Source organism: Schistocerca piceifrons, chromosome 4 (assembly GCF_021461385.2).
Source record: "Schistocerca piceifrons isolate TAMUIC-IGC-003096 chromosome 4, iqSchPice1.1, whole genome shotgun sequence".
Taxonomy (NCBI): domain Eukaryota; kingdom Metazoa; phylum Arthropoda; class Insecta; order Orthoptera; family Acrididae; genus Schistocerca; species Schistocerca piceifrons.
In genome coordinates this window covers 237,883,501-239,036,933 of record NC_060141.1, presented here as the reverse complement: position 1 = coordinate 239,036,933, position 1,153,433 = coordinate 237,883,501, and the positions used below count along the sequence as shown (strand labels likewise).

Sequence of the window (1,153,433 nt, the reverse complement as noted above, 5' to 3'; positions counted from 1 at the left end):
GGCCCATACAGGATATCATGATACAGCTGCCCAATCACTGAACACCTGTCATGTTTTATTCTTGCGATATAAACTCGACCTGAATTTGGAGAAAGTGTGTAGCGAGACTCATTCGACCAAATGACATTCATCCATTGTGCCGGAGGCCAAATTTTTATGACTTGGGCACAATCTACTCCTGTTATTGGTTTTTGCTTCACTGATGAATGGTTTTGGAATTCCAGCTTGCCCTTGCAATTCCCTCCTTATGGAGCTCACGTAGTGTTTTGTATAATGTTCACCAGTTTGCAGTCGTCCACAGTTGTTGTCCCCTGCACAGAAAACAGCACGTAGATCTTGAGGCTGTAATAAACTGTTAGCGAGAAATTAGTATTGTATAAATAATTAAATGTTGAACTGGTTTGTTTAAACGGGATGCCACTTGCGTTTTATAAGCAGACTACGAGAAACTACACAATTATAGTCCACTTTTTAAATCAGGAATAAATTCCATTCTTCACACTTTCATAGAGAATAAACAAGAGAATGAACTGCGTCTTTGTGTAATTACTATCAAACTAGTTCTCAGTTACATATTGTCTAAAAACCAGGTATTGCTAATACGTTCTGAACCAGTACCGACCGCTGCAGACAACTTGTCTGTCCTCTGAGACTGCCAACAGAGCTCTTACATTTACAAACCAGAGATTGGTTATTAAGTCTTAAACTATACCAACCGCGGCAGACAACAGGTCTGTCATCTGAAACTGCCGATAGAGTTGTGTTCTTACAGCCGAACCACATCGCCCGCCTTCCAAGTTAGGCATGATCCGAAGGTCTCCGAAGTGCAGCCTTTTCGTTTAGCAGTTGTTTATTGTTCTGCTGGTAATTAATACTTTTGAAATAATGGGATCATAGCCTGCTATTGTGAGATGCTTCTTTATGAAATGCAAGTAAATTCACTGTTTAGTTTTTCTATTATTAATAACAGAAGTTTATCATTTTGGCGCGGCACTTCCGGTCACAGCAGTCAATCGCGAAGAAGGACCACAATTTAGGCGGTCTGGTGCCTCAAACCATATTACGTCATCTTCCCACTGCTTCCTTCTCAACTGCTCTGAGAATAGCTTCTTGTAGCTGAATATGTAGCCAGAAATATTAAATTGTTTTTTAGCTTTTCTTGTGTGCGTTTTAAGTCTTCCGTACGGTGCCTCTTGTAACATCAAACTCTTCGGCTACTTTGCTTACGGAAGCGCCCACCACATGAATAACAACAGTTTGCTCACGTTCGAATTCACTTAGCTACATCTACATCTACATCTACATACATACTCCGCAATACACCATACGGTGCGTGTCGGAGGGTACCTCGTACCACAACTAGCATCTTCTCTCCCTGTTCCACTCCCAAACAGAACGAGGGAAAAATGACTGCCTATATGCCTCTGTACGAGCCCTAATCTCCCTTATCTTTGTGGTCTTTCCGCGAAATGTAAGTTGGCGGCAGTAAAATTGTACTGCAGTCGGCCTCAAATGCTGGTTCTCTAAATTTCCTCAGTATTAGTGTTTTATAAGCGGTCTCCTTTACAGATGAACCACATCTTCCCAAAATTCTACCAATGAACCGAAGACGACTATCCGCCTTCCTCACAACTGCCATTACATGCTTGTCCCACTTCATATCGCTCTGCAATGTTACGCCCAAATATTTAATCGACGTGACTGTGTCAAGCGCTACACTACTAATGGAGTTTTCAAACATTACAGAATTCTTTTTCCTATTCATCTGCATTAATTTACATTTATCTATATTTAGAGTTAGCTGCCATTCTTTACACCGATCACAAATCCTGTCCAAGTCATCTTGTATCCTCCTACAGTCACTCAACGACGACACCTTCCCGTACACCACAGCATCATCAGCAAACAGCCGCACATTGCTATCCACCCTATCCAAAAGATCATTTATGTAGATAGAAAACAACAGCGGACCTACCACACTTCCCTGGGGCACCTCCGATGAACACTCACCATCGACATAATGCACACACGGCTATACTTAACGCTGTTCTAATCACGACTGCCACTTGCAACATATTGAGAACATTGCACAGGTGTCGCTTGTTGTCAGATACAACAGCACGACTGCAGGCTTGGCTAGTATCTGTATTAATGTTCAAGCATGCATTTCTCTCGGTGTTTCCGTATTTTTGTCCATCCCTTTACATACTCTTGATTTCAGCCGTCACACTACTTGTGCTGGGTGCTAGGCCACGCTGGCTAAAGTTACAAGTCCAGATCAGTCAGCTGTCCAGGAGGTAGGTACTGAGAAGGCTGCTGCCCCTCTCCAGGAACCACGGATTAGTCTGGCCTCCCCACAGATACCCCTCTGCTGTGGTTGCACCTACGGTACGGCTATTTGCATCGTTGAGGCACCTAAGCCACCCCTCCTTGGCAAGGCCCGTGGTTCAATGAGGGGCTAAGATAATACGTACAGCAAAAGGAAAGAAGCGGAGAGTATCCGATTACAAGATTGGTGGTGAACATCTTGCTCACATTGTATAAGCACTTAGGAGGAATTCTAAGAAGCGATAGAAGATGAGACGATCACGAAAATTCAATATTAGTGAAGGCGAATGGAAGGATTCTGTAAAAATACAATATGTCTGTAAGGGTAATCACATACACGGCCCAGTGCGGCCAATTTTAGAGTCGTCTTGAAGAACAACAGCTTGGCTGCTTTTGTAAATAATTTATTTAAAGACAGGTTTCGTACCCTAGAAACCACATCAAAAGGTTACAATCAGTAGTGAGAAACAGAGAAAATTGCTAACGTGGTAAATCAAGACATTAAAGTTGCAACATGGACGGGACTGAGCATTCCTTGTCTATGAATAAATGACGCAATTAGCGGATCGTCCGGTAATCGGAAAGTACAGGTCCAAGGTTCCTCAAGCGTGCGCAACGATTTTTTTTTATAAACTATAAGAACCGTCAAGAAATATTTTGGAACCTAATGCGATAAAAGTCCAATAATGGGCTAGAGCACCCAGTCAAAAATTAAAAATGGAAAACACCTACCATGAATCGAGAACGGACAACCGCAGGCCGAACGTAACAAGGTAACCGTTAGATATAGGGGCACAATATATCGAGAGTGCCTAAAAATTAATGAAGATGTGGGATATATCAACAAAAACCCACTTAGTAATAAAAACCTTATAAAGACGATAACTCACGGGGAAATTTGTGTGAAAATGACGTACCACAAATACAGTAGACTGGAATGCAAGGAGATGCAGGCGGGAAAGTGCCCAGCTATAGAGTGACCCAGAAACTATCAAAAATTATAAAAACTACTGTGTTATATTAAGAAAAGTTATTAAAAAATCCAGGAATATGTGTATCATGTCTGAAATCAGCAACTCTGATAATAAAATTAAAACAATTTGGAATATTATTAAAAGAGAAACAGGTCAACCAAGAGCAGAGGAAGACAGTATTACCATCAAATTGAATGAAAACTTTACGAACAAAAAGTCAGAAGTTGAAAATATTTTTAATAATCATTTTCTAAATGTTGTGGATACAGTAGGATCCAGGTGTTCATTAGAAGATGCTAGGCTGTTAATGGAAGAGGCCATACCTATGCAATTTGATACAATTGAAATCTCACCCACTTCTCCCTCTGAAATTAGGAAAATAATAAACTTGCTTAAAAGCAAAAACTCGCATGGAATTGATGGCATTTCCAGCAAAATACTAAAAGCTTGTTCTCAACAGATAAGTAAGATTCTCAGCCACCTGTGTAATAGCTCTCTGGAACAGGGCATTTTCCCTGATAGACTGAAATATGCTATTGTTATACCTTTGCATAAAAAGGGGGATAGATCTGATGTCAACAATTACCGTCCAATCTCCCTTCTAACAGCTTTATCCAAAATTTTTGAGAAAGTAATGTATTCAAGAGTAGCTTCACATATCTGTAAAAATGAAATACTAACAAAATGTCAGTTTGGTTTCCAGAAAGGTTTTTCGACAGAAAATGCCATATATGCTTTCACCAGTCAAATTTTGAATGATCTGAATAACCGAACACCTCCCATTGGGATTTTTTGTGATCTCTCAAAGGCTTTTGATTGTGTAAATCATGAAATTCTGCTAGACAAGCTCAAGTATTGTGGCATGAGTGGGACAGTGCACAAAGTTTAATTCGTACCTAACTGGAAGAGTGCAGAAAGTTGAAATAAGTAGTTCTCGTAACATGCAAAGATCAGCACATTCCTCAAACTGGGGAACAATCAAGAATGGGGTTCCACAAGGGTCAGTCTTGGGTCCTTTGTTGTTCTTATTATATATTAATGACTTGCCATTCTATATTCATGAAGAGGCAAAGTTAGTTCTCTTTGCTGATGATACAAGTATAGTAATCACACCTGAGAAACAAGAATTAACTGATGAAATTGTCAATACTGTCTTTCAGAAAATTACTAAGTGGTTCCTTGTAAACGGACTCTCACTGAATGTTGATAAGACACAGTACATACAGTTCCGTACAGTGAATGGTATGACGCCATTAATAAATATAGACCTTAATCAGAAGCATATAGCTAAGGTAGAATATTCCAAATTTTTAGGTATGTCCATTGATGAGAGACTAAATTGGAAGAAACACATTGATGATCTGCTGAAACGTTTGAGTTCAGCTACTTATGCAATAAGGGTCATTGCAAATTTTGGTGATAAACATCTTAGTAAATTAGCTTACTACGCATATTTTCACTCATTGCTTTCATATGGCATCATATTTTGGGGTAATTCATCACTGAGGAATAAAGTATTTATTGCACAGAAGCGTGTAATCAGAATAATAGCTGGAGTCCACCCAAGATCATCCTGCAGACATTTATTTAAGGATCTAGGGATATTCACAGTAGCTTCTCAGTATATATACTCTCTTATGAAATTAGTTATTAACAACCAAACCCAATTCAAAAGTAATAGCAGTGTGCATAACTACAATACTAGGAGAAAGGACGATCTTCACTATTCAAGATTAAATCTAACTTTGGCACAGAAAGGTGTGAATTATACTGGCACTAAAGTCTTTGGTCACTTACCAAATAGTATCAAAAGTCTGACAGATAACCAACAAGTATTTAAGAAGAAATTAAAAGAATTTCTGAATGACAACTCCTTCTACTCCATAGAGGAATTTTTAGATATAAATTAAGAAAAACAATATTAAAAAAATAAAAAAATAAAAATAAAAAAACACAAAAAAAGTAGTTATATTAACTTAAGTATGTTGTTAAATTAACCTAATTATGTCATGTATTGGAAAATTCGACTCGTTCCACATCATTACGAAATATCGTATTCATGATCCATGGAACTAGTATTAATCAAATCTAATCTAATCTGATCTCTAATCTGAGCCGTGTCGCTGGCGGAAAGCGGGTCTAGGCATACACAGTGAGGTAGTACGACCCATAGAAATTCGCTTGGAGTGGTCACATTCGTAGAAAAAAATGTTATATTTCTACCCCGAACAACATAATAAAACAATTACAGGTCACAAAGAGCCATGAGCAGAAAATCATGCGATTTCTCACATATTAATTAGGAATATATTGAGAATAATACTCGCATAAATCTTCATTACACTATAAACATATAAATTGTTATTTCAGGTATGCTTGCTTACAAGACATAAATGAGAAGTAAACGAAGCATATTACTGAACATTTTAGTGAACAATGGGAACATATTAATCGGAAGACGTGTCCATTGTGTTCGTTCGCAAATTGCTAACAGTTGGATCCTGCATAACGATAACGCACCGTCTCATATTGCGGTGTCTCTTGGGGGAGTCTTCGACACCAAAGTCCACTGCAGTGCTACCACAACCTTGTCATTCACTCGACGTGGCCGTGTGAGTGTGTGTGTGTGTGTGTGTGTGTTTTTTTTTTTAATTCCCAAAACTGAAGTCAGTCGCTAAAGGATACCACTTTGCAACAGTACATTACAGCAAAACACCTGTAACAAGAGCTTTTATTGGTATACGAGAAGATGACCTTCAGAGATGCTACCAAGGAGTAAACATTTTCAGCAGCAAAGAAGTAAGCTTGAAGGTGATACCAATGTATGTGACCTGGCTGAAAATACTTAATGTTATAAAATCTGTGTATAAGAAAAGCAAACACCGTCCAAACAGTCCCTGAAGACCCAACGGTACCTACCGGCCGCCGTGTCATCCTGAGACCTCAGACCTTAGGGTCATGTGGTCAGCACACCGCTCTCCCGACCGTTGTAAGTTTTCGTGACCGGTGCCACTACTTCTCAATCAAGTAGCTCTTCAACTGCCTCATAACTGCACCCAACTTGCAACAGCACTCGGCAGACCCGAATGGCGACCCAAGCCCGACAGCACTTAACTTTGGTGATCTCATGGGAACCTCTGTTACCACTGCAGCAAGGTCGTTGTCAAAATCCGTATATACAAAAATGGCTCTGAGCACTATGCGGCTTAACTTCTGAGGTCATCAGTCGCCTAGAACTTAGAACTAATTAAACCTAACTAACCTAAGGACATCACACATCATCCATGCCCGTGGCAGGATTCGAACCTGCGACCGTAGCGGTCACGCGGTTCCAGACTGTAGCGCCTAGAACCGCACGGCCACGCAGGCCGGCAAAAATCCAAACCTTAAGCGAAAAAGTAAGGTATGATGAAGCAATAAAAATACGGAGTCCTTGGTCCAGTACTAAAGAAACCTCCAAGTATAGATGTAGGTTACCTTAATTGACATATTTGTGTAAAAAATCAAAGTTATCCAGAATGCTACGACTACGTAGTTACAGTTGCCCGTTTAGTCTCTGCCCAGGAAACTGCTTAATAGACCTGATCATAAATTCCACTACCTCAAGTATGTTAAGTGTGTTCCCCTTACTTTCTCGATGTAAAATTGACAAGTAACAGGTAGGATAGCCGTACGCCCTTGTTCCCGAAAATGGACACTTAGTGCCAATCTACACCGAAGAGCCAAAGAAACTGGTACACCTGTCTAATATCGAGGAGGGCCTCCGCGACAACGCGGAAGTGTGTGTGTGTGTGTGTGTGTGTGTGTGTGTGTGTGTGTGTGTGTGTGTGTGTGAGAATTCCTAATGGACAAAATTGCTCAGGTCATCGGTCCCTAGACTTACACAACTTAAACTAACTCATGCCCGAGGGAGGACTCAACCTCCGGCGGGAGAGGAGGCACAATCACGCAGAAGTGCCGCAGCACGACTTGGCATGGACTCAACTAATGTCTGAAGTAGTGATGGAAGGAATTGACACCATGAATCCTGCAGGGCTGTCATTAATCCGTAAGAGTACGAGAGGATGTGTAAGTAGGCTGTTTAGGTTTTTTTATTGGTAACGCCACCTCTGTATGAAAATCACTGGCTGTGCTGCGTGCAGTCTGTGGCTAGTTTGCATTGTTGTCTGCCATTGTAGTGTTGGGTAGCGGCAGCTGGATGTGAACAGCGCGTAGCGTTGCGCAGTTGGAGGTGAGCCGCCAGCAGTGGTGGATGTGGGGAGAGAGATGGCGGAGTTTTGTAATTTGTCATGAAATGCTAGATATATGATGATATTAAGGTAAATACATTGTTTGTTGAAACTTCCTGGCAGATTAAAACTGTGTGCCCGACCGAGACTCGAACTCGGGACCTTTGCCTTTGCGGGCAAGTGCTCTACCGAAGCACGACTCACGCCTGGTACTCACAGCTTTACTTCTGCCAGTACCTCGTCTCCTACCTTCCAAAGCTGTGAGTACCGGGCGTGAGTCGTGCTTCGATAGAGCACATGCCCGCGAAAGGCAAAGGTCCCGAGTTCGAGTCTCGGTCGGACACACAGTTTTAATCTGCTAGGAAGTTTCATATCAGCGCACACTCCGCTGCAGAGTGAAAATCTCATTCTGGAAACATTGTTTGTTCTCTATTAATATCTTTCATTTGCTAACTATCCCTATCAGTAGTTAGTGCCTTTCGTAGTTTGAATCTTTTATTTAGCTGGCAGTAGTGGCGCTCGCGGTATTGCAGTAGTTCGAGTAATGAAGATTTTTGTGAGGTAAGTGATTTCTGAAAGGTATAGGTTAATGTTAGTCAGGGCCATTCTTTCCTAGGGATTTTTTTGAAAGTCAGATTGCGTTGCGCTAAAAATATTGTGTGTCAGTTTAAGGACAGTCGTGTATAATTGTTCCAAGGGGACGTTTCATATGTCGACCCGTAGCCGAGGATACCTCACTGGAATCTTCTGATTTTTTCCTTGTAGTTTGTGTAATTAGCGTAGATTTTGATTATTGCTAGCGCGTAATTGTAGAGAAAATCTCCTTTGTAGTTGCAGTCTTTCATTGTTGTACAGTAAAACAGTTGTGGCATGCATGTAGACTTGCACCAAGTATTTCGCAGCTGCAATTAACTACATATTATTTTCAGTGTTATGTTAATGTGTTCTCTTATTTTTGCTCTTCAAATTGTGCTTTTCTGTGTTATCGTGTGAAATATTGTGACAATAATGGCGTGTGAAAAACGTAACACTAGGCTCCAAAGTAAACTGAGAAATAATAGTGGCGACGAACGTAGCTTATGAGCACCACTGTGTAATGAAGTAACAGACATTCAAAGTAGTAATTTGGTAACTGTGCATAGGGAAATGGAGCGGGCGTCAAATAATGGTGTAGACAGTGAAACAGGTAGTGAACAGGGAAGCGTTATCGATCGATCGGTCGGCAACAGCTCGTCTCAGGAATCGGGAATGACAGAACACAATATTGCAAATACTGCAGACTCAGGTTTTGGGTTCTCACCGTTTTCTCAAATGAGTCAAGACACATTTTCCGCTTGTCAAAATGTGAATGTTGCCGGTGCAAATTCACTGCCGAAAAGCACTGAGGAACATGTTTCAGACACCAGTACCATTATCTCTACAAGGACTACAGTGGGTCTACACCTTTGCTGACTCACCAGTACCATTATTTCTACAAGGACTGCAGTGGGTCTGCACCCCTGGTGGCCCATCAATATCGTAATCTCTACCAGGACTACAGTGGGTCTGCTCTGTGAGACCTACCAATACTCTTCAAAACTTCGATTGACTCTGCTGTGGGTTTGCTCTGTTGTGACCCATTACCTGTCTGCATGTCAGGAGTCAGCACTGTCTTTCCATTGGAAGGACACTACTTCTTCAAGACTGCATGGAAATCCACTACTTCTGTGTGCATTTTCTTTTACTGCTCAGACTTTGAGAAAAACACTGCAATTTTACTGTGACAAATGATGAGGATTGTCTTTATGGACTGTGAGAAAATTTTAGCTTTTGACCAACATTGTATCAATAAGTGTGTGCATTTGATATGTTTGTTATTGTAATTATGAAAAATTTTATCAAATCATTATTGGCCACTGCCCAAAACAATTTGTAAAATTTTTTTGTGGGGAGCATGGGGGCTATGTAAGTAGGCTGTTTAGGTTTTTTTATTGGTAACGCCACCTCTGTATGAAAATCACTGGCTGTGCTGCGTGCAGTCTGTGGCTAGTTTGCATTGTTGTCTGCCATTGTAGTGTTGGGCAGCGGCAGCTGGATGTGAACAGCGCGTAGCGTTGCGCAGTTGGAGGTGAGCCGCCAGCAGTGGTGGATGTGGGGAGAGAGATGGCGGAGTTTTGTAATTTGTCATGAACTGCTAGATATATGATGATATATGATGATATTAAGGTAAATACATTGTTTGTTCTCTATTAATATCTTTCATTTGCTAACTATCCCTATCAGTAGTTAGTGCCTTCCGTAGTTTGAATCTTTTATTTAGCTGGCAGTAGTGGCGCTCGCGGTATTGCAGTAGTTCGAGTAATGAAGATTTTTGTGAGGTAAGTGATTTCTGAAAGGTATAGGTTAATGTTAGTCAGGGCCATTCTTTCGTAGGGATTTTTTTTGAAAGTCAGATTGCGTCGCGCTAAAAATATTGTGTGTCAGTTTAAGGACAGTCGTCTATAACTGTTCCAAGGGGACGTTTTCAGATGGAGATCTCTTCTGAATAGCACGTTGCATGGCATCTCAGATACGCTCAGTAATGTTCATGTCTGGGGTGTTTGGTGGCCAACGGAAGTGTTTTAAACTCAGAAGAGTGTTTCTGGAGTCACTCTGTAGCAGTTCTGGACGTGTAGGGTGTCGCATTGTCCTGCTGGAATTGCCCAAGTTCGTCGGAATGCACAATGTACACTCTTTGACATAAAACTCGACCGGCGGCCGGCCGCTTCAGAGGCTAAGTCCGCGCCGATCGCGACATGGGACAATAAAACTGGCCAACTCGCTAATTCTCTAAGTCCGGTTACCTGCACAATTTGGCAACACTGCAGACTGCGGCACTTCCTGGAGGAAAACTTGTCCCATGATAGAGGAACACTAGGCTGATTACGCCTGTGGTCTAGCGGTATCAGTCGGCTCTCAGCCGTGGCAGCGTGCGGACGGCCCCGCGCGCCGGCCAGTGCTCCGCTGCAGGCGTTGTTTACTTCCGCGTCGTAGCTTTCAGGCTTGCGTCCGTCCACCGTGAACAACATGTCGAGCGCTTACCGCCGTGCGACCCTTAAAGTTTCCTTCCCAGCTGAACATGCGCGACCTCGTGCACATGAAGTTGAAACGTTCATACGTGAAGAAGTTCGTTTAGATCCTAACCACGTTATCGGAATCCATTTTTCGATCACGAGTAGTGTCGTTCATATTAAAATGACAAACACCGAGGTGTGTGAAGATGTTATTCGCCGACATGCCAATGGACTTAAGTTCAAATACTCTGATGGTCACGTCGGAGCTGTAACACTTGAACTCGCAGAGTACGGTCAACGCACGATTAGGGTGTTTGAACTACCTTTTGAAGTGCCGAAGGACGAAGTTGTCTCTGCGTTACAACCATACGGTAACGTCATCGGTTACGTAGAGGAAAAATGGCAAACCTTCACGACCTACCATGTCCTTAATGGTGTGCGTCAGGTCAAAATTGAACTGAAAAAACATATTCCATCATACCTGACCATTGGCGGGGTGCGAGCCATTGTCATGTACGACGGCCAACCCCGAACATGTGCGGGTTGTGGACAAGAAGGCCACGTCAGATCCGCCTGCATGCGACGCCGCCTGATCCAGATGCCGGTCGGCGAGGAAGCGTCCCCAGCGGTGATGACTCAGATCCCTGTCACATACGCCAAGGTTGCCCAGGAAGGTAGCACGTCTACACAGAGTCTTCCTGCTCCGTTGACGTCGTCTGATCAGGTAGATGCAACCGCTCCTGAGATTCCTTCTGAGGTGCCCCAGACGCCAGATCCTAACCTGCCGAATCATCGCAGCACTGTGACTGCAAATGCTACTGAGATGGACGTTGATCCGGGAGTGGTACCTACTTCTGCTTTCCTTCAGACTGGTCCGGAGTCAGACGAAAGCCACCCGCAATCGGACTCTGAACGACTTGTTCGAAAACAAGGGTCGACACGAAAGAGAAAGAAACGTAGCCGTACACCCCCTGATGAATCCATTCTACGGATGGATACCGGGGATGCAGACCCGAAGATGGACGACAAACCGATCTTTGATGACCGAAAGGCTGATGCGAAAGACCCGCCACAGGCGACCACTGGCAACGAACACCCCTCCTTACTGACGCCGTCGCCCCCACAGGTCGACGTTGAAGAGAGCCTATCCGATGAGACGAAAACTACGTCTCCTCTCCACGTGGATGACGTGCACAGCCGATGCCCTACCGCAGCATCAGTCTCCTGGGCGGACGACGTGGAGATCGAAGGGACTGGGGCGGATGCTGCTGATGATGGGGCACCCCCATCGGTTGCGCCCGCGCCCGCAAACTCTCCACAATAGCAGCCTCTTCAGCGGACCGGCAAGATCGACGACCTCTCGCTCCTGAAGAAGAAGCCCCGCCTGTGCCTGTGGGACTCCAACACCAGCATTATCGTGTCGCAACGATTAACCTCGCGACCATTCGTGCGTCCCACAAACTAGCGCTGCTCCGCGATATGATTTATGATGCGGACATAGATATTGCGCTTTTTCAGGAAGTGCATGTCGCCGATTTTTCACCACCACATGGCTTCACGGTGCATCTTTCTCCCGCTTCGGACACCGGTAGTGGTGTTGCCATCATCTTACGCGAAGGTCTTCCTGCCGAAGATGTCCTATACCTCCCCAGCGGCAGAGGTATGGCCCTTACTCTCTTTGGTGTACGCATCATCAATATTTATGCGCCGTCGGGCTCCAGCTACCGTCGTGAACGCAATGCCTTCTTCGCGAATGAAGTCACACCCCTTTTTATGGGACCACACGATGACTGGATCATGGGTGGAGACTTCAACTGCACCCAGCGACCTCAGGATCAATTGCCGAGTCACTCACCATGCGCAGCTCTGGAAACAGTCGTCACGCGGCTACAATTTGTCGATACGTGGAGACATGTTCACGGTGATCTTTTGGGCTTTACGTACCACACTGCGCACTCCTCTAGCCGACTGGATCGCATCTACATCTCGCGATCCCTAATTCAACACACTCGACAGGCTGAAATCTGGCCTGTTGCTTTCTCAGACCATGAGGCTTACTTCTGTGATGTTGTTCTCACAAGACAGGCAGTATGGCACGGACGTGGTTTATGGAAACTGAACACGGCACTCCTTAATTCACCTGACTGTCGACTTCTAATAGAAGACACTTGGATCACATGTAATAGACGCCGACCCACGTATCCGTCTACCATATCCTGGTGGATCCAGTGTGCAAAACCTGCTCTTCGAAAAACTTTAATCCGGTATGGCAAAGATGTTGTCGCCTGGAGGAAGAGCACTATGGACTTTTACTACAGGATCCTACGAGAATGCTTCACGATGCCAGCCTCCCCTGAGCGCCATACAAGGATGAACCAAGCTAAGGCCCAAATCTCCAATCTCATGCGACGGCATTTGGAAGGGGCGATAATACGATCTCGTACTGCTGATCGCATGCCTCATGAACATCCGTCGATGTACCATATCATCCAAGAACGACAAAATCGACGCCGAAAATTGATTCACGTCCTAACGGATCAAGGAGGGCGTCGCTACGTAACCCAATCTGCCATAGGGAATGTGCTTCACGCCCACTACCGGCAGCTCTACGCCGCAGTTCCACACTCCCCAGAGTTGATCGAGGAAGTCTCACAGCTCAACTTCGGTGGTATCCCAGGAGATGCGGCGATTGACTTGATGTCGGAGGTGACTGATGAGGAAGTCCGCGATGCGATCCGGGCAGGAACCATCAATCGCTCCCCGGGCCCCGACGGTCTTCCCCTCGAATTTTATCGCACCTTCCGTGATTTGTTAGAGTCCACCTTCACCTCCATCTGTCGGGAACTGATGTCTCCGGAAGTACCTGTGCCGGACGCTTTCATGGAAGGAATTATTATTCCTGTACATAAACCGCACGGTGGCAACCATATCAGTGATTATCGGCCCCTCACCCTCCTTAACAGTGATATGAAAATCTTCACTCGCCTTTTGGCAGCACGACTTAAAAACGTTGCCCGCTATGTTGTGTCGCCAGACCAAGCATCTTTGGGAGGCGACAACAATATTCGCACAGCTTTATGCCGCTACAGGGATATGATCGCCGTTACCCAGGCACAACGCCTCTCTGGGGCACTTGCGTCTTTGGACTTCAGTCAAGCTTTTGATAGGGTTGACCATTCGTTCCTTACGGCCGTTCTCCACCATATGGGTTTCCCGGTCGCCGTTATCACGGTAGTGATGCGCCTTCTGCGGGGTGCCTCATCCAGGATTATGTACAATGGCAGACTCACTCCACCGATAATAATAGGTCGATCCGTACGTCAAGGTTGCCCTCTATCAGCAATTTTGTACGCCTTTTCCTTGGAATCCTTGCTATGTGGACTAAGACAACGTTTGGTAGGGTTGTCCATAGATCGCTACCGATTCTGTTGCACGGCCTATGCTGACGATGTCGTCATCTGTTTACGTAATGGCGACGAAGTTCGAGCTGTTTTGACGTGGGTAGCGACTTACGGTGAGGCGTCGGGTAGCTCTTTAAACGTACGTAAGTCACAAGTTATGTTCATTGGCACGGGACTTCCCGTGGAGTGCGTTACACCTCTCACCACCGTTGATACCATTCGTTGTTTGGGAATAGATTTTTCATCTGATCTCCGGCGTTCAGCCACCATCAACTGCCGACGCCTCCTTTTAATGATCAGAGCAGGTCTTATGGACCATCGCCTTCGATCCCTAGATATTCTCCAACGAGCTCGATATGTCAATACATATATCGCATCCCGAGTTCCCCATGTAGCGCAAGTTCTACCTTTCCCGCTTACTGTGGCACGTCGCATGTTGGCAGCGGTGGCATCTTTCGTCAGCTCTGGGATGTTGTTCAAAATTAGCTATGCGACCCTTACTCTCCCCCGTGAACGAGGTGGGATAGGTCTGTTTCACGTGCCGGATTGAGCTCGCGCCCTATTTGTCAGCTCCCAGATGGCGGTATGGACACGTTGCCCAACGAGCCTCACTGGTCTCCTCCTGTCGGCATACTCGCCGGTCTCACTGCCAGCCCCAGTGATCATCTCGGATGTTCCGGCCCAGTTCCATTATATACGGTACTTCTTTCTGGAACTCAGTTATCTACGCCTCACCTTACCAAGACAGCTTTTGCTCAAGACAAAGGCAGTATACAATGTCCTCCAATTAGGTCGTCCACCTAACCCGATTGAACAAAAGTTCCCCCAGGTTGACTGGCGTCATGTATGGCGCGCGGTGTTCGCCTGTTACCTTGACACGAATGTTCTATCTGTTTGGTACATAACTGTCAATGGTAAGCAAATCAACCAATTTCGCCTTCATCGTATCCACCTCGCCCAATCACCTCTATGCTCCACGTGTGGAGTGCCAGACAATGATGAACATCGGTTTGTTTGCGGACCGGCGGCGGAGGTTTGGCACTTGATTCGACGTATTGTGGCTTTTCTAACGCGGGACATTCCGGATCGGATTACTCCCCTTTCATTATTATTTCCGGAACGTGACTATTTTCCTCGGACAAAGACCAATGCTGTGAATTGGATTCGCGGACATGCCATTCACTACTTATTTGGACAAACTGTAGACTCTGCACTCGATTTTTGGACATACCTCAATGACCGTCATTACGTCGTTGTCCGTCACCCAAAATACAGACAATTTTTCTCGAACTTCCTTGGGAGTGCTTTCCACGAGCTGCCTCGCAGCTGGAATGTGTTAAGCCAAGAGAGAAGAAGGTTTCCTGTTTGAACCAATGAACATTTCTGAACAATTGAACAGAACACATAAATTTCGAGAAAACGTGACTCAACATATTACCAGCGGGGCGCAGAAGGCCTCTGATCAATTGCACAAAAAAAAAAAAAAAAAAAAAAAAAAAAAAAAATAAAAAGATAAATAAATAAATATAAAACAAAAAAAAATTAACATAAAATTCAGAAAAAGGAAGATTATGTTTTGTTTTTCAGGATAGCCCTAACCTTGATTTCCCATATTTCCCCTGGTATATAGGCAGCTCTCTGGGGTAGGTTTAGTCAGGAGCCAACGCCTGAAGTGGCCCAGATTTTTTTTTGTTATAGGATGAAAAGTGGCGGTGGCACTTGTTTTTTTAGTTCCATTTAAAAAAAAAAAAAAAAAAAAAAAAGCGGTAGCGTGCGTTGTTTCTGTTCGTAATGTCAGTGGATCGAGAGCAGCTGGCATACAATATTTTTATAGCCTCTTCTGTCTGAATGCTGAAGACGTGAATGTAATGGTAGCGCAGATTCAATCTATTTCGCTTTCTGACACACCGATATCAAAATTTTATCCATTAACGATTTTGCGGCAGATTTCCTGCAGACTGTCCTCCTCTGGACGCCGTATGCGGCAAAGCTCCGGGATCCATTTGCTGGCTACCGGCAGCGGCCGTGGCGACAGCACAGCGGCGCTGCACTCCCCCGTTCTTTATCGAAAGCGCCTGCTCCCGCTCATCGCTTTTGATGATTTAAAACGCTTTATTATTAAATGTTGCTCCACAGAAAATTTCTACGATTTCCATTCACGCTCAAAAGCAACGGAGACAGACGCCCTGATTAGTAGGCGGGTATTATATTACATTAATCGGCAAGAGCTGAGTATGGCCTGAAATTAATTTTATAGACTGGGACGAAATTAAACCACCTCGCTACATTCGATGAATTTATAAATGCTTCATACCTCGTTTCTTTTCCTTTCAAACTCCATTATTTGTGCAACTTTTGGTCAATGTTCGGATGTTTTCGTCAAGCCGAGGTGAGCGTCTGTGGTATAAAGTGTATTACAGTTCTTGTTTCATTCCTTATGGTAACTCTATGCGATAAACTGTGTGAATACCTTGCAATGCATGCTCTGTAGCAGTGCAGGAACACTGCACATTTGGAGTTCCATGTATGGGTTCATGAAGTATTTAATGTTGATCGGAAGTGATAGTTAAGGTCATCAGAATTAGACCAGAAAAATTTGTCGTTTTGGAGGTTTCAGAGAACGGAAAGGAATTGCTAACACCGGTGTTAGAAAACGTCTACAGTTAAATGCTATTGCAAAAATTTAGAAGAGGGGAACTATATTAATCAACATGTGCACTTCATAAACAACCTTCTGACATGTTAGACCTATATGACGAACAAAACTCAAATTTATATCGTTGACAGTCGCTTTGAATCTTTTCAGGATCTATTTTACAGTGAAGCACCTTGGCATTTGCAAAGCAGACATCCATGATATTAACTTAATTTACCAAGTCGAATCGGACGAAGATTGATATTTAAAGGCATTCTTCAGATTTCGTATAAACAATTTTTACTAGCCGTTTGCAACTCCATTAATTAAAATGGAAAATAAAAGGTTGTAGTCAGCGGCTTCCACCGAGATTGGAACTGCTATGTCATACAGTACGACCACCGCAACGCACAAGGGAACCTCTTTTTTTATTTTGCTTTGTTTTCTTTTACTTTTTTTTACGATCACCCCTTTTTTCTCTCTTATTTTAAAGCCCCTTAGGAAAATGGCAATAAAAAAAGAAACTAAGTGCCACCGCCACTTTTCATCCTATAACAAAAAAAAAAAAATATCTGGTCCACTTCAGGCGTTGGCTCCTGACTAAACCTACCCCAAGAGCTGCCTATATACCAGGGGAAATATGGGAATTCAAGGTTAGGGCTATCATTACAAACAAAACAAAATCTTCCTTTTTCTGAATTTTATTTTTATTTTGATTTTTGTTTTGTTTATTTTTGTTGTGTAATTGATCAGACTCCTTCTGCGCCCCGCTGGTAATATGTTGAGTCACGTCTTCTCGAAATTGGTGTGTTCCGTTCAGTAGTTCAGAAATGTTCATTGGTTCAAACTGGAAACCTTCTTCACTCTTGGCTTAACACATTCCAGCTGCGAGGCGGGTCGTGGAAAGCACTCCCAAGGAAGTTCGAGAAAAATTGTCTGTATTTTGGGTGGCGGACAACGACATAATGACGGTCGTTGAGGTATGTCCAAAAATCGAGTACAGAGTCTACAGTTTGTCCAACTAGGTAGTGAATGGCATGTCCGCGAATCCAATTCACAGCATTGGTCTTTGTCCGAGGAAAATAGTCACGTCCCGGAACTAATAATGAAAGGGGAGTATTCCGATTCAGAATGTCCCGCGTTAGAAAAGCCACAATATGACGAATAACCTCTGAGCTAACGACACACTGGCGACCACAGACGGGCTATAGTCACTGCGATGTTGCCTGAGCCTCAAAACGCAACCTTAAAACACACAAACAGGTGTTACTTATGTGAAGAACGCCGTTCTTGGAGTCCAGAAATTAATTATACTTTCTAAGTGTCTCATCTTACAGTGGATTCTATCGTACGAGTCTTCGATGTGGAAAACGAATGTCAAGTGAATTTAGCGAGGTAACGCCGGCCTACACCCGGAAGTAAATGCACTATCAGAGTGTTGACAAATACTTGCTACGACGCTGCCATTTCTCGGTTCTCTTACGAGGCAGCTCTTCAGCGAAATGCTTGCCGTGATTCTCCGATACGGTCCTTCAGAGTGGAGACGCGCGCGCACGTTTGGTTTTATGCGGCGTTCTCCCCTGATGGTTTCTGACGTCGCCTTGTGGGCTATGTCTACATTTGCGACATTCAATTATCATTAATCCAGAATGATACAAGTTTCAGCTTCCGGGGTGGAAGAAGGCTGTTGACGCCGACATTATATCATTCCAACGTAGGGAAAGCAAAACGGGTCATTCAATGTTTCTCATTCAACATAAAGCATGTGAGATAATTTTCCGTAACGTTCATAATCATCTAAAAATACAAACGAAGTAAAAATACATCTGAAGCTTATTCGAATTGAATATAATGTAAGATACCAAACGCTTTGCACCTCGATGTCGAATTTGTCCACGTGCAATCTTTTGCAGCATACAAAAAGAATGTCATGATTACCACGAGAATGAAGAAATATGTTGGTACGGATGGAAGGAAGGAGAGACGCAGTCAACAAATATTCGATTCCTCATGGCATTCATTTCATTTGAGACGTAAGAAGAGTTAAAGCGGGATATTACTTTCGTTGACACGAAAGATATGCCGCACATATTGATAACGAGGAAGTCTGCGTCTTCATACGTTTCCTCCTTGAAATCTGCATGCTCTCTTATATACTAAGTAGCCTGATCATTGTTTCAGTAACGTTACCCTCTTGTTTGACCCCGTAACGATGAACAGATTCCAAATGCATGTCTCTGCATGAGAGTAGCTGTTCGAACCCTTCCTGGGTTGCTTTTTGTGTTTTATTGCTTGGAATTCCTGAAGCAGACCACTGTGCCTTCTCCCCTTGTGGGTGAGGTCTGAAAACTAAACCGCTTTTTATCCAATGGCATAATTTATTCAGACAGCATCAGCACAAGACTGTCAAACAAAGCCTCCCATTTAAAGTTGCAACACTCTAACCAGCACTGACCGAAGTGTAATCCACGGTCATGGTCCGAAATTAGCAGCTGTCTGCTACTGTGGCAAAGTCCGTACTACACTTTCGATTCCGCAGCACCATTTTATCTGGTAACACTGTGTAGTTGCAGAGTTGTGCTAGCATGTCTGTCCTCACACTGTCAACTTTATGTATCTCACTTCTCCTGTAGCGTTGATCACAAGGAGCAGAAGTAAATGAGTGTATTCTGCATGACGTAACATTCAGTATTCCCTTCTTTCATAGCCACTCTTCATGTGCATCGATACCAAATAGGAATGTGAAAACTCTTGCGAGTGAGAGAATGACAATAACAATCGTAACAAGAACAATCAAATAATGAATAATGTTTATTCCAACGCAGAACGATAATGGCTTTAAATATAAAAATCTATATCTATATCCATATCTATTGATCTTTGAGTGGGCACAATGCAAATATTTTCTTAGCATTTAGTTACTGAATTTAGTTCGGGATGTTTGCAGAGAAAAGGAAAAGTCGGTACTTCTCGCTAGTGTAATGTAATGTGAACCAGCAACTACCCTTTCCTTAGAACACGACTCAAGCAGGTCCCAAGTAGATACCAAGGCACTGCTGCATTCTGTTCCCTGACATTGCTCTGATGACGGTTAATGCAGATAGTTCCGATTATGAAATACAAAACGTATTGCAGGTTAGTTCCTAGGATAGTAACATTAAATTTGCGTTGTAGACGGCACATGAACGTGACGACTAGCCATATTACTCATCAATACAAAAAGACAATATTATGGGAATTTAGCAGGATTACTCAACATGAATTCTGAAATTGGTTGACTGACCGCACAGGTGCTAAACGTCGTCAAGAGTATACGATGTCCTAATCGCATTAGGAATATGAAGATCGTCTTCGACAGCTCGCAACTTTCACATTGCTATCTCCACCCTACACCAGACAGCCCTCGGTGGAGTTGCACTAAGTTGCCGATGCAATGTAAGGCCTTCAAACCGACAACAGACCACATATTGAAAAATACAAGCGAGTTCTCTTGCAGCGTAAGCTTATTGTAACTAATCTAAAAATTATTGGACAGGAACATTGTCCTATTCAAAAAAAGCTGTCCAGAAGGTCCTCTAATCGCTCCTTGGTACAGTCGTTTGTCTATTGAAAATGGTTCCAACAAGTCACCACTAGAAAACACTGCTCTGTACCGCAATAACTCAAGATGTAAAGTAATACCACGATACTACAAATATCAGGGAACACCTTATCACAGATAAGACTGTCCTTAAGGCTTGTAAGCTCACATTTATTACAATAAATGACATACCTGAAATGTTACCACTCTCATTATTACGTCAGTATCAGTTAGCAAATATCAACTTGAAATTGCATAACGCAAACATGTTTAACAGACGCGAATTCCTACCCATCATCTATTGTCCCTGTTAACGAACTAAGAGAGATGTTAAATATTGCTTCTTCACAAGTAACTTACTTGAAATGCCGTGAGGTAAAGCTTTGTGTTGGACACGGATTCGAACCCATAACCTAATCGGATTGCTATCGAAGCACAGTCAAATGTGACATATCGGATTTTCGCGGCAGTAGCTAGATGATTTAACTGAAATGAATAGACGAAACATTAATTTTTTCCTTCCCAGGACTCCTACCCGGCACCTATCGCTGTTATATGCTAGAGAAAAGGAACGTTAAATATGGGTTTGTTGCGCCAGCAGTAATATGTGAGCATGTTTGAACTAGAAATATGACGAAGAGTTCAGCGCTCACTGGGAATAGAGCCCCACACATATCGTTGTTGACTACACACAAAGAAACGTCAGTAACTCTCATTGTTGTTTTTATATTTCTTTAATAAGTGTACTCAAAACTAAGAAACTCATTCACAGACGTTTTCGTGCCTCGCCGATAGTCGAGCACAACCAACAAATAAAAATAGAAAAGAATGTTTATATGTGTGTGTGTGTGTGTGTGTGTGTGTGTGTGTGGGTGGGTGGGTGGGTGCGTGTGTGTGTGTGAGAGAGAGACAGAGAGAGAGAGAGAGAGAGTGAGAGAGAGATAAAAAAGAGTGAGAGTGTAAAAAATTGTTGTAAAGAAATTGAATCATGGTATTTAAAGAAATCTTTCATTGTAATGACACGTTCCACATCATTACGAAATGTCGTATTCATGATCTATGGATCAAGGAGTAATCTAATGTAATGTAATGTAATCTAATCACATCATATTGATGACTAGCCATAAAGAGTGATGAATTACCGAAATTTTTGCCAATACCAGTAACCAAATCTAAACTTGAAAATAAAAGACGACACGTTTTGTAATAAACCGTGACTCCTATCAAGACCCTTTCGTCCCTGTTATCTAACCACGAAAGATGTCTGATATACCTCCATTCTGAAGTAACAAAGTGTGCATGCATTTAAAGATGAAGTGCATGATGTGAAGTTCTGTGACGGAGATACAAACTCAACACGTAATCGGATTGTTAACTAAGAAAAATCAAATGTTACGTATCGGTTTTTCTTACGAGCCGCTAGGTGTCTGAATCTAAAATAAGGATACAAACTTTTGTGCCTAAGAGACAATCGAACTGCACACCTACCATGCATCCACGACCGTAGCTTAAGTATCAGTTTCTTACTCACGAACAGTAAGATGTGCGCGTGTTTGACCAGAAATAACGACACCTGTTGCGATTGTTGGCAACACATGAACAAACATTAAAAATGCGCGTTAATTTTCACTAGCAGGTGAGTGTGCACTTGATAGAGCTGGAAATGAAATTATGAATATTTTTGTACTGGATCAGGATTCGGACCCACATATTTACCTTTGGAGGAGACCTAGAGAAGACTGCAGTCTTGGGAAAAGGAACGAAATGATTGAACTATACTTTTCCGAGAGATTCAGATCCTCGAAAGAGGAGATACGAATGCGAATCACAGTCCAGCACCAAATTTTTCAACGTCTCTAGTTCAATCAAGTACAAGTAAACCAAGAGCCCTGTCCCTTTAAATGGCTATCGGTTCATCAAATAAAATAAAATTTGCTAATGTAAGTAAGCTTACTGGCGACTGTATTTCTGTTTACAATGACTTCCGCTATGTCATTTCCCAACGTAAACTGGCTCTGCCCAGTTGGTAATGAAGGAACGTGATGCTTAATGCTGATTCTGGATTATAACGTCTTTCTCTTGAGGTTACCAGAGGTAAAATAAATCTGTTTGTGCCTCTTAAAAGCAAATGCCTGAACCCACGCATTGCACCTGTGATAGTTCGTTCCACCAGACCATTGTGGCCACATTTCCCAGCCCCTGGAGTGTGCTGTAACGGATGATGTGCTTAGCTCACAAAATTAATCACGGTGGAAAAAATGCGAGTCTATTAAATGGTTAAGTAGAAGCAAGCTTCTGACGTAGAGATTATGCTATTCTCATGTCAGCAGGATGTAAAGACTCTTCTAGGCATCATAGGCTGGATGTGAAGCCATTTTGATTTTTCACAAATTCAGCAAATTTCTTAGTTCGAGAAAATCCACTGTGAAGTGTGAAGTTGCCGGATAATTCGATTGTAATTGTTATTATTACTATCATTTAATTCATACTGCTGCTGGAACACGACCGTAGTCTTGAGGTAAAACGCGAGACCAGCTAATATGACGTCTGCCGACCGAAAGCACATATCGACAAAATTTTTATCGCCCCTTTCCTCTCGGTGCTGAAGCTATGAGTGTAATTCAAGCGAATCTACTATATAATATTATCTGGTCTCGCGTTTTACCTCAAGACTACGGTCGTAGTGAAGAGTAATGTACTAAGACTGGAGTCAAGACTTCCTCTGGGAAGTGCCGCAGTCTACATGTTGCCAGATCGAGCATGTTGCCAGACATAGAATTCTGAGAGGAGCACGATTGTATTGTCCACCTTACGTGAACGACTCGGTGGTCAATTTTTTGCTATAAGACTGTATCTACAACACAAATTGCACGCTGAAGACCCAGAAGAATTAAAAAAAAACAAAAGTAGTTTATGAGAGCAACGTTAACCATAGCGTTCGAAGTATTCATAGTACTGTATACGTGTATGTAAACGCCTTCATATGACCACTCAAGGAAGACAAGGATACACAGTCTAGCTTCAATATTATAAATACGCCTCAGTTTGTGGATGAACTCAGACTTAGGTTGATAATAATTTTGAATATTTAGCAGCACTGTACCAATTGGTGTTAAACTCGTTTTCAACCAATAATTCCCATAGCTACAGGAACACTACTTGTGATACCTCTTAGACAAAATACTTAAGCAGTGTTATCAGACGAAAAGATCAACCTGACACAAACTGTGGGAAGTTTGTTTCACAACCTTCGTACCTGGATAATGAGCTTTTTCCTATTTGAGAAATCTGTGAACGTTGCTGCTTAAGACGACTTAAGCAGAAACTAAATTCCCTCAGCTTCGATAATGTTTAAGGAAATCGTCTTATCAGCACTAACTCGTGATTTGCGAATTGTTTACCGGCCGCACTCTGCCGTATTTCGCCGGTTGGAAGGCAAAAGCTTACTGACTAATTTCAGACAGAAATTAATGTTACAGTGTACTTATGGAGCCAAATGAGTGGATTGCGTATTTTCAGGTGAGAAAGAGCACTGGCAAACAGTCTTCGCTACATGAGGTTATTTAAACTGGTGTCACTCTGAGCTAGAATTTATGGTCAGGTCAATGTTTCGGATGCGAGTTTTGCAACTGTGAAATACTTTCCTACATTATAGAAGCGAATATTAAATTTGAACTAATATTGCGAAACTTTTGTACTTGGACAGCTTAGAATGAAAATACTTCTGTTTATTTCAAAGGGAAACAATAGATTTTCTAAAACATTGTCTGTTATACGCAACTTGAAACAGGTCATGTCGACCAAATCATGTGGAAGAACTGACAGCGACGTATATCGGAAGGCAATAAGATCTCTTGCCTTTTGGTTTGTCAGTACTCGATAGCCATTTCTAGGTGCAAGTAAATGACGAAAGGCAGCGCGTCTTTGTCATCAAGTAACGTCTTCGTCAATTACTTTAGTTTTAATGTAATATAAGAGTAATTGCTGATGTTTGATATTAACATGAAAAGGATTCCGTAGACAAGGAAAGAACCTGATCTAGGGAAACTACTTCTAAAGTAATCAAAAGGAATTAAATGATCTTCAAGCACTTGTGTTCCAGCAGCGGTATGAATAAAATGATAGTAATAATAACAGTAATAATCGAATTATCCGGCAACTTCACACTTCACAGTGGATTTTCTCGAACTAAGAAATTTGCTGAATTTGTGAAAAATCAAAAAGGGCTTCACATCCAGCCTATGATGCCTAGAAGAGTCTTTACATCCTGCTGACATGAGAATAGCATAATCTCTACGTCAGAAGCTTGCTTCTACTCAACCATTTAATAGACTCGCATTTTTTCCACCGTGATTAATTTTGTGAGCTAAGCACATCATCCGTTACAGCACACTCCAGGGGCTGGGAAATGTGGCCACAATGGTCTGGTGGAACGAACTATCACAGGTGCAATGCGTGGGTTCAGGCATTTGCTTTTAAGAGGCACAAACAGATTTATTTTACCTCTGGTAACCTCAAGAGAAAGACGTTATAATCCAGAATCAGCATTAAGCATCACGTTCCTTCATTACCAACTGGGCAGAGCCAGTTTACGTTGGGAAATGACATAGCGGAAGTCATTGTAAACAGAAATACAGTCGCCAGTAAGCTTACTTACATTAGCAAATTTTATTTTATTTGATGAACCGATAGCCATTTAAAGGGACAGGGCTCATAGTTTACTTGTACTTGATTGAACTAGAGACGTTGAAAAATTTTGTGCTGGACTGTGATTCGCATTCGTATCTCCTCTTTCGAGGATCTGAATCTCTCGGAAAAGTATAGTTCAATCATTTCGTTCCTTTTCCCAAGACTGCAGACTTCTCTAGGTCTCCTCCAAAGGTAAATATGTGGGTCCGAATCCTGATCCAGTACAAAAATATTCATAATTTCATTTCCAGCTCTATCAAGTGCACACTCACCTGCTAGTGAAAATTAACGCGCATTTTTAATGTTTGTTCATGTGTTGCCAACAATCGCAACAGGTGTCGTTATTTCTGGTCAAACACGCGCACATCTTACTGTTTGTGAGTAAGAAACTGATACTTAAGCTACGTTCGTGGATGCACAGTAGGTGTGCAGTTCGATTGTCTCTTAGGCACAAAAGTTTGTATCCTTATTTTAGATTCAGACACCTAGCGGCTCGTAAGAAAAACCGATACGTAACATTTGATTTTTCTTAGTTAACAATCCGATTACGTGTTGGGTTTGTATCTCCGTCACAGAACTTCACATCATGCACTTCATCTTTAAATGCATGCACACTTTGTCACTTCAGAATGGAGGTATATCAGACATCTTTCGTGGTTAGATAACAGGGACGAAAGGGTCTTGATAGGAGTCACGGTTTATTACAAAACTTGTCGTCTTTTATTTTCAAGTTTAGATTTGGTTACTGGTATTGGCAAAAATTTCGGTAATTCATGACTCTTTATGGCTAGTCATCAATATGATGTGATTAGATTAGATTACATTACACTAGATTACTCCTTGATCCATAGATCATGAATACGACATTTCGTAATGATGTGGAACGTGTCATTACAATGAAAGATTTCTTTAAATACCATAATTCAATTTCTTTACAACAATTTTTTACACTCTCACTCTTTTTTATCTCTCTCTCACTCTCTCTCTCTCTCTGTCTCTCTCTCACACACACACGCACCCACACACACACACACACACACACACACACACACACACACACACACACACACACACACATATAAACATTCTTTTCTATTTTTATTTGTTGGTTGTGCTCGACTATCGGCGAGGCACGGAAACGCCTGTGAGTGAGTTTCTTAGTTTTGAGTACACTTATTAAAGAAATATAAAAACAACAATGAGAGTTACTGATTTATGATGCTTGGTTTGCAGTCAGTTCTGAGTATTATTAGTAACTACGCTCCAGTCCCTAAACCTAGTTACAGTAAGCGAGTCAGACGCATTACGTATTCCAGGCCGTAGCAGCCGCGACTTGGAGACACCAGCTATGGTCACTTCCCAGCCCGCTGTAGGATCACATCGGTTCGTCTTCTTCCTGCTGGTACTGTAACTGAGATTTGGCAACAAGGCAACGTATGTTTGGCAACTCTGTGATCAACGAGTTACTTCCTGGTGTGCACGGAATTAAGCCTCAAAGTTCACTTGATTTTACCTGTCATTTCCATTGAATAATCTGAGTTATTATCACTTGAAGGGTAACAAAAGATTGTAAATTTACGGTTTTCAGCCCAGGAAAGTCGTTGCAGGTGGAAATCGCAACTAATCTCGACCTTTAAATAGCGGTTTACGAGTTCTAGGCACTATTGCCGCCGTAAGAGGACGCTCAGGCCCATACCTCTTCGCCAGCTCTGTGGTAACGTGCTGACCTGTGGAGAAGCGTCTGTTATGGTTTGCAGTTCCAGTCTCACTGACTGCAACGTTTTTATCCCTTCTGTGAAAGAGCTACAAGGAGTCGGATCAAACATCAATAAGGAAATCGCAAGAAAATACTTTCGGCTCATAGTGCAATGTTGAAAAACTTACAATGCTGCACAACAGGCAACGCCTCTTTCCGCTGCTGACAAGCGAATTTTGGGTTTCTAGGAATACGTAACTATATTTATGAAATGCCACATTTGCATACCTCTTGAGTACGACACAGCATACCAATGAAACACAGACCCAATCAAAATCTAAGTGAGTAGTATTTTACTAATTCGTGTCGATAGAGGCACATTTGTGTACAGATACTCGGTTTTATTAAAACATACTTTCGTCGTAAGGTTATCGTGGTTAGTTTTATTTCATTTCTTATAATACAGTGCACAATTTTCGTAAGGTTCCCTTTAGTGTTGTTAAAACAATAGTAAACATGAGAGAGAAATTAATCATTAACGATATATGCTAATTCTCTGATGTTATCTATGACAGTATGACAATGCACGTGCAGTTTATTGATTACATGCATGTAGAAAACTTGTTCTGAGTTAAAGCTGTCGAACAAAATTTGAAGAAGAATAAAATCTCACTACCACACGACAGCTAATGTAGAAAATACTTTTCTGACATATTATGGCACGATGCGCTCTCCCTACACATCTTCCAGATGCATCTGCTGCCTGCTGTCTATTAAACCTGAGCAGAACAAAATGTCACAGTAGTTAGTCCTTTTTCCACATGCGACTACTTTGGGTTGAGAAGTGAAGGGAAGTATGTTCAAAGTTCATTATATTGACAACTTCAGCAGACAGCAGAATTGCGTTTTAAAAAATGTAGCACTGAATGTATTCGAACTCGTGACATCTTATCTACGCTACTAGCTGACACGTAGCTACAACAGCTCCAGAGCTCGACAACTATTCCTCCAGAACTTTTTGATTCCACAGCACTGTGAGATTATGCATATGGCCAGGTCTTGACTTCTGAGAGACAAACAGTTACAGCTTTTCCTTTTTTTTTACTGAACGACGTTTTCTACAAACAGATAGCGCAATAGAATAGCTCAAGTGGAAAGGAACACTTCCTATTTGAACTTCTGCATCCTACACTGTTGGCAGCTCTGTGTAGGTGCCAGTTACGTGATTTTATTTCGGTGATTACAAAATATAGAGTGGAATGTATGCACTGGGTAGCCGAGGCAGCTAGTTCATGGTGATTCGGTCAACCAAGTAAATGAATTTACTGAACATGGTGCAAATTACTACAGGACGCCTGTGTGTCAGAATTCTCATCCAGTGCGGCGCAACGGCGTTACGATAGAAAAATGAGAGAAGAGGATTTCGTGGCCTGTTGAACGGATGGTAGGTTGTTATACCTATGGTCTGGGTTGGATTCCCACTTCTGTCAATAATTTTAGATAGGGAGAGACAGAGTCCATTCTCTCCTGGCTACACCAAGTGAAGAAGATGTAATGGCAGTGTGGTCTGAAAATTCACATTAAAGATGATTTTCCTTCTCTACCAAGTAGACGGTAGGTTGAACCACAATAAAGTCTGGAGTGGTGACATGGAGAAACTCTATCACCAGTAACCTTTCTTATACTAGTTATTTATTTCAAGTGACGAAACAAACGCTATGTATGGTCACAGGACACTTATTCCATCTTTTATCTGAGCTTCTGTATGTCGATAAGATTGGTTCTGAACTGGGAATGCAACTCAGACCGCCCTTAACGCGGAATTTGATCCCTTCGTGACAATACAGCTCGGCTACAATTTGTTGTTTGTTCAAAACTGCAGATTCCTCATCATCTCCACATATTGCGCGTGAATGGGATCGAATCCTGGCCCGGCACTAAAGATTTAATTACGTATTATCAAGCTCTAGCATGAGAACACCTATATGCTGGTGGATAAGAATTTTGATTTTTAACGTATTTTCATTCGTTGTCAACACTAACGATATCTGACGTTTTTAACTCCCAGTGAGACACAGAACTATTTGCGAGATGACTGTAAGTTCAAGATGTTATTCTGAGCAGCTGGTGGAGAAAAATTCGGTAGCTGACGTTTCTTTGTGTGTAGTCAACAACGATATGTGTGGGGCTCTATTCCCAGTGAGCGCTGAACTCTTCGTCATATTTCTAGTTCAAACATGCTCACATATTACTGCTGGCGCAACAAACCCATATTTAACGTTCGTTTTCTCTAGAATATAACAGCGATAGGTGCCGGGTAGGAGTCCTGGGAAGGAAAAAATTAATGTTTCGTCTATTCATTTCAGTTAAAACATCTAGCTACTGCCGCGAAAATCCGATATGTCACATTTGACTGTGCTTCGATAGCAATCCGATTAGGTTATGGGTTCGAATCCGTGTCCAACACAAAGCTTTACCTCACGGCATTTCAAGTAAGTTACTTGTGAAGAAGCAGTATTTAACATCTCTCGTAGTTCGTTAACAGGGACAATAGATGATGGGTAGGAATTCGCGTCTGTTAAACATGTTTGCGTTATGCAATTTCAAGTTGATATTTGCTAACTGATACAGTCTAAAATCGAGGTATATCACTCTCTGTATTCTTAATCAGGAATGACTGTTAGTTTCCGTCAGTAACGAAATCTTTGCTTAGTCTGCATGAGCTGGGTTTGAATCCATATGCGGAACAAGACGGTTCGTCGTGTCATTTGAAGTTCATACATAATCTCAACTAGCTGCTCGTGAATAACTTAAATTTTTAATGTCATTTTGTGTTAAATAATAAGCACGGTATGTTACTTTGAAGAGGAAATCATGAATAAGACGAACTTACTACGTGCATTACCAATCTGACGTAATAATGAGAGTGGTAAAATTTCAGGTATGTCATTTATTGTAATAAATGTGAGCTTACAAGCCTTAAGGACAGTCTTATCTGTGATAAGGTGTTCCCTGATATTTGTAGTATCGTGGTATTACTTTACATCTTGAGTTATTGCGGTACAGAGCAGTGTTTTCTAGTGGTGACTTGTTGGAACCATTTTCAATAGACAAACGACTGTACCAAGGAGCGATTAGAGGACCTTCTGGACAGCTTTTTTTGAATAGGACAATGTTCCTGTCCAATAATTTTTAGATTAGTTACAATAAGCTTACGCTGCAAGAGAACTCGCTTGTATTTTTCAATATGTGGTCTGTTGTCGGTTTGAAGGCCTTACATTGCATCGGCAACTTAGTGCAACTCCACCGAGGGCTGTCTGGTGTAGGGTGGAGATAGCAATGTGAAAGTTGCGAGCTGTCGAAGACGATCTTCATATTCCTAATGCGATTAGGACATCGTATACTCTTGACGACGTTTAGCACCTGTGCGGTCAGTCAACCAATTTCAGAATTCATGTTGAGTAATCCTGCTAAATTCCCATAATATTGTCTTTTTATATTGATGAGTAATATGGCTAGTCGTCACGTTCATGTGCCGTCTACAACGCAAATTTAATGTTACTATCCTAGGAACTAACCTGCAATACGTTTTGTATTTCATAATCGGAACTATCTGCATTAACCGTCATCAGAGCAATGTCAGGGAACAGAATGCAGCAGTGCCTTGGTATCTACTTGGGACCTGCTTGAGTCGTGTTCTAAGGAAAGGGTAGTTGCTGGTTCACATTACGTTACACTAGCGAGAAGTACCGACTTTTCCTTTTCTCTGCAAACATCCCGAACTAAATTCAGTAACTAAATGCTAAGAAAATATTTGCATTGTGCCCGCTCAAAGATCAATAGATATGGATATAGATATAGATTTTTATATTTAAAGCCATTCTCGTTCTGCGTTGGAATAAACATTATTCATTATTTGATTGTTCTTGTTACGGTTGTTATTGTCATTCTCTCACTCGCAAGAGTTTTCACATTCCTATTTGGTATCGATGCACATGAAGAGTGGCTATGAAAGAAGGGAATACTGAATGTTACGTCATGCAGAATACACTCATTTACTTCTGCTCCTTGTGATCAACGCTACAGGAGAAGTGAGATACATAAAGTTGACAGTGTGAGGACAGACATGCTAGCACAACTCTGCAACTACACAGTGTTACCAGATAAAATGGTGCTGCGGAATCGAAAGTGTAGTACGGACTTTGCCACAGTAGCAGACAGCTGCTAATTTCGGACCATGACCGTGGATTACACTTCGGTCAGTGCTGGTTAGAGTGTTGCAACTGTAAATGGGAGGCTTTGTTTGACAGTCTTGTGCTGATGCTGTCTGAATAAATTATGCCATTGGATAAAAAGCGGTTTAGTTTTCAGACCTCACCCACAAGGGGAGAAGGCACAGTGGTCTGCTTCAGGAATTCCAAGCAATAAAACACAAAAAGCAACCCAGGAAGGGTTCGAACAGCTACTTTCATGCAGAGACATGCATTTGGAATCTGTTCATCGTTACGGGGTCAAACAAGAGGGTAACGTTACTGAAACAATGATCAGGCTACTTAGTATATAAGAGAGCATGCAGATTTCAAGGAGGAAACGTATGAAGACGCAGACTTCCTCGTTATCAATATGTGCGGCATATCTTTCGTGTCAACGAAAGTAATATCCCGCTTTAACTCTTCTTACGTCTCAAATGAAATGAATGCCATGAGGAATCGAATATTTGTTGACTGCGTCTCTCCTTCCTTCCATCCGTACCAACATATTTCTTCATTCTCGTGGTAATCATGACATTCTTTTTGTATGCTGCAAAAGATTGCACGTGGACAAATTCGACATCGAGGTGCAAAGCGTTTGGTATCTTACATTATATTCAATTCGAATAAGCTTCAGATGTATTTTTACTTCGTTTGTATTTTTAGATGATTATGAACGTTACGGAAAATTATCTCACATGCTTTATGTTGAATGAGAAACATTGAATGACCCGTTTTGCTTTCCCTACGTTGGAATGATATAATGTCGGCGTCAACAGCCTTCTTCCACCCCGGAAGCTGAAACTTGTATCATTCTGGATTAATGATAATTGAATGTCGCAAATGTAGACATAGCCCACAAGGCGACGTCAGAAACCATCAGGGGAGAACGCCGCATAAAACCAAACGTGCGCGCGCGTCTCCACTCTGAAGGACCGTATCGGAGAATCACGGCAAGCATTTCGCTGAAGAGCTGCCTCGTAAGAGAACCGAGAAATGGCAGCGTCGTAGCAAGTATTTGTCAACACTCTGATAGTGCATTTACTTCCGGGTGTAGGCCGGCGTTACCTCGCTAAATTCACTTGACATTCGTTTTCCACATCGAAGACTCGTACGATAGAATCCACTGTAAGATGAGACACTTAGAAAGTATAATTAATTTCTGGACTCCAAGAACGGCGTTCTTCACATAAGTAACACCTGTTTGTGTGTTTTAAGGTTGCGTTTTGAGGCTCAGGCAACATCGCAGTGACTATAGTCCGTCTGTGGTCGCCAGTGTGTCGTTAGCTCAGAGGTTATTCGTCATATTGTGGCTTTTCTAACGCGGGACATTCTGAATCGGAATACTCCCCTTTCATTATTAGTTCCGGGACGTGACTATTTTCCTCGGACAAAGACCAATGCTGTGAATTGGATTCGCGGACATGCCATTCACTACCTAGTTGGACAAACTGTAGACTCTGTACTCGATTTTTGGACATACCTCAACGACCGTCATTATGTCGTTGTCCGCCACCCAAAATACAGACAATTTTTCTCGAACTTCCTTGGGAGTGCTTTCCACGACCCGCCTCGCAGCTGGAATGTGTTAAGCCAAGAGTGAAGAAGGTTTCCAGTTTGAACCAATGAACATTTCTGAACTACTGAACGGAACACACCAATTTCGAGAAGACGTGACTCAACATATTACCAGCGGGGCGCAGAAGGAGTCTGATCAATTACACAACAAAAATAAACAAAACAAAAATCAAAATAAAAATAAAATTCAGAAAAAGGAAGATTTTGTTTTGTTTGTAATGATAGCCCTAACCTTGAATTCCCATATTTCCCCTGGTATATAGGCAGCTCTTGGGGTAGGTTTAGTCAGGAGCCAACGCCTGAAGTGGACCAGATATTTTTTTTTTGTTATAGGATGAAAAGTGGCGGTGGCACTTAGTTTCTTTTTTTATTGCCATTTTCCTAAGGGGCTTTAAAATAAGAGAGAAAAAAAGGGGTAATCGTAAAAAAAAGTAAAAGAAAAAAAAGCAAAATAAAAAAAGAGGTTCCCTTGTGCGTTGCGGTGGTCGTACTGTATGACATAGCAGTTCCAATCTCGGTGGAAGCCGCTGACTACAACCTTTTATTTTCCATTTTAATTAATGGAGTTGCAAACGGCTAGTAAAAATTGTTTATACGAAATCTGAAGAATGCCTTTAAATATCAATCTTCGTCCGATTCGACTTGGTAAATTAAGTTAATATCATGGATGTCTGCTTTGCAAATGCCAAGGTGCTTCACTGTAAAATAGATCCTGAAAAGATTCAAAGCGACTGTCAACGATATAAATTTGAGTTTTGTTCGTCATATAGGTCTAACATGTCAGAAGGTTGTTTATGAAGTGCACATGTTGATTAATATAGTTCCCCTCTTCTAAATTTTTGCAATAGCATTTAACTGTAGACGTTTTCTAACACCGGTGTTAGCAATTCCTTTCCGTTCTCTGAAACCTCCAAAACGACAAATTTTTCTGGTCTAATTCTGATGACCTTAACTATCACTTCCGATCAACATTAAATACTTCATGAACCCATACATGGAACTCCAAATGTGCAGTGTTCCTGCACTGCTACAGAGCATGCATTGCAAGGTATTCACACAGTTTATCGCATAGAGTTAGCATAAGGAATGAAACAAGAACTGTAATACACTTTATACCACAGACGCTCACCTCGGCTTGACGAAAACATCCGAACATTGACCAAAAGTTGCACAAATAATGGAGTTTGAAAGGAAAAGAAACGAGGTATGAAGCATTTATAAATTCATCGAATGTAGCGAGGTGGTTTAATTTCGTCCCAGTCTATAAAATTAATTTCAGGCCATACTCAGCTCTTGCCGATTAATGTAATATAATACCCGCCTACTAATCAGGGCGTCTGTCTCCGTTGCTTTTGAGCGTGAATGGAAATCGTAGAAATTTTCTGTGGAGCAACATTTAATAATAAAGCGTTTTAAATCATCAAAAGCGATGAGCGGGAGCAGGCGCTTTCGATAAAGAACGGGGGAGTGCAGCGCCGCTGTGCTGTCGCCACGGCCGCTGCCGGTAGCCAGCAAATGGATCCCGGAGCTTTGCCGCATACGGCGTCCAGAGGAGGACAGTCTGCAGGAAATCTGCCGCAAAATCGTTAATGGATAAAATTTTGATATCGGTGTGTCAGAAAGCGAAATAGATTGAATCTGCGCTACCATTACATTCACGTCTTCAGCATTCAGACAGAAGAGGCTATAAAAATATTGTATGCCAGCTGCTCTCGATCCACTGACATTACGAACAGAAACAACGCACGCTACCGCTAGACCACAGGCGTAATCAGCCTAGTGTTCCTCTATCATGGGAGAAGTTTTCCTCCAGGAAGTGCCGCAGTCTGCAGTGTTGCCAGATTGTGCAGGTAACCGGACTTAGAGAATTAGCGAGTTGGCCAGTTTTATTGTCCCATGTCGCGATCGGCGCGGACTTAGCCTCTGAAGCGGCCGGCCACCGGTCGAGTTTTATGTCAAAGAGTGTACATGAATGGATGCAGGTGATCAGACAGGTTGCTTACTTACGTGTCACCTGTCAGAGTCGTATCTAGATGTATCAGTGGTCCCATATCCCTCCAACTGCACACGCCCCACTCCGTTACAAAGCCTCTACCAGCTTGAACAGTCCCTTACTGACATGCAGGGTCCATGGATTCATGAGGTTGTCTCCATACCCGCACACGTCCACCCGCTCGACACAATTTGAAACGAAATTCGTCCGACGAGGCAACATGTTTCCAGTCATCAACAGTCCAATGTCGCGCAGTCATCAAGGGTACACGAGTGGGTCTTCGGCTCCGAAAGCCCATATCGATTCTGTTTCGTTGAATCGTTCGCACGCTGACACATGTTGACGGCCCAGCACTGAAATATGCAGCAATTTGCGGAAGGGTGCACTTCCGTCACGTTGAACGATTCTCTTCAGTCGTCGTTGGTCCCGTTCTTGCAAGACCTTTTTCCGGACGCAGCGATGTCGGAGATTCCTGATATTCACGGTACACTCGTGAAATGGTCGTACGGGAATATCCCAACTTCATCGCTACCTCGCTCTCTTTTGACAGAGGCAACGATATTTTATGTCTCAGGCAGTACCTGTGAATTGTCGTTCTAGCATCTGAGCAAAACATCGAGATTACATTTACGCCAGCAGAGTAGTGAACCCCTTACAACGTATGTTTACGTCACGTTATTAACGATTTAATGCTCACATGTAAAAGCAAAGATGACGACTCACAATGCCGCTTCTAAAGATAACCTAGCACTAGTAACCTCATATTGATAAGCTAAAACATTCTAACCACTGCCCACCGCGACGTTGGATGCCGCCTGGTGGGCCTGCGGGCACGTAACGCGGCAACAAAAGTATGTACGCGGAGCAAACATCGCGCGGGATCACTGAAGCGGAGATACGGGCTGCAAACGGGGAAATCGATTGAGAAAACCAACTTTGACAAAGGGCAGATTATTATTACGCAGAGCCAGTGAAGGAGTATTTCGAAAACGGCAAAGCTGGTCGAATGTTCACGTGCCACTGTCGTGAGCATCTACGGAAAGAGGTAGGACAGTGATACTACCACTGGGCGCTAAATGGTTGGACGTAGAAGATTTTTCACGAAACGTGGGGTTCTGAGGCTTGTCCGCTCTGTGAAGTAGGACCCGCAGTGATATGTGGTATGCCTGCCAAAAGAGGATAATGCACGCAGAAATGTTTCGGGACACACCGTTCATCTTAGAGTTTTGAATATGGAGCTCCGCGGCAGACCACCCCTGAGTGTTCACACTTTGACGCAATGACATCGTCAATTACGATTGCAAGGGGCACGGGACCATCGGGATTTCATCGTAGATCAATGGAATCTTCGGGTGTATCACATTTTTGCTGCAGTTGGTCCATAGTCGTCTCCACAAAAGTCGTCATCGAGGTGAACGGTGGCTCTAGACGTGCAGCGCCCCACGGACGCAGGCTGGTGGGAGCAGTATTATGCTATGGGAGACATTCTCCTGCGCTTACATAGGACCTGTGGTAGTAATCGAAGACACGCTGACAGCTGCGAACCACCTACATCCCTTCATGCTTGGTGTCTCCCTTGATGGCAATGTCATCTTTCAGCAGTATAACTGTTCGTGTCCAGGAGCCAGAAACGTACAACAGTGGTTTGAGGAGCATTATAGCGAACTCACGTAGCTATCTCGGCGACCAAATTTGTCTAATGTAAATTCTATGGAACCAATCTCGGTCGCTATCGGGCGTCATCACCGCTTACGCAGATCAGCGGCCCGTCATTTACGCGAATTACATGACCTGCGCGTGAGCATCTCATACCATATACTACCACAAATCCACCAACAAACTGTCGGATCCCCGATACATAGAACCAGTGATGTATTTTGTTCCAAAGACGGACAAACAAGCTATTAAGCAGGTGGTCATAGTGTTTTGGCTCATCAGTGTATATCTGTGATACTTCTAAATATTACTGTCAGGTCTTCTGCATCCTTTGACATCACTTTAATAGATACATATTAAAGACATGTGCTAGTCAAGAGCTTTGTGTTTACCCGCTTTGGGCTGACTTTCCCAGACATGATGTGCTTGTACGTTAATGTGCTGCATTCCTACAAGATACTAATTTTGTACCATTTATGTCAATGTTAAGCAAATTTATTGGACTGTGTATCTGTCATCCTGCACAATACACAGGAAAATTATGTCAATGATCTAAGAACATTGTACTCGATAATGGCGTGTAAGGCGAAATCTAGTACATACACAAAAAATACAGAAAAATAAAAAGTAAAATGGCGTTGTATTCTTTCAAAAAATACCTTATGGCTGTGGCTCAGCACCTTCAAAAAGTTTTTGCATTGAAGAATGCTGTGTCCATAGCTGTTACCAGGTGGCGCAGAACAATGAACACATGTAAGAAAAGAATAAAACAACTAATATTAGGGTTCCGTAGCTGGGTTAGTAATAACGGAACCCTTATAGGATCACTTCGTTACCCGCCCGTCTGTCTATCTGCCCGTACACGTGTTAAAAACCCTTTTTCTCAGGTTGGTTGGTTGGTTGGTTTGGGGAAGGACACCAGACAGCGTAGTCATCGGTCTCATCGGATTAGGGAAGGATGGGGAAGGAAGGCGGCCGTGCCCTTTCAGAGGAACCATCCCGGCATTTGCCTGGAGTGATTTAGGGAAATCACGGAAAACCTAAATCAGGATGGCCGGACGCGGGATTGAACCGTCGTCCTCCCGAATGCGAGTCCAGTGTCTAACTACTGCGCCACCTCGCTCGGTTTTTCTCAGGAATATGTAGAAGTATAGAGTTGAAATTTATGTCACATGCTGTGGTTTATGGTCCCTTGGCACTGTAAGACACTGAAGCTTCTAAGTCAGCGCAATCAAAAGATACCACCATTTATAACAATTACTTTAATATTCGTGAACTCAATCATTAAAACTTATAGGATGCTTCCTGTTGGACTTCAATCATGATATTTTTCAGAAAGGAAGGTTTCACAGTTCAACCAAAGGAAAAAATCCGAAAACTGACAATCTGTTATTATATCGCGCGAAAAAATCTTTTGTCATTTGTTATCCGACGTCAAACTTGTGACTACAACGATCCGTAATTTTGCATTGAGGCTGACAGGGTCGCAATGATAAAAGTGAAACGTCAGGCAAGGACTGACTTTATCACTCAAATGACGCGTTTCTGAATTTATCCGTCATCATATCCAGGCACGATTACTGCCTGACCAGCGGCGTTTACGTAGAGTTTTCAGTGCTAAGAGACAAGCAACAATGCTTGAAATAACCACAGAAATTAGTGTGGGACGTACGACGAACATATCCGTCAGGATAGTGCGGCGAAATTTGGTGTTAATGGGCTATGGCAGCAGACAAGCGATGTGGAGTGCCTCAGCTAGCAGCGCGACACCGCCTGCAGCGCGTCTCCTGAGCTCGTGACCATAAATCGGTTGGACCCTACACGATTGGAAAACTGTGGCCTGGTCAGATGAGTCCCGATTTCAGTTGGTAAGAGTTGATGGTGGGATTTGAGTGTAGCGCAGACCCCACGAAACCATGGACCCACGTTGTCAACCAAGGCAGTATGCAAGTTGTTGGTGGTTCCATAATGCTGTGTGCTGTGTTTACATGGAATGGACTGGGTCCTCTGGTCCAACTGAACCCGTCATTTTCTGGAAGTGATTATTTTCGGCTACTTGGAGACCATTCACAGCCATTCATGGACTGCATGTTCCCAAACAGCGATGAAAATTTTATGGATGACAATGTAACGTTGTTACTTTAATTTACTATGTAAGCGGTGCTGCTAGACAATAAAAGCGGTTTAAAAGCTGTGAGCTGTCTGGGGAAGTTAACCTTGCATTACTGCGCAACTGTTTCACCAGGTATCCAGTCTATCTTACCAAATTACCAACCAGACTAACATTAATTATAATCTTTTAATAGTCGTACGACAACCGGTGATATATATATATATATATATATATATATATATATATATATATATATATAAGAGAATTTAAATAAAAAGAAATAAATCAGTTTATATTTGGAAATATATTTTAACATTGATCATTGAAATTTCAGCATATTAAACGTGAGTCATAACTAAGCTGGTGCCTTATTTAGGACTGTGAAAATGTGAGTTTGTAATCTTACGGAACACATCAAATATGGAGCCAAGATTGGGAGACTGCATACAACACTGCATTCATAAAATAAGACATGAAGAACGTTGAAACATATGCAAGAAGAAATTAACCACAACCAACCGACTCAATTTTCACCCAAAGAAGTTACATTCGTAGCACAATCCTGTCCGTCATGTAATTACCACACACTGGTATACTAAATTCATACTAACTCTCTGTGAAATCTTCCCGAAAAGAATAGCTGAGGGCTACTTTAATGATTACACCACATGCTTCACGTGGTCAACTTGGTTTACACAAAGAGTGTAACTCCACAATAATTTTGATAATTAAAATAAATTAGATCGAAAAGCAATTTACAAAAGAAAAACCTCGAACTGGTTACTAACGTCTTACTATTAACCTGATGGGTCAAACAATTGTATAAGCACGTGGTACTGGTCTCACAAAGTACACCCCACTTGGGTTGAACATGAAGAAAAGTTGCTATATTGCAAAATATTGTCAAGACGAGACGTTATAATCTCACGCACATTCGCATTTAAGATTGATGATCTTAGTTAGAGTTACTGATCAACACGTGGTTCCACTTTACTCACAAAGTAGTGACAAAGCAACTACCGGAAAATAATCTGAACTTCACATGCGAATTGCACTGCGTTGCAATTTAAGATAACATTAGATATTTTAGAGCTAAACCTGAAATAAAGGTGATTAAATTTTCAGTTAGGCTGAACTTAAGAAATCCATTGTCCTACGGACTTAGCAGACACGCGCTTAGCCGGAGATCTTACCACTTCAGACGCTCTCCACGGACAGACTGACTGGCCCCTTCCTGAGGGGTGGCTCACAAATACAAACGGAAGTGGCCAGAGGGGCAGCTTCCTATACCAACATGACAACGGACGGACAAGACCATACTAAGGATCGAAACCTCTTTGCTTTTAGAAAGCGTAGCTACCTGTTCCGACGTTGGTCCTACTGTTCTCTAGCAGACAGGCTTGTCTGCTACCCTCAAGCAGGCAACTAGAAATACATTTGCTCATTCATCCTCTCACACAGAAGGGAAGGGGAATGACAGTATCTTATCATATACAGTATATAAAAGAAAGCAGATGTAGGTTCCGTATGAGACTGTGTGACATGAATTACATACAAACTGTGTTTTAAAGTGTAGTAGTGTGACAGATCGTTCTTGTTTATGTGTAAAAGTAACACGTTCCACTACTCAGTCTCCTACCAGATAGTCAGAAACGCCACAGTAAATTTAGAAGAGGAATTTATGCCGTAAATGACAACAGATTTAAGAAATTAAACATGAAAGGAATCCAACAGAGACCTTTCAACAATGCGCCTTGCCACCGAGTCACAATTGTTACCGATTGGGTTTGAAACACATTCTGGACAATTCGAGCGAATGATTTGGTCACCCAGGTAGCCTGACGTGAATCCCATCGAACATTTTTATGGACGGCTATAGAGGCAGCATGGCTCAGTATGTCTGTAGGGGACTTCTAACGACTTGTTGAGTCTATGCCACGTCGAGTTGCTGCAGGCCAAAAGGAGGTCCGACGCGATATCCCATGACTTTTTTCACCTTAATGTATGTCGTACAATCGTCTATAATTAATACGTCTAGTCAATAGCATCCGGGCTCAGTGTTAGGAAGTCCTTTGCATTGCCTGGATACGATGTTAAGGTGCACTCCCACACGATGCAATGGATGGTGTGGGTGTCTCTCCACAGCTGCAAGATGGGGCAGGGCAGGTTTCTTTTTTTTTTTTTTTTTAAATGAAGTCCCACATTCTCCATGGTACGTGTGGATACTATTATCTGTCTCCAAGTATGTCAGGCAAATTGAAACCTGTTGTTTAGTGCAACTGTATACCTCGTTTTCTACTCATAGTGGCGGTTGCTGGATCAATATTTGCTCCAATTTACGAAGTGCATCTTATTCTTCATCATTGAGGAGTTCCTAGATAACAGGACGCAGCATGTCATTCTCAATGGAGAGAAGTCTTCCGAAGTAAGAGTGATTTCAGGTGTGCCGCAGGGGAGTGTCATAGGACCGTTGCTATCCACAATATACATAAATGACCTTGTGGATGACATCTGAAGTTCACTGAGGCTTTTTGCAGATGATGCTGTGGTGTATCGAGAGGTTGTAACAATGGAAAATTGTACTGAAATGCAGGAGGATCTGCAGCGAATTGACGCATGGTGCAGGGAATGGCAACTGAATCTCAATGTAGACAAGTGTAATGTGCTGCGAATACATAGAAAGAAAGATCCCTTATCATTTAGCTACAAAATAGCAGGTCAGCAACTGGAAGCAGTTAATACCATAAATTATCTGGGAGTACGCATTAGGAGTGATTTAAAATGGAATGATCATATAACGTTGATCGTCGGTAAAGCAGATGCCAGACTGAGATTCATTGGAAGAATCCTAAGGAAATGCAATCCGAAAACAAAGGAAGTAGGTTACAGTACGCTTGTTCGCCCACTGCTTGAATACTGCTCAGCAGTGTGGGATCTGTACCAGATAGGGTTGATAGAAGATATAGAGAAGATCCAACGGAGAGCAGCGCGCTTCGTTACAGGATCATTTAGTAATCGCGAAAGCGTTACGGAGATGATAGATAAACTCCAGTGGAAGACTCTGCAGGAGAGACGCTCAGTAGCTCGGTACGGGCTTTTGTCAAAGTTTCGAGAACATACCTTCACCGAAGAGTCAAGCAGTATATTGCTCCCTCCTACGTATATTTCGCGAAGAGACCATGAGGATAAAATCAGAGAGATTAGAGCCCACACAGAGGCATACCGACAATCCTCCTTTCCACGAACAATACGAGACTGGAATAGAAGGGAGAACCGATAGAGGTACTCAAGGTACCCTCCGCCACACACCGTCAGGTGGCTTGCGGAGTATGGATGTAGATGTAGATGTAGAACAGCTTCTTCATAAATTCTGATTGGTGGCCAGAGAGGTCCATTAACGCCGTGAGCTCGACTACGCGGGAGGCGGATCGACAACGAGGTATGACAGCACGTCGTTTCAGAGGGGAAGCGGTACGAGGTCTTTTGACGGGCCAGGGAGGTCCGTCGGTACGAGAAAGCAGATAACGCGATCAGTGGGACGTAGCTGCTGGGCGAGACGCCGTCAGCGTAATGGAAGAACGACGTGTGCTGCGAGAGATGTGTCTGAAGACCAGGGCGGACTACAGAGACACTCAAACGGGGCGAGAAACGTGCTGGTACAACGTATCGTGAAATGAGCAAATAGAGTGAAGCTGTAGTCAGGCTCCGCAATCGTCACCAATCAGTCAGCATATCGGTTTCAGGTAATTCGCCTGTGAACACCTGGAAAAATACAGCAATTTTCATAAACTTTACGTGGCTCTAACTGCAAAACAAGAACTCTTAGTGGGATGAAAACCGTAGGACAATAGGAGCATTTGTTGCTGAAAATTTTGATATACATTAATAAAATTAGTTCTCATATTGACTAAATTACATTTTTTTGTGAAGGTCAGTAAATTACGTGTCCTGTTTGCCGCTGAAAACTTTGAATCAATGCACTGGCTAAATGTCGTACTTTAAGTACACATTACCAACATGTCTATCTAAAAAGTAGACTACTGACATGACATTTTAGTCACGTATTTTTATTAAATAAATATTTACTCTTGTTAATCAAAATTAAGGTCACTTTTCTGAAACTAATCAGTATGTATTTTTCTTCCTGTTGGCAGTGCGTTAGTGTCTGTGGTCTACTTTACTCCAAATAGTATCCGGAAGCATCCCAAAAAGTTTCAAATCTCTAGCTCAGGTAGATATTTTGTGCGTAAAATAAAAATGAAAGTAAATTTAATCATCAGCCCGCCCGATTAGTCGTGCTGTCTAACGCACAGCTTTCCTGATTGGAAAGGAGAATCCTCCCGGCGGACTTGTGTAGAGGTCCGGTGAGCCGGCCAGTCTGTGGATGTTTCTTAGGCGGTTTTCCATCTGCCTCGGCGAATGCCGGCTGGTTCCCCTTATTCCGCCTCAGCGACACTATGTCGGCGATTGGTGCGCAAACAAGTTCACGACGTACGCGTACACCACCATTACTCTACCACACAAACATAGGGGTTACACTCGTCTGGTGTAAGACGTTCCCTGGGGCGGGGGGTCTACCGGGGGCCGAACCGCACAATAACCCTGAAAGAGTGGTTCAGTGTGGGGCGGCAGAGGCGTGAAGTGGACTGCGGTAGTCGTCGTGGGGCTGTGGACCACTGCGGCTGCGGCGGGGACGGAGCCTCTCCGTTGTTTCTATGCCCCCGGTTAACATACAATACAATACAAAATTTAACTATCGGTAAATTCAGTGCAAAGTTATATTTATTCTATGGATCACGTCTGTTGTTTCTAATACATTACAGCTGCATGATCTTCTTGGTTTACATGTGCCTCATCTTTTCTTTCTCTTCATTGCCTTGTTTCTCCTTGTTGTTCTGGCCTCTTTAGTTGCCTGAAGGACCAAATGTTCAGCTTTGCCGCGCGGGATTAGCCGAGCGGTCTCAGGCGCTGCGGTCATGGGCTGTGCGGCTGGTCCCGGCGGAGGTTCGAGTCCTCACTCGGGCATGTGTGTGTGTGTTTGTCCTTAGGATAATTTAGGTTAAGTAGTGTGTAAGCTTAGGGACTGATGACCTTAGCAGTTAAGTTCCATAAGATTTCACACATTTTTTTGTTCAGCTTTGGCCACTCTCATGGAGTTAACTACCACCCATGATCGTCTCATATTGAACCAGAATACATTTCTAATAACTCTAAAACTTCACACCGGTAAAAAATCCTTTTTTAGTGACAGAATAAACTTAGAGAATGACAAAATAACAGACGCTGAAACAACAGAAATGTTTACAAGAAAAAAGTACACGAATACCGATTACATACCAGGAAAACAAAAGAGTGTCACAAAGTTTAACTTCTAACGGTGCTGCCAACTCGATAAACAGTTGTATAGTATATCTTTCTCGAATAGGAGTCTAATGGCAACAGTTGATGTGTGAAAGCAGTTGATACATGGGTGTGACCCCACACCGAGAGATCTTTATGTTGGGTTTCAAACAGTTTCTCGAGGTCCATTCCAATTTTTTAACTTCCATTTTCTTCAAAATATTCTAAGCATCGATTTAAGATGAAACACAAAAAAAATTAAATTTTTCTGAAGTGCATTCACAAATAGGTGACATTAAGTCATCCATTAAAGCTACTGCCAAAATATTTTGATGGCAGTAGGTCGCAAAGAAATATGTGGACAGTGATAGTGCTTTTGAACTAGTGGCCCCAGAACAGCATGAGTTGATGTCTGATAATCAGAGATCTAACAACCTCTTCGTCTGATGCACCTACTATTTTACCATCAAGTTACGAGATGCGACAGTGAAGTAAAGAGACTGCTTAGAAAAAAGACCTGTACTTACATTTTTAACCAGGTACATTGGTATCACATTCAAACTTACTTCTTTGCTCCTGAAAATGTTTACTCCTTGGTAGCATTATCTCTGAAGGTCATCTTCTCGTATACCAATAAAAGCTCTTGTTACAGATGTTTTGATGTAATGTACTGTTGCAAAATGGTATCCTTTAGCGACTGACTTCAGTTTTGGGAATTAAAAAAAAAAAAATACACTCACACGGCCACGTCGAGTGAATGACAAGGTTGTGGTAGCACTGCAGTGGACTTTGGTGTCGAAAACTCCCCCAAGAGACACCGCAATATGGGACGGTGCGTTATCGTTGTGCAGGATCCAACTGTTAGCAATTTGCGAACGAACACAATGGACACGTCTTCGAAATCTTTCGAGAATTTCGTGATTGTGGTACTGGTTTACTGCCTGCCCTGCAGGAAACCATACTCTGAGCACAGTCTATATCTACATCTACATCTACGTGATTACTCTGCTATTCACAATAAAGTGCCTTGCAGATGGTTCAGTGAACCACCTTCATGCTGTCTCTCTTCCATTCCAGTCTCGAACGGCACGTAGGAAAAACGAGCTCTTAAATTTTTCTGTGCAAGTCCTGATTTCTTTTATTTTATCGTGATGATTACTTCTCCCTATGTAGGTGTGTGCCAACAGAATGTTTTCGCAATCGGAGGGGAAAACTGGTGATTGAAATTTCCTGAGAAGATCCCTTCGCAACGAAAATCGCCTTTGTTTTAATGATTGCCACTTCCATTCACGTATCATGTCTGTGACACTATATCCGCTATTTCACGATAATACAAAACGAGCTGCCCTTCTTTGTACTTTTTCGATGTCATCCGTCAGTACTACCTGATGCGGATCCCACACCGCACAGCAATACTCCAGAATAGGGCGGACAAGAGTGATGTGAGCAGTCTCTTTAGTAGACCTGTTGCACCTTCTAAGTGTTCTGCCAATGAATTGCAGTCTTTGGTTTGCTCTGCCCACAATATTATCTATCTGATCGTTCCAATTTAGATTGTTTGTAATTGTAATCCATAAGTATTTAGTTGAATTTACAGCCCTCAGATTTGTGTGACTTATCGCGTAATCGAAATTTAGCTTATTTCTTTTAGTACCATGTGAATAATTTCACACTTTTCCTTATTCAGGGTCAATTGCCACTTTTCGCACCATACAGATATCTTATCTGAATCATTTTGCAAGTCGTTTTGATCTTAAGATGACTTTACTAGACGGTAAATGACAGCATCATCTGCAAACAATCTAAGACGACTACTGAGGTTGTCTCCTATGTCGTTAATATACACTCCTGGAAATGGAAAAAAGAACACATTGACACCGGTGTGTCAGACCCGGCATACTTGCTCCGGACACTGCGAGAGGGCTGTACAAGCAATGATCACACGCACGGCACAGCGGACACACCAGGAACCGCGGTGTTGGCCGTCGAATGGCGCTAGCTGCGCAGCATTTGTGCACCGCCGCCGTCAGTGTCAGCCAGTTTGCCGTGGCATACGGAGCTCCATCGCACTCTTTAACACTGGTAGCATGCCGCGACAGCGTGGACGTGAACCGTATGTGCAGTTGACGGACTTTGAGCAAGGGCGTATAGTGGGCATGCGGGAGGCCGGGTGGACGTACCGCCGAATTGCTCAACACGTGGGGCGTGAGGTCTCCACAGTACATCGATGTTGTCGCCAGTGGTCGGCGGAAGGTGCACGTGCCCGTCGACCTGGGACCGGACCGCAGCGACGCACGGATGCACGCCAAGACCGTAGGATCCTACGCAGTGCCGTAGGGGACCGCACCGCCACTTCCCAGCAAATTAGGGACACTGTTGCTCCTGGGGTATCGGCGAGGACCATTCGCAACCGTCTCCATGAAGCTGGGCTACGGTCCCGCACACCGTTAGGCCGTCTTCCGCTCACGCCCCAACATCGTGCAGCCCACCTCCAGTGGTGTCGCGACAGGCGTGAATGGAGGGACGAATGGAGACGTGTCGTCTTCAGCGATGAGAGTCGCTTCTGCCTTGGTGCCAATGATGGTCGTATGCGTGTTTGGCGCCGTGCAGGTGAGCGCCACAATCAGGACTGCATACGACCGAGGCACACAGGGCCAACACCCGGCATCATGGTGTGGGGAGCGATCTCCTACACTGGCCGTACACCACTGGTGATCGTCGAGGGGACACTGAATAGTGCACGGTACATCCAAACCGTCATCGAACCCATCGTTCTACCATTCCTAGACCGGCAAGGGAACTTGCTGTTCCAACAGGACAATGCACGTCCGCATGTATCCCGTGCCACCCAACGTGCTCTAGAAGGTGTAAGTCAACTACCCTGGCCAGCAAGATCTCCGGATCTGTCCCCCATTGAGTATGTTTGGGACTGGATGAAGCGTCGTCTCACGCGGTCTGCACGTCCAGCACGAACGCTGGTCCAACTGAGGCGCCAGGTGGAAATGGCACGGCAAGTCGTTCCACAGGACTACATCCAGCATCTCTACGATCGTCTCCATGGGAGAATAGCAGCCTGCATTGCTGCGAAAGGTGGATATACACTGTACTAGTGCCGACATTGTGCATGCTCTGTTGCCTGTGTCTATGTGCCTGTGGTTCTGTCAGTGTGATCATGTGATGTATCTGACCCCAGGAATGTGTCAATAAAGTTTCCCCTTCCTGGGACAATGAATTCACGGTGTTCTTATTTCAATTTCCAGGAGTGTAGATCAGGAACAACCGAGGGCCTGTAACACTTACTTGGGGAACGTCGGATATTACTTCTGTTTTACTCGATGACTTTCCCTCTATTACTACGAACTGTGACCTTTCTGACAGTAAATCACGAATCCAGTCGCACAACTGAGGCGAAACTCCGTAGGCACGCAGTTTGGTTAGAAGACGCTTGTGAGGAACGATGTCGAAAGCCTTCTGGAAATCTAAAAATATGGAATCAATTTGACATCCCCTGTCTATAGCACTTATTACTTCATGAGTATAAAGAGCTAGTTGTGATTCACAAGAACGATATTTTCTGAATCCGTGCTGACTATACGTCAATAAATCGTTTTCTTCGAGGTACTTCATAAAGTTAGGATACAGTATATGTTCTATGACTCTACTGCAAATCGACGTTAGTCATATAGGCCTGTAATTCAGCAGATTACTCCTACTTCCCTTTTTGGGTATTGGTGTGATTTGAGCAATTTTCCAGTCTTTAGGTACGGATCTTTCTGTGAGCGAATGGTTGTATATAATTGCTAAATATGGAGCTATTTTATCAGCACACTCTGACTGGTACACAATCTGGATCGGAGGAGGCCTTGCCTTTATTACCCATGGAGTCAAAGAAACACCCAAGCATGTGTTTCATCTTTGACTCCAACATGCACGCTTTCTGTAATCTTGGCGATTCGCTCACATACCATTGAGAGCTCTGACGTAATGTCTCAGGAACATACTGGAAAAACCATCTTCCACCACCAGTGACAACTCAGTTCAGTAATTGTAGGTTCAGTTCCACTTGTTGCAAAAGATCAGCAGCCACAGTTCTCTGTTGATCTTTTTGGTTCTGTGTGAGAATTTTGGGAACCATTGTCGCACAAAGTTGTCTGATCCCCAGATTTTCAGTCAGTATCAGTTATTAACGTTCAGTTCATTTGACGTCATTTTCACGGTTGATCTTGGATCAGCTCACACAAGTTCACATAGCCCAGATATGTTGTTGTCTGTTTTTGCCATTGAGGGGCGCCCACTCCACTGTTTCTGCCTTCAGAAACATTTTGTGCCAACTATCGATGACAGTACTGCTAAAGCAGAGTTACTAAATACAGCCTTCCGAAATTCCTTCACAAAAGAAAACGAAGTAAATATTCCAGAATTCGAATCAAGAACAGCTGCCAAAATGAGTAACTTGGCAGTAGATATCCTCGGAGTAGTGAAGCAACTTAAATCACTTAATAAAAGCAAGTCTTCCAGTCCAGACTGTATGCCAATCAGGTTCCTTTCAGAGTATGCTGATGCAATAGCTCCATACTTAATCATATACAACTGCTCGCAAAAGATCCGTACCCAAAGACTGGTAAGTTGTACAAGTGAAACTAGTATTCAGGAAAGGCAGTATGAGTAATCCAATGAGTTACAGGCCCGTATCATTAACGTCAATATGCAGCAGGAGTCTGGAACATCCGAGTATATTATGTTCGAAAATTATGAATTACCTCAAAGAGAACAGTCTATTGGCACACAGTCATCAAGGACTTAGAAAACATTATTGTGAAGCACAACTAGCTCTTTACTCACACGAAGTGTTGAGTGCTATTGACAAGAGATTTCAAACTGATTCCATATTTCTTGATTTCCAGAAGGCTTTTGACACTGTACCTCACAAGTAGCTTGTAGTCAAATTGCGTGCTTTGGAATATCGTCTCAGTTATATGACTGTATTTGTGATTTCCTATCTGAGAGGTCACAGTTCGTAGTAATTGGCGGAAAGTCATCGAGTAAAACAGAAGTGATATCTGTCATTCCACAGCGTTGTATCTGTCGTTCCTTATATATGTAAATGGTTTAGGAAAGAATCTGAGCAGTTGTCTTATGTTTTTTGCAGATGATACTGTCTTTTGCTGCCTAGTAAAGTCATTAGAAGATCAAGACAAATTGCAAAACGATTTAGAAAAGATCTCTGTATAGTGCGAAAATTGGTAATTGATCCTAAATAATGAAAAGTGAGAGGTCATCCAAGAGAGTGCTAAAAGGAGTCCATTAAACTTCGGTTACATGATAAATTAGTCAAAATAAAGATCGTAAATTCAATTAAGTACCTAGGAATTACAATTATGAACAACTTAAACTGGAAAGAACACGTAGAGGATGTTGTGGGGAAAGTGAATCAAAGACAGCGTTTTATTGGCAGAACACTTAGAGGATGCAACAGATCTACTAAAGATATTGCCCCTACTATGCATTTCCATCCTCTTTTGGAGTACTGCTGCACAGTGTGGGATCCTTATCAGGTACGATCAGTGGAGTGCTTCTACGAAGTTCAATGAAGAGCAGCACATTTTGTATTATCGAGAAATAGGGAAGAGAGTGTTGAGGAGATAATACAGGATTTGGGGTGGACATAATTAAAACGAATCTCATGAAATTTCAATCACTGGCCTTCTACTGTGAATGCGAAAATATTTTTTTGACACGGTCCTACATAGGGAGAAACAATCATCATAATAAAATAAGGGAAATCAGAGCTCACAAGGAAAGAAATAGGTGTTCGTTTTTTCTGTGCAATGTTCGAGATTGGAATAGAGAATTATTCTGAAGGTGGTTCCATGAACCCTCTGCCAGGCACTGAAGTTTGATTTGCGGAGTATCCATGTAGATGCAGATGTAGATGAACAAAGCAGTTGTGCCCTTTATAAAACATCTTTTCCAAAAGCCTGATGAAGCTTCCTGTTTATCACTACAGCATTCTCTCTGAGTTTAACAGAAAAGAGATGGCATACTGGTGCACAATATTTCGAGATTCCGTTGTTGTGATGAGGAGTAAGCACCGCACTCTGCTGTTCAAGCTGCTACTCCTAACTGAAACATTGTTGTTGCACACCAATTGTGGTTGTGGAGGGGAAGGACCAAGGTCACACACTGTCTGCAGTAGCAGGCTGCAGGTTTGGCTCCCTATGGTGGAAGAAAATCAGTCTCCTTATTTTATCGTTGCACCCTTTATGCTTGCAAACTGACATTAGATTACTATGCCAGTAAAATGTTTGAAAATTGTCAAGAGCATGGCCAGAACATTGCACAGTGGGGACCGCCCATTGGTAAATCATTATATCAATTTAGGGAAAGCAAACTGTAAATTTCGTCTAGACTGTTTACTGTTTTTGGTTCCTGTCGAGGACCGTGGGTAACGATGGCTGTAGAAGATTATGTGTTATGAATAAGATAGTTAATCAGTACCCTGACAGAGATTTTGTCAGACGTCACCTGGCTTGAACAAATTTCAGAGTGATTGAAGAAAATAGGGTTGAACGAATTCCCATTATATGAAGGGCTTATTTCAATAGTGGTACAAGTCCATTTTTGTTCATATTGAGATACAGAGTCCTAAAGTTAAATGAGCGCTGAAAAATCTGCGGTTGAGGTATCAGAAATATTCAAGCATATGGCTTCTTGCTAGAGATGAACCTTTCTTTCTGTTTGTTTGGCTCATTAATTTCAGTGGCATTATAGGCAGAAAAGTGGAGTAATGGACTTGTACCACTATTGAAATAAGCCCTTCATATGTAAGGCAGTGATAATGACAATGTTAAGTATGAGAGGAGCCGTACACCAGTGCGATATTCGAAGATGTCAACCATTGAGGTCACTGTCAAGTATAAATAAGACAAGAAAATGGTATTTAAGGGAAAGGGTATAGGTGCAATGTAATCAGGAGAAGAGTTATTCATAGTGATATTGTGTATCGTCTTTCAACATAGAGTGAAAAATTATTCTTGTAAAGGTTATGTATGGTTACAACAAAAGAGATGCTTTGTGCAAATGTACTTGTTATAAAGGAAATTGTGTAGAATTTAAATTTAAATAGTAATGATGAAAGTCGTATTTGATGGAAACAGTGTGTGATGCACAGTGAGAAAATTCCTATGGTTGTATTAATATGATGATTATTGGAGCGTACTGGCAGAGTCCACACATGATACGATGGCCAATGTGCTGTGACCAATTTTTGTTCAAAGGGCTGAGTGAGTTCATTCATTTCTTCTGAAGGGGAAGCCAACAGTGTCTGCTGTCTTCCTCTGCCTGCTATCTTCCGCAAACGATTGTACAGAAATTATTCGGCAAAATATTTCATTTTGTTTTACCGGTAGCTTTACATGCTAGATTCATGATGATGTGCCCATCATTTCGTTAATTGTCATAGCTATTGTAATATTTATGTGCAAGTAAGACACTATATGAAATTTGTAAAAATTTTCAATGAAAAATAAGAGTGACTATGAATTTTGCGTTTGGTGTATATTACATAAATATGTTGCGGAATATGAAATTTAGCTAACATATTGAATTTTTCTTTAAACTTGGGTGGAGGTCTCTGTCACCAATTTCTAGAAAATGGATCTGGCTGATATAGCACACTCATTTGCGATTGCGCCAAACCAGCGATAAAGCCAGAATGAAATATTCACAACATTTCTCATATTTCATAAACGGTTGGAGATATCAAAATGTGATTTTAATAATAAATGATAGCACACAGAGAGAAGAGTATATTTCCGTATGGTTATTATACGAAACTTCAGTTTATACTGTGTCATTTCATTAACTACAGACGTTTTCGATTAAAGAAAGTGATTTTTAAGGGGCATGGATAACTGGTGAAACGAGAAATGCTATGGCTTTTGGAACAACATAAGTAAAGATATTACACGTTTATTTTGTACCGAGGATGCATTTTTCATAAGATACTGACCTTGCGTTTCCTCAGTTCCTCAGTTTATCAATTGTTTCAGAATTCTCTCACAAATGATTCTGGACAACAAGTTAGCGAGGTGAGACTGTGTAAGCTCCACTGTGTTTTCGAAGAAAAAAAAAAAGTTTTCACATGGCAAGAAGAGAATTGTGTAGTTTTACTCAAAATCCATCACTCATGACTCTTCTCTGAAAGTTACAAATGGTTAAGAAGCCAGGCGAAAATAAACCACTGCATTTTTAGTGGAATTCTTTTTAGATTCTAACCAAAGCAGAGGTAACAGGTTTTTTTGCATGGCCACAATGCAAGTGTGGGGGTGGAGGTGGCCCATTCAAAATTTACAAAAAAATTTGCCTCCCCACGTGTGCTCTGGCGTCTGTGCGTCTACCAGCCATGGTATTCTGCGAGGACTTTAAATAAACTAAGACAAAAAAGAAAAACGATGACCATGAAAGAATTATCCAAGTGGGACGGAAATCGTTAAATGTGATATACATGTATACAATTTCTTTGTGCGTGACAGTCACATTGGTATCCAACCGCTATCTGGGGCGCCTCCAGACATGTCTTCGGCGTGGAATCTCATTGACCGGAGTAGAATTGTCTTCAGTGAAGAGTCCAATTCAAACTGAGTCCCAATGAGCAGCGAAGACATGTCTGGAGACGCCCAGGAAAGAGGTGGGAAACCAAACTGACCATCGCCCACCATTTAGCCTGACTACCAGGAGTGATGGTCTGGGGTGGCACTTTATTTCGCAGCAGGACCTCTTTGATTGTCGTCTATGGCACACTTACAGCACATTGGTACGTCGACGATATTCTATGCCCCGTTTTGTTGCCTTTCATGACAAGCCATCCTGGGTTAACATTTTTGTAAGATAAGTGCCCACCTGCACACAGCGAGAGTTTCTGCTGCTTGTTTCCATGCTTGCCAACCCCTACCTTGGCCAGGAAGGTCGCCGGATTTCTCCCTATTGAGAAAGTTTGGAGCATTATTGAGACGGCCCTCGAACCAGCGCGTGATTTTGACGATCTAACGCGCCAGTGGGTCAGACTTTCGCACGATATCCATCAAGAAGACATCAAAAAAAATCATCTAATCAATGCCAAGCCGAATAACTGCTTGTATAAGGGCAAGAGGAGGATCATCTTTCACTTGAAAAATCATCCACTTTTTCTGAAACTGTAATCATTTTTGTCTAAATATGTACATCACATCTAACGATTTCCGTCCCATTCGGATAATTCCATCGTGCTGCGTCTTTTTTTTTTTGTATGTGTGTGCTGAAGGGTGTAGGACTAACTTAAAAGTACATCACATACGCATAAGTGTGACAGTGTGAATCTTGAAGGAAATATGGATAAATGACGGATACTACAAAATTTTTCCTAGGGGAGTGAGCTGTCACCTACGAGTCGCGCGAGGATAGAGAATAAATTACTTATGTTGTATTGCTAAGCAAAATGCGTAGGAGGGAAGCTAAGACTCCTAAGAGACTGTGTTTTCGTAGCCAGTGTACCGTGGCTACGTGACACAGAAAGAGAAGTCGTGGGCTACGTGATATACAAAGCTGGAGGCAAATAGCTGCATAGAGTGGATGCAGGATAGCACAACGTACGCAGTTAGTGTGCTTGTGCCTCGTGGAGTTCGATAATAGTTTCTTATCCTACTTTCTGTTTCGTCTGAGTTAACTGTCAGAATTAGTTTCTTATCCTACTTTCTGTTTCGTCTGAGTTAACTGTCAGAATCCCTCGATCTTTTTCCACCGAATTTTCTTGCCTGAAAAAAATCGAACTTATATCCTCAGGCACCATAGTTACAGGTTGGATGAACCAACTTCACAACCAGAAAATAGCGCGTCATGCTGCCGCTGAAACATTGGACCGATTAAACAAAATGTTACGTCGCTAGGCATCTTCTTTGTTTTAACTAAGCCGTTTAATTGTATGGTTCACGAAATGTAGCAGAAGTTGGATCATTATGGAATAAGAGGAGTACTTTCTAACACTATTATCGATACTACCTATAATTGTCTTAACTTCTTTGTTTGTTTTTACTTAATTTGACTTCTGTATAACTATGTTCTTTGATATAATGTTGTTGTTGTGGTCTTCAGTCCAGAGACTGGTTTGATGCAGCTCTCCATGCTACTCTATCCTGTGAAAGGTTCATCATCTCCCAGTACGTACTGCAACCCAAATCCTTCTGAATCTGCTTAGCGTATTCATCTCTTGGCCTCCCTCTACGATTTTTACCCTCCACGCTGCCCGCCAATACTAAATTGGTGATCCCTTCATGCCTCAGAACATGTCCTACGAATCGATCCCTTCTTCTAGTTAATTTGTGCCACAAATTTCTCTTCTCCCCAATTCTATTCAATACCCCCTCATTAACTTTAAATGCGAACATTTTTAGGTTAGGCTTTACCGTGACTGTTACTGACATTAAATGAAACAACAAGTTTACTGTTACCAGTCACCGTTTTATTTTTTCCACGACGCGTTTCGAAGGTTTAAACCTCCATCATCGGGTGGATTTACATTAGTTAGTGTTACATATGTGTGTATGTTGTGTTACGACATTTGGAGGAACTTGTGGCACTGCCTAGTGGAGAAACAAGACACTATTTCACAAGCTCCTCCAAATGTCGTAACACAACATACACACATATGTAACACTAACTAATGTAAATCCACCCGATGATGGAGGTTTAAACCTTCGAAACGCGTCGTGGAAAAAATAGAACGGTGACTGGTAACAATAAACTTGTTGTTTCATTTAACCCCCTCATTAGTTATGCGATCTGCCCATCTAATCTTCAGCAGTCTTCTGTAACACTACATTTCAAAAGCTTCTATTCTCTTCTTGTCTATAGTGTTTATCGTCCATGTTTCACTTCCACACATGGCTACACTCCATACAAATGCTTTCAGAAACGACTTCCTGACACAAATCTATACTCGATATTAACAAATTTCTCTTCTTCAGAAATGCTTTCCTTGCCATTGCCAGCCTACATTTTCTATCCTCTCTACTTCGACCATCATCAGTTATTTTGCTCCCCAAATAGCAAACCTTATCTACTACTTTAAATGTCTTATTCCCTATTGTAATTCCCTCAACATCTCCCGATTTAATTCGACTACGTTCCCTTATCCTCGTTTTGCTTTTGCTGATGTTCATCTTATTTCCTCCTTTCAAGACACTGTCCATTCCGTTCAAATGCTCTTCCAGTTCCTTTGCTGTCTGACAATTACAATGTCATGTTTTATTCATTATTTATGATAACTTATATAATTTTTATTAATGTATGGATTGTTGTTGTTGTTGTTGTGGTCTTCAGTCCTGAGACTGGTTTGATGCAGCTCGCCATGCTACACTACCCTGTGCAAGCTGCTTCATCTCCTAGTACGTACTACAGCCTACATCCTTCTGAATCTGCTTAGTGTATTATTACTCCTGATAACGACGTCCTCTTGAGTAGTCCCCGCTCGGAGATCCGAATGGGGGACTATTTTACCTCCGAAATATTTTACCGAAGAGGACGCCATCATTATTTAGCCATATAGCAAAACTGCATGCCCTCGAGAAAAATTACGGCTGTAGTTTCCCCTTGCTTTCAGCCGTTCGCAGTACCAGCACAGCAAGGCCTTTTTGGTTAGTGTTACAAGGCCAGATCAGTCAATCATCCAGACTGTTGCCCCTGCAGCTACTGAAAAGGCTGCTGCCCCTCTTCAGGAACCACACGTTCGTCTGGCCTCTCAACAGATACCCCTCCGTTGTGGTTACACCTACGGTACGACTATCTGTATCGCTGAGGCACGCAAGCCTCCCCACCAACGGCAAGGTCTATGGTTCATGGGGGGATGTATGGATGTAACTTCAAAAGTAGTATACTGTAAGAGAATGAAAATCTTAAAACTTTACTTGTAGTACTGGTTCATGCAGAGGGAAAGTAGATTTTTAATCATGTAAAACTTGGAGGAAAGTCCCTCCGCAACGGAACTGGCTAGGCAGGAAAATTGTTCAAATGGCTCTGAGCACTATGGGACTTAACAGCTGTGGTCATCAGTCCCCTAGAACTTAGAACTACTTAAACCTAACTAACCTAAGAACATCACACACATCCATGCCCGAGGCAGGATTCGAACCCGCGACCGTAGCAGTCGCACGGTTCCGGACTGCGCGCCTAGAACCGCGAGACCACCGCGGCCGGCGCTAGGCAGGAACAGAAAAGGTGGATCTGGCTGTCGAGCTGCAAGGCTCCTGTGTGGCATGAATCGGTCGGTGGTTAGCACCCAGAGTGTGAGCATCTTGTGAACTGAAAGAGGCCAAAAGAACTGCAAAATTATATAATATATCCAAGGATGCAGAATAATTTGGCTTATTATTCACGACATATCTTGGTTACCCTTGTACTACGAAAATTCGACTCTCAGAAGAGAATTTTCAGAGCCAAGAGCCATGGACACTTTTGCCGCCTTTTTTGAAAAGCACAGGAGATCGACACTGCCACCACCTTCATTTCAAATTATCGGTTGAGTGCTATATAACTGCATGGACCAGTTATGTGGTTTCTATTTGAGTAATCAGTTTGTGTTATGTAAACTTTGTGCTACCATATTTTATCCTTAGTCTTTTCCTAGATAGGCTTCTATCCCAAGTGCTATGATAATTCCGAATGTTCTGTTTTACTGAACTGAATAGGGATGAATAGTGATTACCTCCCTTCAGAGAAATTAATAACTGTGTGGAGTTGTAAAGTACATAATTATTTAGTGAGTATTAGTTTTGAAATACTCCACGTAATGTTCATAAAAGGATAGTCAAAGTTTCATCAAAGTACAATTACTAAGAGAAGATTTAAAGTATTCAGTTTATAGATTCTTCTTACTGGAATAACAGTGTTTATTATTTCATGTGTTATAAGGCTAACAGCGTTTCTAATATTGTGGCAAAAAGCTAAATAGTATAAGAAAGTGAATGTTCTTTGAGAAGACAAATAATAATCAATATAAACGAGACAACTGCTTGATAACTATTTTGATGGTAGTAATTTACAATAATTAAACCAACATCAGAACTCCTTGTGCAAGTTAGTAGTGTTCCATCATTAGTAATCAATTACACCTGGTACGTAGTACGATATACAAAACAACGGCCACAACCATTTCTTACTCCACTCCAGGTCTTTATAAGTAAAACTAGTAATTACTGTGAAGTGTCTGAATGCAGTAAGAATTCGTCACGTGTGCCTGGTATAAGGAAAGTATTTGTTCCCCTTATCCTATAACACTTTGCATTTTTGTGACGATTACAGGGAATAAACAAGGAGCTGTTTCATTGTTAGTAAAATATACATTATTCAAGAATTATCATAAGAACTCTGCTACAGGAATGGTTGTAAAATTCCTGATGTCAAATAATTAAACTTCTGATTGGTGGATGTCGTCTGTAATGTAACATCATTCACTGCCTTGATTTTTGCTTCACTACCAGTCAATTGTGTAACAAATACATCTACAACAGTTTAGCTGTCGATATGAACAAGTTATTAAAAATTGAGACAGCTTTTATATGGTTTAAGTGCTTAAAATTCGCGAGTGTGCAGTTCTGACTTCGTGCTAGGCAGCGTTACGTTTTCATGTCGCGGCTGCGTTTGCTTAATCGCCAATCTCACGCCAGGCAGACAGGGCCGTACAAAGCACTGTTATAAGCAGTTGTTAGTGCGGTGAAAATGAGAAGTTTTAACATTGCTTAAAAATACTTGCAGTGCGTCTCCGCAGCCAAAATTTTGACAGCACATTTTTTTCGGTGCGTTCTTCCTGTGTGAAAAATTTCGGGATAGGTAGGTTTCGACACGTCGAATTGGACCATTCCCCTGTTGGTCGGGTCTGAATCTGAAGCTAAAAAAAACACGCTTTTACGTTTCCTAAAGTGCACAACGAAGTCTTCTAGATCCACATCTATACTCCACTATAAATTGGAGTCACGAACGTTGGCGGTCGAATTTAGACTTGTTCTGTGCACTTTCGTCACGCGTTCTCAGACAGCCAATGAGCGCTGAGTAATGTTATGAGCGCTCTGCTGTGAATGCCGCAGGCACGTAACAGTTGCGGGTTGTTAAGGGGACACAGTCGCGAGGGAACTCCCATAAGGAATCAATGCTAAAACGAGCAAACTTCAGGTACACTTTCTGAAGTAACTAATGGAGATAAAGACCTGAAACTTTTACAGTGTACAGCTGAAACATTATTCTCAAATCACATAAAAAATGGTTAATGTATTTTATATATTTCATGAGTAATCATTTTTTTGTTCTATAAGAAAAAAAATTAAAACTTTTCTAAACACCTTGGAGCTTGTAACTCTGTTCTTTTTATCGCTACTGGTCTATTTTTTATCTAATTAATCAACGTTGTATTAACAAGACATACAGTGTCTGATGTCTGTAGCAGTCATAGTTTTTGAGAAAAGTGTTCCAGAAGGTCAAAAAATGTAGTTTTGAGAAAAATGGTATTAAAGTTTTACGTGCAAGAAAGTAATGTACAATGTCATTCAGACCTAAACCTTCCAGGGCTATACTATGGCTCAGCTTCTTGATCTTTATCTTTTCTTCTTTTCTTTGATCTTCTGGCTATCCTGGGCTCCTTGGTAGCATTTCTTGCAGAAATATCAGCATAACGGATACAGTCCATGTCAATCTTTTTCAGTCCCCTTTCAGTATTGATACCATCCTTTGTTCCCAAGAGTCTTAGTACATCAGTCGTCATTGACACACCAGCATTGAAGCACATCACTGCATCATGAACACCAAATTTTAGTGTTTCTTTTCTAACGAAAACAGTTTTTGGTAGCCTTGTCCAAATGACAGAATTCAAACTTTCATTTGGGTTTTGAGTTTTTCCATGGAGACACTTTTTCAAGAGCTCTTGTTGGCTAAGGTCTCTGAAAATGGGTTTCACAGCTAGCAGGGTTTTTTCTGGAATTGAATGTTTGTGCTTATAGCTGGAAGATGTAGCTGGGTTGTTGAATTTGCACCAGCTGTCAGGTCCCCGTGGGCAAAGGTTATGTTGTGGTTCCTCATCTGTTGAAATTTTATGAAAGAATATAGCGCAGATGGCTCTCCTCATTGCTTCTACATTGTTGCAGTTATTTCTAATGGCATACCATAATAAGTCTGGATCCTGTCTATTTCAGCCTTTGTCAGGCCCTCTTTACCCCCTAACATTTTTTCCTTACATATCTTTAGAAGTCGTGATCCCATTCTTTTCTGTACATGTCCTATACATTCCAGTTTATTAATTTTGACTCTAGGCCCATAAGGTTTATCTTCTACCACTTCCTGATAAGCCTTACTGCCCCCGTCCCCAAGATATTCTGCATAGAGGGTACCTCTTGACTGCACAGACCTTTTGAAAATGTTAGCAACACCAACCACTTCCATGCTTTCACTAGAACCATCATAGTCCTTTTTGCACACATGTTGTATATTGGGATTTTTGCTACAGATGTCACAGAACTTAGTAATTTGCCTTGGGTCAGATTTCGTGTCATTCAACTGAACTGCTTCTTTGGCTGCTTTCAACATTGTAGATTCACTTACCTCAGCTACAACTGCACCAATAGTCTTGTTGTAAACATCAAACTTTCTTGGAGGTGGAGGAATGTTCATCACTGCACAAAGAACAGCACCTGCACTTCGCCCTTTTCCAATAGATCTAAGTGCATAGACTAATCTTATATTGTTTTCATACAATCTGCTTCTTGTTACGTGGGATGACACTGTATTGGCAGTACAGCTACATTCCAAACGTGTCAAAACTAAATTACAAACAATTCCATTGGTTTTCACCACATCTTCGTGCAAAGTAACGTTTCCACCACAGTTTTTACAATTTGTGTGTTTTTCGATAAGTTCACGTAATAACCTCATGGAGATCAGAATGTTTGTGTCAGTAACAATAGAAACACTGGTCACACCACATATTGCATTGTCACGCATTTGAGAGGCACTTGGAAAACCGGCAGCACCTAGAAGCTTCTTGCTTGAAGCACTGACACTCGCACTGACTTCACTTTCAATATTATTTTCTGCCCCCTGTTCAAAACTAGCAGTTTCGCGGTTTATTTTTACATATTTATTTCCACGAAACTTAGGCTTATATCCAAACTTCCTTATTCTACCCATTGTGTTATAAGGTTTCACAAAATCATTACGTTTGTATCACCAAAACGTAAACAACAAGGATGAGGAAACTGACAAACGATAGTTGACAATGCAGACAGGTTGGCAAACATCAGAATAACAATTCTCTCTTGCAACCCAAATAAAGAGTATTTATATCCGTGGAACATAAATGATTGTTGTACTATAGCCAATGGTGACTACTGCGCAAGACACAGCAAAAATGGACGTGGCGTTAGTTACCATGCTTCACGAACAAATTAATAACTCCGAATCTAATAATCAGATTTGTATGACACAAACGGCATTTTGTAGCCAAATAATTGGAGCATAGATTAAGACTAAAAAAAAAATCGGTTTTTTTTTTTTTAGCCTGTTCGCGACTGTGTCCCCTTAAGTGGATTTCTGTTCCATTTGTTGGGAGGTGTTATCGCTGATGGTGGTGGTAAGTGATAAATTCTGCATAAGCAAGCGAGAGGAAATACGCTTTCTTCAAAGGGAAAGCACGCGCATGTGCGTATTGCAACTGTCGCTTGAAATCGTCAACAACGCAATCCCCGTCCGTACCTCGAGATGCGCTGGTCGCCATCGTTCGTGGATCGGATTATAGCAACTGAAAACTGTTTCAAATGGTTCAAATGGCTCTGAGCACTATGGGACTTAACATCTATGGTCATCAGTCCCCTAGAACTTAGAACTACTTAAACCTAACTAACCTAAGGACATCACACAACACCCAGCCATCACGAGGCAGAGAAAATCCCCGATACCGCCGAGAATCGAACCCGGGAACCCGGGCGTGGGAAGCGAGAACGCTACCGCACGACCACGAGATGCGGGCAAAACTGTTTCATGGAGGATGCTTTGCAGCAATATTATAGATTTTTTGCGCTGTTCCCCTCGCGCATTGAGTGAGGGAAAAATGACTGTCAGTATGCCTCTTTACTCGTAATAATTTCTTCTATATTTTCCTCATGACACGTACATAAGATACACGATTCTTGCAGCGTAGTAGTCGTACTATCTTCTTATAATAACGTTTCGAGAACTCAGTCGTATTTCTTCCAAGGATTTCCATTTAATTCCCCGACCATCCCTGTTATACTTTCATATGGGCAGCATTGATTGTTACGCATCTAGCGGTTCTTCTCTGAATTCATTCTACTCTCCTACCATTCCAATGTGGTAAGGACTCTAAATTCTGAAGCAGTGCTCTAAAATGGACGCACTAGCGTCTTGTAAGCAATTTCTTCGACTTTGAAAGACTCTTCGTCCTTTTCTTAGGGTTGCGTAACTCAGTCGCTAGAAACGGAACTTGTTAAGACCGCTTTTGCTCAGGAATGAGTAAAGGCATTGCTTTGAAATTTATATCAGGTACTAAGGTCTGCGATCCCTTGCCGGTGTGAAAAACGTAAGCTTTTAAGTCAATGCTATCAAAAGATACGGACATGTGTGTCACATACATTAACACTCCTAAATTCATCCACCAAAATCTGCCGATGAACTATCCATATGCATGTCGGCCCTGGTGATCTATCAGTGCCGGCACGGTAGGTCAGCGAATTCGCCCTGAGGGTCGGCTACCCACTGTGAAAAAAATAAAAAAATACTGAGTGAAGTATTCGACGATGAACTTGAAGGGGTGTCATGTGGCGTCCGCCCGGACCAAATGCCGAGAACAATGACGACCAAAATGGAGGGAAAAAAGGCGATAAAGCGTGTGTCTGGAAATCGAGAGTCACGGGTTTATGTTCCGGCAGCACTCCGGATTTTTCAGTCTGCGCTTTAACCTAGCCTTCATCTATCAACGACGTGAGAGTCGCCAGAAATAACACATGTTCGGTTTCCACGTTAAACTGTAAATACCTACATTTTCACGTGTTGGATAACTGGAGTAGGTTAGGGACACACACGTCGCCGAGTTGGCTTTCAATAGAAAGTATTGCACCATGTCACTGAACTGCACAAAATTGTTATTATCATTTATATACGTAATTAAGTTTGTACGGATGCCTCAGAGCGCCAGTTCTATTCAAACTAGATGACTAATTAGAAAGTATGACTTCAGTGAAAAATCTCTTAAAATACTCCCCCTTCTGAATAAAATTTTGACGATGAAAGAAAAATAACGCTATGTGACTGCTATTTGGCTGACGTACTTAGAAGTAGGAGTGACCTTCCTAGTACAACGAGTAATTTCTGGGGGGCTTGAACACGTATTCAAGTGAGTGAAACATTATAATCAACGCACTCTAATCTCCTGATACGATTTGCTAGCATATTTGTGCCGTTTTTAAGAAGTATACGTTCAATGAGGATGTAAAAACTGACTTTATATGGTATAACACCTATTCAGAATGAACGTGAAGTACACTAATCACTCATAACATATTCAGGATCAGCAGGAATTCTTTAAGTTCTCGGCAACACAAACCTACCTTACACTTGCTGTAAAATGCACGCAGAGAATTTCAAAATACTTCTGCTGTTGGCAGGTTATCTGAAAAACGATTTTGCTGAAGGCAGAAGATATCTAGTGAATTGAACTAGCATCAGCTACAGATTTAAATAAGAATACGTGACCTCACGGGAACATCCCAGGAAAATACGTTAATTTTTTAGATGGCTGTGCGATCAAGTTAATTGGAGAGAAATTTAGAGTAACAGCTTATTATTATTCAATAAACAAACGATAAATTGCCGTACCAAGGTTACATTTGTCCTCTAATGGATCACATAGAAAACAATTCCACTTAGCATTTGAATAAATGCAAAAAGCAACCCTGTATAATTTTTAATTCCGGTAGTAATAATTAGTAAGTGCGGTAGCAATGTGTGTCGTGTGATACATTCGTGGATGAATAAATAAAATACCGATATTGATCCTTGACAATGAAACAATGCCTCTCGCTTTGAATAACGTATGTAACCTTGGTCACAGATTTATAAATCTGAAAACCCTGCGAACGAAATACAGGGTGCCTCAAAAAGAATCATCTCGTTAAAAGAAAAATCATAACTATTATGTTATTTGAGATATGTGCGTTGACAACTTACTGTTGGAAAGAGCAAACTCTCGAGTTTTACAAATGGTGTCGGGACAACAGAAAGCGTTTTGTGTTCTACGTTTTGCGCAGTGAGGGCCAGTAATAATTAATCAGCGTGAGTTTCGTACTAGATATGGTGTGGATCCTCCTACAGCACAGAGCATTACACGATATCATAAACAATTCCGAGTAATAGGTTGTTTGCGTAAAGGCAAATCGTCGGGCCGTCCCCGAGTGTCAGACACAGACGTCAAAACCATCCACTTTAGTTTCACAAGGAGTCCGCAAAATCCGTTCGGCGTGCAGCTCGACAGCACAACAGCCCCCCGATGTCCGTCTGGCGCGTGTTGCGTCGACGTTTACACATGAAACTATTCAAAATTCAGCTACTGCAATCTCTTCATGAAGGTGAGAATACAACGTATGGAATTCTGTAATTTCGTTCTTGGCAAGCTGGAGGATGACAGTTTTCTTCCACGATTAGTGTTTAGTGACGAGGCAACATTCCATTTAAATGGAAAGGTGACCCGTCATAATGTGAGAATATGGGGTACGGAACAACAACATGAAGTTGTACAACATGAGAGGGACTCCCCAAAGTTTAATGTGGTTTGTGCAGTTTCATGGGAAAAGGTGTATGATTAATTTTTCTTTGCATAAAACAGTGTTACAGGAAGCACATATCTCGATACGCTTGAGAACTTTCTTTTCCCATAGGTGGGAACCGATTCGAACGACTCTATTTACCAACAGGATAGGGCACCGCCACACTGGCATCTGGAAATGCGGGAGTATTTAAATGAAAGGATTATTGACCGATGGATCGGTCGCTCTGGGCCGAATGATTCAACCTTACATTACTGGCCCCCAAGGTTACCGGACCTGACTGAATGTGATTATTTATTGTGGGGGTTCATAAAAGACTCTGTTTATGTGCCTCCATTACCAATAACAACGAATGAACTGAGACATCGCGTAACAGCAGCTGTGGAAGCTGTAACACAAGATATGCTCGCTGCAGTGTGAGAACAATTTGAATACCGCATTGACACATGCCGTGCATCTCAAAAAATGGCTCTGAGCACTTTGGGACTTCACATCTGAGGTCATCAGACCCCTAGAACTTAGAACTTGTAACCTCCCCACCGTAATTTAAAAGACAATATTTTAATTGCTAATGCACATTGAGCTAAGTGTAACCTCTCAGAGAAATTTTTGAAAGACAATAGTTGAATGTTAACAAGAATACAACCTAACGTAAGCTCCCAGCAAATAAATTAATGACAATAAAAATGAGAATCGCAATCTGACTCAAGGTGTAAGCTGTCACGAAAATAATGAAAAACAATTCAATGCTAATGAGACTTCAGTGACAATGTAAACTCAATTAAACCGAAATATCGGTCCTTGGCCCTGTGCAAAAAATCATAATTAATTTCTTACCTCATTCGAAACTGCATGTCAAAGTTCTGCTCTTATTGTTGGCCACGGCTTGGAGGAAATGCATTGCAAGTATTATTTTTTTTAATTTTTTTTTTTGAAATTTAATTGAAACTTTTCTTTAAAGGAAATGGAAGGAAATCGTTCGTTCAATTAAATAGTTCTTTTGTTAAAAATATTGCTTTGAAAACCAAAATTATTATTGGGGCGATTATTGCACAAATTAGTTACAGTTAATTTACATTATTAGCTGAGCGCATTTAAAAATAATATACCTCATCCCGAATCTTGACCAGAGTGCCATGTCGACGCCCGCCGACTCCTCACACACAGACTGCACTGGCCTACTGCTACTGACAGACTACATTGCTCACAGACTGCCCACTGACTACTGCTCGCAACTGTACTGCACGACTACTACTGACAGAGTACCGCTCGCAACTCTCGCGCGGTCAAGCGCAGACTAGCCACGATAAAAAGCTCTCTGGTCAGAGACTCTGCAATGCCTCGCCATCGCCGCCACACAACATACGTGTTTCATAACCCTCCACTGGGGGGGCAAAAATTTGGCAGCGATGGTGAGTCATTTGGACTTGCTAAGCGCAGCAAAATTTTTCTTTAATTAATAAACTTCTACAATTTACAGAATATTTAGATACATGAATTAAATGTTGTGCACATGCACCGAGTACAAAACATTTCAGACAAAGACAAGATATGAGTACAAAACATAGTAGCAAATCAGAAAACTGTATATACAAATTATTTGCCAGATAAAGTGCACACGCACTGAAAAAATTCTGTAGCATTTTCAGAACAAATAAACAGAATGGCAGAAAATCATGTTGACAAGTGACATGAGTGCACATGCACTGCAGTTCAGAACATATCAGCAAATGACGAAATGTATATACAATGAGTAACAAATGACATAAGTGCATACGCACTGAAGTATTGAACATACAGAATGAGTACAAATCATATTGAAAAATGAGAAAAGTGCACAGGCACTGAAGTTCAGTAGAAAACATTAACACATAACATAAGTGCACATGCACTGTAGTTCAGAACATATCATCAAAATAAAAATGTATATACAATATAAAAGACAAGAGTGCACATATACTGTACGTCAGAATAAATCGAAAAAATGTCTTTAGCATTTTCACAACAAATAAACATAATGGCAAAAAAAATCATGTCGACAAGTGACATAAGTGTACTCGCACTGGAGTTCAGCAAATCGAAAAAATGTATATCCCATGAACATAAATGATGTTAGCAAAAAATGATTTTCACTATTAGGATAGGAAAGGGAAAAATTGCATCATGGTTGTAGCACTTTAGATTGCACACAGCTGTTCTGAAAGTCCATATCTTTCCACAGAAGTACAACACCAAGTGACACAATTTGAAGTTCTTTTCCCATCAGAATTTATCAGCGTATCCAAGACACTGAAATGTCGTAGTAATATTTCCATTTATCATTTTAGCAGTACATCAGGTACACCAAACAGTGGGACCATAATAACGTCTTCATCCCTCACGGTGGTGGACAGGATGTCGTGTCAACACCACGCTCTTACAAGGCACACCAACGTAGAATTAGTGCAAAAACCAAATATAGTGCTCCATGACCATGATCAGGACAAATGGATATTGCAGTAATTCAGGGTAGTTAGCTCACAAGGTGAAGGACATTAAGTCACATAATAGGCTTCATTGAGAATTAAAGTAGTAGTTTGCGGCATTCATAGCCCAGTTATTGAACATTTCTGTACCAAGTATGTAGTATTACAGAATAATGTTCATAAAATTAAATTATTGGCATCATGGGTAATCGTATTACAATAAACAGTGGTAGTCCTTGGCCAGTTACAAAGCATATTTAGTATGACAGAATAATGTTCATCAGAAGTCTTAATTGAAAAGGAGAGTCAATTATTGGCCTAGCATTAACATAATACATTGAGTGATACAAATTATTGGCACTCATTGGCCATTTACCAAAACATGAAAAGTCAACATTGAAAACAAGAGCTAATTAATGGCATAATTAATAACATAATTCATTTAGTGACAATAATTATTGGCACTCATTGGCCAATTATAGAACATGAAAAGTCATAATTGAAAACAGGAGCTAATTAATGGCATAATCATTAACATAATTCATTTAGTGACAATTATTGGCACTTATTGGCCAGTTACCAAAACATGAAAGGTCATAATTCATTTAATTAGATTAATTATTGGCACTCAGTGGCCAGTAAGTATTGAATAGTATAAAACATTGTTCATCATTCAGTATTATTCAGATCATTAAGAAGTCATTATTAAAAATCAGTTAATTACAGTCACAGCATTAACAATCATGGGCATTATAAGTAGTCTCATTACAATAAACAGTGGCAGTTATTAGCCAGTTACAAAGCATTATTTTTTTTTGTATCATTAAGAAGTCATTACTGAAGTGACATACTATTCAGAGCTGATCAGTATTATTCAGAATTCTCTTAAACTAGTAACATTATTTGGGATTGGTAATACATTTTGTTTTTGTGCTAGCAATGCATTGCTTAGGGTAATTATAGGGGAAAGCAAGAAGAAAAAAATTTGTTTCTGGTTTGTTGGTATAAATGAAAATGTGTAACGTCATCCGTCATAAGTCAGCTGTGGCAAGATTATGAAACAAGTAGAGTATATGTAATCACATTCATAGATTTAATGAACAACTGCTTATAGCACATTAATCTCATAAATAATTTCTCCTGCAAAAAATATATAAAAATGGATTATTAAGCTGAAAAGAGAAATGCATTTTATGCTGAAAAGTAGTGAACTTTGAATTAACAGGTAGTGAAATGTGTATAAAAAATGTGTTCCATAGCTGTCCTTTCCAAAACCTTCAGTCATTATACTGTGCAATATAACACTTGCTGTCAAAACGAACTGCAACAAATACTTAAATAACTACATAGCCTAAATATAACTTCAACATTATCCTCATCTGCAAAGAAAACTTCATTATCCATATCATCAAAAACTCCATTATCATCATCACCTGTAAAGAAAAACTTCATTATTCATAGCAGCATATTCATCAGTATTCATTATCATCTGCAAAAAATCACTTCATTACTCATTACACAACTATTCCTTATCTCTAGCATATTTCATCACTAAAACTAAGATGTGTAGTTCTGTCTGACAGCCTGCATCAATCACCCTGTATTCTGAAAGAAAAAATTAGTTAAGACTGCTATTCTACGATGAGTATAGTATATTCTTGTTAATGCTTGTTAATCCTGATCCATTTACTCTTCCTCATAAAGTTATTGCATCTTCTTTCGTTTATTCCGTAGGTGAAATTCCCATTTCTGTTGAATTTATTTCTTACACGCATCATTCTTTCTGAAATTGATGAACAGAGATTAATGCCTTGCATTTAAATCATATACCCACTAAATAATGACTGGTTTATAGTAACATAATTAAGTATACAGCATAACATGACAGAAAACGTAGTATGTCAAAAGCATAGACAGTGTTCAAAGGCAAAATGTACAGAGAATATCACAATGCAGCAAAAAAAAAAATGTAAAACAGTCACGATCTTGAGATGTCATAGGGCAAAAAGAATGTCAAAATCAACTGGTGTGTTATACCTTAACTATTCCACAGTGCATATAAACAAAACTGGAATACAATCATACACACAAAAAATGGAAAATGTGCACGGTCTGATGTGTAACGACAAGAAGAGCGACCTGCTAACCTTACCTTGCCGGGCACTTGCCAAGAAAAAATACGATAATCGTCAGTAATTAGTCATGTGAATATAATTGCATAAGTGGTCATAAAGATTAGTAAATGGCATCATAGTGTGTTGAATCATAAAGTGTCTTCATTCAATAAAGGGTTTAATATTTGACCAATGGTGGTTGCCTTTCGATTTTCTGGTTCTCAAAGTTTCGAAGTGTACCACATTGGGATGAGAAATGCTGCGAATCCGATATGGTCCTGCGTATAGAAGTTCAAATTTACTGCACTTACCTTTTATTCTGCTGGATAAATACTGTGTACGTACTAATATTTTCTGTCCAATGTGAAAGTCTCGGCGTCTACAAACCTGTTTTTGCTGTCTTCTCCGGCGCTCTGCGGCACGTTTGATGTTGTTCAGCGCAATGTCAATTATTTCGTGGTGTCTTAGTCGACGACAGGTACGGAAGTTTACTAGTCTTTAATTTTGTTTGGTGGTTCAACGTTTTTCAGTATAACAGACGGAGATAGCATAGTGGATTCATTTGGAATGGAATTAATTATATCTTGGAATGAGAATATGTGTGTGTCCCAATCAATATGTCTTTTGTGGCAGTATATTCTACACAGTTTACCAATTTCTTTCATTAATCTTTCACAGGGGTTCGAAGAAGCATGGTACTTGGATATATAAATCGGAGAAATGTTTCTAGCTCGTAACATACGTGTCCATATAGCAGAACGAAATTATGATCCATTGTCAGAAATTACTTTCATCACATGCCCTACATGAAATAGAAAATGTTTTACAAATGCTTTCGAAACAGTTTTAGCAGTAGCTTTGCGTAACGGAGTGAAAGTAACAAATTTTGAAGTGAGTTCAACAGCGACAAAGATGTAGCAAAAACCTCTGTTAGTTCTCGGAATAGGACCAAAAATGTCTACTGCGGCCATATGTCTTAATTTAACAGGTACAATGGGATATAAAGGAGGAATATGTAAAGTGGTGTCTGACTTAGCTTTCTGGCAAATTTTACAAGATGCTAAAACTCGTCGTACACGTTTCTCCATGTTGGTAAAATAACAGTTCAGTCTCAGTGTAAGAAAACATTTTCTGGGTCCGTAATGTGCGTAACTTAAATGAGTGTACCAGATTAATTTGTTAACCAGTTCGTCAGGAATGCATAATAACCAATTGTTGCTGTCAGGATGAGAGCGGCGAAACAGAATGTCATTGCGTACAGTGTAATGGTTTCTAATCGTAACATTATTCCTATCTTGCCAAAGGTGTTTAATTTCTTTCCACACGTTGTCTTTATTTTGTTCTTGTGCTATGTTCTGTAATGACGACGAAATAAAATTTTCAAATGCAACTTGTTGAATGTACATGACACTGAAATTTGCTTTGCAGAAGCTGGATGCTACGTCTTGCTGATTGTTGTTCAGAGAACGCGATAGTGCGTCTGCTATAACATTTTGTGTGCCGGGAATGTGAACTATTGTAAAATTAAATTCCTGTAAATAAAGTTTCCATCTGCTTAATCTGTCGTGAGTGAATTTAGCCGAAAGTAAAAATTGTATCGCTCTGTGGTCTGTGTAAACGGTGGTGTGTCTGCCATAAAGAAAGTGCCTAAATCTCGTGAAAGCCCACACAACACATAATGTTTCCAGTTCTGTAACGGAATAATTTCGTTCAGCAGGTGACAGAATGCGACTTGCAAATGCGATGTTTTTAATTACTGTTGAACCATCTTCTTCAATTTCCTGGAAAATATGTACGCCTAAAGCGGTGTTGGAACTGTCGGTGGCAATGGAAAAATTTCTGGTAAGGTCTGGGTGCGATAAAAGTGGTGCATTCAACAAAGCATGTTTCAGGTTCATGAATTCAGAATGTGCTTGCTTATCCCAAGACCAAATAGTGTTTTTACCTGTTAATTGGCATAATCTGGGTGAGTCTAAAGCAGAGTGATGAATAAATGTACGAAAAAAAATTAATTAAACCTAAAAAACTGCGTAATTGCTTTTTCGTTGTAGGAATAGTAATGTCACGTAGAGCTTGAAGTTTTTCTGGATCAGGCGCAATGCCTTCTGCTGAAATTGCGTGTCCAAGAAATTTTATAGAAGTTTTGCCAAAGTGCGATTTACTGATGTTAACTGTAAGTCCTTGTGCACGAAAAGTTTGTAACAGTTGTTCAAGAATCAGATTGTGTTCAGACCAGTTAGTTTTTGCAATGAGAATGTCGTCTACGTACGTCGTGATTCTGTCTTTAATGCAAACGTGTGTCGGATGGCGTCAAAATTAATAACATTTTCGTGAACAAGATTCTGCGTGTCTAAATTATTGCTTACGTTACTGGAATATACAACCTGTACTGTGTCTGGTCAAACTCTGTCGTACGTGCTATTATTTACGGGAGGATGCTGTGGCATTTCGACTATTTGAACTGCTCTGTTATTTCTTACTGACGTGTTACGCTATAGATGTTACCTATTGTCTGGTTCATTCATGATTATTTGTTGTTACTAATGTTCTTGTTGCTGAAAAGATCGACTGTAATTAAATGTACGCTGAAAAATTGTGCTCATTAATTTTACGTCTGTCGTGATAGTCACTTCTATACAGTGTAGTGCGATAGGAATTGAAATAGTGTGTTTCTATACGTAGTTATTCCTTTGCTGCTGTGCGTTACTATTTGTTGGATCTGAGACTATACGTGCACGCGACGAAACATTAAAGTTTGGTTGACCTTGTAGACTGCATTGTTGGTTAGGTATGCTAAGCGGCTGACTTTCATGCTATTGTAGTGAAAAACATCTATTGTTACAAAAATGTGGTTCCGATTGCTCAAAATTTTATACCTACTGATGATTACGATTTTATCTGTTATTAAAGTTACGGCGGTAGTTGTCATTACGGGAGTGCCTACTGAAAATTGTCACATTCGGTAAAAGATTTGTCATATCGGGTTTTCATTACAACGTTTCTTAATTCTACATAGAGCAATAGTTAAAGAGCTGTTTTGATAGATATAAAGGATAGTAGAAGAGAAGGCAGCAGTGCAGAAAACTAAAGATGAAACAGCACTACTACAGCTCGGGGCCCTATGCACGCTACGGCACATATTCATTAAAGCGTAATGAATCCCCTGAGGTCAATTACACACTGCAAATCAATTTTAGCTTTTGCGTTGCAGGCAATGGCGGTAAAATTCCAAAACCAAATTGTTGTAACCATGTTAATTCAAGTTTCCTCATTACAGGCAATTCTGATGAAAATACAATAGCAAATTGTCGCATCAGGTTCAAAGCTAGCTTCCGCATTACAGGCAATAGCGGTGAAGGTACAAAAATAAATTGTCGTATACAGCTCAAAGCGTGTACCTGTGTTCTGTCATTATTAAATTCTTTACATTTTCTTGCGGATAAAAATTGCTCGTAATCTACGTTCTCGTCATTGAATTTGAAAACACGTTCGGGTTTGTGAGTGAATCTGTTTGTCTGTGTCATTTCGTACTTCAAGTTGCGTAGCTTTTCAGATTTTAAGTCGCGTAGCTTTTCGGATTTTAATTCGCGTAGTCTCTGTAAATTGTTCACATTATACACGCTGCGTGACTCTGACAAATGCTCGCAACGTGGCGGGTTCTGTGACGTGTTGGTGACTGAAATAATTGTTAATTCTGTTACTTTAATACTTTCGTCAATTTGGTTGTTCTGACGTTCACTTTTATTATTGACTTCCGTATTCAGAGTGTGTGAAACTTCCAGTGACTCGAAATTAAACTCGTCGTGTATCTGTACTGCGTTTTTAGGGCATTGTTCAGTGACTGCATTAATTTCGTGTATCAGTGTTGCGTTTGCTGAACATTGTTCAGTGACTGCATTAATGTCATCTTTATGTGATTCTGTTGTGCCTACACGTGTGCTACTTAATTCTTGTGCAACAGTGCCAACTTCTTCATTACTGTTATTAGCACAAGTCTTAGTATCCGCACGTAATTGTCCTCTATTATCATAATATTGCGCGGCAATGGCTTTAATCTGTTCATCAAGCTGTTCATTCCGTTCACTAAGTTGTTTGATTTTTTTTATTAATGTTGTCTTGTTCTTCATTCGATTGTTTATACCTTTCATTAATTATTTTACTTTGTTTGAGATCGTTTTCCAGTTTTTCATTCATTAGTTGTAATACTCCCAAAATTTGATCCAATGTAACATTCTCTACTCTATTATCTGTGCTGTTTGATTGCGTACCTACAATTGTCACGTTTTGTGCGACCATTTGGTCATTCTGTAATTTACAAAAACGTTTGTCACTCGAGTGTACATTGTCAGTCACTATTTCGGAATTAAATGAATCCGTCGTATTTTCAGTACACTGTCCATTTTCGTTAGACAAATTTGTGTGTTCGCCACGTGAATAAAAGTCATCATTAGTGGTTGGAATGCACTGATTGTTAGTGAACGCAGGATTGGTATCATTACACTGCGTGTGACATGTCCTATCGGTCACGTTGTTTAAGTCGGTAATTTCGTTCATAATACCTCGCGATACACTATTCACAGTCTTTCGCGGCATTTTTACAATAGTCAAAATTATTCACAAAATAAATATGCACAATGCAAAAGCAACACACAAATACAACAGAGCAACGAATTGCCGTTGACCTGTAGAAAGAAAGTCACAATGTTAGTAAAAGCGTTGCGCCAAATCCTAATTATATTTAAGCAAATAAGAGCAGATATCTGACTGTTTTTCAAAAGATTCTCAACGAAATACGATCCTGGACTGGGTGTCGCCAAGTGTAACCTCCCCACAAATATTTAAATGATATTATTATTTTAAATGCTAATGCACATTGAGCTAAGTGTAACCTCCCAGAGAAATTTTTGAACGACAATAGTTGAATGTTAACAAGAATACAACCTAACGTAAGCTCCCAGCAAATAAATTTAATGACAATAAAAATGAGAATCGCAATCTGACTCAAGGTGTAAGCTGTCACGAAAATAATGAAAAACAATTCAATGCTAATGAGACTTCAGTGACAATGTAAACTCAATTAAACCGAAATATCGGTCCTTGGCCCTGTGCAAAAAATCATAATTAATTTCTTACCTCATTCGAAACTGCATGTCAAAGTTCTGCTCTTATTGTTGGCCACGTCTTGGAGGAAATGCATTGCAAGTATTATTTTTTTTTAATATTTTTTTTTGAAATTTAATTGAACTTTTCTTTAAAGGAAATGGAAAGAAATCGTTCGTTCAATTAAATAGTTCTTTTGTTAAAAATATTGCTTTGAAAACCAAAATTATTATTGGGGCGATTATTGCACAAATTAGTTACAGTTAATTTACATTATTAGCTGAGCGCATTTAAAAATAATATACCTCATCCCGAATCTTGACCAGAGTGCCATGTCGACGCCCGCCGACTCCTCACACACAGACTGCACTGGCCTACTGCTACTGACAGACTACATTGCTCACAGACTGCCCACTGACTACTGCTCGCAACTGTACTGCACGACTACTACTGACAGAGTACCGCTCGCAACTCTCGCGCGGTCAAGCGCAGACTAGCCACGATAAAAAGCTCTCTGGTCAGAGACTCTGCAATGCCTCGCCATCGCCGCCACACAACATACGTGTTTCAAACTACTTAAACCTAACCAACCTAAGGACATCACACACATCCATGCCCGAGGCAGGATTCGAACCTGCGACCGTAGCGGTCTCGCGGTTCCAGACTGAAGCGCCTAGAACCGCTCGGCCACCCCGGCCGGCCGCGCATCTCAAGGGAGGAATATTGAACACTTATGAAAGAAAAACCATTTTGAGTTTCCCGTCCATCAAAACACAAAATTCATTGTATATGTTTATTAGTTTAAGAAATATAGACGTGCCAAACAGGATTATTCTCTTTGATACAGCCTGTATTATGCCGATAAGTGCGTGCAACCCATGATCCCACTATAAACTCCTATAAGTTGCAGCGTAGAAAGTCGAAATGAAACATCAGCCACAATCGTCAAAATAGTGCAGGCAGCATCCTCGAAATGCATGCAGGCCCAATGCTCCCGGAAATACAAATCCTTGTCTGCCATCAACTTGAGCACGCTGCCCACCGTCTGTCGTGCTAACACCGGATTGATTAAATAACTACTCTCCCAAAGTACAGCGTATGCATAACCTTCGCTTTGCAGTCAAAAACCGTGGCCGTCATCAGAGACGAGGTCCGTGCATAGTATGTCTTTGCACCTCGTTAGCGTAAAGATAAATGATTTGAAAGACGTTTTACAATGAACGACCTTCAAGTTATGCATTGCCCTTCGCCAGAAACATCCCAACAATCGTCTTACGTTTGTCTTTCCTGCAAGAAATTTTTGTGCGTTCATCGTATTTCATATCGCTTCTTAGTATTACCCTAAAACACACAATGGTAAATATTCTGGATGTTCATCACTAATTCTGTAGTCAGATACAATCAGTACCTTTCTCTTTCTTATAGATGTTATTTGCACGAACCACATGTAACGAGAGATGCCATGTATTACGCCAAGTAGAAAGTGGCGGTACCTTTTTGCCGGCAACAACAGTGTCAATGACAAAGCGTTTCGTTAAGAAAACAGTTCTATAGATCTACATTGCGTAGTTTTGACGTAAATTTCGATTATTTAAACTCAAAAGAAACCCTTTTTACTTCCTAAACGTAACGAAAAATAATGTCAGAGTTTGAAAACAAACATCGAAAAACATATAACAAGAAAAACCCACCAAATAAATTCTTGAATTATTAAGGAAACGACTATGATTTAGTTCATAATTGTAAGAGCTAAATAAAATCGCATTTGGTAATGAAAATGCCATTATATGGCGTCTCTTTGAATGTAAACACAGCTTACGTAGTTGACAGCGGTCAGATTCAAAGTTCCCTCCTAGAGCGGCCCTTTTTACCATTAGCGGACGAGCAGCTTTGCTATGATTGGTCGGCGCTCAGAATTTAATGGCGGCGGACGACTCAAATGACTCTGAGCACTATGGGACTTAACTGCTGAGGTCATCAGTCCCCTAGAACTTAGAACTACTGAAACCTAACCAAACTAAGGACATCACACACATCCATACCCGAGGCAGGATTCGAACCTGCGACCGTAGCGGTCGCTCGGTTCCAGACTGTAGCGCCTAGAACCGCACGGCCACTCCGGCCGGCTAATGCGCCAGTAAAAACCCTACACACGTGTATGAAAACACACCTTCCAAAAGAATACGTAAAAATACAAGCAATAACAGATACAATAAAATAAATGAGAATGGGATAGGTAGCAAATAGTAATAACTACTCTTTATGATGTAAATTGATTGAAAATACACGTTCCATAATTACATTTATTTAAGGAATCAAAAAGCTTTTTTTAAAGCAAAAAGCAATTACATCTGAAACGGTTTGAAATGCTTTGAGTTTTTATAGGGAGAGAGAGCTGTGCATTGCAACTTATCTGTTTGTAGACGATGCATCTGATGTCAGCAGCAGTTCGTTAGTACTGGCGGAGTAATTACTATGACTCAATTTCTCACGAAACTGCTATGGATAGACCCCTCTTGATTGATATAGGCTCCACGATGCAGTATTATTATTCTCCTTTGCGTTTCTGTGGTAACAAGCTAGTCAGACGTAATTGTTGTTGTGTGTATTCAGTTTCGCAAGTGCGCGATAACTAAGTTCCGTACACACACCTTTCTGTTTCTAATGTTCCCGTATACAGTTTTAAAACAGTATAGTTCTCAATTCCAACTTATAATCGCCATATTACAGTCTGTTCAGTTTTAGCAATCGCGATCGCGAATCTACAGTTCTGGCGAAAACATTGCCAGACGTCACAGTCAGTTTGCAAGTCTCCACGGCGACAGTTAATGTTTTAGTGCACGCTACACCTCATTAAGTTGCAAACGAGACTGTAAATTCAGAGTATTTAGTTCTAGCAGTTCGGTTTGCCGCAAACAGTTCAGTTCTCACAATGACAAATCACGGCCCATTCGCGCAAGCATTGTCAATGCTGTTTATAGTCTCAGTAAAACTCTCAGCACTCACACAGTCTAGCATTTTGTTTAGTTTAGCTTCAGCCGTAACCGAAAAATAAGAACGCGGCCATAAATTTTCGTGTGACCCCGTGTACCATAGCTGCACAACTTAAACTGTGCGTACGCCACGACACTGCCTATCTTGTGACTGTCTTCACTATCGATATCGCTGTAGCATCAAAGTTCATACAACAGTGTGGCACACAACATTTGGCTTTACACAGCGCATTTCACAAAAGCATTACAAAGAAAATCAAACATACGTTGACACTTTTGATTACTCAGTTGAAAGAGAATCTCATAGCAATATCAATAAAGCAAAACGTAATAACATTGCATATTACAGAAAAAAACAAATAAATATTCTAGACTATCAAAGACAAACGTACGGAGTAAAATGCAACAGAAGAAAAGAAACACGAAAAAGGAAAAAATTGTCCCTCATAATTAGCAATTTCTTCCCATTGTTAACCTATCTGATTAGTTCTTTACATGTGTCGATTTTTCTGTTGAACTTTCGACGTGCAGTGTACTAGATTCTATCAGTCATAAATTCATTGAGCCATTCGGAATTAAATGTGAAAAGTATTTTCCTAAAAGTTTGCTAAGGCCAGCATTGCGAATTCTTTCTCTTTGAATGGACAGCTATTGCCAAGGTAAAAACTGGGAGTGTGTTACAATGCAGGATGCAGAACCAAATGTAGGCCGAAGACGGAAGTCTTTTCTAGGGGGATTTAATTTCTTCGGGTGCTTGTCTGTGTCGTTCCTGCCCGATCCCTAAACCTCAACAGCACTTAAGAGCTAATTTCTCGCCTCTTACGACTTTGCTTTTATTTACTCTTCAAGAAGTAATTTCTTAAACGAAAACAAGGGAAAAAACAGTGTAGTGATCGATGTGCCTCAGCACCAGACCTTTATGTCGCTACCATATAGGAGGAGGTCTTTTTCCAGGTCAGTGCAGGCTAAATGCGTTCCATAGCAGCTTTCCTGCTCTCGTCCTGAGCGCTGCGCGCAGATTGTTTGTCTGATGCAAGCCCAAATGAGAAGCACGGTCACTGGATCTGACTTTGTTAATGAAAGCAAGCTGACGTCAGCTTGACGTCGGTGTAACCACGAAGCAGCACCATCAAAGCGGCCTTGTTTACGTACGCAGACGATATTGTTCGATAAAGTCCCGTGAACTAAGCCGGCTCACGCGAAAGGTACAGCCGTGTTCAAGTGCAAAGTGACACGCTGTCACGGACAAGTACAGTAGCGGTAACGAAGAGGCAATTAACGATGCTAACCAATTATTTGATACTGTCTCCAATTCTTCGGTACTTCCTTCACATAAACTAGCTTTTTGTCCGCAGCTTCGCTCGCATAATAAATAATTAAGAAAAACTGAAAAAAACAGCATCTAGTTTTTAATATTCTTGTAAAGTGAGACACAGTCGTAAAAAAAATCCTGTATATATATATGTATATATGAGTATGCGAAATAGCTGTTTGTCCAGACATCATTCCAAATACAAATATCGCACACTATCAAAGGTACGTTTTAATTAAATGCAAAACCAAATTGATTCTTACGAGAATCTATAGTTAACTACAGACTTAGTCTACTTATATTCAGAATATAAAAAAATAAAAAATTATCGATTATTATTTTCTATTTTCTTTCTTAAGCATATTGGTGATTCTATAAGGATAATATAATACGATTTTACTTTTCAATTGTTATGGATTGAAAACGATTTTTGCTGATGAAAAAGGTGTACACTTTATTTACGTCGTTGCTACCGCTATCCAAAAGTTTTGAAGTCGACAGTATTTTCTTCCTTTATTGGCAGATTCTGTAGTGGAAAAAACTTGCTTACACTTTCACACTTCCTGATTTTTCGACTTTTAGCAATCCCTCTTTTTTTGCTGCGTTTGTGTTGTTTGCATTTTACTTCATTTTCATAAAACGTGATACAAGCTTTCGTTATTTATATTTTACTATGGTTGCTACTGTGAAGAAATAAAAGCACTAAATATGAAAACTGCACACCACAGTCATAAGCAAAAACGCTTTCTGCTCTATAACAATAGAAATGCAGAAACGCATTATATATCAAGCTTACACGAGAAAAAGGGAGAATGTCAGTGTAATATTAACAATGAAGAAACGTATAAAAATTTTCAGGGTTAAAATGTTTTAAGCCCTTATCCCGTGCAGATGGTCTATGACTGAAACCAGTCGATATCTGGGTTTAAAATAACAGCGGCTGAGCCGGCCGTGGTGGCCGAGCGGTTCTAGGCGCTTCAGTCCGGAACCGCGCGACTGCTACGGTCGCAGGTTCGAATTCTGCCTTGGGCATGGATGTGTGTGATGTCCTTAGGTTAGTTAGGTTTAAGTAGTTCTAAGTTCTAGGGGACTGATGACCTCAGATGTTAAGTCCCATAGTGCTCAGAGCCATTTGAACCAAAAGCAGCTGATAGTCAAACAGGCATTTTACTCATTACTTGACGGCCTTTGACAATCACCTTCCAAAAAGTTCAAAACAATGAAGAAACGCTACCAATATACACCTTGTGGTCAGGATAATACCAGGTTTTACAATAAGAAGTAAAAGATTTCAGTCGTTTGTCACAGACAAACTATAAAAGATAGAAACACACTGCGCATATTGTTGGATAAAGGAAGCTTTAAAGCTTTGACACAATTACGTTGTTGTTTGCAGCAACATGGCGGCTACATCACAAGAGAAATCATTTTGTGTTTTGGAAGAGATGGACAAAAAGATCTTGTTGATTGCTTTGGCCTCCCATCTCCCTAGACCTTACAATTTCCGATTTTTTTTCTGAGGGGGTACACAAGAGACAAAGTCTTTGCAGCCCCAGATGTACGATATTTTCGAACCGGGGCAAAAACTTGATAGTGGCGCCACCACCACCGCTCGAACGTTTGAGATAGGACATCAAAAATTTAAGAAAGTCGATTTTTCATATATGTTTTCATTTTGTAGCGCACATCTTTCTGACGAACTTTATATATCAAACATATATGTTCGAGGAATTTTAAGACATATTATTTGCTCTAAGTGTGTTAAAGTGCGGATTAGCCGAGCGGTCTAGGACGCTGCAGTCATGAACTGTGCGGCTGGTCCCGGCGGAAGTTCGAGTCCTCCCTCGGACATGGGTGTGTGTGTATTTGTCCTTAGGATAATTTAGGTTAAGTTGTGTGTAAGCTTAGGGACTGATGACCTTAGCAGTTAAGTCCCATAAGATTTCACAAACATTTGAACTTTTTTTTTTTTTTGTTAAAGTGCAGTGCCATATCTCTTCACATGGCATTCTTCCATCGCTCGTCACTGTACTTCGCTCTGTGGAATTCAAACGTGTATATTTTGTAATGGAGAACATCAAACCTATATTCAGGACAGTGGAAATTAAAATGCCCTAAAAACTCACAATTGATACTGGGTGGGATTATTTGTGACCTGGAGAAAAAAATCTCTTCAGAAAATTTGCACTCTTTATTGCCTAGTAGCTAAGAACTTTCTCTTTTGTGTGACATAAAATTAAATATAGGAAACATAAAATCAGTAAAGACAAGAGACAAGCAAGACAGTACACATTTCTTCAGTCCTTAGTTCCCAGAATTTATTATCTCAGCCCGCATCTCGTGGTCGTGCGGTAGCGTTCTCGCTTCCCGCGCCGGGGTTCCCGGGTTCGATTCCCGGCGGGGTCAGGGATTTTCTCTGCCTCGTGATGGCTGGGTGTTGTGTGCTGTCCTTAGGTTAGTTAGGTTTAAGTAGTTCTAAGTTCTAGGGGACTTATGACCACAGCAGTTGAGTCTCATAGTGCTCAGAGCCATTTGAACCATTTTTTTTATTATCTCTAATCTTGCTACAATTTTACACAGCGTGCTTTCCTCTCTGCGAAAGGATCCATTACCTCATCCAAGTACGTCAGACGTTTCATACATATGCTCCAGTTTCTGAAGCACGAGACCGAAAAGTAGCAGTACGAAATTTTTGTATAAATTTGGACTCGTCATATTCTTCCGTATAATTTGTGATACGTCCCGAATTCGTCTCCTTCCTCGTTCTAACGAACAACCTTGGCATCACTAATTCTGTAACTATTCCTGCCATTGTCACAACTTATTCTCCAGTTAATTTAATTAACCCTGCCAGAATCGCCGGTTTGATTATCCCGCGTTTATTCTCCGGTTCGGCGTTATTAGGCGCCTTTTCCGCACTATTCCGAGAGTAGAACTTAAAGCGGCTGCTAACCAGGGACTATACAATTGGCCTTTTTTTTTTTTTTTTTTTTTTTTTTTTTTTTTTTTTTTTTTTTATAGCGATCCAGCAAATATTTTCCTTAGCAGTGTAGCGATCCAGCAAAAATTTTGTCAAAATTTCATTTTCTTGGATACAACGAGAACTTAATATGTAATCTTTCTTACCTATTATTTCTGTTAGTCGTTTATTTCCACTCTGGTAGTATGAATCTATGGATTTCACTAATAACTGTAATAACGCTGATCATTCGTACACCCAATCAACCACATAAACAAACAGTGATTGGCATTCACCCGCACGGGTTTACTCGGCTTAGAACGTATAGCCTCGTCCGCTTTTGTCTGCGGAAAAGCTTTTAATTTCTAGATGCGACTGAAATTCCACTGCCAGCATTCAAAAATCAGCTTATGATTCGTTCAGAAATCAACATAGAATCTATCAGGAAGAGACCTAGTTTGGGACGAATGGTTGAGGTAACAAAGAAATTTAAGATCCAATCTCATGAACACCAACTGGGATGCGTTTCAAACTCATATGAACAGTCGATAGACCAACATGTGATGAAGGATGCAAGGCGCTTTGTGAAACAAGGGTTTTTCTTTGAAGAATATGAATTTGGCGCCCCCTGAAATTGCCGCCGGCCGAAGTGGCCGAGCGGTTCTAGGCGCTACAGTCTGGAACCGCGCGACCGCTACGGTCGCGGGTTCGAATCCTGCCTCGGGCATGGATGTGTGTGATGTCCGTAGGTTAGTTAGGTTTAAATATTGTTTTAAGTTCTAGGGGACTGATGACCTGAGAAGTCAAGTCCCCATAGTGCTCAGAGCCATTTGAACCATTTTGAAATTGCCGTCCGAGGCAGAAACTCTGGGGTGCGCCGTCCCCCCCCCCCTCTCCCCTTCTTGCACTTGCTACGTCCTTAGAGAACAGAGTTTTGATTCATTACAGAATTCTCATACACTTGCAGAAGTAATTTTCGTGATTCTGCAAAACCTGTCGTTTAGACCACCGCGGCCGGCAACATGTAATAAAGTAAAGAAACAACAAGCTAATGCAAACAACTTTGAAACAACAGGTGACGATTGGTGGTCGACAATGAGCAGTTTCGTACTAGGCGCCGACTTTTCGTGCGCCACCCTGTACCACTGAAATAATACTGTAGAAGTTATCATATTCTCTTTACAAAAAGTGACACCGGACACTCGATTATGGAGCGCAGTCTTCATTTGGTTGTAAGTCGGTCTGCCTTCCATAACAATAAACATGCTGTTTTACCTTGGATCAAAGAAAGACCGAAAATGGCCACTCGTGTGTGCCGTGCCAACTTCCTTTGCATGTGTAATAACAAAAACACTAGCCTTTTTATGTCTTCTGCTGTTAATCGAAATAGTGAAGCAAGCTGATATGCCTTTTTTTTCACCTGAAAAGATGTATGTATTATATACCACGTTATTTTCATGTAAGTTACGTAATTGTAAAATACATTTTAATTACCGGTCGTGGACGCTGAATAGAATGCGAAAAGAACCAGAAGTCCAGAGTTCTAAAAAGGCTTGAAACACATCTAGACTGGGCGTGCGCAGCGAACGAAACGAACAGTTCGATACTGATCTAAATAGGAGCGGCCGGCAGTGGAAGTGCGACGTGTGGCCACGCGAAGAAGGACGAGTCCGGCCGAGCGAGACCGAGACCGAGACAGATGGGAACGGGACCGACCGACGTGCCGTTTCGGGAACGAGACTGACCGTTTTCCGTTCCATGGAACTATAAGTAGAAAGCCGCGACCGAAGTGAACTATGGAAGACCGTTCGTTAGATTTCGTTCCTCGCTCCTTCCGTTCCTCTTGGTGAACCGTTCTTTTGGCCCCTTTAGTTCGCGAACAACTCTACTTTAGTGCTATCTACGGACTGAACGTCGTATGGATGAAGAAAGTCTAAAAAAGTACCGATTTGCTGCGCAACAATTCATGGATTCTGCATCACGGTAATGCACTTGCCAACACTTCGTTGCTTGTTCTGAATTTTTAGCCAAGAACAATACTGTAATAATACCGCATCCTCCATATTGCGAGACAACGCCATATGTGACATTTTTCTGTTCCCAAAAACAAGGAAAACCTTAAAGAGTCGTCGCTATACAAACACAGATGAAATTAAAAACTCGCCGATGAGAGAGCTAAAATCTATTCCCTAGACCGAGTTCCAGAAATGTTTCGGGGATTGCAAGAAAGCGATGGCATAGGTGTCTAATATCTAATAGGCACTCTTCTGAAGGGGATAACATTCACGTAGATGAAAACACAAAACTGTTTCCAGGGGACAAAAATTCCCATAATTTTTAACGCACGTCATAACTGCAATTTTCATGTTGCTTGAGATCAAAATTTTCAATTAGAGGGCTATGTTAATCGTAACTAACTATCTAAAAATAGAAAAGAGGTGCAATGAATAGAGCAACAGAGGGTGCTTATGCCTTCATATGCCGTGTTCCAGATATCTAGGGCCAAAATGATACAGATAGAATAAATAAAACGCTGAGTATTTTGAGGCTAATGGATTTGGGGAGACGTACCTAGTGGGGCAATTCATGAATCGAGGAATTCTCTATATTGTATGTGTGAGGAAACAGCAACTACAACGAAACAGGTGCAAAAAAAAAGAGAAAAAAGCAAACGGTTGTAGACAGAGATGTGCTAAATTAAAGACGTTTGGTTGTCAAAAAGGCAATGCATGAAAGCTTCAACGACTCCTACAGCAGTATCTTATATTAAGATTTATCAAAAAATTGAAAGAAAATCTGGACATATGAAAAAGCTGTCACTGGCATCAAAGGTTGTGTATAGATATTCATAGAAGAGGCGGGAACTGATATTGAGGTTAGCAAAGCAAAATCAAAATTTGTGAACTCCGTTTTCAGTTATTCCTTTACCAAGGGAATTCCAGGAGTACTGCCCCAGTTTAGCTCTCAGATCACTGCAATTATGAGTATTAGACATTAGTGACAGTGATGTTGAGAAACAGCTGAAGTCGCTAAAACTGATAAAAGCTCTATACAGAATTTGGGGCTGAGGTAGCCCCTTTTTTAATGGTAATACGAGGGTTGGAATTTTAATAGTGGTAACTATTTATTTACAGCTCGTACAAAATAGATACGTGTTTCAAAGTTTTACTGACCTTCATAGTAGTCACCAGCATTGTCTATAATCCGTTGCCAGCGATGTGGAACTCGTAGGATACTCTAAGCAGTGCCAGTTGTGTTGACAGTTCGAGCAGCGCGGTCTATTGCCCGATGAATTTGTAGCAGTTCTGAAGCGAATGCTGTGAAGTGTTTCTGTCTCTAAGCTGGTCGTAGGTTGTGTTCCAAAAATGAACAGCGTAGAGACAGAAGTGATGACACTTTCTGCAGGACCTGACCATCATTTTGCAGGTCAATGCTCAAGCACGTACAGTGCAGGCTGTTACTGATTTGTTTGATTGATGAGGCTGATAAATGCTATACCACCTACTGCACTCCCTTGACTTAAGCCCTCGTAAATTCAACTCGATTTCTAACCTGAAGGAAACACTTCAAGGCATTCGCATCAGAACTGCTACAAATTCGTCGGGCAATAGACCGCGCCGCTCGAACTGTCAACACAACTGGCACTGCTAAAAGTATCCTACGACTTCCACCTCGCTGGCAACGGGTTATACACAATACTGGTGAGTACTTTGAAGGTCAGTAAAACTTTGAAACACGTATCTATTTTGTACGAGCTGTAAATAAACAGCTGCCTCTCTTAAAGTTCCAACCCTCGTATATTTGTAGATCTCTCGAACAAGAATGTGGCCCAGTAATTGGAAGAAAACACACATCACACCTGTAACAATAAGTGCAGCAGAAATGCTCAACAAAACTACCGCCCAAGTACTTGACATCCATCTGATGTAGATCTTTATAACTTTCTGGAATGAAACATAATCAGACATCTCGAACACGATGATCACCCGCATACCAACAAGCACGGCGGTAAAATCGATCTTGGGAAACCCAAGTCGATTTTATATCCCATTCACTTCCTGAAAGCCACGGATCAACGTAGTCAGGTGGATATAGTATTTCTTGGCTTCCGAAAACCGTTTAACTCAGTACCACATTAACATTTATTGATGAAAGTACGATCGATTGGGGAATCAAACGAAATTTGTGATGAATTGACGATTTCTTGATAGGGGGGACACAGTGTTATAAAGAGTGACTAGTCATAGACATACGTAGAAGTAACTTCAGGTTTGCATCTGGGGATTATGTTCGGGCCGCTGCTGTTCATGTTGTGTATGTATGACCTGACAGACAATAGCAACAGTAACCTCAGACATCTTGCAGATCGTACAGTAGTACACAGGGTTAATCATTTAAAACCTGCACCACAAATACTGTGTGTTGTGTCTAGGCAAGACAGCCTAGACACAATCAGAGGAAGCCGAAAGGCACGCGCTTAAACTCACGCAGGCTGGCGTGAGGTCTGAAACAGGATCCGTAATGAATGCTATAAAGAAAAGTACGTAGCTTCTGGAATACTTAACTTAAATCCACATTTGTAGAACATCGCTCTTGATGATACATTTAGAATCTCAATATCAATTGAATAAGGCGCCTTGCTAGGTCGTAGCAAATGTAGCTGAAGGCTATGCTAACTATCGTCTCGGCAAATGAGAGCGTATTTGTCAGTGAACCGTTCCTTGCAAAGTCGGCTGTACAACTGGGCCGAGGGCCAGTCCGTCTCTCTAGACCTGCCGTGTGGTGGCGTTCGGTCTGCAATTACTGACAGTGGCGACACGCGGGTCCGACGTATACTACCGGACCGCGGCCGATTTAAATGCTACCACCTAGCAAGTGTGGTGTCTGGCGGTGACACCACACTGTGTAAGTGGAAAGTACAATTGATGCGCGGTTTTCACAGAATGGATTGGTAGTCAGGGGCCCGCATTTTTAACCAACAAACAGAGTGTCATAATATTTAGAAAGTGTATTTTTGTACAAACATATACTTTCTTAAAACAATAATGTCTATTGACATTCAGAAACTACAAGCAGGGTAAATTAGAATGTCAGTAGAGTTTGTTGCAGGAATCTAGTGCAAGTCGTTTACGAGAGATCGTATTTTGAAAAGTTTCCACACCGGCACTAGTTTCTGCCATTCAGCCTGCGTAGTTGCCAGGCACGATGTTGTTGTGTTTGCTTACAGTGTGCTTGTGTGTTCCATGAGTGCACTGCGACTTGCTAGTCAAGCGGCTGCTACGGTCGCAGGTTCGAATCCTGCTTCGGGCATGGATGTGTGTGATGTCCTTAGGTTAGTTAGATTTAAGTTGTTCTAAATTCTAGGGGACTGATGACCTCAGATATTAAGTCCCATAGTGCTCAGAGCCATTTGACAGATAAGTCAGCAAACGAGATTGCTTTGAAAACACGAGTGGAGCCTATCGCAGAAAATGGCTCAAGAGTGTGGGACCCATACCAAACAGGACTGACAAGGAATGTCCATTGTGTAGGAAGAAGGGTATCACCAAGAGTCAGGTTTGTTTGAGCTACAGGAGAACATCACAAAGACGCTGAAAAACTTCAGTTGGCTGATGCTAGGAGATTTAAACGTTTCAAGATCCAGCAGTTAGTTGGTTGGTTGATTTTCGGGAGGGGACCAAACAACGAGGTCATTGGTCTCATCGTAAAAAGGAAGGATAGGGAAGGAAATAGGCTGTGCCCTTTCAAAGGAAACATACCGACATTTGCCTGAAGCGATTTAGGAAAATCACGGGAAACGTAAACCAGGATGGACGGATGCGGGTTTGAACCGTCGTCCTCCCGAATGCGCGACCAGTGTGCTAACTACTGCGCCCCCTAGCTCGGTCAGCATTTAGTGATCTAGGAATATACTACACCTGGCCTAGGTAATCTCCCCATAGGGTCCGAGCAGGAAACGTCACACTAATTATAGCCTGCACAGAGGCGTTTAAGGTATTATTCTGAACGAAGTCTGTATAAAGTAACTGCTTCTTTTCTGAAGTATTAGACAAAAACATCAGCGTAACGGTACAGGAGGGAGCACTGGGGGTTTCCGTTGTAGCTATTATTTCTCGTAATATACGTATACGCTATTTCATCAAAAGTATCCGGATATTTTCATGTAATGCGGAATTGACTAGTAGGTGTCACGAGAGGTAAGTCCGCAGGTGTAAAAGGAGCTTTCAACACAGAAGCAGTAACAGCAGAGTGAGTCGGCGAGCAGTGTAACCTCCCCACAAAAATTTAATGATGAATGACAATATTATTTAGAATTACTTATGGACATTGCGCTAAGCGTAACCTGCCCACAATGAAATGTATTGACAATGGCAACAAAAATGTGAAATTCGCAATCTGACTCAAATATAAATTCTTAAAAAAAAATTAAAGTCCATTCAGTGATAAGAAAATTCAATTAAACCGAAATATCGGTCTTTGGCCCTGTGTAAAACAATCAGAATTAAAGTCTTACCTCAGAATAACTGGATGTCAAATTTCTGCTCTTTTTCGTGCGCACGGCTTGGAGGAACTGCATTGCAAATAATAATATTCCTTTTTTTTGTGATTTTACTGAAATTTTTCTTTTAAAAAAAGTGGAGTGAAATGGGAAGTGCAACGAAATCTTTAGTTCAATAAAAAATAAATTTTTTGAAAAAATGCTTTTGAAATAAAAATTATTATTGGGGCATTTGTTGGAAATTAATTACAATAAATAAATTTTTACATTATCTAATGATTATATTAATTAACAGTATACCTCATTCAGCATCTTGACCAGTGTTGCCGACCGCCTACATCACACAACCGCACTGGGCTGCTACTACTGACCGACCACTCTGCATGACGACTATTAGCGTACTGCACTGCACGACTACTACTGACCGACTGCTCGTAACTAAATCGAGCTACAGACTGCCACGACTACAGACAGAGTACTGCTCTGCATAGCGACAACTAGCGAACTGCTCGCAACACTCGCGCGGTCAAGCGCATACTCTCTGGTCAGAGACGCTGCAATGCCTCGCCATCGCTGCTGCGTTACATACGTGTTTCATAACCCTCCACTGGGGGGGCAAAAATTTGGCAGCGATGGTGAGTCATTTGGACTTGCCAATCGCGGCAAAATTTTTAATTAATTAATAAACTTCTACAATTTACAGAATATTTAGATGTAGTACATGAATTAAATGTTGTGCACACGCACTAAGTACAAAATATATAAGACAAAGACAAGATGTGAGTACAAAACATAGTAGCAAATCAGAAAAAATGTATATACAAATTATTTGACAGAAAACAAAGTGCAGAGGCACTGAAAAATTCTTTAGCATACTCAGAACAAATAAACAGAATGCCAAAAAAAAAAAAAAAATCATCTCGACAAGTGACATAAGTGCACATGCACTGCAGTTGAGAACATATTAGTAAATGATGAAATGTATATACAATTAGTAACAAATGACATAAGTGCATACGCATTGAAGTATTGAATATACAGAATAGTACAAATCATATTGAAAAATGAGAAAAGTGCACAGGCACTGAAGTTCAGTAGAAAACATATTAACGCGTAACATAAGTGCACATGCACTGTAGTTCAGAACATATCATTAAAAATAAAAAATGTATACACAATATAAAAGACAAGAGTGCACATACTGTACTTGAGAACAAATTGAAAAAATAAATGTCTTTAGCATTTTGACGATAAATAAACATAATGGCAAAAAAAAAATCATGTCCAAAGTGCACACGCACTGAAAAAATGTCTTTAGCATTCTCACAACAAATAAACATAATGGCAAAACATCATGTCGACCAGTGACATAAGTGTACTCGCACTGGAGTTCAGCGAATCGAAAAAAAATGTATAACCTACGAACATAAATGATATTACCAAAAAATGATTTTCATTATGTGACAAAAATTAGGATAGGAAAGGGAAGGATTGCATCATGGTTGTAGCACTTTAGATTGCACACAGCTGTTCTGAAAGTCCATATCTTTCCACAGAAGTACAACACCAAGTGACACAACTTGAAGTTCTTTTCCCATCAGAATTTATCAGCGTACCCAAGACACTGAATTGTCGTAGTAATATTCCATGTTTTCATTTTGGCAGTACATTAGGTACACCAAACAGTGGGACCATAATAATGTCTTCATCGCTCACGGTGGTGTACAGCATGTCGTGTCAACACCACGCTCTTACAAGGCACACCAACGTAGAATTAGTGCAAAACCAAAGATAGTGCTCCATGATCACTAGGATAAACAGGACAAATGGACATTGCAGTAATTCAGGGTAGTCAGCTTATGAGGTGAAGGACATCAAGTCACATAATATTGACAATTACAGACTTAATTAGCAGTTTGTGGCATTCATAGCCCAGTTATTGAACATTTCTATACCAAGTATGTAGTATTACAGAAAAATGTTCATTAATTGTTTTACACAGAATCAGTACCCTTCTTTACTAGTTACAAAGTATAGTATGGTTAATTAATCATTTGTCATTCCAATAGTAAGAATCATTAGTCTTCTCCTAATTACAAAGCATTATGAAACAGTCACATTCCTTTCCAATTACAAAGTATAATTAAGAATCATTAACCTTCTCCTAATTACAGTTAATTAATCATTTGTCATTCCAATATAGTAAGAATCATTAGCCTTCTCATAATTACAGTTAATTAATCATTTGTCATTCCTATATAGTAAGAATCATTAGCCTTTTCCTAATTACAAAGCATTATTAAACAGTCACATTCCATTCCAGTTACAAAGTATGGCATCGTTAATTAATTATTTGTCATTCCAATATAGTAAGAATTATTACCCTTCTCCTAATTACAAAGCATTATTAAACAGTAATTAAGATTCATTAGCCTTCTAATTACAAAACATCCTAATTACAGTTAATTAATCATTTGTCATTCCAATCTATTAAGCATCATTAGCCTTCTTCTAATTACAAAGCATTATGAAACAGTCACATTCCTTTCCAGTTGCAAAGTATAATTAAGAATCATTAACCTTCTCCTAATTACAGTTAATTAATCATTTGTCATTCCTATATAGTAAGCATCATCAGCCTTCTTCTAATTACAAAGCATTATTAAACAGTCACATTCATTTCCAATAACAAACTATGGCATCGTTAATTACTCATTTGTCATTTCAATAGTAATAATCATTAGCCTTCTCCTGATTACAAAGCATTATGAAACAATCACATTCTTTTCCAGTTACAGAGTATAATTAAGAATCATTAACCTTCTCCTAATTACAGTTAATTAATCATTTGTCATTCCAATATAGTAAGAATCATTAGCCTTCTTCTAATTACAAAGCATTATTAAACAGTAATTAAGATTCATTAGCCTTCTAATTACAAAGCATAGCATCATTTGTCATTTCAATATAGTAAGAATCATATTCTTTTCCGGTTACAAAGTATAGCATAGTTAATTAATTATGTGTCAGTTAATTAATCATTTGTCATTTCAATAATAATCATTAGCCTTTTCCTAATTACAAAGCATTATGAAACAGTCACATTCATTTCCAATAACAGAGTATGAACATTGAAAACAAGAGCTAATTAATGGCATAATTAATAACATAATTCGTTGATTGACATTAATTATTGGCACTCAGTGGCCAGCAAGTATTGAATAGAACAAAACATAGTTCATCATTCAGTATTATTCAGATCATTACAAAGTCATTATTAAAAATCAGTTAATTACAGTCATAGCATTAATAATCATGCGTATTATAAGTAGTCTCATTACAATAAACAGTGGCAGTTATTAGCCAGTGACAAAGCATTATTTTATATATATATATATATATATATATATATATATATATATATATATATATTTTTGTCTCATTAAGAAGTCATTACTGAAGTGACATACTATTCAGAGCTAATCAGTAGTATTCAGAATTTTCTCAAATTGGTATCACTACTTGGGACTGGTAATACTTTTTTTTTTTTTTTTTTCTTGTTAGCAATGCATTGCGTTGGGATCGATAATTAATTGCTGAGACATAACACTATTTGCTTTTGACCTGTTGCTGCAAATGAGGATAGGTAACGTCATTCGTCATGAGTCAGCTGTAGCAAGATTGTGTAACAAAGCAGTATACGTGATCACATTTATAAATGATAAACACAAATGGGTAAAAAATAAAAATGCAAGTACTAGAACAGGTATAATAAGTAACTGGTTTAGTAAGTATCATGAAAAGCTTCTCCTGGAAAAAATACAAAATGGATTATTGACCTGAAAGAAGAAACGCACACTATGCTGAAAAGTAGTGAACTTCGAATTAACAGGTAGTGAAATGTGTATAAAAATGTGTTCCATAGCTGTCCTTTCCAAAACTTTCCGTCATCCTACTATGCAATGTAACACCTGCTGTCAAAGCAAACTGCAACAAATACTTAAATAACTACATAGCATAAATACATAACTTCAACATTATCCTCATCTGTAAAGAAAACTTCATTATCCATATCATCATAACTTCACTATTATCATCACCTGTAAAGAAAAACTTCATTATTCATAATACCATATCCTTCATCATTATTCATCAGTATTCATTATCATCTGCAAAAAATATCACTTCATTACTCATTACACAACTATTCCTTATCTCTAGCATATTTCATCACTAAAACTAAGATGTGTAGTTCAGTCTGACAGCCTGCATCAATCACCTTGTATTCTGAAAGAAAAAATTAGTTAAGACTGCTATTCTACGATGAGTATAGTATATTCTTGTTAATGTTTGTTAATCCTGATCCATTTACTCTTCCTCATAAAGTTATTGCACCTTCTTTCGTTTATTCCGTAGGTGAAATTCCCATTTCTGTTGAATTTATCTCTTACACGCATCATTTCTTTCTGAAATTCATGAACAAAGATTAATGTCTTGCATTTAAATCATATACCCACTAAATAATGACTGGTTTATGGTGACACAATTAACCATACAGCATAACATGACAGAAAACGTAATATGTCAAAGACATTGACAGTGTTCAAAGCTAAAGATGTACAGAGAATATCACAATGCAGCAGCAAAAAATGTAAAACAGTCACGATGTTGAGATGTCATAAGGCAAAAAAAAATAACGTCAAAGTCGACTGGTGTGTGTTATATCTTAACTATTTCACAGTGCATATAAACAAAACTGGAATACAATCGTACATAAAAAGACAAATGTGACGTTCGTTGTGTTCAGCTTGTATGTAGTGTAGTTAATCGAGGCGAGAATTAAAGACTTTAATGGAGAGAGAATTTGATAAAATTAATACGTCATTACATAGAATTGCATAATTATTCATAAAATACGTAAGTTCATCTGGAAAAATATGCACGGTCTGATGTGTAACGACAAGAAAAGCGACCTGCTAACCTTACCTTGCCGGGCACTTGCCAAAAAAAATACGATAATCATTAGTAATTAGTCAGGTGAAGTAATTGCATTAGTAAATGGCATCATAGTGTGTTGAATCATAAAGTGTCTTCATTCAATAAACGGTTTAATATTTGAGATGTGGTGATTGCCTTTCGATTTTCTAGTTCTCAAAGTTTCGACGTGTACAACATTGGGGTGAGGGATACTGCGAATCCGATATGGACCTGCGTATAGAAGTTCAAATTTACTGCACTTACCTTTTAATTTGCTGGATAAATAGTGTGTACGTATTAATATCTTCTGTCCAACGTGAAAGTCGCGGCGTCTACAAACCTGTTTTTGCTGTCTTCTCCGGCGCTCTGCGGCACGTTTGATGTTGTTTAGCGCAATGTTAATTATTTCGTGGTGTCGTAGGCGACGACTTTTGGGAAATTTTACTAATTCTTTAATTTTGTTTGGTGGTTCAACGTTTTTCAGTATAACAGACGGAGATAGCATAGTGGATTCATTTGGAATGGAATTAATTACATCTTGGAATGAGAGTATGTGTGTATCCCAATCAATATGTCTTTTGTGGCAGTATATTCGGCACAGCTTACCAATTTCTTTCATTAATCTTTCACAGGGGTTCGAAGAAGCGTGGTACTTGGATATATAGATCGGAGAAATGTTTCTGGCTCGTAACATGCGTGTCCATACCCCACATCGAAATTGTGATCCATTGTCAGAAATTACTTTCATCACATGCCCTACATGAGATAGAAAATGTTTTACAAATGCTTTCGAAACAGTTTTAGCAGTAGCTTTGCGTAACGGAGTGAAAGTAACAAATTTTGAAGTGAGTTCAACAGCGACAAAGATGTAGCAAAAACCTCTGTTAGTTCTCGGAATAGGACCAAAAATGTCTACTGCGGCCATATGTCTTAATTTAACAGGTACAATGGGATATAAAGGAGGAATATGTGAAGTGGTGTCTGATTTAGCTTTCTGGCAAATTTTACAAGACGCTAAAACTCGTCGTATACGTTTCTCCATGTTGGTAAAATAACAGTTCTGTCTCAGTATAAGAAAACATTTTCGTGCTCCGTAATGTGCGTAACTTAAATGAGTGTACCAAATTAATTTGTTAACCAGTTCGTCAGGAATGCATAATAACCAATTGTTGCTGTCAGGATGAGAGCGGCGAAACAGAATGTCATTGCGTACAGTGTAGTCGTTCCTAATCGTAACATTATTCCTATCTTGCCAAAGGTGTTTAATTTCTTTCCACACGTTGTCTTTATTTTGCTCCTTTGCTATGTCCTGTAATGACGATGAAATAAAGTTTTCAAATGCAACTTGTTGAATGTACATGACACTGAAATTTGTTTTGCAGAAGTTGGTTGCTACGTCTTGCTGATTGTTGCCGAGAGGACGCGATAGTGCGTCTGCTATAACATTTTGCGTGCCGGGAATGTGAACAATCGTAAAATTAAATTCCTGTAAATACAGTTTCCATCTACTTAATCTATCGTGAGTGAATTTGGCCGAAAGTAAAAATTGTATCGCTCTGTGGTCTGTGTAAACGGTGGTATGTCTGCCATAAAGAAAGTGCCTAAATCTCGTGAAAGCCCATACAACACATAATGTTTCAAGTTCTGTAACGGAATAATTTCGCTCAGCAGGTGACAGAATGCGGCTTGCAAATGCGATGTTTTTAATTACTGTAGAACCATCTTCTTCAATTTCCTGGAAAATATGTACGCCTAAAGCGGTGTTGGAACTGTCGGTGGCAATGGAAAAATTTCTGGTAAGGTCTGGGTGCGATAAAAGTGGTGCATTCAACAAAGCATGTTTCAGGTTCATGAATTCAGAATGTGCTTGCTTATCCCAAGACCAAATAGTGTTTTTACCTGTTAATTGGCATAATCTGGGTGAGTCTAAAGCAGAGTGATGAATAAATGTACGAAAAAAAGTTAATTAAGCCCAAAAAACTGCGTAGTTGTTTCTTCGTTGTAGGAACGGTAATGTCACGTAGAGCTTGAAGTTTTTCCGGATCAGGTGCAATGCCTTCTGCTGAAATTACGTGTCCAAGAAATTTTATAGAAGTTTTGCCAAAGTGCGATTTACTGAGATTAACTGTAAGTCCTTGTGCATGAAAAGTTTGTAACAGTTGTTCAAGAATCATATTGTGTTCGGACCAGTTAGCTTCTGCGATAAGAATGTCGTCTACATACGTCGTAATTCTGTCTTTAAGTTCTGTCGGAAGTGTAGTGTTCAAACCGCGAATAAAAGCTGCAGAAGAAATAGTTAAGCCGAACGGTAATTTGCGAAATTGATAACAGTCGCCAAAACAGAGAAAAGCTGTATATTTTCTACAATTCGGATGAAGCTGAATTTGCCAAAATCCCGATTTCAAATCTAATGTGGAATAAATAGCAGTACCGTGAAATTTCTGTAAAAGTTCCTCTAGTGTCTGTGGTCGATCTGTTTCATTAATAATAATGTCATTAATGTGACGTGAATCAAGTACAAGGCGAAGTGAGCCGTCTTTTTTCTTAACAATATGTAGCGGGTTTATGTACGGACTAACTGCTGGTTCTATAATTCCTTGGTCGAGCATATCCTGCAATTCTTTTTTAACCTGTTCTCTGTGGATATATGGGATAGGATAATGTTTAGCTTTAAATGTATCGTGCTGTTTGACTTGAAATTCATACATAAAGCCGGACATAGTACCAGGAATGTTGTCGAAAACTGGAGCTTGCTGTAAAAGAATTTTGTGTAACTGCGTTCGTTCGTCGTCTGTAATTGCACTGCTCTCTTTAACTTTATCGGAAATCATTTGTATTACGTCGTAGTCAGCTTCGTCTGGAGTATTATAGTTGTGTACGTACGTATCCGTGAACAATGTGGGATTACAGTCTATGTTACGTGTTGCGGAAATGACCTCTGTGCGGTTAATTGTTTGTTCTTCCGCAGATAAAGAGTGCTGAAATTCTAAAGCCAATTGTACATTTTCATCCTTTAACATTAAATAAGAATTCTGAAAATCGATAACTGTGTCGTGTTGTACCAGAAAATTCGTGCCTAAAATAATGTCTGTTGTCAATAAAGCAACAATCCAAAAATTAGAGTGGAAAGTATGACCTCCAATACAAAATCATAAATGCGTCTGTAATTTAACGTCTACACCTTTACTCGATACTGCTCCTTTCACTTTTGTTTTGCCTAAAGGTAATGTCGGATAGGTATTCTCTTTGTTGCACTCATTAAAAGTCTCCTCATTTATTACTGATATTGGTGATCCGGAATCAATTACTGCTGAGAATTTCGATGAACCAATTTTAATTTCGATAACAGGATGTGAAATGGTTTTCTGAATAACTGGTCTTTCCTGTAAAAGAGTGTCTCTGATGTCGTCAAAAGTAATTACATTTTCGTGAACAACATTTTGCGTGTCTAAGGTAGTGCTTGTATTATTGGAAGATGCGTCCTGTACATTATCTAGTCAGATTCTATCTGACGTGTTATTATTATTAGGAGGATTCTGTGGCATTTCGACTATTTGAACTGTCCTATTACTTCTTCCAGACGTGTTACGCTCTGGATGGTACCTACTGTCGGGTTCATTCATGAGAATATGTTCTTGCGTATGATCTTGCTGTTGGTGAGACCGACTGTTATTATATGTACGCTGGTAATTGTGCTCATCGTTTTTACGTCTGTCGTAATAGTCATTCCTATACGGTGTATTGCGATAGGAATTGAAATAGTGTGTTGTCTGTACGTAGTTATTTCTTTGCTGCCATGCGTTACTATTTGTTGGATCTGGGACTATACGTGCACGCGGCGAAACATTAAAGTTTGGTTGACCTTGCAGACTGCATTGTTGGTTACGTATGCTAAGCGGCTGACTTTCATGCTGTTGTGGTGAAAAGGTCTATTGTTACCAAAAAATGCGTTTGCTGTTAATTTTACACATACTGATGATTACGATTTTATCCGTAATTAAAATTACGCTGGTTCTGGAGTGCCTACTGAAAATTGTCACATTCGGTAAAATATTTGTCATATCCGGTTTTCATTACTCGTTTCTTAATACTAGGTAGAGCAATAGTTAAAGAGCAGTTTGGATAGATATAAAGGATAGTAGAAGAAAAGGCAGCAGTGCAGAAAACTAAAGATGAAACAGCACTACTACAGCTCGGGGCCCTATGCTCGCTACGGCACATATTCATTAAAGCGTAATGAATCCCCTGAGGTCTTTTACGCACTGCAAATACATTTTAGCTTTTGCGTTACAGGCAATAGCGGTACAAATTCAGAAATAAATTGCTGTCTGCCTGCTGATTCTAGTTTCTTCATTATAGGCAATGCTGTTGTAAATACAAAAATAAATTGTCACATCTGGTTCAAAGCTAGTTTCTGCATTACAGGTAATAGCGGTGAAAGTACAAAAATAAATTGTCGTATACAGTGCAAATCGTGTATCTGTGCTCTGTCATTATTAAATTCCTTAGATTTTCTTACAAATGCAAATTGCTCGAAATCTACGTTCTCGTCACTCAGTTTGATAATACGTTCAGGTTTGTGTGTGAATCTGTTCGTCTGTGTCATTTCGGATTTCAAGTTGCGTAGCTTTTCAGATTTTAAGTCGCGTGGCTTTTCGGATTTTAAGTCGCGCAGTCTCTGTATATTGTTCACATTATACACGCTGCGTGAGTCAGACAAATGTTCGTAAAGTGGCGGTTTCTGTGACGTATTATTAACTGAAATGCTTTTCATCTCTGTTACTTCTTGTTGTAAATTTGACAACTTCCTACGTAGCGTGTTGTTAGATGAATCGATCTCATTAATTGTCTGCTGTAAATTTTGAAATTCAGGTGTTTGGTTAAATGAAATCGGTGCAGTATCGTCTGATTTATTGTCATTAGCACTTTCGATAGCATCAATACGACTGGCCAATTCATCATATTTTTCAGTCAGTATTTTTGCCTGTTCATCGGTTTTAGAATCAGACGCATTAATCTGTTTTTGCAACTTACGTGTAGTTTCGTTCAGTTTTTTAACGTCAGTTTTGACAACATCTGAATCCTGTGTTAGTTCTAATTGTTCGAGTCTGTCTGTCACTGTTTGAATATTTACTGTGTGTGTATCTGTTTTTGATTTAAGATCAGAAATTTCATCCCGTAATTCCGCGTTCAATTGTTCTATGGTATTAATTTTGTCGGACACTGTAGTAATATTATTGTCTACATACGTCTTCGCCTTCGCGAACATTTTACGTTTGTCCTCTTGTCTTTGTGCAGTGATTGTTTCCATGACTTGTCGTTTTACTTTGTTTTGATCTTGAATAAATTTGCGGAAACGCGTATCACTGTTCTGTATGTGCTGATTAAAGCGCTCGTTAATCTGAGTGTTCTGCTGTTCGAATTTCGCGTCTATCTTTGCGTCCATTGTGCGCGAAAGTTCTACCGTTATTGCTTTAAACTCGTCCCGTAATTGTGTAGCTTTTACAGAGCATTGTTTAGCGACTTCGGTAATTTCGTCTCTGAGTGTTTCTGTTGCGGCTGTTTGCATTTCCCTTAATTCTTGCGCAACAGACTTAATTTCTTCGCTATTTTTTCGTGAACAAGCCTCAATTTCCGTGCGCAACTGTTCCTTAGTGTCATGACACTGCGCGGCAACGGCTCTAATTTGTTCACTAAGCTGTCTGGAATTGTCGTCTAATTTTTCATTTAAGTGTTGTTTAAGATTTTCATTATCTTGTTTGTTCTGTTCCCTAAGTTATTTAAAATTTTCATCAATTTTATTAAATTTTTTGTCCTGTTCACTAAATTGTTGTTTGAGATTTTCGTTATCTTGTTTGTTATCTTCCCTCTGTTGTCTGACCTGTTCGCTAAGTTGTTTGAAATTTTCGTCATTTTTATTAAATTTTTCATTAAACTGTTTGAAATTTTGCCGCAAAAATGCGATAATTGGATCCGATTCAAAATTAGCATTTCTATTCTCTGTGCTGTTCAATAGTGGATCTGGAACTTTCTCGCTTACTGTAACCATTTGGTTATTCTGAGATTTAGAAAAAAGTTTGTCAGTCGGGTGTACACTGTCAGACATTATTTCGGAATTAAATAAATCCGTCCTACTTTCAGTACACTGTTCATTTTCACTAGACAAATTTGTCTGTACGTTACTTGAATTTTCCAAATCGGCTGTGTTAAGCTCGGCAGCGCTCATTACAATAGAGCGTTCTGCGTCATCAATTGTCGTCCAATTAACAGACGAGACAATTGAGTTCGTTTGTTCATTATCAGGGTAAAAGTCATCACTAGTGGTTGGAATGCACTGATTGTTAGTGAACGCAGGATTGTCATCATTACACTGCGTGTCACATGTCCTATCGGTAAAGTTGTTTGAGTCGGTAATTTCATTCATAATACCTCGCGATACACTATTCACAGTCTTTCGCGGCATTTTTACAGTAGTCACAAATATTCACAAAACAATAAGCACAATGCAAAAACAACACACAAATACAACAGAGCAACGAATTGCCGTTGACCTGTAGAAAGAAAGTCACAAGATTAGTAAAAGCGTGGCGCCAAATCCTAATTATACTTAAGCACATAAGAGCAGATATCTGACTGTTTTTCAAAAGATTCTCAACGAAATACGATCCTGGACTGGGTGTCGCCAAGTGTAACCTCCCCACAAAAATTTAATGATGAATGACAATATTATTTAGAATTACTTATGGACATTGCGCTAAGCGTAACCTGCCCACAATGAAATGTATTGACAATGGCAACAAAAATGTGAAATTCGCAATCTGACTCAAATATAAATTCTTAAAAAAAAATTAAAGTCCATTCAGTGATAAGAAAATTCAATTAAACCGAAATATCGGTCTTTGGCCCTGTGTAAAACAATCAGAATTAAAGTCTTACCTCAGAATAACTGGATGTCAAATTTCTGCTCTTTTTCGTGCGCACGGCTTGGAGGAACTGCATTGCAAATAATAATATTCCTTTTTTTTGTGATTTTACTGAAATTTTTCTTTTAAAAAAAGTGGAGTGAAATGGGAAGTGCAACGAAATCTTTAGTTCAATAAAAAATAAAATTTTTGAAATAAAAATTATTATTGGGGCATTTGTTGGAAATTAATTACAATAAATAAATTTTTACATTATCTAATGATTATATTAATTAACAGTATACCTCATTCAGCATCTTGACCAGTGTTGCCGACCGCCTACATCACACAACCGCACTGGGCTGCTACTACTGACCGACCGCTCTGCATGACGACTATTAGCGTACTGCACTGCACGACTACTACTGACCGACTGCTCGTAACTAAATCCAAGGTTACTAAATAAGAAGGTTGGGCAGTAAGTGCTCTGCTCTGCCATTGGCTGGCCTAGTGACGTCAGCGTGGAAGCAAGCGCTCACAAGCAGACGACACGGTATGCGCATTTACGTCAAGTTTTTGGCGGAAGATTTTGTTTATACCAGAAATTTGATGTCTAAACTGCTTTTCTGGTGCTAAAATATTACAGTTAAAACTGATGAGTTATATTCTTTCGCAGCTTATGCCTCACACATCGGTAAAATGTCAGAACACAACCACACTGACACACACTTGAAATTCGAAACCTCGGCTCAAATAAATCAGAAACTATTCATTTAATCGCATTGAAATGAATTTACTTAAGAGCTCGAAGTTGCACACACTTGTTTGTAAGAACAGCATTCCTTCTTTCTAAAGCCGCTATAGTATTCATCAAAGTAACTTTATGTGTCCAAAAAAAAAAAAAACTGTCATCTGTACATGTGCTCTTATTATGATGTTTCTTATTTGGTGACAGCTTTTCCAGAGTTTCCAGAGATTTATTATGTAGTTCTCGTTTCTTATACCGTTTGGTTCTGTCTTCTGTTGCGGGTGACACATTGACAGTCGCACTACTGCACGGCAAATTGCGCGAAGGAACTGCATCTGGCTTGAGCATTCTTTTTCGGGGCAAATTAAGCAATTCAGACTGTAAATCCCTTAAGTAATCTGTTTCTGCGAAATGGCGAGAATGTATTCTTGCATGCGCAACATTTACACTGTCTTTCCCTCAACATTTCGACAACCATAGTTTTTGTAATGTTTCATTACGCGAGAAACTGTGCTACATTACATCAGTTCCCTTTGTGCTCCAGTTGGAGGAAAAACAGCCCGTTACAGCACAGCCTGGCGTTGTAAAAATTAATTCCGCTGTCCACTATCGCTAACTATTTCAGTTCCGAATCAAATATCAATTACAGCAAAAACCGTTAACACTCCCGAATTCCGAATGTGTCCGCTGTTGATTGAGTACCTCAGAAGAAAGAACTCAATCAAAATACTCCTTCAAACACAAAACAACACAAGAAAAACAATCACACACAATTCGAACTGTGTACTGTTTGGCACAGCTGCTTCCACCGTGACGTCACGCGCACAACTGAGAAAACACGTTGCTTTCTGCGCATAGCTTTCTGCGCCCCCCTGACTAAATCGAGCTACAGACTGCCACGACTACAGACAAAGTACTGCTCTGCATAGCGACAACTAGCGAACTGCTCGCAACACTCGCGCGGTCAAGCGCATACTCTCTGGTCAGAGACGCTGCAATGCCTCGCCATCGCTGCTGCGTTACATACGTGTTTCAGCAGGACTCATTGACTTCGAACTTGGAATAGTCACTGAGTGTCACCTGAGTAAACAGGTCCTTCAGGGGCATTTCAACGCCTCTAAAACTGCCCACGTCGACTGTTAGTGATGCGAATGTCAAGTGGAAACGCGAAGGAACAGCCACGGAAAAACGAAAACCTGATAGGGTGTTTGTAAAAAATCACTTCAGCGGATCGAAATCACTCGTGAGTTCCAATGACCTTCCAGCAGCCGAGCTAGTACAGTGTGCGTAGAGAGTTAAAAAGGACAGGGTAGAAGGGTCGAACAGTTCCTTATACGTCACAAATTTGTGTACTCAGTGCTAATGGTGCTTGAGCTAGTGTGAAGAATGACACCACTGGACAGTGGATGACTGGAAATGAATGATTTGGAGTGATGAATCACGCTATACTCTATGACCTTCCAATGGAAGTGTATGGGTTTTGCGAATGCCTGGAGACCGTTGTCTGCCATAACGTGTAGTGTCAACAGTGAGTACGGAGGAGACGGGGGTGTTTTTCGTGGTTACGGTATCGTCACAATATTGCGCTTAACAAGCGCTGAATGTGGAAGGATATGAACACATTTTACAGCATAGTGTGCTGCGTACAGTAAAGGAACAGTTCAGCGACGATGATTTGTTTCAGCATGACGATGTACCCTGTCATACGCAGCATCTGTGGGAAACGGTTAGTTGACAAAAACATTCCTGAAATGGACTCGCCTGCTAGAGTCCTACGTCAAACCAATGGAAGACCTTAGGTGTGAGTTAGAATGCCCTTTTCGTTCCAGACCCCGGCGTCCAGCATTATTACCTTCTTTGGTTTCGGCTCTTGACGAACGGGCAGCCACTCTTGGTTCAAATGGCTCTGAGCACTATGGGACTTAACATCTGAGGTCATCAGTCCCCTAGAGCTTAGAACTACTTGAACCTAAGTAACCCAAGGACATCACACACATCCATGCCCGAGGCAGGATTCGAACTGCGACCGTAGCGGTCGCGCGGTTCCAAACTGAAGCGCCTAGAACCGCTCGGCCACTCCGGCCGGACAGCCACTCTTCCACAGCATTCAGACATCTCAGTGAAAGTGTCCCCAGCAGACTTCAAGGCGTCATAAAGGCGAAGGGTGAACGCACACTATATTACTGTCCACTAATAACTGTCCTGATATTTTTGAGCAAGTAGTGTAGAAATTAATTCTTATGAGTGTCAGTGTGAGTGGAACAGCACTAGTCATAATTTGTTGCTAGTTAGTCGTTGTTATTACAGCAGTAGTCTGCAGTGGCTGCTTCTGCCTGTTAATGTACATTGAGGTGGCAAAAGTCATATCTTGTCGGATCTGCTTTTGGCATAGTGCAGCAACTCGAAATGGCGTGAACTCAACAAGCTGTTGAAAGTCCCCTGTGGAAATATTGAGCCATGCTGCTACATAGACGTCCATAACTTCCGAAAATGTTGCCGGTGCAAAATTTTGTTCACGAACTGATATCTCGATTACGTCCCATATATGTTCGATGGGATTCATGTTGGGCGGTCTGGCTGGCCAAACCATTCGCTCGAACTGTCCAGAATGTTCTTCAAAGCAATAGCGAAAAACTGTGGCCCAGTGTCATGGCGCATTATCATCCATAAAAATTCCATTGTTGTGTGGGAACATGAAGTCAATGAATGGCTGAAAATGTGCTCCAAGTAGCCAAACAATCATTTCCAGTCAACGACCCAGTCCATTCCATGTAAACACAGCCCACACCATTATGAAGCCACCACCAGCCTGCACAGTGTCTTGTTGACAACGGATTCGTGGAATATAAGCCACTCTTGAACCTTACCATTAGCTCTTACCAACTGAAATCTGGACTCGTGAGATCAGGCTATGAAACGTCCCCTTAGAACAATTATACATGACTGTCCTTAAACTGACACACAATATTTTTAGCGCAACGCAATCTGACTTTCAAAACTCCCTACTAAAGAATGGCCCTGACAAACATTAAACTATACCTTTCACAAATCACTTACCTCACAAAAATCTTCGCTGCTCAAGCTACTGCAATACAGCGAGCGCCACTACTGCCAGCTAAATAAAAGATTCAAACTACTGAAGGCACTAACTACTGATAGGGGTAGTTAGCAAATGAAAGATATTAATAGAGAGCAAACAATGTATTTACCTTAATATCATCACAAATCATAATATATATATATATCAGTTCATGACAAACTGCAAACCTCCGCCATCTCTCTCCCCACATCCACCACTGCTGGCGGCTCACCTCCAACTGCGCAACGTTACACGCTGTTCACAGCCAGCTGCCGCTGCCCAACACTACAATGGCAGACAACAATGCAAACTAGCCACAGACTGCACACAGCACAGCCAGTGATTTTCATATTGAGCGCTACGTAACGTTGCCAATAAGAAAACATAAACAGCCTACTTACATAGAGAAAACATAAACAGCCTACTTACATACAGAAAACATAAACAGCCTACTTACATACAGAAAACATAAACAGCCTACTTACATAGCCCCCATGCTCCCCACAAAAAAATTTTTACAAATGGTGTTGGGCACTGGCCAATACAGATTTGACAAAAATTTTTCACAATTACAGTAACAAAGATATAAAATGCACACACTTATTGATACAATGTTGGTCAAAAGCTAAAATTTTCTCACAGTCTATAAAGACAGTCTTGATCATTCATCACAGTGAAACTGCCGTTTCTTTTCTCAAAGTCTGAGCAGTAAAAGACAATGCACACAGAAGTAGTGGATTTCCATGCAGTCTTGAAGAAGTAGTGTTGTCCTTCCAACGGAAAGACAGTGCTGACTCTTGACATGATGACAGGTAATGGGCCACAACAGAGCAAACCCACAGCAGAGTTCATTCGACGTTTTGAAGAATATTGTTAGGTAGGTCATCACAGAGCAGACCCACTGGAGTCCTGGTAGAGATTACGGTATTGGTGGGCCACCAGAGGTGCAGACCCACTGCAGTCCTTGTAGAAGTAATGGTATTGATGGATCATCAAAGATGTAGACCCACTGTAGTCCTTGTAGAGATAATGGTATTGGTGGGCCACCAGAGGTGCAGACCCACTGTAGTCCTGGTAGAGACGGCCAGCAGCCATCCGTTGCGACTGTGCAGGTGCACAATCACCATCGAAGATTCTTGCAGAGAATATAGCAAGTCCATAAACCACCACTTGTGCACTCAGAAAGTTTTTCTTTTAATTGTCCTTAGAACCAGCAATGCTGTTATCCAGTCCCTTGCTGAATTACCAACACACGTGCAAACACTAACAGTCCCTACTTCTCATATATTGTCCATATACTATGACCAACAGAAACGTGTGCAGTGAAATGTAACTTACAAGTTAATAATATCATGAACTGGTGACAATTACAATTTTATAACATAAGAATACAATTACAAAGGTACAAAATACATCATTAAAAACATAATAATACAGATAACATTTGTAGTACAGGCTTTACAAAAGAATAGAAATAAACATATACATGAGTGTTACAAAAATAGTGACATAAGTACATACATAAAATAATGAGAATAGTTTTCGAAACATTAATTTCACACATGAACATTGAAACAGAACAGAATTGTAAACAACTTTACAAAGAAAATAACATATTATTAATGCAACTTATATTTGAGGATAACAGTATTTCTCCTCATAGTGAATATAGCTTAGTATTAGAAGAGAAAAAAATTCTATGAAACAGTACACAGAGACAGGAAGAAAACAAATACTCAAGGGTACACAAACACATAGTGGGATAACACCAATAGGAAAGGACAGGGTTCGTTTTCAGTGTAACATGTGGTACTGCAGTCCAACCCAAAACTTCATATATCTTTCCTCTTATTTCATCCTTTGTTTCCACCCAAAAAAATTCTATCTAAGCATGCTTTCTGTATTTATATGTTCACACATTTCTTACCTCAACATTTATTTCCAAGAAAATCCTACCTATACCTGTTTTCTCAATGCATTTCTTTACCTATTCTCCATAGTCAGTTTCTTATATAGTCTACCCCCTCTTAAGCTAACTTAAATCTACTGAGCTCAGATGCTAAACTAAGGGACGAGGCAATGCAGCATCACATAACAATTAATATAAACAGCAATTACCAAAAAATTGGAAAATTGCAAAGCAAGCTACCGTAAATCTAAATTAACAGATAAAATGCAAAATTACAACTAATATGAGCCAATGTGCAGCAACATGAAAAATCAATGAGTAGTAAAATTGGCTTAGCAGAGTAACACAAATTAAAGTTCAGTAGCACTATGCCTGGCAAACAGCAGCTTATATCTAAACATGACATAGCTCAAGAAGAAAAAATATTACAGTAAAAACAACAATGCAGATAAGGGAAATGTATATTCACATCTTAATGTCTATGTAATTAAAGTGGTGCACCACAACAACTTATTGTAAAAGAAATATTACCATGTACTTGAAAAGAATATTATGTATGCAGTTACTAGTTCCTTCTTATTGTTCTTTCCTTTCCAAGTGCTCCTTTTTTAAAGAATGTGGATCATAAAATAATTATTTAATAGATCTGTTGACAGAAAGTGTTCACATTAGCAAATGCATTTTATTTTATAAAAGCAATGCTGCAACACAGCTGGAAACCAGATATCAAGTGAAATAAGCAATTACGCAAACCAAAGCATAAAAACATCATTCAATAGTCATGTGGCATTTCGTAAGTCAGTAGCTCTCAACTCTCATAGAAAGACACTTGTCATAATCAGGTGTGCAGATGTACGAATATTTCCCATCAATTCATAAGCATTTCAGCAATTAGCACAAAGTGCGAGTAATCATATGTTTTCAAGTGACGAGGGTGTCGCATTAGCGATGAAAGGCACACCCTAATGGCTTGTTCTCCAGGTGTTTTCCTGTGCTCTGAAAGGCACGCGCTAATGGCTTTTTCTCCAGGCGTCTGACACAGCTGGGTGCCCACGACGCATTATGTGTAGGTGGTCCGTTAACTTTCTTACGGAAATATTTACGACAGCAGTTTCCGCTACAGAGACAGTCGCACATAAAAATATTTCACAGGTCAAGAATTAGCGTTGCAAATCTGTAGAAACAAAATCCTATAAATATAAGTGTCCAAAAAAAATATTGGTCAGCATTGTGATACAGTCACACATTTCATAACTCTTAAAGTACGTTTCTTGGTTTCCAACATCCTTTTCATAAATCAGAGTCCCTAAACACTACTCATTATTCCTTACCTCATTATACATATACATATTCGTCGACACTTCTTCAATATTTCATCATGAGAAATACGTAGCATAATAAACATTCCTCAACAACATAATACACATCGTCGTCGTAATAATAACATCATAACACTTCAGTCAAATCTCAAAATGGTCGTAACTTCCTCCAATAGTTTCTAAGCCTAAAATAATTCTCTGCTCATGTCAAATGTGTCAGCTGCCTCAAACGTACTTTAAAAATCATGATCTCATACCAAATACATCATTCAAAGCTCTCATAGTATCACAATGATTCCGAAAAAATATGAACAGTTTACAAAGTACAGACAAAATACAGTTTCATAAGTGTGAAGTTATCCAACGGTGTAATTGCGTAAACATCTGTCACTGATGTAGTAAAAAACATGTTTATCTCTCAGTTAAATGATCAGATAGCTGTGTAATTTGTGTGTTAGAGAAATATGGTACCGATGTGTAAAGTTGTATAAGCAAATACCATATTAGCTAGGGTTCCTTGTGCTTGCCAAACACATGGTACACAAAGTAAGCGTGTACCCCCCTGAGGATAAATGTAATTATACCCTCAGGTGTTACAAATTACAGCAATGGAATGAAATGTATCACGGAAAACTTTCTTTGTAATTAAAAAATCTTTGAAAATAAGTGTTTTAAGTATAAGATTAATCACTCAAATGCGTGTCCTGTAGCGCTAAATGCGCGTCTTGCTGTAAGATAATTCTGTGGAACTGTCGTAGTTATCGTCCTCTGTAAGCAAAGTTCTGCTAAAGTCAATGTACTTACCTCATGATACACAAAAGTGAAATGCTTTGCGTATAGATAACTTAGTTATTACGCTTATTGCCGTGATGTGGAAAGTACTGTACAGTAACGTATTGTTATGCCACGAAAAAGGCTGTCTCATTGTTGCTATACCACAAAAGTTACTACTAAAACATGTTTTTCTTCCTAGAAGAATTCAGAAAACTGTGCAGATATAAAACAGATACACTGCAAAAGCAACATTGTAAATTGTCACTCATTAGTAGCGTCGTGATAAAAATCGTGTAGCTGTCACATAAACTAACCTCTGTGTCATCTGGTATCTCTCAGAAAGTACTTTAAATCCGGAATGTATTTTCAAGTAAACCAAAATGTTGCATTAAAATCTCATTAGCAGTACTGGTAAATGTTCTAATCGTACAACTAACAAGCAAGAATGTACACACACAATTACACTGTGTCGTCTGTTCGCAATAACAATGCATTCGTAATTTCTGTTTAAATAATTTCTCTTGGTTCTTGGCTGGATATTGAACTTCAAACATTGTTGCATGGTAACAGTTTCTAAAGCATACTAGTAACGTGAAGTGAAACGTTTTATGGCGAAGACAAAGTTAAAAAGCAGATTATCTTTCAATAAATGGTTTTACATGTGAAATGTGGTGTAAACCTTTACTCTTCCTAATACGCAGAATTTCAACTTGAATGCAATTATCATGCGGTATTCGCCCGTAAAGAATACTGGAATCTTGCTCAAGGTTAGCGTCAATGTTATTTTTCTCTGAGCCAGCCGGCGCACGCGGCTGCCTGCGGTGTGAGTCATTGTCTGTTTCTTTGTTGGCGCGCGTCGTTATTGGGATTAGGAGACCTAACTTCTACAAATTCGCCTTGCCGAGAGGGCCCTGCTCTGTTTGAATCCCGCCAGTTCTGATGCAGTTCAGGTCTATCGTTACGATCATATCGTCTGTCGTCATGTCGGTAGATGCCATAGTTTCTTTCTTGTCGGTCACGTGGTGGAGAATTTCTCCCTGAATCGAAACTGCGCGCTGGACCGTTGCGTCTAAAGTTATTCTGTCTCCCCTGATAATATTTATTTTGGTTCCCATATTGTCTGTTTCTCTGATTGTCTCTGTGATAGTCATTACCACGGAGAGGTGATCTTTCCCTGTAGTTATTACTACTCTGCCAACGGTTGTCATACGGGTGTTGTCTATTTTGGTCACGATTTGTGTTGTGAGAATAGGCTTGTCGTGTCCAGTTATTGCTCCTGTCGTCACGAAATTGTGACGGATGTGACCTGTAGTGATTGTTTTCCTGTTTTCGCATCCCGCGACGGTCTGTGTCAATTTCCAGTTCTTGTAACAGTCCCTGAAAGGCTTCAATGTCGTCTTTGCAACGTCCTGCTAAAATAATATGCCGTAAATGTTCAGGTAATTTGATTAAGCAAATGCGGATGAGTTCTGAGGGGCTGTATGGGTTTGACAGGTACTGATTCTTGTGCAACATGTCTTCAAAATATTTCACAAGACTGGAAAATTCAGATTGTTCGAAATTTTCATCATTATGATGCCATGTTTTACGCGGTCTTGTGTGGCTTGAGACCAATATGCTGAGAGGAAGGCATGGTAAAATTCTCCTTCACTGTGGCAATCGTGAATGACCGATCGCATTCTTACAACTGGTTCATTCTCCAAGTAGCCACACATAAATTCTAATCTGTGTTCTAACGACCAGTTGGGAGGAAAACAATGAGAGAATTGATGGAGCCATGCTTGTGGATGAATGTCGTTGCCAGAATTCTTAAATGTTTTGAATTTACGTGTAGTAATGAACAGCTTATAGTCAAAATCATCATGACGGCGAGTCGCATATCGGTCATTGTTAGGTCGTGTCGGCCGTTCCATCTCAAAATTCGGTGCACATTCCCAATTTCTTTCATTACTTCCGAAATGCCCTGTGTTATTATTTTGCAGCTTTTCCGTGTTTCTAAGTCCCTCTTCCCATGTTGGAGCGCGAGTGTCCTCTGAAATACGTAATTCTTGTATTACCTGTGTCAGCTGATCTTGTACTTCCCGGATTTCTCTTTGGTGTTGTGTATTAATTTGATTCTGATTTTGTTTGAATTTTCTTATTTGTTCATACTCTTCTGTGTCAGTGAAGGCTACGGGTCTTGTGTCATTCAGATCATCATCTACCTTTGTAGATAAGTTAGTGAATTGATCCGAAAGTTCGGCTACTTTCTCTGATAGTGTACTTATTTCCTCAGCGTGTTTTTCTGAACCAAGTTTCAGAGTATCTACTTTGTCCTTTAAGTTTTCCTGAGCTTTTGCAAGTTGCGTAACCGAATCGGTAGATGCAACTGAGTCAAATTTAGCCCACAAGGTCTCAAGATTTTCATGAACAATGGTTTGCAGCTCTTTTATGGCTGCTTCGTGATTCTGTAATGCATTTTCATGCCGCGAAAAAATAGGTTGAAAATGCTCACAAATTTGTGTTTTTACGTCATTACAGACTTTTTGACATTTCGATTCGATGTTATGTAACTCAGTGGTTAAATCTTCACGTGTTTGTTCAAGTGTAGTGTCTAACTTTTTGAGATTTTGTTCCACTGTGTCTAACTTTTTGAGATTTTGTTCCACTGTGTCTAACTGTTGCTGTGTTTGTCTCTGGTGTTGTTCCATTGTGTCTAACTTTTCAAGCTTTTGTCCCATTTGTTGCATTAATTGCAATAATAATGTATTAGTGTCTGGAATCTGTTTCTCTACGCTTTTCGGCAGTGCATTTGCACCGACAACATTCACATTTTGACAAGCAGAAAATGTGTCTTGACTTATTTGAGAAAACGGTGATGACCCAAAACCTGAATCTACAGTATTTGCGAAATTGTGTCCTGTCATTTCGGATTCCTGAGGCGAGCTGTTGCTGACCGATCGATCGATAATGCTTCCCTCTTCACTAATTGTTTCACTGTCCACGCCATTGTTTGCTGCCCGCTCCATTTCCCTATGCACAATTACCAAATTACTACTTTGAACATCGGTTAATTCATAACTCGGTGGCGCTAACACACTGCTCTCATTTTCACTGTCATTTCTCAGTTTACTTTGGAGCCTAGTATTACGTTTTTCACACGCAATTATTGTCACAGTATTTCACACGACAACACAGAAAAACACAATTTGAAGAGCAAAAATAAGAGAACACATTAACATAACACTGAAAATAATATCTTGTTAATTACAGCTGCGAAATACTTGGTGCAAATCTATATGCATGCCACAACTGTTTTACTGTACAACAATGAAAGGCTACAACTACAAAGGAGATTCTCTCTACAATTACGCGCTAGCAATAAACAAAAGCTACACTAAATACACAAACTACAAGAAAAATCAGAAGATTCCAGTGAGGTATCCTAGGCTAAGGGTCGACATATGAAACGTCCCCTTAGAACAATTATACATGACTGTCCTTAAACTGACACACAATATTTTTAGCGCAACGCAATCTGACTTTCAAAACTCCCTACTAAAGAATGGCCCTGACAAACATTAAACTATACCTTTCACAAATCACTTGCCTCACAAAAATCTTCGCTGCTCAAGCTACTGCAATACAGCGAGCGCCACTACTGCCAGCTAAATAAAAGATTCAAACTACTGAAGGCACTAACTACTGATAGGGGTAGTTAGCAAATGAAAGATATTAATAGAGAGCAAACAATGTATTTACCTTAATATCATCACAAATCATAATATATATATATCAGTTCATGACAAACTGCAAACCTCCGCCATCTCTCTCCCCACATCCACCACTGCTGGCGGCTCACCTCCAACTGCGCAACGTTACACGCTGTTCACAGCCAGCTGCCGCTGCCCAACACTACAATGGCAGACAACAATGCAAACTAGCCACAGACTGCACACAGCACAGCCAGTGATTTTCATATTGAGCGCTACGTAACGTTGCCAATAAGAAAACATAAACAGCCTACTTACATAGAGAAAACATAAACAGCCTACTTACATACAGAAAACATAAACAGCCTACTTACATACAGAAAACATAAACAGCCTACTTACAAGGCCACTGTTCTCTAGTTGTCTAGGGTTGAAACACTATGGTTTAGAGCCCAGGAGAGGTGCTGCAGGCGATGTGATGCTGTTAGCAAAAGCATTCGCGTTCAGTCCTCTGCTGTCATAGCCCATTAACGCCAAATTGCTCTGCGAACTTCTAGTGGATTCGTTCATCGTACTCCCACGTTGACTTCTGCCGTGGCTTCACGCAGTGTTGCTCGTCTGTTAGCACTCACATATCTACGCAAACGCCGCTGGTTTCGTTCGTTAAGTAGAGACCACTGCATTGTCCGTGGTGGGAGGTAACGCCTGAGTATGGTATTCTCGGCACACTCTTAACACTGTGAATCTCGGAACATTGAATGCCCTGCCTATTTCCGGAATGGAATGTCCCATGCGTCTAGCATCAACTACCAATCCTCATTCAAAATCTATTAATTCCCGTCGTGCGGCTACAGTAACGTCGAAAACCTTTTTGCCCTTTTATACCTAGTGTACGCTATACTACCGCCATGTGTATATGTATACAGGCCGGTCCATTGATCGTGACCGAGCCAAATATCTCACGAAATAAGCGTCAAACGGAAAAAACTAAAAAGAACGAAACTCGTCTAGCTTGAAGGGGGAAACCAGATGGCGCTATGGTTGGCCCGCTAGATGGCGCTGCCATAGGTTAAACGGACATCAACTGCGTTTTTTAAAATAGGAACCCCATTTTGTACTACATATTCGTGTAGTACGTAAAGAAATATGTATGTTTTAGTTTGACCACTTTTTTCGCTTTGTGGTAGATGGCGCTGTAATAGTCACAAACATATGGCTCACAATTTTAGACGAACAGTTGGTAACAAGTACCTTTTTAAAATCAAAATACAGAACGTAGGTACGTTTGAACATTTTATTTCGGTTGTTCCAATGTGATACACGTACCTCTGTGAACTTATCATTTCTGAGAACGCATGCTGTTACAGTGTGATTACCTGTAAATACCACATTAATGCAATAAATGCTCAAAATGATGTCCGTGAACCTGAGTGCATTTGGCAATACGTGTAACGACATTCCTCTCAACAGTGAGTAGTTCGCCTTCTGCAATGTTCGCACATGCATTGACAATGCGCTGACGCATGTTGTCAAGCGTTGTCGGTGGATCACAATAGGAAATATCCTTCAACTTTCCCCACAGAAATAAATCCGTGGACGTCAGATCCGGTGAACGTGCGGGCCATGGTATGGTGCTTCAACGACCAATCCATCTGTCATGAAATATGCTATTCAATAGCGCTTCAACCGCACGCGTGCTATGTGCCGGACATCCATCATGTTGGACGTACATCGACATTCTGTCATGCAGTGAAACATCTTGTAGTAACATCGGTAGAACATTACGTAGGAAATCAGCGTACATTGCACCATGTAGATTGCCATCGATAAAATGGGGGCCAATTATCCTTCCTCCCATAGTACCGCACCATACATTAACCCGCCAAGGTCGCTGATGTTCCACTTGTCGCAGCCATCGTGGATTTTCCGTTGCCCAATAGTGCATATTATGCCGGTTTACGTAACCGCTGTTGGTGAATGACGCTTCGTCGCTAAATAGAACGCGTGCAAAAAATCTGTCATCGTCCCGTAATTTCTCTTGTGCCCAGTGGCAGAACTGTTCGAGACGTTCAAAGTCGTCGCCATGCAATTCCTGGTGCATAGAAATATGGTACTGGTGCAGTTGATGTTGATGTAGCATTCTCAACACCGACGTTTTTGAGATTCCCGATTCTCGCGCAATTTGCCTGCTACTGATGTGCGGATTAGCCGCGACAGCAGCTAAAACACCTACTTGGGCATCATCATTTGTTGCAGGTCGTGGTTGACGTTTCACATGTGGCTGAACAGTTCCTGTTTCCTTAAATAACGTAGCTATCCGGCGAACGGTCCGGACACTTGGATGATGTCGTCCAGGATACCGAGCAGCATACATAGCACATGCCCGTTGGGCATTTTGATCACAATAACCGTACATCAACATGATATCGACCTTTTCCGCAATTGGTAAACGGTCCATTTTGACAGGGGTAATGTATCACGGGCCAAATACCGCCCGCACTGTCGGAATGTTGCGTGATACCACGTACTTATACGTTGCGACTATTATAGCGCCATCTATCACAAAGCGAGAAAAGTGGTCCAACTAAAACATTCATATTTCTTTACGTACTACACGAATATGAAAAAAATGGGGGTTGCTATTTAAAGAAACGTAGTTGATATCCGTTTGACCCAGGGCAGCGCCATCTAGCGGGCAAACCATAGCGCCATCTGGTTTCTCCCTTCAAGCTAGACGAGTTTCGTTCTTTGTAGTTTGTTCGTTTGACGCTTATTTCGTGAGATATTTGGTCCGGTCACGATCAATGGACCACCCTGTATATCGCTATCCCATGACTTTTGCCAGCTCAGTGTAAAACTTGACTCTGTCCAAATCTCTAAGGCTCTCCGTCATGATTGGACTTACGCAACACATTATGTTGTGAATGAGTGAATGGAACGCAGCTACAGGTAAAAAGAACATTCTGCCATGAGAGTCTACAATATGATTTAGGAACCATCGATATCCTTGGTGATCTTCTGGACACTGAGCCTAGTTGTTGTTTCCATTCCATGCCTGAAATGAAAACAACATGGAGCGGACGACCGTCGTTATTAGTCACACCGAAAAAACCTGAGCCATCGCGTTACTTTTCAGCTGAGAACCACACGTGTTAGTCCCGCGGGCTGAAGGGTGATGTTGGTCAATGGTTTACACTTTTGCGGTCTGTATGAAGTGGTTAATTATTCGTGTCGCGGAAGTGTGGGCGATGTCGGAACACGGCCCGCGCGATGAAGCGTGGTGAGCTGCCGGTGCAGCCGACAGTCGGGTGTATCGACCAGACCGCAGACGGCGCCGCTCGCTGCCTGCCACCAGCTGCTAATTGGATAGCCGCGGCATCAGGACATGCCGGCAGGCAGGCGGGAGCAGCCGCGGTTAGCAGCAGAGGTTCGCCGCAGGCTGCGTCCTGTCGCCGCCACCGCGGCGGCCGTCGACCGTCCAGTTACGCAGCCCGCGTCAGCAGCACTTGAGCTCTTTTGTTATGAACGTAGTGATCTTCAGTCCGAAGATTTGTTTGATGCAGCTCTCCATGATATTCTCTCCTGAGCAAGCCTCCATGCAAACGATATGGGAGACAACCAGGAAACCTCCGATCCTTTAAAGCAGTGTTTTTCAGCATGTGGGTAGCGACCTGATGTTGGTCGTAAAATCTTGCTCCGGGAGTCGCGGTCGTAGGAGTGACTTCAGTTTAATCCCCGTAAATGGTGCAACCAGAATTTGCAGCATGGCCCATAAGAAACACTGATAAGCCAAAACAGCTTCCCTCCACCTGATAAAATTGTACCATAACAGTATTCTAACTTCAATAGTGGGTTACGGCTCTGGAGTCTGGGCACACACATTCACATGGGTGGTGCCCGCCATGACAGTGGGAAGAGTAGAGAGGAACATCCTGTTAAGATCTGTGGGGGCTTATAGGACGTCTCCAGGGGGTGCCCTATTAGTGATAATGGGGCTCTGTCCTCTGGACATCAAAATTAGAGATCAAGCAGCATAGTACTGGGCTAAGAAAGGCAATGATACGAAAATACAAAATACTCTGGGAGTTCGGGCTAGGGACAAAGGTGAGATAAGGAAAAGGGGCGAGGATTTTTGGCAGGAATTATGGGAATTGGATGAATCTGGAAGAAGAATCTTCAGACTCTTGCCATATGTTAAAGAAAGGTATTTCGAGCCAATCCGGGATCTAATTCATTGTCTCACTGGTCATGGCCCTACCCGCCACATCTATGCCGGTTTGGGAAGAGGGCTACACCTGAGTGTGACTGTGGCGCATCTGAGTGTGCTCCCGACCATGTGGTTTACGAGTGCCCCCTTTTCCATCATGTAGCAGTTACATTACGCCAAAAACTATCAAACAATGATACATACGACCTAATGAGACACGAAGAGACTTTCGAAACTTTGAATAACCTGGCAAACGAGATATCACGTAAAGTTCTGTCTGCATACCTGAGTGACATTCGCGATTAAAACCAACTACTGAACGTTGATAGAACAAGGAGAAATGTTCTTGTTCCAGTTCTTCAGCCTGATAATCGCTTATCCCCCGAGGGGAACGGTATAGTGCATCCGCTATTACATTTGTGGGTCCCGGTACGTAGACTACTGTGAAATTGAATTCCTGGAGAGCAGCAACCCATCTCGCAAGCCTGCCACGCGTTAATTTGGCCTTAAGTAAGAACTCCAGAGCTCTATGGTCGGTATAGACATGTGTCTTACGCCCGAATAAAAAGTACTTGAACTTCTGGAACCGCCACACTATCGCGAGGGCCTCCAGTTCGGTTACTGAGTAGTTCCTTTCGCTTTTACTCAGCACCCGACTCCCGAACGCGATCGTTTTGTGTATCTTTATTCCATCTTCTTCATATTCCTGGAAGACCATTACGCCTAGTCCGATTTGTGGCCATACAGAAGTCATGCGCCAGATCAGGATGTGACAGAATCGGAGCCTTTACCAGAGCTGATTTTAGCATACTGAATTCGCTTTCTGCGTCATTGTCCCATAACCACGCCGCATTCTTTCCGGTTAATTGACACAGTCGTGGTGTCGCCAATGCCTCTATATATATGATTTTTTTGTAAAAATTCACGACACCGAGAAAGCCTCTCAGTTGTTTCCTTGTGGTAGGCGTTGCAAATTCTGCGATTGCCCTCATCTGCTCTGGGTCTGGCATAATTCCTTCCCTTGAGATGACATGACCCAAAAAATGACTTGATGTACTTGTCTTCCTCCAAAACATGACTTTTTTATATTTACCGTCAGCCCACGTTTTCTTAATTTGGAGATCACTTCTCCTAGAAGATTGTTGTGAGATTCCCATGTCTTTTCCGCAATGAGGATATCATCGACGTAACATGCTATTCTATCCCTTAACCCCTCATCCAAAATTGTTCCTAATCCTCTTATAAATGCTGCAGACGAAATATTCAGGCCAAAGGGGAGTCTCTTAAATTGATAGCATCTACCAAATGCAATGAACGCCGTGTATTTTCTACATTCTGCATCCAACTCGATTTGCCAGCAGCTGGATTTCAAATCCAGAGAGGAAAACACCGAAACTCCATGGAGTTTCTGCAGCAACTCATCGAGCCTCTCGGGTCTGTCGGTTTCCGGAACTATGATCTTATTGATCTGCCGGGAATCTAACACAAGTCGAATTTCCCCGTTCCTTTTGTCTACGATCCTGAGGGGGCTGTTATATTGCGACTTTGCTGGCTCTATCACATCCTCCCTCTGCATCCGCTGGAGTTATATAAAAACTCGATCTTGGTACGACCACGCAATCGGGTACGGCGGTACTCTTAACGGTTTGTGCCTCTTTACGTCAAATTTATATTGATAGCCCTTTATGGAGTCCGTCTTGGGGAGAAAAACTTCAATATTCCTTCTTAGCACATTGTCTAACCCTTCTTTGTCTGCGTCTCTTATGACCTTTATGCCCTGCAATTTCTCGCTTATTTCCTTATGTATTTCCACTAACTGTGCTTCTTTCGAAGTACTATCTCGATTGTCCTGTCCGCCGTCGGTTTCACCTGTTGACCCCTCCTGGTTTGGAAACTGTAGTCTGAGACAGCTCTTTTGTACTTGCCCCGGGATTGCCTGTTCATCGAAACGAAGATGGATTTTGTCACCCTCTCCTAATGTGACGTCTCCTCGACCCAAATCGATTATGGCTTTGTTCGTTAATAGGAAATCCATACCAAAGATAATATCGGTGGACAGTTTCGGAATGACAAAAAGATTAGCAGTCAACTGATGTCCCTGACATTCGAATTCTAGACGTGTCTGTTGAGATATTTCTATGCTCTTTCCAAGTAATGCACCCCTGACCTTCGTCTTTTGTGTAGCAAGAGTCGGTGGGTTCAGCACATTCTTACATGTCTTAAATACCTCTTCTGAGATCGCTGAAAGCTGGCTTCCACTATCAATTATAGCGGCCGCCGTTAAGTCACCTATTTTGATTTTGACTACTGGGTATATTTCTTTATTTTGTTGCTCTTCCTTTTCTTCAAGGAGTAACTCGGTGACATCCTCGTATTCGATAATGTTTATGTTACTGACTAGTTCCGAGGTTACGGACGTTTTGCAACTCCTGCCCGCGCTCTGGTCTAGTCATTCGTAATCCTGCCCGTTAAGGTGGGATGGACCTGGCTTAGGGGGGCGGACTTCGACTTCTTCCTAGTTGTTATTTTGGTAACCATTATTCCTGTTCCTTCCCGGTTGCTGATTATCGCCCCAAGTCCTTTGTGATTTACTATGTTGCAACGGAGAGTGTCGCTCTTCTTCCGTGTACCTTCTTTTCGAGTTGCCATTACTCTTATTCTGATAGTGCGGTGCTGGCCTGCTATCCCACTGGGGTCCATTATTGCGACGGTTGTTATTTTGTTCACGCTGTCGGCGTTTCTCCCGCACCTGTTCCTCTTGAAATGCGAATTCCAGTTCGCCCAAAATACCCTTAAATACCTCAGTATCGCTACCACAACGACCGGCAAGTGATTGTTGATACGAGACGGGAAGTTTCATGTAGCATAATGTGATGATTTCCACACCGTTACATGGGTTGTCTAGGTACTGGTTCCTTTTTGTCATATTTTCAAAAAATTTGACCGGACTGCGGTACCCTGCCCCTTCCATATCTCTGGACATCTAATTTCTTGTTTGATCCTTTCTTGGGTTTCCTTCGACCAATACTTGCCCAAGAAGGCATTCCTGAATTCTTCGAACGAGACGCTCGTCTTCGCTACATTTCTCGTGTACCCAGCGGTCGCGCCCTCCATATGGGAGCACACAAAATCCAGCTGGTACATCAATGGCCAGTGTGGGGGCAAAGATAACTCGAATTGTCCCATAAAAGTTTTTGGGTGCAAGCTATTACCTTCGTCCTTGCAGTGATGGAACTTTCGGACTGATACAAAATGCTTGTAGTCAAACCGGTCATCATTCCAGTTATCATTTCGCCCGTTCTTACGATTCATATGAACTTCGGGACGTGGACTAATTCGTTCCGACACGCTATCGTCATCTCTCCCCTCTCTATGTTCGACAGTTGTTCGGTACATCTAATCAGCCGACAACAATTGTGCTCACTGGACTGCTGCGCGCTGTCCATGTTTACCTCGGTTGTTGCCTTAGAGCTGTGAATCAAGGCGTGGCTCCCGTTGCTTGTAGTGTCAACTTTGTCACACCGTGAAGCGGTTATCTGTGTTCCGGCAAGTGACGGTTCAGTCGACGCAATAATTGCACCCTTCTCCTTTCCTGATGTCTCTGTAATGAGACGTTTTACCTCGTCCTCTAAATTTCTTTTTAATATCGCCACCTCCTCTTTCAACATCTCGTTAGGCCCTATGTCCGGTTGCTCTTGTTGCTTTTCTTTGACACATTTTATCCGGCTTTGTAGCCTTGATAACATGACCTTTCCCACTTTTGTCGTGTTTTGCGTGGAGTCCCGAGTTTCTCTCGCTATTTTCCTTGCACCTTTCGCAATTAATTTGGCTTCAATTGCCGTTCGCTTGATGATGGCAATCTCTCTATTTTGACGCCGAGATTCTTTACCTCCTCTTTTACTTGCACTTTCAACTCCGAATTCGTCTTTTTAATTTCGGCATTAAGGTTGGCGCTCTGCTCTAAGTTCACCGTTTGCATCTGTTGCGACAGGTCCGTAACTTTTTTTGAGAGTAGCCGCATTTTGATCCTAGTTCTTTTGTGGTTGAAAATACGACTCTTCTCCTCTGTTCTGAGGAACCCTTCGATATCTAGACAAGTACCGTCTCCGCGCCCCCGTCGGATCACTTGTGAATGAATCGTTTGATAATAGTTCAAATGGCTCTGAGCGCTATGGGACTTAACTGCTGTGGTCATCAGTCCCCTAGAACTTACAACTACTTAAACCTAACTAACCTAAGGACATCACACACATCCATGCCCGAGGCAGGATTCGAAACTGCGACCGTAGCGGTCGCGCGGTTCCAGACTGTAGCGCCTAGAACCGCTCTGATAATCGTCGGACACCGTTTTGTTCCAACACACTCTGGCTTCTTAGGCTGGATCTTCCATATTTATGGATTAATCCTGTACTCCCTGCGTCCCCCGAGCCCTCAGTATCACTGCCTGAATCAACGTCCTTGCTATTCAGCTTACTAAACCGGTCGTGAGACCCAGTTTCAGGAAGTTGCAACTCGCGTTCGTCACACTCATTGATAGAGCTTTCCCTACTATCACCCATGATCTCCCGAGTAACAGTCTGATTATATTCTGCCATTGTATTGGCTTTTCCCCTCGTTATCATTTGCACTATTATGTTACACGAAAACTCAAAACGCAGGTACCCCTTACACTCAATAATTAGGTAACGCAAAACATATATCAGGACACAAAGTGATACACTGGGTGCGAGCAGTGACCCGACAAACATTTCATGAAGAATTCCCCCAAAAGGGCTAGTACCAATGATTGTGTTCTGTGTTCTCAGCATCGGCTGATTACGGCACTGCACATCATTAGTACACCAACAAATCACAAATACAATGCACAGGCACCGATAAACGTCAATTTGAAAGGACAGCACATGAAGAAGACAATGTAACTTATTGTAACCAATGCTACCCGTTTTTCAATTAAAAATGGCTAAGCAATGGATCACGTGGAAAAATTTCCTTTCTGAAGACTACTTCTTAGCAAACCCCGAAGTATCGTATCCTGGCGGGGGTCAGCCATATGTAACACCCCACCAGTCACTTATCTGGTTTTGGCGTGTGTTCACCCCAGTTAATTGACTAACAGATCAATAGAGAGTGCAAAACTGCCGCAATATCGGATAATGCAAAAAAAAGGTAATAAGGCCCCATGACTCCTGATTGAACTGCGGTGGCAGTGTTGACATTAATTGATTCAGAATTGATCACTTTTAATTAAAAAGAGGTGCACATTGATGTTATATTCAGCTATTGAACACCAGATGTAAATGTTGAACATAAAATTAATTAAGAAAGTGACTTGGGATTTCAGCTACTTGATTGAAAACAGATGCAGTCGAATAGCACAAATTTACTTTAACTCCCGACCTTCAATCATCACATTACAAGACTCTCCTATCAGGCAGTGGTAATAAATTGCGTTTACATAGAGTAAAGCGCGATAAATCAAAATTAATTCCAATTGACTGACCCAGGCATAATGCAAAGTGCGAGAAGAATTGCCCAATACATGGCCCATGAAACCCTCGTGAAACTTTGCCGACATGATCCAACAAATTTATCAGCTGGAGCGGGCGCAATATCACCGAATTTAGCATGGCGGGGCGTCGTCGTTGTGAGGACGTCGGCCGGCCTCGTGGAGCTACAAGGCTGCACTCGTCTATTCACTCCTAACTATCTTGCTCAGTACATAGCTGAACCAAAACTTTCTATCTCCAAGCTCAATCCTTCCATTTGCTAAGTCCCAAACTTCAGAGATGCTCACTCTTTCTCAGGCAAGCTGCGTAAAGAACGCCACGTCCGCACTCTAGGCAAGCTGGGAACGGAAAACCACTATAGAGACTTCTCTCAGTCCGCTCTTCACCTCGGTTTCCCCTCCAGAAAAATCACTTACGCCAATTTCAGCGCCAGTCGCGTTAATTATGCGTCGCTTTCCAGCGCCGATCAATGCCTGCTCTGGGAAGTGAACAGATTCCCACAAAATTTCCCTTTCTCTCAACTTCTGCTGTTTAGTTCCTCCCAGGCCATCCATCAAGGTTAGCGTCTGCGCAAAACACCAATTTTTCCGGAATTCTGACTCCCAGGAGAGTACTTCAAATTCCTTGGTCCTACGTTCCCATTGGAGGCCGGCGTATTTCATTCTGTCGCTCTTCACCTGATTTTCTTCACCCTCTGCAGACCATGAATTCAGGGTGAAGTTGCTATAGTCACGAACACGCATATTTTGGCCTCTGTTGACCGCTCCACTGTAGCTTTGCGCGGCTTTCTCGCATGTTTCACTGAAAATGGGACGACGGACATTTATCAATAGGCGTACAAGTTCTCCTTCTGCTTCCCTGTACACCAGCATGGGGTCAACCACCCACTCACTGTCACTCATCTTAAGCTGGAGGCCGCACCCCGTTACTGCTTTCTCAGAGCTTGAGCTGCCCTAAGCTGCCTATTGTCGCTTCCCTTCGCCACTCCCCAACTGGCCATGTTCAACTCTGAATACTTCCCTGGGATAAACTAGCCTCCAGTAAATCGACGCGTTTCCACAAAGTTTTCATGTCGTGTGAATTACTTTACATCACCCAACATAAATATTCCAATACGTCCATACTATACCCTCTACAAGATGCATTGTGCCTTGTCAGTCATTTTTGTTCAGCCCTACTGTTCGCTCAACGTGAGTTAGGTGATCTTTAATGACTTCATGTAAGGGGCATAGTTCTTGCCATCTTACAACTGTATTAAAGGTAAAGCATCACAAAACATCCGTCATCATTGTAATAACACATATGTATGTTGCCAATGAGAAGTGCAGCTGTCATTAAATATTATTATGTCAGTTTTACTAAATATTTCTTGTAAGAATAGCAGATAAACGAATTAAGCACTGAGCACAAGGACAGAAAAAATGGTTCAGATGGCTCTACGCACTATGGGACTTAACATCTGAGGTCATCAGTCCCCTAGACTTAGAACTACTTAAACCTAAATAACCTAAGGACATTACACACATCCATGCTCGAGGCAGGATTCGAACCTGCAACCGTAGTAGTAGCGCGGTTCCGGACTGAAATGCCTAGAACAGCTCAGCCACAGTGGCCAGTGCACGGACAGAGATCACGATATTAGCGTAACTGTCAGAGAAACATTATCACTGGTGAGACAAGCTCTCTGCAGTATGGAGTATTCTGAGATGTTATTGGGATGAGGAGAAGATGTGTAACGGAGATTGTAACTTTTGTCTTCAGCTGATGGTGAGAATAGACGTCGAGGAGTATGCAGAATGTTTCCTATTGTTGGAGAGCCGTCATTGTCATATTTTTTAAAGACAGAAGTTTATTTAAACGCTAAGGCGTATAAAAGCTTAAATGTAATTAAATAGTAGTAAAGGCTACAAAAAGATTAAGTAAGTAAAAGTTTGTGAAAAGGTGAGCTGTTTTCATTCGCAACCTTAGTGGAATGTGGAAGTGTTCATATGTACACGCATGGACAGTTGTTTCGCTTGATGAATTAAGTCAGTTCGAGCCTGCGTATGGTCCCGCTCCATGAGAATAGGTCTCCTTTCTCTCAATCTGACACCAGCATTCAAGAATGACTGGAGAGTATCACTGCATCTACCACATTGTCACATTTGCCTACAGCGAATCTGTTTAAATATAGAACGTTTGAGAGAACGACGGAGTCTGGCAGCATTAGCGGCACGGAGCAGAAGACAACAGCGTCGTTTCAGCACAATTCTCTTTCAGATTACGGCGACTGTGAAAACCAAGATAATCTAGAAATACTTTCAAAACTTGTTATGTGGACTCTGTCCTGATGAAGGAAACTTAGACATTCAAAAGGCTACACAGACTTTGTAGTATTACACATTCCACATAGCAGAAATATTTAAAACTTTATTAATTTATGAGTAGTAAGTAAACATACAGCAATTTTACCTTCTGATTTAAATGATATGCTTAAAGCGGTGGTCAAAGTTGTGAACTCTATTAAAGATAAAGCGTTACAAAGCATACACTGAGGAGCCAAAACATTATCACCATCTACTTAATACAGTAATTTGTCTGTGGAGAGAGTCACATAATTGATTTGACGTATCCGGTATCTGACAGTTTGTTGGTAGGTTTGTGGAGGTATGTGGCGTTAGATGTCTACGAACAGGTGACGCAATTCGTGTAAATAATGGGCTGCTGGTTTCCGTACTTGGTGATGACACCCAACAGCGACTCAGATGGGTTCCATAGGACTTGCATCAGGCGAATTTGGTCGCCGAAATATCAGCTTGAATGCACTATAATGCTCCTCAAACCACTGTAGAACGATTCTGACTCAGAGACACCGATGATTATACAGCTAAAAGATGACATCGCCTTCGGGGAAGACTTAAAGCATGAACGGATGCAGGTGGTTCGCAGCAATCAGCGTGTCTTCGATTACTACCGCAGGTCCCACGCAGGTGCAGGAGAATGTCTCCCATACCATTATATTGCTTTCACAACCTTCGTCCGTGACGTGCTCCGTGTTTCGTGGCGCCGTTCACGTCGATTATGGCATTTGCGGAGACGACCAGCGACCTAAAGTAGCAAAAATATGATTCGACCGAAGAGCCGACACGTTTCTATTGATCGACGGTCGAATCCCGATGGTTCCGTGGCCATATCAGTAGTAATTGACGATGTCATTTGGCCAACATGTGAACACGTATGGATGGTCTGCTCCGGAGCTGCATGTTCAACAATGTACGACGAACGGTGTGCTCCGAAATAGTTTGCGTGAACCAGCATTAGGGATCTTTCGGCAGAGATGCGGCGGATCACCATCCGCCCTAATTTACAGAGCAGACAAACTGCCGAAGAAGAATTTCTGTGGGGAGTCATAGACGTCCAACCATTTAGCGTCTAGTAGTAGTTTCAGTGCCCTTCTTCCGCTTTCTATAGACGCTCACGGCAGTAGCACGTGAACATTGACCAGTTTCACCCTTTTCGAGATACTCTTTTACAGGCCGTGCGTAGTAGTAATCTGCCCTTTGTCGAAGTCGGTTATTTCAATGTATTTCCCCATTTGCAGCCCCTTATCTTCGATAGGGTGATCCCCCGTTCGTGTCTGCTCCACCTACATACTTTTATTACCGCGTCGCGTGCCACCAGGCGGCATCCGGTGTCTCGGTGGACAGTGGTCATAATGTTTTTTTTTATTAAAAAATCTTTATTTGCAATACATAATAATTATAAAATATATAACCCACCACCTTAATGATTAGTGGGCCCTAAGTGATACAGTGTTGTACGTTATTTGCAGCTATTACAGTTAATTTGAAAATTTGTAAACTACAGACAGTGTAAACAGTACAGGTTAATGGACAAACTTACGATTTTTGTTAAACTATACACTACTATCTACTTATTAGTAATCCTAACTGCCTGCGGCGTTACAGGTGTGTCAGCGTAGATATAAACCTACTACTTTAGGCCCTGCTCATCGAGCTAATCCCGATGAGCGTGCCCCTGACACTGGGCAGGCCAAAATTACTAGTCGCTGCAGGTTCCTATTTCGGTATCTACTTCTAATCCCACTAACTACTAACTAATCAACGTCAAGTCCGGTACTGTCATAATCATTAAGTTAATGTACCCCAGTCCCCCTAGCCCTGCACGTGGCGGATTCCAACTAGCGAGTCGACCTGTCCACGCACAGGCGGTACAGGATTAGAGTACCAGCGGATGCACTATACCGTTCCCCTCGGGGGATAAGCGATTATCAGGCTGAAGAACTGGAACAAGAACATTTCTCCTTGTTCTATCAACGAAAAGTGGCATTTGAAAATTATATCACGGTGACAATGCGTGATATTGGGCGAGAACAAGACAAAGATCCTGTGCTGAGAGGAATAAAAGAAAAGTGGAAAGATAGAACGCAAGCCAGGCTTAGGCAGCAATATCTGTTAAGAAAGGGGGTCCTGTTTTACAGAAGAAATCCGGGTGAGACGTTGTGGGTCGTATGTGTGCCAGAGGAAGTAATAAACAAACTCATCTGGTATATACATCTCAGTTACGCTCACTTCGGACCCAGGAAGTGCTTCTTGAAACTAATAAGCGTCTGTCACTTCAAAAACATGGAGAGACGAATACGCAAGGTTCTCGCGGTATGTAAGAAGTGTCAGAAGGCGGAAACCAGTACTGTAGCCATGCAGCCGCCTCTGTACCCCATTATTCCGGAGAAATTAAGACAAACAGCGGCGACGGACTTGATGGGTCCGTTACCAACCACACAAAGGGGTTATAGATACATCATGGTGGACTTAGAATTAACGTCTAAGTACGTCACCCTGACACCATTGAAAAGAGCAACCGGGACAACGGTGAGCAGGGCGCTACGTGGAGATTTCCTGGCACAGGTAGGGCCAATAGAGTATATTTTGTCAGACAATGGGCCACAGTACAGGTCGGAGATATGGAAGAGAACACTTGAAAGTCATGGAATTAAACCAGTTTTCATATCCCGCTTCCACCCCAGTTATAATCCCTCTGAAAGAACAATGAAGGATTTACGAAACCTTTGCAGATTTTACTGCAGTAAGAAGCACGCCACATGGGACATCTTCATCAAAGATTTCCAGGAAGTAATTAATGAGATACCCCACAGCACCACCCTGTTACCTCCAATTACGGTACTAAAGACCCGGGACCCGCCGGACAGGCTCCCTCAATTAGTGGAGTTTCCTCCAAGAACACGGCTGTGACATGGGACCGTCGTGGAGGAAGCCCTACAAAATGTCCGACGTACAGGCGAGAAGCGCAAAGCACGAGCGGATAAAGGGGCGCGAGTACGACAATTTGGGGTTGGAGAAAAGGTACTCATTAAGACACACCGACTGTCAAACAAGCAAAGGAAGATGTCCCACAAATTCTTCGCCGCATATAGTGGGCCTGTGCGTGTGCGGAGAATAGCGCATGCCAACGAATTGGAAGTAGAATCCATAAAAACAGGAAAATCGCTGGGAGTGCATCCGAAAGCACATTAAAGACATTTGTGGAATGATGAACTGCAGACTTTGTACGTGGAATTGTAGTAAATATAGGCTTAGAATAAGGAGTTTTGTTAAAGTGTCTTGTTTGTTTGTGTATATACTGATCTTAGTGGTAGAATGTCTCGTTTATATGTGCCGATATTTTGTGTTTTTATCATTAATAATGATATCTCGCCTCTCGATGTTGTGAAAGTGATGTGCACTAGATTATTTTGTAAAAACACATGATTAAAAAATGGAAAACAAGTATTTCTGGGCGCACCCCTAGAAAAAGATAGATTAGGAACTCTGTAAATTACAGAAAAGTTCCCTGTAATTGTATCTCCGTCATTGGAGAACATATTTAAGGTGGTCAGTCCCGTAGGTCGTTACGAGGACGCACCGACGCATCTCGTATGCCCCTGAATACGTAAGAGGTGGACAGCTATGCACAGTTGCGTGAATTAGCGCACCCAGTGTATGTTAAAATGAACCGGATGTAATCATCTACAGAGCGAACAGCAGCATTGATACGCCAGAAATACTAGTTGATACCAAGATAGTGTAATTACTGTGAGTGTGAGCAGTGAGCTATATTTGTGTTGTGCCATTGTGACATTGCTAATCCGAAACATGTTCACAGGCCTTATAAAACCATTCGTGACAAAAGGAGAAAACGGGAAGAAAATAGAGGAGAGAAGAAGTGTCGCAATAGAACACGATAAAGGACGCTATCCAAACTTCCAACAAAAATCTTGGTAAGACTGACACATGTCTAAGTTTGTTATGTTTTATACATGTTTGCAGGCACAATAAGAGGGACGTCTGCCACATAGGGAATTCAGAAGAAAAAACAAGATTAGAGATAAAAAGTAGTAAATAGTAGATATGTAGTCTGGTTGGGCAACACCGTGTTAGTCGTAGGAATTGGTAGTTAGAAATGGTGATGGGATCCTGTCCAGATAATCTTGATTCCCTATCCCTTGATTGTGTCTGTGTGTGAACGACTGTGAAGCAAGTTGCCTTGTACATTTTTATGGTTATGTATAAAAAAGTTCTGTTACATTTCTATTTTAATTGATCATGAAGTTGATTTACAAACAAGTAAAATTATTCCTTTTGTAATGAAACAAGTTCATTGTCTTAAACAGAATGTTAAAAAAAGTGTATGGTACTGATGGTTAAATATGAGCACTTTCCATGTACTAAAATTAGTTGTCTTAGTGTGTTAAGGTGGCGTAACTGAGCAAGACGGAGTTGAAGCTACGACACCTGGCACACCACACATGAGCTGACAAGGAACGAGGACGACAGCAGTGAGGGGAGCACACAGCTGACGATGCTGATGGCATGCAGACCACGCCCTGAATCGACGGGGCCGGTGGTCAACTCAGCAGCCAAGGAGAGGTGGCATCCAGCACCTCTGTGTACAACAAAGAGGTCGGTCCTGGTCTCTGTACACGGTGCGGATCGGGGTCAGCAATGAAGAAGTCCAAAAAGGATGCTATATTTGTTGCTCGCCACTTCAGGTGGAGCGACAGCCCAGCTGACCTTTTGTGCCTAATGACACCAACTTTGAGGACCTGAGCTAAAAATAGGCTCTCGTCTGATCACGGTCCCTCCCTTGCCCTAAAGCGTCTATAGAAGGAGCAATGACCTGTGGCTGAGCCGCGAGAGGTCACCGATCATAGATGCACCGATGGGGTCTTGTGCCTGTCGGACAAGATGTCAACAGTGAGCTCTTAGGTGAGAGCCATCCTGCCTCAAGAAGATGCGAGTGCCTGTAGCGCCATCTCGGTAATCGACGTTGCTCTCTTCTCAGCCGTTAGCCATCCCTCAACTTGCTAGTCAGAACTAATGTCACTTCTGTTCCTGCAAGAAGCTTGTGCCGTGTGTGTGAGTGTGTCAGTGTGGATTCAAATGAATAACATGCGCCTCAACGAACGTAAAGTACTCATTTGTTCTGTTTGTGAATTATGTTATAAGAAGGTTATGATTTTATAAATGTGCCAATTGTTAAAACGTCATACATTTGTCATGCCACGTCTCTTTGTGTTAGAATAAGATTTCATACTTATACCTTGTTACAAATACACAACAGTGGTTGCTCAATACGCAATGATTCTTGTCATTTGGTTGTGTTATATATATATATATATATATACTTATCGCGAATGGACCCAGAAGGATCACGCAAAGCTTTCTGACGTCGTTTTTTGCATACTTCTTTCATTCGTTCTCCATGTTTTCTTTTTCTTTCTTCTGTCCATTTTGTTCCTGGTCTCTTTAGTGCTTCCTTCTCCGACAATACAATCCACTTTTCCACCTTATTTCTAAAAGTTTTTCTATCTTTGATATCTTTAAGTTCAATATTTGCTTTTTGTAAATCTAATTTTACTTGGCTAATCCATGGTGTTGTTGATTTGACTTTTTCTATGTAAGTGAGAATTCTGTTGGTGAGTCGTGTGGGGGGAAGTCTAGTGACATGTCCATAAAATTTTAATCTTCGCCTTCTTATGTCTGCTGCCAGGTTTGATATAGTTTCTGTGGTTCTTCTTGATTGTATCCGGTATCCTTCTTCTGTTAATTTTGGACCTAAAATCTTTCTCATAATTTTGCGTTCTTCTTTTAGTATTTTTTCTAAATCACATTTTGTGTGGAGTGTGAGCGTTTCACTAGCATATAGTGCTGCTGGCTTAATTACTGCGCAGTAGTGTCTGATTTTTGTGTTCGAGGAGATGCATTTTTTATTGTATATTTCATGTGTCATACCATATGCTCTCTTCATTTTCTGTTGTCTGATCTTCTGTGCAACTTTCTCTCCTCCGGTTGGCTCCAAAATTTCACCTAGGTATTTAAAATGTTTTACTCTATTTATTTTTCCATATTTTGTGTTCAAACTGTGTATATGGAATTTCGTACAGAAAAATTCTGTCTTTTGAAACGAAATTTGTAAACCTACTTTATCCGCACATTCCTTAAGGATCTCTATTTGTTTGGTGGCGATTTCTTCATCATCTGCAAGTATGGCCAAGTCGTCCGCGAATGCTAAACAAGATATCTCCACGTTGTCTTTGGTTCTACCAAGATGGATTGGTTTCCAGTAGGATTGATTTTTTAATTCTTTTTCCCATTCCTTAATGACTTTATCCAGGACTATATTAAACAGAAGTGGAGATAGCCCGTCACCTTGACGTACTCCAGTTTTTATGAGAAAAGGTTCAGAGATTTCTCCCCTGAATTTAACTTTAGATACAGTGTCTGTCAGTGATTCTTTGATAAGCCTTAGTGTTTTGGAGTCAAGTCCAAGTTCCTCTAAAATGTTAAACAAAGATTGCCGGTCAATTGAGTCATAGGCTTTCTTAAAATCTACAAATGTACAAATTATGGGGGCATTTCTAATTGCTTTGTGTTTTAATATTGTCTTTAAATTAAATATTTGTTCTATGCATGAGCGACCGGGGCGGAAGCCTGCTTGATAATCACCAATTTGGCGTTCCAGCTGCTCTTGTGTTCTTTTCAGCAGGCATGTTGAGAGAATTTTGTAGGTGACTTGTAAAAGTGAGATTCCCCTGTAGTTATTGACATTTGTTCTGTCTCCTTTTTTATGTAACAGGTGAATAAGGGCACATTTCCAATCCTCTGGTAATTTTTCTGTTTCCCATATTTTTGTTATTATTTTTGTGAGCTCTTGCAGCGTCTTTGGTCCTAGGTTTTTTAATAGCTCTGCAACAATGCCATCTTCGCCAGATGTTCTATTATTTTTTAAGTTTTTAATGTGACATTTGATTTCTTCCTGTGTTGGTGGTAATGAATCCGGTTGAGCGTTGGCACTGATTTCTTTGGGAAACCTTAAACTAGGTTCTGGGCAATTTAGTAGGTTAGAAAAATATTGAGCCAATACTTGACAGTTTTCCTGGTTTGTTAGGGCTAATTTACCATCAGGTTTTCTGAAACATAAATTTTGAGGGATATATCCTCGTATTTTATCTGCGAAAGTTCTGTAGAAGTCTCTTGTATTATAGTTTTGGAAATTTTCTTCTATGGCATCCAGTTGTGCCTTTGTGTACTTCCTTTTTGCTTGCCTAATGGATTTTGAAACCTGTTTTCTAACCTCGTTAAATAAATGTAGACTTTCTTGTGATTTTTTACTGTTATATTCTTGAAATGCCTTTTTTCTTCTTTCCAATGCATTTTCACAGTCTGAATCCCACCAAGGGTGTTTGAATATCTTTTTCAAGGGAATAGTTTCCTTAGCTATTCGCGTGACTTTAGAATGAAATTCTTCCCATGTGTTTGCCTTTTCCTTCTCCCAATCTTCTTTTACTTTAGATTCTTTAATCTTCTTGGTGTCATATTTCTGTATTTCTGTTTTCTTCTGATGACTTCTTCGTGCTGTAAACTTGATTTTAATTCTAGTTAGGTAATGGTCTGAATCAATGTTTGCTCCTCTGCGTACTTGGACGTCGTAAATTTCTTTTTGTACTGGGTATGAAATCGCCACATGATCTATTTGAAACTCGCCAATTTGTTGTATAGGAGATCTCCATGTCTTTTGTTTTCTTGGACATTTTCTTAGAGATGTTGACATTATCTTCAGGTTATTCTGCTTACATAGTTCGACGAGCCTTGTACCATTTTTATTGGTAAATTTATGTGCAGGATATTTTCCTACGGTTTTTTGGTGGATTTTCTCTCTACCAATTTGGGCATTAAAATCGCCGAGTAGAACTTTTGTATCATCTTTTGGAATCTTGGCCATTATATTCTCCAAATTTTCCCAGAACTTTTCTGTTTCTATGGGGATTTTCTTGTTGTCTCCGTTTGTGGGAGCATGAACATTAACCATTGTGTATGTTTTGTTGGCACATTGTAAGCGCATCGTCATTATCCTATTATTTACGGGAGTAACTTCCTTGATGGAGCTGAGCACGCTCTTGTGTATGATAAACGCCATCCCGAGATGGGGGGCTCCTCTTCCGATTCGTTTATCCGTCTTGCTCTTAAAGATGCGATAGTTGCCATAATCTGATGTTTCTTCATCTGTAAAACGTGTCTCCTGTAAAGCTAGTATTACTATCTTTTGCTTTTCAAGTTCTGTTGTAAGGTTTAGAAGTTTTCCTGGTTGGATTAATGTATTTATGTTAAAGGTTCCAATGTATGTAGGTGTTTTAAGTGGAAGTTTGCCAGAGAGCTCCGACTTTCTCTGGTGTAATCGTGTAAGTCCAGGTTCCCCAGAATCCGAATTCCTGGTTGCCATCTGTTGATGGGTGGATTGGTTACCACCTGGGGTAATGTTGTTATTACTTGCACGAGTCATACTTGCTTGTAATCAAGTTGGTCCAGTGTTTCCACTGGGTGTTTAGAACCAGGGATTGTTAGTTCCTGGCGCATTATGACCAGCCGCACATTGTGTGAACAGACGCTGACCAGGATGCCGATGGTTCCCACTTCAGACGCGTCCTGGATTTGGGTGTTGACAGTGCTTATTGTAATGGCGGCGCTTACTCGCCATGACACAGCAACGTCTTCGGGTTCTGTGGTTTTTGAATGAGTGTGACCCTTGCCAAAAGTCACCCTCCCACACCCTCGTGATGCTGCCGCCTCGGTCCGGGACTGCTTATTTGGGTTTCCCCTTATTCGCAGCTGTCCACCATATCTGATGGATCGTTCACTATCCGCCACCTGCGACCCGCCCTGTACCTGAGGCTCGGCTAGGGTATACATATATATATATATATATATATATATATATATATATATATATATATATATATATATAAAAGGTACATGTGTGTACACAATCCAGACACTGGACTGGGCCAGACCTTGTTGAATTGTGTAAAGATGACACTTACACCATGCACAATAATAACGTCCAGAGACAGTGAGACACAAAAAAAACCTTTATTTATAAAATGTCAAACGCACGTTCACATATAATTGAATGAGAGTAACCACTACCAACTTCACAAAATATTACACGAATATTGTTCATGTATGTTTTTAGTAATTTAAGTCGAGTAGGGATGGATAACTGAGTGTGAATGGACCTTAAGTTATAATTGCGGCTCTTACCATTCAAATGACAAGCACAGAGGTGCTTAAACATACGTATTTGCACTTTGCGACGTGTGTCCTTGTAATATAATTGTAGTTTTCTTTTGAGTACTTTGACCAATAATTGTCTCAGGAATCGGCAGAGATTAAAGTAAAATTAGATTAAATAATGAGCACGTCTTTAACAGTAAATCCAGTCGCTGAAGGCTGGTACCGTAGGAATGAGTGGGAGTTTGCATCAGAGATGAGGCAGTGGTAATCAATCGCCCATAACTAATCACACGAACGGATTAAAATACCAGTTATGGAGATATTAATTTTGTACCACAGATGGTAACACCATAGGCGTCATTACCTGTACTACAAAATTGATTTGAAGAGAGGGGCTATGTAAGATGGCAAGAACTATGCCCCTAACATGAAGTCATTAAAGATCATCTAACTCATGTTGAGCGAACAGTAGGGCTGAACAAAAACGACTGACAAGGCACAATGCATCTTGTAGAGGGTACAGTATGGACATATTGGAATAATTAATGTCGGGTGATGTAAAGTAATTCACACGACATGAAAACTTTGTGGAAACACGTTGATTTACTGGAGGCTAGTTTATCCCACGGAAGTATTCAGAGATGAACATGGCCAGCTGGGGAGCGGTGAAGGGAAGCGACAATAGGCAGCCTAGGGCAGCTCAAGCTCTGAGAAAGCAGTAACGGGGTGCGGCCTCCAGCTTAAGATGAGTGACAGTGAGTGGATGGTTGACCCCATGCTGGTGTACCGGGAAGTAGACGGAGAACTTGTATGCCTGTTGATAAATGTCCATCGTCCCGTTTTCAATGAAACATGCGAGAAAGCTGCGCAAAGCTACGGTGGAGTGGTCAACAGAGGCCAAAATATGAGTGTTCGTGACTATAGCAACTTCACACTGAATTCACGGTCCGCAGAGGGTGAAGAAAATCAGGTGAAGAGCGACAGAATGAAATACGCCGGCCTCCGATGGGAATGTAGGACCAAGGAATTTGAAGTACTCTCCTGGGAGTCAGAATTCTGGAAAAATTGGTGTTTTGTGCAGATGCTAACCTTGATGGATGGCCTGGGAGGAGCTAAATAGCAGAAGTTGAGAGGAAGGGAAATTTTGTGGGAATCTGTTCACTTCCCAGAGCAGGCATTGGTCGGCGGTGGAAAGCGACACATAATTAACGTGACTGGCACTGCAATTGGCGTAAGTGATTTTTCTGGAGGGGATACCGAGGTGAAGAATGGACTGAGAGAAGTCTCTGTAGTGGTTTTCCGTTCCCAGCTTGCCTAGAGTGCGGACGTGGCGTTCTTTACGCAGCTTGCCTGAGAAAGAGTGAGCATCTCTGCAGTTTGGGACTTAGCAAATGGAAGGATTGAGCTCGGAGATAGTTTCGGTACAGCTATGTACTGAGCAAGATAGCTAGGAGTGAATAGACGAGTGCAGCCTTGCAGCTCCACAAGGCCGGCCGACGTCCTCACAACGACGCCGCCACCCCACCTCGCTAAATTCAGTGATATTGCGCCCACTTCGGCTGATAAATTTGTTGGATCATGTCGGCAAAGTTTCCACAAGGGCTTCATGGGCCGTGTATTGGGGAATTCTTCTCACACTTTGCAGTACGCCTGTGTCAGTCAATTGGAATTAATTTTGATTTATCGCGCTTTACTCCACGTAAACGCAATTTATTACCACTGCCTGATAGGAGAGTCTTGTAATGTGATGATTGAAGGTCGGGAGTTAAAATAAATTTGTGCTAATCGACTGCATCTGTTTTCAATCAAGTAGTTGAAATCCCAAGTCACTTTCTTAATTCATTTTATGTTCAACATTTGCATCTGGTGTTCCATAGCTGAACATAGCGTCAATTGCACCCCTTTTTAATTAAAAGTGATCAATTCTGAATCAATTAATGTCAACACTGCCACCGCAGTTCAATCAGGAGTCACAGGGCCTTATTACCTTTTTTTTGCGTTATCCGATATTGCGGCAGTTTTGCACTCTCTGTTGATCTGTTAGTCAATTAGCTGGGATGAACACATGCCAAAACCATATAAGTGACTGGTGTGGTGTTACACAGTTCACAACTATGATCATTGCTTTCCGCACATCATTTAAAGCAAAAGGTGAAAACGTGGGGGTCAGAGCTTGTCGATGACGAGAACAGTATGTCCATGAAACATTTTGCATTACTGATTTTAATCTCGTAACGAGACCACTTTTATTGGTAGTCATAGCTTTAGCACCATCAGTACAAACGGAGATACATTTTGCGCCTGTGAAGACTTTCCCGGCATATTAACACTTCAAAATCTTCAGCCGGATCAAACTGCCATCTGCACACAATATTTCCGCTGTCGACCTAGCCGCCATCGTCACGTGAGAAAAGCTGAGCCGCTATCGCCGATAGCTAATTCAAATAGTGAACGACGGAACATTTAAAAGCACATGCGCTGAGGTACTACGCAAGCGCTCAAACTTTGGTGCTAACCCATGGCGCAAGAAGAGTAGCAGCGCCTCCAATGATGAGTACTGTCTAAAAACGATATATCGTTAAAGATTATTACTCATAGCCGGATGATTGAGATGCCTTTTTTCTTCATATGTGGTAAAACAGGATTCCAAGTTTTACTTAGCGGTTATACGTTATCAAGGGTAATGACATTATCTCTTAATGTGATTTCGATAGATTCTTTTAAAACCAATCCCAGTAACACGAGGCGTTGCGACCACAACATCCTATGTCCCACTGTAAGACAGTGGTCAGCCTCCGCAGTTTGTCAGGTTGTAATAATCGCGTATGGCGATTATGGCCAACATATCTGTCATTAACTGTACGTGTAATTTGGCCAATATACTGTGTTTATCGCACTCACTTGGTATTTTGTAAATGCCAGGCTTCCTCAAACCTAAATCGTCCTTAACAGAGCCAAGAAGTGCTCTATTTTTCGCTGGCAGGCGGAATATACATCTGGTATCATATTTATTCAAAACTCTACATATCTTGGCAGACACGTTCCCAGCATATGGGAGGAAAGCCACAGAACTAAAAGTGTCTTCAGCTGGTTAAGTTAATGGTCCAGACTCAAATGTACGTCGAATCTGCCTGTCCTTATAAATGTTACGATTAAACACGTTCTCAAGACCACAAATATTTTGATCAGACTGACGGTGTGGCAATGGGAAGTCCTTTATACCCCATAGTCGCTAATCTTTTTATGGAGGACTTTGAGGATATGATGAAAACATATTTTTTGAAGCCTACTTTTTTTTAGGTGTGTTGACGATGTGTTTCTCGTTTGGTTGTATGTGTGTGAGGTCCTTAGGTTAATTCTAAGTCTAGGGGACTGATGACATTAGATGTTAAGTCCCATAGTGCTTGGAGCCATTTGAATCTCGTTTGGTCATATGGAATAAATTCCTTGTACCGGTTATTGGACCGCTTTAATTGTCTTTATCCTAACATCAAATTAACGATGGAGACTGAAAAGAAGGGAAAGTTACCCTTTTTGTATGTACTGGTTTACAGAAAAGGTGACAGAACTCTTGTGCAATGAGCTTATAGGAAACCGACACATACTGATAGGTATTTACATGCTAGCAGCTGTCATCCACCGTTTCAAATTACAGGAGTCCTACGGACGTTGGTCAAAACAGCATTTGCTATCTCGGTTGCTGAGAATTTACCACATGAGCTACATCATCTTAAGGACGTGTTTAATGCTGACGGCTATGCGGATAGACAGATTCGACGTGCATTTGAGTTTGGACCATTATCTAAACCAGTTGAGGACATTTTTAGTTCTTTCCTTCCATATGCTGGAAACGTGTCTGCGAAGATAGGTGGGGTTTTGAAGAAACATGAAACCAGATGTGTATTCCGTCCACTAGCTAAGATTAGATCACTTCGTGGCTCTGTTAAGGACGGTCAAGGTTTTGAGGAAGCCTAGCGTTTACAAAATACAATGTGAGTGCGATAAAATATACTTTCGCCGAACTGTTCGTACCGTCAATGAGAGATGTGTTAAACATATGCGATTATTGCGACCTGACAAACTTGCAGTGGCTGAGCACTGTCTTACAGAGGGACTTAGGATCTATACAATGAGACACAAGTGGTTGCAAATGCCTCGTGTTAATGGGATTGTGTTTTGAAACAATCTGTGGAAATCACGTTAACAGATAATATCATTACCCGTGATAATGGATACCCGCTAAGCAAAATCTGGAATTATTTCGATATTCTAACGTATCTCTACTTCTCCTACTGGCATTGATGGCGGAGACTTGCCATGAGTACATACAAGTGATAATTTGCGCAATGGATATTTTAACGTTACTGAAGTCGCCCTGACACTTATACGTCCCCCAGTAGGAGTTCGTTACTATCATTAATTATATAAAATGTCATGTGATAACCTACCCGTTTCCTAATCATATCCTGTGAATACGATAAAATGTCAGGATAAGCTGACAAAATCAAATCCCAGTCCCCGTTTCAACGAATAAGTTATAAAATGTACACAAGAGACAAGATGAATTGGTACAGGAAAATACTATCTACTTCAGGATAAATGCCGTGATTTTAACACATTTATTCATGATAAAAATAATTTAAGACGTTAAACAATAATTACAAACCTCAGGTTCTCCCTGTATTAATGGTTGGCTCTGAGCACTATGGGACTTAACTTCTGAGGTCATCACTCCCCTAGAACTTAGAACTACTTAAACCTAACTAACTTAAGGACATCACACACATCCATGCCCGAGGCAAGATCCGAACCTGCGACCGTAGCGCTCGCGCGGTTCTAGACTGTAGCGCCTAGAACCGCTCGGCCACCCCGGCCGGCCCTGTATTAATACTGGCCCTGAAACTGTCTGGATCTGCCCTATAATGTACTCCCGATCTGTGATTAGGCGCGGAGTAACTGACATCCCCCGTTGTACTAAACAGCAAGAAGGAACTACTATCCCAATGAGCATCGTGAAATCTCAGTGCAGAACGGAGTAGAACACGTGATTCACCAACGTAGATTCACTTTCCTACAGGCCTGTGCATAAGCAAGATCACCGTAATGATCAGGAGCTGTAACCGCAGAACTTCTCGCCTCAGTGAGATAATAGCAAAATTGTACTTCACCAAAATTACAGCCGAAGACGTCCGTCGACTGCCGTGGATCTCGAAGACGACTCTCTTGTTTCACGACCCAGCAGCGACTCCCCTCTCTCCTCTCCTCCTTTCGCTGCTCAAAGTCTTTTTCCCCCCTTAAATTTGGGTGGCGAGTCATCTTTCCGGAAGGCGCTCGTTTCTGAACGCCGACCAATCGCAGTTTAGAATCCAGACGAAGTTTCTGGAAGTTCTTTCTATGTCCGTGGGAAAGTACGCGAATACCTCCTGCCATGTGTTTTGGCCGACCAGGCCGCCTTCTCAAGTCTGCCCACCGGACACGCGTTCCTGTTTTGCAGGTGGTCCAGCTCACGGGCGGGTCCCGGGATTAGCACCGGAAGCGGCTGTGCCGTCCTATTGTCCGAAGGAATGTGTGAGCTTCCTGTGTCCTTCCGTTCTACCACGAGTTTCACAGCTCTGCTTGTTACCCAACATGCAGGCATTATACAATAAATTAAGTGTACTAGACGATGTTAATCACATACATATTTTTACTGAACGAGCACAAACCTGTTTTTATATCATTGAAGGGGCTTACTTACGTTGTACTGGATGTAAGCGCGGTTTGTAAGTTGTAAAATGACGCCACCTTAGAATATATCGTTTTTCGACAGTATTCACCACTGGAAGCGCCGGAACGCTTCTAGCGCCAGGGGGCAGCAACCATGTTTGAGCGCTTTCGCATTGCCTCAGCGCATGTGCTTTTGTATTTTCGCTGCTTATAAAGGTCCGTCGTTCGCGGTTTGACTCAGCTACCGGCGAAAGAGGCTTAGCTTTTCTCACCTGTTGATGGCGGCTAGGTGGACCTCGGAAATATTGTGTGCAGATGGCAGGTTTATCCGGGTGATGACCATACAATAATTTGATCGGAGATATATTGTATTCAGTCAATCTCGTATGATGGTTGGTTTGTGGGGCGCCCAACGACGTGCCTATCGGCACCGGTACAAATTCCTAATCTTTTCACAGTCCAATCTCGCCAATTCCTCGAGTGATGATGAAATGATAAGGACAACGGAAACACCCAGTCCCCGGGAGGAAAAAGTCCTCGACTCAGCCGGGAATCGAACCCTTGACCCCGTGATTCAGAGGCAGCAACGCCAGCCACTAGATGCGGACAATCAATCTCGTAGTGGCGAGGGCTTTCTAAAAACATGTTGTATAAACACTGACTAGCAGTGTTTACAAGAAGTGCTTTGCAAAATAAAATGTCTTCCATGATAATTTTATCTGCATCAAAGCGTGCAAATATCATAAATTGCACACAGTCTGAAACAATACTAGATTCATCAGACCGCAAAGCGAAATGCGGGCTCTTCTTTAATTTTTCAACTAATTGTGCTCGAATGTCACCGGCCATATCGTTTATTTGCAATTAATGATGGTGTCAGAAACTGGTATGCTTTTCAGCTTGTTTGTCCCCTGATTACCTAACATAATTTCAACCGTACCCAGGGCTGCTGGCAAAAAGAAGCTTCTTAGAATCTGTATGCAACTTCCCCGCTTTAGTGACTCAATATGCGACTCGGTAGCTAGCTAATAATGCTTTCTCATTGACACTGGTTACTTAGGTAAAATGTTGTTAAATCAGAAAACAAATATATAGTAACATAATATTATTTTTAATCAAAAAATAACAGTGCTATTTTCTTACCTGAATAATAGCAGTTTGCTGCTGTTTAAGGTTTTCATTTTCCTTTCAAGGAAACGCAACCGTTTATCCGCTTCTTCAAACTGTTTATTTGAGCATAAGCTTTGATGATTTCATACTCTCACGTAACAATGCTTTGCCGTAAATTACACAATGAGGTTTATTATATATGACAGTAAAAATATACTTCAAATAAACGTTGTCATGAAGTCAGGGATTTTCTCTGCCTCGTGATGACTGGGTGTTGTGTGATGTCCTTAGGTTAGTTAGGTTTACGTAGTTCTAAGTTCTAGGGACTGATGACCTTAGACGTTAAGTCCCATAGAGCTCAGAGCCATTTTAAAAAAAAAAGTCCATTTTTTTCGATTTTGGTTCACTTCCGCCACTGCGACTGGTATCAGACGTGGACAGTTGCGCAGACGTATTGAAAACCTCCTTCATTTTACGGTAGCTTGGAGCGAAGCGAAAGACAATAATTACTGTATTCCGTACTTGTTGTCGTGCCCGGACAACTGCAGCCAGCGAAAACACGCTCCTATCTGACCGCTGACCCTTTCTCCGCCCCATGCCTCCACTGCGGCAAAGAACATATCACTGCCCGTATAGCGCTGCGACTACTGCACTTGATTTGTCGAGCGGTGTAGTATCAATAGAAAGAAAATTAAATATGTTGCCTCTGAAATCACTGACTCAGTTTTATTACGGTCCTGTGAGGGTTGCCAGATTTTTTTTTTACTTCGAAAGGGGTCGCGTAAACGAAAAGGGACTGGCATGTATAATGCAGCTTCAGATGTCTCATACGTTACAAATGAGTTAACGCATTAAATATTTTACTATAAGCACGCAACCGTGAAAAACTTTAAGAAGCGTTTGAAAAATATACTTAAAGTTTGTTGAAAGTCGCTAAGTGCTCTCATTCTCAAATACTGGATGAATAAAACCCTGGTATTTGTGCGTCGTCAGTTACACCGCCTGAAGACAAGTACTCATACGGGACGTCTGTCGGCAGGAAGAGGAATTTGTGTTTAAACGTTTGTACACACATCCATCTCCCATTTCTAACGTGCGACTGCGATAGCATGTGATCATGTTGCTCTTGGTTTGAAGACAACATCGCTTGCAGTCTTGCAGGAGGGAGAGGAGGGGGGCTAACACGCCAGTCGGTCAGTTACCTCAGCAAGTACTTGACGTTTTTAGTACATGTGTGTCAGTATTGTCATACATATACAGCAAAAATGAACGAAGCTCGTTAATGTTTGGAACATTTTAAATACGGTGACGCCCAAGTTAACAAGACGTTACCCAACGGAGGAAGGTGTGGGACAGGATGATGACACTTTCGCATGTTTTTTAGTGGATCTGATTATTCAGAAACGTAAATATTCATTTGACTGCTCACCCGAAGTTACAGTAGATAGGATGGTGAAAAAAATGGTTCAAATGGCTCTGAGCACTATGGGACTTAACATCTGAGGTCATCACTCCCCTAGACTTAGAACTACTTAAACCTAATTAACCTAAGGACATCACACACATCCATGCCCGAGGCAGGATTCGAACCTGCTACCGTAGTGGTCGCGCGGTTCCAGACTGTAGCGCCTAGAACCGCTCGGTCACTCCGGCCGGCTAGGATGGTGAAGAAAACGACTTTATTGACGATAAGGTGATTAATAGCGTTCAAAATTGTAGTACCAGTTGCCGTGTCGGAAACAGTATTCCTCTAGGACAAGCTAACAGTTCTGGTGACTATGAACCTGCATCACAAAAGAAATCTAGAAAGACCAAGATATTCGCCAGTATGTTTTTACGTTGGAGCTCGTTTTGTCGAAGAAGCAAACCAGAAAACTGCAAGTTTCCATATATAACTACACCGCATTTGGAACAATGATCGTCAGCAGCTCGTGGTCGTGCGGTAGCGTTCTCGCTTCCCGTGCCCGGGTTCCCGAGTTCGATTCCCGGCGGGGTCAGGGATATTCTCTGCCTCGTGACGATTGGGTGTTGTGTGATGTCCTTAGGTTAGTTAGGTTTAAGTAGTTCTAGGTTCTAGGGGACTGATGACCATAGAGGTTAAGTCCCCTAGTGCTCAGAGCCATTTGAACCATTTTGAACAATGATCAAAGTAGATTTGATTATGAATTAACTTCTGGTTCGGCATTATCAAAAAAGGGGGAAACATCAATTGTTGCCTTGGTCCAATCTTCTCACCACACAAATGATGATGATAAATGTAGGACTTCCAACGAGTGGACACCTAACAAAAAAACTATGTTTGTGTTCAGAAAAAAACTTTCAGGCCGAAAGTTAAAAAGGCTGTGAAGACAATATTTCAACTTACATTTGGAGGCTAACACGAGTGGGAAAATGTTTAAAGACCATTTAGAATCCTGTTTCGTGAACGTTGTCGATGACGGTGTCGCAAATAATCAAAGGCATATACTACTTTGCGATTCTTGGAGTGCTGACAAGGACACAACAATAGTAAATGATTCTTTTGAGAGAAAAGACACGGAATGCGTGATAATTCCACAAAAAATAACAAAATCCGCACAGCCTTTGGATCTATATTTCTTCACGCAATATAAAAGAAAGAAAACGTCTCTATGTGCAGTGAGTTCCACACTAAACTAAGAATTTCATAATGAAAAAGCATTTTGTTATTCATAAGCAGGTGTCTGCTCCAGTGTATTAGCCTATGCTTCAATATTTCTGGCAAGTGGTTCGGTAAATACTCTCGCTCATGCTGCTGAATTCAAAATGGGATTCTAGTGGCACTTGATTTTGCAGCTCAAGAAGGCGATACTAAGATTTGTACATATACTGATTTCGTTAACTGTGCCTCTTGCGGTTCTGCATCTTGTTTATGCATTTTGTTGAGGAACCTCATGGACATTTTTTTTAAAAGTCCAGTCGTGCGCAAACTAAGAGTAACACATTCGAATGCTTTCATCATCCTAATCACAGTGGTACATAAAGCTTCAAATAGAACTGGAACAGCAAATTGCTGTTCTAGAGGAGAGCCGTTGTCAGTTTCTAACTGTAATGCTTACCTTGCTGCATTAAACTTTTAACACAAGAGTGCATCTCTTGAAGATGCATTTGCTCTCAGTGGGGTGAGTGGTAGTGGTGACAGGCTGCAGGGGCCAGTGGAAAAACCGTTGACAATAAAGAATGCTTTATTCAGCTTTGGTGCATGCTTTGTCGCGGCTCAGCGACGCAGAACAGGCCTCGCTCTGTCAACTCTGGCCGGCGCCTTCTACTCCGGTGAGAGGCTGCTGTGTGAGCGGCCCGCGTTTCTGACGGCAGGCCTGTAGACGGCCTTTGTTTGGCCTCTGTAGGCTACGGCTATGATGTCAGCAGCGCACTACTTCTCTGTCGGCGATGGCGGCAGGGGCGGCCCTTCGGCCCACCACTCGTTCACCACTGCGGCAAGTGGAGACTGCTGCGCGCGGGATCGGACCCGCTGCCCTCTGCCAGGAGCAGCTCGCTCTCAGGCACTACTAAGACCCATGAGGAACTCAGTGCAGGTGGCAGCAGTCGCGAATAGCAGTTGGCGGTGCTGTGGCACAAATTCCTGTGTGGTCTTGAACCCATGGCCGATTGTGGTGATGCCCAGTTGTTTCGCTGTCTGACGTGGGTGTGGCATCGTGGTGGTGCTATTGGACTCCAGCAAACGGAATGCATGTAGCTCAAAATCCATACATACACTACTGACCATTAGAATTGCTACACCACGAAGATGACGTGCTACAGACGCGAAATTAAACGACATCAAGAAGATGCTGTGATATGCGAATGATTAGCTTCTCAGAGCATTCACACAAGGTTGGCGCCGGTGGCGACACCTACAAGATATGAGGAAAATTTCCAACCGATTTCTTATACACAAACAGCAGTTGACCGGCGTTGCCTACCGCGCGCCCGCTACGGTCGCAGGTTCGAATCCTGCCTCGGGCATGGAAATGTGTGCTGTCCTTAGGTTAGTTAGGTTTAAGTAGTTCTAAGTTCTAGGGGACTGATGACCTTGGAAGTTAAGTCTCATAGTGCTCAGAGCGATTTGAACCGGCGATGCCTGCTGAGACGTTGTTGTGATGCCTCGTGTAAGGAGGAGAAATGCGTACCATCAAGTTTCCGACTTTGATAAAGGTCAAATTGTAGCCTATTGCGATTGCGATTTATTTTATCGCGACATTGCTGCTCGCGTTGGTCGAGATCCTTTAACTGTTAGCAGAATATCGAATCGGTGGGTTCAGGAGGGTAATACGGAAAGCCGCGCTGCATCCCAACGGCCTCGTATCACTAGCAGTTGAGATGACAGGCATCGTATCCGCATGGCTCTAACGGATCGTGCAGCCACGTCTCGATCCCTGAGTCAACAGATGGGGACGTTTGCAAGACAACAACCATCTGCACGAACAGTTCGTCGACGTTTGCACCAGCGTGGACTATCAGCTCGGAGACTACGGTTGCGGTTACCCTTGACACTGCATCACAGACAGGAGCGCCTGCGATGGTGTACTCAACGACGAACCTGGATGCAATAATGGCAAAAGGTCATTTTTTCGGATGAATCCAGGTTCTTTTTACAGCATCATGATGGTCGCATCCGTGTTTGGCAACATCGCGGTGAACGCACACTGGAAGGGTGTATTCGTCATCGCCATACTGGCGTATCACCCGGCGTGATGGCATGGGGTGCCATTGGTTACACGTCTGTGTCACCTCTTGTTCGCATTGACGGCACTTTGAAGAGTGGACATTACACTTCAGATGTGTTACGACCCGTGGCTGTACCCTTCATTCGATCCCTGCGAAACCTTACATTTCAGCAGGATAATACACGACCGCATGTTGCAGGTCCTGTACGGGCCTTTCTGGATACGGAAAATGTTCGACTGCTGCCCTGGCCAGCACACTCTCCAGATCTCTCACCAACTGAAAACGTCTGGTCAATGGTGGCCGAGCAACTGGCTCATCACAATATGCCAGTCACTATTTTTGATGAACTGTGGTATCGTGTTGAAGCTGCAAGGGCAGCTGTACCTGTCCACGCCATCCAAGCTCTGTTTCACTCAATGCCCAGGCGTATCAAGGACGTTATTACGGCTAGACGTGGTTTTTCTGGGTGCTGATTTCTCGGAATCTATGCAACCAAATTGCGTGAAAATGTAATCACATGTCAGTTCTAGTATAATATATTTGTCCAATGAATACCCGTTTATCATCTGCATTTCTTCTTGGTGTAGCAATTTTAATGTCCAGTATTATATTTACATCGCTCCATGGCGCATCTGCTTCAATAAAACCTAGAAGCTAGTCACATCATCCACAACTAAAGATTGTCCCTGGCGTTCTGACATTGATCCACCTGCTACAGTCATTACCGCTGTGTGGTTCAAATGGTTCAAATGGCTCTGAGCACTATGGGACTTAACTTCTGAGGTCATCAGTCCCCTAGAACTTAGAACTACTTAAACCAAACTAACCTAAGGACATCACACACATCCATGCCCGAGGCAGGATTCGAACCTGCGACCGGAGCGGTCGCGCGGTTCGAGACTGAAGCGCCTAGAACCGCGCTGCCACAATTGATAGAAATTTCAACTTGATCACGCAACGGTAACGCCCGCATGCGCAGTCTGCAGGACTTCTGAAATGATCCCTCTTAGGTGTTCATTTTCTTCAGAGGCTATTCGAGAGTGGAGCGACCGAGAAATTGTCTTACCTGCCTCTGTGAACTCTCTGCCAAGCACTTGGACGTGACTTGTAGAATAATCACATAGATGTAGATACCTACCGCAACAAACAACTATTTGAACCTGCTTGGTTGTAATCAAGACTTGACTTTTGTCTACAGTTTTCACCCGCACACTGTCCGCAGTTTGTGCTCTCGTGCTTAGTGCTGCTACCTCAAGATCTCTGGGTCCTGTGTTCGATTCCTGGCCGGGTCGAAGGTTTTCTTCGCTCGGCGACTTGTCCTAAACATTTCGTGATGACCATCGGTATCAATGCAGTGCTGAAATCATCTTATCATGGATTGAGTGGTGTTCCTTATCACATCGGCATTTATCGAAACACATCCTCTGACAATTCTCTCTCGCATATCTTCAGGTGTAGTTCGAACGTCTTTACAAGCAATATCTTTTACAAATCCCTACAAGAAAAAATCCAGAGGCGTCAAGTATGGTGAACGATCCGGCCTCGACTCATCTCCTCCGCGTCCAATCCAACGATTTGGGAATTTACTCTGCAACTCATTTCTAACCATCAGCAAAAAAATGTGCCGGACACTCATCGTGTTGATACCACATTCTGTTCCTTTTTCCTAAATGTATTTCTTCCAATAACCGACCTAAATTTTCTTGTGGGAATGTGGTGTACTTCCTGCCATTAACATTTCCTTCGATGAAATAGGGGCCTATAATCCTGTCCTCCAGGTTCGCATACCATACATCCACCGACCAGGGTTTTTGGGTGTGCAACTTACCGCACCCAACATGTATTTCCAGTTGCCGAGTAATGCATGTTATGCAAATTAACGTTTCCATGTTTCGTGAATGTAGCCTCGTCACTAAATAAAATAAAATTAATAAATGTGTCATCCCTCTGAATCTGAAGTTGAGGCCATCTGCAGAATTCAGCCTACATCTACATCTACATCTACATCTACATTTATACTCCGCAAGCCACCCAACGGTGTGTGGCGGAGGGCACTTTACGTGCCACTGTCATTACCTCCCTTTCTTGTTCCAGTCGCGTATGGTTCGCGGGAAGAACGACTGCCGGAAAGCCTCCATGCGCACATTCGTGATCTCCTCGGGAGGTATAAGTAGGGGGAAGCAATATATTCGATACCTCATCCAGAAACGCACCCTCTCGAAACCTGGACAGCAAGCTACACCGCGATGCAGAGCGCCTCTCTTGCAGAGTCTGCCACTTGAGTTTGCTAAACATCTCCGTAACAACAAATAACCCTGTGATGAAACGCGCCGCTATTCTTTGGATCTTCTCTATCACCTCTGTCAACCCGACCTGATACGGATCACACACTGATGAACAACACTCAAGTATAGGTCGAACGAGTGTTTTGTATGCCACCTCCTTTGTTGATGGACTGCATTTTCTAAGGACTTTCCCAATGAATGTCAACCTGGTACCCGCCTTACCAACAATTAATTTTATATGATCATTCCACTTCAAATCGCTCCGCAAGCATACTCCCAGATATTTTACAGAAGTAACTGCTACCAGTGTTTGTTCCGCTATAATATAATCATACAATAAAGGATCCTTCTTTCTATGTATTCGTGACGCATTCAATCCGTACCAGTTAATTCTTGGTGGAGACTGATATGGTAAGGATGATATCTATGGCGATGCAGAACACGAACAACACTATTCTGGGTCATGCCGGATTCCCTTGTGATTTGACGCGAATTAACCCAAGGTCGCCGAGCCACAGTGGCAAGAGTACCAATTTCCGTTTCCTCGTTAGTAACTTTCCTTTGCCGGATATGTTTCCGATGAGTTAAAAATCCAGTTGTTCTCAATTTATCATCCACATATTTAAATGTACGACGTGTATGGTGAGTACGCTGAGGATATCTTTCAGCGTATAAGTCTCTAGCTCTCATTGAATTTCGTTGGCTTTCTCCGTAAATGAGAAGCATATCGACTTGTTCTTCGAAGGAATACATTATTCACATTCGCTTGATTCGACGATACTAGTCTTACTGTTCCTATTACTGCTGTATTGCGAAATCGTCGAATGATGTTTACATGTCAATGGCACGTTCGAAGGGAACGTCGTATTCAGCGAATATTTACTATTTGCACGGTATACAAGAGAGAATGATCAGAGCATGTGCTTCTTTAAGTGCCGAAGTGATAAAGAATACCACTCAGTCACGATAAGAAGATTGTAACTCTGCATTGATACGAATGGTCATCACTTCGAACAGCTTTTGTAAATTGACGTTCATGCCACCTTTTTGACCTTCGTTGACCTTCAAAGACCTTACAGTTACACATCATTGGATTCGTCTCGATAGCCGCTACCAGATAATAAGTACCAAACTATAGCATCCCATTAAAAAACAAGGTTGACCTTCATATCTCTGATGCGACCCCACCTAGCAAAAAAATCCAACGTCATATTATGGTCCCGGTTGTCCCATGCAACATTTGTCCCTCAAACTTTTCAGCTACTATCATACTTTCGGCTGTGCGGCTGGTCCCGGCGGAGGTTCGAGTCCTCCCTCGGGCATGGGTGTGTGTGTTTGTCCTTAGGATAATTTAGGTTAAGTTGAGTGTAGGCTTAGGGACTGATGACCTTAGCAGTTAAGTCTCATAAGATTTCACACACATTTGAACATTTTAGAACATACTTTCGGAGTTATTCTAGGTGGCAATAGTTAGTGACCTACCCTGCATAGGCGTGCCGATCGCCGCGCCGTGTTCTGCCTGCTTACATATCTCTGTATCTGAATACACGTACCTGTACCAGTTTCTTTAGCGCTTCAGTGTAGTTACTTGATACCACCTCACATTCGACAAAAACAGAATTGTGGCTCTGAGCACTATGGGACTTAACATCTATGGTTATCAGTCCCCTAGAACTAGTTAAACCTAACTAACCTAAGGACAGCACACAACACCCAGCCATCACGAGGCAGAGAAAATCCCTGACCCCGCCGGGAATCGAACCCGGGAACCCGGGCAAAAAAAAAAAAAAAAAAAAAAAAAAAAAAAAACAGAATTAAAGTTCCGTATTATTGTTATAAAGACTATTATGGAATTTACTGCCAAGATTGCGTATTTGAAATGTAAAGGAGAGGATTTCAGTATAAGTTTTATAGAATTCTTTAATCGATGTTTCTCAAACAGTGCATTTTTTAGTTGTGTCGCTGTTCTTTTCGGGGTGTGATATGACGACAGCTGATAGAGTGAATATACATGCAGGGCAAGGCAGCTAAGGCAGGGCGCCACAAACACGTTCACAACGAGTAGATGTATGACGGTGCGGATTTCTCTGAGTTACAGCGGACAATGTGGTGAGTTCTACGATGTAAGAAAATAATTTTTAACCTTTATAGCTGCCGACTCAAGATAGTGAATTTTTAACGGAACTATGCAGTTTGTTCTGTGTCACTGCGAAGAGCCTATGAAGAGGATTTCAGCGTCATAGGATGTGTGAAACTTGATCTTATAGCAACGAGGTAAGAGTGAGGCAAATCACTCCTCCGCCGCCTGACGTCTCCTCAACTGGGCCATATGTACCGGAAAGCAAACAGATAACTCAGGTACGGTCCCTGTGCTTACCTGCACGCTTGAAGCATTAGAGCAGAGCTGGCAACTCTTCTTCTTGAACCTTAATGTATTGCGTATACACAGGCGATAAACCTATCAGTGCTCTGTTACTGGGTTGGCCATTATTCACTGGAAACATAAGCGCAAAATATTAAGCCGAGGTTGGCACTGTTCCACCGTAATACGTAAGCTGGCAATACTTCCACCGTCCGCGATTTACAAGACAGCTGCCAGAAGCGGTGTTTATCTGTTGGCCAGCAAGGAGGAAGTGGAGGGTGACAGTACGGAGCGCGAGGAGGAAGCAGACAGTTGTGACGGCTTTCCTCGTAAACAGACGTCCGAAGCTGGTCTGACGTGTGCCCTTAAAGTTTATTCTCTGAAAGACTGTGTATCGGACTCTGTCTCCTGCTGGGCCTGTGCGATAGAAGAGTGTGCATTTGTAGTTTGTGTAGCGAGCCTGGACTGCCCTTGCTTCTCGTGCTAAAACGATCGTATTTGCCGAGTTCCGTCTTGAATGGCAGCGAGCTGTATTGAGTACACCGACAGACTGTGTTCCCGTATTAAAGCACACAAGGTGTTTCTTTGGGCGCTGACATTTCTGCTTGCTATTTTCTGAACCCGAGTTGCACTCACGCGATCATCTATCAGTTACTGGGATGTGTACTGACATTTTCACTGCCCAGCAGTTGTAGTGAAAGGAAGAGGTGTTGAATTGCCTTGATGTTAAGGATAATGATTACTGGCTGTTATTTATATTCTGTTGCAGGTTAGATTTCCTTCACATTTATTACGTGAAAGAACCGATGTATTAAATGCCTGCTACTTACGGGAACGAGAGTGACACAGGTGGATCAAGCAGTGAACAAAGAAAGTCAGACCGGCCGGTGTGGCCGTGCGGTTCTAGGCGCTTCAGTCTGGAGCTGCGTGACCGCCACGGTCGCAGGTTCGAATCCTGCCTCGGGCATGGATGTGTGTGATGTCCTTATGTTTGTTAGGTTTAAGTAGTTCTAGGGGACTAATGACCACAGATGTTAAGTCCCATAGTGCTCAGAGCCATTTGAACCATTTTTTGAAAGAAAGTCAACCTTGTTTATGCCTTATCTTATCTTGAATGTACTGTATCTATTATAATAGTATTTTCTAATATTGGTTGGACGTGTTGATAGATAGCTTTCCTCACATTGCTGTAATCGAGGCCCACGAGAAAGACAGGCCGCAGCGCATAGTCACGAAGGTAGTCCTGAACTCGCTCGTTTGCTCAGCTCAGTTGACAAAATGCGTTTCTAAACCTGTTAACTCGCAGCTGGGCGTGTAAGTACTAACGAGAATTGCGTCTTCCACTGGAATCTGCTATTATGAAGTCTTACTGATTAACAGTACTACAGCAAAATTTAATTTAAGACCAATACTCGATATAAATGGTATAACGGCTTGTTTATAGCATTTAGTCTCTTCTGCTCAACAGTACTCATTATGAAAACCACGGAATATGTACACAGCCTACTAGATGTGTTCTATGCAAATTTTCTTTAAAGTAATCGATGGAATCGATGTTAACTGAGCTAGTACCAAGATGTTGCTTCAAAAAGAAGACACTAGACTCGCATTCGGGAGGACGACGGTTCAATCCCGTCTCCAGCCATCCTGATTTAGGTTTTCCGTGATTTCCCTAAATCGTTTCAGGCAAATGCTGGGATGGTTCCTTTGAAAGGGCACGGCCGATTTCCTTCCCAATCCTTCCCCAACCCGAGCTTGCGCTCCGTCTCTAATGACCTCGTCGTCGACGGGACGTTAAACACTAACCACCACCACCACCATCAAAAAGAAGGAATGGAATGAAGGTCACGGTCCATATTTAATTATTTTTCAGGTACTACGGATGTAATTTCGTCATTGAAACTTTGCGTACTTACTGCCCATGAGTCCTACTAATAAAAATTTCATAAACGTCCTCCCTTAACGGCGTCGTTCGGAGATTGTTGCGAGAGCAAAGACCACTACACTCTCACTTCAAAGGAAACAGCAGGAAATTGACAGAAAAAACCTTAATGGCAATTTGTGCATCAGTAAAAGAAGTTATGTGTGAGGTTGTAAGAAGTACTGCTATCTTTGATGTTGTAACGTAGCGACAGTGTTCTTACTTTTATCGCTGGCTTCCGGAACTTTCGAAGCCGAACGCGCCTTTTCTCTGAGGCAGAATTGTCTTGCCGTACAACAGCAATGCCCTGCGCTAGTGGCCAGGAACAGTGCTGGTACGTGAAGAAGAGTCGGTGTTGAGTTACCGCACTCAGCGGATGATAAGTATCAAGAACTGGTTGAAAGATAATCAACAGTTGAAAGTATTATGTCGCATAGTAGATGAAAGTGTTCTAATAGTTCAGTTATTTGTAGAAAGGTGAGTTGGATTGATCATGAGATTGTTGTAACCTCCCCACTATATTTGTTTCCGTATGAAATTTAGCCCAAGTATACCGATCACTCTACAAAATTGTACGTACTATCAAAACTATCTACTCACAAACTGTTATCCAACTTAAAGTCGTATGCTAACCTCTGACTAAAAAGAGCCTAATTTGAATTGAATTGTAACTGGTCTGAGTACAACTTATCTTTATATTAAATGCACAACTAAAGTGAAACAATTATTTGGCCCTAATCAAAATTTCCACTTACCTCGCGTCTTGACAACATTGTTGCAGATTTCTCGAAAGCACAACGGCAAACAGCGAGTAAGCAGCGGCTGAGCTAAATTTCTGTGTCTAGATAAAATTTCCAAACCATTTTCCAACTGTTCCATACCACATGGTGAATTGTGGTATCGCGTAATGATAAACAGTCGAATGGGGAGAGTAACTACTCCTATGAAATGATATTCCAAGACAACGATTTTAGAATGGGTCAAAAATGCAGAGTAAAACTTCGCGTGAGCACACATTGGTGTGAACAGTACTGTGCTTAACAAAGACAGCAATGATTTAAAAATGGTACAATGTTAAAAGAGTATTCCTATAAAAACCAAGCAGCTTAATCAGTTAATATGTTAATGCATGATTCAGGGAAACGGGTTGGTCTTTCTCTCACTATTTATATTCCTTTCGCCTTCCAATATATACATAATGTTCATCGTTACTGTCTTTACAATAAATCTTTCTTCATCTAACAGATACAATCAAAAGTCAACAGAGCACTACAGAACACGTCTATCAGCTACCACACTTTAACTAAGAATGTATCAGACTGTGCACAGGAAAAGACTGTGTCATGACAAGACCAAACATTGTTTAAGAATAACGTAACTTGCTCTTACTCTGACGTGCACATCGGTAACATACAAAACTCAAAATGACAGGACCATCTTACTAGGTTTATGGTTGAAACAGTGTCGTGTTAGTGAAATCTTAACTGTCCTGGGGAAACATATTTCCGGTACCAAATGAAACTTTATTGATACAGAAACATGTTCAATTCTGAAACATCTATGATGTACATGTGCACAGCGAAACGTCGAATGAAAATTTGTATTGAGACCAGGATTCGAACCGGGCTCTCCTGCTCACTAGACAGATGCTCTAACCACTGTGCCACCCTGGCATAGTGGCTTTACACAACTGCACAAACTATCCTAGCACTCTTTCGTCCACAATCCAAATTCCCATTCAAGTCTCAGTACGTGGTATTCTCCCTAACCTAATCTCGAACAGCATTGCAGAAGCTCTTCAACTGCACTGGAATAATATCTCAACATCGAATGAAACGGGGCGATCCTGCCCGAAGCCCAGGCATAGATGCTCTAATCAAATGAAACTATATTGTTCCAGAGACCCGATCAAGTCTCAAACATCTATGACTCACAGTGCCGGAGGAAGTTAGTACACCCTATTAGAGGTTTCCAATTCATTCAAGATTTGTTGTTACAACAGCACATATGAAGTACATGAAATGATTACATTGATCTGTTGATCAATAGCACAAGCGCTTCAGGTATTGACCCATGCTGAAACAGCCATGTTAGTACATGGTGCAGTCTCCATAGGTGGCAATCAATGCAGGGGCTGACTCTGGAATCTAGTCGACGGTGCAGATGGCCCATACTGTCCTGGGATAGGTTATGCCACACCTGCTCTATCTGTCCACGTAGTTCTGTAAGAGTTATTGGTTGACGAGTCGCACGAGTCACTTCTCGTCCCATGATATACCACACGTGCTCGATTGGAGGCAAGTCCAGAGATCGTGCTGGCCAGGAAGTTGCTGCACACCCTGCAGGGCATTATCCTGTTGGAACAACACGTCAGATTCCTCTTGCAAGAACGACAAAGGAACGGTTTTAACAACATTATGCACGTACCGAGCACTGTCCTCTCCTGAAACACTAAAGGTGAACGAGAGGTGTGGCTTATCGCACCCCAGACCATAAGGCCTGGGGTGTGGCCAGAGTGTCTTGTACGAAGGCACTCTACGAGAAAGTGCTCATCATGTACGACTATCACTTGTGTGCAGGTAGAATGTGGTTTCGTCACTGAAGACCGTGACGCGCCATTCCGTGTTTCTAGCGATCCTCTGACAGCACCAGTCGAGCCGTGCACGACGATGCTGTAGCATGAGTCGAAGACGGACTACACAGCCCGCAGCTCGTGGTCGTGCGGTAGCGTTCTCGTTTCCCACGCCCGGGTTCCCGGGTTCGATTCCCGGCGGGGTCAGGGATTTTCTCTGCCTCGTGATGGCTGGGTGTTGTGTGATGTCCTTAGGTTAGTTAGGTTTAAGTAGTTCTAAGTTCTAGGGGACTGATGACCATAGATGTTAAGTCCCATAGTGCTCAGAGCCATTTGAACGGGCTACACATATGCATACTCCTGCTACACGTATGCATACTCCTAATCCCACTGCTAATAACTGGATCTCAACAGTTCGGGTAGACACGCATGGGCTCACGAGCCCTGTTACCTTTGCTGCGGTACCTGTTCGATCTGCCAATGATGCAGTCCTTTCAGTACTATGATCCTGGTGGGAATCTGTGCTACATGGACATCCAGAATACCGTATACAGGTGTATTCACGTGGCCACTGATACCAGCATTACTGCACCTCTGATGCGGCTCGTCCAACTTCTGTTCCAATTCTCCGAAAGGACCATCCCGCCACTCGGAAGGCCACAATTTGATCCCTTCCTAACCCGCTCAGTTGGCTGCAGGAAGCAAGAGTGCGTCTCCGTAGCACAGTTGCCTGCTTGTTGCAGAGATCTGGATCACACTGAGACCTCTGGCTGTGAGCATACCTTATTGAAGGGTATACACAGATGGCGTTCTGGTAGCTATGCCGCTACGCTAGCTGTTGGCAGACAGCTTCGAACAATTATCATGTGCCAAATGCCATCATCTGATCAAAATCAACGTCGTTTTTCCAGGTGTACTGATTTTTTTCGGGCAATGTATACAGGGTGGTCAATTGATCGTGACCGGGACAAATATCTCACGAAATAAGCGTCAAACGAAGAAACTACAAAGAACGAAACTTGCCTAGCTTGAAGGGGAAAACCAGATGGCGCTATAGTTGGCCCGCTAGATGGCGCTGCCATAGGTCAAACGGATATCAACTGCGTTTTTTTAAATAGGAAGCTCCGTTTTTTATTACATATTCGTGTAGTACGTAAAGAAATATGAATGTTTTAGTTGGACCACTTTTTTCACTTTGTGATAGATGGCGCTGTAACAGTCACAAACATATGGCTTACAATTTTAGACGAACAATTGGTAACAGGATGGTTTTTTTAAATTAAAATACAGAACGTAGGTACGTTTGAACATTTTATTTCGGTTGCTCCAATGTGATACATGTACCTTTGTGAATTTATCATTTCTGAGAACGCATGCTGTTACAGCGTGATTACCTGTAAATACCACATTAATGCAATAAATGCTCAAAATGATGTCAGTCAACCTCAATGCATTTGGCAATACGTGTTACGACATTCCTCTCAACAGCGAGTAGTTCGCCTTCCCTAATGTCCGCACATGCATTGACAATGCGCTGATGCATGTTGTCAGGTGTTATTGGTGGATCACGATAGCAAATATCCTTCAACTTTCCCCACAGAAATAAATCCGGGGACGTCAGATCCGGTGAATGTGCGGGCCATGGTATGGTGCTTCGACGACCAATCTACCTGTCCGCACGCGAGCTATGTGCCGGACATCCATCATGATGGAAGTACATCGCCATTCTGCCATGCAGTGAAACATCCTGTAGTAACATCGGTAGAACATTACGCAGGAAATTAGCATACATTGCACCATTTAGATTGCCATCGATAAAATGGATTCCCCCCATGAACCATGGACCTTGCCGTCCGGTGGAGAGGCTTGCGTGCCTCAGCGATACAGATAGCCGTGCCGTAGGTGCAACCAAAACGGAGGGGTATCTGTTTAGAGGCCAGACAAACGCGTGGTTCCTGAAGAGGGGCAGCAGCCTCTTCAGTACGAGGTGCATTCAAGTTCTAAGGCCTCCAATTTTTTTTCTCCGGACTGGAAAGAGATAGAAACATGCGCATTGTTTTAAAATGAGGACACGTTCATTGTCAATACGTCCCAGAGATGGCAGCACCGTACGGCAGATGGAATTTTACCGCCAGCGGCGAGAATGAGAACTGTTTTAAATACTTAAAATGGCGACGTTTTCCTTACTTGAACAGCGTGCAATCATTCGTTTTCTGAATTTGCGTGGTGTGAAACCAATTGAAATTCATCGACAGTTGAAGGAGACATGTGGTGATGGAGTTATGGATGTGTTGAAAGTGCGTTCCTGGGTGCGACAGTTTAATGAAGGCAGAACATCGTGTGACAACAAACCGAAACAAGCCGGTCTGACGACATGATCGAGAAAGTGGGGGATCGCCGAATGACTGTTGAACAGATCGCCTCCAGAGTTGGCATTTCTGTGGGTTCTGTGCACACAATCCTGCATGACGACCTGAAAACGCGAATAGTGTCATCCAGGTGGGTGCCACGAATGCTGACGGACGACCACATGGCTGCCAGTGTGGCATGTTGCCAAGCAATGTTGACGCGCAACGACAGTATGAATGGGACTTTCTTTTCGTCGGTTGTGACAATGGATGAGGCGTGGATGCCATTTTTCAATCCAGAAACAAAGCGCCAGTCGGCTCAATGGAAGCACACAGATTCACCGCCACCAAAAAAATTTCGGGTAACCGCCAGTGCTGAAAAAATGATGGTGTCCATGTTCTGGGACAGCGAGGGCGTAATCCTTACCCATTGCGTTCCAAAGGGCACTACGGTAACAGGTCCATCCTACGAAAATGTTTTGAAGAACAAATTCCTTCCTGCACTGCAACAAAAACGTCCGGGAAGGGCTGCGCCTGTGCTGTTTCACCAAGACAACGCACCCGCACATCGAGCTAATGTTAGGCAACAGTTTCTTCGTGATAACAACTTTGAAGTGATTCCTCATGCTCCCTACTCACCTGACCTGACTCCTAGTGACTTTCGGCTTTTTCCAACAATGAAAGACACTCTCCTTGGCCGCACATTCACCAGCCGTGCTGCTATTGCCTCAGCGATTTTCCAGTGGTCAAAACAGACTCCCAAAGAAGCCTTCGCCGCTGCCATGGAATCATGGCGTCAGCGTTGTGAAAAATGTGTACGTCTGCAGGGCGATTACGTCGAGAAGTAACGCCAGTTTCATCGATTTCGGGTGAGTAGTTAATTAGAAAAAAAATCGGAGGCCTTAGAACTTGAATGCACCTCGTAGTTGCAGGGGAAACAGTCTGGATGATTGACTGATCTGGCCTTGTAACACTAACCAAAACGGCTTTGCTGTACTGGTACTGCGAACGGTTGAAAGCAAGGGGAAACTAAAGCCGTAATTTTTCCCGAGGGCATGCAGCTTTACTGTATGGTTAATGATGATGGCGTCCTCTTGGGTAAAATATTCCGGAGGAAAAATAGTCCCCCATTCGGATCTCCAGGCGGGGACTACTCAAGAGGACGTCGATATCAGGAGAAAGAAAACTGGCGTTCTACGGATTGGAGCGTGGAATGTCAGATCCCTTAATTGGGCAGGTAGGTTAGAAAATTTAAAAAGGGAAATGGATAGGTTAAAGTTAGATATAGTGGGAATTAGTGAAGTTCGGTGGCAGGAGGAACAAGACTTTTGGTCAGGTGAATACAGGGTTATAAATACAAAGTCAAATAGGGGTAATGCAGGAGTAGGTTTAATAATGAATAAAAAAATAGGAATGCGGGTAAGCTACTACAAACAGCATAGTGAACGCATTATTGCGGCCAAGATATACACGAAGCCCACGCCTACTACAGTAGTACAAGTTTATATGCCAACTAGCTCTGCAGATGACGAAGAAATGGAAGAAATGTATGATGAAATAAAAGAAATTATTCAGATAGTGAAGGGAGATGAAAATTTAATAGTCATGGGTGACTGGAATTCGGTAGTAGGAAAAGGGAGAGAAGGAAACGTAGTAGGTGAATATGGATTGGGGCTAAGAAATGAAAGAGGAAGCCGCCTGGTAGAATTCTGCACAGAGCACAACTTAATCATAGCTAACACTTGGTTCAAGAATCATGAAAGAAGGTTGTATACGTGGAAGAACTCTGGAGATACTAGAAGGTTTCAGATAGATTATATAATGGAAAGACAGAGATTTAGGAACCAGGTTTTAAATTGTAAGACATTTCCAGGGGCAGATGTGGACTCTGATCACAATCTATTGGTTATGAACTGTAGATTAAAACTGAAGAAACTGCAAAAAGTTGGGAATTTAAGGAGATAGGACCTGGATAAACTGACTAAACCAGAGGTTGTACAGAGCTTCAGGGAGAGCGTAAGGGAACAAATGGCAGGAATGGGGGAAAGAAATACAGTAGAAGAAGAATGGGTAGCTTTGAGAGATGAAGTAGTGAAGGCAGCAGAGGATCAAGTAGGTAAAAAGACGAGGGCTAGTAGAAATCCTTGGGTAACAGAAGAAATATTGAATTTAATTGATGAAAGGATAAAATATAAAAATGCATTAAATGAAGCAGGCAAAAAGGAATACAAACGTCTCAAAAATGAGATCGACAGGAAGTGCAAAATGGCTAAGCAGTGATGGCTAGAGGATAAATGTAAGGATGTAGAGGCTTATCTCACTAGGGGTAAGATAGATACTGCCTACAGGAAAATTAAAGAGACCTTTGGAGAAAAGAGAACCACTTATATGAATATCAAGAGCTCAGATGTAGACCCAGTCCTAAGCAAAGAAGTGAAAGCAGAAAGGTGGAAGGAGTATATAGAGGGTCTATACAAGGGCGATGTACTTGAGGACAATATTATGGAAATGGAAGAGGATGTAGATGAAGGTGAAATGGGAGATATGATACTGCGTGAAGAGTTTGACAGAGCACTGAAAGACCTGAGTCGAAACAAGGCCCCGGGAGTAGACAACATTCCATTAGAACTACTGACGGCCTTGGGAGAGCCAGTCCTGACTAAACTCTGCCATCTGGTGAGCAAGATGTATGAGACAGGCGAAATACCCTCAGACTTCAAGTTGAATATAATAATTCCAATCCCAAAGAAAGCAGGTGTTGACAAATGTGAAAATTACCGAACTATCAGTTTAATAAGTCACGGCTGCAAAATACGAAAGCGAATTCTTTACAGCCGAATGGAAAAACTAGTAGAAGCCGACCTTGGGGAAGATCAGTTTGGATCCGTAGAAATATTGGAACACGTGAGGCAATAGTGACCCTACGGCATATCTTAGAAGCTAAATTAAGGAAAGGCAAACCTACGTTTTTAGCATTTGTAGACTTAGAGAAAGCTTTTGACAATGTTAACTGGAGTACTCTCTTTCAAATTCTGAAGGTGGCAGGGGTAAAATATAGGGAGCGAAAGGCTATTTACAATTTGTACAGAAAGCAGGTGGCGGTTATAAGAGTCGAGGGGTATGAAAGGGAAGCAGTGGTTGGGAAGGTAGTGAGACAGGGTTGTAGCCTCTCCCCGATGTTATTCAATCTGCATATTGAGCAAGCAGTGAAGGAAATAAAAGAAAAATTCGGAGTAGGTATTAAAATCCATGGAGAAGAAATAAAAAATTTGTGAGGTTCGCTGATGACATTGTAATTCTGTCGGAGACAGCAAAGGACTTGGAAGAGCAGTTGAACGGAATGGATAGTGTCTTGAAGGGAGGATATAAGATGAACATCAACAAAATCAAAACAAGGATAATGGAATGTAGTCGAATTAAGTCGGGTGATGTTGAGAGAATTAGATTAGGAAATGAGATACGTAAAGTAGTAAAGGAGTTTTGCTATTTGGGGAGCAAAATGACTGACGATGGTCGAAGTAGAGAGGATATAAAATGTAGACTGGCAATGGGAAGGAAAGCGTTTCTGAAGAAGAGAAATTTGCTAACAACGAGTATAGATTTAAGTGTCAGGAAGTCGTTTCTGAAAGTATTTATATGGAGTGTAGCCATGTATGGAAGTGAAACATGGATGATAAATAGTTTGGACAAGAAGAGAATAGAAGCTTTCGAAATGTGATGCTACAGAAGAATGCTGAAGATTAGATGGGTGATCACATAACTAATGAGGAGGTGTTGAGTAGGATTGGGGAGAAGAGAAGTTTGTGGCACAACTTGACTAGAAGAAGCGATCGGTTGGTAGGACATGTTCTGAGGGATCAAGGGATCACCAATTTAGTATTGGAGGGCAGCATGGAGGGTAAAAATCGTAGAGGGAGACCAAGAGATGAATACATCAAGCAGATTCAGAAGGATGTAGGTTGCAGTAGGTACTGGGAGATAAAGAAGCTTGCACAGGATAGAGTAGCATGGAGAGCTGCATCAAACCAATCTCAGGACTGAAGACCACAACAACAACAAAATGGAGGCCAACTATCCTTCCTCCCATAATGTCGCACCATACATTAACCCGCCAAGGTCGCTGATGTTCCATTTATCGCAGCCATCGTCGATTTTCCGTTGCCCAATAGTGCATATTATGCCGGTTTACGTTACTGCTGTTGGTGAATGACGCTTCGTCGCATAATAGAACGGGTGCAAAAAAACTGTCATTGTCCCGTAATTTGTATTGTGCCCAGTGGCAGAACTGTACACGACGTTCAAAGTCGTCGCCATGCAATTCCTGGTGCATAGAAATATTGTACGGGTGCAATCGATGTTGATGTAGCATTCTCAACACCGACGTTTTTGAGATTCCCGATTGACGCGCAATTTGTCTGCTACTGATGTGCGGATTAGCCGTGACAGCAGCTAAAACACCTACTTGGGCATCATCATTTGTTGCAGGTCGTGGTTGACGTTTCACATGTGGCTGAACACTTCCTGTTTCCTTAAATAACGTAACTATCCGGCGACTGGTCCGGACACTTGGATGATGTCGTCCAGGATACCGAGCAGCATACATAGCACACGCTCGTTGGGCATTTTGATCACAATAGCCATACATCAACACGATATCGATCTTTTCCGCAATTGGTAAACGGTCCATTTTAACACGGGTAATGTATCACGAAGCAAATACCGCCCGCAGTGGCGGAATGTTACTATCGTTCTTTGTAGTTTTTTCGTTTGATGCTTATTTCGTGAGATATTTGGCCCGGTCACTATCCATGGACCACCCTGTATATGTAGACGGTAGCGACGAATGAAAATTTGTACCAAGACTGGAATTCCAACCAGGGTCTCGGATAGTCTGTGCGTGTGTGCAAAGCCACCGTGCCAGGGTGGCATAGTGGTTAGCGCATTTGCGTAGTGAGCGGTAGACCATGGTTCGAGTACCGGTATTACTGAAAATTTCATTCATTGTTTCGGTCTGCATATATACACTGCTGGCCACCGTAAATGCAACACCCTGAAGGAAGCATCCTATGCAAGTGAATTTTACACCATGGGTTTTCAGCGATGAGATATGCAGCTGATTAGAATTTCAGCGCAGACGCACATCACGCGCGCCTGTGGCGCCACCTTATAGCGCCATTTAAGGCTTGGCGATTTCGACGAGTGTACGTTCGGCACGTGTGTTTACCTTGTGGTTGTTTCACAAGACGATCAGTTATGCCTCGTAGACAACAGCGAACATCGTTTGATCAAATATCCGAGTTCGACCGAGGAAGGATAGTGGCTTACCGAGATTGTGGATTATCATACACAGAAATCGCAAGTCGTGTTGGACGAAACCAAACAACTGTAATGCGGATATGTGACCGTTGGATGCAGGAGGGTACGACGGACCGACGTGGTCGATCGCATTCACCTCGGTGCAGCACTGCACGTGCTGATAGGCAACTTGTGTGCATGGCAGTGACGGATTGCTCAGTGACATCCCGAACCATAGCACAGCACATTGCGTCTGTAACGCATCATCCAGTGTCTGCGCGTACCATTCGACGCCGTTTACAGCAGAGTGGTCTGTCCGCAAGACGTCCATTGCTTCGTCCACAATTGACGCAGAACCACAGACGTCTCTGTCGCCAATGGTGTGATGACAGACGGATGTCGACGGCAGAATGGAATGACATTGTCTTTACTGACGAGGCACGCTTCTGTCTGCAGCACCACGATGGTCGGATTCGAGTGTGGAGACACCGTGGAGAGAGGATGCTGGACAGCTGCATTATGCACCGCCTCACTGGTCTTGCACCGGGTATTATGGTATGGGGCGGTATTGGATATTACTCTCGCACGCCTCTAGTACTCATTGCCGGTACTTTAAACAGCCGGCGCTACATATCCGAGGTGCTGGAGCCAGTTGTCCTTCCTTACCTTCAGGGCTCGGCCACAGCCATAATTCAACAGGATAATGCGCGACCACACGTGGCACGCATTGTCCAAAGGTTCTTCGTCAATAACCAGATTGAAGTGCTTCCCTGGCCGGCTCGCTCTCCGGATCTTTCGCCGATAGAAAACATGTGGTCCATGGTTGCTCAACGAGTGACCCAGATTACATCCCCAGCTGCCACACCAGATGATCTTTGGCAACGTGTGGAAGCTGCTTGGGCTGCTGTACCCCAGGAACACATCCAACGTCTCTTTGACTCAATTCCGAGACGTGTGGCAGCGGTGATCTCCAACAATGGCGGCTACTCTGGCTACTGATTCTGGCAGGAACCACATGTCACAGACGTCTGTAAGCGTAATCATTTGATACTTGGTCAACATGTTATCTACAAAATAAATTTTGTTGTGCTACCTCTTGTCTTTCTTGGTGTTGCATTTACGGTGGCCAGCAGTGTACATCATGTACATAGTAGAAAGTAGATGAAAAGGTTTCCGTGATCAGTGATTACTTGTTTAATTTGCGTGGAAACGCAACGTAGCAAAGGCTACTTCAGTGTCACTGTGAAACAAGCGTAACTGTCAATACTAGTCTGGATAAACTTTGGCATTGTTAGGAAATTGTATTACATGCTAAACGGACAATAAAACAAAGTAACTTGACCTCTACTGTTACTATTTCTGAGTAGCGTTTTTCATTTTTCAACTGAATAAATGTGATGTTTGCAAAGTGTAAGAGACACATATTCGTATCAGGCACGTGGTCAGGTTTACTTCCTAACGAAGAGTAGTCTCTCTGTAAAGCTCCCATACTTGAGCCTGATAGCCGTAAAATTAACGAAAAATTAAACAGAAAAGACAGTAATTAACAACGAGAACGGAGCTTTACATCTGGCAATGCGTAAAAGGACGACTGCTTTTTGGTGAGGATTAGTGAATGAAACGATAATCAGAAATAATTGTGAACAGTAGAGCTACGAGTGTATATACAGAGAAAGTAATAAGAGTGCGCCATCGCCGACAAATACTGTGGGGGACGGAAATCTGTGGCATATTGGATTGCAGTGGTTCGAGACAAGAAGTGGAATTCTTCACCGTGAGTTGTAGTGGTTCGAGACGAACATTTCAGGAGCACAAAAAGTTCAGTTTGCGGCATCACACCACGACACAGCAACCAACAGTTGCAGAGACAAACGTAAGTGTTGCAATAATCCCAAGTGCGCATAGTTTGAAAGTGCTGCTGCAGGCTTAACTTTTCAGTTCTTTTGTGTGTGACGAATTTTGGTTGGAGGACATTAGTTACGCATGTATTTTGTATCTTTTGAGTTTCTAATGTAAAATTGACGTCAGTAAAGAAGCAAATACCAGTCGATAGTGGTGTGTGAAACCAGCTCGATAAAGAGCGGGAATGCGATTGCGTAAGGATAAAAATTCCGGTTTCAAAGACACGTCAAAAAGAGAATCGGTAATCATGGAAATAACGACGGAATTAAGCGCAAGTAAAACCTCAATGCCATTGATAAAAAGACGGGAGGAAGCAAACGAGACCTCCTCAGCAGTAAAACCAAACGGCAATCACATCCAAGTAGCAGTCAGTGGGATATTACGGCACTACTCTGTAAATTAGAAAAAAATAGGCAAGAGATTTGACAGTCAAGCGAATATCGCTATGGAAACCGCGAAGGAAGTTAAAAAAATAGAATAAAGTGAAAGGGAAACCACGAAGGAAAAAAAATTAACTGTCCACAATGTTCTTCAAAACAAATGCAAACAACTGTGGCCCAGTGACATTCTGTTTTGTCATGTATAAAAAATTTCATCGTTGTTTGGGATACAAATGATCCCCAAGTAGCCAAACACAGCCATTTCAAGTCAATGACCAGTTCAGTTGGAACAGAGGACCCAGTCTATTCCATGAAAACACAGCCAACACCATTATGCAACCACCTCCAGCTTGGGCCCATGGCTTCGTGGTTTCTGCGCCACACTCGAACCCTACCATCAGTCCTTATTATCTGAAATCTTGACTCATCTGAGCAGGCCACAGTTTTCCAGTTGTCTAGGGTCCAACAGATATGGTCACGAGCCTTGGAGAGACGCTGCAGACCATATCGTGCTGATAGCAAAAGGCACTCGCGTCTGTCGTTTGCTGCCGTAGCCAATTAGCGCTAAATTTCGCCGCACTGCCAACTGATATGTCTGTCGCACATCTCTCATTGATATCTGCAGTTTCGCACTGGAAGAGCTCGTTAACACATGGAGCACCCTTCCCTGCAGCATGACAATGCTAGCCCGCACATCAGCGCTGTGACATCTGCAACAATTCCACGGGAGTCCCGACTTGGCCCTATACTATTTTCAGGTGTTCCCAAATTTAAAGAACGCCTTCGAGGACTTCACTTTGATAGTGATGAAGTGGTGGAAGCAGATGTGCGGTTGTGGCTATGTCAACAAAGGCAAATATTCTACAGTGATGGTATCAACACATTGGTTTCTTGTTGGGAGAAATGTTTTCATCACCTTGGTGACTATGTTGAGAAATAAATATGTAAATATGAAAATGAAGATGCAGAATGTTAATAACGTTTGCTGTCTTTAGAAAGCTTTAAGAGGCATTACCATTTAGCATACCGTCGTAGATAATAAAACGACTAGTATATGCACAGATGGTGATAGTACATAGTCGCATGCTAACATTTTTACTATAGGAAACAGATGTATCGTCAGTTCATAAAGAATGTACTTCGAAATGGAATATCCAGGCAGAGAATATGAAGATAATTGTATCACGTAAGCTGGAGCACAACCTTCATGAACAAAATTAAGATTTAAAAGAGAAATGTTAGAGGTCGTTAGATCATGAGAAGGTATATACAGGGTGGTCCATTCATAGTGACCGGGACAATTATCTCACGAAATAAGCGTCAAACGAAAAAACTACAAAGAACGAAACTTGTCTAGCTTGAAGGGGGAAACCAGATGGCGCTATGGTTGGCCCGCTAGATGGCGCTGCCATAGGTCAAACGGATATCAACTGCTTTTTTTAAAAAATAGCAACCCCCATTTTTATTACATATTCGTGTAGTACGTAAAGAAATATGAATGTTTTAGTTGGACCACATTTTCGTTTTCTGATAGATGGCGCTGTAATAGTCACAAACATATGGCTCACAATTTTAGACGAACAGTTGGTAACTGCCGGAGTGGCAGAGCGGTTCTAGGCGCTACAGTCTGGAACCGCGCGACCGCTACAGTCGCAGGTTCCAATCCTGCCTCGGGCATGGATGTGTGTGATGTCCTTAGGTTAGTTAGGTTTAAATAGTTCTAAGTTCTAGGGGACTGATGACCTCAGCAGTTAAGTCCCATAGTGCTCAGAGCCATTTAAACCTTTTTTTTTTTTTTTTTTTTTTTTGGAACGCATGCTGTTACAGCGTGATTATCTGTAAATACAACATTAATGCAATAAATGCTCAAAATGATGTCCGTCAACCTCAATACATATGGCAATACGTGTAACGACATTCCTCTCGACACCGAGTAATTCGCCTTCCGTAATGTTCGCACATGCATTGACAATGCGCTGACGGATGTTGTCAGGCGTTGTCGGTGGATCACGATAGCAAATATCCTTCAACTTTCCCCACAGAAAGAAATCCAGGGACGTCAGATCCGGTGAACGTGCGGGCCATGGTACGGTGCTTCGACGACCTATCCAACCGTCATGAAATATGCTATTCAATACCACTTCAACCGCACGCGAGCTATGTGCCGGACATCCATCATGTTGGAAGTACATCGACATTCTGTCATGCAGTGAAACATCTTGTAGTAACATCGGCAGAACATTACGTAGGAAATCAGCATACATTGCACCATTTAGATTGCCATCGATAAAATGGGGGCCAATTATCCTTCCTCCCATAATGCCGCACCATACATTAACGCGCCAAGGTCGCTGATGTTCCACTTGTCGCAGCCATCGTTGATTTTCCGTTGCCCAATAGTGCATATTATGCCGGTTTACGTTACCGCTGTTGGTGAATGGTGCTTCGTCACTAAGCCGGCCGGAGTGGCCGAGCGGTTAAAGGCGCTACAGTCTGGAACCGCACGACCGCTACGGTCGCAGGTTCGAATCCTGCCTCGGGCATGGCTGTGTGTGATGTCCTTAGGTTAGTTAGGTTTAAGTAGTTCTAAGTTCTAGGGGACTTATGACCACAGCAGTTGAGTCCCATAGTGCTCAGAGCCATTTTTGAGCTTCGTCACTAAATAGAATGCGTGCAAAAAATCTGTCATCGTCCCGTAATTTCTCTTGTGCCCAGGAGCAGAACTGTACACGACGTTCAAAGTCGTCGCCATGCAATTCCTGGTGCATAGAAATATGGTACGGATGCAATCGATGTTGAAGTAGCATTCTCAACACCGACGTTTTTGAGATTCCCTATTCTCGCGCAATTTGTCTGCTGCTGATGTGCGGATTAGCCGCGACAGCAGCTAATACACCTACTTGGGCATCATCATTTGTTGCAGGTCGTGGTTGACGTTTCACATGTGGCTGAACACTTCCTGTTTCCTTAAATAACTCAACTATCCGGCGAACGGTCCGGACACTTGGATGATGTCGTCCAGGTTACCGAGCAGCATACATAGCACACGCCCGTTAGCCATTTTGATCACAATAGCCATACATCAACACGATATCGGCCTTTTCCGCAGTTGGTTAACGGTCCATTTTAACACGGGTAATGTATCACGAAGCAAATACCGCCCGCACTGGCGGAATGTTACGTGATACCACGTAATTATACGTTTGTGACTATTACAGCGCCATCTATCACAAAGCGAAAAAAGTGGTCCAACTAAAACATTCATATTTCTTTATGGACTACACGAATATGTAATAAAAAATGGAGGTTCCGATTTAAAAAAACGCAGTTGATATCCGTTTGACATATGGCAGTGCCATCTAGCGGGCCAACCATAGCGCCATCTGGTTTCCCCCTTCAAGTTAGACGAGTTTCGTTCTTTGCAGTTTTTTTGTTTGATGCTTATTTCGTGGTATATTTGGCCCGGTCACTATCAATGGACCACCCTGTATATATATATGGGGAAGCAAGAAGAAGAAAGTTTGTCACATGAGGGGCTGAAGAGATGTTCTTGTTTAAATTCTGATCTGAAAGCACGAAAGAAGAGAGTTTAGACTTTATTTGTAATGATCTATACTGCCAGAGATATGAGGAAGATTACACAGAATTATTGCAAACGGAAACAGGAAGAAATCAGTATTTTGAAGTATGGTGTAAGGAAAGTAACATTCTACGCGTAATGGTTATTGCATGAAGTTTGTGGTCAGTTAACGGGCCCAATGACGAAACCTGTTGACCAGGCGCGATGAAGATCTGCACGAAGCAGGACACATAAGAAGCGGTGGGAGTCAGGATGTAACGCAAGTTAAAATGGTTCAAATGGCTCTGAGCACTATGGTACTTAACCGCTGTGGTCATCAGTCCCCTAGAACTTAGAACTACTTAAACCTAACTAACCTAAGGACATCACACACATCCATGCCCGAGGCAGGATTCGAACCTGCGACCGTAGCAGTCGCGCGGTTCCAGACTGTAGCGCCTAGAACCGTTCGGCCACTCCGGCCGGCTCGCAAGTTAAAGAAACAAGAGAAGCCACCATTACCACTGCGATGACGCGCGAGATTATTACAACTCGCCGTCTCACGAACAGAAACCCAGAAATATGAGGAATGCGAGAGGAGCGATCGATCAAGGCCAAAGAAGTATGCGCGAACTGATGCGAAACATAAGAGGCAGAGCTGAAGCGACATATTGTCGTTTGTTCCCTTACACGACAGTAAATATTAAGCATTGGAATAGAAGAAGAAAGACAAGGGAGAGAAGAGATCGGTAGCTATGCATTATGCATGCTGTACAGGTGCAAGAAGCCAGCAAATGGAAGAACTATCAAGTGCTTATGAATAGTGATTTGTTAGTGATTCCGTATTGTTTGTGTTAAAAAACGGTAAATATGTTAGACTAGCAGCAATGTTGATAGTCGTTAAAATGAACAATGAGGTTTTGTTTCTCTTTGGCATTTCGTGATTGCAACACTAATGACTAGACCAGTGGAGGAGTAGGAGTGTTCGCGTACATTGCTTCGATTTCTTGTCGGGTGTGCAGATGCTTAGCCACGTCATTGTTTCCATGTGCGTTGCATGACTCACACATGGAATTGGGATTCCAGTGACGCAGTCTTCGTACCACAGTGCTTCACGTCGTTCGCAGCCTAGAAGGTGGAGGCTGCGCTAGTCCCTGTGTATGTTCGCTCTGGTACTCCATATAACCTGCAGGTTCAATGGAGCCGATGCCGCACGAAGGGGCTGTACAGTCGCTCTGTTTACATATCAACTGAGCCGCCAGAGTCCATAGACTTTCTTTCACACAACTGCCGCCTATACTCCGTCGACTGCTGCGCAAGAATCGACACTCGCTGCTCCCACCTGGCGTCTTCAGTCATCTGCTATGCCAACCTGTCAATGTGTGTGTGTGTGTGTGTGTGTGTGTGTGTGTGTGTGTGTGTGTGTGCCAAAAAGTTAAAACGCCATTTACGCACGTCTTTGTGAGTGTCTTGGTCAGGAAAATGGCCGCCAATGTGTATTAATGGTGCATGTTGACGTTTTTCAACTAGAAATGCCACATTTCTTGCCTTTATATATTACTTACACGAAACTAAATCTTTATCTATTTCTTTATATATGCTAACTAATATTCTTGAACTGTTATTCTTAGATGTTGATGGCATGTTATTTACTCTTGAGAGAAAAACATTTTTAATTTTTATCTCCGTGCCTAAAGATGTGGCAATATACAGCAAAACTCTTTCCTTGGAAGTATTGAAGTAGGAAGTAACTATTCTTGTGCTTTCTTTGTATTTATCTTCTTTTTCTCCTGCTGAAACAGCCAGAGCAAATTAATTTGATTATCACTTGAATAACGACGAACAGCTTTTTAATCAGTATTAAGATGCTTTACCAAGTCAGGCAACTGATTGGCAACTTATTAATTTGCTATTCCATGAATATTTACATTTTGTAATTGCTTTAAATACTGATCTACAATTATAATAAGATACGTTATAAGATTTATTTTGCTAGGCGTGACCTATATTTACATACACAGGATGTTTGAAGTGTCACAATTGCTGAGCTAATGGGATATGCTTGAAGGAGTAAAAAAAATTACATCATCACGTTATCAGACAATATTTGCAATGATGAAAAAGTAGACAAAAGGAGAGATATGCAGTATTTCTGAGTAGTGTAGGAGGTAATGATTTCATAAGAACAGCTTTTGTCTGTCCAGCCTGTACACTTAACATTTGCTGATTCATGTATGATTTTAAAGTAATAAAACATGATGCTTCTCATACGAAAAGTTAATGTTTAGTTTGTGTTGCTGCAGACATTTGAATGGACTGCATTAAGTACATTTCTGGCATAATTTTCATGGATGTCTGTACATTGGAATTTTTATATTTTTAAGGCTATTTAATTTATAGAAAAATTTCTTTTCTATGTATGTTCATTGCCTGCTTATCACAGATACAAACAAAAATGTAAAGATTGTAGTTTTCAGTGCAGTGACGTGAGAGTGTGAAGTGTACATGATGGTTCTATTGCGTTACAGCATGACAACTCAAGAGGGAACAATTGGTGGGTTTTTCATCGGTTATTTGCTTTTTTGTGAGAATCTTGTTGCGGGTAAAATTTCTGTGGAATTCCCGTTTTCTTTTTTTGGTGCTATGGGGGGTGGAATCAAAACTTTTGCTCGCGTTTTTGGAAAATTATATTGTGGAGCTTGCGGGGTGGGGGGGGTGGTGGTGGGGGGGGGGGGTGGGGGGGGGAATAAGGAGTGCTGCTGTCTTTCATGTTGTAACGTAACGATATTGTACTCCTTATTTATCGCTGGCTTCTGAAACTTGCGAAGCCGAGTGCGGCTTTTATTTGATGGGAAACTGCCTTGCTGTATAATGACAACAATGCACGAAAGCTAGTGGTCACGCTCCGTCTTGGTATGTGAAGAAGAGCCGATGTTGAGCTCTCGCACGGAGCGTTCGCTCACAGCCGCGTCGCAGATAATTGGTATCGGGAATCGATAGAAAAATGATTAAAACTTGAAAGTCTTATGGTGCATAGTAGAAATAAAGTTTTGTAGTAATTCGGTTATTTGCAGAAAAGTGTGCGGGATTAATTATGAGATTTATAGTTGAAACAGCGTCTTGTTAGTGAAACAGTAATTGTCGTAGAGAAACATATGAATAGTAGAAATTATATGAAAAGGCTTCCGTGATCCCGTGATCAGTGGCTACCTGTTTAATTTCTGTGAAAACGCAACGTAGCAATGATTACTTCAGCGTGACTGTGAAACAAGCGTAACTGTTAACACGAGTTAACTTAGGCATTGTGAGGAAAGTGTGATATGTACAAAAGGGACAATAAAATAAATTATTTTGACTTTTACTATTATTACTTCAATAATAATAATAATAATAGTAGTTGTAATAATAATAATAATAATTTGAACGACTGTACTACACTGACGTGACATAAATGATGGGATAGCGATATGCATATATGTATGTACATAGCGGTAGTATCGCGTACACAAGGTATGGAAGGGCAGCACGTTGGCGGAGCTGTCATTTGTATTCAGGTGACTGCACATTTTCAACTACCGTGTTTGTTCTTTGAACTGTAGGAAATTTACTTTCGAAACTTTTGCCGTGTATGTCTGAGAGAATGGGCATTATTAGTATTAGATTTAGATAATATACAGTATTTTAGAAACACCAGAAAAATGCTGAAAGTTGTAAAATTTATGAGACTTGACCATAACAACAATGCAATAACAGTAGCAGCTACTCTGTTCTTAACCACGACACCGTAAATTTCCTCCTGTCTATCTCACAACGCAATTCAAATGGAAACACTTCGCAAGTATTAGGTAGGTGCATAAGTTCGTTGCGTTTTTCCGCAAGTCTTAGTAAATATAACAGAGCCTTTGGCCACCAATAATATATTCTCCTTCACTATTTACAACAGTGCGCCAACACTGAGGTAACTTTTCGCTTACGGAACTACATAAAGAAATCTCGTGGTTTTGAGGCGAAGAAATCGTCAAGCCATGTTTGGAGCGCATTTTCACCCGCAAAGGAAGTTTGTTGAAGGTTGTTCGATAGAGAGCGGGAAAGATCAAAATATGAGGGCGCAAGATCAGATGAGTAGGGTAGGTGTGCAACGAGTTCCCAACTCAACTCTCGTATTGAGTTTTTTGTCAGTCTAGCAGAATGCGGCGGGCATCACTTCAGGCAGTCTTCCTTGTCGTCGTTCTTGGACTGCATCTGGAAGATGTGCCAGTTATTGACGATAAATGTCGAAACTTCTTTATTAAATATTTTACTTAAACTGCTGAGTGAAATTGAATGCAAGTGAATCTACTTTTTCTTTACTTATTCTTATTGTGTCAGCACTGACACACAATGTTCTAGCGCAACGCAATCTGACTGATCTAAAAAAAATACAGGGTGATTCAAAAAGAATACCACAACTTTAGGAATTTAAAACTCTGCAACGACAAAAGGCAGAGCTAAGCACTAACTGTCGGCGAATTAAGGGAGCTATAAAGTTTCATTTAGTTGTACGTTTGTTCGCTTGAGAGGCTGTTGACTAGGCGTCAGCGTCAGTTGATGCTAAGATGGCGACCGCTCAACAGAAAGCTTTTTGTGTTATTGAGTACGGCAGAAGTGAATCGACGACAGTTGTTCAGCGTGCATTTCGAACGAAGTACGGTGTTAAACCTCCTGATAGGTGGCCACATTGGCACTTATCTGTCCGTAACTACCTGAACGTCAACTACCCGAGGCGATGGATCGGCCGCCAGGCAGCCCGTGACAGAGCACTTCATCACTGGCCTCCAAGAAGCTCTGATCTTACCCCCTGCGATTTTTTCTTATGGGGGTATGTTAAGGATATGGTGTTTCGGCCACCTCTCCCAGCCACCATTGATGATTTGAAACGAGAAATAACAGCAGCTATCCAAACTGTTACACCTGATATGCTACAGAGAGTGTGGAACGAGTTGGAGTATCAGGTTGATATTGCTCGAGTGTCTGGAGGGGGCCATATTGAACATCTCTGAACTTGTTTTTGAGTGAAACAAAACCTTTTTAAATACTCTTTGTAATGATGTATAACAGAAGGTTATATTATGTTTCTTTCATTAAATACACATTTTTAAAGTTGTGGTATTCTTTTTGAATCACCCTGTAATAATAAATTAAAAAATGGATAACCTGACTTCAAATAATTAATTCAAAAGAATGGCCCTCACTAAAAAGAATTCTTAACAATATTAACAATAACCTATACATTTCATTAAGCACTTACCTCACAAAAATCTTCATTACGCTAACTACTGCAATACAGCCCGTGCGTCAGTTCTGCCAGCTAAATAAAAGATTCTAACTACTAAAGCCACTAACTATTAGTAGGTACGTGGTTTGAAAAGGAAATATTTTGTTGCAAACCAAATAATCTATTTTTTACCATAATAATATGACATCCAGTTCAGACACAAACATAAATCGTCATTGACATCTAGTACAAAGGTGTATAATCATGAATAATATTCAATCTCCAAGTCGAACATGTACAGATCGTTAGCCTACGCTAACACTTCAGACCTCTACCCTCCATCAATGCTAACTTCTCACATCCAATACCCATCACTGCTGGCCATTCACCTCCAACTGCCCAACAGTACTTCCATCACTGCTGGCGACTAACTTCCAACTGCCCAACACTACTGGCGATTAACTTCCAACGAGTCCAACCAGCCAGAGAGTCTTACAATGTGCAATCAGAGATCCAATGCAAAGCGCTACACAGCGCTGCCAACAGAGAAGAAACCCACTTACAATGTTAGTAGTGATGGTTATAGATCAGGGAAGCAATTGGAAGTACACCACATTGTCGCTGTTCCACCAGATGCATAACATTATCTTTTGTGGATTCGCAAAGAGCTTCATACGGGAAATTGCAGCTTCGTTTGGGGTCAATCATTCTTTTCTTTTCTCTAAGTTAGCATAAAGATATCATTTCCCGTCACCAGTAACAATACAAGATAGTAATAGTCGGTGTTGTTCACGAGCCAATTGATGTCGAGAAAGCAGAGATGCACATATGGCCCACCCGCTGATTTTTGTGATTTTGACCACCACATTTGCCATTTCTCTAGTACACTGACGTGGATCATTTTGCATTAATGCCATTAAAAGATCTTCACCAAATCCCGAAAGTCTTCCTGGACTTGGAGAGTCGTTAATGTCACAACAATCCTCATTAAAAAGAGAAAGTTATTTTCTTGCCGTGCTCTCTCCAATGGCATTATCCTCACACACGGCGCATATGTTTCTCTGCCTCCACTTATAACGTCTCCAACTTTTCCACGAAATTTACCCAGAATAATATAACTACGCCAGACACCTCTCGATAATATATCGATAATCATACAAAGATCATAATCAGTAATTAGTATAAATAGTCGTGAAACAAGGGCACCACTCTCTTATCATTTATGCTTCGCTCTTCTCTTTTTGCCATTGTTCTTGTCTCTCTAGGTTAGCTTGATTCATGTTACGCAATTAATTCCGCGGATTCAGTGAAATGGTCTGTTGCTTAATTATTACAACTGGAACTTTTATTAGAAATCAGAATATCAAGTGCGTTCATTTGAATATCGCGCGTTTCGTGTAGACGATCTTCTGTTTGCTGTATTAGGCAGTGTGGAGTATGTAAGTTAACTTTTATTTTTTTTAAATATACTGTTAAAGTTTAACCATATTTCATTTATAAACCTATCCTTCCATTACAGATTCATAATTTTGTGTGTTTCCTTAAATACGGAAGCATTTCTTTGGTTATTATGGTTTGCGTGCGCCATTTCATGAGCCGCAGTCTTTTATTAGTGAAATACGATAGAACCTGCAATCATTTTAATATTACGAAGTCCGATAATCAGTTTAATATTAATTTCCGCAAGGAAACATATTTAAATTCACACTCAGAAACAACTTTTACCGATAGTTCGCTCTCCAAGCCAAAGCTGTGAGCCTTTGCTATTTTCAGAAGAAATTGCGTTAACTTCCGGAAAACTTCTGAATTAAGCCAGTCATTTAATGAAAGAGGCCCCAGTTTCTTTTAACCTTGCCGCCATAGCTTTTCATTTTAATGTAAAAACAGTTCACAACCCAAAATTACTTTTCATATTAATTGCAAGTAAATAAATAAATGCCAGTTAACGGGTGGTGACGTTAAACACTGCTGTCACTTCTCTTCTGAACTGAAACAGAAGAATCAGTCGAAAATGTTCCGATTTCTGCACTTGGCACTACATTTTCTGTCGTCCACAGCTGCACTCGCTATCTTCAAATGACAAAACGGCAATTTGTAAAGTCAAATTGCAACAGTGAAATACAAATAAAAATGACAATTGGTAAATAAACCCTTAGAAGCCGGAACACCAAAAAAGATCTTATGTATCAACCTAACACTTGCAACACGCTGCTGACATTAATTTGCCGAAACGTCCTGCAGAAGTAAAATTGTGCCAGGTTTTTTTTCTAATGCAAAGATCTTAGCATGCGCTTGCAGAAATTACTTGCGGATGTTACTTACCAGTGGACACTCGCCTTTAGGGAGTCGCGCGTTAGCTTTCGTGTAGACGCAACATGCAGTGTCGGAGTCGTGGCCTCCAAGATAGCACACATGATGAAAATGTTTAAAATCTTCACAGGAAGTTTATACGTCTTACATCAGCTGCAGCAGTTTCAGCAGCAGTAAGTGAAAGGTGAGCGAGAAGTTAAATCAGCAGTGTCGTGTAGGTTATGAGACCCGCAAACGTGAATTTGATCGTTATTCAATGATAATTCTAATTAAGAGAGACGTACAATATATCTGATTAAAATTCGCGAGTGGAGACACTTTCGTTCGCTCATCGCCTCGCTAGATCAACAGTGAGCCGCGTCGAAAATGATGACACGTGGACTCGTGAAACTCACCGGTAGCACCACTAGGGAGAACTAATGTCAATTGCGAGAACTGTGCCACCTGTCGAAACTAACAGTGCTTTTGTCTGACTTTGCCGCCACTATTAGAACTGAGCGACTAAACGGCACAACAATGGATTTCAATGTACTCTAAACACAGCACGTGACTGCAATCAATTAATGTTTATGTCGATTCTGTGATCAGAGCAGTTCCGAACAGTGCAGCCCACATTATCTTACTAGTAGAATGCACGACACAAAATAGGAATAGTCGGTGTTGTTCGCGAGCCAATTAATGTTGAGCAAGCAGAGTTATGCATATGTCCACCCGCTGATTTTTGTGATTTTGGCTTAGAGCATGCCGTACCCATACAGCAGATTTTTGAACCTTGCCCATTACATGCAAACGTCGCGTAATGGTGAAATGATCACAGTTCATAACATCTGCCATTTCTCGAGTACACTGACGTGTATCATTGACATGTAGTTCTACAGGGTACCCTCCGCCACGCACCGTACGGTGGCTTGCGGAGTATCTTTGTAGATGTAGATGTAGCAGGCACTTGGCTCCTTATCAGATATGGGTAGTACTCAATATGTGACTGCTTCCCCAACCTGGAGATAATTAATGAACATTATAAGATTAATTTTATTTGGCGATGGCAGCAGCAACAGCAGGAGAACAAGTGCCAAGATGAACCAGGTACGTGTGAGCTAGGCGCACGGTCGTAAAACATCTGATCTTCGTGCCTGCGTATTACGTAACAGTAATGAGCTTTCGTTCGCTTAAACCCCCCGGGCCGCTTACGGACGTTATTGATCCCAATTCTCGACTATTACTCCACCGTTTGGAATCGTTATGAAGAACACATGACAGCAGACATAGAAAGACGCGTTAGGGAAGAAACTGGCCGGTATAACCCATAATAAAATGTAGCGTTCTTGCGAAACCGTATTGGATACATTTAGATATTTGGTATTAGAGGAAAGTCGTGCGACATTTCTAATGTTACTATCGTGTAGTTCGCGTTGGTTCCGAAAGAATTAGACAAGGTGAGCACAGATATGTACAAATACTGATTTTCCCCATGTACAAGGTAGACCAGAAATCAACATCGCGAATATTTACTGTTTTTGTACTGCGACAAAAAGCAACGAGAGAGGCAAATAGGAACATAAAATGACTCCGTAGCTCTAGCAGAAATTGTATTTAACAGGAGAAAGGTGCATGATAGAATGGAATAACAGAGAAACGAATGTTCTTACATACTCCTTACATATTTCGAAATGTCTCCGTATGCTGGCTGTCGTTCTCGGCGCAGAGTTGGATTCTCTGTCATGTGCATAATCATATCATGATCATTTAATTCATTGACGCTACCGGGTCTTAATAAACGGTAACCTTGTAACATTTCTGGCTTTACGGCCATCATATTCAGCTATGCCAAGGTCTTCTTAGAGCAGTTGAGAAGGCGGCAGTGGGAAGATGACGTAATGTGGTGTGAGGTACGGGTATCGTGACAAAAGCCACCTAAATTGTGGTCCTTCTCTGCTATTGGCTGCTGTGTGCGGAACTAGCGCTCCAAAATGATAAACTTCTATTATTAATATTAGAAAAACTAAACAGTGAATTGAATTGCGTTTCATATAAAAGCATCTCTCAATAGCAGGCTGTCATTCCATTATTTCAAAAGTGTTATTTACCAGCACACTAATAAACCACTGCTAAATGAAAAAGCAGACGAAACACTTCGGAGATCTCCGGATCGCGCATTATGGATGATGGAGGACAAGCATGATGTCTGCCTTGGTCGGTACCGGTTAAGAACTTAATTAGCAGTCTCTGATTAATTGGACATGTAATTGAGAACAGTTTGATAGTAATTACGCTAATACGCAGTACATTAATTTGTTTATTTTCTATGAGAGTATGTAGAATGGGAATTATTTTTGATTCATTAAGTGGAATATAATTGCGCAGTCTCTCGTTTTCTGCTAATAAGATGCGATTGGTATCTCGTAGAAACAAACTTACTGAAAATTTTATTATTTATAGAATACCAGTTCCTCGCTAAGAGTTTATTACGGCTTCAGGATAACGGACTCAGGACCTACGGACTGTTTTCTGCGCAGGCGACAACCACTGTAGAAGACTGCAGGTTGTTAAATGTTATTCAAAACGTACTACTCAGGACTATGGAAGCAACGAGGCACCTCGTGTCTTCTACAGTCTTTGTACGAATGAGTTCAGTGACACGTCATCTGTGGTAAAACAGAGGAGGTATGAAGGAGTGAAATTTTCGAGGGAAGTGATTTATCACACAAACGTAAATACCTCTCACCATCTACATCGCTCTCTCTCTCTCTCTCTCTCTCTCTCTCTCTCTCTCTTCCAGTTGCGGTCACTGAGTAGGCAGATGATAGTTGAAGTGATCGCTATAATCGCTATAGCAAGCAGAAGTCTACAAATACCAGTGTTTCTGCCCCCCGTTTTAAGCAGAACCGAGGTGGAATCTTCCTACACGGTAGTCAGGGGCCTGAAGATGGCGTAGTAAAACGCTGAAACTTGTAGCCAAATGAAATACGTTTAGACGGCTGAAAGGTGTTTAATTTGACGTACTAAATAAAACGTATAGAGACAATAACAATATTTGTTTTTCATATTTCTACGATCAGTTCTGTGAGAGTGCAACGTAGTTAATAAGGCGTTCCAGTCTAGATCTTCTGACCCCACCAAGCTGCTGGAACTTCTCTCATTTTTAATCAGAACGCTTGCACAAATGGTAATCGTGAAAGGGTGTCTAGGCGATCTGCTTTTTTGTAAATATTAAGAATTTTCTTCATTCCAGGCTGTGAGCACATTTGTGTATCGCTTTTGAAAATAAAGTAGGAATTTTACAGGGTGTTTCAAAAATGACCGGTATATTTGAAACGGCAATAAAAACTAAACGAGCAGCGATAGAAATACACCGTTTGTTGCAATATGCTTGGGACAACAGTACATTTTCAAGCAGAAAAACTTTCGAAATTACAGTAGTTACAATTTTCAACAACAGATGGCGCTGCAAGTGATGTGAAAGATATAGAAGACAACGCAGTCTGTGGGTGCGCCATTCTGTACGTCGTCTTTCTGCTGTAAGCGTGTGCTGTTCACAACGTGCAAGTGTGCTGTAGACAACATGGTTTATTCCTTAGAACAGAGGATTTTTCTGGTGTTGGAATTCCACCGCCTAGAACACAGTGTTGTTGCAACAAGACGAAGTTTTCAACGGAGATTTAATGTAACCAAAAGACCGAAAAGCGTTACAATAAAGGATCTGTTTGAAAAATTTCAACGGAGTGGGAACGTGACGGATGAACGTGCTGGAAAGGTAGGGCGACCGCGTACGGCAACCACAGAGGGCAACGCGCAGCTAGTGCAGGAGGTGATCCAACAGCGGCCTCGGGTTTCCGACGCCGTGTTGCAGCTGCGGTCCAAATGACGCCAACGTCCACGGATCGTCTCATGCGCCAGAGTTTACACCTCTATCCATACAAAATTCAAACGCGGCAACCCCTCAGCGCCGCTACCATTGCTGCACGAGAGACATTCGCTAACGATATAGTGCACAGGATTGATGACGGTGATATGCATGTGGGCAGCATTTGGTTTACTGACGAAGCTTATTTTTATCTGGACGGCTTCGTCAATAAACAGAACTGGCGCATATGGGGAACCAAAAAGCCCCATGTTGCAGTCCCATCGTCCCTGCATCCTCAAAAAGTACTGGTCTGGGCCGCCATTTCTTCCAAAGGAATCATTGGCCCATTTTTCAGATCCGAAACGATTACTGTATCACGCTATCTGGACATTCTTCGTGAATTTGTGGCGGTACAAACTGCCTTAGACGACACTGCGAACACCTCGTGGTTTATGCAAGATGGTGCCCGACCACATCGCACAGCCGACGTCTTTAATTTCCTGAATGAATATTTCGATGATCGTGTGATTGCTTTGGGCTATCCGAAACATACAGGAGGCGGCGTGGATTGGCCTCCCTATTCGCCAGACATGAACCCCTGTGACTTCTTTCTGTGGGGACACTTGAAAGACCAGGTGTACCGCCAGAATCCAGAAACAATTGAACAGCTGAAGCAGAACATCTCATCTGCATGTGAAGCCATTCCGCCAGACACGTTGTCAAAGGTTTCGGGTAATTTCATTCAGAGACTACGCCATATTATTGCTACGCATGGTGTATATGTGGAAAATATCGTACTATAGAGTTTCCCAGACCGCAGCGCCATCTGTTGTTGAAAATTGTAACTACTGTAATTTCGAAAGTTTGTCTGCCTGAAAATGTACTGTTGTCCCAAGCATATTGCAACAAACGGTGTATTTCTATCGCTGTTCGTTTAGTTTTTATTGCCGTTTCAAATATACCGGTCATTTTTGAAACACCCTGTATGTACCAGATGTAGAATGACTGTGGGTACTAAAATGGGAAGTCGTAAAATTTTTGTAAACTTTATTGTACACCTTGTCAGTGAGCTCCAATCTCATCTCCCGAATAATGTCGAAGTGCTACACAAAGTATCATTTATAGCACCGGAGAAGTGTTTAGGAAGAGCAAAGGACAATACCACATCTTTAGCTGAGGAAACTGGTATCAGACTGATCATCCTGTCTCCAGAATTCCAGTGGCAGAAAATCAACTTTTTGGAAAGGGAGAATGTAAGAGACGAGGTTAGATTCTGATCTGGAATCTCAAAATATAAGGATGCCGGTAAGCAGAAGCCTTTTAGTGAGCTCTGAAATTTGGCTGAGATACTTCTAGTAGTGCCTTGGTCAAAGTTCGTATACGAATCTGATGGGGAACACCACGCTCAATTATATAATGACAATTCGTGCTGGCCTTCAGCGTCTCGGAACTTGCTGTCTCAACTTTCGATTTCAAGATACAGTTCTGGAAAATAATAGATAAGATTCGAAATGATTAAGCAACTGCATAAATTTATAACTGGTTCGAGTTTTCTACACTAGCATGCTTTAAAAAATAAATATTGTTTGTTTCACAGGAGCATCCAAGCCTACGGCAAGGATAATGGCGTTAGCAGTAACACCCCAGAACCCTCAACATTAACACATTCCGTGGAAGAAGAGTAGATGACACTGAAATATCGGTTTTTATAAGGAGTGAATTGTCCCGTTTAAAGTTCACGTGTTAAACTTCCTGAAACGAATATTTTTTTCTGTCCGTTTTCTAGCAGATTTTGAAAGGTAGTTAGCCCAAATATGTGCGACAGAGTTGGCAACCATGATCACATGCTGTATTTTTATGGAGTGACGCCTGCATCGTTGTAATTTGACGCCTGGCGATTATCGCTTGATTTGTTGTAATCTGAGTGTCCTATACCAAAAGGTAACATACTACGGACAAGGAAATGCGAAACGCGTATTTAAATACAGAGATATGTAAACTGACAGAATATAGCGCTGCGGCCAGCAACCATACCAGTGTCTTGCGCAGTTGTCAGATCGGTTACTGCTGCTACAATGGCGGGTTATCAAGATGTATGTGAGTTTGAACGTTGTGTTATAGTCGGTGTACGAGCGATGGGACACAGCATCTCCGAGGTAACGATGAAGTGGAGATTTTACCGTACGACCATTTCACGAGTATAACGTGGATATCAGGAATCTGCTAAAACATCAAATCTCCGATATCGCTGCGGCCGGAAAAATATCCTGCAAGAACGGGACCAACGACGACTGAAGAGAATCTTTCAACATGACCGAAGTGCAACCCTTCCGCAAATTGCTGCAGTTTTCCATGCTGGGCCATTAACAGCTGTCAGCGTGCGAACCATTCAACGAAACATCATCAATATGGGCTTTCGGAGCCGAAAGCCCACTCGTGTACCCTTTTGATGACTGCACGACATTGGACTGTTGATGAATGGAAACTTGTTGCCTGGTCTGACGAATCTCGTTTCAAATTGTGTCGAGCGGTTGGACGTATACGGGTACGGAAACAACCTCATGAATCCATGGACTCTGCATGGCAGCAGGGAACTGTTCAGCCTGGTAGAGGCTCTGTAACAGTGTGACGCGTGTGCAGTTGGAGGGATATGGGACCCCTGATACATATAGATACGACTCTGACAGGTGACACATAAGTAAGCATCCTGCCTGATCGCCTACATCCATTCATGTTCATTGTGCATTCCGAAGGGCTTGGGCAATTCCAGTAGGACAATGCGACACCCCACACGTCCAGAATTTCTCCAGAGTGGCTGCAGGAAAATTCTTCTGAGTTAAAACACTTCCGCTGGCCACCAAACACCCCAGACATGAACATTACTGACCATATCTGAGATGCCATGCGACGTGCTATTCAGAAGTGATCTGCACCTTCTCGTACTCTCACTGATTTATGTACATCCATGGTGTACATTCATGGTGTCAATTCCCTCCAGCACTACTTTAGACATTAGTCGAGTCCATACGACGTCGTGTTGCGTGCTTTGCGTGCTCGCAGGGGCCCTGCACGATGTTAGGCAGGTGTACCAGTATCTTTGGCAGTTCAGTGTATAAGTTAACACGAATACTTTCCGATCGTGACTCCTTGCCCACCCTGTAGAATACGTGACATGTATATACACTCCTGGAAATGGAAAAAAGAACACATTGACACCGGCGTGTCAGACCCACCATACTTGCTCCGGACACTGCGAGAGGGCTGTACAAGCAATGATCACACGCACGGCACAGCGGACACACCAGGAACCGCGGTGTTGGCCGTCGAATGGCGCTAGCTGCGCAGCATTTGTGCACCGCCGCCGTCAGTGTCAGCCAGTTTGCCGTGGCATACGGAGCTCCATCGCAGTCTTTAACACTGGTAGCATGCCGCGACAGCGTGGACGTGAACCGTATGTGCAGTTGACGGACTTTGAGCGAGGGCGTATAGTGGGCATGCGGGAGGCCGGGTGGACGTACCGCCGAATTGCTCAACACGTGGGGCGTGAGGTCTCCACAGTACATCGATGTTGTCGCCAGTGGTCGGCGGAAGGTGCACGTGCCCGTCGACCTGGGACCGGACCGCAGCGACGCACGGATGCACGCCAAGACCGTAGGATCCTACGCAGTGCCGTAGGGGACCGCACCGCCACTTCCCAGCAAATTAGGGACACTGTTGCTCCTGGGGTATCGGCGAGGACCATTCGCAACCGTCTCCATGAAGCTGGGCTACGGTCCCGCACACCGTTAGGCCGTCTTCCGCTCACGCCCCAACATCGTGCAGCCCGCCTCCAGTGGTGTCGCGACAGGCGTGAATGGAGGGACGAATGGAGACGTGTCGTCTTCAGCGATGAGAGTCGCTTCTGCCTTGGTGCCAATGATGGTCGTATGCGTGTTTGGCGCCGTGCAGGTGAGCGCCACAATCAGGACTGCATACGACCGAGGCACACAGGGCCAAAACGCGGCATCATGGTGTGGGGAGCGATCTCCTACACTGGCCGTACACCACTGGTGATCGTCGAGGGGACACTGAATAGTGCACTGTACATCCAAACCGTCATCGAACCCATCATTCTACCATTCCTAGACCGGCTAGGGAACTTGCTGTTCCAACAGCACAATGCACGTCCGCATGTATCCCGTGCCACCCAGCGTGCTCTAGAAGGTGTAAGTCAACTACCCTGGCCAGCAAGATCTCCGGATCTGTCCCCCATTGAGCATGTTTGGGACTGGATGAAGCGTCGTCTCACGCGGTCTGCACGTCCAGCACGAACGCTGGTCCAACTGAGGCGCCAGGTGGAAATGGCATGGCAAGCCGTTCCACAGGACTACATCTAGCATCTCTACGATCGTCTCCATGGGAGAATAGCAGCCTGCATTGCTGCGAAAGGTGGATATACACTGTACTAGTGCCGACATTGTGCATGCTCTGTTGCCTGTGTCTATGTGCCTGTGGTTCTGTCAGTGTGATCATGTGATGTATCTGACCCCAGGAATGTGTCAATAAAGTTTCCCCTTCCTGGGACAATGAATTCACGGTGTTTTTATTTCAATTTCCAGGAGTGTAGATACAGGTTGAGAATACTGAGGATATTCGCTGTGATTGTGACGTTATACCTATTTTAATTATCTGTATGTGGAGTTTATTCGATTTGTAGCACTGTATTCAGCCACGGAAGCATCCGGTAGTGAATCATTTGGAGAGAATGAATTGTCTTCCTAAATTAAAAACTCGTATTCAGCAAGCGGACAGCGAGAATAAAACTCATTTGCCATCCAAACAGTGCGGGACCACCGGCTGCCGTACAGTGCCCCCACGACCTTCCATTCGCAAAGGAAACGCTGCTGTGACAGCCACTAAAAGGGCGCCCTGTGTTCTTTTATATCTTCGTTCAGACACAGCTGCGTAGTTAAAATACGAAAGACTTGGTACGTGCATGAGCGAGTCGTGAAACAATGAACCTTCTCTAAACAAAATATTTTCTTTTTGTGAGCAATATGTGCTTTTTCTTTTCCTAGTGTTCATCAGGACACGCTCCTGTAAACAAACACAGAAACAGTGTACCGTAATGCCTTTTTAAATGGTTTAAAAAGACACTGCATCAAGTTTTTTTTTCTTTCAGTAATGCACTGTCGTAAGAAATAATAAAAAGACGCCCTCAGAAAAATATTTCGGAGACAGCTAAGGAATTCTACCAGTCCAACTAACTTCTTTTTTAACGTTTAAGAGACGCTCTGAGTAGTAAACCCTAGACCAGCGTTTCTTGATTTTCTTGATAAGTGAACCCTTCATAATGACCACATTCATAGTGGAATGACCCTCCCCCTTTTTTTTCTAGTTTGATGCAGCCCGTCACTGGTACCTACGTTCTCAATTAGTTGATGGATGTATTTCAATCTCTGTCCTCCCTTACTGTTTTTACCTTCTAAATTTCCCTCTAGTACCATGGAAGTCAATCCCTGATGCCTTAAACACATGTCCTACCTTTATGTCCCTCCTTCGTAATGAATACATTCATCGTGGAACGGCCCTCCGCCCCCCCCTTTTTTTTCTGGTTTGTTGCGACCCGCTACGAATTCCTCCGCTGCGGCAACCTCTTCATTTTAGAGAAGCACTGGTACCCTACGTCCTCAATTAGTTGATGGATGTATTTCAATGTCTGTCCTCCCTTACTGTTTTTACCTTCTAAATTCCCCTATAGTACCATGGAGGTTAATCCCTGATGCCTTGACACATGTCCCATCATTCTGTCCCTTCTTCTACGAAGAATCTCCTCGTCCTTTATCTTTTATGTCCACCTAATTTTCAACGTTCTTCGGTAGCACCACATCTCAAATCCTTCGATTCTCTTCTTTTTCGGTTTCCCCACACTACACGTTTCACTACCATACAATGCTGTGCTTCAAACGTAGATTCTTAGAAATTTATTACTAAAATTAAGGACTTTGTTTTACAAAAGTAGACCCCTCTTGCCCAGAAATGCCCTCTTTGTCAGTGCTAGTTTTATTTTATTTATTTATTTATTGTTTCGTGCGACCAAATTAAGGAGAAATATCCATGTTCATGGAACGAGTCAATACACTAAATTATAACACGATAGTAGAAACACATAAAATTAAATATAAAAAACATATTCAGGCGACAAGTCGTAAGTTTAAATAAAGAAAATCAACAATGTAACACTGGAATTTGCTAAATTTTTTAGCTCTTCCAGGAGCTCCTCGACAGAATAGAAGGAGTGAGCCATAAGGAAACTCTTCAGTTTAGACTTAAAAGACTTTGGGCTACTGCTAAGATTTTTGAGTTCTTGTGGTAGCTTATTGAAAATGGATGCAGCAGAATACTGCACTCCTTTCCGCACAAGAGTCAAGGAAGTGCATTCCACATACAGATTTGATTTCTTTCTAGTATTAACTGAGTGAAAGCTGCTAACTGTTGGGAATAGGCTAATATTGCTAACAACAAACGACATTAAAGAAAATATATACTGTGAGGGCAATGTCAGAATTCCCAGAGTATTGAATAGGGGTCGACAAGAGGTACTCGAACTTACACCACATATAGCTCGAACAGCCCGTTTTTGAGCCAAAAATACCCTTTTTGAATCAGAAGAATTACCCCAAAAAATAATACCATACGACATAAGCGTATGAAAATATGCGAAGTAGACTACTTTTCGTGTTGAACTGTCACTTATTTCAGATACTGTTCTAATGGTAAATAAAGCAGCATTTAGTTTCTGAACAAGATCCTGGAAATGGGCTTTCCGAACGCCTAGGAACTTGAACTGTTCCGTCTCGCTTATAATATGCTGTCTGATCAAAATATCGGTTCTTGTTGAATTGTGAGTTAGAAACTGTAAAAACTGAGTCTGACTGTGATTTAGCATCAAATTGTTTTCCACAAGCCACGAACATATTTCATGAACTACATTATTTGATACTGTTTCAATATTACACACAAGATCCTTCACTACCAAGCCGGTGTCATCAGCAAACAGAAATATTTTTGAATCACCTGTAATACGAGAAGGCATATCACTTATATAAATAAGAAACTGCAGTGGCCCCAGCACCGACCCTTGGGGAACGCCCCACTTAACAGTGCCCCATTGCGACTGAACATCACTACCACTCTCAATATTGCGGAGAATTACCTTCTTCTTTCTGTTCTTAAAGTAAGAGGCGAACCAATTGTAAGCTGCTCCCCTTACTCCATATTGGTCCAACTTCTGCAGTAATATTTTGTGGTCAACACAGTCAAAAGCCTTCGTTAGATCAAAGAAAACACCTAGCATTCGCAACCTTTTATTTAATCCGTCCAAAACTTCACAGAGAAAAGATAATATAGCATTTTCAGTTGTTAAACCATTTCTAAAACCAAACTGTACATTTGCCAGCAAATTATGTGAATTTAAATGCTCCAGTAACCTTGTGTATACAACCTTCTCGATAACTTTAGTAAACACCGATGGCATGGAAATAGGTCTAAAGTTGTCAACATTATCCCTGTCTCCCTTTTTATAAAGTGGCTTCACTACAGAGTACTTTAATCGGTCAGGAAACCGACCACTCCTAAAGGAAAAGTTACAGATATGGCTAAGAACTGGGCTAACATACACAGAGCAATATTTCTGTATTCTGCTAGATACCCCGTCATATCCACGAGAGTTCTTGATATTTAGTGATTTAATTATTAAGCCAATCTCCCTCTTGTCAGTATCATGGAGGAGCATTTCAGGTAACAGTCTCGGAACACTTTTTTCTAAGAGCGCTATATGATTCCCTGTTGGGACTAGGTTTCTATTTAGTTCACCTGCTATATTCAGAAAGTGATTATTAAATACTGTACATATATGCGACTTGTCAGTAACACGAACATTCCCACTACGCACTGATTCTATGTCCTCGACCTGTCTCTGCAGACCAGCCACTTCCTTTACGACTGGCCATGTGGTTTTAATTTTATCCTGAGACTTAGCTATTCTATCTGCATACCACTTACTTTTTGCCTTCCTAATAACATTTTCAAGCACATTACAATACTGTTTCTAATGGGCTGCTGCATTTAGATTTTGACTGTTTCTAACGTTTTGATATAATTGCCACTTTGTTCTACAAGATATTCTTATCCCTCTAGTCAGCCACCCAGGCTGCCTGGTTCTGCTAGTACCCTGTTTTGAACGTTCTAACGGAAAGCAACTTTCAAAGAGCACGAGAAAAGTCTTGAGAAAATTATTATATTTATCGTCTACTGTATCAGCGCTGTAAACATCTTGCCACTCTTGTTCCTTGATAAAGTTTACAAATGTCTCTACAGCAACTGGATCAGCTTTCCTACACAGTTGATAACTATATTTAACATGTGTTGCAGCACAAAAATCTTTTAGAGTTAAAATTTGTGCATCATGATCTGAAAGGCCATTCACCTTTTTGCTAACAGAATGCCCTTGTAGTATTGAGAAATGAACAAAAATGTTGTCTATGGTTGTTCTACTGTTCCCTTGCACTCTCGTTGGAAAGAATACGGTTTGCATAAGATTATATGAATTAAGGAGGTCTACCAGCATCCTTTTCCTTGCACAATTACTTACACAATTAATATTGAAGTCACCTCATATAACTTTTTGTATTTCCTATAAAGTGAACCAAGAACCTCCTCTAGCTTTAGCAAAAATGTTGTGAAATCGGCGCCTGGGGATCTATAAATAACAACACTTAGAAGTTTAGCTCCATTAAATTTAACCGCACCTGCACAACATTCAAACACCTTTTCAGTGCAGTACTTTGAAACATCAATTGAGTCAAATGGGAAGCCGTTTTTCACATACATGGCTACTCCCCCACACCGCAAAGAGCTCCTAGAAAAGCTGCCAGCCAACCTGTATCCTGGTAAAGGAAGCCTCTGAATTGTCTCCCTATTTGAGAAGTGTTCAGATATACCAATAATTTAAGAGTCAGCATCTATAAGCAGTTCACTAACTTTAATACCTTGTATATTTTGATGAAATATACTAATTCCCTCATTACTCGGATACCCAAGCTTTGTCAAAAGTGGTTCCTTTGCTAGAGAGACATCCTTTAAGCAGGGATACCTATCAGCTGACTTCAATCTATAAAAAGGTGCAGCTCTAACACTCATTACTGTAGGAATTTTCCCATGAGTGATCCCACCACCACCACCCATGCTATCACCTATAAGCTGTTTTTATGTCCCTATTTCCTCTGTCATGGGTTTACTTTGCTTGAAAGGCAGCAGAATCCCTTAACTTCGTCTACTTCGTGATCACCAATTTAGATGTTAAGTTTCTCGCTATTCTCATTTCTGATATTTCTCAATACTTCTGTCTTCTTCTGGGTTACTCTCAATCTATATTTTGTACTCGTTAGACTGTTCATTCCATTCAACAGATCCTGTAATTCTTCTTTATTATCACTCTAAGTAGCGAATCTTATCATTGATAACCTTTCACCTGGAATTTTAATCCCACTCTTGAAACTTTCTTTTATTTCTGTCATTGCTTTTCGCTGTATAAATTGAATGTTACCGGCTAAAGACTGCATCCCAGTCTCACAGGCTTTTTAATCCGTGCACTTCGTCCTAGGTCTTACAATCTTATTGTTTCCTCTCCGTTCTTGTACGTTACCCATCTTTCCCTGTAGTTGACTCCTATTTTTCTCAGAATTTTGAATATCTTGCACCATCTCACGTTATCGAACGCTTTTTCCAGATAGACAAATTCTTTGAGCGTATCTTGGTTTCTCTTAAGTATTGCTTCTATTGTCAAGCGCAAAGTCTGCACTGCCTCTCCGGTTTCTTAACTTCCCTAAAGCCAAACTGATCGTCGTCTAACAAATCCTCAGTTTTCTCTTCCATTTTTCTGTATATTATTCTTGTCAGCAGCTTGTGTGCATGAGATGTTAAGCTGATTGTGCTATGATTTTCGCACTTATTGGCCATTGTTATATTCGGAATTGTGTGGATGTTTTTTCCGAACATGACTCTAACATTGTATTCCCTTTGTCTTCCTTGTCGATGCCAGTTTCTTCTTCTGTCATATCATCACACGTGTCCTCCCCTCTTAGAGACCTCCAATGTACTGCTTCCATCTATTCGTTCTCTCCTTTGCGTTTAACAGAGGGAATTCCCATTCCATTCTCATTGTTATTCTTTTAATTTCTCCGAAGCTTGTTTTGACTTTTCTGCGTTCTTAGTCAGTCCTCCGGACGATCATTTCTTTTTCTACTTTTTCACATTTTTTCTGCAGTCATTTCGCCTTAGCTGCCCTGCAGTTCCTAAGTGATTTATATAGCTGTATTGCCACTTCTCCCTGAATATTTTTGCACTTCCTCCTTTCATCGATCATATGAAGTATTTCTTCTGTTACCCAAAGTTTTTTCGAAGTTACCTTCCTTGTTCCTTTGTCTGAGTGTCCAACATTTGTGATTGTCCTTTTTCGTATCGATGGTAGGCAATGAAAGCCTCTTAACTCCATTTTGTTAAATTTTGCACGTGAAGCAAAAACGGCGTCTTAAAAAATAATATAAACTGATACAGAAAGCTGTTACATGTGTAACTAAATACTAGAAGCCTAGTTATTGACGAATTAGAGAACTCCATGCACTTCAAAATCTCTGTTCTGCTACGGAGTTATTGATTACTGAAATTACGAGTTTTCCCAGACAGATGCAGTTACGGAGGCTCTTCATTGCCTATCATCGATATGTAGATTCCTCTTCAACTTAACTGTGTGTTGTGATATTAATGATCGCAATATCCACATTCTTAGCGAACTTCAAACGCATCTCATTATTCCTCAGTACTTCAGTATCCCACTTCCTCCCACGCTGTTTCTCCCAGACGATGCTCTTGAATTTCAGTCTAGTCTTCATCATTACTAAATTATGATCTGGGGCCATACATGCTCCTGGGTGCGCCTTTCAGTCTAATATCTGATTTCGGAATCTCGTTCTGACCATGATTTAATCCAACTGATCTTTCCCTAGTATACCTCTTTCTCCAATGATCCTTGAACAGCTGTTCGCTGTTACCAACTGAACTTTATTGTAGAACTCAGTGTTCCTCCTCTCTCATTCATATTGCCTTGCTCGTGATCTCCCGTAACACTTTCTTCTATTCCTTACCCTAAACTGCGTTTCAATCCTCCGTGATTATTAGCTTTTCATCTCCCTTCATGTACTGAATTACTCGTTCAGTACCCTTATATGTGTTCACTATCTCTTCCTCTTTTGCTTGTGACATCGGCATGTATATCTGAGCCGTCAATGTCGGCGTTCATTCGCTTCCGAATCTGATGAGGACAATCCTATCACGGAGCTGTTGACATTAACTCACTTTCTGCCCTACTTTCCTATCCACAACGAATCGATATTGCTAACTTTGAAAAAATTTGTTTCTTTTTCTTCTTTCGATTCTTCTATTTCATTTGCTTTATGTGTATATCTTTGATGGTTTAGAATATTTTGTTTTGTTTTGTCCTGTAATATGAATAATACTATATTATGGTTTATTGATTTCCTTCAAGAGTCTCTTTTAATTTAGTAGGCAAAAGTTGCACTATATGTTTCATTTTGTAATGCTTTTGTGAAATTCGCTGTGTGAAACAAATTGTAATATGCAGCACTGTTGTATGAACTTTGATGCGAGAGCGATATCGATAGTTGCAGTCGGGCAGTGAAGCCTGTAAGAATGTGTACAGTGTCGTGGCGGGCGCCCCATTAATATTATGTAATCGTGTTAGACTCAGAATCACACGAAAATTCATCGCCTAGCTATTATTTTTCGGTCACTGATGAAACTAAACTTCAACGTAGACGTTGAGTAACAAGATATTAAACTGTGTGACTGTTGTGAGTTTCGTGGAGTACTACAAACAGTGGTGAAAATGCTTGCGAGAATGGACTGCTATCGTCGTGATAACTGAGCTGTATGCAGCTAACCGTACTGCACGAACTAACGTACTCTGAATTTACAATCCCGTTTGCAACTTAATAGGCCGCCGTGCGCGTTAAAGCATTTCACTGTGCAATGGATACACGCAAACTGATTGTGACGTGTGGCATTGTTTTCACCGGAACTGTAAATTCGCGAGCGTGGCACTCGTGCAAAAAGTGGACGGACTGTGATTTCGTTATGCGCGAGTCAAAGTGAATTTTATACTCTTTTGAAATTGTGTACGGGACGTTGACAATGGAGCCGTGAGTGTAAGAGACGTCATTGACGAGCACGTACGAATTTGGATACACACAAAACGAGGACGTCTAACCCATTTGTGACCAAAGAAGGATAATATTCAATGACTAAGCAAGAGGATGTACCCACGTCAACATCTTGACTGATGTAGCTACATTAATTACGCCGCCAGCACTAACAAACTGCCGCTGACGTCACGACGCATCGTGTACAAACAGGTAAGTTGTAACACCAAGCGATCTCCCCATATAAAGACTCAAAGTATTTTAATTGTTCCAACTGTAATTTCTTTTCCTTTTGGAATTAATTTTTTTCAGTGTTTTCTTTCCTTAAAAATAAAGGTATAATCTGCAATGCGTGTTCGTAAATCAGTACTGACGTTGTTGAGCCCACCCTTAATGGTACATAATATTGTTATGGGGGGGGGGGGGGTGTATTTTCATGTGTGTGGACACTGTTTTATCAGGCGTGTTTACGAGTTTTTGTTGTGGTATGTGCCAGTCGGTGTAATTTGCGCCGTCCGCCATTAAATTCCGGTACCGATCAATCATAGCAAAGCTGCTCGCTCGTTAGTGGTGCAAGGCACGCTACCGGCGGGAAGTTTGATTTTGACAGCTATCAACTATGACAACTGTGTTTGCATTCAGTAGAACGTCATGCTACGGCATTCTCGTAACCAAAGGCGTATTTATTTAGCACTGTCGGTAATAACTGAACGAAATTATAGCCATTTCCATAATTATTTATTAATTTTGCTCAAGAGTTTTACACGTTCAACATTCTTTTTGTGTTTGTTGCCAAACTCTGACTTTGTTACTTTCTTTAAGTTTGGAAGTAAAACGAGTTGTTTTGGATGTTGATGTTGTGGTCTGCAGTCCAGAGATTGGTTTGATGCAGCTCTCCATGCTACTCTATCCTGTGTAAGGTTCATCCTCTCCCAGTACCTACTGCAACCAACATCCTTCTGAATCTGTTTAGTGTATTCATCTCTATGTCTCATTCTACAATTATTACCCTCCACGCTGCCCTCCATTACTAAATTGGTGATCCCTTGATGCTTCAGAATATGCCCTACCAAGCGTTCCCTTCTTCTAGTCAAGTTGTGCCACAAATTTCTCTTCTCTCCAATTCAATTCAATACCTCCTCATTACTTATGTGATCTACCCATCCAATCTTCAGCATTCTTCTGTAGCACCACATTTCGAAAGCTTCTATTCTCTTCTTGTCTAAACTATTTATCGTCCACGTTTCGCTTCCATACATGGCTACACTCCATACAAATACTTTCAGAAACGACTTCCTGACACTTAAATCTATACTCGATGTTAACAAATTTCTCTTCTTTAGAAACGATTTCCTTGCCATTGCCAGTCTATATTTTATATCCTCTCTACTTCGCCCATCATCAGTTACTTTGCTTCCCAAATAGCAAAACTCATTTACTACTTTAGGTGTCTCATTTACTAATCTGATACCCTCAGCTTGACTCGATTTAATTCGACTACATTCCATTATCCTCGTTTTGCTTTTGTTGATGTTCATCTTATATCCTCCTTTCAAGACATTGTCCATTCCATTCAGCTGCTCCTCCAGGTCCTTTGCTGTGTCTGACAGAATTACAATGTCATCTCCGGACCTCAAAGTTTTTATTTGTTCTCCATGGATTTTAATTCCTACTCCGAATTTTTCTTTTGTTACCTTTGCTGCTTGCTCAATATACAGATTGAATAACATCGGGGATACGCTACAACCCTGTCTCACTACCTTCCCAACCACTGCTTCCCTTTCATGCCCCTCTTATAACTGCCATCTGGTCTCTGTACAAATTGTAAGTAGCCTTTCGCTCCCTGTATCTTTCCCCTGCCACCTTAAGAATATGAAAGAGAGTATTCCATTCAACATTGTCAAAAGCTTTCTCTGAGTCGACAAGTGCTAGAAACGTAGGCCTGCGTTTCCTTAATCTATTTTCTAAGATAAGTCGTAGAGTCAGTGTTGCCTCACGTGTTTCAACATTTCTACAGAATCCAAATTGATCTTCCCCGAGGTCGGCTTTTACCAGTTTTTCCATTCGTCTGTAAAGAATTCGTGTTAGTATTTTGCAGCCATGGCTTATTAAACTGATAGTTCGGTAATTTTGACATCTGTCAACACCTGCTTTCTTTGGGATTGGAATTATTATATTCTTCTTGAAGTCTGAGGGTATTTCGCCCGTCTCATACATCTTGCTCACTAGATAGTAGAGTTTTGTTAGGCCTGGCTCTCCCAATGCTGTCAGTAGTTCTAATTGAATGTTGTCTACTCCCGGGGCCTTGTTTCGACTCAGGTCTTTCAGTGCTCTGTCACTCTTCACGCAGTATCGTATCTCCCATTTCATCTTCATCTACATTATCTTTCATTTCTATAATCTACATCCTTTTGGATGTAAGTAATCGAAATTAACTGTAGAAATTATGCGAAGTATGTCTCTGAGAACTGTTTTCTTTCCAAATTATTCCATATTCTGCAGCTGTTGATATTACCCTTGATTCGTATCCGTATCTTCTTTCCATTTCACTTCACTGACCTGCTGCTGTATCTAGATTGAGCCTTTTCATTTCCCTCTTCACTTTTTCTAGCTTTCCTACTACATTCAAACTTTTGACATTGTGTGCTCCGAGTAGTACAGTTTTGTCCCCTTGTCGATTATTCCAATTTCTTTCTCATGGTCAGCTCCCCCCTGGCATTCTCCTGCCGGAGATTCGAATGAGGAACTAATCCGGAATCTTTTGCCAGTGGAGAGATCATTATGATAGTTCTCCGACGGCCCGAGATGCGCAGTGGTTAGCACACTGGACTCACGTTCGGGAGGACGACGGTTCAAACCTGCATCCGGCCATCCTGACTCAGGTTTTTCGTGATTTCCCGAAATCGCTGCAGGCAAATGCCGGGAGGGTTCCTTTGAAAGGGCACGTCCTATTTCCTTCCTTCCTTCCTACTCCGATGGAACCGATGATATCGGTGTTTGGTCCCTTTCTCCAAAGAAACCAACCAACTAGTTTTTCGATCACAGGTACATCCGAGCGGGGTAGCAGCGCGGTTTCAGGCGACCTGTCACTGTCCGCGCGGCTTTGCTCGTCGGAGGTTCGAGTCCTCCGTCGGGAATGGGTGTGTGTTGTCTGTAGCGTAAGTTAGTTTACATTAGATTAAATAGTGTAAGCTTAGGGACCGATGACCTCAGCAGTTTGGTCCCATAAGACCTTACCGTAAATTTCGAACAGGTACATCTTTATGGAGGAGATTTTCCTTCTTCAAATTCGTCACAATACATGAACGTAAAGCACATTCCTTAATTCTAGAACACACTGGTGTCAACGATATAGGTCTATAATTGTAAGCATCTGACCTACGACCCTTCTTGAAAACGGGAATGACCTGCGCTTTTTTCCAGTCGCTAGATACCCTTCGTTGCTCCAACGACCTACAATAAACCTCTACCAGAAGGAGAGAAAGTTCTTTCGTATGGTCTCTGTGGAGTCTATCTTTCCACTATAAAGCGATTGTAATTGATTTTCTATTCCGCGATCGGCTATCTCAATATCTGCCATTTCAGACTACTTTGATTGAAAGGACGGACCATATTACGATCTTCTGCAGTGAAACAGTTTCTGAAGACCGAATTGAGTGTTTCGGCCTTCTCTCTGTCACTGTTCGTTTCGAAGCCGTTATGGTCACTGAGTGACTGAATAGATGATTTCGAAACGCTTACTGATTTTACGTAAGACTAAAACTTCTTACAGTATCTAGTCAGACCTGTTGACAAAATTTTACTTTCAAAGTCATTGAGTGCTTCTCACATTGCCCCCCTTACGCTGATTTTCGCTTCGTTCAGCTTTTGTTTGTCAGTTAGGTTTCCTTTGAAACTGTGATGCTCTCTTTTTTTATGTAGCAGTTTTCTAATACCGTTGTTACACCACAATGGGTCTTTCTCTTCCCTTAAGACCTTGCTTGGAACGTAGTTGTCTACGGCATTTTGAACGACGATTTTGAATTTTTTCCATTTGTGCTCTATATGTTTTTCCTCAGCCCTGAGTATTTGATGTTGACTACTGAGATACTCTGCAATTTGTATCCTGTCAGTCTCGCTAATCAAAAACACCTAACTATCTTTCTTAACATTTTTGTAACACTCGTAGTCGTATACTGTATGCGATCAAAGCCTTATGATCACTGACACCATCCTCCACCGTAAATGAATCGATTATTTCAGGTCTGTTTGCTGCTAGGAGTTCTAAGACGTTACCCTGGCGAGTTGGTTCTCTAACTATCTGCCTGAAGTACTTTCCGGGCAAAACATCCAGAATAATGTCGAACGACTCCCTGTCTCTGCTACCAGTTTTGATTCCATGACTGTCCCATCCTAGCAAGATGAAATTAGTTCCTATTACAACAGTATAACCGTGATTCACCGCTGAAGACGTTGCGACGCCATTTATCAGCAGTCCATGCTTCCCGGACACGGCATAACCTCAAACGCTGCCACTTTGTTGTGATTAAAACGGTGGCCTATGGGCGCGACAGTAATTCCCGAATTCGGCTGACCAATGGTGTGGGGTGTTACCCTATGTTGCAGGGAGATATTTGTTCTAGGATAGCAAGTGACGACGTGAAGTGTTTACGATGTACTTGTTGGACAATACGGCGATCTTGCCATCTGGTGGTCAGACGTATTCGACCAGATCCTTCACGAGTATGCCTGCCCACACATTCCGATGATGTCTAATATCGGGATATCGCATGATTCGATAAGCCGGCGAAATGGAGACCCACAATGAAACCCCTTTCACATCCTGTTAGGTGCCGATAACGCTGACACACATGAGTATGCCACGTCTCCCAGTTTTTCACAATGAGCACTGGCGCTGTTCTCGTCCATTGTATATCCTACGAGGCCTGGTAACAACACTAAATAGGGACAACACTAACCCACTTATTGTGGTCGTTCTAGCTGTCACAGAAGATGACAACTCTGATCATTGAATATAATGCCAGCCTGTGATGCAAAACACTGTTTCTTTCATATGACCCAGACATGTTTCAGTACCTCTGTGCTATCGTTAGTGGGTTTTCTTTATTAAAATCTCCGAAATACGATTTTGAGTGATAATTAATCTACGAAAATTATGCATGAGGACAGTTTTTGTTTTTATTACCTTAATTTTATCAACGGCCTTGCCGCAGTGGTAACATTGGCTCCCGTCAGATCACCGTAGTTAAGCGCTCTCGGGCTTTGCTAGCACTTCGATGGGTGACCGTCCAGTCTGCTGAGCGCTGTCGGCAAGCGGGGTGCAGTCAGCCGAGGTGAGGCAAATTGAGGAGCTACTTGACTGAGAAGTAGCGGCTCCGTCTCGTAAACTGACAGCGGCCGGAAGAGTTGTGTGCTGACCACATGACCCTCCATATCCGCTGAGGATGACATGGTAGTCGGTCAGTACCGTCGGGCCATCCGAGGCCTGTTCGGACAGAGTTTTTTTTATTACCTGTAAGACCATTTTCGCATTATCATGTATTGGTAACATGGCATGTGCAACCAGACGATATGAATGTGAATCTGGCTGTCGAGTTAAAACATCATTTTATGTTCAAATGTAAGTTTGTTGTGCCAAGATTTTTCAGACACACACACACACACACACACACACACATACACATACACACACACACACACACACACACTGGAGCAACAACTCACACACGAAACAAAGTAGCACATACACTATGTGATCAAAAGCACCTAGCTGAAAATGACTTACATGTTCGTGGCGCCCTACATCGGTAATGCCCACCCTTAGCCTTGATGACAGCTTCCATTCTCGTTGGCACACGTTCAATCAGGGGCTGGAAGTTTTCTTGGGGAATGGCAGCCCATTCTCCTCGGAGTGCTGCACTGAGGAAAGGTATCGATGTCTGTCGGTGGGGCCTAGCACGAAGTCGGCGTTCCAAAACATCCCAAAGGTGTTCAATAGGATTCCGATCAGGACTCTGTACAGGTCATTCCATTACAGGGATATTACTGTAGTGTAACCACTCCGCCACAGGCCCTGCATTATCAACAGGTGCTCGATCGTGTTGAAAGATGCGATCGCCATCTCCGAATAGCTCTTCAGCAGTGGGAAGCAAGAAGTTGCTTAAAACATCAATGCAGCCTTGTGCTGTAATAGTGCCACGCAAAACAACAAGGGGTGCAAGTCCCCTCCATGAAAACCGACCACACCGTGAAACCACCGCCTCCAAATTTTACTGTCGGCACTACAAACGCTGGCAGATGACGTTCACTGGGCGTTCCCCATGCCCACACCCTGCCATCGGATCGCCGCATTGTGCACCATGATTTGTCACTTCACAAAACGTTTTTCCACTGTTCAATCGTCCAATGTTTACACTCCTTACACCAAGCGAGGTGTCGTTTGGCATTTACCAGCGTGATGTGTGGCTTGTGAGCAGTCACTGGAGCATGAAATCAAGTTTTCTCACCTCCCGCCTAACTGTCATAGTAGTTGCTGTGGATCCTGATGCAGTTTGGAATTACTATGTGACGGTCTTGATAGATGTCTGCCTATTACAAATTACGACCCTCTTCAACGGTCGGCGGCCTCTGTCAGTCAACAAACGAGGTCGGTCTGTACGCTTTTGTGCTTTACGTGTTCCTTCACGTTTTCACTTCACTATCACATCGGAAACAGTAGACCTAGGCATGTTTAGTGTGGAATTCTCGCGTACAGACGTATGACCCAAGTGACACCCAGGCATCTGGCCACGTTCGAAGTCCGTGAGTACGGCGGAGCACCCCTTTCTGCTGTCTCACGTTGTCTAATGACTTCTGAGGTCGCTGATATGGAGTACCTGACAGTAGGTGGCAGCACACTGCACCTAATATGAAAAACGTATGTTTTTGGGGATGTCCGGATACACAGTGTATTTACGTACAATAGTAGAGATTGTTCACAGAATATGCAGCATATTAAAGTGCACCGAGCGAGGTGGCGCAGTGGTTAGCACACTGGACTCGCATTCGGGAGGACGACGGTTCAATCCCGTCTCCAGCCATCCTGATTTAGGTTTTCCGTGATTTCCCTAAATCGTTTCAGGCAAATGCCGGGGTGGTTCCTTTGAAAGGGCACGGCCGATTTCCTTCCCAATCCTTCCCTAACCCGAGCTTGCGCTCCGTCTCTAATGACCTCGTTGTCGACGGGACGTTAAACACAAACCACCACCACCACCATATTAAAGTGCTCGGTGATTGGGTTAAAAAGTGATTTGCTGACACTTTAATTTTGAAGAATCTGCATATGGGTTGACCATGCACTCAACCTCCATCCCTTTCTGTTACGATAACTAAAGCGCAAGGATAAATACTCACGGAAAAGATTAGTGAAGTGACTCTCTAAATGACAGTTATAAAGAGAAGCGCAGATACGATAGTTTAATTAAATAATTAAATAATTATTTTCCTTAGAAGTCATTGTTCAATATGGGAAGAAATGTCTACTATTAATTGACTGCTGAATGACAAACATTTTAAGTATAAAAAAAGTGATTTATTAAGCTAAGGATTTGGAAAATACATTATACATCTTCATAGTGAGGGCACAACGATTTGAATATTGAATCAGAAGCTGGCTATGTGCTTGAAGAGACTCCTACTCACAAATAATAAGAAGAGGGATCTGATCAACCACTTGAGTCAGCACATTAAATGCTACACCCGACTACCTAACGGTATGGCGTTCGGTAGCGGGAACTCTGATGAGAAGTAGTAGAAAATTTGGACTGTATTGGCGCCACTGAGAATGCGTTCTGCTGAGGGTTTCAGTACAAAAAAATTTACAGAGTCCCTAAGCAGCCACAACACTTTTAACCGAAACGTCTTCAGCAGTACGAAATCGGCAAATAACAAACAGGTGGTGCAGTCGCTGAGATCTGCGCCGCCAACTCTTCTAATGTGCTCCGCCCGTGAGGAAAAGTCCGACACGAACTACTTCTATCCAGGTGACGAGACAGTGCACTTGCTAGCTTGCGATAAACTGTCTCCGGGAGGAGACACAGAGAAGAACGCGTAACACGATATCTTGCATCCTGACGATACCAGGGCTGGATCCAAAGTGCAATGAGCTCATACTTTCCAAGTTGAGCAATACGCGACCCCCACCACTGTCGAAAGTTTCCAATCGACTGCGGCTGCGGGAACATGAGCCAATTGTAAGGCTCAAGATGCAGCGAAAAATTCCACTGAAGTATCGAGTGTCATAAATCAATCCAATGGGGTCTTATCCCACAAATTTCAGGATGAGTTTAAATGACAACACAGTGTCATCATGAACTGCCCAATAGATTTCCTACGTCGATGGCGGCGCGGGAAAAAAGTCCCGCCCGCCGTTACATACATAAAACGGAAAGTTCATCGAACTGCCGGCGCCAGAGAGTTGCACCCAGCAGATCGTCTAGCGCCCGCTTCTGGGAAGATCGGATACATTACTCACTGGTGGCATCGGCCAAATTAGGCCGAGACGCCAGAGTGTCGTAAAGCGATTACACCAGCGCCGGGCTGTTGCCTTGCCAGACGCTTCACAGTGTGTACAATAGGCTGGAATGCAACTCTGGTCGCTCTTGGAGAGGCACGGGCCGGCCGCTATTGTCCACGGACCGTAAAGAATTCGCAGGAAGGCTGCCAAAGAGTCAGCCGCCTCTACCTTCACTTGCGCCCACAGTTATATTGGCTGTTTGTTTAATTTAAAAATGAGCAGTAGAGATATGCCGTAGACCACCCAAATCAAGACTAAGAGTACCGCAAAGGAAACATGCAAAGTCCCATACCAAAGATGATTAGAGTTCTCGTTACTCATTGCGTTACCCAGAATGAGCTTATTCGGCCTTCTCCCATAGAGCCATAACAAAAATGATGATAAAGATGGCAAAAATGAGAGGGGTCAGGCCAGAAAACGCATGCAAAAGGCATGTTGACTCTCAAAAGATGAAGGAACTTCAAACAGGATACAAGGCATATATGAACTCACACGCAACAATGCTCAGTCAATGTAAATATGACAATCACGGAGGAAGTTTAAAACAAGATCTTCAGAACACCTGACAGTTCCAAAAAGTAAGAACTCCCGTAGAACATTTGCTGACCGCCTAGCAGCCCATAACCATCACAACACTAAAACAGAAATTGATTTAAAAATACTTAAATCCAGCCCCAGCATAAACCGTGAACTAAAACGTAAATGTGCATGTGACTAGGCCATACTATAGACTGATCGCTTGGTACAAGTATTTGTACTTGACACCATTCCAGCGACTTCCGAAGACAACACAATTCACAGTCCCCCAAGCAGAGAGAATCTCCGGCCCATACGTGAATCAAAGCGGATCCCTAGCATGGCATTCTGCCACACTGATCACTCAGTTGTGGAGGCGGACTACCATAAACTAACTATAGAGGAAAGCTTATGTATACAGAAGTCTATAGCAAAAGGAAAACATGTTATGAATGATATACTACAGTGTGCAAAGGCACACTATTTAACACATTAAAGGAACTTTACAGAGTACATTAAATGAACTTAACGGAATGTACCGGCAGATGCCGAGCCGAGCAGACGCACCATCAGCGGCACCAGAGCAGCAGTTATCTGATTCTCAGAAATTTAGTTTATTTTCTGTATTTTTTTCTCGTGCTTCTGCAAAAGAGTGAGCGGTACCTGTGTATTTTATTGTAAGACTAGTAGTTAGCAAATTACTCTAACTTTTTATTTTTGCGTAAATTTTGGTGCATATCTTTGTGTAAGGCAGCTTCCGAGTGTAATATTCCCGCCGTCAGACCGCCACATCACGCCACTAAATTTAAATCTCGTGCTGGTACATAGCATATACACTACAGGCCATTAAAATTGACTACACCAAGAAGAAATGTAGATGATAAACGAGTACTGATTGGACAAATATATTATACTAGAACTGACATGTGATTGCATTTTCACCCAATTTGGATGCATAGATCCTGAGAAATCAGTACCCAGAACAACCACCTCTGGCCGTAATAACGGCCTTGATACGCCTGGGCATTGAGTCAAACAGAGCTTGGACCGCGTGTACAGGTACAGCTGCCCATGCAGCTTCAACACGATACCACGGTTCATCAAGAGTAGTGACTGGCGTATTTTGACGAGCCAGTTGCTCGGCCACCATTGACCAGACGTTTTCAATTGGTGAGAGATCTGGAGAATTTGCTGGCCAGGGCAGCAGTCGAACATTTTCTGTATCCAGAAAGGCCCGTACAGAACCTGCAACATGCGGTCGTGCATTATGCTGCTGAAATGTAGGGTTTCGCAGGGATCGAATGAAGGGTAGAGCCACGGGTCGTAACACATCTGAAATGTAACGTCTACTGTTCAAAGTGCCATCAATGCGAACAAGAGGTGACCGAGACGTGTAACCAATGGCACCCCATACCATCACGCCGGGTGATACGCCTGTATGGCGATGACGAATACACGCTTCCAATGTGCGTTCACCGCGATGTCACCAAACACGGAAGCAACCATCATGATGCTGTAAACCGAACCTGGATTCATCCGAAAACTGACGTTTTGCCATTCGTGCACCCAGGTTCGTCGTTGAGTACACCATCGCAGGCGCTCCTGTCTGTGATGCAGCGTCAAGGGTAACCGTAGCCAGGGTCTCCGAGCTAATAGTCTATGCTGCTGCAAACGTCGTCGAACTGTTCGTGCAGATGGTTGTCGTCTTGCAAACGTCCCCATTTGTTGACTCGGTGGTCGAGACGTGGCTGCACGATCCGTTACAGCCATGCGGATAAGATGCCTGTCATCTCGACTGCTAGTGATACGAGGCCGCTGGGATCCAGCGCTGCGTTCCGTATTACCCTCCTGAACCCACCGATTCCATATTCTGCTAACAGTCATTGGATCTCGACCAACGCGAGCAGCAATGTCGCGATACGATAAACCGCAATCGCGATAGGCGTCAATCCGACCTTTATCAAAGTCGGAAACGTGATGGTACGCATTTCTCCTCCTTACACGAGGCATCACAACAACGTTTCAGCTGGTAACGCCGGTCAACTGCTGTTTGTGTATGAGAAATCGGTTGGACACTTCCCTCATGTCAGCACGTTGTAGGTGTCGCCACCGGCGCCAAGCTTGTGTGAATGGCCTGAAAAGCTATTCATTTGCATATCACAGCAACTTCTTCCTGTCGGTTAAATTTCGCGTCTGTAGCACATCATCTTCGTGGTGTAGCAATTTTAATGGCCAGTAGTGTACTTTAGATCAGTGCATTCTAGTTTGCATACTTACCTCGTGCAGGCCGGCCGCGGTGGCTGTGCGATTCTACGCGCTTCAGTCCGGAACCGCGAGACTGCTACGGTCGCAGGTTCGAATCCTGCCTCGGGCATGGATGTGTGTGATGTCCTTAGGTTAGTTAGTTTTAAGTAGTTCTAAGTTCTAGGGGACTGATGACCTCAGATGTTAAGTCCCATAGTGCTCAGAGCCATTTGAACCATTTTACCTCGTGCAGTAGCTTTCGGGTAAGCATAGTTTCTTGTAACAGGCAACTGTAGATACATCCAATTCACTAGACACATTTATTTGTGTTGAAGAGTTTGCCGGCTCGGGACATAAAGAGACATCTGCAGAGCAGTTTTTAGTGTTTCTTTATTTTCCTCGTTATATTAAGCGTACATTCCAAAATCAGTAGCCCCATTTGAGATCTTATACTTATTTTTGCACACTGTCATATGGCTAGCAACTGTGCTCGTAGTGAGCGGACACAAGGAGAATTGGCTACCGTCCGTAAACAGCTGGAAGCAGCGTTGGCTACTGTCAATATGCTTCTGGGTAATGTTTAAAGTTGCGGCGGCAACGGGGCGCTGGGGACGAGACCTGCGACGCCTTTGGTGCCCTTGCAGACCCCTGATGACCCGGATATCGCTGCATCTTCTGATTCTCAACAACTGACCGGTCCGTCCTCACACGAGAGTGGGTGGTAGACGGCGGTGGGTGCACGTGTCACAAGGCGGAAGGCGAAAGAGGGAGCAGGTGGCGCGGATTGCTCGCTACGCCTTAGCATCAGATACGAGGTGCTGATGATAAAGCTGAGCCAGCATAGCCTCTGCTGTTGAGTCAGTTGCCGATTTTTCTGCCCAGTCCGGTCAAGTGCAGAGGGTGGGTATGCTTGTCGCTGGGAACTCCAGTCTTAGGCGGTTGATGGAGCCCCTCAGGGAAATAGCAGATAAGGCGGGAAAGAATGCCAGTGTGCACTCGGAATGTTTGTCGGGTGGGGGGGGGGGGGTCACGTCCGTGATGTGGAAGAGGCCCTGCCGGCGGCTATAGAGAGCACTGGGTGCAACCGGTTGCATATAGTAGCACGTGTCGGCACGAATTACGCCTGCCGCTTGGTTTATGAGGTGATCCTCGGCTCATTTCGGGGGTGGCTGATTTGGTGAAATCAATTAGCATCACACATGGGGTGCAGGCCTCTCGTTTGGAGCAGAGTGGAAGGTCTAAACCAGAGATTCAGACGACTCTGCTATGGTATCGGATGCGAACTTCTCGACATTTGTTATAGGGCAGAGAATGGTAGGGTTCCCCTTATTAGGTCACGCGAGTATTACACACAGGAAGCGGCTACGAGGGTAGCGGAGAACGTATGGCGTGCTCTTGGGGGTTTTCATTTAGGTTTGAGAAACCCTACCTTAGGATCAAAGATGATTTGCCTGATAAATTAGGCACAATGTTCTCTTAGAACGTTCGTCGTCGCAGATCAGAGACAGAAAATGTTAATATGGTTTTAGTAAACAGCAGGATCATCCAAGGAAAGGTCCCAGAATTAGTATCTGTTACCGAAGGTTATAATGTACAGAGTGTATTAGGAGCAGGAAGTTTGTTGAAACCAGACATTAATAACAACAATCCTAAGTTCAGATTGGAATATTTATCGTTAGGATAGGTTAATCGGCAATAATGGCGGCGTGTTTATTGCTGTAAGGAATGCGATAAAATCAACCGAGGTTATAACAGATTCCGATTGTGAATTAATATGGGTGAAATTAACTATCAAAGATCGGTAAAAAATGGTAATCGGATGTTTTTATAGACCGTCTGGGTCAGGAGCTTCAGACAGAACTTGCAGAATATCGTTAATATTTTTCCTCGTCATGCCGTTGTAACAAGGGGTATAGATTGGGAGTGTTGTGCTATCAAAACTGATGCCAGAGACAGGAATTCGTGAGCCTTTCTGGATGTCTAATGAGGGTAACGTCTTAGACCTTCTGGCAACAAACAGAGCTGAACTTTTCGAATCATTTAAACGAGAGAAAGCTATCAGTGATCACAAGGCTGTGATAGCATCTGTGGCAACGGGTTTCACAAAGAATGTTAAGAAAGGTAAGAAGATATTTTTGCTTAACAAGAATGATCAGTTATAAATTTCAGTGTATCTGAGCAATCAGCATCAAATATTCGGTTATGAGGACGAAGATGTGGAAAAAGTTTGGAAAAAATTCAGATGAAACATGCAATATGCCCTACACAGGTATGTCCTGAGTAAGGTCTTAAGAAGTCTTCTTCAATAAAGCATCTTTCCTTCTCTCTCACTCTCTACTAATCCATAATTTCAAATCAGCCTCGTCCATCCAACCCTTGTCACGTACGTGAAAAACAACACCTGGCGGTATTTCAGAATATTTTGTCATTCTTTTAAGCATCAAAATGATCACTGGGTTAAGCTTAGTACCATTAGCACAACATGAAGGAACATTTTTTCTTGTCCACTTGTTTTTGTAGTAACAGTTTTAGCACATTTCATGGTAACAGTTGTCACTCGACACATCAAATGTCAGAGGACTTTCGTCCACATTCGCTATTTGGCTTAGTTCCACACTGGATTTCTGTCAATATTGAATAATAAAGCGATGGAAAGATAATATTTTCTCTTCGTACTCTCGTGGCATTTTTTGATATATTTAGGTTTTGCTTCGCATGCTAAGTTCAGGACGCTTCATACACATGTAGCACCAACCAACTCCACCCATAAACTCCGTTAAGTTCCACTGTAGCGCTAGCTTACGAGCGTGTATTTGAATCACTTTTGTATTGATTCCAGTGCCATTTTGACGGTGTCCATTTCAATAGTCATCTTTCAGTTTTTGGCATTTTGCATTCAGTCCTCTATTAGCACATTTAGTCTTCATAATTTTTTTTTCAGTTCCTCTTTATTAGCCTGCCAATCGCGAATGTTTTTTTTTCTGTTGGCAGAGGGCCGAAATGCCGCTCAGCTGCTCTGTTTCCACGTTTTTCTGCATATGCTTTTACTTTCAATTTAAAGCCTGCATCATATGAATACCTTTTATTTTCTCCATTACGAAACTGACTGCTAACAAAAATATTGTACTGTTACCGATAGCAGAAGTCACTTTCAGTTTAAGTTAGCTGGCACCGTAGGTTGCAATGACATCTCATAGCCTAGACAGTGTTCTGGGTTTGTGATGGCAGGGTGGGAGGAAGACTGTGTTAGCAAGCTTGTGAATCCCCGCAACTCATGTTCGTCGCATCGGTGCACTGTTGGTGGCAGTCGAATCCCATATTGCCAGGTAGAGATAGGTTTCCGCGGCATCGAATACATAGCCATTTCTAAGACTGGCGGGAATTTCAAATAAAACACCGGTCATTTTTGTATTAATTTGGAATATGAAAGACACCTGAATTTTGGAGCCAATTTTTCGAAGAAAAAAGTGCGTTTTATAGTACGTAATATACGGTATCACTCAAAATATATTCACACTTCAGATTTTAATAAGGAAAACCCACTGATGATGGCACAGAGATGCTGAAACATATCTGGGTCACATGAGAAAACGGTTTTTGGCATAACAGATGGACCTTCTAGCCAATAATTTTAACTGTAAACACGGCAATTACAAGAGTAACAAGTCTACATGATGAATGTAACCTTAATCATTTATATACCTGCCGATGTGCAATGTACGAAATTTCGTTGACATTCGCACATTTCTTCCAAATGCTTCACGTTTTTTATCAGGCGGTGTACTTGCCCATAGCTGCGAGTAATATACTGTAATATAACACAAACAAGAACGAATCAATATACAAAACAACACGACTCGAATGAAACAACTGACTGCAGATTAACTGATGCTCAGACTAATGTGTACCGAGAGTACCGTGATAAAGAACGACATCACAACAGACTTCTGACCCAGCTGTCAGAACTCCAGTGCAACGTGTGGTTACATCCACATCCGAAAGTCTTTCAGTCCCTCGGGTATTCATATCTCAGAAAATATGAATTTTCGGAATCATGTTTCTCGGATTTTTATTCTTCTTTCGATGACTAATGCCACCTTTATTTATTTATTGTTCCGTGGGACCACATTAAGGAGAAGTCTCCATGGTCATGGAACGAGTCAATACATGAAATTATAACACGATTGTAGAAACAGATATATTCAGCTGACACGTCGTTAGTTTAAATAAAGAAAATCAAGAATGTAACACTGGAATTTGCTTAATTTCTTAGCTCTTCCAGGAGCTCCTCGACAGAATAGAAGGAGTGAGCCATGAGGAAACTCTTCAGTTTGGACTTAAAAGCGTTTGGGCAACTGCTAAGATTTTTGAGTTCTTGTGGTAGCTTATTGAAAATGGATGCAGAGGAATACTGCACTCCTTTCTGCAGAAGAGTCAAGGAAGTGCATTCCACATGCAGATTTAATTTCTGCCTAGTATTAACTGAGTGAAAGCTGCTAACTCTTGAGAATAAGCTAATATTGCTAACAACAAACGACATTAAAGAAAATATATACTGTGAGGGCAATGTCAAAATTCCCAGGCTATTGAATAGGGGTCGACAAGAGGTTTTCGAACTTACACCACACATAGCTCGAACAGCCCATTTTTGAGCCAAAAATACCCTTTTTGAATCAGAAGAATTACCCCAAAAAATAATACCATATGACATAAGCGTATGAAAATATGCGAAGTAGCCTGCTTTTCGTGTTGAAATGTCACTTATTTCAGATACTGTTCTAATGGTAAATAAAGCGGCATTTAGTTTCGGAACAAGATCCTGAACATGGGCTTTCCACAACAGCTTACTATCTATCTGTACGCCTAGGAACTTGAACTGTTCCGTCTCGCTTATAACATGCCCATTCTGTCTGATTAAAATATCAGTTCTTGTTGAATTGTGAGTTAGAAACTGTAAATCTGAGTCTTACTGTGATTTAGCATCAAATTATTTTCCACAAGCCACGAACGTATTTCATGAACTACATTATTTGATAATGTTTCAATATTACACACAAGATCCTTCACTACCAAGCTGGTGTCATCAGCAAACAGAAATATTTTTGAATCACCTGTAATACTAGAAGGCATATCATTTATATAAATAAGAAACAGCAGTGGCCCCAACACCGATCCTTGGGGAACGCCCCATTTAACATCATTACCACTGTCAATATTGCGGAGAATTACCTTCTGCTTTCTGTTCTTAAAGTGAGAGGCGAAACAGTTGTAAGCTACTCCCCTTACTCCATAATGTTCCAACTTCTGCAGTAATATTTTCTGGTCAACACAGTCAAAAGCCTTCGTTAAATCAAAGAAAACACCTAACGTTCGCAACCTTTTATTTAATCCGTCCAAAACCTCACAGAGAAAAGAGACTATAGCATTTTCAGTTGTTAAGACATTTCTAAAACCAAACTGTACATTTGACAGCAAATTATATGAATTTAAATGCTGCAGTAACCTTGTATATACAACCCTCTCGATAATTTTAGCAAACACCGATGGCATAGAAATAGGTCTATGATTATCAACATTATCCCTGTCTCCCTTTTTATAAAGTGGCTTCACTACAGAGTACTTTAATCGGTCAGGAAACCGACCACTCCTAAAGGAAAAGTTACAGATATGGCTAAGTACTGGGCTAACATACATGGAACAATACTTCAGTATTCTGCTAGATACCCCGTCATATCCATGAGAGTTCTTGGTCTTTAGTGATTTAATTATTAACTCAATCTCCCTCTTGTCAGTATCATGGAGGAGCATTTCAGGTAACAGTCTCGGAACACTTTTTTCTAAGAGCGCTATGTGATTATGTGATTCCCTGTTGGGACTAGGTTTCTATTTAGTTCACCTGCTATATTCAGAAAGTGATTATTAAATACTGTACGTATATGCGACTTATCAGTAACACGGACATTCCCACTACGCACTGATTCTATATCCTCGACCTGTCTCTGCAGACCAGCCACTTCCTTTACGACTGACGATATGGTTTTAATTTTATCCTGAGACTTAGCTATTCTATCTGCATACCACATACTTTTTGCCTTCCTAATAACTTTTTTAAGCACCTTACAATACTGTATGTAATGGACTACTGCATTTAGATTGTGACTGTTTCTAACGTTTTGATATAATCGCCACTTTGTTCTACAAGATATTCTTATACCTTTAGTCAGCCATCCAGGCTGCCTGTTTGTGCTAGTACCCTGATTTGAACGTTCTAACGGAAAGCAACTTTCAAAGAGCACGAGAAAAGTCTTGAGGAAAGCATTATATTTATCGTCTACTGTATCAGCGCTATAAGCATCTTGCCACTCTTGTTCCTTGATAAGGTTTACAAAAGACTCTACAGCAGCTGGATCAGCTTTCCTAAAAAGTTGGTAACTATATTTAACATGTGTTGCAGCACAAAAATCTTTTAGACTTAAAATTTGTGCATCATGATCTGAAAGGCCATTCACCATTTTGCTAACAGAATGCCCTTCTAGTAATGACGAATGAACAAAAATATTGTCTATGGTTGTTCTACTGTTCCCTTGCATTCTCGTTGGAAAGAATACGGTTTGCATAAGATTATATGAATTAAGGAGGTCTACCAGCATCATTTTCCTTGCACAATCATTTATACAGTTTATATTGAAGTCACCACATATAACTAACTTTTTGTATTTCCTATACATCTACATCTACATCTACATTGATACTCCGCAAGCCACCCAACGGTGTGTGGCGGAGGGCACTTTACGTGCCACTGTCATTACCTCCCTTTCCTGTTCCAGTCGCGTATGGTTCGCGGGAAGAACGACTGTCTGAAAGCCTCCGTGCGCGCTCTAATCTCTCTAATTTTACATTCGTGATCTCCTCGGGAAGTATAAGTAGGGGGAAGCAATATATTCGATACCTCATCCAGAAACGCACCCTCTCGAAACCTGGCGAGCAAGCTACACCGCGATGCAGAGCGCCTCTCTTGCAGAGTCTGCCACTTGAGTTTATTAAACATCTCCGTAACGCTATCACGGTTACCAAATAACCCAGTGACGAAACGCGCCGCTCTTCTTTGGATCTTCTCTATCTCCTCCGTCAACCCGACCTGGTACGGATCCCACACTGATGAGCAATACTCAAGTATAGGTCGAACGAGTGTTTTGTAAGCCACCTCCTTTGTTGATGGACTACATTTTCTAAGCACTCTCCCAATGAATCTCAACCTGGTACCCGCCTTACCAACAATTAATTTTATATGATCATTCCACTTCAAATCGTTCCGTACGCATACTCCCAGATATTTTACAGAAGTAACTGCTACCAGTGTTTGTTCCGCTATCATATAATCATACAATAAAGGATCCTTCTTTCTATGTATTCGCAATACATTACATTTGTCTATGTTAAGGGTCAATTGCCACTCCCTGCACAAAGTGCCTATCCGCTGCAGATCTTCCTGTATTTCGCTACAATTTTCTAATGCAGCAACTTCTCTGTATACTACAGCATCATCCGCGAAAAGCCGCATGGAACTTCCGACACTATCTACTAAGTCATTTATATATATTGTGAAAAGCAATGGTCCCATAACACTCCCCTGTGGCACGCCAGAGGTTACTTTAACGTCTGTAGACGTCTCTCCATTGATAACAACATGCTGTGTTCTGTTTGCTAAAAACTCTTCAATCCAGCCACACAGCTGGTCTGATATTCCGTAGGCTCTTACTTTGTTTATCAGGCGACAGTGCGGAACTGTATCGAACGCCTTCCGGAAGTCAAGAAAAATAGCATCTACCTGGGAGCCTGTATCTAATATTTTCTGGGTCTCATGAACAAATAAGGCGAGTTGGGTCTCACACGATCGCTGTTTCCGGAATCCATGTTGATTCCTACATAGTAGATTCTGGGTTTCCAGAAATGACATGATACGCGAGCAAAAAACATGTTCTATAAAGTGAACTAAGAACCTCCTCTAGCTTTAGCAAAAATGTTGTGAAATCGGAGTCTGGGGATCTATAAATAACAACAGTAAGAAGTTTAGCTCCACTAAATTTAACCACACCTGCACAACATTCAAACACCTTTTCAGTGCAGTACTTTGAAACATCAATTGACTCAAATGGGATACCGTTTTTCACATACATGGCTACTCCCCCACACCGCAAGAGCTCCTAGAAAAGCTGCCAGCCAACCTGTATCCAGGTAAAGGAAGCCTCTGAATTATCTCCTTATTTAAGAAGTGTTCAGATATACCAATAATTTCAGAGTCAACATCTATAAGCAGTTCACTAACTTTATCTCTAATGCCTTGTATGTTTTGATGAAATATACTAATTCCCTCATTAATCGGATACCTAAGCTTTGTCGAAAGTGGTTTCTTTGTTAGAGAGACTTCCCTTAAGCACGAATACCTGTCAGCTGACTTCAATCTACAAAAGGTACAGCTCTAACACCCACAACTACCGGAATTTTCCCATGAGTGATCCCACCACCCCCACCTATGCTGTCACCTATAAGCTTTGCCAACCTCCCCTTTCCATACCTGTTGAGGTGCAGGCCATGTCTAGCGAAACCCGTCCTGCTGATAGACCCCACCGACACCACTGAAATGTGAGTCATGCCTTCTGTCATCAGCGCACCCCCAAGTCTCATGTTATTACGCCTGACGGCTGTATTAAGATGAGGCCCACCGTGACGCTGAAACAGTTCCACGAAATGCTCATTCGTGTTGCTATCTTTTCCAGGTCACCATCTATGTCATACTCCCCATCTCTATCAATACTATTACCAGTCCCACCCACAATCACTACCTGATCCTCTTTTATAAAATCCCTACATAACCCCCCTATGTTAAAAGTCACCTGAGCCAGTCCTGCATTAGGCTTCACAATGCTGGTGACCTGGTACTCACTCCCCAAAACTTCCTGCAACTGCTGGCCTACACCTCTAGCATGAGAACTACCTAATAGCAGAACCTTCTTCTTTCTCTTAGACTTTGCAACTGTCCTAGCCACCGTAACTGCTGAGGTCTGCTGCATACTTCCTACATCTACAGCTACTAGAGATTCATCTCCACTAGACTCTGACAGCTGGTCATATCTATTACAAACACCAATAGTAAAACTATCTGAAAATCTTCTTCTCCTAGCAGATCTCTTGCCAACAGCCAGCCTCCTCCTCTCTCCTCATCCTATCTAGCTCCTCCGGTGCGCTTTTCAACTGCACCTGAAGGGCACAGATCTTACGCTCCTGCTTGATCAACTTACTCTTGCTACATAGCCTACAGTTCCAGGAGAGGATCTCACCAGAATGCCCACTGGCTTCCCCACTGCATTCCCCCCAGTGAAAATACTTCGAACAAGTCTCACACCGCAATCCACTACTCACGAACCTACGGCAAAGCCCACACTTCTCACTCATGGTAAAATTTACAGTTATTGAAACAAGAAAACAACTTTATCTAAGTTCCGCTACTACAATAAGATGATGTTAAAAACTGACTACAATAATCACAAACTTGCTCTACAAGGAAAGTAACTACTATTAGTGACAGTATTAATCAACAACAAATGAGAATATAACAAAATACTAACACAGAAAGAAAATCAAACGTCTAATGACAGTAACGAACTGAAAGCAGTTCGCAAAAACGTCTTCTGAAGTTATTTCACCGGAAAACACCAAGAACACCGGTTGAAGACTACTAAAGTTCCTAAATAAACTACTATACACAAACAATTAATTAGTACTTAGCTTTCGATGCGCCGCTACAGCTGCAACTGGTCAGCGCGGAATGTAAACACGTGTAAGAGGTTACGTTGCTCGATACGAAACACAAATATCAGGTCACAACACAAGAAAGGCAGAGGTGAATGAAGAAACCACTAATAAGTCACTTATATAGTAAATATTATCACAAAAACCGTTAAAATATATATCTGCAACCTAAAAATAGATGAAAACTTAGAGAGCGATCTCACACGCCGTCACGTGCTTATGACGTCACACCAAAGACACCTTGTGTGGGCTACTTGCTGCATAACGTCGGCAGCTTCGTCGGATTGCATCCAGATGGCGTTGTAGCGTACTGGGAAGATCCCACGCCAGAAAACTGCGGCTAAACGTAAGAAGACCTGCAGAGACTCGCCACTTGCTGCAAGGATCGAGAGTTGTCCTTAACTTAGATACATGTTGCACATAAACAGGGGGAAAGATTCATTGTCGTGCAGTTACCCGATTGGCGATAAAACACAGCAAACATTTACATCAATAACCTACGGTCGTTCTATCCACGCACTATTCACAGATGCAACAGGAAAGGGCGGAACTAATAGTGGTACGAGAAGTATCCTGAGTACTTGCTGTGAAGTGGCTAACGAACCACATCTACATCCACGCGATTACTCTGCTATTTACAATAAAGTGCCTGGCAGAGGGTTCAATGAACCACCTTCAAGCTGTATCTCTGCCTTTCCACTCTCGAACGGCACGCGGGAAAAACGAGCACTTAAATTTTTCTGTGCGAGCGCTGATTTCTCTTACGTTATCGTGATGATCACTTCTCCCTATGTAGGTGGGTGCCAACAGAATGTTTTCGCAATCGGAGGAAAAAACTGGCGATTGAAATTTCATGAGAAGATCACGTCGCAACGAAAAACGCCTTTGTTTTTATGATTGCCACTCCAATTCACGTATCATGTCTGTGGCACTACCTCCCCTATTTCGCGATAATACAAAGCGAGCTGCCCTTCTTTGTACTTTCTCGATGTTATCCGTCAGTCCCACCTGATGCGGATCCCATACCGCACAGCAGTACTCCAGAATAGGGCGGACAAGGGTGGTGTAAGCAGTCTCTTTAGTAGAACTGTTGCATCATCTAAGTGTTCTGCCAAAGAATCGCAGTCTTTGGATTGCTCTACCCACAATATTATCTATGTGATCGTTCCAATATAGGTTATTTGTAATTGTAATCCCTAAGTATTTAGCTGAATTTACAGCCTTCAGATTTGTGTGACTTATCGCGTAATCGAAATTTATCTGATTTCTTTTAGTACCAATGTGAATAATTTCACACTTTTCTTTATTCTAGGTCAATTGCCACTTTTCGCACCATACAGATATCTTATCTAAATCATTTTGCAAGTCGGTTTGATCATCTGATGACTTTAGAAGACGGTTCATCATAGCATCACCTGCAAACAATCTAAGACTAGAAATGTACGAGCGAAATGGAAACCACAGTGAAAATCCGATGAAGCTCGGCGCAGATGTGATGGGCAGTGTCTGTAGTGTGCCCGTAGATAGCGTCACGTCGCTCTTCTCACAAGGGAACCTCCCCATTGCACCCTCCTCGGATTTAGTTGTAAGTTGGCACAGTGGATAGGCCTTGAAAAACTGAACACAGATCAATCGAGAAAACAGGAAGAAGTTGTGTGGAACTATGAAAAAAATAAGCAAAATATACAAACTGAGTAGTCCATGCGCAAGATAAGCAACATCAAGGATCGTCTGAGCCACGGAGCGCCGTGGTGTCGTGGTTAGCGTGAGCAGCTGCGAAACGAGAGGTCCTTCGTTCAAGTCTTCCCTCGAGTGAAAAGTTTAATTTTTTATTTTCAGACAATTATCCAAGTTCAGGCACTCTCTCACAATCAACTTCGCTCTCCAAAATACCAGGACATGTTCAGATTTGCTTGGACATATGCAGGATTTGACGGTCTACACAAGGAAAAATTTGAAACCGTTACAAACATATGTTTTGACAGAGCACAGGGAAAACTGTGCGACTGTGAAACTGTTGCATTCATTTGTTGCAGTTTATATGACAAACTCTTATGTTTTCATCACTTTTTTGGGAGTGATTATCACATCCACAAGAAAACGTAAATCGGGCAAGGTAGAAGAATCTTTTTACCCATTCGCCAAGTGTACAAGTTAGGTGGGTCGACAACATATTCCTGTCATGTGACGCACATGCCGTCACCAGTGTCGTATAGAATATACACTCCTGGAAATGGAAAAAAGAGCACATTGACACCGGTGTGTCAGACCCACCATACTTGCTCCGGACACTGCGAGAGGGCTGTACAAGCAATGATCACACGCACGGCACAGCGGACACACCAGGAACCGCGGTGTTGGCCGTCGAATGGCGCTAGCTGCGCAGCATTTGTGCACCGCCGCCGTCAGTGTCAGCCAGTTTGCCGTGGCATACGGAGCTCCATCGCAGTCTTTAACACTGGTAGCATGCCGCGACAGCGTGGACGTGAACCGTATGTGCAGTTGACGGACTTTGAGCGAGGGCGTATAGTGGGCATGCGGGAGGCCGGGTGGACGTACCGCCGAATTGCTCAACACATGGGGCGTGAGGTCTCCACAGTACATCGATGTTGTCGCCAGTGGTCGGCGGAAGGTACACGTGCCCGTCGACCTGGGACCGGAGCGCAGCGACGCACGGATGCACGCCAAGACCGTATGATCCTACGCATTGCCGTAGGGGACCGCACCGCCACTTTCCAGCAAATTAGGGACACTGTTGCTCCTGGGGTATCGGAGAGGACCATTCGCCACTGTCTCCATGAAGCTGGGCTACGGTCCCGCACACCGTTAGGCCGTCTTCCGCTCACGCCCCAACATCGTGCAGCCTGCCTCCAGTGGTGTCGCGACAGGCGTGAATAGAGGGACGAATGGAGACGTGTCGTCTTCATCGATGAGAGTCGCTTCTGCCGTGGTGCCAATGATGGTCGTATGCGTGTTTGGCGCCGTGCAGGTGAGCGCCACAATCAGGACTGCATACGACCGAGGCACACAGGGCCAACACCCGGCATCATGGTGTGGGGAGCGATCTCCTACACTGGCCGTACACCACCGGTGATCGTCGAGGGGACACTGAATAGTGCACGGTACATCCAAACCGTCATCGAACCCATCGTTCTACCATTCCTAGACCGGCAAGGGAACTTGCTGTTCCAACAGGACAATGCACGTCCGCATGTATCCCGTGCCACCCAACGTACTTTAGAAGGTGTAAGTCAACTACCCTGGCCAGCAAGATCTCCGGATCTGTCCCCCATTGAGCATGTTTGTGACTGGATGAAGCGTCGTCTCACGCGGTCTGCACGTCCAGCACGAACGCTGGTCCAACTGAGGCGCCAGGTGGAAATGGCATGGCAAGCCGTTCCACAGGACTACATCCAGCATCTCTACGATCGTCTCCATGGGAGAATAGCAGCCTGCATTGCTGCGAAAGGTGGATATACACTGTACTAGTGCCGACATTGTGCATGCTCTGTTGCCTGTGTCTATGTGCCTGTGGTTCTGTCAGTGTGATCATGTGATGTATCTGACCCCAGGAATGTGTCAATAAAGTTTCCCCTTCCTGGGACAATGAATTCACGGTGTTCTTATTTCAATTTCCAGGAGTGTATCAGACGTGTTTTCCTGTGGAGGAATCGGTTGACCTATGACCTTGCTATCAAATGTTTTCGGTTCCCATTAGAGAGGCACGTCCTTTCGTCTACTAACCGCACGGTTTTGCGGTGCGGTCGCAAAACACAGACACTAAAGTTATTACAGTGAACAGAGACGTCAATGAACGAACGGACAGATCATAACTTTGCGAAAATAAAGAAAGTAAACTCTTCACTCGAGGAAAGACTTGAACCAAGGACCTCTCGTCCCGCAGCTGCTCAGGCTAACCACGAGACCACGGGGCTCCTGAGCTCAGACTATCCTTGATGTTGCCTATCTTGTGCATGGACTACTCAGTTTGTATATTTTGCTTATTTTTTTAATAGTTCCACACAACTTCTTCTTGTTTTCTCGATTGATGTGTGTTCAGTTTTTCAAGTATGGATACCTGATGCATTTCCTTCTTCATGACAGTTCACGGATGCACACTACAGGGGTAATGAGGAAGCTCCTGCAGCGATTTCGATGGGGAGTGTTTGATCACTCACCATACATCCCGGACTTAGCACACTCTAATTTTCATGTGTGCTCAAATGAACCGCTGGCTATAAAGACAACATTTCGTCACAGACAGCGAGCTAGCTGCAGTCCAGCTTAGAAAATTTTCGGAAGCACAGGGGGCTACCTTCCATGGCGAGAGTTGAGGAAAGTTGGTATAACGCTACGACACATGTCTAAGTCGGAACGGCGGCTATGTAGAGACGTAGCTGGAAGATGTAGCTAACTTTCGCAAATAACACAGCTTTGATTTTCACTGGGGTTTCCATTTTGCGACGTATCCTTTCTTACAATATGAATAGCCCTGGCAGATTGTGGTCAGAGAGCTATCATTTCCCAGTGGATCCGTTCGTTCGGCTTCGTTTAGCCGACGTGGTTGGCCTAAAACACTGGGCGGGCAGCAGTGTGGGCAGGAAGTGCAGCTGCTAACAACAGCCGGCCGACAGAGCGAGATAGCGTGTGACCTGATTCCTCCATCAGCCCGCTTGTGTCTGGCCTCACCCGGCGCTACGCCATCTCCTGGTAGCTGGGCGAAATGTCGTGAGGTGTCTGGCCAAATGATGGTCCCAGCTAGTGTTGTAAAACTACCGTAGACTACCAAAACTAAGCGAAGACTATCCTAGTTTTCCTAGTAGTTTGCCCAGTTAAGGTCGTACCCGCGGTACCAGTATCTTAGGTGTCGCATACCTGTTGGGTGCTACCTCATAAGACCGCTTTCTTTACATATACAGTCAGTGTCTCACTAGATTTACCTAAAAACCAGAAGAGGTAAACCGTTTATAAATTGAGTGTAGGGAAGCAGCCTACTCACGCCACAATTATTCCACCCGCCGCCCCACATGAGGGTTTATTAAGGGCCGTGTAACCAAGAGAGTATTTCGTTCTACATAGTTATCCTCCTGTTTGTGGCTTAAAAATAAACAATATTGATAACAAAATTGAAATTGTGGATGTTTCATTCAAGTTCAATCGAAAATTGTTGATTTGTAACGTGAAACAGGGGGATGTAGTAGTAAAGATAAAAAAAACAATACAGATTTATCATATAGCGCTAGAAAACGAAATTTTCACAACCAAAACATGGAAATAAGACATGTTTTTTGTCATTTGCAAACAACTTTCGCATTTATCAACAATAACAGAAACTCTTGTCTTTGATTATGATGAAGAACGTTCTGTTGGGTACAGAATAGTTGTCGTTGGTCCCGTTCTTGCAGGATCTTTTTGCGGCCGCAGCGATGTCGGAGATTTTATGCTTGACTGGGTTCCTGATATTCACGGTACACTTGAAATGGTCGCACGGGAAAATCCCCGCTTCATCGCTATCTCGGAGATGCTGTGTCTCATCGCTCGTGCACCGACTATAACACCACGTACAAGTCACCTGAATCTTGATAATCTGCCACTGTAGCAGCAGTAATCCGTGTTGTCTCATATAGGCGTTGCCGACCGTAGCGCCTTATTCTGCCTGTTTACATCTCTCTGTATTTGAATAGGCATGCCTGGTATAGGCTTCATTGTATACTCAGTTGTTGTTTTTACCTTACGTGTAACATCGATGCTGCCATAAGCTGTCTTTGTTGGAATTTGTATTTAGACGTTAGATGGACGTTCGTTGTAGGCGTACTGTTATATCTGATTTTTAGATATAGGTTAGTCAGTTTTTGTGCGTTATTTTCCCTCTCGACAGTTTGGACGACAGTGGACCAGCGATATTACATATTTATCACTAGAAGTAGGTGATGTGTGGAAATTCGTTTACGTTTCCATTATTTTCTTAGATTTGCTTCAGATTATGTTTTTTACTTGAAATTTCGTCTGTTTTGTGTTGAGATTATTATGTTTTATTTTTTATTTTCTTTTTGTAATAATTTTGTTATGTTTATGATTTGTGATGTTTTCTTGGCTTTATATCTTTGGTACGAAAGTTGTTACCGTTTGACAACTGGAGCGACACTAGCGCTCCAAGCAGTGAGAAAGCAGCCACAGGCGTTGAAATGATAATGTTTATTTTTAATTATTCTCTACTTAATTAATGAAATAGTGGATATATTAGTGTGATGACGGCACGACACAAAGCTCTACACCTCGCCTGGGTCCATCGACACAGACATTGGACCGTTGAAGACTGGAAACATGTTGCCTGATCGGACGAGTCTCGTTTCAAATTTTTCGAGCGGATGGACGCGTACAACCTCATGAATTCATGGACCCAGCATGTCACCAGGGGCTGTTCAAGATGGTGGAGACTCTGTAATGGTGTGGGGCGTGTGCAGTCGGAGTGACATGGGCCCCTGATACGGCTAGATACGACTCTGACAACTGACACGCACGTAAGCATCCTGTCTGATCACCTGCATCCTTTCATGTCCATTGTGCATTCCGATGGACTTAGGCAATTCCAGCAGGACAATACGACACTCCAAACCTTCCTAATTGCTACAGAGGGGCTCGAGAACACTCTTCTGAGTTTAAGCAATTCCGCTGGCCACCAAACTCCCCAGACATGAACATTATTGGGATGCCTTGCAACATGCTGTTCAGAAGAGATCACCACCCCCTCGTACTTTTACGGATTTATGGACAGTCCTGCAGGATTCGTGATGTCAGTTATCTCCAACAGTACTTCAAACGGGGCTCAATATGATACTAGGCAGGTGTACCAGTTTCTCTGGCACTTCAGTGTAGTAACGATAGAAACATGTAAGATAACTGATCCATTGTCATTCAAGCTGTGAAGAGGAAAAATGACGCACAAAGACTGACTAGTCTATATCTATAATTCACATATAACAGTACTTCTACAACATACGTTCAAGTAACGTCTAAATACAAATTCCAACAAAGACAGCATATGGCATCATCGATATTACACATAACGTAAAAACACCAGTGGAATGTATTATACCTTTATGATCATAGTTACAGTTATAATATCGAGACTAGCATCCATTTATGTAGTCACAGGAACACCTGACGATGACGATGACAATATGCCGAAATGACCTCATTATGATTTACGCAATAAAACTAATATAAAGTGCAGTATAACTGGTACAGCATTATCGTACGCACGTCACTGTAAGACGCATTTTGCAATGCGACGTCCAAGGAACCAAAAATATGTGATCAAGTTTATTGACGATGAGCCTAAGTGTTTAAGTTGGGCAAGATAATGGGTTTCCAATTACGGAAGGAGGGATACGAAGCCGAACAGAGCAAAATTCAAGTTTCTGCACCAAAGAAGGCGAAGCAGGTTCCTCACACTAAGTAGTCCAGTGTGGATATGGATAAATGTATTATCAGGCAGCAACTTCTAAGCTATTGCGAATAGTATAAACAAATACCAACTTTGGGAAAACGGAGCTGAACTTTAAGTTTAGCAAGGAAACTCTTGGATATCTACGTGATTTAGTTTTAAAAGGTGGCAAAAAACATGTGTGAATTAGAGGACATAGTTGCAAAAAGGGCATACCACATTAGATTTTTGTGGAACAATGAAGCATCAGAATCAAAACGGCCGCTGGTATACTTAGGTGAAACTTGGATTCATACGCATTACAATGTAAATAAACGTTGCAAAGCGACAGTACGCAAGAAGTATTCTAGAATGAAAGTGCTGGTCAGCATTTACACTACTGGCCATTAAAATTGCTACACCACGAAGATGACGTGCTACAGACGCGAAATTTAACCGACAGGAAGAAGATGCTGTGATATGCAAATCATTAGCTTTTCAGAGCATTCACACAAGGTTGGCACCGATGGGGACATCTACAACGTGCTGACACGAGGAAAGTTTCCAACCGATTTCTCATACACAAACAGCAGTTGACTGGTGAAACGTTGTTGTGATGCCTCGTGTAAGGAGGAGAAATGCGTACCATCACGTTTCCGACTTTGATAAAGGTCGGATTGTAGCCTATCGCGATTGCCGTTTATCGTATTGCGACATTGCTGCTCGCGTTAGTCGAGATCCAATGACTGTTAGCAGAATATGGAATCGGTGGGTTCAGGAGGGGAATGCGGAACGCCGTGCTGGATCCCAACGGACTCGTATCACTAGCAGTCGAGATGACAGGCATCTTACCCGCATGGCTGTAACGGATCGTGCAGCCACGTCTCTATCCCTGAGTGAACAGATGGGCGACGTTTGCAAGACAAACATCTGCACGAACAGTTGGACGACGTTTGCAGCAGCATGGACTATCAGCCCGGAGACCATGGCTGCGGTTACCCCTGACGCTGCATCACAGACAGGAGCGCCTGCGATGGTGTACTCAACGACGAACCTAGGTGCACGAATGGCAAAACGTCATTTTTTCGGATGTCTCCTGGTTCTGTTTACAACATCATGATGGTCGCATCCGTGTTTGGCGACATCGCGGTGAACGCACATTGGAAGCGTGTATTCGTCATCGCCATACTGGCGTATCACCCGGCGTGATGGTATGGGGTGCCACTGGTTGCACGTCTCGGTCACCTCTTGTTCGCACTGACGGCACTTTGAACAGTGGACGTTACATTTCAGATGAGTTACGACCCGCGGCTCTACCCTTCATTCGATCCCTGCGAAACCCTACATTTCAGCAGCATAATGCAAGACCGCATGTTTTAGGTCCTGTACGGGTCTTTCTGGATACAGAAATTGTTCGACTGCTGCCCTGGCCAGCACATTCTCCAGATCTCTCAGCAACTGAAAACGTCTGGTCAATGGTGGCCGAGCAACTGGCTCGTCACAATACGCCAGTCACTACTCTTGATGAACTGTGGTATCGTGTTGAAGCTGCATGGGCAGCTGTACCTGTACACGCCATCCAAGGTCTGTTTGACTCAATGCCCAGGCGCATCAAGGCCGTTACTACGGCCAGAGGTGGTTGTTCTGGGTACCGATTTTTCAGGATCTATGCACCCAAATTGCGTGAAAATCTAATCACATGTCAGTTCTAGTAAAATATATCCATCCAATGTATACCAGTTTATCGTCTGCATTTCTTCTTGGTGTTGCAATTTTAATGGCCAGTAGTGTAATTGTGTATACAGACAGTAACAAAAAAATGGTTCAAATGGCTCTGAGCACTATGGGACTTAACTTCTGAGGTCATCAGTCCCCTAGAACGTAGATCTACTTAAACCTAACTAACCTAAGGACAGCACACACATCCATGCCCGAGGCAGGATTCGAACCTGCGACCGTAGCGGTCGCGCGGTTCCAGACTGTAGCGCCTAGAACCGCTGGCCACTGCGGCCAGCGCAGACGATAACATCAGTTGATCATTGTTTTTTCACTTCTCATCTCGCACGCAGCAAGAAAAGTGACACAATTCGGAAAACGCGTCTTTAGCTTACGTCACTAAAAAATATGTGTGAAGTGCCTTAGCGTGCACGAAAAATGTAATGAAATTTACTGCCAACAGTACTTACTTGTAATTTAAAGAAAGCTTGCACTATTTAGATATAAGTTTTTTAAAGTTAATTCTTTAAGGAGAGTTTTTTCAAGTACTACATTGTATAGCTGTGTCACTGTTCTTGCCAGATACGATACACAAGAGAAAAACCAAAATGTCGGACTATCACTCAGTGTGGGAATTAGATCATAAGATATTTTATTTATTTGAGGAGAATCAGTTTGTATCTGTTTCTTTGACTAAACAAGATATACAAATTGCCCAAATATCTTCTAAATTAATAAAACAAAATTAATTGGCGACAACAGTATTATCCTATGTAGTAGGATAATTTGCAAATTATTTTTTATGCACTTTCTTTTACTGACTAAAGCTCTCGTCTGCAATCATATGCCGGTGACAAAACATTCGGTAACTCACAAGGAGAAGGGTGCACCGACGTTTTGAAATCATCTACAAGATGATAGGGAAATAAAAAAAGTTAATGCGATCATTAAAATTAAAACATTGACTGCACATAGACCAGCGCTGCGTCTGGAAACGGCATCAAGAAGGCGCTGACCCGCCCGGCAGCGGCAGCGTAACACCTCCAGGAAGACCTAGAGTTCAGGGCCCCATGTCAATGCCGATTTAACCAGCCGCCCATCGCTGATCATCCCAGTTCGGACGCATACTTCGAGATCATCAGTAGTAAGTAATAGGGAGACAGTACTTGGCCTACGTTCTGTGGGTAGTTATAGAGAGTAAAGTCCTTGTATGTAAGAGGCACAGGAAGCACAGGAATCCAATTAAGTTATGTTTCTTCCCTTAATATAAATAAAGTTTTCTATTAATTAGAAAGTGTTATGTACAGACCATTTTGGATTCCTGCCAGCGGCCATCGGAACTTTTCTCCTTCTTTGTTTGTATCGGTACCGAAAAAAAAATGACTCTGAGCACTATGGGACTCAACTGCTGAGGTCATTAGTCCCCTAGAACTTAGAACTAGTTAAACCTAACTAACCTAAGGACATCACAAACATCCATGCCCGAGGCAGGATTCGAACCTGCGACCGTAGCGGTCTTGCGGTTCCAGACAGCAGCGCCTTTAACCGCACGGCCACTTCGGCCGGCTGTATCGGTACCGACTTCCACAGTAGCCGACACAACAAAAATCACGTGGCAGAAAAAAATAAAAGTAAATACAATAAATTGATTAAAAATAATGATGCAGTCATTCTGATAAAGATTTAAAAATAAAAATTTCAAAGCATCTGAAGAGATTGCTTGTCAGGTATATGTTCTATATCCCCACGCTAAATCGCTACTGAGGAGAACACTATTGGTTTTAATGCTGTTGGGGTCTAGAGCATCACGAAAATTCATTTTGTTAATTACTCGCAATGCCTTTATCAATTCGGTATATTCCTAGCCATTGTAAGAGACCACAATATTGGATTGCAGTAAAGCTCAACAAGTGATCACTTTGCATTTATTTTACATAATGCACGTGATCGGAGGGGGAGTAATACAGCCGTCTAGCTGAGTCGTGCTGCGGCTCGTACTGGTGCTGTTTGTAGGTTTCCGCCCTCTCTTGGAGGCCAGACGGTATCGTTTAGTTGGCACGGTTGCGGTTGTTTCTCTTCTTCTCGTGTTGACTGGCGCCACTCGGTTTCGCGAGCGTGTCCTGTCCGCTAGTGGCAGCAGCGGCGGTTATCGATATGTAGTAACTGCTGCCCTATCTTTGGGGCGGCGTCGTTGTTTTTCCGGGTCGTGTGAGTGTGCGAGTTTGGTTGGGGACTCAGGAGGAGCCAGGTCCGCGGTGCCAGAGCATGCCGGGACCGCTGGTGGCACGCATGGACTGCCGGATGAAAGGACTGGTCACGAAGGTGCACGACCTCGTCGTAAACCGGATCCAGTAGAAACCTCCACCATTGTGATATCTCGCGATTCTCCAGTGACTTGGGTTCGTGTTGTTGCTCGTAGTGTCACTAAGGCAAAGAGCAGAGAGTGAAGTGCTGGGGGAAGGCGGATCTGATTAGCTTTCCTCGACTTATTACACTATTTACTGCGTTTCACTTGTTACTATTTGTCAAGTTCAACCTGCGATAACTTTTCTCACCTGGTGGCCGCTAACGCCCCAGTTACCTGCCCTGGAGGCCAGTTGGTGATTCTTCTACTCTGGTGATAGTGATTCGCTGGCCGCTGTGGCCGAGCGACAGTCAGCCTTCGGTAGGGCAACAGAGCGGACGCGTACGTGTTGACTGCGTGCGGAGCGCGAGCACGCCTTGTTTACATTCTGACGGCCGTTGCTTAAGTGCCGGCTTACCTTGTACGATCCATGGCGAACCGTTACCGTAAATCAACACTCCGATTTACTTTCTGCAACGATTATGCCCGACCCAAAGCACTCGAGGTGGAGCGTTTTCTGCGAGAGGAAGTGAAGATCCCGGCGACCGATATTATCGGCATACATTTGTCAATCGTGAGCAGCACGGTCTATGTGAAAATCATTAACGACGCGGCGTGCGAACGCATACTACGTGAGACCAAACAGGGGCTCCGCTTCTGTCACGCCGATGGCAATGTGGGGGAGGTAACCGTCGACCACGCAGGCTTAGGTATGCGAACGATACGCATTTTCGAATTGCCATTCGAACTTCCTGCTGAGGAAGTCGTCGCGGCACTACGCCCATACGGCACAGTCCATGGCCACACTGCGGAGAAGTGGACACAGTTTCGGACGTATCCTGTCCTAAACGGGGCCCGACAGATCACCATTGATTTCCGAAGCCACGTTCCGTCCTACTTACAGATCGGCGGATGCCGTGCAATAATTATATACGACGGCCAGCCTCGGACCTGTTCCGGGTGCGGCAAAGAAGACCACCTTAGATCCGAATGCCTACAACGGCGTATTACGCAACTTCCAGCTGCCGAAGAGCCACGCACGTCGCAACCTACAGTGCTACCGGTGACCTGTGCCGCTGCTGTAGCTTCTCCTACCGCTTTGCAACGTCGCCCGGTCACCACAAACGACGCCACCAACGAGCCCGACAAGGCACCGACGGAGAGCGCCTCGAACGGCCCGCCGCCTCGGCCGGTCATCGACGCTGTTGCGACGATGCCGACGCAACCGGTCGCTGACTCTGACCTCGGAAATACGATGGAGATGGACTCGCTCATCGTTTCTACAGCGGCCTTTCTGCCAGAATGACGCGACTCCCTACCGTCGTCGGACACGGAGGGTCGCACAAGGAAACAACGTTCTCCGAAACGTCGCAAGCGAAGACGTCGCACAGTTTCCGGCCAAGAGTAGACGTTACAAGTCGAGGAGGGCGTAACCGTCGATCGGTACGAGGCCTCAGAACCCGCTACTGCTGACGAAGACGTTATGAGCGCGGAGACATCTATCGGTGTGCCTGCGCCCCGTGCTGACGCTGAACTAAATCGTGAACGTATCACAGGCGACACTACACCACGCACCATTACAACATCCTCTGCAGACAAAATGGAAGATACATCAGTGTCCGCTTCCAAGGCGTGGCACGAGGAGGAGGTCGAGGAGCAGGACCCGTTACGGGACCCTGTGCCGTCGCAGCCGCACCACTAATGATTCTCTCCCTAGAATCCCCTACGGGCCACCGGGATAACGTTCCGCTGCGACGCCCACACCCTTGCGCGGACAGTGGAGTGGACCAGCCTCCAGCAGTCCGATACCAGGCCTACCGGATAGTAACCATCAACACCAACAACATCCGTTCCAGGGTGAAAATCCGCCTTGTGCAGGAGATGTTCTGGGCTTCGGATATTGATTTCGCCCTTCTGCAGGAAGTTCACTTGGCTAGTCTCCCGCATATCAATGGCTATACCGCCCATGCCTCCGCGACTGATCCTATGGGTCGCGGAGTGGCCATCTACGTCCGCCACGGGATTTATGTGACCGATGTCGCCTTCCTTCCATCAGCTCGGGGCCACGCATCATTAATGTCTACGCTCCCTCAGGCACCGACCGACGGCATGCAAGAGCCCAGTTTTATTCCGAGGAAATCGCTCCCCTTTTTTTAGGGCGTTATGACCATTGCCTACTAGGAGGTGATTTTAACTGCGTTCTGCATCCTAAAGATCAGATTCCCCACTATACTACTTGCCAGGAACTACGTATAGTGGTGCGAGACCTCCTGCTTCACGATACCTGGTAAGTTCAACACGGTGACCGTTCTGGCCATACCTTTATTACCAGTCATTCCGCAAGCCGACTAGACAGGATATATGTCTCACAAACTCTTAGATCTGCGATACGGGGCGCCGAACGCTGGCCGCTGGCCTTTTCCGACCATTGCGCCTACATCTGTACGGTCCTCCTTCCGCCGCAATCAGTATGGCGCAGCCGTGCGCCATGGAAACTAAATACTTCACACTTGCATGACCTGGCGTGTCGCCAACAAGTCACTGAAACGTGGACGGCCTGCGAACGACGCCTTCCCCGCTACCATTTTACATTGACATGGTGGTTGGACTGCGCCAAGCCGGCGATCCGGAGGACACTGATGAGATACGGGAAGGACATGGCCGACTGGCATCGCACCACTGTTGACTTCTATTATGCGATTCTCCGAGATCTGGACGCTCAACCGCCAACCCCGGACAACCAGTTGGAACGGAAAAGAACTAAGGCGAAGATAATTGCGCTGGCACGCCGGAAACTGCAAGGGGTCGTGATACGGACGCGACGCTACGATCACGTGGATTTAGAAATTCCATCCATGCATCATATAGTGTCCGACAAACGACGGCGTCGTCGGCAGATCATCAGCACTCTGACCACGCCTCATGGCACGCAGGTGACAACTCAGAATGACATCATCCACGCTTTCGTCGAGCACTACCGTCGTACTTATAGTGAAGAAGACGCTGAAACTGCAGCAGACGACTCCATTTAGCATTACGTCACGCGCACCCTCCCCCACACGGAGGCGGATGCTTTGACAGTGGCGGTCACGCTAGACGAAGTAAACAACGCAATCGCCAAGGGTGCTGTCAACAGATCGCCCGGCATTGACGGCTTACCGATTGAGATTTACCGTACCTTTCGGGACCTCATGGCACCACGGTGGACGACTGTGTATCAAGAACTGATGACATCTGACCAAGCAATCCCACCCGCCTTTGCTGAGGGCATCATCATACCAGTCCACAAACCAGCCCGTGGTTCGATGGTCACAAGTTACAGACCGCTGACCCTACTCAATGCCGATTACAAGATTTTCCCGCGCTTACTGACAATGCGGCTCCGAACAATACTCCCTCATATCCTCTCGCCAGAGCAAACGACGCCTGGAGGACAGGTTAACATACAGACTGCCACAGGGGAATGCCGCGACTTAATTGCGATGGCGGTGGCCTGCAGAATCCGTGCAGTGGTCGTCGCTATAGACTTCGACAGCGTCCTCGATAGAGTGCATCATCGTTTCCTATTTTCGGCGGCAGCCCGAATGGGCATCCCCCCTCCGTTTCTCGACGTCATCGACGTCTTTACGACAGTGCCAGTTCACGTGTCCAAGTCAATGGACGTTTAGCAGGGCTGGTACCTATCTGCTGTTCGATGCGGCAGGGGTGCCCGCTCTCTACCCTCCTGCATGCCATTGCCCTTGGCCCTTTATTGGGGGCTTGACGACCAAGCTCTCTGGCCTCACCCGACGCCAACACATCTTTCGCTGTCGGGCATATGCTGATGACCTCCTCTTCCTCATTCGCTCCGGCTCTGAGATTCGGGAAGTCCTCGAATTGATTACCCGTTATGGGGCTGCCGCTGGCAGTGCCATGAATGTCGCCAAATCTTCTGCAATGCACATTGGACGAGGCCTCCAGGAGGTTGAAGTGGCACCCCTGCCGCTTGTGCGGACTTTCTGGTACCTGGGCATTACCTTTACCCCCACGGTCACATGCACAGTGGCAACGAATTTCCGTCACCTGTTACACGTCATCCGCAACGACGTCCGCCAGAACCTCTTGCGCCGCCAGGACACACTTCAACGGGTTGAGTTTCTTAATCTTTATGTGGTATCAAAATTGGTTCACATCACGCCGTCTGGCGTGGGGTCAGTCGCTTGACGGCGCGTTCGGGGCGGGCCCGCCCGTTGCCGGCGCGCCGTAAGGCACGGAAGCTCGCACTGGGGCGTATCGCTTTCAGTCGGGTGTGCTGCGGCAGTCCTCACAGGGGAAGTGATACGTCTCTCATAGCCTCTCCTTCCCAAGTGGCTCTTTCCGCCTTCCCGTGGTGCCAGACGTTAAGCTCGGCATTCTGCCTTGCGACCAAAGAGAGAGCTGCGACCCAACCCGATGCGAAAGCGAAGGGTGCGTGGCACAGGGGGAGCTGTGTCAAGGGACCGAACACCAGTCCCTTTCTGTTTCACAGGGCACAGTCCAGCAGGTGCTCTGCATGCCAGCGACTTCGTTTGTCGGCATGGGATCACGGCGCGAGTCGGCAAGGGTGCTTCGCCGCGCCCCTGGGTAACCGGGGCGTGTTCTGCCAAACCCAGGGGGTGGTGACATCGTCTGGGCCAGGTTAGATGGGCCCAGACCACCGAACGACTGGGGGACCGACCCACCACCTGAGTAGGAGTGGGTCCTTGGCCTTCAGGTGGAAGCTCGGGCTAGTAGGCGGCGAAGGGCGAGGGGTGCATCCGCCTCTCCGGAGTGCGGGGTGCACTTGCCGAGGAGCATCGTGTGAAATCGTCGACGACGAGGCCTTCGACGGGGACCAGGGCGTTGGCAACGGCGCGCTGAACCCAGCAGCTCTGGAGTGCCCTTGACCTGGGGGCGAGGTTGGTGGGCGAGCTGCAGAAGTCCCCCCCCCCCCCCCCCCCATGCCAGAGGAGCCGGTCTGGGGCAAGAGACGGCTCCCACCCTATTTTTCACTCGTCAATCAGTATGGCTGCAACTGAGACGAGTGAATCGAGTGCGCTCAAGCGAGCATCTGCGATGCGCAAGCACCGCCAAAGCCACAAACCACGAAAGAAACGATCGCCAAGGTGACCAAGCGGTCAGACACGGCGGTCTTTCTTAGAACTCTACCAGGCCAAGACACAAGCGTTAAAAAAATACAAGAACTGCTGACCAAAAGTATTGACCTGGCAAAAGACAAAATTAGAATACATAAAGTAAAACCCAGTAGAAACTCGGTGATTGTGGAGGTGGCTACAGAAGAAGACAAAGAGAAATTGTTAAAGAATCCCAAACTGAACTCGGTGGTCAAGTGTGAACCGCCGAGAAAAAGAAACCCACTGGTCATCCTATACGATGTACCAGCAACAATGACGAATGAAGAACTGTACCAAAGCATAAAAGACCAAAATTTTGAACAAATGAATGAAAATTAATTTAAGGATTCTTTCAAGCTAAGATTTAAAACGGGACCTCGCGATCGTGATGTTGTACATCACGTCGCCGAGGTCACAGCACCAATGTGGAAGCAAATTATAACAATGGGCAGACTGTATGTTGGCTTCCATGCCATCAATATTAGGGATTACCTTGTGGTACCTCGTTGCCATAATTGTGGAGACCTGGACCACATTCTAAGGCACTGCACCAGGGCGTCGGCTTGCTCCAGGTGCGGCGAAGATGGTCACACACGTAAAGAATGTAAAGCCGCAAGCGTATGCATTCCCTGCAAAAGACGTGGGAAGAAAAGCTGCGGAGCCTCAGGACGAAATTGCCCTACATACCGCATGTTAGAGCAAAGACTCATATCTAGAACAGACTATGGCTGAGTACGTAAAACAGAACAGGATGCCAAAGCGAAAATCCCCTAGCAAAAGGAGGAGGGATGCCATTAGGGCAAGTAGATTCAAAGAATTCATAAAGTCTCTTTCGAGGGATCTGATACCTGAAACAGTTGACAAAAGCATCCAAACAGATTCACCAAAAATAGATAAATGTATCCAGACAGAAACTATCCCTATGGCTACTCCCTCCTCTCTCAGCAGGGAAGTGAAGCCAACCAAACACCAGCAACGGCAAAGGCATCCTGGGCCTGAGGTCTCAGCAAATGAAAGTAACCAGAAGGTACAAAAACCTGTGCAAGAGAGCACAATAACAAGCTCTCTAGACACCCCAGTGGTAAGACTATCGCCAACAGATACGGTTCGGATATATCCAAACTTAGAGTTCATCATGCAACTGGCGAGATTGGAGCAGCCGGCTACCTTCACCACTGCCTTACGACATGTGGTCCACGTAGGGCACGAATATGGAAGAAGAGTCACCTTCTCGGTAATGGAGGCTGTAGACAGAATACAGCTTAAGTCAGTGAATCTCCCCACTGACTTCGGAGCCCTGCGAGACTTACTAAAGAAAGGTTTCGAGAGACGAGGAGAAAAGTTCGACCTAAACAACATTTACGAAGTCAGTTCTGGCTAATGGACGTATTACGTATGACTGGAACAAGACTTGGCCAGAAGACCACATACATACATACTTTCCGTAGATGACAAAAATTACCATTGTCCAACTTAACACACACAACAGTCGACTTGTAATGCAGGAGCTGCGAAGGGAAGTGGAGGAGAGGAGGCTGGATGTGCTCTGTCTACAAGAGCCGTACTCCCTGGACGGAAAAATTACATTTACAGCCGCTACGTGGCAGGTAATCAGCCAAGGAGATAATCCGAAAGCGGCAATAATTATCACGAACAAAGCCCTGAAAGTGACTACACTATCACAGTTCACTAATAGTCACTGCAATGTCGTGGAGTTGCTATCTCCCCGTGAAACAATCATACTAATTAACATGTACTTTCAGTACGGAGATAACATTGAAACGCATCTTGACCATCTGGCAACAGTAACCACGGCGTTGCAGGGACGAAGGATGATAATCACGGCTGATATCAATGCAAAATCCCCCTGAGGCACAGCGGCACAAGGGACACCAATGGAGAGAAAGTAGAGGATTTTATCATGGCATCACAACTAGAGGTAGCTAACAAACCTGGTAATCCTCCAACCTATGCGGCGGGAGGAAGACCAGGTACGAATATTGATATAACTTTAGCCACCCTCAATGCAATTAACACAATACAAGAATGGAAAGTAGAAGAAAACGCCACTACAAGTGACCACAACCTAATCACATTCATTGTAGGTGGAAGAGGGTCCTGCTGGGCCATGGGGTGGGAGATGCAGTTTAATTACAGAAGGGCCGATTGGGAACGACTAACCAGGGAGTGCGTCATTCCTGCCTTGCCAGAGGGTGGAGCAGAGTTTGACATTGACGTAAACGACCGAGCAGAAGAACTGACCAATGCAATAACTAGCGCGGTGAAAGCTGCCGTACCAACCAGGAGGAAGGCCATTGCAGCCTCTCCATCGCCATGGTCGCCCGAACTAGAGAATATGCGCCGGTCTGTTAGAAGGTTGAGAAGGTATTACCAGCGCAGTGTCGTCTGGCCGGAACGGCAAAGATGGCTGATGCAGTATCGGGAGGCTAAACTTCGTTTTCAGAAAGAACTCCAGGCTGTTTGGATACAAAGCTGGGAAAATTTCGTCCAGAGCCAATTGGCATTGGACCCCTGGGGTACACCGTATAAACTAGTACGAGAGAAGATCCGCTCTCCACTCGAATTATCAACAGTCAGGCACGGGGACAGGATGACGGAATCCTGGCAGGAAACTGCTGAGGTCCTCCTCTGGTCCCTGCTGCCTGACGATAGCGCGGATGGGGAATCTGTTCAACAACAACAACTAAGACGAGACAACCTTAATGAATACACCAACAATACGGCAGTCTACCCGTTCTCGGAGGAAGAGGTGGCTGCCCACATAAAATCACTTAAAAGGGGCAAAGCTCCCAGGCCAGACGGCATTGTAGCTGAGGTGGTGCAATTCCTAGCTCCCCAGCTGACTGCACCACTCACTCACTTATATAATGAGTGTCTGATACAGCAAAAAATTCCAAGGGTGTGGAAGTCCGCAAACGTAGTCATCATTCGGAAAGGATTAGATAAAGATCCTACAAACGTAAAATCCTATAGACCAATCTGTTTAATCAACATACTAGGGAAAATATTAGAAAAGCTACTAGCTGACAGACTGGCTGCACATAGAGTGCTGCATGGTGTGAGCGACAGGCAATTCGGCTTCAGGCCTGGGCGATCGACATCTGATGCAATCGCCCTGGCTGCTGAGGTCTGTGGCTCTACCCCACATAAGTACATGGTGGGCATTATGGTTGACATCAGTGGCACCTTCGACAACCTGTGGTGGCCTTCGCTCTTCTCCTGCTTGTGGGAGAAGGAGTCTCGAGGGCTGCTATATGGTTGTCTGAGGAGCTATTGTGAGGAACGGGAGGTCTGGCTATCATCTTCTAGCAAGAGAATTGGAAAAGTTATAACAAAGGGTTGTCCTCAGGGTTCCGTGCTAGGGCCCCTGTTTTGGGACATCCATATGGAGCCTTTATTAGACACCCTACAACAAAGTGAAGAAGTGCTAGAGGTGATAGCCTATGCAGATGACCTCCTCCTGCTGGTCGGCGGCCGTAGCCGCGAAGACATTGAACCTAAAATAGAGAGTGCCTTAAACAAGCTACAACTATGGTGCCAAAACACCAAAATGACGGTGTCACCAAGTAAGTCCACCTACTTACTATTGAAGGGACAATTAATCCGTAACCCGACTGTACGAATCAACCACTAGCCGGTTCTTCGGAGACGTGACGCACAATACTTGGGCATCATCATTGATGAGAAGTGGAATTTTGGGAAACACATTGAAACTGTAACCCAGAAAGCCCTCCAAACACTGAATAACCTCATATCCATAGGACACAGAAGATTTCATCTTCCACCACATATTATAAAACTTTATCATAACAGTATATTAACATCGATAGATCGATAGTGTGTTATGGCTCGGGAGTCTGGGCACACAGGCTCACGAGGGTGGTGCCCGCCATGACAGTGAGAAGGGTTCAAAGGAACATGATTCTTAGGTCGGTAGGTGCTTACAGAACAACACCAGGGGGAGCACTACTAGTCATAATGGGACTTTGCCCCCTGGACATCAAAACTAGGGAGCAAGCTGCATGGTTCTGGATTAAAAAGGGAAATATAACAAAAATAGAGGAGATCTTAGGTATTGGGGCAAGGGACAAGGGTGAGATTCGGCAAAGAGGAGTACAATTATGGCAAGAACTGTGGGATGTGGATGGAACAGGGCGCAGGACACATGAGTTGATACCAAGTATTAGGGAACGGCTAAAAACGAAGTACTTTGAACCCACCAGAGGGCTAATCCATTTTCTCACTGGACATGGACCTTACCCGGCATACCTATGCCGGTTTGGGAAAAGGGCCAAACCCGCGTGTGAATGTGGTGAACCGGAGGGCACTCCCAATCATGTGATTTACGAGTGCCCCCTCTTCAATGATGTTGCCTCTACACTACGGGACCAACTACCTGACCATGACACTTACAACCTAATAAGACAAGAAGACACCTTCCAAATAATAAATAGACTTGCCAACGAGGTATCACATAAGGTGTTGAGGGAATACATGAGGGAAAAAGACTAAATAGCCCTACTCCCATTCCGCCTGCGCGTGGATAGGCCGACCCTTTAGTCTGGAATCCGCCACGCGCGGGATTAGGGGGAGTGGGGAATATGATTAACCCGGAATTGACAATACACGGGAGATGACGTAGGTTAGAACTAGTTAGTAGGAATTAGACTAGAAATCTAGATTTAGGAACCTGCAGCGATTAACATCCTGGCCAGCCCAGTGTCAGGGGCACGCCCATCGGGATTAGCTCGATGGGCAAGGCAATAAAGTAGGTTTGTACATTGTTGACACACCTGTGACGCTGCAGGAAGTAGAATGTAGGTTCAGTTAAAAACTTAGAAGTTAAAATAAATAATTGTATAGCTGCCCATTGAAACTAAATTATAGCTGTAGCTCACAACTTAATATATATTGTAATTAGCTGCTAATTGTAACTAACAGTAGCAAGTAACACCCACTAATCAAATAAGGAGGTGGGTTGGATGTATAAATATTATTGTTGATGGTAAATAAAGATTTTTTTTAAAAAAAGTATAAATGCTGCTAATACTAACAAATGTAATGTAGATTGAAGACCCACTAATGTATAAGGTGGTGGGTTATGATGTAAGAAATAATTGGATAGAAAAAAGATTTTTTTTAAAAAAAAGAAAAAATTGTCTCTCTCGCACGGGAATGCGGTCTTCGTGGCGCCACCTGGGGAAGGTGTGTTGCCTTCCGAAACTGGGTTAAAACCGCCAGGAGACCCACTGATTCCCGGAAATCTTCAGACTATCTGCAGTGCTTTGTGGCTCAGGGGAACCTGAGTGGGGCGGGGACCGTAATGTCGTATCCCGTGGCCTTGACGTGGCCCCAGCGCTCAGTAACCCCCTTAGATGGGGTGAAGCTAACACAGGAAGGGCCGTCCATGCACGACGTTAAACGGCTAGCCCTTAACTGGACGCAATCCTCACTGAACCGCACTGGCCCACCGTGAATTATCAAAAGCGGTGGGTGAGACATGGTTGGCCATGATCCCCCAGTACATGTGGAGGCCCTCCGGGGAACGTAACTCGGGTTTGAGTGCCGCACTGTCTCGATGACGTCAAACTCCACAACATAAGACCCGGGCCATACCATCATTTTATCACCTCACTCTCATAACACCTCCGGGCTGTGGAACGGTGAGGGTTGTCGTTGTGTGAAGGAAGGACGTTAAACTCCCGTCAAGGTAGGACTTTAAACGCCCCAACCCAAGGCGAAAGTGAAGGATGCGTGGCACAGGGGGAGCTGTGTCTGAGGGACTAACCATCTGTCCCTCAATTCGCAGGGCACAAGACCAGCTGGTGCTCTGCATGCCGGCGACCTCGTTTGTCGGCGTGGGACCTCGGCGCGAGTCGGCAAGTGCACTTCGCCGCGCCCGTGGTTAACCGGGGCGTGTTCTGCCAAACCCAGGGGGTGGTGACATCGCCTGGGCCAGGTTAGCTGGGTCCAGACCGTCGAACGACTGGGTGACCGGCCCGCCACCTGAGTAAGAGCGGGTCCTTGGCCTGCAGGTGGGAGCTCGGGCAAGTAGGCGGCGAAGGGCGAGAAGTGCATCCGCTTCTCCGGAGTGCGGGGTGCACTTGCCGAGGAACACTGGGAGAAATCGTCGGTGACGGGGCCACTGAAGGAGACCAGGAAACTGGCAACGGTGTGCTGAACTCAGTGGCTCAGAGATACCCTTGACCTAGGGACGAGGTTGGTGGGCGAGCTGCATCTTAGTCCCCCCCCCCATGCCAGAGGAGCCGGTCCGGGGTTAGAGACGGGCTCCCAACCCCATTTTTTCTCGCTTGTCAATCATGGCCGAACCAGAGACAAGCGAATCGTGTGCTTCCGCGAGAGCTTTGATGCTTTCTGCTCCCGACCCATCAGGGCAAATGGAGGAGATTGATGAGAGTGTGACTGAGAGACACAACAGAATCACACAGCTGTTGGAGTCCAACGTCAAAAACGGGAAAATCAGCCAAACCGCTATTCTGGCGATAAAGAACGAACTTGCCTCCTGGGCGATTTCTCATGCTAGGCTTGGGGGGGGCGAGTTGTAGAACTGCAACAGGAAAACTTTACCCTTAGGAGACAACCAGCTAGGACATGGGCAGGTGTAGTGGCTCAGGCTGCCCCTAAATCCCAAATAACTAGAGAGACAATAGCAAAAGTGGCACAAAAGCCGGACACGGCGGTCTTCTTAAGACCCCTGCCCGGCCAAGACACCAAAAAGGTTCAGGAAATTTTCACGACCATAGTAAATCCAGTTAATGATAAAATAAAGGTGAACAAAGTTAAGGCAACAAAAAATGTAGTAATTGTGGACGTAGCAACCGAACAAGATAAAAACAAGATTCTAAATAATCAAAATTTGTGTAAGGCGGTCAGGTGCGAACCCCCAAAGAAGAGGAATCCACTCGTAATCATGTACGATGTATCGGTTATGATGGACAATAATGAATTGTGCAATACGATTAGGAATCAAAATTTCGATAATATGACTGATGAACAATTTAAAAATGACTTTAAATTAAAATTTAAAACAGGACCAAGAGACAGGCAGACAGTACATCACGTAGCAGAAGTAACAGGATCTATGTGGAAAAAGCTTACATCTATGGGAAGGATATACGTTGGATTTCGCGCTATCAGCGTTAGGGACTACTTGGTGGTGCCTCGCTGCCACAATTGTGGAGATCTAGATCATATCCACAAGTACTGTGACAGGAAGCCGGCTTGCTCCAGATGCGGAGCGGAAGATCATGTAAGGAAGAACTGCACAAAATCTGGAATCTGCATTCCATGTGCAAAGAGAGGCAAGAAGACCTGCAATGCCTCAAGTAGGAATTGCCCAACCTATAGGATGTTGGAGCAAAGGCTGATATCAAGAATTGATTATGGCTGAAGCTGCAGCTGTGTGCAGGATGCCAAAAAGGAAGTCTCCAGGGAAGAGGCGTAGGGACGCGGCTAGGGCTGCTAAATTCAGGCAATTCTTAACCTTCGCTGAAGGAAGTAAAACAGAAAGAACAGGTATGGTAGATGTGTCCGTCCAGACAGACCTGTGTGAACGGGAAGCAGCCGCTCTCCCCTCTTCCCGGAACTCGAGACCGCCAGAAGATCGGGCACCTGAAGTCAGGCGTCCTGCAATAGCGGGCCAAATTAAAGCCACAAAAAATAGCTCCACATCCGAAGGACCAGTTCATGTTAACACAATTAGTAGTACAACAGTTACACCTACCTATGACCAACCGTTAGTTAAACGTCTAGAGGTGGATCCCATCAGGATCTACCCCAATCTAGAACATGCTTTGCAACTTTCGCGTCTGGAGGAGCCGGCTGTCCTGACCACAGCTTTAAGGCATATAGTGCGGGTGGGACACCAGTATGGTCGTAAAGTCACCTTCTCGGCCATGGAGGCTGTCGATAGGATACAGTTAAAGACCATGAATCTCCCCACTGACTTCGGCGCCCTGCGTGACCTTGTTCAAAAGGTTTTTCAAAGAAGGAACGAGAAATTCGATCTAGACGAAATTTACAAGCAGGCTGTCCTAGCCAATGGAAGGATATCTTTTGACTGGAGGAAGACCTTTCCAGAACAATACGTACACACGTATTTCCCATGACAATTAAAATACAGATAGGACAACTTAACGCACATAACAGTCGATTAGTCATGCAGGAGCTACGAAGGGTGGTGGAGGAGATGAGTCTCGACGTACTCTGTCTACAGGAGCCACACTCTCTTGTGGGGAACATAGCTTTCGCCAGTGTTAACTGGCAAATAGTATCCTTTGGAGACGACCCTAAAGCCACCACTATAGTCATAAATAAAGCCATACGAGTCACAGTGCTTGCTCATTTCTCAAATGAACATTGTATCGTAACCGAACTCCAGATTCCAGTCGGGGTCATTCACTTAGTTAATATGTATTACCAATATGGTGAGGACATTGAGGCATATTTAGATCAATTATCAAGAGTCACAACAGCACTAAGAGGCAGAAAGATAGTGGTGGTGGCAGATGTCAATGCAAAGTCCCCCCTGTGGTACAATGGCACCCAGGACGGCAGAGGGGAGAAGATGGAGGAAACATTAATGTCGCTACAGTACTTGGTCGCCAACAAAGCCGGGAACCCCCCCCCCCCCCACCTACACAGGCGGAGGAGGAGAAGGAACTAATATAGATATAACATTACTTTCACCAAATTTTGCTGGTCATTTGAATAACTGGAGAGTAAGAGACCAAGTAACGACAAGTGACCGTAACTTAATTACATTTGAGCTTACAGACAGGGAATGCCACTGGGACACAGGGTGGGAGTTTCAATTAAATTATAACAAAACTGATTGGGAGCGCCTTGCAAGAGAGTTTGTTCCCCCGACATGGCCGGAGGGTGATGAAGACGTCGACAGGCATGCTGTAGAGCTGGTTAGTGCCATCACAAAAGCGGTAAAGGCAGCAGTGCCAACTAGGAGAAGGGCTGTCGCGGCCTCCCCGTCACCATGGTCAGCTGAGCTGGGGCAGATGCGTCAGTCGGTCAGGAGGGCGAGGAGGTACTACCAGCAAAGTGTCGTCTGGGAAGAAAAACAGAGATGGTTGGAAATCTATAGGAATGCCAAGGAAGAGTTCCAGAGGGAGCTCAAAAGGGTTAGGCTGGTAAGCTGGGAGAAGTATGTCCAAAGCCAATTGGCTACAGATCCCTGGGGTATCCCATATAAAACAGTCAGGGAAAAAATTAGGTCACCTATGGTACTATCAACCATCTGGGATGGGAATCGGATGACAGGGACATGGCAGGAAACTGCTGAAGTCCTTCTCCGGTCCCTGCTTCCGGATGACACGGAAAATGAGGATACGGAAGAACAAGGCCTAATTAGGCAAGCTCAGCTAGGAGAGTACCAAAACAACACCTTGGTGTACCCTTTCTCGGAGAATGAGGTGGCGGAGCACACTAAGGCACTTAAGAGAGGAAAGGCCCCAGGACCAGACGGCATCATAGCGGAGGTGGTGCAATACCTCGCTCCTCAACTAGCAGCACCTCTATCCAGAATCTACAACGTGGCCCTAAGCCTCAAAAAGTTTCCTAGCATCTGGAAACAAGCAAACGTTGTAATAATAAAAAAGGGACTGGATAAGGATCCAAAAGAGGTCAAGTCCTACAGACCCATTTGTCTGTTGGATCTGCTGGGAAAACTGCTGGAGAGGCTGCTGGCTGACAGGCTGATGGCACACCGAGTGCTTTGTGGAATGAGCAGCAGGCAGTTCGGCTTTAGGCTGGGGCATTCTGCATCTGACGCAATCGCCATGGCGGCTGAGGTCTGCGGGTTGTCCACACATAAGTACATAGTTGGCATCATGGTGGACATCAGTGGCGCCTTTGAAAACCTGTGGTGGCCTTCGCTTTTCTCTCGCTTGCGAGAGAAGGAGTGTCCAGGGCCGCTATATGGCTGTCTCAGGAGCTATTGCGTGGACAGGGAGGTTTGGCTATCATCCCCTAGCGGAAGAGTGGGCAGAAGATAACAAAGGGGTGTTTACAGGGCTCTGTCCTGGGGCCACTCTTTTGGGATATCAATATGGAGCCTCTCCTTGAGACCTTGGAGAGCTGTGCAGATGTGCTGGAGGTGATAGCTTACGCTGATGACCTCCTCCTGTTGGTTGGCGGTCAGAGCCGAGAGGAACTGGAACCAAAGATAGAGAGAACCATGACATTACTCTCACAGTGGTGCCATAGAACTAAGCAAAAAGTAGCACCTAACAAATCCACTTATCTACTCCTAAAGGGCCAATTGGTCAGAAACCCTACAGTTACGATGGATGGCACGCCAGTTATACGTCGTCGAGAAGCTAGATACCTAGGGGTAATACTAGATGAAAAATGGAGCTTTGCCAGGCATATTGAGGCGACTACACATAGGGCAATAGAAGTGTTAAACAATCTCATCAACATCGGCCATAGACGATTTCGTCTTCCACCAAATCTCATCAAGCTATATCATAATACCATTCTCGTCTCCATCGTGGGCTACGGGTCTGGTGTCTGGGCCCACAGGCTCACGAGGGTCGTTCCTGCCATGGCCATGAGGAGCGTGCAGCGGAACATGATACTTCGATCAGTGGGGGCATATAGAACGTCACCAGGGGGAGCATTACTGATACTCATGGGTCTATGCCCCCTTGATGTAAAAAATCAGGGAGCAGGCTGCATGGTACTGGGTGAAAAAAGGGAAAATTGAAAAAACTAGGGATATCATGGGGGTCAGACTGGGGGATAAAATTACAATTAAAAGAAGGGGAATGGAACTTTGGCAGGAAATTTGGGATGGGGAAGAGACAGGAAGAAGAACGCACCAACTATTACCAAACGTTCAGGAAAGATTAGAGATGAAACATTTCCATCCAAGTAAGGGACTGCTGCACTTCCTCACTGGGCATGGCCCGTACCCAGCATATCTTTGCCGGTTCGGGAAAGGAGCGACACCATCGTGTGACTGTGGTGCCGAAGTGGGCACACCGGATCATGTGGTCTACGAGTGTCCGCTTTTCGATGATGTTGCAGCTGACTTACGAAACTCATTGCCTAATACAGACACCTTTCATCTCATTAGGGACTCTACCACCTTCACCATCATCGATAAACTGGCTAGCGAGGTATCCGCCAAGATCCTAAGGGAATATAGAAGGGAGATCGAGTAGATAGGATCCAAAATTTTTTGACATCACGCGCCATCCCATTCCGCCAGGGTGCGTACTGGCCGACCGTCAACGACGATCGGGATCCGACGCATCCAGGACCAGGGGGAGGGTGCGACCATACCGGCTAAGACTACAGCACACCAACTATGACTTATAATATTTATTATTATTATTATTATTGTAGAAGTAGATTGTAGAAAATTTTCTTAGACCTGCAGCGATTGTTGAAAGGTCAGCCCAGTGCCAGGGGCACGCCCACTGGGGTTAGCTCGGTGGGCATGGCCATAAAACAGTAGGTTTATATTACACACTGGCACACCCGTAACGCTGTAGGATTTAGTTGTCAGTAGTAAAGTAGATTAGAGTTGATAGTATGATTGACTAACGGTAAACCATATAGATACCTATAGATAATAGAGATACCCGTAGATCGAACTAACTTCCTGTAGCTAATATTAACAACAGAATATAACAGATACAGTATATGCTGCTGAAATGTAATTTGTAGCTAAGTTCGACCCACTAATGATTTCAGGTGGTGGGTTAGTTATGTATGATATTGGGTTTTGAAGAATAAAGTTTTTTTAAAAAAAAAAAAAAAAATTGTCCCTCTGCCAACTGCAATTGGGCGCAACCTTCAGGCGGCTTTTGGCTATTATCTCATGGCTGGTTCAATGTTTAAAGTCCGTTACGAGACACTTACCCTGCCCTCACGGTATGGTGGCGTTGGACTCGTCAATGTCCGTATGCGAGCTGCAGCCTTGTACATGAGTACCATGAGAAAACAGTGGATGGGCCAGGGTACATCTCTAACACGCAGCTTGCTTGAGGTCCTCCTACCTGCTTCCACCTCACCACCGGTGTCTGTCGGCCATATCATGCCTCATTTGTCCCATATTTCGACCTTTTTCTTCGACTACAGTTACATACATCCCCCCAGGGGGTCCACAACTCTTTTGTGGACACGTGCGTAGCGAGCACGGGACCCCGAGCTAATGTGGCCCTCCTTCCTTTCCGGGCTGCATACCTTCCCTTTCCGCATCCTTCCCCGTCCCCCATCTTCGCCCCCCCCCCCTCACCTCTGGCTCTTTCCTTCCCTTTCTCCCCCTCTGGGAGTATGGTTTGTGCCTACGTCCGGAGACGGACGCTCGAAACTGTTCCAAATTCCTTGCTTTCTACACTTGCAAGTCCTCGTCCTTCCTCTGTCCTTCTCTTTTCCTTCCCTCTTCTCTTTGCCATTTTCTCCACTGCGGCGTTTGAGACCCCCCTCTTCTTTCCTTTCCCTTTCTCTTTTTTCCTCCCTGTGCGTGTCTGAAGGCCGACCCACGCACTTCCATGCGTAGCCGGTGACGGGGTAACGCGTAATTCTCCGCCCCGGGTAGACAGGTAGGACACGTACGTACCCCCTGGTAACGGCCAGGCCCAGGGAGGGGTGATTACCCGAGCTGATACCTTCCGAAAGTGCCGATTGGTCCCTCCGTCCGTTTGTCGGGAGGTGTGACCTGAGGTGTGAACAATCACCTAAGGCGGGTGTGCCCTCAGTGAGGGCCCCCACAAGGGAGGAGCGCGCCATCGGAGACGCCGGTAATCATGTGGGATTCTTCCGCAATGGTTTCCTCACCTTCCACTATGTCTGCTCACAAACGTAAGTTCACTGAGTCTCAGCCACAGACGGTTCTTCCATCGTTGCCACAGTTCCTTGTTGTTTCTCGGTCTGACGAAGGTCACGACTTCTCCACGGTCAACCCTTTCATTATTCAGAAAGGTGTCGACGCAATTGCAGGTCCTGTAAAGTCTTGTTCCAGATTACGGAATGGCACCCTGTTGTTAGAAACACACAGTGCCCTCCAGGCACAAAAATTGCTGCGTACTTCTCTGCTCCACACCTTCCCTGTCCGGGTGGAACCGCACCGTACCTTAAATTCCTCGCGTGGAGTCGTTTATACACGCTGTAACGTCTAGTAAGAAACAAAAGCAACATATTATGTAGTAACGAGAAAATTATATGTATCATATTGTGTTATTGTATAAAATTATGTATTTTTTTTATTATTTATTTTTGAGAATATCTGCGTCGGCGAGTAATGAAACCGCCACAGACGATAAATGTCGAACAAAGATTAAAATAAGTAACTAGTATATAATACGTGACGAACATCAATTTCTTTGCCTTCTTCATCTGGGAGTCGAGCGAGTAAGATATCCTGTGTCGTAGTAGCGAACGCTAGTGTAGCATTCTTTTGTCGAGACTAAGAGATGTACGCCATTACGTGAGAATTCATAAAGGTGTGTAACAATTGAAATATTTAAATGTTTTAATAGAGTTATGTAAATGAAAACTTGCATTATTAATTGTTAAAGCTTGCTTGCCTATTATCCCATCCTGTTGAGACATTTTTCAGTTATATAAATATTATCTGTGGTGCTGAGCTGCGTGGCGAACGAAAGAGCCGCTGCCGCGGCGTATTCAAACGACGTCCAATATAGTCTATCATACCGCAAGGAAGCGGTAAAGTAACAGTAAAATAATATTATTTCTTTTAGCTCCCAGACTTGCAGTGCAGATCAGCAGATTTTATGATGTGTTGCAGGTTGACGCGGGCTGCTGATAGTATATAACTCACAGTACAAATAAGTTAATGTACCGTCAAAATCTAATAGGAATCTTGCTGTGCTCCGTTCTGGTCTGGCAAACTTTATAGTGAAAACGTATTTTTTTTTAATAGTCTCATGTTCTTGTGCTAGTCGTGGTATTGAATGGTGTTTTACCGAGAAACAAAATCCACTGCAAAATTTTGTTGTTGAACGATCATACGAACTGTAACATCAGTGTTCATAACCAAGTAATTTCAATTTTCAATAACTATAAAGTAGGGAAGATATGTTGATTTTTAGAATGAGTTACAGTCACGAAAAAACGTTCCTTTAATTGTAGGCCAGATACAGAACAATAAGATCTCAATATATATATTTTGCTTTGTTAAAAGGTAATGATGATAAAGAAATTCAAAGCACGGCATTATTAACAGATATTTCGCGGCTCTTTTCGTATATGCGATATTAAAAAACGCGAAACTGTCGCCGAAAAACGCGGGGCCCGAATTTGCAGTGGCCACAAAATTTTTATATATTTTCCTTTCAGTGTCTATTGTTATATATGTATGTATATATGTATTTAGTGATAGATGTATGTATGTGTATCATGATTAATGCAATGTATTAATGAATGTGCAACCACTCTTTCATGAAAAAACGTACTACTGCAAGCGAGTCAGAGAAGACGATCCTGATAGTACTGAGAAATTGTAACCACTACGTAATCCGGGGGCAGCCGAACCCCGAGATCAGATAAACTAAAGGTAAGACTACAGTGTAGTTGTCCTGTTTGTAGAAGCTGAGCTCCAGTGAAGTGATCTCATATCGCTAGTGGTGTGCATATTGTGCGTAGTTTGATGTTAGTGTTATGACAGGACAAAGTTGATGGTAGATAGTAATTTTTAGTGGGCAGTGTAGTGCAGATAAATTAACGTATTTTGTGTGCAAGTGGCAAAACTGTCAGATTTTGTGTTTGAGTAAGCAATTTAGGAATATGGTTAAGTTGCGTAGTCAACGTCCGAGCAATATGGATACTGAGGAACAGCAATTAGTTAGTGCAGGAAATGTAGAACCGGGTACCTTAAGCAGTACAAGTACTCTTTTTGAGGATATAACATGCGAAAATGTGGGGGCGGGGGCACAGGAAGTGGTGCCACCGCCCACTAGTGCTCAAGGAGATGCAGATAAAGAAATTACACCACGTCCAGAAAAGCAGGAACCAGAGAGTGGTAATCTTCCTGGCGGGTATTCACTTCAGGCGATATTAGAGCGCGTGCTGGATTGCCAGGCAAAATTCGCGCAACAACAAGCTGAAAAAGACGAAAAAATTGAAATCTTTCTTGCACAGCAAGCTGAGCGAGATCGCCAGTTAACAGAAAATTTACTTGCCCAGCAAGCTGAGCGAGATCGCCAGCAGGCTGAGAGAGATCGCCAGCAAGCTGAGCGGGACCAGCAACTTGTGCAATCGTTAGAAAATATGAAAAAAGAGATTGCCTGTATGAAACAGAATTATGAGTCGATACCTAAGGCCGTGCAGGAGTTGACGGTACGGGTCAACAACCTGCAAGTAGCAAACACTAACAGGGTAGATGAGATAGGTGTCTTAGCCAACCGGTTAGAAAAGCTAGAGGTAGATTCCACACAGCTTGTAGAGCAGAAGTGGAACGAACAAGCGACTAAAATTGAAACCGAATTCAACTCATGGCTAGAAGTGAAGGAGAGTGAGATCGAAAAAAATATTAATTCTAAGGTACAAGCAGCAATAGCAGATAGAGATTCCGAATCGTTCAGTACCGCAGTAAATAGTCAGGTACAGAACGATGTGCAAACCATTAAACAAATACTCAGTGAGGATATCCCGCAGTGGTAAGTGAATATTAAAAAACGGATATCCGACTTGGAAAAGGGTTTAACACAATGTAGCAAACATCTTGAACATGAAACTATGTCGCCAACAGCCAATGTTTTTGGCAAACGCACAAACTTATACGCGACGCAACAATGGTGAATCTGTAGTCGATATTGCGAAGAGCTGTAGCTTCGGTTCGGAGCAGACAGCATATGTCCCAGGAGCAAATTCATATAGTTCAAAAATATTAGTTGAAGAAAGTTTAATCAAAAATAGGCAGTTTCAAACGTTTACTACTGAACGGAAGTCAGTACACCCAGTAGTATTCATAAAAAGCTTTAAAAATATCTTGCCTAGTGTGTGGAATGAAGCACAGAAAATTCAATACGTAATGTCATACATTCAGGGTGATGAAGCGTTGTGGGCTACGGAAGTAGCAGACAGCTGCATGACATATGAACAGTTCGAAATGGCGTTTCTGTCGAAATATTGGTCGCCTGGTATACAAGAGCGTCTAAGAAAAGAAGTATATAATCCCGAACCGTACTCACCCCGTCTTGGGAATTTGAGACGGTATTTTGAAAAGTATATAAACAAAACGCGCTACTGGGACGAGCCTATATCACCAAGAGACATAATAAGACTACTAAAATCACATTTACCGATTCATATCAAAGAGGAATTAATACACGTACCAGAAAGCGACATGGAAAACTTCCTGTCTGTTCTAGATTCAATAGACTTGATCCAGGAAGACGCAAAATCAGCGTGCGATCACTCGCGGAATAATGGATCAGGGTGTAACCATGACAGAAATAATAGTGCACAAAACCACAACCATGGAAATGGTGGGGGTGGTAACAAGTGGCAAGAGCATTCGCAACATGGTAGTAATGGTAGAAGCCAGAACGGGTATGGGCAACCAACTTATAACAAAAAGCGTCGATTTGACGACCGGTACGAATCCGGAATGTCAGGGACCAAACGCTGGAAAAATGCGCGAGGTCAGTGGCATAGCAATTATAGTGATAGTAATCGAAATTGGCATCAGAATCAGAGAACACGCCCAGAGCGACAGGGTAATGACCGGTATGACAACAATAGACCACCACCGCAAAACGCGCCTATTGCGCAGCCGTGGCGGCCTACAAATCAGAATGTACACATAGTGGAGGTCACGGACAATAGCCGTCCAAGTACCTCACAAGTAAGCAATCCAACAAACTAGGATCGGCCTCGATATGCTCTCCATCGCTGGCCGAGGGGTGGAGTGAGAGCAACACGAATGATAATAATATACCTGGAATAGGTATGCTGCGGTACAACGACGGTATCAGTATGGATAAAGATCTACTGAACGAACCGCACGAATGTAAGAAAGATAATAACGAAAATGTGCAAGCCATAATAGAAGCGAAAATCAATGATGTTGCAGTGAATATAATCATCGACACAGGTGCCTCAGTAAGTGTAATGAGTATAGAGTTATTTAAAGCACTGGGAAAAGGACGTAGCATACCGACTTTCCAGGTTAATAATTGTAAGGTGTCTGGAGCCATAAGTGCACAGAGCCAATTAGTTAAATACCAGGTGCAGGTAGAGATTTGTAAGGAGGGCGAAGCCATAGTGAGCTCGTTCCTCATTGTTAAAGGACTAAAGGTGGCCTGCATTCTGGGAGTAGATTTTCTCCGTGAGAGGGACGCAGTGATCGACCTCTCCTTGGGGAAACTAAGCATAGTTAATAAAGGTAGGAGGATTGAGTTGTCTATGATGAAATCGAAGGAGGTACTTGTGCCATGTTGTAATCGAATTAATATCAAATGTAGGAACCCCTGGGTACTACACCTCGATGATTTTTCACATGTAGCAGACCTCTATTACCCGAATTTAGAGGATCGAAATTTTGAAACAAATGTTGAGACATTTCAAACCAAAGTGCAGGAATCTGAAGGTTTAAGCGATATCCAAAAGCAACAGTTGACGCAGCTGCTATCGGAATATACTATGGTATTTACCGACCGACCAGGAATAGTCAAAGGGTACCACTATCACATAGAGGTGATGCCCCACAAAACATACTGTCGCGCAACTTACTCCATCCCTTGGTCGAGGAGGGAAGTAGTGGCTAAAGAGATTCGGAAGATGTTGGCACACGAATGTAGCTATTTGTTAGCACATCCCCAGACGGGGAAAATAAAAGGACTGTATCCACGTAAAGATGTAAAGTTATTTATTCAGTGACATGTCTGATGTAAATAGTGGTGGTAAGAAGATTTCAATTGTGTTTTAGAGTATAAGTATGTCAGTTTTAAGAAAGAATTTATGTATAGTTACAATTTTGAGGAAGTAGAATCAGTGAACTGAGCAATAATATGCAAATGGAAGACTTTGTTTACAGACAGTTAGTGTCATTAAAATGAATAATCTTTTGTTGATAAAATAATGATTAATTTCTTGAATCATTTTGTAGTAAGTAAGTACAATTAATGATGAAATCTCATATAAATATGTAGCAGATGTAATTGTGTTAGAATCAAGGAACCCTGAGAGAGAGTCTATACTAGCCAAAAATTGACTTTGTAGTACGAAATAATTATGTGATGTAATGTTTACTGCCAATAGTGATCTGAGAACGACACTGGAGCAGAATCCAATAAAAAACAAAACCGTTCCGTGTAACCTATGCTTTGTATGTATTAATGCTTCAATTGAAGCCTGTGTACTTGGCACACGTACTTGAATATTAATTACGCGGTACGCGAATCAAGTTACGCGGAAACTACACTGTAGTCCTGTAGGACGGACCGTTAAAAATAATACTAGTACTAAATGAAGTATTTATTGAACAATATGCCCAAGTCAAGCTGTCATGCACATGGTAAAATCTGTTTGCTAGATGGGTGATAACCTGGCAAGCTACACTAAAAGAGGAAAAGAAAGCTATGTACAAAAAAAAAAAAAAAAACACACACCTTTAAACAATTACAAAATAACAATATATGCCTAGTAATAGTATTAAAAGTGTGTAATGAGAAGGTAACACAATGGACTCAATGTAGATGAGAGTGATTATGCTAAGAACAGTTGTTATGCATTAAAAATAAACTGTGTGCATAAACAACCTAGGAAAGGACGGAATATTGTGTGTAGTAGGGACAGAAAATGACTGTTGTATCTGCACCAATATATACGTCGGTATAAGTTAAGTGTTGAGTGACTAACTGTCATAGTGCAGTGCTCAACGAACAGTAGTACACTGTGAGTAAAAACGGTAGTTAGTGATCCGTTCGGAGTCGATTCAAACAAACATCGCTCGACGGAGACATTTAGTATGTGTGTACCGAAATATTTTCGCGTGTTGAAAGACGCTCTGGCAGTGTATCAACCGTGAGAACAAGTGAAAGTGTGTAGTACAATGTGCGTGTGACGAACCCTGAATACCAGTGTCACAATGCCACAAGAAACCTGTTATCATGCCAAAACATCCTGTGCATACCAGCGAAGCGACGGCGTAATGAACAATAAACACTTTTAAACAAGTTGCATTTTCTTCCACAGCTAGTAATCTGTGTCCTTAGAGACAGTACACCGTTGTGGAATGTTTGTTTCATGCACTACGACGGGGAGCCATGCGGAGAAGCAGAGACGAGTGCCTTGCCGCCAGCCGGCCGGTCGCGGTAAACCACGGCAACTCGCCGACATCGGCGAATGGTTCGGCGCGGTTCGCAACTGCTTGCGCCACGTCAGCACGACGTCGCTGTTACTGAGAGCCGGTCGTCGAACCCAGCGGCCGTCGGCACACGGTGTTCCAAACGACGCGACTCAACAATTGCTTCGCGCCACCCGCTCCGTACAACATTGTTGTCATTCAAATGAACTATCAACTATGTGGTTAATGCACTAATATGAAAACGGTATATTGGACACGAAATGACGTGACAAACATTGTGTTTTTCTTTAGTTACTCCATGCAGACTCAAAGTATTCATCGGTTCAGTGATGTATAGATATAATATGTTTTCGTCATGTTAATGAAGTAAACTTGCACGAATGCTAGAACATTTTAAAACAATTGTCGTGAGTAAGTGCAGAGACGATTCATTATACCACTGTAAAACTGTTTAATGAGTGACTTTCATTGCAATACAGAACACAAATGTGAAAAAGGGTAGAAGGTATATTGGTAACAAAGAGACTGAAAGTTTAACATGTTGTCATAAATAGCCTTTGTTATCTGTGAACATTGGATAGAGTCTGAACTTTTGTGATCAAACTGGGTATTAAAACAAACCAGGCGAGATGACTATGGCTCCGGCGCAGTTTTCCCAGGTTTTCTGATCGCACATAGCCCAAATGGGGGAGCCAGATAAATTTAATGACCCTGGGACTAGGTTTATGGTCACCTCGCAAAGTGTAAGAACAGTATAAAAAGTGTAATTAAACCTACAGTGTAAAAGAACTAAGAAGTTTAAAGTGAATGTTCCAACCAAGGTAACAGACAATAACCAAACAGACGTTAGTGGCAGCATATTGCCGAACATTCTTAACGTTAGTCAATTGCTGCCAGGGGGCATTGTAACGTCTAGTAAGAAACAAAAGCAACATATTATGTAGTAACGAGAAAATTATATGTATCATATTGTGTTATTGTATAAAATTATGTATTTTTTTTATTATTTATTTTTGAGAATATCTGCGTCGGCGAGTAATGAAACCGCCACAGACGATAAATGTCGAACAAAGATTAAAATAAGTAACTAGTATATAATACGTGACGAACATCAATTTCTTTGCCTTCTTCATCTGGGAGTCGAGCGAGTAAGATATCCTGTGTCGTAGTAGCGAACGCTAGTGTAGCATTCTTTTGTCGAGACTAAGAGATGTACGCCATTACGTGAGAATTCATAAAGGTGTGTAACAATTGAAATATTTAAATGTTTTAATAGAGTTATGTAAATGAAAACTTGCATTATTAATTGTTAAAGCTTGCTTGCCTATTATCCCATCCTGTTGAGACATTTTTCAGTTATATAAATATTATCTGTGGTGCTGAGCTGCGTGGCGAACGAAAGAGCCGCTGCCGCGGCGTATTCAAACGACGTCCAATATAGTCTATCATACCGCAAGGAAGCGGTAAAGTAACAGTAAAATAATATTATTTCTTTTAGCTCCCAGACTTGCAGTGCAGATCAGCAGATTTTATGATGTGTTGCAGGTTGACGCGGGCTGCTGATAGTATATAACTCACAGTACAAATAAGTTAATGTACCGTCAAAATCTAATAGGAATCTTGCTGTGCTCCGTTCTGGTCTGGCAAACTTTATAGTGAAAACGTATTTTTTTTTAATAGTCTCATGTTCTTGTGCTAGTCGTGGTATTGAATGGTGTTTTACCGAGAAACAAAATCCACTGCAAAATTTTGTTGTTGAACGATCATACGAACTGTAACATCAGTGTTCATAACCAAGTAATTTCAATTTTCAATAACTATAAAGTAGGGAAGATATGTTGATTTTTAGAATGAGTTACAGTCACGAAAAAACGTTCCTTTAATTGTAGGCCAGATACAGAACAATAAGATCTCAATATATATATTTTGCTTTGTTAAAAGGTAATGATGATAAAGAAATTCAAAGCACGGCATTATTAACAGATATTTCGCGGCTCTTTTCGTATATGCGATATTAAAAAACGCGAAAACGCTCCCTCGATGGATTGTCTGACGAAGAAATTCAGCACTACCTGTCTGACCAGGGCGTAACGGCTGTTCGTAGGGTTATGAAAAGGGTTGACATGAACATCATTCCAACCCGCACTGTCTTCTTGACATTTGACAAAGTTCAACTCCCATCGAAAATCAAAGCAGGCTATGAGATAATTTCCGTTCGCCCTTACGTCCCAAACCCTACGCGTTGCTATCGCTGTCAGCGGTTCAATCACACCAGCAAGTCCTGTTCCAATCCGGCCAAATATGTTACATGTGGCAAGGATGCCCATGAGGGTGCTTGTCCACCTCCTTCCCCTCGCTGCATCAACTGTATCGGTGACCACGCTGCTTCCTCTCGAGATTGTCCCGTTTTTAAGGACGAAAAGCTCATCCAGGAAATTAGAGTAAAGGAAAAGGTGTCGACCTTTGCTGCTCGAAAATTATTCGCCAGTCGACAGCCCACCGTGCCTCAGAAAGGAACATACAGCACTGTCCTTGCTTCTCCTCGGCCAACAAAGGAGGCGGCCACGCAGACTTGCGACCTCACCTTTAGTACCACGGTCGTCAGATCGGCCAGCGCAAAGATCGCCCGTTCAACCTCACCACTTTCGCCTGCCCACTCTATGGCTCACCCTTCGTCGGGTTCTGCTAAATCTCGAGCCCAAAAGTCAGACGCCAAGTCTTCGAAAAAAGAGCATACTCGTGAAGAGTTTTTACGTACCGCAACTTCACAACCATCGGTTCCTCCTTCATCTAAACAGCATACTTCCAAGAAGGCTACAAAGAAACCCAGTTCCTCTCCTTCTCCGCCAAGGCATGTCCCATCTACAGCACCACCTGGCGGAAATCGCCCTCGGCCTTCTTCTGTGTCGCCGAGGCGCACTGCTGGTGGCCGGTCAACCGGCCGATCGCTGGTGGCGGGAGCTGCTCCTGACCAACCTATGGATCAGGATCTTCTGCCTTCGACTGAATGCCATTCCATGCTGTCGGTCGCAAGCTCTGAGCAGTCGTTGAGTTGACAGCGACCTTGGTCACATTCCTCCATTTTCTGTTCACCCTATGTCCATTATCCACTGGAATATCCGCGGCATTCGAGCCAATCGGGATGAATTGTCGATCCTCTTACGATCCTACTCGCCGGTCATCTTCTGTCTTCAGGAAACAAAGCTGCGTCCCCATGACCTCTTTGTTCTCCCTCATTTTCAGTCCATTCGATATGACCTCCCCTCTGTTGAAGGCACTCCAGCCCATGGAGGACTCATGATTCTTCTCCATGATACTCTCCATTATCACCCAATCCCCTTAAACAGTTCCTTCCAAGCTGTCGCCGTCCGTCTTTCCCTTTCTGGATACACGTTCTCTCTTTGTACGGTATACATTCCATCATCCACACCAATGGCACGAGCTGATCTCCATCTTCTTGGTCTGCTTCCACCCCCCTATTTGCTGGTTGGGGACTTCAATGCCCACCACCCACTTTGGGGATCTCCACATCCTTGTCCACGTGGCTCACTATTGCTAGACGTCTTCCACCAAGCGGATCTAGTTTGCCTCAACACTGGGGTCCCCACATTTTTGTCTGCCTCCACGACAAATTTATCTCATTTGGACCTTGCGGTCGGTACTGTTCCGCTAGCTCGGCGCTTCGAATGGTTCCCCCTTGATGATACACACTCGAGTGACCACTTTCCATGTGTCCTTAGACTGCAGCCTCAACTGCCATATATGCGCTCGCGACGCTGGAAGTTTGCCCAAGCCGATTGGACACTTTTTTCGTCTCTACCGACATTCGATGACCGTCGCTTTCCCAGCGTCGACGATGAGGTCACGCATTTTACCAACGTTATTCTTACAGCTGCGGAACGTTCAATACCACGCACCTCCGAATTGCCCCGGCGCCCCCTAGTTCCTTGGTGGCACGAGGCATGTCGTGACGCAATACGTGAGCGGCGACGTGCTCTTCGCGTTTTCCGTCACCATCCAACTTTGGCCAACTGTATCCGATATAAGCAGCTCCGTACGCGATGCCGTCGTGTCATCCGCGATAGCAAGAAGGCAAGCTGGAAATTCTTTATTAGCTCATTTAACACCTTCACTCCCTCCTCGGAAGTTTGGAGTCGGCTTCGACGGTTCTCAGGCGCGCCTAGTTTCTCCCCGGTCTCTGGGCTCACTGTCGCGCATGATACCTTAGTGGACCCCGTCGCAATTTCTAACTCATTGGGTCAGCACTTTGCTGAGATTTCGAGCTCTTCAAATTACCCGCCAGCGTTTCTCCCGAAGAAACGTGCAGCGGAAGTGCGACATCTTGCTTTCTCCTCTCAAAATCACGAAAGCTACAATACTGTTTTCTCCATGCGGGAACTCCAACATGCCCTCTCTTCTTCTCGATCCTCCGCCCCAGGACCGGATGGTATCCATGTCCAAATGTTGCTGCATTTATCAACCCATAGTCTGCGTTACCTCCTTCGCCTTTATAATCGAATTTGGACCGACAGTACCTTTCCCAGACGATGGTGGGAAGCTATTGTCGTTCCCGTTCCGAAACCTGGAAAGGACAAACATCTCCCCTCTAGCTATCGCCCCATTTCTCTCACGAGTAGTGTCTGTAAGGTTTTGGAGCGTATGGTGAATTACCGTTTAGCTTGGTGGCTGGAATCCCGCAGTCTTTTAACACCAGCCCAATGCGGATTCCGAAAGCATCGTTCTGCAGTTGACCATCTTGTTGCTCTCTCCACTTCTATCATGAACAATTTTCTCCGGAAACGCCAAACGGTAGCAATATTTTTTGATCTGGAGAGAGCATATGATACCTGTTGGAGGACAGGCATCCTCCGCACACTGTCCTCTTGGGGCTTTCGAGGCCGGCTGCCCCTTTTTCTTCGCGAATTTATGGCAGAGCGCACATTTAGGGTGCGGATGAACACTACTCTCTCCCGTACTTTCTCCCAAGAAAACGGGGTACCCCAGGGCTCCGTGCTGAGTGTTGTACTGTTTGCCATCGCCATAAATCCAATTATGGATTGTCTCCTTCCTGATGTCTCGGGCTCCCTCTTTGTGGACGATTTTGCGATCTACTACAGCTCTCAACGGACCAGCCTTCTTGTCTTCAAGGATGTCTCGATCGCCTCCACTCGTGGAGCATCGCAACCGGCTTCCGTTTCTCACCCAGTAAGACCGTTTGTGTTAATTTTTGGCGACGTAAGGAGTTTCTTCCGCCCTCCTTACATCTAGGTCCTGTCAACCTTCCGTTTTCAGACGTCGCTAAATTCTTGGGTCTTATGTTTGACAGAAAACTGTGGTGGTCCTCCCACGTTTCCTATCTTTCGGCTCGCTGTCTGCGATCCCTCAACACCCTCCGTGTCCTGAATGGTACCTCCTGGGGAGCGGACCGAGTGGTCCTTCTCCGCCTCTATCGCGCCTTAGTGCGCTCAAAATTGGATTATGGAAGCATAGTCTACTCCTCTGCTCGGCCGTCTATTCTTCGGCATCTCGACTCTATCCACCACTGTGGATTACGTTTAGTGTCTGGAGCTTTTTACACCAGCCCTGTGGAAAGCCTTTATGCTGAGACTGCTGAACCTCCGCTGTCCAATCGGCGAGCAGTCCTTCTGAGTCGTTATGCTAGCCATCTGTCTTCCATGCCTGCTAATCCAGCCCATGACCTTTTTTTCGACGCCTCCTTTGATGTAGGGTATGCAGGCCGCTCCTCCTCCCTACTACCCCCGGGAGTCCGCTTCCGTCAACTGCTCCATTCTCTTTCCTTCCACTTTCCTAAAACCTTCTTGACAACTTGGGGTACAGCACCGCCTTGGCTCCGTCCCCGGATCTACTTGCTCCGTGACCTTTGTCAATTTCCCAAGGATGGTACCCCTACACTTGTTTATCGTCGGGCATTTGCTGCTCTATGTGCACAAATGATGGACGCCACATTTATTTACACAGACGGCTCGAAAACATCGTTAGGTGTAGGGAGTGCCTATATTGTTGGCGACACCCCAAATCACTTTCGGCTTCCCGACCAGTGTTCGCTTTATACTGCGGAGCTTTACGCTGTTCTCCAGGCTGTCCACTACATCCGCCGCCATCAGCGGATACAGTACGTAATCTGCTCAGATTCTCTCAGCTCTCTCCTCAGTCTCCAAGCTCTTTACCCTGTGCACCTTCTGGTCCACCGGATTCAGGACTGTCTGTGCTTGTTCCACCTGGGGGGCGTCCCGGTGGCGTTCCTCTGGCTCCCGGGGCACTCTGGTATCTGTGGGAATGAGGCGGCCAAGGCTACAGTCTCTCTTCCTCGGCTAGCTATTCAGTTGCTTCCCTTCATCGATCTACGGAGCGGTTTATGTCGCGAAGTTGCTCATTTATGGCATGCGCATTGGTCAACACTTCCCCATAATATATTGCGGGATGTGAAAGCCCTTCCTTGCGCTTGGACCTCTTCCTCCCGAACGCGTCGTCGGGAGAAGGTAATTTTAGCTAGACTCCGGATAGGGCACTGTCTTTTTAGCCATCGACATCTTTTAAGCGGCGATCCTTCCCCACTCTGTCCCCACTGCTCTCAGCTGTGGACGGTAAGACACCTTTTAATTGAATGCCCCTATTTTAATCCGTTACGCTCCCGTCTACAGCTATCGCCTGATCTATCGTCGATTTTAGCAGATGACACGCGCTCAGCCGACCGCGTTCTCCAGTTTATTAGTGACAGTGAAATGACGTCAGTCATTTGACGCTTTTTTTTGGGGACAACCAACCCCTTTCTGTAGTAGATTTTTAAGCATTCCTTCTGCTTTTAGTTTCTCCAATTTTATGTCTTTGTTCCCATTGCTGCTGGTTTTCAATTTCGGTTTTTTACTGTTTCCTAAGTCACGGGCTGGGCGCTAATGACCATAGAAGTTTTGCACCCTCCAACCACAAAAAGAAAACAAAAAAAAAGTTACATACATACCAGTCTCCCAGATACACGCCCACCCAGGACTAAGGATTTTTACAGCCTGTTGCTGCGCTGTGTTCCCCGGAATGTGATGGAGACCAAACATTCCTCCATCCAGTGGCCCATAGTGTGGACTACCGTCCACCAGCCCTTCCTCTCTACGAACGTCCAGGCACTGTGGTATCACATGGTCAACAGGAAATTTGCCACGAAGCAGCAACTGCACAATATTGACTTGTCAGAATCCCCTCTTTGTCTCCTTTGCCAGCAACTGGACACTGATGAACACCGTCTGACATGCACCTCATCGCAAGATGTATGGCGCTTCTTGCAGCAAATCATTGCCTGCTATCTCCGGGTGCCACTAGACACAATCGAACCTCGAATGTTTCTATACCCGGAGGACCCACATTTTCCCGCCGCCAAATGTAATGCTATTACGTGGGTCAAAGGGTGGGCGGTCGCTTATCTCTTTCATGAGGGACCTAAATCCCGCCTCGACTTCTGGACCTATTTACGAACAGCCCATGCAGCTCTCGAAAACACGCCACGTTACTGATCATTATTTGCTAACTATCTTCGAGCGGTCTTTGTTAGACCTCCACTGAGTTGGGGGGTGCTTGGCTCAGAGGGCACTTACCCCTCCTCCCCCGGCGGTGTCTGAGTTTCAACCGCATACAATCTATTCTACTTCTGACCTCCGCGGATGGGAGAGCGCGTCGCAGATTGCACGGATTTTATTTCTTTTTGCTTTTCCTTTTTCCTTTCTTTTTCTTTAACCAGAATTTATATTTCTTTTCTCTTTCGCCGATTTGTTCACATAATTTCATGATATTAGTGAATATTACAAAAACACATGCAGATAAATAAGTAACAACGCCTTCCACTACTGTTGATTCCTGTGTCTCCCATTTTCCTAAGCACCACAGGCTTGGTGGTGGTGAGGAGGACACTGTGGCCAGGCCTCGGGTTTTGACCCCTGCCCACTTTGCCCCCCCGAGCCCCCACCGGTCCACTACAAAAAAAAGGGGATTGGGTGTTGTGTTGACCTAAAAAAATTAAAAAAATGGATAGAGGGGGGAAAAAAGAAAAAAACGCGGTTCTAGGCGCTTCAGTCTGGAACCGCGCTGCTGCTGCGCTCGCAGGTTCGAATCCTGCCTCAGGCATGGCTGTGTGTGATATCCTTAGGTTGGTTAGGTTTAAGTGGTTCTAAGTCTAGGGGACTGATGATCTCAGATGTTAAGTCCCATAGTGCTTAGTGCCATTTGAACCATTTTGGTAGTGATTCCTTTCTCCTTCCGGGACGTAGTGCGGGCTCCGACTTTGGCGTATTTTTCCATCGTTGCATTTGGTTTATCGGACGTCAGGTAGCTTCAGCAAGATTATTATTAGTTATTCGTTAGACTGCCACTAGTCTGAGTTACCATCTTGTCAAGTGAATGCAACTCTTGGCGGCTTATCTCATTGCTCGCCAAAGTGTTTGTTGTTGGACCCTCTCAGAGGTCGATTCCTGGAGCACCGTCTGTGGCCCCTTGGTTCTTGTAAGACATGTGTGTCTAAAAGGTGGTGTGATGGCCAGTAGTTCAGTGCAATACTCCTTCAGGCCACGCCTTCTGTGGGTATAATCTGCCTCAGTACACTTTAAGGAACTTATGTACTGGTCCTTGTCTTTTATTATTGTATTATTTATTGCAATACCTTGTAATGCCTACATTAAAGGTTATATATGTCTAATTAATTGTTCTGGCCGCTTTCTGGAATAAATCTAGCAGTCTAGTGTTCAGTGGATGTTAAGGGTTGGGTTACAAAGTTTACCATCATATTTCACCTGTTTGGTGATCAGTTGCTTATTATTTAATTAACCTTTGCTATTATATTGAAACGTCCCCTTAGAACAATTTATACATGACTGTGTTTAGACTGACACACAATATTTTTTTAGCACAACGCAATCTGACTTTCAAAAATCCCTACAAAAGAATGGCCCTGACTAACATTAACCTATACCTTTCACAAATCACTTACCTCACCAAAAATCTTCGTTACTCGAACTACTGCAATACAGCAAGCGCCACTACTGCCAGCTAAATAAAAGATTCAAACTACTGAAGGCACTAACTACTAATAGGCATAGTTAGCAAATGAAAGATTTTGATAGAGAACAAACAATGTATTTACCTCAATAATGTTCAAAAGTCATAATGTATATAGCAGTTCATGACATGCAGTCTTATAAATTTCAAAACTCCGCCATCTCTCTCCCGACATCCACGACTGCTGGCGGCTCACCTCCAACTGCGCAACGCTACGCGCTGTTAACATCCAGCTGCCCAACACTACAATGGCAGACAACAATGCAAACTAGCCACAGACTGCACACAGCACAGCCAGTGATTTTCATACAGAGCGCTACATGGCGTTACCAATATAAGAACCTAAACAGCCTACTTACATAGCCCCCATGCTCCCCACAAAAAATTTTACAAATTGTTTTGGGCACTGGCCATCACATATTTGTCAAAATCTTTTCACAATTACAATAACAAAGAATTCAAATGCACACACTTATTGATACAATGCTGGTCAAAAGCTAAAATTTTCTCACAGTCCATAAAGACAGTCCTGATCGTTCATCACAGTAAAATTGCTGTGTTTTTCTAAAAGTCTAAGCAGTAACAGAAAATGCACACGGAAGTAGTGGATTTCCATGCAGTCTTGAAGAAGTAGTGTTGTCCTTCCAACGGAAAGACAGTGCTGACTCTCGACATGCAGACAGGTAATGGGCCACAACAGAGCAAACCCACAGTAGAGTCATTCGAAGTTTTGAAGAATATTGGTAGGTAGGTCATCACAGAGTAGACCCACTGTAGTCCTGGTAGAGATTACGGTATTGGTGGGCCACCAGAGGTGCAGACCCACTGCAGTCCTTGTAAAAATAATGGTACTGGTGAGTCATCAAAGGTGTAGACCCACTGAAGTCCTCGTAGAAATAATGGTATTGGTGGGTCATCAAAGATGCAGACCCACTGTAGTCTTTGTAGAGATGGCCAACAGCCATCTGTTGCGACTGTGCAGCTGCACAATCACCATCGAAGAGTCTTGCGGAGAATATACCAAGTCCATAAACCACCACTTGTGCACTCACAAAGTTTTCGAATTGTCCTGAGAACCAGCAATGCTGTTAACCAGTCCCTTGCTGAATTATCAACACACGTCCAGATACTAACAGTCCCTACATCTCACATATTGTCCATATACTATGACCAACAGAAATGTGTGCAGTGAAATGTAACTTACAAGTTACTTAATTTGATGAACTGGTGTCAATTACAATCTTATAACATAGGAATACAATAACAAAGGTACAAAATACATCATTAAAGAACATAACAATACAGATAACATTTGTGGTAATGCAGGCTTTGCAGAGGAATCGAAATAACATATACATTAGTGTTACGGGAATTATGACATAAGTAAATACATAAAAGATCATAATAACTTTTGAAACATCAACTTCACATATGAGCATTGAAACAAAACAGAATAAATAATGTCTTAACATCTTTACAAAGAAAATAACATATCAGAAAAATTCTACAGCATAACTCTTATTAGCTAAACACATTAAGACCGGAAAAACACAAATTCATATAGTGTAATAACAAAAAATACAGGACAGGGTTTGTTTTCAGTGTGACATTTGGTACTGCAGTCCACCCCAAAACTTCATTCCATATATCTTTCCTCTTATTTCAACATTTGTTTCCACCAAAAAAGTTCTATCCAAGCTTGCTTTCTGTATTCTGTTCACATCCTCTTTCAAAAATAGTTTTTCTCCACTGTACACTACTTTTTTGGCCAAACCGTTTTCTTATAGCTTGTCAGTACATTTCTTCCAATTCATCATAACTCATTCTCTTATATAGTTTACCCCCTCTCAAGCTAACTTAAATCTACTGAGCTCAGATGCTAAACTAAGGGACGAGGCAATGCAGCAGCACAAAACAATTAACACAAACAGCAATGACAAAAAAAATGGAAATTTGCAAAGCAAGCTACAGTAAATCTAAATTACCAAACAATGCAACATTACAACTAATATGAGCCAATGTGCAGCAACAAGAAAAATAAATCAGTAGTAAAACTAGCTTAACAGAGTAATACAAAGTGAAATTTAGTAGCACTATGCCTGGCAAACAGCCGCAGCAAATGCAATAACTTATATCTAAACATGAGAAAGCTCAAGCAGAAAAAATATTACAGTAAAAATGGCCATGTTTAATACCTATGTCACATCTTAACACTAGAGTGATGCATCACTGTAACTTGCTCTAGCAGACAAGTTACCAAGCCACTGACAAAAATTATGTATGCAATTCTTGTGAAATGGAAATGTCTTTTTGTGCTCCCTCATTTTTTTGGGGGTACATCCATCATAAAGTTATTTTTTACTGGATCTGTAGGCATAAAATATTTATATTAGTATATCTATAAAATTTTATTTTAACCAATGCTGCAGTGCAGCTAGGAACTATATATTAAACAAAATAGGCAAAGCAAAGCGTGAAACGTCATTCACTAGCCGTATGGCATTTCATAATGCAGTAAACAATCTTTCAACTAGCAAGACAATAGACATGAAATGTTTCCCATCATTTCATTTCAGTAAATATCATAAATTAAGAACTCTACAGTGTAATCATGTTTTCAAGTTTGAGGGTGTCGTATTTACAACGCTTTCTACAAAGGAATGTCAATAGCGAGGATAATGGCCTCTTTCTTTTTTTTTTCTTCTCCACCTGTGCCTCTGAAAGGCACACACTAAAGGCTTTTTTCCAGGCATCTGTCACGCAGCTGGGTGCCCACGACGCATTACGTGAAGGTGGTCACTTAACTTTCTTACCAAAATATTTACGAATGCAGTTTCCGCTACAGTGACAGTCTCATATAAAAATATTTCACAGGTCAAGAATTTGCGTTACAAATCTGTAGGAACAAAATCCTATTGATATAACAGTGTCCAAAAATTTTCGTTGGCATTGTAATACTTTCACGCATTTACATAATTTCATAACTCTTAAAGTACAATTCTTGGTTTCCAACAACCTTTTTGACAAACCAGAGTCCCTAACCACTACTCATTATTCCTTACCTTATTCGTCGACACTTCTTCAATATTTCATCATAACAGATACGTAGCATAATCAAATAACTCATATAGCATCAGCTTATTGATCATAAACATACCTCAACAGCATAATACACATCGTCGTCATAAAAATAACATCATAACGCCTCAGTCAAATCTCAAAATCGTCGTAGCTTCCTCCAATAATTTCAAAACCTAAAAAAAAATTCTCTGCTCATTTCAATAGTGTCATCTACCTCAAACATACTTTAAAAATCATGATCCCATACCAAATACATCATTCAAAGCTCTCATAATATCACAATGGGTCCGAAAAAATATGAACAGTTCACAAAGTACAGACAAAATACAATTTCGTAAGTGTGAAGTTATCCAACGGTGTAATTACGCAAACATCTGTCACTGCCGTAGTAAAAAAGTTTGTCTCAGTTAAATGATCAGATAGCTGTGTAATTATGTGTTAGAGAAATATGGTACCGATGTGTAAAGTTGTGTAAGCAAATACCATATTAGCTAGGGCTCCTTGTGCTTGCCAAACATATGATACACAAAGTAAGCGTGTACCCCTCTAAGGATTAATGTAATTATAGCCTCAGGGGTTACAGATTACAGCAATGGAATGAAATGTATCACGGAAAACCTTTGTATCATTGTACTTCAAATATCTTTAAAAATAAATGTTTTAAGTACAAAATTAATCACTCAAATACGTGTACTGTAGCGCTAAACTGTGCGTTATGTTGTAAGATAATCTCTGTGGAAGTCTCGTAGTTATCGTCCTCCGAAAGCTAAGTTCTGCAGAAGTCAATGTACTTACCTCACGATAAACAAAAGTGAAATGCTTTGCGTATAGATATCTTAGTTATTACGCTTACTGTTGTGATGAAGAAAGTACTGTGCTGTAACGTATTGTTGTGCTATGGAAAAGGCTGTCTCCTTGTAGCTATACAACAAAAGTTACTACCTTAACATGTTTTACTTTCCAGAATAATACAGAAAAACTGTGCAGATATAAAACAGAAACACTGCAAAAGCAACATTGTAAATTGTCACTCATTAGTAACGTCGTGATATAATCGTGTAGCTGTCACATAAACTAACCACTGTGTCATCTGGTATCTCACAGAAAGTACTTTAAATCCAGAATGTCTCTTGGAGTAAACCAAAATGTTGCACTAAAATCTCATTAGCAGTACCAGTATATGTCCGAAGTATGTAAGCCTGATAGTCGTTACGTAATCGTGCAATTAACAAGCAAGAATGTACAAATACAACACTGTGACAACACTATAACAATACATTAGTAATTTCTGTTTAAATAAGTTCTCTTGGTTCTTGACTGGATATTTAACTTCAAACATTGTTGCATGTTAACAGTTTCTAAGTGTGACAAAGAGTACCAGTAACGTGAATTGAAAGATTTTATGGCAAAGACTACGTTAAAAGGCAGATTATCTCTCAGTAATTGGTTTTACACGTGAAATATGGTGTACACCTCTACTGTTCCTAGTATGCAGAGTTTCAGTTTCAACGCAATTATCATGTGGTATATGTCGGTAAGGAATACTGGAATTTATCTCAAGGTTAGCTCATGTTACTTTTCTCCCAGCCAGCCGGCGCACGTGGCTGCCTGCGGTGCGAGTCATTGTCTGTCTCTTTGTTGGCGCGCGTCGTTATTGGGATTAGGAGACCTAACTTCTACAAATTCACCTTGTCGAGAGTGCCCTGCTCTGTTTGAATCTCGCCAGTTCTGATGCAATTCAAGTCTGTCGTTACGATTATATCGTCTGTCGTCATGTCGGTAGTTCCTGTCGTTTCTTTCTTGTCGGTTAAGTGGTGGAGAATTTCTTCCTGAATTATCACTGCGTCTGAAGTTATTCTGTCTCCCCTGATAATATTTATTTTGGTTCCCATATTGTCTGTTTCTCTGATTGTCTCTGTGATAGTATTACCGTGGAGAGGTGATCTTTCCCTGTAATTATTACTACTCTGCCAACGGTTTTCATACGGGTGGTGTCTGTTTTAGTCACGATTTTTGTTGTGAGAATAGCATTGTCGCATACAGTTATTGTTTCTTTCATTGCGGAATTGCGACGGATGTGACCTATAATTGTTGTGTTCCTGTTTTCGCGTTCCGCGATTGTCAGTGTCAATTTCTAATTCTTGTAAGAGTCCCTGAATAGCTTCAATGTTGTCTTTCCAACGTCCTGCCAAAATAATATGTCGTAAATGTTCAGGCAATTTGATTAAGCAAATGCGGATGAGTTCTGAGGGGCTGTATGGGTTTGACAGGTACTGATTCTTGTGCAACATGTCTTCAAAATATTTCACAAGACTGGAAAATTCAGATTGTTCGAAATGTTTCATCATTATGATGCCATGTTTTATTCGGTCTTGTGTGGCTTGAGACTAGTATGCTGAGAGGAAGGCATGGTAAAACTCTCCTTCACTGTGGCAATCGTGAATGACCGATCGCATTCTTACAGCTGGTTCATTCTCGAAGTAGCCACACATAAATTCTAATCTGTGTTCTAATGACCAGTTGGGAGGAAAACAATGAGAGAATTCATGAAGCCAAGCTTATGGATGAATGTTGTTGCCAGAACTCCTAAATGTTTTGAATTTACGTGTAGTAATGAACAGCTTATAGTCAAAATCATCATGTCGGCGAGTCGCATGTCGGTCATTGTTATGTCATTTCGGCGGTTCCATCTCAAAATTCGGTGTACCTTGCCAATTTCTTTCATAATTTCCGAAGTGCCCTGTGTTATTATTTTGTGGCTGTTCCGTATTTCTATGTCCCTCTTCTCGTATTGGAGCGCGAATGTCCTCTGAAATACGTAATTCTTGTATTACCTGTGTCAGCTGATCCTGTACTTCCCGGATTTCCCTTTGGTATTGCGTATTAATTTGATTCTGATTTTGTTTGAATTTCCTAATTTGTTCGCATTCTTCTGTGTCATTAAAGGCTACCGGTTTTGTGTCATTCAGATTATCATCTACCTTCGTAGATAAATTTTTTAGCTGATCCGAAAGTTCAACTACTTTCTCTGATAATGAACTAATTTCCTCCATGTGTCTTTCTGAACAAATTTTCAGAGTATCTACTGTGTCCTTTAAGTTTTCTTGAGTTTTTGCAAGTTGTGTAACCGAATCGGTAGATGCAACTGAGTCAATTTTAGCTTGCAAGGTCTCATGATTTTCATAAACAATAGTTTGCAGTTCTTTTATGGCTGCTTCGTGATTCTGTAATGCATTTTCATGCCGCGAAAAAATAGGTTGAAAATGCTCACAAATCTGTGTTTTTACGTCATTACAGACTTTTTGACGTTTCGATTCAATGTTATGTAACTCAGTAGTTAAATCTTCACGTGTTTGTTCAAGTGTGATGTCTAACTTTTGACGCTTTTGCTGTGTTTGTCTCTGATTTTGTTCCATTATGTCTAACTTTTGAAGCTTTTGTCCCATTTGTTGCATTAATTGTAATAACAATGCATTGGTGTCTGAAACATGTTCCTCAGTGCTATTCGGCAATGCATTTGAACCGGAAATATTCGCAGTTTGAAAAGCAGAAAATGTGTCTTATTTGAAAAAATGGTGAGGACGCAATACCTGAATCTACAGTATTTGCAAGATTGTGTCCTGTCATTTCGGATTCCTGAGGCAAGCTGTTGCCGACCGATTGATCGATAATGCTTCCCTGTTCACTAATTGTTTCACTGTCTACACCATTGTTTGCAGCCCGCTCCATTTCCCTATGCACAATTACCAAATTACTACTTTGAACATTAGTTAATTCATTACTCGGTGGCGCTAACACATTGCTTTCGTCTTCACTGTCATTTCTCAGTTTACTTTGGAGCCTAGCATTACGTTTTTCACACGCCATTATTGTCACAATATTTCACACGATAACACAGAAAAGCACAATTTGAAGAGCAAAAATAAGAGAACACATTAACGTAGCACTGAAAATAATATCTCGTTAATTGCAAGCGCAGCTGCGAAATACTTGCTGCAAATCTACATGCATGCCACAACTGTTTTACTGCACAACAATGAAAAACTACAACTAAAAAGGAAATTCTCTCTATAATTACGCGCTAGCAATAAACAAAAGCTACACTAATTACACAAACTACAAGAAAAAATCAGAAGATTGCAGTGAAGTATCCTCGGCTAATGGTCGACATATGAAACGTCCCCTTAGAACAATTATACATGACTGTGCTTAAACTGACACACAATATTTTTTTTAGCGCAACGCAATCTAACTTTCAAAAATCCCTACAAAAGAATGGCCCTGACTAACATTAACCTATACCTTTCACAAATCACTTACCTCACCAAAAATCTTCGTTACTCGAACTACTGCAATACAGCGAGCGCCACTACTGCCAGCTAAATAAAAGATTCAAACTATGGAAGGCACTAACTACTGATAGGGATAGTTAGCAAATGAAAGATTTTGATAGAGAACAAGCAATGTATTTACCTCAATAATGTTCAAAAGTCATAATGTATATAGCACTTCATGGCATGCAGTCTTACAAATTTCAAAACTCCGCCATCTCTCTCCCCACATCCACCACTGCTGGCGGCTCACCTCCAACTGCGCAACGCTACGCGCTGTTAACATCCAGCTGCCCAACACTACAATGGCAGACAACAATGCAAACTAGCCACAGACTGCACACAGCACAGCCAGTGATTTTTATACAGAGCGCTACGTGGCGTTACCAATATAAGAACCTAAACAGCCTACTTACAATATTTGCTGTTTTACAGCAGGTTTCTAATTTTTTTATATTATTGCCGTTCCTGGCCTTAAAGGTTTTCAACTGCGAAATTGGTCATTTGCCTTAATATTCTAATTTGGTATTTGTATTTTAGCAGTAAGTCTTAAAACCTTATTTACTGCCATTCCTGGCGTGTAAGACCTTCTGTCCAGATCACAGTGGCTTGCTTTTAAAACATTATCTGCTGTATCTGTATTTAATGGTGATTTTCTAAATTGTATCTCACTGAAAACACTGTTATTTACACAGTTGTTTATTCCTTCATTAATACGTGTGGTATTTTTATTTATTGTTGAGCCTGGAATTACTGGTTTAAAATAAATTATGTGTAACTGTAAAAGGCAACCAATAGTAACCGATTACGGCCCCTTCCACAATCGTGGCCGAATCCTACCTTCCCTTGACTACCAGGTCTCACTAGCATGGATAAGATTTTTAAACATCTCTTCTTGAACGAACTCCTCTCTCTTTTAAATAAATATGCTTCGGAGGCACTGTTAATCTTACTTCACAGAATTAACTAGGTCGAAGCAGCACATTTACACACTCCATTCGTGTTAAACAAGTGACACTCGGAAACCGAGTTGGGTTAGTAGAATAGATACAAAGTTAACATATAAACACAACAGTGAACATCGCATTCGGTTTTCGAAATTAGATTTTCCTCTTCTGCAAATAGTGCCGCTTATAAATGTGGTGACATGCGGGCGGAATGTGAAACCGGTCTACTTGTAAGAACACTGGAGTGTTTACCAGCACGCACTCCTCTACTTTCCCTCGCTGTAAACACGACGATACTGCCACCGCGGCGAGATTACCACCGTTTTGTCGTGTGAATGGATGGTAGACGGACGCATGAAGTTCTTTGCTGGACTGCAGGAGATGTTGATATCATAAAGGAGCAACATGTATGCGTATAGCTGAAGATCGTAATGCGCTGAAAGATGTACATGAACCTGCTGTATTCAACAAATGCATCTGGCGACAAAAATAAGTGTGGCAGGAAGAGAATCCCTACCTAGATTCTGTTAAGAGGTGGCTTGTTTGCACAGAGCAGCTATGCGGCTATGTCATAGAGCCAAAAAGAGGCAACAGCTGTGGCACAAACAAATAGCAATAAATATTAGCAATAATTTGAATGATTTATTGAAATAAGTTTATAACAGTTATCTGAACTGTGAAGATCGTGTGCTGGAATATACAGGGTGATTCTTATTAACGTTTAAAAACCCTCGAAGGGACAGAGATCAAGCTGAGAAAAATAATTTATTATAAGAAACGCGGGGCCGTAAATATCGGGAAATACCCGAAAAGTGGATGACAAAAATGTCGAACATGTGACGGCACCAGATGACGTACCTCGCCACACGTGCTGGAGTGGAGGCCGTCGGTCTGTCGCAACTGATCATACCAGTCCGAGTCACTTCGATGTGGCTTGAGGCCTAGCGCTTGGGGCTCATGGCTCGAGTCTTGTGTCTGGCAGACAGTGCCTTTTTGCATTGCGCTAGACAGTTGTGTGTTTGCATTGAGGTAAGATTTATTACTTTAGTTGCCAGTCTCGCGGTCTCCGCTGGTTAGCTGCGAAGTGCTATACAGCGAAAACTACCGTATTGCGTCACAAGTAAATAGGTCTAAGATTCCGAATTGCATCGCTGTTAGTAAATGACTCACGTGTTCTTTACTGCATGAAGTCTTCAGGCAAAACAAGAACGAACAATAGGAAAGAAACACAAAACAAGAACAGCCTTTGCTTGCTTACAGCGAGGACAATAGTTTTGTAACTTCTACGTTTCTAACATATAACATTTACAAAAGACGTTCGATACGGAGCAGCCGAGCGGAGTGATGTATAGGCTCCCTAGTTTAGTTTATGTCATATTCCGTAGATCATTTTCACCACTATTTATCGATATGATGTGGAACAAGTCAGATTAAAAGATATATACTGGGTGATCAAAAAGTCAGTATAAATTTGAAAACTTAATAAACCACGGAATAGTGTAGATAGAGAGGTAAAAATTGCCAGACATGCTTGGAATGACATGGGGTTTTATTAAAATAAAAAAAAATATTACTAGACGCGTGAAAGACCTCTTACGCGCGTCGTTTGGTGATGATCGTGTGCTCAGCCGCCACTTTCGTCATGCTTGGCCTCCCAGGCCCCCAGACCTCAGTCCGTGCGATTATTGGCTTTGGGGTTACCTGAAGTCGCAAATGTATCGTGATCGACCGACATCTCTAGATATGCTTATTGACAACATCCGACGCCAATGCCTCACCATAACTCCGGACATGCTTTACAGTGCTGTTCACAACATTATTCCTCGACTACAGCTATTGTTGAGGAATGATGGTGGACATATTGAGCATTTCCTATAAAGAAATCATCTTTGCTTTGTCTTACTTTGTTATGCTAATTATTGCCATTCTGATCAGACGAAGCGCCATTTGTCGGACTTTTTTGAACGTTTGTATATTTTTGGTTCTAATAAAACCCCATATCATTCCAAGCGTGTGTGTCAATTTGTACCTCTCTATCTACATTATTCCGTGATTTATTCAGTTTTCAAATTTATACTGACTTTTTGATCACCCTGTATATTCACTCATGAATAGTGCTAATATGAATATTACTGAAATTTTTAGCTTTACACATGCAACTACATTTGGAGGTACAATTTTTTTACCAGTTCTGAAACAGAAACTCGTCCATGGAATAGAAGTTGTCCAAAAGAAATGATTTTAAGCTAGATTTAAAACTTGATATTCTACCTGCCAGACACTTTATGTTGTTGGGCAAATGATCAAAGATTTTTGTTGCTGAATAATGTACTCCTTTTTGGGCAAATGACAGCTTCTATAATGGAAAGTTCATTTTTCCCTTTAGTGTTGTACGTATGAACATCACTGTTCTTCGCGAACTGAGATGGATTATTTATAACGAATTTCATTAGCGAATATATGTACTTTGATGGTGCACTTAAAATACTTAACTCCTTGAATAGGTGCCTACACGACGTCCTTTGGTGAACACCACTAATTACTCTCACTGCTCTCTTTTGTGCAATCAGTACTTTACGTCTAAGTGGTGAGTTACCCCAGAAAACTATCCCATAAGACATTATTGAGTGGACATATGCAAAGTATGTTAGGAGGCTGATCTGTTTATTACCAAGACTAGCGATTCTACGAAGAGCGAAAGAACCTGAACTTAATTGTTTGAGAAGCTCAGTAATATGCTTCTTCCAGTTCAAGTTGTCATAAATGTGAACACCCAAAAATTTGGAGAAATCTACCCTGTTAACTGAGCCCTGTTGTCGGTATGACTCTATTCGGTGTACAGAACTGGATGTAGTGAGTTTTTTCAAAATCAAGGGAGAGTCTATTTTCCGAGAACTACTTAATAATTCTGTGAAAGACATCCTTAACAATATCTTCAGCTGTTTTTTTCTGGAGTGGGATTTATTATAGCACTCGTGTCATCTTCAAAAAGTACTAGTTCTGCTTGCTGAACGTTGAGAGGTCATTCACATGAATAAGGAACAGCCTACTGGCCAGGTAGGATATAAAAGCCCAGTTGCTGCACATACGGCGAGGTACGTCACTTGTGTTCATTTGGCTTTCACTTTTGGAGTATTTCTCGACATTTAGGCCCCGCGTGTATTGTATTAAATTACTTGTCTCAGTGTCATATGCGTCGCTTCGGACCGAGCGAGGTGGCGCTTTGGTTAGCACATTGGACTCGCACTCGGGAGTACTACGGCTCAAACCCACTTCTGGCCATCCCGATTTAAGTTTCCCGCCTTTTCCCTAAATCGCTCCAGGCAAATACCGGATGGTTCCTATGAAAGGGGACGGCCGCCTTCCTTCCACATCCTTCCCTAATTCGATCGGACTGCTGACCTCGCTGTTTGGTACCCTCTCCCCCAAATCAACTAACCAACGTCGCTTCAGGCGTCAATATTCACTTGCACTAACCCGTCTTCAAGCATTGGAATAGTCCTGGATCCAGTGAAAGGTAACTACCCGTAACATCACTTTCCTAATATCCGGTTGGTCTCTTCTTGGCGGCTACTGCAGATGATTCCTGAGAAACTATCCAACAAAACTAACTGCTGAGTGGAGCCGTATGTCTGCTTAATTTCACGTTTGGCAGATCGATGTCCACTTGGGAACTATTTGTGTGACGTAAGGTGGAAGCGTAACGTAGTTCTTGTCGAGTGGGCCTGTGGGGGTTACGAAGTTGCACCAGAGTCTTAGCAGAGTCTATGACAGACAGTCGCGAAATTTTATAAGGTAAAAAAATGTAGGCTTTTGACAACTGAAGTGATGCTAGCGCTACAAGCGATAAGCATGTAGTAACAGGAGAACGTCGTGATAAACTGAGAACTTGTTATTTTTAATGACAAAAAGGAATTTTAGCCCGATGTGGTTAAGTAAAAATCGAAATGAATATCCGCGTGACTGGCACGTACTTTCTGATGCTTTGCGCCGTTTGTAGCTCGTTTCACAAGTTTCTCTGAGGATTTCAAACTTATTTTACGCATGCAAAATTAAGCACGATTTTTACATTCATGGAGATTAGCTGCTACTTCTTCTAAATGGCCTTTTGGCCTTGGTCGTGATCCCGTACCTTGCATGTATGTACCATGTTTTATCTCCCCAGATATCAAGTTGTGTATGTGTCTTGAAAAATCCCTTTCCCGGTTTTAACTTTACTTCTCCAGCGTGTCCACCTGCAATGTTTTCTTCTTATTGCCGGCCGGAGTGGCCGAGCGGTTCTAGGCGCTACAGTCTGGAACCGCGCGACCGCTACAGTCGCAGGTCCGAATCCTGCCTCGGGCATGGATGTGTGTGATGTTCTTAGGTTAGTTAGGTTTGAGTAGTTCTAAGCTCTATGGAACTGACGACCTCAGAAGTTAAGTCCCATAGTTCTCAGAGCCATTTGAACCATTTTTCTTCTTATTGATGTGCATGCCTTAAACTACAGCAAGTATAATGTTCCATTACATTTAGCACAAAACGCAATTTCTCATCACTTTCGACTGCCACTGCTGTATCATCAGTTAATTGCACTGTGCTAATTTTCTTTCCACGATAAGTCCTCCACGTATGTCAAATTCAGATGAAGCTGCTACAATTTATAGCGCAACAATAAACTTCGAAATACGAGCGCATCTGCACTCTCAGTGTGCTTCTTCACTGCAATACACAATCGTTTTGCTTTATGTTTATGTATGTCAGCCGCTTGGAGGTGCTAGAGTACCGAAGTTGCCGAAAAACTGTGGAAGTTTCGTGTCTCATTGTCTGCGGCCCCGATCCCAGGCATCTTAGCGTTATTGTATGTAGGCTGTGTCCGGTATCTTGTGGAGGACACATCAGACTCTTTATCCATAAGTATCCATCAATAGATGTCATATGGCTGATTATGCTGATAATTCGCAATATTAATTTCTATGGCGATATCATGATGACTGTCTTCTGAAGGCATCTACACCTTGCTGATTTTGAAACAACTGTTGATAAATCTTTGTTTTGGTACGTAGCGTGTGATGTTACTGCATTTTAAGTTTCATCGTCCAGCAAAGAAAGTTTCGTCCAATATTAATCAACACCTTTCAAATATGATTAGTCGTCTCCTATCTAACGTTACGAGAACAAATGAATGAAACGCTGCTTTTAAGTTTCGAAAGGAAATCCTTAGACTAGTTGTTTCCCATAGTCGAAGTTCATTCCTTAAGGTTTCAGTCACGGTGATAGTGCGGCTGTCAAAGAGGGTTGGACGTGACAAAACGGTTAAAAGTAGTTAAAACGGTGATTACCTCTGTTATTTCGCAATACATTTGCATACTGTAGCTTTGCCAACAGCGTGTTGTCCACAAAGATTTTGGTGCTGACGTTAATTATTTCGTTGAACATTATCATTTGCATATTTTCATTTACCAAGAAAAAAAAAACATAAACTTTACAAATTAACTAGATCCTACAAATCAGCTCAGTTTTAGAAAGCATAGCTCGTGAGAAACTCAGCTTGCCTCTTTCTCACATGAGAGCTTGCGAACCATGGATGAAGGGCAACAGCCGGATTTCATAATCCTTGATCTCTGTAAAGGTTTTGACTCGGTGCTACACTGACGACTGTTAACGGATTAGGTTCCCATATAGTGAGTGGATCGAAGACTTCTTACGTATACTGTCCTCCCACCAGGTTTTCCTCAACGGCGAAAGTTCAGCAGAGACAAGAGTTTCTTCAGGAGTGCCCCAGGGAAGTGGGATAGGACCGCTGTTATTTTCTATATACTTAAATGATATGACGGACAGGGTAAGCAACAGTATGCGGCTGTTCGCTGATGATGCTGTGGGCTATGGAAAGGTGTCGTCGCTGAGAAATTGTAGGAGGATACAAGATTACTTAGTCATGAATAGCACCTAGCTCTAAATGTAGGAAATTGTAAATTATGCAGATGAGCGGGAAAAACAAACCCATAATGTTAGGTTGCAGTGCTAGCAGTGACTTAGTCACGTCGATTAAATATCTAGGCGCAACGTTGCAAAGCACTATGAAATAGAATCAGCAGGTAACGATAGTAAGAGGGAAAGCGAATGGTCGACTTCGTTTTACTGGGTGAATTATAATGAAAGTGTGGTTCATCTGTAAATGAGACCCAAGTTGAGTACTTTTCGACTGTTTGGAATCGCATTAGGTCGGATTAAAGAAAGACATCGAAGCTGCTAGGTTTACTACGGGTAGTTTCGAACAACACGTAAGTATTACGAATATACTTTAGGAATTCAAATGAGAATCACTAAAGGGAAGGCGACATTCTTTTCGAGGAGCACTATTGAGAAACTTTAGAGAGCCCGCGATTGAGGTCGACTTTTGTACTGCCTCCAACGTGCATTTCGTGTAAGGACCATGAAGATAAGATTGTTGTTGTTGTTGAGGTCTTCAGTCCTGAGACTGGTTTGATGCAGCTCTCCATGCTGTTCTATCCTGTGCAAGCTTCTTCATCTCCCAGTACCTACTGCAACCTACATCCTTCTGAATCTGCTTAGTGTATTCAATTCTTGGTCTCCCTCTACGATTTTTACCCTCCACGCTTCCCTCCAATGCTAAATTTGTGATCCCTTGATCCCTCAGAATATGTCCTACCAACCGGCCCCTTCTTCTTGTCAAGTTGTGACACAAACTCCTCTTATCCCCAATTCTATTTAATACTTCCTCATTAGTTATGTGATCTAGCCATATAATCTTCCGCATTCATCTGTAGCACCACTTTTCGAAAGCTTCTATTCTCTTCTTGTCCAAAACTATTAATCGCTTATGTTTCACTTCCATACATGGCTACACTCCATACAAATACGTTCAGAAACGACTTCCTGACAATTAAATCTATACTCGATGTTAACTAATTTTTCTTCTTCAGAAACGCTTTCCTTGCCATTGTCAATCTACATTTTATATCTTCTCTACTTCGACCACCATCAGTTATTTTGCCCCCCAAATAGCAAATCTCCTTTACTACTTTGTCTCATTTCCTAATCTAATTCCCTCAGCATCACCCGACTTAATTAGACAGATTAGAGAGATTACTTTTCGTACGGAGGCATATAGAGTCATTTTTCCCTCGCTCAGGACAGGAAAGCAAGTGACTAGTAATGGTACAGAGTACCGTTCGCCACGCAGCATACAGTGGCTTGAGGAGTGTCTGTGTAGAGGTGGATGCAGATGTAGAATGTACCTGTTTTACATATTTACAATAACAGGCACGAGATGGCACTACAGACTGCTCGAGGCTTGTTTATGCGTACTGTTGTTGTTGTGGTCCACAGTCCGAACACTGGATTGAAGCAGTTCTCCTCGGTTATCTCTTCTGAGCAATCCTCTTCATCTCTGGATAACAACTATACCCTAGATCCACTTGATTCTACAGAATGTAGTCATGCCTTGTTGTCCCCCGACACTTTTCACCTCCCGGACATTCCTCCATTACCAAATAGACGAATCCTTGATGAAAGTTTTTCTTCCACGATTGGATTCAGTGTCTCTTATTAGTTACGTTATCTTCAGTATTCTTCTGTATTGTCTGTAAGCTTCTATTTTGATTTTGTCTGTCTTGTTTATCGTCCATATTTCACTTTTATATCAGTCTATCGTCCGAACAAAAACCTTCATAAAAGACTTCCTTACGCCTAAATTTCCGTAGTATTTTAAAAAATTTCTGTTTTTCAGAAAAAAAGCTATCTTCACTGTTGCACGTCTGCGTTCCGTATCCCCCTTACTCCTTCCGTTGTCAGCTATATGACTTCTGAAATAGTAAAACTCGTCCACCATTATCAGTGTCTCATTTCCTAATCTTATTCCCTCAGCATTATTTTATTCAGTTCGACTGCACTCTTTTACTCTCGTTTTACATTTGTTGATGTACATCTTACAGCATATTTTGAAGACACTGTCCATTCCGTTCAACTGCCTTTCCAATTGTTTTGCTGCCTCTGTCAGAATTATAGCGTTATTTTTATTTATTCTCACTGAACTTCAATTACCTTTCTAAAATTCATGCTTGGTTGTCCTAACTGTTTGCTCAATGTTTAAGTTGAGTGACAGAAGTGACAGAGTACAACGATTATTCATACAGGTATGGAATCGAATACGACTTAAAGCAAAATAATATTGTTTACTAACTGCAGCGCCCTGCGTTGCCCGGGATGCTTAGTGTCTGCCCCAGAGAGTGACTGACCCTGTGCCTATTACTACTTTTAATTCATTTCTTGATGCAAGGTTTCGCAAACTTAATATTTTCCCTGTACGAAAAGATGATTAGTTGCGCCATCTGTTGTTCATTTTGCGATAAGTATCTCATTGTGTTTTTGGAAATTCGTCTTCCATTGTTTCAGTTCACTTTTCATGGTTTCAAGTAGGGCTGTGTTCGAGCACGACCCGAACTGTTTGAAGAGTTTACGTCACAGTTCCGGAAATCTCGGGTTCTGTTAGATCTTTTGATCGGCTCGCGATTTAGTGAATTTTGTTGGTACTACGTCCACGATCAGCCTTAGCGTTTGTATGACACTGTGAAACATACGCTAAAATATCTTTTAGGGTATATATCATATGTAACAACGGCAACTAATCAATAAATAAGAACTTTCACTCATCCCACGATCTAGTGATGTCTGGTGGTACTGTCTCCAAGTTGGGTATTGTCGTTGTAATTTTTTCTTGCTATAGGAATTACAATCAGTTTACCACAATATATTTCGTTTGTTAGACATATAATTTTCTTCACTGTTCCATTTGAATGAAGAAATTTGAAGTAAATCGGCCAAGAACTTTGAAGGAAATCGATCAAGTACTTTTCGAGATGTTTGGTAATAATGTTTCTCCTACATATATAGAGAGTCCATGCCCGCCCAAATGTTCATCAGGGTATCATGCAGAAATCTGAGAAATCTGAAGTAAATCGGCCAAGAACTGAAGAACTTTTAGAGATTATTAATAACAATCTTTTCTATTTATACAGTATATTGCATACATACGTATTTCAAGTCAGCTTACGATATCTTAAGTAGACAGTGATCTTTTTCTTGTCTTGATGGTAAAGTGTGCAAAATTTCTTCAAGATCGGAACAAAACTATAGATTTGTATTAATTACAAACAAACAAGGAAATAAACGGACACATTTCTTATACATATATAGACACGTGCAGCCGTGGTTTTCCAGTCATACTCGATAGCACACCACGCCTGTGGTAAGCCGCTTGTCCGCTGCCAGTGGGATGGTCGATTTTGGTGAAACTTGTCACGGCGCAGGGACACAGACTCAGGTGACAAAACAGTCTCGCACTGACAGGGCATGCCAAGTAGTTGTGTAGCAATGCGGACTGTCTCTTTCCTTTTTTGTCGGTCCTATTGCAAGTGATGCGAGCCAGCTGCTGGCGGCACTTACGTAAGCTACGGGTCGAGTCGCTACTGAGATAACACTCAGACCGCGTCAACGACCCCATCAATCGCCGCTGCCTTCACTGGGCTGCCGTGACGTAACGTGTGTGTGTGTGTGTGTGTGTGTGTGTGTGTGTGTGTGTGTGACACATCTGGCAAGTTCTTATACATATATAGACACGTGCAGCCGTGGTTTTCCAGTCATACTCGATAGCACACCACGCCTGTGGTAAGCCGGCCGCCGGCCGGCGTGGCCGAGCTGTTCTAGGCGCTTCAGTCTGGAACCGCGCGACCGCTACGGTCGCAGGTTCGAATCCTGCCTCGGGCATTGATGTGTGTGATGATGTCCTTAGGTTAGTTAGGTTTAAGTAGTTCTAAGTTCTAGGGGACTGATGACCTCAGCTGCTAAGCCTCATAGTGCTCAGAGCCATTTGAACCATTTTTTAGATCAACCCGCAAGGAGGTGAAATAGGGTATGAAAGTTTTTAAGAAGATCTGGTGATTTACTTCTTCGTTAGATATGAAGAAATATGTTACAGGATGAAAGTTTGTATTGAAATATCATCATAAGAACTCAAAAGGCATGATTACCATAAATCTTGGACTCCATCTACCAAAAAATGGTTCAAATGGCTCTGAGCACTATGGGACTCAACTGCTTAGGTCATTAGTCCCCTAGAACTTAGAACTAGTTAAACCTAACTAACCTAAGGACATCACACACATCCATGCCCGAGGCAGGATTCGAACCTGCGACCGTAGCGGTCTCGCGGTTCCGGACTGCAGCGGCCAGAACCCCACGGCCACTTCGGCCGGCCCTCCATCTACCAGAATCGCTTTTTGGTCAGAAGTACTTTCACAAAAGATTATGCTTCAATGGCTTTAATTAGCGTAAAAGTTCAGAAGGTGTTGAAATTTGTGACCAACATAAAAATTCGATTAAAGAAAAACAAGAAAAAACGTGACGATACAGTCTACGCGAGCGAGGCAGCGGGCGCTAAGCTAGTCTTCTATAAAAGATCATTAATTAAGACCTTATGTTTGCAACGACAACTAGATTTGTCTGTATGATACGTAATTAGAAATAAGGAGACGTATGTTTTCATAAAAACAGCAATTAGATATTTGTTAATTAGCACATATTTGACGAATTTCACATTTAAATGGCGTAGGAATTCGAACTGAATGGAAAAAACAAAAAACAAAAGCGGCCGAAACGAGACTCGAACCTGCGACTACCAGCCTCGGCTGCTACTGTTTCTTTTGTTTCATATTTACGCATTTGCATCAGTCTGGAATCGAACCTTAAATCACGACGTGACAGAGGGCCATTCTACTACACAGCCACTCAGCCTTTCGGAAGTAACAGAGCTTCTTTAGCGTATTAAAGACGGTCGGAAAACTTCATCTACATTTAGATCTACAGAGATACTCAGAAAGCCACAGTACGGTGCTTGGCGGACTGTACCCTGTACCACTATTTGTCATTTGCTCTGCTGTTCCACTCGCAAATAGAGCGAGGGAAAAACGACTGTCTATATGCTTCCGTATGGGCCCTAGTTTCTCGTATCCTATCTTCGTGATCCTTACACGCACTGTATGTTGGCGGCAACAGAATCGTGTGGCAGTCAGCTTCAAATGCCGGTTCTCTAACTTTTCTCAGTAGTGTTTCTCGAAAAGAACGTCGCCTTCCCTCCAGGGATTCTCATTCGAATTCCCGAAGAATCTCCGTAACACTTACGTGTTCTTCAAACCTATCGGTAACAAATCTAGCAGCCCGCTTCTGAACTGCTTTGATGTATTCCTTCAAACCGACGTGGTGCGGATCCCAAATACTCGAGTAGTACTCAAGAACAGGTCGCATCAGCATCCAATATGCAGTCTCCTTTACAGGTGAACCACTTTTTCCTAAAATTCTCCCAATAAACGGAAGTCAACCATTCGCCATCTTTCCACTCATATCACTTTCCAACGTTACGCCCAGATATTTAAAAACCTTGACTACGTCAAGCAGGACACCAGTAATACTGTATGCGAAAATTACAGGTTTGATCCACATTAACTTACATTTTTCCACATTTAGGACTAGCTGTCATTCATCACACGAATCGGAAGTTTTGTCTAAGTCGTCTTGCAACTTCCTACAGTCACTCAACTTCGACACATTACCGTACACAGTGGCATCATCTTCAAACAACCACAGATTACTGGCCACTCTGTCCACCAAATCGTTTATATATATATATAGAGAACAGCAGCGGTCCTATCTCACTTCCCTGGGGCACTGTTGACGATACCCTTGTCTTTGATGAACACTCGCCGTCGAGGGAAACATACTGTGTTCTATTATCTAAGAAGTCTGCAAGCCACTCACATAACTGTGAACTTATTCCATGTGTTTGTACCCTCGTTAACAGCCTGCAATGGGGCACCGTGCCGAATGCTTTCTGGAAATCTAGAAATACGGAATCTGGCTCTTGCCCTTCATGCATAGTTCTCAGTATATCATGTGAGATACGGGCAAGCTGAGTTTCACACGATCGATGTTTTCTAAACATGCTGATTCGCGGACATAAGCTTCTCGGTCTCAAGAAAGTTTATTATATTCGAACTGAGAATATGTTCAAGGATTCTGCAGTAAACCGAAGTGGGGGTATTGGTCTGTAATTTTGCGCGTCCGTTCTCTTACCCATCTTATATACAGAAGTCACTTACGCTTTTCCCAGTCACTTGGGCATTTGTGCTGGGCGAGAGCTTCATGATAAATGCAAGGGCCAATGCCGTAGTGTACCCTTTGTAAAATCGAACTGGTATTCCATCCGGACCCGGTGATTTATTTGCTTTCAAATCTTTCATCTGTTTCTCTATGCTATGCCTGCTTATTACTGTGTCGTCCTTACGGGAGTCTGTCCGATGGTCAAATGGCGGTATGTTTGTACGATTCTCCTATGTGAACGATTTCTTGAACGTGGAATTTAAAACTTCGGCTTTCGTCTTGCTGTCTTCAGCGGCCGCTTAAAAATGGTCAACAAGGAACTCAACGGAAGCCTTACGCCCACCTAGTGATTTTACTTCAGACCAGAATTTTCTAGGGTTCTCTGCCAGATCTTTAGCTAAAGTGTGACGATGGTAGCTGTTGTATGCTTCTCCGCGTAGATCTTCTCACAGACTCACGAATCTCTACTTACCTTCGCTAGTCGTCACTTGTGCTTTCCCTTTTGAACCGAGAGTGGAACAGCCTCTGATCCCTAAAACCTTGAAAGTTGATTTTCTCGACAATTTTTGAGAGTTGCATTTTGGACGATTAATATTTGAGTTCTGAACTTCACGTACCATAAAGATAAAAAATTACAAAAATCCGATCGCAATGTGGTCCCCTTATTAGTACCAGGAGACAATTACCATCGATTATTTGAAGAAATGCTGTTGAGCGACCAGCTAGTTTTTCGTACAGTATAGTTTTATTTATGCAAGGACGTGTTTCGGGCTTTCACCCATCTTCAGACTGTGTAAAGTATTTAGATCTTCATCAGTAAAACCTTTTTCGTGTTTATATTTTGAATGCTGCAACTGCCCTGCAAAAAATAAAAATTCGTTTATCTTTTCATGTTGTTTATTTACGCTTGATTATTAATTAGGCTTACTTACTTCTATTCTGAACGTGGAGCAGGTGAAATATGAGTATAGCTCTTGAAATCCTGTAGTAATTCCAATCAAAATTTGTACGTACATGACTTGCTATTTGGAAAATTGTACCGTTGCGACAAGACACCTGTAACAGAGTGGGGTCGTGTGCGAATGTGAAGGCATGGTCCCACATTGCTTTTCAGAACTATATATTTCTTGATTTCAAACACGGCTCATTGTAGCATCAATACTCTTTGTATGGATCCTTCTGGCGAAGTAAGTCTCTGTGTGTTTTGTGAAGTAGTGTTGACAACTTAATCTCCAGGTTTGGTTTTCCCTTGATCTAAAATCTGTGATAAGTCATATTTGTACTATGTCGTTCAATCATGTTGCTGTCTATTTGTCTAATGTGTAAATGAAGTGAAGGAGTAGTGATGGAGTTGAAGATATAATGGTAAGTAGGGGTGGTGGTGGCACAGGGGAGGGGGTGGGGTGGGAGAGGGGACAAAGAGGGGTGAACAGTGAATGCAAAGTAGGGGAACTGCGTTGATAATGAGAGGGAGAAAAAGGGATGAGGAGGAAAAGGAGAAATGAAAGGAAGGGGAGATAAAGTGAGGCGTGGGAAAGATTTTTTTTTTTATTATGAGATTTTTTTCATTGATTTTACGTACTGTCCAGTTTCCAGTATTTGTCTGGTCATTAAGTAATCGCTTATTGTGAAATAAGTGGAGATGCATCTGTGTAAAGATATGTATGTAAACACAGAATTTCGAATCAGACTTTTGAAACGTGAGGTTCAATGTAAATTTTTACATTTTTCAGTTGTCACAGTGAGGACTGCATATTAATTGTCAAACTTTCATTGTCCAATAGCGAAGGGCAGGTCGAATGAATAAAGGTTCAAGATGACGATTTGAAGGCGAGTTTAGCACCCTAGAACATTTTCTTTCGTGCCAGGCAGAAGAATGCAAGCTGGAAAGAAAGATACTGCGTAGTTTCGCTGCCAGACCCCTGCCCCGCGTCAGTCTACATCTACGTCACTACTCCCCATATCACACTTAAGTATTAGGCACAGGTTTCACTGAAGAACTTTCATTTCTCTATCGTTCCACTCTCCAACAGCGTGCGAGGAAAAATGAACAATTAAATCTTTCCGTGTGAGTTCTGATTTCTCTTATTTTATTACTATGGTCATATCTTTCTGTATAGGCGGGTGTAACACAATATTTTCGCATTCGCAGGAGGAAGTTTGCGATTGAAATGTCTTGAAATGACGTCCTTGCAACGAGAAACGCTTTTGCTTTAATGACTGCTGCTCCAACATGCGTATTATATCCATAACTCGCTCCTCTCTTTTTCGCAATAGTACAAAATGCGCTGTCCGCCTTTGAAATTATGGATATCATCAGTCAATCCTATCTGGAAAAAATACCGTACTGTGTAGCAGTCGCCCAGAAGAAGAAGCAGAAGCGTCTGTTTAGTAGATTTGTTGCATCTGCTAAGTTTTCTACCAACAAAATGCAGTGTTTGTTTCGTCTCCCGGACAATATCATCTGTGTGATCGTTCCAATTAAAACTGTTTGTAACTGTAACTCCAGGGTACTTACTTGAATTGAAAATCTTTAAATTCGTGTGGTCTGTCGTATAACCGACATTTAAAGGATTTCTTTTAGTACTCATGTGATCTCACTTTTTATTGTAGAGTCAGCTGCCACTTTTTACACGATACAGATTTTGCCTAAAGCATTCGAGCAATTGGTTTTGATCTTCTGATATTTTTATTAGACGCTAAATGAGATCATCATCTACAAACAATCTAACCATAAGAGGGGTACTCAAATTGTCTTCTTAATTGTTTATAGAGCTTAGGAACAGCAGATGGCCTGTAACGCTTCATTGGGGGAACACCAGATTCCGCTTTTGTGATGATTACGCTTAAAAAGAACCGTTCCACTAGAAGCACTTTTTGGACACGTTATTAAATGTAGGAAAATACTGTGTGGAAGGAATTTTAAGAAGACTATGCAAGATGTTTCTAAAATGAATATAAAAAATGAGAGGGCTAGTAGAGCGGGTCATATCAAACAACTCAAACATCCCTTAGGATTCGGCACTGGGCGTCATTTAACAGCCTCGCGCGCTGCCGGGAAGATAGGCATACAGCCCGTCATGCAAGTCGACATGGTAGCAGGCCTGCAGGGCGACGTTTTCCATTTCCTTGTGACAGCAAGCAAACAGAGAGGTGGGGTTGACGTTTCGTGACCTTTGTTTACAAACAGTTACAAAAATCGTTCGAAACTACGCTCTCCTGCTTGAAAACACTCCGTTTAACGACACTTAAGTGACTATCACAGCTTTAAAAACAGATCTGGGAAAGTAGGGATTGCTTCAGAGGCTGCCATAGTTTGCGCTATCAGTTCTTCATCCGTACGTGTTTCGTAAATAACATATTTCAGGCGTCCCCAGAGGAAAAAGTCAAGGGCCGTCAGGTCGGGGGGACATGCAGGTCACGCCACCGTCCCACTGCGCCCTGTCCAGGTCTCGACCAGGGTTTCATTCAAATGATTTCGCACCGCATGAGTGAAGTGCACGGATGCACCATCATGTTGGTACCACATGCACTGTCACGCATTGAGTGGGATATGTTCCAGTAACTCTGCCAATGTTTCCCTTATGCTGATTAAGTGTTTGTGTTCTGTCGTCAGTGGAACATCCACGGACTAATTTGTCGCCTATGAAACCAGCTCATACATTGACATCGAAGTGCTCTTGGTGATCACGAACAAAGCCGGCGTGCGGATTTTCCAGTGTGTACATGCGTTGATTGTGGTTGTTGAACACGCCTTCCCTTGTGAAGGATGCCTCAACCGTAAAAAGTACAAAGTGTGGGAATTCAGTTTGAGTGGCATACTTCTGTAAAAGAAGATAATGCGATATGGAAAACCTTCTGGGTTGAGGGATTGAACTTTTCGAAGGTGGTAAGGGTGCAGATCATCTTCATTTCACACACGCCAGACACTGAAACGGCTTACCTCCTCTTCTGAATTTGAAGGCGTGTTTTGCAGCAACGCTAATGCCTCCTCTTCGAACTCTTGTGTACGGACTACGTCGCGCCTACGTCACAAAATGAATCCATCGGTTTTGATGTAGGCATTAAATGCAGATGCACCACTAAGACACGTTGTCAGCTGACAACTCACCTCAAGCTCATCTGTTTCTCGTAGGGACCTGTGGCTGGCCGTGAATGAACGTGGATCTGGCCATCGACCGTTCGGAAACGGCTGAAAGTACAATTGTCCAGCGTTGGGATCATTTCCATCCGCCGCCCAATAAGCACAGTGCATGTCTGCCCTTTCCTCGAACGAAAAGTGCTCCATTCCCTGTCCGCTCCTCACGGTACCAAACACAAGAGAGTTCCCTTCTGTTGACACCATGACACAGATCGAACCAGACTCTGCAGTGCGCGCAGGTGCTGCCCTCTGTGCGACATTGTTTCAAATAGGCACTTGCACTGTCTGACGCAATGCGTTCCCGTCCCAGAAAATAGAAGAAACTCCATCGTGTCGTCCCGTCTGGAATACCTGCTACCACACCAACGCGGACGGCAGGCTGGATGCCTACCATCCCGGCGGTGTGCAGCACTGTTGAATGACGTTACTTGTCATAACCCACTCTACCGGCCCTCCCTGTCATTTTTTACACTCGTTTTAAAAACACCCTGTATAAGCTCCCCAGCCGCGCTCCAGTAGAAGAGAGAGGCAGCTGAGGGTGTAGACTTGGAGCGTTACTGCGCACACGGTGTCCGGACAGCCACCTCCATTCTGCTGTTTCTCCAGACCTCCACTTCTAAGGGAGGACTGTTTGGGGTGGAGGTGGGGGGGGGGGGGGAGAGGGAATACCTGCCTGGTACCCCCTTGCAATCGTCTGTCATTGACATTCCGATAGTAAAGCATGTTAATGCTTCTTGCTCCTACCTTGCGTTGACCTGCAACCCCAATGTGATGTGATATCTTTGAAGATTCTCTGCGATATTTGCAGCCCGAGACACGAGATGGCGCAAAAGACCTTGTCCATGTTTTTAAAATACTTCTTTAAAAAGATAAAAAATTGACCCAAAAATGATTCACTACGTTAAAATCCGCGGAGCAGTATTGGGGACAATAAGAGACAAGAAATGTAATTTTTAGTTCCAGAACAATCGCTTGCGCTGCCTCTATTTATCTTATGGCACGAAGATTATTGCAACTAGAAAATACTGACTTTAAAGTACAGTGCTTCTAAGTTCACAATGAAGAACTGCCTCGGTAAAGCTTCTCATCATTTATGCCAAATAATGTTGGTAGAATATATATGTTCCATCCTGCAAGGTGGGTTGCTTCCCATGCAAACTTCTGTACGTTGCTCATTTGTACTCACTTCCACATTACTTCACAGTACATGGCACAACCTGACAACTTTTTACTCAGCTACAGTTGCTCTTCCGTTATAAGCTATATCAGATGTGAACAATTCCAAAACAAAACTTTTAGCTGTTTCACAGCAGATATTATTATTTAATTGTGACAGTGATGTGTGCGTGTAATTGTTTCAGAACACAAATTTCCATCGTCTTTATTCAAAATTGACATTCAGATGCACGTTTCTGGGCTTCGGAGGAATACTTAAATGTTTAGAGAATTTTACAAGATAGCAGAATTATGAAATCCGTCACTGTTTGGCTGTGTGCTGAGATGTTGCATTAAATAGTAAGAACTACAACAAGTCACTAAAAATAACAACAACTGTAGCACGCAATGAACATCCAATTCCCGTGAAGTACACACTTAGCATGACAACTAAACGAATTGTTAATTTCTTGACAAAAAAATTAGCAAAGATTAAACAGCTATACAATCACTTTATGCATGCATAAGCATGACTCCAGGCATTTTGACTTTTTTTCTAAATGTTGAAACGTATCCATGTGAACCGTTCCATTGATCTTGGAAAGCAGCCTTCGGTTTTGCTACAATCCTTAATGACTCAAATGTTCGGTATCACTATGCCTTTAGAAAAAGATGGAAGTGAGTGAGTGATATTACAGCGACATTTCAGCGTCAGAGGAGAACATCATTTTCAATTTCAAATTCATAAGTATGTTCTGTTCGTATCTGTGTAATCCATTTTCTTGTATTCATGCCATATCTTTCCTGACTCCGCTGTCGTCTGCTAGTACGAATGTGTGGTTTGTCTGAAGATGGCACTTCAGGTCGTCTTAGTTGACTGGAGGTTTCCTTGATTGTTAATAGCAGTTTAGCCAACTTTTGTGTAGAGCTTTGTGTACGCCTGCGTTTGGTCCGAGAGGTATGAATGGTCACTGGTCAGCATCAGCTGTGAGGCTGGTACAGGTTGAAACCGCTTACGCTCTCCGGCTCCTTCCGGGTTGCTGTGTACACCCCGGCGACGGGACAGGTTAGTTTTACTTCTTTCTAGGACGCTGGTGAGCAACGACGCTCTGACTAGTTCCTCTAGTTGCTAAGCTTGAAACATCCCCTTGAAAAATTACGAATGACTGTGATGGTAAACTTCTACGTTATACGATTTTCAAACAGCTGAACAAAACTCAACGTACTCAAACAGTTTTCTCTTTACTTATTCTGATCATCACTAAACTGACACACAATATTTTTAGCGCAACGCAGTCTGACTTTCAATAGTCCTTACACAAGAATGGCCTTGACTAACAATAACCTATACCTTTCATGAATCACTTACCTCATAAAAGCCTTCGTCACTCGAACTACTGCAATACAGCGAGCGCCAATACTGCCAGCTAAATAAAAGATTCTAGCTACTGAAGGCACTAATTACTGATGGGCATAATTAGCAAATGAAAGATTTTGATAGAGAACAAACAATGTGTTTACCTTAATAATGTTGAAAAGTCATCATATATCTATCAATTCATGACAACCATCTATACAAATTTCCTTTTTCTGGCGGACACGTCCAGATCGTCCGCTTATAGTAACCTCTCAAAACTCTGGTATCTCTCTCTCCACATCCACCACTGCTGGCGGCTCACCTCCAACTGCCCAACGCTACGCGCTGTTCACCTCCAACTGCCCAGCACTACAATAGCGAATATTCCAACAATGAGTCCAACCACCACAGACTGCACACAGCACAGTCAGTGCTTTTCATACAGAGCGCTAAGTGACGTTACCAACATAAAAACCTAAACAGCCTACTTACGAGCTGATATGTGTTAGAGTTAGCTTTGTTTGAGTTTCCGGTAGTCACCGTAGTGCGTTGCATTGACAATCATACAGCACCAACTATTTCAGTCAGGGAACATTAGCGTTCAGTTTATTCGATGAGATCGTTTGTGCAGCTGCAACTCGTCGTCGACGAGCGGTACCGCCACGTGATGTACGGTTTGGTTAGTTTCATGTATCACATATGAATGTGTCTTGTGCTTTGTGGAATGACTTAGTAGCCCGTACTCTACTGCACCACGGGCGTTTCTTTGTAAAACACGAAGCTCTAATCCGACGTCAACACCTCTCGTGTTCGAATTTGATCCTTAGTTTCACTGCGAAGTAGATGTGCTCAGTTTGGTAAATTTATGTACAAAATTACTCAGTTGTACGGAACTTCGAAAGTGGGCTTTGTTATCTGAAATTGACCGTTAACGCCAGTCGCGCTCTGACCCAATGAGCTTCATGTGGAACAGGGAAATTTTCTTCTAAATTCTATCTTTTGTTCTGTGAGTGATTAGTGTGAACGTGGTGTGTGTGATCCTAATAAACCGTAACCAGTGATTTAGCTGACCTCCCCCCCCCCCCCCCCCCCACGTGTCGGTTCAGTTGCGTTGTATAATGTACTATATACCGAGATTCACGCGCCAGCATCCCAAGTAACTGTGCTTTAACTTAAAATCTGTGTGTTAATTTTAATGAGGAAGTAAATGTTAATTATTACTAAATTCGTTGCTATTACATCCTTAAAATTAGTCAGTATGCACCTCCACTTAACCAATGTTCCAATGAAATTTATTATGTATCCAATATATGGACTGATATTTTATTAAATCATAAAATGATCTGTGAGGTGGCGCCTTTTTATCAGTTTAATTAATTAATATTTAAATAAATGTGCCCCACTAATAAGAAATTTTGTGTTTGGTAGTTGTTCGAGGCAAACGAACGTAGGCTCTACTTGCATAGTCATTCTTGGGATTTAGGAAATCGGAAAAGAGATATTTCGCGAAGCTGACCCTACCAGTGCCTTGCACTAGTAAAAGACGTCAGGTGTCACTGAATGTACAAAGTAACTTTTTTACAGAGGTTACGGGTAAAATTTCTGGCGTACACAATTATAGAGACATATTTCTTTATTAGATTCTTAATTAGCTCTTATCGTTTCATTTTTAGTAGAGCGGAAGCAAATAATTGTGGCTGATATTACCTGTTTCATTTCTTGCCTTGTCCAACGATACCCAAGGCGATGCAAACAGCTTGCACGATTGCCATGGATTTAGCCTCACCCTCGTTCTTTCATTACAGGCCAGATGAAACTTCATGAAATAGCCTTTCCATTATTTGGTTTCTTCTATTCTCTTTACTCCTGTCCGTTCCCTTCACGGCGTTCTTGGAACTGTATTGTTTTGGAAATCTTACCATTTTGAACTTTATTCCGGTATTTTGTTTTGTCTTCTATTTATTGCCTAATTACGCTGCTTTGTTTTATTCTCCATGCATGTCTTAAGCTAATTGACTTTACCATTGAATTTTTGAAAATGTTTTATGCTTTTTATTGTTAACCTGGTAGGACGCATTCTTTGGATGTGTTTATAGAACATTAGTCTTCTTTCCCTGATTTCGTCTGTAATTTTTTCTGAATGTTTGCATGCTTTTCTGTATTACCTGTAAATTTCGATGTTTTTACTGTCGTTAGATATGCTAGCGTCTTCCTCACAATCTGTCTTTCATTTTTTCCGATTCCTTCATTTTCCGTTATTAATCCTAAAATTTGACTCCGTTAGCCATGTAGCTGTCCTCCAAGCTTTGAGTGAGCAAGGAGTGGGAGCAGCATACATTGAAGTGCTCAGGAAAATCTACGAGAATTCTTCAGCTTATGTTAACATCGGCGAATCAACTCAAGAATTCGGCATCATGAGGGGTGTCAAGCAAGGCGATCCCATCCCCCCAAAACTGTTCTCTGCTGTATTGGAAATGGCTATGTCAAAGCTGAGCTGGGAAGGTAGGGGAATTAGAATTAATGGAAGAAGGCTTACCAACTTGAGATTTGCTGATTATATTGCCTTACTGGCCAAAGACTTCGCAGAGCTCCAAAGCTTAGTTACAGATCTTGCATCGGAATGTCAGCTGGTTGGCTTGAACATGAACCTTTCCAAAACAAAAGTAATACCAACAAATGGGTCCCAGCTGGAGATGTGAAAGTCAAGGGCAGTCTACTAGAAGAGGTCAGTGAATATGTCTACCTTGGCCAGATTATAAATATGAAGGGAGACATAAGGCCAGAAATCTATCGACGCATCAAGCTTGGCTGGCAAGCATTTTGGAAGAATTCAAAAGTATTCAGATCAAAAATGCCAGTAAATCTGAAGAAAGCAGTATTCGATCAACGCATTCTTCCTGTGATGACGTATGGCTGCGAGACATGGACACTGAACTCATTCACAAAAGGGAAACTTACGACAGCACAGAGAGCCATGGAGAGATCAATGCTGGGCTATACAAGAAAGGACAGGAAAAGGGCAGATGACATCCGGTCTGTGACGAAGGTTAATGACATCTTAGAGAGAGTAGGTTCCTTGAAATGGCAGTGGGCTGGCCACGTTGCAAGAAGAAAAGACAACAGATGGACGAAGCTAGTACTGGAGTGGAGTCCGAGAGAGCACCGGAGGCTTAGAGGAAGACCACCAGACAGATGGGACAAAGACATCAAGAAGATCGCTGGTAACACCTGGCAGAGAACTGCCCAAGACCGTCCCACTTGGAGAAGACTTCTGAAAGCCTACCTGAACCCACGACTCGAAGAGGCCACATCATCTAATGATTGAATTGGCAGAGGATGATGAATCCTAAAATTAGTATTTCTGATGTTTCTTGAGGTATTACTGGCTTGTGGTAAAGAATTTTTGTGATAGTAATATATTTGCATGTAATATTCAGTCTCAAGCCACATATTTTGTTATGTTTTGTAACATAGCTTTCAGCCTGCAACGTAATCGCTAACTTCCTGATCTTTGGTCAGCTTTGAATACCTGTATGACAGTTGCTGCGTCAGTAAAAAGCTGAAAGAATTGCAATATTACCTCTTTTCTGTGCCGATGTCGGTGTTAGCTTACTCTTCTTGACGGACAGAAGAACATAAGTCACGCCTGCCAGTATTTAAATCTAACCAAAAGGAGGTGGCAAGAAGAGGGGAGGAAGGTCACACACATTCTATGTAAACACTCATTTATTTGACACAACTAAACACTGCATTCTTAAAGTAAACTTATGAGAGTCTCTTTATTTGATCTTTTTAGTACGGTATCCGATTGGGGAACTTCACAGTGGGATGTGGGCTGTCAACTACCGGTACACAGGTTAGTGAAAAGAGTGCTCAGGGCAACATGGTTCTGAAACACAAATTTCTTACAGATTTTCCAGCATATCCTCTCACTGACTTGCCGCCACGCAGATCTAGAAGGAGGCCCTGGATGGAATATTTTAAGGTATGGCCAGAGTGCACCCTCTTACGCAAACAGTTCAGGAAATTTTGCCCAAACCATTCAGTCACGGTAAGCATGATCTGCAAGGACCAGGAGCGCAATGTCAGTGGTATATATGCAGACTGAAGCGACAAGGGAAAATTTGTACCAAGGCCAGGATTCGAACCCGGGTTTCCTACTCACTAGGCAGATGAGCTAATCACTCCGCCATCCTCACACAGTGGCTTTGCAGTGACAGAGCGTCTGCTCATTTCGAACTGGCTGTTTGTAGGTGTGTGAACAGGTCATTCCCGCATAGATGAACTGCGTGTAGTGGACCGGTTACCTGGCTCCCCCCACTCACCAGATTCACTTAAACTTGATTTCTTTCAGTGTGGACCCATGAAATCCCTCCTGCATGGCGATCCTTTGGAGTCTGGAATGGGCATGTATCTCGTGTGAGCAGCTGCTAGAACCAAAGAAACAGCCGCTGTGTTCAAACGTGTCTGGTGGTCAATGATCTGTCAGTGTCAGGCGTGAGTGGCATCTGAGGGTGCAAACTTCGAGCATCGGTTGTAACATTAGAGCTGTACTCATGTCGTATATCATGTGTACTCATTATGTCCAATAAATATTTCAAATGAATCACTCTCTTGTTTCTCTTCCTATCTTCGACCTCTGCTACCACTTATCCCTGACGCTTGCAGCCATGGGTTGCTGTGCAATTCCCAATCCTTCTGATGTGCCCCACCTCCATTAGAAGTTTGTCGCAATGTTTCTGAAACACTCTGTATAAGTATTCAGAAGCAGTCTTAAAAGATTGTAAGGTTATTGCAGGGGAGACTGCGCTGAGAAATAACTGTTAAGAAAAACATTGGCTGTAGTGCACCGTTTCGAATTGTTTAGCCTTCGAGGTAACCAATCAGATGGTCGCGCACGCGGAAATGCTGTGGTGCATAGTCATCTGTGGGTCCGTGAGTTTAACACTTGTTCGAATGCTCATTACCAGTTAAAATGTGCCTTTTTCGAAGGTGATAAGTTTCGGCTAGGTGAGCGAAAGCTGCGTTTGTTCGGTTTGAGGAAACCAAACGAAGAAGAAATGGTTCAAATGGTTCTAAGCACTATAGGACTTAACATCTGAGGTCATCAGTCCCCTAGACTTAGAACTACTTAAACCTAACTAACCTAAGGACATCACACACATCCATGCCCGAGGCAGGATTCGAACCTGTGACCGTAGCAGCAGCGCGGTTCCGTACTGAAGCGCCTAGAACCGCTCGGCCACAACGGCCGGCAGGAAGAACACGTTTGGCGACACTGCCTCAGGCACGCTGCTTGGATTTGCGCGCGCGCCGCCTGATTGACTAACTTAAATGCTAAATAGCTTAGGAACTGTGCAAAGTACCGAACTTTTGTCTTAACAGTCATTTCTCAGATGAGCTTCCCCGTGCAACCTTCTCAAACAGTTTCTGACTATTCTGTAGATTGGGCGTCTCTCTGCCCTAGTACCAGGCTTTTTTACACAGCTGGACATCAATTACAACACAGGGAAGAATAGCGAATAACGAAATTTTACACTTTGAGCTTATGATGTATAGTGGAGACAATACTTCATTAAATTTGAAGGTGGTTGTGGGGTTCAGCAGGAGAAAAATTTAATTTGCAGAGCTGCCACCTGGAGCAGCAACAACTGCTTTAACTCAGCTGGGCCTCGAGTAGAACGGAGCTTGAATGACAGTTATGGGTACTCATTCCATGCAGTTTCAGCTCTATGCAAGAGTTCATCAGTACTAGTGGCTGGCGATTGGTGGCGTTATAGACTCTCGGTAATCCATGGCCAAATGCTTTCGTCGGCTGAGATATCTAGAGAACGAACAGCCCAGTTGAACCTTCGAGATAGACCACGACAGTACAGACATGCTGTCTTGCGTTATCTTGTTAAAAAATAATTTCACGGAGACGTCGAAGACGGGACACAGCCACCGGCTTTAAGACGTCAGAAATGTAACAACTGCTGTCCAAATCATCGGTTATGCTGGCCATTTGTTGTAGTGTTGTCGATCCAATGCTGACCCATATCTTCCACACCAAACTGTAACATAGTCGGTCTTCCCTCTCGTATTTTATGTAAATTCGTCTTGATATCCTTTTGGTCTCTACCAAATTAAAGTACATCAGTTAAGTGATGAAATACCAATGGTCCTAACTATAACTAGCAATGTGGTACGTGGATCAAGTGCTTAGCAGACCTATCTTTGCATTTCTGCTAAGTTGATATCGCAATGCACCATCCGCAACTGGCCCACAGGACAGCTAACTGCACATTGCACCTAGCGTGTGATTTCTGAGTACGAAAGTACACCGAAAATAATACACTTGGATAGTGGCTACTCTGGTAAATAAAACACAAAGCTGGTAAAATCGTGGTGTACTGTCGATGCCTAATGTCCTCCAGTTTCGGATGTGTATGTTGGTTGCAACACTGGTACAAAGTACCAACTGTTTCGATTAGCTGTTTCACAGTGCATTCGCTAACGTAACTTGGCCTCTCGGCCCGAAACTACCGACACGTAAGACCAGTTACTCGCACCAGAAGGCACGATAATAATCTCCCACCATTTTTCTCTGCTTGAGAATGTACCTGCCAACAAAATGGGGCAAATCGTTCCCTGTTGCAACCAAATGGCCATCAGCGACGCTAATTACACAACAGTGTGACAGAACAAAGCGGAACAGTAAAGACAACCAACTTACTTACCTGCATGATAGCAACGACGACGCGACTGCCAGAAGCTTTGGCCACTGTCTAACATCGTCTAAGCCTCTGAATATGTCACGAAGCAAAAAACACTTGCAATCGGTAAAGAAATGCACGTCCTACGCGGCTTGGCTATTGAGAACATTATTTATGCAAGATGCGTATGGACAAAGCTTATTTGCCCACAACTGCGGAGTCCCCTGGTGAAACGTCCGCCCAGTTACAACTCCAGACGTATTCTCCTCGAACAATGACGCGTTCTACTGTCTGTCGTCGCACACGAAAAAAAAAATGACGTCACACTACCACCTTTCATAACTGTGAATGATTTTGATATTAGAATGCGTTCTGTCGTTACCTCCAAGTGAGACTCTCGCACAATGACAACTGACAGAATTTTACATCTCTCCTAACCATTAGAATCACTAACATTCTCAGACCCTTTTTATATTACCGTGGACTCATGGAATCTTTCGGAAAGAAGGGTTGTCCACTGCTGTAAACTACGCAGTATTTTTGGTTTAGGACAAATTTTGTATCCATCCACTAGCCTTCGAACTTTAAACGCGCGGTGGTTGCGCCCGCGCACCTGTGACTCGTGTTTCTCGGCCAACACCGCACGCGGCGGCGCTAGCGGCGCCAGCTCGCCTCGCACACTCCTGAAGTACCATCGAACAACTTAATTAAACTTAAACTTAATTAAAGCGCTAATTTCTCGTGAGCCATTTACTCGCATCATGTTGCGGTTTTCACTTCCATGAATTTAATAAAATCCTCTATGCAACTGGTCACGCTTTTACTTGCTCATGATTCCTTTAATTATTTTAATTTACCCAATCGTGGACGAGAAGTACCATGAGTGTGGATAGTGGACACCAATATCACCGCCACGACTCATGGCGCTGGGCTCGTAGTATGATAAAGAATGCAGTCCGTCAACGTTTGTACTCCTTGAAGACTTTGCACAAGATAGAGTCCATCGAGATGTTGTGTGCAGAACCAGGACCTTTCTGAGAAGTCGACGAGTTGCTTCTCTTGTGTCTAGTGTTGTCAATGGCAGTCAGAGCGTCTCTCTCTGCTGCTGCGTCAGGGGGAGGTCCAACAGTGGCCATTGTGCTGACAGACCCTGGTGCTCCAGACATCGTCACACTATCTGTGTGGATTCTCGTCTTGCTGCAAATAGGCCCATTTCCTGACACCTACATGACTGCATAACCAACAACTTGTCCTGGCGTTAGTCATGTGGGTTGTTGAGGGCTTGCATGGTGTTGGGTATGACTCTCCTGGACACATAGATTCCCTATTCCCACGATGGTTGTGGGATCCCAACCAAGACGAGTAGGAAGAGGAGGAGGAGAAGGAGAAGATTAGAGTTTAATATCAATTCAACAGCAATGTCATTAGAGATGGAGTAGAAGCTTAGATTATGGAAGGATGGGGAAGGAAATCGGCTCTTTTCAAAGGAAGCATCCTGGCATTTTTCCTGGAGCGATTTATGGAAGTCACAGAAAACCTAAATGTAGATGGACATATGGGGATCTGAACCATTGTCTCCCAAATGTGAATCCAGTGTGCTAACCATTGCACTAACCCAACATGGTCCTGCAGTGTTAATGCCCAGGACTGTATTTTAGTCTGGAATGTATTGTTTCCAAAAGAAATTAAATATGGTTCTCATCACTTCATTCTCATCAACCATTCCGGGAGGCTTCCATTGTTTCTACTCTCACTACTAGCTCGGCTGGTACTTTTGGTCTCTACAACGGGTCTGTTGTGGAATAGACCTCTCTGTCCTTCAGAGTTCTGAATGACAGGTACATTGAAGACAAAGAACAGTAAGGAAGAGAACTGTTATAGAAAATCAATGCAAACTGTACAGATGTAATTCGTTGTTACTTGTACCAAAGGGAGAGAAGCTGACAGGAGAAAAGGATAGGTTGAAGTTAAATGAGTGGGAATTAGTGAAGTGTGGTGGCAGAAAGAATCATTGCAAACACTTGGTTTAAGAATCATCCAAGAAGGTTATATTTGTGGAAGAAAAGCTTAAGAAATCGGAGGTCGGTAGGAAACTAAGAATGTTATTGAAACAACAGGAAGCTGTTGAGATTTTCAAAGGAAGCATTAGGCGACGATTAACTGAATAGGGGAAAGAAATACAACACAAGAGGAATCTGTAGCTTTGAGATTCGAAATAGAGAAGGTAGCGGTGGCCAGTAGCTAATAAAACATAGGACGTTGCAGAAGTCTTTGAATAACACATGAGACGTATTAAATTTAAGTAACGAAAGGAGAAAATATTCTAACGAAAGGAGAAAATATAGATATGAAGCAGACGAAGGAGATACAGACGTCAAAAAAACATTGGCAAGTTTCCAAATGGTTAAAGTAGGAATAGATAGAGGAGAAATGCAAGGCGAAAAAGCACGCATAGTTACAGAAAACTAGTTGCTGCACATAGGAAATTAAAAGAAACTTGGAGAAAGGAGAAACAACTGTATGAACATCAAGAGTTCAGAAGTCAAACCAATACTGATTAAAGAAGGGAATGCTGAGAGGTGAAGGAACATAGGGCGGAGTTATGAAAAAGAAAGAACTAGTACACAGTATTATGCAAAGGGAATAAGGAGTGGATGAAGGTGAGATAAGAGATGTAATATTGCGAGAGGATTTTGACAAAGCACTGAAAAGCCTAAGCTGCAAACGAAACCTGGAGTTGATGACATTCTCTGACAATTAAGGTCTTTGGCAGAACTAAACTGGTCCATCTGCAACGTAAGATAGATGAGACAGCCGAAATAATCTGTGACTGCAAGCATAATCTAATAATCCGAATACCAGAGAAGACAATTGCTGTCACGTATGTGTATTGCCGAATTATCATTTGAGTAAATCATGGTTGTAGAAAGCTTAACAGAATTAGCTACAGAGTAATGGAACAACTCGTGTAAGCCAAACTGAGGGAAGACGAATTCGGGTTTCAGAGTAATGTAGGAACATGTGAGGCATTACTGACCCTATCACTGATCTTAAAAGATAGGTTCAAGAAATGCACACACACATGTATAGCATTTTTAGATTTAGGTAAAGCTTTTGACAACGTTCACTATAATATACTCTGAAATTCTGAAGTTATCAGGGAGGTTATGCAAGTAGCTAGAACGTTACATACTGTTTCTACAGAAATGGGGCAGCAAGTACAGAATCGTCAGACATAAAAGGAAGACAGTAGGCGAAAAGAGAGACCTGATGTTACTGAATCTTCATATAGAGCAAGCTCTGGTAACTGATGCCATCAGTGTTTCTCCTCGAAAACCTATCATAGGCCCATAACCGCGATATCTGATCGAACACGCCCTGTATCTAGGCTGTATTTACGCATGACAATAAATCTTTCTCCATCTCCTTCTCCATTACAACTATATGACTTTGAAACAAATTACGCTGTAACCCGCGTCTTATCCAAAAACACTCAGCATAGTCCGAGGAGGAGGTTTACAAGGAACTGAAATGTGGATTATACACAGAACTGACAAGAAGAAATGTGAGCTACAGGAGAACGCAGATTTGAGTGGTAGATCGAGTAGAAGTTAAAGAGGAACTGAATCCAATTAGACTGATCTTAACTATATTAATAAATACATTTACAGTACACATTGTGAGACACCAAGGAATAGTTAATGAGATAATGTAGGCAATTGTGGGAGAAAAATCATAGAAGCTTGATACAGTAATCAGGTTCAAACGGGAATAGACAACAGCAGTTACGAAGAGGCGAAAAGCCCTGCAGAGAGCAGAGAAGTGGAAAGAGCCGCATAAAGCAAATTTTCGAAATATTAATATAATGTGGGGTTGGTTGTGTCAAGAAAATGCGGAACAAAGGCCTAGGTCGAAATGAGAAGTGCACTGAAATAGCTCTTTGAAAGCTATACTCCGAAATAGACTTGGAACCTACAGCATACATGTTCTGACAGTGTTAGCACTCCCAATAGCAAATGTTTTCAGAGTCATTAAAAAAATAGAGAAGACACTAATAAAAGACTTGGTGGAACTAACTGGTTAGTGATTGCATGTGGCGATTCCAGTACTGATTTCATTTCAGATGGTACTGATGCTCGGCACCTACAGTTACTGAAGGCCGGGTTTGCATTGTTTGACACAGTAACAGACCCAACGGTACGGGAACACGAAGCAACAGATGATGATAATTCATTTCTAAATCCAATTACATTCCATGAAAGAGATGAGAACTCTATAGTGACTGGTTTATCTGACCATGATTGTCAACTGGTAACAGTAAAACATTCTGAACAGTAACGTTTAGCTACGAAGTGAAAAGTAAAAGTTGTCTTGTAAAAAAAATTTTAGGAAAGAGTTAAATTTTGTCATTTGCTCTGTCTTCTTGGTAAAGTTTTTCCCATTCTTCATCCCATAAATTCTCTCTGAATAGTAAAATAAGCATTTATGAATGCAGAATGAATTACGCTATTCAGAGAGAATTTATGGGATGAAGAATGGGAAAAGGTTCACGAAGAAAACACATCATACGAAAAATTTAATTCTCTTCTAAAAGTATAGTTACCACACTGTGAACCGTTTTCCTTCGCACCGAGTCAGGTACAAGAATACCGGAAGCTGAGAAGGAGTAGCAAATATTAATAATCCAAGTATCTTCTCCCAGGAACAGAGCTTTATTTTATACAGACGAGTAGCTCTAATTGAGTCTTAAAGACGCAGTACAACCACTACTCCACAATTCTTCACTGCGTCATGAAAAGGGCATAACCAGTCTCCTCTCCACAAAAAATTCAAAGTTCCAAAAGCAAAGCAATGTTAATTTGGAGCATTATTAGACATAAAATAAATACACTTGTTATATCAGCTGATATCCAACTCCCTTATGACAAAAGAAGCGAGACAGGTCATGTTAAATTCAAACCATTGGGCACTAAATTCAATAAATTCTTCCTAACAGAATGTGAATAACACATGAATAAAAAGGGATCATTCAAAGTAGATCCATCAGATTTCTTTAAATATGCACTTCACACTCTACCAGCACACGTTGTTGTTGTGGTCTTCAGTCCAGAGACTGGTTTGATGCAGCTCTCCATGCTACTCTATCCTGTGCATGTTTTTTTTTATCTCCAAGTAGCTACTACAACCTATTTCCTTCTGAATCTGCTTAGTGTATTCATCTCTTGGTCTCCGTCTACGATTTTTACCCTTCACGCGGCTCTCCATTTCTAAATTGATGCCTCAGAACGTGTCCTACGAACCGATCCCTTTTTATAGTCAAGTTTTACCACAAATACCTCTTCTCCCCAATTCTATTCAGTACCTCCTCATTAGTTACGTGATCTACCCAACTAATCTTCAGCGTTCTTCTGTAGCACCGCATTTCGAAAGCTTCTATTCTCTTCTTGTCCAAACTATTTATCGTCCATGTTTCAGTTCCATACAAGGTTACAGTCCATACAAATACTTTCAGAAAAGACTTCCTGACAAATCTGTACTTGATGTTAACAAAACCAACAGACGCAAGTCAGGCCAAATCCTCTGTAAAAGGGATCACAAAACTTATTAGATCGCAGGAAAGAAGACACTCTTCTGACTACGGTGGTATCTCAGTCAATGTACTAAAATCTTGTGCTTGCTTGGTAGCGCCACCCTTCAATTCCCTTGGAACCAGACGCTAAGTCAAAGTGAATCTCAAGAAATGCTGAATTACGCAGCAGTAACGCTTATTTACGAAGGTGGAGATAAGCAAGTGACCTTTAATTACAGACTCTACTTTCTCCTTCTGCTGATCTCAAAATCTTCGGAACCAGTAACTTAAAACAGACTTCTGAGCAATCTTCCTGTAGTTAATGTTTTATTTATATGTTTATTTTGGTCAGTTCTGGGAGGATGCGCATTTGACAAATTGCCTTTGTCCGATTCAAAATACGTTAACAGAGTTTTTGGTTGCGCTGTAAGGAGCTATTAAAATCCAAAATCAATAGTTTATGTACTTATATTGTGTACAGGAGTAGAGTTATGCTGGGGAAGAAACAGAAAAAGGGGAAGGAGGAGCGACGACGTTTATAACATGTTCATTTTGCTTATAGGACTTCTTTATCTCTTCAGTCGTTGGCTTTTTACATTAAGAATTTAGCTGAAAACAAAACTGTACTTAGAATAATTGTATAAAGCACCATGTTTTATTGTGAAACACTGCAAGTACAATTGCATTTAGAAATATGATCAGAAATTATATTTCTAATCATCTTTCATACATTATTTGTTTACATAAACCTACACTCTCGTCTTTTCCCTTCTTATTTTACATATCTGTAATTAGGGAAGACGTATAAATCGAATAAGTGAATAAAGTATTGTATTTTTCTGAGAAAAATCTATAAAAGAATATTTGTAGACCTCGGCTATGAAAGCACACTATGTGCGCCATCTTCTGGATGAGATTCATGTACATTCTCCAATTATATCGGAATCGCCCACTGAAAAATCGCGATTCGTCCACCACTGAGGAAACGATGAACAAGTTTTCGATGACTCTTTTGTACCTCAAACACAAACCGAGATATTTATGTATCACATATGGGACATCATTTAGAAACGTTCAAGGCCCTTTCTCTGTGTTTCACGTTTAGTTGCTGTCAGATTACAGTTTAGCTGCAGTATTTGGAATGTACTGCAGACAGACTGCGGCTGCCGCGAAATTTGTTGGTAAAGCAATCACATATAAATCTTCGGATGATGGTGGTTTTGTTTCGGCCCCTTTAGTGAACAACAAATCTGTTTTAACGTACATTACTCATAATGCTGATGAAGCGAATAGCCCTACACTTGTAAGTTCGAATTTTCAACAAAAGTATCTTCATTTGATTTAATTGTGAATTAGTTTTGCTAATTTTGATGAAGTGGAGCGTTGAATACGTAGTTGTGTTGCGGAAGTTACCTTCTCATTCCATGCCATGCCATGCTTCATGCGATTTACCAAGTATGTTGCCAAACTTTGGCTCTTGCGATTTTTGATTCTGCACCAGCAGTGAATAACAGATATTGTTTTCGTTTGGTACAGTGTCCAATGCATTTGTGATCTAACGATTCTCTGAATTTGAAGGATCGACTGTCACTCAAAACACTATCGCAGTGTGGACGTAGTTGTCGTGATAGTTGTGATAATTAAGCGGCCATTGGAAGTGAAATCTTGTCGCTGATGAGGCTGCATCATTAATCCATTTTACTCAATGTTTCGACCCCTCTACTGGGATCTTCTTCAGTGGTCTTCTGATTTCTTTAGCAGAGTGAACCAGTTGTTACTGGGTACAAATACTCAGGATACCGCTGGTAAGCCAATTTAAGGGGGGTAGGACGTCAAACGGGCCGACTTGGAGCAGAAGAGGCACCACAGGACATTTCAATTTCCACTGTCTATACTTTTACAAATAAATTCATAAAACTTTGCAAGCATGATCAGGAAGGATTCAGGATTCATACTCATAGCAGTGGAAGCTCAAAAACGTAGCAAAATACATTGTTTTACATGTGAAATTTCATCATTTTTTTCACTTTCTACTGGCTGCATTTGTTGCTATAGGTACACTTTTCTTCCTGAGTAAAAGAGATTCTTCGGTGAATTTTGCACAGCATACAAACTATAGTTACACTTTCTACTGGCTGCATTTGTTGCTATAGGTATACTTTTCTTCCTGAGTAAAAGAGATTCTTCGGTGAATTTTGCACAGCATACAAACTATAGTTACATGTGTATGAAATCTTCCTGAGTAAGAGAGATTCTTCGATAAATTTTGCACAGCATACAAACTATAGTTACATGTGTATGAAACTCTACAGTTTATTTAATTTATGAAAAAATGAATGAACTGTTACATTTTAAACTTCATGTTTAGAAAAAACTCCAATTTTATAGTTAATTATCTCCATTTTTACCACAGTTTTTAATAGATTTGGAAAATTCTAGAGTTTCATACACCTGTACGTACTGCTTGTATGCTGTGCAAAATGCATCGAAGAATCTCTCTTACTTAGGATGAAAAGTGTACCTACACAAACAAATGCAGCCAGTAGTAAGTGAAAAAATGATGAAATTTCACATGTAAAAGAAAGGTATTTTACTGCGTTTTTGAACTTCCACTGCTATGAGTGTGAGTCCTCAATCCTTCCTGGTCATGCTGACAAAGTTTTATGAATTTATTTGTAAAAGTATAGTCAGTAGAAATTAAAATGTCCTGTGGTGCCTCTCCTGCTCGAAGTCGGCCCGTTTGACGTCTTACCCCCCTTAATTGGTTTTTGTGCACTTGATTAATAGCGATGACTATACATGAAAAACTGTCTGTAAGGCGGAGCCGTGGGAATTTTTAATGCCATTTCTTCAGAAAGAACACGGGAGATTGTTCTCACTGGCTTTCGACAGTTGAAGTTTGTAGAAGCAGCACAAGCCGAAAATAACACGCCTGATCGCCCAGAAGATTTTACGTTCGGTTACAATGGCTGTGTAAGTCTGCATAAGAACGTGCATAGTCTCTACTATATTATTGTATTTGACTCTTGCACCTTTGAGTTAGCCTGTTTAGATGCTGTTGCCCCGTGGCCTCATAAAAGGTGACCAGTACGGATCAGGACTTAAGTTTCAGGAAACGGGCGTCAGTCGTATCCAATATGCACCAGAGCTGGTTTGTCGCCTCAGAGGACTTGGGCCCTGACGTCAAAGATTTCCAATGTTCACCAGACCTGCTTCGTGGTCTCAAGGATAAGGGGCCCAACTTCAGACAAGTCGAATGTTTCACAAGGTGAAAGGAAGGCTCACGGGGTTTGGGACCAGTGGGGCCACGTCTTCAGCTCCTCATACAACCTGGTGCCTGGGCTCTCGGTGGCGGACAGTTGCCGGTGCGCCAGCAGCTTGTAGTTCTCGGCGACGTAGCCTTCCCGGACGCCCAACTCTATGAGCTGGCGCAGGGCGACCAACTGCGCTTCCGAGGGTAGCACTTTGATGAAGGTGCCGATCATGTTGAGGCCGATGCTGCGGTTGTTGTAGCCGTAGGTGTGCGCCCCGATTACAGTCCAACCGCGGCCTTCGTACGCGTATCCGTCGCCGCCCACCATGAAGTTGTAGCCGACGTCGGACCAGTGCCGGCTCTCCATGTGGAAGGTCTGGATGAAGCGCACCATCTGCGTGCAGGCGGCCTGCGTGTCGCAGCCCTCTGTGGCTGAGTGGCTGATGATGACGTAGGGCACCGGCGGATGCAAGTAGTCCGGGGGGTCCAGCCGCGGCATAGCCAGCCAGTCGCGACGAGGGACGATGTACAGCTTGCCGCTCAGCGTAACGTTCGTCTCTGCAATAACACAAAAGTAACGTTCATATGACAATGTGCCCATCTGTAACAGAATAACGTGGATCCATCAGTGCAAGCCGTAGCCAGCAACCCCTAATGTGGATCTGGTACCCATCAGCTCAGTTGGCATGACTGGCACGACATGAAGATATAAAGAATACATACGAGAACGGAAATACGATACGGATCATTCAACATTTCAACGCATCTTAAACAGGAATACCATAGACCAAGCACTACTGAAAATGATAAGAACTCCATAAGAATCAGTAAAGGCAGACACCTACTCCCTTTCCAAAAAGATTTCATACACAAAAAGCATTAACACAAAGTACCGGGTGATCAACAAGTCAGTATAAATTTGAAAACTGAATAAATCACGGAATAATGTAGATAGAGAGGTACGCATTGACACACATGCTTGGAATGACATGGGGTTTTATTAGAACCAAAAAAATACAAACGTTCAAAAAATGTCCGACAGATGGCGCTTCATATGATCAGAATAGCAATAATTAGCATAACAAAGTAAGACAAAGCAAAGATGATGTTCTTTACAGGAAATGCTCAATATGTCCACCATTATTCCCCAACAATGGCTGTAGTCGAGGAATATTGTTGTGAACAGCACTGTAAAGCATGTCCGGAGCTATGGTGAGGCATTGGCGTCGGATATTGCCTTTCAGCATCCCTAGAGATGTCGGTCGATCACGATATACTTGCGACTTCAGGTAACCCCAAAGCCAATAATCGCACGGACTGACGTCTGGGGACCTGGAAGGCCAAGCATGACGAAAGTGGCGGCTGAGCACACGATCATCACCAAGAGATCTTTCACGCGTCTAGCAATACTTTTTTTTGTTCTAATAAAACTCCATGTCATTCCAAGCATGTGTGTCAATTTTTACTTCTCTATCTACATTATTCCGTGGTTTATTAAGTTTTCAAATTTTACTGACTTTTTGATCACCTGGTAAACAGTTGCTCAATGGCCAAACAAATAAAACAGCTCAAGAATTCACTTAAAAAAGAAAAAGGGCCTTTTCCATACTTCTCTCTCTCAGCCCCCCCCCCCCCCACCTCCAATTTACCTCTCACCTTTCTCCTCCAACTCACTCTCCATGCACGTACTCTCTTCATCTTTACTTGTCCCCCCCCTCCTCCCCACCGAATACTCACTGCACAAAATTTATACTCCATCACCACATTTCTCTTACACAATATACAAATACACAGTAACATAATTAAATAGACTAACAGACATATAGTGAACTACAACGAAAGAAAAAATATATAGATCAAAGAAACATTAGTGGCGATGTTTGCACCACTACAAAGCACGGTACACACTTAGATGCATACAAATAACCACTGAACGGTGTTGTACGAAATTATGTTGAGTTAAACGTCAAGATTGCATAGTTCTGCAAAGCAGGGTAAAACTAGAACACAATTGTCAGTGCCTAACGAAGAAAGGAACCAAAAACGCCCTAGTAGACGGCATTTCAGATGTAGGCGAAAAACCAAGCAGAAATGATGGAAAGTAAAAACCAAACATTTGTCAACGAATTGTTTTTCGATCCATAAAACAAATGAAACTATAAGTAGCTTCAATTGCAGACCACTGACGCTTTACTTCAATGAAGCGAAACACGACTGATGAGAAAAACACGCATTTTTCTGTAGTTGTAACGACAGAACAAACATACCCTCAAAAAAAAAAAAACAGAAAATAGACGTTTAGAAATTTCTGTCATCATCATCATCATGCAGCTCTGAAGACTCTACACTGTCTTACTATTCTTATCAACAAGTAGCGGTTTCGATCATCTGACCGCCTTGAGGCATCGTAAAATAATTACAGCAAATAGCACGTCCATGTCTTTACTGCGGCATAAAAGGAAATAAAAACATACCTTGTCCAAGCCGTGAATTGTGCGAGGTGTTGCAGCAGGAGTGGTCAGTAATTCAGGGATATGACAGGAACGATCATTTGAGGCAAAATGCTTCATATCGAAATGTGTCCTATTCCGAATGGTTTCAGACAAAGAACACACTTAATTTACACTGTTATTTATTTTCTGTTATTATTAAATACATTGTCAGATTTACACATGGAAAAAATGTTCAACAGTTAGTAAACGTTACAACATGTGCTTTACAAAGTACGGATTGAAAAATAAGTATTTTTAACATATTCACATCTAAGCATTATCGTATACGTTACATTACAGCTCTTTTAAAGTATCCCACTGTCAACTTCAGCGCATTTGTGTACTCTTGGGAGAACATGTGTTGATTGTGTGAGTGCCTCTGATCGCCCCTTCTATAATGTTGCCTGATGATGTTTATGGCCCATTAATTGTAGTATGACAACCAATTCAGCGATTACTGTATGTGTGGCTGAGATGTTCCCTCACACGTCTGGTAAAATGTGGAGTGGCAGCGTCATGATGGAAGTATTTTGTTGTCCTCATGGCCAAAGAAAGATCTTCAGTGTGTTCAACAAATGAATCTTCCCAAAAATGCAAGTAACTCTGTCCCATCATTCGCTCTTTTAAACTGGATGGACCTATCAATGACCAAAAACAAATATATATTAAATTTTTTTCTCTCTCGGAAATGAGCGTTCGTGTCATATCCTTGAATACTGATCACTTCTCCTGGGACACCATATATAGTCAATACTAAATATATTGAAATATGTACACGGACAAAACTTACTGAGGCCCAGCAGACATCATGTTAATACCATGTAACACCGTCTGTAGAGGTATGCTACATGCAGCTGAAGCCGCTCACTGATGACTAGATCTCACAGAGCCAAGAAGTTGTGGGAATGTTGATTGTTCCATTGTTCCAAACCGTTCCAGGCATTTTCTATGAGATTAAGATCAGGTATTTAGCTGGCCAGTGGATGAGGTGTGAGCCATCGGCATATCTCTGTGGATGTTACACAGAGCTGTGCTGGGTGACCTTACCGATAATCAGTACTTTTCCCTTACGATACGTGAATGTCATTACAGATGTCTCAATGGATAACTTAACGACTTCAATTTATTAAACTGGAGGGGGCCGGCCGGTGTGGCCGAGCGGTTTCAGGCGCTGCAGTCCGGAACTACGCGGCTGCTACGGTTGCAGGTTTGAATTCTGCCTCGGGCAAGGATGTGTGTGATGTCCTTAGGTAGTTAGGTTTAAGTAGTTATAAGTCTAGGGGACTGATGATTTCAGATGTTTAAGTCACATAGTGCTCAGAGCCATGTGAACCATTTTGAAACTGGAGGGCCCTAGCAGACATGAAACATTTATGTGGTAACTCAAACGATCATGGGCAGTTCCATCAAGCTGCTGAAGGAAACAATGGTCACTATCAAACCCTATCTATTGTAATTTGCTATGGGTTTCAGGTCAAACATAAGCACACGAGAACAACAAATCACAATGTTTGATGAGTATTAATACAAGTATTGATACAAGGCCCTGGGAGTAGACAACATTCCATTAGAACTACTGACAGATACCCTCAGACTTCAAAAAGAATATAATAATTCCAATCCCAAAGAAAGCAGGTGTTGACAGATGTGAAAATTACCGAACTATCAGTTTAATAAGTCACAGCTGCAAAATACTAACGCGAATTGTTTACAGACGAATGGAAAAACTGGTAGAAGCTGATCTCGGGGAAGATCAGTTTGGATTCCGTAGAAATATTGGTATACGTGATGCAATACTGACCCTACGACTTATCTTAGAAGAAAGATTAAGGAAAGGCAAACCTACGTTTCTAGCATTTGTAGACTTAGAGAAAGCTTTTGACAATGTTGACTGGAATACTGTCTTTCAAATTCTGAAGGTGGCAGAGGTAATACACAGGGAGCGAAAGGCTATTTACAGTTTGTACAGAAACCAGATGGTAGTTATGAGTTGAGGGGCATGAAAGGGAAGCAGTGGTTGGGAAGGGAGTGAGACAGGGTTGTAGCCTCTCCCCGATGTTATTCAATCTGTATATTGAGGAAGCAGTAAAGGAAACAAAAGAAAAATTCGGAGTAGGAATTAAAATCCATGGAGAAGAAATAAAAACTTTGAGGTTCGCCGATGACATTGTAATTCTGGCAGAGACAGCAAAGGACTGGGAAGAGCAGTTGAACGGAATAGACAGTATCTTGAAAGGAGGATATAAGATGGACATCAACAAAAGCAAAACGAGGATAATGGAATGTAGTCGAATTAAGTCGGGTGATGCTGAGGGAATTAGATTAGGAAATGAGACACTTAAAGTAGTAAAGGAGTTTTGCTATTTGGGGAGCAAAATAACTGATGATGGTCGAAGTAGAGAGGATATAAAATGTAGACTGGCAATGGCAAGGAACGCGTTTCTGAAGAAGAGAAATTTGTTAACATCGAGTATAGATTTAAGTGTAAGGAAGTCGTTTCTGAAAGTATTTGTATGGAGTGTAGCCATGTATGGATGTGAAACGTGGACGATAAATAGTTTAGACAAGAAGAGAATAGAAGCTTTCGAAATTGCGAGTACACTCGTACAAAGGTACGTACACAACGTGGTATACAGAATAAGACAGTGAGCAGCTCTGCTCGACTTCACCTGCAATTTTCAGAGCGATGTTTATTTAATGGGTTTAATGTGCGCTGTAAAATTTTTTTGTGTTGTGAGATTTTTGTTCACAAATCAAGCACACGGCATGGAAAGCACTTGCTAAATGGGAACAGAGTGGGGAAGCTGAATAGATAGTGATGTCGCTCAGATACAAATACAGTACCACTAACGGCACACCTCGGCTCACATGCAGTAATCAAAGATGCTGACCTTCTTAAGCATACATCATTTACGGTCTACTTGTTACTTGTATGGCGTACGTAGCTAACTGGATTTGGTGAGCTTAAAACTAATTAAGGTTGGTAGGTATTAAGGCGCGGCTTAAACAGAAGACGTAGATTAACAAGAAACAAATAACAACTTAACTAACCTTAGTTAATCTTAACGTGTATACAGGGTGACTCAACCCTTTTGAGTCATATTCAAACATGTGATAGTGGGTCTACAACCGAATATATCGAGATAAGGACCCAGTGGTCAGAAATGCATATTTATTATGTTATGGACATGCACGTCGTAGCTCACAGTAATTGTTCAAAGCTATGCCCGCCATTCTCAGTGAATGCAACTGTGCTTGCAGTTCTGCTGCACTCCTGAAAAGATCCCGGATGTCAGTTGTATAATGGAGCAGGCAGCGACTTATAAACAGCGTACACCTCTGACCACCAAACAAACATGTTGTGCACAACTTAGTTCACAGCACGTGTGTCATGTGACAGCTGCATGCATTACATTAGTGTATTGACCTGTGCTGCATGCACACCAATATCCCTGGTACCAGTTGTCCATTGCAGATCTTGTGATGTGTCCATGGTGAGGTGTTTTACTGTGTACGGGACATGACTCGTAGTCAAATATGGAACACTACTCGCCACAAGAATTGGTAGGCATGCATTTAATGTATGGTGCAGCACAATGTAATGCCCATAAAGCAGCACGAATATACAGGGAACATTTTCCCCACAGGAATCGTCCTAAATGGAAGAAGTTTATCTCCGTGGATACCAACTGAAAAGGGAGAGGGTCATTCATGCTATAGAGAGCCGGCTAAGGTTCCTTCCGAAGACAGGTACCGGCACCAGAATTTGAGGAGATGGTATTGGATCGTGTGGCTGACACCCCAGCAGTAAGCACCTGTCACATTGTCAGAGAAACGTACACTTCAAAGGATGGAGTTCGGAGAGTACTGGTGAAACAGGTATTACACCCCTTATCAAGCACTGGGACCAACGGATTTTGAGCCCTGCATTCACTTCTGTCAGTCCATTATCCACCACAGAATTGTAGCGCCGAACTCTGTACAGTTTGTATTGCTCATGGATAAGGCCTCATTCGTCTGTGATGGTGCTTTCCACACCTGCAACCGCTATGTCTGGAGTGAAGACAATTCTCATACCACCCACATCGGTAGCCAGCAGCAAAAATTTTCTGTCCATGTATGGACGTGCATTAGCCAAGATCACCTAATGGAACCTTATTTGCTGCCTTCCCATTTGGCTGGTCTATGTTACCTGGCATTCCTGAGAGATGTGCTGCCATAGTTCTTGTTCTGTGCGAAAGGATGTGGTGTCAACACGATGGCGCAACAGCCCACTTTGATGTTAATGTCTACAGACACCTGAATAATAGGTGCCCTCATTGTTGGATTGGAAGGTGGGTCTTGTCCCATGGCCAGTGCGATCAGCCTCTAGACTTTTTCTTCAATAGTTATGTGAAGACAGTGTATGAAAGTTCTGTAGAAATGGATGAAGACCTGCTTCCTAGAGTCCAAACTGCCTGTCTCCTCGTAAAACAGACACCCAGGATCTTTGTGATCCTGTGGAAGAACATCATACACCATTGGCACGCATGCATTGAGACTGGCGGTCGTCACTTTGTGCAATAACTAGGAGCTATGTTGCTGTTAAGCTGTGGAGGCTGTGTATTTCCATAATATAATAAATATGCATTTCTGACCACTGGCTACCTATCTCAGTACAATCGATTATGGACAGACCAACACATTTTTCAATTTGTCCCAAAAGGTTTGAGACTCTCTGCAGAATAAACACTCACCTGGCAAGGAATGATTGCATTTCGTAATGAGACACTGAAAGTCAATTAGAATTAAGTATAATATTACATGTACATATGATAATATTAGTAATAAGAAATCAGACATGGGAATTCGTTGTCATTATTATACTTGGAAAAATTTTATTTTTGTGTCATTAAAATATTCCATACACAAATTTGTCTACATATTGCTATCACTGAAATATATTTATATGCTGTGTTTAACATTATAGTTGAGTAAGTTTTTGTACTGAATCTGGTTTCATGGACTGTGCAGAATCACGAACGAGGACTAGGTATACAACAACACTATGCTCCAACTGTGAGGCAGACCAGGGTAGCGAACGGCCTCCCCAACTGATGGTTGAAAAAGAAAAGGTTGTCCACCTACAGTGGGCTAGGCGCTTTCACTTTTAATGTGTGCAGGAATGAAGGAATGGGGGGTTTCGAATAAATCAGCTGCAAGCTCACAGTGGAAAAGTGGGAAAAGACAACAAAGGTGTAGCTTCCCCATCACAACATGGTTTGTTGATGTCTGCTGGGGTACCTAGCCCACTATGAGTGCTCTGATTACTAGTCAAGTTGGTGCTGTAGCATAGGAAATGGACTTTTTTACTTACAGAAAATGATGAAATTATCACCTAAAGGGCCTACATTATGATCACGAAAACTCACCTTTCCTCTTTGTGGAAGATCTATGAGTAAGCGAGTCTGTAATACAATACAGTCCCATACCACATTCCATTGAGAATACCCTAAATGCTATCTGCTGTCACACTTGATATTGATCAACATAACCTATTCAGTTCAAACCCTTGGATAGCGAGGAGCTACTTGTTCACACCGTTCCACAACCAGTTACACTGTTCAGCACAATGAAGCAGTTAACAAGTGTGATATCAAGTACAGTCGGGTTGACAGTATGAAAGAGCAACACTGCCAACAGCACATTAACCTTTAGAAGGAAATGCAGATCGTTTGCTCCTGGTCAAATGCACGTGTTGTCATAAAGTCGACATGATGGGAATTTGAATTAACAGTTTTTTCAGCATTGCTCAAGTGATGTAACACCTAGCATCACGGACACCCCTGCAAACTATGTTTGAGGAGACTTGGAAATGATCCACCTCCTATGCACTGCCGATTCTGAACTTGCCAGATGTGTCACACACACACACACACACACACACACACACACACACACACACACACACACTGCGAGCTATGACCAGGTGGAGGTGCACCGAAATGATCCATGGCCCTCAGCACTGAAAGCTGTCCGTCGATGAACACCCCACCACTCTCTTGAAATGAGATGAATGTCCCACAATTCTCGTGTGACGGCACAGAGTGATCCTGGTCACAGATCGGGTTCACATTTAGTGTTATATGTTTTCTTTCGATGCAACTTGATGTTGACGTCTTTCTTTCTTTGTGTTTATGATGTATTCCCTTTCTGATTGCATTAATATGTAATTCTTACTTGTCATAATTTTCACACGACGCCATTTGATGATACACTTAACACCTAGGTTCATTGTTGCCGTTATCACATTAGAATTATTACATACACACTACTTTTTTTTCACAGACATTATTTGCATTAGTTGAAGCACTCATTGTTTTTTTATTATTTTTAGGATTTCTTATATAGTAGTATAGACATAACGATTCTCTCACACAAAATAACAAGGATAGCTCTAAGGAAGACTGTGGACTGAATGCACAGGGTGTACATAAAGTCCCGGAACACCTTCAATTATTTATTGCACAAGAACTAAACATTGTACAGATGTCATACATATTGCATTTTGAAGAGAAGCTCTGGAAGTTTTTTTACAAACATTCGATATGCGAACCATGAGTGACCCGGCAGAAGTCAACACGGTAATCGAATTCTTGCCATACCCGTCCCAGTATGGCATCATCGACTGTGGCGGTCGCTTCCCGTATTCCCTCCCGGAGCTCTGCTACATCACATGGTAGAGGAGGTACATATACCAGATCTTTGATGTGTCCCCACAAAAAAAAAGTCACACGCAGTGAGGTCTGGTGATCGGGGAGGCCATTTCATGAAACAGCTGTCCCCTTCTGTAGCACGGAATGGGGTGGGGCTCCATCCTGCTGAAAGATGGAGAGTCCGATTGCATTTGAGGCATCAGCCACTGCTGCAACATGTCCAAATAGGAATATCCAGTGCCAGTGCTCTCGGCGAAGAAGAATGGCCCGTACACTTTTCGACGTGACAAGGCACAAATAACATTTACCTTTGGGGAATCACGATCAAATTCAGTGCATTCGTGTGGATGCCTTGTACCCCAGATTCGACAATTATGCTTGTTCATTTTCCCGTTAGTGTGAAAAGTGGCTTCGTCGCTAAAAGTTAAGCGATCAACAACGCCACCCCCCTCCTCATTCAATTGTTGCAACTGCGAACAAAACTCAAAACGCTTGTCTTCGTCGTCGTCATTGAGCTTCTGCACTAGTTCCAATTTGAATTGCTTCAGAGACAGCTTCTGTCGCAGGAGTTTCCACACTGTCATTGGAGCCATTTCGAGTTCATGGGATGCACGACGCACCGGTTTCTTTAGACTCCTTATGAATGTCTCTCGTACGCGCTTCACATTCACTTCACTCACTCTGGGACGTCCGCTTTTCTTTGCCGGGCAAAAGCAAACCGTCGTAAAGAATGTCTTGTGCCAGTGGTAAATGGCCTTCCTTGTTAGTGGCTTCTTACCGTACTTGGTTCTAAACATCCGTTGAACAGCTGTATCACACTTGTTTTTGTCGAACTCTAACATACAGGAAGTTCGCTCCGCACCTGAACTCGCCATATTTACGACTAGCGATGACTATCCGCAAATTACCTAACTACGGTGTGGCGGTATAGGCTACATAAAAAAAAACTTTCATGATTTCTCTTCAAAATGACATATGTATGATGTATGTGCAATGTTTGGTTCTTGTGCAATAAATGATTGAAAGTGTTTCCGGATTCTATGTACACTCTGTATACTGGGTATCCCACAAATAATGCAACAGACATCAAGGGTTTATAGAGGGTATCTTCAGGAACAAATCCAGGACAAGAACCCATGCCTGGAAACGTCTTCTAACAACGCTAAAGAGTGTCACAGCTACAGGCGCTAGCGCCTGCCACTGGACCACCACTTCGCAGCAGACGTGACTCTGTGCACTGACGAATCGTAGGTGGAACGTCTCGAAATGTTGTCTGTTATTAATTGATCGTGAATGATTGCCACAATCCCCAATGGGGAAGATGGTGCTAACTGATGTATAGACAGAGGTTGTCTTCTATGAATGCGATGCCCTTTTTCCTCGGTGGACGACGGTTTTGGACGCGTATCTCCATCTGCAGTTTGTTTTTCGGTATACAAGAGAAAAATAAACTGCAGATGGAAACCTGTATCCTAAACCGTCATCTACCAAGGCAACAGAGACATAGGAGACAACCTCTGTCTATACGGCAGTTAGCACCATCTTCCACATTGGGGATTGTGGCAATCAGACATGGTCACTGAACAACAAACAACACTGGGAGACGTTCCGCCTCCGGTACACCAGCGTACAGAGTCACGTTTGCTGCCTAAGGAGTGACGTAGTGGCAGGCAACGGCGCTTGTAACTTCACGCTCTGTAGCGCCGTAGGATGACACTTCTGGACGTGGGTTCCAATCCTCGATTTGTTTCTGAAGACACCCTCTACAACCCCTCGATGTTTGCTGCAATATTTCTGTGGTATCCTGTACATGTGTTTTATGTCTTTTTTTATGCTACTTTCCACACTTTTGTGTTTAACGCTCCTTTACACCCGTCACCCGATTGGATATCAGTACACGCCTAATATCTGTGAGATACACATTTAGTTAACTGAAAAAAGCTATGTTTCGGATTTCCCAGGTGGAAAAGTACACGTACAACATCAAATTAAGAATGTTATTTATTAAATAAGCTATGTATAAAATTTTTGTATAAATTAGTTCATAGAAATTCAGTCAAGAGTCAAATCTGACTAGTACCACTAGGACTAGTAAAAAAGAAAGAAAAAGAATGTTCCCAGCAACCCCTACTTTCACAAAATGTGCCTCTGAATGACTTTCATCATTGTCATGATAGATTTTACAACCACCGACACAAAAATAGTCGCAGTGTTCTAGGCATAAATATTGGCGGCATCCTTTGCATGCATATTAGGTGAGTCTTGTCGTTTTATTTTCATCGTCCCATTAAGGTTGGCAACACTTTCGTTTACGGGCTTCAGTATCAGTTATTGCAGAGTTGCTTGAAGTTTGTGGTATTTGATCTAGAAGAAGAAGTTCTTGAAGACGGTAAGGCCATAGTGCGTCGGAAGCGTGGGCGCTGTGATCGCCTAATCCAGTGATCCTTCATGAGCTGTTTTCCCAGCTCACGTAGGAAAACTCGGCGAGGTGGCGCGTTTTGTCCGTTACCAGGCAAATGGCTTGGCTGTTGATACCAGCTACGTTTAGAATTTAAAACACGACAACTGGCAAACATTTTCGTGCCTCTGTGGACAGTGTAAAGCAGGACACATTTTGTCAACTACGTCCACACCAAGTTTGTATTCATTATAATACGTAATCATTTCTGGTTTTCTTTTCTCCCCTTCCTTCGTCAATTGCTCCGTCCAGATACATACTGGAAATCATTAGTACATTCTTTTTGTTGTTTGGCACATATGAAATAATAGTGCTTTCTTTATTGAACGCAAAAACGCTTGAGAATGCTTCTCCATTCCTCAGATCTTTCATTTCTTTTGGGCCGCGGTGGTCTAGCGGTTCTAGGCGCTACAGTCAGGAACCGTGCGACCGCTACAGTCGCGGGTTCGAATCCTGCCTCGGGCATGGATGTGTGTGATGTCCTTAGGTTAGTTAGGTTTAAGTAGTTCTAAGTTCTAGGGGACTGATGACCACAGATGTTAAGTCCCATAGTGCTCAGAGCCTTCATTTCTTTTGGAACTTGTCAATTGTTATTTTTCAATGTCCCCACATACGACAGGTCGTTGACAAAGTGGGAAGGAGAGTAATATCACTGAACCAATTGCCAGCTGTTAGTAAATCTGGTCGTAATATAAGAGGGGCAACCAGGTGTTGAACGACATCAACATATGTATCACTAACCTGGAAAACGCCATCAGGTTTCTTGTAAACGTAAATTTCCATGTTGCGTGCATAATACACGCTTCAGTCGACGGCAGCATATATTTTAACTCCATATTCAGCTGGCTTGGAAGGTATGTGTTAAATAAAGTCGCACCTAGCCCTAAAAGGCTCCAGTTTTTCATCGATGATGCCGTCTTCTCTCACTAACTGTCTTTACAGTTCTTGACGAATTTTTCAAAATCGAGCAAGGCGATCGAGCACTTTTCGCTCTTCTCTGCTTTGCCTGTAATGGAATTTCAGAGTTGGCAGTAAAAAACGAGACCTATTGATGCCAATGGTGAGACGGAATATCTCAATCACGAATCCATCACCGGACTATAAATCTGCAAGGTTCGGTTTCCCTGCTTTATAAGTTACAGCAATATAGAGAAGGTCAAGAAGTGCTGTTATCTCAATTTTATCGGTCTTTTTAGCCTCTCTGTCACGTGAATAACTATCTTGGATGCTATAATATATTGATTAGTGAACATTACATCCATTACTAACATGCTGTCATTCAAATAAACAAAGCTTACCAGAATTATCTGTGACTCTTGCTTTCCCGACAGGGCGTGGGAGTTGCCTTATGATGTTGTGTTTGCCTCTCCTATTACGTGGATGAGGTGTTTTTCTCCATGAAATTGAGTCCAATATATTTCTTCCTTACTTTTTGAGACAAACACAAGAAGTCTCGTCGTCTTCACAATCAGGTGGTGTGTCTTAATCACTCTGTTCAGTGTCAGATTCTCTTCGCGTTCTTGAACCTGTTCTTCTGCATCAGTGTCAACTTCCCCTTCTGGAACTTCTGGAGTGAGGTTTGCTTTTACTTCGGGTGCTGAAGTTAATGAAGGTAGACTTTCTTTGTCATCACTGTGGTCAAAGCCATTAAATAGAAGTTGCTGAATTTTTTCAAATGTTGGTGGGGTAAGCGATATTATACTACACTGTTTTTTGCTACAATTTTGAATCTACTAATGAAAACTACTGGGTTTTGGAAAAACAAATTATGTACGAGTAGCTTGGACAAAATAAATTTACTCAGAACGTTTGGAATAGTCAGACTAAAATAAATAAACGCGTTGTATCAGAGAGCTTCATGAATACATATCAGGTACACAAATCAGTTTTCATATAAATAATTATAATTACAAGGTATCATAACGTATACTAAAAAGGAAATTGAAGGGTAAAAGCAAAAATGGAGCATTTAAAAACACGAAATACATCTGTCAGATGCAAAAAGAAATTAATCGCCTCTCGTGCACAGGAAGCGCGACTAACCCGTTGAGGAACACGTGCTGGAGGAACAGGAGAGAGGAAAACAACGTCGCCGTCGCGTTGTCGAACCTATCATGAAACACGCTCGGTCGTGTACGTGTCAGGTACATAGGGTGTAATGGAGTGAGTGTTAATTGTGTACAACCTTGCTAAAATTTCAGATGTATCTCATGCCGAACGTTTCAATGAATACATCCTTGGGATATCTCTGTTCTTTCATAAGGAAAGTCCCATGGGGATAATAAATGATTTGTTTTGTGCTTTTTCGTACACTCTTTGACTTAAATATGTGGCTAATTGGTAGACAGTTAGTATGAATGAACCTTCAGTCACTGAGCATTGTATGCTATCAAGTAATGAATGGGCAAGGAACCACATTTTTGTGAAGGGCAGAGTAACAAAAATTGTTATTGTCATTTAACTACAACTCTGGCCCTAGCAAAGAGGTGAACGATTTTTTTTGAATAAATGGTAACGTAATTCCTGTTTGTTTTATGTACATCCATTGATTATCAAGGATTTACCTTCATCAGCCAGACCAGCATTAAGGTCGGGTTATGTGATGGTAGTTTTTCACGTGGCCGTTGTCAGATTTTTAATTTCTTTTTAGTGGCTTGAACGATATAAACAAGCTGTGACTGGTAGAGTTACCCTTTGTTGTTCCCTGATGGCAGATGGTGGTCATGTTGTCTTGGCAGGAAGGAAAGACCAGGCTACTCACTTCTGATAGAGAAGGGACTTCAACGTGGGTCTTGGTGCTGAATGCATCTCTGCAAGCTGTGGTCTCCATTGCACCCGTTTGCAGGTCCAAAGTTCGTGTCTGCGGAAGTATGATCCTAGCACTTCTGAGAGCCAGAGACGGAGCCAACACTCTCTCTTCTATTAACAACTTATGGTCTGTAGAATAGCAGCACTGGCGTATTAGGAAAATCCCTGATCGTAATTCAGTCTGATCATTGCAATTATATGTTCTACATCCATCAGTGCATCGATAGATGCATGCATCCTTTCAGTTTAATATTCAGCCAAGCACTTGCTGTAATTTATCAGTAGGAAATCGTAAGGTTTTTCACAACTGCTTTTGATAACACCTGGAGAATTTTAATTTTAGTATTAGGCAGTCTCCCCCTTTAAAATGCCAACCTAGAGCCTGAAAATTTTAGTGTGTTATTAATGCGTTTGCGTACACTGATATAGCTTGGGTCTTCCTATCTGCCTCATAGGTAATTTTGTGATTCAGACTGTTACAACCAAACCGAGCGAGGTGGCGCAGTGGTTAGCACACTGGACTCGCATTCCGGAGGACGACGGTTCAATGCCGTCTCCAACCATCCTGATTTAGGTTTTCCGTGATTTCCCTAAATCGTTTCAGGCAAATGCCGGGATGGTTCCTTTGAAAGGGCACGGCCGATTTCCTTCCCAATCCTTCCCCAACCCGAGCTTGCGCTCCGTCTCTAATGACCTCGTTGTCGACGGGACGTTAAACACTAACTACCTACCTGTTACAACCAATAAACGCAAGAAATTTGCAACCATTTTATAAGTACAATACCAGATCGGACACATCAAACATTTTGGCTGTACCTTCGCATCACACTAATCTTCCTCCACCTCCCTCTTCATTTCAGCTCTATGACCCTCAAACAAATCACTCCTTTACCTGAGACTTATCCAAAAACAGCCTGCGTTCAACAAAAGATTATAGCTTCATCCATTACCATCAACGTAGCTTCCTTCTCGACATAACTTAGTTGTTTTCCTTCTTCCCAACAAGGAACCCAGATCTGTATCCGATTCTAAACTAACTCTGCGTTTCTCATCCTTTTCTGCTTCAGTTTCCATGCTTTCAACTTATCTGTTATCCTTACCCACTTATGAGGGCGTGCTAAAAAGTAATACAACCGAATTTTTAATGTGAAAACTTTTAAAATATTTTTAAATAAAATAAACATTATTGACATTCTACATCTATATTCTTCATGTCTACATATCTGCAGCCCTTTGTCGCTAAAGGACTCCAAATTGTAGCGCGTAATGGTGGTGCGTGAAGTAACTATGTCGTGTGTGAGAAACAGTGCGCTGTTATCGATTTTCCGATTCGAAGAGTTCGCACATGGTGTACTGTCCCCTTCAGCAAGACATTTCCAGATCATAAACGACGCTGCGACGTCTGCAACAATCAGACACCTTGGGTTCACTGTCATCAGTCATCCTCCATACAGTCCCGACTTGGCCCCATCAGATTTTCATCTGTTCCAAACTTAAAGCATGTAAGGTGGCAGAATAAATGGTCAGATCCGCACCTTACATGAGACCTTTACAAATCGCAATGAGAAGGTGAAGATGACACCTAACGTAAATCGACAGTTATGAGAACATTTGGCTATCAACATGTAATGCAAAAAGGGATGACAGTCAGTCGACAGTAATTAACACAGCATTCCTATACGATGCATGTCTTTAAGCGGAAGGTAGAACAGGGAATGTGAGTCAAGTAGCTTTTAGTTATGAAAAGCCAGCTCCACAATGGCGTAGCAAAGCCGCGCTACGGGAGTTATGATGGCACCCACTTAAAGGGGTGGCAGGAAAGAGGACAGCGACACCAGGCCAGGTGAGTGAAGCTGGAGGACCACCTGGAGCGAGGGCATCGGTACAAGGGCAGAGAAGAAGCTTTAGAAAACTGCGTTTCAAAATTCCAACAGGATACGAACAAAAGCAAGTGACGCAATTTCATCCAGCGAGTGTGATACACAGAGAGGTCAATGTACTTTAGGCATCTAGAATGGGCACAAAACGTCCAATTGGCGGAAACTTACTAGGAAGGAGAAAACTACTGAAGTTTCGATGCAGTTTGATAGAAGGGACGTTGCGATTGGTAGGGGGTGTTTCTACAAAATGAGAGGAACGCTCCTATTGATCGAAAAAAGCTGTGATGTGAAAAAGGAACCCAAGTGGAGGGAGGCAGTTCTGCCACGAGTAGGACAAGAGAGAAATTTTGAGAGGGACTCTTCTCTGAACTGGCGTCAAGTGCAGAACAGAGCACTTAACGCTCCGTACGACGCAGAGAAGAAATTGGTGTGGACACTGCGTTCACAGCGGCTGCACTCCAGCTAAAATTAGCTGCAGCAACGTTTAGCTCCAACTGTGGACAAACGAACCAGCCAAATTAGTTAATTGTTCTTGCAAGAACTGAGAGGGCTATAATATGCACACTGCTCCAACCATGCGCGTGTATATAGCCGCATAATACAACTAGGGCTGAGTACATGTTTTCTCACATAACGAGAAACACAGAGATAGTTTCGGCTGGAAAGTTCAGTAAAGGCCAGATTAGTTTCGTAGGAATTTCAGTGGGAGAGAGCGACCTTGTAGACAGCAGCACATTGCAGCTTCAGGTAAATACTGCCTACAGAGGCGTAAACTTCGTTGGTTCACCAGCTTGCGCCCACTGTGAACTCGAGTGGCCTTGGGTAATCTTGCGCTCAAATTTGTCACTTGGCTAACTATCCACCATAGACTTGATTGTCATCCTAAATAGTAGCGAACTTTGAACCAGAATCGGACGATTTTCGTAGTACTGACCAACATCATAACGTATGTGTAGGAGCAATTTTGTAAAGAAACGTCCAATTAGACTTTCATATTATCGTGCTTAGGATTAATGTAAAGAATCTTCCAATTAAACTTTCATAATATTGTGCTTAAGATTAATGTTCTTTCAGAGAGTTAATATTTAACATTGTTGTGTATAAACTTATTTCATTATTAATGTTGGCAAGATGCGTTATCCATTGCGCTGTTTTCATGTTGGCGAGTTGAAAACTGTGTGAAAAGCTGTAATTTGGTGAGAGATATTGCGACATTAAACTTGTCATTTCACCTCACACAGTTGTTTTCAATTCAAGAATAAGGAAGCAAAAACAAACCCGCGCAACCATACAAGCGCACCTTCGGTGACTTCACTTTGATAGTGATGAACCAGTGCAAGTGCAGATGACTGTGGCTCCGTCAGTGAAGTCACATTCTACAGCGACAGTAGCAACAAACTAGTCTCTAGTAGGGAGGAATGTGTTCATCAAAAATGGTTCAAATGGCTCTGAGCACTATGGGACTTAACTTCTGAGGTCATCAGTACCCTAGAACTTATAACTACTTAAACCTAACTAACCTAAGGACAGCACACACATCCATGCCCGAGGCAGGATTCGAACCTGCGACCGTAGCGGTCGTGCGGTTCCAGACTGTAGCGCCTAGAACCGTTCGGCCATTACGGTCGGCATGTGTTCATCGCTGGGATGACTACATTGACAGAGAAATATGTACACATGCAGAATAAAGGTGCAGAATGTTAATAACTTTTGTTTTATTAAAAAAGTCTTGACAAATTTCCATACAAAAATTCAGAGGAATTGCTTTTCAGCACGCACTCGTATTTCACGCTCTTTCTCTGACTAGCCAACTACTTGTCCCCCCTCGGTTCCTACCATCCCGCGCTTCTGTTATATGATATTACTCATATTCAACCTGAACGTAATGAGGAAATCGCTTAACACGATCACAATAAGACTGACGTTTTTTGAATTCCATACATTCATTGTTATATATAGTTTCATTACCATATTACCATTATAAATTGCTCCTGTACTATACAAATTGTAATATTAATTGTGTGAGGAAGTCTACTTATATGTAGGAGCCAGTCTCAAGGCATCAATCTTACTTGGTGAAATACTGCAAATGCATAAAGGAAATGAGGGGAAATTTGGAAACAAAGAATAAAAGATCACAGCCGGCATACATAAACTTAAAGGCTTAGGGGAACTTAACACATAGTGTCAAAGATGATGAGGATCACTGAAGATGAGTTGAACTGAAAGTATAGTGCCTGAGAAGACATTACAGAATGGATGTCAATATAATTAAAACAAGGGTGTGTATATGGGCCACTTTTATTTGCCCCACACTGTTTATATATAACAGGTCCAGGTGGTGATTTGTCTGCATGATCGAATTGAGTTGCTGGTCTCTTGCGACAGATGTCGGTTGATAGGATTCTGAAGTGTTTTCTGATCTATTGCAGACACTTTTTCTGGCGTGCGGGAACGTTTAGGAATGATTTTTGATGTGTTAAAAACGAATTCTATCTAACGGCATTTTCGGACTAAGCGTGCATGGCACTCTTTTCTGGCACTTTGACACCATTAAACTTCTCAGCAAACATCGTTTCCACGACTTTGTTGTCACGTGACTTTCCGCAACGATCACCTGTTGCTCCACCTGTGGGTACCATAGTCCCATTTGCACTGCCCCACTCACACAGACAGCTCACACCACGCTCTCAACCAGTGAGAATCACGTGGCGGCCGTACAATACAAGTACTGTGCGCATCACAGGGTGTGGTTGCTTGCATGCATGCATGCATGCATGCATGCATTCACGTCCAGTTGTATCAACTCGCCCGGGTAACTTTTATTTGCCCTAGTGAGGAGACCCGTATTAAGCCAGTCTTCGAAATATAAAGGTAATGGGATTGGCTGAGTCCACAAAAAGTGGAATAAAGACCCAGGTATAAATGAGTAGTGCACTGAATAGCTCTTTGAGAATAATACTCCGGAATACATACAAGATAGGTGTTCTGACAGTGTTCACACTCCCAACAGCAAATTCTCTCTGATTCATTAAGAAAGTAGGGAAGGTACTGGTAAAAACTAGTATAAGCAATTGGGTCATATTTGAATATAGATATTTCAGTACAGATTTCATTTCAGGTGCTACTGATAGTGAGAACCTAGAGTTACCGAAGACCAGCTTTTTGTTGTTTCCCGCCGCACCTGACCCAACGGTACTGGAACATCGAGAAACAGATGATGATTCATTTCTAAATCCAGTTGTATTTTATGAAATAGATGAGAACTCCACAGTAAATGGCTTATCTCACCGAAGACGGTCAAATGGCAACAATAAAGCAATCCCATCATTCATATTTAGCTGCAAAAGGAACCGTACAACTTCGCAGAATCATAAATTCTAATTCAGTTACACTGTTCAGAGAGAATTCACGGGATGAAGAATGGCGAAAGGTTTACCAAAGACATACAAATGAGCAATTTAATTCTTCCCTAAAAGTATTCATACAACATTACGAATCATTGCAAACAACTTTGTGTTGAGGGCAACCGCAGCTGTGAAAGTAGGCTACATGTTGTGGAATGAAAACGACAAACAGCTATATGATAGAATCTTTATTTACAACCAAACCGGTTTCGTAGCGGAAAGCCACATCTTCAGGTAGGAATCTGAATAAAAGAAGAAGAATATCTATTAAGAAACTGCAATGTTATTCCCAATCGCAAATGACGACTATGACAAATAAATATGTAAATTACGTGATATGTTATCCAAATGTGGGGTTTGGTTAAAGACCCAACATTCACTGTCCAAATAGTAGTAACCAGTGCTTAAGTTTGGCACTTTTATCGTTGTGAACGGTAATGGTATTTGGAGTAAGTGAAGTCGTTGGAATAGGGGTAGTTGTGAGGAAGAAGACAGTCTGTTGCTACCTGTGGCTTTATTGGTATGAGCAGCCCATAGTGGCTCGCCTTCCGTGTATTCTTTTTAAGTTTTTGCGGCTAAAGCCTTTCTCGGTTGATATTTATCTTATACGTGACATGTAAGTACTGTTTCTTTCTTGTACTGTTAGTCAGTACTTATACTTTTATATAAAAAAAATTTCCCATAAATTTGTAATTATAAGCCAATTTCAATATTTAGTTTCTGATCAAGACGCTCATAGAAATGTTGAAACCTGGTCAAAAGACTTAAATTTTATGACCGAGAGCTGTAATTTTTTTTTTGTACTTACGTTATAGGACAATTTGAATATTAAATTTCTTTTAATTTCTGATGAAGGCACTCATAGAGGCGTTGAAACCTAGTCAAAAGACTTAAATTTTGTGACCGAGGGCTTTCTTTACTTTAATTTGTAAACGGTCACCGAACTACGCAGCCATGTAAAAAAATAAAAAAAATAAAAAATAAAAAAACTCGTTAAGTTAAACGATATTCTACTACCTGATGACATCATAGCAGTGACAAGGATCCTGCAAAATTTAAATCACTGGCCACTAATTTCAGTAACACCTTCCTACCAAAGTTCATCCATTAGATTTACTTAGCTATGCACTACATGTGACAGACAATAGATCCCAGAAAAGAATAAACTCTTCTGCGTATGACGATATTTCAACCAAGGTACTAAAATATTGTGCTGACTCGGGAGCGCCCACCTTGTGTTCCTTTGTAACAAAATGACGAGTCAGTAGTAAGATCCATCTATAAAAGTTGAGAAGTGGATGACCTTTAAGTAAAGAGCCAACACTCCCCTTTTGCAGTTCTCAAAATCTTTTGAGTAGGTACTTCAGACTACTGAACATTCTTCCAGTAGTAATGAGCGTATGGCATTGGTGGCCGGGAGACCCCTCGCGGGGCGGTTCAATTTTATTAATGTTACATGTGGATGTGCATTTGATAATTTTCTTTTGCCCGATTTGGAATTCATTGGCAGTATTTTTGGTTGCGCTGTCAGCAGCTAGTGAAGTCGTGAAACTATATATTCTGTATTTATGTCGCTTGCAACAGTAGAGTTATGTTGAGGAAGGAACAGGAAAAGGGACACGAGGAGCTATGAGACTTTTTGAATATTTGTTATGATTACAGGACTGCTTTCTTCATCACGAATTTAGGTGAAAATAAAACAAGCTGTTACGAGCAATTGTATCGAGCATCATGTTTTATTTTGAAAGACAGCAATGTACAACAATACTTAAAATATGATCAGAAATTTTATTTCTAATCACTTTTGGTACATCATTTATTTACATGAACTCAAACTCTGTTCTTTTCCCATCTTATTTTAAATATCTTTAATTAAGGGAAAACATATAAACTGAATAAGTAAATTAGGTACTGTATTACTTCTCAGAAAAAATTATAAAGCACCATCTCTAGACCCCGGCTATTGAAGCACACTGCGTGCACCCGTTTCCTGGAAGAGATTCTTACACAATCTCCAATTATATCGGAATCGCCTACTGCGAAATCGTAACCCACCTCTGAGGTAGTGGTGATTTCTTTGTACCTCGAACACAAACCGAGGTATTTATATATCACATATGCAGTACACCCGTCGCTGAAGACTCTTGGCCTTTGATTCACATTTAGCTGCTGTCGAATGACAGTCATTTGTAGTATCTGCAGTTTACTGCAGTATGGTCTGCGGCTGCCGCGAAATAGGTTTATGAAGGTTACCTTTTCGGCTTTCCGCTACCAACTGTAAATCTTCTAATCAAGTAGGTTTATATTGTTCCTCTCTGTGAACAACAAAGCTTTTTTTAATGTTATCATCCGTGTTGTTGATAACCGAAACAACCCTGCTTTTGCAATTTCGAATTTTCTATAAAAGAGTATCATCATTTGTTTTCGGTTTGAATTAGTCTTTACTAGCTTGGATGAAACGAGAGCGTTGAATATGTAGTTAGTTGATGAAACCTGACTTCTCACTCCATGCCATACTTCCGCTTTTGCGGTTTTCGATTATGCATTAATAGTGAACAATTCATATGGTTTTCGTTGTAGGTATATTTGTAAACTAACATTTCTCTGAGATTGAAGGATGGAACTTCATTTAAAACACTGTGACAATGTGGACGTAGTTGACGAATTCATTGTGACAGATATGATGACTAAGCGGCCATTGACAGTGGAATCCTGTCGCCGATGGGGCTTCATCGTTTCCTCCTTCTATTTTTTTTCTACAGATTCGACGTTTCGATCCCTCTTCTGAGTTCTTTCTGGTTTCTCCAGCTGAGTGAACACAGTTGTTTCTGTGTACAAATACTCAGGATAACTTCGGTAGGCCAATGTAATAGGTTATTGGGTACCTGATTAATAACGACGGCTTCCACAAGAAAGCCTAAGTCGTGGGTAGGGAGCTATTATTAGACACGCAATGACTAATTAATATGGTCTGCCAATCGACGCCTATGGAATTTTGCCCAATAGTTCTACTTCGTCAGCAAGAACACGAGAGAGCATCCTTACTAGGCTTCCGACAGTGCTAAACAACCTGATGAAAACGAAAAGCTCATAAAGAAGTTCGCTCGATATCAGATAAAATTTAAAGCTTTTGGAAGGAGTACAAGGGGAAAGTGGCACACTTGATCGCCCAGAAGATTTTGCGTTCGCTGACAATGGCTGCGTAAGCCTGCATAAGAAAGTACACAGCCTCTATTTTACACACATTTAGTAACTGTCTTTGTGCGTTGCACCTTTGGCTTTGAGTTAGCCTGCTTAAATAATGTTGCCCCATGGGCTCAGATATAATTCAGATATGGTGTCCAGTATGGATCAGAAGCGGATTCCTGCTTTGAGGAATTCGCGTCCTGACGTCAGAGATATCCAGTATGCACTAGAGCTGATTGGTTGTCGCAGGGAACTCTGGTACTGAGGTCAGAGATTTCCCATTTGCCCCATATCTGATTCATGTCTCAGGGAAGAGGGGCCCTAACAGATACGGATGGGGCTGTACCTCAGAGAAGTCGAATATTGCGTAAGGGTTGGAGTAATGAAGGAAGGCTCATGGGGTTCGAGACCAATGGGGCCACGTCATCAGTTCCTCATACAGCCTGGTGCCTGGGCTCTCGGTGTTCGCGAGCTGCCGATGCCCCAGCAGCTTGTAATTCTCGGCGATGAAGCCTTCCTGGACGCCCAGCTCTATGAGCTGACGCAGGGCGAGCATTTGCGCCTCCGAAGGTAGCGCCTTGGTGAAGGTGCCGACCATGTTAAGGCCGATGCTGCGATTGTTATAGCCGAAGGTGTGTGCGCCGACTATAGTCCAGCCACGGCCTTCATACACGTAGCCATCCCCGCCCACCAGGAAGTTGTAGATGATGTCGGACCAGCCCCGGCTCTCGATGTGGAACGTCTGGAGGAAGCGGATCAGATGTGTGCAGGCAGCCTGCGTGTCGCAGCCCTCTGTGGCCGAGTGGCTGATGATCACGTAGGGAACGGGCAGAGACAGGAACTCAGCTGAGTCCAGCCGTGGCTGTGCCAACCACTCGCGACGAGGGATGACGTGCAGCTTGCCGCTCAGTGTCACGTTCGTGTCTGTAACAACACATTAGTAACATTCAGATGTCAATGTGACCATCCGCGACGAAATAAAATGGATCCACCCATGTATTCTGTCGCACCATCATCATCATCATCGTCATGCAGCTATGAAAGGCTCTGAACGACCTACACTTATTAACATCCAACCCGTATTAACTACCGGTTATCATCATCTAATCATCTTCAGGTATCATAAAATTATTTACTACAGCCACTAAGATAATAGTATATCAAATAAAATACTTAACATTCTGAATCAATGTCGTCGATTAAACTGTCCAGTCACATTAATGTGACCAACCTGCCAGAATAACCTCCTTTTGCGGACTGCTGCAAGATGCGCAGGAAGAGGATCAATGAGATTCTGGAAGGTACGTAAAGGGATGTGGAGCCATGCTGAGTACAGTGGCGTGCCCACCTGCACCACTTTTCTTGACGGGATCCATGGCAAAAACAGCCGAATAGAGGTGGTCCCGCAGATTCTCCCACAGTTGCACGACTATTCACCTGTACACATCTCCACAGCTGTCGCTCACCACTGTGAGCTATAACCCAAACTGCACCACAACTACCTCGGTGCCGGTACTGGGTAGCCCCATTTTGCCATGCACGGCATATTGCAACCATGGTAGAATTCAAACAGTTTAAAAACTTAGTTGTTTCGGAAATACTTCCACTCTTGGCCTGAAAGCCAGTTGTTATGCCGTTTTGGACGTCAGATGACTCGTTTCGTTTCCACATTGCGAGAGCTACACATTTTTCCGCGTCCTCTTGACACGCTTTGTATACCCTCCATTGCTAGTGGTGTAACTTGCCGCCTGTTATTAGTTATTGCACGTTGAGTCGAACATAGACAATACTCACGTTAATGTGACTGAACCATGTATGTAGTAAGCAGTGAAATGCTTTGATATATGCACACAAGACAAAACAATACCGAAACCTAGAAGACCCATGCTAATACCTGTAGCCTTGATAATGGCCTCAGTTTGACCTCGAAGAGAGGGTAAAAGGTTCTTTAATATGAAGCCACTCACTGATGATTAAGTCCCACAGATCTATGAACTTTTCGGGATGTTGAGTATTTCATTTCACTTGTTCCTCCAAATAGTCCCAGATATTTCCTGTAGAGCTAAGATCAGGTGATTTAGCTGGTCAGTGGACGTGCAGTAGGGACCCCAAACAGGAAAATATGCAGACAACATTGTGATCACATCTGTCATCTTGGAAGATGGAATTGTCCACAGGGTACTTATCATGAAAATGTAGAAAAAAGGAGAACTCCTGCTCACACAGCGTGTTGAAATAATCATGGTACTGTTGCAGTAACCTGAATGAGTGAATCATCAGAAAATCATCATCAGCCTTAACTACACCCTCTACAACACTATGGAATAAACATTGGCAAGTCGGTACAGTCAACTCCTTGTATCACTGGGAAAAAAATGCAGAATCGCTTGTCGGAAGTCAAGAAATAATGCATTAACCCGCTTAACATGAATGCGTAGATGCATAGTCTTCAGGAAGGCAGGTGAGAAAAACGCAAGAGGGATTCGGATGACTGATGGTTTCTGATTTTATTGTCGATGGTATGGAGGTCATTCCTTCCGTTGTACCTCTTTACGTTTGAGCCCAAAATAATTGCTGATTGTTTCGTGGATTGATCATGCTACCTCTTTTGTAGACAGGTCTTAAGTGTGCTTTCTTTCAATTACTGGCACATTTTTCGTTAGAGAGACCTGCAGTATATTATGGTTATAAGAGGAGCTAACTCCGCTGAAAATTCTGCGTAGAATCGACAGGGATTCCATAAGCCTTTCGGGTTTTGCTAAAGTTCAGTTATTTTAGCCCATTCCCACCTCTCCGCCTCTAATATCTATGTAACTCATCTTTACAGTGATGCAAGAGTTAAGCTGGGGTGCTACTTGATTTATCTTTGTGAAAGAACATTTGAAAACGGAGTTCAACATTAATACTATCCCTTTGCTTCCCTCAGTTTCACTTCCTGTCTCATTCACATGCTTCTGGACTCTAACTTTTTTGATACTGGTAACAGCAGAATTTTTTTCGATTATATGAGTAATTTTTCAATAAGATATACCTACGATAGCCGAAGGTTTAATGTTTTGCCCATATGAGAGCCAAACACGTTTCATTCAGCATCTCTCTATCTGTGACCCTATGCTTTGCTTTACACCTACTGTGCAGTAATCAATGTTTCATTAGAACTTTTGTATCATGGAGAGTCCCTCACATCACGAACTGTTGTGCTAGGTATATATCTATCCAGTGCTTAATAAAGGAGTTCTCAAAAATTCAGCAACAGTCCCTCTAAAATATTCCTGCCCGGAGCTAAATGTTTCCAGGTCATTCTCGAGATGTGATACTACTGCCTCTTAAGTCAATTTAGTGAATGTGCGAATTGCACGATAGGAAGTGGGTGAGTGGCGCGGGAGGGAGGGAGTGTTACAGTGCAGTCTTCGTCGAATAGCAGTTCCTTATTGTATCCAGTATGGTTTCGTGAGATCGACGATGCCTCACTTCCAGAGATCCCCCGATGCACTTCCACTAGAGTCTGTGTCAATCTTTCACATAGCCATGATACCAGTGTACAGTACCTACCTGATATGGGTTCCAAACACTGAACTAGGTCGCATTAGCATCTAGTACGCAATTTTCTATACAGAAGCACCGCACTTCCTCACAAACCTCCCAACAAATCAACATCTTCAAAAATTGATCAAATGGCTCTGAGCACTATGGGACTTAACTGCTGTGGTCATCAGTCCCTTAGAACTTAAACTACTTAAACCTAACTAACCTAAGGACATCACACACATCCATGCCCGAGGCAGGATTCAAATCTGCGACCGTAGCTGTCGCGCGGTTCTAGACTGTAGCGCCCAGAACCGCTCGGACACTCGGCCGGCTCAACATCTTCCATTCAGCTTCCCTGTACAGATTTCAAGTGAGCCATCCGTTTCATATCACTTCTTAGGTCCTCTTCTTCTTCTTCTTATTCTTCTTCTTCTTCTTGAGGCAGTACAAACGGTTGACGGTCTCTCCAATAATTTTCCTCCATTCTTCTCACTTCCAGACCGTCAATCGACCACTTTCGTGGTCTTCCTCTCTGTCTTCTTTCAGATAGTTTTCATTTATAAACCTCTTTTGAAATTCTTCCAGCATCCACACTTCGCACTCGTCCAAGCCACGCTGTTCACCTACTTTTTATTGATCTCCCGATGTCAGCTTTATGTACACGGCGGTAATACTGCATCTATTGACACACTGGTGCACTTTGACCTCGAACTCGGTCATGAAGATGAAGGTCATCACATGCACATCATGTGAATAGTCATAATGACGTCATCATGACCCTGCCCTCCACCTCCTCTTCCTCCCTCCAATCAGAGCCTAGTATTTTCCCCATCGTTTAAATGAACCAGTCAGTCACAGCGTACTGTCTTAGCGGCTATTAAAATTATAAGGTCAGTCACTATGTCGCTCCAGAGAAGCCATCTTGCCATGCTCAAAAGTTTATGAACAATCTGATTTTCTGTGCTCAAAATTATTTATCCACAGAAAATTCTGTAAAGGGTATAACTTGCAGTACTTCCACATCAAAATATGTCAGAAATATATACAATACACACACACACACACACACACACACACACACACACACACACACACACGCGCGCGCGCGCGCGCGCGCGCGCGCGCGCGCGCGCGCGGCTAAAAAGTAACATCCTAGCAGGTAGATGACATTTAATTTTTAGACCTACATTTGGTGTAAAACACAGTAAACCCTACACTGAGATTGAATATTTCGACAACTAAATGTCCTACGATGCTTGTCGAGTGTCACATTGTAAATTCAACAACTAAAATGTCTGCAAAAATCCACCAGTAACACAATGCTTATGTCAAAGTTATTTTTTCAACTTGTCAAACAATACATCAGAAACACACACACACACACACACACACACACACACACACACACACACACACTCACACACACAATGTGCGTTTGAAGTGTTACAGTGGTATCTTCAAGTCTAAAATACATGGAGAGTGTTGGCAATGCGATCTGAAGCTATGTTACTGGTGGTCCACAGAACGAACTGGTATCGCCTCTTGTTTTTCCTAGGTTATTCAGTTATTTTTCACATAAGCAATAACCAGTTTAGGGGCGAAGAAGATAAAGCATCATCTTCTGCACTAACGCTTACGCGGGGTTATATACAGAAACAACTTTTGAGGATGGCTGCAACATTTATCTCTCTGAACTATGAGGCGAAGACCCTCTCTCTCTCACACACACATACACACACAGAAAATAAAATTATTTCTCAAAATATGTAAAACTTTGAGAACAAAACACATGTCACTACTGACGAAACTTAATCGTTCTATAAGATTTAAAGAAACTGCACATGACTTGCATATTGCCACTACTGATAATACTTACAGGTTAAGCAGCACTTTTTGATACTCATAAATGCAGTTTCAGCTAGCTTGCACATCTTAGCATGCTTGGAATGCATTATGCATATCAGTATGATACGTGTTTCCCAAATAGTGTACTGAACAGTAGTAATACACATTTGCTTAGGTAAGAAACGAGTGTTGCTATGCTTTCATACTACCCGCTTGCAAAATCAGTCATAGATTATATTGAGTCTATATAAGAGTATTAACTTTATCTTGCAGGTACAAAAGGTTTGTCATCTACTGCTGATAATGTGAAACATTAGAATAACCCTCATTCTAAGGCATTAACTTTATGCTGTAGTTCAAAAAATTTGTCATATCCTGCTGGTAACGTTAATATATGCTGTCAAACAGTGGAGACAACATGACATTTTGATGAAATAGCATACTGAGCAATTGTAATAAATATATATATGAATAAGAAACGAGGTTTGTTGTACTTTCAACTACCCACTTTCAAAGTCACCCAAACAGTAAAACGACTTCATGCTAGCGTATTAATCTTGCATTAAAAAACATTTGTCATATTCTGCTGATGTTATTAACTTCAGGATGACATTGTAAAATTTCTGGGATTACAGCACCATAATACATTCACTTGGGAAGGGAATACCACAGAATTGCTGAAGCACTTAAACAAGTCTATATTTACAATGTGAATGATGGCAGATGTAGGAGATACAAATATAAAAAACTTGCATATTTTGCTTACTTTCATCCTGTTGTGTCATGTGGGATCACATTCTGAGGTGCCGGTCGGAGTGGTCGAGCGGTTCTAGGCGCTACAGTTTGTAACCGCGCGACCGCTGCGATCGCAGGTTCGAATCCTGCCTCGGGCATGGGTGTGTGTGATGTCCTTAGGTTAGTTAAGTTTAAGTAGTTCTAAGTCTAGGGGACTGGTGACCTTAGATGTTAAGTCCCATAGTGCTTAGAGACATTTGAACCATTTTTGAACATTCTGAGGTAACTCTTCAAATTGAGCAAAGGGTTTAGATTGCGAAAGCGTGTAATAAGACTCATTTGCGGTGTAAATTCAAGAACATCATGTAAAAACCTTTTGAAGAAATTGCTTCGCAGTATATTTATTCCTTGATGAAATTCATTGTAAATAATATGTCTCTATTTCCAACAATACGTAGTATCAGTACTAGGAATAAGAACAATCTATATAAAGATCTAGAATCACGTAGCTTGGTCCAAAGGGGTTCAGTGCTTAGGAACACAGATTTTCAATAAATTGCCAACAACCATTAAAAACTTGGTTTTATATAAAGCACAGTATAAACAGAGTTTGAATGACTTTTTGCTCGGCAACTCGTTCTACTCTATCAATGAATGTCTTAATAGGGACTGTTAGGCCACCTTAAGTGTAAAAATGTCTGTTAGTTATCAGTTTTCACAGCGATTGATAATAACAGTCAAGGTTAGGAATTTTTGTATGGTAAATTTATGAAATATACTTACCTATGCTTTATTCTGATAATGTATTAATTCTGTAAATATTACCAGTTCCAGTTTACTGTAATGTACCCACATATCTTGACAATCTCCTGACAAATGATATGCAAAGTAAGTATTATATTCAAATAATCAACATTTTTATGTTATACTTTCTGACATGTTCCAGACCCACGAGAACGATCTCATTTTTGAGTCTGTGGAACCAAAACTGAATCTAATGTAATCTAAGCTATTGCACAGTAGAAACTGCGCTGTTGAGCAGGCAAGGCAGTAATAGTTGACATAAATAAATATGTATTCATGAATTAAGTAGTATTCGCAAACAAGAAGCTGAGAGTGTGTGTGCCATATTTGACAGTGGGCATCAGCTACTGGATCTTAAAACTGTACTGTAGCACCAGTAGCTGACAGTGAGCATGTGTAGAGGATTGGTGTGAGCCACTGGGGTATCAGCAACTGGGAGTGTCACATACTGCATCCACCCAAGGTTCAGCATGCAGTTTGTTAAACTTGTTTCAACAGCTCCACCTTCCCAGAGGTTATTGTTAGTAGTGTGGACAAACGCCATTTGACATACAAAAAAAAATTCTTTTGCTGGTGTTAGGAATTCTGATCATATTGCTACGAAAAGTGCATTACAAGCATGGGATGATGTATGAATGAAAGGTGAACCCCGATATTGCATTGCCTGTGTTGTTAAGAAGGATGATTTGTTCCTTTGGAAATGCATGCATGCTGTACTTAACAATACTGGCAGTGTAGTATCGTATTTATCCATCGGTATCAGGCAGCTACTTTCAATTACAACGTCCTCCCCTGTGCAGGAATCACAGGTCGTGACGCAGTAGCAACGACATATGGAAGTTTGGGCCTGGTCACGGTTTGTTCACTGATAGCCAAAGCGGTTAAGGCGACTACTCCTGTAGAGGGGTAAGTCCGGATTTGAGTCCTGGTCTGAGACAAATTTTCATCGTCATCATTCCCTTACACAGCTGATGGTTGTTTGTATTCGCAACTGCGAATTCATCTCATGAATGGTGAACTAACTGAAACTGCTTTTCTGAGCATAACGTACACACAATGCCAATGTTGTTTGAATAACATCGTTTAATTCGCTCGACAAGAGTACTTTAAGCTGCAAGTTAGTGAACAGAAGCGCCTGTGTGTGTTTTGCAGTGTCGCAGTACCAACTTGTAGGTATTTTGATGAATTTAATGCTTTCTATAAAGATCAAACTGCACTCATCGTCTAACCTATCACTCATTTCGTAAGCAAGCAGTACTTATTTTGATGAGTAATATAGACAATTTAGTGAGTAAACATTTAATTTGAAGGCCCATTGTGGCTGCAAAGGATGGTACGTATGTACGTTGAACCTTCGTCAAAGTGTTGACTAATCTGTACGTCTTATCAATAGTGACAATATGCAAGCCACGTGCATTTTCTTTAAATCTTATAGAACTATTAAGTTACATCAGTTGTGCCATACGGGTTTTGTGCTTAGTCTTTTGAGCATAATTTTATGTTTGTACAAAGTTCGAATCTTCACTAGCGATCAGGGATCTACAGGGTGTTACAAAAAGGTACGGTCAAACTGTCAGGAAACATTCCTCACACACAAAGAAGGAAAATATGTTATGTGGACATGTGTCCGGAAACGCTTACTTTCCATGTTAGAGCTCATTTTATTACTTCTCTTCAAATCACATTAATCATGGAATGGAAACACACAGCAACAGAACGTACCAGCGTGACTTCAAACACTTTGTTACAGGAAATGTTCGAAATGTCCTCCGTTAGCGAGGATACATGCATCCACCCTCCGTCGCATGGAATCCCTGATGCGCTGATGCAGCCCTGGAGAATGGCGTATTGTTTCACAGCCGTCCACAATACGAGCACGAAGAGTCTCTACATTTGGTACTGGGGTTGCGTAGACAAGAGCTTTCAAATGCCGCCGTAAATGAAAGTCAAGAGGGTTGAGGTCAGGAGAGCGTGGAGGCCATGGAATTGGTCCGCCTCTACCAATCCATGGGTCACCGAATCTGTTGTTGAGAAGCGTACGAACACTTCGACTGAAATGTGCAGGAGCTCCATCGTGCATGGACCACATGTTGTGTCTTACTTGTAAAGGCACATGCTCTAGCAGCACAGGTAGAGTATCCCGTATGAAATCATGATAACGTGCTACATTGAGCGTAGGTGGAAGAAACTAAAATGAGCTCTAACATGGAAATTAAGCGTTTCCGGACACATGTCGACATAACATCTTTTCTTTATTTGTCTGTGAGGAATGTTTCCTGAAAGTTTGGCCGTACCTTTTTGTAACACCCTGTATAATTGCATGTTAGCATTGCGATAAGCAACCCGTGTGTGTGTGTGTGTGTGTGTGTGTGTGTGTGTGTGTGTGTGTGTGTGTGTGTGATGTATCTGAAATCGTTACTTGTTTTGGCAATGAATTTTGTTTCAGTCTAAGGTTTGTGTTTTCGAGTATATAGACATTTCATGTCTGTCTGGTTTTACCATTGTCTTTGTCCATGTTTCATCTTTGTCTTGTTTCACCATTGTATTTTGCCATGTTGTGATGTATGTAAAGATTGTGTATCATGATGTACTCCTTGTGTATTACCAAACTGTAGAGTGTAACTGATACATCACAATAAAAATCTCGTCAAACACTTGCTTCCCATCCTATAATGGTGCTTGGTCAGTTCGCTTGTCTGTGCCTATGTTGTATGTTATTTCATCAAATATTTTGGAACATTATGATGAGATTTTTGGTATTATTTAGTAGTTGATTAGGTGAATAGTGTCTGAAAACGTTTTAGAGAGCATTGGGAAAATAGTTCCGACTGGTAAATATTGCAGCCTTTGTACGGAACCTCGAACAGGCCTAAAACAGTTGTAAACAAAGCAGTAATTGCCAATCAGTATCATCGATTATATTTTCCTAGTGTAGAACAGATGCATTATTGAATGAAATTTTCACTCTACAGCGGAGTCTGAGCTGATATGAAACTTCCTGGCAGATTAAAACTGTGTGCTGGACCGAGACTCGAACTCGGGACCTTTGCCTTTCGCGGGCAAGTGCTCTACTAACCCTTTTTTTACACCAACTGAGCTCCCCAAGCACGACTCACGCCCCGTCCTCACAGCTTTACTTCTGCTAGTACCTCGTTCCTACCTTCCAAACTTTACAGAAGCTCTCCTGCGAACCTGTGGTTAGACACTGGACTCGCATTCGGGAGGACGACGGTTCAATCCCGCGTCCGGCCATCCTGATTTAGGTTTTCCGTGATTTCCCTAAATCGCTCCAGGCAAATGCCGGGATGGTTCCTTTAAAAGGGCACGGCCGACTTCCTTCCCCATCCTTCCCTAATCCGACGCGACCGATGACCTCGCTGTCTGGTCTCCTTCCCCGAAACAACCCAACTCCTGCGAACCTTGCAGAACTAGCACTCCTAAAAGAAAGGATATTGCGGAGACATGGCTTAGCCACAGCCTGGGGGTTTTTCTAGAATGAAATTTTCATTCTACAGCGGAGTGTGCGCTGATATGAAACTTCCTGGCAGATTTCCCATTTTTTCAATGTTTTGGAGAGGCAGAGCGGTGTTACTCCTGGCCTCATGGTGTGGAAAGCTATAAAGTATGACTTGAAGTTACGGCTGGTTGTGATTGAGAGAGCTCTGGTAACATGGTAGCATGTCACAGACATCCTACATTGTTGCGCATTATCTTTCATGTGACAATATCATTCTGCCTTCATTCAACAGGACAATGCTCGTCCACACATGACGCAATGAAACATGTACTTATGTGATACTGAGATACTCTCATGGCTTGCAAGATCCCCAGATCTGTCCCCAACAGATCATCTATGGGACCAGCTCAGACATCAGCTCTGTCGCAGCGCCAGTGTGTAGGATATCAAGAACCAATCAGCACAGATGTAGGCCAGTTTCCCTCAGCAGAGGACAATGACAGTAGGAATTCAGTGGTAGTTCAGTACGAAAAATGTCATCGCGCCCCATCTCTATCCCTTCTACTCCACATCCGGCTCCAGTTACTCTCAGTGTAGTATTTTAGTAGGGAGTAAAATGTAGCAGTCGATCCAGATATTCCTCTCAATTTACGTAAGCTTTACTTCAGTTGCTTAATAACGGCGCCGTGTTCAAGTAAACTGATCTGCCCGAACATTATGACCACCTACCTAACAGCCAGTATGTCCATCTTTGCCACGGATAACAGTGGCGATGCATTGTGTCATGGAAGCAATGAGGCCTTGGTAGGGAGTCGGCACCACATCTGCACACCCAAGTCATTAATTCCCTTGAATGCTGGGGAGGGGGGTGATGAGTTCTGACACCAAGTTCAAACACATCTCTGATGTGTTCGATCGGGTTCAGGTCTGACAAATTGGGGGGGGGGGGCAGAACATCAATTGAAACTCGCCACTGTGCTCATTGAACCACTCCATCACACTTCTGTTCTTGTGCTATGGCGCATTATCCTGTTGAAAACTGCCACAGCCATTGGGAAACATGATTGTCATGAAGGGGTTTACGTAGTCTGCAACCAGTATACTATATTCCTTGGCCACATGGTGCCCTGTAAGAGCTCCACTGGACTCATAGATGCCCACGAGAATGGACTCCAGAGCGTAAGGGAGCCACGCCAGCTTGTCTTTGTCCCACAGTACAGGTGTCAAGGAGCTGTTCTCCTGGAAGATGACATATCGCGCCCTCCCATCGACATGATGAAAAAGGGATCGGGATTCATCAGACCACTGCGCCAACAGCCAGTACCGATGGTCACGTGCCCATTTCAGTAATAGTAGCCCATGTCATGGTGTTAAAATTGGCACATGCAAGGGTTGTCGGCTGTGGAGGCCCATGTTAGGAGCGTTCGGTGCACTGTGTGTTCAGACACACTTGTGCTCTGTCCATCATTAAATTCTGATATTAGTTCCGCCACAGTTCGCCATCTGTCCTGTTTTACCAGTCTGCCTAGCCTCCAATATCCAACATCTGTAATGAAAAGTGGCCGCCCAACCTCACGACATCTGGACGGGGTTTCACCTTGGTTTCGCCACGTGTTGAAGACACTCACCACAGCACTGCTCGAACACCCAACAAGTTGTGGCATTTCCAAAATGCTTGTGCTGAGGCTCTGGGCCATCACAATCTGCCCTCGGTCCAATTCAGATAGATCACACGCCTTCCCGCTTCTACACACGGACAGCACGCTCACTAATACTACATGCACCATGTGTGTGTCTGATTAGCAGTCATTCATCGCCGGTGACGCTGCTATCGCCTGTGCAGATTTATGTCAATAGTAGGTCGGTAGTCATAACGTTCCAGCTGATCAGTGTATATTCGCCAACACTACAGTATTACCCTATTAAAAATAGTAACAGATCCTTGAAATGCGTGAAAAGCATATTTGCCAACACTACAGTATTTCCACGTGGGAAAAAAGTAAGCTTCACTTGAATTTCGTAAATATGATGCCATGTTCAAAGATGTTTGCCAATCCTACAGGATTTTCATTTAGAAGAAATACATAATCTTCACATGAATTGGCGTCGTGTTCAAAGATATTTGGTAATACGATAACAATTGAGTCTTTCACTTTATTATTTTCGATAGACATCGTAAACTTCAAGCAATAATCGATGCTTCTCAAAAGTTCTCTTCAATAGATATTATTTCATTACCTTGTGAACTGGTGCCTGACACGTTCGAAGCTAGCAAGAAAATTAACTGCTCCACCAAGTCTTTCGGATTAATCGGTAAGTGCTGGTGATTCATTGGAGACTGTTTTCCAACGGAGAATGTCCTGTGTATTTTCGTTCTCTTTCATAGCAATATACAGGGAGAATCACCTAAAATTTGCACCGCAAATACTGCGGAAATGGAAAGTGCTATTGATGTGCAGATTTCACAGAATTGACTAGTCATGAGCTCGTATTGTTAGCAGATCAACGGATTGTAATAATACTTAGAAAGTACATTTTTTGTGCTGACGAACACTTTTCAAATAGAACAATGCCTATTGACATTAACAAATTAAAATTAGAGTAAATTAGAATGTCAGCGGTGTTTGTTGTAAGATTCTAAATTTGGAAATTTGTGGTTAGGTCTTATGGGAACATACTTCTGAGGTCATCGGTCTCTAAGCTTATACACTACTTAATCTAACAACTGGCTTACGCTAAGAACGACACACGCCCATGCCCGAGGGACGACTGGATTCTAGTGCGAGTAGTTTGAGATATCATGGCTCTGAGCACTATGCGACTTAACATCTGAGAACATCAGTCCCCTAAACTTAGAACTACTTAAATCTAACTAACTTAAGGACATCACTCACATCCATGCCCGAGGCAGGATTCGAACCTGCGACCATAGCAGCAGCGCGGTTCCGGACTGAAGCGCCTAGAACCGCTCGGTCACAGCGGCCGGCTGAGATATCATACTATGAAAATTCCCCATACTTACACTTGGACAAAGCCTTTGGTAGTTCACACTAAAGAATAACACACGTGCATACACTAGTTGTGTGGGTTCTGACCAGTAACGAGACAACTGACAGTCACATGTTGTGTTCAAAATGACCACCGGCAGCAGCAATACAGTCTAGTATGGAACGACTGTTACACACGTGTTAGCATTTCAGCGGAGATTTTAGAGTAGGCTGCAGTAATATGTCGTTGCATATCATTCGGTCTATCTGGTATGTCCTTGAGAACAGCGCCTTTCAGCTTTTCCCACAGAAAAAAAAAAAAGAATCTGCAGGCGTCAAATTTGTGGGACTGGCCGGCCAAGATACAGGTCCTCTACATCCAGCCCAACAATTTGGAACAATTCGTGAAGACATGCAGTAGTACTTCGTGCACTATGGGCTGGATTGCCATCATGTTGGCGGATTAAAGAAAAAAGTTGATTCTCACAAAAGTAAAGTAAAAAGTAATGTTACCATTTTTCACCGAAATATTCCGGGATTGAAGAATAAAGTAGATGAGGTCTTTGTTTGTTTAGATGATATTGAATCTGATACTGTAATAGATATACTATGCCTGTCTGAGCATCACATTGTGTCTGATATGGAAAAGGTAAATATCAGTGGTTATAAACTAGCTGCCCATATGAGTAGAGAGAATAAGGTCAGAGGAGGAGTTGCCATATGTGTCAAAAGTTACCACTGCGTAAAAAGCTTAGTTACAAAAAAGTTTTGTCTAGAGCAACATACAGAAGCATGTGCCTGTCAACTTAAACTGAAGCAGGGTTCTTTTATAATTGTAACAGTATATAGGTCTCCTTCAGGAAACTTTCATTTATTCCTGGAAAACATGGACGCTTTGTTGTGCTATCTGTCAGATAGGGGACAGCAAATTATTATTTGTGGGGACTTCAATGTTGATTCACTGAAAGAGTGTAATAGGAACAATGACCTGGAAGTCTTGCTCGGTTCTTTCAATTTGACATCTGTCATTGCTTTTCCTACTCAGGTAGTAAAGGACAGCAGCACATTGATAGATAACACTTTTATAGACCAAGATAAGTTTAAAAACATAAATTCTTCGCCTTTCTGATCAAGGTGCTCAGGTAGTTACAGTATATGATCTAGCTCCGTTCAGTAATTCAAAACTACCCTCCAAAGTTATGTGTTCAATTTCAGGAAAATCTTCAGCAGTTAGACTGGGATGAGGTGTACAAGGAACCCGATGCTAATTTAAAATATAACTTACATCATGACGCACTTGTAAGAGAATTTGAAAACTGTTTCCCCAAGAAAGTAGTTAAATTTAATTATAAGAAACCATGCAAAAAACCTTGGCTTACTGAAGGAATAAAAATATCTTGTAACCACAAAAGTGGACTGTATCTAACAACAACCCAGAAACAGACAATTATTATAAAAACTACTTTGATACATTAAGAAAGGTTATTAAAAAGTCCAGAAACATGTGCGTCATGTCTGAGATTAATAACTCTGATAACAAAATCAAAACAATCTGGAATATTATTAAAAGGGAGACAGGGCAACCAAGAGTAAAGGATGATGGCATTACCATAGATGCGAATGGAAAATTGACAAACAACAAGCCGGAAGTCGAAAACATTTTGAATAATCATTTTTTAAATGTCGTAGAGAAAATAGGATCTAAATGTTCATTAGAAGAAGCAAGGCAGTTAATGGAAGTGGCCTTATCCACACAATTTGATAAAATTGAAATTCCAACCACCTCTACTTCTGAAATTAGGAAGATAATAAACTCTCTCAAGAATTAAAGCTCACATTTAATTGATGGCATTTCCAGCAGGATAGTAAAAGTTTGTTCCCAAGAGATAAATGGGGTTCTTAGCCACATATGTAATAGCTCTCTGAAGCAGGGTATTTCCCCAGATAGACTGAAGTATGCCATTGTTAAACCACTGCATGAGAAAGGGGATACGTCTGATGTCAACAACTACCGCCCAATCTCTCTTCTGGCTGCCTTATCCAAAATTCTTGAAAAAGTAATGTAGTGTACAGTAGCTTCACACCTTTGTAAAACAAAGTTTTAACAAAATGGCAGTTTGGTTTCCAGAAAGATTTTTCAACGGAAAATGCTATATATACTTTCACTAATGAAACATTAAATGCTCTGAGTAGCCGGAAGTCACGCGTTGGAATTTTTTGTGATCTCTCAAAGGCTTTTGATTGTGTAAAGCATGGAATACTTCCAGGTAAGCTCAAGTACTGTGGTATGAATGGGACAGCGCTCAAATAGTTTAAATCATACCTAACTGGAATAGTGCAGAAAGTTGAAATAAGCAGTTCACATAATATGCAAAAAACTGGTGATTTCTCAAACTGGGGAACAACCAAGAATGGGGTGCCGCAAGGTTCGGTCTTGGGTCCTCTGCTGTTCTTAATATATATTAATGACTTGCCATTCTATATTCACGAAGATGCAAAGCTGGTACTTTGTGCCGATGATACAAGTGTAGCTATCACACCCAACAGACAAGAATTAACTGAAAATTATTAAGTGGTTTTTTGCAAATGGGCTCTCATTCAACTTTGACAAAAGACAGCATCTACAATTCCACACAGTAAATGGAATGACACCATTAATAAATATAGACTTCGATCAGAAATCGGTAGCTAAGGTAGAATATTCAAAATTTCTAGGTGTATGCATTATTGATGAGGGTTGAACTGGAAAAAACACACTGAAGATCTGCTGAAACGTTTGAGTTCAGCTACTTACGCTATTAGGATCATTGCAAATGTTGGCGATATACATCTCAGTAAATTAGCTTACCACGCCTATTTTCATTCTCAGCTTTCGCTCATCCAAGATCATCCTGCAGACACTTATTTAAAGAGCTAGAGATCTTCACCGTAGCCTCACAATATATATATTCATTTATGAAATTTGTTATTAAAAATCCGAACGAATTCAAAAGTAATAGCAGTGTACATGGCTACAACACTAGGAGAAAGAGCGGTATACCCTGCTCAAGGTTAAATTTAACTTTGGCTCAGAAGGGGGTAAATTGTGCTGCCACAAAAGTCTTTGGTCACTTACCTAATAGCATCAAAAGTCTGACAAATAGTAATATAGCATTTAAAAGGAAATTAAAAGAATTTCTTAATGGCAATTTCTTCTACCCATTAGATGAATTATTGGATATAGTAAGTGGGTAATTCCCCCGACGCCCACAAAAAAAAATATTGTCATGTAATATTTTGTGTAATGTAATATCTTGTATAGACACCTTTTATTAACCTGACACGTTCCATATCATTACGAAGTGTCATATTCAAGATCTATGAAACAAGTACTAATCTAATCTAATCTAGTTGAGCTTACGAGGGCTGAAGTCAGGGGAGTGCAGTAGGTGGTATAGCACTTAGCAGCCCCATCAGTCAAACAAATCAGTAACGGCTTGCACTGCACGTGCTTGAGCATTGTCTTTCAAAATGATGGTCAGGTCCTGCAGAAAATGTCATCACTTGTGTGTCTAAGCTGATCGTAGGTTTTGTTCCAAAAATGAACAGCATAGAGACAGAAGTGATGACACTTTCTGCAGTACCTGACCATTATGTTGGAGGGCAATGCTCAAGCACGTACAGTGCAAGCGGTTACTGATGTGTTTGACTGATGCGGCTGCTATACCACCTACTGCACTCCCCTGACTGAAGCCCTCATAAGTTCAAGTCGATTTCTAAACTGAAGGAAACACGTCAGGGCATTCGCTTAAGTACTACTACAAATTCGTCGGGCAATGGACAACGCCCCTCGAACTGTCAACACAACTGGCACTGCAAAGAGTATCCTACGACTCCCACATCGCTGGCAACGGGTTATACACAATGCTGGTGATTACTTTGAAGGTCAGTAACACGAGCTGTAAATAAATAGTTGCCACTATTAAAGTTCCAACCCTCGTACAAATAAACTACTACGCTGTCCAGTCACATTAATGTGACCACCCGTCGAAAGCCTGAACAACCGCATTCTGCAGCGCGGGTCGCTATGACAAGTGCAAGATGACCGTCATAGAGGTTCTAGAAGGTACGGACAGGGATGTGGAGCCATGCCGATTCCAGTGCCGCACCCAGCTGAGCTAGATTTTTGTCGGCTGAGAAGCCATGGTACCAACAGCTCGATCGAGGCAGTCCCACACATTCGCGATTGGGTTTAAGTATGGGGAGTTTGGTGGCCACAGGAGTACGGTAAACTCATCCTGGTGTTCTTCAGAACACATGCACACAGCGAGCTGTGTGACACGTCGTATTATCGTGCTGGTAGATGCCATAAAGAAATCAAATTGCATGTAGTGATGGACATGGTCCCCAAGGATAGATGCGTACTTATGTTGACCTACATCTACATTTATACTCCGCAAGCCACCCAACGGTGTGTGGCGGAGGGCACTTTACGTGCCACTGTCATTACCTCCCTTTCCTGTTCCAGTCGCATATGGTTCGCCGGAAGAACGACTGCCGGAAAGCCTCTGTGCCTCTCGAATCTCTCTAATTTTACATTCGTGATCTCCTCGGGAGGTATAAGTAGGGGGAAGCAATATATCCGATACCTCATCCAGAAACGCACCCTCTTGAAACCTGGACAGCAAGTTACACCGCGATGCAGAGCGCCTCTCTTGCAGAGTCTGCTACTTGAGTTTGCTAAATATCTCCGTAACCCTATCACGCTTACCAAATAACCCTGTGACGGAACGCGCCGCCCTTCTTTGGATCTTCTCTATCTCCTCCGTCAACCCGACCTGTTACGAATCCCACACTAATTAGCAATACTCAAGTATAGGTCGAACAAGTGTTTTGTAAGCCACCTCCTTTGTTGATGGAGTACATTTTCTAAGGACTCTCCCAATGAATCTCAACCTGGTACCCGCCTTACCAACAATTAATTTTATTTGATCATTCCACTTCAAATCGTTCCGCACGCCTACTCCCAGATATTTTACAGAAGTATCATATAATCATACAATAAAGGATCCTCCTTTCTATGTATTCGCAATACATTACATTTGTCTCTGTTAAAGGTCAGTTGCCACTCCCTGCACCTAGTGCCCATCCGCTGCAGATCTTCCTGCATTTCGCTGCAATTTTCTAATGCTGCAACTTCTCTGTATACTACAGCATCATCCGCGAAAAGCCGCATGGAAGTTCCGACACTATCTACTAGGTCATTTATATATATTGTGAAAAGCAATGGTCCCATAACACTCCCCTGTGGCACGCCAGAGGTTACCTTAACGTCTGTAGACCTCTTTCTATTGAGAACAACATGCTGTGTTCTGTTTGGTAAAAGCTCTTCAATCCAGCCCCACAGCTGGTCTGATATTCCTTAGGCTCTTACTTTGTTTATCAGGCGACAGTGCGGAACTGTATCGAACGCCTTCCGGAAGTCAAGGAAAATAGCATCTACCTGGGAGCCTGTATCTAATATTTTCTGGGTCTCGTGAACAAATAAAGCGAGTTGGGTCTCACACGATCGCTGTTTCCGGAATCCTTGTTGATTCCTACAGAGTAGATTCTGGGTTTCCAGAAACGACATGATACGCGAGCGACATGATCCTTTCTGTCTTCTCAAATGACGAGATTACCCAGGGAATACTCTCCGGCCTGGACACTTCCGACGATTGTTGCAGGGTGTTAATATGCTTTCAATCCATACACGTCATCTGTCCGATGGAGCGTGAAAGGGGATTCATCCGAAACGACCAACTGGAGGGCGTCCAGTTGCGGTACTCAGGGGTGCAGGAACCAGGTGCCTGATGCGGAGGCCAATATGCAGCTACGTTCGCTGAAAGCCCCTTTGATCATCTGGGCGGTCAGTTGCCCAACAGCTGCACATCTATTCGCCTGTACACATCTCCGCAGCCGTCGTTCTCTCATGTTATCTACAGCCCGTGGTGCACCACAGGAGCCTCAGCTTCGGTTCTAGATAGTGTCATTTGCCGTGCGTCGCATACTTTAAACGCAGGGCACGCGAATAGTTCACACACGTCGCCGTTGCGGGATATGCTTTCACCCTTGGTCCCATAGCCAATGATCATGCACTTTTGGACGTCAGATACATAGCTCCGTTTCCGCAATACGACAACGACTGCACTGTTTTCTGCGTCCCTTGGGCACTCTTTACATAACCTCTACTGCTAGTGTTGCATTCTGTCGTCTCAGAGTGGTCATTGCACTTTGACTTCGAACATGACATGGTCACATGAATCTGACTGGATCGTGTTGTAGTACCAATGTACTGTGTTCACCATAAGAATGTAAGCATTACACCATGTATTCTTCTGTGTTTATTTGAATATCATTGGATTTCGTTTCACGTGGAGCGGAAGCCAAGTTGTGTCCAGTACAATCAAGTACGACCAGAAGGATAGGTTTTATGCTGTGTTACATGCACGTAGCTGAACCACAATGCAGGACAACAGCTTTACTGGCACATTAAACTTCGACAGCACTGGCCAGCCAGTTGGTTCAACTAACCTACAATGACGCGCGGAGTGGCCGCGCGGTTTGAGACTTCATGTCCGGGACTGCGCGGCCCCTCCCGCCGGAGGTTCGAGTTCTCCCTCAGGCAAGGGTGTGTCTGCTTTTCTTAGCATAGGTTAGTGTAAGTAGTGTGTAAGTCTATGGACCGAAGACCTAAGTAGTTTGGTCCCCTAGGAATTCACACATATTTGAACGTTTTTAACCTACAATGATGTAAGCAGTTGCAGTTCAGACGTGAGAAGAGACGAGGAGAGAAATAACATAGCATCGAGCGCCTTTTAATTTTTAAAGAGAATGAAGTAATATTCGACAAAACTCCAGCACTACCACAGGCTTCTTAGGTGTCCAGACGTAAAGCATAAAATTCTCTCGTTCTCACCTAACATAGTATTCTAATTACAAAGAAGAATGATGAAAATTCCTAACTTTAACACAGGGTAATTCTTCTGAGCGACTTAAGAGTGATACAGAAGCATACGGCAGGGATTTCACTGTATTCTTGAATAATGACACCACTGAAGATATTAATTACAGTCAGTCGTCTGGTAATGCCTTAGCTCCTTCCTTATCCGCATCCGAGAAACACATTTCAGTTCTGGAACTGCCATCTGTTAATTTGATAGCGAGTCGATCATAAACAGAATCCATACGCGTCATTTTCTCCTCTTACTTTATGACGTGCCGTTTCGTATCCCGCCATCGTTCGGCACCGACGTGAAAAAGCTGCGTGCGTTAGTTCCAGTACGTCTGGCAGCTTAACAGTCTTGTTAATTCTGCTAATTCTCGCAACAAATTCTATAATTAGGCACCAGATCAGTTCTGTTGGGTTCATATTGTGATGGTGCAGTGGAAATTATAAAAATGCAGCATTTATACGACGCGCTCTATGCCATGAAAATGATCGTTTTTCATGTTTGTACGATGCTTATCACTCTTTATCGTGTGACTACATCTGTGGTATAAAACAATAGACATAGTCCAAATAAAGGTATTTGTCTTTTTCATTTTTGTCCTAAGAAATTAAACTGTTATGTTTCCTTAATTTAAGCAACTTTCATTAACATTCTTTCATAAAATACCAATAATTAAGAGTTTATATTTGAAATTAAAACTGGAATTTTGCGTCCAGTATGTAATTAGAAACAAGAACACGTGCGTTATTCATAAATATGTTGGTGAATTTTACAATTACGAGATGTATTTCAAATTGAACGGAGTAGAAGTATTAAAAGGGCGAGTTTTGAACCAGCGATCCATAAATTACACGAGATTATCAATCTACTACGCTACCGATTCCCCCATACATCCAACAATGTGTTTGTATCTCAACTGTATTAAATACATTTCTTCGGAGAACTTCGAAGCCGATTTTTTCTGTAAATCTATGAAAAACATAAAGAACAACCAGTTTCTCGGCATTTTTTAAGCGTGTTCCACATGCATGTTTCACTACGAGGCAAGAAGCAGTCTCAACCATTTTCCATACGCGTGTTACCAGCGAGACAATCAGAGCACAACAGTACAGAGACTGTGACTGTACACGATTTCTGAAATAAAAGCTACATAGCTGAAACGACATTAAGAAAAACTTTGATGGCTGTTAAGACGTTTGAATATCTTAAAGTTTCATTTTACGAAACTTTAGTAATAAGTAATACATAAGTAGGCCCTTCTGCCAAGAGCGTTAACAACACCAGTGTACGTGTGCTACGGCTGATACACAGGAAAAGGGAACGTCAGCATACGAAAGAAAAAACATGTAACTAGATTCATTTCGATGTATACGGGACGTAAACGTCGTTACTTGGCTAGCGACAATTCCCGAGACCTTCCATGCAGTTGTCGCTGACGTTACAACCACGGCGTGCAGCCGTATATAGAGGGCTAAACACGGACCGTGCATTCGGCAGATGCGCGCATACGTCAGGGGCGGTGACGTCAGCGCGGCTGCAACACGGCAGGCAGTTTACCTGAGGACCAGGCTGTGTGGACGCTACGGGGGCTATCCCGGTAGGTCTCCGGCGTATTATAGTGTGCGAGTGCGCCTAGTATGCCAGTACGTCAGACCCGAGCGTGCCGAAAATAGTCGACCCTGACCAGTCCGTAGAGCGGTGCCTTTCCCATGAGTACTGGCTGTCCGTAGCAAGCCAGCTGCACACGAAAAACAAAGCATCACTTTTTTCACGCCACTGAACATTTTTTAAAATAATCTTTTATTAACATCTCGACTTTTATAAGTGAAATTACTGACCACCAAACGAGTTGTTCCAAGCAGCTGAACATAACAGAATGAGATTTTCACTCTGCAGGAGTGTGCGCTGATATGAAACTTCTTGGCAGATTAAAAGTGCGTGCCGGCCCGAGACTCGAACTCGGGACCTTTGCCTTTCGCGGGCAAGTGCCATACCGTCTTTTTATTAATCTCATTTTGTTCGATATTGTTTGTTGTATTTATCGGGGCGGACGTCCCATGACGCTTGTTCAAGTTGATTGTTGATCCATTAACTCAGTTTTTTTGTTACAGAGGGCAGCTACGCCTCTGATAGAACACGCTGAGCTACCGTGCCGGCACCATCTGAGCTTCCCAAGCACGACCGACTCACGACCCCTCCTCACAGCTTGCCCGCGAGAGACAAGATCTCGAGTTCGAGTCTCGGTCCGGCACACAGTTTTAATCAGCCAGGAAGTTTCATAAGTGAGGCTACTCGTAAGCTTTGATATCATTAATTTCATAAAATGGAAATGAGCGTTTGGCGACAGTGGCCGGGAGGCCCCTTACGGCTTCATCATTCAGAAGCTTGCTGGTACCTCCTGGGGTTGTAGTGCTGAAACCCTAAGATCAACTGCTTTGGCACTATCATACTCTGTCGCTGAATACTGCCGTCCAACTTGGATGAACAGTGCTCAGTGTAAAATGGTAGATGTGCAACTCAACCAGACAATGCGACTTATCACAGGGTGCATACGTAGGACTCAAACTGCATTGCTACCAGTTTTAAGTAACATCCAGCCTCCAGCCCTATGAAGATCAGATTCTTTCCCAAAGATCTGGAGAAACATTCAGAAGAACGCTCAGCTACCCGTACACAGCGATATATTAATAGCAGAACATCAGCGTCTGAAGTCGAGAAAATCACCTTGGCGAACTGCACATCATCGTGAAGCCTCCGACTTTAACATCAACGAAGTATGGAGAAGTCAGAGCGAAGAATCGTCAGTGTTCAACAGTCATCTGGTTGAAAAGCCTTCCATGCGAGTTCCAGGTTTCACATTCCCCAGACGCCAGTGGAGAACCATCAACCGGATCCGAACAGGACAAGGGAACTGCGGATATCTAAAGCACAAACGGGGCTGGGCAACATCTCCGGATTGTGACTGTGGAGCTGCCCTGCAAATAGTGAATCACACTGTTAGTGAATGCCCGAAACGAGCCTTCGGCGGATCAATAAATGGCTCCTGAAGAGCTCAACTGAATCAGCAGATTGGACTTTGAAATCTAAGCACTTGTGTAATGTGCACATAATTTAGTATAATACTTTGGACATTTGATTCTGTACATGTATTTTGCTGTCATTTCTTACACTGTGTACTCTTAAAATTACGTATTTGATCCCACCTCTGTATCATCATACGATAAGGAAATAAATAAATTAATTTCATTACTGAAAATATGCTTTCACATATAGCGCCCTGGCAAGAAAAGTGACACAAGTCGATAAATGGCAGTTTTTAGTTTTTGTCACTGAAAAAGATGTGTGAAGCGCCCCAAAGTGCAAGAAACGTATCACATTCCTATCTCGCAATTTGTCCGCTTCATAACAGTTGTGTCTGTTTTGTTGTAAGCTACTTCATGATTCGCAACGGCAAGAACAGTGTGAAGAAATGTGTTCGCAGATACGAATGTGGATAGCCATCAGCTTCATAACGAGTTAGCGACTATGAAAATTTGTGCCGGACCGGGACACTAAACCGGATTTACCGCTTATCGCGAGCGGTCGCCTTACCATCTGACCATCCGTGTACGACTCGCGGCCACACCCAAACTTCCACGTATCGCCAACGACGTGTCTACAACGTGTACTCGTACATTCATTATGTATATTCCCATGCAGCGGAGACATTTTACTTGAAAGCCGCTTGCCCGGTGTTGGCGGTAAATATCATATTGCAGTGCGTGTGCTATTCCAAATTTCGATGCAATGTTTCTTCGGACATTCATGCATATCCGACGAAACATTGCATCGTAATTCGGAATAACACAGGCACTGCAATATAGTAAGAACAATGTCACTTCAGCGCTGCTACTGGCATGTGCGAATGGGTCATTCAAGAAGAGCGGCACTTTGGGAATTGCGAAACTTTTTGTGTATAATGTGAGTTGAACGTAATTTTTAATGTCGTTTATTATTACAATGTTTTTGGTTATAGAAAGTCTGTACGTTACATTGCAATGTCCTTCAGGAGAAATAGACACTGTTCTGACTATTACAGTTGTCGTAAATATTGCGAAATTTCGTGCGTTGCAGCGTACAAGGAAAAAAAAATGGAAATTTCTGTTATAAAGGAAGTTCATATTAAAGCCCTTTTCTCGGCGAAATGTGTTCCTACGTCATGTATGCCCACTTATGATTCTCCGTTTTCGTAAATTGTGTTTCTTAAATTGTACGTCATTCATATCTCTTATTACACTGCATTAATTTTCATAAATTATAGTTTTGCATTTTCTGTTTTTCTGATGTAACGATTTCAACTTGTTTTCATTTTAACTTACAGGGTGTCCAGAAAAGGACTCCCTGATTTCAAAATTAAATATCTCGAAAACAAAGATCGATAGAGGAATGCAGTAAACGGTATGTTTATTGTGAAAGCTGCAAGAAGTTTATACAGCAGTTTGAAGTAATAGTTACAAAAGCTGCTAATCGCCATACGTAATGCCAAGTATAAATAGTGATCCGAAGCCCAGAGCGATCAGTTCCACTATTGAAACGTGAAAGGAGGTTAGCGTACTGAAGGAAGAGATTAAAACCATGTACTCCATTGAACAACGCGTTTTTCTGGTGCTAGAGTACCACAGGTTAGAAGAGAGTCCTACTGCAACAAGGCGAAGTTTTCAAGCAGGATTTAATGTTCCAAAAGGACCCGATGCGAAAACCATTCGTACGCTCCTCGCAAAAATTTCAACGAACAGACAGCGTAACTGATGATCTAGTGGGGCATGTTGGCCGCAAGCAAACCGCATTCAAAATTCAAACGGACCAGGTCATACCCGTACGAGCTGTGCAACAAAGGGTTGCCTTTGCTAATCAGATGCTCACAATGACTGATAGTGAAGGATTTGATGTTGGCTGCATCTGCTTTACAGATGAAGCACACTTCCACCTGAATGGATACGTGAATAAGCAGAACTGGCGATTTTGGGGTTCCGAAAAGCCATATTGATGTGAAGCAAAACTCATGTATTCTCCTAAAGTTACTGTGTGGGCTGCAGTATGCAGCAGAGGCATTATTGGCCCTTTTTTCATTCGAGAAACGGTCACTGGTGCACGTTACGTTGCAATTTTGGAACAATTTGTCGCCACACAGCAAGCGTTAGAGGATCGACCAGGTACTGAATGGTTTATGCAAGATGGAGCCTGACCACATCGGACCGAACATGTGTTTCGCTTTCTTGAGGAATACTTTGGGAATCGAGTCACTGCTTTGGAATATCCCAAATTTACTGGTGCAGGCATGGATTGGCTTCCATATTCGCCGGATTTGACTCCATGTGACTTTTTTTTTTTGTGGGGCAAAGTGAAAGACATGGTCTACCCGAAGCATCCCGCCACGCTGGACGAGCTTGAATGGGCGATCTCTGTGGCATGTGAATCCATTTCGGTTGAGACACTACGAAATGTGATGGCGAATTTCATTCTTCGTTTGCGCCACCTCTGTAGTGCCAATGTGAACATTTTGAAAACATTGTGATGTGATTGTTTGCAAAGATTGTTTGCATACGGTTATTTCACTTATGTATGCTGATATGAGCTGTACAGCGTACAGCGCCATCTGTTAGCAGCTTTTGTAACTATTATTTCATACTGCTGTATAAACTTCTTACAGCTTTCACAATAAACATACCGTTTACTGTATTCCTTTATCGAGCTTTGTTTTCGAGATATTTAATTTTGAAATCAGGGAGCCCTTTTCTGGACACCCTGAGTGTACTACTTGTGCCTAACAATGGCCTTGCCGCAGTGGATACGTCGTTTCCCGTCAGATCACCGAAGTTAAGTGCTGTCGAGCGCGGCCGGTACTTGGATGGCTGACCACCCGGGTGCACTGTTGCCATTTTTCGGGGTGCACTCAGCCTCGTGATGCCAATTCCGGAGGTACTCGACCGAATAGTAGAGGTTCCGGTCAAAGAAAACCATCATAACTACCGGGAGAGCGGTGTGCTGACCACACGCCCCTCCTATCCGCATCTTCAGCTGAGAATGAGACGGCCGTCGGATGGTCTCGATGGGCCACTTGTGCCCTGAAGACGGAGTGCTTACTAGTCGTGCCTGATGGAGGTTGGAATGTACTATGTTACAGTAACGACCGAAACTAGTAAAGGTACAATAAAATCATTAAAAAAAACTTGTGGCTGGTTGCAGTTACTTCTTACAGCCCGCCCGGTTAGCCGTGCGGTTTGACGCACTGCTTTCCGAGCGGGAAGGCATGCCGGTCCCACGTACGTATCCGCCCGGCGGATTAGTGTCGAGGTCAGGTGTGGCGGCCAGTCTGTGAATGGTTTTTAAGGCGGTTTTCCATCTGCCTCGGAGAATGCGGGCTGGTTCCCCTTATTCCGCCTGAGTTACACTATGTCGGCGACTGCTGCGCAAAACTTTCTCCACGTACACGTATACCGTAATTACTCTACCACGCAAATATTGGTGTTACACTCGTCTGGTTTGAGACGTTGCCGGGGAGGGGGAGGGGGGGGGGGAGGAGGGCGGCACTGGGAGCCGAACCGCACAATAACCCTGGGTTCGGTGTGGGGCGGCGGTGGTGTGAGTGGACTGCTGTACCGTGTTGTGAGGTTGTGAACCACTGAGGGCTCCGGCGAGGACGAAGCCTCTCCGTCGTTTCTAGGTTCCCAGTTCAGTAGAATACAATACTTCCTACAGTGTAATTTACGAAAACAGCTGGAGTGTTCTCTAACCAAAATGGATAAAATAAATATTATTTGAAATGGAAAAGTGGTAAAAGTATTACATGATGGGTCATAACAAAAATAAAAATGTTTGTAGAAACTCAAGAAAGGTCCCCAACTCAAAGCATTAATTAATAATTACCTGCTAACATCTCACATCAGACGAATACAGAACTACTTGTCCAGATTACTGCTGTCCTCACTATAACGCACCACGAAGGAGTAGAAGCGCACTAGCCATTAGTTCCGAGCGTGCGCTGCTCACGTGGTTTGCTGGTATGCCAGCATAACTCGCGGTTCTATCGAGTTACGTTGCGGCTGCAGGGGCGTTTTTTCCTATAGGTGGGCGGCCATTCTACTGGGTGGTATAGAGCGTACGAGTACGGCAGCTGGTCTGCTCTGCCCCGCCGTTAAGTCCAGCAGGGGACATCAATAATTCATCCGGCCGGTCTCCGACCTTCCGCTTTATGTCTCTGACCCTCTTACACGCGACATTAGACTTGCCCACAGGAAACGTCCACCGTACAGTTAACCTCACCTGTCAAGGCATCAAAACTGCTATTCGACTTCATACGATGCGAGCGTTTCTACATTGCGTAAAACAACTAATGGACAGAGAAATATCATACATCACTTGAAACTAAACTTCGGACTCAGTCGTATCTTCATATACAGGGTGGTCAAAAATAGTCTGAAAAGCTTGTAAGGCTGTTGCAGGATGGGTTGTGCTGAGAATAAGTGTTAAGGAAAAAATTCGATGCGTTGCGCCGTTTCAGAGTTAATTAGCATAGAAGTTAGCCAATCAGGTCGTTGCGCACACAAGTTCAAGCGGCCCTCCTGACATGGTGTCACCTAAACGTATTTTTATTTTTGTTTCCTAAAAAGGAACAAGAAAGCGATAGAAAAATTGGACGTGGGACGGCAGTAAGGATCGAACCCGAGCCAAAGGCTGAACAGTCCCGTGCGCTGTCAGCTACGCTATGAGAACAACTGACAATAATTGTGTACCTGCCAGGCTGATTGAATTTGCGCGCGCGATGGCCAGATTGGCTAACTTCAATGCTAATTAACTCGGAAACGTATCAAATTATTTTCTTAACGCTTATTCTCAGTGCAGTCTACCCTGCAGCATCCATACAAGCTTTTCAGGCCGTTTCTGACCACCCTATATAACAATTTAGTGCGCGTATTTTTGTGCTCCCAAACCTCGAAAAGTAATGGGTCGATTGACTTGAAATTTTGACACAATGTTGCATTCATGTATAATACAGGTTTATAAAGGGGAAAGATTGTTACCAACAAGTACTTCACGGATTTACTTCAAAATTTTACACGTTACTATAACAAACGTTTGCACGAATATTTACAATAGTGCAATATTGTTAGTAAAAATCTCGAAAAGTTCTTGACCGATTTACTTCATGTTTTAAACGATACTACGATAAATGTCCATACATTCAGACTACAGAAGCGTAATTTGCAATAACAATAAACGAGGCTCAAGGTCGGAGGGGGGAAGAGCAGATGGACTGAAGGTGGGAGGAAACTGACATAGAGAGCGGAAAGGTCGAGATGGACACACGTTCATGAGGAGGTGAAGAGATAGGGGGAGGAGTAGATGGACAGAGAGAGGAGTAGAAGAAGGAGAAGGAGGTGCAGATGAACAGGACCGGCGGGGGGGGGGGGGGGGAGAAGGAGATTGGGGAGTGCTTTCTTTTCCATTTAACTAAACTGAGCCACAGCAAGGCTTCACTAGCTTCAAATAGTACCACTATAAATTTCTGAAGGTATCATGGACAAATTATAGGAAACGAAAGCCTATTCACAAAATTTACATAGACCAGACGAGAGTTTTAAAGGGTTGTAGCGCATGAAAGGTTGCACTGGTTGAGAAGGGAATGAGCCAGGGTTGTAGCCTACCCCCAATATTATTCAATCTGTACATTGAGCAAGCTGTGAAGGAAAGCAAGGAGAAATTTGGGAGGGGAATTAAAGTTCAGAGAGAAAAAAAAGAAAAACTTTGCGGTATTCCAATGGCATTGTAATTCTGTCAGAGGCAGCAAAGTACTTGGAAGTGCAATTGAACGTAATGGACAGTGTCTTGAAAGGAGAACGTAAGATAACAATAACAAAAGCAAAACAACGATAATGGAATGTCGAATTAAATCGGACAATAATGAGGGAATTCCTTTAGGAAATCAGAAATTAAAAGTATTAGATTATTTTTGTTATTTGCGCAGTAAAATAACAGAGAATGGTCGATTTAAAGAGGATATAAGATGTAGAATGACAATGACAAGAAACGTTTGTCTAAAGAAGAAAAATTTGTTAACATCGATTATTAATTTAAGTAAGTAAGTCTTTTCTGAAGGTATTTGTTTGGAGTGTGTCTATGTATGTAAGTGAAACAGTTTAGACAAGAAGAGAATAGAAGCTTTTGAAACGTGGTGCTACAGGAGACTGCTGTAGGTTAGAAGGGGAACATCGTATAACTAATGAGGTGGTGCTGAATAGAATTGGGGAGAAAAGAAATTTGTGGTGCAACTTGACTAAAAGATGGTACCTGTTGATAAGACATATTTAGAGACGTCAAGGAATCATCACGTAGTGGCGGTGGAAGGAGGGGGCCATAAAAACAGCAGAGGGAAACCAAGGGACGATTACAGTAAGCAGGTTTAATGGATGCGGGTTCCAATAGTTATGATAGAGAGCACAGGATACAGTAGCACAGTTGCAGCAAACCAGTCCTCAGACCGAAGATCACAAAAACATCTGTACAACCCGGAAAAGAATAAACTTTGAGCATTGGAAACGTTGTACGAAGTGGATAAGTACTAAGGCGAGAAAAGAAGTGTCAGATTTAGAAAGAGGTTGGTGGGACATCCAGGCATTGGCGCTAGAAGATGCAGTGAAGGAAAAAAATAGCTCGGGTAGAAAGAGATCAGAATATGCAAAACAGATTACAGAGAATGTCATAGACGTGCACATGAAAAGATTAGCAAAAGATGGATGAGGGCGGAAGGCCACAGCAAATCAGTCAAAATTGTGATGACTTAAGAGAAGTCATTATTATATTCGCAGTGGATGAAAGAAACCCGCGCTTGTACTGGAATACGGATTGTATCGGAATAGCAGCAGACAGCAACACGAACAGTATTTTGTTTGAAACCATCAACTATTCCGGGCATTTCCCGTTCTTTTTCTGAAGAGCAGATTCAATATACGTTTCACGCAGATTCAATATACGTTTCACGCAGATGATCGATTTTCATGCTAGTTTCTTCTACTAATGAGAAAATTAGTGAGGTCAGATCATACTATAATTAGGATGGGCTTTACGCTGGATAACAGTACGGAATTTACTTGGTGAACCTACGATGCAAGCTGAAGATGATTTTGGTTTGTGGGGCACTCAACGGCGTGGTGAGCAGCGCCCGAACAAATTCCCAATCGTTTCACTTCCAGTCTCATCATTTTCTGAATGTGATGAAATGATGAGGACAACACAAACACCCAGTCCCCGGGCGGAGAAAATCCTCAACCCGGCCGGGAATCGAGCCCGGGACCCCGTGATCCTGGGGCTATGGTGCAAAAGGCACGTTTAAATGCCAGATCCGTTACAGTGATGTAAAAGTTCATCGACATATTATCTTGCGGGACAAAAAGCTATATTACATATGTACTTCACTTAGTAACAGCAATTCTTCTTTCTTCTTAGTGTCAATATAACATTCCGTGAGGCTCATCTGAATGATGCCATAAAACAAGCATCGATTTCCCAAGCATTTACAGCGTTATGTACAACACATTGCTTCAAAATACAACCAAAACCGATGGGATTGAAACAGCAGGGAAATGGCTTTTTATATGAAATTGAATGTTCGTGCTCAAACATACTATACATGTTGAAACAGAAAGTTTGTCAAGTAAGTTTATTAAAATTTTCGATTGCCATTCACAGTAAGGTCACTCCCATTACTAACACTATTATTACCTCAGAACATTTCGTATTAATGGCTTAATCGAGATTGAACGTCGATGAAAGATTCTAGCTACCAATCTGTGATGCTAATCGTTAACATTTTTTCACTGACCTGAACGTTTCATGTCATTTTCGTCGTTCATTCACCATGTTGAAGTTTTAAAAACAGTTTAAGGAGCAGTGCAATTTTTAATATTAGTGTTCACAAAAACCACGATTAAAATTCACGCATACATCTGCGAAAAGAGGGCGTCACAATCTAATATGCTAACACGCTCTGAGCAAATTCCTTGGGAAAAAGAAATGGAGATACATATGTACAATATATAGGGTCTAAATTGGTTTTTTAAGGGAGTTAGGAGTCCCAAATGTTTCTGACTTCCAATTTTTTGTTTATCCTGAGTTTTCCTTTGTAAAGAAACATTTGAAAATGAAGTTAAGCATTTCAGCTTTTGCTTTGCCATCCTCAATTTCAGTTCCTGACTCATTCGCTAGGGACTGGATATTAACTTTGGTGCCACTAAGAGCCTTTACATCGATCAAAATTTCTTTGGGTTTTGTGAAACATCATTTGTCAATATTCTGCTACGGTAATCATCGAAGGCATCACATATTGCGCTCTTGACAACCAAACGCGTTTCATTTAGCATCGCTCTATCTGTAGTCCTACGCTTTGTTTTACACATATTATGCAGTACTCTCTGTTTCTTTAGTCGTTTCTTTACAGCGACTGTAACCCATGGAGGTTTCCTCCCACTATGAAATGTTCTAGTGGGTACGTATCTATCCAATGCGTGGTCAACTATTCTTGAACAAGAGATATAGTTCCTCTACATGCTCGAGCCGTGTGCTGAAAGTTTCAAGTTCCTCATTGGGATATGACACTACTGATTTTTTATCTATTTTACTGAAGATATACATATATCGTTTTCCTTGTTTTACTTGTCGTTTGTACTTTGGTAACCATTGTTGTCACAATCGCGTCATGGTTACTCATACCAGTTTCGATGTGGAGATGGTCAAAGAAGTCACGTCTATTTGTTGCCATTAGATCACATGTATCTTCATCATGAGTCGGGTTCGTAACTATCTGTTCACGATAGTTTTCAGAGAAGGCTTTTAGTAATATTTCACAGGATGTCTTACAACGCTCACCACCAACGAAAGTGTAATTTTTCCAATTAATTGTTGGATGGTTACAGTTTCTACCGATGATTGCGGTGTGATTGGGGAACTTACGTACAAGTGAACTGAGATCTTGTCCAAAGTTTTCGGTTACATCAGGAGATGAGTCCGTTGGGCGATAGAAGAATACAATCATCATGTTATGCCTCCCCCCCCCCCCCCGGCCCCACACACCTGTTACTGAGATAATTCGTGTGTTACACAACATTCTACATCTACATTCACATCTGCATCTACACGTATGCTCCGCCATCCACTTTATACTGCTTGACGTCAGAAACGTCGTTCCAATATTATCGATTCCGCTTTCATATTCCATTCGCGTACTGAGAGACGTAAAAGTGACTGTCTGTCTGTACCTGTACACCCCCTGGTCGCTCTCATCTTATTTCTCATTATTGGTAGGTAAGCCGTACGATGAGGGCAGTAGAACTGATGTACAGTCTCTCTGAATCTTCTCGGGTTTCTAAATTTACCCAACAGGGTGTCGCGAGGACAACTCTGCGTTTCTTCCAGAGACAGGCAACGCATTTAAGTGTCCTTAGCACCACCATTACGCTTTCGTACGGGCTAGACCCATCTATTATGATCCTAACAGGGCGTCCCTCAATTCGTTCGATGTCTGTTGCCACGCCTACTTGACAACAGTTCCAAACGCTGGAACAGTACTCAAGAATTGGTCGCACTAATGTCCTGTATGCTGGCTGCTTTACATCTGCACTGCGTTCTCCGTGAACCATCATAACAAATCTAAGTTTTCGATTCGCCTTCCCTGATATAGATCTTACGTGGTCGTTAAAGACTTGTTAGTATTAACAGTAAATATGTAAACGATGTGGTGTCCTCCAGATATTCCCCATAATCTATTATGCAGATATTTTTGGGTTGTTTGAGAAATTTCCAGTGTATACAATGAGGCAGAGTCTTCCTGCATTTACTTGAAATTTTCCTGTGACGGTTCAGTGAGAAATATACTCCTGTGCGCAGAAGCGTAACCTTCAGCCACGTCCAAGAGGGCAACTAATGAGACTCTACTTCCTGTTATGGTGTTCTAATATTCATTCGAATCCGAACCGCTATAGGTGATACAGTATATAGGAGGTCGGCAATTCAAATCCAGGTGGAGCCATCCATGTGGTAGTTTCCCTAATTGTGCAAGTCAAATGCCAGGATGCGCATCTTGATATTTTCTCGGCGTAATAAACTTCGGGAGTGCAGCCACTTAAATTTTATTTCTTATAATATTTCGGCCGTTTAGCTTCCCGCCAAGTTGAGAGCGAGCTTCAGTCGGCTCTACGGTTCGGTAGTTTTGCTACAGTACATAAAAGATGTAGTAAGTGGTAGCATTACCGGTAGTGTTGGTACGGAAGGAAACATACATGAATCTCTGAGAGAGGAACTAGGAAACGACGGCTTCACTTTTTTTGTTCGTTTTGTATATTTTTATAACCTCAAATCGTTCGGTGTTAGTCCATTCTGCATTTTATATCCTCATAAAATACAAAGTGCTTTTTATTAGTAAAAAAAGTTAGCTGCTCGCTTAGCTTCTGCGCTTTTACGGAACCATAACAATTTTTGATGATGCAAGTACAGTTCATTTGCGGAAACCCCAAAACCTATACAGTTATCGTTATTTTGTACTCAATAAAACGTTGTTCATCATGATCAAAGGCGAGTTCCCTGTTATCACTGATGATTGCGGAAATTGTTTAGCAATAACGGAAAGATGTTTTCTGTAAGATCGACGAATTACTGAAGCCATGTTTGATATCTTTCTACTCAGAATCTTTCTAAATTTTAATTTTTTTAGGAAACTGTCTTCCCAAGAGCAATATGATAAATCTGCACTTTTTTTTATTTGTACTCCAACATACCTCTGTTCCACGTTACACATCAACAGATTTCGAATACAACCTGAATTAAAAATTGACAGTTTCAGCTTTGCTATAAATACTGTTTATTTTTAAGCAACATGTAGGACAAAAATGTCCCATAGGTTATGCGGATATTTTAAGAGAGAACATTGAAACTATACATCGGATCAGAAAAAGTTAATATTACAGTTTGTCTTGTATCGGAGGGGGATATCCAATGATACCACACTCGCCCGCCCCCTCCTCCTTCCCCCCCCCCCCCCGGCCACACACACACACACACACACACACACACACACACCACTCCGTGCGTGGGTGGCGGGGGCAACTTTGAAACCTTCAATGGGAACCTCCGTTTTTTATTGCAGTTTGCGATTCTACCGCAAAATCTACATACGTTATGTCTGAAGCATTTTTTTTTTTTCGTTTCTCCACAGATGGTGCTGTAATCAGAGAAATAGAAATGGGTAAACAGTCATAATTTAAAACGTGCTACTCAATGACCCTTGAATATCCAATGGCACGTTGGACCCCAGCTCCATGCTGATATGGTAGGAGAGACCAGTATTTCACTCTGCCTCGTGATGGCTGGGTGTTGTGTGCTGTCCTTAGGTTAGTTAGGTTGAATTAGTTCTAAGTTCTAGGCGTCTGATGACCTCAGCAGTTGAGTCGCATAGTGCTCAGAGCCATTTGAACCAGTATTTCATAATTTCTAACAGGAAACCCCCATTCGCAATGTTGTATACCTCCGTCATATCGAACTGGGGACTACTCGACGCGCCACTGTGACCGTGGCTCGAGAGGAACGCTACTTTGCTTTTTCAAACGTAGTAGCGCCAACATCAAAACACTTAGCGATCCGCTTTTCAAATGACCACACACAGTACAGAAGCATATCTGCCGGGATATCAGCACCGACGTGTCTCCTATGGTCGACCATGTCTTCACGGAATGTTGGCACTTGGTGGTACATCTTATCTTTTAAATATCCCCACAGAAAGAAATCCGGCGACATCAAATCCGGCGACCTATCGGGCCAATTAACAGGGCCACCTCTGGCCATCCACCGACCACGGTCTAATACCTTCCGTGCTTCAAATGCGTAATGGCTAGGTAACCATCATGCTGAAACCACACACCTTATCGGGGCAACGTCCTGCAGTAATACCGGTAGTTCCTGTTCTAAAACGTTCGATACTTGCGTCCGTTCAATGTGGCGTCGATAAAATACGCACCAATGGGTTTTGTCCCCATGATGCCACACCACACATTAACCGACAATGGATGTTGATAGCCAACTTGCCGTAACCAGTGCGCATGTCTACTCACCAGTAACGCACGTTAAGCCGGTGAACGGTACCGTAAATTGTGAACGTAGTCTCATTGAAAAATAGTATCTCGGCAAAGAACGTGCGGTTTGTTTGCATTAGTTGATGTGCCCATTCACAAAACACTACTCGCTTATGGAAATCGGCGCCATGATGCAGTGACACGGGGTATGGATGATAATTATAACGATGCAGTACTGTGACAATACTATCTACGGACATACCGAAATCGCATTGTAATTGCCAGGCGCTTACCCGTGGGTTGTGGTACACTGCTGCTAGTGCAGCTGTTTCATTAGCTTCTCCTGTAACACATTTGCTTCGTTTCCTTTTACCGGCCTGTACGCTACTCTCACACATAAAGGCGTTCATAACATTGTAAAAGAGCGAACGAGAGCGAGCTTTCTCTGGAAAACGCTCGGCTTGCAAGGCAACAGCAGCCTCAACATTCCTCCTACATTCTTCGTAAATCAGGATCATTTCAATTTTTTCTTCTGTGGTTGCAACATACATCGCCTACTTGCATGTTTGTTCTCTAAATGATAGGTAGGAGTGCAGACAATAAACACTGCGTAAGTATTGTAATGTTTAGAGCCGCTATCTGATTTTCGTCTGCACGACACGTGAGCTCAGATCGCAGTATCCAGTCTGTTACGATACGTCGTAGTTCGCTACACGGCCACGGTGGCGCGTCGAGTAGTCCCCCGTTCTATTTGCCAGAGGAATACGAAGTTGCGAATAGGGTTTCCTGTTAGAAGTTGTGAAATACTGGCCTGTCCTTCCCTCGCAGCATGGAGCTGGGGTCCCACGAGCCATTGGATATTCAAGGGCCATTAAGTAGCATGTAGTAAATTACGATTGTGTTCCCATTTCTACTCCTCCGATTACAGCGCCATCTGCGACGAAACGAAGAAAATGCTTCAGACAGAACATATGTAGAATTTGTCGTAAAATAGTAATCTGTGGATAACATCGGAAGTTCACTGAGGCTTTTGCGGATGATGTTGTAGAATATGGAGATGTTGTAACAATGGAAAATTGTACCGAAATGCAGGAGGATCTGCAACGAATTGACGCATGGTGCAGGGAATGGCAATTGAATCTCAAAGTAGACAAGTGCAATGTGCTGCGAATACATAGAAAGAAAGATCCTTTATCATTTAGCTACAATATAGCAGGTCAGCAACTGGAAGCAGTTAATTCCATAAATTATCTGGGAGTAGGCATCAGGACTGATTTAAAATGTAATGACCATATAAAATTAATCGTCGGTATGGCAGATGCCAGACAGAGTCATTGGAAGAATCCTAAGGAAATGTAGTCCGAAAACAAAGGAAGTAGGTGACAGTACACTTCTTCGCCCACTGCTTGAATACTGCTCACCGGTGTGGGATCCGTACCAGACAGGGTTGATAGAAGAGATATAGAAGATCCAACGGAGAGCAGCGCGCTTCGTTACAGGATCATTTAGTAATCGCAAAAGCGTTACGGAGATGATAGATGAACTCCAGTGGAAGACTCTGCAAGAGAGACGCTCAGTAGCTCGGTACGGGCTTTTGTTGAAGTTTCGAGAACACACCTTCACCGAGGACTCATGCAGTATATTGCTCCCTGCTACGTATATCTCGCGAAGAGACCATGAGGATAAAATCAGAGAGATTAGAGCCCACACAGAGGCATACCGACAGTCCTTTCCACGAACAATACGAGACTGGAATAGAAGGGAGAACCGACAGAGGTACACAAGGTACCCTCCACCACACACCGTCAGGTGGCTTGCAGAGTATGGATGTAGATGTAGATGCAATAAAAAACGAGCGTTCCCATTGAAAATGTCAAAGCTGTCCCCGCCCCCACGCATAGAGTGGAGTGGTGGGTCGTGTGTGGTGTCGTTGGATGTCTCTCTCTGAGACAAAAAAATTGTAATTACAACCTTTTTTGATCCGATGTGCAGTTTTCGAGATATTTCAGTGTCTTCAGTTACAATAAGCATCCTGTACATCCACACTCAGTTTCTTGGTGGTACACTGCTTCTGGTTTGTGGTGTAATCTATTACGTTTCTGATCGCCTATGCAAACGAAGCATTCGAAGTGAGGATAACGCAAGATAGGTATACAACACACCTAAAGAACAGGTAACGCGGGTGCAATCTTATCTGACGAAAGCTGCAAGGAAAACTACCGTAGCCAACGCTTACTTACGATAGTTTACGGAAGCTTATGGTAGTTCTATGATTCTAGTTGACTCACTCTGGAGATGGCCGGAAGGTATGCGACCTAAATATCGAAAGAAATACTGTTTATACGGCTGAACTCCCGAAATTTAATGGATGAAATGCGGAGATATTTCCCTTTAGAAGGACATATGCAACTTCCTTCCCCGTAGTTTCTGTATCTGAGCTAATGTTCCATCTCTAATGATCTAGTCGGTGACGGGACGTGAAACACTAACCTTCTCTCTCCTTTTTGTAGCACAATGATCTTTTGTGCAGATGTGAATTCCGTTTCACAGAAGTAAATAAATCGCCCAGTAAGTGGTTAAGTAGCTCGTAATTAGTGGGCAGTTAAAACGGCCTTTTGTGGCGGCCAGCTTCGAGCAGTAACATTTTCAGTACGCCGCACGCATCGCTTACGCTGCAGAGGGGAAAATTGAGTTGTTAATTTATGGCCTGACTATTAGGTGCACACTGCAGGAAGCGACCAATAAAGCGGCGTCGGTCGGTGGGCGCTGCAGGCAACCACAGCAGAGGCCCTGCCACCGCAATGTGTCTGCTCTGCACTCGACGGACTGCGGTAGCGATAAACAGAGTGGCTGCGCGGTGCGGTCGGCTAGAGCCGCGAAGCGTGCGACCCTGGGACGCCACCACACGCACCACAGCCTCTCCAGAGCCCCAGGGGATGGCGAAAGGCAAACAGGGCGGGTATAAGGAAACTGCTCACAGTGAAATTTGCGCTCATACAGAAATCTGAGAAATTTGCACTCAGTGCTCCTGCTCACTAGGACACGGACTGGCTGCTCTCCGAAAGTCCTCGTCCATCCGAGTGGATCAAAGGTTGCGCAGTACAACTTTCGCAGTGTGTATTTAGGACGCCTTCCGTATATTTAGGAGTGTCAACCAACATTCGCGGCAAACCATGTGACGGGTAAGAAGGTTACTCGTATGTCATAAAATTGCAGTAAATGGAACAGTGATTTGGTGCCGTTCATAACGCATATGGACGTACTGTCGGGGGATGTTTAAGACCAAGGTACTTAGTTCAAACGGGCATCAGTGTGGACATCCGGAGGACGCTCGCGTTGAAGTACACCGTTGAACCACAATTCTTTAAAGGATCGAACTCCCACTTCTTCTTGCGTCACGGCCGCTGTAGGACTACGGGTAGTCCCTTCGTGGACTGCATTTTCCTCTTCTTCTCCCAGAATCTCTTCATTCTTTCTCTTCTTCTCTCCCGCTCTTCTTCCGAGGTCTTCAATTTCCGTTTCCCCTGTCGGCTCCACTGGTGACACTCTAATCTTTTCCTGTATTCTTCTCTGTCATTGATCTCCGGTCTATTGGTCAGTGTTATCCTTTCCTTCGACCTTGATCCCCAATTCCAACCGGTCCTTCCGAAGTTCAACAACCCACTTGGTTCCTGTCTTTCTCCTTGTCCTCCCTGTTGTTTCCCACACTCTCTTCGTCATTCTGTCCATACTCATCCTAACTACATGCCCAGCAAACCTTGCCCTTTTGAGTCTGATCTCCCCGGATATTGTTCTCATGTTCCGGTACAATTCTTCCCTAGGTCTTCGCATCCACCTCTCTCCACCTCTTTTGGGACCTAGTATTTTTCTCAGAATTTTTCTCTCCTCTTTCTCTAGTTGTTCTGCCCCATTTGTTCCTAGCGTCATCGTCTCAGCAGCATATAATACTGCATTCCTCACCGTTGCCTTGCAGTGGCTTATCTTTGCCTCTGTGGATATATTCTTTTTGTTGTATATCTCTCTCGTCATGCAGAAGGCTGACCTCATCTTCTTTATCCTCTCCGTTATTCCCTCCTTGCTCCTGTTCCTTCCTGTTATAAATTCTCCCAAGTATTTAAATTTGTCCACCATCTGCACAGTTCCTTCCGGTGTTTCCCAGTCTGCAGTTGTATTTAATGTCTTTGTTTTGTTATAGGCGATCCTCAGTTCCACCGTTCTGGCTACCTTACTTAAGTTGTCGAGTTGTGTCTTTGCGAACTCCCACTTAAAATACTATTACACACTTCTGATTACATTACAAAGTAATTACTATGTTAAACATTTGACGTGTAGCTTGTAAGCGAGAAAAAGTTTAGAAAATGTTAGAAATTATGTGTAAAGTTTGTTGCAAGTCTGTAAATGTTTTTATTATCAAATACCGAAGAATGACTATTTGCCTCAAGACATATACTCAGTTTATAACTGTAAAAGTTAGTTTTTCAGTATAACTATCACCACTGAAGCCTCCTCGCAACATCACACAACCTTAGAAATTTGTCAGTTTCCTGGACTACATTTGACAGGTACCACTCATCACAGGTCGTAGCACACGAACAAAGCCATCACCTTGCGTTAGTTTCTCAACGTCGTATCTCTACGAGGATGACATAATTTTGCAAGTACACTTAGTGGTATACGTGGATATTGTCTGCAAAATGCGTCGGTAATACGGTCTTTAGTAAAGAAGTAACAAACTGAAGCATCATGTCTGATGCGGCAGTTTTACTTCATAAACAGCAAAAATGTAGTAAGCGTTTTCCACTCTCCGTCAGTGGGAGGTGTCAGCGAGAAAAAGTTTCTCAAAGCTTTGAAGTTATGTGTAAAGTTTGTGCGAGTTACTAAAGTGCTCTGGTTCTCAAGTACTGGATGAATATAGTCTGACGAGGAGAACACGGGAAGTGCCATAACTCGATTACCCAGAAACTTCGCTCGGTGGAAGAGGAGCCAAAGGAAACGAACACGTGTCTCGACTTATCCGTAGATATCCGACCGTTTCTCAGAAAACAACCATCAAAGTGTTCAACGGAACTTAGATGCCTTTTAGGTGGCGATAAGCTCAGGCCGTCTGGTGGCGAAGTGGCTAGCTTTGCGGCCTTTCAGTTTTGAGTATATTGTTTCTATTTATTTTATTTTATTTCTTCATTTATCTAGACATGTTCGTAGAACGTTACTACACGAATGTTTCTTATCAAGTTGGCGGATGCAGTGGCGTTGTATAAATTGTAAAATTATAGCAGGGTTTCACAATAACTACCATACATTTATTATATAACATACGTGTGCATGGTATCTTTTGGGATTACAATCTTTTTAAATTCTTGTTGTTGTGGTCTTCAGTTCTGAGACAGGTTTGATGCAGCTCTCCATGCTACTCTATCCTGTGCAAGCTTCTCCATCTCCCAGTACCTACTACAACCTACATCCTTCTGAATCTGCTTAGTGCATTCATCTCTTGCTCTCCCTCTACGATTTTTACCCTCCACGCTGCCCTCCAATAGTAAATTGGTGAGCCGTTGATGCCTCAGAACATATCCTACCAACCGATCCCTTCTTCTAGTCAAGTTCTGCCACAAACTCCTACCAAATCCTATTCAATACTTCCTCATTAGTTATGTGATCTACCTATCTAGGACTCGCATTCGGGAGGACGACGGTTCAATCCCGTCTCCAGCCATCCTGATTTAGGTTTTCCGTGATTTCCCTACATCGCTTCAGGCAAATGCCGGGATGGTTCCTTTGAAAAGGCACGGCCGATTTCCTTCCCAATCCTTCCCTAACCCGAGCTTGCGCTCCGTCTCTAATGACCTCGTTGTCGACGGGACGTTAAACACTAACCACCATCACCATTTGAACCTACCTATCTAATCTTCAGCATTCTTCTGTAGCACCACATTTCGAAAGCTTCTATTCTCTTCTTGTCCAAACTATTTGTCGTCCATGTTTCACTTCCATACATGGCTACATTCCATACAAATACTTTAAGAAACGACTTTCTGACTCTTAAATCTATACTCGATGTTAACAAATTTCTCTTCTTCAGAAACGCTTTCCTTGCCATTGCAGTCTACATATTATATCCTCTCTACTTCGACCATCATCAGTTATTTTGCTCCCCAAATAGCAAAACTCGTTTACTACTTTAATTGTCTCATTTCCTAATCTAATACCCTCAGCATCACCCGATTTAATTCGACTACATTCCATATCCTCGTTTTGCTTTTGTTGATGTTCATCTTATATCCTGCTTTCAAGACACTGTCCATTCCGTTCAACTGCTCTTCCAAGTCCTTACCTGTCTCTGAAAGAATTACAATGTCATCGGCGAACCTCAAAGTTTTTATTTCTTCTTTGTTAAATTTCATTCCTATACAAATTCTTATATTTATTCTTGAACGATACCGATCGTGGAAATATTCTAAACACGGAAATTCCAAACAGCACGTGAATCGTGCGAAGGATGTTTGCCACAGAAAAATTCCTCGTATGAATCTCGCTTGACAAAGAAGTTACTAACATTGCCGAAGATTTCACGGGTTGACAATAATTTCGCGGAAAACCATGCTAGTGGACGACTTTTCCGAAAATTGGCGCTTGCAATTGATTATGACTCAAGATACAGCACACGAATTTCACAGAAAACGATTTCAAATATTTTTCCCATTCATTTGTTATTTTTATTTTTTAAAACTTTATTCGCTAAACACACAATCAATAGACGAATAAGGACAGCGTTATTTCAATATACGTTGGAAAACATACATGTAGAAATATTCTGCTGACACAGGTAGATAAATGAAAAATAAAAATAAAAATGATAATTGGGTTTCGAACACGTAGTGAAAAAGTGTGAAATCGTAACGGTAGCCACTGTGCCATAGCTTCCGTCGGTCTGTCTACTCGCTAAAGGCACTTAAATTTCCTAGAAAATTTTGACCATCGTTTTCTCAGAATCGGTCGAACATCTACAGATAAACCGGAACATGAGTTCGTTTATTTTGAAGTGTCTCCCACTGAACTAAGTGTCCTGCAGATCGGGTTATGGCATTTGCCGTGTTCTCCTAGTGAGTATTTACGTGTCGTGAGTTACGCTAATTCAAGACATTTACGCAGGTTATAACTATAATATGCGCCTTACTGTGTTAAACTATTAACGTGAGACTTTGCCTCTTAATGAGTAGATTATCTCAGCATTTCAAATTTTTGAATTCGGTCGCTTTATATGAAAGACTGAAAATCAAATTTGTTACCCCTGGAAACCTTTAGATAGGCAACCTGCAACTTGATCTGAATTCCATGTCCCTGGACGTTCTCTTACTAACATAGATAAAACTATGAATCAGACCTAGAAGAGGACACGAGACGAAGAAACTTCGATTTCTAGAATTTACTGCAAAGAGTTGGGTGAACTGCACAATCGAGGGTATAATTTTGTTCCTGAAATGTCACGACATGAAGCAAAGAAGAGGACGTTATAGCTGTACAACCACGGGTAGGTTTACCATAAGTATGGGATTAGCCCGAATAGTCCTGGTGTCGATGCCGTTGGGCCTTCAAGGCCTCTTCGAGCGGAGTTTTATTTCCTCGGATAATGTCCAGATATGCACAAATGTATTATGACTCGAAACGATTTATTAAAAATTGTATACCTATATGTTCGACATCACGTTTTTAAACATTCTCTTACGACAATGCCTCTTTCAGCTGACATTAGAGCAAGCTCTAAAGACAATTGAAGAACTTGAATTAATTGGTCTGATTCAGAATAGAGTGCACAAGTTGTTAACGATATTATAAAAGATTCCTTAAATATTGATACACCTACACTGGTGGACTAAGCAATTCAAAACCAAAGGCTAGCTTGTAGTTCAAGTTCTAAAAAAATACCAGATTCTTTTAAATAGAAGATAAAAACAATTTTTAAGGGGGCTCAAAAGACTGATATTTCATGTTGCAATATTTCTAAAATGGTTGAGCTTGTAACGTCTTTGCCTGGGAAATTTGCTCCAGACAAGTGTGTCTGCCCGCATCTCGTGGTCGTGCGGTAGCGTTCTCGCTTCCCACGCCCGGGTTCCCGGGTTCGATTCCCGGCGGGGTCAGGGATTTTCTCTGCCTCGTGATGGCTGGGTGTTGTGTGCTGTCCTTAGGTTAGTTATGTTTAAGTCGTTCTAAGTTCTAGGGGACTGATGACCATAGCTGTTAAGTCCCATAGTGCTCAGAGCCAGCCAAGTGTGTCTTTTTTTTTCAATTATGGGGAACATCTGGTCTGCAGAGAGGGGTAGACTGTCAATATCTACTGTTAAACATCTCTTACATGTTAAAATTAATTCAGAACACTCTTGTTGCGAATTTTATCATGTAATTCAAGCAAACAAACCATTTCTGAAAAAAAGTCTTGTCTAGTGATAAACACAAATGAATAAATAGAGTTTAATGTTTCAACAACCCGTTAAGACTTCTAAGTAATTTCAAGAACATGTCCTGAGCTGAACCCAAAAATATATGGTCTATTATGTCTTGGGTTGGGCCCAAAAAATATGGGAACTCTAAAAATAAAGGGCCAGTGTTGACAGCTTTCGTCACTCTTACTGTAAACTGAAACTTTGATACTATGGAATTACATTGTATACGTATGGACTGTTGTCCTGTGGCTGGCAGCTCTACTACGTATTCAGTAAACTGAGCCCAGTGAAATTTGCTAACAGAAAAGGTCTGCCAGAATGAGATTTTCACTCTGCAGCGGAGTGTGCGCTGATATGAAACTTCCTGGAAGATCCAAACTGTGTGCCGGACCGAGACTCTAACTCGGGACCTTTGCCTTTCGCGGGAAAGTGCTCCACCAACTGAGCTATCGAAGCACGACTCACGCCCCGTCCTCACAGCTTTACTTCTGCCAGTATCTCGTCTCCTACCTTCCAAACTTTACAGAAGGTAGGAGACGAGATACTGGCAGAAGTAAAGCTGTGAGGACGGGGCGTGAGTCGTGCTTGGGTAGTTCCATTCTTTGGACATACAACAACATTTGAAGATTTTGTTGTGGTTGGCAGGAGAGCCAACACCGTGTTACCAGAGGAGGCCGAAAGGCACGCGTTTTAGCTCACGCGATTGGCGTGAGGTCTGGAACAGGACAAGGACATTAGAATTTAGAAAAACGGACGTAGCTGGTGGAATACTTAAATTCAATCCATTAATGGTGAACGTCGCTCTTGGCGGTACGTGATTCACAATATCAATAGTAACTGAATATGGCGCCTTGCTAGGTCGTTGGAAATGACGTAGCTGAAGGCTATGCTAAACTATCGTCTTGGCAAATGAGAGCGTATTTTGTCAGTGAACCATCGCTAGCAAAGTCGGTTGTACAACTGGGGCGAGTTCTAGGAAGTCTCTCTAGACCTGCCGTGTGGCGGCGCTCGGTCTGCAATCACTGATAGTGGCGACACGCGGGTCCGACGTATACTAACGGACCGCGGCCGATTTAAAGGGTACCACCTAGCAAGTGTGGTGTCTGGCGGTGACACCACAGATTCCATCCACATAAATATCTTGCTAACTCTTTAGAACCTCTCTTCCTGATTTTCCATTAAAAACTACGTGTAATCCTGTCTTCAGAGTTGTCGGCAATTAAAAAAAACTGCCACTGTCATTCGCAGTTAGTCCTGCTTGAGGATCAACTCCTTGTAATGATTATGCTATTTTCTGATCTGGCCCGACATGTATCGAGCTGGTAGTTGCCGCGTACAATCAGTGTGTTGGGATACCCCGAGGAAGAGTAATGGACGCTGGTTCGCTGCGAGATATATGAAGCTAGAACAGATGACTTAAGCGATAAAAGGCACTTTCTAATAGTGCGTGAACATAAATGCTGCGCAACAGTACAGACGATATTTTTAGTGCACTAATTAAGCCGAATAGTGCTTGATACACGCCGCGTGAACTTAGCCAGCAAGATCGTAGTTAAGCTCACGAATAGGCGATCAGTAGACTTGAATGGTCTGACTGTGAAGTTGACTCAAGTTTATGTGGAAAAACCGTTTCTGATTAGATTTAATTTTACCAGAACCGAGATACCGTGATTGGTACATAATACTCTTTCATTCTCTCCGTGTCGAAATATTTGTTGCGCTGAAATATTTCAATACATTTACAAGGACAGCAGTACGGGGGTAGAAAAGGTTGCGCTCCAGTTTCAGGTAGGTGATACAGGCAACAGCTTTAAAGCATGAACTTTTATGTCACCTAAAAGCTATATTATTACACCCACGCTACTTACAATTTCTAACAGAGTCGTAATAAATAAACACTACTCTGATTGGGTAAGCTTATTATATGACATTTTTTGCATGGCATTACAGTTAATAACATAGCTACCTACGTAAGCAGTGCCTACGTTTCCAAAGCGCTCCTCTGTAGGCAGTGATTTGTACAATTGACAACGTCACAATGTTTCCGTTCAATCTTACGTGTCGAGTACTGATGATAATAAAAGTCAGGACCTTCAGTCCACGTTCATATAATTAAAGACTGTTAAGCTATGCAACCAACAGTCTTGGTTTCGATCCCCAGTTAGTGATAGGATTTCTATCTGTCCTTAGTCGTATCTTTGACCGTTTGTTAATGTAAAAATGCCAAGATAATCCGGAGCTCTGAGGCTTCGTTAAACTATAGGTCCCTCTATGATTTCGCGGAAAATTTAAGTGTATATCAGAAGGATAGCCCAATGATGGTGGTGTGTTTCTCGCAGCAGACAAGAAATTCAAATCCACCGAGATAGAAATTGAAGCAGCATGTGATATTGTATGGGCAAGATTCTGTATGAGGGGTGAGCATACAATGATAATTGGATCCTTCTATCGCCCACCAGACTCATCTCCTGATGTACCCGAAAACTTTAGAGAAAATCTCAGTTCACATGTACGTAAGTTGCCCAGTCATACTGCAATTATCGGTGGTGACGTAAATTATCCAACAATTAATTGGGAAAATTACAGTTCTGTTAGTGGTGTGCGTGATAAGACATCCTGTGAAACTTTAATAAATGCCATCTCTGAAAACTACCTAGGACAAAAAGTTAGGAACCCGACTCATGATGGAAATATATAGGATCTAATGGCAACAAACAGATTTGACCCTCTTTGAGGATGTCCACATAGAAACTAGTATCAGTGACCTTGAAGCAGTTGTGGCAACAATGATTATCAAAGTACAAAGGACGATTAAAACAAGCACAAAGATGTACGTATGTCTTCAGCAAACTAGATAAAAAATCAGTAGTGTTATATCTCAATGAGAAACTTGAAACTTTCAGCACAGGGCAGGAGCATATAGAGAAACTCAGGGTCAAGATTAGAAGAATAGTTGACTAAGCACTTTACCCAGTAAAACAGTTCATAAGGGGAGGGAACCTCCATGGTATAAGGCCACTGTAAGGAAATAACTAAAGAAACATAGATTACTGCATAATAGGTGTAAAAAATGCGTAGGGCTATAGATAGAGAGATGCCGAACGAAATGCGTTTGGCTGTCAACAGAGTAATGCGTGATGACTTGACTGCCTAAGCAGAATATTATCAAGTGACCTTTCACAGAACCCAGACAGATTCTGGTCACATGTAAAGTCTGTGGCATCAGAGTGTCATTCCAGTCCCTAGCGAATGAGTCAGGAACTGAAATTAAGGGTAGCAAAGCCAACGCTGAAATGCTTAACTCCGTTTTCAAATGTTTCTTTGCAAAGGAATACCCAGGAAAATTGTTCCAACTTAACCCTTGCACCTCTGAAAAGATAAGTGAAATAATTGTTAGGGTCAGTGGTGTTGAGAAACAACTAAAATAGCCTAGTTAAAATTGAACAAACCTCCAGGGCCCGACGGAATCCCTGTCAGATTCTACACTGAATTTTCGGCTGACTTAGGCCCTCTTCTTATTAGAATCTTTTTTCAGATCCCTCAAACCAAAAACCTTGGTCAGTTTTTGCAAGAAGACACAGACTTTTACAGTAAGTGTTGTACAAATGATACACAAAATTACCGTCCAGTATCCCTGTGCCCGATTTGTTATTCTGAGCTCAAACACAATGAGGTATCTTCAACAGAATGACCTGCTCAATGCCAACCGGAATGGATTCCGAAAACATTGGTAATGTGAAACTAAAATCGCACATTTCTCACAAGATATACTGAAAGCTTTGGATCAAGGCAGACAGGCTGTTGCAGTATTTTTTGATTTCCGAAAAGCATTTGACTCAGTACCACACTCACGATTATTGTCGAAAGTACGATCGTATGGTATATCAAGTGAAATTTGTGACTGGATTGAGGACTTTTTGGTAGGGAAGACGCATGTTATTTTGGATAGAGAGTCATCGTCAGATGCAGAAGTAACTTCGGGCGTGCCCGAGGGAAGTGTATTGGGACCCTTGCTGTTCATGTTGTATATTAATGACCTTACAGACAAAATTAGTAGTAACATCCGGCTTTTTGCAGATGACGCAGTTATCTATAATAAATACTATCTGAACGAAAATGCATAAATATTCAGTCAGATCTTATAAGATTTCAAAATGGTGCAGAGATTGGTAACTTGCTCTAAATGTTCGGAAATTTATCATTTTGCTCTTCACAAAACTAAATGACTATAACATCAATGAGTCACTGTTGGATTCGGCCAGCTCATACAAATACTTGGGCGTAACACTTTGTAAGGATATGAAACGGAATGATGATAGAGGTTCAGTAGTGTGTAAAGCAAAGTGGTAGACTTCGGTTTATTGGTAGAATACGACTGGTTCTAGAACACTGCTCAACTGCGTGGCTCCCGTACCAAAGAACTGACGGGGGATATTGAATGTATACAAAGAAGGGTAGCACGAGTCGTCACAGATTTGTTTTATCCATGGGACAGTGTCACAGAGACACTGAAGCATCTGAACTGGAAGACTCTTGAAGATAGACCTAAACTATCCAGAGAAAGCGTATTAACACAGTTTGAAGAACCGGATTTAAATGATTACCTTAGGAATATACTACAACCCCCTACATTTTGCTCACATAGGGATCGTTAGGATAAGATTAGGCACAACTGAGGCACAGAGGCATTCAAACGGTCATTCTGCCCGCGCTCCATAAGTGAATAGAACAGGAAGGAACCTTAACAGCTGGTACAATGGGACGTACCGTCCGCCAAGCACCTCACTGTTGTTTGCAGAGTATACATGTAGATTTAGCTACCTGGCTGCGTGGATCAGTTTCAACGTATGAGGAAGTCAACGGCGTACCAATTCTCATAGTTCAAAAATGGTTCAAATGGCTCTGAGCACTATGGGACTTAACATCTGAGGTCATCAGTCCCCTAGAACTTAGAACTACTTAAACCTAACTAACCTAATAACATCACACACATCCATGCCCAAGGCAGGATTCGAACCTGCGACCGTAGAAGTCGCGCGGTTCCGGACTGAAGCGCCTAGAACCGCTCGGCCACCGTGGCCGGCCAATTCTCATAGGATCATGCTTAGCAGTGCACCGTGATATTCAAACAAACCTGCGAGTTGATGACAGCTTTACCTTATTATAAGTACTGAGGAAATGTGACACATTAGTTCGTAGCACGAGTCATAAAGCAAGGCGGTGTGAGGTGATGTGGAACGATGGTGTGGCAGGATCTAGGACCATCTTGTGGAAGGATACTTTTGTAGGGACGAAGGCACCATGAATAATACGTTGGATAACAGCTGTCTTAGGAGAATGGACTCGACCAAGAGAGAAATAATCTCTATTTAAAATGTATTTTGAAGCCTGTTTCCGCTGGAAACGTAGGTAGAGCTACTCTTTCGCTTTTGCCATGAGCAGAGATTGATAAAGTCTTAGGAGGCAGTCAAATAAGAGTGGAAAAGTAAAATTCTCTTGCTAAGAAAGGACATGGCAAGCTAATAAGTTGGAGTGCCACGCTACAAGAGCATTGCAGACGCATGCCCGGTCTGTGTAGCGTTCGCTCAGCTGCGGTGAAGGCAGGAAGGTTACGCAGGGTTTAACGTCGCGTTGACGTCGAGGTCATTAGCGACTGAACGCAAGCTGGGACTGTTTCAAGGATGGAGAGGAAAATCAGCTGTGACGTTTAAAACGAACTGTCCGGGCACTTGCCAGGGACGGTTTAGGAAAACCAGCGAAAACTTAAATCTGGATGGTAGGACCTAATGCGAGTTCAGCGTGATAAACACTGCGCTACCTAGTTGGGTCTCGCCGCCGCCCCCAACGAATGGCTGCAACTAGTTTAGAGTGATCGGGGGAAATTCTTCTGACTGGCTCCAAACCGTTTAGTAGTCCTGCTGCAAAGAACTCAGTGCGCGCGCGAGAGCGCATAACTTTTTGTGTTCAGTCTCGCAGCATTCTTGTTGAAGAAAATAAGTACTACGTTACTGTCAGCCTTCTAAATGACATGCGAACCTTGTGAAAACTTAATATAGCCTAGTGTAATTTTACTCCCTTGAGGGATTTTTCTGTAGAAATGAGTTGGATATATGAAGCGTGAGGCACTAAATCAAAAGGACCTGACTATACTTTTCACTTTCAAAATGAATCAATTTTCTCTCTTCCATACAAGGATCCGAGCACAAGATCAAATAACTGGGGATCACATGCTATATTCATTGCTATAAATTACGTGCACCCATTAACTTGGCTCACTTTATGGCGTAGGTGGCATGGGTAGAAATAAGCATGCTATGCTGTTATATATTAGTGAAATATAACTGTTTACCAGATTCATAACAAGCGAACACAGTACAGCCACTTCCTACCAAATAAACCAGCGACAATTTTTCTTCAATTTAGATAATTTCCTGCGTTTGTAATGTTTGGCCATTAACTACATTTCAGTTTATTAACATTTGTATTAATTATATGTAATGTACTGCCAATCAGATACAAAATGCATGTTACCAAACTCAATGAGACAAGCTTACCAAATTTGTTACATTACGCATATGATCAAAATATGTAAAAGAGAACAGGATGTTTATGAGAAAAGTGGTGTCAGGAATAATTAGGAACTACTTCAGTTAACATTTTGTACACTGCTTCTCCGAGAAGCGCCATTCGCAAGTGGGAAGCAGAAACGTTTGTTTCAATTTGATTCATCATAACCGATGGTTTGAAAAGCCTGCAACCGCCATGCATCCTTTAAATAACGAAACACTGGCCCACTTATGCGTTTTTTCATGTTTGGAAGGACACGTTTCGAGAATGGAGTGTTCCCTCGAAAATTTCAAGCGTTTAGATATGCCACCGGCTAACGTTAGAGCACTCCTTGGATCAATAAAGGATGATTTGGGACTGAGGAGACATGGAGTACGCTGTATAAAATTCCTTGTCATTGTGGGATGACATATAATGGCCGAACTATCTGTACTATTCGGGACCGATGTGTAGAAAATTGTCACACTCGTTTACTCCAGCCATAGTAATTCGCAGTGGTGGAACACTGTCTTAACGAGGGACATGAGATGTTGTATGATGAGACGCAAATGACGCTCCTGCTTCCCGCTACTGGGAATGTGTTCTAAAGGAATGTACTGAGATTCGGTTATCTGATAATATTATTGATAGGGAAAAGGGTTTCCCTTTCAGTAAGACTCGGATTCCGATTTTATCCGATATGGAACGACAACGGTTTTCATTTGACTAGCGGATATTTTTAATCAGTGTTCCGCTAGAGATACGAGGTGCGGCTAGAAAAAAACCGGACTGATGCTGGAAAAAACATTTATTTACAATTATTTACAATTTCATGTTATCTCCTTCAATGTACTCTCCTCCTCGGTCTCTACACCGCTCCATACGAATTTTCCACTGTTCATAGCAATGCTGCAGATCATTTTCGGTAAGTCCATACATTACTTCCGTCGCTTTTTCTTTTACTGCTTCAACAGTCTCAAATCTAGTTCCTTTCAAAGCTGACTTGACTTTAGGGAAAAGAAAAAAGTCACAGGGGGCCAAATCAGGTGAGTAGGGTGGATGATCTAAGATGGGAATGTTGTGTTTTGCCAAAAACGTCTTCACTGACAACGCACTGTGAGCTGGGGCATTGTCTTGGTGAAGGATCCATGACTTTTTTCTCCACAAATCGTTCCGTTTTCTTCGTACTCGCTCACGTAGGGTAGCCAGGACGCTAATGTAGTAATGCTGATTCACTGTTTGTCCCTCTGGTACCCAAACAATGTGCGCAATCCCTTTGATGTAAAAAAAAAAAAAACAAAAAAAAACAATCATCATTGCCTTGAATTTCGATTTTGACATTCGTGCTTTTTTTTGTCGTGGAGAACCAGGAGTTTTCCAATGCATCGATTGGCGTTTAGTTTCGGGATCGTAAGTAAAAAACCACGATTCATCGCAAGTAATAACATTTTGTAAGAAGGTGGGATCACTTTCAATGTTTTCCAGGATGTCAGAACAAATCATTCTTCGGCGTTCCTTCTGCTCAATTGTGAGACACTTTGGAACCATTTTTGAACACACTTTGTTCGTGTTGAAACTTTCATGAAGAATCTGCCTAACACTTTCCTTGTCAACTCCTGTTAACTCAGACACTGCTCTGATTGTTAAATGGCGATCTTGTCGAACAAGTTTACCGATTTTTTCAATGTTTGCATCAGTTTTTGCTGACAATGGTCTGCCAGTGCGAGTGTCATCACTGGTGTCTTCGCGGCCATCTTTAAATCGTTTAAACCACTCAAACACTTGTGTTCGCGATAAACAATCATCGCCGTACACTTGTTGTAACATTACAAACGTTTCACTTGCCGATTTTCCTAGTTTGAAACAAAATTTGATGTTAACACGCTGTTCTTTCTGTACACTCAACATTTTCCGACGCACAGACAAAACGTCAACTACTTAAAACAGACGCCACGGGCGGACTGAGTGCAGGAGGCAGATGAAACTCGAGCAGTAGGCGGAGCGAGAGTCACATGACAGGCCACGCAACTTTCAGCCTTATTGCATTCGTTTTATTGTTTCACCAGTACTAGTCCGGTTTTTTTTCTAGCCACACCTCGTACATCGTATTGTCTGATTCTTCCACCGGTGCGCTACAAGTTCCCAGCGCTGCTGCTTGCACACGGACTGTGTACTAGTCCGGTTTTTTTTCTAGCCACACCTCGTACATCGTATTGTCTGATTCTTCCACCGGTGCGCTACAAGTTCCCAGCGCTGCTGCTTGCACACGGACTGTGGGGCGGCCGCGGTCTATAAACGAGCCGCCAATTCCATTGGAAACCCAGCACACTCGCCTGAAGATGGCGGCCAGTTGGTCGGTTGAAATTTTGTCTCGAGATGAATGCATTATCCGGTTGCTCACCCCAGAAATGTGTCATCAGTCATTATGCCGGGAAAGTCTACGAAATCACTTCGCTGCATCGTTCAGTGGGGAGGGGCACCACGTCGTAACACAATGGCCAGGGCAGAGAGTGCGATTGTGACGTTACGAGCTCTAATTGGAGGAACTATAGCCATATCTCAGTTAGTTGCCACGTGACGTTTAACGTGCGAAGTTGCGATGTTGCCGCGACAAGTCTGTCTGTAGGCCACCACCTCTATGCTCCGCTCCCCGGTGCGCAGAAAATTCCTTTAAGGTCTCAGTCTCGTACAGAAATCACGTACAAACATTGAGGTCCACGTATTGAACAGATCCCTGTAGTGAATCTAAGTGTGTCAATTATCTATTCTTCACGTCTGGAAAAGAATGCAGACATCATACTTTGCACACACGAAAGTGGCACCACAGTAGGAGCAGACAAGGCCAGTTCATCTGCCATTGGTGTTGGGTTGGTGTATAGCTTCGTAGCGATCAATAAACACAACAGTTACACACAACAGAGACTTTAGTCATCAGTAATATATTCTATTTCAATATTTGCAACAGTCTGCCAACGTTGGGATAACTTTTCGATTCCGCGACTATAGAAATCACGTGGTTTTCAGGAAAAGAACTCGTCGAGCCATCTTCGGAGCGCATTTTCATCCGGAAAGGAAGTTCGTTGAAGGTTGTTGGACAGAGAGTGGAAAAGGTGAGGAAGCAAGATCAGGTGAATATGGTTGGTGCGGAATGACTTCCAAACTGTATAATCTATCAGGATGCAGGCGAGCATTAGCGTGGAGTTGCATCACTTCACGCAGTCTTCCTGGTCGTTGTTCTTCGACTGCGTCTGCAAGACGTTTAGCTGTTGACAGTAAACGTCAGCAGTGATGGTCACACCTCAGGGAAGCCATTCGTAGTACACCGCACCGTCGCTGATCCACGAGATGCGTAACATTATCTTTTGTGGATGCTGGATGCACACAGGTGTTTGTACGGGGAGTTGCCGCTTTGTTTGGACTCAACCATTGCTTTCCTTTCTTTATGTTAGCATCAAGGCACTATTTCTTGTTACCAGTAATGATACGATACAGGATAGGAATGGCTGGTGTTGTTCACGGGCCAACTGATGACGAACAAGCAGAGATCAACATATGGCCACCTGTTGATTTTTCTGATTTTGGCTTAGAGCATGCGCTAGACATACACACCATTTTTGAACCTTCCCCATTGGATGTAAATGTCGCACGATGATGGAATGATCACATTTCATCACATTTGCCAGTTCTCGAGTACAGTGACGTGGATGATTACGGATTAAACCCAAAAGATCTTCATGAACGTGAAGAATCACTCAAAACGGTCCTCCTTCAAGCGAGAAAACCATTTTCTTGCCGTTCTGTGTACAATGCCATTATCCCCATACATAGCGCAAATTCTCCTGGCTGCTTCCGCTGCTGTCACCATTCTGCTGAATTCAAACAGAATAATATGTCGCAAATGTTCCGATTTACCCACTTGGCACTCGATTTCCTAGCTTCCACAGCTCCCCTCACTATATCCAAATGACAAACTCACAATATTTAAACTCAAATAGCAACAGTGAGCTACAAATAACAAATGGAAATCGATAAATAAACCCCACAGCAACCGGAGTACCAGCATGAAAACCAAAAACGCTGTGAACTTATGCACCAGTCTAGCATATTGTTGATGGCAGCGAACTACTCTAGAAAGCACTGAAAGGTCCATTGCCCACAGCGCCACCTGGCAAAGTAATTTTAATCAGCCTACAGTGCATCGAAGCCACTGTCAGTGGTGTTATCCGAGAAGAAGCGGCAGTAATTGAAGTGAGGCAAGCAGAGGTAGAGATACACACCGGCTGTCTCCCAGGGCTTGGGCAGCTCGGGCACGCTGGGCTTGTACGAAGCCCTGTTGAAGTCCCTGATGAGCGCGCTGGTCACGCTCATGATGCCCCCCACCAGCAGGAGCGCCGCTGCCGCGCCGCACAGCGCCATGTTGCGCTCCCTGGTCGTCTTCCACAGGCGGCGCCACCAGCTCCGGCGGACGCCCTCTCCTTCACCTGCCGGCACAAACAAATCATACTCACTTTTATTTTCTTCATTGTTATTTTGAAAGCTTTACATAAAGGTAGGCCGGCAGCGGCCTATCTTCGCCGCTCTTCGGCCATAGAGAATACATACAGTAAACAGAAAGACAGAAAAAAAACATGGCGGGTAAAAACGGGAGACAGACAAAGTAAAATAAATGAAGCTGTTCACGGGTGCACTGTTTGGATAAAAAGTTCATCACTGTACATAACGGAGAAGACAGAGTTTCTCCTTTCGTGCTCCTCCGTTCACGTGTCTAGACACTGAATCACCGACGTGAAGACAAACACGAGCACTGGCGACGATCTCCGGCGCACGAAGATGAACTGTTCACACCAAAAAGCCGGTGGCCCGCCAGAGGGAAGAGGTGAGGGTAGGATGGAGAGGGGGAGGGGGTTGATGCCAGTGGGAGAGAAGGAGGGAGGGGGAGGGGGAGGGGAGGGGAGAGGGTAGACAGGGTGTGTGGAAGCATGGGGAGAGGGGGAGGGGAGGGAGGGAGGAAGAGAGGAGGGTGACAAGGGAAAGACAGGGCCCTGGAGGAAGAACACAGGGGGAGGAATGGGAGGATCAAAGTTGGTAGGAGAGGTAGATGGAGGGGATGAGGGTATCATCACGGAGGGGGAGTTGGTGGAGGCCACCTTGGGCAAAGGTATGGAGTGTGGAGAGATGGAGAGCAGGTGAGATGTGGGAGTATAGGCGCGGCAGCAGATGAGGATGGGAAAGGATGGGAGAGACAAGTGGGTGAGGGGGATCAAGTTTGCAGGAGCTGTAAAGGATCCGTATCTGTTCAAGGAAAAGGAGGAGGTGTGGGAAAGGAATTAAATCGTAGAGGATCTGCGTGGGGGAGGGGAGGCGGATGCAGTAAGCGAGGCGGAGCGCTTGGCGTTCCAGGATTTGAAGGGATTTGTAGATGGTAGGATTGGCAGCGATCCTGGCGGGATGGGCATAACAGAGGATAGGGCGGATGAGGGATCACACTCACCGAGGATTGCATTTTATGTAGAAGTGTTGGTATGTTAATCCACTAATCTATTTGTGGACATGTAGGTGGAATGTGGAAATTCCTCCATCAGAAATAGGACTTGATCGACAGGGGAACGCCTGCAATTGTAAATCCAACTGAACTGATACGACCAGTAAAACTCAGATACTTGAGAAGAAAGATCAACGATGCAGTGTGGATGCTTGCACATACTGCAACATACACAGTCCAGTCACTTAAATGGTGACCACCATCAATGTTAGACGTCAGTGTGTGATAACCACTCACAGTCACCAGGTGGCAGCACAAGCAGTGGAGGCTATATAAATCGTCCCAGGGGGAAAATGGGACGATTTTTCAGACGTCCAAAAGGGCATAATCATTGGCTTTTGGATCAAGGGTGGAAGCATTTCTGAAATAGTGAAGTTGAAAATAGTTCACATGCCATCATGATTAGGCCAAAAGTATACTGTGGATGGCAGAATGGCGCTACCCAGAACTGATGCTGAGGCATCAGTGATGCACCACAGCCCATAGATGACAGGGATGATATGTGCGTTGGCGAATAGACCTGCAACCGTTGAGCACCTGACCGCCAAGACGAACCAAGGGGTTACTAATGGTGTCTCCTCAACGACTGTTCAGCAAACATTGATGCTTATGGGCCTCTGGGCAGCAGTCTTGTTCGTGGACACATCCTGACTGCTGTTCGTCCATGACAAAGACCAGAATTTGCACGCCAATAGCGCAACTGCACGTACATTGGGCGGTGACTCACGTTTTATTCTCCATTGCACAGATGGCTGCTGGCGTGTAAGGTGTAAAACATCTGAAAGCAGACACCCTGCAACAAGAGTCCAGGCAGGAGGCTATTCGCTGGGTGATCTCGTGTATTCTGGAAGGCACAATGGATAAAAGCAAGCGTGCATCTATCCTATGCAGTTTGTTTTCCTCAGGACTACAAGATCTACTAGCAGGATAATGCAACATGGCACGCAGCTCTTGGCGCACACGTGTGGTTCGAAGAGCATCAGAATCAGTTTACTGTGCTACTCTGGCCATTAAACTCCCCGGGTTTGAACCCAATCGAGAATCTGTGGGACCACTTCAGTCGGACGGTTCGCGAACCGTGAAGCCTAGCCACAACTGGCCATGGCGCTGCAACTGAAATGGTTCCACATCCCTGAAGGTACCTTCCAGAGCCTCATTTACACTCTTCCTACACGTCTCACAGTTGTTTGCAAAAGGTTATTATTCAGGCTTTTGACTTGGGTCACATTAATGTGACTGGATATTTTATGTAACACATAAATGAGCAGCAATGTAAAATGACTCTGAATCGTAAATTGAAAACGAACGCTGGAAATCAAGACGTATGCCATATATACAGAAAGCTTCAGCAGCGTAAGCTAAAAATATGGCCACGCCATAAATACAATAAGAAGAAAGAAAATAAGTAGATGACGATGCCCTGTAGGTAGTGATGATGCTGTAGTTCTGAAAGGCGTGTCAATGCGCCTATCATATAACTTTGTGGTTTTATAATTTCGCGGCTTGATCAAGCAGGCAGAGCACCTTCTTTCTACCTGCGTTTTCTCACATTTCACAAGCGTTTTATTCCCATTCTTACGACATTTTGCGAGACAGCAGTCAAGCACTTAGCATTCTCTTGAGTTGCTAGCAACATCTGAACCCAGTGACGTATACAGTGAACAGATACTCTCCATAAGATTACGTGAAATATTATGAGGGTACAGGGATGGGCCAATTAAATATGAAGTATGGGTACCTTGTTTAACAGAGATATAACGGTAAAGGGTTTCATCGCACTACTAAATGAAACCAAAGTTCACCAATAAAATCTTTTTCGTTACTAAGATGCATTAACTTGATTATAATCACTGAATAAGTAAAAAATAATTATGCCAGTACAACGCACGAGGTTCAAATGAATTCCCCAAGCAACACGATAATCCACTGGCATAGTTGGATGGAACTGGAAGGGAAACAATACAATTAGCTATGTTCACATAAACTGCCAGTGATTACTGAACTGGTCAACAGACTGTGCAACTTCATGTATGTGAGGTGTTATCCTAACCCAGAAAACTAATTAAGAGCCAAAAAAACCTTTAGGATCCAAACTATAAATTAGTGTACACAACTTTAATAGATAATGCGAATGATTCTGTGCCCTAGATCCCAAAGTGGAGGTCTCCAGAGAGAAATTACTTGATGTTAATGGAAGGTTGAACATAAACCATCTTTCGATTAATACAGTAATTTATTCAACTAAAACATAATTATTCCAAGCACATCAAGGATGAATATGAAATGAATCATTAACTCTTTATGAAAAGTCAAACTAATGTATTTGCTTGTTTACACGATTACTTAAATCAATAAGAAATATACCCTTCTGATACAAATCATGGTCTGATAATTATACTAGAATCTCGTTAATCTCAACAAAAAATTGAGAAATTCATACATGCACTACGGCAATGCTGGACGTGAGACAGGTGATCGTACTGAATTCTGCAAATGCGGACCAAGAAAAGCCCTATCAGACCAGTGCTGCTAATTATGCTAACCATAATTGTTCACTGACTGTTGTGCAGAATGCTGCCATCGTGCAAGTGACTCTGCGGTAGAGGACGAGGATTGAACTGCCGTTCTAACAGCTCTGGACCCCGCTCGTCTGCCAAGATGCATGCCACTGTCCGTCTTTAACGTGCAGTATATACTTGATACGTACGAGATATGCACACCTCTGTGTCTAGCCAGCAATGCCCTAATATTTAGCCGGCCGCTGTGACCGAGCGGTTCCAGGCGCTTCAGTCCAGAACCGCGCTGCTGCTACGGTCGCAGGTTCGAATCATGCCTCCGGCATGGATGTGTGTGATGTTCTTAGGTTAGTTAGATTTAAGTAGTTCTAAGTCTAGCGGACTGATGACCTCAGATGTTAGATCCCATAGTGCTCAGAGCCATTTGAACCATTTGAACTTAATTTTAGCTCAATCTTATGCCGTGCTATTTCTTCCCACCAAACAGGAAATGCCCACCAATAGCGAAAATGCATACCCCGCTGCTCAATAGCGGAAAATGCTTACTCCGCTGTCCAATAGCGACGATCCTTCAAGCGTACCAAATCCCCGCCAAGGCAACGTGTCACTATAAAAATGCGAACCACGTTACTATATGCTCTTCTACTTGTAAAAGAGACTGTCACTTTAGTTATTCCTCCATAACATCACTGGCAAATTTCCCAACGAAGCGTTTTCAAGCCCAAGCAACTAGCCTCACATCAGAGGTCCTCTGAAATTAGAAAGCTGCTCACGAGGCTAGGCCGTTATTTTCGGCAAGCCATGTTTATAATGAAAAGCGTAAGATGGTTACCTTGAAACGGCTCTCTTCAAAACAAGAAAAATCACCGCTCTCCTGCTGATAGGGTCGCCTTCCAGCGTCAGTTTGGCTTCTGTGCAGGGTTCAGTTGTAAAACGTACAATAGCCTGTTACGCTCCGTGACAGACTCTCACATTATGACTTCCATGGAGACAACTCCTGGGGTCCCAGTCTGGGCTGACGACAGGGGTCGCTTTCTTTCTTTTTTTTTGCCCTGCACGCCCCAAATCTAATGTGCTGCACCTTCCCACGCATACAAGAATCATCCAGAAGTATAAGTGAGACCAGTACCATGTTAAATGTAAAGAAATGATGCTAGAGAGAGCTCACTATGTACAGTCACTGAGATCCGATACACTTTAATAAAAACATTGCTATTGGAATCTGCACTGTTATTATCCTCCAATTACTGAATCATATTAAACAAAAATGGCATGTAAAATTCTGTGCTGGGTTTCAAGATTAAAGAAAAGAACCAGCAAAGTACATATAAGCACCAGTTCCCTCGCCTTAGAAAACGTTGCGTTTAACAAGTTGACTGCCTGAATAAATTTACAACAGCAAAACTCTAATATAAAAGAAACAATGAAGAACAAACCGCCTTCAGTCACAAGTTGCGTTTATTTACTGCACTATGCATTTCGAGCCCTGGAGGCTCATCTTCAGGTCCTTTTTAGTGATTTACATCAGGTTTTTAGTTGTTTGCCTGTTGATATTACATTTTTGTGTTACAACATGGTATATTGTAGATATAAGTTTAACAGCGTTAATAATATGAAAGTAACTTACAGTTTAACATTGTATGATGTCTGCTTCTGTTGTGCAGTTGGTATACACAACACACATCTTTAATTTTGCAGTACATACTGGGATATATACATTGTCACACACTTTTTTGCACATTGTAGTAGCAGAACGTAAACATGCCAAAGATTCTCGTTCATACAGATGTTCTACTTCTAAGTATAATCGATTTTCTTGTTTCACAGAAGATAATATGATATAGTATTACTAGTACACAGGTATTATTAAAATAATTATTTGGCACCATGTTGTAGATTGTCAGCTGTTAGTGCTATTATAGATTTGTTTCCTTCGGGAAAAATAAACTTTTAAAGGTGTAGAAAAAATTGCGGCTGTTTAACTCTGTTCATTCATCAAGTTTTCGGAATATTTTTCTTTTTGTAGCATTATTTCTAACTGTTCTAGTAGATTAAGTTTTTTACTGTTGGCTTCTGTGTGAAGTACAGTTACGCTGTTGTGGATGTCGTCAAGTCTGTGTTTATTAATATACATGTGGTTACCTATTGTAGATTTTTCAAAATGGTTTAGTCGGAAGGCGTCGGTGTGTTCTTTATACCGTGTGTGGAACGTTCTTCCAGTTTTTCCTATGTAAAATGCAGGGCAACTGTTACATCATAATTTATATATTCCACTGTGATGTGTTATTGGCTTGTTTGTGTTCACTGTGTGAGGTAAGTGGTATCCAAGTTTGCTGTTTGTGGAGAAAGATATTTTAATATTGGTTTTTTAAATAAGTTAGCTATTTTTTGTGATACTGTGCCTAAGTATGGAAAGCTTGTGAAGATTTGTTTTGTATCGGTAGTTTCTTTTCAGTGTTTTTGTGAGTGATGTTGGTCTGAATTTTTCTAGATAGTTTATCAATTGATTTTACAGAGTAACCATTATTTACTGCAATTATTTTGACAGTATCTGTTTCTTGTGTTAGTGCTTTGGGTTTTAAAGGTAATGTATGTGCCCTGTTCAACATTGATCTAAATGCAGCATACTTATGTGTGTTCGGGTGGCATGAAGATTCATGTATTGTGATGTCAGTGTAGGTTGATTTTCGGTAAATGTACAAGTTATGTTCTTGTTGTTCATTCACAATTGTGAGGGCTAAGAAATTTATGGATTGATTTGCTTCATGTTCTATTGTGAACTTTATTTTATTGTGGAGTGAGTTGAATGATGTGAGGAGTTCTTCAAGTTCATCTTTAGTGCCATCAAATAAGAGTAGTGTGTCATCTACATATCTCTTGTAATACACAATTTTTTGAACAAGTTTATTTCCTCCTTCGAAGAACTTATTCTCTAAGCGGTTGATGAAAATGTCAGCTAGGAAACTTGACATGCAGTTACCCATAGCTAAGCCTTCTTTCTGTTGATAGATTTTATTATTACATGAAAAGTAGTTGTGGGACAGTACTAGTTCAAGTAGATCTATCAACTCTGTAATCTCTGGTATGGTTAGTTTTTTGTGTGTGATGAGGTTTTTCTAATAATTTAAATTGTCTCTTTAACAGGTATATTTGTGACAGGTTGATAATGTCAAATGTGGCAAATCTAGCTTCTCCGGGGATTTTTAAATCTTTGATGACTGTTGTTAACTCATGTGCATTTTTTATTGTGTATGTGGTTTCAAAAGTGTAAAATTCTCTGAGGATATTATTTAATGACTGTGAAAGTTTATTAGTAGTTGTGTTCTTGGAGTTAACAATTGGTGTAATTGGAGAGTTCTGTTTATGGATCTTTGGCTGTGCTCTGAGTTTGGGGGCAGTGGGATTCATTAATGTGCAACTTTTTATTTGTTTATCAGACAGGAGGAAGTTACATTGGTTAAGCATTTTCTTCAATTTTTTCTGAAACTTTGTGGTTGGATCATGGTTCAGTTCAGTAACGTTATTTTCAGAGAAAAAATTAAGAGTTTTGGTAATGTAATCATTTTTATAAAGGATGACCGTGGAATTTCACAACAAGAGCATCATGTTCATTGAGTTTGTGTTTCAGTTGTTTCAACACTTTGTTTTCTTCAAAAGTTGGGTTGGAGTGTTGTTTTGCTTTCTTCTGGAGATATGTCGTCAGAAACAAACTTTTGCTTAAAATGACGCGCAGTGAAAAAAAACACGCATGACGTTTTAATTTATTGCTACTTTACAACCAATTTCATTCGCAAAACAATTTGCAAACAGTATCACGAATTTCAGGGTCAACTGAAGAATGGGATACAAAAATGGTTCAGATGGCTCTGAGCACTATGACACTTAACATCTGAGGTCATCAGTCCCCTAGAATTTAGAACTACTTAAACCTAACTAACCTAAGGACATCAAACACATCCATGCCCGAGGCAGGATTCGAACCTGCGACCGTAGCAGTCGCGCGGCTCCAGACTGAAGCGCCTAGAACCCACGGCCACCACGGCCAGCCTCTAGTAGTCACTTGTTTAACAATTACATCTGCAACAGTTCAGCCATTGATAAGAACTGCAAGTTATTCAAACAGTTAAGGATTTGATGCATTTTTGGTATGGTTTAAGTGCTTAAAATTTGCATGAGAGCACTTTCGACTTGGCGGTAAGCGACGCTACGCTTGTAAAAGTCTGGGTCTGCTTATTCGCCGATTCTCGCAGTCGGGAGGAAGTGCAGTACAAACCGCTGGTATAAGAGGCTCTTCGTGCAGCAGATATGAGTAACTTTACCATTGTTTAAAACATTTTTGCGCCTTGCCAGTGCATTTCTTTCGGTGTACTCTTCTCATGTGAAAAATGTCTGGGCAGGTTTCGATATGACGGACTGGAACATTCCTTGTTACATTTTCGTGCAACATGCGCCAAGTTAACTTTCAAGGATCTTTTCGCTGTGAGTTGTAACTCCGCTTTGACGATGCAGTCATTACTGCAAGAAGTTGAACTTTGTTTTCGTCTTCTCTATTAGTTTCAGTCTTTGTGGGTGAACAATTGTGCGCCCATGGTGCTTTCCTTAGCCAACCCAGTGCTTGTTGAATAATGTTGATCATTTAGTTATTACAGCCTACTCGTAAGGAACTACAGTGTTCGATTTCATCTCTGTTCCAAGTTAAATGCAGTTCAGAAGTACGCTCAATCTTTGTGAATAAATGTTTAGTTCTTTAAACTTCGCTACAATGGGCATTCCCGCAATCCTCCCCTCCTCCTGTGATCTCTTACATCACGTAACTTGCAAGAGAGAATTACTAGGAAATATTTAGTAAAATGTTTTCCTTGACCGATCGATTTAAAGCAGTAATTTCCGTTGCGTTTTTCTTTGTGGAGGAAAACAGGGCTAAAATTTCACTTGATATTCACGTAACGTCAGACGATTTGGCACTCAGGGGCAAGCAGACAATGAAAAATACTAATGACTGCTCGAGAGGAAGTTGGCGGCTTCGAAACTTCCCTGTTACAGGACAAAACTCGACCCACCACAAATTTATAAAACTTGGGGGCGTCTTTTAGCTCTAGCCTATGAAGGGCACAAATGGTAATTACTGTAAAAAAAAGGTGAAACTTATTAATGTGCCGAATAACAAAGAAATTTAGTGTGTGTTGCTTGATGTGAATCCGTCTGTACAATGTTGATAAATTGTACAGCCATAGTCAATAACTTTTTTTTAATACAAAAAGCTCAGCAGCCGTACCCATAAAAGTAGCGATGGGCAAACAGTACTTGGGCTCGAACAATCTCGAGATTTCCCCTTGCTCCACTGTGCTCGATGCAGTACTGATCCAGCTCGAACAATCACGCGACATATGACTCGCGCGCCACGAGGGCAAACGATACGTGAAGCACCACAAACTAGCCACAACAACAAGCTATAGTTCTGCTTAAAGTCTGTGATGCTGAGGAGGAAATAGCGTTTAATCCTACCACCGGAAAAACTCCGGTTGCATTTGAACTAATTTACAGCAAAAGTTCTCTTGTGGTATGTAAGTATATATAAAAATATATGCCAGTTTTTAAGTAAATCTCAAAGTTTATCTTTAAAAAGGATATTACTTGACTCTGAAGCGACCACAATATTTGATTTGGTTATTAGAGACAGTCATGTTTGTCAGGTGCGTCTCAAGCATTTCGATCCCTGATCACTTGCCAAATGGCCGGCCGGTGTGGCCGAGAGGTTCTAGGCGCTTCAGTGTATTCGAATCCTGCCTCGGGCATGGATGTGTGTGATGTCCTTAGGTTAGTTAGGTTGAAGTAGTTCTAAGTTCTAGGGGACTGATGACCTCAGCAGTTAAGTCTCATAGTGCTCAGAGCCATTTGAACCATTTTTTGAACTTGCCAAATAAATCATATTAAATTGTCGGTAGATGTAATCGCAAGAATTAATTACAGCAGCAAGACTTTTTTTCTCTTTATTTTTATTTCATCCTACCTCGCCACATATGTGCGAGGAGCTGGGCTGCCAGCGGTACATTCAACTCGCTGTTCAGTTAATGAACAAGTAAAACTAACAAAGACAAAGAAACACTAACATAAAAATGACTTGTTTACAAGTGGATTACAAAAATGTTCATAGATGAACTGTATGGGAATTTTTATACAGGGTGGGCAAATAAAAGTGGCCCGAACATTGTGAAATCACTTGTGGCGGCATGAAAGGAGGAGGAATAGAACTACAGTTACTTCCAACAGGATGGAGCAACTACCCATAAAGATGTCCGAACCTTTGAGCATATTTACACAGTCTTCACACCTGACTGAGTTGTTAGCATATGTCAGTCTGGTCGCTGTCCTAGCTGGCCACCCAAGCCACCTGATATGTTAGAGAGCGATTACTTTGTGTGGGGAGCCCTCAAGTCTAAGGAGTATCACAACAGCCCTCGTAGTCTTCAAGAACTGCAGCAGAATATTTCGGATGACACTGCAGCAATTCCAGCAGTCCAGCTTCGATCCGCCTTCAGCAGCTTGCTGACCAGAGCCCAAAAGAGCCAAGAGATGAATGGTGGTCACTTTGAACATCTGCTATAGTCAGGTTAGTACTGTATTTCCTTTTCTCTGCTGTTTTTCTTTGTACCCTGGAACTCAGTTCTGTGGGCCACTTTTATTTGCCCCATCCACATACAATAAATGTGTCTTTCTTCTTTTTTAGTTAAAAACAGTAATAACAACACATAAAAGGAGAAACAATAAGAATACATTTCAAAATCTAAAGAGTGATGTAAAATACTGATTTTAAAAAGAGGCACTTCACTGTCACTAAAACTGGAAGCACCTGACCTGGGAAAGATCGGCTGTTATTCAATGCGAGATGGTTGAGCATTGAGGAGGGTATTAGGGAGGAGACATAAGGATGGAGGACTGATCCATAGTATCAGTGGAGTAGAGTGGATGTTAGGAGACAGGAAGGGAGGAGTAGATGGGGGTATTGGTAAGGTCACAACATGAAGAGGAAAGGGGACTTCAAAGGAGGGGGGAGGGGAAAATGGATAGGGAGATACAGAGAAGTGGAATGGGTGGGGTAGTTTGTAGGATGGGTAAATGGGCTGCGAGAGCAAGAAGGTTAAAATTTGGTTGGGAGGGAATGTGGAAAGTGTGCAGGTATAGGGTTGGTGGGATATGCCAGGTGAGCCATGGCAGCATACTAGGATTGAAAACTGGAGGGGAAACAATACGATTATTAGAATCAAGTTTCCAGGTGGCGTAGGTTGTTCATAGGTTTTACTGTGAGGGAGGAGAGTTGGGAATTTGATATGGTGGTAAACGATACATGTGGGGGAAGGTAAACAAATATGGAAAGCAATGTCGAGCACATGGCATTCAAGAATCTGGAAGGACTTCCAGAACTTAGGTGGAACGAATATCCATGCAACATTTTCATTGGAGAGGATACGCTGGATCAAAGTCTTGCAGGTGTGGAGACAATGGAAGGTGCAATCTCCATTACCAGCCTTTTAGTAGTTTTAGTCTGTTGTAGGCTTTCTGTTAGTTGGAAAAGCGCTCATGTTAGTTGCTGCTCGATGGTTAGTCCCAGTTATTTTAGCGTATTAGCTAAGTGGATAGGATGATCGTAAATGGTAAGACAGAAGTCATGGAGGCGGAAGGTGTGGTCAGTTAGTCCTACAATTATTGCCTGGGTTTTGGAAGATTTGATCTCCAGGTAAATTGAGGTGGATTTGGAGGGATCGTTGGGATTTCTGAAGTGTAGGATAGAGGGCAAGGACAGCAGTGCCATCAGCGTGCTGATGGAGGTGGACAGGTGGAAGCAGTTTGGGCATATGAGAGGAAGGATGCAATATGGAGTACATAATTAACTGGAAGTGCATACGTCTGGAGCTTGAAAACGAGACTGGAATACCATACACCACTGTAGGCTTTCTCTCGAAATGGAGAAAAAAATAGTGGATTTAAAGGCTTTGAGCTGGTCGGATAAGAGATGGGTGAAGTGCAGGAGTTGGTCATCAGAGGAGAAGGTGGGATGGAAGGTACTCTGGGTAACAGGAATGTGGTGGTGTTCGTTCAGGTGTTGATGGATGTGTCAAGAGAGGATGGATTCAAAGATCTTGCTAAACACTAAAGTGAGGCAGATGGGGCAGTAGCGGGAGGTATCACTAGGGGGTTTCTGCAGTTTGAGGAAATGTAGGATTTTAGTTTTCTGCTGTTCAGAAAAATAACTTGTGAACAGGATAGTGGTATAAAGGGTTTGAATGGTGACTAACAAGGAGGGGGACATTTTTTGAGGTCTCAATAGGTAATGTGTACATGACCATGGGATGCGTTGCACTTTCTGTGAAGTACTTCTTTTATGTCATGTGCTGCGATTGGTACTAAATGTAGTATGTTGTCCAGGTATTGGAAGCTGGGAGCCAAGGGTGGGAAGGAGGGACCTGACTCACTATAGATATTCTGAAGCACGCAGATTTCTGAGGAATGATGGGAATTCTGTTTGGGGACCACTGGCTCTTCTGTGACCTCAGGGCCAATCTTCATTGTCACAGCAATGAGGGTGGGGTGATGGGTAGGAGGCTGGGGTTGTTTGAATCAGTAAGTGTTGCTGAAGAGAACAAGGGACACGTTAGGGGCAAAGGTAATGCATGGCATGTTGAGGAGGAGGCCTGACTTGAAGTTGGGGGTCGTGGGTTTAATAAGGCCTGAATCTTTGTGGGGTATGGTTTTGGGTGATGGGACTGTGAGGGACGTATTTCCTGATTTTGAGAGTGAGGGATCTTGTACTTAGGAATTTGAGGTCAGGCCAGGATAGGACAAAGGTGTAAACAAACAGGAAGAGGGTGCAGGGGAGGGAGTGGTGTCCACGTATCCAGTGAGATCAGGATTGATTTGTGGTTTTATGGCTACAGCTCTGGTAGTGTGCTCTGTGTTAATGGTCGGTTCTGCGTTAGGGCACTTCTGTGGTTTCTTTACAGATAGTGGGATATAGGGGGGCGGGGCGTTGGGGAACTGGAGAAAGTGGGATATGTTGTGGCGCATGTCTTTCCATTTGGCTCGAGTTGTCCCAGTTGCTTTTTGACTTGATGTCAGGTTCTGTGGCTCCCAGCGCTGTCACTATAGCACGACGAGGTGTTATCTTCCCTAGTGTTGGAGCATTGGGAAGAGATCGGTATGGGATAAGTTGTAAGTGGGCGATAGGCTAAGGAAGTGGTAGAAGGTGGCGAAGACATCGTGGGAAGGTAGGGTAGAAAAAGGAAGTGACTGGAGATGGTGACAAGACTGTGTGAAGTGGAAAGTGGACAAATAGTGGTGGACTGGAGAAAATATTCCGCGAGGGGACAATTGGACCAGCGGGAGAGGTAGTTTAAATGATTCAGGTAATAGGAGTGTCCATAGTGGGACAAGAGGACAGGGAACAGCTAGTAAACGACGATTACCGGTGACGAAGTGTCGCCGAGATGGCAGGGGACACCAGTGACGTGGTGCTGACGACAGCGGTGATGGCGGCGGCGTTGACGAAGACGGAAGCGACGAACTGACTGTGGCGGCAGCGGCGGCGAGACGGCTGCGGCGGCGGCGATGGCGAGACGGTGAGGTAACTGCCGTGGAGGCCACGACAGGGCTGCAACGACAACGACGGCAGTCCACAAGGCGAAATTGGGAGAGTGATGAGATACATGCACACAGGAGACTCGAAGATACGAACTAGATACACACGACGGATACCATTTGCGAATTGCAGGAGAGTGTTCCAACCAGTCTACTCAGGAAAAGGAGCTCGGTAAATGCACTCTACTGTTTTAACACCATGGGGTGCCCTAGCCAGTCAAATAGCTGGAAGGAGTGAGGGATCCAACCCTTGTATGAGGAAGACCCATCTCAGAGACTGTATAACAGATGTCACTAGATTACGTGACGAGGAAAGCTCGAAAATTTGGTTGAATTAAGATTTTGATCGTTTAGTTGTTTAACATACAAGCTGTACTCCAGCACAGAGCATTACTAATGCTAAGAAACATCGTGTAGGTAGTACCAAGAGATGTCAGTAGATCGTAGTGCGATCTAAAGCTCGACCGAACCCAAGTTTATGGAGCTGTGACGTAAGCTGTGCGAGCATATCGAGTCGTGTTCAAGCACAGCATAACCTATAACAGTACATGACCAACCTACAATAGTATATGACCAGCAGACAACGCCGCTGATGCAGCATGGGCAGTGAGCGCGTCTCCTAGTAATCAACGTCCGTTTTTTGGATTAAGATGAAGCCATCCGCACATAAGAAGGGAAAGCTAACGTCAACGCTGACGCGACTGCAGCATAGCTTGTGATCACTCTCAAATCGTGACACGAGGTGTGCTCTCCAAAGTGATTTGCGATCAGAGCGCTCTCCAACAGCAGGTTTTGGTGACACCTAGACCAACAGTCACACATCATCCGAAAATACACACACGTCAAACAGCTGCATTAACTTCATTAGCAAGTCTTGAAGATACACAGAGAACGATTTGGAAGCCTCAGTAGATTCTAAGATGTCTAATATGTCAAAAAAGAGCTTTAAAATACTTCATTTCCTCCCTGACGAAATGCCACTCAGCCTGAAACTTATTTCAACACGTGTACAAAGTTTCCAGCATTTGTCAGGAACGAAAATTGATTTTCGTTATGGTATCAAACATAGCTCCCAAAATTCTGTAAATAATACTCTCTGATTACACCATAAGTATACATGTTAATATCATCAAATTTTCTCTTTCAATCTTGTTTGTATTTAAATTTATCTAAAAACTACGTTTTCACTTTGTAATGGTACTTGAATTACGTAACCATTACGGCATCTCACTTCAACCTCTCGATACCAGCAATATTCTACTGTGTTTCTGTAAAATAGGTAACATATTTCTGTGACAATATTCAGATTTGATTTCATTAATGTAGAGGTACTTCGATACATCGATATGTATATATTGCAATGATATTATTCTTATGTGTATTCTTCCTTTTGTCACTATGATCATTGACGTACTTGTAACACTGGTTTTTGGGCGCGTAAGCGGTTGTTAGGGAGTCAAGCTGTGGTCGTCATGTTAAAAAGACGCACACTGTAGTCAGTTTATGAAATGTGAACTTTAACAGTGAGGAAGATATTTTCAAGTATGTTTTATATTGTGAAGTGATGTTTTGGAACAAGTTACGTGATATTGCAACTAAAGTAATAAAAAAGAAGTGTAACTTAAATTCGGAGTGCTGATTACTCTTTTACATCACCATTGTCCTAACTTGCAAATGTTTAATCTTTAAGAATAGTTTATGAAACACAACTATAAAACTTTTGAATATCGCAGAATAACACCTAGGCCTCTTTGCATCCGAGCTTGGAATCATCACTACCTAGATTTTCGACGATTGAGCCATGAGTTCACAGCGAGACCAGCGTGGGAAACACGAAAAGATGAGTGCCTAGTTTATCCATTATTTCAAGAAATGACTTTATTAACTGTGCTCTAATGACACCTGCCACATAACATAACTTTGTTGTTGCCCGAAAATGCAATATTTAGCAGCGTGAGCAACACTACAATCATAATTAATTTTTGACATTTTTGTGGTAGGGTTGTTAGAACTTCGACACAATTAGTGGTGATACACACAGACATTATCACAGTAAAAGTTTGAAGAGGTTTATATTCCCATCCTAACTTTTACACTTACACGTACAGTTGCACTTTAAACCATCAAAATACCATCCCCCAACATTTTAATTTAAAAAATCACGCCAAAACGACTCTCTTATTATATGTTTTAAATGTGCCAGTGCTCTAGAAAGCTTTATTCCAATATGGTATGTCTTCCAACGCTACCCTACAGGGCACAGGCACTACTGGGCACCACTCACCACTTGCACGCAGGTGTGCTGGTATAGCTTACCAGCCAGCGACCTTTTTACACGTATGTGCGAAACATTTGACCATCCCTATCAGCGTGTACTCAGATGGTGCAGAACTGCCACACAGACTGTGGTCAAGTAGCCTTAGTGCCTGCAGATCAACTGCTTCCCACCCCTGTCCACTTGCACCCACGTACATCTAGCTGCCCGCCTGCAGGCACGCAAGCTGGCTTCTGTTCGGCCTGTGTTGTAGAAAACAACTCACCATCAGAGGTAGGATAACGAGTTTCATTCCACTTCTGGCCGGCCGTTGTGGCCGTGCGGTTCTAGGCGCTTCAGTCTGGAACCGCGTGACCGCTACGGTCGGAGATTCGAATCCTGCCTCGGACATGGATGTGTGTGATGTCCTTATGTTAGTTAGGTTTAATTAGTTCTATGTTCTAGGCGACTGATGACCTCAGAAGTTAAGTCGCATAGCGCTCAGAGCCATTTGAACCATTTTCAACCACTCCACTTCTGTAACTTTGATTAGGGCGTAAAACGTAGTTCGAATAATACTCCTATGCACTGACTGCAAGCCTTACATCATAAGTAAAGATGTGGCATGTGGTCTCACAATGCTAGGTTGATGAATGTAATGAGTGAGATTCAGCCGCACACACCACAGTAATCCAACGGCAAATTTTAGCAATTACGCATCGGTAATTGCCATATGGACTTTGTGATAGCCTAGATGCGTCGTTAGTGTTAAATAACCGGGAAATAAATAACTAACAAAATGAGTCAGCTGCCAGGGACTGCATAGAAGTTCTATCCCACATTCACCTAGTTGGATTTCTTCCCGCTACTTTGCTTCCTCTCTATCTTAAGCATTCTGAAAACCGAAAAGTTCATTCATCAAGCGCTTTTCGCTTTTATTGACAAAGCCTCGTTAATGGTTATTAGTATTCATTCGAGTAAAAATGGTTCAAATGGCTCTAAGCACTATGGGACTTAACATCGAGGTCATCACTCCCGTAGACGTAGAACTACGTAAACCCAACTAACCTAAGGACACCACACACAGCCATGCCCGAGGCAGGATTCGAACCTGCGACCGTAGCAGCCGTGTGGTTTCGGACTGAAGCGCCTAGAGCCGCTCGGCAACAGCGGCCGGCCATCACTACTAGATGATACTTTTGGTTCCTTTGGTTTTTATAGACTGAATACCACTTTTGCCTAAAGGCGACATATTCGAGTCATCTTGTGTTCATTGTTCCATGTGCTGATCACAACTGCTTCTCCTTTCATGTTAGTAGAAGCCGGAATCAAACTTGCACCGTTCTCATTCACTTGTTTCATTGTCTTCAAGGCTTTTTGATATCTACTTTTCAGTCTTTGCGCATGATTTCCTTGCACAGTTGCTTTCTTGATTTTAAATGTGTGCTTGTTTGCAAGTTCAAAATGGTTGAAATGGCTCTGAGCAGTATGGGACTTAACTTCTGAGGTCATCAGTCACTTAGAACTACTTAAGCCTAACTGACCTAAGGACATCACACACATCCATGCGCGAGGCAGGATACGAACCTGCGACCGTAGCGGTCGCGCGGTTCCAGACTGTAGCGCCTAGAACCGCTCGACCACTCCGGCCGGCTTTGTTTGCAAGTTATGAAGTTCTTTTGCGGATGTTGGCATTTTGAATTAGTGTTGTGTAGTGTCTTGATTTGTGTTCTTCTGCATACGAGTTAGTGCTAAACAAAGCATTCTTAAGTAAAACTGTTTTTAAGTCTTCAACATACAAAAAATGTCATTTATTCATAATGTTCGCATCGTCTTGCGACGGTTAACAGCTTTCTGTTTCAGTTAGTGAAACGTATTTTGTAAAATTTTCTGGTGAATGTTTGAGCTACGTAGGGAAGCCAAATGAATTCGTGTAACTAGTTGCAGTCACCTCTCATACTGTTAGTCATACAGTTCGTTATCAGACGTATAATTCAGTATACTTTTAAATCACGTTAACGTTCGACACTTCTCAGTGTATTAAGTGTTGCCTTATGTATTTGAAAATATATTTAGGAGAAAATGCATAAATTCACTGACTTCGTACCGAACTTACTTCTGTCATATTGACGTACAGATAGGAGTCGTTTCATGAACGGAAGATCCCAGTGGATGGAGTGCTCTAGAACAGCCTTCATATCGCTTCGTTGTAGCCTTCGGTTGCTGTAAATGTGTCGCCTGTCACTGCTAACGAATTAGGAATTACTCAGACATAGGGCAGTTGTTGGTACGAGGGAAACGAGATGCATGTCTAAAAGTTGCGGAAAACTAGGAAGAAGGGCGAATCTCCATTTCAGCCCTTGCCAAAGACGCATCTGTCTTTTCCGTGACGGAGGGCAGGCGGCATGGGGTGGGGGGGTGGGGGTGGGGGGTGGGGGTGGGGAATTCAAACCAATAAAGTGGCACTCGGCCCAGGATGGGTAAGAATAGCGTCCCAACACTAATTATTGTCGATCGCCTGTAATGCAAATAGAGGAAATTCATAATACTCACACTGTTCTTTAAGTTTTAACCACAAAGTAACTATTAAAGCGGAAACATGCGGATATCCGCGTCCGCGCATACCTATACCCATGTCGTACTTGAGTGGTTAAAGAGTAGTACTTGATTCGGCAGTGAAAGTGGGGGTCTAATATGATCATGTGTGAGGTGTGAGACGCCGGGGTGTGTTTAGAGGACTGGAGCAGCCTCGGCGGGTATCCAATTGTGATTCTTCAATTTCTCCAGGCGTATTTTATGACGAAATAAATCTCGGGTGAACAGCCTGGTGTGAGTGTGCATAGGACACAATATTTCGGCAATCGACCACGTTGCCATCATCAGGTGCCAAAATATTGTGTCCTATGCACACTCCCACCAGGCTGTTCACCCGAGAGTTATTTCGTCGGGTATCCAATTCCTGGCTGTGGTCACACGGCGTGGTGATGGGGCTACTTCCCTACCCGGCACTGCAGCCGCTGCCGCGCACACGGCAACGGCCCCTGGCGCCTGCCCTGCTTGTCAGCCTGTGGGGGCAGCCACAACAACACGGGAGGATTCGAAGCACGGCTTCCCGCTCCCCGACAGTGGATCTTTTAATAACCACACAGACGACGGCGCGGCAGAGAAAGTTTAACGGGCCGGCGAAGCTGTCGAGGAAGAGGGGATTACAGCAACAGCTTGCCACGAAACGTAGCCTACAATGTTGTAACAACCGGCGCTCTTCGTATATTTGCAGATATAGTTGTATTATGTGTAGTAGATTGCTTTGGTGTACGGCTGAGAGTACGCAGTACACTAGTATTATCTGACTTTCTTTCCTGTTCCATTCGCAGATGGTACACGGGAAGAAACTCTCTTAACTCTTTTAGTGAATTTGAAAGCAATATTTTATCTGCAGATTCTAAAAATTACCCCGAAAAATTTTGGTCATACGTAAAATCTATGAACGCTACAAATACTTCAATACCTTCTCTTGCTGACAGTACGGGTAATGTAACTGATGATGATAAACAGAAGGCCGAAATTCTAAACCTAGCTTTCAAAAACTCGTTTACGGTAGAGGACTGCAGCACCATTCCCCCTTTCAATTATCGAACAAACGCAAGGATGGCTGACATAGTGTTTAGTGTATCTGGGATTGTAAAACAGTTAAGCTCCTTAGACGCCAGAAAGGCATCTGGCCCAGACGGTATCCCCGTAAGATTTTATGTTGACTATGCTACAAATATAGCACCATTCTTATCCATCATCTATCAGAGATCATTGGAACGGCGGGAAGTTCCACAGGACTGGAAGAAGGCCCAGGTCATAGCAATCTATAAAAAGGGTAGAAAATCGGATGTACATAATTACCGGCCAATTTCACTGACATCGATTAGTTGTAGAATCATGGAACATATTTTGTGTTCAGACATAATGACCTTTCTAGACTCTGAGAAGCTCATCTGCAGAACCCAGCACGGTTTTAGGAAACAGCGATCATGCGAGACACAGCTGGCCGTCTTTGTGCATGATATACCCGACTCTAGATACCGGCTCCGAGATTGATGCCATATTTCTCGACTTTCGAAAGGCGTTCGACTCAGTTCCGCACTGTCGCTTGCTGCAAAAAGTGCGCGCTTTCGGTCTATCCAGTGACATATGAGGTTGGATAGAAAGTTTTCTAACCTACAGGGAGCAGTATGGCATCCTGAACGGGGTAACTTCAACAGAAACAAGAGCAACTTCAGGTGTGCCCCAGGGCAGTATAATAGGTCATCTGCTTTTTGCGATTTACATAAACGATCTGGTTGATTGTATTGACAGCGGCCTTAGACTGTTTGCCGATGATGCTGTAGTCTACAGGAAAATAGTATCACACGAAAGTTGTGAACAAATCAATGAGGATTTGCAGAAATTAAATTCGTGGTGTAATGACTAACAGTTATCTCTCAATATTAGTAAGTGTAACCTACTGCGTATAACAAGGCGAAAATCCCCATTAATGTAAGAGTACAAAATAAATGATCAGTCTTTGGAAGCGGTAACATCAGTCAAGTATCTGAGTGAGACTATTCGAAATGATCTCAACTGGAATGATCAGATTACACAAGTAACGGGTAAAGTGAACTCTAGATTGCGGCTTATTGGTAGAATCCTGAAGCGATGCAGTCCTTCAACAAAGAAAATAGCTTACAATGCGTTAGTTCGTCCAGTCTTGGAGTATTGTTCGTCTTTATGGGACCTTTACCAGTTGGGTCTGATTCAAAAGTCTGAGAAGGACCAAAGAAGAGCGGCAAGATTCGTGGCTGGTACATTTAGCCATTGCGAGAGCGTTACAAATCTCATAGAAAGTTTGAAGTGGGACACACTTGCAGATAGACGACGCGCTAAACAGAAGGGGCTGCTCACTAAATTCCGAAATCCAATCTTCCCCGAGGATGTAGAGCGTATATTATTACCACCAACTTTCAAATCGCGTAATGATCATCATTCAAAGACAAGGGAAATAAGAGCTCGCACTGAGGCGGTCTGACAGTCGTTTTTCCTTCGCGCGATCCGCGAGTGGGGAAATATGACTTTGGCGCGAATTGTGTCCTCCGCCACACACCGCTTGGTGGCTAGCGGAGTATATATGTAGATGTAGATGTAGAAAGAGTGTCGCTACGCTCCGTAGGAGCCCGAAAATCTCTAATTTCACAATCGTGGAACCGTAACAATAGAGTCCTGAGACAAGACTGTAGGTTGCCCCCCACAGATTTCGATATCTGCACCGTCTGACAAAATGTTGAAGCACCCATATCGCCAGATGCAAAAGTGTAAAGGGCGATCAAAGAGTTTCCGCTCGAAGGCTGTACAGTCCAGTACCAGTATGCCAATCGGACAAAATTGCCGTGAGCACTCAGGCAATCATCCCACAGACGCACTTGTTTGGTAAAACACCGTGTCCTGCTGCATAAAGAAGTCCGTCACTGCCTGCTGCTCATTCTTGTCCGACAGGAATCGTCGACCGTTAAGGACCTCTTTTGAGGGACCGAAGACGTGTCAGTCGCATGGTGAGAGATGGTTCAAATGGTTCAAATGGCTCTGAGCACTATGGGACTTAACTGCTGTGGTCATCACTGCCCTAGAACTACTTAAAACTAACTAACCTAAGGACATCACACACATCCACGCCCGAGGCAGGATTCGAACCTGCGACCGTAGCGCCTAGAAGCGCTCGGCCACGCCGGCTGGCGGTGAGAGATGAGGACAGGTGTTCGAGTGTCCCCCACTTGTCGTAAATGCTGCGCTATGACGTTTGTGACATGGAGACGTGCTTTATTACGAAGTAGCAGCACCCCTTGTCGCAATCCACAACGGTGGTTCTCAACAGATTTGCTGCCCCACTGACATTCTTCAGTCTCCGACGCATGTCTACCGATGTTTGTTCTTTGCCAGTCACGAAAAGAATAACAGCACGTTGGTCCTGTTTGGACGCATTTGGTGATAACGTTGCCATAGTTCACGTTTCCGCATTTACCGCACGCACGTCGGAAAGGCAAGAGTGGTACGCTTATCCCTTGCCTACATGTCGGTACTTATATACTCGCATCGTAGTAGCGCTACGTTGTATATACGGTGCAAAAAGTCCCCCAGACGGAAGCTTTTTGATAGCCCCTAAAAATTTCACGACTACTGCACGGGAGTCTTATGGGGAAGTAATAGACACAGTAGATAAAGAAAGGTGAAGTACTGGGAAGGAGAGATGAATACGACAAGAAACGATGCGGGCTGAGAGGGTGTGTGATTTTATTTCGGTTATTTCAAAATCTCATTAAATTTAGAAAGAACTTGGTGGAATGAGCCGACTTATCGCTATGATGTTGCACCCCGTTTGACCTGACTGCATGCGTTGACTCAGTTGGGAAGGTTATCATAAAGTCGTGGTATCCTCTCCGCAGGCAACTTGGCCCTCAGTTGCTGTAAGTAGTCCTTGACATGTTGGATACTTGCACTGGGACAGAGAACGTCGAAGCTGGTCCCATATATGATCTACTAGGACAGATCTGGGGATTTTCCTGGCAACGGGAATATCTCAACATCTCGCAGACAGTTCACAGAGACATGATCCGTGTGTGGACGAGGATTGTAATGTTGAAAAATGGCACCACAATACTGTCCCATGAGAGGTAACACATGAGGACGCGCGAAGTCGGTCAGATACCATTATGCTATCACAGTTCCATGGTACCACCACTAACAACTCTGATCTTACGTCATATCCGATGACTCCCCACACCTTGACGCCAGGACTAACACTGCTGTGCCCCTCCAAAACAGTGGATGAATGCGGCCTCTCCCCAGATCACCGCGATACTCCTCAATGATGGTCATCCAGGACAGTTCAGATACGTCTTTTATCGGTAATCCATGTTACCCGGTCACGTCACCACTCAAAATGCAACCGTTTGTGTTGTGGTGTTACCGGCAGCCTAAACATGGGACAATAATGCTCTAGCCCGGCCGCTGCTAGTCTCCACCGGGATAACACGGATTGTATGCTACTGTGAGTCCATTACTTGTACTCGGATTGCAGACACAGATGTGAAGCGGTTAAGATGTGCTTGGTGCGCAGTGTGGCGATCCTCCCTTGTGGTGGTCAAATGTGGTCAGCCGGAACTTGGCCTTATGTTCACACTCAACTCAACTTCGGGCCACTGTCGCATCACAAATCTGGGTACTGCACGATTCCACCAGCAGGCCATCTGGAGATCCAAAATAAGGGCCCTTTCAAACTCTATCAGGCACTGATAACGCTGTCTGACGTGATTGCGTGGCGTCTCAGTCTTCTTTGCACTGATTGCTCAAAATCTGACACTGTTCACACTCTTTAAATACCCTACCAGGCCCGGTGACAACACCCAATATGAACTACACTAATGTACTACGGTGGCCTTTCTACCTGTAGCGGAACATTGTAATTCAAGCCATTTACATATTCACCAATGATGTGTACTTGTACGAAGTTACACAGAGATCTAAAATGCCTCCTTCGTGCATCACTTTCTTTCGGCAGGTAGTGTAAACGTTTTGCAAGACTCGTGCTGCTATTTACGGAACTGTGCAAAGAAAAATTACAACGAAAGAAATGTGTAGCAAAATCCAGGAACACGTGGACATGATCCAAGATACAGAGTGCGTTCCATAAGTAATGCGACCAATTTTTTTCTGACGCAACGGTACACCACACTGTGTTGTAACTGGCTGGGCTAAGTGGAGGGGGCTGTTAGCTTCAAAACGCTCTTTGTCTCATTCTGTTGCGAGCTGTCGGAGAGTCAGGACGTGCGTTTCCGTCAACCCCGTTTTGAGTTTATGTAACACGGCACAAATGATCATTCTGTAGAGCAACGGTACGCTATCATATTTTTCGTTAAACTTGGGAAGTCCGCCACCGAAACGTTTCCATTACTTCAACATGTCTTTGGGAATGACTGCTTGTCCAAATCACAAGTTTTCCGATGACACACGTCGTTCATGAAGGGCCGAGAGGAGATCACCGACGAACCTCGCAGTGGACGGCCATCAACCGCACGAGTCGCCGAAAATGTGACGCGTGTGCGCGATTGTTTGAATTCTGACAGACGGCTGGGCCTTTAATTGATAGCACAAACTCTAAACTTGTCAAAAACAACCGTTTTCCGCATTTTGACCGAAGATTTGAACATGAGAGAGGTGTGTGCCAAATTCGTCCCAAAAGTGTCGACCGACGAACACAAGCACATGCGAGTGCTTCGGTGCCGAGAAATGTTGGAAATGTGTGAAAATGATCCTCATTTTTTAAACTCAGTTATCACTGGTGATGAGTCGTGGATATTAGAGTACGACCATGAGACAAAAAGGCAGAGTTCAGAGTGGTACACCCCATCGTCTCCCCGTCCCAAGAAGGCACGCATGAGCAAGTCCAGGATCGAAACCATGCTCATTGTCTTCTTTGACGTCAGAGGCGTTGTCCACCACGAAGTCGTACCTACCGGGACTACAGTGAACTCAGCTTTCTACTTGGAAGTGCTCAAAAAACTGAAAAGGACAGTGTCGCGCTGCCGAAGCGACTTCAAGGACCTGTGGAAAGTTCACCACGACAACGTGCCGAGTCACAGCGCCATCATCAACGACTTCCTGGCCAGGACCAGACCCCGTTGGTTCCCCAGCCTCCCTACAGTCCTGACCTGGCTCCCACTGACATGTTTTTGTTTCCTCGGTTAGAAGGAGTCATGAAAGGAAATCATTGGGACACGAGTGAAAGCATCCAGGCGCATGTTACATCAGCCCTAAAGAACATTCCAGAAAAGGCATTCCAGGATGCCTTCCAGGCATGGAATCACCACCTCCAGAAGTGTATCGATGCAAGAGGGTGCTATTTTGAAAATTTTTGATTATTTGTACGAATATATTCAATAAATGATTTTTTATGAATTTGGTGGCATTACTTATGGAACGCACCTTGTACGTTCAGGCACCACAACAGGCCACGCAGCAACAACAGATCAGCAACACACAGGAAAACAGTCAACAAGACACCGAGACTGTAACTCACACTACCATCCCCCTCACCACAGAAGTAACACAGGCGCCACAACCTCTGTCACAAAACACAAATGCCGCTCCTAACAACACACTAATACGCGCACAATCGGCCGCTAACTCCACAACAGCACCTCAGGCTGCCACACCCAACACCAACACATCACCTGGGGGAATACTGGAAACACTATTCCCTCGACACACAACCGTTCAAATCCTTACCAAGGTGCTGACGGCCGTCACTGCACTCATCACCCAGCTTATGAGCGCCGAACCCGGGCAATACTGGGCTGTCATACACACTGCCATCACAACACTCTTTCACACTCTTACATGAATAATATACCACACCCGGCCCATAACGCAAACCCGCACACACTATCACAGATCCTGTTCTGGAATGCAGACTCGATCCACAGCAAAAGGGCAGAATTTGCCGTGTTCATGGAGCGCAAGGGAATCCTTGTCGCGCTACTGAGCGAGACTAAGCTTAAACCGCACAAACAATTAAACTTTCCTGGCTACTGCGTCTATCGTACCGACCGACCGGGCGACGCCGTGGCAGGTGGAACTGCAATCGTCATACACAAAGACATTGAGCACACAAACTTAGAGCTCCCTGAACTGGAAAAAACCGAGGCTACGGCCGTCAGAGTCAAGTTCAACGGAGCCTACACCACACTGATATTGGTATACAACAGCCCTGTAGGCATTTCAACACGCGATATCAGCACATTACTCAACATTTCACCGCGAGTAATAGTCTCTGGAGATCTGAACGCAAAACACTCAGAATGGAATTCACGCATACGAAATCCCAACGGCAAAAAACTGTACGAACATTCACTAGGCAGAAACTACATTATACTAGCGCCGACTGAACCGACGCACATTCCCTATCAGAGGGGACACAGGCCAGACGTGATAGACATGGCCCTCATCAAGGGCATTACATCGACACTCAACGTTGCCGTTGAAAACGATCTGCCCTCAAACCACCAACCTGTAATACTATACATTGAGGAAACACTGCAGCGCATGGAACAACGCAAGATGTTGGACTACGGGCGTGCGAATTGGACATTGTTCAAGCAAACGCTCGATAGCCACATCCCACCTATACACGAAATTAATGAAACAGCACAAATTGATGAGGCAGTAGAAACCCTCACTAACGCCGTCCAGGACGCAATGGCAGGCACCATACCTGATCGCACCTCACAACAACACAGTGCGGCCCCGCCCCAGGAAATCCTGGGCCTAATCTCAATGAAGAATCGCCTCAGGAGACAATGGCAGCGCACCAGGCGTCCGTACTTCAAACGGCACATTAACAGGCTATAGGGCATCATACACGATAAAATACAAACACATAGAACACAACAGTGGAACCAAAAACTCGAAGGGCTGGACACCGCACGATCTGGCGTGTGGCAACTAGCCCGACACTTCACAAGGGAGAAAATATACATCCCAACGCTTCAAGGGCCTGACGGACCTGCATACTCAGCGGAAGAGAAAGCAGAACTAATGGCCCGAACACTCGCAGCGTCATTCAAACCGAACCTGGTACCATCAGATCCAGTGTTAAGACTTGCTACTGACCAAGAGGTTACACGCATTCTAGCCCAACCATCGCGCGACGACATTCGACATGCTAGCACATCCGAAGTCTCCTGGGATATAATGCATTTCGCTGCTAGAAAAGCCCCTGGTCATGATGGCATTCAAAACCGTGTCCTCCAGGAGTTCACGGATAAAGCAACTGAGTACCTAACACACGTAACGAATGCCATACTAAAACACCAACACTTCCCCGCCTTTTGGAAGACGGCCAAGGTCCTGATGTTCAGGAAGCCGGGGAAAGACCACAGCCTCCCACAAAATTACCGACCCATCAGCCTTCTGAGCTCGCTCAGTAAGATTGTTGAGAAGGTGATTCTCAAACGCATCACTAGGCACTGCATAACAAATGACATCCTGAGACCGGAGCAATTCGGCTTCAGGAATCACCACTCGACAACACAACAACTCCTACGGGTCGTTGAACATATAACATATGGCTTCAACATAAACAAAGCTACAGGGGCGGTGTTCCTGGGTATCGAAAAGGCTTTCGACCGTCTATGGCACAACGGCCTCATCCGCAAACTCAGCGACGCGCGATTCCCCGACGGGCTGCTGCGTCGAATACACTCATACCTCACAGACAGGAGTTTCAATACTGACGTGCAGGGAAAAAAATCAACACGACACGGTATACACGCGGGAGTACCCCAGGGAAGCATCCTAGGGCCCCTACTGTTTAACCTCTACATAAACGATCTCCCAACCACACACAACACAATTATGGCAATCTATGCGGATGACACAGCCATCCTTGCGCAAGATTGGAAACCATCAAACATTACGTCACGCCTACAGACTGCACTCAGAGTGGCCGAGCCTTGGTTGGAGAAATGGCGTGTTAGAGTAAACGACGACAAGTGCGAATCCGTTCTGTTCACTAGAAAACCGAAGCAACTGCGCAAACACCGATACTGCAGACCAATAACTCTACATGCACGTCAAATACGTTTCCGCGAGAAAGTCAAATACCTCGGTGTCTGGCTGGACCGGAAATTACTCTGGGGGGACCACATACAACACATGACCAACCGAGCTAGCGCGAGGCTCAAACAGCTCTATCCTATGCTCAACAGGTGTAGCACACTGAACAGAAGGGTGTCGAGGTCCATGTACATGACACTTATCCGACCCCTGATGACGTACGCAGCTCCTGTCTGGGGATAAGCTGCGCCTACGCGCCTGCGCCGTCTGCAGCTCATACAAAACAAAGTACTCAAAATCATAAGCAATGCTCCACGATACACACGCATCGCGGACCTTCGCCGGGAATACCGACTTGAGACTCTCACGGAGGTAATCCACAAACTCACAAGACTATACAGAAACTCCAGACATTCGCAGAACCCGTTTATTCTGAATCTGGGGAACTACGACCACAACCATAGATGGAAACATAAAAGACCAAAAGACATACTTGTAAGGACATAACATCTATGGCCAAGCATACGCAAACATAACGGCACAGGCGAGCCCCTGTTAATCAGACGCCATTACTGGATATCCAGCTGAAATACACTGCCGAATAACTGGCACCACACAGGGAAGCCGTACCGTACACTGCATGCAGACAAGCTCCACACATCCCTCACACAGTGAGATGATCTATGGCCGATCTCCCACTACTGTATAACGATCTTGATTGTTCCAGGAATGTAGCAGCTGCAGCAACTGGGACACATCGCCATCGCTTGTCACGGTAATGATGCATGATACCTATACTAACAAATCCAACCTTGCATGAACTATCGCAGCTAGTAAGCCACTACTGCTCTTACTACCCATCCCACTGTCGCAGAGGTTTTTTCTCCCACGGCACGAGCCATGGGACTTTTTTCCCCTCTGCTTTTCAAATCGCTACCCTCACTCCACTATCTATCACCTGATGGACCGTGTTAATGCGTAGCCTTACCCAGACGCACGGACAACATCACAGCCCAGCATCCTGTGATCTACTTACTAGATAACTAACATGTTTACGGAGGTGACAGTAGAACTTTTGGTTTGGTCACCACGTTGGTGCGGGCGTGGAGGGGCCCCATCTCTATTTAAGTTCAGGGAATGGCTAATGACATACAACTTAGAGAAATGAGACGCATTGCTTGTTCACGAAAAGGAATGGGTTGTCATCTGATTATGGTACAGGCGATAAGTGTCTGGAAACTGTAACAGTCGTGAAGTAGCTGGGGCTGATTGCCCAGGGCATCATAAGTGGGGCGGCCAAGTAACGTTAGTAGGAAAAGCAACTGCCAGACAGATTCGTTACGGAATGCTAAGGTAACGTAAATCACTCACGTAGTTTGCTAGACTGTGACACTTGCCAGTTGTGATTAACAGAAGAGATACGGGGGATCCAAAGCATAGCTGACTGATTGGTTTAGCTAACGGGAGAACGTCACGAAAATCCACAAAAAGTTCAAGTGGCAGACGATGCAATAGAGACGTTGGCATGACGGAGAGGTCTACTGTCAAAATTCCGAAAGCCTACGTTAGTCAGGCAAAATACATTTTCGGAAGAAAAATTTTCAACACCAAGAAGGAGTTGTGTCACACAGACTTGGCAGGCATGTTTCTACATCTGAAAGATGATTTCTATTCAAATTTCACGCCAGTCGCATTAGAATGGGGCTAGTAGCGTCACTAAGAGAATGCAAATTATGTTTGCTATAAATATAATCTGAAACGGTCGTGACCGTTTGTTACTATTGAGATTGGACGTAATGAGTTGATGTTAGTCAAGAATGTCTTTTAGGCGACAAGGACACCATTATCAACGCTTCACTGAGTTTGAACAAGGTCATGTAATAGGGCTACGAGAAACTGGAAGTTCCTTCTGCCATACTGCAGAAGGATTTGTCAGGAATATCCACTGTACATGAATGCTGACAGCGGTGGTTACGGGAATATACCGTCATGAGAAGACCAGGCTCTGGTCGGCCACGTGGCGCTACCGAGAGGAAGACTATGTGATCGGCGTATGGTTCCGGAGCATCGTAATTTGATCAGCAGTTGGCACCACAGTGACACAACGAACTGTCACAAATCGGTTACTTCAAGCACGACTCCGAGCCAGACGCCCTGTAGCGTGCAAGGGACTCAATTTTGCATCTACACCTAGACCACCGCCTTTAATCAGTTTTGTGAGCGGTGTTCAAGAAGCCGCAGACGCCTTCCTTCGGATGCTGCAGAAGAAATAAGAAGGGAAACTTGCCGTGCTCTTTTGAAAGCTCCTCCCCAACGTTGTAACTTAACCTCTGCCGAAATGACTGCACTAGGAAATCTATTAGAGGACTGAGGTTGTGGTACTGAAAGCTGATACAGGTAATGAAACCGTTTGGTTACCTCTTACTTGCCTCAAGAGATCATCAAGAGGTTAAGACCACATAATTGTACACCACCAAGACTGTATGGTCTTCCAAAAATTCATTTCGTCCAATGGTGGGCAACATTGGAGCATCTACATATGATTTAGCCACATATCTCGCTTCTCTCCTGAGACCGTTGGTGGGAAAACACGCACATCACATCTGTAACTCAGCTGACTTTATCAGTATACTGAGGGCTGTCCGTCTAATCTGTTCTGACCGTTTGGTGGGCTTTGATGTGGTCCCTCAAGCAAATTATTTGGGACTAATTAGCAAAAGTCCCAGGCGGACATCACTGCTTTGTTTCGCCATGCTCTGTCCTCAACCTATTTTATGTTCAATAAGGAATATTTTGAACAGAATGGCGGTATCGCCGTGGGCAGCCCTCTGTCTCCCTTGGTGGCCAACCTTTTTATGGAGGATTTCGACAGAGAGCGTTAGAATCAGCTGCCCTCGAACCAAAGTATTATGGAGGGATGTCGGTGATACTTCCACAGTGTAGCCTCAGGGAGAAGATAAATGGATGGAGTTTCTTCACCACCTCAACTCCATTCATAAGAATATCCAGTTCACAATGGAAACAGAGAAAGACGGTTGTCTGCCTATCTTTGATGTCTTGGTTAGATGAAAGAATGATGGCTCTCTGTAGCATTCAGTTTATCGTATGCCCACTCATACTGATTTGTACGAGTATTTGCAAGTGTGAAGTTGTCATCATCAGTCATAAACCATGAACGTGCTTAAAACACTCGTACACGGAGCTCACACTGTCTCAGGTCTAGATAGTTTGCCTACAGAGTTCGCTCACCTAAAGACAGGGTTTAGAAAAATGGGTATTCCACCCATCAGGTTAACAAGTCACTCTCAGTTAAAGTCAAGACTCAGGAAGTGAATAAAGAGGAGAACACGCTGGCAAAAACTGTAGCTTTTCTTCCTTTTGCGGTCAACATTTAATTTAAAAAATGGCTCTAAACACTATGGGACTAACATCTGAGGTCATCAGTCCCATGGACTTATAACTACTTAAAGCTAACTAACCTAAGGACATCACACATCCATGCCCGAGGCAGGATTCGAACCTGCAACCGTAGCAACAGTGCGGTTCCGGACTGAAGCGCCTAGAACCGCTTGGCAACAGCGGCCGGCTTTCGTTTAAAAGTTATAAATATGTATAAATTTCAAATGAAAGCGATTTTCCGTCCACCATCTAAGACTGTACACCTTCTGGGATCTGTAAAGGACGACTTATTATTGCGAAAGGGCGGAATTCACAAAATAACTTGTCAATGTGGTATGGCTTACATGGGACAGGCAACACGCACTGTGATAGAAGCTGCTCTGAGCGTCAACGTTGCACTCGCCTTTTGCAACCAAGAAAGTCCACTGTTGTCGATCACTGGGTATTCAACAGATTGTGACAGAACTGTGATTCTGACCAAAGCAACATCTTTTTGTGACTCCATTGTTAAAGAGTACGTGGAAACACAGCTGGCGGAAAATCTGATGAGGCGTTATAGTGGCTACCAGTTGGACAGTGTGTGGAAGCCCATCGTCATCTCCACGGTTTGTTCTAATCGAAGCTGACAGAATGCGCTAGCGGTCGCGTGGTTACACAAGGGACAGTTGATTTCCGCGGTTCCTCCAGCTGCCGTCGGAAAGAGAGGTCCGTCTGTCAACTTGAATTTTGAGGCATGTGCAGAATACTCGCAGCGCGCTATATAGCGCGGAATGGAACACGTCTTCGTCATTACGGCCACTAATGAAGTGTCAGTGTTGATATGACCACTCGAGATGTGTCGACCATTATACGCCACCAATATCAGTACTTAATGTAGTTCTGTTACCTACTGTCTGCACCTTGAACTTCCACCGTCGGAGAGTGGTACGGGACTTCAGGTCCCACCGCCACACCTTCAACGTGCACTCCAGTAATGTGCTTGGAATGACATCACTGTAGGAGAGAACAATTTTACCTTTACACACACCTAGACAGTAAGACCGAGATCCACCGGTGACGCTGTACCCCAACCTACCACCAAAAATATAAAAAAAACTCTTCGTCAGTCTTCGATGAAGATGACTGGCAGGTGCTCAGTCGAAATATCGTGCAATGAATTACACGACGACCGGCTGCAGCCCCGAAATTTGTTTGAACGTCCCTGTATTGATTGACCAAGTGCAAAAGGCATGGAACTCCATCCTGCAAACTGACAACCACCACCTGTACGACACACTGAATGTACGTTTTCATGCCTGCATTCAACATTTTGGCTGTTACACCGGTTATTAATGTACCAGCATTTCACATTTGCAATGGCTGATCTCGTGCTTACATTAGCCTCTGATCTAGCAATTTCAATCACTTAACTACGTTACCCAGACAAACGTATTCTACATTCATTGTTTTTGGTGCTGCGATTTTTTTCCAGCAGTGTATTATACACTGAAGCGCCAAAGAAACTGATATAGACATGCGTATTCAAATATAGAGACATGTAAAAGGCGAATACGGCGCTGCGGTCGGCAGCGCCTACATAAGAAAAGTGTCTGGCGCAGTTAGATCGGTTACTGCTGCTACATTGGTAGGTTATCAAGATTTAAGCGACTTTGAACGTGATGATATAGTCGGTGCACGAGCGGTGGGACACAGCGTCTAATGGTTCAAATGGCTCTGAGCACTATGGGACTTAACAGCTATGGTCATCAGTCCCCTAGAACTTAGAACTACTTAAACCTAACTACCTTAGGACATCACACAACACCCAGTCATCGCGAGGCAGAGAAAATCCCTGACCCGCCGGGAATCGAACCCGGGAACCCGGGAACCCGGGCGCTGGAAGCGAGAACGCTACCGCACGACCACGAGCTGCGGACGACACAGCGTCTCCGAGGTAGCGATAGTGGGGATTTTCGGATACGACAATTTCACGAGCGAACAGTGAATATCAAGAATCCTGAAAGACATCAAATCTCCAACATCGCTGCGGCTAGTAAAAGACCCTGCAAGAACGGGACCAATGACGACTAAAGAGAATCGTTCAACGTGACAGAAGTGCAAACATTCCGAAAATTGCTGCAGATTTCAATGGTGGGCCATCAACAAGTGTCAGCGTGCGAACCATCTAACGAAACATCATCGATATGGGCTTCGGAGCCGAAGGCCCGCTCGTGTGCCCTTGATGATGCACGATACAAAGCTTTACTCCTCGCCTGAGACGGTAAACACCGTCATTAGACTGTTGATGACTGGAAACATGTTGCCTGGTCTGACGAATCTCGTTTCAAACTGTATCAAGCGGATGGATGTGTGCGGGTTTGGAGACAACCTCACGAATCTATGGAGTCTGCAAGTCAGCAGAGGACTGTTCAAGCTGGTGGAGGCTCTGTAATGGTGTGGGTCGTGTGCAGTTCGAGTGATATGGGACCCCTGGTACGTCTAGATACGACACTGACAGGAGACACGTACGTAAGCATCCGGTCTGATCACCTGCATCCATTCATGTCCATTGCGCATTCCGTCAATTCCAGGAGGACAATGCGACACCCCACATGTCTAGAACTGCTACAGAGTGGCTCCAGGAACACTCTTCAGAGTTTAAAACACTTCCGTTGGCCGCCAAACTCCCCTGACATGAACATTATTGAGCATATCTAGGACGTTTTGCAACGTGCTGTTTAGAAGTGATCTCCATCTAATCGTACTCTGACGGATTTATAGACAGCTCTACAGGATTCATGGTGTCAATTCCCTCCAGCACTACTTCAGACATTAGTCGAGTCCATGCCACATCTTGTTGCGGCACTTCTGCGTGCTCGCGGGGGCCTGCACGATATTCGGCAGGTGTTTCTTTGGCTCTTCAGAGTACGTTACCTAGACAATGTATTCCAGAAATTTCATTACTCTTCATTTATTGTTTTTGGTTCTGCGCCAACGTATTATATTTCTACCACCCTTCGTTCATGCCCCCCTCTCTCCTTACAGACATACGCACACACTCATTTCGCAAACTCACCACAATGGGAAAGCTAGAGATAGCAGAGCTCTTACTGTCGGTTTTTGTCCACAAATTTCTCGAATGGGACAGGAAAAGGAAAATAATAAGTTTGCACCACCCCACGGCAATGGGCGGCTTTGTGACATATAGACGTAAATGTAAGTGGGAAGGGTCACGTGTATTTCCACAATGAAAAGATTATATGAATCGGTAAGGGCAATCTCTGGACTGCAATCTGGGCCTCTTGTTGGTGGCTAGAATATCATCAGAGTCGGAGTGCAGGAGAGACAGCGCGTCCAGAAGCGTGGGGGGAGAGTTATAGGGCTGTGGGATGGAGAGGGACTCGGCACAGACAGACGACACGGGGAGCAATCTCCCGCGGCTGCTTTTGTACTCCGGGCAGCGGCAGTGGGGAGGTGGAGTGAAGGGGTGTCGAGTGTCGGCAGACTCTACTCAGCGCTGCCGCCAAACAGCGCGCTGCAGCAGCCGACAGCACAATACGCTGCGTGCCTGCTGCAGGTGAATGGCCGGGGCTACTTGTTACTGCAACAGCATTTTGCAGAAACTTGCTAAACCTGATACTCCATAGAGAATCCACAGCTGAAATAAAATTTAAATAATCGATTACTGAAACAGTCGATCTCGACACCTTGCAAACGGACTCTATGACCCTAACCCACTTTGGTATTGCATAAATTCGATTTTTTATACATAAAACATATCTTTGACAACACCACAATATTGTTGATGGTTTGCTGATAGCATAGATACGACACAATACGTCTGATATTGTATTTTAGGATTCTAGAAATAAATCCACATTTCGAATGTTGAAACGAATTAAATTCATCACCCCATATTTTCCTATCGTTGTTGTTGTTGTTGTTGTTGTGGTCTTCAGTCCTGAGACTGGTTTGATGCAGCTCTCCATGCTACTCTATCCTGTGCAAGCTGCTTCATCTCCCAGTACGTACTGCAGCCTACATCCTTCTGAATCTGTTTAGTGTATTCATCTCTTGGTCTCCCTCTACGATTTTTACCCTCCACGCTGCCCTCCAATACTAAATTAGTGATACCTTGATGCATCAGAACATGTCCTACCAACCGATCCCTTCTTCTAGTCAAGTTGTGCCACAAACTCCTCTTCTCCCCAATTCTATTCAATACCTCCTCATTAGTTATGTGATCTACCCATCTAATCTTCAGTATTCTTCTGTAGCACCACATTTCGAAAGCTTCTATTCTCTTCTTGTCCATACTGTTAAATCTACACTCGATGTTAACAAATTTTCTCTTCTTCAGAAACGCTTTCCTCGCCATTGCCAGTCTACATTTTATATCCTCTCTACTTCGACCATCATCAGTTATTTTGCTCCCCAAATAGCGATACTCCTTTACTACTTTAAGCGTCTCATTTCCTAATCTAATTCCCTCAGCCTCACCCGAGTTAACTCGACTACATTCCATTATCCTCGTTTTACTTTTGTTGAAGTTCATCTTATATCCTCCTTTCAAGACACTGTCTATTCCGTTCAACTGCTCTTCCAAGTCCTTTGCTGACAGAATTACAATGCCATCGGCAAACATTAAACTTTTTACTTCTTCTCCATGGATTTTAATACCTACTCCGAATTTTCCTATTGTTTCCTTCACTGCTTGCTCAATATACAGATTGAATAACATCGGGGAGAGACTACAACCCTGTCTCACTCCCTTCCCAACCACTGCTTCCCTTTCATACCTCTCGACTCTTATAACTGCCATCTGGTTTCTGTACAAATTGTAAATAGCCTTTCGCTCCCTGTATTTTACCCCTGCCACCTTCAGAATTTGAAAGAGGGTATTCCAATCAACATTGTCAAAACCTTTCTCTAAGTCAACAAATGCTAGAAACGTAGGTTTGCCTTTTCTTAAGCTAGCTTGTAAGATAAGCCGTAGGGTCAGTATTGCCTCACGTGTTCCCACATTTCTACGGAATCCAAACTGATCTTCCTCGAGGTAGGCTTCTATCAGTTTTTCCATTCGTCTGTAAAGAATTCGTGTTAGTATTTTGCAACCATGACTAATTAAACTGATAGTTCGGTAATTTTCACATCTGTCGACACCTGCTTTCTTTGGGATTGGAATTATTTTATTCTTCTTGAAGTCTGAGGGTATTTCGCCTATCTCATACATTTTGCTCACCAGATAGTAGAGTTTTCTCAGGACTGACTCTCCCAAGGCGGTCAGTAGTTAATGGAATGTTGTCTACTCCCGGGGCCTTGTTTCGACTTGGGTCTTTCAGTGAGTGCTCTGTCAAACTCTTCACGCAGTATCCTATCTCCCATTTCATCTTCATCTACGTCCTCTTCCATTCTCATAACATTATCCTCAAGTACATCGTCCTTGTATAGACCCTCTATATACTCCTTCCATCGTTCTGCTTTCCCTTCTTTGCTTAGAACTGAATTTCCATCAAAGCTCCTGATATTCATACAAGTGGTTTTCTTCTCTCCAAAGGTCTCTTTAATTTTCCTGTAGGCAGTATCTATCTTACCCGTAGTGAGATAAGCCTCTACATCCTTACATTTGTCCTCTAGCCATCCCTGCTTAGCCATTTTGCACTTCCTGTCGATCTCATTTTTGAGACTTTTGTATTCCTTTTTCCCTGCTTCATTTACTGCATTTTTATATTTTCTCCTTTCATCAATTAAATTCAATATTTCTTCTGTTACCCAAGGATTTCTACTAGCCCTCATCTTTTTACCTACTTCATCCTGAGACGCGGCAAGGTAAGAGTAGGCAAAATGCAACAGGGAATAACAATATTAATGTGCTAATAGTAAGAGAAACTTGTTAACATCGAGTATAGATTTAAGTGTCAGGAAGTCATTTCTGAAAGTATTTGTATGGAGTGTAGCCATGTATGGAAGTGAAAAATGGACGATAACTAGTTTGGACAAGAAGAGAATAGAAGCTTTCGAAATGTGGTGCTACAGAAGAATGCTGAAGATAAGGTGGGTAGATCACGTAACTAATGAGGAGGTATTGAGTAGGATTGGGGAGAAGAGGAGTTTGTGGCACAACTTGACTAGAAGAAGGGATCGGTTGGTAGGACATGTTTTGAGGCATCAAGGGATCACAAATTTAGCATTGGAGGGCACCGTGGAGGGTAAAAATCGTAGAGGGAGACCAAGAGATCAATACACTAAGCAGATTCAGAAGGATGTAGGATGCAGTAGGTACTGGGAGATGAAGAAGCTTGCACAGGATAGAGTAGCATGGAGAGCTGCATCAAACCAGTCTCAGGACTGAAGACAACAACAACAACAACAATAGTAAACTGCAGGAGCGTCCGTAGAAAGGTCCCAGAACTGCTCCATTTATAAACGGTCACAACGCCCATATAGAACTAGGGACAGAAAGTTGGCTGAAACCAGACGTAAACAGTAATGAAATCCTAAACTCAAATTGGAATGTATACCGCAGAGACAGGTTGGACAGTGAAGGAGGAGGCGTGTTTATAGCGATAAGAAGTGCAATAGTATCGAAGGAAATTGACGGAGATCCGAAATGTGAAATGATTTGGTGAAGGTCACGGTTAAAGCAGGCTCAGGCATGGTAATTGGATGTCTCTATAGGCCCCCTGGCTCAGCACCTGAAGGATAATTTGGAAAATATTTCGAGTAGATTTCCCCACCATGTTATAGTTGTGGGTGGAGATTTTAATTTGCCGGATATAGACTGGGAGACTCAAACGTTCATAACGGGTTGCTGGGACAAAGAATCCAGTGAAATTTTTTTAAGTGCTTTATCTGAAAACTACCTTGAGCAGTTAAACAGAGAACCGACTCGTGGCGATAACATATTAGACCTTCTGGTGACAAACATATCCGAACTATTTGAAACAGTTAACGCAGACTAGGGAATCAGCGATCATAAAGCTGTCACGGCATCGATGATTTCAGCCGTAAATAGAAATATTAAAAAAGGTAGGAAGATTTTTCTGTTTAGCAAAAGTGACAAAAAGCAGATTACAGAGTACCTGACGGCTCAACACAAAAGTTTTGTCTCAAGTACAGATAGTGTTGAGGATCAGTGGACAAAGTTCAAAACCATCGTGCAATATGCGTTAGATGAGTATGTGCCAAGCAAGATCGTAAGAGATGGAAAGGAGCCACCGTGGTACAACAACCGAGTTAGAAAACTGCTGCGGAAGCAAAGGGAACTTCACAGCAAACATAAACATAGCTAAAGCCTTGCAGACAAACAAAAATTACGCGAAGCGAGATGTAGTGTGAGGAGGGCTATGCGAGAGGCGTTCAATGAATTCGAAAGTAAAGTTCTATGTACTGACTTGGCAGAAAACCCTAAGAAATTTTGGTCTTATGTCAAAGCAGTAGGTGGATCAAAACAAAATGTCCAGACACTCTGTGACCAAAATGGTACTGAAACAGATGACAAACTAAAGGCCGAAATACTAAATGTCTTTTTCCAAAGCTGTTTCACAGAGGAAGACTGCACTGTAGTTCCTTCTCTAGATTGTCGTACAGATGACAAAATGGTAGATATCGTAATAGATGACAGAGGGATAGAGAAACAATTAAAATCGCTCAAATGAGGAAAGGCTGCTGGACCTGATGGGATACCAGTTCGATTTTACACAGAGTACGCGAAGGAACTTGCCCCCCTTGTTGCAGCGGTGTACCGTAGGTCTCTAGAAGAGCGTAGCGTTCCAAAGGATTGGAAAAGGGCACAGGTCATCCCAGTTTTCAAGAAGGGACGTCGAACAGATGTGCAGAACTATAGACCTATATAACGTCGATCAGTTGTAGAATTTTGGAACACGTATTATGTTCGAGTATAATGTCTTTTCTGGAGACTAGAAATCTACTCTGTAGGAATCAGCATGGGTTTCGAAAAAGACGGTCGTGTGAAACCCAGCTCGCGCTATTCGTCCACGAGACTCAGAGGGCCATAGACACGGGTTCCCAGGTAGATGCCGTGTTTCTTGACTTCCGCAAGGCGTTCGATACAGTTCCCCACAGTCGCTTAATGGACAAAGTAAGAGCATATGGACTATCAGACCAATTGTGTGATTGGATTGAAGAGTTCCTAGATAACAGAAAGCAGCATGTCATTCTCAATGGAGAGAAGTCTTCCGAAGTAAGAGTGATTTCAGGTGTGCCGCAGGGGAGTGTCATAGGACCGTTGCTATTCACAATATACATAAATGACCTTGTGGATGACATCGGAAGTTCACTGAGGCTTTTTGCAGATGATGCTGTGGTGTATCGAGAGGTTGTAACAATGGAAAATTGTACTGAAATGCAGGAGGATCTGCAGCGAATTGACGCATGGTGCAGGGAATGGCAATTGAATCTCAATGTAGACAAGTGTAATGTGCTGCGAATACATAGAAAAATAGATCCCTTATTATTTAGCTACAAAATAGCAGGTCAGCAACTGGAAGCAGTTAATTCCATAAATTATCTGGGAGTACGCATTAGGAGTGATTTAAAATGGAATGATCAATAAAGTTGATCGTCGGTAAAGCAGATGCCAGACTGAGATTCATTTGAAGAATCCTAAGGAAATGCAATCCGAAAACGAAGGAAGTAGGTTACAGTACGCTTGTTCGCCCACTGCTTGAATACTGCTCATCAGTGTGGGATCCGTACCAGATAGGGTTGATAGAAGAGATAGAGAAGATCCAACGGAGAGCAGTGCGCTTCGTTACAGGATCATCTAGTAATCGCGAAAGCGTTACGGAGATGATAGATAAACTCCAGTGGAAGACTCTGCAGGAGAGACGCTCAGTAGCTCGGTACGGGTTTTTGTTAAAGTTTCGAGAACATACCTTCACCGAAGAGTCAAGCAGTATATTGCTCCCTCCTACGTATATCTTGCGAAGAGACCATGAGGATAAAATCAGAGAGATTAGAGCCCACACAGAAGCATACCGACAATCCTTCTTTCCACGAACAATACGAGACTGGAATAGAAGGGAGAACCGATAGAGGTACTCAGGGTACCCTCCGCCACACACCGTCAGGTGGCTTGCGGAGTATGGATGTAGATGTAGATGTTGATCCTCTGCTGCCTTCACTACTTCATCCCTCAAAGCTACCCCCATTCTTGAACCAAGTGTTAGCTATGATTAAGTTATGCTCTGTGCAAAATTCTACCAGGCGGCTTCCTCTTTCATTTCTTGGCCCTAATCCATATTCACCTACTACGTTTCCTTCTCTTCCTTTTCCTACTATCTAATTCCAGTCACCCATGACTAATAAATTTTCGTCTCCCTTCACTACCTGAATAATTTATTTGTTAGTGATTTTTAATTCCCATGCCAACTAGCTCTGCAGATGACGAAGAAATTGAAGAAATGTATCATGAAATAAAATAAATCTATATCTATGCTTGAAATTAATTATAACACTCGAATCACAAGGCACGTTTATTAAAAGTTGACCGGTTTCGATCATCGCGTGATCATCTTCAGACCTACAACCATACTGGTGGACAACGGCAGGGAAGGAGTAGCTGCTCCATGCACAGAACATGTACGCCAATATGAAAGGTCAGATGTTGATCATCCGATGATCGAAACCGATCCTTGTCATCTACACTGATATAATTCATTTCAAATATTCTGTTGTCCGCCCCCGGTAGCTGAGTGGTCAGCGCGATAGAATGTCAGTCCTCAGGGCCCGGGTTCGATTCCCGGCTGGGTCGGAGATTTTCTCCGCTCAGGTACTGGGTGTTGTGTTGTCCTAATCATCATCACTTCACCCCCATCGACGCGCAAGTCGCCGAAGTGGCGTCAGATCGAACGACTTGCACCCGGCGAACGGTCTGCCCGACAGGAAGCCCTGGTCCCACGACGTTTTTAAATGTTCTATTGCGATCGCTTATTTCTCCAATAATGTTTTCAGAATCTGTGCTAACAATAAAGCTGTAAAACCATCGTGTCTGTCTCTTTGAACACACTAACGCTCTAAACTTTCTTAGCATTTTCACAGGTAACGTGAGCATAGCTTGAGGCAACATGCTGGCTTTATTTAATCGAAATCGGAACATGGAAAAAAGTACCATAATTTAAAGTTTTATCTAAAACCGTCTGCTCAGGTTAGTAGTTCGGATGTTTAATCGGCACGGCATAACGTAACTTGGTGACAAATGAATTTTTGGAAGTTGAAGTCAGTCACAGAATTAAGCGATGCAGTTTTATCTTTGCGAATACAAACTAAAAGCGAACTGACTTGGCTATGATACACGAATTTACTGATTTTGTTTTGTGTATTAAAAACTTAATGACAATGCTTTGCTCCTTTCAGTAGCCTTCACTTATACTCTTTGCTAGGAAGAACGGATCTATTAAGTTTGCTTTGTGATTTGGGAGCTTAGTCATTACATTTTGATTTCGTTTTGTTTAAGAATAAAAAATGTCTAGAAAATAACTCAGTTTTCTGAATACACCAGAACAGCGAAAAGACTGAGAACTACGTGGTCTCAGGACTCCAATGATCACTATCGCACAAGTGAAGACGCTTTTTGTCTCTCACTAACACTTTTTGCAGTTCTGATCACTTGCCTCTAGCTACATAGATCCACGCCACAGCCGAGTCTACATCTACACCTGCACTCCACAGCCCACCTCTCGTTCAGTGGTGGAGAGAAATTGTGGTACCGAAATAATTTCCGCCCTTCCCTGTTCCATCTGCGAACGGTGCATTGGAAGAGCAACAGACTCCGTATGAGCTCCAGTGTATCTGACTTTCACGTCGCGGCCGTTTCTCGACACGTATGTTGGGACGATGAATACGTTGCCTCACGCGTACAGTCTCGGAATTTCAGCAGAGGAGGAGGAGGAGATTGATGTTTAACGTCCCGTCGACAACGAGGTCATTAGAGACGGAGTACAAGCTCGGATCAGGGATGGATGGAGAAGAAAATCGGCCGTGCCCTTACAAAGGAACCATGCTGGTATTTGCATTAAGCGATGTAGGGAAATCACGGAGAACCTAAGTCTGGATGGCCGGTCCTCCCGAAAGCGAATCCCGTGTGCCAACCACTGCGCCACCACGCTCGGTAATTTCAACACACAACCCCTCCGTAGCCTCCACTACTATAGTTCATCTACGTGACGCACTCGCTCTTAACAAACGAACCCATAACGAAACGTGCCGCTCTGCTAGTAAGGGTTGCAGACTAACATTCACAAAACGGCCAAAGGAGTTTCTATAAGCTGCTTCTTTCGTGTAAGAGTTACATTTTCTTCAAATTCTTCGAATGAATCTCAACTTGGCATCTGATTTTCCAGTAGTTTCTTTTAAATGGTTGTTCCCTTTATGGTCGCTATGGACGGATACTCCATAGTTATGCTTTGTTGTTACCGTTTCCAGTGATTTATAGCCAATCGCGTAATAGTACAACAACAAGTCTTTCCGCCTGTTTACGCGGAATCCATTAGATTTACTTACCTTGAGGGTGAAGCACTGCTGGGCATTTGCGCACCACAGAGTCACAGCTAAACCGTGTGCTGTGCCACCCCCGTGCAGCTAGATACACAGGCGCGTTCCATCCGGGAGAGCGCAGGGAATGTAGAGGCCCACTTTCTTTGCGACCTGGCGCCGATCCAGTCCTGTTCAAAGCAGCCGCAGCACACAACCGCCCGCGCTGACAACTTTCGTGGTCTGCACGCTGCACTTATACGAGTCGTCTTGACAGCCGTATTCCACCGAAAAAAAGCATTATTTAGTCCCTTGCATTCCTCTGATTATCACTGGCGTTATTTCAGGGAGCCAGAGCATTTACGCTCATGCTCATAAATTAAGGATAATGCTGATATGTGGTGAAACAACGCTCAGGTAGGCGGTTTGCGAGTTTAAATCACCTCGGCGTATGACCATGCGGTGCATTTGACCTGCGGCCGTCGCACGGTGGCGCTGGCAGCAGTCCACATATGCAGAAGTGTGATGATGCATGTCAGAGTACGGTGCAGCGAGTAAGTGTGCAGACGTTTTCAGAAGTGCTAATGATGACTGTGTGTTGAAAATGGCTCAATAAACACATACTAATGACGTTATGAGCGGTAGAATATTAGGGCGATTGGAGGCTGGTCAAACACAGCAGGTCGTAGCACGGGTCCTCCGTGTGCCACAGAGTGTGATCTCAAGATTACGGTAACAGGAAAAGTGTCCAGGCGCTACAGTTTTGGACGTCCACAGTGTACAACACCACAAGAAGACCGATATCTCACCATCAGTGCCCACAGACGGCCACGGAGTACTGCAGGTACCCTTGGTCGGGACCTTACCGCAGCCACTGGAACAGTTGTCTCCAGACACACAGTCTACAGACGACTGAACAGACATGGTTTATTCGGCCGAAGACCTGCAAGGTGCATTCCACTGATCCCTGGTCACAGGAGAGCTCGTAAAGCCTGGTGTCAAGAACACAGTACATGGTCATTGGAACAGTGGTCCCAGGTTATGTTCATGGATGAGTCCAGGTATAGTCTGAACAGTGATTCTCTCCGGGTTTTCATCTTGTGTGAACCAGGAACCAGATACCAACCCCTTAATATCCTTGAAAGGGACCTGTATGGAGGTCGTGGTTTGATGGTGTGGGGTGGGATTATGATTGGTGCACGTACACCCCTGCATGTCTTTGACAGAGGAACTGTAACATGTCAGGGGACGACATTTTGCACCAGTATGTCCGCCTTTTCAGGGGTGCAGTGGGTCCCACCTTCCTCCTGATGGATGATAACGCACGGCCCCACAGAGCTGCCATAGTGGAGGAGTACCTTAACAGAAGATATCAGGCGAATGGAGTGGCCTGCCTGATCTCCAGACCTAAACCCCATCGAGCACATCTGGTATGCTCTCGGTCGACGTATCGCTGCACGTCTTCAAACCCCTAGGACACTTCAGGAGCTCCGACAGGCACTGGTGCAAGAATGGGAGGCTATACCACAGCAGCTGCTCGACCATCTGATCCAGAGTATGCCAACCCGTTGTGCGGCCTGTGTACGTGTGCATGGTGATCATATCCCATATTGATGTCGGGGTACATGAGCAGGAAACAGTGTTGTTTTGTAGCACATGTGTTTCGGGACGGTTTTCTCAACTTATCACCAATACCGCGGACTTACAGATCCGTGTCTTGAGTGCTCCCTATGTGCCTATGCTATTGTGTAGTGCCACGTGGTGTGGTACCACATTCTGCAGTTATCCTTAATTTATGAGCATGAGTGTATTTTACGCCTTTTCCATCAATCGCATTCACCAAACCCAAACTCTTCCATCGGATTGTCACAGGGTGTCCTCAATCCAAATTACTCGTTTCCAGTCTTCCACCGTCCATCGGCGTTGCTCTTTTGACCACCTCCGCTGTCGCTTAGCACTGTCTGCAGAAATGTGTGGCTTACGAGGAGCAGCTTGACCGTTACAGCCTACTCTTTTTAACTCGCTATGCACAGTCGTTGCGCTAGCTGGACTGTTGATAACATTTTGAACCTCACGACTGATGGCTTCCGTTGACTTCTTGCAAATTTCCAAGGTAGTTTGTTGTCCACCGCACGTCTTGTCTGCGTCACTACTGGAGCCTATCATCCTTCTGAAGATGCTTAGTGTAGGCAAGACTTGTTATTTAATCGGTAACCGTCCACCCACTTCCATCCGTTACAAATTGATGCCTTAGGATGTGTCCTATCAACGTAACCTTTTCGTTAGAGAACTTACATCACACATACATATACTACCCATTTTGATGAAGAACCTCTTCATTTATTATTCGGTCTATTCATCTAACGTCAGTACTGTTCTGTAACTTGACATTTTAAAAGCTTCTATTTTCTTTTTGTCGCTATCCAACTTCAGAGAGCCGTCATGAACTACGTTAAATGGAAACAATAGCTATGTAGTTCTACATTTCTTAAGCCCTATAACAGTATGTTTCTCAAGTCTGTAAAATCATGTTCTGGTTGGATTAATGAAACGTGGAACGTTTACAGACAGTACTACGGTAGGTTATTCCCCTGCTTGCTTCTTGTCGTCATAACGTCCGAGCTGTGATGAAGGAAGGGAAACATGCGATTCTTCAGCCGTCCGTAGCTTTCCGATACTATCGTAGTTCGAAAAAGCATAAATTCTCCTGTGGAATAGATGAATGTTCTGTCGGCACCATGATCACTATCTACAGAAGTCTTTGTGTTTGACAACGATAATGTCCTTTGGAGTCGTTTCGAGAGATCGCCTTCTCTACGTTCTACGAGCTTCACGAGAAAGGGCCGTAGCGATAAAATCAGATAAATTGGTGCTCTTAAGTGAAAGTGAAAGCAATCGATTTTGCCTCGAGTAAAATAAAAGAAGTAGTGTGCTGTAGGTGGGTGGTCCCCCGTCGCTCACTGCAGAGGCGGAAACAGGGCGCAAGGGCCAGAAGAGGGCACACTTGAAACAGCGCTGCCTGTGCACCACGCGGAGAGGGGAGAAGCAGCGCCTCTGTTTGCCATCAGCTGATTACTGCCGTTACTCAGTTGTTCAGCGAGACAAGGAACTGTCCTCTGAAAACAGACTGACACTCAGTTTATTTACAAATTTTTGAAATTATAATTACAGTATACTGATTATAAACTAATGAATTGTACAAATTCATTGTAATATTAATTGAAGTCAAAACTTCGAAAAACGTTAAACAGACACTAATTTCAGTGAATTTGATTTATTTTGTCACGTAACCCTCCTTTTTCACCCTATCCGCCCAGCATACGTCATCGGGACATTCACCAGTCAGACAACGACGCCGAATGCTATGACTACGACGCAAATATCAGTAATATTCTTTTATTTTTGCACGTCTTCATCATTCCAGCTCCATCCTGAATACTAGTGGTGCTTGGCATGCCTTACCCTAGCGTTTTTCCAGATGGTAAGCGATGTGTATATCAACTCTGGTTGACTCTGTGCAACGTATTCCACAATCACTTTTTGACAGCCACCACCTCCCCACCCCATCGTCACTACTAGAGGTCTCTTTGTTCCTGTGTATACATGCTATATATTTATATTCGTACCTAAAACGTTTTTCCCAGTCGGGTGAATAGACAGCGTTTATAGTAGCTGAATAGGAGTTACACTCATCGAAACGCGAACGTGCTGTCTGCATGTGAGGTGGCGGATATAAGTTAATCATTTGCTTGTTCGCCGTTTTTCTCACGCGAGCTTGGCAACTAATTTTGTGGTCAGCCACAAAGCGAAGAGAAACATACTGACCTTAATTTCCATTCTGCATGGCCACATTCTGGTCCAACTCACTGAAAGAAAACTTTCTATTCTCTCATTTCTTTGCGGGATGAGGACTATGATTTAAAATAAAACTATAAAGCTCCAATCAAAATTGTATTGCGTAAAGTTTCTGACATACAACACTTAGAGAGACTTGCTTTCAATTGCCAATAGTGAATTTCCAACAGCACATTTAGCAGTTCAGAGGCGACCTCTACGATACGATCGTACCAGATTTTCTGTCGCCCTGACTAAAATTACCCAAATGAATGTCTGCAGCAAATGTTCAAAATCAATGCTCGCCATAAAAGTGGAAATAAAGTCACCACTTGCCACGCGGAATTGTAATTCACACGGACGGCGCACCAGCAGTTACTTTGGCGAATTCTAAGCGATCAAGGACGGTGCACAGTCCTCGCGAGTTCACTATCCGTTTGCTCTGACGTCATCCGTGGCAGAGCAGGATCCGACGTTTAACAGACGTGGATCTTACCGTGGCTGAGTGCGAAGTGAACTTTACTACTGCCTCTTGGGTTGCTTTTATGTAGGTACCGGAGCGGACGGCCGAGGGAACATCTCTTGTTTACAGCTATCTGCATACTGCAGTAGCCTCCAAACGACCGCTTTCTCGGGAACATAAACTTTAATAATATAGTTACAAATTACCTCAGAAACCTCTTAATTTTTATTTGTATTCAGATAAGTTGTTTGAAATCACCGAAAAATTTTCAGCTCGCTAGAATGAAAACTTTGCCTTCTAGAATTTTTATAGTGGACTAACGGTAGATCGTTACCTCTGAACCATATCTTTACTAGAGCTTATATCAGTAGTTATTAATACTACAACTCTCAGATTTAGTATAGCTCTATCACTTGGTCTATTTTATCATCCACTTTAACCAAAATTCTCTTATCATTAAAATTACAAGTACTTAATTTACAACAATCGGGTACATTTTAGTTACAAATTGGTTTTATTTAATTACTCAAAAACTATAAAAGGTAGCTTAACGTGGTCTCTCAGTTATTATTTTAGGGGTGAACTGAAGCATAAAACAAATTTTCATGTTTCTAAGTCCATTATTTAGCGCCTCTGATTTTTCCTAAAAACGTGGATTGGTTCAAATGGCTCTGAGCACTATGGGACTTAACATCTGAGGTCGTCAGTCCCCTAGAACTTAGAGCTAATTAAACCTAACTAACCTAAGGACATCACACACATCCATGTCCGAGGCAGGATTAGAACCTGCGACCGTAGCGGTCGCGCGGTTCCAAACTGAAGCGCCTAGACCCGCTCGGTCATCACGACCGGCAAAACGTGGATTCCGGTGTTAATTTTTGTTATAGGTTTTTGGAAACCTGCACCAATTATTTATGAGCTCTAACTGCACCTTCTAACCAAATTCTGGCTTTCTAGCTTCATTATTTAGCGCCACTTATTTTTCTCTTAAAACGGCATTTTTACGTAAAGTCTGGAACATAAAGACTTGGTATTAGGAACATTATAACACTAAACTTTATTTTAAGAAAGTTTTAAATATAAATTTTTATTTTTAATTTCCTTAATTGTGGTTCAGTACTTGCGCGCTACACGCAGATGCGTTAAGGTGACGTGGCGCTAGTAGCAGTGAACTGGGGTAAGTCCCGGCACACTCGCTCGTCTCTGTATCTCACACATGATTCAGTGCTTGGCTTGCTTCATGAAGTACGGTACATCAATTGCGCCTCGCATCGAGAATGCAGATGGAGGAAGCCCCAAAGAGTGGCTCACGCGTAATTATTTTCTCGGCTCGATGTGGACAGAAATCTCCTCTTTGCTGTTGTTGAATGTGAACCTTTCTCGCTAGTCATCCTGTGGCAGTGGCGTATTTCGGGAATGTAGTCACCACATGGCAGTCTTCACTCCTTGTCACCAGCCGTATATAACGATTTCTTCCGTGTATGTGAAAGCCATTTCATTGTCTGTGAGCCGGCCGGGGTGGCCGTGCGGTTCTAGGCGCTACAGTCTGGAACCGAGCGACCGCTACGGTCGCAGGTTCGAATCCTGCCTCGGGCATGGATGTGTGTGATGTCCTTAGGTTAGTTAGGTTTAATTAGTTCTAAGTTCTAGGGGAGTGATGACCTCAGAAGTTAAGTCGCATAGTGCTCAGAGCCATTTGAACCATTGTCTATGATACAAAAAATGGTTCAAATGGCTCTGAGCACTATGGGACTCAACTGCCGAGGTCATTAGTCCCCTAGAACTTAGAACTAGTTAAACCTAACTAACCTAAGGACATCACAAACATCCATGCCCGAGGCAGGATTCGAACCTGCGACCGTAGCGGTCTTGCGGTTCCAGACTGCAGCGCCTTTAACCGCACGGCCACTTCGGCCGGCTCTATGATACAAGTCTTTTGACCTACTCAGGATTTTCGTCTACACTAACATTTCTTGTTAGCTGCATCGAACACACAATCATATATATTATTTCTCAATGGGGTCTTTTTTATTGGTACTTTTTTATCGGTTCTTAGTCAAAACTAATGACTGAGACATCATTCTCAAGATTTCTTTCACCAATAATGACGAAGAAGACAACTAAAAATAAGTTTCTTTACGAAAGAGAAATCACAAAACAGCCAAATGTTTTCAGATGTTATTTTATTTAGACTACCAGTTGTGGCATCTTCAGGCCCCTGAATATTAAAAACAACGCGTATACGAGCACAAGTAGTGTATATCAAGATATGTAATATAGCCGACATTATAAAAAATGAAGCGTAATATTACAAGGCCTTAAACGCTACAAAATGCAACATGCAGCGTTAAGAAGAGTACATGTGCACACGAAGCATAAAAAAGCAGTATAATATGTACATACACGGGCTGGTATCGAAGCTAAATATTTTGACACCACAAAGCTATAATAGAACTGCCAAACATTACAAAAACCAAAAAAATACGAATCATAAAAGAATAACGCTTGTTTAGTTTTTTCCTTTTTTATTTTTATATAAAAATAAAATAAAAAGTAATAAAAAATAAATGAAATTAAAAAGACATTCATAATTGTTACAGGTGAGAAACATTCTAGTCGTTAGGAAAACCTATCCGCATTCCAATTAAAATGTCACAATATAACCTTTGGAATATAAAAATAGTGTACATACCTATTACAATTAGTGATATTCAAGAATTAGTTGTCACACCATCAGAGAACTCAACCAGAGGCATTATGAATTATGAATAACATTTTGGCCGAGCGGTTCTAGGAGCTACAGTCTGAAACCGCGCGACCGCTACGGTCGCAGGTTCGAATCCTGCCTCGAGCATGGATGTGTGTGATGTCTTAGGTTAGTTGGTTTAAGTAGTTCTAGGGGACTGATGCCCTCAGAAGTTAAGTCCCATAGTGCTCAGAGCCAATATCATTTTATACAACAATTAAATTAAATAAAACAACTAAATAAAAATAATAAAAATGAATAAAATTAAAAATAACAATAAAAATAAAAAATTAATAAAAGTAAATAAAAAGAGAAAAACATTGATAAGTATTATTCATTTGTGGTTCTGATGTTGTTTATTACCTAGTTTTTGGTTTATTGTAATGTTTGGCATCTTCACTTACAACTTTGTGATGTCAAAATAGTTAGTTTCGATACTAATCAGTATGTGTACATATTCTGCTTTGTTGTGCTTTGTGTGCACAGATACTCCTCTTAACGCTGCGTATTGAATTTTGTAGGTTTTAAGGACATTTAATATTACTCATCATTTTCTATAATGTCGGCTGTGATATACCTTGACATACATTACACATATACTCCCTGTTTTTAAAACGGAGGGGCCTGAAGATGGCATTTACGAGATACCGAAACTGGTCGTCCAAATAAAATAACTTCTGAAAATATACGGTTGTTTAGTGCTTTTTTTTTGTGAAAATCTGACTAGCCGCTGTCCCGTATACGCGATGGATCAACAGAGATCAAAAGTAAGGTTGTGTAATGGTTTTATATTGGACGTGGCATTTTCAAATACTGATGAGTATTGTCTATGTAATTTACGTGCCATGAGTTATGTTGTCTGACGACGTAAGTAGTTTCTAACTTTAATTCTTCGCTTACGGTTTGGGGTGCATTCAGCCTCGTAATGCCAATTGAGGAGCTACTCGACCGAATAGTAGCGGCTCCGGCCACAGAAAACCATCATAACGACCGGGAGAGCGGTGTGCTGACCGCACGCCCCTCCTTCCGTGCTCGGATGGACCCGATGGGCCACTTGCGGCCTGAAGACGGAATGCTTTACGTTCTAAACCTTTTAACGTAACATATCTCTAAATATATAGACTATGACAGCATTTAAACATTTAAACTCATTTAATATTTATATGAGTCACTGAAAATGAAATTTTTATTGCCCAGAAAACCGTTAGATGGGCAAGCTTCAACTGCAGCCGGATGCCTACTTACTGGTTTTAGGTGGTTGAGAATACAGGTTGTTCACCGTTTCGTGTCCTCACCAAGTAGGCGTATCAACAAAAACTGAAAGAATTCAGAGGCACGCCGATCTTTAACGGGTCGGTGTAGGCCGTACCAAAGTTTAAAATATATGTTGGGGGTCTTTTAACGAGAATTCTTGGAGGACAGCTGTTGGGTAAATTTGGAGAAGATGTATTAGGAAAAGACTGTGCAACCTTTATGATGCCAAGGAACGACGAAGAAAAGGTACGAAAAATTAGGGAGCGTACGGAGGCATAAAGACAGCCTATTTTTCCCTCGTTCACTACGAGAAGGGAACAGAAAAGAAAACTAATGATATTGGTACGATGTATCCTCCGTCATGCACTGTGCGGTAGCTCTCTTAGTACACACGTAGATGAAAATCTTAGTGGTGTGTGGATGCAGTCTCTTCCGTTGAGAGAACTCGTCGAGTTGTTTACACTCTAATGGGCGCCACTGTTACCGCAGACATCGACACGACCACCTCTACCAGCGTGGCGTCACGATTACAAGACCATCAAGGTTACAGGAGCAAACATTCAGTTTTTCCTGACAACGATGGTTGAGCTTTATCACCGAAGGCTCACTCAAATTTGTCGAGGTAAGAAGACGAGAACATTCTATAGAAATCCAGATGGTTCAACGCGACTGCTGAGAAAAGCATTTTCCAGAAGGGCAAGATGAAGAGTTTTCCGACTGTAATAGAGGTGGCGTCGATATCACTTACCGTTTCTGCCTGACGTTTCGGTTCAGGCAGAGTAGTGATTTAAGTCAATTGCTAACGTGATCCGGAGGAATTTTTCTGCAGAATATAGAACCACATTATCCCTAGTAATAGTGGTGGTGGTTAGTGTTTAACGTCCCGTCGACAACGAGGTCATTAGAGACGGAGTGCAAGCTCGGGTTAGGGAAGGATTGGGAAGAAAATCGGCCGTGCCCTTTCAAAGGAACCATCCCGGCATTTGCCTGAAACGATTTAGGGAAATGACGGAAAACCTAAATCAGGATGGCCGGAGACGGGATTGAACCGTCGTCCTCCCAAATGCGATATCCCTAGTAATCGAATAGCTTATTTCTAGAAGGGGACAACTTACCATTGATAAATTATTCAGGAGAAGGAAAAAACGTTCTGCGCCAACTGTTTATAATTTAATGGCGAATGTATTCCTGCTGTGTGAAACAATTCAGTTTCTGGACTGTGTAACGTTAATATGGCCTTGCTTGAAAAATATTTGTATCTGCTATGGTGATTTTGTCACCTGGCCTTCCCCCCCCCCCCCCCCCCTATCAGTCTAAGGGAAGGTACATATATAGTCTGAAGAACTTATTTAAATTTCATGAAAGTACGAACTCGTATTTAAGTAATTAATGACAGTTTTTTGAGTGCAATAAATGTAATATAAAGTAAATATGTCTGTCATGAGCGTACTATTACACTGAAAAATGTAATATTACCATACATAATCCTGTTATTAATTTCATTTAAATGATAACCAAACAATTTACTGTTTCTCCATGCTTTTGTACCTAAATTACTAAAAAAACTCCGTCCGAACAGGCCTTGGAAGGCCAAACGGTACCGACCAGCTGCCGTGTCATCTTCAGCCCACAGGCGTCACTGGATGCGGATATAGATGGGCATGTGGTCAGTACACCGCTCTCCTGGCCGTATGTCAGATTACGAGACTGGAGCCGCTACTTCTCAGTCAAGTACTCCTCAGTTTGCCTCACAAGGGCGAAGTGCATCTCGCTTGCCAACAGCCAACGGCAGACCAGATGGTCATCCATCCAGCCCGACAGCGCTGAACTTCGGTGATATGATATGACGGGAACCGGTGTTACCACTTCGGCAAGGCCGTTGGCACCTAAACCAGTGAATATGTTTGATATTAACTTTGTAGCCCCTAGGTGTTCAGGAAACTGCCATTAGTTCATGTAGAAGCTCCTGCAGGTGTCCCCTCTAGAAAGAATCAGCTCTCTATAATTGGCGTTTTTTGTTTTTCAGTTCCAATCGATGTCTCAACAAACCGAAACCAATAAAATATCCATTTGCAGTTTTTGAGGAGTTATCCCCTTTTAGTAATTGGCGAGTCAACTGAGGAATCAGGTAGCATCGGTAACGTCTTTAGCATTACTTTCGATGGATCGAAAACGAGAGACAATTTCCTAGAATGTATAAATGGAGAATTCTTTGCGTAGAGGGCATCACGCCAGAGTAGGAAAATTCACAGCAGGGTCTTTGTCTGCCGGGAATGGCTTGTCAGCATGTTGCCTTTTCGAGAGTAAGTCCATTCGGTAATGGAACGGCGTGGGTTGGCTGGATTATGGAGCGGAGGAGAGCACAGAGTCATAATGGTATGCAGCGGGCTACTGTAAGGGTGCGGGCCCCTGAGTTCTCTGAAAGAGGATTAGCAGTGGTCATTATCCCCGACTTCCAGCCAGAAAGCTGTGTGTGTACAGGCATGCGCTCTGAGGCAGTCACAGAGGAACAAGACAGGGACAGAGAGAAAGGGACGAAATTAAAATTCTGCAGGAAACGACCGTCCAGCGCTGTTTACATGGCTTCGCTGTAATTCCCGGAACGGCTTTTCAAGTGCAGCGGCCATTCACGGTACTCGGCACACGGATAATGAATAAAAACGCAGCAGCAATGTGCTCCGTATTTGAGTTAGTTTCATTTGCGTTTTAATCCACGGACTCTTAAAATTCACTCCGCGAGTTATAAAAATATCTGCCGTACTTTGTAGATATTTTTTATCGTTGTTGCGTTTCAGAATGACAGTTTGTAATGGATTCTGTGAAATCTCTGTTAAGGATACCAGAATACCTGCTTGAAATGGTGTTCATTGTATGCACTTGTGATTTACGTGCGATGTATTTTGAGGTAATACCGTAAGTGGACTCTGTCAGTTCAGAGACGATGTTTATAGAATAAAAAATCTGCTTCAGTTTCCATTAATTTTATTAATTTATTCCACAATTCCTCAAAGACTATGGGGAACGTGACAGATGGAGAGAGCAGAGAGGGAGAAAGAAAGTACGACACTACAGACCCCTTTAAAAGAGCAAACTTGTTTCACAAACGCACCCTTGTCTGGCTGCGGATTTGTCAGACAAGCCCGTACACATACATACAAAGTTTTTCAGTTTAACCTCACTTTGAAGCAGACGCTGTTCGTGTTCGTATTTTGACAGTAGCGAGAGTGGCTACAAATGCAGACAAAGCAGTAAAGACATTGACTTTGGTGCTGTGTTTAAGCAACAAGAAGAAACCAAGACGCCACTGCACGGAATGGCTTCAAATGAGAGATAGCCAAAGGGAATATTACTCTTAGAACCCGATGATTGCATCAGCTTTGGCCGGCCGCGGTGGTCTAGCAGTTCTAGGCGCGCAGTCCGGCACCGCGCGACTGCTACGGTCGCAGGTTCGAATCCTGCCTCGGGCATGGATGTGTGTGATGTCCTTAGGTTAGTTAGGTTTAAGTAGTTCTAAGTTCTAGGGGACTGATAACTACTGTGGCCAAGTCCCATAGTGCTCAGAGCCATTTGAACCATTTTGCATCAGCTTTCTTATAATGGAGAACGAAATTTTAAAAACTGGTTAAGTCCCTCATAAAAGTGCAATCTTGTCTGTCAAATTCCCTACTGAAAGGCGAAACAAGCCATACACCTACCAAAAAAGCTCTTCAACTTACCTTAATTTTCCAGCGGACGCTTTTCATGTACGACGTATTTTGGTCCCTAGCTGGAATGGCTGCAAACTTAGATAAAGCATTTCTAACACTGGTTCTTGCCCTGTGTTTAAAGAAAAACAAGAATAAGGTACCAAGACGCTTGGCCAGATAATTGTTTAAAATGAGAGGGAAATATATACACGAAAGCCTGTTACAGTAATGTAAATGTTACGCTCAGAACCTGATGATTACATCAGCTTTCCGCGGATGGACAGTGAAACGTTTAATAACTCGTTTAGAGTTACTTCGCGCTCATACTGAAAACGAAGACTGAAGTATGCGAAAATTTATTCTCTTCTTCTTGTTCCTCTAATGACAGTTCATTCAACTACCGCAACGTGGGAACATATATCTCCAAGAGCTTTCGTAGAAGAATCGGAGAACTTCTATTTCTTTTATTTTATTTCACTCCCGCTTGTATGTCGTGTATAAAATATTTATTTTGTCCATAACCTGTTTCTGTGTAATTTGCTGGAAAAGATGTGATGCCTCTACGATTTTGGTTAATATCGGCGCTATTTTCTTTTTATCCTTGACCGTAGTTTCAATAGTTGTAGAAACTCAACGTGCAGTGAGATAAATTGTAGTAAAACAGTTTTTCACTATACATATGCGGCGAAACTTCGGGAGAAACAGCTTCCGCCATCTTCTCAAACCTTCCGTCAAGCAAAATTTCTCGTAAACACGTCAAACACGACCTGTCCTTGACAAACACATCAAAGAGTACCGTACACGGTTAAATATTTGGCAAGCATAGTTAAGTTCGACGAAGCAATTGATAGTTTACGGGGGCTTACGAGAGAGAGGCGGACAAAGCTGGCGCCTGTTCGTTAGGTTACTAGCCCATTGCGCCAAGCAGGCAGGTTGCATACATAAAGCTTTGCAGGGGTCTCGTTACGCAGTACCTTGGTCGTGGCATAACTTCTATCCGTACCTGATACGAAGGTTCTACGAAAGCTGCCACTGTAAACATGTCTCCTAATGCCTGCAGTTGACAGCTACACTCGTTTCTCCGATAATATGCTTTAAGTAATGTGTATGTAAGAATTATTTTGAGCACATACTGTACTGCTGTGTACTTGGGTCAAACGGTAAGAGGAAAGTGACGTAATGAAAAGTTACGGGGGGGGGGGGGGGGGGGGGACTTCAAAAAGTAAGTTACATAGGTACATGACACTATTCTTTAAAATAGTCCCAAGCCTCCAAACAACGGTCGTTCAGTTCCGCGACGATAGCAATCAAGGACACGTTCGAGAACCGCTGTGTGAACGCCCTCGTCGTCGGAAACTCTGACTGCTGCGAATTCGTTTCTTCATGGTATGAACATTCCGTCTGTGGTCGATGGCCTTCCCCATCGATCAACATCACTCTCACTTTCGATCAGGAAATGTATGACAACACCAGGCGACAATTACTGTGGGTGCAATACACACTTACGAACTCTGTCTGTGGGATAGAAAGGAGAGAATGTTGGGTGACATGTAATCATAGCTGTTCGAAAGCCTGGAGCAATTTCAGCCACACCTGCCATGTATATAAATTACTATTTGCAAACTAATACTGTTGTAGCAAGACATCCATACCAACCTTAAGGAGGTGTGCGGATGTTGAGAGAATTTCATGTAAAAAAACAATCGAAAGCGAGCTACACTAGTTTCGAAGCCGTAGTTTTCGGACGTTGCTTAGCGAAAGTGCTGCTGGCGAATAACATTTAAGTGTTTGATTAGATTTCACATCATCAACAAAGAGCTGTAATTGAGAAACATGGAAGGTCATTTATGTATAACAATACAGGATTTTTCCTAGCATTAAACCCTCAGAACACCAGCAGTAATTTTTTCCCCTAATTAGACTAATAGTAATCACGGAAAATGTATAAGCCATCTAACATGAAGCTTTTATTCCTAACATTCACATATTAACTGACCTGCTTGGTCAAATGGTTTGCAGCATTTCACTGTGGCTGGACGCGACATATACCGCCAGAATTTTACGGTGAATCTGCACGCAGTTTAAACGTTTTAGCCCACAAGAATCATACTATCTCGGGTACTTCACCTTTGGAGTGCCGTTTCCAATTACCGTGCCATTTCACTCGCAAACTGTGATGCACCTGTTATCCGTATTGCAGAACAGCAGTGTCTGCGGGAAGCCAGAACATGTACTCTCGTCTGACACTGCGCCATTCTTCTGGTCTTAGCGTGGGACTACATGTGTGACGTGCTTTATGAAGTCCGCTCGTATCCGCACTTACTGACCGAAAGTTACAGGAAGGAAGGTTGTGGGGTCAACAGTCGAGGGTGTATCTTCGTTGTCGCAGAAACAAATGAATAAAACCTTCTCGAGCGTCCAGCCACGTCACGTGGTTAAAATCCCACGAGCCATTGACCGAGTCCTCCTCGGCCATTGTCAAGAGGTAAATGAGTGCCATGTCGCCGTGGCCTCCTCGTTATTATGCAGCCGTTCTGCTGGCTGTGAGGTCACTGGTGCTCTCTTCCTCGCCAGATATGGTGATGCTTTCGACTGGCGTCGGCCACGGCGAGGGAAAGAGCACCACTGACGCCATTACCAGCAGCGCGGCTATATAAAGCGAGACCATGACGACACGGCAGCCGTTATCCCTTGATAATGGCCGAGCAGCCCTCAGTCGAAAGCTCGTGGGATTTTATCTACCTGACGCAGCTGAAGGCCCAAGAAGATTTTATTAATTGACATCGCCGTGAAGCCATGTATTTATACAAGGATAAAGTTTCCACTTACGTAGTAACATACCACAGCAAAACCACGGCTAGGAGAACCACAACTCCACAGAGTCATATAGGGGCGATCGATGATCTACTGAGAGTTAGACCGCCGACGATTTGAAAGTGGGGCGGCAGGAGCCTACTCGTACCGACTCTTCAGAGACCAGTGCATCGCATGGTATTCTGCATCCAACTGTTGCCTTGTGTCCCTTTGTTGGCATCCTGGTACAGAGCTCAAGGACTGGCACGGATCCGCAAACGTCGTCTCTGCGATGTGGAACAGTGGCCTCTGGCCCCTTGAACCCCAGTTTCAATTGTAACGAGCTGATGGGCGCGTAGGTTCAAACGGCCCTGAGCACTATGGGACTTAACTTCCGAGGTCATCAGTCCCCTAGAACTTAGAACTACTTAAACCTAACTAGCCTAAGGACATCACACACATCCATGCCCGAGGCAGGATTCTAACCTGCGACCGTAGCGGTCGCGCAGTTCCAGACTGTAGCGCCTAGAACCGCTCGGCCACCCTGGCCGGCAGGGCGCGTGAGAGCGGGGCGTATTCTCCATGAAACTATGGTACGTATCAATAAGGTTGTGTCCAGACAGGTTCAGTTATTGTCTAGGCTGTGATCATATTGACACAATTAGACCGCGTGGTCCGGCTGCAGGGACCAGTGACATGTGCACGTTATGTGGACATCATTGCAGACCAATATCCACCCCGTTGAGCGGTCTAAGGCGCTACAGTCATGGACTGTGCGACTGATCCCGGCGGAGGTTCGAGTCCTCCCTCGGGCATGTGTGTGTGTGTGTGCGTGTGTGTGTGTGTGTGTGTGTGTGTGTGTGTGTGTGTTTGTCCTTAGGATAATTTAGGTTAAGTATTGTGTAAGCTTAGGGACGAGATACCGTGTTTCAACAGAACAATGCGACATGTTACCACTTTTTGGTTGCACACAGGTGGCTTGATGAACACTCCAATCAGTTCACGACCATGACAGGGTCACCTAACCTCCTCTCTGCCCCTCGGCGTCCCCTCAGCTTCCCAGATAACAGGACCTTAATCCACTCGAACGTTTATGGGATACTGAACGAACCCAGCAAAACTACACAAAACTTGGATCATCTCTCCAGAAGGATTTTAACACTTCGTAGACACTATGCCTCGACCTGTTACGTCAGTTTTATTGGCTCTAGAAGGAGCGACTGTCTATTAACATCACATCCATTGCCTTCACGTAACCTTTGGGCATTCAGTATATGTTTGCATTCCAACATAGCTCTAGAACATGGAACAATGAAAGAAATCTTGGTGCACGTGCACTATCTGACCCGAACACCCCTATGTGTTGCCGAATTGACCACAAGAGGCCGACCACCGGAATAAAAGCAAGCGAGGGGTACCCTGTTGTCAGCAGAGAAGCAGCAACATCAGAATGGGGCGGTCAGAGGAACGCAGCTACTTCGAATGTGGACATTCCGTGTCACCTGAGTAACAAATACATCAGGGACATTTGAACCCTTCTAAAGCCGCCCAAGCCGACTGTTAGTGATATAACTGTGAAGTGGAAAGGCGAAGGAAGAACCGCCGGCCGCTGTGGCCGAACGGTTCTAGGCGCTTCAGTCCGGAACCACGCGGCTGCTACGGTCGCAGGTTCGAATCCTACCTCGAGCATGGATGTGTGTGATTCCTTAGGTTAGTTAGGTTTACGTAGTTCTAAGTTCTAAGGGACTGATGACCTCAGATGTTAAGTCCCATAGTGCTCAGAGCCATTTAAAGGAAGATCTACAGCTAAATCAAGACCGGGCAGACCTCTTGCACTGACGTACAGGACCCGTCAAGCATTGTGGAGGGTGACAGGAAAAAACCGCAGCTGAAGGAATCATTCCTGAATTCCAGTGACCTACCATCAGTCCAGATAGTACATTGACTATGCGTAAAGATTTAAAAAGTAATTGGGTACAATGGTCGAGCAGCCCCTCATGAGCCACACATTTCGGTAGTTCTACAACGACGCCTACATGATTTCTCTGTAATTCACAATTAAGTGCCTGGCAGGGGTGCTCGTCGAACAACCTTCAAGCTACTTCTCTACCGTTCCACTCTCGAAGAGCGAGGAGGAAAAATGAACCCTTAAATTTTTCCGTGCGAGCTCTGATTTCTCTTGTTTTATTATGATGATCATTTCTCTCTACGCATCTGAGAGCCAACAAAATATTTTCACACTCTAAGAGGAAAGTTGGTGATTGAAATTTCGTGAGAAGGTACTGTCGCAGCGGAAAACGCATTTGTTTTATATATTGATAACACAAAACGAGCTACCATTCTTTTAACTTCTTCGATGTCCTCCATCAATATCATCTCATGCGGATCCCTTCACACCGCACATCAATACTCCAGAAGAGGGCGGAAAAGCGTAGTGTAAGCAGACTCTTTATTAGACCTGTTTCTAAGTGTTCTGCCAATAAGTCGCAGTCTTTGGTTTGCTTTCCCCCCGCTGTCTTTGATTTGCTTTCCCCACAATATTATCTGTAATCGTTCCAATTAAAGCCGTTCGTAATTGTAATCCCTAACTACTTAGTTCAGATTACAGTCTTTAGATTTGTGTGATATATCGCGGGACCGAAATGTAGCAAATACCTTTTGCTACTCATGTCGATGACACTTTTCATTATTTAGAGTCAACTGCCATTTGACACACCATACAGATATCTTATCTAAATCATTTTGCAATTGGTTTTGATCTGATGACTTTACAAGTTGGTAAAGTCTGTAAGCAATGTAAGAGAGGTGCTCAGATTGTCTCCTAAATCGTTTATGTAGATCACGAACAGCATAGGGCTTATAACACTTCGTTGGGAAACGTCAAACGTTGGACAGAACAAGGAAGTCCCAGTAGATTTTGACATTCAGATAAATTAAATCACGGTCGGTTAAATCTTGGCATTTTCACTGGAGACTATCTAGCATCCAAACATTGACTAACTCAGAATCTAGTATTAGCATATTGGCATATACGCTCAGCCGTTCTAGTCCTATAATACATTGCAAAGAAGTCTGGAATTTAATTACAGGGCATTAGCGGGATTTTTATAATCAGGAATTACAGGATGAACAAATTCTTTTGATGAAATTTTCTTTGAGCCTCGGTAGTACGATGCGCATACATTTCGCTACGCTGAGAAGGCTCTTTCCTGCGGAAATGTGTCAATCTGTCTCTGTATCACCTGCATACACTCTTCTTCATTATGAAGTTTGGTTCGATGCGGTTCTCCACTCTACACTATGCTGCGCAAGTATCTCCATCACTGCGCAACTTCCCCCCCCCCCTCCCCCCCCCCATACCCCCACACCCACCCATACACACACTTTTTCTTCCGTAACCAAATTAACTACTGCAAAATACCTCAGGAAATATACGGTACGGTACGTCATAATCAGTTATCCGATTTACCCATCTAATCTTTAGCATTCTTTGCAGCACCACATTTCAAAAGCTTCTGTTCTCTTCATGTCTGCACCTCTCGTCGTCCATGTGTCATTGCCGTACAAGGCTACACTCCGGACGAATACTGCAGATAACACTACCTAAAATTTAAATTTATGAAGCATGTCGTCAAAATTTTCTTTTTCATTTTTTCTTGCTGTTGCCGGTATGCATTTCCCCTCTACTTTGGCCACCGTTTATTTTTTTCCATCAAAATAGCATATTTTTCCTACTATATTTGGAGATTCATTTCCCAAACTAAATCCCTCAGTGTCACCTGACTTGACTATACCCCATTAACCTTGTTTCAGTTTTCTTGATGTTCGTCTCATAATCTGCTTTCAAGACACTATCCAATCCGGTCGACAGCTTTTCCAAGTCGGTTGCCGTCTCCGATAGAATTACAATATCTTTGGCAAACTTGGAAGTTTTTATTTCTTCTTCCTGAATCTTAATTCCCTTTCGCAGTTGTATCTTGGCTTTATTTGCTGTTTGTTTCAGTGAACTGAATAAAATGAAGGTGAGGCTACAAACCTGTCCAGCTCCCTTCTCAAATACCGCCTCGTTTTCATGTCCTTCGACTCTAAATAACCGCGGTCAAGTTTTTGCACTAGTTGTCGATAATCTTTCACTCGTTGAAGTTTGTCTGACATTTTCGGTCTTTCAAACAGTATATTCCAGTCAACAATCCCACAAGTCATTCTCAAATCTGTACCAACACAACTGCGACGAGGTAGTTCTCCAGTTACTTACTGACCTTACAGTGAGAACGGTTCCAATCTTTTGTCAATCCGTCTGGATCGTGCAACGCTAAACACACACGCACACACACACACACACACACACACACACACACACACACACACACACACACACACACACACACACGAGTTGTGCGACATGACATTGTGAATGAATGTTGTAAAGAATGCGTTTAAGGCGACAAAGACGCCATTATCAGCACCTCACTGAGTTTGAACGAAGCCGTATAATAGGGCAAAGAGATGTAATATATTGATTATTGCTTGCTGCTGTAGTGTTATCTTGAAGCTATGAGAAAGGAGGACAGGTGCTCCAAGGCGTGGAAGCAGAGACGATACTGAGGGCAGACGAAACTAGGAGAGATATTGTTACACGAAGTAAACCGTAAGGGGAGAGCCTTGCGAAAATGCAGACTCCCCCAGACGTGGTCCCAGGGCGCTAGTTACTCTTCAAGGAATTAACGTGTAACTTCATATGTCGCCTAGACGCTGTGGTAGGTTGCCACCGTAAAACTTTGTAGCCAACAGGCACGTAGTAGTGTATAAAGCCAGCTTGATGCCAGCCCTGAGAACAGCAACGTCAGTAGGCTCACAAGGGTTAGAAAGAGAGCGAAAACGCCAAAAAAACTGTTGACCCAACAGTCCCTACTCCGGGGAGCCCGAGGGGCGGGGCTAAATGACGTATAACAATAATGTTGCAAGCCTTATTTGGCAGAGCAGTTACTTTTAGCTTTTAGCTGAACAATGTTGATACAAAATACGGACTTAGTGCAACTGCATTAACATACCCGCCCTAGGAGCAGTAGAGGGGACCTAACTAAACCGTGTTTGGCAGGCGCCTGCAAGAGACCTGCGGGATTGGCTGGGTGGCTTTAAGTGGGAAAAACAGTGCCCCCACGCGACTCTTTAAAACCCCTAGATTCCGCATTTTGGCGGAGTTCTCAGTCAGACGATCTGGGCGCCGAATCCGCGTCCGTCGACTCCAGGCTCAGTCCAGCTTCGCGTAAGTCTGCTCTCTCATTTGGAGTACCTCAGTGAATAGTGTCACATTCAGTATGTTTTGTTTTGCAACTAAGTCGTTGCCTTAAGATGCTGTTAGTGTTTGCTACTGTGGTTAGAGTCCACTCCTGGGACTTCTGCACTGGCTTCTGTTGTAACAGTGTTATTCATGCCTTTTCTAACCCTAGAACTAGCCTCCAGTGTATTAGTTAGTCCTGTACGGAATAAACAACTATTTCAAAACCCTGTCCATCCAAGAGTCTCCACAATGAGTTCCCTAACAAGTGTCACCACCTGCATTTCTAGTAAATGCCTGTACCAGTGTTGGCTCAGATAGAAGAAAACAATCAAATGCCTTCACTGTGAATTGTCCTTCTGCCTTCTGCTCTGTATCGCTCGGCAGCGCGGACTGACCATACCCCCTTTTCTCCCTCTCCCACCTATGTCAGGACACAACAGAGAAGCTGGATGTTCCTTTTGCGATACTGCAGAAGGACTTGGCAGGAATGTAGCCACTGTACGTGACTGCAGGCAGCGGTGGTCACGAGACGGACACATAGCACTACCGAGAGGGAAGACCATCGTGTTTGGTACATGGCTTAGGTGCATCGTGCTGCGACTGCAGCAGCAATTTTAGGAGCAGTTGGCACCACAGTGACACAAAGAACTGTTACAAATCGGTAACTTCAAGGACAGCTCCGAACCAGATGCCCTGTAATGTGCATTCCATTGACCCCAACCCTCCGCCCTTTGCGACGTCATTGATGTTAAGCGAGAGCTGACTGGAGGGCAGGGTCTGTTGTTTTCCGATGAAAGGTGTTTCGCCCTCGGTGCCAGTGATGGCGTGTTTGGTTAGGAGGAGACCAGTTGAGGGCTTGCCACCAACCCGTCTGCGTGCTAGGCAAAATGGACCTACCTCTGGAGTTATTGCCTGTGGTGCGATTACATATGACAGCAAGAGCACTCTTGTGGCTGCCTCACGCACCCCGACTACAAATTTGTATACCCGTCTGGTGATTCGACCTGTTGAGATTGCCATTCATGAACAGTATTCCAGAGGGTGACGCTCGCCCACATAGAGCTGTTGTAACCGAATATGCTCTATAGAGAGTCGACAGTTGCTTTGGCCTGCTCGATCACCAGATCTGTCTCCAGTCGGCCACTTACGGGACATAATCGGGCGACAACTCCAGTGTCATCCGTAAACAACATTAATCGGCCCTGTGTCGACTGACCAAGTGCAACAGGCATGGAAGTCCATCCCAAAGACTGACATCTAGCACACGTACAACTCAATGCACGCAGCTTTGCATAATTGCATTCAATATTCTGGTGGTTACACCGGTTGTTAATATACAAGCATCTCACTTTGCATCGCTTATCTCGCGTTTACATTAATCTGCAATCTGGCAATGTTAATCACTTAAATATATTGCCTAGACAAGTATATTCACGAAATTTCATCACTCTACATTAATTATTTTTTGATGCTGCGATTTTTCCGTCAGTGAATTTCCGTCACCATTGCACGTGCGTCGCCAACCGCCGTTGCCACCTCCCGAAACCAAGTCAGGGCCTTACGAGTATAATGAAGCCCTCTGGGCCGGCAGTCCTCATGCAATACGTAACCGGTACTTCTGTGATGTTACGCCTCGGAAGAAAGCATGTATTACAGACACGTAATCTTGGGTATTTTTCGCTGCAAGATGCAATCTGTAGATGCTATATGGAAGGAGATTCTCTACGCTTACGGAAAGCAGTATTTATGAAGACGCGCATGGCTGCTGTGTACAGTAAAGTTTCGTCGCTGAGTAGCTGTGGACTGTAGGCGTTCGGAAGAATATCAACCACGCCATCTCTACTATAGCAGGAGGAGATAAATGAAAGACCATCCACAATCAGTTTGTCAGCTCATGCATCCAGGTTTTTGACCGAAATAATTCCGGAAAAAATATGAAAGAGAATGAAAGATCTGTTAGGTGACGATTAGTTTGGTTTAAACAAAGGTAAAATCAACAAAGACGCAATTATGACAGTACGCATTATAATGGTAGCAATATATAAGAAAAATCAAGACTAGATCGTACGAGGTATGTGAGAAAAGTAATGAGACTGACATTTTTTCTACCAAAGTTTTTTTTTCCAAACTACAATACTATCCTGTTAAAAGTAGTTTATCTTCGGTAGCCACACCGATCGAGTCCCAGTCTTGGTAGCAGTGTTGAAAGGGTTCAGCTAGTAAGGCCTTTAACATGTCGGTCACATTCTTTTGAAATTATTCTAGGCTCCTAAAATGACATTCTTTTAAGACATTTATCAATTTCGGCAAAAGAAAAAAGTGACAAGGGCTCCGATCAGTTGAAGAGGGGAGCTGTGGAACATAAGAATGGCTTTTGTTATCAAAACTTACATGATGGAAGAGACAATGTGACATGGGACTTTGTCAGTATGTGGCATCCACTTGTCTTCTTTCTGGTCTCACTGAATTCATCTTTTTCCTGAATCTTTCAAGGACGTATTTGTAAAACACTTGTTGGCCGGCCGGTGTGGCTGAGCGCATCTAGGCGCTTCAGCCTGGAACCGCGCGACCGCTACGGTCGCAGGTTCGAATCCTGCCTCGGGCATGGATGTATGTGATGTCCTTAGGTTAGTTAGGTTTAAGTAGTTCTAAGATCTAGGGGATTAATTACCTCACAAGTTGAGTCCCATAGTGCTCAGAGCCATTTGAACCATTTGAAAACACTTGTTGACAGCTTGTTCTTGAGGAACAATTTTCTTACACACGATGCCCCTGCTGTCGAAAAGCCAATTCAGCATTGTTCTGATCTTTGATTTGCTCGTCGAGCTTTTTTCGCTCGACGAGATATCTCAGGGTACCACTCCTCACTTTGCCGCTTTGTCTAGAGATCATACTCAAAATTGGAGGATTCATCACCTGTGATCAGATCACCGAATCATTCGTGGTTATTGGCAATCCTCTCAAAAAGATCGTCGCACACGTTTCTTCGATTGTCCTTCTGCTCAATTGTAACGTTTTTCGGCACCGTTGTGGAATAAACCTTTTGCATGTACAAAACTTCCCTCAAAATTTGATCTACGATGAAAATGTTTAAGTTTAACATGTCACCCATCATCTTTATTGTTAAACGTCGGCCTTATCACACAGGAGTACGCACGACGTTGTCATCGGGTTTTGAAGTTGAATATCTCCCTGAGCGACATTCATCTTCAACGTATTCTCGGCCTTCCAAAAATGATTGGTGCCAGCGATACAAAACCTGATGGCACAGCGTTGCTCTAAATTCCACTGTTCCGTTTTCGTAACACACAACAAAATCACAATTTCACTTATGGCCTTCTCAAAAATTATGTGATGGCCATATGGAACTGAAACTCTGACTGATCATTTGGAAGGGGGAACACACCAGTCTGAGCAAATAGAGAAACACAGAGTTGCCAGTCTCATTACTTTTCTCATACAACTCGTAGCTATCCGCTGTGAAAGTGAGCCGGCCAGAGTGGTCGAGCGGTTCTAGGCACTACAGTCTGGAATCGCGCGACCGCTACGGTCGCAGGTTCGAATCCTGTCTCGGGCATAGATGTGTGTGATGTCCTTAGGTTAGTTAGGTTTTAGTAGTTCTAAGTTCTAGGGGACTGTTGACCTCAGAAGTTGAGTCCCATAGTGCTCAGAGCCATTTGTGAAAATGAGGAAGAATTCTGGGACTTATTGAAAGTAATGAATAGCAGTATGACCACAGAAAATAAGCTGTAAGTAGAAGCGAAGAAAGAAGTATTGAAGAGGTTAGAGTCGAAGTTAACAGAAATAAAAAAATAAAAAATAGCCTGGGAGCACTGTAGTACAAAGTGAAGGAACTTTAATACCTTGAAAACTAAAGAATGCATACCAGCGAAACAGATCACCAAAGACAAAGAGTGCATTTCTATCGAAAATCAGTGTATTTGTTTCAGACATCTGCACTAATTAAGGAAATAAACCTCAAAGGCTGTGCATCTAGAGCACAATACTGTATGGAGGTGAATCATGGACTGTGGGACAACCGCAAGAGAAGAACTGCAATTATTTAGAGTCGAAGGACATAAAAACGAGGTGGTATTTGAGAAGAGAATGGAAGCGTTTGGTATGTAGTGTCACGTAAGCATGCTTAATACACTCCTGGAAATGGAAAAAAGAACACATTGACACCGGTGTGTCAGACCCACCGTACTTGCTCCGGACACTGCGAGAGGGCTGTACAAGCAATGATCACACGCACGGCACAGCGGACACACCAGGAACCGCGGTGTTGGCCGTCGAATGGCGCTAGCTGCGCAGCATTTGTGCACCGTCGCCGTCAGTGTCAGCCAGTTTGCCGTGGCATACGGAGCTCCATCGCAGTCTTTAACACTGGTAGCATGCCGCGACAGCGTGGACGTGAACCGTATGTGCAGTTGACGGACTTTGAGCGAGGGCGTATAGTGGGCATGCGGGAGGCCGGGTGGACGTACCGCCGAATTGCTCAACACGTGGGGCGTGAGGTCTCCACAGTACATCGATGTTGTCGCCAGTGGTCGGCGGAAGGTGCACGTGCCCGTCGACCTGGGACCGGACCGCAGCGACGCACGGATGCACGCCAAGACCGTAGGATCCTACGCAGTGCCGTAGGGGACCGCACCGCCACTTCCCAGCAAATTAGGGACACTGTTGCTCCTGGGGTATCGGCGAGGACCATTCGCAACCGTCTCCATGAAGCTGGGCTACGGTCCCGCACACCGTTAGGCCGTCTTCCGCTCACGCCCCAACATCGTGCAGCCCGCCTCCAGTGGTGTCGCAACAGGCGTGAATGGAGGGACGAATGGAGACGTGTCGTCTTCAGCGATGAGAGTCGCTTCTGCCTTGGTGCCAATGATGGTCGTATGCGTGTTTGGCGCCGTGCAAGTGAGCGCCACAATCAGGACTGCATACAACCGAGGCACACAGGGCCAACACCCGGCATCATGGTGTGGGGAGCGATCTCCTACACTGGCCGTACACCACTGGTGATCGTCGAGGGGACACTGAATAGTGCACGGTACATCCAAACCGTCATCGAACCCATCATTCTACCATTCCTAGACCGGCAAGGGAACTTGCTGTTCCAACAGGACAATGCACGTCCGCATGTATCCCGTGCCACCCAACGTGCTCTAGAAGGTGTAAGTCAACTACCCTGGCCAGCAAGATCTCCGGATCTGTCCCCCATTGAGCATGTTTGGGACTGGATGAAGCGTCGTCTCACGCGGTCTGCACGTCCAGCACGAACGCTGGTCCAACTGAGGCGCCAGGTGGAAATGGCATGGCAAGCCGTTCCACAGAACTACATCCAGCATCTCTACGATCGTCTCCATGGGAGAATAGCAGCCTGCATTGCTGCGAAATGTGGATATACACTGTACTAGTGCCGACATTGTGCATGCTCTGTTGCCTGTGTCTATGTGCCTGTGGTTCTGTCAGTGTGATCATGTGATGTATCTGACCCCAGGAATTTGTCAATAAAGTTTCCCCTTCCTGGGACAATGAATTCACGGTGTTCTTATTTCAATTTCCAGGAGTGTATTTAGTCGACTAAAAAGATAAGCTGTGAGATGTTCTCCGCAGAATAGGCGTGGTGGAGATAATAGTAAAAACTCTAACATGAAGAAAGTACAGGATGTTACGACACATGTCCAGAATCAGGAATTAACTTTCGTGATACTAGAGGAAGTTGTAAAGCGTTCAAACTGAACGGGAAGGCAGATCATGGAGCATGTTAATGAAATAAAGGAGAATATTGAGTGTAAGTGCTGCTCTGGGAGAAACAGGATGTCACAGAAGGGAAAATCTACATCTACATCTACATTTATACCCAACGGCGTGTGGCGGAGGGCACTTTACGTGCCACTGTCGTTACCTCTCTTTCCTGTTCCAGTCGCGTATGGTTCGCGAGAACGACTGCCGGAAAGCCTCCGTGTGCCCTCGAATCTCTCAAATTTTACATTCGTGATCTCGAATCTCTCTAATTTTACATTCGTGATCTCCTCAGGAAGTATAAGTTGGGGGAAGCAATATATTCGATACCTCATCCAGAAAAACACCCTCTCGAAACCTGGACAGCAAGTTACACCGCGATGCAGAGCGCCTCTCTTGCAGAGTCTGCCACTTGAGTTTGCTAAACATCTCCGTAACGCTATCACGCTTACCAAATAACCCTGTGACGAAACGCGCCGCTCTTCTTTGGATCTTCTCTATCTCCTCTGTCAACCTGACCTGGTACGGATCCCACACTGATGAGCAATACTCAAGTATAAGTCGAACGAGTGTTTTGTAAGCCACCTCCTTTGTTGATGGTCTACATTTTCTAAGGACTCTCCCTATGAATCTCAACCTGGCACCCGCCTTACCAACTATTAATTTTATATGATCATTCCACTTCAAATCGTTCCGTACGCATACTCCCAGATATTTTAGAGAAGTAACTGCTACCAGTGTTTGTTCTGCTGTCATATAATCATACAATAAAGGATCCTTCTTTCTATGTATTCGCATACAGGCCACATCAAACAAGTCAGACTGATGACCCAAAAAATTAGTTAAATCAAATGTAGATATAAAAACACAGATTACCTTTCATAGACGTTGCCTATATGAAATTCGGTTTCGGTTTGTTTCACATTTCTTGGATCAGATGGTGTCGTTTGGGGTGTTCTCGATATTCATACATCCACACTGTCTAATCAAATGCAACCGGACACCCCCATGTAATGCAGAAACGACCACTAGATTCCAGGCGGACCCGCAGTTATAGAAGGAGGTGTGGAGTACTCTGCTGATAGTGGAGAAGCAGTAACAGCTGAGTGGGACGGTCAGCAGAGATCAGCGATTTCGAAAATGGACCAGCCATTGCATGTTACCTGTGTAACAAATACATCAGAGACATTTCAACCTTTCTAAAGCTGCCCAGACTGTTGGACGTGTGATTGTGAAGTGGGAACGTGAAGGAACAACCGCAGCTAAACCAAGTGCAGACAAACTTCAAGCACTGAAAGTCAAGAACCGTCAAGCATTGGAGAGAGTGACAGAAAAAAATCGCGTGAAATCAGGGGAAGAAATCACTCGCGAGTAGTACACTGACAATGTCTAGGAGTTTAAAAGAATGGGATACAGTGGTGGAGCAGCTCCTTATAAACCACACAGTTTTGTTGTCAGTGCTATGCGACATTTGAGGTGCTGTAAAGAGCCACAGCACTGGACACTGCATGAGTGGAAACGACTGATTTGGAGCGATGAATCACGCTATACCCTGTGGCAATCCGATGGAGAGGTTTGGGTTTGGCTAATGTCTGTAGAGCGCAACCTGTCGTCATGTGTAGTGCCAACAGTGAACTACTGAGTAAATGGTGTTTCGGTGTGGGGGTGTTACCTCCTAGTTAGGTTATGGTCCCCTTATTCATCTTAAGACAATGCGAAATGAGGAAGGATAAAACATTTTACAGCACTATGTAGTACTTATTGTAGCGAAAATGTTCGGAGGCGATGAATGTATAATCATGAAAATGTTCGCTGTAATAAGGCAGCACGTGTTGAGGCGTAGCGCCGTATACCGATACTGCCTTGGAGGCGGTTAAGTGGGAGATGTGTCTCAGAGCTGGAGATTGACAGATGGTGACACGAGACTGGACGCGCACGCAGTTTATGTATCAGCCGATATAGGACAATATTGGATAGGGGCACTGTGATTTTAGTTTCGATTGTGCCCACTAGAGGGCACTAAGGTAATAGAATGTTTTTCATAAACTGTTCTAGTATTTTCATAAAGTGTTATTATGTCTTTTTTGTGTAGGTAAAATGTTATAAATATGTTTTAGCAATATGAATGATGCGTGAGTGTGGTTTAATGTTAATATGAAGATATTTGTTTAACGAGTTATGTAGTAGGATTTAGTGTGGGAATATTTCGAAGAAGTATGGATATGGACAAATGGGATTTTTGTAGAATAGATTTGTAAAGTAAGTTTATGGTAAAGGGAAAGTTAATTCAGGTATAAATATCAATAGTAAATAACTTTATGCATAAGAAAAACTGCAATCGTTAGGTTTACTATTTTGCGATTGGTTATTGATGAAAAGCGCGGATTGAGAATGTTGTTATGCTATTGGCTGTTGAGTAAACTGACCAGTGGTAAAGCAATATTCTACGCGCGCCTTTCTCTGCTGGTAGAGAAGAATTGGAGCATTCTAGAGAAGAGTGAGAGTCTAGCCATGAAACAGTTCGGACGTGTGTAGTAGTAGTTCTGATGGAAACGATAAGTTGCCGGATCTAGACTGTGTTAAGACTAGCACTACTTGACTACTTGTTGACCTAAGTTTCAGAATATATTAATTAAGGACAAAATTTCCAACCTTTCATTTCGTGTGAAAACTTTCTCCCGAAACGTAGATTAGTGACTTTAATTGCAGCCTGGTTCACGTCGAAGTACAGTAGGTTTCGCTCGGCTTCCCTACTGATGACATGCTGAGATAATGTTCACAGGTAGGTGCAGGTTCGTCGTAAAGGGACGGAAAGAACCGCGCCGCCGCAGTGTGAGGCACTGGATTGTAGACAATAACATTTGCCAAATGAAGTTCCCAGAAACCCCGAAGTAATGTCCACTAATACATCCGTATGCTTTTGATCAGATAGCGCCCGAGCGGTGTGCGACGCAGAGAAGAAGGAAAGTCACCAGTGGGTCTCTTGTAGATGAACCCGAGGAGCTCTGGTACGTGGCGAGCACTTACAGGCAGTCTCATCTTGCCACGACTGTCCCAGCTCGTCCTGTAGGCGAGCATAGCTTGCGCAGTACGACAGTAGGCAGTAGGAAAGCTCAGTGACCTCACAATTCCTCATTAAATACTCTGCGCAGCAGAATTAATGGATGACTCTTTCGAAACCCCGAACGTTCCTCCCATTGCGATCGTATGTTTGAAATTTGGCTCAAAGGTGCCTACAGCCTTCTTCTGTAATGGTGCAAAAGTGTAGCGCCCCGCGACGTGACCCTCAGGCTCAACGGCTCTTCAAACAGTATCGACATAAGCGAAAAAAAGGCCACAGCTCGTAAGTTCATATGTGGGTTAGTGATGTCACATTGCTACCAAATTTCACCACAATTCTGCCCAATACCACCGTGAATGTATCACGCGATGAGAAGATCGTCACAGCCTCTCTAACCCACATTTCACCTCTTCTTTTAACGAAAGAGCTTCACAAGCTTGCATAAAGGGCATCAATGAAACCATCCCTTTCCCTCGGGCGTTGATTCTCACACATTTCGCGGTTGAGAACGACAGTTCGCAGTGCGATAAACAACAGAAAGACGTTCTTAACAAACCTTGACACTGTTGACATCCTTCGACGTTTCAACCCTTCTCCAAGGATACTGTAGGGCTGCATCCCCACTGAACGTGATCGCACCCCTCTGGAGTGCAGTGCGACCGCAATTTTTGGTCTCGTGTACAGGTTAGGCAACCCCTTCGACACCTCTGGGTAGTGTTTGCCTGCCTTCAGGCGTTAGAGCAACCGCCAGGTTGAAATGAAATTAGAATTATATCAATTCCTTTAGCTGTTGACGGGCGTTAATATATATCAACGGGGACAGGTGAAAATGAGTGCCCTGACCGGGACTGGAACCCGGGATCTCCTTCTTACATGGCAGACGCTCTATCCATCTGAGCCACCGAGAGCACAGAGCATAGCCCGACTGCAGGGACTATCTCGCGAGACCCACATTCTCACCTTGTTTGTCCACACACTACATTCGTAGTGTCCCACCCCAACTCACTCATTACTCGTGGAAGACATTCTTACCAAGTCTCGTAAGAGTTCCGGGAATGTGTGTGCATCCGCACAGAAGAAGAAGGTCATGGCCGGTATTTCCAGAACGATATACTTATTATCCGAAAGAACAGACACCATATTCATATATCATTCTAATTTCGTTCTAGACAGCTGCAGGTCATCAATGGTTCTGTTCTTTCGGACATGACCGAAAGAATAGACACCATATCCATATAAGTATAAGGTTGAAATGATATCAATGTTTCTGATAGGTAAAGTTGTAAAATGCTCAACAAAGTCGTGTGGGTGGCACAAGGAGTTTTGGTGAACTGCGGGTTCGTAGAGAGACTCTTTGCCGTTTTATTCATCCACATGATAAGGTTGCATTTCAGCGCCATCACACCACACGAGGGCGGAAAAAAGGAGAGCTGGAAAAGCTTAAGTACCGTTTGCTGCTTTGGATCACGTACAAATTTCGTTGAATGATTTTAAACGGTCCCCACTGTTTCCAACGTGTACACGAGAACAAAAATTGCGGCCACGTTGCACGTTCAATGGGGACGTAGCCCCACAATAATAACAAGAGGACACACTCATGGCTGGAGCTTCGGAGAGGGGCGGGGAGAGGGCCTGAAAAATTTATGTTAGATTCAGAGAGAGTGGCGAAATCGTTTTCCGATCTCACGCCAATTACTCACGGTACACTTGCTAATAGTCGACATGCATCACTTGCTCTGGCCTGCTCAAATCGATGCTGAATTGATGTATCTGTCTGTTTGGCCGGGACGTGTGCGAGTTCCCTTCCGGAAGATTTACTTTTCTAGGAGGTGGCCACCCGTTGTTTTCTGTCCGGCGTTTTTTATTCGTTACTTCCGTCATCGGTGAGAGAGACTTACAAAATTGTATTAATGCAAGAAATAGAAAGGCTCAGGGAAGAACTGTACGGCTCCTCGCGAATTTCTTTGTTCACGGTGACTGTGTCACGGAGATAATCGGCAAACTGTATTTGGAAACGCTACAACGAAGACGTTGTGCATGGCGGAGAACCTTACGTACAACACTTCGACGCCAAAGTTCCGAAACGAATCAAGAGACATACACTTTTTCCGTAACTGCAAATCACACTGACCACTGTATTAAAAATCAGAGAAAGTGGGTCTCATTATGAACGGTTCCGACAGTCTGTCTTCTCTCGTACCATCCACGAGCCGGCCGCTGTGGCCGAGCGGTTCTAGGCGCTTCAGTCCGGAACCGCGCTGCTGCTACGGTCGCAGGTTCGAATCCTGCCTCGGGCATGGATGTGTGTGATGTCCTTAGGTTTAAGTAGTTCTAAGTCTAGAGTACTGATGACCTCAGATGTTAAGTCCCATTTGAACCATCCACGAACGGAATAGGAAGGGGAGTAAACGAGACAGGTACGTTATGTATTTCCTTCTACCACGGCTTGTGGAGTACGGGTGTAGATCACCTTCTGGCTGTCTGGGTGTGCTGCACACCTTTATTGCACTGCAGTTACGCGAAATTGCTATTCTTGGAAGCGTCATAGCCTAACGCCCACTCGCCGCCATTGCAGTTCTAGGAAAGGCAGTGACGGCCCGGTTTAAGCCTCGTGGTTGGTACGCCTGGCTAATGAAGGCAGAAGGTGTTTTCCTGTACTGCTGTGCCAATGAGCCAGCTGCAAATGAGATGCTGCGTGGCTGTGACGAAACGGATAGCGAAGAACTGCTCTATCTGGCATCCGAACTGTGATGTCATAGAGATGAGCGCGCGCGCGCGCGCGCACACACACACACACATATATATATATATATATATATATATATATATATATATATATATTATCAGCTAGCTTCTCCTTTCTACGATCTTTTTCTCCACGGCGATACTCAGCGCACTAGTTCTGAGTTCGTGAACTGAAATGGCAATTTGTCACAACCTGATGGTATAGTGTTAATTTGCATTCGTTCCGAAAGCACCGTGTAGCGCACGACGATGGGTGCTTCGCACTGATAACTGTCACTCGCTCTGCGATGAATTTCGAGTATTGAGCCAGGAATAAATTACTCTGAAAACTGGAATGAAATATTCACTCTGCAGCCAAGTATGCGCTGATATGAAACTTCCTGGCAGTTTAAAACTGTGTTCCGGACCGAGACTCGGATTCGGGGCCTTTGCCCTTCGCGGGCAAGTGCTGTATCGACTGAGCTACGCAGTCACGACCCAAAACCCGTCCTCACAGCTTCAATTCTGCCAGTACCTCGTCTCCTACCTTCCTAACTTCACAGAAGCTCTCTTGCGAAACCTTCCAGATCTAGCACTCCTGAAACAACGGATAGCTTACCTTACCTGATAAACCATTTATACTATCAATAAAAGAAACAAGTGTATGTAGAAGAAATGTACGTGTTGTAGAAAATTACCAACTTAATGTTACCAGTGTGTTATTAGGATGTCGGTAAATGGACTGCCACGTAAAGTGGTATTGTATCAACCCAAAAGGAGGAGATTCTTACCAATAACTTATCATCGGTGGACTGAAAAGTGTGTGTGGTCGCAGACCCTAATCAATACTGCTGATGGAAGGTGATGGCAATACTACCGGTCCTGTTAACATTCCTTACATGTTGTTTTCATTTCTATTAAACTTTCGCCGGCCGGTATAATGTGAGAATAATATACGAATGACGTCTGTTTTACAAATAATCACTTCTCAGCTGCTCTGTAATTAATTTCATGTTTACTGTTCCTACTAACCGCTTTATTATGAGTATATAAAGCGCATGTGCGTCATTGTTATTGCTCAAATAAATGCGTCACGGCATGTCTGTAACCTCGCCACATCAGAGCGATGAAATGAAGGAATCCGCATCAGATGCACATAACAAGTTTTATTCCTTCAGGACAGATAAAGCCCAAACACTACTTGCACAATAAAATTATTTAACCGCAACTGTAAGCTGTATCTTCGTTTAGAACTTTGTGTATGCGACAGTGTTGCCTTTCTCGTATTTCCAGAGGAATAAATAAATGTTATATATTTCCGGAAAGTCTCATTATTGTTTGATTACACTAATCACTGGAAACAGTAAAGTATAAGTACGTCTGGACTGTGCGGCTGGTCCCGGCGGAGGTTCGAGTCCTCCCTCGGGCATGGGTGTGTGTGTTTGTCCTTAGGATACTTTAGGTTAAGTAGTGTGTAAGCTTAGGGACTGATGACCTTAGCAGTTAAGTCCCATACGATTTCACACACATTTGAACTTTAGAACAGTACATCTGGAAGCAGCGGCCTGGGGCGACCTGAGTGGAAAGGCCATACAAACAACTTGTACGAAAACCAGATCCCACACTGTGATTCGCTTGTAAAATCCTAAGAATACTGTTTGACCGATCTTTTAGAATTACCCGTCAGGAAAGATTCAAAGACGAGATAGAGAATACGCAAAGACATTTAGCAAGCGTCACGCCCGTTATTTATAAATTGTCATGGGGTCAACGTAAACATTCATAGCTGCAGGCCTTTCGTCATTCAAAGATTCTGAAGGTGAAAAATCCTAGTCATTCTGCATGCAACCCAGCTGTCTTCTCCATAGTGAGCAGACTGACTTCTCTTTCCCTGTACATGCAGTCATCTCTTTTATGGATGCAGTTCTCTGAAAAAAATCTTCTTTTGCTCCTCAGCTCTCACTTGTGTGTTGTTTTCTGGAGTTGTGCCGTGTTCTGTGCACGCGCTGTGAAATCCGCTTGTTTGTTTCAGCGCTGAGTCTCTCTCTCTCTCTCTCTCTCTCTCTCTCTCTCTCTCTCTCTCTCACACACACACACACACACACACACACACACACACTCGCTCTCTCACTCCTCTGTTAGTGTCTCCTTTTGTGCGCTCCAACACGTTTGTATGCTTTTAAGCGGACAGTTTCAACGCCAGAAAAAAAAAACTAGTAACACTGTATGTGCATGGCTTTCAGTCTCGCAGTAAAAACAAACGTATCAGAACCTGTCTGGCGCTAAGTCGTTTTTTCGCATACTTATGTATTCTACATCTACATTTACCTTAGCGAATCACTGAAGAGCGTGGCAGAGGGTACTTTTCACTGCATCATATAAGGGACGATCAAAAAGTTTCAGTTTAAAGGAGCTGCTGCAGCGTGTATGCAACATAGCACCACTCCGATGCGGGTATAAAAGCACCGACGTATAGGCATCGGATCAGTGTGACATTCGTATCTTCCGATGTTCGTGCGGTAAATGCGGAAACACGAACCATGGCCACATTATTACCAAATGCGTCCAAACAGGACGAAAGTGCTGTTATTCTTTTCTTGGCTGCTGAAGGACAAACGCGGTAGACATCCAACGGAGAGCGGTTCTAGGCGCTTCAGTCTGGAACCGCGCGACCGCTACGGTCGCATTTTTCGAATCCTGTCTCGGGCATAGATGTGTGTGATGTCCTTAGGTTAGTTAGGTTTCAGTAGTTCTAAGTTCTAGGGGACTGATGACCTCAGATGTTAAGTCCCATAGTGCTCAGAGCCATTTGAACCATCTATGCGGCATGGACCAAATTGTTGGCACTATTTCACTACCGTTGGGCACGACACTGAATTTGGTCCACACACCGCCGGGATTTCACGGTGAATCTGCGTGCAATTTAGACACTTTGCCCACAATAATCGTACTGTCCTCCGTACTTCAAATCTGGAGTAATTTTCCAGTTGCCGCGCCATTTCAACCACAGACTGTGATGCAACTATTCTCTGTACCGCAGCAGAACCGTGTCTGCAGGAAACCCGTAATGTATACGCTCTTTCGACAAAGTGACAATCTTATTGTGCAACGGCCTAAGAGTAGAACGACATGTGTAACTTATTTTCTGAAGTCCCTGTGCATATATCATATCAGTGAGTGTATCTGTGACGTATTAACAATGCAGTCAGAACACACCACGATTTAACGTTTCGTGAACTGTAAAATTTTCTATTCCTCTATCTGCCGGTCTTTGCATCAAGCTGATATTTTGTCGAGGGCTAAGTGAAAATTACCAAGATTTTGCCTCATGGACAAACGCGTTATCTGTCAATAGACTTGAAATAATACTATTCGCTAAGTTCAAAAATGGTTCAAATGGCTCTGAGCACTATGGGACGTAACATTTGTGGTCATCAGTCCCCTAGAACTTAGAACTACTTAAACCTAACTAACCTACGGACATCACACACATCCATGCCCGAGGCAGGATTCGAACCTGCGACCGTAGCAGTCGCGCGGTTCTGGACTGAGCGCCTAGAACCGCGAGACCACCGCGGCCGGCTATTTGCTAAGTCATTAATGTTTAACGTGAACAGCAACGACCTATTACACCTCCTGGGACACAACAGACATTACCTCAGTACGTGTGGATGGCTTTTTGTCTAGGAAACTGTGCTCCTAGGGCTCAGAAAATCGTAGACCCAGTCTAAAACTTACTTAGATACGTAGGAGTATTTCTGGACTGAATAGCTTCAAGCTTCATTCTCTCTAATTGCATCTTTTACGAACCATTACTGCTCGCTACAGCGTCAAAAAATTTCACGTCAGCCACATAACACTCAATACAAACCACAATTTTAACGAATGATCCGAATGGAATCTGCACATATTGAATTTTAACTTACGTCCTTACACACACAAGGAAAGCTGGGATCCCTCTGTGAGATGAGACTATTTGTAATAGATGAATAGATTCGTAAATTTAACTCTTATTGTTTTCCGGAAGCCTGACGGGATAATCTGGGTGACATCTGAAAGACAATGCTAGGTAAAAACCAAAACTAGGATTCTCGTTTTCCTGCACATTTCTCCAGACGGTTAGGGGGCGCTTTACGGACGGAATCAACGCCCCATTGGGTCTACCATCACCTCTGCACTATTTTCCAAAGCTCTCACAGTTTGGCATATCATGTTCTCGCTATTTAGTGCAGGAAACTACTGAAGACATTGTAATTTGAGCAGAGACGGCAAATAACTTGAAAGATCAGCTGAACGGAATGGTAGTGTCTTTATAGAGGTTATAAGATGAACATCTCCGAAAGGAAAAAAGTAGTTGAGTGCAGTCGAATTAGGCGATATTGAAGAAATAAGCATAGGAAATGAGACACTGGAAATAGTAAATGAGTTTTGCCGTTTGTTCAGCAAAATAACTGTCAGTACCGAGAAGTACAGATAACACAAAGCGCTGGGTGATAAGAGCAGGGAAAGAATTTTTTAAAACCAGAAATTTGTTAACTTCGAATATAAATTTAAGTGCTAAGGTTTTTGTCTGGAGGGTAGCCTTGTATGGAGGTGAAACATCCACGATAAACAGTTTAGACAAAAAGAGAATAGAAGATTCTGAAAAGTGGTGCCGCAAAAGAATGCTGAAGATGAGATGGGTAGCTGGAATAAGTACCGAGGATATATGGATCTAATGAGAGAGAAAAGAAATATGTGGCTCAACTTGAATAAAAGAAGTACTAAGCATTAATTTGGTACTGGAGGGAAGTGTGGGATGTAACACTATAGGAGACCGGGCCTAGATTGCAGTAAGGTGAGTCAGAAGAAGATATATGTTGCTATAGTGACGTAGAGATCGAGAGGCTTGCGCAGGATAGAGTAGCGTGCATAGCTACATCAAAAGCAGTCTTCGGGCAGAAGACCACATCAACAACGGAACGCGGTACAAATTATAATGTAAAAGGATGGAGGATAATTCGATTACAATAAACAACTATTCGTCGTAGTGTGTTGCTGTGCGTACTGTTTGATTCACATAGTACACTGGTGTGCTAGACGGATGAAAATAACTTTCGCATGATCTGTCACTGCCAAGTAGCATAGATCGATAAATATGGACCATACACAGAAATAACTGCTACAGTTTACTACAGCCGCTAACTGAAAGAAATACGTAATTACAGGAAGAGAAATGACAAGTGGCTCAAATGGCTCTGAGCACTGTGAGACTTAACATCTGAGATCATCAGTCCCCGAGAACTTAGAACTACTTAAACCTAACTAACCTAAGAACAGCACACACATCCATGCCCCAGGCAAGATTCGAACCTGCGACCGTAGCGGTCGCGCGGTTCCAGACTGAAGCGCCTAGAACTGCTCGGCCACACCAGCCGGCAGAGAAATGACATTTTTATTTAAAGACAATAAGTACAAAGCCGTTTATGATGGTCACCTGGACATTAGAAATGGCGGTACATGGTTCTTAATATGGTGTGTGTGATCACGGTGGACAGCAATGCATACTCTGCAAAGCGCTCCCTTGCTGGTCGCAAGATTGATAACGGATTCTTGTGGTAGGGCGTTTGGTTCCTGCGCCAGTGTGATTGACAGCTGCTGAATGGTAATTGGTGCATTCGAACGTGTTGCAAAACGTCTCTCCTAAGACAGACCACGTGTTCTTGATGGGATTTAAGTCGGGGGGATCGGTCGGGCCAGTCCATTCGATGGGTATCCTCTCGTCTCAACAGCTGGCCACATACGTTTCGATGCGATCGCCCACCGTCATCCATAAAAATAAAGTCAGGCCCGAATGTACTCCTGAAAAGACACGCATATGAGGAACGAGTACAGTGTCACAATAACGTTGACTCGTGAGTGTGCCAAGATTTGGATGGTTCAAATGGCTCTGAGCACTATGGGGCTTAACATCTGAGGTCATCAGTCCCTTAGAACTACTTAAACCTCATTAACCTAAGGACATCACACACGTACATGCCCGAGGCAGGATTCAAGCCTGCGACCGTAGCGGTCGCGCGGTTCCAGACAAGCGCCTAGAACCGCTCTGCCACCTCGGCCAGCACCAGTTGTGGTCTTCCGGCTATAGTCGCTGCCTTGACAAACATGCATCACCGTACTGACCCTTCAATCTGCGTGACTTTCAAAAGGTTTCACAATGCAGAATCCAAGTATCGAAACACCGGCTGTAATTTTCAGCAACTGTAGTATATTGTTCAAGATAAAATTCAGTCGCCAGTTGCACATATATTTCTATTTCGCTTTACCGGTTTTGCAAAATTAATTCTGCCATCTCAGAAGCTTAGTATTGGTTTAGCAGGCGTCAATATCTTCTTCGCTTTAGCAGATGCCAACATCTTCTTCATAGAAGCAAAATGCCATCATATGTACACAAATGTACATCCTGTTTGCCATTATCGTAAACACAGATTGACACATCTGTACATATTGTACAATATGTACGTTTTTGGACATATGGCATTATGCTTCTACGAAGAAGATACTGACATCTGTCAAACCAATACTATGCTTGTGAAGAAGACAAATTAATTTGTTCAAATCGATAAAGCGTGGTGGAAGTATGTTTTCAACTGATGACTGAATTTCATCATTGAAATATCAGAACTCCATTCGTGGCTGGTGGTAACTAATAATGGCGACCAGCTTTACAGTTACAACGCATTGTTGCCGCCTGTCATACTGGTAAAAACACGCTTGTCAACCCCGAGGATAAAGGTGCCATTTGACGGTTTATTAGTGTATGTTCCAGCATGGCTCTGGTATTTCTAAGAACAGTTACAGTCACAGTTGAAACACAGATGATTTGGTAGCAGGACACAATTATTGTGGGGACATCTAATGTCCCTATTTCTGAGGGTTGAGGGTGGAAAAGAAGTGGCATGTAAGGATAACTCTAGAACAACTGACGTCCTTTTTGATGAAAAATATTCTTGGGATAAGGCAGCCTTAGCACTGTCATGGTGGGAGGGGGGGGATACATGAAGATGATGACATATAAAAAATCATTATAGTTACGAATTTCCAGCATGGTTATTTCATATCCAGACGGTACATTTTCGGACATGGGTTGCTTGTCAAAACTTTATCTACTAAGTGCTATCTACAACTGCTAGAACCCTATAATAAGAATTACGAAACACCCTGTGTTGTAAGCAATAACGAACATATCACGCTTCTTTGGACTACTCCTGAAATTACTTTTACGTCTGAAGAATTTGTTAGGTGTCGAGCGACGTGTTAAGTTCTCTCTGCAAGGAAGTCTTGGATCGATTCACAAACCTGGACTGATACTCGGAGACGTACTACAACAGAGATTACCAATACACCGTGTCTCGATAACTTTCAAAATATAAAGTGCCTCTTATTAAGTGTGATAAAGAATCACTTCTGGCGAAAAGAATCTTTTGCTCCTGTCAAGAATTTGTCTTTACATCCGTAGCTCTACTGCAGCTTCAAATAGACATAGGAATAAAAACGGGGGAAACAATCTTTACACATTGTAATCAATTTTCAGTTTAACATTTCATCAAAATATTGTGGCCACAAAGGAGACAAACTCGAGAAATTTATCCAAATATTTGTCACTTTTCTGAGAGTATTAATAGGACAAATGCTGTAAACTAAATCGTTATACAGAGACCATAATGTTTCGCCACCAGATTAATAACTAGAACAAAGATGTTGATATGGTGGTTTTAATGCTACACGTGTTCTATATAGTTTACCCTGACTTGAGGTCACGTGCAGAACGTTCATACAATCATGTGAAACTTTCACAAAGATTTAAAGTTATATACTTTGGTTCACAAAGTGACCACTATTCAGGAATAGAAGCCAAAAAGCTGATTGGTTTGTTGATTGGTTTAAGAGGCTGGGGTGGTGGGGGGGAGGAGGGAAGGAACCAAACAGCTTGGTCATCGGTCCATTGTTCCTATAAAACAAGCCCATGATGGAAAGAATAAAACAAACAAGACTTACCGCACAAAACCTCGAGAAAAGAGAAACTACAAGAATTACAGAAGGGCAAGAAACACAACAACGAACGAAATAAGACAAGAAAATCACATAGAGACGCATAAAAACAGGTAGAAGGGATTAAAACAAGAAAGCAGACCACCTTAGTTGGCTGATCACGAGAGTAAAAAAGGATAAGCCAGCCATTCTGCGGCACATTTAAACCTCCAGCCTAAAAGCACTAGGGTAAGGAACACAGATGGATAAAGGACATACACTAAAACTTAAATGGAACGATAAACCGACCCTCCACCCTCACGTATAAAATGTAAAACTAGATCAGCTTTCAATCTGGAACCGCGCGACCGCTACGGTCGAAGGTTCGAATCCTGCCTCGGGCATGGATGTGTGTCATATCCCTAGGTTAGTTAGGTTTAAGTAGTTCCAAGTTCTAGGAGACTGATGACCTCAGATGTTAAGTCCCATAGTGCTCAGAGCCATTTGAATCTAGATCAGCCGATGCGGCGTTGTCAGCTAAAACTAATGGTAACAGTCCGGCAACTGAAAATGCCGTCGCAGGGCAGCTGAAGCAGGGCAGTGCAACAAAATCTGCGCCACCGTCAAGCAGCCGCCGCACCGACACTGGTGTGGGTATTCACGGCGGAGGAGACAGCCGTGGGTCAGCCAAGCATGGCCGATGCAGAGCCGGCAGAGGACCACAGAGTCGCTGCGAGAGGACTTCCACACATTCTTAGTCTTCCTTATGGCAAGCAGTTTATTGGGCTTCTCTAGATTATGGCATCCCATATCTCAAATCCCAAAACCTTGCGGCGTAATACCGAGCGCAGGTCAGATGCCGATCTCCAGAAGCGGTTTCCGAATAGCTTGTTAGCAAGGTCTTTTTCTGGGATTCCCAGAGGCCAGACAAACACCACTGAATGATCGGACCATTCCAGGGCATAAAAGGACTCCTGGATAGTCGCGACCAAAGGATGCCGAAGGTAGCACTGGTCAGTAGCTTGTAAGCTGCTCGAGGAGTAACTATAGACAAGGAGGGACTTACTGGAGCTAGAACAGATATGATCAAGAGCACGGGATATGGCGGCCAATTCTTCAGTGGAAATACTGCAGCCATCTGACAAGGAGCGCTGTTCAATATGTCCTGCGTGAGCATAAGCGAAGCCAACGTGACCATCAATAATCCAGCCGTCGGTGTAGATTACTTCAGAATCCTGGGATGCGTCAAGAATCGAGAGAAAGTAACAGCGGAGAGCCTCGGGAGGAATTTAGTCCTTAGGGCCATGCGAAAGGTCCAGCCGAAGCTGCAACCTAGGTATACACCATGGAAGTGTATGTGAATGGAATGGGAGGAGAGGTGGTAAAGCAAACGACTCTAGTTCAGACAGAAGGGATCGGATGCAAACAGCGATCATAATCCCTGACCTAGGCCGCCGATGCGGGAGATCAACTGCTGTGGGTGGGAAAAGGAGACGAGAATTTGGATGCTCACGACGTAATTGGCGAGCAGTTGTCGGCGCCTGACCTGTAACGAAGGAACCCGAGCCTGATCATGTGACTCGTCCTGAAAGCTCCCGTCGCTAATCGAATCCCACAGTGGCGCACTGGGCCTGGTAACCACAATGCTGACGGCGCCGCCGAACCGTAAATCGGACTCCTATAGTCAAGACGGGACTCAACAAGGGCACTGTAGAGCCGCAGCAGTGTAGAGCTATCTGCACCCCAATTGGTGTTGCTCAGGCAGCGGAGGGCGTTAAGGTGCTGCCAGCATTTTCGCTTAAGCTGGCGAAAATGACAAAGCCAAGTCAATCGGGTGTCAACAACCAGTCCTAAGAAGCGATATGTCTCCTCGACAGTGAATGGTTCATGATCAAGGTAGAGTTCTGGTTCCGGATGAACGGTACAATGACGACAGAAGTACATGACGCACGACTTCGCGGCTGAAAACTGGAAGCCGTGGGTTAGAGCCCACGGCAGCGCGTTGTGAATGGCTCCCTATAGGCGCCCGTCGGCAGCTCCAGTGCTAGAGTAGCAGTAGGAAATGCAAAAGTCTGCATACAGAGAAAGTGAGACAGACAGCCCCACAGATGCTGCTAGACCGTTAACGGCCACTAAGAATAGACACTAAGTACTGAGCCCTGCGGGACCCTATTCTCCTGGATATGGGGGGAACTGCGGGAGGCACCAACTTGGACACAGAAAATAGGAGCGACAGGAAGTTCTGAATAAAAATCTGGAGCAGGCCCCAGAGACCCCACTCATGTAATATGGCAAGGATATGGTGTCGCCAGGTCGTGTCGTAGGCTTTTCTTAAATAAAAACTGACGGCAACAAGGTGTTGGCGTCTGGAAAAGGCTGATCGGATGGCAGACTCGAGTGACGCTAGGTTATCAGTGGTACAGTGATCCTGGCGGAAAGCGCCGTGGCACGGAGCCTGTAGGCCCCCGACTCCAGAAGCCAACACAAGTGCCGACTCACCCTACGTTATAGCAGCTTACAAAGAACGTTGGTTAGGTTGATGGGCCGATGGGTATCCACATCAAGCGGGTTTTTACCGGGTCTGAGCACTAGAACGATGGTTCTCTCCAGCCATGGCGACGCGAATACACCACCACTCCAAAAAATGGTTCAAATGGCTCTGAGCACTATGGGACTTAACTACTGTGGTCATCTGTCCCCTAGAACTTAGAACTACTTAAACTTAACCTAAGGACATCACACACATCCATGTCCGAGGCAGGATTCGAACCTGCGACCGTAGCAGTCGCGCGGTTCCGGACTGCGCGCCTAGAACCGCTAGACCACCGCGGCCGGCCCACCACTCCAGATGAGGTTGAAGATGACGAGGATATGTCGCTGGCAGTCCGACGAGAGATGTTTAATCATCTGAGTGTAGATGTGATCTGGCCTAGGAGTTGTGTCGGGGCACTGTGCAAGTTTAACAAATAGTGAAGTTCAGTCTGAGAAGAGTCTAAAGGATTTATTGGTGGCCAACTCCTTCTATTCCACTGACGCATTCCTTACCAGAACCGATTGATGCTATATGTTATTAATAATATCATATAATTTGAATATTGCCTACAATCTGACTTTTCTACAGATTCTGTGTACTAATGCAATCACCGTAAATAAGTGCCGTAAAATGTTTTTATTTGATGATGCGTGGGTACAGTAGCCTAAGAACACCAAAGTACGCTAAACATTTAATATGTGGTGACAAGTTTAGTATCCTTTTAAATGTAAATATGCTTAAGATTTTTTTTACCGATTCCACATTCACAAGGACAACTTCATTTGGTAAGTTTGGAAGGTAGATTAGCATATCTGTTCTTGATAATATTCTTCTCGGGTATGCAGCCGGATCACAACGTCTTCATGACACAATATTTCCGCGGTCCATCTGGCCGCCATCTTCAGGTGAGAGTGCTGGTGCACGAACTCGCCGGAACTGACTTCCTAGCGCAAGCTGCGGCCCCTATATAGGCCAGCAGAAGACCCACAACGCGTGCGCGAGAAGGTGCCGTAACTGCCCTCTAGCGCAGTAAACATATCGCGCCGCCAGTGGTGGAAATAGGCGAAATCGAGATATCGCTGTCAAAAATTAAAAAAAATTTTTATTCCGACGATCGAAACACAGACCGTTGTTTTTTGATGTCAGATAACACCGGGTCCCAAGTCTTACTTAAAAGATAGCCCTTGTCTCTATTAAGAAGATTGTCAGATAAACGAATCTCTATGGATTCTTTTAAAACACAGTCCCAATAGCGAGATGCAGGGGCAACCATTTGTGTCTTGTCATAGAACATTCTGTGTCCTTCGGTGAGACAGTGCTCCGCCACTGCAGACTTCTCGGGTTGAAGCAGCCGTGTGTGCCGCTGATGCTCAACACATCGGTCCTGAATGGTCCGGATTGTCTGCCCAATATAAGCCTTCCCACAGTGGCAAGGGATCTTGTACGCACCGGGCTTCCTTAAACCCAAGTCATCCTTTACAGAGCCAAGGAGCGCTCTAATCTTGGCTGGCGGACGAAAAATACTTTTGATATGGTATCTTTTCAGAATTCTTCCTATCTTCGAGGAAATGCTCCCAGCAAAAGGCAGAAAGGCCACCGATTTGCAGGTATCTTCTGGTGGTTCAGGCGAAGGTCCATACTGGAAAGCACGACGGATCTGTTTATCTGTATAGCCATTCTGCTTGAACACAACCTTAAGATGGTCCAATTCTTGAGTCAAGCTTTCTCCATCTGAAATGGCATAAGCTCTTTTCGCCAACGTCCGCAGGAACGATGGATGACAGCTAGAAGCATGCAGGTAACGGTCCGTGTGCGTAGGCTTTCGATAAACACTGTGTCCCAGTGTCCCATCATCCTTTCTGTACGCCAGAACATCCAGAAACGGAAGCTTCCCATCACTTTCCACCTCCATGGTAAACTTGATGCTAGGATGCAGGGAATTAAAATGATCTAGGAGGCGGTCAAGAGCTTCTCTCCCATGAGGCCACACCATAAACGTATCGTCAATGTACCTCCAAAAACAAGTTGGTTTTAAGGACGCCGTCTTCAGCGCCATGTCCTCAAAATCTTCCATAAAAAGATTGGCGACTATTGGGGACAATGGGCTCCCCATAGCCACTCCGTCGGTCTGTTCAAAATATTTGTCATTAAATAAAAAGTACGTCGACGTCAGCACGTGGCGACAAAGCCTGGTTGTTTCCTCATCCAGTTTCTCACCAATTAATTGCAAGGATTCTTCCAGAGGAACCCGGGTAAAAAGCGACACGACATCAAAGCTTACAAGTAAATCCGAGGGACTAAGAGACAAGGACTTCAATCTCTGAATAAACACCATAGAATTGGAAATGTGATGTTCGCATTTACCGACGTGAGGGCCAAGAACAGATGCTAAATACTTGGCTAGATTGTAGGTAGGAGCACCCAAATTACTCACGATCGGACGAAGCGGGACACCTTTCTTATGAATCTTGGGTAGACCGTATAATCTCGGTGGCACGGCAGCACCAGGACGAAGTTTTTTAAGAACGTCGTCAGGTAAAGAACTCTTCTTCAGCAGTGAAAGCGTCTTCCGTTTTATCCGTTCAGTTGGGTCGTCCTGCAATGTTCTGTATGCTGAGTCTTCAAGTAAGAGATCCATCTTTCCCAGATAGTCATCACGTGACAGAAGTCAGTTCCGGCGAGTTCGTGCACCAGCACTCTCACCTGAAGATGGCGGCCAGATGGACCGCGGAAATATTGTGTCATGAAGACGTTATGATCCGGCTGCATACCCGAGAAGAATATTATCAATTATTACGCCGGGAAAGCCTTCGTAGCCATATCTGTTCTTATTTTGTTTATTGTATATTCTCGTTTTCTGACATGTTCCACATCCCAAAGGATCTCCTCGCCATGGATCAATTGGAACGAAAACTGTATCTAATCTAATTTAACGAGCAAAGCCCTTCTTTGGAATACTGCTCAACTCATTTGTCACTCTGCCTCATCAAAGCGTTGAATCTTCATGTTAATTTCTGCACTCTCTCGTCGTTTGGTAGGTTCGCATCGATACAGCAAGTCTCGTCACAAGTCATGATTTTTTCTAGAAAAGACTTGTCAGCGTTTTACATTTGAATCAAATCGCGGAAGGATTCCAAGCGTCGTTGTTTACTTTTGGGAGTGAAGGTATGCGGGACAAACTTGGTACACAGTTATTATTCTCTTGTACAAAACATTGTGGACAATGTTTTGAACAAAAACTGGTTCAAATGGCTCTGAGTACTATGGGACTTAACTTCTGAGGTCATCAGTCCCATAGAACTTAGAACTACTTAAACCTAACTAACCTAAGGACATCACACATATCCATGCCCGAGGCAGGATTCGAACCTGCGACCGTAGCGGTCGCCCGGTTCGAGACTGTAGTGCTTAGAACCGCTTGGCCACCACGGTCGGCAATGTTTTGAACACTTGATTTACAGGTGTTGCTCCATTGCGATTTGTGGGGCACAACACCTTTGACACACCACAGTTGCACGTCCTCACAACTGATCGGTCGAATGCACGTCAGTTGTTTACAGTGGTTTGTTCAATCTGTACTCGTAGTCACTGTGCTGTCTTCGCTTTCAGACCAGGAACAAATCCAGTCTTGGTACTTTTTGGAAGTACAGGTTACGTAATGTCAAATTAGACAAAAAGTAGCTAGAAAAGCTCCTCCACCTACGTAACGACCACGCTGGCATTTTCACTTCGGACGCAGTGGTCAGCACACTAGAGTCGCATTCGGGAGGACAACGGCTCAAATCGCCGTCCGGCCATCCAGATCAAGATTTCCGTGATTTCCCTAAATCGCTGCAGCCAAATGCCAGTATGGCTTGTTTGAAAAGGGCACGGCCGATTTCCTTCCCCATCCTTTCGTACAACGAGCTCGCGCTCTGTCTATACTGAGCTCGCCGTCGACGGGACATTAAACCATAATCTACCTGAAACTCCCTGGCAGATTAAAACTGTGTGCCCGACCGAGACTCGAACTCGGGCCTTTGCCTTTCGCGGGCAAGTGCTCTACCAACTTAACTACCGAATCACGACTCACGCCCGGTCCTCACAGCTTTACTTCTGCCAGTATCTCGTCTCCTAGCTTGTATCTCGTCTCCTAGATTGTATCTCGTCCTAAAGCTGTGAGGACCGGGCGTGAGTCGTGCTTCGGTAGCTCAGTTGGTAGAGCACTTGCCCGCGAAAGGCAAAGATCCCGAGTTCGAGTCTCGGTCGGGCACACAGTTTTAATCTGCCAGGAAGTTTCATATCAGCGCACACTCCGCTGCAGAGTGAAAATCTCATTCCATAATCTACCTTTCACTTAGGAAAACACCGCCGTATTTTTGTTTCCAGAATTGCTACCAACACTACCAGGAAGGTCTCATTATTTGCAATGTTCGCACAGGTTCTACATGTAGCATGCCGTTTACAGCGCGTAAGTAGGTCGCGAACACTGCAGTACGCCTTCTGGACCTCGGCCGCTGCAAAAGATCGCCCTGCACTGCCGTGCCCGTGGCCCGGAGCCAACCGGACAGCACACACACAGGTTGCATACAGTTCTCGGCTGCTCCGAACCGTGACGCCGACTGCGTCACGGCTACGTCACGGCGCTCAGTTCCCAGAAGGCGGCTTTCTCCAGCCTCGGAAGCGGCTGCAGAGGGGGAAGGTCAGCCGGTCCTGCCCCGTAGGCCGTATCGCTGTGTTTGTATGCGGGCGCCTGCCCGCGGTAACCGAGCCCATCACGCGCGTTCATCTCCACACAAGCTCATTCCGTACCAGGAGTCGCCCTCGTATGCAGCCGTCCCGGTCAAATGTTTGACAGGAGACGCGCACAGTCCTAGTTGTCACTTTGTCCGTGGATCCGTTTAAGTTAGATCGGGGGGGCTTTCAGTAAGGAATGTAACACTTTTTTTCCTGAAAGTACCGGGTGGTCAAAACTTCAGTATAAATTTGAAAACTGAATAAATCACGAAATAATGTAGATAGAGAGGTACAAATTGACACACATGCTTGGAATGTCATGGGGTTTTATTAGAACCAAAAAAATACAAAAGTTCAAAAAATTCCGACACATGGCGCTTCATCTGATCAGAATAGCAATAATTAGCATAACAAAGTAAGACAAAGCAAAGATGATGTTCTTTACAGGAAATGCTCAATATCTCCACCATCATTCCTCAACAATAGCTGTACTCGAGGAATAATGTGTGAACAGCACTGTAAAGCATGTCCGGAGTTATGGTGAGGCATTGGCGTCGGATGTTGTCTTTCAGCATCCCTAGAGATGTCGGTCGATCACGACACACTTGCGACTTCAGGTAACCCCAAAGCCAATAATGCACGGACTGAGGTCTGGGGACCTGGGAGGCCAATCATGACGAAAGTGGCGCCTGAGCACACGATCATAACCAAACGACGCGAGCAAGAGATCTTTCACGCCTCTAGTAATATGGGGTGGAGCGCCATCCTGCATAAACATCGTACGTTCCAGCAGGTGTTTATCAGCTAGGCTGGGGATGACGCGATTCTGTAACACATCGGCGTACTCACACCCGTCACGGTAGCAGTTACAAAACCAGAATCACGCATTTCCTCGAAGAAAAAAGGCCCGATAATGGTAGATGTGGTAAATCCAACCCATACCGTGACTTTCTCGTCGTGCAATGGAGTTTCCACGACAGTTCTAGGATTTTAGGTAGCCCAAATTGTGCAATTTTGGGCGTTGACAGACCCTCGGAGCGTGACATGAGCTTCGTCGGTCCACAACACGTTACTCAACCAATCGTCAACTTACGCCATTTTTGAAACGCCCACACCGCAAATGCCCTCCGCTTCACTAAATCACCAGGTAACAGTTCATGATGCCGATGGATTTTGTACGGATAGCATCGGAGGGTAGGCCTCAGTGCCAACCAAACATTAGTGTATGGAAAGCCGGTGCGACGTGCGACTGCACGAGCGCTGACTTCCCCGTGCACAGACGAACCCGCTATAGTCTCCATGTCTTCCTGAACTGTCTCAGCAGCATTACGCCTTGTGCTCGGTCGGCCACTACGGGGTCTATCGTCTAAACAACCTGTGGCTTCGAACTTCGAAATCATTCTCGCCACAGCTGCGTTTGTCAACGGACCTTTACCCGTTCGAATCCCCTTCGCATGGCGATAAGATTGTAACGCTGAACTGGCACATTCCCCATTCTGATAATACAGCTTCACTAAAAGCGCCTTTTCAGGTAACGTCAACATGCTGCGACTGCTGGCGCATCTGATTCTCTCTCTCATTACAGCTCCTTTTATACACGATTGTCATGCTTAGTCACAGACTTTTTGCTGTCCAGCGCCATCTGTCGGACATTTAGTGAACTTTGTTTGTTAGTTTTTTTTTGTTCTAATAAAACCCCATGTCATTCCAAACATGTGTGTCAATTTTTACCTCTCTATCTACATTATTCCGTGGATTATTAAGTTTTCAAATTTATACTCACTTTTTGATCACCCAGTATGTGAGTTTTATTCAGGATTCCGGTGTACCGTATTATTCCCCACCCGTTTGGCTACAAAACCCATTTTTTCACCAAAAACTCCTTTCAATACGACGACCTTACGCCCCTTACTGGGAGGACCTGTGTGCCCACTGTAACTACATCAATAAACTATCATCCACGTACTGCTTCTAGCGGAGTGTGTCGTTTATAAGGCAACAGATGGAAGCCGAAAGATGCCAGGTCTAGGCTGTAGGGTGCATGAGGAACAGAAGTCCAATGAAGTTTAGTGAGCTTTTCTCGATTGCGCAGGGTTGGTGAGCCTTTGCGTTGTCATGGAGATGGAGTAGTTCGTTCCCATTTTTGTAGCGACGAACCTGCTAGAGTCGTTTGCTCAATTTCATAAGGGTAGCACAGTATATTTCAGAGTTGACCGTTGCACCATGAGGGAGTACATCAAACAGAATAACCCCTTCAGAGTACCAGAAGAACGTCACCATGACTTTACCTGCTGAAGGTGCGGCTTTGAACATTTTCTTCTGAGGAGAGCTGCTATGGCTCAACTTCATGGATCGTCGTTTTGTTCCCAGTTCGAAGTGATGAATCATATTTCATCGCCTGTGACTATGTTCGATACAAAATTGTCACGGTCAGCCTCGTAACGTGCAAGCAATTCCTTACAGATAGTCCTTCATTGCTCTTTATGGTCTTCTGTTAAGCGGCGAAGAATCCAGGGGCACACCTTCGAGTGCCCCCATTTGTGGACGAGTGTGTCAGCACTACCGACAGAGACGTCCAGTTCTGCAGCTAGGTGTTTCGCTGTGATCCGTCGACCACCTCGAATGAGAGTGTCTGCACGTTCCAACGCTGCAGAAGTCACAGCTGTGTGCGGCTCGCCGGCACGCGGGAGATCGGACAGGTTTGTTGCGACCTTATTGCTATGTTTACAGACGCCTCGCCCAACGACTCGTCGTGCTTTTGTTCATTGCCAGGTCTCCGTAGACATTCTGCAAGCGCCTATGAATATGTGTGATGCTCTGGTTTTCTGCCAGAAGATACTAAAAAAATACTCAATGACAGGTCTCTGCTTGGAAAGCACTTCCGTTACAGACGCCATTTTGATGGCTAACTATAGCGCCGCCACCTATCAGATCTTCACTAAACTGCAGAGGCTGAAGCGGGAATATTCCACGATGTCCACACAGAATGCGTTGCATTACTTATTGAACGCCCTTGGTAGCATTTTATCGATTTTTCACGTTTCTCGACAAGATTTCGCATTCTGTACCTAAATGTTCTAGCAAGGTGCATGTGCCGGTTATGTGAGCAAGGGCAGTGCAAAGCCCATGCGAAGACGCAGCATAGCCCAGCCTTATTCAATAACCAATCAGGATGAGTCGGCCAGAGGCCACGGAACTGCCTCTCTTGTCTATCTGCAGTGAGAGATTCTTGTGAATCTCCCTCTCTTGCAATTTGTCTTTCCAAAAGGACAGGTGAGTGTAGGCCATCTGAGTGCAGGCCACCTGACTCTGCATCTTTTGGGTTTTAGGTCCGCTCCAGGCGAAGCGGAGCATGTCATCCGCTTCTGATTTTGCCTCTCTTGTATTTGACTTCTGGTCATCTGTCTCTAATTGCCCATCTAGAATGAGCCTTCTATAAAGAAGAAACGTCGTCTCTGCCTCTTTCTCTCTCTCTCTCTTTCTCCCGATTTCGCCCTGAAAAAGTCATTCTTTACTTTAAATGTCATCAACTTTGCCAGCCACCCCTGTTGCCCAAGAGAATGGCATTCCGTATAAAGCAGTTTCCCTGGATGGTCCCAAAGTAAACAGTCCCTCTATAACAATCGCAGACCTCTTTGATGGTATTTATGGCTCTAAATCCCTCCTGACATAACCACCGATTCCATCCTGCCTACTCGGCGCATTGTATGGAAGTAACGAGATATTTCTACAGTATAAACAAATTTTGTATTTACATGTTTTTAAAAGTATAAGTACTGAGTAAAGAAGGTTAAAATTGCTGTACGTGATGTAGAGCATTGGTCTGCATGTAACCATTTCCTTCACCCCCCCCCTCCCCCTCTCCTCCTCCAAGATGTCTTACCTACACGATAGACGTCTCCAGGTACTGGTTCATATGTGTGCCGAATTCCAGACATATACTAGAACATACATACACAGTTCCACTTAAAAACATGTCATACCTATAATAGGAGACCTGCAGCGTTGTGGCATTGCATGTTGGTGGTGATGGAGGGGATACATTAGAGAGACCGATTGTAGTAAAAAAGAGGAGGCGTCATTCTTCAGTTCCCGCCTAGGGCGGCAAAATGCCTAGCAACGGCCCCACTCATATGACACTTCATAACATTTGTAGAGGTGGAGAAAGCTTTTGATAGTGTTGACTGGAATACTCTCTTTCAGCTTCTGAATATAGTAGGTGTAAAATATATGGAACGAAAGATTATTTACACCTTTACAGAAACCACACTGCAGTTATAAAGAGTTTAAGGACATGAAAGTAAAGCGGTGTTTGAGAAGGGAAAGAGACAGGGTTGTAGCGTATCCCCGATGTTAATAAATATGTACATTGGGCAAGCAGTGAAGGAAACCAAAGAAAAATTTGGAGTAGGATTTTAAGCTAAGGGAGATTAAATAAATAATTTGCTGTTTGCCGCTGGCACTGTAACTCTGCCAGAGACAGCAAAAACTTGATACCGCAATTGAACGGAACAACGGTAAAGGAATGCAGTTGGCTTAAATGAGGTGATACTGAGATAATAAGCTTAGGAAATGAGACAGCAAAAGTAATAGATGAGTTTCGCTGTTTAGGTAGCATAATAACGGATGATAGCCGAAGTAAAAAGGATATAAAATGTAGTCTGGCAATGGCAAGAAAAGAGTTTATGAAGAAGTTAAATTTGTTAAGATCGAATATATATTTAAATGTCAGATAGACTTTTTTGTCTGGGGTGTAGCCTTGCATGAAATTGAAACGTGGACGACCAGTTCAGACAGGAAGATAAGAGCAACTTTTGAAATGTGATGCTACAGAAAAATGTTGAAGATTAGACGTATAGGTCGCGTAACTAATGAGGAGGTTCTGAATAGATTTGGGGTGAAAAGAAATTTGTGACATAACTTGATTAAAATAAGGGATCGGTTGATAGGGCACATTCAGAGACATTTTGAGACATCAAGGGACTGTCACGTTAAAACTGGAGGGAAGTATGGGGGGTTAAACTTGCAATGCGAGACCAAGAGATGTGGACAGTAAGTAGGTTTAAATGGGTTTGGGTTGCAGTAGTTGTCCGAAGATGAAAAAGCTTGCCCGGGATATAGTTGCGTGGGGAGCTGCCTCAAAACAGTCCACGGACTGAAGGCCACAACAAACATGACAATATAAGTCGTCAGTTATCCTAATGGTAAAAAATGGTTCAAATGGATCTGAGCACTATGGGCTTAACTTCTGAGGTCATCAGTTCCCTAGAAGTTAGAACTACTTAAACCTAACTAACCTAAGGACATCACACACATCCATGCCCGAGGCAGGATTCGAACTTGCGACCGTAGCGGTCGCGCGGTTCCAGACTGTAGCGCCTAGAACCGCTCGGCCACTTCGGCCGGCATATCCTAATGGTAAACCACACCAATACATGTGTGTGACATGTTCCTTTCACGTTGTGTAGATAAGGAAGTGATACAACTCAAATGAAGGAAGATGGCATGAAGAACATTCATCTGATAGAGGAAATTGTAGAAAATGTGTGATCTATTTTAATTTAAAAACAAAATCTATTAATTCCATGAACTCGTGCGCCTCGTATTCATGACGGGAAGCGGTCTCTGCTACGTCACCTGGGATTTTATCTGTAGTCAGCGAGGGGACAACCACGTCTCGGTCCACGAGAAAGCAGCGGTGTGAGATGATAAAAACAAGGCCGACCTGCAAGCAGTTTCCGCTTGCAACTCTCTAGTGACCGGTCTACGAGAAGTCTACTGTGACGGCTCAGCACAGGCCAGAGGAGCCGCACCAGGCGTGCGAACACCTCCCATTAACTACTCTGTTCTTCCTTACCAATACATTCACTAGATGTACGGGAGGGGAAAAATTCTCTGTCTGCTCGTGAAAACCTAGACTTTCTACACAAAAATGTGTCTGTTCTTAGAGACGCTTACCTTTTAGGTCTGTGTACTTTGCAGAGTTCGCTTACTTGATATTTATGTTAGCTGGTTACGTATAAGCTACCTCCAAAATACAGTTTTGTCTTACCTCCTTCAGCAAGCTGACGACACCGCTGTACTAGTCCTCTGCCCTACACTCCAGAAATCCCAGCGATCCCTCAAACCCCACATTAACCAGTTTACCTTCTAATGTAACCAATGGCTCCTAAGGATAAACCCTTCTAAAACGCAGGAAATAGAAACAGGGCAGTCCGCCCACAGCTTCTGTCCCTGTGACACCTATCTAATCATTTATGGCTACCCTTTCCCACTAATCAGTTCACTAAAATACCGACAACTGACATGAAAATAGTGAAATACTACCTAATAACCATCCAACATAAAGCCAAAATAGACTGAAACTACTACCTGGCCAAATATGAGGATCGTATCCCTCCACTATCCTCCATGCCTGCAGAAACTTGATCATGCCACTGAAGCCTTGGTATCAGCTCTAGCAAAATTGTATCACTCATGCCAAATCTTTGAACGTCATGCACTTCACCTTGTCTTCTACATTTGTAGATTTCCACTCATGGCAGGACGATATTCCTGCACTCCTCTCGTAAACTATACAACATACACTCACTCCATATCCTCTCCCCACCGGAGATTCAACCGACTTCCTTCCTTCAAACTATGAAATGCCCCCATATATATCAGCCCACACTTCCTATCTTACCCCACAGTGGGCCTCCCCATCTGTCCATTCCCTACTGTTTTCTTTTCAAATAATTGCCCTGCTCACGCCCCAACCCCTACTCCATTTCTGACTCCTACCGTACGATGGGCGTTCTAGATGTATGTTGTTGTTGTTGTGGTCTTCAGTCCTGAGACTGGTTTGATGCAGCTCTCCATGCTACTCTATCTTGTGCAAGCTTCTTCATCTCCCAGTACCTACTGCAACCTACATCCCTCTGAATCTGCTTAATGTCTTCATCTCTCGGCATCCCTCTACGATTTTTACCCACCACGCTGCCCTCCAATACTACATTGGTGATCCTTTGATGCCTCAGAACATGTCCTACCAATCGATCCTTTCTTTTAGTTACGTTGTGACACAAACTTCTCTTCTCCCCAATCCTATTCAATACCTCCTCATTAGTTATGTGATCTACCCATCTAATCTTCAGCATTCTTCTGTAGCACCACATTTCAAAAGCCTCTATTCTCTTCTTGTCCAAACTATTTATCGTCCATGTTTCACTTCCATACATGGCTACACTCCATACAAACACTTTCAGAAACGACTTCCTGACTCTTAAATCTGTACTCGAAGTTAACAAATTTCTCTTCTTCAGAAACGCTTTCCTTGCCATTGCCAGTCTACATTTTATATCCTCTCTACTTCGACCATAATCAATTATCTTGCTCCCCAAATAGCAAAACTCCTTTATTACTTAAGTGTCTCATTTCCTAATCTAATTCCCTCAGCATCACCCGACTTAATTCGACTACATTCCATTATCCTCGTTTTGCTTTTGTTGATGTTCAGCTTATATCCTCCTTTCAAGACACTGTCCATTCCGTTCAACTGCTCTTCCAAGTCCTTTGCTGTCTCTGACAGAATTACAATGTCATCGGCGAACCTCAAAGTTTTTATTTCTTCTCCATGGATTTTAATACCTACTCCGAATTTTTCTTTTGTTTCCTTTACTGCTTGCTCAATATACAGATTGAATAACATCGGGGAGAGGCTACCACCCAGTCTCACTCCCTTCCCAACCACTGCTTCCCTTTCATGCCCCTCGACTCCTATAGCTGCCATCTGGTTTCTGTACAAATTGTAAATAGCCTTTCGCTCCCTGTATTTTACCCCTTCTACCTTCAGAATTAGAGAAAGCTTTTGACAATGTTGACTGGAATACTCTCTTTCAAATTCTACAAATGCTAGAAACTTAGGTTTGCCTTTCCTTGTGCAACACATTTTGTACCTCGGCAGTTTCAGTTGAAAAATTGCGGAATTTGTAGTAGGACATCGTGGAATATTGCCGCTTCAGTTTCCCGAAGTCCCGATAAGTGGTAGCACAGTATGTAGTCTCTGGAATGGCGTCTGTTACGGAGATGCGTTCCAAGTAGTGAGCTGTCACTGAGTTTCTTTTGGCGTATAACCTGAACATCGCATATATTTATAGGTGCTTGCACAATGTCTACGGAGACGTGGTTGCGAACAAAAGACGGTGTCACTGGGCGAGGCGTCTGTCACCATCGCAATAATGTCGCGCAAACCCGTCCGATCTCCCTCGTGCCGGCCGGCCGGCGGCACGCAGCGACGTAGGAACGTATGGACACTGCCATTCGAGGTGATCGACGGATCACAATCAACTCTCTCACTAACGTCAGTCTCTTGTAGAATTATGACTGCAAACATGTCAGATGACTTATGGAGTCTACGCAAGAATCAACAAGGTTTACACAAGCACTGATCGCGTAAAACCCAGCTTGCTCTCTTGATTCATGTTAGCCAGAAACCAGTGGGCTACACAGCGAATTGCAGGTTGAATCTGTGTTCTAGATTTGTGCAAAGGCTTTGATACAGTTTCGCGTTGTCTACGCATAGGCCAAAGGCGTGTATACTCAACATTCGAAAGCATAGGCAATTGGATTCAACACTTCCTAGCAAATATATTTCAGTGCCTTTCGATGTTAAAGCATGAAACAACTGTTGCTATTTATTACAATTTTTTGCAAAAATTAGCTACAAGATTATTAAATGCGAGAAGCAGGTGTCCAAGATCAATTAAATGGTGTTTACGTAGCTATAGAGATGACTCCGTTTGTTATTGAGAGAAATGTAGGAACTCTGGTGGCAATACTGACCTTCCAACTTGTCTTAGAAAATAGGTCGAAGAAAGGCAAACCTACGTTTACAGTACCTGTAGATTTAGGCAAAGGTGTTCACAATACTGTACTGTACTGAATTAGACGTTCGCTATTTTGAATACCTCTTGCATTGTACAACATCGTTGAGTTAACAGCACATTATCTTTGCTGACCTTAAGGCGTTTGTGCACTAACTGTCCTTGTTGTTGTTACCATTCCAAATCTTTCACTGGCTCAGGATTACATCCAAGAGCATAAGTTGCTCTTATAAGGTTGTTCTATTTCGATTCCTGTGTCAGCTCCTTTAGTTAGTGGGCACCCTTTTGAATCAACCTGTGTCATTATATATTCGATAATGAAATTCGTCAACGACTGTCTATCAGAATTTGCGTGTGATAATACTGATCACTGCTACAGCAGCAAAAAAAAGCTAACTTCGTTACTCTCTATCAAAGCTACCACTGGCTCTAAAGTGAGTACAATATGCAGCCCCAAAATTACTTGATCACTTGTTCAACAACTTAAAATGTCCGACGCGTAAAGAAGCAAATTTTAAACCTCGTCTGAAATAATTTTTTTTTATAAACTTCTGCTATTCCACAGACAAATATTTAATTAAACAATGGTATTATGTGTAGTATAGTAGACAAAGATGTTTATATTCCTGTTAAATCTGTGTTTCGATTATAAAATGAGTAGTGATGGAGACAAATATGACCATTTTGTACTTAATTTAAGCAACTGTACTGGGTGGTGTTCTGCAAAGAGCCAACATGCAGCCATTCATGCAAACAAATCACGTAGGCGCAGCCTGTTGAAATCGTGCGAATAATCTACAGGACATGTAACTAATTAACTTTGTCAGATGTAAAAGGAATACAGTCACCTCCTTGCACTGTCGGAATGCTGTTTACATTGGAAAAGTGGACATGTCAAGCGTTCTAAGTGATATTTATTTCACAAGAGGTGTTTCCCATGCTATTGTGTCCCTGGCACTCTGTCAAAAAGCCCCTAGGCTTTATCCAAGACACAAGTCACGGCTCTGAGCAATATGGGATTTAACAGCAGAGGTCATCAGTCCCCTAGAACTTAGAACTACTTAAACCTAACTAACCTAAGGACATCACAAACATCCATCCGAGGCAGGATTCGAACCTGCGACCGTAGCGGTCGCGCGGTTCCAGACTGAAGCGCCTAGAACCGTTTGGCCACTGCGGCCGGCAAGAGACAAGTCATGGAGAAAAAGTTCCAGACATTCATTACTAGACGGCGAATGTTGTTTGTGCCACGTAATGATTCCCTCTTGAGTTTCAAGTGCCACGCGTCAAGATTTTCTTCATTTATTTGAGGCAAAGTTTGTCAAGGAAGGAGATAAAAAGGCTTTCAAATTGGTACAAATGGCTCCAAGCACCATGGGACTTAAAAACTGAGGTCATCAGTCCCCTAGACTTAGAACTACGTAAGCCTAACTAACCTAAGGACATCACACACATCCATGCCCGAGGCAGGATTCGAACCTGCGACCGTAGCAGCAGCGCGGTTCCGAACTGAAGCGCCTCGAACCGCTCGGCTGGCTTTCAAAAATATAAAAAACATGTGCCTTAAAATGTTATGAAAAGATAAAGACAAGAGAGAGGGTTCCTGACAAACAGCCACTGAATAATGAAGTTAATAAGCTAACTATAAGTCTTAATACTGACGCAGTAACATGAAGTTTACGCGTTTACTTCACTCATTGACAGCAAAATTCGTGATCTCACATTTCATGTTTGAATTCATTTATCATTATGAATTCACTAGAAATAAATTTCTATAGTATAGTTTATATAAAAGTTTTTGATTTGCAGCAAGAGGAGCTATAAACGTAATTGTACACCGTATCACCGGAACCTCATACTCTTCAGTGACTATCACGGAATAACGACTTAAAATGTTAAAGGAAATTTTTTTTTCGCAAATCATCGAAATCATACGATGCAGATACGGTACAGATGATAATCTAGTATTTATGTACTTGTATTATCACAAATAAAACTTAGTATAGCATTTGAAACGCCAAGATTTTTTTATACATGATGATAGTAACTGTTCTCGAAAGAGCAAAAGTGTTTCAAATGGCTCTGAGCACTTTGAGTCTTAACTTCTGAGGTCATCAGTCCCCTAGAACTTAGAACTACTTAAACCTAACTAACCTAAGGACATCACACACATGTATACCCGAGGCAGGATTCGAACCTGCGACCGTAGAAGTCGTGCGGTTCCGGACTGAAGCGCCTAGAACCGGTCGGCCACCGCGGCCGGCTTCGAAGGAACAGATACCATTGATGAGCGAGCAGCTTCTCTAGAATAAATGATAATTAATTGAAACCCTCAGCTGCCGACAGGTGACATACCTCGATGGGGACATTTTTATTGGTGCTTAGATAGACCAATGGCACCTAAGGCGTTCTTAATAAAATATTTTTTTGTGATTTGTTCATTACTTTTTGCATTGATGAAGTGAGCAGCATAATTTTGTGGCATCGGAATACATTCTGAACATTTTGGATAAGTTAGGACAAAAAGAGAAACATTGTTTTTTGAGTCTCCTGATAAATGTTAGATTTGGCACTTATAACGTTTCACGTTTCCACTCTTCATTTACTAGTACTCCACCATGTCTGCCTGATTCCCGTGGTAACGTCCTACTAGTCTGTGACGTGATTACAAATGTTAATCAGTTCTCTCAATTTTATCCACTGTGGTTCGAGACAGGGCCCTGAGTTACAATACACAAACCTTCAATCACAAATAGAGGTTTTTATTAAAAAGCGGGACGCATTTCGAGCCCAGAAGGCCTTTTCTACAAACGACAGAGTTGGTCGTCACACAGTAAACACAAACATCCTCTGCTCAGAACATTTTGGAGTACATAAATTTTAATGCAACAACTGACCTGTCTTCTACATAGGAAAACAGGAAGAGCTCCCCTGATATCCAACAAAGAGCACAGTAATGATTTTAAGCTCAATCGCTATGTCAATCCACAGTTGCTAATCACGTGTACCACAAAAGACACGCATTAAACGACATCCGGTGTATTCACAGTGTACTTCACAGAAATACTAGAGCGAAAAATGAGACATTAGAGCAAAAAGGATCTAACAATTATAGCGATATACAGCCAACAACTTACCTCTTTAATCTACAAGAAGCAACGACCGCAATTGTAGTGACATCTTAGAGCAGAAAAAAATTACAATATCTTCGTGTACGGGTATTAATTGAGAACATTATATTTTAGTAACGTACGTAGCTATTCAAAAAGTTAACATGTATCCGCAAACTTGTGAAATGAGTACTGTCTTGTTTTACAGTGCAAATTAATTGAACTCCTGGTCGTGCAACAGGTTACAGAACAAGTGATTAATTTTAGTACGAACGTTTATTTTAGTCACACTTACTTCATCATCTAACTAAACTGTATTTGTGTAATAGAACAAGTGGGAGATGCTATGTAGAAATAATGATTACGATGTTAAATAGTTGAACACTCCAGCGCCTCTCGCTCAGGGCTCGAAGCGTCTCGTGCTCTTTAATAAAAATCACCATTTGTGCCTGAAGGCTGCGATTTTTCCTTTCATATTTTATGTCAGTGACTGCCATTCACGATTTAACAGAGGGAAGGGGAACCAAGAAGGCGCTAAACGGTTCGCGTTAACAAGGCATGGAGCACTCGGTGCGAATATGCTTTCGTAACGTAACAGATGGGTTTTCCCCTCTTGTACCACGATACAAGGCCAGGCAATAAATAAACAGGAAGAAAACCGACAACCTGGTGCCCGGTGTCCGTTCGCAAGAATTCTACCGCCTCACGGTTAGCGAGACACACGTTCTAGAAACCTCCTGGCGGTGACTTGGTGGGGATCGCCATTTAAGTATCAGAGTACAAATTCACCCGTATGGAATTCAGTAGACTTTCCTCTCTGGCATTTAATGTGACGTTCACCTCTGACATTGTTATGTCAAACTGAAAAGAAAAATCACATTATATTTTGGTTCGGATTCCATGTTACACTGTAGAACCAGCTTTAACTGGGTGCGTTATCAGTTCAAAGGTCGCAGGAAGGCAACGGCATCCCGCTTCCAACAGCAACACGGCTACAAATCACTACGCTGTTACAACCAGCCCTCTGCTTGGTGGCTTACTGCGTAACATCCCACTTCGCGTTTTTAGCTAAGTCACCTAAATTGAACATTTACATATTGTTGGCCATCTGACAAACGGCACACGTGCGAGAAAGTCAGTTCAAATAGCTCTGAGCACCATGGGACTTAACTTCTGAGGTCATCAGTCCCATAGAACTCAGAACTACTTAAACCTAACTAATCTAAGGACATCACACACATCCATGCCCGAGGTAGGATTCGAACCTGCGACCGTAGCGGTCACGCGGTTCCAGACTGTAGCGCCTAGAACCGCTCCACCACACCGGCCTGCCGGGAAAGTCAATCTGCAGATCAATGAAAATACTTGTCTTGGGTATGACAGCATTATCCAGAATTCAAAGTGTCCTGGGAAATTACTGAGCACAGATGTCTGGTTTATAAGAGAACTCAGCAACAACGACCACTTCCATCTGAAGCTGTTCTATTTAAATTCAGGAGTCAAAAGGCATTCTGAACAGCATTAGTTTTGGCTGAAAAGCAGATTTGTGCACAAATTAAAAGACGACAACTTTAAAAGGAGTCCCTCCTAACGAGTCAGGCATTTAAGTATGGAATTTATACTTATGTGACTGAACTGGATTTGCAAAAAGAAGATAAAATGGGTGATACTTAAAATAAAAATAACTACTGCTCGCCTAAAACATGAAATAGTGAAAATGATATTAAATTGTTAAGGCTTACGTGGCCACTTGTTGACAAACCGCATATTGGCTTCTGTCTCGGGTTCTTCGGCAGACGTTCATCTAATGATTAATACGGTCGTAACGCGAGCAGGACGAATATGTGAGCCGCAGCACCTCAGACGCGAAATACAACACCTGGAAAGTGTTCTGAGGAGCAATGGATACTCCACAAATTATATTAGAAGTGTAACAAAGTCAAGGCGAAGGATGGAATCAGAAAAAGAAACGTCGGGTACGGCCTTTCTTCCATACATTCCCAGAGTGACGGGCAGAATAGGCCGTATATTGCGCAAACATGGCGTAAAGACGATTTTCAAACCGACAAGGAAGATCAAAGAGTGCCTGAGATCGGCAAAGAAGAAAAGGGATCCACTTGCGATGTCGGGAATATACCGTATACCGTGCAGGTGCGGAAAAGTTTGTCGGAATGACTGGACGATCAATCAACACCAGGACCAAAGAACATAAGCGACATTGCAGGTTGGGGCAGGTGGAGAAATCGGCCGTGGCAGAGCACGCACTGAGTGAGGCCGACCACGTAATAAAATCCGCCGACACGTAAGTTCTGGCTGTAGAGAAGCACTATCACACGCGCTTGTTCAGAGAAGCTGTAGAAATACATAAACACGCGAACAACTTCAAGAAGAAAGAGGAAAGCCTTAAGGTAAACGGATCCTGGCTTCCCGTACTGCAGCGAACGACCGTCGCAGGTAGCAAGAAGAGAACCGCACCGGAAATGACCGCGGAGAAGCCCTCGGACGTAGGCGCGCCAGGTACATATAGTCTGCGGCCGCGAGCCCGCCTCCAGTTCATCACCGGCAATGGAGGGTGAAGCCTTGACAATGCCAGCCTCTCGTGCTGGCGAAACGTCAGTAAAATCATTAGATGAACGTCGGCCGAAGAACCCGAGACAGAAGCCAATAGGCAGTTTGTAAAAATATGTTAACGCAGATAAGTCTGTTTCATTTTGTACACAAAATTTGTTTCAAACGTTAAAGCCCCCTGTCATGAATGTAACTGAAGTACTTAATGTTTTAATGTGGCTATATTTACATCTACATCTACATGACTACTCTGCAATTCACATTTAAGTGCTTGGCAGAGGGTTCATCGAACCACAATCATACTATCTCTCTACCATTCCACCCCCGAATGGCGCGCGGGAAAAACGAACACCTAAACCTTTCTGTTCGAGCTCTGATTTCTCTTATTTTATTTTGATGATCATTCCTACCTGTGTAGGTTGGGCTCAACAAAATATTTTCGCATTCGGAAGAGAAAGTTGGTGACTGAAATTTCGTAAATAGATCTCACCGCGACGAAAAACGTCTTTGCTTTAATGACTTCCATCCTAACTCGCGTATCATATATGCCACACTCTCTCCCCTATTACGTGATAATACAAAACGAGCTGCCCTTTTTTGCACCCTTTCGATGTCCTCCGTCAATCCCACCTGGTAAGGATCCCACACCGCGCAGCAATATTCTAACAGAGGACGAACGAGTGTAGTGTAAGCTGTCTCTTTAGTGGACTTGTTGCATCTTCTAAGTGTCCTGCCAATGAAACGCAACCTTTGGCTCGCCTTCCCCACAATATTATCTATGTGGTCTTTCCAACTGAAGTTGTTCGTAATTTTAACACCCAGGTACTTAATTGAATTGACAGCCTTGAGAATTGTACTATTTATCGAGTAATCGAATTCCAGCGGATTTCTTTTGGAACTCATGTGGATCACCTCACACTTTTCGTTATTTAGCGTCAACTACCACCTGCCACACCATACAGCAATCTTTTCTAAATCGCTTTGCAACTGATACTGGTCTTCGGATGACCTTACTAGACGGTAAATTACAGCATCATGTGCGAACAACCTAAGAGAACTGCTCAGATTGTCACCCAGGTCATTTATATAGATCAGGAACAGCAGAGGTCCCAGGACGCTTCCCTGGGGAACACCTGATATCACTTCAGTTTTACTCGATGATTTGCCGTCTATTACTACGAACTGCGACCTTCCTGACAGGAAATCACGAATCCAGTCGCACAACTGAGACGATACCCCATAGGCCCGCAGCTTGATTAGAAGTCGCTTGTGAGGAACGGTGTCAAAAGCTTTCCGGAAATCTAGAAATACGGAATCAACTTGAGATCCCATGTCGATAGCGGCCATTACTTCGTGCGAATAAAGAGCTAGCTGCGTTGCACAAGAACGATGTTTTCTGAAACCATGCAGATTACGTATCAATAGATCGTTCCCTTCGAGGTGATTTAATAATTCATTATTGATTGAAAGGTAGTCTTTGACTTACATTCGACTGCCTATATGTGGGTACTTTGACGCCTTGCGTTATATGCATTCTGATATGTGATTTAATGAAAATGCTGCAGTACGACCTACGCAAGTTACCGTTTATGATTTGTCATGCGGAAGCGTAATGATGTAGCCTCTTTTTTCTTTTTTTTTTTTTTTTTTTTTTTTTTTAGGCTTGTGACTGGTTTTGTGTGGCCCGCCACGAATTCCTCTCCTGTGCCAACCTTTTCATCTCAGAGTAGCACTTGCAACCCACAGCCTCAATTATCTGCCGGATATATTCCAATCTCGGTCTTCTCTTCCAGTTTCTACCCCCTAAACTTCCCTTGCTACGAGGTAAGGTGTATTTGATGTACAGATGAACGCTAGCAGGCCTCGGTTTCAAGGCGCACCGTGGCAGTTCCGGCTTCCGGCTAGCTGGCTAGGTGACCAGTACGGGCGAGTCCAGGTACAAAGACTAGCAGCGTCGCTGGAAACAGGTAAATCCCTTCGCTGGGAATTTGCACGACAGTTGCCCGCATGGCCTTTTTGTAGGAGACAATCTTCAAGAAATAGAGACAATCTTAACAAGTTCCTTAAGTTACAGCTCTTGGAGATTCGACAACTCACAGTTACATATTAATGCAAATCTGAATACATCTGTGATCTCAGATAAGTGAGGCTTATCCAGGGACATAATAGTACTTCAATATCTTTAATACTACAGAAGCTAATATTTCACACTGACTAAACATTCACGCACTGAACATCTGAATTAATAGGTTTTAAACGCTTCATGTTATTTCAACATACAGTATCTCAGATGATAGCGTTGCACTATATCTATCATCTCTGAATGCTATTTATCTGTATCTATTTTATTTATTGATTTATGATGTCATTTATATCTTCTTCATTATGCAAATGCTTGTCAGAACATCATATCCGCAACAATTACGCAGCAAATGAATACAGCATCAATATCTCATACTGCCATACTTGTGTAGTTATCTGTATTTGGCAGTAGCTTTATTTAAATATTGATTGCAAGCGCCATTAAAAAACTGTGCTAATTTAAAAGTGGTCAGTCGCTTGTGTCAGACAACATAATGATTGAAAAGAGAACCAAAAGACGCCTCTGTCAAGACGGCATAAATAATTGTTTAAACAATATTTAAGGACAATCTGTTGTCATTTGTCATGAGCACACTTGCGCCAGAATGCTGGATTATTTATTTATGAATCAACTATTACTTCATCAACAAAAGCAAAACGACGATAATGGAATGTAGTCGAATTAAATCGGTTGATGCTGCGGGAATTAGATTAGGAAATGAGACGCTTAAAGTAGTAAAGTAGTTTTGCTATTCGGGGAGCAAAATAACTGATTATGGTCGAAGTAGAGAGGATATAAAATGTAGACTGGCAATGGCAAGGAAAGCGTTTCTGAAGAAGAGAAATTTGTTAACATCGAGTATTGATTTAAGTGTCAGGAAGTCGTTTCTGAAAGTGTTTGTATGGAGTGTAGCCATGTATGGAAGTGAAACATGGACGATAAATAGTTTAGACAAGAAGAGAATATAAGCTTTCGAAATGGGGTGCTACGGAAGAATGCTGAAGATCAGATGGGTAGATCACATAACTAATGAGGACGTATTGAATATAATTGGGGAGAAGAGGAGTTTGTGGCACAACTTGACTAAAAGAAGGGATCGGTTGGTAGGGCATATTTTGAGGCATCAAGGGATCAAGAATTTAGTACTGGACGGCAGCGTGGAGGGTAAAAATCGTAGAGGGAGACCAAGAGATGAGTACACTAAGCAGATTCAGAAGGATGTAGGTTGCAGTAGGTACTGGGAGATGAAGAAGCTTGCACAGGATAGAGTAGCATGGAGAGCTGCATCAAACCAGTCTCAGGACTGAAGACCACAACAACAACACTTTTACTTATATTTATTGTAAATGATGTGAGTGTACCAATGTTTATGACATTTCTTTATTTAAATATTGTTGTCTGTGTAGCTTAAGGACGTTGTATTTTTGGTAGGGATGGCCTTCAACCAATGGAAAGTAGCTGAGCACTACGGAAGTCAAGTGGAGACTGGGACTTCTCGAGTGAAGAGCTGAAGGAAGCGATTCTGGACACTTTTTGGCGAGTTCTGGAAGAAGGCAGACCTCTCTAGAGTAACGTGCGCGATCCAGTCGTATAGGTACACTTCGTTGCGAATTCTGGAAGAAGACAGATCTGTCTAGGGTAAAGTGAGCAATGAAGTAATATAGATGTTTGATTGTGGACGGTGAACGGCCGCTACCATACCTTATTCTGAAGGGACTTTATAATTCGGGTTAACTGAAAGTGCCCCAGAGTAGGATTCTTAAGTAACTTATTCCGCATGTGTTAAGGAACTCAGACAGAGCATGAGTTACTATCCTTTGTAGTGCGTGTGTTAATTTGTGAATCAGCATGCTGAACTCTGAACTATTTCGAGCTGGTGAATCTCCTGTGAATTGTAATCACAAACTGGAGCTAGATTTCTCGTATTTTTGATGACTAGTTTGAAGATTTTGTTACCATTCTCGTAACGCTCTCAATGTAACTTTAATGCATTTGGTAAGAGTACTTTCTGTTTGTATTTTAACTGAATATCTTAGGACCACTTCCCGCTTATCTGAGATATCCTTTCTTGAATAAACATTATTCAACATAATTCTCTGGCGTCTACATCAATTACAGACGTTAGAATAAACCCTTGTTATTAAATTATTCATTCAACTAGTATTTTGTATTTCTATGTATTTTATTAATTCACAAATCAAGCCAATGCACAGACTATTTGACTGGTGGATCACAGCTACAGGTTATTATATGCAGCGAATTAACTGTGGGGCATAAACGCAGACGTGCGCGGCTCGATTCTATGACTACATCGAGCTATTCTTTTTAAACAGAGCCATGCATTGGCCAATTATCTAAGTACGAGTAACCAAAGGTAAAACGCAATTGGGTTGCTTCTATGGACTGCTTTTTAGAAGAACAACCACACAGCAATAACCATTAGGTACCGTCGCAATATATTCCTTTCGTCGTCGATTGTGCGGTGAACCTGTACAAAATCTATTATAGTACCATCAAGTATGTGTACTTTGTTCTTACAGCAAATGTTAGTATAAGTTGGCGTGTAGTCAGAACAGAGACCTGCAAATACACAGCGTCGGCCAGCTAAGAAATGTCACCCAAAATATATACAAAACAAGCGAAATGTATTGAGGTGTGATTTTCGCTGAGCAGTAGCGAACAATGCGGTTAATTTTCAAATGCACTCAAGCAATTTTTTAACGTTTACAGCTGCCAAATTACTCGTTACTCTTGAGACTGAATTGTGTGTGTGTGTGGGTTGAGGTTTTCGGGCGCTAAACAGCGTGGTCATCAGCGCCCAAACGCATAGAAACAGGAACACATGCGGAGAAGAGACGAAGACGGACAGCGAACAAGGAGAACGGCTAAAAGACACAGACCTGACGCAGTTACAAATCCTCACATACAGAGGCAAAACAAGAGGAGAAGAAACGCACTAAAAAGGAAAGGAAACACAAGGAAAAGAGAACAGAAATTGAAGGGAAACAAGTAGGTAATCGTGACTGGCGGACCTCTTACCTAAAACCTGGGTGAACCAGTCACCCAGCAGCACATTAAAATCCTCTCCCTAAAATCCGAGGCAACAAATTGGACAGGACACAAAACCGTAAGACCTTAACCACAGTCGTTGCGTCGTCTTGCAAAATAGAGGGCAAATCCGGTGGCAAGGAAACCACCGCCCTCTGGTCAGAGAATAAAGGACAGTCAAGTAATATGTGGCGCACAGTTATCAGGTCGCCACAAACACTACAGATTGGGGGGTCCTCCCGCCGGAGTAAAAAACCGTGCGTTAAGGGACTGTGCCCGATGCGGAGGCGGGTGAGGAGAACCTCATCCCGCCTGCATGACTGGTAGGATGTACGCCATGGCCGCGTGGTGGCCTTGACCAGACGCAGCTTATTTTCACCGACTGCCAGCCACTCCTCTTCCCATTGACGCATAACACGAGAACGCAAAAGGGAGGTAACAGCATGGAGGGGGACGGCACATTCAACAACGTGAGGGAGGGAACATGCATCTTTGGCAGCCACATCCGCCAGTTCGTTTCCCCTAATACCCACGTGCCCCGGCACCCAGCAGAAAGAAACCTCCTTCCCCTGCCGTTGCAGGTGGAGTAGGGCATCATGGATGTTCTGGACGACCGTATCCGCTGGGTACAAGTGTTGCATGGTCTGAAGGGCACTCAGAGAGTCAGAACAGATGAGAAACTTAAGACTGGGAACACATCTCATCTGCTCCAATGCCCGCAAGATCGCAAACAATTCGGCATCAAAGATGGTAAACGCTGCAGGAAGCCGTAATTTGATGACTCGATCAGGGAAAACCACAGCACAACCTACAGAGTCCCCCTGTTTAGAGCCATCCGTAAATACTGGTACATGGTCAGGATGCTGGTTTAAAATATCGTAAAATAAGGAGGTAAAAACAAACGCAGGAGTGCAGCTCCTCCGGTACTCTGACAAGTCTAAAAGGACGCTGGGCCTCTGGAGCAACCAGGGAGGCAGGCGGGTAAAACCCTGGAGTTGGGGTGCCACACGCTCCACACCAAGGGACTCAAGCAAATGCTTGGCACGAATCCCAAATGGTCTCGTTGCCCTTGGACGACTGGAAAAGAGACGTTCCATAGGGGGTCGGGCAACAGTAGGGTACGCAGGGGAGGTAGGACAGACAAGGAATTGACACACCCGTCGCACCATGAGGAGTTTCCGCCGGATGGCGAGCGGCGGTTCCCCTGCCTCAGCACACAGGCTGGGGATGGGACTGGTACGGAAGGCACCAGTGGCCAGCCTGATACCCTCATGGTGTACTGCGTCAAGAATCTTCAGATACGAAGGCCTCGCTGACCCATACACAGTGCATCCATAGTCAAGACGCGACCGGACGAAAGCCCTATAAAACTGCAGCAGACGCGCCCGATCTGCTCCCCAGGACCGATGGCTCAAACACTTCAAAATATTCAGCGCCTTCAGGGCCCGCACCTTGAGGTCTTTAAGGTGCGGCAACCACGACAACTTGGAATCAAAAGTGAGGCCCAGGAACCTCACAGTGTCTCTAAAAGGAAGAATGGTGCCCCTCAGACGCAATTCAGGGGAGGTAAAAGCACGTCGAGAACGATTAAAATGAACACACACACATTTGTCTGCAGAAAAGGTAAAACCCGTCTTCGCAGTCCATGCCTCTAATCGCTTTACCGTAAGCTGCAGCTGCCGACTAGCAGTGACAAGACTGGAGGAAGAACAGAAAACAGCAAAATCGTCCACAAACAAGGAGCACTGGGCAGGACTCCGGATTGTGGACGTGATACTGTTAATGGCGACGGCAAAGAGGGTGACACTTAAAACGCTTCCCTGAGGAACACCATTCTCCTGCAGGTACAAATCAGATAGCACATTACCAACCCGATATCGAAAGAGGCGGCGGGAAAGAAAGGACCGAATGAAGATGGGGAGATGGCCACGAAAGCCCCACTGATGGAGTTGATTGAGGATAAGGCGGCGCCAAGTAGTGTCATACGCCTTATTAATGTCAAAGAATACACCTAGACAATGCTGGTTACGTAAGAAGGCCTGCTGGATGACCGCCTCAAGCAGGGTCAAGTTGTCTATAGTTGAACGACGTCTCCGAAAGCCACACTGAGAGTGGCTAAGGAGCTGCCTGGTCTCGAGCAGCCAAACCAGGCGACGGTTGACCATGCGTTCCAATGTCTTCCCGACACAGCTCGTCAAAGCAATACTCCGATAACTACTGGGATGCATTCGGTCCTTTCCCGGTTTGAGGAGGGGAACCAAAATCGCCTCCCTCCACGAGTCAGGGAACGTGCCGGATGACCATATCATATTAAAACAATTCAGGAGTACTTCCTTGGATGGCAGCAACAAGTGCTGCAGCATGCTGTACAGGATTTGATCAGCACCTGGCGCAGTATCATGAGCCACAGACAGCGCCGAATCCAGTTCCCACATTGTGAAGGGGCAGTTGTAGGGTTCAGAATTTGGAGACCGGAAGTCCAAGTGATCCCTCTCGATAGCAGTGCGGTAGCGGCAGAAATCTGGATCACAGTTCATAGTGGCAGTAGATTCGGCAAAATACGTGGCCAGTGTCTGGGCAATGTCTCTCGGCGCCGTGAGTAGACTACCCTGATGCAGCAATGCCGTGACAGGTAGTTGGCTGCGTTTCCCGGAGATCCTCCTGATGGCTTCCCACACTTTTGTAGAACTAGTAGAGCGGGAGATGGAGTTCAAGAACGATTGCCATGACCGTCGTTTGCTCTCTTTAATCACTCGCCGCGCCTTGGCCCTTGCCACCCGAAAGGCCGCAAGATTGTCAGCTGAGGGACGGCACTTGAAGCGGCGCAGAGCTGCACGGCGGGCTCGGATGGCTGAGCGGCACTCAGTGGTCCACCAAGGGACAAGGCGCCTCTTGGGATGACTTGAGGACCGTGGGATCGACAATTCAGCAGCATGGGAGATCACGGCTGTAACATGGTCGACCCATTCGTGGACGCTGGCACGGTGTTCCAAAACAGCTAAATCGCTGAAAAGTGTCCAGTCAGCTCTGCAGAGGTTCCACCTGGGTGGCACTGGTAATGCTACAGTCTCATCCAGGAGGCGAGTCCAAAGGGGGAAGTGGTCACTAGAATGGAGGTCAGCGGCAACCTCCCACAGAGCAGAATCCGCGAGTGCTGGAGAGCAAAAGGAAAGGTCAATAGCTGACGACGACCCAGAAGCAGTACAGAAATGAGTGGGAGCACCAGAGTTGAGGATGCACAGTTCTTCGGATACCATGAGGCTTTCCAGAATGCGACCCCTGGGGCAAGTAGTCGTAGAGCCCCATAAGACATTATGAGCATTGAAGTCCCCCAGAAGGAGAAATGGGCGGGGGAGTTGGGTAATAAGGTCTGTGAGAGCCTCAGAGTCTATGGCGTCCTGAGGCGGTAAGTAAACGGAACAGATTGTGAGCCTCTGCCCCACAAGAAGGTCAACTGCAACTGCTTGCAAGTCCGTAACGAGAGGGAGCTCAGATGAGTGGTGCATGTCATGGACAAAAACCGCAACACCACCCTTTGCCCTTTCCCCCATCAGATCATCTTTTCGATACACGGTATAGCCCCGTAAAGAAGGAGCATCAGTGGCCCGGAAATGTGTCTCTTGGAGACATAAGCACAAGGGGCGCTCTCGTACAAGGAGTTGTAATTCGGCCACATGCGTCCTGAACCCATTCAGGTTCCACTGTAATATGGGAGCCAGTGATCAGGGTGGCTGAATTTTCACCCTGCCCCTGTGCTTTGGAGGAGAGCCCGTACTGGCCGGAGATTTATTCCTGGGGCGAGAAGATCGCCCCCGGTCGACATCAATGTCCATCAGCTCCGATGGCGACCCAAGGGAGATGTCAGATAGTACGATGGCATCATCATCGGACTGACCGTGACTAGTCTCCTCAGGTGGCAAAACCTTCACCTTTGGCGTCTTCGTCTTGGGGGGCTTAGAATGCAGAACCTTGTCAACAGTTGGAGCTTTACTCGCCTGGGCAGAAGGTGCCATATGGGGAGGTGCAGGAAGTACCCCAATGTCAGCAACCACGGCCTTGTCCGATGTTGTGGGGAGAGCTGCAGGTTGCAAAACAACCGCAGCAGCACAAGTGCACTGGCAAATGCAGGTATTAGTGCTGACACTAGCAACCTCCGTTTGTGTAGCAACAGTGGCCAACTGTACCGGTTTCTGCAGAGCGGAAGCGAAAGATGTTGTAAACACAGGAGGCTGCATGGCCTTAAAGAGCTTCTTGGCCTCACCATAGGGGATGCGCTTAGATGTTTTGATCTCCTGTATCTTCCGTTCCTCGAGATAGATGGGGCAGACCCGGCTCCAGACAGGGTGACTCCCAGAGCAATTCACGCACTTCACAGGCGATGAACAATCGGCTCCTTCATGGGCAGGCTGACCACATTTACCACAAGTGGCTATCCCATTGCACCCCAACGTAGTATGCCCAAAGCGCTGACATTTAAAACAGCGCATTGGGTTGGGGAAATATGGCCGTACTGGCAAACGTAAGAAACCCGCTTTAACATGCTCTGGGAGTCTCGGGCGATTGAACGTGAGAATAAACGAGTCGGATTTGACTAGGTCCCCATCGACTCGTTTCATAATATGCTGCACGTCGACAATACCTTCGTCAGCCCACTCAGATTTCAACTCGTCCTTGGGGATATCCACCAAGTCCCTACATGTCACAACACCCTTACTATAGTTCAAAGTGGAGTGGAGCTCGATCTCGATAGCGTACTCTCCGAGACAGGTTGCTTTCCTAAGAGAAGTGACTTGACGGGAACTAGAAGTTTCAACTAACAGAGTCCCATTGCGCAGACGCTTCACAGATTTCAGTGTTCCTGCAATTCCCTCAAGACCCTTGTGGATGTAAAAGGGAGAAACTCTCTCAAAGCTACCTTCCTTCCGTTTGACAATCAAAAACACATTCTGGATATCAGCATGTGCTCTGTTACGACAGTCTGATAAATCTCTAGTAACACCAGGCGCTGGAGGACTCGCAGCACGAAGTCGCTTTTTCGATTGGGTGTGTTTTCCTACCAGTGGCCCACCCAATCCACTGGTAGGGGGAAACGTAGAGGTCGAAGGGTCCATTGTGGTCCCACGAGCAGCTAGGGAACTAAAGGTCCGCTCAGACAGAGCCCCGCGTGCCTGAGTAAGCCTTATACAACTGGGGTGCGGCAGGTGCCCCAGAGGTTGCCCGCTTGCGACTGTTCCACCCCAACAGCCATGCATCTTATAGGCGCGCAGCACACCATAAGATTGAGGGGTTTTTATAGAGGTTTACCTTCCTCGCAATCCAGGCGGTCAAGCCAAGATTACCATTCCCCGCAGCATACAACATTCCACCGCTGCGCCATGCGGTGGTCGCTGAAGCATGTCCGGGGTTTACGGTGACAGGAGACTGGCGGCGCTGACCAGTCCCCAGCTCAGGACCCCGGGGTCGCCATGCCCGTACTCAGCAAATGAATGCTGAGCCCCTGGGGGGGGGAGACTGAATTATATACCTTCTTTCTGTGGCATTGGAAAGACCCTTGAAAGAGCACATGTGTAGAACTTGATCAAATAGTACCCTCCTGGGCAGCTATACGTGTTAAAACGGGACGCTGTGATGCACCGACCTCGGATCGAATCAGCCCAGTGACGGGATCGTATCAGCGCAGCGGATTAACAACGAGGATTGGCGCGCTGGCCAGCCTGGATGTGGCTTTTAGGCGGTTTCCCACATCCGTCTAGGTGAATATCGGGTGGGTACCCAAATCCCGCCTCAGTTACACTGTTCGCAAACATTTATAAAACTCTGTCACTTTCACGTGAATAACACTGAATGGCGACAGACAGCGTACACACATTTTGGCCTGAGGGATAACGGAAGGGGATCTGGCCAACCCTCAGACTAACCACACTAACCATACCAAAGCCGTTAATGACCATGCCAACCCTGCGTCGACGCGGGACAAAGAAATAAAAAGGAGAACTTGATCAAATAGTATCCGAGGTAGCAGCGCCCAAATCACTGTCCTACCGTCAGGAGAAGTAGTACCACGAACTTCTTCCCTATCGTACGAAATGTGAGCAAACGCGTAACTCAGGTAAGGTCCGTGTGTTTGTCTACAAGTCCGTTTGATCTTTACAACAGCAGAGCACAGTCTGGTGGGCTTCAGACAACTTGCTCTTGAAGCTGTTCACACTTTCAGAATGAATGCCACAGTCGAAATACAGGTTTCGTTTCTGTTCACGACGAATGTTACAGCTGTTACAGCAGCGTTGTGGTTATACAGGGTTGCCCAGGAGAAATGGTAAGTGCTAAGAGATATGGCAGGAGCGATTATTCAGGGCAAAAAAGTTTAGTAAACACGGTCTCTAAAGAGCTACAGCACTTGTTTAGTGGAAGAGATTTTTCACAGTAGCGAAGACAGACGAGGGTTCATAGCTCTTAAAGCAAGCATTTTAGAGCTCACGGTTACTAGACTTTTATGCTTCGTATGATCATTCCTTATCCCTGAATGTAGACCATTCCAGGGACACTCTGTGCTCTGAACTATATCCGGATCGCGTCAAGCCTCAAGAATCTGTTTTTGCAAGCTTTATTTATGAAGATTTTAAGAAAGTGGAAGTGTGAAGAATGTAAAGAAAAATAATTGCAATTGATAATGAAGCTAACGTTTGAGTAATATACAATCCATATTCACATCCTTCCACACTTCGCTCCATGAACAGCTTCATGGCAATGACTTCCATGATCGGCTTCAAGTTCTCTGAATGGTCTCTACTCAAACTTTCAGAGTGATGTGGCGCTTCTATGGAAGTCTCTGTTTACGAATGAAGCATCATTTACAAGCCACTGGCAAATCAATCTTCGCAACGCGCGTTAGATGTCGATTGAAAAAACTACCCTGGGTGAAAGAACTAGGTAAACAACGGCCTTTGTCAACGTGTTCTGCAAGCCATTTCAGAATAACATAATTCGCCTGTTTTATTGATAGGACTCCAAATAGCCAAACGTATGTATTATTGATATGACGTTCTGCCCCCTTTCACCTGGATGCATGCACTGAAACGGTTGGGTAGGATGCCATAATGCCGTTACATTCTCTCCTGCGGCAACTGTTGTAAATGGTCGTTGATATCCTGGACGCTGACACTGGGACGGTGTTGACGTCCGAATGGACCCGCGTGTGTTCTATCGGGGACAGATCTGGGAATCTTGCTAGCAATGGAAGTACAACATCACGGAGACAGTACATATTTCGGTGGTCACCGTCCTGTTGAGAAATGGCACCACGGTACTGTCGCATGACGGGTAGCACATGAGGACGCAGGATTTCGTTGACCGCTGTGCTGTCAGAGTTCCTTCAAGAAGTACCAACCGTGATCTACAGTCATGCCCGATGGCTCTCGGTATCATGACGCTCGGATGACGCCGCTCAACCTCTCCAAAACGAAGGAAAATGGTACTTCCGACCACGTCTCCGCATACCTACCGATGACGATTATCTAGAGTAGTGCATAACCGCTATTCGTAACACCATTCGTCAGCAGTCTGCTTCCCGGTCACATTACCACTCCAAACGCAGCAAATTGTATTGCGGTGTTAACAGCAGCCTACGCATGGCACGGTATGTCCGTATTCCAGCTGCTGCTAATTTGCAACCAATGGTGTGGAATAACACATAATTTTGCAGGAAGTCCACTGCTTGTTGTGAGATGGCAGGCGCAGATGTGAAGGGGTTACAATTTTCTCGGTGTACAATATGGCGACTCTCCCTCGTGGTGGTCAGACGCGGTCGACCAGAACCTTGTTGACGATTAGGCCTACCCCCACGTCCCCATCTACTCCAAAATCAGGCAACTGTCGTATCCAATTGCGCCACAAATCTGGATATGGCTCGATTCGACCAGCCGGACAAACGGAGATCCACAACGAAGCCCCTTTCAAACTCAGTCAGATGCTGATAACACTGCCTCACACGGTTCACAGGTTATCTGTTTCCTTCAAAATGACGCTGTTCACAAGACTTATGTACCTCACTAGGTCCGGTAAGAACACTAAATACGCACAGCGCTAATGCACTCTAATGGCCGATCTACTTGTTACATTGCCACTCTCATCCTTTACTTACGCGCCAATGGTGTGTACGTCTACTATGTGACGTTGATATCCGTAGATATATCATGTCTCCTGGGTGCTTCACCTTTTTCGTCAGGCAGTATACAGGGTGGTTCATTCACCGGGCCAAATATCTCACGAAAAAAGCGTCAAACGAAAAAACTACAAAGAACGAAACTTGCCTAGCTTGAAGGGGGAAACCAGATGGCGCTATGGCTGGCCCGCTAGATGGAACTGCCATACGGCAAACGGATATCAACCGCGTTTTTTTCAAATAGGAGCCCCCATTTTTATTACATATTCCTGTAGAACGTAAAGAAATATTAATGTTTTAGTTGGACCACTTTTTTCGCTTTGTGATAGATACCGCTGTAATAGTCACTAACATATGGCTCACAATTTTAGACGAACAGTTGGTAACAGGTAGATTTTTTAAATTAAAATGCAGAACGTAGGTACGTTTGAACATTTTATTTCGGTTGTTCCAATGTGATACATGTACCTTTGTGAACTTATCATTTCTGAGAACGCATGCTGTTACAGCGTGATTACCTGTAAATACCACATTAATGCAATAAATGCTCAAAATGATGTCCGTCAACGTCAATGCATTTGGCAATACGTATAACGACATTCCTCTCAACAGCGAGTAGTTCGCTTTCCGTAATATTCGCACATGCACTGACAATGCGCTGACGCGTGTTGTCAGGCGCTGTCGATGGATCACGATAGCAAATATCCTTCAACGTTCCCCACAGAAAGAAATCCGGGGACGTCAGATACGGTGAACGTGCGGGCCATGGTATGGTGCTTAGATGACCAGCCTACCTGTCATGAAATATGCTGTTCAATACCGCTTCAACCGCACGCGAACTATGTGCCGGACATCCATCCGTTGGAAGTACATCGCCATTCTGTCATGCAGTTAAACATCTTGTAGTAACATCGGTAGAACATTACGTAGGAAATCAGCATACATTGCACAATTTAGATTGCCATCGATAAAGTGGGGTCCAATTATCCTTCCTCCCATAATGCCGCACCATACATTAACCCGCCAAGATCGCTGATGTTCCACTTGTCGCAGCCATCGTGGATTTTCCGTTGCCCAATAGTGCATATTATGTCGGTTTACGTTATCGCTGTTGGTGAGTGATGCTTCGTCGCTAAATAGAACGCGTGCAAAAAATCTGTCATCGTCCCGTAATTTCTCTTGTGCCCAGTGGCAGAACTGTACACGACGTTCAAAGTCGTCGCCATGCAGTTCCTGGTGCATAGAAATATGGTACGGGTGCAATCGATGTTGATGTAGCATTGTCAACACCGACGTTTTTGAGATTACCGATTCTCGCGCAATTTGTCTGCTACTGATGTGCGGATTAGCCGCGACAGCAGCTAAAACATCTACTTGGGCGTCATCATTTGTTGCAGGTCGTGGTTGACGTTTCACATGTGGCTCAACACTTCCTGTTTCTTTAAATAACGTAACTATCCGGCGAACGGTCCGGACACTTGGATGAAATCGTCCAGAATACCGAACAGCACACGCCCGTTGGGCATTTTAATCACAATAGCCATACGTCAACACGATATCGACGTTTTCCGCAATTGGTAAACGGTCCATTTTAACACGGGCAATGTATCACGAAGCAAATACCATCCGCACTGGTGGAATGTTACGTGATACCACGTACTTATACGTTTGTAACTATTAGAGCGCCATCTACCACAAAGCGAAAAAAGTGGTCCAACTAAAACATGCATATTTCTTTACGTACTACACGAATATGTAATAAAAATGGGGGTTCCTATTTAAGAAAACGCGGTTGATACCAGTTTGACCTATGGCAGCGCCATCTAGCGGGCCAACCATAGCGCCATCTGGTTTCCCCCTTAAAGCTAGACGATTTTCGTTCTTTGTAGTTTTTTCGTTTTATGCTTATTTCGTGAGATATTTGGCGCGGTCACTATCAATGGACCACCCTGTATATACTGACGGAAAAATATCGCAACAACGAAAAGAAATTATGCAGTGTACACGGAAGTTGGTAGGCTTGTTTCTAATCTGAAAGATGATGTCTATTACAACTTCACGCCAGCCACGACTATGAGAATTCAAATCAGGTTTGCTTTAAATACACACTGAACTTTCCGAGTTACTTTTGAGATTGGGCGTGGTGAGTGGATGTTGGTCAAGAATGCCTTTAAGGCGATAAAGACGCCATTTTCAACACTTCACTGAGTTAGAACGAGGTCTTGTAATAGGCCTACGAGAAATTCCTTCTGCGATATTGCAGAAAGGCTTGGCATGGATGTAGCCACTGTACATGATTGCTGTCAGCTGTGCTCACAATAATGCACAGTTGCAAGAAGACCAGCTCCAGACGGCCACATGGCACTACCGAGAGGGAGACCATCCTGTTCGGCGTATGCCTCTGGCGCATCTACTTCACCTGCAACAGCAATTTCAGCAGCAGTTGGCACCAAATCTTAAAAATCGGTTACTTCAAGGGCAGCCAATTGCCCCATTATGTGCACTCCACTGACTCCAAACAAATGCCATTTACGAACTCAGCTCAATGAAGCGAGAATTGGAAGGATATGGTGGAGGTCTGTTGTGTTTTCTAAAGAAAGCTGGTTCTGCCTTGGTATCAGTGATTGCCGTGTGCTGGTTAGAAGGGGGGCAGTTGAGGACGTGCAACCAATGTGTCTGCAATAGACATACATCTGAAGTTGTGGAACACCCTCGCGGCTATCCCACACACCCCAACTACAAAGTTGTACGTCAGTCTGGTGATTGAGCTGTTGTACTGCCATTCAGCAACAGTATTCCAGAGGTGTATTCTAAAAGCATAACGATCACCAACACACCGCTGTTGTAACCTAATATGTTGTACAGTGTGTCGACATTTGCCTTGGCCCATCCACAGGGAGCCGGCCGGGTGGCCGAGTGGTTCTAGGCGCTACACTCTGGAAACGCGCGACCGCTACAGTCGCAGGTTCGAATCCTGCCTCGGGCATGGATGTGTGTGACGTCCTTAGGTTACTTAGGTTTAAGTAGTTCTAAGTTCTAGGGGACTGATGACCTTAGAAATTAAGTCCCATAGTGCTCAAAGCCATTTGAGCCACCCATAGGCAGCACCATCCGTCCCAGTATTGACCAACCACATGTAACAGGCATGGAACTCAAGCCCACAAAGATACATCCGGCACCTGTACAACACAATGCATGCATGTGTGCATCGTTGCATTCAACGTTCTGGCGGTTACACCGATTATTAATGTACCAGCATTTCACATTTGCAATTGCTTCTCTCAGGCTTACATTAACCAGTTTTCTTGCAATCATAACCACTTGAATCTGTTCCCTGGACAAATGCATTCCTGAAATTTCATTCTATCGCTTGAGTCTTGTCCCGCAGTTACGCAGGGTCAGCCATCGTTAATCGGGTTTGGCATGTTAATGTTTAAAGGGTGGCTGCATGCCCTTCCTGCCGCCACCCCGTACCCCAACTCTCTGTGTCGAGTGTAATCCATGGAATAGTGCGAATGTGTTCAGATGTCTGCAAGCTGTGTAACTGTGGTGGAACATGGGTACCAGCCCGGTATTCACCTAGCGGGACGTGGAAAACCGCCTAAAAGCCACTAAAAGCCACTTCCAGGCTGGCCGGCACATCGGCCCTCGTCGTTAATCCGCCGGACGGTTCCCATCTGGGGCCGGCGCGCCTACCCAAGTCCAGGAAGCAGCGCGTTAGCGCTCTCGGCTACCCTGGCGGGTATTCATGAAATTTCATTACTCTACGCTAATTATTTTTTAGTGGTGCGATTTTTTTTTCCGTCAGTGTATTTAGGGCAGCCTGTCTTCGCGGCCGCACTGTATCTTTCTTACAAGCGCAGTGTACTGACACAGAAAGCGTCCATTACTAAGGATTATGAATTATTTAGTGTAACGCCGTGCTAGTCACGGCTACGCAGAACCACCAGAGTTTACGGCTCGCCGGAAAGATGAAGGACGCGATAAGACTCCGGCGCTGGCTGCCGGCTGTTGCCAGCAGACCAGGCGTTCCGGCGCGCCAAGCTGGGTGTAGGCAGGGTGGCCAAGTTTAGTGCCACGTCTGAAACTTTAACTCCCCAATCCGCCGGCAGGTGGCGGCCGCCCCAGCTGCGACCCAAAATAAATATTATAGCTTGTGAAGCCTGCGGGAAGTGGCGGACAACGTTCATTCTGGAACCACAGGTGGCGTCCTGCACTGCGAGGTTAAGAATTGTAAAGTTCCACGAAGCGGTTGAAAACGAAACATTTACGAGTATTTCGTGCACATCATTTCGAGGTAGTTACTCTACAACATGTTCCGTAAGTCACAACTGCGATCTCTCAGGATAAAGAGGAAGCTGTCAGCTTTGTTCAACGACGCAGCAAACATGCGACATCGACGCAAACAACAGGGCGACCATAACGTCATATCGTTGCCAATATTTTGAAATAGAAGCAACACAGAAAGTTTCTATTGCGAGAATTTACTACAATGGGAAAAATTTGTGGAATTACAACTGTTATGATCACTCATGTATAAATAAGAAAACATTTACTGGAAAGAAAACGAATCTGGTATCACAAAAACAAGCTGTAAAGCAGTAATGGGCAACACAATACTCAGTATGAACTAAAAAATTATTTCTCGCAAATAAATCTTAACTAGCGTCGGAGATAAAAACCAGACAAGAACGAGCAGGACTCTTGCTCTGAGCGTTCCATATTTATTTAATTATGTATACACAAGGGCTATTCGGAAAGTAGCACCCAATGAGATGCGAAATGGAAACCACAGTGAGCATCCAAAAGAACTTTGCACAGATTTATTGGGTAGTGTCTCTGGTATGCCTATTGAATGCGTCACATCGCTTCTGGTGTGAGACTTCGCCTGATATCATGCAGCCCATATAACAAAACTGTCATGTGTTTCCTTCTGCATGGCAGTTCTCGTCTGTACTCTGCAGGGGCAACGACGATAACCCTTGCAGCCCATAACTGGTTCCCTTTCAGTGTGATCTCTGCTCACACGAACCCATGGCTATGAAGACAACATTTTGGCACACGCAACGAACTGTAGACCAGCACAGAGAATTGGCAGAAAGCATAGGCCTTTATGACGAGGGGAATGGAAAGTTGGTACTACGTTAGGACAAATATTTAAGTCGGAGCAGCGACTATGTAGACATGTAGCTGGAGGGTGTAGTTCACTGTTGCAAATAAAACATTTTTGATTATCACAGTGATTTTCATTTCGCGACCAATCGGAACTTAATTTCCGAATAGCCCTTGTAGAGAATAATTACTTCGTGTGGCTCAACGGCCTGTGCAAGACTTTTTATTGGAGGCTACTTCGATGACTTGCATGTCCCTAACCTACCCAAGGTATCAAACCGGGGAAAAGGGAACCCACAGTGTAACGTGGAATCCGAACTACGTGCTGTTTCTGGCGACTGCTCATATCGTTAAGAGGTGAAGGCTTGGTAAAAACTAAAACCGAAAAGCCCTTGGTGCAACTGAGGTTCAGTCCCGCAACTGATTATATTACTCTTAATCACAGGTAATCCAGTGTGATTAATCCGCTACAACATAGTTTTCTTAATTTCCTTGACATATAAAAGTTGAAACCTTTATTTACCATAAGGAGTTACATACTAACACTCGAATCCACCTTACTTGCCACGTCCTCAAATCTCAGATTTTTATTCATTCAACATGTAATCAAGTAAGTCCGTATGTTTGAACTATTTTGGAGAATACTTCCTTAATTTGACTTATATTTACTCCGCAGTTTCATATCCCTATACTAGCTTTCAAATAATCCTCTGGAGAGACATTGTGAACATACTTTACTGCATTCATGATGGAAGCGTTCCTTCATTTTCCTTTCCGTACCAAAAACCGTTCAGGTCCATACAAAAACCGCTCAGGTCAGTGCTTCTCTGCATTAACCTAACCAACGACTACTCCGTCCGTTATAAGTATTCGCCTGTCGTTTATCTCCTAACTCTATACAAATCCCGGTAAACTGAAACTTAAAACGTACAATCGTCTGCCCAGTTTCTGAGCTTTCGCCTTCACAACCACAACGTTGAAGTTTTCTCCGTGGCATAGTGAACTTACCAGGCTATATAAAACAACAGTTTCCTGCCTCCTTCTTTTGCACCATTCCCCTTATTTCTCACTATGTCATTACTTACATATAATGAAATTGCGCACTGACCCATCACTCCTACGTACTTGCTTTTGGGTTCAAATGGCTCTGAGCACTATGGGTCATCAGTCCCCTAGAACTTAGAACTACTTAAACCTAACTAACCTAAGGACAGCACACAACACCCAGCCATCACGAGGCAGAGAAAATCCCTGACCCCGCCGGGAATCGAACCCGGGAACCTGGGCGTGGGAAGCGAGAACGCAACCGCACGACCACGAGATGCGGGCTTGCTTTTGGGAACTGTTCATAAATAACCTATTTTCTGCAACTAGATTATAATATTTTGATGTGTTTGTCATTATAGCACAATTATTTTATTTTTGCATACATTTTAGGACGTCACATTATGCTTTAGGGACTGGTACTACTTTCCTTCCTTTATCCCCTGATCATCTGACATTATTAACATGTGTATCTCAACAAAATACTTACGACATTCTCGTACATGCGTCAAAAAAATCATACTTATTTAATACTCAAGTCTAACATAGCGAATATCAGATATAATCCATAGTAAAGCCTCAGCGGATGCGAAAAATTTTGTTCAGCTATAAGCGCTTATCTGGTTGCTTAACCAGCGATTAGATATAACACCAAACTTTCTGCTGCCGCAGATACAAACGCAATAAAAAAAAGTCTTCTCCATTCAGAGGTGGATTACGTGAGTACACTACATCTTCCATGATTCTATGTGTACTCAACAGAAAGTTACAGAGCCGCCATCAGGGTTTGGGCTGTCAATATATCTTAAATATTTAGTTCCAGTCGGTGCATTAAACTTACAATTCTCACTGTAAGATACCGTATGTCTGTGTAATGTAGGATGCCTAGTATTACACAGGCTTGCCTATCAATAGAGGGTGGTCCATTGATAGTGACTGGCCAAATATCTCACGAAATAAGCATAAAACGAAAAAACTACAAAGAGCGAAAGTCGTCAAGCTTGAAGGGGGAAACCAGATGGCGATATAGTTGGCCCGCTAGATGGCGCTGCCATAGATCAAACGGATATCAACTGCGTTTTTTTTTTTTAAATAGGACCCCCCATTTTTATTACATATTCGTGTAGTACGTAAAGAAATATGAATGTTTTAGTTGGACCACTTTTTTCGCTTTGTGGTAGATGGCGCTCTAATAGTTACAAACGTATAAGTACGTGGTATCACGTAACATTCCACCAGTGCGGGCGGTATTTGCTTCGTGATACATTGCCCGTGTTAAAATGGACCGTTTACCAATTGCGGAAAAGGTCGATATCGTGTTGATGCATGGCTATTGTGATCAAAATGCCCAACGGGCGTGTGCTATGTATGCTGCTCGGTATCCTGGACGACATCATCCAAGTGTCCGGACCGTTCGCCGGATAGTTACGTTATTTAAAGAAACAGGAAGTGTTGAGCCACATGTGAAACGTCAACCACGACCTGCAACAAATGATGACGCCCAAGTAGATGTTTTAGCTGCTGTCGCGGCTAATCCGCACATCAGTAGCAGACAAATTGCGCGAGAATCGGTAATCTCAAAAACGTCGGTGTTGACAATGCTACATCAACATCGATTGCACCCATACCATATTTCTATGCACCAGGAACTGCATGGCGACGACTTTGAACGTCGTGTACAGTTCTGCCACTGGGCACAAGAGAAATTACGGGATGATGACAGATTTTTTGCACGCGTTCTATTTAGCGACGAAGCATCATTCACCAACAGCGATAACGTAAACCAGCATAATATGCACTATTGGGCAACAGAAAATCCACGATGGCTGCGACAAGTGGAACATCAGCGATCTTGGCGGGTTAATGTATGGTGCGGCATTATGGGAGGAAGGATAATTGGCCTCCATTTTATCGATGGCAATCTAAATGGTACAATGTATGCTGATTTCCTACGTAATGTTCTACCGATGTTACTACAAGATGTTTCACTGCATGACAGAATGGCGATGTACTTCCAACGTGATGGATGTCCGGCACATAGCTCGCGTGCGGTTGAAGCGGTATTGAACAGCGTATTTCGTGACAGGTGGACTGGTCATCTAAGCACCATACCATGGCCCGCACGTTCACCGTATCTGAAATCCCCGGATTTCTTTCATTGGGGAACGTTGAAGGATATTTGCTATCGTGATCTACCGACAACGCCTGACAACATGCGTCAGCGCATTGTCAATGCATCTGCGAACTTTTAGGAAGGCGAACTACTCGCTGTTGAGAGGAATGTCGTTACACGTATTGCCAAATGCATCGAGGTTGACGGACATCATTTTGAGCATTTATTGCATTAATGTGGTATTTACAGGTAATCACGCTGTAACAGCATGCGTTCTCAGAAATGATAAGTTCACAAAGGTACATGTATCACATTGGAACAACCGAAATAAAATGTTCAAGCGTACCTACGTTCTGTATTTTAATTTAAAAAATCTACCTGTTACCAACTGTTCGTCTAAAATTGTGAGCCATATTACAGCGCCATCTACCACAAAGCGAAAAAAGTGGTCCAACTAAAACATTCATATTTCTTTACGTACTACAGGAATATGTAATAAAAAAAGGGGGTTCTTATTTTAAAAAACGCAGTTGATATCCGTTTGCCGTATGGCAGTTCCATCTAGCGGGCCAACCATAGCGCCATCTGGTTTCTCCCTTCAAGCTAGACAAGTTTCGTCCTTTGTAGTTTTTTCGTTTGACGCTTGTTTCGTGAGATATTTGACTCGGTCACGATCAATGGACCACCCTTTATACCTTATTCTCTAAATAAACAGTAAATGATATGGTAATTTATGCAACATGTATTTATAGCTTAATAGTTGATACATATATTCGTTCAAAGTCATGTACTTGAAACAAATACATATTGAAGTATATCAACTCGTAGATCTACTTCCTTCAGCTACATTACACAGAAAACTGAAATCCTCCCGTGGAAATTTTCTATAGCTTACTCTCTATTACTTAAACCTTCCATTAAATATTTATTTGCATTGTAGCTTAAAGTTAGTATACCTCTGATTAGGTTTACTGGTGAGCCTACTTTGTAAATATGTAGCAAAAACAAAAATTTCGTATTCACCACAACATAAACATTTTTCCAACTTTAGTTAACAAGAGTCTTATACTTTCGTATACTCACTATGATCGTGAAAATCTACTTGATGTGCTACAATGTTTGCCAAAGTACAAGGTGTAGCGATTACTAGTTCAACTTTTTGTGTAGTACATTCGGCTCAATTAAAGTCTGATTCCGTTCCTCCAAATTAGTTATAGTATTAGCCTCACTTTTTACTTCATTAAATTCCTTATTATGTCAGAAAGTCTCTACACAGCCGTGAGTATCTGCGATTTGTATACTTGTGATTTTGGATTTTTGAGTTGAAGATTTCTCTAGCGCAAAATTTATTTTCTTAGGCAAGTTTCCTGCATTAGAAAGTTTATCAACTTTCGTATTTATCTCCACATATTTTGTTTTTATATCTGCCATACTATTAATGTACTAGGTAACACTTCTGTGTTTCAACAATTTTAGACAAGTCTTCCGAGTTGGCTTTATAATGCTAGACATTTCGTCTAGTTTATCTAATTTAGTTTCAAGTCTTGTCATCATCGTTTTATCCGCTTTAATAGCTATATTATCTAATTGTTTCAAATATTCTAATACTTCGATTAAATCATTGCTATGAATGCTCCTGGTAGTGACTGATATGCAGTATAACTGATAATAACTTCTCTCAACAGCACTTATCTACCAGCACAAACGTATTAACACCGTCACATAATCTTAGTGCAAAGCGTTTCGACACACTGTTATAAAATTCTGGAGGCAGTACACGTTAGGACTCACCTAATTCGTTGTACCAGCAGTCTTCAAAGCTATACCGACGCAGTTTTGTGTGCAAGTGCAGCGATGTCTCGACGAGAAGCTGTGTAGCAGTTGCGTAGTCAGCTAGGCGGCCGCAGTTCTGCGAAGGGAAGTTGCTCTGCCGTTGTGGAGGTTGACGGTCGCCGGTAACGTCGGAAGTTGTGGCTGCACTCTTGGCCTCGAAAGCAGCACGGAGAAATACACCGTTTCGTCTAAGCTTTGTACTATTGCGAAATACGAGAGATAGTGCCACAGACATGAAACGTGATTTGGAGTGGCAATCATTAAAAGAAAGACGCTTTTCCTTGTGGCGGGATCTTCTCATGAAATTTCAATCATCAGTTTTCTCCTCCGATTGCGAAAACATTCTGTTGGCACTCACCTATATAAGAAGAAATAATCATCACGATGAAATAAGAAACATCGGGGTTCGCACAGAAAAATTTAACAACTCATTTTTCCCGCTCGCCGTTCGAGAGTGGAACGGTAGAGAGACAGCTTGAAGGTGGTTCATTGAACCCTCTGCCAGCCACTTTTTTGTGAATAGTAGTGTAATCACGTAGACGTAAATGTGTCGTTGACGTGATTGCTATGGTCAAATAATCTTTTTATTTCTTCTGTTGAGATAATTTACTTGAACTAAATCAAAAATTACTTATTTTCTAATATCTGAATTATTTTGGGCGACTCTAAAGTATGTGCTGGCCTATATATTCTTCACTGTTTATTTCAGTTGCTGTCGGCAACGCCGCGTTTTCTTCCATTACTTTTTGAAAGGTCTTCTTATTTTGATAAGTCTCTTCTTTAGGTGCCTCTTATACGCGTCCTGCATTTAGAGCGCCAAAATGAAGTGGTACTGGTCACTCAAGTTTATTTTTGCCTTACTGAGGGTACCTACATCATGAAGCAATCTCTCATCTTGATCCTGTTCGTAATATCATTCAACTTTAATATATTCTTATGATTGTTTTCTCGCCAGTTCTTGACGCAGTGGTCCTGCTATGCAGTGCCACTAAATGCACAGAAGGACTTCATTACCAATTGCAGGGTGTCATGGGCTGTAATAAAGAGCTAGCAACTAGCAACTAGCTATTAAAGAACACTTCTGTATTTAATGTTTCTCATAATCTATAATGACATCATTTACTTCAAATGAATTCGCAATTGCGAAAAGGACAACCATCAGCTGTAGAATGGAATGACGACAATGAAAATTTGTGCCAAACCAGGGCTCGAACCAGGGTTTACCGCTTATCGAGAGCGGTCGCCCTACCATCTGACTATCCGTGCACGACCCACGGCCAGACCCGAACTTTCATACGTCGTCAAACATGCGTCTACGACCAGCACTCGCACATCCATTACGTACACACACAAAAAAAAGTTTTGCATCCCCCCGGATACCAGACCTCCTGAAGATAGGCGTTGACTGTGGGTATTGTATCACAGACACAGTACCTTTGACTGTTCAGAGATGTCACTAAACTCATCCAAAGATGTAAACAACCATGCATGCGGAGGGGGTCCGACACCCGATCAGTTCCAGTCATTCCACCATGAAGGAGGTAAACGACTCGTGTTGTCTGTAGTTCAACCATGCTTAGACGGTCAATACCGCGGTTCGATCTCGTCCGCATTGTTACTTTGTGCCAGGAAGTGCTCTCAACAAGGGAAGTGTCCAGTGTCTCGAAGTGAAGCAAAGGGATGTTGTTCGTACTTGGAAATACAGAGAGACAGGAACTGTCGATGACATGCCCCGCTCAGGCCGCCAAAGCTCTACTACTACAGTGGATGACTGCTACCTACGGTTTATGGTTTGGAGAAACCCTGACAGCAACGCTATCATGTTGAATAATGTTTTTCGTGCAGCCACAGGACGTCGTGTTACGACTAAAACTGGTGAAAGAGGCTGCATGATGCGCAACTTCACTCCAGACGTCCACGGCGAGGTCCATCTTAGCAACAATGACACCATACAGCGCAGTGCAGATGGGCTCAACAACATGCCGAATGGACTGCTCAGGATTGGCATCACGTTTTCTTCACTGATGAGTGTCGCATATGCCATTCGTCGGAGACGTGTTTGGAGGCAACCTGGTCAGCCTGAATGCCTTAGGCACACTGTCCAGCGAGTGCAGCAAGGTGGAGGTTCCCTGCTGTTTTGGGGTGGCATTATGTGGGGTCGACGTACGCCGCTGGTGGTCATGGAAGGAGCCGTAACGGCTGTACGATACGTGAATACTATCCTCCGACCGATAGTGTCACCATATCGGCAGCATATTGGCGAGGCATTCGTCTTCATGGACGACAATTCGCGCCCCCATCGTGCACTTCTTGTGAATGACTTCCTTCAGGATAACGACATCGCTCGACTAGAGTGGCTAGCCATTTTCTCCAGACATGAACTTTTCGAACATTGACCTCGCCATGGACGTCGGGAGTGAACTTGCGCATCATGCAGCCTATCGCGCACAGTTTGAGTCGTAACACGACGTTCTGTGGCTGCACGAAAAGCATTATTCAACATGGTGGCGTTACTGTAACGGTTCCTCCGAGCCATAATCCATAGGTAACGGTCATCCACTGCATTAGTAGTCCATGGGCGGCCTGAGCGAGACATGTCATCCACAGCTCCTGTCTCTCTGTATCTCCTCCAAGTACGAACAACATCGCTTTGCTTCAATTCGAGACGCCTGGACATTTCCCTTGTTGAGAGCCCTTCCTGGCACAAATTAACTGAGAACGCGATCGGACCGCGGTACTGACTGTCTAGCCATGGTTGAACTATAGCCAACACGAGCCGTATACCTCCTTCCTGGTGATATGACCGGAACTGAAAGGTTGGCTGACCCCGTCCGTCTAATAGGCGCTGCTCACGCATGGTTGTTTACTTCTTTGGGTGGGATTAGTGAATCTCTGAACAGTCAGAGGGACTGTGTCTGTGATAGAATATCCACACTCAACGTCTGTCTTCAGGAGTTCTGGGATCTGGGGTGATGCAAAACTTTTTTTGATGCGTGTATTACTGAAAATGAAACCCTTTTAACAGTTTGTACCACAGACACAGTACCTTTGACTGTTCAGAGATATCACTAAACCCATCCAAAGATGTAAACAACCATGCATGCGGAGGGAGTCCGACACCCGATCAGTTCCAGTCATTCCACCAGGAAGGAGGTAAACGGCTCGTACAGTGCTTTAAGGAGCATTATCGGATTTTACACCGTTTTTCCGTCTGGTATTTGCTAAATGAATGTTGTAGTTTCTTCTAAATAAGTCAATAATGTCAAACAATAAATCCGATGATGGAATGCATGTATAGTGAGGGCAGAGTCAGAATTCCGAGATCCCTGAACAACAGCAAACACGAGGTTCGCGAATTGACATCGCAGATCATTCTGGCCGCACTCTTCTGGGCTAATAATGCTCTTGGAGAGTGCGCAGAGTTTCCCTAAAATATGGTGTGGTTATAGTTAAACTGCAGCTGCTCACAGAGGTAAAGTGTGGGCTGTAGTTATCCTGCTGCAGCGGAACTTGTTAGATATGTTAATATGTTACTGCGGAACCGATTTACGCTGGAAAAAGACTAGTTCTAATTTTGACCACTAGTTGTAGATCTGGACCTGTGAATGCAAACACGCGTATAAAAGTGCTTCCATATGTACTGGATTAGAAACGAGGCGTGGACAGAAAAGATCAAACAATTGAGACTTTATTGTTAACCGCCAATTAGACAGTTTGTTCAGTATAAGCACCGGAGTCGTCGACGAGATGCTGCATCGGTAAAGGTACGAGCCCGCATCTCGTGGTCGTGCGGTAGCGTTCTCGCTTCCCACGCCCGGGTTCCCGGGTTCGATTCCCGGCGGGGTCAGGGATTTTCTCTGCCTCGTGATGATTGGGTGTTGTGTGATGTCCTTAGGTTAGTTAGGTTTAAGTAGTTCTAAGTTCTAGGGGACTGATGACCATAGATGTTAAGTCTCATAGTGCTCACAGCCATTTTGGTAAAGGTACGTGATCGACAGTTGCTGCCAGCAGATCCGATGGAACCTGAACAACGTGTTCCTGTATACTGACCTACAGATCGCATAGAGACAGAACAGGTCCGCAGTAAATGCATTCTTTTAGGTATCCAGAGAGCTAAAAGTCACATGGATTCAGATCAGCCGGCTGCAGTGGCCGAAAGGTTCTAGGGGCTTCAGTCTGGAACCGCGCGACCGCTACGGTCGCAGTTTCGAATCCTGCCTCGGGCATGGATGTGTGTGATGTCCTTAGGTTAGTTAGGTTTAAGTAGTTCTAAGTTCTAGGGAACTGATGACCTCAGATATTAAGTCCCATAGTGCTCAGAGCCATTTGAACCATTTTTGTTGGTGAAGAAGGCCCGTAAGGTTAAAAAATCCGCATGGGAAGAGGTGACACTTATTTTCCATTTAATGGTAACTTACCGTAGAGGTCGCCCCTGAACTGCTCATAGTGCTGTTTAGCATAAAGAGTTTTATTATTAGTATTAACATCATGAATATTACGATGTTGCGCGTGTGAAAATTTGTCAAATATATCTATCAATTAGAACTCAAAATCTTCATTTATAATCATAGTTCCTCACTCTGCTGAGGAAATAGAAAATAGAAATATTTCTTTCAGCGAGCTGGACAAGAACGTGGACTGGCAGACTGGAAGCTATGGTCCATATGTTCTCTATTGCTTCCTGGCTGGCCACAGAAATAGTTTCAGGTTCTCGCAGAAACAGACGGTGCCGCTGCTCCACGCCACGTAACATTATAAAGAGGAAACTTTTAGGAGAAGTGGACAAGGTGTGCGAGTTTTTATACCTCGAATGCCGTTTATTCCTAACAATTTTCCATTTCACTTGATACGTGTACAATTCCTGGTGAGCATATGTTATGCCCTGTTTATAAATAATGCACAAGACCAGGCGCTGCGTACTGCGAGCGTGGACCGTAGTGCCAGTTGCTTTTACACTTGGCCAACAGTACATCGCTCTCTCCCACGTTAGTGAGGCAAACAAGCTGTTCGCTTATGTTCCCAGTCATACTATTTCAAACGCTGTACACAAAGAAGCTTTGAAAAATACAATATATACCATTAGTACAAAGTCTCAAGCACTGCTGTAAATAAACACCTGGGCAATATCAGGTTTCTCAGCTAGTAACAACTATACCACATGCCTCTCCCACCCCTCCCCTCCATCCTTCATCTAACTGTGGACGTGTGTATGTCTGCGGATAACTCTGTTTCGATAAACTTTAGGTGGACTTTAGTATTTATTGTTGTTGTTGTTGTTATAGTCTTTATTGTGAACGTTGGTTTGATGCAGCTTTCCACATGTGTCCATCTCATGCAAGTCTCTTTATCTCTGCTTAACTGCTTGAACCTACACTTATTTGCACCTGCACCCTGTAGTCAAGCTGTGGTGAGCCTCTTACGATTTGTATCGATGACACTGCCTTCATTAGCAAATAAACTATTCCTGGATGCCTCAGAGTGTCTTCCATCGATCTGTTCCTTCTTTTAATCAAATTTTGGCATACAGATCTTTTGTCCTCGACTCGATGCATAGTTATACGCAAGTACTTTCAAACATTTATTCTGTAGCACTACTTTTCAAGAGCTTCTGTTCCCCTTTTGCGTCTATCGTTTATCGTCCATGTTTCACTTCTGTATAAGGCTACAAGGTCAGACAACTACACTCAAAGAAAATTTCGTAACACTTAAATTTACATTATACTTTAATAACTTCCTCATTTTCAAATATGTTTTCTTTCTGTTTCTAGTCTGCATTTTATATCCTCGTTACTTCGTCCGTAATTAATTTTTTAGCTGCCGAAATAGCAAATCTCATGTGCTGCTTTTAGTCTCTTATTTTCTAATCGAGTTCCCTTGCCACCGCCTAATTTAATCGGACTGCATATCATTCCTTTGTCTTATTTTTGTTGGTTTTCATCTGGCAACCCTTTTTAAAGACACAGCAGTCCTATTACTCACATTTGATTGAAATTTCCCATGTTGATAAATGAGAAGACTTGAACTGTTTTACTCCGTAAAAATGTTCTATACCGTAAATACCATGAATACTTAATTCTTTCCGACAACCGATTTTGACAGGTATGTAAATATACAGTTACCTTTTCAGTTTCTTGTAATGTCACACAAAATCTTTTTTTCTCATATATATCCAATGTATACGCACTATGTTACAGAGCAGATGATGACAGCAAAGATTGTGAAACCGGTTGTCGAAAATAAATACTTATGCGATCTTGGCTACAGGAAATTTCTTATTAGTATTTCAAGTCCTTTGCCGTTCCTTTGACAATCACAATGTTATCGGCAAACTTAAAGCTTTTATTTCTTCTCTTTGGATTTTAATTTATTTTGCAAATTTCCCACTAGATTCCTTTACTGCTCACTCTATCCACATACTGAATAAAGTGAGGAACCGGCTACAACCCTGTCTCTCAGTGCCAGCAGCCAGATCGCTATTCAAGCTAGCTCGGTCGGCATTCAGAACGCACCCGTAATCCCAGTTTCCCAGAAGATACGGCGCGGCTATCGATTGGCAGCTAAGCCAGCGCGTCAGACCAATTTACTGGATTTTCCGTTGTAACTGACGAGGGGCGAGTAACAGTTCAGCTACTCCCATCAGCCAGTTTGCAGAGAGTCTTCTGCGAGTACACTCAACAGTACCAGAGTAATTTCAGCTACTCCATAGTCTGCAATAAAGTCATCATTCCAATACGTCATGTAAACTGAATGATGCAAACCGCAACATATCTGGTTTAAAGCACTGTTTAACAATCCTCCTACAAAGCATACTTGTCACTTCCGATAAACGTCAGTATAATTCCATGCGCAAGCAAAAAAAATTTCATTTGCACGCAAAACTGGGCAAGAATTTATTGCATTCATTCACACATACCCGCAAGAGGAGGATTTATTAAGTGAAATCTGAAGCAAATGCGTAATGAAGGTGACTGGACTATGCGTCATATGCAATCAAGATTTAACTGAAATGTTGCATAAATTTAGGTTACGAGTCAAAGGCATTCCAGTCAGTAAAAATGAGTTTCAAGTCTCGTACATGCAACCTCTATAATTATATACAAGTTGAAGTAGCCTTCTAGCCGCGCGGGATTAGCCGAGCGGTCTAGGCGTTGCAGTCATGGACTGTGCGGCTGGTCCCGGCGGAGTTTCGAGTCCTCCCACGGGCATGGGTGTGTGTGTTTGTCCTTAGGATAATTTAGGTTAAGTAGTGTGTAAGCTTAGGGACTGATGGCCTTAGAAGTTAAGTCCCATAAGATTTCACACACACACACACACACACACACACACACACACACACACACACGCAAGTAGCCTCCTAGAGTCCGTTTTTATGTGCAGGTTAATCTCAGGAACTTTTGTCGGGATTGTTATCTGGTATTCACAAACAGATGCACTGATTCACAAGAAAGGTTTTTGTCTATAATTTACACTAATTTCGTACAAATTGTCTGAATTACGATGAATTAAAGTTAACTTGTCAACATGATGCTACTGCCACCTACCAAACAGCAGTCGCTTGAGTTATCAGAAAGCTTGAACTAGTTCACATCTGGAGTGTGGTCTAATAGATCCGCTCGGGAACTGGCTGTCGTGCTGTCGTCACGTTCGTACCGCCATAATTGACATTCCACTAATGAGACGGCTGTATCTGTAATCTCCACTGGAGAGAAAGAGATTTAGGCCTTTTAAAGGTCATAGAGACATGAGCACGATCCTTTTGAATGGAATTCAGAAATTTCTTGTGGATGAATACATACGATTTCGAAATACTTCTACAGATGTTTGAGAGACGCATTTCGAAATATGACGACAATTTCAGATGCCAATTTCTGCTTCCCTCAAATCGCCAGTCGCAATTCGCACTCATAATTCACTGTTTGCAATGAGTTGCTCAACTCTGAAGTATCGTAATAAATATGACAACACAACCACCTCAACATAAAGCTGTGATGTGAGACGCATTGCTGTAACACGAGCTAAACGTGTACATCATGCGTGTTTTTCCTTATTTTTTCTTTTATTTGTGCCACTTCAGCCAGCCTTCGATACATAGTGACACACACACACACACACACACACACACACATACCTACGATTCGCAAACAATGCTTACATTGGTTGTAACAATTATTTATCTCGCGTTGTGTTACCATCACTGCCATGAGCTGTGACTCCAAATGCCAATTCAGTATGGAACACATAACATTCATACCTCCAGATAACTCACCAGTCTGCTTACATCGTGTAAGTTACATGAAAGTGATGATATTCAATAACGTAATGTTATTCTCCGATTGTCATTTGTAGCCCACAACCAAAATACGCCACGTCAGTCAAGTCGTCTGGGCGTAGATACTTAATGGTACCCGTGCCAAACCGGGTCGTGTCGCTAGTAATTTATAGACGAAAATCTGGAGATAACTGTAATTATAGCAAATAGAGCATCCGCACCCAGACGGCCCTTAGCATTCACGAAAAGTATTCCTTCTCCAAAACCCCCACTGAAACATGGCTCACTTTGCTGCCGCGTCCGAGCCTTGACAATAATACCGCAACCTCTAACAAAGATATGAAGCTCCGTACGGCCACCCAACAAGATTTATTTCCACACCTCGACCCTTAACATCACCATGTGCAAACTGATTTTTTCCGTGATATTATTGCGATTGTAACTTCTAGCGTTCTCTGTTGTTGTTGTTGTTGTTGTTGTTGTTGTTGTGGTCTTCAGTCCTGAGACTGGTTTGATGCAGCTCTCCATGCTACTCTATCCTGTGCAAGCTTCTTCATCTCCGAGTACCTACTGCAACCTACATCCTTCTGAATCTGCTTGGTGTATTCATCTCTTGGTCTCCCTCTACGATTTTTACCCTCCACGCTGCCCTCCAATACTAAATTTGTGGTCCTATGATCCCTTGATGCCTCAGAACATGACCTACGAACCGATCCCTTCTTCTAGTCAAGTTGTGCCACAAACTTCTCTTCTCCCCAATCCTCTTCAACACCCCCTCATTAGTTATGTGATCTGCCCATCTAATCTTCAGGATTCTTCTGTAGCACCACATTTCGAACGCTTCTACTCTCTTTTTGTCTAAACTATTTATCGTCCATGTTTCACTTCCATACATGGCTACACTCCATACAAATACTTTCAGAAACAACTTCCTGACACTTAAATCTATACTCGATGTTAACAAATTTCTCTTCTTCAGAAACGCTTTCCTTGCCATTGCTAGTCTACATTTTATATCCTCTCCACCTCGACCATCATCAGTTATTTTGCTCCCCAAATAGCAAAACTCCTTTACTACTTTAAGTGTCTAATTTCCTAATCTAATACCCCTAGCATCACCCGACCTTAATTTGACTACATTCCATTATCCTCGTTTTGCTTTTGTTGATGTTCATCTTATATCCTCCTTTCAAGACACTATCCATTCCATTCAACTGCTCTTCCAAGTCCTTTGCTGTCTCTGACAGAATTACAATGTCATCGGCGAACCTCAAAGTTTTTCTTTTGTTTCCTTCACTGCTTGCTCAATATACAGATTGAATAACATCGGGGACAGGCTACAACCCTGTCTCATTCCCTTCCCAACCACTGCTTCCCTTTCATGCCCCTCAACTTTTATAACTGCCATTTGGTTTCTATACAAATTGTAAATAGCCTTTCGGTCCCTGTATTTGACCCCTGCCACCTTCAGAATTTGAAAGAGAGTATTCCAGTCAACATTGTCAAAAGCTTTCTGTAAGTCTACAAATGCTAGAAACGTAGGTTTGCCTTTCCTTAATCTAGCTTCTAAGATAAGTCGTAGGGTCAGTATTGCCTCACGTGTTCCAATATTTCTATGGAATCCAAACTGATCTTCCCCTAGGTCGGCTTCTACTAGTTTTTCCATTCGTCTGTAGCGTTCACTATCCGAACGAATATGCGACGAAAACGAGTTTACAAACAGATTGAGTACTCATGTTTGCTATCAGTCTCTGTAATACCTGGATCAATTTCATTTTAACTTGGTACAAATATACGACTCGCAATAAAATACTCTGAGTTTAGCACACCGTTAGGGATGGGGGTGAGACTTCGGGAGGGAAGTACCGGGTGGTTATATGAAGTAGTTAAAGTGCGGCTACTCTCGGAAGTGCAGTGTGGGCCGTAATTACTGTATGGTAGTTAAACTTTATAGATATGCTAACAGATCGTGTGGAACCGATTTACGCTGGAAAAAAATTAGTTACAATTTTGGACACCAGGTGCAAATCTGGCGCTGTACAGAACCTCGTCGACGTCTGCGGTGCTCATATTGAACAAGCTGCTTGTAAGTGGTAGTTTTGTGAGGCCTGCACAGTATTATTATTGATGGAAGTGGTCAGACAAACAGCACTGGCAGCTTGAACCCTTCCAATTTCTGCCAGTCAAGAAGTAAGGAGTCCAGTAGCCAAGTGATTTACGAACAGCAAGTATAGTGCAGACATTTTAACATGGTCGATTTTAAATGGAGTTGTAGGATGTGGGTGAAGTAAGTGTCGCTAGAGAGGGGAGAGGTGCATAGGAAACATGTTTCGTAACAAGTGTATACCCTCAATGTGGATCATTAGCTTTATTTTTTACGAGAAGAAGTTGTAGGTAGCACTCGTGATGCACTAACAATTGCTTCATCATTCCATAAAGAAGGTTCTTAGGAATAAGCAGTACCAAATGTCTTATTGACTCGTTAGTTCGTGATTTAATAAAACACTTACAACCGAGCGAGGTGGTGCAGTGGTTAGCACACTGAACTCGCATTCGGGAGGACGACGGTTCAATCCCGCGTCCGGCCATCCTGATTTAGGTTTTCCGTGATTTCCCTAAATCGCTTCAGGCAAATGCCGGGATGGTTCCTTTGAAAGGGCACGGCCGACTTCCTTCCCCGTCCTTCCCTAATCCGATGAGACCGATGACCTCGCTGTTTGGTCTCTTCCCCCAAACAACCCCAACCAACCCCCCCCCCCCTTAAAAAAAAACACAAGAACTAAGTATCAACTAACTTTCATCACTTTAAGAATAAAAGCGTTCAAAGGAAATTCTTCTTCATTCTAAAGTTTAGTTAGGCGCTAATTTTAAAGATTGGGGAGTGGGGAGAGGGTAGACGACTAGCTGATATCTGATTTATTTCAGGGGTGATGGTCTCAGAAACGTTGAGAGCCACTGATTTAGTGGCAAATAAACTGCGAATCGTGATTTTACGCTGGAAAGAAATTTCATTCCTACAAAACTGCTCATGATAGCTAACTTTCAAATGGATTGATGTTACTACAGAAAATTGTAAAGCACTACATTCGTTAAAGAAGTAATAGTTGGCTGTTTCTGTGCGTCCCAGAGTTGTACTTGGTTGTTATAGTTAAAATCAACATCATGCCTTTCTCACTTGTTTGACCTTTTCTGGCCGTGTCCCTCTCCTAATCCACTAAAAATGAAAACATTTCTGTACGTCATTCTTGCTATCGTAGCGCCACATAGCCACCTGGTGGCCAAAATAGCAACTGATTTTTTTCCATTATACATCGGTTCTGCATTAAGGCATTATAATATCTACCAAGTTTTTCTGCCATACAATAATTATAGTCCACAATGGATCTCTGTGAATACCTGCACTTTAACAACCCAGTACAACTCTGGAACGCATAGATATAGACAACTGTTACTTCTTTAACGAAAGTAGTGCTTTACAATTTTCTGTAGTAACATCAATCGATTTGAAAGCTAGCTATCACGAGCAGTTTTGTAGGAATGAAATTTCTTTCTAGCGTAAAATCACGATTTGCAGTTTATTTGCCACTAAATCAGTGGCTCTCAACACTTCTGAGACTATTACCCCTGAGATTAATCAGATATCAGCTAGTCTCCACCCTTACCACCTCCCCAATCTTTAAAATTAGCACCTAACTAAACTTTATAATGAAGAAGAATATCCTTTGAACGCTTTTATTCTTAAAATTATGAAAGTTAATTGATACTTAGTTCTTGTAAGTGTTTTTTTAAACCACGAACTAACGAGCCAATAAGACATTCGGTACTGCTTACTCCTAAGAACCCTCTTTATGGAATGATGAAGCAATTGTCAGTGCACCGGGAGTGCTACCTACAACTCCTCACTAAAAATAAAGCTAATGATCCACATTGAGGGTAGACACTTATTACGAAACATGTTTCCTCTGCACGTCTCCCCTCTCTAGCGACACTTACTTCACCCACTTCCTGCACCTCCATTTAAAATCGACCATGTTAAAATCTCTGCACTACACTTACCGTTCGTAAATCACTTGGCTGCTGGACTCCAAACGTCTTAACTGGAGGAAATTGAAAGACTTCAAGTTGCCAATGCATTTTGTCTGACGACTTTCCTCAATAATAAAACTGTGCAGGCTTTACAGTAGTGCAGTAGCCTTTACATGGTGATCGTCATATTATGCTGTCAATTAGTTTGTTTATTATGTAAGTCTGCAGGCTTTCGTAGCCGTTGTCACTAAAGTTAAAAATCTTCTGGGTTGTTAGGTCGCGTCATATTTCCTCTAAAATAATATATACTCCCACTTCTCCAGCACAAACGCGGGAAAACTCCCCTTTATAAGAGAACGTCACACTGGTCTCTGACAGTGTTCTAGCAATAGTGGACACCGGAAGATCCTGAAGAAGATCCCAGCAGAGGGGTCGAAACGTCGATTATTCTAGAAGAAATATGACGCGGCCTAGCAACCCAGAAGATTTTTGATGTGTCGGCAGCTGGGCCAACACCTTGTAGATCGAGATGGCTGAAAATGCACGCTAGACTAACGCAGACGGGCGTGAAGTACTGGAACAGCCTACGTAATTAATGCTATGAAGAAAAGTACGTAGCTGGATTAATACTTATCTTTAATCAATCATTGTGGTACATCGCTCTTGACTATACACAGGAGACTTTAATTACAATCACTGTAAGGCTAATGGCGCCTTGCTAGTGGGTAGCCATTAACTTAGCTGAAGGCTATTCTGTCTCTCGGCTAATGAGAGAGAAAGGCTTCGTACATCTAGTCGCTAGCTAGGTCGTCCGTACAACTGGGGCGAGTGCTGCCTTGTGGTGGCGCTAGGTCTGCGATCACACAGTGGCGACACGCGGGTCCGACATGTACTAAATGGACCGCGGCCGATTTAAACTACCACCTAGCAAGTGTGGTGTCTGGCGGTGACACCACAATTTTAACTTTAGTTTGTTTATTGTTGTAAAGAGAATAATGAAGCAATTTATGGTCTATTGTGGGAACTACCCACAGCTCGGAGAGTGTATTTTCATGAGATATCTAACCATATGTGCCAACAGCCTTGCCGCAGTGGTAACTCCTATTCCGGTCAGATGACCGGAAGTTAAGCGCTGTTGGTAAGCAGAGTGCACTCACCCCTCCTGAGGCCAACTGAGGAGTTACTTGACTGAGAAGTAACGGTTCCGGTGACGAAAACTGACCAGGAGAGTGGTGTGCTGACCACATGCCCCTCCATATTCGCATCCAGTGACGCCTAACGACTGAGGGAAACATGGCGGTCGGTCGGTACCGTTGGGCCTTCCACGGTCTGTTCGGACGGAGTTTGGCTTCAGTTTTTATTTAAGCACATGTGATAGAAGTGTCTCAGTTTTTGAGTCCCAAATGCATGGTAGGAAGTGCATGTGTGCAGTGGGTTGACTATGTGAGGAAGATGTTCCTACATTCATTTACAAGCTGTAACGTCCCTCACATTTTCTCACATGTTATTACTTGTATTTGAAATAAAAAATATAATTGTTGGTAAGTTAGGTAATTAGCATTACAATCTTACGAAATAATGATGCTTTTGTTTTTACCCTTCAGAAAATTTCATGCCGCCCGGGTGGTTCAAAATGACTCTGAGCACTATGCGACTTAGCTTCGGAGGTCATTAGTCGCCTAGAACTTAGAACTAACCTAAGGACATCACACACATCCATGCCCGAGGCAGGATTCGAACCTGCGACCGTAGCGGTCACGCGGTTCCAGACTGAAGCGCCTAGAACCACACGGCCACACGGGCCGGCCCGCCTGGGTGGGTAAGAACCCCAGAATGGAGACCGCAGCTCTGAATCAGTTTGTGCTGCTTAGGCACCGTATCGTGTCGCGAGAGAAGTAGTAGGAACAATAACAACCGAATACTGTCCTGTGCATTATTGGTGCTTATTTTTCCAGAGCGAGATCGTCTTGTTATCTTAAGATATCGCTCTTAACTTTTCCAGTAAATGACAGAGCCATCTATTAACCACTGCGGAGTCGATTTGAGATCGCCATGCTTCTCCCATGGGCAACTTCACTTTGCTTACTCAAGTGTAGGTACACCCAAGGATTTATTAAATTCTTGCAACTTTTGAGTATGTTGTTGTTGTTGTTGTTGTGGTCTTCAGTCCTGAGACTGGTTTGATGCAGCTCTCCATGCTACTCTGTCCTGTGCAAGCTTCTTCATCTCCCAGTACCTACTGCAACCTACATCCTTCTGAATCTGCTTGGTGTATTCATCTCTTGGTCTCCCTCTACGATTTTTACCCTCCACGCTGCCATCCAATGCTAAATTTGTGGTCCTATGATCCCTTGATGCCTCAGAACATGTCCTACCAACCGATCCCTTCTTCTAGTCAAGTTGTGCCACAAACTTCTCTTCTCCCCAATCCTATTCAACACCTCATTAGTTATGTGATCTACCCATCTAATCTTCTGTAGCACCGCATTTCGAAAGCTTCTATTCTCTTCTTGTCTAAACTATTTATCGTCCATCTTTCACTTCCATACATGGCTACACTTCATACAAATATTTTCAGAAACAACTTCCTGACACTTAAATCTATACTCGATGTTAACAAATTTCTCTTCTTCAGAAACGCTTTCCTTCCCATTGCTAGTCTACATTTTATATCCTCTCTACTTCGACCATCATCAGTTACTTTGCTCCCCAAATAGCAAAACTCATTTACTACTTTAAGTGTCTCATTTCCTAATCTAATACCCTCAGCATCACCCGACTTAATTCGACTACATTCCATTATCCTCGTTTTGCTTTTGTTGATGTTCATCTTATATCCTCCTTTCAAGACACTATCCATTCCATTCAACTGTTCTTCCAAGTACTTTGCTGTCTCTGACAGAATTACAATGTCATCGGCGAACCTCAAAGTTTTTGTTTCTTCTCCATGGATTTTAATACATACTCCGAATTTTTCTTTTGTTTCTTTTATTGCTTGCTCAATATACAGATTGAATAACATCGGGGAGAGGCTACAACCCTGTCTCACTCTCTTCCCAACCACTGCTTTCCTTTCATGCCCCTCAACTCTTATAACTGCCATTTGGTTTCTATACAAATTGTAAATAACCTTTCGCTCCCTATATTTTACCCCTGCCACCTTCAGAATTTGAAATGAATACTCCAGTTAACATTGTCAAAAGCTTTCTCTAAGTCTACAAATGCTAGAAATGTAGGTTTGTCTTTCCTTAATCTAGCTTGTAAGATAAGTCGTAGGGTCAGTATTGCCTCACGTGTTCCAATATTTCTACGGAATCCAAACTGATCTTCCCCAAGGTCGGCTTCTACTAGTTTTTTCCATTCGTCTGTAAAGAATTCGCGTTAGTATTTTGCAGCTGTGACTTATTAAACTGATAGTTCGGTAATTGTCACATCTGTCAACACCTGCTTTCTTTGGGATTGAAATTATTATATTCTTCTTGAAGTCTGAGGGAATTTCGCCTGTCTCATACATCTTGCTCACCAGATGGTAGAGTTTTGTCAGGACTGGCTCTCCCAAGGCCGTCAGTAGTTCTAATGGAATGTTGTCTACTCCCGGGTCCTTGTTTCGACTCAGGTCTTTCAGTGCTCTGTCGAACTCTTCACGCAGTATCATATCTCCCATTTCATCTTCATCTACATCCTCTTCTTATTCCATAATATTGTCCTCAAGTACATCACCCTTGTATAGACCATCTATATACTCCTTCCACCTTTCTGCTTTCCCTTCTTTGCTTAGAACTGCATTTCCATCTGAGCTCTTGATAATCATAGAAGTGGTTCTCTTTTCTCCAAAGGTCTCTTTAATTTTCCTGTAAGCAGTATCTATCTTACCCCTAGTGAGATAAGCCTCTACATCCTTACATTTATCCTCTAGTTTGAGTATGTAACAGCATAAAATTATGTTTTATGTACAACTTCTTCGCTGAACTATTTATTTATTTACCCGCAGTGACACATGTTACACGATGAGCTCGTTTAGGCGATTTGTCATCGTCAGGTGTTCCTGTCAAGATGGCATAATGGGTATAATGTTGCTCCTAACGTCTACGCTAGTCTTTGTCTACATGTGGCACCATTTGCTTACGTCCTAGCTTGTAATGATATGGTCCACATGGCCTCATGGAGTGTAAATGTCGGTTGTCTTTTTGTTATGATACGATCATGTTATGTATATGTTTACCTTTTATTTGCTTGATCTTGTAAAGCTATTTTTTAACAGCTTTTCTGACAACTTCGGCTCCAGTGATGCTATGCGTTTGCAACTGAGTCTCTGTTTCACGGAAAAATTGAACGTAACCATTGACTTCCCGCGAAATTTGCTGCATGCTGGTGCTGGGAATATCCCGTTGTTATGAACTTCAGCGAATAGACTTTACCAGAATTCCAGCAACATTAGCATGCACTATGACGATGTTTTTCGCACAACGACTAACACGAGTACGGTTCGAGCGATTAATGTTCACAACCGAGCCAGTTTCCTCAAATGTATCAATTAGTCCCATCGCAGTCGCCTTATTCAGTGCATTACGTTGACCAAATATTCCACGGAGTTTGCGAACATTCATCATATTGTAATAAGTGTTCATAATGACAACACGCTACTGCGTCGTGAAGCAAGCGCTCCATTACCAAACAGAAAGAAAACAGACGAAAACGTGCAACGTTTAGTGCTGCCAACATGCTAGAACAGAAGCGACGAGTATTTCAAAACTTGCATTCCCTATGGGACACCCTTTATGACCAAGTTTTGTGTTAAAAATTAATATCACAACCAATCTGTCAAATATTTTACTTTATAATTTACATAAAGAATTTCTGTTCTTTATAAATACTTAAGTAAACAGCAGTTGTTAGTATACTATTTGTGTCTCATTTCTTTCCTTATCTAATACAACAATAGGAATAACAAATAGCTGGGAAATTCCAAGCAACCAGCTCGTATTATCATAAAAGAACTGCAGATCATAATATATAACTATGATTCAACTGGAACGTTCCTTTTACTATACAACCTTAATAAAGCATGGCTAATATTTTATAGTGTTGCAAGTTTAATAAACACTACACATTTGCGGAAAAATCATTTCACAGTGAAAACCTAACACTAAATTGTCGCACCTGCACCACGGAATTAATTGTTACCTTCTGAATGGGCTGTTTACCGTAGCGCTGCCAATACTGAGTCTAGTTCTGCACTTGCAAATGATTTCATCAATACGAAACCGCTACAATAACACAAATACCATTGGTGCCACCACCACAACCACCACCACAAGTGCGACCCTCACCACCAGCCACGTACAACCGTCAGCAACAAACCTGGTTTGCCGGCTCCGGAGAAGCCAGGTATTTCGCAGCAGTTGGTTCCCGTCACGGACTCATTGCTTGTGGAAGGAACAGCACCTGCGAAAGGAAAAGCGACAAGCGACGGCGTGAGCACGTGTAGCATTGCGTAGGTCACTGGAATATCCACCACCAAAGTCTTACATGTCTATGGCGGACTGCGCTCTGCAGAAACAAACAGTCGTAGGGCAGTGTTGTTGAAGGGGCCCGAAGGGTAGACTTACCACATAATGGAAAAAATTTTCATTCCTCCGTGCCCAATGGCCCATTCACCAGAGGAGTATCACGGTCGCGTTTGAAGATTAGGTGACTGTTTTGGATTTATGAACAGTGTGATATCATGTTTGTTATGTATGATGACAAGAGAAGGGAGAGGGTCGAACCCGGCGCCGGCATTTAGCCTCTTGATTAGCACCAAGGGGTCGCCGGGCTTGAATCTCCATCCGATGGACGGATCATCATCAACAGTGTCACTACCCTCATTCATGAAACTCTGCGGATAGGTTCAGAATTTAACTCAGGACTTTGGAGAAAAGTTTGGTATTCAACATCTGTACGCTGCTCACTCTCCTCCCTTTGCCGACCTATTAGTTGCGGCGAAAATTGTACGACCAAGAGGGTTAGAACCAGGTACCTCCCGGTTGAGCGCCACCACATACGTTACCGCTCTTGATTATTTTCTTAACTTTTTTTACGTTTACCGTAAGAAACGCCTCAATCGGCTTAAACTTGTAGCTCATAACCATATTTTCCTCGCGGAAACTTGTTACCTCCCCACAGATAAAAAATATATTAACCTCCCAACAGTAAAAAATATATTGACCTCCCAACAGTAAAAAATATAAGTACATAAATCACAATCAGCGTAACCTCCCAATAAATGAGTTCCGTAACCCACCAATAATACAATGTGACTGACCTCTAAATAAAATTGTGGCTCACTTATAAACTTTCAATAATTGACTGTGAATTTAAACTGGTAAATTTTGGACGTCAGCAGCGCTGCGTCATGGCCCTGAAAGATCATTCTGAATAAAAAATGAAAGTTCTTACCTCAATAAGATCGCCGGATAACTCGTATATATCTGCTCCTATAAGAATTTTTTCTGACACAGCTCAGTGCAATGCTGGCCAATAGATTTGTCATGTATAAAAAGAAATAACTGATTTTTCTTTACAATAATCGGGATGACCATGGATTGGAGAAATAAGTAAATTCTTTAAATTGAGATGAATGATTGTCAAAAGTTAATTTTTATGAGAAAGATTATTATTAACAGATTTTTTTAAAAAAATTACATGGGACTGGATATAACAATACTACATATGCGCTAGGCTGCTTTTACCTTATACTACAACGCTCAAGCTCCGCCATCGGTCCTCACGACCGGCCCAGCCAACTCCATACACCAGCCTGCTAGCAACAACTTACTGCTACAGCTACACAGTTCCTACTGTAGTCAACACTGCTCTCTGGTCTGAGGTTCTCTTATAGCTTACATATCGCAGGCAGCGCGTGAGCAATCCATCGAAATTACATCTGCTCGAGTGCGCTAGCAACAAATTCCTTAATCATGGACCTCTTACAAGCTGTCTTGAGGTGTCTCCCAGACTTCTTAAGTAACACGACATGGCAGAAGATGAGCTTCTTCATGAAAAACAGAAATAACTTCCTCATATAAATGAACAGAATAACCTCTTCGTTGAAAGAAAAATAAATAAATCTCCTCTCGCAAAATTGAACTTCAGCGTGGGAAGAAAAGACGTTACGATAAGTTACTCTGTAAGACAACAGAAAAGAATCAATAGCTGCTCCTCTTGAACAAACAACTATTAGGTTGGTGCATAAGCTCGTAGCTTTTTCCCATAAGTTTATAAACACAACAGATACACGTTAACAGAGACTTTAGCCAATTCAAATGGTTCTGAGCACTATGGGACTTAACATCTGAGGTCACCAGCCCCCTAGAACTTAGAACTACTTAAATCTAACTAATCTAAGGACATCACATACATCCATGCCCGAGGCAGGATTCGAACCTGCGACCGTAGTTGTCGCGCGGTGCCAAATTGAAGGGCCTAGAATCGCTCGGCCCCACGGCCGGCGGACTTAAATCATCAATAACATATTCTCCTTCACTACTTACAACGCACTGTAGAAATCATGTGGCTTTGAGGCGAAGAAATCGTCGTGCCACGTTTGAAGCGTATTTTCATCCGGAAGGGAAGTTCCTTGAAGCTCGTTCGATAGAGACCGGAAAAGGTGAAAATCTGACGGCGAAAGATCAGATGAATAAAGTGCGGAATGACTTTAAAACCAACCTGCCGTATAGTGCTTTTTGTCAGTCCAGCAGAATACGGGCAGCGTTATCGTGGAGTAGCATAACTGCACGCAGTCTTCATAGTCGTTTTTCTTGGAATGCGTCTGCTAGACGTCTTAGTTGTTGACAAAAATGTCGCTAGTGATGTTTACAGCTCGGGGAAGCAGTTCGTAGTACACCACAGTGTCGATGTTCCTCCAGATGCATAACATCTTTTGAGGATGCGCGTACGTCTTTGTATGCTTGTTGCTGCTTCGTTCAGGCTCAACAATTCCTTTCTTTTCCTTATGTTAGTTTAAAGACACCGTTTCTCGTCATCAGTAACGTTACAGGATAGGAATTGTCAGTATCGTTCTCGAGACAACTGATTATAAGGAGCAGAGATGCAGTTATGACCTCCCGCTGACTTTTGTGATTTTTATTTAGAACATGCGGTACCCATACAGCCGATTTTTGAACCTCCCCCCACTGCAAAAAAGTCGCATGATGGTGGAATGATCACAGTTCATCACATTTTCCTGTTCTTGAGTGCACAGACACAGATAGTTGTGGACCAATGCGTTTAAAGAGCTTCATCAAACACCGAAGTTCTTCGTGAATGTGGAGAGCGATTAATGTGAAAACGATCTTCCTTAAAACGAGGAAACGATTTTTTGCCGTCCTCTGTCCAAGGGTATTATCCTCATTCAAGGCACAAATGTTTCTGGCTGCATCCGCTGCCGCCACCCCTCTACTGAACTCAAGTTGGAAATGTTCCAGTTTCTCCACTTGGCGCTCCATTTTCTAGCGTCCACAGCTCCACTCACTTTCTCCAAATGACAACATCACGTTATGTTAACTCAAACGGTAACAGCGACCTACAAATAAAAAATGGCAATAGATAAATAAACCCATAGCGACGGAATACCAATGGGCAAAACAAAAATACCAACGTGCGAGACGAAAACGCTAAGAACGTATGCACCAAGCTAATAAAACAGCTTGGAAAGAAAAAAAAATTACAGCGCAAAGCCTCTTTGAGAAATGGTGCAACTTTTCCTGAGACAAAACACTAACACTCTGCTCAGAGACAGAGGAAAAAATCTTGTATAAGAACTTTGTCCGACTTTACTAAGAAAGATTTACAAAAAATTGCAGGAAAATTCTTCATATTTTTGCTGGAACTTGTTTCTCAATAACCGATGTTGCTGAAACATATAGTTTCTAACGCCCGTAGTTTGTAGCGTTAAAGTCTAGAGTACGTAAGTGACAAAGTGAGCGTCGTACAAACATAGGTGTTCTGCTTTGCACCCGGACAGAAGTGGTCGGAATATATTTTCTAGTAGTATTCCTGAAGGTGCCTTGCTGATAATATGAATCAATCTTTTACGAAGTCACGACCACGTTTTCTTTTGATCAGCGTACACGAAACGACGTGCTACGGTATCTTGTAGAGCACACTTAGTGCAATACTGGTCCCGTGCCATTCCAATCCGAAACAGTTCCTCTCGCGTCGTTAGCTTGCCACTAACAACGTCATAGCAGACGTAGGCAGAAAAGCCTGATATACACTCCTGGAAATGGAAAAAAGAACACATTGACACCGCTGTGTCAGACCCACCATACTTGCTCCGGACACTGCGAGAGGGCTGTACAAGCAATGATCACACGCACGGCACAGCGGACACACCAGGGACCGCGGTGTTGGCCGTCGAATGGCGCTAGCTGCGCAGCATTTGTGCACCGCCGCCGTCAGTGTCAGCCAGTTTGCCGTGGCATACGGAGCTCCATCGCAGTCTTTAACACTGGTAGCATGCCGCGACAGCGTGGACGTGAACCGTATGTGCAGTTGACGGACTTTGAGCGAGGGCGTATAGTGGGCATGCGGGAGGCCGGGTGGACGTACCGCCGAATTGCTCAACACGTGGGGCGTGAGGTCTCCACAGTACATCGATGTTGTCGCCAGTGGTCGGCGGAAGGTGCACGTGCCCGTCGACCTGGGACCGGACCGCAGCGACGCACGGATGAACGCCAAGACCGTAGGATCCTACGCAGTGCCGTAGGGGACCGCACCGCCACTTCCCAGCAAATTAGGGACACTGTTGCTCCTGGGGTATCGGCGAGGACCATTCGCAACCGTCTCCATGAAGCTGGGCTACGGTCCCGCACACCGTTAGGCCGTCTTCCGCTCACGCCCCAACATCGTGCAGCCCGCCTCCAGTGGTGTCGCGACAGGCGTGAATGGAGGGACGAATGGAGACGTGTCGTCTTCAGCGATGAGAGTCGCTTCTGCCTTGGTGCCAATGATGGTCGTATGCGTGTTTGGCGCCGTGCAGGTGAGCGCCACAATCAGGACTGCATACGACCGAGGCACACAGGGCCAACACCCGGCATCATGGTGTGGGGAGCGATCTCCTACACTGGCCGTACACCACTGGTGATCGTCGAGGGGACACTGAATAGTGCACGGTACATCCAAACCGTCATCGAACCCATCGTTCTACCATTCCTAGACCGGCAAGGGAACTTGCTGTTCCAACAGGACAATGCACGTCCGCATGTATCCCGTGCCACCCAACGTGCTCTAGAAGGTGTAAGTCAACTACCCTGGCCAGCAAGATCTCCGGATCTGTCCCCCATTGAGCATGTTTGGGACTGGATGAAGCGTCGTCTCACGCGGTCTGCACGTCCAGCACGAACGCTGGTCCAACTGAGGCGCCAGGTGGAAATGGCATGGCAAGCCGTTCCACAGGACTACATCCAGCATCTCTACGATCGTCTCCATGGGAGAATAGCAGCCTGCATTGCTGCGAAAGGTGGATATACACTGTACTAGTGCCGACATTGTGCATGCTCTGTTGCCTGTGTCTATGTGCCTGTGGTTCTGTCAGTGTGATCATGTGATGTATCTGACCCCAGGAATGTGTCAATAAAGTTTCCCCTTCCTGGGACAATGAATTCACGGTGTTCTTATTTCAATTTCCAGGAGTGTATATTACTCCACACAAGCATCGAGTTCGTTCTGGGATGGACGATTTGTCATGGATGTGTGGGAGGTGATTCGAAGAATCTTCTATTTAATATTGACCTGGATAGCCATAAGCATATCAGTGTCACATTGTCTGACATATTGCCGGACTGAGGTTTCGGAGGTGGATACTTAGTGAAATGTCGCGAGTTCAGCGCGCTTTCCTGTTGCCAATAGTTCGACCGTACTAGCTGTGCTCTGCCAATTACTTCAGCTTAGCGCTATTGAATTTTCCCCAGCGCATACACTGCCCAGCTAAAAGCACGTAACTCGCTAATATGCCGTCCTGTCAGTGTCACTACCGCATCATTCAGTTGACTCGCTTGCGCGTGGCTAGTCTGACGTTGGAGCGCCTGCGGGTAGTTCTCTGGTAACAGCAGACAGGCGGCCTCAACTGTAGCTGCATGCAAGCGTTGTCTATCTGCACAGAGGTTGGTTTGTTTCAAACAGTTACGGCAGGTGACTGAAACGGATACCGGATGTAGTGCCAATAACCATGACGTGTACAGCCGCCAGATTGCGTGTCGTGCAACATCAATAACAACCGAAATACGGAACGCGGTATAATACGGGCTGACAGAAGCGTCATAAAGATAGCAGCGCCAGTGGAACACCAAATGGCCCACCCACATCTGTCGCTTAACGCTTCTGACTTGTGCCCGGGCTATAGGGAGGTGAGTAGTAAAGGCTATTCCAAGCGCAGATCCCTCCTTATCATATTGCGCCCTCATAACGAAGATGGTTCACAGACTTCTGAATTTTCCCTTGTCCATATAAAAGTTGATAGTACATATCCTCGGCGTGTTTAGATGCAAATACATGTGATAAATATCGTAGCCCTCTTGTGTCACTATCAGAAATTTGCAGTATTACTCATACACAGGCTTTGGCGTCTTTTTTGAAAGATTCGAGAAAAAATATGGTGGCATGTATAAAGTACGTTGATAAAGCTGCCCTGCCGATATACTGTCCAGACAGGCAGCAGCGTACACACATGTTTAGAGAGCGCATAAACGTATTTCATCTTAACTATTTTCGCAAATCAGAAATAGCTAAGTGAATGTACAAACAACTCTGGACATGGAGTAAAATGAAATATTTTTCACGCAAGAAACAATTGCAAGAAATTTGATCTCGTGGAGAACAGTAAATTTATCTGAACTTCTTAAAAGCACCTGACAACATGCCTAGCGATAAAACAGAATTTAATGGCCACAGCGTGTTCACCAATTTTACTGATAATTTTGGAGCTCCAGAAAGAACGATTAATTTTGTTTCAAAATGAAATCTCTTTGTAAGAGGCTAAAGAAAACACACGACTTACTCGTACGGAATCGAGAGTGAATAAAATCTTTGCAACAGTTTTCTTCAGGTGTCAGCCGTTACCGGGAAACTTTGTTTTGACCGCCAGTGTTGTGCACGTGCATAAGCACAAAAATGTCGCCATAAATATTCGCAGAATTCGCTCTAAATATTCGTAGTAGGACGATATTTTTCTTTCATAGATTCGAAGGAAATCGAAGTAGTTTCGTTTTTGTGAGTAGCATATCACGTGGCGAGGATTCATTCGGATTTTCAAGTAGTTTGCCAACTATGGCTTCGTTAATTTCAAGTGCGCGTGCGTGGTGTTGAGTACTTACGTACAATTGTCCTTGAATAGGAAAATATTGGAGTGAGAGAATACGCTGATATCGTATTGTAAGTACGTCTCATCAAGAAGAAATAAAAGAAAATTTATTAGCAATGGATGCGTGAGTAATGAAGAAAGACGACACGAATATCAGAGACACCACGCTGAAATGCTACATATTTAAGTTTCTAGTACATAGCATTTTTTTATTTTTCATTTAGGCTACAAATACCAGTAGTAGAGAACCAGCAACACTGCACAAAATGCTGCATTGCTAAAGCGGACAAACATACAGGGAGCTTGGTATATTATTGCGATGTGTTATATGAATAATCTCCAGATTCTGAGCTGAGGCTAGACTCGCGTAGCGACGTTTTTTAATCAGTAAGTAGACGAAGGAAGAAAAGAAGGAAGATTAGAGCTTAACGTCCCGCCGATGTCGAGACCATTAGAGACGGAAAACAAGCTCTAAACGCTTTAGGGATGGAGAAGTGAATCGACCGTGGCCTTTCAAAGGAATCCTCTTGGCATTTGCCTGGAGCACTGTCGGGAAATCAAACCCTAAAGATAAGTGGAAGGACGCGGATCTGAACCGTCGTCCTACAGAATGCGAGTCCAGTGTGCTAATCACAGGACCACCTCTCTCGATCACTAACTAACCCGTTTCTTCCCAGTGCTGCGTACAGGCAGCCCGAAGTTAAACTTCTCAAAATGCAGTCAAAAAGAACTTACTACGCTTAAGCGCACTTATAGCGAAAAAATGCTTGTTTTCTGAGTAGTATCGGCGCTGAAAAACCTTACAGAACAGATTACTGCACTTTATAACCCACTTACCAATCGCCAGCAACATGCCTGTGTTATACAGAGACGTGTACCTTTTGCAATGCGAAAACGAACTGCTAGAGGTTGTATAGGCACCCTGCGGCAGGCGAAGGCACGTTTTCCGCCTTCCCTTCTGCGAACTACCTCTGCTCTTCTCTTGCGCGCCCACACACACACACACACACACACACACACACACACACACACACACACACGTTTACTGCAGCAGAATGAAAGTACCGGGTGGTCATAATTAAACTGCGGCTACTCACGTAGGTCCAGTGTTGGCTGTAGCGGTTCTAGACGCTTCAGACCGGAACCGCGCTGCTGCTACTGTCGCAGGTTCGAATCCTGCCCCGGGCATGGCTGTGTGGGATGTCCTTGGGTTAGTTAGGTTTAAGTAGTTCTAAGTCTAGGGGACTGATTACCTCAGATGTTAAGTCCCATAGTGCTTAGAGCCATTTGAATTTGTTGGCTGTAATTACCGTAGCCAGCGAATCTTTGCACATACTCTAGTCCGTTAATGTGGAACTGATTTATGCTGAGAAAAAAATTAGTTCCAGTTTTGGTCATCAGGTGTAAATCTGGCAGTGTACAATCTCGTCACGTCTCTGGCGCTCATTTTGAACAAATTGTGTACATGGCGTTCAATAATAAAATCAACAATATGACTTACTCACTTGTTTGGCCTTGGCTGCCTGCGCCCACTCCTAATCCATTATGTTTGGAAACATTTTTATACGTCTTACTTTGATTCACAGTGTCAGATTTGCACGTGGTGGACGAAATTAGAACTAAATATTTTCCAACTTAATATGTTACACATTAAGGAATTAAAATACGAGCATCTGCCACGCTTCGCTGCATACGTAATCACAGTCCACATTGGAACTCTGTGAGTAGCTGCACTTTACTTATAACAAGCAGGTGCATCAACAAGGGCCGATCTGGGAGAACTTGAGAGATAATTTCTTTTAAAATTTGCCATGTAATAGACTATGGTAGGGTTAAAAGGTTGCGGTAACTCAAGAAGTTGATGTGGGAAAGAATGCCGGCGGCAACATCGCTTTCACGAAGGAAAGAGTGTTGTGAAGGGCACGGTAACAAGCGGTCGTCCTTCGATCTGGAAGGCGACTACTCGCGTCGTCTTCGTTGAACAAAGCGTTCGCATAGCTCTCCACTATAATGAAGAGTATGGCAGTAAATGTTTTGGTTGTGATTCAAGACGTAGAAGTGTCAGTATGTACTTACGTAGGCTGGTTCAAAAGGTTGCGCACAAATTGAAGTAGCTGATGGAAGAGTAGAAATACAACAGCTTTGGAACAGGAACTCCCGTATGGTCTTGGAATAATCCTGAACCAGTGAAAGGTTTGAAACGTCAGGAACCACATGGACAATCAACGTACACGTGCTTAAAATTCAGCAAATGGTTCTGAGCAATATGGGACTTAACAGCTGAGATCATCAGTCCCCTAGAACTTAGAACTACTAACCTAAGGACATCATACACATCTCTGCCCGAGGCAGTATTCGAACCTACGACCGTAGCAGTCGCGCGATTCCGGACTGAAGCGCCCAGAACCGCTCGGCCACCGCGGCCGGCTAAAATTCAGCAAAGATTATGCACTGTTTACTCAGTATTGTTGCACATCATAGTGTTCAGAATGGTCATCACCACATTCAAAACATGCACGTCTTCATAGAAAAGTCTGGCACAGTCTACAAACTACACAAGGTATGGTGTCAACATCCGTCGCTGCATCCAAAGCTTTCTCTAACTCAGGATTACTTCCAAGACCACAAGTTTCTGTACCAGTGTTGTTGCATCTCGCCTGCTGTATCAGATCCTTCAGTTTGTGCGGAACCTTTTGAATCACCCTGCAGAGCGCACAAGTCGTGAAGAGTAGGTAGCAACAATATTATCACCCCCGTCGGTAGCCGGGAGTGGGTGTTGTGTTGTCCTTACGTTTGTACCGTCATAACTGATATTGCACTATTGAGCTGGCTGTATGGGCACGTCCAGAAAGACAATAAATTTTTTAAGAAATATTGATTTTCTGTTCTGTTCCATTTCCGTATTGAATGACGGAAGAATGACTGTATACCTGCCTCTGAATGTAGCCTGATCTCCCTTATCTTACTCTCGTAAGCCCTACACGAGACTTACGATGCTGGCAGCAGAACTGTCTCACAACCTTCCTCGAATACTTGTTCTCTCAATTTAAAAACATTGTTTCGCGAAAACCACGTCCCAAGTCTTCCACAGATTCCCAGTTCAGTACAACGAGTACGTGTGATGTATACCATGCTACTCCGAAGCTAGCAGCACGTCTCAGTTCATTCGACGCCTGCTGCCAAGCCTGCATGGTAAGGACTCTGAGTATTGGCGCATTGCTCTAGAACTGGGCACACTAGCATCTTGTGTGTCATTTCCTTTACTTTACAAATCTCTTACGAGCTTTCCCTGGCACCAGGGCTTACCTTATAATATTTTAGGTGCCTGAATGCTCCTCTTGAACCACACAACCCTTCCCCTTCAAGTTTTCAGTTTTTACAGAGTAATAATTTGAAACTCAGATTCGTAAAACATATTTTCTTATAATCTAAACAATAAAACTATAAGATTTAATGTAATTAACAGGCGCTCGCGTCTGTCGCCTTAGCAGTGTCAACTTGCTCCCTAGTTCTGCTCGATATATATCGTCATAAGTCGGCAGCTTTCGTGACTATAACATCATGTTTTCACTTACTGCCAGTAGCAACGTTCAAACAGTTGCATTGTTGCTGCTCGTGAATGAAACAACAGCATCTAGTATCTTGTTCTTGGAAGAACTTTTAAGGCAAGCAGAGTCACTACGTCTAGGCTAGGACATTTTAAAAGACCATTCAATCCCTTTGACTTGCGATGGAGCTTCTGTCTGCATCCACAATATTAAATATCAGGGGGGCTTTAAGCGGACCTTATACATTAGCACCACAAGAAAGGTCCCATCGAGGAGTATGTAAATGGTAAGAGCTACAACTGTGCGTGACAGTTGCAACAACCACCGGAGCGCACTACTGTGGTTCGTGTGCAGTGTTTCACCAGGCTTGGTAGGATATATAAAGAGCGTGGACAGCGACGGATGTTGACTTAACACTGTGAAGGACACGGAGATGCCGGTGCGTTCGTCCGAGAAACCGTTGTCGGCACCTCACGGAGTTTGAAAGCGGCATTATTCTGGTTCTCCCCTTGGTCGGCTAGTCGAATCGTGCTATACCCAGATTTGTGGAGCATTCTGATATACAGGGTGATTCAAAGAGAATACCACAACTTTAGGAATTTAAAACTCTGCAACGACAAAAGGCAGAGCTAAGCACTATCTGTCGGCGAATTAAGGGAGCTATAAAGCTTCATTTGGTTGTACATTTGTTCGCTTGAGGCGCTGTTGACTAGGCGTCAGCGTCAGTTGATGCTAAGATGGCGACCGCTCAACAGAAAGCTTTTTTGTGTTATTGAGTACGGCAGAAGTGAATCGACGACAGTTGTTCAGCGTGCATTTCGAACGTAGTATGGTGTTAAACCTCCTGATAGGTGGTGTATTAAACGTTGGTATAAACAGTTTACAGAAAATGGGTGTTTGTGCAAAGGGAAAAGTTCTGGACGGCCGAGAACGAGTGATGAAAATGTAGCACGCATCCAGCAATGTTAGAGAATTGGCTGTTCCCTTAGCTCGAACAAGAAGCACAACAATTCATATTTCAGCAGGATGGAGCGCCATCGCATTGGCACTTATCTGTCCGTAACTACCTGAACGTCAACTACCCGAGGCGATGGATCAGTCGCCAGGCAGCCCGTGACAGAGCACTTCATCACTGGCCTCCAAGAAGCCCTGATCTTACCCCCTGCGATTTTTTCTTATGGGGGTATGTTAAGGATATGGTGTTTCGGCCACCTCTACCAGCCACCATTGATGATTTGAAACGAGAAATAACAGCAGCTATCCAAACTGTTACGCCTGATATGCTACAGAGAGTGTGGAACGAGTTGGAGTATCGGGTTGATATTGCTCCTGTGTCTGGAGGGGGCCATATTGAACATCTCTGAACTTGTTTTTGAGTGAAAAAAAAAACCTTTTTAAACACTCTTTGTAATGATGTATAACAGAAGGTTATATTATGTTTCTTTCATTAAATACACATTTTTAAAGTTGTGGTATTCTTTTTGAATCACCCTGTACTGTGTCCCGATGTTGGACTGCAGGGGAACGTGAGGGCACGCATCCTCTTCGTCAGGCTTCCTGTCGCTGGCGTCTGACTACCACAAGGGAGGATCGCCCATACTGGGCAACAAGCTATCCGAGAACAAGTAATGGACTCCCTGTAACATCCTGTATCATCCCACATCTTTGGTCGGAAACTAGCAGCAGCCGGACTAGAGAATTACCGTCCCATGCGGAGGCCACCGTTAACACCCTGACACAAATGGCTGTGTATGGAGTGGTGCTGGGGCCGGGAAACGTGGACTGCTGATGCACGCAGTCCCATTGTGTTCAGAGATGAATCTCGGTTCTGCTCTACCCCGAATGACCATCGTCAGCGAGTATAGTGACAACCTGGCGACAGGACCCATTCTTCCAGTGTTTTGGAGAGGCACAGCGGTGTTACTCCTGGCTTCATAGGGTGGGGAGCCATCCGGTATGACTTCAGGTCACAGTCGGTAGTAAAAATTTTTTGTTTATTTATAGAACAATCACATGTATATGACAGTCATAACCGGTTTCGGCCATACAATGACCATCTTCAGAGGCTAAAAGCGGCATACACTGAACACAGGTTCAGCAGGGTAATACGGAACGCCGTGCTGGATCCCAACGGCCTCGTATCACTAGCAGTCGAGATGACAGGCGTCTTATCCGCATGGCTGTAACGGATCGTGCAGCCACGTCTCTATCCCTGAGTCAACAGATGGGGCCCTGAGTCAACAGATGGGGACGTCTGCAAGACAACAACCATCTGCACGTACAGTTCGACGACGTTTGCACAGCATGGACTATCAGCTCGGAGACCGTGGCTGCGGCTACCCTTGACGCTGCATCACAGACAGGAGCGCCTGCGATGGTGTACTCAACAACGAAACTGGGTGCACGAATGGCAAAACGTCATTTTTTCGGATGAATCCAAGGTTCTGTTTACAGCATCATGATGGTCGCATCCGTGTTTGGCGACATCGCGGTGAACGCACATTGGAAGCGTGTATTCGTCATAGCCATACTGGCGAATCACCTGGCGCGATGGTATGCGGTGCCATTGGTTACACGTCTCGGTCACCTCTTGTTCGCATTGACGGCACTCTGAACAGTGGGCGTTACATTTCAGATGTGTTACGACCCGTGGCGCCGGCCGGTGTGGCCGTGCGGTCTAGGCGCTTCAGTCTGGAACCGCGTGACCGCTCCGGCCGCAGGTTCGAATCCTGCCTCGGTCATGGATGTGTGTGATGGCCTTAGGTTAGTTAGGTTTAAGTAGCAGATTTTAAGTCCCATAGTGCTCAGATCCATTTGATTTCCACCCGTGGCTCTAACCTTCATTCGATTCCTGCGAAACCCTACATTTTAGCAGGATAATGCACGACCGCATGTTTCAGGTCCTGTACGGGCCTTTCTGGATACAGAAAATGTTCGACTGCTGCTCTGGCCAGTACATTCTCCAGATATCTCACCAATTGAGGACGTCTGGTCAATGGTGGCCGAGCAACTGGCTCGTCACAATACGCCACTCACTACTCTTGATTAACTGTGGTATCGTGTTGAAGCTGCATGGGCAGCTGTACCTGTACACGCCGTCCAAGCTCTGTTTGACTCAATGCCCAGGCGTACCAAAGCCGTTATTACGATCAGAGGTGGTTGTTCTGGGTACTGATTTCTCAGGATCTATGCACCCAAATTGCGTGAAAATGTAAACTCATGTCAGTTCTAGTATAATATATTTGTCCAACGAATACCCGTTTATCATCTGCATTTCTTCTTGGTGTAGCAATTTTAATGGCCAGTAGTGTAGTTCATGTATATTGAGAATATTATAGGTTCCAGTAGGCTTCTTTGGGTCGCACTCGGTGTTACTTCAGTTCCCATTGAACATTTGCCGTCGAGCATAGCGTACTGAATTCTGTTTTTAACGAGCCGCACGAGAAAGACAGGCAGCGGCACGTACGTCAGAGCACGTGATACAGCCGGTCTTACACGAGTGCCAGCAGCCGCCTCCGGCGGGCAGCGAGTAGCCGGAAAAAATTAGTACACCTGGAAAGACGCCGTCGATTTTGATCCTATGACGGCATATCCCGCCTGGGTTATAGCAGATATACTGATGATGGTTTCAGCGTCGTGCGGCAACTGATAGCGTAGTGGTCATAGCTACTAGAGCGCCATCTGTGTCTACCCGTTAATAGCCAGAATGCTCATTGTGGTGCAGACGTGTGAGGGAAGCAGGTAACCGTGCAACGGAGACGCACTCGTGCCTCCTACAGACAATTGAGCGAGTTTCAAAGGGACTTTCAAAGAGCCTTCCGAGTGCCAAGATGGTCCTTTCGAAGAATTCCCACGCAAGTTGGACGTGTTGCATCAGTCGTGCAACGATGCTGGTATCAGTGGTGACGTGAACATTCTCACACCTCTAGAAAATATTTAAATGTGTGTGAAATCCTATGGGACTTAACTGCTAATGTCAATAGTCCGTAAGCTTACACACTACTTAACCTAAATTATCCTAAGGACAAACACACAGACACACACACACACACACACACACACACACACACACACACACACACACACACACACACACATGCGCGAGGTAGGACTCAAACCTCCGCCGGGACCAGCCGCACAGTCCATGACTGCAGCGCCTTAGACCGCTCGCACACCTCTAGACGCAGCACAGACGCCGTCTACATCTACATCTATACTCCGCAAACCACCTGACGGTGTGTGGCGGAGGGTACCCTGAGTACCTCTATCGGTTCTCCCTTCTATTCCAGTCTCGTATTGTTCGTGGAAAGAAAGATTGTCGGTATGCCTCTGTGTGGGCTCTAATCTCTCTGATTTTATCGTCATGGTCTCTTCGCGAGATATATGTAGGAGAGACCAATATGCTGCTTCATTCCTCGGTGAAGGTATGTTCTCGAAACTTCAACAAAAGCCCGTACCAAGCTACTGAGCGTCCCTCTTGCAGAGTCTTCCAATGGAGTCTATCTATCTTCTCCGTAACGCTTTCGCGATTACTAAATGATACTGTAACGAAGCGCGCTGCTCTCCGTTGGATCTTCTCTATCTCTTCTATCAACCCTATCTGGTACGAATCCCACACCGGTGAGCAGTATTCAAGCAGTGGGCAGTCCAGGGCAGTATTCAAGCAGTCCAGGATAGCCGTATTGTAAGGACAGTAGTGGCAGATCATACACCTACCACAGCACAGGTAAGAGGGCTTTTGAGCCTAGACTTGCCAACACGAACTGTTGTGAACCAGATATTAGCAGTGGGGCACGCAGACCTTCAGTCCGTCTTCCACTCAAGCCACAGGATCGACGTGCACACACGCCCGGGTTCGATTCCCGGCGGGGTCGGGGATTTTCTCTGCCTCGTGATGATTGGGTGTTGTGTGATGTCCTTAGGTTAGTTAGGTTTAAGTAGTTCTAAGCTCTAGGGGACTGATGACCATAGGTGTTAAGTCCCATAGTGCTCAGAGCCATTTTTTTTCGACGTACACAACTCGACTGGTGTAGTCAGAGGATCACTTCCAAGATGGTCTTCAGCGACGAATGCAAGTTGTAGTTATTTGCGCGTACGATGCGCACAACATAGACCTACAGAGCGCTATCTCGTAGAGTCCATTGTCCAAGAGACACTGACCCCACCAAGGGCCTTACAGTGTAGGATGCGCTAAGTTACAACTCTCATTCACCCTCGGTATTTCTGGAGGGCTAACCAGCGCTCGGTACAAGCAGAATGTTGTTAGAGCCGTCTTTCGCCATTCTTGCAACAGGTAGGTGATGTATTGTTCCAACAGGATAATGCTCGCCCATACAATGCTCGTGAAACTAATCATGCTCTGCAAGTCGTGCAGCAACTTTACTGACCAGCATGATTTCAAGACTTGGCCCCAATCGAACACGTGTGGGATGTGATGGGACGAGAAATGATTCGTGCGACGCATCTACCAACAACTCGTACAGAACTACTGAACAGCTCGAGCGGACGTGGCATAACGTATCCCAGGACAGTATTCGCCGTCTGTGCGATCGACTAGATGCCAGAGTCACCGCCTATATTGCGGTCCCTGAGGACACACCAAGTAACAATATAGGTGTTTCAGCATGGGTCGCTACCTGGTACCTCACCGCCGCTTGTGCTACTGATCTGTAAATGTAATAATTTCATGTAATCCATCAGCACTGTTGCAACAATATATCTAGACTGAATTGTGAACCGCTAAAAGAGTGTAGTAATTTTTCCGCCAGAATATTTCAGACGACGTTAATAAATCTTAACAGCCATTTAAATGCATGCAAGCTATCGATAGCACACCAAAAAGTTAAGACATTCAGGGGGTTTATTTTCATTTACATATTGATTTCCCGTGAGGTCTACACGGAGGCGAGTTTTCGTGAAATATGACGGGTAGGGCGATTAGTGTGACGTCACTAGTTGGTTGCGGGGCCTGTATTTCTCGTGGACCCCAGTTTTTAAAAACTGGTGAAGCAATCACTTATCTCTAAAGCTATTCCGTACGCCGGCCGCTGTGGCCGAGTGGTTCTAGGCGCTTCAGGCTGGAACCGCGCTGCTGCTAAGGTCGCAGGTTCGATTTCTGCCTCGAGCATGGGTGTGTGTGTGATGTCCTTAGATTAGTTAGGTTTAAGTAGTTCTAAGTCTAGGGGGCTGATGACCTCAGATGTTAAGTCCCATAGTGCTCAGAGCAATTTTTTGCTATTCCATACGACAGTATGTTTGTCATTAAAGGATGATGTGGTACAGTGTCGAACCCACTTGACACATCTAGAGAACTACATGATCTACCAGTGTGCACGCATATACTGTTTGCAAGATGTGAATTAACAGAGCAAGCGGTATTCAACGCGAGTGGTTTTTCCTTAATATGTATTAATTCTTCGAAAGGAGCTTATTTTCCTTTTTGACCGCCATAACGTTTGAGATTGGAGTATAATCTACGATTCTTCTGCAGACAAGAATAGAGGGTGATATAAGCGAGGTTTTTTTATATCTTTTTGTCATGTGTGATAACACTGCACAAGGTACATTTCCTTTGTTGCCAGGATGTTTCAGCGGCACAATAGGGACAGTGCAGGGACAGAATCAGTACACAACACACGCCATGCGAGACATAGAGCGGTATGTCTACGTTCTGGATGATTTCGAGCTTCATTCGGAAGAGAAAGATGCACATACGTGTTTATCTATCATAGTGCAGGTGTTTCACTGTTTTTGTTCACTCAGAACACCAGGAGGCTTCCTTAGTATCTACCACTGATTCTCGAGACAGCTGTTCGATTCTGTCAGTGATGATCTTCAAACAGAGTGAACGTCAAACGACATTAAAGAAAATGTCTACGAGTACAAAATAATTTTCTTTCGCATCCTTCCCTAATCAGAGCCTGTTCTTCATTCCTAATGACATCACGTCGTGGTGCGTCCAATCCAAATCATTCCCCCTTACTGCCAAGATCGCTGTGTAGTGTGATGCAAAGAGTACGTTTTATTCTTTGTATATTGTTAATGCGAAAGTTTGTGTGTATATTGGTTAGTCCTTTATGCTGAAACGACTGGACGGATTAGAAGAAATCTGGAACGAAATTCATTATACCCTGAATTAACACACAGACCACTTATATAAGTGTGTAGTACAAGATATTTATTGATCTGAAGAACATAACGCGAATTGTGAAACAATAGTTACTCTTAGAAAAAGCTATATACTCTTCGACATTTGAATTGTATTATATCTGAGAAATTGCTTTTATTGTTTGATAAGTCGTACATAATGCGATTCAACGTAGTGATGCAATGCTATACAATGATCCACTCTTCTATACAAAACCGTTGCATTTTAGCTGCTGAGCGTCAGGCTCATATTATAGCTTCTGACAAGGGAACCTCCCGATCGCACCCCCCTCAGATTTATTTGTAAGTTGGCACAATGGATAGGCCTTGAAAAACTGAACACAAATCAATCGAGAAAACAAGAAGTTGTGTGGAATTATGAAAAAATAAGCAAAATATACAAACTGAGTAGCCCATGCAGAAGATAGGCAACATCAAGGAGACTGAGAGCTTACGGGCGCCGTCGTCACGTGGTTAGCGTGAGCATCTGCGGGACGAGAGGTCCGGGTTCAAATCTTCCCTCGAGTGAAAAGTTTAATTTTTTATTTTCAGTTTATGTGACAAACTCTCATGTTTTCATCACTTTTTTGGGAGTGATTATCACATCCACAAGAAAATCTAAATCGGGCAAGGTAGAAGAATCTTTTTACCCATTCGCCAAGTGTACAAGTTAGGTGGGTCGGCAACATATTCCTGTCATGTGACGCACATGCCGTCACCAGTGTCGTATAGAATATATTAGACGTGTTTTCCTTTGGAGGAATCGGTTGACAAATGACATTGCGTCCAAATCTTTTCGGTTCCCAATGGAGAGGCAAGTCCTTTCGTCTACTAATCGCACGGTTTTGTGGTGCGGTCGCAAAACACAGACACTAAAGTTATTACAGTGAACAGAGACGTCAATGAACGAACGGATTGATCATAACTTTGCGAAAATAAAGCAAGTAAAATTTTCACTCGAGGGAAGACTTGAACCAAGGACCTCACGGTCCACACCTGCTCATGCTAACCACGGGACCACTGTGTTCCTGCACTCAAACCCTCCTTGATGTTGCCTATCTTGCGCATGGACTACTCAGTTTGTATATTTTGCTTATTTTTTCATAGTACCACACAACTTCTTCCTGTTTTCTTGATTGATCTGTGTTCAGTTTCTCAGAGGCCTATCCTCTGTGCCAACTTATAACTAAATCTGAGGGGGGTGCGATGGGGAGGTTCCCTTGTGAGACGTCTGAAGTCTCATAGCTACAGTATGTTTTAAATGCTGTACGACAGACAGACGTCCATGCCTTTACGTGCAAAACGTTGTACGCTCTTAGTGAGGCTGGATTTGATTACGATATGTGAGCGTATCTGCTGGTAACAGGAACACACGAGAGGTCAGCTGACGTTGTTGCACTTACAAATAATATAAAATTTGCGCTGTACTGAACTATAAACTGCTCATTTTCTTTCTTCATGCAGGTGTTACGTTTTCTACTCCCTCTCGCTGAGTGGCTGAACAGATTGGGATGAAATTCGGAATGGAGGCAAGTTATACAACGAATTAACACATAGGCTACCTTTTATTCGTAAAAATCACTGTTCTCTCGCGATGGTCAACATGACTGTTCCCTTAGGATAGGTTTGTGACTAAAAAGTCATCCATGAAAGTTAACTATCGAATCAATGCATTAAGTTTAGCGTTGAGATTGTGCTTAATTGTCTTGACAAATGGAATAATTATGTATTTAAATCTAGAATAGCAGAATTATTTCTATAGGAAAAAATCATCACTAAACTTTATAACAATGTAATGTATGCTCATGAAACTATTTCACAGCACATAGAATGTTTTGGAGGCGTTTTGGATTGTGATATTATTGGGATTCTTGAACACTGACTTAGCTTTTCTGTTTGGATTTGAGTGATTTAGAATTTTTTGTAGACTTCGTTTGCGCCTCAATACGTCCAAGAGATAACTTTTGTAATGGTGCAAACACGTGGATACTGAGTTTTGGCATCAATATTTCTTTATAAAAACTGTTTAACGTGGGTAACATCGTGGGGTGCAGCTAGTATCTTCCCGTAGCATTCAAGAAAGGAGTGTAGGAAGAAGTACAGTTTGTAAATCCCTGTTGAAGTCCTTATTCGCCTAATTTTATCTGCACTTTTTCTAAACTTCTGCCCTGAAAAGTATTATTGAAATTTTACAAGCTTAATGTCACTTGTTAGTCCGAAAGAATCCCACACGCTTGAGCAGTATTCAGGTATGAGTCGTGCAACCGTTTGGCATGCAGTGAATCGCATGCTTGGCAGTTGCTTTACTTACAACTGGGCCCAAATGGTATTCCTAGTTCACATCCCCTTGTATTGTCACGCCGAAATATTTGTGTGACATGACTCGCTCTGGTTGTGGCTCCAAAAAGAGACCACACTTTACCGCTTATTGAAGTTCATAGGTTTGCGTTTTCCTACTTTAAGATATCAGTTCTTCGCAGTAGGATGCGGTTTTGTCGAAATTTGTGTGGGTATTACTACATTTTTAGCGATCGGAAACTCATAACAGGCAACTGCATACTCTGTGATGACTCTGAGATTCCAGTAATACTATCCTCTAACTTATTTATGTTTAAAATGAACAACAGCGGTCCTATTACAGTCACTCATGACACGTGACATATTACTTGATTGGTTATAAGTCTCAAAATATAATATCCACATGCGTAATTTACTACGCTTTTCCCAATTTAATCCACTTGTTCTTACCCGTACATACTGCGAGCACGACTGTTTTTCAAAATTTGTTAAACCAGTACGCGTAACCTGAGAGCGGTTTGTCTCACTCATAGGAAGGTGGATACGAGAACGGCTCGCCGTGCGACTGTTTGTCCATTTGTTGAGGAAGACGGTGACGTGCAGCGGAATTAGGACAGCGACAGAGTGCCGTACCATCGCTACCACACTGTGCGAGGCGTGACGTCAGTAGAGTCCGTCCTATCCGCTTTAGCGCCTGGGAACTCCAGAGACAACGTCGTGGTGGGCGCCGACTCGTACTTTAAAGCGCGGACGCACAGTGTAAGATACCAGACGCAAAAACCTAAAATCTCCAGAGGAAGACGTGGTACAACAATTGTGGCTTAAGGTCAAACTAATCCATCCATATTATAGAAATGGATGTACGAGTACGTATGGGCGAGTGTGTGTGTACGTGTGTTCTACATCTGCTCCCCAGCCACTGGATCCATTTCAACTAAACTCTGCACACACACGGCTTACTAACAGGCACCAGTCACTGTGGAAGCAAGAACCACCTATAACATTCCAGGAGATATGAGGTCACAATTAGATGCGTGAAAACTGCCGCATAATGCATGACGTAGAAATTTATTACTTCTCTTCTACTAACTCAGTCTGCAACACATTTTGCAGACAGTAATCACATATGCCGCTGAATATACACTATGGGATCAAAAGTATCCGGACACCTGGCTGAAAGTGACTTACAGTTCGTGGCGTCCTCCACCAGTAATGCTGGAGTTCAATGTGGTGTTGGCCCACCCTTAGCCTTGATGACAGCTTCTACTCTTGCAGGCATACGTTCAATCAGGTGCTGGAAGGTTTCATGGGGAATGGCAGCCCATTCTTCAAGGAGTTCTACACTGAGAAGAGGTACCGATGTCGGTCGGTGAGGCCTAGCACGAAGTCGGCGTTCCAAAACATCCAAAATGTGTTCTATAGGATTCAGGTCAGGACTCAGTGCAGGCCAGTCCATTACAGCGGCCGGCCGCGGTGGTCTCGCGGTTAAGGCGCTCAGTCCGGAACCGCGCGACTGCTACGGTCGCAGGTTCGAATCCTACCTCGGGCATGGATGTGTGTGATGTCCTTAGGTTAGTTAGGTTTAAGTAGTTCTAAGTTCTAGGGGACTGATGACCACAGAAGTTAAGTCCCATAGTGCTCAGAGCCATTTGAACCATTTGAACCTCCATTACAGGGATGTTATCGTCGTGTAACCATTCCACCACAGGCCGTGCATTATGAACAGGTGCTCTATCGTGTTGAAAGATGCAGCCGCCATCCCCGAATTGCTCTTCAACAGTGGGAAGCAAGAAGGTGCTTAAAACATTAGTGTAGTCCTTTGCTGTGCTAGTGCCACTCAAAACAACAAGGGGTGCAAGCCTCCTCCATGAAAAACACGACCACACCATAACATCACCGCCTCCGAATTTTACTGTTGCCACTACACACGCTGGCAGATGACATTCACCAGGCATTCGACGTACGCACACCCTGCAATCGGATCACCACATTGTGTACCGTGATTCGTCACTCTACACAACTTTTTTCCACTGTTCAATAATCCAATGTTTACGTTCCTTACACCAAGAAAGGCGTCGTTTGGCATTTATCGGCGTGATGTGTGGCTTGTGAGCAGCCGTTCGACAATGAAATCCAAGTTTTCTCACCCCCTGCCTAACTGCCATAGAACTTGCAGTGGATCCTGATGCAGTTTGGAATTCCTGTGTGGTGGTCTGTATAGATGTCTGCCTATTACACATTACGACCCTCTTCAACTGTCGGCGGTCTTTGTTAGGTCAAATGGTTCAAATGGCTCTGAGCACTATGGGACTTAACTTTCTTGAGGTCATCGGCTCCCTAGAACTTAGAACTACTTAAACCTAACTAACCTAAAGACATCACACACATCCATGCCCGAGGCAGGATTCGAACCTGCGACCGTAGCGGTCGCGCGGTTCCAGACTGTAGCGCCTAGAAACGCTCGGCCACTCCGGCCGGCTTCTCTCTCAGTCAACAGACGAGATCTGCCTGCACGCTTTTGTACTGTACGTGTTCTTTCACGTTTCCACTTCTCTGTCACATCGAAAACAGTGGACCAGTGGATGTTTAGGCGCGTGGAAATCTCGCTTACAGACGTATGACACAAGTGACACCCAATCACCTGGCCTCGTTCGAAGTCCGTGAGTTCCGTGGAGCAATGTCTACTGAGGCCGCTGATATGGAGTACCTGACAGCAGATGCACCTAATACGAAAAACGTATATTTTTTGGGGATATCGGGTACTTTTGATCACATAGTGTATCTGGATGCTGTCATCGACCTGGTGTAACAGAAACGTGATTCACAGAAACGTAATTCATCCGAGCAAGAACAGGTTTCCATTGACCCACGTTTCAATCTCGATGTTTTTGTGCCCATTGTAATCGTAACTGACATGCGTGAAGAAATGCCCCATCATGCATGAAGATTTAGTACATTTATTTTTTATTACTAAACACTCCTACATCCGTGAACCGTGGCAGAGATACTGACAGTTTCAACAGCGAAGTGCAAACGACTGTACGCGAAAACAAAATCCGTCTACAGAGCTACAAAGAGGCGTTGCCATACAAACGTTTACAACATCGCGTTGTAGACATGCGAAGCAGCTGCGCTAGCGTACAAAAACTGTGTGAGACACTGCACTTATTAAGCTGTACATTATGCATATTTCTTTGTGTAACTGTTTTATAATTTCAAATATGTTTTCACGAAATTATGGAAATTATTTTTTTTTTCAATGTTACACTACAAACATAGTTCATTTTTTGTTTTCGTTTCTAATAGAAAACAGCCAAATCAATAGCAGGACGTCCTGTCGGAGGTTCGAGTCCTCCCTCGGGCCATGGGTGTGTGTTTGTCCTTACGATAATTTAGGTTAAGTAGTGTGTAAGCTTAGGGACTGATGACCTTAGCAGTTAAGTCCCATAAGATTTCACACACATTTTCAGGGCAATCCGGGTTTATCAGCTAGTAGTATAATACTTCTTCCCTGATGAGTTATATTATTGAATGGGATCCGCTGTTTACATGTTGTGCCAAATTCAGTTAACTTTGTGGCGGGATGGTCTTCCTTTGCCACAGTCGTCAGTCAACAAAAGGGAAGAGAGTCGTGTGCACCATCTGTCAGTGCATCGTGCAAACTCTTCTACAGCGTATTATCCGTTTTATCGTATTTTGAGTGTTTCTGTATAGTATTCTCTGAGTCGGAAGTGTGGACTAGCCTCGCATTTGCCTGAAGATGTGTGGATATCGCCTGAAAATCACACTCAGACTGGCCCGTGTACCAGACTAAAAACGGCTGTCACTCCACCACGAGGATACAGAGAATGCCTGGCTCACCTCCCTGTCTCGCAACGTAGTTCAAAATCAAATGGCTCTGAGCACTATGAGATTTAACATCAGAGGTCATCAGTCCCCTAGAACAGGTCTGCTTTCGGCCGGTGAGCGGCGAGGACGTCTTGCTTACGTCCCGTCCGCAGAGTCGCGAGCGCGCGTAGTTTGTTTACTTCCTCGCCGCAGCTAATACTCTCGTCCGTTAACACTGAGTCGCCATGGCTCATTCGTACAGAAAAGCTACCATCGAGATCAGCTTCCAGCCCGACTACGCACGACCACGAGCCTTTGAAGTCGAACGATTCATCCGTGACGAAGTTCAAATACCAACACAACACATCATCGGTATCCACCTATCCATCACAAGTAGCGTCGTTTACACCAAGATGGTCGATGACGAGTTATGTCACGCAGTTGTGAACAGATGCGCGAACACTCTCAAGTTCAAACACTCCGATGGTGACATCGTAGAGGTTACTGTTGACCATGCTGGACTAGGATTACGCACACTAAGAGTCTTCGAACTCCCTTTCGAAGTACCACCGGACGTCGTTACCTCAGATTTCCGCCCTTATGGGACGGTAATTAGCCACGTGGCCGAAAAATGGAACACCTTCGAGACGTACCAGGTCCTCAACGGCGTCCGACAAGTGAAAATTGAATTAAAGAAACATGTGCCGTCCTACTTAGTCATAGGTGGCTGTCGAGCAATAGTAATGTACGACGGACAACCTCGTACTTGTTCTGGTTGCGGCCAGGAGGGTCATGTGCGCTCGGCGTGTATTCAACGTCGGGTTGCACAACTTCCATTGCATGACACGACACCACCTCCTACGCTCACGGCCCTCCCCCTCAATTACGCAGAGGTGACACGATCGACCGTCATGACAGACGACAACCCCCCCCCGGAAGACAGGAAGCGTTAGAATGCGCACTGTCGCCGGTCCTGGACTGACCAACACCATTACGGTGTCTGCAGAGGTTGAAGAACGCCGCCCATCGACTCTACATGAAGATTCGGACGAGAGAATGGAACTCGACGCTAGGGTTTACCGACCTTTGCCTTTCTACCTCAGGGGGATGCTATACGGGAACCACAAACTCTTTCGGACACAGAAACTCACGTCCGTAAACAAAGGTCACCGAGAAAACATAAAAAGCGACGTCGCACACCCTCAGACGATTGCCTCCAGCGGACGTCTTCTCCAGTTGACGACCGGACGGCCGACGAAACGACGAGGAAAATGGATGACACGAGATCGCCCTCACCTGTCACTTTGTCTGATTTTGACAAACCCGATTCCGCTCTCTTGGACAAACGGATGGCCAGCACAGCGCCCGCCGTTAGTACACAACCGGAAACACCGGCGGATTCACCCTTAGTCACTCAGCCCACAAGTGTTCCACCGCAGCCACCGTTAACTTACGGACCTTGGGCGGATGACATTGAATACGGTTCTACTGCCGCTGTGGTGGATGAGGAGAGGGGTCTCTCCTCCCACACCTCGGCCCCTCCCGAGTAGCAACAGATGACGGCGCGGACGCGGCCAGCAGATCACGGGCCCCACCTTATACGGAGACACCGACGGCGGGCCCCACCGCAGGAGACGATCTACAGACCTATCGCTTAACGACCATCAACATTAACAGCATTCGGACACGTACGAAATTGTCGCTGCTCCAAGACATGCTCAATGCAGCAGACGTTGACATTGTCTTTCTCCAAGAAGTCTTCGTCGCCGATTTCCCGGGTATGTATGGTTATACGGCTCATGTGTCCCGTCCCACGCCTCGCCAACTAACAGTGGAGTCGCAATTCTCCTCAGAGAGGGCCTCGAGGCGGACGAGGTCCGTTATCTCCCCGACGCTAGAGGAATGGCCGTAATGGTGCGAGGCGTCCAGTTTATCAATGTGTACGCCCCTTCCGGAACGAATCGCCGTCGTGACCGATCGCTCATCTTCGCAGGAGGAATAGCACTGCTTTTTCAGGGCAGGCACGATGACTTGATATTAGGGGGCGATTTCAATTGCACCCAAGCACCTAAAGATCAGCTGCCACGCCATTCACCGTGCCCCGAACTTGGGACACTCATCGGTGATCTCCAGCTGGTAGATACATGGGAACATGTCCGAGGAAATAGACCGGGATACACCCATTTCACGAGTCACTCGTCTAGTCGCATCGATAGGATTTACGTCTCCCGTTCTCTCGCGGCAACAGTGAGTGACGCGGAGGTGTGGCCAGTAGCCTTTTCTGATCACGAGGCCTATATACACTCCTGGAAATGGAAAAAAGAACACATTGACACCGGTGTGTCAGACCCACCATACTTGCTCCGGACACTGCGAGAGGGCTGTACAAGCAATGATCACACGCACGGCACAGCGGACACACCAGGAACCGCGGTGTTGGCCGTCGAATGGCGCTAGCTGCGCAGCATTTGTGCACCGCCGCCGTCAGTGTCAGCCAGTTTGCCGTGGCATACGGAGCTCCATCGCAGTCTTTAACACTGGTAGCATGCCGCGACAGCGTGGACGTGAACCGTATGTGCAGTTGACGGACTTTGAGCGAGGGCGTATAGTGGGCATGCGGGAGGCCGGGTGGACGTACCGCCGAATTGCTCAACACGTGGGGCGTGAGGTCTCCACAGTACATCGATGTTGTCGCCAGTGGTCGGCGGAAGGTGCACGTGCCCGTCGACCTGGGACCGGACCGCAGCGACGCACGGATGCACGCCAAGACCGTAGGATCCTACGCAGTGCCGTAGGGGACCGCACCGCCACTTCCAGCAAATTAGGGACACTGTTGCTCCTGGGGTATCGGCGAGGACCATTCGCAACCGTCTCCATGAAGCTGGGCTACGGTCCCGCACACCGTTAGGCCGTCTTCCGCTCACGCCCCAACATCGTGCAGCCCGCCTCCAGTGGTGTCGCGATAGGCGTGAATGGAGGGACGAATGGAGACGTGTCGTCTTCAGCGATGAGAGTCGCTTCTGCCTTGGTGCCAATGATGGTCGTATGCGTGTTTGGCGCCGTGCAGGTGAGCGCCACAATCAGGACTGCATACGACCGAGGCACACAGGGCCAACACCCGGCATCATGGTGTGGGGAGCGATCTCCTACACTGGCCGTACACCACTGGTGATCGTCGAGGGGACACTGAATAGTGCACGGTACATCCAAACCGTCATCGAACCCATCGTTCTACCATTCCTAGACCGGCAAGGGAACTTGCTGTTCCAACAGGACAATGCACGTCCGTATGTATCCCGTGCCACCCAACGTGCTCTAGAAGGTGTAAGTCAACTACCCTGGCCAGCAAGATCTCCGGATCTGTCCCCCATTGAGCATGTTTGGGACTGGATGAAGCGTCGTCTCACGCGGTCTGCACGTCCAGCACGAACGCTGGTCCATCTGAGGCGCCAGGTGGAAATGGCATGGCAAGCCATTCCACAGGACTACATCCAGCATCTCTACGATCGTCTCCATGGGAGAATAGCAGCCTGCATTGCTGCGAAAGGTGGATATACACTGTACTAGTGCCGACATTGTGCATGCTCTGTTGCCTGTGTCTATGTGCCTGTGGTTCTGTCAGTGTGATCATGTGATGTATCTGACCCCAGGAATGTGTCAATAAAGTTTCCCCTTCCTGGGACAATGAATTCACGGTGTTTTTATTTCAATTTCCAGGAGTGTATGTACCGTCACCCTTCGTCGCCAACGGGTGTGGCGCAGCCGACATCCCTGGAAATTAAACCTTGCTCATCTCGCTTCTCCGGATTGTCGACGCGCCATCGAAGACAAATGGAGTTTGTGCGTCCGCCGCCTTCCAACGTATCCTACGTCGATTAGTTGGTGGTTAACCTGCGCCAAGCCGGCCCTACGGCGAACCTTTATTACGTATGGTCGTGAGACTGCTGCTTGGAGGCGGCAGACCCTTGATTTTTATTTCACCGTCCTTCGCGAATGCGCCACCTTGCCACCCACACCGGAACGACAGTTGACAGTTCAGCGTGCGAAAGCACAGATCGTAGCCCATATGCGCCGACACCTCGAAGGGACGATCGTCCGAGCGCGAACACAAGACAGACTCGCCACGGGATCGACCCACCATGTACCACGTCATCCGAGAACGTTCACTGCGAAGACGGGCGCTGATACATGCCATCACCACTGAGGGCGGCCGTCATCACACCACGCAACGCGATATTGCTGCAGCCTTCTTCGACCATTACGCACGACTTTATTCTGCTCAATGTTCCGACCCGACGACGGTGACAGCAGTCTCACAACTGGTTTGCGGCATTGTCCCACAGGATTTACAAACTGAATTATTGAACGACATTACGGAAGACGAAGTGCCGGCCGCGGTGGCCGTGCGTTTCTGGCGCTGCAGTCCGGAACCGCGGGACTGCTACGATCGCAGGTTCGAATCCTGCCTCGGGCATGGGTGTGTGTGATGTCCTTAGGTTAGTTAGGTTTAGGTAGTTCTAAGTTCTAGGGGACTTATGACCTAAGATGTTGAGTCCCATAGTGCTCAGAGCCATTTGAACCATTTTTTGAAGACGAAGTTATCGACGCCATCGGTACAGGATCGGCGTATAAGTCTCCTGGCCCCGACGGGCTCCCTGTGGAGTTTTATAGAACTTTCCAGTATTTACTGGCACCCAAGTTAACAGATATCTGTCGGGAGCTTATGTCCCCCGCGGTGCCGCTCCCTGCGACCTTCGTAGAAGGAATAATTATACCGGTTCACAAACCTAAAGGTGGGTCTCGAATACAGGATTACCGCCCGCTAACACTCGTCAACTGCGACATGAAGATATTCACCAGACTGTTAGCAAACCGTCTACGACCGACCCTACCTTACGTCATCTCGCCAGATCAGACTTCCCTAGGAGGTATCAACAACATCCACACAGCACTGTGTCGATACCGTGACTTAATAGCCCTAGCCAGGGCACGCCGCATCCCGGGAGCGCTGGCATCACTAGATTTTAGCCAAGCTTTTGATCGAGCGGATCACGCGTACCTAACGTCCGTTCTCCAGCACATGCAGTACCCACAGCAGTTCACAGACGTCGTGATGCGCCTCCTCCGAGGGGCGACTTCTAAAGTGCTCGTTAACGGGCGTCTCTCGCAGTCCCTCCCGATTTTCCGCCCCGTGCGTCAAGGCTGCCCCTTGTCGACGTTACTATATGCTCTGGCATTGGAACCGCTCCTCTGTGGTCTCCGTCAACGCCTCACCGGTCTTGGCCTACGTGACGTCACATTTCGCTGTACAGCATATGCAGACGACCTGGTTCTCGTGTTCCGCAATCGCGACGATGTCAACAGAGCACTAGAATGGATTACCACGTACGGTGTGGCTTCCGGCAGCTGTCTCAACGTCGCCAAATTGGTCGCCATGGCCATAGGAGACGGGTTGACCCCAGCGTGTGTCGAACCCCTACAGCTTCGTGGCACTATCAAATGTCTCGGAATAGAGTTTCACGACGACATATGGCGCACTGCGGCTCTTAACTACCGCCGCTTATTACAACAAATTCGGGTCCAGATCTTCAACCTTCGTCTGCGGACCCTCGACATTCTTCAAAGGACACACTTCGTCAATGTTTACCTCGCGTCGCGCCTTCCACACATAGCACATGTTCTTCCGATACCGTTACTGATGGCTCGACGTCTATTAGAGGCATTCGGAGCCTACGTCAGTACAGGCATGCTCTTCAAAGTCAGTTATGAGTCACTGACCCTTCCCCCAGGAAGGGGAGGTCTTGGTCTAGTCCATGTCCACGACAGAGCTGTGGCCCTGTATGTCAGATCATACTTCAAGCTGTGGCGCTACCACCCAGGACGTTTGACAAGTTTGCTGTTGGAGTCCTCAGCTCCGCCCTCCCTTATGCCCCCACCGACGACGCAAGACATACCCCCACCCTTCTACTACCTTCGGGAACTTTTATATTGAACACAGCTATGTCCGTATCGCAGTACCACCGACGAAACAGGCGTCGGCGCGGGATATATATCATGTCCTACAGCAGAGGCGTCCACCGAACATCGTGGAGACCAAAAGCCCTCAGGTTAATTGGAAGGTGGTGTGGAAGACGATTCACGCGGTTACACTTGACACAGCCGTCCAATCCACATGGTACATCACAGTCAATGGTAAACAGATCACCCGATCACGCCTCCACAAGATAAACATGGGGGAATCGCCTCTCTGCGTAGACTGCGGGATACCAGACACGGACGAACACCGTCTCACATGTGGCGCGGCAGAAGACGTATGGCGCTTGGTGCGACAAATTTTGTCGTATTTTCTACGAGTGACTCCGGAACACATTACTCCCCGGTTTCTACTATTTCCGGATCAACAGTATTTCCCGCGCGCCAAGACCAACGCTGTTACGTGGATTCGTGCTCATGCGGTACACTACTTATTTCACGATGGACCTAAAGATGTATTCGACTTTTGGAACTACTCACAAGAACGTCATTGCAAGATCGTACGGAAACCAAAATACAGACAGTATTTTTGTAATCACTTAGGGAGTGCCCTACGCGACCCTCCACGCAGCTGGATCATCATCAGGTAGGAGAAGATACCCATTGAGTGAGCTGACAAGACTAAGTTCGATTTTCGGTGGAATAACATGATATACGTGAAGACGTACCTGGATGATGAAGCGTAAGGAGAGTAGCGACACACCCTTCTGCACCCTGTATGAAGCACTTTTTTTCGTTTTCCCATATATTTTACCTCAGTGTAGGAACGTGCCGAGATATTGTTTTCTTTTTCTCAGAGCACGATGCGGTGCTAGATGCATTTATTTTTGTTGTGGTATAAAGTAAAACCACATTAAGAATGTTTTAAAAACAGTAAATAAAAATTAAAAAAAAATAATAATTCCCACAAAAGACTTCCCCTTCCCATCCCTGATTCCTTGATTCCTTGACGGACGAGGGGGACACTGTGACCAGACCTCAGGTTACGACCCCTGATCGCTCTGCCTTCCTCGCCCTCCCCCACCTCCTTAAAAAAAAAAAGAACTTGGAACAACTTAAACCTAACTAACCTAAGGACATCACACACATCCATGCCAGAGGCAGGATTCGAACCTGCGACCGTAGCGGTCACGCGGTTCCAGACTGAAGCGCCTAGAACCGAACGGCCACACCGGCCGGCTCGCAACGTAGTGCGCAGCGTGTTACGCTATCCCAACACGTGAATGAGAAGTATCATAATCTTTAGAAAAATCAATATAAAGGTTACTTCTTATTAACGTTTCAAAACGCTGAAGTGACGTAGGTGAGGCTGAGACAAGTAATTTAATACAAGAAAACGGGCCGCGAATATCGGGAAATGCCATGGGTAGATCACATAACTAATGAGGAGGTATTGAATAGAATTGGGGAGAAGAGGAGTTTGTGGCACAACTTGACCAGAAGAAGGGATCGGTTGATAGGACCTGTTCTGAGGCATCAAGGGATCACCAATTTAGTACTGGAGGGTAGCGTGGAGGGCAAAAATCGTAGAGGGAGACCAAGAGATGGATACACTAAGCAGATTCAGAAGGATGTAGGCTGCAGTAGGTACTGGGAGATGAAGAAGCTTGCACAGGATAGAGTAGCATGGAGAGTTGCATCAAACCAATCTCAGGACTGAAGACCACAACAACAACAACCCCAAAAGTGGATGACAAATGTTGAACGTGTGACGTCACCAGATGACGTAATTCACCCCAAACGCAGCGGTTGGGCTTGTCAATCCTACTCTCGCCGATTGGGTGGGTGGGGGTGGAGGGGGGGGGGGGCAGTGCTACACGTCGCTCCGCTAGGCTGCTCTGCTTTCAAACACCTTTTGTAAATGTGATCTGTTGTAAACGTGGAAGTTACAGAATTACTGCCCTCGCTATATCCAAGCAACACCTGTTCTTATGTTGTGTTTCTTTCCTTTTGTCCCCCCTTTTTTTTGTTTTAGTAAAGAACAGATCGGCCATTAGCTGGTAGTGATACAATTCGGAAGCTGATTGTAATTTATTTGCGACGCAATATGGTACGTTTTTGTTATACTGCACTTTGCAGTTAATCAGCGGAGACCGTGAGATGGGTAAATAAACCAATGAATGTTACCTCACTGTAAACACATAATAGTCTAGCGCAATGCAAAAAAAAAAGTACTGTCTGCTAGACGCAAGATTCGAAGCCTGAGCCCCACGCGCTAAAGTCGCCCATGTAGGCCCGGAGCCACGCCGACGTGAATACTTCACTTGGGTTGGGATGATCAGGAGCGATAGCTTCCACCGCTGCATGTGTGGCGAGGTACGTCATCTGGCTACGCCACATGTTAAACATTTGTCATCCACTTTTGGGGTATTTCTCGATATTCGCGGCTCCTTGTGTCTTGTATTAAATTACTTGTCTCAGCGTCATCTACATCGCTTCCGAAGTATGTACCGCGCAGAAAAATTAATCACGACAGAGATAGCGCTTGCTATGCAGCTAATGTTAGGGAGATTCTTAATCCATAACACTAAAGACGGGGAAATGCTATATTGTTATTAAACCATCGTAAATTTTACTACTCCATATTTTATTCACAGAAAGTCATAATTCAAAGTTTATGCACAAGTTAATAATAATTATAAGGTCTTCAGTGGTATGTACATACTAAATGAGTACAAAATGTCCTGTTTTACAGGCTATGCTGACAATACCAGACTGACGGGAATCCAATCGTACATTTGACGAAAGTTTAGTACTCTAGGGTTAAAAACGGCACTAACTGGACACTAGATACAATACGAAATATAAGATCGCAAATACACACATATTAATTGAAAAACATTCGGCTACCGCAAGGATAATGCTTAAAGTCTTCAATAACGACCGCAACAAATATTATCATAGTACACGTCCCTGGAACCCCAAGAAATTTTAGTCAAATGGTGCGACTGCCAGTGGCACAAAAATCAAGGAATTGTGGACAATATATTCCACTCCATCCCATCATGGTTAATGCAGCAACAGTAGACATATCATTCAAATGAGTGAAGAGGTTCTGTTGCAATTACGTAATTGGGTTATTAATTCATATTACGCGTTTCATGCAGTTAGCCAGTCAGACTGGAACAATAATGTAATAATTACAACTCAAACACGTGAACATAGCGAGCAGCGGATCTAATATCGCCAGAATTAATTAAGTTGCTTGGTTGAAAGCTGAAAGCGTTAGTTATGTGGCCCGATTGTCATGTAAAAGGGCGGTGGAAAACATGCTTGTCGTGAACTACAAGTTAACGTAGAGGAATCCTAAAAAGAGGTCAACAGATACACAGATACGAGATAACAGATCACAGATAAGAGTAACCCTAAAAGCAAGTAAAAAGAGAAGTATGTATTAGGTTCCTCCTACGTTAACTAGTAGTTCATGACAAGCGTGTCTTGCAGCGCCGCTTTACATGACAACCAGGTTCCATCTTAATGCTTGCAGCATGCAACCAAGCAAGTTTTTAACGATTTTCTTAACTTTGCTCATCTTTTAGCGATATTACATCCGCTTCTCGCTAGGTTCACGTGTTTGAGATGTAGTTATGCCCTTACTGTTAGAATCTGATGAAGCGCTAGCCACATGAAACGTGTAATAGCAAATAACGAAACAATTACGAGGGCTATTCGGAAAGTAAGCTCCAATGGGTCGCGAAATGGAAAAGACAGTGAAAATCTGATGAAGCCTCGCACAGACGTGTTGGGCAGTTTCTTTAGTGTGCCTGTCGATCGCGTAACGTCACTCTTTTCAGTTTTTAGAACACAGTGTTGTCCATCCCATGGTCAACAGCACAGAAAGTTTTGTGGGCTGTTTCATGCTGGTACCCATACTAAATCCAGACGGTACAGCATCTAAAACCTCTTTATCCGCAGCAACATTCTGAATTTGCTCTTCGACTTCTGGCACAGATCAAATATGACGACATGTGGCCAGGCAATATTCTATGGAGTGTCGAGGCACTTTTTACACTACAGGGAGTAGTGAATACACAGAACTGCCGAATTTGGGGTACTCTTAAACCGTGTGTTATGCATTGCACTCACTGTATGTGACTGTCTAATATGGTTTCACAAGCACCTTTATTCTCGGTCCGTTTCTCCTTAAAGAGAATACACCCTGAGGGAATGTTTGGTGTACCGTCCGCACATTATCGAGACCTCCTTGTACAACTTGTGATTCCTGCAGCGGGAGAGCACGACTCGTAGGAAACCACTGTTTTCACTCAACATGGGGCAACGCCTCACGTAGCTCGCCCAGTTAAAGATCTGCTTAATGCAACTTCCACAAACATGTTATCTCCAGAGGTTTTCCAGATGCATGGCCAACATGATCACCCAATCTGAATGCATGTGAGTTTTGGCTCTGAGAACATCTAAAACAACGTGTTTACAAGGGACACGTTCACTCTCTACCTGGTCTGAAGGCTACTGTGAAGGAAACGTTGCACAGATTCCAATGGAACTGCTGCAAACAACTGTTGATTAAGCTGTTTTAAGGATGCAGCATCTCTGGTCTTCGGTGCTCTTATTGAACAATTGTGTAAGCAGCGGTTAAAAATAAAATCATTATGCCTTCCTCACTTGTTTGACCTTTTCTGCCCACGTCCCGTCCCTAATCCATTACATATGGACATATTTCTGTATTTCTTTCTTGCATTCACGGCGACAGATTTGCACCTGATGGCCGCAATGGGAACTAATTTTTTTCCAGCTTAAATCGTTTCCACATTAATGCATTGCATTTGAGAGATGACAAGTTACTCTCTCACCTATTTTTCGCATACAGAAAATTATTAAAGATTTCATTACAACCTGGCACACCTTGAGTGAGATTCTAGAAAATTAATGGCCTGAGCAGACGTTGATGGAGCCTGGTAGGGGCTAAGAGCATGAGGCATTTTTATGATTCTTAGCTTGTAGAAACAGCATGTTTGGAGTTGAAAGCAACTGCAGCAAGCCCATCCCTTAGAAAATCTTGCCGGACAGGCCCACAGCCATACAGGGCAGTTCCTCATTGAGGCAGGTCTCCAGCAGAACAACGCTGTGCTACCTGCTGTCGCGCCAGCAGAAGCCTGGGCCGGGGCGTTGGTCGGAAGGAACGTGTCTACACAGTGGAGTCATAAACCGGGCATTGTGTGCAGAGCTACATGTAATAAAAATTCACCTGTTTTCATGTTCGCTGATAGTGAAAATTGGCCAGTGAACCACTTCCCCCGGCCACCTCGGTTGAATAAGAAAAATCCAGCGCCTGAAAAACGTTTGGAGATAGAATCTCTATTACACCTCATAGCTAGGACTAACAAGCTCCAAGGCACAGGCGATTTAGATAAAGATCTTTGAGACAGTATCTGTTCGCTTATTGCCATGGGAAGGGACACGACTTCGGAAAAAATCACCTTCCCCCCTCTGCGAAAACTTAAAAAAAGCCAGTAATTGACAGTTTCTTTTTTCCAGAGACGCAGGTTTCTTAACTCTTGCCCTGTTTCAACATAAGTTTGTGCTGTCATGTGGGAGGGGAGATTTAGCGCCTCTAGAGCCCTGTGATTGGCTCAAAACGGGGTGAAGGCGGTGTCGTTCGTGCACTTTGTGGGAATTTTTTCTTTTTTCTGAAGAAGTGCGAAGCACTCGGGTGGGGACTTTCGTCTGGTAAGCACTTCTGGTCAAAGTTAGGCATGTGTGGTTGGTACTTGGGACCTGTCCTGAGACTGACTTCACTTGTGAGCAGTTTGGACTTGGGAACCTGTGGTGAAGTTTTTACTGTACCGACAGTGTGACTTCAAACGTCTCGGACTACTCTTTTGCTGAGGGCACACTATTCGTTTTTGGTTTACCAGTCTTGACGTTTGGTATCCTTGTGCGTTCTGTCATATAAGTGAGCCAAATTGGTCCTTGGTACAATCAGCGAATGGCTGTGTCACGCACTGAAATCTACCATGATTTCAGGGCTCTGATAGAGAGTAAATTGCGATCCGTCTGCCTGATCGCTAGACCGTGAGATTTTTGCATTTCTTTCGTGGCCGCGATCGATTCACAGGTGCTGCCTCAATGTCTCACCTCCGCCGCACACATGTCGCCAGCTGCAAGTTACATCACCGCACGAAGCAAACAGGGTAACGTACTGCCACTCCAGCATTGTTAGGGGATACAGATCACACCACTTACTCTCAGCAGCATCTATGCAGAGAAACTTCAGTGGATTTGATCAATCAAAGACTGCTCAGCGTCAGATCAATTCAGATTGTGTTATCCACATTTTTAGGGCCATAGTACTTCACCCACTCCACTAGTTAAACTGTCTCTGCCACCTAGGATCCTTGTCCAGTGTGATGTCACTTCTTTATAAGAGCTCAATTCTCATCGAGAAATAGTCGGTTCAGAGAACGGCGTCGTGTGAACTACTTCCCCTCACTCTTCTATTAAAACGGAAAAGCCGAAAGGGTAGGAAATCAAAAAACATGCAATATCTATTGCTCAATTGAACATAGTATTGTATTATACACTGTTTCACAGTCTAAATGCGGATGGCAGTATATTTTTCAGTTGTCTTCGAATGTCGAAATCGCCGTTTCACGGGTTGCTCGGCTATATAAATTAAGATATAATGGAACCGACAGAGAACAAAATAACTATTTTTTCAGCAAAAGAGAAATTGATCCTCTCACTGAGGTACATAATGATATAGTCGTTATTGTATTTCCCATAATATATCTTGAGCATTTTTCTACAATTTTGAAAAATATTCCTGTAACTAACAACAACAGTTAAGTTGTGGTAGATAAGGATTCATCTCTGCTCACACGAAATACTGGCTATGAAAATCACATTCTGGCACAGACAACGAGCGGCAGACCAGCGTAGATAATTGGGGGAAAACACAGGCGGCTGCCTTCTATGACGCGGGTATTGGAAAGTTTGCACAATGCTACGACATATGACTAAGACGGAGCGGCGACTATGTAGCGAAGTAGCTGCAAGGTATAGCTAACAACCGCAAATAAAACATTTTTGATTTTCACAGTGGATTCCACTTCGCGACCGATCAGGCCTTATTTTCCGAATAGCCTTCGTAAATCAAGAAACGGTAAACATATGCTAACAGTCTCACTGAAAATGGCCATAGTTACTTGTTTTATGATACGTTCGTATCCGATGCGTAATGCGCTGGCGGGTGCACTTGGTAGGGGGTTACCTGTGGAGAAGTGAAGGCAAGAAAGTGTTTGGAATGAAGAAATAGGTACGGTGTAGGAGGTCGAAAATGATGCGGCCACTATTGGTTATGTGAGGCATGGACCGCTGCAATAACTGAAATTATGTCGCAAGGTAGTGTCTGTTTTCTTTCAGGAGGCACTTTACGAATTACTAACAAAAGGAAGTGCCTGTCTTCATCATTCGCGTCCTCCTTACAATGTGCTTCTTCAACGATCTTGTTTTAACTACGCAGTGAGTTCACAATCTTCATTTTTACGTGTCTTCCTTATTCTGTTCTTGAGTTTTTCAAATTGGATGCATTTTCACACCTATCTGGATCAACATCGGTTCCATTGTCTTCATGGTAATGGCTACTATTGTCTTGTTGCCTAGTGCTTGTTTCTTTTCTTGTAAAGAGTTTTCATGAAGCTCAGTTGATCAAAATATACGTATTGCTTTTTTGTTAAAAGCCTTAGAACCGCTTTTTATATTTTTCTTCTTTAAAAGCTCCCGAATGTCAGAATATGTTTCCTTCACGGCTTGCAGATTGCAGGTTTTCTTCAAATCTCAGATACTGTGCCTGTACTTATTCTACTTTTGAATAGTTTATTCATTTCCCTTACTTCTCAGTCTACGTTACTGGGGTTTTCATTTTCATTTACATAATAAAAAAATGAAAATGATATAACGCGCTGGTAACATACACGATGTTGACTGTAGCAACAGGTTATTCAAGGACTTTGGGGCTGGGAGCACGTGCTCGATTGACGTATCATATGCCCGCGCAGGTCCATGTCGGTGAAGTGGCGCGTCTGGTCACGGCTAACAGGCTACATATACGACAATGTCCTTTTGACGGTCTCTGGCAACTCCAAGGGGACGGAGCTGTTGCCCGGCCCGGCAGCTAATGGGTCAGAGGCGCCGCTAGTTGCTGTCGGCTAGTGAGTTCACGTGACTGTCCGTAAGACACAATGCAAAGAACCCTCTGGCAGCTAGCAGCGCCACTCGTGACGTCAGAAGGGCGCTACTGGTGCCCCTCTGCGGATAGCTGCCTATCTTCCTTCCTCATTGTTGCTATACGCTGCATGTACGCACAGATCGGGGTGCATCATTGTAACGTAAATTAAAAATCATATTACTTTCATTTAAAGTTTTTTTATATGCGTTTCTGTTTCAACGGTATTCAATAACAAACATTAAACTCAATTTTTTTTTTTTTTTTTTTTTTTCCAAGGGGGTGTTTCACCACTGTAATGGCGGTATGGGCACGTGTAAAATAATGTGTTTCTCTTATTTTGCTCTAAGCTATAACATATTCAAAGCTGATCGAAATCGAAGTGTATCGCTTCGGTAGGTTTACTTGTTAGTAACTCATCTAAGTAAGTCTTCCAGTAAATGCAAAGGCAGCACTAGAACGAATCCGTTGTGTAATGTGTGTGCAGTATGCATAACACATTATTGAGTGGCTGTAGCAATAAAAAAATTCCGTCCATTTTTCTAAATTTTTTTCGTCTTTTCACATATAAATTGGTTTTAGCAACCCCTCTGTGAATGTTGCTCTTTCCTTTTGTACGTTCTATGGGATATTATGCATTGCATTATACAATGTCGAAAGTGCTAGCTAGTAAAATACGCGAGTCGTAAAGATTTCGCCATTATGCCAGTTAGTTTCGACGAATCAGAGCAGATTAGGTAGATTTTCTTTGGTGGAGCGTTTAGACAATGCAAAAGCTTTGAAATGGATAGTTGCTAGCTGAATAAAATTTGTTTACACCTAAAAGCTTGTCATACTGAAGCATTCCAAAGCCATTGTGGGAATTTGTCTCCTTATGCTAATGAGTACTGATGATCATTCTACCACAAGTGAGAGTACCATTCGATTAATTCTGGGAGCGGTGAAATCCAAAATTAGGTACCACTTAGTTTTATTCGCTTTATAAATAAGAAATCGCTTTTCTGCTTCTTTCTTTAATGCTATTCCCCAGATTTCGTTTTTATTTGACAGACCTCTTAAATTTAATTTGGAGGAGGGGGCGGGGGGAGCTGTTTCGCTACACGATGATCAGTACTCAAGAAACGATAAAACAGGTTTCGTAAGCCGCTGTTTACCTTAGGATTCAAAAAAAAAAGAAAATGGTTCAAATGGCTCTGAGCACTATGGCACTTAACATCTGAGGTCATCAGTCCCCTAGAACTTAGAACTACTTAAACCTAACTAACCTAAGGACATCACACACATCCATGCCCGAGGCAGGATTCCAACCTGCGACCGTAGCGATCGCGCAGTTCCAGACTGTAGCGCCTAGAACCGCTCGGTCACTCCGGCCGGCCCTTAGGATTCTTCCAAGCAATCGCAGCTTAGCATCTACTTCTTTGCAACTTGTTTTATGCTGTCATGCGCTGGCCGGAGTGGCCTAGCGGTTCTAGGCGCTAGAGTCTGGAGCCGCGCAGCCCCTACGGTCGCAGGTTCGAATCCTGCCTCGGGCATGGATGTGTGTGATGTCCTTAGGTTAGTTAGGTTTACGTAGTTCTAAATTCTAGGGGACTGATGACCTCAGATGTTAAGTCCCATCGTGCTCAGAGCCATTTGAACCATTTTTATGCTGTAATGCCATGTCAGGTAACTGCGTATCCTATGCATTTTACGGTTGGTATTGTTTCCAGCAATTTTTCGTCACTACTGTAATCGAGCAGTAATAGATACCTTCGTTCATTGATCCGTTATATTTCTTCATGTGAGAGTCAACTTCGAGTCCCTGCACCAGGCGTAGATCCTCTACAAGTGTTCAAAACTTCGTTACCGTTTTATCGTGTAGCAATTTTACCACTGGCAACAGAGCCTCGTGGAGTTTGTAACGTCACCCAATTCATTGTCCATACACACCGCAGATGGTAACAACCCTATAACACTCCTTTCTGAGAGCCCTGAGCTTCCTTTTACTGCTGACAATTTCGTCGCATTATGAACGATGTGGTGATTTCTCTCTGCGGGACCCATGAATCCAACTACAAAGCTGTTCTAATGATCTGTAAGCTCGTACTTTGCCCACCGGGTTGCAATGTGGGACTGTGCCAAACACCTTCCAGCGTAAAGCAACATTACCTGAGCCTAGACGCCGTTGGCTACGGCCCACAGGATCTCACGGACGAAGAGAGCTAGTTTCAGAATATCGCTGTTTACAGAATTCATTTTAAGTCTTACAGAAGAGACTGTTGTTCTCCAAAAATGTTACATAAAAAACGCGAGCAAGAAATGCGTCCTTCAATTCTACAACGCAATTACACTGCTCTACAAAACTTATCGCCGAGATAGATGGAGTACCTAAACATATTAACTACACGGTGGAAATACACTACTGGCCATTGAAATTGCTACACCAAGAAGAAATGCAGACGATGAACGGGTATTCATTGGACAGATATATTATACTAGAACTGATATGTGATTACATTTTCACGCAATTTGGGTGCATAGATACTGAGATATCAGTACTCAGAACAACCACCTCTGGCCGTAATAACGGCCTTGACACCCCTGGGAATTGAGTCAAACCGAGCTTGGATGGCGTGTACAGGTACAGCTGCCCATGCAGCTTCAACACGATACCACAGTTCATCAAGAGTAGTGACTGGCGTATTCTGACGAGCCAGTTGCTCGGCCACCATTGACCAGACGTTTTCAATTGGTGAGAGATCTGGACAATGGGCTGGCCGGGGCAGCAGTCGAACATTTTCTGTATCCAGGAAGGCCTGTACAGGACCTGCAAACATGCGGTCGTGCATTATCCTGCTGAAATGTAGGGTTTCGCAGGGATCGAATGAAGGTAGAGCCACGGGTCGTAACACATCTAAAATGTAACGTCCACTGTTCAAAGTCCCGTCAATGCGAACAAGAGGTGACCGAGACGTGTAACCAATGGCACCCCATACCATCACGCCGGGTGATACGCCAGTATGGCGATGACGAATACACGCTTCCAATGTGCGTTCACCGCGATATCGCCAAACATGGATGCGACCATCATGATGCTGTAAACAGAACCTGGATTCATCCGAACAAATGACGTTTTGCCGTTCGTGCACCCAGGTTCGTCGTTGAGTACAGCATCGCAGGCGCTCCTGTCTGTGACGCAGCGTCGAGGGTAACAGCAGCTATGGTCTCCGAGCTGATAGTCCATGCTGCTGCAAACGTCGTCGAACTGTTCGTGCAGCTGGTTGTTGTCTTGCAAACGTCCCCATCTGTTGACTCAGGGATCGAGACGCGGCTGCACGATCCGTTACAGCCATGCGGAGAAGATGCCTGTCATCTCGACTGCTAGTGATACGAGGTCGTTGGGATCCAGCGCGGCTTTCCGTATTACCCTCCTGAATCCACCGATTCCATATTCTGCTAACAGTCATTGGATCTCGACCAATGCGAGCAGCAATGTCACAATACGATAAACCGCAATCGCGATAGGCTACAATCCGACCTTTCTCAAAGTCGGAAACGTGATAGTACGCATTTCTCCTCCTCGCACGAGGCATCACAACAACGTTCCACCAGGCAACGCCGGTCAACTGCTGTCTGTGTATGAGAAATCGGTTGGAAACGTTCCTCATGTCAGCACGTTGTAGGTGTCGCCACCGGCGCCAACCTTGTGTGAATGCTCTGAAGAGCTATTCATTTGCATATCACAGCATCTTCTTCCTGCCGGTTAAATTTCGCGTCTGTAGCACGTCATCTTCGTGGTGTAGCAATTTTAATGGCCAGTAGTGTAAATGAAAGTGAGGGAGCATTTTGCTAAATGTCTGCCTACGTGCACAGGAAGCTGGACGTCACACGGTGTTAGGTCAGCATGAGTACAGTGCTAAGTGGGGCTGGCCCCACAAGCAGCTGAAGGGGGAAAAGACAGTGAGTGTCTCAATCAGCGAGCTGTTACGGTGCACTGGGGTGGTGTTCTTCATCATATGGTCCAGAAACAACATTTGGTTGACTCCACAGGGAAGAATCATCGGGACACTGGAAGAAGGACGAAGTGTGACTAGTTTGATATTCCTCACACCATCGTTTCACGTGCACGGGGAACATTCAGAACCACAGGTACTGCTGCCGGAAAGAGCTGGTCGACCACGATCACCCACAGCAGCAAGAAAGGACCAAGATCAAACAGCTGTTGCTATTGCTACCACGTTTACCAGGAATGGAACGCACGCAATCTCACGCTCCACAGTGGCACGGCGGCTGCGTGGTGGAGGTCTCTTTAAAAAAATTTCAAATGTGTGTGAAATCTTATGGGACTTAACTGCCAAGGTCATCATTCCCTAAGTTTACACACTACTTAACCTAAATTATCCTAAGGACAAACACACACAGCCGCACACTCCATGACTGCAGCGCCTTAGACCGGAGGTCTCTTTGCTTGACGACCAGTATGTTGTGTTCCGTTGACACCCGCAGCGGTACTGTTTGCGATGATGACAGGCACGTAGAAACTGCACCAACGAGGAGCTGGGTCGCGTGTTCTTCTCCGATGAAAGCAGATTCAGCTGGAGTTGTGAGTAGTCGCATATGGCTAGAAGTGGGAACACGCAACGCACTCACGAACATTCTGCATCCACATCTACGTGATTACTCTGCGATTCACAAAAAAGTGCCTGGCAGAGGGCTCAATGAACCACCTGCAAGCTGTCTCTATACCGTTCCACTCTCGAACGGCACGCGGGAAAAACGAGCATTTAAATTTTTCTGTGCGGGCCCTGATTTCTCTTATTTTATCGTGATGATCGTTTCTCCCTATGTAGGTGGGTGCTAACAGAATGTTTTCGCAATCGGAGGAGAAAACTAGCGCCGGCCGGAGTGGCCGAGCGGTTCTAGGCGCTTCAGTCTGGAACCGCGCAACCGCTACGGTCGCAGGGTCGAATCCTGCCTCGGGCATGGATGTGTGTGATGTTCTTGGGTTAGTTAGGTTTAAGTAGTTCTAAGTTCTAGGGGGCTGATGACCTCAGAAGTTAAGTCCCATAGTGCTCAGAGCCATTGTTTGAGAAAACTAGTGGTTGAAATGTCACGAGAAGATCCCGTCGCAACGAATAACGCCTTTGTTTTAATGATTGCCACTCCAATTCACGTACCATGTCTGTGACACTATCTCCCCTATTCCGCGATAATACAAAACTAGCTGCCCTTCTTTGTACTTTTTCGATGTCATACGTTAGTCCCACCTGATGCGGATCCCACACCGCACAGCAATACTCCCGAATAGGACGGACAAGCGTGGTGTAAGCAGGCTCTTTAGTAGACCTGTTGCACCTTCCAAGTGTTCTGCCAATGAATCGCAGTCTTTGGTTTGCTTTACCCACATTATTATCTATGTGATCGTTCCAATTTAGGTTATTTGTAATTGTTATCACCAAGTATTTAGTTGAATTTACAGCCTTCAGATTTGTGTGACTTATCGTGCAATCGAAATTTAGCTGATTTCTGTTAGTACTCATGTGAATAACTTCACACTTTTCCTTATTCAGGGTCAATTTTCACTTTTCGCACCATACAGATATCTTATCTAAAGCATTTTGCAAGTCGTTTTGATCATCTGATGGCTTTACAAGACGGTAAATGACTGAATCATCTGCAAACAATCTAAGACTGCTACTCAGATTGTCTCCTATGTCGTTAATATAGATCAGGAACAGTAGAGGGCCTAAACACTTCCTTGGGGAACGCCGGTCTATTATTCTGTTTTAATCGATGACTTTCCGTCTATCACGACGAACTGTGACCCTTCTGACAGGAAATCACGAATCCAGTCGCACAACTGAGGCGATACTCCGTAGGCACGCAGTTTGGTTAGTAGACCCTTGTGAGGAACGGTGTCGAAAGCCTTTTGGAAATCTAAAAATATGGAATCAATTTGACATTCCCTGTCGATAGCACCTATTACTTCATGAGTTTAAAGAACTAGTTGTGTTTCACAAAAACGATATTTTCTGAAATTGTGCTGACTATGTGTCAAAATTCGTTTTCTTCGAGGTACTTCATAACGTTCAAATACAGTATATGTTCCAAAACTTTACTGCAAATCGACGTTAGTGATATAGGCCTGTAATTCTGCGGATTCCTCCTACTTACCTTTTTGGGTATCGGTGTGACTTGAGCAATTTTCCAGTCTTTAGGTACGGATCTTTCTGTGAGCGAGTGGTTGTATGTAATTGCTAAATATGGAGCTATTTTATCAGCATACTCTGAGAGTATGATCGTTTTGCTGGTTCAGGTGTTATGACGTAGGAAGACATAATGTTGTATTGGCATACTGATCTCCAGATCTTTGAACACCTTACACTCACCAGTCACCGTTGTTGTAATACTTTACTCCTTCGCCATGTGAGTCTTTTCAGGGGTGCACTCTACATTGACCTCACTTTTATGGTTATCAATACGCGATCGCAGCGAACAGCGCAGGTGGAGGAAGTCTTGGAACGGAAGGATATTCGGCGAATGGACCGGCCCATCCATCCTCCCGACTTAAATTCCATCAAGCAATTGTGGGATGCGTTTGGAGAGACTTATTGCAACACGCTCACATGCACTAACAACATACAGGAGTTGTCAACAGCGCTGGTAAAGGAATGGAGCACCCTGCCACAAGATATCCTTACCAACCTTGTCGCCAGCATGGGAGCACGTCGCAGAGTAAGCACTGCTGTCCCGTGTGCTCGCACACCTTATTAAGAACCATGTCTCGCCTTTTGCAGTGCCTAGGGGACCACTATCAATCGCGGTGATTTCGGTCTAATTACTGTCTTTGAATAGCAGTGTCATTTCTGCTCGTCTCACTGCGTATTTCTTTCAGTTGCCTTCGGTAATACACTATGTGATCAAAAGTATCCGGACACCCCCAAAAATCATACGTTTTTTATATTAGGTGCATTGTGCTGCCACCTACTGCCAGGTACTCCATATCACCAGCCTCAGTAGCCATTAGACATCATGAGAGAACAGAATGGGGCGCTCTGTGGAACTCACGGACTTCGAACGTGGTCAGGTGATTGGATGACACTTGAGTCATGCGTCTGTACGCGCGATTTCCACACTCCTGAACATTCCCAGATCCACTGTTTACGATGTGATAGTGAAGTGGAAACGTGAAGGGACACGCGTAGTACAAAAGTGTACAGGCTGACCTCATCTGTTGACTGACAGAAATTGCCGACAGTTGAAGAGACAGACATCTATCCAGACCATCACACAGGAATTCCAAACTGCATCAGGATCCACTGTAAATACTATCACAGTTAGGCAGCAGGTGAGAAAGCTTGGACTTCATGGTCGAGCGGCTGCTCATAAGCCACACATCACGCCGATAAATGCCAACGACGCTTCGCTTGGTGTAGGAGCGTAAAAATTGGACGATTGAACAGTGGAAAAACGTTGTGTGGAGTGACGAATCACAGTACACAATGTGGCGATCCTATGGTAGGGTGTGGATATGGCGAATGCCCGATGAACGTCATCTACGAGCGCGTGTATTGCCAACAGTAAAATTTGGAGGCGATGATGTTGTGGTGTGGTCGTGTTTTTCATGGAAGGGGCTTGCGACCTTTATTTTTTTGCGTGGCACTATCACACCACAAGCCTACATTGATGTTTTAAGCACCTTCCTGCTTCCCACTCTTGAAAAGCAATTCGGGGATGGCGATTGCATCTTTCAACACGATCGAGCACCTGTTCATAAAGCACGGCCTGTGGGGGAGTGGTTACACCACAATAACATCCCTGTAATGGACTGGCCTGCACAGAGTCCTGACCTGAATCCTATAGAACACATTTGGGAAGTTTTGGAACGCCGACTTCGTGCCAGGCCTCACGGACCGACATCGATACCTCTTCTCAGTGTAGAACTCCTTGAAGAATGGGCTGCCATTCCCCAAGAAACCTTCCAGCACCTGATTGAACGTATGCCTGCGATAGTGGAAGCTGTCATCAAGGCTAAGGGTGGGTCAACGCTATACCGAATTCCAGCATTACCCATGGAGGACGCCACGAACTTGTAAGTCATTTTCAGCCAGGTGTCCTCATACTTTTGAACACAAAGTGTATACTGTAGCAGTTCCACGTATGGCCCGTGTTTTGTCGAGCTATGTTACTTAGTTGTAACACATCATACGAATATTACTTTTGTGCTTAAGTTTTGCACTGCACTTTACCTAGGCCTATAATTATGGGCATCTGTTCCACGACCTTTATCAAAGCCAGAAAGTGCCTTTTTTGTGGTCGGCTGGAACACTTTCTTGCTCCAGCGATCTACAATGAACTGCTGCTATTCTCTACCCCCTCTTCCCACGATCATTCAACAAACAGAAGATAGCGTTATTTGAGTGCTGAACGTGTGACGTGAGAAAACATTTGTTGTTTGTTTTCAAGCCACAGACATCGCCGTAGCGACAGTTTCGGCTGACACAGCCAGTAGCAGGTTTAGCATCCTCTCATACTTTTCCACTGCCCACCGCTTCGGTGCCACCGTTCCTTCTCAGACGCACTAATTACTTGAGAATTGTGAGCAGGGCTCGTTAGTTATACATGCGCCTCTTAATGGCTGGCTGACTGCAGGCTGCGGTGGAATCCTTCATGTGCTTAGGCCTTCCCTTAAAAGGCGTCCAGCCCGTACGAGCACGGCTTCTTCCAAGCATAATTTATCCATCCAATTAAACTGTACTCGTGGCTGCTTAGAAATCCTACCAAGCGATTTGTCGAACTAAAGATGGAGGAACTGCAGTTGCCAATATACGTGCAGGATAAAACCTTCTCATTTTCTGATGCGTGTTATTTCGAAACACGAGAATTATCAAGCCCCACGGACAATATTCTGCTCCTCAAACTGTGTTCTAGTACTTCTCCGTGGTTGGCGATGCGACGATTCGTTCAAATGGTTCTCAGCACTATGGGACTTAGCATCTGAGTTCATCATCCGCTAGATTTAGATCTACCTACATCTGACTAACCTAAGGACATCACACACATCAATGCCCGAGGCAGGATTCGAAACTGCGACACTACCAGCAGCGCGGTTCCGGACTGAAGCGCCTAGAACCGCTCGGCCACAGCGGCCGGCCCACGATTCGTTTTATGCCGTGTTTTTCCTGTCATCGGTATTAAAGGCCCCACGCGTGGGCGGCGGATGGTAACGAACTGCCACAGGGTCGCATAATCTATCCGTAAATCCCACTTGTGTGCGCAGACTGCGGTTCGAAGAATTGTATCGGTCATCGCTCATAGTTCCCAATCAATCCGCTGAATCACCGGTGACGAATCGCCGGCGACGAACCGACATTTTGTGGCAATATTGTCGGCTGGCTACGAGCAGCGAGCAATTTGTCTGTCTATAAGGCGTGATTGTGGAGTTTTGCTTCGTTTCGCCATCGGCCACGTGCAGTAAGGACAGTGCACTACAATTTTTATTGTTGTTCAAGGAGCACGAATAATTCTGAAGCCAAAGGAGGAGTTGACACTCATATTTGAAGGGCCTTCAAATATAGGAGCACTGAACTTGTGGATTTTGTAGTGATTAGGATATTGAACCCTGTGTCGTAGAAGTAGAAATTCATAGGGTGTTAATAGGAATAGTGACGATTACAAGTCTCGAACGTTTGAGTTATTCAAGAAGGCGCATTATTAAGGTAATACTAAAAGGAGATTTTTAATTTTAATTTTTGAAGCACACCTATTCTACGGCTATGCTGAAGTCCCTCGTCATTTCTTGATTTCTTGTAAGTCTCCGCACACAATTTTCAACAAAAGCTATGGGACCCACCATCATTCCTAACGATAAAACATTTCCACACGTATTGTAATTGACAAGCGACAGTGTAAATCTCTGTAGCTCATTTACAATGGTAAATGAGTAAGGAACTGATAACTTCAGTACTATTTCAAAACAGTCTGTTAAGGTGTATACAATGTACAACGAGTTAATCAAAAATTTAATATACTCTATAACATAGTCACAGGCTATTCTACGAAATTAAACAGCGCAAGTAGATTAAATGCGCCTAAACTCTAGGTTACAAATGGAATCAAAATACCATGCAAACTGGGTGAAGATTGTATTTAGCATGAAGGGCCCTGGATGATGAGAGGGTTGAATCATGTTGCAAATTGTACTGTAAAATTCTATGTAAAGTCATCGTGTTGCACATTGTTTCCAAAATGTGTGCGAGGAACAGCAGCTGCTGTCCTCTCTTTAAAAAGACATAGCCAACATATAAAAATTAATAAGGTAGTGCGAACTGGAAGAATGAATGAGCGGCATATAAGAAATCCATTCAAGCGAAATAAATAATTAAAAATGGCTTATCTTTTGCGTATCAGTCTTTAAACGGTCAATCAAACTAATCGTAAACTGCCATAACATCTAATGATCCCGTACACTGTCCGCACGTTCCATTATATCCGACATAGATGGACCCTTTACTCTAAATAGCAGTAATGCTGCAAGTAAGAGCAGGTAAGCTGCTTCGAAAGTCTTTGTGCAGTAGAAAGGGCCGTTACGCGGAGGAATACCAAGATTACTCCCAACGCCAAGGGTACAGCGAGCAATGCTCATCCACCGGTTACGGCACTGTAACCCAGTCACCGACGACCAAAAGAGATGGAATAGGGGAAATAGTCGTGTGGTCGCTGTGGTAGAAGGGAGTGACACGAACAACATACCAAAAATCCCCACCGGTGGGGTGTTAGTTTGGGGATGAGGAGGAAGGGCATTGAAAGGTCACTTTCTTACGTTATTCTTCAATGTTTAGAAAATCGCGGCTTCTATCGAAAATGTTCCCCAGTAGAAAATTAAACTAAGTTAAATTTCTTACTACAAAGAAAGTCCTATCCATTTTTTCTCCAGACTAATAGTTGCCACGTTGCAGGGGATCGAAAACACGTTTAATGCTACTAAGTTAAAGTTTACTATTAAATGAAGTGAGTTAAGAACAGATACTAAATGTGTATACCAAGTACAAGTGCAATACGGCCTTATGAACGGGTAAATTATGTTCTGGGGATGTAACAGGATGAAGGGGCGGGGGTGAGGATGGAATGTAGAAATACGAGGACAGGTAGGTTGCCGGATTGCAGTCATGCACTGTCCTCCTTCATAGGTCTGAAAGCTGAGGAACGAGCAGCTGATTCTCCACTGACTATCGTAATACGTCACAAGAAGCGACTACTGAGCGTTTCACAAATGTCTACGGGCCCTCCGTGGCGTGCCTCATGAATCACTGGCAACGCTGTGTACAGACGAGCTTCGGCAGGGGTTTTGTTTCCCACAGAGTCCATTACCACTTCATGGAATACAGAGATCAGTTGCTAATAATACTAATGCAAGAAAACCATATGGACAGAATCTACGTGAATCTCTGCACACTGTTCTACACTGCTAGAGGGAAAAAGGATTCTTAGTCATCCCTTATGGCAGCTGTAGCATTCTTCCGGGAAAGGCAACCCTCCCCCCGCCCCCACGCCCCCGCCCCCTCCCACCTCCACCGCCACCACAAGCGCTACCCGCTTATCATTTTGTAGGGAAACTATAAGGTATCTCTCGAGCAATTCTGTTTTTAAAGCTGACAAAAGTCATGGGATACCTCCTAATATTGTGTCGAAACTCCTTTAGTCCGGCGTGGTGCAGACAACTTGGCATGGCATGGACTCCAATTAGTCATTGGAAAAGCCGAGCGGTCGAAGGCGCTGCAGTCATGGACTGTGCGGCTGGTCCCGGCAGAGGTTCGAGTCCTCCCTCTGGCATGGGGGTGTGTGTTTGTCCTTAGGATAATTTAGGTTAAGTAGTGTGAAAGCTTAGAGACTGATGACCTTAGCAGTTAAGACCCATAAGATTTCACACACATTTGAACATTTGTCATTGGAAATCCATTGCAGAAATATTGAGCCACTCTGCCTCTATAGTCACTCATAATTGCGAAACTGTTACTGGTGTAGGATTTTGTGCACGAACTGACCTCTCGACTATGGAGCATAAATGTTAGATGGGATTCATGTCGGGCGATTTGAGTGACCAAATCATTCACTCGAAATGTCTAGCAAAGGCACACTCATCAGTCGTCTGCTGCCATAATCCATCAACGCCAAATTTCGCCGCACTGTCCTAACGGATACATTCGTCGTACGCCCCACTTTGATTTTTGTCGCTTTCTCACGGAGTATTGCTTGTCTGTTAGCACTAACAACTCTAACTGCGTCGCCCGAGGTGAGAGATAATGCCTGAAATTTGGTATTCTCAACACACCCTTGACACAGTGCATCTCGTAAGATTGAATTCCTTAACGATTTCTGAAATGGAGTGTCCCATGCGTCTAGCTCCAACTAACATTCCGCGTTCAAAGTCTGTTAATTACCGTTGTGCGGCGATAATCACGTCGGAAACCTTTTCACGTGAATCGGCTGAGTATAAATGACAGCTCCGCCAAGGCAATGACGTTTTATATCTTGGAGGAGGAGGAGATTAGTGTTTAACGTCCCGTCGACAACGAGGTCATTAGAGACGGAGCACAAGCTCGGATTAGGGAAGGATGGGGAAGGAAGGCGGCCGTGCCCTTTCAAAGGAACCATCCGGCATTTGCCTGGAGTGATCTAGGGAAATCACGGAAAACCTAAATCAGGATGGCCGGACACGGGATTGAACCGTCGTCCCCCCGAATGCGAGTCCAGTGTGCTAACCACTGCGCCACCTCGCTCGGTGTTTTATATCTTGTCTACGCAAATCTGCCACCATCTGTATACGTGCATATTGCTATCTCATGACTGTTGTCACCTCGGTGTAATAACTCATATCTGTATCCCATGCCGTGTTAATGCACTTTGAGGAAAATTAACAACCCCAGGCATGTAATTTCTTAGACTCTCCCGGCGATTTTGTGACATCTCGTTGAATCGGGTGTACCGCCAGTGGTCTGCGTTTATCTAACACAATATTTCTGCGTCGTACCTCGGCGTCTTCATCAGATGCTTCCTGTGACTGAACGACAGGCTGACCGTGTCCCATATGTAAGTGTGGACGGTGTCTGGCGTTCCCTACGCCGTCGGCTCCCGCTGCGACCGTGTCGGTTGGTCGCCTGATGTTCCGTCTTCCGTCCGCGCCCGCTTCCGCTGTTTTCCCCGGTGGCTGCCGATTCATGGCGTACCCTACAAGGTCCGCGCCCGCCAGACGCGTTCTTCGCACTGTCGACAGGCTGCGTTTGCTTTTGGTGACCATTCCGACTCTCTCCAGCGCCCCTGTCATTCTACGGGTCTTGTGTTTTCTTCCGTTGTTTTTGTAATAGGTCCAAAGCCGGGTTCCACGCCGTGCTGAATTGGTATCCAGCTTCTAGTTTTATCAAGTTCTCTGTCATCTTGATTTCGATCGATTCAGTGATGACGCTGTCCCAAACTTTGGGGGTCTGAGATAAGAGCCTGGCTTTATGATAATTCGTGGTATCCTCAAGTTCCAAGCAATGTTCTGCTATTACCAATTTAGTGGCTTGTCGTAGCCTGGTATGCCTTTGGTGTTCTTTACATCTTATATCAACGGTCCTGGTGGTCTGGCCAATGTAAGACATAACGCATTCACTTGGTTTATGGTAGATACCGGGTTTTCTCAGTCCCATATCATCCTTAACCGTTCCAAGAAGCGCCCTGATCTTGTTTGGTGGGAGAACACACTCTTGATATTGTGCTTTTTCAGTAGTCTGCTGATCTTGGCAGATATAGGTCCTGCATACAGTAGAAAAGCTATCCTCCCGGTCTCTTCTTCTTGTTCTTCTCCCTCAGTATCAGGTCGTCTGGAGGGATGTAGCGCCTTGCGGATGTCCCTTGTTGAGTGTCCGTTGTCTGCGAACACTTGCTGTAGGTGTTCTAACTCTGCAGCCAAGCTGTCTGACTTGGACAGTGTTTTGGCTCGGTGAACAAGTGTTCTCAGCACCCCATTCCTCTGTGCTGAATGATGGCAGTTGTCAGCCTGTAGGTCCGTCTGCGCACTGTGTCGCTAGTGAGTCATTAGACGCGCTGCGGAAGGCCGATGTAACTTTGTGAAACACTTTTTAGTTCCTTCTTGTGATGTAGTGGGGGTAGATAGAGTAGTGAACTACTTGCTCGCTCTTCTGTTTGGAGACCAATGAAGCAAGGATCACAATCCAGAAAGCTGCCTTCACTGATATTTATACACTCGACCCCCGCCCCTCCACCCGTTGCACCTCCAGAAAACAATTTATTCCTCGATAAGGCTATACTGCACTTAGACGCAGTACACACACTTTATTTTTACCCACTTCATTTAACATTAAACAGTAATTTTGTACTACTAAAACACTATTTTTAGTAATTTGTGACTTTTCTAGCCACTGTAACGTGGAAACTATTAATCCTAGAGAAAAAAGTGAACTGGACCTTTTTTTGTCGAAAATTTAGTTATTTCAATTTTGCAAATGAAAACACTTTAGCTAGAAGCCGTGGTTTTCGAGTTATTCAAGACAAATCTAAAAAAAAAGGTAACTTTTAATGCCCCGCCACAGCCACGCTGATATCGCACCTGAGGGGATTTTTAACGCGGTGTTAACGACTATCCCTTCTACTACTACACAAAAATTTGCAACTACAAAATTTATTTCTCCTAACTTTCCTTCGTTGACTGGACTGCTGTGTAGCTTTGTCTTGCCAGCTGTGCGAGGTGCCTGTTCTGACTTTGGCAAGGTGTGATTACTTCAGTCGGTGTCCGGAGCCTGGTCGTGGGAGACGCTTCAACCGAAAAACTCCAACAATGAAGCTGTGAAGCAGCCAGTGTCTCGCTGTTAAAAGATCGGTTATGCAATCGTTCTCCGTCTGCATCGCCGCCGCCGCCGCCGCCGCAACCTGTGAGCAGTTCTCTCTAAGAGGAGCCCGCCTTGTCGTTACTTGCTGTTTACTCCATCCTTTCCAGTCCGGTTACGCCTTTCATAAAGTACTTCTGGGGGTGACTAGTTGTAGTAGACCAATGGCAACGCTTTCCTAAAAAGTGTGTGTGTGTGTGTGTGCGCGTGCGCGGTTATACGTGTGTGCACGCGCTCCAGTATACTGTTCCATTTAGCTCCAATGCACCCTTTGCCCATAGCTAGGGGCTGACTTCAATGTAATGAATACGTTTCTGGTAGACCAAAATCAGTGTTCTCATCGCAAAAAGTATTAACAAACTCCGTTTACTTGTTTTTCTCTGATAAACATTGTGTTAAGTAACGGCTGCGTAATCGTCCTCACTGCGTGTGAATTAACCTCAAACGCACGGCAACAAGATCTTGCCGAAAAACTACCCCTCCCGCAAACTATGACCATACAACCGCCTCCACACCTCGGCCGTACCGCAATAAGAGCATCAGAATATGTTTATTTCCAAGAAACAAGTAAGTTCCTTCCGGCATAAGAACGATTTGGAAAATAGTAAAAAGTGAAACAGGGAAAATGAACAACCAAAATGAGGAAATTTCTTCAAAGCTAGGTAATGAACTACCGATGTTAGCCCCAGAACTGCAGAACAACTAATGCCTTTCTCGGTAAGCAGCAGATATGTTATATTCCTTAGTGGGTAGCTACAGTTCCCAAGAAAAGCTTCCTACGACCAAGTCTTCCGTTACGAGAATAATTGCCGTCACTGCTAAATATAGAGTTCTTGTTCCATAACAGGTCTCTATGATGCAGTGCACCCGAAACACCCGTTGCCATTTCTCTGTAAACAGCTGACGTTTGTCGTGTAGAAGAGGGCGACCGATAGCAGGAAATACAGCTGCCGACTTTCACTGCCCTATGTCGCTCGTTTCTGGAGGTCCTAACATATTTCTTATTTTTATATGTGCGAGATGTACATACAGGATAATTCAGCTGCTCCTACCGATGTCGTTTTATGCAACGCGTGAGATTTTCATATTCTCTCCCTCGCTAAGTACGAACTATTAGTCCTACAGAAAAAAATGAATAGGGCCTTTTTGTAGGAAATTTAATACAATTACATTTTTACATTGGGATACATTTTCACTGGAGGCCACAGCTGTCGAGTTATTCTATAAAAACGTACAAAAGTGACCTTCAAACGCAACTCCATCCTCACACTCATCCCTCACCAGTCAGGATTTCTAGTGTGTTGTTCGTCGCACTCCCCCATCCCACTGTACAAAAATGTCCGATCGAACGAACTATTCTTGATATTCGATCTTTTTTTGATCCCTATTGATTGAGCTGCTACGCCACCAGAATAATCGGCTATTTCATTAACATTATTAATTAAATCGCCGGCCGAAGTGGCCGAGCGGTTCTAGGCGCTACAGTCTGGAACCGCGCGACCGCTACGGTCGCAGGTTCGAATCCTGCCTCGGGCATGGATGTGTATGATGTCCTTAGGTTAGTTAGGTTTAAGTGGTTCTACGTTCTAGGGGACTGGTGACCTCAGAAGTTGTCCCATAGTGCTCAGAGCCATTTGAACCATTAATTTAATCGTGCCCGTGACGGTAATGAAAGAAAGACGACTATTGTAAACATTACGCTAAAGCTAATTACGTTGACAATTCGATTGAAACTTAACGTTTACAAGCACGGTAGTTTGGTAGTCAGAAGGCCTGAGGAATACAACGATGTAATTGTTTATTCTATGCTGAAAAAATTCACAAAATTATTAGGTAAAACTTACACAAACGTCAATTTTACAATCTGTAAGTGCTCGACTAAGCCGGTGGCGTAATAAGGCCAGTCAGTGAAGGGCTTAAAATGTCGAATATGGGAAATAGTTCGCTCAGTCGCAAATTGTACAGACGTAGCAGCGAGCGCCATGAACAACAACTAGGAATCCTGACCGGTTGGTCTGAGTGTGGGAGTGGGGGTGCGTTTGAACGTCACTTTTATAAGTTTTTCTTGAATAGCCTAAACAAAAGCTACAGGCTCTAACGAAAACGTTTCCCAGAACAAAATTTAACTGCATTAAATTTCCTGTAAAAATGTCTTCACATTTTTTCTGTAAGGCTGGTAGTATGCTCGTAGCGAGCGAGAGAATATGAAAATCTCATTCTGTGTTGCATAAAATTATGTCGGTTGGGGCAGCAGAATCGCCCTGTATACCTAGATTCAATACTTTGTGGGGATCATCGCGTAGCCTCAATTGTACGAAAACTAGGTAGCAGGCTTCGAGTTATTGATTGAAAGATGGGAAAATACTGCCAATATATGAAGAAGATTGCTTTCAAAACTCTCCCACGACCTATGCTAAAATATAGCTCAAGTTTGTGCGATCTGTCGAATTTGGGTTAGCAAGAAATATGTGCAAGGAAATGCCACAAGTTTGGTTGACTGTGTGGAGAGTCACGGGACCTGACTGGCAGATGCTTGAAGACAAACGCCAATGACCCCACAAAAGCCTACTTGCGTTGTTTCGGTACACATTATTGAGCCGCGAGTCTAGAAATGTTCAAAGGCCCTTAACGTAAAGTTCCCGTACGGGGCTGCTACGACAGCATTAGACTAAACACAGCGCGCACAGAGCGAGTTAAGGAGACATTCTTTAGACGCTGCATACGCGAATGGAACGAGAAGGAACTATAGATTGTGGTAGAATGGTGCCTATTACCATACACTTCACAATGGTACGCAGAATATGGATATAGATGAAGAACAGAAGATCCTTCACATTGATAATCTGTACATTCCACGTACCCACTTCATAATAAAAAGAGTGGTTTAGCAAGCTGTTCAACTTAAATATTTCCAGAACCGTTTATTAGCTTTTTATCGAGATAAATTTAAGAACGTTCTCAATAAACGATCCGATCTGTAGCGCCTCGTTATAGCAACGATAATTAGCAGAGACAGCAGCACCAAATTGGTTTAGTTTTTCCATATGGATCTGTAGTAATCACCGCCGACCGCGGTGGTCTCGCGGTTCTAGGCGCTTCAGTCCGGAACCGCGTGACTGCTACGGTCGCAGTTTCGAATCCTGCCTCGGGAGTGGATGTGTGTGATGTCCTTAGGTTAGTTAGGTTTAAGTAGTTCTAAGTTCTAGGGGACTGATGACCACAGATGTTAAATCCCATAGTGCTCAGAGCCAGCCAACCACCGCCGCTAGTTTCATAAATATGCAATAAATGAATTCAGTCTCGTTTCAGTCTTCGAAATCTGATCAGTAGCTTAGGGGAAGTTGTGGATTTTAAAACTTATGATTCATCTGATTTGAACATTATACTGAAATCTGTAATGTATGGGTGATCGTGATTGCATACCCACGTAAAGAAATTCATCTCGTCAGATGAGAAGGAAACCGTATAGCACCGCCACGATACAACAGGTCCGGGCAGAGAGAAGATGGAGTTTATCATCTACTAAGCGGCTCAAGGAAGGCCAGCAACCAAAAAGTTGCACAAGGTAAAGGTGAGGCAGTGACCCGAAAGGACAAGTGAGAGCAATGAAGACAGATCCTCACCCACTGGTTTTGTGTTACTGACGTACATGTTTACATTCGTCACAATCGTTGTTTTTGGAAAGTCTGCAACTGTGTCATTCGTAATTTACATAGTGAAACACTGCACCTATACGCATTTTTTCATGTTTAGCACAACGCGTTCCGAGAATTTATTCTTATTGTCAAGTACAAATATTTTCATGAGTATAACATTGCGTCCTGTTTGCACGTGTGTTTTTCCGCCTCTTCTTGCACTGTTGTCGTCTTCTTGAGATATTATAATATGTATCATATTTTGATTTAAAAAACAAACACCGTGAGCGATGATTTGTATGTTTGTGGTACCTGTGTAATGGGAGAAGCATAGTGCCGGAGTGGCCGAGCGGTTCTAGGCGCTACAGTCTGGAACCGCGCGACCACTACGGTCGCAGGTTCGAATCCTGCCTCAGGCATGGATGTGTGTGATGTCCTTAGGTTAGTTAGGTTTAAGTAATTCTAAGTTCTAGGAGACTGATGACCTCAGAAGTTAAGTCCCATAGTGCTCAGAGCCATTTGAACCATTTGAAGAAGCATAGTACCTTGTAGCCTCAAGAAGACTACTACGGTGCAAGAAGAGGCAGAATACCACAGATGCAAGCATCACACATAGTACTGATGTAAATACTTGCACTTGACAATGAGAATAAATTCTCGAAACGCGTTGCGCTAAGCATGAAATAAATACGCATCTGGTGCAGTGTTACATTATTTAAATTAAGAAGGCTTCGACTGCACAGACCATAGCAGATAAAGGTCGAGCGAACAAACAGATTTGTCTTCTGTGTGTGAAGTGCAATACTGCCAAGCGATGGTTAGTTTTAAAACGAAATAAAGTCTTTGACAAACTTATAAAAATTAGATACGCTCTTTGATCGTGGAGAATGAAGAAGGTTCAAATGGTTCAAATGGCTCTGAGCAGTATGGGACTTAACATCTGAGGTCATCAGTCTCCTAGAACTTAGAACTACTTAAACCTAACTAACCAAAGGACATCACGTACGTCCATGCCCGAGGCAGGATTCGAAGCTGCGATCGTAGCAGTCGCGCGGTTTCGGACTGAAACACCTAGAGCCACTCGGCCACCGCGGCCGATCCAGAATGAAGAAGGAACGCGGATAGTTTCACGCTCATATGTACCCTGACATACGATGTCCAAAAATCACCACGACTTCGTGAACGTGCGAATGCGAACTTCAAGTGTATTTATTTCGAAATTGATGCGAATAATACAGTACAATTAGTATGGTAGTTTCCGCATCAATTTATAAATTAAATGACGTAGTAAGACATTCGTGAAGTAGAAGGAGAATATTACATATAACCTTTCTTCATACGGAATAGAATCTCAGGCGGTCGAATGTTGTTTACTTCTGATGTTACTGTTATCGGATCTATGTGGGAAGCAAAACATGTGATTAGGCAACTCATGCAGTCACCGAGGAGCGAAGAAATAACGAAAAAAAACGATAATAGTAAATATAAAAAAGTAATGATAATATTAACTACGGGAGCACAGGCTTACAAGGAGCAAGATATTTTTTCATTTTTTACTTCCCTGCGCAAGGAGTCAAAGAGCATAATTTGTTTCCTCTTCTCCCTCACGGGCTCTCAGTACGAAGCTCAGAAACTCACTCGAACACACGTTCAACTGTTCAGCTCTCTGACACAGGAGCAGTTTCCTCACTTTCTATTACGGTCTATTTCAGTCATACCACACAGCTATAGAAGAGTACAAAACAGTAAATGCATCCTTGTGAAACACTCAGCTGGCAGATACAAAGATCGAATTATCGCATGGGGTCTACTTCATCCGCGTTTGCGTAGTTCCTACGTGGGCTGATTTCCAACTAGCAATTCCGTTGCAGGACACATCTATGACTGAGAAACAAGCCTCGATTAATATCCGACCGCAACCTAAAATGAACGCTCTGACGAATAAATAAACTTACTAATCCAAACATACAAAAAGCAGACGAATAATGATGGCTGCGGATAACAGGGGTGCTAGAGACATGGCGGCGAACCGCAGAGCTCCACGTGGCTGCGCGTAATGAATGCAGCGACACGTATCGCCACGTGAATAAGCGCAGACTAACTGGGTCACATTCTGCAAAAAGAACCCATAGACGACATTCAGACTGAGTAAAACACTTTTAAAACTACCAGGGAATAAACGATTCGCAAATGCTCTCAGAGAAAAATTAGTATTTCGATGAAAATACAGGTTATTAGTAGTACGACAGGAAAATATTTGGAATCACGACAGGAGAAAGACAGAATTTTAATTTTGTTTTATCATAAATAGTTTGGGGGTGGTTTGGAGGCTCAGTAAAGAAATGCCAGGATACAAATCAAGTGGCCTGGGGTTTGGTCCGTAGTGGTCCTACGATTTATTTTGGCACTTATCGTTTGTTACACCACTGGTAATTGTTTACTATTGTGGGAAATGCTAAGTTGCACCGTGGTTCGTAGTCCAAGTCCATGGGCTCCTCTACAACTGGCTGAGCCAGTAAGTTCAGTTTCAAAGGAAGGCAAGGGCATACCACCATACGTAGTAAAGCACTGCAGTGATTAAACCATTAAACCAAACTTCAGGTTGATACCAGCTTCACCTTTATACCCATGTTTAAATATATTCCATATTTTTGTGACCTGGTTTCTTTTTGCTAAATGGTTGACGTTTATTAATGAGTTTAGCTGAACTGGACACTTCTTCCACGTCTATACCATTTGATTTCCTTGTAACAATTTTATTGTTTTACAAAATAATCACATTTAATATACACACTAAATAAGCAGAAAAGATGAGTCGTAGATAGGCACAACAGAAAGAATGTCAAACAAAGCTTTCGGCCAAACAGGCCTTCATCAGAATAGACAACATACACAGACACGTACTCATCGGTTTTGAGTTACAGACGGCAAGGCTTGGTTACATGCATCATAATCGCTATTTTTGGAAAACCTGCAACTGTGTCATTCATGATTTAAATAATGAATCACTGCACCATCACGCATTTTTTCATACTTAGCACAACGCGTTTTGAGAATTTATTCTAATTGTCAAGTGCAAATACTTTCAAGAGTATAATATTGTGTGCTTTTTGCACGTGTGTTTTTCCGCCTCTTCTTGCACTGTATTCGTCTTGTTGACATACTATAATATTTATCACATTTTAGTTTAAAAAACAAACACCGTGAGCGATGATTTGCATGTGTGTGGTGCTCTGTGTAACAGAAGAGGCACACTACCTTATAGGCTCAAAAAGACGACTACAGTGGAAGAAGAGGCGGAAAACCACGCATGCGAAAATCACACATAATATTCATGTAAATACTTGCACTTGAAATTCAGAATAAATTCTCTAAATGCGTTGCGCTAAGCATGAAAAAATGTTTGACTGGTGCAGTCTTACATTCTTTAAATCAAGAAGGCCTGGACTTTACAGACCGTATAAATGATCATTCCGTATATTCTGCAGGTAGAGAGAACAAATAACTTTGTCTTATGGCTGTGAAGTTTACTACATCAAGTAACTGTTGGATTGAAAACGAAATAATGTCTTTCACAAACTGATACAAAGACGATTTGTTATCTCTTCGTGGAAAATTAAGAAGAAACGCAGACTGTTTCACGCTCCAATATATCTTGACATACTATGTCCAATAATCACGACTTCGTGAACGTGCGAATGTAAATTTCAAATGTATGTTATTTTCATTTATTTCCAAATTGATGCGTAAAATATAGTGCATGGAGTGTTGTAATTTTCACATCAGTTTCGAAATAAAATGACGTAGTAGGACATTCGTGAAGCAGAAAAGAAGTGTTAAATATAACCTTTCTTCATACGGAATAAAATCTCGGGGGTTCGAATGTCATTTATTTCCGAAGCTGCAGTTATTGGACCCATGTGGGAAGCGTGACATGTTATTAGCAACGCACCCACTCGCTACCGAGTGATGCAATAAAGAAACAAACCATTGCAGTAGAGACAAAAAATGATGAAATTATTAATTAGTGAAGCGGAGACCTAAAAAGAACGATAAAAACTATTCTGCTTTTCCGCACAACGAGCGCAAGAACATATTTTCTTTCCTTTTCTCCCTGAAGGATTGTTAGTACAGCGCTCAGAAACTCACTCGAACACAGTTTCAACTATTTAGATCTCTGACACAGCAGCAGATGCACAGCTGTAGAATAGTACAAAACAGTAAATATATCCCTGTGAAACAGTCAGCTGGCAGATATATAGGTCGAATTCTCGTGTGGGGCGTGACTCTTCATCCGCGTTTCCGTTGTTCCTAAGTGAATGCAGGACTTATTGCCAATTGTAATAATTCCTTTGCAGGATACAAACACAACTGAAAAACAGGCCTCGATATTCGCAGTCTCCAGTGATTGCTCCGACGAATAAATAACTGCACTAATCTGCGTGTTGTTCGAACCTACCAGTAACAACTGTAGCAGTCTGCCTCTGGATTACTTCGATGTCTTCCTTTAATCCGACGTGGTGGTGATACCAAACACTATCTAAAAATTTTGTAGTCATCTTTTATATTCCTGCAGTCCTATTGGAGGTGCTAAGCCATTACCCGACTCTGATCTTTAAACTGATTTATCCAGCCAGTTACACTGGAACCTGCCGTTTAATTTGGAGGCAGAACCACGGTGCAACGACATTTACCACATCAGAAAACGTTATCAGAGGGGAAACAAGTGGTAAAGGGCACATAAAAACCCTAGGACTGACCGGGAATCGAACCCGAGGCCTTTGGCTCGAAGTCTGGCACTTTACCACTGACTCACTGAGCCACACAAGTATAAACAAGCACATGTGCAAAGGTATATTTGTAAGCGCTTTCTTAAAACTAAATTCTCTCTAAAAAAAATAAACGAGTGTATTAAAAAGTTTCTTTTCTGAACTGTACTAGACTATCAACATATAAAACCAATTTTCTGGAAGGAAGCAATCTACATGGTTCCTTCCTACAGATATTCGATTATGCCGTTCTCTATAACGATTTTGTTTGTTCGTCCTTAAGCACTTTGTTGGAGTTAGAAGCTTCTGTTGCCGCGTTTCTGAGTTTCACAATTGAATTTAGGTTTTTTAAATTCCGTCTTCTGTAAACGTTATCTTTTTCCAAAACATGTTTCGACACCCATCTTCATTTTCACTCGCTGTCATTTCATTTCTGTAAAATATAATACAGATTTTTAGTTGCTTTTCTGTGTTTGGCCTAAAAACTATAACACGTCCGCTTTTATTTTGCTGTGCCGCCTCATCTGAAACGGGATTAATATTAAAGATGAGGTTGGCCTGCTTTTATGCGTTTCGTGGCTTCACAGCATACTATCTGCAAAGTAGTCGGAAGAGCAGATTTCTTTGTTCGACGCATAACTAATTTTTCATGGAGGTCCGTACTGTTACGTTAAGGAGCACAATAAGAGCGTGCGGAAAATCAAACCAACTTTGTGAATGTTATGATGAAACCCTTGAAAATAGAACTAAGCATGTCATTCTTAACGGAGAGGAATCTCGGGCCGAAACTTCCTGACAGATTAAAACTATGTGCCGGACTGGTATTCGAAACCGGGACGTTGCTATTCGCCGACAAACCGTCTAATGACTGAGCTATCAAAATACGACTCTTAATCCGCCCACATACAATCAGTTCCGCCACTACGTCTCTACTACTTTCCAAACCTTTAGTAGTTCTCTTGCAAACCTTACGGGACTAGAACTCCTGGAAGGATGAAAATCAGAACAACTCCGCTGCAGTATGAAAATTCGTTATGGTAATTCAGATGTAAGCTTCTGGCGCATCCGCAGGGAGTATTACAGAACCATTGCCGTTCACAAGATGTATAATGGCCTAATGGATGGCGTCGGAAGCTGCATGACGTTTCTCGCGGATGACGCTGTTTTATACAGAGAAGTAGCATTGCGAGAAAACTGTAGCGGAATGTAGGAAGGCCTGCAGAGGATGAATGCTTGGTGCAAGGACTGGCGGTTGACCCTCAGCATAAACAAGTGCAAGGTACCGTGCTGAAACAGGTGGAAGGACTCGATATTTGTACAACTGACGGGCAAACATTTGAATAAGTGCTATGGATTAAACATTTGGGATTATACATACGGAGCGATTTAGAGTATAACAGCCACATAAAACTAATCATAGGAAAGGCATATTCGTTGCACGACCCCTGAGTAAGTAATGAAGAAGGAAGCTTACAAACCCGCCGTTCGACCGATTTTTGAGTAGCACTCCTCAGTCTGGGACCCTTACTATTTAATATTGATAGCGGAAATATAGAACATTGTCTCATTTAGTAAGCGCGAAATCGTCACGGAAATGCCCATACACCTCTAGTGGCAGAGGTTACAAGAGAGGCGTTGTGTATCATGAAGAGGTCAACTGTCAAAATTGCGGGGGCATACGTACCTGCCAGACATTACCGATCACTGCAGTGTTTTTTGTATTCTCGGCCACACAATACGGTGGGAGACTACGTGAACTGTTGACGGGCCGCCTGGTTGACATAAGTTGTATAGGCTGTCGATGGCGGGCTTGCGAATCGCTACCGGCAAGAATGATCTTGATTTTCTTGTCGAGATGTCACGGTATATTTTTGGGTGGGCGCCAGGCATATCGACTAATCTCAGTTCCAGCGCTGTCGCCGGATCGTTAAGGCAGTTCTGAAGCTCTTTGATTAGATTTCTGTGCCTCGGCGAGTCTGGCGAAATCCATAGTGCTTGAGCTGTTCGAAATGCCATAGAAACGAGACGAGCTATCGGTCTCCACGTTGTCAGTACCCGAAATGTTCCTGATTTCTTTGCTGAATTGCGCTATGAAAACGAGTTGGGCGTGATGGCCAGGTGAGCAGTTGTTTTTGTTCTATCGGAATGCGTATGTCAGTGGCTTGTGTACTTCCTCGCTTCCAGTTGTGGGCAGAAGTATTTTATTGCCTCAAATACTGTGAAGAGTTCCCCACCGTAGCGCTCCATTTCTGCTGAGATGATGACAGCTTACGGGAGTGGAAGGACAAAGGTTGTCACGTGTCCTCGTGGAACTGTTGTAGAGTGGTCCCAGTCCCTACTTCACTCATGTCAACAGCCAGTGCGACGGGTGCTTCTGATCCTGGATGAGCGAGATGAGCGAGGAGCGCTATGCTACACTTCACCGCTTCAAAGGCTGAATTCCTGACGGCAGTTCACTGGACTGGCGAAGCCCACTTGAGTTTCCGGCTGGCGAATGCTGTAGTAAGAGGTTCTTGTGACCTCACTGTGACAGATCGTTGTAACTCTCGAACAGTGTGTGAGCGCGATCTGAAAAATGGTTTCTACCATTTCAGGCAGAGGAATTGAGCCCTTCGAAGAAATTTGGTGCCCTAAAACATCGACCTGTGTCTGTCCAGAAACACCCTTGGCTGTGTTCAGTATCTCGCCATATTCATTTAGCCATTCCAAGATTTGTATCACGTGTTGAATGTGCTGTTCCGCAATTGACGATAAGGTGTGAATCTCGTCTAAGTAGTATAGTCCTTTTAGTACCGCATGGATAAACCGCTGACATTTTTGTGCGGTGTTTTGCAACCAGAATGTTAGTTACAGACTCTCGAACAATTCAAACGGTGAGATGACTGTGGTTTTCGGAATGTCTTCTTCCACTATGGGTATCTGCACATACACCTTAGCACAGTCTAGTGCACTAAAAATTGTCGTGCCACGTAATGCGTAGTTGTAATCCTGCAGTAGAGCAACAGGATATCTATCCAGCACTGCCCAGGCATTGAGGGCTCTGTCATTCCTCCCCGGAAGTCATGCACTGTCTTTCTTTGACACCAGATGTAAGGAAAAGAACCATCGACTACTAGATGGCCGCATAATCCCCTCTCTCTGAATGGCGTTAACTTCTACCTTTGCGATCGCTAATCTATCTGGGGCCAGATGTCGTGGTCGACAGGCAACTGATGGGCCGTCCATGGTCCTGATATGATGTACTGTATCTTTCGGTGCTGCTGGGGCGGTTGAAGGTCGGGAACTGATGTAGTAGGAACATGTACTCCCCAGCATCCGCCTGCACTACTGTGCAGAGATGGAAGTCCGAAGTCACCAGGCCAGTTACATCATACGCCAATTGCGTGTACGCCATCTCCGATAGCAGTTGGTAATACCTCAACAGATCAGCACCGATGATGAGCTCTGTGATATCCGCGATTGTAAAATCACACATGAATGCTCGGCGCAGCCCAGGTCTAATTCCATATGCTGTATGCTGTAGGTCGGTATTCAAGAGCTGTTCTCAGTAGACATACGGAATAAGGTTACTGCTCTATGACAACGTAGGAGAGTACACGAAAAGATACACAGGTCTGACTCGTTATCAAATAATAGATATTTGCACCCCAACTTCCGATCACTCATAAAATGGCGCTGGGTCGACGCTTGGCAATCGGAGGTAGCAACTGACGGAGTCGTCGCCTTCAATGAATCCATCATACCAGATCCACCATAGTCGCACCTTCTGTTGTTGCCGGATAGATCACGTCGGAGTCTCCACTGTGGTCGTACTGCTAGATTCGTCGTCGACCGATTCGTCGTTTAGCGTGTAGGTGCGTGAAATGACTTATTATTGCATATTCGAACTGTCTATTGTGTTCGGCTAAGGAGCTGAATTCTCTGCAAAGAAATAGTAGTTGTGGTTTGAAGATACACAATCTTCGTACAGATAAAATATATCTGAACCAAAAACTATTTCTTGTCCCTAAGATAAGCACAAGAAAACACGTAAAAATCATAAAACTCTCTGACGGCTCGGAATAGTTCACCATTGATACCAGCGACCCTGGCAGCTGACACGTACAGCTGATTGACAGCTGCGCCGTTACGATACTCATACATTTGCGCGCACTTTATTCAATACGTAAATGTCACTATAGATATTCGTATTTAGGTCATGACATGTTCGATATGCCTGCCATCATTGGCGATGATGTGGCGCAGACGAATAGCGAAATTTTGCATGACCCGTTGAAGTTTCGGAACGTCGATGCCGTCGATGACCTCCTGAATGGCTGTTTCCAGCTCAGCAATGGTTTTGAGGTTATTGCTGTACACCTTGTCTTTAATGTAGCCCCACAAAAAAGGAGTCACATGTATTCAGAGCCGGAGAATACGGCAGCCAATCGAGGTCCTTGCCAGTGGCCTCTGAATACCCCAGAGCCAGAATGCGGTCCCCATAGTGCTCTTCCAGGACATCAAACACTCTCGTGCTTCGATGGGGTCGAGCTTTGTCTTGCGTGAACCACATCTTATCGAAATCAAGTCACCGTGTCTTCAAGGAATATCGCATCGATTATTCCGCGACTGGACACTGCACACCACACACTCATCCGTTGAGGGTGAACAGACTTCTCGATCGCGAAATACGGATTCTCCGTCCCCCAAATGCGCCAATTTTGCTTATTGACGAACCCTTCCAAATGAAAGTGGCCGACAACAACAAGGGCGTGCACATGCGGCTACTAATTCCCATCATGCCCCGCGGGCAACCGTGCAGTTTGAATGTACTAACGCAAACCTTTCAGAAGTTATGACGATTTTATTTCATATAGTTCAATAATTGTCACCCTGTATATCTCATGAAGAAACCGGGATAATTTTAAATATGCATACTCATTATGAGTGAAGGACTGGAAACGGGAAAGAAAGATAGTATACAAAAGCCTCAGTTATTTGCATTTCACCCAGTATAAACGGTTGTGAGCAAAATACGCGCGCGTTTGCACCCAATTCGGAGGAAAAACTGCTTTCTACATGCGGAGCTGCACTGCGTGTTGTTGAAAACGTAGGAACGCGAGTTATCAGCGGTGCAACTTTCTGGGAACGGCCTTTAGCCCCAACGACAGTTCTTTGTTTCGGACGGCGCGGAAGCCGCTGCAGTGCGCTGTTATCTCTAACTCGGGGACGCACGATAACGGCTGGGCGCCGAGGAAGCAGCGAAGGAACGCTCCCGCCGGAAGGCGATCGAGTAGAGTGGTGGGGGGAAAGAGGGTGGCGGGGAGTGGCGAAAGAGGTGGGTGGGGGGGAGGGGGAGGGAATAGTGTGGGGTGGGAAAGAAGGCGCCTGCCTGGGCGTAATGACGGCGCGATGCCTGCGCTCTGAAGCCGTACCCTGATTACTCCCGCTAAAGGAGAGTACGGCACGTCGTATTCTCACCCAGCAGTCACGTCGATTGTCATATCGTGCAAAACAGAACCGTTTATTTGCTGCACGTACAAAGGAATCAATGTCATTTCCAAACAGAGTTGCTAAAATATTTTGTTAAAATAAGGGAGACTTTGAACTGACAGAATGAATAGGTCATAGCGCATTTTTTATAATCTTAAAATATGTCTATTGCATCAACCAACCAAAAAACTTCTTCGTACCAGTTACAAACTGAATATATACAGAATTTTTACTTAAAACTATATTTGCTAACATTTTTGGCAGCCTGTAATTTGCGATCATTCTTTACAAATTTGTCCGCCCCAATAGCTGAGTGGTCACCCCAATAGCTGAGTGGTCAGCGCGGCGTTCTGTCACGCCAAGTGGCCCGGGTTCGATTCCCAGTTGGATCGGAGATTTTCTCCGCTCAGGGACTGGGTGTTGTGTTGTCCTCATTACCATTTCATCATCATCAATGGAAGGCAACGGGAAACCACCACTGGAAGCACTTCCCTAGACGCTCTCTGACGAGGCTTCCCCCATGACAATAGCTGCCGTAAGGCAGAACGCAAAGTTTTTAATTCTTCACATGTGTAACCAAAACTAACACTTATTCGTAATTCATCTTTTATTAAATTTACATTGCACAGGTCACACCAATATTCAAGAAAGGTAGTAGGAGTAATCCACTAAATTACAGGCCCATATCGTTAACGTCGATATGCAGTAGGATTTTGGAACATATATTGTGTTCGAACATTAAGAATTACCTCGAAGAAAACGGTCTATTGACACACAGTCAACATGGGTTTAGAAAACATCGTTCCTGTGAAACACAAGTAGCTCTTTATTCACATGAAGTGTTGAGTGCTATTGGCAAGGGATTTCAGATCGATTCCGTATTTCTGGATTTCCGGAAGGCTTTCGACACTGTACCACATAAGCGGCACGTAGTGAAATTGCGTGCTTACGGAATATCGTCTCAGTTATGTGACTGGATTTGTGATTTCCTGTCAGAGAGGTCACAGTCCGTAGTAATTGACGGAAAGTCATCGAGTAAAACAGGAATGATTTCTGGCGTTCCCGAAGGTAGTGTTATAGGCCCTTTGCTGTTCCTAATCTATATAAACGATTTAGGAGAGCATCTGTGCAGCCGTCTTAGGTTGTTTGCAAATGACACTGTCGTTTATCGAGTAATAAAGCCATCAGAAGATCAAAACAAACTGCAAAACGATTTAGAAAAGATATCTGTATGGTGCGAAAATTGGCAGTTGACCCTAAATAACGAAAAGTGTGAGGTCATCCACGTGAGTGCTAAAAGGAACTCGTTAAGCTTCAGTTACACGATAAATCAGTCTAATCTAAAAGCCGTACATTCAGCTAAATAACTAGATATTACAATTACGAACAATTCAAATTGGAAGGAACACATAGAAAATGTTGTAGGGAGGGTAACCAAAGACTACGTTTTATTGGCAGAACACTTAGAAAATGTAACTTACCTACTAAGGAGACTGCCTACACTATGCTTGTCCGTCCTCTTTTAGAATACTGCTGCGCGGTGTGGGATCCTTATCAGATAGGAATGACGGAGTACATCGAAAAAGTTCAAAGAAAGGCAGCACTCTTGTATTATCGCGAAATGTGAGAGAGTGTCACAGAAATGTTACAGGATTTGGGATGGACGTCATTAAAAGAAAGGCGTTTTTCGTTGCGACGGAATCTTATCACGAAATTCCCATCACCAATTTTCTTCTCCGAATGCGAAAATATTTTGTTGGCCCCGATCTACATAGGCAGGAACGATCACCACGATAAAATAAGGGAAATCAGAGCTGGTACGGGTAGATATAGGTGTTCATTCTTTCTGCGCTCTATACGAGATTGGAATAATAGAGAATTGTGAAGGTGGTTCGATGAACCCTCTGCCAGGCACTTAAATGTAATTTGCAGAGTATCCATGTAGATGTAGATTATAACGGCTCTATCATCAGACCACTTACTGTTCAACAAAGAAAACAATTCTTTCTCTGTGACCATTAGATGTCGGTATACTGAGAACAAAGCCACGAATCTCGATTATCTCCTGGGCTTTAATATTTTTGGCTCCTGCCTGAATCATCCACCGTGCTACTGTCACTAGTATCAATGGAAATTTTTGTACTTACTATATCTTTCAAAGAACAAAATTCATCTTGTACGTTATTCCCGTGTATGTCTAAAATTATTAGAATTAACAGAATTCTTTAAGGACCGTGGAAACAAGGTCTGAACTGTAGCATTGTCAGAAATATTTACATTTTAGAAAGATATTTTAGAAGGTATCGTAGTATTCAACAAGATTATTTTGAATTGTCTTCTGATTGACACGATCTTAAACTTTGTGTATATTAAAACTTTGCGTATATTGCTTCCAAAGAAAGAGTTATTTTTCCTTTGCAAAATTTCTTCTACAAAGCTTCAACAGCATTACAGGACTTCATTATAATAAAAACTGAAATCTCTGGATACCTTGATGTTTCCAACATAAGAAAAAATTGAAGATATGCTTCAAGAATTAACATTTTTCCCCGATTCTTATCACTAAAATACATTTTTAAAGTTTTATGTATTTAATTTGACGTTTGAAAACAACTTACTTCTGGTACCCAGTTCCTTATTAGCATATCAACAGCTGGTGTGAGGGGCACCCAGCTAGTAGGCACATGCCTTAAAATTTCACACCATTTAATACCAACAATTTTTTTAAAAAGGTCTTAAGTTTTCGCTGCGTTTTGCTGACACTGAAAAGTGTCCATAAACCTTAACAATTATCATTTCTATATCTACTTGTAAAACATCAGAAACATATTCAGTGACATTATGGACTATGTGATTTATGCAGTTTGCTTCGAATATTTTTTTAAATTATCCTCACCTAACAGTCTCATCACGGTTGTATTTTGACTGTAATTGACACCAGCATTATTTGCACTATAAGAGAATATCTTATTTACATTTAATGCAGGAGAGTCTAGACTGTTTTTTTTATCAAAACATGAATACCACTAGAAATTTAAGCTGCTTGTTCGACAAAATCTAGCAGTTTATTTATCATGCCTACACAAGGTTCAACGTACCTGATTATTACAGGAAACCTTTTCCTGTTCTTGTAATTCGATGCATCTGAAGTCGAAGGAAAAAAGTTGCTACACTTCTCTGGATCATTAAGCGTATCTAGGAAATCACTTACATTTCTTGGCGCTAAAAAATTATTAATTTCCTTAAATCTGTTTTTGTGTCCTTCGGTTTTGGCATGCTGCTGACAATCTGTATTACCATCACGTGCTTTCCTAAACTCACGCTTGCGAAGGAAACAATACGTTTTATAATTGTTACCTTTTACCGGATTAACCCATAAATGAGTTTCTTACCACTTATTCCGATATGTACATAAGCATTTACCTCTCATTTTAGGTAGCACACTGGATTCGCTTCCTGGAGGACGACGGTTCAAACTCGGGTCCGGCCATACTGATTTAGTTTTTCTTATTTCCCTACGTCGCTTCAGGAAAATGTCGAGATGGTTCCTTCGAAAGGTCACGGCCGATTCCTTCCCCATCCTTCACTAATCCGATGGGTCCGATGACCTCGCTGTTTGGTCCCCTCCCTCGAATCAACCAACCAAACCAACCACCTCTTTTTAGGTGGAGTTTTATGTTTATCCATGTTGCGTGACTCAGATTAGGTGGCACGAAAACATACGGCAGCATTCTAACAAGAAACAACAAGAAAATGGCAGCGTGACTCGAGACGCGACGCCGTACTAAACATTGTTTTGTATTCACTACTTATCGATGTCTTCATTGCATCGATGTTACTCCGCATATCCATTAATCGTTGTAGTAACGATCAGCCAGAAACGAGATTTAAAAGTTAGACTTGTCGCATATTTTTCAATCAGTCTCATTTCTTTTTAATATGGGAGATACAATCTTCCGGATAAAATTACAACAGGAGTTGGGTTTTGGCTTAAGAATTCAAATCCTAACCGTTGACCCATCTACTGCACAGACGACGTATTATACTCCTGCCAACGTATAAGATCCCAAGTAAACCTAAATTCAATTAACGTAGCTGGTAAAGCGTCTGTGCTTTGTTTTGATCCATTAGTCGTCTGACAGGTTTAATGCGATCCGACACGATTTTCTCTCCTGTCTCAACCCTTCATCCTGGTATAGTGCCAACAACCAACGTCCTTAATTTAATTATTTATTGTATATGTTTGGCAAAAACTTAATCGCCCCTAGAGACATCAAGCTAAAACCGTGCAATATCACATGTAGTCTTGATACTGGTTTCAATTCAGTGAGGAACTGAGTCCACAAGTTCCTTCAGGTATGCCACATCCATCTGGAGCCACTCTTTGAAGATTAGATCCCACAGGCTACAAACTGCAAGAATTCTGACTGCTATGTTTCATCCATAGATCCGAAATTCCCATCCTTTTTCATGGGATTACTATGCGGCTAAGCGAACTAGTCGAAGTGTAGGGTTGGCTCTGGTGGCGAAGGGGTTGGGATGCGGGAGTCGAACCGTGCCACCGCCCAGGGCGACATGTTTTTGGGGGCGCCAAAATCTTAAATTGTAAAATATTTCCAAAGGGATGAGCTAAACAAGACAGTGAAAGATTTTCATAAATCAACAAGTGTGAGAATAAGTTGTAAGTAGAAATCATTCGTAAAAATCTAATGAATTACTGGAAACTGGCTACGATAGTATGAAGCAGATGACAAATGAAGCACTGAGTTGGTCGCCTTGGACGCATCTTCTAAAATAGCAAAGCTTGCTACTGGTCTGTTGTCACCTCTTTTTCTGTCAAGCGACTACACAACACTCGAAATGTAGCTATGGTAGCTTGAAAGCTTCTATAGAAGAAAAAAAAAAACTTTATGATAAAGAAATAAACATAAATGTCAGCATTTACTGTAACTGAGAATATTAAATGTCAGCATATGATGGCCTAACAGTTTCATACAGCAATCTTACATACCTATACTAGAATCACCGAAAAAAAAAACATTTTGTAATAAATAAAGAATAAGTAAAATATGTAATGCATATTGCATGCCATAGTCTTTTGAATCCACACACTATGATTAAGCTGCATGCCATACTTCCTCCATCACTCCCTCTCATTTGGATCTGCCATTAATAATATTTGCATTACTCTTCTTGCTGCAAGCCCCTGTAAATTAAATTTTTGTGCTTTGTCTGTATCTTCTTTCAAACGTTTCACTCATTCCCTCTTCTTTCTCCTGTTGAATCGATAATCAAGAGAATGTGGCTCCAAAGGTATTAAAATACGCAGTTTCATTCTTTTCTTTTGTGAGAAAAATGAATGATTTCTTTTCTGCATCCACGCGACGCTGGGCAGTCATGATAGTCCTGACACTGAAACCATTGAATAAAGATGAGAAAATGGGAGTGATGCAGTCGCCTATCTTAAGTATAACGTAGGAGAGGTCTATGGTGCACTGGTAGTAATAAGTGAAGACGAAAATACGAACAGAATGACTGCACATCAGGCTGGTAGTTTGTCAACCTTAGGCGTGAATTTACGTTTCTTTGTTCAGTGGTAATATGGTGTGATATAGTAATCTACATTAATGTTGACAACAAAAACACACAAACCATTACCAAAGATATATCGAACCTATTGACTTACTCTAAAAGACGACAGTATATTTCAGAAACAACCAAGAGGACCTCAAATTGCAAGATTACCCACTACACTACACTCTAAGGAACTGGAAACACGTCTCGACATAGAAAACCTGACCGTAAGTGCACAACACCCACACGAAAAAGGCGGAAGAAGAAACATTTCCAGTATGAGGGAGAAGAAGAGAAAATTGAAGATCAAGGAATTCAGTAAAAAGCAGAATTTTATTTTAAAGTACGAGATGTTATAATTTGTGCTCTTAGTGAAAGATTTCAACAGCTTAAAAGTCAGAGTCGGCTTTTTAATTTTTTGCGCGACTTAAGCAAAATTAAAGACACGTCACCTGGTGTCCTAAGTGACAAGTGTTACAACTATGCAACTGTTTTAGTAATGGACAAGCTAATGCCGTCAGTCGGGCCAATTTTAAAGATGAACTTAAACTGGTCTCAACTTTGGTAAGGCCTTGTAGCACACCAAGTGAAACTATGAAATTCATACAAAACTCATGCAAAACACAACGTAAGGGCATCCCTACGAATTTTGCGAACACAATCGGTGACAGTGGCAAGTGGAGAAATAATTGTTTCGAAGCTTAGATAGATTAAAACATTCCTAAGGTTAACAATTGACCAGGCACAACTGTGTGGACAGACAACGCTGTCGACTGAGCATGAGCTTGCTGAATCTTTGGTTTTCAATGAAGTCATACGAGATTTCACTGATATCAACGGAATAAAAATATCTGTAATATAAGTGTGTAAACATTTGTTTGTTATTAATTTTAGTTTCTTTAATTTCTGTATGTCGCGCATTTTTATTCATTTACTTGATACAGATTCGTCGTAAGGTAGTCCTATATTTGTTTTGCCTAACGGCAAAATAGATTGCCAAATGTTACCAGCCTGTGGAAATCCAGTGCTGAAGATGCTATTTCACATATGAGTACTATATATTGTCTGTTTACTTTTTCGTGTTCCCTCCGACATATAGTTCTTCTCGGAACTCGTTGAGATAGTATTTGCGACATTTCGTGTCCTTTGCAACTCCTGATAACGTAAGCGATCTATCACTGTGAACGGTCGCTCAGTGCGCAGTGAATAGACGTGCATTTGTTTCTTTTTCTTTGTGGTGTGCTACGAATAAGTAGCGCGCTTGAAGATAAACGTGTGTGTAAATGCGTGCTTTTACGAAACATGTCTCGCCCTTGCTAAAGTACTGCGAGAATTCTACACGTTTCTACTCGCCGGTTGTTACTCCCCCCGCGGCGGTCATTGTGCTCCCCTCTCCTCAGGGAATGAGAAAAAGTGAACAGATTTCAGTTACATACCGTGCGTCTGACATAAATTTATTTTGACTGACTTTATAAATTTTGCAGTCATAACTCAAAATGTATTACACTGTAAACTTCTCAAGTGTTTCACTGTCTGATGCCCCATACCTGGTTCTGGTCTTAAAGATGTATTCGCGTCAGAAAGACGTATCAGTAAGTGTGATGTGAAAATAAGACGTCATGGATGAATAACGTTGTTTAATAGGTTGAGTATGTCTGAAACTGTATGAAGGGGGAGGGGTGGAGGGTGGGTGCTTGAAATTTTCGCACGAGTGGCAAAATCCCTGGAGCCGGCCCTGTCGAAATGCGATGGGCACCTGAGATATCGTCAGACCAGGAACGGACGTGTGTAAGCCTGTGAGCATGGTAGTTGTTGTGCTGGAAGATGGAAACGTCCATGATAAACTAAACACGAAAATGTTGTCGGAAGAGCAATAATTGGTCCTTGAGAATGTTGAAGCAAATATCCTGGTTCACGTTCACGGTAAACTGAATGATTAACACTGGATCGCATTCGGGAGAACGACGGTTCAAATCCGTGTCCAGCCAACTAGATTTAGGTTGCCCATGGTTTGCATGAATCGCTCCAGGCTAATGTTGGAACGATTCATTTGAAAGGGCACGGCGTATTTCCTTCCCCATCCTTGCAACATTCCGAGCCTATGCTCCGTCTCTGTTGACCTCGATGTTGATGGGAAGCTAAACTCTAATCTTCCTTTGTTCCTTCCTGAAAGACTACGTCCGAATCATAATACGAAAAACATCATCGTCGAACCACCTCCGACGTGAATTACACCTTCACTCGCTCCAGGCTAAACATCTCATTGAGTCGTTGACGCGCTGTTGGCGCACCATTTGAAAAGAAGCAAAATGGGGCTACTGCGGAACACACTACACTTTTTCTGTCAGCTACTGTCCAGTTTCTGTGTTGTTTGGTCCATTGAAGACGTGCAGCTTAATGTGCCGCTTTGAACGATGGCTTTTTTTGCGACGTACGCGACTCCAAATGTCAACTGCATGTAGTTTTCTTCTCAATGTTGCTTCAAAAACTGGTTGAGCTGGACCTACATGAACTGACAGTTTTAAACATGATTATCATTGTAATTTCTAAGACTTTCCCCGCGATTTGTTGTCATCCCGTAGAATCGGGTGTACTGCCGGTGGTCCGCGTCTTCCCAACACGATTTTTCGACGTCGTAACTCGACGTCTTCATCAGGTGTTCTCAGAGAACACCGGCATTACACCCGATTCTACGAGATGACATGATTATCATTGACAGTTTTATGACACTCGCCTCCGGCTCCTGTTTGATAAGATATTCGTGCGACCGCTGTTCTCACGCAGTGTTACATAAGTGCGAGTGGTACACCATCCCTTGTACCGCTTCACTGCCTCGACCTAAGTCAGCGTGGATGCGAACATGACCGCCGGATGCCAGTTTCCACACCATCTACAGCGTTCCATAGCAACCATGTCCACCATTTAGGGGGTGAGTAATAAATTCTAAGACAAAAAAAATGAACACGACGCGCCACGTAGGAATTATCCGAAAGGAACGGAAATCGGTAGATGTGCTGTAAATGTACAGATGAACAAATGATTACAATTTCAGAAAAAAATAGGTGGATTATTCAAGAAAAAGAACTTTACAAATTGAGAAAGCAACTCTCGCCCTTACGCAAGCAGTTATTCAGCTTGGCATTGATTCATACAGTTGTTGGGTGCCCTCCTGACTGATATCGTGCCACATCCTGTGCAACTGGCACATTAGATCGTGAAAATCCCAAGCTGGTTGAGAACTCTGCTCATAACGCTCCATACTTTCTCATTTGGGGAGAGATCCGGCGACCTTGCTGGCCAAGGTCAGGTTTGGTAAGCATGGGGACGAGCAGTAGAAACTCTCGTCATGCGCGAGCAGGTATTATCTTGCTGAAATGTAAGCCCAGGATGGCTTGCCATGAGGGGAAACAAAATGGGGCGTGGAATTTCGTCGACGAACCGCTGAGCTGTGCTGTCATCAGCGGCACCCTTACAGCACACCGGTACATCGTCGATATTTTACGCCTCGTTTTGTTGCCCTACATGGCAGGCCACCCTCGGCTTACACTTCAGCAAGATAATGCCCGCGCGCACAGGGCGAGAGTTTCTACTGCTTCTCCTCATGCTTGCCAAACCTTACCTTGGCCAACAAGGTCGTCGGATCTCTCTTCAAATGAGTTCGTTTGGAACATCACGGGCACGACTGTCCAACCAGCTCGGGATTTTAACATAACGCGCTGATCGGACAGAATTTGGCACAATATCCCTGAAGAGGACATCCAACAACTATGTCAATCAGTACCAAATGGAATAATTGCTTGCATAAGGGCCAGAGGCTGGACTAAGGCGATGCTGACTTTTCTGGTTTACGCACTACGCACGATTCACTTTCATACAGTGTTGTGCTCCATATCTAGTACCACGCTCAAAAGTATCCGCAGCAGCTGAACTGTGTTCCGCCTGAGTTGCATGGGCCGCACATAACGTAACTTTCTTGCAGGTCCACTAATCAATTTTCGGTACAGTAATTTGGCTATATAAAATCGTTACCACGAGTGATTCCTAGGGAACACTGCTCTCTCTGGTAATCAGTTCAGGTTAAACCAATGCCACAGTATTGCAGAGATCATGAAACGTGTTACTAGAGAAGAGGCAGTCCTTAACGATTGCAAACTCAAATTTGTCACAATAAGTGACATTACAAAATTTCCACACTCATTAGTAATTAGCATCTGAGGCAACTTATACTCGTGACTCTGCCACGTAAGTCATTTAGTAATCCTTAGTCACAATTAAAATTTTTGTGAATACCAAACGTATTTTTGCTCTCTAAAAGGTTGTCCAACCACATAGTACCAGACGTTCGACTGGCGTGTGATTTTGCATAAACTGGTTAATTCTGTTTACCTGCCTGCACTCACTGCCATTTTTCCATACTTACTGGTTCTGTCGTGTTACTTGAATAAGGCACAGGACTCCACGGACCGTTAGAAGGTCAAAAGTGTATAATATCTCACTAATTCTTGACGATTTGAACTCACATATGTTATGGTTACTTTATGTTTAATTACGATGTCGTTCGTCGTAAGGCTGCCGTGATAGGTTGTACTTCATTGATATCTGCATGGCGCATAATTTATTGCGTATTTTTGGAAGTTTACTGAAAAAAGTGTGTCAGTATAAAAGGAAATGTCCTGGCTGGCTCGTCATCGCCCAGCCCAATTTGCTAAAGACAGCAACATTAAATCTGGAGAGAGTATTGATCTTATACTGTACGAATCGTTTAAGAAAGGATTTTTCGAATTTCTACCGCTAGGGGCTGAGATAGCGGATGAACTGTTTTTAGAAAATATGGCGATATTAAGGCAATTTTGAAGTTAGAACTATGAAAACTGCTATTTGGCTTCTCTGTCAGAAATAAACAAATACTTGTTTCAGCATTTTTGGAAATTTAAACCCTATGTGGGAAATAGGAGAAAGTCTTTTTTTAAATGTAAATCACTATTAAAGAAGTACTAAAGCATTTTTAAAGCTACATCTATGGAAACTGGTATTGACTTCTTGGTTAGAAATTAAAAAAAGCTTATTTCAGTCTTTTTGGAAATTCACACCCTAAGGGGGTAAAATAAGGGATGAAAATTTATATGAAAACATTTCATAACGAAACCTTTTTTGAAACTAAGTCTCCGAAATGTTTTTATTTGGTTAGAAAGAAAAAAATTCATGCTTCAGCGTTTTTTGGAAATTCAACCCTTAAGGGGGTGAAGTAGGGGAAGAAAATTTTTGAAAATATTTCGTTACATTAAAAAATATTTAAAACTAAATCCATGAAAAGTGATATTTGACTTCTAAAGATATAAGTGCTAGGGAATGAAAGTTTTTATCGAAATATCACTGCAAGAACTCAGATGGCAGCACTAATAAGTTTTGTCTACTTATTGAAAGAAGTGTATCAGTATAAAAGGGAATGTCCTGACTGGCTCGTCATCGCCCAGCCCAAGCCGCTAAAGATAGCAACATTAAATCTGCAGAGGGTATTGATCTTATACTGCAGGCATCGTTTAAGAAAGGATTTTTCGAATTTATTCCGCTAGGGGCTGTGAAATAGTGGATAAGTTTGGAACCTGTTGCAATTTGTGAACAATATAAATATGTGATTAAAGGAAAAAAAATCTTTGCAGACTGTACAGTCTGCGTGAGCGAAGCAGCCGGTGCTAGACTGGCACTCGCGTCACACGCTGTGTGAGCAGCGGTCACATCGCTGTCGTTAGCGCATTTATATCAGACGAAAAGTGCTTTACAAAATACACAAGGGAGCGCCCTCGATATCTCGGCTTTGCGCTTTCATTTTGCGACGTCTGTCAGAAGGCCACCCGAACATCTTAAAGTGGATAAAACGCTTCCAGTTGTAACTTCCGCAGGCTGCAGTGCTGCCAGTTCGTGCAGATAGTTGTTACGTGATTTTATTTCAGTGATTGTGAAATCAAGTCGCAAGTACGCATTAGGTAGCTGATGCCACTGGTGAATGGGGATGCGGTCGAACAAAGAAATGAATGTACTGAATAGATTGTAACACACCGCATCATGGGAGTCAAAATTCACATCCAGTGTCGCGCAACATCCGTTACGATGAAACCAAGTCCCAGCTAATGTCGCGTTCGGTGGTCTTTTGGTAGCCGGTATCGAGTTTCAGTCAGACACAGAACATTTCATCACATCGTGTAAAGTTCAAACAGTCATTCTTACCTATTCGCGAAAAAGAATTCGAAAGTTAACGTCTCTTTGTTTACGATCAAGAACGACGTTATGTGTGGGGTTTGACTGCCAGTCGGCACTGAAATTTTCGTCACGTTATTTCTAGTTCAAATATGCGCACATCTCGCTGCTTGTGAAGGAAGCTGATCTTTCACCGTTATTTTGCTGCCACAAATAAATGTTAAATGAGTCAAAAATTGTCTCATAATTTTAAGTGCAAACATCTCGCTATCGATGAAAAAAATTCGTTATCTAACATTTGTATGTGCTTAGTTAACAATCTGATAAGGTGAGGGTTCGATTCCCCTTGTAACACAAAACTTTACCTCACGTCATATCACGTTTATATATGTTCACACTTATCTACTTATGAATGAAACCATATTTAACGTCTTTCATGGATTTAACACGGACGGTAGTTGTTGGACAGAACCCCACTCCAGCACAGAAAAATCATCAGGTAATTTCAACTTGAGACCTACTCTGCTATTGACCAGAAATCAGATATTTCATGTCTCTTTATTCCCAGTCATTAATGACGTTCAGTGCTGTGTTCCAATATCGGGCTGACACGAAATTTTTGCTTGGTTAGCATTGGCTGGGTGTGAACCCATAGCCAGAACAAAACAGTTCGCCATGTCTTTTAAAGCTGAAACATTTGCACAACAAGTACTCATGAATTACTTAGACACTTAATGTTGCCTTGTACTAGATTATAAGAGCGATATGTGACTTTTCGAAAATCTCGTAGATCTGCTTAGCATTACGAGCACAGTGACACGCTGTTGATATTGAGTTTTCCATAGAGCGCTTGACGCTGTTAATTGTGCTTTTCTAGCTGGTTCGTTGTTCAACCAGTTTACGCAAAATGACTTGTCAAGAGGAAGGCAGATAATACGTGATTGGAAAACCTTTTGGAGAGCAAGAATACCTCGAAGTATCAAGAACTCTGCATGTCCAGATATTGTTGAAAATAATCACATTCACAAAAAAAACGAGGTTTGAATTAGGATTACTGAATAATTTATATGGCAGAGTTACGGGTGATACTTGTCTAAGATGCTAGTGAGAGTGGTAACTTTTTGAAATGTCAATTATTATAATAAATTTGAGTCCACAAGCTTTAAGGGCTGTCTCATCTCTAAAACGCGTTTCCTAATATTTGTAATTTTGTGGTATTATTTTACATCTGGACTGACTGCCACAAAGAAAAGTGTTCTCCAGGGGTTTCTTGTCGTAACCATTTTCTATAGTCAAACAACTGCAACGAAAAGAGATTTGAAGATTGTTAAGGCTTTCGTGGCCACTTGTTGACAAACTGCCTATTGGCTTCTGTCTTGGGTTCTTCGGCCGACGTTCAGCTAATGATTTTTCTGACGTTTCGCCAGCACGAGTGGCTGGCATTGTCCAAGCTTCACCCTCCATTGCCGGCCGAAGAACCCGAGACAGAAGCCAATAGGCAGTCTGTCAGATTTGAAGACCTCCACGAAAGTTACTTTACTTGGGCTGCATTCAAATACGGCAGAACCCAATTCAGGTCGTTTGGATACTTTTGAAAATAATAATACATTATTGCATATTTCATTTGGAAACTGAGGCGTTTGTTTGATACTAAGATGCTGCATCTAGCGAGGTATCCTTTGTCTGTGCTAGACTGCTGCTTCGTGTGTCACTGCTTCCAAGGCATACTTTCACTTCGCATACTATGAGGTCTCATATTCGGACGTTAAATTTGTCACTAGCCTCGTTTTTTCTTGCTGCACTCAGTAGAGCACAAACAAATATTTTTTGTCATCTTTGAGCCAACTGTCTGATGGTCCATTCGTATGTTAAGACCAATTTTTCTCGTGAACAGGTTGGCGTATCAAATTCAAATACATGTCTCTGACTAAGCTCTATGGTCCCTTGGCACTGTAAAAAATTAGAGCTTCTAAGTTAATGCAACAAAAGATTCGGCCATTTATGTCACATATTTTGATACTCGCAAAGTCATTCATTAAAATTTATTGAGTACTTTCCGTTGACCTAGAATAATGAAATTTTCCAAAAAGCAAGGTTTCATTGCACATACAAAGCAAAAAATCTGAAAAGTATTAAATTCCAGTTACGCCAAGCAAAAATTTCTTTCTGCCATTAGAACATACATTGCATTCATCGACTGTCAAAAACATAATCCTAAAGTGTAAGTTGTAGTCATGTTTTAGTAAGCAAATGAAAAGATATTTTGTGTAAATGTGGCTATGTCCGAAAGAACGGCCTCGATGAGCAATGAATCCACACACAACCTTTATTGCAGATGCACAGTTACGTTCGGCCTCCAGTGGGAATCCAAAATTAGCAAGCATGCTGGACACGGACAGGGACTGCAGTTAGGTGGCGCTAGGCGGAATTACGAGTCGGCTGGGTAGCGTTCCATAAATTCTGTAAGCGGGTGGCGCAATTCTCAGATTTTTCCCTTACCTGTGCTGTGAAACCTTGCTTCTGATCGAATGTCATGACTGCAAGTCAATGGGGAGTGCCCTACACGTTTGTTGAGTGGGTTTGCGAGTTTCAAAATATGACATAAATGGTCGCATCTTTTGAATGAATTGACTTACAAGCTTAAAATTTTTGCATGTCGAGGGACTATAGATTATTATATGTGGGACAAATTTGAACTTCATACGTCTACCCGTTCCTGAGAGTAAGGGTTCTCAAAAGTAGGAGAGACAGATGGACGGACTGACGGACAGCAATGCGATCCTATAAGGGTCCGCTTTTACAGATTGAGACCCGGTACCCTAAAAATTGGCACGATGATGATGACAGAATCGTAATCGAGCGAGGTGGCGCAGTGCTTAGTGCACTGGACTCGCATTCGGGGAGACGTTGGTTCAAACCCGCGTCCGGTCATCCTGATTTAGGTTTTCCGTGATTTCCCTAAATCGCTTCAGGCAAATACCGGGATGGTTCCTTTGAAAGGACTTCCTTCCCCAATCTGATGGTACCGATGACCTCGCTGTTTGGTCCCCTTCCTCCGAAATCAGTGTGACTAAGGTAATTGAAGCTGTCATAAATTCGAAGCTTAGTTTGAGTATCGCTGGCCTTTACCAAGCAAGTTCCTGTTTAAGGTAATGTCCCATTACCTTCCTCCGACCACTGAGCTGCCTTACCCTGTCAGTTCTGAATACACTTCGAACCACGCTGCAAGTTGGCATTTTTGACAATAATATACTACTGGCCATTAAAATTGCTACAACACGAAGATGACGTGCTACAGACGCGAAATTTAACCGACACGAAGAAGATGCTGTGATATGCAAATGATTAGCTTTTCAGAGCATTCACACAAGGTTGGCGCCGGTAGCGACACTTACAACGTGCTGACATGAGGAAAGTTTCAAACCGATTCCTCATACAGAAACAGCAATTGACCGGCGTTGCCTGGTGAAACGTTGTTGTGATGCCTCAGGTAAGGAGGCGAAATGCGTACCATCACGTTTCCGACTTTGATAAAGGTCGGATTGTAGCCTATCGCGTTTGCGGTTTATCGTATCGCGACACTGCTCCTCGCGTTAGTGAAGATCCAATGACTGTTAGCAGAATATGGAATCGGTGGGTTCAGGAGGGTAATACGGAACGCCATGCTGGATCCCAACGGCCTCGTACCAAAATGGTACAAATGGCTCTGAGCACTATGGGACTTAACTTCCGAGGTCATCAGTCCCCTAGAACTTAGAACTATTTAAACCTAACTAACCTAAGGACATCACACACATCCATGCCCGAGGCAGGATTCGAACCTGCGACCGTAGCGGTCGCGCGGCTCCAGACTGTAGGCCTCGTACCAATAGCAGTCGAGATGACATGCATCTTATCCGCATGGCTGTAACGGATCGTGAAGCCACGTCTCGATTGCAAGACAAGAACCATTTGCACGAACAGTTCGACGACGTTTGGAGCAGCATTGACTATCAGCTCGGAGACCATGGCTGCGGTTACCCTTGACGTTGCATCACAGCGCAGACAGGAGCCCCTGCGGTGGTGTACTCAACGACGAACCTGGGTGCACTAATGGCAAAACGTCATTTTTTCGGGTGAATCCAGGTTCTGTTTATAGCATCATGATGGTCGCATCCGTGTTTGGCGACATCGCGGTGAACGCACATTGGAAGCGTGTATTCGTCATCGCCAAACTGGCATATAACCTGGCGTGATGGTACGGGGTGCCATTGGTTACAAGTCTCGGTCACCTCTTGTTCGCACTGACGGCACTTTGAACATTTCAGACGTGTTACGACCCGTGGCTCTACCCTTCATTCGATCCCTGCGAAACCCTACAATTCAGCAGGATATGCACGACCGCATGTTGCACGTCCTGTACGGACCTTTCTGGATACAGAAAATGTTCGACTGTTGCCCTGGCCAGTACATTCTCCAGATATCTCACCAATTGAAAACGTCTGGTCAATGGTGGCCGAGCAATTGGCTCGTCACAATACGCCAGTCACTACTCTTGATGAACTGTGGTATCGTGTTGAAGCTGCATGGGCAGTTGTACCTGTAAGTGCCATTCAGGCCCTGTTTGACTCAATGCCCAGGGCTATCAAGTCCGTTATTACGGCCAGAGGTGGTTGTTCTGGGTGTTGAGTTCTCAGGATCTATGCACCCAAATTGCGTGAAAATGTAATCACATGCCAGTTCTAGTATAATATATTTGTCCAATGAATACCCGTTTATCATCTGCATTTCTTCTTGGTGTAGCAATTGTAATGGCCAGTAGTGTAAATCGCTGGCACTAGTGAAAGAAGCTGTTGAGAGAGTAATGGGACTAGAACCTAAGATGACGGATAAAGGGAATAAAGTGACCGTGTTGAGGGGAAAAAAACGAAATGATTGTGTGGCGCTGATGGCCGGGAGGCTCCATCCGTCCGGCTGCCGGCTTGCGAGTCTTATTTCAGGTGACGCCAGACTGGGTGACTTGAGCATCTTTGATGACGTGATGAAGGTGAGGACAACACAACACCCAGTGCACGAGCGGAGAAAATCTGCACCCCCACCGGGAATCGAACCCGGGCCCGCTCCATGGTATGCAAATACGTTACCACTTTTTTTTTAAGTTGGCGTATTCACACCAACGATATTAAAGAGCTTGACCACGTTAAAAATGTTACAACTCGCACCATTACAGTGAAAGTTGTTCGAGAGTGGCGAACAGCAGACTGAACTGCACTTTTAAAGGCGTACCTGACATTCATCATTCATTCCATTATTTCATTGTAAGATTGTAATCGCTGCAGGAGAGGTAGAGCTTCAGGCGTTTTCTTACGAAGGACAGTCGTCGATCAGGTGGGTGTTGTATCCGCGTGAAGTGTAGCCGCAGCCGTCTACTCTCGCCTTCGCTGCATGAGAAATCCCATCTCAGTGACTACTTGAAACTATTGTTCTCGAAGGGTAGTTTCTTGGTTTTCCGTTTCGTTTCAGGTTTGCATCCACACTCTGGTTTCCGGAGTTTGGGTTTCTCCGTTTGTCTTCTCTGAGCTCTCCGTGTTACGCTCTGAAAGATCCTTTCTCCCAGCTTGGGTGCATCAGAATATGGGGAGGGTATCACATTCATGCAGTAGGTTTCTTCTTTTAATATTCAATGGAATGTTGCGCTTGTCTGCTCAGCTAAGCAGGCAGACCATATTGAGGAGAAAACAAGCGGGGAAGCCGTGCGGTATTGCCACGGTTCGCGCGGCTATCCCCGTCGGACGTTCGAGTCATACCTCGGGCATGGGAGCGTCTGCTGTTCTTAGCGTAAGTTAGTTTAAGTTAGACTGAGCAGTATGTAAGCCTAGGGACCGATGACCTTAGCAGTTTGGTCCCATAGGAACTTATCACAAATTTCCAAATTTGCACTCGGAAGAGTTAAAGCACGTATGTTTCAAAATATTCCACGTGTCACACATAACTGACATCCGATGGGGAATTGTAAAACGCTGCGAGCTATCATTACTGCTGTGTGGGGTCGAATCAGAACGCTTCAGATCTCGTTAGTGCTGAGGCTAAAGAAGATTTGACAACAACAGGAACGAGGGTGTTTTTGCGAAATAAGTTAAATAAACTTAAGCATCATTACCGGTGTGACTTTGGTGAAAAAAAAATGTCTGTCATCTTGGGTGCTGCAATAACACAGTGATAAAAGACAGGGCCAACGACCAAGTTAGCACTGCGGAAGAAAAGATCGAAGAGGCCTGGATACAGTCGTCAGCAGACATGGAATTCATATCCTCTGTCCCCCCTCCCCAAAAAATTATTGCTGTATTAGCTACAGCATACGATATGTTTTCTTCCATATAATATACAGGGTTATTACAAATGATTGAAGCGATTTCACAGCTCTACAATAACTTTATTATTTGAGATATTTTCACAATGCTTTGCACACACATACAAATACTCAAAAAGTTTTTTAGGCATTCACAAATGTTCGATATGTGCCCCTTTAGTGAATCGGCAGACATCAAGCCGATAATCAAGTTCCTCCCACACTCGGCGCAGCATGTCCCCATCAATGAGTTCGAAAGCATCGTTGATTCGAGCTCGCAGTTCTGGCACGTTTCTTGGTAGAGGAGGTTTAAACACTGAATCTTTCACATAACCCCACAGAAAGAAATTGCATGGGGTTAAGTCGGGAGAGCGTGGAGGCCATGACATGAATTGTTGATCATGATCTCCACCACGACCGATCCATCGGTTTTCCAATCTCCTGTTTAAGAAATGCTTCTGCTTTAGCCTTTTCCGTAAGATTTTCCAAACCGTCGGCTGTGGTACGTTTAGCTCCCTGCTTGCTTTATTCGTCGACTTCCGCGGGCTACGCATGAAACTTGCCCGCACGCGTTCAACCGTTTCTTCGCTCACTGCAGGCCGACCCGTTGATTTCCCCTTACAGAGGCATCCAGAAGCTTTAAACTGTGCATACCATCGCCGAATGGAGTTAGCAGTTGGTGGATCTTTGTTGAACTTCGTCCTGAAGTGTCGTTGCACTGTTATGATTGACTGATGTGAGTGCATTTCAAGCACGACATATGCTTTCTCGGCTCCTGTCGCCATTTTGTCTCACTGCGCTCTCGAGCGCTCTGGCGGCAGAAACCTGAAGTGCGGCTTCAGCCGAACACAACTTTATGAGTTTTTCTACGTATCTGCAGTGTGTCGTGACCATATGTCAATGAATGGAGCTACAGTGAATTTATGAAGTCGCTTCAATCATTTGTAATAGCCCTGTACGCTCGAAAGGCGTAGGCCTGCGCAAACGACAGTTTAGTGGAATGGCTAGTGGTCCGAAAGGAGTTTTTAAGAGGAATATCAATAAAAATAATACAGTGGTAATGTATTATAGTGGCATTAAGTGTCGGTGATGCTGAGGGAATTCGATCAGAAAATGAAATATTAGAAACAGTGGTTTCCTTATAAACTGACTATGGCAAAGCAAAGACGATTTAAAATGAAGTCTGGCGATACCAAGAAAAGTTTTCCGTAAAAAAATCAATACGTTGACACGGAATACATATTTAGGAGTGAGACAGTCTTTTCTGAAAGTACTTACCCTGGTTTGACAAAAGTCATGGGATAGCGATGTGTACATTAACAAATGGTGGTAGTATAGCGTACACGAGGTATAATACGGCAGTACATTGGCGGAGTCATTTGTTCTCTCGATACGCTATCTGGATCACTATTGACGGTAAAAAGGAATCTAATTTGTGTTTCAGCCGCTTATGCCAAAGCAAACACATTTACTCTTTCCACAGTGTTTGTAGATAGCATGCAGTGCTATCTGCATAGCGTTTGTACGCACCCCCTCCCCCCCCCCCCCCCTCACACACACACACACACACACACACACACACACACACACACACAGGCGCGCGTGCGGTATGGACGTCCTAGAGGCGGAATGAAGCTGTACTCGAATGGCGTCAGTCAAGTGTAGGCGAATGAAATGAGATGTGCCCAGGGTCATGATGTAAGGACGCGTCTTGTGTTACGCACGCTTGTCACCGCAAACAGTTTCTTGCTCCATAGAAAGGATAAGATGACATCAGCAGCTGCATGGCGCTCATCGAAGATTCGACGCAGCAGCCACATATGCGGGACCGACCGCCGTACCAGGAAAATCGTTGGCCCTGCCCCAGAGGGGAAAACGCTCTCTTCCTCGACGTGACGCAGTGGGTAGGACGCTGGAGGGCGGCACTTCAAATCCCCGACCGTTTATTCAGTTTTAGGTTTTTCCTCAGTTTACCTAAGTCGCATAAGTAACGTACCGGGACTGTTCCTTTCAAGTTTAATGGATACGACCAATTTCCTTCCCACCTCCTTCCACAATACGAGCTTCTATTCCGTCTCTAATGACCTAGTCATCGACGGGACATTAAGCCCTAACCTACCTTCCTTCCTTTTGGATAGTGTGCAGCGAGTGTTGCGTTCCGTGTCGCGCAGTTCCAAGCAATCATCTGTGTCAGTCAACGTTTAACAAACTGAAACATTAAAAACAGGAAAGAGATAGATACTTAGCTGGAAAAAAGGAGATACAAGGATAAACACACTTGTTTCGCTCACAGGCGTCACTAGCGCTAAATTATTGGGTGAGACGACAGTTAGGGTATCGACCACAAGATGGTCTAAATGGGAGGCCCCTTGAAAAAAGTTGAAAAAATTAGGACCTATAACCAATTTTTGATCATTCTGAATTCCTCAGACCATAACCGTTTATCTCAATGTCACTAAAAACTTCTAAAGCGTCGATTTAAGTCTGTACTAAAACGTATTTTGCGATTACCGAGTGTAAAAAGATTCTATTACACACTCATGTTTGAAAAAGCACACACATTGACCGACTGAAGAGAGGATGTTAATAGGCACAGGGAATGAATATTAATATGTTCTGCAGAAATGATTTCAGTCACCTCGGTTCAGGGTGTGTCCTGTTGCCTAGCAGATACAGGGTGCGCCATGGGCCCTGATAATTTGTTCCGTAAGTGATGGCATCGATACGTATAAGGCGAGTATGGCGCCCTATGGTGTAGCCATCCATATTGCATTCACCTGGTTCCAAAGTTCATCTGGGTCACAGCGCTGCACCCATTTTCGATTAGCGACAAGTCTGGTGATGTGGCGGGCTTGGACAAAAGGCTGACAACCTGTGACACCAAGAAGGCACGTGATCATGCAGCAACATATGGTCGTGCATTGTCTTGCTCAAAAATATTATCTGGGATGTTGTGCAGAAAGGCTGCGGCTACAGGTCGTAGGATGTCATTGACGTAGGTCTGACTGGTCGCAGCGCCCTGAACACGCACCAACTACGATTTGTGGTTGTACCCAACAGCACCACGCACCATGAGGCCTTGAACTGGTGCTGTATGTCTTACGCCAATGTGGGCACTGTGATGCCGCTCCCCTTGCCTGCGGCGAAGAAAAATGCGGCCGTCATTTTCAAACAGAACCGGGATTCGTCCGAAACCGTTATCTGATGACATTCCTGTCCCCAGTGACGTCGTTCCATAAGCCTTTGCCGTCTAGCATGTTTCTGCACATTCGTCAAAGGTAGGCGGAGAAGTGGACGCTCGCGCGGGATTAGCCGAGCGGTCTTGGGCGCTGCAGTCATGGACTGTGCGGCTGGTCCCGGCGGCTACGTGGGGTTTCCTACCGTGGGGTTTCCTACAAGGGTGCAGCAGGTAGCGAAGCTGTCCCGAGCAACCGGTTCCCTAACGAGGTGTTTGCGAACTGAGCCTCCCCCAGTGCTTGCCGGCCGAAGTGGCCGAGCAGTTCTAGGCGCTACAGTCTGGAGCCGCGCGTCCGCTACGGTTGCAGGTTCGAATCCTGCCTCGGGCATGGATGTGTGTGATGTCCTTAGGTTAGTTAGGTTTAAGTAGTTCTAAGTTCTAGCGGACTGATGACCTCAGAAGTTAAGTCCCATAGTGCTCAGAGCCATTTTTTCCCCCACTGCTTGTCTACCCCAGTCGGTCACCCTCAGTGCAGGTGTTGTCACCGTTTCTCAGACAGTGTCGTCGTCGATAGCTTTCGTTCCGTGCGTTTTCCTCTACGACTTCTGTTCTATGCAGTGTACACGATGGAAGTGATAACAACGAAAGGGAGGCCGTGTCTTATGAAGGATGGTCATAGCTACCGTATTTATAAGAAAAATGAAGAATATACGAACTGGATGTGCGTCAATTATGAATGGAGTAGATGTAGAGGCCGTTTAAAAATTGCAAATGGTGAATTCGTTGCTCAACAGCAACATTCTTGTCCACCTGACAAAACAAATGTGGAGATAAAGAAAAGACTACATAATTGCAGAAAAAGAGTTCGTGAAGAAAAGACAGTGCCTATAGCCCAAATTTTTAAGCAGGAATTTCAAGATTTGAAAGATAAGGAGTAGAATTCGTGTCATATATTCCGAATTATGACAGCTCCAAGACTCAATTGTATAAAGCGAGAAGAGGAGCTATTGGGACAACCCAGAACCCTGGCTCTAGTTCGGAAATTCACCTTAGCGAAGACCTTTTGAAATTAACGGAAGGTAACAGTTTTTTGAATATTGATGATGGCTCTGTTCCTGGCAAGAGACATCTAGTATTTGCTTGTGAAGAAGCAGAGGAAATCATTTGTGACAATGGAACTGTGCTTATGGATGGGACATTTGACAGCTGTTCGAAACAGTTCAAACAATTGTACACAATCCATGTCGACATCGGAACTACAGAAGAGGCAACTAAGATATTTCCTGTTTTATATAATTTGCTGTCAGACATAAGTCAAAATTCATACGAAAGACTTTTTTCTGGATAGAAATCTAAGATGGAAATGGCTACAATTAACGCAATGAATTCAGTGTTCCTTGAAACACTACTTTCCGGTTGTAATTTTCACTTTAACCAGTGTCTGTGGAGGAAGACACAGGAACTGGGATTAACGGAAGACTACAGGGATAGGGAGGAAGTCCGACTGTTTTGTCACATGTGTGCTGCAGTGGCACGTCTTCCACTTAGCACTGTCGATGAAGCGTGGATTTTAATAATGGAACAAATGCCCAGTGGATAGAAGATCACAGCATTTGCAGACTATATGGTTGATCAGTGGATGGAAAATCCTGATATACCTATTGAAACGTGGAATGTTTTTAACCAACGACACAGAACGACAAATGCTGTCGAAGGTTGGCATAGAAAACTGATATCCTCAATACATCAGAAACATCCAAATGTGTACTTTCTGATTCAAAAGCTGAAGGTGGAGACAGTGAATGCTATTATTGAAATTAAAAAAGATTCCATTGGCGTACCTCTTCAAAAAAGACAGAAAAGGTACATAGATCTCGACAAAAGATTAAAAGACATTATGAAAACATATGAAGACTCTGGAGATTTATAAAGGTGTTTAAAATCTCTAGTCTTTTTACAAAAAGTTGAATAAGAAATTACAATTGATAAGAAAAAAAAGGTTATCAATTTGCTACTGTAATATTGAACAACAACAAAAACAACAAAAAATAAACAACAATAATAACAAAAACAACAACAAAATAAAAATAAACACAATGAAAAAATGAAAAAAAATTTAAACATGCCTATGTACTATGTGCATGGCAAGTCCTAAGCCTGGATAAAATGTGAAGGGATGTTCTTATTTTCATGTCAGTCGGAAAGTTCACGGTTACGATTTTTATTTGTAGTCTGAAACACGAGCGTCACCACGTAGGGGGTCTAGAGATTCGAGAAGCTGGATGATAAAAAATTTACCGTGATGTTCTGTGTGAAAGTTCTGGGATTTGCTGTGGGCCTTAAAAATATTATTGTTTCAAAACGGTATGTGTAAATACAGCACACATTTTGCCAGAAACAATAATTTCGCAAAATTAACTTGCCGATTCTGGAGTTCCGTCATATACGTCACATGAAACTAATTATTTGTATTTGGCGGCTCTCATTCACAAAAGTACGCTTTTAAAGGTATTTCTAAGGTTCTAATACAAAATCTGCTATTTACTGAATTTTTAACTCAACAAAACTGAAATTTTACTTGGTAAATTTCTTACATAACATGGTCACTCGTCCTATGAAGCTTCCAGAATATTTGGCGAGGAAGGCGGAACGAGGACTCAGACAGCTGGTTGCCCACTTTTCTGTTAGAGTCTTTTAAACACGATCATATTTCCTTTATTGTGTTCCAACAGGAGCATTTCTCAACTGATTATTATATAGTTCGTTTTATAAAGATGAAATTCCAACTAGATGAACTTCGGTGGAGTCATCTGTATTCAGCAGTGAATTGTATCATCTGTAGACATCGAGAACAACACTCTAGTTATCGAGACTTTATACGCCGCATCTAACCATAGGAAAATATTCCGTAATTTCTTTTAGATGAACACGCCCATTGTCGCGTAAATCTTTATCTACACTCCTGGAAATTGAAATAAGAACACCGTGAATTCATTGTCCCAGGAAGGGGAAACTTTATTGACACATTCCTGGGGTCAGATACATCACATGATCACACTGACAGAACCACAGGCACATAGACACAGGCAACAGAGCATGCACAATGTCGGCACTAGTACAGTGTATATCCACCTTTCGCAGCAATGCAGGCTGCTATTCTCCCATGGAGACGATCGTAGAGATGCTGGATGTAGTCCTGTGGAACGGCTTGCCATGCCATTTCCACCTGGCGCCTCAGTTGGACCAGCGTTCGTGCTGGACGTGCAGACCGCGTGAGACGACGCTTCATCCAGTCCCGAACATGCTCAATGGGGGACAGATCCGGAGATCTTGCTGGCCAGGGTAGTTGACTTACACCTTCTAGAGCACGTTGGGTGGCACGGGATACATGCGGACGTGCATTGTCCTGTTGGAACAGCAAGTTCCCTTGCCGGTCTAGGAATGGTAGAACGATGGGTTCGATGACGGTTTGGATGTACCGTGCACTATTCAGTGTCCCCTCGACGATCACCAGTGGTGTACGGCCAGTGTAGGAGATCGCTCCCCACACCATGATGCCGGGTGTTGGCCCTGTGTGCCTCGGTCGTATGCAGTCCTGATTGTGGCGCTCACCTGCACGGCGAAAAACACGCATACGACCATCATTGGCACCAAGGCAGAAGCGACTCTCATCGCTGAAGACGATACGTCTCCATTCGTCCCTCCATTCACGCCTGTCGCGACACCACTGGAGGCGGTCTGCACGATGTTGGGGCGTGAGCGGAAGACGGCCTAACGGTGTGCGGGACCGTAGCCGAGCTTCATGGAGACGGTTGCGAATGGTCCTCGCCGATACCCCAGGAGCAACAGTGTCCCTAATTTGCTGGGAAGTGGCGGTGCGGTCCCCTACGGCACTGCGTAGGATCCTACGGTCTTGGCGTGCATCCGTGCGTCGCTGCGGTCCGGTCCCAGGTCGATGGGCACGTGCACCTTCCGCCGACCACTGGCGACAACATCGATGTACTGTGGAGACCTCACGCCCCACGTGTTGAGCAATTCGGCGGTACGTCCACCCGGCCTCCCGCATGCCCACTATACGCCCTCGCTCAAAGTCCGTCAACTGCACATACGGTTCACGTCCACGCTGTCGCGGCATGCTACCAGTGTTAAAGACTGCGATGGAGCTCCGTATGCCACGGCAAACTGGCTGACACTGACGGCGGCGGTGCACAAATGCTGCGCAGCTAGCGCCATTCGACGGCCAACACCGCGGTTCCTGGTGTGTCCGCTGTGCCGTGCGTGTGATCATTGCTTGTACAGCCCTCTCGCAGTGTCCGGAGCAAGTATGGTGGGTCTGACACACCAGTGTCAATGTGTTCTTTTTTCCATTTCCAGGAGTGTAATTACTAATGGTAAACCCGGCGTTGCATTTATTCATCCCAGTTCTATGTCAGTTCATCCCCTCTTCCCTCATCTCTCCTGTCCATTTAGTCCTATCTCGTCTCCCCATCCACCTCCTCCTTCCGCCCATCCGTCTCTCTTTCTATCTCCTCCATCTGCCCCCCTCTCTCGTAACGCTTCCTCCTCCTCTCCACCCTCCTCTTCCTCTCCACTCATCTTCACGTCTCTGTCCACCTCCACCTCCGCTTTTTCTAATAGTACATCAAATTCACAATAACACAACTAATTTATGTATTTATTACAGTGTTCCATTAGTCATTCACCACCTTCCGCCTCTCTCTGTTTACCTGCTGCTCCCTCTTTCTTTTAATCTGCTTCTCTCACTTCTCTGGATCACCTCCTCCCCCCTCCCCGCCCCCATCACGTTTTCCTCTCTCCGTATATTTCCTCCTCCTCTTCCGTTATGCCATCTCATCTTTCCCCCTCTATGAAAAAAATACGTATATCTGCCAACTTTCATGCTCATTGACGAAACGATGTTGAATTTATTTAAAGGTAGGACAACCCTCCGCCATCCAGCATACGTTGGCTTGTATAAATGCCTTCACCACGAAAACATACATACATGAGCCAACTCCCAAGCTGATCAGTCAAACGGTGTGTAATTTTGTTTTGGGGTACCCTCCGCCATACACCGTATGAAATTTCACGTATATGGTGAGGTTCCCCTTGTTTTGAAGATCAAATTTTCAAATTTTCATCAAGATCGGAGCAGCATTGTGGCTTTTGTTGAAATCCGTAAGTGAAGTACCCTCCACCATGCACTGAACGAAGTTTTATGTAGACAGTGACCTTCCTCTTGGTTTGGGAAATAGGGATTCATTTTTATACACCTTGCTCGCTCTACGCCGACTTAGTTGCGAAACATAAATAATGGATTCGAACAACAGTAATCATGTAATGATTTCTTTTGTATAAGGGGCAACATAGCTATTAAATAATAGCAACGAGATTATGAGAGCAGTCACTTTCAGTGTTACGTAAAATAACGTTATACCTTGAAAATTATCACGACACAAAATGAAGATAATAAGCAATGTGGGACTTCCTTCCGTTTGCATTTGAAACCCTCGGAGAACTCCTGTGTGGTGAGAAGTGTGGGAGGGGGCAGCAAGGGGAGCCTCAATTTGTTTTGCTGGCCCGGCCCTCTGACAGGTTTAGTGCGCCACTGTTGGTAGGAAACCCCCCGGTAGGAAACCACACGACACCGTCCCGGCGGAGGTTCGAGTCCTCCCTCGAGCATGGGTGTGTGTGTTTGTCCTTAGGATAATTTAGGTTAAGTAGTGTGTAAGCTTAGGGACTGATGACCTTAGCAGTTAAGTCCCATAAGATTTCACACACATTTGAACATTTTTTTTTTGAAGTGAACGGCGCGCATGTAATCCATACCGTAATAAACAGCGACGGATTGTCACCTCTGATAGTATACGATGTGTTACACTGTTCCACAGTTGCGCCAGAGCCAAGGAGGACCTAGATCTGACCTACAATGCCATTTGGATGAGATGTTGATCTTCTCGGCGGATGGTCAGAGTGATGCGACCTGATTCATGACTCAAAAAACTGAAATCGCTTTTCAAATAATATTGGGGGGAACACTTCCCCCATACGGCCTTGACTCCTTGGTTTCGCTGGTTATGCATTGATTGCAACCAGAGTTTTAGGATTTTTACCCCATTGTATAGAGTTACACCCACACACCCTATTTGGTTAAATGATCGGAAGCCCAACAGTTCGTAAATAAAGCAGTTGTTCCCAGTTATGAACGAAATGAGATGGAGCAATGAACAGCCATTGCTAAAAAATGAGTGCCTGTAGCAGTGCTCACAGTTTGCCAAAAGTGGAGGAAACAAGAATAATTTTTGCGAAACAATGCAGTCGCAGTCTGCTACGGACAATTCCACTGCTTAACTAATCATTTATCCCAACAGTGGTTCTCGTGCGCTTACGATGACCTAAATGCGTCACGTGTATAACGCGAAAATTTCCCTTTTCAACTCAAAATAATTTACTTGAACGTTAAGAAATATATATTTTGTCAGACTCTGGAAAACAGGCAAATATTGTAATTTATATTATAATCATTGATTCAAATAACATCGAAGACATGTAATAACGTGATCTAGGATAACACGAAACATCATCAGTGCAAACTCGCCGCGGCACCTAACTACCTACCTGTACACGTTTGCTCTGCGCCTAACCTGACCAAAACGATTGAAATAATTTTTTTTCCGATAACACATGAAACACTATTTCACATAGAATGCGTATTTACCTCCGCAATTCTACATGCCAAGACACAATGAGATCCAGTTTGTACAAGCACAGATACGCACAAAATTATTGAATAATTATAAAATAATTGTTCGAGCACAATTATTAGCGATGAAAAAAGCTAGTACCTCTCCATTGACGGCACGCGATGGTGTGATTGCCCTAAACCTAGGTCACAAAAATAACAATCAGTGAAACAGTGATACAAAGTGTGTTTTCCCTGCAGTCATATGAAGCCAAGTACCCACAGAGAAGGCAACAGGTAAAAGCAGTGCATCTGGTTTCTGAGACACGGTATTCTTACGGAGGCGAAATTTGTGGTCACTCTGTGATCAGATAGTCACTCATGTTGGACATTTTAAGTTATTAGTACTGAAGAAGGATGGAACCGCTCGAGAAAGTAACACGTGCAGGACCTTGTGCATGAACTAAATGCTACAAGATGCACTATAACAATAATCTTCCCCGCCTCTGACGCTGAAACGCGAAATCTTGTTTACTTTACTTACTCTATTACACCCTAAGATGTCTTATTTTGGGATAGCAGTATGCATTCACAGCCAACCACCTTGCCGCAGTGGTAACATCGATTCCCGTCCGCGGATCACCAGAGTTAAGTGTTTTCGGGCTTGGGTAGCAGATGGATGGGCTACCACCCGGATCTTTCGAGCAGTGTTGGCAAGCGGATGCACTCAGCCCTTGTGAGGCTACATGAGGAGCTTCTTCCCTTGCAAGTAGCGGCTCTGGTCCCGAAATCTGGCAACGTCTGGCGCGCAGAGTGGCTGCGGGGTTAGAGGCGCCAAGTCACTGACTGCGCGGCCTCTTCCGCCGGAGGTTCGGGTCCTTACTCGGGCATGGGTGTGTGTGTTGTTCTTAGCATAAGTTAGTTTATGCTAGTTTAAGTTGGTGTAAGTCTAGGGACCGATGACCTCTGCAGTTTGGTCGCAGATATTTGAACATTTGGCAACGGCTAGAAGAGCGGTGTGCTGATCACATGCCCCTTCATACCTGCGTCCAACCGCTGGGCCTTCCGAGGCCTATTCACAAAAAATATTCTCATCTGAGGAAAGGGTTGTCAGCTGGCTTCGCACATGCTGTTGTTGTAATTCTGCCTCTGTCGCTGCTGTACGTGCACTCACCTCTGGGAAACGTGGCTAATAATGCAGACTCAGAAGGAACTGCCATACTCACTCGTCGGACACAACACAGAAAGATGATTTGGCCTTGGATTAAAGATCTTCAATCATTGTACGGAAAGGTGTGCCCTATTCTGTAGGTTGAACTTCCAGAAGGCTATCACTAAACTGAAAAAAAATGAATGACAGAGGCCTGATTTTCAAAGCCAACTTGAGCGGTTCCCTTGTGGCACACCATCTTCATTCTATAAATAAATTCCTCGTAGCCGTTTAGAGTATTGCACTGTAATCTGTTCTCACGGGACTATAATTTATTGTACACTACTGGCCATTAAAATTGCTACCCACGAAGATGACGTGCTACAGACGCGAAATTTAACAGACAGGAAGAAGACGCTGTGATATGCAAATGATTAGCTTTTCAGAGCATTCACACAAGGTTGGCGCCGGTGGCGACACCGGCAACGTGTTGACATGAGGAAAGTTTCCAACCGATTTCTCATACACAAACAGCAGTTGACCAGCGTTGACCAGTGAAACGTTGTTGTGATGCCTCGTGTAAGGAGGAGAAATGCGTACCATCACGTTTCCGACTTTGATAAAGGTCGGATTGTAGCCTATCGCGATTGCGGCTTATCGTATCGCGACGTTGCTGCTCGCGTTGGTCGAGATTCAATGACTGTTAGCAGAATATGGAATCGATGGGTTCAGGAGGGTAATACGGAACGCCGTGCTGGATCCCAACGGCCTCGTATCACTAGCAGTCGAGATGACAGGTATCTTATCCGCATGCATGTAATGGATCATGCAGCCACGTCTCGGTCCCTGAGTCAACAGATCGGGACGTTTGCAAGACAACAATCATCTGCACGAACAGTTCGACGACGTTTCCAGCAGCATGCATGGACTATCAGCTCGGAGACCATGGCTGCGGTTACCCTTGACGCTGCATCAGGGACAGGAGTGCCTACGATGGTGTACTCTACGACAAACATGGGTGCACGAATGGCAAAACGTCATTTTTTCAGATGAATCCAGGTTCTGTTTACAGCATCATGATGGTCGCATCCGTGTTTGGCGACATCGCGGTGAACGTACATTGGAAGCGTGTATTCGTCATCGCCATACTGGCGTATCACCTGGCGTGATGGTATGGGGTGCCATTGGTTACACGTCTCGGTCACCTCTTGTTCCCATTCACGGCACTTTGAACAGTGGACGTTACATTTCAGATGTGTTACGACCCGTGGTTCTACCCTTCATCCGATCCCTACGAAACCCTACATTTCAGCAGGATAATGCACGACCGCATGTTGCCGGTCCTATACGGGTCTTTTTGGATACAGAAAATGTCCGACTGCTGCCCTGGCCAGCACATTCTCCAGATCTCTCACCAATTGAAAATGTCTGGTCAATGGTGGCCGAGCAATTGGCTCGTCACAATACGCCAGTCACAACTCTTGATGAACTGTGGTATCGTGTTGAAGCTGCATGGGCAGCTGTACCTGTACATGCCATCCAAGCTCTGTTTGACTCAATGCCCAGGCGTACCAAGGCCATTACTACGGCCAGAGGTGGTTGTTCTGGGTACTGATTTCGCAGGATGTATGCACCCAAATTGCATGAAAATGTAATCACATGTCAGTTCTAGTATAATATATTTTCCAACGAATACCCGTTTATCATCTGCATTTCTTCTTGGTGTAGCAATTTTAATTGCCATTAGTGTATATAGGTGATTTTGCAAAAGGGGTAAAATCTGAAGGGAACATTCCCTGAGAATATCGAGAGCAAAGAAGGTCAAATGGACATATGGTGGGAAACGCCTGCCACGGGGAGGTGCCCCCACTTGAAGGTGGAGATAAAACGTAGGTTTCAACGATTGAAAGCACACATGAGAACACACTAGACTTGTGGCAAAATTCCGCCTGTACTAGTGCAGTGACGACATTACGTTTCATACCACCAAAAACACGTCTTTCAGCTGGGGAGGCAGGGTCAATCGAGGGTGTGAGGCGCTGTGGAAGGATGCTCGGTCCCACGAAGTGATCGCCAATACTACCCGCTCACAGAGTAAGACCGAATCGCTGCTCTTGGTTCGCTGCTACTACACCATGTCGATTCTCCATAGCCTAAGGTGGGTGTTGTGAAAGTTGACGATACGTACAGATAACCTTATATGTGAGTAGGATGGGTGTTAGAAATGCCAGCTCCGTTTTGGCCTGTGCAATGAACCAGCGATGAAACCGTCGCCATGGAGGCCAGTCCGTGCATAACAAAGCCTGCACGCTTTGTGGTGTAGAGAGTGGCAGCTGTGGAAAACGTTCCACACCGACGTCTGGCTTACTCCATGCTGGTGGGCCTGGTGCTGACAGCGGGGGTCACTGTCAGACATCTTTTACCTCCACCTTCAAGTGGGTGTAGCTCCACTGTAAGCATTTACGACCGTACGTCCACGTGACCTTGTTTGCTCCTTCTCCGTGTCCCCCATTTTGCAAAATCACTCTGCATACTAGTTTAAGAAACGCAGCAACCTGAAGCTGGAGATTAAGCAGCAGATGATTAATATAGGGTGATAATTATTGAACTATATGTAAAAAACGTAAATTAGTTACGAACTGCTGTGTGCGCACACTTTATTCAACACGTAAACGTTACTACAGATACTAGGATTTAGGTTATGACATGTTCGATGTGCCGCAGACGAATAGCGGAATTCTGCATGACCCGTTGAAGTGTCGGAACATTGATGCTGTCGATGACCTCCTGAATGGCTGTTTTCAGCTCAGCAATGGTTTTGGGGTTATTGCTGTACATCTCGTCTTTAACATAGCCCTACAAAAAGGAGTCGCATGTTTTCAGATCTGGAGAATACGCGGCCAATCGAGTCCCGTACCAATGGCGTCTGGGTATCCCAGAGACAGAATGCGGTCCCCAAAGCGCTCCTCCAGGACATCAAACACTCTCCTACTACGATGGGGTCAAGCTCCGTCATGCATGAACCACATCTTGTCGAAATCAGGGTCACTTTGGATAATGGGGATGAAATTATCTTCCAAAACCTTCATATACCGTTCGGTAGTCACTGTGTCTTCAAGGAATATCGCATCGATTATTCCGCTACTGGACATAGCACACAACACAGTCACCTGTTGAGGGTGAAGAGCATTCTCGTTCGCGAAATGCGGATTCTCAGTCCCGCAAATGTTTCAATTTTGCTTATTGACGAACCCAAATGAAAGTGGACTTCGTCGCTAAACCAAACCATACATCCACATACTAATTCTCATGATGGCAAGATGGCCCGCGGCCAACAGTGCAGTTTGATCATCCTAACGCAAACTGTTCGGAAGTTATGACGATTTTATTTCATATAGTTCAATAATTGTCACGCTTTATATCCAGAACGTATGTCTGCACGATATCACACATGCTTTCCAGCAAAACAAAACTCGAGTGCGGAGTTTAATAACAGTTCCAGGGTCTTTGTGTGGAACGGGGGCCTTGAGCACTTCAGAGGCGGACAATGATTAACTGTTAGTATTGGCACCGAAAAATGTCGAGTAAGGTATTTGTCGCAATGCGAGGCGCGTATGGCTGGAGAAAAGACAATGGGAAACCGCACGAACAGACGCAACAGCAAAAAATGTCAAGAAAATGAAGGCATGACGGCTTGGACGGGCAGGACATATGGTTGGCATGCGCGAACACTTCCTAGCCGAAGCTATGACGGGGGGAGGACACGCTGCAGCATGACCGTCTGACAGACACAGAAAGAGACAGAGGGACGAAATGCTATGACTTACAGCAACAAGAGCTTAACTCGAACTGGACACAAACGGGTTGAGGGCGAGACTGTGTCGTCGGCACACGATCTTCATGGTCGACAAATGTCGAATAAGTAAATAGGTATGGAAGGTGTCCCAGACGTATTTCGAGGGGTTTTAGGGGTGTCTGAGGAGCAAGTCGAGGATAGGAACTCTTGTCCGGAAACATCATCCAATGACGCTACAGTCTGTATGCGGAACGTCTCGTAACGTTGTTTGTTATACAGTGACCACGCGTGATTGCCACGATCGCCGATGGAGGTAGCTGGTGCGCAGACGGGCCTTATCGCCTATGAATGCGATGCTCTGTTGCCTTGATGTTTTTTTCCTGAATACCGAGAAACAATGGAGATAGTAGAGTGTTGCAAGAGAAAAATAAAATGTGGGTGGAAACCCATGTCATCCACCGAGGCAACAGAGCATCGCATTCATAGGAGACATGACTTTTCACGCAGCAGCTAGGCTGTTCATCTCCACTGGCGATCGTGCCAATCAGTCGTGATCACTGCATAACAAACAACATTGTGAGAGTTTCTGCCTATCGTTCACAGTCACGTTTGCTGCCGGAGTTGAGGCCTAGCGGCAGACGCCAGTGCCTACGTCTTCAACGCTCTGTAGTGTCACTGGATGACGTTTGCAGACGTGAGTTCCTGTCCCCCATTTGTTCCCCAAGACGCCCTCTGCAACCATTCAAAGATGGTCGCAACGCCGGCCGGAGTGGCCGAGCGGTTCTAGGCGCTACATTCTGGAACCGCGGGACCGCTACTGTCGCAGGTTCGAATCCTGCCTCGGGCATGGATGTGTGTGATGTCCTTAGGTTAGTTAGGTTTAAGTAGATCTAGGTTCTAGGGGACTGATGACCTTGGAAGTTAAGTCCCATAGCGCTCAGGCCCATTTTTGGGTCGCAACGTTTCTGGGACAACCTGATATTTTTGTAACTGACTTGGTATGTTATAATTTTTATAGTTTTCTTCCCGGTTTTTACACTTTCTTAGCAGCTTTCTGTGAACTATGTAGTGACTCGTGTCCTGAGGCAACAGCTGCGGCTGACAAGATGACACGGAACCCTGACGAATTAAAATAAATTATTGTAACCGGGGCGACCAAATGACACGGAGTGAGGTGGCGCAGTGGTTAGCACACTGGACTTCCATTCGGGAGGACGACAGTTCAAACCCGCTTCCAGTCATCCTGATTTAGGTTTTCCGTAATTTCCCTAAATCGCTTTAGATAAATGCCAGGATGGTTCCTCTGATAGGGCATGGCCGATATTCTTCCCCATCCTTCCCTATTCCGATGGGACAGATGACCTCGCTGTTTGAACCTCTCCCCCAAATTATCCAATCAGTCTAATGACAAGCAATTCAGCAGTAGTCGGCTCAGACAGCCATAAACTGAGGTAACGCCTTCCGAGAAACGGCATAAGCTGTACATGAGCTCATCCACTATACTCGGGATGCCTTTCCCTGTGATCCTGGCTGCCTGCGCCTGCTGCCAAAGCTTATAGACTTGTTTGTCACCGTGGCCTGCGTCTTGCACGCGCGTGATGTAATCCCTTTACGTGTCTCGGCTGAGCGTCTGCAAATACGAGGCGCTGGCATGGCTGCGAACAAGGCGCCAACCAAACTCTAGTGTTCCTCGGTCTGATAATCCATCCATTTGGATGAGCATTGCATCTACTGTTGGTATTACGTTATCTTCTTAAGACAGGTAAGCAAATTTGAGTTTAACAATCAGTCGACGGCGAGGTCGGCATTCATATTTGTGGTATTCGCAATAGGTAAAAACTGATCACACATGACTGATATACAATGAAAAGAGTATAGGACCTAACTCTGAGCCCTGGGGGACGCTTGACACTACCTGCCTCCATTATGACTTTGTTGTGCCGGACAGGACTCATTGTTGGCGAGATGTCAGGTATGAACGAAACCATTGCAATTGCACTTGACCAGAAATTTAGGCTGCTAGGTTTGGCAAGTAAAATGTCGAAGTCGACAGTATCAAAAGCTTTGCTGAAGTCCAAGAAGTACATGGTAGCCGCCTCTTGTCCATCAATGGCAAGCTTCGGGTCAGCTCTTACCTTTACTAACGCAGATATTATGCTGCAATGTTTACTGTAGTCATAGAGAAGACGTGGACATGAAACGAAACCTTGCATTCACAAAACTGAATCCTTACGTGACACAGCTCTATTGCACACTGACTCTTCGGAAGATTTATTCACAGCGTAGTGTGTACGGACCCACGTTTCATCTAAATAAACCACTGGCTGCTTTAATTCCGATGTTTCACTTTTTCCTAAAAGCTCTAAAGTACTATGCTCTTTTTGCAAGTATGTTCTCTCGTCCGCACACAGTGATTCGTTCTTTCTAACACCTTTTACAGTCAAAGCCCATAGATGGAACAATTTTGTCTTCGATTGTCAACTTTTGCTTGCACCTTCCATTACACTCTCTACATCTACATCTACATCTACATCTACAGCTACAGTATATCTACATACATAATCCGCAAGCTACTGTATGGGGCGTGGCGGAGGGTAGCCTGTACCACAGCTAGTAGTTTCCTTTCTTGTTCCACTCGCAGATAGAACGAGGTATAAACGACTGCCTATATGGGTTCATATCAGCCCTAATTTCTCGTATCTTACCTTCGTGGTCCCTACGCGAAATGTATGTTGGCGGCAGTAGAATTGTTCGGCAGTCAGCTTCAAATGCCGGTTCTCTAAACTTTCTCAGTAGTGTTCTTCAAAATGAATATATTCTTGCATCCAGGGATTCCCATTTAAGCTCCCGAAACATCTCCATAATAGTTACTTGCATATTGATCGAACCTATCGGTAACAAATCTAGCAGCTCGCCTTTGAATTGCTTCGATGTCTTCTTTCAATCCGACCTGGTGTGGATACCAAACACTCGAACAGTACTCGAAAATAGGTCGCATTAGCGTCCTATATGCGATCTCTCCTACAAATGCACCACACTCTCGTTAAATTCTCCCAATAAACCACAGTCGGCCATTCGCCTTCCTTCCCACAATCCCCACATGTTCGTTCCATTTCATAGCGCTGTGCAGACTTACGCCCAGATATTTAAACGACGCGATAGTGTCAAGCAGGACACTGCTAACGCTGTATCCGAACCATATGGGTTTGTTTTTCCTATTCATCCGTATTTACATCTTTCTACAGTAAGAGCCAGCTACCATTCATCACACGGACAAGAAATTTTATCTAAATCATCTTGTACCAACCTAGAGTCACTCACCTTCGACAGCAGCGTTAGCGATCAACCGCAGATTGCCGCCCACCCTGTCTGCCAGATCATTTATGTACCATATATAGAAAATATCAACGATCCTATCACACTTCCCTTGGGCACTCCTGATGTTATCTCTGTGTTCGATGAAATCTCGTCGTCGAGGACAACGTACTAGGTCCTTTTACTTAGGAAATGTTCGAGCCAGTCACGTACCTGGGAGCCTGTTCCGCATACAAGCACCTTCGGTAACAGTTTGCAATGGGGTATCGTGTTGAATGCTGCGCTATCAACCCTTCCCGTTTTCATTATCAGTAAAATTAATTGCGATACAAATAAGTTAAGGCTTCCCGAGAGGATATTTTCCTCCATCACTTTTCGCACTCTTACTCCGAGATACTGCGAACAGCTGAAAGCAAGGGGAAACTACAGCCGTCATTTTTCCCGACGGCATGCAGCTTTAGAGAAATTTGTTAACATCGAGTATAGATTTAAGTGTCAGGAAGTCGTTTCTGAAAGTATTTGTATGGAGTGTAGCCATGTATGGAAGTGAAACATGGACGATAAATAGTTGAGACAAGAAGAGAATAGAAGCTTTCGAAATGTGGTGCCACAGAAGAATGCTGAAAATTAGATGGGTAGATCACGTAACTAATGAGGACGTATTGAATAGAATTGGAGAGAAGGGAAATCTGTGGCACAACTTGACAAGAAGAAGGGATCGGTTGGTAGGGCATATTCTGAGGCATCAAGGGATCACCAATTTAGTATTGGGGGGCAGCGTGGAGGGTAAAAATCGTAGACAGAGACCAAGAGATGAATACAATAAACAGATTCAGAAGGATGTAGGTTGCAGTATGTACTGGGAGATGAAGAAGCTTGCACAGGATAGAGTGGCACGGAGAACTGCATCAACCAGTCTCTGGACTGAAGACTGCAACAACTCCAAGATAACAAAGGACGATGCTTGCAAATGGAATGTGAGTTTACTTAGTCACATGACGTAATAACTCTATCTGCAACCGGGTAAACAGTTCGCCTTGACAGGAAAAGACTATGGACTAGTTTTCTTTATGCTACACAAGACATGCGTTATTGTTAAGATTTTTATTCTCTTAATAATAATCACAGTATATGATAAAATATATCTGCAAAAGTGCTAACAGAAAAAGAGGACACGGAAATATATCAGTAGCCGCCATTGACATTGTAACATAGAGTGTGTGGATAAATAGTTGACTGTTGCTAAATTTAACTCACTGGTCTGACAACCGCGAAAGGAAAAAAAAGACTGGTACCTTCTATATAATGCTCTGCAGGGATGGTTGTACTTCGATATTTATGGACGTACTATGTCATTGCCACCACCATCTAGCAGCTGATGTCGTTGAAAGACTGCTCAAGAGGCATAGTTTAGCGACCTTCAAGGTGTCAGAAATTTCTCCCTCTGGAAAATTTCGAATATGCTTCTGTTTTAAAGGATGTACAAATAAATGTGCTTTTACAGTTACTGAACTGAATGTTAGCTACTCTTTGACTGTACTAGTATTATTACATAATCTTAAAATTCCCATTGTAGTCATATTCGTATTTTGTTTCAGAATATATTACTTTAAAAATGGTCTTTATTTTACCACTACAATGATATGTTTCACTGTTTGAATTTTTGTTCTGATGTGGATGAAGGAATCTTACACATTTTGGTGTTATTAGTAGATAAACAGAATTTCTGATTTACCCTTGTTGTTTGTACGTATTTTCTTGCATCTTTTGTAGGCTGTTCTCTTACATGTGAGTGTATCGATAATGTTTGCCAGTGAAACTTATGTTATTTACCAATTACGTGCAAGCTGCAGCATCCTCTAACGGCTCTGGCCAATCGTCTTCATTGGTGGCAGGTGCAGATAGCGTCGGTAATTTGAAGCTCACAGTAGAACAGATATGGATACTTGTGTTTACTTTCAGTAACTTGTAGTAATGCAGCTTGCTAAAGCAGCGAATGTATTTGCTTGGAGAAATCTATAGGCGCATGAAGACACGTGTGTGTGTGTGTGTGTGTGTGTGTGTGTGTGTGTTTGTGTGTGTGTGTGGGGGGGGGGGGGGGTTGGAGGGGGGGGGGAGGGTTTTGTGTGTGTGTGTGTGTGTGTGTGTGTGTGTGTGTGTGTGTGTGTGTGTGTGTGTGTGCAGATATTATTATATGTGGTACCTTAACATGTACACTTATCAATGTGTTAATTGTTTTTTCTCTGCATCACGAACTTTACGACCAAGTGTTTTCTGCATGGCTGTAACTCCACCACCAAGTTGACCACGGCTGTCAGTATAGAGTAACCGTTTTGCGTTCCTGTGTCCACATTTCAACACCTTACCTGCTGGCCAGCGAAAAAATGTTTTTGCAGCATGTTCTTGGAGGTACTACCGAACCTAACAACATACGACTTGTAATGGCTAAAATTCTTGGTCTGTAAATGTAAATACTGATATAATGTTGTTCAACATACAGTCCTCTGTTACCAACAGAAATATTGCACTTCTACTCATTACAGTCCGTAGAAGCAGCACTGCTAGAACTAATGGTGGGTTTGTGAAGAAAGTGAGTTGTAAAAATGATCGGAAACAAAAGATATTAGTAACCGAGCCACAATTTTAGGTGTCAATAGACTAACTGTTGATAATTTCAATGAAAATTTATTCCTAGATGTATGGTAGAGGTGAGGGTGGAAGGGGGCGACGGTAAAATTTTCGAAAACAAGAAATATTAACGGGCAATCCACAGTACTCGGGCTTTCGAAAGTGACTGGTAACGTCTTGATGGCAAAGAATCCACAGGAATGGACGCGTGTCTGGTGGTGACACGTAAAGCATAATAAAAGTCACCTGTCAAGGCTGGGTAAGCAGCTAGTACGAAAATAAAAGCTGAAGCAGGCTGCTTTGTTATAATGGCCCACGGTGGCCAGTAGGTAAAGCAGTAACAGACAAGTACGAAAAAAGAAAGGACTTTTTTCCTTCTTTTATTAATACGAAAGCCGAGACGACGGCTGTAAAGGGGGAAGTACAAAGGGAGGACGAGGCAGTATTATGCGGAACCTGTGATTAATCCGGATGAGAGAGCGCGGAGAAAAATTCCTGCAGAGACAAAACAAAAAGTGCAGAGCTCTTTTCTAGTAGAAACCTTTTAGTCCACAGAATAAGTCTGCAGAAGGGGGATAACATTGCAGATAACTAACACTGTGAGTGTTCGGTATTAATACGAAACTTATCTGATCCCGTGTCGGATTTCTAGCTTCTCTCTGTACCGAGGCTTTTCCAAACCGTTTTTGACATACTACGTAACACATCTCGCGGTGTGTGGTGCAAGGTACATGGTGTAAAGCACTACCATGTCGCGTTTCACGTGGACACATCCGCTGTGAGGGAGGAATAACATTAGCTGAAATCCGCACTATTGTAGAGATCGATCTAACAGGCAAGCAAAGACTCTAGGACAACAGACGTTGCACCAGACGTGTGGGTTGGAAATAACGGTAGTGTTATGAATAGTACAGTTACAGACCAGTCGATGAAGCGCAAGGTTCGATGCAATTCCGAGACAGTACTCTCAAACTGCTATGACAGACCATCACTTCACTTCCACTATTTTCTGTCACCTATCCTTGAACAATTATTTTTAGAATCTAGTTTCGCCCCAAAAATTATTACCCTTATCCTAGAGTAACTGTATTCGGAATTTACAGAAACAAAAAGCATTGTAAACTTACACGTGAAGTTAAGCTTCGTCAGTTTAGAAAGTAATTCATATCAGTAAAGACATAAGATAATTCACTGCACATTATGATATTAACAGAAACAGAAAACCATATAAAAATGGGAAATCATATTTCACCTTAGCTTCGTCATCGAGGGCCAAATCAATGGCTATTAAGGAAACAAAATTTTAAAAAAGACGATGGTAATGCAGAAATATCGCAGAGAAATGCAAAATTGTGTGCTGATGCTTTGTTCTGCAGTAAACCGTCTTCTTGGCCACGAATTCCTCTCCTGTGCCAATATTTTCATGTCAGAGCAGGACTTGAATCTTATGTCCTCAATTATTTACTGGATGTATTCCAATCTCTCTCTTCCTCTACAGTTTTTACCCTTTATAGCTCCCTCTACTGGTAAGGAAATAATTCCCTAATGCCTAAAAGATGACCTATCATCTTGTCCCTTCTTACTGTTTCTATAGATCCCTTTCCTCGCCGATTCTGCGGAGAACCTCCTCTTTTCTTGCTTTATCAATCAACCTAATTTTCAACATTCTTCTGTTGTACCACATCTCAAACACTTCGATTCTCTTCTGTTCCGGTTTTCCCATAGTCCATGTTTCACTACCCTACAAAGCTGTGCTCCAAACGTACATTCTCAGAAATTTCTTTGCCAAATTAAGGCCTAGATTTCTCTTGGCCGTGAATGCCCTCCTTGCTAGCGCTAGTCTGCTATTTACGTCCTCCTTGCTCCGTCCATCACGGGTTATTTTGCTGCCTTGGTAGCTGAATTCCTTAACTTCGTCTGCTTCGTGGCCCCCAATTCTGATGTTAACTTTCTCGCTGTTTTCATTTCTGCTACTTCTCATTACTTCCGTCTTTCTTCGATTTACTCTCAATCCATAATCTGTGCTCTTTAGACTGTTTGTTGGATTCCGTAAACTGTATTATTGTTCATTTTCACCGAGGATAGCAGTGACATCGGCGAATCCTATCACTGATATCCTCTCACCACGAATTTTAATCCCACCCTTGAAACTTGAGGGATTTCTAGCAGATACCGAGCGAGGTGGCGCAGTGGTTAGACAATGGACTCGCATTCGGGAGGACGACGGTTCAATCCCGCGTCCGGCCATCCTGATTTAGGTCTTCCGTGATTTCCCTAAATCACTCCAGGGAAATGCCGGGATGGTTCCTCTGAAAGGGCACGGCCGACTTCCTTCCCCATCCTTCCCTAATCCGATGAGACCGATGTCCACGCTGTCTGGTCTCCTTCCCCAAACCAACCGTCCAACCAAAATGCATCTAGCAGATATGTATATGGCAGAGTGTTCATGCAAAAAACCCATTCATTTATAGCATTTTAAAGTCTTTCGATTACACGCTTTGCAGGCAGCTGATCTAACTTCCACATGGATTTCAATGATTGAGCCACGTACATATTCCTGAATTGCACTCACAACTACATTGTACACTGTGATAAATTTTTCAACAACTCGTATTTGTACTGAAAACCCAAAATGCCGCTCCTTCAAAAAAAAAAAAAAAAAAAAGGGTGTGAAATCTTAGGGGACTTAACTGCTTAAGGTCATCAGTCCCTAAGCTTACACACTACTTAACCTAAATTATCCTAAGGACAAACACACACACCCATGCCCGAGGGAGGACTCGAACCTCCGCCGGGACCAGCCGCACAGTCCATGACTGCAGCGCGTTAGTCCGCTCGGCTAATACCGCGCGGCGCTCCTTCAAGAGTAATGGGCAAGTTACAGGCATCGAACCAAATTGCTATGGTGTGATGGCGTGGCCACTACTGTTGAGGGTATTGACCACGAAACCAACACAGCCTCATTTGCAATCTTCGTCGAATACATTCAACTAAGAAGATATTGCACCAAAACCACACGGTCCAGTCACATTAATGTGACCACAAATTTTGTTCGAGGTCGACGTGCAATAACGATTTACAGATGGCAGGTGGTAGCACTAGCTGTCGAGGTTACATGTTTCAAATGGTTCCGAGCACATCTGAGGTTCCCCTGGACTTAGAACTACTTAAACCTAGGGACATCACACACATCCATGCCCGAGGCAAGATTAGAACCAGCGACCGTAGCAGCAGCGCGGTTCCGGACTGAAGCGCCTAGAACCGCTCGGCCACCTCGGCCGGTGAGAGTACATGAAGCGCGTCGGCGGGACGCAGAAAACAGTGCAGCCGTTCTATTGCGGAATTTGAGCTGTTTATCTGACGTCCAAAGGAGCCTGATCGTTGTCTTCCGGGCCAAAGGTGGAAGCATTCCCAAAACAGCTACGTCTGTAAACTTTTCGCTTTCCGCCTGATTAAAATACGTTGTGCATGGCAAAAAGGCGCTATTCAAAACCGGCCCTAAGGCAACTGTGATGCACCACGAGCCATAGATGACAGGGGTGAACGCCAGCTATGGAGATATGTTGAGCAACTGACCGGCTAGATGAACCAAGGGGCTGCCAGCAATGTCTCGTCAATGACTGTTCAGCGAACGTTGCTGTGTATGTCCCTCCGCCGCAGGGTTGGGGTTGTGTGGGGGAAGAGACAAAACAGCGACGTCATCGGTCTCATCGGATTATGGAAGGACGAGGAAGAAAGTCGGCCGTGCGCTTTCAAAGGAGCCATCCCGGCATTTGCCTGGAGCAATTTAGAGAAATCATGGAAAACCTAAATCAAGATGGCCGGACGCGGGATTGAACCGTTGTCCTCCCGAATGCGAGTCCAGTGTGCTAACCACTGCGCCACTTTGCTCAGTCCTCCGCTACATGCACCTGGTTCATACACCCGTGCCGACAGTGTTCATCGGCAACGACGGCTGGAATTTGTACGTCAGTACTGCACCCGGAGATACACTGAGTGGCGACAGATAGACTTTTCAGATGAAACACGTTTTATGCTCCACCGGACACGCAAAGCGTCTGAAAGACTCTGCAACAATCGTCGGAAGGCTCCAGACCGGAGGAGGGAGCATTATGGTCTTGGGAATGTTTTCAAGGCATTCCCTGGATGATCTCGTCATTCTGGAAAGCACAACGGATCAACGCAATTATGTATCTATCCCTGTGGATCATGTCCACTCCTAGGTGGAGTTCATTTTTCTTCGGTGCGGTCGCATCTAGTAGCATGAAAGTGCAGCGGCTCACACAGCTCGCAGTAAAAACTGTAAATCTGTGGTAAGATTTTATGGGATCAAACTGCTTAGGTCACCGGTCCCTAAGCTTACACACTTCTTAATCTAACTTAAACTAACTTACTCTAAGGACAACACGCACACACCCATGCCCAAGGGAGGACCCGCGCGGCCCAGCTCCCAGTGTACGTGCGTAGTTCGAAGAGCACCACGATGAGTTTACCGTACTCCCCTGGCCACCAAACTTACTAAACATACAGCAGCTGTCCACGGCAGTGGAGTCAGCATGGCTCCACCTCCTTGTCGGTACATTCCAGAACATCGTTGACTCTCTTCCTGGACGTTTCGCAGCGGTCTGCGCTGGAAAAGGTGGTTGTTTAGGTTTTTGGCAGGTGGTCTCAAAAATATCAACTGGACAGTGTAGTTACTGTATGTAAAGAAGTACGGCTGACAGGCAAACAAGTAATTGGCTCGTAGGGTCGCCGTGTGTATCGCAACCCAACACATACGAGCTACTCGCTGTCATTATTCTTGTCAACGCAGCGATGTAGAACGTTCATTTCTTCATACAACACGTATTATATCAGATCCCCAGATTCGGCGCGCGGGGTAGCCGCGCGGTCGCAGGCGTAATGCCACGGTTCGCGCGGTTCCCCCCGACAGAAGTTCGAGTCCCCTCCCCGCCCCCCCCCCCCCTCCCGGGCATGGATGTGTGTGTGTTGTCCTTAGCATAAGTTAGTTTAACTTAGATTAAGCAGTGTGTAAATCTTCGGACCGATGACCTCAGCAGTTTGGTCCCATAAGAACTTACCACAAATTCAAATTTCTCAGATTTGTCACCATAGCTTGGTAATCGCCGGTCTGTATTTGTTCAGCACTGCTATTCGAGAAGCAGATTCGCCGTGCATTTTGAATAGCACTTATTAAACATACAGCAGCTAGAAGATGATTTCCCTGATTTATATTGGCGGTGCGTCACCCCGTGCGTCATCCAGTGTCGGTAGGCTTTTAGAAAAACATCGAATTAAATGTGTCTTCGCTCTCTGATGCGAATGCTGCGTTATGTAAACAGCGACCTCTTAGCTGAGAAGACAACGAGTTTTCAAGATGCAGTCCCAGTGTTAGCAATCATTCATGGGGCAGATATATTGCACTGATGCAGAGAGATGCGATGAACATAGACGTCTCTGTTGCTGATCGTTGTTGTGACACGAGACACAGCATGAACTACGCAGAGAACGAAATTCTCTCACCCGCCTCGAACTAATAGGACACTGTCTTAAGAGAAACGCCCGGAACACATCACTCAAACGCATTAATCAACAGAGTCACAGAATTTATAATCACCAACGTTTGGAAACCACTGTTGGCAGCGCTAAGATACCATTGGCCACAGAGAAACGACTTCGTTGAAAACACATTAATGGAATCTCGAAACCAGGACAGCTACGCCGGGCACTAACACATGGGGTTCGCGGCTTCCCGTGCATTGGGGGTTCTGGGACGCGTTTCTCTGGCGTGGGCTCTGCATCTCAACTTCCACTGCGATGACGTCACAGCTCCCCCACCCCCTTTCCTCAGGGCGCCGGGGCTACTTTAGCGAGCTGGGATAGCCTCTGACTAGTTGCTACAGTTCCTGGCAAACGGAAAAACCACCCGAGCTTTTCCTCCCCCATGTCTCTACTCTACAGTCCATAACTGTGCACTTCACCAAACGCAAACAGTGAAATGCCTTCGGCCAACATAAGATCAATAGCTACCGCAAAAGCCTTCACATAAATAAAGCTGCTACCAGACCTTAATCCGCCAGTCCTCGCCAAAGCACATGTCCTCTAGCACTCGGGCTTTAGCTGATTCGTCTAAGAAATGAGGCTTGAGGTGACTAAACGAGGATTTGAAAGAATCCTTGTGCGCCTTTATGTTGTTCTAATACGAAATGTCTGTCGTAAGTTCCCATGCTATAGGAGCAAACAATTCCCCATAACCTGCCCGTCAACGTAAATTTCAGTCAAAGGAAAAATCACATCCCCCACAGCATTCATCTTTGCTCTGGACCCAAAACATAAGGTACTTAAAGCGGCAGGTTCTCTGCGCTGGTGCAGTTTCTCGTGTCACGCTTGTTCCGTTTGCCCTGATAAGCCCTGCAGCAGCAGTACGACACAGCCCAGCTGCGCCATGATGCCATTGCCTCTTCTGTCGCAGACCAGTTCGTCTGTAGAACATCAGACGCTCGAGTTTCGCTCCGGTAACTCTGTCTACCACTATAGTGCAATTTGGTGCTAGTTTTCCGTTCCTCTCAAGAATAAAAAGTAATTTTGCCGTAAAGCTAGCAGAGACAACTGACTTTCGGATCTACATGTAAGCTCCGCAAACCACTACATGCTACATGGCAGAAGGTACTTCCTACCAATGTCGTCTCTCCAAATGTATTCGTTCAAAATGGTTCAAATGGCTCTAAGCACTATGGGACTTAACATCTGAGGTCATCAGTCACCTAGACTTAGAACTACTTAAACCTAACTAACCTAAGGACATCACACACGTCCATGCCCGAGGCAGCATTCGAACCTGCGACCGTAGCTGCAGCGCGGTTCTGGACTGAAGCGCCTAGAACCGCTCGGCCACAGCGGCCGGCTTATTACATTCGTATACGGGGCGGAGGACACTGGACTGTCTTCATGCCTCAGCACGAACGCAGATCTCTCCTCTTAGTTATGGCCTGCTAATTTGAGAACCGGCGCGATACCACCATAGATAATTCTTTAATATCAGCCCGCACGCAGTATTAGAAATCATGAACTATGTTTTTTTTTTTTCATTCGTCAGTGAACTCTATCAGATTTGGCTTGCTAATAACTACGAGACCACTAATGTGTTAATAATGACTGAGCCCCCAACGTGTCTGTACGTATTCGGTCAGTAGTGTTGTTTTTTGCCTATGACGGCATCGCAACAGTCTAATTAATTGTTACGAATTAGCTTTGTGTGAAGTTATAAACTGGTGTCGCTTCGAAACCTGCTTAGCCAGGACGTTGCTTCGGGTAACATAGCCAGGAGCTTGCGTTGCGCCATTAGGACCCAAAGAGCGACAATAAGAAATTCGCCGGAATATAAGTGAAAATCGGTAATAAATAGAAAACTACAAACAAATGAAAGATGTTTTCTGATATAACTCGTAAATTTGCTCGGAGTTATAGAAGACGGAATTCAGAAGAAAACTAGAGTCAAAAGGAATCCAAAAAGCCTCAAATGTCCAGTGGCAAGCGAACGCGAGCGCTACAGCACTGTTAAAAAGGAAATGAAAAATAGGTGCAAAGCTTGTCCCTCGGTCCCATCACGGTATTATATCGAGCGCACCGAAGCTCACGTCATCTATGCCTGTGATCTGTTTGAGGCGGTTCTCTATTTTGTGAAAAATTCCACTGTCGATCATGCTGATCTCATAGATGATTTTACTAAGCACACCGTTAAATGTCCCTCGATACATTTCTCTGACTTCACGAGTCCGCAGACTCTTTATACTACCCTTTGTAACCATTGTATTAAAGCGGTTGATAACTAAGCTGCATATTCATATGAAACAGTTTCTATCATTTTATCCTGACGTTTTCACGAAACATCTATGGCGCGGACTCGAACAGCGCAAACAGCAGACATCTATTTTCTGAAGTCTGTCCCTTGCACAATGGTTATCATTTACATATGAATTTAAATGCTCTGCTAACTTATTTCCCTTATAAAGTTGCAACAGATTATAGTGCAAATTTCCAGGTGTTGTGTTAAGCAAGCAGATTAATTTACATTGAACAGTGTTGGTTATCTTAAACAGTTATTTTCTACCATATTGAGCAGTACTGTATTTTGTGGATATTACGGATCAGACATTGCACTTCATATTACGTAACTTTCATAACGTACTTCAGTATTTAGTTTCAGTTAAATAGTTTTCACTGAGTACACAATTAGTTCCTTTTGTGATTTAATTAGATTGATTTTCGTTATTTCAAATTCAGCATCACATTAAGATTTAAGTGTTGTTTCACGACACTCTTCACATGCGCAACACAGGGACAGCCAACAGTCAGATATGCTCAGTAGTAAGTTTTTGAAAAAACATTATTCAATATTTCACGCATAGATAAATTACACTGAAGAGCCAAAACTGGTACACCTGCCTAATATCGTGTAGGGCCCCAGCGAGCACGCAGAAATGCCGTAACACGACCTGATATGGACTGTACTAATGTCTGAAGTAGTGATGGAGGGAATCGTCACGATGAGTCCTGCATGGCTGTCCATAAATACGAGGAGGTGGAGATGTCTTCTGAACAGCACGTTGCAAGGCATCCCAGATTTGCTCAATAATGGAGGGGATTTGGTGGCAGCGGAAGTGTTTAAGCTCAGAAGAGTGTTCCTGGAGCACTCTGTAGCAATACTGGACGTATGGAGTGTCGCATTGTCCTGCTGGAATTTCCAAGGTTCGTCGGAATGCACAATGGACATGAATGGATGCAGGTGATCAGACAGGATGCTTACGTACGTGCCACCTGTCAGAGTCGTGTCTAGATGTATCAGGGGTCCCATATCGCTCCTACTGCACACGTCCCTCACCATTACAGAGCCTCCACCAGCTTCGACAGTCCGCTGCTGACATGCAGGATCCATGGATTCACGAGGTTGTCTCCATACCCGTACAGGTCCATCCGCTTGACACAATTTTAACCGAGACTGGTCGACCAGGCAACATGTTTCCAGTCATCAACAGTCCAATGTCGGTGTTGACGACACGCTTTGTGTCGTGCAGTCATCAAGGGTACACGAGTGGGCCTTCTGCTCCGAAAGCCCATGTCGATGATGTTTCGCTGAATGATTCGCACGCTGAGACTTGATGGCCCGGCGGAAGGATTGCATTGGTCCCGTTCTTGCAAGATCTTTTTCCGGCCGCATCGATGTTGGAGATTCGATGTTTTACCGGATTCTTGATATTCACGGTACACTCGTGAAATGATCGAAAGCGAAAATCCTCACTTCGTCGCTCTCTCGGAGATGCTGTGTCCCATCGCTCGTGCGCCGACTATAACACCACGTCCAAACTCACTCCAATCTTGATAACCTCCCATTGTAGCAGCAGTAACCTATCTAACAACTGCGCCAGACATTTGTTGTCTTATAAAGGCGTGGCCGACCTCAACGTCATATTATGCCTGCTTACATCTCTCTGTATTTGAATACGCATGGCTATACCAGTTTCTTTGGCGCTTCAGTGTACATAGAAAGCTTACGGTATGACTAAAATAGTAATGTGTTTGTAAATGTTAACACTAATCATGTATACATATCCTGTAAACTGATTCATTCCATATCATGTCGATAAAAGAATTGCTAGTATGATCTTCGGAACATGTAACTAACAGCTCTGACAGGGGCGTACAAGTAGCCATTCTCCCCACGACTAAACCGTGAATGGAACGGGAAGAAAGCCTAACATGTGGAGCGCCCTGTGTGAGTAGCAGAGTGGAGATGCAGGGGTGTTCGTTTCAGAGCGCCATAGGAGACCCGTGCGCAGCGAGCCGGCAGCGGGCGGCGGTATGCTGGCCGGCGTGGCAGCGGGCGGCGCATACTGTGGCCGCCTGGGGCGTTCATACTGTGCTGCGGATTCCGCTGTTCACCCACGGGATCGATACCAGGGGCGGCCCAGGCTCCGTCTCGCTATAGGGGGATATGCTCACTAGTGAGATCTCATTACTGAGACCACTCCCCTAAATACAAACTGGCTGAATCAAGGGCCCTTTACGCGCTCAGGTTTGTCTGAGCAGACCGTGTTCGCAACCACAGTCTGCGAACCCGGTATGCAGTATTCAATTCGCATTTACACCTTCGAACCATAATGCAGAATTCGCACAGTCCTGAACCAGTAGTTCGAGAGTGCAGAGTACTTCCTGGACATAGCCAAACAAATTATATTTGCTTATCAGATAATTATTGTGTCTAGTGCTATTGTTTCGGAATTTACAAAAAGAAAACGATCTGTACGGAGAAGATACACCAAAGAGTGTATTCTAAAGAGAGTTACGTCTTCGCTCCCTTTGACTGAGAGAATTATTCCAAAAGAGGAATGGCGTAACTTCCTAGGACGAAAAGACATTCTTTGTGTTGTTGCAGTATATTATGCCGTAATACTAGTGGGATGTCATTACAGAGACCACTCCCCTAAATACCTAAATACCTGACCCTATAAGTATAATGTATTCAAACAATGAAATTAAAGCTGTAGACAGTGTCAAATTTTTAGGCTACAAATTAACCACAACCTAAATTGGAAACTCACACTCTAGACTTACTTCAGCTACATTTGCAATGCGCATGCTAGCAAAAATAAGTGATTTAAAAATGAAGAAGTTAGTTTTTTCGGCCTAAAAATGTTCAAATGTGTGTGAAATCTTATAGGACTTAACTGCTAAGGTCATCAGTCCCTAAGCTTACTCACTACTTAACCTAAATTATCCTAAGGACGAACACACACCCCTGCCAGAGGGAGGACTCGAACCCTCGCCGGGATCAGCCACACAGTCCATGGCAGCAGCGCCTTAGACTGCGCGGCTAATCCCACTCGGCTATTCGGCCTACTTCCATTCACTAACGAGTTATGAAATCATCTTTTGGGGAAACTCCTCTCACAAAGAGAACATTTTCAAAATTCAGAAACCAGTCATTAGAATTATATCTGGTGCCAGTCCTAGATCATCATGCAGACTTCTTTAAGAAACTTGGTATTCTAACTACTACTTCTCAGTACAAATACTCATTGATGTCCTTTGTTATTTCCAACATGTCTCTTTTTACACAAAATAGTGAAAAACATGATTATAATACCAGAACCAAAAACAATCTGTATAAGAAGTATAAAAGCTTAACATTAGTACAGAAAGGAGTCACATTCATGGGTACTCATATATTCAATAACATATCACAGCATATCAAAGGTCTCGTAAGTGATAAAGACCGGTTTCAGAGTCTATTAAAGAACTTTATGTTCGCAAACTCCTTCTACTCCATCTATGAATATCTTCACAAGGATTATAGCTCATAACTCTGTCTGCATTAGAATTGTACAATATCCATCTATCTCAGTAAAAGAACAAAAATTAAAAAAAAACACCTTTGAGTCTTTCTACATCCCAGAGACTCCTCTTAAAGGGATCCAAGGAAAACGATAAATGTAATGTAATGTAATACAGACAGTAATGAACAAATCGATAAATGCTTACGGAAGCCTTATAGCAACATTGAGATACTTGGCAACGGGCAGAAGCTATGCTGGTCTGAAATTTTCTTATATCATATCACTTTCATCGTCGTGCCACATCATTCCGGAAACATGTCGTGCAATATTTTAAGTACTAAAGCACTTCATGTAGTCATCATGTCTTGTCTGCTTCAATTCAAGTGCCGTCAGACTTCGCACAGGTCGAAAGGACAGTGAAACAGGCAATTATTTTAGTCTGCGATCCATTCACACGTGACGAATTGTCTATGCACACGCTGTATGTACAAACAAAGCAGTGCAAATACCTGCACTTATATGGCTTATAGGTAAAAATAGAAAAGATGGAGGAGATGAAGGGCCTCAGAAAGGAGAATGAAGACATTTTTTATTTAATCTATTGGTGTTTGGTGTGCATACCATGCATCGCACATTAGCCGTAGATCTGCTGACTGTAATACATTTATATCAGTAAATGCTGAAAACATAATAAACTACATGTGTAGAATTCAATTTTCTACGATTATTTTGCAAATTTTTACAATTTCGGTGAGAGAATTGAGGTCGTATTAGCGAAATTGTCATCTAAATTTGTTTACACTTTTGTCTAAGTCATTCCCGCGGGTGTCCGCAGAAATTTATGCAAGAGGAGGAAAGATTCCGAAAGTGTCATTTTTCATATTAATGATGAGTTGAGTCTGAGAAAATGTTATGCCCGAAGAAATAAATTTGACAGTAAGTATAGAAACGTCTGATGGTTATCCACTCAGTTTTCTTTATTAGAAACTCTTACAGCTTTTTAAGTAAAACAAACATTATTAAAATCTTTCTTCTTCACGTCAACATATTTATTACTCAACATGGTCGCTCTGGCGACGAACACATTTCTCCCAACGACAGACCACTTTGTTGATACCGTCCATGTAGAATGTTTGACTTCGTTGGCGGAGGCGCAACGTCACCGCTGCTTCCGCCGCTTCATCACTATCGGATGGGGCCAAGTCGGGACTGTATGGAGGATGATCGATGATAGTGAACCGGAGGCGCAGGACTGTTGCAGATGTCGCAGCACCCGTGAGTGTTCTGACACTTTCATGATGAAGGAGATGGTGCTCCATGTGTAGAACAACTTTTCAAACTCGAAATTCGGTTACAGCACGCTGTTTGTCACGCAACGACGTAATTATGATACACACCGCCATGTTACACTACAATTCGGAGCCCTCTAGCAGCAGAGGCCTGCAAATATGTAGACATTAACAACAGAGAAGTAGAATGTTAATAAAGCTTTTTTTATTTAAAAGGCTTTAAGAGTTTTCACATAAAAAATTCGGAAGCATTATTTTTCAGCACGTCTTCGTCAATTACTGTTATACCCTGAAGGTATACGTGAAAGTAAGCGTTTTTCATTAGTATTCCAAAGTTTAAGTTTATGTTGTTAACACGAATATGGATATAGTTCGAAAACAACCATCAAATTGGTCGGTAGAAACAACTCTTAACAACCTAGGTCTCAACCAAGTTGTCCTTCGTCTGCCTTTTGGCACGCTGATGTGCAGCTGTGGTAAATGGCCTACAGAACTAATAACTCACGGCTGGAGATCGCACTTTGCGCCTCATGTACTTTACGCACCATGTACATAGTTGAAGAAGGTCCAAACACTTTTCGGTCATCATATTTCATCATTTTTTTCTCTCGTCGACCACAGCTATTTGTATTTTTTCTGTATTTGTGCCCGTAGATGAATTATTCCGCACAATTTTGCTCCGCATATACTTGTTTAATTGCACAACGGTCTTCAACTTCGTTCAATTATACCAATATATTGACAGATGAATGTTTCATGTTGACCGCTCAGGTAATCTCAGAATGTTTTTTGTCGCACTTAATAAGCAGAAACGTCTTGCTACCTTTCTTTACGTTTCTAGTTACATCCTGTCCTCGACCCTGCCACACATGAAGGATCTACCAAGCAATTTCAGCCAGAACCACGAAGACTACTGTGTTGTGAAGTTCTGCTGTGGGACACGAATACGCTATAGCGGCCTTACGATCACTGATTTCTTGTTATCCCTTAACTGAGCTAAATAGTTCGAACCTGTTTGTAAGTAATTGATTAAGATGTCATCTTTGTGAGTTGGTTCTCTAATTAACTGCTCAAAGCAATTTTTCGGATAACGCATTTTGAACAGTTTCACATGATAACCTGTCCCTAACCTGTCCCTTTACCCAGCTTGCAGTCCACAGCTGGTAAGCTGAAATTTCTTCCTAATACTATGCGATTATGAGGAAATTTACGTGCGACCTTCCCCAATTTTTCCATCAAATATTCCACCACTGCTGAGGCAGGGGGTCGATATAAGCATCCTTTGGCCACGTTTGGTCCTCCTTTAACACATTTCTTCACCAATATTATTACGGCTAGAAACATCCCACCAGTACCGATGTTGTAGTAAGCTTTGCGATAGGTAATCCAATCGCAATTTAGGATTTCAAACCTGTTAACATCCAGTGTAATACCAGTTTATGTCACTTGTACTATGTGAGTATTGTTGCAGTTCAACGTTTTGTGTCTCAAGTTTGCAGTTGAATAGTCAGGTTCTAAGATATCTCTTTTTCTCCTAAGGTTTTTTTAGGAATTCCGTAAAGACACATTACTGGTTCAAAAATGGTTCAAATGGCTCTGAGCACTATGGGACTTAACATCTGAGGTCATAAGTCCCCTAGAACTTAGAACTATTTAAACCTAACTAATTTAAGGACATCAGACACATCCATGCCCGAGGCAGGATTCCGGCCGGCACACATCCTGAACTTAATTAATATTCCTCCAAACTGATATCTGTAATCTAATTAATTTGATAACGTATGAACATTGTCAAGGAAAAATTATTAACCTCGTTATTTATTTTCCGTTGGCCACTAAAGTTCATACGACGTACCGTGTCGTCATATTGTGATTGGTCACACAGCAACAGAACGCAGAATTGAACAACTACCTACAGTGGATGTGACAACAGATTTGTTCAGTCACTTCAAGGAGACGAGGGCCTCATGGGTTATTCAGGTACATTCGGCCGCTAAGAGATCGATATTCACTTCCCATTGCGTGTGGCTGTAGAGCTGTAGCAGACCAATCGTGGGAATGAAACGCAGTGGGGGGTGAATGATAATAATCGATATTCGCTAACTATCGATGTTAAATATTAAGGAGCCCACACACGAGCGACGGATCCCAGCGATCCTCGTGTGCGACATCGCTGCAATCAGTCACTCGCCTCGACTCTGCCACTGACGAACGATCTGCCAAGCAATTTCAGCCAGTACCACGAACGTTACTGTGTTGCGAAGTTCTGCTGTGGGAAATGAATTACTATATTTAGCAGTAGCTACTCCTTGTCCCCATGAGTACTTGCAAAAATTAAATGAAAAAACAGAAACCGTAATCTATAACATTTGTTTTGAAACGTTATGTTTGAAATTTAGGATATTTTGCAGAATATGTTACTTTTTTACTGACGGCAATTGGTTTCTGTACATCTTTCCAGCGTGCTGTTACAATTCTTTTATCGTTAATTAGTCCTCAATTACTTTTTCATTCATTAGTCTTATAGTTTAACTGTAAGTACCTACCTGCTTTGTTTTGCCGGCCGCGGTGGTCTAGCGGTTCTAGGCGCTCAGTCCGGAACCGCGGGACTGCTACGGTCGCAGGTTCGAATCCTGCCTCGGGCATGGATGTGTGTGATGTCCTTAGGTTAGTTAGGTTTAAGTAGTTCTAAGTTCTAGGGGACTGATGACCACAGATGTTAAGTCCCATAGTGCTCAGAGCCATTTGAACCATTTTTGAACCTGCTTTGTTTTGGAATCTCGATGTATCTGTATAAATGTTGTCAATAGTAACACGGTTGATTACAATAAGTCTTGTTACAAATTGTATGAGGGAGAGTTAGGTTATACGTAATATGAGGCACTTGAGTGCAGCTGTGAAATAGATTTACCCTAAACATTTGAATAAAATGTCCTCATATCATTACGGTACGTCGCGCTGTTCAGAAGTTAAAAAGTTTAATAATCAGTGTAATTGTTTCCGAAGCAAATGGGGCCCAGTGTATAATGACTATCACTATGAGCGTCCAATCAATTCTACTTCGACACAACATTCAAAATGCTAATCACTACAAAATCGGAGGATATATTTTGTATTACTTTTTAATACACGAAGGCGTGTCGAAAAGTAATGCCTCCGAATTTTTTTATTTTTCAAATAAAACGGTCGTTATTAACACTCTACAACTTCATTCTTCATCTCTACATACTGGGCGAGTCAGGAGGAAAGGTACACGCTTTAAGAGGTGACAGTATTAGTAATTCTGCACGAAAGACTTCACATGGACAAATACGCTATTCCGAATAGTTTCTGAGATACAACACATTTAATATCTCTTTTCTGTGTTTTCTTCGAATAACTAGAAAGGCGCATCCTATAGCGAAAACGGGCCGCACTACAAAATTAAACTACATCAAGTTTCCAACAAAAATGTGCTGTTCATTTTTTCTCTAGGGGTAACAGATTGCGCGAAGAGAGCGTGAGAAGGTTGACAATCTCGCGTGACGCGCGGGCAAGCGAAGTAGCGTAGGTAGTTTATGTAGGCCAAGTTAAGGTTGTTTCACGACTTGATGACACAAGTGCCCTATATTAATTTGTTCATCCCAACCTCCTCTACGCTACTTTGGTAAGCTCTAAAGAATGACGATGTTGTAGTAAGATCGAAAACAACAGCGTACATTAAACGTGTTCTATCTACGAAACCATTCGGAATAGTGCAAAAGTCAATATGAAGCTTTTTGTTCAGAAACCCTAATACTTTCACCCCTGATACCATGTACTTTTCCTCCTGACTCACCCTGTACATGCAGTCCTGTGCCGCTAGAGGGCTCCGAATTGTAGCGTATAACATGGCGGTGAGGGTTGATAAGGGGGGAAGAGACCAAACTGCGAGGTCATCGGTCTCATTAGACTAGGGAAGAATGGGGAAGGAAGTCGGCCGTGCCCTTTCAAAGGAACCAACCCGACATTTGCCTGAAGAGATTTAGGGAAATCACGGAAAACCTAAATCAGGATGGCCGGACGAGGGGTGGAACCATCGTCCTCCCGAACGCGAGTCCAGTGTGCTAACCACTGCACCACCTCGCTCGATATGGCGGTGAGTAATACAACTAAGTCGGTGCATCAGAAATAGCGTGGTGAGTCGAGTTTCGAATTAAAGAATTCGTCCGCACATGGAGCAACTTCTCCTTCAGCATAACAATGACAGACCACACACGAGCGCTACGACGGCTGCAACAATTCACTTGGATTCACTGTCATCGACCATTCTTCATACAGCCCCGATTTTCATCCGTTTCCAAAACTTAATGAACCCCTTCGAGGACTTCACTTCGATAGTAATGAAGCAGTGCAAGCACAGGTGATGTGGCTGCGCCAACAAAATCTAACATGCTACAGTGACCGTGTCAACAAACTGGTCTCTAGCTGGGAGAAATCCGTTCGTCGCCAGGGTAACTACGTTGGGAAATATGTAGACATGAAGAATAAAGATATATAACGATAATTGTGTTTTATTTAAAAAGCTTTAAGAGTTTTCACATAAAACTTCGGAGGCATTATTTTTTCAGCACACCCTCGTAAATGGCAACATCGACCCACAATCACTTCTCAGAGTGATTCGTGGTCCCTGAATAACGATAAATTCTAAAGTACAGATTTTACTCAACGAGGGCATAGCGAATGAAACAAAATCGCACAAGTACGTTTAATAACTACACTACTGGCCATTAAAATTGCTACACCACGAAGATGGCGTGCTACAGGCGCGAAATTTAACCGACAGGAAGAAGATGCTGTGATATGCAAATGATTAGCTTTTCAGAGCATTCACACAAGATTGGCGCCGGTGGCGATACCTACAACGTGCTGGCATGAGGGAAGTTTCCAACCGATTTCTCATACACAAACACCAGTTGACCGGCGTTGCCTGGTGAAACGTTGTTGTGATGCTTCGTGTAAGGAGGAGAAATGCGTACCATCACGTTTCCGACTTTGATAAAGGTCGGATTGTAGCCTATCGCGATTGCGGTTTATCGTATCGCGACATTGCTCCTCGCGTTGGTCGAGATCCAACGACTGTAAGCAGAGTATGGAATAGGTGGGCTCAGGAGTGTAAGTAATACGGAACGCCGTGCTGGATCCCAACGGCATCGTATCACTAGCAGTCGAGATGATAGGCACATTATCCGCATGGCTGTAACGGATCGTGCAGCCACGTCTCGATCCCTGAGTCAACAGATGGGGACGTTTCCAAGACAACAACCATCTGCACGAACAGTTCGACGACGTTTGCAGCAGCATGGACTATCAGCTCGGAGACCATGGCTGGCGTTACCCTTGACGCTGCATCACAGACAAGAGCGCCTGCGATGGTGTACTCGACGACGAACCTGGGTGCACGAACGGCAAAACGTCATTTTTTCGGATGAGTCCCGTTTCTGTTTACAGCAGCTTGATGGTCGCATCCGTGTTTGGCGACATCGCGGTGAACGCACGTTTGGAGCGTATCACCCGGCGTGATGGTATGGGGTACCATTGGTTACACGTCTCGGTCACCTCTTGTTCGCATTGACGGCACTTTGAGCAGTGGACGCTATATTTCAGATGTGTTACGACCCGTGGCTCTGCCCTTCATTCGATCCCTGCAAAACCCTACATTTCAGCAAAATAATGCATGACCGCATGTTGCAGGTCCTGTACGGGCCTTTCTGAATACAGAAAATGTTCGACTGCTGCCCTGGCCAACACATTCTCCAGATCTCTCACCAATTGAAAATGTCTGGTCAATGGTGGTCGAGCAACTGGCTCGTCACAGTACGCGTCACTACTCTTGAAGAACTGTGGAATCATGTTGAAGCTGCATGGGCAGCTAGCTGTACCAGCACACGCCATCCAAGCTCTGTTTGACTCAACGCCCAGGCGTATCAAGGCCGTTATTACGGCCAGAGGTGGTTGTTCTGGGTACTGATTTCTCAGGATCTATGTACCCAAATAGCGTGAAAATGTAAGCACATGTCAGTTCTAGTATAATATATTTGTCCAATGAATACCCATTTATCATCTGCATTTCTTCCTGGTGTAGCAATTTTAATGGCCAGTAGTGTAAGTAAGCGAGTTGCAGCAGTATTGCCATACATCGCTACAAACTAGCCAGGTGCTCATATTGCATGCGCAAATCGCATGTGCAATAAATTAGGTCGCCTGGGATTTTCATGCGATCAGCGTCCGATCTCTGTGATTTGCCAACACACGTTCTGTCTACGGAGTGATCGGTCGCCCAAGCGGCGATTCCCTGCGATCCATCGCTTGTGTGTTGGGCTGTCTGACGTCGCAGTATCGATGCTGAAGTCTTTGAAACACCGCAATGTCGATGTTAAAATCGTAACTGCAATCATCGCTGTTGTTAAAGTATATTTGAATCCCGGAACGAACAATATAAAGTAGTACAAGGAAAAATAATTCACAGTCTGCAACAAAAACTGGCAAGAGAATAGCCAGCAAGGGCCACCTGACGCCCCTCTGCCTTTAGAAAAAAAACTCACGTTCTACCACACCAAGCTGACAGACACATCAGTTCTGTTTCAGTTTGGAGAGAGCCGCAACACATAGTTGATACTGACTAGCAGAAAGTGCACCCGGAAACATTTGTCGCGGTATCTCAATAACATTTCGTCATTCGTCAAGAAACCAATACCGTTTCTAGTCCGTCTCAATAACATTTCGTCATTCGTCAAGAAACCAATACCGTTTCTAGTCCGTCTCAAAGTTTTCTGAAATATCGTCTTTTGAGGGTTGAATAATACTTAGGTGGTTTTTTGTTCTAATCATTTTTGTTTGTATGAACTAGTTTTCGGCTAGTCCGCAGCTCGTGGTCGTGCGGTAGCGTTCTCGCTTCCCGTGCCCGGGTTCCCGGGTTCGATTCCCGGCGGGTGGTGGTGGTTATTGGGATGTTTAAGGGGGACTAAACAGCTAAGGTCATCAGTCCCCCATTCCAAAAACAAGCGAGACAAAGTCGCAGAGCAGATAAAACCCCAAGGGGAAGGAGACTGCCCCGCCCCCCCCCCCCCCCAGGTGCTAAAGAACACAAATTAGACAACGAACACTACAGAAAAGAAGAGTACAGACGAACACCAGACAGAAAGAAATAGAAGAAAAGAAGATGGCCGGAGACTGGTTGACTGACCACGACAACAAAAAAGGGAAAGAGTCAACCATCCGATGAGACACCAAAACAGCAACATATATAGAGAGACGCGAGGACAAAAGACACAGAAACGGAAAAGTGCAGGACCCCCCTAAATGGATCCATAAAAAGGACTAGCACGGATAAAATGTAAAACATTGTCAGCCATGGAGGCATTGTCGCTTAAAATCAAAGGCAAGGTGCCCGGGAAATTAAAAGACTGCCGAAGGGTGCGCAGTCGGGGACACTCCAATAAAATGTGGGCGACCGTCAGCCGGGACCCACACCGACACAGGGGGGGATCCTCCTGACGCAAAAGATGGCCGTGCGTCAGGTATGTATGGCCGATGCGGAGCCGACACAGGATAACAGAGTCCCTGCGAGAAGACCGCAGGGAGGAGCGCCACACATCGGTCGTCTCCTTGACAGCCCGCAGTTTATTAGGCATTGTCAAGCCTCGCCACTCAGCAGACCACATCCCAAGCACCTTACGGCGCAACACCAGCTGCTGATCGGGAGCCGTGAGGCCGATCTCCAAAGCTGGGGCGTCGAGCGCCCCTTTGGCCAGTCTGTCAACACGTTCGTTCCCCGGGATGCCAACATGACCTGGCGTCCAAACCAAGACCACCGAACGTCCAGAACGGGCAATGGCGGAAACAGACTCCTGAATAGAGGACACCAGAGGAGAAGCGGGATAGCAGCGGTCGATGGCCTGAAGGCTGCTCAGGGAGTCACTGCAGATGACGATGGACCTATCTGAGCAGAAACGCATATGCTCAAGAGCGCGCAAGATGGCCACCAGCTCTGCAGTAAAAATACTGCAGCCAGCCGGCAAGGAGCGTTGCTCAACATGGGCAGCATGAGCAAAAGCGTAGGCAGTGCGACCATCAACCAGGGAACCATCAGTGTAGACAGGCTCACAGCCCGGAAATGATTCGAGGAGCGCAAGAAAACGGCGACGGAGGGCCACAGGCGGAACCGAGTCCTTAGGTCCCTGTGCCAAATCCAGACGGACGGACGGCCGGGACAAACACCATGGAGGCGTAGGAGTACGGACCCAGAAGGGAGGCAGAAGAGGGAATGACCCCAGTTCTGACAGCAGGGACTGGACACGGACAGCTACGGAAAGCCCAGACCTAGGTCGCCGTTCGGGCAGATGGAGGACCATGGCAGGGAAAAGCAGGCGACGATTGGGATGGTCTGGCGAGCAATGCACGTGGACAGCATAGTCGGCGAGCAGTCGATGGCGGCGAATCCGCAGCGGGGGAACCCCGGCCTCCACCAGTAGACTATCTACGGGGCTGGTACGAAAAGCGCCAGTTGCAAGCCGAACCCCACAGTGGTGTATGGGGTCTAACAACTTCAACACTGAGGGTGATGCAGACCCATAGGCCAGGCACCCATAATCAAGCCGGGACTGCACAAGGGCTCTGTACAATCGCAGCAGCGTGCAGCGATCTGCACCCCAAGACGTGTGGCTAAGGCAGCGAAGGGCGATGAGGTGCCGCCAGCATTCTTGCTTCAGCTGAGTAACATGAGGAACCCATGTGAGCCGGGCATCAAACACGAGTCCCAAGAAGCGGCAAGTGTCCACCACTTCAAGCAGGTGGCCGCCGAGGTAAAGTTCAGGATGAGGGTGGACCGTCCGACGCCTGCAGAAGTGCATAACTCGAGTCTTGGCTGCAGAGAACTGAAAACCATGAGTCAGAGCCCATGATGCTGCCTTGCGAACGGCGACTTGCAGCCTGCGGTCGGCGACTCCCGTAGTCGTGGAGCTAAATGAGATGCAGAAGTCGTCGGCATACAAAGAAGGAGACACCGACGCCACCACTGCTGCAGCCAGACCATTAATGGCCACTAGAAATAAGGAGACGCTCAACACTGAGCCCTGCGGGACCCCATTTTCCTGTATATAAGATGAACTAGAGGTGGCACCGACTTGCACCCGGAAAGAGCGGCGCAATGAAAAGGTTTGAAGAAAAGCTGGGAGCCGACCACGAAGACCCCACTCATGCAACGTGGCGAGGATGTGATGCCGCCATGTGGTGTCATACGCCTTCCGCAGATCGAAAAATACAGCAACGAGATGCTGACGTCGGGCAAAGGCCGTACGGACTGCAGATTCCAGCCGCACCAAATTGTCCGTGGCAGACCGGCCCCGACGGAAGCCACCCTGGGATGGAGCGAGGAGACCGCGCGACTCAAGGACCCAACACAAACGCCGCCCCACCATACGTTCGAGCAATTTGCACAAAACGTTGGTGAGGGTAATGGGACGATAGCTGTCCACCGCCAGTGGGTCCGCACCGGGCTTCAAGATGGGGACAATAACACCCTCTCGCCATTGCGACGGGAACACGCCTTCGCTCCAAATGCGATTAAATATCGCGAGAATGTGTCTCTGGCAGTCCCTGGAGAGATGCTTCAGCATCTGCGCGTGGATGCAGTCTGGGCCTGGTGCTGTATCAGGGCAATCGGCGAGGGCAGCGAGGAATTCCCTCTCGCTGAAAGGAGCATTGTATGTTTCAGAACGACGCGTGTGGAATGAGAACGGCGTCCGCTCGGCTCGCTCCTTTAGAGAGCGAAAGGCGGGGGGATAGGATGCAGTCACAGAGCTCTGAGCAGAGTGCGCGGCAAGCCGTTCAGCAATGGCGGCAGCGTCCGTGCAGAGAGCGCCGTCCAAGGAGAGCCCAGGGACACCCATAGGGGTCTGGTATCCGTAAATCCGCCGGATCCGGGACCACACGAGCGAGGGGGATACATGGGAGCCCAAGGATGAGACATACCTCTCCCAGCACTCCTGCTTATGCCGTGCAATAAGATGACGGGCGAAGGCACGGAGCCTCTTAAAGGTGATAAGGGTCTCAAGAGACGGGTGCCGCCTATGACGCTGGAGAGCCCGCCGACGGTCGCGAATAGCCTCAGCAACCTCCGGCGACCACCAGGGTACAGCCCTCCTCCGAGGGTGGCCAGAAGAACGGGGGATGGCAGCCTCGGCCGCTGAAATGATGGACGTGGTTAAAACACGCACCACCTCGTCAATGTCACCCTGTGGGGGAGACTCAATGGTTGTAGCGGAAGTAAAAGCTGGCCAGTCAGCCCTGTGGAGAGCCCAGCGGGGCAAGCGCCCAGAAGAATGACACTGGGGCAGTGACAAATAGATGGGAAAATGGTCACTACCACACAGGTCAGGACGCACTCTCCAGTGGAGGGATGGGACAAGTCCAGGGCTGCAAATAGAGAGATCGATGGCCGAGAACGAGCCATGGGCCACACCGAAATGCGTGGGAGCACCGGTGTTCAAGAGGCTAAGGTCGAGCTGAGCCAACACATGCTCCACGGCCCGACCGCGGTCATCGGAGACAGTCCCACCCCATAGAGGGTTGTGGGCATTGAAATCGCCCAGCAGCAAAAAACGTGGCTGCAGTTGGGCTATCAGAGCAGCCAGGACATGCTGCGCGACAGCACCATCAGGTGGAAAGTAAATACTGCAGACGGTAATAGCCTGTGGCGTCCACACCCGAACAGCGACAGCCTCTAAAGCTGTTTGTAGAAGTACAAACTCGCTGTGAAGAGAGTTAAGGACATATATGCAGACGCCACCAGACACCCTTTCATAAGCTGCCCGGTTCTTAAAATAACCCCGATAGCCACGGAGGGCGGGGGTTCGCATTGCTGGAAACCAAGTTTCCTGCAGAGCAATGCAAAGGAAAGGATGACGGCTGATAAGTTGGCGGAGCTCAGCTAGATGGTGGAAGAAACCGCTGCAGTTCCACTGGAGGATGGTATTAGCCATGGATGGGAAAGGCGTGAAGGGATTGGGGAGGCAGATTATGCCTCCGGGGCCCCTGCTGCTACTGAGTCACCACCTGGACAACAGCTATCTATTGCATCCGAGGGACTGGCGAGATCCATGTCCTCAGTGGACGCCAGAATCTCCACCTCATCCTCAGATGCAGAGCTTGTAGGAAGCGGTGGAATGGGTGCCACCGCAATGTCGGTAGCCTTGGGGAGTTTCTTCTTCTTCTGCTTCTCGCACTGCGCCTTGGGTGGTTCAGGCTGGGAGGGCGTCACTGGGTCAGTCTCAGGGACAGACGATGACCGTGTGTCCCGACGACCAGGGACTGGCGGTTGTTTGAGCCACTTGTGGCTGTCGGCTTTGGAACCGGTCGGAACGTGCGAAGGGAGGTCCCCAAGGGACCCCTTCCTTACGAGAGTAGCCGAAGAAGTCTTACGCTTCTCCGGCTGGGAAGGGGGGACTGATGTCCTCGATGGTTGGGGGGGTGTTGCTCCTGAAGTAGATGGAGCAGGAGCAACAGGAGGTTTAGTGCCCCCCACCATCAAGGGGGCAGGTGTGGGACTTCGACTCTGAGAGCTGACTGGAGTGGATGGAATTGTAGAAGGAGTGACAGTTGCGACATAAGAAGCTGTCATGCCCACTGGATGAAGCCGATCATATTTCCGCTTCGCCTCAGTGTACGTGAGGCGGTCGAGAGTCTTGATTTCCATGATCTTCCGCTCCTTCTGCAGAATCGGACAGTCTGGCGAGCAAGGCGGATGGTGCGCACCACAGTTCACACAGATTGGAGGCGGCGCACAGGGATGATCAGGATGGGAAGGTCGACCGCAATCGCGACAGACGAGGTCGGAAGCACAGCGTGAAGACATGTGGCCGAACTTCCAACACTTGAAGCACCGCATCGGGGGAGGGATATACGGCTTGACATCACAATGGTACACCATCACCTTGACCTTCTCAGGTAACGTGTCACCCTCGAAGGCCAAGATGAAGGCGCCGGTGGCAACTTGACGATCCCTCGGACCCCGGTGGACGCGCCGGACGAAATGGACACGTCGGCGCTCCAAGTTGGCACGCAGCTCGTCATCGGACTGTAAAAGGAGATCGCGGTGAAAAATAATTCCCTGGACCATATTTAAGCTGTTATGTGGGGTGATAGTAACAGACACATCCCCCAACTTCGTACAAGCCAGCAAGGCTCGTGACTGGGCAGAGGATGCCGTTTTTATCAACACCGATCCAGACCGCATCTTGGACAAGCCCTCCACCTCCCCGAACTTGTCCTCTAAATGTTCGACAAAGAACTGAGGCTTCACAGACACAAACGAGTCCCCGTCAGCTCTGTTACAGACGAGATACCGGGGCGAGTATCTTTCGCTCTCATTCACAGCCTTTCGTTCCTCCCATGGTGTGGCCAGGGAGGGGAACGATTTGGGGTCATACACACTAGCCTTAAAGTGAGCTTTGGAACGCTTAGAGACTGCTGACGGCTGGCCGCCAGCGAGAGATGATGTACCACGCTTCATTGCGGGTCATCCGCCCTGATGCCACCTACTCTGACCAAGGGCCCTCCCCTCGGGCGCCACCCAGCCATAGCAAAGGCCACCTGGCAGGATGGCCATTGCCGGGAGTCCCGATGCCCCAGGGCGATGGGCATATACTCCTTGGCATACGTGGGGTGTTAACGGCGCAGGCATCAGTAGAGCGATCCCTGTGTTGTCAGGGGGCTACAACCAAGAGGGTACATGGCGGCCCCACCACAACGGACTGGCTACCGTGCTGGATATTTGGTGCAAAAATGGCCAAGGTCGTCGTCGCAGTTAAAAGAAACACTGCAGAGTGCAGCGTGGTAATCGCCCAAGAGATCGAAAACGAGCGGGACACCATTGCAACGACGAGAAAGATGGCTAAAGGTCTAATTGCACGATGGATACAATGCACCATGTAAGGCGCCCTTCCCCAAGTGGCTCGCTCTTCGGAATAATTTAGAAAGATGGAGGTCAAACCCGAGAGGGGACCATCACATAAGGCCGAAACATTTGAGACTCCTTTTAGTCGCCTCTTACGACAGGCAGGAATACCGCGGGCCTATTCTAACCCCCGAACCCGCAGGGGGGGATTCCCGGCGGGGTCAGGGATTTTGTCTGCCTCGTGATGACTGGGTGTTGTGTGCTGTCCTTAGGTTAGTTAGGTTTAAGTAGTTCTAAGTTCCAGGGGACTGATGACCATATCTGTTAAGTCCCATAGTGCTCAGAGCCATTTGAACCAACCAAGTTTTCGGCTTATTAGGCCCTCTTCAGACAACTAGTGCCCATTATTTACAAGGAGCTTGCGTTCTTACGAACCAAACATTCTGTTCTAAGATACAACGCACTTACATACGATCTTTAATTGTGGTATTGTATTTGGAATTGTCAAACGGGTCTTTTGACATTTTGTTCTGTAAAACTGTTCTTTAGGGTAATAAATCACATTTTATGGTTTGTCAGTACCATGTATGACAACAATTAGAATTATTTACAATACACATTGTAACAAAATTACAATTTTTTGGTATTTGTTGTGAACAGTTGCACTGGACACTAATTGTTGATTGTACAACAGCGAAGTTTTCTTTGAGAGTTACATTTTGTTATTAGAAAATTGTGCATTAATAAATACCAAATATTACACTGTTACAGCTAAGTTACAGTTAGGAATGTAAACACATAAGTGGTATTACATTATATTGAGGTGTGAATTTGTTTATTATTGGGGCACTTTGTGATTAGTAGCAGCTTTACTGTATTGTGTAAAGCTTAAGAGTGGTAATGTGCTCATATGTAATATCCCTTACGTGGTCACATTCCTAACTGTGACTCATCTGTAACAATGTAATATTTGGTATTGATTAATGCGCAATTTTCTAATAACAAAATGTAACCCCCAAAGAAAACATCGCTATTGTACAACGAACAATTAGTGTCCAGTGCAACTGTCCACAACAAATACCGAAAAATTGTAATTTTGTAATAATGTGTACTCTAAATAATTCTAATTGTTGTCATACGTCGTTAAAGAACAGTTTTAAAGAACAAAAAGTCAAACGACCCCTTTGACAATTCCAAAGACAATACCACAACTAAAGATCGTATGTAAGTGCATTGTATCTTAGTTCAGAATGTTTGGTTCATAACAACAGAAGCTCATTGTAAACAATGGGCAGTAGTTATCTGAAGATGGCCTAATAAGCCGAAAACTAGTTCATATAAATAAAAATCAGTGGAACAAAAAACCGTGTAAGTGTTTTTCAACCCTCAATATGGAGATGATGTATTAAGAAGCGACGGAAGAATCCATAAATAAGATATCGTCTTTTAATTCCTTAACAAAGGTCGATTATAAAAGCATAATTGGCGTTCGCTATTCCGCGGTACGGAAAATGCCCTTTAAGCAAGATCTATGTAGCCACATAGTTTCTAAAAGAATTTTCTCGAAAAGCACAACATACTGTGCTTCAAAGGATGATTACTTTCAAAAGCATTATTTTTACAGTCAGCAAATGAAGAGTGCTGACTATAACTATTGATTAAAAAATACTATACATATGATATACTTCTGTCTTGCTTTTTACGCCAGTCTACAAATTCATGGGTTAACTTTGATCCTAAGCCATGAAATGTATTCGCAATTGCTGTAGACGCCGCAGCGCCTGTTCCTTCGGACAGGCATTCCCCTGAACGAGAATATGCACAATGGATGTACGAGTGCAGGTTGTGGACACATGGTTTACGACGTAAGGAAGTTTGGGTCGTGCTCGGACAGCCAAATGGTAGGACGACCGTTCGTGATATGCGAGAAATCCGTGTACGGGTCCCAGTTCGGCATAAATTTTCATTGTTGTCATTCAATTGTACAGCTAATGGCTGCCCTTATTCGCAATTGCGAATACGTTTCACGCCTTTCATAACGGCTGTAGTCGTCGCAGTGCTTGTGCTTCACATCGCAATTTGGAATAACACAGGCATTGCAATAACGTATTGATCTTTGGCATCATGATTATTTTGGACTCAATTATTATGAGCCACTGGTGTTCTCACGCCAATATTGAAATCGTAATGCCGGCCGGAGTGGCCGTGCGGTTATAGGCGCTACAGTCTGGAACCGCGTGACCGCTACGGTCGCAGGTTCGAATCCTGCCTCGGGCATGGATGTGTGTGATGTCCTTAGGTTAGTTAGGTTTAAGTAGTTCTAAGTTCTAGGGGACTGATGACCACAGTAGCTAAGTCCCATAGTGCTCAGAGCCATATTTGAAATCGTAATCAGTATCGATGATTTGCCAACATCTCCCATCCCTATTAGTAAATGTGTTGTGTGAAAACGCTAAGTGTTAGAACACTCGTTTTCTTCAGATCCACGCGTACCATCATGCTAACCCTCCGCGAGAAATATTACATAAGGAATGTGAATGCTTAAAATATTGGGAGTGCACTGGGTCATTCCCGATCATTCAAATGTTAACGACTACACTTAAACCATGAAACACACTGTTAGTGCAACACGGTCAGAAACAATCACTACGTGGTCCGTGTTCGCTGTAATCTTCCGATACTGAAAACGTAGTTAAAACAAGAGATAAGAGCAGTGTTACAAAGGCACGCCTGCTAACGACTGTGTCGCTCCCTGTATTACACGTGTCCGCCTGTTTTCATGTCATCGTGAAACGCGAGGCGGAGATCCCAGGCTGTCCCTGAGATGTATGCCACACACCCTCTCCGTCTTTCCGGAGATTAAATTCTTGGGCTTCCCGACCCTCAGCCGACAGCCCGTCCTTCCACTCCGCGAGCCTTCAGACCCATTCTGTCAGAATCACGCTAGCTTTTTACGCGAGTTGCTTTTCTTCCGCTTGAGAAAAAAAAATCACTCAAGGAGACAGTCTTTCGGCTTCAGAGATCGTATGGTGATCTCCTTTGAGAAAATGTCTGCAGAGCGCCCTGTTAGCAAATACCCAAACAGGCGAATCGGCGAGACATGAAACTCTGCACGATATCGTCACGTGGGAATTGTAGCTGATGTACGCTGATGTGACTCAAATGGTTCAAATGGCTCTGAGCACTATGGGAGTTAACATCTGAGGTAATCAGTCCCCTAGACTGAGAACTACTTAAACCTAATTAACCTAAGGACATCACACACATCCATGCCCGAGGCAGGATTCGAACCTGCGACTGTAGCAGCAGCGCGGTTCCGGACTGAAGCGCCTAGCGACCACTCGACCACAGCGGCCGGCTCTGATGTGACTGAAATCGTGGGACACCTCCTAATATCGTGCCGGACCTGCTTTTTCCCGGCGTAGTGCAGCAACTCGACATGACATGGACTCAATAAGGCGTTCGAAGTCCCCTGCAAAAATATTGAGCCACGCTGCCTCCATAGCGGTCCATAGGTGCGACAGTGTTGCCGGTACGGATTTCGTGCATTAACCGACCTCTCGATTATGCCCCATCAATGTTCGATAGGATCCATGTTGGGTGATCTGGCTGGCCAAATCATTCACTCGAACTGTCCAGAATGTTCTTCAAATCAATCGCGAACAATTGCGACCCTGTGACATGGCATAATATCATCCATAAAAATTCCATCCTTGAAAGGCTGCAAATGGTCTCTAAGTAGCCGAACATAATCATTTCCAGCCAATGGTCGGTTCAGTTAGACCAAAGGACCCAGTCCATTTCATGCAAACACAGCCCACACCATTATGGAGTCACGATCTGACAACCTGGGTCCGCTGGCCAGAGTAGCCGAACGGTTCTCGGCGCTTCAGTCTGGAACCGCGCGACCACTACGGTCGCAGGTTCGAATCCTGCCTCGGGCAGGGATGTGTGTGATGTCCTTTGGTTAGTTAAGTTTAAGTAGTTCTAAGTTCTAGGGGACTGATGACCTCGGATGTTTACTCCCATAGGCTCAGAGCCATCTGAACCATTTTTTGAACAATCTGGGTCCAGGGCTTCGTGGGTTCTGTGCCACACTCGAACCCTACCATCATCTCTCACCAACTGAAATCGGGGCTCATCTGACCAGGCCAGGGTTTCCAATCTAGAGTCCAACCGATATAGTTGCGAGTCCAGGACAGACGCTGCAAGCGATGTCGTGCCGTCAGCAAAGGCACTCGCGTCGGTCGTTTGATGCCATTGCCCACTAACGCATCATTTCAGCGCACTGTCCTGACGGGTACGTTCATCGTACGTCCCACATTGATTACTGCAGTCATTTCACACAGTATTGCTTGTCTGTTGACACTGACTGCTCTACGCAAACGCCGGCGCCCTTGGTCGTTAAGTGAAGGCCGCGATCACTGCCTTCGTGGTTGGACAGGGAATGCCTGAAATTTGGTATTCTCTGCACACTCTTGACACTTTGGATCTCGGAATACTGAATTCCCTAAAGATTTCCGAAATGGAATTTCCCTTGCATGTAGCTCCCAATTAATATTCCGCGTTCAATTCTCGTCGTGAGGCTGTAATCACGTCGGAAAACTTTTCACATGAATCACCTGAGTACAAAAGTCACCTCCACCAAGCGCTGTCCTTTTATACCTTGTGTACAAGATACCACTGCCATCTGTACATGGGCGTATCGCTATGCCCTGCTTTTGCCACGTCAGTGTATGTTACTGATAAGCTGCTGAACTTCTAGAATCTGTCTTAGATCTGATAACTCGGACTCTTATTCAGCAACTAGGTTCCTGAATAAGTGAACAAAGATCGCAATCAGCGTTTTAGTAAATGTTCTCTTCACGTTCAAATGGCTCTGAGCACTATGGGACACCACAGCTGAGATCATTAGTCCCCTAGAACTTAGAACTACTTAAACCTAACTAACCTAAGGACATCACACACATCCATGCCCGAGGCAGGATTCGAACCTGCGACCGTAGCGCCGGCCGCGGTGGTCTAGCGGTTCTGGCGCTGCAGTCCGGAACCGCGGGACTGCTACGGTCGCAGGTTCGAATCCTGCCTCGGGAATGGGTGTGTGTGATGTCCTTAGGTTAGTTAGGTTTAAGTAGTTTTAAGTTCTAGGGGACTTATGACCTAAGATGTTGAGTCCCATAGTGCTCAGAGCCATTTTTTTTTTTTTTTTTTGCGACCGTAGCGGTCGCGGGGTTCCAGACTGTAGCGCCTAGAGGAAATGGAAAACACCGTATCAAAGACACATAATGTCTGTCCGCAGGACTCATTATACCATATTCCGTCCGAACAGGCCGTGAAGGTCCAAAGTACCGACCGATCGCCGTGTCATCCGCAGCCCATAGGCGTCACTGGATGCTGATATGGAGGGGCATGTGGTCAGCACACCGCTCTCCCAGCCGTTGTAATTTTTCGTGACTGGAATCACTACTTCTTAGTCAAGTAGCTCCTCAATTTGCCTCACAAGGGCTGAGTGCACTCCGCTTGCCAACAACACTCGACAGACCGGATGGTCACCCGTGCAAGTTCTAGCCAAGCCCGACGGCGCTTAACTTCGGTGATCTGACGAGAACCGGTGTTACTACTGCGGCAAGTAGTTAGTAATTGAAGAACAAAAGCGTCATGATGATCACTTCATTGGAAAGAGATCCGGGCTAGTCCCCGATTCGCATCTCCGGGAGGGGACTCCCAAGAGGGAGGTCAACATGAGAAAAAGATTGAATAACTAACGAAAGGATAACGTTCTACAAGTCGCAGCATGGAAAGTCAGAAGTTTGAAAGTGGTAAGGAAGGTATAAAATGAGAAAAGTTAAATGAAAAGGTTCAATCTAGATATAGTGGGGTTCAGTGAAGTGAAATGGAAAGAAGGTAAGGATTTCTGGTCAGCTGAGTACTGTATAGGGCAATATCAACAGCAGCAGACAGTGGTGTAACGAGAATAGGAATCGTAATAAGAAGGTAGGCCAGAGAGTGAGTTACTGTGAACAGTTCAGTAATAGGGTTGTTCTCTTCAGAATCGACAGCAAACCTACAACGACAACAATAGGTCAGATATACATGTTGACGCCGCAAGCAGAGGACGAAGCGATAAAGTGTTTGAGGATATTGAACGGGCAAATCAGCACGTCAAGGGAGATGAAAATCTAATAGTCATGGGGGAGTTGAATGCGGTTGGTGGGGAGGGAGTACAAAAAAGGGTTCCGGGGAGTATGGGCTTGGTGCTAGGAATGAGAGAGGAGAAAGACTGATTTTCTGTAATAAGAGGACGTGATAGAACGAAGAATGGGAACACCATCGTTAATAGAGGCAGACAATATAGACAAATACATCCGAAACCACCTGTAGAATACCAGGTCACAAACAGCAATGATGCATGAGAATTATACGTTCAAAAACAACTAAGAGACGCACGAAGGAATTATCCGAATGGGACAGAAACTGGAAGATGTGATGTACACGTACAGGTATTTCAGAAAAACTGGATGATTCATTAAAGAGAAAGAGCTTCACAAATTGAGCAAAACAATAATGTGTTGGTCGACCTCTGGCCCTTATACAAGGAGTTATACGACTTGGAATTAATTGACAGAGTCGTTGGATGTCCTGAGGGATATCGTACCACATTCTGTCCAATAGGCTCATTAGATCGTCAAAATTCGAGTTAGTTGGAGGTCCCTGTCCATAGTGCTCCAAACATTCTCATTTGGGGTGAGATCGGGCGACCTTCCCGCCCAAGACAGGGCTTGACAAGCACGAAGACAATCAGTAGGAATTCAGATTCTCACCGCGTGCAGGTGAGCACTATCTTGCTGAAACGGAAACACAGGATAGCTTGCCATTAAGGGCAACAAAACGGGGCGTAGAATACTGTCGACGTATCTCTGTGCTGTAAGTGTGCCGCGCGTGAGAACCAAAGCATTTTTCTATGAAAAGAAATCGCACCCCAGACCATTACTCCTGGTTATCGGGAGATTTGACGGGCGACAGCTGTCCATGCGTCTCCAGAAACGTCTTCCGCCTGGTATCTCATTGACTGGAGTGGAATTGATCTCCACTGATGAGTCCCAATTCGAACTGAGACGCTGTTACCAGCGAAGACGCGTCTGGAGACGCGCCGTCCAGGGGTGGGATACCAACCTGACTATCGCCCCCACACGACCCGACTACGAGGAGATATGGTGTGGGTTGCTATTTCTTTTCACAGCCGGTGCCCTTTGTTGTCATCCGCAGCACCCTTACAGCACAGCGATACGTCGGCAATATTCTATGCCCCGTTTTGTTGCACTTGAAGGCAAGCCATCCTGGGTTTCCATTTGAGCAAGATAATGCCCGGTCACACGCGTTGAGGATTTCTACTGCTTGCCATATCCTGCCTCCACCAGCAAGGTTGCCGGAACTCTCACCATTTGAAAACGTTTGGAGCGTATGGGCAGGGCCCTTCCAGCCTGCCTGAAGCTTCGAAAAATACTTGAACAGAACAGGCAGAGCAGACACCAACAATTATGAATCTAGAGATGTGAAGAACATTAAAGATGTTGTGCCTGGGTGCCCACTGAAGAAAACGAAGACAGACAGTCCCTATGAAGCAGCTGTCCCGTTTGGTTGTCAATAGTCCCTTAACAGTCACGACTCTTGTAGCTATGTTCCACATGTATCACTGACATGGGTGTCTCAGTGCAGTACCAAAGGGTCCAACTTCCTGAACGACGCCCTGTGGACTACAGTTTTATTGAATAGTTTGCAGGAGTCTTGTGATTTCCTGTACATGAGAACTCAAAGAGTCTTCAGCTACAATATGAACAACGTAAAATTTGTAGTGCTTCAACGGCTGTTTGAGATATGCCCGTTTAAATACACTACTGGCCATTAAAATTGCTACACCAAGAAGACATGCAGATGATAAACGGGTACTCATTGGACAAATATATTACACTAGAACTGAATATGATCACATTTTCACGCAATTCGGGTGCATAGATCCTGAGAAATCAGTACCCAGAACAACCACCTCTGGCCGTAATAACGGCCTTGACTCGACTGGGCATTGAATCAAGCAGAGCTTGGATGGCGTGTACAGGTACAGCTGCCCATGCAGCTTCAACACTATACCACAGTTCATAAAGGGTAGTGACTGGCGTATTGTGACGAGCCAGTTGCTCGGCCACCATTGACCAGACGTTTTCAATTGGTGAGAGATCTGGAGAATGTGCTGGCCAGGACAGCAGTCGGACATTTTCTGTATCCAGAAAGGCCCGTACAGGACCCGCAACATGCGGTCGCGCATTATCCTGTTGAAATGTAGGGTTTCGCAGGGATCGAATGAACGGTAGAGCCACGGGTCGTAACACATCTGAAATGTAACGTCCACTGTTCAAAGTGCCGTCAATGCGAGCAGGAGGTGACCGAGACGTGTTACCAATGCCACCCCGTACCATCAAGCCGGGCGATACGCCAGTATGACGATGACGAATACACGCTTCCAATGTGCGTTCACCGCGATGTCGCCAAACACGGATGCGACCATCACGATGCTGTAAACAGAACCTGGATTCATCCGCAAAAAGTGACGTTCTGCCTTTCGTGCACCCAGGTTCGTCGTTGAGTACACCATCGCAGGCGCTCCTTTCTGTGATGCAGCATCAAGGGTAACCGCAGCCATGGTCTCCGAGCTGATAGTCCGTGCTGCTGCAAACGTCATCGAACTGTTCGTACAGATGGTTGTTGTCTTGCAAACGTCCCCATCTGTTGACTCAGGGATCGAGACGTGGCTGCAAGATCCGTTACTGCCATGCGGATAAAATGCCTGTTATCTCGACTGCTAGTGATACGATGCCGTTGGGATCCAGCACGGCGTTCCTTATTACCCTCCTGAACCTACCGATTCCATATTCTGCTAACGGTCATTGGATCTCGACCAACGCGAGCAACAATGTCGCTATACGATAAATCGCAATCGCAATAGGCTACAATCCGACCTTTATTAAAGTCGGAAACGTGACGGTACGCATTTCTCCTCCTTACACGAGGCATCACAACAACGTTTCACCAGGCAACGCCGGTCAACTGCTGTTTGTGTACGAGAAATCGGTTGGAAACTTTCCTCATGTCAGCACGTTGTAGGTGTCGCCATTGTCGGCAACCTTGTGTGAGCGCTCTGAAAAGCTAATCATTTGCATATCACAGCATCTTCTTCCTGTCGGCTAAATTTCGCATCTGTAGCACGTCATCTTCGTGATGTAGCAATTTTAATGGCCAGTAGGGTATTTAATCATGTGCAAAGTGCAGAATATTTTATGTATCTTAAAATGTATTGATCGTTAATTTTAACGTTAACTTAAGAGTGATAATTTGTTGTTGTTATTGTGTGTATCATTTGTAAACACAAAGTCAAACATATTTATTTAAAATATAGAAAGCTTTTCCGGTCGACAGTGTTGTAAACCAATAAATAAAGCAACGTTATCAGTCTCATATGTCGTAGCATTACGACATGTTGAATGTTTAATCCACGATGTCTGTGAAGAAGGCGATGGTTGGATATTGTTTCTCAGTTAACTCAAAGTACTGATGTTTTATAATGCTAGGCCGAAGTCGTCTCAGCACTAAATTTCATATTGGTTTATCATGTTCTTTATTATCTTGCATCATTCCGAGGCTTTTAACGCAAACACGGCAACGGTTCGAAGTTGAACAATCAACCATTTATCACCAGATTTTAGAAAATCTCCTAAAAGAGCAAATTCAAACTCGTATGCGAACTTGTGAACAAACAGGGCTACATCGGGGAATTAACAAAGAAAGACTTTAAAAACTACAAAGAAAATGTAAACTTTCTGCCCCCTTGAGATATTTCCTAGATCATGACTTCTGTTTTCACCAACACACAGTTGGATTAGAGGTACTGAGTGCAAGTATAGCCAAAACAATTTTTATGTTGTAAGTAACAGACATGTAAAAATAATCGAAAAAGACCGGCGTTACAGAGTACCCCATGGTATTCGGTGTTGGTGTGCTGTCACTGTCGGGGCAGAGTTAAATTTTTTTCGTACAGTGCGTATGTTTCGCTGAGGAGAATCGCGAATACGTCTATTTTGCAGTTACAGGAATGAATCAACAATCATAAACGATTTACTCATGACAGTAATCGAACACTGAAGCAAAAAGAAAACATATTTAGACACAAGCAAGTAAATTACCTAATTAATGTATTACAGATGTCCACTAATCAAACAGGCCAGCAGCTATTATCCGCTTTTAATGGCTGCCTCGCTGTTTGCGTAATTACTGCAAACTGTCCCGGGGCACAAAACAAGCATGCACTGGGAGGCTAATTACTGTTATGAGAACAGTATCGGACATCAGTAGTAAATTAATGGATTGATTTAGCCGTATATTCGCTTGTCTTTGACATACTACATGAGCAATTGGCAATTTCTCCTCCCAAATATTGTTACCCGAAAATTTCAGTAGCGCAGTCGACTGTTGCTACACAACTTTCAGAATTCGGAGTAACTATGTCACTGCGCCACTTAGCTGCCCAACCGCATAGTTGTGCTAATGTTCAACAATTCACTGTCTGATACTGTAGAATCAATATGTAGCCAAGAAGCAATTAAGACTGTGAAGAAACTTCACAAAATAGTGGGAAAACAGGACTCCAGATTTCACATGAGATTATATGGAAGCAGGCAGTTCGGAGTTGAACAATCAGTCATTAATCAGGAGCTCTTGGAAAAAGTCCTGAGTAATCAAATTCGAACTCATATGCGAACTTCTGAACAGACAGGGCTACATTGGGGATTTAACAAAGAAAGAATCGAAACACTACAAACAAAATATAAACTCACTTGGAACAAATAAACAAAAATCTCATCCACGGAAAGCAAACTAACAGTGTACTGCATAGTTGTTAAAACAGAGGCACTTTACACATCTGTTACTATCGTAAATGCTTAGAGACATCGAATAAAAAATATCACAAAACAAGAAGGAAAATATCTGAAAACAAGAGGGAAACTACTGAGGTAGCTCCTATGACCAAAAAATTGGATTTGGATGAACAAGAAGTAAAATGAAATCCATCACGTTATGGAAAAACATTCACGAAACGGTTACTTACATAGAATCAATAACAAGCTCACGAGCAAAATTCTACATAAGCTCCGTCTGCAAAGAACCAATTGGCTACCAGAAACTCACGAAGACCCATAGGAAATTGCCATGCACGAAGAAATCTTTCAAGAAATAACAAAACTGACAACCAAAATTAGTAATTGACAAGCTACAAGAAGAAGAAAGACAGCGGACGGATGTGGAGACTTTACAGTGAGGTGGCAGAAGTCATGGTATATCGATATGCACATATACAGATGGCGGTAGTACCGCGTACACGAGATATAAAATAGTAGTGCAATGGCGGAACTGGCGTTTGTACTGAGGTGATTCATATGAAAAGGTTTCCGACGTCATTATGGCCGCACAGACTTTGAACGCCGAATGGTAGTTGGAGCTAGATGCATGGGGTATTCCAATTCGGAAATCGTTAGGAATTTCAACATTCCGATATCACAGTGTCAACAGTGTGCCAAGATTGCCAAATTTAAAGTATTACCTCTCACCACGGAGACCGTAGTGGCCGACGCCCTTCACTTAATGACCGAGAGCAGCGGCGTTTGCGTAGAATTGTTTGTGCTGACAGACAAGCGTCACTGCGTGAAATAATATGGGACGTACGACGAACGCGTCCGCTAGGACAGTGCGGCTAAATTCGGCGTTCATGGGCTATGGCAGCAGACGACCGACGCGAGTGCCTTTGCTGAGGGCACGACATCGCTTGCAGCTCCTCTCCTCGGCTTGTGGCCATATCGGCTGGACCCTATACGACTGGAACACCGTGGTCTGGTCAGATGAGCCCCAATTTCAGTTGGTAAGAGTTGATGGTACGGTTCGAGTATGGCAGAGATCCCACGAAGCCAGGGACCCAAGTTGTCACCAAGGTACTGAGCAAGCTGGTGGTGGTTACATAATGGTGTGGGCTCTGTTTACATGGAATTTAGTGCGTACTCTGATCCAAATGAACCGATTATTGACTGGAAATGATAATGTTCGGCAACTTGGAGGCCATTTGCAGCCATTCATGGACTTCATGTTCCCAAACAACGATGGAATTGTTATGGATGACTATGCACCATGTCACGGAGCCACAATAGTTTCCGATTGGTGTGAAGAACATTCGAGCGAATGATGTGGCCACTCAGATCGCCCGACATGAATCCCATCGAAACATTTATGGGACATAATCGTGCGCGAACTCCTGCACCTACAACACTTTCTCAATTGTGGACGGCTATAGAGGCACTTTCGCTCAATATTTCTACAGGGACTCCTAACGATTTGTTGAGTCAATGCCGTGTCGGGCTGCTGCATTACGCTGGGTGAAAGGAGAAGTAGTGTAAGTAGAAGAGGAAGACCGCGTAAGTTAAAACGCACTTCTCACTTTGGGGCAACAAATGAAAAGAAAAAAGATCTACTTAGACACGGGGAATTAGGAATTTTCGAGTGAAATAGATTAGCTGAAAATAAATTAAAATCTATACCTAATATCGTTAACTATTTATTTTATCTAAAGACAAATGCAAGTCGACCGTTGGAAATTCGTAGAAATCCTTAGGTCACATATAGGTGGACGGCGTATCCGAGCTCTGTGGCCGTTGTTTTATTGCTGTTATAGTCCGAAGACTGGTTTGATGCAATTCTACACGCTAGTCTGTCTAACGCAAGCCTCTTCATCTCTGCGTCCTACTGCAGTTACATCCATTTCAGCCCGCTTACTGAATACAAGCCTTGGTCTCTCTCTACGGTTTTATCCCTCCACATTTCCTTCCACTATGAAATTGACGATTCCACAGGCATTGTCCTATCAGCCAATCTCTTCTTTCGATTAATTTGTACCGCAAATTAATTTTCAACCCAATTTGATTAAATACATCTCTGTTACATATCCGATCGACCCAAATAATTTTGGCACTTTGCTGTTGTGCCGTATTACAGAATGTCTGCTGTCTTCTTATTCAAATTGTTTGGAGGCCACGTTTCATTTACGTATAGAGTTACACTCCAAACAAATAGATTCAGAAAAGACTTTCTTAAATTAGTATAAGATGTTAACATGTTTTTCTTCTTTAGAAAAGATTTTCTTGGTATTGCCAGTCCGCATTTTCTCTTCTCTTCATTTCTAGTCCTACAGATAAACTCCTTTATTATTTCTGGTGTCACTAATTCCTTCAGCATCTCTGATTTAATCTGACTACCCTCCATTAACCTTGTTTTAATTTTGTTGTAATTCATCTTATAACTTTTTTCCAATCCTGCGCTGTCTTTGACACAGTTACAATGTCGTCGACAGACCGTAAAGTTTTTGTTTATTGTTCTTGAACTTTAGTTCTTTTTCCAAGTGTCTGCTTAGTTACTGTCACTGCTTGTTCAATGTAGAGATGGAATAACATGGGGGCCAAACCAGTGTATAACTTCGTCTCTCTCCCTTTACAACTAAAGCGTCCAACCAGGTGTTTCGACTTTTAAAACTGCAGTCCGTTTCTGTATAAGTTGTAGACAACCTTACAACCCCTTGTATTTTATTCTTAACAACTTCAGAATTCCACAGAGTGTATATACAGGTGCTATAAATTTGAGTATTTCCGTCTTACTTCTTTCTACCACAATTTGGAAACTCGGTACTACCTCGCATGCCTTTCTGTTTCTATGAAATCCAACTGATCTTCCTCCAGACGTACCATTCCTCTATAGATGATTCACGTTACTACTCTGCAACCATGACTCATTAAACCGATGGTAAGACAATATACTTGTCGGCACCTGCCTTCTTATCATATTCTCCTTGAAATCTGTCTCATATAACCCGCATACTAGGTGGTTCCTTCATGTATGATTTTCAAAAGATCTTGATAGGTCTGAGGGAATATTTCGTGCTTTTTCCCAACTCACGCCCTTCTCAATATAACGGTTCTTTTTGGGCCATATATCAATGTGGCAATGTGTCGCATCAGTCTATCATCGTAAGTTTAATTCACTGATACTTCGTTGCTTTTTGCTTACTCCTTCGCAAGGAGCAGTCTTTGCGTTTGTTAGGGAAACTTTACGCGTTACTATTGTGAGTTAACGAGCATTGCACTCTCATTTAAATATATGGCCGAAAGACTCCGCTTACAAGAATTGTGAAATGAACCCTGTCGTCCAGAAACGGGTGCCACAAAGGGCGCAGGTTTACCACGAGATGGGGAAACTCACAGACGTCTATTTTCTATTGAGGCCTAAGTGCTGTAGTATGTGAGTGAGACAGACGAGAACCTACTTCATAGGGAACCCCGGGAAGCATAGCAGTGTTAAATATGCCGAACCTAAAATCGGCCATAAAGGGAAACATTTATGAAAACTATTTAATTCCGTATAAATGCAGAGAATGAAGCCACAGTAATTTTAATCTGGCATCCTCTATAAATTTTTATGGTGACCCCAATAAAACTTGAATATTGATCATATCTATAATAGTTTAGGATTTACTGTTAAAGTGAAATTAACAAGTTTTGTAACAAAGACCTGAATACTACTATCTGAACGCTTTCGTCGGTCTTAACGATCTACATTGCATATATAAGCGCATCATTAAAATGACAAACGTTGTAAATATCAACTCTGTAACTTTATTTGTTTAAAAGATATAGTAAATTTAAATTATCAGTATTTTCAGTTAAGCATCAGATCATCATTTCCTACACACAGAACGCACTGAACGATGAAAGCATGACACCTTATTGAATCGATAGGTAACAGAATATTTGTTGTACAGTTTAGTGTATAATAGTTACTTTTGTTCTTTATTTATTTATCAGAAGGCACGCTGGTGCAAGGCTACTGGCCGTGACATTCAAAGCTAAGAAGGAAATTGTATTGATTGTATGTAAAAGAATTTAACGTTTATTACGTAACTGATATTATTGTTACTTTATTTAGAACGTGAAAGTCGTCAAGCTTTGATTATTTAAATACGTTAAAACGTAAAATAAAGTAGAATAAGCTGTAGTCAACCAGGTAGACGGCTTCAAGAAAGGGAACTGCTCTGGTCAGTTGAGCGAGGATATTTGGCGCGCGGGAAACGCGGCCGGGGACGACCAGAGGACAGTTCGGACTGAGACGCGAAAGCGGACAATCGGTCTTTAGGAAGTGAAACGACTTAGAAAATTTCGCGTTTTGTGGTATCGCGCGCCTGGTGTGAACTCTAACTTTCCGCATAGTTAATGAGGTGGAGTATTGAGCTTATAATTCACGATGATATTGTGAATGATCGAACTGTGTCAAATGGATATGCGCTCCAGTGTAACAGTAACTCTAAATACGACCACTTTCCCTATTAGTTTGCTTTCTGAATAAACATTATTCTAATAAAATCGCAACTATGTAGCCTACATCATTTATGGGTCGTTAATTTAGTTCTCGATATTATTATTACTGTTATTATATGTTACATTAACTTTGTATTTCGGGTATTTGCCATCAGTCAGACAATTTAACCAAAGGGTCACAAGTGTCTAATTTAGGGCGCGTAATGCGACACGTGCGGTTCAACCCCTAGACGAGTTTGAGCCTAGATATTTCGAAGAAGAGGAACCGCATGTGAGCCCGAGTATCTTTGGGGTGTTAGCTCGCACTATCGATATTATATTTCGCGTTGTCGTTCATATTATGTAACACTATTAATTCATACCATAGCGACATTACTGTCCGTTCATTCAAATATTTGTCAGATTAAAGTTGATAGCATGCGTTTCTTTGTTTACAGAGGTAGCGTCTGCCCCAGAGGCTACCGTAAGTGTACTTTATGGACCATAGATACATAAGGGCCCCACAAGCTCAGATTTCTGCTGTGAAACCAATACGAAAGTGACGTGACAGGTGGAACAAGACAGAGACTGCGGGCAATAAGCGGAACTGACAGTCATCATTTTTCTCATATGTAAACGATTTGCAATTTTGTCAAGTAAAGACATGGGTAGGGATCGTGGCTGTTACAGGAAATAATTTATTTATGGTGTACAGTAAGCAGTCAAAAATTGGTTTTAGGTTAATTATTCAAAACGTTTTGAATTTACGCAATTCATCATCAGACGGCTTGCATTCTGTCTTCTGACGAAAGCATGAAAGCCGTATAATGATGATTGTATAAATTCGAAACCAGTAACCTTTTTTTTTTTTTTTTTTTTTAATAAAGTAACCTAAAACCCATTTTTGGCTGGTTCCTGTACGACATCAAAATTTATAAACTATTTTAACAACTGGGCGACCTACAACATTAGTACCACTTACTAGTTTGTAGCACTACAACTTACTTAATTTCTGCAAGTGTCCCAATATTAATGTGATGTCAATCGTCTTACCATTTCACCAAGTAAAAGCGTAACAAACTTCGTAACAGTGTGTTTACTGTTCTTATTGACATACTTTGAGTAAGGTCTTCACATACATTTTCTTTAGTGGATTCTCCTTTATTTTTACACTGTGCATTGCCTGGTTCATCGCCCACACAAGGCTACAAGACGACGCATTAGTCTGTCAGAAAGTCATACATTTTCACACTATTCCCCATAAATATGTCTGAAATGTAATAAAAACAACAGAAATATCCCATTTCATCCGTAACGTCCAGTTTTTACACAAAATATGGTTTACGCTTTACCATTTTTGTCGAATCCAGTACAGATAATGAAACACCATTAACATAAGAACCAGAACAGATTAAACATGTTGATTTCTAAGAAAAATGTTGCAGTCAGTCAGATAATACTAATATTTTGTGACATGAAAATCTCTGCCAATTTTCTCCGTAGTCATGGCGATAACAACACCGATAAAATGCATCTTACATTTCACTGTCTTGTGCAGAAAACATTTTTGCATTTTTCTCTTAAATTGCTCGTTTCTGTTTTCTCTTTAGCGTTATAGAAAAATTACGCAGAAATGTTTACTGCATAGGTTTGTTTGGTAATTTTTACCTTTTCAAGGGTAGGATCTAAGAACATTTCTTCGCACTTCATCACTTGAAAAATGTATCAGTATTTACGATTACGTGAAAGGGAATTACGAAATTCGAATCATGGACAGAAGAATTTAAAGACAGTTTAATTAACATGTAGCAAATTTCCTCCCGTAACCTTTATACACAAATAAATACTCTTTTAAACAGAAGACCACGTGCTTCTGATCATTAAAGGGAGTATTCGTAATCCTCAGCGTATGACTATCTCGGAAGCTATTTTAGTATTATTTTGGTATTTTTGAAACAATTTTACCTGTGGAACGAAATATTGCTCCTTTTCACATATATTTCGCCACATTCAAACGATGTACCAGACTTTGTCACCATAATTAAATAAGCTTTACTGAAAACACTAGAATAAAGGAAAATTAACGTTTACTCCAAAAGTTAGCTCATATTGTTATTGGTTTCCAAATAATTTGTTATTTATCTCATCTAATCTTTCCGTTGGAGATGGTGCAGCTTATGTGCTGACAGATGTCTCTAGTAACGCATAAGGTCTGCAGTGTTTTCTGTGGATGTGAAGAAAAAATCTAGTACAAAACTAAAAATGTGAAATGGTTGCCTAATCACGCCAGATGCAGTCCCATGTACTATAAACAGGTAGCATATTTCATATTTGACGTGTTCTTCCCTAATTTTACGTTGTTAATGCCTTTGTAACAGCGTTAAATGCAATGTTCATAAATGTCTACATATCGTGCAGCAACATTGTTTTTCCTATGTAGATCTGATTCCTTCCTTCTAGTATTGTATTGTATTCCTTAAAATGTCACATTCTGAACAAACATCCGCAATATCACATGTTCATGCTCGCATATCTCATGTTGATGTGCGTTTCAGAGGTTTCTGGGAATTCATTTGAGGACGGAGAAATTTTCCTCAAGAAGGCTACACCAAGAGTCTTCCACAGGAGTAATCGAATACAAGAAGCAATCTTTTGGCTCTAATGAGTTCGCAGTAGATGGTGCAAGTCGGGAAATGTTGACTTGCCCAGTTGAGGAGCCAGTAAGGGACAAAAGTTAGAAATGAACTAAAATAAGCCACTTTCGCTACAGAGCTTTAAAATGTGTTACCTTGAGCAACATGTGCCATGAAATTGTCGAGGAAGAGCACAGATTTCGCTCCAATCGGTTTTCCTTCCGGGCATTTCGGTTGGTGGTCTTTCTGGGAACGACTGAAAAACTCTCACTTTCACCGAATACGTCAGAACGCTTGCCTCTTTACACTTCTACTCTCCGCAGGACACTATGACAATATTTGTAACGCAGATTAATTTACAGGTTGTCCCGAAAGTAAATTTTGTGGGCGAATCCTGGCGACACGGTAACGTAGCCGCCAGTTCTCGCAAGTGGCATTACTTCTGGCACACAATATATCACATTCCTTACGAAAGGCGCCAATTGTTTACGTCTTTACGAGGACTAAGACAATCGAAACGCCAGTGAATGCACTTTTTTTTGTCATGTATTGTGCCCAAGTGTACCCACCTTTGGCGGTTTCTACTTGTTTTAATGTTGTGAGGAAGGGTAGGTATTTGACGATCCTTATTAGCACCTTCAGAAGGACTTGGACTCTCCTATGGCCCCTTTTTTATTCTGTCTCTTTGTCCTTTGTTATTGTTAGATTTGCGATTTTTTCCGATACTTTACTACAAACACAGCTCATTTTTTGTTTTCGTTTCGAATACGTAGAAAAATAGCAGAATGAATACCGGGGCAAAGGCAGATTTGTCAGATTGTTAGATTTATAAATATTGCAGAAAGTGAATCTGCACTAACGTTGCGGACTCTACAGTCGTTTCGTCCACCAGAGCACTAGTGGGTGCCTCCCGCATCGCTCGCCGCGTTTCGTCACCTCGCAGCCTCCGACTGTGCACGCTTGCGCAACCTCTTGTTTTTCTCTCACCAAGGCACGTGCGAGCTGTTGGCATACGAAACTGCACGTTTCCTGTCTTACGCACCTCCTCTCTCAAAAGGATTATCCAGACATCAGCACAGTCTGTTTGTTCAGCGTATCTAAAAGACGCAGTTGACGCTATGGGCCTGAGTGGTCACTCATTCAGTCAAACTCACATATCACGTTGCGAAAATCCCATCACCCAAGATAGCCTTCAGGGATACGGATCGAGTCAAGTTACACACTGACAAGCAGAAGCAGCCGCTGCAAGTGTCTGTAAAATGCGGAGCTACTGCAAACGATTCATTCATTTTCAAAGCTCCATATTTTCCAAAGCAGTACGTGTACAAAATATGACTGATGTGTGAATAGAACCATAAACCCTTTGGACACACGAAATACGTCCAAGCGGTAGTCAAGTTCGCTCCATACACTGAAGAATTTGAACCGCTGTGATACAGAAAAAATTATGGTAAGGGAAGCGTGGAAGAAACAAAAAGAGCAAACTTCAATGTATGAAAAGCTAACGCAAAAGATTTTTTTTCAAACATATTGCAACAGTCAGCTAGTTCTCAAGAAAAGGGATATCCACTATCTGCAGTCCGGTGATCTCGTTACGAAATGCTGAGCTTAGCACAGTGATATCCGACAAGATGACAGTCACTTCATTATACAGGTTAATTCACCTGCCCCAATCGCTGTCGTTTGATTTAACCTGCAATGTCGTATCTGGCCTTCGATAATCACGCATGGAGATTTTCATATTATCTCGCTCGCCAACAAATTATTAGTCCTACAGAAAAAAAATGGATGGGATCTCTTTGTAGGGAATTTAATGTACTTAAATTTTGTATGAGATACGTTTTCGCTGGAGGCCATGGTTTTCGAGTCGTTCAGGAAAATATACAAGAGTGATTTCCAAAGGCACCTCAACCCCCACACCCATCCCTCACCACACAAGGTTTCATATATATTGTTCATGGCATTTCCTACTACCACGATACAAAAATTTCTTACTATACAAAGTATTCCCGATGTGTGTGTGAAATCTTGTGGGACTTAACTGCTAAGGTCATCAGTCCATAAGCTTACACACTACTTAACCTAAATTATCCTAAGGACAAACACACACACCCAAGACCGAGGGAGGACTCGAACCTCCGCCGGGACCAGCAGCACAGACCATGACTGCAGCGCCTTAGACCGCTCGGCTAATCCCGCACGGCGTATTCCAGATATTCGACCTTTCTTTGTCTCTATTGATCCGCTGTTACGCCACCAGCATAGTCGTTTTTTCGTTAACATTGTCAGTTTAAACGTGCGCGTGAGGGTAATGAAAGAAAAGCGACTTTTGTAAACGTTAGGGTAAACCTAATTACATTGATTCAAACTTAACCCTCACAAGCACAGTAGTTTCGCAGTCAGAAGGCCTGACGAATACAACAGTGTAATTGTTTATTTTATGCTGTTAAAACTCACAAAATTGTTAGGTAAAATTTACACAAAAGTCAGTCTCGTAATTAGGCCAGTCAACAAAGACCAAATAGGTCGATATTGGAAATAATTCGTGCAGTCGCAAGTATTTGTTCAGTGGTACGAGGGAGTGCCAGAAACAGCATCCTGACTGAGGGGACTGAGTGTGGGAGTGGGGGGGGTTTCTGAAGGTAACTTTTGTACGTTTTTCTTGAATAACTCGAAAACTACAGCCGTTGGCGAAAACGTATCCCTGCAAAATATTTAATTACATTAAATTTCCTACAAAAAATGGCTTCTTCATTTTTTCTGTGGGAGTAATATTTTGCGATTAGCCATCGAGAGAATATGAAAATCTCGCGTGTGGTTTTTGAACGGCAGATACAACATTGCGGGGTACATAAAACTAAAGCGGTAGGGGCAGCGGAATCAAAGTGTACAATCCGGTATGTGAGATAAGCAGTATCATTTACATGTATGACAGGCTGCTACCTGCTGTGAGAAGTTGCACATAGTCTATGGAAGAGAGCTTCCGGAAGTCGTTACGCGGGGCAGCAGCGCGTAGCGTTCGGCTGCGCTGACGGTTACGAAACAACAGTTCGCAACCGTGATGGACAAGCCCGATGACCACCGACCACTAGGGAACAGCGCTCCAGACTTCATATAGGCTGTCCACCACCATTAGGGGCTTATTTCATCCACCATCTCAGATTTGGATGAAACTGGGCTTATTTGGTCTCCCTGTCGAGTTAAGTCACCTTACCAAAATTTTACCATATTCTCCCTGCTTCCCCTTTATGGTCCTTCGAAGTTTGGAAATTCCGTCAATTTTAGAATTATGATAATATAAAACTATTCTTTTTAACATTTTAAAAATAAATTCCAATTGTCGTTTGTTATCTGTCTGTCGGTCTTGTCTGTGTGTTAAGACCACTTTTTCTTAGTAACGGGTAGAAGTATGAGGTCAAATTTATGCCACATGCTGGGATCTGCAGTCGTCGGCGCCGTAAAAAATTTAAGCTGCTAAATCAATGAAATAAAAAGATGTAATTTGTATATTTTTATATTCGCAAACACTATCAACAAAACGTTACGGTACTCCCCATTGACCTAGAAGCATGAAATCTGGCAAGAAGCAAGGTCTCACAGAACAACTAAGGAAAAGAATCTGAAAATTGTTAATGTATAATCATATCACACGAAGCAATTATTTCTTTCGGGCATTTGTTATTCGACTGTCTGTCCGCCGGTCAAGACCCGTTTCCTATGAATTACACTAACAAACGCGTAATTACTCTAAACATTAAAATTAAAATGTTCTCGAAAGTCTCGGAATTCCCGGGCCCGATGTTTTCGATAAAAGGCATTAATATTCTCTATTCGTGGGATGTATGAAGTTTGTACGGAATCCTCAGAGAGCGAGACCTATGCGCATAGTTTTATTTATTTAACATCCAAAGAATGTCAAATTCGGAGGCCGTGTGCTGTACACCACAAGAATTGCAGAACAAAACATCTCATACCTACAAATAAAACCATCAATACAGGGACAACATTTATATGTACATTTTCTATTTAATTCTGCAAAAATCTGGGTCACATCAAAAATCACATAAAAACAAAGGGTTAATACCTTTTTTCATTTTTTTGTAACAAATCGTAATATTTATATTACTTATATTATGTCATCAGTGTGGTATCCAACATTCTCTTGCAGTCATACATAGATGTATAGATTTTAAAATTTCAATATTTTCGATGCAACCTCCGTGCACCTACCTACTGTCGCTTAAATATGCTGACAGGATGGTATGTATGGACCCTTATAGTCTGTAGTAACCACAGAAGAACAGCGCGCAGCCGTATTGAGTTGTTGTATCATCATCTTACCTGAAAATAAAGATGCATGCATTTAATACTATCGTAACTGTCTACTTTTAATACACGGTAACAATAATTTTACATGTTAACATTTAATTACACAGTGAATAGAAAACATGTCGAGTTTAACAGAACTTTTAATACAAGATAATGCGTTTTGTTAGACTTATATGCGCTTATTAGTAACAATTTCAAGCTTATTGGGGCCAGCGCCAGGTAACAATTGGCTAGTGTTATCCAACACACTAAGGTGCAAGAAACCAAACCTCAACAAAACTAAAGGCAACGGACTCTATAGCTATCACACTAAGGCGGTAGACCAAGGGAACGGACTTAATACGATTAAGATTGCGTTATGTACTTTTAAATAAAAAACTTGCACCCAGAGAACACTAAACGACATCGACGTCGGAGTGCGAGGGCGGTTGGTGGGAGCTCTGAACGTCACAATTTTAAGCTCAGAACAAAATTTCAAACACTGCTTTGAAGCTGATACTATCTAACGCATTACGCAGGGATATTAGAAAAATGGCTTTTAATAACATATTGGCATTCTGAAATAAGTTTTACAAAGAACGTGCACCAAAAATAAAAATTAAAATATATCGCATAAATTCTATGTACTACAGTAGAAAAAATGCCTACTCATAAGTTACAAAACGGTATAATGTAACTGCATGTATATTTAATGAGTTATAGATCCCGCCAGGACAGGAAGAGAATAGAAGCTTTCGAAATGTGGTGCTACAGAAGAATGCTGAAGATTAGATGGGTAGATCACATATCTAACGAGGAGATATTGAATAGAATTGGGGAGAAGAGGAGTTTGTGGCACAACTTGACGAGAAGAAGGGACCGGTTGGTAGGACATGTTCTGAGGCATCAAGGGATCACAAATTTAGCACTGGAGGACAGCGTGGAGGGTAAAAATCGTAGAGGGAGACCAAGAGATGAATACACTAAGCAGATTCGGAAGGATGTAGGTTGCAGTAGGTACTGGGAGATCGAGAAACTTGCACAGGATAGGCTAGTGTGGAGAGCTGCATCAAACCAGTCTCGGGACTGAAGACCACAACAACAACAGATCCCGCCAACTTGAAAAATGTTGTTTTGGAAAAAAAAAAAGTTCAAATGGCTCTGAGCGCTATGGGACTTAACATCTGAGGTCATCAGGCCTCTCGAACTTAGAACTTAGAACTACTTAAGCCTAACTAACCTAAGGACATCACATACATCCATGCCCGAGGCAGGATTCGAATCTGCGACCGTAGTGGTCCCGCGGTTCCAGACTGAAGCGCCTAGAACCGCTCGGCCACCAGCGGCCAGCTTTTGAAAAAAAAACAAGCGTTAAAAGTTTCTACTTGTGCTTTTTAACGATAAAATTGAACAAACTTATAATCGGTAGTCCCAGCACCGTACAGTCGACCTTTCTTTCGCCGATGTCGATAAACACCTTCATTTTAATGAAATTGTTTCGATTAATTGGCTTCTCTTTCTAATCGTCGAGGTTTTGGCAAGATTAGGAATATTTTAGAACCTTTTCTATTCGTATAAATACGTTTGTTTGTCATTTCCAAGAAACAAGCGAAATGACAGGTTCAGCAGACGCGAGACAAGCACGTGTTTACCATAAACGAATCGAATCTGTAAACGAATCGTGTTACGGAGAGAAATCTTGTTGAGAATAGTATTTTAGTTGATACTAATGCCCTCTGTGATACTGTCCGAAACTAACAGGACCGCTATTACGTCGGTAACTGTTATGGTGTTGCATCGGTTGCAGTCGAGCGCTCGGATGCGCCAGGACCCATTCAGTAAATAGCGGTTGTAACATATTTTAACATTTATGACGCACTTTATATGAATGAATTTTAAAAACACTCTCCAGTTTACGTTCTCAGCCAATAAAAAAACTATGCTCAAAAAAATTTCTATCCTGATATACTCCCTTAAAAGTAGTGCTTTGTTTGAGCATGACTCGAACGGTTTGAGCTCTTGACGTCACAGCTGTGGAAATGCCAAATTCGGTTTGTTAGTACTATCGCCACGACGTATCTTTAGCGTTGTAGTTATATTAGCATGCTACAGATATTAATAATAATAACAACAATAATAACTGTGAAACATTGACTACAATTGCTTTCAAGTTGCAGATCAAATGTAGAGACTTTAACTTAAAAATAAATAAAAGATTGCAATCACGGTTCAGTGTAGGACTGTTCGCACACGGAGCGATTGAAAAGGGAAGCAAATCGGCGACTGGTTGCCGACTACCTGAAAACGCAGTTCCGCACACGACGCAACTGTGAAATGATAAATTTCAGTTGCCGTGTGCGAACGGGGATGAGAGGGTGGGAACCTTGTTTTCGCATCCGAGCATCTTTTAGTTACACTCAAGATGTCAGCTACAAATTTAAGTTTATGGAAGAAATGGTTCTCTATTTTTATTACATCCGAATGAGAAAACGAAGAAAATTCTGGATACCTCTGAACATCCAAAAAAAGCAGCTACGGATCTGCAACAGACATATTAGAAACTTAATGCCGTTCTGAAGAACAGTGATTTGGCACAGTTGACATCTACCACCATAACACAGCGTTACTTTAATTCTGGAAACCCAAATGTCTTGAGATTTATAAATAGAAATGTGATGATGGTGGTTTGTGCTCTTTCAATCACTTGTATCTAAACATAACTTTCTTTTCATGTATCGGAGATTGTGGCTTTTTCTCATTTCCCGCCGTTTTCACCGTTCGTTTCCACTTGACAATGTAATTTTACGGAACGATCCATGCAGAACAAAAGAAAATACTCCGGGCATGATTTATATTTTTTGCACACTTGTTCCCAATGACGTACAGGAAATTTTATTTTAAATAATAGATCTACCCACATGACATATGAAATTTTATCCACTTCACACACCAATTTCTCCGTCAAATCCCTCCTGCGGTAGCCAGGAAGCTGGCAGTTGAGTAATGTGGAATAATTTTCCACGAAACTAGTATTCACAACCTGCATGTTAATTTTCAAATTAATCCTAACATAACTGTGTTCGATGACACGGCTCAGATTGCTTGACAACGCGTAAGATGAGTAGCTGGCAACTGCTTGGCAACGCGTTGCAGGTGATTTACTGGTGAGTCACTACGCATTCACGCCGATTACGATGCCTTATTCAATCGACCAGTTAATAACTCGCGTCGGCAACACGTTTTGAGTCGCTCCGTGGGCGGAGGGCGTAACTCTCGAGCTGTCGCTCGTCCCGCGATCTAGCGACGTATTTTGGTACTACTTCCGCGACGGGTCTTGCCGCTGTAATTTATTGCCGCGATCCCAGTTACACTCAGTATTATATTCTGATTTATTTCGTTTATTAGGCGGCTAATTTGTACTTTGCATTATCTGAATGTTACCACCTTGTTTCTAACCTGATTAAAAGCTGGCACGTAGATTTTTACAAATTACTCTAATATACGATAGACATCTAAATGCTCATTTGCGACTCATCTCATAATTCATTATAGTTTCTAATAACCAACAGCTTTATTTCTTCTACTTCTGAATTCACAGACAATTACATTAAAAAAAAAAGTTTGTATTTGAGAGTTGGTATGGCTACCTAATCGAACTACCTGCTGCAGTGTATTTAGGCTTGTGACGTCACGTGACCTAGAGTGTAAATGTATTTAATATGCTGAAGTGATTTGGTTTCAACATAACAAACTGGTTCATTAATGCACTAAGGATACATTATTCATATTGTATACATTTTGCTCACAAAATATAATTCAGTGTCATTTCGATTTTATTGAGGAATATACAGGTCTCAAGGCTTGGTTAGCACGTCAAATACACTCCTGGAAATTGAAATAAGAACACCGTGAATTCATTGTCCCAGGAAGGGGAAACTTTATTGACACATTCCTGGGGTCAGATACATCACATGATCACACTGACAGAACCACAGGCACATAGACACAGGCAACAGAGCATGCACAATGTCGGCACTAGTACAGTGTATATCCACCTTTCGCAGCAATGCAGGCTGCTATTCTCCCATGGAGACGATCGTAGAGATGCTGGATGTAGTCCTGTGGAACGGCTTGCCATGCCATTTCCACCTGGCGCCTCAGTTGGACCAGCGTTCGTGCTGGACGTGCAGACCGCGTGAGACGACGCTTCATCCAGTCCCAAACATGCTCAATGGGGGACAGATCCGGAGATCTTGCTGGCCAGGGTAGTTGACTTACACCTTCTAGAGCACGTTGGGTGGCACGGGATACATGCGGACGTGCATTGTCCTGTTGGAACAGCAAGTTCCCTTGCCGGTCTAGGAATGGTAGAACGATGGGTTCGATGACGGTTTGGATGTACCGTGCACTATTTAGTGTCCCCTCGACGATCACCAGTGGTGTACGGCCAGTGTAGGAGATCGCTCCCCACACCATGATGCCGGGTGTTGGCCCTGTGTGCCTCGGTCGTATGCAGTCCTGATTGTGGCGCTCACCTGCACGGCGCCAAACACGCATACGACCATCATTGGCACCAAGGCAGAAGCGACTCTCATCGCTGAAGACGACACGTCTCCATTCGTCCCTCCATTCACGCCTGTCGCGACACCACAGGAGGCGGGCTGCACGATGTTGGGGCGTGAGCGGAAGACGGCCTAACGGTGTGCGGGACCGTAGCCCAGCTTCATGGAGACGGTTGCGAATGGTCCTCGCCGATACCCCAGGAGCAACAGTGTCCCTAATTTGCTGGGAAGTGGCGGTGCGGTCCCCTACGACACTGCGTAGGATCCTACGGTCTTGGCGTGCATCCGTGCGTCGCTGCGGTCCGGTCCCAGGTCGACGGGCACGTGCACCTTCCGCCGACCACTGGCGACAACATCGATGTACTGTGGAGACCTCACGCCCCACGTGTTGAGCAATTCGGCGGTACGTCCACCCGGCCTCCCGCATGCCCACTATACGCCCTCGCTCAAAGTCCGTCAACTGCACATACGGTTCACGTCCACGCTGTCGCGGCATGCTACCAGTGTTAAAGACTGCGATGGAGCTCCGTATGCCACGGCAAACTGGCTGACACTGACGGCGGCGGTGCACAAATGCTGCGCAGCTAGCGCCATTCGACGGCCAACACCGCGGTTCCTGGTGTGTCCGCTGTGCCGTGCGTGTGATCATTGCTTGTACAGCCCTCTCGCAGTGTCCGGAGCAAGTATGGTGGGTCTGACACACCGGTGTCAATGTGTTCTTTTTTCCATTTCCAGGAGTGTATTTCAAATATTTACTCAGATTGTAATAATCTACCGTATACAATAGACGATATTCTAAAACGGGCTAAGTATGTGTATTAAATCCATACGTTTCCACTGTGTATGATAGCGTAAAAAGCGAATCTGTTCCAGTAAAACAAAGGATACTAGCCTCTTTTTGTAGCGTTAAAAAAATGTAAAAGAAACATTAATTGTATGAAAAACGTCGTACTGTTTAAACTCTGAACATTCCTTGTATGTAAATCTGCACAGTCATCCACGGGCGCATCTAACTCTCTTTGGCACGTAATATATTTTATGTGAAGAGGGTTTTCTGTTTGACTTTCTTTCCTTCCCCATTTCCTCTGTGTTAACTGATGATGAGGTAGTACAGTATTTTGGCACAAGCCTTAGTGGAGTATGAAATTTACTGATGAGTCAGATGTGAGATAAATTTCTGGTAAGAGAGTAAAGAATTTGACATAAACGTTATGTACGAAAAGAGAGAGAAAATTAAGCAATGGGATGAAATTTACTGCCGGAATAATACTATATATGTGACAAAAAACATGTTTGTGTGTGTGTGTGTGTGTGTGTGTGTGTGTGTGTGTGTGTGTGTGTGCGTGTGTGTGTGGGCCTGTGTGTATGTGTGTGTGTGTGTGTGTAATTTTTTTTTAATTTACTGCCTCATCACCATCTTAAGCTTTTAAATTTCGCAATAATTTTCAAATTTCTTTCTATTTTAAATTTCCCATCCCCTTAAGGATGTCGTCGACAAAGGGGCGTAGCTTGTGATGCAACCCTTGTAACCGGAATTTGACTCGATCCAGACGACCGGCCGAGGGCGTCGATGGTGAGTCGCCAAAACCACAGAAAAACAACAGCTATGGACAACTACGAAGACGACAACAGCTATGGACGGAGACGACAAAACGGCAAGTCTGAAGGGTGAACCAAATCGAGAGCCTAGACGTAGTAAGATTAGAAACCGAACAACGATGAGCACGACGTATGATGCCATTTTTCTCCTTTATTAAATTTCGACTTAAATTGTAAAATGGCGGAAAATTGTGGAAAGTTAAAAGATAAAACAAAGGGTGGGCGATGCTGATAATATACACAGAAAGCAGACAGGTAAAATAGCAGACAGACAATTAAAAACACGGCGACAGTCTCGTTTCTGTTCGCAAGAGATATAAAAATCACACCCAGCGGCAGTATGATGTCCGTTCGCAACACTTCAGAAAAAAGACACACCACACTTAACAATCACTGGAAACACTGCACTAAAAGTCGGCACGAAAATGACACACCACAGCGTCGGAGCAAGGGCAAGAAATGCGGTGTCATCGGCGTACTGCAGGAGGTGTACTGGAGGGAGGGGGGAGGGGGTTGGGGCATATCTGCCGCGTATAGGAGGTAGAGGGGAGGGGAGAGGACAGAGCCCTGGGGAACACCTGCAGAGGTGTAGAAGGTGTGGGAATTGGCGTTATGGGTGGTAACAAAGGATGCGCGGCAGGAGAGGAAGGAGGCAATCAGACATAGTTGACAGGAAGGGTGTAGGTCTGGAGTTTAAACAGGAGACCAGGATGCCAGAGAAGGTCATACACCTTTTCGAGGTCGAGGGAGACAAAAATGGTGGAGCGATGGGAGTTAAGCTGGAGGGAGAGGAGGTGAGTGAGGCGTAGGAGTTGGTCATCAGCAGAAAAGGAAGGTCAGAGGCCACACTGGGTATTGGGGAGGAGGTGGTTTCGGTTGAGGTGGTGATGGATGTGCCGGGTAATGATGGATTCCAAGAGTTTGCTGAACACCAAGGTGAGACATATAGGGCGATAGGAAGAGGCATCAGATGGAGGCTTGTTGGGTTTGGAGAACATCAGAATATGGGAGCTTTTCAACAGGTTGGGGTAGAAGCTGGTGGCAAGGATGATGTTGTAGAGGGTAGCAAGAATTGCAAGGAAGAAGGGAAGGCAATGTTTGAGGTGGCGGTAGGTAACACAGCTGTGGGCAAGAGAAGTGTTGCGTTTAGGGCGGGCGGAGTGTGAGGCTGATGTCCTTTGTAGTGATGGAAGTGTTAAGTTCAGATGGTGGTGTGTGGCCCAAGTACTGGAAGCTAGGAGCAAGGGAGGAACAGAGGTATTTGTATGGTCGATGACGTCAGGGAAGAGGGAATAATCAAATTGGGGATCATCTGGGATGGAAAAAAATCAGATAGGTGAGAGACAAAGTCGTTGACCTTACTGAGGTTGTCAGGAAATGGACGGTCATCAAGGAGGAGAGGGTACTGGGGGGTGGAGCAGTTCCCAGTAAGGCAGTGGAAAGCAGATCAATACTTGGAAGAGTTTATTGGGAGCGTGGTGTTGGGTTGTGTACAAGTCTGTTGCCATGCATGGCGTTTCTTCGCAGTAATCAGGTTGCGGATGTGTTGTAATTGCAGGTGTTGGGTGAGTGTGTCCTGGTCACGAGTGCAGAGAAAAGAGTGGTAGAGGCGGTGGGATTCATGAAGGAGGACGGCCTGTGGGAGCAGGGCTAGGCAGTGAGGGTGGTTGGCTTTGGTGGGGATATGAGTGGCGATGGCGTCAAAGGTCTGGTGCAGGAAGGTAGCAGTGCAGGAGATGTCATCAGGAGATTGGAGGCTAAGGCCGTGGCCTTCGACCTGGGTGTGAATGGAGCCCCAGTAGGCATCCCAGTTGGAACGGGAGTAATCATGGACAAGTTTAGGAGGGATGTCAGGGCGAGGGGCAGGGCGGGGATGGCAACCATTAGAGATAGTGAGGCGAATGGGAGCATGGTCATTACCAATGAGGTCAAGGACATCTGCGGTGATGCGCCGAAAGAGGTTGGGAGAGGCAAGGATCACATTGGGAGTGGTGCTGAATTCGGGTCGGTTGTGCTGGGGGAGGGAAACCAGGTATCCCTGGAAGGTAGTGATAAACCGATACCACCGCTAGAGGTCGGCAGGAGCATGGCTATGGATATTGAGGTTGATGGCAATCACGTAGGTGGAGAAGGTGCGGTCAATGTGGGCCAGGAAATCGTATGGGACGGGGGTGCGAGGGCAGACATAAATGGTGGCACAGGTGACGGTAAGGGTGAGGAAGAAGTGGCTGAGGGTGAGATGCTCGGCAGGATTGTTAAGAGGAAGTTGGGGCCGAATAGGGAGGTGCTTGAGGTGGCCTATAGCAATTCCGCCACGCGCCAGAGGGTACGGGTTATTGGTGTGGTGAAGGGTGTAAGGAGCTGTGGAGATGGAGATCCGGGACTGAAGGAAGATTTCATTTAGTATGAAGGCATCCACGCGTGGTGTGGAGGAAGAGGAATTTGTGGGTGGGCAGGGAGCATATATTGTTGTACAGGATACTGTAGTGTTGTCGCGCCGTGGGAGTGGAGAGTTAGATGAGGGTGGTGAAGGGGGTGAAGGTGAAGTGGGCCTGGTTGTAGGAGTAGGTGGCATGGGTGGTAAGATGGAAGATGGAACAGGCAGCGAGGGCGATTTGGGAAAGGGTGTGGGACCGCTGGAATGGGTGGATGTTTTGGAGCACAATGGTGATGAAACGGATGATGTCCTCTGCATTAGGGGGAGGGTGGAGCGAGTTCTTGGGGTGGATATGATGCAAGAGCGCAGTCGGAACAGAACTGACTTCTGAGCCCCTGTGCTGCCTCCTCTACAGGACTCCCGCTGTGGCGGCGAGAGCAGCGCTCGCAAGTTACCGGGCGCCGCCTAGCGGCTGCCGTCTACGTCCATGCTTTCTGGCGGGCCCTCAAAATTGTCGGAGCGGGATACCAGAGTAACAATGATGACATCATCCATAAAGAGACGTGGCTTATGGTGCCATCGAAAGGTCTATGATCTCATCTCAGGGTAAATGACACAAGTCACGTGAGGTCACAAATGAAAAAAGAAGTGCACCAGCTAGCAGGCAGCCATAACAGTTTTTCTTAATAATCACCATAGTATAGGAACTCTTATGGCAATTTACTTTTATACAATAACACCTTATGCGGTGGTAATATTTGACGCTGTTTCCTCCCGCATTTCAACAAAATGTCAAATTTAAGTTGCGCTGTAGGTTCTTGTGACGAGTTCGTAGTTCCTCGCGTATCACTTGCACTCACTCCTCGACAGTTAAATGTCACGTTACCGTTCGAGCAGCACTCGATGCCGTATCGGTCTCTGAGCTTATCATAAAATCTTGGGCCCGTTCGAACGCGAGTTTCATTTGCGCAGACAATTAAACGCGCAACATACAAGCGAGAGATCTCTGCAAATCGCCGTCATGTCACCCGGTTTGTTCGTAGATCGCACGTGTGTGCGCAAATCACATAACGCAACGACGGATCGCTGATCGATCATAATTCTCGAGCAATACGAGGAGTCGCCCGCGTGTGGCTATATCACTAGTTGGCTGCGATCCCTGTGTTAATCTACTGAGCGTGATCGCGCAGTTTTATTTCGTTTCGCTATGATCTCGTGGAATAAGGAGCTGGAATTTATACAATTATTCACGGAGCGCGAAACATTGTGGAAAGTAAAGTCTAACCAAGAATTATCACATTAAAAAGCAATACAACTACAAAAACACTGATACTTTCTACTCGTAATTTGCACTGATCAGCATTTTGAAGGGTGTGTCATAGAAATAGAAATTCATAGAATGTTAATAGCAATAATCACAATATACAGAGATACAACAGGTAATATTCAGATATCATGAATCATCTTTGTTCTTCAGTAAACTTTTTAACGTATGAACAAAATACGGTAATGTTAAGAAAAGTTTTTAATTTAAATGTTTAGCGCATACCTGCATACCTATTCTAGAGAGACACTTAGTGCTCTTGCCATTTTATACAATCTAGCTCTCCGTCATAAAATTTACAAAGAGAGTCGTGGGAACCAGCACCGCTACGATTGATAACCATTATATATGGACACGTCGAGATGGCAAACTCATGGTGTGAATACTTGTAGTTAATCACCAAGACTAATAAATGAAAAAGAAATTGAGTACTTTAAAGCTTATTTACGAAACACATATCGGATGTTGAGGGAAAATGTAACTCTTCTGTATTAGACCGTAGCAGTCCTCAATAAAAGCATTACAAACTAAAATTATTAAGTATCGACTTTCTCTTTTTTAGTTTCTTTTAGGAGTATTAGTTAACACACGCTAATCAACTGCCACTGCCCCTTTACATGACTGTGGACTCTCCGCAGAAAAATTTCAAGACAAAGTGTCTTTCGTAATACTGGCTGAAACTGCAAGAAAAGTTATATCGAGTGCTCATAACTCTTGTTATGAGCCAAACATAGCACAACCAATTATTAACACGTTTACTTCCAATGTTTTCATACTGTTGTTTGTTGACGATTACGTGCAATAAAAATAAATTTTAAAAAAGTACTTTCACCATGGAGCACCAGTGCAGCAGATTCCCGCAATATGCCTCAGCAGGTCATGGCGACAAGTCTCAGACGAATCGTGAAACCCTGACGATGGAACTTCCGCTCAAAAATACACTGGTGTCCAAAATTAAAGCAACAAACGTCTATTTCTCCGTCCTGTGTCTAATTCACTACATAATCATACAAACTGTTAAAAGATGTCCGTACGACCGTGTTCTGCACAGAAGATAGCTTTCTGGTCAACGAACAACCACGCCAATGATGGTATCAGGACACCTATCAAACGGGGTAGTGTTTTTCGGCTAATCCAAATCCACTATCGCTGTGTACAGATTCACAGACGGGGCTGTATGGCACAGTCGAGACGCATACCAGATTCTCTGCGGTGGAGGGACATAGGAAGAATGGAAGCAGGACAGTCGCAAACTCGTGTGGGACGATGGCTTAACGTGAATAATTCTGTTGTTTTTCATATGTGACGACAATTCATAGAGTATCCAGAAGATCAGAGCAGGGCCAACCACGTGTCCATCAGAATGAGAATACCGTTATTTGGCTGTAAGGGGACGACGGTACCGCCTTACTACTGCACAGCAACTGGCATCTGACCTCGCAGCATCCACTGGATGCGTTGTATAGAGGCAAACGATGTACAGAAGGCTTCTGTAGAGTGTCTTTTTTTGCTGGAGACCTGGTGTATGTGTACCACTGACGCGTCTTCACAGAAGGGAACGTCTACAGTGGAACCGTCAACATACCACCTGGACGATCGAACCGTGGGCCAATGTTCTTTTCACAGATTTGGTCTGGAGAGCAATTCTCGACAGATTCGCATCTGGAGAGAACGTGGAACACCATTTCCGGACCCAAACATTGTGGAAAGAGGTAGTTGTTGAGGAGAGTCTCTAATGGTGAGAGCAGGGATTATGATGACCACTCTAAGACCTCTTCATGAACTAGTACGGTTGAATCGGAAAGGTTTAACTGTAATCAGGTATTGTGACGCGATATTGGGACCTCACGTGGAGATGTTGCGAGGTGCTGTGGGTCCAGACTTCGATTAGATGGACGATAATGCTCCACCTCATAGAGCACAGGTGGTTGATATTTTCTTGAAAACGGAAGAATTTGCACACATGGCGTGACCTGCTCGTTCTCCCGGTTTGAATCCCATAGAGCAAGTCTGGGATGCACTAGGGACACGCTTTGCATCACGTCAGAATCCACCAACCACTCTCCAAGACTTGTGAGCAGCCCTGCAGGAAGCCGGCCAGTTTGGCCGAGCGGTTCTAGGCGCTTCAGTCTGGAGCCGCGCGACCGCTACGGTCACAGGTTCGAATCCTGTCTCGGGCATGGATGTGTGTGATGTCCTTAGGTTAGTTAGGTTTAAGTAGTTCTACGTTCTAGGGGACTGATGACCTCAGAAGTTAAGTCCCATAGTGCTCAGAGCCAAGCTCTGCAGGAAGAATACACTTTACAACATGAGACTGATTACATCGTTTACAGCATGCACCATTGTTGTCAGGACTGTCCTGCTGTCAGAGGTGGTCACACCCCATATTGAGCACTTTAACTACTTGTCGGAATAAGTGTCTAAATCCGATAAGCTAGGAAAAAAAACAAAGGATATTTTTGTCTACCTTTATGGAAGTTCCAGTTGTTTACGTTCCGTTGTCTTTACATTGTTTATACTGTTTTGTCGCAAAATAAACGCAACTTGCCAAAATTTCTGTTTGTTGCTTTAATTTTGGACGCCAGCGTATGTACAGGAAACAAAAACCTAAAAAAATAGAAAGACAGACAGTCGACAGGGTTTTATTCACAAAATTTATAACTTTCGCTGTTCCTGTGTGCCACGTGTATTCATTATGCTTTCGTTAAAGTGTAATATTTATTTCAAATGTACCAATGTTAAAAAACTGATGCCTTATAATTGGGAAGTTTGGCCATTCTACAGTCACGATTACAACTACTTTTCGGCGCACATTGATTGAAATCGCAGCGGTGCAAGTCCTCCTTCCTATTCAGATGCGTCAAAACGCGAGCTCCACGCCATCATTACTTCCAGCAATGTGGCGTGACATTTTGTCAATATCTGTACAAAGAACAGAATGGTTCAAATGGCTCTGAGCACTATGGGACTTAACATCTGAGGTCATCAGTCCCCTAGAACTTAGAACTACTTAAACCTAACTAACCTAAGGACATCACACACATCCATGCCCAAGGCAGGATTCGAACCTGCGACCGTAGCGGTCGCGCGGTTGCAGACTGAAGCGCCTAGAACCGCTCGGCCACACCGGCCGGCTACAAAGAACAGGGAGCGAATAACCGTAAGGAGTTATTTTAGAACGAGCCCTTTTTTTTTTTTTTTTTTTTTTTTTTTTTTTTTTTTTTTTTCGTAGAATCGAGGGTCCGCGTTGTCGACTTGTGGGAATGCCGTCGCTCAATCGCGCGTACTTCAGAACCAATTGTTGCCATCTGGGAGGTAGCGCCCAAAATTTTCGTAAGATAGTATCAAGAGGAGGGCGTAGATGGCCTTCGTGCTCGCCAACAAGCGGGATGACCTAGAGCAGCTACTAGAGGCCGAGGTCAAGCCGTCCCAGATGTCATCGTCTGTACTACGTTTAAGCCAGCCGCAAAATGGCCAAAAACCTCGATCCGCTAGCGTGTGCGATTACTGATCGTCGGGGCCTTCGTGTTTCTGGTGTGCATCATGACAAGCCTGCTATAATACAAGCCATCATATTTCGTCGTGGAGATTCCCGGCATCAGACATCGAGTATTATAAAGAGCGCTCAAATTGCGCTGGTTGTGCAGATAAGCAGTAACCTCATGCGGGATGTTGGAGACTGCGTCTCACCTACACTGGACGACAGCTGTATGTTCACCGGTGCGCCCGGAGAAGAGTGGAGATCCATCGCCATCCTCGATACAGCATGCGGCCGACACTGTCGTCCGAACAACGCGTCCACTCAGCTTGCAAATTGGCAACTGAAGTGCCGAACGCGAGCCTGGTCAGCCCACGAATGGAGGTCGAGAGGCTATCGCGAGTGGCCGTACGCGCGGACGACATCTGAGAGAAGGACTACGATACTGGGAGACGTTTTCCGCGAAATCAGTATGGAGTGTGCGTCATACTTCTACTTATTTCAGCGTTTGTGTCGGCTAAATACAAAGCGACGTTTGACAGTAAAGACGTGGAGTGTGTGTGTGTGTGTGTGTGTGTGTGTGTGTGGTTGTTTTCCGTGTTCCTGAGAAACAGCCACTTTAGAAACAATAGCCCCTCCTCCAGTATCTTGATGACATCACTTTCCTAACCCTGTACTCTAACCTCCTCCTCTACCACAATCAGCCCATCTTCTGGCACCAGTGGCTGTTCAAGACAAGTCCCTCAAAAAAACAGGCAATAATTACAGCTCCAACTACCCGGAGCTACCGCATCCACAACCTTTCCCTAATAATTCACTTTCGTATTACCCAACTAAGTGAGCCACTATAGTAACTAGGGCTAACGTTCCGACAGAAACTGAGATGGAAACCTCAACTACTAATCATCCCACAATACACTAAAACAACTAGAATTACTAATCTGTTGAACGTGGGAGCTGTACACCTCCACTATTCTCCAGCCTACAAAACCTTTATCCGGTCTATCGTCTTGTATGTCAGTGCTGCCTGGATATCTACTGCATCAGACCCTTTTACTCGCCTAACCTTCAGCATCCATTTACCTTTCCCCACGTCGATACCTTACCGTCTCCTCCACTTCCACATTCAACAGCTACATATATACTACGCAGTACACAAACTCTACTCCAGCAACCCCTGTTTACCCATCAATTTTCAATGCTGCTGTACTGCCGAATGTATGTCAACACATCCAACAACTCCTACGTGTGCATATTTTCCCAACTCCAAGCCACTCCCTATCCTGGACAACGAAATCCTGCTTGATATATATTCATCCCGGCAGCTTGTACAGTTACCTCCCTATCTTACCTACCGCAGGATTCCTTCCTCCCACCTTCCCCCCCCCCCCCCCTTCTCCAGCATGTCTCTTCCTACTATGGCTCAGCTCACACACCAGTCCGCTACACACTTTCTGCCTCCTACCACACACGCCACCACCTAACCTTTCCAAATTTCAACCCAGCTGCCCCTTCGTTTACATTCATACCCTACTTCCCTAAAGACTCTGTAATCTTCTTTCACCTCACTATACTCTCTCCTGATGCAAGTCCAGTTTTAGAGAACGTTGAGTGCTTCATTTCAACAACTCATCCATTTCTGCGTCATTTTTTATTACAAACGAAAAAGTCAACATATTTTAATATCGCCAGTAAGTGTCAACCTTTTAATTTCTTAAAAGACGTGTAAAGATTTCACCGTTTATTCTTACATTCTACCGATTTATGAACTTGAAAACCATTAGACTGAGGCGCGGATTCAGTCGGGAACCGCGTGACTGCTACTGTCGCAGGTTCGAATCCTGCCTCGAGCATGGATGTGTGTGAGGTCCTTAGGTTAAAAATGGTTCAAATGGCTCTGAGCACTATGGGACTTAACATCTGAGGTCATCAGTCCCCTAGAACTTAGAACTACTTAAACCTAACTAACCAAAGGACATCACACACAGCCATGCCCGAGACAGGACTCGAACCTGTGACCGTAGCGGACGCGCGGCTCCAGACTGAAGCGCCCAGAACCGCTCGGCCACACCGGCCGGTTGTCCTTAGATTAGTTTGGTTTAAGAAGTTCTAAGTTCTAGGGGACTGATGACCTCAGATGTTAAGTGCCATAGTGATCAGAGCCATCTGAACCATTTAGGCGAGGAATATTCGTATAGTTGACGATCCACTCGCCGTCCTTATCGGACGAGCAGGATGTAACAACAACATTTTATTTACTTTTTCTGATATGTATTCTGTTTCTTGAAAATAGCTACAAACCCAAAATAAAAATAATCTGTACCTACAAGACAGCTAATGCAGGAAACTAATTTCTTTCAAAGAGTTCCTACCTCTACATTCATACTCCGCAATGCCCCGTATGCTGCATGGCAGAGGGTACTAAGTCATTTACGTTCCTGTTCTACTCGCAAATAGAGCGAAGCAAAAAAAGACTTTTCTAAAATCCTCCATACGAGCCCTAATTTCTCTCATTTTATCTTCGTTGCTCCTTACGTGAAATGTACGTTGGCTGCAGTAGAATCAAATTGTGTTCAAATGTGTGTGAAATCTTATGGGACTTAACTGCCAAGGTCATCAGTCTCTAAGCTTACACACTACTTAACCTAAATTATCCTAAGGACAAACAGACACACCCATGCCCGAGGGAGGACTCGAACCTCCGCTGGGACCAGCCGCACAGCCCATGACCGCTCGGCTAATCCCGCGCGGCGGCAGTAGAATCGTTCTGCAGCGGGCTTCAAGTGCATATTCTCTAAATGGCTCTGAGCACTATGGGACTTAACATCTGTGGTCATCAGTCCCCTAGAACTTAGAACTACTTAAACCTAACTAACCTAAGGAAATCGCACACATCCATGCCCGAGGCAGGATTCGAACCTGCGACCGTAGCAGTCGCGTGGTTCCGGACTGAGCGCCTAGAACCGCTAGACCACCGCGGCAGGCGAAGTTTTAATATTAGTTTTAATTTTTTTTGGGTTCCTTGGGTTTATTTTCGACCAACGCTGTCAAGTTTTTAGAAAGCGAGGTGCTTAAGGTAATGGACACGTGTTCAGGAGTAACGGGGTTCAAATCCCCATCCAGTGATGCTGACCTGCCGAACGCTGATAGTGTCGAATGTGGATGACCTAACATCAGCCTTTAAACTGCCAAACCAGGTGAAAGGGAGAACGTCCTGACCAAGGATGTAGAACTAGGAATTTATATATTAAAAAGCGGAAACTCTTTCCGAAACCCAGATGTCTCTTCTTTTCTTGTTTCTTGATCCCGGCTTCTTGAGATCTCTTGTGAATGGTCACGATAAAAGTTTAGTAGTGGCGTGGGACAATCTATTGTAGATGAATTCGTTTCCTACTAATAATCTGTCCAGTTATTGTGAAATAATAATGTATGTTAGAACTGTTCAGATAAAACTTATTACACTTCGACAAGATTTTAATAATTCCACCTCGTTCAGTTTATCCTAGAATTGGAAGCTGATTGCTCTGTTTTAATGAAATAATGCCCGCTAAGTTATATTGGCAATAATTACTGGTTGTGATGTGAACTATTGGTTCAAATGGCTCTGCACACTATGGAACTTAACATCTTAGGTCATCAGTCCACAAGAACTTAGAACTACTTAAACCTAACTAACCCAAGGACATCACACACATCCATGCCCGAGGCAGGATTCGAACCTGCGGCCGTAGCGGTCGCGCGGTTCCAAACTGAAGCGCCTAGAACCGCTCGGTCTGTGAACTATTGCTTGGGAGTGTTGGTGAGAACTCAAAATCTACTTGCAATTAAACTTCATTTATCAATAAGAATAGTGTTCGTCAGTGAAATGCAATATTGATGAAGTTACACAACAGTTGGTAATTTAACTTTTGAAACCGCTGGTTTATTGGCATTTCTGAAAAAAAAAAAAAAAAAAAAAAACACTCTTATACTCTCATTCGATCAGCAAATTCCGTGTAACACTTTGTATGTGTAATGGGGCTTATTACGTCTCAAATCGTTCTAATGAATGAATTGATTTGGATTACAGTGTTGTTAAGCAACGAGATCAACAAGGTGATATGTGTCCTAGTTAAAACAGAACCTTGACATTTAGAATAAAGTTTCGGTTCGATTTTTCAAAAATCAGTATTTGTCTCGAATAGTAATTTCAAACTTCGTGCATTAAGGCCAAACACGTTTGCAATTATTATACGCGATTTAATCGAAAGCTCAATCACGCGCTAGAGTGTAACATGTCTCAAATCGAGCGCGCAGGTTTCAATTTTCCCTGATGGGCTAAACGACTTTTTGTAATAACGTGATATGTTTGTCTCACGTGAAGTCTAAATGAAACTGGATTTGTCTCCAACCGACTCAAAATCATAAAAATAAAATTCGCCGCACAGGCCAGCGAACTGTACATGCGCACTTTTAGCACTCTAAGTGGTAACTCGTCTAAGAGTAAAAGGCGCACATAAATTCACACTTTTTACATGCATACAGAAGTCAAAACACCTTTACATTAAACAGATAAATTATGGGATGCAATTACTAATTAAACATTTTCTATTCTAAATAAACTTCAAGAACTTGTATTTCATAATCAATAAAATTTTATCCCGTGAAAGAAACTATTAGTCTGCTAAAACGGATTCAGATTACTGTCAACTCGTGTCTGGACGATGACGTCACGAATTGATACTTGCTTGGAATGAACGAAATGCCTGTACTGAAAAATACTGTCCGTTGAGTAATTCACGGACTTTTATGACAAATTTGGTACCCCTTGCATCGCTACACTGCCCCCCCCCCCCCCAACCTGTAATGTCGCGATACGATCGAAGACGTTGCAGGATTCACTGGAGCGTGCTAGGGTTGTGTACTGTGCTGTTGTACCTTAAGGCCTGGCCAGACAGAATGCGGCCTGGCCGTCCGGCCTGTGGCCTTGAACCGCAGTGGGCAGGCCGCACTGTTGAATCGCTCGTTATTGTATGGTGGCGGTCACACAGATTGCGGCTCTGACGCACCGGCAACCGGCCTGCCGCACCGGCCGCCGCCGGGTTGTCACAGATTACAGATTCGCCGCAAGCCGGAGCGGCTGCTTGCCTCTGTTGGCGCACTAAACTGCTCTGTCACACTGGAAGCAGGTGGAATACTTTTGCCTTGGATGTACTCTTGATAGAAAGCTGAATTCTCAGAAATAGTGTTGTCACTGTGACATCCATATTTTGCAATATCAACTATTGTAAGCTCGTATTATGGATCAACGATCGCCAGGAGAAGCAGCGAAAAGAATTGTTTGTAACAGAAGAACTGGGATCCACTATCCTTCGGGCATTTTAACCACCTTTTCCGTCTATGCTTCCAAGGCAGTTCGGAAACCCCCAAAGTTCTAGAAATCCTTCTTCAGATTTCTTCCACATCTCTGTTGTAGGAGTAGGTAAATACTTGGGTTGTGGAACAGTCCATATTGCCTGGCACACTTGTTTCACAATTTCTGAGACTGTTGAACGTCCCAACCGAAAAGAAAAAGCTATGGTCTGGTGACTGTCACCTGTAGTCAAGTATCTGGAAAAGATTAAAATAAATTATACCGATAGAACGAATAGATAAGTTAACGACCAAAGATATGTTTGTTTAAATTCAATGACAATGTTATGAATACAGTGAAACAAAACAATCTCTTTTAGTAGAAAGTTCTCTCTAGTGTTTTCGTAAACACTGCAGATAAATTTATCACATCAATCGTAACTACATTGTGGGAAAGCACTTACTTCTGCCGAACCTTTCGTATGATACAGCAAAACTGAAATGGAATAATTTATATGACTTCGGGAAGCACAAAGAGGCTACAAATGGTAAAATGTACCTCAAAAAAATGGTTCTGAGCACTATGGGACTTAACATCTGTGATCATCAGTCCCCTAGAACTTAGAACTACTTAAACCTAACTAATCTAAGGACATCACACACATCCATGCCCGAGGCAGGATTCGAACCTGCGACCGTAGCAGTCGCGCGGTTCCGGACTGAGCGCCTGAACCGCTAGACCACCGCGGCCGGCAAAATGTACCTCAAACAAATGGCTAGTCTGTGCCTGGTATCAAATGGCTTTCTCCAGTTCGTTGTGCTACCTTTTTATCAGGCGATGCAGTTCATCGAAACATTCTCGCGACATACGAAAATATTTGAAGAACCTATCTTCAAAAAAATCAAATGGCTCTGAGCACTATGGGACTTAACATCTGAGGTCATCAGTCCCCTACAACTTAGAACTACTTAAACCTAACTAACATACGGACATCACACACATCCATGCCCAAGGCAGGATTCGAACCTGCGACCGTAGCAGTCGCGCGGTTCCGGACTGAAGCGCCTAGAACTGCTCGGCCACCCCGGCCGGCGAACCTATCTTCGTCAGACTCTAGTTCAATACACAGACGACGGTATTCTCCTAAGCTTTCTGTCTTGCTATTAATATCGTGCATCCAACATCTCCTGTTCTTGGTGCCGTTTCGTATCGCTAGTGCGAGTTCTTCCTCGTCCGAGCTACTCATTTCTGCACTAAAAAAAAAAAATGAACTCGCACAAAGATAACGCGTCCCGCGTGAAGCTTCCAAATCGTCTAACGCCAAGACAAACGCGCTACGCATGCAAGCTTAATAATGGGGTTCGGCCCCTTCCACCCTGTAACAGCTAACGCATCAAGAGTCACTGCTGCGGCCGGCCGTTGCCTGTGTGGCGTCCCTGGCCGCTGACGCGCCCGGCCTGCCGCTGCGCCGTCTGTCGCAGCGGCAGGCCGTATTCTGGCTGGCCAGGCCTTTAGTCAGCCCAAGACTCATACCACGAGTTGTAACATACACTTTACATCAAATTTTACATGAGTAATTGTAAATGGGGGCCTAACAGAAATTACTCGTTTAAATGAATCTCCAAAACTCAATGAATTTGTCCGAATTTCACTTTTTGACACGATGCACTTCACACTCACTACACAGCACACACACAACACTTCACTATTTGGTGAGAAGCCCTTTCAACTGGCTGTACAAGGCAGGGTTTGCAGCCAGTTCCGATAGAAAATGGATAGAACTGCGACCTCCATCGTGCTGTATACGCAGCTATAATCAGCTCAATCATCTTCTTTCTCTTTCCAGAAATTATCCTTTCTGTGAACTTTTTCATTTTAATCTTCTTAAATTATATTATCGCGGTGTATCGTAATGCCTGTCTTGTTGTGTGAGGCTAGCTTTTTAGTGAGACGGCCATAAATGCCTCCCCACAAATCTTTCGAGCAGGCAGCCATTAAATCATCGTCCTGCGGCGTTCCTTCCTCAGTATCTGCCGAATTCCACGACCTTCTGGAAGCACGGACATTCAATATATAATTTCTCCAGTTCCCCGTCCGTTTAGAGCTGTGCGAGTAGATGTTAGGTCAGCAAACAGTGTAGGATACAACTAAACCACAGACCGCTGTACAGGGAGCAACAAAACGATACCAACAAACTTCAACTGGCTGCAGAGGGTGTCTCGCGGATAGGAACGCTTATCTGGAATTGTGTTCCGACGACGCTACAAAATGTCGAAGCTATGGGAATTAATGACTTCCACTAGACCACTCCTTCAGCAGCAACGTGACCTTGTACACTGATCGAACTCCTGGCAACGGTCGACATAAAAGTTTTCTGGGTATGGTACCGCGTCATATTGTATAAAACTACTGCTGGAGAAAACCAACGTTTCGGCCACTGTTGCAGACTCAGAAGAAAGCAGTTGCAACAGTGGCCGAAACGTTGGTTTTCTCTAGCACTAGTCTGGACCTAGACCAGAAGAAGGCCGCTGCAACCATGGCCGAAATGTTGGTTTTCTCCAGCAGTAGTTTCATACCGTATGACGCGGTACCATTCAAAGAAAATTTTTATGTCAACTGACTCTGGCCTCGGAAACCCACGCAATTATATCCTGGCAACGGGTTTTGTAATGATACAACGTACTTCTGTGTTTCATTCCGTAGTCGTGTCGCCTCAGTGATGCATGGTGAGGCACAACGATATATAGTGGTTAATGAATGTACACTACCCTCACTAATTTTGGAAACACCTAGTAATTATAGACAATGGAAAGAAAATACAGTATAAAAATGCATTTTGTTGTTTTCCAAATGTTTATTAAGCTCAAATAATACACAGGAAGATGCAATAATTAAATTTTCGATTCCGCAAGATAGCCACCCTTAGCTTTCATCACTACCTTGCACACTCTCGGCATGCGCTGCGTCAGTTTTGTCCAGGTTGCAGTCGGAATTAATCTCCATTCTTGCTGCAGGACCACCCACAATTGTGACCACTCATCATTTCCCGTTTTCGGATCCTCCTGTCCAATTCACCCCATAGCAGCTCGATTGGGTTACAATCAGCGGATATGGGCAGTCATTACATGTGTTTCAATATTTTACGAACCTCTAGTGACTTCACATAGTTCTGACACAAGCGAGACGTATGTTTCGGGTCGTTGTCTTGCTGCAAAATAAACCCTTTCCCAATCAGACGCAAACCGGATGTCTTAGCATGTCGCAATAGAATGGCATGATAATCCTTTTGGTTCAGTTTTCCATCTATGTTCACCAAATCTCTGCCTTTATTCCCTCTAGAGGATCCCCATACCATCACAGAATCCGCTCCACACTTTACAGTTGTAATTACGCACTGAGGATTCAAGCGTTCATGGGGTAAACGGCGTACAAATTGACGGCGTTTACTTCCAAATATTTCGAACTTGGATTCATCAGTGAATAAGACTCTTTCCCAATACCCCGCTGTCCAATGTTGGTGTGTCTTAGCCCACTGAAGCCTTTTGTTCTTGTTAACAAGGCGCAACAGTGGTTTCTTTGCTGCTACATAACCCCGGAAGTTGTCTACCAGGCGTCGTCTCATTGTTGACCCACTCACCGGTGTATCCCTTGTTGCCTTCAGTTCGCCAGTCAATTCACGGACAGTTTTTAATCTGTTACGTTTACTGGTAACTACCAAATACTTTTCCTGGCGTTCTGATATTTTCCTGGGTGCTCCTGAGCGAGGACGGTCTCCATAGGAGCCTGATTCTCGGTGCTTTGACAACTCCGCTGATGGAAATCATCAGTTTCTTTGCTATTTGTCGGACACTATCGCCGTCTTGGTGCAAAGTGGTTACCCGTGATTCATAAGGAATGTGGCACTTTGGGGCCATTTTAAATTACTTTCGCGGCGTGTTATACCTTTATGCAATAGCAACTACAAGTGAACGTGCCGGCCGCGGTGGTCTAGCGGTTCTAGGCGCGCAGTCCGGAACCGCGCGACTGCTACGGTCGCAGGTTCGAATCCTGCCTCGGGCATGGATGTGTGTGATGTCCTTAGGTTAGTTAGGTTTAAGTAGTTTAAGTTCTAGGGGACTGATGACCACAGTAGTTAAGTCCCATAGTGCTCAGAGCCATTTGAACCAGCCAAGTGAACGGAAATGTAAACATCGTACCTCTACATAACCATGCGGTCTACTCGCGCCACCTGGAGTGTTTAGTAGAACTCCTTGGACAGGTAATGTCGGTTTACATAACACGGAGCAATTCTAGTATGTTCCAATATGTATGTATATGTTCAACAATTAAGTGCACAATACTGTACGTGTCATTATTAACCGTTATTTGAGCTTGCTATTCCGTATTCTAACCAATAACTCACATAGATCACTTCCATCTAACTCCGTTGTAATAAGCAGCATGGTGTTTCCAAACTTATGGAGGGCAGTGTATATTAGTAGAAATTTAAATCAAAAATATGTTTGTGCATGTTTGTTTCTTTTGTTATATGAGCAACGCAGCAGATAAATGCAAGCCATCTGCAGCTTTCCACGGTGCACAAAGAGTCTGCATTACCAGACGCAGTTTTCCCGGCGTCAACGGTCGTACACTGGAAGAAGACGCTTGAGCCTGTATTTAACTGCCGCGTTAACTGTTGTAACAATGTAAAAGTCAAAGAAAATATTGTAAGTGATGAAATAAGTTTAGTCTGTACGGAGAGTCTGTATTGCTATATTATACAAGCCATGCACAAGTTGGTTTCGTGTTTTGTAATCCGTGGCAGACTATGGAATCTGTGGTCAACAAACGAGTGTGAATTCGTTTGTGAAGAAATGTTTTACCATACGTATGTTTTTTTATGAAAGTAAATAGCACCTGTCAGAGACAGCAAAGGACTTGGAAGAGCAGTTGAACGGAATGGACAGTGTCTTGAAAGGAGGATATAAGATGAACATCAACAAAAGCAAAACGAAGATAATGGAGTGTAGTCGCATTAAGTCGGGTGATGCTGAGGGAATTAGATTAGGAAGTAGTAAAGGAGTTTTGCTATTTGGGGAGCAAAATAACTGATGATGGTCGAAGTAGAGAGGATATAAAATGTAGACTGGCAATGGCAAGGAAAGCGTTTCTGAAGAAGAGAAATTTGTTAACATCGAGTATAGATTTAAGTGTCAGCAAGTCGTTTCTGAAAGTATTTGTATGGAGTGTAGCCATGAATGGAAGTGAAACATGGACCATAAATAGTCTGGAAAAGAAGAGAATAGAAGCTTTCGGTATGTGGTGCTACAGAAGAATGCTGAAGATTAGATGGGTAGATCACATAACTAATGAGGAGGTATTGAATAGGATTGGGGAGAAGAGGAGTTTGTGGCACAACTTGACTAGAAGAAGGGATCGGTTGGTAGGACATGTCCTGAGGCATCAAGGGATCACCAATTTAGTATTGGAGGGCAGCGTGGAGGGTAAAAATCGTAGAGGGAGACCAAGAGATGAATACACTAAGCAGATTCAGAAGCATGTAGGCTGCAGTACGTACTGGGAGATGAAGAAGCTTGCACTGGATAGAGTAGCAAACAAAATGGTACAAATGGCTCTGAGCACTATGGGACTTAACATCTGAGGTCATCAGCCCCCTAGAACTTAGAACTACTTAAACCTAACTAACCTAAGGACATCACACACATCCATGCCCGAGGCAGGATTCGAACCTGCGACCGTAGCAGTCCCGCGGTTCCGGACTGAAGCGCCTAGAACCGCACGGCCACCGCGGCCGGCTAATAGAGTAGCATGGAGAGCTGCATCAAACCAGTCTCAGGACTGAAGACCACAACAACACAACAGTATTTAATTCCTTTGAGCATTTATCAGCAATCGAGTAATAATTACTTAATCAGAAAAGGAAAGTCGTGATAGCGGATATTACCAGAAGTGCAAGATTAATAATATCTTTAGATATCAGAAATTACGATGAAACTGAATTATCGCCGATTAATGGATATTTTTCACATTGAAGGGAAGAGATAATTACTAACAGCGATTAAAGTGATAACAAGATATTTTAATATCAGTATAAACACATTTGAAATCAGATAGCCTGAATACAGAGAGTAGCTCTAAATTCTGGTAAAACTGAGTTGTAGAATCTTTGGTTGCTACGGTAAGAATATCATTTGCTTAATATACATCATTCTAATTGAGATTTTTGAGATTTCTTCTTCTTCTTCTTAGCGTTTATCCCACACTATCAGGGTCTGCTTTTGACACATCTGCCTCCATTTGAGTCTGTCAAGGCCATCTTCATAGGTGCCATTGATGAATTCCATATCCTTGTTGATACGGTCCATCCATAGTGTCTTGGGTCTGCCACGAGGTCGTCGGCCGTTTATTTCCAGGTGCATAGCTGTTCTTGCCGCCCAGTCTGCTTTACTGCGCATGACGTTTCCGTACTATATTAACCTATTTTCCCGTAGTTTGTCTGAGATGGGTGCGATTCCAAGTCGCCGTCGAACGTCGACCTTGTCGCGTGGTCAAGTGGGGTAAGCTCAAAGGACCATTGGAGCATTCGCATTCACATTCCTATAAACCTTTGGCTTAAGGTGTAAAGGCATACGGCGGGCAACTGGCGCCATTTCACCCAGTGTGTGTTAATACGGGCATGGGTATCCAGCAGACTTTCACCATCACTGCATATCAGTGAGCCAAGTATTTGAATTGCTCCACTTTCTTCAGGACTTCACCGACTTTGATGGTCCCATCGGTTTTGAATACCACACACCATGCATTCTGTCTTCTTCGATGTCAGTCAGAGGTCAAATTTGCCAAGCCGCTGATTCCATTACTGCGTCGGTTCCTGGAGATCTTCACGTTGTTGGTTTGGCAGTAAAACATTTTCAGCATACAGAAGTGACCAAGTCGTATGTCACAGTGTCCATACAGAGGATAAACAATTGATATTGATAGCAAACGGGAGTGATGTTCCCACTTCACATCGGACATTGCTGGAGACATTTCTATACAGCAGTTGGACCTATCGGACGTAGGCTTCAAGGACATTGTGAGATCGTAATGCATACCAAATAAGCTGATGTGGGACACGGTCAAAGGCCTTTTCTATATCTAGGAATGACATATAAATATCTTGTTTCTCAATAAGTCACCAAGAGGCACGAATGGCATCTGTGGTTGTACTTCCTTTGGTAAACCTGCATTGATTTGGGGTGATAGAAACAATTGCGCGGAGCCTGGAATCTGTAACACGCTCAGAGATCTTCATGGTATGCCAGAGCCTATATCACTCGCATCAAATGAGCATGTCTGACAATTTTGAAATTTATTGCCTTAAAAAGAAAAAATATCTTGTGCTGATAGTTCAATTGCAAGTGCGATAAAGAATCTGCAGGGATATAAGTAAACTCTCCAGATTATAGTGAAGTGTGATGCTAAGGCGAGCAGCAATTTCAATCGTAAAGCGACGATATTGACATTACATCCAATAGGCCATAGTTATTACGCTAGTGTCCCACACCAGAAGCACCACACCATTGCAACACGATAGCATTTATTGCCTTAGGTGGCACTGAACGCGTTCGCATCTCACAACGCGCTGTAGACCAAGAGTGGCCAAGATCTCAGCTCGCGGGCAGTGCCCTGGCACGAGCGCCATAGCGCTCAGCCTCGCTGCACATTTCCCCCACCGGCACATCGATGTCTGAGGGGAAGAAGGAGGGAGAGAGGAAAATGTGAACGCGCTGCATTTACAAAAGATTTGGTTTTATATTTCACATTTCTGAACGACGAACTGTCAGCATAAAGACAGATGCAGACAATTTCACAGATATTCACACTCAAGTTCCCATGTAACTGTGACTTAGTTTCATATTAGAAAAAAGGTGTTTCACACAAATATGTCGCTCGAAATATTGTAGCACTTTCGCAACTTCATTAAGGAGACGTCGAAACTCTACCTGAAGAAAAAGCAATGAAGTCATCCTGGACTGATTTGGCGTAAAAGGATTTGTTATTAAAACGGTAATTAGCCTTGTAGGTCAGTCAGTTACATCTGCACCGGCACAGGGGCGCTTTCAATTGAAACAACAAACTGTTTCGAAAACAGTTAGAAAATGGATGTAGGACTGACAGTGCCAAAACGTTTAGGAAACTAACCTTATAATTCTTTCAGTACCAGAATAAATGCTTCAAACTTAGCATTTTCTTTAGTGGCAGTGAGGGAAATATACTTTGTTTGTCGAAATATGTCTCTTCTATAACGCGATTTTCTTTTTAAATACGTCTCCATCAAATCAGAAAGAAGTTGTTTCTTACCTTGCTGTGTCTTACTGTGGTCAGTGTGCAGTCAAGTCCACTCAAAATACGAAGTCTGCAATCCATTCCGGATGTTCTAATTGCCATTCCTGCACTCCTTTTTGCCCCGTAAATTCAAGAATAACGAGTTTTAAGTCGAAAAATCGTTGGAGACGTATCCCTTGACTTAACCAGCATCGTTTACAGTATTATGTAAAGTATCCATACTCTTCGTTCTGCTTCAGTCGTTGCAATTGTTCCAATTGTCTCCATATACTCTTCGTTTAGTTCCAATTGTTGCAACAGCATTGGAATAACGCGAATAATGCACGTGACTTAAGAAATTCTACCATCCATACCACCGATACCTCCATGTGCTGCATGTCAGCAATTTTAGCACAAAGTGCTTCCTGAGGTACTGAACAATGAATCCTGTCTGTCGATCGTTGCGTTTTTTTGCTGTTTCTCGTCAAGTAAATCTTTAAATTCTTTTGGCTTGTCATTGTAATATCGTTTCATAACATATTAGCAGTACCTGTTCCTTATGCAACTGCATAATATATACTGATGATTCTCATCCCTCTCTACCGTCATTCTAATTAATTAATGAATACTTGTGACGGTATATCGATAGACTGCATCTTTTAATACGGACATCCTCTGGACCTGTGAACCCTTCACACAAGAACAGATAGCGGAGGGTAAACAGCTCTGACACAATAGTTCTGCCGAAATGAAGAGAGTTGTGCCGACCGATTAAAGGCCACACCGCAATACCAAATGAAATGTCGCATTATACCACGTACTTCCTACCAAAAAGCTTCCGTAAAGCAAAGCCGAGACAAGCGACCGGCGCACCTGGCCATCGTGAAGTCTGGCACGCCGTGGTCGGCTCCGCTGTAGACTGTAGACATAGTGTATACTAAATCACGTTTGCTACACGAGGTGGTGACCTACTTGCAGACGGTTTCACCGACAATTTGCCGCTCTGTAGAACAGATGGACGAAGTTTTCGGGCACGGATTTTACACCCATTATAGCTCGTGCAATACAGTATTCCGCGAAAATTCACAAGACGCAACCAATTTTCACCGTGCACTCATGAGCCGAAATAATTATGACGACTGTCACTGGAGAGAGTTAATGCCTGTTTATGTTGCGGGAAAATGACGCGGAACGGAAAAAACATAAGCAAATGAGAGACGTATGGGGGACCATTCTAGCGATGATAAGAGCCTCAAATGGAGAAATTCATCCAAAGAAGCGACTTTGACATAGTGCAGATTTTTACAGCCCACCGCCCGGAAACGAACTTCATGAGAACGGCGAAGTTGGTCGACTGTTCACGTGCTACTGCCGTGAGCATATATATGGAAAATAGATGGAGGACGGTGAAACTAGGTGATGTCCGCCCCTCATCCAAGAACGAGGATGTCGGGGGCTGCCCACTGCGTAAAGTAGAATAGGCGCTGATGTGTGGCAGATCTGACGACTGAGGCACAAGTGTTTCGGAGCGCATCGCTCAGCTCACATTGCTGAACATGGGGCTTCGCAGCAGACCACGACCCTTTGTGTTCCGACGTTGAAACAACCACATCGTCAGTTACGAATGCAGTGGGCACAAGAACGTCAAGATTGAAACGTGGGTCAATGGAAACCTGTTGCTTGCTCGGATGAATCACGTTTCTATGAATCACGTTTCTGTTACACCAGGTCGATGACCGCGTCCAGATACACTGTGTGATCAAAAGTATCCGGATACCCCCAAAAACGTACGTTTTTCATATCAGGTGCATTGTGCTGCCACCTACTGCCAGGTACACCATATCAGCGACTTCAGTAGTCGTTAGACATCGTGAGAAACCAGAATGGGGCGCTCCGCGGAACTCAAGGACTTCGAACGTGGTCAGGTGACAGGGTGTCAGTTGAGTCATATGTCTGCACGCGACATTTCCTCACTTCTAAACTTCCCTAGGTCCACTGTTTCCGATGTGATAGTCAAGTGGAAACGTGAAGGGACACGTACAGCACAAAAGTGTACAGGCCGACCTCGTCTGTTGATTGACAGAGACCGCAGACAGTTGAAGAGGGTCATAATGTGTAATAGGCAGACATCTATCCAGACCACCACACAGGAATTCCAAACTGCATCAGGATCCACTGCAAGTACTATGACAGTTATGCGGGAGGTGATTAAACTTGCACTTTATGGTCGAGTGGCTGCTCATAAGCCACACATCACGCTGGTAAATGCCAAACGATGCCTCGCTTGGTGTAAGGAGCGTATACATTGGACTATTGAACAGTGGAAAAAACGTTGTGTGGAGTGACGAATCACGGTACACAATGTGGCGAACCGATGGCAGGGTGTGGGTATGTCGAATACCCGGTGAACGTCCTCTGCCAGCGTGTGTAGTGCCAACAGTAAAATTCGGAGGCGGTGGTGTTACGGTGTAGTCGTGTTTTTTCATGGATGGGGCTTGCACCCCTTGTTGTTTTGCGTGGCGCTATCACAGCAGAGGCCTACACTGATGTTTTAAGCAGCTTCTTGCTTCCCACTGTTGAAGAGTAATTCGAGCGAGCACCTGTTCATAATGCATGGCCTGTGGCGGAGTGGTTACACGACAATAACGTCCCTGCAATGGACTGGCCTGCACAGAGTACTGATGTGAATCCTATAGAACACATCTGGGATGTTTTGGAACGCAGTCTTCGTGCCAGGCCTCACCAATCGACATAGATACCTCTCCTCAGTGCAGCACTCCGTGAAGAATGGGCTGCCATTCCTCAAGAAACCTTCAAGCACCTGATTGAACGTATGCCTGCGTACCTTGAATTCCAGCATTACCGATGGAGGGCGGCAGGAACTTGTAAGTCATTTTCAGCCAGGCGTCCGGATACTTTTGATACCAGCGAATTGCTGCTTGTAATATGCACTACGCCACGGACTCGGGCCTTTCCTAATAATATTATGTTGAGGGGGATATTCACCTGGGCTTCCACAGGAGATGTGATTGTAATCAAAAGCACTATGGCAGCGATGGATTATGTGAACATTTTTGCAGACCTCGAGCTTGTCATCCCCAACAGCGAAGGCACCTTCCAATAGGACAGCTGTGTCACAAAACCAGAAACTTGCTACAGTGGTGCGAGGAACGTGACAATGAACTCATACTGATGTGTCGCCTGATCGGAGCGCTGTGAGGCTACCAGGGGCCAGATCCATGCCCCCAATCCACCGGTCAGTAATTTAGGGTAACTGCGTAGACATTCGGTGCTACAAACGTCCGGAAATCCACCAAGGAGTTGTTGAATTCATACAACGAAGAAACACTGCTATCTTGCGTTCCAACGTTGGACCAAAGGCTATTAAGGAGACGGTGGTAATGATTTGGCTCTTCAGAGTATGATGCCAGACAGCCAATGGAAATCATCTGGCATGTTGTATTTTGGACATCCAAGTGAAATCAAACGAGCTGTATTGTGTAAGAAGATGAATTGAGTACAAGGAAGAGGTTTCAACGAGCAGTAACAGTTTCTACCATTTCTGGGTAACATACTACACTGAGGTAAAAGTCTTGAGATATCGATATGTATATATATAGATGGCGGTAGTATCGCATACACAAGGCATAAAATGGCAGTGGATTGGCGAAGCTCTCGTTTGTAGTGAGGTGATGGCTCTGAGCACTATGGGACTCAACAGCTGTGGTCATCAGTCCCCTAGAACTTAGAACTACTTAAACTTAACTAACCTAAGGACATAACACACATCCATGCCCGAGGCAGGATTCGAACCTGCGACCGTAGCAGTCACGCGGTTCCGTACTGAGCGCCTAGAACCGCACGGCCACCAAGGCCGGCGTAGTGAGGTGATCCTTGCGAAAATGTTTCCAATGTGATTATGGCCGCAAGACGGGAATTAAAAAACTTTGGACGTGGAATGGTAGTTCGAGTTAGACGCATGGGACAATGCACCTCGGAAATCGTCAGGGAATTCAATACTCCGAGATCCACAGTGTTAAGGGTGTGCCGGGAATATCAGTCTTCAGACATTAGGTCTCACCGACAACCAACACTACGTGAAATAACCGCAGAAATCAGTGTGGCAAGTACGACGGACGGTTTCGTTAGGACAGTGCGGCGAAATGTGACGTTAATGGGCTATGGCAGCAGACGACCGAAGTAAATGCATTTGCTAACAGCACGACATCGCCGGCAGCGCCTCTCGTAAGCTCGTGACCATATCGTTTGGACCCTAAACTACAGGAAACTGTTGCCTGATCAGATGAGTCCAGATTTCATTTGATAAGAGCTGATGGTACGGTTCGAGTGTGGCGCGGACCCCACGAAGCCATGGACCCAAGCTGTCTACAAGGCACTGTGAAAGCTGGTGCTGGCTCCACAATAATGTGAGCTGTGTGTACTTGCAATGGAGTGGGTCCTCGGGTCCAACTGAACCGATCACTGACTAGAAATGGCTATGTTCGGCTACTTGGAGACCATCTCCATTCATGGACTTCATGTTCCCAAACAACGATGTCGCTGGTTTACAATCGTTTGCGACTGGTTTGAAGGACGATCTGGACAGTTCGAGCGAATGATTTGGCCACACAGATCGCCCGACATGAAGACCATCGAACATCTATGGGACATAGTTGAAAGGTCAGACCGTACACAAAATTCTACGTCGGCAACATTTTGGCAATTATGTAATTATGGAGAGTTATCGAGGGAGCATGGCCCAATATTTCTGCAGGGGGTTTCCAACGACTTGCTGAGTCCAAGCCACGTCGAGTTGCTGCACTAAGCCGGCCAAAAGGCGGTCCGACACAGTGGTAGGAGGTATCACACGACATTTGACACCTTAGTGTATTTCTGACCAGTGGCACAAAACGGACGAAAACTGTTGTCCCAGATGGTAAGAACAGATCAGAGAGTGAACAGCTCAAAAGGGCTGCACACAGATGACGGTGCCCACTGCTGAAGTGCGGATTGTTAGTTGAGAGAGCCAGGAGCGTGCGGTTGGGAGTGAAGTGTGTCAGAGCCAGCCACTGCGGCGTAGTGGGCGGCGTGTCCTCGGCACGGAGGCGGCCATTGTCACAGGCGGGCGAGGCCGCAGCGTCTCCCAACGCCTGCCTGCCGATGCCGCCAGCTGCAGAAACCACGCCAGCCAGCCACGGGTCTCATAACTGACGGATATAGTTGCAGCGTGCAACGTCACAACACTCAGAGTGCGTGTTATTGTAGTTACTGTACCGTCTTGCACTCTACTGATCTGTGTAAACGTTGCGTCGAAAAGTATTTAAAGAATTCTGTTGATAACATTGTAAGTCCACATCCACAGTCGAGGTCGTTAATGCAGGTCTGTGTGGTGACACTTGACTCGGAAATAAGCTGGTTCGAACTCTGGTGATGGATGAAAGTTTGTCTGCCGGTATTTGGCCGGAAAGTGGAGGAGAGGTGGTGGTGTAAGTTGGCGATCAGCGGACTTGCGCCGATGGTCTGGATTAAATTCCAAACCTTTCGCGGTGTGTCATGAATTGAGGCCAAGTTGCGCTGTTTATGGTGATCCGTTCATCGGATGGGGTCGTTAAGCTCCACTTGAAAATAGTTATCAGCAGAGGACATATCGCATAATTCCGCCCCCGGTAGCTGAGTGGTCAGCGCGGCAGAATGTCAGTCCTAAGGGCCTGGGTTCGATTCCCGGCTAGGTCGGAGATTTTTCCGCTCAGGGACTGGGTGTTGTGATATCCTAATCATCGTCATTTCATCCCCATCGACGCGCAAGTCAAATAGAAAGACTTGCACCCGGCGAACGGTCCAGGCACTAGTCACCTGACATTTACATTTACATTTATCGCATAATAGCCATCCTGGGCCTGCCCTCTGGTTCCCACATGTGTTCGTATCTACATTGTCTACTGATTTCATTCTTGAAATTCAACTTTGGAGAATCTTGGTGTGTTCTGGTGTGAGTGTGTATGACTATAGTGTGATGCATTTTTACTTTCCCTCCGAGGAGATTAGGGTCCTTCATTTCCTTTGTTTAATCGGTTTCAGAATTCTTCTTTGTCTTTTGCTACTTAAATATTTTTTGGTTAGATTGTAGCCTACGTAAAATTAACTTATGTAATGAAAAGTTTAATATCATTACTACTGTATTATGCATAGGAATTGTAATGAATAGCTTTCCTTATTTGTCGAAGTGATTCTACTCATACTTTTGCTCAAGATTCCAACGTAAATTTTTCTTTTGTCCCCTTTTTATGATTTCTTACATCAGAATTTGTTGTCTGGTCCTTCCTATTTGTACGTAACACCCTGCAAAATTCGAATCGGTGAAAGGTTGCGGGATAATGTAATGTTTCTTGTTTATTTTTGGTTTTCAAGGAAAGCGAAGTTCTCGATAGTCGATATGTTACGCCACAGAGATTCTGAGTACAGACACTGTGGTCACTGGTTGTCAGTAGCGTTGTCGTTGCAGTAAGCGTTCTAAGAGAAGCGCACGCTGGGTGCTGGATAGGCTACTGAGCGGATGGATATGGTTTGCAGAGCACTGATAGAGAAAGATACAGAGAAGGATGAATTGTGAATTGTGATTTTGTGAAGATCAATTGGACAAGTTAAGGTTTTTTAAGGTAAAGTTTGCTGCATTGCTCGCTTGTGCGTAAGTGTGATGTGTTTGAAAACCGGCAAGTTTTAGTGGAATTTTTTCTTTATTGGTTTCGGTTAGTTTGTTCATTGTTCAGAAGAGAGCAGGGAAAGTTATCAGTTCACATGGCTTGCTTTCAGAGGCTCTATATTTACCACTGCTTTACCATTTTTATAATTTCATGGCAGAGGAAAATTTCTTATAAAAGATAACTTTTGTAATGATGATTGTGATAGTCAGATAATGAGTTTCAATTTTTGCAATACAGTTTTTTTCAGTTATTTAGCAAGTTCAGATTTCACTAACATCTCCTCACGAAAGAATTTCATATTATCTCATTATGTATGTCACCGCATTTTACTCTGCAGAACACAGTGGCCAAAACTGAGACATGGTCTCTTTACAGTAGTTGCACATTCTAGCATCGCACATCCACTAGGATTTTCTTTTATTTAGCTTGCTTGGTACTGCGCTGCATATTTTATGTTTCCGTTATCACAGGTAAGCCACAAAAATTCGTAAGGGCCAATTACATTACCGTCAGTGCGATAAGATCATTTACAGTTAGCTTTGCTTTTCAGAATTTATAGTCAGTTTAGGTAAAGTTTATTTCAGATCCATTTCATATTTAGACTGCACCGTTACATTTAAGAATGTATTATTCAGGGTTTGGAATTTTATTCAATCGGATGGTGTACGTAAATTACCAGATCATTTTTGTACAAACGTTGTGGCTATTTATTCTTTCAAAATTCGATTGGTAATTTTATATAGCATTTTTATTCTGATGGCTTCTCACGTATTGTGACGTGATGGATTGTAGCACTGTTCACCACCGCACAATACAGTTTCGTAGTACAGCTTATTTAGTTTACGGTTTTGGCTTTCTAGATGATTTGGTTGGAGTTAATTAAAATATAGTTATACAATTTTAGTTTTGGCGACTCATTTATTAGGCACCGTTTCCGTAACTATCCTACTTGTGTTGTCCAGGATTACAACACAAATATACGAGTTATAAAGAACAGCAGCCCAGTTCGGTTCAGTTCAGTTTCAGTTCACAAGATTAAACATTAGAAAAGCTACGAAACATAACACTACACACTACAAGCATCCGATATACTCACCTACACTCTAAAGACACACATACTACACAATTCTCATATCCGCAAGGAAGGAGACATACATGGCCGAAGGAAGGGCACCCTAGATGGCTGAACTCACCCCACTGTACAGTGAAGTGCGTATTCAAATACAGAGATATGTAAATAGGCAGAATATGGCGCTGCGCTCGGCAACGCCTATATAAGACAGAAAGTGTTTGGCGTAAATCGGTTGCTGCTGCTAGAATGGCAGGTTATCACGATACAAGTGAGTTTGAACGTGCTGTTATAGTTGGCGCACGAGCGATGGGACACAGCATCTCCGAGGTAGCGATGCAGTGCGGATTTTCCCGTACGACCATTTCACGAGTGTACCGTGAACATCAGGAATCCGGTAAAATTTCAGATCTCGGACATCGCTCTCCACCCGAAAAGGTCACGAAGGCTAACCGGACCGACCGACCACCGTGTCATCCTCAGACTACAGGCGTCACTGGATGCGGATGTGGAGGGGCATGTGGTCAGCACACCGCTCTCCGGCCGCATGTCAGTTTCCGAGACCGGAGCTGCCACTTCTCGATAAATTAGCTCCTCAGTTTGCTTCACAAGGGCTGAGTGCACCCTGCTTGCCAACAGCGCTGGGCACACCGGATGGTCACCCATCCAAGTACTAGCCCAGCCCGACAGCGCTTAACTTCGGTGATCTGACAGGAACCGGTGTTACCACTGCGGCAAGGCCGTTGGCTCCGACATCACTGCAGCCGGAAAAAAGATCCTGCAAGAACGGGACCAACGACGACTGAAGAGAATCGTTCAACGTGACAGAAGTGCAACTCTTCCGCAAATTGCTGCAGATTTCAATGCTGGGCCATCAACAAGAGTCAGCGTGCGAATCATTAAACGAAACATCATCGATATGGGCTTTCGGAATGCCTATTCTTGTACCCTTGATGACTGCACGACGCCTCGCCTGGACCATTCAGCAACGACATTGCATTGTTGATGACTGGAAACATGTTGCCTGGTCAGAGGAGTCTCGTTTCAAATTGTATCGAGCCGATGGACGTGCGCAGGTATGGAGACAACCTCATGAATCCATGGACCCTGCATGTCAGTAGGGGGCTGCTCAAGCTGGTGGAGGCTCTGTAATGGTTTGGGCCGGCCGAAGTGGCCGTGCGGTTAAAGGCGCTGCAGTCTGGAACCGCGAGACCGCTACGGTCGCAGGTTCGAATCCTGCCTTGGGCATGGATGTTTGTGATGTCCTTAGGTTAGTTAGGTTTAACTAGTTCTAAGTTCTAGGGGACTAATGACCTCAGCAGTTGAGTCCCATAGTGCTCAGAGCCATTTGAACCATTTGTAATGGTTTGGGGCGTGTGCAGTTGTAGTGACATGGGACCCCTGATACGTCTAGATACGACTCTGCAAGGTGACACGTACGTAAGCATCCTGTCTGATCACCTGCATCCAATGAGGTCCATTGTGCATTCCGCCGGCCGGGGTGGCCGAGCGGTTCTAGGCGCTAGAGTCTGGAACCGCGCGACTGCTACGGTCGCAGGTTCGAAACCTGCCTCGGGCATGGATGTGTGTGATGTCCTTAGGTTAGTTAGGTTTAAGTAGTTCTAAGTTCTAGGGGACTGATGACCTTAGAAGTTAAGTCCCATAGTGCTCAGAGCCATTGTGCATTCCGACGGACTTGGGCAATTAAAGCAGGACAATGCGACACCCCATACATCCAAAATTGCTACAGAGTGGGTCCAGGAACACTCTTCTAAGTTTAAACACTTCCGCTGGCCACCAAACTCTCCAGGCATGAACATTGTTGAGCATATCCGGGACACGCCTTGCAACGTGCTGTTCAGAAGAAATCTTACGGTTTTATGGACAGATCTGCAAGATTCGTGGTGTCATTTCCCTCCAGCCCTACTTCAAATATTAGTCGAATCCTTCCCACCTCGTGTTGCGGCATTTCTGCGTGCTCGAGGGGGCCATACACGGTATTAGGCAGATGTTCCAGATTTTTTTGACTCTTCGGTATATATCACAGCCAACAACAGTATAAGAAATGTAATTTGTAATTCTGTCACGCACGCCACAGGACTTGGTAGAGCATTTGAACGGAATTGATAGCACCTTCAAAAGAGATTACGCTGAGGCAACAAAAGTCGTGGGATAGCGATATGCACATATGCAGATGGCTGTAGTATAGCGCACACAAGGTATAGAAGCGCGGTGCATTGGCAGATCTGTCATTTTTATCCAGGTGATTCATGTGAAAAGATTCCCGACGTGAATATGGCCGCACGACGGGAACTAACAGGCTTTGAACACAGCATGCCACTTGGAGCTAGACTCATGGGACAAAATGGTTCAAATGGCTCTAAGCACTATGGGAGTTAACATCTGAGGTCATCAGTCCCCTGGACTTAGAACTACTTAAACCTAAGGATATCACACACATCCATACCCGAGGCATGATTCGAACCTGCGACCGTAGCAGCAGCGCCGCTCCGAACTGAAGCGCCTGGAGCCGCTCGGCCATTCCGACGGGCGACTCATGGGACATTTCGGAAATCATTAGGGAATTTCATATTCCGAGATCCACAGCGTCAAGAGTGTGCCGAGGATTCATTTCAGGCATTACTTTTCACCACGGACAGCGCTGTGACCCACAGCATTCACTTAACGTCCGAGTGCAGCGGAATTTGCGCACAGTTGCCTGTGCTAACAGACAAGCAACGTTTTATGAAATAAACACATAAATCAATTTGGGACGTATAACGAATGTATCCGTTTGAATAGTGCGGCGAAATTTGGCGTTAATGGGCTATGGCAGCAGACGACCGACGCGAGTGCCTCTGCCTCTGCTGAGCTCGTGATCACATCGGTTGCGCTCTACATGACTGGGAAACCGTGGTCTGGTCAGATGAATCCCGATTTCAGCTGGTAAGAGCTGATGGTAGGATTCGAGTGTGGCGCAGACTCCACCACACCCAAGTATGTCAATAAGGCGTTGTGTAAGCTGGTGGTGGTTCTATAATGGTGTGGGCTGTGTGTGCATGGAATGGACTGGTCCTCTGGTCCAAGTAAACCGATAGTTGACTAGAAACGGTTAAGGAACATCCACTAAATACTTGAGGCTTCCTTTTTTAAAATTAGGATTTCCTGTGTCCCTCGGTGGCGAAAAGTGACGGGTCACCGCCCCCTCCCCCTCCCCTACACCATTTACCGAAGTAGAATTTCCAGTCATGGGTGCAGACCAGCGGGAAGAGAGAGACAGGGATTCAATAAAATGAAATAAAAAAGTATTTCGTCATTTATTTCAACATAAATTTATAATGTAGCAACAGTTATTAACCATTTAAAACAACCCAAAAACATATTTAATAACAGAAGTTAGAAAATTCTTGTTTAATTAATATATTTTACTCACCTCTCTTTAAAAAAAATACGTTATTTGTCTCTAAAAAGTTGGCAGCCTTAGTCATGGTTCATGAATGACCGAAAAGGCTGGAAAAGTAGGTAAATGAAATTACTCAAACCGGGAGACTGAGTGAAAACATTCATATAATTGCCGTAAATGTCACATCAAGCAAAACCAATCAAACCCGGAGAGTGAGTGAAAACATTCATGGGCCGAGTGGCTAGTCATTCCGTATTTCAGTTGGCTATAGAGACCTGCCGAACTAAGGAACCATCGACCAGCCACTCGCTTGTTAAAATCCGTCGGTTGTCCAATCACTAGCGCCAAGTGCTGAAGGCTCACTGTGTCTCATTTACTCAGTGGCCCAACGACTCCTTTGGCAACCCGTCTTCGTGTGGAAATGTACTAAACTCGTTGGCGACAAACACATCCGATCTCGACTTTTCAGGCTTTCCCTACAGATCTGTCGCAATATTCTTCTCGGATTTGTCGCCGGATAACGGTGTGCAAGACCCACAACATTTCATCGGCACAAACTGTTGCGACGTCTTCAGGTGGTGGTACTTCCTGTAAACACTGCTGGATGACACCACTGGTGACTGTTCAAACAAATTTCGGGCTTGCAGCCGGTCGTCGTTCAATTGTTCGCACGATATTTCAACTGGGCACCTGCCAGTCATCTTCAGGTGAGCCGTCGCAGTCTTCGTCAATTCGCCGGGAAAATTTTAAAATTCACACCACTGGTGATAATCGTGAGGCGGCGATGAAATTTATCAGGCCAGGAGCAGGAATTACGGCGCGCTTATAGTTCACCCTTCCCCCCTTCCCCTCCCCACTCCCCATCCCCCTCCCTCCCTCCCACCCTCCCTCCCTCCCTCCCTCCCTCCCCCTCTGTTACCAGAAGCCTAGAGGGTGGTCTTCCGCACATGCGCTGACTGTGCTGCAGAGCGGTCCAGAGGTTAAAAGCTAAATTAAATGTCTGCAGTGCGCTGCGTCGAGTCAAACATCGAAGGATTCTGCTTCTCCCGTTTAAATTTAATGATAGCCAGTGCTGGATTCCAGGCAGTAGCTAGTTGAAATCCCACATCTCTGTTGATAAGATTGTCCGCTGCACAGATTCGTTTGGCCTCCTTGAATACATAATTCCAGAATGATAATGCTGAAGATAAAACTTCAGTCTTCTCGTAAAACATGGCTGCTGTGGTCATCAGTCCCCTAGAACTTAGAACTACTTAAACCTAACTAATCTAAGGACACCACACACACCCATGCCCGAGGCAGGATTCGAACCTGCGACCGTAGCACGTAAAACATGCGATGTCTTGTATTCAGGCAATGCTTCGCTACCTCTGAGTATTATGTTGACCCCGGCGGGTAAGGCGATTGTGTTCAACACAATGTTCTTGCACGGTGCGACTTGTCTGTCGAATATAAGATTTCTCACACTAGAATGAGGTCTTACAAACGTCACGTTTTGTAAGGCCAAGATCGTCTCTGACTGAACACAACAAATTCCTCAATTTTTCGGCTGTTCGAAAATCGCACTTGATGTTGTGTCTCTCGGGGATTCTTCCTATTCTTAAAATACGGCAAGAAAACCGTAGCAGTTGGTGCCTCACCATCTTCATTTACGTCCCTACACTCAACTCGCTTTGTTCGGAACGCGTTGCGTATGTGTTTATCAGATAAATATAGCGAGTCCCGACCTGAACCCAATAGGACACCATTGGAATAAGCTAGAGTGTTCTAAGCAGATCTCAAGCCATCATAAAGGGGAAGGTTGAACACACCCAGTATTAACACTTTGCCGTCCACACGTCTCATACAAATAGATTCGCTTGGCGCCGGCAGCGCTAATTCGCATTACTTGGCTTGTCGCCGGCCGTTCTTGACATTATCGGGAGATTATAAATTGTTTAGTGTTACTAATCTCATCATTAGTTCTCTTAAGTTTTAACCCTGTTCCCCTACTTTCATGAAATTTCGAAGATATACAGCCGGCCGAAGTGGCCGTGCGGTTAAAGGCGCTGCAGTCTGGAACCGCAAGACCGCTACGGTCGCAGGTTCGAATCCTGCCTCGGGCATGGATGTTTGTGATGTCCTTAGGTTAGTTAGGTTTAACTAGTTCTAAGTTCTAGGGGACTAATGACCTCAGCAGTTGAGTCCCATAGTGCTCAGAGCCATTTGAACCATTTTTGAAGATATACATACGTAAATAAACACAAAATTTGTTTGTTTCAAATATTTGTTTATTTAAACTTTTTGGAAAAATAATCAGTTACAAATTGCACTTTCAAAAGCCAGTCGGAATTATCCGGTTTATTGTTGTTGTCGAAAAAATGTAAAAATAATAATATTTGTCTAAATCGGTTGTGGGACATCGTTTTGCGAAACATCAGTGTGTTTATCAACGGATTCGTTGACCAATAATCGTCGATCCTTACTTTTTTACAATGCCCATAATGATAGCAAGCCCAAACCGTTTTCTAAGTTCGGGACCCGTAACACTGACAAATCTGGCAATATGTATTTACCCAGTTTTCTTCTATTGCAATTTTGACTGTAGTACTTGTTCGTTTCGTCGCTAATATATTCAAATAGAACGTTCCCACTATATAATTCGACGATATCCTCGGCGCTCTGTGTATCTGTGAGAAATACGTTTGGACCTAGAAATCCTTCAGATTTATTATTGGTCCTCGGTAAATCGAAGTCTGCCCACTGTGCACTGTCGTCTTCGCCTGATTCACTGAATCAGTTGACAACAGTAGCGTTCGCCGAATTCTTCTTGGACGTATTTCACTATCTTCCGAAGATTCTGCTTAACTTTCATTTTCTTCGATATCCAATGTCTTCTTCCCAATCGGCCAAGTCGTCCGGAACGTCAAAGTCGTCCGCGCATTCATCGTACATAATCATATCGTCTCTTTCGTCTGCCATGATGGAAGGGCACAAGTACTTCTAAAAACAAAAAAAATGTTGACGCGTGCAACTTATCGTTACCTAAACAAAACACCAACAGAGTGCAAAAGATACTGAAGTGCTTTCGCCGAACACTGCGCGATACTATGCTCACGACACCACTGTGGTGTCGCCGGCCATTGACTGCTACTCGTATTTCGCGCACGACACCACTGTGCTGTCACCGGACGGCGGAGTGTTAATGTCCACCAACAGATGTCGGGATACTTTTGATCAGGTAGTGTACGCACGGTGTCTCGTCTATGGCTGCCATCTATTTGAGTAATATTCAAGTATGGGCTGTAGAAGTCTTTGTGTGCAATCTCTTCTGAGGACAAACTGTGTTACCCATTACCCTACCAATAAATCGTAGTCCGCCATTCGCTTCACCTACAACTGAGCCAGCGTGGTGGTTGCTCTTTATATCTATGCACACTGTTACTTCCAACTGTTTGTATCACACGACTGGCTCTAATCCTATAGCCAAAGGATACCACGGCTTAACGCTCCGTGAGGTGAAGAATTTTGCAAGGCTTTTCATTAGGAGCTAGTTGTGAATCTTCATATCAGGCTGATATTTTATCAACCTCGATATTATTGTAAATTTTACCCTCAAGAAATTACTCGTAGCTGACTATACCATCTGATAAAAGCCTGATACAGCAGGTAATGTTATCCTCTGATTCATTAATGTGCAGCATGAAGATCAACATTTCTATCATTCTCCTGAGGCCAGCACAGGTTTGAGAACATTTTCCCAAGAAAGTCAAATATCATTTGCCCTCCCCCCTTTCTCCCTTCCTCCCTCCTTCGTACATTACTTGTCGTTCTTTAGGCTCTTGGTAAGACCTTTTAAAATAAATCTAAATCTACTGAGTGAGAAATCGGTTGTTTTCGCTACTAATTGTGACACACCATGTGCAAAAATTTGCACTAGCTTATGTCGCTTGGGCCTTAAGCCGGACCTGCTCGGGCACACAGGATTTTAGTTCAGAGCCTGTGGAAGAATCTCCATCCACAACAATGTCCTGCGTCCTCCTCGTCAGGAAATCTTCGGTCCGGTTGGGAACATGTTTAGGTATCCTATAGAAAGACATTTTCTGTAGAAGGCGACAATTTGGTACTCAAACAAATGCACTTGTTTTCCCTGTACCTATGTCACCTGGAAAGTGTGAAGGAGGTACGCCGAGTTTCGCATGATTTCGGTTTTAGAATGCATGCTGTTTTGCAAGGAAATGCTTATTTTGTTCCAAGTACAGGGTGGTTACAATCAAACTTTTGCTATTTGAGAGCGCCCCCATGAAAAACAAGCGATCACAGGCCGGTTAAACATTATGGAAACACTTGTAAGAACATGCAGAAGAACTACACCATTGAAAGAAACATATCTTAATTTCCACATGAGAGAGTAACATTTGTTAATTGTGTATCATATTTACGCAGAAGGTTACAAACGTTGCTCAATGTGACGGCCATATACATCCAAAACAGTCTGGAACCGCACTAGAGATAGCACTTCACAAATTTGCGGAACAATTTTTGAACGATGGACCATGGAACGTTCAGCTGTCGTGACTTAGCTCTTGTAGTGCTTGAAGACCGCTCATTACGTCCAATATTATCAGCCATGGCAACAACTATTTCTTCAACAATTTGTGGTGCAACCGAGCATCGGTCTCTCCCAGGAGAAGTTCCCAAATCGCGAGTTAACTCTAACTTTGGAGCAATGTGTTTTAACCACAGTGCGGAAAGAGGACATCTCCGTATTCCCTTAATGCGTCGACACTCACGTAGAGTAGCAGCAGTATTGCTGTTCTTTTGATAAAACAGCTTTACTAGTAAAGCCCTGCTCAACTTGTTAAGACCCGCGTTGACTCTCTGCAACAGCAGTGCACACTGATGCTTGTGTTTCAACACTACATCACCTACCGGCAAGTCATGACACTAACACTACTAACAACGCAAATCCTGCAGCACACTGGCTAGAAATCTTTCCTATAAAGTTGGGCGCCTATACGGTAAATACACTACTAGCCATTAAAATTGCTACACCACGAAGACGACGGGCTACAGACGCGAAAATTAACTGACAGGAAGAAGATGATGCTGTGATATGCAAATGATTAGCTTTTCAGAACATTCACACAAGGTTGGCGCCAGTGGCGACACCTATAACGTGCTGACATGAGGAAAGTTTCCAACCGATTTCTCATACACAAACAGCAGTTGACCGGCGTTGCCCGCTGAAACGTTGTTGTGATGCCTCGTGTAAGGAGAAGAAATGCATACCATCACGTTTCCGACTTTGATAAAGGACGGATTGTAGCCTATCGCGATTGCGGTTTATCGTATCGCGACATTGCTGCTCGCGTTGGTCGAGATCCAATGACTGTTAGCAGAATATGGAATCGGCGGGTTCAGGAGGGTAATACAGAACGCCGTGCTGAATCCCAACGGACTCGTATCACTAGCAGTCGAGGTGACAGGCATCTTATCCGCTTGGCTGTAACGGATCGTGCAGCCACTTCGCGATCCCGGAGTCAACAGATGGGGACGTTTGCAAGACAACAACTATCTGCACGAACAGTTCGACGACGTTTGCAGCAGCATGGACTATCAGCTCGGAGACCGTGGCTGCGGTTACCCTTGACGCTGCATCACAGACAGGAGCGCCTGCGATGGTGTACTCAACGACGAACCTGGGTGCACGAATGGCAAAACGTTGTTTTTTCTGATGACTCCAGGTTCTGTTTACAGTATCATGATGGTTGCTTCCGTGTTTGGCGACATCGCGGTGAACGCACATTGGAAGCGTGTACTCGTCATCGCCATACTGGCGTACCACCCGGCGTGATGGTATGGGGTGCCATTCGTTACACGTCTCGGTCACCTCAAGTTCGCATTGACGGCACTATGAACAGTGGTCGTTACATTTCAGATGTGTTACGACCCGTGGCTCTACCCTTCATTCGATCCCTGCGAAACCCTACATTTCAGCAGGATAATGCACGATCATATGTTGCAGGTCCTGTATGGGCCTTTCTGGAATAGAAAATGTTCGACTGCTGCCCTGGCCAGCACATTCTCCAGATCTCTCACCAATTGATAACGTCTGGTCAATGGTGGCCGAGCAACTGGTTCGTCACAATACACCAGTCACTACTCTCGGTGAACTGTGGTATCGTGTTGAAGCTGCATGGGCAGCTCTACCTGTACACGCCATCCAAGCTCTGTTTGACTCTGTGCCCGGGCGTATCAAGGCCGTTATTACGGCCAGAGATGGTTCTTCTGGGTACTGATTTCTCAGGATCTATGCACGCAAACTGCGTGAAAATGTAATCACATGTCAGTTCTAGAATAATATATTTGTCCAATGAATACCCGTTTATCACCTGCATTTCTTCTCGGTCTAGCAATTTTAATTTCCAGTAGTGTAGTTCTCCGTCTACACTGGCTCAGGTAGCGGAAGTTTAATTATGACCACCCTGTAGTTCAATGATGTTTGAATGAGAATACTATCAGATGCCTTTAATTCAGCTGCTAGAGAGTGTAAGTTGCTCAAAACAAAGTGTTCACAAAATTCTGTTACGTGTATAGATATCGTGGATGTTTCCTACGAACGAGAAGAGATGAGCGCAGTGGCGCAGAGTTATACAGACGGCTGCTCTCAGCTACGGTTATCAGTTCACTTGGGGCGACGTCAGCGGATGGCCGAGTTCCTGCTTGCTGGTACCCGCGGGAGCGCGCCCAACACCCGTCGCCGCAGCTGAGCCCATGCGCCGTGACCTCGCGGGTGCCTGCAGTTTACCCGTGGCACTCGGCCAAATACGGCTCCGCCCCAGCCTGCTTCGCCTTCACTGCGAGATACCTGCAACTGCGTCTACGTCTCTACTCTGAAGAATTGTACTTCTGGTACCTCTGCCAAAGCCGGCCGCCGTGGCCGAGTGGTTCTAGGCGCTTCAATCTGGAAGCGCGCTACTGCTACGGTCGCAGGTTCGTTTCCTCCCTCGGGTATGGGTGTGTTTGATGTCCATAGGTTAGTTAGGTTTAAGTAGTTCTAATTCTTGGGGACGGATGACCTCAGATATTGAGTCCCGTAGTGCTTAGAGTTATTTGAACCTCTGCCAAATCTCCCCGTTCCTGGATTCTTCGAATGAATCTCAGTCTGACATCTGCTTCTGTGCCAAATACTTTTGTGTGCGCTTTCCACGTCAGTTTCCTTCGGACTGCCACTCGTACAGGCCTTACTCTTTCCAGGTCTTGTCAAGAACTTAATCGAATTGAAGGGGTTATCCTGTTTATTTATGAGCACTCCGTTAGATTTATTTACTTTAAGGACTTTAAGGACAGGTGAAATACCCTCAGACCTCAAGAAGAATATAATAATTCCAATCCCAAAGAAAACAGGTGTTGACAGCTGTGAAAATTACCAAACTGTCAATCAGTTTAATAAGCCACGGCTGCAAAATACTAACGCGTATTCTTTACAGACGAATGGAAAAACTGGTAGAAGCCGACCTCGGGGAAGATCAGTTTGGATTCCTTAGAAATGTTGCAACACGTGAGGCAATACTGACCTTACGTCTTATCTTAGAAAATAGATTAAGGAAAGGCAAACCTACGTTTCTAGCATTTGTAGGCTTAGAGAAAGCTTTTGACAATGTTGACTGGAATACTCTCTTTCAAATTCTAAAGGTGGCAGGTGTAAAATACAGGGAGCGAAAGGCTATTTGCAATTTGTACAGAAACCAGATGGCAGTTATAAAGAGTCAAGGGGTATGAAAGGGAAGCAGTGGTTGGGAAGGGAGTGAGACAGGCTTGTAGCCTATCCCCAATGTTATTCAATCTGTATATTGAGCAAGTAGTGAAGGAAACAAAAGAAAAATTTGGTGTAGGTATTGAAATCCATGAAGAAGAAATAAAAACTTTGAGGTTCGCCGATGACATTGTAATTCTGTCAGAGACAGCAAAGGACTTGGAAGAGCAGTTGAACGGAATGTAAAGTGTTGGCTCTGAGCACTATGGGACTCAACTGCTGTGATCATAAGTCCCCTAGAACTTAGAACCACTTAAACCTAACTAACCTAAGAACATCACACACATCCATGCCCGAGGCAGGATTCGAACCTGCGACCGTAGCGGTCGTGCGGTTCCAGACTGCAGCGCCTTTAACCGCTCGGCCACTCCGGCCGGCATGTAAAGTGTCTTGAAAGGAGGATATAAGATGGAACATCAACAAAAGCAAAACGAGGATAATGGAATGTAGTCAAATTAAGTCTGATGATGCTGAGGGAATTAGATTAGGAAATGAGACACTTAAAGTAGTAAAGAAGTTTTGCTATTTGGGGAGCAAAATAACTGATGATGGTCGAAGTAGAGAGGATATAAAATGTAGACTGGCAATGGCAAGGAAAGCGTTTCTGAAGAAGAGAAATTTGTTAACATCGAGAATAGATTTCAATGTCAGGAAGTCGTTTCTGAAAGTATTTGTATGGAGTGTAGCCATGTATGGAAGTGAAACATGGACGATAAATAGTTTAGACAAGAAGAGAATAGAAGCTTTTTAAATGTGGTGCTACAGAAGGATGCTGAAGATTAGATGGGTAGATCACATAATTAATGAGGAGGTATTGAATAGAATTGGGGAGAAGAGGAGTTTGTGGCACAACTTGACTAGAAGAAGGGACCGGTTGGTAGGACTTGTTCTGAGGCATCATGGGATCACAAATTAAGCATTGGAGGGCAGTGTGGAGTGTAAAAATCGTAGAGGGAGACCAAGAGATGAATACACTAAGCAGATTCAGAAGGATGTAGGTTGCAGTGAGTACTGGGAGATGAAGAAGCTTGCACAGGATAGAGTAGCATGGAGAGCTGCATCAAACCAGTCACAGCACTGAAGACCACAACAACAACAACGATTTAATGCCAGCGCCTTGTGAGTTAACGATCATTGCGCTCTCATTTAAGTATATGGCCGAAAGAGTCATACTTCAGGAATTGTGAAACGAACCCTATCGTCCAGGTCCGTGTGCCACAAAGAGCGCAGATTCGCCACGAGATGGGGAAATTCTCAGGCGTCTATTGTCGCTGAATGAGGCCTAAGCGCTGTAGTGTGCGAGTGGGACAGACGAGTACCTACATCATAGGTAAACTGCACTGTCCGCTTTCGCGTCTGCACCAACAGTCTATCTGCCCGTTCCCGGCTGCGTTTCCCTCGCGCCGACCATCCTCGCTCAACTGACTAGGGCAGTTCCCTTTCCTTAAACCGTCCATCGATCGTTAAGATCGGCCAAAGCATTCAGATGTTAGCATTCAGGTCTTTGTTACAAAACTAGTTGATTTTACTTTGACAGTAAATCCTAAACTATTAAAGATATGATCAATATTCAAGTTTTATTGGGATCAACATGAAAATTTATGGAGGATGGCAGATTAAAATTTCTGTGGCTTGATTCCCTGCATTACTACAGAATTTATGGCCGATCTTAGGTCCGCCATATTTAACACTGCTATGTCTCTCTGGCCACAAATTAAGTACTGTTACGAAAGTCAAGTTGGGAATCATATCAACAGCTAGGAAGTGAATCATTTTATTCTGTTATCGTTTTCGATCGACAAGATCGTTCTCAAGTTACAAACCTCATCTCAGCGTTGTTATGTATTGATCATGTATTGCAATTTGTTCACAAATTCCTGAACAAATCTCAGGGTGGTGCATGGAGCGGAGGAAGCCCAGTTTTCCCTGCAAGTGACGTCGAAATAACGTGTATCTGTCCTCCACCGAGTTTTCCGGAGGTAAGGACCCTCGGGAATGGCGACATACTCCGAAATAAGGAGCCAGATATTTGTAACAAGCAAGAATACAAATGTAATTGCTGTCCATTTGACCTGCAAAAGTTTAAGCTTTATTATTTTTAGGTCCTTGTCTAAACACACTCTCGGATATCACCATACACTCGAAAAAAAACAGCCAATTTTTTGTGAGAAGCAAGAGTACAATTGTCATTATTGCTCGTTTCATTCACAACAATTCAATCTTTCGTTTTTTAATCAGACTGATGTCACAGAATAGACTAAACTCGCTCCCAAGAGAGACCGCTCTTATATGTAAATAACATCGAATACTGCACAAAATATCTCTATTACATTAACAAGAAAGTCCCAAAGTTCTTAAAACACGAGAGGCAAAAAAATTAGAAGCTAACAGGACACCAACCTACTTCTTTCGACTTCGTAACGCCGCATCTCTAACCACCACAGCATGGTGAACACACAATTTTCAAAAATGGTATGGTTCATCTTAGGATCTCCTGAAGGCTTTTACCGCTATGTATCATTAAGTGAAATTTACTCATAACAAATCGTACCGAGACTGACGTGTTTGTGATAAATCTCCGGTACACTGTTGCCTTGAAACGGTACACCGTCATAATATGAAAGTTATAATACAAAAGTAAAGAAATATAACGACAACCAATATGGCGTATCCAGAGTTCTTCATTTGTCGACTGCTATTGAGTTTCGTGGTAGCGTCGAGTTATATGGAAGACACGTCATTTTGACTTCATTTCCACATAAGCCAGGAGTGGCGCCCAATGTAGGCAGCAGCCGGACATAAAACACGAGCGAGCCGAAGTCGACCGACTTCCGCTGATCGAGAACCAGAAGGTCCTTGTTCAGGACGCTGAGAACAATTAGTGCCACGATTTCGATAATGACGGTTCTGCAGCAAGTTCAAAAAATGGAAGGTCTATCATGCTTCTAGCCTTTTTTAGGAATGTTGGGCATGAACAGACGTCCACATTGAACGTATTTAGCTGATGTCATTTAAGAGCTTAATTTGAAAAGCCAGCACCTGTAAATGCAGTTAAGTCTCGAAAACGCAGGAAGTGGACAAATGTGTGACTGCTGTGTACGGACGCAGGAGGAGCTGGCCACTGTTCGCGAACAGCTGAACGTGTTGATGGCCGCGGTCAGCCGTCTTCAGGCTGCTGCCTCGGAGTGTAGCGGTAGTGGGGAGTCTGGTGCGCCGCATGGTACACCCCAGGTGTTACATGCTTCACCCACTGTCCCTGACATCGTCGCGGGTACCGGGCGCGGCTGGGCCACCCTCTCCCCAAGGGGAGTGGCGGGTTCAGCGGCGTTCGCGGCGCACGAGGCGGAGGGTAAATGTGGAGGCTGGCCGTGTGGCACCGCCTGTGAGTGGACATGTGGCTGCTCCTTCAGCAAGGTCCGAGCAGCACACGGGGGGAGGGGTTTATTAGTTACTGGGAGCTCCAACGTTAGGCGAGTGATGGAGCCCCTTAGGGAAATAGCGGAAAGGTCGGGGAAGAAGGCCAGTGTTCACTCTGTCTGCTTGCCGGGGGGTCTCATCCGAGATGTGGAGGAGGCCCTGCCGGCGGCGATAGAGAGCACTGGGTGCACCCGACTGCAAATTGTTGCTCATGTCAGCACCAATGACTCTTGCCGTCTGGGTTCAGAGGTCATCCTCAGTTCGTACAGGCGGTTGGCGGAATTGGTGAAGGCGGAAAGCCTCGCTCGCGGGGTGGAATCAGAGCTAACTATTTGTAGTATCGTTCCCAGAACCGGTCGCGGTCCTCTGGTTTGGAGCCGAGTGGAAGGCTTAAACCAGAGGCTCAGAGATCTGGGGTGCAAATTTATCGACCTCCGCCATCGGGTGGAGAAATGTAGGGTCCCCCTGAATAGGTCAGGCGTGCACTACACGCCGGAAGCGGCTACAAGGGTAGCGGAGTACGTGTGGAGTGCACATGGGCGTTTTTTAGGTTAGAGAATTCCCTGCCTAGGCCCGACAAGACGCCTCCTGAGACGCGGCAAGGTAGGTGTAGGCAAAATGCAACAGGGAATAACAATATTAATGTGCTAATGGTAAGCTGCAGGAGCGTCTATAGAAAGGTCCCAGAACTGCTCTCATTAATAAACGGTCACAACGCCCGTATAGTACTAGGGGCAGAAAGTTGGCTGAAACCAGACGTAAACAGTAATGAAATCCTAAACTCAGATTGGAATGTATACCGCAGAGACAGGCTGGACAGTGAAGGGGGAGGCGTGTTTATAGCGATAAGAAGTGCACTAGTATCGAAGGAAATTGACGGAGATCCGAAATGTGAAATAATTTGGGTGAAGGTCACGGTTAAAGCAGGCTCAGACATGGTAATTTGGTGTCTCATAGGCCCCCTGGCTCAGCAGCTGTTGTGGCTGAGCACCTCAAGGATAATCTGGAACATATTTCGAGTAGATTTCCCCACCATGTTATAGTTCTGGGTGGAGATTTTAATTTCCCGGATATAGACTGGGAGACTCAAACGTTCATAACGGGTGGCAGGGACAAAGAATCCAACGAAATTTTTTAAAATGCTTTTTCTGAAAACTACCTTGAGCAGTTAAACAGAGAACCGATTCGTGGCGATAACATATTAGACCTTCTGGTGACACACAGACCCGAACTATTTGAAACAGTTAACGCAGAACAGGGAATCAGCGATCATAAAGCGGTTACTGCATCGATGATTTCAGCCGTAAATAGAAATATTAAAAAAGGTAGGAAGATTTTTCTGTTTAGCAAAAGTGACAAAAAGCAGATTACAGAGTACCTGACGGCTCAACACAAAAGTTTTGTCTCAAGTGCAGATAGTGTTGAGGATCAGTGGACAAAGTTCAAAACCATCGTACAATATGCGTTAGATGAGTATGTGCCAAACAAGATCGTAAGAGATGGAAAAGAGCCACCGTGGTACAACAACCGAGTTAGAAAACTGCTGCGGAAGGAAACATAAACATAGCCAAAGCCTTGCAGATAAACAAAAATTACGCGAAGCGAAATTTAGTGTGAGGAGGGCAATGCGAGAGGCGTTCAATGAATTCGAAAGTAAAGTTCTATGTGCTGACTTCGCAGAAAATCCTAAGAAATTTTGGTCTTATGTCAAAGCGGTAGGTGGATCAAAACAAAATGACATGACACTCTGTGACCAAAATGGTACTGAAACAGAGGATGACAGACTAAAGGCCGAAATACTAAATGTCTTTTCCCAAAGCTGTTTCACAGAGGAAGAGTGCACTGTAGTTCCTTCTCTAGATTGTCGCACAGATGACAAAATGGTAGATATCGAAAGAGGCGACAGAGGGATAGAGAAACAATTAAAATCGCTCAAAAGAGGAAAGGCCGCTGATGGGATACCAGTTAGATTTTACACAGAGTACGCGAGGGAACTTGCCCCCTTCTTGCAGCGGTGTACCGTAGGTCTCTAGAAGAGCGTAGCGTTCCAAAGGACTGGAAAAGGGCACAGGTCATCCCCGTTTTCAAGAACGGACGTCGAACAGATGTGCAGAACTGTAGACCTATATCTCTAACGTCGATCAGTTGTAGAATTTTGGATCACGTATTATGTTCGAGTATAATGACTTTTCTGGAGACTAGAAATCTACTCTGTAGGAATCAGCATGGGTTTCGAAAAAGACGGTGGTGTGAAACCCAGCCCGCGCTATTCGTCCACGAGATTCAGAGGGCCATAGACACGGGTTCACAGGTAGATGCCGCGTTTCTTCATTTCCGCAAGGCCTTCGATACAGTTCCCCACAGTCGTTTAATGAACAAAGTAAGAGCATATGGACTATCAGACCAATTGTGTGATTGGATTGAAGAGTTCCTAGATAACAGAACGCAGTATGTCAATCTCAGTGGAGAGAAGTCTTCCGAAGTAAGAGTGATTTCAGGTGTGCCGCAGGGGAGTGTCATAGGACCGTTGCTATTCACAATATACATAAATGACCTTGTGGATGACATCGGAAGTTCACTGAGGCTTTTTGCAGATGATGCTGTAGTGTATCGAGACGTTGTAACAATGGAAAATTGTACTGAAATGCAGGAGGATCTACGGCGAATTGACGCGTGGTGCAGGGAATGGCAATTGAATCTCAATGTAGACAGGTGTAATGTGCTGCGAATACATAGAACGATAGATTCCTTATCATTTAGCTACAAAATAGCAGGTCAGCAACTGGAGGCAGTTAATTCCATAAATTATCTGGGAGTACGCATTAGAAGTGATTTAAAATGGAATGATCATATAAAGTTGACCGTCGGTAAAGCAGATGCCAGACTGAGATTTATTGGAAGAATCCTAAGGAAATACAATCCGAAAACAAAGGAAGTAGGTTACAGTACGCTTGTTCGCCCACTGCTTGAATACTGCTCAGCAGTGTGGGATCCGTACCAGATAGGGTTGATAGAAGAGATAGAGAAGATCCAACGGAGAGCACCGCACTTCGTTACAGGATCATTTAGTAATCGCGAAAGTGTTACGGTGATGATAGATAAACTCCAGTGGAAGACTCTGCAGGAGAGACGCTCAGTAGCTCGGTACGGGCTTTTGTTAAAGTTTCGAGAACATATCTCCACCGAAGAGTCCAGCAGTATATTGCTCCCTCCTACGTATATCTCGCGAAGAGATCATGAGGATAAAATCAGAGAGATTTGAGCCCACACAGAAGCATACCGACAATCCTTCTTTCCACGAACAATACGAGACTGGAATAGAAGGGAGAACCGAGAGAGGTACTCAGGGTACCCTCCGCCACACACCGTCAGGTGGCTTGCGGAGTATGGATGTAGATGTAGATGGTTCAAATGGCTCTGAGCACTATGGGACTTGACTTCTGAGGTCATGAGTCCCCTAGAACTTAGAACTACTTAAACCTAACTAACCTAAGGACATCACACACACCCATGCCCGAGGCAGGATTCGAACCTGCGACCGTAGCGGTCACGCGGTTACGGACTGTAGCGCCTAGAACCGCTCGGCCACCACGGCCGCTAGGAAGGGGACACTTTCTAGAAATTGGTGAGACACGTATCTACCTGACTAAACAGTTCTCAACTGTACTTAGATATCAAAAATGTCGAAGAGTGAGATGTACAGATTACCTGTGAAGTACTTACGTAACTACATAACCACACCCGGACAGTGATGTTACTGATAGAGTATCTTCTTATCTTTCGAACAATCAGTACTACGGTTTTGTTATTTTTTATACACATGTCTGGAGTACACGCTCCCGTGCTTAGAAAGTGAGTTGATGTGAGATCGTGTAGTGGTGAACATTGTGACACCCGTAATTAGACTTGAAGGTTAGACATTACTATTAACGACACAAGTTACATGTGCTTCTTACTCTCCTGTAACAACACAGTACACTGAGGTAACGTATACAGAAGACGGTAGTATTGCTTATACAAGGTATAAAAGGGCAGTGTTCGGCGGAGCTGTCAGGAGATTCATGTTAAAAGGTTCCGACGTGATTATGGCCACACGACGGGAATCAAGAGATTTTAAACGCGGCGTGTTAGTTGGAGCTAGACGCATGGGAAAAATGGTTCAAATGGCTCTGAGCACTATGGGACTTAACATCTGAGGTCATCAGTCCCCTAGAACTTAGAACTACTTAAACCTAACTAACCTAAGGACATCACACACATCAATGCCCGAGGCAAGGTTCGAACATGCGACCGTAGCGGTCGTGCGATTCCAGACTGAAGCACCTAGAACCGCTGAGCCACCACGGCCGGCACTTATGGGACATTCCATTTCGGAATTATTAGGGAATTCAATATTCCGAGATCGACAGTGTCAAGAGTGTGCTGAGAATACCAGTCTTCAGGCATTATCTCTGATCAGCGCCAACGCAGTGGCCGACGGCATTCACTTAACGACCGACAACAGCTGCGTTTGCGTGGAGTTGTCAGTGCTAGCAGACAAGTTGCGCCGTGCGAAATAACCACAAAATCAATGTGGAACGTACGATGAACGTATCCGTTAAAACAGCCCGGCGAAATGTGGCGTTAATGGCCTATGGCAGCAGACGACCGACGCGAATGCTTTTGCTGCAGCGCCTGTCCTGGGCTCATAACCGTATCGGGTGGATCCTAGACGACTGGAAAACAGTGGCGCGGTCGGATTAGTCCCTATTTCAGTTAGTAAGAGCAGATGGAAGGGTTCAGTACGGCGTAGACCACACGAAGCCATGGACCCAAGCTGCCAACAAAGCACTCTGCAAGTTGGCAGTGGCTCCATAATGGTGGGGGCTGTGTTTACATGGAATGGACTGACGCCTCTGGTCCAATTAAATTGATCATTGACTGTAAATGGTTATGTTCGTCTACGTGAAGACCATTTACACCCATTCATGGACTTTAGGTTCCCAAACAACGATGCCAAGTCACCGGGCCATAGCTGTTCGCGATTGGTTTTGAAGAACATGGTGGACAACTCGAGGGAATGACTTCGCCAGCCAGATCGCCCGACACGAATCCCATCGAACATTTATGGGACATAATCGAGAGTTCAGTTCGTGCACAAAATCCTGCACCGGCAACACTTTCGCAATAACGGACCGCTATAGAGGCATGGCATGGCTCAGTATTTGTGCAAGGGACTTCCAATGGCTTGTTGAATCCGTGGCGCGCCTGGCAAGAGAAGGCCCGACACCATATTAGGTATCCCATGACTTTTGACACCTTAGAGTATATTTTTTAAACGTTCTATAAATGACGGCAAAACTAATTTTAAAGACGGTCAGCAAATATTAGTCGCCAGTAGTATTAATATACGGCGGCACCACCGTGATCTGTCCAGTTACATCAGCTTGGAGGGAGCGCTGCTGCATCCTGCAGTTATGAAGCAATGTCGCGGGTCTGCAGGCAAACAAGAGCTCCCGCTGCAATATCCGCCGCGATATACGTACGCCGTGCCACCCTACAGTGGCCCGCGATAAAAAGTCCCGGTAATCGCCGGCCGCCGTGTCGTGGCGAAACTGTGATCCGTCACTTCCCAAGGGGAATAACCAGCGTACGGAACAGAGGCAGACCTTCTGTCTCTCTCTCAAACTCCACAACTTTCGTTGAGCCAGAACCCTCAAATCTCGTCCCGGACCAAATACTTACGAGAGATCACACTCATGGTTGTCAGCAACAGCTTTACCCAAAGAGACGAGGGGCAATGCAGAACTGTAAAAACTGCTATGTTTAGTATACAGTGTGATTCAAAAATAATTTTACAATATTCAGGGGACAGATTCCTTATACTAAAAGGAAAAAAAGTTCTATCTACATACACAACTCTACCCTGCAATTCACATCCAAGTGACTGGCAGAGGGTACTCAGAATGGGAACGGCAGTTATCGCTAAAACGACCGCTTTTCGATTATATCGTGTTGCTCCACGCTAACCTATCCACTCAAAATGACCCGTTTCTAAAATAACGAACTTTCGCTATTTATTTATTTTTTCCTGTAATAAAAGTAGAAATCCCCGTAATCGGGGATCATTACACTATTTGCGCAAGACGAAAGCTCAGTGCCAAAGACTAAAAATAGAGTTTGAAGGATTATTTTTTCCGTGTTAAGCAGGGAAACATATTATGTAGACACAGACAGAAGATCAGCTGCTTTCTATTCTTGTTGTATACTGTAAATGAACTGTTACCATAATCTCCTTCCTCTTTTTTTATTTGATATAAATGGCAGAAGGGAAAGCAGAAAGGTGGAAGGAGTATATAGAGGGTCTATACAAGGGCGATGTACTTGAGGACAATAGTATGGAAATGGAAGAGGATGTAGATGAAGATGAAATGGGAGATACGATACTGCGTGAAGAGTTTGACAGAGCACTGAAAGACCTGAGTCGAAACAAGGCCCCGGGAGTAGACAACATTCCATTAGAACTACTGGCAGCCTTGGGAGAGCCAGTCCTAACAAAACTCTACTATCTGGTGAGCAAGATGGATGAGACTGGCGAAATACCATCAGACTTCAAGAAGACTATAATAATTCCAATCCCAAAGAAAGCAGGTGTTGACAGATGTGAAAATTGCCGAAATGTCAGTTTAATAAGTCACAGCTGCAAAATACTAACGCAAATTCTTTACAGACGAATGGAAGAACTGGTAGAAGCCGACCTCGGGGAAGATCAGTTTGGATTCCGTAGAAATATTCGAACACGTGAGGCAACACTGACCCTACGACATATCTTAGAAGAAAGATTAAAGAAAGGCAAACCTACGTTTCTAGCATTTGTAGACTTAGAGAAAGCTTTTGACTATGTTGATTGTAATACTGTGTTTCAAATTCTGAAGGTGGTAGCAGTAAAATACAGGGAGTGAAAGGCTATTTACAATTTGTACAGAAGCCAGATGGCAGTTATAAGAGTCGAGGGACATGAAAGGGAAGCAATGGTTGGGAAGGGAGTGAGACAGGGTTGTAGCCTCTCCCCGATGTTATTCAATCTGTATATTGAGCAAGCAGTAAAGGAAACAAAAGAAAAATTCGTAATAGGTATTAAAATCCATGGAGAAGAAATAAAAACTTTGAGGTTCGCCGATGACATTGTAATTCTGTCAGAGACAGCAAAGGACCTGGAAGAGCAGTTGAACGGAATCGACAGTGTCTTGAAAGGAGGATATAAGATGAACATCAACAAAATCAAAACTAGGATAATGGAATGTAGTCGAATTAAATAGGATGATGCTGAGGGAATTAGATTAGGAAATGAGACACTTAAAGTAGCAAAGGAGTTTTGCTATTTTGGGAGCAAAATAACTGATGATGGTCGAAGTAGAGAGCGTATAAAATGTAGACTGGCAATGGCAAGGAAAGCGTTTCTGTTAAAGAGAAATTTTTAACATTGAGTATAGATTTAACTGTCAGGAAGTCGTTTCGTAAAGTATTTGTATGGGGTGTAGCCATGTATGGAAGTGAAACATGGACGATAAATAGTTTAGACAAGAAGAGAATAGAAGCTTTCGAAATCTGGTGCTACAGAAGAATGCTGAAGATTAGATGGGTAGATCAGATAACTAATGAGGAGGTATTGAATAGAATTGGGGAGAAGAGGAGCTCGTGGCTCAACTTGACTAGAAGAAGGGATCGGTTGGTAGGACACGTTCTGAGACATCGAGGGATCACCAATTTAGTATTGGAGGGCAGCGTGGAGGGTAAAAATCGTAGAGGGAGACCAAGAGATGAATACACTAAGCAGATTCAGAAGGATGTTGGTTGCAGTAGGTACTGGGAGATGTAGAAGCTTGCACAAGATAGAGTAGCATGGAGAGCTGCATCAAACCAATCTCAGGACTGAAGCCCACTAAAACAACAATAAATGGCAAACAGATATTTAATATTTTAAACCATATGAAACATTGCACTTCATTGCTAAGTCACTTGGTAAAAATACTTCCAGACTTAGGCTGGTGCGATTCTGCAGTACAACGTATGTCTGGTGACCACAGCGAGAAACTACCGTGTGAACAGGCGGGCGCATGTCTTGTACATCGCACGTACACGCGGACCTTAAACCATGACGCACGGCAACAGGGACATTATTGTCTCAGTTACGCTGTACCAGTTCTCAAGCAGTGGTTTGTTGTGCGTTTCTGTCGGCATTATTTTTAAAATAGCACTGATCGCTTTTCCCATTTTCTGTAGAACGCGATATTTCAAACCAATGGAAATTTTACGAATAAAAATTACTCCTTTTTAAAAAAGTTTTATTCAAAAACGAAAAGTTTTAACTCTGCTGCTATAGCTAATTGATATTTAGGTTTTTTTACTCAGTTATAAGTGAAAAATAAGGAACACCTGTTACAGCCGAGACTAAACAAATATCAAAATTAACGGTTATTTAGAAATAAAATTCCGGTATCGGCTTTAATCGATCGAATTTTCCCATTCCTGACTCAGGACCAGATTCAGACTATTTCCCGATCGTCCCACTCTCGTATAGTACGTAGGAAAAATGAACATCTACACTTTTGCTAGTGCCCACAAGGTTGTTGTAGCAAGACTGAATACCGTAACATCCAAACCCAGCACAAGTAAACACAAAATACATCTATTTAAAAAAGCAGATAAAAATTCACTTGATGTCTTCCTAAGATACAATCTCCCCTCCTTTCAATCTGACAATGTAAGCGTAGACCAGATATGGTTTAGATTCAAGGAAATAGTATCGAATTTAGCGCTTTCAGTAGTTTCCGCAACGAAACTGTGTCCCAAAATCTGGTAGATAAATCAAAGAGATTCTGGTCGTTCGTAAAGAACACCAGCGGCTAGACGCAATCAATAACTTCACTGCGCGATAACAATCGTGATGATACAGATGACGACGCCACTAAAGCAGAGTTACTAAACACGGATTCCCGAAATGCCTTCACAAAAGAAGACGAAGTAAATATTCCAGAACTCGAATCAAGAACAACTGTCAATATGAGTAACTTAGAAGTAGATCTCCTCGGTGTAGCAAACCAGCTTAAATCATTTAATTAAGACACGGCCACCAGTCCATATTGTACACTAGTAAAGTTCCTTTCAGAGAATGCTGATACAATAGCTTCATACTTAGCAATCATATACAACCGCTCGCTCGTAGAAAGATCCGTTCCCAAAGACTGGAAAGTTGCACAAGTCGCACCAATATCCAAGAGAGGAAATAGGAGTAATCTGCTGAATTACAGATCCGTATCACTAACGTCGATTTGCAGTAGGATTTTGGAACATATATTGCGTTCCAACATTATGAATTATCTCAAAGGAAACGGTTTATTGACAAACAGCCGGCACGTCTTCTGGAAACATCGCTCTCGTGAAACGGAACTGCCTCTTTATTCTCACGAAATAATGAATGCTATCGACATGGAATGTCAAATTGATTCCATATTTTTAGATTTCCAGAAAGCTTCAGACACTGTGTCTCACACACACTTCTAATGAAATTACTTGCCTGTAGTATCGTCAAAAGTGTGTGACTGGATTCATGTTTTGGTCACATTTTGGTCACAGTTCGTGATAACTGACGGAAAGGTATCGAGTAAAGCAGAAGCTACATCTGACGTTTGGTAAGAAAGTGTTACAGGCCATCTGCTGTTCCTTATCTAAATAAGTCATTTAGGAGACAGTCTGTGTCACCCTCTTAAATTATTTGCAGATGATGCTGCCATTTACCATTTTCATCAGTTGATCAAAACAAATTGCAAAAAGATTTAGTCAAGATATCTGTATGGTGCGAAAACTGACAATTGACTCTAAATAATGAAAACTGTGAAGTCATCCATGTCAGTAGTAAAAGGAAACCGCCAAATTTCGGTTACACAATAAGTCATATAGATCTAAAGTATAGAATTTCAAATAAATAGTTGGCGATTACAGCTACAAATAACTTAAACTGGGATGATCACGTAGGTAATTTTGTGAGAAAAACAAATCAAAGACTGCTATTTATTGGCAGAACACTTAGAAAATACAACAAGTCTATTAAACTGACTGCTTACACGCTTGTCCGCCCTCTTCTGGAGTATTGCTGTGCGATATGGGATCCCCATCAGATAGGACAGACGGAGGATATCGAAATCGAAAAAGTTCAGAAATGGGAAGCTCGTTTTGTGTTATCATGAAATAGGGGAGACTGTACCACGGATACGATACAGGAACTGAAGTGTCAATCATTAAAGCAAAGACGTTTTTCGTTGCGGCAGGACCTTCTCAAGAAACTTCAATCACCAGCTTTCTCTTCAGAGTGTGAAAGTATTTTTTTGGCATCCACCTACCTAGGGAGAAATGATCATCACAATAAGGTAAGAGAAATCAGAGCTCGAACGGAAAGATGTAAGTCATCGTTTTTCCCGGGCGCAGTTCGAAAGTGGAACGGTAGAGATATAGCTTGAAGGTGGCTCGATGAACCCGCTGCCGGGCACTTAATTATGAATTGCAGAGTTATTATGTACATGTAGATGTAGGTATTATTTTTTCGTATGTGGGTGGCAGTAAACAAAATGTTTTCCCATTCGGAGGAGAAAGCTGGTGATTGCAATGTTGTGAAAAGGTTTCGCCGCAACGAGGAACGCCTTTCTTTTAATGATTGCCACCCCAACGTGCGTACCAATCTCTAACATTTTCTCCCCTGTTTCGTGATAATACAAAACGTGCTGCCCTTCTTTGAACTTTTGCGATTGTATTTGAGGATCTCTTCCTTCCACGCATGCAAAATATTCGTCGAATCATGGTCTGTCGCACCCTTTCAAATAGTTTCTCGGGCCTTCATGAGACGTCGATGAAAAGTTTCTGCATCCGGCTTTTCTGCTGCATATACCACTTGTTTAAGGTGCTTCCCCACATTAACAGCGGCAGGCCTTGGGCGAGCTCGCTGTCTTCGGTCTGGAAAGGCCGTCTAATACTCCCTGCAGGCTCGCGTCCACTACCATCCGTGCGGCCTTAACATAAACGTCGAGTCTGAAATGAATATCCTGCCATGGTTAACCCGGACACTTCCAGTCAACTTACTCCAGGACCAGCTGCACAATTACACAACTGAAACGTTGAAGACGGACTAACGACAAATGCAAACCAATCTTCTTTGAATGAGTGCACTGAGGATGTTGCGTTGTACCTAGAAAGCCGTTCAACGTAAACTGTAATTAAGAACTCTAAAACGAAGGAGTTTATTTTCGTGTATGGAACCCGTCCCCAAAGTTTACGTACACATGTTTGAATAACAATAACAGAGTTACTAGCTTGGATGTGTGCCAGCCACAAGAACTAAATTTTGTGGGAAATATAAAATAATGAAAAAGGGTAACACAAGGCACTCCTCGATCATGAAGCGCGAGTTTATTTCGTTCGTGACTCGATCTGCTTTTCATGTTGTTGAACTCACTGGTGTTGCGCGCAATAAAGGAAGGCAGGTAAAAAGCAGCTCTTTTGTGCCTTTGCCGACTTCTCTTATTCCCTTCTTCGACATATTTGAGTCACACGTCAACATTCAAAATATTATTTGAAGGTCTCACAATTGTCGGATTTTAATGTATTGTATACCAAAATGTTCGGGAAGGTCCAAAGTACATTATGCAGTAGAAAACAGAAAATGTCGAATTTCAACGAATTTCACGTACAATGTCCCCTTAACGCCCTATGTTGGCCGCTCTACCTTTCTCTCAAATTGCAACCCTAATCGTTTACATACCCGTCGATGGTGTGTGAGTGTACGAAGTAACGTTGTCGTCCACCATGTCTTCTGGATGCATCACTTTTTAAGTCAGGCTGTGTATATTTTCCGCGATCCATCCTGCAGTGCGCGGGAACAATTGCCGGTAAGCCACCCACGAACTCTGATTACTGTGATTTCCACATCAAGGTCATCACACGAGATGTCTGTGGGAGGAAGTAAAACGTCGCGTGACAGTTCTTGCAAAGTACGCTCTCCGATTTTTACAGTAATCCTCTCTATGAGAATCAACACCTTTCGTCTAGCGTCTTTCATTGGAAACAGCTGAGTATTTTCGACACCTTCTCGTATTTACTAACCGGCGAGCCTCTAATAGAACGCGTGCAGCTCTTCTTTCGATCAGTATTTCCACCAATACTGTGCATCTTCAGCTTCCTGCAGCATAATGATCAATCTTTACGTTTGTGGCACCCAGCCATGCAAATTCCACTCACTCCGAAAACAGCCGGAATGTGTCGCACCATACCCGGAACCAAATCGTCTATTAATCTTATCTTGTAAGCGCCTCAGTCTGAGGACAATGACTCCACAGTCGGTCGAACAAATGTTGTACAAGTCACTTCTTTCGTGGACTGATCACACACTCTTAACCCCTTGCCATGCTTTGACGAATCCGACTCGTGGAAACAAATGCGGACCAAATGTAAACATCACGTGTCATACTCACGGGAAAAGAAGCCGGACCAAACTTTTTTTATGTGTCGGATATGGCTCTATTCAGTGTGTGCATTAACCAAAACACAATAAACGGTAAAAAAAAGAAACATCTGAGACGCGTTCAGTAAGTACTGCAGCACTTTTTTTTCTGAAAGCAGGTTGGTTTTAATCTGGATATTAGTACTCTATATTATTCCCGACTCTTTTGGTTTTAAAACCCTATTTTTCAACATAATTCCAGTTCATTGCGACGGGCTTACACCACATTACTGCGAGGGCCTGTATGCCGGCATGGTACATCTCTACTGGCCGACTTCGGGGTCAACGTCTTGCTACATCAATAGCCTCCCCATCATCCACCTACTGCTTCCCATGGAGTGCATCCTTCATTCTTTACGGTCTTCTGTTACCAGGCGGTTCTCGCCCAGTGGGTGCACACATTTGAGTTCGCCAGCTAGTAGCACAATCACTAGAGACGTCCAGTTGGACAGCGAGGGTTTTGACTGTGATCAGTCTATCAACTAGAATGAGAGTGTCCGCACGTTCCAACACAACAGCACTTAGGGCTGTGTGCGCGGGAGATGGGACGGGTTTACTCAACCTTGTGATGATGACTGACTCCTCGCCCAACGACTCACCGAGCTTTTCCTCACTCTCCGTAGATATCGTGTAAGCGCCTATGAACATCTGTGGTGCTCTGATTTTCCACCAGAAGAAACTCAACGAAAGTTTTCAGCTTGGAACGTACCTCCGTTAGAGACGACATTTTGAAGGTTACGAATAGCGCCGCGCCATCACCTGTCGGGACTTCATGAAACTATTGGGCCTGAAGCGGGAATAATCTACGACGTATGCACGCACACCTACCGTCGTCACGACTGCACAGATATCGTTTCGACGTCCCTCCCCCCCCCCCCCCCCCCCCCCCCCCGTCCCTCCGGCAGCGAAGCTGATCTCAAAAGTTTGTGTATACACTACTGGCCAATAAAATTGCTAGACCAAGAAGAAATGCAGATGATAAACGGGTATTCATTGGACAAATATATTATACTAGAACTGATACGTGATTACAATTTCACGCAATTTGGGTGCATAGATCCTGAGAAATCAGTACCCAGAACATCCACCTCTGGCCGTAATAACGGCCTTGATACCCCTGGGCATTGAGTCAAACAGAGCTTGGATGGTGTTTACAGGTACAGCTGCCCACGCAGCTTCAACACGATACCACAGTTCATCAAGAGTAGTGACTGGCGTATTGTGACGAGCCAGTTGCTCGGCCACCATTTACCAGACGTTTTCAATTGGTGAGAGATTTGGAGAATGTGCTGGCCGGGGCAGTAGTCGAACATTTTCTGGATCCAGGAAGGCCTGTAAAGGACCTGCAACATGCGGTCTTGCATTATTCTGCTGAAATGTAGGGTTTCGCAGGGATCGAATGAAAGGTAGAGCCACGGGTCGTAACACATCTGAAATGTAACGTCCACTGTTCAAAGTGCCGTCAATGCGAACTAGAGGTGACCGAGACGTGTAACCAATGGCACCCCATACTATCACGCCGGGAGATACGCCAGTATGGCGATGACGAATTCGCGCTTCCAGTGTGCGTACACCGCGATGTCGCCAAACACGGATGCAACCATCATGATGCTGTAAAAAGAACCTGGATTCATCCGAAAAAATTACGTTTTGCCATTCGTGCACCCAGGTTCGTCGTTGAGAACACCATCGCAGGCGCTCCTGTCTGTGATGCGGCGTCAAGGGTAACCGCAGCCATGGTCTCCGAGCTGATAGTCCATGCATGCTGCTGGAAACGTCGTCGAACTGTTCGTACAGATGGTTGTTGTCTTGCAAACGTCCCCACGTGTTGACTCAGAGATCGAGACGTGGCTGCAAGATCCGTTACAGCCATGCGGATAAGATGCATGTCATCTCTACTACTAGTGATACGAGGCCGTTGCGATCCAGCACGGCGTTCCGTATTACCATTCCTGAACCCATCGATTCTATATTCTGCTAACAGTCATTGGATCTCGACCAACGCTAGCAGCAATGTCACGATACGATAAAACGCAATCGCGATAGGCTACAATCCGACCTTTATCAAAGTTGGAAACGTGATGGTAGGCATTTCTCCTCCTTACACGAGGCATCACAATAACGTTTCAGCAGGCAACGCCGGTCAACTGCTGTTTGTGTATGAGAAATCGGTTGGAAACTTTCCTCATGTCAGCACATTGTAGGTGTCGACACCGGCGCCAACCTTGTGTGAATGTTCTGAAAAGCTAATCATTTGCATATCACAGCATCTTCTTCCTGTCGGTTAAATTTCGCCTCTGTGGCACGTCATCTTTGTGGTGTAGCAATTTTAATGGCCAATAGTGTATACTGTCCCGGCTAGTTAAGAACCATTCCCTGCCGTGTGTGTCGGACATAAAACACCTCTGAATTACATTTTGAATCTAGTCGTGTGAACTAGCAGTTGAAAACTGATCGCGTTTTTCCAGAGATAATTCATACACTTTCAACTACAACGGATCGAAAGACAGTTTTGTTTTTTATTACTCTGGATTAAGATATCAATTGAGTTTCAGGTTATTTTTACTTATTTGTTTCCTTGAGAACGTTGACTTAGATACTTTAGCAGTCTGTGTGCATTCGTTGAATCTTATTAAATATGTTTGTAAAAGGTTTATCAGCTTCCTTCAATAACCCTTGAACATTCACAGATATTATTGTCTATGTACTAGCTGATTATGGAATTTAGTAAACACTCGGAATGTCTCGTATATTTCTGTTTTATTGACACAATTAAGTTCATAAATTAATTAGAGATAGCACTGGGGGATCAATGAAAGGAGAGTTGATCCTAGTGTGTATTGTTTCGGTATGATAACAGTCAGTAAGTACTACAGTTCTCTGTGTACCTGTCACCAAAGATATGCTTCTAATGAAACTATCCTTTGCCATTAATGTCCGATACATTATAAATATGTCTCTGGGCGTCACAATGTCTAAGCTTGTCAATTCTCACGACACGATATTAATTATGGGTTCGAATTCTTTCAATGTTTTTTGGCTCTTAGGTCATTTTGTAGTACAGAATTTAATCCAATATTCGTTTCTGTGTAACCACTCTCTAAAGAGTGGTTACAGACGCTCACAACAAATTCCGCATTTTTGCAAACGAAATTGGCCGAGGAAAAAATGTGTTACATTACTTATTGAACGCCCTTTGTATGTTGGTTACTGAATAAACTAAGCACAGGTAATTTTTAAAAAATGTCTAGCTGCCGGACTACGAAACACGTGGAAAACCATCAATACGTGAAACACCTCTTCGACTCCAAGCGCAATATCGAGCCCATTTGCCAAAACATATCCATCCGACGAAAAAAAAAAGAAGGATGTGCAAAGTTTGCTTAAAACACAAAATTGCAGCGAAACGACTCGGGAATGCACGGTGTGTAAAGTGCTTTTATATCTACCATAATGCAAGACTACTATAGTTTGGAGTTGTAGGTAGTTGCATATTAGAAATTCGTTCAAGTGAAGTATGTCTTCTTGTAATTACATTTTTTGTTGGCAATTCCTCGTTAAACGTCATATTATTTACACTCCTTCTGAAGAACTCACACCTGAAGGCTTCCACAAAGATTATAATTTCTACTAAAGTATTGTTTATATGTCAAAATTAATATTTCTCTTTTGAAGTATTGTTTGAAATATTCTGTTACAGTAACATATATATATTAGAGGAACAAGAATTAGATTAATGTTAACGTCTACATGAGCAGTAGCACGTGAAACAAATAACCGTGTAGCTACGTAAGAAGTATATATGAAGGTAGTATCTGTTCCCGAAAGAACAGATACCATTGATGACCGTGCAGCTTCTCGAGAATGAAATGATAATTAATTTGACACCTTAGCTGCAAACAGGCGTTGATATACACCATTGGGGACATGTTGAAAACGTGTGCCCCGACCGGCACTCGAACCCGGGATCTCCTGCTTTTATGGTAGACGCTCTATCCATTTGAGCCACCAAGGGCACAGAGGATAGTGCGCCTGCAGGGACTTATCCCTTGCTCGCTCCCCGTGAGACCCACATTCCCAACATGTCCACACCAAGGGATAAGTCCCTGCAGGCGCACTATCCTCTGTGCTCGCGGTGGCTCAGATGGATGCCGGCTCGGTCAGAGGGCTGCGTGCTCTCTGTAATAAAAAAAAACTGAGTCAAGGAATCAACGATCAACTTGAACGGCTGTCTTGTGACGTCCGCCCAGACCAAACGCAACGAACTATATCGAACAACAACAAAAAAGATGGATAGAGCGTCTGCCATGTAAGCAAGAGATCCCAGGTTCGAGTCCCGGTCGGGACAAACATTTTCAAATTCTTGGCATAAATCTCAGTATGGCATCAGCCTCCACTGTACTTACTTTTATGTAGCTTTCTCGATCCATCTAAACCGTTCCTATCGCATACTCCTGCTTATTGAATGTTTGTGATTGTTTCCAGTGACTGGTGGCCAATTGTGTAGTAACGGTAAGGAGAGGTGGACTTCAGAGTGGTGCAGCAACTGCCTCGTCGTAGGGAAGCTGGACAGATGCGGAGATGATTAGCAAACACGTAAATGCAGTAAACTGAAGTATTACTTAACTCATAACTGTGTAGCTGCTGCCGGTCATCCTATATCGCTGTGGCAGAGGACGCTCATAGAGTCAGAGTCACTGAATGCGTGGCTCAGTGGGCGCGCATCATTAGCTCCGCCGGGTCCCCGAGCGATCGCTATCGACATCTATTGGAAACGTGCGTTTCTGTTGCCAACTGTGAGACGCCTCTGAGGGTGGTATCGATATATGATACCATACATACTAGCACAAGCTTCTGCTTGTTTATGCACAGTGGTTCACATTTGTACAAGTTGTTCCTCAATGCCACTCCCTGCACAAATCGTCGACTCTCTGAAGGTCTACCTGAATTTTGCTGTAGTTTTCTGGCGTTCAGAATATCCTCAACAGTATCATGCGCGGACAGCCTCAAGAGACTTTTGATATTATCCATTAGATTATTTACATACATATGCCGTACAGAGTGTAACGACTTGCTGACAATCGGCCATAGCGATGTCGTATGCTTATGAGGTATTCTTTGAAGTAGCTGGCAATTCTAAACATCTTCATCATCTACACTATCTGATAAGAAGTATCCAGACACTCCTAAGCAAAGAGGAACTGACCACCAGACGCCACGAGAGGTGGACACCTGAGCAGTATAAAAGGAGACAGGGAAAGCTGTGCTCCCAGCTGAGAAGCAGTCACAGCACAATGGGTCCTTCAGGGGAGCTCGGTAACTTCACGTGGACTAGTCACTGCATATCACATTAATAACAAAGCCATCACGAAAATCTCAATCCTTCTACGGCTACCCAATTCGAATCCTAGTGATGTGACTGTAAAAAGCAAACGTAAGGAACAATCACATCAGACCGTGACTAAACAGACTTCACGTACTCATGGACAGTAAGCAGAGCATTGCGGTGGCCGATTGTAAATATCGCATTAATCTGCAGAATGAATCACTCGTCAGTTCTAAAGTGCTACCAGCAAATCCAGCTAACACAGTGACCATGCATAGGGAGATTAAAAAGCATGGGGAACAATGCTCGAGCCTCCTTTTCTGTAGTTATGCTAAGCAATGCTATGCTTGAGGTGGTGTAAGAGCGACGCCAGCGGACAGTGAATGGCTGAAAACAAGTGATTTGGAATGGTGTAACGTGCTGTGGTAATCCAATGAGAAGGTCTGAGTTTGACGAATGCCTGCAATCGTATGTGGAGCTAACAGTGAGGAGCTGTTTTTACGTTATGGTAGCGTTTTCGAGATTAGGGCGTAGTCTCCTTATTGCGCTCAAGTAAACGCTAAATTCGGATAGATATGAACCCATTTTACAGAATTGTGTACTGGGTAAAGAAGAGGCACATTTCGAAGACTATGAATGTATCAGCGTGACAATGCACTCTGTCACAAAACAGCATCTGTGAGGTCATGGTCTATGGACAATAGTATTCCCGAAACGACTGGTCCGTCCAGAGTATGGACCCGAATCCAATGGAACATCTCTGGAATGAGTTGGAACGTCGACCTCGCTCCAACGTGAAACATCATTTCCTTCATAGGTTTCGACTGTTGAGGAAGAAACGGCTGCCATTCCTCCACAGACATTCAAGCATATGATTGAAAGTGTCCCCAGCAGCGATCAAGCCATTGTAAAGGCGAAGGGTGGACACGCCCCATATTAATGTCTACTAACAGGTATCTAGGTAGTTTGGATCATGTATTGTCTGTGAAGTATTCCGCATTATCGTATCTTGTTTATTATTCAACATGTGGTACAATGTCCACTAATAGATTTCTAGATACTTTTGATCATATATTGTCTGTGAAGATAGTCCACATTATCTTATCTTGCTATTATTCGACACATGGCACAGTGCTGAAGACCTTTCAGACTACTAGGAAGATGGAACTTACGTGTTTATTTGCCTTTACTGTCTCCAAGGTGTCGACTATGAATAAAACAACCTGTGAGTCAATTAATGGAGTGGTTTTTCCTGAACCCGAATTAACTATTTATGAGAAGCTTATGTTACGCCAGAAATGCCATAATGTTCGCTCTTAGAATATACTTTACGATCCTACCGATGGACGTCGGCGAAGCTGTTCTGTAATTAAGACGTGCTTTTACCTTTTACTAAGCACGAGTGATGTTGAGGCGTAGCGCCGTATAAGGATCCTGTCTTGGAGGCAGTTAAGTGGGAGATGTGTCTCAGAGCTGGATAGTGACAGATGGTGACGCGAGACTGGACGCGCACGTAGTTTATGTTTCAGCCGATAGAGGACAATATTGGATAGGGGAACTGTGGTTTTAGTTTCGATTGTGCCCACTAGAGTGCACTAAAGTAATAGAATGTTTTTCATAAACTATTCTAGTATTTTTATAAAGTGTTATTATGTCTTTTTGTGTATGTAAAATGTTTTGGCAGTATGAATGATGCGTGAGTGTGGTTTAAGGTTAATATGAAGATAATTATTTAACGAATTATGTAGTGGGGTTTAGTGTGGGAACATTTCAAAGAAGTATGGATGTGGAAAAAGCGGATTTTTGTAGAATAGATTTGTAAAGTAAGTTTATGGTAAAGGGAAAGTTACTTCAGGTATAAATAACAATAGTAAATAACTTTATGCATAAACAAAACTTCAGCATATTAAATAATTACGTCGGTAAAAAGCGCAGTCGTTAGGTTTACTATTTTGCGATTGGTTATTCATGAAAAGCGCGGACTGACGCGGGAGAATGTTGTTTAGCTATTGGCTGTTGAGTAAACTGATCAATGGTAAAGCAATATACTTCGCGCGCCTTTCTCTGCTGGTAGAGAAGACTTAGAGTATTCTAGAGAAGAGTCGAAGCCTAGCCATGAAACAGTTCGGACGTGTGCAGTAGTAGTTCCGATGGAAATGATAAGTTGCCGGATCTAGCAGTGTTTCATACATCAAAGTGTGGTAAAGTGACGGCATGATTATTCCGATGAGTGTGTAGAAAATCCGGAATTTTTAAATGAATTTTGTGATGAGAAAAGACATAAATTCCGCGTGGCGTATTGAGCAGGTCGGTGGCTAAAAACTGTGACTGCATTTTGTACCGACAGACTTAATACTTGGCGAGCATCTTCAATCAAAAACAATCAGTATTTTTGTAGCTGTTACGTTTCCGGGAAATGCAACACCATAAACTTACTAACGTGAGTGAAAGGGATTGTGAGTGACTGTGTTAAGACTAGCACGGGCTTGGCAGTGATACTTGTTCACCTAAGTTTCAAAATATATTAATTGAGGACAAAATTTCCAACCTTTCATTTGTGTGAAAACTTTCTCCCCAAACGTAGATTAGTGATTTAACTTGCAGCCTGGTTCACGTCGAAGTACAGTAGGTTTCACTCGGCTTTCCTACTGATGATCTGCTGAGACAATGTTCACAGGTAGGTGCAGGTCCGTCGTAAAGGGACGGAAAGAATCGCGCCGCTGTAATGTGCCGTTCGTTTCCCGTGATGCGGGTCTATTCTCGGCAATTTTCTGGCAGTAGTGTATTGTTTTTGCTTTCTCTGATAATTGCTCTGCACTCGCCCACGATCCATCAAACTAGTATTTAAAAGTACGTATCCGTGACAACGGCTGTTATTGGTATGTCAATTAGACTATAAAAAGGAATACAGAAGAAACTGCTTTGACGCAAGACAAACAATCCCAGATGGAGTTTTCCCGCAGGGAGGTTTTATTCTCGGCTGTACGTCGAATGCCGGGATTAAGTAACAAGTCTTCCTCCGACACACTAGCACTACATTTATCCACATCAAATAAGAACCCAAGATTAAAAATGAACAGCGGCACAACAGTGTTAACTAGAAGTTGCTGAAAAGGGCTCCGCCTTATTGCGGCCTCCCATTTCTTTCAGAGCTGCAGTGAAAGATGAGTGATAAAAAGACCTAGCCCTTCCAGTCTCCTCTTACGTTTTCTACTTGTGATTTCAATTGTTCGTTCCATTTCACATTGTTTTGTGATAAGACCCGAAAATATATAATCACCCACAAAGTTCCATCTTACAGCGCTCGCTTTTCACCGTGTGTACCAAAGACCTTTCATCAGCAACATTATCATACTCCCAATTTGTTTTTATTTTTTTATTTTTCAGATAATACAAACATTGCAATACACAGCGAATCAAGTACAGTTTTAGAAAGATGGCTTAACGAAATTTTCTTGGATTTTAATTATGGTTCCCAGACATTTGTCACTGAACTTCGAAGAAACACACTATATGGTGTTCAGAACGTGTAACAGTTTTCTCCCAAAATATTCCTAAAACATGACGACAGGCAGATGAAAGAAGTTGACAATTTTAAATTGTTGGGATTATAGCTTGATAATGAATTCTACTAACGTGAGCATATCACAGAGCTGCTGAAGCGCCTAAACAAATCGCTAATTGCAATGCGGTTGTTGTCAGACAAAGGTGACATAAAAGTAAAAAGATAAGTGTTATTCGCTTACTTTCATTTCTTATTGCCAAACGGGATCAGTTTTATGGGTAACTCATCATCAAGGTAAAGTTTTCCGAGTCTAGAAACGTATATCACAAATTATTTGAGGTGTGAGTGAACACAAGAAGGCCATTTGGAGGCTTGTTCAGGTAATTGTGGATACTATTTACTGTTTCTCAACATATTCCCCACGTATTTATTCCCTAAAGAAATTTGTCATGGATAATATATCTCTTTTTCAAACCAACAGCTAAGTTCATGGAATCGGTATTAGAAATAGGAATAATCTTCACAAAGATTTAAAGTCTCTTACTTTGTCTAGGAAGGTGTCCATAATCCAGGAATACATTCTTCATTACCTTCAGTACTAATAAAGTTCAGTTTAAGAGGAGCCTAAAGGATTTATTGTTGGCCACCTGCTCCTACTACATTGACGAAAACAGTGTATATATTATTAATAATATCAAATAATATGAGCATTACATGAGAACTGACTTCTGTACATCTTTACTGCTCTAAGGTGATAAAAGTAAATAAGTATTGTAAAGTAATTTTTCTCTTCGATGATAAGAGGTTATAACAGTCTAAGAATTATGATATACACTTCAGTGCGTTGTAAATATACTTATTTTCCAACATGTTGGTTATTACCTTTTAAGCGGAAATAAGTTTAAGATTTTTTGCCTTTTTCGACAACCACTTGTGATCTGTGGAAGGTATATGATCATATATTTTTTCTTTGTAAATATGTATTGTGAATTCTTGTTTTATGAAATGTGCTACATCTTTGAACATCTCATCACTGTGGATCTACTGAAACGAATAATGCATCTAATCTAATCTTATATCGGACGGCCGTGCGGTCTGAGGCGCTGCAGTCGTGGACTGTGCGGCTAGTCCGGCGGAGGTTCGAGTCCTCCCTCGGGCATGGGTGTGTGTGTTTGTCCTTAGGATAATTTAGGTTAAGTAGTGTGTAAGCTTAGGGACTGATGACCTTAGCAGTTAAGTCCCATAAGATTTCACACACATTTGAACATATCGGACGGATCACAGCTGTTTTGATCGCTAGGTACCCTTCGTCCGTCAAGTATTCCATAGAAAGTCAGTATGTTTTTTTTTTTTTTTTTCAAGAATATCTATTAATTTCGTCAAAAGTATTTTGCCCGTTGCTGTGACAATTAGTGCGTGATGAACAAGGCATTGTGCGGGACGTAGGTGAAGTGCGGTTGTCGCTACGTACTGTTGGGACACAGAGCTATATTTAGAACCCGTTAACGCGGACGAAATACTACGAAGTGACGTGAAACGGTTCTCCATCGCAGTGGAGGAGGCAGGAAGGCCGTGACTCACTGGGAGAAATCTCAGTGTGTCACTGCGCGCTGCTCCCGGCAACACGTGTCCGCCGCTCGGCGCCGAGTTCTGCTGTCGTTGCGGCGTTTCTGAGTCACGCGTTGGCTCGCTGACGCGTCGTGCTCTGTATTTTCCTAGGTGAAGGAGAATTTTCAGGGACACTGCGGAAAATAACAGCACTCGGAAGCAGGTATCAGCGTCTGCCTGTGGACGCTGACTCTACCCACATCTACACTAACTGATCAGAAGTATTCTGGCACCCGTCACTGGACACTGATGTGCGGTTTGTCTATCCCTCACCTTTAAGACGTCTTGAACTCTGCTCAGGGCACTTTCAAGGGAGCTGCCTGAATGTCTGTGGAGGATTGGAAGCCCATTCTTCCGCAAGAGCCGAAACAGGAGAAGGTAGTGAGTTTGGACGCTGGGATCGGGATCGGAGACGACGTTCATGTACATCTACATCTACAGAGTTACAGTTACTCAACTACAGCGTGGTTATAATTAAAGTTAAACTTTCAAAACGCTGTAGAAATAACACCACTGGTCAGAATGAATCCAAATTTCAACGAAATATTATCGGGGAAGGCGGAAAACGGATGACAGAAGAAAAAAATTGTGTGAAAATTGATCAACAGACGGAGCTGTATGTGTCAAAATATGTAAATGAAAACACCTGTCATGCGCACGACCCATTGAAGTTGGTATAAACACGCCGAGTACACGGCTTTTCCTCCTTTCGCGTCCGCGGCGTTCGCCATGACTGTCTCAATGCAGGATCCCGCTCTGCTTGTAAAGCTGTAATACACGAATGGTGACTGTGCACACTTCGCTCTGCTGAAGTTCCGGACACTGAAGGGTTTGAAAAAAGGCGTTGGTCCGAAGACTGCCGCGGGTCTGGAGAAAATGATTCGGAAATTCGAAAAGACGGGTTCTTTTGGTGTGCAACCTGGTAGAGGGAGGAAACGAATTGATTCAACGTCAGTGGAAGCAGTGTCCACAGCAATGTAGGAGGAGACGAGTGGTGGTGTGCAAAGGTGTAGAGCACGGAGAATTGCCCGAACATTGGACATACCCGTAAGCACGGTGAGTAAAGTCCTACGAAACATCCTTCTTTGCTGTTCATTCAAAATTACTCATGTGCACGAGTTGCTTCCTGTTGACGTGTCAGCAAGAGAAACCTTTGCTTTGGAATTTTCTGCTCGCATGGAAGTGGACAATGATTGGCGATGGGAGATTTTGTGGACAGAAAAAGCCCACTTCCGTCTGCCAGGATATGTCAATACACAAAATTGTCGAATATGGGCAACGGGAAATCCATATTCGAATCAACCAGTACCACTTCATCCTGAAAAGGTCACAGTGTGGTGCGGGTTTACAGCATCATTTATCATAGGGCCATATTTTTTCGAAGTGACTGGTGCTTCCGGTCCCGTTACCTGTACCGTCACTGGCAAGCGTTATGAGTCTCTTTTGCGCAACCACGTCATTCCAGCTGTCCAACAGCGTGGATGTGTAGATGGGATCATTTTTATGCAAGATGGTGCACCTCAACACATTGCAGATCCAGTTAAGCAGCTGCTGAAGCGCGATTTCAGAAATGCCAGAATTATCAGCCGCCATTTCCCCACAGCCTGGCCGTCCCGATCACCTGATCTTAATCCGTGTGACTTCTGACTGTGGGACTATCTGAAAGATGATGTGTTCAGTGTTTCGATTGCAAAATTTATATGCACTGAAGGCACGCATTGCGCAGCACATTCTGAACGTGATCCCGGAAACACTTCGATCAGTTGTGGAATATGCTGTTTCTCGATTTCAACTTGTTGCAGAAAACGGTGGACAGCATATTGAACATGTTTCACGCCAGTCACAGGGAAACTAATAATCCGATTGGATTTTGATTGATGCTTTTGGCCTCAGGACAATTAAAAACCAATGTGATTGATGCGCTATATGCGGTTGTTGGCCTCAGGACAGTTAAAAAGCGATGTGATTGATGCTTTTTATGCGGTTTTTGGCCTCAGGACAATTAAAAACCGATGTGATTGATGCTTTTTATGCGGACAATTAAAAACTGATTTTTCCCATCCGATGTGATAAGACCTTGCCATGGTGGATGGGCTTACGTAACTAACGGTATCCGAGCGAGATGGCGCAGTGGTTAAGACACTGGACTCGCATTCGGGAGGACGACGGTTCAATCCCGCGGCCGGCCATCCTGATTTAGGTTTTCCGTGATTTCCCTAAATCGCTCCAGGCAAATGCCGGGATGGTTCCTTTCAAAGGGCACGGCCGACTTCCTTCCCCATCCTTCCCTAATCCGATGAGACCGATGACCACGCTGTCTGGTCTCCTTCCCCAAAACAACCCCCAACCCAACTAACGGTATCGCACCTGTACACCCATGTACACTGAGTAGTACAGTCTGTTTAACGTCAAACGTACACCTTAGGTATTGTTGTATGATTCATTTGTCATTTGTAGTCGACCACTATTAATTTTTGATGCTTACAGCGCTATCTATTGCTATATTTTGTAACCATTTTTTTTTCTTCTGCCGTACATTTTCCCCCTTCTCCGATAATATTCTGTTGCAATTTTATGTCATTCTGACCAGTACCGTTATTTCTACAACGGTTTCAAAGTTTGACTTTAATTATAATCACCCTGTATATGAAATAAAATCGTCGTAACTTCTGAACGATTTGCGTTAGGACGTTCAAACTGCACGGTTGGCAGCGGGGCATGAGGGGGATTAGTATGCGCATGTATGGTTTGGTTTGGCGACGAAGCGCACTTTAATTTGGATGGGCCATCAAGAAGCAAAACTGCCGCATTTGGGGAACTGAGAATCCCCATTTCGCGATCGAGAAGTATCTTCACCCTCAACGGGTGACTGTGTGGTGTGCACCATCCAATAACGGAATAATCGGTGCAATATTCCTTGATGGCACGGTGACTACTGAACGGCACGGTGACTACTGAACGGTACGTGAAGGTTTTGGAAGATGATTTCATCCCTATTATCCAAAATGACCCTGATTTCGACAACAAGTGATTTATGCAAGACGGATCTCCACCCCACGAAACAGGATTGTTTGATGTCCTTGAGGAGCACTTTGGGGACAGATTCTGCCTATGGGGTACTCAGAGGCCACTGGCACGGGCCTCTATTGGCCGCCATGTTCCCAGGATCTGAAACACATGCGACTCCTTTTTGTGGGGCTGTATTAAGGACATGGTGTTGAGCAATAACCCCAAAATCATTGCTGAGCTGAAAACAAACATTTAGGAGGTCATCGACAGCATCGATGTTACGACACTTCAGCGCGTCAAGCAGAATTTCGCTATTCGTCTGCGCCACATCATCGCCAACGATGGAAGGCATTTGGAATACGTCATAAGCTAAATCCTAATATCTGTAGTGATATTTACAAACTGATTAAAGTGTGTGCACACCGTAGTTTGTAACTAATTTACGGTTTTTTTATTATAGTTCAATGATTATCACCCTGAACATGGTTACTCCGTAAATCACACTTAAGTGCCTGGCAGAAGGATGATCGAACCACCTTCACAATAATTCTCTATTATTCCAATACCGAACAGCGCGCGGAAAAAATGAACACCTATATCTTCCTGTGCGAGCTCTGATTTCCCTTATTATATTGCGATAATCTTTTCTTCCCAAGTAGGTCGACGTCAACAAAATATTTTCCCATTGTGAAGAGAAAGTTGATGATTGTAATTTCGAGAGAAGACCCCGGCGCAACGAGAAATTCCTTTGTTTTAATGATGTCCACCCCAAAACCTGTATCATGTCAGTGACACTCTCTCCCCTACTTCTCGATAATACAAAACGATCTACTCTTCTTTGAACTTTCTCGATGTACTCCGTTAATCCTGCCTGGTAAGGATCCCACACCGAGCAGCTGTACTCCAAAAGAGTACGTACAGGCGCTATGCTCGACTGTCTCTGTCCGTTAGTACACGAGATGAGCATTGGTCTTGGTTCAGCTGTGGTTGTTCCTTCGCGTTTTCACTTCACAGTTACTTCACCAGAAGTCGACTTGGTCAGCTTCAGAAGGAAAGTAATGTCCCTGATGGATTTGTCACTCAGATGACATACAGTGACTAGTTCACGTTCGAAGTCACTGGGCTCTCCTTATCGACCCATTCTGTTGTTATCTGCCTCTTTACTGGCAGCACAATATTCCCCGCCTCCTTTTATACGCGGGTCCGCCTCTGGTGACATCTGGTGGACAATTCCGTGTGACACAGATTGGTTAGTTGGTTGATTTGGGGGAGGGGACCAAATAGCGACGTCATCGGTCCCATTGGGTTGGAGAAGGATGGGGAATGAAGTCGGTCGTGCCCTTTCAAAGAAATCATCCCGGCATTTTCCTGAAGCGATTTAGGGAAATGACGGAAAACCTAAATCAGGATGACCGAACACGGGTTTGAACCATCGTCCTCCCGAATGCGAGTCCATTGTGCTTACCACTCAGCCACCTCGCTCGTTTATGACCTAGGGGTTTCCGGATGCTCGTGATGGTCGATGAAAACTCTGAACTTACACTAACCAGAATGAAAGCTGTAGCACTGATGCGTCTATTCTGCAAGACACTAAAGTATGTTGAATCAACGACTTGTCAAATGCTGTTAGCAGAGGTTTCCTTGAAACCGAGATAAGAGCTTCCTCGAAATCAGTGAATTCCAGACACCATACTCACTGCCCTGTTATGTAATTTCTTTTTCCAGGTATAAAAAGCCCATTGTGCTATATCCACTCCTAAAACCAGCATGTTCCTCCGCCAGATGAAAATGCGGTGTTTTTCGTTGAAAAACCAGAAGTGAAGATCTAACACAGAGTATTGTAACGCCGGAAATGCATATCCTCCTATTTCCATCATTGTACTATAAATTTTTTCCTTATTTTGTTACCTGAAGATATGACATTTCTGTGTCTTTATATATTGTAATTGTTTTACTATTTGTATATATATATATATATATATATATATATATATATATATATATATATATATATATATATATGCATTTATGTCGATGTATGATTGGTTTGTTTTGTAAATACTATTTGAATTTTTAAGCTGAGTCTGGCCTAGGGAAAACTATGCTATCGAACGATTACATCGATAGGTCGTGTGGAGAACCAAACTGTTTAGGATCTTTGGTAGTGTGAACTCTACCGCGTGGAGCGCGGGCAGAGCAGAGTCTGGCTGGAGTAGGGCGGTGGAGCAGGTGTGTTGTGTGACGCTCCCGCGAGTTGCCGCGCTTTCGGGGTTTGGCAGCATGTAATTGCGCTCGACTTGCTATGGTAGTTTCTGGCACGGTGTCGCGGACGGGAAACATTAGCTGGCACAAATCAAGAGCCCGTTTCGCCTGGTGACTGCGTCGAGAAGAAGGCGTGCCAACATCCAGCTTCTGCAACAGCGACGGCCGACAATAAGTGATTGTCGCCACCTCCTCGATCGACGACTTCAAACCTTCAATCAACCAACAAGGAAGACTGAAAGCACGTAAAGTCTTAGAACTGTATGGCAGACCTCAGCTTTTCAAACTGTTCCATTTGTATCACTAAAATACAGCAACTTAGCATGAACTTTTGTTGCTCATTGTCCCAATTGCATTACCAAGCAGGGTCCCTTCCTTTTTCGGAATGAACCCGAGTGTCGTTGAAATTCAAACGCCAGCATTAAAGTAATATCATTCCATTTCACTGCCTTAATTTCAAAGTTCAGTTAAAGTATTCATAGCTGGTTACAATATTTAGATTACACAAGCACAAATTAAGAGTGCGAGTTTTGTTACCATATTTTAGCTTACCTGTGACTGCAGCTCAGCTTGGTACGTACTAAATTTTACTATTGTTAATTGTTCAAAACCATTTAATTCACGTTCAGAGTTAAACCTCTTATTTCTAAATTGCGTAGATTCAAGTTGCTTTTCAGATGATTGTTGAGGTAGCCCAAGACTAACCTTATTTTATTTAATTTCGTAGTGCTTCAGAAACAAAGTTCACTATTAATTTCAGTCACTAAATTAACTTTAAATTTTCCGGTTTTATTAATTCTTTCGCTAAATTAAGTCAGAGTGTAGCGAAATTTATTACTTCTGACGAACATTCAGTTTTCACACAACACGTGTCAACCTTCAGTTGCCACGCTTTTATTGCTAATTATATGTGCATTAACCTTACTTTCTCGGTTATAGTAGTTGTCCATAGGACTGGCAACCGAAATTTTCCCCAAATTTCAAATATCTAACTAACACCAGTTAATTGTTAACGTAACGACCGCACATTTACTTTCTTTATTAACTTTACCCCTTTTCAAAATTAATTTCCACCAATTTCATTTGCATTTCTCCTTTAATTTAGATGTAACCCTTCCTCCCTCTTTACCGACAGATTAACTTCGGTGACGATTGCTTTTCCCAAATTTCCATTAGGTACACGTGGTTTAATTTTTCACTGTCATTAAAGTCGCTAAGTGAGGGGGAGGTTACAGTATGTCTAAAAACTGCTGTTCCTCCAGTTATTCAATATGAACACAAAATAACTTGGATAAGGTCATTACGAGGTGCGGCTAGAAAAAAACCGGACTGATGCTGGAAAAAACATTTATTTACAATTATTTACAATTTCATGTTATCTCCTTCAATGTACTCTCCTCCTCGGTCTCTACACCGCTCCATACGAATTTTCCACTGTTCATAGCAATGCTCCAGGTCATTTACGGTAAGTCCATACATTACTTCCGTCGCTTTTTCTTTTACTGCAACAGTCTCAAATCTAGTTCCTTTCAAAGCTGACTTGACTTTAGGGAAAAGAAAAAAGTCACAGGGGGCCAAATCAGGTGAGTAGGGTGGATGATCTAAGATGGGAATGTTGTGTTTTGCCAAAAACGTCTTCACTGACAACGCACTGTGAGCTGGGGCATTGTCTTGGTGAAGGATCCATGACTTTTTTCTCCACAAATCGTTCCGTTTTCTCCGTACTCGCTCACGTAGGGTAGCCAGGACGCTAATGTAGTAATGCTGATTCACTGTTTGTCCCTCTGGTACACAATCAATGTGCACAACCCCTTTGATGTCAAAACAGCAATCATCATTGCCTTGAATTTCGATTTTGACATTCGTGCTTTTTTTGTCGTGGAGAATCACGAGTTTTCCAATGCATCGATTGGCGTTTAGTTTCGGGATCGTAAGTAAAAAACCACGATTCATCGCAAGTAATAACATTTTGTAAGAAGGTGGGATCACTTTCAATGTTTTCCAGGATATCAGAACAAATCATTCTTCGGCGTTCCTTCTGTTCAACTTTGGAACCATTTTTGGACACACTTTGTTCATGTTGAAACTTTCATGAAGAATCTGCCTAACACTTTCCTTGTCAACTCCTGTTAACTCAGACACTGCTCTGATTGTTAAACGGCGATCTTGTCGAACAAGTTTACCGATTTTTTCAATGTTTGCATCAGTTTTTGCTGACAATGGTCTGCCAGTGCGAGTGTCATCACTGGTGTCTTCGCGGCCATCTTTAAATCGTTTAAACCACTCAAACACTTGTGTTCGCTATAAACAATCATCGCCGTACACTTGTTGTAACATTACAAACGTTTCACTTGCAGATTTTCCTAGTTTGAAACAAAATTTGATGTTAACACTCAACATTTTCCGACGCACAGACAAAACGTCAACTACTTAAAACAGACGCCACGGGCAGACTGAGTGCAGGAGGCAGATGAAACTCGAGCAGTAGGCGGAGCGAGAGTCACGTGACAGGCCACGCGACTTTCCGCCTTATTGCATTCGTTTTATTGTTTCACCAGTACTAGTCCGGTTTTTTTCTAGCCACACCTCGTATAGTATGATATTCGGATGTTTCCATCGTCTAGTTAGAGCATTGTGAAATTGCAAACATATCCCTTGACCTATTTTAGTTTTATGCAAAATTCTGAGTTGCATACGTCGCCGCATTCTGTATAAGGGAAGTATAATTGACAATGCTTCGGTCACAAATCAATCTCATTCACTGTGTTACACAATATATGTCGGCACTTGTCGCTTTATCATCCGTCCTGGCCCAGTGCCCCTTTATAGCCTGTCATACACAGCGAGCCCATGTGTCAAAACTAGACAGATTGAAAAGGATCCCAAACCAAATATTTTGAGGCGAGGAGCTAGTCGTTCGAAATAAATATTTCGAGCGGTACGACATCTTGAAGGTCCGATACAATGCATGAGCGGCACGTGTTTATAAAATTCTCATACTTCACAACATCTAAATATCTGTCGTGTGCACGTTGGTGGCGCTATCTTGTTACATATTCAGATCACCTGTTACGTATCCAATCCGCAGTTTACCACTGTTAAAGTCAGGTTACCTCGAAGAAGACAAAGTGTATCTTCCGTATGCCAATAGCGATAAAAAAATACATAATACATATATGTCATTTTACTGATCCTAAGTGAGGTGATCCATATGGAAACGGTATCATTGGGTCCCGGGTCGATTCCCGGCCGGGTCGGGGATTCTCTCCGCCTGGGGACTGGGTGTTTGTGTTCTCCGCATCATTTCATCATCATTGAGGAACTGGCGAGACTGTAAATTGTAACATTGGGCATTTGTACGGGCTCTGATAACCACGACGTTGAGCGCCACACAAACCAAAATCTTCGTCATCAACATCCATAGGGAAATGGAATCTTTTTTTATTATTTTAAAACTTGCTCATGACTGCTTGGCAAAGTTGGAGCCCTACTTATTACAGAAGCTTGCAGACACACATTAAATGTTGTAACACATCATTCCAGGCAGCCCATGTGTGCTAGCTCCACTACTGTAACAGCCTCGCCCGGTGTCTGGTTTGCAGGGGACGTTTTCGCTAGACCTGAAGATGATCGAATTTTCCAGCATCTGTGGCAAAGAAACTCCCGAAACTCTTGCTAGGAAGAGGCACCCTATAGAAGAGATACACTCCATGTGATCAAAAGTATCCGGACACCCTCAAAAACGTACGTTTTTCTTATTAGGTGAATTGTGCTGCCACCTACTGTCAGGTACTCCATATCAGCGATCTCAGTAGTCATTAGACATCGTGGCAGAACAGAATGGGGCGCTCCTCGGAACTCACGGACTTCGAACATGGTCAGATGATTGGGTGTCACTTGTGTCATACGTCTGTACGCAAGATATCTACACTCCTAAACATCCCTAGGTCCACTGTTTCCGATGTGATAGTCAAGCGGAAACGTGAAAGGACACGTACAGGCCGACCTCGTCTGTTGACTGACAGCGACCGCCGACATTTGAAGAGGGTCGTAATGTTTAATAGGCAGAAGTCTATCCAGACCATCACACAGGCATTCCAAACTGCATCAGGATCCACTGCAAGTACTATGACAGGTGGGAGGTGAGAAAACTTGGATTTCATGGTCGAGCGGCTGGTGGTGGTGGTAAGTTCCTACGGGACCAAACTGCTGAGGTCATGGGTCCCTAGGCTTACACATTAGTTAATGTAACTTAAGCTGACTTACGCCAAGCACACACCCAAGCCCGGGGGAGGACTCGAACTTCCGACGGGGACAGCCGTGCGGACCGTGACAAGGCGCCCTAGACCGCGCGGCTACCTCACGGCTGTTCATAAGCCACACATCACGCCGGTAAATGCCAAACTATGCCTCGCTTGGTGTAAGGAGCTTAAACATTGAACGATTCAACAGTGAAAAAACGTTGTGTGGAGTGATGAATCATGGTAAACAATGTGGCGATCCGATGGCAGGGTGTGGATTTGGCGAATGCCAGGTGAACGTCATCTGCCTGCGTGTGTAGTGTCAACAGTAAAATTCGGAGGCGGTGGCGTAATGGTATGGTCGTGTTTTTCATGGAGGGAGCTTGCACTCGTTGTTTTGCATGGCACTATCACAGCACAGGCCAACATTGATGTTTTAAGCAGCTTCTTGCTTCCCACTGTTGAAAAGCTATTCGAGGATGGCGATCGCATCGTTCAACAAGATCGAGCACCTGTTCATAATGCAGGGTCTCTGGCGGGGTGGTTACACGACAGTAATATCCCTGAAATGGACTGGCCATCACAGAGATCTGACCTGAATCCTATAGGACACCTTTGGGATGTTTTAGAACGCCGACTTCGTGCCAGGCCTCACCGACCGACATCGGTACCACTCCTCAGTGCAGCACTCCGTGAAGAATGGGCTGCCGTTCCCCAAGAAACCTTCCAGCACCTGATTGAACGTATGCCTGCGAGAGTGGAAGCTGTCATCAAGGCTAAGGGTGGGCAAACACCACACTGAATTCCAGTATTACCGATGGAGGGCGCCACGAACTTATAAGTAATTTTCATCCAGGTGTCCGGATGCTTTTAATCACATAGTGTAAGTGGGAGCGGGAAATGACCAATGAGAGTACCTATATGTTGCTCCTGATTCGGACCGGATGGATGGGCTAAAGGTTACACAATTTCGCGGAGCGGTTTGAAGCTCGCGAAATGGTGGAGTCCACCGGAAACCCTCGTAGGATGTAGGAGTGGTGTGTCATATGGGGAGGAACTGGTGTTTTCGGAGTACATTTAAAAAGTCGGGAGATAGTCATCCTGCGTCTTCAACCGAATTATTTCGTCCAGTACGGGAAATTCAGATTCGAGAACTGCGTTCCCGTGTCCGAGCGTGGATTCTGAGAGCAACTCTCTCTGATATTTTGGCCAGTGTTCTTATAAGTGAATGTACAAGTGCTCGGTAGGTAGAGCCCTTACATCAGATAGCGGAGTCAAAAGCTAGATGGACGGTAGTGTTTATTTAGTGAACGAGATAGCCTTTGCGAGCTTTAGTAGCAACCAATAAATTATATATGTTTCCGTATAAATTTAAGGTTCATGTTTTTGTATGATCCTTTCCCTGTTGACTTCGAACTGTATTCGTGTTTTGTTGTGGTGACTATCCGCGTGGGCTGCTACTAGCCATTTGGAGGCGGTGTATTGAACTGTCAGCGGTGAGCATACAGAGGTTGGACACAAAAATATGTAAATACCAAAAACACAACACATTACCGTGGCTAATACGGTGTAGGAAACCCGTTGGCAACCAAAACAACACCCTATCTTCTCTGAAGGGATAAATACACGTCCTGTATGGTTTTGAAGGGAATCTTATGCCATTCTTCCTGCAAAATAGTGGTAAATTTAGGTAACGATGATGGAGGTGGATAGTGACCACACACTCTTTTATCAAAAGTGGACCACAAGGGATCAATAATATTGAGATCTAGTAACTGCGATGGCCACGGGAGATGCGACAGTTCATCGTCGTGCTCGTAGTTCCAGTCTTGAACGATAACAGAGTCACCATTGGGAAATAAACATTGTAACATGGGATGGTCACACAACGTTGTTATTGTGGTCTTCAGTCCAGGGACTGGTTTGATGCAGCTCCCCATGCTACTCTATCCTGAGCAAGATTCTTCATCTCCCAATACCTACTGAAACCTACATCCTTCTGAATCTGTTTAGTGTATTCATCTCTTGGTCTCCCTCTACGATTTTTACCCTTCACGCTGCCCTCCAACACTAAATTGGTGATCCCTTGATGCCTCAGAATATGCCCTACCAACCGATCCCTTCTTCTAGTCAAGTTGAGCCACAAACTCCTCTTCTCCCCAATTCTGTTCAATATCTCCCCATTAGTAAAGTGATCTACCCATCTAATCTTCAGCATTCTTCTGTAACACCACATTTCGAAATCTTCTATTTTCTTCTTGTCTAAACTATTTATCGTCCACGTTTCACTTCCATATAAGGCTACACTCCATACAAATACTTTCAGAAACGACTTCCTCACCCTTAAATCTATACTCGATGTTAACAAATTTCTCTTCTTCAGAAACGCTTTCCTTGCCATTGCCAGTCTACATTTTATATCCTCTCTACTTCGACCATCATCAGTTATTTTGCTCCCCAAATAGCAAAACTCCTATACTACTTTAAGTGTCTCATTACCTAATCTAATTCCCTCAGCATCACCTGACGTATTTCGACTACATTCCATTATCCTCGTTTTGCTTTTGTTGATGTTCATCTTATACCCTCCTTTCAAGACACTGTCCATTCCGTTCAGCTGCTCTTACAGGTCCTTTGCTGTCGCTGACAGGATTACAATGTCATCGGCGAACCTCAAAGTTTTTATTTCTTCTCCATGGATTTTAATACATACTCCGAATTTTTCTTTTGTTTCCTTTACTGCTTGCTCAATATACAGATTGAATAACATCGGGGAGAGGCTATAAATCTATCTCACTCCCTTCCCAACCACTGCTTCCCAGTCATGTCCCTCGACTCTTATAACTGCTATCTGTTTTCTGTACAAATTGTAAATAGCCTTTCGCTCCCTGTATTTTACCCCTGCCACCTTCAGGATTTGAAAGAGAGTATTCCAATCAACATTGTCAAACGCTTTCTCAAAGTCTACAAATGCTAGAAACGTAGGTTTGCCTTTCCTTAATATATTTTCTAAGATAAGTCGTAGGTTCAGTATTGCTTCACGTGTTCCAACATTTCTACAGAATCCAAACAATATTTGGCAGTAATGCGACCTCGCAGAGTAATTGTCTCAAGGAATATTACGATATGGCTGGCCCACTCCTCGCGGCATTTGCGTCACTGATGAGCGGTTTTGGAATTCCAGCTCTCTTTGAAATCCCCTGCTTCTATAGCTTCCTTCGTGTTGTTTTAATGCTGACAGCGTTCACGAGTGCGACATTTAGTGCTCCTGTGACCTTAACAGCTGCCGTCCTCTTGTTTCTCGTCACAACCCTATTCAATGACCGTCTATCATGTTTCTCCGCTTTTCCTGTATGCAGCATAAATCTTTGATACGGAGCCTCTTGAAACACCAAAAACTTCGACAACATAGGTTATGGGATCACCCACCATACTAACACCAACAATCTGCCCGCGTTCGAATTCACTTAGCTCCGACATAATGAACTTACAACTAGACAGAATACTGTTCTAATCACGACTGACACTTGTAACGTATTGAACACATTGCAAAGTTGCCGTTAGTGATGACACACAAGAGCGCAACCTGAATGCTTGGCTAGCACTGGTATTTACTGGGTGATCAAAAAGTCAGTATAAACTTGAAAACTGAATAAATCACGGAATAATGTAGATAGAGAGGTACAAATTGACTTACATACTTGGAATGACATGGGGTTTATACAAACGTTCAAAAAATGTCCGGCTGATGGCGCTTCATCTGATCAGAATAGCAATAATTAGCATAACAAAGTAAGACAAAGCAAAGATGATGTTCTTTAAAGGAAATGCTCAATATGTCCACCATCATTCCTCAACAATAGCTGTAGTCGAGGAATAGTGTTGTGAACAGCACTGTAAAGCATGTCCGGAGTTATGGTGAGGTATTGGCGTCGGATGTTGTCTTTCAGCATCCCTAGAGATGTCAGTCGATCACGATACACTTGCGACTTCAGGTAACCCCAAAGCCAATAATCGCACGGACTGAGGTCTGGGGACCTGGGAGGCCAAGCATGACGAAAGTGACGGCTGAGCACACGATCATCACCAAACGACCCGCGCTAGAGATCTTTCACGCGTCTCGCAATATGGGACTTTTTTTTTGTTCTAATAAAACCCCATGTCATTCCAAGCATGTGTGTCAATTTTTACCTTTCTATCTACATTATTCCGTGATTTATTAAGTTTTCAAATTTATATTGACTTTTTGATCACCCGGTACATTCAGGCATGCGTTTCTCGGGAGTTTCTATATTTTTGTCCAGCCCCTTTAGTTAGGTGTTACCTTAATATGATCTTTACTCTGTTATCCTAACTTCGGGTTACGGAAATTTTAAATAGAAATTTCAGAATTTTATAGTACACTCCTGGAAATTGAAATAAGAACACCGTGAATTCATTGTCCCAGGAAGGGAAAACTTTATAGACACATTCCTGGGGTCAGATACATCACATGATCACACTGACAGAACCACAGGCACATAGACACAGGCAACAGAGCATGCACAATGTCGGCACTAGTACAGTGTATATCCACCTTTCGCAGCAATGCAGGCTGCTATTCTCCCATGGAGACGATCGTAGAGATGCTGGATGTAGTCCTGTGGAACGGCTTGCCATGCCATTTCCACCTGGCGCCTCAGTTGGACCAGCGTTCGTGCTGGACGTGCAGACCGCGTGAGACGACGCTTCATCCAGTCCCAAACATGCTCAATGGGGGACAGATCCGGAGATCTTGCTGGCCAGGGTAGTTGACTTACACCTTCTAGAGCACGTTCGGTGGCACGGGATACATGCGGACGTGCATTGTCCTGTTGGAACAGCAAGTTCCCTTGCCGGTCTAGGAATGGTAGAACGATGGGTTCGATGACGGTTTGGATGTATCGTGCACTATTCAGTGTCCCCTCGACGATCACCAGTGGTGTACGGCCAGTGTAGGAGATCGCTCCCCACACCATGATGCCGGGTGTTGGCCCTGTGTGCCTCGGTCGTATGCAGTCCTGATTGTGGCGCTCACCTGCACGGCGCCAAACACGCATACGACCATCATTGGCACCAAGGCAGAAGCGACTCTCATCGCTGAAGACGACACGTCTCCATTCGTCCCTCCATTCACGCCTGTCGCAACACCACTGGAGGCGGGCTGCACGATGTTGGGGCGTGAGCGGAAGACGGCCTAACGGTGTGCGGGACCGTAGCCCAGCTTCATGGAGACGGTTGCGAATGGTCCTCGCCGATACCCCAGGAGCAACAGTGTCCCTAATTCGCTGGGAAGTGGCGGTGCGGTCCCCTATGGCACTGCGTAGGATCCTACGGTCTTGGCGTGCATCCGTGCGTCGCTGCGGTCCGGTCCCAGGTCGACGGGCACGTGCACTTTCCGCCGACCACTGGCGACAACATCGATGTACTGTGGAGACCTCACGCCCCACGTGTTGAGCAATTCGGCGGTACGTCCACCCGGCCTCCCGCATGCCCACTATACGCCCTCGCTCAAAGTCCGTCAACTGCACATACGGTTCACGTCCACGCTGTCGCGGCATGCTACCAGTGTTAAAGACTGCGATGGAGCTCCGTATGCCACGGCAAACTGGCTGACACTGACGGCGGCGGTGCACAAATGCTGCGCAGCTAGCACCATTCGACGGCCAACACCGCGGTTCCTGGTGTGTCCGCTGTGCCGTGCGTGTGATCATTGCTTGTACAGCCCTCTCGCAGTGTCCGGAGCAAGTATGGTGGGTCTGACACACCAGTGTCAATGTGTTCTTTTTTCCATTTCCAGGAGTGTAGTTTATATACTGTTTGGGAGCCGTTCCGCTATATCTACAGACCTTTCAAAATATTAACAATCTTAATAACAACCGTATTGTTATTTTATTTATTAGCTCTCTAGCAATAAAGGAAACCAAGTACAAAAATTTTAAAGAAATGAAATGAAAGGTCATGGTGAAGAAATAAAAACTTCCAGGTTTGATGATGCTTTGTAATTCTGTCAAAGAAGGCAGAGGACGTGAAAGATCAATTGAATGGGATTTTTAGTGACTTGAAACGAGATTGCACGATGAATACAAACAGAAGTAAAACAAGGGAAAGAGATTTAGCCGAATTAGATTAGGAAATGAGACGCGAAAGATAATATATAAGTTTTGTTATTTGGGCAGTAAAATAACTTGAGGATAGCCGAAGTAGGGAGCATATAAAATGTTGACTGGCAGTAGCAAGCGTTTCTAAAAAAGAGAAATTTGTTTAACATCCAATATAATGTAAATGGTTCAAAAAATGGTTCAAATGGCTCTGAGCACTATGGGACTTAACATCTGAGGTCATCAGTCCCCTAGAACTTAGAACTACTTAAACCTAACTAACCTAAGAACATCACACACATCCATGCCCACGGCAGGATTCGAACCTGCGACCGTAGCGGTCGCGCGGTTCCAGACTGTAGCGCCTAGAACCGCTCGGCCACTCCGGCCGGCCAATGTAAACGGTGGGAAATATTGTCTGAAGGTATTGGATTGGAGTCTAGCCCTGTACGGAATTTAAACCTGAACGTTAAGCTGTGCAGAGAAGAAGATAATGGGTCCTTTTGAAATGTGGTGCTGTAGAGGAATCCTGAACATTATATGGGTGGAATCCTGAACATTAGATGGGTAGATCGAATAGCTAATGACAGTTCGACAAAAAGAAGGGATGGGCTTCGGACTGAAGATCACAATAGCAATAACAACAAAGTGTCTCATTCGGTTGTACCTGTTAACAGTTATCACACAAAAATTATAAAAAAATCAAGTGCAGAAATCAAGTGGAATCTATTCTTTCGAAACGAACAAAAATTATGGCAGCCCCATTTCCAATCGAACGTAGCATAAACTTTAAATCTGCGTGCGAATGTTATATGTGTCTTCAAGTAATAAAGTTTCAGAAAAGTAAGCTAGTATTATGAAAGTGTTTGTCCAGGAAGGTATCCAATATGGAGACACACATATTTTCGAAAGTTTGCGAGCATAGATAAGAAATGAAGCTACTAATAAGTAGACTACTGTTTAAGAAAAGCCTAAAGGATTCTTTGGTGACCAACTCCTTCTGTTGATGAATTTCTTAGTAGAATCAGTTGATTTATTTGTTATTAACCCTATCAAATAACGTGAGTGTTGCGTAAAATCTGACTACGTAACGGTAATGCAATCTATTTAAGTATGTGTTGTAGAATGTTTCTGTTTTATGACGCGTTGCAATAATAGCTAAAGATTATCATACGCACTTCATTCTACATACATTTATATGTTTGAGACAAGTTTTTAAATCAATGTACGTTTCAGATGTTTTAGTTACTCAATACTCTTGAGGCCTATTTCATTTACGATTCTTGGAAATAACAAATCTGTTCACATGCAAATAATTAATACGTGTTTTTGTTTTTCTGACATGTTCTGCATTCTTTGTAATTTCCTCTGTGTCGATCTGTGGAATGAAAAATGCGTGTTTATTTCATGCCGCTCTTCTAATAGAAGTTATTTAAGTGAGCGTCACTTTGAACCCTAATTGTTGAATGGCTTTGGCTCGAAATGTGTTAGATAGGAGAAATAAAAATTACAGAGCATCCACTGTAGCTTCAAGATGGTGTTCCTTGAATGAGAATTGCTGTCTGTATCACCAAAAGATGTACACTCAATAGCGGGTCACCGAACGGCTGTAGAGAACGGAAGAAGATGTGTCAGTGTTTACAAGTTAAATGTGTCACTTTGGATAACATGTTGTAACGTGAAGATAAGTCCAAGTGGATCCTATGGAGCTCGTCGCATCTTACCTTAGCTGTCTGCAGTGAAGACAGACTACCGAGTATGATATTTTCACTCTGCAGCGGAGTGTGGACTGATACGAAATTTCCTGGCAGATTACAACTCTGTGCCGGACCGAGACTCGAACTCGGGACCTTTGCCTTTCGCGGGCAAGTGCTCTACTATCTGAGCTACCCAGGCGCGACTCACGCCCGGTCCTCACAGCTTTACTTCCGCCAGTACCTCACCTCCTACCTTCCAAACTTCAGAGAAGCTCTCCTGCGAACCTTGCAGAACTAGCACTCCTGGAAGAAAGGATATTGCGGAGACACGGCTTAGCCACAGAATGGGGGATGTTTCCAGAATGTTATTTTCACTCTGCAGCGGAGTGTGCGCTGATAAGAAACTTCCTGGAACGTTAAAACTGTGTGCCGGACCGAGACTCGAACTCGGGGAACATTGTCTTTCGTGGGCAACTGCTCTACCACCTTGCCAGCGGAAGACAAAGGTCCCGAGTTCGAGTCTCGGTCCAGCACACAGTTTCAATCTGCCAGGAAGTTTCAGACTACCGAATGTATACAGCTGTTGGGTAGACCCAGTCATGTGTCGGCTCTGAATCCACAGACAAGCAGTCTTTCCTCTTGCTCGCAAAATTACGAATGTTTCTCGTGCCTCTTCCTGTTCTTTATCCTTTCGTAACTGAAAGCATGTCCTCTTTGTGTTCCTTGTCCCTCATTTGAAAAGAATCATTCAGTACAACGTTATCAAAATGATTCAAATGGCTCTGAGCACTATGGGACTCAACATCTGAGGCCATCAGTCCCCTAGACTTACAACTACTTAACCCTAACTAACCTAAGGACATCACACACATCCATGACCGAGGCAGGATTCGAACCTGTGACCGTAGCGGTCGTGCGGTTCCAGACTGCAGCGCTTAGAACCGCTCGGCCACACCGGCCGGCTATGGATTAAGAATCTCCCTAACCGGTCACTGAGCTCTGCTAACCGACCCATTCTGCTGTTAAGTCTTTTCTACGTCACACACTAGACCCCGCCTTAGTTTATACTAGAGGGTCCGCCTGTACCGACATCTAGTGCTCAGTTCAGCTTTACATAGGGGTTTCGGGATACTTTTGATCAGATAGTGTAAGTAGTGGAGGAGGAGGAGGAGGTTAGTATTTAACGTCCCGTTGACAACGAGGTCGCTAGAGACGGAGCCCAAGCTCGGATTAGGGAACGATGGAAAACGAAAGTGGTTGTGTCCTTTCGAAGGAACCATCCCGGCGTTTGCCTGAAGCGATTTACGGAAATCACGGAAAACTTGAATCAGGAAGGGCAGACACGGGTTTGAACCGCCGTCCTCCCGAATGCGAGTCCACTGTGCTAACCATTCCCCCTCCCGCTCGGCTGTAAGAAGTACGTAATTCTCATATTCCACCCGTCGACGGAACGGGTCTTAATACGCAGTACAGAGAGTCATGCTCGCACAGAGATTCGCAGAGCAAACAGGTGGGAGCAGAACGTAGCCGCGCTGCGTGCACCACCACACTAGTGGCAGCGGCTGTTTTGAGCGCGCTGGCCTTGCGATCGGCAAGTGCTCGACTCGCCTAATAGCGGCAGCCACACGGCTTTACGAGCTGCTCGTCCTTTTGTGATTGCGTCACGGACTACGGGCGAGCCTCCGGCAGATCGCTTATCTTCCACACCTCACACACACTTCTCTTTCATCCTCACTCCGCATGCTATCGGCTTCGGCGTACACACAATGAGTAGAAAGTAGTTTCACCCTTGTGGCCTTTAATTATTACACCGGGCTGCACGTTATCATTTGAGTGAAAGCAAAACTTTCTATGCTAATTTAAGATCTTTTCTCTGTTCTATCTCGCACAGGTTTTTTTCATAATGCAATAAGGTTTATTTTTATTTGTAGTTACAGGAATGTAATTAAAAAGCAAGCTGTGTACACGAAGATGCCCTGCTTTTTTTTGTGGGTGGTGTATATGCCCAAGGCAAAAGCGTTACATTGCAACGGTTTGGCTACATCGCAGACAATTTGTGCCTGGGACTACAAACATTTTAGTGAACTGCTTGTAGACCAAAAATAATATTGTGTCCACCACTATATATGAAACCGGAATGGATGAAACAGTTTGTAAGAACTTCTAAACAAGATGGGCCCTGGATTAAATAACTTTCTATGAAATTTTTCATCCATCAAGGAAAACTGAAACTTGCATGTTTTGCTGTCCTTAAAACGTACAAGGTGGGCACAACCACTCCTAAAAGCTTGTAAGCGTGTTTCAGGGGGCGGGGGGGGGGGGGGGGGGGTTGAGATGAGAAATAAATGTTAAGAAGAAAATTCCGTACGTTACGCCGTTTCCGAGTTATTTAGCGTTGAAGTTAGCCTATCAAATCCTTGCACGCGAAAATTCAAGTACTTGCACGTGGCCGGCCGCGGTGGTCTAGCGGTTCTAGGCGCTCAGTCCGGAGCAGCGCGACTGCTACGGTCGCAGGTTCGAATTCTGCCTCGGGCGTGGATGTGTGTGAGGTCCTTAGGTTAGTTAGGTTTAAGTAGTTCTAAGTTCTAGGGGACTGATGACCATAGATGTTAAGTCCCATAGTGCTCAGAGCCATTTGAACTTGCACGTGTTAAAATACGGTAATGCACAGACATCTGTCGATCCGTGAGTTACTATTTGTTCAAATACTCATTAACAGTTGAAATATACCGTTTTCGGAAGTGACAAATTTAAGCTAGGCGAGCGAAGGCTACGTTTGTTCGTTTTGAGGAAACGAGCAAATTTGGCGACAACGTCTCTCGCAGGCTGCTTGAATTTGGCCACGTGACGGCCTGATTGCCTAACTTTGATTCTAAATAACTCTGAAACGATGCAACATATAAATTTTTTTCCTTAAGAATTATTTCCCAGCACAACCTCCATCACAACTCCCTTACAAGCATTTCAAACCGTTTTTGACCACTCTGTTTGCACAAATTGATGAACGATCGCGAATTTGAGAATATAATGAATGTTAGAGAAAAGGGTGGAAGGGCAGCCTGCACGTGTGCTACTGAAATTGATAAAAGGAATACAAACGCATAAGTCACAAGAACGTTGCCGAAACCATGTTGCAAAAGTTCCAAGAAGCTGGGGTATAGGTTGGATAAGGAAGTCTACTTCCTACACTCACGTTCTGACTAGTCCCAATAAAATATGGAGCATTACCGTGAGAAGTAAGAAGAATCATTTTACCAAGACATTGGGGAGATGAGAAAGGTACCAGGGAGAATGGAATGAAAGTATGACGGCCGACTATTGTTGGATTTTGAAAGGACACAGTAAAGTTGAGCATTCTAACAGGAAACCAAGAATGGAAACGTTTGAACATTAAATGTAACAGAGTACTCAAATCTTGTTAAGACAATTGTTTGTAGTGCCTGTATTTCTAACAAGGAGGCAACGACTACTTGTCATGACCGATTTCCTCCAAATTTATGGTATATGCAGGGCTTGACCAGAAATAAAAGTGACAGAAGTGAGAGTTCCAGATGGCCAAGCGTTTCGAAAAAAAAATAGCCAATTTGGCACGGGTCCAGCGAGGCATGGTCCATATACGTTAGCACAGTTACCAGGCAGCGTCCAGGAAGATAATCTCGTGGTATCGACTCCCTAAGTGTGTCTTTTTATATTTTCTGTTTTTACTTTACTTACACTGCAAATGAACCGAAATAATATTCAACATATTGTATTCATTAATAAAACATTCCAGGGATAGTTGCTACTTACCATATAGTCAAAAACAGGAGTTGCGTTTGCGTGAATGTTTGTTTGTGTGTGTGTGTGTGTGTGTGTGTGTGTGTGTGTGTGTGTGTGTGTGAGTGTGTGTGTCTATTTTTGACAAAGTCCTTGCCGACCGAAAGCTTATTGTGTGACAGTCCTTTTGTTCTGCCTATCTGCGATTCAGCATCTCCGCTATATGGTGACTGGCAACTACCCTTTTCATAATATTGTTATATTTATTAAAACTTTTATAAAAGGCATGGAAAGGAAAGGCAAACGAAAATTTAGCGTTTCAAATATATTTCCACGAAAGGATTGCACTTACAGCATCCACGATCACTCTGCAAATAAGTTTTCAGGTAGGGATTACGACAGAAGCATACAGCACATAGTATTCCGAGACTGCATCAAAACATATTCCACTGTACATCACCAGGTATCCGCGCCAATATTTGGCGACACGATGTGTTACGCGTGGTTTCCTGCCAGACAGTGCAATGAGACAGAATTTTTCATGAATGTAAAATAAGTGTGTGTTTCTGCAGAAACTTTATAACAAAGATGTATTTGTAAAGTGCGGCGTTTATAACGTGTGCAAGCTGCCGACACAATAATCAATTATAAAATAATTGAAGTATGTAATCTCAAACACGACGTTCTCATGTACGCCTTACATTTGTTTCCTGGAAATTTATTTGCAATCCAAAATTTCCCTTTGTCTTTCCTTTTCATGCTTTTTATGAAAATATTAATAAACGGAATATATTGGGCATTATTTCGGTATATTTGCAGTGTAAATAACTTATCAAAAAACGTTTATGCACAGGGACTCGACCCCACGACTGTTAGATTACAGTTCTATACACTTTCCACAGCGCCAGCCGCTGCCTGTTAATTGCGCTAACGCAAATGGCACATGCTTAACCCTACCGGCGCGAGATGTGCTATTTGTTTCTAAACGCTTGGCCACGTGGAGCTCCCGCTTCTGTCAGTTTGATTTGTCGGCAAGCCCTGCAATACAAAAGATGTGGACGAAATCCGCGATGGCAGGTAGGCGCGGTCTCCTTGTAAGCGACTATCCCTGAACGCAGTTGCAATTGCAGGTTGCCTATCTGAGGGCTGATTTTCAGGCTCTCGCGTAATTATTGATCGAATTTAATAACGTAAAGCGCTGTCATAATCTCTTTCTTAAGAAGTATGATCTTATATTAATAGTTTAACACAATAAGAAACGCATTACAGTTGGAAACTGTGCGCTTGCCTTGAGGGAACGCAACGGACGGCGCGCAAGTACACGGACTATATTTACCCAGTAATTGACAATAAGAGCACTTAGCGACTTCAAAGTAACTTTACACAAAATTTCAGCCCTCAGGAAACTTTTTTGTCGCTGAAACCCCCTCCCCTTCCCACACAAACTAAATGATGAAAAGAAAAAACTTTCTCGCTTTACTACATTTACGCTGTTCATGCAATAAGACTTCAGCGTCAGACATGACGTTTTAATTTATCACTTCTTTTGCTACCGATTGTGTACTCAATGCCTCAGACGTATTCACATATACCATTTAATGTACTCAATGTCTCAGACGTATTCACATATACCATTTAATGTATCTGCCAAATCATATGACTGTACGACGTATAGTTAAGGAATTCTATCGCCGTAGACATTTAGAAGCCTGAAAAACTGACTTCTGCTTAAAATGCCGTACAGTAAAACTTTAACATCAGGCAAGAAGTTTTAATTTATTAATTCTTTATTAACAACTCTATTCGCAACACACTTACCAGACAGTATCTACATATATATATCAATGGATGTATCATTATACGACAAACAGTTCAGAAGATATGACGTCATAAAAATTGAGCTGTGTGAAAAACTCGCCTTTGCTAAAAATGGAGCGCAAATTACCCAGACTCGCGTCATCCAGTGGTCGATAATGGGAGCATTTACAGACTAGTGACAAACTTTAAACATAATTTCAAACCTTTTCTGAAATTGTCTAGGTTAAATGCTTAACGTCAATTATTTGCACTTTAACTGCGTTGTAAGGTAATGTACTGTTTCTCCTGGGTGGACTTGGGTTTAAAAAATGTAAACTAAATATTACGACAAATTTTATAAATAATCGACAAGTACGCCAAAGAAGAAGAGATAGAACTACAATGGACATGTTATTCCAAGGACTCTTGCGCTTCTATGCATGAAATATCTTTCCTTTGTTATTCGCTTATCTTATCTGCTTGAATTCGGACCTAAGAGGACGTTCTTGTGTAAAGCTCGTCTTGCTGTACCAGCTGATAATGTAAGTTGTATTTACAACCCGAAAAATATAATGGTTGTTTTGTCAAAAGAATTTGTGTATGTGGTCAATCTATTGTAAATCTGATACCTTTATTGTCTTAAGAAGATATGGGCCGTAAACAAAGAATTTTCATTGTTAGGCGCCATCTTAGAAAATCTTTAACATTTTTTTTTAGCTCATCTACGAGACGTGCCGTCGGTTAGGACAATTAACTTTATTTCAGATCCCACGAGACCGGAGGCAGCTACTAATAATTTAACAATTTTACTTACAGATTTTCTTTACATAACGAGATAGCATCCCAGGCAGAAAAGATCTGGTCACAGGATTCCAGTTACATTATAGGATTTCATTTGTAGATGCTACTTTTGTTATCTTATATTGGGGAATCGAGAAGAAACCACGACAGTAAGTTACGTATTACAGTAGTGTACATCGAACAGACTTGGTAAATATTCTCTAGTGTTGAATAAATAAGAGAAGGACAATTAAGTATCGACGATTACGTAACTACCCTGAGAACTGAGCTAGTTTACTGAGTGCTTATACACGTCGGGCTAAATTAAGCAACATATTACACTGTTAATAATATTCCTACATTAGTTATTTCTCTTTTATGCTGAGCCATTTCATTAATGAGTGTTTCATTTTATATAAGTCACGGCTCATATTTTATTTTATTACACTACAGTAACCGGACCTTTGAATCTGTTATATACATTAGAGTTCGATTCTTTAAAGAATTTAGGTTTTATTTGGTTTTACTATATGACTAAAAACAAGGCGACAATTATAAATGTATTGACATTGATTGAAACTTAGTTTTAACATTTGAGCGTCGACTACTTAAACCTTCCTGTACACGCATCGATTACGCTTACATACACTGTACAAATCAACATACGACACAGCCCTCACATACCCCAAGGACAGGGACAAATATGCGCGGAGGAGGAGCACCGTTTCCGACATGCAGCTTAACCCAATCTGTGGGATGTCCCAGCCAGCAAAGCCGGCGAAATTTTACATTTTTATGGTTTTGTTCGTGGCTATAGTTCAGCAGCTGCAGAATATTTCAACAAAGTTAAAAACAGGCGTCATTTAAATATTTCCATTGATGTTGTTGTTGTGGTCATCACTCCTGAGACTGGTTTGATGCAGCCTTCCATGCTACTCTATCCTGTGCAAGCTTCTTCATCTCCCAGTACCTACTGCAACCTACATCCTTCTGAATCTGCTTAGTGTATCCATCTCTTGGTCTCCCTCTAAGATTTTTACCCTCCACGCTGCCCTCCAGTACTAAATTGGTGATCCCTTGATGCCTCAGAACATGTCCTACCAACCGATCCCGTATTCTAGTCAAGTTGTGCCACAAACTCCTCTTCTCCCCAATCCTATTCAATACCTCCTCATTAGTTATGTGATCTACCCATCTAATCTTCAGCATTCTTCTGTAGCACCACAATTTCAAAGCTTCTATTCTCTTCTTGTCCAAACTATTTATCGTTCACGTTTCACCTCCATACATGGCTACGCTCCATACAAATACTTTAAGAAATGTCTTCCTGACACTTAAATCTATACTCGATGTTAACAAATTTCTCTTCTTCAGAAACGCTTTCCTTGCCATTGCCAATCTACGTTTTATATCCTCTCTACTTCGACCACCATTAGTTATTTTGCTCCCCAAATAGCAAAATCCTTTACTACTTTAAGTGTCTCATTTCCTAATCCAATTCCGGCAGCGTCACCAGACTTAATTCGACTACATTCCATTATCCTCGTTTTGCTTTTGTTGATGTTCATCTTATATCCTCCTTTCAAGACACTGTCCATTCCGTTCAGCTGCTCTTCCAGGTCCTTTGCTGTCTCTGACAGAATTACAATGTCATCGGCGAACCTCAAAGTTTTTATGTCTTCTCCAATGAATTTTAATACCTACTCCGAATTTTTCTTTTGTTTCCTTTACTGCTTGCTCAATATACAGATTGAATAACACCGGCGAGACGCTACAACCCTGTCTCATTCCCTCCCCAACCACTGCTTCCCTTTAATGACCCTCGATTCTTATAACTGCCATCTGGTTTCTGTACAAATTGTAAATAGCCTTTCGCTGCCTGTATTTTACCCCTACCATCTTTAGAATTTGAAAGAGAGTATTTCAGTCAACATTGTCTAAAGCTTTCTCAAAGTCTACAAATGCTAGAAACGTAGGTTTGCCTATCCTTAATCTTTCTTCTAAGGTGAGTCGTAAGGTCAGTATTGCCTCACGTGTTCCAATATTTCTACCATTATGAGGTCATAATTTATAGAAATTCTTGACGTGATAGAATGAAATCGCAGTAATATACAGATTGGACATTCCAAAGTGATTCTAGAGCATTTATTCTTGAGAAACCATGTGACAAAATTTCTAAAAATGCAGCCTTCTCATACATACTTTCTGCTGCGTGGATGTAATTACCCGCTGAGAGGTAAAATGAGATTTTCTGAGGGGTAAATACAAAAGGGGACAACTGTGTCCCAGTCGCGAAGCTAAATTTTTTTAAAAGATCATTACTATTATCATTATTTCTTAAGACTGTAATACTGATTACATACATTACTAATAATTACATTTCTTCCACATACTAACATCAATGTGGTGGAAATTACAGCTAGTGAAACGAATGTGTAAGTAGTACCTCACCTCAAATAATCCACCCACTACACAGATACCTTACACTTTGTACCGTGCATCTATGACAGTAAAATTAACACATATACATCATATAAGCCTACATATCTGATTAAAATGCCTTCTCAGAGTAGTAAATAGTTCCCACAACAGACTAGAAATTGCCAGTATTCACCTCGTAACAGTAAATGATCTAATTGAAAGAACAATGCAACAGTAATTATGCAATTACTACTACGCTGTCCTAAAGCCTACACTGTGTTATTATTATTATTATTGGTAGTCGTGAGACACAGAGCATTAACAGACAGAAATCTTCCAATTTCTGCCAATTCAGAAGTACGAAGCCCAACAGTCAGGTGACTTAGAAACGGTAGTCCTAAGTATAATGCGCACATTTTAATACGAGTCTTTTTAAATGGGCGTGCAAGGTCTGGGTGAAGCAAGTGCCACTAGGTAGAGGACTGGTGCAGAGGGAGGATGTTGAGCGTCTGCCCAATGTCCCAATGTCGATAGTTAACCTTCTTTCCTGTGAAGGAATTGTATATAGTGCTCGTGATGCACTGAAAATCACTTCGTCGTTAAAAAAAAAAAGGTTGTTATAAATAAGCAGCACAAATTATTGTCATACTGCATACTGACATAATAGTTCGTGGCTTTATAAAACACCTACAAACGCTAAATGTCATTTATCATTCTTCATTTTAAAAAAGAAAGTATTCAAAGAAGTATTTAGTTAGGGGCGAATGTCGTTGAGCTTTCTTTTTGGAAGGGGAGGGGGGGGGGGGTTATAACTAATATTTGATTGCACTCAAGGGTAATCGTCTCAGAAAGGGTTGGGAACCACTGTTCTACATGAATGAAGACAGAAATTTCGGGCAAAATTTAACTTTCGCTTCAAGACTAAAAGTTTAGGCATGACACCGGTTATAAGCTGCCTGTCCATGTGATTGCCGGTAGAAGTCACCCAGGCGATGCTAGCTCTTTCGCTCGTTCGTTACACAAACGCTAGAACATATGGAGATTTTCAGATTTCAACAGAAAGTGGCTCTACCGCACTGGTACCACTATGTGAGGGAATTTCTTATCAGCGAGCTGACACAACGATGGGTCAGCTGTAGGGGCGCAGAGTTCTCGCAATCCTCCATTTGCCTCCAACGTCGTCTGATCCCACGGTATGTGATTCTTTCCTTTTTGTGGGGGCTTGCGAGAGACTCCGTGTACGCTGTCGGATCAAAGGTATCCGGACACGCCTCCACATAATGCGGAATTGACCCAGTTGTTGTTAGATGTACATTTTTTAAATAGTAAAAAGCCAAGAAAATTAGTTGTAGAACATGAAATACACTACTGGCCATTAAAATTGCTACACCACGAAGATGACGTACTACAGACGCGAAATTTAACCGACAGGAAGAAGATGATGTGATATGCAAATGATTAGCTTTTCAGAGCATTCACACAAGGTTGGCGCCGGTGGCGACACCTACAACCTGCTGACATGTGGAAAGTTTCCAACCGATTTCTCATACACAAACAGCAGTTGACCGGCGTTGCCTCGTGTAAGGAGGAGAAATGCGTACCGTCACGTTTCCGACTTTGATAAAGGTCGGATTGTAGCCTATCGCCATTGGGGTTTATCGTATCGCGACATTGCTGCTGTCTTCGGTCGAGATCCAATGACTGCTAGCAGTATATGGAATCGGTGGGTTCAGGAGGGTAATACGGAACGCCGTGCTGAATCCCAACGGCCTCGTATCACTAGCAGTCGAGATGACAGGCATATTATCCGCACGGCTGTAACGAATCGTGCAGTCACGTCTCGATCCATGAGTCAACAGATGAAGACGTTTGCAAGGCAACAACCGTCCGCACGAAAAGTTCGACGACGCTCGCAGCAGCATGGACTATCAGCTTGGAGACCGTGGCTGCGGTTACCCTTGACGCTGCATCACAGACAGGAGCGCTTGCGATGGTGTACTCAACGACGAACCTGGGTGCACGAATGGCAAAACGTCATTTTTTCAGATGAATCCAGGTTCTGTTTACAGCATCATGATGGTCTCACCCGTGTTTGGCGACATCGCGGTGAACGCACAATGGAAGCGTGTATTCCTCATCGCCATACCGGCGTATCACCCGGTGTGATTGAATGGGGTGCCATTGGTTACACGTCTCGGTCACCGCTTGTTCGCATTGACGGGACTTTGAACGGTGGACGTTACATTTCAGATGTGTTACGACTCGCAGCTGTACCCTTTATTCGATCCCTGCGAAACCTTACATTTCAGCAGGATAATGCAGGACCGCATGTTGCAGGCACTGTACGGCCCTTTCTGGATACAGAAAATGTTCGACTGCTGCCCTGGCCAGCACATTCTCCAGATCTCTCACCAATTGAAAACGTTTGGTCAATGGTGACCGAGCAACTGGCTCGTCACAATACGCCAGTCACTACTCTTGATGAACTGTGGTATCGTGTTGAAGCTGCATGTACACGCCATCCAAGCTCTGTTTGACTCAGTGCCCAGGCGTATCAAGGCCGTTATTACGGCCAGAGATGGTTCTTCTGGGTACTGATTTCTCAGGATCTATGCACCCAAATTGCGTGAAAATGTAATCACATGTCAGTTCTAGTATAATATATTTGTCCAATGAATACCCGTTTATCATCTGCGTTTCTTCTTGGTGTAGCAATTTCAATGGCCAGTAGTGTAGTGTGCGTTGAACAACAAAACTTGTTAAGCCAGAAGCAGATACACCAACTGATCAGAAGCATCCGGACACTCCTACATAAAGGGGATTTGACCACTACGTGTCACGAGAGGTGGCTCCGCCGATATAAGAGAAGACGGGGAGTATTGCGCTGTCAGTGGAGAACTAGTAACAGCAAAATGGGTCGGTGAGAGAGGTCATTGACTTCGAATGTGGAATGTGTCACCTGAGTAACAAATACATCAGGAACATTTTAACCTTTTTAAAGTTGTCCAAGTCGACTACTGTTGAGATGACTGTAAAGTGGAAACGCGAGGGAACAACCAGTGCTAAGCCAGCACCAGACAGACCTCATGTGCTGACAGACAGGGACCGTCGAGTATTCCGGAGAGTGGCAGTAAAAAATGGCACGAAATCGGGGGAAGGAGTCACTTGCGAGCTGCTAAGTGCTATCAGCAGTCCAGCTAACACAATTCCAACGTAGAGGAAGTTAAAAAGAATAGCAGCTCCGCATAACCCACACGTTGCCGTGATCAGTGCTACGCGACGCTTCAAGTGGTGTATAGAGAGACGGCACTGGATAGTGGACGGCTGGAAACGATTGATCTGGTACGATGAACCACGCTATACCCTATGACAATCCGAAGCAAAAGTTTGCGTTTGGCGAATGCGTGGAGAATTTTAGCTGCCATCGCGTGTAGTAAAATGGAGAAACAGTGATAATATGAGAGGCTGGACAATTTTTGTTTGTTTGTTTTTGTGAGTCACCGAATGTGAGGTAACTGCCTTATTGGCACGTTCCGATTACAGCCATTATCATCAGAAAATCAGAGCAGGGAGAACAGCTTCGTACATACAGCATGGGGCGAGTAACGTTTTGGAATGGGTCACATTCACATGAATACATATTGTCTGGAGTTCTTCTCTCTGCACTGATTTTCTGATTATAATTGTATTCGAAGCATTCATTGACTTACAAAAACAAAACAATTCAGCGTCCGTAACAGCACTGTTCCTCCATTTTAATTCATAAACTGGCCGCATGGTTATTGCGTGAGTCTGTGCCATATACTCGTAATTCATAAACTGGTAGCATAGCTGTTGCATGACTCTGTGTCATGCCTTTTATCACGTTTAGTGCCCTCAGTGTTTTATGGAGGAAGTTGTTTTAGCGTAAGGGAGTGTTTTTTGTGTTTAGGGTGTGAGCCCCTAGCTGCACTTAAGAAAACTCTCAATGTGTATGGATATATGCCACTTTACAACATTGCGTACCGCATACAGTAGAGGACAGCTCGGAGACGATGATTGTTTGTATCAGCATGACAAAGCACCCTGTCATAAAGCAGCATCTATGAGGCAATGGTCTGTCGATAATGTTGTTGTTGCTGTGGTCTTCAGTCCTGAGACTGGTTTGATGCAGCTCTCCATGCTACCCCATCATGTGCAAGCTTCTTCATCTCCCAGTACTTACTGCAACCTACATCCTTCTGAATCTGCTTACTGTATTCATCTCTTGGTCTCCCTCTACGATCTTTACCCTCAACGCTGCCCTCCAGTACTAAATTGGTGATCCCTTGATGCCTCAGAACATGTCCTACCAACCAGTCCCTTCTTCTAGTCAAGTTGTGCCACAAACTCCTCTTTTCCCCAATTCTACTCAATACCTCCTAATTAGTTATGTGATCTTCCCATTTAATCTACAGCATTCTTCTGTAGCACCACATTTCAAAAGCTTCTATTCTCTTCTTGTCTAAACTATTCATCGTCCATGTTTCACTTCCATACATGGCTACACTCCATACAAATACTTTCAGAAACGACTTCCTGACACTTAAATCAATACTCGATGTTAACAAATTTCTCTTCTTCAGAAACGCTTTCCTTGCCATTGCCATTCTACATTTTATATCCTCTCTACTTCGACCATCATCAGTTATTTTGCTCCCCAAACAGCAAAACTCATTTACTACTTTAAGTGCCTCATTTCCTAATCTAATTACCTGTCGATAATAACATTCTTGAAATGGACGGGTCTGGGCAGAGTCCCGACATGAACGCAATGGATCACCTGTGGGAAGAGTAAGAACATCGACTTCGCACCAGACCTCAGTGTCAGACATCGCTAACTTCTCTTGTTTCCGCCCTTTAGCAACAAGTGGCTGCCATTCGTCCACAGGCATAAAGACGCCTCATTGAAAGTGTCTCCAGCAGAGTTCAAGCTATCAAAAAGACGTCTGATGGACACACCCCACATTAATGTCCATTAACGGGTGTCCGGGTACATTTGATCATATAATGTAACTCTGCGCTGTACCTTTCCTGTATTTGACCTCTCCTATCTTTTCGTCAGAAATAACGTACCCTATTGGGCTGCTTGGCGTTCATAAAATACTGCTAAGACTATATCTACGAAAATTTTTGCTGATATTATTGCTTATACAGGGTACCGAAAGCCTTCATGAATCGTTAAATGATGATGAGGAAGTGGTGAGTGGTTTGACGTACATAATTCACTGTGTCCAGTAGTCTACTATCTAGAGTGCTATGATAGTGTCGTGTGCTGCGGTAGTAGTTATGGGAGCGTGCTTCAGTTCTCAGTCGGCCACCTTCGGCTATGATCATTTATTTCACTGCCCAAACAGCAAAACTACTCAACCACGTACAGTATCTCATTTCCTAATCCAATTTCCGCAGCACTTCCCGATTTAATTCGATTACATTCAATTACCCTTGTTTTACTTTTGGTGACAATCATCTTGTACCTTCTTTTGAAGACACCGTCTGTTACGTGTAACTCATCCTCAAAATCCTTTGTTATCTCTGTCAGAATTACAATGCCATAGGCGACTTCAAAGTTTTTATTCTTTCTCCCTCTAGTTTAATTCCCTTTTCAAAATTATCCTTGGTTTTGTTCACAGTCTGCTCAATTTACGGGTTGAATAATATCAAGGATAGGCTGCAGAACTGCCCCACCCACTTCTAAGTAATGTCCTCCGACTCCTGTAACTGCAATCTGGTTTCTTTACAAACTGTAGATAACATGTGGCATCATGTATTGTACAAGGGTCGTTCAATAAGTAAAGCAGCACATTTTCTTCTGGAAGCAGATTGGTTTTATTCAGGACTCCAGTATACCATATTATTAACGACGTTTTTGGCTACAACATCTTATTTTTCATCATAATCTCCGTTGAGTGCGACGACCTTACGCCACTTTACTGTATGCCCGCATGGTACCAGGTCGACGTCGGAACAGTCCAATGAAGTTTCGTGAATTCCTCTCGGCTGCGCAGATTTGCGTGACGCCTTGCGTTGTCATGGAGGAGAAGATCGTTCGCATTTCTGTTCAAATGTTTCAAATGGCTCTAAGCAATATGGTAGGTCGTCAGTCCCTTAGACTTAGAACTACTTAAACCTAACTAACCTAAGAACATCACACACATCCATGCCCGAGGCAGGATTCGAACCTGCGACCGTAGCAGCAGCGCGGTTCCGGACTGAAGCGCCTAGAAGCGCTCGGCCACAGCGGCCGGCTGCATTTTTGTGGCGACAAACATGCTAAGGTCGTTACTTCAAATTCCTGAGGGTAGCGCAATACACTACAGAGTTGAAAGTTGCACCATGAGGGTGGTCGTCAAACAGAAAACCCCTTCGAGCCCCAGAAGACCGTCGCCATGGTTTTACTGGCGCCACTGCATGGATTGCCGGTTTGTTTCCGGTTCAAACTGATGAACCCATGTTTCATCACCTGTGACGATCTTCGACAAGAAACTGTCATGATTAGCCTAGTAACGCGCAAGCAGTTCCGCACAGACAGTCCTTCGTTGTTATTTAAGGTCTTCTGCCAGGTGGCGAGGAAACTTTGAGTACCCCAACTGGTGGACAATTGTGCTATTACTACCAACAGAGACGTCCAGCTGAGCAGCGAAATGTGTGATTGTGATCAGTCTATCATCTCAAGTGAGAGTGTCCGCACGTTCCAACACTTCTGGAGTAACAGCTGTGCGTGCGGCCGGCCGGCACGCGGGAGCTCGGACAGGTTTGCGCGACCTTGTTGCGTTGACGACAGACGCCTCGTCCAACGACTCATAGTGCTTTTATTCACTGCCAGGTCTCCTGTCTGCGATTATCTGGTTTTCCGCCAAAAGAAACTCAATGACAGCTCTCTGCTTTGAACGCACCTCCACTACAGACTCCATTTTTAAGGCAACGTATATCGCCGCCGCCAGCTATCGGAACTTCATAAAACTAAAGCGGGATTATTCCACGATGTCCTACAACAAATCCCGGATTTTTCCGACCTTAATAATTGTGTTGCATTACTTATTGAAACAGTGCGTTCCAGATGAGATACTGAAATACTTTTTCTTAATATAAAGATTAGATAAATGTGTATTTGTCTTTCTTCAACATGTCTTCTGAGTCCGGTAGCTACATTTTACGGAAAGTAAATCTGACGTTTCCTCTGGCCGGCATCTGCTAGCCGTTCCCTTCTTCTATGGATAACTCGTGTCACTGTTTTGCTACCAAAACTAACTAAACTGATGGTTGTGTATGAATGCATGGTTTCGCGGCGATATGAATTAATAAAATTTTCTCGGGCTTCCAGCCGCGTCAGGTGGTTAAAAATCCCACGAGCTTTCGACCGAGCTCTCCTCAGTCGTTGTCAAATGGTAAGACTGACTGAGTCTTACTGCTTGACAATGACTGAGGAGAGCTCGGTCGAAAACTCGTGGGATTTTAACCACCTGACGCGGCTGGAAGCCGGAGAAAATTTTATTAAACTGATGGTTGCATAATACTGTCAGCAGCTTCCTTCATCAGACGATATTAAAACGAAAAGCAAGATTTACCATCGCCACATCGCTTCAACGAAGCTAGTAATGCAAGCTATTCGCATTCCGACCGACAATATTTGCATAAGTGATAAAAACTAAACTCGCAAACTCGTTGGGCGATACCGCTGGAAAAAATTCCAGCAGCAATGTCACAACTCGCCTACTGTGTCAGCTGCAGACAATCCCCACAGCTTTATGTTTATGTCGACTGCGAGCTTTGTTCTTAGTCTTCCTTTACTAAAGACGATGCTGTATAGAAAATAGTATCTGCATTAGGAAGAAATAAAATTTAGTTACTAGAAGCCCTGTTACGAGTACAGTGTTAATACAATATACGACATTAAGCATATGTTTGATACTGTGGGTAGTATGAGACGGTACAAGAAAGTGTTTGTATAAGAAATATGAAACAAATGAGTGTGGAAATAATAGCTCCACACTGCAGAGGCCACGTGTCGTGCAACAAGAACCAAACTTTGTGGACGACACAAAACACTTATTATATCTTAAGGAACTGATGCTTATCGACACAATATCTGTTATAGAAAAATTGCTTTGATATTTAAAAGGTACACATAATTTCATGGCTCTCTTCAGAGTAAAATTTTTGTGTTATTAACATTGTCATGAACGTGACACGGTTTTGAAGTTGAGGATGAGAAATTGTATCACTTATACATAAAACACTGTTGAACTGAAGGAAATGGCATAATTTTCCATGTACAGTACATTGTGAAACCTAACAAATGTAATTTATACAGCAGTAGCTAAAGGTATAGTATTGTCCGACTGCGAGCTGTCCCACGTTATGCTACAAGTGGCTAAATGACATGTTTAGGGGAATCATTAGAAGTGTAAGGGAATCCTTTAATGAATAAAATCTCTGCCACACTAGATACCAGTGTGGTGAGTGGAGGGGAGGTCGAAGCTATCTTCTCTTAACGGACAGTGCCTGATATAGTGCGTTTCATTACTTGTTAGATATCACCTAAGTGGTCGTTATGATGGTTATGATGCGCTTCTTTATTTACAACTTGGTCTTCTTGGTAGCCGTCGAATTTTCAAAGACATCTACGTCTACAGGTACGTGATTACTCTGCTATTCACATTAAAGTGCCTGGCAGAGGGTTCAATGAACCACCTACATGCTGTCTCTCTATCGTTCCACTCTCGAACGGCACGCGGGAAAAACGAGCACTTAAATTTTTCTGTGCGAGCCCTGATTTCTCTTGTTTTATCGTGATGATCATTTCTCCCTATGTAAGTGGGAGCCAACAGAATGTTTTCGCAATCGGAGGAGAAAACTGGTGATTGAAATTTCATGAGAAGATCCCGTCGCAAAGAAAAACGCCATTGTTTTAATTATTGCCACTCCAATTCACGTATCATGTCTGTGACACTATCTCCCCTATTTCGCGATAATACAAAACGAGCTGTCCTTCTTTGTACTTTCTCGATGTCATCCGTCAGTCCCACCTGATGCGGATCCCACACCGCGCAGCAATACTCAAGAATAGGGCGGACAAGCGTGGTGTAAGCAGTCTCTTTAGTAGACCTGTTGCACCTTCTAAGTGTTCTGCCTATGAATAGAGAGGATATAAAATGCAAACTGGTTATAGCAAGAGACGTCTTTCTTGAAAGTACACTCCTGGAAATTGAAATAAGAACACCGTGAATTCATTGTCCCAGGAAGGGGAAACTTTATTGACACATTCCTGGGCTCAGATACATAACATGATCACACTGACAGAACCAAGGCACATAGACACAGGCAACAGAGCATGCACAATGTCGGCACTAGTACAGTGTATATCCACCTTTCGCAGCAATGCAGGCTGCTATTCTCCCATGGAGACGATCGTAGAGATGCTGGATGTAGTCCTGTGGAACGGCTTGCCATGCCATTTCCACCTGGCGCCTCAGTTGGACCAGCGTTCGTGCTGGACGTGCAGACCGCGTGAGACGACGCTTCATCCAGTCCCAAACATGCTCAATGGGGGACAGATCCGGAGATCTTGCTGGCCAGGGTAGTTGACTTACACCTTCTAGAGCACGTTGGGTGGCACGGGATACATGCGGACGTGCATTGTCCTGTTGGAACAGCAAGTTCCCTTGCCGGTCTAGGAATGGTAGAACGATGGGTTCGATGACGGTTTGGATGTACCGTGCACTATTCAGTGTCCCCTCGACGATCACCAGTGGTGTACGGCCAGTGTAGGAGATCGCTCCCCATACCATGATGCCGGGTGTTGGCCCTGTGTGCCTCGGTCGTATGCAGTCCTGATTGTGGCGCTCACCTGCACGGCGAAAAACACGCATACGACCATCATTGGCACCAAGGCAGAAGCGACTCTCATCGCTGAAGACGACACGTCTCCATTCGTCCCTCCATTCACGCCTGTTGCGACACCACTGGAGGCGGGCTGCACGATGTTGGGGCGTGAGCGGAAGACGGCCTAACGGTGTGCGGGACCGTAGCCCAGCTTCATGGAGACGGTTGCGAATGGTCCTCGCCGATACCCCAGGAGCAACAGTGTCCCTAATTTGCTGGGAAGTGGCGGTGCGGTCCCCTACGGCACTGCGTAGTATCCTATGGTCTTGGCGTGCATCCGTGCGTCGCTGCGGTCCGGTCCCAGGTCGACGGGCACGTGCACCTTCCGCCGACCACTGGCGACAACATCGATGTACTGTGGAGACCTCACGCCCCACGTGTTGAGCAATTCGGCGGTACGTCCACCCGGCCTCCCGCATGCCCACTATACGCCCTCGCTCAAAGTCCGTCAACTGCACATACGGTTCACGTCCACGCTGTCGCGGCATGCTACCAGTGTTAAAGACTGCGATGGAGCTCCGTATGCCACGGCAAACTGGCTGACACTGACGGCGGCGGTGCACAAATGCTGCGCAGCTAGCGCCATTCGACGGCCAACACCGCGGTTCCCGGTGTGTCCGCTGTGCCGTGCGTGTGATCATTGCTTGTACAGCCCTCTCGCAGTGTCCGGAGGAAGTATGGTGGGTCTGACACACCGGTGTCAATGTGTTCTTTTTTCCATTTCCAGGAGTGTATTTGTCTAGATTGTTGTCTTTTAGGACGTGAAACGTGACAGTAAACAATTAAGACTAAAAGAGAATAGAAGCTTTTGAAATATGATGCTACATAAAAATACTGAAGATTAGATTGCTGATCCACCTTAGACGGCGTGTATTATAAAACAGTTGTACCATGAATGCCGTCTAAGGTAGATCAGCAGTTAATGGAACATGTCAAGCTAACGTAAACAAATGTGCTACTGTGCATTTTATTCCATATTGTGACTTCTGTGGCGTAACAGTAATCTGCTAGATACAATGGCGAATCAGAACACTATGACTACCGACCTACCCTTCGAGGCGATAGCAGCGTAGCCTGGCGAGGAATAACTGTTAGTCAGGCACATGCTCAGTGCATACATTATCAATGAATGTTCTGCCATGAGTAGAATGGGGAAGACGCGCGATCTATCGGAGTTTGTCCGAGGGCAGATTGTGATGGTCCGGAGGATCGGTACGAGTATTTCGGAAACGGCACGATTTGCCAGGTGTTCGAGGAGTGCTGTGGTGAACGTATTCAAATGGTTCAAATGGCTCTAAGCACTATGAGACTTAACATCTGACGTCATCAGTCCTCTAGACTTAAACTACCTAAACCTAACTAACCTAACGACATCACACACATCCATGCCCGAAGCAGGATTCGAACCTGCGACCGGAGGGTGAAAGTATTCAACACAAGGTGAAACTACGTCCAGACGTCGTGTGATTGGTCGGACACCACCCATTATAGATGTCTGACGTCGCAAGCTGGGCAGACTCGTAAAACAGGACAGACGACGAACTGTAGCGGAACTAGCATCAGACTTAAATGTTGTGCAGAGTACAAGCATGTCTGAACACGCAGTGCACCGAACACATAACTATGGGCCACCGCAGCCGACAGCCGACGATCCATGCATGTGCCAATGTTAACACCACAACATCGCCAACTGTGACTGAAATGCCGCGCGGGGTAGCCACGCGGTTTAAGGTGTCTTGCCACGGCCCGCGCGGTTCCCCCCATCGGAGGTTCAAATGGCTCTGAGCACTATGGGACTTAACACCTGAGGTCATCACTCCCCTAGAACTTAGAACTACTTAAACCTAACTAACCTAAGGACATCACACACATCCATGCCCGAGGCAGGATTCGAACCTGCGACCGTAGCGGTCACACGGTTCCAGACTGAAGCACCTAGATCCGCTCGGCCACACCGGCTGGCTGTTGGAGTTTCGAGTCCTCCCTCGGGCATGGGTGTGTGTGTTGTCCTTAGCGTAAGTTAGTTTAAGAAGTGTGTAAGCTTAGGGACCGATGACCTCCGCAGTTTGATCCCATAAGACCTTACCACAAATTTCCAATTTGCGACTGAAATGTGGGCAGGTAACCATCTGCACTGGATGTTGGCGCTGTGCTAGAGCGTTGCATGTTCTAATAAATCCCGATAACTTCTTAATCATGTCGTTGGGAGGGCGCGAATCTGTCGTCATCCAGGGGAATATCTCCTTGTCACCTATACTGCGGGACGGAGACAAGCTGGCGGTGGCTCCATAATGCAGTGGAGAAAATTCACGCGGACATCTGCGGGTCCAGTGAAGCTAGTGCAAGGCACCATGAAGGCCAAGGAGTATCGTGCACTGATTGCAGATCACGTACACCCCTTCATTGCGATCATGTTTTCTGACGGCAGTGGCATTTTTCAGCAAGATAATGAGCAATGTCACAAGGCCAGGAGTGTGATGGAGTGGTTCGAGAAACACAGTGGCGACTTCCAATTGATGTGCTGACCACCCAGCTTGCTAGATCTGAACCCAATCGAAAGCGTTTGGGATGTGATTGAACGACGTGCAGAGTTCATCGTCCCCATTCCGTAATTTACGGGAATTGGGTAACTTGTATGTGTGGATGTGGTGCCAGTTCCCTCCAGCGACTTATCAAAGGCTCACTACTTCCATGCCAGGACGCGTCGCCGCTGTTATTCGTGCCAAAGGTGGACGTACAGGATACTAGGTAGCTGGCCATGATGTTCTGGCTGGTCAGTGTATGCGAACATGGCCATGAACACAATGTGCTAAACGCTTTATTACTGACAAACCTTTGCATAAATTGCTACATTCTATCCACTAACATGATAACTTGGAGTGATGTTACAACTCACAATCAACAAATTTTGTAACAAAAATTTTGATGGCCTAAAGACAATAGTTGATTGTTGAAAATAAAGAAATATGTAAGCGATCTTGAATGTAGAAAGTTGTTCTATCAAGAACATCAGATCGCTTCTTCTCGTTTCTCAAAATGAGAAAAATCGATACACAAGTTTCTTTTGAACACCCTCTAAAGTACTTAGAGATCAAGTATCCATTAATGAGGTGGACGGCGGTGTGGCACAACCTTCATCAGCTGTAACTCCCAGCATCAGTCCGAGCGACAAGTTGTCACGTCTCCAGTGGAAAATTCGCCAGTAACCGGCGTTCACATGCGACTGATTTAATGGAGACTCCTTTATGCTCCATCTGTCACTCGGTGCACGATGGTGCCCATCGCCTGCCCTGCGCCGGTGTTCGTGAAGTGTGGACACTGGCGCGGCAAATGGTCGCCCTCTTCCTCCGCGCCCCTTCATCCATGGTCGAATTGTACACTTTCATTCGCCTGGAGGACGTGTGTTTCCCTGCATTCAAGACTCATGCGATAGTCTGCGTCAAAGGATGGACAGTCGCCTACCTTCATAGAGTCGGGGACAAATCGCGACTCGGTCTTGGGACTCACCTACAGAAAGAACATGCGATAGTTGAACGACGTCCACGTTACCACGCATGTTACGCCAGTTACCTCCGTGGGGTTGGAATGTGCCTGGCATGGTTGGCTCGACTGCTATCGAGGTGCGCTACTAACACTTCTCTCACGTTATTCCAAGCCCCAGCGGGCGCAGCGCTTGATACCACATTGTACTTGTTTTCCATTCCCGCCTCCCCTACCAACCACTGGTGCGAAACAGAATGAAATTTCGTGGTTACACTTAAGTATCTCCTTCCTTGACTGTCCCTTCTTGTCGTCTTCCGGTTGGTTTGTGATGCAAGGGACGCAGTGAGCAGGCATCGTTTGTTCGACCCCTGCCCACTCCCCCTCCCAGCCAGCCATAGAGCCGGAGGCGACGTACTCGTACTCATACCCCATCATCCTTACCTTCCGTCTGCTTAAAAGGAACAGTCAGTTGTCCCCACCGTATTTTCTAACGTTATGCTGATTTGATGTATGGCTTGTTTACAAATAAAGTTTATATTACCTTCTCAAATTAAAAAAAGTGGTCAGAGCATGAAACAATAATAAAAAAGCTCACTAACGCACTTACGTGCTATAACGGATATTTTACGTTGGGATAATTTTATTTTATTTTTTGTTAGATGTTTCCGCTAAATAGCTGAATAAATTGTAATTAGGAATAATTTAATTAAGCAGAGTAGAGAAGATAAAGTCAAAGAGATGTTCATTGGGCGGACATTTTCGTAATGTAACGTCATTGCGTTGTTCGGTTGTTAAAAACAAGTCGTTTGTGTTCCGTTCTCCTGTTCGGTCGTGCGCGTATCTGAAAGGAGTTCGGGAACTAGAAGAAACTTTCACATAATAGTTACGATTCGATGTTCCGACAAAAGGGGTTAACGTCAGTGTTAGTTTGAATTGTGGACGACAGGATTAGTTTTGACAGATACGTGAAAACGGACGTAACGAAAGTTGTTCGCATATCATCCTTGAACGTTACTTTTTATTTAATTAACGATTGCGGGCTCATTAAAAGCTATTATCTCATGATTAGGATCAATCCCTCTTCCCTCCTAGATAGTGATCAGTCATTAACATGTACGTAATAAGAAAAAGGATTATTAATAAAAGTAATGTTAAATGAGAATTACGTGTTATTCCGTTAGAGTGGAACCAACGTAATATCTCTGAAATGACATTGATATACAATTTGTGTTAAATACTGAACTGAGATAGGAAGTAAATTGAAATTAGTGAACATTTGATACTGAGACTATAGAAGCAGAAGCGCTTAAGGTTTCTCTTCTCTAAAATGGCAAAATAGGTACGAACTTTAACTCAATAGTCGACATTATGTGTCGCAAAGTCATTAGCATTTCATACTTATTTTGACGACGCGCTGTTAAACTAAGGAACGTTGAGTCTCTGTACGAGTAATAAAATTAAATCTAAAAACATAATTAATAACGGCGAACTCCGCTTTAACAAACTGTATTGCGTGTCGTCATCGGGCAATAACTGCTCAACCCTGGAGACTTGTGTGGTGAAATTAGAAGTCGGGCATATAAAACAAACTTAAAAATGCATTCAAGCTACAGTGGATTCAGCACAACACGACGTGGGCAGTTGTAGTGTGGTGGCGTTCGACTCTGAGGTAGCCGGTTCGAAACCTGGAAGGCGACGAAAACACAAGGTGTCAGGCGCCAGAAGGCCGTCGGTTCCCAACTCATCTGGTTACATAACATTTCTTTATTTTTAAATCTTTGTCAATATGACTCTGATTATTATTACTTTCAATTAACCGATTAAAAGGTGATTCTTTGTTTTTAATTTTTTGTCACATCATTTTCATCGTTCTACTGACTTTTCTATTTGCTCCTATTTTTTTCCTATCACTCTTTTTTCGTTTGGAATCTGTCTCTGTCGCCTGTAACCTGTAAATGAGTTCCAACCAGGTCTGCTCTTTGGGCGGTATCGCGTCAGCTCTCGTAGCAAAAGCGAAGAAAGTTACAGTTCGCTTTCAGCGCTGAAATTGAATTTTTTTCTGTCTTGTATTTTCTCGTACAGGTCAACTGTAATCGCTGTGAGCAAAGCTAGCGTAAATAATTGAAAGTGTTCTCGGACTTTGTGTACACCCTGTATATTCTCCGGGTTTGCTTGAATCTCTTTGGATTTCGTTTCACGTGGAGCGGAAGCCAAGCTGTGTCCAGTACAGTCTAGTACGATCATTAAGATACGTTTTATGCTGAGTTTCACGCACACAGACTGAGCGATAATGCAGGACAACATCTTTGCCGGCGCATTTAGCTTGGACAGCGCCGGCCAGGCAGCTGGTCCTACTAACCTGCAATGATCTGAGAAGCTGCAGTTCAGACGTAAAAACAGACTAGCAGAGAAACAACATAGCTTCGAATTTCGTTTAATATTTAAAGAGATTAAAATAATATTCGGCAAAACTACAGCACACATGCTTCTTAGGTGACCAGACGGAAAGCATAAAAGGGACTCGTTCTCACCTAATACAGTTTTCTAATTACAAAAAAGAGTAATTAAAATTCCTTATATAAGCACAGGTTAATTTTCCTGAGCTTGCTATGTGTGATGCAAAAGCAAACTGCAGGGATTCCAGCATATTGTTGAATACTGAAGCCACTGAAGGTGTTAATTACAGTCAGTCGTCTGGTAATCTCTTAGCTCCTGCCTTATCCAAATACGAGAAATACATTTCTGTTCTGGAAGTGTCATCTGCTACGTCGATAACGAGTCGATCAGCAACAGAATCCACGAAGCCACCCAGGCGCTGCATTTTCTCCTTTTATGACGAGCCGTTCTATATCCCGCCAGCGTTCGGCAGTGACGTGTGAAAAAGCTGCGTGCGTCAGTTCCAGGACGTCTGGCAGCTTAACAGTCTTGTTAATCCAGGTTTCTTGATTTGCCATCATATCAGTCCTGTTGGGTTCATGCTGTAATGGTGCAGTAGCAAATGTAAAAACGTAGCATTTGTATGATGTGCTCGATGCTTTGAAAATTATTGTTTCTCGTGTTTCTACGACACTTATCGCTCTGGTTCGTGTGAAAGTACATCTGTGGTATAAAAGAATGGACATAGTACAAATAAAGAGAATTTGATTATTCGTTTTCTCCTAAAAATTAAATTGTTACGTTTTCTTAATTTAAGCTACCTTAATTAATAATCTTTCATAAAATGTCGATAGTTAAAAATTTATATTTAAAATGGAAACAGGAGTTTCGCGTGTAATATGTAATAAGAAACAAGAAGATGTGCATTACTGATAAAAATGATGAATTAATTTTACAATTACGAGATGTAGGTATTTCTAATTGAACGAAAGAAAAGGATGACTAAGGCGAGACTTGAACCAGTGATCCAAGAACTGTATCTCAATTGTATCAAATACAGTCCCTCGGAAAACTTCAAAGCCGTTTTTTCTGTAAATTTATGAAAAACCTATTTCTTGGCTCTTTCTAATCGTGTTCCACACACGTGTTTCACTACGGAGCAGGAAGCAGCCTCCGCCATTTTCATACAGCGTGTTAACAGCGCGACCATCAGAGCACACAGTACAGACACTGTGACTGTACCCGATTTTTTAAATACAAACTACTTGGTTGATGCATGATTACGAAAAATGTTGATGGCTGTTAATACATCAGAATATATTAAAGTTTCATTTAACATAACTTATTAATGCTGTTGTTGTTGTTGTGGTCTTCAATCCTGAGACTGGTTTGATCCAGCTCTCCATGCTACTCTATCCTGTGCAAGCTTCTTCATCTCCCAGTACCTACTGCAAACTACATCCTTCTGAATTTGCTTAATGTACTCATCTCTTGGTCTCCCTCTACGATTTTTACCCTCCACGCTGCCCTCCAGCACTAAATTGGTGATCCCTTGATGCCTCAGAACATGTCCTACCAACCGATCCCGTATTCTAGTCAAGTTGTGCCACAAACTCCTCTTCTCCCCAATTCAATTTAATACCTCCTCATTAGTTATGTGATCTACCCATCTAATCTACAGCATTATTCTGTAGCACCACATTTCGAAAGCTTCTATTCTCTTCTTGTCTAAACTATTTATCGTCCACGTTTCACTTCCATACATGGCTACACTCCATACAAATACTTTCAGAAACGACTTCCCAACACTTAAACCAATACTCGATGTTAACAAATTTCTCTTCTTCAGAAACGCTTTCCTTGCCATTGCCATTCTACATTTTATATCCTCTCTACTTCGACCATCATCAGTTATTTTGCTCGCCAAATAGCAAAACTCCTTTACTACTTTAAGTGTCTCATTTCCTAATCTAATTCCCTCAGCATCACCCGACTTATTAATAAGATATCTAATAGCGACTGCTACGGTCGCAGGTTCGAATCCTGCCTCGGGCATGGATGTGTGTGATGTCCTGAGGTGAGTTAGGTTTAACTAGTTCTAAGTTCTAGGGAACTGACGACCTCAGATGTAAAGTCCCATAGTGCTCAGAGCCATTTTTGATATCTAATACAGAAGTAGGACCTACTTCCAACATCGTGACAACACCAGTGTAATGTGCTACTGCTTCTGACCAATCATCGCGTTTGTGTTTGTTTCAATTAAGTTTATTCTTACGATGAACAGAGTATAGTGAAATTACCGGTCGTGTTCGTGCGTCGCCTTTAACCGAGCGGTAGTGAATGTGGCAACACTATAGCGTCAAGTGAGGAACGACAACTATCAGGTAAGTAATTTTAATTGGGCTATAGTAACAGATATGGCATTGCTGCGTATGATCGGAATAGTTCTCGTAAGCAAGGCGACTTGTATTCGCCATGAAATATACGCCGCATTCAGAAGGTACGTTGTATGCACCAGATATTCTCAAAGAAGGTACAAGTGCGCATGAAAATGCGAAGATGGCAAACGAAATCATTAAACATAATTATCTCTCCACACATTTCATTAAATGTAAAAGCAGCATACGCACCTCGGAATAAGCAAAGAATATAGAGAATGACATCAGACACACGTTGTTTCTTATAACTCATGGTGTTCCCCAAAGTTTGATCGAAATCGATGGTTCTAGAGAACCAGCTGCGCAAGAGGGGCAGTGTTATCATGTAGGAAATGTTTGGATTTATAATGTCGTCGCGGAAAAACATGGCAATTGTCCCCACATTTTCTTTTATTTATGGCCTCCTTCATTCAGAGTCGGCGATGCGACGGGACAGGGAGTCTGTTAGCGCCGCGTGGCAGACCTTGGCGGTCAGTGGCGGGGTTCCCCTTGCAGGCTTAGCGGCCAAGAAGCCAGCGTCCCGTGCGAGCTGAATACGTATAGGCGGGCCATTGTTCTCACCAGCCCGACGCGTCGGAAGATTTCGCCACTCCACAGGTGCCAAACGAATCAGCTGACTGCGGTACCCTCTAGCGTTATTTCATTGCCCATACCAGGTACAGGCAGGGGTTGTGCTGGTAGAGTGAAAACCATCCGTCTTTCTCCATGCGCAGTTACTTAGGAACTCTGCAAGTCGCCGTACAGTGTGTGGCGGACGATATATTACCTGCTGTACCTGCACACGTGTTGCTGTGGCTCAATTTTCTTAAATGGAAAAGAAAGAAAAGCGAAAGCAGACGGTTATAACATGTACAGGACTGGGATATACAATAAAAGTTCAAATGAATCTATTCTCTGGGTCAGTCACTGTGAGTGGCACACGTTTCTAATGTGCGCAGGAGTGGGAAATAGAATAAAAGTTCAGATAAGTGAGTGACGCAGATAATTGCTTTATTTGAACTTTTATTGTTATGAACAGTCGCAGTTCCTTACAACAGCCCGACATGGACAACAAACAGTAACACGTCCTTATCTCCTTCTCCCCCCCCCCCCCCCCAACCCCGTCTCTGTACACTTCCTCCTCTGCCTCTCTATGAATCCTCCTTCCCCTCTCTCTGTCCGTCTTACCCTCCCCTCCCTCTGTTGTTCTACAAATATGTACTACAACTACTGTAAATAAAAAGTTATATAAAATGGAAAATACATAGTATCCCTTTCATTATTTTTGTAAATTGTTATATGGCATAGTTTAGTACAATTTTAAAATGATAATGTGAGTTATGCGTAATTACGACTCAGTAACTTTATTTTAACCATAGTTTAAACAGCCAGTTTGCAATCGAAGTGCAGTTGAGATACAGTCGGCAATACGAATAGCAGTAAAATAAAATTTATTCCCATATGTTCCCTTCGGAATACCATCATGAAATTTGGCACACACATGTCCAAATTGTGTAGGACTAACATACATTTTTTCAAACTAAAAAAATCCGATTTTCAAAATTTAAGAATGCTTTGGTTTGGGAAAATTTAGCATTTTAATAAATTTTGTCTAGTGGCACATATTTTTTAAGATTATAATAAATTAAATAAAATGATATACATTTCGGATCTGTATATCAAACACTTTTCAAGATATGATCATTTTAAGGTTTCAAAAAATGGTAAAAAATCACGCAATTTAGGGAAATTTAAAAGTTAATAACTTAAAAACGAAATACTACAAAAATTAATTTTGGATTTTTTTTTTTTTTGAGAGGTAGAATGAAATGACAAAAACTTACAAAACTGTTAATCATCAAGGTGCAAATTTCTTTTTTAAATGTTTGATTTCACAAGGAATGATCGTCCTCTTTTCTTTAGCATCGCTTGTACCATGCGTCGGCTCCCTGCATTTCGAACAAGTTCCTAATGATGTCACCATCCTTTTTGCATGACATACGCTGTGAGACAAAAACAAAGAAAAAAGAAAAAAAGAACACCGAGAACATGAGGAGAAAACGTAAAGTTTGAAAGGGTGTGTGATGTTATTCCAGTGATTACAAAAGCGAGTCAAATGTACAAAGAACTTGGCGGTGTGAGCGCACTTATCAGTACGGTGTTGCAGCCCCTCTGACATGGATGGATGCACTGATTCAGTCCAGAATAGTGTCATAAAATGGTAGGTAGGGACAGGCATTGCCCTGTCGAAGGATGCCACCACGATACTGTCGTAAGCGAGGTGACATGTGAGAATGCGTGATTTCCGTAACTTACCGTTGTGCCGTCCGAGTGCCATCCATTACTACCAGTGTGACCTGGAGTCACACCCGATGACTCTCCTCATCGTGACGCTATGAGTAACACCTCTGTGGCTCCTCAAAACATTGGGACAATGGACCTCTCCTCAGATCGCCACCTACTCGCTGACATTGCTGATCCGATTCATCGCTGGACACAATTCGACGCGTCATCAGCAGTCCGTGCTTCCCGTTCACGGTACCGCTCCAAACGCAACCGTCTGTTGTGATGTTAACGACAGCCTAGGCATGGGACAGTTAATTTGCTAGTTCGGCTACTAGTTGTTTCCGACCAATGGTGCGGAGTAACAAGAGAACGTCGCGGGGAGTCCATTACTTGATCTCGGACGACAGGCGCAGATGTGAAGGGGTTATGACGTGGTTCATGCATAATACACTGATACTCCCTTATAGTGGTCGTACGAGGTCGATTGCAACCATGACGGCGACTATGCCTACCTTCGTGTTCTCATGCCGTCCAACATCAGGCCACTACCACATCGGAATGCCCGACAAATCTGATTGCACGATTCGACCATCCGGTCAAATGGAGACCCACAATGAGGACAGTTTACAACCACCAGGTGCCGATAACGTTGCCTCACGTGAGTACGTGGCATCTCCATATCCATACTAAGATGGTATCTGTTCTTTCGGACAGATGCCATCGGTGACCATGCAGCTTGTTAGAATGAAATTACAATGAAATGAACACCCTTAGCTGCTTACAGGCGTTGAACGGGGACAGATGAAAATGTGTGCCCCGACTGGGACTCGAACCCGGGATCTCCTGGTTACATGGCAGACGCTCTATCCATCTGAGCCACAGAGGATAGCGCGACTGCGGGGATTTATCTCTGGCACGCCTCCCGCGAAACCCACATTCTCAACGTATTGTCCCGCACTACATTCGTAGTGCCCCCGCCCATTATACTCATTACTCGCGGCGCGTTGCCGATTCCCGTAAGAGTAGTGAGTATAATGGGCGGGGGCACTACGAATGTAGTGCGGGACAACACGTTGAGAATGTGGGTTTCGCGGGAGGCGTGCCAGAGATAAATCCCTGCAGTCGCGCTATCCTCTGTGTCCTCGGGGGCACAGATGGATAGAGCGTCTGCCATGAAAGCAGGAGATCCCGGGTTCGAGTCCCGGTCGGGGCACACATTTTCATCTGTCCCCGTTGACGTATGTCAACGCCTGTAAGCAGCTAAGGGTGTTCATTTCATTGTAATCTCCATATCCTTCACGGTGATCATTTTACATCTGACACTGTTCACATGCCTTACATACTCTACCAGTACTGTCAACAAAACTAACACGAACAAAACACTAATGCTCTCTGGTGGCCGTTCCACGTGTCACGCCGGCCGAGGTGGCCGAGCGGTTCTAGGCGCTACAGTCTGGAACCGCGTGACCGCTACGGTCGCAGGTTCGAATCCTGCCTCGGGCATGGATGTGTGTGACGTCCTTAGGTTAGTTAGGTTTAAGTAGTTCTAAGTTCTAGGGGACTGATGACCTCAGAAGTTAAGTCCCATAGTGCTCAGAGCCATTTGAACCAATCCACCTGTCACAGAGAATTGCAACGCTGCTCATTTACATATCCGCCGGTGGTATGAATGTGTACGAAGTTACATGACATCCGAGCATGCCTTCCGGGTGCCTCACTTTTCTTTTCAGGCAGTGTAGTTGAATTACAAAAAAATAATTCGTCAGGTATAAATGTTAAAATTTTCCGTGCGGAATGTCCTATAGTTCTCGTTCTCGCTCATTTGGGCTGGCGTGTGTTGACTGCTCCACCCCATATGCAACAGCATCACCCGCGAACAGCTTGACGCAGCTCCTGTCATTAGGAGGCTATGCCGATTTCCCTGGCGGCTCGAATTAAAACGACGCTGTTGGAGGCCTCACAGAGGAGGAGATAACGTGCGCAGATTGGCTGCCGCTGAGATGCAAGGTCGCATCTTCTACGGTGCTGGCAGCATTGACCTCACCGTCAGAGTAAACCCTTGGCTGCGGCCTCTAGGAAGGCCGGCACGCATTTCCTAGTTGTTTGCCAGCGGGAGTCCTAACACGCACGCTAGCTGGCCTCCCATCTACATCTACATGGATACTCTGCAAATCACATTTAATTGCCTGGCAGAGGATTCATCGAACCACCGTCATAATTCTCTATTATTCCAATCTCGCATAGCGCGCGCAAAGAAAACCTACATCTTTCCGTATGAGCTCTGATGTACCTTATTTTATCTTGGTGATCGTTCCTCCTTATGTAGGTCGGTGTCAACAAAATATTATCCCATTCGGAGGAGAAAGTTGGTGATTGCAATTTCGTGAGAAGATTCCGCCGCAACGAAAAACGCCTTTCTTTTTACGATTTCCAGCCCAAATCCTGTATCATTTCTGCGACACTCTCTCCCATATTCCGCGATAATACAACACGTGCTGCCTTTCTTTGAACTTTTTCGATGTACTCCGTCAGTCCTATCTGGTAAGGATCCAACACCGCGCAGCAGTATTCTAATAGAGGACGGACAAGCGTAGTTTAGGCAGTCTCCTTAGTAGGTCTGTTACATTTTCTACGTGTCCTGCCAATAAAGTGCAGTCTTTGGTTAGCCTTCCCCACTACATTTTCTATGTGTTCTTTCCAGTTTAAGTTGTTCGTAATTGTAATTCCTACATATTTAGTTGAATTTACGGCTTTTAGATTAGACTGATTTATCGTGTAACCGAAGTTTAATGAGTTCCTTTTAGCACTCATGTGGATGACCTCACACTTTTCGTTATTCAGGGTCTACTGCCACTTTTCGCACCATTCAGATATTTTTTCTAAATCGTTTTGCAGTTTGTTTTGATCTTCTGATGACTTTATTAGTCGATAAACGACAGCGTCATCTGCATATCGAGGTCATGAGGGAGTAGGGTGGGGGAGGAATCCGGGCATCACGTTGTTCAAGGATTCGTCTGAAATGATCCACGGAAACATGGAAAATCTGCATCAGGCTGTGAAACCACTATTCAGCCTGATTTAGAAATATTTTCCATTCAAAACCTAGAGCAAACTGATCTTAAATTAATTGAAATGTCTATTTTCAATTAAGTATTTAATTTACATCATCTAGAACTTTTGCTGGTGATATTGTAGTTTAAAGGAAGATGCAGAACAATTAAAAACGATAACAACACAGATGGAAACCACCATTAGTTTTTCCAATAACATGAAAATTAATAAATGCAAAACAAAAATCTTAGTGGTGAGCAGACAAAACATCGCTGCCCTATGCTCACTTATCAGTGAGCGACTGGCGACATTCGATTTCTTTGCTCTTACCTAGGGAGTAAAATCACGTCAGATGGAAGGTCAAGGAAGTACCTGCAAGCCGAATTCACCAGGCAAAAGCTGCCTTAAACAAGAGAAGAAGAAACCTTTTCACGTCCAGCAGCATAGACAAGCATCTCAGGAAAACATCATTAGGATGGTTGTTTGGAGTGTGATGCTGTTCGGAAGTGAAACAATGACATTCGAGGAAGCAGAAAAACATAGTATGACAGCCTTCGATATGTGATGCTACCGCAGAATGCTCAAGGTTTCCTGGGTAGACAAGACGTCAAACGAAGAGGTGCTCCACAGGGCGGAGGAAGAGAAGCCTCGTCTGCTGAAGATATCGAACACAGGAGGACACATGGGTCGACCATCTGCTGAGACACGAGGGTATCATTAAAAGAATCACTGAAGGGTCAGTAGGAGGAAAAATACAGGAGGCAGACCAAGAGTGAAATACATCAGTCAGATCGTTGAGGATACCAGCTGCAACACCTACACCGCTCTCAAGAGGAAATGCGTGGCGAACGACTGCTGATCAGCCTAATGGTCGAAGACCTACGACGACGATCTTTTGTTCTCAATTTATAATATGTCCCCACCTGAGTGATCAGAGTAAACATCATCGTTAATTCATGACTGGACAGTCACATTTCAGTTAAGTTGCATGATATCACAGAAACGTTTCCTTTGGCATTTCCATGTGCGCGTCCCGCTAAGGTACACAGAAACAAACGTATTCTGACGGTTGCAACAGGCCTTTAGGTGGGAATGAAGGGAACGCTACTGGACTATCCACTACGCATTAGTTCCCAACCTGGGAGGGGGGGAGCGGGAATTGGCCATTGAGGGGTTGAGGGGTCAAATTCTCTGAGGGTAAAAACCAAAAACGGTTTGACTGTGTTTCAGTTATGAAACTTAATTATCTTTATATACCATTACTATTATCAACATTTTGTGGAACACTTAATATTGATTATCTACATCTACATACATACTCCGCAATCCAGCATACGGCGCGTGGCGGAGGGTACCTCGTACCACATCTACCATCTTCTCTCCCTGTTCCACTCCCAAACAGAACGAGGGAAAAATGACTGCCTATACGGCTCTATACGATCCCTAGTCTCTCTTATCTTATCTTTGTGGTCTTTCCGCGAAATATAAGTTGGCGGCAGTAATATTGTACTGCAGACAGCCTCAAATGCTGGTTCTCTAAATTTCCTCAGTAGCGATTCACGAAAAGAACGCCTCCTTTCCTCTGGAGACTCCCACCCGAATTCCTGAAGCATTTCCGTAACACTCGCGTGATGATCAAACCTACCAGTAACAAATCTAGCAGCCCGCCTCTGAATTGCTTCTATGTCCTCCCTCAATCAGACCTGATAGGGATCCCAAACGCTCGAGCAGTACTCAAGAATTGGTCGTATTAGTGTTTTATAAGCGGTCTCCTTTACAGATGAACCACATCTTCCCAAAATTCTACCAATGAACTGAAGACGACTATCCGCCTTCCCCACAACTACCATTACATGCTTGTCCCACTTCATATCGCTCTGCAGTGTTGCGCCCAAATATTTAATCGATGTGACTGTGTCAAGCGCCACACTACTAATGGAGTATTCAAACATTACAGGATTCTTTTTCCTATTCATCTGCATTAATTTACATTTATCTGTATTTAGAGTAAGGTGCCATTGTTTACACCAATCACAAATCCTGTCCAAGTCATCTTGTATCCTCCTACAGTCACTCAACGACGACACCTTCCCGTACACCACAGCATCATCAGCAAACAGCCGCACATTGCTATCCACCCTATCCAAAAGATCATTTATATAGATAGAAAACAACAGCGGACCTACCACACTTCCCTGGGGCACTCCTGATGATACCCTCACCTCCGATGAACACTCACCATCGCGGACAACGTACTAGGTTCTATTACTTAAGAAGTCTTCGTGCCACTCACATATTTGGGAACCTATCCCATATGCTCGTACCTTAGTTAGGAGTCTGGAGTGGGGCACCAAGTCAAACGCCTTCCGGAAGTCAAGGAATATGGCATTCATTCATGGTTCGCAAGATATCATGTGAAAAAAGGGCGAGTTGCGTTTCGCCGGAGCGATGCATTCTAAAGCCGTGCTGATGCATGGACAGCAACTTCTCTGTCTCAAGGAAATTTATTATATTCGAACTGAGAATATGTTCGAGAATCCTGAAATAAACCGATGTTAAGGATATTGGTCTGTGATGTTGAGGATCCGTCCTTCTTCCCTTCTTATACACAGGCGTCATCTGTGCTTTTTTCCAGTCGCTCGGGACTTTACGTTGGGCAAGAGATTCCCGATAAAGGCAAGCTAAGTAAGGAGCCAATGCAGAGATTACACGCAGGGGTGGACAAAATTGTGGAAACACCGTGAGAAGCGCATGCTTGAACATACACGCAGATGCTATCCAAGCCTGCAGGTTGCATTTTCTGTAATAACCACGAACTGCACCTGTGCAATGTCCGCAATACGTTGCAACTATCAGTCGTCGTCAGACCAGTGTTCTGTGCAGCTGTGAGTGTATTAATTATGTTCGGAGCCGTTGAATGTGGACAGGTTGTTGGTGCTTATATGACAGGTGCTTCCGTAACCAAAGGAACTGAAGTGTTTGATGTTTCAAGAGGCAACATATCCTAGATTAATACAGGATACAGGGAAAGCAGAAAAACATCATTCTCTAAGTCACAATATGGACGAAAGCGTGTGTTGAATAATAGTGGGGGACGGTCATTGGAGAGGATTGTGACGTCCAAGACCTCCTCCGCCACACACCGTCAGGTGGCTTGCGGAGTATGGATGTAGATGTAGATGTAGACGAATCCTGTCAGCACCAAAACAGCGCAAAGGGAGCTCCAGATGGAGGGCATTCCAGGGCGAGATGGAATTACAAAACCAGTAGTCAGTCATACAAATGCCCGTCACGTATGTGGTACCGAACATCGATTGTGGAGCAATGGAAGAAAGTAATTACGTCAGATGAATCTTGTTTCATATTTGTTCCAACTTCTGGTCGAGTTTACGTCCCAAGAGTGAAACATAGCGGGAGTTAAGTGATGATTTGGATAGCCATATCGTAGTATTCCACGGGTCCCCTAGTTACTCTGCCAAGTCTCATTACTACCACGGATTATGTGATAATTTTCGTTGATGATGTCTATCCCATGGTACAATATTTGTTCTCCAATGATGGTGTTCAGTTCCAAGAAGACATGACCTCTGTTTATAGGGCTCGCAACATCCAGGACGTGTTTTGTGAGCAGCAGGATTAATTGTCGTATCTTCCCCAGCCACCAGTCTCCGGATCTCAATATTTTTGAGCCTCTGTGGTTTGCTTTGGAGAGAATGGTACGTGATCGCTATCCACCTTCATCATCGTTACCTCAATTTTCCACTATAGTGCAGGGAAAGTGATGTTAGATACCCTCCAAGACCATACAGGACTCGTATTGATCCGTTACGAGACGACTGGAAGCTGTTTTGAGTGCTAATGTTATTCCTATGCCATATCAGGCAAGGTAATCTGCTGCCTTCTTTGTGTTTCCATATTTTTGTCCACCCCCTACAAATTATCAATTGTATTGTATGTATGTTAACCGGGGACCTAGAAACTACGGAGAGGCTACGTCCCCGCCGCAGCCGCAGTGGTCCACAACCCCACGACGACTACCGCAGTCCACTTCACCCCTCCGCCGCCCCACACCGAACCCAGGGTTATTGTGCGGTTCGGCCCCCGGTGGATCGCCCAGGGACCGTCTCACACCAGACGAGTGTAACCCCTATGTTTGCGTGGTAGAGTAATGGTGGTGTACGCGTACATGGAGAACTTGTTTGCGCAGCAATCGCCGACATAGTGTAACTGAGGCGGAATAAGAGGAACCAACCCGCATTCGCCGAGGCACATGGAAAACCGCCTAAAAACCGTCCACAGACTGGCCGGTTCACCGGACCTCTACACAAGTCCGCCAGGCGGATTCGTGCCGGAGACCAGGCGCTCATTCCCGCCCGGAAAGCCGTGCGTTAGACCGCACGGCCAACCGGGCGGGCTGCAAATTATCAATAGTTACTTTTTACCAATTAACAGCATTACACTATGCAGTGTAAGTGACAGGGTCCTCATTTACTTTTCAATTAGTTTCATGCCAGTTAGCCAACTATTCCAATGATTATAAAAAGGGAGACATTGATAATGTTGACAATTTTAGACCTATTTCTATGCCATCGGTGTTTGCTAAAGTTATCGAGAAGGTTGTACATACAAGGTTACTGGAGCATTTAAATTCACATAATTTGCTGTCAAATGTTCAGTTTGGTTTTAGAAATGGCTTAACAACTGAAAATGCTATATTCTCTTTTCTCTGTGAGTTTTTGGACGGATTAAATAAAAGGTTGCGAACGCTAGGTGTTTTCTTTGATTTAATGAAGGCTTTTTACTGTGTTGACCACAAAATATTACTGCAGAAGTTGGACCATTATGGAGTAAGGGGAGTAGCTTACAATTGGTTCGCCTCTTACTTTAAGAACAGAAAGGAGATGGTAATTCTCCGCAATATTGAGAGTGGTAGTGATGTCCAGTCGCAATGGGGCACTGTTAAGTGGGGCGTTCCCCAAGGGTCGGTGCTGGGGCCACTGCTGTTTCTTATTTATATAAATGATATGCCTTCTCGTATTACAGGTGATTCAAAAATATTTCTGTTTGCTGATGACACCGGCTTGGTAGTGAAGAATCTTGTGTGTAATATTGAAACAGTATCAAATAATGTAGTTCATGAAATAAGTTCGTGGCTTGTGGAAAACAATTTGATGCTAAATCACAGTCAGACTCAGTTTTTGCAGTTTCTAACTCACAATTCAACAAGAACCGATATTTTGATCAGACAGAATGGGCATATTATAAGCGAGACGGAACAGTTCAAGTTCCTAGGCGTTCGGAAAGCCCATGTCCAGGATCTTGTTCAGAAACTAAATGCTGCTTTATTTACCATTAGAACAGTATCTGAAATAAGTGACAGTTCAACACGAAAAGTAGTCTACTTCGCATATTTTCATACGCTTATGTCGTATGGTATTATTTTTTGGGGTAATTCTTCTGATTTAAAAATGGTATTTTTGGCTCAAAAACGGGCTGCTCGAGCTATATGTGGTGTAAGTTCGAGTACCTCTTGTCGACCCCTATTCAATAGCCTGCGAATTCTGGCATTGCCCTCACAGTATATATTTTCTTTAATGTCGTTTGTTGTTAGCAATATTAGCCTATTCCCAACAGTTAGCAGCTTTCACTCAGTTAATACTAGGCAGAAATCAAATCTGCATTTAGAATGCACTTCCTTGACTCTTGTGCAGAAAGGAGTGCAGTATTCTGCTGCATCCATTTTCAATAATCTACCACAAGAACTCAAAAATCTTAGCAGTAGCCCAAACTCTTTTAAGTCTAAACTGAAGAGTTTCCTCATGGCTCACTCTTTCTATTCTGTCGAGGAGCTCCTGGAAGAGCTAAAAAATTAAGCAAATTCCAGTGTTACATTGTTGATTTTCTTCATTTAAACTTACGACTTGTCACCTGAATATGTTTTGTTATATTTCATTTTATCTGTTTTTAATATCGTGTTATAATTTCATGTATTGACTCGTTCCATGACCATGGAGACTTCTCCTTAATGTGGTCCCACGGAACAATAAATAAATAAATAAATAAATTACTATAAATCTGCACAGCACTCGACCAAATACTCTCCACGTATCTTTCATCCCCTATTCTGTTTAATTCCCACTACACACATACTTTGTGCTTTGTATCATGCAACGATGATGGCAACAGTGAGACATAATAATCGCTAAATATCTCATGAAAATTTGTTCTCCAAGTTGTAAATTGTTACTGCAGCAGACCAGAAATTGCTTCATTACTGACTTCCAAACTGATAAATGAACTAATTGACAGCACGACACACAGTAACTACATAAGGGCTATTATAGAGTTGTACATAGTATAACAATAACAATAATACAAACCACTCTCATCCTGAAGTCTTCCAATCTCTGCCATGACAGAAGCAAAGACACCAGCAATCAAATGATTTGCAAACAGTAAGCACAGTGCACACATTTTAACTTGGTTGATTTTATACAGGGGTGCAGGGTGCGGGTGAAGCAAGTACCGCTATGGAGAGGAGTAGTGCAGGGGAAGAAGATTTTGTATCAAGTGTCTTCCGTGGCTGTGAATAGTTATGTTTCTTATCTGAAAAGATACTCGCGATGCACCGGGAATTGCTTCGTGATGTCACAGTAGATTATTGACCGCGATAGCAATGAAAATAAGCAGAAGGAGCTCTATGGATTTAGAGGATGATTTATTATGTGTACTGACTCAGAATAACTTAAATATAGAAAAAACTTTGTTAGACACTGCAGTATTAATTGTCTCCTCTACTATCAATTCTCAGCTTAATAAAATACCCACAAAACTAAATATTATTCACCTTTCATAAAAAATGTTCAAAGAAAATTGTTTTTCATTCTAATATTTAGTTAGGCGCTAAAGTTGGTGAAGGTGGGGCGGATCAGCGACGAGGGAGGGGCTGGAGAGGGGTGGGACCAGCCAATATCTGATTCTACTCAGGGGTTGTGGCCTAAAAGGACGGAGCTGTGTGTGTGTAGCGTGGACAGGGGAGTTTTTCAGATTAGAATCTCTCCATAACGTCAATTTTGAACTGCCTGCCGCAATCAGAGAAACATCATCCGAGCTGTCCTCGGAGGAGAATTTACGTGCTAGCAGGTCAGAAAGAGAAAATGTTGATATGATATTAATAGACTTCAGGAGCGTCGATGGTTAAGTTGGAAAATTGTGTGTTAATTAGCCACTTTCATTTTTCAATTAAGTTTTCACTTTTATATCGCGAATCAGAGGAGTGGCTTCCAGTTGAAAGACTCTTAGCAGGCTGTGGTGCCACACGACTATATTTTTGCTTATATACATTATTTTCTGCCGTTCTGTCCATGAAATTACGGTGGTGAAGGTGAGTTCGTCGGTGTTTCTGCTCTCAGAGACGTTGTTCCATTCTTTATGTAGTAACATAGCTAGCCATCGCTGCACAACCAGTCAAGTTCAGTGAGATCTTCGCAATGTCTGCTTGCACGTCTTGAAATATCATATGTTCAACTTCGGCAGAGTCTTAGCAACTTAGGCCACCTAATGTAAGTGTGTTCTTCGATAGGAGCATAAGGTTTTACATTAGTCACCTTCCGTTTGTTACACTGAAAAGGGTCATTACAAGCTTGGTTATAAGGCATAGTTTGTAAGTGTGTTTTACTCAGGTAACCTATGTTTATGTTAGTCAGATTGCGTTTCTTACACTGAAAGGGGTCATTAAGGGTTTCGCTATGAGGCATAGTTTCTTCTTATCAGGGAAAGATAGCTTTCCTTTGCACTGGCAAAACAGGTTCTTAAAGAGTAGACAATTTACAAAGTCTCAGAAGTAGTCTCACCTTTTAAAGGTAATAATGTCCACATTAAATATTAGGAACAGATAATTGGCTGAAACCAGAAGTGAAGAGGAGTAAAATCCTAACTCTAGACTGGAATATCTACTGCAAAGATTGCCTGGAAGCCAGTGGCAGCGGCGTATTTAGTGCCACAAAGAAAGCAAAAATATCTACTGAGGTTAGTACGGATTCCGAACGTAAATTAATCTGGGTGAAGTGTCAAAGCTGGGTCAAAAATAGTAATCGGATGCTCTTCTAGACCTTCTGCGTCGGAAGCTGTAATGGCACAGCGATTTAGACAACTTGGAGGACTGACTGTCACGAATAAGTTCCCTGACCATGCTACTATGATAAATGGAGGCTTAATTTTGTCAGCTGTAGAATCGGCAACAGATGTTATAAAAATGGCGACAGAGACAGGGATTCAAGAACGTTCTGAGTGTGCTGCCTGAAAATGACTTCTAAGGAAATGTCCCCAGGTGAGGAAAATGACTTTCTGAAACCATGTGTATGGTTGTGTGGGTAGGGTCCCATATACCCTGCAGCCATTCGCCCTGGTGGGCTCTTGTTTGCGAGTAATAGACGAACAAAAATTTCGTAATTTTTCGTAATGCTGTAGACTTTCAAAAATAGCAGTGGTACACAGGTTGATTAAGTCGTGTTCCCTACGTGATGGATGTTGTGGGTTCGAATCTCATCAGATGCTTTGAAGTTTTTTAGTTTTTAATCTTAATCGAAATGATTCCGGTCCTTATTTTCATTCAGTTGGTTTAAATGTAATTTTTTATTTCTAATCTTCATTTGTGTCATTTTAATCATTGTTTTAACTTTTTTATTTGCTATCATCTTTTCTTCTTTTCATTTTTACTTCATTTGGAATTTTGTTATGTGATTTTAATTATGTATTAACTTCGCTTTAATTTATTCCGTCTCATCATCTTATATTTTCGTTCATGTTATTTTTATTAACTTATTTTTTCGCAATTTTCCTTCGATTTCGTTTTACTTCACTTCTTTCGTTCAAATCTTCATCTGTGTATTTTGTCCACAGTGCAACAACAATTCATGTTTTAAATGTTTGACATCATTCACAAAAACATATACATCTGCAACGAAAAATACCTTTTGACACCATTGCACAGTCAATAAAAATAGATTATTTCGTTTTTATCTGATAGATCAGCATTTTCAAATTTTTAAATATTATGATAGACAAGTAAACATAATTAAATTCATATGCGTATAATTTCCAAATTGGAAAACGATGACAGGAAGAGAAATGAGAGCAAATTTTTAAATTAAAACGATGATTAAAATGACATGACAGAGGATTATAAATAAAAATCACATTTAAAACAATTAATTAAATCAAAATAATGATCAAAATTATTTCGATAAAGATCTATTACAAATTTCAGTGCATCTGAGGAGATTCGAACCGACAACGTTCACAGTGACCATACGCTAGACCACCAGTCTCTGCAAGGCTCCCATATTTAAAATTCTAGAGTGTCACGTGAAATCAAAAAATGTTTTCGTCGATTACTTGTAAATGAGGTCCCACCAGGATGAATGGCTGCAGTGTGTGATACCTGGGACCCTAACCAACATCAACGTATAGATCGTTTAAAAAAATCGATACCGTCCCTAGGGACCTCTATTTGTTTGGTAGAGCGAATGAGTGAGGGAGGGAGAGAGGGAGGAAGGGAGGGATGAGAGGTCGGATTACGAAAGAATGGAGAAGGAAATCGACCGTGGTATTTTCATAGGGAACATCCCGGGCATTTACCTCAAACATATGTGGAAATCACAGAAAACGTAGATCTGAACGGCAAAAAGGGGATTTGAACCGTCGTCTTCCCGAACGCGGGTGCCTTGTACTAATAATTGCGCCACCTCGCACCGTACTCAGAGAACCGACTCTTGAAGGCAACGTCTTAGGCCCCCTAGCAATTTACAGACCCGCTTTTCGAATCAGCTGATACAGATAAGGGCGTAAGTGCTCACAAGAAAGTTAACGCATCAATGACTAAGGGTATTAAATGGGATGTTAAAAGAGGTAAGCAAATATTTTTGCTTAGGAACAGTGACACGAAATAAATTGCAGAGTATCTGAACAGCCAACATAAAATATTCAGCTCTGGCGGCGAAGATGTGGAGCATAAATAGATAACATTCAAAAAAATTGTTCTATATAGGTTAGATAAGTATGTGCTGAGCAAAGATGTGAGGAAGGAAGAGACCTACCGTGATTCCACAGCCATGTTAGGGAGTGACAACGACAGGAAACGGAGCTACATCTCAGATATAAACGACGGTAAAGCATGGTAGACATTTAGAAGTTGAATGAAGATAAAATGAGACTAAGAAGAGCAATGGTAGCAGCGTTAACTAAATTCGAAAGTAAAATTTTGCTATATAATCACAGAATCACTGCTGAGAAGTCTTGATAGTGAGTAAAGTGAGTAAGGTGCTTGAAATCATTTGTTCAGTCGCTTAATGACCATATTGGCACGGAGACAAAATGCGACAGAGAGAGACTACAATACTAAATTCATTCTACTGAAATTGTCTCATCACGGAAGATGATAATACAGTTCCTCCTTTCAGTCTTTGCAGGAAGCAGATATTGATAGATGATCGTGGAATAAGCTGAATTGGTTCAGCAATGGAAAGGATCTGGGCCGGAATAAGATGCCTGCGACATTCCACAGAGATTATGCGAAAGAACTTGTCCCACTTCTGGCATTAATTTATCGTAGGTTGCTGGAGCAACGAAGGATGCAAAGCGATGGGAAAAAAAGCGTGTATCATTCCCGTTTCCGAGAAGGATCGTTGGACAGATGCGCACTATTGCCTACTAAATAGCGACTCGCCCTAGTGTCAAACGGCCGGAAGATTTGGTTATAATACGAATAGATAGGATATCGGTTGCGGTATTATATTCCTGCTTCGCTGACGCAAGCTGCATACCCCTCTGCCACTACAGGGCCCGAACTGTAGCATGTAACGTAATTATGTCGGTGCGTTAGGAACAGCGTGCCGTAATCGAGTTTCTAATAGTCCACACATGAAGCACCATTTCCTTCAGCACAACAATACCAGACCACACATGAGCGTTGTGGCTTCTGCAACTACTCTACGCCTTGGATTCTCTGTCATCGATCATCCTCCGTACAGACCCGACTTGGCTCCAACCGATTTTCATCTATTTTATAAACTTAAAGAACAACTTCGAAGATTTCACTTTGATGGTAATGAAGTGCTACAAGCAGAGGTGATGTTGTGGCCCCGTGAACAAAGTCAAACATTCTACATTGACGGTACTAATAAATTAGTTTCTCATTGGGAGAAATGTATTCGTCACCAACGTGACTATGTTGAGAAACTAATATGAAGACATAAAGAATAAAGATGTAGAATGTTAATAAAGTTTGTTTTATTTAACAAGCCTTAGAGTTTTCAAATAAAAAATTAGGAGGCATTACTTTTCAGCACGCCCTCGTACATACAATAAATCCCTGCAGTAGTTTCTGATTTTAAACAGTACGTTGAGAGAGGGACAATCACAGCTATAAGCAGATATCTTGAATAATAATAGCTTGGCTGTTCTTGTAAATAATTTACTTAACGACTGGTTTCGTACCCTAGAAGTGACATCATCAGGTTAAATGTCTATTACAAAAATCATTCGCTACAATTGTCGTCGACTTGTAGTTACAATGAACAATGAGAAATAGAGCAAGTTACTTACCTGGTGAATCACGACATTAAAGTTACAACACGGACGGGACCGAACGTTCTTGTCTATGAGTACATGACACAGTTAGCAGATCGTCAGTGAAGAGTAAGCGTGCCCTATATCCAAAGGTCAACCCGTTACATTCGGCCTAACATCTTCCGTTTGCATTCATGATAAGTGCTTATAATTTTTAATTTTTTACTGGTTGTTCTACCTCAGTGGTTCCCAATCTTTCTTAGATCATTACCCCTGAGTGAAATCACACATTAGGTAGAACCCTCGCCGTACCCTCTCTCCCCCCCCCCCCTCCCCCGCCCCCCATTATCACCAACTTTAGCACCTAACACTTTTATTTTTAAAACGATGAATGATATTTAGTTCGTGTGTGTGTGTGTGTGTGTGTGTGTGTGTGTGTGTGTGTGTGTGTATGTGTGTGTCTGAATGACGAAGGAATTCGAGGTGCATCGCAAGTGCTACCTGTGCTACCCACAACTGCTCCTCAAATAAGAAAGCTAACTATTCCCAGAGAGGGTAGACACTTGGTATGAAACATACTTCCCTTGCATTACTCCTCTCCATTGCGTCACTTGTCGGACTGCACACTGCAACCCCTTTTGAAAACAAACAAGTTAAAATGTGTGCACTGTTCTTACTGTTCGTAAATCACTTGATTGCGCCGGCCGCGGTGGCCGTGCGGTTCTAGGCGCTGCAGTCCGGAACCCCGGGACTGCTACGGTCGCAGGTTCGAATCCTGCCTCGGTCATGGATGTGTGTGATGTCCTTAGGTTAGTTAGGAACTCGAACCCTTAGGATTGACATTCTGTCGCGCTGACCACTTTTTTTTTAATCTCATTTTGATCGTTTTCGTTCGTTGTATCTGCTCGGGGCGGACGTCGCAAGACACCCGTTTCTGTTCGTCGTTGATCCACTAACTCAGTATTTTTACTACAGACCGCAGCTAACCCTCTGACCGAACACGCTGAGCTACCGTGCCGACCAGCACTCAGCCACCGGGGGCGGACATAATCATAATACTGTGTATAACGCTATAGTGACCCTTCTGTCATTACTGCCGTGTTGTGCCGTCAATTAATTTATTTATCTGTTTCGAAGAGAGTAATGAAGCAATTTATGGACTACTGCTGGTACTGTCTACAATTTGGAGAAGACATTTAACTGAGATATTTACCATTTGTTATGGATATGTCTCACTTTTATCATGAGCGCCGTACTGGACAAAGCACACAATATGTGTGTAGTGGGTGGACTATGTGAGGAACCTGTAACCTCCATTGCATTGATGCTACTAATTGAGAAAAAGTAATTATTGCTAACCTGTCTAATCAATATTAGAGCCTTATAAAACTGTGGTACCAGTAACAATGTTTTGAAAATAATTTATTTGCCTGACTGAAATTGAATCGAATCGTTTACTTTTTACCTCTCAGGAAATTTCATTTTACCCCTCAGGGGTAATTACCCCCAGGTTGGGAATCATGGTTTGTTATCGCATTAAGTCGTTTCTGAAAGTACTTGTATGGAGTGTAGCCATGTATGGAAGTTAAACATGGACGATAAATAGTTTAGACAAGAATCGGATAGAAGCTTTCGAAATGTGGTGCTACAGAAGAATGTTGACGATTAGGTGGGTAGATCACGTAACTAATGAGGAGGTATTCAAAATGGTTCAAATGGCTCTGAGCACTATGGGACTTAACATCTATGGTCATCAGTCCCCTAGAACTTAGAACTACTTAAACCTAACTAACCTAAGGACATCACACAACACCCAGCCATCACGAGGCAGAGAAAATCCCTGACCCCACCGGGAATCGAACCCGGAAACAAGGGCGTGGGAAGCGAGAGCGCTACCGCACGACCACGAGATGCGGGCGAGGAGGTATTGAATAGGATTGGGGAGAAGAGAAGTTTGTGGCACAACGTGACTAGAGGAAGTGATCGGTTGGTAGGACATGTTGTGAGGCATCAAGGGATCACAAATTTAGCATTAAAGGGCAGCGTGGAGGGTAAAAATCTTAGAGGGAGACCAAGAGATGAATACACTAAGCAGATTCAGAAGGATGTAGGTTGCAGTAGGTACTGGGAGATGAAGGAGCTTGCACAGGATAGATTAGCATGGAGAGCTGCATCAAACCAGTCTCAGGACTGAAGATCACAACAACAAAACATGGGTCGGGAGGATGTTTCTTGACGGTTCTTATAGCTTTTTTTTTAAAAAAAAAAAAATAGGCTTGCTTGATGAGCCGTGGACCCATACTTTTCCGCTAATAGCATCATTTATTCATAGACCATGAATGTCTGGTACTTGATGCTACTTCATTGTATTGATTCACCATGTAAGTAATATTCTCTATGTCTCACTGTTGATTATAGATATAATTCGAACAGAATTGTAGCGAACGCTTTTTGTAATTTAACAGATTTAACTAATGATGTGGCACTTTAGGCTACGAAAGCTGTTATCAAACGAATTGTTTACAAGAGCAGCCAAGCGGTTATTATTCGGGATTCCTGAGTTAGCCTTCACAGACAGACAGAAAAACATGGTGGTGGACTCTGATTTACAGTACGTATAGAAGAAGATGTCTATGGATTCTGGTCGAGCTTCAGCGCTCTCTGTAATTGCAGCGTCTGTTTGCCTCACTGCTTTTCCTGCCAGATGCCACCTCCCCTCTAGTTGACCATCTCGTAGTTTCCATCAGTGCCACGAGATGTTACTCCAAAAGACAATTAAATGTGGAACAGGTAACAATACGTATATTTCACACCAACCATTACTATAATTACAAACGTTCGCCGCGGATCGGTCTATTAGTGAAAACTGTAGCAAAATCCCTCCAGTACTTGCTCAGATTAGCCTTCACACAGACAGAAAAACACGGCGGGTACTTTGAGTAAGACGTACAGATGTAGATATGTAGATATCGCAGACGTCAGTCTGTTGTAGAATTGTGAAATACAGTATGTTCTATGGTCATTCACCACGATATTTTTGGAGAACGAAATCTCCTTTACACTAATCAAGCGCCTAGAACTGGTTCCGTTCCATGCTGGGCGGCTGGTACAGCAACCGGTTATGAATTTCTTGAAAGAAGACGGTCTTGGTTGCAAGTTGTTTTTGTCTATTTATTGGCAAGGACACGTTTGAGGTTCAAATGGTTCAAATGGCTCTGAGAACTATGGGACTTGACATATGAGGTCATCAGTCCCCTAGAGTAAGAACTACTTAAACCTAACTAACCTAAGGACAGCACACACATCCATGCCCGAGGCAGGATTCGAACCTGCGACCGTAGCAGTCCCGCGGTTCCGGACTGCAGCGCCTAGAACCGCACGGCCACCGTGGCCGGCCGCGTTTGAGGGACACCTTCAGATTAAACTAGAGGTGTATAATAACAGTGGGAGGCATAGGTACATTAAAAACGGGGTGATGGGGATAGTATGAGGCAAAGTTTCTGGCTGGCTAGACGTCTCTGCAACTGACAATACAGCCTCCCATCGCCGTAAGACAAGTCAAATAAAAGCATAATGGGCCTGAAACAGGGAATAAAAGGCAAAGCATTACTACAATAACTATTGGAAAGAAAATCTATGGCAAAATAAGAAATATATCTGAAAGAGCCTAATATAATACGGAGCCAACCTCGTTCCGACGTACATAGCATGGAGCGTTGCGTATAGCGGACGAAATGTAAATATAACGCGGTCGAGAACACAAGATACGTGAGATCTCGGAGCCGGCCACACAAACATAGAGCTGCAGAGCAAGATTATGCAACCGCAGTAACAGACACTAAAGGTTGTATAATCTTTCCTGTATGGCTCTGTGGGCCGGCTGCGAGATCTGACGTATCTTGTGTTCTCGGCCGCGCTGTATTTACATTTCGTCCGCTATACACAACGCTCCATGCTATGTACGCGGGAACGCACTTGACTCCGTATTATGTAAGCTCTTTTAAGTATTTTTGTTGGGTTGCCATAGTTTTTCTTTCCAGTAGGCATTGTAGTTATATTTTGGCATTTTATTCCCCGTTTCAGGTCCCTTATGATTTTATTTCCCTTATGACGATAGAACGATGTTATCTTATAATTTTTATCGTAATGCCATAGGCTGGCATTGAACGACGGATGTTGGCTCACCACATTACTACTTACGTAAGCTCACAATTATTGTTAGTTGTAGAGAAGGCTACACAGCCTGCAACTTTGCCTCATGTTATTCCCGTCCCCACGTTTTTAATGTACCTATGCCGCAGAATGTTGTTCTACACCTCTAGTTTAACCTGAAGATGCCCCACAAGGGCGAAACCCATCATTGCCAATAAACAGGTAAAAATAATATGCAACCAAGACGGCCTTATTTGAAGGAATCAGTCACCTGTTGTAGTGCACGCAACATTTTTATTTTGCGGACTGCACGGTGAACAAGTGCGGTGTGTGTGTATCCGCACCACAGGTAAGTGGTCCCCTACAACAAAAGCGAAAGTGCTCGAATTACGACTTTTATCGCTCCAGACTAGTGCAACTCTCAGCAGGAGGGCAGGCGTTATCGTCGCCGTAGTGCTCGCTCGCTCACCTTCTGCTTTGTAAACAAAGGTGGAAATGGCGCGCTAGCGTAGCCTTGCGTCACAGAGGAAGTTGTCATCCGCGATCCGGGGCGCCGATAGCAGTCCATCTGTGGTCGAGTGCAGTAGAGGCCTGCACTGCACACCCACTGTGTCGCCGAATCACAGAGCAGTTTTATGCATCCAATGAATTTTTCCTTCATTCTTCTGAGCGAAATCAATCTTGTGAGAAGAGAGGAATGAAAACAGTCGATTCGGTAGGTTGTGGTTTGACGTATCAGCTGGTGTACTGGTCGTTCCTTTCCTTCGAGTTAAGCCAGCCTGGGGAGCAACCGAATAAAAGCAGTCGATTCAATCCATTATATTTTTGTATATTGACTGAATGAAATGAAACCATTATGTAGTCTTTCTGCCGACTATTCTCAGTGTCGTTTTTAGGCGATATCCCCACAGTAATCTAGGCGGATGCTGGGCTGGTTAACCGTAGACAGAATATTAACAAATGATGACAAATATATGATTATTAATTGAAACCCTCAGCTGCCGACAGGTGTTGTTGATATACCTCGATGGGGACAGTAATGAGTGGATGAGCAATGCCGTCGCGGTAACTCAGCGTGTTCGGCCAGAGGGTTAGCTGCCCTCTGCAATTAAAAAAAAACTGAGTTAATGAATCAACGACGAAGTAAAATGGGTGTCTTGCGACGTCCGCACCAATCAGATGCAAAGATGGATAGAGCGTCTGCCATGTAAGCACGAGATCCCGGGTTCGAGTTCCGGTCGGAGCATTCATTTTCCACTGTCCCTATCGAGGTACATCAACAACACCTTTCGGCAGCTGAGGGTTTCAATTAATTATCATTTATTCTAGAGAAGTTGCACGGTCATCAATGGTATCTGTTCTTTCGAGAACAGTTACTATCTTCATAGATGACAAATATATTTCAAGGAAAAATACCGGCGAAAAGTGCCAGTACATGCTTAAAAAGCAAGTGGTATCGTATATACTGTTAACGCCACATCAGTATTTACCGAAAGAATATTGTCGGTCTTTAGCGCTAGTGGGAGATAGAGACTCAATAAATTTAAATTATACAAGTAATTGTACATTTATTTACACATAAATATACAATACAGCACCAGCTGTTAAATTTTTAAAACCAATCAATACTTGATATTTAATGCCAGAAATACGAAAAATTCGCTTGTAAGTAAATACATAAACTTTGAAAATACTTCATTTTCAGAAATAGGTTTTTATTTACCTCTCTTTGAAATAAGACACATTATTTCATTCCTATATTTTTAGAAGGGAATCAGTCCGTAATTTGGCGAATTTGAGTTTGCTGTAACTTCGGAAACTACATATGTAACTGCACTTAATAGCGCCATCCGTTAATGACTCACGTAATTTTAAAAGTAAAGAGGCATCAGTAGCAACTCGTGACCCTTTGAAAATAAAGCTTAGTCGGCAACACTGACGACGCTGCACAGCATTCAATACTTTGTATTCGCACCCTGCTGTCAATATATTTTGGCATGCACAATATCAAGACTGCTACAAACCGGGGTGAAGGCAAGAGGATGAAGGCAAAAAGAGTTCAAATAAAGTGTGCTCATTTATAAATGATTATATAAAATATATACAACAAGAACACACAAAATTTTGCCTGTTCTCATAAAACTGCTCAGCTCAGAATAAGAACCACATTCTCAGCTAACATATTCTTGAAGATTCAACAAAATTCAACATTACTTTCCAGTCAGAGCACGCAGTTTTTTGCACTTCGACAGGAATTCTGGCATTTTAAAAAGGAAAATAAGTAAACTGAACAAATTGTTTACTGAGCATGACGTTTCATAGGTGATTTTACAAGTCCAAAACCAGGTAAATTTCTTGTTAGATTGCTGCTACTGAAATACTGGATTTCAAAGGTTCAAATGCCTCTGAGCACTATGGGACTTAACAGCTGTAGTCATCAGTCCCCTAGAACTTAGAACTACTTAAACCTAACTAACCTAAGGACATCACACACATCCATGCCCGAGGCAGGATTCGAACCTGCGACCGTAGCAGTCGCGCGGTTCCGGACTGCGCGCCTAGAACCACGAGACCACAGCGGACTGGATTTCAAGTCATGGTTGCGGGTGTATTACGGGAAGACAAGAATTTCTGAAGAAACTCAACGTATTGGACGATAAGGGAAGGAGACATTTTGTATTAGCACTTTCTCACATTTTGTTTTTCGTAACAAAAGAAAGGTTTGCTTTGCAGGTTGTACAATGATAAATGGGCTTATTAGTCACACGTTGCTTCTGGGTCCACATCGTCATCCGCTGAATGCTTCAGAAAAACTAGCTCACCCATCTGGAAAGGTCCCAAGTAAGTCCAATACAATCAATAACTTAAGTAGCTTGTAAAGAACGACAGCCTGCAATTTCAGTATCTTTTACTGTATTTTTTTAAAGGCTTCAGTTTCCAGGTATCAATGATTAATTACGTTATGAAAACATAACATTAGAAATTCACTCCCTTCTCTGACAGTTTCATTTGACCCATATAACATAAAAATAGCAATGAAGTTGCCCACATGAAGTTATTATATAAAGTAAACAGTTTTTTCTCAGTTTCCCGCCGATTGACTTAAGCCCCTTTAAAAATATATGATTAATTTGTCTTTACAAAACTGGCAACCCAAGTCGCGGCAGATGATATAATCGAAAAGGCTAAACGGTTATTTCATTCGATTGAACGAAAAAATAATCGACTGGCCAATCGATTGTTAAAACCAGTCGCTTGTCCCGTCACTAGAGGTGAGGCGGAGAACGAAGGATCTGACCTTGTCCATGTCCCCTACGGTCAAACGGCTGCCCACGGCCTATGATATTTGCCCTCCAAAAATACAGCTTTGCTCATATGGACTACACTGTCAGCCTTGTAGTGTTTCATTGTACGCCGTTTGTGCTCTCGCTTTTTCTTTTATCTGTTCTTCGTAGTTAAAGTTTCTACCGAACGTGCACGCAGATATAAAATCCACATAAATAGCAATAAAGGTACGAATATATCCTACCATTGGCGATGTTTTAACGGAACAAAACCAAACGTGTTTCGTGAAGAGATAACACATTTTACTTGTTCCTTGCACACGGCTATTATTAACACCATATACTCAAAAATGGTGAATTTCACCGATATTATTGCTGAAGTATCAGTGCAATAACTTTATGCCTTTTGAATGGTTCAAATGGCTCTGAGCACTATGGGACTTAACATCTGTGGTCATCAGTCCCCTAGAACTTAGAACTACTTAAACCTAACTAACCTAAGAACATCACACACATCCATGCCCGAGGTAGGATTCGAACCTGTGACCGTAGCGGTCACGCGGTTCCAGACTGAAGCGCCCAGAACCGCACGGCCACATGCCTTTTGAATCTCTAGAAGTCTCTGTTGACGTAACTGTATTCGTGAAAATGTTAGAACAACGCGTACCATTCTGACTAGACCACGTCATCAAACTCGCAGCCGCTTTCCTGTCGCACCCATTCTTGTCAGCTTTAGACAGCAAAGGGATGGCAGATCTGGATTACAACCACGGACTGCAAAAATTCTGCGAACTGACATTTGCACATATACAGATGGCGGTGTCCTGTAGTGTCGGGCGTATTAGAGGCCAGTTCATTGGGGGCGCTGTCATTTGTATTCAGGTGAACCATGTGGAAGGATTTCCGACGTGATTTTGGCCGCACACGAGAACCAACGGACTTTGAACGCCGTACGGTATTTGGAACCGTACGGTATTTGGTGTGATATGGTGTGAACCCGTGGGACATTCCATTTCGAAAATCGTTAGGAAATTCAATATTCCGAGATCCACAGTGTCAAGAGTGTGCCGACAATACCAAATTTCCGGCATTATCTCTCACCATGGACAACGTAGTGGCAGATGGCCTTCTCTTAACGACCGAGAACAGCGACGTTTGCATAGAGTTGTCGGTGCTAACAGACAAGCAACACTGCGTGAAATAACCGCAGAAAACAATATGGGTCGTACCCGTTAGGACTGTGATGCGAGATCTGGCGTTAATGAGCTATGGCAGGAGACGACAACGCGGAGTGCCTCTGCTAACAGCACGACGTTGCCTGAAGCGCCTCTCCTGGGCTCGTGACCATATCGGTTGGACGCTAGACGACTGGAAAACCGATCAAATGAGTCCCAATTTCAATGGTTCAAATGGCTCTGAGCACTATGGGACTTAACTGCTGAGGTCATCAGTCCCCTAGAACTTAGAACTACTTAAACCTAACTAACCTAAGGACATCACACACATCCATGCCCGAGGCAGGATTCGAACCTGCGACCGTAGCGGTCGCGTGGTTCCAAACTGTAGCGCCTAGAACCGCTCGACCACCCGGCCGGCCAGTCCCAATTTCAGTTGGAAAGAGGTGACGGTAGGGTTCGAGTGTGCTGCAGACCCCACAGAACTATGCTCCCAAGTTGTCACAAGGTACTGTCCTAGTTGGTCGTGGCTCCATAAATGGTGTGATATGGTGTGAACTGATCATGGACTGGAAATGTTTATATTCGGCTACTTAGAGAGTGTTTGCTGCCATCATGCGCTTCATGTTCCCAAACAACAATGATATTTTTTATAGATGACAATGCGCCCTGTCATAGGGCCACAACTGTCCGCGAATGGTTTGAAGAAAATTATGGACAGTTCGAGTGAATGATCTGGCCATCCATATCGCCCGACTTGCATACCTCGAAAATTTATGGGACATAATCCAGAGGTCAGTTCGCTCACAAAATCCTGCATCGGCAATACTTTCGCAATCACGGATTGCATAGATGCAGCATGGCTCAGTATTTCTGAAGGGGATATACAACGACTTGTTGAGTCCAAAAAAAAAAAAAATGTTCAAATGTGTGTGAAATCTTATGGGACTTAACTGCTAAGGTCATCAGTCCCTAAGCTTACACACTACTTAACCTAAATTGTCCTAAGGACAAACACACACACCCATGCCCGAGGGAGAACTCGAACCTCCGCCGGGACCAGCCGCACAGTCCCCGACTACAGCGCCTGAGACCGCTCGGCTAATCCCTCGTGGCTGGAGTGTTAAGTCCATGCCACATCGAGTTGCTGCACTTCACCTAGCAAAAGGAGGTTCGACACGATATCAGGGGGTATCCTACGGCTTTTGTCACCTCAGTGGGTCCACACATTCGGGGTCATTTCCACTACAGGAATTAGAAGGCGGTGTACCAAGAAATTGTTCTCTGTGTGTTTAATTTCTCCCTACGTTAGTATTACTAAATTAAAAACGTAAAACTTTACGTTTCTTAAGGATAACTCTTATTTTCTGTTGTTAGAATCTTCCCCAAGAAATTAAAATTAGAAAAATTTGGGTCTCAGACATTTTTTATGAATGTGCCCTGAAGACGACAAAACCCTGCTGCAGTTTGTTGGAGAAAAGATTTCGAAAGGTTCCCATTGTATTTAGGGCAACCATTCAAGATGATGGAACTCGACAACCGCTCCAGCGGGCCAGTCGAGAATGTAGTTCGTTGTTGAGCTGTGTTGCCGCTGATTAGGGGTACACGGGGAGTGAAACTTAAAAAGAGTGCTATACAGAGCTGCTACCTCCGGCAATAATAACCTTGCTGGGAAACGAGACACACCGAGCTAGAATGTCAGATGTAAGTCATTCTGTGCTGCATCAACCGTATAACAATATGGCGGGAAAGTGGTAGCGTGTCAGCCTCTTGGCGATCTATGACATGTAATTTTAAGTAGGTGTGAAACCTGGAGAACATGATTATCATGAAAATAATCGAACACCTTCTGTGTCGAGAAAGGTCAGCACATAATGCCCAATATGTTAATGTAATAGTCAGTGTACCCTTCCGTATAAATTGTGAAATAAAATAAAATGCACTTACATCATTGAGGCTGCGTGTTATCTCCATCGTCTTTATCGCAATCTGCATGTCTGTTTCACTTGGATTCCATGGATTTGGTAGCAACCAAACAAGACCGACCGTTTTCGAACAACTACTTTTTTATTAGTTGCACACTTTCCTGTGTTCTCTCATTAACTGTGATTTTAAAATGTGTTGTTTCTAAATCGCGTTGTGACATTACGTATTATTTGAAGAAATGCTCCATAAGCAGCCCTCGTTTTGCTTCTGTTTGTAGTTTAGGAACGTCTCATCTCAAAGAAAAAACATTTTTTGCCACACCAGGCAAGCAGAAACCGACTCAGAAATCCTACTGACTACAATAAGTCGCGTAATATTGTCGCAAGTCCCCTTTTCGATGCGACTTCTGTCGTGGAACAACCCTGAAACTTGCCCCACTACTCCTGTTCCGCGGCTTTGTCGCTCGGTCTGCAAGCAAAGGAAACACGCTTTTGCACTTGAGTGTGAGACAAAGTGCCGATTATTTTTAGTAAAGATAACAATGATATATCCTCAACAAAATCGTGAAGAGATTTTTGTCAGTGTACAGTCCTAAGAATTTAAATTTTCAACTCCGCTGATTATTTGATCGCGTCGTGGCGGTAGAATTTCGTTTGTACATGTGTTCCGAATTATAAACTGTATGTACTGTGGTTTGGTGCCCTTAAGCTACAACATGTTTTCTGTAAGCCACTACCTGGTGTTTGCCACTGTCCTACTTGCTGAATCATTATCGTTACACTCCACATCTGCCAGCCCCCTTAGCTAATGCTGAAGCTACGTTCACTTCTGATAACGGCTGCCCATTGAGAACGACTTAATGAGATCTGTACTGTAGGAATCTCTCTTCTACAACGCATATCTGCTGAGATATTCCTTAATCACCTATTTGTCTTACTAAGTGGCGTGTAACTGTGCCAAAGGTCTTCGAGAAATTAAGCAAAGTGGCGCGGGACCATTTCTTCTGTCTCCAGACGGAGTCTTCAATCAAGATCGCAAAAGTCTCCGATGATTCTGCAACAAACTGATGTTACATCTACGTATCTGGCCAACAAACTATTTCTAGATGTTTGTGTTAGAATTTGCGTAACTCTTTCAAGTAACATTGTCAAATACTGGAGCAAATGTTAAAGGAAGATTGATACAACAGAGCGAAGCTAATTAGGATTTCCCAGAATTAGGCCAAGAATGACGTGGTGTCATTTCCATTAGATTACATCTGACCATAAGTAACCTGCCATACAGCTGTTTCAGTGGGACTATAACAGCGCATTTTCTCGCTCTTCCCGATGAGTTTACGCATGTAGCGTATTATCACTTCGGGGTGTTTGCATATTACATTTACACACGCATCTGGATTTTCTCACTCGTGTCACCAGGGTCAAGTACGGTATACAGAATGTTTGACCACTATAGGTACAAAAGAAAGGACGGAGGAGAAGACAACAAACAAGCAAATAATTCTAACAAACACAGGTCCGGAAAACGATGGTGTCTCCTGTATGACGTATGCACGATTTCAGTCATATCAATATTACAACAATGATAATGTCCAAGGCGAGGTTTATGCTGCACTGTCACTTTAGACGATATTCTTTGTTGTGAAGGGATGCATATGTGGGAAATAGTTGATTGTGCACGGGCACACTATCGTGTGGTTCTTTGGGAATATGTAGCACGAACCTTTGACAACGATTCTATCTATAATGTCCCACTGATACGATGGCTTCTCAGGTCCTCGACTTCAACCAGCTGGGTTGTTTTGTTTGGCGGATATTTAAAAGCTTTGACGTTTTCCAGCCCTACTGACAGTGTCGATGATCTGGGAACCCTTTCTGGATGGCTATCAATGCATTCGAAACACGCTATAATAGTGAAACACCCTGTATAGACGTATCACTCAGTATCTATGGTTCAGTAGGTGTTTCGTTAATTGTTTCGCAACTTTATAATTAAACGATACTGATCATAATCATCATCCATCCAGCATCAACTGCTAGCTGAACACATATTCCATACTTTTCCACGCATTATGGTCGCTACCTATGCGCATCGACTACATGTTTTCTAATGTAATCTACACATCTTCCATAACATCTACATCTGCATCGATACTCACCGGAGAGTACTTCTGCCACCGTTGCTATTCACAATATACATAAATGACCTTGTGGATGACATCGGAAGTTCACTGAGGCTTTTTGCGGATGATGCTGTGGTATATCGAGAGGTTGTAACAATGGAAAATTGTACTGAAATGCAGGAGGATCTGCAGCGAATTGACGCATGGTGCGGGGAATGGCAATTGAATCTCAATGTGGACAAGTGTAATGTGCTGCGAATACATAGAAAGAAAGATCCCTTATCATTTAGCTACAATATAGCAGGTCAGCAACTGGAAGCAGTTAATGCCATAAATTACCTGGGAGTACGCATTAGAAGTGATTTAAAATGGAATGATCATATAAAGTTGAGCGTCGGTAAAGCAGGCGCCAGACTGAGATTCATTGGAAGAATCCTAAGGAAATGCAATCCGGAAACAAAGGAAGTAGGTTACAGTACGCTTGTTCGCCCGCTGCTTGAATACTGCACAGCAGTGTGGGATCCGTACCAGATAGGGTTGATAGAAGAGATAGAGAAGATCCAACGGAGAGTAGCGCGCTTCGTTACAGCATCATCTAGTAATCGCGAAAGCGTTACGGAGATGATAAACTCCAGTGGAAGACTCTGCAGGAGAGACGCTCAGTAGCTCGGTACGGGATTTTGTTGAAGTTTTGAGAACATGCCTTCACCGAAGAGTCAAGCAGTATATTGCTCCCTCCTACGTATATCTCGCGAAGAGACCATGAGGATAAAATCAGAGAGATTAGAGCCCACACAGAGGCATACCGACAATCCTTCTTTCCACGAACAATACGAGACTGGAATAGAAGGGAGAACCGGTAGAGGTACTCAAGGTACCCTCCGCCACACACCGTCAGGTGGCTTGCGGAGTATGGATGTAGATGTAGAACTGATCCTGGCTTCCCCGTTCCATTCGCAAATGGCGCGTGAGACGAGTAATTGCCGGTAAGCTTCTGTATTAGCTATAATTTCTAGAATTTTCTCTTTGCTATCTTTTCTCGGGACGTAAGTGAGAGGATGTAACATGTTGTCTGGTGCTTTCCGGAAAGTATTCTTTCGAAATTTCAATAGTAAACCTCTCCGTGATGCACAATACCTCTCTTGAAGCTTCTGCCACTGTAGTTTGTTGAGCATTCCCATAACGCTATCACGCCATCTAAACGATACCGTGACTAAACGTTGGATCCTCTCTATCTCTTCTATCAGTCCTACCTGGTAAGGGTCCATATTGAAGCAATGTAAGAATATGTCGGACAAGTGCCTTGTAAAGGACTCTTTTACTGGATTAATTACATTTTCATAGACTCTAAATATGAATCTCAGTCTGGCATCTGCATTTCCAGCTATTTGTTTTATGTGGTGATTTCACTTAAGGTCACTTCGAATAGATACTCCTAGATATTTTATGGCAGTTACTGTCTCCAGCGATTTTTGATCAATAGTGCAGTTGTACAATAGTGGATTTATTTTCCTATGCTTGCACAGGATGTTACATTTATTTACGTTCAGGGTCAACTGCCAGTCCCTTCACAATCCGTTACTCCTCTGTAGATCCTTCTACAAATCGTTATTGTCTTCTGGCGTTGCTACCTTCTTATAGACAACCACATCATCTGCGAACAGCTTTAATGAGTTTCCGACGCTTTCTACTTGATACATATAGTAAACAGTAACTGTCCTATTACATTTCTTTGCGGTACCCTCTAAATTACGTTTGCGTCTGTCGATTTTATTTCGTTAATGGAGACCAGTTCTGTCTGCAGAGAAGTCCTGAATCCAGTCACAAATATGAGTCCGATGGTCGGTAAGTTCGAATTTTTTAACTTTAAGTTGTCGGGTCGTTCTCTTGCAATTGAACAATGGACTTCCTTGGTCCATCTACCACCAATTGTCCTGGCTACATGTCCCACCCACATTCATCACATTTTCATTACCGTCATAATTACGCATTTCACTCCAGATAGTTCCCTCGTGCATTTCTTTATTTTCTTGTCTCTTCTGGAACTTGGAAAGCCTTCAGCTATTCAGTGGCTTTCGATCTAAACGTCCATGTCACGCTGTCGTATCTCAAAACTGGCAATATTGGCTGATAGTACACTTTCGTTTCCACACATCAGAAAATTAATTTTGAAAACATTCTGCAGTTTACCAAAAGGACTGCAGGCTTCTTTGACTCTTCTGTTTACTTCTTTTGCCGTCCAACCAACCGTTATCTTCAACTGCTCTAAATATAGTAACTCATCAACTGGTTCTACCGTTTCATTGCCCATTTGCAATTTTTTTTTGTTTTCTGAGTGTTAGTTATAGATGGTTTTACTCATACTGTAATGGATTTTCAAACCCAGTTTCAAACTCTCTATAAAGTCATTCCATTCATTGTCGAAGTATATCTGTAGCACAGGCAAAACTTCAGTATCATCAGCACAACTAAAGTGGTTCAGGCACGTCCCAGTAACAGTATGCCTTCTTCGTTTTCCCAGCCAAACATATGAAAACTTCACTTAGGGCAGTTGGGAGAATATTTTGGTGACTTGGAACCTCCTCGCCTGATCCCTCTTCTAGTTCTTAAGTTCACACTGTCCTGATTAAGAGTAATGGAAACTGCAGCATCGACGTAAACATTATTCATTATACTAACGTACTGTATATTAAATCAATGCTTGGTTTCTCAAAGGCTGTTAGAACAGATTTCGTTGAAACCGGGTCAAAAGCTTTCCCAAAATATATTTAATCCAGAAAAAGTGCTAACTCATATTATTTATTCCGTTCTATAATTTCGTACACGACTCAGTACAGGAGAACACTCCACCGACTGTTTAATAATGCCCGTCGAACTTCTCTACGCACAGAACCTACACAAACTCGTTGGACGAGAAGCGAGTACATTAAACAGAGCTCCTAACCGAGTTGTGAAAGACCGGACTTTGGACTGCCACAGGACTTTGATGCAACAGCAGCGCACTCACTACCGAATATTTGCATTTCGTCCGAAACTCTTAACGGTAATGGGTTACCCCGGCTGAGGTCCCGTTGTCCGCTCGTCAACAGGCCCCACACCTGGCCAGAGAGACTCCTCCCTAATGACGCTTGGAATATATTTCCGCACACAGCAGACCTTACATCAGAGCTGGCCAAACACAACACACCGCGCACCGGGAAAAGGATCACAATAGTATAGCATCCCACGGTCGAACTGTTCTCCATTTGTTACCGAGCCTGTGTTACGAGACTTCTGGCAGTTGTGTTCACGTTCCTGTCACTGCAGGACTGATCCAGGAAACAGAGAAAATCCAAAAAATTAGTAGTGTGTTTCGACACATTATCGTTTCATAAGTGCAAAAGCGTCATGGACGTGCTCATCCGACTGCAGTGGCAAACGCTACTAGGAGGAGTTGTGCAACACTGTGTGGTTTACTATTGAAATCTAGACACCGTACGTTCCACGAAGACTCATACAGCATATTGCTTCCTGCTACTTCTATTTCGCGAAAAGACCACGAAAGTAAAATTAGAGAAGATTCGAGCTCAAAAAAAAATGTTCAAATGTGTGTCAAATCTTATGGGACTTAACTGCTAAAGTCATCAGTCCCTAAGCTTACACACTACTTAACCTAAATTACCCTAAGGACAAACACACACACATCCATGCCCGAGGGAGGACTCGAACCTCCGCCGGCACCAGCCGCACAGTCCATGACTGCAGCGCCCTAGACCGCCCGGCTAATCCCGCGCGGAAGATTCGACCTCACATGGAGGTTTGTTCTTCCGGCACACGATTCGCGACTGGAGCAGAGAAATCGTGTAGTCGCAGTGATACGCATAGCATCCTTTGCAACACACCAACACACCATATGGTGCCTTGTGCAATACGGATGTACAGGGTGTTTCAAAAATGACCGGTATATTTGAAACGGCAATAAAAACTAAACGAGCAGCGATAGAAATACACCGTTTGTTGCAATATGCTTGGGACAACAGTACATTTTCAGGCGGACAAACTTTCGAAATTACAGTAGTTACAATTTTCAACAACAGATGGCGCTGCCGTCTGGGAAACTCTATAGTACGATATTTTCCACATATCCACCATGCGTAGCAATAATATGGCGTAGTCTCTGAATGAAATTACCCGAAACCTTTGACAACGTGTCTGGCGGAATGGCTTCACATGCAGATGAGATGTACTGCTTCAGCTGTTCAATTGTTTCTGGATTCTGGCGGTACACCTGGTCTTTCAAGTGTCCCCACAGAAAGAAGTCACAGGGGTTCATGTCTGGCGAATAGGGAGGCCAATCCACGCCGCCTCCTGTATGTATCGGATAGCCCAAAGCAATCACACGATCATCGAAATATTCATTCAGGAAATTAAAGACGTCGGCCGTGCGATGTGGCCGGGCACCATCTTGCATAAACCACGAGGTGTTCGCAGTCTCGTCTAAGGCAGTTTGTACCGCCACAAATTCACATAGAATGTCCAGATAGCGTGATGCAGTAATCGTTTTGGATCTGAAAAATGGGCCAATGATTCCTTTGGAAGAAATGGCGGCCCAGACCAGTACTTTTTGAGGATGCAGGGACGATGGGACTGCAACATGAGGCTTTTCGGTTCCCCATATGCGCCAGTTCTGTTTATTGACGAAGCCGTCCAGGTAAAAATAAGCTTCGTCAGTAAACCAAATGCTGCCCACATGCATATCGCCGTCGTCAATCCTGTGCACTATATCGTTAGCGAATGTCTCTCGTGCAGCAATGGTAGCGGCGCTGAGGGGTTGCCGCGTTTGAATTTTGTATGGATAGAGGTGTAAACTCTGGCGCATGAGACGATACGTGGACGTTGGCGTCATTTGGACCGCAGTTGCAACACGGCGAACGGAAACCCGAGGCCGCTGTTGGATCACCTGCTGCACTAGCTGCGCGTTGCCCTCTGTGGTTGCCGTACGCGGTCGCCCTACCTTTCCAGCACGTTCATCCGTCACGTTCCCAGTCCGTTGAAATTTTTCAAACAGATCCTTTATTGTATCGCTTTTCGGTCCTTTGGTTACATTAAACCTCCGTTGAAAACTTCGTCTTGTTGCAACAACACTGTGTTCTAGGCGGTGGAATTCCAACACCAGAAAAATCCTCTGTTCTAAGGAATAAACCATGTTGTCCACAGCACACGTGCACGTTGTGAACAGCACACGCTTACAGCAGAAAGATGACGTACAGAATGGCGCACCCACAGACTGCGTTGTCTTCTATATCTTTCACATCACTTGCAGCGCCATCTGTTGTTGAAAATTGTAACTACTGTAATTTCGAACGTTTGTCCGCCTGAAAATGTACTGTTGTCCCAAGCATATTGCAACAAACGGTGTATTTCTATCGCTGCTCGTTTAGTTTTTATTGCCGTTTCAAATATACCGGTCATTTTTGAAACACCCTGTAGATTTATATCTGCACAAAGAGCTTTACTCTGTAATAAATGTCACTCTAGTTTATTAAGCGACTATAAGCAAGTATAAACGCCAGAATAATAGTTTCCATGCTGAGACTAAGAATATATATACATAAAGTATAAAAAGCTCTAAAAACAGATAAAAAATTAGAGCCAAAAATCTAAAAGAAGATCAAGACATAATTCTATTTAATAATCTCAACTCACCTACCAAATTCAACGAAGGAGGAGCAGCCATATTTGATGATCTCAAAAGAAATCACAACAAAGCCATTCTAGGCATCAAATTAATTATGCCCTTATTAATTAATAATCTTAATCTACCTAAACGCTCATAAATAATATTAAATAAATAAAATAAACCAGAAAAGCATAAGCCATGATCAACCATTACAGAAAGTGAACCCATACAACCTCATCAGTTTATGGTTATTAATCCATCAATAATCACACAGATAAATTGGCAGAACACTTAAAAGATGCGACAAATCCACTAATGAGACAGCCTACATTACACTTCTCCGTCCTCTGCTGGAATATCGCTGCGTGGTGTGGGATCCTTACCAGGTAGGATTGACGGAGGACATCGAGAAAGTGCAAAGGAGGGCAGCTTGTTTCGTGTTATCGCGCAATAGGGGTGAGAGTGTCACTGATGTGATACCCGAGTTGGGGTGGCAGTCACTGAAACAAGGGCGGTTTTCTTTGCGGCGAGATCTATTTACGTAATTTCAATCGCCAACTTTCTCCTCCGAATGCGACAATGTTTTGTTGACACCCACCTACGTAGGGAGAAATGATCATCATAATAAAATAAGAGAAATCAGAGCTCGAACGGAAAGATTTAGGTGTTCCTTTTTCCCACGCGCCATTCGAGAGTGGTATGGTAGAGAAGTAGTATGAAAATGGTTCGATGAACCCTCTGTCAGGCACTTAAGTGTGAATTTCAGAGTAACCATGTAGATGTAGATGTAGACTCTTATATGAGCAACAGAAGAATAAGAAATTAAAGACTTTAAATCAACTTGACTAAGACAGATAAATCTAACAATAACTCCACCAGACAGACCTAAAGAGAACCAGAAATTATTAAATTTCAAACCCAAATAAGAAATAAACTTTATTACACGAAAAATACCATAACCACCTAACTTCAACAGAACACCAGCAAGGATTATTCTACCAGAAGTAGGAGCCTATACATGAGCCTTAGGGAGCCATAAATGAACCAAAAATATAGGCATCTTAACTAAAAAAGCCAAAATTATAAAAACATAAAATAATAAGAACCAAAATCAAACAACAAAGGAAAATACAAAGTATTGGCAAAATCATAAACCTTAAATAAAACTAACAATAAAGGTGATCTAGCAACTAACCAAGAGCTTTACTCTGTAATAAATGAGTCTAGTTTATTAAGTGACTATCGCGTAAACCAGAGCACCGTTTCAACTGCAGGTTGCCTATCAAAAGACCTCTACAGGCAACAAAAATTTGATTTTCAGCATTTCGTGTAACTATTGGCCAAATTTAAAAATTTACAGTACTATCATAACCTAATCATTAAGAGGTACATTCTTATGTTAAAAGTTTAACATAATAAGACAAGTATATCGTCGGAAAAAACCGTAACGCTAAAAAAATTGTGTAATGAAATTTCGGGATTAGATTTGTTTAGGTAACATATTTAACGAGATAACCAAGAGAAATCGCTATGCGGAATCGCACCCTACACCATGACTCCAGATGCAGGTCCAGCGTTTCTAGCTCGCAAGCAGGTTGGTTGCAGGCACTCAGCTGGCCTCCTCCTAACCAACACACAGCTATCCCTGGCAGCGAGGCAGAACCATGTTTCATCAGACAACACAACAGACCTCCACCCTGTCCTCCTCTGAACTCTCGCTTGACACCATTGAAGTCGCAAATGGCGATGGTTTGGGGTCAGTTGAATGCACGCCACAACGCGTCTGGATCGGAACTGTCCTTGAAGTAACTTAATTGTAACAGTTCGTTGTGTCATTATGATGCCAACTGCTGCTCAGGTTGCTGCTGCAGATGCAGTGCGATGCGCCTGAGCCGCACGCCGAACACAATGGTATTCCCTCTCGGTAGTACCACGTGGCCTTCTGGAGTTCGGTCTTCTTATCGCTGTACATTCTGATTATAGAATGAAATCTTTCACGACCGGATGACATAGCTGCTGGTACATTCTGATGATACCGCTGCCAGCATTCACGTACCGTGACTACATTCCTGCCAAGTTTCTCTGCAGTATCGCAGATGTTACATCCAGCTTCCCGTAGCCCTATTACACCACCTCGTTCAAACTCAGTGAAGTATCGATAATGGCGTCTTCGTTGCCTTAAAGCCATTCTTGGTTAGCACCAACCCACAATGACCAATCTCAAAGTTAACTAACACTCACGAGCGTTACAGCGTGTATTCAAAGCAAACATAATTTGCATCAACATAGTGGTGCTATTAGCGCCACTCTTATGAAACTGGTGCGATTTCTAATAGACATCATCTTTCAGGTATAGGAATAACCAACGATCGTTTATGTCGCACAACTCCTTCTTGGTGTCGTGATTTTTTTTTTTTTTTTTTTTTTTTTTTGCGACGGCGTATTACAGTTAGAAACTGTGTTTTTGTCATGAGCCAGCGTGACTGACGGCGTTCTAATACCCGGATCCAATTCATCCAATATTTGAGAATGAGAGCACCTAGCGACTTCCAATAAACTTTAAGCATAATTTCAAACCTTAACGAAATTTTTTCTCGCTTACATGCTTAACGTCAAATATTTAACACATTAACTCATTTGTAAAGTAATCAGACGCTTGGAGCGGCTTTATACATGGGAGTGAGATTCTGTAACGAATAGGAGGCTTACTGGTCAGTTCAGGTTGTTTCATGTAGTCAAGACGAAAATATGCTGTTTACTCTATATCGTACCTTTATGTACGACGCAGATTTCAGCTGTCACTTTTTCTATTTTGTCATATTGTTAATGGTGGGAAACAATATGCCTCCGATTTATATTTGCAACTGTTCCAAATACTCTTCCAGCCTTTTATTCCCCTTCGTATTAAATGAGGAGCTTTCAGGCATTGTTTTTTTCTGGATCTTTCGCTATGACACGTGTGGTGTAACTGCTTACTTTTTCGTTGTATTCTGATTAATCTATTCAACATTCGTCTATAACCCAGTTCTATCCTCTTGCCCCTTGGTGTATTTGCATCTTTATCACATCCATAGGTACACGTATTACCGAATCACCAGTTTCATACTCCGTGGTTGCAATATACGAACAGGAATTATTTACAGAGGAATGGGAAGACCGATGGGGGACGACATGGGAAAGGAGTAATTTGCGTTCCGGAGAAATGTAGCAACACACAGTGGAATACAGATCGCACGACTCACCTTAGAAGACAGAGTGAAGACTGACATTGCTGACTGGATAGACTCCATAGAGTTCTGAAGTTCTCAAGGTTGAAAGACAAGGATCGAGACTGTAGTAATAAGAGTCGAAGTATACGAAACGGAAGCAGTGACTGAGAAGAGAATGAGACACTGTTGAAGCGGATTTACGAAATTATTTAAGCCGGCCGCTGTGGCCGAGCGGTTCTAGGCGCTTCAGTCCGAAACCATGCTGCTGCTACGGTCGCAAGTTCGAATCCTGCCACGGGCGTGGATGTGTGTGATGTCCTTAGGTTACTCAGGTTTAAGTAGTCCTAAGTCTAGGGGACTTACGACCTCAGATGTTAAGTCCCATAGTGCCATTTGAATCATTTGAAGTTACTTAGTTTGTGCACTAAGAAGGCAGTAAAGAAAAGCAAGGAGAAATTTGCAAAAATAATTAAAATCAAGGGAAAACAAGTAAAAAGGTTATGGTTTGCTGAAGATATTGTAAGACTACCGGGTGTTTGTAATTGAAGTGTAGCTACTCTCAGCGGTCCAATGTGTGCTGTAGTTAAGATATGGCAGCGAAGCTTGTCAGATATTCTAATGCGTTAATGCGGAACCTATTTACGCTGGAAAAATATTAATTTTCATTTTGGCCACCACGTGCAAATCTGGCTCTTTGAGTGCAAGAAAGACGTATCGAAATGTTTCCATATGTAATGGATTGGAAAAGGACGTGGGCAGAAAAGACCAAAGAGAGAGGTATACTATTGATTTTATTGTTACCGCAGCTTACACAATTTGTTCGATATGAACACCGGAGACGACGACATGTTGCACCCGTAAGACGACGTGATCAACAGCTGCTCGCAGCAGGGCCGGTGAAATCTGAGCAACGTGTTCCTTTATATTGGCCTTCAGATCATGTAGTGACCGATAGTGTCCCTGGTAAACGCGTTCTTTTAGGTACCCCCAGAGACCAAAGTCAGATGGATTCAGATAAGGTGATCTTGCAGGCCATGTATCTAGAAAACCTCTTGAGACAACACATTTGTGGAAGGTTGCATTAAGCAGATCTTTCACAGGGCGAATGACATGAGGTGTTGCGCCATCTTGCATGGAAACAGTGGTTTCCACATAGTTGCGCTCTTCCAAAGCAGGAATAACATGACGTACAAGCAGGTCTCGGTAACGTGCAGACGTTATGATATATCCTTGCTTGTATTCTCTTCTGAGAAGAACAGACCAAGAATAAAGCTGCTCGCCAATCCACACCACACAGTCACATACGGCGACTGCAATGGCTCTTCGTGCACAACAGGGGTTTTAATAGTACGCTTAATTCGGCAGTTCTGTGTATTCACTGCTCCCTGTAGTGTCAAATGTGCGACATCACTCCACAGAATTCTGCCAGGCCACACATCAACGTCGATCTGTGCCAGAAACCGAAGAACAAATTCAGAACGTCGCTGCGGGTCATGAGGTTTCAGTTGCTGGGTCTTGTACAGGTACCAGTGTAATATAGACAGTAAAAGATTCCGTACCGTTGATCATGGGATGGACAATTCTCATGACACTGCAGGAGGACTAGCACTACCCGGGACAGGTGTTGCATGGTAAGTTACAGCAACAGCAACCTCGTCAATAACTTCCGCCGGAATAGGACGACTTCCTTTTCGAAGCACCATACCAAGCTCAGCCGTGTTTCAATTTTCATTATCAGCTTCCTTTAACCATTTAATGGCATCGGGCCTCTCCCCAGACCTTTCCGTCGCCCATACTATCGAATGCAGCACTGTAATTGCTGCCGTTCGTATAAAACAGTTTCACTAACAGCGCACGGTCTTTCTCCTCGACAGCCATAGTGTTCAGTCACGATACGGCTTTTCAAATGACAGTGAAGGTATTGTACCACCATAAAAACAGTGTACAGAGCCAAATTTGCAGCTGGTGGCGAAAATTGGAACTAATTTCTTTCTCGGCGTTAATCGGTTCCACATTAACGTGTAAGCATATCTAACCAGTTTCGCTGCTTTACGATAATTACAGCCGACAATGGGCCTCCGTGACTAGCCGCACTTCAATTATACCCACCCGGAATAAGAGATGGTAAAGGGCTTGTAAGGTCAATTGACTTAAATCGATAATTTTGCAGAACGACATTTTTCCAAAAGACTGTGTATAATTTTTTTTAAATTTTTCACACGATAGTTCTTCAGATTTTTTGAGACTGTGAGGCCTAAGCAGAAGAAAAAGAAAATGGAATAGATAATGTAGTGAAAAGAGATTGTAAGTTGAACGTCAACGAGGGATGGTGGAGTGCAGTTGAATTTAATCACGCGATGTAGATGGAATACATTAAGAAATGAGACGCTAAAAGTAGTAGATAACTTTGGCCTTTTGGGCAGCAAAATAACTAGAGGTTGATAAAATACGGAATATACAGGGCTCACCAAAAAAGGAACAGATTTCAAACATTTATTGCTTCCAAGCTACAAATGATTCCAACGTTCCATGAAAGAGAAAAGTTCAAATTTTTATGCATTCAGTGTCAGCACCACGAGAAATATCAAACGGGTTGCTCATACCCTGCAACACACGAGGCTGCTGGTCTCTCGTTATAGATTTCACAGCTTCAGTAATGCGATGTCACAAAGTTTCAAGAGTGTCAGGCACAGAGGGGATAAAAACGCGGTCTTTCATATACCCCACTGATAAAGACCACAGGGTGTGAGGCCTGGAGACCTGAAAGGCCACTGGCGATGAAGTTCATCTTCTGATTCTCCTCTTCAAATCCAATGTCCTTGAATAGTGTCATACAGAATTTCTCTAAGCACGTCCAACGTTACCTTAATGACCCTTTTCAGGACGTAGGACTGGAAGAGGAGGAGCAGAAGACGGACATCATCGCCGGTGGCCTTTCGGGTCTCCAGAACTCACACCTGATGGCTTTCATCTGTCGGATTACGTAAAATGTCGCGTTTTTATCCCCCCCTATGCCAGGCACTCTTGCTGAAGCTGTGAATTCGATAACGAGAGACCAGCTGCTTCGTGTGTGGAAGAAAATGAGCCACCGTTTTGATGTTTGAACACATGGTGCTCACAATGAATGAATAAAAATGTGAACTTTTCTCTTTGCAGGAACGATGGAATTGTGTTTTCATCTTTTGTCGTTTGGAAGCAATAAATGTTTGAAATCTGTCTCTTCATTTTGAATAGCCCCGACTGGTAAAAGCAAGAAAATATTTTATGACAAAGAAAAATACGATTATATCTAATATAGATTTTAGTGTTAGAAAGTCTTTTCTGGCGGTATTTCTTTGGAGAGGTTAATTTAACTCACCTGGACGCATTCGCAACAGGATGGAACTGTAGGAAAAAAACTCTTCTTTCACATCCGGCGTTCCCCAAGTAAGTCTTATAGGCCCTCTATTGTTCCTGATCTATATTAACGACATCGGAGGCAATCTGAGTAGCCGTCTTAGATTGTTTGCAGATGATGCTGTCATTTACCGTCTTATAAAGTCATCAGATAATCAAAACAAGTGGCAAAATGATTTAGATAAGATACCTGAATGGTGCGAAAAGTGGCAGTTGACACATAATAAAGAAAAGTGCGAAGTTATTCACATGAGTACTAAAAGAAATCAGCTAAATTTTTTGATTACGCGATAAGTCACACAAATCTGAGCGCTGCAAATTCAACTAAATACTTAGGGATTACAATTACAAATAAAACTTTCCTGGCAGATTAAAACTGTGTGCTCGACCGAGACTCGAACTTGGGACCTTTGCCTTTCGCGGGCAAGTGCTCTACCATCTGAGCTACCGAAGCACGACTCACGCCCGGTCCTCACAGCTTTACTTCCGCCAGTACCTCGTCTCCTACCTTCCAAACTTTACAGAAGCTCTCCTTCGCAGGAGATGTAGATGTCATTATGTACGTACTAGATTCCCACGTTACTTACAAGGCTCATGCCCAAAAGAGCAATTCAATCGCCGAATTTCATCTCTGTCTCATCAATGTGATTTTGAAGAAATACGAGGAAGAAACGGAATCATGAAGAGATCATCGACCAGTCGTTGAAAATCCATTTCCCGGCACTGTTGAATATAAGAGGACACATCGTATGCAGCAAGAACAAAAGGCAAGATGAATGCGTTATTTTGTTGCACTGTGTGTTGTCTCTGTTTTTAAATTATGGTCCACTAAAAAAAAAAAATCTCCCTAAATTAAGTTGCTTTCTAAAGTTATCCGTTTTGAGAAACGTCAGCATGAAGAACATCTGGAGTGTTCTTTATTACGGTAAGAACTCGGTGGATCGTCAGACGGTGCACGACATACAGCAGCTAGTCCTCAGATTGGCAGTGTGTGCAGCTCACGGCGCACCCAGCAGCCGAAGTGTTAACAACGAAGGTAAACAGGAGTTACTTCGTGAGCAACATGTGCCCGCCTGTAGCATAGTCGTGATAACGAGCGATGCAGCAGCGAGCTGGGTATTTACTCTGTGCTTACGGATCGTCTCCAGCCATTTAGCCCAACCTTTCCAGAAAAGTCGTCATTGCCGGTTCAGCATTGCTAGTGTTGAACGACAGAAGGTAGCCCATTCCATAAAAGACTTTAAAACTCTTATCGACTGACGTGATTAGCCTTTGGAAGCACGATGCATATCGACAATAAGACTAAGGAAAAGACTAAAAATAACCTCACTCGTCCCCAACTACGACTTCTGCTGCTTTCTTTTAAAAAATATAAAAAAAATGTTAGGGCCGAGTAGGACTCAGCTATGAGGGTTCCGTACACAATTATACATATATTTAAGGTGACAGTTACTGAACTATACGAAAAAAAACTTAAATTACCTGTAAACTACGGTGTGTACGCACTTTATTGAACATGTAAACGTCACTACAGATATTCGGATTTAGGTCATGATATGTTCGATATGCCTGCCATCACAGGCGATGATGTGGCGCAGACGAATAGCGAAATTCTGCATGACACGCTGAAGTGTCGGAACATCGAAGCTGTGGATGACCTCCTGAATGGCTGTTTTCAGCTCAGCAATGGTTTTAGGGTTATTACTGCACACTTCGTCTTCCATATAGCCCCACAAAAAAGGAGTCGCATGTGTTCAGATCAGGAGAACACGGCGGCCAGTCGAGGCCCATGCCAGTGGCCTCTGGGTACCCCAGAGCCAGAATGCGATCCCCAAAGTGCTCCTCCAGGACATCAAATACTCTTGCTTTGATGAGATCGAGCTCCGTCTTGGATGAACCACATCTTGTTGAAATCATGGTCACTTTGGATAATGGGAATTAAATCTTCCGAAACCTTCACTTACCGTTCGGTAGTCGCAGTGCCATGAAGGAATATCGCACCGATCATTCCGTGACTGGGAATCACACACCACCCGCTGAAGGTGAAGAGACTTCTCGAAGGCGAAATGCGGATTCTCAGTTCCCCAAATGCTTCAGTTTTGCTTATTGATTTATTGATGAACCCATCCAAATGGAAGTGGGCTTCGTCGCTAAACCAAACCACATATGCGCATACTAATTCCCATCGTGCCCCGCGGCCAACTGTACAGTTTGAACATCCTAACGCAAACCGTTCAGAAGCTATGACGATTTTATTTCATACAGTTCAATAATTGTTGCCCTGTAGATAATACATGCAGCCCGGGAATCGGAAATATTGACGATCTTTGCCCGTTATTGACACTGATACTGGCGATCCTAGTAATCCCAAGACTTTCGAGTACGGTTTAATTGTAAATCTGAAGCCGGATACCAAATGGCAACAAAAATATTTACTTGTTCTGTTAAAACCGGCTTCATGCCAAATTTTACGATTCTAGGACAACGGCAACTACCCTACAGGTTTTGATGAGTGAGTTTACGAGTATCAAAATATGTGACAAGAAAGTCTCATCTTTTGGCTACATCGACGAAGAAGCTTCAATTTTTTACACCACCAAGGAACCCTAGGCGTATATGACACACATTTCAACTTCTGAGAAAAAGGATAGACAGTCGGATAGCCAGCCAGACGGACAACAAAGTGATCCTATAACGGACTGCGAAAACAAAGAATATTGTGTCAGGTTTGGTGTAGTACTTTATCTCTTGCTAATGTGAGTTGTGAGCTCCTTTTGTCATCCCTACGTACCTGTTTTCCACATTCAGCGTAGACACAAAGAATAGGACGGAGTCAACTGCAGACATAGGAAACCAACGGTTCTACAAGGCTACACGTTGCTCGGTCGAACGGTTATCTCGATGGGCTCGGTTACTCATTTAGCCCTTAAAATTGACGAAACAGTACTTGGAATTATTTTCTTAGAGTGGCACCTAATGAAGGTTCACTCAGACTCTTAACCCGTGCAACTCTTTGTGTATGAACAGCTTTGTGAGGCTGCAGATGTTATCCTTCACGTCATTGACTGGTCCCCCCATTAAGATGAACGTTCTGACTACTATTCCGCACGCACGTATTTTGTTTGCTCGGAGACGCGGAACTGTAGCGAAGACTTTCCGGAAGTCTTGAACCACGGCCTCAGCCGGAATTGCACTATGTAATGCCTTCGGGAGCTCATGAATGAAGGGAGAAAGTGGGCTCCATAATTTTACGGGAAACGGAAGACGTCTGTATGATAAGTCTATAGTTTAGAGCGTCTGGGTTGCGACCCTTCTTGTAGTCTAGGACACCTTAACCCATTATCCCGTCGGGTGCGACGCTGCACTGTTCCAGCGACCTACGGTCAGCAGAAGTCATGTCCTCTGCACAGTCAGTGAAGATTCTGCCGGGCACACCCTCAGGTCTTGTGCCCTTCCCTCTGTAGGAGGATTTCACTTGTTACTCAATTCAACCCTCATTCACAGGGTGTGGACAAAAATATAAAAACATCAAAAACAAAACACAACATATTAACATGCCTAATATGTTGTAGGAAGACGGTTGTTATCCAAAACAGGTACCGTTCATCTTGGAATGGATAAATATAGGTCCTGTATGGTTTTCGAGGGAGTCTTATGGCATTCTTCCTGCCAGACGGTGATGGAGGTGGACAGAAATTACGTACCGTTCACTCCAAGGTGGACCACAAAGGCTCAGTAATACCGAGATCTGGAGACTGTGATGGTCAAGGGAGATGCGACAAATCCTCCTCATCCTCACAAGACCAGACCAGAGTTGTGTCAGAAGGGGCCCGGTCGTCTTGGAACGCAGCATCACCTTTGGGGAACAAATATTGTACCATGGCAGGGACCTGGTTAGACAAGATGGTCACATAATCCTTGGCAATAATGCCACCTGAGTTACCACGGGGCTCGTAGAATATCACAATATAGCTTCCCAAACCAGCACTGAGCCCCCATCATGCTTCTCGGAACGAGAACTCGGCCAGAATTTGGAAACAGTGAGAAACAAGACTCACCGACCAAATTACCATCTTCCATTGCTCTATAATCCATGGATTCGACGCCACGTTTCCCTGTTACGGGTATTTGCATCACTGATGAGTGGTTTTCGAATTCCAGCTCGCTCTACCAAATGGTTCAAATGGCTCTGAGCACTACGGGACTTAACAGCTGAGGTCATCAGTCCCCTAGAACTTAGAAATACTTAAACCTAACTAACCTAAGGACATCACACAGATCCATGCCCGAGACAGGATTCGAACCTGCGACCTAGCGGTCATTCGGTTTCAGACTGAAGCGCCCAAAACCGCTCGGCCACAAGGCCGGCAGCTCGCCCTACAACTCCATCCTTATGCAGCTCCCTTTGCGCTGTTTGGGTACTGACTGGGTTCGCGAGTGGGACATTTAGTTCTGCAGTGACTTTTGCAGCTATCGTTCCCTTATTTTATGTCACAATCCAATGACCTTCTGTCCAAGATCACTCAGCACACACTTTCGTCCGCGTTTTGACATAGCGGATGATTTTTTAGGCTTTCCCTGTATGCGATACCGTGCCACTTGAAAAACCAAACACTTCGCTTGCCTTGGTCACGGAAGCACGCACCGTGCGAGCGGCAAGAATCTGCTCACGTTCGAATTCACAGAACTCCAACATAATGCACTCACAACCACACTAAACGCTATTCTGACCACGACTACCACTTGCAATGTATTGAAGACATTGCAGAGGTGGTGTTCGTGGTCAGATACAACAGCGCAACCTGCAAGCTTAGCTGGCATCTGCATTTATGTTCAAGCATGCATTTCTCGCCGTATTTACATATTTTCGTCCAGTCCTTGTATTTCTGTGTAACTGTGTCATTAAAGCATCCGTGCGATGGTCGGGCGTTGTGTTATAGCTCTATGATATGGACGAAGTGTGAGGCAAACCCAGGACAGGCGCTAGTATGGAATGTTGTTTAGGCGTTTCGTTCATCACGTTCATCGTCATGTGGCAGAGAGCGGGTTGTGCGGCCAGGCCTTGGCGGTGACAGTAAAAACGCACACACACACACACACACACACACACACGACGGCGAGGTGACGTGTCCGGACCGCTAGCCAATCAGGTGGCCGGGCAGCTTTCTCCGCATCTGCAGCGCGCTGCGCTGGCTACCGAGCCGAGCCGGGAGACACGCCTCTCGGTGTATATGATACTTGCTCCCTCACTGTTTGTAAACATTCGGCGATTCGCTTCCTCATCCTCCACCCCGTCTGCGGCTGTTCAGCTTCTGGCGAACTAATCTGTTTCTTTCTTTCGCTAGGTTACAGCTTTCTCGAAGCTAAGGGTAGACTATCTGCAGTAGTAGGCAGCCCCACTATTTTGTTACTTCCCTCTTGTAAATCATTCGAAAACAATGCAAATACCGTTAGTTTTACTCAGTTAACGGTTTCCGTTATGCAACCATCTGTAGACGAATTTAATGTCCAGTTTGCGGCTCTGGTACTTACAAGTCGTCAGCTGTGAAGCCAAGAACACGTTATTACTCTCCACAGCTGACTGATATTTACTGGCAGAGTGCGTTCATGCTGCCGCCTCAGCGAGGATATTTAACTGCCTGCGGTGATGAGTGATTAAGCCGTACTCGATATTACGAATGGTTCAGGCGATTTAAAAATGGCCGGACGGAAGTTAAAGATGAAGCTCGTCAGGTCAGATCAAATGTGAAAACCATGCTGATAGCTTTCATTGAATTTGAAGGATTAGTTCATCATGAATTCGTACCACAGGGACAAACTGTTAATAGATGGTACTATCGGACGCGTTGCGGCGCCTGCGAGAAAATGTGAGAAGGAAACGGCCTGAAATGTGGCGAGGCACTTGATGCCTCTTACATCACGATAACGCACCCGCACATTCATCCCTGTTGGCGCGTGACTATTGCACAAAAAACGAAACCAGTTCCAGAGTTGAAAACCCTGTTGAAAGGACGAAGATTTAAAAAATGGTTCAAATGGCTCTGAGCACTATGGGACTTAACAGCTGTGGTCATCAGTCCCCTAGAACTTAGAACTACTTAAACCTAACTAACCTAAGGACATCACACACATCCATGCCCGAGGCAGGATTCGAACCTGCGACCGTAGCGGTCGCGCGGTTCCAGACTGTAGCGCCTAGAAACGCTCGGCCACTCTGGCCGGCGAACGTACTTGCAAAATTATATCATTGTACGGCACATAATGCAGAAGGTATGATGCCATAAACATTCAGATACGATCAAAATTAGCTCTTCTGAAAATGGAGTGTCTTAAACCATGTTTAACGTCAAATATTTAACACATTAACTCATTTGCAAAGTAATCAGGCGTTGTTTCGTGCATGGGAATTTGATTCTTGAAGGAGTTGAGGGTGAGAGGTTAATGATTACAACCTACGGCGGTACGGCTATGGATTAAGTGTTAAAATTCCTCAAGCGCTCTCCGAGAGTAGAACGGTTCAGATATACAAGTAGATTGATAGTAGTCTGTTACAAATTAGGGGAGGTGGGGGCAGTTATCTTCGCTGTGAATGTGAAATAGTTTGAGATTTCGTGGTAAATTAATGGCTCTTGTGTGCACTTGCTACTAGTCAATATACATTACTTGTTCTGGCTTTTTCAAACTGACACTGAATTCATACGTCTGCCTGTCTGGTGGGGCACAATACAAACTTGGTTTACAAACAAGTTTTTCTGCCGTGGTGGGTGTGGGGGGTGGCGGAGTGGTGCAGAAGCACTCGCTGGGTGCGCCCTTGGTCTTGCATTCGAGTCGCGCCGATCACAGAGTAATCATGTGGGTGTACACTATGTGATCAAAAGTACCCGGACACCCCCAAAAACATACGTTTTTCATATTAGGTGCATTGTGCTACCACCTACTGCCACGTACTCCATATGCGACCTCTGCTCAGTGCAGCACTCCGTGAAGAATGGGCTGCCATTCCCCAAGAAACCTTCCAGCACCTGATTGAACGTATGCCTGCGAGAGTGGCCATCGTGAGAGAGCAGAATGGGGGGCTCCGCGGAACTCACGGACTTAGAACGTGGTCAGGTGATTGGTGTGTCACTTGTGTCATAAGTCTGTGCACGAGATTTCCACACTCATAAACATCCCTAGGTCCACTGTTTCCGACGTGATAGTGAAGTGGAAACGTGAAGGGACGCGTACAGCACAAAAGCGCACAGGCCGACCTCGTCTGTTGACTTTCAGAGACCGCCGACAGTTGAAGACGGTCGTAATGTGTAACAAGCAGACATCTGTCCAGACCATCACACAGGAATTCCAAACTGCATCAGGGTCCACTGCAAGTACTATGACAGTTAGGCGAGAGAACTTGGATTTCATGGTCGCGCGGCTGCTCATAAGCCACACATCACGCCAGTAAATGCCACACGACGCCTCGCTTAGTGTAAGAAGCGTAAGCACTGGACGATTGAACAGTGGAAAAACGTTGTGTGGAGTGGCGAATCACGGTACACAATGTGGCGATCCGATGGTAGGGTGTGGGTATGACGAGTGCCCGGCGAACTCATCTGCCAGCGTGTGTGGTGCCAACAGTAAAATTCGAAGGCGGTGGTGTTATGGTGTGGTGGTGTTTTTCATGGAGGATGCTTGCACCCCTTGTTGTTTTGCGTGACAATATCACAGCACAGGCCTACACTGATGTTTTAAGCACCTTCTTGCTTTCCAATGTTGAAGAGCAATTCGGGGATGGCGATTGCATCTTTCAACACGACCGAGCACCTGTTCATAATGCACGGCCTGTGGCGGAGTAGATACACGGCAATAACATTCCTGTAATGGACTGACCTGTACAGGGTCCTGACCTGAATCCTATAGAACACCTTTGGGATGTTTTGGAACGCCGTCTTCGTGCCAGGCCTCACCGACCGACATCGATACCTCTCCTCAGTGCAGCACTCCGTGAAGAATACGCTGCCATTCCCCAAGAAACCTTCCAGCACCTGATTGAAAGTATGCCTCTGAGACTGGAAATGTCATCAAGGCTAAGGGTGGGCCAACACCATATTGAATTCCAACATTACCAGTGGAGGGCGCCACGAACTTGTAAGTCATTTTCAGCCAGGTGTCCGGATTCTTTTGATCATATAGTGTATTTGTTTTGTGCACAAATGTTGACAGCACTTGTCATCATGGGAACGCAAAGTGACTCCACATCTCGCTTTCAGTAGCCAATGAGAGAATAACAGGCAGACGATCAGCTTCGTAGCGATGGATGGCAAATACTCTTCGTGTCTTGGTCGTAATACAGTCTTCTGACGTACGAACTGTCACCGTTGAGACGACGCTTCAACGTAAGCTCCCGTGATCGATCTCAGCTACAGTCTCGATATGTTACATCTAGTCGAAAACAGTTATGTCCGAAACTGCGACCGCTACTGTACAGCAGTTAAATACACTCGCCTTACTCTCGTTCGACAAAATAACCACACCACACTGGACTATACATTACTCGAAATGAAGGCCAGATTGGTACAGTAACCTCAGACGGAGGCTTACCGACTATTGTTCGTTCTTCCCACGAATTACTGCTAATACTGAAGTACTACTCCCCATATTCTTGTGTTTTTTGTAGTTGATGTACGATTGACTGAGTTATTATGTTATATAGCGCTTCCGATTTCATCTAGTAGTTTCAACTATTTATAAACAAACGTGCGTTAATTATGAAGCCGCTAAACCACTCGCAAAGTAGCTTTTCATAACAACGATGGTTAAACGTGGAGTAAATCTTACCAGTGGCGAAAGCAGGCCTCGTGCTACGCTAGAAATGAATCTGTTACAAAGGCATATTGACGATCGCCAGTACTTCACTGGCTTCGCCAAATCACAATCAGTCACCTTCCAACCTATCCTAGACCTCTGGCTCCGCTAATGATTGGTCTGTCACCACAACCGAGATTTCGAGAGGCAACACCATCGAAATCTAACCCAGCAAGACGCGGACGCAGTGAACACGATTAACGGGAGGAGAAAGCGACTGCCCGATAAGAATCAAACCATGAACACGTGATAAAAGTCATTAGCAAAAGCACTAAGAATCATTATGTTTTAGCGTGCCTAATGGATTAGCGTGCATCGGCATATTATAGGCGGTAGAGTAAAACAAAATATCTTACATGTAAAAATAAGCCATGTTTTTAGTGATGTTTCAGCTTTCGGAGTAACTGTACTGTGACCGAGGGCCAAGTTGAACGAGCGTTACTGCGTCTGCTAACATCGGAACCTATAACCAGTTCCTGCCGCACCCACTCGCGTTATGTTATTGGGCTATGTGTCATCATTTACTATTTTATTGTATCTTTGCATTCGTGGTGCGTATCAAAAAGTTGCATGACGATTGATTATTTGTTCTACGAGTGTTCTCCCACAAGAGACCAAATATGTAAAAGCGAATAGTTACTTACTTTTTACGCTACCTGAGCAAGGAAAATGCCTACAGTGTGCATAAATAAGAAAGCAAACATACGAAAACATTTTAATGAAAATTGTGTCAGTAGGGAAATGGTCATCTCTATCAAAGGAAAAAAATAGTTCTGGAGATTAATTTGCACTTAGAAAGAAAGAAAGACACAAAGGATAAAGTAAAATCGAGATATATACTGTCTTTTTAACCTTGTTTACTTGTCTTTGTATTTGTTTATTTTCTTGGGAAAATAAATGACGATGATTTGAAATGCTTCGACAACACTTTCCCTATTCTTTCAGGTCCCAGAAGTGCAGAGAATTGGCCATACGATCTTTATCAGGAGCATCCACGATGAATTTTGCTTTCACCATTAATGAAGTCTATTATTATTGGTTGTTCCTTAATGCGTCTTTTTGTAAGAAGGACATTCTCCCCAAACGTCACTTTCACCATTCAGGCGCGAACTGCGCAGCAAACTTCACTCTCAAGACACACGGTTTTGGCGCCGACGCGTAAGCAAAGATCACTCGTGATAGCCGGCACTCAGTACAGGAATATTACGTCAGAGGCGCTGCAGTACACACACTTGCTACGAGCAGTCGATTCAGACGAGAAAGTCGATAGTGTAAAACTGGCTTAAGAAGACTCTCGGCTAGGTGGCTGATGGGAGTAACTGAATGGATACTAGTCATAATGTTGACTGATAATAAATAGTTTCCAGTCGCTAACGGGTTTAGCTAGCAGACGATGCAGTGAGGTGTCAATAGATGAGGTGATTTCGAAGTCAATTACGCATAACATTTGAACGGTCGTTAACTCTGCGTGTGACCTTAGTTTTTACCTAGCCTTCCCCCCTCAACGATGTGAGGAGTCGCCAGAAACAGCACGTGGTTCGGCTCCCACTATAAACAGTGGGTTTCCTTTCCCCTGTTGGATAACTGGGGTAGGTTAGGGACACGCAAGTCGCCGAAATGGCATCCAATAGAAGGACTTGCACCTGGCCACTGAGTCACCCGAAATTGTTATTACCTCTAATAGATACTTTATACTGAGTGTCTCAGGAAGAATGGTCAGTTTCACAGGTTATAATACGATCATTCGAAGCAAAAGAAGTCTATTACACATGGGCTCTACGACGCATAACTTCAGAGCTATGAGCACTTCTTCATCTTCGATACTGTGTAATAAATCCCTTCTGCTGCAAGCTCTTTGCCTTCCACCTTCCTGGAGGGGGTAGTATGCACCAAAACAAGGAAAAACAATGTCCGGTAACCTTGAGCCCTAAAGCGTATCCTTAAGAGGTATTCTCTTCTACTGAACATATGCTCGTAGCTTTTGAGGCTTACTGGGCATTTTTTTCTTGTTTGGGTCCATAGTCCCTCCTCCCGCCCCAAAATAAGGAAAACTAGAATAGAAGAGATTTGTTTGACAGTATCGAAGAAGAGGAAGTGGTCGCAGTTCTAAGGATGTACATTTTGAGACAATGTTTACTACACTTATTTGCTTGGAATGATCATTCCTGTCACGACCCCGAATGTTAGCCATTCGTACTAGGACCTAAAGTACAACGTTGTCAGGTTGATTCTTGCAGAGAAGATACCAGCAACCACACACCTTTTATAACACTGTTTATTTACACACTAGTTATTTACATAACTAGCGTCGTTAGCGGTTTCGAACCGACCGGTTCATCATCAGACGGCTTGTTCATGTTAAAATACATTCTTGTTACTTTAGTTTTCACTCTTTATTCCACCATATGATCAAATTTTCTTACGATGGTGGTGCTCTAGAAGCAAAACATGCTCTGAGACAATGTCTGTTTAACTGTGATTGTGCTCACGATTTAATTTGTTTACATCGTTTAAAATCGTTGTGAGGCACAGTTACAGTTAAATAGACATTGTCTCACATCATGTTTTGGTTGTAGAGCACCACCACCTCAAGGAAATTTCATCATATGGGGGGATAAAAAGTGAAACTGATGCAAAGTGACAAGAATTTATCTTAATGTGAACAAGCCGTCTGATGATTAACCGGTAGGTTCGAAACCGGTGACGGCGTTATTTATAAAAATAAACAGCAGTACAGAATGTGGTGGTTGCTATTTCTTCTCCGCAAAAATCAGCCTGTATTTTGTACACAGCCAAAGGCTCAGAATGTCAGTTTTCGAGCATTTAGCTAACGTTGACTGGACCAGGTCGGTGGTATTGGGTTTCTAACGGTTCATCACGACCCATCAGCCACCGCGCCGTAGTGTGCAGTAGAGTGGCTCGGAACTCACCGTTGGCGCGCGCCGCCTTGCCGTTGGCGACGATGGGCTGCAGCACCTTGAGGGGGACGCCTTCGGCGACGACGGCGGTCTTGTCGGGGGCGGCGGGGTCGACGTGCGCGACGCTAGCGCCCGTGCCGGCGGCGGGCACGGCCGTGGCAGCGGCGCCCTCCACATCCTTGGCGTATACCACCTGTTTGATAGTGACGGGCCCGTTGAAGAACGTCTTGTTACCGAACTGGACGTCGGTAGAGTTGGCGACGGCAACGTTACCGAAGGTGGGGCCGGGACTCAGGTGGCGGCGCGGGTCTGCCAGCCCGAACGGGACCACACCCCCCTGGTCCACCCCCGCCTCCGCGAGCGCGTTCGCTGGCACCGCATCGTCCGCCAGGCACTCGCCGGCCACGGAGCTGGTCCAGCTGAAGCTGTCACTGTCGCTGTCGCTGACATCTTCGACGGCTGCCTCTGTCCGAGCGGCAGCCGCCGTCCCTGCGGTCTCCGAGCTGGCGGCCGAAGCCACGTCTTCGCCATCGCCTTCAGTTTCGCGTCTGCCGCCGCCGTCAGCTGCGCGGTGGTCGCCGTCCAGCATTCCCGCGCATAGCCGTCACGTCGCGTCACGTCGGAGCGCGCTGATGAGCCACGCCGCGCGTACACTGCCGATAGCTTACTGCCTACTGTGCCGGCGAGGCGCGCTCGCTGTTGCGGCCTCAGCCGCCAGGGGCGCCGGCGGCGGCTTCGGCAGCTGGGAGTGCCAGCTTCTTCTACACCGTGCGGCACAACTCTACCTTCTCCGAAGTCGTAAAAGCTGCTCCGTGGCTGTGCCGGACATTCTCCTACTTCGTTCTTTCCCTAAAGAGAACGCAAGAAATAAGCACAGTTATTCTACATCTACACCCATACTCCGCAAGCCACCTGACGGTGTGTGGCGTAACTGCTTCCAGTTGCTGACCTGCTATATTGTAGCAAAATGATAAGGGATATTTCTTTCTATGTATTCGATTTGGGAAGAGGGCTACACCAGCGTGTGACTGTGGCGATCCGGAGGGTACACCTGAACATGTAGTTTACGAATGCCCCCTCTTCAATGATGTTGCGAACACGAGACAGACTACCAAACTATGACACATATCATCTACTTAGACAAGAGGAAACTTTTCAGACCTTAAACACATTGGCTAACGAGGTATCGCGAAAAGTTTTAACTGAATACTTAAGAGGGATAAACTAAATAACCAAGACAACAACCACTGATTGCGTCCAAGAGCCCTATTCCCATGCCGCCTGTGCGTGGACTGGCCGACTTTTCATCTTAGTTGGAATCCGCCACGCGCATTCTTAGGAGGCGTAGGGATCAACACCACCGATTGTGACACACACCCGAAATGACGTAGGATAAGTTAGTTTGTAGTGCTTAGTTTTAGGAAACTACGTTAGGAACTGCAGCGAATTAACATCGAGGCCTGCCCAGTGCCAGGGGCACGCTCTTTGGGATTAGCTCGAAGAGCAAGACAATTTAAAAGTAGGTTTATATCTTTCACTGGCACACATGTGACGGTGCAGAATATAGGAATTTGTTATAAGAATTAGATATAAGCTGTAGATATTAGAAATTAAATGCCCATTGTTAAAATCAACTGTAGCTCACTTAAAAACTGAAACTATATGCGAACTAAGTATAAATGTATAAGTATTATGACCCACTAATGAAATAAGGAAGTGGGTTAACTTTGTATAATTATAATGCTTTGTTAATAAAGAGTATAATGTATTCGCAGCACATTACACTTGTCTACATTGAGATTCAATTGCCATTCCCTGCACCATGCGTCAATTCGCTGCAGATCACCCTGCATTTCAGTAGAATTTTCCAATGTTACAACCTGTCGATATACCACAGCATCATCCGCAAAAAGCCACAGTGAACTTCCGATGTTATCCACAAGGTCATTTATGTATATTGTGAATAGCAACGGTCCTACGACACTCCCCTGCGGCACACCTGAAATCACTCACTTCGGAAGACTTCTGTCCATTGAGAATGACATGCTGCGTTCTGTTATCTAGGAACTCTTCAATTGTTGTGATAGTCCATATGCTCTTACTTTGTTCATTAAACGACTGTGGGGAGTCCGCAGCTCGTGGTCGTGCGGTAGCGTTCTCGCTTCCCACGCCCGGGTTCCCGGGTTCGATTCCCGGCGGGGTCAGGGATTTTCTCTGCCTCGTGATGACTGGGTGTTGTGTGATGTCCTTAGGTTAGTTAGGTTTAAGTAGTTCTAAGTTCTAGGGGACTGATAACCATAGCTGTTAAGTCCCATAGTGCTCACAAGGGAACCTCCCCATCGCACCCCCCTCAGATTTACTTATAATTTGGCACAGTGGATAGGCCTTGTAAAACTGAACACAGATCAATCGAGAAAACAGGAAGAAGTTGTGTGGAACTACGGAAAAATAAGCAAAATATACAAACTGAGTAGTCCATGGGCAACATAGGCAATATCAAGGACTAAGTGAGTATAAGTGTGCCGTGGTCTTGTGGTTAGCGTGCGCAGCTGCTGAGCGAACGGTCCTTGGTTCAAGCCCTCCCTCGAGCGAAAAGTTTAATTACTATTTTTGCAAAGTTATGATCTGTCCATTCGTTCATTGACGTCTCTGTTCACTGTAATAAGTTTAGTGTCTTTGTTTTGCGACCGCACCGCGAAACCGTGTGATTAGTAGACGAAAGGACTTGCCTCTCCCATGGGAACCGAAAACATTTGATCGGAAGGTCATAGGTCAGCCGATTCCTCCACAGGAAAACACGTCTGATATATTCTATACGACACTGGTGACGGCATGAGCGTCACATGACAGGAATATGTTGTCGACCCACCTAACTTGCACACTTGGCGAATGGGTAAAAAGATTCTTCTGCCTTCCCCGATTTAGGTTTTCTTCTGGATGTGATAATCACTTCCAAAAAAGTAATGAAAACATAAGAGTGTGCCACATAAACTGCAACAAATGAATGCAACAGTTTCACAGTCGCACAGTTTTCTCTGTGCTTTGTCAAAACATATGTTTTTAACGTTTTCAAATTTTTCCGTGTGTAGACCGTCAAATCCTGCATATGTCCAAGCAAATCTGAACATGTCCTGGAATTTTGGAGAGCGATGTTGATTATGTGTGAGTGCCTGAACTTCGATAATTGTCTGAAAATAAAAAATTAAAATTTTTACTTGAGGGAAGACTTGAACCAAGGACCTCTCATTCTACAGCTGCTCACGCTAACCACTGTACCACGGCGCTACTGAGCTTACAACCTCCTTGATGTTGCCTATGTTGCCCATGGACTACTCAGTTTGTATATTTTGTTTATTTTTTCATAGTTCCACATAACTTCTTCCTGTTTTCTCGATTGATCTATGTTCAGTTTGTCAAGGCCTATCCACTGTGCCAACTTATAACTAAATCTGAGGGGGGTGCGATGGGGAGGTTCCCTTGTCAGAGCCATTTGAACCATTTTTGACTGTGGGGAACTGTATCGAACGCCTTGCGGAAGTCAAGAAACGCGGCATCTACCTGGGAACCCTTGTCTATGGCCCTCTGAGTCTCGTGGACGAATAGCGCGAGCTGGGTTTCACACGATCGTCTTTTTCGAAACCCATGCTGATTCCTACAGAGTAGATTTCTAGTCTCCAGAAAAGTCATTATACTCGAACATAATACGTGTTCCAAACTTCTACAACTGATTGACGTTAGAGACATAGGTCTATAGTTCTGCACATCTGTTCGACGTCCCTCTTTGAAAACGGGGATGACCTGTGCCCTTTTCCAATCCTTTGGAACGCTACTCTCTGCTTGACACCTACGGTACACCGCTGCAAGAAGGGGGGCAAGTTCCTTCGCGTACTCTGTGTAAAATCGAACTGGTATCCCATCAAGTCCAGCGGCCTTTCCTCTTCTGAGCGATTTTAATTGTTTCTCTATCCTACTGTCGTCTATTTTAATATCTGCCATTTTGTCATCTGTGCGACAATCTAGAGAAGGAACTAAAGTGCAGTCTTCCTCTGTGAAACAGCTTTGGAAAAAGACATTTAGTATTTCGGCCTTTAGTCTGTCATCCTCTGTTTCAGTACCATTTGGTCACAGAGTGTCTGGACATTTTGTTTTGATCCACCTACCGCTTTGACGTAAGACCAAAATTTCTTACGATTTTCTGCCAAGTCAGTACATAGAACTTTACTTTCGAATTCATTGGACGCCTCTCGCATAGCCCTCCTGACACTACATTCCGCTTCGCGTAATATTACACAATTATCGTGAGTAGCTAGCAAATTGTTATACGATTCTTGGAGTACGAGGTGCGATCAAAAATTGAGGCGACTTTTTGTTTTTAATAACGAATCTTTATCTACTATCAACATCAAATTTGTCCCTTCAAAATAATTCCCCTCAGATAAAATACACTTGTACCCACTCTTTTTCCAATCTTGGAAACATTTCTGGAATTCGCTTTTCGTTGTGGCGTTCAGCTCCTTCAGCAGTTCTATTTTTATGTCATCAATTGTGGCAAAACGACGTCTTTTCGTGATTCTCTTCAGCCTCTGGATTAGAAAGATGTCGCAGGGGGCCATTTCCGGCTAACACAGTGGCTGAAATGAAATATCATGTGGCTAGGGCCTACCGTCGGGTAGCCTGGTGCTAGTCTTTTAAGTTGACGCCGCTTCGGCGACGTGGCTAAGGCAACATAACGGTTTTGTTTTTTCACAAAAAAATCACGAACAAGCATTGAGGTATGAGCGGCAGTATTATGGTGAAGCTATTTCCGTGGAGTGGTCTTGCCACAATTACTTTCATTTTCTTCGTACTGCTTCACGCAAACGGCGCATAATTCCGAAGTAGTATTCCTTATTGATCGCATGACCATAAGACAGCAACTCGTGATGCACTATCCCATAGTAATCGAAGGAAACTGTGAGTAGAACCTTCACATATAATCGAACTCGTCAATTTTTTTTTCGGTCCCATTGGGACGATTGGGATCGTTGTAGACTTCATTCAGCAATTCCTGAGCGATGTCTACGCATCGTCTTTTTTGGTCGAAATTCGACAGTTTCGGAACAAACTTTGCTGCTACACATTTCATGACCAAAACATCCGAAAAAATTGCATGGCATGAGCCAGTGGATAAGTCAGCAACTTCTCTGACGGTGATTTGGCGATTTTTCAGAACAATTTTCTTTACTTCTTTGACATTGTCGTCAGTGGTTGATGTGCAAGGGTGTCAAGGGCGGCCATCGTCTTCAACGTCTGCTTTACCCTCTTTGAAACGTTTACACCACCCGTAAACTCTTGTCTTACTCATAATAAATTCGTCAAAAGCCGCAGTTAGTATTTCGAATACGGTGCTACACTTTACTCCATTTTTCAAGCAAAATTTAATGCAAATGCTTTGCGAAAGTCAAAATTCACCGATTGTTCGAAAAGACGTATAAACTTTTCGACTATCAACAATAAGCCAAACATTCTAAACAGCTGAAAATGCAAACATTAATTAGGAACACGGTTACCAAGAAGATATACGGTTTTTTTTTTATCTGATGTATGAAGCCCGGCCGGCCGCGGTGGTCTAGCGGTTCTAGGCGCTCAGTCCGGAACCGCTAGACTGCTACGGTCGCAGGTTCGAATCCTGCCTCGGGCATGGATGTGTGTGATGTCCTTAGGTTAGTTAGGTTTAGGTAGTTCTAAGTTCTAGGGGATTGATGACCACATATGTTAAGTCCCATAGTGTGCTCAGAGCCATTTGAACCATTTTTGTATCAGTTTCTTGGAACACGATGACGTCGACTGCATATTTCTCTGAGAGCCTGGAAAGATATTCATATTTCACTCGATTTTAGACAATAAGTTGACAAATGCGCAAAGATGGTACAATTCTACCAACTTGTGCGTCCTGGAAAGGACCTTCCAACTTCTTGTACGTCATTTGACCTAGAGGTCTTTTCAGACAGTTCGGTCCTATCTTATCACTGTTGCTTTCCTAGCATCAGTGTCTGGTGTACCTAGAGTTACAAATTTTCTTATGCTGAAACCTCTTTATCCATTGATGTTGCATTGGAAATTTGTGGTAAGTTCTATGGGACCAAACTGCTGAGGTCATCGGTCCCTAGGCTTACACACTACTTAATCTAACTTAAACTAACTTACGCTAAGGACAACATACACGCCCATGCCCGAGGGAGGACTCGAGCCTCCGACGGGGAGAACCGTGCGAACAGTGACAAGGCGCCCTATACCGCTCGGCTACCCCGCTCGGTATTGATGTGGAAGTCTTGGATGTATACTTCAAGGAATGGTTCCTCCACCTAAATCCACAGAAAACAGTTATATCTGCATTTCACCTACGCAATAGTCAGGCAAATTACAAATCGGAAGTCAAATTCAGAAGCCAAATCTTGTCACACTGCAGTGCATCAAAATGACTAGAAATAGCACTAGACGGAATTCTAACTTACAATCAGCATCTTTCAAATGTAGTTACTAAAGGCAAAACGAGAACAACATTCCTCAAAAAGTTGGTGGTACCTCAGGGGGAGCTAATGCTCATTTTTTAAGATTCACAGCCTTAGCCCTACCATATCTGTTGCTGAAAACTGCTGTTTGACGTGAAACGATATTGCTCACACTAAGATGATGGACGTGCAACTCAGTCAGGCAGTGCGAATAATTATGGGATGTATTCGGAGTACAAAGTCCTTGCGGCTTCCTGTTCTCAGCAATATCCCACCTTCAGCTGTGAGACATCAGAACCTCTTCTGAAGATATGGAACAACATTCAAAAGAATCCTCAGCTACCCATTCATCGAGATATTGCACAAGCAGAACACCAGGCTTGAAATCAAGGAAAGGTCTTGGCGCACAGCAAAAATCCTTGTTGGGTCCTCGTTCAGTGTCACCCTTTCATGGAAAATCCAGCGGGAGCAGTCAGCTGTAGTCAATAAATATCTAGTCAAGAACGCTTCCATGCGGATACAGTAGTAGTGGTAGTAGTAGTAGTAGCTTTATTCATCCGTAGATCTTTTTTTACAAGGACATGTTGTTGTGGTCTTCAGTCCTGAGACTGGTTTGATGCAGCTCTCCATGCTACTCTATCCTGTGCAAGCTTCTTCATCTCCCAGTACCTACTGCAACCTACATCCTTCTGAATCTGTTTAGTGTATTCATCTCTTGGTCTCCCTCTACGATTTTTACCCTCCAAGGTGCCCTCCAATACTAAATTGGTGATCCCTTGATGCCTCAGAACATGTCCTACCAACCGATCCCTTCTTTTAGTCAAGTTGTGCCACAAACTTCTCTTCTCCCCAATCCTATTCAATACCTCCTCATTAGTTATGTGATCTACCCATCTAATCTTCAGCATTCTTCTGTAGCACCACATTTCAAAAGCTTCTATTCTCTTCTTGTCCAAACTAGTTATCGTCCATGTTTCACTTCCATACATGGCTACGCTCCATACAAATACTTTCAGCATACTGCCTGACGCTTAAATCTATACTCGATGTTAACAAATTTCTCTTCTTCAGGAACGCTTTTCTTGCCATTGCCAATCTACATTTTATATCCTCTCTACTTCGACCATCACCAGTTATTTTGCTCCCCAAATAGCAAAACTCCTTTACTACTTTAACTGTCTCATTTCCTAATCTAATTCCCTCAGCATCACCCGACTTAATTCGACTACATTCCATTATCCTAGTTTTGCTTTTGTTGATGTTCATCTTATATCCTTCCTTCAAGACACTGTCCATTCCGTTCAACTGCTCTTCCAAGTCCTTTGCTGTCTCTGACAGAATTACAGTGTCATCGGCGAACCTTAAAGTTATTATTTCTTCTCCATGGATTTTAATACCTACTCCGAATTTTTCTTTTCTTTCATTTACTGCTTGCTCAATATACAGATTGAATGACATCGGGGATAGGCTACAACCCTGTCTCACTCCCTTCCCAACCACTGCTTCCCTTTCATGCCCCTCGACTCTTATAACTGCCATCTGGTTTCTGTACAAATTGTAAACAGCCTTTCGCTCCCTGTATTTTACCCCTGCCAACTTCAGAATTTGAAAGAGAGTATTCCAGTCAACATTGTCAAAAGCTTTCTCTAAGTCTACAAATCCTAGAAACATAGGTTTGCCTTTCCTTAATCTAGCTTCTAAGATAAGTCGTAGGGTCAGTATTGCCTCACGTGTTCCAATATTTCTACGGAATCCAAACTGATCTTCCCCGAGGTCGGCTTCTACCAGTTTTTCCATTCGTCTGTAAAGAATTCGCGTTAGTATTTGGCATTCGTGACTTATTAAACTGATTGTTCGGTATTTTTCACATCTGTCAGCACCTGCCTTCTTTGGGATTGGAATTATTATATTCTTCTTGAAGTCTGAGGGTATTTCGCCTGTCTCATACATCTTACTCACCAGATGGTAGAGTTTTGTCAGGGCTGGCTCTCCCAAGGCCGTCAGTAGTTCTAATGGAATGTTGTCTACTCCGGGGGCCTTGTTTCTTCTCAGGTCTTTCAGTGCTCTGTCAAACTCTTCACGCAGTATCGTATCTCCCATTTCATCTTCATCTACAGCCTCTTCCATTTCCATAATATTATCCTCAAGTACATCGCCCTTGTATAGACCCTCTATATACTCCTTCCACCTTTCTACTTTCCCTTCTTTGCTTAGAACTGGGTTTCCATCTGAGCTCTTGATACTCATACAAGTGGTTCTCTTTTCTCCAAAGGTCTCTTTCATTTTCCTGTAGGCAGTATCTATCTTACCCCTAGTGAGATAAGCCTCTACATTCTTACATTTGTCCTCTAGCCATCCCTGCTTAGCCATTTTGCACTTCCTGTCGATCTCATTTTTGAGACGTTTGTATTCCCTTTTTGCCTGCTTCATATACAGCATTTTTATATTTTCTCCTTTCATCAATTAAATTCAGTATTTCTGATGTTGCCCAAGGATTTCTACTAGCCCTCGTCTTTTTACCTACTAGATCCTCTGCTGCCTTCACTACTTCATCTCTCAAAGCTACCCATTCTTCTTATACTGTATTTCTTTCCCCCATTCCTGTCAATTGTTCCCTTATGCTCTCCCTCAAACTCTGTACAACCTCTGGTTCTTTCAGTTTATCCAGGTCCCATCTCTTTAAATTCCCACCTTTTTGCAGTTACTTCAGTTTTAATCTACAGTTCATAACCAATAGATTGTGTTCAGAGTCCACATCCGCCCCTGGAAATGTCTTACAATTTAAAACCTGGTTCCTAAATCTCTGTCTTACCATTATATAATCTATGTGAAATTTGTCAGTATCTCCGGGCTTCTTCCATGTATACAACCTTCTATACAAGGACATAAGACGTGTCAAAGTATTTACAAATTTAGTTCAATTTAAAATAAACTAATTCGTATACACATATATTTACAGACTTCTAGTTTGCTACAATCAATAGATTTACTCCTTGTATACAATACTTTTTTTACAAATAGCTTACTAAATAATGTAATGCCACATTGTTCACTCATATCTCACTATCATTTCCTGCACACACTATACACACAGTGTTTCATATCACTTCACTCACTACACACACACACACACACACACACACGCACACTGGTGATCTCTGGGCCATTTTCTGTATCCCAATTTCCCATTTGCTATCCTGAAAAACTGAGTCAGCATCCCTCCATAATGAGTGAGATGTTGAGCTCAGAAAGAGGAAGGGGTGTTAGTATTGTGCTATGCATAGCTTGGGGCTAAGTATTTCTTGAAAGGAAAAAAAGAAGGACATAAACATAAATTGAAGGTGTTATGTGGAATGCTGGATATTTTATAATCATTATTATTATTATTTATTTGTATAACATTTTTTATCAAACCCCCTACTCTGTTTTAGCTAAGTAATCCTTCAATGTATAAAATGTATTGCATAACAGGTACTTTTTAGCTGCCTTTTTAAATAAGTGTATTTTGCCAATTTTTTAAATGTCTTTTAGTAATTTATTTTACAGTTTTATTCCTTGGTAGAAAATGCTGTTTTGAGTTGTATGTCTATTTTTTCTTGGTAAATATAAGTTGAGTCTATCTCTTGTTGCATGGTCATGGACAGAGTTGTTTGTGCAGTAATTACCAATCTTATTTTTGATGTGTACTGCTGACTGGTAAATGTATTCACAAGGAGCAGTTAAAATCCCCAGTGTTCTGAACAAATCTTTACAATGAGCTCGACTAGTATTTTTGGTTATTATTCTTATGGCTCTTTTCTGGAGTTAGAAAATTGTGTTAATATATTTTGCATGTGTTCCCCAAAAAAGAATTCCATAGCTAAGAATTGAGTGTACATATGAATAATATGTAACTAAAAGACACTCCATGTTACACACTGATGATAGGATTGTAAGGGCATAACAGGCGGATGACATTCTGTTTGCAAGTACCTTTGTGTGTTCACACCACTTCAACTGAGAATCATATTCATTCCTAGAAATTTTGCATTTGTTACACAGTCTATAGAGGTGCCATCTACATTTAGTTTAACATTGTTATTTTTCCTCTTCAAAGTGAAATTCATGGCTTAGTTTTCTTTATGTACAATGTCACTTTATTACTTATTGACTAATCATAAACTTCCTTGAGAGTTTCATTTTCTTCCTCGCAAGGAGTTCTCTTGTTTTCTCAGTGACTAATATTGCTGTCATCAGTGAAGAGGATCTTTTCACAATGAGTAACACTACTGGGAAAGTCATTGATGTATATCAGGAACAGTATTGGCCCTAATATGCTACCTTGCAGAATGCCGATATTAATATGTTTTGGTTCTGATAAGTGTTTTACTAAATGTTTAGATCTATTTGAAGTATGTGTTATATCTTCTCTTTGTACCCTATCTGTTACGTATGATCGAAACCAGTCGTTAGCTAGCCCTCTTATTCCTAATGCTTCTAATTTATTTAATAGAATCTTGTGGTCGACTGTATAAAACGCCTTAAAAAGATCCAAAAATATGCCCGTGACACACTAATTTTTATCAAGATCATCAAGTACAACTTTTGTGAATTCTACTATGGCTGACTCCGTATTTTTGCCACTTCGGAAAAAAACTGTGATTCGCTTAGAAGATTGTATTTATTCAGGTAATTCATTAATCTGTCTTTCATAATTGCTTCCATTATTTTTGAGAATGCTGACAGCAGGGAAATGGGCCGGTAATTTTCTATGTCTTCTGCATTACCTTCCTTCTGCAAAGGTACAACACTTGCCTGTTTTAACTGATGATTAAATCTTCCCAGATATCAGTGGAGGATCATGAACCAGATTCGAACCGCACAAGGCAGATCTAGTTATCTAATGCACGAGCGTGAATGGGATCTTTCTGCAAACTGCGACTGTGGTGTCTCCTTACAGTCAATCCACCATATCGTTGCTGACCGTCCTCTTCCAGCGTATGAAGGAACGATAATGGACATTCAGATGTTGTATAGCAGCATTTGTCTCCCTCATACGATAAGTAAAAACGGATGGAGAACAATTTTTAAAAAATGACAACAGTATATGTATCAGTATTTGAGTGTGATAGACTTCCAAGGACCCATAAGAGCACGCACTGGGGATACATTTAGATCAAAATTATAACCTTTACTTGACAGGAAAAGCTGTTGAAAGATTTAGATTCTTTTGTAGGCAATGAAAGAAGCAAGAAAATTAGCTGGAGGTACCCGCACGCCCCTACGTAATGGGGAATTGACCTCTAGATGTCACGACAGACTGACCCGCCAATACAAAAGGAGGCTGGAATTATTATCAGTGGAGCAGCAGTAGTAGCAGAATGGGTCGGTCAGGAAAGCTCAGTGACTTCGGTCTTGGACTAGTCACTGCATGTCAACTGAGTAACAAATACATCAGGATATGATTGTGAAGCGGAAACGCAAAGGAACAACCACAGCTAAATCAAGGCCAGGTAGACCTCATGTACAGACGGACGGGGGACCATCAAGTAGTGCCAGGGTGGCTGTAAAAAATCGCGTGAAATTAGCGGAGGAAATCACTCGCGAGTACCAAACTGCTATTTGACACAAGGACTGTGCATCGGAAGTCAATAAGAATGCAGTAAATCGTCGAGCTGCTCCTCGTAACCATCACATACGAGGGTCACTCCAAAAGAAATGCACACTATTTTTATTAAATCCATCTTTTATTCCACATGTTTGAAAGTTTTACAGTGTGTAGATACATTCTTTAGGAACAATATTTTCATTTCTCCGCATAATTTCCATCTCTCTCAACTGCCTTACGCCATCTTGGAACCAGCGCCTGTATATCCGCACGGCAGCATGCACAAGGGAGTCATCATCTTCAAACCTTGTTTCACGAAGAGAATCTTTCAGTTTCCCAAAGAGATGATAGTCACATGGAGCCAGGTCAGGAGTGTAAGGCGGGTGTTTCAGTGTTGTCCATCCGAGTTTTGTGATCGCTTCCATGGTTTTTTGACTGACATGTGGCGGTGCATTGTCGTGCAACAGCAAAACATCCTGTTTTTGACGATGTGGTCGAACACGACTCAGTCGAGCTTGAAGTTTCTTCAGTGTCGTCACATGTGCATCAGAATTTATGGTGGTTCCACTTGGCATGATGTCCACGAGCAAGAGTCCTTCGGAATCGAAAAACACCATAGCCATAATCTTTCCAGCAGAAGGTGTGGTTTTGAATTTTTTTTCTTGGGTGAATTTGCAAGATGCCACTCCATTGATTCCCTTTTCGTCTCTGGTGAAAAATAATGGAGCCATGTTTCATCACCTGTCACAATTCTTCCAAGAAATACATCTCCACCATTCTCGTACTGTACCAAAAGTTCGCTGCATACCGTTTTTCTTGTTTCTTTGTGAGCCACTGTCAGCATCCTGGGAACCCACCTGGCACAAACCTTTGTTAACGCCAACACTTTCAGTATTCTGCAAACACTTCCTTCCCTATCCCAACGTAACGTGAAAATTCGTTCACTGTGATGTGTCTGTCAGCAGTCACCAATTCGTTAACTCTCTGCGCATTGTCCGGAGTGTGTGCAGTACGAGGCCTGCCGCTGCGAGAACAATCCTCAATATTGCCGTGCCCGTTTTCATCACGTAACCTGCTTACCCACCGACTAACTGTACTGCAATCGACAACAGCATCTCCATACACCCTTTTCAACCTCTTGTGGATGTTTCCCATTGTCTCGTTTTCACAACACAGGAATTCTATGACAGCACGTTGCTTCTGACGAACGTCAAGTGTAGCAGCCATCTTGAAGACATGCTGTGACGGTGCCACTCACGGGAACAGGTTGGACTAAGTTTGAAAATAAGCGGGAAGGATGTATCTACACACTGTAAAACTTTCACTCATGCGGGATGAAAACTGTATTTTTACAAAAACAGTGTGCATTTCTTTTGGAGTGACCCTCGTATTTCTGTAGTCAGTGCTAATCGACGCCTCAAGTGGTGTAACGAGCGAAACCATTGGCAACGGATTATTCGAAACGAGGTATGAATCACGCTATACCCTGTGGCAATCCGATGGAAGTGTCTGAGTTGGGTAAATGCCTGGTGTACGTAACCTGTCATCACGTGTGGTGCCAACAGTGAAATACGGAAGAAGTGTTGCGGTATGGGAGCGTTTTTCGTGGTTACGCTTATTGCGTTTAAGAAGATTTTAAATGCTTAATTATATGAACAAATATTACAGCATTGTGTACTGCGTATAGTAAAGGGATAATATGGAGAAGATGATTGTTTGTATCAGCATGAAAATGCATCATGTCATAAAGCGGCATGTTTTTTTGACAATAACATTCCTGAAACGGACTGGCTTCTCTAGAGACACAACTCGAAACCAAAGGATCACCAGTAGGAATAATTAAGTCATCTACATCGCTCCAGATCCCAGTTTCCAACATCATTACCTTCTCTGGTTTCGGCTCTTGAGGAAGAATGGACTGCCATTCCTCCTTAGACATTCAGACACCTCACTAAAAGTGTCTCCAGCAGAGTTCAACACTTGATAAAGGCGAAGGGTGGACACTAATAGCTATCCGGATATTTTTGATCAGCCAGTGTAGAAACATTTGCAAATAAGCGTACAAACCATTATCGTACCTTACTATGCATTTCGCCGCGCGGAATTAGCCGAGCGGTCTGAGGCGCCACAGTCGTGGACTGTGCGGCTGGTCCCGGCGGAGGTTCGAGTCCTCCCTCGGGCATGGGTGTGTGTGTTTGTCCTTAGGATAATTTAGGTTAAGTAGTGTGTAAGCTTAGAGACTGATGACCTTAGCAGTGAAGTCCCACAAGATTTTACACACATTTGAACATTTTTTTTTTACTATGCATTTCGTATTTGGCCAAAACACTTGTTGTTGTTTTGGTCTTCAGTCCTGAGACTGGTTTGATGCAGCTCTCCATGCTAGTCTATCCTGTGCAAGCTTCTTCATCTCCCAGTACGTACTGCAGCCTACATCCTTCTGAATCTGCTTAGTGTATTCATCTCTCGGTCTCCCTCTACGATTTTTACCCTCCACGCTGCACTCCAATACTAAACTGGTGGTCCCTTGATGCCTCAGAACATTACCTACCAAACGATCCGTTCTTCTAGTCAAGTTGTGCCACAAACTCCTCTTCTCACCAATCCTATTCAGTACCTCCTCATTAGTTATGTGATCTACCCATTTAATCTTCAGCATACTTCGCCGGCCGGAGTGGCCGTGCGGTTCTAGGCGCTACAGTCTGGAGCCGAGTGACCGCTACGGTCGCAGGTTCGAATCCTGCCTAGGGCATGGATGTGTGTGATGTCTTTAGGTTAATTAGGTTTAATTAGTTCTAAGTTCTAGGCGACTGATGACCTCAGAAGTTAAGTCGCATAGTGCTCACAGCCATTTTTCAGCATTCTTCTGTAGCACCACATTTCGAGAGCTTCTATTCTCTTCATGTCCAAACTATTTATCGTCCATGTTTCACTTCCATACATGGCTACACTCCATACAAATACTTTCAGAAACGACTTCCTGACACTTAAATCTATACTCGATGTTAACAAATTTCTCTTCTTCAGAAAAGCTTTCCTTGCCTTTGCCAGTCTACATTTTATATCCTCTCTACTTCGACCATCATCAGTTATTTTGCTCCCAAACACTTATTTATTTAAATAACAGTATGTATTAAGCCTTGGGGGGAAATATGATAATATTAAACCTCCTTACATTAATACGGTATGTATTAACCTTGCAGTAATACCAAGTTTACTAAAGTCATTATCTGATGACTACATGCAAAAATGTAAATAAATAAAAGAAACGAAAAGAGAATGTTTTCTTACCCTGAACCCGCATTAATCAGTTTCATCGGGTGTTTCAGAATTTAAGTAGAATAAGGGGAAGTATTTCCGGTCTAGTGCAAAAAACACTGACAATTCTACTGAATCATTTCAAAAGCGGCGTGTGATACGAGGAGTTTTAGTGATCACCTCGAGTTTATTGATCACCTCGAAAAACTAAAGTTACGTAATTAGTGTTCTCGTTTGTTTGCATGTGCATGCCTATGGTATGGTAACCACTGAAATCCTTGCGTCGCGTTATCATAATACGCCACTGGAGAGCCAAAATGAAATGGCACTTCCCGTTGATAAAGTAGATAGGCCACTGGCATAAACAAAGGCATTTCTTATCCGTGTGGCGAAGAAAAATAGGTGTATAAACACAGAATAGGGCACAATAAGACGTAATAAAATCACAAGTCTTAAGGATCCATGCAGTATTATTTCACACCAGCAAACCAATGACAATAGTTTGTGTACAAAGATCATGGAGGTATAAGATACCTTATTGTATTCCTTGACAAAAATGCTGTTCGCTTTATTCAAAAGGAGAAGCTACCTGTTGAACTAAAGCTGCTCTCCATTGCCCGCAGAAAAGTGCAACAAAACCGCAACGCCCGTTTCCTGTGCAGTTGGAATTGAAAGATTACCTTGTCAAGATATTTTCGAAAGGGTCCATCTTTATCCTTCCAAATTTTCTTTTGCGCATGAATTAAAGTTTCCAAGCCAGTCGGTGCGTGTTCAGTTCAGCCTATGGTTTCTGAATGAAGTAGTATCGCGACAATTTGAATCTTCGTTTTTTCATTTCTTTAGATGCCTGATTCAGATTGTTCGGGTACGTGAACCATGCGCCTTTACGCATCTAAACTTTGAACAGTCGTTGCGTAATTTTACGATTGCTGTTTGGTAAACATTTTGTGCGGTAGGTTTGTATTAGCCATCCAGCGGATGGCTTAGATACTGTGGCGTGAGGGCAATTGAAAGTGATTTAGTGTACCAAAGGATACTGTGCGCTGCTGTCGTAAGGGTGTTTGCGTATTTCCCTACTAAAAGACGAGACTATTTTTCCAAATTCGTCTCGTCTGGTAGCTGACGTACGTCGTGCAATAGTTTATATCCAATCCTAAATATACCAGAGTTTTCTTTTGATTTTAACAATTTCAGTATCGAATTAATTTCTATATCGCATTTTATTTTAATAATTGTTGGACTGTTTCTTGAATACTTAGGGAGTTAATGTTTGTTATTTTACCTCGTTATCCGTAAATTTTTATGTTGGTAAATAAGTGTCATTTGTAAAAAAAATAGAACAACCTGCAGTTTGTGTCAGTAATATTAAATTATCAGAAAGTAAGAGCTATGAAATTTGTCAAAGGAGGGATAGACCTATAATGGAAGTACTACATGTGATGTTAATTCTTATGTCGTGTTTTCGTGCGCTGTGTGAGTATTGTGTGCATCGCTTCCTCGTGTTCTTTACTGGATGATGCTGCCCTACCGCTTGTAGACGCACATCGTCAGGAAATCCACTCCGTTTTATCTTTCGCCTTATTCAGAGATCACTAAACTTTGTTCCCAACGGGCCGGATAACTGACAAAGTGACGAGCGCGGGCAGCGTTATCTTTCTGTACAGTACTTGCAAGCCAGAACGAAAGCTCTGGGTAAAGAGACGAAAAACTAAGTTCAGCATCTCGTGTTAGTCATGGGCGGGCGGCATGCAATGATTAGGCAACCAATATATTTATTTACTAAAAAAGCTATCATAAATGAGACGTTAGCGGAAAGGTAGTTACATCAATTCTGGTTTGTACATATCCGAAACTCACAAACAAATCAGCAAAAATCGTTAGGGAGATTTCTGAAGCTGGCGTTTCCTCTTCAAGGTATTATCAATGTTTGATTTGGTATTGCTGCATCCAATCAAACGAATTGCTTTCAAATGTTCAACAGCCAATTTCTTTCGGTGTGCTCAATTCACATACTTCGTTTTTGAAAATGGTTGCTGACAGACAAAAGCTGTTTCAAACACTCGTATCTTAGCAGCGGCAAATTTCTTCAGTACCGGAAACTCAACTTCAGGTAAGCAGCGGTAAAACTGAAGAAGTTTTCTTTCTCTGAGCTTCTCTTTCAACAAGTCATTTGCTTGTTAATCAGTGAGCTCCAACTTGAGCTCCAACTGTAAGTTAACTGGCACATTATCCAGATTACAATCAAACGGATTATGGAACAGAAGAATGTCACTCCACATTCTCTGTGTTCATTCCGTAGTAGCATGAGATAAGGACCCGTGTACGGTATTTGTAACGGTGATTTGACAGAGTCTGTACGCAACATGACATGAGAATACGTCCGTAGATTCTAGTGTACAAAGATAACTGGGTCCGTTAAGTTGGAATGCCGGCGACGGGCGGGATGTAGAGATGAACTCTTGACTTGCTGCAATAGAAACGGAGGCTTTCGTGCCGGATGGCCATGTTGTTGCTCTTAAAATTTCGAAGGGAGTTTGAGTGGTTCACCATGTATGAAGCTTCTGTCTCAGGTTTAACAGATGTACAAAACACCAGCGGTAAGGCAGATACGTCTCGAGTTCCATACATTAAGTGTACTCACACTCGCGAATATGGACAACCATCAGCTGTAGAACGGATTGACGACTATGAAAATTTGTGCCGGACCGGGACTCGAAACCGGATTCCCCGCTTATGGTGAGCGGTCGCCTCCCCACTTTTTTTAGCGGTCACCTTGTTTTTTGCAATTAAATTTTACATGAACTGTTTTCCAGCATTACAAAGTGCATTACCTCAGTTAGGAATGCCGATAACAAAACAAATTTATATGTATGGACGTAATAACCATAGTTCTTACGTGAAACAGTATTTACTCTAAAATTATCGTGTATCTATTGAAGAGAAATTACAGAATAGAGGTAACTAAGGTTCAGTTATGTGTGGGTCCTTTTTAGTTATACAATGTAGTAGAATAACAGAAAACTCCTTTCTTAACATAGTGAGCAGCAAGAAAGTAATTTATAGATGCTCCTTGTGTGGGCGATAGCTCGTTTTTAAGACGCCAGTTGGAGACATGCCTTCGGAACCGAACGCCGAGCCTTTGATGGACATGGGAATATAGCTCCACGTGTCAACCCAGCTCATCGGAGAGGTTCCAACTGCAGGGTGCTGCCTAAATAGTTAGCGAAGGTCGACTGGTATTTAACGTGTCGTCTCGTTATGTAGTGTTGTGTTAGCAAAAACGTCCAAAAATCGATCACGTTCTTGGATCCATTTCTGAAAAGATAAAGGAAGGCCATACCGTTTATCTGGGTACAGCACGCATCTTCAGTGGTGGAAAATACGTCTCGTCCAGACACAAGAGCATATTGGGGATGACCATGTGTGTTGGCACCCGGAGATGAAGGACCAGTATCTGCTGGAGAAAAAAACATAATTTCGACGCCGGGCCGCAGAGGAGACGGTGTTCGTCTGTGTCGTGCACAATACATCTCAGGCAGAGGGGTTTTTGCTATCCCTGTCGACTCACTGCCAGACCCAAACCTCCATATGTCGCCAACCATGCGTCTACAATCTGTACCCGTACATCCATTATGCACATTCCCGTACAGGTGAGACTTTTTACTTGAAAGTCGCTTGCCCGTTGTCGGCGGATAAGTGTCTGTGTTATTCTGAATTACGATTCACGTTCCTTCGATATGCATGCATATCCAAAGGAACTTTGCATCGTAATTCAAAATAAACACGCGCTGCAATATCGTATCGAGTTCCATGCGTTTCATCAAGGAAATACAAGTGCCGCCGGCGGCCCGAGTGAAATGACGTCACGGGCCGGATTCCTGGCCTAACTGAAAGTTGCCTTACAAGAGCAAGGAGAAAATATACTGCTCAACCTTACTATTAGGTCTACAACTTTGCTTCCGCCGTTTTGCAAGAGGCGGCAGTAGTGGAAACTAGTGGTGCAAGTTATAACTGCCGACGTCGTGTTGTGCCGACTCCACCGTAGCTTGAATGGATTTTTAAGTTTGTTTTATATGCCCGACTTCTAATTTCATCACACAAGTCTCCAGGGTTGAGCAGTTATTGCCCGATGACGACACGCAATACAGTTTGTTAAAGCAGAGTTCGCCGTTATTAATTATGTTTTTAGATTTAATTTTTATTACTCGTACAGAGACTCAACGTTCCTTTGTTTAACAGCGCGCCGTCATAATAAGTATGAAATGCTAATGTCTTTGCAATACATAATGTCGACCATTGAGTTAAAGTTCGTACCTATTTTGCCATTTTAGAGAAGAGAAACCTTAAGCGCCTCTGCTTCTGTAGTCTCAGTATCAAATGTTCGCTAATTTCAATTTACTTCCTATCTCAGTTTAGTATTTAACACAAATTGTATATCAATGTCATTTCAGAGATATTACGTCGGTTCCACACTAACGGAATAACACGTAATTGTCATTTAACATCATCACTTTTATTAATAATCCTTTTTCTTATGTCGTAAATGTTAATGACTGATCACTATCTAGGAGGGAAGAGGGATTGATCCTAATCATGAGATAATAGCTTTTAATGAGCCCGCAATCGTTAATTAAATAAAAAGTCACGTTCAAGGATGATATGCGAACAACTTTCGTTACGTCCGTTTTCGCTTATCTGACAAAACTAATCCTGTCGCCCACAATTCAAATTAACACTGACGTTAACCCCTTTTGTCGGAACATCGAATCGTAACTATTATGTGAAAGTTTATTTTAGTCCCCGAATGAATTCCTTTCAGATACGCGCACGACCGAACGGCAGAACGGAACACAAACGACTTGTTTTAACAACCGAACAACGCAATGACGTTACATTACGACAATGTCCGCCCAATGAACATCTCTTTGACTTTATCTTTTCTACTCTGCTTAATTAAATTATTCCTAGTTACAATTTATTCAGCTATTTAACGAAACATCTAACAAAAAATAAAATAAATTTATCCCAACGTAAAAGATCCGTTATAAAGTCAATCGTCGTCAGTGTCATACAGTAAGCTTAGGCATTTGAGAACATAACGCCATCAAAATATCAGTCGATTTTTGATTGCATAATGAAGTTATTCTCCACTGAATACGTCAACTTATGAGCCCAGTTCTCGTCATCTGTGGTAGGTTTTAATTTTCTGCTTTGATATGAAGAAATCTGCGGCTGAGGCTCGTAAAAAGCTGGGTAAGACCTATGACGAGATGCCTGATAGTGACAGAACTTCGCATGAAATGGTTTCCATGCTTCAAGAATGGTGATTTTGATGTTGAAAACCGGCATGGTTGTGAAAGAGAGAAAGCTTTCGATGCTGCTGAAACCGACGGGAACAATCACAGGAGATCGTTATCAAAAGCAATTGATGTGTTTGCGCCGAGCACTGAAAGACAGACAGCCACAGTACAGCGATAGACATGAAAAAATGATTTTGCAGCATGACAGTGCACGACCCCATGTCGAAAATCCCGTCGAAACGTACTTGGAAACATTGAAATGGGAAGTTCTACCCCACCCTCTGACTGCCACCTTTCTCGATCTATGACACACGACCCAGCTGACTACCACTTGCGGTCATATGAACAAGTGCAAATTGGATAGGTTCATGGCGCCTCTCAAAAGATGCTCAGTTTATACACTGCGGGATTCGTATGGTGCTAGGAGAAAGCAAAGACCAACAATGGCCAATACTTTGAATCGTAAATTTGTTGTAGAGCACTTTTACAGGAAAAGTTTCAAGCCTATTTTTGCTATGTCAGTAGATTAGTTCCGTAGCAAGTCGAGCCACCAAGTGGCCCGCCAAGATTTGCAACGAGCCTGTTTGCTGACTGGAGAGACGTCTCGTAAAACTGCTGAGCAGTCACTTACTAAATGCCAATTCTACTTGAGAAACTTGGAAGGAACATGAGCCAGGGCTAGTGCATGACACTGTATGCGCGAAGGAAACGCATTACTCGAGAAGTTATCAGAATGAAAACGCTGGCGACAAACAGTAATTTCTCAACAGCAGAGACTGCGGAATTCAAAGCGAGACTGGATTAGGTGACAGTGATGAACATGACGTCTCGGTGAAGAATTCGACTACTTCTACGACTTAACGGAGTTTCTGGTGAAAACTAACTGTACCGGCATTTCGCAATCCCTGAATCAATCTGATGAAACAGCGCGAAGCTCCTGATAGAGACACTGCATGCCGGCAGTAACATTTAATGTCATATAGAAGTAAGCAGGTGTTGCACTTATGGACTTCCAAGTAAAAATGCATGTAAACTATTTCATTTTTTGTATCTGTCTGTCTCACTACAAAAGCGTGCACCTTGGAATCTGTTGCCAGATGCCGTGATGTTGATATCAGAAAACAGACGAGAAACTGAAGAGAGCTAGGGGCTGTGACGATGAGTATTACAAAGTGCTGGAATGAGTAAAATATAGTCGTTTGGATATGGGTAGAAGAGGAATGAAAAGAAAACATCTTTAAAAATGTACCGAACGACGTGAAATTAATAATCATGAATTTATGCTACAACCATGTGTATGCATTTACATGCATTATTGCTTGTAATTTCTAACATTCGACCGCAATATTTACATGAACCTTTTGTCGAGAAGAAGTTTAATGAGAAATACAAATATAATGCACAAAGAAGTAAATAAATGCAAAATGTATACGTTAGAACGTAATGTTCGCTTCCTGCCTGGTACATCGCTAAAGCCACAATAACCGTTAACCGTATTTTAAGATTTCAATTGCACTTCGTACTTTATGTAAGGACTTTAGGCCGTAGTAGCAGTAGGTGAATCACAAGTCAAGGCGATGATGACAAATATGTTTGTCGTTTCATTAAGTATATCCGTTTAGAAAACTCAACTTGCATGACGGGCAGAGATAATGGACTACCACTGTATTCACGGTTATTATCTATGACAACGCTGTATACAAATTACCCAGTGAGTAAGTACTTTAAAATAGGTAAAACGATATTTTTAATAAGATAATATGAAAAAGCAGTCTCTTATTCGTGATTAATAAGTTAGCTTCGTGAAATGCATGTATGAAGCTGGGCATCCATGATGCTCTTTTGCCTATGATAGTTGAAAGTATCTTTTATGTTAAAATTTTCAGATACAGTAGCTAAGTTCTAATGCAAAATCGGTATGGAATGTCACAAGCCGCCTAAGAAACCTTTCTAACGATACCTTATTCAGCCCTGCAAGATCAGTATGTGTTGAGAAAATGGGATGTTGACTTAAGAAATAATATACACTCCTGGAAATTGAAATAAGAACACCGTGAATTCATTGTCCCAGGAAGGGGAAACTTTATTGACACATTCCTGGGGTCCGATACATCACATTATCACACTGACAGAACCACAGGCACATACACACAGGCAACAGAGCATGCACAATGTCGGCACTAGTACAGTGTATATCCACCTTTCGCAGCAATGCAGGCTGCTATTCTCCCATGGAGACGATCGTAGAGATGCTGGATGTAGTCCTGTGGAACGGCTTGCCATGCCATTTCCACCTGGCGCCTCAATTGGACCAGCGTTCGTGCTGGACGTGCAGACCGCGTGAGACGACGCTTCATCCAGTCCCAAACATGCTCAATGGGGGACAGATCCGGAGATCTTGCTGGCCAGGGTAGTTGACTTACACCTTCTAGAGCACGTTGGGTGGCACGGGATACATGCGGACGTGCATTGTCCTGTTGGAACAGCAAGTTCCCTTGCCGGTCTAGGAATGGTAGAACGATGGGTTCGATGACGGTTTGGATGTACCGTGCACTATTCAGTGTCCCCTCGACGATCACCAGTGGTGTACGGCCAGTGTAGGAGATCGCTCCCCAAACCATGATGCCGGGTGTTGACCCTGTGTGCCTCGGTCGTATGCAGTCCTGATTGTGGCGCTCACCTGCACGGCGCCAAACACGCATACGACCATCATTGGCACCAAGGCAGAAGCGACTCTCATCGCTGAAGACGACACGTCTCCATCCGTCCCTCCATTCACGCCTGTCGCGACACCACTGGAGGCGGGCTGCACGATGTTGGGGCGTGAGCGGAAGACGGCCTAACGGTGTGCGGGACCGTAGCCCAGCTTCATGGAGACGGTTGCGAATGGTCCTCGCCGATACCCCAGGAGCAACAGTGTCCCTAATTTGCTGGGAAGTGGCGGTGCGGTCCCCTACGGCACTGCGTAGGATCCTACGGTCTTGGCGTGCATCCGTGCGTCGCTGCGGTCCGGTCCCAGGTCGACGGGCACGTGCACCTTCCGCCGACCACTGGCGACAACATCGATGTACTGTGGAGACCTCACGCCCCACGTGTTGAGCAATTCGGCGGTACGTCCACCCGGCCTCCCGCATGCCCACTATACGCCCTCGCTCAAAGTTCGTCAACTGCACATACGGTTCACGTCCACGCTGTCGCGGCATGCTACCAGTGTTAAAGACTGCGATGGAGCTCCGTATGCCACGGCAAACTGGCTGACACTGACGGCGGCGGTGCACAAATGCTGCGCAGCTAGCGCCATTCGACAGCCAACACCGCGGTTCCTGGTGTGTCCGCTGTGCCGTGCATGTGATCATTGCTTGTACAGCCCTCTCGCAGTGTCCGGAGCAAGTATGGTGGGTCTGACACACCGGTGTCATTGTGTTCTTTTTTCCATTTCCAGGAGTGTATTATGATACAGAAACATTTCTCGTAAACCAGTCTACGTATCAGTAAAAATCGCATCAAAATCACTACAGTAGTAGGAAAACGTGACTGGGAACTTTAAATTATATACAAGGGACATTTAACAGTTAAAGAGACAGTTTGTTGTAGAAAAAACTGTGTATTTTTACAAAACGAGACTTCTGCTACTTCTCACGTAAACTGGTGTACATCCATGCCATGCGTTGTCTTTTGGACTCTGGTAGAATATAGTCAACCCAAGTTTCATCGTACATTAAAATCTTGTTTAGAAAAGGATCACTTTCCCTTTCATGGCGTTCTTTCAAGTCTGTGCACACTATGAGTCTCCTTTCCTTCTGTTGTATTAGCTCTTTCGGTACGCACCTTGCACTTGTCTTGCTATACTTGAGCTTGTTACTGATAATGTTATGAACTACGACAACACCTACTGTAACTGTTTTTGCTGATAAATCCCACTGTAACACGTCGGTCTTCACGAATAATGTCTTAAATGTGGGTTTTAAACGAAGGAACGGACCCTTCCGCTGGTCGTCCAGGATGTTGTTAGTCAGTCTCCTAAGGTCCGATCGTTTTTGAACTGTTCTACCTGTTGTTATTGTTGTTTTGGTCTTCAGCACAAAGACTGGTTTGATGCAGCTCTACATGCTGCCTATCCTGTGCAAGCCTCTTCACCTCCGAGTATCTACTGCAACCTACATCCCTCTGAATCTGCTTACTGTATTCATCCCTTGATCGTCCGCCCCCGGTAGCTGAATGGTCAGCGCGACAGAATGTCAATTCTAAGGGCCGCCGGCACGGTAGCTCAGCGTGTTCGGTCAGAGGGGTAGCTCTTGCAACGACGAACTGAACGAAATGCATCAACGACGAACTGAAACGGGTGTCTCGCGACATCTGCTCCGAGCAGATGCAACGAACGAAAACGAACAAAATGAGATTACACAAAAAAAGGGCCGGGGTTCGATTCCCGGCTGGGTCGGAGATTTTCTCCGCACAGAGACTGGGTGTTGTGTTGTCATAATCATCATCGTTTCATCCCCATCGACGCGCCAGCCCCTGAAGTGGAATCAAACCGAAAGACTTACACCCGGTGAACGGTCTACCCGATGGGAGGCCCTAGTCACACGACATTTACATTTTACATCCCTTGATCTCCCTCTACGATTTTTAACTCGCCCCCCCTCCCCCACGCTTCCCTCCGGTACTAAAGTGGCGATCCCTTGATTCTGTTTATAAAATTTTCAGTGATTCATACAACTTTGCCGGCCGCGGTAGCCGAACGGTTCTAGGCGCTTCAGTCCGGAACCGCGCGACTGCTACGGTCGCAGGTTCGAATTCTACCTCGGGCATGGATGTGTGTGATGTCCTTAGGTTAATTAGGTTTAAGTAGTTCTAAGTTTTAGGGGACTGATGACCTCAAATGTTAAGTCCCATAGTGCTCAGAGCCATTTGACTCATACAACTTTCATCATATTGTAAAATCACTCGAGAAAAGATTTTAGCCGGCTTTCCAAACAAAACAACGGATCACTGAACGTTGTTCAACTTATGTAAAACTTCAATCGGACATCACATCGCTAAATGCAATATTGGGGTTGTAAACAAAACAAGTTTTATCCGTCAGCTGTTCTGAGCTCATCCAGTGATTCAAGTAAGTCGTGAAAACACAAAATTCCTCCCGCAAACAGTTTCATTTCTACATCAACTTGTCTCTTTAACTATTGAATGTCCCTCGTACATGTCTAGATAACAGTGCCGTAAACCACCGTCCCCTCATCAGGAGTAAAGGTGCCACACACGTCTGCCCAACTGTACCAAATGTAAACGAACACATAACTCATGTACGATCAGTTATGTTTAGTACTTATTACTATCAAGTCAAGTGCTCAAAATGTTGAGTTTAGCATTGGTACACGCTATATAGCTATTCCGGATAGACAGTTCTGTACGTTGCATTTCATCTATACTTACCGCAAACAAAAGCACAGTATCTAGTCTGGAAGGATTTGGGGGGGATTCATACTAGTTTCGCGGTGAACTGTGATATAATTCAGATATTTCACGACAAATGGATCTGTGCTCAAAATTACTACTAGCCATCATCCGTTGTATGTTCTGCCTGTCCTCGAATTGCTACGGAATTCATACAGCTGTCTGACAAGAAAAGATCATCAACTTGACCTCATGTTTTAAGGGAGAAAAGCGCACTAGCACCAGGAATTGGCGAAATTTTCCCCATAATTCTAAAAGTACAGAGTTATGACCTCCTGAATGTACAGCTTTTAAACTTTCTCGCTCAACGGGTTATTTGTCTTTCGCTCCGCCCCACTGCATAATGCCCGAGGGCGTTGTTGTACTGTACAGAGGTGAGACAAACAAAGCCCTCCTACTCGAGTGGTGTTGAAGGCGAGGAAAGAGGAAGTAAGAGAGGGACACATAACCCCAACGTTTATTGAAATCTTATTCGAGAACATTTGTTATCTTACTCGGAAAACACACTACTGGCCATTAAAAATGCTACACCAAGAAGAAATGCAGATGATAAACGGGTATTCATTGGACAAATAATTTATACTAGAACTGACATGTGATTACATTTTCACGCAATTTGGGTGCATAGATGCTGAGAAATCAGTACCCAGAACAACCACCTCTGGCCGTAATAACGGCCTTGATACGCCTGGGCATTGAGTCGAACAGAGCTTGGATGGCGTGTACAGGTACAGCTGCCCATGCAGCTTCAACACGATACCACAGTTCATCAAGAGTAGTGACTGGCGTATTGTGACGAGCCAGTTGCTCGGCCACCATTGACCAGACGTTTTCAATTGGTGAGAGAGCTGGAGAATGTGCTGCCCAGGTCATCAATCGAACATTTTCTGTATCCAGAAAGGCCGTACAGGACCTGCAACATGCGGTCGTGCATTATCCTGCTGAAATGTAGGGTTTCGCAGGGATCGAATGAAGGGTAGAGCCACGGGTCGTAACACATCTGAAATCTAACGTCCACTGATCAAAGTGCCGTCAATGCGAACAAGAGGTGACCGAGACGTGTAACCAATGGCACTCCATACCATCATGCCGGGTGATACGCCAGTATGGCGATGACGAATACACGCTTCCAGTGTGCGTTCACCGCGATGTCGCCAAACACGGATGCGACCATCATGATGCTATAAACAGAACCTTGATTCATCCGAAAAAAAATGACGTTTTGCCATTCGTGCACCCAGGTTCGTCGTTGAGTACACCATCGCAGGCGCTCCTGTCTGTGATGCAGGGTCAAGGGTAACCGCAGCCATGATCTCAAGCTGATAGTAAATGCTGCTGCAAACGTCGTCGAACTGTTAGTGCAGATGGTTGGTATCTTGCAAAAGTCCCCATTTGTTGACTCAGGGATCGAGACGTGGCTGCACGACCCGTTACAGCCATGCGGATAAGATGCCTGTCATCTCGACTGCTAGTGATACGAGGCCGTTGGGATCCAGCACGGCGTTCCGTATTACCCTCCTGAACCCACCGATTCCATTTCTGCTAACACTCATTGGATCTCGACCAACGCGAGCAGCAATGTCGCGATACGATAAACCGCAACCGCGACAGGCTACAATCCGACCTTTATCAAAGTCGAAAACGTGATGGTACACATTTGTCCTCCTTACACGAGGCGTCACAACAACGTTTCTCCAGGCAACGCCGGTCAACTGCTGTTTGTGTATAAGAAATCGGTTGGAAACTTTCCTCATGTCAGCACGTTGTAGATGTCGCTACTGGCGTCGACCTTGTGTGAATGCTCTGAAAAGCTAATCATTTGCATATCACAGCATCTTCTTCCTGTCGGTTAAATTTCGTGTCTGTAGCACGTGATCTTCGTGGTGTAGCAATTTTAATGGCCAGTAGTGTATTAAGTATTATGAGCACGTAATATGTCAGCCTCACAACTATATACATTGAATATTATATGAACATTATTATCGGATTGATATTCTACAGCTGTATATGCACCTCAAAGTCTACATGAATAAACTTCAGCAGCTGAAGAGTTACTGCCAAATGTAGTTAATAATTTTCGATTTACCATTTAATCATACCAATAATATTGAAGAATAGAGCATATCTGGCAAATGTGCTTCACTTTAACAGTTCCAGCTTTCAAATCCAAAAAAGATAACTCACATCAGCGATGTTAATAACTAAACAGCGCTACGCTACCTCTTTACTGAAACATTAATTCGTGTCATTCATTTACGCTGCATTTCATAATAGCAACATAGACATATTCAAACCAAAAAGATATATGGCACCAGCTAAAGGTTAGAAACTTCGCGCTTTGACACGGTGAACAAAGCATGTAACCAATGTCAGAACAGTGTGCCACAAACCTTCTATCACTTCACTGTAGAGTATTTCGCGCTGGCATTAAGTGGCTGCATTGGGGCAGAGCGAGTGACAACCGGTGCACACGCATGCTTAAAAGCTGTACATTCAGAAGGTCGTAACTGTGTACGGTTAGAATTATAACTCAAATTTTCGCGCAGGTTGATTTCTGGGGCTCGTACTTTGCAAGTGTCCTTTTTTCTCCTGAAAATATGAAGTCGAGTTTTTGATGTTGGTATGTGAGCTGTGGTGCAGCATGCGAGTTCGGCGTTTGGAGATTATTATTTTCTACAATTTGAAATAAACCGGGCCAAGAAGGTGCAATCCCAATTTGTCTCAAGTTAATACACTGGTTTTTGTGTAACAGTCGGGTGGAAAATGCTCGTCTTAGCTTTTTGGCGATCTTCGATGCTGCAGTGGCTGTAAAACAATTGAGAGTCGCTGCGCCTTCCCGAGCTCTCCACAGCGTAGCTAGCGATTGTATACGCCAAGAGATATTTTAAGTAATCAGGTGAATACGAAGTTTCGATTTTATAATTATACAGGGTGGTCCATTGATCGTGACCGGGCCAAATATCTGACGAAATAAGAGTCAAACGAAAAAACTACAAAGAACGAAACTTGCCCAGCTTGAAGGGGGAAAGCAGATGGCGCTATGGTTGGCCTGCTAGATGGCGCTGCCATAGGCTCAAACGGATATCAACTGCGTTTTTTTAAATAGTACCCCCTTTTTTTATTACATATTAGTGTAGTACGCAAAGAAATATGAATGTTTTAGTTTTACCACTTTTTTCGCTTTGTGATAGATGGCGCTGTAATAGTCAAAAACATATGGCTCACAATGTTAGATGAACAGCTGGTAGCAGGTAGGTTTTTTAAATTAAAATACAGAACGTAGGTACATTTGAATATTTTATTTCAGTTGTTTCAATGTGATGCATGTACCTTTGTGAACTTATCATTTCTGTGAACGCATGCCGTTACAGCGTGATTACATGTAAATACCACATTAATGCAATAAATGCTCAAAATTATGTCCGTCAACCTCAATGCATTTGGCAATACGTGTAACGACATTCCTCTCAACAGCGAGTAATTCGCCTTCCGTAATGTTCGCACATGCATTGACAATGCGCTGACGCATGTTGTCAGGCGTTGTCGGTGGATCACGATAGCAAATATCCTTCAACTTTCCCCACAGAAAGAAATTCGGGGACGTCAGATCCGGTGAACGTGCGGGCCATGGTATGGTGCTTCGACGAACAATCCACCTGTCATGAAATATAGTATTCAATACCGCTTCGACCGCACGCGAGCTATGGCACGGACATCCATAATGTTGGAAGTACATCGCCATTCTGTCATGGAGTGAAACATCTTGTAGTAACATCGGTAGAACATTAGGTAGGAAATCATCATACATTGCACCATTTAGATTGCCATCGATAAAATGGGGACCAATTATCCTTCCTCCCATAGTGCCGTACCATGCATTAACCCGCCAGGGTCTCTGATGTTCCACTTGTCGCAGCCATCGTGGATTTTCCGTTGCCCAATAGTGCATATTATGCCGGTTTACGTTACCGCTGTTGGTGAATGACGCTTCGTCGCTAAATAGAACGCGTGCAAAAAATTTGTCATCGTCCCGTAATTTCTCTTGTGCCCAGTGGCAGAACTGTACACGACGTTCAAAAGTCGTCGCCATGCAATTCCTGGTGCATAGAAATATGGTACGGGTGTAGTCGATGTCGATGTTGATGTAGCATTCTCAACACTGACGTTTTTCAGATTCCCGATTCTCGCGCAATTTGTCTGCTACTGATGTGCCGATTACCCGCGACACCAGCTAAAACACCTACTTGGGCATCATCATTGTTGCAGGTTGTCGTTGATGTTTCACATGTAGCTGAACACTTCCTGTTCCCTTAAATAACGTAACTATCCAGCGAACGGTCCGGACACTTGGATGATGTCGTCCAGGATACAGAGCAGCATACATAGCACATGTCCGTTGGGCATTTTGATCACAACAGCCATGCATCAACACGATATCGACCTTTTCCGCAATTGGTGAACGGTCCATTTTAACACGGGTAATGTATCACGAAGCAAATACCGTGTTATGTGATACCACGTACTTATACGTTTGTGACTATACGTTTGTGACTATTACAGCGCCATCTATCACAAAGCGAAAAAAGTGGTAGAACTAAAACATTCGTATTTCTTTACGTACTACACGAATATGTAATAAAAATGGGGGTTCCTATCTAAAACAAAACAAAAAAACAAAAAAAAAACCGTTGATATTCGTTTGACCTATGGCAGCGCCATCTAGCGGGCCAACCATACCGCCATCTGGTTTCCCCCTTCAAGCTAGACGAGTTTCGGCTTTGTAGTTTTTTCGTTTGATGATTATTTCGTGAGATATTTGGCCCGGTCACTATCAATGGACCATCCTGTATATTTATTGCTTCGGCTGGTATACAGGTTTCACGCACAAAAACTGTTACAAAACTGGCTCTCCCACGGTCAGTGGTCACTAGTCACTGGTTATGGTGAGGACGAGCACAACCAGAGCTCGTCCTTATGCAGGGTAAGCGTAAGTCGCTGTTCCTGCAGTCCCTCGGGTGTACGAGTTAGAGAATACTCACGGTGTGGACGGGTCTGGCGGATGCAATGCGTCCATTGGCTGATGGTGAGCCCGAATAAATAAGGATATCTCTTCAGGCACAGGGGAGCGCAGCAGGGCTTGAGATGGGTCACGCTGCGGAGTCCGCCGCTGACTCGATAGGGACTTCCCTTCCATACGCACCTGGCTGAGACCACAAAATTGTATTCTCAGTCAGAGAGCGTGAAAACAGGGTGGCTGTTGATAAGGTTAAGGCCATTCCTCGATATAAGAGAGCGCAGAATCCTATGATGCCGGATAGGATCGTAGGGCTCATGAGGAGGGGAGGGGTGGGCCTGTCTGAAGGAGTGAAAGGGTTGGGGTTGTCCACGTGCGGCTATTGTAACACCATAGCTTAGACACTACATACCTTTTGTTGATTCATTTAGCTTTCTGTTTTGTTCAACATCCCATCGTTGGACTTCTGTAATTATTGTATTATTAATTCGATACTGTAATGAAGTGTAATCTCTGTAATATGCACAATATGAGCAAATGATGTTTTGTCTTCCTCATATAATCTCTTTGGTTATCTTTGAGGTTGAATAATTTTGTTTAAATTATTTTTTTGTAGAAATGTCAATATGTGCAAATGTTCTGTTTTATTTAATATGTTTGGTTGCTGTTATGTAAACTGCTGACCTTCACTTAGGGTTCTTAGTTATTCCATAAGTAAAAGGTGTTGTGGTTCCCCCCGGGAACGGAACTGTGTAGCGCGCGCAAATTGTGGTTGGCCTAGGAGGAAAAGGTGGAACCAAGAGTCAGTTGGGGACGAGCTACCAAACTATCAACTGCTCATGTAAAAGATGTGTATTGTGCTGATTCCGAGAGAGGCTATTCCTGACGCTTTCCAATGCCTCGGATGGATGGGTAAAAAGCTGGGACTATTCTGGAAATGGTATCTATCATCACCACCAAGAAATGACAGAGTCCAGCAATTCTACCTGCAAATCCACCTGCCAACATGCAGTCGCCACCACATTGCGCAATCACTGTAATGGAACACTATATAAATGTACAGTGAAGGATCAGATCAGCTCATTGGATGTTATAGTGTACCCAAATATAAGGTAAAATTTGACTGAACTCTTGTACCTATCGTGATTTATCCTCAGTCACATACCCACTTAGGGTCCCTCCCACGCTAAAGTGCTTACCGAGTGTCCTTTATTGAATGCATATTAAAACTAATATGGCAATAGAGTGTGCTAAAATTAATATTGCTTGTTGAAAGGATCTTACAAGTATCTCAATGTTGTGTTTCACTGCAGTAGAAGTTCAGAACTGCAACTGTTGAGGGTTCTATGTTCATGCTTGCTAAGTGTTTCACGGATGTAATCAAAGTGTGTTTAGTTTGCTCTGCTACAGTGGTCAAGATTAAGGGCCCCCCTCCATTGAAAGTAGTTCAAAGCCACAAAGTTACTTAATTATAGAAAGTTTCAATTACTCTTGCTATTCAAGTCAAATTCTGTACAATATTGGGTTCCTCTTGTGTATTAAAAGTGCATATTAATGCAGGATCCATAGTTTGTCTATTGTGCTCATGCTACATAACGATTAATAGGACAACTATCCATGAAAATAGTAACTTCTCTATTCGAAAGACAGTGAGAAGTAATCTGTTAGTGAATTCCATTTAATTTTCATTCTAAATAAGAAGGAGTTTAGTAGCGAGAGACTTAATCTCTGCACAATAACTAATTTTGCTGTACACCATATCTATATTTCATGTCAGATACGAATATGTTTGAAAAGTTATATTGAACCTACGTCCAATTTTTGATTCTAAAGTGCACTGTAATAGTAATATTATTGAAACCACTCAGTTTGACTAAGTCCTGAGGATAGTAGTGGGTATCGTTATCTGTTATATTTATGCACATAGTTTGTTCTGCTCTAGCTGTCTACTCCAGACTTAACGTTAACATATGCACGTGTCAGAGTTCATTGCACTCGGGTGTGGCAAAATATAGGTTGTGTCTGTCCGTTAAAGTTACTCATACCTACTTTCTTAAACAAGAATGTTAATCATTCTCATGCCTAATTAGGCTGGCGACCGTTTTCTTTATTCTGTGAACAGTGTGGATAAGTAAATTATTGTTTGTTACTGTTTGTTCAAATGTTCAAATGTGTGTGAAATCTTACGGGTCTTAACTGCCAAGGTCATCAGTCCCTAAGCTTACACACTACTTAAATTATCCTAACGATAAACACACACACCCATGCCCGAGGGAGGACTCGAACCTCCGCCGGGACCAGCCGCACAGTCCATGACTGCAGCGCCCTTGACCGCTCGGCTACTCCCACGCGGCGTTACTGTTTGAATCTTTACGTAATTCTTTCACTTCCGATAAGCCACCTCCGTTAGGTCAACATAACGGAGTTCCTCTCAGAGGGTAACACTGCTCCGTTATTTTATGCCATAATTGCTTTAACAAGATAATTTTATTCCACGACCTGCCTCCAACTTTAAGGTTATGGTGTAGCAGTAGCGGACAGAAGTGTTACACTATGACCTGTCATGAAGCGACGCGGCAACTTTCTATAGCACAGGCTGTACGCTGCGCACATGTGGGAGCGGCAGGCATGCGTGCGGGAAGGCCCCCGACGCCCCCTCGTCGAGAGAGGGTGTCGCGGTGTGCGTCACTTCAACATGCGTCCGCCGGTCAGAGCAGACGGCTTCACATCCATCGGCAGCAACATGGCCTCCCGCACGTTATCAGTGGGGCAGGAGGGGGCTGATTCCGTCTGGGTGGCGGTGTCTACTCCCATCGGTCGCCTCGCAGGGGAGACGGTGGCAGGGGTAGACATCTTGAGGGCTCGCAGCTCTTCATGCAGCTGTTGCAGCTGGCAGTGGACAACAGTGAGGCTTCTCGGCCGCAAATACAGTCTAACATAGCAGTCGCGACACTCACTGCTGTAAAAGTTGTTGCCGTTTGACAGATGGAGCGACACTAGCGCTCCAAGTGGCGAGTAAGGTGTACGTCAGACGCGTCGTAAGCATAATGTTTGTTTTGCATCCATTTACTGCGTAATTTACGAGATTTTTGAATTATTTTCTTGCCTCCAAGGGTTTATGTAGTATTACAAGGCATATATATTTCTAAAAGTGATTCTAAAATAAGCGCAAGTATGGACAAAAACAAATCGAGTATAGATTTAAGTGTCAGAAAGTCGTTTTTGAAAGTATTTGTATGGAGTGTTGCCATGTATGTAAGTGAAACGTGGACGATAAATAGTTTGGACAAGAAGAGAATAGAAGCTTTCGAAATGTGGTGCTACAGAAGAATGCTGAAGATTAGATGGGTAGATCACGTAACTAATGAGGAGGTATTGAATAGGATTGGGGAGAAGAGAAGTTTGTGGCACAATGTGACTAGAAGAAGGGATCGATTGGTAGGACATGTTCTGAGGCATCAGGGGATCACCAATTTAGTACTGGAGGGCAGCGTGGAGGGTAAAAATCGTAGAGGGTGTTGGTTATTTTGGGGAAGGAGACCAGACAGCGAGGTCATTAGTCTCATCGGATTAGGGAAGGATGGAGAAGGAAGTCGGCCGTGCCCTCTTCTTTTTTTTAATCTCATTTTGTTCGTTTTAGTTCGTTCCATCTGTTCGGGGCGGACGTCGCAATACACCCGTTTCAGTTCGTCGTTTATCCATTAACTCGGTTTTTTTTATTACAGAGGGCTGTTAACCCTCTGACCGAATACGCTGGGCTACCGTGCCGACGTCCTTTGAAAAGGAACCATCCCGGCATTTGCCTGGAGCGATTTAGGGAAATCACGGAAAACCTAAATCAGGATGGCCGGACGCGGGATTGAACCGTCGTCCTCCCGAATGCGAGTCCAGTGTCTAACCACTGCGCCACCTCGTTTTTTTTCCATTTTTGTTCGATATAGTTCGTTGCGTTTGGTCTGGGCGGACGACACAAGACATCCGTTCAAGTTGATCGTTGATGCCTTGACTCAGTTTTTTTATTACAGAGAGCACGCAGCCCCCTGACCGAACACGCTGAGCTACCGTGGCGGCTGTCGCTCGGTCGTAGACGGAGACCAAGAGATGAATACACTAAGCAGATTCAAAAGGATGTAGGTTGCAGTAGGTACTGGGAGATGAAGATGCTTGCACAGTATAGAGTAGCATGGAGAGCTGCATCAAACCAGTCGCTGGACTGAAGGCCACAACAAGAACATCTGTCTGTCTCACTACAAAAGCGTGCACCTTGGAATCTGTTGCCTGCTGATGACGTGAATGTTGACATCAGAACACAGACGAGTAATTCAAGTATTTCAAAGTGCTGGAATGAGTAAAATATAGTCGTTTGGATAGGGGTAGTTGTGGGAATGAAGAGAAAACATCTTTAAAAATGTACCGAACGACGTGAAATAATAATCATGGATTTACGCTACAGCCATGTATATACATTTATATGCATTATTGCTTGTAATTTCTAACATTCGACCGTAATATCTACATTAACCTTTTGTCGAGAAGACGTTTAATGAGAAATACGAATCTAATGTACAAAGAAGTAAATAAATGCAAAATGTGCACGTTAGAACGTAGTGTTCGCTTCTTACCTGGTACATCGCTAAAGCCACAATAACCATTAACCGTATTTTAAGATTTTAATTGCACAAATCGAGTGGCAAGCTACAACACATTCGCGAAGAAAAACTTGTGACGCTGGATAGAATTGCAGCTTATCACGTTGATATCAAAAGAATATAAACCCACAGATTCACAAGTAAGAAGCACAGACATGTACCTCTACATGCAAAAGCGATCGACAGCTCATTTATCGTTCTGTAGGCCTACTGTGTTTGTCATTGTCGCCTGTTGCCACAAGTACGACCTTCATCTTTATATTATTCTAAGTGGGTCAAGCAACTGCCAAATAGTGGGAGAAATATGTTGAAAACATTATAATGAGCTGATTACATTACATTTCGCGCAAAACCAAATATTTCAATAATTTTCAAGTAATCTGTCAGTGAACAAGGTGCCAACAAAATAATGTCATCAGACGAAGGAAGCAAGGAAAATTAAGTGCCTAACAACAAAAGTGAATGAAACACATACCAAACATTAAGCTTTCGTAAGACACGAATAACTGCACTTAATCTAACCACTTCACCGTCAAAGCAAGTCAGTGTTGACGATTCACACGAATCTGGCACTGATACATGGAGAGATGAACTGGTTGCTTCTGTGTCATAGGACTGTTTTAGATAGATGTCGAATCTTTGTGGCAGTTTCCTCTTCATAGTCAGTTGAGGTGGCTTATTTGGGAAGTCAAACAGTGTTGGTACTGCATTCCACACGAGTTTATTATTGTCTGCGTTCATGAACTGGTTCTGTTCGAAATGTAGCGAACAAAACCTGATATAATTATGCAGGTTAACTGGGTATTTTTTCATAAGGTCTTCTCGTCTGCTATTGACTAGCCATTATCTGCTCCTAAAACGAATCATTAATCATTAATACACATGTAGTTTGCAAGTGAATCCTGAGGATACAGTTTAGTAACATGATGGTATATACATCTCAGGCTCCTTAGGAAACCTAAAAAAAAGACATCTGTGGTGTCTTCTTCTTGTTATTACTGCAATTTATTGCACTAGAAACGCTCCCGCTCGTAAAAACCATTGCAGAAATCAAAATAAACAACCACTATTCGCTTTCACGATCGCGCCGAACTCACAGTTTAAGTTACTGGCCGCTTGGGGCGCTGCTGGCGCGGTAGGCAACAAAATCGAGGCGAAGTGTCGCGACTGTTATGTTAGACTGGCCGCAAAAGCAACTTGGAAGTCGGCCAGTGAATCATCGGTGACGGCTTCACAGCCGCGCGGCCCGCTTACCCTCCAGAGCGGGGGGCGGTGCGACTGTCTTGTCGCCAGAGAGCGCCGCAGGGCTTGGGACCGCCTCCTGACTTCTGAAGGTTTTCAATGTCGCTGCAGCTGCGCGAGTTGGCGGCGTGGTCACCGCCGCAACTCACGCAGTGACAGCCCCACCTCGCAGCTTGGGCCAGGCACGTGCCTCGTGCGCCTGCGCGCACTTCAAACGCGCAACCGTGCCCTTGCATGCCTTTGCGACATGTCCCATGCGTTGGCACTTAAAGCATTGCTGCACAGTGCTCTTCTCCGTCTTCCGATTGCGGCCGCGACCGTTCCCGACGACCTTCATCAGAAACTCAACCTTGGCAACAAGCTTGCCTCCCTTTCCGCGTCCGGACATTTCGGCTGGCGAAGTGTGAGTGACGTAGGCGAGCGAACGACGAAGTGACCCGAAACGAGTCGAGCAACGCAGTGCGTGTGTCGGGTCTCCCACGGCTGATTCACTACAGCTTACATATCGTTTCAATACTTACTGGTGATGTCATCCATTATGACAGAAAATTTAAGGATTACAATCAAAATCATGTTGGCATTCACGAACTAATAGCAGAGTATTAAACAGTAATTTTTTTCTTTTAATGTTAGAGTAGTATGTATTGCTTGTTTCTTATTTTTCTAGTACCGAAATTTACGGAACACGTTCGCAAACAATACGTTTTACAAACTCACTCAAATGAAATTCATTGACTGGAAAATATTTCTATCGTGTTCATATGTCCTCTGCACAAATTCAAACGAGAAACTAGTTTCCTTTCTTGTGAAAAGTATTCTAGAGTTACAAAATGAGAATTGTTGATGACTTTGTTTAAGTATCGATTAACAACAATCGAACCAGAATAGAGATGTTTTTGCACTCGATAGAACTGACATGAAGTTAACTACAAAATGTGAATTAGTATAACAAACTGAGTTTTGAAATGACCAGTGAAGTGAAAAAAGAAGCTTACAGAATTTATGTAGGACTGTAAATTTGGCAGCCTGACTCCTAATGTCTACACTTTATTTCATACTTATCCTAACGATCATATATTGGTACGTTTCAAGTTCGTGTTCAGAGAAGCGATACGCAGCTGTTTCTGTTGATATGTTCTTTCTGAAACCAGTCTACACGCTGTTGAGTATTTTATATCTAGTCATTCTTTCAGTTGCTTAGAAAAGCTTGACAGCTGTGATATCATTCAGTTATCGTGGATGTTAAATCTGCAGTCTTTCTTATAACGTCATTTTATTGTTGATTGTTTAACATGATGGCAGCGATGGGGCCTGTGGCGGCCACAGCCGAGCTTCGCACCTCATTCATGGCACCGTGTGCCCCCTAGCATGGCGATGAAATATCCATTACTATTCGCCTTGCAGCCAAGAAGACCCTTTATTGAATGATTACACAATTGCAGAACAGTCGCTGGAAGCGATTACTTCCATAAAATCCTAGGAGTAAGGTAGCGGAGCGATTTGAAGTGTAACAACCACCCAAACTAATCGTCAGTAACGCAGATGCTAAACTGAGATTCATTGGAAGAATCCTCAGGAAATGTTGTCCGTCAACAAAGGAAGTAGCCTACAAAACACTCATTCGACCAGTACTTGAGTTATGTTCGTCAGAATGGTATCCGTACCAGATGGGACTGATAGGACTGATAGAGGAAGTAGACAAGATCCAAAGAAGAGTGATTCGTTTCGCTACAGGTTCATTTACTAAACACGAAAGTGTCACAGAGATTATCAAACAACTCCAGTGGCAGACGCTGCAAGAGGGGAGTTCTACGTCATAGTGTAATTTATTGGTTGGTTGGTTGGTTTTGGGGAAAGAGACCAAACAGCGAGGTCATCGGTCTCATCGGATTAGGGAAGGAAGTCGGCCGTGCCCTTTCAGAGGAACCATCCCGGCATTTGCCTGGAGCGATTTAGGGAAATCACGGAAAACCTAAATCAGGATGGCCGGACGCGGGATTGAACCGTCGTCCTCCCGAATGCGAGTCCAGTGTGCTAACCACTGCGCCACCTTGCTCGGTGTAATTTATTGTTAAAGTTCTGGGAAAGTACATTCCTAGAAGAGTCAACAAATATATTACGTCCTCCATTGTATATCTCACAAAAAGACGACGAGCATAAATTGAGAGGTTTGAGGCTTACCAGCAATCGTTCTTCCCGTAACCCATTCACAAATGCACACCGCAAGGTGGCTTCCGGAATATAGATGTAGATGTAGGCGTTAAATTTACATTGGGACTATAGCATTCGTACGGGTAATATTCTCAGTTAGTTGGGTATTCTTTTTGCCTGACTTATGTTTAATTATCGTATCAGGAATATTATCTGTTTGAGTAATTGATCCAGCAACTAACTGCAGTGTGTGTTACCTCTGACACAGAGTTATCTTCAAATGCTATATGTTTAATTATCTTACCAGGAGTATCATCTGTGGAAATATATATATATATATATATATATATATATATATATATATATAAAATAGATGAAAACATTCCACATGGGAAAAAATATATCTAAAAACAAAGATGATGAGACTTACCAAACAAAAGCGCTGGCAGGTCAATAGACACACAAACATACACACAAAATTCAAGCTTTCGCAACAAACGGTTGCTTCATCAGGAAAGAGGGAAGGAGAGGGAAAGACGAAAGGATGTGGGTTTTAAGGGAGAGGGTAAGGAGTTATTCCAATCCCGGGAGTGGAAAGACTTACCTTAGGGGGGAAAAAGGACAGGTATACACTCGCACACACACACATATCCATCCGCACATACACAGACACAAGCAGACATTTGTAAAGGCAAAGATTTTGGGCAGAGATGTCAGTCGAGGCGGAAGTAAAGAGGCAAAGATGTTGTTGAAAGACATGTGAGGTATGAGTGGCGGCAACTTGAAACTAGCGGAGGTTGAGGCCTGGTGGATAACAAGAAGAGAGGATGTACTGAAGGGCAAGTTCCCATCTCCGGAGTTCTGACAGGTTGGTGTTAGTGGGAAGTATCCAGGTAACACGGACGGTGTAACACTGTGCCAGGATGTGCTGGCCGTGCACCAAGGCATGTTTAGCCACAGGGTGATCCTCATTACCAACAAACACTGTCAGCCTGTGCCCATTCATGTGAATGGACAGTTTGTTGCTGGTCGTTCCCACATAGAAAGCTTCACAGTGAAGGCAGGTCAGTTGGTAAATCACGTGGGTACTTTCACACGTGGCTCTGTCTTTGATCGTGTACACCTTCCGGGTCACAGGACTGGAGTAGGTGGTGGTTGGAAGGTGCATGGGACAGGTTTTACACCGGGGCAGTTACAAGGGTAGGAGCCAGAGGGTAGGGGAGGTGGTTTGGGGATTTCATAGGGATGAACTAAGAGGTTACGAAGGTTAGGTGGACGGCAGAAAGACACTCTTGGTGGAGTGGGGAGGATTTCATGAAGGATGGATCTCATTTCAAGGCAGGATTTGAGGAAGTCGTATCCCTGCTGGAGAGCCACATTCAGAGTCTGATCCAGTCCCGGAAAGTATCCTGTCACAAGTGGGGCACTTTTCGGGTTCTTCTGTGGGAGGTTCTGGGTTTGAAGGGATGAGGAAGTTGCTCTGGTTATTTGCTTCTGTACCAGGTCGGGAGGGTAGTTGCGGGATGCGAAAGCTGTTTTCAGGTTGTTGGTGTAATGGTTCAGGGATTCCGGACTGGAGCAGGTTCATTTGCCACGAAGATCTAGGCTGTAGGGAAGGGACCGTTTGATGTGGAATGGGTGGCAGCTGTCATAATGGAGGTACTGTTGCTTGTTGTTGGGTTTGACGTGAACGGACGTGTGAAGCTGGCCATTGGACAGATGAAGGTCAACGTCAACATCAAGGAAAGTGGCATGGGGTTTAGAGTAGGACCAGGTGAATCTGATGGAACCAAAGGAGTTGAGGTTGGAAAGGAAAGTCTGGAGTTCTTCTTCACTGTGAGTCCAGATCATGAAGATGTCAACAATAAATCTGTACCAAACTTTGGGTTTGCAGGCCTGGGTAACCAAGAAGGCTTCCTGTAAGCGACCCATGAATAGGTTGGCGTACGAGGGGGCCATCCTGAGGAAAGAGGTTTTTGGTAGGGTGGCAGGTGATCAGCGTGAAAGGAAGTGCTCCATCACAGCGAGGCCCTGGACGTGCGGAATATTTGTGTATAAGGAAGTGGCATCAATGGTTACAAGGATGGTTTCCGGGGGTAACAGACTGGGTAAGGATTCCAGGCATTCGAGAAAGTGGTTGATGTCTTTGATGAAGGATGGGAGACTGCATGTAATGGGTTGAAGGTGTTGATCTACGTAGGCAGAGATACATTCTGTGGGGGCTTGGTAACCAGCTACAATGGGGCGGCCGGGATGATTAGGTTTGTGAATTTTAGGAAGAAGGTAGAGGGTAGGGTTGCAGGGTGTCGGTGGGGTCAGGAGGTTGATGGAGTCAGGTGAAAGGTTTTGTAGGGGGCCTAAGGTTCTGAGGATTCCTTGAAGCTCCGCTTGGACATCAGGAATGGGATTACCTTGGCAAACTTTGTATGTGGTGTTGTCTGAAAGCTGACGCAGTCCCTCAGCCACATACTCCCGACGATCAAGTACCACTGTCGTGGAACCCTTGTGCGCCGGAAGAATGACAATGGAACGGTCAGCCTTCAGATCACGGATAGCTTGGGCTTCAGCAGTGGTGATGTTGGGAGTAGGATTAAGGTCTTTTATGAAGGATTGAGAGGCAAGGCTGGAAGTCAGAAATTCCTGGAAGGTTTGGAGGGGGTGATTTTGAGGAAGAGGAGGTGGGTCCCACTGTGACGGAGGACGGAACTGTTCCAGGCAGGGTTCAATTTGGAGAGTGTCTTGGGGAGTTGGATCATTAGGAGTAGGATTAGGATCATTTTCCTTCGTGGCAAAGTGATATTTCCAGCAGAGAGTACGAGTGTAGGACAGTAAATCTTTGACGAGGGCTGTTTGGTTGAACCTGGGAGTGGGGCTGAAGGTGAGGCCTTTGGATAGGACAGAGGTTTCGGATTGGGAGAGAGGTTTGGAGGAAAGGTTAACTACTGTATTAGGGTGTTGTGGTTCCAGATTGTGTTGATTGGAATTTTGAGGTTTTGGAGGGAGTGGAGCTGGAAGTGGGAGATTGAGTAGATGGGAGAGACTGGGTTTGTGTGCAATGAGAGGAGATTGAGGTTTGCTGGAAAGGTTGTGAAGGGTGAGTGAGTTGCCTTTCCGGAGGTGGGAAACCAGGAGATTGGATAGTTTTTTAAGGTGGAGGGTGGCATGCTGTTGTAATTTGCGGTTGACCTGTAGGAGGATGCTCTGAACAGCCGGTGTGGATGTGGGAGAGGAAAGATTGAGGACTTTTATTAAGGATAGGAGTTGACGGGTGTGTTCATTGGCTGAGTTGATGTGTAGGTGAAGGATTAGGTGGGTGAGGGCAATGGATTGTTCAGTTTGGAACTGGTATAGGGACTGATGGAAAGAAGGGTTGCAGCCAGAGATGGGAACTTTAAGTGTGAGGCCTTTGGGGGTAAAGCCAAATGTCAGACAAGCCTGAGAAAATCAAATATGGGAGTGTAATCTGGCTAGGGCGAAGGCATGTTTGCAGAGGGAGTGTATATAAAACGTAATGGGGTTGTTGTGGGGATGTTGTGAGGGTGACATGGTATTAGAAGGTGGAAAGTGTAACATGAGGCTGAGATGAAAATGAAAATAAAAATATATGGGGAGCGATAAAGGTGAACTGGAAAGCAACTGGAGATCTGGTGTGAAAAAAGTGTTGGTTAGAGCTGGGCTATGTTGATCCTGTGGTGAACTTGTGTCGGTAGACAACGATGTGCATAAAGGTTAGGTGGTTGTGTTGCCGCCAAAACACGTTAAAGGGTGGAGAAATTCGGGAAAATTTCGAAAAACTACGTGTAAATGTATTAAAAGGAGTGGTTTTGTGGTGGCAGATTATGAAAATGAGGCTAACAATTGTCTGACGAAGAAATAATGACGTTAAAACCCGTGGGAAGCGGCTAAAAATGATCAGTGGTGTGAGAAAAACGGAAATGGAAATAAAGCAAAAGTTATTAGAACTAGCCGAAATGGTTGTTTAATAGGTGAAAGGAACTGTTTGTGAACTAGAAACGGTGGATTTTATAGTAGCGGTAGTGTTGAAAGCGGAAAAAAACTTATTTTGGTTGTGGTTTGGAAGTGGGTTACGTATTATTACGTATTACGTATTATTGAGTATATATCGTCGGGATAAAATTGTATAGTAGATTACGGTAAAAAGGAGAAGGTGAATACAAATTGAAACTACAGGCAAAAATAGAAAGAGAAAATAAGACGACAGAAATGATTTCGAAATGCAACAGTGACAATAACAAACGTAATTGTTGGGTTAAAATTAATGATATGAATATAATAGAGGGAAACATTCCACGTGGGAAGAAAATATATCTAAAAACAAAGATGATGAGACTTACCAAACAAAAGCACTGGCAGGTCGATAGACACACAAACAAACACAAACAAACACAAACATACACACAAAATTCAAGCTTTCGCAACAAACGGTTGCTTCATCAGGAAAGAGGGAAAGACGAAAGGATGTGGGTTTTAAGGGAGAGGGTAAGGAGTCATTCCAATCCTGGGAGCGAAAGACTTACCTTAGGGGGAAAAAAGGACAGGTATACACTCGCACACACACACACACATATCCATCTGCACATACACAGATACAAGCAGACATTTGTAAAGGCAAAGATTTTGGGCAGAGATGTCAGTCGAGGCGGAAGTAAAGAGGCAAAGATGTTGTTGAACGACATGTGAGGTATGGGTGGCGGCAACTTGAAATTAGCGGAGGTTGAGGCCTGGCGGATAACGAGAAGAGAGGATATACTGAAGGGCAACTTCCCATCTCCGGAGTTCTGACAGGTTGGTGTTAGTGCGAAGTATCCGGATAACCCGGATGGTGTAACACTGTGCCAAGATGTGCTGGCCATGAACCAAGGCATGTTTAGCCACAGGGTGATCCTCATTACCAACAAATACTGTCACTTTGCCACGAAGAAAAATGATCCTAATCCTACTCCGTCACAGTGGGACCCACCTCCTCTTCCTCAAAATCACAAGACAGCACAAGAGAGACACAAGAGAGCATCCTTAGTGACATTGTAGCAGGAGAAATTGCTGTATCTGATTCCAGATCCCATAAAATGCTTGTTCATTTGTCATGTGAATTATAAACACAGTAAGCAATGATACACTAACACAACCTTGTAATGTAATTGCATTAAATTTTCACATTTGCCATCATACACTCTTTGGCCATCAATATTAGTCATTTGCAACTTAATACTGCAGAGAGTTTTGTTCATAATTGCTTAAAAGTAAATCTGAGATAATTTACTTTCGATGTAGCATATCTGGTTGGATCGGTGTTTCTTTCATTATGTTTGCACTACTCCAACTGCTATTCACATCTTTTGACTGAACTGCTTCTACAGTTTGCAAATAGTCACTACTAACCTTACTGTCTGAAGCACAGTCATAGTGATCCAAGGACAACATTAGGGTTAAGTGAACGTAATGGACTGACTTTAAATGGCACATTTTTCTGCCTGCTGTGTTTTGTGCTCACTTTATATTTTTTGTGCATAATTATGTCCTTTTTTCGATACATGGTGAAGAAGTTTGCAGTACTGCTGGTAATAAACTTTCTAGCTATTGGTTGTAACTAATCCTCTTTAAAAATGAAGTTGTTTTGTCCTGGCACAAAATATGTAATCTTCCGCTGAAATTGTCCCTGATCCACTACAAAGAAAAACTGTGAGTGTCTCTTCTCATTCAGACCATAAATTTCGAATTGGAAAATTTATATACTGTTGTTGAGACGAATTCTTTTCGTATGATAGCATTGTACCTTCAACCAGAGAACAGTGCGTCTTCTTATCCAGTTTCACAATGTGAATAAAACTAAACTCAGGATGAGGGAACTGAAATGTGGAAACCCATGCCTTTCTCCTGCTCCTAATCTACATAAATGACATTTCAAGGGCTTTAACAGTTTATCCAAAATCTGTTATGTTTGCTGACAGCACTTGTATTCAAACCATACGACCAAACACAGAGACAGAAGACACAGATGAAACAAGGCATGGAAAGTCCTTCAACTGGTTCTTAGATGCTGTGTGCACACTGAACGCAATGGGGAAAGTGAATATAAGCATCCAGTTGGTTTAAAACAAATGGCTTCCTAGTGAAGGATAACAAAACCCACATCACATGGTTTTTAACCTGAAAGGCAAGCTTTTGTGAGATGATCCTAATTATGTTGAGTTTTTTGGGGTATATTTAGACGATAAATTATCTTGGGGGTCATCATGTACAATACATTAGTGGTCAGCTGTCAAGAATAATCTATTTTTAAGACAACTTATGGATTGTGTATCCCGAAAGCATGTTTCATCTAAAGCGTACTAACATGTGGTATCATTTTGTGGGGGATATCTAGTTATGTGCACAACATCTTAACTTTGCAGAAGAAAGCTATCAGGAGAATTATTGGTTCTTCTTATAAGGCACACTGCGAACCATTGTTTTGTGAACAAAAGATCATGACTGTAATAAACTTATACATATACTATGGTTTAATTTACACAAAAAAAGAAGTTACCAGAAACAAAATGGAGAAAAAATCTGGTACCGAGTGCCATGGGTTTCGAATCCACGCCACACAGCATGGAACTGAATGGCCACTAGAGGTCTCTGCAGCAGTCGTGCCATAAGCCATGGCTGCGAGCGCTCCTGGCACAAGACTTAATGTGAGGGCGCCACTGTGGTGCACGTGGTCCCAGCGGCCAATAGTGACATACCCTGTTGTGTATTTAGGCGACTGCCTCTCACTCAGCGGGTCAGTCTGGTGTTCGTGTTGAGTCGGTTGATATCTCACTTACAGACATCGTGTTTACATAGTGTGTGCTTACTTCCCATTTACAAGTGGACATTGTTTTGATTTTGTAAGGTTATCTCTTGTGACCCCGTTGCTTAATACTTTGTTCTTAATGTTGGTGTCTTGCTCGGTTGTCTGTCGTCATGCCTGTCCTTCCATTCCTGTTCGTCCATCTTGGTTGGTCGTGGGCCACTCCCGTTCGGTCCCACCACATTTTTGTTAGCGGCCACCCATGACCATTCCTGTCGCGGTTACAACATTTCTGGTGACGAGGTAAATGGCAGTAGTTGTTAGCATGGAGGCTAAGTTGGTCTGTCTTCTGGAATCAGCATGGTTTTCAAGCTGGGAGAAGTACCGAAACAGCTATACTAGAATACACAAAAGAAATAATCACTAAATTGGAAGAGGGAAATAGTGTAGTTGGGATAAATCTAGATTTGTCAAAAGCCTTTGACACTGTTGACCACAGCATACTTTTGAAAAAGCTTGAAGCTATAGGTATCAGAGGACCGGTAAAAAAGTGGTTTGAGTCTTATCTGGAAAAGAAGATGCAGGTGGTTGAAATTACAGCACCAAATATTAATCAAAAAATTAAACTAAGATCAGATCCAAGGGAGGTCACAGTAGGAGTACCCCAAGGAAGTGTATTAGGCCCCTTGCTGTTCCTCATTTACATTAATGATATTCAGGTGTCAGAGAGAAAAGCTAGAATCATGTTATTTGCTGATGATACTAGTTTAATAGTTAGTAATACGAAGCAGTCATTGCACAGTACTGTGAACCATGTCCTACAAGATATACAAAAATGGTTTAGTGCTAACAAGCTAACACTGAATGCAAAAAAAACTAATTATGTGCAATATGGAAAAATAAGTGAACAGAACGACCTGAATCCCACCATGGAGGGCAAACAACTTGAAAGAGTACAGTGTGCAAAATTCCTGGGTATGCACATTGATGAGAAGATTAATTGGAAGGACCATGTGGTGAACTTAGCACTAAAACTAAATTCAGCATGTTTTGTGCTTAGAATAATTTCAAGAGTTTGTAGTAATGACTGTACCAGATTAGTATATTTTGGCTATTTTCAGTCCATTGCATCCTATGGGATAGTATTCTGGGGAAAAACAAATTGTCATCTAAATGAGATTTTCAAATTACAAAACGTGCTATTCGGATAATGACCCACAGCCCACCTCAAACACATTGTAGGCCCCTTTTTAAAGCATTGAAAATTTCAACAATTCCATCATTATACACTCCTGGAAATTGAAATAAGAACACCGTGAATTCATTGTCCCAGGAAGGGGAAACTTTATTGACACATTCCTGGGGTCCGATACATCACATGATCACACTGACAGAACCACAGGCACATAGACACAGGCAACAGAGCATGCACAATGTCGGCACTAGTACAGTGTATATCCACCTTTCGCAGCAATGCAGGCTGCTATTCTCCCATGGAGACGATCGTAGAGATGCTGGATGTAGTCCTGTGGAACGGCTTGCCATGCCATTTCCACCTGGCGCCTCAGTTGGACCAGCGTTCGTGCTGGACGTGCAGACCGCGTGAGACGACGCTTCATCCAGTCCCAAACATGCTCAATGGGGGACAGATCCGGAGATCTTGCTGGCCAGGGTAGTTGACTTACACCTTCTAGAGCACGTTGGGTGGCACGGGATACGTGCGGACGTGCATTGTCCTGTTGGAACAGCAAGTTCCCTTGCCGGTCTAGGAATGGTAGAACGATGGGTTCGATGACGGTTTGGATGTACCGTGCACTATTCAGTGTCCCCTCGACGATCACCAGTGGTGTACGGCCAGTGTAGGAGATCGCTCCCCACACCATGATGCCGGGTGTTGGCCCTGTGTGCCTCGGTCGTATGCAGTCCTGATTGTGGCGCTCACCTGCACGGCGCCAAACACGCATACGACCATCATTGGCACCAAGGCAGAAGCGACTCTCATCGCTGAAAACGACACGTCTCCATTCGTCCCTCCATTCACGCCTGTCGCGACACCACTGGAGGCGGGCTGCACGATGTTGGGGCGTGAGCGGAAGACGGCCTAACGGTGTGCGGGACCGTAGCCCAGCTTCATGGAGACGGTTGCGAATGGTCCTCGCCGATACCCCAGGAGCAACAGTGTCCCTAATTTGCTGGGAAGTGGCGGTGCGGTCCCCTACGGCACTGCGTAGGATCCTACGGTCTTGGCGTGCATCCGTGCGTCGCTGCGGTCCGGTCCCTGGTCGACGGGCACGTACACCTTCTGCCGACCACTGGCGACAACATCGATGTACTGTGGAGACCTCACGCCCCACGTGTTGAGCAATTCGGCGGTACGTCCACCCGGCCTCCCGCATGCCCACTATACGCCCTCGCTCAAAGTCCGTCAACTGCACATACGGTTCACGTCCACGCTGTCGCGGCATGCTACCAGTGTTAAAGACTGCGATGGAGCTCCGTATGCCACGGCAAACTGGCTGACACTGACGGCGGCGGTGCACAAATGCTGCGCAGCTAGCGCCATTTGACGGCCAACACCGCGGTTCCTGGTGTGTCCGCTGTGCCGTGCGTGTGATCATTGCTTGTACAGCCCTCTCGCAGTGTCCGGAGCAAGTATGGTTGGTCTGACACACCGGTGTCAATGTGTTCTTTTTTCCATTTCCAGGAGTGTACATTCTGAAATGTCTGTTGGTGATCAAAAGAAATCAGGACAAAATGAAAGCCAATACAGACTTCCATAATTACGATACACGGCAATGTAAAGATCTCCACATACAAGCTGTAAGAAGGACCCGAAGCCAGAAACATGTATGTAATCAAGGCATCAAACTTTTTAATGCACTACCAAAACATATCAAAGAGCTGGAAAATGAGGATAAATTTAAAACTGTTCTAAAGAACCACATGCTTGACAAATGCTATTACAGCATAAGCGAATATCTCTGCGCAACTGTATAAAATATATGTTTAAGTTAATGTGACAAATGAAATTACATCAGTGCATAATACAATATGTTATAAAAACACTTATTAGTTGTATATTGTATTAAACATAAGATAAATTAACATGAATTCAGCACAGATACAAATTTTGTAAAGATATTATATAGTTGTTAAAATGTACCCTGACAAATCCTATATCACAAATGTGATCATTGGGATGATAATAAATAAATAAATAAATATATAAACAACAGCAGTAGCTCATGCAGCAGCAGCAGCTCCAGTTAGACATCTTACCAATGTCGATGTGGTTGCTAACAGACAAAGTCGATGCCCAGGACGCCTTACCACAACAACTTCCGAGTCCTTGGGTGTCTGAGGCTTTCCCACGTCCACCGTCGTTTCCACCATTTAATGACCCTAAAGAAGACTGGGAAACATACTTACATCAGCTGAAACAACATTTCACAGCTTTTCAAGTCACAGACGACCCCTTGCAGCAGTCGTTGTTTTTGTATTGGGCCTCCCCAGATACATTCTTTCTTGTCTACAAGTTGGCACCCTTGTCTGACCCTGTGGCTCTCTCTTTCCAGGGGATATGCCTTTTGCTGGCAAACTATTATTCACAACGCTTTCATGTTGTCGCCTCTCGGCCGGAGTTCCACCAGTGCCGTAAACAGCCTGTCAGTCATATCATTCCTGGGTCATGGACTTGCAGGATCTCAGCCGTGGATGCAAATTTACATACACCAATCAGCAGTGTAAGGCTTCATATGTGGACTCCCTGATCTGGGATATGGTGGTTCAGCTGGCTTCCGATCCTGAGGTCCGCACTACGGCATTGAAACACGATAATCCCTTGTTAGAAGAGATTCTCCACATTGCCCACTCATTTGAAATTGCTCAGGCGGCTAACGAGCATCTCATGGCGTGGCCGTAAGTGGTAGTGATGCGTCTCTGTGGGTTCCGGCCTCGCGACATAGACGTGGCCCAGCCAACAGAGGCCAGAGCCATTGGGACTCCTCTTTATCCAACATCTTGATGGCTTCAGAGCCTCCAGTCGCCCCTCGTCGCTAGTCGTATGGCCCGCTTCCATCTTGCCCACAGTGCTTTACCGCACACTCTCATGCTTATTGCCCCCACCGCTGGAAAACGTGCAAGCTGTGTGAGAAGGAAGGCAACATCCGATCTGTTTGTCATAGTCACTAGACTCGCTCCTGTCCTGCCCCTACAGGGCCTCGGGATACAGTACATGCTCTGCAATCGGTCGTCCTGCTGGAGGACCCATCAGCACGGAAGCTATTCCTCATGCTCTGCCTTTGTACTGAGGATGTCAGTTTTCAGATTGACACTGGGGCGGCCGTCTCCCTGATTAATGTTGCGACTTATACCCGCTTGGGCTCCACTGCATTGTCACCTTCCTCTTGGTGTTTGGTCGCGTACAGCGACGGTTCCATTCCCCTTCATGGGCAGTACGTTGTCTAGGCAACATACAAACATGTTCCCCGGCTCCTTACTCTATTTGTTGTCGACCATCCGTCACCTTCGAATATTTTTGGTCTGGATGTGTTTCAACTGTTTGACTTTTCAATTTCCGATGAAGTTAAGGTCATTTTCACGACTGTTCCTTTTCAGAACTTGGGCGATCTGTGCTCAGCTTTTGCATCATTGTTTGCAACTTCAGCCGGATGCGTAGCCTCACTTTTTCTGGGCCAGACCCATTCCCATGGGCTTACGGCCAGCTGTCAAGCAGGAACTTGATTGGCTCCAGGCTACTGGCGTCCTAGAGCCTGTGACATACAGTGCTTGGGCGACACCATTGGTGGTCATATGGAAACCCAGTGGATCCCTTCGGCTGTGTGGGAACTTCGGCGCTACTGTAAATGCTCAGTCCTTAGTAGACACTTACCCCATTCCCTGACAGGAAGACCTTCTCACCAAGCTTGCGGGGGGCGAGTACTTTTCTAAGATCGACCTGGCTGAGGCATACCACCAGTTACCCTTGAATGCTGATTCCCACATCATGCTTATCAACACGCCCTTTGTATTATATAAGTACAAACGCCTTCCATTTGGTGTCTCTTCGGCGCCGGCGATTTTCCAGTGGTTCCTGGAGCAGTTTACATAGCCTATCCCAGCCTGCGTGAATTATCTGGATGACATCTTGGTCACTGAGCATTCCTCCCAGGAACATTTGCACAACCTCAGCGCCTTATTTCATGCTCTGTAATCTGCAGGTTTACGCTGTCGGCTGGACAAGTGTTGTTTTTTTCAACTGGAAGTGGAATACTTAGGCCACTAGCTTAGCAAATATGGCATTCGCTGTTCGGATCATAATGTCTCGACCATTGAGGCCCTTTCTTGTCCCAGGGACTTATCTGAACTCCAGGTGTTTTTGGGCAAGATTACTTATTACTTAAAGTACTTACGCCAAGCTGCCTCTGTTGCTCAACCCCTCAATCACTTGCATCGCAAAGGGATGACTTTTGACTGGCCTCCTGCCTTGACCAGGCTTTTCTCCGTTTAAAGACGATGCTGAAGTCCGCCCCTTGCCTTATTCCCTTCTCTCCAGACCGCCCCCTGGTTGTGGCGGCTGGTGCGTCAGCATATGGCATTCGGGTAGTCCTCGCACATCAGAATACCGATGTCTCAGAAAAGCCCATTGTTTATGCATCTAAAACGTTAACCCCAGCACAACGGAACTACTCCCAGATTGAAAAGGAGGCCCTGGTGGTAGTGTTCGCCGTCCAAAAATTTCACATCTATCTTTTTGGGGCCAAGTTCACCGTCCTGACGGACCATAAACCCTGGTTATGATTTCGGACCGCACTTTCACCATCTGGAGCTGACGGTTCAACGTCTCCAGCGCTGGGCATTATTTTTACGGAATTACACTTACCACCGCTCACCATGCTAATGTGGATGCTTTGTCACGTCTCCCAGCAGGCCTCGATCCTGCATTTGACCAACTGGACGTCCTCTGCTTTCACATTGCTTCCGCGTGCCGGGATGCGCTGGATGGTCTGCCTCTTATGGCTGCTCACATTGCCACGGCTACATGCCAAGACCCTATCTTGCGGCAGGTTCTCCTGCTACGTGGTCCACGGTTGGCCCTCCTATATTACTCGTCGGATGCAGACCGACTTCAGTCCCTGGCACCTCTGTCCCACAGGCTCTCTGTGGTCAATGGCCTCCTTCTGTTGGCCACGGAGTCGGATGCCCATCGGGTGGTCATCCCTCCAGATTTTCAACATCACATGCTCAGTTTGTTACACTGCGGGCTCTAGGGAATGTCCCCCGTGAAAGTTTTGGCTCGCCGGCAAGTGTATTGGCCCAGCATCAATGGCGATACTGACCGCCTGGTCTGCGGTGTACTGTGTGTGCGTGTCACCCCCATCATTCATTTACACCATGGCCTGTGCCTCGTCTGCCTTGGGGTTGCATCCATCACGATTTTGTGGGCCCATTTTTGGGGTCCATGTGGTTACTAATCGTTGATGCCCACTCCAAATACCCATATGTCATCCGCATGGTATCCATCATCATGGAGGCCACACTCACGGCCCTGGCCCAGGTTATCGCCATTGAGGGCCTGCCTCACACATTGGTCTCTGATAATGGCCCCAAATTCACAGCATCCTCCTGCCACGACTTCTGTCAAACCAATGGTATCAAACATATCCATAGCCTTCCTTTCCACCCTTCCTCCAATGGCGCAGCAGAGAGGCTTGACCACACATTTAAACAACAGTTGACAAAAGTGGTCGAAACATCTCCAACCATGTCAGTCCTCACACTGTTCTTGAGTACATATCGAACCATGCCTATTGATGGACATAGTCCAGTGGAGCTCCTCCATGGGCGACAACAACAGACCCTGCTTCATTTGCTGATGCCGTCACTCTCCCACCCCCACTCCCGGCTCTCTCAGCACTACACCCCCAGCACGTCCCTGTGGGCCAGCGTGTACAGGAGCAAGGCGGGTTTGGACGCAAGCCATAGTCGTCATGGACCATGGGCAGTGTGTGACGTTAGTGCACATGTTGAAAGGGTTGGAGCACCTCCATGATAACCAACTCCACCCGCGTACCGTGGGGGACTCCCGCCGCTGCCTCACCCTGTACTACCTCCTTCGGGTACAGACATAGTCCTTGAGTCACCACAACTGCCCCCAGTTGCTGCCTCCCCGTGAGCCTGCCGCTGGCCCTCCCCGCCCCCAGGAGGATTGGAGGTTCCTTTCGACACCCTGGCCTCTGGGACAGTCGTCGTGGTCATCTTGGATGTCCCTTCCTCCCTGACAACAGCAGTAGTTGCCAAGCCTGGGCTTCTCCCATCTGCCGACCGCTACCACACCGTCCGCGGCATTTTCACCCCTACACGCAAGTTTCAGGTGGGAGGGATCTGGTACCAAGTGCCACAGGTTTCAAATCCGTGCCAAACAGCATGGAACTAGATGACCACTAGATGTCTCTGCAGCAGTCGCGCCGTAAGCCGTGGCTGCGGGCGCGCCTGGCCCCGAGTCTAAGGTGGGGGCACCACTGTGGAGGACATTGTCTTAGTGGTCAATAGCGACATACCCTTCATGTATTTAGGCAGCTGCCTCTCACTCAGCGAGTCAGTCTGGTATTCGCATTAAGTCAATTGATATTGCGTATGCTTACTTCCCATTTATGTGTGGATGTTGTTTTGATTTCATGAAGTTATCTCTTGTGACCCCATTGCTTAATACTTTGTTGTTGATCTTGGTGTCATGCTTGGTTGTCTGTGGTCGTGCTTGTCCTTCCATTCCGGTTTGTCCGTCTTGTTTGTTCGCAGACCGCTCCCGTTCGGTCCCCCCATGTTTTCGTTAATGACCACCCCACAACTATTCCTGTCGTGGTTACAGCAGAAAATGTACATCGTTGTAATACAAGAGGGAACAGTTGCATTTGTGCTCCATATCACAGACTGTTAAAATCAGTGAACAGCTATGAAATCATGGGGCACAAATTATTTAATAAGATTCCACAATTTGCACATGAATTACCTGAACAAGCCTTCAAACAAGTACTGTATGACTGATTTGTTATCCACCCGTTCTACAACATAATATTTTGACACAAATAACAAGCCTGTTGTTTCTTTTAAATTATCAATTGTATTATATTATATGTGCAATGTCTTTTGCTGTAATGGCTGAACGACAATAAAATTATTATTTTTATATACAATTAAAGTTCAGATGGTTCTCTGTCTCATCAACTGCTCCTTAGTCTTTGACTGAGATAGATCTGCAGAAGCATGTGCAGTATGCACAAAAAGAATTATAAAAGCCATGGAAGCCACAGCACCTTGATCTTCACGCAAACCCTCATTTAAAAAGCTTCATATTCTTCCATTACCATGCTTATATATCCTAGAAACAATAATGCTTATAAGGAAAATTGTAGATTAAAATAGCAAGGTTGCTTCAAAAACCAAAATATCCATTTATACAACACAACGAATAATCAAGATTTACTTATGCAGTCTTCACATACAACACTAAAACAAAAAGGACCCTGGCAGGCAGGAAAAAAACTGTTGAATGAAGTACCTAAAAAAATTAAGGCAATAACTGGTGTGCATAAATTCAAAACTGCAGTGAGTGATTACTTGCTACAGAATTGCTACTATAGTGTTGATGAATTTTTATCCACAATGTAAATATGTGAAAAATTTAAATAGTTTTTACAATTAAGGCAAAAAAAATGTGTATATGTAGATTTATTTGTTTATTGTATGTGGTCTATTACATACATGTGTGTGTGTATCTGATAAGGCCAAAAGTAAGAAATGTGTATATGTAAGATTTATTTGTGTATTTGTGAAATGTTATTCACATACACTACTGGCCATTAAAATTGCAACACCAAGAAGAAATGCAGATGATAAACGGGTATTCATTGGACAAATATATTATACTAGAAGTGACATGTGATTACATTCTCACGCAATTTGGGTGCATAGACCCTGAGAAATCAGTACCCAGAACAACCACCTCTGGCCGTAATAACAGCCTTGATACGCCTGGGCATTGAGTCAAACAAGGCATGGATGGCATGTACAGGTACAGCTGCCCATGCAGCTTCAACAAGATACCACACTTCATCAAGAGTAGTGACTGGCATATTGTGACGAGCCAGGTGCTCAGCCACCATTGACCAGACGTTTTCAATTGGTGAGAGATCTGGAGAATGTGCTGACCAGGGCAGCAGTCGAACATTTTCTGTATCCAGAAAGGCCCGTACAGGACATGCAACATGCGGTCGTGCATTATCCTGCTGAAATGTAGGGTTTCACAGGAATCAAATGAAGGGTAGAGCCACAGGTCATAACACATCTGAAATGTAACATCCACTGTTCAAAGTGCCGTCAATGCGAACAAGAGGTGACCGAGACGTGTAACCAGTGGCACCCCATCCTATCATGCTGGATGATATGCCAGCATGGCGATGACGAATAAATGCTTCCAATATGCCTTCACCGCAATGTCACCAAACACAGATGTGACCATCTCGACACTGTAAACAGAACCTGGACTCATCCGAAAAAATGACGTTTTGCCATTCTTGCACCCAGGTTCGTTGTTGAGTACACCATCACAGCCACTCCTGTCTGTGATGCAGCATCAAGGGTAACCGCAGTCACGGTTTTTGAGCTGATAGTCCATGCTGCTGCAAACATCATTGAACTGTTTGTGCAGATCGCTGTTGTCTTGCAAACGTCCCCATCTGTTGACTCGGGGATTGAGACGTGGCTGCACGATCCGTTACAGCCGTGCAGATAAGATGACTATCATCTCGACTGCTAGTGATATGAGGCCATTGAGATCCAGCACAGTGTTCCGTATTACCCTCCTGAACCCACCGATTCCATATTCTGCTAACAGTCATTGGATCTCAACCAGCACGAGCAGCAATGTCACGATATGATAAACCGCAATCGCGATAGGCAACAATTCGACCTTTATCAAAGTCGGAAACGTGATGGTACACATTTCTCCTCCTTACACGAGGCATCACAATGACGTTTCACCAGGCAACGCCGGTCAACTACTGTTTGTGTATGAGAAATCAGTTGGAAACTTTCCTCGTGTCAGTACGCTGTAGGTGTCGCCACCGGCGCCAACCTTGTGTGAATGCTCTGAAAAGCTAATCATTTGCATATCACAGCATCTTCCTCCTGTTGGCTAAATTTCGTGTCTGTAGCACGTCATCTTTGTGGTGTAGCAATTTTAATGGCCAGTAGTGTATGTTGGACTTATATTGCTATATACTAGAAAACATACAATGGTTTTATGTTAAACTTTATCGCAATTATTTAACTTGTCCTATATCATTATGTACCCCTGTACGATGTATGATTCACAGGACCAATAAATATACAATACGATTTATGGATATTAATCGATTTATTTATCAAGTTGATAATATTTTATACTGTGCGCTAATTTTCATGTATCATTTGAGAATGTCCTAAATACAAAATTAGTGACAGAAAAATAAGGTAGGGAATAGTACAGTTCCAGTGCAACCATAGATTTTATTACATTTGTTTATTTTTTGTGTTTTCTGTTTCATTTATTTAGTATCAGGTCTGTCTTTTATAAAAATTCAATATTATTTCATTCTCACCCTCTGTTGTCAAATCATCTCAGGTACATGACTCAGGCTATGAGTCTATATGAAAAGAACTGGAATTTTTAATACCTTCAATGAAGCATGCATTTTTGTTGGAGATCGTATGCTGTAACAATATAATTGTAAATTACAACTTGTAATGTGTATACCATACTGTCAAATAATACAATAGGTAAGAAAAATGAAGGAAGGAAAAATAATTAGTACAGTAGCTCTAACTAATATTAATTTCAGGACAAAGTAGTTTACCCACTGAAGCTGCCATAGCAGAGCCGTACTGAGGGAGCTGCAAGTTAGGTTCCTGCGAAGAGTGCAGAGACAGATAAAATGAACAATTTCTTCTACTTCTTGTGTTCATATCTAGTGTCTGTGAGAACAGAGCTTCCCCTCGGCCTGTACTGTAAATGCGCACTGCTATAAAAAGAGTCATTTCCAAAGTGACAGTTCATCTATGTAGCATCATAAAGAAATGACTACTACCAAACCGACATTAGTCACTCAAATGTTTTACAGGACAACAGTGGGTTGAGTCACACACCTCTCTCTTTGCTATGCTACTGTAGGACCTTGAAGGTCAGTGAGTGAGTGCTGAAACAAATAATATTTTTCACCAGAGACACCTGATTTTTGCAGATAGCTGCCAATTTGAGGGCATGAGCAAGATGCAACAGTGAAGGAAGCACACAAAAATATGCAGGAGACATGAAATTTATTTGCCTCCAAAGCCAGAGCACTTTTGCTGCTCCCAAGTTTTGGTTGCTACAATCTGTTGTGTAAACAAAGAATTGAAGAATAAACTTTCTGTAGATATTTAATTATTTTATGGGAGTTGTTAATCATTGTATTATAGACAGCTATATTACATTCATTTAAGCTAAACTCTTGTGTAAATAAACATGTGATCTCCTATTGGTCATCGACTGCAGCCTTCAAGCATCTCATGCTATAAGACTACTGTATGTGGGCATTTACTTACATATTAGTTATTTTGATGTTGTTGCAGTGTGAATGAAACTCTGAAATGTTCTAAAGCATTGAATTTCTTAAGTGTCTTTTTTAATCATAGTGGTAAATGTTTAGTTCTTGCAAATTGGGAATGAAATTTAACTGTACACTCAATTCTGCTGTGCTTCACTTCTGTTAAACCTACTTATAACATTAGAAAGTCTTCTAAATTTGGATAGGAAAAAATAGGAGAATGGTAGTTTTATGTGAAAAGGGGAGTGGGGGGGGGGGGAAGGGGGGGGGATAGCGTAGGCAGTTCTCCAAGGGGTGCAGGATCATATCATTATGGCGTTGTACCACAGCAGATATGGGAAAAATTTTGAGTAGCCAACAGTTACAGCAATAATGATGAATAACGATTTTATAATTTTCACAGTACACAGCAACTGTGGTCCAAAACTGAACAAATCATGTTAGAACTAAGTCTGTCTAAAAATGTCCAGTATAGTATACATGACAGAAACTCAAAGATTAGTTATTGCAAAAGGAATATTACAGTGTTAAAGATTATGTAATAAATTAACTTTTGAAATATTAGTCTTTGCTATCATTAGCATTAGAAGCTTAACAAACAATGTTGCTCTTTAGGAAATACTGAATGTTTCTATTTTTTGCATGTCATGACTGACACTGGCTGTACAATCATACACAATGTAATCCTACAGCATCAAACTAAAATAAATAAAACAAAAATACTAGGAAGCAGCTGTTTGAAGGAAGAAATAAAATTACGGAGCAGACTGTTGTCTGTGACTTTACAGCAATGGAAAGTCCTTGATGGAATATAAATAATGGAAAGAGTAAAGGTGACAACTCTCTGTTTAATTGTGGTGTTAGGTTGTTGACAGGATCATAAACAAGTCTAAAACATAGCTAAGCCTTAGGACAAGTCCTCCTTCAGAGCTAAAATAATAAACACACATATATACTTATGATTACATTGTCATGGGCAACTTTATCGTGCTGACACTGGAGCCTGACAAGGGTGAGGAGTAGTACTGGGTGGAGTGGGTGAGGGGAGAAAAGCAGGAAGGAGGGTTGGAGGCAGAGGGAGCAAATGCATAGAATAGAAATATTGCACTGGTGAGCTTGGTCTGGCTCAAGCTGGTGAAGTTGTGCGCAGCATACCATGGAGTGGAGGAATAGATAGAGAGAGGGACATAGAATGGAGAAAGAAGGAAATTGTGGAGAGGAGTGAGTGAGTCCAGGATGAGTGAAGTGGTGGGAGTTGGGCATGAGAAAATAATTGGAGATGGGTGTTAGACAGAGTGTAGGAAAGATAGAGGCCAGGAGGATTGCAGAATCAAAGGATGTGTTTTAAGGACAATTCCCATCTACTTCATTCATAGAAGCTGTTACTGAGAGAGGAGGGAGGAGGTAGATGGCAATGGTCACGCGTGAGTAATCCAAGTGGCTAGGGGTTATGTGTACGTGCAGCATACTGGAGATCTACAAAATATGGTACTTGACCTATTCCTCTTCCTTATCTACATAAATGATCTTCTAAGGGCTTCTTTCCTTCATACAGTCATTCATTTACCCTTTATATTTTGCAGATCCTGCCAAGGAGTTCATATAGGGGTGATATCAGATCAAAGTTTGGGAGCAAGAGAGAGTAAATCTCAGAAATTTAAAATATATGCTATTATTTTAAGGGTTAAAGGTAGCAACTGACTGAATAGTTGGGCCACTGAGTCATTGATGGCATATAAACAAGAGTGAGAACTTTGCCAGGTTTTGGTCAATCCTCTTGAGATCTATGTAATACACATACACACACAATACACATCACATTTGCTTAACAGTAACCCTTTTTCTGAATGAGTACATCATGCCAGTACTGCAGTTTAAAAGGAGTGAGGGGCTGTGCAAGTTGGAAAAGGTGAGTGGGGAAAGAAGGTGGAAAGTGGAAGCGAGGACAGGGGACAGTTGTCTGAGGCCCAGGACGGAGACGTAGCAGGGGCACATGGTTGGAATGTGGCTCTGTAGTGTTCATTCTGTCTGCAAGCAGGGGAAGTTGTGCACTTAGTTCAGAGTAGATGGTACTGGAGGGGGATGGGGGAGGGAGGATCCAAATAGCACAGCTTGTGAAGCAGCTTTGCGGTGGAGCTAGCTGCGCTCAGCAGTTTTCTGTCACTGGGTCGTCAACTTTCTGTCTGACACAGTTTGATGATGACAGTTCATTTAGCTGGATGGCTTATTTGTGGCCCAACCCACATAAAAGGCTGTGCTGAAGTTACATCTTATGACATTACTGCTTTTTTCAGGTGGTACTGTCTGATAGGGCAGATAGGCTCTTTATGGGACAAGAGGGTGGGGTATCAGGTATGTCTTGGAACTGGGTCTTTGACAGGGGTATGATCCCTGTTCAATTTCTGTATTTCCCTAAAATAAATCAGTAATATACTCCTATGATATTATAACAAATAAAGCCAACAAATTAGGCCATGCATTGTTCACACCAAAAGTGACCAGTAAAGCTGTCAGGTTACTCATACCACTACTTTTAACTTATTCTTAAAACATTGTATCCTGATCTCATTAATGAACCTTACTGCTTTGTATGAGCCATAAGGTGCTACATTAGTTCACATTAATTGTGTATTGGGATCAGACAGTGCATGTTAATTCTTTCATCCTGAACACTGACTATAAAGATGTTGTCAATCACAGTACTGGTATCTTGCTGCACATGAGTTTGAAAATTCACTACTGAAATCAGATTGAAACTTCATCATGACATAATGCAGCCAATCAGATGCTGTCCTCTGGATATAAATGTGGGAGCCTCACAAGTTTCACAGAAGTCAGATGACAAAGATGGAGGCAATCACTGAAAGCTTGGAATTTTACCAAATTTGATGCCACAAGACAGCAAAGAACTTTTTACCAAGGACTCCATTGTGAAAGACTTTGTAGCAGTTTTCCTGTCAGAATGTCTAGAAATCTACATTTCAGTCTCCACAAACTACTAACCATTTCTTCTTGTCCAACGGGTTGCTCAGTAATGCATGTAAAGTTCACATAAGTAACTGAAAGTTTTATAGAGGTGATATGTAGATTGTTATGAGACACATATTCTGCAGTAGCAATTCACAAGCATATACTTCTAGGTTCTGATCAACACAAAGAGTGCTTGTTTAATTATTTTCGACTTGTGTCCAACATTTACATATGTTGCAACTCTTTCTCCTTCCATGTTAACTCTACCTGAAAATGATGTGAGCAGCTACCAAAGAGGATGTCAGTGAATTAAAATATCCAAAATATGTCAGTTTACTGATTTTTAAGTCCTCATAGTAGGTAATTATTCTTTTGGCAAAATTAAATAAACCTAAGCATTTTAGCGGGTCAACTACATGATTTTTTCAGTTTGTTTCCATCATTATATGCACACTAGGACTTGCACCATTTTATTAATTCATTCATTTATTCATTCAATCATACATGATCTTCCATAGATGCCATCAAGAAGGAGAACCTTCAGGGATGTGGAACAAGTCAAGATAAAGGCTACATTAACATTAACAATGGCACCAAAGAAACTCAGTCAGTATACTATATTAACAACAAAGGATCTCTATAGGACTACTGCTTAATGCCGTTCACACATATATCAGGTAAATTTAACAAAAAGTGAATTAGTAATTCAGCTGCTGCTTCAAAAAAAGCCGCTACCTCCTTAGATGTATTATGTAAGTACAGTTTATCTGCTATTAGTATCTTAATATTTACATAATTACAATGGTATTTTTCAAAGAAAATACTTTTTCTTCTGTTAGTGTTGAATCATATTTATAGCACATTATTATTTGCCATACAGCTTTATAGCAAATGCAGCTACCTGCCTTGTAGGTAATAGACATTGTTCAATCTCTGCATCTAGATGTTCATATTATTTGTAGAAAGAGTGGTTAATGATGCATGTTTTTAAGTTTCTTTTTAATTTTGAAACTTTTTTTTTGTAAATGCACAACATTAACTGCAGGGTGGGTCTTTTTTACAGTGCAAGAAAGGTGTGCTGTGTTTCTTTCAAAGATTAAAAGTGGCCCATATGTCCCAAACCAGCTAATAATGTATCATTTACTATTTTCTAAATTGATGCTTCTTTGCTCAGCATGACAATAATGCTTATATTATTATTATTATTATTATTATTATTATTATTACAGGATTAATCAATACAAAGATTAATTAATAACAACATCTTGTTGTTTTCCTGTTATCCTCCACCAAGCCTTTTTATCCAGTACATCTTCCTTTTCAACACTGTAGTGTTCCATTACTCCATCTATGTAGTCTGTCCAAGAATGTTGTGGTCTTCCATGCTTATGTCTGCTGGGTGGTTTCCATTCATAAACCTTCTTTGGCCACTAATGATCTGGCATTCTCATCATATGTCTGTACCATTTTAATGATTTTCTCTCAATCTATCACTGTATCATTTGTCTTCATTCTAGCTCTTACTTCATCATTAGTTTTCCTTTCAATTTTTGATATTCTGGCACTCCTACACAAATAATCCATTTCCACAGCTATTAGTCTTCTTTTGAGATCTGCACTTAAGATTATCTTACCTACTCATTTCTTATTGCTGTTGGAAATGTTCTTAACCCACCAAAAAGAATTCATACACCCTAACACTTTTCTGCTTTGCTGTATTCTATATTTTACAATCCATTTTTATCAATATGTGCCCCGAGATATTTAAATTTCTCTAACTGGCTCATAAATGCTTTGTCATTGATGTGTATTTCGAATTTAGCTTCACTGTTCACCATCAGATGCTCTGTTTTTGTTAGACTCATTTGTAGTCCCCATCTGTTGTACTGCTGATATAATCATCGTATCATGAACTCAAAGTCATAATCATCTTGTGCTATAATAGCAGAACTTAATGAGAATATCTGTACATCATTGACAGTGATTCCCATTCCTCTACAGCTGTTCTTCGAATTTTGGGGAGCCACTTCTACGTATAAATTAAACAAGATGGGTGATGTACTGCAACCTTGTTACAAACTTTTAGTGACATTAATAGGTTCTGATAACTTTGAACCTCATTTAATCTGTACTGCATTATCTCTGTACATTTCAATAATAATTTGTAAAATCTTTCATAGTTTCCCGTGGCTTAGATCTAGGGACTGAAATGCAAGCTTTTGCTAAATCTACAAAGGCAATGTGTAGCTCCTTCCCTACAGCTATAAATTTCTCCATTAGATGTTGTAAATTAAATAGGTTATCTGTACATGATCTTTTCTGCTTAAATCCAATTCCCCAATATGATGGCCAACATTTTGTCTAATTTTTAAGACATTATCTTGCCAAATAAGTGGCTAATTGTACAGTTGACACTAATGCCTCAATATCAGTTTCTATCTTTTCTATTCCCTTTCTTGAAAATACACTCCTGGAAATTGAAATAAGAACACCGTGAATTCATTGTCCCAGGAAGGGGAAACTTGATTGACACATTCCTGGGGTCAGATACATCACATGATCACACTGACAGAACCACAGGCACATAGACACAGGCAACAGAGCATGCACAATGTCGGCACTAGTACAGTGTATATCCACCTTTCGCAGCAATGCAGGCTGCTATTCTCCCATGGAGACAATCATAGAGATGCTGGATGTAGTCCTGTGGAACGGCTTGCCATGCCATTTCCACCTGGCGCCTCAGTTGGACCAGCGTTCGTGCTGGACGTGCAGACCGCGTGAGACGACGCTTCATCCAGTCCCAAACATGCTCAATGGGGGACAGATCCGGAGATCTTGCTGGCCAGGGTAGTTGACTTACACCTTCTAGAGCACGTTGGGTGGCACGGGATACATGCGGACGTGCATTGTCCTGTTGGAACAGCAAGTTCCCTTGCCGGTCTAGGAATGGCAGAACGATGGGTTCGATGACGGTTAGGATGTACCGTGCACTATTCAGTGTCCCCTCGACGATCACCAGTGGAGTACGGCCAGTGTAGGAGATTGCTCCCTACACCATGATGCCGGGTGTTGGCCCTGTGTGCCTCGGTCGTATGCAGTCCTGATTGTGGCGCTCACCTGCACGGCGCCAAACACGCATACGACCATCATTGGCACCAAGGCAGAAGCGACTCTCATCGCTGAAGACGACACGTCTCCATTCGTCCCTCCATTCACGCCTGTCGCGACACCACTGGAGGCGGGCTGCACGATGTTGGGGCGTGAGCGGAAGACGGCCTAACGGTGTGCGGGACCGTTGCCCAGCTTCATGGAGACGGTTGCGAATGGTCCTCGCCGATACTCCAGGAGCAACAGTGTCCCTAATTTGCTGGGAAGTGGCGGTGCGGTCCCCTACGGCACTGCGTAGGATCCTACGGTCTTGGCGTGCATTCGTGCGTCGCTGCGGTCCGGTCCCAGGTCGACGGGCACGTGCACCTTCCGCCGACCACTGGCGACAACATCGATGTACTGTGGAGACCTCACGCCCCACGTGTTGAGCAATTCGGCGGTACGTCCACCCGGCCTCCCGCATGCCCACTATACGCCCTCGCTCAAAGTCCGTCAACTGCACATACGGTTCACGTCCACGCTGTCGCGGCATGCTACCGGTGTTAAAGACTGCGATGGAGCTCCGTATGCCACGGCAAACTGGCTGACACTGACGGCGGCGGTGCACAAATGATGCGCAGCTAGCGCCATTCGACGGCCAACACCGCGGTTCCTGGTGTGACCGCTGTGCCGTGCGTGTGATCATTGCTTGCACAGCCCTCTCGCAGTGTCCGGAGCAAGTATGGTGGGTCTGACACACCGGTGTCAATGTGTTCTTTTTTCCATTTCCAGGAGTGTAGAAACCATATATGACTTTTTCCAGTATGAGGGAATTTCAATCATTTTACAACAGTTGTTCATCGGGCAGGTTATTCGTTTTTTCAGATATCTTCCTCCAGCCTTCAATAATGCAACAGGAATGTTTTCTGGACCAGGTGATTGGCCATTCTTCATTTTAATTAATGCACAGTTCACTTCCTCTATTTTAATGTTTATCTTTCGATCAGTTACTTCCATCATCTCTTCATTCCCTTGCGTGTAATATGGCTTATCTTCAGTTAAAAGGTCCACATAATGCTTTTTCCATTCCATTAGGGAATTAGGTTGTCTGCTGCTTTGTTTACTTGTGTTTTCTTAATACTGGTAATTGTCCTCCACACTTCTGTTGTTTCTGATCCATCTATTAGAGTCTCAATTTCAATACATTTCTGTTCCCACATCTTGTTCTTTTTTAATTAAATTCTGTTTCTCAATTCGTAATTTGTTGTATGGTAGTTTTGCCTGTCCTGTATTGATTTAGTTGATAACCATTTTTTGTAGAGATTTTTCTTTTCCCTAATGAACCTCTTCGGGTCATTAGACATTCATGGAAGATCCCATTTACCTAGACTCTTACTCTCAGTCCCTAGTACCTCTAGAGATATTTTTGTAAGTGCTTTTTTTAAATGTTTTCATATTCTACTTCAACATTGTCTCTTCTGGACTCTCTTTTAGTTAATTTACTAATCGACATTGAAATAAATCCTGATCACTGTTTAGTTTTAGCAAAGTTGACATACCCATTTAGGAGAAAACCATCAACAACTGGGCTTTGGCTGACCACAACAATCATGAGAAATTAGAGCAGGCAAGGTATAAACTCTTTCTCCTGAAGCAGTTCAGCATCAAGGATTTATTTCAAGGTAGATAATGCTGATATAACCTGCAAAAAAGCACTAGATCTGCGTCCAAATCCAAACAAAAATAGTGTAATATTGGGAGAGAAGGTTCCATTCAACTAGACATAGAGTACATATAATAGGAACACTAAACAAGCATCGTGAGACCCCACATATTTCTGTAGAAAACAAATTTATTTCACAAGAAATTGGTATCTAGTATAGACTATAATCTAGGTGTGAAACTTGATGAAAATTTTCTTTTTATTAAATTCAGTGTCATTGAATACCTTACACGTATTTATCCGATTCTGTAAATGTAAAAGTTTGCTTCTGGCAGGAGGTCATACGAGCTCAACTTGATAACAGTTTTCTGTGATACTGGATGGGATATTGAGACGTGACTTGTTCAAACAAAAAGGTGATCCTACAGGGCTGTTAAAGGACTAATGTTATACATTATGAGGCTGAGACAGCAATTTACATTTAGTAGTAATCTTCTCAGATTGATAGTTACAAGATTTGTGACAAAAGTTGCTACTTTCAAAAATGCTACTCTTAGCTCCTATTTTTATCTGCTAATTCATAAAAAGCATTTATATGACTTTAATTGTTTCAGAGAGATCTGTCAGCTGTCTCTACTGCACAGGAAAAGTTAAATGAATGAATGTATTGGATGTATGATAAGAAAGTCAAATATACAAAAAATATTTACGTATTGTGCATAGTGAAGTCAGAAGAAATAGAAATTATTGGTCTTATACTAAATAAAACTGTGGCAACTGTCAATACATGATAATTGCCTCTTCAGAATGAATCTGTTTTGATGTCAGCATTGGGATGTTTTGCTTTGTTAACATGTATGCGATCATGTAATACTGTGCTGTAAGTGCAAAAATAAAGTGTTGTTTGCTACTACTTGTATAGTGATTACTTTTAAAGCTTCATATGTAATTGCCACAGTAGTAAATGGAAATGAGCATTTGGCATCATTGGCCGGGAGGCCCCTTACGGAGCAGGTCCGGCCACCTCGGTGCAGGTCTTATTATATTTGACACCACATTGGGTGACCAGCACACCAGATGGGGATGAAATGATGATGAAGCCAACACAACACCCAGTCCCTGAGCAGAGAAAATCCGCGTCCAAGCCGGGAATTGAACCCGGGCCCGTAGGACAGCAATCTGTCACGCTGAGAACTCAGCTATCGGGGCAGACACCACAGTGATGACCCCAAATTGTTTCTTACCTGGGCTACCCTCACTACTGGTTTCTCAGGTTAGTGACTTTAACACTTTTTGTGTTTCATGAGCCATGCCTCAGACTTCTCTCACAACATCTCCTGCTGATTTGACTAGTGACTCTGTGCATCAGATTGTCACGATTACTAACAGTACGTTCCCCAGATTGCATATCACAGTAGCTGATGTGGATGTTCCAGTTCTTGGCATAGATTTATTTCACTTCCACAGCCTCTCCCTTGACCGTCATAAGGCAATGTTACTGCACTATTCATCGTGCAAGACTATCCACTATTTCTCCTGCCCCGTTAAAGCCTTTCCGTACTATTCATCTGAGCCGCTTGTTCGCACGTCTACTGAATGTTTATGCCTGGCTGCATCCCTCACAACTGTTCTTGCCAGTGTTGTGTCACAGTGCCATGATATCTCTGCTCTTTGCTCCAGCAATGACACTCTGTGTTGACAGATCGTCAGCATGATGGATAAATTGCAGCTAGCTCACTGGGTGACTGAAGAGTTCCTTCTTTCCAAGGTACCCTCCATCGAGGATTCTGTGCATTTGCCTTTGACACCCTCACCACTGGTTTCTCAGGTTAGTGACTTTAACACTCCTTGTGTTTCATGTGCATTGCCTGAGACTTCTCTCACAACATCTCCTGCTCATTTGACTAGTGACTCAGTGCATCAGATTGTCGCAATTACTAACAGTATATACCCTAGAATGCATATCACAGATGGACCCCCAGTCCACCACAGACCTCATCGTCTTAACACTACCAAATTATGTCATGCTAAGGTTGTGGTACAGAAACTGTTAGACGTGGGTATTACGCACCCTCCAATAGCACCTGGTCATCCCCTATTCATCTGGTGCTGAAAAAAGACAGCTTTTTTTTTTTTTGCCTCTGTGGGAACTACTAGAAACTGAACCTCACACATCTTTAGGCAGTTACCCTATTCCCCACATTCAGGACTTTCCCCAGAAACTTCACAGTGTGCAAGTTTTCAGTGTGATTGACTGATGCAGAGCATACCATAATATTCTGATGTTTAAGGATGACATTCCAAAAAATGCTTCGAGGAATGTGAAAGAATCTTTAACAGGTCCTACAAGCCCTTTCTGACCGTGGTGTGGAAATCAATAATGAAAAATCACAACTCCGATGCTCCTGTGTCTTGTTTCTTGGACGTTCTGTCTCACCTGAGAGTATCAGCCTGATGTCTGATTGCATTGATTTTATCAGTAACCTCCCTCTCCCTGAAATCTAACAAGAGTTGAGATAATTTCTAGGGATGGTGAACTTTTTTTGATGTCATATTCCCCATGCAGCATCTCTTCAGGTTCATGGCTGAAAAAACACTTGCAGGTCTCATAAGGTTCTGTGGTTTGAAGCCAAGAAGAGCTCTTTCCAAGACCTCAAGCTGGCCTTGCAAATGCAGTCACACTGGCACATCCTATTGCTGATGCTCACCTGTCCATCACTACTGATCTGAGTGAAACCTCCATTGGAGCTGTCTTACAGCAGCATGTTGATGACCTCTCTCAACCTCTGCATTTCTTCTCCAAAAAAACTTTCAGCCTTCCAGTATAAATGGTCTGCCTTAGACAGGGAGTTTCTGGCCATTTACAAGGCTATATGTTACTTCCAAGACGACATCGAGGGATGAGAAGTCACTGTGTTCACAGACCACCAACCGCAGGCTGACATCCTTCACAACCCCTCACCTCAAATACCCCTCACTGCTTCTGCCATATGGACCTCATATGTTAATACACGACCAATATCCATTACATTAAAGGGGTCAACAATGTCATGGCAGATTACATGTCATGTGTGTAGGCTATATCTTCTGCCATCAACCTGAAAAAAACTTGTGAGGCAACAGCCTCTGGATGTAGATGTGCAGGACTTGACCAATGACCCTTCTTTGTCCCTAGTCATACAATCCCATCATCTCCCTGACTCGACATCTCCGATTTTATGTGATGTTTCCCTGGGTACTCCCAGACCTCTCGTTCCCACATCTCTTCACTTTCAAGTCTTTTCAGCCTTATATTACCTGGCCCACCCTGGCATTAAGGCTACTATTACATTGGTCACAGAGTGCTTTGTGTGGTGGGGTGTTAACTGCCACACTTGGACCTGGGCCTTTCTCCCTTGCCAACATAGCAAAATTGGTCAGCATGCCCAGACACCACTAGGCCAGTTCGTCATCCATAAGGGCAGATTTCACCATGTTCATCTTGATTTCATTGGACCCTTACCCCCTTCAGGCAGTTGTCGGTACATACTATTCATTATCAATTGCACCACCAGAGGCTTGAAGTGGTCCCTTTACCTGATATTATGGCCAACTCTGTAGCTTTCATCAGTAACTGGCTCGCATGCTTTGGTTGCCCCTTCTCCATCACCACCGATCATGGGTGGTAATTCGAGCTGTTACTTTTCACTAAATTGTACAATTTGTGTGGCTGTAACAAATTCCACACAATGGCCTATCATCCTCAGAATAATGGTTTGGTGGAGCATTGACACAGGACTAAAAACTGCTCTTATGTGCCACAATGCCTCCTGGTTGGAGGCCACACCATGGGTCCTCTTAGGGACCCACACAGCTTTCAAAGATGATGTTTGGCCAAAATCTTGTGCAGACAACCTCTTGTTCTGCCAACTGAGCTTGTTGAGGATGATGCTCCTCCTTCTTTGTCTGAGCTGCCTACCTTTCTTGAGTATGTACACTCACACATAGCCCATATGCGACCACCTACTCTTAGTTATTGGCCTCCATATTTGGGCTCCTACAAGATCGTTGTCCCTGCTGCAAACACTATCATCATTTATCTCCAAGGCAAATGCCATATGGTGTTGCTCGATCACATGAAACCAACATGGATCCTGAATGTTTCTGTTCCCTTCCCTTTAGCTTCTTCCAAGCCTTTATCCATTGCAGACTTCCTGTCTCATAATACCAACCAACTGACAACGTGTGCTTCCCATCTCAGCAAAAGTGATGTGTGTTCATTTTGATGAGGAAACCCACTCAGCTGCTACCACCTTGGGTGTGCCTGCTGCCATGCCTCAAGAACTGTCACCCTCTTCCCCGCACTCAGACATCATGAGATTCATCATTGACATCACGGCATATCCCAACAATGATCTTTCTCTTCAGCTGTGAGATGGGCTGCTGTTCATCCTGTGATTTCAAGGTGTCCACCATAATGGTCGAGCCTCCACACAACAGATCTGATGATCCGGTGTCACCTCAGCCTTGCAAGACAGCAACCATGACACATGACTTTCTCCATGCTCAGCACTGCCGGGAGGGAAAAGGTGGAGGTGGGGGGGGGGGGGGGTGGAGGGCTCTGTGGTGACTATTGGTACATTATAGTTGCCTCTTTGGACTGAACCTCTTTGGACAACAGTTCCATTGGAATTTTTTTTGTTTGTTAATATGTGCACAATCATGTTACACTGTGTTCTAAGTGAAAAAATAAAGTGTCATATACTACTACTTGTGTACTGGTTATTATTAAACATTCATACATAGTTGCCACAAAACTATGTGTAAAATTATTTCCCATTCAGCTAGATAACAAGTCAAAATGTGGTCAACACATCTTTAAACTAACTGAGAAAATCATATCTCCACATTCTTCTCTTAGAAGTAACTCACACTGTGTTCATCTACAGACAAAGTTATTAGCCTATATTGTATATTTTCACTCCTTGTTGTCATATAGAAGTAACTTCTTGGACCATACACCTAAAGTAAATAAAATATTTAGTTAACAGAAGCAAGCAGTAAGAATATTTTATAAAGTCAATAACTGCACATCTTTAAGAATCATGGAATCCTTATGCTCATTTCCAAATACATTTACTCCTTAATGAGTATTTCTGGTGATGATAAAAATCAATTTCAACTGAACTGTTATCTGCACAGTCATGTTGTTGTTGTTGTTGTCATTGTTGCTTTTGTCTTCATTTTGCAGACTGGTTTGATAAGGCTCTCCATACTACTCTGTCCTGCACTAGGCTCTTTGTTTCTGAGTAACTACTGCACCCTACATCCATTTGTACTTGTTTACTATATTGTTTGCCGCCACTACAATTCCCCTCCACCCAAAACACACACACACACACACACACACACACACACACACACACACACACATGCACGCTTTCCACTTCCCTACATTATTAAACTGATGATTTCTTCATGCCTTAGGATGTGTCATGTGAATTGATCTCTTCTTTTAGTCAGGATGTGCCCTAAGTATCTTTTTCCCCAATTCAGTGATACAGTATCTTGTCATTAGTTACTAGTCCCCATATAATCTTCAGCATTCTTCTGTAGCACCAAGTTTCAAGAACCTCTATTCTCTTCTTTTCTGAATGGCTTATGTCTACACTTCACATCTGTAAAAGACTACACTCCAGACAAATAACGTCAGAAAATACTTCCTAATACTTCAATTGATGTTAGGTTCCACACCTCTTTTTCGGAGACACTTTTTGTGCTATAGCCAGGCTGCATTTTATATGCTTTCTTGTTCAGCCATATCAGTTATTTTGCTGCTCAAATAGCAAAACTCATTTCCCAATCTAATTCCTTCAGCATTACTTGATGTAATTCAACTACATTTCATTACACTTGTTTTACTATTGTTATATAACCTCTTTTCAAGTCACTATTCATTCTATTCACCTGCTCTTCCAGGTACTGCACTGTCTCTGACAGAATACAATATGATCAGCAAACATCAAAGTTTTTATTTCTTCTTCCTGAACATTACTTCACCCTCCAAATTTCTCCTAGGTTTTACTTATTGTTTCCTCAATGTACAGACTGAATAAAACTGGGGATAGACTACAGCCCAGTCTCATACTCTTCTCAACTGTTGTGTCCCTTTCATGCCCTTTAACTTTTACAACTGCAATCTGGTTTCTGTGTAAGTAGTAAATAACCTTTACTCCCTGTGTTTTATTCCTCTTAACCTTCAGAATTTCAAAGACTCATTTCCAAACAACATTATCAGAAGCGTTCTTCAAATATATAAATGTTATTGTGGTGTCACCACCAGACACCACACTTGCTAGGTGGTAGCCTTTAAATCGGCCGCGGTCCATTAGTATACGTCGGACCCGCGCGTCGCCACTGTCAGGGATAGCAGACTGAGCGCCACCACACGGCAGGTCTAGAGAGACGTACTAGCACTCGCCCCAGTTGTACAGCCGACTTTGCTAGCGAAGCTACACTGACCGATATGCTCTCATTTGCCGAGACGATAGTTAGCATAGCCTTCAGCTACGTCAATTGCTATGACCTAGCAAGGCGCCATAATCCTTTGCTAATTATATATAAAAACAAAGATGAGGTGACTTACCGAACGAAAGCGCTGGCAGGTCGATAGACACACAAACAAACACAAACATACACACAAAATTCAAGCTTTCGCAACAAACTGTTGCCTCATCAGGAAAGAGGGAAGGAGAAGGGGAAGACGAAAGGAAGTGGGTTTTAAGGGAGAGGGTAAGGAGTCATTCCAATCCCGGGAGCGGAAAGACTTACCTTAGGGGAAAAAAAGGACAGGTATACACTCGCACATATCCATCCACACATACAGACACAAGCAGACATGTCTTTCCGCTCCCGGGATTGGAATGACTCCTTACCCTCTCCCTTAAAACCCACTTCCTTTCGTCTTCCCCTCTCCTTCCCTCTTTCCTGATGAGGCAACAGTTTGTTGCGAAAGCTTGAATTTTGTGTGTATGTTTGTGTTTGTTTGTGTGTCTATCGACCTGCCAGCGCTTTCGTTCGGTAAGTCACCTCATCTTTGTTTTTATATATAATTTTTCCCACGTGGAATGTTTCCTTCTATTATATATATAATCCTTTGCTATATATATTGTGGTTATAACATGTACCACCAAGAGAGATGTCCTACAATTGTGGATTAAAATTAAGTATTACATCATCTACGTACTTTATTTGCAATTCTCAAGATATTGTCCTGTTCCAGACCTCACGCCAGTCAGCGTGTAATTAAACGCGTGCATTTCGGCCTCCTCTAGAAACACAGTGTTGGCTCTTCTGCCAACACTACAGTTATAAATGGCAGTTTTTTAACCTATCTTTAAGATAAGCCAGTCACTATTGATGCGTGTGTTCCTACATTTCTTCAGAATCCAAACTGATCTTCCCTGTGATTCCTTCTACCAGACATTCCAATCTTCTCTAAATAATTCATGTCAGTACACAATTATTCTTGGTGTTTGAGGGTGTTTTGCCTGTCTCATATATCTTGTAAACCAGTTTTGTTATTTATTTATTTATTTATTTTTATTCATCCATAGATCATCTCACAATGATATGGAATTTGTCAAGGTAATACAATGCAAATCAATGGCTCAAAATATACGACACACAGAATACACTATATGCTTTATGAGGCTAGGACAGGTGGTCTATGAGGGCCCTATTTGATTTACTGGTGATAATTCTGTACCAGTGGTGCTGATAACTTCTGCAGTGAGTGCTGCTAAACCCCAAACACACGCAAAATAACCTGCTCAAAAGTCCTTAACTTCCTGCCACTGACTTCACTAATTCTAACTTCAATCTATCCATTTCCCTTTTTAAATTTTCTAACTTTCCTGCCCCATTAATAGGTCTAACATTCCAAGCTCTGGCCTATAGAATGCTTGTTTTGTTTTTCCTGATGCTAACATTCCTACCTGGAGATACAAATGTGGAAGTATTTATCTCTGAAATATTTTATTCAAGCAGATGCCATCATCATTCAATCATACAGTAGAGCTACATGCTCCAGGGGAAAATAACAGCTGTAGTTTCCCCTTGCTTTAAGCCATTCATAGTACCAGCATTGGAAGGCCATGTTGCCTAATGTTACAAGACCAGACCAGTCATTCATCCAGACTGTTACCCCTGCAACTACCAAATAAACTACCACCCCCTTCAGGTGATGTAGGTTAGTCTGAGTCTGCATAGATACCACTTCATCATGAGAGCACCTACACTATCTGTGTTGTTGTGGCTCATGTGGCTCTCCAAAGCAGTGAAGCTGCTGGAAACATCTAGATTAAAGTTGGTTTAGTTGTAGCTTCTCTTAAACTTCATACCAGATTTTACAGGTTTAACCACAGTCCATGCACACTACCCTACTGTATCTACTTACTGCTGCCAACTATAGCTCATAATTGCTGTGATTGTGCCACGTCCACTTTGTGCCTTAAGATCAGCTTTTACTTCTCCAGAACTGTGGATGACAAGCATAATTACTAAAGCACCAATAGTTAGCCACAGCTCCATTCACCCTGGCTGCCTTGTAGCATGCAACATGAAGAAAGTGTACACAGTCTTCACACTAAATGAAATGGGAAGTCATTGCGTGGGAGAGATTTGTAGACCAGCTACAGATTTGGTGATTTTGTGAGATTGGAAACATCTGCAGTGATTTCATTGAGCTCTGGACCTACACAGATGTCAGTGCAGAATGTATCTGTGGGTGTCACTCCTGAAGTCAGAGAAACTGAACTCACAAATCCTCAGGAAACCAGAACAATTGATAATTGATTCCTTGGGAAAATGTAGCTACTGACAGAAAGTCTTCACGCTTTTGACCATTTATGACTATTCTGAGGCAGTTTCCAGAATGTGTCCAATGTGAGAATATTTTTTAATCCAGGCATCTTATTTAGTGATATATCTTTAATGAAGAATGGGGATTGTGTGACTTTTACTGCTTATTTATTCAATAATACTGATTATTGATGTTTGTTTTATGGAAGAAACATGTATGTGAAGAATATGTGCCACTGATTAGTTAAATGTAGGTAGTGAAAACGTTTTTCAACAACATATGACAGATTGAAATTATATTGAACTGCATTTGCTACACAAATAAGAGCAAACAAATATATTAGAAAGTAGCACAGTTTATTTATTTTCTTCTCATTTGATGTTTTCCACTAGAGGTTAGCTGTTTTTTTTCCTTCTAGTGTCTTTGCTACTCCAGTTGAAAGCTGTTGACCCCTTCTCATCCATTTCTTGATCAATATATAATCCCCATGCCAAGATGGCCATGCCTTTTTAGTTCTTCTCAGAAACCACATTAACACCATCTTAGGTCACCTACCATTACTCATTATTTTAATGTGAACAAGCCAGTGAAGAATTGTATTCCTTATGGACTGTTTCACTTCTATTTTTCTAACTTGTTTTGATCACAGATGACCTGGAAGTATCTTCTCATAAAAACAGTTCCATTGTCCTGATATTGCCTTTCTTTTATTTGTAAGTGTCCCATTTCTGCACCATAAGTAATTATCAAGATCACATAACTAATGAGGAGGTATTGAATAGAACTGGGGAAAAGAGAAATTTGTGGCGCAACTTGACTAGAAGAAGGGATCGGTTGGTAGGACATGTTCTGAGACATCAAGGGATCACCAGTTTAGTATTGGAGGGCAGCGTGGAGGGTAAAAATTTTAGAAGGAGACAAAGAGATGAATACACTAAGCAGATTCAGAAGGATGTTGGTTGCAGTAGGTACGGGGCGATGAAGAAGCTTGCACAGGATAGAGCAGCATGGAGAACTGCATCAAACCAGTCTCTGGACTGAAGACCACAACAACAACAACAACAACAAGTAATTACATCTTCAGTAATACTATAGAATGCCCTTTCTTTGGTCTGTTGACTACTACTGTCATTCCAGATGAGTCCATGGAGGAACTTCATTGCTTGTTTACCCATCGCTACTGTGCTCTCAGTAATTTTGTCACAGGTGCTGTCGCTGGATCACTGGATATAACAGAACCTAAATATTTAAAATTGTCACATTTTTTTAAAAAAATCATCTTCGATAATAAAGTCCATTCCTTTTTTACCAATACCCATCAATCTGTCTTTTTGAAATTAATTTGTTGACCCCCATCTTGTGTACTCTTTCAACAGTTTATCCAGTATATGTTCCATGTCTTACCTGCTGTTTCTAAAAATTGTTTGATCATCTGCAAAAAGCAGTTGCTCTTGCTTCTGTCTCTTTGTATATTCTCATAACTATATTAATCCATTTGTCCTGTACTTTTTGTCTGTTCATCTCTTCCTGGCATGTGCAGTCTCAGATCTTGATATATGTTGAATGCTTTTTCTGATACCAAAAAAATTGTTTACATTTCCCAGTTACTAGTTTGTTCTTTTCTGCTGCTAATTTATGATAGTGGATGTTACCCACACATGACCTACCAATCTTAAACCACCTTATTCCTCTAAGAAATTTGTCATATTCTCTTCAGCCTTTTTCTTAAGGATACTAGAAAAAAGTTTTGCTACTGAGGTATTACACTAATCCCCTGTAATTTGAACAAGACTTTTTGTCTCCCTTTTTTATAGATGTTACAAGACACATTGCACTCTCTAAATATATCCTCCCCCTCTTCTACTTTGTAAAAAATGACACACAAATATTCTACTATCTTTTCGCCTGCATATTTCAAGAGTTCCATTCTAACATTTCCTAGATTAGGAGCTTTGTTACTTTTTGCGCTCTGTAGAGCTTCCTTCACATCTTCCCTTGTTACTTCCTTCTCTGTCTTCTCACTTTTTAAAATCACTCCATTTGTCATAGAGTGCTGTCTGTATTCTTGTGACAGTCCAGTTTAAGGTTTGTTAATTTTATCCTCTACATGAATGAAAAGCTTGGAACTCCTCTGTATAAATAGCTATTTATAAAATATTGACTATTTTTAACGACAGCAACACAGTATTTGACTTTGCTATTTTTGGAAATTGGACTATTATCAATATTTGACAGGAGCATAACTCTCCCTTCCTACCCTTAAAAAAATTGATAAAAGTGTGCATGAAGTACAAGAATTTTAGTAGACATAGCAGTGACTGTCAGGTGGCCGTACTTCAGTTTTCTAAGAGTGTATCTGCTATAGCACTGTACGTAATACTTGGATATGCACTGTAACATCAGGCTGCTGGTGTATTACACTTTGAATACGCCACCAATGGCATCTGTGTGGGCCAACCACCAGAGGCTGTCTGCAGTGGGCCACATGACGTGTGCACATCACATGGCATCCATCATGCCATCTACCAGAGCTTTCCTTTTTATAAGTGCAATGCAATAGGCACTCGCCCTCATATTGTGTTCATACTTCTTTTCAGGAACTGCTTTTATCCATACCTAGATTGTTTCTGTGTTTGTGCTTATGTTCTCAACTGTTGTTCTCTTGTATCTGGAAGAAGAATAAACTTTAGTTCAATGTGCCCCCGATGTTGAATGTGTCTTACAGTATGATGTGGTATCATTTAATGTTAATATGTAGGCTACTCTGTAAACTCACCTGTGTTTTTAACAACCTGTACTGATTATTAAAAATTTTAATTGTAAAACTAACAAAGTCTATTTTAATGAGAGCTGATATGAAGACATTCTAACTATTTATGTATCTTATATCCTGGGACATTACATATAAAGCAAATAATGTGTTTATTAAGTAGAAGCTAACAGTAAAATTTTTGTGAAGAGCAGATAACCATTACTCTTGCAAAAGCCTTTTTAAGAATCTTGGAATTCTTACACTCAACTCTCAATAAATTAACTTCTTAACATTTTTTTCTGCTGATAATAAAATAAAATAAATTTCTGACAAACTGTGATTTACACAGTCACAATACAAGACACAGAAATAATTTTCATGTAGACTTTGCCTCCTTACCTAGGATTCAGAACAGAGTCATGTGCTCTGGTAGGAAGATCTTCAGCAATCTCCAATCCAAGATAAAGCAAAAAATTGGGGATACCTGTCAGTTCAAATGGATATTAAAAACATATCTTCTTAACCACTGTTTCCACTAATTATTTGAATATATAGATTCAGGAACTGAAAAATTCTGTTAGCTTCATGGTAAGTATCAGAGCTCATTGTAAAGCTGCAAGTAAATGTACTGTAAACAGAACTCAGTATTCACAGATGTAGTATATATTTTCTTTGAAAGATAACATTTTATTAAGTAAATATAAATAGATAGCAGATAAACAGCAGCCCTGTAGTATAGCTGAGGAGGGATCAGTTTTTTCAAAGTAACAGCTTTCTTTTTAATTTAGTCAATTACATTTAGAAGCTTTAAGTGTGAATTACATTAAGCATTATAGTAACGGTCATAGTTAACACAGCATATAGTTTAAGTTTCTGAGTTCCTTGCCTTTTGTTAATGTATACCTTCATTTGTCCCTCATTCTTGAAAGTTCTCATTCTTTATGCGATCAACAGAAAAAAACCTGAATGGATGGATGGATGAATGAATGAATGAATGAATGAATGAATGAATGAATGAATCAGTCAATCAATCAGTTGTTTCTGGATCTTACATTATAAGATTTCAATTTCAGCTTCACTTAAACAAAATATTTAAACATTTACTAATTCTGCGAGTCACTTCTATAATTATGTAGAAACTTGCTACAAACCGCAATGCAATGTCATTGTGCTGCTCTGCATAAAGGAAGTGGGATTTGCTTTTTCTTGCATCAGTTTGTGGCTTCCTACTCTCACCATAGCTCACTATGACATCAGCCATGTTAAAGTGGAAGCACCATACATTTTCTGAATATTAGATAGCGCTCACAATGACATTCTCTGATGGCCCCATTATCTCACTTTCTTTTGAGTTTGTCTCCTCACATTCACTAACTGGTCATCTAGATGTTTTCTGAAGCTCACTTGCACCTGTGTTTGGCTTAATAACACTGTACTTAAATGCCCTGGGATATTAAAACAGTGCGTCAGTCTAGGACTCAAACCAAGATGTTTGTCTTGTGATATTTTTCCTAGAAACAACCCTCTACAGTGTGACTAATCCACTGCACTATATTTATCTCAGATCCAAACTCATACAATAGACTACTGCATACGATTAATGAGATAAACATACTGTCTCAACAAAAATGTGAAGTAACGCAAAGGAGAAGAGGAAACAAAATGAAACTTCATGGGTCGAGAGGGTATGTGCAGTTGTTTCAGTAGTTATAAAACTGAGTGAAATTTTCAAAGTACTTGGCCATAAGAGTCCATTTATCAGTATGATACTGCACACCTCTGGCCTGAATGCGTTCACCGATTTGTTTGGGAAGGGTGTCATGGTGCTGTTGTATCTTCTTCTGAGGCAAGCTGGCCCCCAACTGTTGTAACTGTCCTTAATATCACATATACTGCACAGAGAAGCAGCTTACATCCAAGCTGGTCCCATACATTCTATCAGGATTAAATCTTGGGATCTTGGTAACCATGAGAGTTTCTCAACACCACACAGACAGTTCATAAAGACATGTTTCACATGTGGATGAGCATTGTCCTGTTGAAAATTGGCACCATGACACTTTCAGATGAGAGTAAACATATGAGGACACAGGATGTTGGTGACATACCATTGCGCCATCAGAGTTCCATCAATCAGTACCAGCTGTCAGCTGAAGTTATACCTCGTGGCTACCTACACCATGATGCCAGGAGGAACACTGCTGCACCTCTCCAAAACATTGGAAGAATGGGACCTCTCCCAGGTCATCACCATACTCACTGACAATGGTCATCTGGGACAGTGCAGAACTGTTATTCATTGCTGAACACTATGTGATTCCATTCAAAAGTTGTCCATGCTTTCCAGTCATGACACCATTTCAGAGGCAGCCATTTGTGTTGTTGTGTTAATGGCAGTCTATGCATGGGATGGTAGTTCCCTAGTCCAGCTCCTACTAATCTCTGACCACGGGGTGGGGCACAACAGAATGTTGCACAGAGTCCATTACTTGTTCCTGGATGGCAGACACAGATGTAAAGGATTGTGCACAATACAGGAATCATCCCATATTATGGTCATACTTGGTGGAGCAGAGCCTTGACAATGAGTTTGCCTGCTCTCCTATTTGAGGCAATCCAACCTCAGGCCATTGTCACATCTGAATGCCCTGAAAAGGTGGATATTGCATGATTTGAGCAGCTGACAAAATGGAGACCCACAATAAGGCTACTTTCAAACTCATGTCAGGCACTAGTAACCCTGTCTCATTTTAGTACGCAGCAGTTCTGTGTCCTTCACAACAATCAGTCAACATTTGATGCTATTCGCACCTACACTATGCTATCAGGCTCATTAACAACGCTAAGAATGAAAAAACTAATGCACTCTGGTGGCTATTGTACCTGTTATAGAGAATTAAAACTTTAATCATTTACATACCTGCCGATGGCATGTACATATACAGAGTTGTATTGACATCTGGCATTGTCTTGTGGATGCTTAACCTCTTGTATCAGGCAGTGTAAATGAACAAATAAAGTAAATCCTTTCTTCCAGGAATGACAGTTCGGCAAGGTATGGATGAGATGTTTGAAATTTAGCAGAGAGGTACTAGGAGAAGTGTATCTGCGGGGGTGAGTCGTGAGCTGTGCATGAATAGCTCAGTCACTAAGTCAAGATTTCGTGTTTGAGTCCCCTATTAGCACAGATTTAACATACCAGGAAGCTGAGGGATTAACTCCAGAAACAAAGCATATTTTTCTTGTTTTTAATTTCCACTCAGTTAAAAAACCAAAGTACTTTCAATAATTGGTGTGATGCAGAGTATGTGCAGTGGTGTGTGTGTGTGTGTGTGTGTGTGTGTGTGTGTGTGTGTGTGTGTGTGTGAAAAGGGCCCATTTGGTGGTTATTGAGTTATTAATGTTTTAGTTCTCTATGACATGATTTAGTTCTCTATGACATGATTTAGTTCTCTATGACACAGTGTGGTTTCAGTTGCCTGAGACTGCAGTCATGTGTGTGAGTTGCATTTGCATGAGTGTGTGTGTGTGTGTGTGTGCGCGCATGTGTGTGTCTATTGTTGACAAATGCCATTGGCCGAAAGCTATAAGTGTGAAAATCTTTTTGTTGTGACTCAGCATCTCTTCTATATGGTGAATAGCAACTTTCCTTCTCATAATATTGTTACATTCCACCCTGGATTTTCCATTGACTGAGTTTTGTAGATTAGCATGCTCAAACAGACAGGCCCGATGGCTTTACAGTTTTACTATTAGTGTTGATGTACTGCAAGACCACTGTTTAACCTAAGTAATTTATTACTCTTATTTATCAGTACCACGTTCCAATTCAGTGTCTAAGATCATTGTACACTCTCATTATCCAAAATGATAAACATTTTTACACAGCAGGGCATACATTCAACTGTAAGATTTACGCTGTTTGTTCAGCAAACTGTATTTTTGTGTTTCAGAATTTAATCACTGCCAAGGGTTGAAGCCAAACTCAAAGAGTTTTGTGTAGCCAATGGGAGAATATGTAGAGGTAACCAATAAAAAGGTGATACTTTTGAACGTGGAAAAATAAATCATTTGATACTATTTCCAGAAAATAGCAATCATTTTATATTATTTGCAGGCTATTTGTGGTTTTGCTGGGTTGTGAGTGGTTGCCTTGAATTTCCACCATCACACTTTCCATTTTTTCTATGTTATTGGAGTGAAGACTGATTACAGACTGATATGTAGTGCAGCCTATGTTCTAGGTTAAGTTGGAAGATTGTGATATGGCTCATAACCACACTGCACCCAGCAAGGACAGATAGCAGCACCCTGTTTGGCTTGCAGCAATTTTCATGTGTCATTTTGTGATTCCAACGACTGTGCACATTTAGGGGCACAGTAATAATTGAGAATTATAATGAAGAGTGTGTCCAGAATCTGAGCTGATGCTGATGATGGGGGAATTCATATGTCTTTGGATAAATGGTGTGGAGGAAACAAAGAAAAATTTCTTACAGGGTAAAACTCAAACCTACCAAAAAACTCTGTTTAATGGATCACCAAACATATTACAGCTACCACTTGATAATAGATATGTGGATTTTCTGTTGATCTTGACAAGATTCCCCACAGTTATGATCAAACACTCTTTATTCATACATAATAACCAGAAAATCAGATACATCGAACGAAAACAAACCTAGTCCAAAACAACATCCAAAGCTCACTGAACCCGAAGGTAGAGCACTCTTTGTTCTAGAGTCATTGTCAATTGATGGTTGCCACAGACACCTACTGTGTGTTTGTAAACTGCTCATATATCATAGCAAACAGCTGCCTACCCCACTGACTGTAATGGTACTTTCATAAAAAAAAAAAAAAAAATAACAGACAATCAACTGTGAATTCTCGATGGTGGAGTTTACCACTGTTTATAGCTCAAGACTGCTTATCAAAGATGGAGCAATACCTGCTACAGGAACTTGCAGACATGAATTAAGTATACAGTGGGGCAGGATGTAGTGCATGGAAAGTGGGATGAAAGTACAGACAAAATGTTCCCACAACAGTGATCATACTAATTAGAAGAAATTTATTACAGTGGGTAGGGAATTACGAGAAACTATGTCGTTCAAGCCAGAGAAAGCTAGCCATACATGTAGACAAACGTTTTTCCTCACTTTATAACTTGGGGAGCTATATTGAGATAGTAACAGAGAAGATTAGTCAATAAGTACTTGTCACCTTATCCTTGAACTGCACACTTTAGAGAACACAGTGCCAATAGTGTCATGTTACCCCTCCCCTGACTGTGTTATAAGTGATTCATTTAGTATGTCTGCCTCCTGAAAATTGAGATGTACCAAATCATAAGAAGAGGTAAAAAGTATTTTTGGTATTGAAATGAAATGCCAGAAAGTGATTACAAAGAAGGGAATACTGGTGGAGTAGCAGTCATATGGCTTTCATAATCAGTGTGAGCAGGTAATGGGGCCAAGTGATTTTCAAGCAAGCTTTTAGTTCTGACAATGTATTATATTGAAGGCATGCATTAAGACTGGTGATCATCATTTTCAGTTTGCTGTGATGGTGGACAAAGGACTGTTGACCATCGCACAAAAGACGAAGATTGTGTTAGTGTTCATGGCGACGAACAGCATTACATTGACACAGAGAAGGTTTCGTGCTCATTTTGGCACACGCTGGGCTCCCAGCCCTCAGACAATATGCAGATTACCTAAAAAATTTGAAGGTACTGGATCTGTTTTGGAGCATCAGCAGCCACTTGCACATATCATACGTTTGCCGCAAAATATTGAAGCAGTTCAAGTGGCTTTGATTCGCAGTGTGAGTAAATCAACAAGAAGAGCCAGTGCCAAGTTGGGAATTTCACACTGATCTGTACAAATACTTATTCAATCCGACCTTCACTTGTGTCCATACAAGATGACTGTGGCGCATAAGCTTACTGCAAGACATAAGGAGCAGAGACTTCAGTTTGTTAGGTGGGCAATGGAACAAGACATGGTTTTTTGATGAAGCTTTTTTATATGTGAACAATGTTGTGAACAAACAGAAAGTTTGATTCTGGGCACATCAACCTCCATGAATAATCCACACGAAAGACACCTTCGGAGAGAAAGTGTTGGTGTGGGTTGCAATGTCAAGCCGTGGAATCATCAGTCCATTCTTCTTTGATGCTACAGTAACCGGTGAATGCTATTTACACATGCTGCGAAACCAGTTCTTTCCTCAACTCATGGCCTCATGTCTTCCATTGCAGACACAATGGGTCATGCAGGCTGGAGCACGCTCCCAAAAAGATTTCCAGAGCATTATGCAGGAGGAGGAATGTGGCTGCCCCACAGCCCAGACATTAACCCATGTGACTTCTTCCTTTGGGGTTCCTTAAAGAGAAGGTGTACCACAGAAAACCTGAAAATGCAGTGCAACTTAGGGCCATCATTGTGGAGTTAGGCTGCACCATTTCAGATCTGTGTTGGAGAGTCATCACAAATGCACATGTGCGACTTGAAGAAGTTGTAAACCAAAACTGCAATCATATTGAACATGTGATTCATTAGGTTGTATTTCCAGGCTGTATTCTTTACTTCTACATCAATAAATTACAAACCTTGTCAACAACAAATGAAACAAGTCAGGTGACTTATCGTGCGCCACCCTGTAGTTCTGTTAATATAACTGAAAATATTAGTGAAAAATGTGCCAATTGTAAGAAACTAATAATTCCAACCATTTACTTTCTTAAAAAAAGAATAGACCACCCTTTGACTGTGTATTGCTGTATTTTCCTTCTGTACTATCTAGATTTCAGCTTTTACACATTATCAAGCACAATGCTACAGGTTCTTAGACCATTAACATGTCATATCTGGTAAAGTCAGCACAAAGCTGGTGGTTTATTCTTTCAAAAAATACTACAAGTCTGTGTTCAGCATCATCAAAAACTTTTCAAGCATTTACTGTTATGCATAGTCGCTAAACTAACCAAAGAAAGGAGTACGGAAGGAAGAAAACGGATATTTGAAATCACATTTGTGGCAGCCATGTTACCTCATGATCTGCTGAACAGAACTGAATTAGCATATTCAGATGACTGCTGCTGCAAAAAAATATGTTACTAAATGTATCATTTGTAAAAAGTGTAAAACAGTGTGTCATTATTTCTGTGTAAATACCAGTCCCAATTTTCCACATCTTTCTAGTGTGAGCCATGCCATCCAAATGGAATACAGCAGATGTGGAGCTGTTAGGTGCTCCTACTGCAGTGGATGTGTTGTGTGGGGTACTTTTTACAAAGGGATCTTATGTCACTCAGTAAACACTGTCAGTATTAGCTTGTTAAATACGGGTAGCGTTCTGGTCAAAATTGCCTAACTGTGGTGGGTGCACATCATGTGCTAGCATGTAAATTCGCTGCCAATGACATCATGAGAGTGGCAGTGAGCGCAATGACCAATTAATTGTTCCTTGTGTAAAGTTTTCACATTCTGAGTTTCCTGAACACTGAACTTGCACAAAGACAGGGTCTGTGGAATTCTCTGTTTTCATCGGAAAACATGTTATAGTACCACACTGTGTGCTTTTGTATGTCCTTAACTTTCATTTTATTGCTAGCATTGTTTTTATGGGGCATTTCAAAGGATACATGAGGATTTTATCAATGCATGCAATTTAGGCACCGACATTGAAACAAAAATGACCTCCTCAAAAGTCATGAATGGAGTCTCTGTACAGGAATAATACACCAGAGGTGCTGCAGTAGCTACACTACCATGAGCAGTCAATTGAAACAAGAAAATCACCCATGCAAAAGTGCCTTTAAATCTTTGAGACTTGAAATGGCAATCTTCAAGGCTTCCACAGTGTATAATTCATTCCATTTTCTTTTCCTTTAATTTTGTTTCTTTAATTTCTTGTCATTGGCATAGATGTCATTTGATAAGTAGACAGTATATGTTAATTACTTTATTGGTAGTGAAAGACTGACCCGTTTTATGGGGCAAACCTATAGAAAAATACAAGATACTATACACATGAAAAATATGGGGACTGATGTGTTCAAGGGGCTGAATAGATCAATTAAAATGATTTATTGTACCATTTTCAAAAAGATGTTTACATTAAATAAAGAAATAACAATCTTCCCAAAAACTGTTTTTAAAAAAGTTGCCAATTTATGTCCCAACTTACCTAAAAAATAATCCCTTGTCATGCTCCTCAAGAAACTACAATTTATCTCGCTTCTTTTTATATTTTTTTTCCTTAACCATATTAAAAATTAAAACATTAAATTTTACTTTTGAAACTACTGAATTAATCATTTGCTTATTCCTCTGTTCCTGGAACAATTACCCAATGAATTATGATGTGCTGACTAAAAAACAGAATCCACACCAGCTTTTGAATTTTCCTGGCAGATTAAAACTGTGTGCTGGATTGAGTCTCGACTTTGGGACCTTTGCCTTTCGCAGACAAGTGCACTGCCATCTGAGCTACCCAAGCTCAACTCATGACCCATCCTCAAAGCCTTATTTCCACCAGTATCTCCTCTCCTACCTCCCAAACTTCACAGAAGCTCTCCTGCCAACCTTACAGAACTAGCACTGCTGGAAGAAAGGATATTGTGGATACATGGCTTATCCACAGCCTGGGGGATATTTCCAGAATGAAATTTTCACTCTGCAGTGGAGTGTGCACTGATATGAAACTTCCTGGCAGATTAAAACTGTGTGTCAGACCGAGACTTGAACTCGGGGCTTTGAGTCATGCTTGGCTAGCTCAGATGGTATAGCACTTGCCCATGAAAGGCAAAGGTTCCAAGTTTGAGTCTTGGTCCAGCACACAGTTTTAATCTGCCAGGAAGTTTCATATCAGTGCACACTCCACTGCAGAGCGAAAATTTCATTCTGGAAACATCCCCCAGGCTGTGGCAAAGCCAGGTCTCTGCAATATTCTTTCTTCCATGAGTGCTGGTTCTGTAAGGTTGGCAGGAGAGCTTCTGTGAAGATTGGAACTGCTACTCCAACATGCTGTGAACATGTTTGAGTGACTGAGTGACTAAGCATGTATGGAGAACATTCTGTAGGCAAGCAGTTTAGTAAAATGGTCTAGTGGATGAGATCCAGAAAGTTGGATAGTCATCAATCAAGTACCCCCCGCCCCCCCAACTCACTCACAACTGTTTGAAAACCATCTTTTTAACAGAATGCAGACTGTCTTCATACTGCTCTATCTTTGGGGTCATTGGTTTCTTGTAGACTAGTATCATGGCTCATTGGATTGATTATAGAACAGTCAAGTTTGTTACTCCTTACAAAGCACAGAAGTGCTTTTAGAATGTAAAACATCCCCTGTACAAAGATAAACCAAGGCAACATCAGCCACAGAGTTGGGAAAGGCAGTGACAATACCAGGGCTTTGAGGGCAGGAGTAAAACAGTAAGTAAAAAGTATCAGTTTATGAATACAGAAACAGTTGATTTCTCAAGCTATAAGATATATGTCATGTTCCTTAAACTGAAAACAGTAGCAGGAAGGTACCACACTGCCTGCACTTTTGTTGCTGTAGGTCTTTTTTATCTTAGATGAGTATTGGTACATTTCCTAATAGAAAATTGAAGCAACTTTCTGATAAACTCAGTGCAGAAAATTACTCTGCTGGGTCTTCAACTGTGACCTCTCTGAAGGTGCGTTTGCACTATGCAAAAAAAGAAAAAAAAACCTCATGCAACAATTTTACAGGGCATTTCTCATGCAGTGTGAATGTGGTCACTATTGGAAAGGCATGCATCAAAGAGCCTCTCTTCTCTTGTAAACACTGTCACTTGTTCTGTGAGATTATGAACTTGGTCTATATGAGACTGTGAACCAGGAGAAAAGTAGCTATCCCCAGGAACTGTACAAAGGCAATTACCTTTTCTGGGGTCCCAAAGAAAAAGCCCATCACAATATATTTATGAGTTTTATTCCCGTTTATTAACAAAAACAAAACTTGTTAATAGGGAGTGAGAACAGATATGAACCAAAAAGGCTTTGCCAAAAGTACTTTGACTTTCTAAAGAACACAGATAACGCAAATCCAATGTTAGAAACAGCTGGAAGCAAAGTAAGTACGTGCTTTAATCAACATCTGTTTTTCCATGGCTCTGTAAGTGGTGTCCCGATTTCATTTTCTTTTCCTTTTTCATCGCCATGAGGATGATTGCTGGTGCTGTAGCCAAAGATATGATAGATCATGTCGCTGTGTTTGTCTCACTCTAACAGTTCACACATTTCATGCCTGTTTTTTGCAACCAACTGTTTGGGAGACAAATCTGTTGTAATCTTAACACACCTAAGAAGCACACTGGATGCTCCGTGCTCCATCAAATCCATTCTACTAATTAATTTTAAGGCCATTTTCTCTTCTTTAGATTCTTATCTCTTCTTCCCCTCTTTCAGGATATGCTTCGCTGCAAGAAATCTTGCTCGAGTCACCTGTGCTCTCTAAATCACCACGCACACACCAACATAATCCCAGGAATGCAACTTAATCCTGTCACTGTAGAGGAAATTAAAAAATCAATCAAGTCACTAAAATTAAGAATTCTGCGGAATAGTTAATGTGTGTAATAATTTATTGAAGCATTCTTGCTTGTAGATAAGTGTCATTCTCTTAGTATTGTGAATGCTTCACATCCACAAGTTTCTATTACCAATCACTTTGAATACTGATTTTTGATTGGCTTCTCTAAAGGAAGAGAGTGGGCTGTTTGAGAGCTCTTCAAGCTCTTTACAGCCATAGGTTTTATATTTATTTTTATGGTTTTTTGTATTTTCAGTTTAAATTTTTTTCTTGAAATCAATAATTCACCAATTTGCATTCTGGTGCAATGAAATGTTATATTCTAATTACACAAACTTTTACCGCTTTTTTGCAATAGTTTATTTTGACAATTCTTTTGATTACATAATCCAATATATATTGCACCACAGCAACTACAGACAAATCCAGGCGATACTTAACAAAGCTAGAATGGTGAATGGGCAACTGGAAAGTCAAAACAAAACCAAATAAAACACAAATGGTCTCATTCTGATACTTCTGCATGATTCATAAGAAGCACCAGGAAGATACAAATATCCAACTCTCACTCTGGAACAGCCCACTGAGACTCAACAACGTAGCATGATATCTAGGGATCTGTCTGGACAAAAACCTAAACTGTAAAACACACTTAAATTCCTAATAAAAAAACACAAAACAGTAAGCACTGATAAGGAAAGTCCAAGATTCATCATGATGGTGAAAATACAGACCAACACTGCACACCTAAAAAATCTTAATGTGGCCAGTTCTAGAATTTGGAACAACCATCATGGGAGGCATGACTGAGACTGTAGCAAACTATTTGCAATAGAAAAGTGTCTGATGAGAAGTTTTAGAGAGAAGTGTCTTAGCCATTTGAAGTAAAAAGTATTGTTAGACAAGGGTTTTGTTTATCACCTTTACTGTTTACCTGCATTCTAGAAAAAATAGTAAGTATCTGGAAAAAATCACAGAACTGAACAATAATTCTAGGAAGGAAAACAAATGGAATTAATGTTAATTGTGTGGCTATTGTGATTCTTTCAGAAAATTTGACAGATCCAGTTATTAAAATAAATCTTCTGGAAGAAATAGCAAATCGAACTGTTCTCAAAATATCAGCTGAAAAACAAAATTCATGACAAACATAAAAAATGCACCAAAATTCACAGAAGCACAAACAGGTAAAATAGGGCAAGTAAGTACTTTTAAATGTCTTGGAAAAACTTACAACAGAATGTAGTAGAAACATTTGCAGTAGATGTCAGAGTTAACAAAATGGAGAGAGCATACAGTTTGAAGAAGAATACTTACAAGAAGAAATACTTATGTAGAGAGAAAAAATGCTGCAATGCTGCTAAAACACTACCAGGTGCAGAATTATGAAACCGGAATTTCCCCATAGATGGTGTCAGCCATCAGTATAGGACCCATGAGACCGCATCTGCAGTGCCATCTGCTTCCTGTAATGACTGACGATGAATGTCAACACACAGTTACCCTAGTTTTATACATCAGTATATGTTTCAAACCTGTAAACATGTCGAGTTTTGTACCTACAAACTACGATTTGTCGACAGCATTGGTTTCCTGTTATCATTTGAACAAAACTGCTGCAGAATCACATCAAATGCTGTCAAAGCTTTCAGCAAACATGCTCTTGGGAAAAATAGTTTTTCGAGTGGTTCAAAAAATTCAAAAGTGGTGATTTTGATGTGAGAAACACCAAGTGCTTGAAACCACCAAAAAAGTTCAAAGACAACGAATTGCAGGCCTTAGTGGGTGAAGATGATGCTCAGACTCAACAGGAACTCACAGAACAATTTAATGCGATGCATAAAGCTGTTTCTCTTCAGTTGAAAGCTATGGGAAAGTGGCAGAAAGTGGGAAAATGGATTCTGCACGAACTGAATGAAAGACAGGAAGCAATTCAAAAGACCACTTGTGAAATGCCGTTTTCCAGACACAAAAGAAAGTTGTTTCTCCATCGAATAGTGGCAGTTGATGAAAAATGGATATATTTTGAGAATCCTAAGCGTCATAAATCATGGGTGAATCCAGGCAAACCATCAACATCCACTGCAAGATCAAATCATTTTGGAAAGAAGACAATGCCCTGTGTTCAGTGGGATCAGAAAGGTATCATCTATTATGAGCTGCTAAAAGCTGGTGAAACTTTTAGCACTGATCGCTAACAACAGAAAATGATTGATTTAAATCGAGCATTACATGAAAAACAACTGGAATATGGAAAATGGCAACACAAAGTCATATTGCTCCATGATAACGCCCCATCACACACGGAAAAACAGGTCAGGGAAAAGATCGAGGCATTCAGTTGGCAAATAATAGGACATGCAACTTATTCTCCAGACTTGACTCCTTTTGATTATCACTGTTTGCATCACTGGTACACTCTTTCACTGAACAACTCTTCAGTTGTATGAAAATGTATGAAAGTGGCTTGCTTACTGGTTTGCTTCAAAAGGAGAACCGTTTTTTTGGCATGGCTTTCACAGCCTGCTGGAGAGGCAGGAGAAATGTATAAATAGCAACAAAGATTATTTTTAATAAAATATTTTTCATCAGCATCAAACAACAGACATGTAATTAATTATTGCAACCAAATTCTGGTTTCATACTTCTACACCTTGTATACTGCAATGGTACGATCAGAATGTTTATATGGATGTGAGTACCTAACAATGAACTATAAGCTGGACAGAATAGAGGTACTTGAAAGACAGATTATCAGAAAAATAATGGGTGCAATACAAACTAGAGCTAGCTGGAAAAATGAGAAGAAATGAGAAATCTACAAAAACATAGAGAAAATATCAGAAGTAATGGCTAAAGGAAGACAAATCTTTTTTGGACACCTCTACTGAATGAATGAGAATAGGTTAACAAAACAGATATTCCTGAATTTCTGGAAGAAGAAATTGACACTAGCATGGATTACAGAAACAAGGAAATAACTATAAAGAAACAATACAATATAATTGGAAATAGCAGACAGATACCATTTTATGAATAAAACATTAAATTTAGAAGGCTTTCAATGCAGAAGAAATATGAAATCAGGAACAACATAGACAGAAAAAAGGAAAAGACAACAAGGGTAGAATATGAACAGGTAATGGAAAAATAAGAAACGACAACAAAGAAAGAAGCAGAATTGAAATTGTTACTTGATCCCAGGTGGTCAAAATGAAAATGAAAAACTTGTCTACTCATATTTTGGATCTCTGTAAGAAACTGAGTTCTGCTACTTTTGCTTTACCATAAAATGGGGTTACTTTGAACAGTGGTGTAACATTGAACAGTTTTCTAGAAAGTTATATATACTATTATAAATACTGTTGAAACAATATTGGAAGATAAATTTCTGTTTTGGATATTCGGATATTTATGTCAAACATGTTGTGTACATTTGTATATTCTGTGGCTGAAATTTGAAATGGTGCCAATACTTGCCTAATATTTTCACGTGTGACCACTTTTATATGCATTCAGGCTAGCATCGGCTTCAACCTTCTGAAAATATTTGTATAATAGGCTTTAATAAGTACTGTAAATGTGGCATGCATGAGTTATGCATTGAATTTGTGTATTTTAATGTTATGTCAGAAAATATTTATTGGGGAAATTTATAACCTAAAATGGGTTAACACTGAACACTTTTCAATGTTACCCCACAATTTAAATTATCTACCACTTATAATTCCTCTAATTTTGTATGAAGTTAATTCTTACTTTACACTGAAATTAGTATTTGTAGTTGTTACATGGTGGGTTTTGTATATTTCAGTATTAAAATGCCAAAGATATACATCCATAAAGCTGATTCCCATCCTTAGAACAGGCACTCTATGCAGATCGTGGAGCACACTGTGAATGCAGTAACAAATGGTAGATGACTATGAGAACAGTTAGGAGATGTTTTTACATTCCCATTAAAACTCTTAGCAATAAATTGAGAAACAAACACATCAACAAATTGGGTGTCCATTGGCATTTTCTGACAGGGAGGAAAATAGCTTTTTTGATCATCTCTGAACTGTATCTGACTGAGGATTTCCATTCGACCTGCTAGACTTTCAAATGATGGTAAACATCTAAATGACAGCACAGGGACGTACATTACCTGCATTTAAAAATAATGTGTCAGGTACAGATTAAGATCTTGGGTTCCTGAAAAGACACAGGGACATAATTTCATGGTGCATGAGTTGTAACATTACAACAAAGAGAGCTTCCTTATCTGCAGGAACTATTAAAGATTACTTTATCAAGTTGAGTTTCACTCTGAAAAATGATGATGACTCTGACGCCCCACCTGATAATATATTTAATTATGATGAGACCAATTTGTCGTATGATGCTGGCTAGAGACACTGCATATATAAGAGGGAAGTGAAATACCCAGATAGTATTATGTTACCAGCTTACATCATATTTAAGGCAGAGCACATATGGTCTACATGGAGAGCAGGCAGTCCCCCAAATACACAGTATAATTGGAGTAAGAGTGGCTAGTTTGATATAGTTATGTTCAGTGACTGGCTCAAAACAGTTTTTGTTCCTCCTGTCAGAAATATTCCAGGAAGAAAGGTGCTGCTATGTGACAGCCTCAACAGTCATTTCAACAAAGATGCTCTGAAACAAGGACAAGAAAGTAATATTACATTAATATGTCTACCAGCAAATGGATCTCATTTGCTGCAACCACTGGACATTACTGTTTATGGACCATTAAAACGTCACTGGCAAAACGTAGTAGAAACTTGGAAATCACCCGGACAAAAGAAATCTCAATCAGTCAGCAAGGATCAATTTCTGTAATGGCTCAATCAACTTTACATGAATTTATATCCAATACAACATGGAACAAGTGAAAATCTAGTTTCTGGTTTTGAGACATTTGGAATACATCCTCTCTATGCCAGCAAGGTGCTGATGCACCTACCAAATAGAATTCACAGCCATTCCTCCAGCACTTCTCAAAATGGGGAAATAAATTCAACATGGAAGCCTGTGTCACAAGTAGTAGTTGACATGCTGAAGAAACTGAGGTGTTGATGAACCAATGAAGATGCAGAGAAAGAGAAGAATGAATGGTACTGCTGGGAGAAGTATCAGTGCTTAATATGTGTTACTAACAAAATTACCCATGAAAACAAGACTCTATGCAAGGAGACATCTCTAACACTACGAGTGCTGATGAACATGAGAGAGAACTCCTGGAACTCAGTGACAATGAGTAGATACTGTCAGTCGGCAATGATTCCACATTTTTTACAAACTTTATTTTCAAATTTTAGCTAAATTCAGTTAAATCGCCATTATATTTCATCTTAATAAAGTATTATTAAATCACTAATTTCATTTAAAAGCAATAGTGTTCTACAGAGTTATCCTCACAGACTCTGGACAGCAATACAAAAGTATTGTGTGTTCAATGTTACCCCTGTCTAAGGGTACCTCTGAACATTGCCTTTTATTTTTATTACATGTAGTAAACTCATGTATGATCATTTTTGAGATGAAAATCTTTTGAGGCTCCTGGTACTATAGCATAGCTGCACTCATTACTTTAAAATAATAAAAACTGTCCTGGAACAAAGGTTTTCATTATTATTGTTCTGCAAACAAAGATACAAATTAGCATCAAAATGAAGTTGAAGAACTGACTAAAAATGTTTTTGTAGTTAAGATAAATTGCTAGGTAATTTACTAATCTAATGACATTTAATACTATAATTATTGTGATTTCAATTTTATCCAATAATACAGGATTTTAAAATTATTCGCAATAGTCTGGTCACCAATAATGTTATTTACCTGACACTCTGTATCTGTTCCACTGTATAGTTTTGAAGTGTCTTTAAAAATATAAATTTAATGTAATTATGAATCCAGATGTACTGTAAATATCATGCAATAATGAAAATAATTGTGCCACAAAAAAAAAATAAATAAATAAATAAATAAATAAAAAATAAAATAAAAAATTTAAAAAAATAAAAAGCTTGCTGGCAGTGAGACCTATGAAATACAAAATAAAATAAAATCACTCTACAACAGTTGAAATTTGAGTGCCAACCAAACTGTGTGCAGATGCATATTTACTCTTCTCTCTCTCTCTTCTTGCGTTATGGCCTCTGTAGGACCACGGGTAACCCCTTCATGGACTGTATTCTCCTCTTCTTCTCCCAGAACCCCTTCATTCTTTCTCTTCTTCTCTCCCGCTCTTCTTCTGAGATCCTCAGTGTCCGTTTCTCCTATTGGCTCCACTGGTGATACTCTAATCTTTTTCTGTATTCTTCTCTGTCATTGATCTCAAGCATATTGGTCGGTGTATATTTGTTCCTGCAATTATCCTTTCCTTCAACCTTGATCCCCAATTCCAACCAGTCCTTCCAAAGTTCAACAACCTACTTGGTTCCTGTCTTTCCCCTTGTCCTCCTTGTTGTTTCCCACACTATCTTCGTCATTCTGTCCATACTCATCCTAACTACATGTCCAGCAAACCTTGCCCTTTTGAGTCTGATTTCCCTGGATATTGTTCTCATGTTCCAGTACAGTTCTTCCCTAGGTCTTTGCTTCCACCTCTCTCCACCACTTTTGGGACCTAGTATTTTTCTCATTATTTTTCTCTCTTCTTTCTCTAGTTCTTCTGCCCCATTTCTTCCTAGTGTCATCGTCTCAGCAGCATATAATACTGCATTCCTTGCATTGTAGTGGCTTATCTTTGCCTCTGTGGATATATTCTTTTTATTGTATATCTCTCTCGTCATACAGAAGGCTGACCTCATCTTCTTTATCCTCTCTGTTATTCCCTCCTTGCTGCTGTTCCTTCCTGTTATAAATTCTCCCAGGTATTTAAATTTGTCCACCATTTCCACAGTGCCTTCCAGTGTTTCCCAGAGTGCAGTGGTATTTAATGACTTTGTCTTGTTATAGGCTATCCTCAGGCCCACCTGTCTGGCTACCTTACTTAAGTTGTCCAGTTGTGTCTTTGCATCTCCTTCCATCTCACTTACTATTGCTATGTTGTCTGCAAAGGCTAGGAAGTCCACTTGACCCCTGTTGTCCTTTTTGTCCCCCACATGGGTCTTTGGTATTCCCATTTCCTCGTTTATTGCCCTCCACTGCCTGATCACTTCGTCCAGTGCTATATTGAACAACAATAGTGACAATCCATCTCCCTGTTTAACACCAGTCTTGATCTCAAATTCTTCTGACAGTGCTCCTCTGAATCTCACCCTTGCTTTTGTGTCTGTCAGAATTTCTTTTATGAGTTCTTGAGTAGTCCCATCAAGTCCTCTGTCCTTCAGGATCCTAACAAGAGTCTGTCTGTCGATGGAGCCGTATGCCTTTGTGAAGTCCACAAAGGTTATTACTGTCTTTTTGCTTTTTATGGCCCTATGTTCTATCAGTTGCTTCAGGATAAATATCTGTTCTATACAACCTCTTCCCTTCCTGAATCCCGCTTGGTAGTCGCCAACTGTACTTTCTACCTGTTCTACTCTCTTGAGCAATAGTTTTGACAGCACCTTGTATCCGGCCTCTAGTAGCAATATTCCTCTGTAGTTGTTTGCATCTCTCTTGTCTCCCTTCTTATGAATTGGTACTACAATTGCATTCTTTCAACCTTCTGGCAACTTCTTTGTTTTCCAGATCTGGTGAATTATGTTGGTCATGTTGTCTATTGCTTTGTTGCCTCGGTTGCTATACCATCTTCTCCAGTTGCCTTATTATTCTTTAGATCGCTTATGGCATGTGCAACTTCCTCCCTGGTTGGAAGGCATGGCTCTCTCTCTTCTGTGTCAGTCCCCAGTTCCAGCTCTTTTTCAGGTGGTTCACAGTTCAGCAGGTCATGAAAGTGCTCTGCAAAAATGTGACAGTTCTCCTTCGCACTAACAGCCAACTCCCCTTTCTTATCTCTTATAAACAGTTCTCTACCCTTGTATCCAATCAGACTCTTTTTGAATTTCCCGAAAAAGTGTCTGCTGTTGCTTGTCCTGAAGTTGGTCTCAATCTCTTCCAGTTCCTGCTTCATCTTCTGTCTTCTGGTCCATCTTATTGTCCAGGCTGCTTCCTTTCCTGCTCCTAAGAAAACTTCCCATTTTTCTGGGTCCTTCTTGCTGCTCCAGTCTCTCCAGGCTTTCCTGTGAGTCTCTATCGCTTCCTTACATTCCTTGTTCCACCATAAGTGCTTCCATTTCTTTTCTTCCTTTCCCCATAGTTCAGCCTGTTTCACCATATTTCGCTTCATGTCGTCCCATTCATTGAATGATTCAATTCCTTCCTCATATCTGGATCGATTGTGTCTTAATTTGTCTCTGTCTACCTTTATGTTTTCTGTTCTTCTATTCATCTGTGGCAGTCTGTCCCTGTTTGGAATCCAAAGGCACCTAACTTCTGTAAGATAGTGATCTGAATCTATTCTTGTGTTCTTCCTGACCTTTGGGTTCATGATCTCTTTAGCGTTTGTCCAGCTATGTGGTCGATTTGTAATTCCCCAAGGCGGGTGCGTGGGTTTGCCCACGTCTTTTTCTTACACAGTATGGCCCTGAAGTGTGTTGTCATCAATCTCATTTTGTGTTCTCGACATAGTTCAATTAGTCTTTCTCCATTTTTGTTTGTCCGCTGGTGTGCAGGGTACTCTCCCACTACTCCTTTATGTTGTTTCTCTCTTCCAGTCTGTGCATTATAATCTCCTACAAGTATCTTTACATGTCTATATGGTATGTTTTTCAGTGTATAATCTAGCTCTTCCCAGAAACTATCTGCAACTTTCTTGTCTTTCCTGTTCTTGTCATTTGTAGGTGCATGTCCATTAATTATTGTATACTTTTTGTTCCCTACTTGAAATGTCAGTGTTGATATCCTTTCTGACCTGCTCTTCATTTCAGTTATGCCATCCTCGTATCTCTTGTCTATTATGAACCCTGCACCAAAGCATCTAGGTGCATGACTTTCCTTTCCCACTCTAACTCCTGGTTTCCCCTTCAGTATTATGAAGCCTTCTGACTCCACTGTATCTTCGTCAGTGTATCTTGTTTCTTGCATCGCTAATATTCCAGTGCTTCTCTCTTTCATCTCATCTATTACCTGTTTAAGTATACCAGTCTTAATCATTGTCTGTGCATTTATGGTTCCAATTCTGAAAGTCTTTTTAGTTTTAATCTTCTTTGAGGTTCTTGGGAGCTCCAACTCTTCCCTTATGTACTTTTTGGCAGGTCCCCCAGAATCCGAATGCCTGCTTGCGTCGACCTTGTTCACCGGGGGATCATCCCCCTGGGGTAATCTCGATTCCATAGTGCGATCCATTCCATCAGCTAAAAAAATTTTTTGGTGGGACGGCTCGTGTCCGTCCAGTTATACAACTGAAGTTGCTAGCCCCTGACATGGGGACACAGATGCCTTTGGTAGCCACCCCTAATATAGAGTACAGCTGCTATCTGATATGTTTTAGTGGCTCTTCCGCTCTCTCTGCCATTGGGAAGCGACATTCCTATTCTGCCTTCGAGACCATTGGCCGGGCATGCATATTTACTCATTCACATTTTTCTCGTTTGGTAGAGCTACATCAGTCATTGACTTGTTTGGTTAAATTACTGACCTAGGTTTAATCAGCATTTTAAGCCATGCAGCTACACAAAGCTGTTGCTGCACTATGTTGCTCTGTGTTTGTTCCTGCTGTGTGTTTGACTTTTGATCAACTATGTTGCCTATGTTGTTTATGAGTTTTATTCTTCTGTGCTGCAAAATGACTTTTCACAATAGAAACAGAAAGTTGTACTGCAATTTTGGATTCAGATAATTCTGTACAAATAAAAGTATATACAAAAGATGTAGTTTGCTTACCTTCAACAAGTTATTAGTCTTTCCTCTGGTACTACACTACTTACGAGTTGTGTATTTTCCTTTGTTACATATGGCCTCAGTATAGCAAATAACTTTTCAAATGATGACATTAGACACTTTTAAGTTAGTGACAAATTTTGATGGGCTTTGCCTTAACCTGTTAAAAATTGTGAAAGAAATCTATATTTTTCATGTTAGCTCTGAATTAATTCAGTACTTTTGTTGACATCAGGTGTTTGTGTTTCCTTTACAGTATCATGGCAAAAAGCCCAATTCTGCCTTCGAATCCATTTCACAACTGCTCTTGCCATGCAGATTCAGCTGCGTGTACCTGATGCAAAGTGTATTCTAGCAAATTCCAATTTCGAGCTGTACAAAGCTCTCTTCATATTCTGACCAGAAGGGAACATACTCATCAGTCAAAATGACTGATACTTGGACTATTTTCTTTTATAAAACTTTCATTTAACCAGGAAAATACATCAGTCCTCATGATTTACCACCTTATTATTGTTGTGAACTAAATTTTGAATCTATATTTTTAAATATGGTTCATGTGAAAGTTGTATACATTGGAGATGACTATATAGATATGATCACTAATGTTTATTCACCCTAGTCCATAGCCAAGGTCACAAACACGTGCCTTAAATACATTAGTCCTCATGATTTACCATCTTATTATTGTTGTGAACCAAATTTTGAATCTATATTTTTAAATATGGTTCATGTGAAAGTTGTATATGTTGGAGATGACTATATAGATATGATCACTAATGTTTATTCATCCTAGTCCATAGCCAAGGTCACAAACACATGCCTTTGTGGTGGTGCTCAACTTGCAGATAAGTAGGTGCAAATTCTGATGGCGGAAAATGTTCACTACCAGCATCTGGCCAGCAGGGAAAGAAGAGAGGTGGCATAAAGATCCTGATCACCAGTCCATGTGCCAATGTCCTGGATTACATGCCAAACCTCTCTGCAGTGTGGGCATGTGACATTTTTGATTGTGAACCATCCATCAGATGGGGATGTTAAACTTGTTGATCACCTCATTACTATTCAGTGGGAATAGGCTATGTGTCAGACCTGGGTTTCACCATCTCCCTTCCCCTCATCCTAACAACAGAAACACAACACAACACAACAAATGGTTCTGAGCACTATGTGACTTAACTTCTGAGGTCATCAGTCCCCTAGAACTTAGAACTACTTAAACCTAACTAACCTAAGGACATCACACACATCCATGCCCAAGGCAGGATTCGAATCTGTGACCATAGGGGTCATGCAGCTCCAGACTGTAGCACCTAGAACCGCTCGGCCACTCCGGCTAGCTACAACACAACACTACACCCTTGACACTTCATAACAAGTCAGAGGAAGGCAACAGCTAACCACTTTGTAGCAGTCCCTACCCCTTCCTACCTAATTAATTAAAAGGTGTAATCAAATGAAAACCTTAAATGTGTAATTAAAAGTCGACATTTCATGCCATTGATCTGTAAGTTGGTGGTACTGTTACCAATTCTGTAAGAAATGCCCTACAGATGGCAGCATGCTACAGACAAGTGAAACATGGCCGTAATACCAGTCTGAAATGGTTGCCACACTTGCCACATGTGCCAAGAAAGAACAGCATTATATCACACACTTTCTTAGCAGTGTTGGTATGGAAGCTATTGAAATCCATCGTTGAATGAAGGACCAGTACAGTGATGCACTGGCCGGAGTGGCCGAGCAGTTCTAGGTGCTACAGTCTGGAACTGTGCGACCGCTACAGTCGCAGGTTCGAATCCTGCCTCGGGCATGGATGTGTGTGATGTCCTTAGGTTAGTTAGGTTTAAGTAGTTCTAAGTTCTAGGGGACTGATGACCTCAGAAATTAAGTCCCACAGTGCTGAGAGCCATTTTTACAGTGATGCATGTCAATATCTATCACTGCAACAAATGTATGAGTGGAGTAGGAAGTGCCTGGTTTAGGCACACCATGTTGTGACACCAGAATCAACTGCTGCACTTGAAGCCATTGTGATGGAAAATTGCTGTGTGATGGTAAATGAAATAGCTGCAGATCTGAAAATTAGTTGTGGCTCAGCACATCACATCGTTCAAGAAGTGCTTAAGTTTTGCAAAGCGTCTGCAAGATGTTTGGACCACTCAAAGAGATGACGAGAGGAAAGCAATTTCATTCTGATGAAGAGATCCAGCAGGTGGTGCATGAGTGACTGCACATACAACCAAAAGAATTTCTTTAGAAGAATCCATGCAGTTCCTATACTCCGGAGGAAGTGTGTTGAATGGCAGGGAGACTGCCAAAAAATGATACACTTGTGTTCTACCTCCATTCAAAAACAAATTTAAAAAGTGTTTAAGGTTTTCATTTGACTCCCCCTCATAATTAAGGTTATATATGGATTATTCCTGCCATGACACATTACTGCATTGGACATGCTGATAGCAATAGTTGTTCCTTGTGAATAAATGTGTGTGAAGGGCTACACTGACCAGTTCATAAAGAGGAGATCCAGCACACCTGCAAGTTGCCTGTTTCACCATTAAGGTGTTTGCTTACCTTGTGTCTTGTAAAGTTGTCTTGATGTGTCAACTAGTCTCCTTCCAGTACAAAAGTTGTGGCTCTGCACAAGCCTTTAATTGACTGTGAATTAGGTATTGGCAAGCAGGAAATCCTCAACACTATGTTAAATGAAAAGTGTCAAATAGTGAAATGCCATGTCGTTTTAATGAAAAAACAAGGAGAAAAAAAACAGTTTTTAGAGCCAGGCTAGTGGTAATACTGGAATGAAAGTCTGCAAATTCTAAACTTCACTTATCAAGTACCATATGAAGTTTATAAACTTGTCACCACATGAATTAATCACAGTTCAAAGTCACATACTTGTGATTTTGTACATAAACATCCTCCAAGGCATTTGTTTGTAAACCAAATAATCACTTTTATGCCAAAACATTTTTGGTTCACTGTGTGTGTGTGTGTGTGTGTGTGTGTGTGTGTGTGTGTGTGTGCAGTGCAACTCCAAAAACTAGTCTGAGAGTGTGTAGTAAACATTTCCTGAAGCTGATTAATACTTCAACTTAGTCTGAACAATATAAAATATTCACTTGCAGTGAGTAGATATTGTCAGCCTGAATAATGGTTGAAGGCTGCTTAGCAAGGTGTAATCATTTTGTGTTCAAAACTTTTTCCTTGACCGCATCTACTTCCTAATATGTAATAAGGCAGAACCACATTTCCTTATTACATATTAGTAAATTATCTTTGGTTTTTTATGCCTGCCTACACAGGGAGAATTTCTGATAGGTCAGATTAATCAGCCAATGATAGAAAACATTAAATCAAATTCTAATTAAAATATGAGCTTGACTTTGGAGTTGTCAAATTTAGGAATCTGTCAATGGGGATAATGCTGACAGCATAGTTGGAGTCATATATAAATATTTCAACAGCTAACATTAATAAACAAAATTATATGTTTGCCACTAAGAGTTACAAAGTGATTAGCCATACTCTCTATACACTCTAGTATTACAAGGCTCCTGCTCATGTCTCCTTTCTCATGCACTGTGACTAGCTATCATTTTATGGGATGGGGCTGCTACCAGTCCTAACTGCTCACAGGAGCATAGCAGCAAAGGCTTTCTACACTGTACTATAAAATCTAATGAAATGTGGGTTGACGTGGGATATAAATGCCATGATCTCTACTGGGTCCTCACCTAAAACAAAAGTGCAGGATTTCTGCACCTGCTCCCTTACACTCTTTCCCTGAATATGGGACTATGATATAATGTTTATTTATGGTAGTTGCTACACTTAATGTTCCTTTCTTGTTTGCAATAATCATTTTTTATTTAATACAAATACCAATTACCTGTTCAGTTTAATACTCTAAGTGGCTGAACAGCCAAGTTTCAGACAGCCCAACAAAATAAATAAAAGTAAATTTCATTAGATATCTTTGTAACTGAACAGCTACAGTTAAACTGCAACTGTAAATGCAGCCTAAATCCTGTGTTACATGAGTGGCTTTCATGTCTGAATCATCTGCTTGTGTATGTGTGTGTGTGTGTGTGTGTGTTTTGCATGACATCATGTAAATCAGCCACCAACCATTGAAAAGTGGTTCAGTGACGTCAGTTAGCCAAATGTAGAGTTCTAAACAAACTTAGAGTCTTAAAATGCCAAGTGTGCTGCAGAGCGCACAAGTGGGGGATGATTATGTTGTCTGCTGATATTGGAAGGTAAGAAAGCCTTGCATTTCTCACTCATGAAATAGTTATAAATAAAGTTCCTTCTAAATCTGTACTTCATTGTTTGCTTAGTTTTCATGGCACATTCCAAGGCTTCTACAAGAACTTGAAATTTTCTGGCGAATGTTCTCTTGTGAGAGAAACCAAATATCTGAAAGAAAAAAATTATTTATTTTTACAATATCTAAATAAAGACAAATAGCCTACTAAGGAGACAAATAAATATAATTTTTAATGAAAACTGTTACATCATCATCATCAGTTATCTGCTATATTAGCAGGTCCTTTGCCTCTCCATTTTCTGCGATTCATTGCTTCCTTCTTAAGGCTGCTGTATGTTGTACCATCCATCATGTCATCCAGTATCTGGAATCTCTTCCCTCCTCGCTTCCTTTTCCCTTCTACATAACCTTCTAAAACTGTTTTTATCAGTCCATCATTCTTTCTTAATATATGCCCAGTCCAATTTCTTTTTCTTCTCTTTATTACGTCTAGTAACTGTCTTTTCTCTCCCACTCTTCTCAGTACCTCTTCATTTTTTGCTCTATCCATCCAACTTATTCTTTCCATCTTCCGCCATGTCCAGATCTCAAAAGCCTCCAGCATTTCTCTGTCTTTTTTCCTCATAGTCCATGTTTCAGCGTCATATAGAAGAACACTCCATACAAGACATTTTATGAGTCTCTTTCTGAGTTCTCTGTCCAAACCGCTGCAGAAGATTCTCCTTTTCTTATAAAACGCCTCTTTTTCCATTGCTATCCTTGTTTTAATTTCTGTGGTGCACTTCCAGTCGGTGTCTATCCTGCTTCCAAGATACTTAAAATTTTGGACCTGTTCTAGTGTTTCTCCATTCAGCACAATTTTTATTTCCTTATTTCCTCCTATTGCCAATGCTTTTGTTTTATTTGTGTTAATTTTCATTCCATATTTTTTTCCATTAGTTGCAATGGTGTCCACCAAATCCTGTAATTCTTTTCCCCTGTGGCTAAAAGGACCATGTCATCAGCAAACCTCAAGCACCCTACTCTTCTTCCTCCAATTTCTACTCCTTTGTCATCTAATGAGCATTGGTCAATCATATTTTCCAAGTACAGGTTGAAAAGAGTAGGTGATAAACAGCATCCTTGTCTTACTCCTTTCCCTAGTCTGATCCAGTTTGTACTTTTTCCTCTCACTTTAACTGAAACTTTTTGATTAAGGTATAATGAGTTTATAAGTCTTCTGGTTTTCCAGTCCACTCTCTTTTCCCTCATAATAGCCGCCAGCTTGTCCCAAACCACATTGTCAAATGCCTTTTCTAAATCGATGAAGCACATATATAGGTCTCTTCCTTTTTCAATAAACCTTTCTCCCAAGATTCGTAGGAGCCCTATTGCATCTCTGGTGCCCGTATTCCGTCTAAAGCCAAACTGCTCCTCGCCGAGATTCTCCTCTATTACTTTTTCAAGTCTTTTATTAATTATTCTTAACATCACTTTGGCTGCATGTGAAATGAGGCTGATTGTCCTGTGCTCGTTGCATTTCTTGGTTCCTTGTTTTTTCGGTAATGGAATCATTACTGTTGTCAAAAAGTCCTCAGGCCATTCACCACTGTCATATATTTTATTACATAACCTCAATATTTCTCTTACTGAAGGAAACCTCCCCATGATACATGAACCTCACGGAAGTGGGGTGTCTTGAGTGCCTCAGTGATACAGATAACTGTATGGCATGTGCAACCACATTGTAGGCATATCTATCATGAGGCCAGACTAAGGTATGGATATGAAGTGTGGCATCAGCATTTTGCAGGGAGAATAGTCTGAATGGTTGACTTGAGTTCCTTGTATAGTGAATTATGAAATTCTGTTGCTAGAGTGGGGAAATTTTATGTTTCATTGTTTGGAATAGCTTGTTCAAAATCTTCAACTTTTATAGTCCTGTCTTCCTCAGTTGCATGTAATATTACGGTATATTAATAATTTTTACTTATGGACCGTCTGACAGCAACTGAATAAAACACAATTTTAGTGCCATACGCGTTTCGCCTTTATTTTCTGCAAGGCATCATCAGTGGCAGGTTGCGTGGCCAATTTCCTACATTTTATGCTCCTTTTTATAAAAAAACTGTACTTACAGGTTGCGTGGCCAATTTCCTACATATTACACTCCTGTTGCATTTTTGCTTTAAAACAAGCGTTCAGTGCATAGTGTTGTGGAATGGGGAAAAAACCGCAAATTTGCGTTCATAAGAAGAAGAACAACACCAAAAATGCAACAGGAGTGTAATATGTAGGAAATTGGCCACGCAACCTGCCACTGATGATGCGTTGCAGAAAATAAAGGCGAAATACGTATGGCACTAAAATTGTGTTTTATTCAGTTGCTGTCAGACGGTCCATAAGTAAAAATTATTAATATACCATAATGTTCAAAATCTACTTAAAAGTTTGCTGATTTTGCCAACAATTTGGAAGAAACAGTTAATTCCTTGGAAAACTTCAAAAGTAAACAACTTTTTGTTTCATCTCACTTAAGAACTCACAGAATTATATCAAACATTTGAGAAAGTGAACAAATTCCTGCAGAGTGGAAATGTGCGTTAATTCATCCTCTCCACAAAAAGGAAACGAATAACTATCCAAATAATTACAGGGGAATTACACTGCTGCCTGCTGTATACAAAATTCTTTCAAAAACACTGTTAAGTCCAGTACAAGAACAGGCGGTCCAATTAACAGGAGAGTTTCAGTCAGGGTTTCACAAAGATTGATCTTGCACGGAACAGATATGGAACCTAAATGAGGAGGTGCAGTAATATTGTGGTAACCTCTGTCAACTTTAAAAAGTCTTATGATTCAATGGATAGGCAAACATTGTTCCACACTTTAGAGGAATTCAAGATTGATGGGAAAACAAGATCAGTTATCCAACAGACATTAATAGGTACAACCTCCAAACTTAAATTCAAGGGACAAATGTCAGAAGTATTTCATATTGATACTGGTGTTTGCCAAGGAGATAGCCTCTCCCCTTCCCTTTCTATTTAACATGGTTCTGGAAAAAATTGTGAGGACATGTGAAAAGAAAATAAAGAAAACTCAACTCAGGATTAAAAAAGAGCAGAGAACCAATGTGAAGTGTCTGGCTTTCACAGATGATCTTGCCATTCTATAGAGCAGAAGCCAAACTTCCATTGGAGAAGCTTCACAAAATCTCACAGAAAACTGGCCTACAATTCTCCTACGAGAAGACTCAATAGATGGAAAGAAAGCCTACAGATAATCTCTCCCTTTCATCTCAGTACAGGAGAGAGGCACAAGTTGCGCACTTCAAATATCCAGGAAAGATAATCCAACCATCAGGACTGAACTCAATAGCCAATCAAGAAAAAAAATCTCCATATTACATAAAGTATATAAGCTCACTTAGAATCACTACAATAAAAAAATCTATTTCTGTCAATGCAAAACTATGGCATTACAACACAGTGGTTCTATCAGAAGCACTCTACACTGCAGAAATTACGGTGGTTCATATTCATACCAAAATCAGAGAGATTGAAAAGCAAGAAAGAAAAATTCTGAAGAAAATATATGGACCAGTGTTTCATGAAGGAATCTGGATAAAGAGGTCAACAAGAGAGACAAAGAGATAGAAACAATAAAGGACACCTCTAGAAAGAGAAGGATGAAATTTTATGAATGTATCAGCAGGATGAACAAGAACAGGTTCACAAGGTAAATCTTTGACATAGCAAACACTAGCAAGAACAAGGCAAAGTGGATTACCGAAATAGAGGTAGACATTAAGGAACTGGGAGTCACACAAGACAACATAAACAACCAAGAACAGTTCAGGAACATCATAAAGAAACATACACTTAAACAAAAACACACTGAGAAAAGAACAGGAAATAAATGGTCAGAAGAGTGCAAGAAAGAGCACAGCAAGTGTATGAAGAGAATTTGGGAAGAATAAAGGAAGAAGAAGAAATCATGAGTACTCAAATTCAGTCACTCTCTTAAAAGGGAATAATCAGAAATAATAATATAGCAAATATCAAACAATGGAAACTCCAGGATGGAATGTAACAATGTTATGAGAAGGAAAGTTGCTACTCACCATATAGCGGAGATGCTGAGTCGTGAAAGGCACAACAAAAAGATTCACACAATTATAGCTTTTGTCCATTAAGGCTTTTGTCAGCAGAAGACACACACACACACACACACACACACACACACACATTCACGCAAACGCAACTTGCACACACGTCTGCGGTCTCAGAGTACTGAAACCACAATTGTGTGAATCTTTTTGTTGTGCCTATCATGACTCAGCATCTCCGCTACATGGTGAGTAGCAACTTTCCTTCTCTGGTATTGTTAATATAACAATTATGATTGATAAATATTATAAACAAACTGCTCTGATACGCTACATCCAACACAACAGCAGTTTTTACTTACATAATCTGTATTTTCAGCTATGATGAAAATAAATTTTGCTATTTCAGAGACTCAGTTACCTCATCTGAAGATTTTGACAGATGGAGATTCACTTCTACAGCAGAGTTCATACAATAGATTTATATATCAATTATGAAAATGAATGTAGGGAGACTGGATTTTTTCATTCTTCTTAACTGTCTTATTGTAATAGTCATATGGTAATATATATAATTTATTTTCTAAAGCAATTGTTCCACTATTGCTTTCTGCACCATTGGGTATTTTGTGTGGATCTATGGAACAAAAATTACACCAAAATTACACATCTCTATCATACATATTTCATGTTTTTCACTTCTCATCAAGTTCATTTTTGCTAAATTCTTTATTACTAAATAGACACCTCAAAATAACTGCAACTCAAAGTATCTTACTTGCTTGAGTAGCAATCTATGACAGTATTATGAAAAGAATAGATTACAACTTGCCATAAAGTGGAGGTGTTGAGTCCCAGACAGGCACAAAAAAAGACTACTAAACAAGTAAACTTCTGGCTGAAAGGCCTTCTGAATCAGACAACATACACATTCACGCAAACACAACTCACACACACATGACCACTGTCATGTCTGAGCCTAGTCTCGGCAGTCAGAGACAGTGGTCATGTGCGCATGTGATTTGCATTTGCATGAATGTGTGTGTGTGTGTGTGTGTGTGTGTGTGTGTGTGTGTGTTTTATTATTCCATCCTGGTTTTCCATTGTTTGAGTAGCAATCTATCCTTTTCATAGTACTGTCAATAGCTGTTTATTCATTTTCAAAATTACTCATTTTCAAAATTGTAGCACACAATGTCCTAGCGCTCTACAATAATCTGCAGGATCTAAACTATCTGGTTTTATGCTCGCTTCTCTGAAGTTTCCAAATGCATCAGATAATAATAAAAATCATCTTTATGTACAAATTAAAATTTTCTCCAAGACTCTATATATAACATTTTTGTGTACTAATTCCTCATCATTATAATCTTCATCAGTTATGCCACATTCATTAAGTCTGCTATAAAACTTGTCTTTTGCTGGTAATTGTGTTTTTTAAATACTTTCCAATTGTCTGTACAGCCACAGGGGTAAACGTATTTTCTTATAAGTAAATCTACTTTATCCTTAAGAAAAAAATCTTTTATATTTTCCATGTGATTTATTGATAACTTAAAAATAAACTGTCTAAAGAAGAATCCATAAATCTAGTAGCCTCTATGAATTTCAGTTTTAAATTACATTTTTCTTTCCAAAGTTGTCATATTTCTCTTTGTGTCGGGAAGTTAAAACAATTTCTTTTCATCATATCCTACTTGTTTAACAAACAGGTGAAAATCATTTCCAGTTAGCTACAAAGTACAGTGATCATCATCATAAAGTAAACAACGTAAACTAAAACGTGGAATTTACAGAAAACGTGGAACAGTGTGAAAATTGTGAACTTCTTGAAGGCTCAACTGGTTGTGTCTATGGGAGTTGTATTTCTGTGAATCAACTATAAATTAGCAATAGATTGTAATATATAAGCATAACCGATCTTGTGTACCTATTTTATTATGATTTTATACACATTGTCATTTATCTAAGTATTTAATTATTTATTGCCCTTATCATTGACCTAACTACATAGTGCATATATCTTATAAGTGATCTATTGTGTAATAATTTATTGTTATTGTCATTTACTTAATTATGCTGTTTATCTATCCTATATTATTTTTTGTACTTATTAACATTGACCTAATTATTACGTTCAGTGATACTCACTGTTGATAAAAATGTACAAATATGAATAAAGTATTCATACAGCTGTTGTAAAAATTAATTGTTGCTAGAGTGCACTACAATAGGGGAGACAGTTGTACCTGGAGGATAGTGTACCTAAGAATACATGGTTTTCTAGTTAGTATTTCAATATAGTGATTGACTTTAGATTTACATAAAGGAATGCACATTAGAAACTCCCATAAGTGGTTTCTGGCATTTTCTAACCTTTTTTTGTGAGGTGTGAGGTTGTGTTTTGCCAGCATTTGTTAATAATAAGAGTTCTACATATTTAAGTGCTTTATAAAATATTAAAGCTGTTTGGAGGGTACTGTTAATTCTTCAGTTTAAAAGTTGTATGGTGAGTAATATTCTGTACATTTTTGAACCTAGTTACATAAAGTGTGGAAGGTTAAGCATACCGGTACTTTGCTGCTCATCGCTTGGAACAGAAGAAGATGCATGCTAATGAGCTGAGCGTCTTTAATGTCTCAACAGTTTACCCTGTCTTGAAAATGGAAATCTGTGTTAGTTGCCAATAACTCCTATTTCAAAATATTTTTGACTTGTAACTGGTTTTTCATAACACTACTACATCATTCGATTTCACATACTAATTATTGGTGCATATTAGGATAATAACATAAAACATAGACCATCAAATACAGTATTGACAACATTTTCTCATTTGGAACACTTTTAAATTTGAACATGTTATACCTTAAAACAAGTCATTAGATTTGGGAAAACATTATTTTTGTGACATAATTTTTGTAATTTTAGAAAAAGACTGTAGCAGACATAAAGTGAATGCTATCATTTCAAAACTGAATAAGAAAATATATTAAACTTCTTTTATGTAAATTTAAGGTGGAAGGAAGGAAAGGAAAAGGAAGTAACTAACGATATCAGCTGCATTGGGATTTTGTGTGGCATCAGCAGCATTGAGTGAAAATGTGTGCTGGACCAGGACTTGAACTCAGGATCTTCTGAGCAGTGCTACCTGGACAAAGAGTTTATCACAAAGGTACGAACTACGTCGGCATCCGACTCACATTCCCACCTACCACCACTGATCCACAGTCCTCATCCATGTCCTCCATGTTCGCTAATTTTAGAGTTGTGCTAGAGGTCAAACATAAACGTGCATCCACACTGGAGGTTTTGGATTCATTGTCCATTGATGTGAATCATTTATATGAAAGTGTGCTGCCTTTTCTTTCAGAAATGTGTGAAAGAATAGACACCATGCATCTGTATAATATTAAATTTCTATTACAGGACTGGCTAGAGGTGAAAATGTGACTCCTCTCCTCCTAAACAGGTCATGAAGGCCCAACAGCACTGACAAGCCACCGTGTCATCCTCAGCCCATAGACATCACTGGATGCGGATATGGAGAGGCATGTGATCAGCACACCGCTCTCCCGGCTGTATTTCAGTGTCCGCAACTGGTGCTGCTACCTCTCAATCAACTAGCTCCTCAGTTTGCCTCACAAGCACTGAGTGCATGCCACATGCCAACAGCGCTCGGCAGACTGGATGGTCACCCATCCAAGTGCTAACCCAGCCCAGCAGCGCTTAACTTCGGTGATCTGACGGAAACCGGTTTTACCACTGCGGCAAGGCTGTTGGCGTGAAAATCTGAAAGGTGATCAAAAGCACCAGGTGGTTATAATTAAACTTTTACCCTTTAACGTGTAATAACACAGAAACTAATTATCGTATGAGTACCAAAGTTGGTAGCATTAATATCCAGAGAATGGGGTGCATGATTTCCAAGTGTCACATTGCCACAGTCCAGTTCCAACTATTGCCACCAGGTGCTGTGATCAATCATCGTGATTCATAGTCTCACACACCTGATCATTCACAGTGCACTTGTTGATTTATCAACACAAGCTTGGACAAAAGGAGCAGGGCATTATTGGTGAAGTTCTGTTATCAAAACATTAGTAATGCTGCAGCTGCACTTCAAGAATATCACTGGCTGAAAGGATTACAGAAGGGTCCTCTCTCTCCACCTGCTGTGTGGAGCATGATGAAGAAGTCTGAATCAACTGGAGAACTGGGCATCATTCTGGGAAGAGGCTGATGACTGGTTGCACCACAGGTGGTTGATGAAATCGCTGTTGATGAAATCACTGTTGCTATGGCAGACAAAACTGCATGCAATTCCTGATCGTCAGGCAGTACGTGTGCTGTGTCACAACAGTTGAACATCCCCTCGTCCTCTGTACGGAAGGTGCTATGAACCATTCTCAGATGATACCCGTACAAGATCCATATTGTACAGCAACTTGCACCACAGGATGCACAGCGACATGTTGACATTGTTCTACACTTTCTCGCAAGGACTGAAGTTGGCCCTGGACCATCCTATGGACAGACGAAGCTCGTTTTTCCATAACGGGTGAGGTGAACACACACAATTGCTGAGTGTGGGTATCTTCACCTCGATTCACTGTGCATGAAGTTCCTCTATATGTTGAATGTGTCACAGTATGGTGTGGATTCACAGCTACGTTAATCATTGGCCCATTCTTTTTTGAACAAGTAGACCAAAGACGAGCAGTGTGACTGGACAACGTTACTGCGATATGCTTAGCCAGCATATCATATCTGTCAACAGTTTTCAAGAAAGATGGGGCCCCACCACACATCGCTCATAAAGTTCACCTGCTTTTCCGAAACACATTTGGAAACAGTCGAATTATCATCCGATCATTTCCAGGTGCTTGGCCGGTACGATCACTTGATCACACTCCCTGTGATTTCTGGTTGTGCTTAGTTCTGCTGTGCAGATTGCAATCCTGCGCTTTCAGACTCGTTTGGACACTGATGGGCGCCATATTGAGCCCTTTTTGTGGCAGTAATGTTACCGGTACGTAATGGTATAATGTACCGTAGCAGCACGTTAAAAGTATTTCAGCTGACTTTATTATACATTATTTCTCTTCCCAATGTCCTTGACATTAATGCCACCAAGTTTGGTCCTCGTACGGTAATTAGTTCCCGTGTTATAACGTGTTAAATAGGGAAAGTTTAATTTTAACTAGCCGGTAAAAACGCTTTCCGCACTGTTTGTCTCCATCTGACAAGAATTTACCAAACATTTAGGTGTGTTACGCTACTTCCGGATGCAAACAAATTCCTCGTTAGATAATGATGTTTTCTTGATAAAATGTGTTATTTGTCAGAATTTTGACGTGTAGTTTAACGGTTTTCGCCACTTCTGCATTAGACAGAAGTGTGAAACGCAAGTGTTTTAAGATGTAATTGAAAGGCACAAAAAATCAATACAAGTCTCCCTCCGGCACTCGAGAATTTGACCACTCTGGTAAAAGATTTGCAGCCTCTCGCAGTATGTCTGTATTCAATCGTGTAGAAGGTTTGAGACAGCATGTATATTGAGTGTTGTCAAGTGTGAGGGCACAGTATTCGTTAACGCTAGTGACTATTACGCCATACTGCTACTACGTTTGACCCGATGTGGTAGACATCATATTAATATTGGCGTATTTTATTGTTTCGTATTACAACTTGCAATACACCATTTCAAGCCAATGGTGCATTTAAAAATTATCACCATTTCACCCTTATATTAAACGTCAGTCGATAATGAATCAGCAATATAAACCATCAAAAGTCTCTATGATAACCCATACAAAAGACGAAGATGGATGTGACTTTGGCATAGCGTAATGGATAAAATAATAGATTACGGCATAGAAGGAAGTAGGTTTGCGTGCTGCTATATGCTGAGGTTTTCTTCTTCCATTTTAGTGGTGTGACCACAGGTGTATGTAGTAATATTCTGTAATATTGGATGTTATTTACATTTTCGTCTGATTATAAACTGAGGGATAAAATAAATATTTGGCTGAAACTTCCTGGCAGATTGAAACTGTGTGCCGGAGGACCGAGACTCGAACTCGGGACCTTTGCCTTTCGCGGGCAAGTGCTCTAACAACCTTTTTTTTTAAAAAAAAAAAAAATCTCATTTTGTTCGCTTTTGTTCGTCGCGACTGCTCGGGGCGGACGTCGGAAGGTAACCTTTTAAGTTCGTTATTGATCGATTTTTTTTTTTTTTTTTTTTTTTTTTTTTTTTTTGCAGAGGGCACGTAACCCTCTGACCGAACACGCTGAGCTACCGTGCCGGCGAAACTTTTCACTCGAGGGAAGACTTGAACCAAAGACCTCTCGTTCCGCAGCTGCACACGCTAACCACGGGACCACGGCGCTCCTGTTCAAATGGTTCAAATGGCTCTGAGCACTATGCGACTTAACTTCTGAGGTCATCAGTCGCCTAGAACTTAGAACTAATTAAACCTAACTGACCTAAGGACATCACACACATCCATGCCCGAGGCAGGATTCGAACCTGCGACCGCAGCGGTCGCGCGGTTCCAGGCTGAAGCGCCTAGAACCGCACGGCCACTCCGGCCGGCCGCTCCTGTCCAACTGAGCTATCCAAGCACGACTCACGCCCAGTCCTCACAGCTTTACTTCCGCCAGTACCTCGTCTCCTACCTTCCAAACTTTCAGGAGTACCAGTCCTCCATGGTTCGCAGGTGAGCTTCTGTTAAGTCTGGAAGGTAGGAGACGAGGTACTGCCGGAAGTAAAGCTGTGAGGAGGGAGTGTGAGTCGTGCTTGGGTAGCTCAGTTAGTAGGGCACATGCCCGAGAAAGGGAAAGGTCCCAAGTTTGAGTCTCGGTCCGGCAAACAGTGTTAATCTGCCAGGAAGTTTGATATCAGCGCACACTTCGCTGCAGAGTGAAAATCTCCTTCTGGAATATTTGACTGTTTATTTCCGAATATATAGCTGTTTCCCTGTGAGTGGTTGGGCAGGAATCTAAACGGTCAACTGAAATTACTGCGAGTAAAATGATAAGCAATAAAATTCAGACTGTTTCTTTTCAAAAATATTTGTCTTTTTATTTCCTAATATTTGGTGATTTTCGAGTGTGTGGTTAGGCAGGAACCTAAGAGGACAGCTTAAATTTCTGCGATCGTATTCTTCCTTGGCATAAATAATCGCTTGTTTATTTCCTAGCAAAAATGGCTCTGAGGACTATGGGACTCAACTGCTGTGGTCATAAGTCCCCTAGAACTTAGAACTACTTAAACCTAACTAACCTAAGGACATCACACACATCCATGCCCGAGGCAGGATTCGAACCTGCGACCGCAGCAGTCGCACGGTTCCGGACTGCGCGCCTAGAACCGCGAGACCACCGCGGCCGGCTATTTCCTAGCATACACAAAGATTACGAAGAGACAGATATTGCCCATGTTATAACCAATGGCACTTCCGGCTGGTATATTTCTGACGCTAGCTGGTGCAGTTGCCGGCGTGGGCGGCGCCGCTGTAGAGCGACCAGTGCGGCAGCTTCTTGACCAGCCGGTAGGCGAGGCTGCCGGGGCTCTGGTTGTACTCGACCTGGCAGAGCGCGAACAGGCGGTACTCTTCGCTGACGGCGCCCCGGCGCACGCCCTCCTGGATCAGCGCCCGCAGCGCCGCCATCTGGAGGTCAGAGGGCGGCCGCAGGCCCTGCGTGAAGCGGCCGGCCAGGCTCAGCGTGACGCTGTTGTCGGTGAAGGGCGGCCGCCGCTCGGCCGTGTAGTTCCAGCCGCGGCCCTCGTACACGTAGCCGTCGCCGCCCACCACGAAGTTGTACGCGATGTCGTAGTAGCCGCGCGCCGACACGTGCAGCCGCTGCAGGTCGCGCAACAGCTGCACGCACTCGTCGTAGACGGCGCACTCCTCCGAGAACGTGTGGCTCACGATCACGTACCGCACGGGCAGCGACAGGCCGACGCGCCGGTCTCGGATGTCCTGCGACGACCACTCGCTCTCGGCGATCACCGTCAGGTTGCCGCTCGTGTCTGCAAACGTGACGTCATCATCAGCCACTCACCCGTCACACAAATAAAGCTGAGTTCACACACACAACGAAAGTCTCGCCACAGCTAGTGGCATTATGCAGCTGCCTGTGTGAACCCACTTCTGTGGCGCAAATTAAGAGACGCAACTTTCTCATGCCACAAAAAGTTCAACCTGGTTGTACTTTGCCACCATCTTTCTACCAATGACCCCTGGTGGCTGTATTTCGAAACACGAGTATTCTGTCGCAGTTAACACAGGTATAATTACTGCTGTACTCCATTCGATTTCAGTGTGTTTTCATTTTATTACTGAAAAAAAATCAAAAATCTGGTCTCCTGGTACACTTTCGCAGCTTGTGAAACTACAAGAACAACAGCCTATGTTTAATTTTCTGTAGTAGTGTGCGTGTGTGTGTGTGTGTGTGTGTGTGTGTGTGTGTGTGTGTGTGTGTGTGTGTGCAATATTTGCAAACCAATGATGTTGACCTATCCCATAATCTTGAAAGTTTTTTTTTATGAATAAATACGAGAGTGAGTCAAATGAAAACCTTAAATTTGTAATAAGAAATCGAAATTTTGCGCCGTTATCCTGTAAGTTGGTAAGCGTGCTACAAACAGCATGCAGAATGCCTGTGGGTGGCAGCATAGTGCAGAAGCACACATACCGTTGCAGTATCAGTATAAAGATGGCCATCCCACTTGCTACTTGCTCCAGGGAAGAACAGCGTTCTGTTATTCGGTTTTTGCGTAGTGAAGGTGGGAAACCTATTGAAATTCATTAACGAATGAAGGTTGAGGATCGTGATGCACGTTTGTCACAGCAGCAACTCTACGAATGGAGTAGGAACTTCGCAAATGGTGTGACTTCAGTGGAAGATGCTCCTCATCCAGGTCAGGCACAACGAGTTGTGACCACATAACATTGCCGCAGTTGAAGCCATAGTGAAGGAAAACCGCCGAGTGACACTGAATGATATTGCAGCATGTTTACAGATTAGTCATGGGTCAGAACACCACATTGTGCATGATGTGCTCCACTTCCACAAAGTGTCTGCAAGATGGGTGCCACGGCAGCTGACTTCTTAAATGAGAGAACGACGTGCTGATGCTTTGAAGAACTTCTTCAGCGCTTTGAACGAGAAGGTGATGGCTTGCTCGCAAGAATCGTTACGGGGGACGAAACCTGGATTCACTTCCACCAACCCAGACCTTGCCCCAAGTGATTTCCATATGTTGGGACCACTCAAAGACGCAATGTGAGGAAAGAGGTTCCGTTCTGATGGAGAGGTACGCCACGTAGTGCATGAGTGGTTGTGCGGACTACCAAAAGAATTTTTTTCCAAAGGAATTTATGCACTTTGTAAACATTGGAGGACTTGCATTGAGCGTGGGGGAGATTATGTTAAAAAGTGATACAGCTTTGTACCACTTCTGCACAATAAATAATATTTTAAAAAATATTTAAGGTTTTCATTTGACTCACCCTCGTAAGTAAAGTTAACATGTAACCAGAAAAAGAGTTGTGTAACCTTTATTGTGAGACCAAGCACTGTGTAAGTTGTGGATTACTCGCGGGAAAATAGTCCCCGAGTGTGATGTGACAGCTGTTAAACTAAAAATTAATTATTCGAAATGCCTACATCAATGAATACCATAAGATTCTAAAATCTCTAAAGAATGGCGCGTCTGCAGATGATATTTATACGCCAGCTGTTGGTTACTTTGCGATAGCATTTTCATCCGTGAGTGTTATTTCTTTTGTAAAGTGTGTTTTGTGACACCTGAGTTATTCTTGCGCAAAATCTATTTTCAGATGTAACATTTGGGTCTCATCTTCCTTGTATTTAACTCTTGTCACAGTTCCAGTACCATAACCTGCACTATAATATTAATACTCACTCATACGATTGCAGTTGATGCCATGCTGAAAGCTGCACAACTATGTAGAATTTGCGGCGTCCTGTGTGAACGGTAACTCACGTTGCAACCACAGAAAGCCACAAGATGTGGCGTCATGTTAGTTGCATGTGTGAACCCGGCTTAAGACACCATTTAGGTGGGAATTGTGTAGATCGATTCAAACTTGACATCTACTACTCCACAATGCATTTCAGATAAGGTCGTTCACACAGGTCGCCTACGGAATGAAATACAGAATAGAATGGACGTCAACGTCAAGTTTGCAATTTCCTCGGGGAGAAGATTCCGTAGTTGACGCTAGGAGGCGGCCAATGGCATCGTTTTCTAACATCGGAAGTTAACGTAGTCTCGCTCATGTTACTGTGGTGGATTTTAAGTTAGTCTTCTTCTCACTGCTGGCTTCATTTTCATGACACACTGCAATGCTTCCATGACTCTTCGTTATTATTCTTACGAGATGTTTTGCACAAAATTGGCCATGCATTTGTAATGAGAAGAATGTTTTACGATTTATAATACTTGGAACAGAGAAATGGCCTACCGTTAGATGAAATAAGATTTTAAATTGATCTTGTTAAGGGTGAAAAAATCAGCGTTGTTGAAAGAGGAAAATACAGTTGGTTTTTAATTATTTAAATAATAAAACACTGCACCAGTTACGTTTTTTTTCATGCATAGCATTCAATAATTTATTCCCATTAATAAGTGCAATTGCATTGGTATTTTTTATGATCTTTGTGTGTGTGTTGTTCTGCCTCCCTTGCCCTGTAGTCGTCTTCTTAAGGTTTTATTGCAGTCGGAAGATACCTGCGTAAATCTTGTAATTTTTGAACACTAATGTTAGAAGATAGTATTTTTGTCCATCTACTTACAGCTACTGTAACTCCTTCGTTATGCAGAAATTCATACACACGAAAATCATCGCTCACACTGGTTGTTTATGTGAAATCAAAATATGATACGAAGAGTTTGAGCATTCCTCGAATCCTTGGGATCCCCTCCACGTAGGATTAAAGGCATAGAAGCATTTCTGAAGCGAGGTGCTCGAACAGTTACTGGATTAACACGCAAATATTACGGGGATGATTCATGAACCCAAATGTGAATTCTTGGAGTGGAGACGGGGTTCTTCTCACGAAACGCTTCTGAGAAAAGTTAGAGAACTGGTAATCTTCCAACGCAAATCTCGCGTTAGAGACCATGAGGATAGGAAATTGGGACACGCACAGAGGCATATAGACAGTCATCTTTCCCTTGCTCATATTGCTAGTGGAATAGGAAAGCAAATGAGTAGTCGTGCTACAAGGCACCCGCCGCCATAATAACACACTGTGATTTGCGGAGTATGTATGCAGATACAGACGTAGATGTAGGCAGAGGAGTTCCATTCTTCGTGAAATACATTATTCACATCAAGTTGCCACTTATAACTTCTATTACTAACACTAGTGACTACTTAAATTATCAATTATGCTTTATCTTTTATTTTAGTTAGTCAAAAAATACCATTTTCTAACACTAGTTTTTAAAAATCACAAGATTTATATTTTCAGTGAAAGCATTTTGACGACTGCAAGGGAAGAGAGCCAGAACAACTCACATGCAAACATCATAAAAAAGTATCAGTGTAAATATTACCAAGAGAATAAATACCTGAAACACATCGGACTATGCATGAGGAAACGCAACTGGCACAGAGTTTTATTATTTAAATAATCAGTAGAGTAACACATTTGCAGGCTTTCTAAAAACATTGATTATGATGACTAAAATTAAATGCAGTTGGTTTTGACATTAATTTGAACTATTAAAAAAACATTAAAGATAGAGCAAAAATGTTTTGTTTGTTGTCTTCTCAATATTGAATTGCGCATATTTTTGAATTTTTTGCGCAACATTTTTCCTACTCTTTCAGTTCCCAGCAGTTAACCACATAAACTTTGTAAAGAACACCCATTGTGAATTTTGTTTTGATGTATTTCATCTTTGCTAGTTCCTTAATTCTGATACAACATTCCAACTAGTTGCATAGCAAATGATATTTCATAACCTCACTTTTACCGTTTCGTTCTGGGATATATGAAATGACATTGTGCTGACGTTTTGTCTAGTGTGAAAGTACTGCGATACGATGGTGCAGTCGAACACTGAAGGGCAACAGAATGGAAGGCGACGGCACTGTCATATCGTAGTGCTTGTGTTTGTGGTTTTTATTGGTCCCGTAAACTACCTTTTGTACAGCTACGTGCTTGTAACACAGGAAACGTCATTATGCTTATAATCTAGACTACACAGTAAATACATATAATAGCTTGCATAGTATTTACATAATGCTACATCATGCTCAGTCATTTACAATACATACACTGGAGTTTAAAAATACAATTTTGTGACATAAATCTTTTATTGTAAATGAGTCGTTTTAAATGTAGTTTACTTTCTAATATAATTTCTAATTCTGTTTTCTCTTACTGTGGTATATAAAATTTATCACTGACGTCACGATCTTTTCTACACAGTCTGTTCATGTACGGAACTCTTCTTCTGTTAAAATCTTCTTTAGGATTTCTGGAAACATACGTTTTGAGATTTCGTAAGTATCTTGGCAGTGTTTGGATTTACTTTCTACCGGAACATTTACATCCTTTTTCGAAAATTTGAAGTCTATGTGAATTGCACCGAAATTGTTTTCCATTCTTTGTATGGGGATGAACGGATGAACAGCCTCATTAGTCTCCAGTTTCTAGGATCTTGTAATGTTCTCACATTGGTCTTTAATATATATAGTGATGGAAATGTCAGAATATTAAGATCTTTGAAACAGTTTCTATAAGATTCTTTTTGCTTCTATTTCAACATAATTCAAATGGTTGTCTTTCCTGTAGTTCAAATATTCTGTCCATTCCTGTGATGGTTATGTTCCCCCTAACTGTAATTTCATATTCCATGGATGGTTCAAAAAGTCCATGACACGTCTTGATGTGCACAATGAGCAAGTTGTTTCATTACAAATATCACTGAGTTTAGCTAATTGGAAACAGTATTATCTACCTCTACCAATTTAGCTCATTATATCGCAAAACTTAACTGATATTACCTCTTCCAGTTCTTTTTCACCCAGAAAACCATGTATGTAGTGTTCTTTTTGTCGCGCTTTGAAAACCATGTACGTAGTTTTTACTGATTAATAATTAACTTTCCATGAGCCACTGTACTTTATTATTGACTGATATGAAAGGATTTTTCTCAAGCGCTTCAAAATCATTGGAAAGATTTAGTATAGTTACATGAACTGCATACAGTATCATTTTTATTTTCGTATGCTTGTACATGATTTACAAATAAACTGAAGAGCATAGGTAACATTACAAATCCTTGAAGAACACCGTACTTAATACTCCTAACTTCCTATCTGTACACTCTGTTAATGGTTACATATTATCTCTTGTTACTGAGATAAGATGTTATCCAGTTGGCTGCTTGTCCACAAATACCAGAATTCTCTGGATTCTTTCCTTGGACTGCGTGATTAATTGCGTCAAACGCCTTGGCTAAGCCAAGAAAAATTCCAGACAGTACCATCCTGTTCTCCAAGGCCTGTGCAATAAATTCTGTTAATGATTCAATTGAATTCCCAATTATTTCCCTTTCTGGTATCCATGCTGTGTTGGAATTACTATAATATACAGGGTGGGGAAAATAAAAGTGGCCCGGAGGTGTGGATACGATTGGATGTGAACGTATGCATTAAGCACACCCTGTAATGTGCACACCACAGGTATGTCTGTCGCTTGAACCACACTGATTTAGATCATAGTGCAAGCTGCGTCAGTGTGAGTGGAGCAGTGCCATGTGGATCGTACTCACAGTGGAGCGGTGGGTGTTAATTGTGGGAAGTTTATTGGTGTCAAAGTGCCAGCAAAGAGTGCTATGCAATGCTTAGTCTAAAAAAGGGATCAGACAGGATCTGTTTTGAACAAATCAAAGAACATTCCGAAACATGCCTGCACACCACAAAATGTGGCTGCAGTTCACAAGAAAATACTTTAGAGTCCTATCAAATCAATCCGACGCCTGTCACAAGGGACTGGCATATCACACAAACATTTCACCTGTACTTGCATTGCATCCCTACCGAGTGTCTGTTGTCCATGCATTAAAACCAGCAGATGCTCCTACATCTGTTCTTTATGTCTGACGGAGCCTGGTTTCACCTGAGTAGTTATGTCAACTCACAGAATCACAGGTTCTGGGCAGCAGAGAATCCGCTTAACTCCCACAAAACACCACTGCATGATTAGAGGGTTGGGGTTTGGTGTGCAGTGTCTGCACGTTGCATTACTGGTCCCATCTTCGTTCATAAGATAATGACTTCGGCACATTTCACTGCCAACATTTTGAAACCATTTGTGGCAGCATTAACGGAGGAGGAAAAGTCCTACAGTTACTATCAATAGGATGAGACAACTGCCCACACAGCCGGCCAAACCTTTGAACACCATCTTCACGACTGACAGAGTTGTTAGCAGAGGTCAGTCTGCTTGCGGCCTCCCTGGCCACCCATGACACCTGATCTGTCTGTGTGCAGTTACTTTGTTGGGGGAGCCCTCAAGTCTAACAACCCTCATAGTCTTCAAGAACTGCAGCAGAACATTTTGGATGAGACTGCAGCAATGCCCCAGTCTAGCTTCAATCCGACTTCAGCAATTTGCTGACCATGACCCAAAAGTGCCAAGAGATGAATGATAGTCACTTTCAACATCTACTATGGCCATGTTAGTACTGTACTTCCTTTATTCTCCTACATTTCTTTGTACCCTGGAACTCTGTTCTCTGGGGCACTTTAATTTGTCCCCACTCTGTACTTTTCCTGGTAAGCAGTTAGATTTTTGAGCACGAGCATTTCGTATATTTTGGAGAAGCCTGATACTATGGATAATGGTCTGTAATTGTTAGGATCATCATCCTTTCCCTCTTTGTGTGTAGGTATACTTTAATTAATTGAAGCTGATCAGGAAATATTCGTTCTGAGAATGACCAGTTGACAATATATTAAAAAAATTATTTAATGAAGATGGATTCATCAATTTATGTTCCTATTTAAGCATAGTGCAAGAATTTCTACGACCAAGTACTGTAAAAGCTAAATCATTTAAAATTTTCACACATATGGACATTTTGTGGAAGGACACTCATAAGAAAAATACACACGTCGTCATGAAGCCTTTGCAATGCACCATGAAAACGAAATAAACATTAAAATAAAGCCTGAGAAGAAACAAAAGCATAAAATTCGCTACTAGAACATGAGTGATTCCCATGTTAGAAAATGACGTCACTATCCCCTCAACAATGCAAATGGCAAAACTAAATTCCCAAGAAACTGTTATTTCTTGTTCAGTTAAGTTGATAGCCTGTGTGGGCTGCCATTTGAAACGCATCGTGAAATGTTTTGCTGTTATATTCCATTCTGCTCCCTCAATCTGGAATCAATCTTCATGTGCCCCAAATCGTATTTAACAAGATACTCAACCATCATGCAGTCAATCATACTATAATTTCGAGTTACAATTTTGCTTCACATAGTGACCATGTTATGTATCACACATGAAATATAAAAAATTAAAAATGTGATATTTTGTTTGCACAAAGAAAACAAATTACAAAACTACAGACAGGAAATTTAACTGACAGAAATCACACTTCCTGCCACTAGATATTTTTCTAACATACATGACAACAAATAATTATTCTTAGACATATATTTAAAAACCAATAAAAAGAAAATGAAGAAAAGAATTTTAAAAAGTCACTAATACTCTCATTTACTAATACATTAATTAATACAATAACATGAAATGAGATAAATAACTATGATAACAATAACGTATAAGTCATGGGGATAATTTTATTTCTTATGCTTTTGTACCCACACATTCTGGGACTGACTCATGCAAAGATATAGAATATGTTTGTAGTTAAATTCTTGTGCTCTTATAAGTGAGATAAAGAAAAATTAATTGAATGACTACAATAATGCTGAACTAAACATGGTTGTAATGACTGTCATAGTATTTATGCTCTGATACTAGGGTCCATTTCGATATAGTTATGAATATTATTAATGGAATTTTATTGACATTCACACCCAAAACATTGAAACGTTTTGGTGGATAAAATACAATGGGTGATTTTAAAGTTTTAATTATCACTCCCTCCCTCCCCCCCCCCCCCCCCCCCCCATGAACCATGGACGCTGCCGTTGGTGGAGAGGCTTGTATGCCTCAGCGATACAGATAGCCGTACTGCAGGTGCAACCACAATGGAGGAGTATCTGTTGAGAAGCCAGACAAACGTGTAGTTCCTAAAGAGGGGCAGCAGCTTTTTCAGTAGTTGCAGGTGCAACAGTCTGGATACAGACTTCAAGAAGAATATAATAATTCCAATCCCAAAGAAATCAGGTGCTGACAGGTGTGAAAATTACCGAACTATCAGTTTCATAAGTCACGTCTGCAACATACTAATACGAATTCTTTACAGACGAATGAAAAAACTAGTAGAAGCCGACCTCAGGGAAGATCAGTTTGGATTCCGCAGAAATGCTGGAACACGTGAGGCAATATTGACCCTATGACTTATCTTAGAAGATAGATTAATGAAAGGCAAACCTACGTTCCTAGCATTTGTAGACTTAGAGAAAGCTTTTGACAATGTTGACCGGAATACTCTCTTTGAAATTCTGAAGATGGCAGTGGCGAAAGACAGGGAGCGAAAGGCTATTTACAACTTGTACAGAAACCAGATGACAGTTATACGAAATGAGGGGCATGAAAGAGAAGCAGTGGTTGGGAAGGGAGTGAGACAGGGTTGTAGCCTATCCCCAATGTTATTCAATCTGTATATTGAAGCAGCAGTAAAGGAAACAAAAGAAAAATTTGGAATAGGAATTAAAATCCATGGAGAGAAAATAAAAACTGTGAGGTTTCTCGATGACATCGTAATTCTGTCAGAGACAACAAAGGACCGGTAAGGGCAGTTAAACGGAATGGACAGTGTCTTGAAAGGAGAATATAAGATGAACATCAACAAAAGCAAAACGAGGATTTGGAATGTAGTCGAATTAAATAAGTTGATGCTATGGGAATTAGATTAGGAAATGAGACGCTTTAGGTAGTAAATGAGTTTTGCTATTTGTGAAGCAAAATAACTGATGATGGTCGAAGTAGAGAGGATATAAAATGTAGACTGGCAATGGCAAGGAAAGCGTTTCTGAAGAAGAGAAATTTGTTAACATAGAGTGTAAATTTAAGTGTCAGGAAGTGTTTTCTGGAGGTATTTGTATGGAGTGTAGCCATGTATGGATGTGAAACATGGACGATAAATAGTTAGAAGAGAATAGAAACTTTCGAAATGTGGTGTTACAGAAGAATGCTGAAGATTAGTTGGGTAGATCACGTAACTAATGAGGAGGTGCTGAATAGAATTGGGCAGAAGAGAAATTTGTGGCACAACGTGACTACAAGAAGGGATCGGTTGATAGGACATGTTCTGAGGCATCAAGGGATCACCAATTTAGTATTGGAGGGCAACTTGGAGGGTAAAAATCGTAGAGGGAGACCAAGAGATGAATACACTAAGCATATTCAGGAGGATGTAGGTTGCAGTTGGTACTTGGAGATGAAGCAGCTTGCACAGGACAGAGCAGCATGGAGAGCTGCATCAAACCAGTCTCTGGACTGAAGACCACAACAACAACAACAATTATCACTTCGAAAAAATATAGTGACTTAATTAATTTTAGGTACATGCCTGCAGTCATGGTACGCATTGAAATCCCTGTAGCACAGTATTATAGCAAGCTGCTAGAGGAGCCAACACAAAATGGCACAGCTCACTGATAATGTGGAGTAAGTGCGGGAATTCGTTGCCTGCAGCAGCCGACAGTGAGCTTTAATATATTTTTGTAAGTGTGTCAGAGTAGAGTTTAAATTAAACACTTCATCACTAAATAGTTTATTAGACAGTGTCCTGTTTATAAAAATAAAAATTACCTAATGTATCAGTTTTCAAAGAGTAATTATTCTTTTCAGTAACTTTACATTATTATTTTCGTTTGTTATGCTGTCAGATTGAATGTGGGAGTGAATGAAACGTGTATGTGATCTATTAACCTTGAAATCTGTTAATAATTAATGATGAATGAGCATGTGAATCATGTAGTGTAACTGAGCAGTAAGTCAGATTCATGGCTGTTATGCGTAAACGAATGTAGCTAATTTAAGGATCCTAGGAGTAAGATCTTTACTTCTGCACTTAAGGCATGTAAAAATGAGATTATTTAGAGTTAATTTGCTTTTTGGGAAATACAGAGTTTAGAAACTGTTTAAAGTAAATTCGGAATTGGAGATTGATCAAGTATAGAAATTACCTAAATATCTGTGAAAAGCTTGTTGGCCAGAGTATGTTCCCATCAATCAGAACAGACAACATTCAATCATTATGGAGGGGAGAGAGAGTTGCATGCCCTTGTCTTGAGGAGCCATAATTCAGTTCTATAGTGAGTTTCAAATTAGTTGTGACTGTTGACAGTTCAGTACGGAGCAAGTGGAGAGAAGCACAGTCGCCAGCGTGTGCTGAACGTATTAGGAAGTGACAATAAAGCCAAGTTACAGAATTTATCAAGCTCACATGACTGTATGAGTAGCAATCCAGTCGATCTGCAATCATTCTCAACGGATTTTGAAGGAACGGAATTTGATTCTCGCCCACTTTTATAGCTTTATTCATCAGCTTCATGATGAATTGCTTGTCATTTCGGTAAGGGAGATTTCGATGTTAGTAAACTACTGAAAGAAATTGTTCAAGTTTGTAATGAAAAATAGGGGTCGCTACGAGTTTGCGTTTAGTGCGTGTTAGGTCATACGTTGCTGCACACGAAATTTAGATAACATATTGAATTATTCTTTAAATGTGGAAGGATATCGCTATCTGTCTCCAGTGTCGAGAAAATGGAAGGTATGTAAAGGGCTCCTTAACAAACGCATGCGCAGTGATTAAACCAAATTGAAACATTGATTTCTCCACTTAACATCTCATAAGCGGTCTGCGATAACAAAACAAGAGTTTGGAAATGATAGCACGCAAAGAGGAGAGTATTTTGCCACTGAGTAATATGCGAAACTTCCATATCTACCGTGACATTCGAGCAACTACAGTTTTCTTAAATGAAATAATGTAATATTTAAGGATCGTCAGTAGTTGATGAAACGAGAATTCCAGTGAGTTTTGCAGCAATGTAAGTGAAGAATAGTTTCAACAGTTTTCGTGTGTGATCTTTGACGTTCCTTGGACCAATTTTTCGTCTATCCTTTTTTTTTTCTGCCTGCAACGAAGTACATCAATTATCACAACAACGGCGTCTTTTTCGTCCAACGTTCCGAACCACAAAAGTATTGCACAATGTTATTGAGCAGTCTAGGGAGGACGTTAATAATATTGCGCAATGTGATTCAACCTGAAAAAGCGGTTTTAAAAGACAGGCTGCAATATAGATGTCAGCAATGTTCATAAAGTGTTCCGTCTCCCGCTACAAAGCAGGTTCCCTATAATAGGTCTGTCTGTGGCTTCTAAATAAATTCGTATAAGCTGTCTGTCCTATACTATTCTTTTAATAATATACACGCTGCTGCCAAGTCCGCCATAACACAGCTAACAGAAAAACACATTTTGTTCATAATTGGCATACATGCATATACCTGATTTTTTCAGCAGTAGGCAGCCCAAGTATAAAACTCGTGACCTAGTATCTAAGGAACTGCAACTTTTAATAGCCAATAAATAGTAATAATTCTCAATACTACCCAGTTCACCAACATTCAGTTGTCGGAGCGGAACTTTTTAGCTCATTGGACAAAAGTCACAAAATTCTCAAAAATCCTCGAAACTTCCAGAAATGTTGTTTACGTCAAATTTCAATCTTTTCTGGAACTCTCTGCTTTTTAAGGAAAGTAAATTTCAACGTTTTTTGGTAGAACACCTAAACGTACATGATCAGCAGAACATCATGACCACCGATCTACGATCGATTTATGCCCGTCCATTCGATAGCAGCGTCACCTGGCGAGGAGGCCGAGCGGTTCTAGGCGCTTCAGTCTGGAACCGCGCGACCGCTACGGACGCAGGTTCGAATCCTGCCTCGGGCATGGATGTGTGTGATGTCCTTAGGTTAGTTAGGTTTAAGTAGTTCTAAGTTCTAGGGGACTGATGACCTGAGATGTTAAGTCCCGTACTGCTCAGAGCCATTTGAACCATTTGAACCTGGCGAGGAATGTCTGCTAGTCAGACACACGCACGGTACATGTAGTATCAGTGAGCGTGCTGTCCGTGTGTAGAATGGGGGAAGACGCGCGATCAATCCGAGTTTGACCGAGGACAGATTGTGATGGCCCGGAGGCTCGGCAAGAGCATTTCGGAAACTGCACGACTTGTCGGGTGTTCGAGGAGTGCTGTGGTGAGTGTGTTCAACATGTGGCGAAACCAAGGTGAAACCACGTCCAACCGTCATGGGGTTGGGCGGCTACACATCATTGCAGATATAGGACGTCGTAGACTGGACAAACTGTTAAAATCTGACGGAGATTACATAGGCCTACGAGAGAAGTAATGTGTCAAAAAACAACAAGAAATTTACTCTCTGTGAGGTAGAAATGCTGACAAAAGAAGTGGAACTGACATCACACTTAAGTGCTGAACAAACAGTGCATCAAACACTCCAAACGATGGGCCTCCCATGCATGTACCATTGTTAACACCACGACATCGGCAACTACGACTAAAATGGGCACGTGACCATCGGCAGTGGACGTTGACGCCGTGGGAGGGCGTGAATCCTTGAAACCTGTACTGTGGTACGGAGACAAGCTGGCGGCGGCTCCATTATACTTTGGGGAAAGTTCACGTGGGCATACATGGGTCCAGTGGAGGTCGTTCGAGGCACCATGACGGCCAAGGAGTATTATTTGCTGGCTGCAGACCACGTAACCCCTTCATGACGGTAGTGGCATTTTCCAGCAAGATAATGCGCCATGTCACAAGGGCAGGAGTGTGGTAGAGTGTTTCGAGGAACACAGTGGCAAGTTCCGGTTGATGTGCTAGTCCCCCCAACTCGCCAGATCTGAACCTGATCGAACACATCTGGGATGTGATTGAACGTGGAGTGAGAGTTCATCGCCCACTATGCGGAATTTACGGGGATTAGGGGACTTGTATGTGCAGCTGTGGTGCTAACTCCCTCCAGCGACCTAACAAGGCCTCATTGGTTCCGTGCCACAATGTGTCACTGCTGTTATCCACGCCAAAAGTAGACCTATCAGCTATTGGGTCGGTGGTCGTAATGTTTTGGTTCATCAGTGAAGTTCCACACGTTACTATAGTGTGTTTAAAATTAATTGCGACTTTTGACGTTCTGATCACCGGAGGGGACGTGACGCCATTGCCCAGGTAGCACCAATGGCGAGCCGGATTTCCCTACCATCCCGCCAGCAGTTCGGTTGGTAAAGCGCCCTGTTGCCATGCTGTGGATAAACAGTACCAAGTGATGTCACGCATTAGATGCACCTTCGTTCCTTAGCTCTCATTGTAAAGTGGTATTTTCTGGCGTTGACGTTTTTTGCAGTAGTCAGGTATTGTGAACAAATGTTTTGTGTTGGCTTTGCATTAATAATAACAGTGCAGCACGTCTGAACGCGAGATTCGCAATAAAAGTGGTCGTCCAAGAACACATTCACCGGCTGCAAGGATAATGTACCGCTGCAAAATATTCCTCCGAGTTCGACAGTGGTAATGGAGAACACGCCATACCCTTCCATTGTGACGGATAAAGCTCCAACAATGCTGGAGGAATCGGATATTTTGCTTCGGGTCCTAATAAATGTTGTATTGGATAACGTTGAATCTAGCTTTTGTAAGGCGGAGTTATGGGAACTTATAGTACCTTACAAGCCAAAAACTCCACACTGCCATGTCGACGAACTGGCTAACGCTAAAAGACATAATTTAATCAGGCTTCATCCGTATCATGCTCATTTAAATCCGACTGAGAGTATATTGGCCTACGTGAAAAGTAATGTGGCAAAAACAAGACATTTACGCTCAGTGAGGTCGAAATGCTAACAAAAACCCTACTGCAATCGTTACACCACGGGATTGGTCTTGAGTTGTCAGCCCTACCAAGAAGGTAGCTGAGGAGAAGTGGATTCATGAAGGACTGTGACGAATTTCGAGTAATAGGTAACATCTTTTGTTGCCATTTTAAAAGGTGATTCTTTTGTCTAAACACAGCCGAGTTTACAAATATTCATTTCGCTAACATTCTAACGTAGTTGAAATTGTGACAGACTCCTAAAATAGAGTGTTATTAAACTAGCAGTTGAGGGCACGATAGATCAAAATTATGAGAAAGCCCATTAAAAATGTGAGAAAGAGTGTCATAACTTTTTGTGTGTTGATGATCCAAAATTTGCTACATTACTGGGAATGGTTCTCGACATACATTGTTGGTCCCCATACGTAGGCACTTGTCCATCCCCCCCCCCCCCCCTGCACCCCACCCTTCTCACAGCAGACAATTTCTGCGGACAACCATATCACCATCACCAAGAGACAAACTCATACAATGAAAGACGTGTTCCACCAAGTTAACGCTTATAAAAACGTCTTCCTTGACAATCATTCCTTATATTTTCTCAGCAGCGAATCATACGATTCGTCGTTGGTTGTTAACACTTTTGTTTTTGTACTCATCTGCCCCAACATACCGCAATGCTGGCAGTGATTTGTATATTTCGATGCTCTCTAATAATAATGGAATTTAGTCTTGTTTTGAACACTTTTCCGTACAGCAGCAGACCTAACCTCCTTGGCCTGCGTAACGCGTGAGAGCCTGTCAAGGATATTGTCAATACTGCGCACAGGCGGTACAATATTTCCGGGCAGCGCAATATATTTAAAAAGTTTTTGACGTTCTCAAAACCGCTGCACAGCCTGTCAGTCTCACCCTTATAAGTTCAGTACCATTGCGCATCAGGAAATTTTGCGCAATATTATCGACCTCTACGAGGTGCTTAAGGATAGTTGGATGGTTGATTTGCGAGAGGAGACCAAACAGCGATGTCATCGGACCCATCGGATTAGATAAGGATGGGGAAGGAAGTCAGATGTGCCATGTCAAAGCAATCATCTGGCATTTGCCTGAAGCGATTAAGGGAAATCACGGAAAACCTAAATCAGGATGGCCAGGCGCGGGTTTGAACCGAATCCTCCCGAATGCGAGTCCAGTGTGCTAACCGCGTAGCCACCTCGCTCGATGTTGTTTAAGAAAAGCCACAGAGACATGTGCCGCGCGGAGTGGCCGTGCGGTTTAGGGCGTCATGTCACGGACTGCGCGGCCCCTCCCGCAGGAGGTTCGAGTCCTCCCTCAGGCTTGGGTGTGTGTGTGATTTCTTAGCATAAGTAGTGTGTAAGTCTAGGGAACGATGACCTAAGCGGTTTGGTCCCTTAGGAATTCATATTTAGCCTTTCCTGTCTTCTTAGTAGTATATATTGCTTAAATTTCGTGCATGTTTTTGTGCTTAAGAGGTTCAATCTCGCGTTTTATAAGTGGAAATCAAGGTAGTCTTGCGCAAAATTTCCTGATGCGCAATGGGATTTTAGAACATGTTTTTTGCTCGAGTATCATGTCGTTTTTGGAAACCCAGAATCTACTATGTAGGAATCAACATGGATTCCGGAAACAGCGATCGTGTGAGACCCAACTCGCTTTATTTGTTCATGAGACCCAGAAAATATTAGATACAGGCTCCCAGGTAGATGCTATTTTTCTTGACTTCCGGAAGGCGTTCGATACAGTTCCGCACTGTCGCCTGATAAACAAAGTAAGAGCCTACGGAATATCAGACCAGCTGTGTGGCTGGATTGAAGAGTTTTTAGCAAACAGAACACAGCATGTTGTTATCAATGGAGAGACGTCTACAGAAGTTAAAGTAACCTCTGGCGTGCCACAGGGGAGTGTTATGGGACCATTGCTTTTCACAATATATATAAATGACCTAGTAGATAGTGTCGGAAGTTCCATGCGGCTTTTCGCGGATGATGCTGTAGTATACAGAGAAGTTGCAGCATTAGAAAATTGTAGCGAAATGCAGGAAGATCTGCAGCGGATAGGCACTTGGTGCAGGGAGTGGCAACTGTCCCTTAACATAGTCAAATGTAATGTATTGCGAATACATAGAAAGAAGGATCCTTTATTGTATGATTATATGATAGCGGAACAAACACTGGTAGCAGTTACTTCTGTAAAATATCTGAGAGTATGCGTGCGGAACGATCTGAAGTGGAATGATCATATAAAATTAATTGTTGGTAAGGCGGGTACCAGGTTGAGATTCATTGGGAGAGTGCTTAGAAAATGTAGTCCATCAACAAAGAAGGTGGCTTACAAAACACTCGTTCGACCTATACTTGAGAAATTGCTCATCAGTGTGGGATCCGTACCAGATCGGTTTGACGGAGGAGATAGAGAAGATCCAAAGAAGAGCGGCGCGTTTCGTCACAGGGTTATTTGGTAACCGTGATAGCGTTACGGAGATGTTTAATAAACTCAAGTGGCAGACTCTGCAAGAGAGGCGCTCTGCATCGCGGTGTAGATTGCTTGCCAGGTTTCGAGAGGGTGCGTTTCTGGATGAGGTATCGAATATATTGCTTCCCCCTACTTATACCTCCCGAGGAGATCACGAATGTAAAATTAGAGAGATTAGAGCGCGCACGGAGGCTTTCAGACAGTCGTTCTTCCCGCGAACCATACGCGACTGGAACAGGAAAGGGAGGTAATTACAGTGGCACGTAAAGTGCCCTCCGCCACACACCGTTGGGTGGCTTGCGGAATATAAATGTAGATGTAGATGTACTGAACTTATAAGGGTGAGACTGACAGGCTGTGCAGCGATTTTGAGAACGTCAAAAACTTTTGAAATATATTGCGCTGCCCGAAAATATTGTACCGCCTGTGCGCAGTATTGACAATATCCTTGACAGTCTCTCACGTGTTACGCAGACCGAGGAGGTTAGGTCTGCTGCTGTACGGAAAATGTGTTCAAAACAAGACGAAATTCCATTATTATTAGAGAGCATCGAAATATACAAATCACTGCCAGCATTGCGGTATGTTGGGGCAGATGAGTACAAAAACAAAAGTGTTAACAACCAACGACGAATCGTATGATTCGCTGCTGAGAAAATATAAGGAATGATTGTCAAGGACTAGTCTGCAGCTCAGTTGTCATTTCTCCTGAACAGCCAACCAGGCAGTTCATTAAGATATCAGTGGCCATTGATGACACGTCACGAAGGTAACATCTTGCATATCGGGGTGTCTGTCAGCTTTTATAGTTTACTTTTTCAATTAGTCTTTCTAGGATGGGCAGGGTGTTTGTGTGCCGTGTGTGGACGCGGGAACTGGCTGTAGTTCACGAACGGATAAATGTGGTTTTGGCTACGGTCAGCAGTCTTCAGGCTGCTGTCTTGGGGTGTAGCAGTGATGGAGAATATGGCGCACCGCATGGGACACCTCAGGTGTCGCTTTTTTCGCCCACAGGCTCTACTGCTGGGGCACCTCCTAGTGTACCCGACGCGGTTGATCCGCTCTCACAGTCTGGCCTTGCCTGGTCGCCCACTGAGTGGACACGTGGCCCTTTCTTCAGTAGGATCCAACTTTAGTTGCATTATGGAGTCCTTTCGGAAGATAGCGCTCAGGGCTGGAATGAAAGGCAATGTGCACACTTTATGTCTGTCCGGGAGCCCCATTCGAGATGTGGAGGCAGCCTTGCCCGCGGCTGTCGAGCTTGCAGGATGCAGTCGTCTGTAAGTTGTGGTTCACGTCGACATCAACGACGTCTGTCGCACGGGCTCTGATGGCATTCTCAGTTCTTGCAGGCTGCTGGTGGAAGTGGTGGAGGCTGCTGGCCTCGCACACAGGGTGCAAGCGGAGCTTCCAATTTGCAGCATTGTTACAGAGTTCATCAGGATCCTTTGGTATGGAGCAGAGTGGAGGGTCTCAACCAATGTCTTCGTCGACTCTTTGACAGTCTTGGCTGCAGATTTCTAGATTTGCGTTATGGTATTGTAACTGTAGGACTCCCCTTGATAAGTCAGGGTTGCACTACACAAAGGGAGCAGTTGAAAAAATGGCTCTGAGCGCTATGGGACTTAACTTCTGAGGTCATCAGTCCCGTAGATCTTAGAACTACTTAAACCTAACTAACCTAAGGACATCACACACATCCATGTCCGAGACAGGATTCGAACCTGCGACCATAGCGGTCACGCGGTTCCAGACTGTAGCGCCTAGAACCGCACGGCCACTGCGGCCGGCATATTTGCTAGTGAACCGATGTTTGTAAATAATAGTCATGAATGTAATATTAATTTTTAAGAGCAAGTAAAATGTTTCATACCACCTCTTCACCCATTACTAACGTGTCCAACTTTTATTCCCGAAGTACCCATCTGTTTACAGAATCTTGCGACAGCGGCAGCAGACAACAGGGAGAGGCTTTCACTCAACGCATCCCACCACGTTCTAACTCTCCAGTAGCAGACTCTCTACTCTACACAATTACGTACTGTTGCCCAGTTTGAGAAATGATGGTTAACGTAATGAAAAAGCTTCAATCATTACTAGCATATGTTTCTGCGGATGGACGTACGTGTAGAACATTACGAACCACCCAACGTCCCCCAACAATGTAACAACTACCAGCGGTTCGGCCACTCGGCCCTCCGCTGCGGCCTGGCAACTCGTCGCCGCGGATGTGAGGGCAGTCACAGATCCAACACCTGCACACAAACACAGTCAAACCAGCGACGCTGTGCCAACTGCGGTGGGCCCCATGCGGCCAACTTCAGGCAGTGCAGTGCATACAAACAGGCGCTGAAGCGTAAGCAAGACAAGAACAGGGTACAGTACGACATCCCACGCCCAAGGCCAGCGCCGAACCCAGTAAGGAACGGCGTAACGTTTGCCACGGTTGCACGCCCTGGCGAAACGGCACAGGCCCCGGCACCTCAGCGCCCTTCACACACACGCGAAATAACCGCTGCAACAGCTACACAACAGCCACAGACAACACCTGAAAACCAACAAGCATCGGAACCAACACCTATGCCCCCAAACAACACGACCCCACTCCCGGAAGTCATGTGCTGCGAAGAAACGCACGCTATACATGAAAACACACCCACACAAGAACCCCCAGAACCCCAAGCCCAGAGGAGGAATAGACGTACACGTAAACACAGGGTGGGGAACACGAAATCACCACAACAGGCCACCCAGCAACAACAGACCAATAACACACAGGAAAACAGTCAACAAGACATCGAGACTGTAACCCACACTACCATCCCCCGCACCACAGAAGTAACACAGGCGCCACAACCTCTGTCACAAAACATACACACAAATGTCACTCCTAACAACACACCAATACCCGCACAAGCGGCCACTAACTCCACAACAGCACCTCAGGCTGCCACACCCAACACCAACACATCACCTGGGGGAATACTGGAAACACTATTCTCTCGACACACGACCGTTCGAATCCTTACCAAGGTACTGATGGCCGTCACTACACTCTTCATCCAGCTCATGAGCGCCGAACCCGGGCAATACTAGGCTGTCATTCACACTGCCATAACAACACTCTTTCACACTCTTACATGACTAATATACCACACCCGGCCCATAACACAAACCCACACACACTATCACAGATCCTGTTCTGGGATGCAGACTCGATCCCCAACAAAAGGGCAGAATTTGCCGCGTTCATGGAGCGCAAGGGATCCTTGTCGCGCTACTGAGGGAGACTAAGCTTAAACCGCACAAACAATTAAAGTTTCCTGGCTACTGCGTCTATCGTACCGACCGACCGGACGACGCCGTGGCAGGTGGAACTGCAATCGTCATACACAAGGACATTAAGCACACAAACATAGAGCTCCCTGAACTGGAAAAAATCGAGGCTACGGCCGTCAAAGTCAAGTTCAACGGAGCCTACACCACACTGATATCGGTATACAACAACCTTGTAGGCATTTCAACACGCGATATCAGCACACTACTCAACATTTCACCGCGAGTAATAGTCGCTGGAGATCTGAACGCAAAACACCCAGAATGGAATTCACGCATACGAAATCCCAACGGCAAAAAACTGTACGAACATTCACTAGACAGAAACTACATTATACTAGCGCCGACTGAACCGACGCACATTCCCTATCAGAGGGGACACAGGCAAGACGTGATAGACATGGCCCTCATCAAGAGCATTATATCGACACTCAACGTTGCCGTTGAAAACGATCTGCCCTCAAACCACCAACCTGTAATACTATACATTGAGGAAACACTGCAGCACATGGAACAACGCAAGATGTTGGACTACGGGCGTGCGAATTGGACATTCTTCAAGCAAACGCTCGATAGGCACATCCCACCTATACACGAAATTAATGAAACAGCACAAATTGACGAGGCAGTAGAAACCCTCAATAACGCCGTCCAGGACGCAATGGCAGGCACCATACCTGATCGCACCTTACAACAACACAGTGTGGGCCTGCCCCAGGAAATCTTGGGCCTAATCTCAATGAGGAATCGCCTCAGGAGACAATGGCAGCGCACCAGGCGTCAGTACTTCAAACGACACATTAACAGGCTACAGGGCATCATACACGATAAAATACAAACACATAGAACACAACAGTGGAACCAAAAACTCGAAGGGCTGGAAACCGCACGACTTGGCGTGTGGCAACTAGCCCGACACTTCACCAGGGAGAAAATATACACCCCAACGCTTCAAGGGCCTGACGGACCTGCATACTCAGCGGAAGAGAAAGCAGAACTAATGGTCCGCACACTCGCAGCGTCATTCACACCGAACCTGGTACCATCAGATCCAGTGTTCACACTTGCTACTGACCAAGAGGTTACACGCATTCTAGCCCAACCATCGCGCGACGACATTCGGCATGCTAGCACAGCCAAAGTCTCCTGGGCTATAATGCATTCCGCTGCTAGAAAAGCCCCTGGTCATGATGGCATTCAAAACCGTGTCCTCCAGGAGTTCACGGATAAAGCAACTGAGTACCTAACACACATAACGAATGCCATACTAAAACACCAACACTTCCCCGCCTTTTGGAAGACGGCCAAGGTCCTGATGTTCAGGAAGCCGGGGAAAGACCACAGCCTCCCACAAAATTACCGACCCATCAGCCTTCTGAGCTCGCTCAGTAAGATTGTTGAGAAGGTGATTCTCAAACGCATCACTAGGCACTGCATAACAAATGACATCCTGAGACCGGAGCAATTCGGCTTCAGGAATCACCACTCCACAACACAACAACTCTTATGGGTCGTTGAACATATAACACATGGCTTCAACATAAACAAAGCTACAGGGGCGGTGTTCCTGGACATCGAAAAGGCTTTCGACAGTCTATGGCACAACGGCCTCGTTCGCAAACTCAGCGACGCGGGATTCCCCGACGGGCTGGTGAGTCTAATACATTCATATCTCACAGACAGGAGTTTCAACACTGACGTGCAGGGAAAACAATCAACACGACACGGTATACACGCGGGAGTACCCCAGGGAAGCATCCTAGGGCCCCTACTGTTTAACCTCTACATAAACGATCTCCCAACCACACACAACACAACGATGGCAATCTACGCGGATGACACAGCCATCCTCGCGCAAGATTGGAAACCATCAAACATTACGTCACGGTTAAAGACTGCACTCAGAGTGGCTGAGCCTTGGTTGGAGAAATGGCGTGTTAGAGTAAACGTAGACAAGTGCGAAGCCGTTCTGTTCACTAGAAGACCGAAGCAACTGCGCAAACACCGATACTGCAGACCAATAACTCTACATGCACGCCTAATACGTTTCCGTGAGAAAGTCAAATACCACGGTGTCTGGCTGGGCCGGCAATTACTCTGGGGGGACCACATACAACACATGACCAACCGAGCTAGCGCGAGGCTCAAACAGCTCTACCCTATTCTCAACAGGCATAGCGCACCGAACAGAAGGGTGTCGAGGTCCATGTACATGACACTTATTCGACCCCTGTCTGGGATACGTTGCGCCCACACGCCTGCGCCGTCTGCAGATCATACAAAGCAAAGTACTCATAATTATAAGCAATGCTCCACGATACACACGCATCGCGGACCTTCCCCGGGAATACAGACTTGAGACTCTCACGGAGGTAATCAACAAACTCACCACAAGACTACACAGAAACTCCAGACATTCGCAGAACCCGTTTATTCTGAATCGGGGGAACTACGACCACAACCATAGATGGAAACATAAAAGACCAAAAGACACAGTTGCAAGGACCTAACATCTATGGCCAAGCACACGCAAACACAACGGTACAGGTGAGCCCCTGTTAATCAGACGCCATTACTGGATATCCAGCTGGAATACACTGCCGAATAACTGGCACCACGCAGGGAAGCCGGACCGTGCACTGCATGCAGACAAGCTCCACACATCCCCCACACAGTGAGATGATCTATGGCCGATCTCCCACTACTGTATAACGATCTTGACTGTTCCAGGAATGTAGCGGCTGCAGCAACTGGGATACAGTAAGCCACTACTGCTCTTACTACCCATCCCACTGTCGCAGAGGCTTTTTTCCCATGGCACGAGCCTTGGCACTTTTTACCTCTGCTCTTCAAATCGCTACCCTCACTCGCGTTTCGTCCACTATCTGTCACCTGATGGACCATGTTAATGCGTAGCCTTACCCAGACGCACGGACAACATCACAGCCCAGCATCCTGTGATCCACTTACTAGATAACTGACATGTTTACGGAGGTGACAGTAGAACTTTTGGTTTGGTCACCACGTTGGTGCGGGCGTGGAGGGGCCCCATCTCTATTTAAAGATGATGCAAAAAGTACGATTCGACCGGAAAGTAAAATGGGGCCGGTATCGGTGTCCTTAGATAATATCAGTGTAGGTACTGACTTTGCGGAGGTCTAGCAGGGCGGGTGTCCACGGCATTGCCGTCGCTGCGCCGGAGGATGACGACCAGGATGGCGATCGTGGCGGCCGCTGCGACGGCGCTCGCCACACACAGCAGCAGCCTCCAGTGGGACTCTCCGGGGCTGCCCAGCCACGGACACAGCGCGCCTGCAACACGAAAAAACAGCTGCTGCAACCGTCTGCCCTGGACAGCGATAACACAACGGTGTACACCAGTCAGAGGCGTAGCACATGCACTAGCAGGAGGCCCGCAGCCACACCATACGTTTTTATTTCAGGAAAAATTAATCGTTGGCAGTTTTCAAGTGAAAATAATAGCACTGTTTAGGATCATGTGACCATCAAAACGCAGTATTTTTAAAGTAGAGGAGACCGGGGTTAGTTGGCATAAAGGGCTCGTTGGCAGACAGCTTCTATTTCCTGCCCCATGGAGCTAGAGCACTGTCATAATGCTAGTGTTAAAGCCCTGAATAAAGGCTGCAGCTTGTGTGGAGTGTTTGTAAAGGTACACCATCCAGGAAGGACCCCTATTTTATCGTTTTTTTCCGACTTGCGAGTAAATTTTTTGATCGTGGTAACGTGAGCAGCTGCGGAACGAAAGGTCCTTGGTTCAAATCTTCCATCGAGTGAAAACTTCCCCCATGAACCATGGACCTTGCCGTTGGTGGGGAGGCTTGCGTGCCTCAGCGATACAGATGGCCGTACCGTAGGTGCAACCACAACGGAGGGGTATCTGTTGAGAGGCCAGACAAACATGTGGTTCCTGAAGAGGGGCAGCAGCCTTTTCAGTAGTTGCAGGGGCAACAGTCTGGATGATTGACTGATCTGGCCCTGTAACATTAACCAAAACGGCCTTGCTGTGCTGGTACTGCGAACGGCTGAAAGCAAGGGGAAACTACAGCCGTAATTTTTCCCGAGGACATGCAGCTTTACTGTATGATTAAATGATGATGGCGTCCTCTTGGGTAAAATATTCCGGAGGTAAAATAGTCCCCCATTCGGATCTCCGGGCGGGGACTACTCAAGAGGACGTCGTTATCACGAGAAAGAAAACTGGCATTCTACGGATCGGAGCGTGGAATGTCAGATCCCTTAATCGGGCAGGTCGGTTAGAAAATTTAAAAAGGGAAATGGATAGGTTAAAGTTAGATATAGTGGGAATTAGTGAAGTTCGGTGGCAGGAGGAACAAGACTTTTGGTCAGGTGATTACAGGGTTATAAATACAAAATCAAATAGGGGTAATGCAGGAGTAGGTTTAATAATGAATAAAAAAATAGGAGTGCGGGTTAGCTACTACAAACAGCATAGTGAACGCATTATTGTGGCCAAGATAGACACAAAGCCCATGCCTACTACAGTAGCACAAGTTTATATGCCAACTACTTCTGCAGATGATGAAGAAATTGATGAAATGTATGACGAGATAAAAGAAATTATTCAGGTAGTGAAGGGAGACGAAAATTTAATAGTCATGGGTGACTGGAATTCGTCAGTAGGAAAAGGGAGAGAAGGAAACATAGTAGGTGAATATGGATTGGGGGGAAGAAATGAAAGAGGAAGCCGCCTTGTAGAATTTTGCACAGAGCATAACTTAATCATAGCTAACACTTGGTTCAAGAATCATAAAAGAAGGTTGTATACCTGGAAGAATCCTGGAGATACTAATAGGTATCAGATAGATTATATAATGGTAAGACAGAGATTTAGGAACCAGGTTTTAAATTGTAAGACATTTCCAGGGGCAGATGTGGATTCTGACCACAATCTATTGGTTATGAACTGCAGATTGAAACTGAAGAAACTGCAAAAAGGTGGGAATTTAAGGAGATGGGACCTGGATAAACTGAAAGAACCAGAGGTTGTACAGAGTTTCAGGGAGAGCATAAGGGAACAATTGACAGGAATGGGGGAAAGAAATACAGTAGAACAAGAATGGGTAGCTCTGAGGGATGAAGTAGTGAAGGCAGCAGAGGATCAAGTAGGTAAAAAGACGAGGGCTAATAGAAATCCTTGGGTAACAGAAGAAATATTGAATTTAATTGATGAAAGGAGAAAATATAAAAATGTAGTAAGTGAAGCAGGCAAAAGGGAATACAAACGTCTCAAAAATGAGATCGACAGAAAGTGCAAAATGGCTAAGCAGGGATGGCTAGAGGACAAATGTACGGATGTAGAGGCTTGTCTCACTAGGGGTAAGATAGATACTGCCTACAGGAAAATTAAAGAGACCTTTGGAGAGAAGAGAACCACTTGTATGAATATCAATAGCTCAGATGGCAACCCAGTTCTAAGCAAAGAAGGGAAGGCAGAAAGGTGGAAGGAGTATATAGAGGGTCTATACAAGGGCGATGTACTTGATGACAATATTATGGAAATGGAAGAGGATGTAGATGAAGATGAAATGGGAGATAAGATACTGCGTGAAGAGTTTGACAGAGCACTGAAAGACCTGAGTCGAAACAAGGCCCCTGGAGTAGACAACATTCCATTAGAACTACTGATGGCCTTGGGAGAGCCAGTCATGACAAAACTCTACCATCTGGTGAGCAAGATGTATGAGACAGGCGAAATACCCACAGACTTCAAGAAGAATATAATAATTCCAATACCAAAGAAAGCAGGTGTTGACAGATGTGAAAATTACCGAACTATCAGTTTAATAAGTCACAGCTGCAAAATACTAACGCGAATTCTTTATAGACGAATGGAAAAACTGGTAGAAGCGGACCTCGGGGAAGATCAGTTTGGATTCCGTAGAAATGTTGGAACACGTGAGGCAATACTAACCTTACGACTTTTCTTAGAAGAAAGATTAAGGAAAGGCAAACCTACTTTTCTAGCATTTGTAGACTTAGAGAAAGCTTTTGACAACGTTAACTGGAATACTCTCTTTCAAATTCTGAAGGTGGCAGGGGTAAAATACAGGGAGCGAAAAGCTATTTACAATTTGTACAGAAACCAGATGGCAGTTATAAGAGTCGAGGGGCATGAAAGGGAAGCAGTGGTTGGGAAGGGAGTGAGACAGGGTTGTAGCCTCTCCCCGATGTTATTCAATCTGTATATTGAGCAAGCAGTAAAGGAAACAAAAGAAAAATTCGGAGTAGGTATTAAAATTCATGGAGAAGAAGTAAAAACTTTGAGGTTTGCCGATGACATTGTAATTCTGTCAGAGACAGCAAAGGACTTGGAAGAGCAGTTGAACGGAATGGACAGTGTCTTGAAAGGAGGATATAAGATGAACATCAACAAAAGCAAAACGAGGATAATGGAATGTAGTCAAATTAAATCGGGTGATGCTGAGGGGATTAGATTAGGAAATGAGACACTTAAAGTAGTAAAGGAGTTTTGCTATTTAGGGAGTAAAATAACTGATGATGGTCGAAGTAGAGAGGATATAAAATGTAGACTGGCAATGGCACGGAAATCGTTTCTGAAGAAGAGAAATTTGTTAACATCGAGTATAGATCTAAGTGTCAGGAAGTCGTTTCTGAAAGTATTTGTATGGAGTGTAGCCATGTATGGAAGTGAAACATGGACGATAACCAGTTTGGACAAGAAGAGAATAGAAGCTTTCGAAATGTGGTGCTACAGAAGAATGCTGAAGATAAGGTGGGTAGATCAAATAAATAATGAGGAGGTATTGAATAGGATTGGGGAGAAGAGAAGTTTGTGGCACAACTTGACTAGAAGAAGGGATCGGTTGGTAGGACATGTTTTGAGGCATCAAGGGATCACAAATTTAGCATTGGAGGGCAGCGTGGAGGGTAAAAATCGTAGAGGGAGACCAAGAGATCAATACACTAAGCAGATTCAGAAGGATGTAGGTTGCAGTAGGTACTGGGAGATGAAGAAGCTTGCACAGGATAGAGTAGCATGGAGAGCTGCATCAAACCAGTCTGAGGACTGAAGACCACAACAACAACAACATATATATATGTTGTGGTGAACCCGTAGACCGAATTGAGGCACTGCTGTGACGGTTTTCTAAATACTGATTAACTGTGATTGCATGCAGGTATAATACTCTTTAGCTTTTGGTGTATGAGATTGAGTGGATCCATTTTGTTTTTAACATTCCATGGGACTAATTCATATAGTTATTAGTCGAGCAAAATATTACTGCATCTGGGTGTAAGGGCGCTTCGGTCGGCTTATGTCTTTAGCTGTGCAATAGATGCCCGTAAGAATGTGCTCTGGTGTTCTAATGACCAGACAGCTTGCTCGTGAAGCTATTCAGACTATCAGTGTGTAAGAAAAGTTTTTATTACCGTAATATCACCATGTGTTTCCGATAACAGCTGCAGGAGGCCAACTATAGTAATATCGTGGTTGGTGAGTACGTCTGGGATCAGTTGGCACAGCTACACCAACAGTTCACATCAAACAAGGTCAAAAGGAATGCCTCACACTCTCCACGGTCTCATAATCATTCTGAATACATTAAAATGACTTTGTTTTGGTGAAGTACCACACCTGTTAGTGCTCTAGCGACGAAACTGATGGCAAAGAGACTCGATTGTCCGCCATAATAAAAAGGTAAAAAAAAAAAAACAGAGATGGCCAGATGAAGATGATTCAGTATGGTACGGCCAATGTAAAAATGTGCTAAAATTGAGCCCAATAATTCAAATAAACGGACGCCCAACTTCTGCATTCATTGTTCCACCTAAAAATGGAACTAATTCTATTTGAATAACTACAGGTACCTACAACAACAAGAACAAGCTATTTTTCCTGAAGAGATCGTCGTTTGTTCAAATATTTCGGTTCATCCTGTTGTTCATAAATTTTAGTAATATTTATATCTGCTCACTTACTGTTTCTTAACGCGAATTTTCTGTTTTGAAGAATATATTCTTCGAAAAGGAGATTTCCCTAAGTTTTGATAAAATACAATTATGAACTTCGAAAATTTCTGTGTTCTGCCCACCTATCCCTATCCGTATCATGTTATGCCAATTCACTCCGAGGGATATGTCCACTAACCCTGCAACCAGGGCTACAAGCTTTTAGGGAAAGCGTTTTGACGTTACCTAAATACGTATTTAGTTAAGGGATCCTCATGGTTTTGTCGACAAAAAGTTAAGCTGTTCGCCGCAAGTATTGCACAAAAAATAGAAGAAAATAAAAAACCAAAATCTATGCCAACTAAACCCGGCCTACATCGATGACATAAAATTGTGTGTAAGTTCGAAATGCTGACATTCGAATTTTATGGCGAATTCGCGGAACTAACTATGTCCCAATGTGTGTTTGTGTACAATAAGTTACTGTGCCCTGACAGGGACGTACCGTCACAATTCATGGCGGGGATGTTTATACCAATACCGAAATCAGAAGGGAATGTCAGCTCCCATCAATTTCGACCGCTCACGATGCTCAATACTGACTACAAAATCTTTGTGCGAATGTTGGCGGCAAGGTATAAGACTGTAATATCCAAGACACTTCCCCCAGACCAGGCATATCTAGAGGTCAGGAGCAACATCCACTCTATCCTAGGTGAATATCGTGACATCATAGCCTTGGTGGAAACATGTCGCATGCGCGTGGCATTCATATTATTGGAATTTGATCGCGCCTTTGACAGGATCAACCATGATTTCCTTCACACCAGGCGACACCTGGCGGTACCTCAGGGTTTCAGTACCGTGCTTATGCGCCTCCTTTCGCAGCTCCCCTTCGACGGTGCGAGTCAATGGGAGGCAGGAAGGCATAATTCCTGTTTACAGCTCAGTTAGGCAAGAATGTCCATTGTCGGTGGTGCTGTTTGCAATAGCGCTCGAAACACTGGTGTAGACGGAGTCTTACAGGCGTCCAGCTCCGTGCGAGTTCCTTCGTTGAGCATATGCAGATGACCTGATTATACTCGTCTGAACGGAGAACGAAATACGTCAGGTGGTTGCCCTTCTTACTACATAGTAGCAGGGTCAACACGAATATACCCAGGATTATGCACATCGGACCGTGCGTGGACGCTCTGCGAAGTCCGTTTACGATGGTGGACATGACGCGATGCTTAGGGCTTTTCGTCACCCGATCGCTACGGCAATCAGCGGCGGCGAGTTACCGGCGACTGCTCCAGCACGTCCGACTGCACATCGCAACAATTCGCTCCGAACCCACGTCTAGCTCCAAACAATGGAATATACTAATGTTCATTTTGTGGTGTCACCGCCAGACACCACACTTGCTAGGTGGTAGCTTTAAATCGGCCGCGGTCCATTAGTACATGTCGGACCCGCGTGGTCGCCACTGTGTGATCGCAGACCGAGCGCCACCATAAGGCAGGTCTCGAGATACGGACGAGCACTCGCCCCAGTTGTACGGACGACTTTGCTAGCAACTACACGGACGAAGCATCGCTCATTAGCCGAGCAGATAGTTAGAATAGCCTTCAGCTAAGTCAAAGTCTATGACCTAGAAAGGCGCCATAGCAATTGATAGTTTGATAGTTATCGTATGAAATGTCTCATCAAGAACGCTGTATACAAATGGTGGATTAAAGTTAAGTATTCCAGCAGCTACGTACTTTTCTTTATCGCATTTATGAAGTATCCTGTTTCAGACCATCAAGTCCGCCTGCTTGCTTAATGGCCGCCTCCCTTAAATAATGTGCGTAGTGTTGGCAATCTGTCAACACTACACATTTTGCCTCAGGACTGCCACAACTGTCACAGGTAATGCCAGTACCAAATGGTATAGCTGATAGCTTAATGGCGGCCTTTGGACATCGTGTCAACCAAGGGTTTCCGTTTAAGGTCAAATACGAGACTTTAACTTTTCCACACCATTCTGGAGGACCCTATTTCACGAATGTGGGGAACAAAGCTCTCGCTCTATTCCTCCGAGCGATGGTACGGATCTGGAACCTACGGCAACACGCCATGGCGTCGGCGATCCTGGACGTTCTTCTTCCCCCGTCCTTAGAACTGCCAGTGGCGGTGGGCATTATATCGCCTTCCTTGTCCCAATTCGCGCGATTCTTTGTTGATTTTAGTTATATTCGGTTACAAATACCTTCCACAAGCATCCCCACCATCCATAAGACACATCGCTACTTGAGGCATCATCAAGCCAACACTGTTGTCGAACTTAAATACCCAACGTGCGATTGGAGACTGATTTGGCGATCTGTGCTTACGCCTCTGCTCACCATGGCGGCGAGACATCTTGGTATACTTCTTTCAACGGCAAGACAGTCATACGCCGATGGTTGTACGCCACGCTCGATTCTCCACTCCGTCTTATACGTGGAATGCTGGAAACCTACGAACATTGTCTGCGGTGCTGTGAGACGAAGGACATTTGGCGGCTGACGCAACGCATCATGGCACTCCTCCAACGCACCGACGACTCCGCGTCGATGACGAATGCTTTATTCTTCCCGGACGCGCTCTTCTACCCCTAACAGAAAATGTCGGCAATCGGCTGGACTGCAGTACACGCGTCGCACTAAGTGCTCTCGCGGACTGTGATATCGGGCGTGAGTTATTGGCCCTATGTACTAGAACAACGTGAGATCATCCGACATCACTCGAAATACAAAACTTACCTTGCCAACTTTCTGGGCAGCATGTTTCATGAGCCCCGGGAGAGTGGGGAGTCCCACCACGTCTGCGCAGTTTCACGGACTAGGATATTCCCCCCCCCCCCCCCCCCTTCCCGAGTGACTTTCTTTTCTTTTTAGGATGTGGCTGGGGGCTTTTTCCAGGGCTCGCGTACTGATTCGTTTCTAAAGCGGACGATGAGTTGTTGCAGTTGTTATTCTACAAGAAAGAACTGTTGTTTTCCTTCCCATTGATAAAAACAACTTAAACAAAGATACAATGTTTCCTCCCTCTACCTCTCCCTTATCCCGTGAGGAGACGGGGACACCGTGGTTAGGTCACTGAGCACGACCCTTGCCCACTCAGTCTGCCGACCCATTACCTAAAATAAAATAAAAATGGGGTAGCGTCGTGAAAAAAAAATGAAGTAGGTAGAGCACACTCCCGCGAAAGCTAAAGGTCCCGAGTTCGAGTCTCAGTATCTAGAAATGTAAATAAAACAAAAGAATGCATTAGAAATTGTGCTTTATTAAATAATATTTTATATATTACAAACTGTCACAGTCGTTTAATTTACATGTTTTATCGCAGTATTGTCTTCTGTAAATTATTACGAAACTGTGCTACAATATTTTCGACAAAGACTATTTTCTTTACTATACTTTGTTAAAGCAATTGCATTATGAGATAAGACAGTTGTCCGACTGGTACTGATGTATGGGGCTGAAACATGTCACTGAGCTAGAAGATGTAGAGAAAATTATGACCTTGGCAAACAAGCTATTAAGAAAAATCTTTGGACCTGTGATAGAAAACGGAATTTTTAGAAGAAAGAAAAACACAGAGATCCACGCGCTGTTTAGTGAACTAGTCGTGATAGCTGAAATAAAGAGCGGAAGAATTAAATGTCCGGGACATCTACTGAGGTGAGAAAAAAGGACGCTGAAAGATGTGCTAGAAGGGAAGCCACAACAGACGAGACCACCTGGTACACAAAAACTGAGGTGGAGGAATGCAGTCAATAAAGACCTGGAGACCCTGGAACGCCACGAGAGCATGTCCAGCGACACAGGCCAACGAAGGAAGTTAAAGAATGAGGCAATGATTTGCTGTCGGTTCGGACGAACAACTTGGTAAATAAGTGAGAATGTAGTGGAAACAAATTTGGCCTAAAACCGGTGTTAATATATCCTCGCACCAAGTTACGTAGGCCACGCAACGAAGGAATCGGACTAGCAGAATATGATTACTCTCAAAATCTGGCAGCTATTCATTTTAATTAATGTTAACGATAATGTAACTCACATATGGGTTCACACATAGTGTGCCTTTACAGTATGTTTGCCCGCCGCATTTCAACGCATTTATGTAAGATATCATGATTAATGAATTTAGATACACAGTAAGTTCGTCCTCTCCCGCCGAAAGTCGCAGTGTTAGGTTTCCACTTTTCAGTATTGAGCACAACTAAAAGCCTTTTCTAACCGGTGAATCGCGTCTTTTTACTATTGTATCTCGCAAAAAATTTTTTTTTCTATCCAGAGGTCTAAATTTTGCAAGTATGTAATACGAAGCGGCCGGCCGGTGTGGCCGATCGGTTCTAGGCGCTTCAGACTGGAACCGCACGACCATTTTGTAGTACGAAGCATTTTAATGCCACTGTTTCCATTTAGGGGAAACAATCGTAAGAACAACCTGTTTACTCGGTCAAATGCTCAAATGGCTCTGAACACTATGGGACTTAACTTCTGAGGTCATCAGTCCCCTATACTTAGAACTACTTAAAGCTAACTAACCTAAGGACATCACACACATCCATGCCCGAGGCAGGATTCGAAGATGAAGAACGCGAGAGCCGTCGTTTGTCAATACACGGGAACAGTTATAGGGATACAGGAGGGTAGTTTATTGAGGGTAACGATAACTTAGTATGTATGTTTCTGAAATAAAATGTCTTACAGCAATAGTCGCTTTATTTTACAGCCACATCTTATAAATATATATACTTCACCACGACAGGAGCGGTCTCTATTCGAATATAAGCCCCGCACATGCCAGCCTCGTCAGGACAGTAGAAGACAGGCACTAGTAGAAACCACGCCTTAGAAGAGAGCACTACTATAGCCGTTATTAGTGATTCACAAAATGTGTGACAAACTTGCACGAACATTGTATATAGTGAAGGACACTGACTGCATGTCGCCCATCGCTTTCGACAACTCGTTGTAAATCCAAAGTTAAATATTGTCGGTCTTCTTTATTGTAATAAAAACTATTAATGTGATTTGCTTGAATTATTGTATAGCTATCCTAGAAAGCAGCTTGCTTTTAGGCACCCTATAAGAGACGAGTGGGCAGGACCTCACAATAACGCTCTATGTGAGTTTTCCATTCATGGAAAACAGTGCTGGAAGTCTTGCTCTGTGAGCTCGTTGCTGAGGCGTACTGCTTTTTCTTTCACTGCTTTAACGGACTGAAATCTTATTCCTTCTAATATAGGTGTGACCTTGGGGAGTCGATAAGTCGCAAGGTGCTAAGTCAGTCGAATAAGGAGGGCAGCCTAACAATGAGATGCTGTACTTCGCTAGAAACCACTTAATAGACAAAGCCTTATGAGCCGGTGTGTTGTCTGGATGCAGAACCCATGACTAGTTTTCCACAATTCGGGTCCTTCTTTTCCTTATTTTCTCACGGAGTTCAGCAAGAATCTCAAGGTACTAATGCTGACTGATAGTCTGACCTTCATAATCCCAATGAAGATACACAGTTCTATAAATATCGAAAAAAAAACACTCATCATCGCTTTGAAATGAAATTTGCTCATTAGAGCTTTTTTCGATTTTGTTGAAGTCGGGACTGTTCAGTGCATGGATTGGCACTTAATTTCTGGAAGAAAGGAAGACGGGATTTAACACCGAAAACCTAAATCTGGATGGCCGGACGCGAATTTGAACCGTCGTCCTCTCGAATGCGAGTCCAGTGTGCTAACCACTGCGCCACCTCGCTCGGTTTAGTTTATGTATCATAAGTGAAAAACCAAGATTCGTCACAAATTATCATTTCTCCCAAAAAATTAAGATCATTTTCAAAGACATTCAAAGTGTGAGTGCAAACATTTTGAGATCTTTTTTTTTTCGATCGTGAGAATTTTTGGAAACAAGTTTCGTACACACTTTTCTCATGTTAAATTGGTTATATAAAATTTGCCTTACGCATTCTTCGTCAATTCCTACAGTTTCAGCAATCGATCGAATACTCAACCGACGGTCGATCGAATCAGTTTACTTACTTTTACGATGTTTTCATCCGTTTTTGACGTTGAAGGGCGTCCCAGGCGTGAATCATCTTCAACGTGTTCTCGGCAATCTTGAAACGCTTGAGCCATTCCGAAACTCGACTACATGATAAACAAACTTCACCATATACTTCTTTTAGTAAAAGAAACGTTTCATTCGCAGTTTTTCGAAGTTTCATGCGAAACTTCACGACAGTTCGTTACTCTGTTGTTACACTTAGCATTTTTCATGTGAAACAAAATAACAGCTCTTACACAAACGAAAGCCACGGCTACACTAATTTGTCTATAGACACAAGAGATGCCAAATTCGTATGAGAAGACTTCACAGTTCGAGGTCGTCCGTCATGCCGCATGAGTTCTTAGCTGTGACAGCAACTGTCCCGTTATTTTATAGTCACACCTCGAATTCAAATTTCGTTTCCTGTTATGCCTTACACCACTTGAGGAGAACCGATTTTTGAACTTCCGTAAAACTATATATTTGAAGATGTACAGTTCGTTAAAATGAAATTACAATTAAATCAACACAATGAAATGAATATCCTTAGCTGCATGCGGGCGGTGATATGCGTCAACGGGGACAGTTGAAAATGTGCGCCCTGACCAGGACTCGAACCCAGGTTCTCCTGTTTAGACGGCAGACACTCTATCCATCTCAGCCACCGAGGACACAGAGGATAGTGCGACTGCAGAGACTTATCTCTGGCACGCCTCCCGTGAGACCCACATTCCCAAATTATTGTCTCCCACTATATTCGTAGTGCCCCTCCCCATTACACTCATTACTCGCGGCTTTACCGATTCCCGTTAGAGTTCGAGCAATGTTTGTGCATCCGCACAGAAGATGGTCAAATGGCCGGTGAGCCTCAACTATATGTATGAAAACATGTCTGAAAAAACAGATACCATCTTCATATACACTCCTGGAAATGGAAAAAAGAACACATTGACACCGGTGTGTCAGACCCACCATACTTGCTCCGGACACTGCGAGAGGGCTGTACAAGCAATGATCACACGCACGGCACAGCGGACACACCAGCAACCGCGGTGTTGGCCGTCGAATGGCGCTAGCTGCGCAGCATTTGTGCACCGCCGCCGTCAGTGTCAGCCAGTTTGCCGTGGCATACGGAGCTCCATCGCAGTCTTCAACACTGGTAGCATGCCGCGACAGCGTGGACGTGAACCGTATGTGCAGTTGACGGACTTTGAGCGAGGGCGTATAGTGGGCATGCGGGAGGCCGGGTGGACGTACCGCCGAATTGCTCAACACGTGGGGCGTGAGATCTCCACAGTACATCGATGTTGTCGCCAGTGGTCGGCGGAAGGTGCACGTGCCCGTCGACCTGGGACCGGACCGCAGCGACGCACGGATGCACGCCAAGACCGTAGGATCCTACGCAGTGCCGTAGGGGACCGCACCGCCACTTCCCAGCAAATTAGGGACACTGTTGCTCCTGGGGTATCGGCGAGGACCATTCGCAACCGTCTCCATGAAGCTGGGCTACGGTCCCGCACACCGTTAGGCCGTCTTCCGCTCACGCCCCAACATCGTGCAGCCCGCCTCCAGTGGTGTCGCGACAGGCGTGAATGGAGGGACGAATGGAGACGTGTCGTCTTCAGCGATGAGAGTCGCTTCTGCCTTGGTGCCAATGATGGTCGTATGCGTGTTTGGCGCCGTGCAGGTGAGCGCCACAATCAGGACTGCATACGACCGAGGCACACAGGGCCAACACCCGGCATCATGGTGTGGGAAGCGATCTCCTACACTGGCCGTACACCACTGGTGATCGTCGAGGGGACACTGAATAGTGCACGGTACATCCAAACCGTCATCGAACCCATCGTTCTACCATTCCTAGACCGGCAAGGGAACTTGCTGTTCCAACAGGACAATGCACGTCCGCATGTATCCCGTGCCACCCAACGTGCTCTAGAAGGTGTAAGTCAACTACCCTGGCCAGCAAGATCTCCGGATCTGTCCCCCATTGAGCATGTTTGGGACTGGATGGAGCGTCGTCTCACGCGGTCTGCACGTCCAGCACGAACGCAGGTCCAACTGAGGCGCCAGGTGGAAATGGCATGGCAAGCCGTTCCACAGGACTACATCCAGCATCTCTACGATCGTCTCCATGGGAGAATAGCAGCCTGCATTGCTGCGAAAGGTGGATATACACTGTACTAGTGCCGACATTGTGCATGCTCTGTTGCCTGTGTCTATGTGCCTGTGGTTCTGTCAGTGTGATCATGTGATGTATCTGACCCCAGGAATGTGTCAATAAAGTTTCCCCTTCCTGGGACAATGAATTCACGGTGTTCTTATTTCAATTTCCAGGAGTGTATATAGTCGAGGTTCACCGGCCATTTGATCATCTTCTGTGCGGATGCACAAACATTGCCTGAACTCCAACGGGAATCGGTAAAGCCGCGAGTAATGAGTGTAATGGGGAGGGGCACTACGAATACAGTGGGTCATTAACAACAAATGTCATAAGTGAATGTATGTATTGCGAAGGTTATGTGAATATCCCCAGATCCTTGAATAAATGTCTGCAAGGTGATCTTGGGTGGGCTGCAGTTATTATTCTGACTACACGCTTTTGTGCAATGAATGCTTTTTCTCTTAATGATGAATTACCCTAAACTATATGTCCGCCTGCTTAGCTGGGTGGTAATGTGCTCGCCTCCCATGCAAGCGGGCCCGGGTTCGATTCCCTGCTGGGTTGGAGATTTTCTCCGTTTGGAGACTGGGTGTTGTGTTGTCCTCATCATCATTTCATATTCCTCACCGACGCGCAAGTCGCTCAGTGTGGGGTCATCTGAAATAAGACTTGCACCTGGCGGCACAACTTCCCCAGTTGGGGCCTCCCAGCAACGATGCCGCAAGCTCATTTCCATTTAGCCTAAAATATGATGCCATATGAAAGCAGTGAATTAAAATAGGCATAGTAGGCTGATATGTTTATCACCAAAATTTGCAATAACCCTAATAGCGTGAGTAGATGAACCTAATCGTTTCAGCAGATCATCAATGTGTTTATTCCTATGCAATTTCTCACCAATGCACACAACCAGACATTTTGAATATTCTGCCCTAGCAACAGACTTCCGTTCTAAGTCTATATTTGTAATGGTGTTATTCCATTTACTGTACAGAATTGTACATAGGCCTACTGTGTTTTCTTAAAATTTAGTGAGAGTCAATTTGCAGAGAACCACGTAATAATTTTCTGAAAGATACTGTCAGCTGATTCTTGTTTGTTAACAAAAAGAACTAGCTTTGCATCTTCATAGAGTGACAAGTCTTTAATGCATATTAACAACAATAAGGGATCCAAGACTGAACCCTGTGGGACATTTCTTGATACCTCACCAGTTAGAGGACTCTGCTGATTTTTGCAGACTATCTGTACTGTTAATTTCAATCTTCTGCATTCTTCCAGTTAAATATGAATGCTCTGTCTTACTGATACCACAATACTTAAACTCACCTAGAAGAGTTTCACGATTCATACAGCCAAAAGCTCTTAAGAGATCACAAAACGTTCAGTGCTGTTCAGTTATTCAGACCATTTAATATTTGATCAGTGAAAGCATATATAGCGTTTTCTGTTGAAAACCCTTTCTGAAACCAAATTGACGTTTTGTTAGTACATCTTTTTTATAAATATATGATGCTACTCTTGAATACATTACTTTCTTAAGAATTTTGGATAAAGCTATCATAAGTGAGATTGTCAGTAGTTGTTAACATCAGACCTATCCCCTTTTTTATGCAGTGGTTTAACAAAAGTGTATTTCAATCTATATGGAAAAATGCCGTGTTTAAGTGAGCTACTACATATGTGGCTGAGAATCCTACTTACCTGTTGGGAACAAGCTTTTAGTACTCTGTTGGAAATGCCAGCAATTCCATGCGAGCTTTCACTTTAGAGTGAGTTTATTATTTCCTAATTTCAATAGGAAAGGTTGGTTGAATTTCAATTTTATCAAATTGCCTAGGTATTGCCTCGCTGATATATTGGCTTGCATTTTCTAATGAATAGCTGGATCCTACTTTCTATATGACACTTACAAAATGATTATTAAAATGTTTTCTACTTCCCACTTTTTATTAACAAACTTTTCATTGAGTTTGATAGACATACAGTCTTCCTGTGCTCTCGGTTGCCGTATTTCATTTTCAACGATATTCCAAATTGTTTTAATTTTATTATCAGAGGTGCTAATCTCAGACATAATGCACGTACTTCTGGAATTTTTAATAACTTTTCATAATATAGTGCAGTAGTTTTTATAATGCTTCACTGTTTCTGGATCATTACTCCTTCTAGTTATAAGATACATTTCCCTTTTCTTTTTACAAGATATTTTTATCCCTTTAGTAAGACATGCTTTTTTAGGTGGTTTCTTACAGTAGTATTTCACTGTTTAGGGAAACTGTTTTCAAGTACACTCATAAGGCTATCATGAATTAATTTGAATTTTAAATTAGCATCAGGTTCCCTGTACACCTCAATACATTCTAACTGTTGCAATTTTTCCCTAAAATTTGCAATTTTTAAATTGTTAATTGAATGCACTATTCTGAAGGACTGTTTTGCACAGCTGTATGGAACTATGTCATATACTGTCACTGGCTCTGCATCATGATCAGACAGACCATTCTTAACAGGAAAAGTTTTTATCTGATTAAATTTATCTTGGTCCATAAAAAATTATTCTATCAGTGTGCTGCTTCCCTGTACCACTCGAGCAGGAAAATCAATAACTGACGTCAAATTGAAAGAATAAAGCAATACTTCAGGGTCAAGCTTTCTATCGGACTCCTTCAGAAAATTTACATTGAAATCCCCATAAACAATAATTTTCTTCCCTCTGTCTGACAGATAGCGCAACTAAGAATCCAAGTTTTCCAAAAATAGCTGAAACTTTCCCTATGAGGACCTAACAGTACCATTATTTGGGTTAAACTCACATGCACATGCTACTATACGTTGCTCTACACAAAATTTTTTAGATTGTAAATTTTTCACAGCATGATCCATTTTAACATATATGGTAATTCCTCCTCTCTCCATAGTGTCCCTACTGACATGTGCTGAAAGCTTATATCCACCTATATTTACCTTTTCCATATTTGTGACTATATGAAGTTCAGACAGGCATAGTACATATATTCCACATTCAGTTTCTAAACCTTCTAGCTAAACAAGACGCTCATCTACTTTGTTTTTTAATCCCCCAATACTCTCATGCAATATAGTAACATTATTTTTCACTGTGCTTATATGTGAATCTTGTGACATCCTAATATTATTTTTCACAGTACTTTTCTCAGAATCTTGTGATATTTTAACATCTGCAGTAACTACCTGTCTGAGCTTCTCATTAAGCTTAACTTCATTCAATTTGGAATCACTGAACACTAATCTTAGCCTCCATCAACAAGAACTAAACCTATGCCTGACAAAGTAGCCGCCCGAAGCAGCTGATCTAGCTCCGTATTGACCATCCTGGCAGAGCTGTTGAACTGACTGAGAAATAAATCTCGTACTGAAGTGTTCTCACTGAGTTCGCTATCTGTTCTATATTTGTACAGCGTATCTCAAGTGGCGCAGTCGAAAGGCTGTTAGAGGTTTTATCATTATTAAAAACCGAGCGAGGTGCCGCAGTGGTTAGACACTGGACTCGCATTCGGAAGGACGACGGTTCAATCCCGCGTCCGGCCATCCTGATTTAGGTTTTCCGTGATTTCCCTAAATCACTCCAGGCAAATGCCGGGATGGTTCCTCTGAAAGGGCACGGCCGACTTCCTTCCCCATCCTTCCCTAATCCGATGAGACCGATGACCACGCTGTCTGGTCTCCTTCCCCAAACCAACCAACCAACCATTGTTAAAATAAATTCTTTGCGAGCGTCGAAATATTGGAGCGTATCTTACATTTCCATCGCTTTATCGATGTGCCGAGACCCACTCGTAAAACATTTAATGACCCTAATAACTTTTCCCAGTACGCTGTCGTCCAAGTCTGACTAGTAAGTATGCGCCTATCTGATACTATTAGTAATTGCTCACGCTTAGGTGCGTTAAAATGTGTGAACTCTGCCGATAAACAGATCGTATGTAACGTGTTTATCGAGCGACGCGTTCTGCTGTTAAAGACACGCATTTACGTCACGACTCCCTTCCCCGGTTAAGAAACATTTTAAGTCATACACTACTGGCCATTAAAATTGCTACACCAAGAAGAAACGCAGATGATAAACGGGTATTCACTGGACAAATATATTATACTAGAACTGACATGTGAGTACATTTTCATGCAATTTGGGTGCACAGATTCTGAGAAATCAGTACCCAGAACAACCACCTCTGGCCGTAATAACGGCCTTCATACGCCTGGGCTTTGAGTCAAACAGAGCTTGGATGGCGAGTACAGGTACAGCTGCCCATGCAGCTTCAACACGATAGCACGAGCCAGTTGCTCGGCCACCATTGACGAGACGTTTTCAATCGGTGAGACATCTGGAGAATGTGCTGGCCAGGGCAGCAGTCAAACATTTTTTGTATCCGGAAAGGCCCGTACAAGACCTGCAACATACGGCCGTGCATTATCCTGCTGAAATGCAGGTTTTCGCAGGAATCGAATAAAGGATAGAGCCACGTGTCGTAACACATCTGAAATGTAACGTCCACTCTTCAAAGTGCCGTCAATGCGAACAAGAGGTGACCGAGACGAGTAACCAATGGCGCCCCATACCATCACGCCGAGTGATACGCCAGTATGGCGATGACGAATACACGCTTCCAATGTGTGTTCACCGCGATGTCGCCAAACACGGATGCGACCATCGTGATGCTGTAAACAGAACCTGGATTCATCCGAAAAAATGACGTTTTACCATTCGTGCACCTAGGTTCGTCGTTGAGTACACCATCGCAGGCGCTCCTCTCTGTGGTGCAGCGTCAAGGGTAACCGCAGCCATGGTCTCCGTGCTGATAGTCCATGCTGCTACAAACGTCGTCGAACTGTTCGTGCAGATGGTTGTTGTCTTGCAAACGTCCCCATCTGTTGACTCAGGGATCGAGACGTGGCTGCTCGATCCGTTACAGCCATGCGGATAAGATGCCTGTCATCTCGACTGCTAGTGATACGAGGCCGTTGGGATCCAGCACGGCGTTCCGTATTACCCTCCTGAACCCACCGATTCCATATTCTGCTAACAGTCATTGGATCTCGACCAACGCGAGCAGCAATGTCGCGATACGATAAACCGCAATCGCGGTAGGCTACAATCCGATCTTTATGAAGTCGGAAACGTGATGGTACGCATTTCTCCTCCTTACACGAGGCATCACAACAACGTTTCACCAGGTTCAATTGGCTCTGAGCACTATGGGACTTAACATCTTAGGTCATCAGTCCCCTAGAACTTAGAACCACTTAAACCTAACTAACCTAAGGACATCACACACATCCATGCCCGAGGCAGGATTCGAACCTGCGACCGTAGCAGTCGCGCGGTTCCTGTCTGAGCGCCTAGAACCGCGAGACCACCGCGGCCGGCGTTTCACCAGGCAACGCCGGTCAACTGCTGTTTGTGTATGAGAAATCGGTTGAAAACTTTCCGCGTGTCAGCACGTTGTAGGTGTCGCCACCCGCTCGAACCTTGTGTGAATGCTCTGAAAAGCTAATCATTTGCATATCACAGCATCTAGTTCCTGTCGGTTAAATTTCTCGTCTGTAGCGCGCCATCTTCGTGGTGTATCAATTTTAATGGCTAGTAGTGTATATCGAAACACAAGTGGAAGAATGTTCAACTCTACAGTAGCAGGAATATTAATCTTTGTGCTCGGTTGTGGATTCCAGGATAGTGTGTCCTCAGGTTGACTGTTTGAAAATTTCTCAATTGTCGATTGACAGCTCATTAATTTAAAGAGACAAGGGGTGGTTCGTTCTTAAGGACGAGAGGGGTCCGACTCCACCTGAAATTTTGTAACATAATGTTATTCGGTGTATTTTTTCAGTATTATATCGAACAGTTTGAGTATGACATGATTTTAGCGTAGTACGAGTGACAGGGACCATAGGCAATCAGACGCAGTTTCCGTTGCTGCGTTGCAGAGCCCTGCCGCCAGCTATCCCTCGCCCTTTCCCTCAGTATATAGTTCGCATCGACGAACCTGTTTTCCTTTCCGCCCGTTTTGCACGAGCGACTTGGTCAAAATCGACTACTCTAAGTACGTTCGCCTTTGTGCCTGCGAGTAAATTAGCAGCCGACCATGATACGAAGGTGTCTTGTCTATGACGCCAATGACCTATAAATTGTGCCGAGAATGGAGTTCTAAATTTCCGAGTGCGCATGCTCAGAAACAGGGGGGGTGGGGGTTGGGGGGGGGAACTGTGGTGGCACACCTCTCATATCGAAAGTCGACCTATTTTGGCCAAGGTCATTCCTATTGTGGATTTTATGTTGTCCTGTCTTCTTAATCTTTAGTGTCTGCTTGTTTTTGTGACACATTGAAAAGCTACACAAGGTCCTGGTATTTTTTCCTATTTGTGTTCACCTACAACAAATACAAAATATCTGAAAGCAAAAACATATTTGCGTTTTACAGAGAAAATTCTACACTGATCATAAATCAAAACGTAAAGAGATAAACGCGTTTAATGAAAATTAATTCAACAGTTAAAATGTCGGAGTTATTTGACGAGAAAAATAATTTACAGTGTTATTTGGCACTTTGCAAGAAAACAAAATGTACAAAGGATAAAGAAAAAGGAGCTATTTACTGCGTTCTAGATATTGTTTCAAGTGTTTACAAGTATATATTTTTTCGAGCAAATACTTATATATGTTCAAAATGTTTGGATGACATTTTTTCCTGTTCCTCAGGAGTTTACAGAATGTACCACACGCCCTCTGACAACAACTTCCGCTATGAATTCTGCTTTGGTCATTAATAAATTTTGTTATCATTGCTTGTTCCGACATTTTGCTACCACATTTCGATTTTTTCGTAAGAAGGGTAGTCCCTCATAACGTCACTTTGGCCGTACAGATACAAACTGCATGTAGTGCACATCAGACAGCTCTCACAACGCAATCAATTATTTTGGCACTGACGTGTAAACGAAAATGACCACTCGAAACAGAAGAGACTTAGTCTAGGAATAATACACCAGGAGCGCTGCAGTAGACTCACTTGTGCCGATTAGTTAGTTGGGAGAAGGGCGTCGATCGTGTAAAAGGGCTGTTCTCCAACCAACGCCGTTGGGCCAGCGTCAGGTGGTCCGGAAGGTGTCATACGAATGATGGATCGCAGCGATCCGCCGCGTGGGCAACCGATCGCTACCACGAGTGTGAGCAAATCGCTGGTCGCTTGGAAACCCCAGGCAATCTGATGGATATCATGCGATTTGTGCATGCAGCATGGCTTTCTGGCTGTTTGGCAGTGGTGCGTGGCAATACGGCAGCGACTCCTTTATCTATTTATTAAGCGTGGTTGTGCAGTTCCGCTTTGTTTCGCTTTACCACGTTAAGTAAGAAATTTATGTCAGAATTTATCTTGGGACCAAAACTACTCTGACAAGTGAAGTGGAAGCCGGAGTAATACAAAATACGAATGACACACTTCGTTATTTTTGTTGTTGTCGTCTTCAGTCTGGAGACTAATTTGATGCGGTTCTCCATGCTATTCTAACCTGTGCGGGCCTCTTCATCTGCGAATAACTACTGCAAACTACATCCTTGGTCACACACTACCAATTTTACCCCCTAATTTTCCTCCAGTGCTAAAGTGGTGATACCTTGGTGTCTCAGAACATGTCCTACCAACCGATACCTTCTTTTGGTCAAGTTGTGCCACAAATTTCTTGTCTCTCCAAATCTGTTCAGTACTTCCTCATTACTTATGTGATCTACCCATCTAAACTTCAACATTCTTCTGTAACACCACATTTCGGAAGCTTGTATCTCTTCTTGTCTAAACTGTTTATCGTCCTTGTTTCGCTTCAATGCATGGATACACTCCAGACAAATACTTTCAGAAAGGGCTTCCTAACATTTAAATCTGTATTCGATGTTAACAAATTTCTATTCTTCGTTATTGCATTTCTTACCTTTCCCAGACTACATTTTATATCGTCTCAGTTTCGGCAATCGTCAGTTACTTTGCTGCCCAAATAGCAAAACTCATCTGCTGCTTTTAGTGTCTTGTTTCCTAATCTAATTCCCTTAGTATTACCTGGTTTAATTCGACTACTTTCGATTATCCTCCTTTTCCTTTTATTGATGTTTCAAGACATTGTCCATTCCGTTCAACTGCTCTTCCAAGTCCTTTGCTGTCTCTGACAGAATTACAATGTCATCAGCAAACCTCAAAGTTTTTATTTGTTCTCCCTTAACTTTAATTCCTTCACCATTTTTTTTCTTTTATTTCCTTTACTGTTTGTTCATTATACAGATTGAATAACATTGGCGACAGGCTACAACCCTGTCTCACTCCCTTCTCATCCAAATGCGCCTCGTCTCTTATAATTGCCGTCTGGTTCCTGTACAAGTTGTAAATATCCTTCCGCTCTCTGTACTTCACCCCTGATACCTTGAGCGTTACAATGAGAGCATTGTCCAAAGCTTTCTCTGAGTCTACAAATGCTACAAACATAGGTTTGCCTTTCGTTAACCCATCTTTTAACATAAGTCATAGGGTCAGTATTGCCTCACGTGTTCCTGCATTGCTCTGGACTCCAAACTGATCTTCCCCGACGTCGTCTTCTACCAGTTTTTCCATTCTTCTGCAAATAATTCGTGTAAATGAACCATGGACCTTGCCGTTGGTGGGGAGGCTTGCGTGCCTCAGCGATACAGATGGCCGTACCGTAGGTGCAACCACAACGGAGGGGTATCTGTTGAGAGGCCAGACAAACATGTGGTTCCTGAAGAGGGGCAGCAGCCTTTTCAGTAGTTGCAGGGGCAGTAGTCTGGATGATTCACTGATCTGGCCTTGTAACATTAACCAAAATGGCCTTGCTGTGCTGGTACTGCGAACGGCTGAAAGCAAGGGGAAACTACAGCCGTAATTTTTCCCGAGGACATGCAGCTTTACTGTATGATTAAATGATGATGGCGTCCTCTTGGGTAAAATATTCCGGAGGTAAAATAGTCCCCCATTCGGATCTCCGGGCGGGGACTACTCAAGAGGACGTCGTTATCACGAGAAAGAAAACTGGCATTCTTCGGATCGGAGCGTGGAATGTCAGATCACTTAATCGGGCAGGTAGGTTAGAAAATTTAAAAAGGGAAATGGATAGGTTAAAGTTAGATATAGTGGGAATTAGTGAAGTTCGGTGGCAGGAGGAGCAAGACTTTTGGTCAGGTGATTACAGGGTTATAAATACAAAATCAAATAGGGGTAATGCAGGAGTAGGTTTAATAATGAATAAAAAAATAGGAGTGCGGGTTAGCTACTACAAACAGCATAGTGAACGCATTATTGTGGCCAAGATAGACACAAAGCCCATGCCTACTGCAGTAGTACAAGTTTATATGCCAACTAGCTCTGCAGATGATGAAGAAATTGATGAAATGTATGACGAGATAAAAGAAATTATTCAGGTAGTGAAGGGAGACGAAAATTTAATAGTCATGGGTGACTGGAATTCGTCAGTAGGAAAAGGGAGAGAAGGAAACATAGTAGGTGAATATGGATTGGGGGGAAGAAATGAAAGAGGAAGCCGCCTTGTAGAATTTTGCACAGAGCATAACTTAATCATAGCCAACACTTGGTTCAAGAATGATGAAAGAAGGTTGTATACCTGGAAGAATCCTGGAGATACTAAAAGGTATCAGATAGACTATATAATGGTAAGACAGAGATTTAGGAACCAGGTTTTAAATTGTAAGACATTTCCAGGGGCAGATGTGGATTCTGACCACAATCTATTGGTTATGAACTGCAGATTGAAACTGAAGAAACTGCAAAAAGGCGGGAATTTAAGAAGATGGGACCTGGATAAACTGAAAGAACCAGAGGTTGTAGAGAGTTTCAGGGAGAGCATAAGGGAACAATTGACAGGAATGGGGGAAAGAAATACAGTAGAAGAAGAATGGGTAGCTCTGAGGGATGAAGTAGTGAAGGCAGCAGAGGATCAAGTAGGTAAAAAGACGAGGGCTAGTAGAAATCCTTGGGTAACAGAAGAAATATTGAATTTAATTGATGAAAGGAGAAAATATAAAAATGCAGTAAATGAAGCAGGCATGGCTAGAGGACAAATGTAAGGATGTAGAGGCTTGTCTCACTAGGGGTAATATAGATACTGCCTACAGGAAAATTAAAGAGACCTTTGGAGAGAAGAGAACCACTTGTATGAATATCAAGAGCTCAGACGGCAACCCAGTTCTAAGCAAAGAAGGGAAGGCAGAAAGGTGGAAGGAGTATATAGAGGGTTTGTACAAGGGCGATGTACTTGAGGACAATATTATGGAAATGGAAGAGGATGTAGATGAAGATGAAATGGGAGATAAGATACTGCGTGAAGAGTTTGACAGAGCACTGAAAGACCTGAGTCGAAACAAGGCCCCGGGAGTAGACAACATTCCATTAGAATTACTGATGGCCTTGGGAGAGCCAGTCATGACAAAACTCTACCATCTGGTGAGCAAGATGTATGAGACAGGTGAAATACCCACAGACTTCAAGAAGAATATAATAATTCCAATCCCAAAGAAAGCAGGTGTTGACAGATGTGAAAATTACCGAACTATCAGTTTAATAAGTCACAGCTGCAAAATACTAACGCGAATTCTTTACACACGAATGGAAAAATTGATAGAAGCCGACCTCGGGGAAGATCAGTTTGGATTCCGTAGAAATGTTGGAACACGTGAGGCAATACTAACCTTACGACTTATCTTAGAAGAAAGATTAAGAAAAGGCAAAACTACGTTTCTAGCATTTGTAGACTTAGAGAAAGCTTTTGACAACGTTAACTGGAATACTCTCTTTCAAATTCTGAAGGTGGCAGGGGTAAAATACAGGGAGCGAAAGGCTATTTACAATTTGTACAGAAACCAGATGGCAGTTATAAGAGTCGAGGGGCATGAAAGGGAAGCAGTGGTTGGGAAGGGAGTGAGACAGGGTTGTAGTCTCTCCCCGATGTTATTCAATCTGTATATTGAGCAAGCAGTAAAGGAAACAAAAGAAAAATTCGGAGTAGGTATTAAAATTCATGGAGAAGAAGTAAAAACTTTGAGGTTCGCCGATGACATTGTAATTCTGTCAGAGACAGCAAAGGACCGGTAAGAGCAGTTGAACGGAATGGACAGTGTCTTGAAAGGAGAATATAAGATGAACATCAACAAAAGCAAAACGAGGATAATGGAATGTAGTCAAATTAAATCGGGTGATGCTGAGGGGATTAGATTAGGAAATGAGACACTTAAAGTAGTAAAGGAGTTTTGCTATTTAGGGAGTAAAATAACTGATGATGGTCGAAGTAGAGAGGATATAAAATGTAGACTGGCAATGGCAAGGAAATCGTTTCTGAAGAAGAGAAATTTGTTAACATCGAGTACAGATTTAAGTGTCAGGAAGTCGTTTCTGAAAGTATTTGTATGGAGTGTAGCGATGTATGGAAGTGAAACATGGACGATAACCAGTTTGGACAAGAAGAGAATAGAAGCTTTCGAAATGTGGTGCTACAGAAGAATGCTGAAGATAAGGTGGGTAGATCACGTAACTAATGAGGAGGTATTGAATAGGATTGGGGAGAAGAGAAGTTTGTGGCACAACTTGACTAGAAGAAGGGATCGGTTGGTAGGACATGTTTTGAGGCATCAAGGGATCACAAATTTAGCATTGGAGGGCAGCGTGGAGGGTAAAAATCGTAGAGGGAGACCAAGAGATGAATACACTAAGCAGATTCAGAACGATGTAGGTTGCAGTAGGTACTGGGAGATGAAGAAGCTTGCAAGGATAGAGTAGCATGGAGAGCTGCATCAAACCAGTCTCAGGACTGAAGACCACAACAACAACAAATATTTTGCTGACACACTTCGGTAATTTTCGCTTCTGTCAGTAGCTGCTTTCTTTGGCATAGGAATTATTACATTCTTCCTTATGTCTGAGGGGAGTTCGCCTGCAACGTATATCCTATACACCAGATGGAAGAGCTTTGTCATAGCTGGCTCTCAGTGGTTCTGACGAAATGACGTCTACTCCAGGGGGCTTGTTTCGACTTAGATCCTTTAGAGCTCTGTCAAATTTTTCTCGTAGTTTCATATCTCCCATCTCATCTACACCTACGCTCACTTCCCTTTCTATAATATTGCTTGCAAGTTCATCTCACTTGTGCAGACCGTATATACACTAAGGAGTATATATACCTTTCGGCATGACCTTCTTTGGTTTGGACTGGTTTTCCATCTGAGCCCTTGATATTCATAAAGCTGCTTCTCTTTTCCCCAAAAGCCTTTTTAATTTTCATGTAGGCAGCATCTGTGTTTCCCGTAGTGAAATACGCAATCTACACTAATGTTAAGACGTCTCAATTTAAATGCTCAGGTCAAATATACGAGGTATGTCCACAAAGTAAATTCCGTTTGGTTATATAAAATAAACGTGTACTGATACAGAAAAAATATTTGCTGTACAAAAATCTACAACCGTTAAACTACTTTTCTACAAAGCTTCCGAAATTTTGTAGACACTTGTCATAGCGTGGCACAAGTTTTTGTATGCCTTCTTCACAGAAGATTGACGCCTGTGTATTCAACCATGTGGTAACATGTTCTTTCAGCTCGTCATCATCGTTGAAGTGTTGACCACCAAGGACGGATTTTAGGTGTAAGAAGAGCTGAAAGTCGCTAGGAACGAGGTCCGGGCTGTACGGAGGATGACCAAACGCGTCCCAGTGAAATTCCCGTAACAGTTGTTTGGTCACATTCGCCGTGTGAGGTCGGGCATTATCTTGGAAAAAAAACACCATCTTTTGACAGTAATCCTCGGCGCTTGTTCTGTATTGCGCGACGCAATTTCTTAATGGTCTCGCAGTAACCATGTGCGTTGATTGTTTGGCCTCGTGGTAAGAAATCAATCAGCAAAATGCCTTTTCTGTTCCAAAAAATAGTGCACGTGACTTTTCGAGATGTCAAGATTTGCTTAGGCTTAACCTTCGTTGCGGGTGAAGTGTGCCTCCATTCCATTGATTGCTGTTTTGTTTCAGGGGTGTCGTACGACACCCTAGTCCGACGGCAACAAGCGGAAAACAGTCTCGGACTGGGGAATGGTTCAAATGGCTCTAAGCACTATGGGACTTAAGTGCTGAGGTCATCAGTCCCCTAGATCTTAGAACTACTTAAACCTAACTAACCTCAGGACATCACATACATCCATGCCCGAGGCAGGATTCGAACCTGCGACCGCAGCGGTCGCGCGGTTCCAGACTGTAGCTCCTAGAACCGCTCTGCCACCCCGGCCAGCACTGGGGAATGATTGGAAAGAAAATGGGGCACGTCTTTCTGCAAATGAATGAGCCTGACATCTGTCTTAATCTTCCTGGACAACACGAAAACCCTAATCTGGATGGCTAGTTAGAGTTTTGGGCGATATGAAGCGCCATCCTCCCGAATACAGGTCCAGGATCTTAACCAACGTACCACATTGCTCGTTCCCAGTCATTACGCAGGGACTCCCTGTGTTTCTCAAGGGTGCTTTTCAGTAGTGCTTTCATTTCCAGTGAAGTGTGTTAACACATTGTTTGAGTCACTTGTTATTACTATTATTATTTATTAACTCCTTTAACTCCTTATGTGAAGCATAGGGGTGCAACAAAGGATCGCCATCTTGTTCTGTCGTCTGCTAGTATCTTCATTTCTTCCCATCCTATTCCTTACTGATGGCCTTCTGCTTCAACTGACCGTCTCCATGTCGTTTTGGGCCTGCCTCGTCTCCGTCGTCCTTGTGGGATCCAGTCAAGTGCTTCTCTCGCAATATGTCCATTTGGTCTTCTAAGAGGGCTTCAGTCACAAAGGGAGCAGGCTGAGCACAGGAAGAACGTAGATAAAGGAATCATTGGTATAACAGTTGTAAATTGTCGTAGCTGTTTTTGGAAAGTACCAGAGCTCCAAGCGCTAATAGAAAGCACTGATGCTCAAATCGTTATAGGCACTGAAAGCTGGCTAAAGCCGGACACAAGCTCAGCCGAAATTTTTGCGAAGGACCTAACGGTGTTCCGAAAGGATAGGCTAAACACGGTTGGCGGTGGCGTGTTTGTTGCTGTCAGAAGTAGTTTAACTTGTCACGAAATTTAAGTAGGTACTTACTGTGAGTTAGTATGGGCAGAGGTCATTGTTGGCAACTGGAATAAAATAATAGTTGGATCCTTTTTCCGACCTCTAAATTCAGATGATACAGTTGCTGAAAGGTTCAAAGAAAACTTGAGTTTGATTTCAAACACGTACCCGACTCATACGATAATAGTTGGTGGTGACTTTAATTTACCCTCGATATGTTGGCGGAAATACATGTTTAATTCCGGAGGTACGCATAAAATATCATCCGAAATTGTGCTAAGCGCATTCTCTCAAAAATTATTTCGAGCAGTTAGTTTATGAGCCCACGTGAATAGTAAACGGTTGTGAAAACACACTTGACCTCTTAGCAACAAATAATCCTGAGTTAATAACGAGCTTCAAAACCGATTCAGGGATTAGTAGCGATACTGAATATTGTAATAGCCAAATCTTCGAAAAATAAGCGAAAAATATACCTGTTCAAAAACGCAGATAAAAATTCACTTGACGCCTTCCTGAGAGACGATTTCCACTCATTCCAAATTAATAATATAAGTGTAGACCAGATGTGGCTTAAATTCAAAGGAATAGTACCAGCAGCAATTGAGAGATTTATACCAAATAAATTAACAAACGACGGAGCTGATCCTCCTTGGTACACAAAACGGGTTAGGACACTGTTGCAGAAACAACGAAATAAACATGCCAAATTTAAACAGAAGCAAAATCCCCAAGATTGGCGATCTTTTACAGAAGCTCGAAATTTAGCACGGACTTCAATGCGAGATGTCTATAACAGTTTCCACAATGAAACATTGTCTCGAAACCTGGCAGAAAATCCAAAGAGATTCTGGTCGTGTGTGAAGTATGTTAGTGGCAAGAAACAATCAATGCCTTCTCTGCGCGATAACAATGGAGATACTATCGAAGACAGTGCTGCCAAAGCAGAGTAAGTGAACACAGTCTTCCGAAATGCCTTCACAAAAGAAGACGAAGTAAATATTCCAGAACTGGAATCAAGAACAGCTGCCAACATGAGTAACGTAGAAGTAAATATCCTCGGAGTAGTGAAGCGACTTAAATCACTTAATAAACGCAAGTCTTCTGGTCCAGACTGTATACCAGTTAGGTTCCTTTCGGAGTATGCTGATGCATTAGCTCCATACTTAACAATCATATACAACCGTTTGCTCGACGAAAGATCCATACCCAAAGACTGGAAAGTTGCACAGGTCACACCAATATTCAAGAAAGGCAGTATAAGTAATCCACTAAATTACAGGTCCATATGATTAACGTCAATATGTAGCAGGATTTTGGAACATATATTGTGTTCGAACATTATGAATTACCTAGAAGAAAACTGTCTATTGACACACTGTCAACATGGGTTTAGAAAACATCGTTCCTGTGAAACACAACTATCTCTTTTTTCACATGAAGTGTTGAGTGCTATTGACAAGGGATTTCAGATCGATTCCGTATTTCTGGATTTCCGGAAGGCTTTTGACGCTGTACCACACAAGCGGCTTGTATTGAAATTGCGTGCTTATGGAATATCGTCTCAGTTATGTGACTGGATTTGTGATTTCCTGTCAGAGAGATCACAGTTCGTAGTAATTGACGGAAAGTCATCGTGTAAAACAGAAGTGCTTTCTGGCGTTCCCCAAGGTAGTGTTATAGGCCCTTTGCCTTTCCTTATCTACATAAACGATTTGGGAGACAATCTGAGCAGCCGTCTTAGGTTGTTTGCAGATGACGCTGTCGTTTATCGACTAATGAAGTCATCAGAAGATCAAAACAAACTGCAAAACGATTTGGAAAAAAATATCTGAATGGTGAGAAAAGTGGCAGTTGACCCTGAAGAACGAAAAGTGTGAGGTCATCCACATGAGTGCTAAAAGGAACTCATTAAACTTCGGTTACACGATAAATCAGTCTAATCTAAAAGCCGTAAATTCAGCTAAATAACCAGGTATTACAATTATGAACAACTTAAATTGGAAGGAACACATAGAAAATATTGTAGGGAAGGCTAACCAAAGACTGCGTTTTATTGGCAGGACACTTAGAAAATATAACAGACCTACTAAGGAGACTGTCTTACACTGCGCTTGTCTATCCTCTTTTAGAATACTGCTGCGCGGTGTGGGATCCTTACCAGATAGGACTGACGGAGTATATCGAAAAAGTTCAAAGAAAGGCAGCACGTTTTGTATCATCGCGAAATATCGGAGAGAGTGTCACAGAAATGATACAGGATTTGGGCTGGAAATCGTTAAAAGAAAGGCGTTTTTCGTTGCGACGGAATCTTCTCACAAAATTCCAATCACCAATTTCCTCCTCCGAATGCGAAAACATTTTATTGACACCGACCTAGATAGGGAGGAACGATCACCACGATAAAATAATGGAAAGCAGAGCTCGTGCGGAAAGATATAGGTGTTCGTTCTTTCCGCGCGCTATACGAGATTGGAATAACAGAGAATTGTGAAGGTGGTTCAATGAACCCTCTGCCAGGCACTTAAATGTGATTTGCACTGTATCCATGTAGATGTAGATGTAAGAGTATGTCCGAACCATCTCCATTTCTTGCTTCTGATTTGCAGCTCAATTGGCGTCTGGTTTGTTCTTTCCCAAAGAGTTTTCTTAGGTATGACATTTGGCCACCGTATCTCCAGGATGTTCCTCAGGCATCTATTGTTGAATTTCTGCAGCTTGTGGATTAACTGTTTTGTCACTTTCCATGTTTCACATCCATAAAGGAGCACAGATTTTACATTACTTTCAAATATCCGCAATTTGGTCCTCAGTGATATTTCCTTCGATCTCCAGATAGAGCGTAGAGTTGTAAAAGCTCCTTTTGCTTTGTTGATGCGGCTGTTAATGTATTCTGTTGCACCGCCATCTGGTGTAATCATAATGCTTCCAAGGTAGCAAAACTTATCCATCTTTTCAATTATCTAGTTCCCAAGCTTAAGCTTACAAGCATCGACATCTTATAGTGCGCTGTTAAACGTGCCAATTTCATTCATTTTGGCAATAAAAAGGACCTACGTTGCTCGCTAAATATTTACGACAGTCCTGTAAACAAAAAATTGTCGTCATGTTTATGTAGGCCTAATTTTAACGTATTGGCTGGTAACTGTTAAATTGTGTCATTTGCTGGAATATAGCAAAGCAGTTCAAATTTGAAAATCTAGGATAAGGTTGCCATAACCGTGTTCAGTACTCCGTCGATAGTCAAGAAAAGAAGAAAATGAAATATAAAGAGTTCAAAGTACTGTAGGTTGCGGGGTCATTAGCGGCAGGCGCTAGCCGAATTGTACAAGGGCGAGGAGGTAACGGGCTATAAACGTGTTGATGGAGCCAGTCTAGTGTCCAAAAGAAGTTATTTTGGGAGGCCTATCGGAAAGTATGGCGATACGGAGATATGAACACTGCTCTTCCCGTTGAGATAAAATTCGAATTACCTTCTGACTCTAACGGATAATACATCGATTGCTAGTACAAGGTCGGTAAGTGATTGAGTCTTGTGGGCTGTAATGTCATTGGTTCACATCATAAATTTACTTAATATACCAGTTAGAATTTCATTGCACACAAGATATAGTTCTGTTAACATCTAATTTTACTCGCAATTTTGTTTTATGTTTCAATTTTTTCGGTAATAAGAGACAAACTAAATACAATTTTCGAGATAAACAGGCTGTACAGGATAAATACCGTTTTTTTCAAACGTAATGAAAGCCTTATTGAGACCAGACGCGTTTCGCTTTATTCTGTGCTCTCTGTAACAAAATGGTTTTTTTCTCTTACAATTTTGTTAGATAGGATCCTGAACTGTTCACATGTTTTGCTTTCTACTATAAACAGTTTTAATTTCTATCGTCACTCACGGTCTGTTGTTGTCTACTTCATTCTTGTTGTTCTTCCACGTGTACGTTTTAGGTATTCAAAACACACCACTTTCACTACACTAAATATTTATTTACGTTTCTGTGTTGAGAAGAAGGACGTAGTTCTTCACACACCAGTACACGTAGAAGAGCAACAAGAATGAAGTAAACAACAAAAAACCGTGAGTGACGACAGGAATTAAAACTGTGTATAGTAGTAAGCAAATCATGTGAACTGTTCAGGATCCTATCAAACAAAATTGTAAAAGAAGAGAAAAAACCATATTGTTACAGTGACCACTGAAGATGCTTTAGAATAAGGCGAAACGCGTCTGACCTTAATAAGACTTTCATTACAGTTGCAAAAGACTAATTAACCTGTACAACTTGAATACATTTATTCTTTGCTACTAAGGCACTCCTGCAGTCGAGTCAACTTAGGGAAATCCCTAGTAGTAGGGAGAGGAGGGCACAAGCGCAATTTTGATATCAAATTGATATGCAAATTAATAAAATTAATCAATTAATTATCCCACATCCCCAACAATGCCAACCCCCATCCCGTAATGTGTTTCCGTCACCCTGCACGTGGGTCTCATTCCCCTCTCCCCTTCCCCAGCCCCTCTCCCACCTACCCTATTGGCGAGAAATTTCGAATTTTGGAAGGAATTTCGAATTTTGGTGGGAACTTCTTTGTCCCAGGACTGTGCTGACTTCCACACCCAGGAACTGGCGGGAAATTAAAAATGACGATGCCCTTTCCAGGACTCGAAACCTGGTATTTCTGGATGGGAAGCCCTAGTGCACCCCTCAACAATGGAAACTATCCAGATGCAGGAGAGGAAGGTTAGGTTATTGTATTTATTTTGGTTAGGAAACTGAAGTGACGATCGGTCCTAATTATGTAATTAATCATACAGAACGTTTCTAATTACCAACTATACGTATAGCGCTACACAAGGAGTGCATAAAATCACAATACAGCTCAAAAATTTATGACACCACACAACTGGTGTTATCCTGCTAGGAAAAAATTTCACAATCCCACTCAAAACTAGTGGCAGATGCACTGAAACTCTACCCTTCACCTAAAAGCTGGCGGGGAAAAGGCTGGGTTGTAAGGTACTATCTTCTTTTTTGGCAGGAATATATTTAACTGGCGAGATGCTGGTGTTGGACAGAGAGGAGTTTAATAAGCTTATTACCTGTAAGCATACAGCTGAGGACTTTATCTGTCGCTATTTGACGTCAGAGTTCGCTACAGACGCCTGCTCGACAATCACCCTGCAGCCCAGGTAGTCGAACCCACTACACGCTACCACAACTGACGGAAAAAATGCATCACAGTCCTAATTGTACATCGAAATTGTCGTGAACAAAACCAGCACTGCTAGTGAACGGGTCATAGTGCAACACATGTACTGGGGAAAATTGTCGTTCTTAAAGGCTGCAGAGGGGATGGTAGTTAAACATGCGTTCTCTTCGATGGACGATCACAAACTGCTAAAAATTAGAGACCCTCTTACCTTCCCTCATCCATATCCTCCCTCCATCCCTCCCTCCCTCCCTCTCTCCCTCCATCTATGGGGGGGGGGGGAACTTTTTGAAATCGTCAACTCCTACAGCCACGTGTCTCGCAGTTTATCTGTGGCATACTGCCTTCCAGCTGGGAGATGAGCGGCACCCATCTGCCTTAAGGTGACGGTCCAGCATCAGGCCTTGCCAACACAAAATAATGTAAAGTCATCTGAGCAATAGGAGATAAATGGCAGATCGCCTCAAGTGCAACTTGTTTGTTCGTTTAAAATATAGCAACACAGCAGTGTCCCGCACATTGTGCCCTGGTCAGGGCGCAGTTGCGTCGGCGACCTCATACACAGACTAGGCACGCCCACAGCGCCTCGAATAGACATGTCGTTCTGTGATGAAGAACAGTTTTACTTAATGTGAATGCATCTCTTATAATCAAGCATCTATGAAAAAGGAAAACACAAAACGTCCTCTTCCCACGAAAATAGGAGTAGTCCATTTTCTTTTAGTTTAATGAGCAAAGTCGGTATAGTTGTTACGTTCGACCGCAGGATACAATTCGCAACTCAGTATCTTGCGACATCCCATGAAGTGCACCACCGACGATTACAAATGCGGCCTATACCCGTCCACCCCGCGTAATGTTGGGAAAAGAAACCTCCACTATTTTGCTGTGAAAACTGCCCATTGCCACAGAATGTCCTCATTACTTCGACACCGTCATCTAAGTAAAGCAGTTATAAGAGTCGAGGGGTGTGAAAGGGAAGCAGTGGTTGGGAAGGGAGTGAGACAGGGTTGTAGCCTCTCCCCGATGTTATTCAATCTGTATATTGAGCAAGCAGTGAAGGAAACAAAAGAAAAGTTCGGAGTAGGTATTAAAATCCATGGAGAAGAAATAAAAACTTTGAGGTTCGCCGATAACATTGTAATTCTGTCAGAGACAGCAAAGGACTTGGAAGAGCAGTTGAACGGAATGGACAGTGTCTTGAAAGGAGGGTATAAGATGAACATCAACAAAAACAAAACGAAGATAATGGAATGTAGTCGAATTAAGTCGGGTGACGCTGAGGGAATTAGATTAGGAAATGAGACACTTAAAGTAGTAAAGGAGTTTTGCTATTTGGGGAGCAAAATAACTGATGATGGTCGAAGTAGAGAGGATATAAAACGTAGACTGGCAATGGTAAGGAAAGCGTTTCTGAAGAAGAAAAATTTGTTAACGTCGAGTATAGATTTAAATGTCAGGAAGTCGTTTCTGAAAGTATTTGTATGGAGTGTAGCCATGTATGGAAGTGAAACGTGGACGATAAATAGTTTGGAGGAGAAGAGAATAGAAGCTTTCGAAATGTGGTGCTACAGAAAAATGCTGAAGATTAGATGGGTAGATCACATAACTAATGAGGAGGTATTGAACAGAATTGGGGAGAAGAGGAGCTTGTGGCACAACTTGACAATAAGAAGGGATCGGTTGGTATGACATGTTCTGAGACACCGAGGGATCACCAATTTAGTATTGGAGGGCAGCGTGGAGGGTAAAAATCGTAGAGGGAGGCCAAGAGATGAATACACTAAGCAGATTCAGAAGGATGTAGGTTGCAGTAGGTACTGGGAGATGAAGAAGATTGCACAGGATAGATTAGCATGGAGAGCTGCATCAAACCAGTCTCAGGACTGAAGACCACAACAACAACAACAAGTAAAGGAAAAGCGAGAAATAAAACTCTGAAGAAAAAAGCTTTATGTGAAACATTTCCTTTCAGCTTGATGGACAAATTACACGACCGGAGGGTGTCTCTTCGTCAAATCAGTGTCTATAAATAAACTGTCACGCACGTGTGTATTACAAACATTTCATACAAGCGAAATAACATTAGAGAATCCAATCTTTCACACCATTGGCTCACATATCGTAAAGAACACAATCATTTAACATTCGACAACAACAAGCTATAATTCAAGAGAACGCTGCTGTTTTGTGCACTATGGCAAGTGCTGTTCTACCACTACGAAGCTATATCACACCTACTTACATGAAACAAATAATGAGAACCTGTCTTGTAATAGAACACCCTATAAGACTTTACCGCGTCTCTCTCTCTCTCTCTCTCTCTCTCTCTCTCTCTCTCTCTCTCTCTCTCTTCATTCCCGGCGGGGTCAGGGATTTTCTCTGCCTCGTGATGGCTGGGTGTTGTATGCTGTCCTTAGGTTAGTTTGGTTTAAGTAGTTCTAAGTTCTAGGGGACTGATGACCATAGATGTTAAGTCCAATAGTGCTCAGAGCCATTTTCTCTCTTCATTTACATCGAAACCAATTACCATGTGCGTGCTTACATTTGACACTTTTGCTCCATAACTTCCCTCTAGCGACATGTCTGTAAATTTTCTATCATACAGCAGATTCTCGCGTTCTAGTTTTGTAAGCAATTTGAACATCACAGCCTGTTTCACGCAATCTACTCACATGTCAGAAAAAAATTATCATTTCTAGGTTCCACAGCAGGCTATAATTCAAGTGTTGTCTACTTTATGATTAGAGGTTATGAAGTATGAAATAACACAGGACTTACGGTACAACCTTTTTTTAAAACACGCAATCGCGTCGATAATAATAAAAAGACAGTCAGGATTCCATGAGAATAGATACAGCCGATATTTATTAGTTTCATGAGCAATATCAGTGTAGTTTTGAGAGAACTATTTTCATACAGGCTTTAACCAGTTATACCACTCCGTGAAATAGGACCTCCTATAATATTTTACCGCCTCTCCCCTCCGATATATCGAAAAAACAAATACCGTCTGCGTGTTGACGTCAAACGTATTACATATACAAGTATCACCCCATTGGAGCACGTGGCCAGTGCTTGAAGTTGCTTGTACAGATCCGCGTAAAGTATTGTCGACTGTATGGGAGGAAGACCGTACCCAACACAGTATGTGGCTAGTGTATTGGTCCTTCATAAACCGTTTAATACATTGTTTTTCAGCTGTAACACATCCAAGCAATATACACGGCCTACACTTTCTTTTTCTACCAAGATTTCGAGGTATGTGTCAGCTGCTGAACCGACATTAACGCGTTACGATCCTTTGGCTCTCACAGAAAGCTGAACATCACATGGCAGAAACTATGCAGCTCCCACAATACACAGGTTTGTAGAAATAAAACACAGAGGCGATGTTTCTCGTTGACAAAAATGTGGTGGACATCGTAACATATGGAAACTGGAAGAGTTTGTGGCAATGTAGATCGTTTCCAAATCAATTCCAAATTAATAATATAAGTGTAGACCAGATGTGGCTTGAATTCAAAGAAATAGTATCGGCAGCAGTTGACAGATTTATACCAAATAAATTAACAAACGACTGAGCTAATCCTCCTTGGTACACAAAACGGGTCAGAAAACTGTTCCAGAAACAACGAAACAAACATGCCAAATTTAAAAAGACGCAAACTCCCCAAGATTGGCGATCTTTTACAGAAGCTCGAAATTTAGCGCGGACTTCAGTGCGAGATGCTTATAACAGTTTCCACAATGAAACTTTGTCTCGAAACCTGGCAGAAAATCCAAAGAGATTCTGGTCGTATGTGAAGAATGTTAGCGGCAAGAAACAATCAATGCCTTCTCTGCGCGATAGCAATGGAGATACTATCGAAGACAGTGCTGCCAAAGCAGATTTGCTAAACACAGCCTTCCGAAATGCCTTCACAATGGAAGACGAAGAAAATATTCCAGAATTCGAATCGAGAGCAGCTGCCAACATGAGTAACGTAGAAGCAAATATCCTCGGAGTAGTGAAGTAACTTAAATCACTTAATAAAAGCAAGTATTCTGATCCAGACGGTATACCAGTTAGATTCCTTTCGGAGTACGCTGACGCATTAGCTCCATACTTAACAATTATATACAACCGTTCGCTCGACGAAAAATCCGTACCCAAAGACTGGAAAGTTGCACAGGTCACACCAAAATTCAAGAAAGGTAACTGGAGTAATCCACTAAATTACTGGCCCATATCGTTAACGTCGATATGCAGCAGGATTTTGGAACATATATTGTGTTCGAACATTATGAATTACCTCGAAGAAAACTGTCTATTGGCACACAGTCAACATGGGTTTAGAAAACATCGCTCCTGTGATACACAACTAGCTCTTTTTTCACATGAAGTGTTGAATGCTATTGACAAGGGATTTCAGATCGATTCCGTATTTCTGGATTTCCGAAAGATTTTTGACTCTGTACCACACAAGCGGCTTGTAGTGAAATTGCGTGCTTATGGAATATCGTTTCAGTTTTGTGACTGGATTTGTGATTTCCTGTCAGAGAGGTTCGTAGTAATTGACTGAAAGTCATCGAGTAAAACAGAAGTGATTTCTGGCGTTCCGCAAGGTAGTGTTATACGCCCTTTGCTCTTCCTTATCTATATAAACGATTTGAGAGGCAATCTGAGCAGCCGTCTTAGGTTGTTTGCAGATGACACTGTCGTTTATCGACTAATAAAGTCATCAGAAGATCAAAACAAATTGCAAAATGATTTAGAAAAGATATCTGAATGGTGCGAGAATTGGCAGTTGACTCTAAATAACGAAAAGTGTGAGGTCATCCACATGAATGTTAAATGGAACTCGTTAAACTTCGGTTACACGATAAATCAGACTAATCTAAAATCCGTAAATTTAACTAAATACCTGGGTATTACAATTACGAACAACTTAAATTTGAAGGAACACAGAGAAAATGTTGTGGGGAAGGCTTACCGAGGACTGCGTTTTATTGGCAGGACACTTAGAAAATGTAACAGATCTACTAAGGAGACTGCCTACATACGCTTGTTCGTCCTCTTTTAGAATACTGCTGCGCGGTGTGGGATCCTTACCAGATAGGAATGACAGAGTACATCGAAAAAGTTCAAAGAAAGGAAGCAGGTTTTGTATTATCTCGAAATATGGGAGAGAGAGTCACAGAAATGATACAGGATTTGGGTTGGACATCATTAAAAGAAAGGCGTTTTTCATTGCGATCGAATCTTCTCACGAAATTCCAATTACCACCTTTCTCCTTCGAATGCGAAAATATTTTGCTGACACCGACCTACACAGGGAGAAACGATCACCACGATAAAATATTGGAAAGCAGAGCTCGTACGGAAAGATATAGGTGTTCGTTCTTTCCGCGCGCTATACGAGATTGGAATAATAGAGAATTGTGAAGGTGGTTCGATGAACCCTCTGCCAAGCACTTAAATGTGAGTTGCAGAGTGTGCTTATAGATGTATATGTGATGACCTTTCTTTCACTGTGTCAGGGTAGCCGATGTCTCGGTGTTCCGTTACGAAGAGCAATGTTTCCTCATTTTAGTCATGTACATGATTGCTGTTCTAGTGTTGGCCATCGCCGGAAGGTGCCATTCACAACACGAGCGAGGTAGTCTTACTGGTGAAAAAAAAATTAAAAACCTGAAGCGGGCATATGGAAATAGGACGAGTCTGCGACGTTGTGGACCGCTTCCAAACAACTGTCAGAAGCTGCTGACCTCTACATTTAACATGCTCCACAGCGCCAAGTAACAGATATCCAATGGTCCGGTAAGGCCCCTCCATCTCAACCAAGTCGAGTCAGTCCATTGTCACACAGTAATCAACAGCATACCAGTGGACAGACGGGATGGGAAAGACACTGTTGACATGAGATGATGTACTGCAATTTGGACCATTGTTGATAGCGCGATCAGTTTTAGTAATTTTAACAGTTGATATGTTATTTCAACGCCAGCCAATGATACGATAGAATGCTTCACAGTTTGTTCACCATCGCTAAATCACCTCTCCACTACTTTGCAAGTACCATATATTAGACTGCGAAAGCAGATAGATGACTGCAGTATATCCATTCAGTCATATACTGGGTGATCAAAAAGTCAGTATAAATTTGAAAACTGAATAAATCACGGAATAATGTAGATATAGAGGTACAAATTGACACACATGCTTGGAATGACATGGGGTTTTATTAGAACCAAAAAAAAAAAATACAAAAGTTTACAAAATGTCCGACAGATGGCGCTTCATCTGATCAGAACAGCAATAATTAGCATAACAAAGTAAGACAAAGCAAAGATGATGTTCTTTACAGGAAATGCTCAATATGTCCACCATCATTCCTCAAAAATAACTGTAGTCGAGGAATAATGTTGTGAACAGCACTGTAAAGCATGTCCAAAGTTATGGTGAGGCATTGGCGTCGGATGTTGTCTTTCAGCATCCCTAGAGATGTCGGTCGATCACGATACACTTGCGACTTCAGGTAACCCCAAAGCCAATAATCGCACCGACTGAGGTCTGGGGACCTGGGAGGCCAAGCTTGACGAAAGTGGCGGCTGAGCACACGATCATCACCAAACGATGCGCACAAGAGATCTTTCACGCGTCTAGCAATATGGAGTGGAGCGCCATCCTGCATAAACATCGTATATTCCAGCAGGTGTTTATCAGCCAGGCTGGGGATGATGTGATTCTGTAACATATCGGCGTACCTCTCACCCGTCACGGTAGCATTTACAAAACCAGAATCACGCATTTCCTCATAGAAAAAAGGCCCGACAACGGTAGATGTGGTAAATCCAACCCATACCGTGACTTTCTCGTCGTGCAATGGAGTTTCCACTACAGTTCTAGGATTTTCGGTAGCCCAAATTCTGCAGTTGTGGGCGTTGACAGACCCTCGGAGTGTGAAATGAGTTTCGTCGGTACACAGCACGTTACTCAACCAATCGTCGTCTTCCACCATCTTTTGAAACGCCCACACTGCAAATGCCCTCCGCTTCACTAAATCGCCAGGTAACAGTTCATGATGCCGATGGATTTGGTATGGATAGCATCGGAGGGTAGGCCTAAGTGCCAACCAAACGGTAGTGTATGGAATGACGGTGCGACGTGCGACTGCACGAGCGCTGACTTCCCCGCGCATAGACGAACCCGCTACAGTCTCCGTTTCTTCCTGAACTGTCTCAGCAGCATTACGCCTTGTGCTCGGTCGGCCACTATGAAGTCTATCGTCTAAACAACTCGTGGCTTCGAACTCCGAAATCTTTCTCGCCACAGCTGCATTTGTCAACAGACCTTTATCCGTTCGAATCCCCTTCCTATGGCGATAGGATCGTAACGCTGAACTAGCACATTCCCCATTCTCATAATACAGCTTCACTAAAAGCGCCTTTTCAGGTAACGCCAACATGCTGCGACTGCTGGGGCATCTGATTCTCTCTCTCTCATTACAGCTCATTTTATACACGATTATCATGCGCAGTCACTGACGTTTTGCTGTCCAGCGCCATCTGTCGGACATTTTGTGAACTTCGTTTTTTTTTATTTGGTTCTAATAAAACCCCATGTCATTCCAGGCATGTGTGTCAATTTTTACCTCTCTATCTACATTATTCCATGGTTTATTAAGTTTTCAAATTTATACTGACTTTTTGATCACCCGGTACATCAAAATATACAAGCTGTTCCATAATTTCAACGCCAACCAGTAACGCCAATTTATGTATCATCGCTAAATCACCTCACGCCTAATTTGCAGCTGCGAGTGCAGCTAGATGACTGTGCAATATGCCCATTCGACCACATACATCAAAATATACCAGACAGCGTTCTATACTGGTGCAGTTAGGTTATTTACATATTTCCAATGCATCGATCATAGTGCAGAATTTATGGTTACGACTGGCCATCTTACCCTGTGTGGCGCTACAGTCTGGAGAAGAGCGATCGCTACGGTCGCAGGTTCGAATCATGCCTCGGGCATGGATGTGTGTGGTGTCCTTAGGTCAGTTAGGTTTAATTAGTTCTAAGTTCTAAGCGACTGATGACCTCAGAAGTTGGGTCGCATAGTGCTCAGAGCCATTTGAACCATTTTTACCCTGAGTGGATGGGCGTCACAGAGTATTCTCGCATTCGTAAGATTAAGTCGGAGATTGACAGACTCCTCCCACACTGTCCTTGAACAATCCTCCCTACAAAGTAAACTAGCTTTCGCGTTTCGCGGTCAGAAATACTAGAGATTACTCCTGTAGTAAAGGTAGCAGCATTCAGTTTCCGTGCAATATTTTGTAAGTGGTACGTCCATGAGAACTTTTCATCCGTGCTTAGTCCTCAGAATTTAATAGTTTTGTTTGCTTCACTGATTATTATATGAACTCGTGACTGTAAAATTTTACTTGTGCAGGACACCCCTCTGAGAAACTCTGCGTGCTGTGTTTTGTTGTAGCTAAGAGACAATCTGTTTCCTGTGTCTCCCCTGTGGCGCTGTGTTTCCATATAGATGCCTAAGACCACACTACACATCGGCGTCGGTACAATTTGGAGCAGGTGAAAGTGCCAACAACACGACTGGGAACGTGTTTACATTAGGACTCTGTGCAGGTAGGTTACTGTACTTCTGCGGAGCGCTATCTCTGCTACTGACTGGCGTCACGGAGCACCGGCCGCAGTCTTCCCCCACCCGCCGCCGCCAGGCCCTGACGTCACATTCCATCATCTCCCGTCTCTCTCTCTCTCTCTCTCTCTCTCTCACGGCTTTCGTCACCGCATGCGACGTCAGAGAAGCTGATGTTCCAGCATTATTAATACCGCAAAGCGCAGAGGAAAAAACGGCAACAGATTTCTCCCGTTAACATTTTCTATTGTCTGAACACAATCCATCACCCAGGGTGTGGCAGAGACACTACGTTTTATAGGCAGAATACTTAGCAGATGCAACAGATCTACTAAAGAGACTGTCTACCCTACACTTGTCCGTTCTCTTTTGCTGTACTGATGCACGGTGTGGGATCCTTACCAGACAGGATTAGCCGAGCACATCGAGAAAGTTCAAAGAAGGGCAGCACGTTTTGGATTATCGGGAAATAGAAGAGAGAATGTCACGTGCATGATACATTATTTGAGGTGGACATCATTAATACAAAGGTGGGATCTTCTCACAAAATTTCAGTCACCAACTTCCTTCTCCGAATGTGAAAATATTTTGTTGACCCCGACCGACATAGGAAGAAACGATCATCGTAATAAAATAAGGGAAATTAGAGCTCGCACGGCTTCGTTTTTTCCGCGCATTGTTCGAGAATGGAATAACAGAGAATTATTGTGCAGGTGAACCTTCCTGGCAGATTAAAACTGTGTGCTGGACCGAGACTCGAACTCGAAACCTTTACCTTTCGCGGACAAGTTCTCTACCATCTGAGCTACCCAAGCACGACTCACGGCCCGTCCTCACAGCTTTACTTCTGCCAGTACCTCGTCTCCTACTTTCCAAACTTCACAGAAGCTCTCCTGCGAACACTCCGCTACAGAGTGAAAATCTCATTCTGGAAACATCCCCTAGGCTGTGGCTAAGCCATGTCTCCGCAATATCCTTTCTTCCAGGAGTGCTGGTTCTGCTTGGTTCGCAGAAGAGCTTCTGTGAAGTTTGGAAAGTAGGAGACGAGGTACTGGCGGAAGTAAAGCTGTGAGGACGGGGCGTGAGTCGTGCCTGGGTAGCTCAGATTGTAGAGAACTTGCCTGCGAAAGGCAAAGGTCCCGAGTTCGAGTCTCGGTCCGGCACACAGTTTTAATCTGTCAGGAAGTTTCATGTGAGCACACACTCCACTGCAGAGTGAAAAGCTCATTTTGGATTGTGAAGGTGTTTTGATGAACCTAGTGCCAGACAGTGTATCCATGTAGCTGTAGAAGATGTGGACGATCCGATTCACGCTAGACGACGAAAAACCGTCAATGAAAGAAGAAATGCGACTGAGGTGCAAATTTCTTTTCTCTTGCCTTCAGGTGACATTTTCAATTGTTATAGTTAAAATAAGTTGGACTTCTGGAATACAACCGTCCAGATAGAATCACTATCTAAATATGCGTGTATATACATAATACTAAGACCTTCATTATTACCTTTATCTTCTGCATGGGTCAGAATCAGAATCAGATTCTTTCATTGCCGTTTACCACATACAGTAGAATATGCTATCTTAATAACACCAAGTTACAGTTGCACTCAAATTATTACAATAAACCTTTACAATTCATGTACTGTTTAACTATCTTATATACAGCTATAATTTTAAATATTAACGTCATTATTGTCCATATCATAGAGCTCTTTCATATTGTATAATGAGTTTTTTGTCAGCCAGTATACAATAGTGTTTTGAATTTTTTGAATGGCAGCTATCGAGCAGTGAGAGGCAGCTCATTAAAAAATTTGAAGGCATTTACTTTAAGGGAGTTTCCTGTTATAGCTAGGCTGTGCCTTGGAATGTTAATGTTTGTCTTATTTCTGGTGTCATGTTTGTGTATTTGTGTATTGTTTCTCTTAAAATGCATTCCTTAGTGCTGTTCTTGACAAAAATTGCAGAGTCGTATATGTATTGGTTCACTACTGTTAGTAGCTTAAGCCTGATAAAAAGATGGCGACAGAGCTCTTTAGGAACAGCTTCGCATGTATGCGGACATCTCTGTTTTGGACTTTTAAGATGTTGCTGATATGAGTAGAAGGTCCCCACATGAGAAGGCCAAGTGAGATGCATGACTGAAAGAGCCCACAATACGCCATACAGAGATGATTACTACTGCCTGTATCTCTCAGTTTCCGTATGAGGTAGGACAATCGTCAGTTCTTTTTACAGACTTGATTAATATGTTCTTCCCAACTGAGTTTGGCATCAATATGTATTCCTAAAAGTTTGACACATTTATTTTCTATCTCCTTAGCTAACCCTACCATAAGCTTTTGAGTTTTGTCTGGATTAAAGAAACTTTTATTGGCTGCAAACCAGATCAATGGAGAGTCAATAGTTTCTTGTGAGATCTTATTAAGGCTTGGGATGTCATGATGCGAAAAAAGTAAAGTTGTATCATCAGCATAGCAGATTGCAGACTGTGATACACAATGGGACAGGTCATTAATAGCCACAATGAAAAGGAAGGGACCAAGGACGGAGCCCTGTGGTATGTCTGTGCCAATCTCTACTAAGGGGGAATGTCTATTTCTAATTGAGACAAACTGTCTTGTATTGGTCAGGTAGGAAGAGATTACCTGCCAGTGCAGATTTCTGTAGACCATAATACTCCAATTTTGTTAGTTTTATTTAACTGAATGTACATGAGTGATTCAAATACTTTTGAGAGTACTGGCACAATAGAAACTGGTCGATAGTTCTGGGGGAGTATTTTATCATGTCTTTTGTATATGGGGGTAACTTTTGAGATTCTGAGCGAATCTGGAAAAACTCCATACTCTTAACATTTATTAAAAATAAATGTGGCTAACTTATCAAGTGAACTGTCCTTTTAACAACGTAACTGAACATCCAGTACCAGTCCATACTTTTGGAATTGGACAATTTGGAAACAGTTTTACAGATCTCATCAGGTGCGATTTTGTACCAGTGAAATAAAGGTCCTTCAGGCAGCTGGGGACCGAGTAGATCCCTTGCAGAAGTATCTGAGGTCTTAATTTTATTTCCTAGTTCTCTGACTGACTTGACAAAATAGTCATTCAGATCTCGTGGATCAATCAGAGTCTGGCATATCTGGCTGGAAGAATAATCTTGTCTAATGAGTTCCCATCCTGCCCACCACTTATTTCGAGCACCTTCTGTGTACTTTTCACATGTTGCTTTCTTGGCCTGTCTGAGCTTGGCTTTATACCGCTTTTTACTCCTAAGGTATTCATTGTAGATCCTATTCTTCTCCTCCTTCCCTCGATTATCCTCATTTTTGAGCATTAGATACAGTAAAAGCAAATTTTATCTAATTTCTGCCAATTATTTTGTATACCAGTTGATTTTTGTGTTTTTACGTTTAGGCCTAACTGGGGAACTAACTATTGTTAATGGGGGACATGATTACAATAAGTCTCTGTATTTTTAAAAAAGAGGTCATCAAAACCATTTTCAACTACAACTTTTCCTGTTTGACACCTGTATGTAGAGCCCAAATTTGCGTTTTTTAGCTTGTCAGTAAAAAACATAATGTGCTCCTCTCTATGATCTCTCACCCATGCCCCATTGGATTTATTGTAATAAGTTGGATGCTTGTGGTAAACTGTTAAAAACAAAGGATCATGATCTGCAAAAACCACATCAGCCAGTTTAGTCACACATTTCTCTCTTTGTAAGTTAACAATAATATTGTCTAAACATGCATCATTACAAATAGGAGGCGTGTTTGTGAAATGCAGGTTTAAGGGTCTTAAAATATTTAATATTGTTCTAGAGTCTTGTTGCTTTGAGTCTTCCTTTTCAGTATTAAAATCTGCACCTTTGTTTTAAGTTTAAGGAGTTTCGTAACCGGTAACTCAAACAGTTCAAAAAATCTCCATTTGGAGACCTATACAGTCTAACAATTATTACATTTTCTTCAGTTAAGTGTCATGCAACTAAATTCAGCATTTATTTCTCTACAATACGATTGTCACACGTAGTTTTGAAAATTTTAGCTCATACTTGATGTAAATACCTGCACCACCATTTTTTCTCTTTTTCCTAAAAGTTATGTCAGCTACTACATATCCTTGAGGGATGAAACTATCAATTTCATTTTGTTAGCCAATGTTCTGCCACACATATCACATCTACATTCTTAATGGTATAAAAACGTTCCATTCTAATAATTTATTTCTTATACAACAGACATTGACCTGCAGCAACGTAAATATTTTATCACTGTTTTCTTTCTCTGTCGTAGAGTCTCATGATAAACCTGATTTATAAGCACTGTAACTGTCTGTGTTGGACCTACAGGAATGTTTGCCTCTGGTAAATAAGCATTTCCTTAATCGCTCTTGATAGAAGTCCGTGATGAACCAATATCACTTTTGTTTTTTAGTGGTACAATTTGATTAGTGAATCGCCGCGTATTTGTTTTCATATGAAGTATTCCACAATCATACTGCCTTTTCCAGTCTGTTCAAGTGAAAACCATCTGTTGTATGGAATCGTTTCCCCAGTGTGCTTATGTCGACTTATTTTGCATTTTTTAAAGTCCCTGCATAGATTTCGAATTGATTTATTCGTTTGTTCCACTTCCTTATTCACACAGGACCAATTGCATAGAAAGGAAAGAAAGAAATAAACAGAAAAATAATTTCTATTTAGCCCTGAGATTTTTTCGTGACCGATTGTAGTTGCTGCCTTGAGATTTTCCTCCTAGTTTTACCATGCTGTTGATCTCATGTTTACATATACTTTGCGATTCAGAGGCTGTTCCTCGCCCTTGGCAATCAGTGTAGATGTCAGTTTTATATGTAGGCCTACTTTTTGCGGGAAGATTACTGTTATTTAGTCTATAGCTACAGGTACCCGTGTCGTCTTGAGTTACATTTTCCATGTGGTTTTTTGTGCCAGCAAGAAATTTTAATAACTTAGGAGAATTTCTGATAGTCGTTAGGTGTATCTTGTTCACATTCCGGTTATGTTGGTTGTTTTGCCGTCTCGGAATATGGTCCTGTCTCGTCTTGTTTGCACTTTCTTCTATCTTGTCACGTGGTATCATATTGTTCACAGCTTTTGCATAGTCCATGTTAGAAAGTATTTGAGATCGGTTGTCATTCACTAAATTTCCCGATATTATACAGCCTTCAGTGGTTTTCACCTTATGTCTGCTGTTTTCGTACGGTCTTTTTATCCACTTTTCGCAGTTGTTTGAACTAACTTGAAGAAAACTTGCCGAGTTTTGCTTCGACAGTGACTCAAATTTTTCGTTCTGATGTTTTGAGATACTCGTTCTTAATTGCAGACTTGAAATACCTCTCTAAGCTTCGTGATTTCGTCTTTGCGCTTTCCATAAACTTGCTTTTTCATTGTGCAATACACAATTTTTCGTGACGACACTTTATGTACTTTCAAAGAAAAAATGCTGATGATGACCACAACTCCTGTGGCGTAAAAGCATGAGTATTCAATTAAAAAGCAACTGTTCACGTTTTACTGCCTCTAATCTATCCTTGGAATCATTGTCACTTCATGGTATAATATGCGGGACCGTGGTTGGACTACGTCTTTGACCGCTAATCAAAACGTCCTGGGTCCTGCGTTCAGCTCCAGCCACTGTTATAAATTTGAATATAAATCAACAGTAACGAAAGTAGAAGACTTTCGGTATAAGGAGTCACCCTTGTTCTACCAACACCGTGTCAAGTAGTTGAAAGAGGTTCACGGCGCCCTCTTGCCCTTTGAGCGGAAAACTACACGTGAAGGTGGAAAAAACAGCAAGAGAAAGCATATGAGGATATTCAACGGGCAATTCAGTACGTAAAGGGAGATGTAAATCTAACAATCACGAAGTACAAAATGTTCAAATGTGTGTGAATTCCTAAGGGACCAAACTGCTTAGGTCATCGGTCCCTATACTTACACATTACTTAAACTAACTTATGCTAAGAACAACACACGCACCCATGCCCGAGGGAGGACTTGAACCTTCGTCCAGAGGGGCAATCACGAGGTACAGGAACGGTGTTGCAGAAGAAAGAATAGACCACAGAGTTCATTAATAGGAATAAGAGACAAGAAAGACTAATTCAGCTAAGCCACAAATATCAGCTAGTCACACAGAAAAAAATCATAAAAGGATGAGGTATAGATGCTGAAGATACGGGAAGATACCTGTTGGTTTACAGCGTGGGCAGACATAGATTTTGAAATCAGATATCAGACTGTAAGGTGGACCCAAGAGCAGATATAGACTCTGATCACAATGTAAGTAATGCTGAAGAGTAAGATGAAATTCAAGAGAAGCATCAGAAAGAATCGGTATGGAAAAGCATACTGAAATGTCGAAGAGTGTCTGAAGTTCTCAATGGCTCTTGATATTGTCACAAAAAATGTTACAGTAGGTAGTACAGTGAAAAGGAGTGACATCTCCGAAAATGACTATCATAGATGTTGGATAGATAAATATAGGTATAAGGAAGGTAACTGCCGACAAACCTTGAGTAAGAGAAACAATACTTGGTCTGATCGACGAAAGAAGGAAGAATAAAATGATCTGATCGACGAAAGAAGGAAGTCTAAAAATAATAAGGAAAAAACAGAAATAAAGCAATATAAATCACTTATGAACGAAATAAACAGAAAGTACAGGGAAGCTAAAGTGATACTGCTGCAGGGAAAACGTGAAGAAATAAAAAGAGGAACTGTCTGCAGAAAGAGAGATTTAGTATATAGACATTCATGTCAACCTGCAACGAAATTAATATCAAAGGCGTCAACATTAAGAGTGCAAGAGAAATTCCGCCGTTAAACAAAGAATACAGTGCGGGCAGATAAACAGGTTGTGCTGAACACTCTGTGAGTAGAGGAGCTGTCTGACGACATGTTAGAAGAAGAAATGTGTGTCGTCTTGGAACACACAGTGGATCCAATATTATATTCTCACAGAGCTTTGGAAGACTTGCTATCAAATAGGGCAGGAGAAATAGAAAACACATCTATGGAATATCCAAAGTCATTTGGGGAAATGGCGTAGAAACGACTGTTTATATTAGTGTGCAGAATCTGTGAGACTGGAGAAATACCATCAGATTTTCGGGAATATATAATCCATGCAATCCTGGATGTAGAAACTGTAGGTAAATGTTACAACTTTTGCATAACCATCTGTGGTTATCGAGCCACTTTGGGAGGATCTGCGAAGAGACTGTATTAAGAATGTCATTCCACAAAACTTTAAGCAGCTAGAAGTAGCATCAACATCCTTCATTGAAATTAATACGATTATAAAAATTCTATAAAAAAAGCTCTTTTGGAGTTGATGAAATTTCAAACAGAACTCTGAAAAGTTGTTCCAACTTAGTAAGTAATATCCTCAGTGCTATATGCAATGCATCACTGACACAAGAATTTTTCCATATAGTTTCAACAAAACATAAAACACAAATCATAAAAGAAGGTTGTATACCTGGAAGAATCCTGGAGATACTAAAAGGTATCAGATAGATTATATAATGGTATGACAGAGATTTAGGAACCAGGTTTTAAATTGTAAGACATTTCCAGGGGCAGATGTGGATTCTGACCACAATCTATTGGTTATGAACTGCAGATTGAAACTGAAGAAACTGCAAAAAGGCGGGAATTTAAGGAGATGGGACCTGGATAAACTGAAAGAACCAGAGGTTGTAGAGAGTTTCAGGGAGAGCATAAGGGAACAATTGACAGGAATGGGGGAAAGAAATACAGTAGAAGAAGAATGGGTAGCTCTGAGGGATGAAGTAGTTAAGGCAGCAGAGGATCAAGTAGGTAAAAAGACGAGGGCTAATAGAAATCCTTGGGTAACAGAAGAAATATTGAATTCAATTGATGAAAGGAGAAAATATAAAAATGCAGTAAATGAAGCAGGCAAAAAGGAATACAAACGTCTCAAAAATGAGATCGACAGGAAGTGCAAAACTGCTAAGCAGGGGTGGCTAGAGGACAAATGTAAGGATGTAGAGGCTTGTCTCACTAGGGGTGAGATAGATACTGCCTACAGGAAAATTAGAGACACCTTTGGAGAAAAGAGAACCACTTGTATGAATATCAAGAGCTCAGATGGCAACCCAGTTCTAAGCAAAGAAGGGAAGGCAGAAAGGTGGAAGGAGTATATAGAGGGTTTATACAAGGGCGATGTACTTGAGGACAATATTATGGAAATGGAAGAGGATGTAGATGAAGATGAAATGAGAGGTAAGATACTGCGTGAAGAGTTTGACAGAGCACTGAAAGACCTGAGTCGAAACAAGGCCCCGGGAGTAGACAACATTCCATTAGAACTACTGATGGCCTTGGGAGAGCCAGTCATGACAAAACTCTACCATCTGGTGAGCAAGATGTATGAGACAGGCGAAATACCCACGGACTTCAAGAAGAATATAATAATTCCAATCCCAAAGAAAGCAGGTGTTGACAGATGTGAAAATTACCGAACTATCAGTTTAATAAGTCACAGCTGCAAAATACTCACCCGAATTCTTTACAGACGAATGGAAAAACTAGTAGAAGCCGACCTTGGGGAAGATCAGTTTGGATTCCGTAGAAATATTGGAACACGTGAGGCAATACTAACCGTACGACGTATCTTAGAAGAAAGATTAAGAAAAGGCAAACCTACGTTTCTAGCATTTGTAGACTTAGAGAAAGCTTTTGACAACGTTAACTGGAATACTCTCTTCCAAATTCTGAAGGTGGCAGGGGTAAAATACAGGGAGCGAAAGGCTATTTACAATTTGTACAGAAACCAGATGGCAGTTATAAGAGTCGAGGGGCATGAAAGAGAAGCAGTGGTTGGGAAAGGAGTGAGACAGGGTTGTAGCCTCTCCCCGATGTTATTCAATCTGTATATTGAGCAAGCAGTAAAGGAAACAAAAGAAAAATTCGGAGTAGGTATTAAAATTCATGGAGAAGAAGTAAAAACTTTGAGGTTCGCCGATGGCATTGTAATTCTGTCGGAGACAGCAAATGACTTGGAAGAGCAGTTGAACGGAATGAACTGTGTCTTGAAAGGAGGATATAAGATGAACATCAACAAAAGCAAAACGAGGATAATGGAATGTAGTCAAATTAAATCGGGTGATGCTGAGGGGATTAGATTAGGAAATGAGACACTTAAAGAAGTAAAGGAGTTTTGCTATTTAGGGAGTAAAATAACTGATGATGGTCGAAGTAGAGAGGATATAAAATGTAGACTGGCAATGGCAAGGAAAGCGTTTCTGAAGAAGAGAAATTTGTTAACATCGAGTATAGATTTAAGTGCCAGGAAGTCATTCTGAAAGTATTTGTATGGAGTGTAGCCATGTATGGAAGTGAAACATGGACGATAAGCAGTTTGGACAAGACGAGAATAGAAGCTTTCGAAATGTGGTGCTACAGAAGAATGCTGAAGATAAGGTGGGTAGATCACGTAACTAATGAGGAGGTATTGAATAGGATTGGGGAGAAGAGAAGTTTGTGGCACAACTTGACTAGAAGAAGGGATCGGTTGGTAGGACATGTTTTGAGGCATCAAGGGATCACAAATTTAGCAGTGGAGGGCAGCGTGGAGGGTAAAAATCGTAAAGGGAGACCAAGAGATGAATACACTAAGCAGATTCAGAAGGATGTAGGTTACAGTAGGTACTGGGAGATGAAGAAGCTTGCACAGGATAGAGTAGCATGGAGAGCTGCATCAAACCAGTCTCAGGACTGAAGACCACAACAACAACAACAGTTTAAAATATACAATTATTAAACCACTTCCTAAGAAAGGTGACAAGACAGAGTTAAACAATTATCTTCGAAGTACATTACCGACATTTTTCTCCAAAATATTCGAAAAAGTAATGTTCAAGAGTAGTCGTACGCCTAAGTGGAAACCATTAACTCATCATATCACAGTTCGGATTCCAGAAGGGTTGCTCGACTGAGAATGCTATTTAGATATTCACCCATCAAATAGTACAAACCTTAAATAATAATAAATCGCCAGTTGATATTTTTTGTGCTCCTTCCCAGGCATTTGATTGTACAAATCATGTTACAATCTTAGCAAAACTCAAGTTTTATGGAACAGATGGCTTTACACACAGCTAACAAACAGAATGCAAAAGGTTCTGCTTCAAAAATTCAGACAATGTCAGAAAGAAAGAAAATTTTTGTGAATGGGGGAAAGAAATCACAAAGGGAGTCCCACAGGATTCAATTTTAGATCCACCCTTATTCCATACATATGTGAATGACCTTCCACTTAACATTTAACAAACAAAATAGGTGCTTTTTGCAGACAGTACCAGTATTATGATGCATCCCGGTAGAGAGAAAGCAACAGAAGATTTGGTAAATGAAATTCTCTAAAGGATTACTTTGGCTCTCAGAAAATTGACTATGCATAAAGTTTTAAGAAACACACTATATTCAGTGCTGTACAATAAACAGTGTCATACCATCAGCGATGTAGCACATGAGGAGGAACCAGTATATAGGGTACAACGTTCCAAATTTTTGAGTGTACGTATTGATGAAAATTTAACTGGAAGAAGCACATTACTTAGCTTCTCAAACAGTTAAGTTCACCTACTTTTGCTCCTCGTGTAAATGCTAATTTTGAAAGTAAACATATCAACATTCCGACGTCTTTTGCATATTTCCACTCTTGAGGCCAAACACGACAAGTGCCATAATCCAATTTCCCAGAAACGTCGCTCAGTGGAGAGAGGTCAAAATAAGCGAATAGATACGAAGGGCTTATTTCAATAGTGGTACAAGTCCATTTTTGTTCATTTTGAGATACAGGGTCCTAAAGCTAAATAAGCGCTGAAAAATCTGCAGTTGAGATACCAGAAATATTCAAGCATATGGCTTCTTGTTAGAGATGAACCTTTCTTTCTCTTTGTTTGGATCATTAATTTCAGAACCATTATAGGCAGAGAAGTGGAGGTAACGGACTTGTATCACTATTGAAATAAGCCCTTCATATATCGGCTTATCAGTAGATATTCTCCGTTTCTGAGAAAAGGACTGTCAAAGTTTTCAGAGAATAAACAGTCCAACCGACGCTGTAGCGCAACGGCTAACTTCGCGGCTTCCCACTTCTGTGGCCAGTGTTCGACATTGATTATTATATTAATTTTTGTTTTTCATTTATCTACCCATGTCCGCACAAGATTACTACACGAATGTTTTCCAATGTATATTGAAATAACGTTATCCTTATTCGTCTGCTAATTTTATGTCTGGTTAATTAATTTAAAAAAACAATAAACGAAAGGAAAAAATATTTCAAATCTTTTGGATGAAATTCCTATAATGGATCTTGATTCATAGTCAACCGCAAGCCCCAGTTTTCGGAAAAGTGATGCGTTATGCAAGGTTTGCCTGGAATTATTGCTAACACGTGAAATCTTCAGCAATGTTAGCGACGTTTCTTTTCCGAGTGGGATTCATACAAAAACGTCGCTGTGCAAATCTGCCTTCGCGCGATGCTAATGGTATTCGGAATTTCTGTCTTTAGAAAGTTTCTACTACCTGTATCATCCAAGAGAGTGCATCAAATCTTCCTGATGACTAAACATAAGAATAAGACTTAACAATTGGTATAAGAATAAAATACAAGAATATGATAATTTAAAAAGATTTTAACCATTGGAAATATTATATATGCGTATTATCATTATTAGTATTATTATCAACGTTAATTCCCAGTTATGGAGAACACTAAAGCACACAGTCAAGTTTCATGGCATTTTTTTCCGTCTCTTTGTTTCTTTCTTTCCAAAAATTTCTCATATATTCACTGTGTTTCTTCTTCCTGTCTTCTCTACACTTCTTCCCTGTTTCCTGTTTTTTGGGCGTTTGCTGAAATATCTGTTCTGAGATATTTTTCTCTGTATTTTTCCGTCTGTCATCTATTGTGTGGAGATGTTCAGTTTCTTGAAGTCTTCCATGGTTTCCTTTACACAGCTGGTTTTCACTGTATTAGTTGTCACTATGTTAAAGATTTTCTTGGCTAATCTATTTTCGTTCATCCTATGTACGTGTCCGTAGAACTTTGCCCTATTTTTCCTGATTTTGTCTGTAATCGTCTCTGTGTGTTCCTACAGTTCTTTTGTCGGTCTCTTTATCCAGATGCCCATTCTGGCCTGTAGATCTTACTCAATATTTTCCTCTCTTGTTTTTCCAGCTCCTTGATTATCGTTCTTCTCTTGATTTGTGTTGTTTCTGAGGCACACAAGGCTACTGTTTGGCATTGTTGGAAATACTTCTTTTTTGTAATGGTTCCATGCAAATTTATATGCTCTTCGTAGTTTTATGGTCATTTCTTCATTGGATGTCGCGTTCAGTCTCTCCCAGGCATTCCAAACTTTCTACTTGTGTTATCTTTCCATACTTCGTTTCCAGTGGGTGTCTGTCTGTAGATTTTGTGTCCATGTATTACGTTTTTTCATATAAGATTTGTAGTCCTGTTTTCGTTGAGATTTCGTTTATTGTTTAGAGCTTCCTTGGCTTCTATTCTGTTGTTTGTTATGATGGCTGTATCATCCGCAAAGGCCAGACAGTTTATGATGACGGTTCTGTCCTTGTGTCTTCCCATCTTTACCTCATTAACGCCTTTGTTCCATGGCCTGATTATTTCCTCCCAAACCGAGTTAAATAGAATGAGTGACAGGCCATCTCCCTGCCTCAGTTCTGTCCTGATTTCGAATAGTTCAGAGGTCTCTCCCGTAAACTTCAGTTTGGATGTTGTCTTTGTTAATGTTTCAGGGATTAGCTTTCTGGTTTTGTTGTCCACCTTCATTTCTTCCCACGTGCTGTAGATTGTTTCAGTGTGTATGGAGTTGTAGGCCATCTTGAAGTCGACAAATGTTATTGTGGTGTTTCTGGACTTTCTTGTTGTTAATATTGTTCTCAGGCACCAGAACCGTTCACTGCATAATCTTCCCTTTCTGAAACCTCCTTGGTGTTCTCCTATCCGTGGATCTATATGCGGCTCTAGCCGATTAAATAGGACTTTCGATAGAATTTTGTCACAGGAAGTAGTGAAATTTCTCTGCAGTTATTAGGGACTGTTTTGTCTCCTTTCTTGTGGAGGGGGTGTAATATCGCTGACTTTCATTCTACTGGTACCTACAATCTCTGGTTCCCAGATATTTTTGATGATTCTGTGTATTTTGGGTGTGCTGTGTTCGTGGCCTAATTTCCAGATTTCCGCAATCAGTCCACGTTCTACAGGTGCTCTGTTATTTTTCAATGACTTTATTATTTTCTCGATCTCCTCGTGAGTTGGCGGTTTGAAAGCGAGGTTGGGTTCTGGCTTCTCGAATTGTAGGATCTGCTTCGGTTTATTACAATTCAGTAGTGTCTCAAAGTATTGCGCTAATACTTCACAGTTCGTTTTTGGGTTTGTCTCCAGTATTCCGTCCTGTCTTTTGAAACATCCTGTCATATTTTCTCTAAACGTTCCGCAAAAATTTCGTGTGTCGCTTTTGTTGAAGTTCTGTCTCTTTGAATCTATTGTTTTCGTACCCTCTTTTGTCCCTACGGATTATTTTCGCAGTGGTTTTATGTATTCCGTTGAATTTTTCCAATTTCTACGCTGTTCAATGACTTTTTTTTCCCAAGCTTGTATTCTGCCTTCCATGGCTCTATCACAAGTCTTGTTCCATCAGCAGGGTTTCCTTTTTATCAATGGTTGTCCCTGTTTTATTAGTTTCTTAATTATACATATATATTATATACAAATTTATGACATTTATTGTCAAACACAGTTGCGATTTTACAAGTGATATAACGCCCTTATACTCCTAACTTGGTAAGGAACATTCGTATAGTAACCTTCTAATGACATAGGTAGATAAATGAAAAAAATAAAATCAAGTAAATAAAAAACAACAATGGAGTTTCGAACACGGGACGCGAAAGTGAGCTGTCGCGATATTACTGATTATGCCAGCACGTAACAGGAGCTGATCGCCCGCTAAAAGGCATCAAAAGTACCTCGAAAGCTTTGACGGTCGGTTTATCAGAAACGGTCGAGTATCTACAGATAACCCGAGACACGTGTTCGCTTATTTTGGAATCTTTTGCACTGAGCGAAGTTTCTGGGAAATCGGCTAATGGCATCTGGCGTGTTCTCCTCGTCAGCAAGGTCTTATGGAGTAATTTTCTGGAGTGACTCACCAGTTAAAAAGAAAGTATTGACTACACAGAACCGAGCAATAAGACTAATACACTACTGGCCATTAAAATTGCTACACCAAGAAGAAATGCAGATGATAAACGGGAGAGCTTGGATGGCGTGTACAGGTACAGCTGTCCATGCAGCTTCAACACGTTACCACGGTTCATCAAGAGTAGTGACTGGCGTATTGTGACGAACCAGTTGCTCGGTCACCATTGACCAGACGCTTTCAGTTGGTGAGAGATCTAGAGAACGTGCTGACCAGGGCAGCAGTCGAACATTTTTTGTATCCAGAAAGGCCCGTACAGGACCTGCAACACGCGGTCGTGCAGTATCCTGCTGAAAGGTAGGGTTTCGCAGGGATCGAATTAAGGGTAGAGCCACGGGTCGTAACACATCTGAAATGTAACGTCCACTGTTCAAAGTGCCGTCAATGCGAACAAGAGGTGACCGAGACATGTAACCAATGGCACCCCATACCATCACGCCGGGTGATACGACAGTATGGCGATGACGAATACACGCATTCAATGTGCGTTCACCGCGATGTCGCCAAACACGGATGCGACCATCATGATGCTGTAAACAGAACCTGGATTCATCCGAAAATATGACATTTTGCCATTCGTGCACCCAGGCGCTCCTGTCTGTGATGCAGCGTCAAGGGTAACCGCAACCATGGCCTCCGAGCTGATAGTCCATGCTGCTGCAAACGTCTTCGAACTGTTCGTGCAGATGGGTGTTGTCTTGCAACGTTGTCTGTTGACTCAGGGATCGAGACTTGGCTCACGATCCGTTACAGCCGTGCGGATAAGATGCCTGTCATCTCGACTGCTAGTGATACGAGGCGGCTGTGATCCAGCACGGCGTTCCGTATTACCCTCCTGAACCCACCGATTTCATGTTCTGCTAACAGTTATTGGATCTCGACCAACGCGAGCAGCAATGTCGCGATACGATAAACCGCAATGGCGATAGGCTACAATCCGACCTTTATCGAAGTCGGAAACGTGATGGTACGCATTTCTCCTCCTTACACGAGGCATCACAACAACGTTTCACCAGGTAACGCCGGTCAACTGCTGCTGTTTATGTATGAGAAATCGGTTGGAAACTTTCCTCGTGTCAGCACGTTGTAGTTGTCGCCACTGGCGCCAACCTTGTGTGAATGCTCTGAAAAGCTAATCATTTGCATATCAAAGCATCTTCTTCCTGTCGGTTAAATTTCGCGTCTGTAGCACGTCATCTTCGTGGTGTAGCAATTTTAATGGCCAGTAGTGTATGTGGTGTTTATCCACGGCCATCATTAGATACCTCTTCAAGGGGGTAGGCATTTTAACTGTGCCATCACATTACATACACATCCGCTAATGAAATTCGTCGTAAACAACCGATCAAAATTTGAGAAAAATAGCTATGGAAGATACAACTAAGTATCTAACTAAGATTGATCAGTTAAAACACCGCAACATTGAATGCCACTTGGTAGCGTTGCGGACAAGTGACCTGTTAAGGAAGACATATGGTTATTCATAAGTACTTCTGGCGTTTCAGAAGACGACAGTGCGAATGTTACGAGACTCACAGAAAAATTGCACACATCATTGTATAGAGCATCTGTCGAAGTATTTAAGTCACATTACAGGTGCTCAATTTGGGCGCCGTTTGTGGCCCGGCCAAATGTCAGTATGGGAATGCAGATCATTGAAGTGGCTGACATGGACTGCCCGGAATGGGACAACAGCAGCTCGCTTTGAAAATGTGTTCACTGGGTTAGCACTGGGTGAGCATTGAGTGTGGGTTGTATGTGGAGGAAGAGTGCATTAGAATGGATGTAGGGTGAAGGAGTTGGAGAGGAATAATCCAAACTAAGCCATTGGGGGGAAAAGGCGAGGAGAAGGAGAGTGTGTGGGGGAGGGAAGTGGGGAAGGGAGAGAGCCCCGAAATGTAGAGAAAGAGGAGTATTGTGATAAGGGCGGGAGGATGGGCAGATCTCTGGGCCGATTTCACGATCTTGCAGGGGGAGGAGATTTAAGTTTCGTTGTGATAGAATGTGGAGTGTGTGTTGCTGTAGTGTTGCGGGATGTGCTGGTTCGAGGAAAGTTCAAAATGAAAGTGCACGTTCAGGGTTTCCTGCAGACGCAGTTCTACTTCGATATGGGTAACAAGTGGGTGTGAAATGATGCGACAATTGAAAACGTACTCCACACTTCAAGTACGTGGGATAGTATAATTCTTGTGGGCAACGCGTCTAAATTGTACAAAAATTCACCGCGAAATTCTGCCGATATAGGGACCAAATGCAGTGTCGCGTCAAGCTGTAGTGAAATGTTTCCAGTGATAATATGACCGACGCAGCGCAGCATAGAAGTGGGTGATGCTGATCGGGAAGGAAGGCCGTCGTCGACATCGACCACAGATGACCAAGTCCAGGCAATCGAGGAACTTACCTGCAGCAGTCGCAGAGTGACTATCGCAGACATTGCTCAGGGGATGGCGCATTTCAATAGGCAGTGTTCATTCCATTGTTCGAGGTATCGGATATTGTGGTCACGCTAGGGCGGTCACTGTCACCTGCCCACAAAGACCGTAAAGAACAAGAAGCCTAAAAAATTAAGCAAAGCCATTGTTCTCCTGCAACATCCCATACGACACGCACGACACAAGAGTTGCCTCGGTGTTTTCGAAGGGAGGATTGGAGGCATCCGAAATACAGCCCAGATCTTGCACCATGCGATTTCCATCTTTTCAGTCGGCAGAAAGAATGCCTATGGGCGAAAGAGATTTTACATCGTTGATGCCGACTGCTGGTGGCCGTGCGGTTCTAGGCGCTTCGGTCTGGAACCGCGCGGCCGCTACAGTCGCAGGTTCGAATCCTGCCTCAGGCATGGATGTGTGTGATGTCCATCCAGAGGTCGTCGAATGGCCCTCTGACCAAGGAGCGGATTGCTATCGTCGAGAAATCAAAAGATTGGTAGAATTTTCCAACCGTTGTTTACAGACAGTTGATGACACCGCTGAGAAGCAGTGTCACGTATCTATGACACTTCGAAGCGTAGCTCAGAATTCAGTAAATGTCACTTGGTCTGTCACAATAATGTTCAACTTACTTTTTGAAATTCTCTCGTACAAATATTGCAGCACACGGGGACTGGCAATCGTGGACGACACATTAAGATGATAGAAGTCCCGCGATTGTCTCCTGGTACAAAGTCATTATGACGCATATCTAGTTTGACTGAAATTGATCCACATAGAAAACCAATCACAATCAGGTCCCATAGGCGCCGAAGAAGTTTCGACTCTATAGACTCAAATTCTGTCATTTTCCTACTTCAAAGACGAGTACATACTCGCTATCATTCCAGCGGCTCCAGTGAGATCGCGGAGATTACGACCGAGACTAACGCTGATATCGGCCGACGCCGTGAGGAAGATGGTGACTACCACAGGCCTTGTGAGTCGCTTCTGACATAATCTGCTTATCTCAGGTTGATGACACGTCAAGTGTTAAATACAATACAGCACCCTCCTTTCCATACGACAGCACATGAAATACACAATTCATTATTCGTGTTTTTGACCCTAAATGTCAGGTGTGTAATGTCCTATATATACACTACTGCCCATTAAAATTGCTACACCAAGAAGAAATGCAGATGATAAACGGGTATTCATTGGACGAATATATTGTACTACAACTGACATGTGATTACATTTTCACGCAATTTGGGTGCATAGAACCTGTGAAATCAGTACCCAGAACAACCACCTGTGGCCGTAATAACGGCCTTCATATGCCTGGGCATTGAGTCAAACAGAGCTTGGATGGCAGGCATTTACAGGTACAGCTGTCCATGCAGCTTCAACACGATACCACAGTTCGTCATGAGTAGTGACTGGCGTACTGTGACGAGCTAGTTGCTCGGCCACCATTGACCAGACGTTTTAAATTGGTGAGAGATCTGGAGAATGTGCTGGCCAGGGCAGCAGTCGAACATTTTCTGTACCCGGAAAGGCCCGTACAGGACCTGCAACATGCGCTCGCGCATTATCCTGCTGAAATGTAGGGTTTCGCAGGGATCGAATGAGGGGTAGAGCCACGGCTCGTAACACATCTTAAATGTAACGTCCACTGTTCGAAGTGCTGTCAATGCGAACGAGAGGTGACGAGACGTGTAACCAATGGCACCCCATACCATCACGCCGGATGATACGCCAGTATGGCGTTGACGAATACACGTTTCCAATGTTCGTTCATTGCGATGTCGCCAAACACGGATGCGACCATCATGATGCTGTAAACGGAACCTGGATTCATCCGAAAAAATGACGTTTTGCCATTCGTGCACACAGGTTCGTAATTGAGTACACCATCGCAGTCGTTCGTCTGTGATGCAGAGTCAAGGGTAACCGCAGCCATGGCCTCCGAGCTGATAGTCCATGCTGCTGCAAACGTCGTCGAACTGTTCGTGCAGATGGTTGTCGTCTAGTAGACGTCCCCATCTGTTGACTCAGGGATCGAGACGTGGCTGCACGATCCGTTACAGCCATGCGCGATAAGATGCCTGTCATCTCGACTGCTAGTGATACGAGGCCGTTGGGATCCAGCACGGCGTTCCGTATTACCCTCTTGAACCCACCGATTCCATATTCTGCTAACAGTCATTGGATCTCGACCAACGGGAGCAGCAATGTCGCGGTACGATAAATCGCAATCGCGATAGGCTACAGTCCGACCTTTATCAAAGTCGGAAACGTGATGGTACGCATTTCTCCTCCTCACACGACGCATCACAACAACGTTTGACCAGGCAACGCCGGTCAACTGCTGTTTGTGTATGAGATATCGGTTGGAAACTTTCCTCATGTCAGCACGTTGTAGTTGTCGCCACTGGCGCCAACCTTGTGTGAATGCTCTGAAAAGCTAATCATTTGCATATCACAGCATCTTCTTCCTGTTGGTTAAATTTCGCGTCTGTAGCACCTCATCTTCGTGGTGTAGCAATTTTAATGGCCAGTAGCACAATATGTACGCGTGTATAACAACAAACTCTATCACCATAAAATAAAGTTAATTAAAACAATAATCTCCCTTAAGGTCACCATACCTCCAAACTACCAAATTCTCGAAAAATTAACGTAGTGCATCTACAAACATGCATAGAATCCATGAACTGATCCATGATACCCAGACATGGCAAAATCTTTGTATCCGTTTAACAAGGTTGCATTAAAATGGAATAATCCAGATCAAAATAAGCAGAAAGCCAATGTACAATTACAGGTTGTCAGGTGAGAAAGGAAAATTGAAGGTCACTAACACAATAGAAACAAAAACTTCCCCGCGAAATCTACATTCCTGTGCTGTAGTTCAGCAGGGTACAAATAGTGAAGATTCCAAAAGAGCTAGCTGTGAATGCTTGGATAAGGTATCTATGCAACATTCGGCTGATCGATAACGTCGGTCGTTCCTGCGCGTAGTCGCGGGGGATAACCGCGTGGTCTAGGGTGCCTTGCCACGGTTTGCGTGGATTCACCCATCGGGGGTTCGAGTCCTCCCTTCAGGCATGGGCGTGTGTGTCGTCTTTAGCGTAAGTTGGTTTAAGTAGTGCGCAAGCCTAGGGACCGATGACCTCAGCAGTTTGGTCCCATAGGAACTTGCCACAAATTTCCAAATTTCCTGTGCGTATGACCGGATAGGACACATAATTTTTCATGCACTCTGATTTGTTCACCGGTTTCTTAGTCACTGTTGACTTCAAACTCATTTCCTGGCACATTAAATCTCTATCATAGAGTACCTCGAATAGCCAAATATTCTTAAATACGGTCCGACGTCCAACTAAGTATCCCGGCGCCTCGTTCGCACTAGGCTACTAATTTAGTCGTGTACTGAGTAATTTAGTAACTAAACGTGTCTGAAAAACAAAAATTTAGTCGAGTAGATTAGCAAATCATTTAGTCGAGTGGATCCATTTCATTCTATTTTTCTTGGCGAGTAGCGCATCCAATCACGCGACACTGCTCACTCGTTCATTTGTTAAACAAGTCCGAACCTGTCGTTTTAGTCAAAGAAAGCACAGTGGGCGATCGGTCTTTACTTCGTTTCGTCAATCGCACGCAGGCTGCGGAGCAATTATTCATTTGTTTTACAATTTGTCGTGTGAAAAACCTTTTCGTATATACCTACATTAATAATGGGTCCTAAAAAGCGAAAAGTGGATACTGAAAATACGAGATTTCTGACTGAATGGACTGAACAATATTGTTTTACGCTGCCTGATAGGCCTCAAGCGGTTCCAGTTTGCTTAATATGTAATAAAACTGTCGCTGTTATTAAAAGTGGCAATTTAAAGCGACACTATGAAACAACTCATCACCAGTTCCACAAAAACTTTCCTCTTGGCAGTGAGGCTCGTAAAGAAAAACTACAGGTAATATAATTCTATTGGATAACGTATAAATGTGATATGTGTAACTGCTCTGTAAACTTATCACAATAAAATTTAAATTTAAATTACAGGTTTATCTCTCTTCCTACGAAAAAATCGGCAGAAAAAGTGTGTGTGTGTGTGTGTGTGTGTGTGTGTGTGTGCCAATGGGTGTGAGTTTTATCTAAAACGTAGGTTTTCCTTTCGTCAGTCTGTCTTCCAAGATATGCCGATTGGTCAGTATTGCCTCGTGTGTTCCTACACTTCTCTGGAACCCAACTCCGTCCCTCCCGAGGTTGGCTTCTACCACTCTTTCTTTCCATTCATCGGCAAATAATTCGTTTCAGTACTTTGCAATTATGACTTATTCAACGGATAGTTAGGTAACGTACACACCTGTTAGCAACTACCTCTTTTGGAACTGGAATTACTGTATTCTCCTTGTGGTGTGAGCGCATTCCGCATATCTCATACACACTTTGGTGACAAAAGTCATGGGATAGCGATATGCACATATACAGGTGGCGGCGGTATCGCGTAACTAGGTATGAAAGGGCAGTACATTAGCGGAGCTGTCATTTGACACAGGTGATTCGTGTGAGACGATTTTCGATGTGATCATGGCCGCACGACGAGAATTAAAAGACTTTGAACGCCGAATGGTAGTTGGAGCTAGACACATTGGACATTCCATTTCGGAAATCATTGGGGAATTCAATGTTCCGAGATCCACAGAGTCATGAATGTGCCGAGAATTCCAGGCATTACCTGCCTCTCACCAAGGACAATGCAATGGCCGACGGTCTTCACTTAACGGCCGAGAGCAGAGGCGTTTGCGTAGAGTTGTCAGTGCTAACAAACCACTAATAGTGCTTGAAACAACCGCAGAAATTAATCTGGGACGTACGACGAACGTACCAGTTAGCACAGTGCGGCGAAATTTGGCATTACTAGGTTATAGCAGCAAACGACCGGCGCGAGTTCCTTTGTTAACAGCACGACATCGCCTGCAGTGCCTCTTGTGGGCTCGTGATCATATCAGTTGGACCCTGGATGACTGTAAACCCGTAGTCTGGTCACAAGAGTCTCGATTTCAGTTGGTAAGAGTTAACGGTAGGGTTCGAGTGTGGCGAAGATCCCACGAAGCCGGGATCCAAGTTGTCGACAAGGCACTGTGGAAGCTGGTGGTGCCTTCACAATGGTGTTGGCAATGTTTACACGGAAGGGACTGGGTCTATGGTCCAACTGAACCAATCATTGACTGGAAATGGTTATGTTCGGCTACTTGGAGACCATCTGCAGTCATTCATGAACTTCATGTTCCCAAACAACGGTGGAATTTTTATGGATGGAAACGCGCCAAGTTACTGGGCCCAATAGTTCGCGATTGATTTAAAGAACATTCAGGACAATTCGAGATAATTGTTTGGTTGCCCAGATTGCACGATTTGTATCCCATCGAACATAATCGAGAATTCAGTTGAAACGTCCCCTTGGAAAAATTTATAAATGACTGTGCTGGAAAACCTCTTACGTTATTAGATTTTCAAACAGCTGAGCGAAACTCAACGTACTCAGACACTTTTCTCTTTGCTTATTCTGATCATCACTAAACTGACACCCAATATTTTTAGCGCAACGCAATTTGACTTTCAATAATCCCTATAAAAGAATGGCCCTGACTAACAATAACCTATACCTTTCATGAATCACTTACAAAAATCTTCATTACTCGAACTACTGCAATACAGCGAGCGCCAATACTGCCAGCTAAATAAAAGATTCTAACTACTGAAGGCACTAACTACTGATAGGCATAGTTAGCAAATGAAAGATTTTAATGGAGAACAAACAATGTATTTACCTTAATAGTGTTCAAAAGTCATCATATATATATATATATATATATTAGTTCACGACATCCAGTCCACATCACCACTTCTGGCGGCTCACCTCCAACTGCCCAACGCTACGCGCTGTTCACATCCAGCTGTCCAACACTACAATAGCGAATATTCCAACAATACCCACCAGCCACAGATTGCACACAGCACAGTCAGTGATTTTCATACAGAGCGCTACGTGGCGTCACCAACATAAAAACCTAAACAGCCTACTTACACAGTTCATGCACAAAATCGGGCACTGACAGCACTCTCGCGGTTATGAACGGCTATAGACGCAGCATGGCTCAATATTTCCGCAGGGGACTTCCAACGACTTGTTTAGCCCATGAACGTCTAGTTGTTGCTCTTCGCCGCGTAAAATGAGGCCCGACACGATTTTAGGAGGTATCTCATTATTTTGGTCACCTCAGTTTACCTTGCATACAAAATGGTTTAGTTATCTCGTGGCTGGCTCTCCGAAGGATCTTAGCAAATTTTGTGTGTATATTGGCTACTCCAGGGGTCTTTTTTCATATTAAAGTAGGTGTCTGCCAAATTCTTTTTGTAGCATCATATCTCCCATTTCACCTTTCTCTACTTCCTGTGCCCTTGTCTTCAAGTAGGTTTCTTTTAGATATATTTTATACAGCACTATAGATGGAGCTTTTCTTTTCGTTCGTACATGGTTGAGGGAAATGTAACCCCGCAACTGCGGCTGGTGAGCGAGGAAACTTTCTTGAAGAAGCGATGAAAGCTGTGCGTAACCCAACCCTCGCTAGCCGCCGATCGTCAGCAAGACAGCGCACCTGCCGTCGATCCGGGAGAAAGGAGTCACAAAGTGGAAAGTCTCGCCCACACAGCCGCGACTCGTGTTCCGCTGTTACCTGGCTTCCTCCGAGATAAGCATCTGACAGCCTGACAATGCTGCAATGGCGACTTGTTTTTCATAGCCAGAGTTTTAAACACAACTTATTGCCCAATAAACAGCTTTGCTAACGAAGTCTAGAGAATCAAAATTTAAGACTGATTAACGATTAATTTTTATACTTCCTGAACAGCAAAGCGAAAGAAATCAGCTACAAACGTAGGTCTGAGTGTCCGGAAGCAGCCATTAGACGCTTGGATGACGGAGACCCTCACAAGGGAAACTCCCCATCGCACACCCTTCAGATTTAGTGGTAAGAAGGCCCATCGGATAGCCCGCCAAAAATTGAAAAAAAATTCAAGCGTGAAAACAGGAAGAAGCTGTACTAGTAAAAGAGAAACAATGAACGGTCCCAGCTCATCATCATCAGTGCTCTGCCAAAAGGCAGGTTTCCACATGGCAGTTCTCCAGGGTGTCCGGTCTTCCGCCAACCTCTTCAGGTCTGCATAATTTCCTCTTCCCTTTATGTCGTCTATCATCTTGTATCTCCTTCTTCCTCTCAGTCTTCTCCCACAAACCAATCGTTCCAAAGCATCTCTTAGCAAGCACTCCCTTCTCAATGAATGTCCCAACCAGTTCTTTTTCATTTCTCTTATAACCTTCAGCAGACATTGTCTCTCACCAACCCTTTCCAATACTCTTTCATTACTCACTCCCAGCTAAAGGCATGTAAAATCGAGCGAATTTCCAGAGCAACGCCGTCGTGGTTGTATGGTCACGGTGTTGGACTGTAAAGGACCAGATCTGTATTCAGATCTCCTTGGTGCACTTTTTTTTTTCTCGCACAAAATCCTGAACTGTGCGTCTGGCTATTGATGTGTTTGTTTGGTGAATTCAAATTTGTGTCTGTGTCGTGGTGTAACGACCGTTTCCAACAGGAGGTCTAAGAAAGGGACTTCCTATTTGCTCCACCCAAGTACCGTTTTGGATGTTTTGACTCTTGGATTACTTTGTTGTAACATAGTTCACACCCGTTAATTTGTTGTTTTCATTTCTGTGCGAGATCTAGCATCTCGCCTGCTCTCACTAGTCATCGCATTTACTTGCGATGGTAATATTGTATATTCTCATCACATGACTCATATTCTGTAACCAATGTATAATATGACAATTACCACAGCTACAGAAGGGGAGCAGAAATGTCAGTGACCAGGCGGACAGTTCGTAATTTTGTGAAAAAAAAAAGACGGGACACGAGAGGGATTTGAACACGGATCTCAGACTTTACAGTCCCACGCCGTGACCACACAACCACGACGCCGTTGATGTTCAATTTCGCTTGATATTCTACTTTCTGAGCTTAGACGTTCCTGTCCCTAATTTTGCTTCTTTTTTCGCAGCTCAGTACACCTCCTTCCTGTTTTGGTTCAAATGGCTCTGAGCACTATCGGACTTAACATCTCAGGTCATCAGTCCCCTACAACTTAGAACTACTTAAACCTAACTAACCTAAGGACAGCACACACATCCATGCCCGAGGCAGGATTCGAACCTGCGACCGTAGCAGTCCCGCGGTTCCGGACTGCAACGCCTAGATCCGCACGGCCACCGCGGCCAGCCCTTCCTGTTTTTATGCTCGATCTGTGTTCAGTTTTTGACAGGCTATCCACCGGTGCATCTTACCTCTAAATCTGAGGGAGTTTCCCTCGTGACGCGCTGTATCATTCGAAGGCATCCTGTAGCACTGAGACCACACCAGCAGTGTGTCAGAAGTCAACCATAAACAGTCAAGTATTTAGGAGGTATTTTCCGGAGCAAATGAATATATAACAGCTACCTGAGACTGACACGAGGTTGTATGATTCATCTAAGAGAAAAGTCGCCTATTAAACACTCTTGGGACCCATCCTACCCAAACATAGTTGTCAAAGACATATTCCCATGTTCTGCAGATAGAACGAAACGCGTAGAATGCACTGGTACTGTAATGAAACTACCAACACTACGCTTATCAGTACCCTCCTAGAGTATTACTCTGCTTTGAAGGATCCTTACCAGGCGGGACTGACAAAAAACATCGAAAATGTTCAAACATGGGCAAGTTGGTTTGCTTTATGACGAATTAAGAGACCGAGGATCATGTTTGTGACAAGCGAAATGGACAGAAAATCTCTAAAAATAAAGGCTTCTTTACTGCCGCAAAATCATTTGCACGAAACTTCGATCAATAATTTTTCCCTCTGTATGTCAGAACCTCAGACTTCAAGAAGAATATAATAATTCCAATCCCAAAGAAAGCAGGTGTTGACAGATGTGAAAATTACCGAACTATCAGTTTAATAAGTCACAGCTGCAAAATACTAACGCGAATTCTTTACAGACGAATGGAAAAACTGGTAGAAGCGGACGTCGGGGAAGATCAGTTTGGATTCCGTAGAAATGTTGGAACACGTGAGGCAATACTAACCTTACGACTTATCTTAGAAGAAAGATTAAGAAAAGGCAAACCTACGTTTCTAGCATTTGTAGACTTAGAGAAAGCTGTTGACAATGTTGACTGGAATACTCACTTTCACATTCTAAAGGTGGCAGGGGTAAAATACAGGGAGCGAAAGGCTATTTACAATTTGTACAGAAACCAGATGGCAGTTATAAGAGTCGAGGGGCATGAAAGGGAAGCAGTGGTTGGGAAAGGAGTGAGACAGGGTTGTAGCCTCTCCCCGATGTTATTCAATCTGTATATTGAGCAAGCAGTAAAGGAAACAAAAGAAAAATTTGGAATAGGTATTAAAATTCATGGAGAAGAAGTAAAAACTTTGAGGTTCGCGATGACATTGTAATTCTGTCAGAGACAGCAAAGGACTTGGAAGAGCAGTTGAATGGAATGGACAGTGTCTTGAAAGGAGGATACAAGATGAGCATCAACAAAAGCAAAACGAGGATAATGGAATGTAGTCAAATTAAATCGGGTGATGCTGAGGGAATTAGATTAGGAAATGAGACACTTAAAGTAGTAAAGGATTTTGCTATTTAGGGAGTAAAATAACTGATGATGGTCGAGGTAGAGAGTATATAAAATGTAGATTGGCAATGACAAGGAAATCGTTTCTGAAGAAGAGAAATTTGTTAACATCGAGTATAGATTCAAGTGTCAGGAAGTCGTTTCTGAAAGTATTTGTATGGAGTGTAGCCATGTATGGAAGTGAAACATGGACGATAACTAGTATGGACAAGAAGAGAATAGAAGCTTTCGAAATGTGGTGCTACGGAAGAATGCTGAAGATAAGGTGGGTAGATCACGTAACTAATGAGGAGGTATTGAATAGGATTGGGGAGAAGAGAAGTTTGTGGCACAACTTGACTAGAAGAAGGGATCGGTTAGTACGACATGTTTTGAGGCATCAAGGGATCACAAATTTAGCATTGGAGGGCAGCGTGGAGGGTAAAAATCGTAGAGGGAGACCAAGAGATGAATACACTAAGCAGATTCAGAAGGATGTAGGTTGCAGTAGGTACTGGGAGATGAAGGGGCTTGCACAGGATAGAGTAGCATGGAGAGCTGCATCAAACCAGTCTCAGGACTGAAGACCACAACAACAAACATGTCAGAATATTTTGTTTCCCGCCACTTACATACGGATAAGTGGCCATTACGATAAAATAAGTAAAATCATACTCCACATAGAACTATTTGGACTTCATTTTTCCTACGCACTACCAGAGTATGGAAAGCTGCAGAAATAGATTAACAGCAATAGCTTGTTGCCTCTGCCAAATACGTAAGTGTGAACTGCAAGGTAATAATGTAATTGGAGGCTCATTTAGCGAGTGCAAGAATACCACAGCACGCTATAGAAACAACAGTGGGAAACGTGAACAAGAAAGACATTTTTTTATAATTGATAATGGCAAATCACTGGAAGCAGTAAAACCGTAAATTATATAAGATCATTCGTCGGAAATGATTTGATGTGAGACGAGCACGTGAAATGAGTTGTAGAAGAAGCAGATCCCAACCAGAGATTCACTGGAAGAGGGCTTAGTGGTATCTAGCGGACCGGCAAGTAAGTGTCGTTACTAAGGCAGCGTGGTGGGTGGTAGTTAGTATTGTGGAAGAAAAAGTTGGACAGAATAAACCTGATGTAAACATCACACCAGGTATTCTTCCGCGTTTGCTTGAATCTCATTCCTATTTCGTTTCAGGTGGAGCGAAAGCCGAGCTGTGTTCAGTACAGGCAAGTATCATAAGGATACTTTTTACGCTGTGTTATACGAACATAGGCTGAGAGATAATGCGGGTCAACAGATCTACCGGCACGTTTATACAGCACTGTCCAGCCAGCTGGTCCAACGAACCTGCAATGAGATGAGCAGCCGCAGTTTAGACTTACAAAGAGATGAGGAGAGAAAGAATATAGCTTCAAGCGTCACTTACTTTTTAAAGATAGCGAAATGATATTCGGCAAAACTCCAGCACTACCGCTTGCTTCTTAGGTGACCAGACGGAAGGCGTTAAATACTATGTTCTTACCTAGCATAGTATTCTAATTACAAACAAGAGTGATGAAAATTCCTAATTTAAACACAGGGTAATTTTTATTAGCGAGCTATGTGTGATGCAAAAGCATACTGCAAGGATTTCACCGTATTGTTAAATACTGAAGCTATTGACGGTAATAATTACAGTCAGACGTCTGGTAATCCCTTAGCTCCTTCCTTACCGAATCCGGGAAATACATTTCAGTTCTGGAATTGTCATCTGCTACGTTGATAACGAGTCGATCAACAACAAAATTCACGGAACCACCCAGGCGCCGCCTTTTCTCTTTCATGACGTGCCGTTCCACATACCGCCAGCGTTCGACAGTGACATGTCAAAAAGCCGCGTGCGTTAGTTCCAGTACACGTGGCAGCTGAATGGTCTTGTTATTTCTCGCGACACATCCCTTAACTTGGCTCCTGATCAGTTCTGTTCGGTTCATATTGTAATGGCACAGTGGAAATGTAAAAATTCACATTTATATGGTGTGCTCGATGCTGTGAAAATGGTTGTTCTCCGTGTTTCTACGACACTTATCAGTCTGCTTCGTGTGAGACTAAATTTGTGGTATAAAATAATGGGCATAGTCTAAATAAAGAGCGTCTGGTTTTTCTTTTTTCTCCTAAAAAAATTGAATTATTTTTTCTTAATTTAAGCAACCTTTCTTAACAATCTTTCATAAAATATCGATAATTAGGAATTTATATTTGAAATGAAAACAGAAATTTCGGGTGCAGTATGTAATAAGAAAAAAAAGAAGACATGCATTATTCATGAAAATGATGATGAATTTTACAATTAAGAGATGTATGAATGTCAAATTGAACGAAAAGAGAGATGACCAAGGCGAGACTTGAACCAGCGATTCATGAACTACACCAGATTATGTCTACTACGCCAATATCAATTACAGTCCCTCAGAAAACTTCAATGTCGATTTTTTCTGTAAATTAATGAAAAACATTAAGAAAAATCATTTCTCGGCACTTTTTAACTGTGTTGAATACTCGTTTCACTACGGAGCTAGAAGTAGCCTCAGACATTTTCATACTGCGTATTAACAGTGCGACAAGCAGAGCACAGCAATACAGAGACTGTGGCTGTACACGATTTTTGAAATAAACTACGTGGCTACAGTGTGATTAAGAAAACGTTGATGGCTGTTAATATATTAGAATATCTTACAGTTCCAGTTAACGTAACTTAGTGATTCGATATGTAATACATAAATAGGACCTACTTCCAAGAGCGTGACAACAGTGTACGTGTGCTATGGCTTCTGACCAATCATCGCGCTTCTGTTTATTTACATCAGGTGTATTCTTGTGATGAACAGAGTATGTAAGGTATGCCCAATTAAGAAGGCAACCTTTTATGGAATCCCAGTGGATGAATGTGTTTTCCGATTGAGGGTGCTTGGTATTCCCAGTTGCACAAGCGGAGTTAACGGATTCGCAACAATTTCATTTCTGGATTGTTGTTTCCACAGTTCGTTGCGCGACGGTTGCCACCCGTTCGATACAAAGAGCGGTTATCCAATTTCTTCGCGCAGAAGAGGATCAAACTCCATAAATTTGTCACAGAATGAAGGAGGTGTACGGAAAACAGTGTCTCGCACGGTGTCAATATCCCGGAGGTGGCAGCGTTATGAGGCAGGACGTGCAATCATCAAGGACATAACACACCCTCTTTTTTGTGAAATGGGTTTTTTTTCTGTTATGTGATGTTTCTATGTGAAACTGTTAAAAGCTAAATACAAGTAAATGTGTATTTAGCGTTTTGAAGTTTCATATAGACATATAACAGAAAAAAACTCATTTTAAAAAGAAATTGCCCATTACCATCAGCGTTACATATTGTAATCTTGAGAAAATCACGTACGTAACTCTGTATTTAGAATGACGAGCTATTTTCTCGTGTTCATCCAATAAGTATACCAAATACTGTACTGTCCGTTAATTTAATCCAAAAATTATGTGAATTGTGTGTGCCATGATCCACGTTGTTGCGTGTTGCTTTGTTTTTGGAGGTTGTTTCCATTCGGGTATCATGGCATTGGAACCCTGCACTTTCCGTATATCTGTTCTATTGACCAGTCGAATCATGTCTCTTGCTGTGAGCCACATCGCAACTAATTTTGCACTCTCAAAACGATATTCCATAGTCTCCTCCGAACTACAATTTCCACATGCGTCCGATAATTTTAACTGGATGGAGTAAGACTTGGAATTGGTCGCTATTGTCCGGTGTGTACCAAATCGAGCTGGCGCCCTTTGGTATTATTTTCATTGTTCAATTTTTCTACACGATTTTCCAATTGTGCTGCGATAATCGCGGCTCGCATTTATTAGGAATTGGTATTCCTTTGAGAGCTATGACCATGTTACGGGCTTTCGGCTGTGGAGGAGTTCTTATGGAACAATCGTTGGATCACCACAGGCGACATTGCTGTTCAACTGTCTATGAGCAAAGGAGCTGTGCATCACATAAGCCACGAAATGCTTCATTATGGCAAAATTTGTGCACAGTGAGCGTCCAATCATCTTCAAGAGGATGAGAAGACGGCGTGAATGTGTGTTCGCTCAGCACAAAGTCTCAAGCGACTGCAAAAAATCGCAGATGGCTCCTGTATATAAGAAGGACAAAAGAACTGACGCACAAAATTGTAGGCCAATACCCCTAACATCGGCTTGCTACAGAATCCTTGAACACATTCTCCGTTCGAACATAATAAATTTCCTTGAGAGCGAGACTCTTATGTCCACGAATCAGCATAGTTTTAGAAAGCATCGTTCTTGCGAAACTCAGCTTGCCCTTTTCTCATATGATATACTGCAGATTATGGACGAAGATCAACAGGCAGATTCCGTATTTCTAGATTTTAGGAAAGCGTTTGACACGGTGCCCCATTGCAGGCTGTTAAAGACGGTCCGAGCATGTGCAATAGGTCCACAAATATGTGAATAGTTCGAAGACTTCTTAAGTAATAGAACCCTGTCTGTTGTCCTCGAGCCGGCCGGAGTGGCCGTGCGGTTCTAGACGCTACAGTCTGGAACCGAGCGACCGCTACGGTCGCAGGTTCAGATCCTGCCTCGGGCATGAATGTGTGTGATGTCCTTAGGTTAGTTAGGTTTAAGTAGTTCTAAGTTCTAGGCTACTGATGACCTCAGAAGTTAAGTCGCATAGTGCTCAGAGCCATTTGAACCATTTTTTGTTGTCCTCGACGGCTAGTGTTCATCAGACACAATGGTATCGTCAGAAGTGCCCCGGGAAAGTGTGATAGGACCGCTATTATCCTCTACATACATAAATACATGGCAGCAATCTTCGTTTGTTTGCTGATGATGCTGTGGAGTACGGTAGGTGAAAAAGTTGAGTGACTGTAGGCGGATGCAAGAGGAATTAGACAAAATTTCTAGTTGGTGTGATGAATGGCAGCTAGTTCTAAATGTAGAAAAAATGTCAATTAATACAGATGAATAGGAATAACAAACCCCTGATGTTCGGGTACGGCATTAGTAGTGTCCTGCTTAACACAGTCATATCTTTTAAATATCTGGGCGTAACGTTGCAAAGCGATATGAAATGACAAGCATGTGAGGATTTTGGAAGGCAAATGGTCGACTTCGGTTTATTAAAAGAATTCTAGGAAAGTGTGGTTCATCTGTAAACGAGTTCGCAAATAGGATGCCAGTGCGACCTATTCTTGAGTACTATTCGAGTGTTTGGGACCCACACCAGGTCGCCTTAAAGGAAGACACCGAAGCAGAACAGAGGCGGGCTGCTAGATTTCTTACTGGTAGGTTGGAATATCACGCGAGTGTTACGAACATGCTTCAGGAACAAAAATGGCAAGGTGAACACTACTAAGAAAATTTAGAAACCTGGCATTTAAAGCTGACTGAAGAACGATCCTACTGCCTCCAACATACGTTGCGCGTTACGACCACGAACATAAATACGAGAAATTAGGGTTCATACGGAGGCATGTGGACAGTTGTTTTTCCTTCGCTCTTTTTGCGAGTGGAACAGGAAAGGTACAGGGTACCTTCCGACACGGTGAATTTCAGAGTATCTGTGTAGACGTTGATATAGACCTACGTGTTGAGATACGCGGAGCAAAGAACGGATTTCATTGGTTAGATTTTGCCATGTGATGAAACGTGGTGCTACCACTTCGACCCTGCCTCCAAATGGATGAGCATGAAATGGCCCGCTCTGCCTCAAAGGCTGGAATAGAGACGCTCAGTTTATTTTTCGACGAAAAAAGACCTCCACTTATCGACCGGCTACCACAGGCTGCAACAGTTAACGCTGAGTAGTATTTCAATATGTTGCTGAGGCTAAAACAGGCCATCAAGTACAGGCGCAGGGGCAAGCTCTCGAATGCGTTAATACTCCTGCAGGATAACGTTAGGCGACGTGTAGCCAAGAAGACCCTCGAGCTACTTCAGAAATTTTAAAGGGAGGTCCTGAAATATCCTCCTTACAACACCGATATCTCCTCATATGACTCACATACCTTCGGGCCCTTAAAACAATCTCTGAAAGGTCTGAGATTCACCTGTGACAGGGAAGTGTAGGACACGGTGGAAAAATGGATCCGTCAGCTACCCAGAAGTTTCTACACTCAAGCCATCCACTCCCTTCCTACGTGCCGCGATCGTTATATTGATGTCAGTGGGACTTAGGTATGGTTGCACATGAACTGGAGTTATAAAACTGTTGTTAAAATTTATTTACATATAAGTATAATCTCCTATTCGTTTGGCCATACCTTAAACAATCAGTGTACCCTGCTCTTGACACAGTTTCAGAAGACATGACTTTCAGTTTTGTGAAGAATTGAATCTGTGTATGTGGAGCATTTAACTTAACTCAGTTATTTCTTTCTGAAGTACTTTCTACAAGATGGTGATGAACACAACTAGGTCAAAGATCCTTTCAGTACAGAACTTCTCAGACTCCACATCGAAACTGAAGTTCATTCTCTCATAACTGGTAGGGTTTGAAGCTAGTTGAAGCTCGCGGATGAATGTGAAGAAGGAGATCGAGTTGCAATTTTGAGACTTGTGCCGAGATTTGAGAACGATAACTATTTAGTGACAAGAATAAGGTGTAATAACATTAAAAGTCGAATAAAATATGTTATGTCAAAAGTTAATAAGAAAATTACTACTCTCATTCATTTTTTTTTCGAAACTGAAGTTTCTTTGTGCCACACTTTTAGTCGGATGACATGTGCGAAAGAAATCACGGGTCAACGGAGCCGAGGATACAAAACTTTTTAAATAGTCTGCTGCAAGACAGGCGAGGCACTGTGCATTATGGTGTGGTACGTTCCAGTAACAGTGGCGCAAAATATTATTTTCTCCCACACACATACCACGAAGGGGAAATCAGAGAAACTGGAGCTCATACGGTGACTTAGCGACAGTCGTTTTCCCGATCGACGCTCTACTTGAGGACGGAACAGGAAACGGGCTGAATCATAGCGGTATCAGAAGCTCCTTCCACACACCGTTAAGTTGATTTGCAGAGTATGCATGCAGGTGTGGGAAACAGTCTTCTTCAGATACCCAGGTGCAGCTTTTCCGAAACGCGGAGTGGGGTTGCGGTGGGGGAGAACATGCCCTTATTCATGCCACATATGTATCACAAATTCTCTGTTACTGTATAATCTGCCGGTATTACACAGTTGCTCGAGGAGCTGTAAAGGTATAGCTCTAAGGGGCCCTTACAGATATTTTTTAATTTATTGCTTTGTTTTATTCGATCTGTTTAGCAATGAATGTCAATACATTCGAATATTACAAGAAAATAAATGTTTTAATACTGTATGTATCTTTCCAGTAAGACGGTCTGTTTTCGACCATCGAAGCTCAGCAATCAAGTGATAGGGTGGCAACGAAGTGACGTTGGTAGTTAACGAGAAGGCACGTGTGTTTGTTTTCGTTCGTAAATAGACGGCTAAAACATTTAAGTTAATATGGGCGCGGTATCGACGTTAACTATGGAAAGACAGTGATCAACATTGAATGAATCCTGGGTTGTGTATTGCCCTTTTATTATGACAGTTTTTGCCTGTGAAATGGACGCAAATCGGTAGGTAACTCTTGGAATCATGCGTGTGCTCCATATCATGTTTGGACATTTCGAAGATTGTGCTTTGATGTGAGTTATGGACTGTCTCGTATCAATTATTGAACTAAACACGTTTTGTTGATACCACGGAGTAAGACATGGTATTAAAGAACATACGTAGACAGCTGAGCACCATGTGTTTCAAATTGTGCATATTAAAGAATTTCATTCCCATGACGTGAAGCTCACGACGATATTTTCGACAGAACATGAGTCTTATTATTACTTCCAGTAGATGTATAACGGATCTGCAGACTTTTTTCAACGTAGAATCGTTAAATACCAGCTTCACTATTTCGGAATCCTGCGTCGGTGAGAAGCGCAGAAATGCGGAGAATTTCAAACAGGCTGCTACATAAATGTCAATTCCAACAGTAATGTAATACCTATTTTCTCTGTAAAATAAAGTCTTGCCCCATTAATTATACTGTAATTGGTCGAACTATGACATCTTTGCCGCTGAAACAGTACCAGCATATAAATGCATACTCTGTTCACGATAAGAAGAAACCTGATGTAAACATTACACCAGGTATTCTTCCGCGTTTGCTTGAATCTCATTCGATTTCTTTTCACTTGGAGCGGAAGGCAAACTGTGCCCACAACAGTCAAGTACGATCATAAGGATACATTTTAGGCTGTGTTACACGCACATAGACAGAGCGATAATGCGGGACAACAACTTTACCGGCGCATTTAACTTGGACAGCACTGGCCAGCCGGATTGTCCAACTAACCTACAATGATCTGAGCAGTTGCAGTTCAGATGTAAAAAACAGACGAGCACAGAAACAATATAGTTTCGAATGTCATGTTATTTTTAAAGAGAATGAAATAACATTCGGCAAAACTCCAGCACTACCGTGTATTTCTTAGGTGACCTAACGGAAAGCATAAAATGCTTGCGTTCTCACTTAACATAGTACTCTAATTATACATAATAGTGATGAAAATCCTAACTTAAACACAGGATAATTTTTCTGAGCGAGCTCTGTGTGATTCAAAAGCATACCGCAGGGATTTCATAGTATTGTTGAATACTGAAATCATCGAAGGTATTAAGTACAGTTAGTCGTCTGGTAATCTCTTAGCTCTTTCCTTATCCGAATCCGAGAAATACATTTCACTTCTGGAACTGTCATCTGCTACGTTGATAACGAGTCGATCAATAACAGAATCCACGAAGTCACCCAGAGGCCACATTTTCTCCTCTCCTTTTATGATGTGCCGTTTTATGCCGCCAACGTTTGGCAGTGGCATGTAATAAACTGCGTGCGCCAGTTCCAGTACCTCTGACAGCGTAACTGTCTTCTTATTTCTCGCCACAAATCCCATAACTTGGCTCCAGATCAGTTCCGTTCGGTTCATATTGTAAAGGTACAGTGGCAAATGTAAAAATGCAGCATGTTTTTGGTGTGCTCGAAGCTGTGAAACTGATTGCTTTTCATGTTTCTAGGACAAAACTTATCACTCTCCAAATGAACAGTATATGGTTTTTCATTTTTGTCCCAAAAAAATTACATTGTTAAGTTTCCTTAATTTAAGTAACTTTTATTAACAATCTATTATAAAATATCGATCATTAAGAATTTATATTTGAAATGAAAACGTGAGTTTCGTTTGCAGTATGTAATTAGAAACAAGAAGACGTGCATTATTCATAAAAATGATGAATTTTACAGTTACGGGATGCAGGTATTTCAAACCGAACGGAAAAAAAGAAAACCAAGACGAGACTTGAACCACGATCCATGAACCAGATTCTACCCTACCGATTCTGCTATACATCCAGTGTGGACTTGTATCTCACCTGTATCAAATACAGCCGGCCGAAGTGGCCGTGCGGTTAAAGGCGCTGCAGTCTGGAACCGCAAGACCGCTACGGTCGCAGGTTCGAATCCTGCCTCGGGCATGGATGTTTGTGATGTCCTTAGGTTAGTTAGGTTTAACTAGTTCTAAGTTCTAGGGGACTAATGACCTCAGCAGTTGAGTCCCATAGTGCTCAGAGCCATTTGAACCATTTTTTTGTATCAAATACAGTCGGTTGGAAAACTTCAAAGCCGATTAGTTTCTGTAAATTTATGAAAAATATTAGGAACTTATTTGTTGTATTGTATGGAACTGGGGACCTAGAAACGACAGAGTGTCTTCGTCCCCGCCGTACCCCTCAGTGGTTCACAACAGGCTACATCAGTCCACTCACCCCACCGCCGTCCCACCACGAACCTAGGGTTATAGTGCGGTTCGGCCCTCAGTGGACCTCCCCGGTAATGTTTCACACCAGACGAGTATAACCCAAATGTTTGTGTGGTGGAGTAATTATGGTGTACGCGTGGAGAAAGTGTTTGCGCAGCAGTCGCCGAATAGTGTAACTGAGACGGAATAAGGGGAACCAGCCCGCATTCGCCGAGGCAGATGGAAAATCGCCTTAAAAACCATCCACAGACTGGCCGGCACACCGGACCTCGACACTAATCCGCCGGGCGGATTGGTGCCGGGGACCGGCATGCCTTCCCGCCCGGAAAGCACTGCGTTAGACCGCCCGGCTAACCGGGCTAGCAACTACCTATTTCTCTGAACTTTTTAGTCGTGTTCCACACGCGTGTTTCACTAGTGGGCAGCAGGAAGCCTGAGCCATTTTCATATTGCGTATTAACAGCGGGACAATCAGAGCACAACAGTGCAGGGACTGTGAATGTACACGATTTTTGAAATAAAAACTGCATAACTGAGGCGTGATTAAGAAAAACGTTGGTGGCCGTTAATACATTAGAATATCTTAAAGTTTCATTTAACACATCCAAGTAAATACAAATCTAATACGTAAGTAGGACCTACTTCCAAGAGCGTAACAACACCAGTGTACGTGTGCTACGGCTTCTGACCAACCGTCGCATTTGTATTTGTTTACATCAGGTTTACCCTTGTGATGGACAGAGTATAGTATTTGCTCCACATACCCCGACAAAGTTTTCCTAATTATTTGTAAAATACTACTCACACTTGTTCCCATTCATTCAGTGCAGATTCTTATTTCTCGCAAAGTAAATGAATATTTTTCTGAAGTGAGGAAATTTGCAAGCCGCCGCTATACGGCACACGCGCTGAACTACCATAAATGTGAGTTGTTCTGATTGGCCGTGAACCGCAACCCGTGTCTGATGTTCTACATGTTCACCTTCTAAACAGGAACGGGGCGGTAACTGACAGGAGTCGCTGTTTCGATAAAGGCCGAAGGCTAATCATTACTTCGGAGCGAAATCCGCTCATTTCCGATCGTTACCAGCCTTAGCTTCCAAGGAAGCGTGCTAGTATGTGATATTGTCGTAGCCATATTTTTTTCGGATTAACTTCGCCATGCCGAGTGTGACTTGTGAAGCGATTTGCATTATTTTGAAAATGAGTGACGAGTCTGATGCTGCTCCAGCGAGGGTGACACCTTCAGATCCTTCCACGTCCGTTCGTGGAAAGAGAGCTGTAATTCGGAGCCGAACTCGCAAAATGATGAAAAATGTTGAAAATGCTGCGTCGTTGATAAACAGCAAAACTAACTGCTTCAGTCCCTTCTTCAGTCTACAAAGCTGCTGCCTGCACGGGAAAAGGCGTTGCCAGCCTAAAGAAAAACGTAAAATTTATTAACACTCATCTTGGCGAATTTAGGCACTAAATGCTACGTATTTTGTAGCCAAGAGAAGCTTAATTGAACCTGTGATCAAATTTAAACCATGTCATATTTAAATTCATATGATAACTCTCTGATTTCGAACTCCGCCTGTCACGTCTGCTTTTGTTTATACGTGTTTGGGGCTTGTTTGTTATCAATATTATACGAGATGCATGGGTTGAGTGTGACGATGTACTATATATTTGTGGCAACTATATTTAATGTCAGAGAATGACATTTCTCTAACCTTCTTGATACTGCTTTGGGTATTCAAGTAAAGATACTACGCTCGCCTAATCCTAAATTCCGCGACGAAGGTTGCAAGATCTGATCACCTCCGTCAAGAGTGGTAGAGGCTCAAGCGCATCTGAACTGTTATGTGGTAGTAGTGGTAGTAGCAGTTTTACTCATCTCTAGAACACTTCTCGAAGGATATTGAACATGTAGTAGTACTACAATTTGAGACCAACAATACTAACATAACTCATACATACAGACATTTACATACTTACAGGTCCAGTTGGACAGGTATGGAACACGTAGTCGGCCGAGATCTTACAATACAAACCATCCTGCCATTTGCCTGGAGTAATTTAGTGAACTCACGGAAAACCTAAATCATGATGGGCAGATGAAAATCTAAACCTGCACCATCCCAAATACACAGCCACTTCGTTTAAAACAGTGTTAGATCACTCGGTTTTTCCCTAGCGTGCAATAGTGTTTTGCAAAGATGTTATTTAATAATATAAAAAAGTAGTGCTACGCTATTCATGCATTTCTTACTACCAATCACTGAACTCACTAAACACACGTTACTTCATAATGTAACGCTACACCCACTATCGGCTGACATCAGGACGACAGCGACGATGTTTCTTTCCCATTCTGTACACCGCAACTTCCCATTTGCTATCCTGAAAAATTGAGTCAGCGACCCTCCATAATGAGAGATGTGGAGTTCAGAAAACGGATAACGTGTTAGCATTATGCATTGGATAGCTGTCCGCCTCGATAACTGACTGGTCAGCGCGACGGGTTGCCGTCCTAAGGGGCCCAGGTTCGATTCCCGGCTGGGTGGGGGATTTTCTCCGCTCAGGGACTGGGTGTTGTGTTGACTTCATCATCATTTCATCCCCATCCGGCGCGCAGGTCGCCCAATGAGGCGTCGAATGTAATAAGACCTGCACCAAGGCGGCCGGACCTGCCCCGTAAGGGGCCTGCCGGCCAATGACGCCAAACACTCATTTCCATTTCCATTGGACAGCCACATCTTGAAGAAGTTGGGTTATTGTGACAGTGCTGCACGTTACTGTGGTGTGGAGGAAGAGACATGTGGTGTACTGTGGAGAGCTGCCTACTTCAAGCTTTTGTAGGCGGTCTGAAAGACCTGCATAAGTGACACCAATCACTACGATATAGAGGTTAAATTTAAACATTAATCGTCAAATTCATTATTATATGCAGGGTGTGGGTTTTAATTGGAATTAACTAATATTTTGGACAAATCAAAGTTCTAGGTAATAAGTTACAGGGTGTTTCAAAAATGACCGGTATATTTGAAACGGCAATAAAAACTAAACGAGCAGCGATAGAAATACACCGTTTGTTGCAATATGCTTGGGACCACAGTACATTTTCAGGCGGACAAACTTTCGAAATTACAGTAGTTACAATTTTCAACAACAGATGGCGCTGCAAGTGATGTGAAAGATATAGAAGACAACGCAGTCTGTGGGTGCGCCATTCTGTACGTCGTCTTTCTGCTGTAAGCGTGTGCTGTTCACAACGTGCAAGTGTGCTGTAGACAACATGGTTTATTCCTTAGAACAGAGGATTTTTCTGGTGCTGGAATTCCACCGCCTAGAACACAGTGTTGTTGCAACAAGACGAAGTTTTCAACGCAGGTTTAATGTAACCAAAGGACCGAAAAGCGATACAATAAAGGATCTGTTTGAAAAATTTCAACGGACTGGGAACGTGACGGATGAACGTGCTGGAAAGGTAGGGCGACCGCGTACGGCAACCACAGAGGGCAACACGCAGCTAGTGCAGCAGGTGGTCCAACAGCGGCCTCGGGTTTCCGTTCGCCGTGTTGCAGCTGCGGTCCAAATGACACCAACGTCCACGTATCGTCTCATGCGCCAGAGTTTACACCTCTATCCATACAAAATTCAAACGCGGCAACCCCTCAGCGCCGCTACCATTGCTGCACGAGATACATTCGCTAACGATATAGTGCACAGGATTGATGACGGCGATATGCATGTGGGCAGCGTTTGGTTTACTGACGAAGCATATTTTTACCTGGATGGCTTCGTCAATAAACAGAACTGGCGCATATGGGGAACCGAAAAGCCCCATGTTGCAGTCCCATCGTCCCTGCATCCTCAAAAAGTACTGGACTGGGCCGCCATTTCTTCCAAAGGAATCATTGGCCCATTGATCAGATCCGAAACGATTACTGCATCACGCTATCTGGACATTCTTCGTGAATTTGTGGCGGTACAAACTGCCTTAGACGACACTGCGAACACCTCGTGGTTTATGCAAGATGGTGCCCGGCCACATCGCACGGCCGACGTCTTTAATTTCCTGAATGAATATTTCGATGATCGTGTGATTGCTTTGGGCTATCCGAAACATACAGGAGGCGGCGTGGATTGGCCTCCCTATTCGCCAGACATGAACCCCTGTGACTTCTTTCTGTGGGGACACTTGAAAGACCAGGTGTACCGCCAGAATCCAGAAACAATTGAACAGCTGAAGCAGTACATCTCATCTGCATGTGAAGCCATTCCGCCACACACGTTGTCAAAGGTTTCGGGTAATTTCATTCAGAGACTACGCCATATTATTGCTACGCATGGTGGATATGTGGAAAATATCGTACTATAGAGTTTCCCAGACCGCAGTGCCATCTGTTGTTGAAAATTGTAACTACTGTAATTTCGAAAGTTTGTCTGCCTGAAAATGTACTTTTGTCCCAAGCATATTGCAACAAACGGTGTATTTCTATCGCTGCTCGTTTAGTTTTTATTGCCGTTTCAGATATACCGGTCATTTTTGAAACACCCTGTAATATTAGAACAGCACTACAACTGACCACCACATTACTAGTTTTATTGCATAGTCGGATTCTACGCTACAAAATACGTACGGTTAACTGAAACTATTGTCTTTCAGTCGTAGGAGACAACGCTGTAATCGACAAATGTCAACTGTGCCTGTTTTTCCTGTTATGGACCGGCACATTTGATTCTTCATTTCATTTACGATGTAAACGCAAACCTTTGTGTTCTAACGGTTGGTATTTATGTTCGAAATTTCTGTAACGTTGCAAATACGATTGTACAGTACAATACGGTTCGCCGTTTCAATGTCTAGTTAGAAACTACGTTTAGCGTGATCAGGAACAACGATGTTTCCTGTTCCCATCAGGAAGCTTGATTCCGGCGAGTCCCTGAGCTCTCACCTTTGGGGCACTTAATTTCGGTGAGTATCCATGGCAGGTGCACTTGTCACTATGACATGTTGCCTTATTACTATGGTTGTGGTTTATATTCTGCCGGTAGCCGCACAGTGGCCCGAGCGAGGGTTACGGCGGTAGGATGGAAACACACACCAGTCCTGATAGCGGACTTCGAGGGCAGCTACCGAAATCAAACACCACTATTATTTGGCTACTCACCACAATCAACCCCGTAGGGAACAGAAAACTACGGTACCATACAAACAGCTTATTTCCAGAAATGTCAATCCCTAGCCATATTATTTGTACTGTACATTCACATTTGCAATACTGAAGTACCGTGTGAACATAAGTACAAACGTTCGAACACAAAAGTTTAGATTTACGCCGCAAGTAAAGCGTAGATTCAAATGTGTCGGTTACTTGTTGCAAAAACAGCTTCAAATGGTAGAAATGGCTCTAAGGACTTTGGGACTTAACATCTGAGGTCATCAGTCCCCTAGACTTAGAACTACTTAAACCCAACTAACCTAAGGACATCACACACATCCATGCCCGAGGCAGGATACGGACCTCCGACCGTAGCAGCAGCGCGGTTCCGGACTGTAGCGCCTAGAACCACTCGGGCACAGCGGCCGGCAGCAATAACAGCCACACTTGATTTTTGTTGATTACAGCGCCATCTCCCATGAATAAGAAACAATAGTTTGATTAAACTGTACGCATTTTTGGCGTACAATTGCAAATATGCAATACAAATGGGGGAGGGTATTTCCAATTTGAAAATACAAAGTTGAACCCTACCACGCAGGACGGGTTGTTGAGAGGTGACCACTTGTAGCACAGAGAGATATCCGCTTTGCCAATACCTGTTAACTTTTCACCTAGAACGTTTTTTTCATATGATACGTTGTTGTCGAGATATTTAGTTGTCTCAAGTTAAAACAAACATCCCACACAGGTGCATGTTCTCTAATGCGATATGTTGGTAATTGCAAGTAATAATAATGATACGCACAGTGAAACGACCAACATTTCACAATATATATAAATGACCTAGTAGATAGTGTCGGAAGTTCCATGCGACTTTTCGCGGATGATGCTGTAGTATACAGAGAAGTTGCAGCATTAGAAAATTGCAGCGAAATGCAGGAAGATCTACAGCGGATAGGCCCTTGGTGCAAGGAGTGGCAACTGACCCTAACATAGACAAATGTAATGTATTGCGAGTACATAGAAAGAAGGAGCCTTTATTGTATGATTATATGATAGCGGAACAAACACTGGTAGGAGTTACTTCTGTAAAATATCTGGGAGTATGCGTACGGAACGATTTGAACTGGAATGATCATATAAAATTAATTGTTGGTAAGGCGGGTGCCAGGTTGAGACTAACTGGGAGAGTCCTTAGAAAATGTAGTCCATCAACAAAGGAGGTGGCTTACAAAACACTCGTTCGACCTATACTTGAGTATTGCTCAACAGTGTGGGAACCGTACCAGATCGGGTTGACAGGGGAGATAGAGGAGATCCAAAGAAGAGCGGCGCGTTTCGTTACAGGGTTATTTGATAAGCGTGATAGCATTACGGAGATGTTTAGCAAACTCAAGTGGCAGACTCTGCAAGAGAGGCGCTCTGCATCGCTGTCCATGTTTCGATAGGGTGCGTTTCTGGATGAGGTATCGAATATATTGCTTCCCCCTACTTACACCTCCCGAGGAGATCACGAATGTAAAATCAGAGAGATTCGAGCGCGCACGGAGGCTTTCCGGCAGTCGTTCTTCCCGCGAACCATACGCGACTGGAACAGGAAGGGGAGGTAAAGACAGTGGCACGTAAAGTGCCTTCCGCCACACACCGTTGGGTGGCTTGCGGAGTATAAATGTAGATGTAGATTGAAGTTATAGAAATTTTGTAGTGTAAAGAGGTACGTACGGATGGTTGTAGGTGTTGCACATGATGCTCACAAACGATCGGTCTTCCGGCGAAATATTCACGACTGCGACAGGAAACGGGAAGTGAGGGCAGTACGCTCTGTATCCTTTGTCACACACTTTTCGGTGTCTTTCTGGTTACAGATGTACGTTTAGTTGTGAAAAGTCTTCTCTGTACATAGCTGGTAGTCTGTATGACACGTCCAGCTCAGATGCATTCAGAGCGTAGCAACTGCCTAAGCTGCCGCAGGCGCGTTGCACAATGTACCTGCCGCTGTGTAGCGTTTCTGCTCTACTCGAGTGCGCACGCCAGCAGCGGACTATAACGCTTTCGTGCGCTACTGTAGCCTGGAGGTCGCTGCTGGTGCCGAGATCTAACAAGTTGCTGGCAGTAGCACCAGCATCAACGGACAAAAAAACCTTGTTGCCATTCTCACCTACTTCGTTGTATACTTCTACATCTTCACGATTACTCTGCGAATCACACTATAGTGCTTGGTAAATGGTTCATAGAACCAGCGACGGACTATTTCTCGACCGTTCCAGTCTCGAGTAGCATGTGGCAAAAATTAACACCTAAACCTTTCCTGCGAGCTCTGATTTATTTTATTACGGCGGTCATTTCTATGTAGGTGGAGTCAACGCAATATTCTCACATTCGGAGGAGAGTCTTGATGAATGAAACTTCGAGAAAAATCTGGTCGCAACGAAATACGCCTTTAATGACCGCCACCTAAACTAGCATACCATATCCGTGACACCCTCCTCCCCATTTCACGATAATAGGAAATGAACTGCGTGTCTTTGAACTCTTCGATGTCGTCCCTCAAGTCTGTATGGTAAGGATCACATACTGCGCAACAAAACTCCAGAAGAGGAAGAAAATTCGTAGCGTAGGTCATTTCTTTAGTAGATTTCTTGTATCTCCTAGTGTTGTGACGATAAAATGCGGTCTTTGGTTCGCCTTCCACACAACATTTTCTATGTGATGGATCCTATTTAAGATGTTTGAAGTCGTAATCTCTAGGTATTTACACTGCCTGACACAAAAAGTAAGGCACCCACAAGGGGAAGACGGAACTAAATGAAATCTCAGGGGCTGAGAGGGGTTGTTATTTCAGTGATTAATGGATCGAAACAAATTGATAAACAACTTCCAAGATGCTAGTCCAGGCGGGTGCTAAAATGATGATTTGGCCCTGTCTGACAACCCCCTGAAGCAGCTCTCAGGATCTCTTAATGCTCTTTTTTATATATAAATTACAATCTAAACATAAATGAATGATGAAGGCAACTAATACTACTAAATGATAAACATTGTTGTTCAATAAATATTTATCACAGATTAAAATCAACCCTTTAAGTACAATTGTGAATATTTCCTAACTTAAATTATTAATCAACTGCCCAACTCTGCCCCTTATTATGACTGCACGGTCTAATATCACTAACGCGAAATGACTGACATCATCTACGTACCAAACACTAGAAGACGCTACTTTCAAAGATGATCTGTGGTGGTGTGGAACCTCAGTGGAAATAAACTAACGTTATCACAGCTGTTTAGCTTTATAGCCCTAATAAGCCGAAGCAATTTGCGATATCACCGTATGTACTGCGTCCGATGTGTCGAAGTGGTGGTTTTCGTACTCGTCTGTGACCATGGAAAAACTCCAGCCACAAATAAAGTCTTTCAAAGACTAGGACGGCAGAAGGCGGTCCTCTGACTAATATACTATAAAACTGTCTTCTCCTCAACCGGCCGCCGTGGCCGAGCGGTTCTAGGGGCTTCAGTTGCAACCACGCGACCGCTACGGTCACAGGTTCGAATCCTGCCTCGGCCATGGATGTGTGTGATGTCCTTAGGTTAGTTAGGTATAAGTAGTTCTAAGTTCTAGGGGACTGATGACCTCAGATGTTAAGTTCCATAGTGCTCAGAGCCATTTGAACCATTTTTGTCTTCTCCTCTCTGTGTTCTACAGACGAGAAACGAGAACTCCCAGCCACAAGGACGGAGTTCTCTTCTCAACGCAAGCATAGGCAGAAGAAGAGCTCTCAATTACTGAACGCTGCGTACTCAACAACGACTTCCAATCTGGAGGTGAAGTCCAGAATCGTATAGGTTCGCAACATTATAGTGCCTAACCGTTCTAACTATAAACTCTCTTGAGAGCAAAGACAGCAAGTCTTGTCTGTACCAACAAAGCTGATACCGAGCGATCGTCACACATGGGCGCCCACATCGGAAGACCTCGTCTCTCCACTGCTGGCCTCCCAGCAAGGCTCGGCTCCCCACCCTCGTAATTGCGAAAACGAATCATATTCCCGAAACCACGGTATACTCTCCCTCTCTACTGATTCTTCCGAACGCCGACGAACCATATTTTAGTCTTTTGTCGTCCAGCGCTTACAATGGTACGCTTCTGAGTAAAAATCCTTGGAAATAACCCAGCCGACGTGGTTTCTGAGGTGCCGCTTCTTCGTTCCTCTCACCTGTGCCCAAGATTTGCAGAGTTCCCAGTTATCCCTCCGGTCCTGCTACAATAGCGGCCGGCCGTTACCCTATTGTGCTCCAGAGCTCAGGTGCCACGACGTCCGTCTTAGCTACTTCCTGTTTTTAAGCAAGACCTTCCACCCAGAGCTTGATTTCTGCCTGCCATCTCCACTGGCGTTCCAACCTCTACTAGTATAGGCACTCATTCATTACGCTGTTCTGATAATAAAGTCACCCCATAACCTTTCATGCAATAAGCGTTAACAATTATTTACAAAGCAAGCGTGACAATGTCAGTCTCCTTTATATATTCATATACCAGATGTACAACCTAACACATGATACCTAATTGTGGTTGTTGATCACGGCAAAGTATGTGGATGAGTGCTTGTAAGGTGCGGAATTATAGCCACCTTACAAACTTGCCAGTATAAGCCCACTTGTCAGTATGACATTTCACCACCTTTAGCCTGTATCAGTGCACCGATTTGATTGCGAAGGGTATCATACAGCCACTGTATTCTGTCCGAGGTAAGCTGGCCCAAAACTGCTGCAGTTGGTCCTTGATATCTTCAATAATGGTTCTTGGATGGAGTTGACGACCTAGCTGGTTCCACACTCCAAATATGTTCTACTGGGGACAGATTGGAGGGCCTTCCTGGCCACCAGAGTACTTCAACGTTCAACACACAGTTCATAGTGACACGCGCCATGTGTGGACGAGTATTGTCCTGTTGAAAAATGGTACCACGATACTGTCTCATGAGAGGTAGTATATTCGGACGCACGATGTCCATGGCTTACTGTTGTCCAGGCAGATTTCTCTCAAACACTACTAATCGTGATCTTAAGTAATATCCGATTGCTCCACACACCATGATGCCAGGAGGAAACAGCACTCTGCCTCTCCAAAATATAGGAAGAATGGGACAATTCCCCAGGTCTCCACCGTGTTCGATGGCGATGGTCATGTGGAAAAGTGGGGAATCGCAATTCATCACTGAAGACAATAGCACGCCGTTAGGCAACAGTCCATTCTTTCTGGTCAATGCACCATTCCAAACGCACCGTTTACGTTGTGATGTTAATACCAGTCTACACATGGGGCGTTAATTCCGAACTCTGGCTGCTGCTAGTCTTCTAACAATGTTGATGGATGACACACAATGTTACAGTGAGACCATTACTTGTTATCGGATGGCAGGCGCCGATGTGAAGGGGTTACAATGTGCTTTGTGCATCAATACGGCGATCCTCTCTTGTAATGGTCAGACGTCGACCAGGACCTTGATGACAAGTACGGCTATCCTCACTTGCCCATGCCCTCCAACACTGGGCCACTCTCCAATCGGAATCTCTCACTAATCTAGATATTGAGAGATTCGACCAGCTGGCCAATAGCAAACCCACATTGAGGAACTTCCCAAACTCTGTGAGGCGCTGAAGAACAACACTATCGCACTCCGGTGACCGTTCTACTTGTCACAGAAAACTGCAACTCTAATCATTTACATACTCACTGACGATGTGTGAATATACGGAGGTATGGTGACATCTGACCATGTCTTCTGAGTGTTTCACTTTTTCTGTCGGGCAATGTAATAATAATAATAATAATAATAAAAGAATCGAAGTCTGCAACAACCAAACAAGGCAATTTCGTCCCATCTACCACTGACTCCCTCAATAGCCCTCTAATAGTGGCATAAGTGTTTTGTTTGGAACAGCCGTTAAGCACATCCGTGACTGTTGAATGATATAACCCATATCAACATCATCACTCTGCGAACCACTCCAAAGTGTGTGGCAGGGGATACTTTTGATCTTGCCATATATTAACATTTTCCCCGTTCTGTTAACGGATGGATCGTGGCAATTTTATTGATTGTACGTCTCTGTGCGAACTATTTTTTGTCTAATTTTTCCTCCGCAGTCTCTGCGGGATGGATACGGGTAGGGGGCTGAAGAATGTGTCTGGTTTTTGCCCTTAAAGACGGTTCTTGAAGTTTTCAATCGACATACTTGCGAGATGTACAGCGCCTCGCTCCGATTGTCTTCCAGTTTAAATATTCCAACATCTCGCACGGGATCTTTGGCTTGTCGAAAAAGCCTGTGACTGTTTGCAGCGCTCTTTCTCGTATATACTCAGTGCCTCCTATTAGAGTGATCTAATATGGGTCCCACAAACCACAGCAGTGACAAAGTATGCACTGTACAAGTGTTTTGTGTTCAGTCTGTTTTGCGAACACACTGCATTCATCGCTGAAGACAATGGGACTCAGATCAGCAGCAGCCCGTGCTTTCCGCTCACGGCACCATTCCAGACGCAGCCATTTATGTTATGGCAGTCTACTCATAGGACGGTAATTGCTAATGTTGCCGCTGCTAGCCTCCGACCAATCGTGCGGGGTGACACATAATGTTGGAGGGAGTCCATTACTTGCTCTCACGTGGTGAGCGCAGATGTGGGGGGTAACAGAGTGTTTGGTGCATCAATACGGCGGTCCTTTCTTGTGGTTTGTTTTGTTCTGGAGACAAGTATCCATTCGTTTATTAAGGAAGTCTGTCAAGTCACAGCTACCGCGTAATACACATCTCCAGAGCGGCAGGTGTGGCATTTATCTTTTCCTGCGTTTTCCTCGTTGTACGCAATCAATAAATCGCAGTCTACCATTTGCTTTAGCTATAACTGACTCGATGCAGTCGCTCTACTTAATATCGCTACATACTGTACTTCTAAATATATGCATAACATGACACCCTAGTCGTCTTTGCATTAGACACATATTTTGTCGAAATGCAATCGCATCTTAATGAAATTTTTACCGAATATAGGCCTAATTTGATCAAAGATAACTACACATCTCAAAAAGCTGGAGGCAGCAAATAGTGTTGTCCGCTAAGCCATTAAAGTAACTTGAACAGCAATGGTGCTATTAGGCTATCCCAGGGCACACCAGGCACTGCTTCAGTGTTTGTAGATGAGTCTCCAATCGCAATGACCGAAGTTCTATGTGTTCGGCGCTGTGTTCATTTTGTTCGCTAGATTGGGCATGCGACAGTACGGCGCGAAATGAGGAACAGTTTGCGTCTCAAAACCTATGCCAGCGTTTCAAAAACTAAGAGACACGCATAAAATTTATTGCAAAGAGTTTTGCGTCCCATTATTAAATTAGTTGGATGAAGATATGTGGAAAAGAAAAATATAACGTTCGGTGATGAGTAAGCTTTCTAAGCAAATATCACAACAAAACACACAACGTCGGATTTGATCAGAATAAACCCGCGACACATTCAAAACACGACAGATTTCGAGCTTTGAGGAACAGTGAGGTTAACGGCCCTTTCACATTCAAGACAGAAAAAACAACGGCGTAGTGGATCTTAACGTGAAGGAAAACTTTGTAATTCCGTAGAACGATGGGTATGGCGAGAGACGTCGTATTCACTTCCAGCAAGCTGTCGTACACCACACTGTCTCAACTAAATCTGGGATTTCCGCAGTGACCGATTTCCAGTACAGCAGAAAGGTAGGGAGGGGGCCTAGTGAAGCTACCTGGCAGAGTAAAACTGTGTGCCCGACCGAGACACGAACTCGGGACCTGATAATGGAAACAAGACTAAAGAAAAAGCAAGACCTTTGATACATTTGTCGACCTGGAAAAGCGTTCGACAATATCAAATTATGCAAATGTTCGAAATTCCGAGAAGATAGGGATGTAAGACGGGTATAGTCTTACGCCCCTGCTGTTCAGTCTATACATCGACGAAGCAATGACGGAAATAAAAGAAAGATCCAAGAGTGGAATTAAAATTCAAGGTGAAAGGATATCAATGATACTATTCGCTGATGAAATTGCTATCCTCAGTGAAAGTGAAGAGGAATTACAGGATCTGCTGAATGGAATAAACAGTTTAATGAGTACAGAGAATGGACTGAGAGAAAATCGAAGAAAGCCGAAAGTAATGAGAAGTAGCAGAAATGAGAACAGCGATAAACTTAACATCAGGATAGGTGATCACGAAGTAAATAGATTTAAGAAATTCTGCTATCTAGGCAGCAAAATAACCCATAACGGATGGAGCAAGGAGGACATAAAAACCAGACAAGCACAGGCAAAGAATGCATTCATGGCTAAGAAATCTGCTAGTATCAAAGACAGGCCTCAACTTGAGGAATAAATGTCTGAGAATGTACTTTTGCAGCACAACATTAGATGGTAGTGAGACGTGGAATGTGGGAAGACCGGAACAGAGGAGAATCCTTCAATAAATATAACACATCAACAGAAGTCAGTAGACAGGATAGAGCATACTAAGTTTTTGGGAGTACCTATAGATGAGAATCTTAATTGTAAAATTCATATTTTGGATCTTCTAAAGTGACTAGCTTTTGCAATCAGAATAATTGTCAATTTTGAGGATATAGAAATTAGTAAGCTAACATACTTTGCATACTTTCACTCTCTGATGTCATACGGAATAATATTTTGGGGTAGCTCAACATTTAGACAAAAAGTATTCCCTGCTCAAAAGAAAGCGGTTAGAATAATGTGTGGGGTTCATAGTCGCACATCTTGTAGGCATCTTTTTAAAAGATTTGGAATTCTTACAACAGCCTCACAGCACATTTACTCACTAATTAAATCTGTTCTCAACAACATGGACCACCGCGCGACCGCTGCGGTCGCAGGTTCGGATCCTGCCTCGGTCATGGATGTGTGTCATGTCCTTAGGTTAGTTAGGTTTAATTAGTTCTAAGTTCTAGGCGACTGATGACCTCCGAAGTTAAGTCACATAGCTCAGAGCCATTTGAACCATTTGAAGAACTGACATGTGATTACATTTTGGGTGCATAGATCCAGAGAAATCAGTACCCAGAACAACCACCTCTGGCCGTAATAACGGCCTTGATACGCCTGGGTATTGAATCAAACAGAGGTTGGATGGCGTGCACAGGTACAGCTGCCCCTGCAGAGTAGTGACTGGCGTATTGTGACGATCCAGTTGCTCGGCCACCATTGACCAGACGTTTTCAATTGGTGAGAGATCTGGAGAACGTGCTGGCCAGGGCAGCAGTCGAACATTTTCTGTATCCAGAAAGGCCCGTACAGGACCTGCAACATGCGGTCGCGCATTATCCTGCTGAAATGTAGGGTTTCGCAGGGATCGAATGAAGGGTAGAGCCACGGGTCGTAACACATCTGAAATGTAACGTCCACTTTTCAAAGTGCCGTCAGTGCTAACAAGAGGTGACCGAGACGTGTAACCAATGGCACCCCATACCATCACGCCGGGTCATACGCCAGTATGGCGATGACGAATACGCTTCCAATGTGCGTTCACCGCATCTACATCTACATCTACATCTGCATGATTACTCTGCAACTCACATTTAAGTGCTTGGCAGAGGGTTCATCGAACCACAATCATACTATTTCTCTACCATTCCACTCCCGAACAGCGCGCGGGAGAAACGATACCTAAACCTTTCTGTTCGAGCTCTGATTTCTCTTATTTTATTTTGATGATCATTCCTACCTATGTAGGTTGGGCTCAACAAAGTATTTTTCGCATTCGCAAGAGAAAGTTGGTGACTGAAATTTCGTAAATATATCTCGCCGCGACGAAAAACGTCTTTGCTTTAATGACTTCCATCCCAACTCGCGTATCATATCTGCCACACTGTCTCCCCTATTACGTGATAATACAAAACGAGCTGCCCTTTTTTGCACCCTTTCGATGTCCTCCGTCAATCCCACCTGGTAGGGATCCCACACCACGCAGCAATATTCTAACACAGGACGAACGAGTGTAGTGTAAGCTGTCTCTTTAGTAGACTTGTTGCATCTTCTAAGTGTCCTGCCAATGAAACGCAACCTTTGGCTCGCCTTCCCCACAATATTATCTAGGTGGTCTTTCCAACTGAAGTTGTTCGTAATTTTAACACCCAGGTACGTAGTTGAATTGACAGCCTTGAGAATTGTACTATTTATCGAGTAATCGAATTCCAACGGATTTCTTTTGGAACTCATGTGGATCACCTCGTACTTCTCGTTATTTAGCGTCAACTACCACCTGCTACACCATACAGCAATCTTTTCTAAATCGCTTTGCAACAGATACTGGTCTTCGGATGACCTTACTAGACGGTAAATTACAGCATCATCTGCTATGTCGCCAAAATGGATGTGACCATCATGATGCTGTAAACAGAAAATGGATTCATCCGAAAAAATGACGTTTTGCCATTTGTGTACCCAGGTTCGTCGTTGAGTACACCATCGCAGGGGCTCCTGTCTGTGATGCAGCGTCAAGGGTAACCGCAGCCATGGTTTCCGAGCTGATAGTCAATGCTGCTGTAAACATCGTCCAACTGTTCGTACAGCAGGTTGTTGTTTTGCAAACGTCCGCATCTGTTGACTCAGGGATCGAGACGTGGTTGCTCGATCCGTTACAGCCATGCGCGATAAGATGCCTGTCATCTCGACTGCTAGTGATACGAGGCCGTTGGGATCCAGCACGGCGTTCCGTATTACCCTCCTGAACCCACCGATTCCATATTCTGCTAACAGTCATTGGATATCGACCAACGCGAGCAGCAATGTCGCGATACGATAAACCGCAATCGCGATAGGCTACCATCCGACCTTTATCAAAGTCGGAAACGTGATGGTATGCATTTCTCCTCCTTACACGAGGCATCACAACGTTTGACCAGGCAACGCCTGTCAACTGCTGTTTGTGTATGAGAAATTGGTTGGAAACTTTCCTCATGTCAGCACGTTGTAGGTGTCGCCACCGGCGCCAACCTTGTGTGAATGCTCTGAAAAGCTAATCATTTGCATATCACAGCATCTTCTTCCTGTCAGTTAAATTTCGCGTCTGTAGCACGTCATCTTCGTGGTGTATCAATTTTAATGGCCAGTAGTGTATATATTAAAAAATCTTGTTTCACCGAGCGAGGTGGCGCAGTGGTTAGCACTCTGGACTTGCATTCGGGAGGACGACGGTTCAATCCCGTCCCCGGCCATCCTGATTTAGGTTTTCCGTGATTTCCCTAAATCGCTTCAGGCAAATGCCGGGATGGTTCCTTTGAAAGGGCACGGCCGATTTCCTTCCCCATCCTTCCCTCACCCGAGCTTGCGCTCCGTCTCTAATGACCTCGTTGTCGACGGGACGTTAGACACTAATCTCCTCCTCCTCCTTGTTTCATATGTGCATTGCTTGTGCACTTGACACGTTCCACATCATAACGGCTACCGTACCGAGCGATCGATGAATGGAACACGCAACCAACTAACTAACTGACTAACATCTGAGAAGTGGTGCTACTGAAGAATGTTCAATATTAGGTGGACTGATAAGATAGCCAGCCGGTGCGGCCGAACGGTTCTAGGCGCTTCAGTCTGGAGCCGCGCGACCGCTACGGTCGTAGGTTCGAATCCTACCTCGGGCATGGATGTGTGTGATGTGCTTAGGTTAGTTACGTTTAAGTAGTTCTAAGTTCTAGGGGACTGATGACCTCAGATGTTAAGTCCCATAGTGCTCAGAGCCATTTGAACCATTCTGAACTGATAAGGAATCAGGAGGTTCTCCGCAGAATCATTGAAGAAAGGAAACATTGACAAGAAGAAGGAACAGGATGATAAGACATGTGTTAAGACATCAGGGAATAACTTCTTTGCTGCTAGGGGGACCTGTAAAGGTTAAAAACTGTAGGGAAAGACGGAAATCGAAGTACGTACATCAAGGAATTGAGGATGTAGGTTGCAAGTGCCACTCTGAGAGGAAGAGGTTGGCGCAAGAGAGGAATTCATGGCAGGCCGCGTCAAAGCAATCAGAAGACTGTCGACTAAAAAATTTCCCTGGGGCAAGACCGAATTCTTTTCTACAACTGGCGATGTAGTTAGAAATCATGAGATCAGTAGGGAACTTGGTATTGATAAAATGATCAACGAAGTGCACAACCAGCAAAGGAAATGGCTGTCACATTGATCGCGAATGACGCGATGCTGTCTCCCGCACCAAACACAGCCTTACAACGACCTTCGAGCATGATGGAGTAATTACAGAGCAGGAACTTGTGTTACCCAGTACAACGGAAAAACAGTCAAAGCCACAAATTTCACTTTTATTTACTTGATGACTAATTTCTGGTTGGGACCCGTATTCAGAGCATCCAGTTAGCCAAAATGGTATTTCTCAAAATATAAGAATCATGTCAAGATAAGAAACAGATACATAACGAAGTTCAAATGAACAGTTACAGAGCACACAGATGATTTGAAAATGGGTCGTGAACCGAAACTAGTCGTCAAATAAAGAAAAATGAAATTTGCAACTTTGGCTGCTTTTCCGTTGTGTTGGTGCCGTTATGAAACCAAAGGAAGACGAGATAATAGGACTACCAAAAGGAAGATAGAGTCGGTAGTTCAGTAACTTCTCGAAGGGCGTTTTTTCTTCCAGCATTCTTTGGTAGAAGACGGAGTATTTTTACCAAGGAACGTGACCGTAAGCAGTTCTGTGACTCGTCACTATAACTTTAAGAACAATTTCAAGGTTGTTACAACGTTATAGAAGAATAATATACAGGAGAATGGAAAGGAAATTGAGAATGTGTTAGATGACGATTAGCCGGCCTCTGTGGCCGAGGGATTCTAGGCGCTTCAGTCCGGAACCACGCTGCTGCTACGGTCGCAGGTTCGAATCCTGCCTCGGGCATGGATGTGTGTGATGTCCTTATGTTAGTTAGGTTTAAGTAGTTCTAAGTCTAGGGGACTAATGACCTCAGATATTAAGTCCCATAGTGCTTGGAGCCATTTGATTTAGATGACGATTAGTTTGGCTTTAGGAAAGATAAAGTTACCAGAGAGGTAGGTCTGACTTTGTGCTTGATGATGGAAACAAGACTAAAGTACCATAAAATCAACATAAGCTCATAGAATTTGTCGACCTAGAAAAAGCGTTTTACAACTTAAAATTGTGCGAGATGTCAGAAATGTTGAGGAAAATTGAATTACAGGGAAAGAGAGCTGATATACACTGAGGTGGTAACAGTCATGAGATAGCGATATGCACGTTTACAGATACTGGTAGTGTCGCGAACTCAAGGTATAAAGGACAGCGTATTGGCGGAGCTGTCATTTGTACTCAGATCATTCACGTGAAAAGGGTGCAAAGTGACTGTGGCCGTACGGCTGGGATTGACAGATTTTGAACGCAGAATGATAATTGGAGCTAGACGCATGGGACATTCGATTTTCGAAATCATTAGGAAATACCACATTTCGAAATCCACAGGTTCGAGAATATCACATTGTAAGCAGGCTGTTTAGGTTTTTATGTTGGTAACGCCACGTAGCGCTCTGTATGAAAATCACTGACTGTGCTGTGTGCAGTCTGTGACTGGTTTGCATTGTTGGAATATTCGCTATTGTAGTGTTGGGCAGTTGGATGTGAACAGCGCGTAGCGTTGCGCAGTTGGGGGTGAGCCGCCAGCAGTGGTGGATGTGGGAAGAGAGACGGCAGAGTTTTGAGAGCGGACGATCTGGACGTATGTCCGTCAGAAAAAGGAAATTTGTAAGACTGGATATCATGAACTGCTATATTGCCTTTTGAACACTATTAAGGTAAATACATTGTTTGTTCATTATAAAAAATTTTCATTTGCTAACTGTGCCTATCAGTAGTTAGTGCCTTCAGTAGTTAGAATCTTTCATTTAGCTGGCAGTATTGGCGCTCGCTGTATTGCAGTAGTTCGAGTAACGAAGATTTTTGTGAGGTAAGTGATTCATGAAAGGTATAGATTATTGTTAGTCAGGGCCATTCTTTTGTAGGGATTATTGAAAGTCAAATTGCGTTGCGCTAAAAATATTGTGTGTCAGTTTAGTGATGATCAGAATAAGTAAAGAGAAAAATGTCTGAGTACGTTCAGTTTTGTTCAGCTGTTTGAAAATCAAATAACGTAAGAGGTTTATCAGCACAGTTCAAAATGGTTCAAATGGCTCTGAGCACTATGTGACTTAACTTCTGAGGTTATCAGTCGCCCACAACTTAGAACTAATTAAACCAAACTAACCTAAGGACATCACACACATCCATGCCCGAGGCAGTATCAGCACAGTCATTTATAATTTTCCAAAGGGGACGTTTCAACATTTGAGACATTCCCTCTCACCTCGGACAACGCCTTGACTCAACGGCCAGGAGCAGCGGGTGTTTGCATATAGTTGCCAGTGGCAACAGGCACCGGAACAGTAGGTGAAATAACCGCAGAAATCAATTTGGGACGTACGACGAATGTATCGTTAGGACAGTGTGGAAAAATTTGACTTTAATGGGTTATGGCAGCAGACGACCGAAAGAGTACCTTTGCTAACAGCACGACATCTCCTGCAGCGCTTCTCCTGACCTCATGACCGTATCATTGGACACTAGATGACTGGAAAACCGTGGCCTGGTCAGATGAGACCAGATTTCAGTTGGGAAGAGCCGATGGTAGGGTTCGAGTGTGGCGCAGACTCCACAAAGCCATCGACCAAGGTTGTGAACAACGTACTGCTCGTGGTGGCTCCATAATGGTGTGGGTTGTGTTTACATGGAATAGACTGGGTGCTCTGGTCCAAATGTACCGATCATTAACCATTTACAGCCGTTCATGGACTTCATGTTCCCAAATAACGATGGCATTTTTCTGGATTACAGTGCCCCATGACATCGGGCCACAGTTATTTTCGATTGGGTTGAAGAACATTCTGGACATTTCGAGTTATTCATTTGGCCACGGAAATCGTCCGACATGAGTCCCGTGGGGAATAGTCGAGTGATCAGATCTTACGCAAAATCCTGCACCGGCAACACTTTCTCAATTAAGGACGGCTGTAGAGGCAGCAGAGCTCAGTACTTCTGCAGGGCACTTCCAGCCACGTGTTCAATCCAAGGGTCGGCCGGAGTGGCCGAGCGGTTGGTTCTAGGCGCTACAGTCTGGAGTCGCGCGACCGCTACGGTCGTAGGTTCGAATCCTGCCTCGAGCATGGATGTGTGTGATGTCCTTAGGATAGTTAGCTTTAAGTAGTTCTAAGTTCTAGGGGACTGATGACCTCAAAAGCTAAGTCCCATAGTGCTCAGAACCATTTGAACCAGTTTTTCAATCCAAGGCACGTCGAGCTGCTGCATTACGCCGGGCAAAAGAAGATCCGACACGATATTGGGAGGTATACGATGACTTTTGTCACATCAGAGTGCAATGTGTACAGACTCAGGAGCGAACAATCAGACTAGGAGACCAAGAGCGAAGTGCTCGAATTAAGAAGAATGTAACACGGGGATGCAGTCTTCGCCTTTACCGTTCAATTTGTGCATCGGGACATTCATTGAGAAGGGAGTGCTTGCTAGTAGATGCTTTGGAAGGATTGGTTTGTGGGAGAAGACTGAGAGGAAGAAGGAGATACAAGGTGATAGACGACATAAAGGAAAGAGGAAATTATGCAGACCTGAAGAGGCTGGCAGAAGACCGGACAGCCTGGAGAACTACCATGTGAAAACCTACCTTTAGGCAGAACACTGATGATGTTTGTGCATCGAAGAAGCAGTAACAGAAATAAAAACGGGAGGACGAACTACAAGACGTGTGACCTAATTACGTAGCAGCTGGCGAGAGCTGTGTCCGCAATTGCAACGGAAACGTGAATCGCGCACACAGCACGGCGCTACAGAAGAGTCGGATGACATTGCAGTGTTCAGCTCCAAATGTGCACCATTGTCTGCTCAGGTGGGAGAATTCCTGTAGGCCAGCGCTCCAACGTGTGAGAACGACACAGGGTCATTAACCTGCACGCCTCCCGACTGCTTAACTGGAACAAAGCGTCGACGCAGTCCCTCCATGTACCAAACTCTGCCAGAATAATATCTACTGTAACGATCTCGACACAAAAACCACCACACGTCTCGCCTCAGGATCTTGTTCCTTAGTTCCTCAAGACAGAGCGAGTCATTGTCACCAAGATCAGTTAGATAATATTAATACACTGTTCGTTCCGTAGACGATCTAAGATATGGAACACGTCAGGAAATCAAAAATACATCACTCAAAAACAAGTAAGTGATATGCTAATGATCCTTCCACGGATCGCCGGCCGCAGTGGTCTAGCGGTTCTAGGCGCTCAGTCCGGAACCGCGGGACTGTTACGGCCGCAGGTTCGAATCCTGCCTCGGGCATGGATGTGCGTGATGTCCTTAGGTTAGTTAGGTTTAAGTAGTTCTAAGTTCTAGGGGACTGATGACCACAGATGTTAAGTCCCATAGTGCTCAGAGCCATTTGAACCATTTTGAACCTTCCACGGATCCTAAGTGAGATACTCCTCAAGAAAGTGGAGAAAGTGAAAAAAAGTTTTTCCATTCACATATCACTTAAAAGAATATCACAAACGTTTAAATGTATGCATATGAAGATGCGTAAGATAATGTCAATAATACCAAGGTGACTGCAGATAAGTATCGTCAAAAACAGAACAGTTTTCTCGGTTTACCGACACTGCTCGCATTACTGTACCCCGAGTTCAGGTGTTACATGGGATTCATGTTAAGCCATATATACACGAATTAGTTGTGGTTAGGAATTCATCAGTAGAACAGGAATCGGCAATCAATAAATCATTATGCTGATCTTCCAGTCTACATTATTAACAGCTTAACTCTTTTACATTTTCTTAACGAGTTATTGGACCTGTGAAATCTTGAACAATGGGCACCTTTCCAGACCAAAGTGAATGACTTTACGTCTTCATGAGAACTGTTCGTAATTCTGGTACTGATTCCCTAGACTGAGCTAATGCTAGGAAAGAGAAATGTTGCTGATGACAAATTTCATCAAACAATAAATATTCTGTGAAGCATTGATATACCCAGTTATTTGAAGAGATTTCTACAAGAAGATCATGAAGCAACACGACAAAAAATTCGATTTAGACGCGTTTCGACCAGGAAATATTTATCTTGGTTTGATGAGTTACCCCAAAAAATCATACCGTATGACATTATGGAATTGAAAGAAGCAAAATGTGACAGATATTTTACTTTTACCTCACCTGCGTCTTACAATATTGTCATTGCAAAGATACAATGAAGTGTTTCAGTAGTTTTGTCGTATGCTCCTTCCCATTGAACTTATAATCAAATTTTAGTCCCCAAACTTTAACACTGTCAAAAGCTTCAGTCTGCTTGTTATCACATTCATGTATATGTTGGGTAGAAACTCTTTGAAGGTTTTGAATTGTACAGTGAGTTTTTCCTAAGTTTCTTGACGGCGAATAAGCTGCAAATCATCTGGTAACAAAAACAGTTTTCTCGGATCTTTTTCTAAAATTACATTTGATTTGCTATTATTTATGTCGTATGAAAACAAAACGAAATTAGCATCTGCTAATTTTACTTTTGAAAGGTGATTAATACACACAAGAAAAAGTAAGAGCGCTAAAATGGAACACTGTGGAACGATACATGTAATTAGATCGTATTTGGACAAGACTGATAGTTTGGTACAGGATTCTTTCCTAATGACGCCCTTTGCTGCCATTAAATGTATATAAAATTATGACTTGAACTACATAAAATTTCTAAGCCAGAACGTCAAAGAGTAAAATTTTTCACATCTCTATGAATTTATACAGGGCGTAAACAGATACAGTTCTTCTATGACACAGGCATTTGTCACAGAAACTATATTCCAAGCAGTGTCGTAAAAGAAGAGTAGCAGATCAGAACCATTTTTTTCTTCTTCTTCGTCTGCTTCAGCAACCAAAACAAATGGGGATTTATGGTACCATACCTGTTTTGAGATTTTCTCTAAATCATTAGATTGCATTATTTAGAAAAATAACGTGAAAATAGTTCTTGGAAATAATTTGGCTGTATACCCAAAAGCACACCATTAATCAAGCACACCGAGAAAACCTGATAAATCATCGTTTTTCGAAAACTACGAAATGACTATTTTGAGAAAAAGGTAAATCGAAGACAATGGTATACGACAATGGACCTCAGATCCCCAGAAGAATGTGGAAAACAGGATTATTTAATCAAGGAACAAATGTATCACACATTGTGTGAAACACGGCTTACGTGCAAGACTGCAGAGAAACGGTTAGAAACCTATGAAATGTGATGTTACCGGAGGTTATTATATGTCAGGTGGCTTGGTAGAGTAAGGAATGCAAACGTCCTGCAACGAGTCAAAGGGAAAAACACGTATTAAAAACATAGTGAATCGAAGTCAAACAAGTAGCGTCGTTGGGCGCATATTACCACATCAGTAGTTGCTGAAAGCTGTAGTGAAAAACCTGTTAGGAGGAAAGAATGACAGATTCCAGGTGTAGACTTGAAAATATAACGCATATTGCCAGTGTTGAAATGAAAAGGATACCTGCCAAATGGCGGGATTAGATAACTGTATCAGATCAACCTTTATTTCACTGATCGCCCTCCCGTCCCCATTTGAGACTATCTAGTTTTATTGACGCCCACCATATCTCTTGGTTCCCACTCGTCTACGTACAGTCGCACTGAAATTCGTTGCCATTTAGAGCATTTCAGACGATTCTAAATACTGGATGTCATTTGGATCTTTGCGTCTACAAAAATAGTTTCAACAGCGTGTGTTAGTCAGTATAAAATTTGCCATAAACAATGTTTCATGATGGCTCTGAGCACTATGGCTCTGAGCACTATGGGACTTAATATCTGAGGTCATCAGTCGCCTAGAACTTAGAACTACTTAAACCTAACTAACCTAAGGACATCACACACATCCATACCCGAGGCAGGATTCGAACCTGCGACCGTAGCGGTCATGCGGTTCCAGACTGAAGCGCTTAGAACCGCACGGCCACACCGGCCGGCACATTTCGTGATATTACCTATTTCCGGTACTCACGTCTGAAACTGCATGCTTGCAAGATGGCAAAAATGCATGCATTTAATATCTCTGTTAATTCTTTATGGTTGTAAAAGAAACATTTGAGTCACCCCGTGTACGATGTGACATATGAGCTACGTCGGGAATGTCTGCCAGCAATGACAACGTTGCCTACAACAGTTTCACCTATATCGAAACTGATGAAAGTTTACGAGATGATTTATGAAATTTTCACATCGCGATTGACTGATGACGTCGAGTTTGTAGAAAAATGGACTAGTTAAGTCCTGATCCATTTCACCACCGCCCATAAAGCACGGAGGTTGATCAGAACTGTTTCCAAGTATTGCATTTCCCCATCGATTGCAACTCAGATGCGTTCCAGAGGATTGAAGTCAGATGACTTTGGCACGGAAGTACTTTCACGTTCATCAATTTTGATACATTTCGCAATTAGGGGATGGCGCATTGTCTTTCTAGGTACAGTTCATCTAAGGGGTGTTATCATCAAAATGGACGCATGTGATCTGAAAACAGCTTCGTGAATCATTCGCTGCGATGGCAGTCGTATCAGAAGCCCAATCGATCCCATTTAGACGTCCTCAAAAGGAGAACAGCTTCACCATTTGCCTGAACGATGTCCTGCTGGCAGGCAGTATAGATTTCCCATGTGGTTCCAAAATTCTCTTTCCCTGACATTCGTATATAAACCGTGTATCTCGAGTCATCGCCGCGCGGGGTAGCCGTGCGGTATCGGGAGTGTTGTCACGGTCCGCGCGGCTCCCCCCGTCGGAGGCTCGAGTCCTCCCTCGGGCGTGGGTGTGTGTGTGTGTTTGTCCTTAGGATAATTTAGGTTAAGTAGTGTGTAAGCTTAGGGACTATGACCTTAGCAGTTAAGTCCCTTAAGATTTCAGGCACATTTGAACATTTTGATTTTTTGAGTTCGCAACGGCAAGGGTAGCATACCATCTGACGCTTCAGCAGTGGCGTCATTTGGGAACTTCCACATGTAGCATGCGCTTCAGTATGTACGTTGAACATTCAGTGTTGATTTTCATGGTAGGTTAGGTATGATGAAAGTAATCATCCACTGCAAGTATTACATTAAGAAGTCACATCGAGTTTTTTGAGAGTATCAGTTTTTCTAGGGAGAGTCAGAAGTAGAAACATGAGCCATAACCGGTGCTTATCGCATCGACTCAGTTACAATGGCAGGCAATGGCTTGTCTGCATGGCAAGGAACAGATAGCATACTGGCAACACTGCAAAGTTTTCTGAATATCCCACTGCGCATATCGCATACGCCCCCGCCTTCTTACTTGCACACAACTATAGCAACGTGCAATTACTTCCTGTTCTCCAAAGGAGAGGTGACATCAGTAGTCGTCGATTTGAGTCTCTAGATCCAGCTGTCTCTGACAGCGATGTGTCCCTAAAGAGCCTCCAAAAAAAAAAAAAAAAGCCCACGCCAGGTGTTATGAATGGTTGCAGCGGCGCGACGTTTCGAAAACAAGTGAACGCACGAGCTTCCAAGAATATTTTTAAAAAATTACAAAAAAAATGGTTCAAATGGCTCTGAGCACTATGGGACTTAACATCTGAGGTCATCAGTCCCCTAGAACTTAGAGCCACTTAAACCTAACTAACCTAAGGACATCACACACATCTATGCCCGAGGCGGTCGCGCAGTTCCAGACTGAAGCGCCTAGAACCGCTCGGCCACACTGGCCGGCTAAAAAATTACATGTTCGTCTCGTAGAGTAAGTGTGATTTATCTATGAGTGCACCGGGTATGTAATGCTTCGTGAGCCAGGCTGATTCTTGGGCCTCAGACGGAATAATTCTGGCTGGTTGTGGATTTTCCTCGTGGTTATTCTCATCATATTTTCACATATTTTGGGAATTTTATGACATCAAGATTAAATACTCTCGCTGACTAAAAAAAGTGAAACACCCAGAAAGGAAAGAGGAAACGAACTGATACTTCGCAAGCCGAGACGGTATGTGACATTATTTCAGCGATTGAAAAATCGAGTCAAATTTACAAAGGACTTGGCAGTACGAGCGCACTTATCAATACGACGTTGCATCCTCCTCTTATCTGTATGCATGGATTGATTCGATTGGACAGGGTGTAATAAAGCCGTTGTGTCCTCTCCTCCAGGCCAAGCCAGCCGACAACTGTTTTAACTGGTACTATATGTCTTGCGCACTAGCACTGGGAAAGAGTTGACGTCCGAGCTGTTCCCACATGTTCTGTCGGGGAGAAACAGTCACGGGAATACCTCAAAATCACGTAGACAGATCATAGAAACACGTGCTGGGTGTGGACGAACATTGTCCTGTTGAAAAGAAGGCACCCAAGACTTTCTCATTAGGGGTAACACATGAGGGCGCAGAATGTCTGTGACGTATCGTTGTGCTGTGAGGGTTCCCTCAGTCACTCTCAGCCCTGACGTGAAGCCATACCTGATGACTGCCCACACCATGACACTAGGAGTAATATCATTGGGCCTCTCCAAAATATTGGAAGAACGGGGCCTCTTCCCACGTTGTCGCAATACCCATCGAGACGGTCATCTGGGGGAGTGCACAACTGCAGTACGACTCCATTCATTAGCACTCCATGTTTCCCTGATATGGCACTACTCCAAACGCTGGTGTTAACAGCAGCCTACACTTGGGACAGTAATTCCATACTCTGACTGCTGCTAGTCTCCGACCAGTGGCGTGGGATGACACAGAATGTTGCAGAAGTTCATTACTTATTCTGAATAACAAGTGCAGGTGTGAAAGATTTACGATGTGCTAGGTGCGCGAAACTTGTGGTGGTCGGAGGTTGTGGACTGGAGCCTTGAAGACGAATACACCTGCCCTCATGTTCCGAAGCAGCCCATCGTCGGATCGATCTGAATGCCCCACATACCTGGTTAATGCGCTATTCGACCAGCCGGCCAAATGGAGACCCGCAATAAGAGCCCCTTCGAACTCTGTCAGGTGCTTATAAAGCTGTCTCACACGATTACGTTGCATCTCCGTGCGTTTCACAGTGACCACTCAACAGTGACAAATTTCACGCCCCTGGTAACATCACTTAACACGAATAGCACTATAGCACTCTTGTGGCCGATCTACCTGTCACAAAGCCGGCCGGGGTGGGCGAGCGGTTCTAGGCGCTACAGTCTGGAACCGCGCGACTGCTACGGTCGCAGCTTCGAATCCTGCCTGGGGCATGGATGTGTGTGATGTCCTTAGGTTAGTTACGTTTAAGTGGTTCTAAGTTCTAGGGGACTGATGACCTAAGAAGTTAAGTCCCATAGTGCTTAGAGCCATTTTTGAACCTGTCACAAATAATTGCAGCTCTAAACATTCGCATACCCGCCGATGGTGTGTACGTGTGCGAAGTTGCATTGTCTTTCGCTGTTTCGCTATTTTAGTCAGGCAGTGTATCTGTTGATCTGTGTCTATTTTTTCTAAAATGTCGTGTATCAATAAAGCAAGCTGTGTTCCCGAATTCATGCTGGCTCTTCGAGATATCACTCTTACCTTTAGCAACGTAACGATGTCTGAGCTTAAAATGTGCTCTAGGATCCTGCAGCAGATGGACGTTAGCGATACTGATCTGTAACTCTGTGCACCTGATGTCTTTCCCTTGGCTAGAAAAACAGGACTGACCCGCTCTCCTTTGGAGTCGCGCCTGGTTATTCGCTACGCGATACATTCTCGATAAACGTGGGCCTCGGAAAGTGGCAACTCCGCAGCAAAATGTAATTGGGAGCTCCTCAGTGCATGGTACCTTGTTCGCTTTGAGTAGTGTTATTGTTTTTCAGTGCTGAAATTGTTTATTTCATTATCTCTCATTTCCGTCTGTTGCCCTCAAACACTGGTATGTTAGTGTTCTTACGTGCGAATACATTTTTTAAATGCGGAATATATCATTTCAGCTTTCCGTCGGAAATCTAAGGTTTTAATACTGGACGGAGCCACTGTTGTCTCTATCCGTGGCACCACGGAGCGAGTTTCGGTAGCCTGAACTGGCAGTGCTACTCAACGGCCGTGCAAGGGGCACGCAGCCAATCACAGGCAGGTCAACGCCCCGCGAATGGAGCACCACGCCAGCAAGAGAGAGAGAGAGAGAGAGAGAGAGTACAGAGTCAATGTCAGAGCAACGGGCATTCAGCCACGGTGAAAGTCTAGATGTAAGCGGACGCACGAATATCGAGAGACATAAAAGTAACTTGGGATGTGCTCCAGAGCAGCGCTATAGAGCAGTCAGCATTCATCGCTTTCAGAGGGGACCCGATCTGCACCATCATAATTTCAGCGGTTGTTCAGGGTAATATTTTCCTGCATTTTAGTATAAGCGACCCACGGCCTTCGATGGCTTGCTACAAAGTAGTTGTACTTCATTTGATTTCTTACCCAGATTTATCTTTATATATGAGTTACACTGAAAATGTATGCACACAAGTGTCGACGATATGCGCTGTGTGTCTTGTCTGAAAACAAAATTGAACCATCCGTTCACGGTACATGCAGTTAGCAACAGTAACATTCACTTCACTCTTGCCGTTTTTATTATTTGTACACTTTACCTTAATTAGGGAAGTATTCAATTACAAAGATTTATAATATTTACTCGACACGTAATATTACAGAGTAATTGATTAGTCACGTCTATATGACGAAAGTAGATGCCATAAACATCCATTAAGACTCCAAATTTGGAGCAAAAATATTCCGTTTGATAAATTTTAACTTCTGGTTTGGAATTACAAATTTATTTCAGCATCGGAATATTTATAAATATTAGGGACAATGACATTCCACTAACTAAGCATTTTCACTTATTTGTTATACTCTACATAAAATTCTTAATACCGAACTAGAAACGTTGTGCGGAAAGACTACATCAGAAGTAAAAGCAAGTCTATTATTATTTGTCATTTCAGATCTGATTTATAGCGGATAAAAAGGTAAAGGCACAATACTGAAGCTCCTCCATTGTCAACTTTAAGCTTATTCCTAAGCTCAAAGATCAAATTATGACAGGATATGAATATTTCCACAGAGCTACGTTGTGCACAGTAGATAAAACTAAAGTCCCTTACTGATCGCACAAGGCCAGAATTTTCTTTATGAATGGAAATGTAAAAATAAATATTAGCTCTTGTTAGGAAAAGTTAGAAAAGTAGTAATCACAATCCTTTCAAGTGATACACAGAAGTAGGTTTACTGGGTAGGTCTATTAAAGAGACTGCTTACACTACGCTCGTCCGTCCTCTTCTGGAGAAATGATGTGCGGTGTGGGATCCACATCAGATAGGATTGACAAAGGACATCGAAAAAGTTAAGAGAAGGGCAGCTCGTTTTGTATTATGGCGAGATACGGGAGAGAGCGCCAAGGATATAATACACTAATTGGTGTGGCAATCTATAAAACAAGGTGTTTTCGCAGCGGCAGGATATTCTCGTGAAATTTCAGTTACCATCTTTCTCCTCAGAGTGTGAAAATATTTTGCTGTCGCCGACTTACACAGGGAGAACTGATTATCATAATAAAATAAGAGAAATCAGAGATCGCACTTACAGATTTAAGTTTTCTTTTTCTCGCGCGCTGTTGGGGAGTGGAACGGTGGAGAAGTAGCTTGAAAGTGGTTCGAAGAACCCTCTGCCAGGCACTTATTTGTGAATTGCAGAGTAGTCATGTAGATGTACATGTAGAACTGGGCGATATTCACCTCGTATATGGGTTCGCTGGATGCAATGGAAGAACAACACAATGATGCTGTGCTTAGCCGTTCCCCTTAGCGAAGCACAGCACAATGTTAGAGCGTGTAAGTTAGTCAATATTGCGAGCGCGCACTCTGCCGTGATCATGGTGGTCGACAGTTTGTGAACACACAGGGTCTTTCGTAAAAGCGTGCAAAAATGTAACAGGACATAGAGAAGCCAGCTTAAGGAGACATGGAAGTAAACTTGTCTATCGCTTTGTCTAGCATTACTGTTTTCCTGCTTATTTACGTCTAACATGCGCACAAGTTTATACGTACTGAGCTGTCTTCTTATATTCACATTCTTAATTTGCTGCAAGGAAACAGGCAATTGCCTGAATTGTAGCCACCTGTGATGTGATTCGAAACACACCAAGGATATTTGTCAGGGAGCGTCAGAATCTTGTTCACCGATGTCATGCTTGCATTAAGGTTAATAGCCGTCAGTTTCATCATATTTTGTAAGACACAGTGCAGATGGAATGTTCTCTTTGTCAATGACGGTATTTGCAATTCACTGTAACTAATGTAAATAAAAAAGTACACAGTAAAGCCGACTCCTCCAATCCCAGTTTCCCCACCTCAAATTGTTCAGTGGAGCGTCCTCTAAGTCCTGTTAAATTTTTGCTCGCTCTAACGGAAACGTTCTGTATGTATAGCATTGAGGTAGACAGATTTATTGAGGGAATTCTAAGGAAGTGTGCTTCGATAACGAAAGAGATCGCTTATGAAACCCAGACCAATTCTTTGTACTCCGCAAGCCACCTTACGGTGCGTAGTGGAGGGTACTTTGAGTACCACTGTTATTTCCCCTTTTTCATGTTCCAGACGTAAATAATTGGCGGGAAGAAAGATTGCTGAGCTCGCATCTCTCTAATTTTAACTTCATGGTCTTTTCGCGAGATGTACGCAGGTGGAAGCAATACATTTGGTGTCTCTTGTGGGAACGTACGCTCTCGGAACACCGTGATGCAGAACGCCTCTCTCACAGCCACTGCTATTGGGGTTGGCTAAGCATCTCCTTGACGCTTCTGCACTTACTAACTGAAGCTGTAACAAAGCGCACTGCTCTTCTTTGGATCAACTCTAATTCCTCTATCAATCATATCTGATACGGATCCCAGACTCACGAGCAATATTCAGGTATTGGTCGAACAAGGGCTCTGTAAAACTCCTTCTTTGTGAGTGAACTGCATTTCCTGAGGATGGTTCCAATGAATCGCAGTAGGGCGTCTGTCTTACCTACGATTATTTCTTTGTGGTCGTTCTACTTGAAATCGATCCGCACATGTAGTCTTAGTCCTAGACATTTTATGGATGTGACTGTTTCCAGCGATTGTTCTGCAACTGTGTAATCAGACAATAATGGCACTTTGAACCAAATACGATTAACGGAGTAGATAGAAGAGTATGAAGGGGCAGTTGCACGATTCGTCACGGATTTCTTTAGTGAGTGAAAGAGTGTTACAGAAATGATCAACAATATATAGTGGAAAAAATATCGAGGAAGACGTTCTCCATCGTTAAGAACTGTATTCAGTCAAAGTCCGATTCAAAATGGTTCAAATGGCTCTGAGCACTATGGGACTTAACATCTGTGGTCATCAGTCCCCTAGAACTTAGAACTACTTAAACCTAACTAACCTAAGGACATCACACACATCCATGCCCGAGGCAGGATTCGAACCTACGACCGTAGCAGTCGTGCGGTTCCGGACTGAGCGCCTGAACCGCTAGACCACCGCGGCCGGCTCAAAGTCCGACGGCCATGTACTAATTATTCCAACATATATTTCATGTAACGACAAGTTTCCTAAAATTATAGATGTTCAGCTCAGTACATGGGGTTACCAACAGTCGTTTTACCAGCGTAGCATCAGCAAACGGAACAGGAAGAGGAAAGGCGGACTGAGACTGGAGCACAGCGCACCCTGGTGCCACACGCGGTATGGTGACTTGCGGAGTATAGTGCAAATTTTACAGTTGTGGCTGTTTCCAGTGATTGATTGCTAACCGTGTAGTCGCACAACGATGAGTGCTATCTAAAAACACCTTCTTTGAAACTATTTGTATTTTGGATTCAATTTAAGCTGAAGGACTCCACTCCACAGACGGAAGAAGTCCAGTGGTGCCATCTCTACTTATAGTACCACGATGATCGAACAAAACTGTTGAATCACGACAGTTGCACTTGAATGGAAATGAACACAGTTCAGTTATAAAGAAAATAGTCCGCCCCATTAGCTGAGTGGTCAGTCCGTCTTTCATGCAGCGGGCCCGGGTTCGATTCCCTATCCTGTCGGAGATATTCTCTGCTCGTATACTGGGTATTGTGTTGTCATCATCATCACTGACAAGCAATTCGCTCAGCGTGGGGTCAGTTAAAAAGACTTCCAACCCGGCGGCCGAACCTCACCAGTTTGGGGCTCCCGGCCATCAGTGCCACACTGCCGTTTCATTTCGTAGAGACAACGCTCAAACCGTCATGACACGCAAAGTGCGAAACTAACATGGATGTAAACTTAACGAAGACGTGCTTTCCAGCGGGCTTGGTCGTCTCTAGTACGGGACGTGCTCTCCAAAGTGATCTACGAGATCTCCAACGGTAGTTGTCGGCTATGTCCGGCTCGCCACGCACACAGATTTCAGTCCAAAAATGTCCAAGCGTTTAATATCTGCGAAGACGAAGTTAGTGTATCTCGGCTACGCACGGAGAAAATCATAAGCAACATTGTGGGTGTGTCAGTGGATTCGAAGGCGCTTAACAAGCACATCAGACAAAATGTTAGTCAGCCCTAGAAGACATTGCGCTAACAGCGTGTAACAGCACTTCTAGGCCTGAGAATGGCCTCCGTTCACCGAGAAAGAGAGTTGTTTGAGGTATGCAACATACAGTCAAAGCCAATGATTGATGATCATATACTCTAGAGCTACTAAACAGCGAGGATGTCAGCTGATATGTGTCACACGCTGGTCCAAATAATCACGGACGTTTTCTAGTAAGATCAGGCAATTTAGCGATGGAGTGTTAGAGGGTTCGTCAAACCAATAACAGGTGCGTGCAGTCCTGTAAACGCGGCTATTGTCATGATGGAAGACAGTTCCTTATTTATATAAATGAAATGCCCTTTAGTATTACGGGTAACTCTAAAATATTTCTGTTTGCTGATGACACTAGCTTGGTAGTAAAGGATGTTGTGTGCAACATTGGCTCGGTTTCTAATAGTGCAATAGATGACCTCAGTTCATGGCTTGTAGAAACTAAACTAACGCTAAATCACAGTAAGACTCAGTTTTTACAGTTTCTAACACACAATTCAACAAAACCTGACGTTTTTTAAAAAAAATGGTTCAAATGGCTCTGAGCACTATGTGACTTAACATCTATGGTCATCAGTCCCCTAGAACTTAGAACTACTTAAACTTAACTAACCTAAGGACAGCACACAACACCCAGTCATCACGAGGCAGAGAAAATCCCTGACCCCGCCGGGAATCGAACCCGGGAACGCGGGCGTGGGAAGCGAGAACGCTACCGCACGACCACGAGCTGCGAACCCCGACGTTTTAATTTCACAGAAGGGGCATATGATTAGTGAAACTGAACAGTTCAAATTTCTAGGTGTTCAGATAGATAGTAAACTGTCGTGGAAAGCCCACGTTCAGGATCTTGTTCAAAGACAATACTGCCATTTTTACTATTCGAATGGTATCAGAAGTGAGTGATCGTTCGACACGAAAATTAGTCCACTTTGCTTATTTTCATTCGCTATTGTCATATGGTATTATATTTTGGGGTACCTCTCCCCATTCTAAATGGAAATTTTTGGCTCAGAAACAGGCGGTTCGGGCAATAAGTGGTGTTAGTTCACTAACCTCTTGTCGACCTCTGTTCACGAGTCTGGGTATTTTAACATTGGCCTCTCAATATGTATATTCCTTATTGTCGTTTCTTGTTACCAATATTAGTTTATTCCCAAGAATAAGTAACTTTCACTCGGTTAATAGCCGGCAGAAATCAAACCTGCCTTTGGATCGAACTTCCTTTACTCTTGTGCAAAAAGGTGTGCAGTAGACTGCTGTATCCATTTTCAATAAGCTGCCACTCGAATTCAAAAATCTTAGCAGTAATCCACTCGCTTTCAAATCGAAACTGAAGAGTTTCCTCGTGGGTCACTCCTATTCTGTCGAGGAATTCCTTGAAAGCCGGCAAGGGTGTCCGAGCGGTTCTAGGCGCTACAGTCTGGAACCGCGCGACCGCTACGGTATGGTAGCACTTTATATAGCCATATCACTGTAGTTTCCTTTTCCTTATTACATCAGGCAGCTTTTTCATTTAAAATGGAACGCTCTATTTCATTTTAATATGCATTCAGCATCACTAGTACTTACAAGTCCCAGTATTTTCTTAAAAATTATTCTTTCATATTTTTCGCAGTGGTACCGCACCGGTACCATTGTGTCATAGTCTCTTAGTTTCATGTTCTTTGACAAAGATTTTTTGGCATATATGTTTTTCTTATAGAGAATCAACCTATATTTTATGTATTCCATTTCCTATTGCTATCTTTTCTTTCACATTGTTCCTTATCCATTATCTATGCATTTAAAATAAGTTGTTTTAGATGTTATGTTTTTATGAACTTACTCTGGGAGGCATCACTAGTATTTGTCATGAACAGCGTTTTTTTTTTTTTTCAAATGATATATTTAGTCCTATTTTCGTAGTTTGTTTCTGTAGTTGTTTGATTTATTCTTTGCCACTAACCAGTGTGTCAGTAGTTAACGACATGCCACTTGCAGAAGTTAGACAACTTACGGTGATTTTATTTGCATTTCTTCCAAGTTGAACACCCGTATTATTGACAGATTTCCTGCATTCTGTCATTACTTTCTCTAACGCACAGTTCAAAAGTACAGGTGACAAACCATCTGCTTGTCTTACATTTGGCTTCATTTCAAAAGATTTTGACAGTCCCGTCGTAAATTTTGCTTTGGAATTTAATTTCTTAAAGTTCCTTTTTCTGTTTTACTGTCTGTCCGAATTCCTTTACAATTTTAGTAAGTGAATTTCTTTCAACTGACTCATAAGCCGTTTTAAAATATACAAAAAGTTGTCACATATTTCAAGTGTCCGGTTTTTCATACTTGTATCATGCTATTTATACTTAATATTTTCTCTGTATAAGACCTTACCTTCCTAAACATAATTCAAATATACAAAAAATTGTCACATATTTCAAATGTCTGGTCTTCCATACTTCTATCATGCTATCTGTACTTAATATTTTCTCTGTACAAGACCTTCCCTTCCTAAACTCTGCTTCATATTCTCCTAGTTGCTTGTTTCTTCTTTCAGCTGTCTTCCAAAGCGTATTTTATATGATCTTGAAAGCTCTTGTAACTGTGAGGATCTGTTTTATTTGCCTTTTTTATGCAGTGGATGTATTAATGCCGAGATCCGTTGTGATTGCGAGGCGTTTGCTATGCAAATTTCGTTAATGATTTTGTGAAACATGGAATAATTTCACCACAGTTTTTCCATTATTCACTAACTATATTATAAAAGTTACTGCTGTGGCAACCGAAGAATAGTGGTTATAAATAGTAACAATATACTTTCTATGTGATTCTACATTTTTTTTATTTCTTATTCGTTCACGTGAAGTGTGGCTGTCTGTTGATGGTAAGTAGAAGACAGCAGGTCAAATAATGTTCAGCTGAGTTCCATCGCTGACCGCTAACGGTGGACTATACGGACGCAGTTTAGAGCTGATTTGCTTTTACTGTACTTCTTTTCGAGCCGCGAAGCTATTTAATCTTGAGAAAACGTTTTTCTGTCACGTAGATCTGAAGAATCCATTAGTATCTGAATAGAATATGAGAGATTCGGATAGGAAAGTGGATGGAGAGTCAATTTAGATTTTCAACGTGAAAGATCTTGGCAGTACATGTGATAACATAACGTTCAAGAGGTCCGAAATGTTAGTACACTACTGGCCATTAAAATTGCTACACCACCAAAAATGACGTGCTACAGACGCGAAATTTAACCGACAGGAAGAAGATGCTGTGATATGCAAATGATTAGCTTTTCAGAGCATTCACACAAGGTTGGCGCCAGTGGCGACTCCTACAACATACTGACATGAGGAAAGTTTCCAAACGATTTCTCATACACAAACAGCAGTTGACAGGCGTTGCCTGGTGAAACGTTGTTGTGATGCCTCTTCTAAGGAGGAGAAATGCGTACCATCACGTTTCCGACTTTGATAAAGATCGGATTGTGGCCTATCTCGATTGCAGTTTATCGTATCGCGACATTGCTGCTCGCGTTGGTCGAGATCCAATGACTGTTAGCAGAATATGGAATCAGTGGGTTCAGGAGGGTAATACGGAACGCCGTGCTGGATCCCAACGGCATCATATCACTAGCAGTCGAGATGACAGGCATCTTATCCGCATAGCTGTAACGGATCGTGCAACCACGTCTCGATCCCTGAGTTAACAGATGGGGACTTTGCAAGACAACAACCGTCTGCATGAACAGTTCGTCGACGTTTGCAGCAGCATGGACTATCAGCTCGGAGACCATGGCTGCAGTTACCCTTGACGCTGCATCACAGACAGGAGTGCCTGCGATGGTGTACTCAACGACGAACCTTGGTGCACGAATGGCAAAACGTCATTTTTTCGGATGAATCCAGGTTCTGTTTACAGCATCATGATGGTCACTTCCGTGTTTGGCGACATGGCGGTGAACGCACATTGAAAGTGTGTATTCGTCATCGCCATACTGGCGTATCACCCGGCGTGATGTTATGGGGTGCCATTGGTTACACGTCTCGGTCACCTCTTGTTAGCATTGACGGTACTTTGAACAGTGGACGTTACATTTCAGATGTGTTATGACCTGTGGCTCTACCCTTCATTCGATCCCTGCGAAGCCCTACATTTCAGCAGGATAATGCATGACCGTATATTGCAGGTCCTGTACGGGCCTTCTGGATAGAGAAGATATGTTCGACTGCTGCCCTGGCCAGCACTTTCTCCAGGTCTCTCACCAATTGAAAACGTCTTGTCAATGGTGGCCGAGCAACTGTCTCGTCATAATACGCCAGTCAGTACTCTTGATGAAGTGTGCTATCGTGTTGAAGCTGCATGGGCAGCTGTACCTGTACACGCTATCCAAGCTCTGTTTGACTCAATGCCCAGGCGTATCAAGGCCGTTATTACGGCCAGAGGTGGTTGTTCTGGGTACTGATTTCTCGGAATCTATGCACCCAAATTGCGTGAAAATGTAATCACATGTCAGTTCTACTATAATATATGTGTCCAATGAATACCCGTTTATCATCTGCATTTCTTCTTGGTGTAGCAATTTTAATGGCCAGTAGTGTATTATTCCATTAGAACCTTCACTATCCGATTCGTTGTGGAATTGTCATTGACTTGGCTAGGAACTGTAGATGGAGGAATCTACAGGCAGCAAGCGACAACGAACCAAGGAAATGGTGAACTACAATCCAAAAGGAAGGAAGACAGGTCACCAAGGAAACGGCGCACATGAACAGTATGAAGAGGGAGCAGTCATCTCATGTCAGTGTGTAATTGGAATGCGGGGACATGAACTCCACACAATGACGTCACATAACCTGTCCCGCGCGAGCACGACTGCCGCGTCTCGCAGAATGGCTTTCCGTCTGGTGGCACGCGCCAGCACGAACCTTCATTGGAGGGGCCACGAGCTGACCTTGGCTGGCTAGCGTGATCCTCTCCTCTCCGCCCCGCACAGACGCAGCTGCGAGAACAGTAAATACGGACGCCGTCGCTTCACAGAAGACCCTGACATCAAATACACTCACGTCGAGTCTTACGTCACAGCCATGCTGACAACTCTGATTCTCTGCAGCCTGCATAGCCGCTTTGAGCTACACTAAGCGGCGTAGCATACGGATCCTTAAAAATACGCTCATTTAAAGCAAACGCCTGTTGAGTGTGCGAGTGTCAATGGCGTCTATGCTTACGGATTGAGGTTTGTTTGCTCGGATACAGGTATACGCTGATATCCGCAATGATAATTAATTTTCAGATAAAAGTCCATACCGACGTATATACTCGCGATTATATCTGCGGATATACGCAGTAATGATTATTTTTTGGTTAAAAGACAAAGCATAGCGCCAGTTAAGATATCCCGATGCGATGCAGATATGGGACTAGCCAATGTGGTGTATTGCAGATACCATTTCTCTTATTCGTGCAGAACTTTACTTACACGATATCGACTCAGCTATGCGAGTAGATTCGTGACTTCATGTTAGAATGGTCACAGTACGTAGTAACAGACGGGACCTAATTCACTGACACCGAAGTTGTATCTGTAGTTCCCCAAGGAGTTTACTGGGCCATTTGGTATTTTTCACATATATAAATGATTTGGGAGATTATACCATCAGCCCTCTTGATTGCAGATGATGCCGTCGTTTACCGATCAGTCAAACTGACAAGAGATTACAACGATTTCCTAAATGACTTACACTAGATACTTGAATGGTCCTAAATGTAGCAAGTAACCCTGAAAAATAAAAATAAGCTTTATCTTCCGCATCAGAACTGAGCGAAATCAGTTGAATTTTTTGTTAACATGAAAAATGAAACAAGTTTTGAGGCCTTCATTTCAACTGAAAATTTAGATCTTAAAGCTAAGAAAAAATTTAACTGGAACGATATCTGCATGGCAGGCGTACCAAGCACCTCGTTTTATTGGTACAACACTTCGCAGATGCAACAATTCCACTAAGGAAAGAGATTATACTAGGTTTGCCCTTCCTCTTCTGGGATATTGCTGCGCACTATGAGGCCTTACCATATAGTGTTGATAGATAGCTTCCAGAAAGTACTTAGCAGGGCGGCTTGTTTTGTGTATCGAATGACAGATCTCTTTAAAGGGGGAGAAATCTAAGATTACGTCCGTAGCAAATAGAAAGAAACCGTAATAGTATCCGATTACAAGATTAGTCTTGAGCACGTCACATCGTATAAGTATTGAGGGGTAATAATTAATGCCATAATCATGTAATATGATGACCACTTGGGAAGTCGAATGGAAGACTTAAATTTGTTTGAAAGATTCTGGGAAAAGTGCAGTGCATCTTAAAGGAGATCATGTACCAGGCGCTGTTGCGGTAAATTCTAGAATACTGTTGAAGCGTTTGGAGTCCTTACCAACTAAGCATGACAGCAAACATCGAACTAATTCAGAGAAACGCTGCTTTGATCGTAACATATCGGTATAGCCCATACGAAAGTATAACAGAGGTGCTCGGAGACCTTAAATGGAAATACTTGGACGAAAGACGACGTAATTGTCGTAGAAACAGTGTTGGGAAAATTTAGAAAACTTGTACTCGAAGAAGACTAAGCGACCACGATACTTCTTCCATCGTAATCTCGAGTGGGAATCACAACGCCCCGTCGACATCGAAGTCATTAGAGACAGTGCACAAGCTCGGAATAGGTAAGGACGGAAATGGAAAGCGGCCGTGCTTTTTCGAAGGAGCCATCCCGACATCTGCCTTAAGCGATTTTAGGGAAATCACGGAAAACCTAAAGCACAATGGCCGGACGCGGGTCTGAACCGTCGTCCTCCCGAATGCGAGTGCAGTGTGCTAACCACTGCGCTACCCCACTCGGTAGTAATCGCGAGACCAACATGTGAGAGATTAGGCAGAGGCAAATTAGAGAGTCATTTTCCCCCTGCTCTGTACGAGAGTGGAATAGGAAAAAATCTGTTTTATTGCATGCCGCAGTGTACAATGCTATAAATACATAGACGTACATGTCACGAAATAACAGAGCGTCATGGATATGTTGTCAGTCATCAAAACAAGGGCGTAATTCACTGTGGCGAAATATTTTCAGGAAATTTTGAACAGCAACTTTCTCCTCTGAACGGGGGAGAACATTACATAGGGAGGAATAACCATCCCGATGAAATAAGAGACCACATGGAAAAACTTAGACACTCCTTTACCCCACAAGCTATTCTGGACAGAGACAATACAGATACAAACCGCCATACAAAAAGAATGAATCACTCAATCATTGAAGGGCAACAGGCTGAATCCATATTTTTAGATTTACGGAAATCATTTGACACGGTGCCCGACTGCAGGCTGTTAGCGAAAGTACGAGCAAATGGCGTAAGATCACAGATATGTAAGTGGCTCGAATACTACTTAAGTAATAGAACCCAGTATGTTGTCCTCGACGGTGAGTGTTCGTCAGACATAAGGTTATCGTCAGGAGAGCCCCAGGGAAATGTGATAGGACCACCGTTGCTCCCTATATATATAAATGATTTGTCGGACAGCGTGGGCAGCAATCTGCGATTGTTTGCTGATAATGCCATGGTGTACGGTAGGGTGTCGAAGTTGGGTAACTGTAGGAGGATACATGACGACTTAGAGAAAATTTCTGATAGGTGTGATGAATAGTAGCTAGCCCTAAATGCGGAAAAAAGCAAGTTAATCCGGACGAGTAGGAAGCTCAAACCTGTAAATTATGGGTACAGTACTACTAGTATCCTACTCGACACAGTAAAGTCGTTTAAATACCTGGACGTAACGTTGCAAAAAAAATGGTTCAAATGGCTCTGAGCACTATGGGACTTAACTACAGTGGTCATCAGTCCCCTAGAACTTAGAACTACTTAAACCTAACTAACCTAAGGACATCACACACATCCATGCCCGAGGCAGGATTCGAACCTGCGACCGCGGCAGTCGCGCGGTTCCGGACTGCGCGCCTAGAACCGCTAGACCACCGCGGCCGGCGCGTAACGTTGCAAAGCGATACGAAATGGAATGAGCATGTGGGAAACGTGGTAGGAAAGGAGAATGGTGACTTCGGTTTATTGGACGAATTTTAGGAAAGAGAGGTTCGCCTGTGACGGAGACTGCATATAGGCGCGACCTATTCTTGAATACTGCTAGAGTGTTTGAGATCCCTACCAGGTCGGACTGAGGGAGGTCATCGAGGCAGTTCAGAAGCGGGCTGCTAGATTTGTTACTGGTAGGTTTGAACAACACGTTAAGTGCTACGGAAATGCTTCGGGAATTGAAATGGGAATCCCTGGAGGGATGGAAACGTTCTTTTCGAGAAACTCTACTGAGAAACTAGTTGAAACTTCTGGGCTGAGAGGCCGTGGTCGATGTACAAAATTTCCACCTGACGTTTCGTCTCCATCTGCGGGAGACATCTTCTGAGGTCGTCCGGCTACTGCCACTGAGGCTCCAGGTACTCTCGCATTTATAGAGCGCATAGAGGGCACCACCATTCATCACGTGATGCCGACGGTAAGCCTATCTTTGGAAGGCGTCATCATCATCGATTAAGAGTAATCGATTGTCATTCTGCCATCGCAACGTCGACACCCATATTTTGTCCAGCTTTAAAACTTCCTCTTTTCTATTAAAATTATTATGGTGTTTGTGAATCTCTATTGCTTCTCTATACATGCGCGCGTGATAATGGGATGTTCGTGCTAGAACACTTGTCTCATTAAATTTAATTTCGTGGTTTCCATCTCCAAAAATATGCTCAGCTACGGCCGATTTTTCGGCGTGTCCTAAGCGACAGATTCTTTTATGTTCGGCTAAGCGGGTGTTTACACTTCTTTTCGTTGTCCAATATATACTCGTCCACAACTGCATGGAATTTTGTATACCGCAGGTGTTGCTGGGGGGTGGGGGGGGGGGGGGGGTGGGGGTGTGTCGGGCGTCTCTTGCAGTTCTTAAATATTCCTTAATCTTCTTGGTGGCTCTGAAGATAATAGAAAAGAGGAAGTTTTAAAGTTGGATAAAATATGGATATCGATCTTGCGCCAGCAGAATGACAATCGATTACTCTTAATCGAGGATGATGACGCCCTCCAAAGATAGGCATACCGTCGGCATCACGTGACAAATGGTGGTGCCCTCTATGCACTCTATAAATGCGAGAGTACGTGGAGCCTCAGTGGCAGTAGCCGGACGACCTCAGAAGATGTCTACCGCAGATGGAGACGAAACGTTAGGTGGAAATTTTATACATCGACCACGGCCTCTCAGCCCGGAAGTTTCAACTGAAGACAACACCGGCCGTGAAAGCCTACATTGTATGTTTCTACTGAAAACATTTTGAGAAACGGCATTTGAAGCTGACTGCCACACGATTCTACTGCCGCCAACATGCATTGCGCGTAAGGACCACGAAGATAAGATACGAGAAATTAGGACTCATACGGATGCATAAGGGCATTCGTTTTTCCCTCGCTCTATTTGCGAGTGGAACAGGAAATGAAGTGACTAGGAATGGTACAGGGTACCTTCCACGACGCACCGTACGGTGGCTAGCGGAGTATCTATGTAGGTGTACATGTAGATATATATGGGGCCGGCTTGTCGAATCATGCAATCTTCAGATATCGGATATGACAGTGGTCCGCAATTGGACTGGTGGGAATGTGAGCTGGGCATACTTGTCGTCAGGCTCCAGTTGACCAGGCCTGACCACAGGAGACGGTCATGGGACTGTCCACCAAACACACTGTTAGTCCTTCACATCTGCGGCTGCCATTCGAGAACAAGTATTGGACTCACTGTAACATTGTCATCCCATACCATTGGTCTAAGACTAGCTGCAGCCGGACAAGGGAATTAAAGTCCCTTGTGTAGGGTGCCGCCAACACCAGAACACAAACGGCTGCGTCTTGAGTAGTGCCGTGGCTGGGAGGCATGATCTGGTCTTGAATTGTGATGCACTGTGTTCAGCGGTGAGTCGCGGCTCTGGACTACCCCGGACGACCATCGTCTATGACCATGGCAACGACATGGCAACAGGGTCCATTCTTCATTGTTTCGTAGACACAGCGGTGTTACTCCTGGTGCCATGGTATGGGGGGCTATCGAGTATGACTCAACTCACGGCTGGTAGTGGTGGAGGGAACTGTACGTCACTGACATATTTCGTTCGTCTCTCACGTGACAGTCTCATGGTACCATTTTCCAACAGGACAATGGTCGTTGACATGGAACGTGTGTCTGTGAACTGTCTGTGTGATGCTGAGGTACTCCCGTGCCCAGCGAGACACCAAATCTGTCCGCTAGAGAACACGTATGGGGATGGCTCGGACGCCGACTTTGTCCCAGTGTCAATACCCAGGATATAAAGGACCAGTTACAACAGATCCGGGCTAGCTTGGCTCAGCGAAATACAGGGTGTAACAAAAAAAAATAAAAAAAAAAAAATCATCCGATTAAAAAAAACCGTAACCTTTATGTTCTTTGAGATATGTGTGTCAACAATGTACTAATGGAAAGAGCAAACTATCGTATTTTACATGGTTCCCGCTGGGTAGCAGCAGTGTGCGCCCACTTCAGTTCTAGTAAAAACGGTGTCGGGACAATAGAAAGCGTCGTGTGTTCTATGTTTGGCGCAGTGCGAGTCAGTAATAACTGTTCAGCATGACTTTCATACTAAGAATGGTGTGGATCCTCCTACAGCATTCGACGGTGGCATGAACAATTCTGTTGTTTATGGAAAGACAAATCGCCGGGACGTCCCCGAGTGTCTGACACACACATCGAACGCATCCGCCATAGTTTCACAAGGAGTCCGCAGAAATCCGCTCGCCGTGCCGCTCGGCAGCTCATCATGCCCCCGATATCCTCCTGGTGTGTGTTGCGTCGACTTTTACACAAAATTCAGCTACTGCAAGCTCTTCATGAAGGTGACAAACAACAGCGTGTGGAGCTCTGTAATTTCGTTCTTGGCAAGATGGAGGATGACAATTTTCTTCCTCGCTTACTATTTAGTGACGAACCAACATTCTATTTAAATGGTTCAGATGGCTCTGAGCACTATGGGACTCAACTTCTGAAGTCGTTAGTCCCCTAGAGCTTAGAACTAGTTAAACTTAACTAACCTAAGGACATCACACACATCCATGCCCGAGGCAGAATTCGAACCTGCGACCGTAGCGGTCTCGCGGTTCCAGACTGCAGCGCCTAGAACCGCAATGCCACTTCGGCCGGCTTCTATTTAAATGGAAAGGTGAACCGTCACAATGTGACGTCACAATGTACGGCACAACCAGATGAAGTCGTAAAACATGAGAGGGACTCTCCAAAATTTAATGTGTTTTGTGCAGTTTCACTGGAAAAGGTGTATGGTCCATTTTTCTTGGGCGAGAACACTGTTTCAGGAAGCACGTATCTCGATATGTTTGAGAACTTTCTTTTCCCACAGTTGGAAACTGTTTCGAACGACTTCATTTACCAACTGGAAGTGCGGGAATTTTTAAATCAAAGGATTACGGAACAATGGATCGGTCGCACCGGACCAAATGATTCAGTCTTACGTTACTGGCCTCCAAGGTCAACGGACATGACTGTATGTGATTATTTCTTGTGGGGATATATAAAAGACCCTGTTTATGTGCCTCCGTTACCAACAACAGTGACCGAACTGAGACATCGCATAACAGCAGCTATGGAAGCTGTAACTAAAGACTTGCTCGCTGTAGTGTGGGAACAATTTGAATACCGCATTGACATATGCCATGCATCCCAAGAGGGGCACATTGAACACCTATGAAAAGGTATGAAAAAGAACATTTTGAGTTTACCATTCATCAAAAAACAAAATTCATTATATTGTTTATTAGTTTCAGAAATATAGACGTGCCGAATCCGATGATTCTTTTTGATACACCGCGTATAATTCACATTTAGTTGACAATAATAGTCGCTATCCTCTCAATATCCTACATTCGATTGAGATTTCATATTGTAACCACTTTTAGTAACATTTGAAATTACGACAAGTAGACGAAGCATTTCGTGTGTCATCGGGTTGACCGGTTCAGTTGCTAAGGAGGAGCTGCACCAGAGATTCCCTAACTACTACTCTCACAGAACACTAACAGATAGTGGTATGGTACTTTGATGGAACACCTTTATTTCCAACGTTAATAAAATTTTGTAAAAAAACGAGAAAATTTGTTTTGTTCAGTGATTACTCCAATTTAAAATCATACGGATTAACACAAGAATCATAATGAAATTTAAAATAACAATTAGTATCGTCAATATGTCGAAAATTACGCCATATCATTAATAGTATTTCATGGAGCATTTATTCATTTCAAAAATGGTTCAAATGGCTCTGAGCACTATGGGACTTAACATCTGAGGTCATCAGTCCCCTAGAACTTAGAACTACTTAAACCTAACGAACCTAAGGACATCACACACATCCATGCCCGAGGCAGGATTCGAACCTGCGACCGTAGCGGTCGCGCGGTTCCAGACTGAAGCGCCTAGAACCGCTCGGGTACACCGGCCGGCTATTTATTCATTTCTCGCGGAACATTAGTGTCCCGCGGAAAACAGCGCATGACGGCGCGTGACGGCGCGTGAGATCGCTCTCTATGTTTTCATATATTTTTAGGTTTCAGATACATATTTTAACGGTTTTTGTGATAATATTTACTATATAAGTGACTTATTAGTGGTTTCTTCATTTACCTCCGCCTTTCTTGTATTGTGACCTGATATTTGTGAGCGTTTCGTATCGAGCAACTTAACCTGTTACCTGTGTTTACATTCCGCGCTGACCAGTTGTAGCTGTAGCGGCGCATCGAAAGCTAAGTACTAATTAATTGTTTGTGTGTAGTGGTTTATTTAGGAACTTTTGAAGTCTTCAACCGGTGTTCTTGGTGTTTTCTGGTGAAATAATTTCAGAAGAAATTTTTGGGAACTGTTTTCAGCTTCGTTACTGTGTCATTAGACGTTTGATTTTCTTTCTGTGTTAGTCTTTTGTTATATTCTCATTTGCTGTTGATTAAAACTGTTAATAATAGTAGTTACTTCCCTTGTAGAGTAATTTTGTGATTATTGTAGTCAGTTTTTTAACATCTTATTGTATTAGCGGAACTTAGATAAAGTAGTTTTCTTGTTTCAATAACTGTAAAATTTTACCATGAGCGAGAAGTGTGGGCTTTGCCGTAGGTTCGTGAGTAGTGGATTGCGGTGTGAGACTTGTTCGAAGTATTTTTACTGGGGGGAATGCAGTGGGGAAGCCAGTGGGCATTCTGTTGAGATCCTCTCCTGGAACTGCAGGCTATGTAGCAAGAGTAAGTTGATCAAGCAGGAGCGTAAGATCTGTGCCCTTCAGGTGCAGTTGAAAAGCACACAGTAGGAGCTAGATAGGATGAGGAGGGAGAAGTAGGTTGGGGAATGGGAGCTGGCTGTTGGCAAGAGATCTGCTAGGAGAAGAAGATTTTCAGATAGTTTTACTATTGGTGTTTGCAATAGATATGACCAACTGTCAGAATCTAGTGGAGAGGAATCTCTAGTAGCTGTAGATGTAGGAAATATGCAGCAGACCTCATCAGTTACGATGGCTAGGACAGTTGCAAAGTCTAAGAGAAAGAAGAAGGTTCTGCTGTTAGGTAGTTCTCATGGTAGAGGTGTAGGCCAGCAGTTGCAGGATGTGTTGGGGAGTGAGTACCAGGTCACCAGCATTGTGAAGCCTAATGCAGGATTGGCTCAGGTGACTGTTAACATAGGGGGGTTATGTAGGGATTTTACTAAAGAGGATCAGGTAGTGATTTTGGGTGGGGCTGGTAATAGTATTGATAGGGATGGGGAGTATGACATAGATGGTGACCTGGAAAAGATATCCACTCAGACTGGCAACACGAATGAGCATTTCGTGGAACTGTTTCAGCGTCACGATCGGCCTCATCATAATACAACCGTCAAGCGTAATAACATGAGACTTGGGGGTGCGCTGATGACAGAAGGCATGAGTCACATTTCAGTGGTGTCGGTAGAGTCTATCAGCAGGACGGGTTTCACTAGGCATGGCCTGCACCTCAACTGGTATGGAAAGGGGAGGTTGGCAAAGTTTATAGGTGACAGCATAGATGGGGGTGGTGGGATGACTCATGGGAAAATTCCTGTACTAGTGGGTGTTAGAGCTGCACCTTTTTTACATTGAAGTCAGCTGATAGGTATTCCTGCTTAAGGGAAGTCTCTCTAATAAAGAAACCACTTTCGACAAAGCTTAAGTATCCGAGTAATGAGGGAATTAGTATATTTCATCAAAATATACAAGGTATTAGAGAAAAAGTTAGTAAATTGCTTATAGATGTTGACTCCGAAATTATTGGTATATCTGAACGCTTCTTAAATAAGGAGATAACTCAGAGGCTTCCTTTACCAGGATACAGGTTGACTGGCAGCTTTCCTAGGAGCTCTTTGCGGTGTGGGGGAGTAGCCATGTATGTGAAAAACGGTATCCCATTTGAGTCAATTGATGTTTCAAAGTACTGCACTGAAAAGGTGTTTCAATGTTGTGCAGGTGTGGTTAAATTTAGTGGACTTAAACTTCTAACTGTTGTTATTTATAGATCCCCAGACTCTGATTTCACAACATTTTTGCTAAAGCTAGAGGAGGTTCTTGGTTCACTTTATAGGAAGTACAAAAAGTTAGTTATATGTGGTGACTTCAATATTAATTGTATAAGTGATTGTGCAAGGAAAAGGATGCTGGTAGACCTCCTTAATTCATATAATCTTATGCAAACCGTATTCTTTCCAACGAGAGTGCAAGGGAACAGTAGAACAACCATAGACAACATTTTTGTTCATTCCTCATTACTAGAAGGGCGTTCTGTTAGCAAAAAAGTGAATGGCCTTTCAGATCATGATGCATAAGTTTTAACTCTAAAAGATTTTTGTGCTGCAACACATGTTAAATATAGTTACCAACTTTTTAGGAAAGCTGATCCAGTTGCTGTGGAGACCTTTGTAAACCTTATCAAGGAACAAGGGTGGCAAGATGTTTATAGTGCTGATTCAGTATATGATAAATATAATGCTTTCCTCAAGACTTTTCTCGTGCTCTTTGAAAGTTGCTTTCCGTTAGAACGTTCAAAACAGGGTACTAGCACAAATAGGCAGCCTGGGTGGCTGACTAGAGGGATAAGAATATCCTGTAGAACAAAGTGGCAATTATATCAAAACGTTAGAAACAGTCAAAATCTAATTGCAGCAGCCCATTACAAACAGTATTGTAAGGTGCTTAAAAAGTTATTAGGAAGGCAAAAAGTATGCGGTATGCAGATAGAATAGCTAAATCTCAGGATAAAATAAAAGCCATATGGTCAGTCATAAAGGAAGTGGCTGGTCTGCAGAGACAGGTCGAGAATATAGAATCAGTGCGTTGTGGGAATGTCCGTGTTACTGATAAGTCGCATATATGTACAGTATTTAATAATCACTTTCTGAATATAGCAGGTGAACTAAATAGAAACCTAGTCCCAACAGGGAATCATATAGCGTTCGTAGAAAAAAGTGTTCCGAGACTGTTACCTGAAATGCTCCTCATGATACTGACAAGAGGGAGATTGAGTTAATAATTAAATCACTAAAGACCAAGAACTCTCATGGATATGACGGGGTATCTAGCAGAATACTGAAGTATTGTTCTGTGTATGTTAGCCCAGTACTTAGCCATATCTGTAACTTTTCCTTTAGGAGTGGTCGGTTTCCTGACCGATTAAAGTACTCGGTAGTGAAGCCACTTTATAAAAAGGGAGACAGGGATATTGTTGACAATTATAGACCTATTTCTATGCCATCGGTGTTTGCTAAAGTTATCGAGAAGGTTGTATATACAAGGTTAGTGGAGCATTTAAATTCACATAATTTGCTGTAAAATGTACAGTTTGGTTTTAGAAATGGTTTAACAACTGAAAATGCTATATTCTCTTTTCTCTGTGAGGTTTTGGACGGATTAAATAAAAGGTTGCGAACGCTAGGTGTTGTCTTTGATTTAACGAAGGCTTTTGACTGTGTTGACCACAAAATATTACTGCAGAAGTTGGACCATTATGGAGTAAGGGGAGTAGCTTACAATTGGTTCGCCTCTTACTTTAAGAACAGAAAGCAGAAAGTAATTTTCCGCAATATTGAGAGTGGTGGTGATGTTCAGTCCCAATGGGGCACTGTTAAGAGGGGCGTTCCCCAAGGGTCGGTGCTGGGGCCGCTACTGTTTCTTATTCATATAAATGATATGCCTTCTAGTATTACAGGTGATTCAAAAATATTTATGTTTGTTGATGACACCAGCTTGGTAGTGAAGGATCTTGTGTGTAATATTGAAACATTATCAAATAATGTAGTTCATGAAATAAGTTTGTGGCTTGTGGAAAATAATTTGATGCTAAATCACAGTAAGACTCAGTTTTTACAGTTTCTAACTCACAGTTCAACAAGAACTGATATTTTGATCAGACAGAATGGGCATATTATAAGCGAGACGGAACAGTTCAAGTTCCTAGACGTTCGGATAGATAGTAAGCTGTTGTGGAAAGCCCATGTTCAGGATCTTGTTCAGAAACTAAATGCTGCTTTATTTACCATTAGAACAGTATCTGAAATAAGTGACAGTTCAACACGAAAAGTGGTCTACTTCGCATATTTTCGTACGCTTGTGTCATATGGTATTATTTTTTGGGGGGTAATTCTTCTGATTCAAAAAGGGTATTTTTGGCTCAAAAACGGGCTGTTCGAGTTATATGTGGTGTAAGTTCCTGAACCTCTTGTCGACCCCTATTCAATAGTCTAGGAATTCTGACATTGCCCTCGCAGTACATATTTTCTTTAATGTCGTTTGTTGTTAGCAGTATTAGCTTATTGCCAGGAGTTAGCAGCTTTCACTCAGTTAATACTAGGCAGAAATCAAATCTGCATGTGGAATGCACTTCCTTGACTCTTGTGCAGAAAGGAGTGCACTATTCTGCTGCATCCAATTTCCATAAGCTACCACAAGAACTCAAAAATCTGAGCAGTAGCCCAAACGCTTTTAAGTCCAAACTGAAGAGTTTCCTCATGGCTCACTCCTTCTATTCTGTCGAGGAGCTCCTGGAAGAGCTGAAAAATTAAGCAAATTCTAGTGTTACATTGTTGATTTTCTTTATTTAAACTTACGAATTGTCGCCTGACTACGTTTCTTGTATTTCATTTTATCTGTTTCTACTATCGTGTTATAATTTCATGTATTGACTCGTTCCATGACCATGGAGACTTCTCCTTAATTTGGTCCCACGGAACAATAAATAAATAAACAGTTCGAGAAATCCTGGGCTGCGTTACGCCGCACGGTTCTAAGCGAACGACCACACGATTAAGCTCTCTTTTGGGCACAGCACATCTAATGATCTGAAGAAATGGTGACTCTGCAAGCAATGCAGAGAGAAACAGAGTGTGGGATGTATGATTTGATGTGTGACTGAAATTTATATAATTTATTTACTGTACGAGCATTATCAGTGTTACACAATTTAACTGGATTATGTGTGACATCCAGGTAGATATTAGCAATTTTATACACTTAAGCGCCAAAGAAACTGCTATAGGCATGCGTATTCAAATACAGAAATATGTAAACAGGCAGAATACGGCGCTGCGGTCGGCAACACCTATAAAGGACAAGTGTCTGCCGCAGTTGTTAGATCGGTTACTGTTGCTACAATGGCAGGTTATCAAGATTTAAGTGAGTTTGAAAGCGCTGTTATAGTCGGCGCACGAGCGATGGGACACAGCACCTTCGAGGTAGTGATGAAGAGGGGATTTTCCCCTGCGACCATTTCACGAGTGTACAGTGAATAACGGGAATCCGGTAAAACATCAAATCTCCGACATCGCTGCGTCCGGAAAAAGATCTTGCAAGAACGGGACCAACAGCTACTGAGGAAAATCGTTCAACGTGACAGGAATGCAACGCTTCCGCACATTGCTGCAGATTTCGGTGCTGGGCTGTCAACAAGTATCAGCGTGCGAACCATTCAACGAAACATCGGCGATATGGGCTTCGGAGCCGAAGGCCCACTCGTGTACCCTTGATGACTGCACTATACAAAGCTTTACGCCTTGCCTGGGGCTGTCAACACCGGCACTCGACTGTGGATGACTGGAAACATGTAGCCTGATCGGACGAGTCTCGTTTCAAACTATCCAGCGGATGGATGTGTACGGTATGGAGACAACCTCATGAATTCAGGACCCTCCATGTCAGCAGGGGACTGTTCAAGCTGGTGGAGGCTCTCTAATGGCGTGGGGCGTCTGCAGTTGGAGTGATATAGGACCTCTGATATGCCTAGATGCGACTTTGACAGGTGACACGTACGTAAGCATCCTGTCTGATCGCCTGCATCCATTCATGTCCATTGTGAATTACGACGGACTTGGACAATTCTAACAGGACAATGCGACACCCCACACATCCAGAATTGCTACAGAGTGGCTCCAGGAACACTCTTCTGGGTTTAAACACTTCCGATGGCCACCAAACTCTCCAGACATGAACATTATTGGGCTTATCTGGGATGCCTTGCAACGTGCTGTTCAGGAGGGATCTCCACCCCGTCGTACTCTTACGGATTTATGGACAGCTCTGCAGGATTCATGGTGTCAATTCCCTGCAGCACTACTTCAGACATTAGTCGAGCCCTTGCACGTCGTGTTACGGCTCTTCTACGTGTTCGTTGCGGCCCTACACGATATTAGGCAGGTGTACCAGTTTCTTTGGTTCTTCAGTGTTGCTTGTACTGCTATGTTAATTATAAATAAAACAAAGCTGTTTGCATCCCAGTCAATATTGAATAATCATTTATTGGCATAGTGAGCATTAGCCATCTTCTTAGTGACTTTCTTACAGCCTCACCCCCAAGAATAACGGATTTGCAAATTGAGCGCTACTCCTGTGCAGGGACATCTTTAGAAGACATCGGGCAGGTGGACTATTTTAGAATCAGTGTGTTCTGTCTTGATGCTACAGAGTGCAAATACGTTCCTCACGCGTCGTGCATTCCAAGAACAAATGGGGACAGTTACAAGCTATCTATGGTAACACAGAAGAAATAATAGGTAGAGCGCATTTTGCACTGTAGACAGGCTACGTCACATTCAATTGCAAAGCTTTCTACCTCAATACGGTAATACCCCCCGCCAAGAACCATGGACCTTGCCGTTGGTGGGGAGGCTTGCGTGCCTCAGCGATACAGATAGCCGTGCCGTAGGTGCAACCACAACGGAAGGGTATCTGTTGAGAGGCCAGACAAACGTGTGGTTCCTGAAAAGGGGCAGCAGCCTTTTCAGTAGTTGCAGGGGCAACAGTCTGGATGATTGACTGATCTGGCCTTGTAACACTAACCAAAACGGCCTTGCACTGCTGGTACTGCGAACGGCTGAAAGCAAAGGGAAACTACAGCCGTAATTTTTCCCGAGGGCATGCAGCTTTACTGTATGGTTAAATGATGATGGCGTCCTCTTGGGTAAAATATTCCGGAGGTAAAATAGTCCCCCATTCGGATCTCCGGGCTGGGACTACTCAGGAGGACGTCGTTATCAGTAGAAAGAAAATTGGCGTTCTACGGATCGGAGCGTGGAATGTCAGATCCCTTAATCGAGCAGGTAGGTTAGAAAATTTAAAAAGTGAAATGGATAGGTTAAAGTTAGATATAGTAGGAATTAGTAAAGTTCGCTGGCAGGAGGAACAAGACTTTTGGTCAGGCGAATACAGGGTTCTAAATACAAAATCAAATAGGGGTAATGCAGGAGTAGGTTTAATAATGAATAACAAAATAGGAGTGCAGGTAAGCTACTACAAACAGCATAGTGAACGCATTATTGTTGCCAAGATAGACACGAAGCCCACGCCTACTACAGTAGTACAAGTTTATATGCCAACTAGCTCTGCAGATGACGAAGAAATTGAAGAAATGTATGACGAAATAAAAGAAATTATTCAGATAGTGAAGGGAGACGAAAATTTAATAGTCATGGGTGACTTGAATTCGGTAGTAGGAAAAGGGAGAGAAGGAAACGTAGTAGGTGAATATGGATTGGGGGGAAGAAATGAAAGAGGAAGCCGCCTGGTAGAATTTTGCACAGAGCACAACTTAATCATAGCTAACACTTGGTTCAAGAATCATAAAAGAAGGTTGTATACATGGAAGAAGCCTAGAGATACAGACAGGTTTCAGATAGATTATATAATGGTAAGACAGAGATTTAGGAACCAGGTTTTAAATTGTAAGATATTTCCAGGGGCAGATGTGGACTCTGACCACAATGTATTGGTTATGAACGGTAGATTAAAACTGAAGAAACTGCAAAAATGTGACAATTTAAGGAGATGGAACCTGGATAAACTGACTAAACCAGGGGTTGTACAGAGTTTCAGGGAGAGCATAAGGGAACAATTGACAGGCATGGGGGAAAGAAATACATTAGAAGAAGAATGGGTAGCTTTGAGAGATGAAGTAGTGAAGGCGGCAGAGGATCAAGTAGGTAAAAAAACGAGGGCTAGTAGAAATCCTTGGGTAACAGAAGAAATATTGAATTTAATTGATGAAAGGAGAAAATATAAAAATGCAGTAAATGAAGCAGGCAAAAAGGAATACAAACGTCTCAAAAATGAGATCGACAGGAAGTGCAAAATGGCTAAGCAGGGATGCCTAGAGGAAAATGTAAGGATGTAGAGGCTTATCTCACTAGGGGTAAGATAGATACTGCCTACAGGAAAATTAAAGAGACCTTTGGAGAAAAGAGAACCACTTGTATGAATATCAAGAGCTCAGATGGGAACCCAGTTCTAAGCAAAGAAGGGAAAGCAGAAAGGTGGAAGGGGTATATAGAGGGTCTATACAAGGGCGACGTACTTGAGGACAATATTATGGAAATGGAAGAGGATGTAGATGAAGATGAAATGGGAGATACGATACTGCGTGAAGAGTTTGACAGAGCACTGAAAAACCTGAGTCGTAACAAGGCCCCGGGAGTAGACAACATGCCATTAGAACTACTGACAGCCTTGGGAGAGCCAGTCCTGACAAAATTCTACCATCTGGTGAGCAATATATATGAGACAGGCGAAATACCCTCAGACCTCAAGAACAATATAATAATTCCAATCCCAAAGAAAGCAGGTGCTGACAGATGAGACAATTACCGAACTATCAGTTTAATAATTCACGGATGCAAAACACTAACGCGAATTCTTTACAGACGAATGGAAAAACTGGTAGAAGCCGACCTCGGGGAAGATCGGTTCGGATTCCGTAGAAATATTGGAACACGTGATGCAATACTGACCCTACGACTTATCTTAGAAGCTAGATTAAGGAAAGGCAAACCTACGTTTCTAGCATTTATAGACTTAAAGAAAGCTTTTGACAATGTTGACTGGAATACTCTCTTTCAAATTCTGAAGGTGGCAGAGGTAAAATACAGGGAGCGAAAGGCTATTTACAATTTGTACAGAAACCAGATGGCAGTTATAAGAGTCGAGGGATATGAAAGGGAAGCAGTGATTGGGGAGGGAGTGAGACAGGGTTGTAGCCTTTCCCCGATGTAATTCAATCTGTATATTGAGCAAGCAGTAAAGGAAACAAAAGAAAAATTCGGAGTAGGTATTAAAATCCATGGAGAAGAAATAAAAACTTTGAGGTGAGGTTCGCCGATGAAATTGTAATTCTGTCAGAGACAGCAAAGGACTTGGAAGAGCGGTTGAACGGAATGAACAGTGTCTTGAAAGGAGGATATGAGATGAACATCAACAAAAGCAAAACGAGGATAATGGAATGTAGTCGAATTAAGTCGGGTGATGCTGAGGGAATTAGATTAGGAAATGAGACACTTAAAGTAGTAAAGGAGTTTTGCTATTTGGGGAGGAAAATAACTGATGATGGTCGAAGTAGAGAGGATATAAAACGTAGACTGGCAATGGCAAGGAAAGCGTTTCTGAAGAAGAGAAATTTGTTAACATCGAGTATAGATTTAAGTGTCAGGAAGTCGTTTCTGAAAATATTTGTATGGAGCGTAGCCATGTATGGAAGTGAAACATGGACGATAAATAGTTTAGACAAGAAGAGAATAGAAGCTTTTGAAATCTGGTGCTACAGAAGAATGCCAAAGATTAGAAGGATAGATCACATAACTAATGAGGAGGTATTGAACAGAACTGGGGAGAAGAGGAGTTTGTGGCACAACTTGACTAAAAGAAGGGATCGGTTGGTAGGACATGTTCTGAGGCATCAAAGGATAACCAATTTAGTATTGGAAGGAAGCGCAGAGGGTAAAAATCATAGAGGGAGCCCAAGAGATGAATACACTAAGCAGATTCAGAAGGATGTAGGTTGCAGTAAGTACTGGGAGATGAAGAAGCTTGCTCAGGATAGAGTAGCTTGGAGAGCTGCATCAAACCAGTCTCAGGACTGAAGACCACAACAACAACAACGGTGATACTGAATCGCCATAAGCTGTGCCGGCATGACTCAAAGGCCGGATGATGACAAATCGACTCCGATGTAAAAACGTAGTGAGCTCTCATTGGTGCTGTTAGATTTTCCATTGACATTATTGCTTTCGAGACACGTAGACGTTTACAGGGCAGTGTATAATCATTTTAGGAAGGTTGGAATTAACTCAGGGTGGAGAGTATTCTGTGTTAACTTACTTCATCTGGCCATCACCCATGCTGCGGTGTCTTCCTTTACGGCTCTCTCGCTGTTGGTCCACCTACCCTGCTGTGCCCTCTTCTGTTTCCTCTCCCACGTTTTCCTCTGCTGTTCTCGTACTCTCCTGCCTTCCATGTTACCTCCTTCATCAACCTTAACAGTCAGTAATACCATATTCGCTGTCCATGTGCACACTACTCCAGCTGTTGCTCCTGCATAGTCTTCAGTAGCGAGTACGCGATTAAATGTTTGCAAATAGTTATATTTCGGATCCTATCCCACCTATTCATGTTATCTGTACTTCAAGGGGTATTCTAGTCTTCACCAGCGAGTACGCAATTAAATGTTTCCAAACATTTCGGATATTGTTCCACCTACTCATGTTTTCTGTACTTCGAGAGTATCTCATTCTGTTCCTTGTACCTGGCTTTTGATTAGTTTACTCACTTAAGATTCCCAGCCGAAGGTACATCTTGAAAGGTATATTTCCAAAGTTAGAGAATCTTTGTGATTTGGTGTCTCACTAAACACCGGATGACGTCCCTGACTCTACCAGGGCCTCAACTTTCAGGCCTTACACGGAGCCCTGACGTGTAACGGAAGCCGGATGCCGTATGATAACGGTTGCCTCTCTGTCGAATTTCTAGAGGCTGATGATTGTAGAGAGCAGCAGTCTATGTCAAAGACAAAATAATAATAGCTGTTTAGTAAAGTGACAGAACAGCTGCGTGCAAACCACGATTTTCTAAAAATTTCTAGATGCTGTAAATCATCGCCTCCTCAAAATAATGTAAAATTATGATGTTTAGCAAGACTCGTCTTCTCACAAGGGCACAGTTTCATGTCAGTTTTGACTCAAACATTGTTCACCACAGCTTTGTCATCATCAGTCGGCATGTATTTCTTCTGAAAATATAGTATTGAAAATTCAAGAGTATCAAATTTGAGAGTGCGAAATTTATCACATCCGTTCGGACTCTTGCCATCATTATCCTAATTCACTAACGAAGTTTGTTATTTCAGGTGCTCGTCATTTTCTGGGAACTCCATGACACGTCCTGTCGGCGCGTCGACATCTCCACGTTTTGAAACGGCTCAAACTTGGCGACATCTATCGATGACCCAAAACATTACGACCGCTGGCAACACCGAATGCCAAATGACGGCGATGCAGGCGCGTGACGTAGCAATAAAAGTGTACAGAGTGTTAAGAAAATAGTATTCCATATTCTAGCGGTGGTATTATGGAGCAAAACAAGAAAAAACAACAGAAAACATGAGCCCTCAAGTACATACTGGAAGAGCTATGAGTACATATTCATCTTCGCCACTGTGAAGCACATCTCTTCTACTGCAAGTTCTTTGGTATTACGAACGACCTATAGAATGCAGTAAGCTAATGAGGGCGCATTTTTCTATTAGTTCCCATGGATACAGCAGGCGGTAAACATCAGCTTGTGTTGTTAGTGTAAACTGTATCCACATTTCTGGGTATTGCAGCGCATACATTAGTTCTAATAGAACCAGTTTATCTTTAGAAAAGTGTATTAGATACTTTTACATTTTAGTTTTATCTTCGCACTTACTGGATGATGGTATCAGTCCAATAACGGTTGGAAATATAGTCCACGCATCACGGAGCGCCAGCCCATTTTCTCCGAAATGTTAGAGAACACCTCACACAGACATTGAATGGGGATGTACGCCGTTCAGTTCGCTCCCTCGATGTTGATCCCTTGGATTTTTGGTTGTGGGGACATTTGAAATCTTTGGCATGTGCAAGACCCATTAATGATACACAAAGACTGCAGAAACGCGTTATCAATGCATGCCAGCGCATCCGGGATCAACCTGGAGCTTTTCGGAGAGTGTGTGATTCCCTAAGACGTAAGCCTTACTATGAATGGACACCATATTGAGTACCTCCTTTAGCGACAGGTGGCAGGCGCACGTTGTTCTATAAAAGCAAGCAGATTACTTTAGAAGCTCTGCTGTTCCACAGTAACACAATAATGTGTTCTAATCTGCTTACTCACTTAATTACTGCATTATTTAGATCGTTCTTAAAGGCAAAGTGCATGCAGCCGAAGGGAAGGTTTTAACAGGAGGGAAGATGAACAGGTGCTCATAACTTTTAAAGTACGCATTTTTGGACCCATGTTTCATGGATATTTTTGGGTTTCATACCTCAGTCGGTGATGACGGAACCCTTATAGGATCACTTCGCTGTCCCTTTGTCTGTCGGTTAATTCCCCTTTTTCTCAGGAAGCGGTCGGCGTATCGAGTTGAAATTTATGTTACATACTGAGGTCTCCGGTCCCTAGGCAATGCAATAAATTTCAGGTTCTAAGTCAGTGCAATCAACAGATTTTTGTACTTTCAACACTGCAGCACAGTCAGCAATCGTGATAATCTAATATATAAGAAACTATCAGCCTTGATTACGGTAATGAAACCACCCTTTACCTAGGTTTCAGCCCAAATAATTGAGCCTTCTTCAGAAGATATACCTGAATGTATAATTTGTCTAAGAGAGCATGGTCTAGAAATAGGCTGTTTTAGTTTTACTTCAAGACCATGCCCTCTTAGACAAATTGTAGCTTCAGTTATATCTTCTGAAGAAGGTTCAATTATTTGGGCTGAAACCTAGGTAAAGGTTGGTTTCATTACCGCACTCGGGGCTGATAGTTTCTTCTATATTTGCAATCAAAAGACACGGCCATTAAGTCACATTTTTACACTCGCAAACTCTCTCTTCAGAATCTGCAGATGAAAAATATACATCGGGTCTAGCTGTCCAGCGACGAAGCGCGTGCTGGAAACCGAAACGTTGCAAGATTGAATGTCGATCGGCTCATGGATTTTTATCTTCGTTTTTGCCCAGCCTTACTCTTTCAACTGCGTGAGCAGCTGTCAGAAACAGCACGTGGTTCGGATTCCACGTTAAACTGTGGGTCCCCTTTCCTCAGTTGGAAAATTGGGGTAGGTTAGGGACACGCAAGTCGGCAATGTGGCGTCCATTAGAAAACTTTCACATGTCCATTGAGACAAATGGAATTATTGTTATTATTATCTGCATACATACACTACTGACCATTAAAATTGCACTACCAAGAAGAATTGCAGACGATAACCGGGTATTTATTGGACAAATATATTGTACTAGAACTGACATGTGATTACATTTTCACGCAATTTGGGTGCATAGATCCTGAGAAATCAATTCCCAGAACAACCACCTCTGGCCGTAATAACGCCCTTGATACGCCTGGGCATTGAGTCAAACAGAGCTTGGATGGCGTGTACAGGTACAGCTGCCCATGCAGCTTCAACACGATACCACAGTTCATCAAGAGTAGTGACTGGTGTATTGTGACGAGCCAGTTGCTCGGCCACCATTGACGTTTTCAATTGGTGAGAGATCTGGAGAAAGTGCTGGCCAGGGCAGCACTCGAACATTTTCTGTATCCAGAAAGGCCCGCACAGGACCTGCAACATGCGGTCGTGCATTATCTGAAATGTAGGGTTTCGCAGGGATCGATTGAAGGGTAGAGCCACGGGTCGTAACACATCCTAAATGTAACGTCCACTGTTCAGAGTACCGTCAATGTGAACAAGAGGTGACCGAGACGTGTAACCAATGGCACCCCATACCATCACGCCGGGTTATACGCCAGTATGGCGATGACGAATACACGCTTCCAATGTACGTTCACCGCGATGTCGCCAAACACGGATGCGACCGTCACGATGCTGTAAACAGAACCTGGATTCATCCGAAAAAATGACGTTTTGCCATTCATGCACCCACGTTCGTCGTTGAGTACAACATCGCAGGCGCTCCTGTCTATGATGCAGCGTCAAGGTAACCGCAGCCGTGGTCTCCGAGCTGATAGTCCATGCTGCTGCCCACGTCGTCGAACTGTTCGTGCAGATGGTTGTTGTCTTGCGAACGTCCCCATCTGTTGACTCAGGGATCGAGACGTGGATGCACGATCCGTTACAGTCATGCGGATAAGAACCCTGTCATTTCGACTGCTAGTGATACGAGGCCGTTGGGATCCAGCACGGCGTTCCGTGTTACCCTCCTGAACCCACCGATTCCATATTCTGCTAAGAGCCGTTGGATCTCGACCAACGCGAGCAGCATTGTGGCGATACGATAAACGGCAATCGCGATAGGCTACAATCCGACCTTTATCAAAGTCGGAAACGTGATGGTACGCATTTCTCCTCCTTGCACGAGGCATCACTACAACGTTTCTCCAGGCAACGCCGGTCAACTGCTGTTTGTGTATGAGAAATCGGTTGGAAACTTTCCTCATGTCAGCACGTTGTAGGTGTCACCACTGGCGCCAACCTTGTGTGAATGCTCTGAAAAGCTAATCATTTGCATATCACAGCATCTTCTTCCTGTCGGTTAAATTTCGCGTCTGTAGCACTTCATTTTTGGTGGTGTAGCAATTTTAATGGCCAGTAGTGTAGTTAAGTTTGTACCGAGTTCTCGAGCGCGAGTCCTACTCGCGACGAACACGCTGAAATAGTTTCCTCAGTGTGCTGGGGGTAGCGCACTTCAGAGGTGATAGTTGCACCGTAGGGAGGACGTCAAACATAATAACCCCCTCTGAATCCCAGAAGACCCTTGCATGACATTACGGCTGAGGGTGCGACTTTGAACCTTTTCTTCGTTGGAGAGGTGGCGTGCTGTCATTCCATGGGTTGCCTTTTTGTTTTCGGTTCGAAGTGATGAAACTGTTTCCTCATCTGTGATGATGTTCGACAAAAAAGTGTTACGATCAGCCTCGTAACGCTCATGCAGTTCCAAAGTTCGTTGCTCTTTATGGAGTTCTGCTAGGCAACTAGGAACCTAGTGGGCACTCACCTTTGAGTCCCCCCAACTAATAGACGAGCGTGTCAGCATTGCGAACACAGACGTTCAGTTGTGGAGCGACGTGTTTGATTGTGAACCGTCGATCACCCCGAATGAGGGTGTCAGCACGTTCCAGTGTTGCAGGAATCACAGCTATGTGTGACCGGCCAGGGAGCGGGGGATAGGACAGGTTTGCCCGACCTTGTTGCGATGATGACAGATGCCACGCCCAACGACTCACCGTGCTTTTGTTCAGTGCCAGGTATCCGTAGATATTCCGCAAACGACTATGAATATCTGCGACGTTTAGTTTTCCGCCAAAAGAAACCCAGTGACACCTATCTGCTTGGAACGCACCTCCGCTACAAATGTCATTTTGAAGGTTACATATAGGGCAGCCACATACCGGAACATCACGAAACTATAGGGGCTGAAGTAGGAATATTCTACGATGCCCAACAACAATTCTGTATTTTTTCCAGCCGACAATGGCCAAGAAAAAAAATATATATACACTCCTGGAAATTGAAATAAGAACACCGTGAATTCATTGTCCCAGGAAGGGGAAACTTTATTGACACATTCCTGGGGTCAGATACATCACATAATCACACTGACAGAACCACAGGCACATAGACACAGGCAACAGAGCATGCACAATGTCGGTACTAGTACAGTGTATATCCACCTTTCGCAGCAATGCAGGCTGCTATTCTCCCATGGAGACGATCGTAGAGATGCTGGATGTAGTCCTGTGGAACGGCTTGACATGCCATTTCCACCTGGCGCCTCAGTTGGACCAGCGTTCGTGCTGGACGTGCAGACCGCGTGAGACGACGCTTCATCCAGTCCCAAACATGTTCAATGGGGGACAGATCCGGAGATCTTGCTGGCCAGGGTAGTTGACTTACACCTTGTAGAGCACGTTGGGTGGCACGGGATACATGCGGACGTGCATTGTCCTGTTGGAACAGCAAGTTCCCTTGCCGGTCTAGGAATGGTAGAACGATGGGTTCGATGACGGTTTGGATGTACCGTGCACTATTCAGTGTCCCCTCGACGATCACCAGTGGTGTACGGCCAGTGTAGGAGATCGCTCCCCACACCATGATGCCGGGTGTTGGTCCTGTGTGCCTCGGTCGTATGCAGTCCTGATTGTGGCGCTCACCTGCACGGCGCCAAACACGCATACGACCATCATTGGCACCAAGGCAGAAGCGACTCTCATCGCTGAAGACGACACGTCTCCATTCGTCCCTCCATTCACGCCTGTCGCGACACCACTGGAGGCGGGCTGCACGATGTTGGGGCGTGAGCGGAAGACGGCCTAACGGTGTGCGGGACCGTAGCCCAGCTTCATGGAGACGGTTGCGAATGGTCCTCGCCGATACCCCAGGAGCAACAGTGTCCCTAATTTGCTGGGAAGTGGCGGTGCGGTCCCCTACGGCACTGCGTAGGATCCTACGGTCTTGGCGTGCATCCGTGCGTCGCTGCGGTCCGGTCCCAGGTCGACGGGCACGTGCACCTTCCGCCGACCACTGGCGACAACATCGATGTACTGTGGAGACCTCACGCCCCACGTGTTGAGCAATTCTGCGGTACGTCCACCCGGCCTCCCGCATGCCCACTATACGCCCTCGCTCAAAGTCCGTCAACTGCACATACGGTTCACGTCCACGCTGTCGCGGCATGCTACCAGTGTTAAAGACTGCGATGGAGCTCCGTATGCCACGGCAAACTGGCTGACACTGACGGCGGCGGTGCACAAATGCTGCGCAGCTAGCGCCATTCGACGGCCAACACCGCGGTTCCTGGTGTGTCCGCTGTGCCGTGCGTGTGATCATTGCTTGTACAGCCCTCTCGCAGTGTCCGGAGCAAATATGGTGGGTCTGACACACCGGTGTCAATGTGTTCTTTTTTCCATTTCCAGGAGTGTATATTGAATTACTTATTGAAAGCCACTCGTGTCAGTCAGGTGCAAGGACTGGCGACCACCTCTTAACGCGGAGAATGCTGCTGCAGTGTATGGGACTGGGTCTTACCTCAGTGGTAGCACTACTTCCGATCGGATCACCGAAGTTAAGCGCTGTCGGGCTTGAATAGCATCTGCAAAAATTTGGAAATTTGCGTTAAGTTTCCATGGGACCAAACTGCTGTCATCGGTCCCTAGGCTTAAACACTACTGAACTTAAACTAACTTACGCTAAGTACAACACACACACATCCAGGCCCGAAGGAGGACTCGAACCTCCGATGGGGGGAGCCGCGCGAACCGTGGCAATGAACCTGAGACCGCACGGCTCACGGCTACTCGACGCGGCGAATAGCATCTGTATGGGTGACCGTCCGCGTCTGCTGAGCAAGTGCAGTGCACTCAGGCCTTGTGAAACCAATTGAAGAACTACTTCACTGAGAAGTAGCAGCGTCGGCAGCGCAGTGTGCTAAACACATGTTCCTCCATATCCGCATACAGTGATACCTGTCGGCTGAGAATGACACTGCGGGCGGTCAGTACCGTTGGGCCTTCCTAAGCCTGTTCGGACGGAGTTTAGTTCAGTTTTTAGAATGGGACTCATAAGTGGTCGGACAAACATGAAAAATCGAGAGGGTACAAAGAAGGATGGTGCCAAGTCACATGCATGTTTCACTTTCGAGAGAGAGAAACAGAAGTGTTGAGAAACATTTACTAGCAGGCACTCGAGGAAACATGGCGCAGATCTCGCGAGAATCTGCTTAAAAACACCTAGAACCGTCCTTCAGAATAGGACCTAGGATTGTTCTTCAGCGTCTCATGTGTCTAACTCGCACATATGGTTCGCATAAACTTAAGTAAGTAATATCTCGGTCACGTGCGTACAATCATTCCTCCTATGCTTCATCCGTAAACTGCATTGGGTGAAGTTTGTTGCAAATAAAAACGCTCTCCAACAAGCAGTTCACGGTGTTTCGAAGGGTGTAGATGTGGATGCAGCCTCTCTTCCTATTCTGTTCTTTGTATGGACATAGGATCAATCCATAGGGGCTTCCTGTTCGATTTCCACGACGCCTAAGAGTTAACTGTATATCGAGCCCTGCACTCTGCACTGTTAACCACATAATGGAAACAGACTCGCAGGAGGTTCTTAGAATTATAGATAGCTGGACCGCTGCACTGGACTGCTGCGTCAACGGTAGACCGCTAGCGAAGCAACTGCCCCAGAGTTACTCTGCTGCTCATCCCGGAATTGGCCACCATCGTGTGGTTTCCAGCGGGGCTCTTGTGGTTAGCCACGGATTACGAAACAGGTCTCCGGCTGAATGAAGCGAGGGCCACACAGCTGCGGCTTGCACGTGAGGCCACAGGCAGGCTTTCGCAGCTTCCTGTCCCCGGGAACGGAAGCAAATCACTGTGTCTTACCCAGCTCGCCTGGTCCGCGGAACACCCACCACTCTGTTTTCAAGAGTAATATCAGTAATGCATTAAACTTTACATACGTAATAACTGAACTCGCTTTTAGTAAAATCTACCAAGCGGAAAATTCCAATACATACGCTTACGAAAAGGACTTCACCAATAAACAGGAAATGGAAATATTTTGCCAATTACAAAGTCGGTTTGCAGCAAAGTAATATTTATACACGCAAATACAGGGTGGTCCATTGACAGTGACCGGGCTAAATATCTCACGAAATAAACGTCAAACGAAAAAACAACAAAGAACGAAACTCGTCTAGCTTGAAGAGGGAAACCAGATGGCGCTATGGTTGGCCCGCTAGATGACGCTGCCACAGGTAACAGATAGGACTTTTAAATTAAAATACAGAACGTAGATACGTTTGAACATTTTATTTCAGTTGTTCCAATGTGATACATGTACCTTTGTGAACTTATCATTTCTGAGAACGCATGCTGTTACAGCGTGATTACCTATAAATACCACATTAATCCAATAAATGCTCAACATGATGTCCGTCAACCTCAATGCATTTGCCAAGACGTGTAACGACATTCCTCTCAAAAGCGAGTGGTTCGCCTTCCGTAATGTTCGCACATGCATTGACAATGCGCTGACGCATGTTGTCAGGCGTTGTCGGTGGATCACGATAGCAAATATCCTTCAACTTTCCCCACAGAAAGAAATCCGGGGACGTCAACTCCGGTGAACGTGCGGCCCAAGGTATGGTGCTTCGACGACCAATCCACCTGTCATGAAATATGCTATTCAGTACCGCTTCAACCTCACGCAAGCTATGTGCCGGATATCTATCATGTTGGAAGTACATCGCCATTCTCTCATGCAGTGAAACATCTTGTAGTAACATCGGTAGAACATTACGTAGGAAATCAGCGTACATTGCACCATTTAGATTGCCATCGATAAAATGGGGGCCAATTATCCTTCCTCCCATAATGCCGCACCATACATTAACCCGCCAAGGTCGCTGATGTTCCACTTGTCGCAGCCATCGTGGATTTTCCGTTGCCCAATAGTGCACATTACGCCGGTTTACGTTACCGCTGTTGGTGAATGACGGTTCGTCGCTAAACAGAACGCGTGCAAAAAATCTGTCATCGTTCCGTAATTTCTCTTGTGTCCTGTGGCAGAACTGTACACGACGTTCAAAGTCGTCGCCATGCAATTCCTGGTGCATAAAAATATGATAAGGGTACAATCGATGTTGATGTAGCAGTCTCAACACCGACGTTTTTGAGATTCCCGATTCTCGCGCAAATTGTCTGCTACTGATGTGCGGATTAGCCGTGACAGCAGTAAAACACCTACTTGGGCATCATGATTTGTTGCAGGTCGTAGTTGACGTTTCACATGAGGCTGAATACTTCCTGTTTCCTTAAATAACGTAACTATCCGGCGAACGGTCCGGGCACTTGGATGATATCGTCCAGGATACCGAGCAGCATACATATCACACGCCCGTTGGGCATTTTGATCACAATAGCCATACATCAACACGATATCGACCTTTTCCGCAATTGGTAAAACGTCTATTTTAACACGGGTAATGTATCACGAAGCAAATACCGGCCGCACTGGCGGAATGTTACGTGATAACACGTACTTATCCGTTTGTGACTATTACAGCGTCATCTATCACAAAGCGAAAAAAGTGGTCCAGCTAAAACATTCATATTTCTTTACGTACTACACGAATATGTAATAAAAATGGGGGTTCCTATTTTTTAAAACGCAGTTGATATCCGTTCGACCTGTGGCAGCGCCATCTAGCGGGCGAACCATAGCGCCATCTGGTTTCCCTCTTCAAGCTAGACGAGTTCCGTTCTTTGTAGTTTTTTCGTTTGACGTTTATTTCGTGAGATATTTGGCCCGGTCACGATCAATGGACGACCCTGTATATTATAAAAATAGATCTACGTACACAGTGAGGTGACAAAAGTCATTGAATGAAAGGGCAGTGCATTAGCGGAGCTCTCATTTGTACTCAGGCGATTCATGTGAGAAAGTGTCCAACGTGATTACGGCCGCACGACGGGAATTAACAGACTTTGAACGTGGGATGGTAGTTGGAGATAGACGCTTGGGAGACTCCATTTTGGAAATCGTTGGGGAATTCAGTATTCCGAGATCCATAGTGTCAAGAGCGTGCCGAAAATACCAAAATTCAGGCATTACCTCTCACCAAGGGCGTCGCAGGGACCGACGGCCTTCACTTAACGACCGAGAGCAACAGCGTTAGCGTAGAGTTGTCAGTGCTAAAAGACAGGCAGCACTGCGTGAAATAACTGCAGGAATCAATGTGAGACGTATGACGAATGTATCTATTAGGACAGTGTGGCGAAATTTGGAGTTAATGGGGTATGGCAGCAGACGATTGATGCGAGGGCCTTTGCTAACAGCACGAAGTCGTCTGCACCACCTTTCCTGGACTCGTGATCATATCATTGGGACTCTCGATTGGGAAACCGCGGCCTGGTCAGTTGATGCCGATTTCAGTTGGTAAAAACTGGTGAGAACTGATGTGATGGCTCGAGTGTGGCGTAGGTCCTACGAAGCCATGAACCCCAGTTGTCTACAAGGCACTGCGCAGGCTGGTGGTGGTTTCGTAATGCTGCGGGCTATGTTTGCGTGGAATGGACCGGGTCCTCTGGCCCATCTAACCCGATCATTCACTGGAAACTGACGTTGGCTCTTCGGCTACTTGGAGGACATTTGCAGCCATTCATGGACTTCAAGTTCCCAAACAATGTTGGAATTTTTATGGATAACAACCCATCATGTCACCGGGGCACAATTTTTCGCAATTGGTGTGAAGAAAATTCTGGACAATTCGAGCGAATGATTTGGTCATCCATCGAACATTTATCGGAAATAATCGAGATGCGAGTTCGTGCACAAGATCCTGCACCGACAACACTTTCGCAACTATGGACGTCCGTCGAGTCAGCATCGCTGAATATTTCTTCAGCACACTTCCGACGAATTGCTGGGTCCACGCAACGTCGAGTTGTTGCACTACGTCGAGAAAAAGGACGTCCGACGCGATATTAGGAGGTATACCATGACCTCTGTCACCACATTGTACAGGGTTATTACAAATGATTGAAGCGATTTCACAGCTCTACAATAACTTTATTATTTGAGATATTTTCAGAATGCTTTGCACACACATACAAAAACTCAAAAAGTTTTTTTTAGGCATTCACAAATGTTCGATATGTGCCCCTTTAGTGATTCAGCAGACATCAAGCCGATAATCAAGTTCCTCCCACACTCGGCGCAGCATGGCCCCATCAATGAGTTCGAAAGCATCGCAGTTCTGGCACGTTTCTTGGTAGAGGAGGTTTAAACACTGAATCTTTCACATAACCCCACAGAAAGAAATCGCATGGGGTTAAGTCGGGAGAGCGTGGAGGCCATGACATGAATTGCTGATCATGATCTCCACCACGACCGATCCATCGGTTTTCCAATCTCCTGTTTAAGAAATGCCGAACATCATGATGGAAGTGCGGTGGAGCACCATCCTGTTGAAAGATGAAGTCGGCGCTGTCGGTCTCCAGTTGTGGAATGAGCCAATTTTCCAGCATGTCCAGATACACGTGTCCTGTAACGTTTTTTTCGCAGAAGAAAAAGGGGCCGTAAACTGTAAACCGTGAGATTGCACAAAACACGTTAACTTTTGGTGAACTGCGAATTTGCTGCACGAATGCGTGAGGATTCTCTACCGCCCAGATTCGCGCATTGTGTCTGTTCACTCCACCATTAAGAAAAAATGTTGCTTCATCACTGGAAACAAGTTTCGCACTGAACGCATCCTCTTCCATGAGCTGTTGCAACCGCGCCGAAAATTCAAAGCGTTTGACTTTGTCATCGGGTTTCAGGGCTTGTAGCAATTGTAAACGGTAAGGCTTCTGCTTTAGCCTTTTCCGTAAGATTTTCCAAACCGTCGGCTGTGGTACGTTTAGCTCCCTGCCTGCTTTATTCGTCGACTTCCGCGGGCTACGCGTGAAACTTGCCCGCACGCGTTCAACCGTTTCTTCGCTCACTGCAGGCCGACCCGTTGATTTCCCCATACAGAGGCATCCAGAAGCTTTAAACTGCGCATACCATCGCCGAATGGAGTTAGCAGTTGGTGGATCTTTGTTGAACTTCGTCCTGAAGTGTCGTTGCACTGTTATGACTGACTGATGTGAGTGCATTTCAAGCACGACATACGCTTTCTCGGCTCCTGTCGCCGTTTTGTCTCACTGCGCTCTCGAGCGCTCTGGCGGCAGAAACCTGAAGTGCGGCTTCAGCCGAACGAAACTTTATGAGTTTTTCTACGTATCTGTGGTGTGTCGTGACCATATGTCAATGAATGGAGCTATAGTGAAATTATGAAATCGCTTCAATCATTTGTAATAGCCCTGTACATGTATATGTATGTATGCGCCACATCTCCTCCTAAACCACTCGACTGGTTTCAGCCAGATGTGGTTCACATATCACTTACTGTCTGGAAATCATCGCTGTGTGGGAAAGAAATACATACCTATGAAATGGTTGGGGCTGGGGCTGGGGCTGGGGCTGTGGCTGGGGGGGGGGGGGGGGGGGGGGGTGAAAAAGTAGTGTAGCCCACGGCGCTCGAGTCATACAGTATTTGAGAATGAGAGCACTTGAAAGAAACTTTACACATAATTTCAAACATTTACGAAACTTTTTCTCGCTATTGATCTCCACTAAATGATGAAAGGAAGAAGTTTATCGCTCCTTACAGTTTCTCTGTAAGTGCTGCAAAAGTACGGCATGAAGCATTACGTATTACTTTATTACTTGTTTACTGCTAACTGTATTCGTGGCAAATTTTGCACTCACTATTTACGTATAGCACTGAACGTACCAGAAGAATTAAATCGTTATACGACATACAGTTCAGGACACATGATGTCATAAACATTGAGATGCATGAAAAAGCGCCGTATCGAGCAAGACTTTTAAATTTATTACTTTGTTGCTACTAACAGTATTCGTGACACTTTTTACAGACAATGAATGTACCTACAAAAATATTTCATTGTACGACACATAGTTTAGGAGATATGACATCCGTGAGAAACTGCCGCGTCATGCAAGACGTTTTAATTAATTACTTGTTTACTACGGTATTCCCAACACATTCTGCAGACAGTAGCTGCATACAGCACTGGATGTACCTGCAAAATTATACCATTGTACAATAGATAGTTCAGGAGATATGACGTCTTAGACATTTAGCTGCGTGAAAATGAAACTGCAGAGTGAAATTCGCTAGAGATACATGTAAAATATGTGTACAAACAAGAGTGAAACACGTTGAATGTTTGTGAAACAGTTTTGACATGTGCGTAGGTTGGAAAAGCCGTCAGTAAAAAGCAGATCCTAAACTCCTGGAAAGATTTCAACCAAATTTGGTACACGTATCATTTACAATATGGAAAGAAATACTGTGGGTGTAAGAACCGGAAAGCTAATGGGATGAGCGTGATAACGTGAAGAGAGAAGGAAGGAGGTAGTGATGGCCAGACAGCGAGGGGAAAGAAGGAGGAGGTGGAGGAGATGGACAGAGATAGTGGAGGGGGAAATGGACAGAGAGAGGATACAGGAAGAAATGGACAGAGAGAGCGTGAAGGAGGAAATCGACAGAGAGGGGTGAAGTAGGAGGTGGACAGAGAGGGGATGAAGGACGAGATGGAGCAATAGAAGATTTGAATACTTACATACCCGGGCAATGTCGGGTACTTAGCTAGTTGTAAATAATAGCATCTTTAATTGTAAAAAAGGAGCAGCTGGAAGCCGATGGTAACGACCACCTAGATGTACAAAATATTAGTGAAGTTGTTTTGAGGTGATAATGAAGTGCAGCTTTTAAATACTTATCAATAATGATGATCTGGCACAATAGACTTCCAGTTTCGGTCAAACAGCAGACTGTCCTGAAGTATTAAGAACGACATTAAATACAGGTCATGCTTCCAGATCTTATCATTTCATTCAAATTAAAGTTATCCATTTGCTGCATCAAAACTATAAAAATGCAACAGAGCCACACAAGAGGCAACATGTCTTTAATGCGAAGCATAAGCCCAGACTTGCCTGGTCTGTAACTTTCTGGCTTTTCTACTCTTTCTAATCTTGATAAAGTAAGTGAATAACGTTATTTCTATACATATGACCATGTTTGTACGCAAGATCTGTAATTAATATAATGAGTTATGTAGAATAAGTTAAGTGTTAAGGAATACGTTTTTGTGCACATCTGGACTTTTTTAACGCTGTCCTCCATGCCGACAACTTGTTAGTTCATCTAGCCTCGATAGTAATTGTACATGTTTTTTTGTTTTTGCTAAAGAATGTGACCGCGAGACCTCTCCTGTCTAAACAAAAGTAACGGCATTCCATGAGGACGAAACAATTCGGTAAAAAATCGTACTGCAGGATAAATCTTTGGAATTAGTCATATAATTTACCTACGTGGGTTGTGATGTTAGCTTAGAGAAAAACGAAGAAAGATGTCAACAAATATGTAGCACAGTCATTAGAGATTTTATAACTAAGATAGATACAAATAAGGTAGGTATTGAAACAATCGTGTCATTATACAAAACAAGACACAGACAATGACGTAGGGAGATGAGTCCTTGACAATCACGAAACGAAAAAAGCAACGTATGCAAGCATCGGAAATGAGGTTCCTGAGCATAATTAGAAATATAACAAAAGTTGACCGACACAGAAATGAACATAACAGAAGAAAACTCCATATAGCTGCAGTGAATAGCACAATAACGTCCTACAGAAAACTGTGCTTTGCACATATGAGACAGATGAAAACGAAAGTTTACCTTTAAAACTGTGAATCTCAGTGGAAAAGCAATGTTGGAAGAACTAACTGAAGATTGTTGATAATGATGGTTTACTGGGCCTTCTTTTATTTTATTTTGTTTATCATGTTAGTATTTGAATGCAGCTGGTCACCTCATTACAAAGAACGGGTTGTGCCGGCATTACGAAGTGGTTCTATGCGGACTTTTCTTGCGGTGGTTGACACAATACCACCTACTGTTTGGGCATTTCGTTGTTGTGACCTACACCCAAAACTTCCTGCCACCATTTACTAACCTTTTAACTCGAACACAAAAGAATGCCCGACTTGACTCGGTCTTAAAAGACGTTTCGAGTTTCCATGCTATGGCATAGCTTCGCAGCTTTCCACGTAGAGGTCATCTCCCTTCCCCTGGAAGATGCCTTCCGGAAGTGAAATGAGACACGTAACACGGCGAAAAATCGCAGTTCCTCCAGACTCTGGCTTTTCTACGAGGCTCGCGGATCGTTGCCCGCAAATTGCACTACTGGCCATTAAAGTTGCAACACTATAAAGCCGGTATGCAACAAACATCAAATTATCATGGAGCGTACTACATGTTCGTAAATGCAAATGATTAGCTTTTAAGCGCATCCGCACAACGCAGGGAGTACTAACGCCATCTATCTTCTGTGTGTATATGGAAACATCACGCAGCGGTTTTATCGTTCAGAAATCACATATGAATGCAGGTAGTTCGTGAGGAGATGTTGTGCATCTGCACGTGTCAGAATTCGAGAGCGGCACGATAGTGGGCTTTTGAGATCTTATTACTCTAGGATACTGCAGCCTCAGAATTATTAGAATCATAATTACGAGGAGAACTGAGCAGAAAGAGGACGATGTGCTGACTGAAGATCAGTTTGGATGCAGGAGTGGATTAGGAACAAGACAGGGACTATAAAACTGAAAAATGAACCAATTTATATTGCCTCATAGGCATGAAAAGGACATTGAAAAAAAAATTATCTGGAAGAAAGGTTCAGAACGCTAAAGAAAGCTGGTCTAGAATGCGAAGACATGCAGATGATACTTCGATTTTGTAAGAAAGAATTGGCTGTGATTAGGAATTTTCATCGGGAAATGGAAGCAAAAATTAGAAAAGGCATGAGACGAGAATTTGGCAAAGTAAATACCTCAAAACTCGATTCAAGAACAACTGCCAACGCCGCGCGTGCTAGCCGTGCGGTCTTGGGCGTCTTGTCACGGTTCGGGCGGCTACCCCTGTCGGAGGTTCGATCCTCCGTGGGTTATGGGTGTATGTGTTGTCCTTAGCATAAGTTAGTTTAAGTTAGACTAAGTAGTGTGTAAGCCTAGGGACCGATGACCTCAGCAGTTTGGTCCTGTAAGATGCTACCACAAATTTCCAATTTCCAACGATCAACAAGAGTAACTTAGAAGTAGATATCCTCGGTGTAGCGAAGAAGCTTAAACCACTTAATAAAGGCAAGGCCTTCGGTCCAGATTCTATAGCAGTTACGTTCCTTTCAGTGTATGCTGATACAATGGTTTCATTCTTAGCAATCATATACAACCACTTGCTCGTCGAAAGATTCTTGCCTAAAGACTGGAAACTCGCACAAGTCACATCATCACCCAGGTATGGAAATAACAGTAATTTGCTAAATTCACTGACGTCGATTTGCGGTAGGCTTTTGAAACATACACTGTGTTCGAACATTATGAATTATCTGGAAGAAAACAATTTATTTGAGAAATAGCCAATACGGATTCAGAAAACATCGTTCTTCGGAAACAAAACTAATTCCATCTCCTCACGAAGTAATCAGTGTTATCGACAAGAGTTGTCAAATAGACTCGCGGGTAATGTTGTGGGAAAAGCAGACCGAATACTGCTATTTATTGGCAGAATACTGAAAATGCAGCAGGTCTGCTAAAGAGACTGCCTACGCTTGTCCGCCCTCCTCTGGAGTATTACAGTGCGATGTGGGATGCGCATCAGATAGCATTGACGGAGGACACTGAAAAAGTTCAAAGAAGGGCAGCTCGTTTTGTATAATCCAGAAATAGTGGAGCGAGAGTGCCATAGATATGGTACACGAATTTGGGTGGCAATCATTTAACCAAAGGCGTTTTTCACTGCGGTAGGATCTTCTCATGCCATTTCAGTCACCAATTTTCTACCCGATGTGTGAAAATATTATGTTGGCGCACACCAAAGTAGGGAGAAATGTTCATCATAATGAAATAAGAGAAATCAAAGCTGACAAGAAAAGATTTCAGTGTTTGTTTTTCCCGCCCGCTGTTCGAGAGTGGAACGGTGGAGAAATAGCTTGAAGATGGGTCGATGAACCTCTGCCAGGCACTTTATTGTGAGCTGCAGAGTAATCATGTAGATGTAGATGAATGTGCTCTCTCTCTCCTCTTATGCACAGTGCTTACATCCTAGAAGTTTTAAAGCAAGTTCGCGAAACTACTGAGGTGGGGATCGAAATTAATTTGCAGAAGATAAATGGCTCTGAGCACTATGGGACTTAACATCTATGGTCATCAGTCCCCTAGAACTTAGAACTACTTAAACCTAACTAACCTAAGGACATCACACAACACCCAGCCATCACGAGGCAGAGAAAATCCCTGACCCCGCCGGGAATCGAACCCGGGAACCCGGGCGTGGGAAGCGAGAACGCTACCGCACGACCACGAGATGCGGGCTGCAGAAGATAGGCGTGGTGAATTAAGCGTATGAATGTGGTATGGTCACGGAGACGAAAAAAGAGCTAGGGATGATTCTCAGCACCACGGAAAGGATTTTTCTGTAATCAGTACGGTACGAGAATAAACAAGCGGAAGACTAAGGTGATGGTATGCAGTACTGAAGAAGAATATGATCCTTTAAGAATAAGAGTTGGAAGAGATGAGCTAGAAGTGACAGCGGAATTTACCTATTTAGGAAGCAGGATGACAAGAGACAGTGGAAGCCTGAAAGAAATTATGAGCAGAATACAGAAGGCGAAAATTGTATTTAATTTGAAAAAGAACTTGCTCACTAGCAAGAACATCAGTCTGTAAATATGGATACGGATTATGAAAATATTTGATTGGAGTGTAGCCCTAATTAGATGTGAAACATGTACAATAGGAAAGCAAAAAAGAAGACGGCTAGGAGCCCTGGAGGTTTGGTGCATAAGAAGTATTACGAAAATCAGCTGGGGCGACAGTTACCAATGAACAGGTGCTGAGAAGAGTACAGGAAACCAGATCTCTGTGTGGTGGCACGTACAAACACGAAGAGACAAACTCGTAGGACATGTTAAGACAAAATAAAATCATTGGCAAAAATAGCAGAAGGAGCTATTGAGATAAGCAGTCGCCGGATACGATCGACGATGGCATACATGCACCAGATTATGACTGATGTAGGATGCGCTACATGTGTGGAAATGAAGAGGAAGGCAGACAGATGAGGGGAATGGTGCACTGTTATAAATCAACCGCAGGGTTGAACGTTAAAGAAGAAGAAGAGATCGGAGCTCGCGCTGGTCTGGAGCCCACGATTGTTGTGCGAATATCCAAGGCATTCTATCTGATCCTCACCATCCAGCAACCAATGCGCAAAGTGCCAAGTACAAGGTGCGTAGAGTACTATTCCAGTGACATTGTGCGTTTTTTTGCAGGTAATGGACAAATAGACATATTTGACAAAGCTTCCCTTTTATTTATTCGATGGCCACATTGACCTCAAAACCTGAAGAGGAAGCTGCACCCCTAGAAGAGACAGGGAGCTGAAAAAATTTAGCATATCCACGAAAGTCAAAGGTTTATCAATCGCATGGAGGCTCGCAAAATTTTAAAATAAACAATAATCGTTGGTAAGATATTATCACCATCATCTTCATCTCCGGTCATGTGGACAGTCCCAGTTTAACAGTACACGTCCTCCTAGAAAGTTCTAAACTTTGTTTTCTTGTGGAGGTGTAACTTAGAACTGATTCTAGTATACGAATTTCATCCGTTCTCAGAGCATGTTTAATCCATTTATTTCTATATTCATGAATTTTGGCTCCTACATATGTACATATCTAGTTATTTTCTGATGTCCTCATTTCCTATGTGGTGTACCACGTCTTGTTCTAGACATTTCAGAAAATTGGCAATGTTATCGTCAATGTCTAGGTCATACTTGTGTACGACACTACTATCAAGATGTCTGGAGTGATCTGTTCTAATGTCACGCTATTATTAATTTTTATCGAATGGAATTTTTCCATCGAAATATTGTGATCTCAGTTTTTAGCATGGAACTTTTGGAATCGTTCTGTCAGAAATTTTGATCACCTTGCAATTTGATAAAATTGCTGTGCCATCTGCGAGTAAGGGCGCCTTTACTGTCGGAGCTGAACCGCAGAAGTTTCTTGTTTTGTTATGTCCCCTCAGAGTACATCCAGTGATTATCTTCTCATAATACATTGAAGCGCCAAAGAAACTGGTATAGGCATGCGTATTGAAATACAGAGATATAAAAACAGGCAGAATACGGCGCTGCGATCGGCAACGCCTATATAAGACAACAAGTGTTTGACTCAGTTGTTAGATCGGTTACTGCTGCTACAATGGCAGATTATCAAGATTTAAGTGAGTGTGAACGTGGTGTTATAGTCGGCGCACGAGCGATGGGACACAGAATCTCCAACGTAGCGATGGAGTGGGGATTTTCAAGTACTATCATTTCAACAGTGTACCGTGAATATCAGGAATCCGGTAAAACATCAAATCTCCGACATCGCTGCGGCCGGAAAAAGATCCCGCAAGAATGTGACCAACGACGACTGAAGGGAATCGTTCAACGTCACAGAAGTGCAACCCTTCCGCAAATTTCTGCAGATTTCAATGCTGGACCATCAACACGTGTCAGCGCGCGAACCATTCAACGAAACCTCACTGATATGGGCTTTCGGAGCCGAAGGCCCAGTCGTGTACCCTTGATGACCGCACGACACAAAGCTTTACGCCTCGCCTGAGCCCGTCAACACCGACATTGGACTGTTGATGACTGGAAATATGTTGCCTGGTCGGACGAGTCTGGTTTCAGACTGTATCGAGCGGATGGACATGTACGGGGATGGAGACAACCTCATGAAGCCATGGACGCTGCATGTCACCAGGGGACTGTTCAGACTGGTGGAGTCTCTGTAATGGTGTGGGGCGTGTGCAACTGGAGTGATATGGGGCCCCTGTTACGTCTAGGTGCGACTCTGACAGGTGACACGTATGTAAGCATCCTGTCTGATCACTTGCATTCATGTCAATTGTGCATTCCGACGGGCTGGACAATTCCAGCAGGACAATGCGACACCCCACATGCCCAGAATTACTACGGAGTGGCTCCAGGAACACTCTTCTGAGTTTGAACATTTCCGCTGGCCACCAAACTCTCCAGGCATACAAGGGGAAATGCAAGGAAAAACCGACAGGCAAGAGGAATGTTCGGCTTGATTCTGTAGAACTGACTCTACGAGACTCTTGCTAAGAAATCCTGGAAGACGACGTGGCTGCACGGCCGCTGAGGTTAAAGCAGTTAACCTTGGACAAACCAAGCGATTACAGTGCTGTGTGATGCGTACTACAGTTTCAGCTCTGCACTCGACTTCTTCATGTGATACACTTGAGTTCAAGATGACTCCTCTTATTTTGATATCCAGCACCAACATTTTCTGCAGCCTGAACGAATACGGTTAGGATCAATAAGGACGTTATGAATTAAGCGCACTACATATGTGCATTCCACTTTTATATATAAAAGACCGTTAAAGGACGACATTACGAGATGTTAAATTTGCAGAGTATAAAAACAAATCAATAAATAGGAAGTTAATCAGCTTTTATAAAGAGATGATAATGAAATATTCATGCACATTAAATAAACGGTTTCTACTTATTCGCTGTCGTAAAACTTCGAAACTAAATGTGCTGTAAAGAACAAGCAAATATTTTCTGTCCGACGTATTTCTAAAATATGAACAATGTAGGAAAAGACAGATTGCTAGTTACTGTAAAGAAGATACATCAAGTTGCAGACAGTCACAATTAAAAGACACCCACATCTGCAACTGAACGTGTCTTCTTTACGGTAAGTAGCAATCTGTCTTTTCCAACATTGTTGATATTCCTACCTGGAGTTTCCTTTGTATTTGCAAAATATGTGGACGAGGAGACAGAAGAGGCTGGCAGTATTTATATTTTTGGGAATTCGTCTCATTAATAGATACAGTTGCGAGAAGTATATAACAGAACTTCCGAAACGCCTACATTAACCTTTGTTTAAAATGGGGATGTCGTCGGACACAGGTTACCTAAATATAAAAAGGTGGCATATTTCACTTACTTACTTTGTATAATGCTATACGGTATCACGTTTTGCCGTACTCCGTCTACCAAAGCTGAAGTTGCCCGGTTTAAAAGCGTTAAAACATGATCTGATACAAAGTGTGTCTTCTTTCCGTCACGAGCTGGATGTTTTTCACTTTCTAACAGTTTTCGAATAAAAAAATAATTCTGAAACAGATATTTCAGTATTCTCAAATTTTATGTCAGATCTTAAGAACGAATTTGCAGCAAGATTCCAAGACTTTTCAGAGACGGAGAAGCTGTCGCGATTCTTAAAATCGCCTTTTGAAGTTTCTCCAACTGCAGAATGGACGGATGTGGCTGCGAAGCTGTTCTGCTTTCGAGGTGTTAACTCCAAATGGAGATAACAGACGTGTAGGAAGACATTGTCTTGCAAACGTATAAAACTGCATCTGCTGAAGAATTTTGGAGTAAACATGTCCCAGAAAAATATGAAAATTGCAAAAAAATTGATCATTTATCTGGCCACTATGTTCGGCTCCACATATATTTCTAAAATTTCAGTTTAAAAAGTGAATTTTTTGAAGAACAAGTATTCCTCAAGCTTAACGGCCGCCCACTTTGAAGACACTATGCACAACAACTGATGTCCACGTAAACCTAAGTTTAAGAAACTGGCTCAAGGTCGAAAATGTAATTTCTCCCATTGATTTTTTGATACAAAAATGCCTATCTATTGTATCTCATATATTGTGAGTGAAACTTAAAATAAAACATAACACTGTATATACGTTTTTCTGGTTTTTAATACAAATATGCCTGTTACTTTGTGAGTGAAAATTAAAACAAAAAATTAGTAAGGAATATGAGGCTTTTCTTCTGGAACTTGATAAAAGTTTTCAAAAGTATCCAGACCCCATCTAAAATTACTTGCCGACCCATGCTGTAAGCAGTATTATCGTTTAGACTCTGTACAGCCGGCAGGCCAGCTTCCGTAGTGTACTTGTGGGACCTCCCCATTGTGCGTAGAACGACTGTCGGTCAGATTCCGCACGAGCTTTTAATTACTCTGATTTATCAGCAATCGTTATTTTGTCAGACGTATGCGGGGGAAAGTGATACGTTGCCTGTCTCCTCTTGGAACGTACGATCTAGGCATTCCAACAGACCTCTCCGTGATGCACAACGGCACTCTTTTTTAGTGTCTTACAGCCAATCGTGTGCCATGAGTCATTTTTAAGTGTGCCTTATAGTACTCGGAACGCTCCAACGGGCAGGAGGATCCTCGAATACTGCACCTAAATAGTTCGATAGTCGTGTGCGATACAATGCATGGTCGCGTAACGCCTCATGAGTCGACCCACAAGTGCAGAGCGTTTTCGGGAGCGGCTTGCAAAATGTAATAAAGCACCATGCCCTCCAGCCAGTTGACTGCGTTCGTTCTTGTAGTGGGAAAGTAAATGACATGCGGGTGTTGGAGTTGGTTCGGCGTGACAGACTCTGGCTGTCGTCGCAACAGGAGCGCCAGCATACGTTGTACCAGATTCCAGCATCTGCCTGTCACAGAACATGTCAGGCGATGTGCATCCGAATCGACGACGGCACTGTGCGGACACAAAGGGTCGTCGGTGAGATGGATGGAATGGAGGCGCTTTAGATCTTCTGTAGCTCCTCTGTCACCTCTACCTGATGAGGGCCGTAGACTAACAAGCAATGCTCCAGATTCGGTCGAACGAGTGCTCTTAAGTCACTTATTTCGTTGGTGAATTACTTTCTCAGAACGTATCTCGACCTGACATTTTCTTTTTGTATAACTGTTTTTGTGTAATCGTTCCTCTTAGAACACTCCGGAATCGTAAATGTAGTCTTACTACTGCTTCCAATGATTTATCACAAATAGCGTAACTGAACATTAATGGATCCCCTGACTAATTATTCACAGAACGCTACGTTTATTTACAGCGACAGTTAACTGCTAGTCCCTGCACGAAGCGTTTTTCCTGTGGTTCTCTTTCTGTATTTCGCTTTAATTGCCTGGCATTGCATCTGTCCTTTAGACAGTATCATCAACATTCATGAACAACCACACGAAGATCCTGGCGATATCCATCATATCATTTGTATAAATCGTAACGAGTAACGGCCCAATAGTGTTAGCTAAGGATAATCGATGTTATGTACGTACTTTACGATGTAGCCCTCAGATGTTCAATATTTACTGCGCAATTCTGGGATGAGGAACAAATTCGAAACCCAGTTCGTGTACTTTGGCCATTGTTATCGCTGATGGTGTGCATTGTCGTTGTGAAAGAGCAATTTTTTGAGTGGCAACCTTGGTGTTTTTTAGGCCAAAGCAAGTTTCAAACGAAGCAATCATAAAGCATAATAGGGTCCTGTTATGGTTCTGCCTTTTCCCAAATAATCTATGACGATTATTCCTTGGGAATTCCAAAAATCAGTTGATATCGCCTTACCAGCCGACAAAGCGTTAGCTGCCTTCTTCGGTGCGCTTTCTCCAGCCTCTGTCCATTGTTTTCACTGCCGTTTTAACTCTGGTGCATTATGATGGATACAGCTTTAATCAACAGTCACAAATCGGTGCAAAATGTCTTGCGGATTGCAAATAAACATCGCCAGACGTTAATTCGACTGTGAGCAGTCGTGGCGCCCACCTCGCACACAGCTTTTTCATATCCAATTCTCCATGCAGGATACTGTGTACACCCTAAGTTGAGATGCATACAATCACAGGAATGTCACAAGTATTTATTCACAGGTTTTGTATTACCACATCAAGGATTTTGTCAATGGTTTCCTTTGAGGAGACCTCAAGTGGACGACGGCAGTGCGCTTCGTCTTCGATGCTTGCCTGACCACGTTCAAATTCATTAATCCAAAAGAAAACGGTCATCAGTCCGGGGCAGAGTTCGCGTGAACTTCATCCAATTCGGTTTGGATTTGTGCGGCAGTCCAACCTTTCAAATAAAAGTGTTTAATAACTGCACGAAACACGGTTTTCTGCATTTTCAATCGCCGTCGACACACTGGCCAATTTAGACGGCTGTCAGCAATGAACTGTAGACTATACATTGTTAAAATTATTTATGCGACCCTTGGAATAATCAAGCTTACCAACGATAAAGACGCAACAAAAATTTTCCGTCTCTTGAAGGAAATTTACTAGACTTATCGAGCTTACGCGCTGCCGGAAGATTAAATGTATCGATTACTCTCACGAGTGAGCGACGCGCGATGCGAGTCACGCCATATTCGATCGACTTTTACAGATGAAGATTTACGTCGAGAAACACAGCATCTGTCTGCGGCTCTATCATAGACGAACAGACCGTGTTGAATTTTGAAGTTCACTGTTCTCGGAATCCTTGTCGATTCTTATAGAGGAAACGTTCGTTCTCCACAAGCTTCGTAGTACGTGAGCGGAAAATATTTTCCGGAATTCTAAAACAGACTGACGTCAGCGATAGAGGCCTATAATTATTAGCATCTTTCCCCGGATCTGTCTTGACAACTGAAACGATTTGTGTCATTTTCTGATCTCTGTGACCCATACAAATAAAACAGTTCCTGCATCAGTCACTTGCTTATTTTCCCACTAGGCATTTCGATGGTTCACACCATAGTTTTCAGGCGGAGAATTGCATATTTACGTAGCTGGTGCTGCTGAAGAGTACAGTCGTCTGATCACAGTAGCAGACCAATGGCAGTGTAAGTTACGTTGTGTCTTTTGAGGGATTGAAGACTCGCAAAAAGTCTGCATACATATCCTCTCCGCCGCGCGTTAGTGTAAATGTAATGTGCAGTGGAGAGGACACACATCACGAAGCAGTATGCAGACTCTTCTATCCGTCAAAAGACACGACTTAACCTACACTGCATACTACTCCTCTCCACTGCACATTACGTTTACACTAATGTGCAGTGGAGAGGACATGTATGCAGACTTTTGATGTCACGCACGCTCGTTTATCTAGTGACTAATCGCTATTACAAAATGGGCCCAAAAACCTAACGTACTATTCTTCTTAATTTGAGAGGGTACGCATAGGAAAGTGCCTTTATACATTTGATTCACATGGCAAATTTAGGGCCTTCAGGCCTTTTCTTTTAACATTCTTAATGAGTCAACATACCAATTTGTAGCGTACATGAGTGATATGTAATAATAATAATAATAATAAATTATTATTGTTGTTATTATTATTATTATTAGTATTATTACTCTCGATTATTCCCCTTTAGGAAAGCGTGTGAACTTGAGTCAATCAATCACTTCACTTCATTTTCTTCTTTTCTTTTCTTCCCAAAACATTTTCATTAATTCATTGTATTTTTTCTTCCTTTCCTCTGTCCGTTTTTTCCTGTTGTTTCTTTAGCTGAACCTTGTCCAAGTTTCTTGTTTTTGATTTTACTTGTAAACTGTTCTCAGTTTCTTCTTCTGAAATTTTCAATTGTTGCAGGTCTTCTTATGTTCCTTTCATCCAATTGGTCTTTAATTTGCTTGCAACAATGATGTTAAATATTTTCTTAAAGAGGTTGTTTTCATCCGTACTACATGGGTGTCCATAGAACTGAAGGCATCTTTTCCTAAATATACTTGTGATGTTGTGTGTTCGTAGAGTTCCTTTATAAGTTGCATGGCCCAAGATTCGTCTTGGAGTACAGCGCCGTAGAGTTTTCTAAGACTTTTTTGTTCTTGTTTCTCTCTGTCATGAATTTTTGTAATCCCTGCAATAATTGTTGTTTCTGTCCCACACAAGGCCTCTGGTAAAACAACCGTTTGTAGGGCCGTTGTTTTGCATTGCAAGATACTGCTCTTTTATTATATGATTCCATGTAAGTTTGTACGTTTTTTGCAGTTTGAATATATTTTCTGTGGTGGAGATTGTGTTCAGCCCTGTGGTTGGATGGTTTGTCCTTTATATGATTCCATGTAAGTTTGTACGCTTTTTGCAGTTGGAATATTCTTTTTGTGTTGAAGATTCTGTTCAGTCCTGTGGGTTGGATGGTTTCTCCTAAGTACTAGAAGTGTGTGACCTGTGAGATGTTTCCATACTGTGTTTTCACTGGCAGTTTTCCAATTGATTTGGTGTCCATAAACTTTTTCGTAGGAAATTTGGAGTCCGGGTTTACAGGAGTTTTCATATAATTTATCTTGCGCTATTTTGGCTTCATCTCTGTTGTTTGTTAAAATAACCAGGTCACCAGCAAAGGCCAGGCATTTCACAGTGAATCTATTTCATTTCTCTTTTCTAATTTGGCTATCTTTGACACGCTATTCCCATTCTATGATTTTTTTTCCCAGTTCGGTGTTGAACAAGAGTAGCGATAACTCGTCTCCTTGTCGGACTCCGGCGTGAGTTTCTCCCATGAATTTAACATTTGAGGCGGTTTCTGATAAAGTTTCCTTGATGATAGCTCTGATCTTTCTTTCGGCGCGTAATTCTAATAATAATAATATAGTACAAAATATGTAGAATTTAAGAAATGTCAGTCTTACCAACAGTGCACTAAGCAATTTCCTCTTTGCGTTCTTGTCGAACGCGAGTATATTTCTTGTCGCTGCTTGCTTCCTTCGATCTTTTTTCGGCCAAGCCTACGTCTATAGTACAGTGATTATCCACTGTCACTAAGTTAATTGATTTTTATTAAATTTGTCTCAGCACAGGGCATAAAAGTCGCGCTAAAACGCCAGTACAAACAGCTCGTGATTTATATCAAGTCTCGCTTCTCTTTCGTCAGAACATGAATATCCTAACTGACAGCCAGCATAGCGGTAATTGCTGTGACGTCAAGTAACGAATTCCCTGGCACCGCAACTGGTTGGCTCGAGTTCCCGAGTTTCCCGCTCGTTGTATTTCGTTTATGGCCCTGGAGACCTTGACCCGCTGTAGCCACCGTTTATCATGAACCCCAAACGTTGGCTGCGTCTCTTTTGACGCTGTAAGCAATCGGAGGAAAAATGGTCTCAAGGAAACGTACTCGCTGTCACACCAATAAATTGTTATTAATGATTTTGTTCATGAAATAACTTCTTGTGCTACCAGACACAATTTTCTCCTTACTTATATTTTGCACGACGGGTTTCGAGAAATGATTCCCATTTCCAAGTGTATTTTTCTTATGCTACGCCATTTATTTGTGACGTTTTCGACGATTAAGGTCTGCATTGTTCTGTTGTTTTTATTCTAGAATATAAAAACGCAAGTAGTTCTTAATTAATGATCGACCTTTAAAAAGAGTTAATGGCAAATTTGGAAAGAACTCCTCCTTATAGTTTTCTTGTGGTCCGCTTGTGCAGAAACTCATGCACATTAAACATCGCACACCATTTTCTGGGCACAGTACACAATGAAAAAGAACGTACAAAAACAAAACAGCTACAAAAGTATTTTTACATATAGTCAACAGAGGTGACCCAGTACGTCGCCCACAGAGTATGATATACTATTCTTTCGTATAAAGAGTATTTATCAAAATAATCTGTTGCCTTATTTGCTTACAGATACTTGGTTCAAATGGTTCAAATGGCTCTGAGCACTATGGGACTTGACATCTTAGGTCATCAGTCCCCTAGAACTTAGAACTACTTAAACCTAACTAACCTAAGGACATCACACACATCCATGCCCGAGGCAGGATTCGAATCTGCCACCGTAGCGGTCGCGCGGTTCCAGACTGAAGCGCCTAGAACCGCTCGGCCACTCCTGCCGCCTACAGATACTTACAGATGTACTTATTTCTATATATTACTAATTTCTTTAAGTGTATTATCGAAGCATCTTGAGATATTCACCTGATTCACTTCCAGTTTTTCAGTTATTATTTTGTCTTCATATTTTTTTGTTATGTGAATATATCTCCACTTCTTCCAACAGATCCATTTTATGACCTTTTTTTTTTTGCTTGGTGGAGTACGCTGATATTTTTTCCCTATTTTTCCAAATGGGTGTCTTCTAGTGAGTACGTAGGTGGCTATAGCTAACACTGTGTGTCTGTTGCGTGTATGTGGACTTTAATGTAGTCTGTACACTTCGTATGGGAGTATCGGTCGGCCGGTGTGGCCGAGCGGTTCTAGACGATTCAGTCTGGAATCGCGCGACCGCTACGGTCGCAGGTTCGAATCCTGCCTCGGGCATGGATGTGTGTGATGTCCTTAGGTTAGTTAGGTTTAAGTAGTTCTAAGTTCTAAGGGACTGATGACCTCAGATGTTAAGTCCCATAGTGCTCAGAGCCATTTGAACCATTTTTGGAGTATCGACCTGTTTGTCCTGTGCAACACAAGGGGCATTCCTGGCGTGTTATTTTGAACATTTCAAAGTCTGAATGTGGCTGATGATCACACATTACATTATGTATTAGTTTCTTTTGTAGTCTATTAGATGTAGAAAACCAATTTTTACCTTCTGGTTTTTGCACATGTTTGCAATTTATGTGCCGATCTGTGGGATACTAGCTGTACATTTGTTTTTGCCTCCTATTGTGCGGTTTGTGCCAGTGTCTTTTTTTACTTTGCCCTCTACTGAGTCAACCATGGAAGCAGCGCAATCTTGTTGAATGTTTTATTTATCCGACAGTATTGTACTGGCCCTGTGCAACATTGACATATATGCCACTTGTTTATGAATGTTTTAAAAAAAAACTAAACTAAACTCCGTCCGACCGGCCACCGTGTCATCCTCAGCCGACAGGCATCAATGGATGCAGATATGGAGGGGCATGTCATCAGCACACCACTCTTCCGGCCGTAAGCCAGTTTACGAGACCGGAGCCGCTACTTCTCAATGAAGTAGCTTCTCAGTTTGCCTCACAAGGGCTGAATGCACACCGCTTGCCAACAGCAGTCGGCAAACTGAATGGTCACACATCCAAATGCTAGCCATCTCGACAGCGCTTAACGTCGGTGATCTGACGGGAACCGGTGTTACCACTGCGGAAAGGTCGTTGGCTTACAAATGTTTAGGTGACATGAAGTTTCAGGAATTGTGGTGTTAGTCATTGCGTTTTTATTATAGGATTTTGAATCTGCTTGTGTTGTTGTGTCTTTAGGTCCTGATAATTGATGCCATCGTCTTATTCATGTTCCACTCTAAATGTAATTTTCTGGTGTAGCCAACTGAAGCAGTTTAGAATGTCTTTAGCATCTCGTTTACCAGCAGCAGAGTGTTATCTAGATGTCTCCTATAAAATACACTACTGGCCATTAAAATTGCTACACCACGAAGATGACGTGCTACAGACGCGAAATTTAACCTACAGGAAAAAGATGCTGCGATATGCAAGTGATTAGCTTTTCAGAGCATTCACACAAGGTTGACGCCGGTAGCGACACCTACAACGTGCTCACATGACGAAAGATTCCAACCGATTTCTCATACACAAACAGCAGTTGACCGGCGTTGCCTGGTGAAACGTTGTTGCGATGCCTCGTGTAAGGAGGAGGAATGTGTACCATCACGTTTCCGACTTTGATAAAGGTCGGATTGTAGCCTATCGCGATTGCAGTTTATCGTATCGCGACATTGCTGCTCACGTTGGCCGAGATCCAATGACTGTTAGCAGAATATGGAATCGGTGGGTTCAGGAGGGTAATACTGAACGCCGTGCTGGATCCCAACGGCCTCATATCACTAGCAGTCGAGATGACAGGCATCCTATCCGCATGGCTATAAGGGATTGTGCAGCCACATCTCGATCCCTGAGTCAACTGATTGGCACGTTTGCAAGACAACAACCATCTGCACGAACAGTTCGAAGACGTTTGCAGCAGCATGGACTATCAGCTCGGAGACCATGGCTGCGGTTACCCTTGACGCTGCATCACAGACAGGAGCGCCTGCCATGGTGTATTCAACGACGAACCTGGGTGCACGAACGGCAAATCGTCAATTTTTCGGATGAATCCAGGTTCTGTTTACAGCATCATGATGGTCGCATCCGTGTTTGGCGACATCGCGGTGAACGCACATTGGAAGCGTGTATTCGTCATCGCCATAATGGCGTATCACCCGGCGTGATGGTATGGGGTGCCGTTGGTTACACGTCTCGGTCACCTCTTGTTCGCATTGACGGCACTTTGAACAGTAGACGTTACATTTCAGATGTGTTACGACCCGTGGCTCTACCCTTCATTCGATCCCTGCGAAACCCTACATTTCAGCAGGATAATGCACGACCGCATGTTGAAGGTCCTGTTCAGGCCCTTCTGGATACAGAAAATGTTCGACTGCTGCCCTGGCCAGCCATTCTCCAGATCTATCACAATTGAAAACGTCTGGTCAATGGTGGCCGAGCAACTGGCTCGTCACAATACGCCAGTCACTACCCTTGATGAACTGTGGTATCGTGTTGAAGCTGCGTGGGCAGCTGTACCTGTACACGCCATCCAAGCTCTGTTTGACTCAATGCCAAGGCGTATCAAAGCCGTTATTACGGCCAGAGGTGGTTGTTCTGGGTACTGATTTCTCAGGATCTATGCACCCAAATTGCGTGAAAATGTAATCACATGTCAGTTCTAGTATAATATATTTGTTCAATGAATACCCGTTTATCATCTGCATTTCTTGTTGATGTAGCAATTTTAATGGGCAGTAGTGTAGAATTTTCTCTAGGCAATGATCTTGGGTGTTAAACAATTTTTGTTCTAAATAATATAGATACATGTCAGCTATGACACCAGATATACATGACATCATTCCTGCACCATCTGGCAACTTATAAATGTTATCCTGTCGGAAAATACCCTCTGGAATGCTTTTCATAAATAGCAGCACAACAAGTCGAATATCCAGTTTGAAGTGAAAATTTGCAGTCACAGTGCGCGAAATAACCACGACAGTACTCCTGCTCTCATACCAAATCGCATCCCACACGATAAGTCCATGTGTAGATACAATGTGTCTAGTACACAGACAGGTTGGTTGCAGATCCTCAGTTCTTGAAATAACCGGTTTGCAACAGTTCGTTAAGTGACTGAGGTGCCAAATGCTGCTCGAATTCTGCTGTAGATGCACACGCCAAACACGATGTTCTTCCCTCTCCGTAGTGCCACGCGGCCATCCGGAGCCCAGTCTTCTTGTGCACACAGTCTCGTGACCACCCTGCCAGCAGTGATGTACGAGGTGCATTCAAGTTCTAAGGCCTCCAATTTTTTTTCTAATTAACTATTCACCCGAAATCGACGAAACTGGCGTTACTTCTCGACGTAATCGCCCTGCGGATGTATACATTTTTCACAACGCTGACAGCATGATTCCATGGCAGCGGCGAAGGCTTCTTTAGGAGTCTGTTTTGACCACTGGAAAATCGCTGAGGCAATAGCAGCACGGCTGGTGAATGTGCGGCCACGGAAAGTGTCTTTCATTGTTGGAAAAAGCCAAAAGTCAGTAGGAACCAGGTCAGGTGAGTAGGGAGCATGAGGAATCACTTCAAAGTTGTTATCACGAAGAAACTGTTGCGTAACGTTTGCTCGATATGCGGGTGCGTTGTCTTGGTGAAACAGCACACACGCAGCCCTTCCCGGACGTTTTTGTTGCAGTGCAGGAAGGAATTTGTTCCTCAAAACATTTTCGTAGGATGCACCTGTTACCGTAGTGCCCTTTGGAACGCAATGGGTAAGGATTACGCCCTCGCTGTCCCAGAACATGGACACCATCATTTTTTCAGCACTGGCAGTTACCCGAAATTTTTTTGGTGGCGGTGAATCTGTGTGCTTCCATTGAGCTGACTGGCGCTTTGTTTCTGGATTGAAAAATGGCATCCACGTCTCATCCATTGTCACAACTGACGAAAAGAATGTCCCATTCATGCTGTCGTTGCACGTCAACATTGCTTGGCAACATGCCACACGGGCAGCCATGTGGTCGTCCGTCAGCATTCGTGGCACCCACCTGGATGACACTTTTCGCATTTTCAGGTCGTCATGCAGGACTGTGTGCACAGAACCCACAGAAATGCCAACTCTGGAGCCGATCTGTTCAACAATCATTCGGCGATCCCCCAAAACAATTCTCTCCACTTTCTCGATCATGTCGTCAGACCGGCTTGTGCGAGCCCGAGGTTGTTTCGGTTTGGTGTCATGACATGTCTCCTTCAACCACGCAAATTCAGAAAACGAATGATTGCATACTGTTCAAGTAAGGAAAACGTCGCCATTTTAAGTATTTAAAACAGTTCTCATTATCGCCGCTGGCGGTAAAATCCCATCTGCCGTACGGTGCTGCCACCTCTGGGACATATTGACAATGAACGCGGCCTCATTTTAAAACAATGCGCATGTTTCTATCTCTTTCCAGTCCGGAGAAAAAAAATCGAAGGCCTTAGAACTTGAATGCACCTCGTACAGTGGCTACATTCCTGCCAAGTTCTCTGCAACATCCAGCTTCTCGTAACCCCGGTCAAACACAGAGAGGTGCGGATAATGGCGGCCTTGTGGCGTTAAACACATTCTTGGCTGACATCGACTCACCACTTCCAATCTCAAGGGTAACCACCGCTCACGACCGTTACAGCGTGTATTTACAGCAAACCTGGTCTGTATTCTCATAATGGCGCTACTAGCTTCACTCTTATGCAACTGGCGCGAAATTTGAGCAGACGTCGTTTTTCAGATGTAGAAACACGCCTACCAACTTACCTTTGTGACACGTATCCCCTTCTTGCTGTTGCGATTTTTTTTCCGACAGTTTATAACAAAAAGTTTGGAGGAATTCTATTATAAAGTTTAAGGACTTTTTCCTGGGCCCTACCAACGAAAATGAACACCAGCCGCCACTGGAGTGAATTTAAACGCTGGTTATGGGAGAAACAATCGATTGCTAGAATTTGGCCGACAGTGGCAAAGGAAGTGGTGTGACTTGGGCCTCCCGTCGGGTAGACCAGTCGACGGGTGCAAGTCTTTCGATTTGACGCCACTTCGGCGACTTGCGCGTCGATGGAGATGAAATAATGATTAGATTAGATTAGATTAGATTAGTACTTGTTCCATAGATCATGAATACGACACTTCATAATGATGTGGAAAGTGTCAGGCTAATAAAAGATGTCTATACAAGATATTACAGTAGACAAAATATTACATGACACTCAATATTTTTAATTTTTTTCTTTTTTTTTGTGGGTTTGGGAAATTACCGACTTACGATATCCAAAAATTCATCTAATGAGTAGAAGGAGTTGCCATTAAGAAATTCTTTTAATTTCCTTTTAAATGCTATATGGCTATCTGTCAGACTTTTGATGCTATTAGGTAAGTGATCAAAGACTTTTGTGGCAGCATAATTTACCCCCTTCTGAGCCAAAGTTAGATTTAACCTTGAGTAGTGAAGATCATCTTTTCTCCTAGTGTTGTAGCCATGTACACTGCTAATACTTTTGAATTCATTCGGATTGTTAATAACAAATTTCATAAGTCTACAGTGAAGATTTCTAGCTCTTTAAATAAGTGTCTGCAGGATGATCTTGGATGAGCTCCAGCAATTATCTGATTACACGCTTTTGTACAATGAGCACTCTTACTCAATGATGAGTTACCCCAGAGTATGATGCCAAACGAAAGCAGAGAATGAAAATGGGCGTGGTAAGCTAATTTACTCAGACGTATATCGCCAAAATTTGCAATAACCCTAATAGCATAAGTAGCTGAACTCAAACGTTTCAGCAGATCCTCAGTGTGTTTTTTTCCAGTTCAACCCCTCATCAATGCATACACCTAGAAATTTTGAATATTCTACCTTAGCTACCGATTTCTGATCGAAGTCTATATTTATTAATGGTGTCATTCCATTTACTGTGTGGAACTGTATATACTATGTTTTGTTAAAGTTTAATGAGAGCCCATTTTCAGAGAACCACTTAAAGAATTTGTGTAAAACATCGTTTATGATTTCACCAGTTAATTCTTGTCTGTTGGGTGTGATAGCTATACTTGTATCATCGGCAAAAAGTACCAGCTTTGCATCTTCGTGAATATAGAGTGGCAAGTCATTAATATATATTAAGAACAGCAGAGGACCCAAGACCGAACCTTGCGGCACCCCATTCTTGATTGTTCCCCAGTTTGAGAAATCACCAGTTTTTTGCATATTATGTGAACTGCTTATTTCAACTTTCTGCACTATTCCAGTTAGGTATGATTTAAACTATTTGAGCGCTGTCCCATTCATACCACAGTACTTGAGCTTATCTGGAAGTATTCCATGCTTTACACAATCAAAACCCTTTGATAGATCACAAAAATCACAACGGGTGACTTCCGGTTAGTCAGAGCATTTAATATTTCATTAGTGAAAGTATATATAGCATTTTCCGTTGAGAAACCCTTCTGCAAACCAAACTGACATTTTCTTAAAACTTTATTTTTCCAAAGGTGTGAAGCTACTCTACAATACATTACTTTTTTAAGAATTTTGGATAAGGCAGTCAGAAGAGAGATTGGGTGGTAGTTGTTGACATCAGACGTATCCCCTTTTTTATGCAGTGGTTTAACAATGGCATACTTCAGTCTATCTGGGAAAATGCCCTGCTTCAGAGAGCTATTACATATGTGGCTAAGAATCCCACTTATTTCTTGGGAACAAGCTTTTATTATCCTGCTGGAAATGCCATCAATACCATGTGAGCTTTTATTCTTAAGAGAGTTTATTATCTTCCTAATTTCAGAAGGAGAGGTGGGTGGAATTTCAAGTGTATCAAATGGTGTGGGTAAGGACAACACAACAGCCAGTCCCTGAGCGGAGAAAATCTCCGACCCAGCAGCAACCGGGAGCGGACGAGGAATTGGTAGGGAAAACAGGGAGAGGGTTAGGGGTGAGCGTGCGGCGTGAGCATCGTCAGTACTCACTGTGCGGCTTGACATTACTCAGGCTGCTGAGCTGCGGCTGCTGCGCTGGCAAGCCGAGCGCCAGGACGTCCGCGGCCGGTGGCTGCGGCTGGTCCCCCAGCACCAGGTGCTCGATGTGGATGGGCGCGTTGTAGAAGGTGGCCGGCCCCACGCGCACCTCCCGCGACCGGCTCACAGTCACGCCGCCGAAGCCGCCCCCGCAGGCGGCCAGCACCGCCTCCGCGGCCGCGGCCGCCGCGCACTCCCCCTCCTCCTCCCCCTCGCTCTCGCTGTCCGCGTCGTCGACGTCGTCGTCAGTAGCGTCTGGCCGCGGCCGCCGCTCGGGCAGCTCGGCGCTCTCGCCGCTGGCCAACATGGCGCGGTCGCTCGCCTACTGCCGGCCTGCCGACCCGACTAGCCGGAGGCCGTGACGCCACGGCGCCGCATTCCCTCTCTGCCCCTCTCCCGCCTACAGACCACTGCCGCTACCGGCCGGCCCGCTTCCTCGGAAAACAAGAACTTACGCAACTCAACTCCCAGACGTACACTACTGGCCATTAAAATTGCTACACCAAGAAGACATTCAGATGATAAACGGGTATTCATTGGACAAATATGTCATACTAGAACTGACATGTGATTACATTTTCAAGCCATTTGGGTGCATAGATCCTGAGAAATCAGTACCCAGAACAACCACCTCTGGCCGTAATTACGGCCTTGATACGCATGGGCATTGAGTCAAACAGAGCTTGAATGGCGTGTACAGGTACAGCTGCCCATGCAGCTTCAACACGATACCACAGTTCATCAAGAGTAGTGACTGGCGTATTGTGACGAGCCAGTTGCTCGGCCACCATTGACCACACGTTTTCAGTTGGTGAGAGATCTGGAGAATGTGCTTGCCTGGGCAGCAGTCGAACATTTTCTGTATCCAGAAAGGACAGTACAGGACCTGCAACATACGGTTGTGCATTATCCTGCTGAAATGTAGGGTTTCGCAGTGATCGAATGAAGGGTAGAGCCACGGGTCGTAACACATCTGAAATGTAACGTCCACTGTTCAAAGTGTCGTCAATGCGAACAAGAGGTGACCGAGACGTGTAAGCAATGGCACCCCATACCATCACGCCGGGTATTGCATTCGTCATCGCCAGTATGGCGATGACGAATACAAGCGTCCAATCCGCGTTTCCAGCGATGTCGCCAAACACGGGTACGACCATCATGATGCAGTAAACAGAACCTGGATTCATCCGAAAAAATGAGGTTTTGGCATTCGTGCACCCACGTTCGTCGTTGAATACACCATCGCAGGCGTTCCTGTCTGTGATGCAGCGTCAAGGGTAACCGCAGCCATGGTCTCCGAGCTGATAGTCCATGCTGCTATAAACGTCGTCGAACTGTTCGTGCAGATGTTTGTTGTCTTGCAAACGTCCCCATCTGTTGACTCGGGGATCGAGACGTGGCTGCACGATCTGTTACAGCCATGCGGATAAGATGCCTGTCATCTCGACTGCTAGTGATACGAGGCCGTTGGGATCCAACACGGCGTTCCGTATTACCCTCCTGAACCCACCGATTCCATATTCTGCTAACAGTCATTGGATCTCGACCAACGCGAGCAGCAATGTCGCGATACGATAAACCGCAATGGCGATAGGCTACAATACGACCTTTGTCAAAGTCGGAAACGTGATGGTACGCATTTCTCCTCCTTACACGAGGCATCACAACAACGTTTCACCAGGCAACGCCGGTCAACTGCTGTTTGTGTATGAGAAATCGGTTGGAAACTTTCCTCATGTCGGCACGTTGTAGGTGTCGCCACCGGCTCCAACCTTGTGTGAATGTTCTGAAAAGCAAATCATTTGCACATCACATCATCTTCCTGTCGGTTAAATTTCGCTTCTGTAGCACGTCGTCTTCGTGGTGTAGCAATTATAATGGCCAGTAGTCTATTACAGTCTTCTCTATAACGTTCACCGTGCTCACAGCTGCCTTCTTTGCGTCAGCCAAGTCTTTCACAGCGGCCTGGCTCCGTAAAAACATCTCGGTTTTATTTTCATAGCACTTTCTTCAGACACCTGTGACTGCGCAATACACTGAGGTGAGATGAGTCATGGGATACCTCCTAGCATCGCGTTGGACCTTCTTCTGCCCGCCGTAATGAAGCAGCTCCACGTGCCACGGACTCAACAAAGTCCACGGAAGTCCCCTACAGAAATACTGAGCCGTGGTTTTCTGTAACCGTCCATAATTGCGAAGCTGTTGCCGGTGCAGATTTTTGTGCACCAACGTACCTCTCGTTTACGTCATACTAATGTTCGATGGGATTCATGTCAGCCGATCTGGGTGACCAAATCATTAGCTTGAATTGTCCAGAATATTCTCAAAGCCGGCCGTTGTGACCGAGCGGTTCTAGGCGCTTCAGTCGGGAAGCGCGCGACTGCTACAGTCGTAGGTTCGAATCCTGCCTCGGGCATGGATGTGTGTGATGTCCCTAGGTTAGTTAGGTTTACGTAGTTCTAAGTTCTAGGGGACTCATGACCTCAGATGTTAAGTCCCATAGTGCTCAGAGCCATTTGAACCATATTCTTCAAAACATCGCGCGCAAATGTGGCCAGTGACATGGCGCATTGTCATCCATAAAAAATTCCGTTGTTGTTTAGGAGCATGGACTCCATGAATAGCTACAAATGGTTTCCCAGTAGCCGAACATTCCCAGTCAATGATCGGTTAAGGTGGACCAGAGGACACAGTCCATGCCACGTAAACACAGCCCACACCGTCATGGAGTCACCATCAGCTTCCACAATACGTTGTTGACAACTTGTGTCCATGGTTTCGTGGGCTGTGCGCCACACTCGCACCCGACGATCATCTATTACCAACTGAAATCGGGACTCATCTGACCAGGCCACGGTTTTCCAGTCGTCTAGAGTCCAACCAATATGGTCATGGGCCAAGGACAGGCGCTGGAGGCGATGTCGTGCTTGTTAGGAAACGCACTCGCATCGGTCGGGTGCTGCCATAGCCCATTAGAGCCAAATTTCGCCGCACTGTCCTAACAGATATGTTCGTCGAAAGCCCTACATTGATTTCTGCGGTTATTTCACACAGTGTTGCTTGTCTGTTGCTTGTCTGTTAGCTCTGAGAACTCTAGGCAAACGCTGCTCCTCTCAATCGTTAAGTGAAGGCCGTCGGCCACTGTGTTGCCCATGGTGAGAGGTAATGCCTGAAATTTGGTATTGTTAACACTGCCAATTTCGGAATATTTTATTCCCTAACTATTCCCGATAGGGAATACCCCATGCGTCTTGCTCCTACTACCATTCTGCGTTCAAAATCTGTTAATTCCGGTCGAGCGGCCATGATCACGTCGGAAACCCTTTCACATGAATCACGTGAGTACAAATGACGGTTCCGCCAGTGCACTGTCCTTTTATACCTTGTGCACGCGCCATACCATGACTTCTGTCACTTCACTGTCTCACACCGAACATGTTTCGGCCAAAATGCATTTTGACTAGCCTCTATTTGAAACGTATGAAAACACGATATCGGAACAATCGCAATAAATGCATGTACGAGGATGGTTTGATAAGTCTGGTAAATTTCCATAAAAGAATGGAACATTTTTGTTGTACCTTCACGGTTGGTAAGCTTGATTATTCAAAGGATCGCATAAAGAATTTCAACTATGTGCAGCGTACATTTTATTGATGACAGCCGTCCAAAAAGTTCAGTGTTGCGATTGCAAATCGAGAAAACTGAGTTTAGTGCCGTTATTAAAGATTTTAATTCGAAGGTCTGAACTTCCGCACAAATCAAAACAGAGCTGAATGATTTGCGTAGTCTGCAGTTTGCTGAATTGGTCACAGATGAAGGAATTTGTCATGCAGAAAAAACTAGAAACTAGCTTTCCTTCATTTATTAATCCATTTTTACGGTTTCGGCATTAGAAATCATCAAAATTTGTATATAAAAATGGATCCATATGTAGTACAAATGTATGGAGGCACTTAGGGCTAGCATATAACAGACACAAGGTACGTCAAATAATTACAGATAAGACACATGTAGCAAAATGGAACCGTATTATACGTGAAGAATATAAATATTCATAATTTTGCAAAAGAAAACCTATCCTTATTTAAATAAAAGCCAGAGCATTACATAGCAACGTGGTTGACAGGTAACGAACAAGAGCAGACTGGCAGAATTCAGATTGTTAGCACGGAGAGGTACAACGACATGGTCACTAGATGGTACCACAGTACATTCATGTTGACAACCAGTGCCCCCCTTCCCCCACCCCCTCCAAGAAAAAAACCA

The 1,153,433-nt window shown here is 43.3% G+C and overlaps 2 protein-coding genes and 2 pseudogenes across 2 annotated transcripts; all 4 read right to left on the bottom strand.

Annotated features, from left to right (window-relative positions):
* Positions 1-297,466: 297,466 nt before the first annotated feature.
* Positions 297,467-844,592, bottom strand: LOC124795750. Its single transcript, XM_047259834.1, has 4 exons — positions 844,016-844,592; positions 520,305-520,388; positions 375,694-375,897; positions 297,467-298,642 (listed from the first exon to the last, which is right to left on the bottom strand). Exons 1-4 carry the CDS (start codon positions 844,590-844,592, stop codon positions 298,113-298,115), a joined length of 1,395 nt encoding a protein of 464 aa, XP_047115790.1. The 3' UTR covers positions 297,467-298,112.
* On the bottom strand, positions 709,197-709,314 carry LOC124796614 (annotated as a pseudogene).
* A 108,765-nt stretch (positions 844,593-953,357) lies between the features above and the next one.
* Positions 953,358-953,475, bottom strand: LOC124796836 (annotated as a pseudogene).
* A 3,080-nt stretch (positions 953,476-956,555) lies between these two features.
* Positions 956,556-1,149,471, bottom strand: LOC124795749 (peptidoglycan-recognition protein SA-like). The gene is made up of 4 exons (XM_047259833.1): positions 1,149,359-1,149,471; positions 1,149,117-1,149,286; positions 980,768-980,932; positions 956,556-957,729 (listed from the first exon to the last, which is right to left on the bottom strand). The coding sequence occupies exons 1-4, from the start codon at positions 1,149,469-1,149,471 to the stop codon at positions 957,176-957,178; spliced, it is 1,002 nt and encodes a 333-aa protein (XP_047115789.1). The 3' UTR covers positions 956,556-957,175.
* Between the last annotated feature and the right edge of the window lie 3,962 nt (positions 1,149,472-1,153,433).

Excerpts from the sequence above, each read along its gene's own strand:
- LOC124795750 (XM_047259834.1), bottom strand. The coding sequence starts at position 844,592 with ATGCTGGACGGCGACCACCGCGCAGCTGACGGCGGCGGCAGACGCGAA. Across the intron at positions 520,389-844,015 it reads CAAGGCGGCGCGCGCCAACG|GTGCTGTTCCTTCCACAAGC; the intron begins GTGAGTTCCGAG and ends TTCCTTTCGCAG. Across the intron at positions 375,898-520,304 it reads CTCCGGAGCCGGCAAACCAG|GTGAAGGAGAGGGCGTCCGC; the intron begins GTTTGTTGCTGA and ends TTGTGCCGGCAG.
- LOC124795749 (XM_047259833.1), bottom strand. The coding sequence starts at position 1,149,471 with ATGTTGGCCAGCGGCGAGAGCGCCGAGCTGCCCGAGCGGCGGCCGCGG. Across the intron at positions 1,149,287-1,149,358 it reads GAGGGGGAGGAGGAGGGGGA|CCGGTCGCGGGAGGTGCGCG; the intron begins GTGCGCGGCGGC and ends CGTGACTGTGAG. Across the intron at positions 980,933-1,149,116 it reads GAGTAATGTCAAGCCGCACA|GCGCGCTGTGTCCGTGGCTG; the intron begins GTGAGTACTGAC and ends TTCGTGTTGCAG.